General features: G+C 33.7%; 49 protein-coding genes, 4 long non-coding RNA genes, 7 other non-coding genes and 1 pseudogene across 139 annotated transcripts; 30 read left to right on the forward strand and 31 right to left on the reverse strand.

The window, feature by feature from the left end:
• The first annotated feature begins 2358 nt into the window (after positions 1–2358).
• LOC126856928 (uncharacterized) lies at positions 2359–4385 on the forward strand (annotated as a pseudogene).
• A 141-nt stretch (positions 4386–4526) lies between these two features.
• LOC126859043 (mannosyl-oligosaccharide alpha-1,2-mannosidase IA-like) lies at positions 4527–276174 on the reverse strand. 2 transcript variants are annotated; one of them, XM_050609947.1, is made up of 3 exons: positions 275653–276174; positions 272595–272813; positions 4527–4884 (listed from the first exon to the last, which is right to left on the reverse strand). In XM_050609947.1, exons 1-3 carry the CDS (start codon positions 276037–276039, stop codon positions 4603–4605), a joined length of 888 nt encoding a protein of 295 aa, XP_050465904.1. In that variant the 5' UTR covers positions 276040–276174; the 3' UTR covers positions 4527–4602. The 2 variants fall into 2 exon arrangements, with proteins under 2 accessions (XP_050465904.1, XP_050465905.1); XM_050609948.1 differs by lacking the exon at positions 4527–4884 and adding an exon at positions 152826–153001.
• On the reverse strand, positions 149774–149846 carry Trnar-acg (transfer RNA arginine (anticodon ACG)). Its single transcript has one exon. It is a non-coding gene; the product is annotated as a tRNA-Arg (tRNA).
• Positions 150175–150246, forward strand: Trnae-uuc (transfer RNA glutamic acid (anticodon UUC)). Its single transcript has one exon. It is a non-coding gene; the product is annotated as a tRNA-Glu (tRNA).
• Positions 151133–151206, reverse strand: Trnai-aau (transfer RNA isoleucine (anticodon AAU)). The gene has a single exon. It is a non-coding gene; the product is annotated as a tRNA-Ile (tRNA).
• Trnad-guc (transfer RNA aspartic acid (anticodon GUC)) lies at positions 159299–159370 on the reverse strand. Its single transcript has one exon. It is a non-coding gene; the product is annotated as a tRNA-Asp (tRNA).
• LOC126859191 (small nucleolar RNA U3) lies at positions 184745–184955 on the forward strand. Its single transcript, XR_007688772.1, has one exon. It is a non-coding gene; the product is annotated as a small nucleolar RNA U3 (small nucleolar RNA).
• Positions 276175–277177: 1003 nt separating the features above from the next.
• LOC126859056 (dynactin subunit 5-like) lies at positions 277178–278882 on the reverse strand. The gene is made up of 4 exons (XM_050609968.1): positions 278698–278882; positions 278335–278522; positions 278012–278123; positions 277178–277938 (listed from the first exon to the last, which is right to left on the reverse strand). The coding sequence occupies exons 1-4, from the start codon at positions 278743–278745 to the stop codon at positions 277741–277743; spliced, it is 546 nt and encodes a 181-aa protein (XP_050465925.1). The 5' UTR covers positions 278746–278882; the 3' UTR covers positions 277178–277740.
• Positions 278883–279593: 711 nt separating this feature from the next.
• On the reverse strand, positions 279594–343506 carry LOC126859006 (uncharacterized). 6 transcript variants are annotated; one of them, XM_050609840.1, is made up of 11 exons: positions 343018–343506; positions 324369–324620; positions 297675–297767; positions 289306–289440; positions 288184–288348; positions 286662–286796; positions 286056–286325; positions 285597–285971; positions 285065–285484; positions 284636–284936; positions 279594–284547 (listed from the first exon to the last, which is right to left on the reverse strand). In XM_050609840.1, exons 2-11 carry the CDS (start codon positions 324591–324593, stop codon positions 280835–280837), a joined length of 5832 nt encoding a protein of 1943 aa, XP_050465797.1. In that variant the 5' UTR covers positions 324594–324620; positions 343018–343506; the 3' UTR covers positions 279594–280834. The 6 variants fall into 6 exon arrangements, with proteins under 6 accessions (XP_050465797.1, XP_050465798.1, XP_050465801.1 ...); XM_050609841.1 differs by lacking the exon at positions 343018–343506 and adding an exon at positions 331749–332008; XM_050609844.1 differs by lacking the exons at positions 324369–324620; positions 343018–343506 and adding an exon at positions 304863–305281.
• Positions 322411–323798, reverse strand: LOC126859068 (uncharacterized). The gene is made up of 3 exons (XR_007688750.1): positions 323579–323798; positions 323250–323518; positions 322411–323037 (listed from the first exon to the last, which is right to left on the reverse strand). It is a non-coding gene; the product is annotated as an uncharacterized LOC126859068 (long non-coding RNA).
• Positions 326636–326707, reverse strand: Trnae-cuc (transfer RNA glutamic acid (anticodon CUC)). Its single transcript has one exon. It is a non-coding gene; the product is annotated as a tRNA-Glu (tRNA).
• On the forward strand, positions 326806–326877 carry Trnae-cuc (transfer RNA glutamic acid (anticodon CUC)). Its single transcript has one exon. It is a non-coding gene; the product is annotated as a tRNA-Glu (tRNA).
• On the forward strand, positions 333623–334644 carry LOC126856937 (pyrokinin-1 receptor-like). The gene is made up of 2 exons (XM_050605964.1): positions 333623–334331; positions 334421–334644. Exons 1-2 carry the CDS (start codon positions 333623–333625, stop codon positions 334642–334644), a joined length of 933 nt encoding a protein of 310 aa, XP_050461921.1.
• Positions 343507–347097: 3591 nt separating the features above from the next.
• On the reverse strand, positions 347098–349722 carry LOC126859033 (UBX domain-containing protein 6). The gene is made up of 6 exons (XM_050609926.1): positions 349575–349722; positions 349300–349475; positions 349040–349186; positions 348515–348920; positions 348077–348372; positions 347098–347998 (listed from the first exon to the last, which is right to left on the reverse strand). The coding sequence occupies exons 2-6, from the start codon at positions 349374–349376 to the stop codon at positions 347611–347613; spliced, it is 1314 nt and encodes a 437-aa protein (XP_050465883.1). The 5' UTR covers positions 349377–349475; positions 349575–349722; the 3' UTR covers positions 347098–347610.
• Positions 349723–350878: 1156 nt separating this feature from the next.
• Positions 350879–358395, forward strand: LOC126859026 (protein real-time). The gene is made up of 15 exons (XM_050609910.1): positions 350879–351127; positions 351454–351603; positions 351886–352017; positions 352169–352297; positions 352415–352518; positions 352814–352893; positions 352983–353285; positions 353431–353519; positions 353602–353739; positions 353867–353987; positions 354078–354202; positions 355493–355739; positions 355868–355983; positions 356321–356463; positions 356592–358395. The coding sequence occupies exons 1-15, from the start codon at positions 351065–351067 to the stop codon at positions 356659–356661; spliced, it is 2010 nt and encodes a 669-aa protein (XP_050465867.1). The 5' UTR covers positions 350879–351064; the 3' UTR covers positions 356662–358395.
• A 397-nt stretch (positions 358396–358792) lies between these two features.
• Positions 358793–361533, reverse strand: LOC126859059 (tax1-binding protein 3 homolog). Its single transcript, XM_050609971.1, has 3 exons — positions 361200–361533; positions 360834–360962; positions 358793–360740 (listed from the first exon to the last, which is right to left on the reverse strand). The coding sequence occupies exons 1-3, from the start codon at positions 361254–361256 to the stop codon at positions 360552–360554; spliced, it is 375 nt and encodes a 124-aa protein (XP_050465928.1). The 5' UTR covers positions 361257–361533; the 3' UTR covers positions 358793–360551.
• A 73-nt stretch (positions 361534–361606) lies between these two features.
• On the forward strand, positions 361607–364902 carry LOC126859022 (ribosome-releasing factor 2, mitochondrial). Its single transcript, XM_050609905.1, has 5 exons — positions 361607–361749; positions 362069–362279; positions 362354–364119; positions 364428–364574; positions 364664–364902. Exons 2-5 carry the CDS (start codon positions 362126–362128, stop codon positions 364823–364825), a joined length of 2229 nt encoding a protein of 742 aa, XP_050465862.1. The 5' UTR covers positions 361607–361749; positions 362069–362125; the 3' UTR covers positions 364826–364902.
• Positions 364898–396791, reverse strand: LOC126859037 (transcription factor kayak). Of its 3 annotated transcripts, none has more exons than XM_050609935.1 (3): positions 396398–396791; positions 367145–367576; positions 364898–367007 (listed from the first exon to the last, which is right to left on the reverse strand). In XM_050609935.1, exons 1-3 carry the CDS (start codon positions 396527–396529, stop codon positions 366429–366431), a joined length of 1143 nt encoding a protein of 380 aa, XP_050465892.1. In that variant the 5' UTR covers positions 396530–396791; the 3' UTR covers positions 364898–366428. The 3 variants fall into 3 exon arrangements, with proteins under 3 accessions (XP_050465892.1, XP_050465891.1, XP_050465893.1); XM_050609934.1 differs by lacking the exon at positions 396398–396791 and adding an exon at positions 388431–388805; XM_050609936.1 differs by lacking the exon at positions 396398–396791 and adding an exon at positions 373313–373769.
• Positions 396792–406451: 9660 nt separating this feature from the next.
• Positions 406452–527069, forward strand: LOC126859011 (TLD domain-containing protein 2). 16 transcript variants are annotated; one of them, XM_050609863.1, is made up of 18 exons: positions 431608–431709; positions 447666–447724; positions 479973–480041; positions 481430–481536; positions 489116–489204; positions 494209–494437; positions 497467–497624; positions 497718–498107; positions 498199–498390; positions 498503–498859; positions 498951–499105; positions 500742–500908; positions 502659–502821; positions 506067–506295; positions 507130–507216; positions 522531–522812; positions 523487–523656; positions 523748–527069. In XM_050609863.1, coding segments are annotated over exons 2-18 (2982 nt in total). In that variant the 5' UTR covers positions 431608–431709; positions 447666–447722; the 3' UTR covers positions 523884–527069. The 16 variants fall into 16 exon arrangements, with proteins under 16 accessions (XP_050465816.1, XP_050465822.1, XP_050465817.1 ...); XM_050609870.1 differs by lacking the exons at positions 431608–431709; positions 447666–447724 and adding exons at positions 460765–462891; positions 499753–499911; XM_050609859.1 differs by lacking the exons at positions 431608–431709; positions 447666–447724 and adding an exon at positions 406452–407058.
• LOC126859048 (syntaxin-8) lies at positions 526608–532607 on the reverse strand. Of its 2 annotated transcripts, none has more exons than XM_050609954.1 (5): positions 532271–532607; positions 531874–532068; positions 531461–531720; positions 531298–531390; positions 526608–529827 (listed from the first exon to the last, which is right to left on the reverse strand). In XM_050609954.1, the coding sequence occupies exons 1-5, from the start codon at positions 532303–532305 to the stop codon at positions 529802–529804; spliced, it is 609 nt and encodes a 202-aa protein (XP_050465911.1). In that variant the 5' UTR covers positions 532306–532607; the 3' UTR covers positions 526608–529801. The 2 variants fall into 2 exon arrangements, with proteins under 2 accessions (XP_050465911.1, XP_050465910.1); XM_050609953.1 differs by lacking the exon at positions 526608–529827 and adding an exon at positions 530540–531208.
• A 756-nt stretch (positions 532608–533363) lies between these two features.
• LOC126859052 (uncharacterized) lies at positions 533364–534373 on the reverse strand. Its single transcript, XM_050609961.1, has one exon. It carries the CDS (start codon positions 534103–534105, stop codon positions 533476–533478), a length of 630 nt encoding a protein of 209 aa, XP_050465918.1. The 5' UTR covers positions 534106–534373; the 3' UTR covers positions 533364–533475.
• Positions 534374–534596: 223 nt separating this feature from the next.
• LOC126859027 (glucose dehydrogenase [FAD, quinone]) lies at positions 534597–538565 on the reverse strand. Of its 5 annotated transcripts, none has more exons than XM_050609912.1 (6): positions 538000–538565; positions 537231–537908; positions 536917–537158; positions 536674–536844; positions 535923–536578; positions 534597–535707 (listed from the first exon to the last, which is right to left on the reverse strand). In XM_050609912.1, exons 3-6 carry the CDS (start codon positions 537110–537112, stop codon positions 534850–534852), a joined length of 1881 nt encoding a protein of 626 aa, XP_050465869.1. In that variant the 5' UTR covers positions 537113–537158; positions 537231–537908; positions 538000–538565; the 3' UTR covers positions 534597–534849. The 5 variants fall into 5 exon arrangements, with proteins under 5 accessions (XP_050465869.1, XP_050465868.1, XP_050465873.1 ...); XM_050609911.1 differs by having other exon boundaries at positions 537231–537912; XM_050609916.1 differs by lacking the exon at positions 537231–537908 and having other exon boundaries at positions 538345–538565.
• A 1438-nt stretch (positions 538566–540003) lies between these two features.
• LOC126856944 (uncharacterized) lies at positions 540004–541743 on the forward strand. The gene is made up of 2 exons (XM_050605977.1): positions 540004–540089; positions 540465–541743. The coding sequence occupies exons 1-2, from the start codon at positions 540004–540006 to the stop codon at positions 541741–541743; spliced, it is 1365 nt and encodes a 454-aa protein (XP_050461934.1).
• Positions 541671–544245, forward strand: LOC126859031 (RUS family member 1). Of its 3 annotated transcripts, none has more exons than XM_050609923.1 (10): positions 541671–541815; positions 541904–541985; positions 542089–542240; positions 542392–542552; positions 542656–542848; positions 542916–543031; positions 543116–543312; positions 543384–543646; positions 543761–543947; positions 544021–544245. In XM_050609923.1, exons 2-10 carry the CDS (start codon positions 541922–541924, stop codon positions 544086–544088), a joined length of 1401 nt encoding a protein of 466 aa, XP_050465880.1. In that variant the 5' UTR covers positions 541671–541815; positions 541904–541921; the 3' UTR covers positions 544089–544245. The 3 variants fall into 3 exon arrangements, with proteins under 3 accessions (XP_050465880.1, XP_050465879.1, XP_050465878.1); XM_050609922.1 differs by having other exon boundaries at positions 541917–541985; XM_050609921.1 differs by having other exon boundaries at positions 541772–541985.
• A 31-nt stretch (positions 544246–544276) lies between these two features.
• LOC126859055 (RWD domain-containing protein 4) lies at positions 544277–545540 on the reverse strand. Its single transcript, XM_050609966.1, has 4 exons — positions 545331–545540; positions 544859–544968; positions 544585–544780; positions 544277–544501 (listed from the first exon to the last, which is right to left on the reverse strand). Exons 1-4 carry the CDS (start codon positions 545433–545435, stop codon positions 544334–544336), a joined length of 579 nt encoding a protein of 192 aa, XP_050465923.1. The 5' UTR covers positions 545436–545540; the 3' UTR covers positions 544277–544333.
• Positions 545541–545611: 71 nt separating this feature from the next.
• Positions 545612–548330, forward strand: LOC126859065 (uncharacterized). The gene is made up of 3 exons (XR_007688747.1): positions 545612–545864; positions 546197–546363; positions 548210–548330. It is a non-coding gene; the product is annotated as an uncharacterized LOC126859065 (long non-coding RNA).
• Positions 548331–556980: 8650 nt separating this feature from the next.
• On the forward strand, positions 556981–591997 carry LOC126859012 (uncharacterized). The gene is made up of 14 exons (XM_050609871.1): positions 556981–557653; positions 578711–578914; positions 579577–579654; positions 581115–581300; positions 581381–581419; positions 583323–583514; positions 585093–585187; positions 587312–587545; positions 587687–588115; positions 588622–588878; positions 589469–589647; positions 589939–590067; positions 590147–590338; positions 590750–591997. The coding sequence occupies exons 1-14, from the start codon at positions 557470–557472 to the stop codon at positions 591784–591786; spliced, it is 3435 nt and encodes a 1144-aa protein (XP_050465828.1). The 5' UTR covers positions 556981–557469; the 3' UTR covers positions 591787–591997.
• Positions 591998–596911: 4914 nt separating this feature from the next.
• On the reverse strand, positions 596912–705624 carry LOC126859042 (protein rhomboid). Of its 4 annotated transcripts, XM_050609945.1 has the most exons (7): positions 690810–691111; positions 689704–690190; positions 689315–689496; positions 607336–607592; positions 599948–600118; positions 599068–599223; positions 596912–597883 (listed from the first exon to the last, which is right to left on the reverse strand). In XM_050609945.1, exons 4-7 carry the CDS (start codon positions 607582–607584, stop codon positions 597563–597565), a joined length of 897 nt encoding a protein of 298 aa, XP_050465902.1. In that variant the 5' UTR covers positions 607585–607592; positions 689315–689496; positions 689704–690190; positions 690810–691111; the 3' UTR covers positions 596912–597562. The 4 variants fall into 4 exon arrangements, with proteins under 4 accessions (XP_050465902.1, XP_050465899.1, XP_050465900.1 ...); XM_050609942.1 differs by having other exon boundaries at positions 689315–690190; XM_050609943.1 differs by lacking the exons at positions 689315–689496; positions 689704–690190; positions 690810–691111 and adding an exon at positions 705353–705624.
• LOC126859029 (elongator complex protein 3) lies at positions 658636–756356 on the forward strand. Of its 2 annotated transcripts, XM_050609919.1 has the most exons (10): positions 658636–659008; positions 716048–716149; positions 754069–754310; positions 754391–754594; positions 754683–754936; positions 755004–755193; positions 755297–755514; positions 755588–755848; positions 755937–756118; positions 756248–756356. In XM_050609919.1, the coding sequence occupies exons 3-10, from the start codon at positions 754095–754097 to the stop codon at positions 756322–756324; spliced, it is 1602 nt and encodes a 533-aa protein (XP_050465876.1). In that variant the 5' UTR covers positions 658636–659008; positions 716048–716149; positions 754069–754094; the 3' UTR covers positions 756325–756356. The 2 variants fall into 2 exon arrangements, with proteins under 2 accessions (XP_050465876.1, XP_050465875.1); XM_050609918.1 differs by lacking the exons at positions 658636–659008; positions 716048–716149 and adding an exon at positions 753798–753936.
• LOC126859066 (uncharacterized) lies at positions 750128–753400 on the reverse strand. The gene is made up of 3 exons (XR_007688748.1): positions 753219–753400; positions 750515–750693; positions 750128–750271 (listed from the first exon to the last, which is right to left on the reverse strand). It is a non-coding gene; the product is annotated as an uncharacterized LOC126859066 (long non-coding RNA).
• Positions 756357–757720: 1364 nt separating the features above from the next.
• On the forward strand, positions 757721–778425 carry LOC126859010 (TBC1 domain family member 4). Of its 4 annotated transcripts, none has more exons than XM_050609851.1 (16): positions 757721–757864; positions 757958–758174; positions 771223–771372; positions 771530–771718; positions 771977–772285; positions 772474–772672; positions 772796–772912; positions 772989–773205; positions 773367–773687; positions 773775–774055; positions 774116–774277; positions 774417–774733; positions 774848–775100; positions 775230–775348; positions 775427–775651; positions 776045–778425. In XM_050609851.1, the coding sequence occupies exons 3-16, from the start codon at positions 771244–771246 to the stop codon at positions 776957–776959; spliced, it is 3753 nt and encodes a 1250-aa protein (XP_050465808.1). In that variant the 5' UTR covers positions 757721–757864; positions 757958–758174; positions 771223–771243; the 3' UTR covers positions 776960–778425. The 4 variants fall into 4 exon arrangements, with proteins under 4 accessions (XP_050465808.1, XP_050465807.1, XP_050465809.1 ...); XM_050609849.1 differs by lacking the exons at positions 757721–757864; positions 757958–758174 and adding exons at positions 762527–762657; positions 763211–763585; XM_050609850.1 differs by having other exon boundaries at positions 757763–758174.
• Positions 778426–778707: 282 nt separating this feature from the next.
• Positions 778708–784617, reverse strand: LOC126859021 (U4/U6.U5 tri-snRNP-associated protein 1). Of its 3 annotated transcripts, none has more exons than XM_050609904.1 (11): positions 784243–784616; positions 783706–784154; positions 783441–783569; positions 782859–783278; positions 782561–782708; positions 781729–782003; positions 781572–781659; positions 781220–781418; positions 779518–779704; positions 779246–779400; positions 778708–779050 (listed from the first exon to the last, which is right to left on the reverse strand). In XM_050609904.1, the coding sequence occupies exons 1-11, from the start codon at positions 784403–784405 to the stop codon at positions 779023–779025; spliced, it is 2241 nt and encodes a 746-aa protein (XP_050465861.1). In that variant the 5' UTR covers positions 784406–784616; the 3' UTR covers positions 778708–779022. The 3 variants fall into 3 exon arrangements, 1 of the variants encoding a protein (XP_050465861.1); XR_007688741.1 differs by lacking the exons at positions 778708–779050; positions 779246–779400 and adding exons at positions 780291–780440; positions 780932–781058 and having other exon boundaries at positions 779569–779704; positions 784243–784617; XR_007688740.1 differs by lacking the exons at positions 778708–779050; positions 779246–779400 and adding an exon at positions 780932–781058 and having other exon boundaries at positions 779566–779704; positions 784243–784617.
• Positions 784618–785140: 523 nt separating this feature from the next.
• On the reverse strand, positions 785141–787023 carry LOC126858715 (putative nuclease HARBI1). The gene is made up of 5 exons (XM_050609189.1): positions 786811–787023; positions 786418–786724; positions 786175–786315; positions 785838–786090; positions 785141–785749 (listed from the first exon to the last, which is right to left on the reverse strand). Exons 2-5 carry the CDS (start codon positions 786648–786650, stop codon positions 785219–785221), a joined length of 1158 nt encoding a protein of 385 aa, XP_050465146.1. The 5' UTR covers positions 786651–786724; positions 786811–787023; the 3' UTR covers positions 785141–785218.
• A 154-nt stretch (positions 787024–787177) lies between these two features.
• Positions 787178–791390, forward strand: LOC126858712 (F-box only protein 21-like). Its single transcript, XM_050609186.1, has 9 exons — positions 787178–787569; positions 788255–788521; positions 788599–789046; positions 789146–789276; positions 789360–789513; positions 789708–789896; positions 790157–790243; positions 790678–790951; positions 791113–791390. The coding sequence occupies exons 1-9, from the start codon at positions 787409–787411 to the stop codon at positions 791241–791243; spliced, it is 1842 nt and encodes a 613-aa protein (XP_050465143.1). The 5' UTR covers positions 787178–787408; the 3' UTR covers positions 791244–791390.
• Positions 791391–791857: 467 nt separating this feature from the next.
• Positions 791858–795963, forward strand: LOC126858714 (probable cytochrome P450 6a14). Its single transcript, XM_050609188.1, has 7 exons — positions 791858–792611; positions 793201–793382; positions 793469–793838; positions 793962–794299; positions 794622–794852; positions 795086–795337; positions 795568–795963. The coding sequence occupies exons 2-7, from the start codon at positions 793214–793216 to the stop codon at positions 795729–795731; spliced, it is 1524 nt and encodes a 507-aa protein (XP_050465145.1). The 5' UTR covers positions 791858–792611; positions 793201–793213; the 3' UTR covers positions 795732–795963.
• Positions 795964–796601: 638 nt separating this feature from the next.
• Positions 796602–799472, forward strand: LOC126858717 (sentrin-specific protease 8-like). Of its 4 annotated transcripts, none has more exons than XM_050609193.1 (5): positions 796602–797061; positions 797459–798205; positions 798631–798874; positions 798966–799109; positions 799219–799472. In XM_050609193.1, exon 2 carries the CDS (start codon positions 797463–797465, stop codon positions 798171–798173), a length of 711 nt encoding a protein of 236 aa, XP_050465150.1. In that variant the 5' UTR covers positions 796602–797061; positions 797459–797462; the 3' UTR covers positions 798174–798205; positions 798631–798874; positions 798966–799109; positions 799219–799472. The 4 variants fall into 4 exon arrangements, with proteins under 4 accessions (XP_050465150.1, XP_050465149.1, XP_050465152.1 ...); XM_050609192.1 differs by having other exon boundaries at positions 796602–797017; XM_050609195.1 differs by lacking the exon at positions 796602–797061 and adding an exon at positions 797082–797357.
• LOC126858716 (uncharacterized) lies at positions 798513–807610 on the reverse strand. 2 transcript variants are annotated; one of them, XM_050609191.1, is made up of 9 exons: positions 807540–807610; positions 806790–806888; positions 806323–806474; positions 800045–800300; positions 799492–799620; positions 799233–799365; positions 799006–799122; positions 798734–798845; positions 798513–798641 (listed from the first exon to the last, which is right to left on the reverse strand). In XM_050609191.1, the coding sequence occupies exons 2-9, from the start codon at positions 806813–806815 to the stop codon at positions 798574–798576; spliced, it is 993 nt and encodes a 330-aa protein (XP_050465148.1). In that variant the 5' UTR covers positions 806816–806888; positions 807540–807610; the 3' UTR covers positions 798513–798573. The 2 variants fall into 2 exon arrangements, with proteins under 2 accessions (XP_050465148.1, XP_050465147.1); XM_050609190.1 differs by having other exon boundaries at positions 806719–806888.
• On the forward strand, positions 801497–805413 carry LOC126858713 (N-acetylgalactosaminyltransferase 6-like). Its single transcript, XM_050609187.1, has 2 exons — positions 801497–802125; positions 802849–805413. Exons 1-2 carry the CDS (start codon positions 801937–801939, stop codon positions 804469–804471), a joined length of 1812 nt encoding a protein of 603 aa, XP_050465144.1. The 5' UTR covers positions 801497–801936; the 3' UTR covers positions 804472–805413.
• A 555-nt stretch (positions 807611–808165) lies between the features above and the next one.
• On the reverse strand, positions 808166–827811 carry LOC126858711 (probable ubiquitin carboxyl-terminal hydrolase FAF-X). Of its 2 annotated transcripts, none has more exons than XM_050609184.1 (30): positions 827691–827811; positions 826032–826244; positions 825664–825928; positions 825252–825477; positions 825036–825170; positions 824802–824958; positions 824408–824731; positions 823948–824205; positions 823768–823866; positions 823407–823681; positions 823094–823295; positions 822692–823021; positions 822237–822571; positions 821905–822145; positions 821688–821825; positions 821331–821609; positions 819506–821259; positions 819190–819363; positions 818981–819122; positions 818444–818748; positions 818108–818358; positions 817853–818028; positions 817574–817770; positions 817343–817470; positions 817094–817260; positions 816712–816977; positions 816390–816619; positions 816122–816324; positions 815715–816034; positions 808166–815462 (listed from the first exon to the last, which is right to left on the reverse strand). In XM_050609184.1, exons 2-30 carry the CDS (start codon positions 826095–826097, stop codon positions 815315–815317), a joined length of 7791 nt encoding a protein of 2596 aa, XP_050465141.1. In that variant the 5' UTR covers positions 826098–826244; positions 827691–827811; the 3' UTR covers positions 808166–815314. The 2 variants fall into 2 exon arrangements, with proteins under 2 accessions (XP_050465141.1, XP_050465140.1); XM_050609183.1 differs by lacking the exon at positions 827691–827811 and adding an exon at positions 827451–827573.
• Positions 827812–828311: 500 nt separating this feature from the next.
• On the reverse strand, positions 828312–834088 carry LOC126858886 (eukaryotic translation initiation factor 2A). Of its 2 annotated transcripts, none has more exons than XM_050609540.1 (12): positions 833931–834088; positions 833074–833337; positions 832869–832968; positions 832482–832657; positions 831402–831490; positions 831171–831321; positions 830905–831075; positions 830600–830774; positions 830350–830519; positions 830084–830182; positions 829843–830021; positions 828312–829753 (listed from the first exon to the last, which is right to left on the reverse strand). In XM_050609540.1, the coding sequence occupies exons 1-12, from the start codon at positions 833956–833958 to the stop codon at positions 829628–829630; spliced, it is 1728 nt and encodes a 575-aa protein (XP_050465497.1). In that variant the 5' UTR covers positions 833959–834088; the 3' UTR covers positions 828312–829627. The 2 variants fall into 2 exon arrangements, with proteins under 2 accessions (XP_050465497.1, XP_050465498.1); XM_050609541.1 differs by lacking the exon at positions 833931–834088 and adding an exon at positions 833713–833877.
• LOC126858889 (growth hormone-regulated TBC protein 1-A) lies at positions 833522–837548 on the forward strand. 3 transcript variants are annotated; one of them, XM_050609544.1, is made up of 8 exons: positions 833522–833619; positions 834837–834933; positions 835367–835568; positions 835642–835872; positions 836023–836183; positions 836262–836370; positions 836485–836670; positions 836762–837548. In XM_050609544.1, exons 2-8 carry the CDS (start codon positions 834914–834916, stop codon positions 836867–836869), a joined length of 1017 nt encoding a protein of 338 aa, XP_050465501.1. In that variant the 5' UTR covers positions 833522–833619; positions 834837–834913; the 3' UTR covers positions 836870–837548. The 3 variants fall into 3 exon arrangements, with proteins under 3 accessions (XP_050465501.1, XP_050465502.1, XP_050465500.1); XM_050609545.1 differs by lacking the exon at positions 833522–833619 and adding an exon at positions 834521–834539; XM_050609543.1 differs by lacking the exon at positions 833522–833619 and having other exon boundaries at positions 834597–834933.
• On the reverse strand, positions 837407–840829 carry LOC126858890 (mitochondrial import inner membrane translocase subunit TIM14). 2 transcript variants are annotated; one of them, XM_050609548.1, is made up of 4 exons: positions 840504–840829; positions 838374–838588; positions 837855–837980; positions 837407–837776 (listed from the first exon to the last, which is right to left on the reverse strand). In XM_050609548.1, exons 2-4 carry the CDS (start codon positions 838374–838376, stop codon positions 837564–837566), a joined length of 342 nt encoding a protein of 113 aa, XP_050465505.1. In that variant the 5' UTR covers positions 838377–838588; positions 840504–840829; the 3' UTR covers positions 837407–837563. The 2 variants fall into 2 exon arrangements, with proteins under 2 accessions (XP_050465505.1, XP_050465504.1); XM_050609547.1 differs by lacking the exons at positions 838374–838588; positions 840504–840829 and adding an exon at positions 838233–838354.
• Positions 840830–842586: 1757 nt separating this feature from the next.
• LOC126858888 (protein HEXIM1-like) lies at positions 842587–845471 on the forward strand. Its single transcript, XM_050609542.1, has 2 exons — positions 842587–843248; positions 843601–845471. Exons 1-2 carry the CDS (start codon positions 843036–843038, stop codon positions 844606–844608), a joined length of 1221 nt encoding a protein of 406 aa, XP_050465499.1. The 5' UTR covers positions 842587–843035; the 3' UTR covers positions 844609–845471.
• A 680-nt stretch (positions 845472–846151) lies between these two features.
• On the forward strand, positions 846152–850849 carry LOC126858863 (DNA damage-binding protein 1). Its single transcript, XM_050609488.1, has 5 exons — positions 846152–846328; positions 846413–846561; positions 846972–849697; positions 849778–850174; positions 850280–850849. The coding sequence occupies exons 1-5, from the start codon at positions 846259–846261 to the stop codon at positions 850361–850363; spliced, it is 3426 nt and encodes a 1141-aa protein (XP_050465445.1). The 5' UTR covers positions 846152–846258; the 3' UTR covers positions 850364–850849.
• On the reverse strand, positions 850837–851752 carry LOC126858864 (ADP-ribosylation factor-like protein 16). The gene is made up of 2 exons (XM_050609490.1): positions 851288–851752; positions 850837–851205 (listed from the first exon to the last, which is right to left on the reverse strand). The coding sequence occupies exons 1-2, from the start codon at positions 851492–851494 to the stop codon at positions 850885–850887; spliced, it is 528 nt and encodes a 175-aa protein (XP_050465447.1). The 5' UTR covers positions 851495–851752; the 3' UTR covers positions 850837–850884.
• Positions 851753–852755: 1003 nt separating this feature from the next.
• Positions 852756–867086, reverse strand: LOC126858865 (uncharacterized). Its single transcript, XM_050609491.1, is given in 9 exon segments — positions 852756–853597; positions 853808–853879; positions 853961–854077; positions 854162–854419; positions 854626–854745; positions 854823–855029; positions 855115–860373; positions 860375–866603; positions 866742–867086. Coding segments are annotated over 8 exon segments (11961 nt in total). The 5' UTR covers positions 866231–866603; positions 866742–867086; the 3' UTR covers positions 852756–853525.
• Positions 867087–869781: 2695 nt separating this feature from the next.
• LOC126859001 (probable Rho GTPase-activating protein CG5521) lies at positions 869782–883348 on the reverse strand. Of its 8 annotated transcripts, none has more exons than XM_050609821.1 (29): positions 882818–883348; positions 881292–881402; positions 881028–881045; positions 880570–880741; positions 880123–880480; positions 879747–880024; positions 879382–879676; positions 878927–879294; positions 878622–878844; positions 878331–878538; positions 878111–878242; positions 877481–877711; positions 876710–876900; positions 876515–876613; positions 876120–876404; positions 875913–876038; positions 875655–875822; positions 875215–875271; positions 874788–874898; positions 874539–874697; positions 874276–874455; positions 873843–874206; positions 873599–873747; positions 873344–873519; positions 872760–873219; positions 872405–872691; positions 872176–872312; positions 871584–871682; positions 869782–870771 (listed from the first exon to the last, which is right to left on the reverse strand). In XM_050609821.1, the coding sequence occupies exons 1-29, from the start codon at positions 882921–882923 to the stop codon at positions 870611–870613; spliced, it is 5709 nt and encodes a 1902-aa protein (XP_050465778.1). In that variant the 5' UTR covers positions 882924–883348; the 3' UTR covers positions 869782–870610. The 8 variants fall into 8 exon arrangements, with proteins under 8 accessions (XP_050465778.1, XP_050465777.1, XP_050465775.1 ...); XM_050609820.1 differs by having other exon boundaries at positions 871584–871709; positions 877481–877693; positions 882818–883347; XM_050609818.1 differs by having other exon boundaries at positions 871584–871709; positions 882818–883346.
• Positions 883349–883796: 448 nt separating this feature from the next.
• Positions 883797–886107, forward strand: LOC126858884 (uncharacterized). 2 transcript variants are annotated; one of them, XM_050609538.1, is made up of 4 exons: positions 883797–883944; positions 884346–884526; positions 884587–885396; positions 885976–886107. In XM_050609538.1, the coding sequence occupies exons 1-3, from the start codon at positions 883815–883817 to the stop codon at positions 884753–884755; spliced, it is 480 nt and encodes a 159-aa protein (XP_050465495.1). In that variant the 5' UTR covers positions 883797–883814; the 3' UTR covers positions 884756–885396; positions 885976–886107. The 2 variants fall into 2 exon arrangements, with proteins under 2 accessions (XP_050465495.1, XP_050465494.1); XM_050609537.1 differs by having other exon boundaries at positions 884346–885396.
• Positions 886108–887075: 968 nt separating this feature from the next.
• LOC126858198 (homeobox protein SIX2-like) lies at positions 887076–934402 on the reverse strand. 7 transcript variants are annotated; one of them, XR_007688624.1, is made up of 7 exons: positions 931854–934402; positions 926685–926967; positions 925012–925246; positions 907470–907926; positions 906768–907138; positions 901174–901318; positions 895555–896091 (listed from the first exon to the last, which is right to left on the reverse strand). XR_007688624.1 is itself a non-coding variant. In XM_050608350.1 (5 exons), the coding sequence occupies exons 1-5, from the start codon at positions 932157–932159 to the stop codon at positions 906854–906856; spliced, it is 1566 nt and encodes a 521-aa protein (XP_050464307.1). In that variant the 5' UTR covers positions 932160–934402; the 3' UTR covers positions 903009–906853. The 7 variants fall into 7 exon arrangements, 1 of the variants encoding a protein (XP_050464307.1); XR_007688623.1 differs by having other exon boundaries at positions 901022–901318; XR_007688626.1 differs by lacking the exons at positions 895555–896091; positions 901174–901318 and adding an exon at positions 887076–887321.
• Positions 934403–943728: 9326 nt separating this feature from the next.
• Positions 943729–960349, reverse strand: LOC126856949 (uncharacterized). The gene is made up of 3 exons (XM_050605991.1): positions 960282–960349; positions 944153–944276; positions 943729–943932 (listed from the first exon to the last, which is right to left on the reverse strand). Exons 1-3 carry the CDS (start codon positions 960347–960349, stop codon positions 943741–943743), a joined length of 384 nt encoding a protein of 127 aa, XP_050461948.1. The 3' UTR covers positions 943729–943740.
• Positions 960350–975376: 15027 nt separating this feature from the next.
• Positions 975377–983351, forward strand: LOC126858166 (GATA zinc finger domain-containing protein 10). 3 transcript variants are annotated; one of them, XM_050608269.1, is made up of 4 exons: positions 975377–975520; positions 976243–976345; positions 976445–976642; positions 976801–983351. In XM_050608269.1, the coding sequence occupies exons 2-4, from the start codon at positions 976250–976252 to the stop codon at positions 978418–978420; spliced, it is 1914 nt and encodes a 637-aa protein (XP_050464226.1). In that variant the 5' UTR covers positions 975377–975520; positions 976243–976249; the 3' UTR covers positions 978421–983351. The 3 variants fall into 3 exon arrangements, with proteins under 3 accessions (XP_050464226.1, XP_050464235.1, XP_050464218.1); XM_050608278.1 differs by lacking the exon at positions 975377–975520 and adding an exon at positions 975648–975818; XM_050608261.1 differs by lacking the exon at positions 975377–975520 and adding an exon at positions 975853–976085.
• A 1517-nt stretch (positions 983352–984868) lies between these two features.
• LOC126858248 (uncharacterized) lies at positions 984869–992426 on the forward strand. Its single transcript, XM_050608427.1, has 5 exons — positions 984869–985128; positions 989412–989736; positions 990530–990763; positions 991049–991284; positions 991564–992426. The coding sequence occupies exons 1-5, from the start codon at positions 985092–985094 to the stop codon at positions 991788–991790; spliced, it is 1059 nt and encodes a 352-aa protein (XP_050464384.1). The 5' UTR covers positions 984869–985091; the 3' UTR covers positions 991791–992426.
• A 1785-nt stretch (positions 992427–994211) lies between these two features.
• Positions 994212–996760, forward strand: LOC126858242 (uncharacterized). The gene is made up of 5 exons (XM_050608413.1): positions 994212–994468; positions 994773–995046; positions 995338–995607; positions 995935–996179; positions 996559–996760. Exons 1-5 carry the CDS (start codon positions 994212–994214, stop codon positions 996647–996649), a joined length of 1137 nt encoding a protein of 378 aa, XP_050464370.1. The 3' UTR covers positions 996650–996760.
• Positions 996761–998140: 1380 nt separating this feature from the next.
• Positions 998141–1015065, forward strand: LOC126858255 (uncharacterized). Its single transcript, XM_050608440.1, has 6 exons — positions 998141–998802; positions 1009671–1009786; positions 1012479–1012594; positions 1013025–1013169; positions 1013500–1013682; positions 1014235–1015065. Exons 1-6 carry the CDS (start codon positions 998709–998711, stop codon positions 1014586–1014588), a joined length of 1008 nt encoding a protein of 335 aa, XP_050464397.1. The 5' UTR covers positions 998141–998708; the 3' UTR covers positions 1014589–1015065.
• Positions 1014501–1018656, reverse strand: LOC126858158 (translation initiation factor IF-2, mitochondrial). The gene is made up of 12 exons (XM_050608248.1): positions 1018494–1018656; positions 1018050–1018194; positions 1017676–1017962; positions 1017429–1017589; positions 1017096–1017322; positions 1016727–1016997; positions 1016210–1016463; positions 1015885–1016143; positions 1015645–1015806; positions 1015430–1015570; positions 1015164–1015351; positions 1014501–1014641 (listed from the first exon to the last, which is right to left on the reverse strand). The coding sequence occupies exons 1-11, from the start codon at positions 1018529–1018531 to the stop codon at positions 1015179–1015181; spliced, it is 2118 nt and encodes a 705-aa protein (XP_050464205.1). The 5' UTR covers positions 1018532–1018656; the 3' UTR covers positions 1014501–1014641; positions 1015164–1015178.
• Positions 1018657–1018744: 88 nt separating this feature from the next.
• On the forward strand, positions 1018745–1029306 carry LOC126858181 (protein quick-to-court). 4 transcript variants are annotated; one of them, XM_050608309.1, is made up of 10 exons: positions 1018854–1019489; positions 1022744–1022973; positions 1023679–1023953; positions 1025083–1025364; positions 1025716–1026255; positions 1026371–1026607; positions 1026681–1026776; positions 1027441–1027542; positions 1028024–1028081; positions 1028462–1029306. In XM_050608309.1, exons 2-10 carry the CDS (start codon positions 1022781–1022783, stop codon positions 1028563–1028565), a joined length of 1887 nt encoding a protein of 628 aa, XP_050464266.1. In that variant the 5' UTR covers positions 1018854–1019489; positions 1022744–1022780; the 3' UTR covers positions 1028566–1029306. The 4 variants fall into 4 exon arrangements, with proteins under 4 accessions (XP_050464258.1, XP_050464266.1, XP_050464250.1 ...); XM_050608301.1 differs by lacking the exons at positions 1018854–1019489; positions 1028024–1028081 and adding an exon at positions 1018745–1018812; XM_050608293.1 differs by lacking the exon at positions 1028024–1028081 and having other exon boundaries at positions 1028462–1029305.
• Positions 1029307–1031215: 1909 nt separating this feature from the next.
• LOC126858259 (60S ribosomal protein L11) lies at positions 1031216–1032880 on the reverse strand. The gene is made up of 5 exons (XM_050608454.1): positions 1032793–1032880; positions 1032155–1032325; positions 1031912–1032061; positions 1031676–1031823; positions 1031216–1031391 (listed from the first exon to the last, which is right to left on the reverse strand). Exons 1-5 carry the CDS (start codon positions 1032796–1032798, stop codon positions 1031264–1031266), a joined length of 603 nt encoding a protein of 200 aa, XP_050464411.1. The 5' UTR covers positions 1032799–1032880; the 3' UTR covers positions 1031216–1031263.
• Positions 1032881–1033101: 221 nt separating this feature from the next.
• LOC126858147 (transcription termination factor 2-like) lies at positions 1033102–1039420 on the forward strand. 2 transcript variants are annotated; one of them, XM_050608228.1, is made up of 12 exons: positions 1033102–1033437; positions 1034130–1034224; positions 1034335–1034583; positions 1034683–1034834; positions 1035019–1035592; positions 1035678–1035806; positions 1035979–1036202; positions 1036327–1036828; positions 1036939–1037270; positions 1037346–1037516; positions 1037614–1037813; positions 1037886–1039420. In XM_050608228.1, the coding sequence occupies exons 1-12, from the start codon at positions 1033262–1033264 to the stop codon at positions 1038031–1038033; spliced, it is 2952 nt and encodes a 983-aa protein (XP_050464185.1). In that variant the 5' UTR covers positions 1033102–1033261; the 3' UTR covers positions 1038034–1039420. The 2 variants fall into 2 exon arrangements, with proteins under 2 accessions (XP_050464185.1, XP_050464193.1); XM_050608236.1 differs by having other exon boundaries at positions 1035985–1036202.
• A 304-nt stretch (positions 1039421–1039724) lies between these two features.
• On the reverse strand, positions 1039725–1082202 carry LOC126858118 (trafficking kinesin-binding protein milt). Of its 6 annotated transcripts, none has more exons than XM_050608171.1 (10): positions 1081669–1082202; positions 1079233–1079440; positions 1073146–1073250; positions 1071523–1071627; positions 1046486–1046562; positions 1045602–1045977; positions 1045144–1045379; positions 1044746–1044939; positions 1044347–1044589; positions 1039725–1044244 (listed from the first exon to the last, which is right to left on the reverse strand). In XM_050608171.1, the coding sequence occupies exons 1-10, from the start codon at positions 1081879–1081881 to the stop codon at positions 1042765–1042767; spliced, it is 3237 nt and encodes a 1078-aa protein (XP_050464128.1). In that variant the 5' UTR covers positions 1081882–1082202; the 3' UTR covers positions 1039725–1042764. The 6 variants fall into 6 exon arrangements, with proteins under 6 accessions (XP_050464128.1, XP_050464146.1, XP_050464154.1 ...); XM_050608189.1 differs by lacking the exons at positions 1079233–1079440; positions 1081669–1082202 and adding exons at positions 1073909–1074016; positions 1074523–1074712; XM_050608197.1 differs by lacking the exons at positions 1079233–1079440; positions 1081669–1082202 and adding an exon at positions 1076666–1077405.
• Positions 1077434–1079390, forward strand: LOC126858266 (uncharacterized). 3 transcript variants are annotated; one of them, XR_007688634.1, is made up of 5 exons: positions 1077434–1077790; positions 1077864–1077971; positions 1078034–1078270; positions 1078584–1078838; positions 1079242–1079390. It is a non-coding gene; the product is annotated as an uncharacterized LOC126858266 (long non-coding RNA). The 3 variants fall into 3 exon arrangements; XR_007688635.1 differs by having other exon boundaries at positions 1078631–1078838; XR_007688636.1 differs by having other exon boundaries at positions 1078034–1078213; positions 1078631–1078838.
• A 1732-nt stretch (positions 1082203–1083934) lies between the features above and the next one.
• On the forward strand, positions 1083935–1103612 carry LOC126858216 (protein abrupt-like). 5 transcript variants are annotated; one of them, XM_050608390.1, is made up of 9 exons: positions 1087642–1087983; positions 1089209–1089403; positions 1089515–1089769; positions 1089899–1090034; positions 1090251–1090322; positions 1101547–1101725; positions 1101904–1102123; positions 1102272–1102386; positions 1102517–1103612. In XM_050608390.1, exons 1-9 carry the CDS (start codon positions 1087795–1087797, stop codon positions 1102566–1102568), a joined length of 1413 nt encoding a protein of 470 aa, XP_050464347.1. In that variant the 5' UTR covers positions 1087642–1087794; the 3' UTR covers positions 1102569–1103612. The 5 variants fall into 5 exon arrangements, with proteins under 5 accessions (XP_050464325.1, XP_050464339.1, XP_050464334.1 ...); XM_050608368.1 differs by lacking the exons at positions 1101547–1101725; positions 1101904–1102123; positions 1102272–1102386; positions 1102517–1103612 and adding exons at positions 1083935–1084047; positions 1091727–1093050 and having other exon boundaries at positions 1087761–1087983; XM_050608382.1 differs by lacking the exons at positions 1101547–1101725; positions 1101904–1102123; positions 1102272–1102386; positions 1102517–1103612 and adding exons at positions 1085409–1085848; positions 1091727–1093050 and having other exon boundaries at positions 1087761–1087983.
• Positions 1103613–1113559: the final 9947 nt, after the last annotated feature.

Below are 1113559 nucleotides of genomic sequence, written 5' to 3' on the forward strand. Positions count from 1 at the left end.
CACACACACATTCACATATTGATATATTTTCACACATTCATATATTATATTGATATATTTTATAAATAATATTTTTTCTATTTTTTTCTATTTGTAGTAATTATAATTGTGTATATTATATTTGGCGAGTTTTTAACATTACTTTAATGAAGACAATTAAAAAAATTTTTATTATTAATTGATCCAGACAAAGCAAAGAAATTAAGCGTCACATGGAATTTTTGTCCATACATTCCCTAATTAAGGAAACAATATATCTCAAAAACCTATAATGGCTTTATAAGAAACAAAATATCGAGAGATAAATACGTACCAAGAGAATACAAAATAAAATAGAAATTTTTGTCCTAGTTTTATCTAAATAAATGATTTATGAGATATTTGTCATTCAAGATAAACAAACAAAAATGCTGAAAGTACTATATTAAAAAAAAAAAAAAAAAAAAAAAAACAATTATAAAATCTGGCGCTGATTTTTTTTTTATTCTTTTTTTCCTTCGTTAAACTAACGTTATCAAGTCAGTTTAGAAGTGTTAAAAAAGGCTTTCCAAACTAAAAAGAAAGGTGCTCAAGTAGCCGACCAATATCATAAAAAATTTATAAAAATTACAAAAGTTTATCTTTAGCATTTAATATTATCCTTAAATTTTAACAAAAGCTTCAATAAAAGTTCTTTTCGAGCTCAAATAAAAAGTTTATATAGAACTATCGCTAAAAAGAGGTTTTTAGTTAAGTACTTTTCCATCCTCTTATGGAAACTGCAAAACAAAATCGCGTAATTTTTTTATATTACAGCTTTGATTTCAACTTGGCAATATATTTGAAAGTTGCAGCTGTCAAATATAACTATACTACGCAGACGGAGAAGCTTGCGGCCAAAAATGTTTTTATAATATCGCATGTCTATTGAAAGCATATGTGAATGTTGACATAAATTTATTCTCGTAATTAAAATATTACGCTAAGAGTTTCAAAATATCGTAAAGTTCTTAATAATGCATAGTTGTCAGTGCAAAATAAATCAATGATCGTGTACAAAAATTATTAAGTGCAAAAATGTGTTCAGGAAGTGTGCTAATTCGCTGTTGTACAACATCGCTGTTAATAATTTCTCTCACGGGGGATACGGCATCTTTTTTTCAACGATAGCACGCGCAAACATCGACGACTTACATTGTCGTATGAGACACGTGTATCTCACCGTTCTCCTCCTCTTTAATCTCGCGCATACGCTTGTGCGTATATTAAAGAGAAATGGCGGTGTCAGGTACACTGGATGTGTGGTGGCTGCTGGTTACCTTGCACTCCCGTCTCCGCACGTCTGCATTCTCGACGCATAATACGCGTTGCGCGCGATCTTCGTTTTATACTCCAAGTGGTTAGGCCCTTCTTTTCCTTCCCCTCCCCCCGCCCCCCGATGCAGCTTCCACCCCGAATTTATCGCCCATCCGAATCGCGGACAAGTCCATATAACCCGTTCATGATCTCGGTTCCCACCTTAGCCGGTGCTAAAGCCGGCGCGCTTTCTCGCCACGCTGTTTTCATTCCTGTATAAATCTCATTGAAGGCGATATATTGCACGGTATTCCTTTTGGCCCACTCGCACATATCGGCCATTGAAATTTATTTCGCTGACCAGATGCGAATAACCGAGATGCATCATTGCCCCGCGCCGCCTTTTAATTTTCGTTCCTTATCGTTATTATTGAACGTGCGTGAAATATACAGGGTGTTCTCAAATTGTCCATATTTTTCTCAATTTTAAATGCTTGTAATAAGTTCTAAAACACTCTGTATATAAAATAGACACTGAGCTATTATTAACTTAATATTCTAGTGTGGAGAAACATTGATATTTACTCGTGAATATCTGAATAAATCCAATAATATGGATATATATTTTTAATTGTTTAGCGCGTACACTTTATTTAATTTAAAAGCACGTATACCTAAAGTTTTTTAAACAGCAAAAATTTAAGAAACTACAATTATAAATGCAAATATTTTTAATATGAGAAATATTTTTAACGTAAGAAATCGATTCGATTATTGTGATAAATATTTTAGGAAATTTGTAATAAAAATTTTATGAATTTTTCTCAAATATCTTTCCCTTATGTGGCATAAATAAATAGAATGAATATATAAAGGTAAGAGGCGCAGAATATCGCGTATCTAAATGTTTCTCATCGTGACTTTGCATCTCTTGCAGGCAAAACACGAGAGGAAAGAGTTTCTCTTTTAGAGAAACTACCGTGAAACAATAGGCATAACTTCTAACACGGTTGATACGCCGGTTACCGCAAGCCGAAAGCAGCTAATACAGCAAGTTATCCACTTAGAAATCCGACGTAACACCGCGAGCGAAGAGTTCGAGGGGAAGGCGTAGAGAGAGAGAGAGAGAGTTCGAGGGAAGGCTGTTACCAACTTTGGATAAACCGGGCTAAGTTTCCTGGCTCGGTACTTACGGAACTGTCACACGAAAACGCTCAAGTTTATTCTTCCCGCACGCACCGACAGAGAAATACCGCGAACATCGATTTACATAACGATTAAGTTAATTCAGGATTTAAGTGCGCTGTTTACCAGAATATCCTTGAAAGGGTGACATATCCTGAGGAAAAATACCGGACCGTTTGACTCGCGGTAAGGGAGGAACGTTAAACACGTCAATGTCGATTCTTACTCGTATTCTACTGGTAAGAAAGCTTCGTAAAATAAATTTTAAAGTGACAAAAGTTAAAGCACAAAATAATTATATTAATTGTTCAATATATTTGATTTATTCATTCGTTGTATATAATTTTATTTTTATCAAGTATTGAAAAGATATATCTCTTACTCTACGAAATATATATTTTACAGATCGTTGTTTTATTTCTTAACTTTTGTCAATGAGTATAATCATAAACAGAATCAAAGAAACAGACACAATTTTAATTAATTATCATATCCATTGTAATATTATGTTGCGCAAAATAAATTAAAAGTAAGTGTGTATCATTATACTCGAAGGCTTAATCTAATATAATCTGATATAAAATTAAAGAATCATATATAGAACTTTAATTTGTGAAAATATTTGCAAACGGTTATACATGTATGAAAAAATAATTCTTTTGAGCTTTATTCGTCGCAATGAAGAAAATATTTGATATCGCAATGGAATATTTCATGTCGCAACTTTAAGCTGTTCAATTCGCGTGCCCTACAAAAATGGTCCGCTGTGATATTTTATCGAGAAAATATTGGATCCAGTGGAGGATTTGAGATATTTCAACGTAGTCCTGCTCTACGAAGATAAGATTCTCATTCTCCATCAAGGTCACGGCATATCCATTTAGTGACAAAGCAAACGCTGGCGATTTTCAAAGGATTATCCCGAATATTTGTAAAAGTTATACTTGAAAAGCTTCATTATTTCTGTGCATAATTTTTGTTTCTCAACTTATTATGATATACTTGTAAATTTCATAACATTTGAGATAAAACGTATTTTTTATTTTTTAAATCTCAAAATATAATTACCTAAATTTTTGCCGCGAAATATCTATAAAGTGACATTATTCTAACATTTTACTTGAATAGGTCGCATGTCAAGAGGAAATCGAAGGGTGCCTTCGACGTCTCATCAGAATGGGACTTTCCTCGACAGAGCAAACACATTTCCGACATGTTCGATAACGTAAAAGTAAAGAAAGGATGAGATGCGGAGGAGGAATAGTGTATGCAGACGCGCGAGCCTATATCAAAAGTTCGCTTCCGTTGGAGTCCGCGAGAAAGGAGACGATGACATGGCTGCGTCAGGTAAGTAGACTCACGACGAAATTGGTTTCGACGAATGTGTCGGCGAATGTCGAACTTTCATCCTAATACCTCCTTCACTTTAGGCAGACATCACTATACTTTCGCAGTCTCAAAAGACTGCAGAAATTCTTCAAAGAAACGCACGCACAAGAAATATTCCTGCTTGCAGTTTTCTTGTAACACAGCTCGCGATTTATATTGTACTTATAATTATTTTTTACATCACATGCAAAATGTTAAATGTTATAATAAAAATATGGGAGGGCAAGAATGCTCACGTGCTATGAGTTTTTATATCACATTTGAGAAAAGAGAAAACATTTAATTAATCAGAATTAATAAGAGCGAGCTATATAATTCATCATAATTTCTCAGAGACAAGGGGATAAATGTATTATATCACAGGAAAAGATATATTTAGCCTAGCAAAATCCCTTCGCAATCAACGTCAGCTGGATTTCATTGGATGATTGAAATAAACACTTGGCAGATAATTTATTAAAAGTAAAAAATTCGGGCTAAAAATTCGTTGCGTTATGAGTTTTATAAGAATATATATTACCCATCGATGTACTGAGATAAACCGTAATTATCATATCAATTTTGAAGAGGTCAAAAATAAATTTTTGTTGTCACTTGTTTTGATAATTTATATTAGACGTTGTTGTTACGTAGAAATATTATTTTTATGAGATTTATTTTGACTTTTAGAAATGTTTTTTGTGTGTAGCGTATCTCGTTTATAACTCACATATAATTTACTGAGAGACATATAATGTGCTGAATGTTCAGAGGTTATCTCAGCGTAAATATGTCAAGCTGATAGCAAATACGAAAATACAAAAGCATGCAAGTACTCACGATATCGAAGTCGAGATTCTCAGCAATCCAGTCGCGTCCCTGCTTAAACTCATCGTGAAGACCCATGATGTAAAGAGTGTCGAGTCCATCGACGATGGTCGCGCCCATGTTTGAGGCCCCGAAGATGCTGGCACTGTGACCTCTCTTCGAAATGGGTCTCAGTTCGTTTTTACCCCATGCGTATCGCACGTAATTGTCCCAACCGTGCTTCATCATCTGCGGAAAAAAAAATATGCAAACGTGATTAGCGCAAAATTTTTATTATGAGAATAAAAATATCTATTTTTACAAGATTATGTAAATTATGTTCATTAATTGTTCATCAAAGCTTCTATGATTGATATAAGTAATACACCTTCTTCTTAAATTTCGTTTTTACTACAATACAAGAATTCAAATTTTTTTGATTCAGTATTGAACACACAGCATCTCGTATTCAAAATTAATTGCTACAATCGATATATACCCAAAATATATGTATGCCGTAAATGCTTCGTAAATTCAGTCTTTTTATAAGAAATATAAAGTTTTTATTTAAAAAATGACTTACAAAGATGATGCTAAGCATTTTTATTTAAAAATTGCTTTTACAAAATATATCATTGTGTGTGTGTTTTAAAAATTTTCGCAAATTTTCAAATTTTTCTACTACTATTAACGGTATGCACATACAGTCGAAGTAGCAAGCACACATCGGATTTCGAGAATGACGGATGCGCCACGTGAGCTGTTCCGTGAATAACAAATATATTGCTCGATGTGTGTGTGTGTGTGTGTGTGTGTGTTTGTGTGTGTCAGTTCCGTTCCGTTGACCGTTATTTTCGTTCCTCTTGATTTTTCGAACCATTTGCCGGGCACCCGCAGTCATGGTCGCTTCATCACGTTTTTATGACGGCATAATTTAGGGGCAATATAATATCGGAAAGGTCTGGCCAGTGGCACCACCAGGAGTGGGTCCTCTCTGCCTCTCTTTTTCCCTCCCTCCCTCCCTCCCCTCTTCTCTCTCACTCTCTTTTTTCTCTGCGGCTACGATTGTAATAAAAAAAAGATAAAAGCGGAAATTACAGAGCGTGAAGAACTGCAAGATGACAGAGAGAAACCGCGTGTCATTTTATAACTACCTTGCTCTGAATCGCGAAGTCTTTGAATACGATTTTGCGGTTACTCACACAGCAGAAAAGTGGTAAAAAAAAAAAAAACACAATAAGCGTTTCCGTTAATATTTCGAGACATTCTATCAAAGTCACTACAATGTCATGATATTCGAGACTCGGATTATCGGAAAGGCGATAAATGGGACTGTCGAGAAGCATAGTGTCGCGATAAAGATGCGAAATTCCGAGGAGCTCGAAAGACGATGCCGTTGCGTCATTACGTCGGCATTAGGAGACGGGGACGCGCTGGCTATGCAGAAAATTGCGGAGGACAGATCGGTACGGGTTGACGCGGCGTTCAACGCCTTCCACCCATTATCCAAGTAATCGCGGATAATTTGTTCCGTGGAAACCGCGGCGAATGCACGGCACATAGTGGACTCGTAGCCGGTAATCTGGTTAACATCCATGTTAGGATTAAACCATTAGCCGCGGTGTCGACCGGACAGATCGAAGGGAAACGGCGAGGAGACGATACGGAAGGAGAATGGACGCGGCGAGGTTGACGGAGGGCAAAAGGTCTCGTGTCGGAGACGTGTGGCCCCCGTTCAATTATTCTCTCTTTGTTACGTCACTTCCGTGGTAACCGGATTCTCTTCCCCGGTTCGTCCGGAACACCGCGCACTCCTTTTTTCGCTTTTGTAATCCACGAGTAATCCATTAAAACCATTTAATGCGGTTAAGCAGTAAGCACTCGTACGAAATACACGTGCGCGCGAGATGTCTGTTTTAATCAGAAATAAAATTACGCCAGATTTATGTTTACATTTATTTATTTATTCGGGAAACTTGAAACATCCGTTTTTAAAAATTCCCAAGTTTTTCTTCCTAAAGCTTCCAATTGAAAAAAAAAAAAAAAGAGAAGAGAAGAATTTATTTTTAAATTCGTATACGCATATTTTAAATCTATCTTATTAATCCCTGAGCTAATGAATAAATTCATTATTTTACGCGCATTATTCAAACGCAGGGAAACCGCAGCGCAGGTTGAGGGTATCGTAGACGATATGAATTCTACAGAGGACTCGTGGGAGCTCTCGTGTTTTGAGAGAGAGAAAATATCCTTTCAAATTGCCTGCGCTCCACGCATTTCCATTAATAAACAAAACGCATGCTGGAAGAGAGAGAGGAAAATCAGCGGTAGCGGTAGCGGCAATAGCAGCAAAGCCTCGCCTAAAAGGGTGAGAAGAGAGGATAGCGAGATATTCCGTCAGACGATTGAGTATGCACGGTATACAAACAGAGCAAAAGCTTCGGATACTCCAAGGGAGGATGCACACAAATGCGCATCCCGCGTTAGCTTTGCATATGCGCGGATGTGTATATTGCCGATACCGGGCACGTATAAGTGTACTTAACCGTGGCACTTTTATTTCCTGTCTTTATTTCCCGCGGTTTTCAATTTACGTTATTTATTTCCCTCCACGACCGTCCCCAGTCGTCCCGTCGCGTCGGCGTCCCACTGTGATTTTGTGAAAGCATCCCAATTCTGCCTCCGTCCCATCCTCTCTCATACCTATATGTGTATGCACACACGTACACACGTGCACCTATACATACCGATACATATAGAGAAGCACACAGATGCACGTTTCAGTACCAACCCCGTCAGAGACAACGTGCCCCTGTATACATATCCTTTTTACCTGCAATAGCGGCTTGGATCGACGTCACGAAGCCTTTTAAAAACACTCCGCGCACGTCATAAAAATCTAACCGCGCCCGAGTAACACCGCTCGCAGAGAAAAGTGAGTATATAGTTTGCACTTTTGAGTTAAGAGTTAATCGAGACAAGAGAAAAGAAATGTGATATTTAACGGTGAGAAAAGAAACCGAACTAAGTAGTAGGGAATAAGTGAGAAAGAAATAAAAGGGGAAATATATATGTGAAGTAATGGTCAAGGTCTCTAGAGCAAAAAAAAAAAATCTATTTTGATAAACATTTCGATGAATCTTCAGTTATTTATTCATTCGCGTCAATAGTTTTTTATAGTAAGAATAGTAACTCGTGCGAGTTTAATACACAACGATCTTTTTCATCTGTCAAATTATGTTCATCGTGCAGTTCCAAGAATCAAGGACGCGTCATTTTCCGCCGCGTACGGGCACATCTTTTCATCAGTCGATGCACATTCAAGCCAGTGGTTAAAATACATATAATTATAATTATAAGATAGAACGCTCAATTACGACACACTCGTGACTCGTTACCGGATCTCATTAAAACGCAAGTAGTAAGATCTATGACGTATTTCTGCGATTAAATATGTAATTACGTGCGAAAATTACTCGGTGCGGATGTCGGCGCGACACAAGACTGATTATTGTTAGGAGTAGATGATTAAAATTTATGTAACGATTACTTTAAAATATGTGGAAGATTGTGTGCGCGGGCTTCACAAACTATATAATAAATCGTAACGCCCAAAATTATAATAAATACATTATTATAATAAATTTTAATCATCAAATAAATTCGTCTTTATTATAAATTCCAGTTCATCAATTATAATAACTTTATCATTATTATATTTCATTAAATATTTCCGATATTCTTGTCACACTTTATATATCATACTTTCATCTCTATTAAATTTATTCAATTTTGTCGCAAGTAAATATCTCTGGCGCAAAGACGCTACTGCATAATTGAAACCAAGTACACACCGTGGAAAGAAATATAAATACATATTCATGTATGTTGCGTGCGCTTCAAGTGGCACAGTGAGAGTAGCGAAAATAACTAGGCGAAGGAAATTTTACTCGTTTCGGGCATATACACAGGTCAGTTCTGTGCGATGTGCAACAAGTTTAAATTCAGACAGTCCGAGATACGTATATGCCTGTTTCTAGAAAAGCTGATCCGGCAGGACAAAGATACAAAGCTCACGCGAGTGAGTGACAGAGAGAGCAGGACAAAGGACGAGGCGACATAAGATGATAGAGCACCACGAAATTCACGGCGTCGGCTCGTAAACTTTCAGCAGGGTTTAGTATAATTATAGCTTTGTTTATTATTAGGCGAGCCGCGCATTGTACAAGTGCTCTCAAACTAACGCGAATTAATCTTTGCTAAGTAGAAGCGATGGTACCGACATCCCCATTTCTCTTCCCCCGCGTCGTTTTGCGAGATTCGCGAATGAAAGGTCGCTTCAGAAGATACCGCGCCGCCCCACCCATCGCTTTCTCGCCTCTTCTCCCTCCTCCCTTTTCCTCATCCTGTGCTTCGCGGACTCTATGCTTCTGTCATTCTGTCCCATTCTGCCTCCCTTAACTAGCATCTTTCATTAAAGGAAGCCGTCACCATTGTGCCCAACTTGTATGATTCGATAGACAATGCGACTTCGCCGGAAATTCCCGCGGCTGCCGTTCACGCCGCTTGCTTGCTTGCTCTCCCACGAAATTTCCGCATTTCTATAAACGCTAATCTGCGCGAGGAAGGGAATATATCCTGCAGACGCTATCGTAATGAAGCACTCGAAGCTCTAGAGCCAGCGAAAGGGAACGTTATCGATGGTTTGTGTTGAACAATGACCATGCGATTCGATGTAATGGAAAATCCGATATGTGTAATATATCTTTGTAAGTTTATCAATTCGTAAGAATAAGAAAGCAAGAGAGAAAGAAAGAGAAAGAGAAATCGAAAATATCCAAACTTATTTTCAAAAATAATTTACTGGTGTAACAAGGTAATGTTTAAAAAAAAGTTTGATGAAATCGAAATTTAAAATTTAAATATAAATTTCTGAAAAATGTTTCCTTCATTATAAATTTAAAACATTTATACATTTTCTCAATCATAATACTTTTAATAGAATCTGATAGAAATTCATTCATTCATATTATAATTCGTTCGTTTATATTATAATTATACTTTAGAAAATAATTAAAATTTGCAGACATATTGTATTTGCATACAATATGTAAAATAAAAAAATTGATAATCTATCGAAAATTATATGAAATAAAATTTTAAAGAGAAAAAAAAAATTAATAAAAATAAAAATAATTAAATTTCGAGGATATCTACAAAAACCCCTTTTATTTAATATCTTACAATATCCTGTGTAATCACTTTTAATCATTTTTATTAAAATATTTCATGATCAATGATGCGATAATTCCAAATTATTCGGAAGAATAAAAGTTTAATACGGACGATTAAATGAGATCAAGAAACGAGCAAAAAATATAGCGCTTATTGCGTTGCAGATATGTGACATGATCATGCCTATCACATTAGCTCGACTAAAAACAATTAGCTTTATGATCGTCCACATTTCTCTGTTTGAAATTATTCAAGAATCGCGATGCAGCAATTTCCATTGTTTCGTCTGAAATTATCGATCATAGCACCATTAACGAGGCAATGAGTTTAATGAAATTGCATTTTTTTATAAATTACAAAAAAAAAAAGAAAGCGAAAAACAATTACAATAATCCTGAAACGTTAAATCAATTCATTAGAATATTGACTTGTGCAAATTGATATTAATTATTTGTAATTTATTACATAAAAATATAAGTATTAAAATATTATGTAAAGTATAACAAGTAAAAAAATTATCGTTTTTGTTCGTAAATAGGGTATAATTATTGTCCCTTCCAATTTTCCTCGTATAATTAATTTTTTCTTCATGTTTGCACCATTGAGGCGCCAGAGACACGATTAAACGCATATCGTAAGATGAAGCACGGACGTTTAATTGAAATCCATTCTGAACGTACAGCGTTTCGTAAGTTATATCAGTTCTCTGCTAAATTGCTTCGTTTGGAATGAACGCCTCCGGACAATGTATAATCCATAGATAACTTGTAGTCTATTATGAAACGATAAATCAGTGTCCTATGTCCTTATAATACTATAATCACTGCATGCAAGCAACAAAAGTCATATGTTTACAAAATTATTTACTTTGGTCTTTTAAAACTAATATTTTATAATAATGTTCAATGCTTATCAAAAAAAGATACAATAAAATATTGATATATTATACTAAATATATATAATCAAGATATCACATCATTTCTTGTTTGTTTTCAGATACAAAAAAAAATTATCCATCTCTTATAACAACGGAATACGATCGAATTAACCCGATTGATTCCTTAAATTAAGATGAATGCATTTAAACAACTTACAATTAGTTATACTAGAAATATGTCATAAAACATGACATATATGCCGCGTAATCCAATTTGACACTTCACCAGACAGTTATCTTATTTACGTATTTTTTTCAGCTGTCACTTGTTCGAAAATAAATTAATTGAGTTTCCTTTGTCCATTTCTGAAGCAAACTCAGCATGTTGCGATTGATTAATGTCGCTGCCAAGAATTTAAATTCCGCATGAAAAATATATGTTTTCTTGCATTATTAATATATTTTCTACTTCTCTACATTAACAAAATTGATTTTCTTTCTCGCAAGACATTAATTTGTAACATTTTATAAATATACAATTTATCAATATTAATAAAGAATTTCAGAAATATATTCCTTATATTTCAAGCAAAATTTCAAATAGATTAGCTAAAACTAATATTAAGAGCTAATTACAAAGCTCTCTGACACCTGATCTAAATTATGATTGAATAAAACAATTGATTCGAATTCTCCTTTTTTTGTGACTCCAATTTGATCTCAAGTAAATTAAAGATAGTCTCCTTTAAAGAAATTTCGTTTCATTAATCCATGCCCGTCGTCTGACTGATTTTCTCTTATTTTCTTTCTACCCATGCCTCGCTATAATCCAAACGCGAATATTGATGTGACAGGACGAACAAAGGATCCATCGGTTTTCCCTACGATCCTCTTTAATTTCCGCCTTTCTATGACATTGCAGTGACGAACGACGCGGCAGCGGTAAAAACCACGTTGAACAAAATGAGTTTTCGGAAAGTCTGTGTAAGTCCGAATATGACATATATATTCAAATGCAGGAAATTGAGTATTTCACCTTAAACTATATTTTTCTACCCAGACAATACGCAAAATGTTGAATCATATTTCGAATATATAACTTACAAAAAGGCAATAAAAAAAAAATATATCTATATAATTATAACTGAAAAAAACACACATGTATATCTAATAAATATATATATATATATATATATATATATATATATATATATATATATATATATATCTAAAATCAAATAATCGTATTTAAGCACTTACCTAATTCTTTTAATGGCAACTTAACCTTCTTAAATCCCAGCATGCAGAAAACAAAAACCCAATGCAATTTTACCTCTTACCTCTTTAACTTTTTCACGACGCTGATTGGTTACGTCATCCAGAGGCGGATTCGGGGGTCTAATAACGTAAGCGCCAGGAACAGATGCGGCCGGCGGTCGTCCGACCGCCGAAGGCTCGGATTGTTTATGCCTGGTATCTAAACGCCGATCTTTATCATTATCTCGGTCTTCGATCTCAGGCTCATTCTGCCCGGGAACCACATTGTCTTGCACCCAGGCCGGATTCGATTGCTCGTTGCGTTCTTCCGGCGCGATGCCCCGATCGACGACATTTGTAAGACTATGGCGTCGCGTTACGACCATGCCGGTCAGAAGGAGGATCAGGATTACGAACAACAGTCCGCTTATCGCTAATCTTTGCATGAGTCTCATGTCGTCCAGACACTTGCCGCAGCTTGACCAGCCGCCTGGGGTCTCGGACTGGATTGCGCTCGTATTGGCAGAGCTACGAGGAGAATGTAAAAGATCCTTTGTCAAGTTGATCAATGATGATTCTTGTGGCAGCTTCATTATGTAACGGCAACCGGCGAAAGCAAGTATGACGCGAGAGTAATTATAATTTTTTAATTATCATTTCTGGATCGAAGAGAGCAATGATTTTAGAATCGGGACTCACTTTATTAACATTTTAATATAATGTTCATATAATTCCGTGTCTTTTTACCGATAATTAAAATAAATTATTAAAATTATCTTGGGGACAAGACAAAATTCTACAATCACTTCCAAATAACTGGAATAGTTCGAGATAAAGAAAAATTCATAGATTTTTTTCATTTTCATTATATTGTATATTTTCACATTATGTAATAATAAACAAGAAAATTATAATTAAATATATAATTGTATATACATAAATATATATAGTTATAATAATATGATTTGCAATTAAATATTTATACTTTTTCTTGTCTATTTAAATTATTAGAAAATATATAATTAATCGATCCATCCCTTTAATTGAATAATTTAATATTTATATCAATTGCGAAAATTCAATCATATTCACGTATATCTCGCAATACTTACTTGCGAATCACCTGTTGTATGTAATTCGAGCACGGCAGCAAATATATGCAATTTTTGTTCCAAGTTTTTTACGACTAGTGTGTCTTTTCAGATTGTCCCTTGGAGAGAACTAATCCGGCAAAGTTAAACAACAGCCGATTAGATCTCACAATTATCAGCAACTGCGAAGAAAAAGCATTGACTCTATTACCTAACTGAAGGAATAAGCAGGATGATTCCGAACGATCAACGATCGCGTCTGCAGTCCAGTCGTTATGTTCGAAATCGCCCGAAACTATTGCCGGCAAGTTCATTGATTCGGTACACGAGGTTGATCCATCTAACCGAAGGTAATTTTTGAGGAGGTCGATTACATCGCAAAAAAGAAAAAAAAAATATTATGGGGCGGCGAGCGGTATCGTCGATCGCGAAAAAGAGAGGCGAGCGAAAGCACGAAGAGGTGAGAATCAAAGGAGGCGAGATAGTTGGAAGATTCCAAAGTCTCTGCCGAAATGTGATCGCTGCATTTTTTATCGAGCTTCGGGCATCGCAGCAAACGGTTTCTCCGGTCCCCTCCTCCCTGCATCGGGAGCGTGCGTGCATTTTACCGCCCGGTCGCTGCAGGCGTTACACCTGCAGATCTTGATTTCTTTCCTTTTTTGCCACGCAATGTACCCCCTCGGCGCGGCTTAAGATCCATTGATTTTATTTGCTCGTTTATTATTCATTTCCCGACTGATGAAATTTTCAAAATCTAAAAGTTTTAAAAATTTCAGTTCCAAGAGCGATAATCTCTCGCAGTTATAACAATCACTGACAAACATAATTAAAAATTATTCATGATTATTTTAATTCAAAAATGATATTTTATTATTATGAAACGTTTCTAAAAGGTCAAAAATTTGATTCATTGATTTTGACATTGTATACAGCTGTTTATTCAATATTTTTAAAAAAATCTTTAATCTTTGCATAAATATAATTTGTTATTTTTATATAATTTATTAAAATAGATATCAAAATATTATAATTTAAAATTAAGCTCTTGTGCTTAAATATAGCAGCAATCATTTAACAAAAATTATATCACAGTAATACTTATTTTTAGCAAATTAAGGTCTAATTTAAACGTATGTTTGAGAGTATTAAGTATTAATATGATTTCCATGTTAACGAAACTAGCCATTTGTCGAAAATAATGTAGTGTATAAAATAGGACAAGTCCACTTCATTTTATTATTGAAACGACAAGCTAGAGAAGAGCGTGAATTCTACGAAATATTACGCATTAAATTATTCACAAGGATACGAGTTTGTAATTCGGTAACTGTCGATATTGCAAAATATCGAGGTCGAAAGTTTGAGATATCGAAGTTCAGGTAGCGTTTCAGCGTTGATTCAACTCGATCGTAAGCGATGGACGAGATAAAAATAGAAAGCGAGAGGAGAAGGGAAGAATCGGGGAAAAAAGATGCAGAAGACGGGAGGAGGAAAGAGAAAGAAAGAAAAAGCGCGATAAAGAGAGAGAGTAGCAATAAAAAAAAAAAAACAGAGAGAGAGAGAGAGAGAGAGAGAGAGCGATGGCGAAGACGAGAAAGGAAGAGTGGAAGGGGAAGATAAATCGTCGAAGCTGCACTCGGTGGCCAATAAATTGCGCGGCGCAACCCCGAGGTTACCAAGATTGCTACGTGTCACATTCTTGCGGAAAATTGGACCGATGGAAGTATCTTAAAGCCAGACAAATATGCGCAATGGACACGTACGCGAACACGTCAGACCACCCACCCATTTGTGAAAATCTATAGCAAAAATGATGAGTATTTGCTTGCCATTCCTTCGATCTTCGGTAAATAATTCACAAGCGAGTTTCTGCCTCTTCGCTCTTCCTTATCATGTCATGTGTTTGAAACGGCATAAGACAGTTATTTTCCCATTAATCATTGATAATGCGTGTCAGAACGGAATACAATATCATATACCGGAATGTACAACTGCTTTATGAAATAATATGTATAAAAGTACATCTATTCTCCTATTGTTCCTACCTCTTTAAAAAATTTAACTTTTAAGCTTAATACAAGATATAACAATAATGTAATTTTGGTAAGTTTGATTGAATTTGATGAAAGAAAAAATTTATAATCGTTATTTAGTAATCGAGTTAAATATAATATTTAATTTTTATGCTATTTTATGTAACAAATTATTTATAATGTAAAGGCAGCAGCCTAGCAACAATCTTTTATTTCTGCTACGTAAATCTAATATTGTACATAAACGGAAAATTTAAAATATAAGTGAGATTAAATTTCCAATTAAAATTCTTAACCGTGTCTCAAAATAATAATAAAAGCACGCACAGAGAGATATAATTTTTTTTTTAATTCTTTTTACTTATTCAACCTTTTATCTAATTTAATTTCAATCTGAGATTTTAATGATACATTTAGTAAAAAAAAAAAAAAAAAACATGCTAATAAGAAAACTTCAAAAAATTCTACTTTTATCATATTTCGAAAAATCATGCTTTTTAATATTCAGATTAAATTTCGTTCTAATTAATGCTCCCTCGCACATTACTTCCTATTCATACGTTTTGCGTGTGAAACGTAACCGCCCCTCGAGACAGGAGCTTCCTCCTTGGGATGCAGAGACCCGCCCTTTCGATCTTATTATTCCCGAAGGATAAGCGCTCGTCGATTGTAAAGGTCGTATCTGCCCTGCACATCGAGTTCAATGTGGCACGCACGGGGATCCGGTGAGGTGAAGGAGAATCAGACGTTACCAGAAAAGAAGATGAAGAAGAGAAGAAGCGGGAGAGCGAGAGGGAGACATTGAAAGGTTAGCGGGTGGTTCAACCGATCTTCCACTTCGTCCGAGGTTTTACAAAGGGGGTAACAAATTGGGAAGACGGTGGTATGGGGGGAACGGATCGAGAAGGGGGGGAGGGAGGGATGGAGGAAAGGACGATGGCCGTGGAGATGGCGGGAGTACTCCAGAAGTTTACGAGAGGACCGGTGCATGAACACGTCAATGTGAAGCCCGGGGGCGTACCGGTGGTTAGCGTCCCGAACGTCCACCACGTGTGTGAATACACGTGTATACACGTACGTGCGCGCGCGCGATATACGTGTATACCTTGGAATCTGCCCAAGTCGAGTGTCAGGACACACTGTACCTTACTCTGAGAATATCCGATTAAAGCCAACTATAACGCTCCTTGGATCTCGATTATCGGCGATCCCACCTCTAAGGGCGAAAGATATATGACTTTGGCACGGAATGCCTTTAAATAGCGTTCGGACATTATTTAAATGTCTAAGATGTAAATTAATATATTTAATTGCGAGTGTATTGTCCATTCCTTGTAAGTATTTTTGAACTCGATTTTATCATTTCTGTGCTAAATTCTTAAATAAGTTTAATATGGGATCAATTGTAATCTTACACATCGAGATTATTTAACAATTGCAAATAGTTCAATATAAGATTTAAATATGTTTAAAAAAAAGGTGATGCGTCGTGATCCTCTTCTCTCTTTCAATACAATAATTATATAACAATTCATTCAATTAAGCAAAAATAGTTGATAAAAAAGAATTTCGATGCAGTTATGTAATAACAATTTCATCTCTCAAAATCAGAACAGATAGCCGCACATGTATTGTCTAATTTTTTATTACCCACGCGTGTTTAAAAACTAGAGATTTTATCTCTTCTCTTTTTGTGAATTACTCCAAAGTTAACCAATTTGAGAGTTAATTATCGCTGTAATATCAATTAAGACACCTTCAATTTTTCTTGCTAGAAACAAACCGTTATTGCTTTATCTCGTGCTTCGTAGACTGCGGTTACGAGAAACTAGCTTTTTTAACTTTCGCTATAATACCTCCTTGAGAGTGCATTGTTCGCGTGTCGGTCCTGTCATTTGTTGTTCCCGGGACTTCGTAATTTACTCAGTGCGTTTGCATGTTTTATAGACGTTATATAAAACGTCGGAAATATATGGTGTCTCAAATATTTAAAGTTCGCTGGGGAATATGAGGCGAGACCTTCTCGCTCCCTATCCGGCTGCGTTTGAAATTTCCACAGTCAATCTCTCTTTGCGCCCTTCTCGCCGTTTCGTATCCCGCCACGCCTCGCCTCTTTCTAGAAACCTGCCGCGTCTCCCTCTAGAAATCCGCCACGTCGTGCAAGTCTGCAGAAGCTCCGATGGAAGTTTACTTTCGTAAGCGAACGTACCGCTTCTCTAACTAAAGCGCAAACGGAAACAGCTGAGGGCAGGGAGGAGGAGAGGAAGAGAGAAAGAGAGAGAGAGAGAGAGAGAGAGAGAGAGAGTCCAGCCGGTGGTTCTCCAGTGGAATCGGCGGTGCATACTGGCGAATCGTACCTAAACTCCGAGGTTTGATTCCGCTTCGCTCTCCGACGATGCAGACTGAGATTTTGGGCTCGAAGGTATGTCTACTTAGTTTGCCAACTCATTACCCAATTATCGTTATAAGATCAGAAACCGGTCCGACTTCGTAGTAAAGGATCGCGGAGTAGTCGGGTGAAAATCTAAAGCGATGCTAACTGCGCCTTTCCGAATCGAGAGAGAAGCCTCTCCTCTCCTTTCGTTAAATATACGCCGAGTGGATATTTGAAAATAAAGTTTCGGAAAAAAAGAGCTTCTCTCATCATCAGTATTTCACGTTTAAATCGCGATCGCGTGATTAAAGAGCGATAGCGGAAAGCGAGATAATGGCGAAAATTTTACATTTCATACGAATATCCGCGGGCCCGAGAATGATGATTATTAATTAAATTAACCGCAAGCACGATAGTTGCATTTTTATACGGCGTTACGCAACACGCAACGACAATTAAGCTCGAAATGAACGGAGTTCTAATTAATGATCCTTGTCAACAACAGTCACTAACGGTAGTTACATATTTATGCCTGTCCGCAAATAGATAGATAAATGGACACAGATATATGTCTGTATTTGCGCGCATACAAGGAAAGCCGGGCGACAGAAGACAATGCCGGCAACGTGTTAATCCCAGGATACCGCGTGTTTATCGTAGTTCGTCCGAGTGGCTTGAGATTGTGGGTGGAGGATGTCGTACGGTTCCTTCGTAACTCTGAGATATCGCTGAGGGGTCACCGGCCGCACCAACTTCGGTGACGGTTCGACCCAAGTCACAGACATTCGCGCGTAGCCACTAACTTACGTCACGCTATTAACTCAGGGACTACTTATATATTACGCACTTGGCAGACTCGTAAGATGTACATCTATGATTGCAAAAGTTACGGAAATTTATGTATGCATATATACAGCAGAGAATGCGCATATATTACATCGTTTCGGAAAATGATTCGACATATTCGAGATACTCCCTAATCGACAGCATGCGCATACTTTAACAATCACGTTATATTAATATCTCATTATCGGAACTATAGCAATTTCGATTAAATGCCGTTGTTCTGATTGACGTTAATATCGTTAGTGACAGTTTATGTGGTTATTACATCGTACAATATTAAACTCGTATCGAAATTACGCAAACAGCACGCGTCGATAATTAGCTTACAATTTTCATTACGAGTACGAATATCGAATTTTTAACGATATAATCATGATAACGGTTCCAATCCTATATTATCGGTAATCAAGCTTCGATTATTACTGCACGCTATCGAGATTTCTATGCCACGATATACCAATATTGTGTTTTGACGAAATCACATAATAGTAATAAAACATAGCCATGACACACTACATAAATACTAATATTCTACGTATTTCCTGTTTTGAGATAAATTAAGCTTCATATGTATACATTAAAATTGAATATATTAGTATTCTAATCTCTGTAATATTGACGAAAAAAAAAAAAAAATTCGATCAGAATAAAAATCAAGTCTGTCCGTCGCGATTTAACATATAAAGACGCAATCTGTAATTAACAAGTGTCCTTCTCACTGATATGAGGTCGTTAACTCGTAGTTAGTTGACAGCGAGCCACGCAAGCTGTCTTGGATGGCTTCTACGTCTTGTGTATGATTTCCGTCGGAAGTGGATTCATCTCAAATAGGATGCCGCACCGGTCGTTTCACCAGACAATAATCTTCTCGTTGACCGAGGCGCCTAAAATTCTCATCAAGTTCTCTACTTCAATTCGTGACTATCGCCTTAATATATCTTACCGCGATGCAAATTATGTTTAACAGTAAAGACTGTCAATACATGTATATAATAATGATATACATATAACGTATATTTTATGATAAGGCTATTCATGATATGATAAAACTTGATTCAATTTTATTAATATCGAATGAATCCAAATCCGTCGAATACACCTATATTTTAATTAATATATTGCGTTAATAATGTAGTTTGACGTAATAATTTTATTTCAAGGTTCGATTCTTTCATATTATAACAATGGCAAAAATATCCGAGTATTATGTCTCGCGTAATTGTTGAATATACGATATGAAAAGCTAGCAAAGCATGCCTTGTAGTAATCCTATATATTCAAAATCAGTCGCGTCACACATGGCACAGTACGAGTGAAGCGAATCGTTGGACATACATTATTCAATCAAGACGCAATCGGAGAGGGGAAATTGTGCCAATGACATTGGGAAAGTAATGAAACGAGTCGAGAATCAAATTTAATTTCATCCGTAACGGAAGGGAAAGAGAGCCCGAGATACGTGTGCGGCGGAATTGCCTGATTGAAAAAGTCCGTTATGTCAAGGGACGGCTGTTCATTCGGGGCTTGCTCGATTATTTCGGTCAGATTTCAGTCATTACGAATAGCAGCTGAAAGAGTTACTTTGTGGAGAATCGGAAACCATACCTATCAGTATAAATATACAATTGTGGAATACGCGCAATTTTTATCTTTGTTCTTTCAAATGTACAAAAAAAAAAAAAAAATATTTCCAAATTAGTTTCTTTTTACGATTGAAATATTATTTTTTCCGATACTCAACTGCATTTTTTGTAGCTATTTTACATAATGTTCTTAGAATATTCAAAATGTAAACTATTCAAAGAGTATGCACGTTTTTACAGATTTAGAAAATATAAACATAAAAGAGATTGTATGTGAGCAGTTTTATGTATAAAAGAAAAAGATAAGAGAAAAAGAAACAAAAGATATTATATATTGCATGAATTATAATAGCAATAAGTTTTACGTGGCTGTGTTTGCAGTGCAATTCAAAAACTGGACCTATCCCAAAGATTCACCGAGAATATCTTAATCAATCCTTATGTGAATACCATCATACAACAATGGTAACATAAATGTCGCCATGAGGGCACGTTTTTCAAAAAAATAGAATGATAAATTTAAATTTAGCCTCGTTATTGCATAGTTTGCGATGGCCGAGTTGAATCATTAAGCAGTTGACGATGTTCTATAAAAGCGAGCGAGTGTCCAGCTCGAAATTTCAAGCAAGAATTCGGTAAATTAATTTGACGCGCCGAATAAAATGAATATATGCGAAATTTTTTTTATCCTAGCTTCCCGAGCGCGATGCTTTTGAGATTTATTCCGGAGATTTATTTATATCTCTCTCCAGTGAATTATTTTTATTGCACTTATTAAATGTTATTCAATTAGTCATTGTTCGTGCTTGCGAGAAGACACATGGAAAGACTGAAAACGATCGATAATGAGCATCGCGAATGCACGCGACGAATTTAAATTTGGCACAGGTCGTTCGCCTGTCTTTCCATTCCTTACGTTGTACGACTGGAAGAGACCATCCAACCTGTTGGTTCAAGACTTCACGCCAGAAACACCAAGTCTTTATTCAAATTTTCAAGCTTAATGTAATAAAAAAAAAAAAAATCCACTTACAACTGCTATCGCCTAATTAAACACATTTTTAAATCATATCTAAATTTATATTAACCAATTAAATTAATATCATTGATGTACTGATTTAAAAATGTATCGATTTTTCATTGGTTTTGATTATTTAAGATTTATTGAAAAAATTGTTAGAAAAATAATATAGATCAAAATTAATACATAAATCAATTATGTACTTTTAAATAAAATAAATAAAATAAATAAAATTTAAATAACTTTAAAATAAATAAAAATAGAACAACAAGAAGTAGCAACGTAATTTCAATTTTATATGTCAATTTTATTTTGATGGATAGCTGAATAACCGTTCGACCCAATCGAAACTTTAATACGAATAACCATTTTTTTGTCAATTATAATTCGCACCGTTAAATTAATTGAGATATGGGTGTGTGTCTGATATTTTCCTTGAGAATCATTAAACAGGAATCGTGGCTGGCAACTACATTTGGAGCATCGCCAAGACACGAGGTGCTTTGCACCTCTGGACAATGGAAGATCGAAGAAGCCGATTCGCGGGCAATTGTGTGTTGAAGCTAGATATTCAGGCTTAAATCTACTTAATTAAATCAATAGATTGCCAACTATAAAGTATGCGATTATTGGAAGAATTATTCAAATTCAATTAGAACTTTTATAAAGTACTTTAAATCCATTTATTTTCAAAATAAAAAGAGAAAATAATTTGCAGCACTTTACCTATTCACAAAATATCATGTTTACTTACAAATTGTATTATAAAACACATAATAAATAATTGTTTGACAGCTATAGAGCAGTCATAGACAAACATAATATATATTTTAAAATATTATATATTTTTCATAAATATTAATTAAATATTCGTTAATATTACTTTGTAAAAATACAATATATTATATTGCAGTACCTTCAATTTGTATCACAAATTATGTGAATTTATGCAACTCACTGTGTACATATATCGGCAAATGACTTTTCACATTATATTGCTTGCAGAAAATTAATCAATCATTTTAATTAAAATTTAAATTAATACTTCAGTAATAATGTTATAATATCACTTATCGTAGCCACGAATCAAATCAAACCTTTCAATTTGTTTTCAACTAAAATGTAGAGGCCCATTCGCGGATTTACGTTTTAGAGATGTACTCGTGTTTCCGCATGACTGAGTTACTGTCGCGTCGTTATTAAAACACAGTTCCGAGCACTTAATCACACCGAGTACGAGACCCGCAATATGAAATACACGAGCTTTTTCCAGCCGCAATTTCTCGTACACTTGTGACTTTCGTACGTTTCGCACACCATGTTTATACGTATAGTATTATTTACAAAATAAACAAAAATTACATGTATGCTTTACAACAATTAAAAGATATCTTTCTAATTGACACGTAACGTTTTGCATAAAGGTCAGATAATTATATTAAAACGATCTCGGAGCGTGATAATTTTAAGTAATTTGGCGAACTCTGATCGAATGAAGATGATCCAAATGATACAAGCTGAGAGATAGGTAACTTCAGGTTAATTAATCATATTTTTTAATCATTAGAATTTATTTTTCGCATGTTTATATTTATGTTGCTAATATTCGATGGGAGAGAAATCGATACGTTTAGTTCGTAATATCTTTTTTCGCGGAATGACAATAAACTATTCCTATATAAAATGGGTTGTCATTCTTCATCGACATTTTGCGAAACAAAAATAAAATGATAGAAAATCTATTTCAGTATTGTCAGTCCAGTAATGTCGAAATACAAGATAAGGACAAGTTGATATTCATCCATGTCAGTGTTGTCGCATAAATAATGCTACAACTGTCAACTACTCATAAATTCATACTCGTATGTTTCTTCGTCGACAGTCCTGCCATTTCATAAATTTTTCATTTTATTTACGATTTTCGCGCACAATTTCTCAGAAGATCGTCGACATTTTCAGCCTTGGTGAAAAAAAATATGCTCTGTTAGTATTTCACAACAATAAAAGGGAAAAAAGCTAAAAAAAAAGGAACTAAACTCTATGTGCGATCAATTATCTTTCCGCTAATTGTTTGCTTTGAAACATAATATAGGTAAAAAGCTTCGAAAACAATTTGTGCGCGTACAATTTACAAAAATAAAATATACATTGTATTGGTACAATTATTGTTCAAACAATAACGGATTTATTATATTTTAAAACATTGCCATAATAGATCAAAACAGTATAATATATAAATATATAAATATTATAAATTTCTTAAATAATTTATATTTCTTAGTTATTATTTGTTCTGGCTTGCTTCTTAAAATTCTTAAACACTCTGCAGAAATGAAAAGGAAATTCTATCAAGAATTTTACGACGTAGAGAGGAATTGGATGATTACATGAGAATACAAAGAAAAACTACAACGACTAATTAGGCGAGTTCAAAGTCTCAAACTGACGAGAATCACAAGGAACTCATCGGATCACAGAAGCATCTCAAGAAGCTTTACGTTTAATAAGAAAAGTTTCAAGATGGTAATATACGAGTATAAGGTTTCGTATTTATTCTTTCATAAATTATTACTAAATAAGACATAATAAGAAAGAGCGAATAAATTATGTATATCTTATTTTCAATTGTAATTTCAACAAAGAATGTTTTTAATTAAAAAATTTTTTTTGAAGATTTTACTCTTAATGAGGATATCAGAATTAAACATATTTATTGTATTTTTTTCATCCAAATTATTTATATGATACATTGATATTTGAATCTTCGGAAATTGTGAGCTATTATATAAAAAGAAATCAAAAGGCACTATACGTATAAAAAAAATTAATAATATAATAAAGAGTGTCAATTTTTAAATCTTAAAAACTTTAAGATATCGTGATTTATATAAAAGAATAAATGTAAAAAATATTTTTCTGCGACAAAATTATAGTTTCTAATTCTTCTCTCGCTAATTTTATGTTCAAATAATATAAAATTTTTATCTTCTCTATATAATTATTTAAAAAAATTTCTTAAAGTAAATTTTTTCACTAATGAATATCTTTCAGCTACTTTAAAACTAAGATTTCGTTTCTCTCTTATTACGTTCGCATCTTACATTACTTGCACGTTTAATCGTTCCATAATTAAAAAGATTCCAAAGAATGGTACACTCGCTTTAAAGTATTTCAGAGAGAGAGAGAGAGAGAGAGAGGAATTTTGCAAGTTTTAAATAAGCTACGCGCCCTCCACCAACTTTCGCCCATTCTTTGCCCATTCATATAACATTTAATAAATCTGATTTAATTCAAGAATTTGGGAGCGATTTTAAAGAGGTTTCCGTTAGCAACCACGTACATGTTCGCATAAGGGCATTCCATTCGGAATCTCAAAGGCGCAAGGATCAAGAGCCTCGCGGTCACGCTCCAGGTGGTGCTTTCGAGACGCGTTTTCGAGACGATAAAGATTCACCAGAGATTACAAAAATTCCTGAGGGCGTACGAGTACATACAAATGATCGGCGGTGCATCGAGTCCAGAAGCATCGTATCCTCCACATGCCGTATCCGAATGGCTGCAAGGGACACCGAAGGAACCGCGTTTCTTATGCCCACAAGCTACCCACGGACACTCGACTTGCATCAGACGTGCGCTCTCTATGACCATGTCGACCTCGGTACCCTCGTAATCGCTATCGTAGCGATTTATCTTGATCCGCGTGTGAAATAAAAGGAGGGCGAAAGCGAGAAGAGAGAGGAAAAAAGAATTTGCGGAACGGCTCGTGAGATCGTTGAACCGGCGCGACGCAACGTCTCCACAACGATCGATTCTGTTCAGATTGAACGAAGTAATCGTGTTTTGCTTATTTCCAGTTAAGACCAGAGTTTCTTCTTTATGCGAAAAGCGCGACGTGTTCTCTCGTCTTTGTCAGGAAATTAAATTAGCCGTATATATAAATAGATAGCTTTTTTATGCGTGTTTTGTACTCTCTTAGTAACAGTTTCTTTTAGCACTGAAATCAACTGTGTTTAGTTATATATTAATCATTTTATATAGTTATTGACAATATAAAGTTAGTTTTATTATCAATAAAATGATAATAAGATTATCTATTATATTGTTTTGCACTTTTGCGAAGAAATATTATCTGTTTAATGTAAATAGACCGGACGCGTAAATAGATAACGATTGAGCTGAACATAGCAGAGAATGTAGGTCGCAAAATAATATGACATCTGATCTTATTAAAGTCAACTACATCAAATAAATTAACATTCTCTACAATATATAAAGAGAATTCATTTTTCACGCAAAGTGCAACATCATATTGTCTCAGTGAGTTCAAATAATGCTGATACATTGCATTTAATTTTAAAAATTGCTCTAGTAAATAAGCAAATTTCATCAATTAATTGTAAATATTAAATATTATAAAAATATTATTTTATAAGATTAATACTTATAAGTATTAAAAAAAATTTATATACATAATATAAAAAAGACATTATAAAGTATGTATGATACAACATATATATCTGTTAACTGCATATATATATCTGTTATGAAAAGATCAATAATTTCATAAGTATTTTTACAATTCTTTTGGCCAATTATTTATTAAATATAGATCATAGTGCAAATAAAAAAATTTGATTTTTATATATGCAATTTTGTTTACGATAGTTATATTGAACGATCGTAATAAGTCTAAAGATATCAAACTCGTGTGTATGCCAAGAGAAAAAAATCATACAAGTATAATTAAGGTATTGAAATTTTTAAGTCTGGACATTATATATATATATATATATATATATATATATATATATATAAACTTGTAACTAAATTTGTTTTCGTAGAGATATGTTAAATTTATTTATTTTGTCAACTTTTCCATGTTCCTTAACTTCTTGATTTAAATATCTTATTGTTAGAATGTTTTCTTTTTCTCAAGAGATTAGAGAGTTGGTTAATACTCTCTTATTTTTTTAGGTTTCTCGCCGGAACTATTTCTAAAACCTATCAGGAACTATAGAACTATTTGGGGTGCAAATAGAACTCTCTATAAAACTTTCGATTTTTGAAAATGCGGTGCTAACTTCACACCGGCTCTCTTATCCAATTTGAAATAAACGGCAGTATATCAAGAGAAAGTTATGCGCACACACACTATTAGTTACAAGTTACTATTAATTAAAAGACGCTTTTGTGTACATTCACGATCAGCTTTCAATGCAAGAGATAACGGCGATATCCGCTCCATATCCCGACGTTACAAATTATCTACGGTACTGCAGACCATATCGTATTACATATCCGACGTTTTACGAGCAAACTTGCGACTCCGAGTTTCCAGCAACACGCTGCTTCCATCACATAGTTGTGGTCATGATATACCCGAATCGAATGCGGCTTGTATGCGGGTCGTATGTGCGATGCACACGTTGCATACTTTGAAACTAAAATTCGTGAAACGTTTTCAAACTTCCCCAGCCGTAAAATTTTCGGCGCGAATATGTCATACTTTACCACAATACCACTATATTTTTATCGTTATCAAAAAGAAGCAAACGAATTCTATCTCGAATAAAATACTATATGTTATATGTGTGAGAGAGAGAGAGAGAATGTTCTTAAGCTGTCAAAAATTCATAGATAGATACCATTTCATTAATAATAAAAAAAATTAAATAAATACGAATATCATTAATAATTATAATATAAAGATATACAATACATATATTTTTATTAAATTTACTTGACCTCTCTCTCTTTTCTGTCCCTCTCTTTCTCTCTCTCTCTCTCATGCATGATTTTTATTTAAAAGTTGTATATGATAAATGTAAAATATACAGCGTACAAAAGATCATTTCGAGTCCAAAGTAAAACAAAGATTTAATTGATGAAAAATAAATATTATTACTTCTATGTCATTATGAACTTATTTATGGTTCTTTAACTGTCATAAATTTTTTATCACATATATATATCAGACATATGTGCCATAAAATTTCTTTGAAATTCGATGCCAAATACATATTTTATCGAATATCGATAAGAATCGGGCACGTCACGTGTCAGAGATGGCCTGCTGTTATTATATTCACTGCGTCGATAATTCTAAAAAAATGTCTAGCCTATAGTTTTGAGAAATGTGACAATACTTTATCTCTCTTGTTCAAATTATACATGCAATTACGTGTGCACGTACGCAAAACAACATCTCCCCATATATTCATAAAAAAACGCTGTCGTGAGCTTGAATCGATGCTATACCATACACTTCGTTATTTGTGCAAAAACATAGTCATCGCGCTCATAAGCTCCAGCTAATTACAAAATAACGCGACTTTGCAAAATTTAATCTCCAACATGATATGAAAATAACTCGCGGTCAACATTCTTACATTTTCCGATGTTAGATTTTCGCATAATTAAATAGTGTCTGAACGTGTGGCGTGTATTATCTCAGGTCTGCATTTATAATGTAATTACATGTCTGTCCGAGTTTTTTCCACCAAAAAAAAAAGCTCGATCCAGTTTTTCATGTTGACGATTATCGGCTAACTCACTCCGACAGTGATCTAAGTTGGCCTTTGCGGTCCAGCGTGTCGAACGGACGGGAGCGAGAGCCGTATTCGGTATAAATACGCCGGTAAAACATTGTCGCATTAATCAACCACGTTCTTCGTCGCCCATGAGAATGCTAGACGTTTTGGTAGACCACTCTGCCGGGCGCATTCGCTAATAAATGTTTCACGCTGACACGTACACCGGCGACGTTCTCTGCGGTTTGCACTGCAGTTGCGTTGTACTATGAGCGGAACGTCCGTCCACAAGCTCATCACGTTTATATTCCTTCGTTTGTCCATGCGCAGACGATTGCACGCGCGTGCACACACACACACACACACACATAAAAGATTCACTTTGTGATATTGAAGACTAAAAAAGTTTCTGATCTGACGCAGTCGCCGCCGCAAATCAATCAATTTGATCCGCACTGATACATCGACACTTTAAATTTCCAGATTTGATTGAATATCCAAAAGACTTAAGAAATAAAACTTTAAATCTCTATGAGTATTTATTATATAAAATGTATGCTTTATAAAATTATCCAGTATTTTTTTATTGTGTTTTTTTTTTTTTCATTTAATACGTAGATATTTTCTGTATAAAGTCACCGTGTTTGACATTGATTGCACAGGTTTGCCGTTTTTGAATTCTTGTTTACACATCTGCGAGAAAAATAGTTATTAAAAAAAAGTTGAGAGGGTTAACTTCACACTCTAGCTATACCAAATTTTTTTTTTCAAGCTTTTTCTAGAAGTGTGCAAACAACGATTTGAAAACAACAAATCTGCGTAAACAGATGATGTATAGAAATTTAATATTTTCGAATGTTGCGGGAGGTTAATTTCACAAAGTCAATGCAACGCTATAGTTCTAGCAATTCCAAAATTCGTTAAACGAGGAAAATTTGTCGAGCATTAGACTCCGTATTCTCGTCGCGTTTCGAGCCTCTATTTCACGCCCAGTATTACAAACGCGCGGACCCGGTTTCTCCCGGCAGGATACATAATCTGCAATTGTATTGTACAACGTACGCGCGTTTCCAGCTGTACAGCCATACGGATTAAATTAATTTAGTAACGCGCGACGCTGGAAACTGCGAACGCATCGACCACGTCGCGTGGGAATTCCTGCAAGTTTTCGAGACTGTGTTTTCGTCGACTCTCGCAATTCCTTTCCTCCCTCCTCCTCCCCCCGCCCCTTCCTCTCGTTTTCTTTCTCTCTTCCTTTCTATATTTATCCTTTCTCCCTCCTTTTCTTCCTATCTGTTCTTTATAACTACGCGACATGTTATATGCAACTTCCTTTACCGACACGTGGATTAAATTAATTTTCCGGCGGCATCTTAGAGATACTTGCTGAGCAAGAGCGGCGTTAATGCCGGCGTGGCAGGTGGTTGGGCAAAACGATTTCCGTGTGGAAACTGTAACGAGAGCCGTGGTCTTAAAAATTAAGAACCGGGATTAAAAAGTGAATCGTACCGAGCGCCTGGACAAAGTCGTAAGTCAGATCATATTTATGAGACTCTTAAGTTTAAGTTTTCTTGATTAAACTTTTCTTTTATTACGAAGGCAAGTGTATTCATAAAATCTAGTACTAGATATCACGCTGTTTTTTATTACTCTTTAAAGTATAAGAGCTGAAGCAAATTTATGTTAATTATTATTCGATACATTTATTTAGATTCGATACATATATTTAGATTAATTTAATCTGACATTTCTATCTCTTTTAAACGATAAAATAATATGATAAAATATTTTTTTTTTATTTTAGAATATACGATAAAAATAATACGTATGTTAAAATTTCAAACATTAATTTTATTAATTAATGATATTTTAACAATTTTATTAAACTAGTTTATATATGTATACATTTCTTAATTCGTCGGATAAAATAATAATATTAATATATGCTACATTATTCATTAATAGAATTAAATATTAATATATAATATATATAATTCTGCGAGTAATTAGATATTTGTTCTTTTGTAATGTTTTTTTTTATTTTCAAAATAGGAAAAAATTTCGAGAGTTTTAATGCAAAAACAAAAACACATTACGTCTTTCGTTTAACGCAAAATGCCAAGCAAATTTCATGTAGCAAAAAAAAAAAAAATTCCTTACAATTGTTCGCACTAATCAATTACCGATGGAATTCGCATGTTAAAATAAAGCAGAGACCTTTGGCGTTCGGTTCGCATGTTAGTACGCTAATGTATTCCCTATTAGCGCTCCCGACCAAATTATTACCGGACATCGATCACAGAAATTTGACACTTATATGCACCGAAATCTCTCGCCAACACCATCATGGCTCTCAGCTCGAGAATGATCGATTGCTCTTTACCGTGATTGATCCAGAGCTACCGTGTAACGTTTGACGCAAGATGAAGGGTCGCACCCTTCTCTCGTAGCATAAAGGAATTTTACTTGCACGCAGTAATCGGAAAATCATGACTGACCAATCAGATAAGATTGGTTGGATAATCAATCAAGATCTTGTTGGTTTAAGCACTTGGCGACTAATCATCCTTTCGCTAATCACGTAAAACGGTAATTTACACGGATAAATCGCAAATAATATGTAGTAGGAGCAATATATTTCCTTCTCTTTGCTTTTGACATTACATCGTGATAAATATAGAGCGCTATATTCGTTATTCTATAACATTTCGTAATCTTTATTTAAATTTATATTTTAATATTTAAATATATGATATAGAAATATTGCTTTTCAGATAATAACGTTCAAATATATTGTGTATATTTTCGATCGTGTTATTCATTAAAAAAATATTGTGTCATTCAAACCGCGTCTCGGCGAAAAATTAGAAAAAAAACCTCAACGGATTTTTGATCCATCGAATGAGCAAAATTCTTATCTCTGCACTAAAAACCTTCCGAGCATTACATCGTCTTTGACTAACAATTATTAAAATCAACAGGATCAATTGGATGACATATCGCTGTTGATCGGTCGATAAGGCACAATATAATTTCGTTGCAACGGTCGAAGTAAATACAGTTATAATCAATCGCTAAGACTTTTCGAGATTGATAATAAGAGCGAATTCGGTGAAGAAAGGCCGGATGAAAACGCCGTGAGGGAATCTGCGAGATTTCTTCAAGATCGGTGTACGATATCGTGAACGAAGGGTCTATTTTTCAAGGTTTTTAGTATCGCGAAGCATCGTCTCGCTCGTCGTTCAATAAACTCGAAAAAATTTCCATAATTCTATGGACGTAATTATATGATCTCTTTTCTGATACACGTGCGCTCTTACAAGAGAATATTAAACTAATCTATAAGTAATCATATAATGTAACTTTTTTCTTATTGTTAGTCATTATTTTTTACGATAATAATTTAAATTCATTTTGTATGTTACATAAAAAGAAAGATTAAAATCATAAAAAGTTCTGACAATCTCTCGATTAGCTCTAAATGTATGCAAGCAATTAATTATAGCCTGTTTTTTTGTTTCGTTAAGCCAATAGTGAGTTCTGGTTCGCGTGTCCTTGGCGTACAAGAGCGAACGGTGTTACTTAATAGGAGAGATCAAGGCTTTGCGGTTCCCTTGATTTGAATTAACGGCGGTCAAGTTGCGGACAGGCATCCAGTTTGCCTCACCAGACCTCAAGTAGTCAACCCCATCAAAGTGCAACATAGCAACACTCTTCTCTTAAACCAGCATCATGTAATCTGCGCGTCTCCGTATATGCATATCAATGCACCTTGCAGTTCAGTGGAGTAACGCGCTACCTTTGTCACATTGTATATGTCGCGCGCGGGATATTTTCACGCAAACTTTGCCAATGGCTTTGCTTGTCCATTTAATGCTAATCGAATTCTATGGTTACTCGCTTCTCGTTTAACTCGTCTTTCGTCTCACCTGTTACAACGAACGCTTAAAGTACTTCAACTAGAGAAAACGGTCACCAGCGAAGCAAAGTGCCTGTACTAACCGCTCACTTTGAAGCTCAGAGGACTTAGAGCTGTTTTTAGCCATATAAAGTGTCTCTAACTTCTTAGCAGTTAACACACTGGGCGATCTCTCTGGTTACCGAAATATGCATAATGCATGGCAAGGATCTTCTTCGTTCTCTTCAAGTTATGAACCTTGTTGTGGATTATGTCGAGCGGGGTGCAATTAAGCGATCTTCGTTAAATGGTCATCACGTAATACATACATGTAATCATATTTGTATCATACTTTTTAAAAATATGTTGACACAAATTTTAAATTGCTTTAATGATTATTTATGAGAAGATTACATGAGAATATTTTATAACTGATTTAATCTCATTAATATACGGATAATTTCAGAGAGATGTAACGCACGCGCGACGTTTTTAAAGAAATGAGTGTTTATTGGAATTTTGCTCGACAACGACTCTGCCGTGCTCCGCTTTTATTCAAGTCTCTCGCATTTGCCGTTACCAGACGATCCTTTTCTTACTTACGACGCGAGCGCGCGGAATATTTCCATTTACCTTTTACTCGGGCAAACAAGGCGGGATCCTCGTGGCTGTTCAAACGAGATCTCCAATAGCCCGTGGAAATTGGGTAGACATTGGAAATGAATCGAAAGAGCAAATAACGCGGAGCAAGGGGTGGCGTGCTCTTCGGTGAAGTGGCGGAGCGACGACGAGTGGCGTCGGGACTTGCGTCGTGGCCTTTGTGCCAGCGATGGTAGACGAGGTTCAAACAGCGACGAGTTGAAGCACACTTCGACGTACGTACAGAACACGATTTTACGGCACTCACGAGAGATGCTCGGAACGCCCTCGATAATCCCACGAGCCCTCTTGATCTGCTTGATCCACTGTTTCTATTCTGCCGCTCCCTATCGTCCCGAGATGTTTAAAAATAATCCTGACAAATTCGATACGCGCTACCAAGTTCGTTTTACGCGATCGTATTTTGGTTTTTAGCGATATACTGTCGATGCAATTTAACGATAAATCGAATAGCAAACGAGACTTTGAGATTTCGAAAGTAAACGATATACGCATACTTAACGATCGCGCCCCGTGTTATATATTTAACATGGCAGTAGAAGCTCGCGAGTTATAGCGGCGCTTTTTAACATTGCTTGCGCGGAAAGGTTGCGAAAGTACTTGCTAACAAGTCCAAAGTTTCTACACGGATAAGGAAGCATGTGCTCGAGCGGGAATATACGTCCAGAATTAATAATGCGCCGCTGAAGCTTTATCCATATAATACGCGGCTAAGTACGGCAGGTGCGCGACTTCACCGCGTATATTTAGGTTAGTTGAGCTAGAGGAGCATTACACCACCAGCATCACCGGCACACGCTCATCGGTACCATATTACAATTACGCATTAATATCTTAACTTTTGTATGTCATCAATTACTTGTATATAAAAAGCTTTTCGCCTGATAATCGATGATGGATCGGTGCTTTCAAATATTTTGAAAAAAATGCTAAAAATCGTTTAGTATTTAGTAAAAATAATTTTTGATAGTGCATCAGCAATGCGCAATTTTCTACTTCTAATGCACTTTTTATTAACATTTTACTACAATATATTTTCCATATAATCAGTCGGATCTCTGTATAATTTAAAACGTATATACTTTTTCTTTTTTCTTCTTTAATAAAATGTAAAGCTTTTTTTACACTAAAATGTAAATATAAAACATTTCCTTTTATCATTCATGTAAAAAAAGATTATTTAAATTATATTCTCAAAATACTGTTGCTTTTCAAAACATTTCTCATATGACGGATAATGCTGCTTCTTATCATAATTACGTCACGATATCATGTTACTGGCCGCGGCAGAGATAGTATATCAGTAGTAACAAGATAACTATATACAATGTTGGACATAAATTGCTTAATGTGAAATGTAAAATAATTTCACACAACTATTCTCTTTCCATCTGTAAAATAAATCGATTGTCATACTAGAACAACGAATAATTCATTCTGCTGTCCAGTAAAATTGAATTTTTCCTATTTGCCGCAAAAGACGAAAATGTAGTCGAATATCCATAGGGGTTATTTCCGCATTTTACATCTAGGAGCACGAAACACGATATACGCGGAAAAAAGGGATGCTTTAATTTTAATGCATGCTTTAATCAAACAGAGAGCAAAGTTCGTAACTAATGACGATGATTACTCAATGTCACGCGTAATATTAGCCATCATTTTACCATCCGCGTTGCAAGCAATGAGAGTGCATAAATTCATATTGACGGATAATAATGGCGAGTGAGAAAATCAATGTACTTTTAATAATAACAGAAATAAGCTCAGAGTATTAACGATACTAACAATAAGTGAGAAAACTTTTCTTGTTTATTTTCAATAACAAATATGCATTAAATAATCCCCATCACCGGAAATTGAAAATATTATTTACGCTTTCTGTACACTAAAATAATTGATTTTGAAATCGGCATTATTCTTAGAATAACATCGTTTTTTTTTTTATCGCACGAAAGTGACAAAATTGATAGCTACGATAGTTGATAAACTATCAATTTTGTCACTTTCAAAAATCTTATTTTTAAGCGTCTTTCATATGATGTAATATTTCGAAAAAATATATTAAGAGTTATCTAATTTTTTATGATTATATATATTTTTTTTTTTATCGGACGAAAGTGACAAAATTGATAGCTACGATAGTTGATAAACTATCAATTTTGTCACTTTCGTCCGATAAAAAAAAAAATATATATATATATATAATCATAAAAAATTAGATAACTCTTAATATATTTTTTTCGAAATATTACATCATATGAAAGACGCTTAAAAATAAGATTTTTATTTTTATTTACAATTTTTTTGAATATAAACAAAAACAACATAATATGAAATGATTATAGTTAATTAATTGATCAATGCGATAACTTTTCATAGAGTTAGATTAATGAAGCTGATGTTACGTTTTGGATCCTATTTCATTGCTGTACAGAAATAATCAAAGGAGATGTACGGCATGCTAATTAACAGAGACGCGAGAAACGAATGGCACACTAGAGAATACAATGCATCTAGTGCTTCTTCTTCTTGCATATAATTCAACAAAGTGTTATCAAATATTTTATAATAACTTTAATATGCGATAATAAATTCTGAAAATCTTATAAATTATTATAAACTAAAATTATATAGTAAAAATTTCAATAAAAATTGGAAATGTGTGTATAAATGCGAAAAGTGTAACAACCAATCCGAGAACGCATCCTCCCTCTATTTTTTATCAATCCGATTGACAGTAATCGGGAGAAAAGTGCAATGAATCGCAAATGATAGCAAAAGATGTCAATATAGAATTTTTTGATTAAATAATTGCAATTAATTAATTTATCGAGAAGGAAATGAAATAAAAAAGAATCTAATGAACAATTCTAATGAATAAAACGTAGATTCAAGCAAAAATTGATGAGATAGATATTAGGGAGGCAACGGTATTCGTGGTGCAGATATCAAGAATTCCTGGGAATTCCACAGAATAGAAAACTAGAACTAGAGAGGTAGACATCGATGAGATCGTTCTTTCATGATGTTCTTTTACGTGGTAATTCAAATCGCGTAAAATCGTTATTGGATTCTCTCTGAAGAATCTTTTTAGCAGCAATCGAATCGGTGGAATGTAAAACCGCATAAACATCTAATTAAATCATGATCGCTTAACTTATTTTGTATAATTAAAACTTTTTACATTCGACAATTAATTCATAATTGTAAATGTTCTTAATACTGTATGATGAAAATACTGAACATATTGCGCAATATGCAAAATATTTTTAATAATCAAAGCTGTTACGAAATATATTTTCTATGTTTAACATTAATTTAGTCTCGATTAAGAAAATAAGTTACATTAATTATTATTGATAGACATATGTTTTAAAATTTCATTTGGAAATGTTGAAATCTCTAGTTTCAAATTTAAATTATTCGTTTCTTCATTTCCATTAAGAAATGTAATAACTGAGCACAAAGATAAAAAAATAAACTTGTTAGATAACGCGTATATAAAAGAGGTAATGGAAATGAAACAGACACGGCAATTTGTAAGAATACACATACAAAGAGAAAAGCTTTCATCAGCGTATCCTTTCCTAGTTTCAAGTATATCTGAGATGAAATGCGGAAATAAAAGTAAGATGATTAATATTTTACTGTTCGATGAGTTGGTTTGAATTTTATTTCACAAGATTTTAACAAATTTGTTTAAAATCTATTTTGCAAGATTTCAATAAAACAAAACAAAATAGTAATTTTGATAAAGAATAAATTTCTCTTGAATATCATCCTCGATACTAAAGTTCTCATTTCTTTCGTCACTTGTCTTTAATATTTTATATTATATTTTTATATTTTATATTTCTATCTTTATCATATTTTTGTTATCGACATTCGTATATTTATAATATAATGAGACCTTTTTATCTTTTCATTAGATGTTTTCTCTTTCTCAATGAATATTTTCAATTCTATTATCGCAAATGTTAAGCCTGCAATTTTTATTTACCGAGTCTTTTCTGTATAATTAACTTTTATTCTTCGTAATATCCAGAAATATCAATTATTTCTCTCTTTAATTCATAAAAGAAGCTATAGAATATCGCGCAGATTCTTTGAAAATCTTCTCGACTTTTACTCGAATTTCGACTCGTACAAAGAGAAGTGTAAAATTGCAAGATTAGTAAAACTTAATTAAACAAGGTACAACATCGTGCAAAATTTTGCATAATGCAGGTAGAGCAAAACGCACTTGTTAGAAAAGTAAGAAAACAAATCGCTAACGCTGAGCAACCCTAGTTTTCTCTAGCTTCTCGAGATACCTGTGAATTTTAATACAGTCCGCGAGTCTCCCTCTATACTTAACAAACTTCGCCGCAGAATAATTTCTAAAGTACTTCAAGCAACTTCTCGTTTTTGAATTAATATGGCGATCGCGGTGCGATGCATCCTTAAATATTTATTGCTCTCGAGTACAGCGCTTGAGCTTAATGTGGAAGCTCGCAAAACGAGAACGACGTGCGCGAAATAAATTTTTTTTGCCCGTTTTTATTATTATGTATGCACTCCGGACGGGTGTTTATTCGATGTACAATGTGAACGTGACTATCCATCTCGGAGCGCAATTTCTTGCCTAGCGTTCGTTCGTTCATTCGTTCGTTCGCTCGCTCGCTCGCTCCCTCGCTCACTCGCTTGTTCCGTATTTGCTCCCGCGGCGAAGAAAAATGCGAGCGTCGCATTTGCACGTTAAATCGGATAAAACGAGCGCTCGATTTACCACGCAAGTAATGCACCATTTCAGTCATTTTGTGACGCATCCTCGTTACACGATATTCTAGTGAGATGCAAAACTGTGTTACATTTTCATTGAAAAGTTTTCATATGAATAATTTATTAATGTTTCTTCTCTGTATTTAATGCGTTATAAAAATTAAATTTGTTCTTAATTTGTTATTTTATTAAGGGATTATGATGTATATATTTAAAAAAAATTTAAAATTTATTTATACTAACGAATCCGCAGCTACTATCGTGTGTAATAACTAACGAAGAAGGCAAGATGAAAACGTGCAATTTTACGTACCGTAGAGTCAACCTAATAATCCCAAGGGGTTAATTTTGAGTCTCTTTAATTACGACATCGTCGATGCTCTCGCAAACTTGAACGAGTAAATATAGACATAGCTGAACGCGCGACAAGTTCGACAGACGGATAGTGCAGTTTAACATTTTCTTTTCGTTACGTAAACTAGTTGACTCCTCTAGAAATGGAGCGCTGTAAAGCACCGTTTCTCTCTCGTTAGAAAAGGGAAAATGGAGTAAGAGGTAAAGGATGGCGCGCGGAAAGAGCAGCTTTTATCCCATGAGAGTATCTTTCACTACATAGTATAGTGCGTCGCTCTCACGAAAGGGAATCGTCTTCGTAGGATATTCTTTGAACATGAACTTTACTCGATAAGAGACCCCCTAATCATATTTCACGCATAATGCATTTTCATTATGAACAATAAATTGTCAAAAAAAAATAAGAAAAATTTAACAATAGATTTAAAATAATATTTTTAATAAAATTGTATAATATCATAGAAGAAAAATGTTTATTTAAATACATAGTATATATGTGTGTGTTCTGTCAAATTTTTCATTAAATTACTGCTAAAAATATGTTGAAGAATAAAAAAATTCAAAAGATTTTTATACATTTTGTGACACAATTTAAATTTAATCTATCCTGCAGCTAAATTAAGATAAAGTAGATTCTATCATAATAATGTTTAATGTTTAACATATAGTTCTTAAAATTATTTATAACTTTTTTAGATAGTGTGTCATTTATATTTATATATATAAAAGCATTTCACTATATTTTTTATCTCATTTTATACATCTATATTTATAATTTATATATAATGTTTTCAATAATTTATAGTCAATAATTTATATATTTAATTTATATATCGTATATTCATATATATATATATATATATATATATATATATATATATACACATACATAATTATATATAATTTACGCGATATTAAAAGCTTCGGCAACTAAAATATTACAAAATCACTGAATATTATGTCGCTTTGCATTATCTCCAATTTATTAAATATGTATGTATAATATGATTGATAATATTGTGTCCAAACATTGTCCTCCTATAAATAAACCATTTAATTGGATAAAATATTATACAATTACGCGAACGCTATTATATATATATATATATATATATATATATATATATATATATATATATATATTGGAGTTTGGTCCCGTTAGAATAGATAACCAAGAAAGACGTAACCTTGCGATCAGTGACCTGGATTCACTCGGTAAAGATATGAAGCCGCGATGCTTTGGGGCTTCGGTGGCCCACTTCTCTAACTTGGCGAGGCGATAGGGCAGTTTGATTCACGTCGACAATAGACTGCTGGAAAAGCTGACATTGTTGCAAGGGACAATAAGATTGAACATTCCTGTCCGATAAAAGTTCCGTTTTGATACGCATGTCAAACTACCGAGCCATTTATTATCAGTATGTTCAGTAAAAATAAATGCAGATGTCTGATTCTGACGTCAGATGTTATTTAAAAAAAAATAATAAAATGAAGAGCCAAGACAATATTTATTTCTCGCAATCATTATTAATTACCTTGCTTGAATATGTGTGTGTGTGTGTGTGTGTGTGTGTGTGTGTGTGTGTGTTGTGTGTGTGCATGTAAATTTTTCCCTGTAAAAATATTTATATTTGCATTAAATGCTAAATGTTTGCTTAGTTAAAACAGGATTTTGTAATCTATTTCGTCCGTAAAACGTGATTTCGACAAATTTATGTATATGAGCGATACAATTAAGTTAAGTGATAAGAATGATAATAAAAGCGATTAACAGAGGATTTTGTTTGTATCAATAAGCGTATTGAAATTAATCGCGACAAAATTGTCATCGATGTAAGCCGGCATAAATGTTGACGAATCGCTCGTCAAAGCGCGCAAAGCGATGCTGATTGCACGAGGCTGTCTGCACGAGAATGCAGTGCAAGTGATTCGCAGAACGATCGATCGCACCGCATATATTCTCCTGCCAATACGTCGATAAATCATCTTGACAGGACGAGAGAAAAGTTTTTAGGGAAGACGAAGGAACCATCAGTGTGGGTCTTGGACGAGCAAAAACCGTTCGGATTTCGCCAAACTCGCTGGTGTGTGTATGCGCGACTCTGTCGTTCTTTTTCTTTAGAACTTTGTCTCAAAAAGAGCGAAAAGGAAGCGCGACTCTCAAATATCGCGGTCGCGATAATTCTGCGCAAATATAATTTACATCTTTGCATATTCAAAATATTCCAAATATGTTCAGATATAACATTCGTAATACCAGACTCGGCAAATATTAATTCAGACAATTTCGTTAATTGTCATCGTATGTAGTCCAATGTAATCGTAATAATATATTTAGTATAATCGCGATAATGAGTGGAAATTTTGAGTGAAATAAAAAAGACGTAATCTAACGCGATTCGTTAATTGTACGAAAGAGATAAATCGGCCACCAGATTATCGGGTATTCTTTTAGGCTCGAACGATTATTTCGCAAGAGAAGATGTAAAAACGAATTCGCTCAAATCAACCCGAAAAAGATTCCAATGAAAGTTCTCTCGGTGAACTTTCATTACGTACGTCGTAATTCTTTTTTCTTGTTACCGTTTGATTACCGCTATTCCGTCTTCGCGAGGACGTGGAAAGTATGATTGGAAAAGTTCGAAAAAAGTGGAGCCGAGTGTTGCCGTTGATTTTTGGATAGAATCCCACGCATACGATTAATCAGAGACTTTAAGCAGCCGTAAATTTTCGAAAGGGACAACTCTTTTAATGAGTCGCTGATAGTTCGATCTAAAACGCCGATGAAAGTAACGAGTTTCGTAAGTTAAAGAAGTGCTTTTCGCCAAGTTTAATCACTAGTTTTAGTTATGATTATCAAACATGGCTCCGCCGACCAACAGCTTCTCAGTTACCGAACCGTTAATCTTTTGCAACATTTGCAAAGTATTGCTTGTGTAAGACCATTAATCTTTGAAAATATCTCTTTCACATGTTGCTAACAAATGAAGTAAGAGTGATAAATGATAAAAGAACGAGAATTCTTCTATTAAAAGAAGATAACGAGAGAAAAAAGGAGACTCATAATTATAAAAAGATGATTATATAAAAAAGAATACAATAAAAATTTTTTAAAAATTAACAAAAAAAAAATATCTTTTCATTTTCGAATAAATATCTTCTCCTTGTATGTTGTATTTTAATAAAATCTTTTCCCTCGTTTTTTAGAGTATGAGAAATTAAATGTTTTCTTGTTTGCGAGCATATAAAGAGCACGTAACATGCCAGAGAGACGCGATGTCCGCGTAGTACGATCAAGATAAAGACTATATCTATTTACAATCCACCTTTATGTTTCTCAGATAGTACACATGTAACTTGCTATACGCGACACGAATGGCAATTCGCTTCTCAACAGATCGTTCGAGTCGTGCGCCCGTCTTGCTGACCGTCGTAATGTTTTATGTTGCACGTGTAGATATCAGGTGGAGAACAAGTTCGGATCACCGTCGACGACGATCGCGCGCGATTTCCAACCGTTTGCATTCTGCGATTTTCTCGGTGATAGTATTTGGCACGTGCGCGCGGAATGTAAAGATCTCAGGGTATCGGTACTAAAAGACGTAGAGAAATTGCAAAATCACACACTGACATTGTAGTCTCCGATACTATAAGAATAGACTCTCTCAAATGTGTTATAAACACATGTATATTATGTCGATAAAGATTTCTCGCGAAGCCATTTAAATTTTATCGATAGAGAATCTAACAGATAGCGCATGTATATTTTAAACGTTTTGATACGTTCGAATGTCATGAGAAAATAAAGCATATATAAGTCTGTCGTCTAATATTGACATTACTTTTTCACGGCTTATCTCTCATATATTATTGATGCATCGAGAGGAGACCTTATCTATGGTTCGACTCACAGTCGCGTCGTACAAATACTTTGCGTTTGTACGACACGTACACTGTCGAGTTTGCAAATGACAGTTGCGAACGTGAATCGGCTGTGCAAACAACGCACGGGATTTGAACGACGCGACGACGGCGACGGCGAACGCGCAAAATCAACCCGCGCATTCGAGACGTGAGATAGTGGAATATATTACGTGATGATCCGCGTTGACCTTTCGCGTGCCAATAGCTTACGCTATATCGCCATTTGGCGTGATTGTCGGAGATAATGGTCAAACAAAACGATAATTCTATTGTTGATGATTGCGTGATAATAGTCCACACTTGGCGATTAAGTAACATCAGCTGATCTTATATATACAAATTTTTCTAAAATAAAAAACTTTCTTTTTTATCAAAAAAACAGAACAGTACAAATTTTTTCTAATTTATTAAATTTGCGTAGAATAATAAAAAGCAAACTTTTTCAGAAAGAACAGGCATAAGCATATTTTCATTGCATAAAAAAAATATAAAATTACACTTGTTTATATAATTTTACATATTTTTTCACACGTATGATCTAAATTATATCAAATTACATTTTCCGAATAATCTGCAGGTCGGCAAATTTTAGCTATCACGATAAAAAACTCGCCACTCTCGCAAGACCTTCATTGGTTTACGCGAACGAGCAGCGATGAGATTGCGAGTATAAAAAGTTTTTCACAGCTAAGACATTTCAGTCACATTATAATTCGTCCTCAAACGCCTCACGGGCCTGCCCATTATTTTTTCAGCCGTGCTAATGCACCGCGAGGCCACCCGACCCGGCCCGGTCCGACCTGACGCGTCGTGACATTTCACCACCGCGACGCCCCGGGCGCGGCTTGGGTTTTCGTCGCGACGCTTTTACTCTCTCTTTATTCTCTTACGCGGCAGTTTACTCGCTTTCCCAAAACGACCAACCGTCGCGCATTTCTCTTCCTTGATTGCAGCTATCGAGGTAACTCCTTGCATAATGCATATCAGCCTACACGAAGAGATAGAGAGGGATAGAGAGAGAAAAAAACAAAGAGAGAGAGAGAGAGAGAGAGAGAGAGAGAGAATCAGAGAAGCGGCTAGTATGTAAAGGCACGCCACGTTTTACAAGAGGGCAATTTAAATTTTCGGACCGACTCACCGCAACGGGAACTTTTTCAATGTATATACACTTTTAAATGCACCCGGGTCTTGTTGTCTGCCCCGCATAATGCAAAGCGGCTTTTATATCATTCCCGCGCCGCGCGTTTTACTATACACCGCCGACTCTCTCGCCGAGTTCGTGAAATCGTATTAGCACAAAATATGCACCGCATGGAATCGTGTCGCTTCGGGCTAACCATTTAGCGCGTAACATTTTTCTTTTTCCCGTCACGAGAAAATCGACCGTTAGATTTACGATATTTTCCCTTCCGTCCGATTTTGCCGCTACAACTTTATGCTTTTTTTCCGCAGACGAATTCGATGAAAGGTTTTTTTACGAAACCGATTCGCGCATTAAACTTTCATATATTCGTTACGCGCAAGTATACACACGTATCCTGGGGTTCTCTTCTCATATTTTTCACCGTGAACAGAGACAACTTGCTGAAGGAACGATCTAAATAAATGCCGAGGAGTTTTTAAATACAAGCGATACGCGTTTTTCGAGACGCATCACGTGAACATGGAGGTTCGCGGAATGAAATAAGAATCAACTAGTTTTGCTCAAATTACACTGTCCGATGTATTCTCTCGGAGATCTTCGAGTTGATTAAAAATGTTATGCATCACGAACAAAGACAATATTTTCATGAATCAATGTATACGAAAGCACAAGGCAGAATCGATAAAATCGCAGAGATGAGAGAAGCGCCGTAATAGATTGTTTCGCAATCTACTATACATTATGATTGATAATCACAAAATATGCGCATAAATATGAGTAATGTTGGATAATTTATTGGTAAAATTATTAATTACAATTCATTTTAATATTAATTATAATTCGCAATTGCGAACATGAGAAAAAAGGATGTAATATCAACGAAATTAAATAAATAAATTGCCATTCCATTTAATTAATATTTATCGAAATCATTGAAATTCTGGGAAATTATGTTCGCGATTATGATAAATATCTCTATAATTATCAGCTGCCGACAAATAAATAAAAGATATTAAAATGATCAACCTATATCATAGTAATAGTAAAAAAAATATTCTTTTCACAAATCATATTTATTGTTTTATTTTTATTAAATTGTATATACTTCAAGTTCCAATTTAATTCTTGTTACACACACGACGATATTGATAATATAAATTAAAACTGATAATTTACTAAATATATTTAATTATGCAAGTATATTTAATTATTTCAGTGCAAAAATATTTAAAAAAATCTATATTTAATATCAATTGATGAAATCATTTTATTGAAACAAATTCGTAAATATTTGCTTTTTCCGCAATGTAACAATGTAATATGCGGATACAAGTATAAAAACACATGCGAATATTTTGTAAAGGAAGAATAATTTCTTGAAAGCACTTTTCAACGCGAATTCAAGATCTGAAAATACACTTCCCCGCAAATAAGTATACCTGGTTACTACCGTGCTATAAATAGATCTGAACAACCTTGGTCAATCTTCTTCGGGGTCGTCGGCTTTAACCGACACCCTCTTAACTATACTAAGATACCCCATAAAAAATTATGAACGGGACTTTCGATGAGAATCTCGTGAGATTTATACAGTTGTTGGGCAAATAACACATGCTTCCCTAGAATCAACTTCGCTTATGTAATATTAACACTTATATTATCAGAGATTTATATCACACACAGAAAACTCGTGTGTACTTTGTACTCACAATTTTGGAGCGGGGAAAAATAAGAAAAATTCGTACAATAGCAAAAGTTTAATTCGACACTATTTCTAGAATTTTTGTTTATTTCCGAAATCAATTAATACGTTGGTAGGATAAAAATCCATCGAAAAATGGACGAAAATTAAACGAGATGTAAACTTTTATTTTATTTACATGTGCTACTCCTAGAGTTTGATTTGGCAAAATTCTTTAATTTGTGTACAATTAAAATACGCTCCAACAATAAAAATATTATCTTTTTCGTGTTTTTACTTTCGATCTCTCGCGTAAAAAAGCACACAAAAGTTTTTAAACTCAAACTCATAGTTGCTGACAAACGAAAGAAATTAGATCAGACTCTGCACAAAAGAAATCAACCAATACGATATTTTGTTGGTCGGCTCATGATTTCTTTTCTACGGCACACATGATCGAATTAAGTTTTAATAACGGTGACAGAAAGTCACCGTATAGAGGACAGTGGTGTGTCAAAGATTGAGTTTTGCCAGTGGACACGGTCAGGAAATTGCAGCGCTTGTTCGTTTTTCCAAGCTACGTCTTCATTGAACCGAAAAAACGGATATCTCATTTGCGTCCTTTTTCGAATCAATGCGTATTCGCGAATCAATCAACGGTGGATCAACCTCGCACGAATTTATCCCTATTCGCGAGCAAAATAATATTTCGAGATTTTCGAAGAACTATTCGCTCGATGATTTTGATAACGACCGAACTGCAGACAACGTAATCATGTTAAGATAAAATGCTATAGTATATATATTAAAAATCCAGAAAACTCTGTCAATACATGTTGCATTATTAAAATGTCACCTTAATTCATAAGAATTTCTAAGCGACACGCAGTGCAATAATAATAATACTTAACTGTCAATTTATATTAAAACATGATAGAAAGATACGAGATCAATCGCATTTTATCTCATCATGATAGAATATATGCAAAATAAGATTTCGATACATACGTTTTCGATGAAATGAATATTTTTCTCCCGTAAATCCCAACGAAGTCTCAGGATATCACAGGTTTTATCACAGAATAATGGCAGTGTTCGACAATATGTCCAGATAATTTGACTCGATAATTTCACGATTTCCCACAATCAATCGCACAATATAATATGCAGTCGTTTCTCATTCGTATTAATCCACACGAATAATTCTGTCCTGTTCGTTTCGCTGAAACGGGCGGCGATTATCGCGACTGATTGCTGATTGCGTTCAAATATGTACGTATACGTATAATATGACACGGAACGACGGGTTCGAGGATCAGCGACGTTTGTCTGCGCGTTCGCTGTCTCTCTCTGTCGCGAATTATTATTATTTTTATTCGCGTGAGTGTGTGGCGTGGCGTCTTGTTTTTTTTTGTGTTTATTTTTTTTTCGCGACGGGATATCGACGAGCAAATTCTCGAAGGTCTAGCGTGCGGTAAGCTTCGATCGTCGATAGACGGCACGACGATCGTGCAGATTGCGTTTCAAAAAGTCGCACGAAGCTGTTGCATGTCACGACGCGAGCCGGCAAAAGTCGAGGTGCCACTTGCACGTCCTCGACCTGACGGTCGACAATTCGGCGCCGCGTCAGCGTCGAAACTGGAACACGTTAGTGTGCGATTGTGCTCGAGGAAATCCGGCCGAACCCCGAATTAATAGGGATAATTGCCTATAATTGATATTGAGATATATCGTACTGATTCACACTTTGATGGACGATCGATCGAACTAGATTGAAATCATATCTCGAATAAAAACGGCGGCGATAAAAAAATTCAACGATTGGTCGGCACACGCTGTCAACTCGACTCGACTCGTCCTTCGCGATTATAAATGCTAATGACGAAAAAAACGGAATTTTGCTCGTCGTGAAATCACGTTGCTAATAATGAGTCGTCCTCCGATTATTTCTTCCGCCAGATGTATTTTCCCATCGAAAGACGCGCGACCCAGAGATCGTAAGGTAAATTCTCGCTGGTAATAATAGGGTCCACAGAAATTGAACGGAGTCTTCTCGCACTTCGAAACACGTTGCGCGCGCTCGCGAGGAATGTCAGGAACGCACGGAATGTCGCAGAGCGACTCTCTCGTTGACCGGCGATCGTGCGCGCTCGATTTTTCCACAAACGATCTTTGTCGAGCTCGCGGGGGCTCACTATTTTCCGCACTCCACACGCACTGCACTTTGACAACAACAATACTAACACTTGTAACTATAGCGATCGTTGTTGCGCACGACTTTGCTTCTCTTTTCCTCGCGTTCCGCAACACGATACAGGCAATACCGAGCGACGACTCAAAAAAGCCAGACGATATAACACGTGCGCACGCGATCGCGTCCGCTGGAGGACTGACGCGCGGTACCGAACGCCACGAGTAACTGCGGCGGACTTCGCTCGGAAGACTTCGGCGGCTCCGTTCGCGGAGCCGAATGGACCCGAGGCATCACGAAGTACTCGTCTATCCGGCCCTACGGTATGACCCGACGCCTCTCCCGACGACACTCCGATCTCGACCTCGGATCGAGACGGAGCGAGGAGAGAGGAGAGAAAATCGAAAATTGCACGCAGGATCTCTCTATCGTAGAAATATATTATACTACATTAATTGTGACATTATATGCGCGCAATCTGATATGCAGTTTAGAATGTTCAGAGCACGATACATCCAATGCCTCAAAGCATTCTCTCTAGCATTTCCGGCATACTACGGTAATAACGATAATATATGCTATGTCAAGAATTTTCTATTAGAGATAGCATAGATTTAAAGATTGTAGTTTAATCGCGCGTCATTGATATAATATTGAAAATGTCAGCGAATTATAAAAATCAAATGATATACAGTTAGAGATAATCAAGTCAATTGTATTTTTTGTATTTTAGTAAAATACAGATTAATCTCGATATCAATGTTTACCACATGACTAACAACAATCATATATTACAAAGCCAATGTTTTTTTTTTTTTTTTACAAAAAAAACTACGAGAAACGTTATCGACTAGTAACATAATAATGTTCAAAATATTCGCTGATATTTGGGACCAATCTTTAATCTAAATCGAGAATCTGAAACGGTAGTAACGCGCACGCAACATCATACGGCACACAAAATTACAGCATTCCGAATCTGTTCCTTGCATTGCGCAACGTCTTCATGCACGATGATCGTCAATTATCGGTCGTTGCATGAGTTTCGCTTTGGATTAAAACGGGGCATGGTTGGATATGCGTGATAGAAATCATTTTCACGCCAGGCTAAAGATTTACGTGCCTCATCAGCGAGATACAAGCCTTGTCTATAGTCTCGGCAGCGTAACAAAGGGAAATGTATCTATGTACGACGCGTGCGTATCGAAACTTGCGCTCTACGGGTTCATCAGAATCTAGTTAACTCCTCGGTCTGCCAAACTTCGATCTAATAACGAGGCGCACGCGAGCCTATCTAATAACTATCACGATTATATCTTCATTAAGGGTCTCGTTCGAGCGTCGAAATAGATTGCCGCGTGTTAATTCTTATCCTCGTTAATTCGGCTATACAAGTGTGTAGATTATAAATGTTTACACGTGTATTGGACAGTTAAAATATGACACTTTTGTCCTCGTTATAAAACGCGCATGTTACATTAAGCGAACGTCATACACGCGATTATTAAGTTTATATTTCATCCTATATTTCGATCTGGCACACATTCATTAAGATTTTCATTTTAATGTATTTATTGAACTTACTGTGGAAAACTTTTTCTAAAATCTTACCAAAAATACGCGGTGTAGAAATACGTATATCCCGAATATTTTTTATGAATCTCGCATTCGTTCGCGTTTAATCTATCGTTGAAATTTCTTTAGAATTCCCGCGCGCACGTACATGCGCGCCAGAAAGATTCGAGCAAAATTTTATTACGCGCATATAAATCCCATCTCGCGTTGGCATTCGGCAATATTAGAGACTCGCGTATGATACTTTTTCTCTTCGCTTTTCGACACTAGTGCTTATTTTCTGCGACGAAAGAATTTAATTATTTGCATTTCTCTCCGATCGCGTAAAGAGTACGTGACAAGGAGTGAAAAACAGCTGATTAAAATTGTGCACATTAATGCTCACTAGTAATGCCCAAAGAAAATGAAAAAGATGCATCTTTTTTGCATTTTACGTTTCCAAAAAAACAGTTCTGAGAAAAACTCATTTTTTTAAATTCCTACTAAAAAATTAAAGCAATATTTCCAATTTATATGCAATAATCAACGTTTTGTCCTTTAGAATATTGATAAATTAATGTTTATTACGTTATTATTTAATTGATCGTGTATTAATATCAGCACTTAATATTTAATAACTCAATTTTATTTTTTAATCTGCATTTTATGGAATATAAAAATTAATTTTATGCATTTTTTACAATGTAAAATTTGCCTTGTTATCGGATAATTAGTACAAAAATATATATGCAAAAATAGTAGAAAAATATATATGAAGAATACATCTCACTTTAATGTATATTTTCAAAATAATCTTTTATTGTATTATTAATCATTATTATTAGTCATTATTTTTCAATATGTATATATATTCGTAAAAGAAATAAATTTATTATTAAACAATCGTCACAACTTGTCACATGTAAATTAAATGATTTAATTAATTATAATCATAATTATAGACTCACCAATCGTTGTTTCGATGTTTCTCCTCATCCTCTGATCCATCCAGCTTTCAGTCCAAGATTTTGATTATCGATAATCGATGATTTCTTGTACAAGTAACTGAAGCAGTCGCTTAATAAGTCTCACAATCAATTATATCACTCACGTCACGATAATCACGATATTTAAGATTCGATAATCGCAAGATACTTTGTTTTTCGACACTCCCGATGCACATTTATTTATTTAGATATTAATTTATTTATTTTTTAATTTTATTTATTTAATTTTATTTATTTTTTAATTTATTTATTTAGATATTTATTATTATAAAAAAAGCAAACACTAGCCGTATTAAATTTTTTTCTTGGCATTCACTACGCGCGGCAATGTACTTTCGAATATCGATTATTATATTTAATAACATATTTGCATATCGCTCGATACTTTCAATCGGCACTTTCCACGATATTTATGCACGCTGATCCACTCGTCGTATCACATTATTCACTATCACTCGCAGCACTTGTATTAGAATACGATGTATACTTTCGCCCGACAGTTTTTTCGCATATAAATGATTGCCATTCGACGATTAACGAACGCGTAAATATGCCGGCAGTTCATATTCGACACTCACGAATGATAATCCTACGATTGTCATGTGCAAAATATTCACGTGCCAATAGTCAAGGTGTTCGTCGCGAAGAAAAAACGCTCGACGAAATTAATTGCGGTTCACGCGATTTAATTTAACCTCGAGATCACGACGATCGCTCGATACTCCCCTCGGCACATCCAAAATTCAACTACTCGCGATGTAAGCAACAGGCGCGAGCTCGCGTCGCTTTCCCCTCCCCTACACAATTCCGGGAATCGTTTTCGACGAGCCTGCGTGCTTTTTTCTAAGAATTTGCTACACGGTAACAAGATTATATTGCCTACCTTGACGTCGAGTCAACTCTTATTAACAAATCTTGTACACGTTCTTTTCTCAAACACGAAAACGAATATATGCGAATATACCTATAACGTGTTGAATAAAATATTTATAAATATATTAGAGTATCGCGTAACGTTTCTCATAATGTAATAATGATCAGTAATTATTTATCAATCGATGAAACATAATTAGTCTCGCATAATTAGCTCCAAGAAATATTGAATAGAATTTTAATGAAATAGAAATATACTGAAAATAGAAAATTACTAGTCAATTTTTCCGCGATGATCCAGAAACCGGCAAATTTTTCGCATCGAAAATGAACACATGAATGTATATACAAAGTAATACACTTGGAAAATCTAATATTAAATCGCATATAGCAGACTTGCATGCACAATCATAATCTAATATTAACCATTTCTTTTTTCACGATTTCTCCGCAAATTATCTTCAACTAAACTTTCGCTAACCGTGATTCATGGATCGGGATCAATATCGATCACTGTCATTTATCGTGTATTGTCGATATCGGTCGCATGATATTTTCCAAACCCAAAACGTTCGTCTACGTGTCATGGCGGCCATTCGGAAACTGGCAAAAGCGCATGATTATATTAAAGGGGCATTCTTATTAAAGCGTCCGTCGCAGAATCTCGACGTAGTGTCTGTTAATCGCGATTCATGTATCGAGATTAAATAAAAGAAGATTATTATTATTTATGAGAGATTTAATCGCATAATCATAATCGCGGTCGTTCGATAATTATCACGAGACTCCCGAAATTTAATTACTCGCAACTGTTGCTATTTGAATCTCTAACGACTTTAAGAGTTTCACATGATAATATTAATGCGATTAATATTATATGTCTAGACGAAAAGAAAAAGAGGGGTTTATACGTCACTCACGCCAGAAATGTGAATTGTTACAAGCCTGCCAACTGCTCAATTTTCTCGTTAGTTATCGATTACGGTTCCAATATCAAAATTTTTCGTTGATCGAAAGAAAATTGTCATCATTAATATCGCGTATTAACTAACTAGCTGTATGTATACGCAATTATTTTTATAGACAAGCTGAATATCTTGAGTGCATAGTAAATTGAATAAAAGAGAAAAAAAGAAAAACAGAGAGAGAGAGATTTATCTTGACCATTTAAACCGATTTAGACTACATTTGTGTACCATATAAGCTATATTATATATATTCACTCCTTTATCAACTTAGGGAATCATTCAATGAGTCTCTCAACGTTTTTTTATACTTTTTCATATACGTCTCGATGTACACTTCTCTTCTTTCCGCCTCGAAATATATATTTAAAGATGGCAGTACTGATAAAGAATTTTGTTAAGTAGATGGCAGCCTTGGGGGCGATTTGCGCCCTCGAGTATGTGACTGACATACGCGCTTCTCTAAATATTTTCGCGCGCCTTTTTCTGTTAATCATATAATGTTTTTCGAGAGTAAGGGAAGCATTGCGTAGTTTATATTGCGTATCTTCGCGTAGAATGTTAAATATATCGAACATGAAATATTATCGGCAACTTTTTAAAATTATCTAACTGGCGCGTTTTCCGCCTCGAAATATATAATTAAAGGTGGCAGTACTGACAAAGAGTTTGTTAAGCAGATGGCAGGCTTGGGAGCAATTACATCCCTGAATATGCGAGTGACGTACGCGCTTCCCTAGACATTTTCGCGCGCATTTTTCTGTTAATCGTATAGTGTTAATGGCCGCGAAGATACACGAGTGACGGAAGTGAAATTTTATTGCCGCCTGAATGGAATCTCGGATATTTATTTCGATTAAAGGTTATTATGTCGATTCAATTATATCGATTAAACGCTTTGCGCAGATTTTGCGAGGAAAACTTTGAAAATTGATATGCAAATCCCTAAAGTGCGTCGCGTTTTCGCCAAACGGCAATCGTTACGAGTAGTTAAGTTTCGAAAATATCGGGAGCACAAAGTATAGAATATTTATCGTGAATACGCGAATGTGTGCACAGAAATAAATATGTTTTGAAAGTATAATATCAGATTGCGTATCGTTTAAATTTACGCCGGCGATTATAATCGAGTGCTTTTTCACGATTTGCTCGTATGAAAATGAATCCTTTTCATGCAGTTTTGAAGCAAATAGGATGGCATATCGATTGAATAGCGAATACGCGTCAGTTGTGGTGAGTACACTTTATTCAGTATAAAAAAAAAAATCATCTTTTTTTTTCAATTCGAGCAAACACAACGAAACGCGCTCGAGACAATCACGAGCATCAGATCTGGAAGGATTCAAAATTATATCTCGTTTATAAGCGAGACATGTGATCGTTTAGGAAAAGAAAAGGAATGTTAAAAGCACTATTTATGAATTCTCCGGACGAGATTACAAAAATCCGGATGACCGAAGACCGTACCCTCGTGGATTTACATTTTCATTAAAGCTCTGATTGCAATCGCGGTTTTCTCTTGAACGTTGTTGAAAATCTGTCGCCGTGTAATAAAGCACTCGGGAAAACTCTCTCTTTTTCTACAAACCGACACACACATTTCAACTTTGATCTTCTTTCGAGCAACGACTTTATTCCGCCGTCTTCCCCTCGCCTTTCCCCCACGACGGTTCGTTCATCGACTTGGTTCTCGCACGAGAATTTTCCCCAAACCTGTTCCCCTCGAACCGGGAACTCTCATAAAAAATACAATATTTTCCTTTCATTTGATCCAGCAACTTTCGTCCTCTTTCCTAGCTCACCCTCGGTCTCTCTCCGCGTCTGTTTGCCTCTTTGTGTGCCTGGCGGGATCTGTAAGTTTAATTCGACGCGGAAGTCCAGACGCGAGTCCGCGCCACAATCGCTCTCGCTCTGGGCGACTTGATTGCTTTGTCCTCTGAGACTCTAATATGAATTACAAACCTGCTCCTTGACTCCTCCACTCTCATTCCCTCATCCTTCCTGGACCGTTATCTCATCGTATTTCCCTGCCGACTGCGCGTTCACGTAGAGAACTGGGACAAATGTACAAATATGGCGTCTCTTGTTGCCAGAAATGTGCATTAAGATGAAAGATAGATCTCTTTATGATATCAACAGTATTTGTGTTGAATATTATTTTTATAGTATATTTTTAATTTAACGAATTTAAATTCAATGAAAGGAAGTGTAAAAGTAATGAAAGGAAAAGGAATAATAAAAATTTATTAACAACACAAAAATACTAGTTTAGGAGAAATTTATCTTTTCATTAGTATATTCATTAGTAAAGCATTCATGAGAAAAAGTTATGAGCAAAAGTTTATCTACATGTATAGAATAACACATTATAGAATATCACATTTTTATCGTTTAAAAATATTTAATAAACTTAAAGTTATACAAAATTATGTACATATCTGCTTATTTTTCTGTCTCTCTCTCTATATGTACGTGTGTATGTAAATCAATATCTCAAAATATATAATAATATTATATTTAAAATCACAAAAAGCGAACTTCATTAATCATAAAATTGCAAATAAGATAAAAATGTATTTTTACGATCGACACATTTTTATAATGCAATCGTAATTTGCAGTTTACACGCTGCATTGGAGTTATATAAAAAAAAACATCCTGACGTATTCAATTGCGCGCATATCCTTTTTACGATTTCCGCAAACGCCTCTTCGGATGCAATAAAAAGAAGATATTACATACTCGCAATGATCGCATTTCTACAGATGAAAACGTAAGAAGAAAAAAAACTTATCACATTTTCGAGCAATGAGATCTAAATGTTTATAAGCTCATAAAAATGTTATAAACTCATTCTTTACTTCGCAGTATATAAGAGCTTGTAATATATCTCCAAAAATTCTATAAATTAAAAAAAACATTGCTATTAGGGTTTTATTTAAAATAGGGTTTTGATTTAAATAGCGTTAAGGTAGCAATTGAGAGTGATATATACATAACCATTGATGATACGAGGAAGAATTCATAGAAATTTAGGACAGTTACTATTTTCAAAAATTTTATTTTTGTCCTCCATGGGACATTAAGATTTATGGGAATCGTTGTAGAAGCGCAGATACTAAAAGAAATCTGATAGTCCTATATCAAGCTTTCATAGGATCTGCAGAAAAATCTATTTAGGATGGAACAGAGGAATCCTTTCATAGATATACGATTACAATGTGAAGGAAACGGATATGTAAAATAGGCGACCTGTAAACGAAAATCTATAGAAATATGGAACTATGAAATCGCTGTTCTCCACTTTCTAGCATTTTCTATGATGAATTCTTAGGAGGACAAGAATTTTCTAATGTTTGAAGATCTATATGATTGAAATTCTTGATTTTATCAGCAAATTTTTATAGAGGAAACTTATACCAAATAATTATTACAATCTCGTGTAAAAATGTTCATTCACGACGCATTTGCTTGTTATACTGTAAATATATTTTCAAACATCTTATTTTTAAACAAAGATTACATTTAATAATTATGTTTCTTGTAGTTTCATAAATAAATTGTAGTGTTAAATAATATTTGTAACAGTAATAAACATAGAAAAAAGAGCAATGTACTTTTATGAAATATTAAAAATTTTTTGAATGCAAATATATTTTTTTTTATATTTATTCTAACAATAAGTTGCATTTTTTATGGAAAGGATATAATTATATATATATATATATATATATATATATATATATATATATATATATATTTCGACACACATATTTCAACACATAACTGATTTAACGAATTTTATTGAATATACTGTGTCAGATGTTCGATACAATTTCTTAATTTGATGTGAATTGGTTTTTAAAATTTATATGTTTTGTGTGTAAAATATCTGTCAAATACAATTTGAAAATTCATCTCTTCGCATGAACGATTTATGATGTAGGCAGAATTGCACTTTGAGCGCTTATAGGATTTGTTCAACTGTACGGCGAGAAATCAATAACTAATCGTATTTGTCGTAAGCGAAGTGCTTTCTTGCTATATCACGAGAAACAATCGTGCGAATAAATAAATGCACATACAATTGTTATCGCATACGTCATATTATTATTATTATTTAATCGTATATGCATACAAATATTCTGTCAAATATTTTGTTATGGTTTATTTTATCCTTGTACACTTGGTGTGTACATATTGACTTATTGAACCGCATGCACTACTTTATTGTATAGATACATATATACGATATAGTGAATGCTTCAATTTTTAATGTACAAATTTTTACATAAATATACATTCTTCAAAATTCTTATAATATTGAGGTAATTTGTATAAAATGTAGTATTTAAATTAAATATTAAATTTTGCATATTATCAAACAAATTGCTATTCTTTAACTGAATATAATAAGTACATTTCTATAAGTGAATTAGTGGAGATGTATCATAAAAAAGTATAAAAACTAAAATATAACAAATTTTTGACATTTTGCAGAACACACTAGCATATATCATGAAATTTAGTCGATCGTATGTTTAGCACGAATCCCTTTGATTGCTACATGAGTTGCGCCGTGTGCGGAAGCGCGATATTCGTATCACGTTCGTGAACCTGACGAGTAAAGTGGTTTACCTAAACGTACAGATTCAAGCATGTCACGAAAATTTTCTGCCGGATGAAAAACTTGCTGAGCACACGTGCCCCTTCGTATACGAAGTGTAACGGTTCGAATTCGTAAATTCGCAATTGCTTTCAAGCCATGTCGCGTCCTGTGTGATCAGAATCGAGAACATAATTAATAAACAATTAATTTTAACAGAAAATTGTGTCATGATCTTGGAAAATTAGCTTCGTTGTTATTGGCCTGTTAAAAGATCTGAGGTGATAGAACGGTAATTGAACGGTAATTGGCCGCGATAATGCATGAAATAAGGTGGTATATGAAATTTCGAAAATTTTGAATAAGCTCATTGAAATTCAAGATAATTGAAAGAAATGCAAAGTTCGTGAGAAAATATTACCTATCGTAATGAGTTTTAATATCGCCGCATATCGCGATATTAAAAATAATATTTATCAAAAAATATATATATTTTCACAATATTTTCCAGTGTACCCGAGTTAAAATCCACTTGATATTTACATGATATAATCAAATTATAGTTATACATATATATAAAATATAATAAATATCCACATAACTTACGAGAATTTTATAAGACAGACAAAATTTACTAAGATTTGTCTATCAAAGAATATGTCCTAGCAAGCATTGCTATCTGTCTGATGGTGGCCTGCATGAAACTTTCATTTTCCACGAGCATCGTGCAATGTGAGGGGGAGTTCTTTGTAAAATCGTTTCCTCACAAAGGCAGCGGAGAGCACAATAGACTCTCTAAGTTCTGTGAAATACGTTAGAATGGCGGTTCCAAAGACGGAAGAAGCCTCCTTCGACGAGATGTTTGATATACAAGTATTTTTCTACACGTCATAAATGTTGATGAAGTTTGATACAGAAAAGATCAAATTTACGCTTATTATATAAACAGTATCACGATTGTGCCAAGAATAATTTGAAGGTATACGATTTGTGAAAGTATTAATTTCAGTTGATATATATTTCACTCTTCTCGCTTATTCTACAATTTTCAGAAATAATTTTCTCAAAATTTGCAAATTTTTCCTAATTTCGTGATAATTATTATGTTATTCGCATCTCTCTCACTTTCTCAATGAAAATGAAAAAATCTCATTAAATTTCCTAGCATCTCAAATTGTAAAACAAGGAACAGAAAAATAAGTATTACGTTATGGATTACATAATATATTTGGAAAAAGCAATTATTTTCGAATTTATCAATACTCAATTCCTGAGCAGGAAATAAATCTTGAGATGTGCGGTTCTAGCAATTTTTATAAAGTGGACTTTGCAAACGATACGAACGTGCAATACGTTATATACTGGAGATCAATTTCTAATCGTTTATCAACAATGACCTCAAAACGGACAGCACGACAGCATCACTTCTTAAGATGAATACCGCGCAAAATCCGTAAAAGTAGATTTTCTCAAGAAGGGAATTCGATCGCGTTGGATTCTAAAACGTTCGAGTAACCCATGATGGCGCTCGCCGGTCGCGCCGTGTAAACTCGGAACAGAAATACGACAGCTAAAGGGACGACCCTGTGCTGAGTCATGGCCACTGAAACTACCGAGAGTCCCGGATCGGACCAGCTCAGCAAACCACCAACAGTCGTAGCGCCCCGATTCTGAACACTATCGATTTTTTTGGAGGCTATATCTAAAATAGATCTCAGTATCTATCAAACAATGATTTATCACGGTGATATATTATTAGAAAAAGATTTTTAATTTCTACACTTCATTGTATTGGCAATATTTCAAAATGTTGAATATTCTAAAATAGAAAAAAATTATGTAAATGAAGTAAAAGAAAAATAGTGAAATAGCACTACATTGCAGAAGGACATCATTAGAAGGACGATTTCCCGATTTTACTATTAGACTTGATTTAATTCGAATTAATTTATATATCGATTCTTAACATTCTCTTCGTTATTCTCATATTCAAATAAATTTGTGAAAACATCAGAGCCATTTGTCAGGTAGCTTTTGGCAGAAATATAAACTTGGTGTATTGTAGTTCTGAAGCGAGAATATAATGACCGTAATTTTCGCGTATGCTTATTGTTCTCGCCATTTAAAAAAATGGCTAAAATATTTAGTAATTGTTCTTTCTCCATGAGACAGTAAATGATGCTCCATTATCGGTTTTCTAAACAACACCGAGAAAAGATGGATTTTCTACGAAGATTGAAGTCATTCACCGTGTCATTCGGTTAATAAATCATTGTGCAAAGTCTCGTTTCCCCAATTCATCGTTGAAAGGCGGAGAAAAGAGAAAAATGATTATGGAAAAGGACTCGTGCGCTATGTCAAACTAAGAGTGATATAAAAAAAGAAATATACATCGTTCGAAGGATACTTATAGATATATGTATTTTCGATTGATATCACAACGGAAATACGAGCGCGCTTTGTTACGATTTACATGTTCATCGTATGTGTTCGTCAAGCGACAGGAAACATTTTTGATTTTATCCATAACGGACGTTATGCCATCGCAGAAGAAATATCACATTTTCATACATGTTTCCAATAAATCCGACTCTTTTTCTCTCTTTCTTTCTCTTTTCTCTCTCTCTTTCTCTCTTTCTCTCTGCCTCTTTCTCGTATTGATAAATAAATCATCGATGTACTCAAATGCACAGTTTATGCACATGCATTTTGGACTCAAAATATAGTAAAATATTTTTATATTTTTTATTTAACTATTCACGTATACATATTAAATTATCTCTTCCCGCTTCATTTTCTATTTTTAAAATAGAATTTAAAATAAACATCGATTATTTATGATGATTATATTATATAGTCTAAATAATGTATTCAATGTTCATTACGTTAATGAAATATCTCGAATAATATACAGAATACTGAAATAGGAATATAGATGTAAGAAACGAGATAAAAATCAAGCCAGAGAGAGATAATCGAATGCTAGTCCCTCTCTATTTGGCAAACAATTGTTTTATAAAATATGCTGCCCAGATCCTATATATCGATACTCTGTTGCTTACTTAATCTAATATAATAATCTAATATGTCATTGAAAAATATTGCGTATATTTTTTTTATTACACATGATATAATAATATTTTTTCATATTATTATTATTAACCCCACAAAGAATTTTTGGAACAATATTAATTAAACTATTACATTATGCTTTTATCTGGAATCTCATGCATAATAATCTGTATCAATTTACAAAATTGTTATAATTTCAATTGTCACACACATTCATTAGTGCTATTTGTAATATAAATGTACAGCAAATGTATTTATACTTATATCACATTTACAAATACATTCACAGACAAATATACTATAATCCTAAATATTATAATAAATCGAGTAATTGCTCTCTATTATCTTCTTTCCTTTTCGTATGAAGTTTATTGTATTATGCTAATTATTTTGCGCTTAAACACAATAAGAGAAAATATATATCTACTGCAAATATGAGCGTGTGAAAGGTGAAAGGTGTCGTGTGTGAATGGAATATCGAACAATTAAATTGGGTAACGAATGTATTGGATGACATATCGGGATCAACGTTTAGATGTCAACGGCAAAAAGGTACGTTTTAGCCCATCGTTACGCCATCACAGAATTGTCAATATAGAGGTACATCTGGAGCAGAAAAGCGGATCTGGAGCATAAAAATATTTCTGCGGCGGTTTAAATTGATGTTACTCCTGGACGCGCACTTGCTGATCAATCAAAATCGTATTTTTGCGTTCTTTCGCAATATAGTTTTACGCAAGCAAAGAGACATTTTTTTTTTTTTATAGAGTTAGACAACAAGTGGCAGCAAGAATGAACAATCAGTATCAAATGGGATTGAATTGTCAAATCTGACACGAGAGTCATGTTTCTTGTTGGGAAAGAAAAAAATTGAATAATCGTCTAAACCATCTGTATTATTAGCTTAAAGAACAATTCTATCGACAAATATGACCGACTTTTTTTACTAAATGATTGAGATTCTCTATTGATCGTCGCGATAGATTTCACGCGCGCATTCATCATTCTGGCCAGTGCCACACGCAACTCTCTCCGACATAATGGCCTCTCGCTTGGAATATTCGAAAGCTGCTCGTCCTAAATAGATTTTCCGCGGATAAAAGCGATCGAGCGGCGCACCTTTCCTATTTCGTCTGAAAATAGCTTTGGTCGCGTTTGTATAAGCTATAGCCGGAGTAACGTTATCGATTACGAAAGCACAATGCAATTTGAGGTATTACTCGCAAAGCTGCGCTTTTATTGGCAACCGACATGAAACGATGTACGTAGAAAAGAACGAGCGAGTAGCCCGAAGCCTCTCACAAAATCTATTACAACACACAAATATTATATCATATTTCAATAAAATTATATCATATTTTAATCGCTGAGAAAATAAATTTCTTAAAACCTTAATATAATAAATTAGTAACAGTAATAAAATAAGTATATGTCCCAGGTAGCACATTATTTGACGTCATTTGACATCAAATAAAGATGCATTGGAATGAGTAAAAAGCCCAATAATTTCATTAATCATTATTGTAAGATTGTTATTAATGATTATTAGTCTGTAAATTATAATGTCTGTAAATATATCACTTTATAGACAATTGGTTATTAATATAATTATGATTCGTTTGTAAAACCATATCCCCATAAACTACGAATGTAATCAGAGTTATAGATAAATCCGTTTTGCCGACGACAATAAATTTCCGAAATCCACCTACGGCCGTATTGCGCGGATTCTGTGGTAAGATATAGCGAAACTCGTAGGGGAAATTTGGCCTGGGGACGTACCCACTAATCCTTCCGCGGTAATCGACGATTTCCGCTCCTAAATTGTCCCGCTACCGTGGGACTGCATAGTTAAGGGGTTCCTACGAAATTAACCTTAGATCGGACCGTGTACAGCAAGCCGTCGGCGCTTTTGTTCTTCGATAGAGCGATAGGAGAGAAATAATTATTTTGATTAGCAATCGTTGGTTTTTTCCACAGTACAACATATTAATGTTGTGTCGAATATATAGATATATCTGCAAAGTTGGTATTGTCCGTGAGATTTGTCTGTATGTTTTGTCTCTATTCGCGTCGAAAACATCATATAGGAAATTGAAAATTCTATTACTATATTTTAGAAGAAAAAACTTGGTTTTAGACAATTTTTTATCTTAATAAATGTATATTTATTTATTATAAATTATGTAATTTATATTTATATACATGTGCGTGAAATATATTGTATTAGATTTACACTTATAGTTTTCCTCACATAAAATGAATCGAACGCGCACATTTACGTCTAATGAATCGCCTTGGGCCAATAGGAAATGGCGTCTCGGTAAACACTAATAAGCACTCGCTTATATATACGTATGCGCGTATCATCGTGACGCCATTCTCTACACGAGACTAATACATCCACAATAGAGTTTCCATTTTCGATCAAAATACAGTGTCCAATCTCAATTATAAGTTTGCTCCGCTCGGTCGAGGTATCATGGTTGATGAACTATTTAATCAAAGAGTTTTCGTCAAGAAAAGAGGAAACATTTTCATTGATTCTCAGTGAAATAAAATAAATAATCTTTAATATTTTATATCTCTACATTATTTTGAGTTAATGACGCAACTTAAAATAATTATTTTTATCACTGAGAATCTATATCTGTGTTATATGGCGATTTAACAATAGCGACATACATTTTGATTAAGTAAACCGCTGATTTTAATCAAGTTTCCATTTGTACAATAGCAACAAATAAAGAACTTGATCAGAAATCTATCACAGTAAAATAAAAGGCATTAACGTACGGTTGTTATGAGTTCATTTTCACACTGAAACTAACAGACCATAATCCATTAATTGCACCGATATTTTATTGCGTTTTCGAAATCTTTTTGTCAAATTGTCATGTGCAGTATAATTTCACTTAATCAATATTTAATCCGTGTAATACTAAATTTCAATTTATAGGAATTAAACATAAATTAATGTATATAAAATACGTTGGAAAATTATTAATTTCTTTCTTCGATTATTGCAAATAATTATCACAAAATAGTTTTCAATGTGTAAAGCACAATACATTAAGTATTTTTTATATATGATTTTATTTATCTCATACATAAATGATAATGTCACGATTTTTATTAGTAAAAAAATTAAAATACCGGATAACATAAACAAATCGCGATTTAAAGGTATTCATATAAAGCAATCAATTGGGTGTTGATTTTACACTTTTGTAATCTTTCATTTTTCGACATTGCAAAAACCTATTTATATTTGTTGAATAAAAATCTCTTAAAAATTTATAGATCTAATGAAATTATTTCTTTCTTTATGCAATCTCTTCTATTGTATTTAATTCGATGATATTTGATTCGATGATAGTTGATATTTATTTGGACATTAATGAACAGTAAAATCTCTGTTTTTCTTGCAATATTGCAGGTCAACAATGAAAAGAGAATATCTCTCGTCCATGTAATATGATTATTCAATTTCACGATAAATTTAATGATGGCTTCATGTGTGCATATATAATATTTCTAAATTAGAGAAGCCGTTATTCGATAAACTAATAAAGTAACTAATTTTAAACAGATCGATTAATTAAAACATTAAACCCTAGTTAGTTTAACTTAACTAAAATTTACAAAGGATGGAGTTTGTAAGCGTAATGGTGCTTCGATGATGCAGTAGTTTACGTTTAAAGCATTGAGCGATTCGTGAAATGCCGAGTTTACCTTTAACAATGTATAAATTTTGTAGATAGTTAATGCACGTTATATGCAACGTCACCAAGGTATACGAACACAATGACCATACTTCACGTTATATATTCGATATTACTGTGGTCCATTGTGTATCGCGTCCGAGACTCCGACTATGTACAACTGTGAGGTTGATGAAACCGTAGAGCGATGTATTACTTTTGTACCATCAGAAGTGTTTATCTCTTCATCTGGTTTCATCCGCCTAGATTCGAGCTTATGTCCTGTGAAAGCTCGTGATCGCGATCACGAGACAGGCACAATCTCGATTTAATTATCTTGCGACTTGTGAAAGAAAGCATCAAGGGCAAACGAGGTCATTTCGTCTTCTCGTCTCTTCGAATTCTTGATTCTTCTCGTTTATCCTTTTGATATCACTAAGTTTTCCCCGCACGTTGGGATATAATCAGAAAGTAATATATAAGAGATCTTTTTTCTTTCTTTTGTCTCCCTTTCAAACTTAAAGTTGTTTTTATTTACAAATAAATTTATTAATAAAATAATTTTCACTATTGTTTAATTTACTGTTATATAACAAATATATATATATTTAAAAAATGATTTGGACTTTAAAAATAAAATTTGAAAAAAAATTGTTTGTCAAAAAAAAAAAGTCCCCCGTTAATTCTCGACTATAATAAATAAAATTAATGATTTCCCACACAGTGCCAGTAACTGCAGGAAAAGGAAAGCGTTATACGCGGAAACACGTGGCAATTTCGAAGCGACAACCGCACTATTTTCACCCACGACACCTGTGCAAACGGAAGCAGCTTATTCTCCGAATAGAAGTTTGTGGTTTCCGCCCGCGCGAGTCGTTGTTTGCCGAAACAACACGAATAACGATTATTTAAGAGGGGACAACGAGCGAAATCCGATGCATCGCGAGGGTGAATTTTCGTAATACCGGACCTCTTGACGCTCACAAAATATTAGTCGAGATTGTTTTCAAACGATTCCCCCCCAACTCTCTCATGAGGAAGACACTCATAGAACAGAAGTAAACACTCTCTCTAGCGAGCAAACGTTTCGGTATAAAACAAAAGGTCGCGAAGCGTAAACATTCTTGTCTGTTTTCCCCCTCGTCTCAATGCTCTCTGCTTGTGAGTCAAAGAAAGACATTTTCGGAATGAGATGAGAGAGTATATCGGAAAAAGGCTCCTTGTTGGCGAAAAAGTGGTCATATTACATCGCGAATCGGATTCGGACTAATTGTGACAAACAATAGCTAAATATTTAGTTAAAAATATAATATAAATCAGAAATTAAAATATTTTGATATATATATATATATATATATATATATATCAAAATATTTTAATTTCTGATTTATATTATATTTTATTAGATTTATATTATATTATTTATTATTTATTTATATTATATATTTATATTATATATTTATTACATTATTTATATTATATTTTTAGATAATATATATATATATATATATATATATATATATATATATATATATATAATTTTACTGTACGGTGTTAATTCGTTGGGAACTTATTATTTGGCTTTGAATTCAAATACATATATAATTTTTGATTTTGATTTTATGTTCGTTATATTATTATCGCATTTAAACGAATTAATAAAATACAATCGGAAATTGTGGCGATTAATTTTGTACGTTTATAAAATATCAAAATGTATAGCTCTGAAATATTAACGTAAATGTTCGCTGAATAATGAAAAAAGTGATATCGATAATTTGAAATAAAGCGAAGAGAATAAACGAGGGAACATAAATAGATGAGAAAATCATTTACTCATAATCACGACAATCTAAAATTTTTTTTAATTAACTAAGTTTATTGAATTCCGATTGTTATTGTGCAAAAAAAACATGAAGAGCATCACGGAACTGGTATGTAATTTTCATGCGTGCGGAGAGACGAGCACCGATTTAATGGACGTTACATTTTACAACAGCCATATCCAATTTCTACGGTACGTAAAGAAGATCGACGGATAAGGTAGCCTAATAATAAAATAATGACACTGGCATGCGATCCATGAGATTTATGGTTGCTTTGCAACATCGCATGCTCGAACATATTGTGCCGTTGCCATTGTGAAGATTATTTCTTCGATTCAAGAACACATGGACTTTATTATCGGATACGATCGTAGATAATGGACTCTTCAAGTTTCCTCAAAAGATTTGCCCGAGGCCGACAAGAATCTTGATTTCATGTATTATCAGCAACTTGCGAAATGTTATCAGTTGTATGAGTGTAATAACACCACATAAAACCGGCATTAAAATTATATTTTCATTTAAAATAAAACATAATCGATAGCATTACGAAGTAGAAAAATAACAAATAATGTGTCTTATGTATAATTAAATTGAGTTTCACTGAGTGAATAATATCCGTACTTTTAAAGAATTACTTTTATATGTATAAGTAATTTAAATAATTTTAAATCTCTTTTAAATTAAATATAAAAATATTTTAAATATATTTATGTAGAATATTAATTATTGTAAGTATTTTATAAATACTTTAATTTTTTTCCCAAAATAAAATCTAAAATATTTCGTATATATGTGTATATATATATATATATATATACATATATTATATTACATAATTATGTAAAGTGGATTACTACGAAGAGAGAGAGAAAGAGAGAGAACAATTAAATAATAAATAAAATAATTAAAAGCTCAACTTTATGATTGCTTCGCCGTCGCTCAATGCTTCCCCGAGTCCCCTTTTTCCTCCCTTCTTGTTTATCCTTTACTGGTTCTTCACGACATTCAATCGCAATAAAATAGTTAATTACGATCTCACGTGCATTATTCACTTAAATACGATGATTACGCGGCACTTTGCATTCTCAATATTAATCGCACGCAATATTATTATATTGCTATAAAAAAATCATAACGCAAAGATTAACAATAGTCGTACTTCGTCTCATAAACCGCTCAATATTTCAAAATTATGTGATCAAAATCATGCGTCATTCATCGTAATAAACAGTATATGCCCGTATTTTAGAGCAATTTCGCCATCTCGCTATCATTAACAATTATCTTATTATGATATAAATGTAAACCGCAAATTAATGTATACAAATAAAAATGAAAGTAACTATCTACAGAATGCGAAATATGCGTGGAAAATGGGTCATCGCTTTGCCACATGATAGAAATTTCAATCAAATAAATTACGTAAATTACGTATTTTAAATATTATATCAATATAAAAACGTCAAATTTATGGTATACTGTATATTAATTAATAAATATTAAAGTGTAGTTTAAAAAATTATTGTACTTATTAATTAAGAATCTTGAGGCGTTGTCCAAACGCAATCGATTCATCCTGTATTTACGAATCAATTTTATCAATATTCAAAAAATTCGAAATAAAATTATATATTTTATATATCTTTAATTTCAAATTAATTATTACCGAGTGGGGTTAATATAGACTGCTAGTCGTTATTTTAAAATCACTCTTAATTCTGTTTTTTATTTATTATTGCGTTCTCACATAATCCGAAAAGAACGGGCAAGTTACATTTAAATCGACACAAAATTTAAAGCGCAGCACGATTGATATATTGAAATCTAAGCATCGTTAAAGAAACAATAATTATCGTCTATAAACATCGCGATAAAACAATTGTGGTTCCCACTCTTTATTACTTCGATTCCATTTAAAATATATAAATCGTACGAAATACCTGCTTTGATAAATTGCTGTTGTAACGAGATGAAGTCGATTCCAATTAAATATTATCGAAAGATCCTTATTAATGAATACAGTAATTATACCTAACAATTATACCTAATCTAGTCATTAATATTTATTAACTGCGTACTGTAAAATCGACATTTGTATATCTATACACATATTAAAGCAACGATATGTTTTCGTATATTGTATTCTGTGTTTATACACATATTTAATTTTGTATAATTATTCACGCTTATGTTTTATAATGCAAGATGGCAAATTTTTGCCTAAAATATATTCTTTATCAGCAATAGAAATAATATTGCCGGGACGAGTAACGCGTCAATTTGGCTCCGTAATTTTCGAGCTTCGAGGAAATCGAAGCTTCGTGCAACTTATTGTCAAGTTTCGCGTTGTGGTTCTTCCATCGCAATATAGTAATATTCACGTCGCGTACGGTTAACGTCTAGAGTGGTGTGCAAAGTGCCGAGTGATCGTCGTATTCCGGTAATTAGTACGCGCGATCGTAATTAATCATGTTTCCGTGAGTGAGTACCATGAAAGAGCAGCAAGGGATGAATACGAGAGGAGGAAAAGATCCGGGGAAACATCGAGCGACAGCGGAGCAACTGTAGAATAAGCAATTACAACCAATTTTATTTGTTACTTGTGAAATTAATTGCTATCGTTTATCTCTCCACATTATTTTAAATAATAATGTAATATAATGTAAATAGTATTCCAGATTTTATTTATAAAAAATAATTGAAATATTTATAAGACATTTATACTAGATAATATTTTTATCTCATTATATATAAAATAATTAAAGATTGATTAACATTACTAATTATTAAAATTAATTATATACAAAAATTAAATTTTGTTTTTGTTTCATGTTTTATAAAAATTTATATGTAAAAACAATTTTTTTCCATAATTTTCTTTTATTAATTATCTGTAAAAAAAGTAAAAATCTTTATTGTGCATAATTATTTTTTAAAATATTAATTATTTTGGATTAATTATTTCATTTCTTATATAATTTGAATAAATTTGTGTTTTACAGATGTCAATGTTGTGTACTACAATTTCGCCGATCGTGTGCCGGTGAGTAAATTCATTCTAATATCCCGATAATTTGCAAATATTATACACGTATAAGATGTATATAAAATAAAAAATATAACCCCGAAGAAATCTTTTAAAATCGTTCTCTCACTTAAAAGAATATTGGCTCCTTTTCCAAATTCGGTCATGATAGAGAACAATAGTTTGGTTTGGAAACAAGAGTTTCAAAAGGCTCGCTGCTAATAGATCAAAATTTTTCACTCATACGTATATATTGTAAATTTCTGATGGTGATTTCTCTGGTTTTTATAACGTGTATTTATATCAAATGTTTGATTTGTCGATAATTGATTTGATATGTCGATAAAAAAGTAATTTGTTTTATTTTTATTATTTCTATTATCATACTTGTAAGTGCTAATAGATAAAATTTTTATCATTGTATTATTATATAATACAATGATAAAAGCGATAATAAAGTTTTTCGATATAGAAGAATCCGAGATGATAGTAAGGAACCAACAATTAACGACAAACACATTTTTGGATTCTCATATATGTGCTACCGGTTTTATAAATGCCGATATATTTCGGCATATTGCTCATGTGGCTTTGGTTATTACGACAAATTGAATATACAAAGGCACCTGCTGCCACGTTGCTCGATATAATGCCAATTCGATGCAGCTTCATGCATGATAGCCGAATAGCACTATGTTTTCCGGAAAATATCATAACCGGGCTAAGCTTTCGCTTCGAAACGGTCCATTAAATCTTCCGTTCTTCTTTCTCGCGTATACACATCGTCTTCTTTCCTCTTTCTTATTAACCCGACTCTTTCACTTTTTTATCCCGCTATTTTTTTACATCGCTCCTCGTTTCAAACTGATTGCAAAATCCGTTCGCGAAATAAAGCAGGAAAAATGCAAAAGATACAATTAACTTTCTCGCATTTTACAGTAACTGTCACAAACTACGATATATAGATATAGTTTGCAGCAAATGAACAATTGTAAAGCAAAAGAGTTTCATTCCATTATCATTTATTCAAGGTGTTATTTCGACATAGCCAAATACGACTTGAAACAATGTGAATCGCATTCTTCTATTCAAAAGTAGAAAGCAGAACTTGTACAATACATTATAAATTATTTTCGATAACAATATACTCGCCATTTAGTTAGGTTTTATATAAAACAATAGACTTACTTTCAATATAACGACATATAGAAAATGTATAGAGCCGCAGATCTTCTATTAAAAAATATATAAATATATTTTTTATTTTACTTATTTATTTTTGAAATAAATGTGTCGCATGTTATGATTAATATTAAATGATTCTAAAACATTGAGTATTAACAATATCACATTAAATATTGAATATCGAAAAGTTTGTAGAGCCTAATAAGAAGGAATTCGTTTTATTTATCGTACTTAATTTTGCAACTGTTGTACATTCATTCGACTAGTCTTGTACGCGCATCTGGTTCGATCCTTATCACTATTCGTAGCATTCGCGGCAAATTGCACGTTAGGAAACATCTTAGTCACGTAATTAAGTAATTAACGATCTCGATGTGCCAGATGCTATATATAGAATGCAACCAGCGACTAGTTTTACGCTCACCAATTTGTGATTCCTAATGTAAGCCAGAGCAACTTTAATTGAAGATCTTGCGACACATGCCAGAGCGCATCCGCGAATATCATTAGGAAAGTGCTAAAGTCATAAGTTAGTTGGTACTATCTCTAAACTTTCACGCACTTTCCGCCCTTAGTATCGTATTAGTGCCCGTACATCTATGTTACGAACGTCTTCGATGATTCCTTGTTATATTACTTCCACATTAATATATAAACTGGAAAATTTTAGAAAAAATAATATTTTGACAAAATTAAACACCCGCGATAAAATCTTTTATTTAATAAATATATAAACAATATATTAAATATTATCAGTCTATTAATGAAATCTTTAATATGTGCGAATAAAAAATTGAGTCAAATTATATTTTTTTTAATTTTTCACGTAACTGTTTCGCATATTTAGACGCAAGATTGTGCTATTACTTTATTTGTAATATTATTTAATTTTGAATTTATTAATAGCTTTTTTTCCTCACTATTAAATTTCTGCTCGAATTAAATTATTGCTAACAAAATTTGTATTAAAAATTTCAAAAGATATGTTATCCTTTACAAATCTATAAGCGTACTTCTTCTAGTTACAAAGTAAACAAGTAGTTATTTCGCATAAATAGGCTTTAAAAGTTGTGATATACGATAACCTACTGTCAAGTCACTAATGATAAGCAAAAAAAAAATCTGATACGTATCGTTTTACGCAGAACGAGCTATCAGATTATTTATTATGAATGAATTCTTTGAAACTTTATCGCGTTTGACTCTTTTGGTCGTGTTTGTTATACACACTTGTATATTTTTATATTTTAACGTAATTTCGTATTTTAAAAGTTGTTATACAAAATGTTATAAGACATTTTACATTTAACGATACATTATTGGATTTAATTACGAAAATACGTTTTTTCGCAGCTTTTAATCATGAAGTTCGCAAGATATTCTTACCAAATCTTTCGAGTATTCATAATATTCTACTGTTTTGTATGTGCGAGAAAATTTCTATGCAGACAACACTTATCAAAGTATAGAGTCGAATAGAAGATAAAATGCCTTCCTTCTACAACGAAGACTTTTTGCCAGATGTTCTCCCGTTGTTCGTATCCTGCTGTGCGGGTTTTGCGACAGATTTTCAGTTCCGGCCTGCAGAGAGTGGTTCAAAGGTCTCCGCATTTGCTCATCCCCACGTGATTCTGTCGAGCTATTCCCCAGCCAGAGACAGAAAGAGAGAAAAGATGGGAAGAAGGGAGGAGAGAAGAAAGAAACCACTGAACGTTGAGCGACCACTTGTTGCTACCCTTCGACCATTCACATTCACCCTTTTGTCTACCATAGCGATGAGAAAACGAGAAAGAGAGTGAGAGAGAAGAGGGGAAAGAGAAAAGCTGAAGGAAAAGAAAAACAGACGGAAGAAGAAAAAAGGACGAGAAATGTAATGGAAGATTTTTAACCTACGCATGTGCGCATCATTGTCAACACATATGGTAACGTGCGTCACATATGCTTAATAATATTCGCTAAACGTAACATTCGTTATTGTCCATGTCTTATTCTAAAAAGCGATATATTTATATGACATATGCAAAAAAGATAAGTATAATTTAGATATTTTTAATTAAAAATTTTTTAACTTATATTTAAATTGATCTTCCATATTATTTTCCAGCTTTCTCGATATTATTGTTATAATATGGTGCCTGTGAAAGATCACATATCTAGGATTAAACAGTTCTTATAGAATTTTAATTTTACAAAAAAATAGCTCAATTGTATGTAAAAATAGATCAAATTATCTCTTTTTTTTTATAAAAATATAAAATATATTCTGAAAAAAAAAAATTAAAATAAGATCCTATTTATTTGGAAATAGCACGCACAAAAATATATGAATTTTTTTCATTCACTAGCTACTCCGTACGTTTGATAAATGGGGAAGAGAGACACGTTTTTGTATAATAATTGTCGTTAAATTGAACGGACTCATATAACGCGTCGACGCAAGAGCGTATTCGTATCTAATAGTCGTACAGTCGACCGAAATCGATGGTAAAGCAATTTGCCGGGCGTTTACGCGACGTATTAATGCAATTTGCATGGTTGTACGATTCGAACGGTTCGTCGGGCTTCGCGGCACGTGTCAATACACACGATTTCGCGTAGGTCATTTTTATTGATATGATTTGACGACGTACACATACTGAACTACGGCGACATTTATATTCATTCTAAATCCATCATAAAACGTCCTATAAGATTTTTGTAGATTCTCTGTAAACAGCTGATAATACATTATGAAACGCATAGATATTGATATGAAATATTTCCTGCTTTTGCAATCTGACAGTTTGGACATTTTTTGTAATAAAAGATAAAATAAATAACATGTTACATGTATTATGTATATGTGTTAAATCTAACAATAACAATAAATATTTTTAAATCTTTTCATTGATTGTATTGTTCGGAAAGCGTCAACTATTTAAAGGAAATAAATCAAAATAAATATTTGTTTACAAAATCGTTAACTATGCAATTTCAATTATAACGAACAATTGTCGCGAAAGTTTTAGTGCCGAAAAATAAATTAAATAAATTCAAAATAGACGCAACAAATGTAAATTAACAATAAATTTATTTATGTTCGAGTTCTGTTGAATGATTTGCTAAACAAAAAAGCTTGCAAACACCGTTTACACAGCGTATTTGATGTATCTTGGAAACTTTTCACAAGCATTAATGGAAAACGATAAAAAGAGAAATTCGAATGTTGCCGGATCGTAAAATATAATTTTAATAATTGCCTTAAGACCCTTAAGTCATACGCTTTCACATAAGATACTGTTGCAAAAACATCTTCATGAATGAGCTCCCGGCGCTCAATCATAATTAATAAATCACCAGCTTTTAACGAATGGTCAATATCTTAATTACGCAGCTCCAAGGAATTAATTTGCGGAACAGAGAAAACCGGCTATAAATCACACTGATTTCGTGAGCAAAAGCTTACTATGAAGCAAGCAGGTGTCTCGAACATCATCAAAGCTGAGCGGCTTAAATTATGAAGCTACGAGTGGTTTAAAATATCACGACACCAATTAATAAAATTAGAACCTTATAATAAACAACTTTATAATGTACATAGATGAGCTCAATTTTAACATCAAAATGTATATATCAAAATTTCTTTGTCCTAATTAGAAAAAATTGATTTACATTTCGTTATATTATGCACACGCACGCACACACACACACATGGGAATAATTATAATATATTTTTAAATAAAGTTTCTTGCTATTTCTTTTTACATTCTTGACGTTCTTGATTCCTTTAAAGTCAAGCTCGTGATTAATCCTCTTTTATGTCATGCGAAAACTTATTTTGCAACGTCTGGAAATTTCTTGAGATCCTCTTTAAAGTAAATTGCAATAGAAAAAGATCTTCCTCACAGATTTAAAACTTTTATTAAAATATTGAATTGTCCGCTAGAATATAACAAAAAGGAAAAAATTATTCAAAAGATAATTCACTTACAATTCTTCAGGAGCTAATAAATTCTCGAGATCAAGGATCGAGATCTAATACCGAATTCTAAGATAAGACTGCAGAGAAAATAGTTTTCTTTTATAAAATAATTTAAATCTGTCGCAAAGATTCTCCCTTGAAAGGGCGACAAGGAGAAAAAAATCAATATGGAAAAAATCAATCGAGAAAAAGGTCAACTTCATTAGAGAAATCCATGAGTTTTCAGATCCACTTTTCATTCAGGATGGAGTCATTGAACAAAATTGCGAATCAAAGCAAATCTTTAAAATTACAGATAAACGAAGCACGAATATGAAAATAGCTTACTAATTACTTTGCTAATAACAAAAAAATTACAGAATATTAAAAAATATTATATACTAATTATTTACATGTCGTGTGGTGTCATTAAAACCCAGGAGATATGTATGTATAAAGACAACTTATATCTCAGTTTCTGCGCTGTTGCTAAGAAACGACCACCACTCGTAAAACTTTCTCATTTCGTAGAATTTTTTTTTTTACCTTTCAGACTCAAGAATGTACAGCAATGCCTAAAAATGTCAAAAAAATATTGCTCAAAATAAATTTGATGATAAAACTAAAATTTCTATAAAATTATCATTTATATAAAAATAAATTATTGTCAGGAAATAAATAAAAGTGTACTCTAAACAATGATATTTATATTTCTCTAATAAAATCAACATAAATTTGTCACATTATTAATTCCTTTTTTTCGCAATATTATGAGCAATGTAATATATTTTAATAGCACATAGTATTTATTCATTTATATTTAATTGATTAATAAAAAATAATTCAATATATAATATATAAATGTAAGTATTCTTTATGAAACTGACTGTACTTCAAAATGACTGTACTTTACTTATACATAATGCAAAAAGCAATAGCCTTTGGTACATCTTCTTGAAACTACGTATACGTTTCAGAAGGTCTGCGAACTCAACCATTACTTAGGTTCTTTACTGCAAATAAATTGTCTTTACTGGATGGAACCTATCCAAGAACTTTTCTAGTTAGTTATTATTACAACTGTGCAGTTGGAGACGACGATTTCTTTAATTGTCAAGGATATTTATCTTGTATTTTTAAATATCAGGCTATCGCAATATGAATATAATACAAGAAAAAAATAATTTATCAAAATATCAAAAACTTGTTGATTTTGTTATATAAAAATTATTTATTTTTAAATTATCTTTTAATTTTATATTATAATTTAACATATTTAGAAAAATGTTTCCATTTTGTTTTCCAAAACATTGTATATAATTTTATTTATTAAAAAATGAACACATTTTTTCTTGAGTATTTTTTTAAGGGAAAAATATATAGTAATGAATAGTGATATAAAAAAATTATATTTCTTTATATTCACTAATCGATATTAAATTCAATTAATATTGTATTCGTTTATTGTCTTTAAAATTTTTTTCGCATCATTTCTATTTTTAACTCTCGCATTTGTGTACTTTACACTAGCATGTCATAAAAATTAATTACATTTCTTTGCTCTCGTGAGTTTAGTTTCATGAAAATTCGTACAAGAAGTACAGTTCGATATAACGTGCAGAACAATTAATTTTGTTCCCGAAGTTAAATCCCGACTGAGAGTAACATGAAATTTTCGCAAATAACGCTTTCGCATACATGAAATGTCAAATATCCCACGATGCTCTTAATAAAGGATCATACAAACTTGAGAAAAACGTATCTACGGGCAATGATAGCATCATGAACATTATAATTAATAGCTTAATCACAATTTCAACTATATATTGCCTAGATAGATCAACCAGATCTACAATTTTTTAGCCTCGTTTTTGAAACTTAATTAGGTAGTACGCTATATCTGTCAACCTCATTTTTTTTTTACCCGTAAGCGTTGCATCACTGAGGTCGCTGAGGCATTCCCATACGGTGCGTACATGTCGCGTCCTCGGTAAAATTAATTGTCCATAAAATGAAACGGCTATTTTTACGATGCCGAGGATGTCTAATTACGAGAAAGAGGGGGAAAGACGAGCGTAAGAGCAAAGGTACGACAATGGACTGTGTATGGATCGTTTTACTTCTTGCAATTTCATCTTTACCCGACAACGATTGACGACGACGATCAAGCGCGGTGCTGGTAGCGATAATAGAACCCATACGTTCGCAGTAACAAACGAATTATTTTTCCCTGTGTATTCTCGGCAGTTAAAATCATCGCGCTATATTGAAACTAATTTCTTCCCTATATACTTTAATAATTGTTTTACAATTTATAGCTTTATTTAAGCAATAATATAAATATAGTAGATGAGAAAACTTCGATATATAGATAATGCTTGATATATGAATCGTTTTAGAAGTCGATGAAAAGATGTGAAAAAATACGCGCTAATCGGTGACAGCACAAACTGCGAGCGATTTTATTTCAGCCAGAGTAAGCCGATTATTCGTGGACAGGTGCTTCGCGGTTTTCGATGAAACTCGATGGCACGTCGCTTTTAGTAATCGACGATGGTGGATTAATATCACGACCGTTCGCAGATAGCGTGCATAGGATATTAATCTAGAATGGCGACATGCGAGTTGACAATGACATACGTATCACGTTCGATTGCCAGTTCGCCGGTCATTTTTACGCGCGCCGGCTTTCCGCTTCGATCGGAGCACTCGAGCATCTCCTTTCTGCGAGGATTTTTCTGCGAGTGTCGATCGCGTTTCCCCGGGGTTCGAGTCGATGTCCGGCAATTATTTATCGCTGCTCTATCGTCCGCCCCCATCGTCCGCCCCTTGATTCGCAAAGCGGTCAAGCGATTCGATTCTCGACAAAACTTTATAAATGGCATATAAGTCGGCGCGCTTTCATTTTTGATACCGCAAATTATTTACAGGAAGCCCATTTATCATTAACTTTGGATACTCATGATAGAAAAAAAAGACTCTTGTAATTATTATTTTTTTATATAAGAAATATTCTATATTTTGCGGTTCTTTCAACTATCAATAAAAGTAAACGAATTAAAAAAAAAACAATAATTATTTCAATGTTTCAATAATATTATCAATATCAATAATTTTATTTCAAACTACATCAACAATTTTTGTTTACGTGTATAATCAAAAAAATTTTTTTAATAAATTAATCTCTTTAGTGCTCTTTAGTTTAATAGATATATCTCAATTATTTTCTCTTAAATAAACTTACAATTTGTAAAATTTTATTTAAAATTTGTCATAGATACTTCTTTAAAGTTATACATTAAAAGTTATAAGATAACATTTTTTTTACTAAATACTTGCTCTCTCATTTTCATTAAAAAAAATTCAAGTCAAATTAATCTGATGGAAAATTCATAACGAAGGAATACTTAATTCTAATTTTTCCGTTTAAGTGATTAGAGAATATATAAGTAGAGAGAAGGTATAGACTAAAAGAGAGAAGAAGGAAGAGAGGAATATAAAGATAAATTGGCTATAGAAGTAATTTTTATAATATTTTTCCCTATGCGTGGCATTTAAAAACATGATACTTGACATTGGCTGCGTAATGCGTTTCCAGAAACGCATAATATATGACCGCCTACGGTGAATTCTCGTGGCATGTTTCTCGAAGTCGCCCGACGTAGTCGACAAAAGGTGAAATATCGGAGACACGCGTGCTCGCAGTGCAACAGGCTATGTTGTTGAACATAGAACCATTTGTCGTGCTGGGCGACTCGCGCCACGTATGTTCAGCCGCGATATCCCTCACTTTTCATATTTCGGAACAAAAATAATAATTAGATATTCACGATAGTCTCTTGGAGTCTTAATAGTGCGCATAAATAGGCTCACATCATGTGAACGAAGACAATCGAGTCATTCAAATAAGAATTTAATCTATTCTATTCGCATTTGATTTGTACAACGTGTAACATTGAGTATTAAGGAAGAGTCACTTCAACATGTCTGTAGAAAGTGTAGTATCTTGTGTTTATTATAAAAAATGTTATAATTGTATAAAAAAATATTATATTTAGAGTCGTAGTGGCGTGATGTTATGGATACAATTATCCGCTTTGTTATAATTATTCATAATAATATTTTAGGATGCTGACTTTAGTTTAAAGTTGTGGATGGATCTCTGAGAGAATCTCGTATATTATACTTGCTCGGTAATTTTGTGAGAGCGCTGGTAAATAGTCTCTGCGCAAAATGGCCGCGAGGGAATAAGGGAAAAGAGCGGTGGAAACGAAAGCCGAGATAGATAACGGTAACCGGTGCTAATTTATTTGCCTTATCCTATTGCGCCCACCACCAGTGGGCCCGCGCCACTAGTGGATGTTTCCTGATTACGCTGCTGCCATTGTTTTCATTCACGACAATGTACGTACTCGGATTAAAAGCATAAAATGGCATCATTGTAATCTTTTATTTTGCGGTAATACGAATTTTCTCTCTCTACGAATGTCGGATTTAAATTTCCGTTTCAATTGCTGTGATTTAATTGGTGGAAAAAAATAATGTTAAAAAACGATGATAAAGAAAAAAAAAAAAACATTCGCCACGCAGGTTTCTAAAAAAAAATACATACACATTCGTTTGCTTTTTACAATATAAAAAGCGCAATGCAAAATTTTCAAAGCGAGTGTAGCAAGTTATTTCCGTGATGTGTGCTAGCCCTTTTCCCGCTCTCATCGCATATATACAGAGCTGTCCTGTTAGATGATTATTCTCTTCATATTTTAGACCGGCATACGAGTTCGTCTACTTCACGCCAAGTTAACTGAACTTTTCTTCGAAACATGATACTCTGGTACCATTTATATTTATCATATTTCTCTCGTTTTACAGCAGAAAAGTCAAATGTAGGTCGCGTAGATTTATTACGTCCTTTATTAATGTTGTCTATACACTGTTATACCTGATAATTAAAACTTACCTTCAACATGTTTAACTTATTTATCATGTAATTCTTTTGCGAGAAACAAAATATAAATTAATTTTTTTTAATATTTAAAATTTCTTCAAGAATAAAATAAGTATTGTACATTCTTATCGTGTAATATGATGTGTATATATATATATATATATATATATATATATATATATATAAAATTATGTTTACTGTATGTATAGATAGATATTATGTTTAACATTAAAATAAGAAATTAATATTTGATTTACTGGAAAAGCTGTTAGGATAATATTTATCAGTCATTAATAATTTGCACCATTACATAATTTTACGGAAGCACATCGTTAATATAATATAATTTCGCATTCAACGATAGCATAACTCATGATTTATTTAAACTGTGTACTCATGTGATATTCACGTATTTAATGTTAAAACTCTGCAGTGTCATAAAGAATTTTACCAGAGGTATTAAATACTAAATAGAATGCTAATATCGTTTTTAAATAACCATACACATGCAAGTTTACTTACCATGTAATTGATGACTGAAAATCTGCCAACGAAATGGATGCCTTCTCTTTTTTTTATATAAAAATTATCCGCAAAAAAATCTCTTACCTGAAAAAGAAAAAAGTAAATATAATGAATACAATGACATAGTATAAATACTACAGAATGCGTGGGAGCAATCTGGTATATGCAAGTATACAATAAAAATTGCAGTAAATTAATAAAATTAATTCCAATTATCTTGTTTTTAATATTAAGAGCACTCTATTAATAAACTCCATTACATTCTCTAATCGTGCGCATATACAGTAAATAAAAAAAATATTCCAATAAGAGAGAGAGAGAGAGAGAGAGACTTGCAAATGTAGCGAACGTATTGCAGCCGGGAGGCATTTAGAGACGATTAATTCGAGATTTAATTCAATCAAGGCAACAACCATGCCTGACATTCACACCGGCTATTATTAATTACTAATTGGCCCCACAGTACGCCACTTGTAAGATACAGCCAGAGTCTCACCGGCCGGTATAATTAGTCGTAGAGGGTGAGGTACCTCGTGAGAATCATTAAGGATTTATTTACAACTTGTACAATGGCTCCTTGCCGATCTCCGTGGCGATACCGAGCGATTCCTTCCGAGCGTCCTTCAGTTTTTCGTCCCCACCATTTCCGCATCGTTAAAACTAGCCATTGTGACTGATCACCGACTTATAATCCCGGATTTTAATTAAGCGTTCTCAGAAATGGCATCAAGTCCGATGGGCACTGCCTTTTATTTGCACAAAATCGTTTATAATTAGTTTATTAAAAGAATTTGAATATTTCAAGATTGCATGGTTTTTATCTTTAAAATCGGCATCAGTCTTGAAATCCATTCAGTTTGGATCTAATTTATTTTCGCCGTATATCAATATACAAATAAAGCGACACGATTATAATCGATGTATATTATTATCAATGCATTGATAATACCTTCAAGAAAACGAGAGAGACGAGATGAAACATTTTTCTTAAAAATGCTTTACTTCTATTATGAAGTAAAATAATATCGATTAAAGCGGCAACTCATATTCAATTTCCAAATGGATGAGAAATGAAAACTTTGCGAAATCTGATATTTAAACAAGCCAATACTTCTAGTATGATTTTCAACAGATTGTATCTTTAAGACATGATGACAAAGAGCTCTCGATATTCGAGCAATATCTAAAAAAAACACGGAAATATTGTGCGAGTTACATCTTATAAAAGAAAAAAAACTTGAAAAGTTCGTCTGAATCCACAACCCGAATCCCCTACATAAGAAACAGACGGAAATCATCGGAGATCCAGACATCGCTAGACATGCCATTCTTGAGACTGAAGTGCACGGGTACTTCGCAGTCTTCTGGGTACTCATCGTCCGTTGTGCGTCTGATTCTCGGGCGCCAAGGGTCGGTGCTGGATGATGCTAGAAAAGCAGACAATCAGACACGCTCCGAATACCAGACGAGCTTGTAAACTAGTCCTCCTTTCTCCTTCTTGTATCTTATTTCGGAGACCATTTCTCCATTCTTCCTTTTGTGATCCTTGAAAGGTTGTTTCGAATGCCTGCGAATTATCTTCCGCTTTCTTGTGACAGAAGAATTCTTTCAACTAACGTAATTTCCATTCACCAATGCAATCGTTGAAAAAAGTTATGTTGAATATAACCACGAATTAATCCATTAATATATTTTATATAAATTTCATTTTTTTTTTTGTTCAGAAATATTATAGAAAAAGCTTATCGCGCACCGCATCGACAAAACCGCATGTCGGATTATCATCGGTCATTGTTCATTATCAAGCGTCTCTCATAAGCAGCTACATAAAACCGCAGACGGGCTTAATGAACGACTTGTTGAAAGTTTCGGGAATCGTCAAAATCCCTGGAGAATCGTGCATCTGCAGCAGTCAGGATTACGGCTTAAACTATAAGGGTCTACGTAATGTGGCTTAATGCGGTATCCTTGTATCATCCTGGCTACACCCTCCCTTTCGACATACGGGCCTAGTTCTAGGCTGTGAAGTGGGTTTACGAGAGATCGATTTGCCGAAGAGGATTACGAGATGCGGAGGGCAACGGTCAAGCCGCGGATGATCGATACTCGTGTCTCTGATATCTCACGACCCTCATCCTTCAGTCGTATTACAATAGACAACTTTGCCTTTCCTCGCTGTCTTTCTTTCCTGTGCTTTACATAAGTTTTTGGAAATTATTTTTACTGCAGTTTTTTATTATTCAGACTGAATTTTGTACACGTGCGCGATTAAATGAGGATGAAAAATTGAACCAAATTCCAAGACAAACGCGTAATTTTTAATCATTGTAAAATAATAAAGTGTGCAATTGACATTGTGCCGAAAGCACTTGAATTTTTCACTCACTTGATTTTATTGATAACCGAAGCGTGTTTGTAAATTCACGGGTGTAAAGAGCCGACCGTATTATTTCATAACGCTTTAATCGAGTACGGCCGTGCTGTGTCCATAAATACACGTGAGATGTACTGTTGTTTTTTTTTTATCGAATGCAAATATTGATTTTCGTAGACAAAAACCCCGGTACGGTCAGCGGTAGTTATTGCTAAAATCATTTTATCGTTCGTCGGCGAACGGTGATTGCTGCCATTATCATTACTGGGCATTGGTCTCCAGTGATAGCATTATCACCGTTCACATTAATATCGACGACATTACGATGCAATTATCGATAGTCGTGCTAAAATAACGATGACATTGCACTCGACGTCACCAATCACCGATAGCGATCGCATATGTAAATCCCCGAAGCATGACAATCTTTAAAACATTAATCGACGGGAATGACAGGAAGTCGATGTAAACTTCTACTGCATTAAAAATTACAACAATCCAAAATGGATTTAAGTTAATCATCCGTTAAAATATATGATATGAGAATCAGATATCTCTGCGGAGATTTAATTGTGAGATCTTTATACTATAATGAAAAATTTAAAGTAAATTCTTCTTAAAAATTAATATTAATTTTATTAATAGAAAGAGAAAACGCATAAATATGTATAAATATATAAAACAAATATATAAAAATACAAATTAAAAGAATAATTTAATTATGCATCGTTTTCGAGAAATGCGGATCATAATAACAATAACTAACAGATTAGCGCTGTGATAAGAGAGAGAAAATTGTTGATTTCATTGCCGAGATGTTGTCAAAGTTTTCTGGCGTGGAAACATCTGGAAGCGAAGACAAAGGAAGGCCAGCTCATCTAACAGTGAAGACAGTAAGTATAAAGCTTAAATAAGAAGGAAGAGAAATAAGATGGGAAAAACAAAGAGAAAGTATCAAGAAAAGGAATGAGAAAAATAGAAGGCATAGAAGAAAGAGAGGATAGAGGATAGAAGAAATAAATTCTTTTCTCGGACGCCTCGTGTACCATCTCACAAATAGCCCATAGAGTCAAGATGGTTTATATGGGCGTCGTGGGACTACCTCGCACCTTTTGGCTTCTCCAAATATCCACACGGAAGATCGCATCGACTAAGACGTCCGCGTTTATTTACTTTTATCCGGGATCGATGCCATCACTCCACATACAAACTTTATCCTTCGTTTTATCTGTGCGAATATCAATGTATTTCCTCAAACCGTTCTCTTTATCCTCTTGACCTGAATCCCTTTCTATGGCGAAGGAAATTAACGCGAGCCGCTTTAGTCCGCAGAAAAAAAAATCGAATTAAATCGAAGATGATATTATAAAGCTATTTCATAAAGAGCTGCAATTACGTGCGAACAGTATCGCATAGATTTTATTGCGAGAAAAAGAGAGAGAACTTGCAATAAATTAGATTCTTTATAATAACTTTTACATAACCATTAGAAAATTTTCCAAAAATATCATATATCTGAAAAAGATATCACAGATTTAAAAATAATAAAAGTATCATTACTTAAATTGTCTTCTGTCGATGGTTTGTTTAAAATAGAGGAAATGTATTTTTTAAATTAATGTAATTCACTTAAAAATATCAGAGCGCAATTTAATATAAAAACTATCAATTTTCTTCATCATATTTTTACAATTAATATTAAATTTAAAGCCTATTTTACGATTTATAATTCGCAACTAAATTTAAAATAAAAACCTGTTTATGTATCGCATACTGTAACATATATTTTTTGTTTATGTATGTTTTTTTTTTACTTCTTCATCAATTACGTTTTTTCTTCAATTTTTAAATTAAATTGCACATATTATGCTATTTTATTATTTTGCAATTAAAAAATTAAATAAGAAAAATAATCACGCGTCTTTAGGATTAAATGTATAATGAAAACACGAACGTCGGGCTGTTCTTCGAGTTTTGAATAGAGGCATATGGTAGATGGATGTCGTGATTTAGAAAAACTCACGTTTATTTTGCTGCCTACGGGGAATATCGTCGATGACTATCGCCATCAGGCCATTCTGTCCGATAGTGTCTAGTCTGCACGTGTAGATAGTGCATTGTATTGACTCTTTTCAGTTCAACTCGACAGTATTCTTGTCTCGTCGTAGCCTTTACATAATAATACGATAGTGTCTCAACAATTTATTAGCATTAAAATACTCGCGACATCTTTTCTCTCGATTATTTATATATGAATAACTGTAGAATATATATTTATAAGTTTGTAAACTAAGCAATTGTGTTAAAACTATTTACGCGTTAAAACTATCAAAAGATGAAAGAATTTACATATCCAAAAATTAATTCAAATTATAATCTAATAAATAATACAATAATAATTCATTAATATATTATTATTGCTATTTTCTCGAACTACTATTGCATTTTCCATCTTCGACACTATACGTCATGTGATAACTATTGCTACAAACAATGGTATCGAAATAGACAAGCGACAGTACTAGCATCGCAATCACCAAATTATGTGAGCCCGTGGAGATACGAGAAATTTGACGGGCAGCGGAAATAGCGTAGTCTCACGAGCCACGCGATGGATCTACGTCCGACTTATCGTGCAGCTGTTTCGCGATCGATCATCGTAGCCACGGGGCGAAATCCTTTCACGGTCTGAATCGAGAGTATCTCGTATGGCCAAGAGAAGAGAAAGATCGATACATCACGCAGAAGCTTTGCGTAGGGCGGAGGAAAGATAGGAGCGCACGACGCGCACTCGCATACCTCACTAATGGCACCACCTACGATGCCTCCGTGCATAATACCATTTCTTTACTTTACTGAAGGTTATAGACGCGCGAATAGCATGCACGTTGAAGCGTTTATAAGACGACTTAGCTTGGCATTCTCGACTAATTTACCTCTCGTATCGTCGAGCTTTCATCAGTGAAATCGAACGTAACACTTGTTGCTCATTTATCAATCTAATCAATGGCACGTTTTTGAGACGGATATTACAAGAAGAAATTTGTGAAAGTGGATTGTTATCATAATATTTCGTGAATAAATGTTGATATCTGTTATCTTAGTTGCAAAGAAAGATATTATATGCATTTATATTTATATGTATTAGATTCAAATTAATAGGAATAAAAGATTAAACGATTCTTTGATTTCTAGCGATCGTTTTTCCCAAGATAATTGACCTCGACGGCCAATGACAGTACACTTTATAACGAAAACAATACCGTATATGTAACATGCAAATATCAATAGGAAATTCTGCGGATTGAGGTAACAATAAAAATGTTAAAAGAATCCGATGCATCGCGTGACGACGTGACACGAGCTGAAAATTATCTCATTCATACATGATCCGCACGCCATACCAATACGCATGATAAAATAATAATGCAGACGAGATGACAATAGAAAGAAATGACATCTAATTGTATATTTATAATTCAATGTAAAAAATCATATAATAACATATAATAAAATAAGCTTTCAGAATTCACAGTGGTTTAAAAAAAATGAGGTAACTTCTCTTTCAAATCTCGAAAGAAATGACAAAGTTAAAAAAAAAATCGAATAGAAAAAATTCGGAAATATAATGACCTTGTATTAGATAACTTTCCTTGTATATACATAGGTACGTTTATACTTAATTAGAATGAGCTAGCCTGGAACATATAGAAAATCGTTCCGTTACGCTTGGTACATAAATTGTTGATGAGAGAATTCTCTTGAAATGATATGACTTAATGACAAGCGTCACGGATTTGACGATAAACAAATTTGATGGTTCATTAAATAAAAACTAACGTTGCATTTACGACGCGATACGAGATCGCCGTCGGAAATCGTAAAATTAAAATATTTTGCGCCGGCTTTACGTTCAAACGAGGGAACGCACGAGAATTCTTCTTCGGTATAATATCGAATAGGCAGTTTCTACTTTAAAGCTCATAAAATGTAGAACGTCATATTTAATGAAACATACGACGGAAGCTATTGTCTTATCTCTAATCTTCGTGGAAAATTTATATCAAACGATTATGTGTTTGTTATACATTTTACTCTCTACAGTAATTTAGCACAAAGCGATTTTTAAATTCTTAAAGAAGTATGAATGTGACTGATTTCCCTGCCATAATTATTATTTCTGTGTAAATGTGTGTCTCTCTGATAATCTATGACGATTCGATTCGGCGTTGGAATCGTTTTGTCGGACTATTCCTCGGTAAAAAACCGGTCGAATTGAAAATTAATTTTTCTTACCGGCAAAGTGAATTCGCGGACGATGAACCCAAGAACGATGAATGTTGATCTCACCCGGAAATAATGACGCAACAAAGAGACTGTGGTAGAGGAGTCGCGTGTCAAAATACTGGCGTAATGAATATTTTATGGAGAGGATGTACAGCTGCTCCCGGGGATAGGCATTCTTGTGGCTTACAAGCATATTGTTAGTTTCCGAGGGCTCTTCACGTATTCACTGACACCGGTCATAATTCCTAAAACGATTATGATCACGATGCAAGCCGATCTAGAAATGCAAAAATATTTGGATCGCATATGACAATAAACACGTATCGAAATTCATCGTAACTTCCACAATTCAGCTGTTTATGCGCGATTGTAATAATCAATTTAATATTCATCGATTCATTTTTCTGATAATCACTTATTAAAGTTTGTGTCGTTATAAAAATTACTTTGTTGCTAAACTGAAGATCATAAAATGGCAGAGCGAGTCCATTGAGAATATTTCATTACTCCGCGATATCTTTAAGTGAATAAAAATAATTTAATAAAGCACGAATGTAGAATTGCTGACGGTCAATCATTCTTCCATTTGAAATGATTAGGATCCGATCCCCGCGAATAAGACGATCCGTAAAAGCAAAACGGTGCTTTCACGTGCGAATGTACACCATTTCAGTTCATTCCGCCGCCGCACAGAGTAATCCAGGAAATTCCGCTCGATTGCATGTCGGTGCCGGGATAACCAGCGGGGTTAGACCTGACCAGGGACGCCGCGCCAGCCCTGAGAGGTTTGGATAACATATCGATATATCGGAGAAAAAGATTAATACCCCCGTAGATTGCGCTCGGCCGCGCCGTTTGTTTCCGCTTGTTTGTAAGCCAATACAAGGGTTCCGCGTCGATGAGAGACACCGGCGCCGTTGTAAACGCGAAGTACCATCGATTACGGTTTAACGACGCGGATACGCACAAAGAGAAAATATTTAGCGGAAATAAAACGACGTGGCTCTCTAATGCGCCGCATCGTAACGACCAAACACTGAGATTGCCCAATACAGTTCTAATCTGATGCAGACCTTCAGACGTAAGATCTTGAAATTCCACGTCTCTTTATACTAATGATGCAATCTATTAATGACACTGATCACTAATAATGTTAATGTTAGTAGGCAAATAAAAACGTTAAAGAATGAACAAGAGGATAATCGACTAAAAGAATATTAATGTGATATTAAGTGCAATGCGAAATATGGAAATTAAATTAAAGCTTATTAAACGCGCGAAAATTGTTCTGAAAATTTTTATTAAGATTTTATTCAACGACCGATAGCATGTGTATGTGTGAGTGAGATTCTGATATTATCAAAATGTCGACACACATATACATATATTATTAATCGTTGAATAAAATGTTAATTCTGATAAAAATTTTCAGAACAATTTTCGCGCGTCTAATAAGCTTTAATTTAATTTCGATTTCGCGTTGCACCTAATATCACATCAATATTCAATTACAAAATCCATTATTTAGCCTCCGATTTAACATATCATAGAAATTTTACATTCATTGATATATCGACATTCTGCGTTTATCATATTTAAAATCCGATATTTCTCTATTAAAGATTTTTGTACTTAAACATAAATTATAATCGCATTGTCATCAATCCCAATGTGTGAATTGATTCCCGAGAAGTATTTTTTTGATATATAATCGCTGAAAATTGTTTCGCAGAAATTCATTTTCATTTTCTGTCCGATATTACATCTAATATCATACAAATGATATTAATAATTATAAGAGATGTTAAGATAAAAAATAAATATTTCGAAAATCAGTGTTTCTGCTTGCTATATAACGAGAAGCAGCTAACGTGACAAAAATTCAATTTCTATCTTTGAATTACTGCGTCATCAATTTAGTGGAATGTCGATGCTCAGTAAGCGAACCGATTCTCAAATGATGATCGAATTTGCTATTCCCCGTTGCAAGCTGCGGCGGACATAAGCGTGATTTATCTCGTTTTGCATACCAATTTCGCCCGCCTCCGTTCGTAGGCCGCTGGGACTTCCGACTTTCATTTCGAATAAATTACCTGCGCGTTTTATTTGAACGCGTTTCGATTTTAGATAGATATTCGATTTTACCGAATATCAAACAATCGTTTTCTTGATTGCGGTTTCCGATCAAAAATCATTCAAGAAAGACGGGATTAATTTTTCTCTCGCTCGCTCGCTCTCTCCTCTCTTTCTCTATCTGAAATAGCCTCCCGGATGTAATTGCTAGAACATGCCTTTGATGCTGGTTGAGTGAAAAATCACGAGTCTCGACGACATTGAAGAAAAGACTTAAATGGATATAAATGGGGGGAATTCTCGTTTGCGCGCGCGTCGCGGAGAGTTCAACACGCATCAAATACGACGCGGAACATCACGGTCGAGGAAAAACGATTCATGTGACATAATTTATTACAGCATAATATTTCGCTCATTATATTCATGCGGGACCGTCCGAACCGACCGCTTCGACCTCCTCGTCATTATGTCGCACTGAGTTCAACTGGGGGTGGATGGCGGGAGAGGGGACGGAAGGGTCCACGACCCCCAAGTCTCGTATTCGCGCCCGCGGGACAAGTTTCGTTTACGTCGGGCCTTACATCCGCTAATGAGGAAGCTATAATATTACGGTACGTAAGTAATGGACGGACTGGGTGCACCGTTACCGGTGAGGACTTAGCTTCGACTTAGCCGCGCTTAGCGGCCTCTAACGATCTGCCTTCTTCCTTCCTTTCATGATCCTTTCATAGCTTTCGCATGGCTATCACGGAGAGTATATGTGAAGAATAGAATCTCCACGCAAGTGCGATTGACCGGTCGTTTGATTTCTACTTTCAACCAACTCAGCACATCCGCGCATTTATACGTCGAGATTTTATTCTTCTAAAATTCTGACTCCGAATTTACAAACAGGAGAGACGCCGATCTTCCAATGTGTTTGGATTTTTCACGATTCGTGGTGATTGATCAAACTCCTGAGTCATATATTTAAAACACTTGAAAGTTATTTCTTGATTGTATTAATTATCATTATAAATTGCATTATTAAATAACTTGTGATGTTAAACTAAAATCTCTATCTGAATACTTTAGAATATTATTCTTCGCAATTTTCGTCTTCGCATATTTTGTATATGGTTATTATATTCATAGCTCTTGCATAAAAGATATTTTATGTAAAGTAACTCCAGCTTATATTTTTTTTTTTTTTTTTAAATATTAAAAGGAAAAAAGGTTTGTTTCTCGGAAATACGTTATATAATCAAAATTAAATTAAAGCAAAATTCTTTTCTTCCTGGTTATGTTTTTTTCCCTTTTTTTTTACAATATTTGTTTGACTGTCAATATTCATTATTATCAAGTAGCTTGTATTTTATACGAATTTATGCGTCACTCTCATTCTAAATGCTTTCGACAAATAACTGGCGCTTATGATTCTCGTTCACGATGACATTTCTCAATTTTGACATTGATTACTTGCTCATTTAAACATCTATTTGCGTTGTCTCAGCCAATCAATGAGAACATTTTCCAATGATCTTTATTCTCTGTAATACACACATATACACATGCTTCTACCATGATTGCTCTTACTAAACTGTCCCTACACTCTCCCCCGTTTTGCGGACGAGGGTGATCCACAGGAAAAAGTTAGGCCGCCGTTTTTCTTACCTTCTTTCCGTCTCTCTATAGATACATGTCCACTGTAGTTTATGGAACGGCACGCGCGTAAAGTTGTCGTGCTGACTGTAAAGAAGTCTAAAAACATCTATCTTCTACGGATAATGAATGATGCGCGAGATAATGGTCGATGTTATCTCAGCTACGTCGTCAGAGACGTCTGTAACGCAGGTCGTGGTAAATGATGCCGAGTTACATTTCGAAGAAATACATCACTCGTTTCGTTCCACATTGCTGTATAAATTTCTCGTTTTTGAATAGTTAACAGTCTCATATGTACAAGATCGAGTCACATCTTCGTAATCAGAAAGATGTCGATTGCGTATATCGACGTATATTGCGCTCGCGTTTTCGCATTAAGACGTTATTGTTGAATATCGTGTCGCAAACTGTATGAAGGTAAGCTACGACATTTTTTTCCATACGTTTTCCATTATAGAGATTAAAATATATCTGACTAGTATTTCTGCGTCTGCATGCGCACAGAGCATTATACGATTAAAAACGGAAATAAAGTCGTACGAGAGAGGCAAGACGACAGGTCGAGGCGGTCGGAAAATATATCGCATCCCTTAATGGTCGCTTCGGGAGGAGAAAAAGCTATTTATTCTATGGATACGGATGGCCGTTTGCGTGGGGGATAAGACCCGTTTCTCGGCCTGCCTCTGGGCACCGTAAGCACCCAGCTCTCGCCTTCTCCGCCGAGCCGATAAGAAGTTCTCGGGAACTGCTACGCCTTCTTCTCTCGAGTTATAAAGCGCGCGAAGATGCGCTAGAAGATGCATATACGAGGATGCGACGTCCGCGAGGCGACGTTTCTTCCTGCGATATTGATCTCCTTCCTCATTGAATGTAAAGCCGTTAAATAGTTAAAGCAAAGATGTTAGCAGAAAGAGAGAGAGAAAATTCAAAGAAACAGATTCTTCTTCTTTCACAATGTGTTGTATGAATAAAATGGCAAAGTCATTATACTTGTCAATAATCTGACGCAGCACATCATACAGTAAAGTCATGACCTGCAGCTAATAATTACATCTATGGAAGCAATTTTATAATTTTTATGTTGTCATCTCTCACCCGCTGTCTGTCCATGTTATTTCGATCTTTTAATCGCCTGTAAATTGCTCCCGCAGTTAATAACGTCCACGCGCTTAAATCTGCACCGATTAAAATCTGCAGAAGTACGAGCGTGCTTATCAGTTAACTAACACGATTGAATTATCAGAGATAATTCAATCATGGACGAGAGGAAGCAAATTCTCAGCGGTAATAGCGAGAAGCCATCCAGATCGCATGCGTGGTACAACTGACAAGCTTATGGCATAATCTAAAACGCAATAACGCATTTCATCATGTGGCAACCTACCTTCTCCCAGTCTGGTGCTTTACCGTTTGTCGTTTAATTATCTACTTACGTTATACAACCAGTCGCCTACATTCGTATGCCCACGTGGAGGAATAGATTCCATAGACAATGAATGTATCTAGCGGTACGTTGACACGTGATGATTCGTGGCGCGTGAATTTTCATTGTCAAATTACTTTCATACAATTATGAATCTATTATATATCATTTTTGTCTATTCGTGATGCGATTATAAGAAAGATAAAAATAAGATAATTCAATATATCTCGATATGGATATTTAAAAACTGAAATCTCATTTTCTATATATAACTAAAGAATTTGTTTCTCGAAAAAGTTTATATAAAATGTGGATTATCTTTTACATATCTTAAATTGAAAGAGAAAGACACGTTCTAAAGGGAAATCATAGATACAAGTATTTTACAATTCAGAATGCTACTCGTATTCGGATATATTCAGACAGACTAATTTCGTGCGGCCGACAACCGCGACCTGACATGACGGCGAACTGACAACTTTCATCAGGAGTAATTCGACCACAGATGCGAGAACAGAGAGAGAGAGAGAGCGAGAAAATCCGTGCGACGTTGACGACGAGGAAAGGTGTTGGAAAGCTCGCGTGAGGAAGGATACCGCTATTCTTCCAATGTTACGACCCGGTGCGTATACCGGTGTGGAATAAATCCGCGTCGCGGTTCTCCGCTCCGCGCACACCTAGCCATTGCCGTCGACGAGGTTGGCAGCCGACACTTCCCGCGATATATATCGAACGATACGGTTAGGAAAGTCCCGGTGCTATCTCACCTTGCCGCATATCTATGCGCGACATACGAGAAGCGAGGGGCCGTTACGAACGACCACCGTGTCTCTCTCTGGTGTCTTCAATCGCGAATAAGATACGTTGCGCAAAACAGACGTATTCTATATATATTCTAGCGAGTTCAACAAAGTATTAATTTAACTCAAATATTGCAACTCCTCTTGGATCTCAAAATTTTAATTACGTATTTCAATAAAATTATCCTTATGTACGGAGAGTTTCAAGACTTTGAATAATAAAATAATTATCTATAGTCATCATTTATAATGATATTACCGTTTATCCGATAGAAGATGAGATAGCGATATTTCTATTTATCCACACGTTATATCTCTGCAAACTTGTAATAATTACGTATCTGTTTCGTGCTATACGAGAGCGATTATTTTAATAATGAAATCATCGTGAAAAACACTCATCGAATTGCAATTTCTCTTAAAAGCGATAATCAATATCTTAAGAGGATACGCGAGTTTACTCCAGAGTAAAAGCGAGCATCCTTATATAATGAAACAAAACGGCTAACACACAATCCATCATTAAACTCGGAAAGAAAAAAAAACTCAGAATTTACTTAACTCTTTCGCCACTGGTTTTATATCGCGTTCTTCCATCCAGTCTTCCATCTTTCTGTCTTATTTTCTCCTTTCCCTTCGGCTCTCGCAAGCTTCATAACTCACCCCATCGAGATGGCTACGTACGTATATTCATGGTTAAAAGGGCCGCTGTGCCCGCCGCAAGGTTTGCATTTTCAAGCACGCAGCTGTTACGTTATTGAAGTTTTCTTACATGCTTCTGGGTACGTAACAAAGGAGAGCAAAATATTAAGATGGGTATACATAATTCAATTTAATTTTACACATTAACGTATTAATTATCAATTGATATAGATGCTGTAATGAAAATTTTAACAAATTTCTATGAAATTTCTATATGTATAATATATACAACAACGCTGCAATTAAACCTATCATTTATACAGAGAGATTCGAATGTATGCGATAATGCGCAATATTTTTCGCATAAAAGCCAAGTCTTTCTTAGCGTGATAAAACGTGCTAAATCATCCGACAGTCCTTCGATCTTTTCTTCGCAGCAGTATCAAAAACGATCGGCCGTATTATTGTATCGCGACGTGGCTATTCCTGACCCGATCGTTGGATAAAGGATACGTCGATATCTTGCGTTATTAGGTCGGACAAAGGATTCCATTGTGCCTTTCTCTCTTTCTGCCTTGCAGTCCGTCTTCGAAAGGTAATGTCCCTCATGAGAACGAAAAACGAAGATATGTACGTACTATCGAAAAGTCCTCAGAGAAATTTTGAATTAATGATCGCATTTAAAGTTACAAATGCTTATATACATATATATATATATATATAATATATAAATAAAAATTATTACTTTTCTTATACTTTTGTGATAATAAAAAGATATTGAATATAAGAAGTTTAATAGCTATTGCTTTAAGCGAGTATATCCGTTTAAACTCTCGAAAAATAAGTTCTACATTTTCTAGATTTTTTGCAACAACTTGATAAAAACTTTTTATTTTTTCACAATATTAATATAATATTATTAAATATTTAAATAAAAATTTTTAGCTTAAAAAAAAATTTGTTTTAAAATTTTGCGAATATTTGCGAATTTATATTTTCATGCACATGTGCAAGAAAACTCGGACTACAATCGATGGATTAATTTAAAATTTTAATAAAATTCCGTATCTGCTAATGAAGCCTTTTTTTAAATTTATATAAGCCCTCCGTTTTTGTTATAAACAAAAAAAAGATAAACTTCAAAAAAAAAAAAGAAAATAAAAAACGTTTTTTCAACACGCCGCCTTCTTTTTATTTTTCAAAATTAAAAAACAAGACACTTTAGTAGCAGATAGCTATTAATATGTTTAATGAAGAAAAACTTGTATTTTTTATTTCATATGTGACAAACGAACGTTTTCATGCACACCGTAAAATTGGAGAAGCTCTGCAAATATTCGTATAACTTCTAAAAAAAAAATATTTTAAGCTAAAAATTTTTATTTAAGTAATTAATAATATTATATTAATATTGTAAAAAAAATAAAAATTTTTATCAAGTCGTTGCATTGCAAAAAAAATCTCAAAAATGTACTAATTTCTCGAAGTTTTAAACGGGTATATCCCTTAACTGCTAGTAACTAGTTTGCAATGTGCAAACTATTACTTTGCAATTATAACTCTACATATTCTAATTTATTAATTCACTAACAATTCATTGTTAACTAAAACCGCGAGCAAAACTGTTCTCTTATATGTTTATGTTATTATATGTTTATGCTCACTTCGTGTAAACTTACTTAAGGATCGCGTCAAACATTCGTGCAACACAGAGCTTTGTATATATAAATATTGTGTTACAGATGATTTTAAAAGCTCCGTAGAGATTGAAGCGGAACAGTACGAAAAATTCAAACCATTAGATTCAAGCGAGTGACCGGTTTATTGAATAGCGAAACACGATATAGCTCAAACTTTATCACCTAGAGCCCACGTGCGCCACGTGATTTGTTACTGTAAGATGAAACAGACGATAAATATAGTTCTCTCCCTTTGCGTTTGCGCTCTCGCAACATGCCACATTCGCGAGAAATATCCTAAAAGCGTACAGTTCGAAAATAAGCTCTATTCATTTTGACGAAAATAACATAAGTGAGTCAGAGAAAAATATAAAAGAAAAATGATTGTAACGCACGGAAATATGCGATAGAATTAATTTAAATCAAGCGTGTGTGTCTGTGCTATATGTACTAAATTAAAATGGGACATATGAAATGTTTCAAATGTTCTCATTACTTTTGGATCGGCAACTGCGCTCGCTTTTAATCCGTTATGGATATTTTGCAGCTCCATGAACAGCACGCGCAAATGCATTCGATCGATATGGCAATGCCGGTTCGCTTCGTTTCCCTCACGATATGCTACGTTTAATGTAGACAGTGTCTGTCTGTCTGTCCGTGCTCGCGTGGGATAAAGTGGAGCAACATTCTTGTAGTTTGAAGTAATCGCGCTCAACGCCCTTAGGAGACTCAACTCCGGTAAATTATCGCCCCGATAAAAATTTTCGCGTACCTTTTAACACGACCCGTATATTTACGATAATATAAAAAATCGTAAATATATTATTTATTTCGTAATAAATTTTCTAATATATAATTTTTTTCAATACATGTACAACTTTGAATCTATAAAATTATTTATATAACATAAGAGATTTCTTTCATTTCATGTATAAATTATACATGAAAGTGTAAAAATAGTAGATTATTATAAATAATAATATATAATTATAAATATATATATATATATATATATATAATATATATAAATATAACATAATATAACATAATATATAATAAAAGTAATAATTATTATCACAATCTATTATACATGAATACAGTTAATAATACATGTCATTTATGTTATGTGACAGTTTATTTTATAATATATAATATTACAAAAGAAATTTAAAAATATTTACATTTTATTAAATCAATATTTGAATTAATTTGAATGGTAATTTATCGCAAGCGTGTGTGACGAAAATGTGCCAATATATTAAATATACCTTTTACATTCAATAAGACTGACTGAATGTAACAAATTTATTTGAGTATAGTTTATTTTAATAAAAATATTTTTCTGATTGGCAATTTAATTAGGTTTAATTAGTTACGCACAATTGGGGAAAAGTAGTTATAGCTTTCATTTCAAACAAGAAACAAATATTAATAATATGACAATTATAAAACTAATTCATCGGTTATTTATCGTGTAAAATTTCTATTTAATTTACCTTACATTTTTCACAATTAAATTATAAATTGTACATAATGTAAAAAGTAGACTTCGGTTTCATACAACGTTTAATAAACTTTCATAAATAATAAACTCTTTGAGAGATAAACTACGCACAGCCAGTATCATTCATAAATTTCTTCACGAGGATGTACAAAATTTAATCCCAAAAAGATCTGATCGATTATCGATAAACTGATTATCGCTCAGGCGCGATTATCGGATCTTCATTATGTGCTCCAACGATCTGACAAAGTAGAAGTTTCTCGGAAGTTTAATTGAAATCCGCTTGGGATGCGCATGTTGGAACCATTTTTCAGAATCATAAGTTCTCTCAAACGACTTTTGCTCTTATACTATTCTATAATTCTCTTTATTCATATTTTCGTTAATGGATAGAAAAGTAGTCGAGACAATCGGCTTTTCAGTGAACATTAAACTTTAATGATTTTCTAAAGTCTCACAATTGAATAAATAAAGCAATTGGCCAATACTATGCAATAATTTTATTATGATTGATATAGAAACGACTAAGAAAAAGAAATAAGAAGTAAAAAGAAAAAAAAAGAGAACAATACAGAAATTGTAATATAGAATATTTATAAAGAATATTAGTCTCTCTCTTCTCTATTATTAATTTTTCCAGTTTCCTTTATTATTTTATTAATTTTACTTGGATCATTATTTATATTATTATGATATTCATTAATATATCATTTAATAATATTCTTTCATTTATTTAAATAATATTTATTTATATTATATTTTTAAATTATTGAAATAGATATCATATTTAAGTTTTCTCTCAAAATACGGTTTATAAAAATAAATAAAGATAATTTACATAATTCCAATTATATATTATAAATAGATAATTTATTAAAAACTATGTTTGCATCAGACAAAGGCGTTCCATTGATTTTTCTAGGAACAGAAAATACGATGTAGATGTGCTAATCACCAGGAAGTTATGATTCTCATCGCTGCCGTTTCTTACATTTAATACTAACGTGTTATCGTAGTGGAATCTATGGATCATTCGTTATATAGATTCTAGTCACGAATATATCTCATGTAAGTACAAAAAGCGTAAGTCACACACATAAATCTTAGATAAAAAATAATTTAAATATAATACTAATTAGATGAAGATATGCCACATTCGTAAAACAATGTAGACACAATTTATAGTACTGCAATTTTCTATTTTCGAAACGTGTAAAGTGCTCTTGACACTGGGTGAGTACTAATGTACCGCCCACGATGATTGTTGTTGCATGAGGAGGCTCGCTTCGTGTGGACATATGATAAGACGCGCCATACAATTGTAGAACTATATCCTGCAGGAGTAATCAGAAACGTCGCTGAGAGGAAAAAGCGAGAATATACGCGATCACGCGTTGCTAAGCGTGGGCGAAGAAATTGTGACGAAAGATCGCTCCAGCCGATCCGCCTAGAAATTCCTCTCGTACTTATCAACCGGATGGCGGTGCGGCACGATCTTTAATCTCCTTACGACCGGACTTACGCGTGATTCAGCAAAAGGAGAAAATACGTTTTATAGAAACAAACTCAGTTACTTGACCACGCACACACACAAATATTTTCCAAATCATTCAAAAAATATATATTGAAAAGTCGCAAAAGATTCTAATTGTCAAAAAATTCCTCCAACATTAAATTGTCATACGAATTACCTTTATATTAACAATTTTATATTAATTCATTTTATTTTTTTATTTTTGTTACATGTACAACTAATTGATCTTTATAATAATTTGTAGTGTGTTGTTTCCAATTAGAAAAGCGTCTTTCGTTTCTATGGATGCGACGCGACGTTTCAATATGTTTGAAATTGTGCGCACAGAAAGCTGCTTGCATGCGACTATCCATACGTCAATCAATCTGTATTCTGTTGTTTGGACGAAATCTCATTGGACTGTGAGGCGGGGATGCTATTGTTGAATATTCAATACTGCCAAATGGTGCGAATGGCATTGGTCAACTCTCCTTTCCATTCTCACCCCTTCCTCTTCAACGTAATCTATCTCTCATCGAGAACAGCAATCGGCACTTCTGAAGCTGACGCTGCATTGTAAATATTGAATAGGATCTCCACTAAATGTATAATTCGAAGAAAATGCTACAATCAGAATTCGCGATTAGAATCCTATCTCCTTATATAATCTAATTCAACAAAAAAATATACATTTATTATTCGTTACTCTCATTTCATTTTATATAAATGATAAAAATTAAAAATTAAAAATCTACAATCAAAAATTAATTCTCACACTCTTATATAATCAAATCTTTTATTGTCTATTATTGTCTTTTTTTTCTATTCTTCTTTCTTTGTTCCCATCTCATTTTACGTTCGTGAAATAGCAACGGTGCGATGTCGGAGAGATACAATGCTATCTAGTAAACGGGAAATGTCCGGTCTGAGCTTTGTCGACATCCTCGCAAAAAAGAGTCTACAGAATCAGAAGAAGACTGTCGATTACCATTAGGGAATTACGCCCCCGCCATTATGTCGATGGCTATAGATGACCATCCTCAACGTGCCGTGGACGCTCACGTTGCTCCCATTGCGAGCTCTGTATATGTCTCTCCAGAACCAAGAAACGGCGCAGAGAAATTTTATTCGATCTGACTGGTCACACAGAGAAAGAAAAAAAGAAGAGAAATTAACTTCATTATCCAATAATGCAACATTATATGTATCGTATGTATGCGTTGATTTAGCTACAATACTTCATTCCTCGGATTGTCGTGCAATTTTTTGTTATTGCCTTTGATGCACCTACATGTTGATCTTGTTAAATGCATCACAAACAGAATATCATCAATTTGAACACAATGCAGACGGGAGAGACCGATACCATTTTAGAACGTAAAAAATATATTTACTTGAAAGAAATAGTCTCGATTGAGAGAGAGAGAGAGAGAGAGAGAGAGAGAGAGAGAGAGAGAGAGAGAGAGAGATGGAGAGAAATGTTCAAACATGGAGAATGGACAAAAAATTCGATATCCCGAACACAATAGCCAATCAGAAACGAAATCCTCAAATTATACGTGGCTTGTCATCCTCGTCATAGATTTCTTGGACTCGAGCGTTTGTAAAGTAAACGGCATTATCTCGATAATCTTCTACATGCCGAAGTAAAAGATCGAGGAATTTTCATACCAATCTAGCAATCGTATAGAAGAAGGAAAAGGACGCTAACGATATGAGTGTTTACATTGATATAACGAAGATTAACTGGTTTCGCGAAAAAAAAAAAAAACAAACACGATATCAAGTAGATATAAGATCAATTTATGCAAGTCATTATCATAACAGCACATCTATCATTTTCTTACATAGTATTGTTATTGGTTATTTAATTATAAAACATCTAATTATGGAATTAAATCAAACGTGGCTTATTAATAATATTTATTTTTGCACGTGGCGACTCTCTCGAATAAATTGGATTATGTTAAGCTAATAAGATATTCAGCGATTGTAAAAATAGTGAATCTTATTAAATTTTCAATTAATTTGAGGAAAAAAAAGAAAGAAAAAGAGAGAGGATGAGAGAGAAAGAATATGGAACAAAATATGGATTTTCACGAATATGCTATATTTATGTAAAACAATGTTGATTGAATTTAATCGCGCTTAAATTTTCTGAAATATAATATGAGATATATATTTTTAATATTCGATCAAAAACTCCTAGTCAACATTTTTTTTATATAACATATGGAATAGAAATAAATATATGTGCGCATATAATAAAATATCTAGATTTACATTAATACTCTCTTTAATAAATAACACGAATAAAATTTATATTTGTATTTTATTTTAAAAACAAAATCTGAGAATTTAAATGAATGAAATCAATTCGGTCGTATAATTTCCAATACGTTTTAAAGGATGAATGAAAGAAAATTTTTTAGATAACAAATTTAGTAGACATGTATCAGACAATGTCATGCCATGAAAAGCTCCAAGTATCTCGGTTTATCACAAGCCTTATTCTAATTTAAAACTCAACCCTACCTAAACTTTGCTCGAGGCATCAAACTTCTTGTGGATGTCTTGCCCTAGGCGTCTGAATTTCCGTGCTTTCACAAGATGATCCTCCGCGATCCTGTTCGCAAAAACGAATGGCAGGACAAAAGGTTCTTAAGAGTTAGAATTCATAAACCAGTCAACCGTTTCTTCTCTCTAGCCCACTCCAATCTTGCCATCATACTTGTGATGACATCCCATTTCCATCTTCCGCTTCGTCTATCTTACACGCCTGTCTTCAAATCCTCGTTAAGAACTTAAGGTTAAATGTTTCTTCACGGCAGCGCTCTTCAGAAGAAAACGTTTCACCAACTGAATAATTTAACGCCTACCTTACGCTAAACCAAATATACGTATCAATATTCTAGATCGAATTTCACAAGGCTTACGGTAGAATATAAAACCATATAGTTGCAAAATCAATATTTAATTGTAAAAGAACTGTACGAATAAAATTCTCTCTCTTAGATAGAAATAATAACCAGGACATTATTATACGTAATAATATGCGAGTTTCTCGTTCTCGTATAATAAGTTCGTGGAGTGACATAACTCAGACGTCAAGATCTGTAATGTGGTTCGAGCGTTCACGTGTAGTTCGCTAACGACGCGACACTAGAACAACGATGAGCCGACTCTCTGCCCACATTTCGTTCCTCCCAGCCACACATTTTCGCTTATGCTTCTCTCTGTACGAGTCGGCGCGGGCGTGTTCTCTCTCCCGTGTTTGTAGGAAAAAATTACTCAGCGACCTGTATTGCGTTTCGATGGTCGTTAGCAGGGAATTTACAGTAATTTAGGTACAGCAGAGTATATAGCGCTCGACGAGAAGCGCAAACCCGTTGTGTATCTACATACATATGTATGTATACACAACACTCTCGCGTATATTTTTCTTTTAAACGTCGTTACGCTTCAGTTTCACGCTTAACTTTTTTAAGGTGTTGAAAGCATGCGCCTCTCTAATGCAAATTAATGTATTTGCGGAAATGGACAGGTATCGTTTCGGTTCATCGAGCGGACTCGTTTCGTTGGACTCTCGAAAAACAAGTATTGTCTACATATATTAATAATGATCTTATTGAAGTATTTATAGCAGGCACTTTGTATAAAAAAAAAATAAATCTGTCAAATATGTATTTGCATAAAAAAAAAAAGCTATCAGTTATTTCAATTGCACTTATATATAGGAATATTTCAATATGTTTTATTTGCAAATTTATTTAAAGATAAAAAAAAAGAATCTCTGAAATATTTTCCGACTTTTCCGATTTTTCATCACAGAATTGTACGGATAAAATGGCAAAAACTTACAGCTTCATTTTTAACGCGACACACGATGGCGAGACTTTGCCAATCGACGATTCAACTTTCCAGCCAACTGAACGTAAAAGCTTCGCGTTTCCACTTCGACTATCCCTCTTTCGCTTTAACTTCTGGATAGAAACGTATAATGTTTTCTGCATGCGTGTAATGCACTGTCGCTATTTCGACGCGATACTTCGTGGATTTCGCTGCAGGATATTCTTACAAATATTTAACTGGCTTATGTTACAATTTTTCAGATTCATTCTTTTTTATTTTATCGATAAATTAGAAAAATTTTTTACACTCTTGCTCACAATTAATCATTTTAGTCGCACATCGTCTTTCAATTTAAAATATTTAAACAAATGTATTATTTATCATTAGATTATGTATGTATGAAGTCGTAGAAACAGTCGCCATCACGTTCAGATACGGAAAAAAAATCAATGAGGTAAAATCGTTGTTTCCCCTTCTCCCAGGACGGTTCGATGCATTCCGCCGGTAATTAAATAGCGAGGCATTGAAGCTAGCACGCAGGCCGCCGGACTCGTTCGTTATTCGTTACTGTTTACCAGGAAACCTCGATCGGCGATGACCTTTTGTTTCGTTCCCGTGGACCCCGATGGATTTCGAGTCCGATCTGCATTCAGATCACCGATGCGCGATTGACCGTAATGATCCTTGAGCCGAGCACTCGGGATCTCCATTGTCTTCTCCTTTCCAATTCGCCCCGTTAAATCGAAAACGTACGTTTGTGAAATATATTTGGCTCACCGAGCTCATCATATCTCTGTCACGGTGATGGATTCAATAGATGCAAGTGAACGTTCGCAGAGGCGATACAATTTCCGGAATGCTCGATAAGCCGCGCGCTTGTGAAGGAGACGTGATTTTAATACGTCAAAAAAATTTTCATTAAAAGAACCGATAAACGATAGACGTTTACCTGATCGACCGTGACTTTTCGCCTTCTTGCACACGCTGAAAATTACAGTTTCGCCGCGATAAGCTACGACATTTCGATTATCACGGCTATCGAGTAGATCTCCAGTCGCGGAAACGTCGATACCGCGTACAATGTTATTTTATCAGGTGCAGAGAAGGGAGCAGGGAATGTGTCGATACGATTTTAATAAATATAGATGCGGTTTACAGAAACGCGCAAGAGAATAACTAATTATATTTCCGTCAATGTTTTAAAGATAGGTATGTGTGAGTATGCGTGAGTAGCTGTATAATAAAAAAAAAATACTAAATAGTATTTAAAATAAACTCCAAGAGAGAGAGAGAGACATTTCAAATTGAATAATTTAATAAATTAATAAAAAATTGAAATAAAATATTCATCGACAATATTTATTTTAACGTGTCTAGGAATAAAAGTATATTATGACGTAAGGATATTCTTATCTTTATAAGAAAAATTATTATAAATATGAAATTTATAATAATGATAAGTACAGATAAATGAGAAACGCTGCACCGTAATCATTAAACGACGAGCGTTTAATTAATCGGAGAAGCTCGGCCTCTCAGGCGTAATTATCCAATCGTTCCGCGGCGTATTGATCTCATTAAAAGGCGCAGTAAATATTCGACACCAGATCCGTTCGATGAGACCGGGCAATTTTTCGCCCTTCGCATACTTCCGTTCGTTCTCGATTCCTCGAGGATCGAAGTAATTACGCTCAAGAATGTACGAGCCACATAAATTGCCGGTAGCCGAATTGGAACTGAAAGAACGTGGAACATCGGTTCCTTCCCGTCGCCTCGCTTCGGTACCGCGTGTCCATTTGCGATTGATCGATATAGGAGTGGTCAGCGCGATTACGTCAGTTCGAAGTCATAAAGGGATGTCGACTGACAAATGACACAATAATCAATTTTAGCCTTGTGTATTTTTTTTACGATAAGTTGTTGAAAAAAAACTGCGTTGCACAACATAGTTGGAGATAAATAATCTTTAATTCTAACTCTGCGATGTATTCGTCGGATAAACGGCGATTTTATTCTAACCATTTCTCATATCCGTGTTTAATGATGATACATGATGTTTTGATATATCAAATGATATTATATACATATATATATATATATATATATATATATATATATATATATATAACTGCAATTTTCATTACTATAAAATTCATAAATGAATGTATCATATTTTCGCTGTAAATAATTTTATAGAGATGATTTAATTATTTATACGCTCGTAAACAATCATATAATAATTATCTCTTACAATTCTATTACACATAAATAAAAAAAAAAATAAAATAAATTTACCATGCAAATAAATATATATGAACTCTACCTATTTATCGTTAATAGAATAACTTTCTGAATATTCGAATATTTAAGCATATAAGAAATGTTTTTATATCATTTAGGTCGATAGATCGATAGATGAGGCCTAATCCCTACGCCGAATGATTGACAAAATGTTCCTCTTTATACGCCTCTTTCCTCTCCGGCTGTCCTTTGTCATCTGTCGTTCCTCTCTTTCCCGCCTCTAGTATAACTTCTTCATCGTCGTCATTCATCGCGTCATCCTTTTCTTTTAAGAGAGTTTGCTCCTGGTACTCGATGCTGTCGAGCCGCTCTCTTTTTGCCGCGGTTGTCTTCATCCTTCCTTACGGTTTGCCACTCAATATGCTGGCAGACTCACTTATTTAGCATTGGCCATAAAAGAACAATGATGTCGTACTTTGTCAGCGCTCAGAGAGCTTGCTTAATTGAACCGAATCTCGGAAGGAACGCAAGCTTTTTTTCCACATCGATGCTTTTACGAGCCCCCATCTATAGCTGTTATTATTCTGTCAAAGAGACAGACTTGCCTTTGACGTCGCAAATTGCGTTTGCTTTGCCAAATGACATATAATTTTCTCACTCTTTATATTTCGTTTACCCATTTACTCTTCATATATGTTTTGCGAATGTTTTGAAACATTTAATATTTATTCCACATTTTTCTATCAATTTTATTGATCGCCTTCCCGCATTGCATTGCGCGCAATAATCTATGTATATGTGACGTTATACACAAATCAATGCTCCACATCGCAGTAAAGTATCAATTCAAAGCAATACAAATATTCAGCAAGCGAATTTAATCGTGCAACGTTTGCCGTCGAAATATTATGGTGTTTCCCAGGAAACGGAAAGAGCGACGCGTATATTTTTCCATGGCTATCACCCGACTATGATTTATGCGAGAGAAATGCGAATGTGTGAATATAGTAATAACATTTGTAGATCGCCGAGGAAACGAGGGTGAATAGATCACGATTATCCGACGACAGTCTCCGGAAACTCCAGGCGTACACCGAGGTGACACATTTCACTTTGACTCGAAAGCGAGAGTCGGATAAATAATCCAACTGCCTTGAATACATGCGAGTCCATTCGAAGAATCCTCCTAACTTGTGATTTATTGAAAGAGCTCTCTCTTCAAATTTTCATCTCTTCCATGCATCATGTAAAAGAACGTTATGACCATTTAAACGATGTCTATATAAAAATAATATAGAAGGAAGAGCAATAATATATATCGTTTTAGATTTGTTAAATTTGATAAAAATACAATGAAGTATTGCAGAGGATATAAGTGCATAATACTTAGAAAAATCACAAATATTCGAAATTAAAAAAAGAATCAAGTTATTATATATAAATGCTAATGATGGAAACTAAAAATATATTTAAAAAATGATACGTCTAAAAAAATGTCTTGAACATGAATAAATCCGAGAGCCGGAGCCCAATAGAAATTACGACATTGTCGCAAAATGAATGACGCGCAATTTAGACGCGACGGCAACGCTGCGGTAGAAAAATGTCAGATCATAAATTAACTGGCTCCCGGTTTCTCCGGTCCTCGTCAAAGGTATGGAGAAACATTTGTCGCGCAGCACCGACAATTTCAAGGTCGTTTCGATTTAGATCTCTCAACGATATGTCGCCGCGAGGAAAAGGGAGTGTGCGTTCGTGTACGAGGTAAATTTAAGCCATCTCTTGTAGATACACGCGCGAGATATGATAATCGAATTTTGGTTTCCCGCTTTGTGACATCATTATCTGAGGGAAATATCATTCCGGCAGACCCGGGGAGCCGCTGGGGAACGCAGAGGAGAAATGATCTTTGTCCTTCCTAATTTTCTACAAAATCAAATTGTAGCTTGCGCGATCAAAATTTCCGCCGAAAGCGACCTCAGAGTTCTGCGCACCGATAAACTAGAAATTTCCGTCATTATACATAAAGTACTGTAAGTCAACGTGAGTAAAATAATACGATAAATAAAATGATAATCTTAGCAAATAATTAAGAATTTTATTTTGAAAGAATCTATCCGATACAATCTCCGTAATAATCATTGACATGCCGTATGTGCCTTCCGAGATTTGATAAATATGATGTGAAGATGGTGATTGAAAAGACGAAACCGTAATTGAACAGAACCGTCCACTATCTTTTTATTAGAAGGCACATCAAACGCATTTCAATTTGTATCAGTCGTGGCAACCATATGTTTCCATGCAATGGGATCGTTGCCAGCATCTGGCAATAATGCGAAAGTTACTGCAATCTTCTTGGAACACGCTCTCCGGCTCGATAAATCGTGGACAGCCACTTCAACGTTCAATTGCGAACAAAGGGACGAACTGTAAAGAGAAGCGGATCCTCCCGCGGGATATTTCATTCTCTAGATCAAATAGTTCCGGGGAATAAGGAAAGCACTTTAAAAGCAAGGATCGCGCAAACAATTCACTGAATAGTAAAGGAGTGCAAAACTTCTTGTCACATACATGACGGATGGTACAAAGATACAATCTTTCATTTATCGAAAAGTTTTTTAATTAATCGTCAACGATTTATCTTGCATACAATGTTGTCCAATGAAATCTTTTAATAACACTGAAGAATCCAAAAGTGAAATAAAATATTAAATATAAAAAATAAAATATACTTAACGAATTTCTGCTATTAATTAGTTTCTGGAGCAATTAAAATTTCTTTCTTGACATTCTAACAAATAAGAAAAACGAGCGCAGCTAAATAACATTTAACAATTATTTTGATTTGAATTATTAACATTACTGCGAGAGAAGTAGCGCGAAATAAACTCAAATACAAATGCGGAGAAACCCTCGTGAGATCAGAAAGATGATGGCACAGGAAGTTCGCGAACTCTAGTAATCGGTCACGACAGCAATCAGGTATGGACTTCCTGTGGTGTCAGGAAGTCCTAAGTTCAGCACAGTTCACTCCAATCGACTTGACTTCGCGAACTTGTAGTAAGATTATCTCATGAGAGATTGCCTCATGATCCGTCCATGTGTTCTTGCAATTATTCTACTGTAAAGAGTCTGTTAATTTGTCAATTACTATACAGTCCAGAACCGTGTATATATATATTTATTAATCTTATAATTATATCTAATATTTTATAAAATTGACAAAAATATCATAAAATTGATAAAATATTTATTTACATTATTTTAATTATGATGGTTTTTTAATGATTTTTTATGATGATTTTAAATAATATTTTATTATTTTCATGTCTTTCCTATTTTAAATTTTAATCTAACGTTTAATTTCTATCGGAAACTTTTATGCTTTGATTTAAATACAATAAATTCCTCGCTGATCATCGTTAATTCCTCGCGTATCATGTGCGTTCGCCAATTAAAATTCCAGCAAATTTATTGGCGAATCTCGCAATGAAATCTCTGTTTGAAAAATAATAATAAATTTTCCTACAATGTATGTGATCTCTATTTTGTTTCCAACTTGTAAATTCTCACGTTCGTTAGTGAACAGATTAGTTATGGCGCATGAAAAATTCAATTGCTTCTCAATCAAGATCATCGTTTGCTTTTATATATATATATATATATATATATATATATATATATATATATATGCATATATATGTATATCAATACGTGAACGCCGAGACCTTGGATTTCGACCTCGGCGAACTCATGCCGTGATATCCTGATGTGAGATTATCTCGCGAACCCGAGTCTCTATTATGATTCAACTGACAAGTTATTTGTAGTCCCTGAGGGAAGAACGAAGGACTGCGTCGTTCTCCAAGCGGGGCTGCAACGAAGGAAGGAGAACGGAGGGAGAACTTGGGTCGGGATCAGACGTTACAAAGAAAGGACACGATCGTGCTCTTTTTTTCCCCGGTTCTCTGTCTGTCTCTCCCTCTCTCTTCTCTGCATCATTCCTGTTCTTTCCATCTCGCGTCGAGTCGGGGCTAACCGCGCGGGACAACAGAGTCGCGGCATTTTTACCGCGACCACGAGAGTCACGAGCACACACCGACTGAATCGCTGAGAAGAGCTCGAGAAGAGAGATGCCGACCAGATATTCTCTTCGTAATCCAGTGTCGGCCGACGTGCGTCGCATTTATGAATTTCGATGTTTGTCTCTCATCACGTGCTTTTGCAATCTTGCAAACAGCTGTGAACATCTTTGTATATCCGCTCCTCTTTATTGTCATAAATCAATCGAGTATCTCACAAAAAAAACTTTGCCCTGTAAAGACAGCTACCAGAAAATCATACAGTCGAAACCTTAGATAAGTTCGAGCCCGCTAAAATAAAGCGAGATACCTAACATGAACGATGATAAAAAGATCGCAGTCGAACGTTTTAACGATGTCAGTTTGTGTCGTTTGACAACGAATCATAAATATCCAACAGTGAACTCAACGACAGATCTCGTAGAGATATCCTCGGAACGTCGTCGCGAAGATGCTCGTCGGCGGGTCACTTTTGACGACAAAAGAGAGAGAGAGAGAGAGAGAGAGAAAATCCCATCGCGACGCGCGTTCGCCTTGTGACCCTTATTTTCGTCCACCTCGTCTGTTTATTGTATCGCTAGACGAGTTAACGCTTATAGAGTCGAAATTGTGGTCGTTGCGTGATGTATCGCTGGTGCTTGTTTGGCTCGCGTCTGAGGCTAGTCGCCCGCTGAGTCCACGAAAGAGGACCCGGTTTATCCGAAATACATTGGCGGGAGAAGTGGCCTCGATGACCGCGCGGGGCCAAGGACGAGGCCGGTTTTATCCTGCTGCATCCTGAAGTAGTTCGCCGTCACAGACCTCCCAAAATCCTGTCACCGCGGATTTCGATCCTTATACAGGTATTCCAGCGATCAAAATCTTAAGCCACATTTCGTCGAAAGATAACGAATCAAGCTCACTTTAACGTGAAATTGGCGGATATTCGTTCCGCTTTAATCAATATTTAATAATGTAATTAAGACAGTGAACAAGGAATATTATTTGCGAACAGACATTAATACGATTTACAAGTTGATCGCGAAGATAATCTTAAAAAAAAAAAGAAAAAAAAAACGCAATGTGTAGCGCTAAAAATAATGAAAATAAGTTTGCATGTATGGGATAGTATCAACCTGGATAAATCCTGTTGTGGTGAGAAGTTTCCGAGATTAATGATACAAGAATTCACGATGCTCGGGTTTTGTGCTGCATAATTTATTCCGACTCGTGATGAACCCATCGCGAAGAGCGTGCTAATTAATTTGTGGAGACTTTATACCGAGAGTTCAAAGCAGAGCCGCCGTTTGCCATGGTGTAAGAAAAAAAAAGCTGCGCAGGAGACACGAGAAAAGGAAAACGAAGAAATTTGTTCACGCGGAGTCACTAAGTTCTTGTGCAAGCACTCCATCTGGTCGACATCGTCGTCGTCTGTACTAAGCCACGATTGAAAAACATCTTTTTATTTCCCTAACATTAGCGAGGTTTTTCTTTCTTCAACGAGAGGAAGAGGAAAAATAACGCGCAATGAATGAAGTTGTATCGATACAAAGAATATGCATGGTTGAAATAAGTAAAAATCTCGAAAGAGAATCTTATTATACATTCTATATATAAAAAAAAAAATGAAGAATGATGTAAAAATAATCATAATTGTTCGCTCACCAAAATCCATACGAAAAAGTTTATCGATGGAATTGTCCTTACCTGCAACAAAAAGAAAGTAATCAAAATTAATCTAATTTATCTTTCCTTAATTTTGTGAAGATTTAATTTTTCATAAAAATTAAGAATGTGTCGTAATTATAGTCGATTAATTCTAGTCAACCTTGATTTTCGAGAGCTCGATACACGATCAATAGATTAATCTGTTCTCTTATTATTTTTATCTAAATTATCTATTTTATATCTATAAATTATCTATTATTACTATTTTTCTTTGCACGAATGGGCATGTATCGTATTCATAATTGACATAATTGAATTTTTTATAATTTGTATATTTTGATATAATAATGAAAATAATCACGGGGCTGACAATTTCACGCGATATATATATATATATATATATATATATATATATATATATATATATATTAATGTCGATGTGACTTTGCACAAACGCGATTGAATTGAAGTGAGAAGTATCGCTCGTCGAGTCGCGTCGCTCTCACGATAAGACACAATGTTGAGAAGAAACGATCACGAGCGTCGATACTCGTATACGGATGAGAGCGTCGAATCGCGGATAATGAGCTCTCGAAATTCTGTTTCGCGGATATGAGGCCGAGCCTTCACTCATAGCGATGAGATCGGCTGCAAAGAGAGGGCTGATTATTCGAGCTTAATGGGGCAGAGATGGGAATGAAGAGAATGAAGGACGGAGAGATTAGCGGGATCGAACGGAGGAGCAAAGGATGCATAGACACGGCACGTTTAATGGCGGCCGCGAAACGGCCCGGGACTTCGATCGATAAAAGTGCCCAGTTTATTTTTCCAGAGAGGCGCAACGCGCGCGTATCCACTCTAAAAGAATAAGAAAAGGAAGGAAAAGAAGTGCGCACTTGAATCTCTCTCCCCCTTTCCCACCATCTCGTGAACGCAGCAAGCGAAAAAATTGCTTACCTTTTTTGCTTAGTCGACTAATTTCGGCCGGCGGAGAATTTTGAGTATACTTTAACAACGCCATACTTTAACAAGTGCCCGAAGGAAAAAAACATCTAAAGTAATATATCGGTATTTTTTTCTTTCCTCGTAATTAGTTTTGATAATCCATGATTCTTACCGCGATAAGCGGGTTGCAATTCAACTTATAAATAAGAAATACAAATATACATCATAGAGACTTGATGCAAAAAAATATTCATGTTCCACGTTTTCACGATTAATGAAATTGCTTAATAATTTTAATATAATTAAATACAAATTTACTAAAATTTGTTATGCAGTAAACAATTAAACATGTAAAATTTATATTAAAATGTATATAATTTATTTTTTCGTATATTTTTACTATCTAAAATTTGAAAAATCATGGAAATGTTATTAAAAGTGCGCGATGAGAGAAAAAAAGAGAGAGAAAGAGAGAAGGAAAGAGATAGCTTTTTTAACGATAAATCGTGTGATCCCGAATTTAGGGATAGGGAGGTCGGCGGCTTGCGCACTCCATCGTGATGGGGCAGTGATACACATGGCTACCGGAAGCGTCGGAAACTGAACGCTAGCGCGTCGGAAATGACGTCGGCCACCACCGCGCACTTCCTCTTTCTAATGGGGGAAATTCGATCGCGTCCGCGCCACGAAATGAAGCCATCGCGCGAGCTTGAATCTAAACGAGCGATTTTATCCTGTCGACGGGATCACACCAAATCGCGCGTACCACGGTGAATTTGTCACATGCATGGTACGAGGCTTGATGGACATGCGTCGATGAAGCAGTCAGCAGTCAAGCACCTCTCTTTCAGAAGGTATTTGTGGCGTTTTTAATCGAGCCGAACCGAGAGAGCGGCATAATCGCAATCTGCTTCTCCATTAAGTCATTTCAAATTATGATTTATTAATTTTAACGATTTTCCCGATCTGGATTGATGTTCGACGAAAATACGCATCGCCATAATATTAACGGATAACTAATGTCTTTTAAACATTTGATATCAATGTGAAAATGCAAATTAAATGAAACGATGAGCATTTCATATCTCGTTTTGTAGAAGAAAATCGGATTTTCTTTTTCGTATTCCTTCAATCAAGCGTTATTTAAATAAACTTTCGGGGAGAAAAGAAAAGACGCGAGAGACGTCGGAAAAAAACATTGATATCGTAAAATGACGTCACGCGCACTCGCACGCTCTCGACTCAATTTCTCGATTCATAAATTCGCTTTTTTAGAGTTTCCGTTTTTTGATCTTCGTTAATGCGAAATGCAAATCTCGGTAATGCTTCCGGCGGCAAAAAGCCGCCAGATCCGGACGATAATTGAATTTGCGTTGACACTAATTGTTTCCTCGGTTCGCACGAGATGCGTGTCGTTTCGTCTCGGTCGTTTCGTTACGGTCGTCGAGTCACGCGACACGCGTGTTCCATAACGAGGAATGGCCACCGTCGTCGTTCACTGTAGCCTCCAATCCGTGCACGAAAAGCTCCAATATTCTCCTCCGTCGATCCGTATCGCCCGTTAACTATTACCCGCGTGAGGTTATTAAATCGGAATATAGCTCATGTAACACGTTGCTCGCGTGACGTAATTAATACGCACGGTAATATTAAACGGCCGTGCTGATTTTACGGAAAATGCGAGCGTGTTCTGTGCTCGTATATGACAGTAAGTGCAACGCAATCATTTTCAAACGACCGTTTATTAAATCAATTATGTATGATTCTCTTCCATAATGAAATTAAATCATTGAATATGTATATATGTGTGCGTGACACTATATGAAATAATATCATAATTAAGCTTTTCTTTAGAACATGTAGAAATCCCAACGTGCTTGACTGATATTCAGTGAAGCTTTTTCGCAGACAATCTTTAATTATATATATTTCTTAAGTATTTGTCTGCGAATAACTCTCGTTATTGTTTGCAAATAATTCTTCATTTGCAAATTACTCTTAATTAATTAAATCCATAAATTTCTGAAATAAATGATCTGGAAAATTAAACTTTGTAATATTTATTACAATGGAAAAGAGTTGCAGATATTTTTTCGTCAAATAAACTCTTTTCAATCAATATCTTCTGTTTAATCATCGTTTTTTTAATTCATCCATCAGAGTAAATTTAATTTAACGCAATGAACTACTCGCAATAAAATATATCCGCAATGCGTAGCAGATGGCTGCGAATGTTTATCACAATGACGGTCTTAGTTCTTTCTTCCGCCATTTTATTGAATAGAAACGCGAAATAAGATTTACTGGGAAGTCGAGTATTCTTTATGGACTCTCCGACTAACTCGTAAACTCGGAATCGGCTCGCACGGTCAACGACTTTCTTTCCGATAACTTCTAGAAGACGCCGATCGGCGAACGCCATCAACTCCAAGAGATTCGCCGCTCTCCGGCATCTTTTAACGGCGAGCTATGACCATTCCGGTATTTATGATCGCCGAACTCGCGGCGCATAGAGCGGCCCACGAACGGAAATAAAATTCGATGGGGCGGAACGGCTGATGATGGCAGAACGCCAAAAAAAAAGAGAGAGAAAGTCGTGGTGCGATACCAGCTTCGCGTGCATACGATAAATCTCCATAAATATGTATGAACGCGCAGCCGTCTGCTGGAAACTCCTTGTTGGTGGTCATGTAGGTTGGTGGCTTCAAAGTCTCATAGACTACCGTGTATAGGCGGCAACTTATGAGAAATTAAGTTTATCGACTAGAGTCGCATATAATTTACGGAATATAATTGGATAAAAGTTTCTGAACGCGATGCTATTTATTATGTAGACAATCGTCATAATGCGTTTAATAGAATTTAATGAGATTTCTGGGATAGCATTTCGAAATAAACATTCCGCTATCTTTATCTCACTCCGCTATCTATTCGACTCAATCATTCGGTTCAATCTTATTTTGTGAATTTTTCAAATTATAAAAAATTTATTAAAAATTATGTACATAAATATCGACAAATATTTTAACAAAAGTTTCATTTATTAAACTGGTATGGTACACAGATCGGTTACTCTGTACCTTTGCCGAGCGACATCGAGTTGACGGTCATCAAGAACGACCAGCGTCATCGGTCATCCGAAAATAGTTTCGAGATACGGTTGGGTTCCGAGGTCGGTGAGATCATTTTTCACCGTCGTTATCGACGGATCATCCTGCGCGAACCTCTGAGACGACTATCTTTGTGTGAGGTATGGCAAACCCCGTGACGATAATAATGTGAAAGACTATGAGTAATGCTGTACTTGAAACATCACCGTTATAGCAACGCATAATGTGAAACTCGCAAGACATTTCACATATTAACCGACTTTCATTATTAAAAGTATTTCTTCCCATCATAAAATTGTACATATTATTTTTAAAGAATTTACATTTTCACACAATTCGCCAAAACGAACAATTTAAAAATGAGGTAAAATTGAAGAAATTTAAGATCAAGACATCCTGAAGCGTGGGAACAAATGATAATTATACATTTCGCTTATAATGCAATTTATAGCATGTAACATCTCGGTATATATATCTACAAATACACACACATACATGTAATGCTATAAAGATTGACTTGCGATTCTGTATAATCTTGTGTTCTACGTGATTGATTGCAAATATATTGCAAGATATGACGATGGAAGGGGATTTTGCCGTGAGCAATTGCACTCGAAATATCTCAGCTAAAATGGAATTGTTGAACGGCGGCGAGCCCATTAAAATCGAGGGTCGCACTTCAAAACTGTTAAATGGTTCGCCGAACTTTGTCCATTTCGTTGGCGCCGAATTCAATTTACGACATTAAATTAAGGACCGGAATTATAATTAAACGGGCGTAGATTTTCTAAATAGAATCAATGTATTGTGTGTGTGTGTGTGTGTGTGTGCGCGCGCGCGCGCGCGCAAGTATATGATATTTAATTCTTATTTTTTGAATTGACAATGTATGTGTAAAAAGTAGAAACAAAGACAACAAAAGTACAAGGACTTTTTTCTCTTTTTATTTTCAACATAGTTTACTGTTACTATGCATACATAAAAATGTTGAATTAAAATTTTATTTCTCAGACAGATCAGAATAAAAGAAAAAAATCAATTTAAAAAACATTTTGCTTTTAAAAATGCATAAATATGGTAAACCAAATAATTATTTTGTTCATTATTACGACAAAATGTAATATTGCTAATGGACTGCATACATAGAATTTTATTCATTAAGGTAATTAATATAAATAATAAGAATATAATTGTTTATTAGGATAAAGAGACAGAGAGAAAGACAAAGAGGAAAGGAGAGAGAATGGTTCTAATATAATTAACATTTAATAGGGCTAGAATTTAATAAATCCAATGTAAAAAATTTAAAATAATTCAAATTAAAATTTTCTTGTTGTCAATATTTTTTTTTAATCTATGATTCATATTGCGTTGCTGTTATAAAGTGGAACTGAAATTGGTACACAGTACACAGTACTCCGTTGCATCACGATTTCCCGTTTGTTCGCATACACATGCACCTGCGGCTATCACCTCTACGTCGACGTAGTTAATAGCATTATTTGGGAAAACAAGTACCACATTGCGTGGCCGCGGAAGCGTACAATTTTCAATTGTTCGGACGTAATGAAGCTCACCGGCCCGTCAACCGCCACATTTATAAATTTCATTTAATCGGTCACGTTCCTGAGAGTAATTTCCGCAAATGTTATACATATACATGCGGTACATTTATAGAATAGCTTTATATATAGTTATAAAAAGCACTTCTACCAGAGTTAATGGTTTACGGATTGATAATTAAATAAGAAAGAAGGAGTATAATTTTTTTTTTATTTATTATAAAGTACAAAAAATGATCGCGTGTGCAAATGTTAGTTTCGATTGACGTGCATTGTATAATAATTAATAGAACAGGCGATTAGCGTTAAAATAAATCTCCTCTCAGAGCAAGACGATGTATTTCAGTAATTAATTAGCTTAATTAATTCTTATCTGCCGACACAATTTATGTCGGCAGAGAAATACAAGGCGAAGTAGGTACCTAGTAAAAACTTGCACTGCCAAAAACGGAGACGCCGCGAGAGTAAACGCTGTTGAAGGGTCGTCCGAACAAAGCGTCCCTCGCGCAAGTAAGAGACGATAAAGAGTCTGGAGGAACATCTCTCAAGAAAGTAGCAAAATAGGGAGATAATTCATAGTGTGGATTAGAACGTTCCTCTCTTAAAGTCGTACTCCTCCCTATGCGAAGAATGGACGGAAAAGCATCTTTGCCTTAAATTATCGGCGTAACATTAATTGGCTGAGAATAAAAGAGATAACAGAATTACGTACGCGAAAAGAGAAAGCCCCTCCCCCTCCCTCATTCAAAAGATAAATATTACGCGATTTAACTTTCCCTTAATCAATTCGCACGCAATTCGCCTGTTTATTATTAAATTTATTATTATTATAATAATTATTATTATTATTATCATTATTGATATGATCTTAAGAGAACAATTTCATTCTTATTATTAAATTGCGGTATAATTTCTCAAATACAAATGATGACAATCTTCATTTTTTTACAATTTTACATTCATTTATGTGTGTACGTATATATGCATGAATGTAGAAAGCGAAGTCCATATGGATCAAATGAAGTATATTAACGACCATAATCTCGCACGACCATAAGAGGGCCGCAGAGGGCCGTATTAATAACCGATACAAACATGAGCGGGCTCGATAAATACGTCGGGTCCAGCGGAGTTACGTCGGGACAGATGCGTTTAACAAAATTATGACGGGTTCCCGCGGGACACGCAAACACATTCGAATCTTTCGTCCCTGGTGTGACAGTGGGATTTCGGCTACATTGTCGATGTCATATTGCGAATGCGCTCGCATTAGTTATCGATACGCGCACGCATGGGGCTGGATAATTCGCCATAAGCATAATGTTGAGAGTTATGCAGCAAAGTGGCCTTTATATATTCGGAGAGCACAGTCTCGTGGAAAATCATGATGTTAGATTTTTCGATCTGATATAATCTCTGTATATTTTATCATACATTATATTCTCTTTCTCTCTTCATGTACACAGTACAATAATATTTTAATATAATTTTGCCACTTGTACAATTAATTTTAAAGATTACTAAACGTAAAAAAATGAGTCAAAATTTTATATCTTTGTTCTTGTAAATGAGAGACTAAAGTCTTTAAATTGATGATACAATTCGTTTGCTATCTTAATGCGACACGAACAATAAAATCTTATGGAAAATTAAGAATGTAATTCAGCGAATCGCGCGATCATGCCATCAGAGGTACATTATCCTGAAAGGTATTATCTTTCTTGCAGAATATGTAAGGATAATGTCTAGCTATTTTATGATCGACCGTAGTCATTGTTTGCATCAGCGTAACGCCAACAAGACGGCTGGCCGACCTTTGTCTTGCGTCTTCTGGCGCGGTCACGTTCTCGCGTGCACAGAAAAATTCACGAACTTAATTCCGCGCGTGTACAGTCCGAAACGACTAATTCCGTAGCACAGTGCCCGTGGGAAATTAAGTGGGATGATTGATACACATAAAAAGAGGAATTAAGGCGTAGCCACCACTTCGCTAAGGGTAAGGGGATAACTTCGGGATAATATCGTGCCATTGTCCTCTTAGCTTTTTTTTTCTCGCACGATTTTCCTTGAAAAGACAGTCAAGTTATGGTGTACAAATTTTATTCGCAAAATTACATTTAATATCACAGTATAATAGAATTAAAAAATCATTTCTTCTAAACGTTAAACAATATTTTATGTTTCTTTTAACGTAATAGTTGTATATAAATTAATTTTCTTTTTATAAAAATTATTTTCGTCATTTTAATATTAATTAAAAATTTTAATATGTTCTTTTCTATGGATATATTTCCAGACTTATTAATTAACATAAAATAATGAAATAATATAATCAAAAAGTGAGTAGGAAAAAATGGAAGGTATAATTCAAAGCCCGTTATATACATGTATATATATATCTGCAAATCTAATGTACATCTATAAATGTGCGCTTGGTAATTTCGAGGATGTTTTACCGTGTTTAGGAGGTTTCGTGGAAAATTATCCCCCGGAGGCATATCGTGAATGCGTACAGCGATGAGAAAGGACGCGTCGCGGGGAATCATGCAAATATTTTACAATGCATAAAAGCGGAAAGCACTCCAGTCGCGAGGTACTTGTGTTCCGCTGTCGTTGTTGTAAACTTGCCGTTAAAAGCATCACGCCTGTTTATCGATAATACATTACATCAATGTTTTTGGATAGTCATTGTTTGCTCTCAAAGTAAAAGATTCGTTTTATACAATTTTTCACATTATTAATCGAGATTTCAAAGAAAGATCTTTCAAGATATTTCGATTTAAATTATATGAGAGGTAAAATGTAGCTCTTATCGTGTTTGTGCATTATTTTCATGTAAATTTGTAGAAATAATATCTTCGACAATACAATATTAAAACACGTTTATATTTACATTTATCTATAATTTCTTTCTTGTAATTCAAAAAGTGAAAAAAAAAAAAATAAAAGAAAATTAATTATTTTCAATTGTAATAATTTTTCACAAGATGTGATCTCGATGTGATTACAATATGATGCCGACAATAGAGTTAGAAATATCAATTAAATTTTAGAAATCTGGAGATAGAATATAATTTGAAAAAAGAGCTTCCTTTCTCTTTCTTTCTTTCTCTGCCTATATGTATCCAAATTATTTTATCACACACACACACACACACACACACACACACACACACACACACACACACACACACACACACACACACATACCACACACACACACACACACACACACACACACACACACACACACACACACACACACATCACACACACACACACACACACACACACACACACACACACACACACACACACACACACACACACACACACACACACACACACACACACACACACACACACACACACACACACACACACACACACACACACACACACACACACACACACACACACACACACACACACACACACACACACACACACACACATATATATACATAATATATGTAAATCAGTCATACCGCTCAAAAAAACGTAGTAGAAAAGTAGCAGTATGGAAGTAAAAAAGAGGGTGAGCCCCATGTAAAATGTTTCAGGATATAAAACTCTTCCGATGTTGGAAGTTATACCTATTAAAGATTAATAAACCATCAAGGTGGAAAAGAGCCAAGATGGTGGCTATCTCCGATGGGAGGCTGCTAGATCGGCATCGGTAGCGGGGGTGAAAGAAATGAGAAAAAAAATGCCGAGTAGTTGAAGGGACGAGCAACTCCGGCCATTTGGCTTGACGCCACCGTCTCTTGAATTATTTACATTTTCCTGCGAGCTCTTGAAGATTCCGTTTCACTGACAGACTCTTGTATAGATATAAGAAATAAATGGCGACCCGGCTTCTGTTAAGAAAATAAGAAACGAATGAAACGAAATTTGGACGTTCCGAACAGAAATAGGAAAACGCTGCTATTACATTCGATATTTAGAAATCAGTCTTCAGGGCATTCATAATCTCGAAGCGAGTTTCATAATTCTAAAAATATATCAATGTATCGATGAAAAAATTGAAAGTGAAAGTTTCATGCAATAATTATACAAGCGTTAGCTACTATTTTCTTTTGTTATACATCCCATTTATCAGCTTGGCTTTGGAAACATTCCAAGATTCAAAAGTTTTATAAAAAGATTGAGAATTATAAAACTTTCTAGATATTTTCCAGATATCGTTAATATTTTTCACAAGCAATATTTAAAATAATTACTTTGCACAGACTTACAAGCTCTTTATCTTGCACTACTTATGCTGTAAATGTAAAAAAAAATAAAGATAATAATATTTTACTAAATAACTATCCGTAAATAAAATACGAGAGATGAAAGATTTCAAAAAAGAAACAACAATCTTCAAAAAGACTTCCCTACGGACTTCCTTATTTCCGTAGTTTGTGAAATCTGGCTTCTATGTTTTGAATTATTTACATTTCTTACTTTCCGAGATACCTAAAATTTTTATTTATGGCTATATTTTATACCATAAAAAAATACAGGCAAACTAAATATAAATAATAAAAGTAAGTACTGACAGATCGATACTTTTATGAGATAATAACTGTATTAAGAAAAACAACTGTAATTTCCATTAATTTATTGCCAATAAATTATAAATAATTACTTAAATCTATCTTACTCTTTTTGTTATCATATGTGTGATAAACAATATCATATATCACGCGTTTATGATTTAGTATTAGAAATTTAGTCTCGGTTTTGCTTTATTTTATAAGAAATAACAAGAAATGATCGATTTTAAAATATATTAATTCACATGAATACATATAACTTGTAGTTTCCTCCTAAATTTCCATGTGAAAATAATCACCCAATCTCTCGATGACAGAATCGAGATCGTATTTGTCATTATTCTCGAGAAGCTCTCTCTCTTCTAACTTTAATTCTCGATATTACTCTATGGCGAATCGGCAACTGAATCGATTGGCCCTCTCTTCCGCGCCGGATACCGAATCGACAGATATTTCCGACGTATTATCCGGTCGCTCTTCGACGAAACGGATATACTATGAGAAATAAACGATAAAGTCGGCCAACTGTGAATCCTGCGGGCCGGTGATCATTATCCTCCGTTTAATCGAATAAATCAATTAGCGGATCGACCGATAATGATAATGAATCACTCATGGCGGCGGTGCGGCACTTGCTGCATTGTTGGATCAGTTATAGCCCGCTTTTCATCATCACCCTCTGTTTAATGATGTTTTAAACGACATTCTCTCTTCCCGCGTCATCCAACCGCATTTACTCTGAACGTGTTCGCCCCTGCTGGGGATGCGAAACGAAATTTACCACTCGCCGACAATAGTGCCGCTAGTAATGGTGACTTGAAGGTACAAGCGTGGCTGTAATTGAATGGTCGGAGTTTTACGGCCGTTTGCACCTCACTCGTTCAGCGACGAAGGAAGTAATTTGAATGTGAATTTTGCATATCTTTCTCTTGAGAATTTGCAATGTGTGCGAACGTAAAAGTGGCGACCAGAGCGAGTGAAACGAGTTCGAGAAGCGAAGAAAATTACTTCTCCTCTTGTCCATTATTTTCAGCAACGTTTTATCAGAGAGAATCTTTCGCTGGATCTTTTGTAAATTTTCGATATCCTCTATTCATATTTCGATGTGATATATAATGTAAATGACTTTTTCAAGAAGAAATTTTTAGGTCATTTCTAAAAGTAATTTTCTCTAAATACAGAACTGGCAAAAGAATCGAAATATTATATTAAAAAATATAATAATTCTTTTCCAAAAATTCTTTGACAGTAAATTGCAGACTTGACATATAACTGACATATGACGTATCCGTAGCGGAAAATATTTTATAGATTAAGCTCATTGGCTCACGAGTAACAGAAATTTATAGAAGGAACTCCCGAACAAATTATTATTTTTGGGGGTTTTTTGAATTAAGAAGGGCACTTCACGAAACAACGTGCCAATTAAAGAGGGTAAACTAACGAAAATCTTACCGATCGAAATTATTGACAAAGAAATCACGTCAACAGAAAACTTTTGAGAAAACTTTTTCTCGAGTCGAGCTATTATTCTTTGTCCGAATTACGTGCACCCTTCTCGTAGAAAATGAAAGTGCGGTCCTTCTGGCATTAATTCATCCACAGTTTGGCCAAGGCGTTTGTTGGAAAAACCATAGAAAACGTCAGGTAAATAGAAGTGCGTGAAAATAAAAGAGCGATAATATCATTCCCGAATAAAAAGAGAAAAGAATCTACGATATATTTAATGTTGGCGGTTTTCCGATGATTTAGAAAATTGATAAATTACGCATTATTCCAGGGAAGATTCCGTGCAAAATATTTTTCAAAACGAGATGACTATTTGTTTCAATAATAATCGTGCAAACACGAAAAATACATTTATACTTAATGTATCATTAATTTTCTTCCTAGCGATACTCGTTAAACCTGTTGATTAAACAGTAAATGACCAGTGGAAAAATATGGCGAGGAAGAAACAATAAATTGCGGAACAAAAAATAAATGAGTCGTAATAATATCATCCGGGAAGTGGCGCGCAGTTAAGAAACGACCCGGGAAAAATTGGTAGTATTTTACGTTTGTGGTTTCTCGGCCATGCTCGATAGGATGGAAAAACTTTAGTTTTGAGACCCGCTCTCTCTCTCTCTCTCTCTTTCTCTCTCCGACCTCAACCTTCTTTCATGAATTATTTGCCCTTACCTCGAGGGGCTTATTCTGGATTATAAAATGCCTCTGTGATTGCATTTGCGACATAAACAAATTAGTGCTGTCGTTGCTTAATATATTTTTGGATTGTTTTAATTAAAATAACGAGATATCTCACCCTTTATAATATTACATTAAAAGCGACAATAATTTATGAGCGTTTTATGTTAATGAAATAAAAGAAACAGATGTATATTAGATTCTACATCTCGCAAGCAAACAAACAATATGGTAAAATACGTATAACGCAGATAACATTGATGTTAGAATTAAACTGATGCAAGGAGGATCGAAAGCCATTTCGTAGCCATTCATGATTACTTGGTACTCTCGACTATCCGATTAGGGATTAAATTATGACGTATTTTGGTACCATATGTACGTCGTGGATAACGTATATTGATGGTACGCATACAAGGAGACGCGATTCTAATTTATGTCTCTTTGTGTTATATGCGTGGCCAACGGCACTTGTCACTGCGAGAATCGCGTGACGAACATCAAAATAATCGGACAAAATCGTAATGATGCAATGTAATAAATGTGACGAATTATTGCAGCAATTTAACGAATCATAAATAATGTAAGTGTGTATAGAAAATAATTAGGCTCCTCTAAAATTACGCAAACTTGCGATTAATAATATTGAATCTAATTTAATTTATCTTCCCATTTAGGCTTTTCACAATGCAAGAAAATGTCCAATGAATTTCTTATCAGAAACAAAATGTCTCTCTCTTTGTTCTGCATCTCATTTAAATATACATATAGCCACTTTTATTATATATAAGAAATCCTCTCTGGATCTCCACAACAGAATACATTTGTAGTTTGAAATACATTCTTTGTTGGCGTGACATAAGAATAAAGAACATCCCTCCGTGTGTCGGCGGATATCATCATTTCGTATCGTCGGTTGCTTAGCAATGCTAATAGAACGTAATCCTACGCTTAGGCTCGCTGAGACACACGCATTAAAATTGTTCGCGTCTGCCTGCACAGTCCGAGCGAGAGTGACGGAACGGAGATGGTTAAACAATAGCGCGGTCGAAACACGATCACGCGAGATGTTCTCGTCGGATAATAATTACATAAGGCATTATGGGACGTCTGTGATTTATGACGCGCATTATATATTATGTATCGTCGCTATCACACTCATATGTTGCACGGTACATAAAGAACCGAGGCGCGCCGAACGTATGACGATGGGGTTCGACAAACACATCACGCGAAAGAGATCTGTCTTGCCGTGGCCCAGGGCCACTGCACGTTCATCAGCACAAATAGCCTCTTTATATCGCCGACTGATGCCGGCTGATGTCGGTGTATACTGGCAGAATGGCATATACAGTATCTATATATATATATATATATATATATATATATATATATATATATATATATATATATATACGATGCGCCCTTAATCCGGGCACACGGTTGCAACGAGCATCCTCCCCTGTCGAATAACGGCCACGGCCTCAGGGAGAACGCGAAATTGATTTTAGCCTTGATTTATGCAAGGCGATCGTTGAAAAAGTATGCACCTCCACAAAGGTCTCTGTATCGGCGCGCCGCATCGTTCTATCAGACGCGCGCGAATATCGGATGCTCCGATATTCTGGGACGCGAGGTGGTGCATTTGCGCAACCCACATGTCGTTTACCTCGACGCCTCTTATTGCGAGAGCGCGGGTGATAAATTTCCGTAACAATCTTATTCAGCGGAGAAAATTGAGGGTGTCTTCTCGCGCCGCTGTGTTACTGCCCTATGACGGTTTTTGCATAGGAGATTCACGCTTGATGATCCACGAAACGGTGTTTAAGAGACCGTTACGCGCCTAACGTAAGTGCGCCGATCTACAACGATTGTCGAAACAACGTGCGCCGCTATTAAATTCTATGTAGCAAAGCGTATCACGCTGAAACTTTCAGAACGAGCGATATCACGGTCGAGTACGCGCTTAACGAGCTTGTATCTACACGCTGTAATATGCATCGGAGAACGTGTCCCACGGTAGATTTTCTCTAATAACCAATTTCCTATTATGAGCATCGAGATCTTGTAACACGGCGAATATTGTACACAGAACCTTTCTAATTCCCAGCGCGTTGCTGGAGAGGAGTTTATATAATAACATCAGCAATTCTCGAAAATCACATATTGAAAACGAGAGTCTCACGATGAGATACGAGCAGGATTATACATGCGATTTGTCATTATTTTCTATTATCTTCGAGAGAGAGAGAGAGAGAGAGAGAAATATTACGGTATTAATCTTGCCTTGGTGCATCGATTTATGTGGAGCGATATTGAGAAAAATAGATAGGCAGCTTCCCTAAAACGCCGATATACTGTACGGCGAGGCCAATATCGCGATCAGTTCTTGTGTACATGCACGAACGAGTCCTGTATCTATAGTGTCTATAGCGTACACGATGCAGATCGTAAACGAGAGTAGATTTACCTCAACGCGCTATCAGGAGTGGATTACCCGCCCGTAAATATATACCGGTGCTTTTAAGATTTTAAGCTGAGCGCGCGCTTCCATAAAGGTAATACAGCACGAATACCTGATTAATGCAATCAGATAATTCGTATTATGACGATACGATTTTATAGATTCAATAATTATTAACATAAACGCAATCCGTTGCACGAGATACATAGTACAAAAAAATATTAAAGGTATAATAATTTAACGGTAAAAAATATTTTCAATGAAAGACTTAACATTTAGAAAAAATTAATCTTTTTCGATTTATCTAAATTATATGAAACCAATACGATATATAGAGTGATATCTAAAGAGTATCGAGATCACATGATCGGGATGATCGAGACCATGGGGAGTGTTTCGAGAGATTGCACAACGAAAGGCCGTTTTCAAGAGTGGTAGGCCGATGCCCAACGGCGGTAGAACTATGTAAAATCAACATTCGGCGCACCCACGTGTACGTGGCTGACTGGCTGGCGGCGCACAATCTATAGGCGGTGGCGATAAATCATGATTTATGATAACGGAAATTCCATTGAAATGAAATAGGAGCGCAGTTTCATCGTTTGCCATAAGACGCCACCGCTACTGGCACAGCCACCGGATTCATAGGCAGTCTAGTTTATATACACTAGGTTTGTTTTTTTTTTTTCAAAATGCAACACAAGTCAAAATTCTAAATATGAATTAAAAATATCTATCAAACGTATAGGTTGTATACTATTAATTAATTACATCAAATGTATTTATTTCATGATTATTACAAAATAAGAAATTACGAGAAGCAAAAAATATAAAATCAAGCGTAAAATTCAAATTACAATATATCGGGAAAAAAATATAAATATTGCATTTTATATAGCGTGTTGCCATTATAGACTTTGCGCGATTTAAATACCGTTAGTGTTTACACTAAAAGTAATACGTATGAAAAAAAAAAAAACACCGAAAAAGATCCCAAAAAGTACTTGTATAATATTTATAATTTATATATATCAATAGTATTATATTACTAACAACATCAATCGTGCAAATCGTGTTTTTTTTAGACCGTACAAAATTCTTTCTTCTTGATGATGCTTAAATTTAAATGTTAAGTTATCCTTCCATAATATTAAATGATTTCAGCGCATTTACAAGTCTTATCAGCAATAAATAATTTTCAAGAAAAAGCATCTGTTTATTTGCGAAATGATGCTTTAATTATTTCAATGCAAGTTATTGATGAAATAATTTTAAATAGCAGACATCGTGTAAATAATGTAATATTTTTTTTATTTATGTATACCATTAGAAATTGCGATCAGCAATACTTTGAGTAGCGGTTGAAAGCGCTCGCGTGCCGGTTACAAAGTGCCGAACGGAGGGGGTTCCTTTTTCCCTCCTTCTCATCGTGTTCGCTCGGTAAATCCCAAGATCCCATTATCCATGTCTCATCCATAGTAATGCAGATTACAATAACAAATAGGCGGCAGGGATCGTGTGGCCCCCTCCGATATCGCGGAACAAGAATCTCTTCTCTTTCTACACTTCTCTCTTTCTCTTTTCTGCTATCTTCTTTCTTTTTCTTGCACATCTCCATTCTTTCCGGATTGTGCAGTCCGATGAATTCGCCGTCCCTTCTCGAGAACACTCCCGAATCAGCCAGCTGAGGAAAGAAGGAAGTGCATACGGTGGCACGAAGTGGAAACGAGAAATCGTGACTTCGACCGCGAGTCAACTTTAAGGTGTAATGTAAATGCTCCCGTAGGACAATGGGCATCCGCCAAACGACATCATCCTCTTTTGCGGAATGCTGACTCCTGCGAAGAGGAGCTGCAAAAAACTCGGCGCTAACATCGCTCCTCGTGTCGATCGATTCGGTTGATTTAGTCGGCGGCTAACGTTCGAATTCAGCTCCGGGATCTCTCAATTAGCAGAACAGTCGCCGTATTCTTCACTTTATGTGTGAATTTTATGCGTCTCACTTGTGGATTTTGTTACATAAAAATTTGTTACATTAAATACAATTAAAATACCGAAAATCGATATTAGTAAAAATCGAAAAAGAAAAATGCTTTACTTTTTTTTATATAACGTGACTCTTTATAATTTAATATAATTTTGAAAAACAGGTATATAAATTTAGTTGTTAATTCCTTACAATTTTTTGTTTACATTTTTTATGATAGTCTTGTTTAAGAAGGATAAATAATTAATAATGAATAATGCAAATGTGTCCGTTTTATTTTTACATATTGCTAACATGCGTCAGTATAAATAATTGCAATAAATATATAAAATCAAATTACACATCTATTATCGTAATTAACAACACAACTTGTAAATATTGTACAGTATTATAGAACTTTTAAATTTTCTATATATATATATATATATATATATATATACATTAAGTTTATTCTTTTATATACTGCAAATGATTAATAATCGTTCCAAGAGCGCGTTGAAAATCGTTTTTACGGTTTTCGCAACTTTACCAAGATATAAAAAAAAAGAAAAATAAAAGACATCAAGTGAAATGATATAACGTGTAACGATTAATAAATTGCAATACATAATGACAGTGACGTAATAAGAGTCTTTTCATTTCACAGAACTTTGTTTGTGAAAGAAATCTAGAAAAAGGCAGATGCATTAAAACGGATTTTCCGTTATCATGGCACGATCGAAAATTCTATGAATAATAATGTCTTTATTTATTTAGCGATTTCTAAAAAAAAAAAGACGAATTTCCTGTGGAGATCTTTTTAAAACAGAGATTTTTGCCTCTGTCTATCTCATTCAATCCTTTCTTTCCGGTCATCTCGAAGACGCTCTCGTTCTAATTAAGCGTCTTGACTCGTCTCGGGGGAATAAAATCGATCGTGGGCGACACTGCCTCGTCAGAGTCGATTCACGTACACGAATTCACGATTCCATCGTGGCACAAAATTAAACGTCTCGATTAGATTCCCTCTTCCCCCGACGGTCATTGCACCTCCAGATCGATCGGAGGATGAAAGCGTCAAGAAAAGATTGGACGCTTTGATCGACAGAGAGCTGTATAAATTTTACCTCCATTATTAATTCGCTGATAAAACACTTGATATTTTTAATTATCTTACAGCATAAATCATTCAAAACGATCCTATCAATGGATAGGTGCCGTTTGATGACCGGCTATAAGCAGAGTTATAAGCGCTTTTTCTACGATGGTATTTTCTTGATGACAATGTGCAGACAAGATTATCGGTTATTACTACTACTATGTCATATAACAGATGCTCGTAATTTCATCTCAAGCAAAGGATAAATTATATCAAATAAAATTATATTATTGGTAAAATAAATTTCTAAGATAAAGGACAAAGTTATAATATTTATATCTCTTTTACACATTATCGATATATTAAATCTGTCGGTAATCCTTTTATTAAAAATTCTATATATTCCATGCTTATATGATCTCTTGCTGAATATTTCTTTTTCTATTGTACTTTCTTTTTTACTTTTTACTGTGGAAAATGTAGTTTAATTTCTTCAAATGTCGAAAGAGAGTAATGTAGAAGAATAAAAAAGATATTTAAAACAAGAAAAATCAAGCTGAAAAATATATAAGAGTAAAGAATGAGGAAGAAAGTTCTATAAATTGACATTATAATGTTAAAATGTTGATGAATTGAATTTAAAAATATAATAAAAGAAAAAACGGTATAACGCGCCAAGAATTATTTCGGATATTTTCTATCAATTTTCTTCTGTTATTGAAAATTTTGTATTTTTCATATGCGATTCTGTAAATGCGAACAAATAATGGAGATCTCATTCTTGTTTATAAAAATGTTATTAAAATGATAGATGACCATATTAAAAAAAAATTTAATACATCGTAATTTAAATTCTTTTAATGAAATGTCGCAATTTGTTCTCGTGCTTTATTATATTACTTTATAACCACACATTTCGTTTAAACTATAATGTTACCATAAATTATTATTCTCTACACTCTGTTATTTGGCAAAAATATTTGTCAAAAGTATTTCCAATCTAATCATTTAATTTTATTCTAACTATTCTTTGTATAAATTTGTGAATATTATCAATTCTTTGTAAAAAAAAAAATATTCTAAATATCCCTTTTCTCTCTCTCTATTTCCTTTGAAATTATTTTAAAAATAAATTAATTTTGCGTTCGAATTTAAAAAAAAAATCTGTGTGCATAATCAATGATAATGAAATAATTTTCAACGCGACATTATTATAACAATTTTTCTACGTATATGAAGCAGCACGAAAGGTTTCGTAGTGAAAGTAATTGAATAGAAGAGATACAAGATGTATCCCGTGTGAAAGTAAATGTTTGCGGTTTCCGATAGGATAATATTTACTCGTGAGCAACGCCTATGGCGTGAAAGGCAGACTGTTTGAAAATTAGGGCAACGATGCAGGACACGTCGAACAATTGCGATGTCAAACCGCATTCAGTTGATTCAGGTACGCAAGAGAAATCCTGGGAAGAAAACTATGAGGATGATGCTATGACGCTAAGATGACAAAGATTACGCTTTAAAAAGAAGAAAATAGAGAAACAACAAATACACTACGAGATCCCTGCCCCTCTCCTAAAAGTTCTATCAATATAATCTTTTATCGATAACGGATTTGAAAAATCCGTTATCGATTATCTATTTTTTATAAAAATTAATTATATATAAATTTTGATAAAAATTTGAATTCCTGCAAAACACTATTTTGCGAGGCAAAGTAGTAACCTTCCTACTTGGCAGCGAAATTCGCGGTGATGCGATATGGTGAAGGATTTCGAAATGATGAAGAAAATGCGATTTTGCATTCTGATTCTGTATTCATCCTAGACTCGCGCAGCGCGTTTGCCTCTTACTTGTCGATGGAATTATCCGAAGACCGCGATATCGCTCTCAAGCGTTTCCGTACTGGATAAAGAGCTTCGGTTTTCCGCAACATTTACATTCGATTAGAGTAACTCGACGGGGCCCCCTCTCAGACGCCGTAGATTTTCCCCATAAGTCTTACGCGGCAGCCTCATGCTCTGGCTAAAGCATAATCGCGATGGTTTGCTTACCCGGAGGAGCGGCAACGGTGACGGCGGCAACTCCTCTTATTGCAGTCCCTCGATTGGAAACGAAATGGAAGATATCGGAATTCCTGTCCTCTCTCCTTCCTCTCTCACTTTACTCGGTATAAAACGTGCAACCGGGAAAAATGCAAATCGACGAGCACGAGGAACGCGTATTGGCCCGTAGATCGTATTCCGCCCTTTTCGAATTTTTGAGACATTGGGGGAGAGCACTCGCTTCTCATGGTAAACTAAAGATCTCTCCAAATGATCGCGGAAAAATCGCAAACGTGACAGATAAAGCCTGACGATAGGTGGAAGAAAAAAGCTCGTTTGCGTAATCCGTAATCCAACGGCGAAAAGATCAATCATGATTCGAGGATATGTAGGTTCACAGCACGTCGGAGGGTAGATTTCTCTTTAAATCGACAAAGTTATATCGTACCGTGCCACGCGTACCTTTGACGTAGGCAGCAAGCATATCGGGTTTCGCGCTTCGAGAATTAGCCCAATTCCCGGGCGGCTCGCATTCCTTCGGATTTCCAGCTCCAGCGAAATTTCATTGTTACGCCGCGCCGTGCCGTGCCGAGTTAGCAGGAGCCACATTCAGAATACAAAGCGACTAATCCCAGACGTTGAATGCGAGAGTCGCGAGTTCGCTGTGCGCGTCGATGCGACTAATAACTTTGTCCAGTCGGTTACCGGTCTGTAGAGAGAAGGGAAGGTGGATTAAATTCGGGTTTTAAATTATATCGCAGGGACACGTAAGTGGCCGCGGCGAATGGGAGAAAGAAAGAGAGAGAGCGCGGGACACCGGACGCGTTTTCCACGCTGCTTTGGAACAATGAGCCGCGAAAAAGTAATGAAATACCCTCGCGGCGACCTTTACGGCGGAGGGTATTCCGCAGCTAAAGCAGCATTATCTTTTTCGCGAGAAGACCAGGAAGCGACCCCCTCGCGAACGAGCCATTCTTTTCAGCAGCGCGCGAGCCTCGAGCTTCTTTTAGGATTTATCGCGGAAGGAAGAACTGCCGGGAATTATGAAAACTTCACTGGCTAGCGGCAAAGAATTCTCCGGGCATTTTTGAAAAATTTATCGCGCTGCACGTCGAGCTCAACCGCGATAATATCACTTTCTTGATATGACTTTGCTATTGCGACCACATACATACACATACGCGCGCGTATGATTACAACTTTTGGAAGCACTTTCTCGAAATAGCGGAATGATTATATCGAGGAATACACGCGACGCAAAACGGATTCTCAGAGCGTCGCCTCGGAATGCATGATAAATAAGCGCGAGATGGGAGACGCTCTTTCTTTCATGCGTTCTACGCTCGACGGAGCGTGTGCGTGTTTTCCCATGGAATGCGCGAGGGCGAATTCAATAACACGGTCGGAAAATAGAGAAGAGTCTTTCGAGACTCTCGGCTTTGGAAAGAATTTCGTACATACAATATAAGCGATATAACGCAAATACCTCTAGACAGAAGGGTCGACTCCAAAGAGCAGAGACGACTCTTTTTTTACGAGAAAATATTTTGACGAAAAAAAAAAAAAAAGAAGAAGAATTACAGAATAACGTAATTTTTACGCGCGAAAAGAAACTCACTTGACATTTTTTCGACGAACTATCATCGTTTTCACAGTTTCTACAGAACTGTACGAACGTTCTAACTTAATTAAGCTCGCTTGACTTGCAGTTTGAAATGTCAAATTTTTCGAATTTGTCGAGCTTGAAAGTACAAGAGCGTGAAGCATTCTCGCGTGTGTTATACAGATAAAAAAGAATCAGAAAAAAAGTAAGACACTTACGAGATTACTATATCATATAATATTTTATAATGAGCGATAATATTTTAAGAAAAAAACAATTATTTAATATTATCCCCCTGGAGAGATGTCATCATCTCTCCGGATAAAATGAGAGCACGTACGTAAGCCGTATAATCGTTTATGAGCACTCGCGATTCTGAACAAGCATTAGCACCGTACGGATTTTTATATGGCAATTATCGGGTCGCCCTGGCGGCGTAACTTTCGACGAACCGGCTTCGGTTATGACTCTACTCCATATGATCACTATAATTACGCGACGTCGCAATGGCTATTAATGGCTATCTTATTGCAGCATCTAATTGCACCTGCTGACTGCTTCAGGCAGAGTTCTTGTGGAGCCTCTCCAGAATGTGGGCAACCGGAGCAAAACGATCATGCTGTCATGTCTTTGAGTCCGTGAATCTCAGTCTTGTCCTTTGTTCAAAAAATGTTACAGTGCCTATTTTTATTATAAAACATTTTTATGTTCGCAAGTTTTGCGTTTTTTTCTTTTGAAAATGCTCCATACGAGGGAAACAGAAATTGCGTGATAAACAACGACTCTCAGTTGCAGTTTAGAAAAAATATATATGTAAATACATATAATGATATATATATATATATATATATATATATATATATATATATATATGTATATATAATCTTTGAAAAAAATATATTTTGTTATAATAAAAAATGTATTAAAATTGTTGCAAATAATATGATTTATTATGTACGCAAAAAAAAAAATATCGCGTCAAAACTCTGTCTACGAATTTTCAAATATAATATAATTTCTACGTTCCTTCAAAAAAATTATTATAAGAGAATCTATTCTTGTCGAGAACTCGTACATAGCGATAGATTATTCGCAGCAACTGTCGCTTGCGCTCACACTTTTGCAGAATAGGAATTTCAATCTACGGTAAAGTTGCGAGAATTCTCGCAGTGTCAAAATATGTATTTCGTATTTTTTTCGAAACGATCTACCGAGCATCCAAGCAGAAGATTTCTTCTCGTGATTTTGCCAAACTTTTTCCGCGTGCAATAATAATTTTCTTGTTCGATCTTTCGAACAAATCAAATTATTTTGCGACTGATGCACAGTAATCAATCTTAATTTTTTCATCTTCGCACAAAATGATAAAAATGCACGCTATAAAATTACATTTCTCGCAGAAGTAATTATATTTCTCGTTGCTAAATCGACAATGGGTAGCTGGAGCTGGATGTAACAAAAACCGTGATGGAAAGGGATTTCTAATCCGCCGCCATTCTTTCTTCTCTCCAATGCTTCTTTCTTTCTTATGGCTTATCCATTTTTCGGCGGAGATCCACACACGAAGAACCGTGGGACGTAGACAAGAAGTAGGGTGGCAGAAGATATTAAGCTTCCGACGTTCGATCGCATTTCAGATTGCGCAGAGCTCGAATTCCACACGGGATTGAATGGGATCCCATTCGCTATACGGTCGTATAGCGGCGGACAGAGGAGAGAAGGATGGGGGAGGGGAAGGGGAGAAGGCTGCGGGTATATATTCCGCCTATTCCATCAGCGGTTAATCCGCTTACGCGGAAAAATTTCGATACGCCGCGCGCTTTGAATATATACTTACACATGCACATAGGTGTTGTGTACGTACGTATGAGTGTATGTGTTTAGGTGAATGCTCATGTACATACATACACACACGCACACATATATATATATATATTTATGTACATATAAGGCGTAATCCCTTTTTCGGCGAGCGCGTTAGGAGTGGATGTGCGAGTGTGTGGATGTATAGAGAGGCCGATTGTGGGACGCGAACGTCGTAGAGCGTATTTATTTGCGGCAGGGAAAAGTTGGTTCAAGCCGAGCTAGCTACAAAGGTTTCCCGCATGTGGTGGTGAATTCTGGAATATATTTGGAGTTTCGGTGCGGATTTGTGGACGGCTTAAGTTCACCGCGAGCGAACAGCAGACAGATGATTGAACGTTTACCGAAGAGACGCGATGAGACAAAGGAGATATGCGTCAAATTTATTCGCGGAGATAAATCGAATATATATTTATTCTTTGAAGAAAAAGAAACTAATCGTGTGACAAATTTTATGTTATTTTTCGTAACTTTCAAAATCTGCTTGAAAGTGAGATTTTCTCTATTTACAAAAATAAGATTTCGATCTTAAAGGGCATACATCTGTTATTTTCCTACACAATCTTATTGATTGTATTCCATTTTTTAACGATCAATAGCAATGCTCATAATTTTCAGCATCAACTTTAAAATATTATATGTGTAACAACAATGTCTTTGAATATCATTTGACGGATATTACCTAATCGTGACTATTGTATTTAATGGACGCATTTGCCGATATCTGATCAAATCTTTGTTATTATGGAAACAGAAGACGAACATATACGTCTATAGATTGCACTTACGATATTCAAGCCTACAAGATCAAAAACCGAACATCATTCACGATACTTATACAATATTAGATACGAGACACGGCTCGATAAGTATAATATTATCGTCGATAATGTTGCAGCCAGTATTATGTAATCTCTGATACGATGAAAAGTGCGAGCATTTTTTCTCTAAGCCGATCGGCAACAGCGCGATTGCACAGTGATAAACTAAATCGATCGGGACACGTGCAAACGGTTCATCAAATTGATTCACGTCCTACTAATGTCAGTGATCGGCTCTTGCGTTCCGGCAATGATCGTGTGAAAATCACCACGTTGTTCATCGCGCGTCACTCGGCGACACGCGCGTTGAAAGGAGCACTTCGAGAGAGCCGTTAAGTGCAAAATATCCACGATCTATATCCCGGTATAACGTGCGATCACAATCAAGAGTTACGAGATTTGATTCGGGATAGATCATCGCGTCGCGCGTAAAAATTTTAAAACCGGTTTGTTAATAGTTGGATGCGTCGCAGTTTCGGCTATCGTCGCAGATTATTTGATTATTTGATTATTTATATATTTTGTCATATAGCGGATATATTACGGATTTTTTATTAATATTCAAACTTTAATCATTTCGTATGCGATAGTAAATCACACTTCAAATAAATTTCTGTAAGAATATATACATATGTATTGGGGAGAGAAAATTACGTTAAAAGGATTAAACTTTAAAAGTCCATCAGTCATTCGTGTTCAAGTGTTTCTTCCTTCTTTTAGCTACAAATACATTTTTATATAACTATTGCTTAATATAATTTTTTATTTTTATCTTTTTCTGCCCTTGATGTAATAATAACGAGTAGGGAAACGGAAAATTTAATGTAAAAACGTAAAGAGAGAGATACATAAATTAATTCGAATATGAGATTTTATCAATGTCAGCAGAAAAATTTAATGTGATAAATTCAGTATATTTATCAGAAACGATTGTAGATTTTTTTAACGTAATCAAAATCTACAACTCATGTTTCCATAAAATCTTATCATTTTTTTTTCGATATGATAAGACTTCTTCACATGCAGTTTAATTGAAGCTTGCACTTTATACGTAACATAAATTTTCTTATCGTAGCTTATTAGGTAGGAATGCTATCTCATCATATGTCACATCAAATTTTGATTAGAGATTATTTTTAAAAAGGATAAAAAAGGAAAAGAAACATACTGTTGCCACGTCTTACTGCACTTACTGTTATCAAATTCGCCACAATATTAATGTCACATAAACACACAAAAATTACTTACTCCTAAATAATTACATTATTTCTCTTCAAAAGTAGAAAAAATAATTATTTATGTTATACGATCCGAAGAATTTTTTACTCGTGAAAGGGCTTGGAAAATTTTTTTCTCAAATCCAAAGACTCGGCTCAAGATGGCAATCTTGATCGCAAGCGACCGATTGGACGTTTCTCGTGAAAAGAAAAAGGAGGGACAAGAGAGGTATCCGGTCACGGGACAATAATTGAGTTGCACAATCGCGGCAGCCCTTTACACGACGGCGAAACGAACGCGTCGCAGCGTGTGTGCGCGGAATCGGCAGTATTCTCCAGGCGTTCTCCAGCGAGACAACACGGCGAGCACGGTGACGTTATAACCGGCTTAAAATCATCGTTGTAGCGTACAAAGAGGGGACGCGGCACGACAATGATCCGCCGGCCCCGGCATCGCGCGGACATCAACGAACCGACAATACCCGGATTATCTTCGGCGCGATAAAGCCGCCTCGTAATACCAATCCCGTATACGGGAAGGTCAAGTCTCACGTAAGGTACGCGACCGCTCGATCGAGTAGCCGATCGTCATTGGCACGCGTGCCACGATATCACGGTGGTCCCATTCGGATGTTCCCATTCTCGCTGTAAATAAAAGCGCGAACTGCGAAAATCATTATTACGCTCCAATTTCTTTCCCCAAAGACGAGGAAAAAGAGCCGTCTTCCACAGTCTCTCCCTCTTGCGCGTTATCGCGATGATGAGATAGCCGTCTCTAATGGATTTTCGATCGGGTGTCTTTTTCCTTTTTCCTTTACGATGTGACGCATATGCGTGTTAATTGCTTTCTTACTCGCGTTATATTTCCAGAGAAGAGAATCTGAAGAATAAATGATGCAACGCACAAAACGTAATTTACAAAATATAATTTTCCAAAAGAGTGTATGTATTATTTAGTCACGTAAATTGCACGTCGGCGAAAATGTAATGCAATATGTTACACAATAGGTTTGCAGGAAATGATGGGAGAGAAGGAAAGAGAGAAAGACTGCCGCAGTCACTCCTGCTTTCGCAGCGCTTTGTGCGTGACAACGCACGAAGAAGATACGACTCGTTTATATGATTTATTGGCGAATATCGGTCGTGAATGTGCTGGTGCCAGAGATAGTACAGAGAATGTCCGGTGATTATTCATATCTGCCTATTGTCTCGAAAGGTTTATTCGCGTGTGCGCGGCAGCTTTCCCATCGGTTAGACAACGGTACGAAGAACCGCGTATGCGTTGCTTTGGAGTAAAACTTTCGTGCGATGTATCGATAGGCGCGATATCGAGACACAGCATATGACGTTTTGAATTTCGGGTATATCGCTTTTCCGCAGGGTATCTCGTATTGCTTTATACATGTGATAAAATAATGGTTTACAAATTGCGACCCATCGAGATGGCATGTTAATCTACTGCATTTTCTTTTTTTTTATGTTTTTCATTAAACGTTGCATCGATTTTTTTAAAACATGTCAATTTTTCTTTCCAAACTATTTCTTGTAAAGAAGCTCTATTGGCAGAAGAGAGAAGTAAAGTTTTTTTGATAACTAAAATTATTCACTTTCTCTCTCTGTCTCTTCGTTGCAACAATCGAAAATTTTAGAGAAATATAATGAAACAATAAGGTGCAAATGATAATGAATAATACGCAAAAGGAAGTTTATCAAGTTCATCAATTGAATAGCGTTATGAAAATTAACTCGACGGAAGTCTTTAGTCGCTTTCACACGTCATAGCTCTTCATGCTTCTTGGCGCGTTTGTCGATTAACAATGAGAGTCAGTCTGAAAGTCCTTCGCCTTGATTTCTCATCTGAATACATCTCGCGGATAAATTTCCATATTGGGTTGCATAACGATTTGCAATGACGTCGACACAATTTTCACGATTTAAATGAGAATCGTCGAGAGAATCAGTTTATATTTCAAGTTAATCTGTACGTCAAGCGACTAGAGTGACATTTTTCAGAAAATCATCCGTTTAAAATACGTTTAGTTTTTATTGGATTTTATTAAAGAATCAAGCAAGAGCGGATATATTTTGAAAAAAGAGAAAATAATTATCGCAAGAATTTAATTAAACGAATAATATCCGCACGTATTTCAAGAAAGATATCGAAAATAGACACATCGCATAATCATAAACCTTAAACCGTTTAAGAAACAAGCTGCGGAATAATCCTTTTGGAGCAAAAATCCTTTTGGGAGCAAAAGATCCTTTGCAAGCTTCGAACAAGAATTTAAGGATTCCTTCTGATTGTAGCTATACCTAAGTACGATTGCGGAGGCGATTACCAAGAGATTACTGCAATTGCGAGTGAACGGTGCTCCTACTTCCGCAGACATTGATATTCAACTAGGAGCACGCCACTGTAATTTCCCGTAGCTATCCCCATCTCGCCTATCCTTAGACGATTTCCTTTGTTTTCCTGATCTAGCTCAAGTATTCGAGAAAGAGATAGAGAGAGAGAGAAAGAGATTCAGTACTTAATAATTAACGCTAATCAATGATCAAGTAGGAATATCGTGTAATTGATAGCAGGAAAAAATCGCCGATGTTAAAAACTATTTAATTTGTTTATAAATTTTATATATATATATATATATATATATATATATATATATATTGCATATATAAACACACACATAAAAGTAATAAAAGTAATATATAATAGTATCACAAGTAAAGCTTAAATAATTATGGCATATTAAATAACAACAGATATGAAATATTAATGAGAAAGAATAAGTCTTATAAAAAAGCTAGAAATTTTTTTACTCGCGTAATTAGATTAGTTTAACGATAAGATTTCATTTCCTACTCTCGAACGTGCAAAATTGATAATGGCAAGCGCGCAGAATTCAGATTACAAAATTTTAAAATAAATAGAAAAGAAGAAAACCTTTAATAATCGAATTTAATGAACAAAAAATTAATTCTTATCCAGAAGAAGATTTACAAGCTTTCTCTATCTTTCTAACAATAAGTGATATTGATCATTATAGGAAAGAACCGCATGAATCGATACTAGATCCAATTTCCCGACTCTAAATCACGGTAAAGTATTTTGCTGAAAAGAAAGCATGGCGCGTGTGCAGATATACCGTATGTATACTGGTCGCAGTTTCATCTGCGATAAAAATGTATTAGAGAATCTTATATTCAAGACCAGACTCACCTTCGCGAAGATAAAACTGAGCGCAATGCTTCCTGGTACGTGCCTTGATCTGCATGCCGAGAAGAGTAACGCGCCTCTTCGTTGTCCTCTTCCATTTCCCTCTACCCTTACGACGTCACTACCATTTCGAAATCCACTTTTCTCCTTAAACAAACCCGATCAGCACAAGACTAGACCTTCACGAAGTGCATTTACCAAAGCAGGATTTATCGAAAAATGCGTCTGAAATGGATTTATTGCTAATTTTGACATTGGTTAAATAGCAAATATTAATTTTTAAATTCTGCAAATTCTCCGAATTAGAGAATGCAAAAATGCAAACGAGAGATATATTTCTAACTTGACCAACGTGATGGACGACAGACTGAATAAGCCTCTAGGTCGTTTAAGCCATCGTTTGGTTGAACCCTGGTGTTCCACCTTGATACATCGCCTTCTCGGTAAACCGAAGACGCTACGAGACACGATCGTGAAACACTATTACGTGATATGTGCCGGGATGAGAGAAGGTTCAGGGGCGACAGTAGCAATGACACACGACTGCTCGTAAAACATCACGGGAAAGCGCCTTAAGGTACCGGACATAGATACACGTATGCGGTTTATGCTCCAGATTCCGAGCCTCGTCTGGCCGTAGGTAGCATGGTTATCTGCAACGTCGCGAGCTAAAACTCCCAGTGTTTTCCAGTGTGTCGTTGCAAAAACCCGCCAGCGATCACGCGATTTGGGACACTGTGCGAGAATGTATCGCCAATAAATTCCCGCAAGCTTAAGTCGCGTTAGCGACATTTTCTTTTTCTGAGGCTTATCTCTGCGTACAATTTTTTTTTTCGCCGAGGATATTCTTCAACAAAAACGACTACGTAGACTATTCCGTGTATATAATTTTTCCCGTCATATTAGTTTTATTTGCACCTTCTTCCTCTATTTCTTCATCGTTTTGCAGCATTTATTTTCTCATCAATGACTAGAAGAAAGTTTATGACCGTGTATTCTGGAGGAAGAGAGCATGCGAGATAGGTACAACGTGAAATATGAACAATATTGCCCACCATATGTTTCCCCCCGACTATGTAAGTTAATGTCTTAGAAAAAAAAACTCCTGAAATTTTTCTCCTGATTTTTCGCACATATAAATTGAACAAAAGTAAAATTAATTAAAACGATTATATCCATAACTATTAAATTTGTGTTAGAAATTACTTGGGTTTTTCCGCGAAATAATGTGTTTGAATTCATGAACATGATATAAATATATATTATGTCACTTTTCTGAAAAATGCTGCAATTTGTTTTTAGACATATTTTTATATTTACTAAAATAAATTTTTGCCTTAAATTTTAAAATATAATTGTGTAAATTAGTTAAGTCACATATCAGTTACAAATTATATTGCCAACCGAAGAAATTTCTATATTTTATATTAAACACTCGGTAAAAATTACCGATAAACTTCTCATACAAGCACAAGCCAACATTTGATCATTTCATTATCAAATGTTGGAAGAACGCGGCATCCCTAGCGATATAGACTCATTTTATGCAAAGCTGGCGCTTCAGGACCGTATGTAGTTCCAACTTCGAAATAGAATTTCATGAAGTTTCAAGCGATCACGAGCGAACATCATTTCCTGTGCCGGGTTTTCTCAACAACGATTATACGGTCGATGGTGGACTTTGGTTTGCGTGATTGCGGCCTGTAAAAATAAGTCTCTTTTTTGCGCGTTAGATTTAAAATTTCAAGAGACACGTAACACTAAAAATAGTATTAAAATTATTATTTTTAATTCTTGGAAAGCGCCATAAATTTACGAAAAATCATAAATCTTGAAATAATTCATAATTCGTAGTCGTATATGATTTTTTTCCAAATTGAAATAATTTTCAACATTTTATGTATTCAAGCATATTTTATTCTTTGAGTGAATGATAATTCTCTGTCAACTTCATCTTTCTTTTTAAAAAAATAAACAAGACTATCTTATTTGGCATATTTTATATATATATATATATATTTTCACAACTGTTAATATTTCCATTTGTTTTCATAATTGAATTCCAAATATTTTACAAGAGGGATATATACGTTTCTCAAAAAAAAAAAAAAAGAGAAAAGTTAAGAATAATTAAATATATAGATTTTTGTTAAATTAACGATATAAATTAACGTTAAATAATATGTGCATCGTTTCAAGCACTACATTTAAGAAAAAATTAACATCATTAAAAAAAAATAAAACTGCACCATTTTACTGTATTTAGAACGCTGGCAACTTTGTTACCTACCAGTTAACTTGCAACTTTGTGGCAAATAGTATCATCACGGTCCGCGAAACTTTTAGAGTGTTGTTCCTAAAGTCGATTCCAACGTTATCTCCGGCTTGGTATACGTTTCACAAAAATTGCAAATTATTGCTACCGCAGGCATCGCACAGTAACGGGAAAAGGAATGAAGAGAAAAAGAGGTCTCGGAAAATCCAGTTCGTTTTTATCACCTTGCCAGGTTCTTAAGCAGAACTGATGCGAAGAACGACATTTTCGTTAGAAGCCGAAAGCAGAGTTGATCTCGTCGTTGAGCAACGTCAGGATAAATCGTCGAGTTTGGCTTTCTTGCTTTAGTAAAGGATTTCTTATTTCTTTTCTACTTGATTCATGCTTTTAATCTCCATACATGTCTTTGTATGCAATATTTTCATTTCCCTTTTCCGTGCGCTTAAAAGTATATTTAAAAATATACTACGCTATTATATATTGAATATATTATTTTTAAGAGTTAATAAAATGAAAAAAAAAAGTATACACGACAATCACAAAAATTAAATAAACATAAATGTTGCATATTAAAAGCATTATATAAAATAATAATATATAAAAGAGAGAGAGAGAAAGATTTATTTTAATCGCAGAAAGAACTTATCCCTCGATACAGGATAACATCCTTTCTATTTCAAAGATAAAGCAATCGACCTTTATCTTTTGCTCTTTAACTTCGGAGAGTGCGAACCAGTAGTCTTACTTTCTTTTCCCGTCGCTCTCGGCTCTTTGCAGAACCTGATAAAGTTCCATCTCCTTTTTCTCACACAGAGACCACCTCATTCCGCGATTACTCGCAGCGGCTGGAGAGAACTCCTTCAATTTTGTCAGAGAAACACGGATCGACCCTCTACTTGAAATCCGGATTTAATCAACGCCTTATCTTTCGGCTCGTATAAATTTCCTAATGACGGTCGAAGAGTTTGAGTCCGGAAGTAACAGGCTATCGACACGCAACAAAGATGCTTCACTTTGAACTTTGACATCTCGTAAAACATTCTACGAGATCTCGGATACTTTCGCGAAAAGGATTAACAGTATAGATCATTAAAAAAAGATACTGGTTAATAAATGTGAAATCATGTTAAATATATAATATAAAAAATATAGCAGTGTGAGAAAAACTGTATCCTTGACGCATGTAATCGCGATTTATTAGCTTTGTGCGAAACGTATATCAAAAAGAATCTCGCGATTATAAGGATTGCGTTACATGTGCTCGCAAATATGATTTACTAAGCCGGACAAAGCACATTTTCTTTGAAAAAGAAATGCTACACTTAAACATAGCAGTCATGTACTTTAAGCAACTATGTCGTAATGTCGCGATAAAAAAAAACACCACACATATAGTGGCGTTTGAAAAATTTAATGCAAATGAACTCGCGCTTTATTGCCACGGGCGAGACAGTAACCGCCTGCAATTTTTTAAACCTGCGGCAATTTACGTTCGCTGGACCAACAACGGCGTCGGTCGAGACAGATCATAAAAGCGATCGCCGTCTAGTCGTTTTGCTTTGCATCGCGGCTGGCGCGTAGCATCGAACAAGATGTCATTCCTAAACCGCAAACACAGGATCGCGGATGATGATGAGTAGAGAGAAAGAGAGTGAAGAAGAGAAAGAAAGAGAGAAAGAGAGGGATCACGAGAAATGTTTATGAAGTACATAAAGCTCACGGCGGGGCTACATGCGGTGGCACACAATGATCTGTGTGAGTTTGCCGAGTGTGTTACAGCGTTACATTTTCATTTTACTGGAAAATTTACTCGCTGGATCATCCTCCTGCACAATTCTACCGCAATTCTGTCGGATTTCACGCGACTTTCGCGTTATCTGGAAAATTATCATTGCACGAACGTCTGGAATTAAAAATACTACTCGGCTTTTGTTAGTTTTTCGGATATGAGCCGCGATATAAAAAGAAATTTTCGTTATAAAAGCTGATATTTTCGTTTATATTTGTAGACACAAAGTTTAACGATTTGTAACCATCACGGGCGGTAGTAAATCGATAATCGAAATATTTTCCGATACCCGCGATATACTATTTTTTTTTTTTCCTATTCAATGCTTACACTTCGACGTAATCTATTGGTTTTGTCGCGTGTTACCACGCGTATTATCAATAGTTTTTTTTATCACACATATAACGGACATAATTCAAACATGTACTAAAAATTCATATACCATAGATACAACTTCGAAGACAGTTCACTTTCCACATTCATGCTGTAGCATATACAGGTGGTGAGAGACTGTAAAGACTTGATCCGAATCGATATACGAATGTCGTCTCGAAATGCTAAATGTTCTCGCTCGACTGCATTTTCCACCGTTGAGCTTCTTATCGCGATAGATCGAGAAGGAAGAGGAGTCTTCGAGACGAAGGGCTTCATCGTCAACGCAAAAAAGCGCCATTGGCGCGGCGCTATCGCGTAGGGACCACCTAGTTTTTATTCCCCTCCATTACACGAGACCTTGCTGAATGGGCCACGGGAGAGGATGCACGACGGATCATTACGCATTCATGAAGATTATATGCAGTTCAGGCACGTCGCGCGTGGGAAATTGGGCCGAGATTGTCCTTATCGTCATAAATCACGTTTGATATCGCCGACTTTTCATTTCTAGCTCTACCGATCGTGAAATCTTTCAAATTGTCAAATTTCTTATTCCGATAGCAACTCATTTTCTTCCAAGATATCTACAAGCGTTCGATAGAAAAGCAATTATAAATATACATCTAAAGAACATTCATTAACAATTCTTCTTATCTCTTTTTACTTTCACCATAATATTATTTTTTTCATTTATATATATAATTTTATTATGTTTAATAAGTAACAATATATGTAACAATTAATTAATATGTAAAGTTATTAGAAAATAAAAATGCCACGTAGTCGCTATAATACAGATATTTGCAAGATTTTTCGCCGGGAATCGAGTATCGCGAAAAGAAGAATTGATCGAAATTGATTATAGTAAAGAGAGAAGCAAAAGGATTTGTACGCGCGTAACGATCGCTTTGCGTGCTTACAATAATCAGTACAAGGCGAGCCGAATAAAAGCAAGATTGAAAAAAAAGAAGAATAATGAGTCAAGATTGGGGATGAAATTAAAAAGAGAAAAATCATCAGAGTTTAGCGTTATTCTTTATAGCGCTCGCTTTTGATGCTCCAAGATTGAAATCGTACCAGGAGGAAAAATGGTCTCTTAAAGGATCCATTTACGATTCGCTGCGCAATAACAAGCAAAAACCGGTTCAATACGAAAATAAAATTGATTTCATCATTGCTGAATTCGATCGGCCATTTATGCGACTTGAATGATTCATGCAATGCGAAGAACAGCGCGAGTTAAAACCGATTTATCTATCGTTCTTCCTAAGTGTGGGAAACTTTAATATCTGCGCCCGCGCAGTAGTCGATTCATCCATCAACCGGAAACGGATCTTTATCTTTATCACCTCGAAATCTCGACGAAAGGCAATAAATCAGGATTCCTCGCATTTTAATAACCACGACAGCACCGCCGTCATATTTCACTTACGTACGCGCCTAAGTCACTGCGCGGTCCGCAAAACGTCGAGGACGAACCGTAATTTCCATCAGCTGCGGTAAGTGGTCCGAGCAATAATCACGTGAGAACGCAATTTTACGGTCCGTCGTGCTGGCAAGGCTCGCAGTTAAATTTCTATTGCACTCGCCGCCTCGTCTCGACGCGACGAGGCCGCAGAGTCATTATTTCGACGCATCGGTTAATTTTACAGCACGTCCGAAATATATCCGGTCGAAGGATGCGTCGCATCGTCACTTACGCAATGCAAAATTGCTTGCGGTAGAGCGCGTTCACATCGCCGTCAAATTCATCTTTGCCGCAAACAAAATACAACAAAGTAATCTCAACGTTCCATAATTTTTTTGGCTTATAAATTATATAGATTTTTTAAAGACAACGAAGCAAGAAAACGTTTAAGAGAAATATGTCATGTAAACACTTACATCATACTTTTTTTACATGTTTTTTAGGATACGGAGATAATGATAAAGTGATTCTACATTAAAAGAAGATTTAAACAAATTCATTTTACTCATCATATAAATATGCGAATTTTTATTCACAATTTATTTATGTATAAATACATGTCTTGTAATTTTTGTTCAATAAAGAGAGTAATCATCATTCGTCATTTTGCATTTCTTTATCCCATTTTGTGTTTTTCTCAGATTCATCGTATTCATGGAATGGTATTTCCACATCTTGCGGCTTGTGCGATTTCTTGTTAAAAGATATTTGAATCTCTTGCAAGGTTTTGTTCTTGGTCTCAGGCAGAATAAAGTATAGAGCACTGGTCCCGATTAATGCTACCGAGCCATAAATAGCAAATGTACCCTCGGGCTTTATTAATTCTAACATAGCCGGCATTGTCTTAATTACCACGAAAAAGCACATAAAGTTGAAGCCGGACGTTAATCCAGAGCCGAATCCGCGAAATTTTCTCGGGAATAACTCACCGCAAAGTAACCAGGGTATGGGAGTCAATCCCAATGGCAGCAAAGCGACATAAGTGACGAGTAGAATTACGGGAATCCATGGTCTTCCTATATTAAACGTCAAGCACGCGCTCAAGGATAATAAAGTAACAGCTACGCCGAAACCGGATATAAATGTCATGATACGCCTACGGCATGTTTTCAACAGAACACACATGATAATTCCAAATGTCAACCGAATCGCATCGATGACTAGCGTTATCAGGTATGCGTGTGCCTGGCCTGAAATTTCTCCCAACATTTCGACACAGTAGAAAAGCATCATATTAGTACCCGCGAACTGTGTGACAAAAAAGTACAGACAGACAATACCGAAAGGTTTCAAGAAATATCGCGATGACCAAGGCTTCACGAACGAGCGCAGTATCGATCGTTTTCTGGTTCTCTTCTGAGAGATTTCCATGAGTCTGGTAGTTTCTAATAGAGAGAATTCTTCAAGCGAGCGTTCACCACGGAGAAATATCCACGAGCGCTTCGCCTCCTCGATTTTGCCTTTACCGAGCAGCCACATCGGACTCTCTCGCGAGAAGAAGCTGGCAATCCAGCTGATTATAGGCAACACGGCGCAAATATACGCGGTAGTCCGCCAGTTCAGCCAAGTTCCCATCGCGTGACACGCCAATGTACCGATGGAAAGGGTCAAACCGACCGCCCCCAGCAGAACACCGCGCAACAAAGGGTCGCTCGTTTCACTCACGTAAATCGGAAAAATTGACGCATGGATTCCGATGCAGTATCCGATTAGGAGCCTACTTGCTATCAAAGTTTGTACGCTATTGGCGAGGCCGATGCCCAGCCAGCCGATGCATAAAATAGGAAACAATAGCCTCAACGATGTCCTTCTGCCGAATCTTTCCGCCATGAAACCGCCGGTCCAACATCCCGATGCTATTGGCAAAACCACGGCCGCTGCAATCCACGATTCTTGGTCTGTAGTGAGCGTTCCAAAGTGATTCACGTCCGCAGATTCCGATAAAGACTGACTGTCGTTGGAAGAAATCTTCAGCTGCGGAAGAAGTATCGCGCTGAAACCGTTCGACATGCCGGCCGCGATGAGTCCTGTCAGTGGCCCCAGAGCTGTCAATAATTGTTTGAAATATAATTTGATTTTGGTATCCGATGCATTGTTTTCATAAATATTCATTGCACTGTCAATGATGAATGATCTCGGTGATGAAAGAGAAACGTTAATTAAGAAGGATGATTTAGCTTTGTTCACTAAATAATTTCAGTTATGCACATTTATCTTTGATAGAATCTTATTTTGTTCACTTCGTTCCTTTTTTCCCACAATTAAAATTATCATGCGCGATATAACACTCGATTGATAATAACAATATCACTTAATAATGCTGCATATTGATCGGTGACAGATTTAAGATAAATACACTAGAACCGAAAAATTGTAATAGCTATATCAATTACAATCTACGTGAAACGACGTTCGTACGAAATCTGAAGCTACATATGCCAAGATCATTAATTTCCAACATCATATCTTATCTCTCCCACTTAATTAACTAGTGAAGGCTATGAAAAACAGTAGTATTGCATGTTTCCGCGGATTGAAACAACAAGTTTAACACGGTCCAATTGCATAAATAACGACTGTCGAGAAATGCATTTGCAATTTACGTCAAACACACTAGTACGATGTTATTAACAGAAAGATGTTTAATTATGTTCCTAACAAAATTGCTCGAACAGCTTATAAAAAAAAAACTCGAAATTCAAGTATCGATTTCACAGCTATATTTTTTCTCAATTTTTTCTCAAGAATTTAAATTTTAATTTTAATATATGTCAATATAACGTTGCATCTTTTTTTACAAAACAAAACATAATTTCTTGATGAAATGGCTTGAATAACATCGTGATCTTTTTTAAAGGCTTTCATGCTCGAAGCTACTTTGATAATGTCTGCCAGTATATTTTTAGCGGTATTAAAATAAAAATGTGGAACAAGCAAGAAAAACAAACTATAATATTAACGTTTCGTTGGAAAATTTAAAATATATTTACATCTATTTTAAAAATATCGTGAATTCTACAAAAATCTGTGCAAAACCAGTACATATTAATAATAACATGACAAATGTAATAATAATAACAATAAAAATAAACTCAAAACTCTAATATAATAAATATTTTCTTTATCTGTCTCTTTCTTAATAGATAAGCAAAGATAATATTGCGCAGATCGATATATGTATACGATATCTTATCTTTTTATTCCATTTTCTTAAATTTTTTAATTATTTTCTTTATCAGTATAATTGTGAAAATTATTTTATTTTTCAGGCACAATCTTTGCGCCTGACAACGCAAACTATACGATACTTAAATCCAATCCTACGTCTGCATTCTTCCCACGCAGCGCAAATCCAGATGTTTCACGTCGGAATAATTAAGTCGGTGCACCGCTCTACCGTGTAGAAAATTAGACGCGCCACGTGCGTGACGCACATACGCCCTCGCCCACGAAAATGAAATTAAAATCACCGCCCTTTCTCCGCGCCCATGCAAAATAATTTCCCTGCAGCGTTTCCCGGAATATACGCCACGGTATTTTAACTAGCTGAAAAGGGATTTAAATGATCCGGGCGGTCGCGAGAATTTAATACGCGCCCCTCGTCGAGAGCGACGAGGGTGTTTCGTATTTTGGCCGGCTGCCAAATGCGATTTTCGCGTTATTTATCTTCCGCGAGGGAGGATACGAGCATTCGCGCGGAGGATACGGGCCGCGCTCGTTCGCATCGATGTGCTACATGCATCGTGTGTGCTTGTTCCGCCGATTAAAAACTAACGACTCCGCGCGAGAGAAAAGCACTAATGCCAAGCGAGAGATATTTAACACGTTTCCCGTGCTTTGGTGTAATTAAACGCTTTTGTACCGCTTTCGCTGCTAATTCCCGCCGTTAATTTCGGATAATTTTCATCTGTAAAAAAAAAGGTGAGATTTATACCATCCTCTCCTTTTTGCAAAAATTATCGCGCACGCAAAGAATATTACATAGGATGAGGGAAACACCTTTTTACATTTTTTCACATGTTTCCGTTCTTTTAACTTGTTAAAATCCCTGCTTAAGAGATATAAAAAGATTACTTCTACAAGTGATTTAATTTTCTCGAAAGTGAAGAAAAGAAATCTCCTCCTACCTGGCTTCACTCGAATCTCTAACCGGAAGTTTCGCGTACATATTTCAGGACCGATCGATATAGTTAAAATTCTCACAACGCGAAGGCAATCCGTAGACCAATAGAAATCAAGAGATCGGATGAGCAAACAATGAGCCTGGCAAATTTTTGCCAATTCTATTATCAGATTTCTAACTCTTTGATGCACGGTAAATATTCTAGGCGCGATGTACGTCTACTGTTTCTCTACTATGACTCACGTCACGTACGAGATACGCCTTTTAATGTCGAGGACTCTCAAAAGTCTCGTTATCCTACGGGTAACTGTACTTCGACATTAGAGAAGAGATACTTGTTTAACGACGAACGCTTTTACGAGAATACCCACTGAGATCCACAAAAAATAAGGATTTTGTGGGTGCATTTTAATGGATTAAAAAAAAAAATGAGAGTCAGAATGCAATTTTTACGAAAGCAGAGCGTAAGAATTTATAATGACGGAAATGATGAAAATTTCAATAGCGAAATTAATAATAAACACAAGTTCAATCGACGGTAAAATTTTACTTCAATGTACGCGCGTTATGTTTCTACAGAATAAACGGAAAATTGCGGAGTGATGTAATATCGTCATCATAATTTCTGGATACGATGTTTACGAAGGCTTCTCTTTAGAGAGTACCGAAATTTCCTGGAAAATTTATAAGCGCAATCTCGGGAGAAATTTCTGAAAGACCTCAGGTAATTCTAAGGTCTAATATAAGTTTTACTCGTCCTCTCTTCTCAGTCTCATATATATGTACAAGCGGAAGACTTATTTAACGGTGGATGCTCTTATGAGAGCGTATGTCGAGAATCAGGAAGGCCAGGGCTGTCGTAAATGAATGTTGACGAGCTTTTGAGGAACGATGCAAGGAGGCTTCGAAAGGATAACGGTATTTTACGCAAAGATGAAATTTCCATAAAATATCTTCTATTATTATTTGCACACGAGATGCATCTACTATAACATGATAATGATGCTACGCTAATGATACATAATTTCAAATTCTTTTCAAATAAATATAAAAACAAAATTTCAACTTCAGAATAATTTGTAAAAGCAACGGATAATTAGTATAGCTACGAATTATTCTTATACCGTTCATTATCTGTCTTCAGCTGATTTAAATCTATTTTGCGGGAGTTGATTTACTATCGATACGTTTATCTATCATTAGTGAAACATGTGTCCGTTCTCGGGAACACGTTTCGTTCGCGTAGCATACCTGTGACGACTAAAAGCTTTGAGAAAGCCGCCTCGCCACCGTCGAACACGGATGGACCGATTCGCGCAGGGAGATTGATGCGTTCCGGAGCAGAGAAAAAACAACTCGCGTGGGATGCATTTGTTCGGGGTTTTAGGTGAAGAAAAAAAGCTGCTTCTGCTAAAACGACCGGGAGAAAACTTTTCACAAGAGAGAGAGATAAGTAGAAAAAAGGAAGCAAATGACGAAGGTCGCGAAAACGAGTATACTAAGTTTCTTGGGGGATACTGAAGGATGATGTGACGGGTGGAAAAAAGCCTTTCAGAAGGGTTCTTTTAGATGGTCAAACATCGTGCTTTTTGTAAGTTTTCGCTCAAATGTTCTCCCTTATTATAACTCTGCAATGTAGATATTCGTAAAGAAATCGATAGATGAATATAAACAAAAAATTTAATGAAAATAAAAATGCAAAGCTGAATCGTAAAAGAAAATCGGACGAATTTTGTGAACAATTTTATAATTAGAAACGCGTTAAACGTACGTTCAATTAAGAATATATGTATATAACATCATATTTTTACTTAATTATTTTAACGAATATTATGCGGCAATTTTATAATATGTTTAAAGCAAAAAATAAAACTTGGAAAGCTGTAACTAACATATTTTATAGATAAAATGAAAAATTAACACTTTCCCATTAATACTTAAGTATTTATTTCCGGGCAGAATACTTTAATATTTAAATATTAATAGACAGAGTAGTTTAATTCTTAAGTATTAAACTACATTAATACAATGTTATATGATTTAGCGTAAAAGATTGGGAAAAACATGGTTCGATATAGCAAATTTTTCATTTTTTTTTTTTTTGCAATTTATCTTGCATGTTTCGCGTTGCCTGCAAATTAATTCGCCAAAAATTCTGGAAAAATTCCAGAGAGTTCCAAACAATTTCAAAAAATGATCGGCTATTGTTCATCGCTCGAGCTACCAATTTTTCCGTAGATTCATAACGCGTCCCTCTCTGCAATAATATCAAACATATTACCGACGTTCAGCATGCGATTCGTGCTAGCGGATGGCGAAATGATTGTTTTATGAGTAGTTCTATTGCCTCGCGTTCGTTGAATTTTCCTAGCATATGAGCAAAACATTACTCGTAATATCCGAAAAAGTCCATAATGCAAAACGATGCAAACGACATTTACCAGCAAATGCAAGGTGTAAAATCTATTTTTAAGAATAAAATTGTTATCGATCTGATATTGAGTTAATACATAGATGCTTTGCTATTACGTAATTTAGATATGCGCTAACATTTATCTATATGAAGTAGTAAAATATAATTTGAACAAGAAAATGATATATAACAATACAGAGCAAAACAATTCTTAATATTTATTATAAAATCGGCCAATTTCAATTATTTTCATATAAATCAGAAATATAAAAAGAAAGAGAAAGAAAGAGAAGAGGATAATGGAAGAGAAAATCATTTTTCTATTTTATATCATTTTCATATCAGATACAAGAATATTTGCTCTTCCTTCATCAATACAAATCTCGCAAATAATTTTAACCGGTTTGCCTTTGCATATTCAAGAAATATTTTTTGATCCGTTCTTTAACTTGTTTTTTTATTCTAGAAATTGAATCCGCTTTCAACCTCCTGAAACAAAGTACAAAGTACTTTAATTTCTAAAATGCCGTTAGAATTTAAATATCATAAAGATAAAGCAATTAATTGCTTAGTACGTAATAAATTGTATGTGTCAATTTTTTTGTGATTATTGAATCTGTCAGAGTGTAGCCTAACAGAAAAAAAAATCACTGTTACATATTATCTCGTTTTATAAAACGGGAATATTATAAGATAATTGCTTTATTGTGCACTGCATAAAACTGTCTGAAACCAATGTTGGCTATTCGAAATGCTCTTTCTTTGGATATCATTCATTTGGTGAAGCGTGTATCGAGAATGAATTATGGCGAATAAACCTGGACAAGAGGACCGCCCAGTCTAGATCAGCTGCACATATTACGAAGATATATGTATATACGTATATCTACTTTGGATCGGCGTCAAATGCAGAGACTTCCAATTACCGTGGAAGCAAGAAGATTCAATCTGTTTTCTGGTGTCGCTTTATTGAATGATGCAATATAGAAGCGAATTGCACGAGTAAAAATTTTAAAGCAATAAATACATAAATTAAAACTGAAAGCACTTATCTCTGTAAAGCTAAATATTATAACAGTTTCTCATAATCTTGAAAAAATACAGTATGTGATAAACAAAAAAATTGAGCAATGTCTCTTATCTCTTGTTAAAGTATATACTTTAATAAATATGTAGCGAGTAATATACTTTTTTTTTCGATTCTAATAAATTCCCTCAAATGCACAAAATTTAGCAGATAATTGATATTAATAAAACAAAGTATATTATTAAGTTTTTATATGTTCATCGCAAACTTTTTCTTTAATTAACGGTTTTATTTGTTCCACATTGGCATCATAAAATTTTAATGTTACATTTTATGAAAATAAACAGAAATTATAATTTTAATGCAATTTATATATTTTCCATATATTGTTAACATTTTCCCTTGTGGAATATTTGCACGTGTATTACATTATTCAATAAAATGAAAACCAAAAGATTTGCAATAAAACAATTAAAACAAACTTCATATTGCATAAAAAAACATAAAAATTCTCTTCTAATCATATTGTTTTCTTGTTTAAAAGTAAATTTTGCAAAAAAGATATCGATCCTGCCAGGATTCGAACCTGGAATCTTCTGATCCGTAGTCAGACGCGTTATCCGTTGCGCCACAGGACCATGGTATACGGGTGCTCTATACCTTCTATACACCCATAATTTTATTTCTTTAAATATTATTTTAATAAATATATCAAATAATAGAAACATTTCTCATCTTATATAAGATATACATTATACTTTTTTATTCACAAAATAGTTTTTTTGAAATACATTTTGTTAAATATTGAATATATCTAAAAAAAATTAATCTGCTTTGTAATAATCTGTCATTTTAGCATATTATAAATTGTATGTTAAAATAAATTTAATTATCAAAATTTAATTATACATTATTTGTAATAGTGTAGAAATTATAGAACCGGTTTGTAAAACACTCTTACAACGATCCGGTATGGTCTAGTGGCTAGGATACCTGGCTTTCACCCAGGAGGCTCGGGTTCGATTCCCGGTACCGGAAATTTTTTTTTCAATTTTAACACGACATAAAATTTCTTTAAAAAAATATGAAAAGAATTTATATATTTGTATATTTCCTAAAATGTTTTTTTTTTTTACACTTACTAATATTTTATTCAACACATGTGCGCAAGTAAAAGACTGTGCGATCAATAAGTACCATCACGCTCGCGAAAGAAACGAAAAACTTCACGGGGTAAATAAGGCATGGCTATTGCTTTTCTCAATGAAAAAACTTTTTCCTATTCCAGAAGCCACGTCTACTATTCTCCAACACTGTCCCAAAACGGCCCCATTAACGCCTCGACACAAACAAGCCGCGTTGAACTGGAAAAAGTTACTCAATTACAGCTTTGCTTTCGTTCCAAAACTTGCTTTGCACTCAGCCAAAACTCAAATTCTTTCTTCTCTTCTTTTGTTCCGTCGAACCTTCTCGAGCCTTCTGGGTAAAAGCCAGATATCTTAATCACTAGACTATATCAGATTATTGCAAGATGTCTTATACAAACTGATTCTGTAATTTTTTACTACTACAAATAATTTATACTTGTATGCTTCTTACTGCTTCTTGTGCAATCACAAACACGTACTTTTTTCGCAATTCAGGGCACCATGATTATGTTGGTCAAACTTTTTGATGCAATAAGTCGCATATAACCGCGAAACAATAAAAAAAATATAGAAGAAAAAAGAAAAATTCTACAAATGCACTTGCATTTCTTTCATTCAATGGGCAAATATTTAAATGCATATTAACTAGAAAAAATTCAAAAAAAATGTACATATTATATATGTGAATTTATTTTTTAATTTTGACAAATTAAAATGAGGAAGCATTAAGTAGAGAAATTATTATATAATTTATATACGGCTTAAGCAAAAAAATTTGGCCCATGAGGGGATCGAACCCGCGACCTTCGCGTTATTAGCACGACGCTCTAACCAACTGAGCTAATGGGCCAACTTGTCTTATGATTGGTTTTACACATTCTTAAATAACTTGTCTTTTGTATTTTAAAAATTTTTAATGGCATAAATTTATAATTTTTAGAATAGATAGACAATTCAGTTTACATTAAAAATATAAATTAAATGCAATTATAAAATAGTAGAAAAACATATCAGATATATGATATATCAGATATATATGTTAAAATAAAATAAAAAATTATTGCTCATGTAAAATATTACACAATAATTTAATATAAAAATAATCAATTTTTTAGAATCTTTCTAAGAGATTAAACTTGTTCCTTTCAATTCATTCCTATACATTTCCTACATATTTATTAAAAAAGGAATAAAGTAAAAAATATTTGTATTAACAAAGTCTAAACCTCTCTATACTATTCAAATCGCGTAGTTCTTTTTTTAGATTTTTATCAAAGCTTTGATATTTTTTTAAACAAAACAATTTTACATCGCTATATTTTCTGAATCAGAAATCATCATAAAAGCTCGTGTATTGCAAAGTTTATATACTATTTTGAAACATTAAAAAAGTATTTTAATATTTTCTTTATAATACTTTCTTCTAGATAGAGATATAGCCCTACAAGTGCATTCTGTATCTTTTTTCTAATAATATTAGACCTTTCGCAATATCAAATTTACGAACTCGGTGCTGGCGAGAATTAGCTGGCTAGTCCTAACGATAACCTTTAATGGCATTTTTGCTGTCTTGTTCGTACAATTCTAATAATTCTCTCTCTCCTTCTTTGGCGAAAAATATCGTGGAATAAGTCTACAAGCTATCATAAACTATTAAGCCACTGCAGGTGTCCAGTATGACCATCTACCATGGCGTCAGCAAACTTTCCTCTATCGCCATATCTGTGAGCAGCAATCTGCTACCGTCTGGCAGAGCTTCAGGAAGGGAAAGAAAGAGAATAATGTGTATGAACTTTAAGAATTACGGCGAAAAAAAAGTGAAGAAGCATGACTGTAGACACGAACCAATCGTCCAATTATCTGGAACTTTGTTGCAATATTTCGCATGATTATAAAGATTATATAGATAAGCTAATAACTCTGAGGAATTATGCATTTAATTCATATTACATTCATTCAAAATAGTATTAGCAGATATGATATTCTATATTGACAGAGAAAGTTTTATTTAAATTAATTTTTTTCATTTAATACGCGCAAAACATAAAATTATTTCGGAATTGTATAATCGTCAAAAGTTTTTTATAAGCAACCGTTATTATAAGCATAAGATTAGATTTAAATTTTTACAGACTTGCTGAAGTAAATAAAAAAGTTTCATTCACTTTACGCTTAAACAACTAAGTTAAAACTATTCTAGGATTAATATAACAAAGCCAGAGTTTATTTAAAATTGTCATTTTTTATGACAAAACTGAGTAATAATATATTTTCGATATAGAAGCATTTGTTTTCGATCTTTTTGTTCAGCGCACAATTATTCACAATTAATACATATTCGGATAATGCTATAAGTATACCAGTTGCAGTAAATAAAGCCTGCGCCATCATCATCGCAAAGCCCAAACGAAGTTTTTTCATTTGCGTGAGTAAATCGCCATAAAATTGTCAGGTAGAAAGCGATCGGACAAACTGACCATGTTTGCCATCGACTCGCAGTATGTCCCAGTTACATCGTAAAACTGTCGTTTTTTGCCTCAATCCCGAATGGCCGAGGCTAAATTGAAGCTCGTCGCATATCTCGATTTAACTTACACACGTATGTACGACTTGATTCCGCAGGGGATGAATCGAGTTCAACTGACCTGAAATTAAAAAAGAAAAAAAACATGTTCAAACTATTATTTTTACGCAAAATACATTTAAAAATTGATTAAAAGAAATACGTTCTATTATTATTGTAAAATACATATTTGTAGCTTTAATCTCGGACTTATGTTCTAATTCTCGTTTTTCGTTAATTAATCTTGTAAAAATAAAAGTGACTAGAACGACGTCAGTCTTTATCAAGTAAAATATGTCTTTATCAAGTAAAATACTTGATAAAGAAAAATATAAATCAAATATTATTTTTAATGAGATATAGTGGCGTATACTGCAGAGCAGTTAAAAAGTGAGGAGTGCGAGTGAGGCATGAGATAATTAACGGCGGTACCTGCCCTCCGCTATGGCGTTTCGTATATAGCCTGTGCGACGGGTCGATCGGGATCGCCGAGAAGGCGAAGGGAATCGAAGGGTGTGCGCGGACCTATACGGACCCCGAACAATCACCGACAAATGCCGCTACTTGGGTGGCAACCTTCCACTTCGCTCTCTTCGTTCATCATGTTTCTCAGCCGTGAAATCCGCTTCTGAAATCGCGGCACGAATTTCTGACAATTTAAAAAAATAGCGCATCCTTGTGCGACTGTCGCAAGAGAAACCGGCTATTCAACAAGCGAGAATACCTAAAAGTTACTAAAACCTATTTCACTTGAGCTCACTGTCCGTTTATCTTTTCAACTAAATTAAAGTAACTAATATTATCAAAATAATATATTATATAAAATAATATTATAAAATAATATTATAATAATAAAATTAAAGATTGAAGCATTCAGAAGAGAGTAATTAAGTAAAATTGATAAAAATATTGTTATTTCATTATATATAAAATTATTTAATAGAGAAAACTGCTGAAAGCGCACGATTTTCTCGATTTTGCACGAGAATTATTCACAGACTGTAAGTTTCCACAATGCGGAACAAATTTTTCTTTCGCCGGATGAATTATAGCACGTGTAATCGAGCGAATTACTCCACCGTGTGACCTTCTTTAGCAAAATGCAATAAAGACGGATTTAAATAATTAAGGGAATTTTTAATATCAATTAGATCATCAGCATCAAGAATTTACAACTCGATATTCTTCACGTTATTTCTACAGTCGCGACAGAAAATATTACAATTCTTGTTGCTAATATTTCGCTTCAATAATCGATTGTAAACTACGTAATTATGCAAAGAAACGCGTAATTATTTTCTTAAAATGAAACAGCAATAGTAACATTCGTTTGTTGTCATTATAAAAGGCATAATTATTCTTGTGCACAATTGGATTCTTTACTAATAATGTTTTTTTTCACATTTATATAAATACATCAAATACATTCTTATCTTATAAAATGTAATTAGAAAAATAGATAATAAATATTACTTTATATAATTTGTAATTTTCTTATATTTATTAATTCTACAAATATCTTTTATATCATAAAAATAGATTCATTGAAAGCAAATTTTATCTATAGTTTTAAAAAAAATTTATTATAATTTCGTTCATATTTTCGAAATATGTGATCATGCTGGAAATAAAATTGTTCTTTTTAATAATATGTATATTTTGTTACTATATTCGTTTTAATTTCATATATAAATTTTTAAGAAGTTATATCCTTTCAAGAACTGACACGCGTTACGTTATACGGAAATATGTAGAGAAAATACTTTTTTTACAATTGACACACACATTTTTCGTGCGTGTAAAATGAACTGTCACAGATATTACATATTTACTTAACACGATTAGCTATTTCTCTTCTTCACGATAACAAGGAAAAACTCGCGCATATAGTTAAATATTCTTACTCGTTTGATAAATGATAAGAAAATTATCTTTGACGGACCATATATTACAAGTTCTTCATTTTACTAACTAAACTTAATATATATTACTCTACATTATTTAAATTTTGCTATTGGCATGAAAATAAATGTAATAGTGATGAAAATATTCGTTTGACAATCAACATGTTAATAAATAAAATTTCAGAAATTAAAAATTAAGTAAAGATAATACTAAATTTACATAAATAATTTTTATTAAAAATAAAATTAATTAATTAAAATAAATAAAAGAAGCGAAGAATATTAAGCGTTTATTCATATTATAAATTTAAATATACATATATATAACATATATAATATCATATAACATATATGTATATAACATATATAATATTATATATGTTTTAGGGCGGCAGCAAATTGACTATAACAAATTGGTATTTGGTTTTTACACAATGTATAGTATGTTATTGTTATCATAGGCGCTCAGTATGTTATCATACGCACGGCGACACTCGAGCTTGATAGTGAGACGCTCCATATATCAAATTCCTTTTCGAAAGCCGATCGCAACAAGTACCGATAAATTTATCTCTGATCATGATAATTAACAATTTTCGATAAATGACACATAAATACGCAATGATTAGTCTTTATCGGAGTGCGTATTCCGTGCGATCATTTATTATTTCAAATAGAAATCGAAGTGGATGTTTTATAGTCCATCTATTTGTACACAATTAAACTTTGTTTTAACTAATGAAAGCTAAATTACATTAAATGTAATTTATTTAATTACTAATTTATATTTATAAATAATATGATTGAATGAAATGATATGAAATTAAAAAAGAAATTTTAATTTAATTTTATCTATTTAATTTATTTAATAATTGTTTTAGTAATTTTATTAATTATATATATATACATATATCTTATTTTTATAGCGCGCCCCCATTTTATTTTGATGTTTTATAGTCCATTTATTTATGTGCAGAACACTAGAACACTTTGCTTTAACTGTTGCAAAATCAAATTAGCAATTAAACAAATTACATTAAATAAATAAATTAAATTAAATATTAAATTAAATAAATTTAATATAATAATAAATGACATGAACGTTTAATTAATTTGATGGCATTATATTATGTGTGTATACATATATATATATATATATATATATATAAAACTCAATCTGACACTTCATCATATTTTGCTTTGCGCACGTTTGAGCAAAACTGGATCCGCAAAATTTATTGGACGACATCGTTGCTGGAAGCGAACAGAATTGAGGCGGGGTCACTACACAGGTGTCCTAAAACCTTGTGGCTTTTAAGCGCCTCGATTTTCACGAGCACTCATCGCGTGCAAAGGTGGCATATCTCTAAAAACGGCGCCTGTCAGGTGACCTTAAATTTACCGTCGATTACGGCTTATTACGGACAAACATACGACCTCCCCAGTTCGAGACGATGTCTCATCGCTTCGAGACGTTCCTCCAATAGAGAATTCATGTAATTATATCCTCCCTTACATCGTGACTTTTCCCGCCTCTTTCACCGCGTCTATCACCGACCATATGTACCTATCACGGTAGTCGTTAGATGCGTGTAGATGATCCGCGACAACGCTCGTTGTTATTCACAGTCGACACGCAGGCTGACGTTCACAATGTGATAATAGTGATTGCGAAGATTCATGATGCACGAGAAAGATTCGCTTCGTTAATGTTTTAGCGATTTATAGAGTCTAGAACTTACCGCATGTTAAATATTTCAAGCTAAATATTTTCAATAAATTAAAAATCGATTTATATTATTTAGTAAGAATTTCATGAGATTAATATTTTATATTCTTTATAATCCTCGTGTGAATTTGGATTAAAAACTTTAGTTTAAAGCTTCTAGCAGCATGCAACATGAAACTTATAAACTGCATTTATCAACGGATTTAAAAAATTGATTACATATATAAAACTTACATTAAGCGAGAGATATTTATTCTCAATATAATTTTCAATATATTGTCATATAAGATAATAAAAAAATGAATAAAAAGGGAACAAAATAAAATTCTTTTGGATAAGAAATCGAATTCCGGGCCCTTATATGGCAGGCTTTTAAGATATTATCAAAGAAAACGGTTCTGAGACATTTTTTGGCATGCACTTTTGTATGAAACGCATCGTTCTTAAAAACTTTAAATATATGATTAAAAATATCTCCCTCTTTTTCTCTATCTCTCTTTTTCAGATTAATAAACAGAGAAAAATATGTAACAGATAAAAACATACAAAAGGTTGCCTGCAAATATTAAGTAAAAAAATTGTTATATCTAAAAAAGATTGGTTAAAGATACCGTAAATAATAAAAATTATTACTTTTAATTATTCATACTATTTCGGGTAAACAATCGAATCATTCAACTTGCAATCGGCATGGAACTGATAAATCACGTATTATCAATATCAATCGATCCCAACGTGATAGATGCTCCATCACGTTGGGATCGATTGATATTGATAATACGTGATTGGAATGTGCGTGCTTAGTTAATCGCGCGAAATTTATCGCGAAAGCAAGAATAGAAGGTACTGAAAGGAGACAAAAGGGGGAGAGGATACCCCATGTGCGATTACAGCTATTTGATATGCCGCGACACTCAAAACTCGTACATCACACTTAACCGTTGAATATGGAACAGTCAGTCCTGGCAGCGGCGCATCCAGCATGCATATGTAGACCGCAATTATGGCCGTTAACTATCGTCGGCACGCACACCGAGCACGAATTTTCCATTGCGCCATAGGGCCTCCTTGAACGCTCGCTAGCATTGTAGAGAAAATCCCTCTTCCTTTTTTGCGATTTCGGCAGTTATAAATAATATAAATCATATTTGCAAGAAAAAAAATTTATAAAATATACTTTTTTAAATACTTTTATAATCCCATCAATCTTTATACAAAGTTTGTATGGGAAAAATAAACAAATTAAACATTTTTATTTTATCAATCAGAAACGATTCGTTGAATCTCGTTTAAATAAAAAAATAGATACAAATATTTAATAAGAATTGAAAATATATTTAAAAATTTATTTAGCTGTCAAACATGATTTAGCGCCTTCATTCTCATATAATTGCGACGTTGAAATGACGTATCCTTCAAAAAAGATAAAGAGATGTATAATAATATAGCGATATCTATAACGATAAATCAAGTTTTTACGAGTATTTGACATCCTATAATTTTTCGCACGTTAATACATAAATTTTGCTATTTAAAATTGTAATATTATATTAAAAAGCAACGTTTATAGAATTATAAATAAACCTAACAAATTTTTATTGTATGTAATATAATTTTTCTTACAACATAGATTTAAAAGAGCAACAATAATCTTTACATATCAAATAAAATTTTCAATCTATTTTAATTTGTATGATATGTATATTGTATATCACTTCAAAATCTCTTTTTCAAATCTGTTAAAATTATTTTAGTTATTTTAATATTAATATAGATTACCTCCCAGCTTGTTTATGAAATTTAATCGCTTGTAAGCAAATGTTCACATTATACATGTATACCATATTAAGAAGAAAAGACAATGTGTATGTGTGTGTATGATAATCAAACGAGATGAACAACAACTGTGGTAAACTACGTATAGTTTATTTAAGACAGATAATCTTGTACACCGTGTAAATCTCGGCAGAATAAGCGTGCAAAAAGATTCCAAGACTTTTAGACTTTCTTTCGCGTTGGTCTTTATTTCCTGTTGAGACTCCCCGTGGACGACGCAGGTGCGGTTCGTGAAAAAAGAAACAGGTTCGTACACCGTCGTTGGTATCACCGGCAATGAGAAAAAAGAAGCACAGAAAACACAAAAGTAAAAAGAGACGCACGTTCGGACTTACAATGCTTAGGACAGGGCGAGATTGATGCAGTCGTGAAGGAAGAAAGCAGTTGCAGGAAACAAGCGAGATGGAAGCAGAGAAGAATGTTCCGTCTCCGTGTCACCGCACCCAATAACACGCGGGTAATCACGATTTAATAGCTCAATAACGTCCGCCACGGACCCCGAAACAATTTATCGGTTCCGCCAGTCAATAAATTCGGTTTTTGAGTTGTATACGGTAATCCGGGGAGCAGGCCGCGAATCTCAAAGCGGACGCATCGAATTGGGATTGGCGAATTTTTAAAATAACACGTATAAATCAACCGGAAGAATAAATATCACCCTTTACGATACATATGTTCCTCCTTTTTGATTTCACGGCACGGCATTAAAATATTCGTTATGAAAAGTAACACGAAACGTGATCTCGACGTTTGTCGGTGTATGGTAGAATGTAAGATGCATTAATTATACCGGGATCATATTCAGTTTAAAAATGTGTCTTTCCATATGAATTTGATACGAACATTATATGAACACAATAACGAATGTATATGCACACCGTTGATGAAAATCGTCAGAAAAAAAAAAATCCTCCCCGGCGGGGAATCGAACCCCGGTCTCCCGCGTGACAGGCGGGGATACTGACCACTATACTACCGAGGACTTGTTGAAAAGTTCTTTCTTATTAGTAGTCTTATAGTCTTTGCAAGCGACATAATTATTTACACTTTGATGTTTTCAATCTTCCATTAATAATTATTGCTTAATTTTCGCGTATTATTATTAAAATATAAACAGATTGTATTATAATATAATGTTTAAATATCTTTAAATGTTAAATAAAAAAAATTTCATCTTTATCAAAATCAATATTTGACAAGTCTTAGAAATGAATAGTTAAAAAGATAAATTTCGTATTAATATCAACAATTATATTCCAGCAATGTAAATTTTTTAAATATTTCTTAAACAATTAATTGTACTCTGACATATATTTATATATTATATTTTATATGGTGACGTGTCTTTTCCGAAAGATGACAATAACAACGAACGAATCATCTTTCAATAAGACCTCGGTAGTATAGTGGTAATTATCCCCGACTGTTTTACGGGAGACCGGGGTTCGATTCCCCGCCGAGGAAAAATGTTTTTTTTTATTTTTCACGAATGGCACACGTATGTCAATTAACAGATTAATTTTTTTTAACGAAATTACTTCTCCCATCTTCCCTGCTCTTCCCCTTATTCTGTTCGCGCTTGTTGACCTAAAAAACGTCAAAAAACGTGCTTTTATATAAATTGCTATCGCAGAGACATTAATTTATTAATTCGCGCGCGTTAATTTTGCAAAATATATTACACTTAATTACACAAAAATCAAATTATAAATAATTAATGTCCAATATTGCTAAGAAATAAAGGTATTGTCCACTATACGCGATTAAAAAAAAGAGTTTAATAATAAGAATTATTTATTTAACAAATAGTGTGCATTACAATGTGACAGATCCTTCGAAAATACATATTATCGATCCGAAAAAGATTTGCCTAGAGCCTAAAAAAAATATTGTTGGCTTCTCTAGAAATAAAAATATAATACATATATCTGTATATCGAAGCATAGTTAAATATTTGAGAAATTTACATTTCTCATATATAGTTGTGTTATTATTAACACAGGATTTATATTTCTCTAAGTTTTCATTTCTAAAACTTGTTATTGATTTCAATAAAGAATATTTTTTTCAAAATATTTTTATTTAACATCTAATGATGTTAACATTTATCTATTTAAACTTCTTAATAAATAAAAAAAGATGTAATTCTTGCGTGGAGAATCTCGATAATATGGAGAATATCTAATTGTAAGTGAATGCGATTTTTTTCTGTGTTTTAACACGCATCGCGATTGTTGCAAGACGGAATAAATGACCAAGTCGGATGTCGGCAAATAAAGCTTGTCGGTAAACCGGCTATGCATACTGTTCGTAAAAAAAACAAAGACACCATATTCATAAGAGGGAATAATCGTTAACAGTACTTTCAAGAGACAGCCGCGAAATCCGCGCTATCATTTCTCGTCTTATCCCGCGCTCGGGGATAGTGTTTATACTTTTTTCGGTCACGATCGTCACGATATATCATATGTTTTTGTTATTGTTTTGTTAGCGCAAGCTCGCCGGCTTCACGAATTTTATGAACCATTTTGTTGTTTAATAAATGATTGTTGACACGTCAGTTTGCGGGAGTCTGATGGATGCCGCTTACATGAAACGAGCTGGACGATGATCTTATTAAATTGGTATGTGCGCTCGACTTTTCTTTTTCTTAATACTCATAGCTTAGCTGTACGAATTAAGGATTGTTCTAATAAATATAGTGTGCATTATGTATGTTACAATAAGTAGCCATGTGAATCGTAGAACATGTAAATGTCTTGATAAATGTAGATACATTTTGTAGATACACTGTTTACGAAAATTTTGCTAAAAAAGAATTAAATTTTTACATATTAAAGCCAATATTAATTTAATTTTAATATATTAAAGCTAATATATGCATTAAAATGCTGAATTTTAAAGTAACACACCAAATTAATATTTCATTAAATCTGCATAACACAAGTTGCAAAGAATATTTTAAATTCAAAAGAGTTGTTATTTGCAGACCAGATTGACATATATAAATAAAACAATATTGCAAGGAATTACAATCCTCTCTAAATTATATGATACAGAAAATATAATGAAATGTAAAACAGATGTCAAAATATTATAAACTCCTACCCTCCAGTATGTAAAAATATAATGTAACAAAAACGTCATATCCGTCAACTTTCTCACTCAATTTTTATTCATAATTTCCACGATTTATGAAATTGGAGAGTGAAATATTTCGCAATATATGTGAATGTGCTCGCTTAAAAACGCATTTCGACACAAACTGCGTCGAATTTTCATGATGCAATGTAGTATGCCATGTTCTATTCACGTTCATTTATTCTGGTAAATTTACATCCCGTTATTACAGCGGTATTTCGGGGGCATATGTTTGTCGCGTCCCACGTTTCATCATTCAATACGAGCGCTGTTTGTCTTCCCCCATGTCGATGTTAAATCTGATATTAGGATGAGCGCGCGCAATCACTCGTCAATACTCCGACTGTGCGGCGACAAACCTATCGATTGTCCGTAAAGTCGATTTTGTAATTTAGATCGACGCGTGGATCCGTTGCTTTTGACGCCGTTACCGTATCAGCAACGCATCGTAACCGAATATTTCGTCGAATATTTCGTCGACGAAAATCATAGAATGATCAATCAACGCGTACACCCGCATCGCGTTAAACACTCCAAAGCGCAAAGTGAATAAAATATTCACGTTGCATGTAATGATACGTGTATTATTTACTTTGTATCTTCATTCGCATCAGGATTTATTTTTTCACTTAATCCTCTGATGACAATACGATTCATTCAAATCCCCCAAACATATTCTTTCTTAAATTAATAAGATTTTATGTTAATAAGATTCTGTCAATTTTTTCAAGATATAATAAATAAATGCGTAGAATATTCGATATTTAATTCCGACGTTTTCGATGAATTTAGCACATTAAGATATATTTGAAAATATATTAAGACATATTTGAACATGCAATATTTAAAAGCATGATTTGCCAATCTTATTAGATGTTTTAAAGTTAAATTTTTTTTAAACCAACAGAAATGAGCAATATTACCAGTGAGTAGAAATGAAACGCGAATAATAAAGTAAATGATAATAGATTAGCCGTTGAAACACGACATAAAACAAAATATAGCTTGTTCAGGAAGCAAAAAATTTATACTTCATGATACGCCAAGCATTTTTCTCGAGTTAACATAAAAATATCCGTAAAAATAATTCGAAAAGCTACAATTAAACTCTTGATGTATTTAATAAATGAAAAATGTTATAAATGTCCGTCTGAAAACGTTATTTCTCTGAGTTACAAATTTAAACATATTTTCCTCTGCATTATTTTATTTGCACGATATTTATTCAAAAGATCCTTTTTTACTCTCGCCTGTTGCCAATCTACGGTTGACAAAAAACGAAGGAAATATATTTTATTTTACAATATATCTAGCTTCGTGAATATTATTTATTTAACAAAAATAGGCAAATAATAATAAAACAATCGAGCAATAGAACGATAGTTTCGTTGGATGTATACATAAACAGCGTAAGATGTATGTATAGCTATCGCGGCAAAAAAAAATGAAGAGATAACGAAGCGCAAGGATAAACGATATTGCACACGTGATTCTCAGGATAAATTACGGTCTAAATTATTAAAGTACCATCGCCGTCGTTTTGACGATGGATAATAGTGAATTATGCTTCGTTTATGTCTCGTAAAGCTCGCGAATAGGCGAGAAACGCGCATGACGATATTTGTCACTTCGCGAAAATATTCGCCATATAAGTCCGTTTATTTTATTTAGTCGTAATCTTCGACTTTTATACATCAATAATCTTTTTTTTTTCTTCATCGCAGCAGCTCATCGTTTCCTATTCGCGTTGGAGACTAGATGACGGGTCCGCGTAACTCGCGGATAAGATAAGTTACGGTTCGCATGCGAGCGACAATCGCGCTCGTAATCAGCCATGATAGACTTAATGGGAAACTTGTGCCTCTCGATTACGTAGGCGAATTGAGAAATATCGAGAGAGAGAGAGAGAAATAATATGATGAGATACGAATAGATCAATGCATTCTTTTGAATAATTACCCTCTCTCTCCATCATAAATATAATTAGACTACTTAATGTTTTATCAACATTTATGTGACGATATCCGACACTATACGACTTACATGTATAAATTAAATTGCAATTTTTATTAAACAATTTAATTCGTAATATTTGAAAATATTTGAGAACTTTAAATTATATGAATATTTTAATTTGTTCTTTAGAACACGCGCATAATAAATGATTCCGCGGCTCAACAATATCCTTCACAAATCGCAACTTTTATTTCGCTATTGTTTCAAGAGATAAACGATAATTATATTTACAAAACGCGTAAATAATACAAAAAATGAGTTTCTTACAAAAAATAGCTTATTTTTTTTTTGACATTATTAACATCGTTCAACAAATTTATCACGAAAAGAGATAAAATTTCTCGCAAGAGAACGATATTAATGCGGTCAGAGTTAAAATACGCTTGCGAAATATTTCGTTGTCTCGCACACACCAAGGACAAGCATTGTGTGTGTGCTTTATGCCCGCGTAAACAGTTCGCGTACACGCGTGGGCGTCCTCGACGCAATCAAAAGTCGTCATCTCGGTCGGTCGTCGTCGTCGCCGACCAAGTCGCGACGACCGCTTGTGGAAACCGAGACGACATGATTTACGACACGACGTGAATTTCAGTTTGCGCACGCGACCCCAACTCCGTCTCGTGTATCCATGAGCGCGAGAGAGCGATCTGTTCTCCTCTTGTGCATAACCGGCCATTAAGCGACCATCGCGGCTATCGAATTCGATAGCCCGGTTTAAGTAAGGCCTGATCGATGCCACGAGCGGAACTTTTTGTGTTCCGAACGGCGATTTCTCTCCGCAGTGAGTGGCCGCGGCTGCATCTGAAGCGCGAATCTGCGCGAACCTGTTCTGCCAAAATTTATCGGACACATTTGTCCGATGCGACAGAACTGAATGAAAAAAATCATTTGTCGAGTTGTGCGATTGATGCGAAATATGTCTCACCATGTTATTTGATATTGATCGAATAATTTTGTTTTTATTTTAGTATGTAAAGATATTATTATTATTATTATTATTATTATTATATTATGTATAATATTAAAAGATTTTCGAAGATTCCATATAATTTTGTTGAAATTATTAAGATGAGAAATAAAGTCTCAAATATAGGTCATGTCAATCTATCTTGTAGAGCATATTTATATGTTTTTGAGAGCAAATTGCAAATCTGACGTTGATAAGATCTCGATAACAATTCGATAAATAACAAGGGATTTGGAAAAATCGGAATAAAATGACGGAAATGTGGAAATGTTTCTGTAAGAACGCGATATTGAAATCATTATTCGTGTCGTAGCCATCTCGGCTAATTTCCTGTTATTCGTCGCTACCTCCGGCTCTGAAGACCTCGCCGTTTATGTGAACCCTCTTCGATGCCGTGGTAGTAAAGTTAGTTATGCTCGTGAATCATCGAAATGGCTCCGTGTTCGCTACGACCCTCGCTGACCGCGAAATATGAGAAGAAACATTTTCTGCAGGCTCAAAGAACGAGATCATGAACGGCAACGGATAACGGCGATGGATAACGTCGCGAAGGATAATGCAATCCTAAAGAAATATTCCTTCTCAAATGCCATAATTCTTCGTATCACGAACGGCAGCTTAGCTTATGCTTTCATTAAACTGATTTGGTGAACGATTTCTTATTAATAAAAGCAATGATGAATAGAATTCCGTGCTGCCCTCTCCCTGAAGAGACTCAAGGAATTTTTAATATAATTATAAATAATGTAATTTAATTAGCGATGAGGATTTCAAATCAAAAAGTGCTCTTTTCCGAGCATATTCTCTCATACGCGTTAACTTCCACAGATTGGGAAAAAAACGACGTGCACTGTGCACGGTGCGAAATTGTATTCGAAAAGTCAACTCTTCTTTCATATAAGTAAAGTTAGGTCGCAAAAACACCATCAAATCGCATCGCGGACTCGAAAATATACGGTCGTTCGCGCGTGCTCGCGCCGTTCCCAGAGGCGCTGTCGTGAAAGCAAACAACGGTTGAAAAATATAGCCCTTGGCGCCTGTACAATGGCAATATTTATAAATGCAACGTGAGTTTTTCGACCTTCAGCCTGTCCTTCCCCCCATCGGTCATCTCTCACGTGTGAGTAAGCCTCGCTTCCGAATCTTCTTTTATTTTTTTTTTTTTTTTACTCTTTATTTAACTGCCCCCGGACTTGCGGCTCCTTTCTGACAAATTCCCAGACGGAAGGCACACGCCTAAAGGATCGACTACATAAATTCTGCCGCCGCGGTAAGCCGTCGAAGAGGGCCCAAGATCTGTGGATTTATTCGTTCTCGTTGTAGGACTCACGAAACGAACGCGTGCAGCGGGACAGAAATTTTTTTCGGCTCCCGCGATGCCGTATTCTAAAGATACACGAAAGATACGTTACGATGTCGCCGTTTTTTTTTTCTTTTTTTATATATTCTAAAAATATATAGCACTCGAAAGCTGGATTCAACGCTACGAATTTCGCAATTCTTTCGCGGCGATCATTTCTCTCCACTGGCCTACATCTCGCATTTAAATATCGTGCAAAAATTATCCATCTATGATAGATGAATCGTTAGATCGATGACACGAAATATAACGCGGAATAAATATAAATGCGCACGATAGCACATGCGTGTAAATAAGCGTGGATGTAATTTCAGCAATACAAATTAGTATGTTTATGCTTTGCTTTATTATTCGCCATGGAGATATACAATATACCGTGAAGGCAGAAAGGCCTCTCTTTATCGATGTGCCGTGCGCGGCTTTTTGCAGGACGAATCGTAAAACTTCGGGTCTATTCTGCATCCCAGATCCTATGTAAATACGCTCGATGAGTAGACAAAGACTGACAAAAGGTGCAGAGGGAAAAAAAGAAAGAGGGAGAGAAATAAATTCTCTTTTATTGCACGAAACTGACATGTATCGCGCATGTGTGTCCATCTGTTGCGAATTAATAACAAAATAAAACGGACGCGACACGTTGATATTTCATCTACGTCGCTTACGTGTATTTTAGCAAGTACCAAAAATTTCTGTGACATATATCCTAAAGGAAAGATCGATACGAAATATTGATGAAACGGTGAACAGTGAACGGTTTTCGAAGACGATCCGAGAACCATTTGACGCGTAGACACGCGAGAGACGAGAATTTTCACTAAGCGAGGGAAGCGAGGAAAGCACCCGCGAATGTATATCACAAGCATCGTTTCCGGCAAGTTGCCGCAAAACCCGACGTTCCTTTTTTTCGAAATGTCTCCCCATTTTCTCTTTTCGCGCCGAGGTAGAAGGCGCTCTGGGAATTTACAGGGAAGGTAATACGTATTCCAATTTTCACGAGTATTCTTAAGTTCCATTATAAGATCGTTTTTATATATCTTTCATATTCTTCTAGTTATTGTCATGTAAGAAATATATAGAAAATAATGATAAGTAATTCTAAATGTATATAATAATCATTCTGAGAATAATTGAAATTTTATAACATGCTTTTCAATCATTTATTTTGTCAAAATCCTTTCATTTTAAAATATAAGACAAAATTTTTACATGTGTGTATATATGTTTTGAGAGTTACAATAACTTTTATTTTTTTACTTCTTTGATATTCCGGAAGACGTTAATTGGAAATTCTTTTGAAAGATGACAGAACGCATATTGAACTTTTGTCCACGTGACATTCCATTTTGTATTTTATATGAATGTGAAATTTTTCGAAGAGAGAAATACTATTTGACATATAATATTATAATGTAAACTTTCATCCATTTGTAAAGCAAAATAACAAATATTCTCGTAACTGTGTAAACGGAAATGGTGGAAAATAGATCACGCGAAAACATAAGATCTGCTTTGAAATATTTATACACGTACATATTTACAAAAAAAAAAATGTAAATATTTCCCAACGTTTTTATCTTAAATATTTTGATATTAAGGGAAAAATAGAACAAATGTTATTTAATAAAATTTTCTCTCTCTCTACATATCTTGTGAAAAAATTACGTGCAATTTTTTATATAAAATGTAAAGAACAACATATGTATAATTTTTTCTCAAATATTATTTATTATTTAAATAAGTTACTATTCGATAAATTAATTCGCTTGAACAACACAACCGAGTGATAAAGTGCACATTGCGACGATAAAGAAATTTGAATTTCGATTAGCGTGCTAAAGTTTGTAATACATTATGCCCGAAGAAAAGAGAGGGTGTCTCAATCAAAAGAAACCGCGGTGTCTCGCGCTTTCTTTCCATAAAAGTTTCTGCCGATTGGTCTCTCCTTACTATGCAAAAGCGTGTCAGGAGTACAGTTCTCGTCGTAAATTCTGAATTCTACAAGCTATACGTACGCGGTATGGGTGGGATTGCCATGGTCGCTTGTCTCCTTTTCAGCCTCGAAGTAAATTATGGAAAAGCCGTGAAAGAACCGTGCGGAGAGAAGCTACGCGAAGATTGACGGAGCATAAAATGTCAAACATAGCGCCGATTCTTTAACCTTTGAATTTGCAGGCGGATGTATTCGTCCTATAAACTCGATAAATTACACCGTGAATAAAAATGAAATTATAACGACTCCTGAAAAATATTTCATCCGCTGTTATCAATTCAAGCACTATAGTCTGACACCGAGTGTAATGTATTTGTTCTTTGATAATATAATTGCTTTAACAATATTTGATATACAAATTTCAAACTTAATTACAATTTTTAAAGATTGTAGAATAAAAATTAAATTAACTCTGTGTACATGTATGTTCGTGTGTGTGTGAGAGATGGAATTCCCAGATTTTCTAATAAAATAATTAAATGAACTTTTTATAATTCACTGCAGTGTAATCCCGCATAAACTCCAAAATAAACAATTATTCTCTCTCACGTTCAATGAAATTTAAAATATCGCTGTACTAATAATTATGTCAAGAATACTGACATCATTATTTAGTATATACTAATAAAAAATTAATAATAAAAATAATAATAATAAAAAATTCCTACCAGAGCTATTGTGGTCATTGTCCTTTCGAAGAAAGACCGATGTGTATACACATTTTTTACTGTATAACGAGAGTTTTGTGCGAAATTCAATTTTTAAATTCACGGAGATGATTTCTTCACATGAATAGATGTTACGGAAATAGGAAATGCTTTCAAATAAAGGCAGAGGAGTTTTCATACATTTCTCTCTCCTGGGCAATTTCCCAAAATTAATTAGCTAACATTTCACGTGCAGTCCTTGATTCTCTTGCATTGTAATTCAACTCTTCAGAATGAAACGTTTTTGTTCGACATTGTGAATTCGTATTGTGTTTCGATAGACCCGGATAGAGAGCTTTTCGGTTCCCAATGTTGACGAAAACTTAAATCGTAAAAGTTTAATGGGGTTACAGTCTGCAAAGGCCGTTTCGCTCGTACGTTCGATACGTGCATCAAAATAGATAATCCACTTTTGGTAAAGTTTGATATCGATTTCATTTTATTATGATATTATAATCGCCGAAAATGTGATAAGAAATATGTATCTGAATGAAACAGCTAAATTAAAATCGTCACGTAAAAAGATTTTTCAATAAAGTCTGATAAATATCTTTTCCAGAATTTTTCTTTTTTTTTATATTTTAAATTATTAGTCAATCAAATCACACATGGTATGATTTGATTGATGAATTTTACGTGTCACAAAACAAAAAAATCAAATAATTTAAATATTCTCTCCGTGACCGCAAAAGATCAAAAATTTCTTTTAAAAAGTTTGAAATAGAAAGGGAAATATTAAGGGAATACAGGAAAAGAAAAGAAGCTGCGAAAAAGAAGGGAGGACTGGAGGTTTTATTCGCTAGGAGCGAATCAGAAGTTATCCGAGAATCAACCAGTCGGGACTCTTTTATTATGGCACCTTTAATGAACTTTAAAATAGCTCGTGAAGACCGATTATGGCCATTCCTACACATCACGCGGCGCCATGAGAGCCGCATATCCAATGTGAAAAAGTGAAAAGGAGAAAAAAGAGGAAAAAGAAAGAAAGAGAGAGAGAGAGAGGAAAAGAGTGAAAAAAGATGATACCAGTCACGTTTCATTGACGAAAATATTTAAGTCCAATATTTGCACGATAAAAAAATTACTTGTAAATAGCAATTATACGTCCCGAGCTCGGCAGAAACTTCGACTAATTGAGGCAAACTTTTCGGCAAGCTTGTGAAGCAAAGGCATGTCGAAATCGAGTTTCCAAGCGATATTGTTATCGACAACGTTAGCCGCGGTCGTTTGGCAATTCCTTTCCGCCTCGTATCTCCATCTATCCGGTACTTTCGCGAAGTTATGTCGTTTCGGAAGTAAACAATGTTGAAACTCCAATGCAGAATGCCGAAATCAAATAGCATTATGCCAATATTGTCGATTAATCGATATTAATATCTTTACGCTTACAATTGGTACAAAATCTGTATTGAATTGTTCTATCTTAAAATCAATTTTTTCTGATACAAAAATCAAATAGAATTAAAGAATCCAGAGGAAAAATGTACTAAGTCAATTTTAAAGTAAAGCATTTTTAAAGGTGCGTATTTTTTTAAGTGAGTACTGATAATAATTTCATATTGTTCTATAACACTTAAAATAATCTTGGTTACAATAATAACTCATTTTGTATATAATTTTACTTACTAAAAATTAAAAATTTCTCTTTATTGATGTAAATATATTATTTCTCTGTACGCACACCTTCTTCCACCACTTTTTTTCACTCCTTCGATCTAAACAGGTTTTTTATTTTTACGATAGAATAATCTAAAACTACTTCATCAGAATTACGATATCGTCTTGTTATCTTATAAAGAAAAATGGACTTAGTTCATTCTTCTCTTGAACTCGTCAACTTTTAAGAATTGTTAATCTCGATTTTACTCAAAACTGAATAAAATCAATTTTTCAAATTCTCTCACGTCTGCACATGTAGAGTATAAACGGGTTCGGGAACAGAGGAAGATTGTACACGTAAATCAGAAAGAAAAAATAATCGACTTGATCGTAGCTCAGAGTTTTACGGGGGATCGCCGGGCTCTTATCCCATCGTCTGTGATGCGCCGGAATCCCAAAGCCAGTCGTTCCATGACCGAAAATCATATATTTGGCCGAGAGGCACCGGCACACCGACGTCATAAATCTTCGGCTTTATGTTACGATCCTGAAAATGCGCCGCGCAACGCATTGGCGACACGCCAACGATCGGCCAGACGAGTGCGGGTCGCGTTTCCGTGCGCGGAAACACATCTCGACATGTCGTGGACATGCAAAATAGGCGTTTCCTATATCGTTCATGTCAATTAATTTCGGAAACATCCCGAATTGACACCTCGCAATCGATAGTATTGTATTATTCAAGAAATTATGAGATCCTCTATCGAGAAATGATTCGGGAGTCATGGGAAGATACGAACTATCGATAGTGAGAAGGTCATTAAACGAAGGGGAGAGTTATCCAAAGATTAGTTAGAGATAGCGAGAAGAATTCTCTGTAGGAAGCGTCCCCCATTCTACAGAAGATCATAGGTACGTTCATCCGTTCCCGATGCTCCTTAACGATCGTTAAGAGCCAATAAATATTTTTCAGTATCATGATACTCGAACGGGGGGCGAGGGAGATCTCTCACAGATGAGCGCGATAAAATATTTTCTAGTTTATATGCTAATGTCATGAGAGAGCTAGATGTCCGTAGAATACGTGAGTACGCTCAATGCACGACAGCATCTCGCTTCTCGTATTTTCTTTCGCGGTTATTCTTTCCTGTAGTTCGTTCTCATGGCGCATAAGATTGCGAATTTGGAAAACTCTCGCTCTTTCGAGAGCGAGGAATCAGATCAGAAAATTAACAGACGAATGACGGTGAGAAAAAGTCGAGATCAGAAAAAATAAATCCACTGAATTAGGAAGAAAGAGAGTTCATCGATAAATATTTTTAGTTTACTATTACGAGTACACTTGGCTGAAATACATGGCGAGAATGCATACTGCAACTGATTGTCGACCCGCGGATATGACGTCACGCGAAAGAATAATTCGCGATTCAAATCACAATGCAATTTCAAGATAATTCTACTAAAGAACAGTCTTAACTTTTATATAGCTTATTTCAACGGCAATGTATCTACTAGAAGTTACTTTCTCCCATTTATCTCTCACACGTATACGATATGGATTGGAAGTATATAATATATTATACTAATATTTTACATATTACTTGTGTAAAGAAAATTTGATTTTCGCTCGGCAGATTGTATTTTTCGTAAAAGCAAAATAATACTTTTGTAGTACCTGTAATTCCGTACGTAGCAAATTAAAACGTAAATGGCAATTATTGCATCTTACTCTGAACTATTTCATATAATGATTCAATTTTATCTTTACTCTCAATTTACTCAAGTGCAATTTATTTATCATCTATTAGATATTGTGCGATATCGCAAGAGGCATTAACTCAAGAGAGACGAAATTGTCTCGCTACTGTTAGGATATTACCACGTTACTAGTTATATATAATATTATAAGTAATAAGACTATATCCGCTTATATAACAAGTTCAGACTTTCATCTACTTATAATAACTATAGGCTTAGGAAATTTGAAGGTATTACCTTAAAAATCTGATGTGATCTTCCAAAAATGAACGCGCTTCCATCATTATCGTAAAATATCGATATAAATTAATTAATAATTAATTCAGCTATATTGAAAAAGCGCGCTGATACAAATCATTAATGTCAAAGTATTTATTAGAAAGCGAATTGTGTTTCAAAGCATGTTCAATGACAACCGAATGTTTTCCTTCCAAAATTACGTGCGTTCTCTTTCCGGCTGTATTATTATTTATATAAACTATATATATATATGTATATTCGCTATCTCCTTTTTCGAAAGCATCGTCACTTAAGGTTTGTCCAACTCGAGCTACCTTTTCCGTCTTTGTTAAGTGTAGGGTGGCGGGGCCGGCAGGATTCGGCCTGCCGGGTTTAGATTAAATCAGGAATCGAGTCGAAATCGAGAGGCGAGACGAATCGAGAGGCGGCCCGTAATTGGCCTTGCTTGCTCTCGTACGCCGTCGATCTCGGTTGCCGGCGCTTCTAGAGTCCCGGCGACCCGTCGAGTCGTTAATCTTTCCGGGGATATACTTGATCATTGCACGCCTCACTACATCTTCGTTTACGTCGAAAGGGGTCGAGTGCCGACAATTTCCCGATGCCACAACGCCATCTCTGCATTGCTAGTAATGAAAGAAGACCGGCTCTAATTGGGCACCTATTTTATTATTCATCGCCGCAGATGCAGAACTTAGAGCTCTTTCTTTTTATTTTTTTCTTCCTACACAGGATATTATCGCGAGTAACACATGTACAGATTGAGATCTGCTTATTTCGCCGACGAATCATTGAAAATGTTTAAGTTCGCAGAAAGTATCTATTGATAATAAATAATCAATATGTTAAATGTCTTGAAGACTGACAGAAAATAAGAAAGTAATGATCATAATATAATCAAATGTTTTTTTTTTTTTAATTTTCATTTGATTTGTTAATGTTTTAATGAAATAAAAAAAAGGTTTTTCAGAAAAAAATTTTAATAAAAAATTTTATGTCAGTTATTGGTTAAGTATTATCTAAAAAAATTTAGTTGTCTTAGTAAATATCCTAATTATTGGTAAACATACTTCTTATGACACTTTTGATCTCTCGCTGCACGTATTTCGATCACGTGTACACGACGGCAAACGCAACGAGTTACCTTAATTAAACGAAAGCCGGATAAGATCCCGAAAACTTTTTCAACCCGCTTTTCCAGTGATAGGGATAATGCGATTAAAGTTGTACTCTGACGACGATGTCGACTGATTGCGCGTCATCGCAAAAAGACTAGAAAGTATTTGCAACGATATTTCAAAGGTTCCTTATCGTTTTATTTAAATATTAGCATTAATCACCAGATATGCCAAATTTAATAGAATCGCCACAAAAAAATATCTATTATCGATTTCGTTCCATTAAATACTTATCTTGCGCATGAGTGATGGATATGCATACGCGATAATTTCCGTCGTATAATTTTGATCGAAGCAATTATCGCAACGCACCGGTTACATTCGAATAATAAAAGATAATAAATGGATTTAATCTATAAAATCTATACATTTTTACGATTCATTATACTCGAAGGAATGTAAATTGTCTCTCTCATTTGGCGTGGAAGCGTTAAAATAGCAATTATATATGCTATATTAACGCGAATTTTCATACAATTAAAAGAAATATGACGAAATTGAATCTTCGCGATAACGTATCATAAACCGGGATCATAAACATAACGCAAACTATTAGTTTATCTTTTGAGTTTAATCAAATTATTTTCTCGCGGTCAACTCGCTCCTTCTTATATCTCCGTAGGATCGATTCGTATATTTACAAGCGGATCGTCGCAGCAAGCGAACGATAATCCCTTTATACGGCGTATTATCTGTTTGTGAGACGCGTGCGGAGAACGATAACGCTGTTTCTCCACCTCTCGCACCACTCTACCTGTTATCGTTCCAAACACTTTGTGCATCCGCGTTGCGAGGGGCGCATGCATGTATAACTATGTGTAGTAGGGCAAGCGTGCCCTGCCGATGTGTATCCCCACGTGCATACCGTACGTCGTTATCACGTACAACATAACGGGACAAAGGCTGTCGCATGTTCGAGCGATTCGTACGCGCGCCCGCGAGCTGGACTCTCCATAGTTTCGTGATTATCGCGGAGAAAGATAGAGAGAGAGAGAGAGAGAGAGAGAGAGAGATGCACACACGGAGAGCGTGCGCGTGCATCACACGCTCGCACTCACGTGCGAGTGCACCGGAAATTATGCCGTCCGACCATGCATAGAAATCGCTTATGGGGAAACATAACGTGCGCGCGTGCTGCCGGATCGCTGCTCGCATCTTCATCGTTTTTGATTTTTCAATACGCATCGTCTATGTTTTCGTGTTGTCTTACTTACTTTAGAATCAATATTTTACTTTCAACAAATATTCGTTAAATATTGAAAATTACAACAATATCACTTTTACACTTATAACTTCATAAATGTTTTTTATTCCAATCGCTATTTTTTTATTTGTAAATAATTAGTATATAATAAAGTTATAATAATAATCGAATATGTAAAAAGCTTAAATAGATTCGACGTAATGCGATTGGACGCAGTTATGTTATTCGTTTTCAAGATTTATTGAGAATACAATCATCTGAATCAAGTTTTAGCGGCAAAATGTCTCGTGACAGATTACGGTTCATATTCACGTGGGTAACACAGACAATCGAGAGAACGGAATCTCGTTGATATACGGATGTAATTACCCTCGTTTAACGATCTGAACGAGACTCTGTAACGTTATTTGGCGTTGCGAGCCACACAATATAATGACTTGTCAGCCGCATTGCAACTGCGATGAAACCGAGTTAACTATGAGATTAAAGCAGTCATCCCATAGGACTTTGCTGTGTATACACGCTCAACAGTTAGCTTGCTAGCAGGAGGTATTTTTCTAAACACTAATTATACGCAATTAACACAATTCCCGCTTCGCCTCTGACGATTTTACACGAGTAGATAATGTATGATAAACTATTGTAATTTAATCGAGTCTACCTGTTACTGTAAGTTTCTCTGATGAAGATTAAATTTTATAATACATCAAATATAAAGATTCGGCGATTATATTTATGACGAAAATTGCGAGAAAAGGTGGAATATGGCGACAAGGAGCAAAATATTCGAGAGAAGACACAGGAAGGCCCTGCGGGCAATAAGCCGATAATCTCCAGAAGAAGAAATATTCTCCTTGGGACTGAATGTCACATTATTTTGATATAATGCGGTATTTACGGCTTTTATGCCCTCCTTCGACCACCGAACTCGCGAATGCCATATGTTTGGAGAGAAAGAGAAAGAGAGAGAAAGGAAGATTGTTTACCTACCGCAAAAGGGAAATACAGACCACTGGACCTATGCGATACCACATACCAATGTTACCTTAAGATTTAATAAAGGTATATTAACGCGGCGATAAGCATTGAAAATTTTTTTTTTTTTCAAACTTTTAAGTAATGACGTAAATCGTGTCTATATCTCCAATTCGTCTGTTGCGAAGGATAGAATCACTGCGGTTCCCAATAAAAATCGAATAAACCGTTTATATAATATTTCCCCAGAGAAGATTATAGAGAAAGAAGTTTAAAAAAGATAAATAATGTTGAAAAAAAAAAATAAATAATGTTGAGAGAGATGAAAGATGCCGACAGATGAAAAGAAATGTGCTCTTTAATAATTTCTTACTGTTAGATTATTTTGGCAGATATATGTATGATTTTTTATAAACCATGAGACGACATAACAAATCTTGTAAGAGAATGTTTAGTTAAATAATTTGACTGAGGAATTTGAGAATTTAGAGCTAATTTAATTTCACTAATTACGATTTATATCAATTTTTTACGTTAACAAGTGATAATAATGCATCACAACATTCCATTATTCTACGCTCAAGTCGGATGTGAAATATGTAGAGCGGAAAAAGCAGTCGGAGAAAAAGATAGTTAAACTCGTCGGAGAATCAGCAGATACGAGAGTAGTCAGACAAACTAACAAATGTCCCCAATGAATAATAATAGCTTGGCTTAATTTGTATTGCCTTTACATCGGACGAGACGTTCTATCACATCATTCATCAGATTCAAAATTTATTTACTCAAATTTTGAAAAAAGATTACTTAAAAATCTTATACTTTCGATAGTTAAAAAAAATATACATGTGTATATAAAATATACGATGCATTTCATATTATTCTTTATTTTTATTATTAAAGCGTTACTTATTTAGCATTCCAAAAAAAATAGTTATATGATAAAAATTAACAATAATAATTAAAAAAAATAACAAGATATCGCTTTAATTATCAATAACCTTATACACAAAATACAATGTGACACCAAAATCTTAGCAAAATATAAAATGCTCTTGCTTTATGACGATAAGATTGATAAAAATTGAATAAAAATTGAATATTTCATAAATATGATGAGACTTTAAGAAAATGTAACAAGCGATAAAATAGTGAAATTTTACATCTTGTTTTTTTTTTCTAAATAAGATCAAATTGTGCGCAAGCACAACTTTTTCGAAAGAATAACTTTCTCGAGATTCCTAACCGAGTTCACTGTATTTTCTTCCAGAAAAGTTAAGAATTTTGGCAAGTGCAATGAAATATGGAGGCACTTCCATAAGTAATCTTGCTGCAACACCAAAAATTTCAAAAAGTTCCATACATTAACCGAAATTTTACTTCAACATCTTTGACATACTCGACAAATCTGCTTTTATTTTATCTCGAAAGAAAAGACAGACATTATAAAAACAAATAAGTAATAAAAAATTTTTAATATTTATTATGAAGTCAATTACGACTAATTAACGATACTGCTACCTTTGCAGTTTTAAAATGCTAATAACATCTGTATGTAATTCATGTAACTCATTTTATATAATACATTTAAGTTTGAATTACTTTATATTTTTCCATAGTATTTCCATTCTATTAAAATATAAAATACAATATTATAATATTTTCGAGAGAAAATCAGAAAACTTGCTAATGTTAAATTTAGTTATTTCACAATTCTCAAAAAGCAGTGCTTAAATTGCAACTCGAATTCAAGTTAGTTATTTCAGAGACTGATCATTTATGCAGATCTGTCAGCTTAGCTTGATGAAAACCGCGCGAGATTGTAATTACGTGAATCCGGATGATAGAACCATACGTCAGTAGAGATGAGATAACAGTCGTTCACACGCATTTCACGAAAGCTTGTTAGAAACAAATTCAGTGCATAATTAAAATGTTAAAGTGCATACGATTATAATCATAATATTTTGATTAAATATTAATATCAATCTATCTAATATTTCATCAAGTTAATGACACATGTAATTCCCGTGATATCAATTCCTGACAAATAATCTGAGAGATATAAAGAATTTATAATTTTATTAATTTTTAAAACACACAGCTATACATAACACTATGCAGTTTAGAATATTCCATGTATTCTCAGAGTACGTTTCGTCAAATTTTATATAAATGTCCATTCAAAATAATTCATTGATTACAATATTACATATGCATCGTTAATCAGTTGTAAATTTTAGTAAATACAATATACATATATATATATATATATATATATATATATATAAATTTTATATTTTATATATATTTATTATATATATATATATATATATATATATATAAATTTTATATTTTATATATATTTATTATATATATATATATATATATATATATATATAATATATATAAATTTTTTAATAGTGGTATAATTCCATTAATAATATTTTCTTCACATACATATAAATACTATACAATACAATTTAATAAATGTTTATATATAATTACATTTTTCAACAATACTGGCCGTATATGCGTTACTGATTAATAAAATTGTTTCAAGTGTGAACAATAGTTATCTGTAATTATGAACAACCGATGTATACTGCCTTAAATATTGCTTATTGCAACATTGATGCATTTATAGCGGCCTGAGCAAAGTGAATGTTATTTTAAAACATAAAATCAAATGAGCTTCCCAACAACGCGTACGAAAAGTTTGTACTCTCGGCCAATTCCAACACGCAATTTGACTCGCGTACGCGATACAATTTGTCGAACCTTAACGAGTACATATTTTTGTTTTCCAAAAAATAAAAGAGGAAGATGGAGAGAAGCACGGAATATCAATGACTGCGATCGAAGCTTATACGCGATGAGTTTAATCACGTAGCTCGCGTTTCGAGCGCGCGAGTCAGTGAGAAACAAGCGAAAAGTACAAATACGACCCATCCCCCCGCCCCTCCCTCCCGGGGATTGAATCGCCGAGGGGCACATCACTACACAAACATATAAAAAAAAACCAACTGTCTAGCTGTAACGCTAACAACAATGGAAATATCCATCCAGTAACTGTTATTAACAGATTTCAACAGAGTATAAAAATCTAACAAAATATAGATGATGTAGTCTAAAAAAATGAAAAATCGTCTACGCGTTTTATCAAAAAAATTATACACATCCCTCAAGCTGGAAAGAAATTTTGTATTTCTTTATGAACTTCTCGTAAGAAAAAACGTACCCATATATATATATTATAAAATTGGAGAGAGAGAAAGAGAAAGAGAGAAAACTCTGTATTATAATATATTTAAATATTGATTAAATAAAAATTTTATTTTAACAAGACTATACTTTGAAATTTTGAAGCGTACTCTCGCAATTATTACATTTAGTTAACCATTTTAGGAGGTTAAAAGACAAGAACAATCTTTGGACATATAAAAATATTCTTTCATTCGATCAAGGCGAGTCTCGTCACATTTAGTGCGGAATTATGAGATAGCAGCGGCTAGCGGGACATCCTTTAAGGGATTCGCTCGTATCCTTGTACAGCGGGATGTGCGACATGCAAGGATTTACGAGCAATAAAATAGCAATAACGAGGGCCACGTTGGTATATCGCGAGAACGACCGTGGATGCTGCATTGTGGCTCAGGACATCCCGCGCGAGTCCTGTCCTCCGCGAATCCCCGCATCCCCGCTCTCAAGGACAATGTGCTTTATGTTCCGCGAGACGCAGAAGGAAACGCGCAGGTGTTTATACGCGAATTCATCTATTCCCTTTTTATGTGACGAAAGATGCAATCGCGTAAGATTCTATTCATCGCGAAAATCGTTGTCATGTTCTTGCTTCTATGATTAAAATTTATTGATGAGTTTTGACAGCTGACATAAATTGCAAACTCAATAATATGATCAATAATAGCTAGTAATGCTCAATAATGATCGCGATAAATGAAGTTGAAAAATCGCGCGTAAAACGTCTATAGTTAATATCCTCTTTTCATGTCTATGTGAACGCGTAGATAATATACTTAAGAAATGTATATATTTTTTTCAACAATGAAGAAATATATATTATCTCTGAATATCATCTATTTTTATCGATGCTCGTAATAGGTGACGTTCCTCTTTTAAAAGATATATTGAAAATACCGATAGCATTGGATCAAAAAATTCCTGTACGCATCTAGCCAACCTCTTTCACGATAACTTGTATAAGAGTTTACGGCGAGTCGTAAAACGGTCCTGAGTCTCTTTCGCATTCTCAATAAAAGTGACTGCGACTAATACAATGGCCTTCGACCAGAAACCATCACTGCGGCGTCCCGTACTTCGGTTCTTTTTACAGCCGGATTGAAGCATCGATTCATCGGACAATATTCTTAGACCATATTACGATTTTAAATGATATAGACGGGAATATTTCGAACGAATGATTAAGAGTTGATGCTTAAGTGCAGTAATTTCAAACACGTATCTAAACGTCTCTACTAGATGTTCAAATCTAAATTCTGAATTTATCACTTCAACTTATAAAAAAGCAACTGAATTCAAAACTTGATCGCAGCCATAAATGCACATCAAAATCAGATTTGTACTATTTTATTATTTTGCATCTAAGAATGTAAGTGATACCGTTAATTTTTCTTACAATACAATTATCGGTTTCGACAAATTAATCAAACAAAAATTGATAATTATTAATAAGTCTGGTCATCTTTATGTAGAGTTCAATGATCAATTTTTAATCAAGAATATTTTTGCATCTAATTAAGTCTATTTTATAATGTAAATTAATAAAAAACATATATATCTCATGTTATACTCATAAAATTATAAATATGATAATTAAAAATAAAAATAATTTTTTATCAAATATATGTTACAAGAAGATAAAAGGATTTCTTTTTTTTTCTTTTTTATTAAAATCGAATAGCGATAACTTCTTACTTAATTTTATGACAAATATATATATATAGCTTAATTTTCTCTTTTCAATAAATATGTACTTAACTAATTTCACGGAAACGCGAAATATTTTTCATATTATACCAAAAAGTGTAGGGAAGGAAAATTTACATCGTGCCAACTTTCCCCGGATGCTCTTCGAATAATTTTCTCGCGCCAGCTTCACCGACTTTATCTCCCGAGAACGGAGTACACGGTGCATTCGCCGGTTAAAGGTCGCGGACCTCTAATCTTGAGTGGGTCGAAACGCAAGGTGGCGAGCACTTGGGCGAGGTCGTCCTATATTTAAGGGACCTTTCCCATAAAGGACAAAAGTTGTGCGCCGTATCGCAGATGCGCGAGCCGGGCCGCCGCGCTGCAAACGGTTTTAACGTCTCGGTCGTCCGGAGCCGGTAATGGCCCCGGTCGGAATAGTTTCAGAAAAATGGCCACGGCGGCTGAACTTACAGTTAAATAAACGCCGGCGTGTCCGTGTGCGGCCTGGATAAAACGATTTACTGGCGCCCCCGCGAGCGGATAACGCTCGCCATTTGTACGTAATTCGAGCGGGCGCTCTCGCGTTATCCGCTCCGCGAAATTGTTATGGCAAAACTAGTTTCCGTCCTGCTACGTCGCAGGTATCCGGGTTACCTGACTGGGTGGCGAACCTCGAGTCACTACCCGCTGAAATCGTGGCCCCTCCAAATCCAGGAGAAATTAAGGTTTTACGATATTTTGTTTTAAGATGACATAACGTTTGGATAATTATTAGTTTTATGATTCAAGACAAGCAATTAATGAGGCAATTTTAAATGCAATGGTAATGTTATGTATCTTTTGTTATTTTATTTTTATTCAAGTTTTAAGGCAAATATCGCGCAAGTTTTTAACATAAAAATGTATTTCGTGAAGCATTCACATGTACATCATACACATATATGTACGTACATCCTTTTTAGAAATTATCCCGCATGCCTTACTTTCAATCTCAAATGTATCGCATCAATATTTAGCGCTTCAACATTCCAAGTGTTAATCGTAAGCGTATTTTCTGGTTGCGCTACTTATACCGCGACAATTATTCTACGACGTCGTCGCTACGAACGTGCTCGAATTCAAGGGACGCGTTACATCTTAATTACGTTCACGTCGTCGGATACGAATCCAGAAATTCGAGCCCGTGTCTGCGAACAGGGAAAGCTCGTAGGTGGAAGCCGGGGAAGAATGTCCGCGGATTAAGTGGAACGAACGTGACTTAAATCCATTGTAACCCCTTGGAACGTCGGTATCGTTTGTAACCGTCACCGTTGTATCTACAACGCGAAACAGGACGAGAGAAAGAGAAGTGAAAAAGAAAGAGTGAGAGAGGGGGAGGGAGGAAAATGTGGAAGGGCCAAGATTAAGAAAGTAAGGAAACAGAGAAAAGGGTGAGATAGAGATAGAGAGAGAGAGAGAGAGAGAGAGAGAAAGCGAGAGAGAAGTGAGGGAGGGGTTCTCTTAATCTCGCCTTTACGTGCGCTTGACAAACGAGGAATGCGGATGACACTGGCATTGTACTCCCCCTCGTATTATCCGTACGATCGCGCGGATCTCGCATTCTACTTGGCGGGCGTCTTTTGCAGCACCTCTCATTTGCGTGTTGCCGCGATGAAGATATCGACTTAACACCTAGATGCACTCGAATTGCTTGGAGAAAGGAAGGGGAAGAAGAGAGAAAGAGAAAGAGAGAGAGAGAGAGAGAGAAGTGGGGGGAAAAAGCAGTTCTTACCCCATGGGCACGAACGTCTCGTTGTTGAAACGGCATTCTTTCGCTAATGGATATGGTTCCTGCAAACTTGATATCCACCGAGTCGTTACGTCTCTCTACTCGCAATCCGAGGAACTTTCCTCCGATTCTTTTAACGTTGGAATTTTCTTGTCGAGAGAGTCGCAGCAAATTCAACGATTAAAAATTCAAGTTTTGGATAATATCAGGATTGACAAAGAAAAGGCCACAAGCTCAGTTATGCATAGCATGTTCCGATATTTAATTAAAGCGTCGCGAATAAAATATATAAAATCAAGAGATCTTTCTTTGTGTCGTTCGTATATCTTATATATATGCATGTATAATAAATATGCGATACAAAATAGACATGCAAATTTAAACATGCATTTTCAAAATGATATATCGATTCGTATAATCAATATAAAAGAATTATAATATAAAAGTTATATGATAAAAAGTTATATTACTATTTCAAATATCGTAGAGAAACAAATGCATCTGATTTACATTTTCCTTTTTACACCATGTTTCATTCGCACTTCATAATTCATAATATGTTTAGTGATCGCTGTTGAAACCTCTGTTTTCACTTGGACGAACTTAACGACGGACGTTTACCGCGCTAATATATCCCTACTGCCATTATGTCAGCGGCTAGAAAGGCCAAAGTATTACAAAGTTGGAGTTGCAAGTTACCTCGCATTCGCCATTGTTAAAGTTCTCTATGAGTTCTCGTCTCCTTGCCTTCAGATAACAGTATCATCTCACATTTTAGTTTGAAGTTTGTTGGCCGTAAATTTTACATTTCAAAAGAATTGTAAACACGCGCGCGCATATATATATATTCACAGTTAGATAATATTTCATATCTTCAATTTCTAAAGATTTAAAAGATAACAAAATTGCGATTGCGTAATAAAAATACTTGAGCTATATTAAAACACATTTTTAATATGATACATTAAGATACACTTCTATATAATATAATTTAATATGATATGTCAAAATACATTTCTAATAGAGCTTCCATTCTAAAGCTGCAGATAGACAATCAGCCTTGAAAGCTATTTACATAGGCAAATCAGATTATTTCGAATTTGTATTTTCCTGTTAAAGAGCTAAACACCATTTTGTATATTATAATATTTATATTAATATTATTATATATTATAATATTTATGTTAGAAGAATATATAATTTTATCTCATTTGCATTTTTATTTTAAAAAAGATTTTTTTAAATTTTTCTCAGAGTTTGTCTCTTATCATATTCGCATCTAATTTTATAAATATCAAACAAATATTGATATATACAAAAAAGTCATATCATATATCGTAAGAGTTTTATTTAATAAAACGTGATGAGTAACGCGAGTTTAACGTAAAAATAATTATAAGTTCATTCATCCTCTTTTTGGTACGCAGTTTGTAGAAATCAATTATCGCATGCTACGGATGGTGATGAAAGCGGTCGTTATAACGAGCATATATCTCAATTAATTTTTGTTGGTATTGACATTGCTACAGGTGTCACAAATTAAAATATTGACAGTACCAATTTGATGTTCCGGCCAACGTAAAAATCAATTTCGATAAATCAGAGTAAGCTCGAAACTCGATTTGTCTTGTCATAAATGACTGGAAAAATTCAGCGGCAAAAAAATATTCATTTTCTCTTGTTATTGTAATAAAACTGATCTAGTAAATGTTAAAAAACCAGTAGTAATATACCTCTGTTGGCTTCTTACCAATAAAATATTGTACAATTTAATTTTCTAGCATTTAAAAAATGCATATATTTAATAACTCTTTGGCAGTTATTATTAAACTGTATAAAATTATTCAAATTTACGTGAGAAATTCAAGAAAAAATTTTATTTCAAAGTGTGTGTGCTAAAAAATCCTTTTTTTTCACAATTTGTGATATCTAGATTAAATGGATAAATGTCTTTCTCTCTGTGCGACAGTGCGAATGCAAAATACGAACAATGACAGAGATTCCGAAGAAGTTGAGAGTTTACGACGTTCTCACGCTCAAGACTGAAGGCTATAGTTCTTTTTCACGACTATATTAACTTATAGTCAGCAGCAAAGAAAGAACGATGAACGAGAAGCAACAGTCCTCTTTTTCCTCCCTCTCTTCCTTGCTTCCCCTTTTTCCCTTTAATTTATATCGATTGTTGATTTTATAATTCAAAGTATGTATATATATATATATGTTAATAAAGAAATGTCAAATCTCAGCTTTCACATACGTAATAATCCAGCAGTCCATAGTAGTCCATACGTCTCTAACATGACGTGTGCACTTTAGAACGTTGCTCTCATTCTACAGCTTTAAATAGATAACCAGGCTCGAGTGCTATTTATATGAACTGGAGACCAGTTGGTCTCCAGTTTTTATATTTGTTGCTAGAGAGCCACAAGGTCTAATAATAAGTGTTAACAAAGATTTCACGGTCTACAATATGCCTATAGTCTGTTAATGTAAGCATCGGAATTTCAAGATACTTCATAGAATCAGTTCTGTAGGAGTTGATCTTATTCTCTCTTCCTATAGCATAGGAATTGATGTAAATAGGATGAGAAGCGAGATAGCCCACTTCCTTCGGCGTGAGAACGACACGAGTTCTCGACCTGTTCGAGATCTCTGTCATCGGTGATCGTTTATCTTCTGCACTCAATACAAGGGTAATGGAACGGAGGGCTGTCTGCGCGGTCTACTAAGTTTTGAAAAGAAAAATATTTTTTCTCTACGTCGATAAAATTATTTTTGAATTAGCTTGCAAAATTTTACAGTTAATTTTGTTCATAATATAAATATTACAAAATTTCATACAATATAATAGTTAAAAGAATTATTAAATCTTTCTGCATTAAAATAATGTTGTTTTTTTTTATATAAAAATATAATATATAATATAAAAAGATAATATAATTTCAATTATCAGTATCTTGTCTACAACAGCGAATGATAAATCCTGACTTTTTCTCTTTCTTAATTCAAGAGCAGTAAAATAATAAGAAATTCAAATAATATGCGTTATAAATTTAAAGTTACAATTTAATTTGTGAATGTGTTGCATCTCAACATTATACGTTTAAATTGTAAAGTACAATCCCGACCACGGTGTAACAAAATTAACGCCACTGCATTTCACGCCGCGACTCATCTTCCTTCATTACCGCAATTTACATGACACAACAACTAATTAAGCGGCCCTGCGGTGCGACCGTTAAACGGCAGCGATGGCGGCGGTTTCGTTATCGCACATGCGTTTTGCGCGACAATGCGTTTTCGGGATAGTCCGCATCGCGTAGGCGCGAGTACACATGAAACGTCCGACGTAACGATTGCGCGAATGGGTGGCACATGTGTGTTCGGCAGCGTGCAAATGTCCCGCGGCGACATGCCAAGGCGACAGTAAACAATGTGGGCATACATTACTTCCATCCATTCCAGTATTAACGCATTGTGTTAGCATGCATCCGATCGCGAGGTCCATCAGCACCTTGTATATTCATTCATTCTCGTGCCTGCCGGACTCTTTCTTTTTCACATTTTCTTCTATTTCAAACTTAACGCATATATTTTTTATATATTTATTTCGGTAAAAAAGATATAGGATAAAATAAAGAAAACTCTATGGATCTTCTTCATCTACGAATTATTTAATCACTTTGGAGCTAATTATTTTCTTTTTAATATAAGGAATTATATTAGTAATTAATTGTCTTCCGCGCGCGTACTTTGCATTTATTCTCGGTATAAAACTTGATCAATTTTATTATTTTTTAATCATTCGATATTGTTATCGTTTTATCCTAAACTCTTAGATATATTTTATAACAATTTTATAACGATATATGCTATTATTTCTTTTGTCTTGTTAACGATATAAAGATCGCTTGTTACTGCAACAGAAAATCTAAACAGAAGCCCTTTTGTAAATGTACGCATCGACCCTTCACATCGCACTTCAATGCATCCAATCGAATGTGCATCTCGCGATTGCTCTTTTTTTCTCGCTTCTATCCCTTTCCCTCGTGGTTTTACTTCTTTTACTCTCGTTCCTTTCATTCTTTTTTAGCATCTTCTTTTTCAAAAAACGTTTGCGTACACCATTTCTTTTATCTTCGCCTTTGAGAACTAAGAGAACACTAACAATCGATTTAAACTTTTATACATTCTTTTTCTTTTATTAAAAATGTATCTGACAGAAATAATTATCGACTTTACTGAAGTAAATTTGCCATTTCATGCTGGAAGCTGGTATTATTTAAAAAATTTAAACTATTACCTTTCCTTCGTTCCCTAATTTTAGTTTTTCATGTCCTCGTTAACGTTGTAAAGATTGGTCGTTGACGTAACTTCATAAAGCAACGAGAGAAATAACTAGCACACGGCCGCGGATCCCCCAATGCAATATTCTTCTCTTTTATCGTCGTTCCTGCCATCTGCTTTTCTCCGTCTGCTCCACTTTTTCTCTATCGCAACTCGCTCTACTTGTTAGCTGTTTCTTTCAAACTTGCCGCTATAGAAAAAGGGAGCCGATAACTGCAAGTACGATACGAGGTCCTAACTAGTTGTCGGAGCAGAAGTTTGCTCGGTCAGAGGTTAAAAAGAGAGTGCCGTCCGTTTGTTTATTAGAGAAGTCGTAATTGAAACGTTAATTCCTCATTCTTTGGCGAAAGCCATAAACTTGTATGCAATTCAAAAGAATCGTCCAATAAAATAGCGCTTTTATATTTCAACTTTAAACATAATAAAATCTCTGATATATTTAAATAGAAATTTGTTACTCTCGTTATATCTTATAATTTCAATATCCTCTGTTATTCTTCTATTACCCTTTTGTATATTAGATAGATAAATTTTTAATCAGGTCACATACATACCTGATCTCGCATATAGCATCAAACAAACAAAAAAAAAAAAACAAAAGAAAAAAAAAACAAATAAATTAAATTTAAGAAATATAAAAATTGAAAATAACGTATCGCAAACTCGAAATTAATGATTTGGCAGCATTAATCAAAAGTGACTGAATCGTGAGTGAAATTCGCATGACCGATAATGCGAATACATTCTTAATTTACGAAATTAATGGTATGGATGGGATACAAGAGGATGGAAGAGAAAAAAGAATTGCCAAAAAAATTATATTAAATTATATTGCAGATGAGAGATTTCCTGATCTTTTTTTAGTACGAAGGTAATAACGATCTTTCGGGCAAGAATACGCCGATAGCCAATTTCTCGGATATTCGATGTATAAAACTCGACTTCGGTGCCGAGTAATCTCGTTTTTATCGGCTCTCACAAAATCCTCCAATTAACTCGCATAACATTACCGTAATTACGGTACCTACCTATCGACCAAGCCATCACCGATAGGCTTAATACATCTTCCCTACATACGTATATCCAACCTCTGCTTTCGCCGAAATTGCATTCTTCGTCAGTATGAGGAGCACATGTGAAATTAGCAAATAGCTCGTGAAAATCACACTAATGCAAATAACTTTATATAGAATCTGTAGGACGACGCAATATCTATAGCCAAGAAATTTGATATCGTATTGTACATTTCAAATTTTTTCTTCAATGAAAATCTTTCAAATATTTGATATATTTCTCGTAATATTAAGATCGATAAGAAATATAAAATACTAATAAATAATCACAGACGCATTAGTGACATTAGATCCTATTTGTCTCAAGAACCACGAAGATATCAATAATAAAATCAATTAAAATCGTCGTCGCAAAGTTTCGCAAGCACATGCGGAAGTAGTGAGAGATGCTCAGAGTGGGTCATCTGTATCATTTTAGGATGACAGCGGTGGGCCGCGACGTAACAAGACCGCGGTAGGAAGTTTCATGGAGTGTAATTAACTCAACGGTATTACACCTCTGTGTGTGTGTGTGTTTCGGTGAGTACTCGGGGGGGTAAGTTGGCTGGTTTGTGCGAATGCGACGGTCCGTTGTTGGCCCGCCTTAGACAACGCGCCCCGAACATAAATTCTCGCGGGTCGGTGGCGCAGATGCGTTGCGTCGACGCCCGCGCGCGCGGTTAGCTCGCAACCAATCCTGATCGCGTTACAAAGCAGCTTGCGGAAGCTTAGGAGGGCTCCGCGAGATTTGCATTATTTATCGGACACAATCGTACATACTTCGAGTTCCCCCTTTCTTTATGATTCCCATATACGTCTCATTTTCCTCGCGCTTCGATTTTCTTTTCTCTCGCCATATACATCGAAATACACCGAGTCACAGATTTTGGAGAAATAATGTACAAAAAGAAAAAAAAAAAAAGGAAATGCAAACTCCAACTACGTCTCGTTCCCATTTTCCTATTCCTACAAAAATGTAGTGAGAATATATAGAGTCTATTTTTTATTTTTACTATTATTTTTTCTGAACTGATTACATCAATGATTTTTCAAGTTTCTCTCGCACCGATATTTCAACGTTTATGGCAATTTTTACAGTAAGATTAAAAAATTACAGTTCCAAGAACGAAGCTTAATGCGAAAATACATCACAAAAGGTACAGCTTCAAATCTTTCTGTCACCTCGTTTTCACGCCACCGCTTCTTTCTCCGGAAAAGTTTTATGCTGTGGATGAATCAAGGAAACATTGCGACGTTATTTATAATCGATGGTTCTGAAATACGCGCTGCTGTATCCTTTTTTACGCTCCCGCGCTATCAACATGAATAATAACGTGGGATGGGCATAAGTATTCTCGAAAGTTCAATTTCCCGTCATGACGCCCGATGATTTATCGATGACGCTACAAACGAATGGACATTATTTACTGTCGCCATTTCGTTTTCCCGGCGACCGCTCGATATTTCGAAAGAGTAAAATTCCACGTGTATAAAGGCACGTTCAAACATGAAAAATCACCCGGGTGGGCGAGTGAGATATTTATTCGCCTAACTCTTATCGACTTCATAATATCTGCATTTATTCTTCTTCATACCTCATTGATTATTATAATGATTAATAATAATATTCAATAATAAAAATCCAATTACTTAACTAAGGATTAAATACCAAACAAAGAAAAATGATATACTTATAATAACGTGAATGATCGACATGAAGATGATAAGAGCAATCATAAAGCACCTTTGAGATATCACGACACCGTCAGCATTTCTTGACTCTTTTCCAACCGATATACATGTATTCAATGCGAAAAGCCATCGCGGCCGCGAAACAAAGAAGCTAAAGCCGTTGAGGGAACATAATACTATCAGAAGCCGGCCATCCGCGGGGCAAGAAGACAAGCAAAATGCACGAGGTAGGCAACCGGGTAGGCAGGCAAAAGCAGTCTTGATGAACGCGTGTTTACATCTACCGGCTGAAGCCGCCGAAGCGGCAGTGCAGCAGCAGCAGCAGCCGCACGAAGACGCCGAATATTCCGCTGGTTTCCTATAATTTTATTTTCGCTTTTAATACGCCGTCCAACGATGGGATCGCGCGAGGCGAACAGCGCCCGACACTGTCTGCTGCACCCTGATACTAGATAAAGCCGACAACGAACGAGCGCTCGCCCTCTTTCACTCCCCGCGTTCGCCTTTCAGCGTCCGTTTCATGCTATAACCGCAGCAGATGGCAGATGGCATCTCTCGTATTCGTGCGAGAGCCAAACGCGTTACCTCCGACCTGCCAGATTTTATTTCGCGGCAACCGATGTTTGACGCAAATTAACTCTGAATGCTCTAAGAGATATCTCCCGTTGCAGTTAATTGATTTCATGGATCGCGATGATAATGTGATAATGTTTCAAATGATAAATATGATATTAATAGTGACTTGGGAGCGAGTTGCTATAATCCGATAATCTTGAGTTCTCCCTTTAATGCTTCGATGTCTTTCTTATATTTTTGTTAATTATTTATTATTTTTTTTTTTAAATAATATTATCGAGCAAATATATAATTTTATGTGTAATATAAAAAGGATAAAAATTTGTCATGAATAATTGTAATTGTTACCAAAAATACATATATGTATACACGTATTTTTGATAGCGATTTAATAATGATGGAAGTAGAAGCAAATTTAATTCGTATCTTTTTCTTATAATTGTAAGGAAGAGATATGTTATTATTAGCGAGAGAAAGAGTAAGTGTATATATAACTAATATAATATTTATGTACTAACAAAACTTGTAAAGATATAAAAATAGGATAGAAGCTCGACTTATGGTGTAATTGCTGAGCAATGTGATTATAACTTCGAGAAACGATGGCATAAAGTCGGAAGATTACAATACGTACTTTACTGTGGTCTTAACAAGAAGACCACCCCGATGATTCCCGTACCGTATTGTTAACTCTCTTTGGTGTAATTGGATCCGCCGTATGATTATAATGTTGCAAAATGCTGTTGTGTGTAATAAAAAAGTTATATTTATTTCCAGATTTTCCTTAAGCACAAAAAATGGTAGTCTGCGTAGTATATACATTACTTACGTCATTCACGTGTTATAATTTCTTCAATAAAATTTACGAAGTAAAAATACAATAAAATTAAGGGATTAAAAAATCTAACAACATAATTAAGATGAAAAAGAAAATGAAAAAATATATACATGAACAGTTATGCAGGAAATAACCTGATCAAAGATTAATGTAAAAATTATATTGCGCGTATCGCGGATTATCGGATTACCAGCACGCTGATCAGGACATTGGCATTCCACGTGCGCTTGAAAGATTTCAAGGAAACGCACGTTTTCGATGAGAGCGTAGAACCCGGTACGGCGGTCGATTAGCTCGGAAGCCTTTCAGCAAAGCGGTTTTATCTGCGTAATGATATCTTGTAGAAGCGGAGAGGGAGAGAGAGAGTGAGTAAAGGAGAGAAAGAGAGAATGACCGCCGCAGGGGCTAACTTTCAGTGGTTAAATCCTGACAAGAAGTATAGCGAGTGCTTGGTAGGTGAGACCTCGGGCTGCTCTTAGAACGATGCTCATCGCATTCTCGACATGAGTAAATAATTTCTAGGGTAGAAAACGGGCTCTATTTTGACGTATCTCGAAGGCGGTTTATCAAGAAAGAGAGAGAGAAAGAGAATGAAAAATTAGGATGAGGAAGCTTCTTGTAGAGAACAGAGTTATCACAAGCCACGAGATACACGTCAGTTCTCTTATTCTTTTTTTTTTCTGCGTAAAGGGATTAAGGATACGCAAAGCGATCCTTTTAATTGCCAAATTTTGATGAAATAAAAATTACTATCATTCGTCATTTTATTTGTTTTTAAAAGAATTATTTATTAATTAAAATAATAAAAAATTTAGCTAAATTTTAAAATAAAATATTTTAACTTTATTTTAACTAGTGGAGATAATTAATTAAAGATAATTACCGCTAAACGAATAAATATTTTTTTAAATTAAAATTCCCGTAATTAAAGCTCCCGTAAAACAATGTTAATTTTATCGTGTTCTGCTTATATTCGGATAAAAAAATACAAAACCGAAAGTTACGCGAGTACTATAAAATATACTATAAAATGTACTATAGTTTAAAATTACAAGTGCTTTGCAAGAAACCTTTAATGTATCGTCCTTTAAAATATCTTCCCTGAGGTTATCTCGCAAAGATATGCAATAAGACGTTTCGCGAAGAAGCAGAACCGGTAATAACGACGGCACGATGAGTCCTTTCAAGAAATATCTTAACTCCGCTACTCGAAAATCATATTGTGCGATATCGCTCGTTAAATATTTTTTAATTATTGTAAAAATCAAGAGCGATAATTTTTGTACAAATGCCTCGTTTTCAGCAGCAAAGCTGAATTTTTGATATAAGAACTCAATATAAGAACAAAGGAATCGATTATCGCGACAATCGACAAATACTTCTTCACCTTGTATACAAAATAAAATGACGTTTCGTATCTTTTTAAGCCGCACGCCTACTTAAGTAGCCACAAACAGTCGCAACTGCGGCAGTAAACACACTTGTAAAAAAAGATAAGACCTGATCTCGGCATAAGTGACTCTCGAAGGGAAAAAGCGAGCGAGTTGCCTTCAAGAGGGTTCCCTTAAAAGATGTCCGACCGTCCTCGTCGATCGGACATCTGGATGGTCGTGCAGTGTCGAAGCTGCTATAACGTTGTATCTCTGAACGAGGTTCATTCGGATCGGCAAAGTGATGTGAAAAGTCCGGTGGTTTTGCGCGAAATAACAAAACGGCGCGAGGATGAAACGCTGCGCGGATTTCATCATTAGTTTCACGCTCGTGACATTTGTCAATTCGCATGTTCCAATCCATCTCCCCTTCCATTACTTGTCTCTAAACTGCGCTCGATCAATCATCCGGTTATGTATATAAAATTACTTCGTCTACTCGTTATAAATATTTGTGCATTTGTGCCATGCATACAACAATGTTTCGAGAAATGTCACTAAACGAAACAAAACTTCAGATATATAACAACCGTTTTCCTTCAGGCAGCAACAACGAGCGAGCATATCGCAAAAGATACGGCAACGCTTCTTGGCGAGGTGTAAGAACGGAAAACTTCCTTTCTACTCGATAAAGTATTTACGAGATGCATTTTTCCGAGTTGCGATCTAAAAGCGAGGTCACGGTGTTTCGAGGCGTGGCCGGCGCTTTCCGATGATTACGCGAACGCGACAACATTGATAACGCGCGATGTAAATCAAGTGGTCGAACGGTCCGACGGAAGAACAATTCCGCTAGGTGACCGTAATTCGCATTTGCATAGCAGCGTGCAGTTGCATCTTGGCATCTTCGCATGAATAAATATGTCGATTGACTTAAGCAGTCTAAACATCGAGTCGTGCAACAAACCGCGAGAGATCCTTCGGGGTCGAACACGTCGACCTCTCGTTAACTCTCGAGTCATCGTCGAAATCTCGCTTGTCGTAGTAAAACAAAGGACTCCGCGAAACCATACATACAAACGCGCAATGAAACGAGAATTATACAGTCGGATTTCGAAAATGGCAAATGCTATAGCGAAGTAGTTTATAGTTTCAATTATGTTATGCAAGATATAGTAACCGTAGAAAGTTCTATTATTAATCGAATGATAAATTCATACCAAACGTCTCTCTCTCTTTCTCTGTTTATATCATATAATAGAACAGAATTGATGGAATGCAGTAGAGGTATTTATTCCTTATGCTTTGTACATACATTCCTCAAGGAATGTAAATAGAATTAATATAATTCTTTGTCAAAAAGAATCGTCAAAGTTATTGCTATACATAGTCGTGCATAGCTTATAGCATCGCATAGTTCTATATTATTGATTACGAGGTTTTGCGGTCGCGCGGCAAGACATTAGTCGATAAACTGTGAAACAAACTCGGCCAAGTCCGACCGTACTTTCGGCTACTCGGATACTCGGTTCAATTTGAGGAGTTAAGGAGCCGGCAAGTCAAACAGCAATTAGTAATTCGCAGCTGTGCGAACGATGATCGCTGTTTAACCCGCTGGCAAATGAGATTCCTACCGCACGTTTCGCCGCCAACTTGGCCAATATTTCACTTTAATCGTCGTACGTCAGCCGACGCCGGATGACACCGGCAGAGACAGAGAAGGAGGGACAAGCGTTTGTTTCCGTTCTGGCAAATATAACTTTCAAGTTCCAAGAACAAACAAAGAAAAATATCGTCAAACTAACATCTCCTATGTGTACTAACAGAAGAAAAAAGATGAAGGTTGAAGAGAGAAGTATCGTGTGCAAATAAAGATAAGAGAAAGAAAACGGCAAATAGACCCAAAGAAAATAATAACTCTTACGGGTCCTAATTAATCATTAATCGTACAGTCGCAAGAATATTAAAAAATCTTAATAATCGCCGTTCACTTTTTGTCGCACTTTCTCCGTTAAACGCGCGATCTTTCACGCAAAAACATTTATAATCCGTACGCTCGCGTTATTCGAGCGTTAAGCTCGATAAATAAGCAACTTCGAGTCTCGAAAATGCCGGTTCGTTGCATCGCGTTACGCTTCTAGTATGCAACACCACACGTAGTCGATGATAATAAGTGCATAAACATGAGTTTAATGGCGCGAGATAGTCTGCGAATTGACTCGCGCCGCAAATATGCACTTTCCGTCCAAAATTACGGTATTAGCCGTAACGCCGCTATCGATCGCCGACTTATCGATGCTAACGGCTGCCAGTCTTATAGACCCCTTATTTTCTAACAAATTACAATGTGCCGTAGTCGCGCCGGTTATTACGCCATCGCGAGGAGATTAAAGCGCGCGCGGCCTAACGTTTGTTTTCGCGAAGAAAGTCAGACAAAAATTCTTTTCATCATTTTTCGATATATTCGCTTAAGCTGCATACAATACATTGCATAATTAAACACTTAATAATAAATAACTGATAAAATTATACGTACTATTAATATATTGGCTCCTTTAAACGAATGTATTCGATAAGGAATTAATAAATAATTAACAAAAAACTAGGAACTTAGAAATTAAATATTAATATAATTTATAGCTTTATGTGCTATGATCGTTTTATCATTTGTCATGTATATGATAAGAGAAGAATCAAAAATCGACGATAAGCGCCAAGATACCCGGCGAGACTTTCAAGTAACACTCGGTCTTACGCGAGCAAACTGCTTGCCGACGCAGACAATTGCACGGATTAAACGTAGCGCCATTGAGAAACAAACGATCTATCACGCACCGAGTACTTTAACGGGCCGCCAGAGCCGTTAACGGCTGCCGCCATCCTTCCGTCAGTCCTTTCCCCCTCCTACCCTCCACCAATACAATGGAAACAATTACGCGTGAACCTTTACGGTCGCTCCTCCGTAGAATCTTTCAACCATTTCTAACGCCTTTCATCAAACCACGCTCGTGATTTTTACCGTGACTCCGTTCGCCTCCATCCTGACAATTACGACTCTCGATTTAACGCCAATGTCAAGCAGACGGATTTTTCAAGAAAAGTAGTATGTAATAAAAGAGAGTTTTTTTTTTTAATTTCCGAGATTACGAAGAATCTATCAAATAATCTGATACGTTAACATCTCACAAAACATTCAAATGTAAAAGAACCTCGACGACAATTGAACTTTGTGATAAGAAGCGTACGAAGAGAGTTAGAAGAGTGCACGATGTCCGATATCTAAGATCCTCGAGAGCGCGCAAAGGAAAGTCACCGAAGCAGATTCGACGACTAGAAAAATTTCCGCGATTTGCATATCATAACAATCTTAATTTTTTTTTTTTTTTTTCTCCTTCGTAGTCAATCCGCGCGCGACAGCAATCCTAGAACGTTTCTGCGGTCGGACAGAGGCAGGCGAATGAAATCGCTGGGGATGAAACCTGTCTTCGGGAGAAGATGCAGAGCAAGGGAAAAAGAACCGAGCAACGGATAGAGTCCGGATAGAGGGGACTCATGTATAAGCGAGTGAGTTAGCAACTTCGGGACACTCGGCCCCAGTGTTTGCCCTCTTCGGGGTCCCGGGGAGATGTTTGCATTGGCTCCGCATCTCTCTCTCTCTCTCTCTCTCTCTCTCGGAGCCCGCACGATGACTGACTGAAATGATTTCGTCGACGGCACAGCTGAAGTGCACTTTTGTCAACATGCAACGTGTGCAGCGTCGCGCTAAAGGAAGTCATCGAGCGGAAGCGACGTGACTTGGGGTTTCGTACTCGAAACTTTTCGGCGCCTTACGAATAATCGTCGTTAATAAAGGAATTTGAACGTAAATGATTTTGCGCGTGAAAAAAGAACGTATTAAATATTTACATATGTTTTAGCACGCGTTGAGAGATATGTAACGATCATCTCGCGCGATATACATAGGACCGCGAAAAGCTTGTAGAAGCATTAACTTGTTATTTCTAATCATTATTTCAATGCTTTTTCTCGGATTAACGAAGCTCATAAAGTATTGAATGCAAAATTATAGAGCATTACGGTGATTAATGCGAAACTGTAACAAAGAGAGAATGTGTCAGGAAGCGTTTATCGTTTCAGGACGATTACGGAAATCGTTTTGGACGGAAGAGAGAATTGGACGGTACGGTTTTAACAATACTCGAGAGATTTCGCGCGCGAGAAATTCCCATCCGTCCAAAGTTGCTCCAACTTTGCATTAAGTCGCGAGAAAGCCAACGGAAGAAATCCCGATGGTGTTCGCAGCACAAGGACCTCGTCGTATTTACAGAAGAAAGTGGAAGTGGAACTCGAGAACGATGGTGATGAGGATTGAACAAACAAGAGAATCTCGAGCTCGAAGACGATGTCGGTCATCGTCATTAACACCGGATAATCTAACCACGAAATACACGCACCTGGAGTGCGGTCTGCCCTTTTTCTCTCCAACGGTAAGTGTTGACGCTTCGAGAAAAAGTAAGAACCAACACCGGCCATAATCGCGTTTCTCCCTTGCGTCTCGATAAACATCCGTGTAAATTACGCGTTTACTCTCTGCGAGAGATTGTATAAATTATTTTTTGTTTATTCCTTACACAATATCAAAGTAAAATCGATAGTAAATTTCGAGAGGATTTTTTTCGAAATTATCTCAATCGCACATTTTTCTTAACTTATACCGAAAATATTCTTATAATTTATTTATATAAGCAAAATAATTATCTTAAAAAATATTTCGCAATACCTCTTTCTAATCTTATTATAATCGCCATGTTTTCTTCTATTTCTCGAGCATCTATTGTCGTTTCTTTCATCATAAATCGTAATAACGGTTTGCATAGGGACGATTGTGTAGATCGTGACGTTGTCGTAACTCTCTATCGCGTTCGTAGAATTGCCATCCATTTTCTGCTCGAACCAAGCGTCCGTAAGTTAAATATTATGTTTGCTGACAGAAGACGTTTCGAGAGCACAGCTGAAGAATACGGAACGTGCCGATCTTGCAACGGCAATATCGAGCAAGACCTGCGAAGCGTCCGTTGCTAAACCGAAGCAGAAACGCGATGGAATGATTTTCATCGCTTCCTACCTCCCACACTTCTCCTCCGCAAACACAAATCACCGACGCGGAAACTACGCATTTTTTGCTGCGACACGGCGATCGAATTCGCAAAACTCTTCAGCCACGTCTTCGAGAAAGATAGTTACATAGATTTCAAGAATACTATCGATCAATCCACAATTTGCGCAGCTTTTTTATTGTTTTGGAGCGTAACGTAATTAAAAAGTTAAAGTGTCAGACTCAGCATTTGAAAATTATGAATATGTAATTATAATTATAAATCTTAATATATCTCGTTCGTATATCTTCCTTTTCATTATCTCAATATTATTTTTAAATTATATTAAAAGTAGTTAATGTTTTAATCCATTTATATTATAATGAAAGATTCAACGTTAGATGTAATACTAAATAAATATAAAATTGAAAAAGAATTTCAAATCGAAAATGAGATTCCTCACCTGAAGAAACAGAGCTCTTATACTTTTCTCATAAGGCTGGTTTTATATAAGATACGCAACGTTAAAAAAGGTCTTTCCATTTTTCGAAGTGTGAATCGAAAAACCCGAGTCGCGTATTTGAAGAGATACAACATATAAAATGGTTCATTTTGAAAAATAATGCAACCCATAAAAATAGCTAATAAAAATAAAGTTGATAAAAATAATTTTAAAATTGATTTTTTTTTTTTATTCACAATTAAATTAAAATTTTTTTTTTTTTTTTTTGTAAGACATATAAAATAATACTACACAATTATTTTAAAATTTTTATTTTAACAGAAATAAAGTTTGAGCTATATTCTAATTTTTTAAAAATCAAATTTTTATTAAAAAGATTGCGTACTAGAAAATCTGAAACACTTTGTATATTGTTTTTATGCGTCACGTAACGTGTAACATTTCATGAAAAAAATGTATCGCATCTACAGTTTTATTATCAACTGTACATCATGCGGATTATCTTTCCTCTCTGATTTCTATTATTATCGATAATAATATCGTTGAAAAATCGGGAAAAAGGGAATAATAATGAAAGATAATATGAAAAATGAAATAGAGTTGCTTATTTCCAATATATAATTGAGCTAAAAATTAATTATCTAAAGCAAGATTAATAAACTGATTAATAATTAATAAATTATTTCCGGCATGTTCATATACGACCGATAATCGATGATAATTCAATAGGACATTGAATTATTAAGGTAAAAAACCTCCGCTTTTCTCATGCGCGCGATCTGGACATTTTATAATTCAAAGCAGAAATGATTAAAGAGAGAAAGTATGTATATTTATATTATTTCAATATTATTAAAAGCACGCGTTTATATATAATAACTATAATAATATTTTATATTCATATACGCACATCTACATTATTGATTAAACTAATTTTCTTCATATTAATTATAATAAATATAAACAAAACTGCAAATTAAATTGGATGCATTAAGATGCATCTAAAATAACATAAGAAAGCTATATAAATTCATCTATTAATTTCAATATGTTTATCTAATATTCTCGCGTTCTTCATTAAAAATCAAAAGATTTTAGAACGGCTATAATAATCTCTACAATGATAAGTCTGAAAAATCCTACTTGCGGTAATATTTTATGACATGATGTAGGATTTTTCTTCGTAATTTTACGTTGTGAACTTTTCCCGAGAATTCAATGTGAAAATTATAAAGGGCGCAGTTTCTAATAATTCATTTTGATAATCATAATCAAATCTGCGATATTGTTGATAACATAAGATTTATCATTCTCATTTTCTATTTGAAAAAATACATGTAGATCAAAACTATTTTATGGCATAGAAAGATATAATTTTTACCAGACTTTTATAAAATCTCATATTTTATGATACATTCATTATGTAGCTCGCATAAACTGAATAATGATTTTGTTAAATATTTCATAAAAACGTTTAATTAAGTATATATGTATTATTAAATGTTTATATAAATTTAATATTAATTTAATAATTTCAATATTAATGAATTAAATTATTATATAATAAAATGAATAATATTAATTTTAATGTTAATTTAATTAAAAACGCAGCATACCACGTAACGCGACGCGTACAAAAAAAAGACAGCATTTTTCGTCCGATAATATCTCGAGGTACCGCGTAAAAAAATTTACCTCATAAGTAATTACGAGTTCAACTCCACCTTTCCTCTCCTCCGAAACTTGTACCTCGTCCTCCCGACTGCTACTACCGCAGCCACCCCCGGCATTTCCGGCCGTGTCTGACGTCTCTGCCTCAACGTTACTTCTTCCTTTTGCTCGCCACGTGGTTCCTACCCCTTCCCTTCATCTGGCCGCCAGCTACACCTTGCACTCCATCTCAGCAACACGTTTCTTGACAGAAAGTTAATAAAGTTTTCCAACTCGCATAAATCAGCGACCTTCTTTAACCTCCGGCTTCACAAGCCGGCAACGCGGTAAACCCGACTATAAAGGCAACGAACTTTAATGCGTTTCAATAAATTCCTCAAACTCTCCTTCTTCACTTTTCCGCATGCTCGCCGCCCCACTTGTCCGTCTCGTCATTTTTGATTTTTCCACCGGTGAAGAATGTCCACTAAATTTTCGCGATACACAGTCACGGCGCGCAAATGGAATCATAATAAAAAGCGGCTAATGTGCGAATTTACGCAATTACCGCAACTTTTCTGATAAATATCAATCATTTTCAGCTGTGCCTTTGTTGCCAAAGTTTTCCGTTAAATGTAATGCAACGTTAAAAAAATTTCAATTTTATCACGGTACCTCATATTTATTTCCCAGGATTTATAAACTTAAACAGGTAAAACTTTGTATGCAGCTTTGTGTATAATTCTAATAAAAACAAAGATTAATTTGATAAGATTTTTTTGTTTTTAATAGTTATATGTATAAATTCTTATACATATTCTCATACTTTATTATTTAATAGTATCATTGAACCTGTTAGAATAAATATCATGAATAGATTCTGGTACATTACTGGCAAACTCTTTTTAAGCTGCAGCTTACATTTAGGACGGTGATCTTTCTTCGGTAATACCGACAATGATAGAGAAGATCTCTCTGGTGGTACCAGTTAATCTTAATTCTTTCTGTTTGTTTCCCATGGGATGAGCGAGACCAAAGACGTTTTTATATGAGTGCGCCTATCTTAACGAAGAAATGTTGAGTTATTCCGAGAAGTTTTGGGGAACAAATAAGTCATAGCTTTATTTGGATTAATCGATAAATCCAATGAATCATCGTAATCCAATTTTGTAAATAACTTTAACAAATATAAAATACATATAAAATACATGATTCTAAAAATAATATAGATAATTTCATTTCATTTTATGACGACAAGAATTTTGTAAATTTTAAATAGCGCATTTATAAATATTACATATAAGAGAACTCTTAAGAATTCCTAAAAACTCCCAAGAACCTAAGAAATCTTTTTTTATAATAAAACTGGAAGAATGATTAAAAGACTTTTATTTTAAAAAAGTTTGCAATGATAGCTTTTTATCACAAATAACATTTTTTTTTTTTTGCATTTTCCTCCGCCATAATTATATCTTATTTCTCGTTCCTCTCATTTCAGGATACGCGAAAGAAACCAACTTCCCTTTGCATTTTATTGCGGAACGAGTAAGGAAGGAAATCTAGATCTTAAACATCGACAAAAACCCGCGAATAAACATCATTTGCGTTTTTATAATTAAGAGTGGTACAGACGGTACTGAACCGGTCGCTCTTCTTGATTTTAATCCACGCCTTGGCATGAATTATGGACGGTGAGGCACGGAAAAAGCTCCAGGAGCTGTGCCGGAAGTTAATCAGAGCATTTCTTTATGCTCGAAGGCACACGAAACACGAACAGTTCTCCTTCGCGGGAATAAATTCGAATTTCCTCGAAGAAGACTGGTAAATTCGAGCGTCTATTCCCTTGAAAATTTCTCTCTCTTTCATAGCTACATGCGTAAAAATGGTAAAGTAATCATTTTTCCACGTGAGCTCTACGCGTGTGAGATCAAACATTTTCTATAAAAAAATAAAAACTTTTTAAATATAATTTCCCATTAAAAAATAATTATTTTCTTGATATATAAAACCAATATTTTTCCTCCTAATAATCTTTAATTAGTACCATATCGATTGGTACATTACTCTTTGTTGAGAAGCTTTGGTGTAAAGATCAGACTTATGAAAGATAGATAGGTAGGTATCTAGCGTAGAAAAATATTATTTATTATTTACAGACCGATCGATCATGGCGAGACAAGTTTATTATTCCTGAAGAAAATTATCTCTTCATGGCTCGTTAATAACGAGAATTATTGTGAGCCATTAAGCCATCGATTATTACGGTCGTCACGGATGAGAAAGCGATCGAAAAGAAGACTGGAAAACTTAATTAAGTTCAAAATACAATTACGGGGGGGATAACAATCGATCGAGATATCAAGTTTTTATTTTATTGCGACAAAAATAAACGGCAGAAAATGACGAGATTCTTTTACCATATCATTTTCTAAAAACTGATTCAGAAGCATATCAAGTATTCGAACAAGATACACGCTTTATTATACGAATGATGAAATTAAACCCGTGCAATAATATGTCATTATTTTAATTATTATTATATCGTTATTGTTGTACTCTCGATTGTAAAACTATCTTGAAAAATTGCTTTCATACTTATTATCTTAAATTATTTATAATAACTATCGGAACTATCTCTTTCCGGCAATCAATCAAGGTAAGGTAAAAAAATTTTTTCACGATATTCCACGTCTGCATATTTCATTAATCGGAAATAGACTCAATAAGATATAGGTCAAGTGGAAAATATTACAATTCAGGAAAATACTATTTTTCTAAGGAATAAATTTTGCTGGAAATAGGATTCGATAATTGGCCGCCGAAGATAAGTATAACGAGTTCATGCGCGACTGAACCTTGACGAAAATAACTTGAAAATTGGGCTGGCAATCACACACACACACACACACACACACACACAAATGTCGAAAAAGCAGCAAACACGTAAATTTGCATATATAACATGATTGTATCTCACATCCGTCACTTTTTCTTCAAAAGCGAAATAGTTTCTCACGCTTGAAAAACTCATTCAACGCGCATATAATTTCAACGGAAAAACAGCAATAAAAATAAAAACTCGATCGCGCGACTCTCTTCAAGGCTTGTACGTGCGCTACAGGTAAATGATGTGCTTAACGCAATTGAGATAATGATCTGCAATTAGCATAATACGCCGAGACGCTTCGGTGCAATGCCTGGCAGGATATCGGGAGGAAGGATGATGCCAAGGCGGTAATTAGCGCTGTCTGAAAACGGTAAAATTCAATCTGCTGTGCCGATGATAAGACAGTGAATTGAAATCGCTTGGGAGAAGGAAGGAGAAAGTAGGAATTGATCTAGCAAAGCGGCGAAGTAAGCTCTTGTATCTTCCAAAATAGGTATCGAAGCGAATGCTAACGGGACTGACGTTAATTAAAAGCCTTCCTGTCGCGGAAACTCGGAGGAAATGGTTCGGTGCATTTCCGAGCAGCGATCGATCCAACATTTCTTCCATTGCTATACGACAATCCAAATGGGCCCTCGTGTTTCCACTTTGCGCACACGATTTACCATTCAATAAGAAAGATTCATTCATCGTAAAAGCAGAATTTCAGGAAACCAAACTAATTGATATTAAAATTATTTCAGAATCACGATATTTTTAGTCAATCTGTCAAATTCCCTATAAATGTAAGCAAAGTATAGAAAGAATCTATTGAAAGAAAAGAATATATTAAACGAAACGAGTTCCATTAATGGTCGTTAAAAAAAGTAGAGTTAATACATTAAAGATTTTTATAAATATAGAATTTTTTTTTATTTGTGTGCAAAAAGTTTGCTCGCAAGTTTATTATTAGCGTTGCCAATGAAAAAGCCGTTTTTATTCCAATTCATTTCATTGCGGCAGCAACATGAAACATTGTAGATACGTTAAAGCTTAAATCATAACGAAGTGTATGATTTTTTGAAGCGTGAATGAACCCAGACATTCTTTACTCGTTCTTGGAAAAATTATTTTACAAATGTATTTTGTACGTGTAGAAACAAAATTGATATGAGAGTTGTATTTTTTTTTTTTAATTTTAGCATTTATTATTAAATTTTCTTTACGATAATACATTTATGTGTTTTAATATAACATAATAAAGGCAATAAAATAGTGATTAAATTATAACTATAAGATATTCGCACATTCATCATTGAAAACAATGCAAATTGTTTTCAGAATATAATTTTTTTTTTTTTTTGCTTTATTAAATATCAAATATTTTTATTTCTTTGAGAAAATATATAATATGAAACAAAGTATATAAATTATAACAAATATTCTTAATAATCATAATTATAAAATATAATTTCGTCCTCTCAGAGATCGCATTCTCGAGGATCAATAATCGGTTTTTCATCGACGATGTTTCCATCTCAGTTCATTTCAACTTAGAAGCAGCGAGAAAGTTATAACTACAAGAGAACTTAAGATTTTGCGAAGCGTGAATGAACACGAGAGGGTGTCGATTTCACCTATAAATACGCCGTTAAACACTGGCTATTACGATTTCTTGAACGTCGCTTAAAGATTTTACGCATGAACGCTTATCGACCTATCCAGCGCTATTAGATGTCTGGGAGAATTCTATCGTTAGTGAACACGACGTGAAATTAAAAGTTTATTCAACCGTGCAGTAATGAGTAGTTTAATTATCGCTTGAGTTAAATCTTAGGATACTTTATGATAAATCGAGCAAGATAAAATATCGTGAACGCTACGGTACGTCAATATATTTCTCTCAGTTTCTTCAGAAGGATAAAAAATACGATAAAAGTAAGAATCTTCGCAGAATCATAATCCGGTAACGTAATGTCAATCGTGTCATAAATAAGTATGACACACTACGTTTTGTAAAACACACACACACTTGCCATTAAATCAATTATAAGAAACACGCAATAATTATAATAAAACATTTATTGTAAAGATTGTTATAATTTATTCTTCGAAATTTTCAACATTTATAAGTCGAGCCTGTTAATGACATTAACGTCGCATTAGATGCTCATAACATTCGTTGCGGAAAGAATGAAAATTTAATTTACGTAAATTTAAAGATTAGAGAGAATTACCGATATAATAAACCGGCGTATACCGACTTTACGAGCACATGTACAGTATTTACGTAGTTTGTAAACAAACACGCGTGTTATAGAATCGATCTTTAACTTTTTACGTTGATGGTACATAAATTATGTTCCATACATCGAGGCTAACCCGTCCATTTTCAATATCATTATTTATGATCATGTCGTAGAAACTTTAAGAAACTTGCTTGCGGGGAAAAAAAAATTATTGAAATTCGAAGGGCAGGAGTAGCAGGTAAAAAATTTCCAGAGTTTATACATCGAGAGATGCACGTCTTTTCCCTCGACTATAGTTACAGAAAATTATTTTAAGATTCCCAAAAATATCTCACGTATCTAATTTTTTTTAATTCTTTCACATTCGCGTGTTTTCTCATTTATTCTCTTTTTTTCTTAATTTAATTATATTTCTAACAGATTAATGTATATATACTATATATATACATCTTTATAATAAAAATATATTAATTTTTAGATTTTTTCTAAGAAGCATTTTTGTATAAAATAATTTACATAAATGTTATGAATATCAAAATTTCATAAACGGTATTTAAAAGATGCATAAATTAGTGAAACTTTAAAGATCAGCTTTTATTTCGCTCTAGAAATAAAAGAATCAAAACCTTCCAAGCTGTGACAAGCAACATAAAATTCGCATGCATAAGTTGCAACTTTCCATTTATAATTTTGCAAACTAAAAATACATGGTTATACAGATATAACCCTGTAGTGTGTCTCTGGTTTAATTATAGCTCGCGATACAAATTAGCAGCGACTCGAGTGTGCCGGTTGTCGCGTAATAACTCCCGGATTATTTAACGTGCGATTAATAGAGTCGTATTTCTCGACGGAGCTAATCTCACGTTAAATCAGCCGCGACATCGAAGTGTCGGTGAAATCCTGCCGTTTTTCGAGCCAGCTTTAAATGCGCCCGCTGGATATACCCGAATACATGTTTCGTAATCCACGTTTATTCCCGAATTTCGAAGAGAAACTCGCTTAAATGCAGTATTAGATTGCTGGGCGGCAGAAGTACATGTCGACGTAACTGTATCAAACGAGAGAGAGAGAGAGAGAGAGAGAGAGAGAGAGAGAGAGAGAGAGAGAGATAGAAACCGATGCTATTAAGTAAAATAAACTCCATTTTTAATTTATCGTTTCAAATATATTTATACAGACATCGTTTTATTTGTAAATCAATTTTAGAAACTTAATTAAGATTTTAAGAAAACATAGAATAAAGTTTTATCTATAATGCAAATATTCTTATTCGACTCTAACAGAATACCAATGTTATATAGAATTTTCTTTTGTCTAGCTATGTTTGATTCAAAGAGTAATTATAATATAAAATTGACTTTTCAAAATGTCCATCGCAGATATGAATTTAACAAGGAATCGGCCATCCTTAGTTTCTCGAACAATTAATCGCAAAGGAGTCCTGAATAACCTTAGATGGGAACTTCTTTCGCGCAATTTTGCCGCTCGAAACGTCTTGATTAATCGGACATCTGGGAAGTTTCGAAAGGCGGAAGTGATCTATTCTTTTCTCGTTTACCCGGGGAAAACAAATGTCCCGATCGCAAAATCTCGGTCGTCTTGATCGCGTACGAGAATTCCTGGGAATGGGAGTGCGCCTTTGAGTGGAAAAGCATTTAATTAAAATCCTCTCGAAACGAGAGAGCACTCGCAATCGAGTGACGAGTGGTCGCGACGAAGTGGAAAGAGAAAATCAAAGCACCGAAGAACAAATGGAAATACTCGGTTTTTGTCTCGCGAAACAATCTAAAAGAAATGACCATCCGTTATTAAGAAATGACGTTTGAACGATATTTGAATTAATTATGATGACGTAACTATAAAAAGTGTCATATAAAATTCAACGATAATGATATCATTTCTTTTGAACGAAGATGGTACTATTGAGTCACATCCGGAATATTGTTACGTTCTCTAATTGCATGCTCTATGATGAATCATGAAGAGACACAGAAATATGCATTCACGAATAAAAGTATAATACAATATAATTGCGTCATCAGTCACAGAAGCATACTTAAATTACGAAAAGCATACTCGAAATGTAACAAAAGACTTATGTGCTAAAAGAATTGTCGATGCGCCTTGTAATCTTCCTAAGACGCGTAGTCTTAAAATAGAAATTTAAATAATTGCATCGTCATTTCGACAGACTAACATCGCACACTCGACGTACCTTATTTCGTAAAGATTAAGCGTTAATAATGTAAAGTTCAGTGCAGATACTATAATGGCTTGTGCGCATTTAGAAGAAATTCTTTTATTTTTACTTTTCATATATATATATATATATATATATATATATATATATATATATATTATATATGCAAATAAAATATAAAAAATACTGATAATTATGTTAATATTGTAATAAGATGCTTGCATATTTTTTTTCGAAAAAAATGCGATTAAAATTGTATACAAAGTACATATAAGCGGAACATCATATAGCAACTTTATATGGTACTACAAGTATAATCGAACAATTTACGAAACTGCATCACTTTTTTTCATCCTTCCATTGCGCGTTTCACGACAAAATCCGATATTGCGTCGCTTGCATTTTATTAAAAATCCATTTAACGGAGAAGCTGACAGTTCGGGCGCCAATATAATCGTGGCTAAAAGAGAGCTTTAATCTAAGTGCGGAGCCGCGCGCTTCTCTCTCGATGGCGGCTTTACATGTGCTCCTTCTATTACTATTATTCCCACCATCCCTTCGCCACCGCCGAGAAAACTTTTTTGTACTTTTTAGGACTTTACTCGGGGTAGGGCTGCGCAATATGCTTAATGGACCGACACGACACTCACGATGCGCTTTTCTATTGCCGCGATTTTACGTAACCCGCGCTTACCTAAGCGTGGGTTCGCCATTAACTAATTGACGCCATCGCGGCCGGAATATACGTGATATCGTGGAAAAAGGAATATATTGACGAGAAATCGGCTCGATTTGCTTTTCCCTACCCTCGTCGTTTTTATTTAACGGGTAAAAAGAGCGCCAAAATCTATCGATTTATATGCACGCGTCTCTTCTTTTATTTTCCAATTTTTCTATAGAAAATTATGCAGTTCTCTATTTTCGTGTATGCTTTTTGTAACGGAATAATCAACGGGCGAAACTGTGGAGGGCGATGCTTTCATTTGTGCCATGGCACAGATTACGTGAATGTCCGCAGACCATTAACTAATTGACTCGATGGCGAGCCGAGTGCGTTAGATGATGTCGATAAAAGGAGCAGAGAGGTAAAGGAGTAGAGAAGACCGAGCCTTTTCCGCGATCACTTTCAAAGAGCTCTGTGACGGTGTTTAATCTGATGTGAAGAGAAGCGCGTATTAGACGACGGATTTATTTAAATCCAAAAATCATCAAATGTAATAAATGTAATCAAATTATTATACCCTGCTATATTAATTTTTTCTTTCGTATATTCTTGAAATGAATTTTATTCGAAGCTATGAGAAAACATCATTTTTTATAAATAATATTTCTAAATTTAATTTACTTTTTAATTTTACAATTTAAATTTTTACTGTTTTTTATCCCTCGGAAATATTTTTAGACAATGGAACGTTTTTAGGCCATTTATAGAAACAATATTAAATGTTCATTTTATTTCAATTATTGGTACTGATATTTTATTATTGCGGTATCGATTTGAACAGAACAAGATATTGTTAATAATAAAATTTTATATATCGACGATGATTAAATTGTTTCCAATGATAGTATCTTTGGGAGATGGGGGCTTATATATAACTCCATTTCGTTATGAGCATTTTTATTGCGCTCGATATATAGCGGTTCCAGCCGGATTTCATTTTTCTCGAACAGAGCAGTATGTGAACGTCGCATTCGGCTATGAAAGACATAGACGTGAGCGAGTATTCCGAGGGCATGGTCGTAACTTTGAATCTCAATTTTTGTGTACCCCCTTCCTCATGTCCCGGGATCTTCGGGGGGTCCTCATCCCAGACTATCTATACTAAATGTAGGTTTACCAGTATCAACGTGAAACGTTTCTTTTCTCCTGCGATCGGACGGAGATAGATTGAGAGATAAAAAGTATGAGAAAAAAAAATAGAAAGAATAAAGATGAATCAGTCGTGAGATATTTTAACACCTGATATTAAATATTATTTCTTTTTCTCTCTATCTTTAACCTAGCCTCCGATAAAAATCATCGCGCTTATAAAACAAAAATTGTTGTAAATTACGAGAGGATTAAAAAGCATTCTAAATTCCACATCTAGCATCTATCCAAGATTTCTCGCATTTGCTTTTTAAGCGATGCGTAAAATACAGGTGAACGCAAGGAAGAAGTATTCTTCGACGAGCGAGTCGCTCCGCCGCGTGCCGCTCGTTGTCCCGTTGATAAATTAAGTGCCTCGGATGCGGACGATAAATTCGCTAAGGCTAACCAGCGCGCCCGATGATTTATACCGCGGGCTACACCAGGAAGCCTGTGATCTATGACCCCGCGAGGGTCAGCTGGAGGTAAGACAATGCAGTCGGCCACCTCCGGTCGTTCGGGGGAATGCAGGGGCAGAGGATTTAAACGCACGTGCGTTTGCATGTACGTTTAAATGCATCGCGAGCGGACGAGCGGAAGGAGTCGAAAGGGGAGAAGCAAGGAGAGAGAGAGAGAGAGAGAGAGAGAGAGAGAGAGAGAGATCGATGATCTCTATTGCCGGGAAGTCATGGATAGCGCGGACGCGCTTACATCGCGCATGAAACATTGATCGAGGAAAGTCATAGGAAATTGCACGCGCCGCGCGGCGGGAGGATGCGCTTATAGAAATGCATTATTTATCGCTGCGCTCGACGTGTATGTAATTTATGCAGATGACGGGATCTATTTAGATCCATGATTAGATGATTATTGATTGTTACCATCAAATCAACGTTGACTATTAAACATACCTCGGCTGAGCCAGCATTGCACGGTAAAATGCGCATTCAATTTTATTTATTATACAGAGGCATTAATTTAATGGAAAGCGTATCAAAAAATTAAAAATTAAAAAAATAAAGAAGAATTCTTTACGTAACTTGCTTCTGATGTCTGATAAACGATTTATTTTATTTTCTCTCATGCCTTTTAATAAAATAATAATACTGTCGTTTTATAAATCATCCTCGTGACACTAAATATCATATAAATTAGATATTAGATATATTATATCAATTTTTTTAAAAATCAATTATTTTACTACAATATAAACTAATTATGATTTACATTATAACATATAATTTTGAATTTTATCCCCTTTAATTGTGGCAAGAGTTTCCTCAACAATCGGATGAAAAGAAAGGTTAACGCACGCATGTTGCGTAATGCTTTCTTAAGAATCATATTTCACCAGTCCTGTAGACTGCGGCCCTTGTCATAGACCCTGGCGTTTTAGTGATTCGTGTTATGCCGGATGCGGTGAGGGCGGACAACAACAGGCCGGTCGAAGCCACCGACTCAGAACGAGGCGGTATGAATATGGCGTGACTGATAAGCCATGGGCGCGACTGCAGCTGATTTATAACGACACCGGTACACAAGTTTCCGCGCGGCAACCGTGACGTCCTACCCTATTATCCCGAGAATTCGTGCCCTTCTTAAGAGGCAGAGAGAGAGAAAGGAAAAAAGAAAAGATTAGATCGTCTTTACGCTTACCAACATTGAATAGACGACTTCGTTGGACTATGACGAAACGACGAGTTTAATATCCAGTATCAATTCATGTGCACGTATTCGAATACTTCTGTGTATCTACATACGAGAATCAAATTTTTTTTTTCATTTCTTTATTCTTACGTATATACTGATGCACTTAAATCACGATTTTCTATTATAATTATATATAATTTCTATTTTTTATATCTAGGAAGTGAAGTGTGGACAGGTCTAATGTTTAAGTTTTGGAACTCGGTTTATAATAACAAGGAAGATGTCGATTTATAGTTTCTAACAAAATCAGATTGTGATACGCGCTCCAGGCATAGAGTGCAAAACGACGTCTTACCCGCAAGGTTGTAACCAATCGTCTCGAGACGAGACTGCTTTTAATTTGCACTTCAAAGAGTTCAAAGAGTTCCGAAGCGCCTCGAAAGCGTATCCCAAGGGCTCTCCAAACGCGGAGGGCAATTTGTCCGGAGGGAAAGAAATAGCAGGACAGCGACAGGGAAACTCGCCAGGCATGACTGCAACGAGGAGACGAGAATATTGTTGCTTTAATTTTAACATTTTCTTTCAGGTAAACAATCCGAGAATTGCTCTCTGTATCCAACTCGAGTATTTCTCCAGGGATAATCGAGCCAGCCTGTCGACAGAAAAACTCGCTAGAAAATCCATCGAACCAGAACCGAATTTCGCTTCCCTTCTAAAGCAATATCTCACACTGCTCGTGTTTCGCTTACGTTATAAAGGAAACTTGCGTATATGTGTGAAAAATAAAATAAAAACATAAATGATGAAAAACGAACGCTAAAATTATTCTTACTAATTTTAATCAATTCGTACTCTTCAAATTTCCTAATAAACTAATAAAGTGCAAATAAAAAATAGTGACAAATATATATAAAAAATACTCGTTTAAAGAACACGAGACAGTTTGCTGTTCGCGATAAAGAAAGATGAAAGCAGCACGGTTGCTTCTTGTTAAAAAAAAAAAAAAAATAAAACTCGTCGCGAATAAGTCCGCGTGGCGTTTTATATCGGTACAAAATGAGCTTTCTTGAAATTCTTCAATTGCGTGCGTCCAATACGGTGAGTTATTTGTCGATGGATAGTTTCTGAGAGCGCTTTCGCGCAGTAAAACGGCAGTCCCCGACGTATCAGTACGACAAACTGTTGCCCGCGTCGAAATCATGTTTCGGGTCAAGGGGACCTTCTGCTTGTGCTGATCGTTTCTGAACGGAATCGTCCGCTCGATTATTCCGGCTGGATACGTGCCCGATACGTGTGCGGGATTTCTATGAGAATCGGCACAACGAGAACCGTATCGAAAGGAAGGGAACGCCCGGTGTCAAGGGACGAAGGGAACGTGCATCGCTGGAGAGATGTCCCGCTTGAGCGATCGCGAAATGATTGGAAGAAGGACGATATTGAAAAATTAAGCTGTTAAATGATTGAAATGACCGAGTACAAAGGAGCGATAAATTTCTCTTGTAATATGTTTTAGAAAATATTATTTAAACGTAGAAATATTATACATGCACGTTTTTAGTCCAAAAAATGAAGTCGCTTATGTACAATTTATTTTTCAATTTCTAATTAATTCTCGATCAAAAGTAAAAATTATAAAAATTGATATTTATTGGGCCGCTTTACTTCGAGTTACGATGCCTTAAAATGTCGAATACAAGTTTGACAATTTTGCTTATGAAATTGCATATCAAATACGCACTAAAATTTTAATCTTAACACTAGCTTATGAGAAGAAACTACTATATTTTTATAATACTTTCTTGCAGTTTTCCATCGATGGTTCATAAATCTCATATCACAGACTTAAAAATTTCTTTTTCTCTCTCTCTTTCACAATGGTAGAAACTAAATCTGCAGCTCTCACTTCCTAGACGGAAATGTTTCAAGTAAGAAAAAAAAATGTGCTTCCTTTAAATTTCAGCAAAATTTACTAAGAAGTATTCTTGCATAAAGTTCCCGTATCTCTTTTATTAAGAAAGTATTTCAAGGAGAAAAAGTTATGAAAAACAGATTAAATAAAAATTTTAATTAGCCAAAATAAAAATTAAAAAAGCTTAACGTGTCAAAATCTTTAGTTGCTAAAACATCAAGAATAAACTTGCGATATAGCAGAAAGCAATCGATTTTTTACAGAAATAAACTCATCGGTCTTCGGAACAATCAGTGGCCTCATTTGGATGTCGCTTTGTTAGCACTGACCGCGCCTATCGTAGGAAAGGCCCCTAGTAAAACATGGCCGTGGGATCCGCCCTCATTTCAATCGGCTTTAACATACCTTGACAAACACCGAGGAACAAAGGCCCATCGGTTTATCTACCCCCGATAGTTATCTTATGGTCGAACACTCATTTATGGCGCGTTTAATTCTGCTATACAAACAGATTTTTCTATCAAACGCTGGCTTATATGTCTGACTTTAAACAAAATTTACCATTCAATATTCGCGAATAACAAACTAAATCTTTAACAAATATAAGGAAACGAAATATATATTGATGAGAAAACCCGCAAGCGCAAATATAACGAAGGGATATTTACGTCCTATCGCGAAACACTTAAAGAAGAAGAGGAAATTTCACGATTTAAATAAACTCCAATTCCCATACTACACCATACGACATCCGTCGCACGCGAGCGCGTCTCACTTTTCTTTCGACGCATCCATCTCTATAAACGACGTTGAAGTGCTCTCGAAGACACACATTGTGAATATATGGTCGGAGAATTCCTCGGCACGATCCACGATGCGTCATTTCCCATAATGGTTTAAAAGCCCTCGCGCGGGCGTAGTAGGAGGAGGAAGAGAAAGAGAAGGTGGCAGCTAACAGGTTCGATGGTGTTGGCGAACGAGGGAGGCTTTAGTTCGAGGATAAGTGCCGTATTGGCATTTGACTACCGAGGGCACGTCTGGGAAATGTGCAGCGCGGCTGCCGAGGAATGGGAAATGGGTTGGGCCCGTTGGATGCTGATGGTATGAGACGCTCGCGAATAGATGGTTGTCTGAGTCCATCGACCATCGTCGGCGGAGGCGGCGGCGAGGAAGACCTTCGAGTGTCTCCATCCATGAGAGAGGCCTAGACGTTCGATTCCGTTCAACCGAATTCCTTTTCGCCGGATTCTCGACGTACCGGAAATACAGACACCTGCAGCTTCCGGCGAGAATCTCTCCGGTGAGAATGCGAAAGAGACCTTCGAGAATCGAAAGCTCATCTTTCTTATTGTCTATGTGAAGATAGAAGTGTTTGGATGAAATCGAAAAAGAGAGAGAGAGAGAGAGAGAGAGAGAGAGAAGTATTGTAACAAACACATGTTGAAAAAAATATTTCGTTCGAGTAAACTATTTATATGCAGATTATAATAGTGTAACTCAATATTATTTACACACAATCTTACAATTGGTTCAATTAAAAATTATCTTTAATTGTTAGTATTTGAAAGTAGCGGAGAATATAAATAGATAAATCTAAATTCCATATGTATCCGCTATTAAGTTCAATTCGATTTTGTGAGAGCTGGAGTCGATGGAAAGTCGATTTATTAAATTAATCAACCTTGTTCTGTAATTCTCTACTAGAGAAATAATGCAATTATATTTCTATTAAATATAAATATACCCTATCTTTTAAATATGCTATCTTTTTAATAATTTCTGGTAAATATTTGAGTTGGAAAATTAATTGCGGTCTGAAATGATATTTAAATCTCGTTATTAATATTTTCGTTGAATCGCACAACTAAAATAAAAATTTAAAATGATATATCAATAATACTGAAAAATACTCACTACAAATATACATTTACATATATATTGAAATATAAATATATATATTGAAATATAAACTTGACAACTAAGTAATCGACTATATATGCATATATTCGATGTAAAATCATCAATCATGAATAAAAAATGGTTTTGTGTCATTCGATTCGTTTTTAAACGAAATGCCGCGATATGTGCATAATTTCTGATCATTTACGCAGGCAATACGTCCAATAGTTGAATGCATTATGAATTTACGAAATAAAACCGTCGGCCAAATCGCGTCACGATCGCGCACACTTAAAATGCGCAATTAAATTCGCTCACAAATTTTTTTTCGGTTCGACAACAGCAACGACGGCAGCACGCACGCCCGCGCGCCGTCAACCGTAAAAATGGCACATGGAAATATTGCGCAAACACACGGGGCCCGTGTAAATATCGTAGTTTAGGGAAGCGTATTTAAACCAACACGAGCGCGCGCTCCGAATTCGCTCGAACGTACACAACACGCGACTCGAATCCGACGCGACGAATTTCAAAAGCATCGGCTCTACTTGAAACTCGCAAAATTCAATATTTCGCACAGAGCCGAAGCAACGCGTCGAGCTGAACCATAGAATGCCATACTCGTGCCTTCTGATTGGAGACTAACGAAGAAACATTCTGATTCGCGCGCAAACACGAAGAGATGATGTTTGCGAAAAAAGCAACTCACCGCCGATTTTATTTTTCGCGGCTCCTCGAAATGCGCGCGCGGCGAACAAAACGTACGAGCATACGTTAGAAAATCGAGAAACGTATTGTTAATAATCGTCGAACACGTCATCGTGTTGTCGAGATGATCGCGTTGGATACTTTCACCCGTCATCATCCGGCGTTAAATTACGATCAAACGAATCCGCCGATTCTCGATTGTCATATTCGCGAGATCCCTCCAACAGACGCGTGCTCTCGCTCGCCTTAATTAAAGGATAACGACTACATTCTCCCTGGGCTCTTCGAACGAGCCGACGATCGTTCTTCGTAATGCGAGCTGACCAAAATCATGTATCCGACGAACCGCTCTTCGCGCCTTTCTTCGCGCCCGTCTCGGATCGGATATGCACGTACCGGACGCTCGTTAGTTTCGGCTAATTTGAATGCGGTGGCTCCGGAGTTGTTCGCTCCTCATCATTGCTCCTAGCGGCATTATCTGCCCATCTCATTCTCACTATCGTTATAAGCCGCGCACGAACCGTACAAGCGGATGCTATAATGACATCCCCCCGGTTGAGGATGTGCTCGATAACGCCTCCGAGAGATACGATGAAAGATACGTAAAATCGATCGCGCAGATTTTTCAGTGATTTTTCAGATGTCGTAAAGCAATCGCGCAATCATAGAACTTGGACAGCGCCGAGTGTCCTTCACGGTGTGCGAATGATTAATCCGGGTGACGAGAACTCGATAAAATCACCGCGTTTGAATTGCCGTGAATAATGGAGCTGCTCGTTACGCGACAAATGAAGATAATCTCCATCATAATAGTGATATAATATTTATCATAATATAAGTGTGAATATTTATAATAATGTACATATATTATAATGTATATAATATATAGCATATAGTATATAATGTAATATATATATATATATATATATATATATATATATTATATATTAAAATGTATATAATGGTGAAGAATATATATAATAATAAATATATATAATTATCTTTAAAATTTCTTTTTGTTTTCTTCGGGTTCGCCGGATTGCTATAAGATCAGTATTTAAACATGTATATTTGACAAATACATTTAGAAATGTCAATTATCCAATTGTCAAATCCGGCTCAGTCGCAAACATTAGCCAACAGATTTGAGAAAGCCAATGGGAATCGAGTTCGATTGATACTAAACGATTGCCATTGACTAATCAAAGAGAATCGAGGACGAAAGACATAGAGAAGCGAATGTGTTACCATGTGCAGTAGCAAAGACAAATAGAGGGCGAAAAGTCAGAGGGAGAGAGAATAGTCGCGGTTGTGTGTAGATACGATAGGTTGGGAATACCCCGCGGGAATACGACGAGAGGAGAAACAACGGTGAGGGAAACGATAGACGCAACATCGACGGCAAATAAAGGAGTGCGAAAGGAAACGAAAGGAGGCGAAAAAAGGGATAAAGGGGTATGTCTGTACGCGCGCGAAATAGAAGCCCCGATATATAAAAGCGAGCGAAGGGAGCGAGACGTACGGAAGTAGAAGGTTAACAGCCGGCTTTACGTCGTCCTTGCTGCAGTTGCAGACAACTGCAGTTTCATTTCGTCCCGATGGTTTGCGCGCGCGTTCCCGCCCGCACGCGCTTATCGTGTGTTTATCTTACGCCGCATTGTTATTTCGCGCCCGCCGCGGAAGAACGGAACCGGGATAATTGAACGGTACTCCGTGTATATCGTCCCCCTCTATATGCCCCCCTTTGCAACGACCCTCGGATGTATAGTTCGAGTAAGATCTCGCCGGGGGCTATTATATGGTCGCGGTCACGCCGTCCGCCTTTTTGTCTCGCCGCGGCTGTCTGCGTCTCTATTGTTTCCTCCCGGGGAGGCTAATTAAAAGACGCGAGCGTGAGGTGTGGAATGAAGGGGGTTCAACGTTATTAATACGCGCCTCATCGCCTTTTAACCGTTTAACCGCAGACGTAAGGCAGCGTGAACAACTTTTATCGCGGAGATCGTTTCTAACTCTCGCTCTTTGTCGTCAAAATAAAAAAAATGTAAGGGAGCATTGGTCTGGTTTGTCCTTTTAATAATACATACGCTGGCATTTAACTCGGCGGGAATAACGTTAAATTTTAGCTTTTCCTTGTATGACTCGCTCGCATGCTTGAATATGCATCACGGAGTGGAAAATGTGTATATTTCATATATTGTACTTTTGTTAAAACTGCTATACTTCTCTCCTGATGTATAAACTACAACGCATAATTAAAGCGCATAATTTTCGCTAAAGTCTCGCAAAACTACCAGGTGATTAAGTTATTTAAAAATAATTACAATTAAATTATTAAAATAATTACAACTGAATTATTAAAATAATTTGATCGGACTGATACGTGACGGAATTGTGAATGTCGGAAAAGATGATGGAGGCAATGGGAAATGATGTCATTTGGGACAATTTCGGAGGCGAGTCACGCGCAGCTTGTGCTCGCGTCCTACGAGCAATATCGTATATCTCGTCTGTCGGTCAGCTAGAGTGATATTTATGTCGAGTCGCGTGGGATAAATACGGAAAGAGGATATCGGGACACAAAATTACAGTTACATTCATTTTCGAAATATCTGTGAAATGGACAGCATATTATTTACAATAACGGAAATCTATCCCGGAAAATATAGATTTATCCAGTATCTAATAAGTACAAACAATTTTTCTTATCTTACATTTAAGAAAATAATCATATAAATATCAAAAACGAAAAAACAAAGTACTTTTGTAAGTGTAATTTAATTGATGCGGGGTAAACTCACAAGCTTCTCAAATAGTCATCGCGAAATAATTGTGTGTAGAATTGCCTGTTGTTGAAATTTACGAAAATTACGTTACATCGGCATGTTTAAGACACAGAATGGAAATAATGATAGGAATCTTCGATTTATCATCGTGGAACAAAAGGTCGATGCTAGAGAAATACCTCCGAAGAAAACCGATAGAAATCAAAAAAGTATTTGATTACATACATTGATTTAATACAGGATTAATTTAAGTCGCTTAATCGACTACTCCATAATCAATACTATAATAGATAAGCACTAAAACTTAACATCGAAAGTATTGCAAAAACAAGATAAAAGAACGATAATGTCATTCTATAAAACAGTAAATCATTTTTATCAGCTGTCGTGTATCTCCACATACGACACGCAATTTCTTTGATATCATATTACGTCACATAATATCACTTCCAATTAATCGCTTTAAATGTCAAGTGTTTCACAATTAAGGTTTTTAATAGAAATGCTATTTCGAACTACAATAAAAAAAGCGATTACTGGAAATCACGAATTGACATCTCAAAGGTATCAAATAAAACAAAAATAGAGGAAGAGAAGTATATTGAATTACCTTAGCGCTATATCAAGAGGAAGCTATGGATAATCCCATTTAAAATATCAGGACGGTTTAAATCTCGCGAGAGCCACTTCGATTAATCGATCGGGAAACGAAACTGCCGAAGGATGGCCCACGACTCTACCAAGTTTCTCGATCTCATCGCATCGTATATATTCGTAGAAATTGAAGCTCTTCTCTCCATTTTCCGATATAATTCTACACCGACAGTGATCGCGCCGCCGGCGTCAAATGGAATCGCGCGCGAATTTGCGTTAGCCGCGGCGATGCTTAATTAACGTGCCTTCGGCTCGTTAAGCGTTCGGTTAGCGGCAACGCGCAATATTCCCACGTTACGAGAGAGAGAAGGACGTTCGATGAATTTCGCTTAATATACGGGGGGCGCGCCCGAGTAATTAAATGACATATCGGCAAATCCAGATGGTGCGTCAAAGGCGGGTCGCAATTACGGGCGTCGCGCGCGAGCTTATCGCCGCGTACGCACGTGCGTGCAAACAACGGCGGCGGCGTGCCGGGCTCTATAGACCCGATTACCTCGCCGCGCACGCAACGGAAATTAAATCGAGGCGGATGCGATCGCGAGTGTGTCGCGTTTAAAAGTTAATTACTCCCGTCATATTTTTACGCCCGCGCACGCCTCGCGTTAATTGCATAACCGGCAAAGTCGTAACTTGAAGTCGACAATATATAATTAAATACAAGAGCGTCGCGAGTTCTCTGCATTTTTTCTCGCTTACTAACATCAAAACTCGAAGATGTAATATTAGTTCTTGTAAATACAATCGGTTGTACTTATTATTGACTTACGAAAGCGAAATTATAGCCAGTATACAAGATGTAATAAGGCTAATAGCAATGTGTTATATACAATAAGTGCTGCTAATGTATATGTATTGTGTATGATAGTTACAGCCCGCAAGACTTCGTTTAACATTTACCTTGTGTTGAATATTAAGCTACTTGCCGTGTTAAATGCCATAAATTGCTCAGACTGCTAACCAATAGTGGTTCATCGCCCTCTGAAATATCCCCATTAAATTCGTAGCAATGCTTACCTGGAACAAACACAAATAAATTATTATTCACTGCGTTCGATTTTTGCATTTTTACTGCTTTACTGTTTGCATAATTTTGTCGTAACATTATTTTCTCCTTCGACTGCTAAATAATTTTTAAAACGATTAATCAACATAAAAGAGATTCTTCTGTGTAAAAAAAAAAAAAAAATAATATACAAAAGTTAAATACATAAATAATTAATATCGCAATAAAACTAATGTAAAAATAATAAAAAATTATTTTGCTAACAAATCGCGTATAATCCTCAATACTCTTTCTTTATATTTCTTCATGATATTTATGAAAATATCATTTTATATCTTTATTTTTATAAGCCTTATTTCTCGCACGCGTTACCCATTCTCCGGTAAGGCAGTTATATGCAAAAGCTAAAATAAAAGGAAGGAAAAAGTTTCCAATTGCAAAACCTGCATAGTAACCAATAAATTATAAGCGAAAAAAACAAGTGTACAAAATAGAAGCAACGACAAACAAGTTTTGCGAAAATATACATATATTCTTGCATTAAAAAAAAAAGGTTTACGCTACCATCAATTTTTGTAAATTTTTACACGCCGACAAAAAGGTCTCAAATGCAAATAACATTTTTACATGTTAGTAAAAAAAAATACTCGTTATATAAACAAAAACAAATCAGCAAAATTTGTCAACATACTCAAATATATATAATAATTGAAAATTTTCAATTACTCAGACATTTTTAGCGAATTAAAAGACGTGATTTATGTAACACGTCGCTGTGCAAAGATATTTCGAATGCACTGTGGCGCATTAAGGTATTTCTCCCAGTTTCTCTCTCGTCAGGAATGTTAACACATTACTCATTATGAAAATAACAGGGTACTTTGAGTCCAAGCGATAGATCAATCAAACTGTCGGGGAGCCTTATCGATCCAAAGACGCATAACTTATGGAATATATCCAATGTAATTTCCTATGCAATTTAAACTAAGTAACAAGATTCTGAAGAGAGTAAACTTCATTAAGAAGTATACGTATTTCAGGGAGCCATTTTCTGCATGGTTACATTTACATTGCAGCTATTTCACATTCGCAGTTTAAACGGTTCATGAATCCCTAACGCAAAATATTTGTCTATTATTTTGACAAAAGTCTGCCTCGTATATAATCTTTCATAGAAATATTTTTTTTAGATACTATATCTAAGAGTAATGTAAAAATTTTTAATAATATTTTTTTTTCCGCAACTTCCAAAGTAACAGATTAAATTTTAAACGCTATTAACTGTCATTACATGCCGTTGATTGATTTTAATACAAGTCTCGGAATGTCAATATACGCGTGTACACGTAAAATTGAGTATTCTCGCAAAAAATCTTTATATACATATACCTGCATAAAGAGCGAAACAGTGATTCTTTTTAAACGCGGTTATTCAACGTGCTCGCGCGCGCAAGCAAATTTCCGGATGGAAAATTCACGAGGTTAAAAGACCGTGTTTTAAGCGTACCGCGAAGCAGAATAAACTCAGCGAAACACAATAGAGTATAAGGAGGAACGATAGAGAGGCAGCCGCAAAAAGGGCGAGGAACACGATACGTCCCACCAACGCCAGTACGCGAGATAGAAAGATGCGAGAGAGCGAGGTGGCAAGGTGTCGGTAGAGATGTAACGGTGGAGGGCGCAAAAGCAGAGTAAAAGCGCTGGGCCCGCGTCTCACCGGGTCGAATGAACGAGATAAAGTTGCACGATTTTTCCTCGCATGTCGCGCGCGACTGCGAATATAAACAGGTTTTTCCCGAGTTTTCCCCGGCTGTGTGGCCTACGGCCATATATATATATATATATATATATATATATATATATATATATATATATATATGTGTGTGTGTGTGTGTGTGTGTGTGTATGTGTGTGTGTGAGAGCCCATAGAAAATCTACCACAATTCAAGCACCACCGAGAGAAACGAGGAATAGCAAGCGGGAGGAGAGGATTGGTGAGTCGGGTGATAAGGAATAGAGCGGGCGCGAGAGTCGAAGTCGTACCCCGTGAATGAGGCAAGAAGGAGATCCGGACGATGCTGCACAACTCGTCGGGGTTCAATTCCGCGTGAAAATGCTTTCGAGACTATATATATATATATATATTGCGGCGGGCAAAGATTCAAAAATTTCAGACAAATACGAATACGGGCTGCTCTCTTGTCGAGTCGATTTTGCGAAAGAGCTAACCCAGCACTCTTATTTCCATCGATTCAATTCTGGTGTTCATTAACGCGATTAATGAGTGCTTTCTATTACCCCGCAGATATGGCAATCTCAAAATGCATTTTACAAAAATATCTGAAAAGAATAAAGAGAGACAGAGCAATTTGTGGAGAGTCATGATTACAAATGTCGCAAAAATATTTATATTTTATTATATGCAATGTAAGTTGTTCTCTTATGTATTTATATACTTGAAAAATGCAAAGTTGCTCAGAGACACTCACTCCACATGTTACAAAATATTTTATAACTTTTTTTATCCCTCTCTGTCTATCGTTATCCATAGTAAAATTTCTTTATCGATGTTCCTATAAATTTGCCAAGGTACATATCGCGTTACTCCACGATATCGAAGGATTCTCCCATAGGAGTTCCAAGATAAAAATCCTGACAAAGCATCGAAAAACGTCCTTTGTGGATAAAAAAATTCTAGTTAAATAAAAGTTAAATTTTTAAGAGAAATTAATGAAATTAGTTTCGCTCTCGTAAAACCGATATCCGTCAAAAGGATGATGCAAATCAAAATTCAATATATCGCTTTCGTAATCCTCTTATTGATAGTATGATCTAATAGTATCGATGCATATCACGATACGATACGTAATATTAATACTATATTTCCATACAAAAATGATACGACAATTATGAATGTAGCAATAATAATAATTCCATTACAATTATTTTGTTGTAAAATTTTAAATTTAATTATCAAAATCAAGTTTAATAAAATAATGAGCAAATAAAATTATATCATATGCGCTTAAAAGGTTCGAAGTGATTAAAAGCAATCCGTTAATTGAGTGAAAAAAAATTTCATCATTAATAACGGTAATGAGACACTAATTAGCAATGTATATGATAACGCTGATAAAGTCTAAGTCAAAAGCTACTCACAAAATCAATCATCAGTAATTAGTTTATTGTCAGATATATATTACAGCAAAATATTAATAGAGCAAGATTCACATAAATTCGAAAACTTATAAGAAAGCCCAAAACACGGGATAAAATGCAAAATAGAAAAATGAAAGAAGATAACATAAAAAAGAAAATAATATATTAATCTTACCGATTTGAAGAATAAAAAATCATTATTTGCAACAGCATATGAGTAAGATCTTATTGAGAGAAAACGGAAAATCGCTTCGTCGATAGCGAGATGTAAGTCGCGAAAGAGAAAAATGCTAAGTGGTTAATTTGTGGGTGATGAGGGGAGAAAATTTGAGAAGAGGATAGAGATATTTTTACGACGGCAATAAATCTGATCTCGATACAAGGTACACAAGGTAGGTAAATTCAATTTACAGTCGGCAATAAATAATACCACAGAGACACGTTTCAATTACTCGAAACGACCTGCATCTCTCCCGGAGGATAACTGACTACTTCATCGTCGATCACTACTGGGATGACCAATTGGCCTCTCGTTTACAGTAGTTACAACTGCGGCATGATTTACCGCGCGATATCGCTAAGGCAGACCGCGCAACGAGTTTTCGCCTCTACCGCATTTTAACGTCTCTATTCTGAAGCTACAAATCTTATTCTATGATCGTACATACTATATTATTACATTATTATATATATTATATCCTTATGCATCGTAAAAAAGTCGGCTTGATATCACTAACGTCAAGTTAGTTTCTTATCATTTTAACATTAAATTATTTAATTTTTGAGCAATAAAATTGAATAATAAGAATTTTAAATTACTGTAATATGTGTATCATGCATAGAATTTATAGCACTTTTAAGGAATCGTTATGTATTTCATATAATTATTGAGCATATAATAAAAATCAATTTTGATTGTTGATAACAATGCTCATATTTTATTTAATGTATAATTCAATGCCATTATTTTAAAACAATATGTGTTCTTTGAAAATATCTTATTACCTTTAGCGCAGATTAATTAATTAATCAAATCTTGTTAAAAGTCATTACAACAGTGAATTTCGAGTTATTACGATCATTAATACGCAACCATTGGCTTCACCAGAATTTTTCTAATTACTTTAAATTAAACAATAATATAAAATTGATATGCCATATAAAACAGCAAACTCTTTAATTTTAATTCATCACTATTAAAAAAAAAAAAAAAATTGTCCTCTTTATCTGAAAATTCAAAGATGTATAATTATTTCACGGCATTTACCACAGATTGAATCCTTTCAGAATATACTCTGAATGAATTCAATCTGAGTGATTTAACAATACCTTCCATAATTCAGTCTGGTTCTAAATTAATAAACCTGACTGTAATAAAGCTCTCGCGAAGATACTCGCGATAGATATTATTTCAGATTCTTATATAATAAAACGTTATCTTTCTTTCTATTATTTCAATTAAATTTTATTTCATACTGTCGCGTTTTATACTTATTCTTGTGCAAAGAATAGATTTCCAAATCGAAGAAGACTATTTATGAAGGTTTGTAATATGATATAAATTTTTAACTCAAATTGTTTTATTTGTTCGAAAAGTGTCTCTTAAAATCTTTGTATAAAGAACATAATAGTTCGGTTTATTCATATAAATTATATTCGAGATATTCAATTGTAGGAAATGTATATTACGAATGTGAAAGACTCATAGAAATTTTACGTAAGCACTTGTATGTGACGTAAAATCGTTTTATTTTTCTCTGCGTTTTATTTCACGATGCATTTACGATCCACTTGTCACGATATTACTTTCGCCATCCATTTACGTCCTACAATGTTGACTTTATATTCAATTTACCGTCAATTACCGAATGTGGTTCGAGTTTGACAGTTTAATTTAGATGTATAAAAAAATTTCCTCGTGCCAATTATAAAATCTGTTGGTCTCTTGACTTTCTTCAAGATTATCTTTTCTGCAAGAAAATAATTTACTTACTTAGCGCTATTACATAATATTAAAAAATTAAATAAACGGAAAAAAATAATGTGTCATGCTATTAGATTAATGCTATCGCAGAACCGCTTTCTCAAATTAAAAAGATTAAAAAATTGCTTTCTTCATTAAATAAATTGGAAATCAAAACTTTTATTGTAAACTTATTTTTAATTACACATTCAAAATAGTACATTTATATATCTATAAATCTTTGTTTAATTATATTAAAATATAAATAATAAATTATTCCAAGAAATTATTTATGAGAAATTACACAGTCTGTTCATCCATTAATAATTCTCAGAAAGCTTGCTTTTCTATTCTCTTTTCGCGAGGCTACATGTATTTGAGTTTTGTATCATTTAAATAATCTTCGGAATTTCTTGTCGCTTAATCAAATCGTAATATCGCATTAACATGAGGTATGGTAGTGAATTCGACGGTAATTCGAAGCGGATTTATAGCATAAGCGTTTCAACTGGCAAGCTTTAATCTATTGATTATAGGATTATCGACATTTTACGTCGGTAGTTAGCGAGATTGTCTGCTGGATTTATAGGAATGGATATTACAAAATAATTACTCTGATCCTACAATAAAGCAAAATGCAACGATTTGCAAATTTGCAACTCGCTGTAAGACAGAATACGATAAACCTAAAATATTGATATGCATAATCCTTCGCATCTTATATTTTGTGCCATATTTTAAATTATATGGAATTTTATGGACGCTTATAAATTTTCTTTTCAGTGTAATCTCGTTCATAAATGATTTATATGGTGTTATATGTATATCTCGTATATACAAAACAATCAATATTTCATCATCTTTTTATAAAGATTCGTTGCAACTATTTATTGGATATTTATCAAATAATATTTATAAATTGATTAGGAAAAAACTGATTTCTGGTATTGCGAAAAAAAAATCTAAAATCAACTATCAAGTGTCACAGAAAATGATATAAAATTATTTAATAAGTTTATCAGCTTCATCAAAGGGAAGAACTTATAAGTAAAAAATGCTTTTTTGCCTCGGCAAAAGTCATGCTAAGAACAAATGTACTTTCTCATCTGATAGATATCAAACCGAACCGGTTGTGTATATTTTATGCGACGATGTTGATTTACTCTACACACAATTAAACTTGAGTGCGGGGAATAATTAAGTCAATAAATTACATAACGCTAGCAACCGCGGTATTACAACTTGGTATACTGTCGGATATTACGTTCGCAAAGCTCCCCGGAGCTTTGCAATCACTGCCGGTGTAGGTACATACATTTCGAACACTCGCAATGCTATCATAATATGCATACGCGGAATATGGATAGTACCGAACGCAAATTAGGCATTCGTTCTAAAATACAGCATGTACAGATGCATTACGATAATTGACGAGCGATAAGTTTACTTCACGCGCATCAAAGAGATAATACGCGCGTCTGTGCTCGCAAGAAAATAATGAATAAATGTTCGCATAAATTTGAAATATCCAAGCTAGGTGTGACGAAAAAATTTATTCTTTATGACATTTATATTTTTACAATACTTGTTTTATTTACTTCTCTCTATCTATCTATCTATCTATCTATTTATCTATCTATTGAATGGCCAGTGTTCTGGCTTCGATATATAAAAAAAAAAAAAATATACATCAGATATCACGAGATATCTGAATTTCAATCTTTTAACAACAAAAAGACATTGATTGCTTCAATAGATTGCTTTTAATGCTTTAATCCGATGGATTGCTAGAGGCTTAATAAAAAAATTCGGATTAAAAAATCGAATTTATTGCATGCATCGGTGTCAATGGATTGAAAGAACCTTATTGAATATAGGTGCAGCGAGATTATTCTGACGGAATTTATTCGCAATCTAAATAGAGCTTCAGCATTGATGAAATCAATAATATTCGCAATTATAAAATGGAGAATGTGATATCTTTAACAACTTTCTCAGAAAGTTAAGCATAGGATGTTGATGATGGAAGTAACGAAACTCAAGAGTTCTGCAAGTAGCAAGATATATGTATACACGTGCGTCAATACACATAGGTCATCGCGGCGCGAACGAGTTTCTCACCTTGTATGCATTCGCAACGATGCAGAAGCAACCAGAGGACACCGTGGAGGAATGAATAGGCACTTGCATTAAGTAAACAAGTTACAATTTGCATATATTCATGGTGCGAAGCGCAACGCGATTCTAGCTGTACTCCGAGAGAACCGTAATTGTCGTAGGTCATACCTCCATTTTCAGAATCAATAACGTCCTCATTCGTGTCTCATTCCGAGCGCTTCTCTCGTCGGTATGAATATTTTCACATTTCTTCGAAATGTCTTGAGACATGATATATTAAGTAAACACGAATAAATTTCAAAATAGAAATATTCTACAAATTTGCTAAAATGCAACTTGTTTTCTCTTCATTCTTTATTCCTTTCCTTTCATTAAATCAAAAGTTCCGCGCGATTAATGAATTTATCGCAAAGCAAATATATAGAATAGCAATTTTTCCTAAATAATTATAAAAATATCTTTCAAATATTATACACTCTCTCCACTTCTCTTAATATTTGTATGCATTATAAACTATTTATAAAAATAAATAAATTGATTGTATAAAATAATTTTATCTTGCTTCTGTTTCACGAATATATCGCACAGTTAATTCAATACAAATGAGATGCCTTATTTAGTCGCAAATGAATCTAGTTTCCAGATTCAGATGGTTAGAATATTGCCAACCGTCAAAATATCGATCTGTTTATTATTTCAGTATTACGAATGAGAAGCGCCCGATTGGAATCGAATGGTCGCTCAAAGCTAATTATAGACTGATATTGCATGCGCATCAGGATGTATATGATTAATTTGTCATCTGACAACTTTGTCGATGACCTAGATTCCTCTTCGGCCAATTAAAAAAAAAAAAAAACAAAGTAATTCTGAAATCGATAATTACGTCAATTTTTTAAATTATCTCAAAAATTGCAATTAGTGGAATATTAATTTTATAAAAATATATATTTTCTTCTATAATATTTAATTTCTCTAATTGTTAAATTGTAGAAATTATATATGTATAAAATTCTTATATTCTGCCATGCCATGTCACGATTCAATACTACGATAATGAATCCCTTTCGCAATTATTCGTTCGTAAATCGATATCCGTATATAATAAAATAGAAAATTTTGCAGTATTATGGCAGTATGCGTAGAATAACGTAGATTTTAGAGTACACCAAGATCGCTCTCGACAAATTGTGCATAAAATTTTCATCGGCAGCTCGATTATATAATGCGCCTAACTTTGAGAACTTGTACGCTTTAATGGGACATACTTGAAAGATCGTATCATAAACATTAATTCTCAAACGTTAAATTCTAACGCTAAGGCTTCAAGCAGAAGGGAGAAGAGTTTCAGACCGTATTAAATTATTTCAGGTATTTGCACACTACGCTGCATTGTGAAATGTACCGTAATTTTTCACCACTGTGAAAGTTTATCGGAGAAAAAAATACACGAATGAGATAAAACGCACAGATTAAGCTATTAGATTTTATAAAAAAGATAAATTATGAGGTATCTTTTTTATATAGAAGGTATAGATGCGAAATAAATATACGGTTAAAAATTGATTTAAGAAATATTGGTATCACACTGCTATATCGTTTAGAATTTTACGAGGATGTTTGCGCTATTTTCATGTGCTGCGGTTATTGTGCTCAATAACTGATACTCTCGTAAATTCTCAGTGTAAATTCTTTACACTTTCATGCGTACTGTAACCATCATGCCGTTATAATCCCAACTCGATGGAGATTGGAAACCGCAATCCGGCTTGCAGTTTACTCGAACGCATTCGCGACCACCTGCCATCAGGTAAATGCAATAACATTGCCATTCTCAGAAACGTGAAGCTTTTGAGATGGTCACACATTGAAAAAGAGAGAAAGAAAGGGAGAGAGAAAGAGAGAAAATTATTATATTTATTAAAAATTATCAGTAGTAAAAACTTGAGTAATTTTGTATGGAAACGTACATTTAAAAATACATATGTATTAAATATTTGTAAAAATCAGTTATAGCGATGCACGTTATAAAAAAATCAAATATTGCATAACGTCTGCATAACGCGGCCATCGATGCAGTTTAATATTTCGTGATCATAAAGTATTAAATTCAATAAGCAGTATTTAAATTAAAAGCTCGAAATTATCAAGCGAATAAATAATATAGCAGCCCATCTTTCAAAAAGACAGCAATGAATATCGCGGGATGAAAACACAGATGCAAACGATATGTCATCCTAAATCATCGTAACGACACATTATACTTGCGGATGCTGGTTTTTGCGCAATATTTATCTATAGAGAGAACAAATGCAATTTCATTGACACCCTGACTCGTTGAAATTTCGACTTGCTCCTGTTCTGACGACGTTATATGAAAAATAAATTCGTCGCGCGCTATTCGCATCTTTCTTTCGGAAGCAGACAATGCATTCGAAATTTTAATATTGTAATACCGTCTATGCTATGTATATGTGTATGTATGTATGTATGTATGCACGCAGATATATTGCCACATGTACATTCTGCGCGATACAATATTTCGGAACGTTCTCTGAAGATATTGTTCCCCTGACACTTTTTTTCCCGAAGATACCTCTATATCTTTGAACGTTTTCCACAGAAAGTCGCAGCATCAAATTTATGAAACAAAAAGAAAGAAAATAAACGAAAATACGACGCGACAGTAAACATCAATTAGATTTACTTTTCTTTACTTTGTCAAAATGCACGTGCTACTAGCACAATTGTATTCTCTAACATTGAGAAATAAAACGTCACCGCGAGAACGAGGCAAAAATGGGCTAAACTTCGTAGCCGGAAATCGATCTGAGAAAACGAATATTCGCTGCACGTCGTCGGCTTCTCGCGAGAATTTCGCCGTTTCTGTCGAGCGAAATTTTGCGGTACCATCGGCAAATTCGGGATCGTGCAAATGAGATAAGAAAGTGGCCGCGAAAAGTATTCTTTCGCAGAGTGAGATAACGGAGAGCGAGACGCCTCCGTTCCAGTTTTTGCATAATTCAAAGTCGAAGGTGCGGCGCAGCTAATGAACTGTTAAACGAGCCTACGTTTGAAACTTTCGGCCACTTCGGCTCCGCGGAAACGGAAATTAACGTGGTGTAACGGCGCTCGCTCAATCGAGCGGCTTCCACTCTCCGAATCGAATTCAGATGCAAAACGATCCAACTGCTAGCGAACCGAATGAAGTAGCTGGCAAGCCTTCAATGGTATTTTTCTCAAAAATTTTCCATGGCAAATGATATTCGTTGCATAGCAGCAAATTAAGGTAGCATTGCGTGCAGCTGAAGAAACGAATTAGTTCAAATACGTACAAGAAATCTCTCACAAGTATATTTTTTTCAAGAATATTGTTGTACATTATAATTTAAAAATGCTTTTTTATACATGCTTCTTTCCATCCAATTTCTAATTGAGAAAATATCGGTGTTGAAAAAATTAAAAAAAAAATCGCGCAATATTTTTTATAAAAAAAATATTGACGTTAAAAGACGTAAAGTTATGCAGTAATGTTAATGTTAACGAAGAAATAATAGCCACCGTTCGTTGCACACGGAAAAAACAAAGTCATTTTCGCAAACGTAGGAAAAAAAACATTAAAATTAATTGTTTAAAGTTAATTGTTATTATTAATGTTCAAACACATATACGAATGATGTGGTCATTAGCGCAAACGTAATGCTGACTTGAAAGCTCAAGCTTCGGATAAAATTCTGCCAACGTCTGCGTCTCCCGATTATACGGGATATGTAGTATTTCGCCTTCTTAGCTGATTACGTCGATTGTGCATATCTCGCCTTCTTAGACCGTGAGCTTAGCAGGTTGCGTAGCAACCTCGACACCGAGAAACGACCACGTGGCACGTAAAACGAACATCTTCGATGCAAATCGCGTACGAGACCGCCCGTGACGCAGCGACTCGACTGTCAATTAGGAAGAAAAAGCCTCGTAAAAGCTCGTCTATTATCTTAAAACTCATCGTACATTCCGCGAAAGAAATTCGTTCTGGCACCTCGTGAAGAAGAGATTTTGTGAACCCGTCTCTACGATGCATCTCTAAACAACCGGGTGTCAGATTTCTTTTCCATGCACAAGCGTCGGCAACGAGAAGGGAAAAGATATCTTTATTCATCGTTTTCCCTTGGCGGAAGCCTTCGAGCAGTAAATATTTGCGCTAAAACAAAAAGTCTTCCGTGTTAGCGTGAATATTTTATGAAAGAAATGGATCATTCAATGACATTATAAATAGTGTATAAATTTTTCTTGAAAAATATAGCGAAACCGCAAATGCTGCGCGTTGTATTCTGGCAGTTATATTTTTACTATTCCAAAAATCTGATAAAAATAACTTATTTCAAAATAGATGACACACAAGCGTGGGAAACTCGGGAATAGAACAAATATCACGAGATGCACTTTCAGCTTGCGGAGTGCTTTTAAAACGTCGGATTGTCTCCGTTGTGATCTTGCCGCTGTCACTTCCGTAAGACACCTCAACGCCATCACATCTGGAAAGTATCTCCGGTCTCTCTGTGGTATCAGTTACGCGACAACGTAACCGCAGACGTCACTCACGGGAGAGGCACGACGATGGTACGATTCATTTTAAGGGATTAATTCTCGCACGAGAACGTCGTTCACGGCGACACGACATTTCCACTTTGATTGCGTCGGCACGTCTGATTTCTTTCGTCACGACACGCTGTTCGTGGTCCGCGTATAATAAAGTTATATTAAATTTGCGGCCTACCTGCTCTCTCGTGGATAAATTCCAAGTGGAATATTATTTGACGTAATTCTATCCCCCTAATTATTCTAATCCCTTATCGCTGTCCCTTTTTTTTTTACATCGTCCAAGTGACCGGGATTACGAGAAATAGAGAACCCTCAGTGTGTTGTTACACTTTGACAAGAGGCAAACGAGTAGACAGCAGTTTCCGATTTCAACATTATTCATCTTTCTTTGCAAAGCTGCAAAGGGCAGTTCGATTAAATTGGCAATCCTAAATTGCTCGATTGTTGTTAGTGAGCTTCGCAATTTAAAATGCTCGATGAAGAAAAATTATTGTTCCTAACTACCGAGTCTGAGTATAACCAACGATAAAACCGTCATATTAAATGAAATTTTTAATTTAGGAAATCCTGTAATTTTTTTTTCCCGCCGTTTCTAAAATAAAAAATGATTTCTTAGCAGAGTGGCGAGGAATCGACAGACAAGACGATGTCAATAAATCGATGGTAACGTTTTGTAGATGGATTCGAGAGAGACGATGATTGGAAAAGTCTTCAAGAAAGAAGAGAAAAAAAAAGAAATAAAGAGAGGAGAGTGCATGACCGTCGAAGCCGGCTGATCTTCAACGGCCGAGTGCATCCCTTCGTAATCTCGCAAAACCTCGTGGATAATCTAGTGTATGGCGGGAAAGCGGAGAGTGCGCGCTGATCGAACCTTTTATCCATTTCAACGCCACCGCCACCAGCCATTTACGTGTCTGCTCGTTCGCCTTATCTCGCTACCGTTTCGTCCTTGCGATCCACTCGCGTTAAATGTCGATTCACCGTAACCTTATCGGTGTTCCTCTTCCCCTCGAGCTTCCCGCGTTTCTCTTCCCTCTGCAAGAAGAGCCGGGACACGGGTTTATCGGTCACGACGTGAATGATCCACACCGATATGTCCTTCTAAGGATCCCACGGGAGCGCATTTTCTTCCGCGCGATAGCGACGGCACTCTCGCATCCGTCTCAAACAGTTAATAACAGACAGCTCTAACTTTCATCAGGTGTGCCCCAGCCAAGTTCTCGTCAACGGTGCACGATAACAGCGATACATAGTCTTTCCCCTTTAATCGCCATCCATTATTCTGCTAATATTAAGCTACGAACGTCGAGTCCTGTTAATTATTTCATTTATTTCGGCGTCATCGACGCGTATTTACAGAAATGGACACATAAATTCTCATGTTAGCAATGTGTATAAAATAATAATTACAAAGTAATAATAACATAATGTTATAGAAAGAATATTTAATAATAACATCCTATTAATCAAAAGACTTTTCTGAATTCAATTCTGAATTCTGAATCTTTTGAATTTTGAAAAAGATATCGCAAACTAAGTAATACTTATTTATTAATTTTTATTCGAGATAAATTATATGAAGGAAAAGAGAAATGAAATTGGCAAATACTTTACGAAACTGGTTTCTTTAGAGAGTTCAATCTCATTAAAAATATGAAATATATAATAAATATACGAAATAACAGAATTTTACATTTTACTTTGAATTTATTTAAATGTAATTATAATTTTTCTAATATTTATATACATAATTAAATATTAAAATAACAGATTGGAAATTTGAACACAAATATAACATTTAAAAAATCCTTCAAAGATCTTCGTGTATAAAGTTACATTTTCTTATAGCTTGCCAGAAAATCTTGTTTAGTCACTTTGTATTCTCAAAGTGACACATCAGCGAAATAATTCACACAAGTCACTAGCGCGACTCAACTCAAAAGAATTGGGTTCATAAACGAAACCCTTACGAGCCCGATACGACAAAGAAAGCAGCTGCAGAGTCAGCGAGAGAGGAAAACTGCTGTAACAATGATGTAATATCCTGGCATCTATCGTATCTCTACAACCTACATTTCTCTCTTCGAATAAAACCAACTGCCGGTTTCGCAAAGGCAAAAATACAAACTGACGGAATCGCGAAAAGATATGGATCTCGACAAAAAAGAGACTGAGATTTTACGGAGACTGAACGCTGGGACGAACCGTCGGTGCGATAAATTATGACCGAGAAAAACTTAACATTTTACTCGACGAAAATTGTCGTTTCGATCGGAAGGACTTGCCGACACTGTCGGACAGTTACACGATAACGAAATATTTTTTGACTGGCAATATATCCGATGTCTTAAGGTTCATTATGCTTCACGCTAGTTAACGATGATCAAGCTAAAGAGACGCGAAGAAGATGGGACATTAATTACACCCTTCATCGACACCTTGTCTCAACGAGTCGATAATTACTCAAAGGACGCCGACGTGAGTTCATAACGCGAGTGAGATGCTGCTTCGAGCGTTCGATTTAAAGAGTTTCCCCATTAAAACGGAGCATCTTTTTCTCGTCTTCTCTTCGCTCCGTGATTGCCGTCTGTCACCAATTATTTTTAAATGCTTTCACGTCTTATTACTGAAAACGGCTGATTTTCACAGTTGTTTTTCAATGTCTGGAGACGACTAATAGCACTTATGCATCTGCATCACGTTTTTATCGTTTTCTCTCATTGCATTTTTCGTTTGTCTGTGTTCAAGACACTATTAAATATAAAGCATTATTACCAAAGTTTATAGCAAAAATAATAATTATATAATACATATAATATTTTACATAAATATTATTACATTTTAATTAGACATTAAAACAAAATTACCACACGTAATATGCAAATGAGTAATAATGTCAATATAAATTTAAGATAATTTTGTAAATAATAGCCATGTAAATTAATCGATACAGGGAAATGAAATAAAATTCAACACGCCAAAATTTTTCAATCGGAATGTCCTCGAAATATTTAAACGATATTCTTCTCGTTTGTCCGGCAGGTCCACGGTCATAATCTTAAGTCCACGAAAAGAAGCTTAACGTGATTGACAGGGAAGTGGAGACGCTTGTTGCTGAGGTTGTCGGATTGGCGATTTACACCGTTCTCTCGCTTAACTTTTTTTCCCGCGTCATCCTTGCTTCTGCCTTTTCTGGTCTGTCCCTTTCCGACGGGGAATCGCATCATCACTGTATCTAGAGCCTTTTGCTGCATAAGCCTACACCTTAAGAGATCTAGGAAGAGATATTTTACCCACCTTTCTCGATATCGACGAGCGTTCGACGATAGTACATCGAAAACAAGGATTAAATCTGTCGCGCTTTCAAGACTGCCACGATAAATCCGTCGAAATTTCGTCGAAGATTTCAGAAGAGAGTAACGATTTTAAGCTTTATGGACGCACATGAAACTCGAATTTCCTGCAAAGTCCTTCGCGAGATTTATGTGACAGTTTCTCCCCAGAGTGTTAAACTCGCGTTTCGATCGAATTTCGTAACCGGAACTGTCTTTTGCTGTTTCTGCTTTATTTCTATAGTATTTTATAAATTTCACATATATATATATATATATATATATATATATATGTGCGCGTATATGTATATGTGTATATTTTAATATTGTGGGTATTTTAACGTTAATAATATTTTTCATTTCTTCAAATGTCCAAGCATCTAATGAACTCCACCTTAATATTTTTTAATATCCAATCAGAATCTACGTTACACGTCGAGCTTCTTTTTTTAAAGAAAAAAAAAAAAGAGTATCAAATTCTTGTCATTAAAAAAACGTTGCATCCTGATGCATCCGCACAGGAAAATCAAAAAGCATGAGGGAAGGAGAAAGGGAAATGAGCTCGAACATTTCATCATCGCCATACATCGAAACAGCTGAGCCATTGCCGAGCGATGTGGCGCGCGCGCGCGCGTATGCGCAGTTTTAATCGTTATAAAGCCCTTCGCTCTCCTGAGTTATAATAATTGCATAACACGCCGATGGCGGAGTTTGCGGTTACAAGGAGCCTTCTGCATTGTTACTCTAATTACTAGTCCGCAAGTTGTGTTAAAGCAATACGAAATGAGAGGATACGTACCATCGCCATCGATGCTGCGCTGCCCTTGTTGTTGCCGTTGGATGCTCGCGACGGAGGAAGGTGCGGAAAGGGACGAAAGGGGTCTAGAAGGGTTGAAACGAGAGCCACTCGCTTTGCCCCGAAGTTTGTGAAATCCTCTTCCGCGTAAACGCTTGTTATCTCCGATCTCGTATCAGCGTATACGCGAGCGATTCTCGCGATACCGAGAGGACGGGGGAGCTTCAAAGTTATCGCGCTGCGCTCGCTGAACACGCCTCATACAAACTCATTCCACGGTAAAGATAATTGTGCAATATCAGACCGCAGCATCCGTAAGAATACGCGATCCCGCGGAATTACAATGTAACACGAATTTCATTTGATAATAATGAATGTCATTTGCAGATTACAACGAATCTCACTATTAAAATGAATAAAAATAAGCAGTCATTGCAATCGACGATATCAATTTTAATTACGCATTATGAGAACAATTTGCTATCTGCTATTTCCGTTACAGCAATAAAAAAAGGCTTAATTATTGAATATTAGATTGTAAATAATTTTTACAACTTAGAAAAATTAAATGTATAAAAATTTGTAAATATAATTTAAATTTTTAATTAAATAAAATTAACATTAATATTAATAAAAATAAAATTTATAAATTAAGTAACAAAAAAAATTTAATGTTTATCATTGTAAATCCAACAAAATTATAATACATCTTTTTCTCTACAATATAAGTAGTATTCTATAATAATATTCATATTATATATTCATGCGTGTATCTTTCGCGATTGATGATCAAACTTTTCAATCAAATTTAAAAAAATCATTATCTTTAGAAAAGTATCATACCACTTATCATGAGCATATGTAATATGTAAGTGTCACATCATCATATGTAAACGAGACTTGTATAGGAAAGAACTTGTATAATTACATGCATGTATGAATATGCGTATGTATGATTCAAAAGCATACTTTTGCCCAAATGATGCATTCCCGAAAGCACGCATACCGCCGAGAAAACAAGCGGGATTAGCATAGTTGGCATTCACGCTATGATACCAAGTTCTACGTACGTATGTATGTCGCCGTATATGTCTATGTGGTGAAAGCGAACGTAACGTGGCAAAGGAAATTAACATAGATATCCGCGTATCACTGCATCCATTTGAAATTCTAGTCTGAATATATGTTTTTCGACTAACATAATCAAATCTTGCAATTCTGCTTTCTATTATTTTTTTTTTCACGAAACGACATATATTTAAAATTCATTTCATTATAAATATTTATAGTGAAAAGAACTTTAAACACTGTTTCGTGAAAATTAATAGAGAGCGCGAAGCAAAATTTGATCATACATACACCGTACGTATCCTTTGAGATATATGTCAAAGCATTCTCTATATAATCATCATGTTAAGTCAGGGCTGAAAGTGTTAACGTTGAAAATCCGACATTGCGTTCGCGCGCTTGATCGCACACAAGAATCCTGCGACACGTGCGTCGCCATGTGCACACACAATGCTACTGCACACACAGACTTACGGGACCTAGTCCTCTTACGTATACATATATCCTCGTGCATGTGCTGCGCGTGGCACACGACCAATGAAAGGGATTAGCGCCAACGTTGTTCTCACACAGGCATCCACGTGTGAGAGCGACACGTGTACGCGCACGTACATCGAAATTGGAAGCGAGAGATGCCGAGGTGGAAGACGGTGTTTTAGCGTGACACGATTTGTCACGCTCTAATCGGTCTTGTGGGCGTAACATTCCATTCGTTATACGCGATCTACGATGATAAATATATATTTTCAGCGAGATCTTCGATTGCCCACATGCTGAGAACATTGAGAATAGCTTAATGATATGTATTTCAGTTTCTGTTACCGTAATAATGAATAATAATATTATTAATGAGTTCCGTAGGATAATTTAAAAGCCAATAATATGAATGAAAATGATTAATATATAATATTATACGTTTAAAGGCAAAACATTTTCTCATCAATAAATAAACTTATTTACTCTCGGAGTGTATTTCAAAATGCAATGAGACAGTAATTGAGAAAAGTAATTAAAAAGAGGGAATACATAAATTATGAAAAAAATTTAACTCCAAATATCCAAAGTATCTATCTGATCCGCTAGCTCGACACTTTAATTATGTAAGTAAGCACTAAAGCGATTTGCGCACGTTAACGAGCCGGGAACGAAGAGGTAACGACGTGAGATAGTGTCTAGGCGTAAACAGATTTATCGATACCGGGAGTACTTGGATCGATCGCGCATCCTCGCAGACCCTGGGAAATCCCATGTAAGTGCATAATCCGCGAATACCTATCGGCCAATTACTGCGGATACCTCCGTCGCATGCTTCATGCTGGTATGCACTTGCTTCGATCACACGCCACTTCATCGCTCAGCATATTTGCATTTCTTGCTTTTCCGCAATTCTTTCCTCCCTTTATTCTAAAAATATGCGCAGACCTTGGAAACTCAAATGTAAATCAAGATCAAACTGATTATGTCGGTCAAATTAACTTCCCAAAGTATATTTCCTTCATTAATCATTTTTACGACTTTAAATTGTTTTCCTTATTACGTGTTTGATACAACGCGATAATTTTGTGGTCATACTGTTATATTGTTCGACGTTAATTATCATGCTGCGCGTTTCTTATCATGAACATTATCATTCACGATGTTATATAAAACGTACTGTTATATAAAATCACTCTACTTTTTACTTTTCAAGAATATTATTCATTCTGTTATTCAAGGGAAATTGCTTTTCTGATATGTTTAAAAAGAGACCTGGTATTATTTTAAGGAATTTTAATTCTTTGAGAGAAATTTAAAATCGTTACTGTCAAATTTTTTTTAGTACGAAAAAAAGCTGATGTCACACACACACACACATACACACATATTCCAGTCTGAAAAATAAATTTCAATTTTCTTTTCTTTTCGAATCTAATCAAAAATAGACTATTGAATTTTGAATAAACGATGCTTATCGATTTACCTAAATCTAGATGGTTGTTTGCGCCCCACGATTGGCCTCTATGTAAGCATAGTCGACCGCGACAACGTGAACCCACGGCTGCCACATAGCTTTACGCATTCCATTATTCGACGAAAGGGGACAGTGTCAAGCATGGGAGAGTGTAGCGCAACTTTAAAGCGCTTAACAAGATTCTGCGGTAAATGGTAAACGTCGATCGGCTTTGCGAGCCGCCGAACACTAATACGGTTTATCGTAAATTGTTTCTCGCGGGCTATACCGTCCTCTCTCCACTAGGTTACGATGTAAAAACACGTTCATGATTGTGATAGCCTCCTGTCTCCGCGAAACCGCGATGTGATTGGGAACAACCCGTCACCCGTTGGCTAATCAAATGAAGGTAAACATTGCGCGAGCATGCATTAAGCGTAGTATATTTATACTTGCTGTCGCGACAAGTAATTACATAATATTAATATTAATATTATTTCTCTGTCAAAGCAAACATTTAATTAATCTAACTTGAAATTTTTAATTTTAATTTATAAGTAAAATCAAATAAATGTTTATAATTTATTATCAAAGATTAAAGATAATTAGTTAATAAAAATGTCTGTAAATTGCAAAATATAAATTCATATTTAATAGCTCCATGTTTAATAGCTATATTAATGTAAGCATTTTTTCAATATTTACAAAATAAGCTCAAAAAGATATATCAATGGTAAAAAAGTAATAAAAAATATCAATGATAAAAACATATTAATTCACATTATAATATATATATATATATATATATATATATATATATATATATATATATATATATATATATTAGTTAATCGTTACTTTTTTCGTCTTGATAATAAGGATCAACAATGATAAAAGGAAAAATCAGAATAAATCTATGTGTGTGTGTGTGTGTGTGTGTGTATGATTAATGACACAAACACAGATGCCGTTTTCTTACTATAATCTCTTTAACTCACAGCCACACACATTCAATTCAATTACGTGTCTCCCGCTGGGTGTGTTCGAGCCAGTACGACAAAATCCACTGACTACTTTCTTCATCCGGATTCAAGCAGATTAATTTCATATGACTTTAAAGATCCAATCTGTTTAATCTCCGAATTTATCATAATTTTACGAGCGTAATATCAAGTCGGAGTTATCTACTAACGAATAACTTTATGCGGGAATTTATATATCGGGTGTCTTCAAATGCAGAATAAAATATTATCCATTCAAACAAATGTAATGTTTCATTTCAGAAAAATAAACATAATCAAATATAATTTTTTCTTAATAAATTTAAGAATATAAATAATAACTAATAATAATAAATAATAAATAATAATATTAATATTCATTGATTCTGAATGAAAATGCTTCAAGAAAAATTTCATATTAATATTGAAAAAGAACATTAGTATATTTCTAAGATTAATAATTAATTATCTAAACTATTAACGTTTAATCAAAAAATGTTTACAAAGAAAATCCGTTTAAATTAAATATTAAAATAATTATTAAATTGTTTACAATTTATTTATTGTATATGAAATCATATTCTCGTATGTGTTACATAATAAATCAATGAATAATTGAACTAGGAATAAAAATTCGTGATTTCATAAACATGTACAAAAATAATGCAAGTTGAAAATCTAGCATTTTCTAAGTTTTCCTTTTCCACATTAATTTTTTTCAATTATACAGCAATTATAGAGAAAATCTATTGAAATGAGAGCACAGTAGAAATGTCTTTCTTACCTTTGTGCGTGAGTATTTTCAATTTAACATCATATTATTAAAGAAAGATTAATGATAGTCAAGTTACAATAAAAATTATAATTATACTTATATATTTCACTTAAGCTATTATTATAAATAAAAAATTCTCAATCATCAATATATATTACATTTATGCCAAATAGTAATATAAAAATTTATTGTATTAAAGCAATATTTGACTTTTCTCTTTATTAAATCAGAAAAATCTCGTATGACGCACATGAAATTCTGAAACACCCGGTACAAGCATTGATCTAGATAATGGCGATAAGGCGTATTCAGACGTAAGTGTGTTTTCTCGAGGGTGCCAAAGTTCTCGCGGAAAGCGGCATGAAGAGTGAATTATAAGCGAGTTTCAAGAAGCAGGATCGTCGGATGTGGGAAACCACTTGAAGAAGAGAGCTTCAGCTGGCGCTAATCACAGAACCACCTTTTATGCACGAATCAAGACCAGCACCGTACTTGCATTTGCATTTTTATTGCCATTTCATTCAATCTCCTACATCACGTGACGCTCTGAATCATTCAATATCATTAGCAAGAAATTAATAATAATTTCAAAATTTTTAAATACGAAACTCTCTGACAAAGATATATTTTTGTCAATAAAAATAATTTAATTTTTATTTTTTTAAATCTTGTTTCTACACTTTATTATATTATATTTTCATATTGTTAATAAAGCAAAGAAGTATTCTTTAATTTTTAATAATAAATTCAGCGCGTATCTCCGCCGTTTTCTTCTCATAACCTTGTATGCAAATTAAGTATGCATAAAGTTTTTAAAAATGTCAAATGCGTATTATAATATGTGATAAAAAAAAATAGAATAAAGCATTTTATTAATTGGCATCTGTAAAAGATCTCGAAAGGAGCAACAGTGCTAGGTTCTAAGATCGTGAAATTCGCTTCAATTTAGTGAAGGTTATTTATAACGATCAACTTTATACTGTATGGAGCACCTCTTGAGACGACCTATAATCCGAATGCTGCCCTTTGCGTTATGCAATCGCTTTTAAGGATGCCCAACTAAAGCACTGTTCGTTGCAGAAGATGCGTCTGGATATGACGCGACGCTCGAGGAAAATCCATAGTCTGGAGACAAAATATCAATGGATTTTCTAAATACACTAAAGAATTCCCAAAACATGAAAAGCAAACATTTTACTAATAAATTTGCATACATTTGTAATTACACAATAGAATAAGAACGGTTCTTGTAAGAAACTTTGCTAAATTTTTATAAAGATTATTTTGTGTGTGCAAAAAAAAAATATATATATAAAAACTGTACTATCCCCATAGTATAGATGAAAGTGAAAAGTATATTCGTGTATGTCTTTTATACTTTAATTTCTAAACAATTCAATGATAATTTTAATTAAACGATTAAAAATAATTTTACGAAATAATTCAAAATATCTTTCATTTTTTATCCGTTTAATATATGCGACTCAATAATCCAGAAAAAAATGTGAAGAATATATGGTGAAAGAAAATTTCCAAAATGGCAATATATAATCAAAAATTTGAAAGAATGGAAAGAAAGAGAGTTCGTTGAAATTTGAAGGATAAAGCGATCTAAGGATCGAGGATAAAAGTTTACCCAGCGCGATTGAAGATGAAACAGGAGAAAGAAGCACAATCACGCTTCCTTATTTTGCTTCGCTTCTTTTATTAGCGGCATTGAATGGGACCGGATGATGAGTTTTCCCTTATTTGTTTTCGTCCAATAAGCGAAAAAACACGTACGACTTTGCTATCCCTACCCTCCATTTTGCCGTTTACCAAAAGAGGCCCCCAAAGACCTGTCCTGCAGAGTGAAACGAGCCACCTGAACTCCTTGCAACAATCACGCCAACGATCCAGAATCTCGATCCGGGCGACGGTCAAATGGCGAACCACGCCTTTATCTCGAACGGTTTCGATATGAAACATTACGAGGTGGACACTAGATGTCGATATCACGAACGAGTATCCTCGCAAGACCAATAATAGCTTTCCCCGATGTTTATTTCATCTCATGAAATTCCCATTGCACTGCTGGCAAAATTGAAGTATAGAGAATAAAAATTATATTGTTGTGAAAGAGTTTGAAAAATATCGATTACACAGGAATGGCGAGATGCATCTTCGATATATGTACAGTCTAAAACGTGATTTTTCGAAATGGATTAATGAACAAGTATAAATAAAAGTATAATAAATACAAGCAACGGGATGACGTTATAGCAAATTACGGAATACACACACACACAAACACTCACATATTATATATGCAGGGTTTTTTTATTTTTTTTTTTTTTTTTACTTTGTTGCAAGATTTTTTTTTCAACTCTATTGTATCAAAGGTATTCACCGATGCGTAAAATTAGAGCTCACGCTATTCGCTAGAGAGACGTCGACTGATACCGATTCTAAGATTTCCCAGGTGACATTAACACGATATACGATATTGTTAACCCGGCCTGAACTTTTTATTATGCGCGCAACCATCAAATGTCACTTTTTTCACGAATATACGCGACTGTGACCCGCTCGCTTGGAAAGTTCCGGAAATAAATAGGCGAAACTTGCTCGGTGCGCGACAGAATCTCCGAAAATTAAAGGCCGCAGAAATGTTTCTTAATTATTTCTCACGATCGTGCGGATAACTCACAACCAAGAGATAAGTGAAACAGATCGCAATTGCGATCTATCTTTATTACACGGATTAACGCGCACGATTCCGTGCCAGATCTCGGCCATCTGCAATCTTGTTTCGGCCATCGCTTTAATTAATTTTTACATCAAAGTCTCTAAAATAGATCGCGTATACGCGTACATCTCTTTCGCGCAAACAAAGTCTGGATTTTCTCGATATAAATCAATATGATAATTTGTTACATACATTCTTGATATAATACTAATAGATATCTATTAAATGATACAAAGTGTTAATAATTATTCAGGGGTAATTCATGGCAAAGTCAATTTGCTCCAATGATAATTAAAACACAATAAATACTGAGAGAATTAAAAAGAAATTCGCAATTAAATTGCTCTCTCTTTCTCTTTCTCTATTTCATACTAATTAAATAATCATTTATATATAAGTGTGATTGTCATATTCACATCAGGCTTCAGCAAAGCTTAATCATGCATATAAATAGTTAGAATTATATTGACTTAAGAATCAAAGGTTTATGACCACATACAAGAATTATATGCAGCCTACAATCGGATATGCATAAATCATAATTGTTTCAAATTGACATGCTTTTGCCAATTGCTTGCCGTCATATATGCGATGTATACATTCATTGTCGACGTTGGAAATATACGGAGAATTTAACGTGACTTTCATGAATTATATTTTTTAGACATAGATTATGGTGTATGAATATAAAAAAGATAAAAGTGAGTTTATTATTATTCTTAATATAATATTCTTTAAATTATTACTTTATTATTCAATAAAATAAATATTACTGTACGTATTATTCTTAATATAATTTTCTTTAAATTATTATTATTCAGTAATATTATTGTATAAATAAATATTGTTAAATATGAAATTCCAAAAAAAAAATATGATGTCCCCAAGCTATAATATAAATATAAATGTATGATTAAATCTTCATCAAACTAAATTGCTCGATATTGGCCATCACGCATCAGTAATTGCATAACATGTTAGACAGAAGCCATAATTTCAATTATGCAATGTACAGAGCAATGCGATAATTCAAATAACATGCAACGGCATAATGTAACAAATTCATGATTAATGCATCAAAACTTGCGATGCGTATACCGATGCAACGTCATTTAACAAATTTGCTAACGCAACATAGTTATTATCAAAATAACATCTGTTTGCTTCTCTTGGCCATTTTGCTGTATCACGAAATATACAAAAGTATACAAAAAAATCGCATTAATCGCATTAATAGCCATAAATTATAATTATATATATTTCACAATTTGTCATTATTTTTCCTTTTATTATTTAAGATGTTCTGATGACTATAAAAGTATGAGATATAAATTACTTTTTAAAACTATATCAATTTTTAAATTGCATTTTTCCAGAATTAACTCCATACCCGTCAAATAATATTATAACATTCTTATTATATATATTTTTGCATAATATCTCAATTTGAGAAAGAAATCAAGTAACTGTTCTTCTAGATGCATCAAACTGCTCAATGCACATGATAACATAACTATTCGTATTCGGCGGTTAGAAAAGTCTTTTTTGGAATAAGACTCGCGATATTCCTAATAGCTTTCTGGGAGCGGTGAGCAAAGGTCTGGGATATTCGGCTCGGCAGATATCCGACAAATGTAACGCCCGGTTAAAAATGTAGTTTAGCGCTTTTTGTTCGACCGCTCTCTCCCAGTCGACCCTTTTCTCATACAGCTGTGTCGGGATTCCATCGTCGCCGGGAGAGAGAGAGAGAGAGAGAGAGAGAGAGAGAGAGAAAGAAGGTCGAGGTAAAGAGCAAAGAAAGAGTGGAAGTTAAAGCAAGAAGAAAAAAAGTAAGAGAGAGAGAGAGAATCGCGCGAGTGATGAGGTGAAAGCGGGGTTAAGAGAGGCCGCGAGATGCCACAAGAAGCTTAACAATGCGAAAGCCGGGAAGCATTCTGTCTCTATTTTTCTCTGTTCTCTCTCTCTCTCTCGCACGTCAAGCTATCCTTAGGGTAATTCGCGAGTTGGGGATCACACAGCCAGAGTACAGATAATTATCTTAGTTCCATGTTTAATAGATGCCCGGTATTTCGGATTGGCCCTAATGACGGCGTTTACTAAATTTATGTCCTCTTGCTGCACGGCAACCTCTCCCTCCCTCCCCCCTTCTCTCTCTCTCTCTCTCTCTCTCTCTCTCGTTCTCTCTGTGTTGCTTTTTTCTTTTGTTTCTCTTCTTTTTCTTTCATTCCCCACATTATCTTATACGAAATTATCTCTGTCTCCCTTCCTGTCTTACCGGACTTGGACCGTCTCTCTCTCTCTCCTTTCGGATAAGTCGCCAGCTATCTTTCTTCATCCTGTCGTTCCTGGCATTGCAAGGGCTTCTTTCGCTTTGATGTATGTTCAATTATCCGTTCACGTGGTAGCGATTCGCGGCGAGTTTAGGGAGCGTATATAGAACCGATGGCTCCTCCTCCTCTCCTCTACATTGCGATCGAATGGAAAGAGAAAGACATTTATTATCGTGGCCGCGCGAGAGACGATCTGTCCTTGCGAGAAGAATCTCAAAAAGGATAATCCAGCCCCGCGATAATATGTGTCCGGCTGCCGATCTACTTGGTGCACGGCATGTGATTCTCGTAGGTGCATCGAGCGCGGAAAAAGTGATGCTGAAACAAAGGGGCAGGCAAAACGTAATTCGTTCGCGATGTAAGAAAATGAATGCGCCAACGAATGGACAAAAAGCCGATGGAAAGAAGCCGAGAGCGGGAATCGCTTGTTATCGGAATTTTAACAACGGCCTCGTAAATGATCGATGAATGTCCGACCTTATGACTTTTTAGGGATTCGGTTATATGAGAAGGGAGGCAAATGTTCCAATACTATTATGTACAAATCAGAACAGGTTGCCTTTACCTTCATTAGTCTCGCTTGAAGCACTTCGACATCTTGGCAGAAATGTTAAGTTTGCTTCGTGAAACTCGAACTTGTTTAATAAAGCTGCTCTTGAAGGAAGTCAATAAAAACACAGACAAAGTAATAACTCTATATGATATAGTAATTCCTTGCACAAAAGATATTGAATAACCAGGATCGAATCTATCTGTTTAAAAATATTGACTGATATATCAATTCCACAGTTTTTTGTGTGATAAAAATGTAAAAGATGCTAAAGGCATACCTCGATACATAAGAAAATGATTACAGTTAGCGCAATACGACGTGATAAAATAATGAATAAAACAGAAATATAGTTTCTTGGCGCGTCTTCACGATGGTCATTGTATAATTGAATACAGTCTGATTGTCACACGCTTAAATACGAGTGCCTGTCGACAAAATGGGCGATAAGAGGAACGAGCCGCGCTTAACGTCGGCATTGAAAGACGCGGAGGCAGTCTCGCGGATAACTCGCCGAGGAGGTAGGAAAACCGAGAGCAATGGCCCATTCGAGAAACGATATTGCCGTCACCGCGGGCTGAATGGTTAAGTATAAATTTCCCAGTCAGCGATCCAACGTAATGCTTGCGCGCCGGACTCGCGGAGAAGGATCGCAGTGGAATGCAAAACAGACGTTTGAAATTCCGCAGCCGTGCGGCTACGCCGGGCGCTATTGCGGAAGGAGATCGCTATTTAGCGTAGACCATATTTATAGAGTTTTCTCTTCAACTTCAAACAGAACGTCGCGGAAGAAAAACCGAGATTTTTTACATTATACTTTACGATACTGCTTGCGCTCAAAACATTTATCACGTCTTCCGTTTAATTTTTTAATGTATCTACCTATATAATATAATAACAGACTCTTCTCTACATATATATTCATACATATAGAAAAAGGGAGAGAGACAGTTTTTTTTATAATATTAAATAAATATTTTATAACACTATATGTTATAATTCATTTTTCTCCGTTTTATACAATTTTCATAGTCAAAATGTTGCATAATTATGTTCAATATAAACTTTATTACGGTCGTTTCTTTCGTTGCTTTACTCTAATTAATCCAATAATAACTTTGCTTGTCAATAATTTATATATAATGTATATATTATATTTATATATAATATATATATTATAGACTTAATTTACGTGACCTCACGTACCCAGATCACCCAGTTAATGCATTATAGCATCGTTATAGCCTCGGACATCATTATCAATTCTTCCTCTGAAACAACCGCGATCGCAAAAATACGCTAGTCATGACGCGAGCGGTTCCCGTCAGTCTCGACGAGCCATGGTGCGCCTCTGGCGAAGCTTCTAAGCACGAAACCGCGTATCTATCCACGACGTGCGATCGTGGCTAGCGCGAGAGCGCCTTGAAAAAATAGCTCTCGAATAGGAGGAACGGGGTGTCAAGGGTTAAGGAATAAGTCCGGCACGACACCGAGGTCCGAGATCGCCGGGCATGAGTGGGCAGGTACCGGTCGAACGATCGTCACGACTGTCCCGAGGATACGCTCGCGTGCAAAATGCCTCCTCCGTTCGGCTCGGCGGCGGCGAGCGGGCGGGCGTCGCACGAGGACGCAGAATCCGGTAATTAACGAAGCTATTGCGATTACAATCTGGCGCACGAGCCGCCGCGAGCGTCAGCTCCGTCGTCGTTGTCACGGAAAATACGGGGGTGAGAGAGAAGTGAAGTGAAGAGAAGCGAGAGGGAAAGGGATGAAAAGAGAGGGGAGAGGGGGATGCAGCATGCTGAGAATATTAATGCGGCATCCCTCATTGTCTCTCAGGATTCGCGCGTTTCCCGACGCCCGACGTTGTCATCCATCCCTCTCCTCGAAACGTGCCGCCAAGTCGCTTCGCAATCGTATGACTACTACCGCCATTCTCGCGACAATTCTGCAATGGATGCTCCGAGAGTGCGCCGATTTAACATGAATGCATCTGCAATTTTCATTCAGAATTATATAATAATAACTGAATATTGAGCATAGTTCTGAATTCAACTGATTTAAATATCAATGGCAAATAATCTCTGTATCAAAAAATTGATAATTATTATTTATTCATTTTCATTGTTTCTATTTTTTTGTTAAACATTTTTAAATAAATATAATGATCATAATAATGAGAATATAGGGATAACAAAAAAATGTGTGCTATAAACAAGTATGTTTTATTATCGTTATCATCGTATTTGCCCATTAAGGATTAATAGATTAAATTGAAAACCCATTTATCTCCCAGATGGAATTTTATTTCGGTCGATGATAAATGCCAAGGTGTGTTGAGAGCTGGAAACTACTTCTCATTAACGCTACCTACCGCATCGTTCGAGGGATTGAGGCTAGACGCGTTAACTACACCGATTGAACAGGTTTCTCCTCTCGCGATCGAACAGACGCGAGACTCAAGTAAGACAGGTGTCACTCTAACGGATGAAAAGCAGGGGATGTAGCTGTAGAAAAAGACACACGTGAAAAACGGAGACGGAGAAACGGGGAGAAAGTGAGACTTTCGAAGACTCGATAAATCCCCAGGGCGTACACGCCTTTCTCTCTTTTTCTCTCGCTTTTTCTACATCGCAGGAAGCGAGGACAGAGATGGAGCCGCGTGGAGCATGTATGTCCTTGGACACTAATGAGCGCCCTTTAGAATCATGGTTGCGACTCTCCCGGGAATGCGTCGATGCATTCACCGTGCACCGTATCCAGACGACGAGCAAGCACTCGTGTCCTATGGCACTCGTCGTCGCGTTAACAGCCTCCAGTATGTACCTTTTCGAATTTCTCCGCGTAGTCCAAAGCATAATAAGCGCTCATTTTCCAATTCAACTACATAAAGCGCATACGTAACAATTTAATATTTCTCTTGTCGAATAAATAATTATTTATGTAACAAGCGTAACTCGATGGAATTCTTGTATGTAAGTGTATGTATGTATGAATAAAAATATACACAAATTTTTTTTAGATAGACGTATTCTTTAAAATTGAATACGTATTTAAAAGAACAATATATTTTCCGAGATAACAAAATTTTCTCTTAATGAATGCTTATACGTAAAGTAGCAAGGACACGTAAATTAACAGATTATATTATTCTTGAATATTCTCGAGCGTAATAAGCATTGCAGCGCATATTCTAATGAAAATCTCGAAGTCCTTACTACGCGAATCTCATTATTCGCGCTTATTTTCCGTTGCTGCGTTCGTGCCAACATCTCTGAAGCTTCTCAACAGCGCCCAAAGCAATGAATCAAAATTTGGTAGTATATTTCCGTCGTTCCATCAACGGTAACACAAACCGCGCACTGCACAAACCGAGATACATCCGCTTTTGCGACGAAGCTTCCACGAACTCAAAAGACAAAAATTGAATTATGTATGAACTCGCGTAAAATCAGTAATGCTATCAATATACATATCTTGTATATAATATGCAGTATCTTTTTACTTCGAAGAAATAAGTCGGAAGAAATATTTTAATTTTTTATTCGTTATTTTTTATTCGTTATTTCAGAAGTTGTCATCTTTAAAGTTTAAGTTTAAAATATATTAATAAATTAATATTGTAAAGATCGGATATACTTTTCTCGTTATATAATTTACTAGCAAAATAGGAAAAAAATCATTAAGTACGTCATAAATAAAGTTAATGAAATAAAAGCAAAAAAGATTTCATATTTCATATATAATATGTATATAAAGGAAAATTATTAATTATAAATGGATATAGGATAGTTGCAAATAAAATAATTCAGCTTTTGATTGTGTTAATTGTTGACACATTCAACAATCAATAACTATTTGTTACATACTTAATAATTTTCCCTCGTAATTACATACGATCAAGTGAGCGCTTTTACAGATCGAGGCCACGCGTCCGTATCTAACGAGAAACTTTAATTATCACGTAAAATGTTTCAGCGACGATGCTCGTGTCATCCGGCCAATATTCGGGATAGGCCGACGAATGCAAAGGACCGGTGCGTTGAATGGGCCGTCAGGTTCAGGAAACTAGGTGAGAGGACTTTTGGGATTAAGCCATTTTTCCGGTACGTGACTTCGTGGATCGATCGAGGAAGACACCACGGGAAAGCCTGTCGTCGCGAAACGCCCGATATATTTCTTCCGGAACGTCGTCGCGTTATTACCGTGATACGATATACTTTAAAGCAGGAAATTGCTTTTATCTTTACGACCTGATGCTTGCACCTTCCGTGGCCAAAAGAAACCAATCGATACAAATTTATATAAATTTAGCGTTATAAATCTAACATCAACATCTGCTTTTATCATTCTTCATTTATAATCATCAATCGAATAAGACGTCAAATTACGTTAATGGGTTTTTGATCGGATTGCTTCATCTTTAAGAAAAGAGCTTTCGCTTCGAATTCCCATCACGTTGTCAACGGATAATAAAAAGTATTCTCCTAAGTATCTATAACTGCGGGTGTAATAAACTCGATCCCTTCGAACAGTCTGGCCACTGCCAAAGTTTCTCACGTTTCCACTACATTACACGAATTCTAGGAGAAGATAATACAATGCTTCTCCGCGTCGTTAAGTTAATGGTCGATTCGCATCTTTCTTTTCCATTCCCCTGCTCTATATTTTTCTAACTATACGATTATAAGAATGTAAGAACACCACTGAAGGAATGAGCTGGAAACACAAACAATGCCCGAGCAGAATAATCTCTATTCTAAACGTAACCAAGGAAAGAATAACAGCCTGAAAAAAAAAAAAGATTCAGTATCGTAAAGTAACATCGCAATCATCATTTTTATAAAGAAACCATGCTTTAACCTTGCTTTCTATAAATATGACAAAATTATGCGAGAATTAAATTTCTTTAAAACAAAAATTATTATTAATAATTATTGCTTGCTATTAATAATCATTAGTAGTAAGTAGCAAATATTAACGTTGATAATAAAAAAAGGCAGAATAATTAATTAAAATTGTGGAAATATTTGATTTAAAAAATATACAAAATGTAACGTGATATATATATATAAATACATATTTATTGTTTTCTCTCTTTTGTTATGTTTGAATTGTGAAATTCGAGAAATAATTGGCTGCAATGTTTTTCTTGTGTCGATAAATTAATAGTTTTTATTTTGAAACAATATTTAGTTACAGTAAAGATGGAAACAGTAAACAAAGTAAATTAACTTGTTAGAATGTTCAAAAGTGACGACGATATTAATTATAGCCAGGAAATAACAAAAAGTAAATTGCTACTGCCTGTCTCATAAACTCGAGCAAATACTCTAATTATGCTGAATCCTTCTTACTGGAATCTCCACAAGGAAGAAAGATTTTCTCTCATCTTTTGCACGCGAGTATCGTCTACAAAATAAACTTTTTAATTATTAACTTTGATTTAATTTCTAATTAGCAACTTGTATAATTGAAATCAGATCCGATAATAAATATTTAGATCTCACAATCGCATAGTAGTAAAAGTACGCGTACTGCTTTTGTAACAAAGATTAGTTTGAATTTTTAAACAGAGAGAGAGAAAGAAAATATATAATAAATTTAATTTAAAAAAGAAATTAAAAATTATCGAAGAACTACTGAAGAATAAAATATAAATGAGATTTTTATGCCTATTGAATTCTTCTTTTGTTCGCTCAAGTCTCTCTTCTTCTGCATTTTATGATAAAGCACGCGTTCGAAGACAGAAAAGAATTTGCAAAGGAGCACTCAAGCTCCGACTCTTCTTCTGATCTACTTAAGATTTTTCGCTGTCAAATCTCATCTCATGGGACACCGAATCTATTGTCTTGCGTGACAGATATTGAAGTAGCCTGTTAGTAGGTCGCGTTGCAGAGACAAGCTGTATCACGTACATTTTTTTTTTAACATGTTGAATAATAGAAATGAACAAATAATCTTAACAGACAAGTAAGCCTGTTATTAGGAATCGACCAATATTCCATATTCGTGATTTGCCTATATATCATTTCATATTATTAGTTACATATTTATAGAGTTACTTTTTTATAGGAACACAAAATAAAGAAGACTTATAAGATCAGAAAAATCAATATTCATTTTTTTTAGATATTAAATTCTTAAGATAGTTTTAAGAAGATACAATAATTTGAAGAATATTATAATTGGACGGAATAAAATATTAATCATTCGGCGCGTCGCGGCGAAAGAAGGACTTGCTGTAATAAAATGTTTCGCTCAAAAGTTTCGCGAGAGACGAACTTGCATAAAATTCACCCGTGCTCCGTCGCCTACGTCTACTTCTCTAAAGACCTTCTTACTTATATCGCAGCAATTCAGAAAAGAGAAGCAATATCTCTTTCTCTACTCTCTCTCTCTCTCTCTCTCTCTCATTCTCTCACTTTCTCTCTTTTTCTACCACTCTCACCTCGAGAGACACTCCGCGGCCGGATTTCTTTCCGGCGTCGCAGAGAGACGAGCTTCACCCGTCCCTGGTTCATAATTGCATTTCCACGAAATCAGCGGTGCCACGGGGCTCGCGTTATTATCGCCAAGGATTTCCACGCCGGCCCGTAATCGAAACGAGAACAACGTCCCCTCATCCCTTTCTCCATCACTGTTCTCGGGTCCCCGCCTAAATCAAGGCAATCCTCGAAAGAAAGCCGGCGGAGAGATGAGTCGACGCGGGCGAAACGCCCGTCTCAACGAGATATTAGCCCTTGACGGCTGAGACTCAATTTCCGGATTGCTCGATAAAGCAGATAACCTGTTCTTGCCTCGAGGCAAAAATTGCCTTGACGGTCCAATGTCTGCTTACTCATGCCTTCCGCTCGAGTATATTCTGATATTGCCAACAGGGTTCGATATGGTGACATAACGCGCATTTCCGCTTACCAAAAATTTGATTAAACTCTTTTCGCGTAACTTCTTAATTCATAATTATGTTAACCCTTGTAGATTACATACATTTTTTTTTGCTTTGTGCCTTTGTCACATATGGGTCAATGTCTTGTCGCAGTTTTGTTTCAAAATATTTGAAGAAATCTACAAAAATTTATATCTATGTATATATATTCCTTGACCGATATATTCCATCTCCGTAGAAAATAATCATGTACATACAACAAACTTTAAAAAATAATTTTAAACATTTTTTTATTGATATTCTATTGTTGAAATATTGATATAGTCAAAATGATTCATATGGGATAAATATTTAGTAATAAATGAGACTTAAATTAAAATATCAATTATAATAAGATTGAAATAAAAAAAAAAAAACACTAAGATTTTATCATTTATGTTTCATTTCTACAAAAGCATGATCTCTGATAAACTCAGTATATACGCTAAACTCTGTATACATCACGTTAGACGCCTATTTTCTACAACAACGGAATAATTTTTGCGAGAGGAGTAGCTTGTCAAGTGAGGGAGAACGAGGCGAGAGTTACGACCATGGAAAGAACGCCGGGTCGCGCGACGTTTTCTCCTGCAGGAGAAACTCTCCGGTATGGCTTCCCTCGACGGGGTTACCACAGGGGTCACGTCGCAGTCTTACTCCGTCCGCTTTCAGTCGCCATTTGTCACAGTGACGTTTGCAAGCACGCCCGCTCGCGGCTGGCGTCGCGCTACGTGCGAAGTAATCACGCGAGAAGACGTAAAACGCATTCGTCAAGCTGGCAAGGACTTCCGCGCGAAATCCTCGACCAGACGACGCGACGCGGCGTGACGCGCCCCATCTCCGGTCCGTTATCCCTCGCCGAGCGTGTGATAAAAATGTCTCTCAATACTAGAGATGATAAATAAATTGCCAAAATGATGAACTTGCCTCTCTCGACGTAGAGCGCTAGGTCAAACAAAATTCGCCAGAAAGTTTCAGAGAAAGTTCAGTGAATAAAAATCTATAGGGTTAAAAATTTCGATTTTTATTTTATACAACTATATAATATGCAATACTAAAATATATTTAAAAACTTTATGCGCGATAAGGTATTTTTGCTTTATTTAATAAATCATATTGATCGTTATAGTTTAAAAAAATGGAATCAATATAATAAGTCTTTTTTTATTCAAACTCCCGTTTTTTACACTGAATTTTATTCAAAGAATATGGAATTTTGCTAATCCTGGCCCGTTTCCTGATATGGCAAACTGAGGATAAGCCACGTGCGATTGTAAAAAGCTTATACATTATTTCCAAGCATTAACATTTACTTATTAATCTTGTTAAGAAAGCGAACAAATTTGTAGATATAAAAAACAACAACAACAACAACAAAAAATTTATTATGTAATTGAATATTTTATGGTATCATTCCTTCATTAATTTGTGGTGAAGAAGTCTACGCAAATGTATCAGTAGCACGTGTATATATACTTTATAACTAGATAATAGAAGCGAAATCGATGCTATCGTCAAAGTTTCTAAGCTTGCTAAAGCTCTTCATTAATCTGAAGCACCCATTACGGATATCTTTAATCCCTTCGTACGAATCAACAACCTTTCGGCATTTCAGCATTTACCATTCGGCTAGATATACACGATGGAGTGAAAGATCAATGTCAAAATTGATTGTAACAGTCTAATTTTCTAATATATAAAATACGTATTTTGTTCACTGTTTAATTTTTAATCAATTCTTCCTCTTAATAAACGAGAAAGCAACACATCGTGATAAAATAATTTTGATTTTACAACGCAAAGGGAAATAATTTACGAAACAAAAAATTCTTCGAGAGAAAAAGTTTCTTCATCTTACGAAGTGATAGTGAACAACGCGGGTGGACAAGCTCAAAATTGAGTAATCAAAAAAAAAAAAAAACGCTGACCAGGCGCAGATGTGTCAAACATTCTAGTTTTCGAACCGCACGCGCACGGATTCAAGCCATTTCTCTCTGCCTCTCGTGCAAATGCCGAAAACTCGAAGGGCGAGGAACGTATCTCACCGGCAGGGGAAACAGCCGGTGTACGTGCGAGAATGTTCAAAGTACCTTTGACGAAGGTAGCGACCGTTTCGACTGTACGCCAGTTGGTTCGTGATTCAACAAGACGACATTTAGCTCGGATATTTATACAGAAATCATCGGTCGTTGGCCTCATGCTTACCCTCAGATAGGCATCTTGTTATTTCTTGCATTCGCGAAACCGATCGTCCCCAGCTACCACGGGCCTCGAGGGAATGCGCGACGCGGCGTGGTTCTTCTATTCACGCGCGAAGGACACGATGTTTCAAGCTCGAACACCGCGAACAATGCGCGTGATACAACCAACGATCGAAAAAGCATCGTGAAAACGATTTGCCAAACTCGAGAATGTGCATATTTAGCGTTCGATTATATTGGATAATATTTTAAAGTTTACCACCGTGTGCGAGTATTTGCGTTTATTTTCGCTGCTAAAATAAATGTTTTCTAACAATTTGTAATTGTTCTACGCATAATCATTATTCATATCTCGCACAAATACACTTTATAATCCTCACTATCTCTCGACTAGTTCTATTAAACTCACATATCATAATGGCAAGGCGAATTCAAACCTTTCGCAAAGTCAAATATTGGAATGTTAATGCACTGGTTCTGTGTTAATATATTCAATGGTAAGCATATAATTCCGCTCTCTCTTTAAATATTAATAAAAGAATCAATATTTTATGTATAAATAATTAAATAATCACAATTTACTTATTTATAAAAGTATTTTATAAATTTCGATATATTGAAAATTTATTATTTTCACCACTTCTTTCGCGTATTAAATCTCTTTCAATCAGCTTCTCCTTAATATCAATTATTTCAAATATTTTAGAATTTGCAAAAGCGACACAATATAAATATAAATATAAATATTAAAATATTAAAATCAATCGAATATATAATAAATCCTTAACATCGTCTTATTTCGTGCGATGACAATCATAACTGCAGTTTGAGAAATTTGCTGCTCCCACTGCTAGACGATAATTCCTACGTGAGCGAATCTAATGAACCAAATTATATCTCTTCGTGTCAATGCGTTGCACAAATAAAGCTAATAAGATTCGACATAGTTCGCGCAATGCATGGCAAATGAACCGGGGCCGCAATTCATAAGCGTGTTCTAAGCCACAGATTGTGGTTCTATGCGACCGAAAGATCTCTCGGAGAAACGGCAGGTTCCAGGATCCACGAAACAACCAAGAATGAACATCTCGCCCATCCCTGTAACCCTTGCGAAACTCTAGGATTACACTTGTGTGTGTATGATAGAACCTTCGTAATCCAATAACCGCCAACCGGCATCCTTCTTGTCTGCGGACACAGGTAGATCTTATCGGTTTAAATATCAAGATTCTGGTTCTTCTTATCCTCTTTATTATTAGCTACACATTCTCTTGCATTCTCTTTTCATTTAAATATTATTACGCTGTTTATATTATTTATCTTAATGATCAAGAGTTAATTACATATAAAATAATATTTCTAAAATATTAAAACTATTCCCCCCGCCCCCACACACACAAACACACATATATATATATACATATATTCGCGAAACATTCGAAATCTTATCTGAAATAATGCCATTGATGGTGATTTATTCGATAGATCGCCCTCTTGACCTCGTTCTTCAATTCTCTCGAATTTTCTCTCATCGCTGTCCCGTAACGTCACAATTCCCCGTTGCACATCCGCTCAATAGTTACGCGCATCCTATGTCATGTCTCTTAACGTCTGTAGCGTCACTCACTCGCTTTCCGGGATACGTCAACCCCGATGCTATATTTGTGTACCTCGGTCGCACGGGCGCTGCTCGATAAACTCGGTCACCCAACCCAACCCTACGCGTCGAACCGACGTTGACCGTTTCTCGAATCCCTGTCGGCAGCCCGTTTTCACCCTTAGGTCGCCACATTGTAAAGCCAATTTTAACGGTGACCAAAGTTTACGTTCCGTGAAACCTTGCGACAGATGTCAACCTACATTTGTATGATACGCACTAAATATAACTTTGATTGAAATTTTTATCTAAGTTTAATCTTCAGTTTGAGCAAAATCTAATAATCGTCGCAAGCTAAATTGATTCGCAAAAGTCAATACTGTCAATGCTATCGATATTTAAAATTTATTATCAAACAATAAAATTCAATGTTAAAATTTTGCTATAATTAATTAAAAGTAATTGTCGTTACATTAATAATTCCAGAATTTATTAACTGCAATTTAGAGCGAAAAAACCGTATCTATTATTTGCTACAAAAATTAAATTTGATGTAATTCGTCAAAGCTCGTGAAGATGCTCAAGGAAGAAGATTCGAGAAAGAGGTTTAAATTAATCAGATCGTCGCTTCGTTAACTGATGTGGAAAATAAAATCGATTTGGGGAGATCTCATGAAAAGTGTCATTACGAATAGGTACTTGACCACGGGTTATCGAGCTTCAAAAGCCGAGAGAAAAAATCCACTACTCGCCACAGACGAATTGACGAGCTTCGATGTCAGATATTAAATCCGACGTTTACTGTTTCAGATTCATTAATCCGTGATTGAATCGTTCTAAAGTCTGTCTCACGGCAAATAATTTCCTGCAGACAATTCGTATCGTCATTTCGCGATAATAATTTTCCGATGAAATAATGTTGTGTAAGAATATTACACACACGCACACATATTCGAAATCATTTCACGTTAAATAATTATTAAAACGAATAGCAAATGACACGACAGTAATTTCCCGCGGAAAGAAAAACCTCAATATACATATAATAATTTTTTTCATTAATATCGTATTTAAATAAATTGGAATAATTAATCGTATTTAAATATCTTTATAAAAACATTTAAACGTCATTTTCGACAAATAATTCGATAAACCGACGTATTAATTATATTACGATTTTTATCTCTCTCTCTCTCTCTCTCTCATTAATTACTAGATATTTTTTAAGCAAAATAGTGTATATTATCTAAATACCAATCTACATATTTAATTAATCAATGCCTAGTTTTGAATGGCGAAGCGTACACGTATACGTACACAAGCAAAAGTGTTTTATGCGCGCAAGAGCAGCGAGATGGGCATACCACACGCGCACAGACTAAAAGCAAGAAAAATTGACTTTCCGAATTAAGTGCAACTCGACGTACCGCAATCCGGGCTAAAACCTGTTCCTCTTTCATCGTTGTTTTTCTCCCCGTCCGGTTCAGCACGCCGGTGATTTGACACAGGAATGGAATGCAAATTTAAACGCGTTTCTGCAATTCCGGCAGCAAAAGATAGGTAGACGTAATGGAGATCGCCATTTTTCGGTCGAACAAACTTTCGCGAACGCCGCAGAAATTGTTCGATATCGTACGAAACTGCTTTACGACTTATTAACTACACGAGAGTGTATATAACAAGCGAAAAGTCAATAACCACGGATTGTTGCGCGCAAGCATTGTTTCAAAAAAGGATATGATAGAGAGATAAAATTTAACCAATAATTTATGCAATATTACCATTTTATCGCGATAAAAGTTGAAAGTTAATTAAATATCCGCGAATTATTATTTTAGTTGCTCTTGGTTGAATTAATAATGGAGCTCCTGAGTTGACATTACGAGATTAACAGGAAAGTCATAAAGCGAGTGGAAAAGTTGGAATAAGAACGATCTGTCAAGGAGGGGAAAGAGAATGTTAAGTATTTCCACTGAATTGTGCGTTTTCTTCGTCTTTATATGTCCCTTCGGAGTGCTCGTAGCAAGAATATATTAATATTCCAGTCAAGGACGCGTGCCATCGAGCTACTACGGAGGCTGAGATGCAGTTCCGAGAGTCCCGCTGCCGTCTTTGGAATATCCGGGTGTCCCTCCGGAACGCTACGTCGCGGAATAACGGACGTGCTCATCCTAATATCCGCGAATTCCACGGCATAATAATCTCTCGCGGAATTTCTTATAATTTCTTATAACGCCTCTAACGATTATTCTTATAATCGATATATACATATAAGCGATGACAATAACTATTACAATAGATGTAATACAGCTACAATTTTATTTTTCGTACATAGTATGCTGTCTCTAATAGAGACAAGAAGCCTTAAATTTGTTATATTCAATCATAGAAATTTCTAAAATTTTTGAAAATTTTCAAATATAATTTTGTGTCTTAACGAGAGAATTAAATTTATACACGCATTTGAAAGAAAATAATAATACAATATTGTGCTGGGAAAAGAAATGCGTATAGTGGATGGTGATTCGCTTGAAATAATTATATGAAATGAGTTAACGTGAAATAATAACAACTGTGCAATTTAAAATAAACTCACCTACGCTTGCAATTCATCTCAATCCATTTTTTTCTCGTTACCTCTTGTTAACAAAGCATCTGTCTATTAAATCATTTATATACATATAAAGCAAAATATTTCATACAATGCCTGTGTATTTATTACACAGATGTATTCCTACTATAGATAATTTGAATACTTTCAGTTTTACAATATTCAATGATTTTTATCACTAATCTTTTCCTAAAGAAATATTTTTAAAAATTTGTAAACTATATAGAAAATATATTTAAAAATATATTTAAAACGCAGGAGTATTCATACTAGTCTGAAAATAAAAATTTCCTAAAAAAACTTTGCTTTAATCTATAATCAATGAACAAAAGAAAATAAAACAAAACATCTTCTTCGCGTAATCAATCATTTAGTATTTCCGTCTGGGGCGCAGTTTTCCAATGACCCGATGCCATCTCTGTTCTACCCAGCATCCCTCCGAAACCAGCTGTCATGATGGATAGATTCACTTCCTCCGGCAAGTGGGCACGATCTCTTTTTGAAAAAAAAGTCAATCTAAACCAACGGTCGGTAAGATCTTCTAGCAAGAAGCACGACGTTTAACGGCAAGAAGGCTCCTCCGATACGTTGTGACTTGGAGCACAACCTAGCAGAGGGACGAGAATCTACCGAGAATCGCACGTACAGCTGCTGGGAAAGCGGCATCATCGATTTCGCTGGCTCAAACCAGTCCGATGTGACCTCGTCGGTAGTCGAGCGAGAGTGTTCGGCTAGAGAGCGAAAGTACCTCGTGAAACTTCTTCCGACTTCCCAAGAAAGAATTAGGTCATATTCAGTTACGTCATTCGGTATAGAAGCATTCACGTTTGTTCTTTCACCTTTTATACATTTGATACCACATGTGATTTGATCACGTCAAAATACATTCTACAGTTCGCTATGAGTCTTGCGTCAGTCTGTAAAATAGTCTGTAATATCTTTATAATATATTTTGAAACCGTTATACAAAACTGAATGTTACTTACTAATGTTTTTAGCAGGCAAAATGTACACAAAACGAATAATCGTACGAACAAAGGTGGGAGTACTTGTACCTATTTTGCGAACAATAACCGTGGGAAGCAGACAGCTATAGCCACGCGAATTCATTCATTTGTCATCAGAGTTTCGTTAGCCATTTACAACGCGCAATTCCTTCCCTCAATGGCGTCTGGATAAAATATGAGACGTATATTGCATAGCGCATCAATCAACATTAATAACGCCGGGCGAATAAATCGGCCAAACGAGTAACGGCGTTTATGATTACCTGACCGTTTCATATAATGCAATACCACCCGTTAACGCCGATATCGCCGCACCGCTCGACTTCGGAATCTCGTCGATTCAATCCGGCAGATTAAATGCATATTCGGCGTATCGATGCGCTGTTTTCGACGTTTTAACGCGCGTTTACGAATAAATCGTCGTCCATTTGTCAAGCTTGCGCTCCGCTTGTCACTGATCCACATCCTTTTTCGGAAAGTGCGTGACTATCGGGGGAAGGAGGCGTGTGCGAGCGCGTGATGACGGGCAAATAAATAAATGACATTGCCATAAATGCTCTCGCCAAATATTCTGCCTTCGAGCGTATTTCTCCTTAATGATAGGATAATTATACGCGCGCCGGATGAACTACTATGCTATGGACTCGGCCAGTTAGTTTCGCGGTAATCGCGCGGTATGAATTCTGATATTACGTCGCCGGTTGCTCTAATTATTGCTCGTAATGTCATTTAGCGACAGTTAATCAGTGGGCGTAAATTTAACGGGCTCGATCTCTCGAAAATGAAAGTGGCGAGAAACAGCATCGTCGCGTTGAAGATGCGAAAGCAACATCGCGCGCGATGTTTATAATATATCGACGTATCTTTTATTTCATTCATATTCGCGGCTCTCATTGATTCGCAATCGAATTGTGCGTATAACGTGATTTGCGAAATACAAACCTTCTCGCTCAACCTTTTATGATGATATATATATATGTATTATACGTAGGTGTATCGCAATATCGTCGCTTACGCGAGCGACTATCATAGCTCTGTCAGCCGCTCTCGAACAAGAAGTCGAAAAAAATGGAATACCTTCACGTGGCGCGATCAAAGTAAACGTGCGCAAACAGCATCGCTGAACTCTTGTATTATACGTTTACCTATTGGCAATCGCACTTACAGGGAAGGCATCCGAACGTGAAAGGTCGCATATAATAAATTGCGATGAAAGTGCAACATATAACGCGGTAATATAATCGTGCTTAAATAAAAGATTAGGATATACGATAAAATCTCGATTTAATATTTAGAATGGCAACACGAGAGAAGTAATTGTCAAAAATAATTTCTACAATTATCTAATTATTAAATTTAATTTATAATTTAATAATTAAATAAATTTTATAATTAAATATCAATTTCTAAAAATATAAATAATTATTGCGCGTATCAGTTTTCAAAGAAATGGTTATTTGAAAAGAAAAGATAGAGAGATAAAAAGTTCAAAATGTATTCTAAAATATCACTTTATGTGACTTTTCAAAATTTAACTGTTATAATATTCCAGTATTTCTTTTAAAAGCAGAAATCACCGATAAATGTTGTGTTAACGATCATCAACACGTTAATGTAAATGCTCATTTAAAAGTTATATTAACGAATTGAGCTTTAACCAATCGCGCATTTAAATTGTCGAACCAAATCTCGAATATTCCGATATCATATGATCGTACTCGCAAGCCTTGGTCTGTGTCTATGTGTTTGTGCGCGCGCGTTATCTGATAAAATGTTTTTTTTAATATTATTATTATAAAACACAGGTTTATTTAATTATTTAAATGTATAAATAATAGAAGTAAAAAATTTATGATATAGCAACAGAATATGAGAGCAATAAATTTGAACAAAATTAAATTAAAAAAAAAAAAAAATATTGTAAAGGAAATAATAGCACACAAGTAAAACTAAAAACTAAGACCATTAAGATTTTATAATTTTTCTGATGTTTCAATGTAAACTTTTTCGACATCCGTATTATATAATGATGCCAAATGTAACTGTTTTTTGCGCTCTATTATTGATATTAAATTTTCTTATAATTAAATTTAATTATAAAAATTTTGCTCTATATTATTGATATAATTGATATAAAAATGTATCCATCAAAAGTTGATATATATTTCATCGCTGCGTTAAAGGAGTTATGTTACGCGATGAAATTCACGCTTCATCGTATGACACATCACGAGACGAGTCTTGGATTGAGCTACTCGTGGACATGAAATGCACGACCCAAGCAAAATACGAATCGAAAGAATGTTTACGGCAGCACAAAGTTCAACTCGATGCCAATTTAAATACAAGAAACCTCGACTCGGAGAGATTTAGCTTGATTCTACAATGTAAATTCAGTTTAATGGAATCTTGCAATTTAATTTGCCTCTAGAGAGAATAATAAAATTATTCTCATATCGCTTCTTTCATCTAAAAATTAATTCATTGTTGACAATAACGCACAATTTTTTAACATCAAAAATGATGCATATTCATAAATATCGTAATTCCAATGATAATAGATTAAAGAATTCCTGAACAAGAAGTTATTTTTCTTCAACGGGAGTAGCCTAAATTTTCATTTTCCTCTACGCATAGCATCGTGACTGATTAATTACTGTCATTGTGACATGCCGAACAGTATGCCAAAAATATGAAAATATCAACGACATGTGAATGACAATGAGACCGCTAATATGCGAAGCATCGGGTCATCGGTACACGATATTCGCATTTAACGATTGTTACGTGCGTGCGCGAGATTCTCATCTCGCTCTCTCGCGACCATGTAATATTGATCATTGTTGTACTATTTTATATAAACATTTATTACTTTCGGCAAAAAAATGTTTCGAGATAAATCGAGATTTTCGCATAGCATGCCTTCTTCTATTCATTCGCGAATGAGAAAATGTATTACCGAAAAAAAAAAAGTAGCAAAAATAATAACGCGGGAGATACTCGCGTTGATATTTCATTGCTGATGAAAGACTCGCCCTGATATTTCGTTCATGTCAAAATAAAAAGAGAGAAGGGAAAAAAAAAAACAAAAAGAAATCTCGCGGTGGACAAGAGGCGCACGACGTAATAACTCGCGGCGGTCCGGTCGATATTCAAATTCGTCCACTGTACACGTCGGCCAAAAAAATCTATGCACACGCTCGTGTGTATGCACCGGGCGTAATAAAAGGCGTGAACGATGGCCGCGGGAAAAGTCATAATCCACTTTTGTTTGCGGATTTATCGGTCTTCCGTGATGCCTCGTCCGGCGCTTTATCGAATGCCGATGCCATGAACGAGCGATGGCATAACAAAAGGTGGAAGCTTTGGGTACTCTCGATGCTATCCTTCCACTCTTCACTTCCTCTCCCATCTGCTCTCTCTCTCTCTCTCTCTCTCTCTCTCTCTCTCTCTCTCTGACACATGCACGCAACCGCCCACAATACAAAGGAAAAAAAATGTTACCAGACTCTGGCAACGACCGTAAATGACTTTCGCATATTTCCGTTTTGGCCGACGGGCAAATATTTGAAGAAATAAAGAAAAAAAATAACACTAGAGAGAGCGAAGCAAATTACTTTTTCAATAGCTATAGAATGATCGAGAGAACCGGATATAACAATCTACACTCGTGCTTTATAAAAGATTATCAGTGCGCCTACTACAATGAGTTCCTGTGCTAGCATTGAAATCGCAACTTCTAGATTAAACTAATTTTCTCTCTTTCCTTTTATCTTCTCTCAGAAAAAAATATAATTATGCTATTAATATTTTGCATCAAAAATATATATTATATAACATCAAATATTATATCTCTTAGTATTTACACATCTATTTCATTTTTGTTCATAATTACTCGTTTCAAGCAAAGACGATACATCCTTATTGAGATAACTATTAATCAGCATTCGCCGTAATGTAGAAATTTAATAATTATCCCGTCGACAATCTGAGCTACGTCACCGTCTACTTTCCCCCCTTCATCTATTCATCATAGATTTTGCGATCCAACCGCTTCATAGTTCTCCTCTTGCTATTCCGCATACAGACAGCGCTTTCCATTTTTCAAGTCCACACCGTCGATCCCGCGAAATGATTACAAACGACCTGGGATAACGTCCAATAAAACGTCTCCATTCCACGTTCCATTCACGTAGCGAAGATGCAGTGTCCTCGGCCGTCGAGTCGATATCGGGAAACATGTGTGTTTATCTATGTCCGCACGGTACGCGGCCGCGATGTGCATCGTTGCGATATCAACGAGAATATGTCTCTATCGATACCGGCATTTGCTCATGGAAAATCCCGCAGCCCTATATTTTGGTTAAGGGAAAGCGACATTCGAACAATTGGCCACTCGGATTTCCCAATAAAAGGAAATTTCCTGTCATCGTATGCACGCTCGACGATAACAGTTATCATCTAGAAACACGTATATTTACTTCGCATTTACTCCGATCTACATAATTCCTAATCTTTATTTGATCAAATTCAATTCTCACACACACACTCATGATCATTATTTGTTTAATATTAGAAGCATTTATCAAACATTTTCGCGCACGTGCACATATATTTACTTTTCCATTTTCTATATTTTCACGCAAAATTCAATAAACAAGTGTAAACACGTTTTAATCGTTTGATTTGCAAATGTCATTTGGTTTATTATATTTCCGCGATCTAATTTTACTTTCCTCTAAAAAATATGAACACTCATTCGATACTCATTACGATGACCATCAGAAATTATGACAGGAAATAGCAAAAAATAGAAACCATGTACTCACAAAAAAAGGGCAGAAAGAGGAATTTCGACTGAGAAGAACTGTCGGTCGTCGAATTAGAGATTGTATAATCGGCGGAAATAAGGCGCGTACGCCCGCGTCTCTGCGACCTTTTTTAAATCAACGAGACTGCTCTCTTGGGCCGGCATTATCGGTCTCAAAGTACGTCATTAGGCGGGTCAAAATTTACGAGGATCTTGCAAAAATTGCCAGTTGCTCGGCGCGTCGCGTGATCAACGATGATGATGGCGTGTGTGCGTCCAGGTGTGCGAGGGCAACTTGAACATCCGTGAAATCTCTCGAGGGCATAATGTTCCTGGCGACGACATGGCGAAAACGTACCGGCAGAGCAAGAGAAAATCAATTGCACGTTGTTGCAATTTTCATCTTCGTACGATCATCCAAAATGTAATATCATTACTTGATAGTTGGATGAGTGAACCGACATAACGATAAATGTCTAGATAAATAATAGATAGGCGGATAAAGGAAAAACGTGTGAAGAAACATTAACAAATAACTATGAAAAATAAAAAAAATTATCCAAACATAGACGGAAGAGCAACAATATTATTAATTCGCGCAATATTAGATATTTAATTAAAGAATTAAAAATATCAAAAATGTTTATTCGTACAATAAAATAAAATATCTTACACTCTTACTAATTCTGGATTGATTTTAAATAATTTGTTTTTAGCAGACTAGAATTTAATACATTTTTAGATCAAAGACAAAATATATATTTATTGTTAGTGAAATGTTCCTTGCAACGTTTCGTTTAACTGTACTATTGATTTGGAAAATTCTAATTATTTTGCTTGATAAATCCAATCCCACGGTTTACAATTTACATGTAACCGATTAAACCATAGCCGCATTGATTGCCAGATTTAGAGGCCGGATGCGTCTCTTTACAGAACTCCATTGCAATGAAATGGCAATGGAGTTAACGTAGCAATAACGTGAATCTCGCAGTTGCAAGTACTAGTTGATCGTCCACAATCGACAACAGATAAATTGCAAGTTTGTTTTCATTTCATCCGATTCAAACTTTTTCTCTCAGATTCTTTCGAGGAGCGAAAATAATAATCCCATTATACTTAATTTGCTTCCGCAAATCATCATCCATTCAGTGTTTCATCCGATTTAGAATCTATCAAACTCCTCAGAAAGTTTTATTCACAATATAAATAATTTTTTTCCTTTTCGTATGCAAATATTTGATCGCCAAAGAGTTCGCATCAAGAAATTCAGGAACAAAAATAATCATTACCCTATTTCGGTCCATATCGTTAACAAAGTATTCATCAGATAATGATAATTGGACTTTTCGTCTATAATTCATTAAACATCAAGCAGAATTTAAAATTTACTCTCTTAGATTGTTCAATATTGCAATATTTAAGGAAGAAGAAATTGAAATATTTTTAGAGTTTATATCAATTTTGTAACATTGATAAAAATCTCGAGACGAAATCTTCGAGATAATCATGCTTATCATAGAAATGCTCGATGCAATAACACGCAAACGCTTTGCAGCGTGCAATCATCTGCCTAATGAAGAACAAGTGGCCGCAATCAATAAAACAAGTAATATAAACGCCAGCATTATGACGCCTCGCGCACAATTAAATTAAATTATGAGCATGAAGTCGCTCGTCAAGTCAATGTTTTCAAACAACATGGGACAATTTTGTTACTCTTCGTTACCGGAAATAAGATTTCTTATATTTCTCGTTAAATATTTCTCAAGAATGTGAGACGTAGCGCTAAAACTAAATGAAATATTTCCCGGATACTATCCCCGATATGATTAAAAATTTATAAACTATTGTCTTCATGTTTCTAAAAAAAAATTTTCTAAAAAAAATTTTAAAATTATAAATAAGAATTTTCTTATATTGGTTAAACAATGACAAAAAACAAAAAAGAAAAGAAACGTTTAAAATATCAAAATGTTAAAAATATTCAAAATCCTAGTCAATCAGAAGCAGATAATTCATGGTCAAAAGTTTTGATTATAATAGATAATGAATGAACGATCAAATAGCGACGAAGTTGGAAACATAAAAGTTATCTTAGCAAAAGCACGAGAAAATGGCGAAAATTATAAATAAATGCGTTGTATCAGCAGGCGGAATGTGAACAAAACTACAGATCGAAACCAAATCAAAGTAATTAAAAATGAAACTTGGACCATTCATCGCGAATCAGCAGATTTATATACATAAACCTGTGATAAATATATAATAGTACAATCAACCAATTCATAAAGTTCGATGAAGGAATGTACACAGATTACGAATCGGAAATTTGATGAGTGATCAGATATGATAGTTGACAACTGAGCCTCATCGTTATCTGTATTTGCCGTGCAATTCGACATCGATGCGTTTATGCGACACGCTTGTTGTATGAAGCAAAAACACGCAACATGCATGCAAAATGTCGAATAAAAACGAACGAATCTCTATGTGGCGAAGCGTGTTAAAATATCGAATGTTGCACGGGGAAAAACGATTTGACCGAATACAGATTTGATTGCAAAATATAGAAAGATATATCCGAAATGCGGTTGGTTTAGCTAGAAAATATGGTTACATCAATGTTAAACATATCTATCTGTGTATACGTGTGTCTATGAACGAAAAAATATTTTATTCAATCGTTATTTGTGTCTACTAACTCAACCGGCATTGATGTAAATTTGAATATCGAATAATTCAGTTGACACAAACATAATAAAAAAAAAAGAAAAAATAAATAAAATATACCAATCTAGGATTTAAAAATATCGCGTCGAGATCTAAAGTGAAATATAAAATTACATATCAAAATATTGTAATAAATTTTTGTATAGAGAGAAAATATTGTTTTCATATATCAATGCTAATAAAATCAATGCTGTTATTATTTTATACTATACAAAAATGTAACATTTATAATAACATTACATTAATGTAATAGATCAAAGAATATTTTGGACCAGCACCAGATGTTGCATATAGGGAGCCCCGCAGGTAATGTACCCGGAGCCATTCCACATAAAGCAATATGGATTAAGGGAGGGAGAGAATGGGTTAGTGGATGCCATCATGACAGCCCCACCGACCGGCCGGCGGGATAACGCATTTTTCCCCTCGTACAAAAAAAAAAATAATTAATGTAAGTAATTTTTTTATATATTATGTACGTGTATAAAAAAAAAGACCGAAGAATATTAATAATCAAATTTATACACGGTGTCCACAATACATGAATTATCGAGGATATTCTTTACAAACAATAAGATATCGCGAAGATCTTCTCACTGTCGAGGGGCAGTTTAAAAATTCATTTTGAGACAAAGAAATTAAATTTGCGCAGATTATCGGCGCGTGACCGTGCAGCCAATACGATACAAGAGTGAACACAATGCGGTCAATGCACCGTTGAAATAATGAGTTAGCATAAGTAGGACCTCCAAACCAAAGAACACGTTCGATGACTTGGACGAGGCGACAAGGTGCGCGACGAAACTCGCTTTCTGAATTCGCCTCGGTGAAAGCCACATATGCCAACGTTTCTACGGATCATAGCAGTATAGCATAGCAAATTGTAAACCGATAATAAAAACATTTAGACCTACAGCTAAGGTGAGTCTTCGTCGTATTCATTATATATTATATTCATTATGATAAACACTTATCTTCTTTATACCATCAGACTAAAATATTATACATTTATAATGATAATATAATTACATGTAAATTATTGCTTATATATATATATATATATATATATATATATATATATATATATGTGTGTGTGTGTATTGCAATTATAAATTTCTAATTATAATTTTTTGTAATTATAAATAAAATGATCCAAAAATTTTTTAATAAAATTACAATAAGATTTCATTTTAATGTCGCTAAAAGTTTAATAGAATTTGTACACTACTGGTAAAATTTGTATTATCACGATTGTACTATCTACAATCGTGATCAATTTATGATAATATATGTCCAAGACATAATTAAACATATATCGAGTATCCAGGAAAACGATTGCAAATATGACCTTTTACAAAGGCACATCGAAAATATTGCGCCCACACGCAGATGATATAACATTCATTCGCGTTATAAAAGACCTAGCTATTGCTGTCGATGCATATAGAATTAAATCTGATATTGATTACATTGATATACTACATCGGCATCAACGTCAACATGAAGACCGAATTGATTCATCGACGATGATGCTGCGCGCTTTGCTTGAACGCTTATTACTGTAATCAATAGATTTCAAACAATAAACGGTCATGATATTAATTCCATCACTTGTTTATCGACAATCTCTATTTGCTAGTTGCAACGATAATATGCTGGCGATTAATAGTTGTTGATTACAATGATTGCGCAATTCTCATTCAAATGTCAGTATAATGAAACGATTTTGAATACAATAAAATTGTAAGAAAAAAATATAAAATATTCTTTCATTTAACTTAAACTCTTTCAAATAAAATAATAATCCCAACAAAATTATAAAAAAATATTATATTAAATATTATATTATATTAAAAATTTTACTTGATTATTTAATATATTATTAAAATAATTAATTCATTTCATATAATAAGCTTCAGAATATTTCTCCTAATATCAAATATTATAATAATTACGAAAATATGCACTACGGTGGATCGTGAAATACAACCACAAAATGTATAATTGATAAATCATACAATTACAAAATTATAAGTATGCTCATCTACCTAGTTTCCACACTGTCAGTATCGACATTCAAATGCAATAAATGTTTTTGCTCATTCGTTTAGAATGCCGCGTATAATTTCTAGCTATAAATCAAATTAAGAAATTGCTGTTAGCGTGTGTAAACATGTTAGAAATAATTTCAAACACACACATATACTTATAATACATTTATATAATTAATGTCAATTATTAGCTTTTTTATCATTTCATTGAAGAAAAAAAATGATTTTACTGTCTTTAAAATATATTCATATGCTAAATATATGTTAAATTTTTTAAATCTTTTTTTATACACATATATATACACGTATAATATAATTACTATAAATATTTGCATATTTCAAAATAGTTTCTTATTTATCTAAAAATGTTAACATTTTTTTTATTTTTTCGTATTTCTTCCAAAAATTTGTTTTAAAAAGATTTTTTCATTGATGTAAGATCATGATATTATAATAGTTTATAAAAAGGCTATAAAGCACAAAGCCGAATAATGAAAGTGACGATTGTGAATGCTGTTAGCGTGAAAGCGCATAAGATGAACGCACCCTATGACTTTCAAATGAATAGACGTAAATAGGAAACGAAGATGGATGGATATAAAGCAACAACGCATAATCAGCGAAATCTTACGAAACGTTTCACGTGTAACCATATTGCTATTATAGGTAAAAATGCTTACTAATAATGTATCTAACGATAATTATCTCAATATCGCACATTACTTGGAATAATGACTCGCAGTATCGCCACGAGATATAACTTTTTCCAATATAGGAGAGATACAATTAAAATCGTACGATAACGCTGCTTAAATTAATGGCTAAAAAAAATTTACGCTTTTATAAATTTTACTATAAAATGTTATCATAAAATTTACTAGAAAGTTTATTATAAAATATAAATAAAATTGTATGTGTAAAAAAAAGCATGTTTTATCTCGTAAATTATCTTATTCGACACGTGTTTCTCTGAAAGAAATTGCTAACAAAACAACACACAACAAACTATGTTATTTGATATTTCCACGCTATTGCTACCACAACGTTACTGAGGATATCGCGTGACTCTATATCCTGTCTCACATCAAATGATGAATAGCGAATGATTCGCACACGAATGCAGCAAGAACTTAATTGCTAGACTGCATGCGCGCACCGACTGATAATTATTATTTTGGACCATGCTCAAATTAGTCCGTGTCGATTATATCGCAGTTGCAATTTCCGGTGCCCCTCTTTGTTTTTGCAAAAAAAAAAAACAGAAAAAAAAACAGAAAAAAACACGAAAAAAGTCAGTTTTCTCTTCATATAGGCAACAGTATAACTAAAATTTTTCGTGTAACACGCACAATTTTTCAATTAAAATATCACATGCGTTTAAAAATGCGCTTGCAATCGATAACGCCGCAAAATTGCAAAATGAACAAGATAAAAGACTACAAATTCAATGCATTTTTATTTAATGCAAGAAAAAAAAAGACAGAAAATTGAACGCGACGAGCAAAATTAAAATAAAATTGAATGTCCTGGATGCCAGGCGAATAGTATCATGCAAAAACTATTTGAATATAACAAATTATCAGTTTACATTATTGCTTGCGTAGTAAACTTCGATTAAATCGTTTAACTATTTTAAAAATTGTACAATACATATTGCATAAAATTATGATAATTAGAAACAGACTAAAAATTTTAGGAATTGCACGAGTGTATATGCCCGTGTTTGTAAAAAATAAAATTAAATATATAATTTTTCCGAAAGTAATTCTAACAATTTTGTATTATTTTAGGAACCAATCTTTAATTACCTGTCTCAAAAAAATATATAGGAAATACAATATAATTTCAAATAATTGTAAATAAAAAATAAAGGTGACAATAGCAATATAAAAATAGCTTTAACTTTGAATTTTTATAAATTATCTTTATAAAAAAGTATAAATAAAAATATAAAATTTGACCAACTTATTCCATCTTTGTGAATTGACGTATTGATTGAAATAAAGTATGATTTTTTATGAAGCTAGCAACTAGCTCTCAACTTGAAACAAATTAATTTTTTTTTTTAAATGAAACATTAACTTCACAGAAATATATTTCGATAAAAATTTTTATTCCATGTATCTATGTATTCGAGTTAATACGGAAAAGATGCAGAACGCTTTCTTATATTTCCTCATTTTTATACTGATTTTATGCTGATACAAACGCGATATCCATATCAGAAAAATTTGCGATTTCTTCGAGTGTGCAATTTTAAAACTTGCTCCAAAATTGAGTTTTATATGTATTTATGCATATAGAGCTTGCAAGTCAGCGGCGAGGGCGTTAGGTAGTGTCCTTTTTATAAGCACATACAAGTCGTTATGATCCCATAGTTTTTATAGAAGTAATTTGCATGCAGAGTGTAGAGTAGCGCATTGTGCCAGGAGATTGAACTTCTCGAGGTCAATTTAAAAATCCCGGTTCATTATTTTGCGAAACATAGCGTAAATGTCGGCGCAAGAGGAAACTACCTTCGCGAAAAAGTGGCCTCTCTCACTTCCACTTTTTCGTGGAAATGGTACATGTTCTCCGACACACGAAACGCCACGGAATTTTTCATCAGAACCCCATAAAAGGAATGATTTAAATAGTCAAAATAGGGTTTTATAAATTCGCAATAAAAAAGAATTCTTCACTCGGAATAGAAACAAAAATGCAATTTTAATACACGAAAAATATTTTTCTATAGTGTTTATACTTTTGCAATACAGAAGCACTCTCAAAAAAGCTCCAAAATCGTAAATATTTCATTGAGATGAGTTTAATTATAGCAATTTACTGATGTTTTATTTAAATATTTTTTATCAAAAAGCATTTAAAGAAGATAATCAAATTAATAAATTATATTAAATTAGTACATTTCATTAAAATTTATATTAAAATTAAATGAATAAAAAGAATTGCTAGAGATCCAATCCACTGGATTAATGCAAGTAATTACGAAAATATTCACAGAAATTCTTTTCTCTTATTTCTTCATAAAAATAGCTTTTCATAATAAAAATGTATATTTTTTTATATTATATATTACAGAATTTCTTTCATGTACAAATGCCCCGAAAAATATCTGATGCAGAAACCTGGGATATATATTTTATTTTTTTTTTATAAATCACACTTATCGCTGTCATATAAAATATTTTTTATAATTAAAAATGACTGACCTCTTTCACTTTATCCCTTCGTTGTCTGGCGACATGATCCTTATCCTCTCCACCCACAGTTAATGGCAGTTTATCCGCGGGCGCTGGTGGAACTGTCACTAATATTGTTTCTTCCTTATGCACAATCAACGACGAAGAACTACTTGTACGCACTCGCGATTCACCCATATCCGGTTTTTCTAATGTCTTTTGCTGCTGATATTCCTCATCGATTTTTGCCTAAAAATTCGCAAAAACGCGCAACCGAGATACATTCCGCGATCGTTTCAGATGGCACGTAAAATACTTATATATTTAATTAGCAATCATTGACGACGGTGAAACTCGAAATGCATCAATTCCATATTTTACATCTGATTTTATATTTATTTATTCAAAATTTGATACAAAAAGATTACGTTATATGAAGATAAGAATTGATGAGCTCAATTATAATGCATTATTGCAGCAAACAAAAAGAATATTTAATAGAAAAATATTTAAATAAAAGAAATTTTTAAATAGAAAACAAGCGTGTTAACATTATATTTTGCCATTTTATTTTCTTCAAATTTATTTTCTATTCTAACCATATAATATAAAATATTGGCCGATTCATATAAATATTCGTACAATAAATACAAAAAACAAACTTTAATAATTTTAATTAAAATAATTTTAATCTCAAAGATTATTTAGTATCTTTATTATTAGTATCTCTAGATTGAACGAGTAGACTAAATTAGTTATATTTTCGTGACAGCTTTCGTTATCTTTATTGAATTTTTAATATAACTGTTAATTAATAATTATAAATATGTGTTGTTAATTTATTTTTGCTTTCAAATTCTATTAGTTTAAATAATGTTCAAATCGTAAGATTGTTTTATGATAAAAATTGAAAGACCAAGTGCATTTCCATAAAGATCATACGTGCCATCTAGACGCGATCCACATTCCACGGAAGTACACTCCTCGCCTTATTCACCTCCAGAGAAGTGCATACTCTCGAACGCCTTACCGTTATGTCATTGCCAATGAAAAAAAAAAAGGGTCACACGAAAGAACTACTTTTATAACGGAACAACGATAACCCGTTCTTGTTTATTCTCATGATTCTTCGCCATTAGTTTTTTATATGTTTGTATGTATATATATTGCAAAATAACGATATTTCCTTAAAAAGACAAATAAAAATTAATATCGAATATCAGATATTACTAATCGTAATAAAATATATCTCATCACTTGTATATTACATGAAATAAATATATTTATGTATATCTCAATAACCGTCATTTTATGATGATTATTTATGTATGCAAATATACATTTATCTCACGATGTAAGATTGCTTTACTCAATTATACTAACGCTATTTCATATTGTCGCGTTATATTTTCGCTAACATAATGCTACATTGACGGATCACATTTCACTTCATTTGTACGTACATTTACACGTTTCTATCAAATTTATATTGCATCTGTTTCAAAAGAAATAGATATAAAAAAAAAATGCAAGCGCAATTCAACCTTAACACATGGTGCAGCGAGTTAGAATATTGGCAATCAGAATGGATTTCAGAACCGATAACCAGCGTAACAAATTGGACATATCGTTCGTCTTTATTAGAAATAATCGCGACCGTTCTTTGCGAAGCGCGTTTTCACAAACCGATCACGATGACACGCCGTTTCTGACAAAATTATGATTTATATCGAAAAAGCGCCATGGGCGTGTATAAAACAAGAGAGCTATTTACTTTTTATTATTTCTCTGCAAAAGGAAAGAATGACAAAACCGGAAACGATAACGATGGAACAAACCGTCCACGCGCTTGCAAATAAGATAAATAACATTTGCAGTTCTAACTTTCGCGCTTATCTGTATCAATTAATGTTTCGGATGAAAATTTAATATGTCTTATGAAAAATCTGAATTGATAATACAAAATGTATCTTAAGCAACTCGATAATCAAAAATGTCAAATCAAGAATAAATGTTTCTTTTGTGCGTGTTATCAACATAAATTTTTTAAAACTTAATTTATAATATTTTTTTATTTTTCTTACTTTTAAATTCATTATGTATCCATTAGAAATGATTAACTGTTATTTCTAAGGAAATGTTCAATACTAACGCACATTCTCCATTCATGGCAATTACAGTGAATTATGGTTTTCTATATCGATATTCCGCTGTCAGTGTTTACGAGGGCAAGATCACGACACGACCTTGCACGTGCTACTTACGATGAATGGGAGAAAAAAAAGTACTCATGAAACGGGACTTTCGATATGTACAAACATACACATACACAAGAAAACGTAAAAGAGAAATCGCACTATCTCCATTTACGAGCGAAACCGATTGGACTTTGAAATTCCAATAATATTTAGCAGTTATTTGAGATTTAATTTGAATATTATCCATATTTAGCAGAAAATATTTAGCAAACATGAAATCTTGAAAGATGAGCAAAATATATATACTGTAAGACAACTAAATTTTGGAATTGATTATTTAATAAAAAAACAAAAAAAAATCCAACATGTCTCCGCGACATGTGTAATAAATATTGAAATATTATAATAATAAAATATATATGTATTAAAGAAATAATAGTTTAAATGACAACTAAATACATTAGGATCGATTAAGCTGACTTATTAATCACAACGTGCTATTTTGAAACGCGAGTTTCCGACAATAAATATTTGCATATTTGTTTGTTCACTTTATAAAACAAACGGAATTATGTAACAAATGATCACTATCGTTATTCATTGAAACGGAATCGTGAACGGAATGACAGCGCGTGGAGTCTGCGCACGTGCGTCAGCCATACACGTCGCAATGACTGTATGTAAACAAACGGAGCACGATTTCGCGTGAGAGAGCGTTCTTACTATTAATTTCATAAAAAGCACATGAGTATATCACTTGTCGGCAAAGACTGAACGACATAGCGCGAAACAAAATTGTTCCCAGCTAACAATTGATGTGTTTCAGGCGAGACGTTCGAGAGAATCGCAATTCGAGAGAGATCGATTTGAGCGAGCGCGTGAATTCGTACCTGCAGCTTTTGCTTATCCTCGACCAGGTGCACGTCCTGGTGATCGCTACCCTCGTGACCTAGCGGCACCGCATTCGGGTGTTCGCCCGCGAGAGAACGCGAGTCCTTGCCATCACTGGACGCCCGCGGCGGCACGGGCAGCAGCAGCTCCGGTCCCGCCTTCTGCATGCGTTGATACACGCGGTAGACACTGTTAACGGCCGCGCCGCCGGTACGAAAATCCGGCAGGAAAAAGAACGTGCCGAAACACACGACGCCAAACGTCAGGAATACCAGGAGGATCAGGTACTTCTCGCGCGGACGGAAGGACCGTCTCGTGAACAACGGCACCGGCACGCCGTTCGCGAAGCGCTGATATGACGGCAGCGCGCCAGCCGACGTGGTCATCTTACCGCGAACGCTCGACACTCGTACAACGCGCCGCGGCACTTAATCACCACCCCGGTGTTGCGAATCCGCGAAAACTCAAACACCCGTGCGCGTTTTGCCCGTGCTTTATCAGCCGTCATACGCCATTACGAATGCGAGCACCACCTGCGTGCGACGGTTGACATCTCGCTACGGCTAGGATCGCAGCGCCGATCAGCTGACGTGGCGCGCGCGAGAGACAGCGCCACGTGATCGTCAGCGTCACCTACGTCCCCGCGACGGTAATATACGGTCTGACTGAACGCGCGCAATTCGACTTGCCGTCGGTCGGTGAGACTATGTGTCATTTATTCTCTTCGTAAATTTATTTAGCAAATGATGAAAGTACGCAGCAAGAATAAATATTTTTAGTCTTTGTCAAAATGCACGAATCATACGGAATCAATGCAAATAATGAACATTCCATTAATCAGATGAGAATAATAAATAATTTTACCCGTTAACTGTTATAGCGTCGCTGTTCATTATTATATATTGCCAGCTCCCTTGTCAATATCGACGATAAATTCATTTTCCAGTTTCACAAAATGAAGAATTTTTACTCGCAAAGATCTAATTATCACGCGTATCAATTACAAAACGCAAATGTCCGATTTGACACTTTCAATCTCTTTATTCAGACGATGTTTTGTCCGATTCTCCCGACATTTATATTCAATTACGAACTTTCATTAATATGATTCGTTTAATGGAATAATTGTTGTATTATCGACATATTTTGTACCAATATTATTATAATTATATAATATATGTCACGGAATTAAAAAATCCAATATGAAGGATTGCAAAATGAAATTTTCTTTCTAAACACTAGAAGATGATCCTACTTGTGGTTTATCCGAGTGTATATTATAATAAACAGTAAACATAATAAAACATATCTCTACTGATGCTATTGTAATCATATCAGTTTTATTTATCTTTTTTGTATTTTTTTTTTATTATGTATATCAAAATGCAGCATCATTATCTATCTATACACAAATGACATTTATAAAGAACAGTTTATATGTCATTTTAAAATAAAATTTGTGCATATTAAAAATGGATTTTATTTCGTGAAATTGTATAAATTGAATATTTTTATTTTATTTAATATAAAATTTATAAAATTTCTGGTTTTAAGTATGAATAGTATTTACTTTAGTATATATATATCCATTTAAAAAGAAAATGATTTTAATCTATGTAATATCGTGAAATAAATTACTTTATAAAGTAAATATATACGAAATGTGTAATAAATAGATCCTTTCGTTAACGATGCATTAAATGTAAGAATAAATGTGTTAAGAATAAATGAATTATCGCAGATAAATAAAATTATTCACATTCAAAATCGGCCGCATAGCGATTTCAAAAGTGCGATATATGTATACGTAAATATATACAAGATACTCTATTTTATATTACAAGAAGAGTTGAACATTTTTTCCAAAGGAAAAAATATAACAAATTTATAAAATTTATGCGGCCGATCTTAAATCCATTCTTTTCAACTGTACTCTCTTACATAGCTTTGGTTTTTCCTAAATTTTTTTCTTTCTATTTCTCATTCCAATAATTGATTATATTTTACGAGTGACAAAATCACTCTCAATATAATACACTGCTGAAATGAACAAACCTTTTGACTATAAACTACTGTATGTGTATCACTTAAACTCGCGCCGGTAAAAAATGTTCGTAATAGTTCTTCGTGAAGTCTACCATGAGATCCAGCGTGCACTCAGGCAACTCTTCGACATATGTCGCTGGACTGCCAGCGAAACGAGTGAAAGACGGCACGATAGTTTCAGGTGGCACGACCGCACCGTCTTCGATGTAGCAACAATCTTTTAAGACCGATCGTCTGCCCTACAATCAGATAAATATAATAGATTGAAAAAACTAGCTTGTATACTTACACACAGATGATTATTGTACATACGATTATGGCGTTTTTCCCTATGTAAACATAAGAACCAACTAATGCTGCATTTACGATCGCCCGTTCTCCCACAAACACGTGATTTCCCATTGTTAAAGGAAAAAAGGCAACCCTAATTAAAAGATTTATAGCTTTATAATAAAACAATATTTTGATACTTAAAATTACTTAGAATTTCATGCGATTACAGAATTGTGCTCGCTTGCTATATCATAAGCTGCTATAAATATATTTGCTGGAATTGCAATATGTTTCAAGATGTTCAATAAGCAAATTGAATAGTCAATGCAATCAATGTAAATATAATCGATAATTTCATTCACCCTCTGCTGAATTTCTTGAAAGGTGGTCGGATGACAGCATTCTTACTAATTATACAATAACGACCAGTTCTAACATTGGCCAGATCACCTCTAATAATAGCGTCAGATTGTACTATCACTTTTCCATGCAATACAATGTTTTGCGAGCCGCATAATACTGTCAGCCTGCTAACCTTATTTCCTGAAGCCTGAGAAATGCATGAGGTTATACATCACATGAGATTATATACCACGTTCTCGACATTTGCAAATAAGACTAATATCGCGAGATAATTCAATTGATTAGATTGCTTTTATCAGTGTTATTTTTAATAATAATTATAATATTTCCATTTTTCAATATTAAATAATCTCGAGAAATACCGTTTCAACATATTCGGCCTTGTTATAATAAGTATCCTGCGGCTCCATCTCGATATATCCTTGTTCATACAATCGTGTGTTGTTCAGTGATCAAATTATTATAAGCAAATAATACTTCAACGAAGTCTCACAAACAATGGATAATAAGCGGTAATCTGTCACTGGCCTCTGTCACTCACCAATCAGCTGACAGCAACCAGCTGACGAACCGAATGCTTTTATTGCCATCTGCTGATAAAATCACGCATCGTTCAATGACGTAAGAAAACACGCGTAAATTTAATCCTCAACTAATCGCATGAGGTCTTTTAAATCTCGTTGTTTTAATAGTAATATAATAACTAAAATTGTAAGTAGTAGTATTATAGTATAATCAAAATTATTTTTTCTTATATTTTTTGTTCTCTCATTTCTTTCAATATTAAACTTTTTTGGAACAAAAGAAAATGAACACTTCATATAATATATATTCACTTTTAAAAAAGACATGTAAAATCGATACTCGCAAACGGTGTTGCTTTTTTTCCTCGATGTTGATTGATTATCTCGATACTATGCGCTGTACATTACTTCATATCAATAAAAATTTGTCATGGCTTGAGTCCTATCTGAAGACATTCATAATAATCTAATATCTAATATCTTTATATATAATATAATTAATAAATATTATTTTAATTAATATATAATAACTGTAAAATTTATTAATCATTAATTATAATAATTAATAATAATATTTATTATTCCAATTATGTTATTTTTTTTTTAAAGCGAGATATAATATAAAAATAAAATAACAGAGAATATTAACAAAAGATAATGTAATTATAAAATTAGAAAATGTATGAAGTTTTATTTCCCTATTTTACTACTGGTTAAGATAAATTTAAACAATGTAATATTGTAAGGGAGCTTTATTAATGTGTTTTACAATAAAAATAAAGTATTTTTAAAACAAAATACTCACATACAAAAAGTATAAAATCAGACATTTGTACATTTAACTAACACTTAGAAAGTGATACAGTGTAACGTGATATATGTTAATATACAAGAAGACGCAACTTCGACGATTATTAACGTAAAATAAACTCCACGCATTCTCAGAGATCAAGTTTCATCTGCTACCTATTTAATTCTTCTCTTGCAATCTGTAATATAGTTTCTATCTTAACAAGATAAGTTTTACGTAGCATGGCTAGTATCACAATTCCACAACTATCCACATCTTTTTATCATGAAATACAATTTGCACAAAGAGCATACAAATAGAAAAAGTATACAAAAACTGAAAGTACGGTTCGCTCAATTATAACTTATAAAATGAATTATATATTTTATAAAATAAAGTTATTGGTTTCGCTGATTTTATGAAGCATGATATAAAATTCACCTATATACAAATGAAAATAATGTAAACATGAACGCTGTAATATAACAATATAACGTCTCAATGATATGTGTTCGTTATTATATATAATATAATATAAACATATAATGAACGTATTTAAAAATTATGTTAGAGTCGACAGATTATAATAATAATCTTCAACAAGCTTAAAATATATTCAAAATAATATAGATTAAGTACAATCTGTTTCTATATCTTTAATGTAAATTATAGAAATGAGATTATCGGAGTAATATTGTACATACATATAAATGTATAAATAATAGCTGCACGATGAGGGTCTCCGATCAAAAGAATTAGTATTAATTTATACAATGTGGATAATATATTTATATTTACTTTAAAGTCGATTTACTCGAAAGTCGTCATTTGTAAAATTAATAAGAGTTATTATAATACTATGTAGATTGTATTTAATTTTATATGTAAATTACCTATAAATCTAATGAATTGTATGCAAGAGATTTTAAACACATTCGAGACATTTCTAATTTTCAGTGAATTACATTAATATCCAGTGATTATTTTGCGATTACACGCGAATACAAGGATCATTTAAATTGTGATACAATGCTGCTATAAAAAATGTAAATATTTAAGACCTTTGTGAGCATTAATAATTATTTTTATCTACGCAGTAATTAATTCACTACAAAGAGGATGACGCTATTTCGTCGTCAAAGAACGTGGACATTCAGTTTTTAATTCAAATTAATGAGAAATAATTCAAGTAGTTTTATTAGCCGGTCGGAAGCGAGACATGTAAAAGTCACAGTCCGTGCAATAAAGCGTTGGCTCAAGCACATTTCTCTTCCGACAAAGATTGCAGGGTGTCACACATGCTCTTACGGTGGTCGTCGGTGCTTGTAAAGAAGATTGCGTTACCATCGGCTGCGACACCATCGGGACAACTTTCGCGGTAGACATTGCGAAATGCATCTGTTTTGAAAGCGGAGGATGTTGATAGACTGGATACTTCACATTCGGCTGTATCTGACCGTTCTGCAGAGTCTTAGGGTACGTCTGATTAGGCATTACGGAATTTTGTTGTTGATCAACTTTCTGAGGAGCTAATTGTCGCTGATAATTGTCGTGTCTCTGCTGATAATTCTGCGTGTTTTGTTGCAATTGATGTTGATAAAACGTGGGTGAATTAGATACTGACGTTTGATACTGTGGTAATGGTTGACCCGCTCTATTCTGCGGAAGAACAGCTTGATAGGGATGACCCTGATAGGAACTTTGAGAGTATTGATTTTGATACGGACTTGGCGATTGATTAGACGGATATGAAAACTGCTGCTGCGAATGTTGGACGGTTATCGGGCTGGCGTTGTGAGACGAGATTCTTTGATTCAGCGTATTCTGCTGTGATTGAACGCTCGCCTGCTTGTTTATCTGATTATGCTGCTGCTCCAACTGATAATACGTTCCGTAACCATTTTTCTGAGGTATTACTTTTGTCTGCTGCATACTATTTTGTATGTACTGTCCATGCATTTGCGTGGGATAAGGACTGGCTGGCTTCTGAGTTTGAGATAGAGGAATCGCTTGAGTCCTCACATGGGATGCTTGCGTCTGCGGATACATCGACTGTAGATATTGCGTGTATGCATTTTGAGTGTATCTGATATGTTGCTGCGGCGAATAAGATGTGGAAGTTTTCGAAGTGTTCGCAGGGATACCGGCATATGTCTCTCTAGAATCGACGACATCTTTGCCTTCGTTTCCACAAGACTTTTTATCTGGTAACAATCCGATGGAATCGCTTGAATTCTGTCGCCCAAACGTTGGTTTAATGGTATCTGGAACTGGATTAATACTTCTCAGCTGATCCTGGAAAGGTGTTGCCGGCATGCTATCAGCTTCACTCTTTAAAGGCAGTGTCTGTTGTTGGAATTTCGCGACAATATTTTCACGATTCGTCTCCGCTTCCTGAAGACTTCTGATTTCTCGCAGCACCTGAGCAGTTTCAGGTTTGTTCATTGCAGAACGTAAAACTCTTTCCAAAATAGGATTAGGTATATACGAATCCTTTTCGTCGTCCTCCGCTGTTGCAACAAGGACCACTTGGTCACAAAATGATACGCTTTTCTTCTTCCCTATTCGCCGTTTCACCTTTCTCGGGGCAATATCCTCCTCGCTTGGCAATATCGTTGTGTTCTGTATGGTGTTCTGCATCGCCACTTCACTGATATCATCTTCTGGACAATCAATGGGCAAACCGTTCTCGTGCGGCAATGTCAAGGACATAGATAATATCGCGGCATTCAATTCACTCTGTTGAACATTAGAACTGTTCGGCGGCATCGCATCAAAAGTATTCTGGTTGGAATCAAAATTAGATTTCAAAACGGCCTGAGAGTTTGAAGTCTCCATCTTCGTAAAAACTACAGAATTCTCGGAGGATAATTTGTTAACCGATTTTGTTCCCTCCATCGATGATGTATCTTGAGACATATTCGATATCAGCATTGGGGAAACACAATTTACATTCTGCTTTGATTGAGGTTTTATGTCTGCTTCTGATTTCGCTATTGGTTGCAGCTTAATCTGTTCAAACCTAGCAGCCATGTCTTTCACCGAAGAAACGACTCTCGGGCAATCCGTAACATCACGACCTTGATCATATCCCTGTCCGAGATTGTTCATCATTAAATCGCTGGTTCTTCTAGCAATAGTCGGTCCTTGAATCGTTGGCATCGATGGAGTCCTTACTTTTGGAATATCTTGATTTAAAGGTCCTTGCCTCTTCATTTTTCTCTCTGCTTGTTTAGCTTGCAATTCTCTCAACCACGTTTCGCTCGATGACTTTTCTTCATCTTCGTGTTCCTCTGGTCGTTTCTCCTCACTTGGACTGTCAGTCAAGATTTGTTCTCTCTGACTTTGCAACTGCGCTAACAAACTGGTAATTTGTTGTGCTTCATATTGTTGCACACGTTGTTGCAATTGAACGGAAGTTTGATGCTGTTGAGTCTCTTGCAAATGAATCGGATCATCAATCGGTGGGGGTGGCGGCGGGAAATCTTCACTAGTTTGTCTCGAATGCGACACCGAATGAATTGATGGATATGGCGGTGGTGGAAAGTCTTCGCTTGGTTGCCGCGAATGCGAGATATTATTATTATTGTTTTCAAAATAGGGAGGCAAAGAATCTGGCTGAAACTGTTGCTTAAGAGGACTCTGCTCATTATGCACATCCGCACGAGTAACGACAAAAGTCGGTTCATAAAGTATGCCGTTAGCATATTGCACAACGTCATCCTGGATTCTAGGCTTATTATTATAATTTATTTGGCACGTCCCAGAAATATTATTGCTCTGTTCGTTATAGGACGGTATAAACGGAAGAGAATGAGATTCCGAGGAGTAATCGGCATAGTCTGAGTTTCTGTTCGCCACATTTGAGGTGGGACATGAGTTGTTCGTATTTATGTGATTCCAATAAGCATTGTTTTGATCTTGCGATGAATTAGGCGCGCATCGATTATCTGGCAAAGGATATACAACTTTGTCAGATTGTTGCTCGTTGTGTATTTCGCCCGAACATTTAGATTTGCTAAGCTGAGAAGTGGTCCGAAGCGGAGGAGGCGGAGGCACTTTTGCAACATGTAATACTTTCCCGGCGTTGCCATGGAAGCTCTTTCTCATCAAACGACTTCTCTCAAGATTTGGATTGCTGGTGTTTCCAGATCCGCTGTTTCCGGCGAATTCCAGATGCCCCTCTGATAAGTAACCGCTCAATGATTGGCTTACATCGTTGCCTTTCAAACCAACACTGGAATCATCCAATGATTGTTTCGGTAAAATATTAGAGGATCCTTCCGGATTCACATTCGCCTGACCATCCTGTCCTTCTCGTAAATCCGGCATACTCCTGTTTTTCCTCTTGATCAAACCGCCCATGAGCAATTTTCTGCGTATCTTATGCTGCTTCTTGCCTTGTTTCTGTTCTACTGCAGTTGTGTTATTGAGCTGCGTATTTCTAATCGTTGTATTAATTTCGGTGATTTCCTTCGGCTTCTCAATTTTCGCTCCTTTTGGAGACGGTGATAATCGAGACGGTGCTATTGAAAAATCTTTTGATATGTTCTTATTCCTCTCCTCGCTTCTCGCTCGTTTCTTATCCTTCTTATCGTCATCACAGCGTTTCGCACGACTAAACAAACCAGTTCTTTGTGTTGGACGATCGTAAAGCATGTATTCTTCATCTTCGATAACATTCACCGCCGTTGCTTTACTACGTAAAGTTTTCTTTTTCGGTAAAGTAGCATATATCTCGATACTCTTCGTAGTAGGTTTATCTACCGTCGCTGGAGTGTTCACTAGAAGCTCCCGACTATTTTGTCGAGAATGATTACCTTTATCTCGCGAGCTTTGCCTCGAATGCTGGCTTGATTTACTGTTTTCTCGAGAGTGTCTTCCTTCAGATACCCCTTCTAAAAAAAACATAATATTAAATATTTTTAATCTGCATCTCGGTAGAATTTCCAAAATCTCTCAATATCTGATATCTTGATTTTTTACCTTCTTTGTCACCATTAACGGCCACTTGTTCTTGCAACATTCGCCTATGTAAACTTCTTGTTCTCATGACGCAAGTATTATGTTTCATTCTTGCTATTGTAATCGTGTGAGGATTATTATACGGTGCGTCCATTGCGGCTCTGGCTTTACTGCTGGCCGCATTGCACAATGCCACGGCCGTGTTAAGATCGCCAGCATCTTCGGCGGCACGGGATTTATCCAGCAACGCGTCTGTTTCCTTACACAATCGTTCGCAATCATCACCGGAAGAAGATTGATAACCTTCTGGGATTTGAGCAAGCTACAAGGAATATTTAACAAATGCGCATAAATATCTTGTATAAGAATTCAAATTTTTAATATTTATAATCTTGTACATCTTTTGTTTCTCTCATTATTATTTTCAATTTTATTAAAATACAAATTTACCTGTAAATTATGCTTTAGTCCCTGCTGAAGTGGAAGACTGTCCGTAGAGGATAAAGAATATGAGTCATAACCGGCATCGTAATGACCGCTGCTGCTACTTGAGAGTTCTCCAGATTTGATAGGACTTTTAGGTACGTTTGAATTTCTTTGCATTTTATTAACAATATACAAATACGTATTGTCCATCGTAGTTGACGAACTCGATGACGCGCTGTTTCGATCACCGGACCAATTGCCGGAATCTCGTCTTCGAGGTACGTTCATATGGTCAGGAATGCTGATACCATCTTGCGGAGCTGATCCCACGCTTAAACTACGTGTCAATTGCATTTGTTGTTTCTTCTGTTGTTGCATTACGCTTTCCACAGCGCGACGACTAATATATTTCGACTCTATATCACCGTCAACCACATCCACGCCCTGGATAATATTAATTTGAAGTCAGTAAATTAAATGCAAAGTTTATTTTTCGAAAAAAAAAATTGATTTATTAAAAATTATTAGAATAAATATTTATATTATTACAACGTACCTGGTTGCTAAATATATTATTCTGGATATCTGTGAGATTCTGATAATCACTGTAAATGCTTCGTTGAGTGTAGAGATGGGGCGGGCTATCGGGATTGGGTGTGATGGCACGTCTGGCAGTGCTGTTGATGGATGGCTTTTCAGGACTAGGTGTAATCGAACGACGAACGCTATTCTTTGGAGACGTCTTTAAACCATTACTATTCGGGAAAGGAATAACAGTCTTTGGGGCGTTCTCAGTATTAACCGGAGTACCAGCGGGCGTCGCATACAAGAGTAACAAAGGCTGATAGCGGCCTCTCCTACATTTTTCCACGACTTGCTCCCACCGAGGTCCAATTTCTTTGACAGTGGCATCATCAAAATATATCCACACCTAAAAATTTATCAACTTGTATTATAAATTGCCGTAATTAAAATCACTGATTGTAATGAAAATGTAAAATTATGTAACACTTACCTTTAATTTCGTGTGGAAGAAGAAGGTAGAATAATGTTTCCCATAATAGGTAACCACTCCTACGAGATTATGCACGGTAGAGGCACCCCATCGAGAGTCTACCACACTGTGGAAGACATCGCTAAGTCGAAGGGACGTACCCACAGTCGCGAACACATCCATGATATGCTCCAACGACGGTCGTTCACTGTCCCAGACGACACCGACAGAGACTATTTCCGGCCGATTCATTAGAGTCCGACATATTTGAATTTTTGCACCGCAAGAACTCTGAAGAAAAGAAATAAAAGAAAATGTATTGTTAATGCAATATGCTTATATTTTATTATTTTACAATCTCAGTAATAGTTCTTAAAATTACGTACACGTTTTGTTCGGTTTGTCTTTATTCTTGAGAGAAAGTTTTAGAGTCATCGAATACGAATTCGTAGAAAGAATATATTCATATAGATTGCGTTGAGTCACTGACCGTAATCTTATTTAAAATCCAACGTTATGAGTGGACCATCATAAAATTGATGACAAAATATAATACGTAAGATAGAAACGCGTTAGTCACAATTCGATCAAGCATTTCGTAAAATGTATTCGTTTAGCCTTGCTTACCGGACAATCCCGGATGTCACCCATCCCACCAGCTCTTCGGAGAAGTTGTCCAAAGAGATCTGGACTATTCCTAGAATTCAGCGACGTTTGATGAGCTTGAGATGTTAACGCTGATGCAGATACATAATGAACCATCTGCAAATAAAGAGAAAAAATAATAATTATTTTATTTTCCTTATTTAATAACTCCAAACTTTTCAAAAAATTAAGATTTATGTATAATAATTATATGTATTAAGAAAAACAAAATTAGGAATTTATTAAAAATAATAGATAAAAGATTTAAAGTTCTCTCAAATTAAAATGATTATGAAACAGTAGTTTCTCGATCTCTGTTGCCATTCTGCTGTCATGTTATACTTATTTTTTATTTATTACAGATGCAATTGATATTAATCTGTTTGCAATATACTAATCAAATTTATCACTACCAATGTATTGTTAATATTTTGCTCAATAAATAACAGCAACTAGTTTCATGCTTTTTACGGTTTGCTAGTCAACGATACCCAATATCATGTTAAGAGAAATCAATTTCAAGAGATACTGAGAGCACTATATGTATAATATTATGCTGATCCGTTTCCGTTGTGCAACACAAATAATTAAAATGACAACAAGAAAATAATGATATTTCAGTATTGATAAAAGAACGAATAAAATAGCAAATGCTAAATATATATATATATATATACTTATGTCAATATATATGATTAAAGCTACATCATAAATCATAATCTACTTTCAATCTTGCTTAGTTATAAAAACAGAAAAAAACATTATGAAGACATTTACATTTAATAAAAAACATTTTCTTCCTCTATTTATTTTTTAAATATTAATAATTATATAATTACTATACATATAACAACAAAATTACAAAGTAAAATTTTAGCGATTAAAAATAATAATTTTCAAGAAGAAATAAATTTATAAATGTTTGTTCTTATAAATGTAAATCTATTTATGAAATAAATATTTATAAGAAATTTATAAAAAATGTATAAGAGAAAAAAAGCCAAAAACTCTATATCTGAGATAAATATATGTATGTGCGAATAGGTGAAGAGATGACATGAGTAAAAAGCGGAAAGATCACTGAGATGCGATCAAAGTGTGAAATTTGGCGTGTCATCTCGGAAACGAAAAGATGACATTTCCGATTCTTTCTTATATATCATTCTCAAAACTGTATTGCACATAAGATAATATGTAGAGAAAAGATAAATCGTTATGTGCTTGTATATTATATAAAAGTATATATATATATATATATATATATATATATATATATATATATATGTATAATAAACTTGCACAGAAAATATAAAAAATAAATTATTTATATAAATTGTTTATACAATAAAAACTATTATATAATAAAAATTAAAATACATCATGCGTTTTTTTCCAAATACGATTTTTCTCTTGGCTATTTTTCCATATGTATAATATAACGTAGCATGGATATAGAAAAGCATTAAATTAACTACCTGTATAATGTTATAATGATTACACGAACCTGTGTAAAAGGCAGTGGCTCTGATGTCGCGCCGCAAGCTTCACAGACGCTTTGCTCGACGAGCGTCATGGCAAACTTTTGATGTGGCACACAATGTCTCGCGCTGCACATATCTTCAGCTTCGCCGCTTGCAATGTGGAGATGTATACGTAAGAGAATGTTTTCCTAAAATTGAAAACTGTACGTCAACGAGCGTGCATTCCTTCATATTTTCTGTCGCAGTTCATAGTGACGCTTGTAAAGCCAAGTTAAACAGATATATTTATTTCCGCCATTTGTACAATTCCAGAAAATAAACTATGCTGTTTCAATAAAAAAGTTAATGATTGTAATCTATTAATTTTATTTAATATGTAATGTTAAAGATACGCTAGCTAAAGCTCGCTATTGCTTACTTTGATAAGAATCTTACATTCAAGAATATTCACAACAATGGTATGAGACCACGATTATATTATTGGCCTTGCATCTATTGTGCGCATTTTCGCTGTGTAAGTACCAAGTTGCATCGGTATTATTCAAACCGACTACGTGTTGACATACATACGGACATAGTAGTGTCCAACGTGACCGTTGTGTAAACGAGAAAGTAATATAGCAGCGGTACTGGCAAGACTCAGTTAAGAACATTATTGCTAATCCAATCTCGTCCATAACGAGACACCATTAGCAACATTCGATCAGCTTCGAAATATTCAATAATGAAACTAATGACTTTCTCCTCCTTCTAGAGCAAGAAGAAATCAATCTCTCTGAGATCGATTTGATTTAATTCGATTATATTTGATGGCTATATCTTTGCATCTATCTATGCCATCGAAACTTTTGTACTATTAGCAAGAAAGTTCAATCTCTCTTCTTATTTTCTCTCTCTGACGGAATATATTTATATAAATTTGCCTTAATTCCAGATGTATTATTGACTTATATTTTGTATCTCTTGCAATATCTCGTTTGAAAAATCCTTTCAACGATCCGTCGAGAACACAATTTATCGAAAATAATGAGTAAAGAGCGCGTTTTAACTTTAGCGCGTTCAAGTCGAGCTGTTTAGCCATTGATTGCATTATGCATATCTCGTTTCAATCGGGTATGTGGAATAACAGAAATGTTGGTACTTACGAAACATTCCGCCGCGTCGTCCATGAAACCCAATTGAAATCTCTGTTGATCGAGAAAACTCTCGGCCAGCGCGCGGCGCAACGTATCAGGCGGCAGAGCGCTCTCTTGCGAAAACTGCAGCTGCGAGAACAGGTCCTGAAACAAGACAAGGATGAAGATTTAAAGCAAGAGTCAACAAAGAAGATTTCTTGCCGCCGAGTCTCGCGAACGTCAAGAATGCGCTGACGAGAATCATCACAAAACATAAATACAGTGACGACATAAATAAATGAATATTTTATTATACAAGTATGTGTGCATTTTTATATGCATATAACAAACTTATTATATAATTAATATTTAGTAGAATGCTTTTTAACTCAAATAAAGATTCAAAGTTTCGTATGGTAGTATATATATGTGTCTTTTTTTACATGTATTTATTTATATTTGTCATTTTAATATAAGTATGTCGCTCTAAAAGTATCTACAGATATGAATGTAGCAAATCATCAATAGATGAAATAACTATTCATCATATCATATATATTATATGACGCAAATGTAGCCATAAAAACGAGTTTTTACAAATATTTAGTAAATAAATAAAAGAAAGAAAGAGAGAGATTAATTTAAATTTTCTTGCACGGAGTTACGTGAGTCCTTACGTCATCGTCAATAAAACCGTTGGTTCTTGATAAAATCGCATCGTAACGCTAAACCTACCGCATTGCTCTGCTTCTTTCGTTTCCCTAATCAACATATCTACGAGATAATCGGACGCTACAGGTAATTCCGCGCAAGCGATTTTGCAACGAGAGGAGACGAGTAAAGGCCTGGAGACAACGACCACACGACGTTACCTCAAGTTTTGCGTCGCCGTATGCCATTGTGGATGGCAGAGGTCAAATAGAAATGCTACGCGGACCGGTCGTAATTTGCGATCTATCGGCAGCAGCCGGGCTTTAGCAGGTTTCGTAACTAGCCCTTACGCGATTGATGAACAACGGTTACATGTATAGAAAGTCGGTGCATCGTTTCAAGATGTTTGTTTAACTCAGCATTTCGACAAAAATATCGAAGGAAAGAAAAATGAAAGAGAACAATTCGTTTTCACGGAAATTACGATACAATAAGTTACGAATCTGCTTTTATAATTTGCAAAAAAATCTGATAGATATGTTATATGATGAATGAAACGAACAGAATGATAGAGAATAATACATAAAACAGATTCAATTTCTATAATGGTGTTTGAATGATTCAGTTAGAATTCTCGTATCAATTGTATCTGTTGTATTGCATCTGAGGCGGTGACCTAGTACACTATGTCAATTCGCGTCTACAGTGAAATTCTTCAATGAAAGTTACTGCATATCGTGTACTGGTAACGATGACGGTAGTGACAGATGTGTTACGTGCTTCGGTCGACGTAAAAGCGATTATACGTAGTAACGGCATGCCTCGCGTGTATATCAGAAGGAGAAGGATATCGCACCTGTTCTAGACAGCTTTGACACCCGATAAGGAAGAAAGCGACCAGTTTTAGTGTATGCATTAGAAATTACGTTAGATCGAGCGAGATCGTGAAATGAAAGCAAACGATTTCATCGGTCATTAATTCCAATTATAAATTTTTCGAAACATATCTATTCTATAAAAAAAGAATCGTTAAAAAAATAGCTTTCAATATCATTAATATTTTATGTGCTTCTTATAAAAGAGAGAGTAAATTATAATTACACATGTGCGTTGAAATCTTCGCATGATCAAACATTCTCAAGCTACGGTACATAATAATTTGAGAGAAACTATACGCGTGTGGATTGTCTTAAGGAGTCTTGTCTTATCCCGGCCTAATGATTATATTCATCAGTGATTCATTATAACTAGATTAATTAGAGTTACTTTTGTTATTAAGAATGTCTATGATCTTCAAAGAATTTTGAATGCGCGACTCTCTAAATTAATTCTAGATTACTGAAGAGGTCAATAAAGCGTACTTTTTTCAGATCACTCAGCTCGATATTGCATACTGAGTCTTCTCTCTCCAGACCGCTGTCTTCACCTTCTTCTTTTTTCTTAACTTCAGTTTCAGCTCTCGTCTCATCGTCTTTCGCTTCCCGATGAGATCCGGACAACGTCGGCATCGTCGACGCGGACGTCGTTGCCGACGTATTCTGACGAACTTTTATCCACTTCAACATTTTTTCATTTTACACATTCAAAGTTACACACAGGCGTTCAGCTTCGTTGGCTTCTCTATTGATTCACTCTACGATTCTGTGAATACATCGCGGTTATCACAAAAAATCGTCGAGTAAATTTGTGTTGTAAAGATTTTATGAATTCGAACGCGTCAAATTCGAAACGAAAACATCGTGCAAGATGAAATATCCTCCAGGGCAGGTTGAAGACAAATATAAACTCCCACTTAGCAGAAAACTCTTTGTGATTCTTGGCACGATAGCGTTATTTGCAGTGTCAACTTGAGACACGTTACATGTCTGATAATATCCCTTGGTTACACTTGCTGTTACTTTACACTGTACTTTCCCTTGTACTTAGTCTCTATCTTCTTCCTTCTTTTTAGGTAATAATATATACGTTGTTATCTCTTCTGTTTGCCATCTGGAATGATTTAATATTCCTTACGAGCGATAATTGCGTAGTAAAATTAGGGACACTGACCGCTTTTTGTGTTCAACCCTTTCCTATTTCTTTTATTGAAATATTATTTCTTTCTCTTTCTTATTTTTGAGCATAGATTCACGACAATGTCGTGATAAATATTTCAAACGTTATTCTATGATCTGAGACTTTACGTAATGATATTGCAATCGCAATCGCAGCGGATCGGATAAACAAGAGAGCGCTTAAGAACACGAAACGACGAAGAAGAGAGATACGAAGGTTGACGATGAGCAAGCAGTTATATCTTAAGCAAGAGCCAGGCAGATGCCTCTAAAGAATTATATGCAGCAATTGCATGCCGGATATGCTGGTTGGTAGAAACCGTTGCCAGATGAATCGAAACACTTGTTTAATCGGTAAAGCCATCCTTTCAATTCGCAAACTTGGCGTTATTGTGATAAGCTCGTAATTCTTTTGTTCACAACTTTACGAATCCTCAGTGATTCTATAAATAATGTTGTTAAAGGGCCCGTCCACCAACGTTAGAAAGCAATTCGAGAAGATTTTCTGTTGGGAGAATTCAAAGCGATCATACGGTAAAGAACTTGCTCGAAAAAACTTCTCTTCAAGTTTTGCTGGTTATTTATAAAGATTATGTTAGAATTCCTCTGCACGATCCTTTGAAATACGGGCAGAACAGTTTGTCGTACAATTACAAAATAAAAAGTATGTTTCAGAATAAAATTGACTTCCTCGTTTAATGATAAAGTTGCTTTTCTGAATGTTAACGATTGAATTGAATATTAGCATAAAATCATCTTGTTCCATCTCGATGTATCACGTGCGTCTCTCATTTCACCGCATTAACTTCTCAAATGTACGAGAAGCAACTTTCTTCTGTCATAACTGCTCGCTGCTCCATATCTTAATATTCAATGAAGATTATATGCACTGTCCACTATTGTTATTTACAATAGATATTGTTATTTACAATACATCTACACAAGACATATGCACAGAAAAGATGATATGTCATCACGGAACAAGATTATGTCGCAAGTTCTTTCCTGGCTTCCGCTCCAGTTCCGAAGAAGCGCGATCATGAAGAAGCGCGAGGATAGAAACGTTTTCCTGCGCATATAGCTTCACAACTTGAACAACACGATCGCGCGGTGAAACGTAGAGAAAGACCACAGAACTACCTGCCTGCACGCGGTGCCGTGCACCCGTACCTGAAGCCAGCGACTCACGGTGTACTGGCGAATAACTCCCACCCTCTTTCCTGGTTCTTCTCGTCTTTCTCTTCTCTTTAAGAGACCATACGGTGTCCCCTTTCTCTCTCCATTCCACCTTCTGATAGATCCAAGGAGCCAATGACGTCACCCGTTTAGTTATCCTACGTTCACCTACCTACCTGAACGACCAGCAGCCCAATCAGGGCTGTAACTTCTTGAAACGATTCGTAGAGACGACTCGTTTCTCCGGAAAAAAAGATAAACCGGATGATAAATTATCTAAACCGTCGTTCTTCCGTGAAAATTTGCATTTTTTTTTGTCGTTGAAAAAAATCTCCACTACGCGGTAATTCGTTATAGGTTTTTTCAAGTTAATTTTTTTGCAACTTATCCTGATACTATGACGTTTCGCAATTAATACATGAAACATAATAGAAATTCGAATTAATATTTCGTATCGATATTTCGTCTCTCTCTGTGTCTCTCTCTCTCTCTCTCTTTCTCTTCTACTAAAAATTTAAAATATTGATGCTTTCTTATATAATTGCGATTAGTCATCTAAGTCGAACTGTCAAATTTAACGTCCCTCGTAGGCGACCAATATTCATATTCCATTCCTGACATTCATCTAGCGGAGTTACAAGAGTCCTGAGGAACGACTACATTTGGTCGTATAAATATGCGTACAGAGTATTAATAAATTGTAAGGAAAATATGATGTAATACATCGCGCGCCATATAAGAAATACGATTTTGCTATCGTGTACATACATTCTCATTGATATAAATAATATACACACATGAGATTTACACGACGAAATAATGAAATATAACGAAGTGAAATATAAATCGAATCATAATATAATACGCTTAAATTCAAACTGAAACCAGGGCACTTTATTAAATATTACTTGTAAAATTGTAGCAAGTAAATGCCACATAGTAGCGAGCAGGAAATTACGTCGATTAAATCTTGGCGGTATTAATCAAGAAGCGTAGGCACGCGTAAGAGAAGTAGTGATTTACGTAGGCTTAAAACATTTCCTCCTTCGTTTGCAAGACAGAATGCTGATTTATTAAAATTTATTTTGTAAAGCGCTCGACTTTGAACGAGTATTTAAATGGTAACAGTAACCTGCTTGTGCTTTCGATTCTTGCTGTGTAAAAAAATTCAGCAATTATATGTACGAATCGAATTAAATTTCCTCAATAATTTCTTGAAGAAAGTATCTTAATTATATTAATTTAGATAAAATACAGAATAAATAAAAAGTGTTATTAAATCTAAAATATAACATTAAGTGAAAGTTAAGAAAAAATAATTTGAATCGCTGCTGAAGATTTCAAAACATAAGAATTCAAAGGAATTATTGACACCAACCATAAATGATTCGATAATAGCGGGTAATTATCTCAGATGTCCATAATTAGTAAGTAGTAATCTATATAATGTGTTTTTATGTGTGCAATGAATTATCGCAATATTTGTCGCGGGATTAAAAAAGATTGCGCCTTTAACAAGATTTATTATATGTGTATCTTGAATGTAACGGTTTGCATTCTTTACCTAATATTATTTGTAAAATATTATGAATAATTTCTCTACACATTGAACAGAAAATTACGTGAGTTTTTTAGGTGTTGTTTAGCAAATGATCTTAATTGATGGTTCTCAAAATTATATATACAGTTAACATTCATCATTAGCATCTAACTAACTGTATTTAGAACACAAAACATGCAAAGATGTAAAAATTATATTTGTAAGCACTGCTGATATGATCTGTGCTATTAGAAACAATATACGGTTCATATCACACAGTTGCATCAAAATTAAATTTCATAACGCTAGACTTGTATAAATTTTGAACATTTTTCCTGCTCTTTAGATAAGTAGACAAGAAATATTTTATGGAGATATGTCGTCGCATAAATAAACATAAAGGCAAATTACATTGTTTGCACAACATTAGAAATTCTGTTCTCTTCCTGGGTTAACCGAAACAACGTAACTTGGATCGACCACTGATAAGAAAAAGTGTTGAGATGAAAACAAACATAATTAACAAAAATTGCAAAATTTTGTCTGAAAATACATTCTAAAATGTGCATTATTTAAAAATTAATGCGCAAGAAGAAGGCTCATGCCATGTGGATGAGGAATCTCGTAACATTAAAGAATTCACGCCCCCTCCCCCAAAATGCGTTCATAATGAATCATCTTAGACATTCCATTAGGGTTGAATTCCTTGTTAAGTATAGATACTTGACCTTCGCGTGGATATGCAAGAACGTAATCTTTTTATTCAAAAATCTTCTTCTTTGTAATAATTTTCTTTAATATCAGAGATTATTAGAAATTAATTTATAAAATTCAAGATTTTAGATTTTTTAGATTTTATAAACTTATTTCTGTTTCATTATTAACTTCAAAATATATCAGTGAAATTTATTTACAAACAAATTTATCTCTTTACACACGTTGTAGAAATAATTGTCGGGAAATTTTAGATGTTTCAATAAGATAAAAGATTGTCTAAATGCCTCTTGAAAAGATGTCACGACATTTATTTCGGAAAGTGTTCTGCTTGATACCTTGAAAAACCGTTTCGTGGCGATAAGCGTGTAACAGGTAGATTTTCTATGAAAGTAATAATTACTGGTCTGCGTAGAGTTTAGGCTGTCTTATGTAAGATATACAAAGATAAATCCTAAAAGTTGCCTGCGTAAAAGCCCTTGACATGTCCCAGACATTAAGATACAAGCCCGTACAACAAAATCTCAAATACTAAAATTTTTCTTTGTCCTAAATATACGAATATAATTATTGCAAATTAAAATGTGTTATATAATGCAAATAAATAATTTGCTAACAAATAATAGTAAACGATATTTACATTCAATTCAAAGTTTAAAAGAATAAAATAATGCTCTCATGAAAATATTATTTATTATTATTTACACCATACGATTGTCATCAAACGAGTTCAAATTGTGTAACACTTATGTCAAAATTGTCAAGTGCTGTAATGAGTGAGAAAATGAGCTTTAATGTTGGTTTCGAATTGCGGTAATTTTGGGCGAAATTGCACCGCTTGAAAGACGAATCTGGCAACACGAGGCGTACTTCGACCGGTGATTGTTCTTGCGAATTGTGCCCCTATGCCTCCAGCAATTATCTCCCCAAGATTGCTAATTAACTTCGTGAGAAGATCGGTAAGCAACTTGCATTTCCACCTACTTCTCGAGTTGCCTCGAATATGCGGCGTTACCGAATAATACCGTCTACACGGTTCATAGCTTGCTCCTTCTGGTGGTGGATGAGATAGCTGACCTTCCATGATAAAAGCATACAATGTCTGCCACGATGGACCGACACAACGGTTATCCTGCGGCGCTCTTCACCAATCATGGTCGAAAACGGAGAGAGCATCATTGGCAAAAAATCCGTGAAGCATAGATCCCGTTAAAATGGTTAGCCATATCTTGAAGTGATCGCGTAGAACGCGACAGAGAAAATAATACAATAGCAAATAAAATCAAGATTTCTATTTTCGATCTATGCAACACTAGAGAAAAAAAGCAATTAAACCTATGCTATGTACTAGAAATGTACAATGAGCGTTATTAATGTGTTTCACTTCCCGTTTAAGTTCCTGTATTGAAGGCATTGCATGCAGACATTTGTGCGTTGAAAAATATTAATAACGCCTATTGCACTATCGCAAAGTTTATTAATAATATTTTATACATTATGAACATATTGAATATATTGATACAACATATTGAAAGAGAAAGAGAGTACATTAATTATTAAATATTAATTTAAATATGTTTATAAAAGTTGAATAATGCAACAAGATTAGTTGTAAATAGACTAATGCAAACTTAACTTCTTTGTTGTAAATATTGATCGAGTAAATTATTTGTTTGCATCATGGCTTCAGTATAAATATTCCAGCGCGAAGAGAATTGCGCATTGAATAGAAAATAATTAGCTTTTTCCTTACGAGTAAAACATCAGGTTATTTTATCACACTCCATTTTTACTGTTGCTTTGAGATTATTTCCAGATTATTTTCTCATTAAATTTCATACAGCATAAAATTTATCCGAAAAAAGTATTCAGTTTCTTCTTTGTGCAAAAATTATTTAAGGTTTATTTAAGGCTTTTCCTTTGTTAGGATGCAAAGCCGCAAGAATTCATCGATATGTAAAAGTGTCAAGGCATTATAAAAACCAGCTTAAGACATTTGTCGTTACAAGCACAACTACTGTAATCAATCATGTTGTACATCGTAACTAAAAATTATTGAGATGAAGACAAAGGGAGAAGCGGTTGATGAATATTTAGCTTTAAAAGTTCTGCAGGTAACTTCTCTTTTTATGTACTTTTGTCTCGCAATTAATGTCCTTTTAAAAATTAAATTACATAGAAAATATATTACACATATAATGGATATATAGATGATAATTATATTAAGGGAATTAGTTTCTTTCGCAATTGTTTTATTCGCTTACCTTAAGTGCGCAGAAGATGCAAGATTCTCGCATGCAAGCATGTCCGGAAAGTTCTCTGAAACTCCGTCGAAAAATGTCAAGGTGCCACAAAACCTGAAATAAAATCAGAAGATCTTATGATAATTTTTTCACATCATTATATCGACTCAAACAATAATTTTTTTTTTTAAATGTCTAGCAAAAATAAATATCTTATATCTGTAAAAAGTTATATTGCTTTTTCTCCTTTCAAAATTTTATATTTATTGTATAATATTTATATATAATGTATTATATATATTGTATAATATTTATATATAATTTATGTATAATTTTATATTTATTGTATAATATTTATCGTTCTCAAAAGATTATAAAATCTACATATACATACTTATATAATTTGACAATCTTAATAATTATGTATATTAATATACCATTTTGCTCTCTCAAATTGTATGCTATTAATTGTTGCGCGCATGACTAAATTTCGGCATCGCTTCTGAATGAATTGATCGTATTCTTTGCATTAGCATATACGGCGTCGAAACAAAAAAGGCAACACGTGGGTGCACACGTAACACAAATGAACATGTAAATGTGTCGGGACCCTCTATATGGCATCGATCTACACCCATATACGACAGTAACCTAGTGTATCATGAGCGCATTATTATACCGGGGGAAAGTAAATCACGATTTCCGTACCCCATGTCCTGCCATAGCGGAACATAACTTCCCTTTTTTTTTTGCGTCACAATGTGAAATGATATTCGATGCTTTTGAGAATAACATCAAATCTGGGCCTTTTGCACAAAAAACAGTTTTAAGTGAATTTTAGAAATTTTATATTTATAATAATGTATTTTTTATAGTGTGATTTTTACACAAAAGTAAAAGTAAGAGTAAAATAAAATATACTTTATAAAATAAAATATATTCTACAACTTCGCGCTATACATGTCCATTATAAAATAAACTTAATAATTTAAATTTAACTTTTTAAAATGTAATAACAATATAATGCGATAAAAAACTTATTTTACTATCGCGTCATCGTTAAAGTATAAGATACTTCTGCAGAAAGTGTTTTCATGGACGTTGAAAAAATCGTGAGATTGAAAAGAGCAAGAAAAATGATCTTTTCAGAAAAAGTATGGACAATATAATTTTTTATTTTTCTTATATTTTTTATGTTTTGATTATATTTAAGTCATTTATTGTATAAGATTATCAAATTATATGTCTATGTACTTTTATAATTAATTATTAAGGAAATTAATACACGCGCATGCTGTTCTTTTATTGCTGTTCTTATATCGCAAATGATTATTCTTCTTCTTTTCTGAAACTTTGCCGTAAAATTATAATTTCATAAAGTGCACTCATCTCAAGCGCGCTTCGATATCTGTTAATTGGTTTTCTACTCGATGCACGAACCAATTAGCGGCAAAAGGCTTAGCAATAACGGTTAATGCTTATTAACCGACAATTGTTTATTGAGCATGTCGCATAATCAATTTATAATTGCGCAATGCAAAGAAAAATATAAAAAAATTAGAAATTTATGACAATAATAATTAAATCAATGGAAAAACAAAGACAAAATTTAATTGACAATTAATTATAAAATAATAATAAATGTACATATTTAGTATGTAATTAAAACATACACGATTAAGATATGCGTCACCACTCTTCGCATAATTTACTGTTCACCCGACCGCGTTAAGAAAAAATTCAAGAACGATCGTATATGAATTGTGTCTGATGAGAATTTCAAAGCGCTCCAAATACCTAGTTACTGCTGCGTGACGATTGTGCGAGATATTTTCCATGATACTATCATTGCAAAGCTTGTATGAGCTAGAAATCTGCACAAATGTAATGATAAAAATAATAACAAACAAGCAATTTTTTATTGCAATAATGTCTTAATTGGCCCTGCGATAATTTGTTCTCAAAACCTTATACGACAGTGAAAGACAAACCACTATTTATGCAGATATTGCTTTGCCGCGTTTTCAGCAACCGCACATATCTGACCTCAAATGATTACAATGATTGGAAAGCCGCACCCAAAACTTTCCTCAGCTAATCTATAATGCATCGACTTCATCGATGGATCAAATATGAAATTATCCTGCGCTTTACCAATGAGTTTAAAAGATCGGCATCACACTTTGACGCGCATATAAAATCGCATGGTTTGCGTTAGATCTGATTAATTGATAACAGAAAAAAAGCGCGCTGAGCATGCAGAATTTTTTCAATGCAATACATACAACAAACGGGAAATGTCGCAATCGGAAAATTACGTATATATAATAAATTATTCACTTTGACGCGTTTCAGATCGATCTTAAATCTCTTTACAGTAGAAATATATAATTATTTGCTTTATTTTGCAAAATATTTTGAATTGCAAAATAAATATTAATAAATTGTAAAATAGTATTTGTTATAAATTGTAAAATAGGATTTGTTATAAATATATATTGCGGATAATTTTTTAAATTCATTATATTTAAATATTTATTAATTAAATTAATTGCATTTAGACAGATTGAATAAAATGCATTTAAAGCATCTTTTAAAGTATAGTCCTTCTAAATTAGATGATAATATTTGTGTTGTTACATTACAAAATATTTTATAAGAATTTTAAATTTTGTTCTTCATAATAATAGTCCGCAATCTAATATCATATTGAAAAAATCAATTTGACATTACATCGCAATACTATTACCGCCCTAACTGTCAACACAATATATACATTATCAATATATACAATATCAATTTTTTCTATATAAAAAAAAACATATAACACTAATAATCATAATAATGCCAATTTTCATAATTCTTCTTTATAATGCGAAAATATCGATGTAATAAACGCGAGATGATTTATATGCCGTGGATAAGAATCAACAGGTAGGATGGATATAACGGTATACGTTATTATCGTGCGATATTGAACCGCAACTTACAATCACGTTCTCTAATACAACGTTGATATAAACAAGAGTATTCCTATAAATAAGACAACAAAAGAGGAAAAAGAAATGCAGGATCAAACCTTGGCAATCTGGAAGAGAGCCTGCCTTCGCGGCCTCTGATCCTGCTTCATAGCTACTTGTCGGTTTACTCCAATTTGCGAAAGAACGATTCGTCACACCGTTATTTCATCACAAAAATCCGCGACGAAACATTCGGGAATCATCGATAAATGTGTCAATGGCGAATTGCACTGTACATTACACACTGTACACCAAAGTGATCAAAGGAAACGCAAAACGCGATGCGGTCGCGCAAGGTACTCTCTTAAGCTGGCGTCGATGTAACAATGCTGAGACGGGGCCGGGAGAGTTCAACGATGGCAGCGCTACGCGGGACTCCTGCGGGCAGGTATAAAAGCAAACGGGGGACCGGTGAACGCGGTCGTGGGTCCACTATAGCTCGCGTACTATAGCACGCTCGTATTATACTACGAGCCTATAGTATATCGTATACGATGCTTATAGTATATAGTATACGATGTATAGTACGCTGTAGTACGATGTTCGGGGCCTACAGGGACGCACGTAGTTCCTGGAACTACCTGCATTCGGACACTACCTGCGTGAAACTACCTGAGTCTCTTCAAAAACGAATTTAACATCAATTTCCTTGATAAATGTACACATTATGCAACGCGAGTTCTAATTTATTTATTAAAATATATTTTTGAGAAATTATTTTTGAAAAAAATATATAAACAATATTAAAGCAAATAAAATAAGTTCTAACATTAATTACTTTCAATCCCTCATATATATTCTAAAAATATATATTATATAACTGTAATAATCATAGAAATATATATTATTGTAAAAAAGTTAATGTTTATTGGCTTTAATATATTGTTTTCGTAATAAATCTGCACATATATATTAATATATTATGTGGGCAACAATAAAAGATTAAGTGCAAATAATTAATAAATAAAAATATTGTGTAAGAGAGATCTTATATATGGAAATTATAATATTAATAATAAAATTATAATATTATGTAAATATTATCATTTAGCGCAATTTATCTAGGATCCATGCAGATCCGATCCTAACACGCTTACTACAGTCTGTGTAAGCATCGGCCATTTTTACTACGAGACTGCGGCGTGGGTGAGAGGCCTAGGATCAGTCGAGGCTTATAGTTGAGGGGAGAAGAAAGGATAAGCGGCATCAAAGAAGGGCGACCAGGTTTTCGGTGGAGCGGAAAGGGGAAAGAGCGAGCGTAGAGTGCCGCGAAAATGCGTCGGTGTGAGGGACAGGGGACGAAGGCGAAAATGTAAAGAGCGGGGATGTGGCGAATGAAACGGAATAGGAGAGGGAATCATGGGACTGACAACGTTTTACGTTACGCTACGCTGCTACGAGAGATCGTTACGCAATTTGATTCGGGAAAGAATGAACAGGCATATATAATTTGGGAACTCTCTCTTTCCCCTCAGGGTTTGGATGGATTGGATCTTTAACCCGTCCGATGTATAATGGACGATTTAAATGACGATTTAGAAAAATACATTTTAATACTTTGAAAAAGTAAACTTCTACTTATTTTATTAATCGGATTTAATAAATTTCATATAAATATAAAATATAAAAGAGAAGGAGAAAAATAAAAGTAAAATTGTAGCATATTCACTCTTTTTTTTTGTCTCTTTAAATATATGTTTTTTTTTTAATAAGAGTATAAAATGTTAAACATACATCAAATTTATTGTTTTCAGATCTGATTAATAAAATAAGAAAAAATTTATTTTTTAAGTATATTAAAATGTATTTTTTAAATCGTTTCATTTAAACCTTACATCATTAAATGGCTTAAAGGTCCAATCCATCTAATTCTAAGAGAAGAACGAGACAGAGAATTGCAAAACTATATATTTCGTTACGATTATAGTCTGCGATAATTAAAATAAGAATTTTAGATACGGCAATTATCGAAGCATAATCACGATATTCAGTCAATAAAATACTACCTTTTAACTGCGCAATGCCACGACAGCAGCTGTTGACAGAAAAGTTCTTCGCTGTTATACAATAGTGAAGTGCACAACACAAGGATTCCTTTTTACAATATAAAATGCACATACATATGGCCATACCTTCAATAATGATCAATACCCGCACGCGAATTTTTTCGAGTGTCTATACAATACGAGTGCCTACAATGGCGAGAAAGACGGGGAGTTATTACGATACCAGTTATTGCAACAGAGTGCATATTGGCCCATGGTAGCGTAACTACATTGTAACACAAAGAGACCTTAAACTGTCACATGTGGAGAATGCTGTGATAAACACAAGCACAATAAATGTATGATACGCAGCATCCCGTGTGAAATCATACCTTTTTATCAATGATAAATAATAATAAAAAAATGAGACATATTTTTTTATCAATGATAATAGAGATAATAAAAAAAATGAGATTTGCTAGTTACACTCGCCATTATATTTACACCGTAAATTGATTGCGTGCCGAATAAATAGAATTGATTGTGGCCAAATTTAAAACGCTTTATCTATACATCAATCATTTGACAAACATGACAGTGATTGATTTGACTAAAGTCCAGATAAACTTATTGCAAGGTTTGATTGAAAAACTAAATTTGAAAAATTAAAAGAAGAAAACACCGATAGACCTTGTTAATTATACTAGACAAACAGATGTAAAACTTTAATAATTACGAGTCGATAACGAGTCAATACTATTACGTGAAATTATTATAATTCGTCGATTTGTTTCTCAAGAGTTTCTTTTTGAAAAGAAACTTCAGCACTCAAAGTTTAGTTTTCAACATCTGTTTGTTTTAACCAGCGTAAAAATGCTCTCAAGCACAAAAAAGGCGCCAGGCATTTGAAATTTTCCAGACTCCGCTTGTCAAGCGCGACAAAAATGAAAAACCTTTCTTCTCCTTGGAAAAACAAGGCACGCGATAACGAAGAGAACTATGCTGCAGGACCATTGTAAATCTCATCCTTGATGCACGGCAAACATATATTTTTGGAAAGACCTGCGTTTTTGAGCTTAAACATTTTCGAATCTTTACTTTGTGACTTGTGAAGAAACATTTTACTTAACATTTTATATCCACTGCTATTTTTACTTTTCCATCGTTTTATTTAAAACAATAGAAAAAAACTGTAAACAATTTTTATGATTAAGAGGTACAAATCTTTGAGATTTATTTTTATAAATATAAATAAATATACATTTTTCTTGGGTACGGATGTAAGATCGTAAAGACGCGGCGTAAAGATGTACATTTCTTATTTAATAAAAATATGAAATTATTACGTATCGCATTTTTTTCATTGCAGACACAAAGAGGTCAGTTCAAAAAGAGAACATTAGTAAATCATCTCTAAAATGTCAGCGATTCATTATTTGAAGCTTTGCATTGCGTATCGCATAAGGCTCTATTGTTCGAGACAAAGCATGAAACACAACTTCGCACTGAGCGTTAATTTCCCATCGGAAAAATGTTCATGTGGGCGTGAAGGCACGAAAAAAAAACCAGTGTAGAATGATTGAATAATTCTATTCATCATCGATAATTGATTTAAAATGTTAAGTTAAGAAATCTAATATTCTAAAAATCTACTCTTACTAAATCTATTTCTAAATATTCTATAAATCTACTACACAAATAATATTTTTTCGTTAAAACACAGTCACTATATTTTTTACATAAAATCAAAAAATACGGCAATAGTCCAACTACTACCCAAGATCTATATTTTATAAGATTTCACGAGTGCATCTGCTTTCTCGTAGTATCTCCCTATGGTGCAGATGGTAGTCAATAAAGTGTCGCCGTTGATTAAGAGAATGTTGCCTTCGACGCAATAAAAAAAAAAAACAATAAAAAATTCTATTCACCATATTCGAAAGATATAAATGTAATATCACCTCAATATTAAACCATCGCATTTTTATTCGTAAATTCAAGAACAGAAAGACGCTTTCCGTGAAAATTTAAAAAAAAAAAACTTATTGTACTAGTGGAACCCCGCAGGTGTAACGAAAGTTCTGCTTCATTCAAACACACGGACTTAAGGGATATGGAAAGGGAGGCTATCCCAGCCAGTGAATAGGTACAAAGGAATAGGTATCAAGATATTTGAGCACAAAACTAGGGGTCGACCAAGCTACCTGCTGCATTTTGAACAACCTGAAGTCGGTAAGTTGTCCAAACTGCTGAACCGGAGTGGATCAAGCGGAGCCTCAGGTGCGCCGATCGAGAAAGCGATCATCCATTCGTATTCAGCGATGTGTGACTTCGTAGCAGACGACCCGCTTTTAACCCCACATATGAGAAGTATTTACATTTGAGATGATATGCCGGCGACGGACTCCAGTTGCATCCGGGTGTTTAGTTTCGAGTGCGCAACTTGAGAGAGAGAGAGAGAGAAAGAGAAGAGAGAGAGAGAGAGAGAGAGAGAAACAGTTTTAGAGGAATCTTAAGTCGCCGGCTTATCATCCGATTACGATAAAAACTCTTAGTTGGCGACCGTCAGACTTTTTAATCCTCTTAGTTCTCAAGGTGCTGCAATCCAGACAAAAAATAATTACCATAACTATTACAAATTATTATGGGAATAATTAATAACGAACTATGCAAATTAATAAATTATTATTTTTTAAGATGTTATATAAAGTTGATTAAAATAATATCAGATTAATTATTAATTGATTTAATTCCACAACTAATTGTGTTAATTCGGTTAATAAATTTATGATACTTTAATATTTTATGAAATCAGTCAGTTATTGTATTTATTGTTTATCATAATATTTTAACAATAATGATAAAAAATATTTATCTGAATTTCTCGAATATAATTGATTCGAAATCATCAAGGCGAGCTGCAGCGAGTTGTCCTCGAGTTACAGAACAGCGAATAAATGTCAACCTCGGAGCAGAAGAGCCATGCATTCTCGATCTTCGTGATCGAATGACGCGGTGAAAGGAAAAGATTTCGCGTACATCGCGAATGCCAGCGCGGCAATACTCATCTTCCATGATTTATGCAATCTCATTGAAGATGATGCAGGAGTTATCGCCGTGAACGCTTCGCATTCGTTCCACAGTCATCTCGTTACGATCATCCAACAGAATCTAGATTATAAAAAACTAATCCAAACAATGTGATATTGATGCTATTTCTTTGTCGCGTAAAAGATGACAAAAGAAGAATGACGCTTTAAATACTACACGTGTGTGCAGTATTATTTTAAAATATTAAAAAGATTGTATCAAAAGATATATTTTCTTATAAAATTAATTTGCAGAATTATAGGGATTAGGATACTTTAGCACTGCAGAATAAGCGTTTATATTATTTACTCAAGGATAAAATGAGAAAATAGATAGCTCGAAGTAAAGATAATATATAATCAACTTGTTTCGTGTTTATATTCCACGAATGACAACCTAAGAGTATATAATCTTATCAGTTCAAGATACACCTTAGCATCATAAGCCTTTGAAATAAAAGTGATATGATTATCTAATTATGAAATCTCTCAACACATGGGTGCCATGCCGTGATATACATATAGACTTATAATAAACTTATTCCATATATTAGAACAAAAATAATAAGAAACGTGTAAATCTCTTTTACTCTCTCTCTTTGGCAAACTATTAATTTTTTTTTTTAATGCAGATCGTATTACGAGAATTGATATGGTTCTTGAGGCTTGAATGAGAAAACGTAAATATTGCAAAATAAGTTAGACGAACCACAACTTCGTAAAATACATATGCGCGATGTTTGCTATATAACTGTAGCGCCCAGATTGCATAGCTCGCCTGGTTTCGCTATTTCCGGAAAGTTGTTAGGCAAATGAATGCACGGACACTTCCCGCAAGATAATCTGAAAAGTTATACCGCTAACATCCAATATATTCTCTCATAGTAAATAAGTTTCGACATTATTATTGACACACATTATGTTCCTGTAAAATAAAGCTATATAAAGTCAAGCTTTTTAAAAACTTACATCTTTATTCACGCATTTCGAAAAAACATTTCTTTTACCCAGAATTTTTTCATTTTTTATTTGTTTCGTATACATGAATTTCATTCAATTGTTCATTTTTTTTAAAGGACAATTGCTTTTATATAGCCTTCTAATAAATATAATTTGTTAAAAATATCTATGTACATTAAAAATTAATAATTAAATAAACGTATCAATCATTAATGTAAAATTAAGAAGATATTCTAACAGTTCGAAAGTCACGTGTATCATCGATGTCGATATTTTACTACATCATGAAATAATGCGCACGTGCCACAACTGTGAATAGAAATAAGAGAGGGGTAAGGAGAATACATAAATATATTGATATCGGTGTGGAGGTGGAAGAAGAAAGTGCAATCACTACATACGTGCACCTGCAGCTGGGTCGCTTCCTACAAGGTTTAGTAGGCGAATTCCTCTCTACAACGACAAATCAAAGTAATCGACACGTGCATGTAATTACCATAGAGAAAAACAACAAAACCATTGATTATCATGCCGTCAAGTATTTATCGATCATTTGCATTACATGTGTTGATTGCAGATATAAATCTTAAAAACAAGATTAACGGGATTAAAGTCAAGATGTGAATTCTCTCTCTCTCTCTCTCTCTCTCTCTCTATATATATATATATATATATATATATATATATATATATATATATATTTGCAAATGTAAACACTTAAAGCAGCGAAAATCTCTTAAATCAATCACAAATTATAGAGAGAAATCGTATCCCGATTTTTTTATTTTCTGCAATACATGTCATATAAGATTTTAATAGAATTTCAAAAAAATTAAAAAAACGACATGAGCAAGAGTTATATTTCTATTGCTTGTCGCCTTTCATAAAACACGCCGTTGTTTATCCCTTCTTTTATACAAAGTGTTATAGCCGAGTCTCCACTTACCAAAGCTACTCGCACGTGCGCCGTTCACCGCGTTAAGAAGAAGAAGAAGAAGACGACGAAGATGTGATGGGGAAAAAAAAAGAAAACAAAATGCCACGAAGAGAAGGCGGAGAGAGAGAGAAAGAGAGAGAGAGAGCGGCAACGCGAAGGCAAAACAGGTTTTCTTTACGCTGTTATGATGGCGATGGTCCACGAGACGTCATTAACGCCACGACGCATACACGCACGTGGCGGTACATCCGAGATTAAAGCGGTATCATCATTTGATTTATAGCTAGCACGAGGCGATATCGAGAAAATGCGTGAATCGAACGCGTGAAAGAGCGGAACTTGCGCAAAAACGATTTTGCAATGCGCAACCGTAATGTGAGCGCGGAATCCCCGGTGAACGTACATATCCGCTCCGCATTCGCTAGATTCGAACACGCAACTTAGGGAATTCATTGTATATTAATGTGACATAGATTTTCTATTAAATTACTTTCGCGAAAGCGAGAATTCTGCGGAGCACTCTCATAAAGATATAAAAATGGGGATGTATTTAAAATGCTAACCGGTTCTTACACCGGTTTAATTATCTATCATTCATTTTATGTTCTTCTATCTTCCAAAAAATAAAGCGTCTCGCCGCGTATTCCTATAATATAAAAAAATACCGTAAGCAGAAGTGAGTTATATCGAAATGATGTAAAGAGGACAAGCTTAATGTACTCGTTAGATGAGTTAATACAGCTGACACGCATTTTAACCGCGTGCGAGAGGAACCACAATCGCATCGCGAGTCTCCAGTGAGAGGATAAAACCCGTTGTTTTCGTATAGCTTGCGGGAGGCCATATTACTTAAAAAAAAAAAAAAAATAGAAAGATGGAGAGAAAGAAGTGGACAGAGAGAAAGAGAAAGAAGCGAAAGAGAGAGGGAGAACAAGAGAGAAGAAAAGATGACATGCTAGAAAAGGAACGACAGAGAACCGGTTTTCCGAGGGGTGAGAAGAGCAAGGGACGAAGTAGAGTTGTATATATGAGTAGTAAAGAAGGCCAGCGTGGCCTGTTACGAGAGAGAAAACCGGTTTCACGATTCAAACTGGAGTAAAAGTGTATTGCATCGTCGACGACGATGCGCTTCGTTAAATTGTCCCGCGTACTTCCATGTTTACTATTCGAAACAGATCGCATAGGTGGTCCAGAAATAGTTATGATTTCTGATAAATAATAACACACAATTGAACGCGACACTCTAAACAAGTATGTTTATTGATTAATAAAGAGAGATTATGTAATAATAAAATAAAATATATATTATTTTATTAATTAAAAATTAATATTTTATGATAGAGCGTGCAATTACATCATTCCTTGAAATCTTTCTCAAGATAAATATTGCTATATCTTTTATGAGTTGCAATATGTTGACGCTCCTTTCCTCAATAAAAGGTGAACAAGTTTTTCAGACTAGAATCATTATCCTCTTTGATCAGAAATGATTATCATCACATTTCATTAAGAGTTATTTTCCTTGCAAATATGCAAATTAAATGTAAAATATAAATAGAAATAAGTTTAAAAAATATATAAAAGATTACATAAAAGCACAGTTATCAAGCATTAAGTATCATTCATAATACGCTGCTCAGGATTTCGTTCCAAATTGTTTAATCGAAATCCGAACCTGATTTTATCGTGAAATAAATTTATCTCAAGCGCGCGTCATCGGACTCTGCGCTCTCTTCTTTCACAGTAAGAATCAGATACCCCATTGTACGATTGTTTGCATTCATTGTCCGTCAGATCAATCGATCGAAAGTTTACTTGTAATTCATTTTGATCGATCAAACAATAGATCAATTTTAATAAAAATGTTATTAAAATAATGTTATAAAATTAACAATATTTAATATTTACGAATTTAAATAGACACATGACAATTTAAAGTCTGCTTGAAAAGTTTGTGATCTCATTTTATACAGACAACGTTTCTAATTAATTAAAATCGTCGTTTTGATAAAAAATACATTATACATGAAATTAAATAAAGCAATATGTATAAGAGAAAATAATAAAAAACCAAAAAAATAAATATATGCAATTACAAGTATCTTTTTCTTAAATCATAAAAATATATTCTCACACACGTCTATATAGCAAAGAACATTATTGTACACCGTATAGTGAGCAAAAACTGCAAAAGACAACCAACATCTCGGTAATTCCGTTGGGATGATTTTTACCACCGGTTCTGCTTTTCGTGAAAAAATGTCCAAGGACAAAGGCAGCGCGGGAAAGATTCCCATTGGGCGCGCAGTTCCCGCGAATTTACTAAGGGTGATTTCAACGCCGGCCATCGTGGAGGGAAGATGATCTGTTGGAGGCGCACAATGCCATTATCATCAGGTCCATTTACTCTTAACATCAATATCTCCCACACTAAAGAAATGATCTTTTTACAAAAATATTTCTTTTTCGAGTATAGTTTGTCAAATCAAATCTTAGCGCATCTCTATATTATAATTAATAATTACTGTTCTTACAGTAAATATTAACCAACTTACATATTTTACATAATATCTATTTCTTTATTAAATTATATTATTTAAAAATTTATTTTTTGTATTTTACATAAAACGATCTCAAGCTGAAAACTGATTCCTCATCATTTGCTTAAGATTTAGGACACTACGTATATTCGAAGGAGTTCTCCTGGCTAGTACGAGTGAGCGGTTCTTTGTTCTTCCGTGGACGCGGACCGAGGTCAAACGAAACGTGAGGGAGAGTGGTCCACGATCGCAGCATCCACAAACCAGTTTCCGTTAAAAAGATCTGCTCGGCGGCGCCACTATACGATGGCAGTAAGCGCTCCTTCCGAGAAACCGCGTTCTCCAAAGCGGGAGGATGTTGACCCGCCATCGCCATTTTGAATCACGGGATACGTGATAGTAGTACTATCACAGCTGGTACCTCAATATTACTCATGCACAATGTATACGAGTGCACGAGCACGTGCGCGTCTCGATATCGAGTCACGTATCACGGGAGATTGTTTTCATAGAAAAATTTATCTCTATATTGTAATACCATAAACCTTATAACATTATTAAATATTGATAAGTATCAATATTATCATTGCTGCATTACTGATTTTTTAAATAAAAATAATTCAATTTTTCCTTTGATAGAGAATGGAAGAAATTACTAAAACATCTGTATATAATAATAATTGTCAAAGTTATATGTAGTATAATGCTTTCGCTTGATTGCAGTATTTTTATTAGAATAACAAAAAAGAAAATTTAATATATTTTGAATTTTTATCATATCTTTGTAAGAACTCTCGATATCGAAAAAAAAGAGATTCAAGTAACGGCAAATAAAACAATCATATCTGAACTGCAATAATTTACGATTATTATGCATTGCTTGCACGTACGTGATGTAGCTGCATACATGTATAAGTAGACCCTATCACTGATTATTGCTAATCAATATTGCGCATATCAATCATATCAATTATATCAATATTACGCATAAATCGATCGGCAATAATAAGGTTACGTCAAGCTCAATTGTCATTGAATCTGAAGAGAATGGTTATCGCGAGAACAATAAGAAAGTTATAAAATAGTAAGACATATCTATACATCAGAAAAATATAATTATTCATAGATAATAATAAAACATATTTATTTTACGTGTGTAAAATATAATTTTTTTATTATATCATATTCGCACGTTTTATAATTATTTATATTAATTAATATATTTATAATTATAATTATAATATATTTTAATTTTTTTAAATGTATATAATATTAAATTATTTATACATATAATATCATATCTTCATATATCTTTATATATATCATATCTTTATATATATATATATATATATATATATATATATATATCATTTTAAAAATATCTTTGTTTTATGTTTGGTAATTAATATTATTATTAAAACTAATCTCATTATTAATGAGATTAATTTATTTATTATTTTTATTGAAAGATAATTTATTGTTTGCATTTGTTAACGAATAGATTTGTTTTTTAGAACCAAACAACTACTTACTATACTATAGATTAAAATATGCCTACTTAGTATAGAATATGCTAGTCAGCAACAACTACTTATTAATGTAGAAGATACCTGCCGGCTATCAGCTATAAAACTTTCGAATAGATAAACCTGTTGGCATGTCACAAAGCATTTAAATCAACATTCACTGAATGCTAGACAGTTCCATCGAGAGAGACGATCATTCTCCACATTCAAGTTAATTTTATATATTTTAAAAAAAAAAACATCTCCAAAAGTTTTGATGAGAAAATTTCTTACTGTTACATGAATTAATCAACCTACTTTAATAGAAGATGGGTATTAATTTAATGTCTTCTTGACATAGATAGATGACATTAATTTAATGTCTTCTTAAAAGTTTAATTAAGCTGAGAATAAACGTTTCAAAGATGGATTCTAGTAAACGTGTAAAAATTTTTATTTGTACAAAAATATTTCTTTAAAGTATATTATTTTTGTATACATATGTAAATTATCTAAAAAAATATACTTTAAAAAATTTTCTATATGAATTAATCTTGTAATGATAATAGAGCAGATACATCCATTTGCCGTAACAATTTTCTATAGATCATTATCTTTAGAATCTATAATAAATCAGCAGAGAATGTGTTTTTCACAGTATATCGTGTTCAATTGTCGAAACAAATCGATATTTTATTTGGCTTTATTAGATATTCACCTTCTTACAAATTAAGCAAAAAATAAAAAAATTTTTTAAAAACAAAAATATTATTAAATGATAACTAATTAAGTATGCTATTTGTAGCTATTAATTACATATTACTTGTAAAATTAAATTAATATAATTACGTCACTTATAATAAACTAATATCAAAATTTTTTTAATGAATAATAACACAAAATATATATGTGTTATTTGATACCCTAATTTCATATACTATAAAAAAATCATTCGGTATATCATAAAAATATACAATCTTTTTATATATTTATAACACATAAAACTCAAATTTCAACTATTATTTGTGTCACAATTAGACATTATGTAATCAACATAATCACTCGTCCATTTTCATGATCAATTTCTGTCACGGATTAAAGTTCTGAATCGTAATGTGTACGTGTAGACATCTCTTTTGGTACTCATTTACATATTTATATATTGCTATCTCTTACATATTCATATGGCTACTCGATCGTACGATCTTTTGATTGATGAATCGCGAGAAAGATTCATTCGCAAATGTTCAGAAATACTGAAGATTTTATCCTAAGCATGAATTTTATCTTCCTTTCTAGATTTTATTTCTTTATTTTATTTACATTTAAGCATTTTAAATAATAATTTTTAAAACATAATAATTATTTGAAAAACAATAAAAATTAAATGTTAAAAGAATATTATTAAAATGTCACAAATATGAAATATATATGTAACTAATTTATTACTTTTTGCAGAATAAGAACAATTTAAATATCTCAAAATGCTAATTATCTAGAATATTAAAAGAATATATTTTAATTGGAAATTAATTAAAATCTTTATAAGAATATATATGAAACTAGAACTTACAACAAGATAATCTATAAAAGTCTAATAAGGCGAATCGAATGTTACGTGAGCGAATTTGGCACTCGAAGGAAAGAATGGAAAAAACAATAGGCATCGATGCGAAACTACCTTTTTATCTGATGCGAACACACTTGCACTGACACGAGAAAATTATCATGACCTCTACGGGTGAGCGTCGGCCATGTGAACCTACGAAGCAGAAGCTGTTCCGGTGGCGGCTTCCGGTTCAACCTGACCTCCACACTCTCCTGCCCCTTTCCTCTTTCGACTTAGTCTCCCATTTAACCACCATCTTTCCTATCTCGTGGGCATTTTACTATATACATTGCCTACCACGTGGTCACGGTGGTTGAGCCACGTGGGACCAAACTCAAGTGTGCTTTAATAATATCGGGGTCCCGCCATATATGTACTTAGATTGGCCCTAATGCTAAACAGTATAAAGTGTGATATACTCTCGTGGAATCATAACATCCTTCCTCACTTTCGCTATATGTGTGTGTGTGTGTGTGTGGATATGTGTGCATGTAACTCTTTTTTTTTTTTCGTTTGGTGCAATGCACTTTTCTTCGCATCATTTACTCATACAACTTAATTGCGAAAAAATTGTACGTCAATAATTTAGTTTTCTAAAACTTATTGAATAATTATTATTTATTTTTTCAATTAATCATGCGTAACGTGTTGATTGTAAAAAATAAATATTAAAAATTTGTTCAAAAAATAATAACTAATCATGAACCATGTAAGATTTAAATTCTTATAATATTAATGAATGTTTTTCACTTTTCCATTGAATTATTTAGGATAAAAAGTTCGTGCGGCGCCTACCTTGTTTTCCATTTTAATTTCGCCGCCTTCATACAATCTCGCTTTTATATTTCCCTCCGTTATCTTATTACAAAAGAAAATCTCTCCTCTAGCCTCAATTAAGAACGAGGTTATCGCGTTTGCAAGCTATTATCTATCTTTTTTTTAATCAAAAGATATAAATTTTCTATGAGCAGATAGCATCGTCTAAATTTAAGAAAACTCTATTCTATTATTCTTATCTATTATTCTATTCTATTACAATTATTGTAGTTTTTCGCGAGGTTTTTACACACCATGTTACATGTCTCATTATTATAATAAAAATCACAGCAAATAACAGATACATCACAGAAAAACTTTGTCAATTGATTTCCAATTTCCTATTAGATTAAATTTAAGATCAGGAATCTCTGCCTGTAAAATACGCAGAAAATTAGAGACTGCAATGAGTCATTGCTAAATCAAAGAAAGTAAGGAAGACTTTTAGGGATAGACTCAGAGACTCCAGACTTCTTTGAGACAATCACTCCCACGCGAGGCAGCTACCGTGTCCGTGATACTAACTTTATTCCTGAGATTGATCAATGGATAACAGTGTATTTCTCGTGAATTACTATCTAGCGTAGCACAAAAAATCTTTAAAAAATAAAGTACACGGCGCAAAAGTTTTAGTTTTAAAATTTTCGATCGTAATCTCTATTGTTATAAAATTTCAATGTTCTGGCGACGAAAAAAAAAATTATTCAAATAAAGTTTGAATAAAAAATAAAACGCTCCAATCTAAACAAAATAAATTTTATTCAAAACATAGAGAATGTGCAATCGCAACTCTGATATCGCTATAAATTACAATATTGTTTTTTCCGCGATAATTAGAACGTTAGACATCTCAATTCCTGGCCTCAATAACGCATCCGTAGTAAAAATAATGTTTTAATCCTTGTTAACGATGATATTATCACAATGCGCATTATCGCATTACATTATCTTACCAAATCGTAATAGTGAAGCGACTGCGCGTTGCGTCGACTCGTGAGAGCAACAAAATTACAACGATGATTACCTGTCCGCCGTTAATTCAAGTACTAACGATTCTCAGCATGAGGATTCCCACGAGACTGTCTCGTACGAACGCATGTTTACCCGCCCATGTACCGGGCTCCTTCGAGTAGACTAGAAACAAAACTCGCCCTCGTATTTGTTGCCGCGTTGGCTACTTCCTTTTCTTTGCTTTAATGCATCTCTTTCGTGTAAAAGAATATATGCCCCGGTACAACATATCATTTTCATATAAATATTAATAAAGATTCTTAGCAAAGTATCTTGGCAAAAATCATGAGAATTTATCTACTTAAACAGTTCAATAATTATATAGAGAATTATGACAATTTTGAAATAAAGGTATTACGTATTGAAAAAGAAATATAATTATAATTTTATTATAAATGTATGTTTCTAAGATGTTCGAATTAGATTGACTTCATAATTATGCGAGATTCGCGAATTTAAAAAATAAAAAAGCAAATCTCATTTTAATGTATAAAAAAAAAATAAATAACGGCTTATATTATGTGCAGATTGTAATTCGACCACGTAGTAATCTTTCAAATCGTTACTACTTTTTAGAAATCATTCAAAAACAAAGATAAAAAAGGAAAAATAACACTTTAAGGAAAAAGTTGAGGAAAGTTCGAACATTCAGTTTAGTCGCAAAGAAATTTAAAAGCGCACGTCAACCGCATTTTACGACTATACAAGTAGCATTTTCCACAAAGTTTCTTGAAAAGCCGATTCATTCCTCTTTATCTTGTCGCTGCAAATTATATTCGTCGGTACGAGTTCAGGATAAGAAAAACTTTTCATATTATTATCATTAATACACGCAGCGTTCCACAGCAGGAAAACATCAAAGAGATATCGCTAATTTCCCGCAGCATTCTTAGCGTTCTCCGAAAGCGTTAGAATTGTTTTCTTTCCAATGAATGCAATTCAGTTTCACGTAACAAAAATCGCACAAAGAATCCTTATTATTTTATATTAAGGAAATAAATCTAATTCTTCTATGACACATATAGATTCTGACGTGCAATATTTAAAAAATACTTTATCAATGCAAAAATTACCTGACACAAATATTCAAATATTGTAAAATAATTAATAATATTTATATCACGAGTATTGAAAAATTCGTAATCCATTACAAATAAAAATTGAAAAGAAATTCGCGCGCAAGATATGTCCAATATAAGGAAATTGCAACCGATGAAAAAATTGCTTAATCGCTCTGCCAGTAAAAAGAAGTAGAGGAAAAATAACAATCAATGGAAAATAGAAGGAAATAACTTCCATTTGCGTACCTCGCCATCGAATACAGGAATGCATCGAAGCGGCAGCGCAACTAGAAGAACCGCAAGAACGGATAATCGGGCGCCTATCAGCGGCAGTTAACCGCCGGTTGCACTCCTGCTCTTTTCTTTCCCCTTTTTTTCCGCCTGACTTCTGCAACTCGCCACTACACTCTAATATAAGCGACCGCGCCCATTGCTCCCGTTTAACATTAAAATCCCGCATAAGACGCACTAACCGCCGTACAAGACACGTAGTTTAGACACATGTTTAGAAAAGAGTGACAATAGTTCTTTGTAAAAGAAAAAAAAAAAAAAACAAATCTTTTTCTTTTCGTCAAAATTAGCATTTATATTTTGCTAGGGCGTCATGTTTCGTTAAAGTTTCTTATTTATCAATGAAAACGAAAGGCAGTCCGATAGATATAGAATGTCGAAACGCATGAGTCACATCACGTAATATCGCGATTTTTTTTAGGTGATCACTCACATGGATCACGGTGATCGAGATCGAGATGATGTGGGAGTACGGTGATGTCATTGGCAGCGCCAGATAAGAGGCGCTAAATTTTACGCTAGAGTGACTTTCTCGTGGATTATATAAATCACGTATATAGCGCATTAAACGGCATTCTTTCAAGTGATTGTTATGTGTCATGATCTCAACATGTATTCTGGCATATCATTTATTATACGTACAAGCTGATTATGATCCCAATGGCATTCAAGAATGGAACGGGGTCGCAAAAAAATAAACGTGTTGGTAAACGCTTACGTCTTTTAAAATCCCCAACGGGAAGATAGGAATTAAAGTGTGCTATTTGTTCACGAATTAGATTTGCATTAAAAATATAAATAGAACCAATTTCCTCTCTGAATATTAAATTCGTACAATTTTGTGCGAAAGGAGTGCAGCTATAAATTAGTTAAAAATTAAAACTAATTTCAGTAGAGTAAATAAAAAATACGCTTATGCTCTGTTTTAGGATTCTAATTTTAGAGATAATATATAGTATTTAGTATATAAAATATAGCACATAAATGGTTTATCAGAAGATTTATCATTAGTGTTAGGTAAAATGTGCAAACGCTACAACTTCTATAAAGATGAGGTTCTCTTTCTCTCAGTTCCCAGAACTTGAGATGAGCGAAACGGTTCTGGTCCACTAAAACCTAGACTGTATTACAGGCACACTAACGGACGAGTGTTTCTTAAGTTCGTCGAAGCGTCGAAGGCGTTAGATTTCACAGGCTGATCCACATTAAAGAAATCGCTCGGGTAAAAAGATAGGAACTTAGATAGGCCCTGCTATAAGACAGCTTAAATTAACACAGACCGTGCGTGAGTTATGACTAACAACTTAGATGCAACACGTATACTTAGATCATTTCAAGAGAGTCATAAAATATTATCCGCATGTTACTTACGAATGTAACTGGAGAAAAGTTAATAACAATAATAATAAAAATTATCGAAGATAGAGTTAAGAAACAAAAATTCATAATTACGGCTCTTCCTTACAAATTTACTTAAATTATTTTTTCATAAGTTTTCTTCAACAACTATTATTATTCACGAAAGAAGAAACGTAATTTGTATCGCGGCAATTTACAAAGTCAACAACTAATTTATTCGCATTTCCTGCAACTACGCGCCAATTTCCATATGCTATTTAACAAACATGACGATGTGTCAGGGACCGAGCAAAAAAAAAGTCGTGCGTATGCGTAGGTGATCGACGAGACACATTCGCGCGTACTCCCTACGCATCACGTGCGTGTGAGTGTACGGCACACATATACGCACGTGCGAACTTACGATCGAACGCACGCGTTTCTCAGTCTCGCATCGCAGACTTTTCCCACACGTGGTTCTTAGACACGGAGCTCCCTTTTCTGTTCTCCTCCTAGGTTCGTTCCGTCTTAATCCCCACCGTTGCCTTTCCCATATTCACGTCTTCTCCACACTTACCCATTTCTTTTCCATTTCACTAGTTATTCCCTTTTGTCTTCTTCGAATGCACGACCGTTACACAAACGTGATCATGTATTACTTTATGGTTTTCGCGCATAGGACTTTACTCGCAATCTATAATCGGAAGCTGTCTAAAGAAACTGCAAGTCAGATCGATACAAGATAATTTGGAAAATAAAATTGTTATTAACAATAAAGGAAATTTATAGAACGTGATTAAAATAGATTATTTCAAACTAGTCTTATGCATTCTGTAAGTTTCACATATAAACACATATAAATAATTATATAAATACATATAAATAATATATAAATAATTCTAAAAAAAAGTGATAAAGTTAAACTAAATTCTTCAAAATTTTCTGTTTTTAAATCAAAAAGAATATCACACATCTGTTTTAGCAATTCCGACAGCATCTCATGTAATAAATACTAATATCGATTTAAGCTTTGCTATCGTTCTGTCCACATTGACTGCAACAGTGAGTCATATAATAGTAATCATCGAATGACCATAAAATATACCGTAAGTAATCGTGTATTAGACCAGTCTGCGACAACATCGACAAGATAAAGTTAATAAGCCGTGGCGAAGCGGATGAAGTTTGAAGGATGCGCAAAGTAACGACACGGTCGTTTGATCGCGAAATCAAAGCTGGAGACGAGCAAACGCGCGCTTCGCTTTCCTTCACGAACGAAAGCAAAGGAGGCGGCCTTTTGCGGACGAGCTTCCGGTTCCTTTCTTGCATCGAATAGATATCACCTGGCGATGAGTCAGAAGAGTCGCTTCCCAGACACCTGCTGTCAGAATCGCGTAGCAGGTTCTATCCGCCATTAGTCATGAGTATGTATGTGTGTGTTTCTTCCTTCAAGGGTCAGACGCTACTCGTATGTGCCCTCGATATAAATGTGTACTCCGCGTCTTCCTCCATTGTCACCGAAATGAGTCCCGGATTCATGGGCCAGCGACTTGTGACATCACGGAACCATCGGGCACTCCTGCTTCTACGACGCCTTGCTTTCTTGACACGATCGTGTTTAACTTGTTGCTTGTTGCCGTAAAAAAATATAGAGGCAAACCTCGGTCAAGATGAAGAGATGCGCGCAAAAGTGGTAAAAGCAAGATAAAATTGATAAAGATAATCAAGATTTGCTAAATTATAACTGATCGTTCTCTCCGATGAATCTTTTTAATTCGACACCACGAGGTGTACATCTGCATCACGTGGATCACGAAACAGCTGTGCCCCGACGCGGATGGCACGCGTCAGTGTTCTCATACCCTTATTTTGCGAAGGGTAAATCCCGAGGAAAGATCGGGTCAGGTGTACACCGATCACGTGCCGGCAGCTGGAAGATACGTCTTTTTTTTATCTCGGATAATAATGACGTTTTTATCTCTTCAAATATTGTAGATTTTTGTGGTTAATTTTGAGGTTTTGTGTTATTTAAAGCATAGTAGAAAGAAATTTTTTTAAAGTTTTTCATTCAAACAAATAAAAAAGCTTTCTAAAGAAATTAAATATATAACAATTCACACCACATTATTCATAATTTCAATAATTATATTATTGCGTTAATTTCAATGCTTTTTTTACTAACTAAATTAAAACAAGAAACTTCATATAAAAAGCCGAAAAAAATTCCCCAAATAATTTATATTATTGATATAATTATCAATGTTTTATCCACATACTCAGAGTTTTTTGTATGAGAGTCGAGAATATATAACGTAAGCTTTAATTGCGTGTAAATTTAACTATCTTAATGGATTGTAAAGGATCTAATTGTAATGTAGAAATCAGATCATCGGATATACAGAAACTGCGTAAAGTAGACGCTTGGCGTACAATCGGCGACAAATAGTAGAGGAGAAAAGCAGCGCATTGTGTTTCATACTATGGGAACAATTGTAGCGTGAGCAGAATAAAAGGTATTAAATGTGTACATTAGAATCGCGGACCGCTTTCCACCCTTTTACGACGCCGTGTTGAACCAATTAGAATGGAAACTCATTCAACCTAAAAGAGTTAATTAACGCGATAATACTTATACGGATGTGAGTAGGGTAAATCCTTCCGGATTAATGCGGCAAATGTGTTAATCGATAAATAATATGCGTGCCAAGCAATATTGTTTTTTGCAATTAATTACGATTGGCAATGGTGAATATCAAAGCTACGTTTCTCTTTATAAGAATGATCGCGTGAGGAACCTTGAACCTTAACTAGGGCGTGGATGCAGGAAACGCGAGAACGTTAGTACACGAATCGCCTCGAAAAATAAATAAAAGACTAAAAATGTAAACGCTTCGCGTTATTATATGCTTATCGTATATCAATATAGTTGATAAAATAAAAATTAATTTATATATGTGTGATATTTATTAAATTTTAATTAATTAAATTAAAAAAATTAATGCAATTTGATAATGATAATTTTATTAACATAAGACAGATGGCATTAATCAATTGGTGCACAGCTGAATATAGCTCCAAATATAAAAATAGCTTAATTGCTTCCGGAAGTTTTGTTGGAATCGACAAGTTGTTAGCTTTCATGACAGGTGTTACGAAAATAATAACAGGTTACATATGCCATTACTACTGCACGTGCATGTATAAAGGGTTAGCATTAACTCTCAGTGAATCATCCATTTTATATAAACGTCGTATTCACGTGCGGTTGACTGCAAAAATTTTTTGCGGAATATGAAATATATATATATATATATATATTTAATTTAAATAAAAAGCGCTTTTTTCTCTAATAAATTTTAAACTTTTTAACAAATATACTGGCAAACGCAAATTATGCAAAGTATGCAAAAATATAAACCAGCGACAAAGTAACGTTGCTTGGACATCGCGCTACACCGTTACGTACGGTAATCAAGATAAACAGCTAAACAGAACTCTACTGTCTCATACCAATTCTTTCTCTACATTTGTAACGGAAAGACAACACTCGCCAGCAGTTTAACAGCAAGGAGAATATATTTTCCCGCAACTTTCCCAACCAAACGAGTCATCATTTTATTCACTATTGCAATTTTAAAATTACAATACGGAATTGTACATGTATGTGAATTTAACATCCTATCTCTCAATGACATATCAAAATTTTATAAAAGTCCTCGACTATTCAAAGAATCTCCGGCGCGTTCGATAAAACTGTGAAAATAAATTTTAATTATTTGCAGATTCTATTTATGTGCGAGAAAGAAACAAGACTTTTTAATGTTCATATCTCTTTAAATTTTGAAACAAATTATTACAAGAGATGAAAATCCGATTAAGCAAAGTTCTATTTGCACAAAATGCAGGATCAATAAGAAACAGAAGCGTAAATCGATATCGCGTAACCTTGAAAGTCCGTAGTAGTCGAAAGATATCTTACACCTATTGTAAGAGATTCGGATTCACCGTAACCTGTGATTTTCTTCTGATCGTCAATAGTTTATGCGCATTCCGACGTGATCGTCCAACGATGAAACGCTTCTTCGCTCAATGATTCTTCGATTGGTCGACAATTTTTATGAGCGCGCAAAACATTCAACATCTTCGATGCGTGGAAACAATCCAAGAAATTGCAATTGTTAAAAGGAAAGTATGCAGCCGATCAAAATTTAAAGTTAGATTTTTGCTCCGAATAACATATCGATTTCGCATCAAAATATTACAAAATATGACAATTATTAATAAAATATAATTAAATTCAAATTTAAGATTAAAATGCAAAATTGGATGATCACACGAGTTTTATAGAATATTCCGCGCCCACATTCATACTTATCTGTTAAAGATTAATAATACTTATCAAGAAACGCTTGTTTAACATAATCATCGTAAAACAAACGTCGGGAACGCGTATAGTACTCGCTCACACGACATTATCGTTTGCGGGCTTCGTGCTATCATGACGTTATTCGTGCTGGTGACTACATCACCAGAGGATGGGAACGCCGGCTACATATGCATTTTTATCACTGGCGTTACTCACCATGACTGTCAGTCTGTAAATGATAACGCCGGTATTTACAGATTGTTAGACATTTTGACGAAAAACGAAAATGCTCAGCAGGCCGTTATATGCGCAGTAAGTATCGGGATAATCCAGCAAACAAGTTTCGTATTATTGTTTCGTCAGTAAACTCGCCAACGATACACTGGGTACGCTGGGTACACACAATCCTACAGCTTCTCTTAATCTATTTCGGAACTTTACAAGCCGATTAAACGGTCTATCAACATCGCGCAGAGGAAAATTGCGACCCGGAAACGCGATCATATAGCCATTCAATAAACAATTCGGCTCTGCATTTGTATCTGTAAATAAATTTCTACTTGTCTATCGGTTGCGTAATTATTAAAAACAACGACAATATTTTTACGCGATTTTGTCGCGGAATTAATGAATAAAACAAATATTGTCGATCGTAAATGTCAAGAAACTATTACTACGATCACGAGAAGAGCTCCTCGATAGCGTCGATGTCGTTTATTTTCTATTCGTAACACGAGACAAAGCAGTTACCACACCCTGGCCGCGTGCGCAGTTTGCGCTTAAAACACTTGTATCACGTGTCACGTAAGCCAAGGTATTGGTACGCGTGCCTCATGTTGAACGACCTCGGACCTCGCTAATAGAAGGACAAAACGTTAGTTCTCTTAGATTAGCATTTGTATTTTTTTCAAAATCAATCTTACGATACCAATCAATATATTATGTGAGAAAATAAGTTCTCTAATCAGTCATGAGAAGAATCATTTATTCGTGGTTGAGGAAGCTAATTAAATATATATTTCTCTTTCTCATAAATGGATGTAACAAATATAAAAATAAATATTTTACCTGAGTAATAAATACGAGCGTTGTAATTCTAGAAAGTAACTGTCTCTTCAAACTTGTTCAAATCACATTTAACACGATACTAACGAGCGCTTCTTAATAAGTGATATGAACAAACGTGATCTTTTCCTCTCGTGGTTGATGTCTTTAATTGAATAAAGTAATTACATTGCGAAACGCGCTATATAATTACTATACATTAAAAAGCGAGAAGTTTAAGCCGGAAGAACCAATGTGCTCACGAAAGACTTAAAAGCAATCTGACGACCTGCCTAAAAAAAAAAAAAAAAAGATTTCACGTATCCTGTCACTTAAGAGTCATGAATATTTACGCATGCTTCGAAGACTCCTTAGGACAGCGAGTTTAAAGATTTGATGATGAATCGTGCTCATAAATGGGACGACGAGACTCGTAAAAGTCTTCGAGAAAATAGCGAACAGGAATACTTCTTGCTGAAATGATGTCTCTCGAATGTCAAAGACCGCAGATTTTGAAATTTTATTTGTATACAAATGTATATATATTTGACTTTTACTTAAATATTATTTATATTCCTCGCAAACCCGAGATCATTTTTTGCAATTGCTTTATCACTCAGATTTAAAATTTTCTGATAAAAAAATAACTGAATATTATCTCAATTTTTTTTATACTTAAATATTAATTGCTAATCAGTTCATCAATTTATATTTGATTAATTAAACTATTCATAATTGATCCAATATAACTTTATATGTAAGATATGTTCCAGCGCCTATCTGTTCCAAGAAGATTGGAGTAACAAGCTGGAGCAGCGGGTTGCATACGCTCAAGGCGCCCGTTTGCTTTCAAAAAACGCGTATAATACTCGAGAGAGAGAGTAAAAAATTGTTGTATTCAAAATAAATTCTATATAAAACAGATAGATTATAAATATAATACACAGACACACATGCACATTATTATTACAATGATATTAAAATATTACATCCTACATGTATCTGTCCCGCAAGATATATAAATACTCTTTTAAATATGATTTAATAAAAAATGTATATAGAATTTTAATTATATTTGATAAATTAAGATTTGACGATATTCGATATTTAGATGCAAATATTTTAATAAAATTTTTTTCTTACTTGTACGGCGCTGTTGAGGAAACAATTATTCTGCCCGGGCCCATTGAGGAGGCCTTTCGTGCTGGTGAAGCTGCTGTTGTGCTCTCGGTGCGGTGATTTTTGACAACTCTGCACCTGTCCTTCCGTCTGATTTCCATGATGGCATTGTGTAGATTGCAAATAACCAGCAAAATCCACTGTATCCTGGGATGCAGCCTGCTGCTGCAATCCCATTGTAGAAGTCATACTCGACGAATCTCAAAGTAGAATCATCTGGAAACATTCGAAGTAAACATATTTATTCGTAAAAATATTTTATTGTATTGCAAAAATAAATTTTGAATAATTACAGACATGTACGATTTATTTAAAAGATTAATGTTTCTTTATAATAAAGTATAAAAGTAAAAACGTAAGAATTTTTTATGAATAATAAAACGTATCATTTCAAGATACTTTCAATAGTACCTATACAAAATTTTATTGCATTGCAAATCGTATACGCGAAAAGGAAATCTCTTCTTTATTATATCTTAAGTTATGGCAGTGAACTTATGTCATAGTATTCACGAGAACTTAAAATCACATTAACGAGGAAGCTGTAAAGTATGACCGAGAGAAAAACAAAAAAGTTTACATATATACGGAAATGCATTGTAAAATCTTATGATCTTTTTTATCTCCGAAAAGATCGATTATGTATGAATATTAATTTATTACAATTTCAATTCATCTCTTGAAAATTCTTCTAGATGAGTTTCTTACATTTTTTTTAGTAATAATGAGATCGACTAACGAGTGAAGAGACAAATATCACTCAAAGTGCTACGAAAAAAAAAAAAAAGCGAAATCATCATAAAGAATCATATAGAGGGTGAAACGCGCCGAGAAAAAGACCAGAGAAACGCCGTAATAACTAAATGCTACGATTGAGTGGACGATGTTAATTTCGAGGACTCGAGAAAAGTGGTCGGAGCGATACGTGCTTGAGAGCAGGCCTGGCGCCAGCCCCATCGTCTTGTGGCTTTCAGACTCCGGATACTATAATACTCTGGTCACATTTCTTTCCCGACATCGAGGTTCCGCCATACTCGACGTTACGCTTGTTATGAGAAGTCGACGAAGGAAAGCAGACATAACTTGACTATATTTATATGTTTTCAAATTCAGAAACGACGAAAGTCGTACCATGCGCTCTGATAACTTATGAATTAGGTATTTAATAATTGAATTTTTTCAAACGCGATCAACTCTAAATTGTGTCTTTATTTTATTACTAATTAAGATTATTCTATACACAAATGCTCAATAAATTATTTAATTAACAATCACTTGTATTAAATTTTTAATTTCTATAGAATCTAGATATAAAAGGAAAGTGGATTTATATATAAATTGAATAATAAACAATAATACGTTTTCTCGATCATTCGATTGTATTAAAAATTTTGGGAAAAGGCAACGCTAAATTATCGAAGATTAGCAATTGAACAAATTAGTACTGATCGCGTAATGTCGACGAGCAAAAAGTTGATGACATGACATCTATTACGTGGTTATCGTATTGTATTTTAGTAGAATGGAAACCATCAAAAGGTCCAGGAAATGGAGCACAATAATGATACCTAACAATTTCATTGATCCATCGCTTTTCACGATCGAAATTGCACTGATAAAGGACAAATCAAGCGTAAACTCATTTGCTTTTGCGACTTGCCACGCCTGTTGTAAAATTCCGAAGGAGTTATAACGAACGACATTTATATCTCCAATTGGCCATGTGCGAATAAGCCGACCGGTTGACCTCCCTACGTATCGTCCCGCATTTACTGTCCTTGGCATGACGCGCGAAAGGAATTTTCATTTACGCGGCACGGAACGCGTTAACCAAGAACATGCCGATTTCACGCCCTTCAAAGTCGCTGCATGATAGCACTAAAATGGGCCATTGTCATGAACGGATCTAATTTTAGATAACGCCACCAGAGCAGAATATGTCAACGACGACGCGTCGAACGTGGTAATCTTCTACACTCGACGAAAGCATTGACGCGTCGTATTATTAATAGTTCAACGTTAATTATTCTCCAACTGTTTTCAAATTGCAGTTAAAATTCTTGTTTTATTGATTCATTATTCAAAACTCCATTATATTGTACCGTAATCCAAATTAATGTTATATTTTCTTTTTAATTTACAAAATTTATAAAATACATATAAATTTATAAAATATATAAAACACTTTTTTATCCCATCTTCGAATAAATCTCATATCAGCAAAAAGTATTTTCCGGTACCGGGAATCGAACCCGAGCCTCCTGGGTGAGAGCCAGGTATCCTAGCCACTAGACCATACCGGATTACGAATGCAGGGTGTCCTGACAGTGACAATGTGTGAGAGAGAAATGCAGCTTCTCTCATACTGTCATCAAGACGCACGACTGCATCTCTATCGTAATCCGGTATGGTCTAGTGGCTAGGATACCTGGCTCTCACCCAGGAGGCTCGGGTTCGATTCCCGGTACCGGAATCTATTCTTTTTGCTCAAATTTAATAAAATATTTAATCCCAATATTTTAGAATTCAAATCGAGAAATTTAGAAATTAAATTTATCAGGAAATTTGCATACTTTGTAACATTGCAATAGATTAATTATATTATTTAAATATCTGCATTAAAATAATATCATTTTCTTTATAAATTAGACTAAATTAAAAATCAATTATAAATATAATTAGCTAATAATATAATTAATTATATTATTTAAACATAAAAAAAATTATAAAACACAGAGAGATGAAGAAATAAAATAAATAATTTTTAATAAAATATGTTTGCTTATGCACGACTGAAATAGTTGTATATAATAGAATAAGATCTAAATATAATATCCATAACTAATAAAAAATAATAATAAGAATAAAGATTTTTTTCTACGCACAAATTTTGTTTTGTGTAAATTTTGAATTATTAGTGTAATTTTTGTTAGCTACATATATTGAAACCTCTATAATGAATATTACACGATTCTTTGCAGGTTCCGAAGTGTGGAGAAATTTTCTGAATGACGATGATCTTCTCTCCCTTTCGCTATATATGCGTGTTATGCGTACTAACGTAACGCACCTTCATCGTACAATGCACGAAAGCGTGCTTATTATGAACGTGCAACGACGCTGTATTGATTTCTTTTGGTATCCGAGACGCGAAACTTTTAATTTTTTTTTTTCACGAACATCGCGCCAGTAATAACGGTACGCAATTTTCTTGAAAAAAAATGGAGGGTAGACTGTAGCTATGTGCGAGTAAACTTGGTAACTCTTGGTGCTGAAAGACAAAAATGAACAACGAGGGAAGAGGGAGCGCCGTGAATTACGGCATAAAGTTTAAACGCGTTGCTATCGCGCAGTTATTTTCGTTGGCGTTTCGTTCGCGACATGGTCCCGGCCTGGGGTGCTGAAGAAAAGAAGCCTCGTTGGAGGCGGCGCGTCCATCCAGTCGAAAGAAAAATATGCAAATTAGATTGCGCTGCCAATTCGACGAATTTGACGTGTAGAACGCGTTGGCGAATATCACTCTGACTGTAAAAGTCTAGCATATAAATAAAATAGCATAATAAAAGCTGTTTGGTAAACGAACTGAAGAATGAAGATTGGAATTCTGGATCCAAGAAAATTCTTATAATAATTTTTATTGTAATCATCGAGATGATGTAATAGGATTTGATATATAGAATATATTGTTTAATTTTCCTCCTTTTTTTACTTCTCACCCCTTTTACGCCTTAGATAGATTTCTCAACGTCAGTTATTATCGCGAAGTATTGCAACGTTTTTGCGAGCGTAGCGCAATGAAACTTGTTCCCGTAGTAACGACCGCAGTCAACGCAAATAACAATACATGAACATTGCGGATGAAGAAAGTTGGCAGAATTTGCCGCGGCGAAAGAAAGCCTTGGCGATGTTCATCGCGACGAGAAAGAATGGGACGTTCTTCATTCGCAGGAATAACTGGCTTTTCGATTGTGGTCCGCGGTTTATGCAGCGGATGCGAAATAATGAGAGAGTGAAAATCATTTTTGCAGAAATTAAACATTAATGATGATGATGTAGTATTGAATGAAGGATTTTGTTAGATCGCTTTCAACAATTATTGTAACTTGTAATTTTAAAGAATTTTATTTTCAAGAATTTTATATATATAGAAATGTGTGTTTCTCTTTTCTCTCTTCCAATAATTATTTATAAGAATTATAGAATTATTATTATGGGATAGTTACATATGTATATACCGTGTGAAAAGAAATGGTTCAATAAGATTTTAAATTTGCAACGCATATTTTCTATTATATATAAATATCGATTTAACGTTAGACATTGCGCAGCACGGGAATATCCTTGTGTTTCGCTACTTTTCGTTTCAACCGAGCTTTCGCAGTTTACGTCGTGAATAAAATCCGCATGTATTTTCGTCGGTAAACGCCTACAAATTAATTATGAATCACATTGTACTTCAGGACCGTGTGAAGCGAGTTAACGTGAGTTAGTTCCCGGTTTATCTGCGTGGCTTTCCTCACCAATTATTATGGCTCTATATTTACGTTTGTGCGAACATGACGAAGTACGGGAATACACCTTACAGCGTCTTGAACGTCTTGAAAAGATGCGAAAATGGATAGGAAAATAAATAAATGAGATTGAAATAATAAAAATGATGATAAAATTAATAATTTAAAAAGCGTAGGCAATTTAATGACGATTTCACAATTGTTTTATAATAACATGATATTTATGCTCGTGATAACAAAAAAAATCGAAGATAAAGGGTAGGAAAAAATTATCAGTGCGCTAATTGACAGATGATTGAAAATGATTGATAAAAAAATATCGCGTATGATCGAATAGAACAATATATCCTGAAATAGACGTAAATTCTCGTGCAGTAAAAGGAGAGAGAGGTACTACTCCGCGTTACTTCGTAAAATAGAAAATCATAGTAAAGATTTTTCTCCGAGAAAAAGATTGGAATAAAAGTATCCTGAAAAAAATCTAAATATTGTATAAACTAAAAAATGTTGGCCTTAAAAATTGGAAGAAAAACGCTCATTTTATATAAAAGTGTGATTGACGTACTAATTTCACAGGTCATTTTTCTCCACCAAGATTTAAGGATTTTCTGTGATCTCTTTGTGGTATCAAAATTTTCTATGCCAATAATGCGCAAAGTAATCGATAAATTGCAAATTATGACGCATCTATCAAACCTCGAATTTAGGAGCTTAAACTGCCAAAAAGGATAAATTCAACTTTTAATGTGTAAAAAAATAATTTACATAAATGTCATAATTTTTGATTATATTATGTTAATATTTCAACTACGCATGATTTTATATGTTTTTATGCAGTTGATTTTTGCATGCAATTAAATGATAAAAGCCTTCGAAATCCAATCACAGTTTACGGCAAATTTGATCTTTGATATGAGCAAAAGATCTTGAGTCACTCGGCTCTTTCTTCGGGCTTCCAAACGACTTCAAAAGCGATTATTGTAATTTACTTAGGGTGCGCACAGGTGCGCGTTTCTTTTTCCAAAAATTGCCTGTAATCTGTAGCCGAATTTCTCAGAAAGCTACTTTTGTATTCGATGTGCAATTGTCGATTGAAAACATACGTTAACACATTAAATTGCACGCACGACCGCGTAATAAACATTAGAAAAAAATTATCGTAAATATATATGAAAATATTTTCTCTACATCTTTTTATGCTTTGATAATCCAAAAAGTAAAACAGACAAAATCAAATATATTTTATAGATATATTTTTATCAAAAAATTCCAAGATTATCCTTTTAAAAAATCTTAAAAATAGATTAAAAATCATTAAAATATTATATGCATTTAGAAAAATGTTTTGTCAATTGTTTTATATAAAAAATGTATTATAAATATAAAATGTTCAAAGAATGTTTAAGATTTTTAAGATATTATATGATTCCAACCATTTTTTTGCGCTGCAATCAAAACGCCAACCTCACACATAAATCCGCACATTTTTTCAACGATGCACCTGCGTGCAAAGTATCGAATGTAACTGAGCTGTGCATCGCGCTTGCGGTCTTCACTGTCGGAAAAACTTGTCTGACTGGTCATGCATAAAATACATCGAGTCTATTGACACGAGGACCAACAGGAACAAAGCACTTGGAAATGCGCGATATTGCGGTGAAAAACGTACGCGCTTTTAATAAATTATCCTTTTATAATATTACCGCAACGCGGAATTTACATAACGTGAGTTATCTTTTTATACCTCCGTTCTAAAAAAAACATCTTCAAATTCATAAATAACGCCATAAATAAATATCTAAATATATGCTAAATTTTTATATACTAGCTATAAACGAGCAAATATTCATTCATAAAATCACAGTGCACGCGATCAATGCGATGATTTAATTCGCGTGGTATGCTAATTCATAAATAATACAGATGTAGGAAAGAATGCGTAATAGTACAGAGTGACAGTATAATCATGATTGATTATATGATAAATGTAGAAAGGAAACGTTGTCATGGGATAGTTAGCTTCGTCTAATGGTCGACCACACAACATCGTGCGAAACAGGTCGACAGAACTTAACAGGTGTGACATAAGGTGCGCCACGTGTGTCTAATATCTAACATCTAACTAGTCTTAATATGAACTTTTGCATGAATTGGCAAATCGATGATTAGCAGACTAACTCAATACATATTTCTTCTATACGTACACGCAAATATAAAGTATGCTATTATATATTTATGCGCAATATAATTATTATATATATTGATAAAAATTAAAAAAATAAAATAAAGATAATTTTTTGATACTCAAAATAGAAATTATTTTAAAAATTATATATTTTTTAAAAATTAAATTAAGCAGCGCACACTTAAATATAATGTATTTTATTGTTTGTCATCGCTTAATTGAAATAGATGCTCAGAGAAAAGAAAAGATATATTGAAATGCGCAATATGATATTTATAATATTTCTAGTTATTGTTAAGCCATGTAGTAAGCGACAAACTTTATGGAAGATATGAATTGAATACCGATCGCACTAATTAACCTATTTCATAAACTATAAACATGTTTTAATATAAAACTGTGACAAAGATTTAAAATCAATAAAAGATATTTAAAACTGTAATAAAAAAAATGCAATATAATTATAAATAAATAAAGAAATCACATTATAAAAAATAAGAATAATTAAATCATAACAAAAAAATAATCACTATCAAATATTCGACTTTTGTCAATTTATTTTTTTAAACAGTTGTGATATTGAAATAGCATGATATAAGTCTTTTATTAGATCTCTTTATAACATTCGAACATAAGACTATTTTACACCTTTAAGATCATCATTGGAATGTTGTTACTCTGCAGCGATAATACAGCTCGCTGGTTATTATGGAGCTCGAAGCCTCCCCAGGATCACTCGAGTTACGTCGTAATGATGCTCAGACCGGCGAACCGGTTGTGGCCTCGAGGCCCTTCGGCCCTGCCACCGCACTTATTTGGCCCCAAGATCACCCTCTATCACTAACCCGATCCCGAAGCAGACGAAAATAAGAAGAAAAGGGCACGAGGAACCCGCAAAAATTAACCACGCGCTCCCTCGCACCTGGTCCAAAGATGAAAATACGTAGTCAAACTGGTTCAGAACTCCTTGCCGCAAGGAGAAGAAGCTCTGACCAGCTGCGAAGTTTTATAAATGCTTCTAGTTATCATCTACATCTGAGCAAAGATGAAGTCTATAAATAATCATCATTGCATAAACATGTAAGCAAATATTACTATATGCATAGACGCGCTATAAATAATATATGATGCTATGCGTTGCAATATAAATTTTCCGTTAAAAACTTAACCGTTTAATATAGTTTCTATAATATAATTCGGAAATTGAATAGATAGAAATATTGCGAATATAATGCGATAAATATTAGCCGTATCGATCCGACTCCGCCCGAATAATTTTTAATTTGTTTTATTCTCTCGATAAGAATGGATGGCACACCCAACTTCTTTTTCTCGATAACGTGTCAATTGCGAGCGCCTTTGGAGCACACAATGCGCCAGACGATCGCGCTCAATTTTGCAGGAAGATACAAAACCCCGATGTGCCAAAGGGGTTGAATTTATAAATCCAACGATAAATCTATCAGAGGTAAAATCTGACCGATATCGCGTTCATGGCTTCTTGCCAGAGGCGTCCTGTAAATCTTATTGTACAGTCGTGTGCAGAAGTCTCTCTCTCTTTCTTTTTTTTTCTTATTTTGTTCTTCATCTCTTCTCTTGTTCGAATGAACGAGTCGTAAGAAGCACAATTTATTTAAGCATTGTCATTTTTTTATTTGCTACTTGGTCGTTATTTGCAGCCAGAAAGCGAAGCCCTTCCAGCAGAGTCGTCAAGGACACTTCTTCCTCATAAATAAGGAAGTCCATAGCTTCTTCGAGCGAGATGTTGAACGTACTTTTATGTTCACTCTCATATTTTATTATTCAAATAGCTAACCCACACAGCAATATATTATTAATGTAAAATTATAATAATATAAAAATTAAGCAATGTTATATTTATTTGCATGAAATTGAGTAAATTTCAATATTTTCTCGTTTTTATAATAAATGAAATCCGATTCGTATTAATAATTTTGGCAAAGCAGAGAGAGTGCCTATAAATATTATATATGTATATTTGTCAAAATAATAAATTTATTCCATCATTGTAATCTATTTGATATATATATATAAACACCGATAAAGATAAAGCGCGATTTACACTTCGTTAAAGAGCCACTCTATTAAATGAAATGGTTACGTGTCAGCAAATTGTGTAATATCGTTACTTGCTCGGCAGTGTCCGCCTATGATGTAGGGCATCACACTCCCATAGGGGAAGGTAAATATGTAGGTGGTGATTCTACAAACTACCATCATATGCGTCAGTCAGTAATATGCGTGTAGATCGTTGAAGCAGCATGTGCCACCAATTTGTCGTACATTTCTTTCATTGCTTCTTCTATAAATCGTAAAAAATTACACACGTTAAAAAACTCGAAAAAGTGTATAAATTTTTTAAAAGCAAGTTTGTGCATATGGAATTTTTTGAAGTGCACGATTGATTAATAAAAGATTTAAATTCATAGATTATAACAAGCGATAAATCTAAGTGTGATAAAAGGCCAAGGGTGATCGATCTTTTTCACACACATTATATCATGTTTAACAAATATGATATAAATGAAATTCACACATATCTAGAGAATCCATTTCCGCGTATTCCAATGAATATTGTAACGACAAATCCTACCAAAATGAACATCATTATACCAATCATATCCGAGCCTGTGCGCAATATCATGGATTTTACGCTGCTAGTGGCAGGTACTAGCTTAAATGCTTTACTAGGTTTCATTATTGCATCAAATTCTTCCATGTACACCTCTGCGAACTGCTATATAATAAGCTTGGCGTTATCAAATTTGACAATCCTACTCGAACCGCTTCAGCAAATGTTTCGCTGGATTTTCGATATAGATTTGATGATGAATCTCGACTACATATTTTTGGTGAGCTTCGGCGCATCCATCCTAACAATTATAATATTAAATATCGAAGTTTACGTTGTCATTTGTCAAAAAAATTGGCACTTTCGCAAATCACTCGTAAAAATTTCAACAGCTGTAAAAGGCATATTATTCATATGGATAATGTGCGTTATGGTGACAGCTATGGAACTAAACCTCTACGATCATTATGAGAAAGAAGTTGTATACGACATTTATGTGTCATCCACCGTTATGTTTTTAATATTCCCTTGTTTTATTTTTATTATACTTGACTTCTTCATTTTGTACGACTTAATAATATCAAAATTAATAATCGGAACATGGCCAAGCAAAGATATCGAATGTTTCGTTCTTTTAGGTAAGTGGAAATTTCATTTTAATGTAATGTAATTTAATGCAAATATTATTCAAGCACCTATAGATTTCGAAATAACATCTATGTTACAGTTGGTATTACTATTGGATTTTTTCTAACTATGATACCATATCGGGTGGTGAGAGCTATTGCTCTTTTAACATCGGCAACGTCTTGCTGTAGCGATACGACGATAGAGATAGTTTATACGATGGTTAAAATATATCCGATGATCCTGCCAATAATATGTTTCATAGCATGTAAAGAATATCGTCAAGCACTTGGAGTAATGCAACATATTACTAAAGAGCATTGAACATTTATAAATTGCTACTATTCTCTGCTAATTAAATTTAATACTTTTTCTATTGCAGACAGTGCTATGTTGTCAGCGGCATCAAACTTCTATCATAATATAAAGAAAAGGCAAAAAAATTTCAGATGTTCCAACAGATAACGATACGTCAAAGCACACTCCATTTGGACTCATCTAATCTGTTTTATTACAAAGATTGCAAAGATTTCTTACTTTTATCGCGCTTTTGAATAATTTACTATTCCTGAGAAGAACTTAAAATTCACGTGTGCAATAAGCAAGTACATCCGCTCTCATGAAAGAAGAAAGAAGCGACGCGCGTGCAGAGTCTGCACACAAATTTTCGAATTCACTGAGCTCTCTGTATGCAAATTAGTTCCCTTTGAAGTCTCTCTTCCAAGAGCAAAAGTCGAAAACCAGCATTGTACTTACGGCTTCACTTATCTATATACTTATATAGATAAAAAGATGTATATTTCATTTTCTGTAAATTATAACAAATATTTTTTAAGTTATATTTTTGCCTTCTAATTATGCAGATATACAATGCTATTATATTTTTGTGATATTATTGAGTGAAATATGTATGATACAATAAAATATGCATCAAATACATGATAAATAAATTTTTTGAAGAAAAATTTAAACCATCAATATATTTAAACATTTCTTTTATATCACGTATTCAATGCGTGCTTCAATTAAAATTCAAAACATTCCCGTAAAAAACAACATTTTCTTAAATCCATTCAGCTGTAACACGACATTTCCTTCCTAACGACAAGCATTTATCAAATCAAGGATAAAACCTCGAAGTGTTTATAGCTATAGTCTGTTTGGTTTCTCGATGATTAGGAATTCCTCTCACGACTTCGTTTTGTATTCCCTCCTTCACGGCAGCATCCAAACGAGATTTGCCGATATTTGTAAAGATCGGACTGTGTATTAAAAAAATTATATCGGATTGCTGGTAAAGATCCATTCATGCTTAAGTGATTATAGTATTTTGCGTATTAATTATTCTTTTTAATCAAAGAAACAATTTAGTTTTATATTTGTATCTATAATTGTATCTTTTAATCTCACGATATCCTGAGAAACCGTAGAGACTAAAATTAATAAAACTTTTTTAAATTATTTAACTTTCCATAATGTAAATATTAATAATGCCACTATTTTAGAAATAAAATAACTTTTTACAATAATTTTTTTTTTATAAAAGTTTCCAAAAATCGAAGACAATATATGATTTTTCTCTCCCTATCTAAGTAATTTGTGTAAAATATATTGCTAATACGAAATATATATTCTACATGTCATTACTGCAGAGAAAAAAAAGAGGTCACAAAGAATCAGCAAATCGAGCCAGAACGATTAAACAGAAGTTTCCCGTTTGATGAATGAGCTCTATTTTTTCCAAAAATGTACACTTCTCAAATAGCTAGGCTTCGTAAAATTTCAATTTCAATTTTACACTACAATTAACAATAGATATTTCTCATTGTGTGTATAGTGTACAATAAATTAATTATAAAAAAATGTTATTAATTATAAAAATAAATATTAAATTAATAATATTAGTACGTAAAATTATAGAAGAGAAAAACAAAAAATGTATACGCTTTGCAATAAATAATTACACTTTTAGTATATATTTTGTAAAAGAATTATTAATATTTTATAAGATATTCAATCATATCTTTCTCTCTTCCTCATTATATAACTATTATTTAAAAAATAGATTTTAGTATAAGAAATACAAACATGCTTAGAAAATATTATAAAAACTTAGAATCACCCAGTATAATTTTTATAATTTTTAATTAAATAGTGCTGTTTGCAAATGTTACATTGTTCGATTAATGTGTAAGTATGAAAGAAACAAATAAAAAATTTTGCCATACGTGCCATCTAACTTTCTCCACCGCTTATGCCATGCAATAAAATTGGATCTATATCAATTCTTTTTTTAAACCGCGCATATATCTAATTTATTTTTAAATGCACATAATATCGGAAATCTTGTTTTTTTTTTACGTAAAAAGGTTACTTTAAAGAACTTAAATTATGAACGACAAGCTCGACCTTGCGGTCCAAATGTCGCGACACTGTTACAAACGAGTTGCTCGCGACGATGCCAGTCTATGACTGTGATTGGCGCTCTATAAATATAAACGAGGGATTTAAAAATGCAGTGATAATAATAGCCACCGCTGTCTCGTAACTGTATTAAAATACATTTTTAGCACCTCGTCCTGTTGTTTCAGATCATGGTGAGAATTACAAAATGTACGAAACTTATCGAAGCGTGTTTCAACGCAGCGAAAATTAAATCGGGTAAGACCGGAGTTGTGCAGGTGCATATATGCATATGCATAAATGCATTGTAAGAGGTAAGATAAGAGAGGAAATAAGAAGAGTGATAGACATCGTATTGTTTACGATAGCCATTGGAACGGATTCACTCGATACGTTTTTGAATGAAACGATCGAATAACGTGAATAGGAACTCCATTCACACTCACGGTCGAAAAAAAAACAGCGCGACTGTATCGATTGCAATCAACATCGAGTTTGACGAGGGCCCGCGAACACCCAGAGCTTTGTTCGACTTGCATCCCCTTGCACTCGAAATGTGTACGTGGTCTTAATTATTAACCATCCGGCGCAAGACGACCTAGCGTGTGCTTCTTTATGATGCGCTCGGCTTGAAAAGTAGAAATGCAACGCAATAAAAAAAATTCGAGATAATTCTGACAATAAATATAAAAGTTTTAGAAAAAGCTTTTTTTATTCACGACGACGATTGTTTTATGCTATGGTTAAAAAATCGCGATCGCTATAAAATGAAAAAAGTACGGCGGTACTGACAATACTTTACCAAACACATCAATTGTGTGTGCAATTTATGAAACATCTTTACATATTTCTTCAACGTAAATCAACGCGACCTTTATTTTCACGCTAGGTAATCCAAACACCGATAAACCCCTGCGCTTGTACAACGCGGGAAATGTTTTATCAAGTGCGGGTGTATCTGAAAAGGCTCGAGAAATTTCTATTCGGCGCGCAGACGCTCCAAATAATGAGTTTGGAAATACGGCGCCAATCTTACACAAAACTTCCGTCTCGTCCAGCACGATAACGGATTGCAGACCGCGCGTTGTATACTCTATTCTAATAAATTAAGCAGCTGCTACTAAAAATAATTAATATAAAACTTTTATATACATGAGAAATGATTTTAGATTTTAGCTGAAATTTGTTTGTATTTTTTTATAAACAAAACATTCTTATTTAGCGGAATAAAATAAATGACAAACAAATTAAGAAGATATTAAAAAACAATAAATATGAATTTCATATTTGCTGAAAATGTTGAAATAATGTTCTCTCTATCTCTCCTTTTCTCTTTGCCTTTCTTTCTCTCTCTTCAGACATCATCCAAATCAAGCTTACCGACAATACAGACAAAATCGTCTCTGTTGGGAAAATCTCAAGAAATTTTAATAAAATCATAATCAAAAAATCCTGCCTTTATGTTTTCTTCAACATCTTCCCCTTTTTCATATTTATCAACCGCAAACAAAATAAAGACTTTATACAACATCAACATTTCTGATGAAAAAAAATTAGACCAAAATCTGCACAAAAATAGCAAACAATATTAAGAAAAGTTATTTTATCGGAATAAACAATATGCACATATACAAAAGTAAAGTATAATAAAATAGGGAAAATTTTCTAATTTTCTAATTTCTAATACATAAGAAATTATTCAAAATAAGATATAAATTATACGAATTATCAAATTACTTTATCGCGAATAATTAAATTTTTATGATCGTCAACTCGAAATTAGCCTAACTTGAATGAAACTGGCTGACCTTATTTTATACTGCTGTTGATTTCGTCATACACGAGATACATCGCTTTCACAATTAAATTCTTATCATATACTCTTGCGGTATATCTACTTTCCAAATTTTCTACAATATTATTTGTACCGATCAAATAATTATGAATTAATTATGAATTTTGACGAAGTTTGATACATCGATCGATTTTCTTTGACATTTTGCATACCGATCATACGGCGTAGATGATTAAATAAAAATCAATCCCTCAGGCACAATTTTTTTTTCCATTCTCTCGTACGATTTCGCAACGCATCGATAAAGATTAAAAGATGATTGAATGCCATATAAAATATGCGCATTGCACTATGATAATATTTACTCATTTATATTCATACGATCTGCAAAGCGGTATATCATGGAATTAAGACGATAAGATCTATTATTTATTGCAAATTTTAAAAATTATTTTATTTAATTAAATTTATTTATAAAATTAATATGTCTCTTTCAGATTTCATATTTTTTTAAATTTAGTATTATATATATATATATATTATTATTATTATTATTATTATTAATTTTGTTATTATTTCCATTGTCTGATTCTGAAATCATAAATCTATGTCACACACATACCTACCATTGAATTAAATCGCGAAATACCTGCATTATGTTCAATGCACCGCGTCTTGCAACGAAACAACAGAATCGAGAAACGATTTATGCATTCAGAGGGAACTTGTATGAAGAAATGAATGGATCTTTCGTCGCTGGGACGACTAAGAAGTTGATGTATGTCTCCGCCGTGCGTTAAAACGCAAGGGAAATTCCGCTGTAATGCGATAAATGAGACAGGGGCTTTGTCAGTGAAGAATCTTCTAAATTGTTTCTGGCTCTGTAAACGTAAAATAAAATAACTATGTAACAAAAGAGACCTTATAAAACTTCAACAATTGTAAGTGCTGAATTGTACTTCAATATTAAATATAACTGTAAGAAACAAAAATGTGGGTCACAAAGAGAAACCTTTCTTTCTAATTAAAATAATACCATTTTTGAAGAATTGTGTTGAAATCGACGAGCGAAGAATTAAATCTTTAACATTATCTTGTAAAAGACAGTAGCCTCCTAGGCGTCACTCTAAAGCTCAACGATCAATGCACTCTCGTGACACCTTGTATATACCCATAGCCTAAGGCAATGCATGGGTGGGCGTTTCGCGACGAAGCAACATACACAGAACCGAGGAACGTCAGCGATTCTATGCAAACGCAGAGTGTGCACAGAACGGAGCGCCCTGTACAAATTCTTTACTTTAAAAAAATGTTCAGCATGAGTCAGACTGTAGAGAACGGAAAGGATGCTGCGTGAATATTTCGACACACGACTATTTATACATGTACTTCGTTACAGTCATATATACATAGGTCTGATTCAAAATTGCATTTAAATGTTATCAAATAAATTGTAATAAGTTCTTAATCTCTAGGACCCACTCTTAATTAAAACCAGATAATTCTTATAATGCAGAACTCTTATAGTATTTTTATAATATTTACATCTCTTAATGTATTTAATAAATATATTTAAAAAACTCTATCTTTTTAGTCATAAAAATAGATAGATGTCAAGCTTAATTATTAATTTAAAGAATACAAAAAAAAAACATCAAATAATTTAGATTATCATTTGATTACCAATCCCCGACTTCTTAGTAATTATCAATAACATAACATCCGTAATCGCTTGTTCTGTAAAATAATTTAAGACTGAACCCAGCTTATCGACATTTAACGGTAAATATTGTATCTCGATAAGAGCGATAAAGGCGCCACACGCTCCTTTGATTTAATTAGATTTTAATGAAGACGATGTCTGATATCTTCTCTGCAACAAAACGACTCTCCTTTATTCTCTATTCTGAAACGCTTCAATTGTGACATTCTTATAAAAATTCTATTCAATACAATCTAGTATTCAGAAACAAATTAAAAAAAATAAGCGAGAAATAAAATACGATAAATAGCAGCTATCGTATTAATATCGAATAACTGCGGAGACATTAAAGAGAAAAGGTCATTTCCAAAGTAGTTATAAAGTTTTTTTTATCAATATATTGTGATTCAAAAAAATATTATAATAATATTACATAAAGTAAAATGTTAGAATAAACGCAAAAGATAATATATCAAATTATATGATTCTAAATTTGAAATGCATTTTCATAAATCAATATCCTGAATTCTTCCAAAAAAGCATTTCAAAATATCATCAAAAGAAGCATAGTTTATATTTACAAAAAAAATACCACATCGGCAGTTTTGTGATAAACAATAAAACAGAGAAATAAAAATATGTTGTTTAAAATGAATTATTTGCAATCAATATGATTCAATGTAGTTATTAAAATATAAAATATAAAATTTTCTGCTTTGAAAGAATGTAAATGTAAATCGCTATAATCTCTATATATCTCTTAAGAACTTTTGCAATAATGGACTTTTGTGAGGTTCGTCAAACTTGCGATATATCGTTTGAAATCTTCTTGCGATACATCGTAAAAGTATGAGAAAAGTTAGAAGCAAATGTATATAGTTAAAAATATACCGAAGTAGATATTGCTTTTAGATAGCAAGCAAAGCACTGTCTTTTCAAACTTATTTATATCATAAATAAAAAAAATCTAAAAAAAAATACAAAATAAAAAATACAAAATTCAATCTATATCTTTCTGAAAATTGTTGTAAAAAAAGTTGTAAATCGCATATATCGATATATCTGAAATATAATGTTAAGATAAAACAAAATTTATCGTATGATTGAACAGAGTAGATGATTTGCATATGATTTGAGGAACTGTCATCATGTCTATGCGAAGCAAATTCCATTCATCGCATTTTGTATGCGAACGTCGAATAAAAGTACATGGTGGTACACGTTAAACGGCTCATTGTTTTCGAGAAGAAACAATGATGCGTGGGAAAATCACTGACTAAATTTTCTCAATGACAATGAATCAAAAAATTGAAAAGAAGTTTGTATCGCAAAAATGATCGACTGTGCTCATTTGTCATAAATACGACGTCGTAAAAAAAGATACTATTTGTAATATTTATTTCTTGCTGCCTCCGTTAAAACATCTAGAATACGTTTTTAATTGGATGTCTTAAATTACGTTTATCTTTTCAGTGGTATCTCAAGTTGCGCATACAGTGCGCACGGTAAAATGGAATAAGAGTGTACACAAATGATTTTACACCACGATAGAATTTCCGAGATTTCAGATCCATTTAATATCTTAGAAAATAATGTACGCGTTCCTATTTTAATATCATTTGTTTTTCATTATATTTTCATGTGTTAAATAATCTTGAAAGCTAATATATGGCTGCTAATTATCCATCATTTATATTTGACAGTTAAACAAATAACTTTATTTTTAGATATACTACAATTATACGCGTAGTTAGACTAAGCAATTACGGCATTAATTGCGCAGACTGCAGACTAATGGAGTTCTTTCCGCGCAATAAACCGGTTATAATCGCATTACTATCTGACAGTAATCTTGAGGTTGGAAGATTGAAGTTTGGAGTTTGAATTAGATTTCGCTCGAAATATATAATGTTCTAGATCGTAAAAAAAAAGATTTATATGTGTATTAAAGTGTAAACAATATTATTTACAAATTAAGATATTATTTTTTAATTATTAATAAAATTAAATCTTTTTAAAATATCAAAACAGCTCTTTTACAGATATTATTTACAAAGATAAGTTCTAATCCTTAAATTTATCAAGCATACTTTTTGTTATCAGATTCACATGAAATGTCAGTTTTATTTTTTTTGTTTATATAGCTGTTCCGTATCGTCTATTCAAGCACGATATCATATATGCAAGAAATAAATGATGATAATTCATATCTTACCGAAAATGCAAGATTAAATTGAATCAATCTTCCGCACCGGACATGCAATGCGATTATGTGCGACATGTTTTCTGCAAGGATGTCATTGTCGTACTATGTAATCAAGGTCGCTTATCATCATGATCATGGGATTTAAATTTCTGTCATTTTCGCGCGCAGGTGGCCCTCGCTATTTACGCAGTTACGTTCTTATTAGCGCGCATTATTGCGCAAGTATATAACGATGCAACCTTTTATTGCAAAATTACAGCCATTAGACTTGTATAAATGAATAACTTTCACGTATTTCTTGTGTGTATTACATACTTAAATACTATATATACTTGAATGAGAAATAAACAATAAAAATAATGTTTTTAATTATTACATTCAAAATATAAATCTAAAAATTTGCTCAAATACATCAAAAATATAAACAAATGCTTCACAAAATATAAACAAATGCTTCACAAAATATAAACAAATATACGTGCTCATCAATATAATAATACATTTCCTGAATTATTCTCAAAATTATTCAAATATGCAAATTTCTTTGTACAATACTATATATCAATTTGAAAAAAAAAACGACACGCTTACCTTTACTGAATTTTCATCTCGCGAATTCAAGGAAACGACTTTCGTTATAAAGTTTCCGCGTCGCATCGATAATCGTTGATTGACAAGCAGACACGTCGTGGACAAGCTGGACAAACTGGCTGGACCACAATCGCAGTAATATCGTTTCGCCGATAATTCAAACCACGACTTGTGTCTTGCCGAGTGATCGATAAAACATGCGCGCCGATCGATGAACCGCGCAAATTCGCGCACAGATCGTCGAAGAAAATGTTGCGAATTTTACGAACGTTAATATCGATTTTTGCGATGTCAATCGTCACTATCACTAACAAGTAAACGACGCTTTCGCGCTTAAAAGTTTCGATATCGGACGCCGAACGTCATCGTTGATGGATCGCGATCGATTTTCACGTCGATTTTAATCCATTAATCGCGACAAGCTGAAAAACGAACTTATTCGACCGTGACCAAAAAACATCAATCCCTAACCATACGATCAGTCGCGACAGTCGGCGCGCACTGATGCGGCCGCGGAGAGAGCCACGCGACTCGGCGCGAAAGCGAGGCCGCGCAAGATGGCCGCCGGCGGGCGCGCTTTCGTATTGGTCACATGTGGATTGTATACATAACACACGCATACATTTTAAAACTTTTTACAAGCGTGAAATGAATAAATAAAATTAAAACGTTATTGTTACCAAGAGTATCAATATTATTAATATTAACAAATTATTATCAATATTAACAAATTGCGAATCAAAAGTGTGAATCGATATTTTGAATTTTTAAAGCATTGACAAGCGGAAAGGACGATTCACGTCATTCGTTTTTTACGCAGCATTGTTTTCAAATTAAAAATATATATGACGCGTGTGGCAGAGGATTCTTAATAAAATATACACTTTATTCTTCTAGAAGAAATATTTTGAATAAAATATTTCAACTAATATACTAAATTTAATTACAATTTTTTAATTTTTTTTTTTATTAATGCGCAGTTTAGAATAGGCTTTAAAAATTATTAGGAATTAAAACTTTGCATTTAATACGATCTACAATGTGTTAATATAGTGAGAGTTGAATCATAAATAAATCTTAAGAAAAAATGCATCGTTACCTTTTTCAAATTTCATTCTGGCAAGAGAATTTTTACATGCGTGCATTTTTATTAATAATTATTCACGACCAACATCACTTTTGATCGACAAATCTACTTTCCCAATTGAAAATGATCTCTACAACGGATTGAAAATCCCGTTTAATCGCAAAAACTATTAATGCTCCTCAAGGATCAGAGGCATTTCCAGGACGTTCGACCCTGAAAGGAATGTGAGGTAACTGCAAATTTCCGGTAGGCGAGATTCTAAGCGGGATGGGCGTATACTCGTTCGAATTCACTCTATCTGTCTATCCATCACTCTATCTCGCGTCCTTCTACTATTGCTCTCGCAGTTGCCTCAGGCATCATTCGCTTCCGATGTGCAGCTTCTTCTCTTTTATTACATTATTCGATTGCAATTACACGGCGACGCCTTACGCGAGATTATCCTCTCTCATTTTCTTTCGCGTGCGTAAGCTAAATATCACCTTCGTTGAACTTCGTTTCGAATATTTCAATATCATATGTGTATAATCATGATGTCGGAAATATTTCGTTATATGGAGTATCTCTGAAAAAATTTTTCGAATTATTTTTAATTAATTTAGATTTAAAATTAGGATGCATTACATTGAATTTATTTTTATATTATTCATAATTTTGCATTAATAATATAAATTTAAATTAGCGAAAACTAAGTTTCAAGAATATAAATGCATAATATAATTATTGCGCAATTAAAGTTTTTTTTCTGTTTTTATGGAAGAGCGCAGAACATTTATTTTTCTTAATTTTAAGATTTCTTGACAGAAATTCCACGCCCGATATCACTCTTCCTTAATCGAGAAAAACTTGCTCGACGCGATTATTATCGCCTGTTTCTGCAACAGGTGTGCCAAGATCGTTAAGTGGGTTGTAAAAGAGCGACGATTCGCGGTATTATATGAACAAGCGCACGTTCGTGCACACGAGAGCATTTATATAAATGCATCCCCCATGACCATGTACACATTCTAAATATATGGCTATATTACATTGCACAGTCGAACGGATGCTGAAAATCATAAACATATTACATTCTGTCATTATGGATCGTGCTAAATCGTGATTTACTCCGCGAACGGACAGAAAAATTACGACATATCCCTATACAAGAATGCAAGATACAATTACGCTACGATATCTTTATAATTCTATTCATTATCAATCAAATTGTTGAACAATTAACTGATAGGAATATTATACGAATAGAAATGAACGATAAAACATTTTTAGGTAATATTTGAAATGTGATAACATATATATATATATATATATATATATATATATATATATATATATATATATATATATATGAGAGAAAGAATATATATTTACATCCTTCCTCACTTCTTTGTATAATTTTTCAGATGTATCTGGACTTTTAGATTTCTGGGCGCTATCTGTTTTGTAATAATTATTATAAAAACTACAAAAGCATACATATAAATATGAAATATGAATTGTTAAGAAAATGTAAAATTAAAATGATATTTTTTTCGTATTAAGCTCTCCAGTACGATAGTAATATTTTAGTATATTTACATGTTGTAATAAATTTATCGTATTCTCGAAATTGACAGTCATCCACACCTTTGAGATAAAAACAGATCAGAGAACCATGCAACCGCAACGCGTGATGCCGATCGGCACGAGAACCTGACCACGAGGCTGCGGTAAATCGAAAGACAATGCAAAACATCGACAAAAAAGTTTATTGTTCCATATAGAAGTTCCTGCGAAAATTTATTTCGTATAAAAAGAAATATATAACACAATGCAAAATTAACCAATAGTTACAGCACGAATTGCAAATATCTAAATAGTAATGATGATTAAGTTTTGAATAATGAAAATATGACATAACAAATTACGAAATCCAATACTAACGATATTCAATTTATGGTTATCAGTTTTATTTTACAGGTAATCTGTAATAAATAAATTTTTCTGGCAATGCATCAGAAAAGCTCTAAAACATAAAGATGCAAAAAATATATAGTCTGGATTCGGGCAACGAGGAGAAATCTGCCGATTGCAACACAATCATATATTACATATTTTTGATATTGCAAAATTTCTCGATTTCCACGTGACATGTATGCACATGAAAGGCAAAAATTTCTCGTGCAGAATCGCACGCGCCCAAATGCAATGTTAAGCCCTATTCTAGCACGCAACAGGAAATGCGAGCAGTCCGCGGTTCAAACAATATGCTTGAAAAAGCGTAAATATAACAATAGACGCGAGAGACAGCCGGTACGTATTGCATTTTACGCGTTGCACGCATTTGGGAGTGCCAGTCGATTATTGTACGCGACATGCGGGTCAAACTCATGAAATCGAGTGCGAATCGACTAACTGGATCGCTAAACTTGCGTACGTTTCATTAGACTCGTATGTTTTATATATGTTCTCAATTTCAAATATTTTTTATAGCAAGATGAATGCATTATTCATTACATCATTACATCATTGCTTGCCGCACATAAAAAGATACCAAATTTTTTTTTCTATGAATCGTAGATCGTGCGACATATTATATGTATATTCATATACTCTGTTTTTGTACGCAACATTACTGTCACGGTACCGTTATAAGAGAGAGATTATCATTCCATACGCCTAAATACTATTGAGGGCGGTAGAGAAGATGTCCAAACTGGTTTTAAGTAATTGCCGAGGAGTACAAAACTGTCTGTAGTTTAACATGGCTGTTGGCTGTACGAGCAACCGGTTTCCCCGAAAGCAGAACAACACTTCAGTATTATACATTTAAAAGCGCGTAGCATGCTAAAATGTAGATAATAACTCAACGTGATATAAACTACAAAGAGATGTAACAAACGTAAAATTTGAACATAAAATTCGATACTTGATACATAAACAAGGGCACATAAATATATCCATAATAACATGTTTGTTCCAAATAAGACTCAATATACGTACTCATCATTTGTATTTTTTGTTTCCTAATTAAATAAACAACACAGTAGACCTATTTCAAGTAAGAAAAAACATATTACAAGAAAATGTATAGAATTAAATATTATTAATACTTATTTACAAATATTATGCTTTTTTAATAACATTTTGAAACATACATTATATATATTAGAATTGTATAATAAAATAAAATGGTTCTTTACATTTTATTTACATGTAATAGATAATTTAATAGATAAATTTAGATAATGTAATATAAGATAATATAAATTTATTTGCATTGAAGATTTAAGCAATTTGATCAATTTTCACATACATTATATAGGATTTTAATATAAATAATATTACATGATAAATTGATAAACTGCGCAATATATTAAAAAAATCTTTTAAAAACTGGTATAGTCACAAAACTACATGTGACTATGATATAATCATATTTCTCCATTACTTGTCAAAGTGCTGTAAGTGATAAAAAAATGCGTTTTTAATTTTTAATTGATCTGTACCAGAATATAGTATTATTTTCAAACAGCTTGTATATAGGACAATACATCTTCTTTCAAATATCCCTTAGGCATATTTTCCTTATCAGTAGTATTCCAAGAGAACTCCAATATAGCTGTAGGAATTAACCGTAATTCTAAAAGTGTCTTATCATAACACTCTTCTATTAGCTTAATTCCATCTGGTGTCACCAAGGAAAAGAACACTTTATCGTCGATTAGATTTTCATCAACAAATTCAATTACATTTTGGAATTTCTCATGTACCGAAAAAGTACCTTGTAATATTATTCCATCTGGAAATTTAATACGAAGTATGGCAAACTTATATCTTCTAAGTGCACGCTGCTCATCCTTCTCTCTCATTGCCTTTGTTCTTAACATTTGATTTCTTTCAACAGCTTCCGATCTGATAAGAATTCATTTAATTACATGTTACATCAATGTTTTTCTCATTTTGTCATATCATGGATAATATACTGCTTACCGCAATTGTTGCTCTCTTTTTATTTCTTCTGGAGTTATAGTGAAAAAACTAGGTGGCAATTCATTTTTCATTCGAGCTTGGCTAGGCATTAATACTTGCAGATTCCTATCCAATTCAAGAGGAATAGGTTCTGCAGATTTCAATGCTTCACTCAACATTACAAGATTTTCAATATTACAATTATTAGGACTCCATACTAAGAAATCTTCTTCAATTTCATTATGTAATACCTTCTTTTGTTCAAAACCAGCTGCTTTTAAGAAATCTAGTGCTCCTTCAATAGGTAAAACTTTTTCCTGTAAAAACGTGCATTTATATATATGTGTATATATATATATATATATATATATATATATATATATATATATTTTGTGTATATAAAATTTTACATTAATTTATTAAAATTATATATCAAATTAACTGCTACAAATATATTACTTGGAATATTCTATTACACATCCTGATTTTCCAGTACTTCTCAACGTCGGGATTGTTAATGATATTGTCTAAATATTTGCCAAGTGTTTCTACACAGCTTTCAATCTTTTCTTTTCCAGTATTGCAATTTTGAATAATTAAACATGCTGTTAATCCTGCTTCTTCTCCCTTTAGTTGCTCATATAAAAATTCTCTAATTTTCTTTTTCCATTCATCTCGAAGCAATATTTCATCAGACAAATATGGACAACGAAAGAATACATCAGTAACTGCAAAAATGGAAGGATCTTCAACTCTATCTTTTTCATCTTTCAATGATATTTTTTCCGCCTGTTGTAAATTTTGTTGTGCTTTTCTTTCTAATTCCAATTCACGTTTAACGCGTGCTTGAATAGCAGCATATGATCTGTAAATTGTCAAAGTTTATATAAATTTAATAAAGCAAGAATTTCGTTAAACATCTATTATTAATATTATATAAAGATATAAAAAATAACAAATAAAAATAATTTTAATATTACATACGTATTAAATCTTGGTTTATCATTTTTCTTTGCTTCTAATCTTGCTAAGGCAGCTTGTCCTGCAATTTTGGCTTCTTCTGTAGGTTCTGCTCTCTTAATTGGTTCTTTAGACTTTGTTGGGATACAAGTACTAGTAGAATCTGTCAATCTATATACCAAAAAAATCATAATATATAATCAGATTAACTTATCAAAATTTTGGTTAAGTTATTATTTTATCACCAAACTTGCTTTAAAATTTTATATTATTATTGTAATTACTTGTATCCCTTTCCTGCTTTCATAAACTTTGCGCTTGTTTTCTTCTTTTGAAAAAAAGACTTGATCTTATCAGCCATATTTATCAATTATCAAATTGTTGTTGCTATTTATATAAAGTTTAATAATGAAATATTCAATATATTATTCAGTTGATGTATTACAATCTTCAGCTGCACCTGAAATGACATTTCATCATTATCATAACCTGTTTAAATGATATTATTTTTTGTTAATCTTTATATGCAAAAAAGATAAGATTATTCAGATGACTGTACCTGCTTTCACAAATTGCTCCGTAATTCTAGCACCGTAAATATGCCAAGCAACAAAGATCAATGCCACACTACTCAGGAATGTCAACAGGAAGACTTTGAGTAGCTGAAGTTGAAAATCGTCAAACGCTAGCAACGCTATTAGTTCGTGGAAAAATTCGCGTAGCTTCGACGACGTCTCGTCATCGAAGATGACGATATCGTCAAAATTAAAGGTTAGTCCAAAAGTCGACGAAAGTAACGATAACAAGTTGTGCACGCATTTATTGATCGCCTCTGACAAATAATTCGTCCAAGGACACGAATCCTCACATGCGCTGCTCATCACATGAGGGAGGTATAACCAAATATCTTGATATCTAAATTATCACTTACAACTCGAGCTTGTCGAGTGATTCTGTCAGATTCTGTCAGATTTTCTCACACCCACGGATTTATGAAAAATCAAGTTTATGAGACATTGTAACTGTACACAAGTTTCCCTACAGTTATTACGCTGATCTATGTACAGATGCGTTCATCTTGACGCTGTCAATGATGAAGCTTTCAATTGACCAATCGGGGCTAAGATCTTTCTTTGTCCTGATTGGTCAATTGCAAACACTTCACCAGAGATATCATTAAAGACCGGTGTTAATGGAATGTAGTATGATTAGAAGAAAAAGTCGCCTGCGTCTTATTTTAGTTTATCCAGTTATTGTTTTATTATCGAAAATGTATAGATCTTTTATGTAACTTCTCAAGAACAACAAAATAAACATTTTATTGTAAAATGATTTTATTATCTCGATAGTATAAAGATTTACTTATCTACTGTAGCGCGTGGCGAATTTTTTTCTAATAATATACTAAATCCCAAAATCATCAGTCTTACTGATATCTCGTCGGTGTTTGCGATAATAAAACAATAACTGGATAAATTAAAATAATTGTATAAATTAAATAATTCGTATAATTATCCTTGATGCAATCAAAACGGCCGGTAAGGTCAACCTTTCAATTTCTTTAATTCTTGGATCTGTTCTTTATAAGTTAAACTGACTGAACTTATTTTTCTCCTTCCAATATGAAGAGAAAAAGATACTCTCTGAATTAGTGCAGCCAATTCAGCTATAAAGAGCAGACCTCCTCAATTGTGCGGGCCCAGCGGGCCCACTTGATGATCGCAAAAATTTATCCAAATGATCTTTAACTCGTCAGTGTAGTATTTTAGTTGTGACATCGATGTAAGATGGCACTAGAAGCGGCGTTTGTCACTTATGTTCGCGAGCTTCTACTCTATCTATTTCTCGCTAAACAGTGACAGACTGACAGTGCTTTCTTACCCCTAATTGGAGAGCGCTCCATCTCCCGTCTCCCGTCTGCTTCCGTCTGCCAATTGATTAGCTGTGATGGCTAAGTGTATATAGTGTGATCGAATTAGCATAAGTTTTGTGAATATATAATCAAAATATAAATCCGAGATATAAAAAGACATATAAAGAAAATAAATCATGGTTCAACAATACCAATCACCCGTGCGAGTTTACAAGCATCCGTTCGCTCTTGTCATGATGGTAAGTTCATTATGTATTATACAACCTTCGAACTTGGCCGTCATAAATTATTTATCGAGCACTCCGTATTCTTATATCCTTCACCGCACATGTGTGCATATCCCAGATAATCCAATAACCGATCCAACAGCCGAATACCTATTTTAAAACATATATATATTTAGAGCAATTATCTTATAAATGTCATCCTTTTTTTTTGCTTTAATAATAAGTTTAAACATGCAAATCATTTAATTGCTTTTAAAATTTTTTTATCATGAAACGATTTTATAATTGTATTATTATATAATGCACAAGGTAAACAAGAAGATATTTTATGTTTATAGGCATACGAGCGTAGATTTCCAACATGTCCACAGATACCAGTTTTTGTTGGATGTGAAATTTTGTTGGATGAAGAGAGCGAGAATGGCGCTATTAGAACTACAGAAAGACGATGTAAATTAAATGTTGAAGCACCTTATATCTTGAAAAAGGTTTGTTTATATATGTACATCAGATGTACCATAGGTGGCCTTATCTTTATTATGACATTTAATCTATCGTTTAATTATTGTGGAAATTTATCGTTTTTATTGTTATTAACAAGTATTCTATTAGATCTGAGATATTTAGTATTTTTTAGTTTTATCTTATTTTATAGATTTTTAGAAGATATACATCAGTAGCTATAAAATTAAATATATTTTTGATACAATTAAAACAGTTTTTTTTTTGCATTCAGGAAACAATGTTCAGTAATATATTGTTTATTTCAGATAATTGGTGTAGATTTTGTATACTTCATTCAAAGGAATGTTTTAGATAGGCGCAATAATGTTTTAGAAATAGAAGCTTACAACGAAAGTTTTGCCAATAGAGTAACAGTTATTGAAAAATGTAGATATTTTGTAAGTATGACATATAGATTCATTTACATACACATGTACACAAATATTTTATAAAACTATACTTTTTCTTTATGTTAGAAATATTTTATTGCATATTTTTTAACTTAATATAAAAAATAACTAAATTCTACTTTTGTTTCTCTTTTTTTAGATACATCCTGAAAATTCAGAATGGACTTGCTTTGAACAAACGGCAAGTTTAGATATTAAAAATTTTTTTGGTTTTGAAAACTCAATGGAAAAATTAGCAATGAAGCAATATGCTCAAAATATTGCTAAGGTAATGCACATATCAGAGTTTTTATTATACAGATAACAAAGATAATGATTATAATACAGTAATAGTACATCAACTTTATTATCAGATAAGATATAATCACATTATATTTAATTAAAGGGTAAAGAAATTATTGAATATTTTGTAAATCAATTGAGAGAAGAAGGCATTACCTATGTTTCTCCTTGGAAAGATCCACAGGAAGAATCTTCTGAAGAAGAAAAGTAAGTATATCTGTGATGATATTAAATTAAATTATGAATACATTAAATTCTATATCTCTTGACTGCATAAATTCGACATTGCTTGTAAGAAAGCATCATCATGGATGAGCACTTCAGACATCAAGAGCACAAGTGATTATTTGTGAAAAATTAATATTCAGAATCCTCCTAATTGTGTGTAACATCTTACAATTTTAATTCCAGCAGTAAACATTTAACACATTTTACCTAAATTCATACTAACAATTTATTGAACAATTATTTTCGGTCTGCAATAGTTGCTTTTTTTATATAGGAAAAATGTGGTTGAAAATAATGAGTTATATAGTGACAAAGAATTATGTAATGCCGACAGCAAACTGCCCAACAAAAGAGGTGTGTATAGTATCTCTCTTAATATATATTATTTTGGTAAATAATAGAGTTCATATATAATAACTTACTTTTATTTTTCTCATTTGCAGAGATGCAACTATCTTCGGATTATATAGAGAGATACCTAGGGAAACTAGATATGATGCAAGAAAGCAAATTAGTGCAACTTAGACATAGTATAGAGGAGTTGAGGGGAAGCTCGGTACCTGGTTATGCAACGCTTCTACGGTTCCTGAGGGCTACCGAATTTTCGGTCGAAAAAGCTAAAGAAATGTTAACACAGTCCTTACACTGGAGAAAAAAGCATCAAATCGATAAACTTCTTGATGAATATGAAATGCCACAAGTAATTAAAGATTATTTTCCTGGTGGCTGGCATCACTTTGATAAAGGTAATCACTTAATAAAAAAACTATTACAAGTGTCATACTATGTTAGAAATGTGGAAAATAATAATATCAATATATATATAATACATAAAAAGATGCCTGAAAGATATACCATATTTTTTCTAATCATGTATCTTTTGAAATATAGATGGACGACCTTTATATATTTTAAGACTGGGTCAAATGGATGTCAAAGGTCTACTTAAATCGATTGGGGAAGATGAATTGTTATTACTAGTAAGTTAGATTTATTTGAAAATACATAAAAAAAAAATCGTTTAACGTTATATATAATAGTTTGATCTTACTTTTTCTGCAGGCTTTACATATCTGCGAAGAAGGTCTACACTTGATGGAAGAAGCTACTACTGTTTGGGGACGTCCAGTCTCGCAATGGACTTTATTGATAGATTTAGAAGGTTTAAATATGCGTCATTTATGGAGACCTGGAATAAAAGTATGAGTGTTTTAATATGAAACAAATATAATTTATAGCTAAAATATATTAATTTATATACTTCATATATTATAAATGATAGTTTATTGTTTAATATAACAATTTAAATTTGCTCAATTTGTTTCAGGCATTATTGAGAATAATAGAAATAGTCGAGGCAAATTATCCAGAAACAATGGGAAGAGTTTTAATCATACGTGCTCCTAGGTGTTTCCCTATTTTATGGACACTTATCAGCACTTTTATTAGTGAGATTTTATAATTATTAACTTAAATTATATTATAAATTAATTATTATAAATATTTTTCTACTAATTATGTATATATTGAAATTGCAGATGAAAATACTAGAAAAAAGTTTATTTTCTATTGCGGTTCAGACTACCAAGAACAAGGTCCTGGAGGTCTTAGTGAATACATTAATCAAGAGTTTATTCCTGAATTTCTTGGTGGTTCTTCAGAGGTAAGGTTACAATAATATAAGCAAAAAAATTAGGAATTATATATTTATTATTAATATGTGGAGTTTATATAATAATATATATGCATTTATATACAATATATACATTGTAAAAATTGCATATATATTTAAATTTTATATTTTAATAATAAATATATTGTTAATATTAATATTCAATTAATATAGAATTATTATATTTTATTATATAATAACCAAATGCTTATATATGGCATCGTCATAAACATATAACAGATTCTAATATAATTTATGTACTATATAAACAAAATATAATACAATATATATTATAGTGCATAATTATTCACATCAGATTATTATAATAATCTTATGGATATATTTTTACTTTATGGCAATTAAATATTTAATTTATAAAAGGGTTTCAATACTCTCTTTTTGGAAAAATACACATATAATAGCGCCGTTTCTTGAAATATTTATACTGGTGTAATATATTGCATGTTGAACACTAGGAAATGAATATATGCGAAGTCTATAGTATGGTACCTCGAAGATTTTACATTTTCGACACAACTTCGAACAGTGTAAGAAAATGATAGAAAATTAATGTTGTAGAATTTGTCCTCTGCAGCTATCTGGCTTTAGTGGAGCAAAAAATGTGATGTCCTTATATTTATTAAAAATGCACATTAATATATTTTGATATAACAAAAAAGCATTGATCGAAAAATATTATTAAATGTAATATCAGCAGTTGCTAGATACATAAGCATTGTCTATATCACAGTTGTATGTCTCTTTATCTTTCTATCATATGCCATTTAAATCTGAAATCAGACTAGTTCATATACAAATCATCCACTCTCTCTATTATAAAATTTTTACTTATTTCTAAAATATATATAGAAATTTAAAAAGTAATCCATTGAAACACAACATTATTTATGTGTATCATTAAATATGATCAGAAACTCATGTAATGCACAAGTTTAAGCACTAATTAAAGAACATAGAACAACACCAGGTGCACACGAAAAGTGAAGTAATTCTGCGTGCTAGTTAGTTAAATTTCAGAATATTTTAAATAATTTTCAAAGATATATAACTAAATAATATGACTAGATAGACCTAGACTTTTGAATTTTTAAAAACCATTAAGCATCTGAAATTTGATTAGCTATTAATTAAAGTAAAAACTCTAAATATTTCATAGATTTATATGTACATATCCCCCCCCCACCCCTTTTCCTCCATAACAAAGATATAATATAAAGTATAAATATGTCTATAACCTTTTTATTTCTATTAAAATGTCAGACGTACATAATGGAAGGTGGAGTGGTTCCAAAGAACTTGTATAGAGTGGACTTGGAGGGTACCCCTGGTGAACATGAGCATAGTTTATATCACTCCATCAGTTTGAGTCGTGGTCAAACGCATCATGTATTCATAGAATCAGATGATCCTGGTGCTGTTTTGACGTGGGATTTTGATGTAATGCGGCATAATGTTGTGTTTACAGTTCTCCACAAATCTCGAAATAACGAAAATGCTGATATAGCAGGTAAAATATTAAAAATACAAATTATAATAAAATCATATATATTACACATAAATAATATTTTTAAATAACTCAAAGTAGAGATACAATGTACACATTACAGTGCTAAGAGAGCATTGATTACTTTGTAGAAATCCCAGAGCTTGCAATAGGTGGTGACCATGAAGTCATTGCTGCAAAAGAACTAAAAGATAATTATGTTAAAGTCGAGCCTAGTATAGTTTGTCATGATGGTGAAAGCATCCAAGTATGTATTCTCTTACATAATTTATATGTTGATACTTAATATGAGAAAGTATCAATGGATTCATATATATGCGATCACTGATAAAAATATTTGGGCAAAAATTTTTTTATATAGTTTTAATTTTATTGTACTAATTTGAATTGTATTTCTTATATATTAAAGTACAAACACACATATATATTTGTCATAGAGTAAAATTTCACATTTTTATCTTCCTGACTTATCTAAATATTTCCATGAGTGATTCTATATAGTAGTATATCTAGATATATTAATGTAATTGTATAATTATATAAATATTGCCATTTTTATAGAATTATTAATTTTTTGTGTACAGGGAACACATATCATGCAAAATGCAGGTATCTACATATTACAATGGCAAAATCAAGAAGACCAAGCAGAATTTCTTCCATCTATTAGTTCTCATAAAGCTCAACTTATGTATTTTTATGAGACATTGCCATCTGCGCATTACAGGTGCATAAAACATTTGAAATAAAATAAAATGAAAAACTTACATAAGATGTACATATAATACATATTTTTTTCATTTATCAGAATAAAATAACATTTTCTGTATTAACATTTTCATTGATATCTTTTAGGGGTTCAATGATGAGTTTGCAGTCTGCTATGAGTGGAAGATCAGAGGCTAGTTCATCATTATCCAGATGAAAAGCGATGGAAGTGAACGTTGAATTGCAAGAGACATGAAATCATTTCATTTCTAATGTTTTAGTGACATATGTTATAAAAACATGAATCTCTAATTTGTGTTTAAGGAAACTACAATGCAATTCAGATTTTAATTAATCTGATATTTTAATCTTTTTTTGACGCGATTGCCTCTATGTACATCACCAATCCAATTATGAAGCCTAAAATACTCACGTTGACAATTACAAAGCCAATGATACATTATAGTTGTTAAATAATAATATATATATAATAATGTTATTTATTTGAACTTTATTTTCATATAAAGATAAAATATAGAGGAAATTTAGTACTAAAAATAAAATCTTATATAAAGATCATATATATACATACATTTTATATAGATCATATGCAATATAAAGAATAAAGATACCGTTGCAAAAGAAAATTATAATTTCTAGCTCTAAAGTAGACGGTACTACAAATTGTGCAATTGAATTGTGATTTAATATTAATTTATATAAACACATATATTTACACATAAAGAACACGGGTAACGAAAAATGTTCTTCCCTTATAAGATTACATTTTACTCAAATTATTCTTAAGGAAAGATGCATAAAAAAGCTAATATTTATAGTACTATATTAAATAACATTCCATTACTCTGAATGATAGAACATGTATTTAAATTATTATTTATGTATTTCCACAAATCTTTTAAATATTAATCTTTTAATCTAGTAAGAAGATTAATAAATTGTAAGGTCGCAATATAAATTATTGTTTCGAATATGTTAATTTATTATTAATATATTTAGATCAAGTTAAATATATTATGCGTTTTCTAGCTATCTAAAAATTAATAAAAACATAATACGTTTTTAATAATTATGTGCCAATAAATGTTAAAATTAATGAAAACATTTTCAGTACAATGGAATGAATTATCAGAAATTAAACAGAGAGGAAATTTTGAGAGATTATAGTATAATATATTAATATAAAATACAATTCATATTCACTAAAAAAAATATGAATAAGTTTCGACAAGATAATATTTTAAAATATTATTAATTTTTAGATACTGTATAAAAATTCATTAACTTTATACATAATATTTGTATAAATTATTTAATGATAAAATAGCGTTAATATGTGTTGTAAGGTATAATAATTAGATAATCTTAATTCTCTCTCTCCTTCTCTACAATGCAGGATAAAAAAGATACTCGAAGAAAATAAATATTGTATAATAAAATAGTCATATAATTGGAGAGTGAGAATAATATAAAAAATAGAGAAAGTGTGTTGAAAGAATATACTCATACTTTCAATAGAAAATGTACAGAGAAAGCTAATCATCAAGAAATAATTTGTAAGATTACAAGCTCTATTATAATTGACTATACCACAATGAATAGAAACATTATTACTATGTATTCTTAACAAATTCCGTCTTGATGATAATTAATTGCAATTAGTGATAGTCCAGATAAAAAAAAAATGTATTTTTCAAATGAAGATTTTTAGGATGAACACAAAAACCAGATGTGTTTTTGCTAGAATAGTACATGGTATATAATAATATGATCAATTATATTTGTTAAATAGTTAATTAAAAATGTGTACCAGTTATTCATCTTAACAGCATCTACAAAAATTTTTAGAATGTAGCTGTGTAACTAGTATGTATGAAAAATGTATGTAGTATATTATTACAGCAAGAAATATAGAATATGTATAAATTTATCATTTGTGTATGAATATTAAGATATTCATAAAACTTATTATTATCTGACAATGAAATATGCATTTTCTTTATGACTAGAAATTATGATATTTACTTTTGAATGGAAAATAAAATTACATAATATGCTACTGATATTTGAATTTGAAATATAGTATAAAGTACTGCGACCTAGCTAGTTGTTATTTTTATTGTTACCATACATTAATATTGGAGGTAATAAAGTTCAAACGGATTTATTTGATTATTATTATTGAATATAAAACGATATAAGTTTTGATATTTACAAATAATAATTATATTATTTACAATTTAATTATTAATTTATTCTTAGATAATCTTTTCAGATTTCAAATTAGATTGGGATAAATAAAATAACAAGAAGAGTGGTTTTAACAATTTCTTTGGCTTTTCATAACATTGTATTCTACAATTCATACATATATATTCAAGGGTACATACATACACTTTCCAACTGTACATTGTACATGTCCATTACACATAATAATGTATATATAAAACGTTTCAAGAGACATTTTACTAGACTAGGATATTATATATGTAATAATAATGTTCCCAAAGCTATGTGTCATACATCATACAGGAACTCTTGATTTTTCATCATATTTTTTTTAATTCATCTTAAAAAAGAGATAAGATATAAAATTATTTTTATCTTTTCATATTGTATCAAAAATTACAAAATACATAAAAATTCGTCCTTTGGATAAAAACAAAGAGACGAAGTACAAAAGATGCTTGATATTTCTATTTACATATAATATCGCATTATTTCGCAGCATATTTGCTAAACAAATGTTAAAAATGCAATTATAATCTCCTTTTATTTTCATAGAAAATTAGGAAAAATTATACAAATATATTATTTCTATCACTCTTCATGAAACATCTTAATATTTTTATCTACTTAGCACCATCTCAATAATTAAGTAAGAATAAGTGCTAAGTAGATAAAAAAAGAGATGCAAAAAATACAAAATTTCGTAAGTAAATTTAATTTTTAAATGGTAGAGATTATTAATATTCAATAATATAATATGTTAAATGTGTAAATGTGTTAGGCAGATAGCTTGGAATGTTTTACTCCATATTAATTTTAGATTATTATATATATTAAGAGGAGTAGATAATTTACACAATAATATTTTACAATAATATAGATAAGAAATATAATAAAATAACTAATAATATAGATCTAAATTGTTTTAAAATTTTTCTAAGAAATATCATATCTCTTATAAAGAAAAAGAGAATAACACTCTTATAATATGAACATTTGGAAGATTTCAGAATTTTTTCTTAAATATCTCATACACAAATATCAATTCTCTTTGCTTTGCAGTGAACTTAAAGAATATATAGTTATAAAAGTGGATATTATTATGCATATCTTTGACTTTGACTATAAACCTAAATATATTGGCTATATTTAGATTTAATGACTAAAGGAAGAATACATAAATATAACACACATAAATCTTTAATAGTGCCTTTTTTTTATAGGGAAAAAGTCAGCAATTCGTGTTTCTATAGTCAAAGATATATATAATTTAATGCAATTTTATTATATTTTTCTATTATACTTTGGCATTTTATTATACTTTGCATTTCTCTTTTTAAACTTTTTTTAATAAAGATGCAGTTGATTTTTTCTTTTCTAGTATTCCTCTGATTTAATTTTTTTTTCTATTCTAACTCAACTATTTTCTTCTAAAATAGAACTCTACTTTTGCGCGAATTTTTCTCGAAACATTTGTCATATTGGAATGAAAAACAAAGCGTGCAACAACTTTACATGCATGTCATTAGAATAAGAATGGAAATTAAAAAGAAATATTGAATTAGAGGAAATACTCGATCTCGATAATTCTAAGTCAGAAGAAACTGACTATGTTAACAATATTAACTAACAATATCAGATTAGTATGACTTTTTGTCTCAGTTTTAAAATAAACAGACAAACTTTAACTTCCTTAGCTACATGATTTAACGATATCTTCACACTAATGTAATGAATCAAGATTTTCCTAATAACTATTATAATATTTGGCAGAAAAAATAGATTGGATAGGCAAACACCTCCTTAAAGTATATTAAGAAATAAATATTGATTGATAAAATTTCTTTTGGCATATCTTTAAGTACTGGTGACACCTTTACGAGCTACTAAAAGATTTAACACTGGATGCTTTCTTATATAAGAAACTGCTTTCTTGTGAGTTACCATTGTAAAGTCATATCCATTGCATTGTAAAATTTTATCATGCATCCTAAGACCACTTTTTGCAGCTGGTGATCCTTCGTGTACTTCTGTTACGTATATACCCTGAAAAGAAAAATTGATGTCGAGGTCTTATATTATCTTAAAATAATAAAAAACATATTTAAGCAATATATTTTCAATAATATAATATCTTACATTGTCTGTATAACCCTGTGGACTTTTTGTGAAGTCTTGATCAATTCCACCACCAATTTTAAAACCACATTTCATTACTTCTTCGCCATTCTCATTAATTTCTGTCTCTTTGTGTAATGTGATTGGTATCTATAATTAAGTATATATACAATATATGCACAATAATGTCAAAAGCAAAATTATTTGAAGAATGTTAAACTATATTTAGGAGAAATAATCTCCCCTCAGTAACTCGGATTCGCTAACAATAAGTCTGTATACACTATAGTGACCCTCTGAGTTGTCCTTATAGTAAAGAGTCTGTATACAGACTTAGAACAGACTAGACATGAACACAATTATGTGACAAAATCAAAGAATACGTACGCTTAGGCACTCCATTGCGGTACCCGGCTGATGCTGAAAAGCCATTTTCGCGCACATAATAAGGAATTTGAGCTCTGCTACGTGTTTTCCTCTTAACAAATCTTTCCGATGATTCACGTGCAAGCAATCGCTCACCAATAATGCACGAATAATAACAAATTTATGCGGCACAAATTTCGATTTAGACTTGTGAACATGTAATATACGAACGGTCGAAAAAATTTTGTTTTCGTGCAAACGTTCTAATACGAGTGTTGAAGTAATAAAATTTTTTATAAATTTTGGAACGTGAACAGATGATCGCTAACTGGACTTTCTGAATGAGCTATGACGCTTGATAGTCATGCGCGTTATTGAGGTAGACTGGTAGACGGTAGATGACGGTAGACGGACGTATGAAAGTATGAATCGCATTGATCTACAGTATGTTGAAGTGAACCTCTCCTATATTATCCTATAGAAAATCGGAGCCATAGAATTAGAAAGAGACATGTATATTCATAAATTGATCTCTGTCTTTTTTATGTTTTACTGCATTTTCAAATAAAAGGTATCTTGCAAAATTGGAAAAAAACGTCATGCTTTCTTTCGATTGTTTAATAAATGCAACAATTAGTCTGATCTAAATATATATATTTTTTTCGATTTGGACAATAAGTACTTTTAGGTTACAATATTAGTAAAATAACAAAAGATGATTTTTAAATAAACTTATACTCTCCAAAAATAAATTGTTTATACAAGAAGAATAAAACTTAATTTACATTATTAAAAATTTTTTAATAATAATAAGTAAAATATAAAATATAAAAACAAAATATGAAAGATACAGAAATTGAAATAATTAAGAAATGATTATATTCAAATAGGAACAGAAAGAAAATAATTTGTAAAACTCAGATTTTATGAATACAAGCATTTAAAAAATGTTGAGGAATAATTTGTTAAAGACATCATGGTGTAAATTACGCGCTCGATATACGCATAAAAATGCGTCTATACCAAAGGAAGAACTTAAAGTCAAAGAATGTAATATTGCAAAGATAAGAAACATTGGCATATTGGCGCACATTGATGCTGGTTAGTATTTCCATGCAAAAAATAAAATTTATTTGATTTGTTTGAGTATAACAGTGTATTTTTTATGGTTTCAGGGAAAACCACCACAACCGAGAGGATGTTATTCTACTCTGGTCTTATCAAAAATATGGGAGAAGTGCATCATGGCAATACCGTGACTGACTACATGGAGCAGGAGCGGCAGCGTGGGATAACCATTACTTCGGCTGCTGTTACATTCAATTGGAAAGATTATCGTTTTAATTTGATAGATACCCCTGGTCATATTGATTTTACCATGGAAGTTGAACAAACCTTGCAAATATTAGATGGAGCAATTATAGTCCTAGATGGTTCCGCTGGTGTGGAAGCCCAGACATTAACAGTTTCCAGACAAGCAGACAGATATAATATTCCTCGAATAATTTATATCAACAAAATGGATAGGAGTGATGCTGATTTTGACATGAGTTTAAAGTCTATTGAATCCAAATTAAACATAGAGATATTACCTATTCAAATTCCCATGAAGGAAGCAGGAGTCTTAGAAGGTATTGTAGATGTAATAACTATGGAAAAATTGACATTTGATAAGAAACATCAAGGTATAAATCTAATAAAAACCAAAATAACTGAAAAAGATAACGGTAGATTGTGGGACATAGTCAGTGAAAAGCGACGAGTATTGACTGATAAATTGTCAGGATTGGATGACAAACTAGCTGATATCATTATAGAACAAGAGTCCCTGGAAAACGTGCAACCGCAAATATTGGTCGATTCATTACGCAGAGTCACCATAAATAGGAAAGGTGTGCCTGTAATATTAGGAAGTTCCTATAAGAATGTGGGAGTACAGCCTCTAATGGACAGCGTCATTCTTTATCTGCCATCGCCAGCAAATGTAAAAAATTTAAATCCATATCGATACTTTGGGAATAATCTGGCAGCTAGAGTCTTCAAGATTGTTCACGACAAACAGAGAGGTCCGATCACTTTTTTCAGAATCTATTCCGGCAGTATGAGGAAGGGCCAGAAGCTGTATAACATGACACGCGAGCAAAGCGAACAGTGTACTCGCCTGTACATCGCTTGCGCTGATGATTACGAGGAAGTAGCCGAAGTGGGTCTTGGCAACATCGCGGCTGTAGGTGGATTAAAGGGCACCATCACAGGTGACCTAGTGACGACGAGCTTGTCCGTTGGCAATCGCATTAAAGACATTATGCTAAAGGAGAACCGACCAGATTATGTGAACAATTTTTTTGCATCCGGAACAAACTTGCTCGACCCCGTCTTTTTCTGTTCCATAGAACCGCCTTCTTTGTCAGCGCAATCTGCCTTAGACACCGCACTTCAGGAATTACAGAGAGAGGATCCTAGCTTACGCGTAAGGAATGATGCGGAAACGGACCAAATCGTACTCGCAGGAATGGGAGAGTTGCATCTAGAGATCATCAAAGAGAGAATTAAGAAAGAATATAAGATTGACGTAGATTTAGGTCCTTTACAAATTGCCTATAAGGAAACAATTCAAGACGCCGTTAAAGATACGCTAGTTGTGGAACACAGGGTAGGCCAGACGAATCACCAAGTTAATATTACTATGTCCTTGATACCCAAATACAAAGGAAAAGAGAAACTGCTTTTGGACAGATCTCCAGATAACGCATCGAATATCGATAGCATTCATCCACGAGTACTAAATGCAATTAAAAGTGGCGTCAACTCTGCCTTGTTGCACGGCGTCAAGTTAAATTATCCAGTAATTAATGTTGGTGTCAAGTTGCACTGGTTAGAGGTGGCACGCGGTACTTCGGACACCATAGTTTCCGCCGCTGCTTCTCAATGCATTCGAAAGGTCGGAGTCATATTCTATACTTTAAGTTATATACATAAATTCTATTAGTATTACTTGACAATATATCAAACTTATACTCTATTATCTTTAGTAAATGATATCATATGTTTAAGATTATTTAAAGAATTCAGTTATGTGTAATATACGACAATTGAACTAGAGACACAAATATAGATAATGCAGATATGGAAAAAGATAGATTATCACGTAAATTCATTATCGCGAATAAACAGAGATCGATCATTCTTGACTATCTATATATCAAAATATTTTTAAGATATCTAAATAATATATTTTTACATATATAGTTGCTCGAAAGTGGAAATAGTATGTTACTAGAGCCCATCATGCAATTGGAGATTATTGCACCGGAGGAATATTCCCCAATTATCAATGCTGATCTCGCTCGTAGACGAGCAGAAATACAACAAATCGACATGCGAGGCAATAATAAGGCGAGTATAATTTCTCTGCTTCTTACTTCTAATAAAATGTATAACTGTTTAAATTACGACATATAAGTTATTTGTATTATATTTTATAGGTGATCAGAATTCTTGCACCATTATCAGAATTATTAGGATATTCAACAGCATTAAGAATTATAACGTCGGGTAGCGCTACATTTTCACTGGAATTTAGCCATTATCAGCTAATGACTCCCGATGTCGAAGACAAAGCAATTGATAAACTTAAAGGATTTTAAAATGCAAGTAATAATGTAAGAAAATATTACATAGAATCCAAATTGCTGTATATAATAATATTACATACACAGTACAATTTCACTTCGTTTTATTCAATCTAATCAAAATATATTGCAACATTATCATTGGTGCGTTACATCTCCATATACGATTCTCAATAGCGACCACTAAGTATGATGGAAAACTTTTAATCAAAATTTATTAATCAGCAGGAGCAGCACAACACTCTCTAGCTATAATTAAAATTATTATATATTATATAATTATATTTAATTAATATATATAATATATAATTAAATTAAATATAACATAATTATTATTATAGACTTCCATACATCACATTAGTAGCCGCGCATAATATATTAATATTGCTTAAGATCATGCAAAAATGTCATATATCGTAAAATATATGTATGTGTATATATTATATCATATGGAGGGATTATATGTTATAACGTTGTGAGATTGACTGGAAAAAACGACAGTCGCGTATAAAAACTTATTCATGTCAACGCGGATAGCACAAAAGCGAGACAATAATCTTTCATTTTATACATACCAGTGTACAAAATATCAGTTTATAAACGTTGGACAAAATATAGAAATTCTCGCATTCGTGTAATTTTATTCGCTCTATAATATTAAATATACTTTTGAGAATTATGCGAACTGTTATTGATCAATGTTAAGCGCTCGATTCGAAGAGCTCTTATTATTCCTTAATATATTTAGAAGTTTTGAGCTAAACTTGTTTTTTTCCTTACAATCTAAATTTCTATTCTCAGTATAATCATAGTATAAAATTTCATTCATCTTTTGTTGAATTGCTTACAAAATGACAAATCTTTATATTATATATATATTTCTAATGTATTATTTTACATATATTTATATCACTTGTATGCAGATAGCATTATTGCTTATATCTGCGATAATTTCTTTAAGGCGCAAATAGTTGGCGCTTTATTTTTTCAAATGTATAATCTTATTCTTCTACAATTTATTTTCACAGTAAATAATCATTTCATCATAGATCAATACAAAGTTTCAAATTGGCTCATCTGTTGGCCTTGTCATCTACAAATGGGCAAAATACTGAGACTGCATCTATAGGATCATTAAAATCTAAAGACAATAATTTTTTCTTTTTTTGTTAAAGATTAATGTACTTGCAGAGTATCATATTTAAATAATTGCTATCTCAATGATAAAAATTGTCTTGCTTTATTTCTTTTTGTAAAGACAAATTTGATTTATGTTTATATATATATATATATATATATATATATATATTACAAGAACAAATGCATAGTTTTAGTAGTCAAGAACATCAAGAAATTGTTTACAAATTTCATTATAAAAAATTATAAGCGCCCACAAACTGTCAATAAAATAATTTGAAAATCGCGCTTTCTAATAAGCAAAATCATGTGAAAGAGCTTTTGAGAGCGATCAAAAATATCGTTGTAAAGAGCACGCGCATAATACTTCTGCTTTTCCTTCTGTTTTCTAAAAAAATTGAACTTCTTTCGCGTCATGGTACTTCTATTCTTATTCGGGATCGTTCTCATTCGATCCGTGCTTTGCTATATCATCGTAGCGTCACAAGCTCACGAGTTTCGGTGGATTCGCGTCCGGGGAGCTGAGATCCACGGCTGACAGATTGTTCCTCTGCTGCGTCGAGCATGATGGTATCAGAGGTGTCGAGACCGGTGTGAGACCAGTGCCACCCTCCATCAGGGATTCAAAGTTAAATGGTATACCGCTGGTCGGAGTAGTAATTGGCATACCGGCCACGTCCATTGATGGCTTCATAAAGGACGGAGTTTCCACTGTTTTAAAAGCAAGCGTATCCGGTCTTTCTTTAGGTTCGACAAACATCGGCAAAGAATTCAGTCTGTTGTTATTATCCAACCCGACCGGCAGTGAATTAGGTCTGTTCGGTCTTGTTGCTGCGGCCACTGTTGTATCGCTCTTCACGGGCTCGGTGGCGAAGTGATTCTCAGCCGGAAGATCAGGCTTTATCACTGGTTTCACGTCTAACGGGGACGAAGAACGCAACGAATGGCGGCAAACGGCTCTGTGAGTTTCTAAAATGAATTCCAGTTCTTCTTTGACTTGATTCAGGTGCTCTATCTCATCCTGCAAGCTCTGCTTCTTCTGTTCCAAACCCTCGGTCTCCTAAAAAATCGATATTCTTTTTATTTTTTGACAAGTGGAGATCCATAATTTGTGAAACGATATTTTTCGCTAAGAACAAAATGAAACTGTACAATGCTGCAATTGTCATGCAGCTGTGTTTATAAGTCAGCACTTACTTCAAGTAGGGCATTGGTATGATCCATTCTTCGCTTGCGGCATCTTGCCGCTGCCATCTTGTTCCTTTCGCGCCGGATCTGTCGTCTCTCCTCCTCCTCGGGGGTCATCCCAATCGTTCTGGTGGGCCTTCTACCGCCCATATTGCGTTTAACTGGTTGTTGCTGTTGCGATTGAGTTTGTTGCTGGCTCTCGATAAGAGTGGTCGTCGTTGGTGCCGGAAGATGGGCCGCCGTTGTGTTTTGCGTCTGTGCCGGGGTTGGCTGTGACGGTTCAACCAGCGGTGGTACGAAACCGGCCTCGCGACCGTGCGTCGTCGCTGATTCACTCGTCAGCTCCAAGAACGTCTGCTCGATGCTGCGGAGGGTGGTCGGCGTCAACGTCGGCGTCGTTCTGGTCGGTACACCGCTATGTAATCCGTCCAAAGATACCAACTGTAACATAGAGATAACAAACGTGTTGATTAATAAGAATAAAAATATAAAAGAAATCTTTCTTCTAGAAAGTATTTATCTCGGTAATAAATGAAACAAATAAGAGAGAATCTGATTTTATACCAACACTATTTCAGTAGTGAGATTAAAGACATCGATTATAAAATCCTGCTCTATTTTTATGGATTTAGATGAAAAAACAAAATAATAAAGTTATACAAATTGTTTGCATAACAATCAGTAAAAATTGACTGAGAGAGAATTTGTGTCTAAAAATAGAAAATAATAAACATTGATTCATAGAAATGTAAAATTTTTCTGGTGGCGTGATTTTGTATTTGCAGAAAAGAAACTACTACTAACATAGGAGAGGCATCGTTATCTTCAACTTTCCAGGTCGATATCAGCCAGTTAATCTGACCAAGATGACTCGATAAAAATATCCATGATCCAATAGTCGATAACGTATCATCGCACCGTCAGATAAATCGTTAGAGTTACGATTCCAGAGACGCGTATCACATTGTTGAAATCATGATAAAACGTTCGCGTAAATATTCGTATTTATTTTCTTGTTTGTCTCAAGTAGCAATTTAAAAACACAGTGTAGCGCACGTGCATCATTACGCAATGCTGTAATTCGCTTCGAATTAAAAGCGTCGTTTCAACGCGGCAAACGGCTGCGATAAAAAAAAAAATTCGCGGTCAACCAAACGTGATTTCACTATGAGAGAGAGAGAGAGAGAGAGAGAGAGAGAGAGAGAAACGGAGTGTACGAGTCAGTCTCGCTACAATGATATTTAACGAGCACCTCGAATCTCAGCTCACGTAGCGACAGTCTTCGCGCACCATTATCGCACCGTCCAATCGCGCCAGTCGGGGACGTAATCTATACGCGTTGCGCGTTTCCCAGAAAGCACAAAAGGACGCAGAAAGGAGAGGACAAGCGACGTCCTTCGCTCTCTCGCGAGAAGACGCGCCGCGCGGCTTGCTATCATTTCTAAAATTACAAATCGCCATCCCTGCCGTTAACGAAGGCCTCCGCAGTCTTGGCCTCTCGGTGATGAAAAATGTCGGGTTGCCGTATGATTAAATCTGTATCATATAATATAATGTCATACATCGAGAGAAAGAAAGAGACAGATAAACGATATATCAATTATAATGAAAGGTCAGAGAATCCCGATGCGTCTTTTATTTTCAAACATATTGAGAATAAAAAGTTATTTTCATTTGTTTTTCATTTTTTAATACTTAATACCTAGTCAATCAGAAATGTTATAAACAAGTAATAATTTCTTATATAAAATTTATCTCAATCACTTCCTCAGATATCTTGAAAACAAAGCAATATAAAAACGGCCACGTTAAAGAGATATTGTTTTTCATCGATGTGTGCATGTGTGCGCGCGCGCGCATATAGTATCGATTAATACATCATCTCTTTCGGCGAGATCAGACTCCACGATGAAGGAAAATATCGTAGGAAAGCGCTTTAAGTGTCATCGCTAAAATTACTTAGTGTAGCTCCAAACAGCCGATTGCGGCCAGGCCACCCACCGACCGGCCGATGCTGCTCTCACCCATCGCGAACCATCACGGGGGAACCTCAAGAATGTCCGGAGCGTTAAACTTAGGCGTTACCAAATCATATCCGTGCGTATAGCAGCGTCACGGCCACTGGAATTTCTCGCTGTACCGTGCGAGAAAATGCCGAAGGCATGATCTTGAGAATTATGGAAATTTCCCGATCGATCGATAATGATCGTTTCTCGAATTTAATATCACAGATATCTTTTAATTTGTTAGATTGTTATTGACATTTCGTATAATGATATGAATTAGCGTGTCAATGATGAGCGCGCGTGAGTGTGTATGTGTGTATTATTTACTCGAAAGATTCTTTAGAAAGATGTTGTAGTAAAAAAAAGTGACTTAAATGTGACAATTATAAATTTTGCATACTAATGACAGAGTATGTGCACATAGTATTTATTTTACCGGTTAATTACAGTTTTACAGATTTGGAATTGGGAAATTATATCATTATAAACATTAATATTATAAATATATACATTATAATATTATTCTTTATTTTCTTAATAAAGAGTAACGTTTTTCTCGGTTCTGCTTTTCGCGATATAATGTAAATAATTATGTTAATCAATTGTTTACATCAAAATGGACGAAAGTCATCGATTATTTTTTTATTCTTCTGCCAGCCAGCTTTTTTCGGATCTTCATCAATTTTTTCGATCTCCGCAAGCTACAACTTTAATTTATTGCGGTGTGTTCTTCTACGCGGGCACTTCTCTTCCCCTTCTTACGATTTCGCACGGTTTACAGACAATTTACGATCACAGAAATGGATCCCGTTACATTGTATCGACGATATTATTATAGGAAAACAAATATATTTTGAGAAATTTCGAAAGCGAACACGCTTATCGCTGGACGCTGTTTGCTTTCCCTGATCACCGAAAATGGAACAAGTATCGCGTGACAAGTGATCGATAGATGTGGTATTGAACATGTGTCGACAAGATGATCGTAACTTTAGTGTGTGACCAAGGCCATAGCTGATGAAAGGAATTTATATTCCATTAATTTTATTATAAATAGAAGATAGATTAAAAATAAAAAATGTACAATTTTACAAGAAAGAATTAATATACATGGAGGCACCTTTTGCTAATGCGAGAATTTTTGTGAGAAAGAGAGAAAGACTGAAGAGAGGGAGAGAAAGAAATGTCTATGTCCATTATAATTATCGCTGAACTGACAGTTTCTGGCCATTCTTGATGATCTTCGGGTCGTTCACCTTTCTTCGCATTGTTCATCATGGAATTACTTCGTTCGAACAAGTCATATGCGCATATATCATATGCTAACAAGTCTTCCTTAAAGGCATGTGAATCATTGTCGTCACACCACACGCGATGATCCCGTTTCGATAGTTTTATTTGTGTGGAATATATTTTAATATATATGATTTAAAGACAGCAAGTTTTAGAATCTCTCTTGTTTAAAATCTTTACATGTTAAATACATAAAAAATATCACAGTCTAAAAAAACTTGTCAGTAGTAATATTTCGAACAACAAAACATCTAAGTTTGAATAACTAAATATTTTTACGAATCAAGAGAATACAAACAAATATTATGATATTTATATGTACGATAAAATGTTAATTTGAAAACTATTATATCGAAATATACACTAAAATAAAAAAATATCGCATCTGATTAAAATATTTTTTAAGGAAAGATTTAAGGTCGACTTCAAATTACTACATCTATTCATGCAAATTTACATACGATACGACGGCTGACATCACATCGTCGTCGCTATCACTACTGCGCAAAAAAAGAAAAAGGAAAAAAATTGAAAAAAAAAAAAGAAACTCGTACATCCATTTCAGGCGAAGTAAACAGAATTTCGCAAATCGTTATCAAACCGCGTTTTAATAAAATTTTCTCTTCTGCGATGGAGCAAGGCATCGCGCTTTTTTTCACAAAGCTGTTGGCACGCATACGCGTCTTCCGTTTCGCGATACTGTTGCTCGCACATTCGTTCGTTTTCCTCCTTCACGTTGCACACATGTGTGTGGACACATATACACATGTATGCGACGACTACACGAGACGCACACGTATGCCGGACACGTACGGCGCACGCGGTTCGCGATTCTATAAATAAATGTGTATTTGCTGTTCTCTCTAATCTGCCCTGAGTGCGCGTCGCGAATCTACGGACAAAGGGCGATATCAGCCAGCAGAAAATCGTTGCAAAACGCATATCCAGATAATAAGCTGCGATCGTTCCTGCTCGATTTGCCCCGAGATACGACGAGAATCGTCGCCGGCGTAATTCTATACCACGGAAAATAGATCCTCGCTTAGAGCCTCCAAACCGAGGACTAATTACGTGATCAAATCCGAAAAACATATTCGCTCGCGAGTGAAATATCGTGCGACTTTATTGATATTCGAGATTGTTTTGATAAAATAAGTTTTATAATTCTATTTTATATAATTCCTTTTTTCTTTTATTAAAGAACACCATTTTTGATTATGTACTAAATATACTATGTACATTAAAAATTCAACACATTAAATTAACGCACATTTCCATCCTGTTGTGTTCTGGAATTTAAATATAAAATATGTTATATATATATATATATATATATATATATATATATATATATAGTTATAGAAAAAAATAATTCAAAATTTGTTTTAGGACTTATTACTGTTATAATTTGTAACCATGCCAACGTCGGATTAATTGGCGATATTTGTTAGAGATGTCATGCAGATTAATAGCCCTCACATGTGTAAGTCTAATAATAATTTAAACATTTTGCAATTTTGAATCCTTAACATATTATCTCCAGTCAGATAGTCTTGAGAAAATTCAAACATTAATAATTTAAATCGCATTTCGTCTAATTGACTAAATATCGTTGATTCGAAAAAAAAAAAAAAAAATTTTCAAATTTCAGTAAAAATCAAAAAATAATAATTGCTTAGTTCAAATCATAGTGTGTAGTATGTGTGTGCAAACATTCAATAATTCCTATAAAAATATAATAGAACTAAATATATTTCTGTTTTTCCATATAATCCAGATGATGAATATCAAACTAATTTCGTGTACTCGAGAGTTTGTAAAATCCGAACGTAAATGTACAAAATTCGTCTAAATTCGCCCGTAAATCGACCACTAATGACTGTTACAATTCGAAACTCGCATCTCACTATTCTATCTCTCCCAAGCTCGTTGTTATCAAATAGTCGCGTAAACGATACGCTTGCGATAGTTTCACCGAGGCGGGTGGAACTTCCAACGATATTGCACAATATTGCACAATTCCCCGCTCCTTCACATCGCAATCATCATCCCGCATAAGCCGGACTTGGCCGAACGCTTGTGCGCTCCGAAGCGGGCTTTCTCTCCTTCAAATACGCAGAAATTGCGCGAATAGATTCGCCGGTAGATTTCCTTACTCGCGACCGCATGATTTACGACTACACGACGACGAACGAATAGTCCTATATCTTTTAAGAAAGCTTTACCGCAATCCGCCGAAATTAATCGACTCGCCATGAATGAAACGCTCTCTCATCGTGCGTTTCTCAAACGTGCGCCCCAGTCGCGTTTATTTTCAGATTAGAAACGATCCTCAAGAAGATCTTACTCTACCTCTTTGGAGGCCTTTTTCGAGTCGACAAAGAGCCATTTTATTCGCGTCGTATGATCACAATAAGATCATATATCATTCTCGATCAACGGGAAAGAGCTTGCACAGATCGTCAATGTATTAAATATTTTTTGGCTACGTCGCGATGTGTCGCGATCATTTACAGAATAAATATTGGACATTATAAGTGTGAAGACGTATGGAGATCTTAAAGAGTAAAATAATTGATTTCTAATTTCTTTCACTACTTCCAGTTGAAATAGATCGAAATTGCATTTCATTAAGTAATGAAAAAAATCTTTTACTTATTCCATGGAGAATAAAAAATACTATCAAAAATTTAAGCGTGCAATTCTTGCTTTATGTAATCGTAACATATTCCATGTGATATATTTTAATTATTATTACCTAATGTATCATTTACAATGCGTTCCGCTTTCGTATATTTTTCTAAAAAAATTTACAATTTATTTCGCGAAAATATTGGGGAGATCTCTGCGCTCCGAGAGATAATTTTCTCATCATTACCTGCTGATAAAGCAGTTCTTGCGCTAGTATATTCGCAATGTCGACTGGGTCCATAGCGGTGGCTGCCATAGCTCGAGGGATCGGTTATTTATTCGTTCAATGTTCGTTTGTTCGACGTCGAAAATATGACGGTGAGATATAGTGGAGGGTAGAAAAGATATCGAGAAATTCGAGAAGGAAATGTAGGAGGATGTGAGAGGAGGGGGAGGATAACAACGAGATCGGAAAAAAGTGATGGAATAGAATAAATGAAAATTAAATGATATCTCAGTCGATCGTTCGTTCGTAAGATCGTTAGGGCGTCGGTGTGTGCTTCGTGTTCCTATCTTTATCTCCCTTCGCGTGTTCCCTCCTTTATATCCGCCGCACCGCACTCGCATAAAAGCTCGTTTCTTCTCACTTGTCGGAGAGTTCGTCGTCACCACTGCGTCCTCCACCGACGCCTCTTTAATACTGAGCGAGCGACGTCGACGTCGCTCGCTCGTCGTGGCCTTACGCGACGACGAAACTTATCCTAAAAATAACTTTCGAATTTCGAGTATGTGCGCCCCGCGATGCGGACACGAGATGAGAGAAAAAGAGAGAGAAGTAAATGTGTGGGGAGAAATAACATTTGCAGCCTTGTGTATGGACCATTGACCGCTAAAAAAAATCATCACGCTTGTAAAATTTTTGACTATCGTTTGACATTCAAAATATCGAATGCATTCGTCGACTGCAATCTACATTTATAATTACAGATTATAGAAGAGAAGGGATACTTTCATTATATCGTCCATCTATAAATAATTATAATCATGTTCTTCAAATTAAATGTTTAATCATTAGTAATTGTTTAAATTATTTTATATATTTCACGATTCTATTAGATTCTATATATTCGTTTTAAATTTACGTATTTTAATAATACATAATATATCGATCATTAGATGCGTGTTTTCTGTAAATAATAGAATAGAAATTTTGGTCCTTTATAATTTAAAGTAGAAAATTTCAAGAATGAGATGGCATTTCTGGTGTTGTCTACAATCAGAGGTTTTCCCAGGACGTGAAATTCCCTATTACGCGGCCGCTGTTTAGAGAACCTTAATTAGTCCGAGTTCTAAGTTTAACACCTGTGTAAAGTCATTTGTCGTCGATGCCGGCACCCGTGGGTTCGTCGATTTGGATTTGTGCCAAAAGATCTCTCCCCTCGACGACGATCCCGAGCACGAAACGCTTCAATCTCAAGAGATTAGAAAGAGATGTTAATTAATAATCACTACATTTATCATGTATTCGCATCAATACTAGTATCTAAAAAAGAAATTGCTCGGCTGCATCAAATATCTCGTTCAAATATTTATTTATCAGATTTATTAAATAATTAGTATGCAATTAATACAAACGTTACATAGGGTTCGACATCTTTGATTAATATTTAAAAGAAATATATATAATTTATGTTCTAAAAAAAGAGATATAAATGTCGCAAAAAGCTACATATGTATACAAAGAATATAAAATTTATATTTTCTCGGATTATAGTTGCAAATAGTTGCAAATTTTCCTGGACTACTACACTCTTTTGATTTATGCGCTGGTTTTAATGCTGCGGAAAAACCAACGAAGAAACGGAGGCTTAAAACGTTCACGTCACGTTGGATGGAGTTGTTTATCTATCATGCTGGACATTTCCAGGATGTGGCTCTTTGTATCGCGCCGTTAAGAAATTGATGTAGCGCCAGCCACATGTGTGTGATGTTGATAGCAAATTTTATTTTAGAACTATATATATTTTTTCAAACTCTATTGTTCTCTCTCTCTCTCTCTCTCTCACTCTCAAAAAACTTTTAATATTATAAATGTCCGTAAACAACACAATAAAATCTATTAAAATTATTTGCCCACGATTCTTTTTTAAGTATTATAATAAGTATAATAATAAAAATTAATTCCGTACTTGGATAATAAATTTAAAGTTTCTGCATTAAATTTCAAAAATTAATAACAATATCGTACAATATGTTCGGTGTAATTTTTATGTGCATGATTGACATTGCTTTTATCGGAAAATCAATATGTCTCGTCAAAAATCTATTCGTTTCTATTCACAGGGGAAACTCTATGAATGCTATATGGGGACATTTAAAAGCAGCTTATCGCGCCTTGATATGAAAACACGTGGCAACCAGGTTATGATAAACAATCCGCGTGTTTGACCAGTCGAGCCTGTCACAGGCCTCGCCAACACTAAACACACGTCGCCGTAACGACCGTAACGTTACTGTACGCAAAAGACTGCTATGCTCTATTATGTTAACAAAAAAATTCAACGGCATGTAAAATTAACAATTTTTCAGATCGTTTGAGGAAAAACAGACAAACTTTCAAAATACTTCTACACATTTCACTTATGACTTCTAAGATTAAATTTTATTATCTTTTGAAATTTCATATTAAAGAATTTATTCACAGATTTTTTTAATTTCTAAACATTACATTTCGTTTTCCTTTACGTTTGAAATAACAACGTACAAAATATTGAATTTAAAAAAAAAAAAAACAAATGCATATAAAGAATATGATCCATTCTAGGCGTAAACCTATTTCTGTTATTGGATCAATTTTTTTATCGGATCGTGTTTGCAACCGAAGATTATGCTTATTTTGATATAATATAACGTGAACGCGGTTACGTAACGAAGTAAATCGACATGGACCGAGAACCGTGTCGTATATATTATTTATTTGTACGTACGTCTAACGCATTCTCTTTTTCTTCCTTCTCTTTCCAATGCCCTTCGCACATGCAGTTTATCATGCGACTAGATATTACACGGTAAATAATAACGCAATTATGTCAGAATAGCGTGAGCTATTTCTTCTATACGATCGCCGGAAAAAGTGTGGTCGAAAGCCGCCGCGAGAGCGCAACCTTGAATAACAAAGGAAACCTTTATCTTTACATCCGTTTTTACTGTTCTTAACGCTTCCGTCTGTCTTTGTGCCATCTTAAAAATTCGCTAATAAGTTCTCAATGAAAAATAATGAGAGGCGATAAGTGAAATACAAATGTATTTTTCTGTTGTTTACATCATGTACGATGTATTTATTATCCACCTTATGTAAGGAAAAATATTTTAATTATTTAAGTGTTAAAATTCTACACTAGTAAATTCATTAATTTTCGATGGAAGAAAAATTCCAAGCAACATACCAATAAATAGATTATTTTTATCGTAAATATACACGCGCGTATGTGTTGTATAACGTATTTGTGTCGGAGTTTCCGCGAGTTGAAAGAACAATTTTCTTTCGACGGCGCGAACGTGTCGATGCCAGTGGCACGCCGAGAACAAAGAATGTAAACATGATAACGGTCATGTATGTTCCGAATGCATCGCAACGGCCTCTGTTTTTTTGCGCGTGCAAATTACAGCGTATGCAGATAGAGAAAAAGAATATTGCACAGAGAAAAGTCCAATCATTTTGTGCGATATGTCACGAAAATTAAAATATACAATCGAAAAAAATATTCGATTAAAAAGAAAGAAAGAGAGAGAGAGAGAGAGAGAGAGAGAGAGAGAATACAAATCTATATCATAAAATTATTTGAGAAGGAACGAAAGATGTTGATTGTGAGAAAAAGTGCTACATTAAACATGTTAGAAGAAAGGAAGAGACCGACACTGTGCTAGATTTTTATGAAAAATATGTCCATCTTAGTGGCTTTATCGTGTTCAGAGCAGGAAGGGACAATCGTGTCCCTGAGAGTAGTTTACGCGATAATCAGCAAAATACAGATCTACAGCACGATTGGGATTTTCCGGAAAACCTGTTCGGTCTGCTCGAGATCTATATAACGTTGGCGAACGTCACGATTCAAAGTCGAATATTATTGCGAGATAATTTTTTTCAGAAAATTAAATCGTTGCACCAATGTTTCGTGCCATTTATAAAAAGTATCTCGTAATACGTCGCACAGATGTACGTGAGATATGTTATTATGTGATGCGATTATCTAGCGTGATGTGACGTCAATCAACGCGGCGATGTCGTCACACGGCTGTTTTTCAAATCGACAATAAATGTTATATCGCGGAATCACATGCTGCACTGTCGAACAAATATTAGCGTATAAATTCAATGTATAATTTATTTGTTCTTCCCATCGATAAATAATCTGTGGTGACCATTTTACATTAATAATATAAACAATAACAAGATTTTTATAAGTAGATAATAAAAGTATACAACAGAAAAATATTTTTCCATTTAAATTCTTTTCTAACATTCTAATATTCTTTTCTTACACTCGCGTTGCAGTATGCTATTATTTGTCGGTAGCTGCGAAATTCTATAAAATGGTTATGCGTAAAAAATTGTAAAGACAAATATATGCGCTATTCAATTTATTGTTAGTCTAAAAAGCGCGTTTACATACACGACGTGCGCGAAATCGAGTTAAGCGAGTCTAAAGTGCAAACGGCGGCACAAGAAAACGGAGAGGAAAAAGCAAGGAATAGCGGAACGATAACGAAAAGGCAGTAGTAAATACAAACGCGCAATAATTATCTTTTTCGCCGATGCACGGACGGAGGTTGATCAGACGCGCTTGGAATTTTCCCGACATACGTAATAATTTTTTGCTGCGGTTAAAGCGCAAAATGACGGCGGTGATTAAAAAGCGAATCGCTATCAACACGAGACAAAATTGGGCGCGAAATCGCGGCGAATTGCAACGACGATCTGGAATCGAATTCGCGCCGTGATGGAAAGTCGCTGCTAAACAGCCAAGAATAAAGCTTCATTATCGGCGCACTACTAAGAGCGCAGTAGCGACGGAGTCGCGCAAGGACATGCCGTTAAAGCACTTTTTATTTCGCAACGGCCTAAAATGGGAATGATTTTCGACTCACCTTGCACGAAGAATGGATGGACGACCTCGCGAAACTATCGTCGGGGACCCCGGGCGTTTAACCCAAACCGATCGCGTTTCCTTTCACAGAAACGAAGCGAGGCACGTACCTTGCGTGTTTTCTGACAATCGTCTTGACGTCACACGCGCGTGCGAGAAAACGTCGCCACCGTTGTCGACCTTGCGGTGAATTCGATAGGCCGTCCCCGAGAGCGAGGCGAGACAGAGAGAAAGAGAGAGAGGAAAGCAAGGAGGAAACGAAAAAAAAAAAGAGGGACAGAATTTCAGTGGCGAATATGCGACGTAAAATTTCCGCGCGACTACGTCGGACGGCAGTCGCAGTGACACTGACAGCATTTCTACCATCGTGCTATCGCCACATGGTCGCACCGCTTCGGCTGTTGTCGGCCACACTCGGCTCTCTCTGTCTGTCGAGAAAACTTCGCGCGTCGGAGTCCTCGACTGTGCAGCGTGTCGGATGCGGGAGGGCGGAGGAGAAGCGCGCGCGACTGCTGGTAGGAGATACAAGGGATGACTTCATTGGAGTCTCGTTGTGTCGCGCTTAAGTCGCTACCAAACGACATGATGACAGCTATTTTGCCGATCAACTTTGCATACGCGTGAAAAAACGCGTTTCTCGCGCGTAGCACAATCCGGGAGACTAGGAGACATCCGCTCGGTATATCCGTGATCCGATTGGCGCCAATGAATGATTCACGTTTCTTCGTGTCAGAACAACGAATCATCTGTACTGAGAAATGCAAAATTGAACGCGAGACATTGCGTCACATACACCAACTACTTCCTGTGTAACTATCTTACTATCAGCCGAGGCTAACATTTCATGAATTTATTTCGTAAATGATTGCTGAATACGAGATGCGTTTTGGAGTAGAACGTTGTTCTTACTTGCATGCAAGCAGTTTTATTTTTTGCAAGAAAAATGCATTAAATAATAAATTCAAACATTATAGAACAATATAAATATAATAAAAATAATATAATAACTATTAACTAATAAATAATTTATAATTAAAAAAAATCTATAAGATTAAAGAAGAGCCTATACTATCAAATAAAGAAAATGTCAAAAAATCAATGAATATTAAATTTCAATTCTTTCAAATGACATTTAAATCATTTCGATGCAACAAATTCTTGAGATTGTGCCTAGACTAATTTAAATCTGGCCTTTCCTGAGTCTCAATTAATGATTATCATTGAGAACAGTGACTCGTTGTGGGTCACACGCCACTTTTCTGTTATAACGTTATAGTTTAAGAGCTTTTTAAACATACATTTTTACATCGCCCCCAAAGACATTACATTATTTTCAGTGAAAACACTGAAAGTAAAAAGAGAGAGAAAAAAAACTCGAAGAAATTTTGTAAACCTATTGTATATTATAATATACGGTGTACGCATCAGATTACACATAAAATTTTAATATTAAAACCATAGATGATTTCTAATATGAAATTTCCAATATATAATTTTTTTCTCATTCTTTATTTTCAAATAACTTTTCATACTATAAAAGTTTTAATTGCAGGTAGATACAGAAATATCAAAATCGAAAAAACTAATGTCTTTCTGGTCCGATTAGTTTCCATATAGAATCGTTTTTACGCAACACTCACGACGAACGAAGTTGTAGCCTGAACTATTCCGTCGGCACTCAATAAACACCGAGATAAGCCGGGAATGGTTCGACACCGACTGTTTTTAGCACTAAAGTCCGAGAACAAAGGCCAACAGAGTACTGCGATGTTGCAGAGTCACGATCGGAGGTGAACGACATTAAAGAGTGAGTCGCTTGTTCGGCGTAATTTTGGAAATTCCGCGAGCGACGCGCCACGACCTTGTCTGTGCCGATGAAATCTTGCGCCAAGATTTCACCATCTCGCTGAAGATGTCACGATTTCACTCAACAAATCCGTCAAAAAATTCCAGAAATCACAACCAAGATCTCTTTACGAAAATTTTGCGTCTCCAATCTGTAGTCGACGATCTAATCATATTTTTATCACAACTATCTCAGTTCATTGATATTATTAAGTCTGATAATTTTCAAGCTTGAATTTAATCTTAATAATATCTGTATCAATCAATTTCACTATAATTCAAACTTGGCCGTATTTCTAAAAATGATTGTACATCAGTTAATATAAATAAAGTATTTTTATAATACAGAATATGATTTTCTCGAAAAAAATCTAACAAATATATAGAGCGACAATTCTCGTTTTTCATTATCGTTTCATGTTTTTCGCTGTCACGGATAATATGCGTGTAATCGATCCCTCGCGATGTAAAAGATACAGAAATCTGATGAAACCGACGCTTTGATTCAAGGCTGCATGATCGCTCACTTTTTACGAAGGATGATCGATTAGCTTAGATTCGCTAACGTCGACATATATCGCGTAATATAGAGTAATTGACTAACTGAGTTTTGCTAAATCGTACCGCAATTACCATAATATCTGTCAAGATTATGGTTAATCTATCATTTTCTGCAATTATCGCAATCTCATTTCTCGTATTATAAACGATAATAATATGCTGAAAATAAAAATCAACTGTGCAGTGACAATTAATGGAATAATAGAAAATGTACAAAGGTTAATAAAAAAAATAATATTAAATTATTATTAATTGAAAAAAAAACTAATATACAATTTTGATGAATCCAATTTTCAATTATACAAATAGCCAAATGTCGTGTTTCAGAGACGAATAAATACAGAATTTTGGTTTATTAATAGTATTAAAAATTGTATTTAACAAAATTGCATCAATTTCAATTCTATAAAGCATTCGTGTAAGAAAATAATCTACAAAGTAAAAGGAAAGTTTGGATACAGAATGATTATCGTAATGACTATTCTAATAAAAAAAAATCAATTAATGTTATTTCTTGGAAATTCTATTATCAATCTTCCTGAAGACTTCAGAAATATCTTTTGAACGATGAGCGTTAAGGACGAAGGAGATAGGAAAAAAAAAGAAAAAAGAAAAAAAGAAAAGACGACCTCCTGTGTAGAAGGAGAAACACTTTGAGGGCACAACGGTCTGTGAATTCCTGACTAGTGACGTAATCATGAAGGCATTTCCGACTGGTTGCACTCTTCGACAGCCTCTCTTGGGAGAGGAATACCTACATAATCGCGTACATAATGCGAGATGGACCTCGAGACGCAATTCATCTTCCTCTTTCCTAGAAGTCCGATGTAAAAGGTGTATTTAATCAAACCACAACCAGATTTTATCTACCTTGAATGAAGGTCACCTATAATCTTGAAAATCATTCGACTAGATTCCACGTAATATGTTATATATAAATATGCATTTTTGCATCTCTGTATTTTCAGCCGCGGACCATGTTGTCCTACCTAATTTCGAATTATGTTTCGCCTCTGTTTTCGCTTATCGTTTTTGTTTCTTACGAACCACATATCTCATATTTCTTGTCACATGTGTTGACTTTATCTCCTTTGTCTCCCAGGAACGACCGGATAATATTATCGATTAGTCTTGAAGAAAAATGGGATTATTATGTGTTTCATATGTGACAATTTCTGTGTTAGTATATCGTAATCGCAACTAATATTTTTTTACAGAATTTTATCTTATTATTATGTTTCTATTGACTCTCAAGTCTCAAATTTTAGTTACATACAATTATTTTATTATATACATTTAAAAGGAAAAAGAGATAAAGAGAGAAAAGAAAGATTTAATTCTATTGCCATTCATTATTTTTCTTTTTAATCAATAAGAAAATTATGAGTCACAAAAGTGTGAATATATATATAAGAAATTAAAAATAACAACAAATTACTAAACAAAAAACTAAAATAAAAGTAAACACTTCTTTGTTATTTTATAAAATATTCCCACTTTAGTCAAGAATTTAATATCATAATTCTAATTGTAATGTCATAAAATTTAATTCCTAAACACCTTACAATAGAATTAAATTCCCACCGTATTGTAATCCCCTCCCACATCGCGTGTGTGTTTCGGTTTTTACACTAATCCATTTGACGATATCCGGACAGGTCGGCCCTTTGTTGTCGCCTTTCGAGTATTTGTGGCCTTCGTGTCCGTCGCGAGCGCGGACAATAGTTCCACGAAATTGGATACGTTTATCCCACGCGTCATAACGCACTCTTTAAAAAAGGGGCCCGTAGGGTTCTATGACCTCTCGAACTCGCGAGCGCATCGCCCCGAATAGCCGGGCCAGTTTATCATGCCATCATACTCGGGAGAGCTCGCTTTGAATTATGGGCCCGCGGTCTCCTGTTCCTCGATTCACCTATTTCTTTCCTCGCAAGTGTTATGAAAGTGTTCCTCACAACACAATATAAAGTTCTCTATCCCTATCTCTTTTAAAGAATCCAGATCTTATCTCTTCGAAATATACCACGTTTTCACATACAAAGGAGAATCCATTAGGCAGCGAATAATGGGCGGTCGTTTCTACGCGACGGATTATTATGTGGAAACGACCGCATTAGATATTCATTAGTAAATCGCCGTCCGAGTAGGAAGCGTAACGTTGGAAAATTTTAAACTTTACATTGTGGAGGATAATATAACAATACGTATTATATATTCGCCTCGGTCAATATTAGCTCGTTTTAACCGCCGTTTAATTATAAAAAATTTACTTGAATAACCGAGTTATAGAATCATCTCATTATCATTGTTCACATAAAAAAAATTTAAATTAAATAGATTAAATAATTTAACATAAATGTTTTTTTTTTTTTAAAGTTACTATTATATTTATATTTTAAATTTCTTGAACATATATTTCAGCAATGCGTGAGTATGTATGTGTGTGTGTGTGTGCATTCAAACTTTTACATTTTGTTGATAGTACTCAAATTTTCATCTTAATGTCCCTCACAAATTTTTAATCTTCATCTTATATTCATGATATTTCTCTATGGTATTGCGATTCGCGTGGTATTAAAACGATACTGGTTTGTACAAGAAACGATGAGAGAAACAGTGGACTTTCGGTTGACGTTATTATAAGCAGATATAATCCCGACTGTGTGACGCACGATGCGACTTACTATAATCTAGTGCGTATATGTATGTGTGTGTGTACCAACCGGTAATAATATTATTACGTTAATCAACCACATACTATCGTCTTCATCGGTCTCAGGTAAACCAAGGCGCAGTTAACAGGCATTATTATCGCGACGAGTTTAACATAGATGACGTATTATCGATAGTGTTATGACCTTGCATCACAGAAATCGGTTCGCCAAGCAACAATAGTGAGCGATAACTTGATTGACGCACCGTATAAGATATGCTGAATTCCGTGTTTTCTGCAACTATTCGTCCGGCCGATATTATTTAAAAGAATGAAAACGTTTTAAGAAATTATGAATATATATATTTTAAAAGAATTTAAATGTTAGTAAAAGATTTAAAGATATATATTTAATATTTAAACTCAAAATATTACTTTAAAATAGTATTAATTTACTACTTGATGTTGAAATATTAAGGTCAAGCGTCATGGTTTTTAATATGTATATATAATGTATAAATATCACATTCAAACATGAATTTTTATATTATTTGAGACGCTTACTATACTCGATAATTTATATAGTACATGAAAACAATTGTATGGAGCAAGAAAAATAGTCAATTAGCACGTTTAACGCGAGACAACTTGCAGAAGTATTTCAACATCTGGACGATATTTTGCAAGATAAGAAAGCACTTTTCAAGAATATAGGAAAGTTCGCAAGATTACGCAAAGAGGTCCAACGCTCACTCGGGGGAAAGTATTAAGCCAATTGACGTCATTCATATGCAAGATATCTTTCTGCAGAATCGAGATCTCCTTTCGAGGTCGACCATACCGGATCACTAGTTCGCTACGCGCCGCAAAAAAAAAAAAATCTTACAAGAGAGACTTAGAAGAGGTACACGCACCATTTTCTCTTTCGCAATCGGCGTCATAAAACAAATCGAGCATAGAGTGTTGCGATAAAATATGTAAAAGAATCTCGTAGATCGAATCGTTAGAAAATCTTTTTCTCGAAAAAAAAAAAAAGTTTTGAATTTTTTTCTTTTTTTCTATTTGAAATAAATTTTTAAAATCAATTCTCTCTACGCGATTGTTTTAGAGAAAAAGAAAATAAATAAAAACGCAGTTGTTTGAAAAAAGACTTGATTTCGTGATGACTTATTTTTGTAGAGAATGATATTACTTCGAGACTTAAAAAACAAAGAAATAACTTTGACAAGAACCTTGAACAAGTTTTCCTCTTTGATGGAGCGATCGACTTCCCGGAATGCGAAGGCGAACGTGCGGCGTAGCTTGTCACAAGTGCAACTCGACGACACATCCTTCTTCCCGGTATCGATCTATCTCGCGCTCGGGCACAATCGACATGTTTATGACTCGCGAATAATCATGGCGGGCGTCGCATGTCACTACTACGAGGCGGCAGCAACGTGCACACCACACGTGCGTGGATTTTCATTCATAAATCGCCGGCGGACTACGCGCCATGACTCATCCGCGCCCCGCCTCTCGCGAGACGTGAACTGAGGTAAGCATGGCAAAAATAAAAAATAAAGAAAAGGAATAATGAATACCGGAAATTTCCACACGCGATATCGCTTTTCGAACACCGTCGTCGTCGGCGTTTGAACGATCCGTATTAAAAAGAAAACAAAAATGTCAGATAAACAATGTCACATAAATAATCATGTATGATACATTAATCTCGAAAGAATAGTATTTCGTATAATTGATATAAAATAAATGTAAACAAATGTTTTATTCATCGATTATTCTCGATGTAGGCAAAAATATATCACTGACAGACAAGAAATGCTTATAGTATCGAAAACAAGTTTTTTTTTAAATGTAATTTTTTGAGTCTCAAAGAATAAAATAAGTTTAGTAACCTATTATAGAAATAGTTTGTGATAAATGTAATATATAATATATATAATATATAAATAATATATAAATGTAAAATATAAAATATACATTTTTAGAGGCATAGAAAACTCATATATTTAAATTTGCGGATTGTTATTCGGAATAACGCGCGCTCTCTCTCTCTCTCTCTAGTGACTGTTTTTTACGGAAGAGATAAATAATAAGGGAACATGTTCAAGAAGTATCTCCTTAATATTGAGAGTAGGACACCTCTTGCCTTATGACCCATACGTATTGCTCTCACTAGACTTAACCCCGCCTTCAACGAAACCTTCTAATTGGCGGGTTAACGAGCGTTAACTGTTCGCTTCCTGTCAGATTTAACTGCTTTCCTTTAGTTTCTTGCAGACAATATATGCAAGAATTCCTATAGGAAGTTTTTCTCTTAATGACTTCTCTAATGACTAAAAGTGAAAATATTTTGGTCTACTTATACGTCGATTTCTATAATCATTTTTATAATATAATCTTACAACATATTTAATTTGGATTAATATCTAACATTAAACATCTTTTTAATAAAAAGATAACACTCTTTGAATTTCTATTTAATGGTATCTAATTAGAAATCAGATGACATTTATAAGTTCATAAAAATGAAAAGCTTTTTAAAGATTAACCTACAAAATCGGTTAATTTCATTATTTAAATAAATAATTCCATGATTGTTCTAAAATATTTATTAACAAGAATATGTGTTAATCTCTTACGTTCGAAGATCAAAAACTGAAATACGTTTTCCTCAAAAGGCGGAAATTATTTTCGAAAGCTTGGCAGACCTCTTATATAATAGGTTTCGATAAACATCAGTTTCGAGGAAGACCTTCGCTTACTTTTTAGAAAATGCTATTACAGTAAAAATGTAAAAATATATTCAGCGATAAGAAATATTCTACAATACTCGGACAACATTCCAAAGGCTATTTCTTTTAATAACTTAAAAAATTGGTTTGAAAGTGAAATAAATTATAAAATGGAAAATATTTTAAGAAAGAAAATGATTTTTCAAATCCTTTTTTTCCTAATTCTTGCTATTACTGTATTCAGAATTTCGCTTTTTTTATAAGCACAAATAAACTAAAATCACTATACCTATATACATCTTTATTTCCTCCAATAAATCTTTTATTGAAATATCTACTTTTTCTATATTATTATACTCAAAATAATAATATTTTTATACATAGTCTAATTATAAAAGTATCAAGTTATTTTGAAAAATTATGAACGTATCTGTTATATGTTTTCTTTCTTTTACGTACTTTAAAATCTTTATTTTATATCGTGTCATTTTCCTTTATAAAACACTCATTATTTATCAAGCTTATTCGGAATATTTTCGAGGTAAATTAAGAAATTAGTGATAAAGCGAGCGAATATATACGCCAACTCGAAATTCGTAGAAATCAGAGTTAAATGAAATCGATAGGATCGGCAGGTGAGAGTCATCGAATCGCGCGCGTTAAATGCGATAACTCTCTCTATCTCTATCTCCTTATCTCATTTCTTGGAAAATTTAAAATAAATATGTCATCACATGAACACGATTATTAATTTAATTGTAAATCGTTATTATATAAAACTCTGTTTCTCTCTCTCTCTCTCTCTCTCTTTTCTTTTATCTGTTTTTGTGACACGTTATTCGTCGATATGAAAGGCACGCAATTATTAACTGTTTCTTATGATTGTACATATTGTCACTCGCGCATATTAAATGGTGGATTATTCGTAGAAAGAATAAAGAGTCGATTTAAATAACGAGTTCACAGAATATCAATGATAGATTACAAGTTGCGATTACAAGTCGCACGAATTTAATAAAGCTAAACTTATGATATGAATAACATTAAATGCGTAAATATATCATCATGTATATTACTTATGTTTTTATTATTTTTTATTTTATACAATTTCGGAGACTAACTTAATGTGAATTATGTTTCTGGAAAAATGAAACATTAAAAATTATTTCGTCAGACTATTATTTGTGGTACTTAATTAGTTTTCAGCTTTACTCGTTTCTTTGTTCAAATATAAAATTACAATGTATAGAAGATATAGATTTCTTCATCCTGGACACGCGTTTTCACTTACGAGCGACTGTATATCCATTGGTATCATCTCTAACAATACACTACATTTATCTAATCAGTGCGTTATTTTTGTCGATGTCGAGCACCGTAGATTGCCTTGCAGTCACGTCTAATAAATGTACAGGAAGAAAATCGCGCGCGTTTAAACAGCGCTTTAAAACATTCGATATCATTATCGCCAAACAAACTTCTCAGGAAAAGACAAGAAAAAATAATTTTTATCCAGTTAGTTAATTCCTTTTCTTTTATAAAAATGCAGGAAGCATTAACTGTGTAATTCGCCTAATCGCGATTCCAGTTTTGGAATGCAACCATAGTTTTAGCATTGTCGATCCAACCTTGAACTATGACACCTGCATGAGTAGCGCATAATCGATGATTTGTATGCATCAAAAATCGATCATATTTTTGCTTACACGTAGTTATTGACACGCGGCATGATAAAGCATTTTATCGCGAGTAACTTTAAATAAAATTCGCGAGTATATATAATTGTAGTATTATATTAAACATTCTAAGATAATTTAATTTAATCATACATATTTTCATAAATATGTATAAAATTAAAATAATTCACGAATAATTTTATTACAACGAGATTTGAAAATATAAAATATTTGAAACATTCCCATACACGTATGTATATCGAGAAATATTTATCAATAATATTTTATACATTATATGTGTTTCATATATTAAACATTCTAAGATAATTTAATTTAATCATACATATTTTCATAAATATATATATAAAATTAAAATAATTCACGAATAGTTTTATTACAACGAGATTTGAAAATATAAAATATTTGAAACATTCCCATACACATATGTATATCGAGAAATATTGATCAATAACATTTTATACATTATATGTGTTTCAATATATTAATATTTTGCGGATGGAAGACATGCTTATTTTTACACGAAAATATCAGATAATGTGCGTAAGATATCCAAACTTTCGATTCAATATTATATTGAAAAATTTATAAAGATAGAATGATAACAAACAATAATAATCGATGGGCAAAAAGTCGCGATAGACAATGCCACGCGCGCGCGAGAGAGAGAGAGAAAACATCTAATTTCCTGCCCAAAATTCTCAGCGATCAATAGCATCCTTCTTACCATGGCATTCTCCTCCTTCGTAAGCTGCCAGTGCTCCGGTACGATCGTGGTCGGCGGATACATGGAAAACATCGTGTAGCTGTGATCCTCGACTATATTGTCGCAATAGCCGGCGCTGGGCACCCGTTGCGTCATCATGTGATCTTGCGTTTCAATTAATTTCACTCAGACCCAAAGTTCAAATTGTTTCCGAACGAATTCGACTAACTCGGATCGAAAAAAAAAATTCCGTCCGAGAGAGAAAGCGTCACACTCGATAATCTCGCCGCGAAGTGATTTTGACGCGACGACGGAGAACTCGACACTGTCACAAAGCTCGGTGTATGATCAACGAGCCTGTCTAATCGCTCACTTTGCGTTACGCGCGCTTACGTATGCCTGTCGACTGAGCCCGCCAACGTGACTGAGTAACTATATAGGAAAGCCGAGCGTCGTTCTCCCCCCACCAATTCGCATACGGGCGCGCTCTGCCGTGACGTCATCGCCATCTTGATTGCTGATTCGCGCGATAGCGACCGGCCAATCAACGCAGCGTCGCTGTTCGTTTCGACGATTTCACGGAATCGAGGAACACACGGAGAACTAGATCCCCTTTTCTAGGTAGCGCGATTATACCGCGCGGCTAACTTGCATAATCCAATAAATCGAGGGGATCCACAGGAGATCCATAGGGGGAATTTTTTGACGGTACGCCGGAAGCGTGGAAATTACCGGATCGCAATTTGCACGTTCAGGATATGCGTTCAAGTCGGTGAAATTGATTGAATCGATCAGGGTGATCCGAAATTTAAAGTTTCAATGTTGCGGGGAAAAAAAGTAACCAGGCGAAAATTACTAGGCAACGCTGAACAATCAAATTTTATCGTCGGGATAAATTTTATTAGAGCTTGTCTCTCGGCGAACGTGCGTGATATGAGTATCCCCTACGTCAAATAACGTATTACGCGATGATTAGCGATGACTCACTGATGCTGACTGCAATTTTTAAAATAGGCGTGCGAATGCATTATATCGCAGAAACCATGTTTAACAATAACAATCTGCCGCGCACGTGCGCAACTCTCTCTCTCTGTCTCTCTCTCTCTCTGTTCTCTACCGCGTTTCGCGAATGCATATTGCACTCTCTCCGTGCAACGAACCTTCGTAAGTGCAAAAAGGTACGCGTTCTTCATCGTATTCTACGATGTAATTTACAAGCTGTTTGTGTGCGATCGGTAGATATTTGCCCGACGAGTTATACATATACATCCGTTCTTAAAATCACAAACCAATGAACGAAGAAGAAAGAGAGGGGGAGAGAATAAGAGGGGAAGGTAAAAAATTATTTATCCGGGGCAACATATCGCCAGATCTGTTTATGCAACAAACGAGTGCTTTTGCGCTGCAACGCAAACGAGGAACGTCTAATGTTTGTGACGCAGTTTAGGACGTACTGAAAACAATTCGAATGCTCCACGTGTTCTTCGAATTGTTAATTCAATTAATCCTTTTGCAAAAGAGATCGTATTAAATCGTATTAAATAAAACAGATAATTACATGTGTCTACACACAGTGTGAACAATGTTTTATGCGATACACTTTTGATATTATTAAAATTTAACACTTTTTTTATTTATTGGTCACGAGTCATATTTATTTCTTTTTATAATCCTGCATTTAGAACGTATTAATGAGATTTTTTTTTTCTGAAAGATAAAATCAATTTTTCTTCGACAATTTAATTTATCTCGTTTGTCTAAGAGAATGAAAATAATAAATTCTAAAACTGTAAGTTCTTATGTTACACAATGATTAATTTACTCTTTTATGTAGCTGTATTAAATTATATTAAATTATTGATGATTCTTTCATTTATATCTTTATAAAAAACATTTAATTGCCGGAAAGTTACTTGCAAGTACAAAAACTTTCATCTCTGATATATCTTTATCGGAAAATATTCCAAACAATTAAATCACGGAATAAAAAAAAATTTTGTTTTACCTACTTCTGTACGCTTTCAAACCCTTTCTAGATAAAAGATCCTGATAGAAAATCTTTTAGTTTGTTTAAAAGTTGATACGGCTTCCGAAAGATTTATTATCCCTAAACAAAGATAAAAAGTGCGCATGTAAATGTCGTGATGTATCAATTCACGTAATTGCTCTTAACGAACAATGGCACGTTCCTAATTACGTTTACTTTTCTTGATTGCATTTTAATTGTCCGCTATCAATAGACAGCTCCGAGTAATGGAAATCCGATTTTACCCCAGACAGATATAACATTTTAATCGTCTACATTTAAGAATAAAATATTGAAAACCTTTTAAAGAAAGGGAAGAAGATTTCTAATAAATTATCTGAATAAGAAATCGGAAGTATCATTATGTGTATTATGACTATGCTCTTGAGAGAATGCTATTTGATTTACTTGTTAACTTAAAATTATCTGGGATTTATATTGATTAAATTAATGTGAAGAGATAAAAGTTTTTCTTATTATCCTCTTTAAGATAACAGTCAAAAGTAAACTTTAACTTTAAACAAACTGATAATGATTAAAAGTTTCTGTAAAATAGAATAAATAAGTAAGACTCATTGAGGTCAAATAGCTTTAGATATACTATTTTTTTAAATAAAAAAAATCCAATGAGTTTAATTTTAAATAAAAATCAATCTAATCCATAAAATCAATTTAGATGTGGTAGTAATGCATTTAGAAGTTTGAGAATAATCGTTTTGAATTCGAGCAACCTACTGTCCACATAATCGCTATCGCATTTCAAACTTACACAATAATATTCGATCAATTATCTATCCCATGATCTCTATAAAAACTCTCTGATTTATTTACTTTGAATTTAAAAACATTTGAGTATATACTTAATTAAAGTAATTCATCGAAATTTCATTAATTTTTAAATATTATGTTATAATTAACATAATCATATACATGTAATCGTGCAAAAATAACATTATTATATAACAATATATTAATATAAGTTATTATATTTATTATTAAAATATACATATAGATTCTCGTTTGTTCGTTTGCTTTGTGGAACGGAAAGTTCATTGTCTTGATAAACAGAGACCTAACGCGCCTTAACGAGCACAACGGGGTAACGAGAACGAAGATCCATGCTACGAGGATCGGCTTTGTTCACGCGACAAAGAGACATTTTAAGGAGGGAGATTACGGCTTGGTCACTCTAGCTGCCGACGTTTGTGCGCGTGCGTGGATAACAAACGAAGCCGAAATTCGTGCGAGGAAAAAAGTTTCAATCCCATCGCGTTACCCGGGAAAGTCCTGTAGACATTTTTGATATTCAAAACAGGACAATGCGGAATAAATTATATGGCGAAAGATCGTGAATCAGTTTTTCTGTACGGCACGCGTGCCTGTTTTTAATTATTACCCGCAATTTTTCAAACTTTCTCTCACTTTCTCAAAAACGAGAACTTTTACAAAAATTTGTCAAATTTTCTGAAATAATTATATAAATTTTCTTCAATGCGAAACTAAAAAGTGAAAAGATTAATAAAAGTTTAATATAGGCAGATGTACTTTCGTTCTCCTGTGGTCATTATAAAGTATTTGCATTTTATCGCACAATTGCGTTCGAGCCCTGTAATTAATAGGAGAGATAATTAGGTGACAACAGCTGGCGCGGGAGGTATTATCTGGCAATATAAGCGTTATTGCGCAGCGGTAGAATGTGATCCGTGTCGCGCGCGCCGAGTGCGTTGCGTGCTCGCCACGCGTGTTTTTAAATGGTCGAGCTGTCATAGGGCGCGCGCGGCGGCTCTTTATAAAACAGCTGTTGAAGGCAGCCAAAGCCGAGCACGCCGAGCGAAATGCTAGATCAATACCACCGCCATCCTGTTTACACGCAGGGAATGTATAGGGTGTCTTATACAATTCGTTAAATGTGGACGTAAGGTTTTATTCTTTTCAAGTTTGAAATTTTATCTTATCAAAGGTATTTCAAGAACAATAACCGTTCTGTATAACATTTCAAATTAGAAAGTTTATTGTTATAGTATCTTGCAATTGTCTTATACTAAGAATAAAAAGTCATTAATTTGACTAAATATGTATATCTTTAGTGTGTTATCATTTCTTTAGTTAAAATGTTTAAATATTTGAACTTAAATATTTCAACTAAAAAAATAATAACCAACTAAACGTATTTAATTAAGTTAATGACTTTTTTCTTAATATAATTCACAAAATAAATATCTTGTAGAATGAAATTCGGCTCAAGTTAGATTATACATAAATAATGATCTAACTTGCAAAAAATTGAGTAAAGAGGAAAACACAACTGTCTAGTTAAATTCGAAAACTGTTTATAAAATTATTTATAATATTATTTATTTCGGAAGCTAATTGTAAAATTAAAAAAAAATTAATTAGTGTTTCGATATTTTATCAAGAAAACTTCAAATTTTAAGGAATATAGAGTGTATGAAGTGTAGTAACATTAAGGAATATATATGTATACATATATAAGGTTCTTTTTCGTCAACTTTGGAACACCCTATATAAGGGAGAGACAAACGCACTGGCACTAACCCCTGTCGATGCCATAGAGATATTGTCTGTCGCGACAAAGAGAATTTTCTACTTCCTGTCTGCATCTATAAATATACATGTCACGACGTCGTAATAAATCACGATGAAGATAGACGCAAATACTGTTATTATTAAATAAGTATACGTTATACGAAACGATAATGACGCGATTGACATGCTTAATAAACATTTTTACATAGAACATCTTGAATTCGCATGCAGTTTTGCTGAATCGTAGATATCGTAAAAAATAAAATAAATGAAGAGAGAAAAGTAGTTATCTCGACATACTAATATTATAATTGTGAATCAGAAGCATAAGATATAATAAAATTTTTTACATCTTATCTCTTTTATAGATACTATTTATATAATATAGATTAGAAAAATTATTGATAATGACTTTGAATACTTTGAAATATAAAAATACAATATAAAATTCAGAAAAAGTAAGTCATTTTTTTTTATATAAAAATATACCTTATAAAAAAATGGACACAGTCTTTACAATTATTAAATATTACAAGAAAATGCATAAATATTAATCTTCCCATTCATAATATTCCCGATAAATAATTTATTATATTATACTTAATTATTTCCTTGTGTGTTCTCCTAAAATATTATTACAAATCAAACACTATTTTTTTTATTAGGAACAATTAAATTCCTTTTGGTGAAACTGTAAAGCTTCGACGCATGTCTAGACATCAAGAAAACAAACAATTCGTTATTCGCAGTTCAAGATCAAAGTCCTATATTCCTTTATGTAGTGTCAAGACTGATCATCGAACTACATCGTATCAATGACGCATTTCATCATTTATAAAACGCAAATCGACAATTCGCAGGATAATTCGCGGGAAAGAGAATAATTTTTCATCGACGTGTCACGTTTTAAAGTTCGCGCGAAGACACGTTCCTAAATGCAAACACTCGGCGATCTGGAGAGACCATTGATCTCTGCTGATCGGTGAATGGACGCAGCAATAAGAAAGATAACGCCCGATTGGATCGTTCCGTAGTAACTCGGAGGTTTGGCATGATGCACGTAGTATGCACCTTAAAAGGACATGTATATAGAACCGGAATGAAAGTACTTTATCTATACACAGGGGCGTGTTTAATTTATTTGCGAGATCTATATGGATTAGAAATAGAGTGTAATAATAAGAATAATCAAGATATTTACAAATTATATTTTTTTAGATTTTTTAAAAATAAAATAAATAAAATTATTAGACTTTCCAAGTATTTCAAATTTTAATAGACAGTTAAGAGGAGCTTAGGAGCTGTAGGTTTTAACTTTATGGATCTCTAGAGACAATAAAATATTCCTGTACCTATAGACATTGCATGCCTGTGACGTGCAGTACGATGCAGTTTGCTTTTGATAACGTTGGTGACATTTTCACGCGACTTATTCGTGGCATACGAAAATGTGTTTTTCATTTGAACTCGAGCAATTCAGTTTATAGCGATGACGGCACGCGCTTTATAAATTTAGCGACAGGCTGCTTCTAATGCCCTCAGATAAAGAAGCTCTTTGAATGCAAACAAGGATCATGATTGACACATTGTATTGCATTGTAATGCATTATATGTATGTATGTGTGTAGTGTTGAAGAATAATTTAACTCTTTGTGCAAAAAATGTAATGATGTTGATAAACGCAATATTATATATTAAATTTTGTATCAAATCATAGAAAAATGAGTAACTTAATTTTTTCAGATAAACGATATAAAAGCAAGATTATATAAATTTTCGCAAGATAAAAAATTGTAGCATTAATAAAATTCTTGAGAGATTAAATTTTATGAATTCTTTAAATGATTTTAAATAGAGCGAATAGTTAAAATATTTTATAATGCCTTTCATAATTGTTATATGTATATCAAATATCGCAGAGACTAATCAAATCCAAACATGAGCATAAAACCATAATATTTAATTAATTACGTTTCATAACATAATCCCATTGCATAATAAATATTATTAATTTATTTGATTTTTTAATATATATTCGCGTTTAATGTAAACGTTTCGTTAAAATCGATCTCGAGAGAGAGCCTACTTGATATTGTAAAACTACTAATGTGATGAATCATCATAAGAAGTATTGACAAGCAGCACTTGTACATCTTGTATAAGAATTTATGTTTCTGTGAAATAGTATGCATTTTCCAGATGTACTCGTGATTGAAATATGTCATATGATAGCTTATAAGCAATAATTTTACGTAATTCTAAGCGATTCCGCTAAACATTTAACAAAGAATAATATAAATATATTATACATACATATATATATATATATATATATATATATATATATATATATAACTATATGTTTATATAATCGTGTGCATCACTTTTGATCGATTTATGAAAATAATGTTTGATCGACTCTCCTTACGTGATTTATATAATATCAATAAATTTCAAATTCAAAAATTGTGCGATTATGCACATGTTATTGATAACAGCTTATCATTCAGTATACTTTGATCAGCTGAATTTTAAGTTTGAATTTTATGTTCGCAGAAGTTTGTGACTATATTTTCGATGATGAGCTAATTTATCTCGATACACAGTTGTTAAATTAAAAATGTTATAATATTTCGAATGTTTCGCTGCTCGAATGACTTGAACAATAATTATCGCGAGCTTTATTTATCTGTGACATACGTGTTAGCAAAACGTTTCAAGAAACATTAAATTGCTTTTTATCTCTGTAAGTAAGATAAGAAAGCAATGCAATATTATGCACTCCATTTTGTGTCTATATTTTTCTGAATTTCAAATATTTGTCGATGAGAAGATAAGAATGCGTAAGATATTGTTTGTATGCGTAAAAGTAAAGTAATATGGATTTATATGTGCATCAATGCATTTCAAAAATATAAATATAGATTATATTATATTAAATACAGATATATATCTACTTAGCCATGCTGTATTTGAAATTTCTATTTTAATGAAGAATTTAAATTATGCTGTAATAACTAAAATATTTCTTTTGCATTCGATTTATATATATCTCCTTTTTTATTATAATTCAATTTTACACGATAAAAATTATTTATAATTCGCAAAACTTAGAATAGAAGAAAGTATAAATCGCGCTCTAGATTATCTTCTCTTCTATCGAATATCGAAACTCATCTTTCCTCGAGACACTTTGCGCCAGGTGCAATGGTTAAAGGCAGAAAGCCGCTTTAAAACATTAACGCATTTATTGTCACGCCGTGCGAGGTTACGTAACGCGAGCCGCGATGAGACGTCGATCGTTTTGGAATTCAGCGCGACGTAATCGCGACGATACAATCGAGCAGCATCGCATTTGCATCAGCGCATCACGCACATGCACATACAACGGCACATTCCTCAGCTCGGTACTTACGTTATTGGGTAGCACGGCCGCATTCGCGATGCTGGAGAGAAAATCATGGCTGACGCGGGAGCTCTGCGAGGTGCCGCTGTCACTCGACACGCTGGAGCTGTCGTATAGCACATCGGAAACGTCCAGTTTCATCTTGCCGTTCACTTTTGCGAATCCGCGTCAAAACCGAGAATCAGAGTACGTTGCGTTTATAACCTCTCTATGCTCTCTCTCTCTTACGACAGAGATGCGAAGAGTTGGTGTACTCTAAGAAGGAGAGAGAGAGAGAGAGAGAGGAGGAGGTGAAACGAAAGCGAAGATCTTGCGCCGGATCTTAGCGAATATACGCGAACTCGAAGGCGACACGCACGAATTGCAGGTCCCTTTGCTCGAAACTGTGCAAAACTGCACCCGATGACTCATACCGTGGGGGAATACCTCGCGCGCGCGTTCGACAATCCGCGTTCGAACCGCGGAGAGAGTCGAGGCTGCTCGAGGTCTCTCGAGCGCTGGATGACGTCATGGGCTATTCCCAGTCGGCCAATCCCCGTCCAGCGCCACAGTACCGTGCCATAATGTTCGATAACGAGGCGCTATCTACGCACACGGCGCTCGGATTATTATTAAAATGCGTTTTAATTATTTCTTATCTTTGTTCTTTAATCCATATCATTATTCGCGACTCGATGTTTTAATTACATTAAAGTCTATATATGAGGAATGTGACACGATACAGCTTTTGAATGGAATGTTATCAATTGAACAAAGATAGAAAATTGATTATGATTCATACAAGAATTTGATTTTGTTGTTATAAATTTTCTCTTTTTAAGAAAGAGCTTGTATAAAATATTAAATATATTTCACACACGTTCAACTTACTCTTTGTTAATAAAAGATTTCATATATAAACATATCGATTAAATATTTTTAAAAAATCAAATTCTAGCCACTGAACCGTATTTATAACTTGACGTCTCTGTCGAATACCTAAAGATGAAAGTTGCGCATCACTTTGTATCATTTTATACGACGATGACCAAGCAGACGTTCTATATTTTTTTGGAATAGGTTGAATTCCAGGAAATGTTTATATCTCGCGTAATACTTTATTATTTTCTCCAATCATCTTCCGCGATCTCTAATATCTAAATCTTTTTTAGAAAGATAGAGATATAATAATAAGAGATAATAAAAAGAGTAGATGTCAATTTTTTGTCGCGGAAAGAAATTTATATGAAAATGTTTTAAAATTTTCCAATTAATATTCCTCGCGAATCTATTGAATACTCAAAGAATCAGCTCTATCAGAGTTGTATATCTTATTCACACAAAAGATAATCTTACTCTCAGCATTCCCGCGAAGGACGTATTAAGAGGTCGTACACGTGAACGTCGTGATTTATTCGCGCGAGCCAACAATTGCATCGGCCTTCCTTTTTGCGAATAAAAATATCGCCACGTGTTTCTTCGATGTTTACTACAAATCGAAGGTACGGCGCGTGATCACGTCTCAAGATAGATCGACTGTAAAAGTGACATATTTTATTAGAGTACTCTGCGATTACATTCATTACAATGAATAAATCAATGATTAGATAATATTGCAATTATTTCGATATTTATTACATTTCTTCTTGTCGATACAAAATATAATTGTTATGCAATGATTTATTAACGCATCTCTCCCTCTTTCTCTTTCTTTCACACGCATGTATTTAGTTTTTTGTGATAAAAAATCCAGTATTTTACCTTAATTTCGTCAATGCTCGACTGAAAATGACGGATAGTTGTTCGCACTTGTGAGTTTCGAATGGATTGAAAAGAATTTTTATAGCTAACGGTTAAAACCAGTAACGCATCGGCGAAAATCTCGAGCGAGATCCCAAGAATGGCGGCGCGTTTCCGAGAATCACGGATGAGTCACGCGAGTGGTCGCGTGGGCGCGAGCGTTGCGAATGGGGTAGCCGGAACATATCGAACTAGATGCGTGACTCACCGATCTGATATGTGGAATATTCGTGCTCGTAACCTGCTGCCTAGACCAAGGGTGACCAACCTGTTCGCGAGCGATCGCAAACGCTAACAGACGCTTCTAGAATCGGATAACACCGTATTAGACATAGGAAGAGCATGTACGTCGTAATCGTAAAAGCTTTTTCTTCTTCTTCTTCTTCTGTACGACTGATTAGACATTAGACTTTTAAGCAGAATTTGCTTATACAATTGATGCATTTATATTATAGAGACATAGCTACGCAACGAAAGAGACGGCGATACTACGCTTTTTTTCCTCTCTTTTTATCAAAAGTAGAAAAATTATTTCTACCAACGCCCGTTAGAAAAGGATAGAACTCTGTTAAATTCCTTGCCGTTTACGATACAAATTGGGTAGTGACAGTCTACGCTCCTTTCCTATGTCTATATTTTTACGAAATAATTTACATAAAATTTCCAAATATATTTTACAATTTTACAAGCGAAAACTGTCGGAGGAAAGGGGTCGCTCACGGTTGGTACCCCTCGTGGCGCGAGCGACAACTAGGCGACGATCCACGTATCAGGCATCGGTATGAAATTGTCGCGCAGTTCAAATTTTTAACAGAAAAAATTCTGTATCACTTCGCGTGTAACGGACATCGGGTACGTGTATCGTAGCGATGCAACAAACGATCGCCGTGTTTCGTGTGATTTATTCGCCCGACGTGTATCTCGCGAGTGTCGGAATATGTCGTGTGAAATAGTGAACGGTTATCGTATCGCATTAATTCGATTCGTATCGAGGAGTGAAGGAATAAGGAAACGATGGAGCGAGAGCTGGGACGGCAGCGGTACATTGGACGGGTAAGTGAAACCGCATCGCGGCAATTAACTGTTTTTCGTATTATAATTAGTTTTCCTGATCAATCTGAGTGCGAATGTATGTGAGTGCTCGATATCGTGATTGTAACGGAGCCTCGGGGGAGGGGGAGGGGGCGGTGGAATCAAAAAGTATCGAGCTCCGTTAAATAGCTCTATCTTTCTCACTCGCGCGGACTGTAGTGAGTATTTTTTATTTAAGATAACGGCATCAGAATAAGAAGAAAATATTATAAGCGAATAATATAGAAATAATAAGAGAGATTTTATTTATATATAAATTATTATTATATTTATATAATATATTTATAAATATATTTATAAATTATATTTATATAAATCATATAGATTATTTTCTAAAAAATTGAGAAGCAGAGAGAAATAACTGTTTTTTGTATTATAATTAGTTTTCCCGATCAATCTGAGTATGAACGTATGAGTGTTCGATATCGTGATTGTAGCGGAGCCTCGGGGGTGGGGGAGGGGGAGGGGGCGGTGGAATCAAAAAGTATCGAGCTCCGTTAAATAGCTCTATCTTTCTCACTCGCGCGGACTGTAGTGAGTATTTTTTATTTAAGATAACGGCATCAGAATAAGAAGAAAATATTACAGGCGAATAATATAGAAATAATAAAGAGATCTTATTTATATATAAATTATTATTATATTTATATAATATTTATAAATATATTTATAAATTATATTTATATAAATCATATAGATTATTTTCTAAAAAATTGAGAAGCAGAGAGAAACAATTTTTTAGATCTTTAATAACTTTTATAGTTTATTCTAGCACGGTTAAAAATTGTATGAATTGTGCTTTTTGTACAATTATGAATAATATCGATAAAACAATTTATTTTCGCGTAGTATCTCTCTCTTTCTCTTTCTCAAAGTTTGTAAAAAAATAGAAGGACGCGCTCTTAAGTTACAAAAATTAAAATTTGACAATTTAATTTATTTGCTTATCGCAATCCAGATGTATTTTTCGATGCGATCGGTTTTAATCAGCTGTAAAAATCCATCCAACTCTGCTTGAGATAATTAGTGTACATTAGACATACTTATTTGGTAATATTACATTTAGACATACTTATTTGGTAATTCTAGCATGTAAACAGAGCACGTAATCATCGTTTCGATAATAACCGCGAAATGCACGAGCTTTTTTTATAGAAATATTCGTAGTTGTTGGTATCTCCCGATATCACAGATATCTCCTACGAGCAATTAAAGTAGAGGAAACGATAGGTCGAGGAAAACATGTAACACGTAGATTGCTAACCTACTCAAGGTCTCGTGTAATTCTGGAAAACATCTAGCGACGAACTTTTAAAATAGCTTTTTTACGACAGATAAAAGGAGTATTCTTATATATTAATATTGCTTTCTTTAATACAAAACTACATTTTTTTAATAAAAATTTCTAGCATATAATATCATTAATCGTAATCATTATTCTATCAATTTCATTATTTCTATAAGTTTTATTGTTTGTTTTGTTTTCCTCGAAAGAATCAGATTCTTCTAAAGTTATGCTCTTCCATGCAACTATCTTTGTAACATGTCAAACTTTTTTAAGATATAATCAGTACAATATAGAAGATTTTTTATATCGGTTTCTACTTTAACGCATCAAACACGTTTTCGAGAAGATAATCAAATTCGCGCGGCATATACGCTATCTAAAATTAAAGCCACCTAAATGAGCAGTGACAGGACATTATAATGTAAAGATACATCTCGTTACGGGCGCGTAATGAAACTCATGAGGCTCTGACATTCACCCGCTTAGCTTTGCACCATGATGAAATTCGAATAGAAGGCAGCCGTCATCCTTGAGCTAGCTTCTGCCTGCAGCCAAGGTCGCCCCGTCGGCTTAAGCTACCCGCGATATCACATCTCAAACGTTGGTCGATTGGAAAAAAACAGACGACGCTACGGAATGTCATTGCCATTTAGTATATTGTACGTATATGCGTACCCGTCATACGCAATCGCGAACATATGCAAGAACCCGCCGAGAAGGAGGGAGTCAGCTGCAAAAATAGAGAGCGCGAACGCGCACCACTTGCAAAACATACGCGGCAATGTGCAAATTTCAGTGGAAAACTCTTTGTGCATCCAGGTGTATGTTGCGCGCACACACCTGCGTATTGCACTTACGCTGAAATCGCATTATTGCGATCGAATTTAATTATAAGTTTGTAAAAACTCCCGTTCTCCGCACATCAAAACGTCACAATTCTAAATTAAATTCATATGCAATACTATATATATATTCGCATTGAATATAATTCTCTCAAAGTATTATTTATAATCTCTCTTAAATATTTCAATAAGAGAGAAAGCGAGAAAAAGTAAACAAAATAATTTTTATAAAAAGATCTTTTATTTCGATTGTTTTCAGTATGATTAAGAAAAAGAGAATTTTCTATTTTATGTATAATAATTATTAATTAAATTTATATACAATACAATATATTTTCTTTTCTAGGTTTTTCTTTTTAATATACTTCTAAAAATTATTATTTATAATTTCTTTTAGATGTTTTAATAAGAGAGAACATAAGCGAGTAAAACGTCAACAATTTATTTCTAAAATCTTTTTTTGTCTATTGTTTTCTATGGCGATTAAGAAAAACAGAATTTCTATTTTATAATCATTATTAATTAAATTTATATGCAATACAATATATTCGCTTTATGAATGTAATTCTCGAAATATTATTTTAATTTCTCTTAGAGATATTTCAATAAGAGATAACATAGTAAGCGAGTAAAACGTCATTAATATATTTTTTTTTAATCTATTTTTTTTTTCCGATTAATTTTAGTGATAATTAAGAGAAAAAAATTTTCTATTTTATGTATAATAATTATTTCAAAGATGTGACGTAGCATGCCTATATTTTTATCGCGAATATAAATATCATAAATTTGTGCGCGTTTAGACAAAGGTTTCATGTCGAGCAATTAAAAGCTAATCTCTCTATGTTCACAAATCACCGATCGCTCGCGATCCAGAAACAAAGAACTTTATATGAAAATGTTTTTTTTTAGCGACAACCTCGCGTCGTCGGTGGCATAACGCACACAGACTCGCGGTATTATCTTATCGACATTTGACTTGGACAAAAGAGTTCTGTCGTTTATATACACACACACACATACACGCACAAACTGCATCTAATAATAACGAAAGCGCAGTATGACAAAGCAAAATATAAATCAATGCCCTTTTCTTCTTTTTAATACACTCGGTGATATAAATTTAATTATCTATGGCTACAATGTGTTCGTATATACTTCGTAAAAAAAAGATTATTTTTTTCTAAATTATTAATTTAATTCAGATGTTTATTAATTTCTACATTATTTATTTATTTAATATGCAATATATAATTTTGAATATCTAGATTCGTGAAGTATACAAATTGAATTATAATAGGCAAATAATTTAATTAAATAAATTAAAAATATTGTTTTTTGATGAAAAATATAAACAACCGACACAGTATGTATGCCAATGTGATTGCTTGTGCTGTGATAAATAAATATTGCTGGTTGCGGCTAGTCTTTGTTTCGCAAAGTCACGTGCGTGCTCATCTCTTGCTGCGTACGATCGTTTTTAACGATTAAATGGAACTTGACTTTTTTTCTACTGTTTACGTCGATCGAGTCACGTGCCTGCTGATTTTGCAATGTTTTCTCGGACAAAGCGGGACAAAGAAGGAAGCATGGCGATATATGCCAAGTCTCTCGAGCGGACTCTGCTCTCGCAGCTGCGAGCTAATCGCATCTTACGCGGAAATTACGCGAAATGTGACTCAAGAAACACTCCTTGCCTCCGAAAACACTCACGTGCGTGTTCATTGTGCGGCGAACGCGCTTGATAAAGTGGACCGGATAACATTATCTATATATATTTAAGTATATAATATATTTGAAATATTTATTACTAAATTTTATCGTTGCGTTGTGTAGTAGAAAAATTTCTCAGACATCTCAATATAAAATTTTTTCAATTTAAAAGTTTCTCAGACATCTCAATATAAAAAGATTTAAAAAAAAAATTAATTTTGAAAATTATACTATATGCGCCTTCTCTCTTAAGAGCTGAAAAAAGTTGCATTGTTATTCGCATAGCAAAATAAAAAAATATATGAAGAAATCGAAATATCATAATTAATGTGATATATTGAACTAATTAAATGTATAAATATATACATAAAATATATATTTTTTTATCTCATTATGTTTAAAAAAGAACAAAACTCGAAAACCTGATATAATAACAAGAATGAAAATTGCATCGGACGGTGTAATGTTGTTATTCGTAGACAGTTAAAAGAAAAAAAGCTTGAATTAAATTCTACGTACCTATGTGATAGCATTGACGAGTAGTTTAATGTGTTCATCGCTATGTGTGTTTTAACAGTCTGCGGCAAAGTCACAACTTCTCGCGTATAGATAGGAATATTAAATTATTGTCGGCAAGTATTTTACATACAATGGCCCCCTCTATTGTGTGATTAGGCCCTGGGCCACACAAAGAGCTGCGGTTCCATTGTTTTCTTAGCTTCGTCTTTTTTGAATAATAAAGCGAGCCGACGAAATTTTGGATGTGTCATTTTATATTTATTAACTCTGTAATAGAACATGTTACTTGCTTTTATGAGGACGTATACTTGATTTATAAACGTTGTGATATTTTACATGCAAGAGAATGCTACTTCATTTTTATCATAATTAAATAAACAATTAACGAGTATCCTTAAACAAATTTACATGACATTATATACTAAATTGCTACAAGATTTTTTTAAATTAACGATTTATAATAATAATATAATAATGTAATAAATGTTTGTACATATGTATATTTGAAAATGGTTATAAAATTTCAACTTTTAAAGAATTGCAAAATTAAATTTTGTAAAGAAGGAAAGAATTTGTATTCGCATCTTACGATATTTGACCATTTTCACTTTAAAATCACTTCAACTTTAATTAATCGAGAAAACCTTGAAAAATCTGCGTTCCTGCATTCACTTTCAAAGGAGAAATATTTTCCCAGGTACAAACAATATCTTTGTTCTCGTTTTCCGTTGACCACTCGACAGTTCCATTGTCTTCCGTCTGCAACCTTGATGACAACTTGTTACAAACCGGGACAATATCGAGATTCGTTTTCTATTTACTGCATGTATAGTAACAAAAAAGTTTGATTATTGAGAGGCATATATGGAAATAAGGTGCAGCTTGATACCAATATTTGCACATACCTGTTGTTATAATGCTATTAACACGTTTTACATAAGCAATATGAGCGGTAATAAAAAAAAAAGAAAAGAAAAAACGAGTTTTGGTCTTTTATTTTGATTATGAAAAATAAAATAATCTATGAAATGTAGTATGTAGTTTTAAATAAAGTTTAAAATATAGGATTTTATATTATTATTAAATATAGAATTTTATATTTTCACATTAATTAAGCTATGTATATATACAGCATTTTTTGTTTTATTTATTTTTTTTTTTTTTTTTATACTAATAATCCAATATATACTAATACTTTAAATTTTTAAATTGATATACTATTAATTTTAGTTATTGGAAATGGGACCTACATTCTATTAATTGTGACTATGATTGTATATCTTTATCTATCATAACTTTCTCAAATAAATTTTTTTAAATTTTATTTGAGAAATAGAAAAGAGAGAGAGAGAGCAAAAAGTATAGAATGCAAATATACAATATGTATATGTTGTGAGTTGTGAGTATTTTAAATTGTAAAATATAATTTCTGTCAGAATGTATCTTATTACTTTTGCAACTTTTTCGCTTTAATTCTCTAATCTGAATATAATATAATAATAAATGAATATAATAATAAATAAATTACATCAATAAACTAAATATATTAGAATCGTAATCACTCACGTAATTATTAAGAATGAGTAAGATTTGTTTACGTGATGAGATAAGGCACAGTCTATTACGTTTTACATCATATTCTCTTTTTTTCTGACAACTGAGAACTATCATTAGATGAACAGATAAACATCCTTTTAAACGCAAATCAAACGTGTCTTATGATAGCAGAAAAATCCATGATGCAAAGGTAATCCAATATGTTCTACGTGAACTAATCATCATAATACTTAGGAATAATAGCGGCCTTGGACTAATTAGAACGATTTGACTCGTTTGCGTCTACAGAGGACCTGTTGCTAATTTTAATTTTTCGAAATGTTATATATATAATAACTCACATGCCAGATATTTAATTATATTTTATTTTTATTAAATTAATTTAATTAATAAGTCCGTAATTAGATCTTGTATCTAACATTGATTTTGCGTAGATAAATTTTGTTAGAACAATTTAAAAAAATTTATCTATTTATTTCAGAATGTACATAGTCGTAAAAAAGTCTGAAAAGTTATTTAATAAAAATTTTATAATAGATTAAAAATACAAAAATGTGAATTGGACAAAAGTAAAAATAGAATTTTTTGAAAAATATACAATATTTGTTTTGCAAGAATTAAGACGCTTGAGAAATTGTTTATCATGAGTTGATAACTACATTCAGATGTATTAAAATGCAGGATATAATTACCATCAACTGTAAATACTTATAATGTTAATTAATATCGATATTTTATTTTATGTTTTGTATCAATTTAGTTTATTATGATAATGTTTATGTTGGATTTTTGTTTCTTCCTCTCATTATAACATAAATTATTTACTATTATTTAATGTCCATCCATATTTAACTCTTTTCTGCTGTTCTTAATTTACATTCTATTTTCAATAAAAATCTTTTTTTTTTGTTTTTTATTAATATATGCACTTAAGTCTGTGTACGTACATATGTGTGTATATATGTATTTGATTTTTATTTACATATACTTTACATATTACATATTTATTTACATTTACATTACATATTACATATATTTAATTAAAAGTAAAAGAATATATATACGTACATATCTAGAATATAATTTTTAAATAATTTTTCATATTAACTACAAATAATTAATCATAATAATTGATCATTATATATTTATTTTATTTACAACACCTTTATACCATCTGATATTAATTACGTCTTCCGTTTTTGTTACAGTTTTATCGACCCGTCTCTGTCATTCGTTTCTGTCGCTGTGGACAGATGTCGACATTGCAGGCGAGCCGTCAACAATCGATGATGGTTTGTGCCGCGCGGGTCGCGAGTGGTCGCGAAGCGTCTCGTATAATCGCATTTTAACCGGTGCGTAAACGCGTTCGGTTTCCGCTGAATTGTGTGCATTGCCTAGTGCCGCGATCATTGTCTTCCGTGATATTTCGATTCGTGTGTTACGAGTCGCGAGGCGAATTGTCGAGTCGTGAAATCGTGAGAAATTTCGCCACACGCGGCACGTTCCTGTCACTTTTCGCCGCCGTCCCCGTCTCCCCTCTCCCTTCCTTCCCACCCTTTTTCCGCCCGCTCTCCCTCATTATTCGTGTCGCACGGTGTTTCGTCGTGTGTATAACCGGCTCTATGCAATTTCGTCGCGATTCTGCCGCGTGATCGTCGCGGATTTTTATCGCTCTGAAGTCAGGATCATCTGACGTACATCACATCCGCGACCGTCTGGAAGAGCTTTGTCGTCAGGGTGTTCGCCGAAAGGCGCCGAAGCTCCCTCGGAGCGGAGGAAGAGGAGAAGGAGGTGGAGGTCCGACATCGTCAAGAGGGCTCGAGAGGGCGACCAGCAGCAGAGGATACAGCCTAACCGGGCATGGCAGACCACAGCAAAATGTGAGTCTGTCTTTCTCTTCACTCTCTTTACGTTCTTTGCTATGCGAAAGGCAAACGTTGCCAAAAAAGACATGCTAACATATGCGATTTGAATTGCGATTTGGAAGTTTATGTTCGCGGTATCGACTACTGGGTCTCCTCTTGATTGATGCTAATGGTCGATGCCAGCACCCACGCCATATATTAACGCCGGTTTCGGCGCATTAGTCAGTTTAAACTAATCTGCAAGTCACTCTAAAATGCTGGAAATGATGTCTCATGATTACCCTTCATATTATCCCCTTTTTTATTTTATCAAACGTTCTATTTGACATCATGATATAAAAGCCTTACATTTTTAAATTAAATTTCTTTTGTGAAATAAACTTCATTATCGATGCACTAAACTATTTTTTCTAACAAAAAAAGTTTCTTACAGTCATTATATCATTATGGGAATTTGAAATACCATAATGTTATTTAATGGGAATATATAAGACGATTTGAAAATTAATTGAGATTTCTTATGTTCATTTAATTTTAGCTGTAGAAAGAGACGAGAATTCTCTCAAATATTGATTAAGCTTAACCGACATTGGTGAAATAGTTTGCAAAATGAGCTTTCAAATTCGTAATGTTCCTTTGGGACGTACATTATTATCCTTGACACAACAAAGAGATGTCAAGGTAATATGGGAATAATATGCGAGATATTAAAGTTGAGTTTATCAATTTTGCATCGGAGATTTAATTTTTTTATCATTATTTTTTTTATGCTTTTGATTTAATTTATCCGTGATCAGAAACGAATACTTATTACGATCTGTTATATAAAAATATGATATGAAATACATACCGATGTCATCGAATTAATTTCAATGAAATATTTTCTGTGCCGTGTGTTGAAACTTGACATTTTGCTTCGATAGCAAAGTTAAGCTGTCATCCGACTACGTAAGACGTAACTATGTGATTCCACAGTAATGCGTAATGTATACAGATGAAATTTTGTTGTATATAATTTTATCTGACATTTTATTATATCTCTAGTAATGACGCGAAGCGTAATTCGAAACGAAAATTGTTCGATCGAAACAATTTATTCTATTCCATAATTCTACAGAGAAATTCTACAGAGATATAAATAACAACACTGTAAAATGTGCAGCTAATGGCATGTGGAATTAACAACAATATAAAATATGCAGCTAGTGTATGGAATTAACTACATTGAGATTTATCGTCATGTTTATATTTAAAACGCGAGTATATTAATCAATACAGATTATGATTACAGATTACGTTGACTAATGATAATTTATTTTTAACTATACACATTTATATGATGTAACGTAATATTTTACAAAACTATTTCTAACTAATAAGTTTTTGCTCTTTTATTCAATGAAAACAAAAATTGTTAAATGAGATATTTTGTTGTGATATTTCATACTTTTTCCATAATGCCAAGTATCGCTATAAAAATGATGCAAAATATCAATAAAATGAAAGTAAAACCGTATATCAATAAAAATAAAACTAATGCCAAGTATCGCGATAACTTTTTGCGAATATTTAATTGAATAAATTTTGTAGGAATTTTTTGTTATTTAGATTATTATTCCGGATTTATCGTTTATTAGAAATAAAATTAAAAAAAATAAACTTTAGTTAATTTTAATTGACGTTATTAGAATTGTTATATATATATATATATATATATATATATATATATATATATATAAATGTCATATAAAATTATTAATCTCTCGCACGCGGGATGTCATTATTATAATATAATTCCGTTTGTAAATTACAACGAGAATAACGCGATCACGAATTGAAAAGCGCTTTGGATTTGTACAGGCGCCTCTTGTTGAAAGCTAGTTGGAAACGTCTTCCGTGCAAGGATCACGGTTTTCCTACGCCCACGTAATGAGCGTAAAATTATGGGTATTCGTCCGCGCAGGATCGGTTGCAAAAAGTCTGGGCCCGATGCAATAGTGTATGATGTAAAAATAGATATCACTCATATACACACACACACATAAAAAAAGTTTAAAAGAAATTGTACGTATTATCAGAAATATAAATATTGTTAATATGCTTAATGCCATGAATTTTGAATAAACTGAAATGAAGTGGGCTTTGTTTATTTATTTTTTTTTTTATAGCAAAAACAAAGATAAAATTAAAGAATTCTATATGTGTGTGTGTATACATATGTTATTTAGGTTTTTTACTTTATTTATTAATATAACGACGATTATATAACACATAATCGTATTTATCTCTATTAAATTTAAAATAAACTTTGTAGTCGTGGAATTTCTCTGTTCTAGAAATTCTGTCATCAAAAGATATCGTTATTCGTTATTATTTATTGATAATAGTAAGTTATAACCTGTGGTAGTGGAAAGGGTATAATGCAGATGTGTGGAAGACACATATCTATCTTTTGCTATGGTCATGGCGATATATGCGCGTTTTACTGGTTCGTACGCATGCACTTTTCTGCAATTCGCGTAACATACGCGATAATGTAATATCTGAAACGACATTTTGTTATGAATGTCGTTCTCTAGGTAGTTCGAGCATTTTATATTTTGCTATACATTTGCATCTCCGGTAGTAATATACGATATATGTTTATTGACATACGATTTTCTGCAACATATGATGCGTCAAATAAAAAACTGACCTTTGCTCCTGGAGAGAAAGAGATTTTCAATATATTTGAAAAAGTTTTCAATCCATTAGCCACTCGATTATCTTATTACTAACAATGAGTCAGATTAGATTATGCGATATATTTTATTCGCGATAATCAATAAGAATTTTCTTAGAATCCTTGTTTATCGCGTAGATAGGTACATCATTAATTGATTTAGTAAATCAGGTTTTTACTCGTGCAAATTTGAAAGGAATCGAAATGATCGTTAAATCTCACTACATATGTATATCGAATCGCATTACATATTACGCTCTGCAAGCATGGACTTTATATAGCGATCGATGTTTAGGTTAGATTTCTCGGAAGATGCATACGATACCGAGACTTGCAGTATACTGGGTGTTTCACGATGAAATATTGAGAGCCAAGGGCGCGATTCATGTTTGATTCCTGTATGTTGAACAAACTTTAGAAATTCGTCATCGCAAATATACATATATAATAATTGCGTCAGGAACGTAATTAACAATATAAATTATCTTATTTTATATGATTCTTTGAATATTTTTTTGTGAAGTTTTATATAATATTTTCAACATACCTTTCTATTCTATTCTATTCTATTCTATTCTAATCTATTTTACTTTGTAAATATATCAAAAATATATATTTGCGTAACGAATTTTATGTGTTATCTATCACATTGATTTTGTTCATAAAGACATAATTAACATTTTTTTATTTGATAATTAGCGAGACTCAATTTTGAAAGTCATATTTTCAAAACCACGTGTAATTCTGGCCTTATTATAAGTCTTAATAATTAAATATTAAGATACTGTGTGTGTGTGTGTTTATTCTGGTATTATATCTTTTTGTTAATTTTTAACTTAAAAATTCTTGTTTGCATATATTTATTGACACAGATGATGCTTTATCAAAGTAATTTCTGTTGAAGATTAAATTATTTTTTTTGCGGTATTCAGCATGTGTGTATCAGAGAAAAGATGTTAAAATTATAGATAAATTTTGCCTTCCTGTTCACGCTACTTATCTTGTGCAGCTATTACATGATACCTTAATTACGGACGCCGTTGTGATTCTGCTTATCAGCGAATTTTCGAGTATATGTGCGCTACAGTTTGCCCTCTGATTACAAAGACTGATAAGTCCTAATTTGGGAAGCTATCAAAAATGTTGGAACAATTAGTTGCTCAGTTCGGAAGAAAAAAAGAAGAGAATGATGTAACAATGTAGAAAAATATTAGATTGGGGAGAGATGTGGAAAATAAGATAAATAAAATTTTTATATTCTTTTGTGTCACGTTTTATATTTTATTTTCTATAGAAACGAGTATTTATTGCTCGAAGAAAGTTTGCGCAAAAAAAAGTTTATAATATTTTTTCAATTTTTTCAGAAGGAGGATATTTCCTTTTATTCTTGTATTATTGCATTTCTTATATAAAATATTGCATCGTCCATATTTCGTGTAACGATGGCGTGAAGAAAAAAGACATAGGCATAGACTTAATGGATATTTAAATTTATGTGTAACACGCGATTTCGTGCGCGCAACGAGCGGAAATGCATACTAATGATTTTGTCTTAGCTTAGCTACGCTCATTGAAATAATTGTTTTTAATGCGTTAGCTACGTGTTTTATAATGCCTGAATAGAAGCGTCGTTGAAATTTGTTTGTTTTATACGTTTGAGGAAAATGGAGAAAGATGAGGCGAGAAATAGCTCCTCTATAAATGACGCGATTAAGTTATGATTCTATTTGATAACTCGATTTCATAGAATTTTGTTATAGTCGCTACAGCGACAGAGAAATCATTAAGATTTATGGCGAATTAATTTAGAATAAAATAAATCGAAGAAAAATAATTGATTTTATAAATATATGTAAATAATAATAAATTTATATTAATTTTTTCTAAATATATAAAATTACATGTGAGAATAATTCTTTTTTGCTATCCACTTTTCTAAATCTCATTGAATAATTAGCAAAAGGAACAAAAAGACCAATTAATTCGTGTACTTTATTTTGGACGAAATTTATTAAATTAATTGTTGCACTGCTGCTACGCAAATGCGAAAGAATTGATATTATCGAATTATTATTATATTATAATAGAGATATATATGATTTTGATCGCAAATATAATGAATCTCTACTTTTTATTCGCGACAATAAAATTGCGACAATAGCGTGAGATCTAATTTTCCGTATTTATGGCGTTAAAATTGAATTGACCGAGATTATTTTTTATGGCACACTATGAGATTGCCTAAATCGATTCCTTCGATTTATCGACATCGCTATGGATAAATACTTTTCTATTACGCCCACAAGCGACTTGGCGCGGATCGACATATAGGACAAAGCGTGAGCGATTTTTCGTTACGCGGTCATTCGGCTTGATTTATGCAAGGGCGAGCCATGTGTACATCGCATACAGTGTATCAATGTGTGCAACAGTTATTAATGCCAGGTTACTAGAACCAACCTAACACGAGTGCGGCCGCAACGATCAAGTGGCCAACCTATCCCCCGACTTTCGAGCGATACTGGGGTTTGTCATCGCGATATACGTACCATGTGATAAAGTGATCTAGGTTACGTTACCTTCTGCCACTCGGTCTCCAGAGTAACAATCTCGCCTATCAAAGGCTCGCCACGGCGAGAACTTCCAATCTGGGAAATTTCACGTGTTCGATAAATCGATATTGCTAAATAATATGTGTCATTGAAGCATACAATATCGCCTTTTTCAATAATGCAATTCTTATAATTTATACATATTAATATAAATTTTATATTGTTACATTATTATATTAATAAAATTACATAAATTATGTGTAACAGAAAAAAATAAGTATCGGCTAAAGCTTGGAATATAAAATATTGTAATCTAGTTTGTTTTCGTTTTTAATTCTTGATACTTAATCTCTTACTTTTATTATTTATTAGACGGGAAATTTTGACCAATCATTATGGAAAATGTAATGATAAGTTCGTGACAAAAAAGCAGTCGCGGCAAAAAGAGGCCGGGAGATAAGACACGGCATGTTTTGTTTGCGGCATTCATTAAGCTCAAGCATTCGCCGGGAAAACGATGGGGGATTTCAGTTCATTTGCTTAGATAGCGCGTGGCTGATTATGTGCAGCCGCACATAACAGCCACACGTGTCTTGTATAGGTGTCGTGTATAATATATGCATATGTTTTCACGGGATAAGCTATCGTATCCGCTTTTCTGTAAACCCGTTCTTCTCATTATGTAATTCTTGTCGATCGATCTCGTCTGCGATGATCTGCATACGACATGAGACGAATGACATTTTACCGTTAATTTTCCGCAACTAACTATTAACTATTTGCAGAAATAGGTTGATCGACGATGAGATATTCAGATCTAATTGGATCAAGTTCATAAGTAATAAAATCTATTTTGAATATAAAACTATATCAATATATAATTTTATGTGTCAACTATATAAAACTAAATGTCAAATATGTTTCAAGCTATAAATAATTCTAGCTTTCACAACTCGCATTATAAACAAAACACGAAATCGTGTAAAACAAAGTAAATAAAGATAGATAAATTATAAAACAAAGTAAATAAAGATAGATAAATTATAATTAATTGATAAAGTTTCAATAACGTCTTGATAAGCTTATTCCACTTCAGCAGAATATTTCAGATATTATATCAGCGTTATATTAATTATTTTTTAATAATTAAATTTTTGGGATTTCTTCTCACTTTTGAAATAAATACCAATGGAAAATTTAAATCTTTTGTTAATCCGGCATTATAAGAAATTGTACATGGATATATGGTATGATTATGTACTTTATTGCCAACTTAATTTTATAAAAAACAATTAAATTTACAAAATTTTGATTTGCTTATCTCTATGGTTTCTATGTCATTATCTGATGCATCCCGGGCCTTTTTTTTGTCTTCAGTATTCCTTTATGGCACTCCCAGGCGAAAACACTTAATTTTGATCGCGCGCGTACTAATCAGAATATGATCGCTCAACAATTTAAAATTCTTGACTTAATTACACACGATGTGTATTTTATTTCACGGAAATAATGTTGCGACGGAAAAATGTGAAAATCATAATTATACAAAGTTTACGATTTACTTGCTATTAAAAAATGCTATTTTTGTTGTTAACGAATAATATAGCATGCATTTCATGACAATTTTATTTTATTTCTTATTGTAATACAATAAATTCATACAAATTAAAATTAAAAATAGATATTTGTGGAAAATGAAATATACAAGAACATTTTTTATCATTTTGTTGATTCAACCGATTGATTTTTGCTCAAATAAATCATTGATGCGCTTTATGATACGCAGTTAATAAATATTAAAATACGAGGTCCATAACGATTATACTTATTAATTAACGTGTTTCAATAACGTTCGAATCAATTCATTTTATATTCGCGATATATTGTTAATAAGTAAGGAATTCGAAAATGATGTCAATTTTATCCTGATACTGCGCGATACTGAGTTAATGGTTAGTAGAAACGCGAAAATTAATTAATCAAACGAGTTGATAATTGCTAATTGTAATAATCGTAATAAATAAATAAATGATCGTATTTAATATTTCTTACGATTACTTGTATATGATATATAATTCTTGCGATCATATTTATAGGAATAATAGGATAATAAACGTACACTTACCAATAAGTATCACAATAGTACATTATTTTATTAATTATATGCGATTCAATAATGTTCGAGTTATTTCGTTTTAGATGTCTTATATTTTATTAATAAGGAAAAAGTTCAAAAATGATCGGCAACTTTATTCTGACTGTGCAAGTTAAGACGCGATAATTACAAAAATTAATTAATTACACGAGTTCAATATCTTTGAGAGATAATACGACGATACGTATTGAACACGTGACATTTCCTTCTCGTTCAGGTCTCGTCGCGCGAATGACAACAAGATCACTGTATGTAAACAATAGCACGCTATACGACGTCGAATTTTCCCGACGTATAGCACGCTGTTTACATGCGTGTAATTTTGTTGTCATTCGCGCGACGAGACTCTAGATAGAATTATCGCGCATTCCATATGTATTATTTCTCGAAGAGTGTTAACTTGTACATTACATATACGATTATTAGAACGCGTTTAATTAGTAAAATATCGTAAAATACATGTGTATACTATTCATTAGTAACAAACAGTATCGTGCGAGTTTAGTTTTCAATACTGAGCGAATCGTAACTTTGTCTAACTGTTATTTTTACATTTTTTCGTTGCAATTAGTATCTACAACGCAATCGAATTTAACGGTATTTTCATGTCGTGTGAGTTTCATAAAGGAATAACATAGTATAAACAAGAAAAGAGGAAAAGACGCGGGAAAGCATCGACTATATGCCATCTAGAAGGTAAGCAATTTATACTATTTAAAATTTATTATTTGTTATAGTTTTAAACATTTAATAAAATTACTTATCGTCGCTTATCAATCCACTGCTATCTGTTACATAGAATAAATTCGGGATTAAAACAAAATGAACAAAAAATCGTATTTATTTCTGCCATATATATTTGATTATTCATAATGAGAGCAGCTAAATTAACAGAGATAATCTTATATACTTAAACGTACATTTTGAAGATTGTTGAAAAAATAAGAAATTTATAAATTGAATGATTATCATAATCTGTGAAATAATATTTGTTAAAAATCTTTATCAAAGGTTTATATATATATTAAGAAAATTGTGGGATAAAGCAATAATGTTACAAGCAAGAAAATAATCAATTAGTTTTTGGATTGACTTCTGTTTTCAAACTTCAGTTGCAATTTCGGGATACGGATCGACAAAATCGCTCGAGTTCTCTCATTAAAGATGGCCTTGTCATTTCACGACACGCCCCTCTTTTCTTTTTTTAGTTTGCCGAGTTTCACATTTTTATTATATCCTCTGCTTGCGCTGATGTCCCAAGGTCTTTTATGAAACATGAGATACGCTTTTATATAAAACTCGCGCGAGATATTCAATGGTATGATTATAATTAGTCGTTCGTCGGCTAATGGTAGACCGATAAACGATCAATAGCAGCGCGCAGCTGTTTTCAATCGGAACGTCGAATGTATAAAAGCGTATGTATACCGCCTTACTTACTGAAGCAAAGAACACATACGTAAATACACTTAACTTATTTTTATTAGGTATTTACTAATATAGGTATTCAGCAAGAAATATACTTAGGCAGAGATATTTATACTGTGAGCTACACGAAGAAAAAGAATTTTGCTATCGCAGCAAAACATTTTGCTGCGTATTAGATGTAAAAGCAAGAAATGTTTGATATAATAAAATTGATTTTAGAACGCAAATATCTTATTAAATAAATTTATTTGTTCAAACATGAAATATTTGCTGCTAAAGCAAAATAATCTACTTTTAGCAAATATATATATATATATATATATTTTTTTTGTAAAATTATATTGCTGCTTTAATGACACAATAAGAATTAATTTTTTTTTATAGTGAAATTAATTTTATGCAAATTTTGCAAAATTATTTTTAATAAACAAAATTAATATCTTTGAATAAGTTTTCTTTTATTTGCTATAATAGCATAGAATATGCTGCGCCAGCAAATTTTTTTCTGCGTGTATGTGAGTATAATATAAATAACATATATATATATAGATAGAGAAATACGCACGTACAAATTAGCTTTCTACCTATTTGCATGCATTTATTATATATACATTTATTTATATCAATTCGATTAATTGCTAATTTATTATTCACCGCTATATTTTTTTTTGGTTTATGCATCAATAATGTTCGCGGCGAGCGAGCATTATTGATAAGCTGACATTGACAGAGGTATATGCACATCGATAATGATGCGAGAGTATCATTGCAATTTCACTATTAATAGACAGTAGGGCAAGACTGGCTGGGTATGTGAACGATACCGGCAGATATTACGAATTATGACTTTTTAATCACGATTACATAATTTATTGACGTGTGCTATCGATTCACTGATCAGCTAATGAATTTTCTATCGAGCTTTATGAAACATCAAATTCGAGATTGATTCTATAACAAGTTTCTATGTCAATTATAACACCCGGAATATTGAAATTAACTCTTATCACGAGGAGTCTTGAAAATTTTAATTAAAGATTTGTATTAAATTATTTGCTTGAAATTAAATTTTCTTCAGTTATATTGTTTTTTTTCTTTTTAAACATCTTTATAATATATGAATTCTCTGTTAAATAAGAAACTGTAGCAAATGAAGGAAAAATGCAATATTTTATAATATATTTTACATAATTACGTTAATTTGATATTTTTTAATAATATTATTGGTAACTAGTATTTTTTGCGATTTAATATTTACTAAAAATTTAATCATAATTTTTTAATATTTTTGTAATGATTATTGGATCTATATTTCGTTGAAAAATATCTTGCGGTGTCGCAATTATCTCTGATCCAATGGATATGTCAATACTTTGGCTTCGGAATGAAAAGAGAGTGACAAGATAGCGGACGTAGTCGCATCTTTCGGAGCATCACGCGTGTTTTATATCGATGGTTAAAAATGTCTGTCATACACGCCGGCTCAATGAAATCGTGGTGGAGTAACTAAACGTCGATTGGATAGGGACATCCTGGGTTAGGAGGGGATCGGGGGAAATTGTCAATACCAAACGACCTTGCGGCATCGACCCTCTTCTCTTGGCTTTCCAAGTCTATGTACAGTACTTCTCTGTTTAGTACGCCCTCTTATCGCTTCTCCCCTTTCTTGTTTTCCTTGTCCTTACCGTCTTCCCACGCTGTTGATTCTCTTCAGCCTTCGAGAAAATTGAGATAATCCGTGTACTCGATTTCCGCATTATCAAGAATGAATTAAGTATTTGTTCGCGTCAATCGGATGACTTAACTTCACTCCTGTTATTGCATCATTCGTAGTATGTCGTTTTTATCGTCGATGTGCATGAGCGTACGTTGTTGATCGTTGAATCAATATGGAAAATTTTATTGATTATTCAATACATTTGCTAATGTAGAAGATTGTAGCTCGAATGACATTTATTTATCGTAGTCAGCGTTGAAAATATTATACGTTCAACATATAACATTTTGTAAGAATTTAATACTGGAAAATCGTTTTGCGATGTCAGAAGCATACTAATCTATTTTTTTTTGTTAATGGAGAATATCTTGACATATCTTTACATCATTTATTTCTCGATTTTGAATTAAATGTACTATTTTTACAATGCAAGTTTTTCCTCTTAAAGCATTCTGCAATTTCGCTTTTTCATCGCAAGATAATATGTTTTTTTAAAACCGCTGAAACGATATAATGACGACGAAGAATTTTTCATTCGATGAAGTAAAGGCCGGAGCAATCCACGAATGTTTAAGAATTAACAACGACCCTCTTTTTATTCTTTTTTTTCTCGCAATTTCTCGATGCACCGTCGCGACGACAGTGACGTGAGTAAGACAATGGCGGGTAGACGAGGAGGAGTCCATTCCGTTAGCAACTCGACAGCAGATCCCGTCTATCTGCGTCGTTGAGGGACGGATGGACGAGACATACGAGCAGCGAAGGGAGGTGGAGTTTCCATTAGGTGGGGTGGCTACGGTCCTGGGGTCGCCGAGGGTGGGTTAGGCCGTGACGCGTTCGGTCCGAGGGGTGGGAAAGGTTACCTCGCTGGTAGAGCGGAGGGTGCGCGCTTCCGTTTGAACATCGGTGAAACGTCAGTTACCTCGCGACGATCCTTCCGCGAGGACTTTGCCCGAATAGCGCACGATCCACATTATCTCGGTCGCGCACGTCTCATTTATAACTAGTTCTCTTCGGGGGTTAAATTTATTCGTAAATTGATTAATCTTAGCTCTTAGTGTGCTACGATCTTGAAAGAGACCTTCAAGTCATTTATCTCTCCGATAACTTTATTCCACCTCCAGTGTTAAGTAACACAGACATGAGGGAAGGTTTATACTGAATGTGCGTATGTTTTCCTCAACGTCGATTTACTATGTTCGTAGATTAATTCAAGCATAGATTTCATATTATAATTTTGAAAGAAACAGAAATTTGTCATTTTATGCGAGAAACTTTATTAAAATTGAATAAAAGGGAATATGCACAAAAGCGTGAGTTACGCTGAATGCATATGATTTTCTACAATTTGGAAGTACTTATAATACATGATTTAGAGATGAAGAAATCGTATTTGAGAATGTTAAATTGGATACACATAACTTTGTTTTGTTGTTTTTACGGATTTAAATAGCGGAATTATTCATATTATCTTTTTCGGCGCAAACATGAGATTTATTTGTTTTACTCATGAAACGAGTAAATCTTTACATTACAGATTTGCATGATTTTCGTGACCAACGAATATTTTGCGAGAATTTTGGAGCTTTGATATTTTAATTGAGAATTTAAATTAGCTAAAGAGTTTTGTCATTAAAATTTATGTTGTCGCATTTAGGATTACAATTTTCTGTTAATTATAGTGGACGCGCGTATAATAGTAGACAAAATATTATATTAGCATATTTTTTATTTGATGTTGATTATTCGATAAAATTGAAATAAAAACAGATTTTTTTTTTACTAATTTACATGAAATAGCATCTGCATTAATCATAATATAGAAAAATAAAATCTTTAATAATATCTCAAGAGCTACATATCGGGAGGGTCTACTGAAATGTTAAAGGACATATTTGCATGTAAACAATGATATTAGAGAATCGATATGTTATTGACGTACTACTGACGCATCATCATGGCTTGCCCGCGGATAAACCTTCACTAAAAAATCGGTTTAAATACAGCTCTTGTCAAGAAATGAAGTATTTCTTGATTAAATAGGCGTTAACAAGCTTACGTGCGCGCGTGGGCGATGACGAGACTGATAAAAACGATTTCCACGCCGACACGATGGGTAATTACGGCGACGATAATCACTCACGCGCTCGCGCGCGTAGACTTTTGTTCGTTGACTTTTAAGCGTTGTCGGGAAAAAATACACATTGCTAGCGAAGAATTCCGTGGGAAATGAACGAGCTAAGTTTGCAGATGCTGCCGTTATAATCGCGAAATCAGAGCTAGTTAATCCTCTTGAGCCATTTCATTTTGTAATTATTTGACTACATATTACACGTATATATCATCTTATTTTACGCAAAAAGAAAGATGTAAGCGTATTATTTTATAATTAAAAATGAGGCAAATATTTTTGCCACTATCAACTTATGTATTTATTAATAACTAGATGATTTTTTTTTTTCTATATGTTACTATACGCTTGCTAAAAATTGCCGAAATATTCTCTCTTTTGCTTTAATATATAAATTTATAACTTTTTCTTCTTTTCAAAATAATATAGTTTGAAAAAAAGAGTTTTACAAAACGTATAAGTTTTTGAGATTCGATATCTTGATAAAAATATTTTTATGATTACATATAAAGATACTTTAAAGAAGATAAGCTATAAGCTTTTTATTCTTATCGCAAGAATAAAAATTAGAAGAATAATAATAAACATAGTTTTGAGAATCCACAGTTTATTTACTTTTTTTTTTTAAATAAAACGAATTAACTTTAATTTACATTAAATTAATGAAATTATTTTTATTAATAAAATTAAATAAAAAACTATTGCAGACACGCTAGATGAGCTATTGATAGTATTTTATGTGAGCTAGTGTTATGTGATCTCTCTATTTTTATTATTATTTTTCCTCGATCTGGATCTTTCCAAAAGCATAGGTTTTAGTTATGTATTTCTTAAAGATCTGTAAATAAGAGTAGAGGTAAGCAAAGTCATATAACATTGCATCTAACGTACTTAGCTTATCTTGGTTTAAAACACTATCTATGTGTATGATATTTGTGGATTTTTATTCCCGATCTTGGACTTGGTTTTCTTTCTTAATTTATTCTTTCTCTCTCTCTCTTTCCCTTTCTTTCTTTCTGTCTCACTTTCTCTCTCTCGTCGAACAAGTTAACGACAAGTTATGACGCAGTAGTATCACGAAAAGATTATTGTGAGCGATCACGGTGCAGGGAGACTGAGATAAAGAACCGAGTCGATCTGTCCGAGATTGAATAACAAGATTCATTGAAGCGCGCATTGTCGTGACGAGTGGGGTGAAGGGAGAGGATGAGCTTTATCGCTCTTCAATCTACCAAGGGTTAAGTATGTTGGGAAAGTACTCTTCTCGAATGCACTCGGCTGTTGGAATCTTGCCAACGAAAGGATAATAACCTTCACCCTCTCCGGAGATCACTCAAACGCTTTGCATTAACGTCGAATCAAAATGATGCGTCACATCGCGTCGCGTGGCGTCAATTTTAAGACGTGTGTTTTCATTTTCCATTTCGCGCAGATATATTTTTTAAATACGAAATAGTATTTCCTGAATTTCTTTCGCACGCTATATACTTTAACAAAGATAATAAGTAAAAATCGGATCGTTATTTTTAAAATTATATAATTTCTAAATTTATTTTGTTCAGGAAGTTAATACGCCATGTTGAAGGAATTAATACTTTATTAGAATAATTTTAATATGTGTATGTATATAATTGAGGATTTAATTTGTTTCATCTAATTTGATTTCATACATGCTTACGTATGCTTAAAGGTTACATTTGACCTATTAAAACTGCGCATTGCAATTTCCTATTCTAATCCACCTAGAAACAGATTTATTCCGAATTAACGTCGCAATTTCGAGAAAGCGAAATGACGAATCCAACGTTAATTGGGAGGCGAGTTAAATTACCTTTACGCAACGCAGATGGTATACGTGATTCTCGTTAATAGCTTTCGACTATGAAGGGCTAAGTGTGCATCAAGTGCATCTGTGGATGTCCGCGAGATTGCGAGGCTATTCTTCTTTTAGGGAATTTATTTTAATGCACACACACACTCGCGCGCACGCATGCTTACGTATATAGATACGTAAATGTTATACATTTATAATATACAAATAATATTATATGTTAAATAAGTTTTAATCCGTATATGTCGTTCTGATCTCGATTTTCACATCGACGAAATAAAACATATTTTCTTTCTGCGCAAAACATATGTTATTAAGCTACAAAATATTTTATTATTAGCAGCAAATTATTTTTCTCGTTGTAGCCTTTGCTTTGCATTCTTGTATATGTAGGTAACGAGACCCATCCAGATCGAACTAATTAAATTCGTTAAATTGGAATATAATGTCGAGATAATCTCGAGCGATATTTAAAAGCCGGAGCTTAACTTATCATTTATTTCGACGTTCAGTTATCGAAATTTCTTTGAAAAAAAAAAAAAGATTGTCGTTATCAAAGATATTATCCAACTGATAGCATTGCGAGCATTGCAAAAGCGAAAAGAATTGATGCATGAAATAAGATGCATTTGAAATACTGCAGAAAGCCATTTTAATTTTTTTATTTTTGCGATTGATTTTAACAAAATGTCAAATTTATGCAATTGCAGAATTGTAAATAGTGGCATCAAGAGCTCAATTTTTAATCGATCGTTCCATATATAATCTTGTACATATTATGTCATCCGATTTATCTCGTAGTCTATGTCGTATGTCTTCTAACTAATGGGATTCTCCACCGGACGAGAAATACACCGGCTGTGGAAATTGGCGTAGGCGCGGTCATTTGCGAAATTATCGCGATTAATGAAGCCGCCCTGTCCGGGCGATTAATCCGTCCAGATGTTTCTAAGTGAGATACTGCTCGCGAGACTGTTGGAAGTAACACACGAACGTAGATCGGAATTTATTTCTATGATTATACAACGTTTCGGTGAAATTACTTCAAGTATCAATTTTATTTTTAATCTTAGTGCCGATGACTTTATATATATTGAATGTTAGTAGAAATTAAAATAGAAGAAAATAATGGTTTCAAGAAATTTAATTTATATATAAAGATAATTAACGCATTTAATATGAAGATTATCTGGAGTAGGGATAAAAAATAGATACTGCCGAGCCTCAAAGCAGCGCTTTGTGAAGCAATATTTTTTAGACAAATAATAATTTTTGAATTTGCGAGCTTTTACAAGTGTACATTACTCTGAAAGTTATCTATCGTGAAAAATGCATATGTGATGTCAGAGAGAAAACAAAAAAATTGACAGCCATGTTTAGCGAGATGCGTGGTGGAAATATACGGAACTCCATCTCGTTGTTTTTCTCTTTTCGATACCAATTAAAACGCGAACGAAATGGATATCTCTTCTATCTCTTTTGGATTTTTTATTTTTATTTTTTTTTTTTATCGGAACGAGCATTGATATAAATGAATGAGATTTTCACGCAGGGCTGTTTTGATGTTATTTGTAAGTCGTTGTGCACTACGTCGTATTGATCGATGGAAGAGATAACAATAGCGACTTGTGGTTCGATACTGTTCTGATTTGATAAGGAAATTCATTAACGTGTCCCACTTTGTCCGCACTCACTGGCTCTTTTTTTTTTATTGATCGCAAACAAAAGAATCGATATTGTGGCGCGTTGCAATTGCAGCGATTAATGTATGTAAATTTGATCGATGAAAAATGAATTGTCAAGCATGATAGTTAGAGTAAGAATAAAAATTTACGTTCTTTTTTCATGAACATTAAATTTTACAGCGTCATAACAATGTCAAGAAACGCACATTCTTATAACGTTTTATATTGCTATTAAATTTACACAATTTGTTTTTCGTTATTAACTCTTCAAATTGTATGTGAAAGTTTTTACGAGATTATGCAATAAGCCAATTTTCTGCTAAGGTTTTATTAACCAAAGATAGTGATAGTATAGTAGAATTTATTTTAAAATTAAAAATGTTTTTGACGATAATACATCATCGTAATAACGATTTCGAAAATTTTCGGTTTGAAAGATTAATTTCCACTATTTATTAGAATACATTTTTTGTAAAAAAGAAATATTAAATTTTCATTTTTAAAACACATTTTCTATATGAAGAAAAAAAGATTAAAATATAACGCACATAAATTCTCTATATTTGGTTCCCAACATGCAAATATATTTCTGTAAATGTTAGTGTAACAATGACAGAATATAATCCACGATTCGGCATGCTATTTTTCCAAAAATGCTTTGTTTCTTTGTTTTTTTTTTTTTTTTTTTTTTTTTTTTTTTTTTTTGTTGATGCATTCAGCATGGATGGGAAAGATTTTACGGACGCAGCTGCGTCACATTTTTATATTGTCGCGACATCTCGTATAATAACGAGGGGCATTTACATATAAACCTTGTCCGCCTGCAAGCAGATGCAGCTGTAGGAACGCTCGTTGCATATTTCGTTAGAAGTTGTCTCGCGCATCGCGTAAAATCGACTATACTTTTTCGCTTATTTCTTTTTTTGCGAATAATACAATGAATCCGACACGTCAGAGATAAAAAGGAAACTAGACACTGTGATAATAATATGAAATTATATTTAAAGTTTTAGTCATGACCGATGAAAATGAATACTTTTAAGTTAGCATTGTATTGATAAATGTATTGTAAATTGGCATTTTATTTGTATATTCTTCGAATTATGATTGACAATTGATGATATCGAAAAGATTTAGCACGTGAAGCGCGAAAATAATATAATACATTTAATAATATAACAAGAAAAAAATTACAACAAATAATAAATATATAATAGTAATAATATAATTTGCTCCATAATGTAAAATGTACAATATTTATTTCGTTTGATATTTCTGCTCACACATGAGTTGTTATATTAACGTAAGTAAATTCGGCTATGCAACATTTCGGAATATATCGCAGTGCACCGAGTCGGAATAAAGCGAAGAAAGATTTCGAAGTTTCGAGGATTCCTCGCGACCGAGTTGCATAGAGAGGGCTTACTTTTTCGCAATTCTCTGTTGATAATGGCAAAGGTCATGATGCAACCTTGAGAGCTTTGCACCGCGTCGTAAGAGGATTCATTGTAATCCAATATGCGCTACGTGCTATGAAACATTGCACTGCGTCTGTACAACATTCACGACACATTCGTGTTATATAGTCATGAGACAGGATGATAGGCAGTTGTATATGATAGAGATGCCAACAACGGAATTATTTAATCTTACATATTTCTATAATTTTTTTTTTCTATATTTTTATACGGATCCGAGAATTTTATCGTTGCGACAAAAGTATCCGATGTCATTTCTTATTCTCTCTTCTCCATTTTTGGTTACTCTCAAGCGAAAAGTACACATACACACATATGTATAAATAATAATATTTACTATTATTATGTATACTGTTACATTATTAATGTATATTACTATAATGCATACTGGATATAATACATAGTTGAAAAGATATGAAACTAGTTGAGAGATGTTTGAAAACTCCTGAGGGATTCACTTCGCGTATCGGCCTTCGAAGCAATTAGCATTTCGATTTTGATGAAAGCTTGGCCAGTTGCGTTTTTCTATAGGTTTTTATATAGATACGTTCCTAGAGATCGTCGACGTAATTTATTTTGTCGATCACATTATACTTTGCTTAATAGCGAATTGCAGCACATCTGCGCCGCTTTTTATCTAAAATTGGTCATTCCTGAAAAAATTTAGTTTTTCCTATTTTGTTTTAAATTTTTGTAACGGAAGAGAATTATAGAGAAAAATTTTAAAATATTAATAAAATCTATTTCTAAATATATATATTGCATTTTTTTGCATTTATGTTATCGTTGAAATGTTATTTTCAATCAAATATTTAATATTCTCGCTTTTTAATCAATAAATTATTTCTAAAATTTTATTTGACATTTTTATAAATATTTTCTTAATATAATAAAAAATAATATTAAATATTTTTTTTTTCAGAATCTGAATTTTTTATTTTTTTATTTTTAACATTTCAGATAATTAAATCGCGGATAGTACTTTTAGAATCTTAATTTGTCACTGAATTATGAGATTATTTGTATATGCGTAGGCATTTCCCCAAGGACAGCTTTGCGTATGATTTAATCGCAGGATAGAATACTTGCGAGCTTGATACGAAACTGAGACACCAGATAGGCCACTAGGATACTGTTACACGATAGCTTCGAAAAGTTCTTATCTGTTACTGACGTAGCAAAAGTCTACTCAATTCTGTTGCGTTTTGATGTGCCATATACTTACAATGAGATAGTGATTTTGAAACATAGAAAATTGCGTAAAATCACATAAAATCGCAACAGGAAAAAAAATTGAACAATAGTAAAAATGTTGTTTAATGGAATGGAGAATAGATATCGTTTTTTATTGTCAGCAGTAGAAGTTTACAACTTCATACATGCATTTGTGACGTTTTCAATATGCACTGCGTATTTTAATATAATGCGACATGCATATTGTATGATATTTCCATTTATCTTTTTGAATTGTATGAATATATACATAGTTATACAATTGAAATAGAACTATGGTGGTTTTTTATAATGTACAGAGAGCTTAGTACATGGATATTCACATTTTTCAAATTTACGATACGCACATTTTCTGTTTCTCTTTTCTGTATATAGTATACACTTATACATAGAGAGAGAAAAAATATTTATTTAAGTATTATTTAAAATAGATACTGCGCAAAAAATAGAGTTTAAGTGATCACGCTTTAATTTATAAACAAATATTTTTTAATATTATCAGCAAACTGAGCAAATTGATTTTATACAGCTTTGTTTATTATATTCCGTTATTATGATAGCGTTATTAGCGATATGAAATGGCGTTCATTGCATGTTGAGTATATTGTACGAAATAGATGTTTTTATTATGGGTTAATAATTATGATTGGCAAGATTACAATTTGGCTAATAAATCGAGAAATTATAAATTTTTACATAAATCCAATCTTTTATTTCTCTCATGCAAATCTAACGCTTATACGGTTAATGATTGATAACCAAAATTAGGGGAGATTGAAGAGCTACTGCTAATTCTTTGTTGATTATACATCTGTATAAATGAGCATAAAAAATTATTTGAGCTGAAAATCTTTTATTAATTTTTATTTAAGTAGCAATTAAATTAAAAATTTTATACTAATAAAAAAATAAAAATTTTGTTGAAAATTATTGACAATTATTGCTCTTTTCGACAATAATGTGCAACTTGTTAATAAATGTTACAAAATTTTGGTTCAATAAAATTTTGCTACGAAAGGGTGCATGCTCAACAGTTCCACACGAAACTGCGACATGCGGTGTCCTTACGATTGCAGTAGACCGAGTATGGCCTACTTTCAGAAACAATCGCACAATGTCTAGAACATCTTGGTGGGCCAATCGTAAGTGTTGGGAGCTTGAAGGGGATGCGTGAGAATGACCCGCTTTCGGTGCTCCAGATGCCGTCAAGGTCACGTTTGCTTCGTGGCTTGATACGAAACTTTGCACGCAGATCTTTTTATATATCAATAATTATATAAAAGATGATATTGCGGGTTTGAATATTTTTACACTGGTTTGATTTTACTTAAGAGATAATTAAAAAACCTAGAATTTTAAAATCTGCATTTATCGTATTTATTTTTTTCCGACTTTTTATGCATATTTTAGTTTTTTTTATTCAAATTTTATCGTATATTTAAGATTTTTATATTTTTCATTTTTTAGTATAATTTTTTTATGTAAATTTTTATTCTATGAGTATTTCTATTTCTCTTACAGCTAATAATAATATTGTATCCAATTATTGTAAAGTATATATTTATATTACAAATAATATATATATATATATATATATATATATATATATATGTATATATATATATATATATATATATATATATATATATTATACACAATAATTCTTTAGCTTTAATTAAATAAGTTAAATAAAAAAATTAAATAACCGTTGTAATAAACAATTGAACAAACAATATTTATACATATATATATGCTGAACGTAAATTGAAAGTATTTTTAACGGTAATTGTCACGCGATTTTAGCGAAGGTCGACGACGCCCGATATACATGAGGAGAAAAGCGCGGCTTTATCGGTTATCACGGAATTTTTCGGATGCTCAGGTAGTAGGAACACCGACGGTGGTTGGTTCTTCGGAAAACGTGGCGGAGCGTGTTGGTTACCATGCAATGCCAACTGGGATTGGTCGAGTTTGGTGGGCGAAGGGAGATCAATACTGGGAGGCTTTCGACAAGGAGAGGCGTAGGCCGGTGTGTTCTCCACGAGGAACGAGAATCGGGATTAACCGCTGCTACCGACATGACCTTGATTGTGACCTTAACCTTGATAACGCCCTTGAGCGAGATACAAAAGTTTGTATGTCGTTGTCGTGGTATCGGCAACGACGGGAATTTCCGCGCCGGAAAATTTGTAGCCACATTTAACTCCCTGCAGAGTCGAGTATGTATCCGCTGTAACGTCGGCCGAACCGTCGGCGAATTTTATAGGTCGCCCTTTGTATATGTTACAAGGCCATTGAAGCGGCTCTCGAAACGCTGACGTAGATACCCTGGGATAGGGTAGACAAACGTACGATGATTCTGAAAGCAGATACTTACCTTGAAACTTTACATTTTATAATTCATTGAGCATGCTTAATAAACTTTCTTTATAAAATACATCACGAGATTAACGTTTTCAAAATGCACTAGATATTCTTATCATTGGGTTATCTAATTTTTTTATGTAGTATGTTATATATATATATATATATATATATATATATATATATATCAATAAAATAATATTTATTAAAGTTCATTAAAATATTTCAAATGTGTTTATTAAAATAATTAAATATCTGATTTTAAAATTAAAAATATATATTTATCAGAGCAACTGTTGCAATCATGTTATCAGCTGAACGACATAATGTTTTAGCTGTCATTCAACAAGTTTCGTTATTAGTTTTGAAAGAGAGAAAATATATAATATAAAATTAAATAATAATTTGTCACAAGATACTTATAATACTCTATTATAAGTATCTTGTGACAAATTATTATTTAATTTTATATTATATATTTTCTCTCTTTCAAAACTAATAACGAAACTTGTTGAATGACAGTTAAAACATTATGTCCAGCTGATAACATGATTGGAACAGTTGCTCTGATAAATATATATTTTTAATTTTTAAAATCAGATATTTAATTATTTTAATAAGCACATTTAAAATATTTTAACGAACTTTAATAAATATTATTTTATTGTTGAATTTAAGTCATTATTCTTGCACCTGAACCAGCCAGCGGTTGGTCCAATGGGAATTGTTGTACATCAACGATAATAAGACTTTGCTCGATTTCCATATAATTAAGATCAACCGTTATCATCGTCGCGGCCTTGACTATGTGCGCAGCTCGATGTAATAAAGTTTAAGCGAAGTCGTTATGCTCGATTTTATCACTGTGCCTTTAGAACCGAGATAGCCATGTATATGTCGATGCATCAAACATTCTCCCGCTCTTCGTATGAAGTGACCAAAGCAAGAGAGAAATCTATAATTGATACGTTTAATTAAAACAACCCACACAAGATGATTTTATATAATTTATAAGAAACTTCATATTTCAAGAATGCATGTTACAAATTATCGATTCAATCGTAAACTCAATTCATTCTCGCCTTGAAAGCTTCATATCGTAGTTGTAAAAACATCTGTAGATCGTTATGTTATCCTGCAAGTAAAGCTGTCCATCGACAGGATCGGTTGATTGATTATCGCGAATGTTCGCGATGTCGCTTCGTTTACACAAGCGTGTTCGATCCATCTTCAGTGATCAATTTCTTCTGACAGGTTCTCTCTTTTTTTCTGTCTCTTTCTCTCTCTCTCTCTCTCTCTCTCTCTCTCTCTCTCTCTCTCTCTCTCTCTCTCTGTCTCGACAGTTCTTTTATGCATTATTCCTTTGCCCTCGTTTTTTTTCTCCACTTTAAAACGTTCGTATATTTTTTCGAAGAACAATATCGACAATAAAAAACGAAGAATAAGTTTTAACAACAGATGGTGAATCATATTTGTAAAACTAACTGGCTTTCTTGGAATTTGCAAGTACATATCTGAAAACAATTTCAAAGTACTTATGAAACAGCGCGTGTTTTTTTAACGTGATGCGACAGTTAAAAACATTGGACTGTTCAAGTGAATGCAATATTTCGAGAAACAATGTGTTTTGTAACTGTATCTATTGATTTCTGATCGTGATGATGATTTTTTGATACACGTTTAATAATTTTGGTGAGTGCGCAGTATTCGCGTGGCGTCGATGACGCGAGATAGCGCAAAGATTAGAATATATGCGAGTATTATACGACGCCAGTATTTTCAATATCACTGTAATATCTCACACTATTAATTTTCTATACAGATCAATTCATATGTATCATACATATGCGTCTTTTTGCGATTGCTTCCGATTTTTAATTATAAACATAACGATCAATGCTATAAAGCAAACATATTGTATCACGAATAAAAAAGATTGCTTAATAAATTTTATTCAGCAATTTTCTTCTTAATTGCTGGAGAGAAAAACGCGCAAGAAGGAGAGGGAGAGAGATGCGAATACTTTTTTAACATAAAATAATTTTTTATTTGAATAAGAGAATAAATTTTGCGAAAAAAAAGAGAGAGATTATATTTTTAAGCCTTTTATGAAATTTTCATAAGAAAAAATCTCTGATTTAAAATATACAGATTTTTTATTTTTTAATTATTTTATAATTTATTAAGATATATTTAATTAAAGAAATAATAAGATATATCTAATTAAAGAAATAATGCTAATAAAATTATCATTAAGGATATAGATTAAAATATTTAGATCTATAAAATACTACGAGAAAGAAAAGAAATAAATCAAGAATATTATAATAGTATTTGGAGAGATGCTATTTTTAATATAATTAATATATAAAAAAATTTTCCGTACATATTCGTTTAAGATAATCTCTATCATTATCATAAACGTCTATAATTTCGTCTATTTAAATATTCTTAAGAGCTTCGCGACACGTTTAAATATTTCTTTGTCAAACGAATAATAACGGATTCGTTTTCTCGAATAATTTTACTAGTTGAATTAAAATGAGACTCGCACTCGTCCTTGTGTGGGATGATATGAAACGACTCCGCTATCTGGCTCACTTTGATTAAGTAGTTAAGCGAATTTGGTCCCTCCTGTAGACTCGTGGTGTGCCTCGTGGGGTTCACGGCAATTGGCACGATGTCAGAGGCACCGGCGACGCGGCGGGAAACGTAAGAGAGGTGAGTGACGTCGTTTGCCAACGGTCATCATCAGATGTCGTCTTGGCCGCGATTAGTTCGCGCTCACTCGTGCCTGTCTGTACCGCCGATACACTTGTCATCGTCGTCGACGAGTCAGTGAGATCCGATCGATTCGTTGATCGTCATCGATTGATACTTGCATGATTCTTCTGGTGCACGCGCGATAACCGCGAATCCATCATCGACGCTTCGCGCTCGTATTTTCGCGACGTTCTCGAAAAGAATTTTTGATCGTCACAGCCGATCGGAAATCGGGAACCGATTTCCCCGACGTGATTGAATCGAAATATCAAATACTTGAATCTCTGAATATAGAGAGAACGCGTGGGTCTTGAATAAACTTGAAACTTGATCGAGACGTTCGTGACAGTGTCTTCAATCATGATTGTTCGAGGCGCGATATGAAACTGTCAACGTAGGAAGATCAGAAAGATCGCGAGTGTCGCGGGTGTCATTCAGATCAACGTTATCAGGATAGAATGGCGTTATTCTCCGGTGGTGGAAGTGGTGCCGGCGGCGGCGGTGGTGGCACGCCACCCATCAAACCGGAAGAGCCGACCGTCCCTTCCAGACAACGGAGTCTCAAGGATCGGTTGCGAGAAGGCATCACCGGCGGATTCGCTTGGCAGTGAGTATTTTCGTCGGCATAATTTATGAAATTTGGGGATGGTGAGGGATTTATTTTTGCATCCCTCATATTGTATTTTGCTGTCAATTATAATTGACCTAGAATGTTAATAAAATAAAACGCTATATTACACTATTAAACGAGCACCGCTACATAAAATTATAAAAATTATAATGTTAAACGATAGGTAAAAGAAATGTTACACATATTTTTTTATTCTTTGATTTTATTTGCGATGATAAAAATAATTGATTATTTTGATAAAAGCGTAAGTTTACATAGCGCATAAAAGATAATTTTCTATTCATCGTTTAATATTAAAAATCTTGCAGATTTTCCCAAATTGGCAGTAAGAGAGAAGGAGAGAGAACAATAAAGTTATTCTAGAGGCGAATTAATAGATGTTATTTGAATCACGATTTTATCGTAATATATCATGTTGAATAGCAGTATTTGATTGAAACTTGTTTGTTTCTATTTAAGTAGATTAGTAGAGTATATCTCGCGTTTGATAAGAGCATTTTATAAAGTATGTGATATTTAATATATAATTCTCTCTATAATGTGCAACGTTATGTTGTTTGCAGGAAATATCGACTCTTAACGTCATCCGGTTATTCATTCAATGTCGCGTCGAAAAAAGAAGCAATTAATACTATGGAAAGTTTTATAAGCTCGGTTTCCGGTATACAATTTTTATCCGAGAATTTTCATCGATACGCTTTCAAGACGGATTATCGTGTATCCGACTTGCCGTATGGCGCATATTACATTAAAAAGTAAAAAGTAAGAATTATCGATCATTTTAATAAATGAGCAGTGTGAAATCGCCATTATCACATAAGACAGGATAAACCGTATGCTATATAATATAAAGTGTTCCCAGCAGATGGCGGTCGTAGATACTCCGATTATCTCATTCATTTTTTTATTATATTAGCATATATATTGTTAGAAAAAAGACGATGATATCTAATTAATCAGGATATTTCACATTAAAAATACGTTTAAGTAACAGAAAATATTATTTTAGAAAAAAAAAAAAACGCGCGCGCATTAAGGATGATACAGAAATACAAGACTGAATTTTTTTATGTTAACTTTAACTGTATACAGACTCCAAAATATTACAATTATTCATCGGAGATTTTTTAAGTATAACTTTTATTGCGAAAATATTATGTCGACGTGATAATCTCAAAATGATGATTTATCTTCCGGGCCCGTATAATTATATTCGACGCGCGCGCGCGCACGTCTCGTTATTCAATCTTTCTCGCGATTCGTTTTTTTTTTTTTTTTTCCACCATATAAAATAAGAGGGAAAGTTATTAAATAGCCATCACCTATATAGCGGCCGGCGAACTCGTTCCTCCGTTCGCACGACCCTGACCCCTCACTGTAAATCGCCAGTGGTCGGATTTGGGCCAGTTTCGCGTCCGACACCATAAATTATCCAGCGCCCGAGTACTAGACTCGCATTTATTTGCTTTATCGCCAGGACCCGTACGCTTTTTTCTTTCATTTTCGCTGTCTCCGACAGCGAATTCCCACTTTGTAGAGCGTCGGATTATACTTTTCCACTTCAAAATTCAGCGCGGATAAATTGATCGAGCACCTCACTTTCGTATTAATTCGTTCTGTCGTTCCTGGACGTTGATTATAAAAATTAATTAGCCTGTGATGTCTTGATTCATGATGTTGCCCGTATCTTCTTTATTTTTATCATTATTGTTGTCGAATATTGTGCGGATCATCTTGCTTCAAGTTATATCTTTTTTTTTTTTCTCTTTCAAGAATTATATAATATTATAAATATTAATTTTGATAATAATATAATATTATTAATATAATAATTATTAATATAATAATTATTAATATAAATAATATTATAATATTATTAATATTATAACTATTGATAAATTTATTTTTTATATGCGCAATTTATTTAATTTTATATTTGTAATTAATTGCTATTTTTTCGTAGCTAAAAGATAGCCTCGTGTTATCTGTCTATTTAAAAATATAATAAAAATATGATTTTTTTTCTTTCGCATTCAAATATATTATGTTCATTGAAATCAAGTGTGAGCAAATTTTGTTACGTGATTACCGATTTCAATATATAGTATATGATGTAATAAACCGCGATGTAGCGATCGTTTATAAACGACGCGACACATTATGGATTTCCAAATCATGTCATGGGTACGACAAATCCAGGAAACAGATGACCGAGGCGTCATGTCCGTATCCTAATTTTGGTCAACAAAATAGTCACTTTGAATAGACATTGCGATTGATGTCGATGTGACGCACTTATCGTTCGTATAAATGGAGTCGCTCGGTAAATGTAGGGAATAATTCGACGTGTCTCTTAGAGCGGAATAATTATCCGATGGCCCAATTTCACTTTTTGACGTATACACATATGCCAGAAATGAATTATCGCACGCTCGGAGTTTCTAAATCTAAAAACTTAGCTTTTTTGTTTCTATAGATTTTATTTTATAAATAAATCTTTCTCGAATTTTAAAGATTTTTTTTTTAAATAAATAAAAAAAAAGATTTTAGAAGACTATTAATTATTTATTAAAGCTTTCTCTTGAAATTATATTTTAAATTTCATGACTTTATAAGTTTGCTTTCGATGTACTTAAGTATCTTTATTCGCCTGAAGTGCATCGCGAATTCATATAAACCACGTAGAAAAAGAATATAGTTCATAATTTTTGCAAAAACTTTGCTTTATACATACAATTTTGTATTCAAAGAACAAGTTATATGGACTTGCATTATTTTTATTTTGAATACGAGTTTTTGCTTTGAACGTATATGAGTTTCATATATAAATCATTCACGTGTCTATTACAAAATACGAAAACGGTGAAAAAGTTTCTCTGCTTAAAATTGCGATTCTATTTATTTGACTAATGCGCGCAATAAACTTCCACATCGAGCACTTTGCAGGATTACTACATAGGACATGTCAAAGACTGCGATGATTCAAAGATTCGACTGCAGAAAAGAACAAAATTGCTTTTATTTATTTATCCTTTTGTTATAATTTATTGCTTTTAAAAAAATGCATAGACTTTACGCAATCGTTTAACAATATAAAAAAAAATTGAAGCTAATCTCTCACGTAATTAAAAATATAATATACATATATACAATGAGAAAAACGAGTTTTTGCTTTTATTCGACTCGCAAGGAAAAGTTTACCGCGATAGCGATCAAGGTTACGAACAATCTCGAATTCGGATCGATAACGAACACATCGATTGTTTCGGCAGACCTCTCTTATATAGAGGGAAAACAAAGGAGCAGCCGCCGCCACCCTTTATGCACTCGAATGTATGCATAGCAACGGCGACCGGGATGTGCATCTATACTATCGAGTAGTTGCCGTCTGCTATCGGATACGTATGTATACATACATACCGTGGATAGATATCGGTGCACATATTCTCCACAATATACACGATGATGCATACAAGATGACCGCAAATTTAGATCACATTCCCGAGTTCCTCACCTTCGTGAAAACATTCGGACGACCGATCTGGAAATAATATCGCTGCTAAAATTGTTGTTACAAAATGACGATATTAAGAAACAAATGAAGTGGAACGATGTTTATTGCAATATTCGTTTTCCTTTTTTTTTTTAAATGATTGATTATTTTCTTTAACAAATCGTAATCGACTTAATAAAAGTAGATCACGATATGTTAATTTTTCAACAATGATATGAATAATGCATTGACATATAGATAGATGGCACACCTCGCACTTTATTAACATTATTTATCATATCATTATCATATTTAAAAGTAAATAATTTTATGATGCGTTATCTATATTTTTTTTTTAAATTCTGTGAGACGATCAATTATTTTTATTCCAGCAAAAAAAAAAAATTAAATTAAAAGATAAGAAATATTTTTTTATAGAAACACTGAGTTTGTAAACATAACTTGAATCGCAGATTTCTGATAAAAAAAATCTTCATCATAATCTTATTTGTATCGAATCTAAGATACTTTTTTCCAAACATATTCATCTCGGAATTATATATAATACAAATACGTATCCAAGATCTCCATGAAAATTTCTTCCAGGCTTCTCTGGAACGTGATGCTTAGAAATGCATAGTTCGCTGTTGGTAGAAGTTTCTTGATTAAATTATCGGGCGCGCGTTCGTTTTGTACTTCCTTCCGAACGTATCCCTAAGCTAGAACGGACATGTGAAATCGATTTGATTGACCGATTTACTGAGGAACAGTGAGAAAGTTTGACGTCGCTGTACCCTATTTACTTATTTTTAACTGATTCACCAAGAATTTATTTCAACAATTTTGAAGAGTGTCAAAATGTAAGAAATATCGAGAATGTCTCGCAAATGACTTTAAAGTCTACGTGAACTTGCACTTAATTTTATAAATTCCGGAGAAACTTTGAGGTCGACTTAATGTCGAAACTTATATACGTACATACATACAATACAATAAAATGTCTAATGACACATTTTGATTTGAAAAAAATATGCTTTATATGAATATTTAAACTCGATTTTTTTGTCTTTACATTTTTCTTAAACTTTTTAACTTTCTTATACTTATTATATTTTATTTCAAATATTTTTTTCTGTTTTAAAAATATTATTTTCTTAGATCTATGATAGAGGGAAACTTTCGCGTTATTATTACCATGAAGCTATAGACTTTTTTATTGTAAACTTTTTGTGTAATCTTTTCTGTGTAAACTTTTTTGTTTTATAATCCAAGTGATGTCGCTCGCGAAATACATAAGAATACATGTATAATACATAATTTTGAAGCGCACTCTCTCGTTCGCCGTGAATGTCTCTTGTAGCATTGTTTCTCAAAATGTGAGAGAAAAAGGGATAATCGGCTGGAGATGTTGACTCGGAGAGGAACAAGATCGCTCCATTACAAGTCCGCGCCATTAAGATATACTCTCTTCAGGGATTTCCTCGTCTGGGACGAGGTCATCGGGTAAATGGGTCAAGTAGGTTTACAAGCACTCGCCGCGTGTACTTAGGTATGCAGATTGCACGAGGCAGTCGCGTTTGTGAAGCATCACTGTGCACGCGGTTGTATTTACGTCCATTTACGAATTTACGCCTGGCTTTGCTTAAGTCCCCTTAATTCCAATAGCGACCTACCTTATTGTGATATATACAGACTCAAAGAGCATATATATCGCAATTCAATAAATCAGCGGAAACTTGAAAGAGAATCGAGAATGTCGAAATGTTCAGAAGTACAAATCGCGTAAAAAGTACGCAAATTTTTTATTCAGTTTCCCTTTACATTTATTCTACATATTTTTCTCAAGTTTTATTTTCTTATTTCAGATATTTGTCAAATTACACAAGATTAGATAATTGATATCTCTAACTCAAGGGAGTGATTATCTTGAAGATTATCTTAATGATTTATAAAATGATTTCAAATATTTCTTTTCTCTTGAAAAGTATTTAATCGGGAACAAAATATATCATTTCTAAAAGCGATGATAATAACAAGATTATATTGAAAGACAGAAAATTCACTGAAATTAAAATATGATTATTATACACATAATCATTAAATTGTCAAGATTTTTTTATCTCGCGATATAGTCTCGATCGTAATCATTTATCAAGCGTTTATACGTCATGGATAGCATTGTTGATGATTCCTATTACATAAAGCGGCGCTCATACGGGACAAATAATGAGCGGGCATGATTAGATTAATTGGACATATTAAACTAGTTTAGATCTCGCGGAGAACACGCGCGTCTGTCAGCGTTAGTTCGCATAGTTTGCAATCGCAAAAGTCACGCACGTACGTAAGCGTATTGCATCGCATCCCGCGTTGCATAGCTTCATATTGCGCCGACTCGCGAAACAACTCTAGCGTTGCGCGAACTCCCTTGGATCGTGCGACGAAAACCGCAAGAAAAAAGATAAAGTGAGAGCTATTCCGAAATTATTTTTCGGAGTAAAAATTTTTCGGAGTGCAATCTCCTATTGCTTGGTGTGGTGACTCGAACAAAATTTTGTTTCTCTAAGTAGTAGTTTCTCGAGGTATTAATCATTGTATATTATGAAATATATTAATCGTTATATATATATATATATATATATATATATATATATATTGAATTATAATTATTAATAATTATAATTGATTATTGATTATAAATAAAAACTAATTAATATCTCTAACAAATTATAATTACGATTAATATATCTTATTACATATAATTAATTAATATCTCATCATTATAAAACTTTTCAAGTCATTAAATCAATCAGTAGATCGCGCTTTAAAAAGTTTCTTTAAAATTATTAATATATTTTAATAATTAATATAACATGGTTAATTAATTGTAAATATTATAAAGCTGATAATAAATATTTACATATCTTTATGAGCGTTGAATAATTATTGTTATTTTAAGATATTTATTTTGCTTCTACAGAAGTTATAGATAATGAAGTTGGATTATTTATTTATCATCAAGAGAAAGAGAGACAACAGGTTAACAATTTATTATTTATTATTTAATTATACATAAACCATTATTATTCGTGACAATTAAAAATTTCGCAATAGAACAGGAGACCAGTCTTAAAGATCCAGAGGAAGGTCGATTTGGTTGATCAGTGGAAGATTCAAGGATTCAAAGAGTGGACGTACTTGCTCTGCTCTTGGTGTGCTTTGTTATTATTAACTTTCGAAACATCTCGACCTTCCAAGCGGCATCGACCTTCCTCTTGTCACACAGGAGCGACGTTCGTCGCGATACTTCATCTCTTACGGCGCCTGTCTCGGCGCAAAAAGATTATTGAGAGAGAGCAACGCCCGCCGAATGTCCTCGTATTTTATCAGGTGCCCAGTCATTCTCGAGGAGGGATGGGAGAATGGTGGGTGGAATCTGGCTTGCGCGAGAAAGAGGGCTCACACGAATGAAAGCGTAATTAAAGCGCGTGTGAAATGTAATGATTATTTATAATTCAAGGAACGACACGAGAGACAATGTGTGTGACAAATTATTGTTCTATTATAAAATAATATAATTTGTGTATATAAAGATATACATATACATATATTATGTAATAATCGTACAATAAAGCAATATAATGTTACGATATTATATCATTGCATTATAAATTGCAATTCTTTAGAAAGATTTATTTAAGACATTATGATTTTAAGAAAAACAACGTTTAATTTCATTATACACTAATTATGTTAATTGGCATGTTGTTTTGCCCATCAATATATTTATCACAAATGGCATAGAGACAATCTCTTTTATTTGCACTGTCGAAAATTAAACTTGTTATATCATTTCAATTCTTAGTCAAAACGCGATCGCATTTAGCGAATGTCTTTCTATCAGTTTTCTTCCCCGCCCCAATCAAATACGTGCTCTGATTAACGTTCCTGAATCTCGCTAGGGATTGTAGAACGCCATTTGCGCTGAACAGAAATACGGTCGTATCCCGAAGGATAATCCCAGATAGTCGTCGGCTGTTTTATGGTCGCGTGTAAAAAAGAAGAGACACGCGCGAGAATGTGACTCTTCTACTACTTTTACGAGATACGCCATTTTAACGGCCCATTGACGTATTATGCGCATTCTTCATTTTGTGAACAAATATATGATCCGATAACTTTGCGTACTTTTCTTCTTCTTATAATTAAGCACAGAAACAAATTAACTGAAATATAAATAAAGATAATAAATATAATAATAATAATAATAATAATAGTAATAATAATAATACTGAAAGTAGAGTTATTACATTGTTTTTCATAGCGAATCGTTCTCCATTCTGTGATATTACTCTACTTTACTTAGATCCTGCTTAGTTAAAAAAGTTGGTGCGACTAATTCGTTAAATAATAATTATCCAATAAAAAATAAATATGCGTTGCAGAATTAATTGCTTTTTTTTTTCTTATTTTTATTAAAGTAAACTGGATTCTATTTTGATACATTATGTATCAAATATTTTATCCAAGTCTTACATGTATATGTAACGCGAATATGGATGCTGGTCACGTGTCGTCTGCAACGGTTCTGTTGTTTTCGGTTATGCTCTAAATTTTCTATATTGGAATAGCGTGACAATTGTGGAAGCTGGAAGAGGATTGCGCACGTGTGTCTACCAGGATCGTAATCTGTAGAGTCTACAATTGATGGTCGAAAATATGGATCAGTGGCATATTATGCTGTGCACATAAATTTGCATATAAAATTGTTTCTTGGTAAAGCGTTTGTGTAGGTTTATTAACAAAGCTACATAATTTGGCCGCCCCGATGTAATAACAATATTCTCTCGCGCGGATATATTTACTGCAATTAAAAGTTACATTAACAACGTAAAATGTATAATTAATAGGAGTTATAAAATGAAAAAAATTATAATTTTAAATAACACAATACAATAATAAATATATTCTACAATGTTGTATTTTTTTTTACAGTTGCATGAATATAAAATAAAAGTGGTAGAATGCAAATATTCTATTATAAAAAAAATTAAGTAAAATTTTTATTATAGATATAAATACGCCTCCGTAAAAAGATTTTATTTTTAGTCTCAGTTAATAAATGTGACACACATATACAATAATTTACTCGATGAGAATTCCTGCATAACTTTAATCACGCGAGGAAATTTCATTCAATCTGTCGGTTTCGCTTTGATGGCAAGGTCGCATCTGCTTGTTATCAATTGATACAACTGCGCCTGATAAATATGTAGATGTACAAATTCGATTCTATTACGGCTTTCTCGATCGTCGCGCCGTATTCAGATAGAAAGAGATTCTCCATCGCATTTGAATCGATTCGCTTTTCTCTTTTTATAGCACAGACACGGATCGCTTTCAAGGTCTTCGTGAATTCCACGGTGACATTATTTCATCATTGATTGGCCGGAAGTGAGACGAGATCTTCAAGCATTTAAGTCACGAGCCTCATTGAGGTCGAGTACTCGACCTAACATTGAACTAGACAAAAGTCGATATCGTTATACGATGAGAATGCGCTGTTTCTCGAGATGCTATTTATCTCTTTCAGCTATGTCTTTATGAATATGTGACATTAAAATCTAATCAGAGTTAATATTTTAAAGATATTTATATTGAATAGGACGAAATAGGCAATATGAAAATTATTTTATTGCGCGTTTTTATTCATAACATTGTTTTTTATATCGACAGAAACCACGAATTGCGCAGATTTCTCGCATCGAGATGAGCGAGGGCAAATTGCGGCGTTCAGTTGGACGCGTGTCTTGCAATTTGCAATAAACTCTTATATAAGTGAGTTAAGACCGACACACACTGGTGCGACGGAAACGTTTAGATCCTATCTACTAGTCGGACAATGCAAGCTCTCTTTTACGACAGCTTAATCGTTTAACGAGGATAATTAGCCTCGTTGAAGCGCGGCCGAATTGCCATCATACGTGACGTGCGATTGATTTTATAGCGAGCGCGAATTCTCTTTGAGGTACAAATTTATCGACGTGAAAAAAATATTTTAAATACTGAGGCGCATCGCGTCATTAAAAATAATAAGATTGTGAAGTAGGCTGTGTATAGTTTATATTATCGTGTTTTATATTATTGAAATTCCTATAATATTATATTTCCCATTTGGCGTGCAATTAATTTAATTTAATGGAATAATAATTTTATAGAATAGGAATTTTATAAATAAAATCCCTCTTTTGTTTTCATATATAAAAAGAAAAATTTCTCTTTTGCTTACAAAATAACGTTTTATCAATATAAATTTTATGATGCTTTTGTTTAAAACTATGCAGGATTAAGAATAATGAAAGAAAAGATTGCAGAAATAAAGATGAAATGTAAGAAAAAATTAAGCGCTGAATAAGAAGGATTAAAATGAATTTAATTGAAACAATTTTTTTTTTCGCGCGATACAAGTTTATTCTCCCTCGTATCTGTCTTCGTGAATTAACGATCCGACGCAATTAACGCCGCACACACATGTTCTCCTCCGACACGAGCGCAAATGGCATGCGACGCGAGCTGCGACGCACGTTGCATATAATAATACACATGTATGGGCACGCACATATACATATACAGGACATGCAGCTGCATAATTTGCTGATATTGTCGAACGCCAATTCGCAAGCGTCGCGAGCTCGTAAACAAATTAAACGCGCCCTCGCGCGTGATCTATTCATGTCCGTGAACTTGTAGGATGATGAAAATGTATGCAATGCATAGAAAGATCATTGCGAATATATATATATATATATATATATATATATATATATATATATACACACAGAGTGTTCATGAAAAACTTGAACAAATTTCGAGAGCGTATTCCTCACGTAAAAATAAAGAAAAAATTTATTTAAACTCACAGTCAAATATGAGTGGTTGTGACATTATAGTAAATCAAGGTTTATGTTAATGTTACATTAACGTTATATGTTAACGTTATATATTAAATAATTATAAGTAAATATTTAAATTGTAACAAATGCAAAATGGTCATTATTTGATTGAAGACAGGTATTGACATGGCGAATTGTCAAATCATTTCAAAGGTTCACGGACGATTTCGTATAGTCTTACGAGCATTAATGATGTGCTGGCGAAGCATCTTTTCGTTATTAATAAGTTATGAATATACTAAATGATTTAAATGCTTTAAAAATATAAAATAATGGTTTTGTTTTGATAACTCTTATATCACATAATAACGTTAACGACTATGAATTTATATAAACTTTTTCCTTTATTTTGACGACACGCCTTAAGAGTTTCTCCAAGTATTTTGTAAATACCTTATATATTATAACAGATGGAACGACATTGTACGGTTGATGTAACAATGGATAATTTTAGTTTCTTTGTACTACGTATGTTTCTTTTTCTTGAGAATAATTATATGTGTAACGTGAACAATTATACAAAGTATTTTAAATCCGCTTCTAAATTTTTTTTTTTTTAATAATAGAATTGCTAGAAACGATCTAAAAATATCTTTCTTTAAATATTCGCAAAATGTAAATATCTCGTAATATTTTACAATTTAGAAATTTAATTCCTATCCAAATAGGCCATCTCTCAACGAAATTTTGCGCACGGGACTACGCGCTTTGCAACTATGATTTATCTATGTGATATTTCCTGCGTTAGCAGCAAAGTGAAGGATTGTTGCTTTATTTATTCAAAAAATAGGAATGCAAACGGGAAGGCGCGGACCAAATCGCGCTATAAATAAAATATAAGCGAGAGCCGCGGTACTAACCCCGCCGAGAGAGGCCAGTGAATATTTAGCGTGTGGGCAAAAATTAAAATTCATAAACCGTACATTGCGTTCTAACATTGTGTTCTGTCCGTCAAAATTGTCGACGCGATCTATCTGCCGAAAGATTTAGCTTCGGGAAATTGTGGAACAAATAGTGTGACAATTTTCATCTGCTCGATTTAACTCACGGATCGGATATTTGATTTCGGAACTTTCTATCTCAACATGGAAATGCAACAGGAGTGGCTGGAGGGAGAGGGAACGGTTGACACGTGAAAAATTTAAACGACTGTCAATCAATAGATTCGCGAATTAATTCGATCATGTTATACCGATACACAATCTCATTTCCTTCATTCACGGTATGTCAAATATATATAGATGATCAACGTCGGCGAATAAAAACGTCACCTGTCATAATGCAAGCACCTAACAATAACGCAGCTGCACGCAGACGTGTGTTGTGTTGCGATGTTCCATCTCGCTTCTATTGAAGCGAGTGCGGGGACATATCCTTGGAACATGACATGCTCCAATTTCTCGTCGCAAAAGCGTGCCGTTACCGGGCTCGCCGAAAATAGTTTTCCCGCGAAGGAGAGTCCTCGTTATCGTTCGGGACGAGTTCGGGCGAGGCTCGCTCGTGGTTACCCGCGATCTTGCAACAGGATATACTAAAGGGGATGCTACGTCGACCGATAATCTTGTGGAAATTCTCTGGAATGCAGTTGTTCTTGAGCGGTTCGACCGGTTCGACGTATTTCGTATTCTACGCCTCCGGTTTCTCGCTTTTTATGTATCTTCCTCGTTTCTCTTTTTGTTTAAATTTTTTTATACATCGTAACAAATCTTTTATAATCTCGAATATTGTTTTTTTTTTTTAAACGTACATATTTTGTCTCCCTATATATTTTATATTATTGCTATATTATATTTATTCTACGTAATCCATTAATTTTTTCAATAATTTTTTCTTAGTATTGTTTATCCGATTTAAATTATTATGATTTCTATTTTTGTATCATCAAATTCACATTATCGCAGTATTATTTTGTGTTTATCGCCGCGCTTAAAAGAAATTGTTCCAGAGCGCGCGAGATGAAATTATATATACTTTCCTCTCTTCTTTTTTTTTTCGATATTGCAAGGAAAAGCGTTCGTGTATTTCTTGAAAGGAAAATATGGTTTTATTTTGAAATGGAATTTTTCTCGGAAAAATGGGACTTTCTTCTACGCCAACATTTTCTCTCTGATTCTCGCTTGATTGATTTCTTATCGACAGTTCTCGATTCATCGGCCAAGCACAATAAACCGCGGTCACGATTAATGATCGCTGATTTCACGTGATCTTAATGCGAGAATACATACCGCGTGACTCCTCTAAATGTTTACAAGCGATTTGATCGCACGAGCATGCAAGTTTGATTGAGTGAGCATTTCGATCTTTCGTCGAATTCTAATTCCGATCCAAGCGAGCCAATGATAATTATTTATTATTGCTTTATCATATATTTTTTTCTGAGATCGCAGATTATGTTTGTACGCGAACGTTTTAGACGATTTGTCGTACGGTGATTTTCGCTAATACGATAATCGCGTGCAGCGATTTTCTTCATGCGCAATGATTTTCCGTATCCGTAAGAACTTAATAATGCAATGCATTTTATCTCATGATATCGCATGCAATTAAATAATGCAATTAAACATATATAACATAGCAATTATCCGTTCGTGGAATTATCGCGTCGTCTAAAAGGAAGATGATTTAGAATTCTTATCTGGAGAAAATTTAAGATTATTATTATTAGGGAAATTTTATTTAGGATTATTTATTATTTATTATTATATACTAATTATTTAATCTAGAGTATATGATACGCGACAAGAAGTTGCTTTTTTACAACAAATTATAAATATTTTTTGATAACCCATAATATATATATTATATATAGTATATATAATACTGATAAAGATAAAAAAGAAGTAAATAAATTTCTCTTTTGTGTCATTGTCAGCGGTTAATTAAGATTTGTTCAGTTTCCTTAATTGAAATCAGTATTTTAAAGATTTTCATATCATAAACACGGAAAATGCAATTTGTATAAAACGTTTCCATTATCAAAAGTAAACATAAAGAATAATATTAAGTAAATATAAACTAAACATATTTTTACTCGTCTAAAACCTCAAAATATCAAAGTTCTATTGCTATCAACGAATTACAATCTTTGATTAAGCATGGTGTACGAACTGTAAAAGCATGTTGCTTGAAAAGCGCTTTGCTTTAAGGAGAGGAAGATCGGCTGCTGCGGCCGTCTTCCGGCAATTCTATTTATAACCAGACACACCTGAATGAACGAGTCTCTCTTTCTCTCTTTTCCCTCCTTTGATTCGCGTTCATGGGGTTTCAAACAGGTTTTACAGGCCTCGTCTAATCATGCATGCAAGAAAGCTCCGTCTCGCCGGTCGGTCGGTCGTTGCTTCGAAACCCCGATGAGTTTCTTCGTTTCTTCATGGTCGTCGATTGGCTCTCCGCCGCTGACTTCGCCACGAATTCTTGTTCGTCTGTCGCCGATATAATCGATAATTGTCCTATATTATTTTACCGAGATGATGGCGAAAATCCGTGCCTTTTTTTATAGTCGGCTTGATGAAGTATTCCAATTTCGAAGAGCCCTTTGATCCGACGTGGGTGAGACTCGCGTTCAAGGACACTCTCGTGACAAACAAGTCTACCAGCAGATCTTTGTGCAATTCATCGTGCATACTACGCGGTGTTGTATCGTATATCAGTGCGACTTTTGTCGCATAAGAAAACCGGAATAACATTATCTCTCCTGTATTGTGAGAATTTGCAATCTTTCTCTTTCTCTCACCGTTTCGTTTTCATTCTTTGTGAAGGACATTAAAATGCTAGAAAGATAAGTATTTTGCATATTTACAGAAAGGAGAATTCAAAATCGGGAGTACTATCATTAGAGGAATATTTAATTAGCGCCTGTGTAATAGTGCTCATTTGTCGTTAAGCGATGAGTTTAATTAGCAGATATAGAAAAAAGCTCGTTTTTATTATAAATTAGACATTTATCGATGATATTTTATTGGATTGGGTGGAGAATATATTATAAAAGTCTAAAGATGAAGCGAGCATTTGTCGAGATGATTAAATTTTTTTATATAAAAAAATTTTATCTCTTAATAATGTAATATATGTTTTCAAAACTTTTTAATATTTATCGCAGAATATATTGAAATATGAGATCTCGAAAAATTCATTTGTAGTCTGGATATTCAAATATTTTTTTTTCCATCCACGATTCCATCACATTATCATCTTACAATTAACAATAGCATTATCTCAAGCATAAATTTCAATTCTATCACCATGCCAATGAATCGAAGTCGTGCTTTCGACCATGTCTCCTGGAATTCGTCACGTTTCCATGCGCCGAACGGAAGCGACCGAAAAACGGCGAGCAATACGCTATGAATACAAAGTGAACGGGATAACGATGGCGACTATTGCGCTTTTATTCGCGCGATCGGAAGCGTTTATCGCGCAGTCGAGCCTTGCGATGAGGAAAAGGACGATCAAACATCTCTTTACTCTTTCTAAAAAGAAGAAAAAAAAAGGAAAAAAAAAACCAAGACCATTTTGTGCTTCCTCCTCGTTCGGCTTGCCGGCTCGTCCGTATCGAGCGTGGGAGATTGAATGGTGGACACGAATAACTTTCCAGCATATCTCTGGTGCGAAAGCACCGACAGAAATAAAGCGAACACGCGCGCCAGATAGTACCGCTTTCGAGACACGCGTCCGGTATCTCGCCAGGAGACAATAGTACACGTTCCGCGCTCATGTTTTGCACACTCGAGACGGATACGTGTCTGAGAAAACCGTTGCATTGAGAAACAAACATATTCTTGAATATCGTACAAATAATAAACAATTGCCCTGCGATTTATCGATTTATCATTGCAACGAGAGCGTTTCTGAGAATTTTGCTGCTGCACGCAAATACGCAAGTGTTGCAAAATGCAACGCATTTTTTTCTCTTTTCTGGTAGTATAAGATCAATAAACGGCATAACAATTAAATCACGTAGGAGTTTGAAAAAAAAAAAAAACAGTGTGAAGAATTGCATTGTAAGAAACGTGCGGAGAACGAATAGAATTCAAGCGGTGGGAAAGAAATTTGAAGTCTCTTGTAAACTTGTAACTCCTTCTAACTTCTAACTTTTATGAGAAGTTTTCAATAACGCTATGCGGTCAAGAGCTAAATATACATTACATATTTTGTTCTATTTAACTTTTTTAATTAACTTTTTGCTTTTGAAAGGCGCTGGGTGCATAAAGTTTTATAAGAAATTTTCAATGCTATTACGCATGGTGACTTTAAATCCTTTCAAGTGCCAAGGGTTAAAAATAAACCTACTTTAAGAGAGTTTTGTGATTGAAAGAACGCAGAAAATCATTTCAATATTTCTATTTACAATTAAAAATTTATATATGTTTAGATACGATAACAATTTGACAAAATAACAAATATCTACTTATTTATTTTAAAAAATATCAAATATTTTGTTATATATATATATATAATTATTTAATTTGTCTTTCTTATTTTTTCAGGTGAGTAATCTTTATGCCGTTGTTTCGTATCTAGCTGTAAACAGAACGACTTCTTGCATGTAAGTACCCATTACAATTGAAATCTATGCATTTTCACGTAGTAAAACTGATTTCTCTTCAACTATGAGGTAATTATTATGATACAAAACGCACGTAGTGCACGTATTTAAAATCAATTAGGTAAAAGCACACATTTGAACATATAAATTTTTTTTTTTTTTTTTATAAAACTGATGCTGTAAGATAGTAAAATTGTATTAAACGTGTTAAAAAAGACACATTTTATAATTTACAAGGGTCTTGATTTCTTAAATTACAAATTCTCATTGTGTCTAAATGTTTAAATTACAAATTCTCGTTGTGTCTAAACGAAACTAAGTTTGTTTTAAACAATAAAATTGCAACAATGAAATTGCGATGTATAAATAAATGCTTTTAGAAACGAAAGATAATATTTAGACAGTAGACATAAATTCCAATTTATATAGAGGATATAAACAATTTATATTACATAGATAGCTTGTTCCCATTTGTATATATCGCAAATTTATAACACATTTTTATGTGCATATTTCGTAAAGCAAGTTCAATCCCGAAAAGTACAAACGTATGTTGTTTTGATATTCAACCACAAACCAATTTTTGATGAAGGATAAATCAAGAATCTGCATTTTTGTTGAGGCTAACATAAATAAAGATCGATGGCTTTTATATCCAGCCGAGTTTTCTTCATGTTTACGAGAGGTGCTGATGGCGAGGATCGCCTCTTTGGCAAAACATGCGTAAACATTAAACATCTTCGACCAAGCGGGCGATATCGCTGGCACACGCAAATAAAGCCGAAAAAGACACACGAGCGAATTTGCAGCGACCGAACAAACCCTTTCCACCGATAAACTGTTTGCGCTTTCGTCTGCCAGGTATCGTTTCTGCAAATCGTCCGCGGCGATATATTTTTGGCGCGATAGGAATCTGCGCGGATCGTGTAATTCGCGAGCAATCGGCTATTTTCGTTATAACGTATGCGCAAAATCATGCAGACTAGTTGAGTTTTCATAAATCTAGTTTTGACAGACTGCTGCGTTGATCTATTCTCCGCATTCTCATTGGATCTCGATGCTTTTCCATTCAACAGTTGATACGTTAAGTGATGAGATCACTTGGTATTACGATCACAAGCTTGGAATCTTTTATCGTCTCGTCGTTCTGATGGAAGGAATGCGGAGAAGCAGTATCTAGGCCAAAGTAATGTCGTCTCACTCTAGCCTATCGGAGATCATCTGTAAGACACGGTAACTTCCGAATTTCTCTTATAATATATTCTTACGATATATTAAAATTATTTCTTTCATAAATATAAATATATAATCTTTTTATCAATTTTAATACACAAGTGCAAGCATGTTTATAGTAATTAAATAAATACACTTACAAATATGAAAAAAAAATGACAATAAAGCAGTATTATTAGTATAGATATTTGATATTTTTAAAGTAAAGAGTAAGAGAAAGAACTAGATATTTATATAGGGTTTGTAGTCGTATTCGAAATAGGTTTTACAAATTTTAGACACGTTTAATTCTTTTTACTTTTTTATTCTTTTTATATATAAATTTTATTTATCTTATATATTTTATAAAGTCTGTAATGTTTACAAGTTTTATTTAAAATGTAAAATCATATTTCAGATAGAATTTACGAATCACAAACGTGATCGACCGTTGTTTTCTTTCCATCTTTTGACTTGGGGAGTATCGGAAATTTTCTTCGATATTCTACAGGAGATCGCTAAAAGCGCAATCCGATAGTATATGGTCCAAGAAGTCTGATGGCTGTCTTAAAGTTTCGAAACAACCAAGACGAAAGAAGCAAAGAGGAAAGGGTGGCATTTATCTTTCTTGGCCGATAGCTCATTTCCTCGATACAATAGAAGGAACGTTTTCGCGTTCGAATCGAAGAACGAATCGACGTCGTTCCGTCAATGATTTCAGACACTGGCGCTTCATGAAAACTACAAGAGATCACAGGGATGAGCTCCTTGTTAAAGTTGATGATTGCCGGACAGATGTTAATACAATCGATGTTTATCAACATTCGGAAAGGTGCGCTCGATATTTTGAAACTGCAAGCAGCTAATGCAATTGAATCGCCTTGAGTCGGACAAATAGGTGAGAAGGGAATCGAAAGTTTTATTTCGACGTCGTAAGAGTCCACTGAAGATTAAGATTAATTCTCGATGCCTGTCTGTGTCAGGTTTCGCTTGGTTTGCTAATTATTTTTTTCTTTTTACCTTAAAATTAACTAAAAGATTATATTTCTATTTATGAAAGAAATACTTCACGAATATATCATAAGAGAAATTCAAAAGTTATCGTATCTTGCAGCCGGTCTCTGATAGATTAAAGTGAGATAAATTTTATTCATACATTCCTATCGTCGAATATTTTTAACAAAGTTATTTCTAACGAATGATCGATGTATTAGATCGCAAATTACATCATAAACGTACAAGCTCGCGTTCGATAAGTCGAGAAAGGAGCGGTCGACTGGGAATTAGAAAGTCGATGATAATGCAACTGGCACGCACAATATTCGTTTTTTTTTGCATAGTTGCGTTTCCTTGTCGACTCACAGCAGCCTCGAAACTGCACGTTACTCTAAACTACACGTTGGTTTCTTTCAAACAATGGAAAAGTAGCGCAAATTGCACTGAATGATAAGAAAGGCCTTGACCCAAAAATTTGTGGAATCTTTATATGCTTACATAATTACTACATAATTTATTATCAAACGTGCTCCTTTTGACATCTCGTTATCGGAGAAGTGGCTGCGAATCATCGTCTATATTTCACTAATGTAAAAGTGATTTTATCCGCGCCAAACTTTCCTTTCTACGTCATTTCGCCGGTTCGTGAATACTTCAGACATTATCGACAGGGTGATAACTAGGAAGGCTACCTAAAAATTATCTTAATTAATAGCTAATTGGACACTATGATGAACTATTTTGTTTCTGTTTTTAATCATAGACAGATTTTTCTAAAATAACAACGCGAATATATCTTCTGAGAAATAACTGAAATCAATTTCTGAATGACGCGTATTCATTTTCGATATGCGTGATAAATTTTACCGAATGCAGCTTGAAATGACTCGTTTATTTTACGCGATCGAATAAAATTATTTTCCTATTGTAATATTATTTTAAACATATATACATATGTACGTAATTGAATATTTTATATTCTATTGAATATATATATATATATATATATTTTTTTACATTTAATGCTCTCTCTTCTCTCTCTCAGGAATTTATATATCTTATATTTTCCATATGCTTCTCGAGAACATTTCTCAAGTGTCTTACATAAAACTAATGTGTTTTTATGTATAGTAAATTCTTTGATCACTGTATAATCGAGTATTTCGAGATTGTGCGTTGTCGTTCTCGTTGAAGAGAAGGAAAATTTTCGTTGCATACTAATGCAAATCTCATCTGCCAATCTTCTTCACACTCGACGAAGCATACTGAGAGATAATCGATTCAGGCAAGTGCTATCAACCTTGAAAGGAAAGCAAGAGAGCATCGCTATCGGCCAGTTATAAAATTCCATTCTGTCGAACGATATTTTTGATCGACTTACGATTGAAATCAATTTGTATTGTTTGTTGTGGAAGTTTCTGAGGTTCAATATCTCGTCTCTCGATCAATCCTTCTTTTATAGGCTGCCAAAACAAGAAGATCTATCTGGTAAAGCTTATGCGAAAGTTATTTCGAAATAGTTGGCTTAGGTTTTTTAAACTCGAATGATTCAACATGAAAAAGTTGAAAGAGGAAATTAATTAAAATTACTTTTAGTTCTGTTAATTTTTAATCTAATTATTTCGAGAGTTATTTACTAATTAAAGATTATTAATTTAAAAATATGTTTTCGTAGTTATTTTTATATCACAATTAACAAAATTTTATAATTATAGCTGGTACACATCATCATATATGCAGCAATTTGAACGCCATAATAATTACAGTTCAGCGATATCGACATAATAACGAAGTCGGCGTCGCTGGTTATTATTATACAATATATCGTTTGAGTACAAATACATTATTTAATTGGCTTTTATTCGATTCTGGCATTAAAGATGCAATCAAGGCAAATTATGAAATAACAATTAAGCGCGCGCAGCTTGATATTTGTGTTTAATTAGCTGACGGGAAAGTAGCGGTCGGGAAAAAGAATCGTCGCGATGGAAACGAGAAAATCCTTCCTGAAAAACCAGCTCTTATAATTATAAATTATATTTAATTACGTGAAAAGTTTTTATTAGCGTGTTATTAATTGAGGACTAAAATTGCGAATATCTCTTTTGTTGGCGATTTTGATGCATGTGTGAAAAGGCGTTGGCGAAAGTTTACGATACGGTACGAATAATTATAACGGTCAATTTCAATTATGTTTTAATTAGCTTGTAACACGATAATTAAACTAACACAAGTTTAGATTGTGTCTCATACGATGGGACAATATATGTATAATGTGCTATGAAAAATATTTTTTTGCATATAACGTCCTCATTATCGAATGTTGCTTTATTTCTTTGTAAGAGTTAATACTATTCATTCGTCACATTATTTTTATCGGTAATTATATTTGTAGTTAGAAAAAAATCAATATTAAAAAAAATCAATAATTATTTATTAAAATATTTAAAAAAAATAATCAGTAAAAAAAGAAATTTCAATAAATTTTTGATAAATCATTATTTTTCTTAATTAAAATCATTTTAGTTTTGCGTACTATACATATACATATATATATATATATATATATATATATATATATATATTCTCTATATATTTATATATTTATTGAACATATAAAATTTGTATATCTTTATACTTATATATATATATATATATATATATATATATATATATATATATATATATATAAACCTATGAGATAAATTATCTTACATATCTTTTAAATTAATTTAATGTTTGATATAACTTTTTAAAAATTGATTTACTTAAATAGTTATTTATTTTAAAATTAATATTGAAAAATTGATAGTTTCTTCAGTAAAGTTTACTTTTATCTTTATGTAGAACGGCTTTACTGGATAATCTATTCGAGTTGTATGTAAGGATAATTTCACGGTGGTTTTGAAAGTATTATACTATGCATATATAATATTGCAATTAGGATTTTCCGACCAGGCGCGTTGCCAATTAGTATTAGTTTGTGCTCGCGTCGCATCCACGTTGGCAATTAAAATCCATGGAAGGCAAAATCGACGAGATATTTGGGATCGAAATAAATCACGTCGACATTAAAATCGTATAAAACAATCGACGCAGCTGGGGTCATCAATTATGCGAGGCATAATAAATAACGTCGAAAGATTCGATTGGGTGGTTAAACACGCAATGCGAACACCGAGCGTTCGTCTGTGTATAGGCTGTGGTTAGAATATTTTATGAAATATTCTGTGACTAGCATACTTATTATAATCAGCTGTTCAAAGAGGAGATGGAAATTGAAAATCCCAAACAGTCGCATGCACGTTAAACAATAGATATTTTCTCAGACGTGATGGTATGCAAAAACAAGAAATTGCAAACTACTTTGTAAAATATTTGAAAATCACACGTTAAACAACATATGAGCACATGTTAAATACGTATACATTTTGAAAAATACTCATGATTTTGAAACGTTCCTTTTTTAGAAATATTTTTTATTCAGAAATTTTTTATCTCCTTTTTTATAAATTCAATTCAGAAAGTCTTTTCTGCAATTTGTAGGAAAAAAGATATATATTTTTACAAAGGTAAAAATTTCTGATGTTTTTAATTCTCATAGAAATAGAGCAATTTTTAATGGTTTTAAACATTATTTTAGAATTTGTACATGTTTGTATATGTAACGCGTTGCATTGATGTTGAAAAAAAAAATATGCTCAACTTGTTTCGATGCGTAACAATCATACATAATAAGAGAAATCTATCGTAATAATCGTACATGCATTGTTTGAATGAATTGTCGGTTCATTACCCAAATAATATGTGAAGATATAAATTGTGCGAGCAAGAAAATCTGTTCATATTTGCATCTAACAACTTTCTGGTATTAAAGAGGATATGTGTATATATATATATATATATATATCTTTTAGAAATTACAAAACATACAAAAAAAGACGATAACTTATGGACATTTTTATTAGATTAATAATCAATAACAAGTGCGATAAGAATTGCTAAAGTAATCGCTGTAAATATCTAGAGGAAATCTTGATTCTGTATTTAGATTGTAGCGTATCTGTTCTTTAAGAATAAGGAGGGCTTACTAAGAATTACACGTATTATTATATACTTGAACATCATATTGAAACAGAATTCGTTATTTTAAGAACGTAATATCTGTGATAAGAACAATGCTTATAATTTTTGAAAAATAGAATTTTTTGATGATCTACGTTTTATATGAGTTTTAATTTTTGAGTTTATATTATATTTGAACACATGTAAAACATATTATGGCGAAATTGGAAAATATTTAGTCACAAATTAGTCACAAATAAAATTACACAAGTAAAAAGAAAATTTAACATAAGATAGATATTAATGTTGTTGCATCTTGAGATCAGCTATCAATATATTAATGTACAATAAATATACAGGTGCAAATCGATACAATCACTTATTGTTAGACAAACGATCGATCAACATTAAACTTGTTAATATCTGTATTGCTAATTATAATAACAGTTAATAATTCTGATATTCACGATAGAAGTGGTTATTAGAATTAGAACTTAGTGATATTTTTAAAACATTTTTCTATTATTATATAGAGTCATCAATGATCATTATGTTGATATTGCTAACGATTACAAGGCTTTTGCTTGACGTTTTTATTATGCAACATTAATATACATCTTTCATACTTTTGTGCGATGCGTCGCCATTAATATTCCTCGACAGGTGTTGCACGTGCGGAATGTCAAGCAGAAAGCGATGCTGGTTGGTACATGCTTTCTCAAGCAGCTGGTCACGGTGCGCTTCTTTGTCTTTATCTCGTTATCGACTAACACAAGGACTCTCAATAATCCGAACGAGGAATCGAGGTCTCCGGGAAGTGGTGGACGACAACGAATCGTTTTTTGCACGTATGCGAACAAGCAACCGTTCGCTGTAAATACGCGAACGATTTCACCCATCGTTTATTGCAAACAGCGCATCATCTGCGGGATAGCAATATCTTAATGAGACATTCAAATTGCCATTCGATGTTTACAAATGGTTTTTCATTATGTGAAGTGATATCATACAGGGAATGACGCATCAGTTTTTATCATGTGAATCAAAGAACATATTTTGATCTATTAAGATGATTATATACATATTAAACACTATAAAACGTTGGATAGATTCTTGTCATCATATATTTAACTTTGTAGATAATTAATTTTTATTTTTAAATGCATGCAATATGTAACTTTTTTTTATATATATATATTTATTTAACGTAAGTTTCAAGGAAGAATCAGATTATATTTATTGAAAGAGGAGAGAAAACGAGAATATAATAATATATTAGCATTATTCATTTTTCTAACCATGTTTTCTTTGATAATTAATATAGTAATAGTATTATAATATATTCACACACACACACAATTGATAATAATAATATTTAGATAAAATACAACTTAAAAAAAATTTTTGTTAAATGATTGTGTACACACAAAAAACTGTTGAGAGAAAACAGACATTGGACATTCAATTATCCGAATTACTGGAGCATAATTATGAACGACAAATTAACAATCAATCAGCAAAGCATTTAAAAATTTTTTTTATTGATTGGTGGCTTTCATTAACACTCTCTTCGTAGGTCTCTTTCATCAATTTTCAATTATTTGATTGATATAAGCATTATAATAGCATAATAAGCATTATAAAATCTATATTATTGTATTGATCTATTACCCTCTTTTGATTGGAAATATAAGATTTCGCAGAATTACGAAAAGCTATCGGAAAAAATATCTTTTTATCCGACCGTGCATACTCGTGCAAATTTTAGAGATGAATTTATAATTCCGAGCCATAAAACGCCGTTTTATGATGAGATGCATCAAGCAGATACGTTACGAGTTTTATCGATCTTTTTTATCCCGTCTACATAGAAATTTATGAAGATATCCAATAATATCCCCAAAATCACGTTTAATACGTAGGCATAATAATGGAAGTTATAATTTTTTAGTTTCTCGTTATTATACTTTTCAGGACGTGCTTCTTCAGCTCATTGACACGATTTTATATCATCGGAAAACGCATTATAATATATAATAAAATCAATAATTTTTTTTTGTAATTGACAGATGTTAAAAGTTTGATATTTATTTTTAATGAATTTAAATATAAAATAAAATCTGAGTTTTGGATAATTAAATATATTTTTAAAAATATATACGTACGTGAAATTGTGAAGAAGTTTTAACAAAAAGATTATTTTGTCTTCGTCATTCTTGTCAACTTATTCCTTCGTATTGAAACGTGGCACGTTTATTGAATATGTCGATGGTCACGTAGGAAGGTACAATTTGCCATTTCGAATTGTCATGTTTCAATTCGTGAAACGGTGAACGTGGAGGTAACGCATTGCGATGAAAAATAAGCGACTTTTATCGCGACTCTCCGCCAAAATATGCTTGCGACTTATCGGTTGAAATTGACACGTGACGCTGTTGCTTTCAGAAAATTTGACACAACTGATTTATGTATTGCTTTTTAATTCGATCAGATATCTTCGCCAAGGACACATCTGCTACGACTTGTGTTTCTTGATCGACATAATGATTATGCTGAGTTGCAATTAAATAAGCGAAGTTTGGATATGTAAGGAAAAATTTTGCTTGATTTATCTTATAATGTGGATTTAATTTATTAATAATATTTTATTTAGAATATCATGCAGATAATTCTTAGCAATTATAATACTTTTGTAATTAAATTAAATTATGTTATTTAAATTGTTAATATCTTTTTCAAAAAAGAACATTTTCAAGTCAACCTTTATCATATGAACCAAAGTTATTTTTATAATTACGTTTTGCGATAAATTGTGTATCTATAAGAAAAAGAAAAAGAGATAAAAATCTTTTAATCTAAATATAAAAAAAAAAGTAGCGTCGTGTGTTTTCCGTCATATCTCGAATGGAAATAGATAGTCTCGTTTATGATTTCAGTAGCTGTATCGTAAACCTGTCTTGTCCTCCGCGATACGCGGTGTGAGTATACATATATGCCTGATAAGATGTGCTCGGTTGACAGAGGCTTAGCTTTGTAATGCGCGAAATCGTTCCGTTACCGTGAAGCACTTTTCTGCAAGTAGTTTCAATGAATGCATTTAGCAAAGATAACATTCTGTGTATTTTCCACTAGACCTGATTATGTCTAGAAAAGAGAAAGAGATAGAGGGACAGACTCGTAGATTAAAAACTAAGATAATTTTTTAATTATTGTAAAACTACTGGCAAATTGAATATTTTACACAGAAGTATAATGCACTTAATGATAAGAAAATTTTTTACTTAATTTTTTTACAGAATCTTAATATGTTATATTAATAAATTTTTATTTCTTATTTTTTATAGATATTTTATTGTAAGCTTTTTTTATGCTTTTTTATTGAAATAATTAAAAAATTATAACAATTTATGAGAATTTTTGTCTCATGTCCAAATAAGATATTTACTTTTAATTTTTTATTTAATTTTTAATTTTCTCTCTCTTTTTTTCTTTCTCTTTTTCTCTGTTCGTCTTTCGCCTTTTAGCGAGTTAACATCGCGGTTTCGCACGCGCATGGCGATCGATTGTCAAGCGTGGGAATGTCACTGCGCGATCAGCTGTCTAACTGCAAGGCCGTCACAAGGAGACATAACACATTTTCACGACATTTCCGCTCGTCGCTCTGCCGTCGAAGCGAAATTTCCATCGCGTATTTTCCTAACGAGAAGACTCCGTTTAACGAGAGAGATCGGATAGATGTCCAGCGCGGTGTAAACAATTGGTCAATTCAACCGCGTGTCCAATTATGAAATTGGCAACGATGAAAATACCGGGCTGGACTCTTAATTCGATTCAGCCAATTAGAACCTTCTCATTGTCCGTCCGTAAAGGGTTGAATACGCTTCTCTTGCGTCTCGCTCGTTGAGAGGAAATTTCTGCGGCAAACAGCACCGCTCGCTTTGTTCGAGAGATGACGTCTCTTTCGCATCCTGTAAGTTTTTCCGGTGCACTGAATATACGGAACTGCAATCGCCGAAATATAGTTGATTAATAAAGTTTCCCGTCTGTTGAATTCTTTCTCAGAAACAGGTTCGAGTTGCAATTAAAACTTGAGTAATAGACACGAGATATATAGAATGAAAGAAGAGTAAGTAATACACGGCAAACTCGTAATTTTGCGTGAAGCTCCTTGCAAAATACTTCTTATTGCACAATTGACAATTTAATACAGAAAGGAAAAAGCTCTGATGTTTACCTAAAGTTTATTTTTAACGTGACAGAGGAGCTACGTCAAGTTTTTTGTAATTAGTACAGTTGGAAATGTGTAATTTGTGAAACCGTACTTATACGGAATTTCTTTTTCTTGACTTACTCTCTTTTGAAATTTAATTCTACAAAATAAGAGTAAATTAAGAGGGTCGCAGTGCGATAATGTCATTAGTGTAAATAATTATTTATAAAATTAGTTAAATTTGCCATCACATTTATGAATATAATACATTCATTATTAGCAATATTTATTTAGCAGATTTATTAAGATTACAATTGCATTTTTACTCATAATAAAGTTATAAAATAAAATAATAAACTGATACAATTATGTAATAAGATAAATATTGCAATAGATAAAGTATCAGTCAATAAAATAAAATAACGATAATATTAACAAAGTTATGAAATGTGTAAAATTGCTTATGTTTTGAAAAAGAATGCATATAAAACGTAAAGAAATTGTACAATGCGGTGGTTTGCAAAATGCAGCTGTCCAAAATAAATTTAAGAAAGTATCGAATAAACAAACGGGCGTAGTCATTTTCTTGTTGGTCCGGAAACGGGTCAAGATCACGCGGGGCGTCGAGATGTATGGGCGTTCGTCGGAAAAAATATCTCGCGGCCGACCATGAATTTTACGGCTGCCCGATATCACAAATTGTGTAATCAATCTAATTGTAAGTGGTGGTGCTCGAACTTGATATCTGGAATATTGAGTCTCGATACTTGGATGCACAATCGAGGTTCTCAGAATTTATTTATTTATTTTTTTTTTATTTTTATCGTGATTTTATCCCGTGACAGATTAATCGCAATTAATGATAATAAAATCGTTTATGCGATCTTTTTTCCTTTAATCGTTTTTTTTTCTATATATATATATATATATATATATCACATGAGACATTGTTTATCTGTTTATCGATGAACTCACGTGCCCCTAAACATCGATAAATCGTGAATTTTACGAAATGTTAGTATTGATTAATAGACTTATCACTCTAGAACTCTAGAGATAATAAAAATCTATATTGTTTTTTAAGATATGATGACAATGCCTGTAAGGATATTGCAATTATTATATTTATAATGAATCTATTTATATATTATCTATTTATTTATTTATATATTATAGATATTTATCTTTTATAATTTTACGATCTAAAATTAAATCTCTCTTCAAGTCTTCTTACAAAAATTGAATAATGCGTTATAAATAACGTAAATGATCAAAACCTTTACATTTTTTCTCAGAAATCAGTGATATTATTTGCGCAACAATGATTTCGATAAAATTATCGATAGCTCGTTACTGGATGATCGCCGTTATTATCTCTTGCCTTGTCCTATCGTTGGATGAATTATTATTGGATTGATTAACTCGATTATAGATTACCTTGTTAAAGTGAATTCACGACGTGATCTCGAGACTTTCGATGTACGTTGAGAGTTTAAGGTCGCTTGGGAAAGGTTATAAAAAAATCCGCAATATTGCAGGATGTAACAATGCTGGGAATTGAAGTTTGAAATATATTTACAGACACGCGACCAGAAATTAAAATCGATTTGATTGCTTATATCAAGTGTATATATATTTTATAATTCTTCTTTCATTTTTTAATTAAATTTTTTTTTCTTTCTTTTAAAATAATAATAAATGATGTGTGATTAATACACACACACACACACACTTTGGTATATGCAGAAAAATTAAAATCCGGAAAATAAAATTTTAAAACAAATTATTTAATAATTCTGGCTATATATATATATATATATATATATATATATATATATATATATATATATGCAAAAATAATTTATTTTAAATTTAATTTAAAATTATTAATGAATTTTCATTGATTTTGCTTAATCTTTTCCACATGTATTTATATCCTATTTTAAATACAGGAAGTACTAGTTGTTGCAGCTGGAAACAATTGCATTCTTAATAATCTCGTTATTTTTCTCGAAATATTTAAAGAAGTATGTTTGTACGCTATAGCACTAAAATGACCATTTGCCATCTAAAGTTAATATTGTTCGCGATTCTCTCGCAAGGGAAATAAAGTCTCGAGTTAAACATTTATCGTTTAATTAGAAATTTATGGTTTGAACACATGATGGGTATTAATATTCCGACGCACATTAAAAGCTCAGCGGACATGTGTGAAAGATATTTGCAGAGCAGATAGAAAAATTTTACGGGATGTTTTTACGTGGTATTTTTAAAACGTTATCGCGTAAACGTCGGGATCAAAAAGTCGCGTAAACACGAAATCTGAGTTTCTTTTGGTCCAGAAACGACGATTGAACCGCAGGATTAGCCAGATGTTGTGCGTACCCTCTCGTTCGTGTCTTCATCGCGACATTGAGTGGGGGATGCGGCACGAAAGAGAGAGAGAGAGTGAGAGAGAGAGGGAGGGGGAGAGGGGGGGGGAGAGAAAGAGAAAGACAGACTGTGAGTACGCGTATAAATACAAGCGGTCGCGTTCATACGCGCTTAGTTGCTGCGATACTCGATCCACGTGACAGCCGTCGATCGAACGTGCCTTTCGTTCGACGCTATCTCGTGGCTTTCAACGTGCGAATTCGAGTTTGTGTATACGTGTGCGTGATGTACGTGCGTGCGTGCGTGTCTGTTCGCCTGATATAACGAGAGCGAGACGAGAAAGGAATAGAAAAAAAGGGGACGTGAGAAAGAGCTCGTTCTTGGTCGCCTAGCCTCGTCATTTGTTTAAAGAAAGAAAAACGGAATATACTTAATCGAGAAGCAGAGAATCAATTAGCGAAGATTCGCTTATACGGAATTATTTCTTGACACTATCTATGAAAATAGAGGCGGGACTTGTCGATGGCCAATAGATCGACAGATGATCAAAAGCGGAGCGGTACGTCTTAGATTAGGTATATATAAGATGAATAAGTAAAAACAGCTGATTCTGTGGAGCCGATAAAATCGCGTGTAGAGATTTCTACGTGCTCTCCTGTCTACGGGCGTATCCGCCGATCGGAGCACGTACACAAACATGTGTACACACACACATAAACGTGATAGCGCGTAGCGCGCGTTTTACGAGAGTGACCGCGTCGTCGGCGTCGCCGGCGTCGGGAGTGAAAAGGCGGTCGACCGCTTTGGCTGCTTTCACCGACCGCGCCAGGTGGAATTAATGCCGCCGATCGCGCTTTAACGTTCCATTTCGTCGTCCGTGTCTTTTTTCTTTCTCTCTTTCTCTCTTTTTTTTTATGTTCGTAAAAAATGACGCTCGCCCGTCATTGATAATCATCGTTGAATACATATCTCCGTTCGAATAAGGTCAATGTGCCAACGTGAAAAATCGATCGAAAAGCCACGATCAGAATTGTGAATTTTACGCAGTCTGAATCATCCACAGTATACGCAACGTCAAATCGACAGTGTCGCGAGAGGTTCCTTCGGTGTTTTGAAGTTTGCGGACACCGGCAGCGTAACCTTCGGCAACCTCGTCAGTGTACAATATTGAATTGTATAATATTGAAACAACCGCAAAACACTCGTAGCGTGTGTTCATTCGCTCGCGTATACTTGAATTCTCATTAGACACACCCGATCCGTGGATATCTAATCGGCGAGTAGCGTTATCTCCGGTCAACGCCATCGCGGGATAACCGAAGCGATTCTTCATAGAACTGATTTGTAAAATCGGTGAAGACACATATATATATGTTCCTTCACACATCGTCTCCTTCCGATTCTGCTGGTATATAAGATATAGTAATTCGCGGAATTTCGCGGAAGTGAGCGATGATCCTCTCGACCTGGCATTAACGATATCAACGGGGAAATCAACGTCTCTCATCGCCGATCGATGTATAAACCAAGTAAATACTTAATCTAGACGCGAGCTGACCTTCGACGTGACCCCGATACGAAATATACGTGAGAGCTCGACGCTCTCTGCGATGCGCATTACGCGATTGTGAACTGTTCGTCTTATGGCCGTTAGAATGGAAACAGCCAAGATGTACATTAGCAACGAACCGCAGAATGGTCACACGACTACCAAATTTGCCTCGACGAACTCCATTCCGGCAGCGATCATGGAACAGGAGTCGTCGTTGGCGAGAATCCTCGGCGCAGTCGGCAAGCAACGCGAGAACGCGGCGATTCTACGGGATTCGAAGAATCGCCGGCACAGCGTCCTCGAGGATCTGAAGGCTCGACGGGACAGCCTCTTTCAGAGGGCTCGTCGGGCCAGCGTGTTTGACGATAAGGATAACAATACGAAGGATAACAACCTCAAGAACAATACCAAGGATAACGTGAAGGACAATAATGCGAAGGATAAGCCGAAAGACAAGAGGAGGAGCAGCGACAGCGGCAGAAGAAGCTCCGTGTTTTACGTGTCCGAGGATCTATTAGAGGAGAATCAGGAAGCGCCGGAGAAGGAGGATTGCGATCTCGCGATCCAGGAAGCCAAGAAGGGACGCCGCAAGTCCTGGCATCCGCTCGTTAAGCCACCCAAGTTGGATCGGAAGAGGAGGAAGGGCGTATCCGGTATTCCTTCGCAGACCGGTAGCACGGAAGGGCTTTACTCGCAGAATTACGTGCGTCAGAAGAGACCGTCCTGGTGGAACATCTTTGTACCGGACTCGGTCGTCAGGTATTTATTTATCTCGCGATCGTTGTATCGTTATTGCGCGAATGTGAGTACCCGCTGCTTTACGAATAATCGCGTAGTTATTGGAGGGTATTTTTGAAAAAAATCCGGTGTAATTTCGTTTTAGAAGAATAATCGAGGTAAGAAAATGAAGCACATGAATTCTCTGGACAGATGTTATTTAAATTTTATAATCAAAAGTGTGAATTAACTCATGAACATTATACTTTTTTAGTATATGTATTTGATAATAACAGAAAAGAAGAGAGAAAAAGATTTGCAATCCACCCATAATATCATTTTCTGAATAACTTATTTCATATTTACATCGCTTATTTATTTGATAAAAGTCACGATTAATTTTAATAATTGGTTGACGTTACTCATTTATAATTAATAATTTATAAACGATTGATTCGTGGCGTAATTTGCGTGAAAACACTTTTCGCAATAGCCAAAAAGAAATTGCGCGATAAAATACAAGTAAACGATACTTCGAAATGCTATAAACAACCGATACATGCGATAATCTCCAATATTTAATACCCAATGACATTCACATTGATATATTTGTACGTGTTTCTGCCTTCAATTCTGATAATTAAGATAACAGGGCAGTCTCTATATTGAATTAATTCTCAATAATTCTTCAATAATTCCATGAAAATTACATCTTCCACAATTTCATATCAATGTAATTTTAAACCATGATATTACAATTTGTATCAATTTTTATCACCGAATAATTTCAGATTATCATCGTTATAAATAATCTTATATCGTCAATAACGTCAAATCATTGTATTTTACGCAGATATAAATAATTTATTTTTTAAATTATATCTCTTTAGCAATGTTTTGATGTTATTGTGTGTTGATATAAATAGACGATCTGATTTTAAAGGAAAAGGAGATGTTGTTTAGGTAAATATTTGGAAATGTCACTTGAAATCATTATCTGGACTAGAGGAAATTTTTTGTCGTTTACCAGACGATGAGAAAGCATCACCGTTTCAGATAACGGCACGTTCGTCATAACGGTATTTTGCGAGAATAAAGACAAATCATAAGTGTTTGCGCAATGCAGAAACGGTGCATAAAAAAAATTTTTTTAATTTCGAAAATATTAAAAATGATACTTGTTGGAAGGAAGAGTGTTATAAGATTTTTTTTATTAGTTGAGAAACAACTGAACTAATATTCAAAATTTCAAATATAAATGTTTAAACATTCAATTTGTTTTTTTTGTCAAACACACTCTTCCAGATATCGGGTAAGGAATTTATTTTGTTTTATAGTTAGAGTGAAAAATATTATTAGCAAAAACGACGAATATTTCGAATGAGAAACACGACAGAGATTCATTGCAAAACAAAAATAAATAAAATTTTAGAGGTTTCGATTAGGTCGAGATTAAAATCTGGCGTCATCCTGTTTTCATTCAATATTTCGACTGAAAATAATGTGACGTTTTTATTACGAGGAAATGGAATTTTCGACACTTTAATATTTCCACGCGCACAGTGTGTCTCGAGAAAATTTCATGAAAGTTTCCTCGTTGCATTGCGATCTCGCGATTTCTCTAATACGAGAGACTTATTCGCGGAAGTCATCGTGAAAAGTAACGCCGGTTTGCCTTCACAATTCGCTATAAAATATCTGTCCAAGCTGGCGGAACCGAACGATTATTTCGATGAATATGCTTGGCGAATAATCGAACGTAGAAAGTTTCAATTTTAATTGTATTACATAACTTACGTGCGATTTCTCGAGTATTATGCAAACCTGAGCAAAATAGATCTTTATTTATGATTTGAGCTAATTGCAAGTTTTACATTTGAAAAATGATCTAAACTATTCTTTTTTTTTTTCAGAAGAGAGAATTAATGAAATAAATTAATTTTTCTCACATAAAAAGTTTAGCGATTAATTTCTATCTTATAAAAATAGGTTTGACTATTGTTATATATTGAGATTATTTTTTTAAGTTGCAGCAAAATGGTTAATTGATCAAAAAAATAATTCTAAGAATTTTTTTTAAAGATATTATGGTTGCACATAATGATTTATGTATCCATAAAGTTTTATACATATTTACTTATTATTTATTTATATGTTTACTCTGAAGGGCCTTTAAATTTTTAGCGAAACACTGAAATATAAAAGCGAGATATTTCATGCGATAAATGTTTTCAGAAATCATAAACAATTATCGTTTGCCACGCGAATAGCATTCGATATTTACTTTGTGTAATAGAAACCGGAACTACCGGAAACAATAATCATTTTTAAATCTTTTGTCATCGTATTTTGAATTGTTAACACTCCGCAACTGCGTTATTGACATCGTCTGATAACAACATTATTTAATCAGCATACTGATAATCTTTGTCATATATACGATTCATTACGATTTGTATTGTCAACACTACCGTTATTAAAATTTTATGTTAAAAAATCAGTTTAAACTCTGAAAATTCTATCACGATATTTTCAATTCTTTCTTTCTCTCTCTCTCTCTCTCTAACAGATTTATTTTTTTGTAATTTTTATATAGAATTAATTTTATTTGTTATAATAATAATAATATAATTTTCATGTATCTTTTTAATGTCCTAAAACTATTTTTCGGTTGATACATCGATTAAAAGCTAAAAAAGAATTGTCTAAAGAATTAAGTATATTTCTGTTTATTATACATTGTGTTTGAAACAAAGGAACATTAGTCTCGATGCAATAATTTAACGTGTTTCTCTTTTTCGCGATATTTCTTGTGTTAACGAAAGTCGGACAACCAAAAAAATTTTGAGTTGTCGGATGTCAAGATGTATCACTCGAAATAAGGATGCAGGCGAGCCTCTTTATGACTCGCACAAACCGGTCGTCTTAAAATAGCCTTCCCTTTCGTTATCTTTTTTCCTTTCGCGGCTTCTAACCGTTTCTCTTCTTCTTTCGCAAGCAAAGAAATGCTTCAAATACAAAATATTTTATCATATTATATCATGCTTCAATACTTTTTCATTAATTTCATTAACTCGATGCATGTAATTATACTTTGTATCATCTTTTTTTTTTCTTCGAAATAATATAATTCAATATTTTCTGAGACAACAATACAATCAGCTTTCTGAAGTCATTATCTTATCATATGCAAATGTTCTTTTGTTTTCGGATTTCATTATTATTTTAATTAAAACTGTGGCGGAACATTTGATCGTATAATAACGGTAATTTACACAGACAAACTTCATTTCGCGAAATTTTATTTAAATTTTTATCACAATGTACATGATCAAAGGTATCATAAATGCATCGCATATTTATGCAGCAATTATTTGTACATAAAAGCCAATGCGAATATTCCAATCGAACCTTGAAGGCAGATGTTGCACGTGTATTCAAGTACATCGCGATCTTATATAATTCGCAAACTCCTCCGACCGCCTTTTTATAGATCGACACGAAATTACCGGGTGTCATATTCGCATCTTATAGAAAAGGTTTTGCATAATCGTGTGCGCGACTATTACTTTTCTTTCTCTAGCGTCTTTAGACGGTAGAGACGTATTTTATTCGAGGACCTTATCGCGCTTTGGCCACATGTTATGCAAACGACAACGATTATTGTTACACAAAGTGTCAGTGTTGTGTTCGATGAAGCAACTAGTCACTTCGATAAGAGAGAAAATGAGGCATTTCGTAGGATTAACATAAAATCTCGATAAAATATTTTATGGTGAAGTTGAAAATAATGTGTTTTAGTAATCTTCATATTATTCTAGTGTTCTTTAAATTAAATTTTATTAGTAAAAGTGAGAGTTTGTTAACTTAAAGTTTATTTGAGATTAAATAAAGAAGATAGTTGTCTACTTATGTTTTTTAGTAATATGCAATTATATGTACAATATAATAAAAAAACCGCAAAACTTTTTTCTATATTTGTATTTCTTGTTTTTTTTTTTTATTTTAATTTATTAGAACGAATTCGCGTTTTAATCATAGTGCGTATAAGTAAAAACCTAAGTCAATATATAATCGATGAAATTTAAAATTAAAAAAAGTCAAAGTTAAATTTTTGTAAAAGAATCGATAGAGAGAAGAAAGAGCTAAAATGTCTAAAAAATATTGTATTAAATAATTTTTCTTACATTTGTATTTTAAAATGTTGGACGTTTTTATTTTTTAATATTTTATAATACGAAATACGAATTGTATTCTTTGATCGACGGATAGACAATGCGATTGACAATGCTACCTTAAACAGTTGTCCCATTTATTATCATGAGACTCCGTCGTCTTTAAGCACGCAAGGTGTGTCCTTATGCGCTGGTCGCTTGCGTAAAGTGCGTGCGACGCAATTGAGTGAGACGGGACACGCCGTTACGCTCTAATTCCGCCATTTCTGATCGTTCCGACATCTTTTATGGCGATCCGAGCAAGTACAAGGCATCCGATAACGGCTTTTAAGTTGGTGGCCTCTCTGGCTATTTTTGCTCCTTTTTTATTTCACCGGATACGAATTTCATATCGTCGCGAATCTTAAAGAGCGTTATACATCATGAGTAGATTAAACTTTCTATACGGAAGTTATATTTCAATCACGGTTTCCCTGATATATATATTTAAAAAATTTATTATTTAAAAATATAATAAAACATTAATTTTATTATAAATCATAACTACAAATAAAACAATTATCAAAATTTATTAACGATTATGTGCGTTTATTTGTAGTTATGATTTATAATAAAATTAATGTTTTATTATATTTTTAAATATTAAATTTTAAAAATATTAGCTCACAATGGCTTTTATGGCGATGTAGAATTTTTGGAGATTGAATATAGAAAAATAAATGTGTACGCAGTATTCACATTTCGTGCGATTTTCAAATTGAACGGTTTATAGAATCGGAACATTTCACAGGGATAAATAAATATCGCAGCAGCACTAAAACAATTTAACAATTTTGGCGAATCCATGATATGAAATATCTGACAAAATTGTCATCAGGTTTAGTGGCGCACGTAACAAACTACAAGTTATTTTTTTACCGAGGAATAATTTAGGTCAGAGCGCCGCAATGTGTTGCGCGAGCACGGAAGTAAAATCGCTCTTAAGTACCGCTTCGCTTAATCATTAGAGATGAGAGAAAGAGCCTCGCGTGCGTTTAAACTTGGTAACGGCATTTGCATCCTAGAAACGAACAGATGCTTTCGGTCGATGATAGAAAATAAGCCAGGGGAAGAAGTAGCATCATGAACCATCGAGGATAGAGAGTTGGAATATCTCACTGTGATATAAACTGCAGCTATATTAAAATTATATACATATATTAATTATATAAAATAATTTATAATATATATTATACTTGTTTTTTTTTTTTTTAAATTTAGATATAGTTTCTATCACGCATAACTTGTATCTATATTTTATTTTTGGAAATATTATTTATGTCTTTCTTTTACGATTTAATGTTTTTAAATTATTTTATAATCTTATTTTCAATTTTGTCAAAGTCATTATCACTTCCTGTACGTACAATTAATCTCTCTGAATTTTCGATGAGTTCTTTTACGAGTCGGCTCGAAACCAGTTTTCGGCTGTGGGGAATGCGCGAAATGCGATTGCATTTGCATCGAGCGCGGTTGAAAAGATGCCGAAGACGCGAGGTAACGAAATATACATAAGCTCTCTCACGTGTCGCGACCGGCAGAACGAGCGGTAAGAAGAGATTACGCGATATCTCATTTTTACACGTTGGACGTAGACCGACTTTCTCAGGGACGGGCGTAAGTCGCGACGCATCCCCGCGAGACACTGAATATGATTCCCGACTCAGCGTTTTATCACTTTAAAAATGCAGTTGCGACGAGAGTGCTTTTATAACGGTGTGACAACTTTTCTGGAACGACAAACTAAGAGAAAGAGAGATAAATTATACGCGGTACAACCGATTTAATAAAGTAGGAAGTGTATAGGGAAAGCGTAAATAAAAAGAAGCGAAGTCACCAAGTAAATATTATATTTTGCAGGCCATGTGCAGCCATGGTGTATTATAATTTATATAATTTTTGATCCGCTGAATATGATTTATATATTTTATATTAGCCACGTGTTTTATTTGTGACACAGCATATCAATGCTTATAATAAGTTGTGACTGTTTTATCGAAAGGATTGAAACGTATTGTTGTCACAGATTGAACATTAGTTAATCACGAAAGATATCGTAATTCCGCTACTTATCGTAAATCTTTAATAGAATTCTTAATACGACTCATTAAAAGCGTTAATACGATATCATTATCATTAATTAATGTTTACTCTGCTACTCTGTATCGTCCTCTCAAGTATCTCAGATACGTACATGTAGCTGATATCTGAAACGGTGATGAAAACGCGGGGTTTAATTTAGATTAGAGCGCTTCGTTGGCGTGTACTCGGTATATCGACATCAATAATCGAATGAGATTATCGTCGACGATAGCCTGGCCTCTCGCGTCACAGTTCGGCCCTGCGTTTGCACCGGCATGATTCCGATGGCGGAGACTATTAGAAAGTCAAGCCGCGCGTGTTACGAATGCGGTGAAACACATGGGTCTCCGAGTGGTGAATTTCATAATAACAGCTCGGGGAAAATGGATCCGCATCGCTGCCACGAAATCGTTCGCACTTCTGCAGTAAAAGAGGAAAACAGCCATAGTGGGAGATATGCGTTCGGTCGCGCTGTATTTTTTGTTTGTCCCTACCTGCTCATGTTTTATTTAATATATATCGTCGTTTTTTTTAAAATTGTTGCGTGGTAAAATTGCAAAGTTGCAATAATTTTGATTACTTTGAAGTTAATTAATTTTTAATTATTTGCTTGCGAATAATGAGAGAAATATTTTTACAAAATCTATTTTAAATTAAGTCGATCTAAATATTTATATATAAATATTTGTTGATTGAGCTATACACAAAAATAAGACATTTTAACAAGGCAGATTTTAGCAAGACTTTAATAAGACATTTTTACAGCAAATTGCAAATTATAATATATTGTTGTACGATTAGTACTATATTTGCAGCGACTGTTTTATGCGCAACAATTGGTTTCGCGAGTTCTAAGTAGAACAATGAGACCGGGTGGTGTACCGCGGATATATTGTAATAATTGAATAATGACGATAGATGACGTCATGGATAGCAAACGTGCACGTTCGTTTGACAGCGCGTGAATTTCGCGTTTACCGGTGCGCGACTATAAATATAAATGAGAACGCCGATGGAATTTTTCTCTGCGATTGATTAACTGGCGACACTTAGTGTATAGAGAACGCGAAACTGATGACGTCAATTATGATGTTATCACGAATGTAAAATCCGCGTTGAATTTTTATCTTCTTTCTGGCTTCTTTCGCGCCAAGAATAATTTATGAAGAAAGTATGAAATATTGTAAATGCATTATGAACGCGCATAAGAATACAATAGACTCTTGTGTTTCACGTTTTACCTGAACAATAGCTGATAACTGCTAACGACTAACGGTACTTACTCGATCGTTTTGCGATTTCTTGCGAAAATATTGAAAGTCGAATCGAATAAATGTCTGGATCGAATAAGTCTCACTGTTTAATAATAAGGTTGAAGTAATTTAGCTTTTGCAACACTTTTAGATATTTGTTTTTAGATTGAAATATAACTTTTTATATCTTCAAATTTGTTTTATGTTGTCTTATATGTTTTTCACGTTGGCAATTTATTTTTTCGGATTGACGTGTTAATCAGAGCTTGCCAGCAAAAAACAAGATGAGAATGTTCGATAATATGTTGATTATGAGATGCAAGGCGGATGATAAACGATTTACTCAATTAAGAACAACGGGAAACTGTTCGAGGCCGAAGGGACCGCAAGACGACATTGACTGTATGAGTTAACTGACCGGTCTTAGTAATTAATCTAAACACTATCATTATCGCGCTCGCGCGAGCGATAATTCGCGCTATCCGCAGATTGTAAATAGAGATAGCCACTGTAAAACTGCAGTAGGATGTGCATTTTTACATCCTATTTCTATTACACACTTGTGTGTCCAGTCTGTTTTTATTTTCATTCTAGCTTTGTTTTCTAAAGCGTTCATTAAACCTGGCCGCGATCCAGACTGTAATTCTGTATCTTTCCTTGTATCTCGCGAATACTTGGCAGCCGATACCTCGATCAGGAGACGGCACGTCGAGAATAAGGCGCCAAACAACGCAACAGCTGCTGTTTGTTACTGTTGCTTAATAGTCAAGCCAGGTTTGTCGATGGGATGGCTGTCCCTCCAACGCGAATGAAATGAGTTACTGTCGGAGGTGACGCGAGTACATTTTTGCGTCGTGATTTAGTTATTCTTGAGATTTAATCAGATTTTCATTCTTGTTGCCATTCTTATTTTCTAAACGCGAGGAAGAAATAGTTTTTTCCTCGGGAAGAGTATTTGGCTCGATATAGGATTTTTTATTTTTTTTATAAATATTGTGATAATATATAATAAAAATATGTAAATTGAAATTCTATTTAATATCGATATTTATATTTTCGAATTTAATATAATTTTAAATTATTAAATTTTAAATTATATTATATGTATATTAAATTTTAAATAAAGTAAGTTTTAAATTTATATATATATATATATATATATATATATATATATATCAGTTGTTCCAGAATTAGCTCTTCTTTCACTTGCCAAATTCTTGATTTTTAATTTGACATTCGCTTTTTGTTTAACGAAAATATCTCGCGATATAAATTTTTGAATAGTCAGACAAAAAATTGAGTGAATTTCTACGGATTAGGATCTAAAAAATGCAAACGGATATTAAAAGCTGACTCTTTCTTCCGGATATCTAGTAAATAAAAAACGAAAGCGAATAGCAGTAACTTCATCATGTCTCGTAATACATTCACTTTTCGCTCGCGGCGAATCATTTATTTTGTACGCGGAAGTTACGGTTAAACGTCGATTAGTAAGATAGAAAGTGAGTCAGCGATTGATAGCAATGATTATCTATCTAATAATGTCTAATTAACTGTGAACTCAAAGAAGCGATTAAAAGATTAACGCTTGGCGAATGATAGAATTGATACATGGGAGGTAACAATACAGGAATTTTTACTTTATTCTTTATACAGTAAAATGTATAATTGAATGCTGATCTTTGAATTTTTGTATCACAAGAATAATGAGAAATTGCAATTTAATACATAGCATTAAAACAATATTAAATTGTTAAATATTTTTCTATAATTATATAGTTTATGCTATATTTTAGATTTTCCACCAATATTGCTAATTTATTATAAATAAATATTATGTAGATTATACAATTAAATTAGTTAATATTAATTATTTATGTATAATCAATATTATAAGTGGTAAATATCATATTGAAATATATTTATATTTTTTTAAATAAATAAATAAATAAATTATATATATATATATATATATATATATATATATATATATATGTATGTATGTATGTATGTATGTATGTATGTATAATAGGATTTGAAAAAAATAAAAATAAAAATTATATGATTGAAAATAAATCAGATATGAAAATAGATACAAAATAACACATTGTACGTCAAAATAGAATATTCAACGCGTAGAAAACATACAACATCGTTTTTATATAACATACTATAACAATATTATAACGCACGACCACACCGCACATTATTTACGATTCATGATTTGTAATTATCGCATAATGATTATCGCGGCGCGACTTGGCTCGCGTTATGTGCGCCGTAAAACGCAACCGGAAAATTAATCCTTGTTTAATTTCAATTTAATGGCCTACCTCATCGATGAAGGCCGCGATTTCGGCGGGTGGGCATTAATTAACGGAATGGATACACATGGAGCCATTTGCGCGCCGGAAATCGCGCATGCCAAATAAGTCGATCACCTCGAAGAATCGCTCGCTGCAGATGGTATTACGGATCGATAAAGTGCGTCGGTTAACGATACGTATAAAGAGACGTTTAAATTGCACAGCGATATCGACATACGCGCTTTGAATACGTATTTATATCAAATTATATCGTCGAGCTTGAACATAGCATATTGCAAAAGAGTGCTAAGAATGTTTCAAAAAAATAGACCTTCAAAAATTTCCCTGAAAATTATGAAATACTACAATTTTTAACTTTGATAATTCTCAAATAAAAGTAATTTCATGTAAAAAATTTTTTTTAATTTAATAAATTTTGAATTTTTTATTGTATAACATTAATTAATAAGTAATGTTCCGAAAAGTTGTTAATCAATAGTGCGTTTATATCTTTCATTTTAAGAATTTAATTAATTAACTGATTATATATAAATTTTATTCATTTATATAATAACGCTAATTAACTTAATTAATTATTAAATTTAATCTCTCATGATATATTCTCTAGAAAAAATATATAACATAATTAACTTGAAATGAAAGTTCATATCAGTCTCTCATATGGCGTAGAAAAAATATTTGATTAGCTCAAAGAGATCAATGGCAGAATAGTTTCATTAATGATATTTTTCTTCAACCTTCGCGCAATCTTCTAATGGAAACAGAAAAGTGTTGTTTCAACCTCCTTTTTGCCAGTTTCTTCCTGAATTAATTGAACTGCTGTCGATTAGACGGAAGCTAAGATGTCCTCGATTCACGTTGTTTTTTGAAGTGAACATTTATATTTTTATCAAGAAAACTCACTAACAATACGTGATTTGAATAATTTATTTTCTCTCTTTGTTTATTTATATTGAACATTTCAATGGCATCCAACTCTTATAAGGATTTATTCCAGAGAAAAATAAAATATGTACAAAAGCAGAAAGAGAGAGAGAAAATTTTTCATTAAATATTTATTCTATACAGGATGTCTGATAATAATCGCCCCACTCGTAGCGTGCAGATGGAGCAAGTGAAGCCGAGCAAAAAAACTTTTAACTTTAGCATTTTGCGATTTTTGTAATAATTATTAAAAAATTAATTAAAAAAGATTAAGACTAATATGCGAGTATAAACGCATATTTCCTACTCGATTTCCCATTCTACATTACGGGTGGAGCGATTATTATCAGACACCCTGTATATGTATACATGTATTCAATCTTTTCCAAGACTTATTTCGAAGTATTCGAGAAATATTTATTTGAAAGTTTACAATTATTGAGAAAGAGTAATGTACGCGCATGTGATTGAAAACAATTAGTAAAATGTTGATAATATTGATAATGACGCTGACGTACTGTACGCAGAATATAGATTGTGTAAATCAAGTTTCCAATGAAAGAAGTTCTTTAGTATCCCCGTGAAAACGAAAACAATTTCTTGTTGCGTTTTTCGTTTATCTCCTCTTCTTCCGTTTACTATTATCGGCAATTCCGCTTAATTTGTAAGACGATAACACGAAGAGTACATTGCACGCCTGACGTTCCGTTTACAATGGAATTTCCACGTTACTTTGAGTCACAGCGAATAATAAACAAGGAATCCCGTGCAGTATTATTTAAAAGCGATTAGAATGTTAATTATAAACGGAAGAATTGTCTTCGATGTACGAAAGAATAATAGCTATATAATATAAGAATACATTGCATTCTAGGATTGGTTGATCGGGAAGTAATTTGATATTATGATGTAAACATGGAATACTTATTTCATAAAATATCCTTTTGTTTATTTCTAAGAAATAATTAATTGATTTCTCTTTATTATACGAGCTCTTTAATTATGAGATAGCTTATTTAAAAAATTTTTTTTTTTACTAATTTGTTTAATGGATACTTGTAGCATAATGTATACAATTATATATGCTATTTAGATTTTTTTTTTTAGTGATATTTTACATCGTATCATATTTTTATCAGCCGTGCGTGATTAGGCTATTTGCTTAAAAAAATAATAGTTTTCATGCCATACATGTATATGACATTCTATAATCACATCTTTTGTTCCTAAAACGATGGACGTTTTGAATAGTATTTCCATGACAGTACCGTACAGTACATTACGTCGATTAAATTATACGGGCGCGGTTATGTCATAAAGTAATGCGGTTGGCGGTATACGAAGCGGCACAAATCGAGTTTATCCTTTGCGAATTCTCGGAGCCTCCACCTCGTTAAAACATTCGCCGACAGTCGGCGGAATTTTCGTCTCGACGGACAACATTGTCCCGAACAACTCGATTGCTTCACACACACATACACACATATACACATGCATCTACACATTCCGGACTCTCTCTCTCTCTCTCTCTCTCTTTCCCTCAAGTTAGTCTTCCGGTGACGGAGTCCGGTAGCGTATATATCGATCCGTCGTCGTTGAGGACGACAGAGTTTCATCTTTGCGGTTCCGGAGTGATCGTTAAACGAGTCGGACAACGAAGAGGAAGAACATCTTCCCGTGTTGTTGCTCGATGGAAACACGTTATTTGCTTTGCTGGCTCGTTAGCGAAGAACTGTGGGAACTGTGGGAAATCCTCAGCTTTATTTTAATTGAGTTTCCTTCATTTATATACGAGTGATGAATTTCACAAGCGCGTCACGATGTGCGATTAATGAAATTTTTCATTTTATGAAGACATTTTCTATCTTATTGTTAAAACATGAACGATTTATCTTTTCGATACGATAATAATAATTAAACACATACGATAACGTATTCAAGATAATGAACGGATAAGCGGACGCGCAATAATACCAGTCGTTTCACGAGGTATATAAAACATGGGCAACGATATCGATTGATTGGCGCGCTACAAATATTATGAAGCTCCATATTGTTTAGAAAAAAAAAAAAACATTGTATAATAGTGGCATTATCATCGCTCTCCCGTCGAAAGCGTCGTTATTATCTTGTCCACGATGTAATATTGTTTATCGGCTTATAAATCTTACGAGAAACACTTTCAAGTTTTCTCTCGGAAAATAATAACGCGCGTCTGCGAAATAAGATTTTTTACGATTGCTCGTATTTGTGGAACAACCGTGTATAATGAAGTCTCGTCAAACGGTGAATTTTATTTGGATCGAACGTTCAATTCGGATTCACGAGACGATGCGCGATGTGTAGCGAAAGGAAATCAATTTTTGGCACGATGCCCCGTTCTTGCCAATTTTGCGACGCGGCGGTTTATAAAATATGGTAATAGGAAAATAAGGTCAATTCGCGCGTAAAACTCTGTGATTTAATGGCGTATTTATTACATAGTTGAATGAGTAAATACACAGCTTACCAGTTGCATGATTGTTATGCGCTTCGGTAAGAAACTAAAACGCGTAATTTCGGTAAATCCAATTCTCGACATTCTCTTTCTCTTTCTGTCTCATTCATCATGAGCGATGCGTTTATGCTGCGAGCGACTATTCTACTTTGATTATTCATTTATAATTTGTATATGTTTTCGGGGGAAAAAAAAAGATAAAATTGTCTATCACTTTTAAACATTACGCTAATATTGTAAGCATTGAGTAAGCATTGTTTCCCAATATTATTGCGCTTTCTTCCTCTTCTTAGCATAAATGATGTCATGCATGTCATCGAAACGAGCGCGGTTACATCGTAAACGCATCATGTTACGAAATAATTCCTCCGCGATTTCGCTGAAGCAATTGGCTTAAATCTAATTGCGATTATCATCATTTAACGTCACTCAATTAATATTCGCCGACAGTGAGTCGTCTTCGCAATTTCCTTGTACGGGGTATGGCTATAGGTAAAATTCCCGTGATTATTACGCGTATTTGATAATATTTAAAACGTGAGTCAGCTGGAGAATACGGCGGACGCAGGTGATGACAGGAAATGTTGAAATGTAACACGCGCGTTCGCATTCGTATACTACCTTTCTCCCTTTCGATGGAAGCCTAAAATTCCATCGCGTGTAAAAGAGGCGCCTCGTTTCTTTTTTCACTAGTTGCTTGCGCGTGATCTCGGTCACGTAGTACGCGACGCGACTGATACTTGGCTCAAGAAATTGCTCGCCGGTGAATGTACTGTCTACTACTGCGTTCAGCAATGGTGGATTATCGCGCGTATACGAGAATCGTTTGATGAACGTGTCTCGGCATAAGAAGGTCATCTTGGGACTCCCGATTGACGCGATATTAAATTATGACACGAGTAGATGAAAAAAAATCGCAATAATTATGAATTATGAATTATTTCTGAGAAAATATTTGGCTAGCAAAAAAAGATGTGCACGATTAAAAATTATCAAGAAATGATATTTTATTGTGGCTCTTTTTTTTTTATAGTATCAGTATGATAAATATAACGTATATTGGCGTCAATTTGTCTTTTATCATCGGCACAACGTATGAATAAAACTGTATGAAACTGGAAAAATTTTAACAGAGAACGCCTGCGAAAACATCGCCTGTCGCTTACATTGTACGCATTTGTTTGCAGTTGCCTACCTTTAGGCGCGATTATTCAGTTGTGATAATTGAAATAAGATAAATGAATAAGTATTTTTGAAACACACCGATCGAGATTGTATTATCGAGATTTATTGGCATAATTTTCTGGAATATGGATATTTACATTATTTAATTTAATTTATTTTTATTATCATTTGATTTATATTGCTACATACAGTTTTAACAAACTATGTCATCTCATTAATAAAAAGATTGTAGAGAAATATTGTATCTTCAGATTTTATATAAATTCTTACAAAGTAAACAGCACTCCGAAGAAATATCACAAATTTCCGGCTTTTCATGTTCAAAAGGGTTGAGAGATTTCGAATTTACGTGTCAGCGAGTAAATATTTCTGAGACGCGATTGCGCCTTAATCGTCGTATTTTCGTTGGAAGTCTGGTCGATTGGAAGGCCTGGCCTTGGCGGTTTTATTATTTATATCTCCGATGGTCGAGAATTCGCAACAGCGGTTGATTAATTGTCGATTTCTCGACTCCCACACCAATTTTCACGAGTGAATTACGCGATATCTCATCGCACGCGTACGAGTTACGTTCTCACGCCATACATCTTGGCGTCGACTTTCAATTGCTGCTGCGAAAAATCGCGAACATTACCCGTCGCGAAGTATTACGTAAATATTTGTTTTTTGGCGAAGTAATGCGGCGAGTGTGAAAGCGGCGAGCGTGTAAACAAGAATCATCGCGAAATTGTGCCAAAGTTATTTATATCTGTCCACCTATATTTATCCGGATTGGCGAGAATGTCGCGCCGTTAGGTCGCCTAATTAAATATTGTTCGATAATTCATTTTATTCCCACTTTCGAAATGTTTACGTTACGATAATTTTATTTTTGCTAGCCTTGCGATTGTTTCGACGACTAATTACTTGCACATCGTGCGATCGAGTGCAGTAATATAATTTACATCATGCTGAATGTCATCGATGAAATGCACTTTTTTTGGTCACACAAGTCACAGAAGTTCATGCAACTTTTGTGCGATTTAAATGAAATCTACATCCAAAAGTACAGCATTATATGTACGCTATTATTTTTGGTTCGCCTCCGTACTTGGATGTACGTCATGTAAAATTTCGATATTTGTATTTTCCAAAACATGAAATATTTCCTGAATTTGATGTGCATCACATGCGCATCTTCTTATAGCGCGCTCGTGTTTTGCTACTTAGTTGTTACTGAGAAGCTAAATATTGCACTAGCGCTAAGTGCTGAGATGACCGCAATTCTGAAAGCTTCCTTAATTTTTTGCACAAATTTGCTGTTTGAAAGGATCAAAATTTTCATCACTTAATTTGTGTGTCAGTAATATAATTTGATTCTTTGCCTGCTGTAGAAAAAGACAATACATTTCACTTCACACTTTTTGCTTGCAATGTAATTATATATATTGACAAAATTATACATAAAGATAGAAAAATTTGATTGATCTCTTATTTACTTCTTTTTGTTTAATATCTTTAAAGATAATTATTTTAAATCACAATTCTAAAAAAGAAAAAAATAATTCCTTTTAATTAATTAAAACTCAGTCCGAATTTAGCATGAATGAAAAATTTACATCAAGTATTAATCATTTTACATCAATTAATACAAAAGAAATTTACATCAATTAATACAAAAGATTTTTGTAAGTTGTATCATTTTATTGCGAGAAATGTGCAAATATATGTTGTTTTGAGGAGAGAGTGAATTTTTAGGCACCCAATAATTGGGAGACGCTGTTTCGAAGCGCGTCCCCAGTAACGAGTAAGCTCGCTAGGCCATGCTAATGTAATCAAATTAAAATGTCGGATGCAATTAGCGCGGGCAGAGACATAGCACCCTCCCGTGAGCGCACGCAAGTGCACGCAGTTGCTACTTCTCTCAAATTGACCGAATCGAGTGCAGTCGTTCGAAGTGTGACTGCATTTTCATGAGCTCGTTTCCCTCAGGAATGAAACCTAAAGCTGCATGTGCATCCAATGGAATGTTGCACTGCAATTCGATCGATATCTTCCTCGCGATTATAATTTCATTTAGATATGTCTCATCATTAACTTTGAACTTTTTTTACGGCAAATGCTTTTTACGCAACTCATGCTTATTTTTAATTTTAATTTAATTTTACAGTTTCTGCGTATGCTGTTGACATTTTTATTTAAACGATAATGTGTTTACTAAAGCGAACATTTTAGAGGAAATAACGTTACGATATTATTTCTACGGCGCATTTCTACTTGATTATGAATAGACAAAAAAGAGGGAATTTCGAATTATTAGATAATTTCATAAAATTTGTACAAAGAAATAGAAATTTTGTTTCAAGCAAATTAAATTTTTTTATATTGTAAAAAACATGTTATGCTTATAATTGCATGTTTGCATATTACAAATTAAAATATTACACATGCAAAGTCGTTTATTAAATTTTGCGAGAAGTTAAAATATTTTTAAACTACTGTATGTGGAAAATTGTTTCTTCGGGAAAAAATTACTTTTCAAGTATATAGGCAGGCTTCTTTTTTTGATTTAATTAAAATTTAATTTTTTTTAAGCTCGGCTGCGCATGTAGATTGCATGTGTTCTCATCATCCTTGTTTTGGATTGTTTGTTGCATCTCAGGTCCAGACGAATGTCCCAGGATGTCACCTCTTCGAAATCGACGGAGAACCTTTCAATGTCTTATTACAGGTATGCAAAACACACATTCATCGTCATTTTATTTCATTTTCCTCGGAGTTGGACTAGTAGAGCAAATTGTAAGTATCGTAGATATTTGTGATCCCACTATTATCGCTGATGTTTAGTAGTTACGGATTTTTTTACATCTAAAAGAAATATAAATTGTACATATAAAATACTAAGAATTAAGATATGTATTTGAATGATTTTTTAAAAATAATAAATAATTGAAAGAAATGTATTTTAATGTTTTTTTTTTCAATAATAGGTAACTGAAAGAAATATTAATTAATAAATAAATAAAACTATTAGAATTTTTGAGAACATTTGAAAAATTTTTTTTGTCGATGTCTAACATCGGTAGTCTTACAGTAAGACATCTATTTAGCCGTCATTATATTGATACATATATGTGTCTCTTGACATTTCATTAAAGTGTACGTGTTTTTGAAAATAATAATTGAAACGCGTTTTTAAATGCATGCTCAACAAATATCAATCGACGAACGATTTTAGAAGAAATCACACAATTGAAATATTTCGACGAATTTGATGAATGAGTCATTGCTATGACATAATATAAGTTCATTCACCGACTGTTTCATTCATGTTCGTTTTTTTTTTTTTTTCTTTTGCGAGGCATTACGCTATATCGTGTTATTCTAGTCTGCTCGCAAAAATTTCAGCGGATTTTATCTTTGTCGGCCACGCGTCCGCAGACTACTCGACTTATGGAGGTAATTCGCACGATTCGCATGGTTCGTTGCATCGTGAAATTGCGTGAATCGCGTTTTGTTATGGCTCAGCGAAATTGCCTTTACACTTGAGTATATTTTACAAATAGTGCCGCGCCAAATTATTAACGTCCACCTACCTACCTACGTATGTGTCCAATATGTTCTGCGAGAATAAGTCGCAACGAATGGATTCTCTCAACTTTATTTTCCAATGTACTAGAGACTCGATTCCACATTTCACATAAATTATGAATAAAAATATCTTTTTATTTATTACATGATAAATTGCATGTATAATATAATACTTTATTTCTATTGCACAAATTCTTTTGCGATTTTTTAAATTATTGTAATTTCTTTAAAGTGTATATATATATGTATATACACATTTTATATATATATATATATATATATATATATATATATATATAAACAAGTGTTTTATAAAATTTAATATTGTATTATTTTGTGGAAATAACAAGAAATTAATTCTTAAAAAAATGTTTGGAATGGAATACCTGCGTCACGATTTATTCTCGTTTTACTCTTTTTCTTTCTATTTCTGCAAATTTCTCTTTGCTTAATCAAATTTCCTGTGCAAGGAGCAGAGATTATAAACGAGAGCAAAGTTAATTAACAATCACGTTTACTCTATTACAGGAGCAAGAGTCGTAGCGTGGATCATGGATTTACGGCACCCTTCGATTTGGATTCTTTGCGGAACAAGGTTGAAGGACGCTTCGAATCTGTCGATAAGCTCACGAAAGGTGAGCATACATTACTTTTTATTAATTAACTTTAATTAATTGAAACAAATTCCATTGGTTTTTTTTTAAATATACCTTATTGGGCTACATATGTTATCCCATTTAACTATACAAGCGTTACTGTAATGATGAAATTATTTTATCAAAGATATCAATTAATCTTCCTGTAAATAAATTATAAAAGTTAAATAGATTTATTCTGCAAAAATATATTTAAGCTTAAAAGTTCATAAATCAAGAATATCTAGATTTTATCTTTACCATATAATTTTTATTACACGGTGGATTTAATATTAAGCAGCTGCGACAGCTTTTCATTATCTTCAAACTATATATCATATCATGAAATATATGTTCTTTTCATAATAAATTCAAGTCAATGTGCTGCCGCTCTATCGAAAGGAGATTTTTTAATAAAATGCGATATTCATCAATGTCACATATAGAAGATTTGCTCGTCCAATGATCCGCGACAGATCCGATACGGAAGTTCCAGGCAGATCGCGAATTGAATAGCCTGACCATGATGGCCACGTAATGTAGACCAGATGAAGGTCTCGGGAATCCGGGCTATGTTTCGGGCCGCGTGCAACCTTACTCGGGCGAGTTACATTGACTTACTTTCTCAAAGTGGCACAAGTGCCACGTGTGATCGATCGCCCTATCCCGCGTGTACTTCCAATCGACGGGTTACCAACGCCGGCGCGTAACGGAGAAACTAATGAACACTAATTGACGCTTGGGATTAAGGATAAAGTGGTATGGTAATTAATGTAGCAGCGTTTCGGCGAACGGTACGCCGTGATCCGACCTTGAGAAATTGATAAAGTTACAAGCGTGTGGCGAAACACGGGTGTGTGGGTTGTCGGCCGTAATTAATTTTTAATCGGGATGAATAATTCAGGAACAATGAATAATTTGTTCATTTGTTTAATGTAATCTGACAAGATGGGCAATATATACATATCATTAATCTTTTAAATTAATCTCTCTGATGATTGTCTATCGAAGTATGTACTTTTTATTGCATTTACCAGTCAACATTATACTATAATTATTACGAGAGAAATTTATCGTAAAAGTATGCGACTTTGCAATAATTTATCTTTGTAAATTATGTAAGTTTATCATGATAATTAGATTGGAATCTTTTTATAATTTATATTTAATATTATATATATATATATATATATATATATATATATATATGTTTGTATTATGATGTGTATAATATTAATTTGATTTATTTAGAATATTACATTTATATTTGTGACAGAAATTAAAGAAATTTGTGTGTTTGGAATGATCTCATCGTGCTTCGCTCTATTTCTCGTATATGAGAGTACCATGAAAATTTAGATTCTATCTCGATAGCCCCGCAAGCAGTTTATTAAATCCGCTTCAAGCATGCGAATAACCCAGATACAGTGCGAACATTTAAATCATTCACCGTGCATATGCGCCCGCGCGGACGTGGCTTTAATAGCATCCGAAGGTTCGCCAAGAGGGACAATTGTTTCCAACTATCGCTAGAAATTTATCTCATTACCTGCGCCAGCCGTTTGCGGAATTGCACGTCTGAGAAATAATTCGGTCGACAGTCTAGTTTTCCACGTTCAAAGTAATACAATGTGCTCGCAACGATATTATGAAATAAATCTCGCGGAAAATCATTTTTATCGCATAAATTTATTATTATTATTATTATTATTATTATTCGATATTTTATTTCACGAAATTAAATTAATCCGATTTTAGCGACTCAAGGTAAACCACTATTTATTAATTATTTTATGTTACATTATATACCAAACTAAATATATTATTAACACTTAAACCATTTAAACCATTTTGTGATAATGCTTTAATGCCAATATCGATTACATATTTAATTTTAAGGACGATTATAGGCAGAAATTGTTTCTCAAGAGAAAAAAATTGAGAAAAACTCGAGACTAGCGATGTTCCGATGAACGCCATGCAAGCTGTCGACATTGACGTTTTTATTGGAATTGTCTTTGGGGATATGTATGCACATGTGTGCAACTGTTTACATTGTAACGACACTGGTTGCGCATAGGCTGTACAAACATTTATTAACGATTATGCATGAATATCAAGTCCGCGAACAAGCGAGACTATGAAAGTTTCTTTTTGGAAACCGGAAGTGCGAAGAAATAAAGGACGGAAATTTATTCGTACGAACATATTCGTCGTGATTAGCAAACACATTCGCCGAATATATAGTGTTAACCTTCATCTAAACGCATTTAAATATTCCGTTTCGTTTCTTTTTCCTCTAACTTTCAAACTCAAATAGCAGGATGTGTTTTATGACGAGATGAAATATCGCGCGTATCGCATCCGATTATTTTTAGCATTTTTCAGGTGTCATTGCGGAAATGACAATAGTTCGATATTATTACAAATTAATTGAACAAACACATTTCTGTTTTAATTCGAGAATATAATTTTATATTTAAGATGTAAGAATATAACTCAAATATATAATATTTCAAGGAAGTCACTTTGCATCCACTACAAAACTATTTATATATTATAATGTTAATATCAATAATAATTTTATATATAACGACAATATATTATATATTATTAATATAGACTAATATGTAGTCATGCATGACGCTTTATTTTATAAAAAATTATGAAGTTATTATTATATACAAATTGTTTGCTAAGATTATTTATTTGTATAAAGTTAAAAATGATATTAAATTTTAATTTGTTTTTTATTCTCATGTATTGTCATTAAAGCACAGTAATTTATTTGGCTTAAAAGCAATTATCTATAACGCTCGTTTATAAGACATTAAAATCTTCATATTTTTTATATAAGATTAATAACTCTATTGTAGGCATGTTTGTGCAAAAATTTGATTAGTTGACAAAATAAGATTATTGTCTGAAATATTTTATCATTTGTGCAATTCATTGTGATAATAATATCCGTAAATATTGATTCGCAAGATTTATACAAAGCCGTTCGGTTATTTTGCAATAAGATCGATCTGACCTATTTTATCCGTTTGAAATAAATCTCGCAATTAATTACGCGATTTATCAGCGCCGAGAAGCGCGATCGAATAGTCCCGCCAAAAGTGACGTCAATCCGATTCATCATGGCGATCAGCTGCGCGGAATTGTCGGAGTTGCGACCGTGGGTTTATCGTCATACTCGCAAATTGTGAAGTGTCTGTTGTCGTGGACCGGTCATCGTCGGCATTGCTCGAACTCGGACAATTAGTTACATCGCGATCGTTCCTCTTGCACGTCGATCGGCGATACTGGATTTTACGCGCGCGTTTATTAATCATTCACGTGATCTCGTTAGATCTTTTGCATCTTTTCAGCCGCGCACATATAACGATTTGCACGTCCGAAAGTGAGATCATCGTAAGCAACCGATGTCAGAACTCTTATCTCACCTTCATTATCATTTTTATGACAAGTGTCACCTGTTAAATCAACTACCGATTCTCTTTGCGCAGTGCCATTTTTTATTACATTATCAGTCGTGTAATTTTATTTTCAAGTATTTTATGATTCTATAAATGTGTAATATTGATAAATGTGCAGTTCTAATTGACCTTCAAAGTTTTGTATGAATCATTGCGAATTACAACGAGTAAAAGAGATTTTTAAATTATATAGATTTATTATTAACATTATTAAATTCTTTATTCAAGTTAATGATTTGGTACAAAAATGAGTCTATTATTTATAAATTATATTTTTTACGTATAATTTTATGTAGTAAAAATACTTTGTAAATTTTATGAAATGATTTTTGCACTCTGAATTTGTTAATTATAAAATATATGAAAATAGAAAAATTGAAAAAAGAGGACAAGAGAAAAATATTTTATCTACACTCAAAATAGATATAAAAATGTAAGAAAGAATACAAATACAGTAATAAATTTTTTGATTTTGATAAATCCGAATCAATTCAAACCAAAAGGTTAATAAAATCTCTGAATGAAAATTTATACTTTCTTTATCGTACATATTTAATTTATAGCGAGAAAGTTCTGACAGAATTTTTTTTTTTTTACCGTAAAACATGCAAGTTTTTTTGGTTGGTACCGCCGTAACAAGGTCGACATGCCAATAAGAGAAAGTGTTCCTTGTTCGAAACTTTAATTGTCAATCCGCGTAAGATTCAAGGTTGTTTTCGAACGATAGTTAAAAATAAAATTAACTTTTAGTAAAGTTTCTGTATTATACGAATATATTAATTTTAAGAAATACACGAATATTCTAGAATAAAATAATACATTTGAATAAAACTTATTATTCCAGCTTCAAATTTTAGCGTGCGTATATCCGATAGTTTTTTTTTAAATGGACCCATCATCATTTTCTATATAAATTGATTCCTCGCAATATTTGACGTAAAAAGTTATAAAGATAGGATGGTAAAAAAATTTAATAATTTACAAAATATTTTATATTTTGACATAATTTTATATAAAATATGAAATATCTCATAAATTCGGCCATCCTATCTTTATAACTTTTACATCGAATATTGCGGGAAATCGATTAATATAAAAAAATTAGAGTAGTTCCATTAAAAAAAAAATTGAGTAGGATAGATATACACCGAAATATGAAGTGATGGGACCATGATGATATCTCACCCAGCTTGTTCTCTAACTTTTATTTGAACAATTATTTGCTATTATTTTCGAGTTATTCAAGTGTATTATTTTATTTCGGATATTTCCTATACATTATATTATATTATATTATATCTTCTTGTATTTAAAATATATAATTATAATGTTAATATTTAATGTATGAAATATTTAAATTTATTTTCTATTTAAATTGTATATTAATATTAATATATACATTAGAGAGTATTTGTTATTCAGCGAGATAACATTGAGTGTAGATAAAATTGGCGAGAAGTGAATAATTCAACAATTTGTTACTAATCTGCAATTAGACTTTAGTTTCGACAACTGACATTTGTCAATTACGAAAAGAAAGAATATATATCCACTGATACTTAATCGAGGGATACTAAACGAAGTGTTAAACGCACTCGCACAAATAGATCGAATGACAAACAATGTTCTGGGGATCCTAAAAAGAGACGAAAAATGTCTTGGAAATGTTGATGACGATGGAATTTAACATTCCGGTCATGACAGACTCAGAGTGGGAATATACGGAATACGAGCCGAGCAACATTCATATTTACGAGAAGGAGTTCCGCGACTACGTCGTATATTACGTGGCACAAGAAGATTCACAGCTCTACTTAGGCAGTTTGCAGAACCTTTCAAGTACAGGTATTCGGAAAATGTGAAAAAAGTCTAGCGAAAAATACTTTTGAAACGAGTATGTGGCGTATGAGATATTTCACGGATTATCATTGTATTTCCTATATTTGTCCGTGCAATAAAAGTTTCATTAACTTTAACTTTTCGAATTTTCTCAAAGATAATCTTTCGTATAAATTTTGTCTTACTTTTTAACTTAAAAAAATATAAACTGATTTATTTATATTTAATTAGCAAATACTTTGTTCCGTTAAAGAGAAATACTTGATGAATTATTTATTATTTGATTAGAACACAAGTGTATTTTAACATGCAATTAATATAGAAATATAATTGAGACATGAAAGAGAAAATATATATTTTTTTCCAAAAATCCGATAGAATGAAATTAACGCATATCTTGTTGGATTCAAATAGTTAAATGAAATAATTATTTTTGGTTGGAAATTTCCTTTAAGATAAAATATATTGGATTTGTGAAGAATGAAAGCTTTTTAAGACATATTTATTGAAGAAGTTATTCTGGTACGCTTATGTCCCATTTCTGTCAACTGTTTTAATCAATATTAATTAATTTCACACATGTGAATTGAAATTATATTTGCACCGTCTGCCCAGAAAGAAAGAGAGAAAGAGAGAGAGAGAGAGATGCAATGAAATATGCAAATCTGTAAAAGTGTCAAATCCATGCGTCGTATCATCAGACCGGATAAAATAACATTCCGTAGTCATCCCAGAGATTATTACGCAATAGCAGGAATTGAATTGAGTAAAGTGTCTGAATCATTTATCGAAGGCCACGGAGAAAAATAAATCTTTCTGATTATTCTTGTGCTACTCTTGTCACGTTTACTTGTGCTACACAATAGAGAAAACCTATTATTCCCCACGACTGTCACAGGGAATAATAGGGAACGCGGTCATTTAATTATGATATGTGAGTAATTTGACATTGGCGTTTTTAATAACTCTTGTAATTATATTAATTACACGTTTGCGAAGTATGAGAAACACACATTCTATATTTATTTTTAAAAAAATAATTACTTTAGTTTTACTCAAATACTTTGCGATCTGAAGCTCCGTATATATTTAATAATAATAATATAATTTAACATGTGTAATGAAGATAAAAATGTATTAGATTATCATTGCTGATATTATTGATTTTTTTTTATGCTGTTAGTATTACATTTACAAAGTACATATAAGGGGTATATTAAATCAAGAGAATACTATAATTCCGTTCATTTTGAGGAAATGATAAAATAAATGTTAAAAGCAAAAACGACAGAAGCGTTATGCTGCTTCGTTATCTTTTTATCGCGTATATTCTGGTCGCGATGCTCTGTTATTGAACTGAGTATTTAAATTGACAATGATTAACCACGTTTGTCCGGCGCGTAGTAAGTTCACCCCTTAGACTTTTGCATGAACTGGCACGTGTTTGGCGTTTATCATTGAGTCGTTGCGGTGTACTGGCGCTGACAATGAATAATGCAATTAGATAGGCGGGCCACAAATTAAATTTAACCGATACATCTTATCTTTGTAAATACGTTGAGTAACTCATTATCTCAGTGTTTTGCACGTTTTTTTTTTCTTCTATTATGAGTGTATATCGATATCGATGATTGGCTCTGACACGCCAACACTCGAAAAAGTTTGTCATTCTATCTGTCAAGAAAAAAATTTTATAATGGCATATATATATATATATATATATATATATTTTTTAATTATTATTATTATTATTTTATTATTATATTATTATTATTTTATTATTATTTTATTATTATTATTATTTTATTATTATATTATTATGCATTTTGTCAAAGTGAACTTTATTTATTATGTTTAGCATGTTTTGTGACTATCGTATTATTATATGTCTGATACAATACTTATCTCAAAATTATCTGAACTTTCTGGAAAAATAAGATAAATGAAAAAAATAGGTATCATATATATATATATTTTTTTTTTATATATTTTTAAACTTAATATTGTGAAATAACTTAAATTAATTTGAATTTCAAGATTTTTGTAAAATTATCTAGTGTCTTCTTATAAAATAAAGTAATTATTATAAATAAATTTAATTTTAGACGTAAAAGAGAGAGAGAGACATATATATTTATGATGGAGATATCTACGTAACTCAAACTAGTCAAGATAAATGCGCATATTACATCCAGAGACATTTTGTTTATCAACACGCTGTTCAAGGATATAACGTGATTAAATTTGCCTTTTATGCACAGATTCCGATAACGAGAGCAAAGATGGTTCCACGTCGCAGGAGAAGAAGCACGGTCGCGTCTCGCAGCCCATCAACACCATTGCCTATACGGTAAGTGTGTTTATGTACATATATTCATGTTAAGCGCCATAATTGAGTGCATATTAAGCATTGGTACGCAACCATGCACTTGCACCATTTCAACGGGCAATCGAGTGTCGAGACCACGATGATTAGATGCCAAGGAGAGCAAATGTAACCTTTGCTCGAATGAATAAATATCCGTTTTCTTCTTTTATGCGAACATGTAGCTTAACGTCGTATTTGTTTCCACATCATTTAAAAAAAAAAATATTTTACGATTTAGAGCGACTTTCTTCTGTATTTTATATTCCAACTACAAAAGTTTACTAATATAAAATAAAAATTAATATAAAAAACCGTTTAATTTATGAGAAAGTCGATAATCCAAACGTGAATAAAAACATAGTTTTAACGTAGAATAACAAGTGTTGCGTAATATCTTAAATCTTTCGACGAGCATAATCTTCTTTACGTAAGTTAAAATTCTATCTCTAATATGGTATTTTTTGGGAATCGTTATGTGACTATGAAAGCAATCGTGCATAATTCGTCCGAAAACTTTCCTACGTTACATTGATAAAGATATCGTTTCGTTTCGAAGAAATATTTTTTCATGCTAAACATATGCAAGAATGACGTAATGTAAAATTCATGCAGAGTTTTGCGTCTAAACTGTTCCGAAAAAAGCTGTACAAAATGTTAACGAAAGAATCCGGGTTAATCGCACCTGTCACTCGCGCGCTACGGTTATCAACCGCAGTTATCAGGCGCGCACGCGTGTTTCTCGACACCAGGTACTTCGGTATGAATTCCAATTACTTCGCCGTACCTGAAGCCAGCGCACTCTCGTTAGCGGAATAGTTTCTTCCTCGTCGGTCGCGTTCGTGGCGAAAGGTCGTCCCTTCGCAAGGACCGTGGACATTCGCTATATGTGTTCCCTCGGAACTTCGTAGACACGGGACGACACGAGATGCAACATCTGCGCATCGCTGGAATTCTAGAGCGACGTATACATGCAAAGATCGCGATCCGCACGAGACTCGGCACACATTTACAGACCGGACACCTTGTGTAGAATAGGTTTGTAATGTTGATTCTCCAATCTTCCCGTTTCTGTAGCAAATCTTGTTTAGACCTTCGGTTTTTATTCAGATTTTCGATTTTGTTTAGACCTTCGGTTTTTTATTTTGAAGAACATGGATTTCGATTATCTCTTTACTTAACTTATTGAAGCTTTTCTGTAATCAAATAATGGATAAAAACGATAATAATATATTCAGTCGAATAATGTATGAAAAAAATGAAGTATAATACGTATATTACTATTTTATATTATATTTTTTTTCTGTTTGTACGATAATAGTATTATACATTGTGTTCTCCATTCTGTTATGTCGATTGTCGATTTTGCTCAGATATATAAGTCTCCAGGGAAATTTCTCAATCGAAAAGCACTTCGGAAAGAAAGCATCTTTCTCTCTCCTACCTTTCTCTCTCATCTAATCCTAATCCTAATCTTTTTCTAATGCGGCGCTTGTGAAAGGCTTGCTCCAGGGAACCGGAAGTCCGCGCGACATTCATCCGATGAGGAAATGAAGTTGCTGCACAAACTGTACTTCTTGATTCCCTTCGGAGCGGATAGAGCGAAGCGGAGCTCCGTGCGACCGGTCTGGCTTGTCATGGTGCATTCCACATTCCATTCTCTTCCAACTTAAATGGAAATTCTGTTTTTCTCGTAATGTTTTCTAGTGATGAACGAAATATTATAAGTTATTTAATTTGAACGCAACTAAATTAAAGAATTGTTATTATCATTTTGAAATAAGTTCTGCAGAAACTTGATTAATTTTATCATATCTACAACAGTAAACAATTGTTCTGCAAATATATATCTTGTTTAATTTGCTCTCACTATTGATTCAACTGATGATTATCTCGAAATACAGTCGGTTGTATTTTAAATCGATAAAATTTACCAGTATCTCTCATAATGTTGCAGTATATTAACGTTTTTTGATAATTAACACAAATTAATGTAATAATGGAAAATGAAAATATCTTAGAACTTGGAAGAAACAAATTTATATTGACTTTTGAGAACAAATTATATTGAGAATTATTTAAAAATTAACATTTTATGTATCTCGTGAGTCACGTAATGTTAATCTGTTAGTGGGCCATCATTATCCGCCAGTCTTGTCAGCTGTTGGCGTTATCCTGTTTGACGGTAGCGAAATCACTAACGTCGTAACGTAATCCGTGTGTCCTGATAATCACGATGGTTGGAATCCCTGCTCTAATAGAACCCAGTTTATGTCGCCTATTTCGGCTGCCTTGCATCCAGTTGATCGATTAACGTCTGTAATCTGACAATCCCTCTTATCATCCTCGAGCTAGCGACCTTAATGACGCTCGCGTACATGTTGAACAACATTTTCCAAGTTTCCGCTTATCATTTTATCAATTTTCAAGCAAAGTTCTGAAATATGTGTTTGCCTTTGTATTAATATTACTACAACTTTGAATTATGATAGAATTAACAGAGAGAATTAATTCAGAAATTGCCTAAAGAGTTTGTAGATACGCATTTTGTGTGCTTTCGCTTAACTTATCAAAGTAAATTTTCTTACCTGAAAGTTAGATGATAGTTTTTAACAACTTGACTTTTTAATCAAAATTACCATGCTAAGACAGTATTACTTAGCACAATAAAGTATATTGAAACGTGAATGGTAAAAATTCAACAGAATTAATAGAAATATTTTATCTCTGTTTAATTAATTATGTTAATATGTACACATTGCATCATGTAGACGAGAGTAAATGAAAAGTTTTATAGTTACAAAAGATATTAATTTCAGTGGCAAAATATTAATTTCAACGTTGAGATTAATTGTTGCATAAAAAGATTACTTTCTGATCAGAATGCAGAAATGCACCATCAGAGGCAGATTATTCAGTAATTTTCTAACTAAAGATAGGTAAACGGGCGAAATCGACGAGCATGAAAGAAGAGAGAAAGAGAGAGAGAGAGAGAGAGAGAGAGAGAACGTGAAAATGAGAGGAGTAGAAAAATAGGGGCGCACGAAGATGAGCTTCTCTTGCGCGAGAGACCTTTTGTGGGCTGGCAGTTCTCGTTCAATGAAAACGATGATGAAGATTATAAAGCCGCGGCTAAAAGACGCGGAAGCTGAAACAATAGCTATCTCTCGCTCGCCTTCCTGCTCTTCGCGGTTTTAGAAAGCATCCCTCTTCTATCTCGTCTCCCTTTTTTCTTTGCCTTTCTCGGCAGTTTCATTATTGCGATTTTCGCTTTTTGCCCGTTTTAATCGATCTCTCTTTTTTTTTTCCGTTGCCACCCACGCGTCTAATCTCTGCTAAAGGAATGGCCGCTTTTTTTCTTGTTTGATTCCACTACTATTAATGGGATGCGAGCTAAAGGAAAGGTCTTGAAGGGCTTTTGTCTATCACTTGCCTGATATCGATTTTTCTTTTACATATTTAAAATCAAAAATATTCAAAATAGAATGTTAGGAAACGAAAATATTGCATATTCTATTTTATTGTTTGAAACATTGGTTTTTAATTAATTGCTTCTTTATAAGTTATAAATAATCAAGATAAAAATGATAAAAATGACGAATTATTATTTCAAATAACCTCAGATAAAATTTGTTTTAATAAAAGTTGATTTGTTGTTTAATTAATAATTAATTTTTTTTTTTAAGTACGAGCAATAAAATTTTGAAATTCAGAAAATATAGTCAATGAAAATTTTTCGGGATATTTTCAAGATGTAATAATTTAATATCAAGGCAAGATAAAGAACAAAAATCACATTTAAAAACTATTCTCATTTAAGGCAATAAAGAAAATAGACGATTGCCATATACGGTGACAATGTATACGAGTTTTCTTAAAACATTGTAGATTTGAAATGCTTTGGAAATAAATAGTTTAATTGTTCGAGCGTGAGTAGCTTAAGCTCCGGGGAACTTTGCTGAAAAATGATAATAGCGAGGCAAGATTTCCGTGTCATGGCATCTAATGGAATTACGAGAGCACTAGGGAAGCGGTAGACAACGCGCAATTGGAGAGAGGGTTGAAGTGTCGCGGAATAATTAACGAATTTCCCGGCGGGACATAAATCGCGTTTTAAGCGTCGGAAACCCTATTTTCTGCCGATGTTCGTTGAAAATGGCGAACTTTCCGACCGCGGGTGAGATTAGCGTCCGCTCGCGCGGGAAGAGACGAGCTTTTTAATTGATTTATGCCGATCCTTTTCCCGGCACTATTGTTCAAAGAGAAAGCGATCGCGACAAATAGCACCGATTAGTTCGCGCAACAGTATTACATCGCTCGTGTGCAGGTCGTTGCACATGGATTTGCATAAGAGACATACGAGCGAGCGTGACCTCCGCAACCGCGTAACCAAGGCTCTTTTTCTGGGAATTCAATTTTCTGTCGTCCGATACTCTATCGAAAGCGTTTCTGTCAGCTTATGTAAATGAGGCTGATGGCCTCATGCGCACTATTGCGGACACGTGTGTGCGGGAAAATGCATAGAAGATTCAGATGCATCCAGTAACAGAGATTTTATTAAGTGATTCTCTCACAGCATCATCTCGAGTATTTAGATATGTATATATTTAAATACATTCCCGCGAATTTACGTGAATATGTGATAAAAGAAGATTTGTTTAGAGATCAATGATTAAATAAATGCACAAATTTTTAAGTACTTTATACATATTGTATTTTATTAGAAATATCGTAGACATTTTCGTGTTTGGCGTGTATTAATAAATCTATCTTTTAAATCATTATGTACTTTCCGGCCATCCATTTTAATTATTATTTCATTAAAAGCGAATTAGTTTTGTAAACGCGGCGAAGAAGTGACATTATTTCGTTGCTTGCACGAGAAAAATGCATAAAAAAAAAAGTTAGATGCGTGAAGAAACTAATTCCTTGGAAGGATTACGTTTCCTATTGAGATACTTAATGACATGTTTGCCTTCGTAATTACAGGTGGGCGACAGAGACACACTTACATCAGTGGCGGCGCGATTCGATACGACGCCATCCGAGCTGAGCAAATTGAACAGGCTCGGAAGTACTTTCATTTATTCCGGTCAGCAATTATGGGTGCCGACGAAAGGAGAAGGACGCCCTGGAGGCGAATCGACCACCAACGTGCCCAGCCCTGATCCTTGTCACGATCATGAATCCCAGGACGACTTACCACCCGAAGAAAAAGGTGAGCATCATTTTCAATTCAATCCCTTCTGACATTGTTGAAGTATCATAGATTGTTTAGTCAAGCTCTTAAAATCTCTCTGAGTTCATATTTAATGAATAATTACATTTATAAATCTTAATTATTTTATCTTCCAAATTTTAATTTGTAAGATGTTATAATTATGGATTTATAACCGTGGAAAGGGAGGAAGGGAGAGAATTTTTAAATGTCTTTTGAAAATTTTAGAAAGTTTTTTTTTTCGAGGAAACAACTGTCTCTGGAAAAGATATATTATTATTTAGTGTGAAAACAATAAAGCAGAATTTTATTTACGAATTATTACATGCGTGCAATATAGATTTCACAATTATTTACTAATAGAAACAAACTTTTGAAGGGGACAAAGATATGTTAATGATTCCACACTTACCGCTTAATTATCGCAGAATTGCTTTTGCGAAATAAAAGAAGAGATATTGTTGATGACCTCTAAAGTGCTCATTTATATTACGTACAGGTTGGTGACAGATAGCTGTCCAGAGTTGTCGAAGGACGACGCACTCTTTTTTTCCGTTTATGACGCAATGCACGAGGGCGTACAATTAATGACGATCTCATTCTTTTTCATTTAACTTAGCTGTTTCATCGACCCATCGATATCCGTTCGAGATTCTGTATCCTGTTGCGCATTATGCTAATGCGCAAGACAGATTTAATATACGCGTAGCGACGCGGCATGAATAATGTAGCAGGATGCGGAGAACAGCTGCACGCGATAGGCACTAGAGATTGACTCACACTAAATACATGGAGAGAAAAGAATTGGGATATCGGTTATATTATCTTATGTATAAACGAAGTCGATCGCTTGAATGAATATTGATGCGTTAACACATCGAGCTACGTGTCTCCGAAAAATCGATACATACTGCTTGTAACACGCTTGCCTTTTCACGTTTGCATTATGTCTTTTCCTGGAACGTGGATCTTCCATACCTTTCGATTATCGCTGAAAGTAGATAACGGAGACACTCATTCATTACGATATGTTTGCGCGAACTAAGTAATCAGGTTAATTTACAGCTTGAAACTGAACATATAATTTGTCAGAATATTGCGCATTATTTCTAATTTTTAAAATTATCGCACTTTATTTTTAGTTGAATTCTGAACAGAAAGAGAAAGAGATAAAGGTAACAGTTTTATTGTAAGTGAACTAATTCTTTAGAGAATTATTTTTTTAGAGAATTATTTATTTAATGTATTAAACTAATAAAAATTTGCATGAAAATAATTAATGTAATAATAAATGAATAGAATCTTAAATTTAAACTTTTTAAAAGTTAATATATAAAAAAACTTTTTAGAGAGAGGTGATATAAATAATTATATTAATATTTACATAAAAAGTATCTAAATAGATACGTAATTATCCATAAATAATAGATAATTAATTATATTAAATTTTTCTCTCTTTCTCTACACAATGCGTACGGCGAAAGCAGTACGAAACTCAATTCCCGACGTTATACAATTTTACGATTTGTTGCTTGGCTGGTTGGTCCGTTTAGCGGGAACAATAGACAGAGCAAATTGTTACGCACACTTGCTCCAACTTGAGGTTTATTTATGTCTTCTTCGGGCGGAATCGCGCTTTGTCACCGCTGCTGCATCGCACTAGTTATACCGCAGCACGAAGCATGTACACGCGATCGCAACATTCGTGCAATGTATGTACGGGTCGTCATGTTTTGCAACGCCCACGAGGCCGGAGGGAAGAGGACAGTGTTGAGCGCGATCGCGGTCTTACTTCGTGGACTTACATCTTCTGTAATCTGCGACTCGAATGGTCGACACGACGCGCACTGCGAAAAACACAATTACATCATAAAGGTAGCTTAATGTTACATACGCGTTCGCGTTACACAATGCATATTATATATAAGAATTATTACTACCTCGAAATGTGTTCTTCCAAATAAGACTGAATGACTCATTTTGACTTAGCTTGATAAAATGGCCAAAAAGAATAAGAACGATTATTTATATATCGTTGATGCCAAGTTTTTAATATTATTATAAATATTTTTTATTAAAATCTTTTTTATTTAATTTTTTTAGCTTTTATGTAAGAATATCTTATATTATCGATTATATGTAAAAGAAAAAAAATAGAGATGGAATATTTTTAGTATAATTCTTTAAAAAGAGAGTTAAAAGATAATTATTTTAAATTATTATTTTAATTTATATTATTTTTTTATTATTTTAAATATTATCTTTAAATTAAACTTAAATTAAAGAGACTGCTTTTAATTCTTTAATTTTAATCGATTTTTCGTTTATTATAATTTTTTTTTTTTCATTATAAATATTTATCGTAACTCGCGGATTTCGAAAATTTGACAAAAATATAGGTCATCTGGTATGATATATGATGCTCAATCAGCTGATCTTCCACAGCGCAAAGCGCGCGTATACATATAGTTCGTATTGCTCTGTGCGAACATAAGCTATAAGCTACTGTAATAATGTCCGACTGCAATGTCGTGGCGGATGAAACAAATGATGAAATTACTGATTCCGTCGAAAATTATACATGCACATGCTTTGCGTTGCGACGAATAACGAGTCATGTCGGAATTTTCTGGATGTTGAGGTTAGGTTGAGCTCTCTCTGACGTGTGCAGGCGGGATTTGATTTAAGGAATCATGACATACAAGTCTCTGCAAAAACATTGTTAGATAATTGACATTGTGTCTCTCTTAAAAACAAGACTTTGGATCTCTCTTTCTTTTAAAATTGTTATTTTCAGTAGTCATTTTTGTTTGAATATCAAGATAATTGAAATATACTAATTATCATAATTTTTTTGTGATTATAAAGATGTGATTATAAGACTTAAGATCTGTTGCACTGTAAATTATCAAAATATCAATGTCACTCTTTTCATGTATAATAAATATATTAAAATATATTTTTTTATATAAATTTTAGAAAATGCATATTTCTACTTTAAGCTTATATTCTGTAATGTTATTTTGCAGAACTTTTGGATAATCTAAGACCAGTGTCACCAAAGCCAGGCCATATGGAGCGTGTAAAGACACCTCTTGGAACTTCCAGTGGAATTACAGAGGAAGATGAGCAACCGTTTAGAGAAAGATTTCTAAAAATCAATGTTAGGCATATCACAGATGGCCAGGTATGCTTTTGGTTTTTTAAAATCTTTATCAATTTTATTTAATAGTTTTAACAGCTTTGAATATTCCTATATATATATAATATATTTTTCCAGGGTGTAGTTGGAGGTGTGTTGTTAGTCACACCAAATGCCGTTATGTTTGATCCTAATGTATCTGATCCTCTTGTTATTGAGCATGGTGCTGAATCATATGGAGTGATTGCTCCAATGGAATTTGTAGTTAATGCTGCGATTTATTATGATATTGCGCATATGAGAGTCTCTCATACCGAGTCTGGACATTTGGACAAGAAACCTGAAATTTATTACATGAAGAAACCCCAAATAGATAATCGTAAATGTCAATCTCCAGGAAAGGATGAGAATTTTCCTGAATTAGCCGGTGATGATAGTGAGAGTGTATGTAGCTGTGCAGAGAGAGATGGCGATGCTTTTCCAAAGGCCTTTGAGAGAGAACTTGTTACTCCCACCAATCTCCAAAGTGTAAGTATTCTTTTGCTATTGATATTGATATTTATTGTGTAAGAGACAAAGTATTAAAGTTTTACTTTAATAAATAAATACACTGATGTAGGAGGAGAATTCAAATTCTACCAAAGAGAAGGAGAAAGATAATAGTGACAAAGAATTTTGCAGTGGCGGTCAAGCTAGTAGAACATTAGAAGAACGCAGACGTTCCATGCTTGATCATCATTGGGCAGTTCCTAGTAAAGATCGAACATTCTCTGTTGATGATGAACAACAAGATTCATTAAATTCTGATAAGGTGTTTATACTTTTAATGTAACAGAATTAATATATAGAATTAGTCAAATATAATTACAATTATACAGATAATTGACAAATAAATAAATTACTATAAACAATTATTGTAACAGATGGAACCAGCTAAATCCAATGCCATTCCTGAGGACGAAGAAGGATCTCTAGTCAAATTGTCATGCCATGATTCTGGTATTGATATCCGTGATCCCAATCCGCCTATTCCGGTAGTTCAGCCTATACCATCGAAAAAAGTATACTCAGATGCAGACATTGTCTTATCTTCGGATTGGGTTCCTCCGATAACGATAGCGCCAACGAATGTTACGAGCTCGTTAGATGCCGGTCCTACTCCTATTAATGGCAGAAAGAAAGCCAGCTCGGTATCTTTTAGTTTGGAAAGTAATGCAGAGGAGCCCGAAAAGGATGAAGAACATAAGGAAGATGATAAACAAGAAACTCGAAGGAACAAGGTATATGTTTAAATTTAACATTTTCATGATAACGTATGATGACGTAGAATATTTCTTATAGATATTTATTTAATTCAATACTTTTTTTAAGATGCTAAAACGTCTATCATATCCATTATCCTGGATGGAAGGTTTAACTGGAGAGAAAGAAGATGAAAGCAGCAAATCCATCTCTGATAAGGTATCAAGCCTTCCGAACAGTGCGGATTCTCATCACTCTTCTGTTTTCAGCAAAGTTTTCTCAAGGTGAACAAAATTATATCATATTACATTGACATCTATTAACAAAAATTTCTTGCGTTATTCTTCATAAGTTATTTTAAATATATACTTTTATCTTCTATCTTTTCACTCTTCTATTTATCTGTGTTAAGAATGAGTAACATTCCTGCAAAGAAGCGCATTTTCTGAAAAAAACAAACTTATTGCCGCGCTAATTTTTATTTTAACTTGCTTTTTGCTAATTTTTAGAATAATATATAGAGTACAAATGAGGTTACTTAAGTATAAGCAGAAAGTTGTGCCCTACGTACATATGTTATGTTTTTTTGCTATAAATGAAATTAACTTTAAAAGTTTATCTTTATAGCACAAATATAGCCTCATTTGTTGTACATAGCATATTAGCAATTTATAGAAAGAGCTTCTCACATATGAAAAGCATTACGGGATACAAAACTTGTGGAAGGAATATATATAAATATGAAGGTACATTAAAAGATAATTGGTCTAGTTTTTTAAAAACTGACAATTATTGCGTGGTCAATCATGATGAGAGAGAAACTTCAAGATGTTTATGCTTATATTGCTTGTGATACAAATATAGATATTTATTAACGCTTAATATCATTTCTGATAACTAACAAAAAATATGTAATGGTGGTGGAAAAAAGCTCGCCGATCAACCTGGTGAGTGACTTTAGCTCCGGCCTGTTTGCTAAAACCCCCAGCGAAGAGAGTGGCGGTAGAGCGGGTGGAACTCCTCCGCTTACCGCCTCCTCTCTCTCTCAGGACTTCAGCAATTTTTCACCTGGTCCAGGAGGCCTCATTGGGTGAGTCAGGACCCGACATGACCTTACATTGTTGTATCCTCTTCTTCCCGCAATCCTTTCTATTTTCATTTGAGCTATTTAATTTCATATTTGTACTTATCTATTCGTGAATGTTTTATTTCTGTAGAATTCTCTCTTAATATTATAATTATTAAGCAAACACTCTGCATTAATTAAAACTGTTAATATTATAGATATTATAGAAAAAGTTTATACATATATACATACATATATATATATATATATATATATATATATATATATATATATATATGTTTTCCAACAATTATTTAACATCTATAATCTATTTCACAAATATTCCGAGGATTCTACAATTAAAATGCTTTTATCCTTCACACACTTTCTTTTTTTTTTCCTTTGTTTCTTAAGTTTCAAGATACTCCGGAATTGAGGGCTCCTGCTTTCAGGTAAATTATACTGTTTGCCAAAGACTCAGCGATAGACACTGCTTTTGCTATTCTTTAAATCGCTTACAGCCAATACATGATCAATTTAACACAATGTTTAGTACCCTCAAGCTGCCACATAATTTATTGTTCTCTATGTATACTGGATACACTTTCCAATTGTAAATTCCCATTGTTATTAATGTGTATTATATATATAATGTAAATGTGTAATACATATGTGTATATATATATTACTTCTGAACTACAAGAATATGTAAATTAAATATATAGTAGCGCAATAGAACATTTTCGATAGCTGACTAACATGTACTTGTCGTTCAAAAGTTTTTATAATGTTATTCCATGAAAAGAAATTTTCTTTTCTTTTTTATAACGTCACCTTTTATGAATTTTTTTCAGACGCTCTTCCGTAGGTACTTTTATTAGACAGCAACCTTTAACATCCTCCGGCAGTAGCAGCGTCGACAGCAGTCGAGGTAGTAAAACTTCGACAATGGCACCGCGATTGGATTACCGCAGTATGGTCTCGGTCGAGGATATGCCAGAATTATTTGTGAGTTTCGACAGTAAGTATCACTATTGCACATATAGAGATATTCATAATCTATTTCATGTTCTTATTGGAATGGATAGTCTAATTAGCGTGAAGGCATATTCCAACAGAATTTCCTTTCATACAAAATACACTCATTCTGTTACATTTTCATATATCATTTATATTATAAGTATCAATTAGTCATGATGCAAAAAAGTTAATATATGATAAGGATGATAAACGGGATTAGTAGGTGTGTCATGCACTGCACTCGCCCGAAAATAGATAGCTTTTTAAACAGTGTTGTTTTGCCAGTTTATTGCTCTCGTCTCAAGATTTCGAGCGCTTTTGGCTATAAATTATTACAGAGTTGTACAAAAAATGATTTTTCATATTTTTTAAATTCTAAATTCTGTTTTATATCACTAGATAGATTTGGAATTGATAACCAAATGCGCTTTCCTTGGTGTACGTTAAAGTAGTTTATCATTGTTCTAGATTATCATTGTTTATCATTGTGAATTCTATATGCCACTTCACTGAAACTATAATTAAACTATTATATTATATATCACTTTTCTTCGATATATAGAACATTTTATATTTATAGATAGAATAATATTAAGTATTAAAATAACGCGGTATTTTATTTTATATGAATTTATTCTCCATTTGATAGTCAACAATCTTAATTTAAATTCTAATCTCTTTATCTCAAGAATTTAACTCAACAAGTATTTTTTAACAACTTTTTACAGAACATATAAATACATTTCGTGAATTTTGAAACCCTTTGTGCCGCATTGCATGCAGCGAATGCATCTTGTTTGCACTATTTAAGTAATAACTTTTTAATTGCAAATTAAAACGCGTGTATTTACATGTTAATTCTTCTAAACTGATAATCGGATAATCGTTTCAAATCAAACTATCTATGCAGATATGCTTAATTATTATGGACGTTAATAATCATTATACATTTCTCTGCATTAATTACTCAATTATCTCTTTTTTTTTCAATAATATTTTATTCATTTCAGATTAGCACAACGGGTTTCATTATTTAGATAGCAATAGGTTCATACTAATGCAGTAATGTCATTTGTTTCTGTTGTCCCTCTAGTCCAAGCACCTAATTTTCCCGAACTCGAAGGCCTGGGTAGGTTCATACAGTATTAGCTTGCTCTTCTCCTCGTGTCACAAATCCCCATTTCTTTATTTGCCTCTTTGTTTTGTCAAATATCCAACACGTTTCTATCTATTTATGATTTTATTTATATCCTGTCATGCATTGAACATGATTTGCACAATTTTACACATAGCGATCACACTGTGTGATAACCATTATTATATCACTGTAATGATTATTATTCTATTTCATCACTATTGCTGCACGCATATTTAGTATAAATATAATCAGACTCTTCTACAATATATCTATACAATTGCTATTCATGTATTATATCTATCATCCTTGTTCTTTTCACAGAAATTACTCTAACACTGTCTTTTCACCTTATTTGTGATAATGTGCTTGCCTCGTTTTCCAAGATTTATTCGTATTTTTCACCTATTTGTGTATTTGCATATGTGATTCTCTCACAATTCGAACTTCTTATCGTAACAAAACTTATTTATTATGATGTAATCGTGAATCGCACATATGTTGTCTAGACTCGCGAATTATATTGAACGTATAAAGATAAATCTGTCAATTATGCAATTCTTATTAATTAATAAATACTTGATCTATATTGGTAAACGCTTCTCGCATTATACAGAGCTGATCCCACGGCCTGCACGTTCTTGCGAAGACCCACCGTTGTATCTGAGGCTACGAACGGGAAGACCAAAGGATAAGAAAATACCGCGATCGACGCCTATTATGAGTTATGGCAAAAAGAAATTGCGCCCTGAATATTGGTTCAGCGTACCACGTAACAGGTAATCATTTTTCACATTATGATATCTCGTTATATCTCCTTAGTTATTGTAATTCGATAGTGTAAGACACAGAGGAGAGAAGCGAAGAAATGCGAGTGTTATTAGTTAAGGAACTAATAACACTCGAGTTTAAAGTTTTGATTTTAATCATTTAAAAAATGTTTATAGCTTCTTTCAAATAGTACATAATGAATTTTACAATCTTAAGAGATAAAAAATTTAAACAAATCTTAAAATAATATTTGATTGTTTGAATAAATTAATTATTGAAAATTTTTTCGAGATGAGATGATTTGTTACGTTTATGTTACGTTTAATAGTTATAATTTTACCCTAAAAATTTAAATGTAAAAATAAATTTAAAAAATCTCTAAAAATTTGAAAAAAGTCAATTCTAAAAATCATGATACAACAGATTCGACATTATCATGATTTTTCGATGCTTCTCTCGTTCTGACGATCATCAAGGCTATCATGTGTAAGCAAAAAAAGTTCCACCAGAGTTTTCTTTGGTATTTGTACATTCCTGAAATCCGTATTTATATCAAGACTGATGTTTCTTTTTTTTTACGACTAACGAGTTGTCGCCGAAAAACGAGTTACAGACGCCGCATTGTTCGCGATAAGTGATGATCACTTGATCGTGCTAGAATAAATATTCGGCGAATGCTGTTTTTTCTGGCAGAAACGCGCCGGTAATTTTCCTTCGAACGAAAAATCTCGCCGCGTATTATTTTTGAATATATGGTCGACTCACGCATACATCCGCGAAGAGCGACATTCAGAATGCGTTATGACCGGACACATGCTTCTCGTCGCAAAATAGCTTTTCGTTTCTGGCGCCGGATTTTCTATTTATACGCTCGTTGACGCTTGATCGAGCTTCACCGAGCTTTGACTGCCAGTGTTTTTCTTGTTTCAAACTTGTTAATGTGTTCAAAATCATTCAAATAATGAATCATTAAAATATGTATTTTGTGTTAAAAGTATATACTTACAATTATTAAAGTACATATACTACATGGAAAGTAAAGAAATATTTTCTGGACAAATGATACGTAACTTACATTTTTTTAGTAATCACCCTATTTTATGTTTAAAAAGAATTAAGTGAATGTGTTATGGCTTTAATTTGGAAAGAAAAAAAGATGTGTCTTTTGCTTACATAGTCTGAAAGTTGTTTAATTAAGATAATGATTCCCAATTCTGAGAATTTCGAATCAGTCATCATCTATATATATCATGATATCTCGTAAATCTCGTTGACAACCGTTTTGAGATGCTACTTGTTTACAAATATCAATCGCTTCCCAGTATCGTGGTTGTATTGAGCTGCAGTCAATTATGATCATTTTTGATTGAGTACTCAGCTGGATTAAGATCTATCGAGAGCGATCTCGTTTTCATATATCAATTTACATTCTTGGTAATCGCGTTTTTATATCTTACTCTCTCAGATAAATTATAAATGTTGCTAAAAAAAAAATAATCTCAATCTTAATACCTACAAGTGTTTTGAGAATAAAATCGCTGCGTTGATATCGGCTAATGTGGTAGACTAAATAAAAATTTGACTAAATGAAAAGCTATTTTGTTTAATATCTAATTTTATATTATTTCATATATAAAGCGGCGTTGATGAACATCTTTGTATATATCACATTTTTAAGAATATTTTTAATATTTTTTATTAACTTATTGAATTAGTAAGATTATAAAATAATTGATTCGCGTCGTATGATATATATATATATATATATATATATATATATATATATATATATATATATATATATATATTATCGTTTCAGAAGATTATTAATTTTTTCACCAAAAGAATAATAAAAATATTTTTAAATAGAATTAATAAGTTTCATATTAAGTATATTTTTTATACTTTTATATATGTATTTATTATAATTATTAATATAAAAACATGCTTAATTGTCTACAATTTTTTTTACAATATTATTGTGCCAGCTTTGTTAATTAAAATATCTTTTTTATATTTCTTTTGTATAATATAATGTGGGGATACTTTAAAATAAAATGAAGATAAGTTTTATAAATAAAAAAATTTAACTGTGATAGAAATCAAATAGAAAAATATTGAAATAAGAAAGCAGATTATCGAAATTAAGGCTTTAGATATGATGAACATATTTACTGCAAAATATTATTACATGCCATATACATTTGACATTTTATTTCATGTAATAGATCGTTTATAATAATGACATTTAATAATAAATTTTAATGGAATGTTAAAATCGTTTTTGCATTAAACTATTTTAGTAACTGATGTAATCAGAGACTAAAACTTTTCGATTTAAAACCAGATTAAAGAGAGGTAATTTTTTTCTTATGTACGACGCAGTAGTGAAAACAGAATTTGTTTTTATTGCATTTTTGTTTTAAAAACTTTTAGAAAGAAAAAGCTTTCGGACAGTAAAGACTGAAACACGCTCAGTCAGCACGATACGTGCGAATGCGATATGGTGATTGTTTTTGCGTATATATGAAACAAGAGTGCAGGTGTACCAAGCGAATCAGCACGTGACATGTATAACGAGTCTCGACATTCGTGACGTACCTGGTAGTTTTGTTCCTCGTTTTTTGCTCATTCTCCGGCGTATTCCTACATATTCGCATATATCACGAGTGTCGCGTGTATTCTGTCAAAAACGAGAGAAAGATTTTCTTATAATTGTCTAACACACGGTCTCGTGCGCGGTTAAGTTAAACAAAAAAATCGGATGACAGCAGGGATCTTTGAAAAAAATTGTCGGAAGGTTAGAATCGGTCTCTGATAAGCTGATAACGACGGCTGCTCCGACATATTGCGCGAATCGCGGATAATTCTCGCGTTCCGTTGTGCGGTCAGCTGGGCGCGTTCGGTGCCGCTGACACGCGTCGTCTGTCGCGTCCTCGAGAATTATATCTCTCTCGTGTCGGGCGTTATCATCTCTCTCGCCTTTGACGGTAGTCTATCGTGCGGTTACGTGGCTATGAATTGGATGAACGCGGTCGTGATGAACACGTTTAGCGGTATGATGGATTTTATTTACAACCGACATGTGAAAAGAGCGCTGACGAACATGATGCCTATCGTGCATCGCAGGTAACGCTCCGCTTTTAACAAGTTTGCGCTTGAACGATGCTAATTAGAAATTTGCGTAGCATAAGCGATAGTTTCCTTTTTTTTGATAACACTTGATTGATATATTCTCTTTGTTTTTTTACAGAGTGGACGATCTGTATAGGTTTATTCACGCATGGGTACCGAATCTCTACGGCGAACTGGATGAGAATTACTGGCGGGAACGCGGCTACATTCTGTCCGACACCGACACAGACCTGTCGCCGGAATTGTCACCCCATGAGAGCGGCGAGGGCGCGGATTCTACGGAGGAGAGTAAAGCTCGCGACGGACAAGGCGATGACATCACCGAGTTGACAAGGGAATCCTGGGAGGTGAGTACCTTGTCTTTATATCCTGGCTGTCACAATATGCGAATTGTACGCGATCCTGATGGGATAAAGCAATGGAAATTATTCATAAAAAGAGTTTCTTTTTATGACTCTTTTAAATAACATTTAAGTAGACTTTGGTATAAAGTCGTTTAATTGAAGATTAAAAACTCTGGACTTTTGTCTGTGATAAAAATGAACACATAATAGATTTTTGATTGTGATTATCTTTTTGCACTTTGATACGGTTTATAAAGCACTATTATTATATAATTTACTGATTAAAGAGTTTTTATATTAATTAGAAATTTAATTTACATCTTTCACGTTAACGGAGATATGCAAAGCGAAAAATTTTGTCTGCTTTCATCTAAAATTTTTACAGAAAAATTGATTCAACTCAACTGATTTCAAACTCAATATAAAATAATTCGTATCACTGATTTTAATTTTTGTAATATTATATAAGTTTTATTGAAGAAAGAAAAATTATGGCTTTCGATATTTTCTTTGAATTGCAATGATTTGTTTTTCTGCAACTTTTGCAACACCATTCGTATTTATTTTTTTGATAACTCGATCCTCGTGTCGACTGGCTATCAAATATCGTGCTGAGATATGTCAAATATTTCGCGGAATTGCGATTCATCGTTGATGATAACATCAAAGTCCGCTTGATATGGCCCTCGATATTGGTTACGATTGTCGTTCCGTTGAAATGTGCTGTTTCTACCGATTTTCGACGCGAGGATCGCGAGGCTCGTTAAACCTCGACCTCGACGATGTTCGCGACCGAGAACATCTGCTAAAGACGGTCGGTTGTTGATTGGCCGACAGTTGATCAAGGCCCCCTACGTAAAGCTGTACAGCATCCTGAAGACTTCGAGCACATCGGCCGATTCTGAGCAGATCCAGGATTCGGAGGTATCGATTAATTCCTACCTCCTGCCCGGTGATCGATATCTATAGGCACCCTAATTGCTCGATGTTGAACAATGCACCTTTTAGATAACATTGCCGCACCCTAGACCCTTGTTAGAACTTTCTGGTGCACCTGACGCGTTATCACGCAATGTTGCGACCGTGTCTATCGTTTTGTATTTTTTCTTTTTCCCTTTTTTCTTTTTTTTTTTTACCGCTTTATCCGCTTCGATGGTTCATTTCGTATATCATTTGACCATGACTTATATTACATTAGCTGAGAAAATAGTTTGTAGAGAATTCTTTAAAATCTCTTTACTCACATTCTCAATAATATATGGTCACTAATAAACAAGAGAGAAATTTTCTCTTCTTCAATAACGATTTCGCGATTAATTTACACGATTAACTCTTTGAAGTTGAACTTTATTTGAGATAGATTTATCTTAGGGTTCTGAATAAATAGCACATCACTGTCGAAAATAGATTGCATGCATTTGTCTCTTTTCGGCGTAGAATATACTTGATTAGAGAATCTAGATGAATGTGCAGCATGCACTCATTCGACACTCTCTAACTCGCGCATGCATATAATATTTTTATCGTATCGCATTGTTATTGCCGTTTCTTTCCTTTTCTCTCTATTTCTCTCATCATACGTTCCAGTATTTCCTTTTACGACTTCTCGTGAGTTCCTATCACAACTTGATTAAATACTTGTAGAACGCACTTTTCATATTCAGTCGATTCTCACGACGGAGAACAGTTTCATGCAAATCGATATCGCAAGACGAAGAGAATTATCAATTTCAAGGCAAAATGCTAATTGTGATAGACAACAGCATCACATTATTGATATATGCGTCTGAGGAGGAAAACTTTATTAGCATAAATGTAGAAGTGGAAAGCGCGTTTATCTCTTAAAGAAGATATATCTGGATAAACTTGATTTCTGTCTATTATTACAAAGTCATTAATATTAATATTTTCTTACGGAACGATACATGATAAATATTGCAAACTTGCATGACGCGAAAGAATAAAGTTTGACATACAAGTGCCGCGTACGTCTTCTGAAATATAATATAACAATGTATATTATAACATGTATATTATAGATCAACTTGTGTCGCAGGAATCATACTCTATGCTTTGGCGCTTGCATAATGATGCGATACATTATTGATGAGAATTGACACAGTCGGTGTAAATTGACACAGATGTATCAAATTCTACATACAATATTTCTTGGGAGAATATTTCCACGCACTCGTTGTTTGTGACATACAGAATATACATTTTGTTTTCTTTGTTTTAAGAGGAGATGATAATTTTAATTGCATACGCAACATACTATGGCTGATGATATTAAACTGAGAAAACGTCAGATTTTTTTAAATTTTTATTTTTAACATATTTTGCGAAAAAAATAAATAGAAAAAAATAATAAACGCTTAAATTTTTATAGAAAATAGTTATAAAGTAAATAATTACATTTCCTCCTACTTTCATAAATATTTCAGGATAAAAGCAGTGTCGACCGAAAAAAGCCATGACGTATACTGATCATAATCACATATCGATTTAAGATAACAAAAGTTGTTTTCCTAAGCTTTATTGTAAGAATATGAAATAAATAATAGAAATTGCATCAGTGCATGCAATATTGGCGTAAAAATAATTTTTAAATGCACCAAAAGTACAAATATATTAAAAATAATTCAAAAATTTCATAAAAATATTAAACATTAATGCAAAAAGATTGTAAATATTTTCGAAGCTGTGCAACATTTTTTGAGAAAAGGAAAAATAGATTGCATTACTACTAATATAACAAAAGCGAAATAATGCAAGTGTATTTGCAATTAGAGAAATATTCTGCCTTCAAATACTTTGCGATCTGATCGTTTAAAAATAAAATATTAGATATCAAGCGTGCATACTCTCTTTTATTTTTAGATGCTCGCAGGGTGTTCATCGTTTAAAACGCGGCATAATTTACTATTAAAAAGTCTGGCTCAAATCTTTCTCTTAACTATTATTATACACAAGATACATATAGTATACTTCGTACAAAAAACTTTCGACACACGCAGAAATACGCTTGAAAAAGTCATTAATTTTGTATATCGAATGATACAAGATGAATAGTTAAATTACTTTTTCAAAATTAAAGAAAAAAATTGAAATAAATTTTACAACCGATCAAAAAGAGAAAAAAAAGCAGAAAGATGAGTAATCTAAATACATTTTTATAACACAGATTAAGTACAATAATATTCAAATAAAAAGAAATAGCGAACGACTCTTGATTTTTATTGATAAGCAGAATCAACCCTATTTAATATTTTTTTTTTTCTTCTAAAAAGTGAAAGTTCTTAAGTAGACGTTTTATGGTGTAGAAGGTACTTTTCAAGTGTACAATACAAAGTGAAATTTTTTTTTATTAGGTAGAGATCCTTATTTTGTTTAAGGAATTTATGAACATGAGAGATTTAGAACGGCTAGTGGAGCACGTGCTGCGCAATCGAGGATGCGCAGTCGTTCGAAAAGCCTCTGCCCAAGAATATGCGTCGCTCTTTTTCTTCTCCCCCTCTTCTCGTTCTTCGTCGCTTATATGAATGTATTAGATTTACATCGAAAGCTCCAGTCTTGCTGTAGTCTTCGCAAAGTAAAGCTCGTATTTATCGAATGAGTCGTATAAAAAGAATATATAAATAATATCGGTTGATATCACGGTGCGCGGTAACCACGTTAAATATAAGCAGTTTTTATAAATTTATTGATTAATAAAAATTGATCAAAGAATTAAAGAATTAATAGAAACGAATGCTCAATGGTAAATTTTCAAAGAATGTTGGAATTACATGTACAAAAGTGAAAATATATTATTTCTTTTTATAACTTGTTTGTGCGTGCCGGATTTTTCGCTTCCGAAGAGTTTCCCCACTATTTGAGAAACTTACACAATTCAAGTGTTAAAACATAATGTAAACATTTTCACGGTTTTCTATTTGTGGGCAAAAAATAAGGACAGCGAAAGAAAGTGCATCGACCTGTGATTTTGAGTACTCATCGAAAATAACAAAGATGCCTAGGTCAAAAATGCCGAATCCGATCTCCAAGATAATCAAGAAATTCTTGAAAAAGCAAACGAAGGTAAAGGTCAGAGTTGAAATGAACATATCCGCACTTTTTAATCGCGCTCAACTTCTTTACGCGAAGCGAATGTGTCTGATTATGGAAGTGTCAGGAATGCAGTTTAGAATTACGTAATATGTAAACATGTTTCTCTTTGGAAGCCCGGTCATATCGAAATATCTGATTTACATTGACCCATACCAGGCGCTATAAAATTACAGCTTGAGATCTAAATTGTTGATGCGAAAGTTTTCTAAATCGCGATTTTATAGCCGCTTATTCTCGAATAAAAATTATTATTATTCTGCGATAATAATAATTATTACTCTCATGTATGTATATATATACAATATATAATTGTTATTTTTATAATATATTGCATTCTCTGCGATATATTTGAATCGAATTGTTGTTGCCAAAAAGAAAGATATATAAAATAAAACGTGTCAAGGTAAATAAATGTTTGTTCCTATTTTTTTTTTGCTCGCATAACGTTTACGCCATAAATGATCTCAACAATTCATGAATATATATTTATGTGCATTCATTTATGATCTATTTCACATTTATACGCTAATGGAATAGAGCAACTGTTTATATAAAGTGTGTGTTTACAACCGGTCTTTAATTGAGTTTGTATAAGCTCACTTTCACCGAAGTAAAGAGATTGTCACTGCTAATGTGCCTGTCAGAATCAGTTTTGAAATGTTATAAATCAGTAATATTTATTATCGATTAACAGTATAATGCTATAATTTGCATTTTAAAGAAGAATTGGACGCACCAACTACGTTAAAAATTAATAAATCTAATTTTGAGATATTCATGAATTTGACATTACGCGCACACAAAGCATTTTTAGACTTTTAAAATATAAAATTAATAATTAATTTATGAGTTAAAGTAAAGATTTTCCCTATGAAATATAATTTAATCTCAAAATCGTAAATCTTATATCAATTCAACTTTTTTATAGTGACTGTACCACGAAAATTTTATAGTGACTATTTGATACGTTCAGTTCTTCTTTAAATAGGTAGGCGGAATTTACCCAGAATTTAGCCAGAATATTTTTTCGAAGGAGAAAAAAGGAAAAATGTACAAAAGTAGAAACAAAAGCAAAAAGGTTTAAAAGGTTTTTAGAATTTTTTTCTAAATTCTTTGCTTGTTCTTTGATGAAGTCAAATTTTTTACAATAGATATCTTTACAACAAATATTTTTAAAATAGATATCTTTACAATAGGAAATCCTTCACAATAGATCATTCAAACAGACTCAAAAAATTTGAGAGAAAGGAAGAATGGATATGTAGTACAAGTTTGTAATTTATGATAGAAAAAGATTTAGGTGCAGAAAATAAATTTAAAATGTGAAAGTGAGAGAAAAAGAGAAAGTTATTTTGTAATTGATAAAATGGATGTTAATAAAAAAATCTGATTTGATAGATAATAATTATTTAAATATGCAGAGATTTTTTTTATTGTGTAAAACATTAAATAGGAGGAGTAATTCTTCAGTTTTAAATTATATTTTTTTCAATTTTTTTCAACTCTACACGGCGGGAAAATAAAGTATAAATTTGGAGAAAGTATTTGGGAGGGAAAGCTGAAAAGTAAAGGGATATTTGCGAAAAGAGAAAAAGAAAATCTTTATAAATATAAAAAATATTTATTGTTTATTTTTTTTTCTACATAGTCGCCACCACATCTCTACACTTGATCCGATGCTCAACAACTTTATGAATTTTATTTTGAAAAAGAAATTTTGATTTATTACAAAGCTGGCTCAACGATTCTCTCAACTTAACAAACTTATCACTTCATCAATTGTGATACGATTCTTTCGAATCAAATGTTGAGCTATCTAAACAAATATTGACTTTGAAATTGAAGATCTTTCTCATCATCATATACATATATATATTCGTTTTTAAAACTTTGGTCTCATTTATAAATAAGAGAGACTCGAACAGTTGTCACTACTTGTTGCTGCATTTAGCAAAATTAAGGAGAAAATTAACACTTGAAAGAATTTAGAGCGAACATTAAGATTTTGGGATTATTTTCTCTTGTAGCAAGAAAAGTTAGTATTGCCATTATATTAAATAAGAAAACAAAAATATCCTTTTAAATTTACTTTTGACTTTTTTTCTTGTAATAATTCGTGAAGTTTGAATTAAATCATAATAAATTTGAGTTTGAATTAGAACGTGTTTGTGTGAAATTATGATCACCGCTGGTTATAAATTCTATACGATATCTAAAGTTTATTTTTTGCTTGTTTATTGATGTGCAGCTAAATTAATAGTCGAAACGTTATCTGATATATGATATAAGCAGTCATCGTAAGAATAGGTCTAAATAAGAAATTGGCACGGCATTAAAATGAATTTACCGTGAAAACAAAACTGGATATATTTATCTGCGATAAATTTAATCTCGAAACATTTTGCTCAAAGATTATATGCGTATAATCACAAATGGTATTACTGCTTATATCATAAAAGACGGATTGTTTTTCGTGGAAAAAAAATTTATTTTAAAACATTAATCTTTTTCTTGTTGCACATGAATGACAGAATAACACAGAAGTAAATAATAAATTTTGTAATAGTCATGAATTTATATCTCATATATAAGAATCGATTTTTCTTTTTTGTTATCTTAACAAATGCATTAGAACATGTCATTTTATTTAATATTATTAAAATTAGAATAACGCATATCCTATTATTATTATTATTATTAGATCTACATGAATTTGCGAATCAATAATTGCATTAAAAATGCCACTTTAACCGAGTTGTCGAAACAATCCAACAAAACTGCTAATTCTAATCAACTCAATGAATTAATCTTTTTCTCTAGTCCTATCTATAATATAGTATAAATGGAAAAAAGATAATTATATTCTTAGATTAGTATTAATTACATTGATTTTTTTTTGTTACTTCAAAATGTATGCTTCAAAGGATGAATGCGTATTCTCGAATTCGTACATACCATGTATTATTCTATATTGCCTTAATGAACAGCTCGTAAATTAATCTTTCATTCGGTGCGAATATGACAATTGTCTGTCATGTTTACATTTGACCGCCTCGAGCAGTCTTTGTGTAGATCGAAAATTTTAAACTTTTTTTTTTTAAAATCTCGACAACTTGTGACATGTGCTATCTATATTATAGATAGACGATCGTATATAGTACACCTTTCATATTTAAATTTTTGTTCATGAATCTTTCCAAGATAGTTTTTTTTTATACTTTTATACATCAATTTAACGAAATTATATTATATACATGCTGCATATGTATATAAGAATCTCTTTTATATGTATTTTTTTAGAATATCGCGGAAGGGAAAAGTTTCGGAAAATATAATTAAAAGTGTGAATTTTTATTTAATATTTTAGACAATATTTAATTTTTTTTTAATCATATTTTATGAATCATCATTTATGTTTTTCTACGTATAACAATAAGAAAATGATGATGCTTTTTTTTTCCTTCATCAAAAATAGTTATGTAGATATGTAACGATTTAAACGATTTAAATTCTATATTTATGGCTGGACAAACTTTTAAGAAATATAAATTGTATTTCTTCATAAAAATATCTATATTTTTTTTATTTATGAGTATAAAGCAGAAAAATAAAACGTAATACTTATCTTAATATATACAATGCTATAGGAATGATTATATATGATTTCGACGTAATTGTGTTTGATTTAGAAGAATAAAATGATGTAAGCTATATAATTAAATCTCATAATAGCTGTTCTGTTTAGGAATGCTGTGGCATAATAAAAAATAACATTAGGCTCAGCGTGAAGCGGCATTCGAGAGTCGCAGACTCATTAACTTTCATATTTACTTCCCGTCCGTTATCTCGGTATTATAAAGGAAATCGGCGGACGTTTTCACGCCGCACGTTTGTCAATAATGATCACAGTCACCCTTCGCAATCTTTTGATAGCCGTTTCCCGATCGCCTTGAATAACTAACATTCGCGACTGGCTTTTGTTGCCTTTTACGAACTTTCCGTATACAATATGATCAATTTTTTATACAGAATTATTTCAGATCGTCAAATAGCAGAATTTATTCGTAAAAAAAGTCTTATATTGTATTTTATGATAATTGCACGAAAGAAATGAGATATTTATCGATTATATCGCATAACTTAAATAATCTTGTGATATTGTGATAATAAAATATTTTAACGTATATAAGGTTGAGTATGACTGATGATTCACAATTTATATTTAAGTTTTCAATAGAATTATTATATTTTGCAAAAATATACAATTTAAATAAAAATAATAATAATATGATATATATGTACTACAATATAATGTATTTAAATATTTTTATGTATACATTTTCATGTATATAGAGGGAGATTGACACGTATAAAAATATTAGACTTATATAATATCTCGCAGTCATAATATTAAGAAATATTGTGTGAAATTATATAATTTTGCTCAACTACACTTATGACATGAACGTCCGCTGTACCCACGCATTATGTCCCGCGATGACACTCCTCGCTTAGCAAACTACCAGGAAATTTCGATTAGCGGATAGCTAGTTCGCAATTGAAATCAATTTATAGGCTTGTCCCATAACGAGTGATCTATATTTCGCAATTGTTGCATAGTCACTGGATTCCATTTCCGCTTCGTTTTAGTCTCAATTGAAATACGATTAAAAACTATTAGATGCACAAGTCAGATTTAGATAAACAAGTCAGATTTTTTCGTCTATAATAATAAATAATGACGAACATACATAATGTATGAGGCTGAAATCGTCATCAACAGATACGAAAATTGGCATTCAATGTTTTTTCTCATCTCTGATTGATGGTGACTTGTCTTGCCTGGTACAAAGCGAATTACGCAGATTAGTATATGTAAGATTAGCATATGTAAACGTGGCCCGACACAATCATGTTTGTATCACAATAATCAAATGATCATGAATATATAGTTACGAATACTCGTTAGATAATTCACCTTAAGTTAATTTTTATCTTTTTTAATCGCGGAAAATCTGCATCCAGAGAGATAAAAGTACACACGAAATGGAAACACTCGAGATAAGTAATTGTATTTATTGCTGGAATGTTTATAATTATCTATCATTATAATATTTTCTCTTTCCCGAATTGCTAATCTAGATCATATAATTTTGATATCGATAAGACAACATCAAACTTGTATTTGTAAAGCTTATTTTTTGACCATTTTGTTTAAAGTTTAAATTATTAGAAAGGAGCGGTGTTTTACTTGCTACTTTCTGCTTTGACAGAATTTTCTTCAGATTTATTACATGAAACATCGCCAAGTAATAATAATTAAATAATTAAATACGCCGTTCTATTCTAGTCTATTATATTTTATTTTATATTTTTGATTTTTTATAAAAATTACTATAAGTTATATATTTTAAAAATAATATCAATTCATTTTTTATTAAATTAACTGCAACCCTGGCATACATTTACAGTGTTAAATTATGGTAAAATATTGATAACAAGAATGTCGTATTTTTATTTAGAGTATTTTTATAAGAGAAACAATTCTCAGAAAACAAGTTATTTTGTGTCCTTGCATAAAAAAAAGAAAAAAAATTATCTGAAACTCACGAGATAAATACACGGAAATTCATCGGAAACCTCATAACGGTATACGGAAGTTGATTATTATGAGTGTTGTTAAAACACCGGCGTCATTAAAAGCGTTTTTGGCAAATCGAATGGCATCGTCTCTCTTTTTCTATCTTTGGTTTGTTAACAGTCGACTCGTCATTATCAAAGTCGCATCAGGACGGTTGATCGAAGGACAATCGCGCGCGAGAATAATGCATTCGAGGCCGTCGCGGGCATTCGATGGGAATTTATGTGTTCTTGGCATTAAGTAGGCAGAAGGGAGGGACGGGCCCGAATGAAAGGTTTTTTGCGAAGTTCCTCGCGCGATGGAAGAAATTGGTTCGGATATTATTTAGTCTCTATCGATTCGTCCTGCCGATCGCACAAGCGCGATCACGAGATTGCCGCGTGTGTGTGATCTTCTGACGCACAACGAAAATAGCAACAGAAATAAAATAGTACATAAATAGAAGTAGAATTGCGTACATAGAGTTTTGTATGGAAGCGAAAACGTGACTTCTACGTGAATCTCTTCTTTCCCGAGCATATTATTTACTTTTTTTTAAAAAAGAAAATTTCTTTACGTGAAAGATCAATTTCATATCAATTTCTGTATCAATTTCAGTACCTTTAATCAAAACAAGAACGAAAACAAAAGCGTGTTTTGTAAGCGTGTTTTAGATTGGGTTTAAAGTATTAGTAAATATTGAGTGAATATATTTTGTCGACGATATCTAAGTAAGAGTTCAAGGTTTAGCGATAAACTGTTTAGTGTAACACACGTATCTAGACGTTGATACATTGATCATGACCGTGGATCCATATCCTATTCTGAATTACGTTTTTCAGCATTCGTCAAGAATGCTTACGGTGAGCATCTAATTCTTAATAATTATATAATAATTTATTTTTTACTCATAATTTTTATAATAGAAAATATTTTTCTATTATGATATATGTAGAATATTAATATGCTCTCTTTCTCTCTTTTTACACAATATAGAAACAATATTGAAAAATAGGTTAAAACAAGTTGTTGCTTATTTTTAAGCTTCGATTACTTAGAACTTCATAACTTAGAGATTCTTTATAAAATCGAATGCTTCGATATGTGTTGAAAGATTTCGTGATTATTTTCATTCGTAATAATGATAACATAAATTATTGTTTTTGATTACAGTAAGATGAGTGCTGCAATAAAAATAATTTGTTATCATAATTTTCTTATTATCGTGCAAATTAAATTCTGCTAAATAATTAATGTGATTAACTTCACAACTTAACGTTACTTGATCTTGATCAAATCAGCTGATTCGAAGGTATATCGCGCGCATGTGATCTTTTAAAAAAAAAAAAGATTTCTACGCATTTAGACATTTTTTTCGAGTTAAAAAACAATCGCTGTAAACGTACAATGATTTTTCTCACAAGTCTGCAAATTTAGTTAGATGTTATTCTTCGCGTTTCGTTAAAAAGTAATTCACAACAAAATACCTTAAAATATCAGAAACAAGATATACATCTGAATGTTCTTGTAACCGTAATATATTGGGTAGCGAATTTTTGATATTATAATTATTATCTTTATAAGAAAGATAATTTTTATTTTTAAGATATTAACCCTTTTATGTTTTTCGTAGTAATTTCACTTAATGTTTTATTAATGAGCTTTGCATGATCATCAAATTATTGAAGGAATTTTCATAATTTCTATTTTAGTACGTGGCTTGTTTGAAAAAAAAAAAAGAATTGAAGATGATTTCTTGTAGTTTTATTTTGTATAAGTATATGGAAAATTCCGTCTTTTATATGATATACCACATATAATATCTGAGTATAAAATTGTTTTCTTTGCTATTGTCTTTAATGAAGAGTAAAAAAATAAGAATGAAAAGATATACTTGTTTATTGAATTTTTATCAATAAGATATAAGATCCTATTAATAAAAATAAATAAATATCTTTTCGTCTTGTTGTTTAGTCTCCATTAAAGATACATAATATCGAGGAAAACAATTTTATAAAGAAGATATTGTGTGCATCGTAAGATGCGGAATTTGACTTAATTAATTCTTCATTTTAGATATTATTGATTAGCTCTAATAATAAATGTCCCTATATAAATATAATTTGATTCTTAAACCGTTTAAGATGCTATTAAATAGTAATGTGATTTTAAATGGATATATATCTTGTATATATATATCCATTTATATTGTAAATCTCTCTCTATATATATTGTATATATATATATATATATATATATATATATATATATATATAGAGAGAGAGAGAGAGAGAGAAGTTCTTCTATTTATTTTATCTCGCGATGAGAGTGACCTTTCTCGCGAAGATCGAGCAGAAAAAGAACTTCTTGTATTTTCAAACACATGCTCATCGTACCGTTTCAATGTTGTCGTTACACTGCTTGACATAACATTCGCAGTCGAGTATTAATCGCGAAACGTCTTAATTGATATTATTTGCGGACTCGAATGTACAATAAGGACGCGCGATCTATCATTTTGTTTGTTCATATATTATTCTTGAGAACTTAAGTAACAATTTGCAGTAGCACAGATTGCGAAAACAGACCGATTATTTTTTCATTTGAAAAAGCCAGTTTGTATCTTTTTATACATAAGATATTTTTACATTGATTGAATTTGCCATTTCCTTAATTGCCTGTTATCAATACGATTGTTTTTGTTCTTCTGATTTTTATCCTTCTGACTAACTATTATTCTTAAAACCCAAAACATTTCAGTATTCATTTTTAGAGCTATAAAAATTAGAAGAAAAATCACATTTTCTATTTTTTCTCAGTTCACGATGTCTGAATACAAACTGAGAAAGCTATTATATGTAATGTAAAATTCAACTGTTAATTTTTCCCTCGTACCTTGCGGTACGATGTGTCTTCTCGTGATATTTCATATGTAAAACAGTTCAGAAATTGACGAGATACGACTCAGCTAATTTATTAGAAAGCTGATAATTACAAGCTGTTTACGCGGAACATCTAGAAGAGTATTGCTATCAAATTAACGCAACACTTCAATAAAATAATCGATAAGCTTGAAAATAACTTTTTAATATGACTACTGAAGGATCATCGATCGACAATGACGACATTTTTACATCTATCCGTAAGACGGGGACGAATGTCAAAAAAAAAAAAAAGCACGATAGGCTCGTCGTTGCGATAGTACAACCTTTGCGTATAAATAAATCACTTGGCTCTTCTTCCCGCATGCGCGCAGAAACATATAGAAATAGCGTAAGGTCTGAGAGATTTGGTTTTGCCTCCTTTCTTTTCTTTCGCAGACTGAGGGGAAAGTGATTTATTTAATGACATTAATTTGCATCTACATAGTTGCAGAGATGTTCAAATTTTAAATTTTTATTTTGCATAAAACTCTTGAAAGTTAGAATAGCATCATTTGTGAAGTTAAGGCAGCCTGTTGATTAATAACAAATGTATGCAATGTAAATGGAAATTAAAATTCTTTTAATCATCAGGGATCAGAGTTTATCGGTATCGCTTTTTTTTATCTCTTTTTTTACACAGAACACAAGTTTACTTGATATAATGTTTGACAATGTTGATAAATGATGTTTTTCTTGCGTATGATTTTTCAGTTTATATGTAGATAATATATAATGAAAATAGTAAGACAATTTTCTTTGTATATAATAATGCTACGTGATATCTTTCTTATTACATCTGTGATATGGATCTGATATTAATATATGACGTGATCCACATTACTTTTGTAACACGAATGAATAAAAATGATTAACTTGTTTTGTTTTTTTTTCTTTTTTTTTTAATTTTATATCATTCGAATCTTTTTTGAAAATTCAATATTCAGTTAAAATGTCAGAGTGTAATAATAAAAGTTTTTTGCGATTTATTTCGAAGTTTTTTTTAAGCTGAACGAAACTCAAATACACATATTTATTACAGCAAAATTAAATCGATTTTGGAAATCACTTCGATTGAGAGAATAAAATTAAACAAGAACATTTTTTTTTATAAATGATGTATCGAGCGCGATAGATTTTTCATCCAGATATAAAGAGATATAAGGATACATTCAGATTTCTTTCGTTTATTTTATAATGTACTCTTTGAATATTATTAAATGTAAGCATATAATCATTGATTATTCATCATTAAATTATTTATTTCTATTCTTCATATGTCACCACATCTTCAAATTGCATTGGACAATAATTATAGTTGTCAGAAGCAACTTGTTGCATATAATAACATACAATCTTATACTGAGAATTATTAATTTATGCCAATTTCGTAAGGCAACGATGTACCGTTGTTACAAGCATCGTTGTTACAAGAGACAATAGACGTATGTAAAAAATTTGTATCCAGTTTATCGCCTTGTAACCGAATCTGCAAATTATTCAGATTGATAATAGGTTTCTTGATAATTTAACATACGATAATATCGTATATCAGATACATGTGAACAATACATAGCGGATGCTTGTCTACGTTAGTTGGATTCTTATCTTACTCTGCATAATGCCTTTCGCGAATTTGCATTAATTGCAATTAGCGAGATAATTATGAAAATTAGTTGTAACTTCTATCGTATTCTCAAAAGTTCGTAATTCGATAATTATGTTACTTTTATATAAGATGTTCCCAGATTAAATAACTAAACTTTAAATATGAATTTAAGATTTCAAAAGAAAAAAATTTTCTGAAAATATATTCGCAAACACTTTATTCAAGAGACTTCTTAAATTATAGGAATGAATAATGTCATTCACCGGAATTCATTTTCTCTCGAGTACAAAGTGTATCAATTACCTGTTAATGTCATTTCAATCATTAAAACAGAGGTGCAAGCAAAGAAATTACAAACGTGTACAATGTCAATCAGCCACTCGTCCTCTTATCGATAAATGCCTGTCTCCGGGGTAGAGGCCATTATTTTGAACTAAATATTTAATAATTAAATTTTGATTACAGTAAAGCAATAAAGAGGATAAACTTAGATTATTTCGAAATTATTCATTCCTAATAATTCTTCAGAATCAATATCTCTTGAACGAGCGTTTGCGAGCACAGGACTTCTACAGGAATTTTTTTTTTTTGTTTTGAGATTCTAAATTCATATTTCATGTTTGGCTATTTAACTCGGGAACATCCTGTGTATATTATCATTTTTAATTTTCTTCTATTGATAAAAATTTTATTATAATGCGAAGGATAATATAGGATGAAGAGTATCTATTAATAGTATGAAAAATATTAGCGTAATCATGTTCTATAATTTTTCATAATTATGTACTTTATTAATAATTATGTCATTATAATTATGTAATTATATATTTTAGTTTATCTATAATTTTTTCTAGTAATTTAGAGCAATATCTCTCATTTGTTTTGATAGTCATGATTATTTTATTTTTTTCAGTTGCTATTATAATATTTTCATAGATATTTTTCATCTACTTAATAATTTGCGTTTGTATGCATCGATTTTTCGATTTAATGTCTATGATTTCTAATGGGATAGAAATGAAATTCAATAGCTATGATTCTGGTTCTGTCAACGGTTCTCGAATTCTACAATCGAACTTCTCGTATCGATATACCACGAGGAATTTGCATTCTGTCTCACGCGTGTATCGCATTATGCAAAGTCACTCTGTGACGGTCGATGAACAAAAGTAATTCAATAGCGGCACACATTTCACACGGTGCAGCCTCCCACGTTAGTAATTATCCAGCAATTCACTTGAATAAACGCGACACCCACTGCGGTTACGTGAGATCATGTTAACAAAGTACAACACGACACACACTTGGATGTGCCCTAAATGTGCTTAGATGCTAGTTGAAATGAGGAGATCAAAGGCAAAACGGAAAATTAGAGTAGTGTTCTTGTTTTATATTGATAATATATATTGCCTCGTGTTTATAAGAAGTGAGAAATTGCAATTTTTCGACATTTTGAGTCGGACAGAACAATAATTTCAAGTTGAAGTAATACTTTATTATTTAATGGATACATCATTAACTTCAATTACATTTGATTAGAAAGCGCGATATCATATTCTTTCATTGTGACAAAATTATTAATTGTTACGCCAATTATAATAATTTGTTCTAATGTTTCTCTTGAGTCTAATAGACACTTTCAGAAAACATTGAAATATTTTATTGAATATGATTTCATATGACTATTTAATATTATATAACTAACAATATGACTTTTGTTTCTAATCGATATTACGAGAGTTTTCCATTTCATACATATCTTTAATGTCAACAAAGATTTTGTGGTGAATAGAATTTGTGCGTTAGTATAGATGACAGAGCACACAGCTGTTTGTATCATGTTCATTTTTCGATCATGGAATTGCCATTGATAGAAAAAAACTTTGCTTTTTATCTCCTCGATTAGAATGAGCGATTAGTATCATTGTCGAAAATTGTATTCGGAGATATGTTACTAACAACATACTAATTTTCACAGGTACTCTCTATGAGCGAGGAAGTGAGGCGAGTGCTCTACGCAAACAGTGCCATCTCCCTGGACAACGAAATCATCGTGCCTGATCTCATCGGCACGACCGAAATACTCAGCGAGGAACATAGGGAACAACTCTGTCGTCATTTACCCGCGAGGGCGGAAGGTTATCATTGGACTCTCGTCTTCAGCACCAGCCAGCATGGTTTCAGCCTCAACAGCATGTATCGAAAAATGGCAAAGATCGAGAGTCCGATCTTATTAGTCATCGAGGACACCGAAGGCAACGTGAGTCTCATATGTGTCAATTTAAACTATAGAAATAGGAGGAATGGAGATCGATTGATTTTAATTTGATAGAGAAATGCAGCTTTGGAAAATTAAGCTTGCATTACGAGAGTAATTTAAAATAATTACGAGAGCATACATTGGTAACGCTGCGAAAGAGCACTTGTTTGTATATATTATATTTTATGTTACATAATAACGTTAGAACGCGCATGTACAATGTTTTACACGGATTATATATTAAGAATTTACAATATAACATATTTTGTACAAATATAATTAACAGAAATAATTTCTCGTATTTTTATTAAAAAGATTACAGTAAAAATTAATTATATATATATATATATATATATATATATATATATATATATGTATGTATATATATATTAAGAAAATCGACACGATTCAGAGACTATAGTGAAACGTCGAGATTAGTTGAGCCGCTTAATTAGAAAGTTTTACGGTCATCATAATTAACCTAAATGAAACATTAACATGCATTCACTCACAAAGACGTGCTTGCGCACTTGTTCATGAACGTTTTGCATTCATTTGAATTGGTTTTCTACTGGCTTATTCGTTCGGGCTTTTTATACGGAACAAATGCACAATTTAGTCATACAATATTTTTTCTTCGATTTTATATCATTTGTCATTTTGTTTTGTTACAGGTGTTTGGTGCATTAACCTCGTGCGCCTTACACGTGAGTGATCACTTTTATGGTACCGGTGAGTCCCTGCTCTTCAGGTTTACGCCAAAGTTCCAATGTTTCAACTGGAGCGGCGATAATCTATACTTCATCAAGGGCAACAACGAAAGCTTAGCAATCGGTGCCGGAGAGTAAGTATTTTTCATCTTATGCTTTTTCTGTCACTTTTTTTTTTGTCGATCGAGAGTTTCACGAAGTTGTTTGTTTTATTTTTTTTTTTAGTGGCAAGTTTGGACTTTGGTTGGACGGTGACCTATACCAAGGCAGGACGCAGTCCTGCAGCACGTACGCCAACGATCCGTTAGCACCGCGCGAAGACTTTGTCGTCAAGACATTGGAATGTTGGGCATTCATATAGGACACGGCCTCATGCCCTCAGCCCGTCGCTCCATCGCCCTCTCCGCAACCCAATTTAACCTGAACTCGTGAGCCTTACAAAGGTTTCGCTTCCCTTCCCCTTGTCTAGGAGAGATTAGAGGAAGACTAATGATTCTAAGATTGTCCAACAAGTTAAATCGTATCGATGTTGCCACGATACTAATTACCTCGATTGTCATTTGGGAATTCCTCGCCCAATGTTAGATATGATGATTCTCGCAGAAGAAAAAATGAATTGTCACTGTCGACATAAAGGGACAATGATGACATTGCCTCAAAATGGTGAAATTGACGAGAAGCAGCCTCGAAAGGGATGCGGACGGTAAAAAGAAAGAGGTTGTCATCCAAAATTATGCGGTCGTAACGTATGCTATTTACATGCAGATTTATGTAGTTATCACGTAGTTACTGATTATCGTTAAACGTCCCTTGCTCTTCTGTTTTTTTTTTCTTTTTTTTAAGTTGGCGTATTTATTCTATTTTTTATATTTTATTGAATGATCTTTGCTCGTTAAATTGATTCTGTAAAAGTCGAAAGGTCGAAAGTCGAAGAATTATGATTACTTTATATATGATAATCGTTACTTCGAACTAGTCGTGAGTTTGTGACACCTCTAACGCTGATATAAAGATAATGATGATGATGATGTTAATGTTGATGATAATTAAGATGACAATGATGATGATGATTATAATAATAATAATGATGATGATGAAAGAATGAAAGTGTGAATGATTGTAAACGATATGGATGGTAAATGCACGAGGCGAGATATATAATGCTTGAAAGAAAATAATTTACGATTCAACACGATGAAAATACTAAAAATTAACAATTTGTTGATGTGTAGATAATGTAGATAGTAAATGTAAATATAAAAATATACATATATATACATACATACATATATATATACACTTTGATTGTACTGCTATGATTGATTTCGACGGTACAATAGTAGAGAGAACTCTTTGCCGAACACTGTGTAGCTCGTCATGTATAAAGCAGATGTTTATTAACACGAAAAACGTACACAATACGCATATATACATATTATGCATACACATGAGGATTGATACACAGATTAGGGGAAGTGTGCTCTCGTGCGACCGAATGATCTATGATCTGAAAATATAAAATAGTCTTAGTAGAGAAAGAGATACCTCGTGCTAATCTTACATTTATGAGAGAAAAACTAGGAGAAACCGGCAGACAAAAAGTCAATGATGTGCAAATTAAATCGAGTCAAAGTGTATTCGAATCTTGTCGTCAGTAATTAGTAAATATGCTTTGGAGTCACGAGTGACTACAACGAACACACATGCCTGTGCCTGCTTCGCTCTCTTTGTCTCCCTCCGTTAAACATACACGCGATTACTGAAGCGAGTTTCGACTTTCGAGCATGAGTCCATCTTAGTACCAGCGTACGAACTCCCTGATGTAAAAAAAAGATTGATCATCATAGAGATAGCGTATCTTGGACGAATGAAGAATCGTCGCGTTCGTTTAAATTTAGACTGACTTTGTACGACCCTATACACACACACAATCGTACATTGTCCGAGCTTATAATCTCTATCACGCGAGTATCGCGAGGAAGTGCGAACGTTTTTCGAGATAATCGATCATATGTATACTCGCTCGTCACTATTTAGCGCGCCTCGTCGATTTGCAAAGAAACAAAGAAAGAACAAAATTTTGTACACGCGTGAGATCGGACAAACTCTCCTAGAACGTTAAGTCACAGTTATTGTGCTGAATTTCCATCATTTGAGAAGGTTCACTTTGATGCGTGTCACGTTGTAATCCACATTGTGACAACCTTGAATGAATTACACGTTTTATACCACATAGACTTAATAATAATATCGCCATATCTCTCTCTCCCCTCCATTACTTTAGATAAAATTTGTACTTCGCGGTCACGCGTTGTATCGTTTCTACAAACTTCGGATTTCGGATCTTTGTAATCTTAACAAAGCGTTTCTCTGTTGGTTGATTGCCGTATGACAGAAGCGTTTAACGATGACCAAGAGTGCTTATTATACTAAACAACACATGTGAGCACAATAAAATACAAAACTTTTGATCTATCTTTACCTATTTCTCTCTCTCACATACACATACACACACATATATATATATATACACAAACACTTTTTCTCTCGATGTAACGCCATCAAAGAACTGAGTTCGAAAGACTGAGCAGCCGATCCAAAATCGCGAAACAAGAATGACCCAAGTGTTCGCACACTAGTTAGAAGACGAATTAAAAGGAAAAAAATGGCAAGCATGTAATCAAAGCTGTCAATTGGGCGATTAATGGAGCACTTGATGAAAAATTCTATCTAGATTGAGACCGATAAGATTTTGATGAGTTTAATTTTCGGTATTAATGTATGTGCGAAACAGACATGATGTAGAAGGAATAGAACGTTAAGAGAGTAAACTATATGCCAATCAAATCGTGAGAGAGAGTCCACAATAAATACAGAGATTATTTCGCGTGCGCTAGATCTAACAAAATCTATCAAGATTACAGCAGTTTCCGATTCGCGAGTTCGACGAAGCACAAACAAAATATTCGACGGCTTACTAGGATGATAATTTTGAATCTTAATCGTACTTTTTAACGTGCGATACACGATAATACGTTATATACGATTAGCGTTGTTTAGAGCACAAATTAGAGTTTAGACGTAACCTTGTGATATTAAGTAAAACAAGGAAAAAAAAGAGTTGCGCTTTCGTAGATAATTTGTTGATCGCTTCGATGGTACACACAGTTGCACGTGCGACATCATACACGCGCGCGCACACATATATACACATACACACATATCCCTCAAGGTAGAGGTCCTTCCTCTTCCGCTTCCTTGATTGCGAAGCGCGCGTGCGACAGCGGAAATATTGCTCGAGGAATCTATAGAGTAGTTTTTTTTTTCACCGGGGATTTGAAACAGTACGAAAAGAGTAATAGTATTATATACGCGAAAGCGAGAAAGAGCGAAGTATGTGCATCTGCGATAGCAGATAATGATAAGCCAAATGAGATGCTTGAGAAAAAAAAGAGTATTCACGTGACCCTCGCCTTAATGTAAAAAATCAAGATGTTAATGTGCATTGTAAAAAAAAATAAAATTAAGTATGTCTGGGGGAAATAAACTTTCTGTTGATTATTTATTTTTGTTTCACACGCGTTTTTTGTGTTTCGTTTATTGCATTCGTAGTGTCTAGTTGTAACGTAAATACAACCATTGCAACAATGTATGTATGAGATCCTCAAGAGAGTGATAAAAATATTTATAAATTTTACCTTACATTCGTGAATATCGGATCTGTTAATTAATAGTCGTATTAGTGTATTTAATCATGTTGCCATTATTGCAAACTCGCATCGATATCGTACATTGCCATGTATTAATGGGAGTGGCACTTCTCGCTATCATTCTCGGGTGAGATCTAATATTTTTCTCCTTTCACGAAGCTATCTTATATATCGAATTAAGAAATACAACAAATATAAATACATCTGCAGAGACAAACAGTATCGCCTCTGTAGAAATAAATTAAAATGTACCCAGTGGCGGATTATTAATAAGACACAGTAATTGTCTGTAGCTTCGTATAAGAAAATCTCGCAAGTGTATAATTATTAAATTTATCTTTATTATAATTCAATTTCGCAAATCAAAAGTTAGTAAATTAATATTCGTGATATTTCAATTTTAAACAAAAAAATTTTTATATGTCTTTAAGTAATATATGATTTGATATTACATATAAAAAATTATTTTATATATATATATAAAAGAGAAATATTGAGGTTCTTGAATCATGCGACATTCTCAGAGATGTTTTGATCCGCCACTGAATGTATCAAACGGGACATAAAAACTAACTATAGCAAAAGATTTTGGCATTTCCACATATATATACATATGTATTTCGCATACATTTCTAAAACATTTCTTGCAAGAAATCGCTAAAAGAATAACTATACATTTTCGCTGCGTATTATATCTTGCGATAGCAAAAAATAAACACTGTTTCGTTGAACTATTGAACAGTGTGACAAACATTTGCCTAAGAGAAATGTCACGGCGCATTATGCATGTCTTTTTCATAAATGCGTCCCGATGAAATATTGTTATAAATACTTTAAAGATGAAATATATATACGCAATATCATTTTATTTACTTGAAGATAAAAAGAAGAAAAAATTATCATGCATTCTAACAGGTAGGACACATTCATGCTTTTGTGTCCAAACTGCAAATGATAAACTAGCCTGGTGTACAAGGATATACAGGATGTTTCATTTCACTCACCATCTTACTTGTTTTCAATAATCGTCGTATCAGAATTAGAAAATGATTTTTAAATAATAAAGATTTAATGAAAAATTTAATTACGGAAATATTCGATAAAATTATAACGCATATAAACAGATACACATCATATAATATTTATATATTTTCAGTTACTTTAAATGTGATTTTATCTAAAATCGTAAAGAGACTTTTTGAAATGTGTTTTTCTATTAAGAAAATATTATTGTTAGATTTGTTCTTTTTTTTTTAATTGTATTTTTTTCTATATCGTTTGCATTTGAAATAAAATGAAAATCTATGTTCAAAAATATTAAATAGAAAAATAGAAAAAAAGATGGTATGTGAATGTCAGTTAGTTTTTGTGATAACATATATGATGAAAGATCTTGGATATATTTATACTCTATAAAACTATACGAACACATGTAGAGTTTATTTAGAGTATATATACATAAGAGATAGATGAGACTAGCGCGGAATTCTTAACGCTAAAAATCGTACGCTCGGTATTGGCATAATATATATCTACTCACTTATAAAAACACATACATGTAGTCGATATTAGCAGTTTGTAAGCTAAATATGAAAAAAAGAGATCAAAGATAGAAAAAAGATGGGAGGGACAAACTCAAGCAAGCAGCACAACAAGGAGACACATACCCTCGGTATACACATTGTCAATTAGATTCAGACTGACTGCAGGGAGACTTGAACACGCATAAACAGTTCGATGTTCTTCGATGTTTAGTTAGATAAAGTTGTCGTCCTCGTTAAAATGAGCACGTCATTGAGAACACGAGTTGACGTAACACGGGCCAGTGGCATAAACGTGAAGTGATTAGCGGCTAATGGGACCCATTTGACACATTACAAAAAAAAATATTCTAATATATATATACATATATATATTATCAATTACAGAGAGAGAGAGAGAGAGAGAGAGAGAGAGAGAGAGAGAGAAAGTAGAGAGCGTCAGAGAGTTTATTTAAGATAAGACACAAGCCAATGGTTAGTCTTAATGCAGTTGTCAGCGCACAAGCCACTTTGGTCTCGCTACGGAACCACATAATTAACGCTGTGTATGCTACGTTATCAGTGTGTGCGTCTATTCATAATACAATTATACACAACTACTTGTAAAAAAAAATCTCGTGTTTCTTGTTGAGAAATTCTGAATGTTTTTAACCGATGCTTTGGGGAAAATTCTATTGCGTTTACTTTGCACTGTCGTGTATGAACAACTATCGTAAAGATTAATTGAAGTTAACTGAGATTTAACTGCATGATTTATTATCTTTTTTTTTTATTGCTTGCCGTCTGTATTTAGGAAGAGGCAGAGAAAAACGTCGGCTTAAACATCAGTTAACTTTAACTAATGTTTAGCGAAACGACTCCTTGTTGCATAAATGTTTAATCGGCTGTTGATGTAGACAGATATTCGTAGAAACTATTCTTATATACGATCAGGAAGCTGTTTGGTTCACAATAACGAAAATTCTCATAATTGATGTAACTTCGTAGCGATTTCTGTGTTGAGGTCCCAAGTTCTAGTGACAAGCTAGCTAGCGCAGCGAAATTTTGTTGTAAACTAAAAATATAGACAGAGCAGAGTTTTATTGAACTCGATGGCAATGTTCTAAAATATGCATGAACATTTCGATGTAAGGAAATTTCCAGTACAACAATATCAGAGATTTTCGACGCGGTGCGTTGTAATGAGATCTCACTGTATGTTATGAAAGAGAGAGCGACATATGCTCGGCGCGACTAGAAAAACTATTAAAAATAAATTTCGCAGGAGACAAGGGAAATTCGATAGTTTTGTAAAATCCAAAACAATGTGATATATCCGCTAAAAAGAAGAATAATTTTACGCCAATGTATATATATATATAATCCAATTAAATATCACGTCTCGTATATATACATAGATAACCGTTGAACTTCGCATTTATTATAATAATTCAATGCTGTTTTTTTTTGCGTCAGATTCAGAAAAGAGTCACGGCATTTCTTTTTTCTATCAATTATATATTACGTCAAACAAATGCTGAAATACTCTCTATTATAAATGTTAGTGAAACTGAGAAAGCGGATATATGGCACATAAAAAGCAATTCTTTGATATATTTAATTTAAATGCAGATTATGTAAATGCAGAGAAGCAATGTGAATCTTTCTTTATATCTCTAGCGCCGGGAATATTCGCATAAAGAGAAAGAGAGAGAGAGAGAGAGAGAAAGAGAAAACCAGAGATTCAGGATAGATATTTATGATATAAAAAAGAAAAATGCAAAATGTAAAATCGCATTTCTGAGACTGTGTTGATTTTTTTATTTCCCATTTCCAACATCTGACAATTTTTCACAAGTCTTGGTCACTCATATCTCTATATTCTTATAAAATTCTATGTGACTAATATTATTTTTAATGCTAATTGGAAATTTTTTAATTAGATCATATTTTACAGAATTAAGATAATATTATCAGTATATAAAATATAAATTACAAAATATATAAGTATATGATATAAAATACCAAAATGCCAAAATATTTTAATATTAATAAATGATACAAATATGAATATTTTATTAATTAACATTTTGCTTTTATATTTTATTATTTCTAACGCATAAAAAGCATAGTATATTAAAAATTTCGTACATGATATTAAATACCCGATTGAAAAATTGAGAGATATTATTTTACAACTGAAATTACATTACTTTATTTATAAATATTTAAGCTTCTAATTCGTACACTTTAGATATAGATAACAAAGTTAAAATAATTCACTGAATATCTAATTTATACTAAAGCAATAACAATAATACCAATAAAAAGTATAATTATCACTATCCAATAACCACATGTACGGTCTTTGGAATGGATACTACGGACCTGTTGAGTTTTGTTAATCAAAGACTCATCAGTCCTGTCCATATGATCAGCCAGATCATCAATTATTTCTATATTACAATGAAGATAAGTTTAAGCAGGATTTATTTTTATATGAAAAAATGTATTATCTCAATACAAAATCTATTATACAACTTACCATTTTGATGGTCCACCTCATTGCTAATAGTTTGTCCAATCTCCTTTTGACGAACAATCACTTTACATAATTCTTCTAATCCCTTGTCTTGTTCTATAAGAAATTATACAATTATAAATTATGAAAAAGAAATTATTTAAGAATTTTATATATGTATTATTGCCTTTCAATATTTGCTCTTGATGATTCACAATATCACCAACAGATACATGTACATTTAATGGTTTATCATCATCATCATCATCATCAACAGCCCAAGAGGTTGTGCCGCCATCAGCGAAAACTGATGAACCTGCTCTTAATAAACTCGCACGCGATGATACGTAATCATTTGTATGTGGTTCATACAATTTTTGTAGCTGAATGTTTTTACTTTGTAATTGTTCCACTTGCCTTGTCCTGCGCTCAGCTTCCTCAAATGTTCTATCATAATTGTAATTTAAGAAAATTTATCAATTCAAAAATTATTTTAAAAATTCATATGTGATTAATATTATTTTTAATACTAATTGAAAAGCATTCTAAAGTGTGAAAAAAATTAATATATACATATTACATAGAGAAATAAAAGGATACATTGTTTTTAACTTGGATGCTTCTTCCACTTTGCTCTTTAATTGCTGAACTTCTCGTGTATATTGTTTCATACGCAATCTTATATTTGCAGACAAGCTAGCATAAACCTTTGATGCCTTTGGTTCTCCTTCGCGCAAAGTCAGCTGTTCCATAATCTCACGGAACAACTTTTCACATGCATCATATTCCGTAAGCCTAATGATATATAATGAGTTTTAATCAAAGTTTTAAGTGCAGAGAATAATTACAAATTAAAATAATAAATATATAACTAGTTATAAAAGATATAGAAATAATATTATTTAAAATTTTTTCAAAAAAAAAAAATAAGTAATATAGGTTATAAATAGCCAAATATATATAAGAATGTCTAAAGAGTACATATATTATAAATTACCAAGGGTCGATTCCTTCGATATTGACAAGTGCCATTTTTGTTGACGCAAATGCAGTTATATTATTACTCTTCAGGATATAAGAAATATTTTAAAAGACATTGTCCGTTAAGAAAAACATTATCTTCTTGATACTCAACGAATGCATTATAACTACATCATTTTTTGGATAGCAATATTGTCCATTCAAAATAGTAATAATAACATCTACGTTATATGACACAATATAATAAAACACGATTTTTTAATGTTTTAATAATGGTTTGAATGAGATGGCTTAAAGTTTAGAGATTTAAATAACCTCAAAATCACATACTGTCAAACGTCAAACGTCTTTCAAAGCTATATATATATACCAATAGTCACGATGTGTGAATATCTAGATATGACGCGTTCAATCTGATTTAGGCATAGACGATATACCATTAAGGTCGTACCCAATTACGCGGTGAAAATCCATCCAATATCAATACAATCACAATTTTTTAAACGTTGTTATAATTTTTAATATTTGCCCTTTCTGATTAAATCGAGACATTTTTATATCATGATCAATTGTTAAAAAGTTTGAAATTATAAAATAGTATATTTTATTTTGCAATATTATTTCACATCTATAATCGATTTTTTTTTTTTAAATAATTATAATTTTTTAATCGACGTAATTTGTCGCCGCGCACAATCGTAGTGCATTTATTCCTTGTATTCTTCTAGGTTTTTTACTCCCCGGATAGTGGTTCGGAACAGTCACTCTGTTATCGTCCACGAAGCAATAATTTAACTTCTTCATAATTCGCTCGATAAGCGTTCCCGTTGACATATCTTTTCTGTCACGACTCCCGCTTTTTCTTAAGCATAATCGCATGTCTTGTGGTTTCGCCGTTTCTGCCGCGTGAATTTGAATGGCGGATGTCTGCACAGATGAGGGTACTGTGAATGCAGGAATTGGAAGAAACTAAGAAAAATTAATAATGCTAGTCGAAAAAAATCATTGAAATATATATTTTAATATTTGTCTTCTCATTATATTATGATATACTTATTTATTTTATATATTATTTATTATATGTAATAATAGACGCAGAGAGAGAAAGAGAGGGAGAGGGAGAGAGAGAGAGAGAGAGAGAGAGAGAGAGAGAGAGTTAATTCACACATGAATAATTACGTAAATATTAAAAATTAATGAATTAATAGATGCTATTTACATCTACTTACTTAAATTCATGCCATTTTTATTTTCGGATAATCGCATGCTCGATTTCTCGCCAGTTATCCGCTGCGTTTTCTCCTTAGCTACGATCTTCGATGGCCTGCTCCTTAATTCATTTCTAATTACTTCTTGCGAATCCTTGGCCGCGCGATTTGCAGCAATGCCTTTCGTCGGCGTCGTCGATATCTTTGAATTCGTTACGGAAGTCGAGGCCGAAGAGTTTCCTGCACGCGATCTCGCAACGCTTTTATCGGCGCTCTTTAACAGATTCTTAAAGATATTTGTCTCTCTCGCAGATGATGATTCGCGCTGAGAAGATCCCCGCGCATTTTTCAGATTCACTGTCGAAGGTCGATTACCACGGGAAAATTTGTCGTTGAGGTTCAATTGCGCGGCTGACTTTTGCATTCGCTCGTTTCTGGAGGGTGACGTAAAGTTCGAAATGACAGGGAACGTGAAGAGGGATGGGAAACGTATTGATGCGGATGTATCGCGGGATGAATCCTGATGTCTGACATGTCTGGATGAGTTACTCGTGACTCGTGGTACCAAATGTCGAAGTTCCGTCTGTAGCTTTTCGATCTCGTCGAGACGCACCAGGATACCGTCGATACTATCCTTGGCCATTTCGGAGTTTCGATAATTAGACAATTACATCTTGAATGTTATTTTTATTGGATGTTATTTCCCTTGAAAATTTAGTTTCTTTCACAAAATACGATATTGAATGATCTTCAACGTGAAGATCATTCACATTTTGACATTTAAGCGATGCGATGTTATTTGCCGGCGAGGCATATCGTCGATTAGTAATCTCTATTGTTTCTACATTTATGGTTTTGAAGATATTGGAAAAATAGATGATTTATTCTATAGTTATCAATATTCTACGGTATATTTAATTTGATGTATAATTAAAAAGAAAATTTTTTTCGCATATTTTAAGTTATTTGAAACAGATTTAAGACCAAAGCAAAAGTATAAAAACTTGTCATAACTCAATCAACATCACCAACACTAATTGTAAGATTTACTTTTTCATAAATAAATAAATAATGAGACGTAATACATACACGCTTATATTTAAAATGATATATTTACATTTAAATATATGAATAAATAACATTATATTACAATATGCACGTGCTCGCTCATTCTCTCTCTTCTTTCTTTCTCTCTACAACATTTCATATATCTAATATGTTAAGTACAATAATTTTACAACAATTTGAGAGCAAATATTATAGAAATCCTGAGTATCTCACAACTGAAATATTCATAAGCAGCTCTAAGTTATTCTTAGTTGTTTATTAATCTTTCTATTGCAGATATCTCAATGATTTCTTCAACATTTTCTTTGACAAGATATTATTATTCAACATTCGTAGACATAATGTTTTGTTTCAACCAATATTCTTTAATCATGTCGGCGCCTTTCTCGCCGATCATGATTGTCGGCGCGTTCGTGTTTCCGCTCACAATATTCGGCATGATCGAGGCGTCAATCACGCGAAGCCCAGCGATACCATAGACCCTGAGTTGTGGATCGACAACGGCCTCGGGATCCGAATAAGCTCCCATTTTACAAGTGCCCACAGGGTGGTAAATCGTTACGCTATAATGTCTAATCATGCATTCCCAATATTCATCGGTAAACATCGGAATATGTTTGCATCCTGGAAACTGTTGCGAGTTTAATTCGCTTCCGAATCGTTTAAAAGCATTGGTTCTGCTCAGGGCCACGCTGATCTTTACTCCTTCGATCAATGTGGCCATATCTTCCCGATTTTTAAAATAGTTCGGATAAATGGCGGGATGATCAAACGGATTCGTACTACGTAATTTAATCATACCGCGACTCTTCGGTCGTAGCAGCATAGGAATCACGCTCCACGCATCTTTGTTGCTGATCGGCCCGAAAACCGCGTCATAAAAATGCTTCGTTAATCCATGTATCTTTCTGATTTGCGCACCGTTGTCCGAATTAGTTGAGCCAGATACAAAATGCAGCTCGATATCGGGAAAGTCTAACGAGGCGTTCGTATATTTAGTATTGACGAAAGCAACACCTTCTACGCCACCTAAAACTGTTAGAGGTCCATCGCCTAACACCGCGTACTGCATCGCTGTTTGTATATTTTGCAACCGATTCTGTATTATCGAAATTTCCTTGTTGATTAAGAATGCGAGTCCACCCAAGCCAACATGATCTTGAAGATTGTAGCCGACCTGAAAGTGCAGGAATTTTGTAATAAATGAAATAGAAATTGCTAGAAAAATTTGGGGGAGAATTTTTTTAATATTATCTATATAATATTTTATATATATAATATTTTATATATATATATATATATATATATATATATATATATACATATAGTGTAAAGTTATAAGAAATATTTAGAATTATAGATTTAAAAAAATATTAAAATTCTTGAACTAACCCTGCTGTCTTGAATCACGGGAATCCCGAGCTCCTGCAAATGTTCCTTTGGCCCAATTCCGCTTAACATTAATAGTTGCGGAGAATTAATCGCGCCCGCAGATAAGATTATCTCTTTGCTCGCGCGTATCCGAAACACCTTACCATCTCTGACAAACTCTACTCCATAAGTACGCTTTGATTGGGGGTGCACCAGCACTTTAGTCACGTGTGTGTGCATTGCCACGTGCAAATTCTTCCTGAGTCTGGCCGGTCTGAGAAACGCTTTCGCACTTGAACAACGACTACCATGTCTGATGGTACCTTGAGCGATCATGAAACCGGTCTGATACTTGCCATTAATATCGCGATTCTCGTAGCCCATCTCTTGGCCGGCCTGAACAAAAGCTGCGGCCAGAGGTGTGTGCCACGGTGCCTCCTGAACAGTCAGGTATCCGCCGCTCGCATGATACGGGGTGCGAATTAAATAAGGATTTTTGTTGTCCTCAGATTTTTTGAAGTAGTACTGGACGTCGCGCGAGCCCCAACCGGTACAACCTTGCTGCTCCCATATATCATAGTCACGCCTATTGCCTCTAATATAGAGCATGTAATTTAGCACACTTGATCCCCCGATCACTTTTCCACGTGGCCAATTGCAACGCTTATTCTCCATCGCTAGAAGTATTTAATAATATATAGAAGAGAAAGAGAGAGAAGGGGAGGAGGGGAGGACTACTTGCTGAATTTTAAAAAAGAAAAAAAAATTATACCTAAACAAACATCATCTTGTGGTTCTGTTTTATATTGCCAATCCAGTTGACTAAGTTGTAGATAACCCGCAAGTAAAGGCACGTCTGAAATCTCCGTTTCGTCACCGCCTGCTTCCAGCAATAATACGTTCCAATCTTCGATCTCAGATAGACGGCTAGCGACTACAGCTCCTGATGTTATAAAAGGAAGAGATATTTGTATCAGAATTATTAATCAATAACGAAAATTTCTGATGAACGTACCTGCACTACCACCGCCTACCACTATAAAATGATAAGTAGGCAGTAGCACCTCCGATGGCATGTTGATCGGCGACGCTTCATTGTCTAAAACTTCGTATTGGAAGTAGACAAGCGCAGCAGCAAGAATCGGAAAGAACCATGACAGCCCGCTGGAGGCTGAAGTTAAACTTCCTGCTAAAATGCTTTCGACACCCATTCTATTTTAGCCGTAGCGTTTTTTACTAGTGCACTGGACTAGTGAGCTGGAATTTAAAATTAACACACATAAATAAATATTGATTTCATCAGAATAAAACCTCGGATAATTTTAGTACCTCTAAGCATGTACTTTCATCAATGTGTCTTTCATAACGAGATAGATCACGACACAAACCAACTCACTGTATTGCTGGAATGAAACTAATATCTGCGCAACCATCACATTAGAAATTGACGAAGAGTCAGTTCACCTGGCTCAATCTGTACGATCTCGATGCGAAGTGAATATCAATTACTCGTGAAACTTTCAACTGTTAAATAATTTTAAACTAACTTTGGCATATATATGAGATTTCAAATTTAAAAGAAATTATCTAATTTATCTAAATTTTGCTACTGATAAAAAAATACGTTCAGTAATTTCATAATATTTTTGAATTTGATGACTGATTAGCATACATTAAGTAATTCTTGGTCATCTTTTGAAGATGAATTTTATTCAAATAATTGTTCAAATAACACACGTTTGTAAATTGTCTTTCAATTATATATAGTTTAGATAATGCACGTTTATTTGAAAATTTTATCTGTTTCAGATAGTTGATATAAAAAGATACGTGATATTTACTCCAAACATATTAAGAATTTACTTAAATCAGAAAAGAGAAGCACCATTAAAATGTGAATAAAGATAAAAAAATCAAGAGAAAAATGTGAAGCCTTGCTTATATCGGGTTGCTCGGATCGAACGGATTTCTAACACGAACTAAACGATTTGCAAATTGGTTTACTTGCTTTCTGAAAAAAGTTAGTACATTGTTTATGTTAAATAGATCACACATACAAACAAATACACTCACATCGCATAATTATATCTCTGCCTACCTTTTTCCTGTCCTCATTCAAGCTATGTCAAGATTAATCCGTTCTTTTTGTTTGTATTTTGATGCACTAATGTAGATTTGACGATATCAACACGGACATTATTACACTAACTAATATTTATTACACTATCAATATATATATATTCAGCAAAAAAATTTGACGAGCAAATATGTGATTGTTCGAAGAGAGAAATGATTTTTCCACTCCATAATTGTATCAACTTAAACAAGAAATTTCTTCGCGAGATGATATCGATAGATCTCGAAATTTATAATTATCGATTAATTATCGACAAAAGAGGAGACAAAATGAATCATCTAACTCGGAGAAGAGAGTAACACTGACCATGACTTTGCTTCAGCCTTGACTACTCGCCTGTATTTCATTGGTATATCGGTCGTATACACAGACAGGTTTCCGGACTCTCTTCCATGGATGTGACGCATAACGGTCATCGATTCGCCTCTCTCTTTCTCTTTCAATTTTTCTCTTTGTCCAATGAACTGATAATCTTCCTTCTGATTACCAGCTTGGTCCCGTTTTTCACTGTTGTTCCCTTCCAGCCTTCTTCAGAAACCACCGTTTCAGCTGGAAAATATTGGAACGCAAAATCTTAATTAATAATAAAATAATTTGAACAAATTAATAGTTATCATTCTTGTCAACAAATTTCTTTTTTCGAAAAAATTCATTTTCAATTTTCTTGAATTTTTGCTACATGTAATGTATTTGCGCATTCACACATAGCAAAAATTAAAGAAACTAGAAGATTTTTTCTTTTCCCTAAAAAAAGGAACTTGTGTTTATACATGTAAATAAATATTTATATACATGTTTGTAATATAAAATTAACGAGAAAGTTGCATTAGACATTTTAATTGGTGATCGTACGTGACAGTTCTCACGTTTACATAATGGATTCGGGGAATTCTGTGACGTATTGCGAACTTACGGTAAAGAACCACTCATCCGGTATTAATAAGGCTGACCTACTTATTGTTGTAACACAAGCATTTGACAATTGCCCAGAATTATAAGCTAATCGATGATATCAAGACAAGATGCATTCTAAAAAAATCCTATATGAGAAAAAAAACGTCGACAAATGCATTCATATAATCTATCATTGCATTCATGCATTCAAATCTATCATTATCACTAGAAATGATCCTGAATCCAATATGTGAGAGCATAAAAACGGTGCAAAGCAATCACCCAGATAACGTAATGTAAAATTATGAAGGATAAATTATTATACAATGTCAATGATCAATTTTGAAAAAAAGCGTCCATATATATACATTTAATCATACTCAATATTTACTTTCAATTATAAATATATAAAATAAATGTATACGTAATCTAGTTTCTTTTTTCTTAATATTTCAATATTTTTTAAATTATATTCACGATTTAATATATATACTATAATTAAGATTATAGTAATTCAATGCGAAAAAGAAAGCTATGTACCATAGAGTTCCTTAACAAAATAACAATTTTAGATTTGACGAATATTAGAATAAAACATATAATGATTTTGCAATTTAATCCTCAAAAAAATTTATAATTAAACTAAAATATTATAAAACGCGCGTTAAATTGTAACCTTGAAAAATTTTGGCCATCATTTGTAGGAAATTAATCTTCAGCTATATTAATAGAGGTCTCCATGGTCTCTCCTGTCAATCCTCAAAATTAATAACAATTTCTGAAATGTATATAAGCATACAGAGTATTAATCTAGTTTTATTTAAATATATTATTAAAAATATAGAAGTTTATATTACTATATATACGCACACAAACATACATTAAAATATTGAATATTATATTGACATTACTCTTATTTTCTTTCTTTAAATGTATAATGCATAATAAGAAGCTGTAAAAAGATAATTAATGGATGCATGTTGCAATACAACTTCCAACCTGTATCATTGTTTATTTGACAACGCAGAAATTAACATTGATACTATCGTCGTCGCTATAGCTGAATTGAGCATGAGGATCTTGCAATTACGAAAAGAAATCATTGCATTTAAAAACGAAAATGAACTTTATTTAACCATGACATGTAATTTTTCAAGGTAATAAATGAGAAATTAAAAGATATTCTTGCCAACAAAACTTTTTATAAATATAAGAATAAATAATATAAAAATATAAATAAATGGTATAATTGATATAAAATATAAGTAAATATAAAAATATAATTGCATGTGTAAATACTAAATATAAATTTAAGATTGTTTATTTTGTCTATAAAAAATCAACTTCAAACTTATTGGAGAATCAATCTCTAAATATCATTCGCTAATTTTATTGTTAAAATGTGATTAAAATTTTTTATCCTGCAGAAGTTTTACATTTAAAATCATTGAAGCCAATTACAATTTATATGTTCGTACGTGTGTGTTTTATCGATTGATACTTGATGTATGAAAAACATTTTGATTTTCTAGTCTGACACCATCGGAATTAAATGATTCGACGAAAAACGTGGGGAAACGAACGGATGCACAGAACGAGTTGCAAAGAAATTTTAAAGGAGACGATTTACCAAACGGCACTGATTTATCCGCTCGTTTATCATTCACGAAACGTGCGCTGGAAATAAAAGCGACGAACGAGGCGGTCGTATTTAAAGAGGATTATCCGCGTGACAATAAATCAATCGAAGATGATGAATGGCCAAATAGATCGCGCGTGTCTGAAACGTTGGAAATGTATCGAAGATCCATTTCGGATTCTGAAAAATTTGGAAAAGAAATCAGCGAGAGATCGGGAAAGGTAAAAGATATCGGAGATGTAAAAATTTCATGTGTTGCCGATGAAAAATTGAAAAGTCCCGACAAGCATCAAAATAATAATAAAGAAGTCGTTATTAATAATATGTACGACTGTCCTTCGAATGTTACTACGTTAAAAATTAAAAGGAAGAGAATCTCCAGAGGCGTGCAGTATTCTTCCTTGATCGAGTGTCAAAATCACGCCAAGCGATTTCTTCTGGGCTATTTCGGATCGAAATCGACTGCGAAGAAATATAATTTGACGCGAAAAATGGAAAGGAAGGAAACTTTAACGGATAAAGAAGAGAAATTTTATATCGGATCACGAAACAAAATGAACGAATCGTTAGATGCGACAACAATTTGTAATGAATCTCACAACGTAAAATTGAATAATACAGATATGAAAGAAGAGCTTGAAAATGATACGAAAAAAATAGGAAAAATTATTTATCCAAGTGAAATGAACCGTAAAAAATTATTCATACGATTACAAAATACAAATGACACTGAAAAACGCAAAAAAGATAACTCGAAGAATCGTAAAGTGAAAATAAATCCTTTTGAAAAGTTGTGGCCGAGTAAAGCTTTAACGTGTAACAATAATCTAAAAGTACAGCAAAACAGATCGCTATGTAATTTCAATGTAGCTGATGATTCTGAAAATAATAAAAAGGAGACTGTTAAATCCAATTTCGAAACTAATCGGAATGATGCTCGTAAACACGAGCATGATTCACAAAATAAACAGAGTGTAAATATTTTAGATCATAAAATAGATTCGAATGCACGGAATGCAAGCGCAATTGCAAATTCTGATAGAGAAAGCATGGCGAATAAAGTGAAAGAAAGATTAGATACGTGCATCGTAGAATTAAACGGAATTATCGATGATGCTTGTGTAGTATTTGGTAGCGGAAAAAGCGTAGCGAGAACAGCTGATCGAGTGTAAAGTATGAGCTGCAAAGAATTTTTAATCAATTCACATTGATTTATCCACTTTTGTGTTCATCATCTTCACAAAGTAAATATAATAATAATATTAAGTGATAAGCAACGATTATTTTATCAGTGAAATCGCAAAAGCTTAAACAAACGAATTTTTACCGTGGTAAATTTCCTTAGTAAACATGCGTGTCTTATTTCGAGAAAGCTATGGAAACGAGAAAGAAACGATTTACATAAAATCAGAAGGTAAAATTTTTCTACAATATCCTTCCTCTCTCCAGACATTCAAGAAAATTATTGTTGTATACTGACTAGTCTTATATTAATTTGTATGACATCTGTTGGTTAGATGGCGTGAATGAAATGAGATTTAACTCAACCGAAACACAACCCATTTGTTCCCGAATTGTATCCATCGTTAAAGAAATATTTCTGCCACAAGGATATCCAGATAGTGTGCATTCCGATTACACGGCATATCAGATATGGGATACAGTGCAAGTTAGTTTAGATCATTAAGTAAACTTTTGACATATGTTTCATTGCGCCAATAATATAATGACAGAAGAAATTTATAAAGAATCTCTTTCTCTTATACTATGTAGCGAAGAATGTGGACAGATGATTTACGAAGATTGAACTTATTTTACAGGCTTCTGCGAGTACTATAATGAACACACTTGCAACCCATTCCATAATGATAGGAATAGGAGTTGGAGAGTCAAACGCTACACCCTTGGCAGCAGCAATAACATGGATTTTGAAAAGTGGTGCAGGGATGATTGGTAGTATAACGTTTGCATGGTGGAATGGGTAATAGATAAATTCATGGATACTCTTTAGTACTATATATTTTTATCACATTTGTATAAAATTAAAATTTGATGTCAAATGTGTAACATGTTTTCCATTATAGAACCAAACTAGATGGACAATGCAAAAAATGGAGGCTATTTGCTGATATTCTGAATGACATGGCAGCAGGAATGGAATTACTTGTTTCATATTTTTCATCGTATTCCGTTATAATTTTGTGCATCTCTACCATTATGAAATCTCTTGTTGGTGTTGCTGGTGGAGCTACGAGAGTAGCACTGATTCAACACCAGGTGAATAATTATTAATTCACATTATATAGTTTTAATTAACTTTATTAATATTACTTTGCTATCGTAGGCAATAAAAAATAACCTGGCTGATGTTGCTGCAAAAGATGGGAGTCAAGAGATGTGTGTAAATCTAATCGCATCATTCATTGGAGTCTTTATATTATCTTTGTTCCATGATGGACAGTATGTATTTAATATATTTAATGTATTTTACTATTATGTTATTATGAATATTATTATTAATGATGAAGACGTATATATATATAGATACTTAATAGAATTGTATCTCTTCCTGGTGGCAGTCCATCTCTATGCAAATTATTCGGCGGTTAAAGTACTGTGTTTAGATACACTCAATGAAGATCGTCTAGCCTTAATCATCAAAAATTATATGATAAATGAACGAATTCCTGAACCAAAGAAATTAAATAAAGAAGAATCGGTATTTCTACTTGACAATCCTAGTAAGATATTATTACAACTATACACTTTCACCATAGAGAAATATGTAACGAATCATGAATATTATTTTCAGCCAAAAGCATATGTGGGTTTGATATTAAAATTGGTGTTTCATTTGTAAGTGTCTTAAAGTGTCATCCTGATATGTCATCCACACAAGTGGAATTCTGGTTAAAATTATTTGAGGACAGAAAATATTTCATAATAATAGATATCGAAAAAAGGAATATATCTATAATTCTTAAAAAGGATATACAATCTGCTGAAATACTAGAAGCATATTTTTATGCTTCCATGTGTGGATTTTACATTTGTATGGCAAAAAAAATTCCAATTGTGAGTAGCAAAAACTTTTTTACATGAATAATAGAGAATTCGGCTTTTTTATGTTTTGTTATCAAGATATAATAACATAATTTATTATATAAATATTATTTTAATATTACACAGGACTTATTGTTGAGATCTGAAACATTTGAACCATCATATCCATTGTTGAATGTATATACTTTTTATAAAAAATATATGGATTTAAGTAGAAATATAGAATTATCGATTCCTGAACAAAGTATTTATGCTATAAATTCAATTGTCTCTAATGAATATAAAACATTCCTTGAGAGTCTGGATGCAAATGGTATTATATAGTTGCACATTTCGATATTTATTTACTGTTACAAGCACAGATATATAACTATTAATAATTATAGGTTGGAAAACAGAATCAAATTTCTTGACAGTTGGCGCATGGAGATTTTCTATGGGAGTTGGAGAATAAAATTGAAAATTTATTAAAGATAATAAAAACTTATAATAATCAACTATCTGAAAGGTATATTGTTTATATTAAAATAATATTTTTTTTATATAATATTGTAATAAGAAAATATAAAATGTGACATGACCATAAAAATAAAGTCACTTTGGGAAATATATAGGTAAGGAAATTGATTTTATTTCCAACAATTTATAAAAATATAACATGCCTTTTATTGCTGTACAAAATGATATAGATGACTCAAATTAAGACTCCTGCTCTGATCTTGGTCCAGTCTGTGATAAATGCTTTACTATATCCATCCAATTCCATCCTCGTGGTCTTTCACCTTTGCCATCTGCTTTATTCCATTGTTTACGCTTTTGTGCTTTACTTAAATGTTCTTTTTTAGGTTTTTTTACTATTTCCTCAACCTTAAATCACATCACTTTACTCTTACTTGACTCTTTCTAATAACTTTTTACTAATGTGTTGTGCAATATATATATTTATATACCTGTTGATTCTCATCTGTAATCTTCAGCTTACTAGTATGTGAATTTATATCAATGATTGAGTTTGGTTGCATAGACACTAAATCTGTGTAATGTTCTTGCACAGACTGAAATAACGTATATGTCATAGCGCTACCTAACCATTGTTCAGCCTCTGCCTCTATGAGACTCACCACCTTGTCCTTTACTTCTTCCACACTGCATATTCCAATTATTCATCTTTAATCAAAGTAATTGAATGTAAGAATAATCGAATGGTTGCTTGAATGCACTTACATATGTTTATTGTAAAATGTGTTCATATTGATAGTTGGTTTCTCTGTAGGATATGTTGCACCCCATGATATTTCCAGTAGAAATGATTTCATATCATTATCCTCACCATACTGTGTAACAAATTATTGTCATTGTATGAATAATCTATATATAATATTTAATTTGAAGCGACTAATTAAACAAGACACATTTTTATGTGTCTTGTTTACAATTGTTTCTTATTTTCTGCAATTAAAACGGAGCAAGCAAATAGTCAAATTATGAATGAAGAAAGAGGAGTGAGGAGATATCGTTGAGTGGAAATAATAGCTGCAAAGGATAGAACTTTTTTTATATCCATCTCTTTATATATATATATATATATATATATATATATATATATATATATATGCTGAATTATTTCTTAGGATACAAAAATATTTAATCATGACAAAGTTGTCGAAACCAGGAAACGCAAAGATGAGTCTCGCACCTTGTATTGAAATGTCGTGGGTGTCAACTGTTTGAAAGCCGGATCGCCGTCATATATCGAGAGTAACACTTCTCTTTCCTCCTCCTGGAGTTCGGCATCACTCATCGCCTTGTCCTTGTGAACTAGATGCTGAACAATCGTTGAACTATACTTGGAGTATACTTATACTATTGCGCGATCACACATGCGAATTTTAGGTTAAAAAATTGTATAATTTGGTTTACACAAAACACAGCCAGATGGCATACAATTCGCTATTTTATCTACGCAGTTCCATGTACTCTCCTCTAGATGACAGCGCTCAAATAATTATTTAGCGCTCAAATTTCCTTCCCGCCAGAATTATTAATATTCTGCGGGACGTTACATCGAACGACATCACGTATCTCCTATCAATTTAGCTGCGCATCTGATAACAAAGCTTATAGATCCATCGCAAAGTTTGCACTTACGTAATTATGCGATATTGTTGAAGTTTCATACAGATTGATCCTACATTTCAAGCGATTTCACGATTTAACAGCGCGAAAATAGGTAAATACATATTGTGTTGATCGTTTTTGTTTAATTGACTAACACCTTCACGATAAAACAAATAGATGAAAAAGATTAACAGTTACGGGAAACGTACGATGTTTTCTTTATAAGCTATTGATATATTTATGCTTTTAATTATTTGTGCTTCATTTATTATACAGTAGTTATAAATATTTAAATCATGCAAAGCTTTATATTATATTTATAAATGCCTAGTTGTATATATATATTATAATGACGATATGTATGAAGTAATAATATTGAAAATATTTCTAACAAAATAATGATTTGTAGCACTTTTTATAAATGATACATAACGATTTTTATAGATAATGCGAGCTGAGAAGTGATCAAAACAATGCAATCTTGGATAAAAAAAAATATCTTAAGAACGGTAAAATAAAAGAGGAAGTCTCATCTCTGGTTGCAGAAACGCAGACCATTTCTATTGAATAAATTGAGGGATGACGCGACGACGGCGAGACATTCGTGCAAGGTAAAATGATTTCCCCGGGAATTTAATCGCGCGAGTTATATATACCTATAAGCGAGAAGAGAACTACGTCGAAGTCGCATTTAGAGTTATATGTACCATTTAAACGGGAGATGTACGATCACTTTTCGCGTTTCCGATGTCCGGCCAATGTGGTACAACGAGCAAAAATGGACAAGTAGAAGTGGATCGTCCCACCGCTTGGCCATATGCCATCCCGGTAAATACTGCTGTTATCATAACGCGAGCCAGAGAAATGAAGCGAAAAGCGGATAGTGGACCGATGAGGGAGGCGGCGGCAAACGAAGACTACATGATGTCGCGGATTAATGCGAATTTCCATTCGTCTCGCTTTCCATTCAAATCCGTCCGCGCATCGCAATGACGACAATGTCCTTTAATTATACTTCGTCCATGTATTCTAATTTTTTTTTATCCTTACTTATCTAACGTTTTTAAAAGCGAACAAACTCATCCATGCTATTTATACAGCTCTAACATATTTTTTGTCGTATAAATTATATCGTAAAAATCGTAAATAATACTTTTGGGTTGTTCACGTCAAAATTGGAATCTTCTTCAATAAGTGTCTTTTGTTAAATTCCGATTTTGACCCAAGTAAATGACCCAAGTATTAATAAATCATTTTTGTAGCAATACGCATATATAAGTATGTCCACATTACATAAATTGACAATTTTCTATCACTTTTAAAATTTTCAAAGATATATTATTTTAATATTGAAAAAAATCTTTTATACATATACATATATTATATGTTATAATTTATCCTTCTTAATAATTTAAGTAATGTTTTTTTCTTGCACTTTATGCTGCAAGAGAAGCTCTCTCTAATTTTTTAATTCATTTTTATTTCTTCATTACATATTTACTCAAATTATTTGCAGTTTCTTTATACATTAAATAATCGTGAAAGTAATTGGAAACTAATTTATTTGCAGCTCACCTTCGGCAATAAATTTGAAATAATTGAGAATAAATTGTGGTAAATAAAAGAAAAAATAAAACAGTAATCACAATCGAATGCGGGCAGTAGTTAATAAAAATTATGTTTTGAATTTGGAATGGTCGATATAATCAGTCTTTAATAACATAAAATATAGAGAAAAAACCTTGTACCGGTTTAAATAAACAAGATTATATTAAACACAAATTACAAACACAAACTCAAGCAAAAATATTGCCTTTAGATATATTATTTATGGAAATCTATTTTTATATATTTATATAATTTTTGTTTTGAAAAAATGTAGATGAATATTCTCATTAAATATAGAAAATTATATGATAAATATGTAAAACTAGATTTCCATAAATGATACATCTGGAAGCAAATTTTCGCTTGAAAAAAATTTTTGTTTATCATAATCTTATTTATTTAAACTAGTACAAGAGAGTTTTACTCTTTATATTTCTGTACTCTATTATTAAAGATCCATTTTTAATTAATATAGATAAATTGCATTTATACAATCATTTTATAATCTTCTATGATGCATTTTGTCAATTGTTTTAATTTTAATTAATTTAATTATTCGCAACTGTATATGAAGCATAAAATTACAACATTACCTAAAGTATAACTGCCATTATTATATTATATTATTGAAATATTATAATTTACGTAATATATATTGTTGAAGAGTTTTAATGCACGCAACAAGCTCATAAGCCACTTGTCACATTTCATTTTCCATAAAGCAAATTCGGCCTCAATAAAATGTGCGAGTAATTACATGGTAATTAATAATTATGTTGGCTGGCTGTCAATATTTATGTATGCGCTCAGAAGTTTATTATATCGCAGCTGGTGTATTTTCTCTTGCAGCAGCATTTTGACAGGCGGAACAATGCCGACGTCATGTGGTATCAAAACGTCTATTAAATCTGCTACACTAGAAATCCATTATGGAAAATTGGGATAGTAAATAGTTAGTAAATAGTTAGAGACAAATTTAATATGTTATGTATTCTTTCTATATATATATCATTATTTTGTTTGTCCTTTCTTCTATTACAATTATACAACACGATAACAGTTGTATCTATATTTTTATTATACATATATTTATCTCTTTTTAATGGTAATCAATATTAATAATTAATTTTCGAAGTTGCGCGATCGTTTTTTTTCATCATCGTATCCAATCTCGTGAATTTTCTCTCCACTATTTCGTCTCGATATTTTTAATTCTAATTAAAAAAGAGTATTTTAAGACGCTGCTCCATATAGTTATCGTCGAAAATGCTTTAACGAACGCTGCACGCGCTCAATTTTTGATTCCAATTTTTTTCGCGAATATCCCTCGTGTACGCGTTCCCTCATATACATCCCACCTCGTCCGATCACTCTACTTCCGCGTAAAAACAACGAGATCTCCATTTCTCGATCGAACGACCGATCAACTGACGCGTGTGCAGTTCGATCATCATCAGTGATACTCCAATTTTCTCCGGCGCGCGGTTTTCGCTCGAAATGCCGGGCGTGTATCTGAAAGGACGGACTGCAGGCGCCGTATCGTCGCGAGCGCATCGATCAGAAAGAATATCGCCGTGTGCTGCCAGTGATTCAGAGTAGCAGTACTTTCTTCGGTAAGTGCGGAGTTTAAAGCCCGCCGCACACCGACGACTTACGATACGAGAATATAGCGTACAAGATAAGCATGAGATATTACGTTAGACGATTCTTCTCCATCGCGGATATTTGCATTCATAGGGGGAATCCGAAATTTCGGATATTTGCGTCCTCTTAAATTTGCGGGATTTTCAATAGTTCGAGAAGGACCGTTACGCTTCATATAAGGAAAGATATAATTTTGTATGAATCTTCAAAAATTATTTGTGTTTGATTCTTTTTAATTAAAAAAAATTTTATTTTTGCATTTTTGATTCTATGCATATTTTATTTAAAAAGTTTGTTTTTAGTTTTGTCTCTAAAAAATCACAGAGATTCAATATGAAATCTCATATTAATTTTACAATGTTTATAGGAATAATTTATATTAAAAGATATTGCCAAGGCTTCGTTACCAGAAAAAATCTGGAAAAAATTTTACAGAGGAATTTTCGTGCAAGAAGTTTCTATTTAGCATAATTCCAAGTTAATCTACGCGGAATTATGCGATTTAAGTGATTTTAAAATATATTCTATGTTTGTTGCTTATTTAGGTCTTACTTCGCGGCGTTTTATATAAAATGTATTTCAGCGAGGTAACCGAAACTACTCGCGACCCAATTTCGCAGAAGCTTAAATATGATTTCGTTTCGTTGCGAGCGAATTCTAAAGAGCATGTCTGACCTTCTTTCGCTTTAATTTAAAATTCCTTTGAAGTTTATCATCTTTGAAATCCAGCACGCACTGAAATGACACCGGTGCTACGGTGTGCGACATCCTTAATCTTTACTAACCCGCGGCGTCACATGGCACTGTTAAACTTTACCATATTTCGTCTTGATAAATTCGCTAAGTGGGTAGACATTAGAGGTATGTAATTTAGATATACTACTCTCCGCTACACATCTAATTCGCCATTATTACGTACATACTTTACTTTATAAATATCATGAGAAAATTATTAAATTTTCAATTTTAAAAATTTTTCTACAATAAGAACAGACGCCGAATAAAGTCCCTCTAAAATTTTGATCACAATCTATCATGTAATATTGATAATTATCAAAGTATACATAAATTAATATAAATAATTTTATTCAAATCAGATACGATAATGAAAGAATTTCAAAAATCTATGTTATTAAGGGAGGAACAAAAACTTTAAATCTTTTTATAGTAATAAAAAGTTATTAAAATAATAATATACGATATGGGAAATAATAAAAATATATATTATTTAAGAAAAATTTTAATAGAATAAATATTCTTAATGAATTTTTTTATACAAAATAAATTTAAGTAATTATAAGCATTATTAACAACAATCTTGGCAACATTACAAAAATTTGATTGTCGAATATAAAAGCTCTATCGAGATTGGCTTTTCTTTCTCGACGGATTCTCATTTATATTTGGAAACGTCTCGATAGAATTCCGTGAAATTTTCAATTTTTCCCAGTCACGAAAGGGTAAGTCCTAGGAGTCACGTAGATCGTGGCGATCGTGGCTTTCGCTCCGCGGTGGCCTTAACCCTCTCTGCGCGAAGTAACTCATGAAGCATGGATCTGAAGTCGCCCTCGAAGAAGTTATACGCGGAAAGAAGCAGACCGCCTGCCGCGTCGTCGTCGGCGATGATCACCGACGTTTCTATATGTACGATGGAATTCCCGTGCCTCCCCATCTATTACACGATCACGCGCCGCGACAAGAAATCGTTTTCCTGGCGCTGGTGCATTCACGGAAATTAGCGCACTCCCTGATGCATGCTCTGCACTCGCCGAGTTAAAGATGACTTTTATGCTCTTGCAGGGATTTTGACTCAACAATAATAATTATATTATTAATTATATAATTAAATATATAATTAATTATATATTTACACATATATATTTATATATAATTATTTTAATGCACATCTCGGATCATTCGAGCGAGAAAATTTATCGCAAAATTTTGCATTTTATTACTTAGCTTTTAAGTTTTAATTAAATTATTTTTTATATCTTTAAATTATTATTATTTTTTATTGTTATTTTGAAATCATATTATTAATGCTATTAATTGTAATTATTAATATCAGATGATCTATAAACACACACAATGTAATAATATGTAATAATAGATAACATTGCACTAGATATCACACTTGCAATTTACGATATTATTAGAATAATTTTTAGTAGAAGCTTACCATATTTCGTGCGAGATAATCAATTGATTAATAACATTGTGTTGTGAAAGAGAGGCTAGTGTCCAATTAATGTTACCTTGATAAGCTACAGATGAATTGCTATTACTTTTTGTCATACTGTTGATTTTCATTCGAAACATAGTTTCCTTGACTGTCATTTTTCTTTTTTTATTTTTAATAAGACCCTTCAACCTTTCGAAACTATTTGCGTCGCTCATCTAACTTCCGCTTTCGCATACTCCATACGTTGACACGTAGGCAGAGAATGAAGCACTATCCGCAAATGCGCGGGAGCATAAAATCAGCGGGCCGACTTCCAACTATTGCGAGAAGCGTGGGAAGTTTCCAATTTCAGAATCGGAAATCCAGTCGTTTCGTCGTGGAGTTGGGCTCTCTCTCTCTCTCTCTCTCTTGCTCTCTCGCCGAAGTTCTTCGTTCAGTCAATGAATTCTCGTTCGGTGCCGCATGCATAGATCAATGGACACCTACTTCGGCGGGAGACGGCGAGATTGCGAAAGTTATTCGCATCTTTGACATTCTGAAAACAACGACCCGGAACATCGAACAGAACCAATTACGGAAAGTCTGCGACCGTTGTTTGATCGATAAGAATCGATGTCAGGGAGTCTCTTTAAAGAACTTGAAACAAACATTCATAAAATAATAATTTTACTAATTTGATCATTGTTGTGCGTTAACAATGAAAAGAAGGACCAATTCCAAAATATTCTAGACAATCATTTTGGAAGGACATTAAATAAAATTCTACAAAGATATTAAATTAATTGTAAACTAATTGTTTCTTCCAACATACTCGTATGATAACATTTATATATTTTTTTAATGGTTACAAAGAAATTTAAATAATTGAATATTTTTACAAATATGATATATTTATATGTTAAACTTATTGCAACTTATTGCAACTTATTGAAAAAAATTTAGACTATTAAAATTTAATAAACATTTAACATTTTTTTTTTTTAACATTTATAAAGTGCGTTTAAACGGATGACAAAGAGCGATGAAAGTTATCCATCAATAAACTCTACTCTTTGCTATAATTTTTTAAAATGAAGAACTTACGTTTTTAAAATGTAAGAACAAATATTTAAGAACTAATTTTATATAAACATTGCTTTGTTTCTTTATTTATTTTATTTACATCTAATAATATTTAATAATAATATGTATACATTCAAGTACATATATATTTCATTACCCAGATCATTGTTATCTTTTTTTGTTAAGATTTTTTTAACGTTAATGATTATTAATTCGTCAGTCTTTCTTCATTCATTTTAAAGTTTAATAATTAAAAAGTATATAAAATATATATATTTGTAGAAAAAAATTTATTTCATAACAAGACTTTGAAATCAACCTGACCAGGATATTGAAGAAACCAAAAAGAACAGTAGAATGCTGAAAAAAAAAAAAAAACGGAGAGAGGGGAAAGATGAAGAAGAAAAAGGGGAAATTAATCGTAATCTCAATCAAAGCTCGACGAACCTCCATCTCATTATAAAATACTCGATACTCACGGGAGGTCGGCTTTCATTTGAAACGGCTCTATCTTCATGTGAAGCCGAGCAACCCAATGGTCACGCGGCCATAAATGGATGATCTACGATGTAACGATCTCTTCACTCTTGTCTCGACATCACAATTAGCTTCATAGGTAGACCGTAATTGCAAGTCGAGGAGTCATGCAAGAGTGCGAACAGATGTAAACAATGCTCGTTTATTCTTACATTTAAATAGAAATTTTAAATACGTTGAGAATACTCTCACACACATAAATAAAAAATAAATATTTATACAAAAATAAAAGTAATCGTAAAAACTTAAAATAATCATATAAATTCATATAAATAAATATAATGTACATATAGAGAAAGTAAAGAAAATATACATAGAAAATTATTCGTAAAATTGATTATATTTAATTAATATATTATAGACACATTAATATTATGAATATTATATTATAAATATTACATAAATATTATATAAATATTATACTATAAATATAATATAAATGCTATTGTGAATTCTAATACATGATACATTTCGTGATAAATGTTTGTGCTGTTTGACGATCGATATCGTTAATGCACAGCACAAGCTGAAGTTAAAAGAAGAGAAAATCTTTCAACATTGCGACATTCTCATTTGCACAAAGTTGCCCGTTGCTCTATTTTGCGACGAGAGCTACGGTGGTCGTTGATTGCGCGAGCAGATCGTTCAGGCATCTCGCGACTTCCAGGTTTACAAGTGAACCTGTGTGTGTGTACTTTTTTTTTTTTTTTGCTATTAAGCCCCCATGAGAGGCTTCGTGCGTTCGAGACTCCATTTCCCCAGATTTGTCGGGCGAGCAAGATGGATAGACTTGTCTATGGCACGCTTTTCTCTTTTATTATACTCTCGAGTTCTGCTCTCATTGGTCATCCTACGAATGCGAGTGTTTGCATCACAATTCCTCATACCTCGCATAATGCTTGTCTATTCTGAAAGCGATTTTCAATAGATCAAATTGTTTTCTTTTTTTTTTAATTAAAAACAGTGAGCGATGTTAAAATATTCAATAATTTTTAGCAAATGTATTTTTCACGATACTTCTTTAGAATGATAAATTATTTTAAGAAAGATATTCAGTTTATTGGTCAGCTTGAAAAATGATACTAAATTAATTGTAATTAACTTTACTAATCATTGATTGTTGTTAAAAAATTTTTTTCTATAGAGTTGGATGCCATATTAAAATGATTTATACAAATTCTAATATCTAAAAAATAATAAGGTTAAAAAAATTTTTGTTGAATATTTTCTTTTATAACTTTATAACATTTTTTATATTTTTATGATTATTCTGTAAGTTTTTATACATAAACATTTTTTTTTTATATATTCACATATTCAACAGATTCAAACTTTCTATTTCGGATAAACGAGTATTGATTTTGTAGCATTCAAAAATAAGTTTAAGTTATATACAAAATGAAGGAATATTCTCTTGGTAATTTCTTCCGATAAATTATTTACAATATATTTCTATTTTCAATCGTCAACCACCAGTTGCCTACCGGTTCGTACTGTTGAAAATGATCTGTTTTGGTCCAGCGAGTAAACGAAAAGCCATGTGGAAGCGATTCTAGTTAATGCATTTTATTCACAATAGCTTTTCCTGACGCGGGAGGAAAAAGCACTGGCGCGCCATTCCGACGCATTGTGCCATCCATTATGGAAAATTTGTGAAAATGCGTGCGCCGGAAAAGTGTATCCGCGCCCCCGTGCATGGTCTCAGCTGCGTCCAAACTGCTTTCAGCAGGAATCAATATTTCGCGAATACCTCGCGCGAAAAGTTTTACGGCTGACAGTACGGCCTTTACAACGCAATGTAGTTTGTCGCGGTATTGCAGCCAAGAGGAAAATGTCGAATACACTTATATTTGGGCGGGAGCCAAAGCACGTGTAAAATATTGCGACATCCATTACGGAGGAGTCTTCAGAAAATATAAGCGACATATTAGATATGCGAAATGATGTTTGAAGTGCTATTCCGCTTCGCGTTCTTATTTTCATCGATATCTGCTTTTTTAAAATAATTTTCTAATATATTATATATTATTATATATCACATTATTATACTGTTAATTCTATTACGTTGAAAAATTGTTTTATTTAAAGATTTAGATTATTTCACCTCGATTAATCTTATAGAAGAACAATCTACATTTTTACATTTCTAATAGTTTTAATTACTACAGTGGCGTAATTACGAGAAAGAAATATCGTGTAATGTTTAGCGAAAGAGGAAGAAATACTTATATAAATTAAGTAATGGAAAATGAGTCCGAGATCTTTGCGTCGAAAGGACAGACGGCGACGTTTTGTGGGAATTGTGTCGAGAAACGCGAGAGGAAAAGCGGGAAATAAGTGACAAAGGCGACGTCTTGGGTTTGCGTTTGCATCATGGAAAAGACAAAGCGAACGGCGAAAGACGACAGAAGAAGAGGAGAAATACTTGTTCCCTCGTTCTTTTTCAGTGAAATTTCAATAAATCCGCGAAGGGGAGAAATCTCGGTTGGACGGAGAACATCGCAACAAGGTGGCGGGGATCGCGAAAGGATGAGATGGCACGAGGTGTTGTTTTCGTGCGAGAAAATAACGAAGCTATTTTTAGAGGTAGCGCCGGAATAAAATTATCGCGTGTCACCCGCACGTGCGAGAGCCGTGGCACGAATGGAGCGAGGATGTTTGCACGCGAAGGATTACTGGACGCGATACCACGCGGAGAGATGCTGGATAAACGGAGGTGGTCGGTGGGATTTAAACGTGTGGGAACACATCTCGCGTCGGATACTAAGAAACACAACGCGGTGGAGATAGGTGGGTAAACGAGGGAGCCGGAACAAAAAGGCCAATGTGCGAAGGAATACTACTACCTGCTAATGTCAAAAAATACGGCCCGTCCATCTATTTAAATTTCTTTGACTTATAATTAACCAGTTCTCTCTGAGAATTTACTTTTGCAGATAATGTAAAATCTGTAAAATCTCAATTCTTATCATCATTAAATTTTCTTCTACTATTTTAATGATAATTAATATATAGGAATCTTAAATGAAATATGCGTTCTTTTCTTGTAAATATATACATATTTATATATTTCTTTTTTTCGTATTACAAATATTTTGCATTATATTTTTATCATTTTTCGTAAAAATATGAATGTTCTTTAAATGTATATGCATATTATGTAAATATGAATAAAATTAAATGTATTCAAGAAATGCGGAAAGTAATTAAAAAAGTTGCAAGTTAATTTATCAGCTTAAATACATCTTTAAGAAATTTCTTTTGAAATAAAATATACACGTAACGCGCAGTTTATCTTTTTAATTAATGACACATATATATTCTTTATTATTCATATATTAATATTCTTTTATTTATTTCAGAAATTATTTATGACAGAAAAATATAATACATTACATACGTTAATTGTAGCCATATATAATATTCTATATACGGTATCCAACCAAAATAAAATTATTTCTCATTGTTTAATATCACGCGTAGTTTTTATATGCATAAATATAAATGCTATTTAAAAGATAATAATCAAATTGTGCACTGCAGGATTAATATTGCATAATATTGCACTGATTGTTGCCCAAGAAGTTTGCTAATTACTCTTAAGATTCTTGACTCGTGATAAAAGTGGGTGTCAAGGCGACACTGTGTAGAAGCTGTCGAGATTGGAACTCTTTGTGTTGCGCTTTTACGAAAACTTCGCGCTGATAGTCGTGCAATCTATGCAACTTAAACGAAATAAGAAGACTATGGGGAAATAAGAGAAAGAGGCTAACGATTCAATGTATAATTATGATATACATTTTGATATTAAGTTGCTACGAAATATTAGAAAGGAAAATAATCTTGTGTGCATAATTTGTCAGATTCTTTAAACGTCAGTTTATTTTTCCAATTAGAAATAAATATTTAATCATGCTATTTCGAAAAATAACATTATATTTAAGAAGTTGTGAATTGTCCGATCAAATGGATTGTATTATGTTGTTAGAAATTAAATTTTTTGTAAGAATGTTCATCAATTAACGGTAAATCGAATGTAAGGCAAGAAAGGGAGAGGAAACCGAAGGAGGTGAGGAATAAGAGACGCAGGTGGCGGAGGAAAAGACGATGGAAGAGGAGGAGAAGGACAAGGAGGTGGAGGAGGAGATGAGAGGTAGTAGGAGAAGGATGAGGAAGAATAAGACGGAAAAAAAGAAGGAAGAGAGTAGGAAGAGAGACGATGGAGAAGAGAGTCAGGTGCGCACAAGAAGCGAAAGAGGTGTGCGTGCGAGAGAAGTGAAGCGGGGTGAGGAGAGGCGAGGTCCGAGTTGGGTAAGGTGAGGGCTCCTATACGGATAAGTACCACTCACTTCATTGATTCGTGCGTACGCCCGCACGTCTGTCAGTCCATCCTCACTCACTCGATCTTCACTCACTTCACTCGCCCGGCCCGATTGCCGCAGACATTCGCGTTGTACCGAGAGTACAATCGATACAAACACTATCAAATCTCGCCGTCGCCGCCGTCGACGACTTTAGAGGTCTCGAGGTCGCAGGCAGCGCGCGGTGCAGCCAACGCGTGACCTCTGCGCGGAGATCTGGGAGGGTCATCACTCGCGTCTCTCACGGCACCACGGTATCGGGTTCTGATTTGTCGATTGTCTCGATCCCCCTACGGGCACCGTAGGGCCTCGCCTCGGCGATGATCAGTGCGTGCCCGGACCCTTCACAGTACCGGAGAATACAGAGCTCGATCGGCGCCGGGACCAAGAAGATGACCTTGGCGCGCGTCGTTAGGATCTCGGTGGTCCTCGTGTTGCCGCCGTTGCTGCTGCTCGTCGTGGATGAATCGCGGGCACAGTCTTATCCCCGCGAGATTAAGCCAGGTGAGCGATACGGTGATGGGTATGCATGCTTTTAACTCATTATTACTCCATTAGCGACTCCAGTCGCCGTCATTTTTCCTGCTTCTTTGATCGAAGCAGATTCGTTTTCATGTATCAATTTAAATATGTTTAAAACGAAGCTTTCACGAACTAAGTTCCTTTTTTGATTATATGACAAAGAGTAATTAAAGAATAATTATTATAATATTTTGGGCGCAGATATTTTAAATTATCAATGATTATCAAATAAATTATAAAGAAATATATTGATTATAAATATAGTCTTGAAATATTTTTGAGAAAAATATTTATGATGGCAATTTGAAATATTTATTTTAAACGACATATATTTGATTATACAACAAAATTTGCGTTGCGCTTTCCATCATCGCGTGAATGAATACTTTACGCATGTCTATAATTTTATAATACTCCCCTCATGTATAAGTATCATTATAATTTTAAAGACCTCAGTCTCAAGCGATACTTTTTCCCATGTGTCGTGAGAGCATCTATCTTAACCATTGTTTTTGATCGAAAGATCTATAGATCATTTCTTACGTAACTGTAGAACCAGAATTAATATATGAACGGTAGTTTCTATTAAAGTACAATTAATCGTATTATTTTTTTATTTCGCTTAAAAAATTATTTATATAAATATCATCAATTTTATTAATATTATTACATAAAATCAATCTTATACATATATAATATGTATAATAATAATTATGTATATAATATCAACTTTATATAATAATATTAATATTTATGCTACATACACTCACATACACAATCAAAATAATTCGTGTAATGGTCTATTTTTGATTGTCTATTTTTATAAAGTTGAGAAAGAGAGAGAGAGAGAGAGAGAGAGAGAGAGAGAGAGATACATTTATTCAACTAGCTCATTATTCTCATAAAAATATTCAACTCAACATTTCCATTATCGTATTAAAATGTGCAAGTACCATTCAAGTATTTAAGAAACCTTTCGTTCGATTTAATTACGTCCTTCACTTACCTTTAAAGTAAGAACATTCTAAATTGCCTGGCCTTCATTTTCGTCGCGTAGATTTGATTAATCGTATCGCCAGAGTGAGTGGTCGGATTTTCCTGGATTCTTGTTCGGTCGCGGCCGCCAGGCCGGATTTCCATCCTTGTTCGGCTTTTTCCCGCCTTACATCTATTATCTCGCGTCACTTTAGTGGTCTCGAAACTTGTTCCCTTTCTCTTTAAGCCGACCTTCCACCGTAAGAAAAAAGGAAACCAATAACCTTCTCTACAGCAACATTATGTCTCTTGCTTAATTACTGTCAAGAAAGAGACACTTTTCTGTTTATCACAAAAAATATGCAATTATATTACGTAAAGTATTTTCCTGTTATAATTTGTAAGTTTTCTGTCAATTGTATGTATGTGTGTAAATGTACATACACAAATATTAAAATATTTGCATAAAAAGAAATTTTTTTTTAATTTTGTAATCTTTTAAAAAAAATTAATTAGATCCTAAAAATCCTAAAAATTTATAATTTGATATATAGAGTCGCTTTTTAATTTAAAATGTCGGATTTTTTATAAAATCTTATTAACAATTTTGTAATATGCGATAGAGGAGATTTTATATATATATTATATGTTATATTATTATATATATCATAGATCATTAGTAGATGAAATAGTCAATTTTTATTTATTTCTTTTGATAAAATACGATAACTTAAAATTTCTCTCAAACATTTGTTTTTCCAATTCAATCGCTCGGACCTTTCTTTCCTTCTCTTTCTCTTTCACATTCTCACATCAAATCATTTAAGTAATTCTCTTTTCCACTTACTTTGTGCCGAATGGATCTTATATAGATGCCCAGGCTTGAGAGACTGGCTCTATATATCATCCCTCTTAGAAAATTCCACGCCCTTCGCCGACGTGACCTCGTGCCAGATCCTTGATATCTCTCGCAAGGAGTTTCTTGGCAAGACGAAATAGTATTGATACAATGCCATTACTAAGTTGTGCCAAAATGTTTGGCTCATCTTGCGCCATGACGGAGGAGAATCTTTAAACGATCTTAAGTTGCAAGCGCCTGCCATCCCGATGAAGATTGTTCGTTAGACTGCACATTGTAAAATGCAAACTCTGTGCATTAGCCTTTCCCTATGCATTTATTATCACGCTGACAGATCTTACAATTTTTTAATTAAATTATTCAGGCATACAAAAAATAATTCTGTGAATTGTATAGTGCTGTGTTTCGTTTATTAAAACTTGAGACTAGAAAACTAACGACAGATTTTTTAATAAAGATTTTTTTGCAAATGTACTATATTTAATATATTTTTCGTATGTATTTCGATGTCTTTCTTGTTTGCCCATACATAATTTCCTATTTTTATTATTAAAAAAATAAATTTCCAGAACATATAATTATAATCAAATTTAATTGTCATGTGACATGCAATTAAAACGAGAGAACATGAAAAATATATTACTTGATATTTTCGCCGTTATATATAAGCGTTTTAATATAATATCAATATATAATAATCTTAGAACGCCGATCCGACACTCGGAAACTATGCAAGCTATCGATCGTTCCGCGATCGTCCGTTAGAGAACGATAAATCTCTCGAGACGTCATCGAAAGATCATCGCCAATGAGTGTAGTCGACAAACTCGATCCGGCACTCGCACGCGAGTTTGTAACCGATTGCCGATTGTAATGTGTGTTGTAACACAACACATAGTCATTTGTCACGTATCGATTGGAAAGATAACTCCAATCGGTGGCAGTGACGTCTCTCGTTTTTCCATCTCCCCCGTCCCCTCGGAAAAGGATAAAGAAGATGCTGCAGTTTTGTCGTTGTCATTGCTAAATTACATCTCGCCGGTGTTTCATGTAACTCCTGGCTGGCATACGTCGCATCGTGCCGCACTTCGATATGAAAACTGTTCTGGTTTATTGGATGTCGCATATGCGACCAAGCAGCTGCTCTAATATCTCGTTCTTTCTCTCTCTCTCTCTCTCTCTTTCGCTTTCTCTCATCTCATGCCAAAGTGGATACGTCGCTGTCGCGTTCGATGAAGTTACTGGCCAGAAGTGTGAACGGAGATAGATTCACATCGTCAGTTATTGCGTATCGTTGGCCAGCTTCGAAAGGAGTCGAGATTACTTTTACACGTGTGGCTCGAGAAAATTAATTTTCTTCTCTGGAAAAATATTTTTTCCTTGATACTGATAATATTCACATAATGTAGCGCGCTCGTAATGATTTCCGTGATAAAATAATTCTTTATTCTTATTCGCGCGATAAAAGAACAGTCTTATTGCACGAGGGCTCTTTTTGTCTTAAAAATATAATTATTGTAAAAGAAACTTAATCACTTAGTCTATCGAGAGAAGAAAAAGAAATGTCGCAAATAATTTTATTCGCCTTAAGGCATCCGATCTCGCCGCGGGAGTGCATTTGTTTGCACAACGTGTGCAAAGTACATCGACACGCTGGGAAATAACATCGGGGCAGCATCAAAAGGGTCATCACAATTTCCCTGCGTATTTAATCCAGCGCAACAGTAATTATACGCAATCGATGCGATGCCGCGCGAACCGTGGATACATAAATAACGAGAAACATTAAGATAAATAACGTTTCGATCCTACGGCGGCGACATGCAATGTGATTGCGTGATAAATTACTTGTTGCAATGGTCGCGATCGCGATTGAATCCGGAGTTTCAGTAAAATAACAGTGATTCAATTATCCTGTTTTCTGTTTATTATCTTCTCGAAGTATACATCGAAAGTGTTTGTTAATACATCGCGATACGATAGGGCCCTTTAGTAATTTCTCTCTTTTTGCTCTCGATAATAAAAATATTTCTAATTATATATATAAAGTAATCTCGCAATTATCAATAAAAATTATATATATTATATAATATTATTTTACCCAAAAAGTGAAAGTTGGAAAAATGATTTTTACCGATAATTTTTATTGATTTATTGCGAGATTATTTTATATGACGTCATACGCTTTTAGCGTATGACCGTAAAAGATTTTAGCTTCGAATAATAAATACTTGGTAATTAAGTATTCGAGAAAGAAGCTTAATTCATGAAGACCTCCCATTCACGTTCCCATGCTAATAACTCGAAAATGATTGATGCCGCAGTATTTTCGTTACGAGAAAATCAACTCCGATATCGCCGAAGAATCTGTCATATAAGATTGATGCGCGTTGGGGTCCACGGTGTACATTTTTCTCGATATGCCTTCTATACGCGCGTTCGCCACAAAAGTCTCGCGTCATTGGCATCAACATCGTCGATCCCGACGTACGTTCGCCGTAAACTCGGGCAATTTCCTTGTGCCGCGATCACTCGGTATGCGCTCTCTCGCTGTCCACCCTAATTACCCGTACTGAGAAAACATAATAATGCCAGAGGATCGATTTGAAAAAACTAGTACAAAGTATCCGTTGTCGTGCCTGCCGGCGAACGCCCGTCGTGTCGTCCGACGAGCTCTCCTGCGCAGGGGCGGACTTTACGACAGATTATTATCGGGGAAAATTTGTATAAGATCTTTTGTGTAAAGAATACACCCAGCAGTCGTTCCTCGGCGGAAGGAAAGAAAAATATGATGGGACGAAACATTCTTTGACGGGAAAAGAAATTACGTGATTACGTTTTTAGGCATACTTTATCGATTAAATATACGTCTAAGATTGAAATAATTTTAAATAGATTTCAATAGGATGTCATATAAAGACACAGAGAATGATTTATTATTTAAGCAATACGATCAGCGCAAAAACAGTTTCTCATACACCTACAATATCGGAGATATTAATGGGTACCCGAAATATACATATCCCAACCCGTTGAGTTATCAGGGTTTTGGATTTTCCCAGAATTTCGATAAGCTCCAGGCAACTCCGCCCCTGCTTGCGCGGTGAATAGTTTCTTCTGGTCCATGTCTGACTAAATGTTGGCAGCTGCCATAGGCGTCGATGGTCGAGTGCTCACCTCCGCTACTCGCATCCGGGGTAATGTTTGGTAGCAGCTTGCCGGGTTACTTCAAGGAGTAATTGCCCGTAATTGCGCGTCCCAAGGTGTAATGCACTTTGAGTTATTACTTGTCGTGGCTGCTGCCGCCGCCGCCGCCGCTGCTGCTGCTATGAGAAGTGAGGTGATTGAACTATCGTAGCGAAGCAACAAGCAGTTATTGCGGCGAGTTACAAACGTGCAAACTGCGACAAATTAAAATTACGGAATGTAGCATTATGACAGACAAAATAATTTCTCGATTAATGCAAAATCCAATGAAGTCATTGAAGGAACACACATTCGTCGTATATAAAAGTATATAAAAAGCGTAAATGCGGGATTAACAATTTTAAGAGTATTTTTGATTAAAGTAATAGATAAAGTGAATTAAAAAAGTTGACTAATGGAGCTCGTTGAATCTCTTTGCAAAATATAATTTAAATTAGTTTAATACGGTTCGCGTTTTATATTTTAAAACAGAGGTACTCAAGCCTTTGTAAAGAACTTGTGTTATTATATATTAATAGAGGCCGATTGAAGAATACATTAGCGTCTATCGATATCGTTTTCGTTATTATTTTATACGCTTTAGATTTTCATTTTCAATGTTTTATAGCACGAGTTAATTTTCTCTACGTAAATGAAGAAGCAAAAATTACATAACCACGTGCCGTAATATAAGCATAATTAATATTATTATAACACACTGTATCATATTTTCGTGAAAATAACGATGCCTGCGCGCATCGTGTATTGAAGCTAAAGTTAATGAAAATTCCTGATGATATTGTTTGGATTAGCGATACATTATGCCACATTCTGCTCGCTTCTGTGTGTGTGTGTGTGTTTTTTTTTTGCACAGTAGAAGCGTCGTCTGTACTGCAATTTTCGTAATATGGATCGACAACAGGTGGAAAAGCTTCGCTGATCGCTCTCTTTGAAAGATCATTTTGTCGAAAGCTTCCGATAAAAATGATGAAAACGCGTCTTTCCTTTCAATGAGAATTTATATTATTGTTCGGCAGAAAAAAAAACCCGGGATCTGAAATTTCGTAACACATAACATTGTTGTTCTTTTGTAATTTTGTTGACGTGAGACAAATATGCGATGCGTTATTGTAACAGAATCTCCCCCTCCTCCTGCCCAGCGGGTTTCAATGAAAATTCATAGCAATCTTGCATCGATGCTGTTGGAATTACTACGTATTCTTTTCCCTCTCTCTCTCTCTCTCTCTCTCTCTCTCTCTCTTTCCTCGTGTCTAGGACTTTTTTCTGATAAAAAGAATACGTTTCCCTCGACACCGGCGCAACGGTAGAATGGAAATGCTGGAATCACGTTAGTGGAAATTTTACGGTACGCCTTCGAAGAAGAGTGTATATAACGTCGGGTGAATATTCATAAAGTCTTCGCTTACATTGTTTACCCGGCTCATTGTGATGGAGAGAATTCCGCGATGGTTGCCTAACCTTTCGCTCGCAGGATCGGAATTTTTGTTCAATATTCATAATGACTTAATAGAGACGACACTATTTTTCCACGGCGAGGAAGATTGTGTAATTTCTATAGGAAGCGTGGGCAATGAATTTATTTGTGCAATTCGAACTACTATGTAATTACAAAATACATTGCACATTTTTCATCTTTATATCCCTCTCTTTCATTATTATTATTATTGTTAACTTATTGTTTGTGTAATAATAGAATAATTTCGTAAATAATAGTATATGCAATAGAATAAAATAACAGATTGATAATTTTCTTAGCATATTATCCATCTATATATTTTCACTAATCATTAATTATTTATTATTAACAGCCACTTTTTCAAATTTATAAATGAAAATTTTTTTATTTAATTGTTCCAAATATTCGTATAATTATAATTGTAATATTATAATGTGATGATAATAATATACAATACTATAGATACCAAGTAATTCTAGTATTGCAGTACACGTAACACACGTACGTAAAGTCATTGTTACCTGTTTAGCGCGTCAATACACGGACAATTAGTTTTACTGTTCTCGTTAGTGATTCTTCTTTGAAGAATATAGTTTAGTGGGTTAAATCGACCAATCTGGGACGCATGCGTGCAAAGAATTGATTTATATTTAATTTGGCATCATCAAAACGTGTTGCATTATGCAAGCCAACGAAAAACGGTCTCTTTTAGTTGAAAACTTTAAGACGTTAATTAACGGCGTCATTAGCTGGAATCATTCTAATTAATCCGCGCGGATAATGACAAAACTACATCACAAAATCACGCAACGAGAATTATTCTTGCTACTCGAGATAATTTGTAATGGCGGTTCTTTTAGATACACGTGTGAATGGAACACAAGCATCTACATGTACAAAGACACGCACAGGCACATATACATAGTGTACACGTAATACAAAATTTTCGTGAGAAGCCCGAGAAGAGAGTATAATCCTCGCGCAGTAACTGTTAATGCCCACCGTAAATTGTGTGCACACAAGAAGATAGACGGCGTCTAATATGCAAATGACTGTGTTCTTCGAAACTTAACTAGGTGTTAATTTGGTATTCACGATGCGTAGACGGAACGCTCGGCGAAACGCCTCGGTATGAAGGATCCGCGCTCGCATTAAGTTGCAATTATCCTTTATAAGTGTTGGCCGCCGTCCGTGTTCATTAAGAGCGCGCATTCTAGTATGTAGCTGAATAAAGCTAAATGCGTCGAAGCTGAATGTAAATTCACTTAGTTTGTCAAAAATTTATTTTATTTCTATTTTATTTCACATAAAATATACAAAAATTTATTTTATTTCTATTTTATTTCACATGAAATATACATATATGTACATTTTACGTGAAATTATATAATTATTCATAACAATAAAACATATAATTATTGTCGCGTTACGGCTTTTTTATTCAATTAAATTTCATTCTCCAAATCTCGAAGAATCTGATCCCTCAAAAAAACACATCCGGTCGACTCGGGATACCCAGTAGAGATAGATAAATCCGTGCGGTAAATACACGTACGTCGCCCGATTGTTTATCTCGCCGTGTCGTTTTCGTGGGTCACCAATTCGGACGAAGATTTTCCTTTCCGGCTTTATCTTCTGCCGGACGGCAGTTATGGCTTCGTGAATAGTCACGGGACGTCCACGGGATGGCCGTCGTATAATTTCAAAGACCTTAAGGCTGACCTGAGTCAACAAGTCGTGGCATTCGTGGAACGTGGGAAGCAGAATTGCGCCTGTAGACACATGTAGATACATTGAAATACTTTGCTTGGAATATTTCAAGACCCATCTGCGCGCTTTTCTTCCACAATATCATCATTTGTTCGCCCTCTCTTTCTCTCTTTCTCTATGATATATTATGTAATATTATGCAGTTTTAGATCGAGATTGTTCGTTCGAGATAGAAGCGATTAAGGCATAAAAATAATAAATGAACCAATTTAAATATATCAGATTTAATTCGATCTATATTTCAAAAGGCATTTATATATTATAGAAGAGAAGGTAGATATATTTTTTTTTTTAATAAATGAGAAACTGATTCTCTGAATGTCGTTTCTTGCCGTTATTTTGCAAATATACACATAAGCTATTTGAGATATATTTAAGCAGATCTAGAGTTTTATGTTTCATTTTTTTCTCTCTATAATTTGATAAGAAGTAAATATATATAATTTACTTCCAAAGATTTTTTCTCGATCTTTGCCAATGACATCTTATTTAAATCAACATATATATCGCGATATAATATATATCCGCAATATTTTAAATATGACAAAGAATATTTTTTATGATGGAAAAAAATAGCAGAAACATATAAACACTGATAGAAGAATTAAGGATTAAAATGATTTAATTTTCTGCAGATACACAAAAAATAACGCTTATTAGCGTTTATAATAAATATCAAGAAACAATAGTTTACGATTTTTATGCGGCTGGGAAATTCAAAGTCGGTTAATGAAGAAATAAAGAGGCAGTTATGACACGCTACTTACGAGACTACGGTAGATTCCGGACGGTCGCGGAAGTTAAAAGGATCGGCAAGAACTCTATTAAGGTCGATTAGAAAAATGTTTAACTACTTTAGAAACGCTTAAACCGCCACGCGAACTTTCCCACTTCGTGTCGCTCGGCTACGCTGATAATCCTGACATTAACATGTAATTAAGGCGGGCGAAAAAAAAAAGGACGAGGACAATGGGGATGTGGTATTAGGGAGGAGAGGCGAGGAGAGAAAGAAAGTTTAAACTCCGTCGGAACGGGTCGATTCGATCGTTGATCGTTTGTTATGCCGCCTGGAGTTCGAAACGGAAGGAAGTTTGGCCTCGCGAGTCCCATTTACCGAACTTGAAAATTATGGTTGCTTCGCCCGTAACGAGCGATGTTAATCCATCAACCCTGTTTTTACTATCGATTGTTGTTTAACAACTAGCACTCCAATGCCTAGAATTTATCCTTGTAAATATCGGGTCCCGACAATGCAATATCGTAGTCTAATGAAAAATGTTATAATTATTCTTGTAAAAAATATATAATATATTCATATATTGTGTATGAAATATATATTTAATTATTTTTATAATAATTTAGATCATACTCTCAATATTGTAAGGGCAAAGCGAGATGGCTTAAGAAAATGTAAACAGGCGAGGGAATGAGTAAGCAGTCAATCTCCAGTCCTCATCGCGGCGAGACGAGTAAATCTATTAATATTAAATACACATTTGAAAGTTAACAGTTCTTTTGTCGACTCTCGTCTTTTAATAATATTGTCTTAATTTTAAAATTACCGATCTCAAAAAATTCCTGTTAAATGTTTCCATTACACTTAAAAATCTAAAATTTCAAATATCTGTATTGTGTCTATCTCTTTTTTTCTTGTTTCCTTTTTTTTTGTTTCACGATTTATAGAATATGAATTCATATTTCACAATTTAATAAATTATTTAATAAATTTTATTGCGAGATGAAATATCATCTAAAGTAAGTTATTTTCTCATTGAAAATTCGATCGTAATTAAATATTCATAAATTAATAACCGGTATTGTAATTATGGTCCGTGAATATATTCCCACGACTAGATTGTAAGATTGATGTTGACGCAGCAATTCGCGAAGATATAAAGGGCACGAACAACAAACAAGGGTTGAATGAAACTTCCTCGAGCATCTCGTCTACTCAAAATCGCCCATCGCGAACGGCACAATGCGAATTTAACCGCGAATATGGATGCACTATTCTGTTGCAAGCAGTTATTCAGGTCCCGCGTCACGTGTTGGTATAAAGCGTCTAATTATTCGTCGCATGAATAATTCACCTTGCAACTTAACCGAGGTCGAAGATCGTTCAGCGGGAAAGAAGAAGGCTGAAGGGACTCTTCCCTGAGTTGAGGGAAAAGGGGAAAGAACGAAAGCTACTATTAGCTGCTCCGTTACACGGCAATGTGAAAAATTAACGGCCTCGTCGACGAGTTTCCGTTCTTTCTCCCGCACATTCTGTCAAAGAGTATTGTTTCTCTCTTTTTTCCCTCCCTCTCTCTCTCTCTCTCTCTCTCTTTTTTTTTTTTTCTTTTTTTTATATATAAATGCTGTACGACAGATGTACGTGTGTTTTCGTGAAATGTGAAACCTGTCATACGACAGCAGAAGAAAAAAGAACCAGCGGCAAAAATTGGGAATAAAAATATATCATCTGAGAACGTATTGACAGATAGTGCAAAATAAAAGAAATATTTTACGAAATTTCTTTTGGTAAGATAAAATAATTTCAAATACATTTGATGAATAACTTCATGATTAATTTGTTTACAGCTTATAACGAAATAATATCTTCCAATTAATTTAATATTGCATGGATTTATATAGAAAATATAAAAAAATATAATATATAGAAAATAATTCGAAGCTATTAATACAAATAATAATAAGGAAAGAGAAATTGATTCTGTTAGATTTAAATCCAACATCCAAAACAGAAAAGACTTCTTCAAGTATCGACGATTGACATGATAGAGAGAAATCTTTAATAATTATACATACACATAATTATTATTTATGAGATAATGTTAGTTGAAAAGATGGAGAGATAAGCATCATCGGATGAAATCGCAGACAAGAGTGCGAGTTCCGCAAGAGTGCGCTTAATAAGAGCAAGAGTCTGATTAATAATCACGAATATACAATTAAATCGCGCCCGAACGATGGAGAGAAGGTAGGTTTTTTTCATTCGCCGACGTGATTCATTCAGTGATGCCGGAGATTTTTAGGGGGGCCGTCACACGCGCACAAACACGATCGCGCCTTCCCCCATCCGCGACTGATGTGAGTCTGCCTCGTCCAGGTGTGCAGGTGAAGCCGATGTGCCGTGAGGTCACTCATTTATCATTGCATAAGATTCAGAACCTGTTCCGGTCCATTCATCGCCGCTCGCTTGTATATACCTTCGAAAGTGACTCGTGGGACGGGCTATGAGAGATGTACGTGCGCAGTGGCGTAAGTGCGAATGTACATTTGCTCGTCAGAACATGAGTCTCCTGTCTATATTCGCGACAGACGTATTTTATTTTTCAAGAGGAAAAAAATTTATTTTCATCAAAAAGTATGTAATGATCGAATCCTAATTAACATCTTGAGAGAGATATATATCGGTTAATGATTTATTATTCATCATTATAAAATTTTGCATCTGCCTAAAACTGTTTTATATTTTATTATATTATGTAGACATGAAGTATAATAAAAGATTTGATAATATACTGATATTCCTAAAGCAATAAAAATTTTCTTTTTTTCTTTTAAACGCATTTACAATTCATACAATTTCTAATACTTAATTAAAACACAGTTAAATTTTTTAAACACAAGTGATGAAATAACTGTTCGTGAGCTACGATTGTTTATGTTTATCTCGCGACAATGTCGATGTCATGAAATGTTTTGCGCATGATATATATAGCTATATGTGACTGTGGTAAATCGCTACAATTCCTATTCGGACAGTTTGGATTATGCGACAAGGTATTTGTTAACCACATGAATACCAGCTGGAAGACCAACGTTTCATGGTTGTTTCAATCAGTTTACAATAATGTCTGTTTATCAGCCAGCAAATGATCCAAATGCTACAATTTAATTTTGAAAATCCATATTTTACTAAGAAAATGAAATTTTAATTTTTAATGGAAATGTAAAGTCATATATTTTAGATCTGTATTAGCATATTTATTATGACATCTAAGATTTAAAACATACAAATATTGTAAGGGTATCTTTAAATGCTTTATAATTTGGGATAAAATTAATGATAAGAATTCTATTTATAAATTTTATACATTTTGTAATATATAGAAAATATTTAAACACATAAAATGCACATACAAATCAAAATATATATCAGGATATATATATAAATATACATATATTCAAATATAAGACGCACAAAATTATAAATAGTATACTATCTTGAATTTTATCATGAATATAGATCGTTTAAAAAAATATAATTATATTATTTAGTATAATAAGAGAATGATGAGAGAGATATAATCATCAAATATGACATTATTGGAAAAATTAATCTTATTAATTTATTTATTGATTCAGCAAGAGTAATTAATAATATAATTTATGTATTGCTAAATTATGTATAATTTAAATTTATGCAATAATTTAAATTTGCAAACATATTTAAATAACAAATATTATATAATTATATAAATATTAATAAAGTAATATATAAATGTAAATTTATAACACTATCGCGCGCGACGCCAATGAATGCGCGCGTCCCCTTTAATTTTCAAAACGAACGATATTGTTCAGTATGCATTATTTTCGTCTCGATTTTGCCCGAGGTATAGAACAAAAGATCCAACCTCCACGATCTAGATATATCGATCTGTTGGCGATCTCTTCTGTTTCTCCGGTTAATGAAACAAGAGAAATGTCTATTGGATATCTCATCTCACAATAAAGAGGATAGTATCACACAGCACACACCACGCACATTTTAAGTGACGATAATGACAAAAAAAGTTCGTAATTTAAATTTCATGTTCTTCTTTCAATCAGATTATTTCTTTGAAATAATGTTCGGATTTTTAAACAGAATTCTTATTCAAATCCAATCTCTATTTATTTCACTACCTTGAATTCAAATTTTAAAATCAATTAACAAGGATTAATGTTTGGATATAGCAAAAGAAAAAATAAATCAAATAAAAAATTTATTAAAAAAAAAAATTATCTTTTAATTAGTTTAGTTTTTTGCAATTATGTAGTATTTTATCAAGTGAAGGATTATACATAAGTTTATATTTATTTTTCATCGTGCTCTGTTTATTATATTCATTACATTTATTATATTCGACAAATTGTGAAGTATGTTGAAAAATTCACAGATACGAATACAAGCATTCATGATATGAAAACTACAAGCTTAATAAACATTCTCTTTTATCAGTCTTTCATAGTAGCACGTAGTTGCACTCATAGCCTGAAACGATATGTCTTGCCTAGGTTATCTTTGAAATTCGTCTTGTGTAAGCATCTGTTTTGATTAAGGATGCTTCATCGTCGCTCTGGCGACGGACGATTTATCACTGTCGCGTGTTTATGGTTCGTTGCAGTGACAGATGCATTTCGCAATAAATTTTACAAATTTTTCTATCGCTTGAATTATGTAAATATTTTTATATCCTTTGTTTCTAGATTAATATGTTAATAGAAATTGCTCTCATATATTGGTATATATTTTTTTACATACGTAAAGCTCTTATATATATATATATATATATATATATATATATATATATTTATATATATAATTTTTCTCACTTTCTCAAGAAGAAATAAAAATTCAAGAAAAAGCAAAAGAACATTAAGGCAAATTTAAAAAATATTTCTTAAATTACATATAAATTGTATGTCTTCCGAAATTTTAATTCCGTTGAATATTCCTGGCTATTATATATATATATATAGCAACAGATAGAATTCAATTCGAATATAGTTAACAATGGTCTGGCGAATGCAATGCAAACATTTTAAAAGCCGATTTACGTGCCTCGTAGTCGTTCGTAACACATTTTAAGCTTCGAGATGCAAGCATCAGTAAGTCAACAACGTCGGCAATGCCTGAGAACTCGGAAACGTGAACATTAATCCTTAATGTTCACGATTCTATGGAGGAATCCTCTTTGTGCGATCAGAATTTTTGTCAAGTTGGTCACATAAATTATAAATTACTATCTGCAAATTGTATACATGTATTACTTATATAATTAATAAAACAACAATACAACACTTTTTTGTTTAAGATATATATATTTAAATTATATTTAATTTATATTAATATATTTAAGTGTTTTTCTTTATAAATATATATTATTAATAAATATTTCGATTGTGAATTATTTTGCTAATATTTCGCTAACTTTTCATTTTTTACTTTAATATTACAAATTTACGAATGTATATAGTATGTTTTTTATATTTAGAGACGAAATATATATTTGAATTACGATATTAAAAATTATTATTTTGCACAGATGTGCTCGGAAGGACAGACGGTGAAAGAAGAAGAGTGAAAGAGATAGAGAGAAAGATCTCGAATTAAATTGTGGTAACGGGCAATACAATTTCATCGCAGAGGTGGTTCAGTTCGTTCGTTTATTCGCGTGTAACGTATCATGGATTCGTTAATTATGGGTTGCCCTCTTACTTAACTACTCGAAAGCCGTCGTTCAACGTTTTCCAACGGTAAGAATCTCGGTATCCGATTGCCAGGTGGCTTTAAGCAGAGTCAAAAGTCATGAGTAGGCCGCAGCTCATCTCTCCTCTCTTCCTGGCCCGATCTTTTTCTTCCTGCTCGGTCCACTACCTTTTGCCGTTTCATCCTATCAGACAATCTCTTGGCTTCCTATAAGGCCAAGGTCTTTTATCAGGGAGATCGTACCGTCGAAGGTAAAGAAAAAAAAAAAAAAAAAAATATCGCCGCGCTGGAATATCCTTTCTCAAATCGCTGTATGCAATCGTGACTCAACAGGATAATTGCTTGCGGGAAAAGTTTGCTCTGACATTCGTAAATTTTTTCGCACATTGACGACTTCTTTTTGAAATGTGCCATTTATGTATACAAAACACAATGTATATACTAAATATTTAAATATGTCTGTATAATAAGTTGAAGAGTAAATGTATCATGTAATATTTTTTTATGAGGGAAACAGATCTCACGATGATTCATTGATTGATCATTGCTTCATTATATTTCTATATATGTATGTCTCATAGAGCTAGTTTATATTATTAACTTAAATTATAAATTGAGTTTAAATAAATTACAAACATATATATGTACTTTCAATTAAAATGTATTTTTAATGTATTTTCAATAAAATTTATAAAACTTTTTTTTCTCTTATATATATGTATATATATATATATATATATTTTTTTTTTTTTTGACGGCTTCAAAAAGACTGAATATCATATTTTCAGTATAACATCATATTTTCTAATACACCCTTGTATGTACAATTTTCTGCAGGTGTTCCGTATTTGTCGTTATTAAAACGTGTGGCATCCGCTTTAAAGAATCTCGGGGAGCTGTGCGGTTATTAATTGCGCGCGATCACGCGATATTTGCTCGCGATACGTCGACTCACCGCGAATTTATCGTCCTGCGCAAGCTGATTTATCAGGGAGGACCCGATTTATCAGTGTGTCCCAGGCACGGGTCCGAATGGAGATCGACACGATTCAGAAGCCGATTGGCCAATTTCACTTGTGCGACATTCCGAAAGAACGGGATTGCGAGCGCAGCGATGCACTCTGCTTGCAGTACACGATGGATTCGTAGACTCTATTTGTGGTCAATTTATATTAACCGTATTTAGTCGGTTATATCCGATGCTGCGGTTTTGCTAAAAATGTATGAGCCAAACGATCGGCTTACAGTAACAGCATCGTCTATCAAGATAAGCTATTTAAAATGTCGATATTAAATAATTTATAGCCGGCAAGCTTTATTAAACTGTAGAAATATAAAACTGAGAAAATTTCAAATGCTTCGATGCATTTTATATCTTAATTTCTATTTTAATAATTTTTATTCCTATATTTTTATTATTTAATATGACAAATGGTTCAAAGAATTAATGACATTTAAATTGTAATATTAATAATTAATTAATTAATTATTATTATATAATCAATAATTAATTATACTTTACATACATTATTTCGATTTTCAAAATATAAAATATTTATTGATGCGTAAACGATAGCAAAGCAGTACTCGATGAGTAAATATGACGCGGTCAGGCGTCAATCACTCGCTATCTTTACATGAAAATCTTGCATTTCTGTCTCGCGAGATAATTGAGTTGTCGCTAAAATATTTTTCTCACATATATGTATATTCTCATATAATAACTTATACTTGAAAAGTCGTGTTAACAGCTGATTCGCCATTTTGAGAAAAATAGAGTATTTAAGAGACTATCAGCTTTCATTCCGATCACAATTGCTTATCCAAGGCGAATAGTCGCGTCTGGTGCATTTTCCGAGAGAGAAGAGGTTCAACAAATAAATAAATGTCCGGCCGGTTGAAGCAAGCAAAAGCTGCCGCGCAAGCACACCGAATGCTTGCTACGTTTCTCAAGAACAATGAATCAGATAATATCATGATGCTATTATTACTTCCGACAGTCATCGACGATCTTTGTCAAATACGCGTAGTAAATTCTTAAGTTATTGATATTTTTCTTCAAACGAATGAATCACCTTTACGATAATGCCTCGTCTGTTATCATAATTTAATTCGAGGCTCTCTCCTTTATTCTTTTGCTCTCCCTTTGTATTATCCTTATCACATCTGTGCGAAATAATAATTTCTGATATCGTGATTTAAATATTCCAGCTTGAAATATGGGAAACATGTCTTGTACATTTAGAATAATACATGGCAATTAAATATGTAAAACGTAATTATTGTTTAACCTCGGGTACAGAAAGGGGAGGAGATTCCATCCCTAAACATCGACCTGTTGACCACTGAATGGAATTTTAAAGCACAAGTTCGAGTCTGAATTTCAAGCTTGAAATAAATTAAATTTTTCGGATCCTTCGAAACAGAAGATACATTCGAACAATCAGATCTTTTCCAGTTAATCTTCAAGCAATATATTTTTTTCTATTGAAACATGAGAAATAAATAAATAAAAGTTTATTAGTTTGCAATGAATACTATTTTCTTTTAAAGAATTTTCTTTAATAATCTCACTCGTTCGAACAATCGAATCTTCGTTTCGATCGGACAGATCGGTCACACATTTCGTTCGAATCTTTTGTTTAATTCCTGTCTGACTGGAACAAGGATTGTCCGATAGGCAGCAGCAGCCTCCGTGACGTTCGCCAATTCTTTTGCCCACGTTCGCTGTTTACCGCGAACAGACATGCGTGTAATAGTTACGTTATGGCTTATGCTATTCCGTAGAACCAGGCGAGGAGGGTCACGGACGGAGGGAGAGATATGGATTTGAGGAAGAAGGGGAGTTGTAAGGCCAGAGTTCACTCCATTCATATCGTCGCATGTACATACGTGATCGGCTGGCAGCACGCGGTTGCACTTGGCAGTGAGTGCAGAGAAAGAAAGAGAGAGAGAGAGAGAGAAAGAGGAAGAAAGAGAAAAAGAGAGAGAGAAACTTGGTGAGATGTCTGGATGCAGTGATGCGGTGACCCTCACGATTTTCTCTCGTGCGCTCAGGAATAGACGAGTCTCTCTCTCTCTGCTCGAGAGTGCAATCGACTAAGTACGTTTCTTTACGCTACTTACAAGAGATTGTAAGATGTTCATTGAAAACGCGGGCTTTAATAAAATAATATTCACACACTACCGATATTAAGATCTTGAATATATTTTAAATTAAGTATGAAAGATAAATTTCTCGTAAGGATTATGAGAAAATATTATATATACGAATATGACAAAGATTTATAACAAAGATTTAGTAAATCGATTCGAAAGGATTAATAAAAAAATACAATATTAAGAGAAAAGTTTATATTTTTTAAATTGTAAATTATCAAGATGTAAAAAAATGTGAATGAAAAGATTGACGAATCACTTTTATACAGGCATTTCCAATTGTAAACATTCAAATTGATGCTTACTTCTCACACTTTCGATTCGGATTGAAAGTGATCCTCCATTAGCGGCAAATACGATAATAACGGCTAATGATATGCGCGCTAATGTGCGTACACGTCAACTTGTATTTGAGCTAATGTCACGATACGTACCATGCACCATGCGCTCATTAAATTTGCAGAAACACTCGCACACGAGGGCGGCTTATAGTCGCATCCTACGACACGCGGTCTCTCTCTCACGTTCGCTCAGAAGTGTCCGTAACAAAATCTTGGCAGTAGCAGGATCTCCTTGTCCAATATAGCGGGATTAAAATCCTCTCGGAGAAGCGTCCACCTAGCTACTTCGGCGACGAGGACTTCCGGTTTTGCGCCATTAACTAACTTGGCTTGTTTCTCCGCCTGGTACGAGTTTCTGCTGGCCAAGCCTGGAGTGTCCTTTACTGCCGCGGCGCTCGTACTTACGTTACCGGGACTAATGACGGCCTCAGCATCGCGCATGCTGCATCCATTCGTATTACGATCCTCGAGAATGCAACGAGAGGGTTAAAGACATAAGCGAGAAGATAGAGAAGGCTCGGTTATTAGACGCGTTCTTGTCTTTGACGCATTCATGATGCATCGGTGTAACGGCGAAATAATGACAGACGCGGAGATTAAAGGCCAAAATTAATTTTGAAAAATCCTTTCAGTTATAAAATGTTATACTATGATTTTTTTAAAGCTTATGCGTGAGAAGAAGCGCAGCGCATTATTAGTTTTTAGTAAAATTAATGCCTTTTTTATATTAAAGAGAAAATTTTTTATACTTTTACACAATATACATCATCCAATAATCCGTCGATGAGTAAATTGACAAGCCATGTATTGAAATAATCGATCTTTTGAGGAAGTGGAAAATCGAGCTTTCGGGTATCATTACGATAATTTGACATTTCCATGATATGCACGGTAATATGCACAGTAATTACGTGATACAAGAACGTGTTTTTGATATGCAATCACGTTGTAATTCTTGTCTGTTACTGGAAACAAATATGATTGTAGAATACAAAATAAATTCTATTAATATTCTATCAATATAATTAATGTAACATTTTTTCACATAAAAAAATAAGAAAGATAAAAAAATAAAATAAAATAAGAAACAAAAAAAAGATAAAAATAAAAAACAAAAAAAGGATAAAAATAAAGAAGTATACGTACAGAAGAGCATTTCAATAGTAATTTTTCCAAGGCAACTAATTTGGATCGATGATAACTCTTTTACGACGTTTTCGCGAATTTCTAGCACATCGCTATTCTATCTCCTGTCCATTAATTTGTTTAAAATTAATCAATTAGGCGCAACATGTATATTTGCTTTTTCTCAAAAATTTCTATAGAAAAAAATCTTCTTTTTTTAATATTGTTTTCTAGCTACTCGATATGCAGGATGATATCAATGTCAATCTTGACTGATGACCCTCGGGCACTTTCGTTGCGAAGTGAGTGCACGGTGGAATTTATATTGAAAATTCCATTTTCGGAAGGCCCGTCCTCTCACTCACGGCCGAACGTGCAAATATTTTCGACGTTTAAGTTCACGTGTAGCGATTTTTTTCGTAGCGCTTTCGAGGTGCGCGCTTGGAATTGATGTGAAGCTTTTCGGCATTTTCCACGCGCTTCGTTTAAATCAGAATCAGATTGTCACAGTTAAAATTGTTACTTTTCGCGATTTAAAATACTTATTATTTACATATCTTAAAATTGATTACGGAAAATAAATGAGAAAAAAGAGTAATAAAATTAATTAATTACAATATTAATTTAATCTAATCTCGCTCCATAAATCCTTGTGTAAATCTGACAACGGATTTCAAGTTTCCTTAAGAAATTCCCTTAAGAAATGCAAGGTCTTTTAAGTTTCTGTCTCTTAAACAAATCGAGAAGAATGATTGATAAATTTAAAAAGTGTAATTGTAATACTTCGATAAGATAAGATTGAAATTTATGCGTTTGAAATCCTGTAAATTTTTATTTTCGTAGCGTTTAATTTCGGTGGGACATTGTTTTCTGAAAATTTAAATGCTTCTTCGATTATAATCTTCGATTGAATTAGGGCGTTTCGTTCATTTTAGTCGATGTAACTTTCGATGATTACATCTTGCAATATGCACTCCGGTTTTGCGGTCGTTAATTAACTGCTAATTGGATCTTATTAATCGAGATTCTACCGTACATTCGTTGCGCATTCACCGGGATGTTGCTTTGTCTATGTTAATAGAGGATACACGTAGCCTGTGCGGATCGCTGTGCATCCTCTCGGATTAATGTAATGCATTACACAAGACACGATCTGACTGCCGAGATGGTAGAGAGAACTGAGTAAAAAAGAAATTCAACCAGCTTGAACTGATGTTGTTATCAAGCCACAAATTTGTACATCACGAATAGCGCCAAATAAAATAACGCAGATATTTAAATCTATATATTAAACTTTATTGTTAACTTTTTTAATTAAATTTTACTATCGCGTTTACGAAGAGTAATATAAATTGTACACTTTCTATTCCTCATAAAAGATCAACAGAAAAATTTGGATTTTATTAGAAACAAAATAAAAAAGTGGAAGTATAATAAAAAACTTAAAAAAAATATTCAATTCTATTTATCAAATATGGATCGACATCGTATATTTTCCGTAATAAAAGTTATTTAACAAATTATTTAATAATTTATTATGTAAGAGAGAGGGCAAGAGTCGAAATTTCGAGGATACCTTATATACGCGCCTTTCGATAACCCGGTCGACACACTATAATTAAAGTTTCGTTACGTAACGAGAAATTTATACTCGCGATCGCAGGGTGCAGATATCAGGGTCGCCGATATCAGGAAGGGACGGCTGTGGATACGCCCGAGCCCTGTCTACGGTGCCGATGCATCGAAGGCGCATTGAGATGCCGGCTACGAGTGTGTCCGCGATTGCCGAATCCACCACCGACAGGCTGTCACGTTCGTTCACCAGCCGAGGATGCGTGTTGCACGGAGCTGGTATGCGGCGAGCAACGTTAGTAAGATAATGCCTCACCTATCGCTATTGGATTATCTTGTTGATAGAAAGACTTTTTCGTTTCACCAACACAAAATAAAGTTGTTCTCTATCGACATCCGCTGCTCAAGCCTCTCTGCCGGAAATCATTATTCGTTCCTATTCTTTCTCGCTCGTTCTTATATATTTCTCGTCTTGTTTTCATTCTTCAAACTACCGGGAATATTTATGGAGAAAAAAATGGGTTCGCTATTTTAATTTCGGACATTTCTCTTAATGAGAAAATAAATGAGAAAATAAACTGTAAGCCGTTTATGAGCAATAATTGTTATAGAACCGAAAAGTCTTTCTGTGAACGGAGAATTCAAGAAATTACAGAAAAATAATATATTTCACATGGTCTTTTTTATATTCCTACTTAAATTTTTTTATTTCAAATATAATATTAATCATTTTCTTAAAATAATTTTTACACAAATTCTCTAAATTATAATTTAATTATTGAGAATTAAATGATTATTATGTATTAGAAGTTGCGTGAAGATGTTTATATGTCAACTTATCTTTATAAAAACCGTTGCATTAAAACGTATAAAAGTTTTGACTTTGTGATAAAGCAGATTAAAAAGTTAATTGTGATGAGCTAAGGTTTAAATTTATTATTTGGCGTGTGTGTACAGACGACGTCGAAAATATGTTGCGGAGAGCCAATATACCAACGAACATAGAAGCTGAGAAGCACACTCAACCTCACGAAGGTATTTCTCTCTATTCTGTTCATTTTATATTTTGTTATTTACATTTTATATTTTGTTATTTACTTTGTCCGGAAAAAATGTCGTATGTTTATTGTACAAATTATTTCTTTTTTTTTAGTTATACTCGCGCGTGTATACACAACACACACGATACATAAGGGGTATTTATTTTAAAATTGACAATTTGACTCAATTTATTATATAGCTTAAATAACAATTTATTTTTAATCTAATTATATATATATATATATATATATATATATATATATATATATATGAGAATGTATTCTTGGTTAAATTAATAGCGTCTTATGTAAGCGCGCTATTATTTTTAATAATTTCCATTCTAACTTCATCTCTGGAAAGAGCGTCTGGGTTACTTCTGCGGTAAATAAATGAGCCTCGTTATGCCCGAGTAAACTTGGGTAAATAAATTGAGGTAGGTAGGAGAACACTCGGGCATAACACAGAAGAGAGGGGTTAAAATGGCTCGTTACTGCTGAAACAAAAGTAATTTTAAATTAATTCGGGATTTCTTTGCTGTCGCAAGGTTAATGTCAGTACATTCTTTCATCTCCGCACGGTACAACATTACATTCGGCATTGCTACGTTTTACTCCAATATAATAATGAAATTACATATTATGCGTATTATAATTAAACCGATGTATATATGATTTTCTTTTTTGTTACTTTTTAACTTTATTTATTTTAAATAATGAAGACGATTATTATCCCCATCTGATAATCTGTAAATTTCCATTTAATACCACATTATTCTTGTTCGTGTCAATAAATTGAGCACTTCTTTATTTTGTAAAGTTTATAAAGATCTTTTCCTGTTCATAAAAAATAAAATAAAAATCCCAAGAGTTAATGAAGTTAAACATATTGAATAATAAAATACAAGAGAGCATTCATCAGAGCATTTTCCCTTGAAATAGCAACATTAGTTACATTACTTTATAAATGTATATAGAGCCTGTACGTCTTTCTTGAAAGCATTGTTAAATAAATTACCGGGCACCGAGAACTTCGCCAAACTTCGACGAGAAGTTCATGTGCTATCTCACAGACAGGAAACGATCTTAACGAGAGCAATTTAACGTAAATTACAAAAAACTTCATTCAGTGCTCGATTGTAATTAAAGATTAATTGTTGTATATATAGATATAAATAGTTTCCGTTCTTTTTAAGATAAACGAATGATTATCGTTATAAATGTTATATCACGGAATAAAATAATTAGAGCACCACAGAGGCGCAAGTTAACGTAATGGAATTGAAGACTTTATCCGACAGATGATAGAAGATAACATAAAAAGAGAGAAGTCTCGGGTGTCAAATAAAGAGAAATGTACTTCGTATTTCTGGTATATAGATGGACTTGCATTACTAAAATTCTAGTATAGTTATATTAAAAAAAAAAAAAAAGCAAACTAAATTCGAAATACCCTAGGATGTCTGCACGAGGGCGTTCGATACGGGTCAGGATCGGCGATGATGGGCTCGCAACGATGCGAGTATTGTTACTGCATATCCGGCTCGAGGAGATGCGTGCGACCCAAGTGTCTGCTGCCACTGCCGGGATGCATCCCACTGTACGTGCCCCATTCCTGCTGCCCGGTCGCCTATAACTGCACTCGTGAGTGTATTTTTATCACGGCGAGACGCGCGAGTTACTTTAAATCACCTTACCAATGGTCCTCTTTATTTCTTTTCAAGACCACCATCCGTCCACAATGGAGCCGCCATCGGGAAACGGTGAGTTTGAATTGTTGTCGCACTTACGAGGCAGTTCTCTTAACTGAATTCTAGAAAGGCGGATGACGCTAGGCGAGAGATTTACCGGAAACTCGATAGAGTGACTCGATCAAGCTTTGCGCTTTATTGCTTACGCAGAGAAGTTGTTAGTTTGTAATTCATCTTTTTTTTTTTTTCTCTTTGCTAATCTGACATTTCAGCGAGAAGAAAAAAATATTTTGAAATTTTAAAGGTAAGAAATATTTTGCAATTTTTCCGATATTGAGTTAAGAGTCTCGCTTTGGGAAAATTTTGATTTACAAATTCAACGCTAGCGAGGGTAGCTTAATATAATAAATGAGATGCAGCGCGAGCAAACAGAGATTGTTCAACATATATTGGAATTGTGTGTACGAGCGGATAACTTATCAGAGTTCGCCCCCGGGAGTAGAAAACTTCAAGAAAATCGGGCTATTAGGGATTATTCCGAAATTCACCGCCGTGCGACTAAAGCTTTCCGCCGAAGCGCGCTCTCGAAAGTTGTGATGAAATGTGTAACTTAATAACGAAGAGTTACTGCTAACGTTATATCACCTCACGACACAAGGATTCTACCTCCGGATAACCGGCGAGGTTCATTTAATGCTCGGTAGTCTCATCGGTATGGTTTAAGCTATAAGTTTCAAGAAAATACTATAACAAATGTGTATTATTTAAAGTAAACATTGTTAATTTTTTCTTTTTTTTTAAATCAAGAAATTAGAGAGAAAGATTTTCTTATAGATATATTTTAATTAAAAACTTTGCAATTAGAAATTTTTTTTTTTTTTATAAATTTGAAATATCGATCTCTCACCGCAAGTGTTTAATCTCCATCAACAAACAGAGCGCTAACGAGCCTCGCATTAAAATTTTCCGTTTAAGTAAAATCCACTTAAGACTAACTAGGGAGATTAAAAGTTTGGTATTTTTTAATTCTCTTAGTTCGCTCATAACTTGAAAACTGCCTCGTCGTTTTTCTCAATTTCTCTATCGATATTTGGGTACAATGCGCGATTTTAAAACACGTTCTATACACCATGATAGGGTCTCTCGTTAAAAAGGTTTGACATCCGTGGAGGATGAACGTGTATCGCGATAAAGAGGAATCAGTGGGTGGCGCCCGGCACTCTTTGCCCCGGAACGGAAGTTACAAGCTGAGCCGTTTCGAATTGCCGAGATTGTCGGGGTTCATTTAACACCCGGCTTCTACGTGGCCGCTTAAATTTAAGCCGAGCTTAAATCTCGGCCGCTATAACGCGACGGCTGTCACTGGCTGCCGGGACATTCGGGAACGGCTTAATTTTAAACGAGCACACGGGAAACCCCCACAACCCCCTCCCTACCCCCGTCAAATGGGCGATTGTAAGCCTCGTCGCGACGACTGACCATGAAAAGTCGGTAAATAACTATTCCGAATACACCCACTCGTTAATTTCTCTCGGGACGAGCAAACATCCTCGAGGTCGTCTCATTTGCTCGTCAGAACGAAGTTATTACGTACTAATAGAACGTCACCATCAAAAGAGCAAAAGCATTACCACCAGAATATAATTTTAAATTAAACTTTTTTATTGAAATAAAATTTCCAAAAAAATATAGAAATTCATGCGACTTCAAATTGAAATCAAAATTAAAGAATTACATCTTATAATAATTATGAGTATGATTCACTAGATTATTCTACAATTTTGCACATTCCGGTAAAATATATAATATCCCTACCTTTCCTTGTATCTTGAGACGTCTAAAAATCCAGGAGACATATCGATAATTAGAAGGACATGTCCCTCTAATATCCGCGCGGGCGATAAGCCAAGAACGGAATCGCGCCGTCTGCGTGGGTCAAGATTTTCGCGTTCTCACGGTTCGGACGTTCATCCAGGATGTCGCGTGGGCGACCGCGCTTATGCCGAGGGCGAGATGGTGCGCGACATCGAGTGGAAGGCCGCATGCGACAATTGTTTCTGCGCGATGGGCGCCATACGATGCGTTCCGCTTGCATGCGCGCCACCACTTCAAGGCTGCAGCCCGATCGTGCGGGAAGGACAATGCTGCCCGTCCACCTACAACTGCAGTGAGTACACGCAAAAGTTTTCGTTGCACCGAGCCTGCACCGGGCGCACACGCAACATCCGGCGCATTCGCGCGCACGGTTCACACGGATTGTGTTTTCCGCTAAATTAATCACGAAATTCTTGGGAATATTGACTCCCCCTTCCATTTTATTTTCTACAGGTTATTAAATATTGAAATATAAAAAAGGGCGATAAAAAAAAAGGGAAAAATGCGAAAAATACAGGATATTAATATATCGTATATATAAATAATGTTATTTCGAATAATATTCTGATAAATCTTTTTCCTTAAAAAATACAATGGAATAAAAAATAAAAAAAAGGTGATAAATATATATATATATATACAATAATATTATAATTAAAAAATACTTTAAAGAAAAATTTTTATTAAAATATGTATATTTGTTATATAGATTTTTAAATTTTTGCGAATTTTAGTTCTTTTAATTCTCTATTTTCTGTTAAAATTTTGCATAAAAAACTTTTGTTAATTATATATCAATCTCTTAAATTTATCTAACAAGAAACTGAAATGTCTTTCTTTATCTATATACTTTCGAGACACGCACATAATTTTCAACATCGTGTGTGATAGTGAATATGGAAGTCGATCGTGATTAACGCGGACGATCGGAGTTCCTTGCTCGATTAAGTCTAAAAATATTTTACGGGAAGCAAAAATATTTATTTGATACATGTGCCGTTGCAGGAGAATAACGAACGCTGCCATCGACAAACAGAACGTCTCGTCTCCGTGTTTAAAAATATTTCACCGGATATCTCTTCGTTCGCGAAAGGAAAATAAAATATTTTGTATAATAGACTCTGCACGAGCGAATTAAACGCGTCGATCCTTGGAAGCGAGAAACATCTGCGAATTAAAATGGGATTTAATTTCCGCACGAGAGAGCGTTTATTCCAGAGAGTCAATATGGTATCTCCGCGAATGCGATAGCCATCGATATTAATATCGCGCCAAATGGAAATATATATCTATCGAATAAAATCGGCCACGTATAACTTAAAAGCACGTTTCATATACTGCCGCTAACAAATGCCGCGTTTCGTTTAAAAAAATCCATTACGATAAAAAATTTGATTTTATACTATTTTTATTATAGCTATATTTGTAATTACTCAAGCAGTTCCTTCCAAACATTTCACTCATTCAGCCCTTACTATTTTGACGATGTAAAATATCTATTTGTATATAATATATATCGACTATCTATTACTTGATTTTTTTATATTTAATCCCCGTATATTTTTATAGTTCCATATGTAATAATGAAAAAAAAAAATAATAATAATAATAATAACAGAGATGACAGATTTTTCTTTAAATTTATAATGATATATTTCTGTATTGATACGATACGATATGATGTTTGCGATTTTTCTCTAGTTGAAGTTATGTTATAATCAAAATGCAAAATCGCATACGATAATATATTTCGATAAGAAAAATACAAGCAGGATCTATCTTAAATAAATAGCATTTTCAGACTTTATTTTAGCATGGTATTTTATTATTTAAATGTTCTATCTTGAATTGAGAAATTTATATATTCAAGGCGGCAACATCGAAGTAAAGGCCACCCAAAACTACGCATCTTACGCCTTCATCAGCAAGGACTACGCTAAATTCCGCAAGGAGAACAACTTTTTCGTACGTTTTTTTTATTTTCTTACGCTTTATACTAAATATGAGTAAATATAAATACTATAATTTAGATAATTTAGTTTATACTAAATATAAAGTAAATATAAATATCAATATAAGTAAATATAAATACTATAATTTAGATAATTTAAACAAACCGAGATAGGCGAAGGAACCAGCACAGTAATTTAGGAGCAATTTTCTAGTTTACCGATACCGAGGACTTACATGAGGCGTATGTCAACACAATAAACAAGCTCCCGAGAGTTTAACCTTTAATTGTACACATTGGCCTAGACATATTACAGACGGTATATTGATCTCGCTCACTCTTTAAATCGCTTATATCAGAGTCACATATTTATTTACTGCTCACGTGTTACGTATAAGTACGCTTGTTTGATTAATTTAAGCTTAGCAATGTGGTCTTATTATTATTTGTGTTCACTTTTATTAATCATTAATTTAAAATTTACAACTACTACAATGCGACATTCCATGATGTATGGGATCAATCAATCACTTCGTAAGTTTTAAATTTGAAGTGTCTCTTTAGAGTTATGTCTTTTTTATAAAAATGTATATATATATATTCCATTGTGTTATCTTCTTCACTGTTCAGATATGCATGCTCATTCATGGCATACAGTGAATAATCGTCACGATTGACTGATGGATTGTATCCACATTTCCACTGCCCTCGAACAATGGAGAGACATACCCTATGGATGACGCTCACACCGCTTAATTTATAATTTGAATTTCTTTAATTTTTATCCTTTTTTTTGATTAACCCATTTTAACAAAACCGACATGCCCTGCGTTTAACGTTCACATATTGAAAACGTTTACGTGCGTCTTTGTCGAAATTCGTTAATTTATTATTATTATGTATTTGCGCTGAGGATGGTCCAAAGAAAGGACCGAAACGTTCGCGAATGTTATAGAGTTTCAATAAAATTGCACCTAAATTATTGTGCTGGTTCCTTCACCTATCTCGGTTTGTTTTGACCAATTTGGAACTTTTATATAAGCTTATTTTTAGATAATTTAGTTTATACTAAATATAAAGTAAACTGTCTAAGTTATTGTCTTTCTCTTTATCTCGAACTATAAAACTAATTAGTTCTAACTAACTATTCTAAATAAGTTTATATGCTATTCTCCAAATCCCAAAGTTACCAAATAGTAGGAACAAACTCGCGGGGGATCGAAGTTAAGGGGCGGTGATTTATGTAGTCGGCGGAATTTAATCAATGAAATCTACCCGAAACATTGGTTATAAACGCGTTAGACATTCGACTTAGTTTAGGAATTTGGGGATGAGGCATACCTTATTGGATCACGTAACGCGATACGAGTTGCCGATCGGGAGACGATGTATCTATTATGGACGTGTTGCATTATTATTAATGGTAGCGTCGTTAGTACAGAATGCCATTTATGTAGGGGAATTTGAATCTCGCGAGATACACGGGAATCTACTCAGACAATGGAAACGACTGCGGCGAATCCCGACGTTCGTCGCAATTCTTGAATGTGTGGGTACATCAATCGCGCGTTAATCTCAAAGAACATAACGAGATCTCACAATAATAAATTTTTTACGAATTGTATATCTCATAAAAAAAATTTTATACATATATTTAATTTATTAAATTTTACAATTTTAGTTTCTTTAACTACCTTGAAAAAGTTTTTTTTATTTCTGTATATATTTCTTTTTATTTGTTTTCACTCTCGATGCTGTTATGCATTTATTAAAATTCTGCATTATGTAACATTTATTGCACGCTTGTGGCATAATTTCTGCTTTTTAACAATTAAACAATTTATGATGTTTATATTGTGTCATCGATTTCTGTAATATTTCTGTAATAATAAAATAAATTATCTGATACCAAAAATTTGAATTTCACTTGCAATTGTGTTTTGATATTTAACGCGATCTAAGCAGGATCGTTAAATTGATTCAATCGATTGAGTTATAATCGAGAGAAAGATTTTAAGCCAGCAAAAAACTTTATTAAAAAATCTTTCTCTTTCTCTCCCTCTCTTTCTCTTTCTCTGTCTCGCTTTTTCTATAAAATAATTTTGATCAAATTATGGAATTTGTTATTAATCGTTTAGCCTGCGATTGACCAATCCACGAATTTGCCCGTCGAAGGACGAAGTCACCGAGTGGTCGATGAACGGATTAGCACTAGTGCGATCGATCTCGAGGAGGACTCGTTTGTCACCACTTATTCTACTGTTTGGCCCTCAACCATGGAGACCGACATCATGGACAATGAAATCTTGATAGGGACGATGGAATACAAATCGACCTTGGAAGTAACGACCACGGCGACTTCGACAAAGGAGGTTTCAATCTCATCATATATACAAATTCAAATAACAAAAATTTTTAATTTTTAATATTTTAATATACTGTTTTTTTTTTCGATAAATTCGAAACGATAAATCAATTTATGCGTTTATGATTATTTTGTCCTCTTTCGACAGTTATCAAGTAATACTGAATCAACAACAATATTCGAGTCGACGTTGGCATCCATTAAAGACGCTGATTCCATCATTGATTCCTGCACGACGTGTTCTACGAACACCTTTACGGATTCCACGATCGCGTCGACGGAGGATCCATCCAGCACGGATGGCTCGACGGTCTCATCACCGGAATGGGCGACGGAATTAATGCTCGATAATGGAAACGATAAAAACGAGAGTACCGATGGGAATGAAAATAAAAACGCGAGAGAAAACGAGGACCGGAATAAAGACAATACTATGAAGGCGGGAACGAAGGTGGGAGAGAAGACGGATATAATTGAGAAAAACAAAGCTACGACGCATCCTTCCGCGATTTTCACGGATGTAAGGAACGCGCTTATCCCAGACAAGAAATTATCCGAGAACTCTATGTTTACTAAGGTAATGATAAGAGAGGAGTAATAATGATTAGAATTTTTATAAAAAAATAATGGATACCAATAAGATATTTTTCTTAAAGTCAAGTAAAAAATAATCAGAGATTTTTATAATCAATTATATATCAATTTATTTTGTGAATGTAAATTTATCCTAAATATTTACGTGATTTTTAGATTGATTGTTGTAAATTATATCTGAACTTTTGAAAATTATCACGAGAAATTGAAATATTTTTACGAAAGTTCTTTTATATTAAAAACTTTTATATAAAAAAACATCTAGAATTATGAGGGAAGAAAATAAATAAGAAGAATAAATATATTTCAAATTTCTTCGAGATTAAAAAATTTACGATGTGAGTCGCAAATATGTAATGTTACTTTGTTTAAATTTATATGTGCATATAATATTTATCAATTTATCGCGCGGATATATATTTCACTAAAAACTTACCGTTGCGAAGAGAGGGCAAGTAAATTTGTTACGATTAAGCACCTATGGCGTAGAGAACGGAGGCCGTTGATAAGAGACCCGTCAACAGTCCATCGTCAACGATACTCATGCCAGACGACATCCTCGTGATGAACGTGACAGTCAAGACGAATGTCTCGGTGAGTCATATACAAGGTGTCACGATAAATCCAATTAGATCCATCCCGCCGGACGTTGAGGCCATTCTGAACATCACTCATCGAGAAAAGGGCGAGGATTATGATTACGACTACGGTGAACAGACTTTACCGCCGTCATTGCCGAATGTCAGGTGACTGTTATCACATCTCGATCCATCATTCACTCTCTATTCCATGATTTGACATCGGGACTTTCGCGAATATGGGCGAGCGGTGCGAAAGAAGAATGTTTTTTTTTTACGAGTTTTATAATTGTAGTATATTTTTAAAATACTGGGAATATTGACAGATTGATGTAATCGATAGAATGTTTTATTTCTTTCTATTAGTTGGCGTGATGCGCAATCAATTTTTCACGCTTATAATGGAACTGCTTTTTTTGTGAATTTTTCTGGCCAGAGAATATTGCCATTTAATTAAATTGAAATCGTTTATCAAAAACAACTAATTGATGCCGATTTATAGCGGTTACCGCTTCAACAGCAGAAAATGTCAATTCGGTGTTGGCATCTCTAACAGTTTTTAAAATTTATTTATGTCACATTTTTAAAATTACGAAAAATAACTGATAGATCTTTAAAGAAAATTGGATACTTTTTTGCTATAAATCTATTATTTTCCTCTTAATTTCTTCTCGTGACAATAATTCCAAAATATAATTAAAATTATTTCAGAGATTGTATCTATTACATTAGCAGAAAATTAAGTATCGCTATTGTAGGATAATACCCTTCGTGGCAGCAGACGCATTAGTGAAAAGCAAGGACGTACCTTCGCCTGAGACTGGATATTCGCCTGGTTCAATAGTGGTGTCCCCTGAACTACGACCGACCGACACTTCCGGTTTTTACGACATCGCAACCCAGGAGAACCGATTTAGTCCACCGGTAGAGACCGAAGGTATTTTATGATTTTCATGAAATCTCAAATAAATGAGAAGAACGCCAAAATATATGAGTGAGAGATTGTAAAAGAGAGAACTAGATATATGAATATTAGAAAATAAATTTTAATGTACATTGCTTTCATATATTTATTTTTTTGCTTTTCTAGGAGATTTAATTATTTTTAATTAAACTTATCTATGTTTTATAATTTTCTATGTTGTATTCGGAAAAAAGTAGGATTGCTTTGCTGTTTTAATCACATTGTATAAACTTTTCAAAGAGTAATAAAACTTCATTTATGTAGGTGGTTTTGTGCCTAGAGAGCCGCCGTATTTCGATGTTCCCTACCGCTCTACAGATTTAAATCTTGAGATTGGTACTGGAGTTACTGTGGTTCCAGCACAAATTACGAAGCCATATCGAAAAAATCATGGTATATATATTTTTTAATAATCTAAATTTTTATAGCAACAGTGTTTTATATCGCTAATTGATATATTTTGTTTAATCAGACTTGTCCAATGAATGTCATTTCGAAAATATGGAATACCGTCACGGTGAGATTTTGCCACGGACTGCTCTCTGCATAATTTGCATGTGTTATTACGGGGAAATCGTATGTTCCTCAGAGAAATGTCCCTCACTGAAAATTAGTTGTCATAGGATCAAGTCCGAGAAGACGTGTTGCGGAAAAATCATTTGTGGTATATATTTTATTATTCTTTCTATTGTTATAAAATAATTTTTTTTTTATATAAATTCTCATAAAAGTTAATTATTATGCGCATGTGAACTAGATATAAGTTATTAATTTATATTCTCTTATAAATTTTTTTTATATTCTCTTAAATTTTTTCTATTCTCTTATAATTACATAAATAATAATTTTCTTTAACGAAACGTTAATGACAATCGCACTTTTTGCTCAAATATATTACACAAGAATTAAAATGTGTATCAAGTTCTCATAATTTATAAATCTTGTTTAAAAATAAAATTGAAAATTTGCATTATATACTTGTATTAATCACGAGAATAATTTTTATTCTCAAGAATATAAATTTGAAATATATATCTTCTCGTATTTTTATGATATATTTAATTCGCTATCACAGGTGACGATGAATCACCAACGGTGGTGCTCGATCGTGCCGACGCCACGGCGCCTTCTCAACGACAGTCCACAATGTCTCCGGATCCTTTTCGCGACGTCATCAAGACCGAGCCAGCCCCCGACTTACCTTCCCTGATCGAAGACATGATTCCCTACCTGGTTGAACGCGGCATCACAACGCCCAGGCCGACGTCTATGACGGCGTCGGTTCAGAACTTGGCGGATCGATTGCAACGACCGCCGAACTTTGACTTTACGGAGCAAGTGTCGCTTATACGGCCGCCCTTCGATTACAGGGAGAAAACGTTCGATTCCTCTTTCTTGTCGAAAACGAAGTACGGAGCGAATCGTGAAGTACCTTCGAAAGATATCGTCTCGTTAACGTACGATTTCAAGAATCAGATCATGAATCGTAAGCCCGTCGAAAATCCCGTAGCAGGAGTCTTCAGCTACGATAGAACGCACTTGACCAAGTTAAATCGCACGAACGATTCGAAGAACGATTTTCGTCGGAGTAACATCACGGAGCAGAAACTCGTGAAACAAAACGCAACCAAGATCAACGATAGAAACTTCACCAGCAAAGTGGACCATCATACCACGAAGTACGACAATCATACCGAATCGGGTAATACGCTGAACGAAGACGAGAGGACCACCGAGGACGCTATCTTTTCATTGGACAGTATTCTTGAACTGCTATTCTCCTCAAATAGCAGTTCTAGCAACAAGCTGCTCGAAACCACGAAGACGCCACATGTTTCTTCCGTGGGTGGTGAACGAGAGGATCAGGAGACTCTTGTTGCTTCATCGACGAGTGCGGAGAAGTTAACCGAGGAGACGGAAACCGTCGAGACGTCCTCGAAAGTCCTCGACAACGAGATACCAATGTCCGTGGGCAGTTTGCTGAAGCTTGCGGGCTGCAATATATACGGCCGAATGTATCGCGTCGGTAGAATCATCACGGAGCTCTCGAGTCCTTGCATGGAGTGCAGGTGCACGGAAATTGGTGTCCAGTGCAAACAGTTAAAATGTTGATCGGACACCGATTCCCTCCGTGTATCGAGTACCGATTTAACGTCATCATAAGAAAACGTCTCGTCAATACTCGAGAATGAAATAAGACTGTTTTGTCGAAAAGATTGAAAGCGCATATATGTTGCGCGGGATATATCCGAGAAAGGATAAAGCTATTTTATGATTTAGTACAATATAATTATTTTAAATTTTGTTTTTTTTTTTTTTTTTATTGAATTCTATAAAGTTTATGACAATAATGGAAAATTTACAATATGTTTTTGGGATCAAAATACTATTTGAGATATTATAATTGCGTGCGTGGGTGTTTAAAAAAATAAAAAATCTTTATAGAAAATTATATTAAGATTTGGAAAGAGAGAAACGATATTCAAATATAAATTATATAATAGACATTTACAAAAAAAATTTGTCAGTTAAAAAATATTAAAGTCTAAAAAATTTATAACGATAAATCTTGTTGCCAGATAAAATCAATGGCCTTATCAGAAACACCGGTTGACAAAAGATCACTCTAACATTTATTTTTATATTTTACGTTTACGGAACTTGTTAGAGAAAGATAGGTGATAAAAATTTTTCTTAAGCAGAAAATGTACAATGTCAAATTGTTGATAAATCTTTCGCCCGTAATTTTTAATATCTTTTTTTGCAATCGCAGAATTTGATATAATTTACTATCAGTAATTAGAAATGCTGTCCGAAACTACGAATATCTGAAACTATCAAGACTGGCCGCCGTTGTATCTTCCGCCAAGACATTCTGACAATGCGATGAATCTTCGGCCAAAACTTCGGACAACTTGGACCACGTAATTATCCAGGTAGAACCGATGCACTCGGTCTCGATGACCCTCGATAACGAGACACCGACGTTCGTGGTCAGATTACTCTAACTGGATGTAATATCCGTGCGCGTATTTGTATCGCGCTGGTTGGATCATTATGTAGTCTCCGTAATCTCCGTAGTCTGCGAGTTTTCGTCTCAAATGCGCAGAGGCGAGTTTACCTATAGAAACTAATGAAGCTCGGAGCATCAGATCCGAAATTGTTAATGGACGAGTATTTCTAGAGTAATTCTCTTCGGGGATAAAATATTTTTCAACATTATTTTTCAAAATATATTTAACGAGGAATAGTTTGTGTTCCGATTTAAAATCGGAATTACTTACTTGGAATGATCTACAATTCGCTTGATAAAAATATAATTTTATATGTATCTCTTAATGTTCTCGAAATCGTCTGATATATATTTTTCGTATGTATGTATATTTTACTTTTTTAAATCAATTTTGTGTATTAATTCTGTCGCGAATTATTTAAGTAGTTTAAAGCAAAGTTTAAAAGAGAATAAAAGTATAAGTTGCGCAAGAGATTTAGTGGGCTTTCGGTCATACAAAGTTTTAAGAGTGCACATAACACTCTTTTCGAGAAATAGTAATAAAACTTGGATATTACACTCGAAAGTAGAGAAATACGTTTCCCTTAATAATCGCTTGTTTCGCGATTCTTTTTATCAATTGACTAATGTCAGTTTTGTGATTTTCCTTCGTCTTTACCGCGCACGTACGTAATCGATCTTTCCCTCGATTAGAGATATCACCCGTAATCCGGCCCATAGTTCACCGCGATCGTCGTTTTATCTCGGCATTCCCAGATTCCTCTTTCTAATTTCCTTCGTGTCTGTCGTTCTCTCTTGTATCGGCGAACATTATTCCGGGGATGTCGCACGACGGTCATAAACGCGAGCCTTCGGAGAATCCACCTTCTGACCGGATCGATCAGGATGTAATTGTGAGGAATAGTTCTTCCGTGCCTTGAAGGATAAGTGGATGAAGGCGCAAGTTAGCGCGGTATTCGCTCGTCCCGACCGCCTTTCCTCTTTAATGAGAATTATCCGTCTATATCGCGGGTTGGGAGAGACGGCAAGGAGATGGGGGTGTCGTTTTGATTTATCTTCGTAATTTATCTCACTGAACCGAATGCAAAAGATACCCCCGGTTGTGGAATAAATACTACAGCGGGATGGGGGAGAATAATCATTTGTGGCGCTCTTGCAAAATTCAAATTATCCTGCTAAATTACATGTCTTTTGTAGACTAATGAGATTTGTGGCGCGTACTATTGTACACCTATTTTATTAATTTTTGTAAACATTTTCATAAGAGATTAAAATGTTAACAGAAGAAAAGTGAATTTGCACTTGAGGTTGTGAATCTACTTCGAATCAAATAATCTTTTTTTTTCTCTTTTCAATACAAATCAATATACAAGTCTGATTAAAAATGATTTGATATTAGAAGAGCTAAGTTATGAAGATTGTCTTGCGGAGAATTTTGCCAATTTTCTGTAAATGACGACATGAATAACACTATAACAGAAAATACTTATCTTAGTTTTTAAGTTATGATCTCAATAGCATCACCGATTCAATAAATATATTATCGCCTATTATGTATACATACATACATATAAGCAGAATGAATCAGTTAACAAGGAAGCTGTCGATGATAGCTAAAGTAATTTTAAAGATCATGATGTCGATTCGATGAATATTATATGCATTATTTTAAGTTTATTTTTTGAATCGGCGCCGTAGTTAAGAAAAGAGAGAAAGAGAGAGAAGTACATTAAAAGTAACAAGTAGAAATGCAAGCACATTAAATTCTGCCATAACTATTATATTATATCGAGAGTTGTAAGGAATGCTTTGTGTGTTGTAATTTATATAAAACGTTGCGTTTATTAAATATTTCGAAACTTTTCTCTTTTATGTGTGTGTCACAACATATTTTTTGCAAGCGTCCTGCAAGAGAAAATTCGTGATTTTTTTATATATTCGTTTTAAATAGGAGTGTGAAATTTTTATCACATATTTTACGAAATAATAAAATCTTTCACTCTTCTTGAAGAAAAATAGATCGCGCGTATATTTCTCGATAATATATTACTTACTTAAACCAATTTTAAAATTCACAAGCTCCACTTTGAATGCCGCATAGAGGCTCTTGTACTCTATATATATATATAATCCGTTGTAATAAACTTTTATATCGTCCCACTTTAATTTTCTGATTCTTATTTTCTTCTTTTCAATCCTCTTTCTTTCATAGAAAGTGGGATATATCTGGCACGAATTTTTACTTGAAGTTCTTGAAAAAAATAAATGTAATACTTCTAAAGCTTTTAAAAGAAATATATTTTATAAAGATTATTTTAATATGAAAAACGCGCACGGGTATAATATTGAGTAACAATTATGTTATTAATCAGTATGTAATCAGTACATATCGGAAATTGCCTGAAGATGAATATGTCTGATAAAAAGGACGGTGTGCTGTTTAATCGTAATTGACGCAAAATAATTGTCAATCTAATTAACTTTAATCTTTGATACATCATGCTTTCGATATTAAACGGAATAATAATGGCAGATATTAAATGGGAACAGTTTTAATAATGTGAACATAGAGAGGAGAATATTTCGATAGAGGATTGTAGATCGTATCAGTTTGTATTATGAAACATCATACGATTCACTCGACTTTATTGCAGGCAATCGGTTGTTTCGATATACAATGGAGATAACAGGGAAAGGGTGAAAGAGGGAGAGAGAGGCCTCATTACATGTACTCGCGGTGAATCACAGTACGAATGTGTATATGTATGTGTGTACGTACGTAATCATATATTTAATAATTCCTATTTACAAGGTTCCATAATGTAATTGTGTCGACGTGATAACACTAACATAATCACAGCCAGTTTGCCTCGTAACATTGATAAATAAGTAGGTATACTACTAATTGCCTGAAGGAGAACACATTATTTTTCTCCGCGCACATATATGATTCTTTTTATTCTATATCATTTACATGCTTGCGTGCATTACACGCAACGATCCATTTCGCCACCAATAAATTTCTTTAATAGCGCGCGCAATAAAAATTTTTCCAGTAATGTCTATTAATATTAGCAAAATCTCTTTAAAAATAAATTTAAATCTTTTAAAAAATGTGACACCACACACTCTAGATATTATATTCGATTAAAAATCAAGTATTTAGAATAAAGATAATAGATTAGATTGCTTAAATATGATTTTCGAAAGAAACGAGACACGATGCGCTATCGCAAGTTCCTTACTTTCGTCGATTTGCACGTTAAAAAATTCTGACAAGCGTGAGTTTAATCGAACTATATATTAATTCAAGCTGTAATGACGATATCTATTATCGCTCTCGATACATTAATCGTTAAATTTAAGGGGAGAGGAACAGTATACGGGGTGTCGAAAATTGATGAACGTTTCTGAACACACACGAACTCTTGACAACCACTGCACATCGTGATTACAAAGACACTACGCTAGAAATATTCTGCAAGTTTTACAGCTTCGTAGATAGAAACGCGATTATCTTTATTTTATGGTTATTGCTATAAAAGAGATTGGCTCTCGCTCTTGGACATCTATCGGGAAATATGGCAGGACTGTGGTTTAATGTGAAGAAATTTATTTTGCACATCCCGTTACCCTCTTCTTGCTCTACATTAGCTGATAACGTCAAAAGATGATTCAAGATTACGATGTCATATCTCTACAACAGCGAAATTAGTTTGTTTGAAATTTACATTTCGCTTCGAAGTCAGTTCGCATGTTGTTAAACTTTGCTTTATTAACGATCGATACATTTATCTTGCCATTATTAAAATCTTCGTTATATCATAACACGTTTACGTTAATATTGTGATCGCTTTATTTTTTTTTTTTTATACATCTTACATATCTCGCTAAATCGTTAATATGAATAATAGAAAGAATTAAGATATTCCATTGTCGTCTCTCAACATTGTTAGCGATGTACTAACATTAATTTACTCGAAATCGTGATTCTTACCACGCGAGTTATAACAATATCCTGTTTGTTTTCTTATTTTTATTTAAATAAATTTATTTTTCACATTCTATTCATAAAATTTCATTCGTTTCCATCGCTAGATAAACTTACCTGCGTGCGCCATCAATACAAATCGTATCAGCCACCTTAAATTGTGTATTATAATTCTTCTTATTTTTATTATACACACATGTCACACTTTCATAGTCTCTTTTTTCGCCAATACGGCGAGATTGACATAACAAGAGATTATTTATTTATGAATCGTACTGTTAAATATTAATCATGTGCAATTCGATTCTATTAAAAAGTTGTAATCGGCAGTTATCTTCTCTTATCTGTCCATAAAAAAGTCGCGTCATTTACCTCCATAATGTCTGTAATATCAAATTTATCAAAGTATCAGACGCGAGGAGAGTCACAATTTATTTTCATTTTAAAGTATTCCATCATTCTATCGCATATTTCATCGAACGATTCTTCGAGAGTTTAGAGGTCTAATGGCAGCGAGTAGTACGAACGAATTCGACAAATTGTCGATCTTTGGTATTTGCTCTCCTATCGACTTACTGAGCGGAAATATTCAAGTCTCTTTACAAGCATCTTGGCGTATCGATGCGTTTGCCGAAATCGCGATCGCATTGTTTCGTAATAGACGACGAGATCTGATCGCGCGAGATTCGAAAGCGAAAAGATTCACCTGGCAGATCGATGCTCAGATCCCAAGATACGAGTCCGCAGTTCGCTTCCCCGCGTTATCTGTATTCTTTTTCCGGCCCACACACGAGCCTCTACTCGAACACACTTTCGGCGGCCTCCCGGATCTTGACGATCAGGAAGGACCGTCTGCAGAGCTTGACGAGCATCTCGATCCTCTGTCAGGATGGCTTCCTCAGCTGCGGCAGGGCGATCAGGTAGACGTTGCCGAGGACGGCGCCGACGATCAGCAGCATCACGCTCACGGCGGACAGCAGTCGCGCGTATCGCACGAATCTGCGGCCGCGGGAGTCCTTCTTGCTCTGGTTCGGGAACACGGCCAGACCCAGAAGCGGACCCGCTAGCGCGCCCGCGACGTGCGCCGCCCAGCCGACCCGGCCGCATCCGAGCAACGCCGGAATCGGCAGAGACGCGACATCCGCGCCGGCAAGCAGCAACACGGCGCCGAGACGCCAACCGGCATAGCGCAGCTCGCCGTGGCACTGAAACGAACAAGAAACAAAAAGATGCTACACGATCGGTTTTTGCTTTAGGGTTTTTGCTTTAGGGCTCAATAATCTCCTACCCTAGCAGTATGAAATTTTCATGATCTTTAGAGACTTTTTTTTTACGAAGAATATTAGAAATTGATCTTTTTGACGTTTTACGTTTTATGTTTTTATTGATGTTCATGTTAGTGTTTATGTCAGTGTTTTTAAACCTTGGATATTTACGTTTTTTTTTTTTTTTGTTCAATACGCACAATATGTTTCGATAATGTGATATGCTATTCGTGTAATTGTCTGAAATAAAAAAACTCGACCTAGTTTTATTACGTAGAATCTTTTTGGAACATTAAACTTAATTTTATTAAAAAAAGTTCAAAATTAACAAAATTGTGTCATTCTCTCTTTAAAATCAGATATTCCAATTTTGTTGAAATTTTTCATTTCTTAAAAATAAAAAAAAAATTTTAATATTAATTTTTTAATTCTAATTAAATTTAGTATTCCAAAAATGTCCTATGGAATAAAGATCGAGTTTTTTCACTTCAGACAATTACACGAGGAACAGCATGTCACACTTTGATGTCACTTTTAAACACGTTTACGCGCAAAAGTCCGTATTGAACAAAAAAAAAAAAAAATCCAACGTTTAAAAATATTGATGTACTATTTAAACATGAATAAAACCACTTAAAAATCTAATAAAACATTATAAAAATCTCAATTTTTGTTATTAAAAAAAAAACATTTCAATGTTTGAATAAAAAATAGATATTAAATATTTATTAAATTCTTATTAAATTCACTTGAAAGAATAGCTAATACCAATATTTTCTTGAAGCATTTAATATACTTAAAAACTTGAATCGTATTATATGTAAATTTTATTTTATAGATTTTTATTATATTGTCACATTTTCCACAATTCGCTACTCTATTGAATAAGATTCACGAGAATATCTCGAGCGAAAACATTTCTCTGTGGCTGTGCTAAACAACGCTTTTTAATGTAGCATCTTTTGTCGTCTTTCTTTGTTCTTTCTCCTTTTTTTTTTTTATACCGCGGCATGCAACGCTGCTCGGACTTTTAGCGAGGAAACATCATTGACCGACCAGACGGGCGGTTTATGTCAGTTGAGATTCGCGTTCTTAGAGATTGAGAAACTTTTTGTCATGCTTACCAGGTAAAGATGAGCAAGATGACTCGTGAGCAGTGCGTAAACGCCTGCCGAAGCGCCGACTAAGTAAAGACTGGGTTGCAGAAGCGAGGCTCCCAGAGCGCCGCAAACTCCACCGCCCAAATAGATTGTCGCTACCCCTATTCGTCCTTGCTCCACCTGCAATCATGAGTTTTTCACGTCTTTCACCTGCTCGTATTTAAAACTATTGTCCATTTACAAGTATGCGAAATTATAACGGTCTCTGTTATTTAATTCTCGCAAGAATAATTTTTTGCTGAATTGATGGCGGAGATATTTTGAGACGCGGTAAAATAACAGAAATTTGACAATTTCATTTATGTGTAGCAGATTGATGCGTATTACCTAACAAAATAAAAAATAACAAAAATAACAATGTATTTAATTTGTGAAAATAATTTTTCATCAATATTTATATATAAAAAATAGATATAATCTTCTCAGAAGCTAAACTACTAATCTATTCCATTTTTTATAAATTTCTTAATTTTTAATATTAAAAGAAACACAATTATAAAATTTACAAAAAGTATAATTCAATTTGATTTTCGAAAGATATATATATATATTGATAACAAAATATTATCCTTATAATCATATCCGAGTAAACGTCATTAACATAATGTCGATTAATATATCTTTCGAAAAATCTAAAAATTCGCGTATTCATATTTAGCTGCTTCTAATATATATTTTATACACGATAACAGCGATTTTATCTGCCACTATGCGAATGTTTTATCAGGTCTAATCGCGGGTAAAAAGGCTCACAATCGAGAGAAGAGGTTTCCTCTTTTCCTCAAACGCGGTATCCATATCGGCCATCTGAACGACGTTCCTGCAATTTACTTGATTGGCTCACCTCGAGTGGAGTAGCCAAGACCAGCTGAATGACCACGTTGAGTGCGAGGTGAAGTGCGTTCGAGTGCAGTAGCATGTAGGAGGCGAACCTCCAGCCCTGCACCCTCTGACGGGGATCGTAGACCAGCCATCTCCGTAACGTCGCCTCGTCTCCCAGGCAGTGGACGGTTATCTATTACGAGTGAAAGCACGTTTAATGTGCGTTTCTCGCCTCTGTCGTGGAATATTATACGGCGAAAGAACGTAATATTCAAGAACACGGAAATAATTATACGCCGCCGTGGACAGACATGTCAGAAACGCTAGAGATGAAATTAATTGACGATGTCCCCATTAAAAGTAGTACATGCAGAATATTGAAATATTTAATATGTGTACGTGTATATACATACACCAAGTATAATTTTATGCACACATACACGCCAATTTTTACGCCTTTTTTCTCGCTAAAATGTAATATTGTAATATCTATTTTGTTATTTATATTTATATTAAATTATATATATATATATATATATATATATATATATAACTTTATTGGTAAAATAATTTTAATTTTTTAATTAAAACATTATGGTATTAATAATATCATATTAAATGGAGTTTTAATACATATGCATTATATATGCTTTATGTCATAAATTTCTCGCGTTTTCCCAAAAAAAGCGATTAATTGAATAGATTTGTTATATATTCAAATCTAAATAGAGATGTAGTAGCATATAAACACACTATCTCAGATTCTGTAAAAACACTGACACGCCAGGTATTTCCATAACAAACTTAATTCTTTAGAAAGTAAAGTGGTCTTCTCTAGTTCTCTCTCAGATAGAAAAATGTTACACGCGTTTTTATCGTTGGGAAACTTTATATGAAAAAAAAAAAAAACTTGTGCTTTCAGTTAAATTAAGTTGCATAAAATTTAAAATAACTGCTAATTCGACCACGTGACACTCTTCATTTAATTCTATGAATATAATATATTTCTAGACAAGAATATATCAATATTCTTTTTTAATAATGAAAAAATATCATAAAATTTTATAACTCTATTTATATATGATATATAAAAATACAATGCATATTAATTATTATAATTAAACTATTTCCAATTGCAATTTTCTAAAAAATACATGATACAATCTTGCTTAATTAATATTTTCTTTACATAAAAAATTAACTCTCTCTCTCTCTCTCTCTCACCAATTGAACAAAAATTTAACAAATTTGTTTAAACGATAAGCTCTCCAAAGGAACATAAATTCATATCGATTACTATACCGTTATCATACATAATAAACTGTACAATAACGCATAATATAATATCGTACACTTTGCGTTTGAGCCATACCAAAATACCAGATCAATCGCATTATCGATCAAAATGATTTACGAAGATCCAGCGAGCCTATTAAGCGGTCCCTATGTATGTTCATCATCGATATCGGGTGTTCCGTTCAATATTAATCGCGCAGCTCGCAAAATATTTGTCACGTAGACATAGTCGGGGCGTGCAATTTATCAGCGCGTTTAATAACTTGCTCTCATCCAATTACATCCGGAATTTATCGTAATCGTAATAAAGAGCGGCGAACGCATGTATATACGCGCAGGAGTGACCGGGAATAATACCTTAACGATTGTCGCGTTTTTTTTTTTTCTCTCGCACCACGACGGAGTTGCACGGAGTTGCACGCGCCCGTGGGGACACTCCCGCCGGTAAATCACACGTGTCAGCAGGTGCGCCGCTCTTTCGAGTGGAGTGCTCGGTTGGATTCCTCTCTCCGTGCCCGGCTATCCCAGTTTTTACGACCTCTCCGTCTAGATTTCGGCGCCGTTCGTGCTTAATGCGCTTTTACGCTCTCCATCTCTGGACCGGGTATGTCTCACGGGCGTTTAAAACGTAGCAGCGTTCATTTCGCGACAGATGATCGTTTCCCGCGTCACATCTGTCGCGCGACAATATTTTAATTTGACAATGTGTCGCCGCTATTAATCCCATTCGATAGAGAAGAATGAGATTAAATTTTATCATTCGCGAATGAAATTATGCTGCCCGATGTTATTAAACATTCTCTACTCATATAAAAATAAATATTTACAATACATAAATTAAATGTATTCAAAATTGTAAATCGATTTATATTTTTAAATATTTTATACAATCAAATATTATATACAATATATAAGATATTTATAAAATTGTTTGTAAAATTGTATACATTTTCAAAGCAATTAACTCTAGGATTCGCAATTTGTTTTTACAATATTTTGTTTATAAGCAATAAATAAGAATTTAGAAAATAATAGAAGTTATTCAAACATATATTTATATCATGCTTTATTTTTTTAGAAAATAACGTGGGGCTAATATACTCAAAATGAAAAAATGTATTTAAAAATTTAGAAAATATTTTTTTCTAAAATATTTGATCTATAGCAAATGATATGATTTGATATTATGTTCTGAGATTTAATATATAAATGCGAGCATGGAATAGTTAACGCTATTATGAATAAGATAATATAATTTTCCCACGATGAAATTATCAATTACGTTATTGATTATGATTATCAAGCATGAAAAACATGATAGTCAAAAATAATATATATAATTATAAAATAAAAAAAAAAAATTTATGGCTATTTATTTTAAATATATTTATTTTATTATTTATTTTTAATATATTTTAATAATACAATAACTGTTTTTATTTCAGACTCACTGCGTTATTCCAGTTGTCTAATCACGATACAATTGTGTCAAATTTCCTTACAAATGAGAATGAAGGAGGATTATTCGAGCGAGGGACGAACAACATCCGGATGGTTATTGTTAAGCGCGCCATGTGTCAGCCTGGCGCGGCCACAGTCAGTGATTTCGTCCAATACGGCGTTCTAATTCTGAATTCTAAGCAAATGTTTGCAGCAGTCCGTATAATTGGTTGTATGACGTGTGCATGTGTTTATCTGTGTATGTGTGTATAGAGCGCAACTCGGAACTCTGGTCAAAGTTCGTAATTATAGAGATGTCCGCATCTCTCATACAAGGTAGGAATTTCATTTTCCTAAGGTGAGAGAAAAGAAGAACGTAATATTGCCGCAGTATTCACGTAACGCGGTGCGAATATCGACATTCGCGGCACGTTGGAATATATCGTGCGAAGAAATTTGATTAGAGAATCTCAAAGATAGTTTTGCATTATTTGCGATATTAATTAAATCCAAGTATGACATGACTTTAACATGATATTTTTTAAATATAAAAAGAAAAAAAGAAAAATTGAAAAATTATTATTACAGATTTATTCCTACATACATAAACATTCTCTACTCATATAAAAATAAATATTTACAATACATAAATTAAATATATTCAAAATTGTAAAACGATTTATATTTTTAAATATTTTATACAATCAAATATTTTATACAATATATAAGATATTTATAAAATTGTTTGTAAAATTGTATACATTTTCAAAGCAATTAATTATCTGCAAAATTAAAAAATTTCTTAAGATACAAGAAAATAAAATAAATACAAGAACCTTATAAACATTAGTAAGAAAGCTTACAATTACTTTTTACTCTCTATTTTTATTATTTCTTTTATTCAACCACTACGACATATTACGATACTGAAGAGAGAGAAAAAAAAAAACGCGCACAAATATCAACGGTTTATCAACAAGTTTGATTGAACCTGGATAACTTGTTTGGAATGATCGCCGTGTCAGACAGCAAACGATACACAAATCACAGAGGTTCGTTTTACGAGTTTCAGCTATCGTCTACTCGGAGTGCAATAAAGTAGCGGGACACGAGGGAGGCTCCAAGAATCTCGATATTTCCGGTAAAAGCGAGAAATACGTTCACGTCGCCTAAAGTTAAACATAAAGAAGACTTTGTTTCACATGCAATCGAATTGGAGAAACCGCGAATATGCGTTTCTTTTACGATCCGACGATTTCCTCGCCGAAATCGTGTCTCATATCCTTTTTATGTAAGAATAATCATATTGTCAATTTGAATTGAGCATACAATCTATTATTATTATCTGATGCGTTTTTTCTTTTCCTTTCACAAAAATCTCGAGACATCATCCTTTGATTTTGTTATAAACCGAAAATTAGCACTATACACACATGTAAGTGTGTTCAATATTTCAAGTAATATCAATTTAGTTATTTAAATGTGTATTTTATAAATATATTTTTACATCACACATATATATATTTTAAGTAGTAATGCCAATATCTCCTTTCTTTAGAAGAGGAGGTATTCTTCTTTCTTTAGAAGATATTTTTCTTCAAGTTTTCCCTTTTTTTTTTATCTAGAAACTAATGAAAAATATTATTCAAATATATTCGAACATTATCCAAACATATTCATACCCTTGTTCATATCACTGTGCATTATCATGTTAATCGAGATACTAAACATTTATATCGGTGATCTGGAGAGCGTTATAAAGTGAAATTCACTGTTCACATTCTCTCTTTTGCTTCTCACTACGAGGTCATTACACATTAACAACCACATCCATCTGTTATTCATTTTCATTCTCCTCGTGCTATCTCTCTTTAGCAATAGTGGCCTTGTCATGTTAGAAGCAGAAGTTTCTGCAGACTCGTATAAAGTATATGTGCGTATAAGGAATTTAATTTTAAGTCTATGCATTTGAAGCGCCAATTAACGCTCTGCCATATCATTATCATATCAAATATCAAAGTTGTATGAAATTCATGAAAGCCATCATTCTTCTACATAACTAATCGTACTAATAATTATATATAATCATACAATTATATTACTCGATTCCGATTAAGTCTTAATTTTTTCGGCGCCAAAATAAAATAAAAGTCATTAACTCTCTCTAACTAGATAAACTAAGACATCCAAAATATTTTTTTTTCCATAAAAGATAAATATTTTAAATATACATATAAGATTTTACAATTTTTCTATTCATATCAGACATACACACATCGAAATGCAAATAAAATCCTTTCATAGACAATTTTATACGCATATTATTTATAAATCCTGTTAAAGATAAAATGTAATGGCTTTATCATTTTCCATCTATTGCTCTGCACTTTCTGCTGCGTTTGGATGTAAAGTTCTTTAAACTTCGAGAAACGATTCGCGGAGGCGAATCGCGTCGAGACGATAAATATTGCGCTTCATTCCTTTTTATCGCGCAAAACGTTGCCGATGCTCCCTCGTTTCCACCCTTAGCGCAAAGCATCTCAACGTGTATTCTCAAATGTGTGTTTACACACGCTGTCTCATATGTTAGAAATTATATCTTCCAGTTGCAACAGCGAGTTTTCAACAGACAATACTGCCGCGATAAAGTTGAAATTCACGGACTGCGGCTGTGAATTAGTAGCTGCCTTTAATTGCGCGATTTTAGGTTTACATATTTTAGCGCACGTGTTTCTCCGTCTGCGAATGATTCTTCCATGAGTAAAATTCTATTGGATATTGTTATATATGCAAGTCTGAAAAATCAATCTCTTTCTTGAGTGCTGCTATTTTTATTCAGCATTTCATTAAGCTGAAAAATGCACAATTAAGTTCTCCCTCTACCTCATTTCTCTATTTATATAAGTATACATAAAGATAGCTCGCTGAGCCATTTCGAAAATTGTTGTTCATGGTACGTTTTAAAATAACATATATTTTATACACACATATAATTGTTAAATTAAAAATTATTTAATATTTAAAGTATTTTTATCCAAACCTTTTCTGGTATGCAAATTTTACTCTAATAATCAATTTTATTTTTTATAAATTCATATTAAATTTTTTTTTTATGACAAATCATAAAATTTGGAGATTTAATATTTTTTGACATATTAAAAACTTGTCTGTTCTACTTTTATACTTTCCTACAATTTCTATAAACTTTCATATTTTTTTCTCAGGATTATCTGATTTAGCATCTAATATAGCATCTAATTTTATTATAATATAAATATTCTAATAAAATGTCTAAGAATTAATATTTTTGCGTGCTAAAATAAATAAATAAATAAATTTATATATATATATATATATATATATATTTTTTTTTTTAAATTCATGATAACTGTCATGCTACTTTAAAAAGCATCGGATTATGTGATACATGTATCAAGACTTACTAAAAAAATATGTATATAAACTTTCGTCTTCTTAAATTTCTCCCTAACTTTAGCTTTAATATTAAAATTAAGTTTAAATATTTAAATTATTTTAGGATTGGGGCAGCAATTTGAGAATTATTAATTTCAATTTTTTTTTTCAAATGCCACTCACAGAATTACATTCGCCTTTCGCCTCGAACAAAATTTCAACGTTTTATATCTACCTGTGCAATATTAATTTTAAAATTAAATTTATTGCTTCTACAAAAGAATTAATTGTTCATTAAATGCAAAATCATAATGTTATTGTTCTAATAAAACTAATTAAAATTGAAATATATTTATCGTACATGCAATATACTAAATTTTAAACTACAAATTGCACAATATAACTAAAATATATATATATATATTTACATTTCATTTTCATATCTTTTTGCAAAATGAGCTTGGACTGAAAGAAGCATCTGTAATGGACATTCTCTTTGATCTCGTTTCGCGGCGACTCGTGCAACGACTCAAAAAAAGAGAGAGAGAGAGAATAAAGCTAAGTGATTAACTTTCGTCGTATTCCGTGGTAAACGAGTAAGAAATTGCGATATAACTTTGCGGTTTTAAATTCGTGCATTTTTATTGCGCGTATCCGTCGCTGCTTATTCATTTTCCGGCTGAAATGCAAAATAAAGCGTGCGCGCGCGAGCTCCCGAGATTATTATCGAGCGAAAAGGCCACGAAGAGATTCCGTATTTTTTGGAGTTTTCGCCATCAGACATCTCTCGGGATATCGTTCTGGGATATTCTCTCTGGTGAATTCACGCGTATAATTGGAAAGGATTCCCATTACGCTTTCCTTTCGTCCTCCTGCTCGAGAACTCAACACGACACGGTTGGTTCTGTTAATGAGAAATCCTCAAGCTTACGCTTCGCGACCATTTTTTTCCACTCGACTTACGTTCGCCGGAATGTCTGTAACATATTTCGCGTCCTATCCGATGAGAGAGAGTTTTATTTTCCAGCAAGAACAACAGTTCGGTTCTAGAATAATAGAAATATAAATATGAAGATGTTGTGAAAAATAACAATGCATGAGAGAGACGACGCAAAAGAAAAAAAACCGCGACATTTTTGTAAATAAGACAGTTACTGTTACTATCAAGTATAACGATTTAAAGATACAAGATCTTGTATCACATCGTCAATTATCATCTCGTGATTACGTAATTATTTATCACATCCGGCATTCACTCACCTCGATGATGCTGATGCAGATCATGAGGTAGGGCGGTCGTACTCGGAAGCTTGGCTTTCTGGATAGATGACTGGGCGTTGGTCTAGGTGTGACTTCATTGTCATGCTTTTTTTTATAAGAGGACGTGACAATGATCGGTGATTCCGGGGAATAGGGCGAGCCGGGTCCGGAATACGTTGTGTCCGTGGAATCCGACGAGATCGTCGACAAAGTCGGCGAATTTTCCAACAATGCTGCCTCGGCGTCCATTTTGGTACCTGTTTAAGCAGATAAAAAAATCAAAATTATTAATGCAAATCGACATATGTCCCTAAAATATTAATAAAAAAATTATATTTTAGGTAAAATATATATAGTCAACCCTCCTATAACGCGGTACTCTCAGAACGCGGTTTCCATATAACGCGGAGCTGAAAATGCGACAGCCCTCCTATAACGCGGTACTCTCAGAACGCAGTTTCCATATAACGCGAAGCTGAAAATTCGAAGCCCTCCTATAACACGATACTCTTACAGCGCGATTTCCGTCAACAGCATCCCATAAGTTCCTTCCGCGTAGCCTAAGAATGTTTAGCCTATGTTTAGTTCGTTAGGGCCTATTTGAATTATAAGGAAAAAGATGGCGCCAGTTTCATGTAGGTCCAGGCAGTCGGAAGCTACAATCGAAAACCAATGTGAAGATGAGCCAAGTGAGGAAGACATTTTGCCTATTAAAAGAAGACGAGTTAGGCGACTCATATTATCTGACAGCGAGGATGAGTGTTGAAAGATTAAATTTTACAAAAGTCTTTCTTGTTTTTGTTGGAAAACAGTTTTTCAGTTTAGTTTTGGTATCATTTCTTTATATAAACTCTTCAATTCAATAAAAATAATTTATAATTTATCTTGTCCTTATTGGTCTCCATATAACGCGGTACGAATAATGTGATTTGTACTAATTCTGCGTTTCTTATAGCGCGGTTTCCATACAACGCGGTAGACGGTTTCCATAGAACGCGCTACGAATTAGCCTGGTTTGTACGGTTAAATCCGAGTTTCTTATAGCGCGGTTTCCATACAACGCGGTACGCACTCACCGCGTTATAGGAGGGTTGACTGTATTACATACGCATGACAAAAATTAAATGCAGAATATAATTTTAAAAAATGTATATGTTCAGAGGTATTTCAAGAGCTTAATAAAAATGTTTGTTCGAAATAATAGAACTCGTAAAATCTTTTTTGAAATGAATAGAGAATTGTATATGTGTACGCGGTTGTTTTAAAGATAAAAAAAAATCCTGATTAAAGATAAAAAATATCCCGATTTAATATCATTTTAATTTAACAACACTTAAAACTGCATGTTTTGTAACAGAAAACATCCGCGTAATAGAATGAAAGTGCAATACACGTGTTGTTTATCCGGACAAGAGAATCTGCGGCAGGAAGTTGCCTGGCAGAAGAACAAGACGAAAGAAAGGGGAAAAATGGAGGAGAGCGGAAGTACCCAAGTATGTCGCAAAAGTAGGAGTTCAATCGGACAACTCTACGAAAAGAGAACTCGTTTTTATAAAGTTCCTCTTCCATCTAACGACAATCACCGAGCCGTGACACGTCGTCCTACGATCCAAAGATTGCGATTCTCGTTCTCCTACAGCTTCCGCACTATTGTAATAAAATCGCCTTTCGGCAGTTCGCAGTTTGCAGATATCGCCGGCTTTCCTCGGCTCCTTCCGTAGAAACCTCCTCTTCTATAATTCAGCCGTAAATCCTGTAACGACGCGAAAGACATGTTTCGCGGAGCAATTTGCAGAATGGCATGTACGCCTGAATACATTTACTCGTGCAGATTAATTTTGAAACGATACGTTTGTATTGGAGACTTGTCACGTACAGGATGTTGCTGATAAACTGAATAATGGTAAAATTAAACGGTGTTTTATCGTGAAAGGAAGAGGAAGATATTTGCGGAATATTAATAATTAATAAATAAAATAATGATGATATATTTTTATTACAAGTTATTATATATATTGCTCCACATATTAAATAGAAAATAATTTGTATATGTATGTATACGATAAAGAATTTTTTTATTTATTTCCCAAAATATATACATATACTAATGAATGAACATAACCTGTTTACCAATCATAATTTTCATCATCAATTCTTCGAAATAAATTTATAACTTGATATAAATAAAAGAGAGAAAAACAATGTCATTGTTTTAACTTCAATCATTTCAATTTCAAAGATATAGTGTTTAATTATTTCTAATTAAATAATATCAATGTTTCAATAATAATCATTCTTTTCTTCTAATCATTCTGCTAACTCCATAATGTTTTCGTCTCTCTTTTAAATGGTAGATATTCGTAATATCTCTTATTTTTCCATCATTTAAATCGGTTTGAATTAAAATTATCAAACTTATCGACGTTGTTCTCGATCGTAGCGTCAGCGCGATTTTCAGAGGAAATCGATTCACAACGATTATTTACTAGCTGCGTTCCCTTAGGACACACAGCTCTTCTGAAATCATAGTGTTCTCCATAGTGTTTAGTATTATAGTGTTTCCTCGGTAGCTCGCCAAAAATAATTTCTGGTAGTAAAGACAGTCCCTTCACACCCAATTGTGCGAGTTTCAGCGCAGGTTTCAGATCAAATCTTCGAGTTTGTTGGACATAGTTGGTATCAGGATATGTTTGGAGAGAAGGTTTAGAAGACCCTTGCACCGCTTGTGAGATTCTTGCTGAAATCTCGGTTTCGTCCGCAACTTCAGGATGCGAAGATTCTGTTCGATTAATCGTATCTTCAAGATCGGAAAGTATTACCTTAGAGTAAGTTTTAGGTCTTGGCAGTAGAAATCCAAGAAGTCTTCTTTGCGACTGTGGAACTGTACTTGATAAGTCTAAAGAAGAAGACTCCGGGTATAGTTCTAAATAATTTGAATTCGATGATAGAGACCTCCTTGCTGGCACTTTGGTTACATGTAGATCAGAATCCGGATACCCGCATTTTACGATCCAACACTTGTCTTAAGTTGGCTTCGTATTCGCTATCCGAGGATATAAATTTCCTTGCTGGCACTTCGATTGCACGTGAATCAGAATTTACTGGGTTTCTGATATGTGGATGAACAAAGTCATCCATATACTGTGCTCTATAGTCCGAATCATCTATTATACGATTGACATCGTAGTCGCCATCCAAATATTTCGATGTTTCTGGAAATACTCTGCTCAGATCGGATTTCGAAAGTTTTTCGCTGTTCTCGGCTAGCAAAATTTCGCAGTGAAGTTGAATCACCATCAGAAATAAGAAAGCTCGAATAATTCGTTGGGATCCCATGACGATCGTTGTGAAATCACTTTAAGAAAAATTTCAACCGTGCTGCTTCGCGCTACGTTCCGCTTTAACTGTCACAAAGTGATTTTGAACGGCTTTTTAAATCAGACTCGTAAAAGATATCAAATTTATATAGTTGATATGACGCTGATTAATTACGTTTATCAGCTATAAATAATATCTGCGGCGCTGAGTGATATACAATACATGATTGGCTTGCAATCACGATGGCGTTTTAACATTTGGTTATTAATTTCACGCCAGCATTATCGCATCTATGCATCTGCTGCTTCGAGAGATCATGGTTTAGGAGTTAATTTTTTTTATTATTAATGGTTCGTGTTTTATTGTATTTTCAATTATTATTTTCGCGAACATAAGCAATATTCTTTTACGTATAACATTCACATATACATATACCTATTAAATCTTACATAAATGCGCAAAATTAAAAAAAAAAAACAAAAAAAAACAAAAAAAACATGGGAGAAAATTAATTTCAAGATTAATTCTTCGAAGCTGTACACCGCAATCAAACTAAAGCCATCTAGTCGACTATTCCCATAGCTGACCCATGGTTTAAAACTCGATCTCACGCGTTTCTGGACCGAGACGAGACGACGAACGAGAAAGAGAGAGGGAGAGAGAGGGAGAGAGAGAGAGAGCAAACGACGTTGCACCGAAATCGTTGGTTTTCGTGGGCGTCCACCGGTTTCGTGGTGTGGCACAGGAACCGAAACTTGGCGTGCCAACAATTCAGCGGCAAATTCTAGGATGACCCAAAAACACGAATCGAACAAAGGAGCACTAATCGTCGAACAAAGAGAGATCGCGCGAGAAGTAAACGCCGCACGCAGAAGAGAAGAGGGAGGCGCACGTTCTCTCATCGTCCGCATTTTACGGTGATCCAAACTGCATGCACATCACGCCTATATTCGTCTTTTCCATTACATCACTCCTCTGTCTCTGTCAAACTCATTTATTGATGTATCTCGAATGCGCATGCAATGTCCATGTTTAATGAATATATATCTAATTATATTCGCGTACTTTGCGTCGTGTCATGAATGCACACAAGCTCGTTGAAACGTATTAAAAATGTTTCATTTATTTTGAGATCTGCCAAGACCTTTTTATCACAACATTCTCCGTACTTTGAATCAAATCTTTTCTTAATTCTTTCTAGTTAATTGTTACAAACTATAGTGAGATAATAAGTTTATCTCTCTCCCTCTTCCTTTTCGCTATAAAATCATGCATTACATTTTTCGTATAAAAATATATCGTGAGAACGATAGTCGTGGTTTGCGTCTTCTTTCTTTTTTCTTTTTTTGTACGGTAGCCGTAATTTACGTCTTTTATTTTCCTTTTTTTTCTACAACATTTTCCGTACCTTATATCAATTTTTTTTATCTTCTTTTCTTCCCCCCTCTCTCTCTCTCTCTCTACAGATAATTTTTATATTATATAATAAGATAAATAATTTTTTTTTTTAAATAATTTTTAGACTATCCTTAAATTATCACTATGTGTGTGAATAAAACTTCTAGAAATAATTTATCATATTATTTTATCATTATTTTTCTATACCTTTTTTATTATAAATTTACACATCAAATTTTTGGTGCAAATATTTTGCGAGATAAAAAGAGAGAGAGAGAGAGAGAAGGAGAGAACCATTTATGTTGAAAGAAAGTTTATGTCTTCTTTCCTTTAGTGCCCTAGTGTTGCTGCTCGAGCCAACTGTATTACGTTCGGAGCAGCTTCTGGCAAGGGTATTATTAGCTCCTTGCATTATTGCCTCGGATTAACTTGCGCGAAGCGCCCACGCAAAAAGCTGTAATTTCTAATTAACTCGCGTATGCCCACGCTTTCCACAGATATTCGAGTGAATTTGAATAACTGTGGATCTAAATCTGTTGTAATGTCATACTGTGTCAGGAAAATAATTCTTCATCGTATTGTGATTAAAAGTTATCGCTAAATCATTGTTTTCTTTTTCACTCAGAATAAAACATCTCGCTAATACAAGTGCAAATTGTATAGATCATTGCGCATATATTGATAATTTTTTCTGAAAAAAAGGTTAAAATTCCAGAACGTTAGATTCTAATCAACTTTATATCATTTCTCTATTTCTCTATCGTTTCTTTTTACAAAGACGGTTCTTTCTGTAGATTAAAACATTGTTTTCTTAAATATAATTTTTTTTATTTTTTAATTTTTTTAAATTCCATCTATTCTGCTATTTCCGGATCAAGTAATTAGTAAGTCAAATAATTCAATGAAAGCGTCACGATTAAAGATATAAATTGAATAAAATATATTTTTTAAATTGTTAGGACCATAAGTTAAATTGTAATCTCATGTACTTTAATTTTTCTAAACATAAAAAAGGAAAATATAATTAAACACTCTCATTCTCTTCCTTTCTCTTTCTCTCTTTCACTAATCCTAATCCTAAAGCCGATTCTCCGAATACTTTATGCATTTCTTATACGAAATGCTTTACTTATATCTGTCTTTGATCTTTGATTGTCTTAGGTCTGTCTTTTTCCGACAAAGATTATATCACCCGCATATTATTCAGGAAGAATGCAAACAACATAGGTCGAAACCTCGGAAACGGAAGCGGAAACGTATGATGCACTTTCGACCGCAGGTCAATGAATGTTCGTCCGCGGTTATCTGCCTGCGTGAACGCGTGCGGCGAGCATGCGTGCGTGCGTGCGTGAATGGCGCGTCCGTAATATCTACGACGGTCGTATTTCCATGTTTACAGCCACAGCGAGAACGACATCGTAAATGATAATTCGCCCGCCACCGAGTATAATTCAGAAATATCAATTCTGAACGGGGAAATAGATCGTCGTGCCAGAGCACGATGATATTAACTCGTTGTTCTCCGTGTTGTGAATGGTGCTTGGTGCGCTGCACTTGCGCCGCTTCGTTAAATTTACGCGATATTGCATGGTGCAAGATAAAATAAGATTGTACCAACTGTAAATAATCCGGATGATTATAACTGCACGATATTAGATATTCACGACTAAAAGTATATTCAAAATCTAAGATTGCGATTGTGAGTTTTATATTCATGGGATGGCCGTTACTTCTGTCGATAGTTTTGTAATAGATAATTTTAAAAACTTGCAAAATATGCAAAGATATTATTTTTGTTAATGTATTTCAATGTCATGAGATTATATATGCTTTTAAAATATCAAATAATCTTGAGACTAATTTACATTTTTATTGAGATAAATATTAATATTTTTCACAATTATTGATTATATCTGTATTATATCTTTTTCATTTATACCCCCATATTAAAATGTGTAAATTCTTTCAATTTATAATATAAAAAAAAAGTATTAGATTATTTATTTTTCAAAATAAAATAATTAATTTTTTTATAAAATAAAATAAAATAAATAATTAGATTTTCACAATCTTCGGCTTATCAAAGATCGCATTTTTTTGATAATTATTGAATTGCATGCTACCGTGAAGAGGTAAAATTATACGTATAAACGCGATGTATTGTCGATTTCGACCATTGTCGGACATGCGAAAACTCGCATTAGTACGCGCGTTCATTGAATCTGAAGTATATATTTTCGCAGTAACGTAGTTTGGCGAGTTGAGCCGTGCGGTGGACGTTAATCGCCGACGAAACTTCGACTTCGTCGGAATACGCTCGCGCGGCGGCCGAGGGATCCGAGGTACGGCTTAATGAAGCATTGACGTGTCCGGCAAAACCGTGTACCTGTCCGCGTGTAATTAACGTAACGCCACCATCGGTCCGTGCACCGCGCAAATCAAGCGGTACGCCGAGAGCGAACCCCCGACGCCGTAATTAGAAGCTCGCGCGGCGCAAAGAACAATGGAGCGCGGAGGTGTGTGCTGGCGTTATCTCCGTACCTGTCGATATTTGTGGCCGCCCAAGACGCGCCTCGAATATCGATGGGCTTGGATGACCTGGGTAGAACGTATAGAACTTCCGGAATTATCGCTCGTATAATGGAGGAGAGAAATTCACCACCGTAGCTCGATCTCCCGTCGCTCTTATCACACAAATTCTCTCTTGTACTAATATATCTTTGCAGCGCTTTCATTTTGCTCTCAGCTGTTTTTTCAGTCCTTCGCATCTTGAGTAAAATTCTCGATAAATAATAATATTTTCGAAAATCATTCGTCCAAAAGTTCATAATAAAAATATTTTTTTATATAAATATTATATTTTCATATCTTGTTTATTTATAACGGATATATACTTCACAGGAACAGAGTTATTGTGCCTTGGATTGTACGTATATTAAATATTCCAGACATCTAATAGTTATTTGTCTGAAAATATTTTTCTCAGACGTGAAATACTTTGATTACCAAGTGCTCCTTCATCTTGATTGTAAAAAATATCGCAGTTTTTTAAGAATTAAAGTTTAGTCAGCAAAGAATGTAGATGAGTGCAAATAATCGCAGCACATATATACATATCAAATGTTTTCTTGGCAAATATTTAACTGCAGAAATGACATAAATGTACATTGAAGGCATTGTTTATCATACCGATACCTAAATGCAGGCATTGTCGGAGATAGAAGCGGGATTTCATTAATCCATCAGATCATATCAGGGAGATAATATTGATTAATTAATTTGGCATTATTGACGATTCTCCTTCGTGTCTGTGATAATTCTACATTACGCATAGAGAGCTAATTGAATTGTGCAATGATTTCTCGAAGCTGCTGGTCGTCACGAAAATGCATCTCTTTCATCAAATATATCGTGTATTTTCATTATAAAAATCGCCAAACTAATTCAACGTATCTCCTTGTTTTACACGTTCTCTATCAATTGGTACACCTTGTATGAGAGAAATATTTGAATATGTACTCGTCAGCGGGGATTGGGAGTGACTTCCTTTCGCGAGTTTGCGACGTCGAAAGTTTCGCGAGGAGTCGAGCTCGCATCATTAATTATTCCACGGTAGCGTGAGTACATACCTACATACCTACGATTGGCTCATTAATTTTCAGTGACATCATATTGACTTTCTGTCGAGAAGCCTTGATATTCCGAAATCCCGGCGACATTACCGGCGATCGTACAGTGAACGTGTGTCAAAATGCCGCGTCGGCCGGCCACAAATCAAAATCGCAACCGTGTTTGGGTGCGCGCGTTCTCTGTCCTAAAATAATCTCTGAATTTACCGTGAATATGCAATGTGATTTAGAAAAAAATGTTACCAGATGATCGATTGTTTCAAATAAGCGGAAACGAGAAACGCGCCGTCGCATCATTTCATAGAGATTTTCGGAAAGTTTACGATCTCGCTCAGAATCAGCTATATTGCTACATACACGTATGCAATATAATATCAAGTAATTAGAAAATCATGGTAAAATGTGATGTACACAGAGTATTATATTTTAGGTAAAGCTGCTGTGTACGCGCGCGAAATACTTTATATAATAGCGCACGGTGTCAAAATAAAATTTGATATATTCTAAAATTTTATATATGCGAAACAACGTACAAGCATGAATAAAAATTGCGCGAGAAAATAATTTTGTCATTTTACGACAGCGAGATACTCGAACGTCCGTAGCACTTCTTGTTATTTTACGACAAAACTCGAGAATCAAAAAATACAATCATATCAAATAATAATACAAAAATCGCATTAAAATTGTTGAAACTAAATTGCTTAATCTAGATATATTGAATATTTTATTAATTTTATTAATTTTCAATCAAATTCAAATAATAATAAACGCATCATAATTTAACTGTTATCGTTTATATTATTGTCAATAATGAGTGACGCTTGATTATAATTTTCCTTTCAACCATTTTATTAACACGTCTCTTTTTTTACCCGTTTAATTAGCAGAATGTCATTGGAATTTCCTGAAAATAAAGATTATTGCCAGAATGTATATAAATATAAGAATATAACGTAAATACAAAAAATTGATTATAAAATTATGATTATACATCAAATTATTTATGTAAATACATCTCGAGTATTAAATTTACGAAAAAGTCGTTGAACACACGCGTCTTCGTTTAATGAAGCCGAAAATTAATTGCTAAACGCAAAACTGGTCAAAGGTGGCACCCTTTGTCGTTCCACTTATGTGAACATTTTGAAAGCGATCGACTTTGTTTGAAGCGAGGTTTAATTACGTTAAATCAACTTCACATACATGGAAAAAAAATTACCCACGTTACCCTTAACCCATCGACAATTTGCTAAAGTTGATTAAAGATTGTGCGTTCATATGTCCAATATATTTTAAAAGTTTTCCTAAAACTTTGTTTGCACGGTATAATGGAAATATATTAATATATATTAAGATAAATATCTCGTATATAATCGTTAATTAAATTATTTCGATTAATAACCAGTGTTGTAATAACGTACAAGATTAAAACGTATAATATTTATAGACTAGAAATAGCAGAGAAGATCAAACATTAATTCTCCTTGAATATTAATAAAATTAAAATTATATATTAATTATTATTTATAATAATAAATCTATATAACAATATTTTTATATATTATTTGTATATAATAATAAACTATAGCTATAATTATACGTAAATTATTATAGAGATTTAAATAATAATTGCACATTAAAAAAGCGTTAAATTAACATTCAATTCAGTCCTTATTGGAGCTAAAACAAAACAATATCACATTCGTCTATATGTATGTCTGTTCATTAGTTTCCTGCACTGACAATGAGTAATTTACCTGCAGTGTCAAAGATATTACAGAAAATAACTCTTGCTGCTATCTCGCATCTGAAGAAACTTATTAAACAAATTTCTCTATCTATGAGTAAGTTAAGATGCTGTTTCGACAATATAAAAATATAAAGCCCCATAAATTATTCGGTAAATTTCTAAAAAATAATTCAGCGACACACAGAAGTAAATTGAAGGGAAGAAAAAAATTTATATTAAGATCTTTTATTAGTACATTTCACGTTTTCGAATCTGAATTGTGTTCAATAAAAAATCTTAATATGAATTTCTTCTCGCGTTAATCCGCGTTAATCAAATCCAATCATAAGACATAATTATTTGTTCCGTTTCTGAGTTTCAATTGAAATGCATTGTGTTGTTGCTTTCCGAATTGTAGATTAAATTTTAATAACTTTTTACAATCGGTCATTCGATATAGAGATATAATTTTGATAATCTTTTAAATATTTTCGTATATGAAAAAAAGATATGTATTTACATAATTATAATTTTTTAAAAATTAACAAAAAAATTTACGATATAATGAAATATATAAATAATATTATCTTCCATGCATTTTGTTTTTTTTAGAAATATATATATAATATTTTTTTATAAAATTTGAATATATAACAATTCGGCATAAGTATATAATTTTATCAAATGCAGCAAGAAATATATTAATATCTTTATAATATTAAAAAAATAAAATGCAATAAATTTTTCTTTCAAATAATTGCTGACGAGGCATATTCTTAATGAGACACGCATATAATACGGATTTTTACGCTATGTTATATCATGAAATGAATCATATTTCATCGTTATGAACAAATATCCGAAGTAAATCGTTAATAATTTTACGACGTCAAGCCATATTGCAACAATATTGGTTTTATTCTCTCGGATATATATATATATATATATATATATATATATATATATATGTGCATGAAATGTACCTGTTGGATATAAGATGATGCAGTGTATGAAAGTTTGCGAGATATCTCGTTAGGTATCTCGTTAAAAGGCTATCGAGATTTCTGGAAATCTTTCATGCTTCATTCCATTTTTTTTTTATAAAAAAATACATTTGAAGTAATATAATTATATCTGAGACGATTTTTATAAGTAAAACTGATAAACTTATTTATTTACTCGCAGTTTTTTATAATTTATCATTTCTCTTGTTGCACTCTTCTACTATTTCATATTTACCACGTGAGCGCGGATGTGGAATTGAGTAAAACGAAAGTTTAATTGTATAACATTACATAACATTACATTACATTATGCAATATGCAAATCGCATATTGCAAAATTAATAGTATAAATATATATATATATATATTTGATTTTAATTATATATTATTATATAATCATATAAAACTTTATAAATTGATTATATTATGATAAAGTTTATGTGAAAATTTCACAATAATTAAATCGCGAAAGATTATTTCAATAGGATTGTAATTAACCCGTTAAAACAAATTGTTTATTCTATAAATTACCAATTATCTGTTCGTTAAATCACTTTAGGAACAAAAGTAAATGTAAAAGTGCATATTTTTCTGAATTAATAATGTCTCATAATAATAAAAAATTTTTACTTTTCCATGAGAAGGAATAAATTTGTACAAATATTTCTCTTTCTATTAAACACTAAGATTTTCTGGACCTTGTACCGTTAATCGTTGCAATTGTGTAAAACTGCTCTTCCGGCGTTTATGGAGTCACGCTGCCTTGAATTTAACCTATGCATAATTGTAAATTACAATTGCATGAAATCGCGATTGTATGTCCATCAAGTTATTTCGAATAAGTCAGAGCGAGAAAAAAAAAGGTATTATATTTTTAACGAGATCTAAAAGATGTAGTTCTTTGACGGATAAACAATGACTGCATGGCGGCTAAGCAATTGTTTGATTTGTTATTTAACATTTCATTGATCGACGGAAAAATATTTTTAAATGTTTTCCTCAAGGCATTCCTTAATTAAAACTTGCATAATTGGATTATTGAAAAATTAGCATATCGTTTCGAAAAGTTTAAAGAGTTTCATTAATTCTTCTATATCTTGTATACACAAAATTTTTCTTAATAATTTTTTTTTTTTTATTTTATATAAAAAATTATTTTTATACACATTAAATATATTCTAACAAAACTTTGAAAACTGCATTATAACATTGTGATTAATAAATATAAAAACGGATTATGAAGATGAAAATTAATAATAATAATACAAATTTTTAAGACTATCTTAAAATATCAATGTTTAGTCGTTTTTCGAATATCTCTTCTATGTATATTCAATTTGTCTAGTTATTTCTTATCTTTTATTTTTCACCGAAGAAAGACGTAAGCATTTCAAGCTTTTGTCATACATTCTCAAGTCGCACTCGTAATATTCGAAAATTCATGCATTCACCGGGAACGAAATTTGCCGACATATGACTGTCGTCTACGGCGATTTAGAACGGAAACTCTATTTCGAGCCAAGTTGTAGTGCTCGTGAAGAAGCTTGATAAACGTCTGCGCCGAGGACAAGACGATTAATTATGAAATATAACTGCAACAGACGACGCGTATACGTGAAGATTCGGTGTCTCGATTACGTCGTTATTTCGAGCACCGAATAGTTTTCCGTCTACGTTCGTGTTGTTACATAGCGTCTCAACGACTGTTACATGGAATTACACAACATCCATTCTCGTGGGATTTTTTCGGTCTCGCGAGTTTTCTGGTCCGCGGCACATGACAACGTGATTACATTCGATCTGTCATAGTCGGCGCGACGAAAAGTCCATTATAGTGTCCGGGACAATCCGTTTCTTTCGTTCAAAGACAGATGTGCTTTAAGAACTGCTGAAACATTTTCCTTATTTATCAGATTTTTCTTGCGCGTCTTTTTTTTTTTTGTATTTGCATTCAAAGCTGAGTAACGCAAGCCAGTAATTTGTAAAATTTACTTTATTATTTCGTCTTACTCACGATATTTAATTAAATGAAAAAAATTTTGATTTAAAAAGAGATAGATTTAGAAGACGAAAAAAATCCACACTTTTTACGCTATATTTGTTGAAAAAGAAATATTGAATCCGGCTGTGGGATGAAAGGAATCGGAAACGGGGGAGAAGAGGAAGAGACATCGACGAACCCGGAAACGGAGATACCATAAAAAAAGCTTCCCGTTCCGTGCAAGAACAGATCGTCGCGCAAACATGTAAATCGCGCCAGAATATTTCAAGACGAGTTTCCGCGGAGCTAGTTCCCGATTTAAATGAATTCTCATGAATTTCGTGGTCGGCGAGAACCGGGGCTTATGAGCGAGCTTCTTCGCCGTCATCGTCGTCATCTCTGGGAAAAGAACTTTTCGTTTCAAAATGAGAGGATACGCTAGCGAAATCAAGTTGGGTTAAGTCCCGGTAAAAAGTCCTTGTCATTGATCGTTTAAAACAACGCAATTCTGTCCAAGTTCAAGCGACAAGGAATTCGCGCATTTTCTGCTTCTTTCTTAATCTTTCGTCTTATTTTCTCTTATTGAATATTTAAAATTATACAAACTATTACACAATTAATGAATAATTTCTGAATATAATACATATACGTCATTAAAAAAAATACAAACTACTTCGTACATTTTTCATGCTTGACTCATCAGTTTTCGATGGACAACAAAAAAGACATACGTCTTAACATTTTTAATTAAATAAAAATTAAATTAAATTTTGAACTTTTCCATGTGCAATAAAATACGACATCTAGTTTTTATTCCTATTCTAATATTTAAAATTATCATCTGTCTTACTTATGTAACTGCAGTTTTCTAAAGAGAGTATTATGAAATAATTATATAAAATTTATATAAATAAAATTTACATGATTCTTTGTATACATTTTTCTATCCGCAATAACATAATATTTAACATAATATTTAACTTAATATTCACCGTGATCTCTCTTGCTCAACTGCAATTTTCTAGAACGCTTTTACTTTAAGTAAAAAACATAAGAGAGCAAGTAAAAACCTTTATCATGCTCTGTGCATCAACGTAAAATAACCCCTTTCGACAGTGTGACAGAGGTCAGAAAAGTCTTATTTACATTACAAGCAAGCGGCCTGCCGAAGCAACGACGAATCCCAATGACTTGACATCGGGATCCGAGCGACGGAATATTTAGATCGCGTCCTGCTCGCCGACACGACGGCGTGTACTCGCGTTAGCCGTCTCAGGGCTTCAAAATTAATGCAATTACCGCAAGACTGCTGTTTCGCCACCGCCTCATGTCGTGCCGCACCGGCCACGGCCTCTCACCGTTTCATTTGCGTGTAACATTTGCATTTAGTATTCATGACTGTGCTACATTATTGTGCGCGCGGTCGCGGCACAAGCGCTAAAGGTAGACGTTGTTATTACGCGAGCCGTTACGTTGTTTAGCTTTAATGCACGTAATTTCCGAACGCGCGCCTGCCCGCCGCCGGCGCATTGATGCGCACGGCCGTATAAAATGGCTAAACACTTTGCGCGATTAATATTACCGGAGGGGGAGAACGCGCTCGATGCACGATATAATCGCCGAGAGGCGAGCAGCCGGGTTGACGCGCGCGTTTACTTCATGTCAAGGCAGCGATTTTGGCCTTTATTTCTGTCATTCGCAGCGACCACCACCACATCAATACGGAAATACGCGTCGCGTTTAATTACGCTATTTAAAAGTGTACGATCAAATGCGCGTCCGCGCACACAATTCCATTCCTTTCGACGAGTTAATCCTTACAATAATCCTCGCGCAAAATTGACAAATTAGGCGCGACATACATTAAGCAAATTGATGGATAAGTGGATTGTGGGAATATGTAGATACTTTCATATAATGTTCGGAAAATCGTTCATAGATACAAATATCTCTTTAATAATAAAATAATTAAATCGTTGTTAAATCGTTCGAGATAGAGATGGCAAAATTTACTACTAGCAGTATAAAAAATTAATAATTTTTAGAAATATTTTTTTTTTAATATTAAAAATTAATTTTTTGCGCGTTTTACATATGCTTTTATTGATATTTAATGGAATATTTTACGGAATAAAACTAGACTGAATTTTTTCATTTCACACAATTACATGAAAAATAAAATGTGACATTTTTAAACACACTACATACATGTATAGGCTCGTATTGTACAAAAAAAAAAAGATTAAAAAATAATGATGTATTATTTAAACATTAATAAAAACATATATAAAATATTAAAGAAAAGATTAATTTTTTTTCGTAAATATTCTTTAAAAAAATTTCTAAAAAACATCAATTTTTCATGTTGCTAGAGTAGAGTAGCCTTCAAAATATTATGTACAATATATATTCTTAATATATATTATTGAGTGAAGAATGCATTGTGAAATATATTTATTTGCACGAATCGCTCGCGCATCTTAAAAATATATAATACTAATGAAAAGTATTGAGTACTGAACTTTAAATTATTTCCGACATAATGCTATGAAAACGCCATCAGACACCGCTCGATTGCTGGCACAGCTCTTGCCAAAGTGGTGCTACTAACGAAGGGTCAATTACGATGCTCAGCAATATTTCATCGACGATCGATATGGAACCATCAAAGTGGCGGTGAAACGGAGAAATTTACGTTCGAAAACTTTATATTCCAGCTTGTAAGTAGTGTCGGGATATCGTCGATCTCGATTTATTCTGAAATTTGAATAACATGAAAGCAACGCGATACGTAATCGCATCCTACATCTGAGAAGCGAAAAACTGCGTCTCGTGAAAACTTTCAATCCGATCTGCTAGTGCATTCTCACTGTGTCTTAATTGTCGTTTTTCATTAAGTGTTCGCAACACATGTACAATTTAAAAAAAACACACAAATAAAAAAAAAAAAAAAACAAAAACAAATTTTTTATACAAATTATTACGCACTCAAAATTTTTATATTAAAAATTTTATATTATTAAAATTTTTATATTATTTTTCAAATTTGTATTTTATAATATCAATATATACGTTAGTAGTTACGTCTGAGATGTTTTAAAGTTTATTTATCGATTGCAAAAATTAATTTAAGAGAGCATATAAATATATGCGATACACTTACAGATAATGTAACGTTCGCGTGCAAAAGAATATTTCTAAGTACGGCGATGACATCGTCCTGTGGGAAAACTCAAGACATTAATACTCTTTCTCTTAGAGGTGCACTCTCCTTACATTTATCGGCGATGCGCCTGGAGACATTCGCGTGATCTCCCGGGAAACAGAATGGTTTTTCATGGCGGGGAACTTACGAGTACCATTAAAGGCCTTTAGAGAACCGACGAAGAAAATATCGAGGCCGATTTACGATCATCGATGGTGGTCTGATGCACACTGTTGACGAGAAACAGGCTCCGCACTTCATAAATATTCTCACAGTAAATCTAAAACGTGTTTTAAAACAAGACTTTGTACGCAAATGCGAGCGAAGCGTAAGATTTATGGTGGTCGTTCGATATGAAAATTAGATGAGTTATGTCTCTCGGGAGATGGAACTCTAACGAGGTACAGTCGGACAAACAAGACCAGTTAATGGTATTTCTCTCGGGCGAGAAATCAACCGCGGAGATGTATTTCAAAATTGCATATTAAAGTTTGTGTATATATTTCACGTATATTACATATTTATATTCGATCATATATCCATATATTTATATTTGTAAAATTAAAACAAATGTTTTAAAACTATATCTTAGTTAAATAAAATAAAAAGGCAGTTTTTTTACATTTGATCTAAATAACAGAAATGCATAAAATGTATATTACGTAATAAATAATAAATTGGGCGAATTCACGCATAAATGCAAACGATATGCGTACGATTGTGTGTGTGTCGTAAATTTATATACACAGATTGATTATTGATATACAGTAAACATAAATATCGCTTTATGCAGATTTGTTAAATAGAATATATAAAAAATCAAAATTGTATAACCATCAGAATATTTGTCGCATTCAATATTTCTAGCCGCTTAATACGGCGCGATAAATCCGGATGTGATCGTATTGTTCGTTACTCACGATGATTTCACGACAAGAAACTGTCGCACGAAAGAATACGGACAATGTGTGATCCACTTTACTATCCTTAACTTTTACCATTGATTAACGGGGAAGTGGAGCGACGCATTTGCCGCAATTTATAGCGAGTGGCATTTTCCGGAGTTCGACAGGGCTTTCAGCGTGATATACTTTTGTTGCATTGTTTGTAAAGCGTCGTATAACTACGTTACGCCTTTATCTAGCGAGTCTGCCGTGGAACGTTTACGAAATGCGACGCAATCGATGTTGCGATTCCCGAAACTCTAGAAGAAAATTCAAACCCAAGAATTCAATTCGAGATAAAAATCATTAAACAATTCTAAACAATAGTCTTCATATCGCATCTAGTGATTCAAATTCAACAGTGCGATCATCTGTCACATACGTCAAATTCAGATATCTTTTTTTTTTTAATTCTGATCACTCAAAAATCACCAATAACTCAATACTTCGATTAAGGAGAAAAATTAATTCAAAACTGATCGAAAAATTCATCATAAAATAAAACGCGACATCATATGCATATATATGCCCGCAAAAACAGTTAAATTTTACGTGCATTTATATATATTTTACACAAATTTTTCATCAATATATTTTATCTCGCTTATCGTCTGCACTTTATGACGTTGCAATTGTTAATCGTTTCTGGCGGTGCTATAAAGCGAATTGTCATTTAAGTTTCTTGCCCAAGTAAGAGAAGCTCCCCCATCTGGCGACGCGTGCGCTCACGGTCCTTCCTTCTCTTGGCAGCTTCCCAAACTTATTAATTTACTCGACTTTCTCTCTCGGGAAGAAGATTTTCGCTCCGCCGAGTCGCGCTGTTAATTCTCGCAAACTTCCTACCGCTTTTGTACCGTAAGTTGACTATGATCGTAAGGCACGCGCGGATCGTCGGCGAGTTTGATTATATTATCCATCGCGCGCAATGCTTCCTCCATGTATCGTAATCGCTCTTTAATTTGGTCTGCGAATGTAATATCGCGAGAATTCCGTTCGACTAACCGCTAAAGCTCGATATGTTTTAGCGGTTAAAGCTGCATGAACAAACGGTAATTAACTTAATAGATTCGCTAATGACTATAACAAAGTGCGCTCTCTAATTCATTCGATTCGCATAATTCCACTATCGTTGCGGAATCTCATCTGTGGGATATCTCTCGTATACGTGATTTTCATTACAACTCTGCTTTGAAAGAATATTAACGCGGGATTAAACATTCAACACCAATAACAATTAATTCAAGTGGAAAGAACCGAAAACACACAATTGGATAACTTAAATTTACGCGAAAGTAAGATATGATGTGAATAAGAATTTTTTTATATACAATTTCATTTGATCGGTAAAACTCTCATGATATATAAAAGCGTTTAAAAATATATTTCTCGCACATAATAACATCGTTATCATAGATTTATAGACGTTTCCTGTGAAGATTAAATTCCACGATAAAATCGGGTATCATAAAGTCATTGATCGTCAAAGAAATCTGCCGGCAAAGGTCAGATTCGAGGATAATGATATCAAGCGCGTTTTATTAATCATGAACGCTTTGATTTTTCCTTCCATTTACATCGCTTCCCTCCATTCTCTTTCCAGTCTCTCAGAAAGTCCCGGTGAGTAGTAGTAGTTCGAACAAAAAAGGGATTCGAGAGCGCGACAGCCCTTGTTTGTCCAGGGTCCTCGCGAACCGATAATTATCTCGGATGTCTGACGCGCGAGAAAAATCGACGACACTTTCGGTCGTCGCTTTCAGCGCTGTCGCGACAAATATTTTCCATAAATTTTCTGCAGCGTGCTGCAGAAATGCACGCGAGTCTTCACAAACGTGCGAAGCTTTTTGGCAATACTGCACATCTTCTTATTAGTGAGAATGACAAATGGACCGATTTCTCCGACGTTGATTAATTTTAATCATAGTTTCATTTTATCTGTTTCTATCTAAAATTTTCGCATTAAAAAAAAAAAAGGAAAAAAAAATTAAGACACACTATGGCAAAAGATAATCGATATGGAAAGAATTACTCTTGAGGCTTTTGCTAAAAAAGTTGTAAACAATAAAATAAAATGAAAACTTTTATATATTGGGAGAACTTAAATATTAAAATTTGTCTGAGATAATTGGTTATTATATATATGTATTACATTTGAGAAAGTTATTAATATAACATATAACTAAAATATTTAATAAAGTTAAATATCAACTTAGACATTATATTCTTTTACGACAAAATAAAATGTTTTTATATATAAAGAGAGAAAAAGAAAAAGAGAGAGAGAGAGAGAGAGAGAGAGAGAGAGAGAGATATTATACATAAATTATTTTATATTTGGCATTATGACTTTTAAAAAATATAAAAAAGTGCACGAATATTATCTACCGACATATTAATTATCCAAGTTATTATCGTATTATCGATAAAGTATATAAATGCCTTGTTATCAATATTTATCATATCATATTACTACGTACATGTGTATAGATGCAACTATATTCGTTGTATCACAACAAAATATACGCTATTTTTTTACAAATGCTTTTTTTTGGAAACTGTGACGATAGAGAGATATTTGTTACACCAACTAAAAGCATCCTAGCCGAAGATCCAGTTTACATTTACGTTTTTTGGTTTACAGTGTACTCTGAATGTTGTATGATACATCAAATAGTGGAAAAATAGTATGCGCAAAGCTGCTATTTCACAAAAAATTTCAACAATGACATTTATATCCCTACATGTGATAAGATATAATAATATTACATCTTTCGTATACACGCACTAACACACGTATAAATATATACCTCAATATTACCTCAAAAAAGCAATACGTATATTTCCAAAAATTTTTTTTAAATTAACTTACGATAATCCGGACAGTTTTGTTTCAATAATATATATATATATATATATATATATATATATATATATATTGCTTTTTTGAGGTTGCTTTTTACTATCAATCGTTGATAAAAATGAATAGAAAAATCGACATCCCATTTCGACATTAACATTACAGTAGCAAAAAGATCCAAATGAAAAATTCCTTCTGTTCATTCGTCCTACTTAATAGATCTTGCCTCACTGCAAATAATGTAATTGAAGCGCAAACGCGTTCCGAGACGAGCACTTGTCGGCATTTTTAATTAATTTCGCCGGTTAATTTCCACGAAGCGAAGTATCCTCGCGCCCCCTGATAAATGATATAACGCGGCGGGCGCGAGAAGGAAACAGGAGAGAGAGAGAGAGGCGAGGGTGAGGCGGTGCGCGCGATGCAGCGCAGCCTTGTCCGGACGTGTTCATCGGTCAGTGAAATGCACCAGCCACTAGCATGTGGTCATTAGTACGGACGGCTGGGCGGAAATCTATAGACGTTCGGTTTCCGCCAGCGGGCTCGTTGTCTTCACGCCTTACGCATACTCGCGTTAATTACCCACTTCTATCCTTCCCACCGCCGCGGCGCCGGAGAGCTTTTCCCTCTCCCTCTCTCACTCTTTCTCTCTCCTATTACTGCCATTCTGGATTACGTCTCTAAAATAGCCTCTCGAATAGAAAAGCAATCCTTGAATGATGCTGAACGTATTTTTTATTTTCGTATACTCTAAATGTTACTCTTAATTAATTAAGAGGAAGAATTTAAATGTTGCCAACTATTAAAAATTTTATGTGTGGTTTTCAACACGTCGTTAATCACGAATAATATAGAGATTTTTAGAGAGTACCGAATTTATCCTAATATATATGTGTAAAAATATATTTTTTTTTTTTTTTATTTTGCGCCTATATGTATATTTTTATTTAAAATAAATATATTTACAATATTTGTAAAAATATGTATTTTTATTTTTAAAGAAATATAAAAAAATATATTTGTTTTATATCAAAAGAATTTTTTTATTGTTATTTGTATATGTTTCGAGATCGTAAAGCTAGTAACAATTACAATTCGATTTGTTGATATAACACAAGCGCGTTATCGAGCTGAAAATATAGCTGGTAATGTAGAGTAAAGAGACATATCGAAGATATTTGAACGTGATAATGTCTCATGCGACGAGTTCCTTCGCTTCCTCGGATCTCGGTGATGCTGCGAAGCGCTTTGGTCCACCCGATCGAACCACCATGTATCTCGTATAATCATGTTAATTAGATAGCTCCCGTATCACCTTGCCTAACGTAGCAAATGATATTTCTTGCTTGGACAAGCAGTTGCTAATCTCAGTCCCAATTTCACTTGAAATATTATAGAACAATTTTATTTATGTTAAAAACAGGAGAGTAATATACTAGAAAAATTTATCGCAACATTTAAACGAAATATTTAAATTGTTTGAAAACAAGATATTTTATTTTTTCCGTTCTAACGTGCTATTTAAATATGTATATACATATATTATTATCTTAAAATATTTTTAATTTGTTAATAATTAAAATATATTTCTGCATAATTTTAAAAATACTTTTTTTAAAAAAAACTTTTTAATTCTTCAACTAATGAGTTGTTGAAGCAAATTTATTTTTATAAACCTCGTAAATCTGTATAAAATATTTTTTTTTTCTGCTATCAACTATTTGTACGTATTAATAAGACACAAATATTATTTGCAGTATATCATTCATCTTTTATATATATTTATATCATCCTATAGTTCTTATTCTCATTACAATAAAATGTGTATTCTATTATTACTGTTTTATTGCTCGTTTATCCTCTTTTATTTTTAATATCGTTTAAAAATAATACGCTAATAATTGCGACGAAAAAATGCGAATAAGAAAGCTTAATTCAATAAAGCATTAGGTATAATTTTATCTCCTTTTGTAATGAGATGCATCGGCATTTAACAAATGGAAACACCGTCGTCGTCGAGTCTCGATATCGTTGCCGGCAAGTATCGACCATCCACGCGACCCGTGTGAGAGTTTCAACACAGCGGATATCAATTTGTAGTATAGATTTAGGTGAGGAGTATCGGAGTTCAAAGCATTTGTACCTTTTAATTTGATATCTCTGTCGTGCCTCGCTATAATTGCGAAATGCCATTCGCAGGTGACGAAACCGATTGATTTCGTAGAGCAAAAAGGCCATAAGTGTCATTATCTATGAAGTAATGAGATACCCTCGACACGCGGCGAAGTAGTAAAGATCACGATTTCACAATCGCAATACGAGCTGCATGTAAAATCGCGACCGATAAATTTGCAAGTTTAATAAAACATCCGTTACGTATGTATATTTAAAATAATCATTCACTCTTCACTTCATGTGTTGATTCCGTATTAATATAGAAACTACGATCAAAGGAAGTGCAAAATTAACATAGATATAGTCGTAGACATATAAAAGATCAACGATCGCGAATGTGTTTTCATATCTCTTCGCTAATATTATCACGAGTTACACGACCAACTGACGCGAAGACGTAAAGACACATCGCACGTCGATGACGCTTCGTCGCGGCTATAGTTCAGAGTGAAATGAAATTTTCTGACACGTGGAATGATATTCTGGTACGATCGGATTTTATGAACGTGCTACCAGCGTTTCCGGATATCGAGGCACGTAAATAACAGATGGTACCGCGATATACATTGTCAATCGTTCCTCGATCGATCATTCCTTTCTGCGATCTCTCGATCGCAGAACAACGGCGTTTAAGCGGAGGCGAATTTATCGGATGCGGCGCGTTAACGTCGCGAGAAATTAAACAAATTGACTGATAGCGTCCCGCTGCGCTTAATGGCGGATAATTTGACTGCGCAGGTATATTTGGTAATTCGGTCCTGTCGAATACCATTATTAATACCGCGTAGGTAGACATACGTCATCGTGACAACGTCACGATAAACGCGTCAAACAAATATGCTATAATTTAAAAAAAAAAAGATGAAGTTTTTATATAAGATTACATAAGTAAACAATAGAATTTTTTTCGATCGTGCAATTATTTTGTAAAAACAAGAGAATTCTACAGTCGAATGTCACGGAGCCTACATCACATGATCCATGTCACAATCGTTATTTAAACTGACATCAATTTATGTTACATAATAATATGTAAGGGAAACGTTCCTTTTACGCGTTTCCTCAGAAAGTTTTAAATTATTACAGTTACGTGTTATGAAAATTCTTAGATCGATTATATCTATTAGCGTGCAGAGACGCATCTCGAAAACTGCTGTTCTTTTACTTTGTAATTAATAATTATTATATCATATTAATAATATTATAAATTAATATATAATGATAATACGTGATTGCGAATTAATTTCATTTATCAAAGTTTCTGCCTTATCAATCATTAAACAATGATAAATATATTTAATCCTAACACAATATAACCAAGCGCAGTGCGCTGATAATGTCTGGGGCGCTTACAGTCATCCAATTAAATTTCTCTATAATATTTAAAAAATATATCCTTTTGTTGGCATTAATTGTTGGCATTTCTTATTGGCGAAAAAATCGCGCGGTTGCGTGTTCCGAAGTATCCTTAATGCAGATGCACTGGACATCATTAATGCATTCAATTTATACAATTCCATACTAAAAGGAGCTATCATTTTCCATCCCAAGAGATATCGCGCACATTCACATTCGTATGTAATCGCTCAAAAAGAAAGATAAAACAATCATATATTACGACAATAAAAAGTGGACGCTATTGACGACACTTCGACAGATTTTGTCGATCCAATTTTTTATTCCAGCTCGTTGCCTACAGCGCGTTTCGATCGCGCGTCGAGATGGCGCATAATAAATAATCGTATCTGTCATATTCATCTATCTATCCGGAAAAAAGGAAGGGTAGCCGGAGATAAACAACAGCTGTAGCGTCGCCGGCTGTCAATCATTTCGGACGTGCGCGAAAGTACGGAATTTATGTCCCGATCTTCTCTCTTTTTCTTTTTTTTAAATTTTTTCAACGCCGCTCGCTCGTCCGTGCGCGTTTCATTATCCGTCCCCGAGAGCTTTTCGTCCGATTGGAAAAGACACGCGACGCGAGTCATTGGACGCCCGGCACCATCAACGATCCCTCCCCTCCTCCTCTCTCCGGCACGGGAATTTACGGTTGTTTTGCCGCTACGAGCTCCGCTCGTTGTAGGCTCTTGCCTCTCCTCCCTCCCCCTTTGATCGCTTTTGCGAATTCAAGCGGATGCGTTAATTACCTGTATTTTCTACGCTCGCCCACATGTCGGGCGTGTAACAACGCTCAATTTGTAATTACACTTTGTCTCCCTCCTCTCGCCTATTTCTCCGCGATGTCGACTAATTAGAGTGTTTCATAATCGTTTCTATAAATACTTTTTCCTTTTAGTTTGTGTATTTAGTCATTTATTAAGATTGCCAGCACATGATTATCTAATGTAGTAAGAGCCGATATATTTTAACTAATATCCCGAAGTAAAATTGAAAATTTATCTATAGAGTAAAGTGGCTTGAAAAAATTTTTATATTAAAGAATTCTAACGAATACTAATCTCATAAAAATGTTCTATACTTCATATTACAATAATTTTTTTTATTTATCTCGAACTAGTCTATTGTATGTCTATTTTTAATTGTAATGCGATGTAGTTTACGATATGTTATTCAGACAGATTATCAAATCGTTATTACTTTAATAATCAAATTCGAAAATAGTTTTTGTCATTCATTAATCGTATTTGTTAATCAAAACTAACACAATAATACATAAGTCCACCGTAGAGTTTTGACCTCATCGAGCCTCTGTTATAGTCATAAGTCTCTGGTCACGCGCGATCAATCCCTGATTACGCATGACAATCGATTTAATTGTGCTCTCCCTTCATGTGCCCTTCGAATCTCGATAATCGATGTGAGGGCGCGGCGGTAAAAGGTATTTACAAGTCAGATATCTGAAAGCGGAATCGGATATCCCGGCAAGATAAATGTCCAAAACTGAAATGAAGCTTTAGAGACACTTTCCTAGCCGTTATCGCGTAGATTATCATTAACAGCGGCGGAAGCAGCGGTAGCCTCGCGGCACTTTCCGCTAATAGAAATCGATTAACGCGGCTCGGGAAGAAGACGACGATTCCTCTTTCCCCTCGTGCGCTGCTAAATTTTCGGCGAGACGGAAAAATCGGATTAGCCCAAGCGACGGCAAGTTTCCTCCTTGCGCTCAGGCAAAACGTGTGATTAGCGACGGGATTTTAAACCCCAGGAGCCCTAAGCAAATATTTATTATATAGAAATCTTACTGTTTATTATTATTTACAAATATCTTAATTAATAACAACCGGATCTATAAGAGAATTATAAATTCGTAAAATTAACTTGTCAAACGGCGACATTTCAAAAGATTGCACGAGTTTAAAATGCAATCATGTATGTTGTGTCGCAAAAAATAGATTCTCGTAATTTAATGTTGGAATTTAAGATACAAATATTATTTCTGCTATTACGATTCGATATAAATGTATGCAAGCAATATCATATTTACGCAATAAAAATGTAAATGAGACAAATAAAAATCTAATTTAAAAAAAAGTAAAATAAAAATAAATATAAAATAAAAATTTAAATAAAAAAAATTAATTTTTATATTATTTCTTGTGTTACAAATTAATAATTTTTTTTATTTACATTTTTATTTTAACAAAAAATGACGGATTAACGCGAGAGTCATTAGTTTAATCCTTCTTCATCTTATACGCTGGATATGCTCTTGGTGACATACAAATCGCGCAGAATTTATATTCTTCCCCTCGTTATATAGGGGGCTCCCGTAGGAGCAGTCACCGGCACTGCGGCGTTTCACGACGACAGTTTGACAAACACTGATTACCGCCGAGCGGGAAGACACCGAGATAAAGCGCGGTCTTCGTCGATTCCCTTTTATCGGCCTAAATTGCGGTCGTTATCGGAAAGAATTCCCGTTCTCTCGCCTCTTATTTCTCAAACGTGCCGTGCCGCGATGCGCGACGCTTTTCTATCGCGGAATAAGGCCGCGGTACGTTTGTCGTGAAAAATGCGCCTCGTTCGCAATAATCCGATCTCGCTGCGATTTTAATCCGAAATAATCCGGCCGCGCTGTGATTTCAATAGAGATTACCTGTAGCTGGTTGCTTTGTCCTCGAAAGGATTCATTTGTAAACATCGATGAGCTCCGTCAATGTTAGATGGAACGACTTCCTCTTCTTAGTGTTTGGCGTAATTCGAAACAGAAATGCACTCCGAGTTGTTCACGTAATACTAAAGGTACAATCTACTAGAATGATATAAAAAAATCATAAAATTTATTTTTTTTATTCTATGCTTTCTATTTGAAGATTTTTGCACATATAATATTTTATATTATATTTTAATATGTGTACCGGAAGATAAAATAATTTTTCATAAAAACGTAAACGTATTTTACATTTGTATTATTATAAAATTTTGAGCTTCAACCTTCCTTCTAATATTATAATCTTTAATTTTTTAAAATCCATTCAGAGAGGTATCCAACAAAATTAAATAATTTAAAATTATTTTTAAATATTTCAAGAAAAACTCAGATATATACTATATAATGCATATGATATAACAATTAATAATCGTATGACAGCTATAGGATACAAATAAATTATTATTTGAAACCGAGATTTTTGAGGATCTCCTGGTGTGCTCATAGCCATTTAATCCAGCTGAGAGATACCACGTAAGCTCCTCTTAAACCTTGGGTCTAAAAAATTAAATTGCTCGGTCTCATGGGCCGTCACAAATAGGGCCGACGTTAAATATTAAGCATTCAATTAAAAGGGGCGAGCTTTCTGGTCGGTTAACGCAAGATTTCCGTAGCACGCATCGCTAAAATCTTAAAAGCTGAAATTGAAACTTAGTATAATCTCTCAACGGTATATAACATGTATATTTCTATTAATATAAGAAAAATATTTCATAATTACATATATAAAATTATAAAATATTTAAGTTAAAATAGAAATGTAAATATATTCCTATTATAAGAAAAATATTTTATAATTTTATATATATATATATATTTACTATTTTATTTATGTGTGTATACACACATAAACAAATTTAATTCCTACAGTTTTATTCGCGATAATGACAAAAGCCATGATTGTAAGTCGTACGCATTTTATCGTGCCAACATTACGAATAATCTCGCTAATAGAAATCACGCCAATTTCAATCCCTGCGCAAGAGCTGCCACGCTTGCGGATTTCTCAAGCTTTTCGCAGTCAGGATATCCTTGGTGCATGATAGCAGGATTTAATTAAATTAACGTTAGCTATCGCATATCCTACGGGCGATTCACAGTTACACGCTTGGTACGACTAATCGTCGGATTTAAGGTTCAATTAGCACCGTAGCCTGCAGGAAGTCCCGAGCCAAATCTGTATTTCTCTCCTTTGCTAGATATTTTTTTTTTTTTTTTTTCGTTGAAACGAGTGCGCCCATCCAGGTGGAGAAACTAGGAATCAGTGAAGACGCGAGAAAAGCTTCGCTTTCACGAATTTGTGAAGGAGAATGAGCAGGCGAAAGGCGAAGAATAAAAATACGAGATTTTTCACTCCTTGTTAGCGTTTTCGACAAAAGAATCACTCGAATTTTTTCGTTAAAGTTTACTTATGCAGATTCGAGATATTTACATTAAGATAGAAAAAAAAGATGAGCAAGGAAAAGATTCGACCATACGTTTCTTTATTTCTGACAAGATTTTTATTTAATGATGATTGAAAAGAGAAAAAAATCGCGTAAAGGAGGATAAAATAGCGGCTTACAATATTGATTTTTTGTTGCAATAAATATATGTAAAAGTTTTCAATACGAAGGTGGGTCTTATCTCGGATACTTTCGCGACAAACGTAACTTTAAACTCCGTTTGTGTGCGTCGCGCATCGCGTCATCACGCATGTGTGACATCGAACGCTTCGAAAGATAAGAAAGTTTCGATGGAATGCAAGTGAAGTCCGGAGAGAGAACCGCCACAAGGATTCCCCCAGTCGATATCGACATTCAATAAAGGGAATAGAGCGCAGCTGTCGTTCCATCGGCGCAAAAATTTATATTTATATATCTCAATCAAAGAGATGGTAATATGATTGAATTTGTGAAAAATAAGAAGGAAATATAATAAAAAAAGTACAAACATATATCTAGATAAATCTGACAGTAATAATTATTTTTACGCATTAGATTTATCGCATTACACGTCAAATATAATATAAAGTTGGAAAATCCCGACATCAATACAATAGAACAATATAATGATATACTTATATAGCATATTACTTATTATATGATATGCTTATTATATATCAACAAATAAAAAAAGGATAATATTGTTAGAAATTAAATTCTTAAAAAGTTTTAAATTTTATTCTCAAAACGATCGAATCATATATTTTTCCAATAATAATTAGTTAAATCTATTAATAATGAATTAAAACAAAAAAATTATTTTAGAGCACATTAAATTCAGTTTTTTTTTTTTTTTTCAAAATAACGCGATTTGTCCCCTCGTCAATTTTATTTTTCGCACGATACCATAGTTTTATCTCCAGGACTTCTTTCAAAAGGTGAAAAAAGCGTCAACTTTCAGAAAGAGCTTCTGAAAAAAGAATCGAAGAATGCAATGCGAGAGATCACCTAACCGTCCTCTTACTCTGGTTGAACGATAACAAAGTCGATAGACGATTGGACGCGCGAAAAGGACAGTGCCGAGAAAACGTGCAGACGAAAATCGCAGTCACTATATACTCCGTAGACGGAATTGGCATCCAATACAAGCAACAGAAAGCAGCTGGAATTGGCGCGATGGTTTATATTTATAGATTGAAAACGTCCCTTCCTCGCACCCCCTTTCTCACCCTATCTCCACCTCGCGTCCGGTCTCTCTTTCAGTCCAACCATCTGTCTTTTTCTCCGGCGACCCCGGAGATGGAAGTTACGGGGGATGAGAAGCGAGCCGTCCATTCCGTTTGATCTCGCGGCCGTGATATTTTCCAGATTCTCCTCTTTCCGTCGAAGCTCCATCATCCGTCCGTGCAGAAAGGGGAACAAAAAGAGAGACGCAACGTCCGTCCACATGCGGCTTTTCGTGCGATTGTATCCGCGAGATCGTGATATCTACGTGTGTGTGTTGCCTCTATTGTATCGCGGAATATCCAGACATCCAGTCGATACCGAAGGAAGTGAGAGAAGCAGTCGCGAAAATTGCCCTTTACGCCGCGATTTGGTAAACCGCGAGCTTCCGACGTGTCGTCCTCTCGTCGCTTTTGAGAGCTTTCATTAGAACAACTGGACTTTACGATGAAACAGTAGCTTCCGGTTAGACAAGAATGTATCAATGAAAGATAATCTCTCAAAACTTTGTCACGTGTTATTTGTTTTGCTATTTGTGTCTACCATTGTTGATATATGTATAATTGCTTATACATTACGGAGAGCTTTTAACTAACGAATAAATTCTCTGAAATATAACTGATGCTATATGAAATAAATTAATTCTTACGAATTATTTATCTCCTTAAAAGGGTAATATGATGTGAAATGTTTCATAAAACATAATAAATGCTAAAATATTGATTAAAAAAAAAAAAAAAAAAAAAATATTATATATATATCGATTATATGCATCAAGCTATCGACATATCATTAATTTTTACTAAATAATTTGCTACGAGATATTTCTTATAAATAATTGAAACCGGAAATACGCGATATAGCGCACGGCATACACTCATATTATATTATTAACAATTCGAAAAAACCGATTATATTCTGAAAATCTGCCCAAGTATGCCATTACGATCGCTTTGAGCATTTGTACCAGAAGTTTTTCCACCGTGATATTTCATCATGACAGAAACAGCGATAGCTCAGCTATAAAAATCGCGCTTTAGTCCACGAATTCGCGCGACTTGGCGTCGTGTCGCCGGCGTTGAGAGCTTTTCTTTCATCCTAAGATACGGTCGGTGCGGTAAAATATATCGTAATAAATATCGTTGGTGCACGCTCGGATTTTACAAGCCGCGATCTAAAATTCAACTTACGATTGAAAATTTTTCTACATTTCTCGCCGCCATCAGTTCACGGCACCACACGTACGTCTCTTCACTCTTCCATTTAATAAACATTGCCGGAATTAAGGATGATAAATTTCTTTAAATAAGAGCTGAAACATCGCGCGCAAATATATTATAATTTTTAATAAGTATTTATTATAAAATATATATTTTTTTTCGAATAGGAAGAAGATGAATTACGAACGCCTATTTGACACAGATTGTGACATATCATGTCCTTCTACCGCGCGAATTATTTGCCTTTTTACTTTCCGTACTTACCACTTGAAAACTATCAAGATCGATTAGATTCAACGAAAATCAACAGGAATCAATCGGCACGATCTACCGATGGAAAAACGAGTTTTGCCGCGGCCATGAAAATCGCTGCCATACGTCAAATTGATTGATTACTTGTTGACAGCAGCGGGACGTGACGCCAAATCAATATGTTACGTTCGATGCGTTGCACTTCATGCATCAAAGTGCAATAAATATCCGAGCACGCGTAACACAGTGGCTATCACATTTCCGTGGGACGGTTTCTCTCATCAAACTGCGATCTTGTTCAATTGCACGTATTCTACTTTCAATAGATCACGAAAATCTAGCACATTGTATGTAAATTATTAAAATATATCCAATTATTTTAATTAATTTAATAAATTATATATATATATATAATTTAAAAAATTAATAAGTTAAAAAATATACATGATAGAAAGTTCCATTAATCATATATATATACGCATACAGAATCACAATTGTTTTCTCTAATTAGATAATAAAAACTTCCTTACTGCATTTCCTAAATGCACTTTTGTGATACATTAGAAACAAATCTATTATTTATATTTTTAAAGTAATCGATAATAAGAAGCTAGTTTAAAATTTCTGAATTATTAGACGTTAGCTGTGTGAAATGTATCTCGCGGGAAACGGTAATGCGACGGAAACGGCTGGTGATAATTAACTCGATTAGCGTCGAAAGTAAAAATACTGCGGCCGCGCGCAGCTGCGGTAATTATCGACAATAAATGGTAAAACTGCCTCACGATTTCCTCGGAAGCGACCGTACTGCAGTAATTTGTCGCGGAGTGAGTATCGACAGATTAAAAAAGGTCTCTCTTGTTCCCTCTGACTCTTTCTCCTCGTTGCCGCTTCTTCCTTTTTCTCCTTTTCCCTCTTTATCATTTTTTCCATCTCTAATAGATTCATATTTTTTATTCTATTTTATTTATATAATCTGCTTCGAAGCTTTGCAAGATTTTTCTTTGCAAATTGAGATCATTCATAATATGTGAGATATTGTATTCCTCCTATGTGTCATAAAATTAATCTCGTATTAAATATAATCAAACTTGAAATTATATATCATGTACTAGGGGAGAAATTTTATTTAATAATAGGGAGATATTTATAAAACACAGCAATTTGATTATACGTACGATATGTATGGAGATGCATGATACATTTCCATACATATCGTACGTATAGTCGAACGTCGCTGTATTTTAAATATTTCCTTATTTTTAAATTAATTCAGTCTCTATAAACTGCATTTATTTTGCGCGCAGTTTCTTCACTATTGGTATTAATATTCTTTATAAATAAAGATACTAAATAAAAATTATTTATTTATTACACTTTATATTCACAAAATGATCACAATTATCATTCTCTTTTTATTTTTATTTACTAATTAAAAATAAATTAAAATATCATTTAAATTTATTTACAATTCTTGTACTAATATTTATATAAACTTCGAATTTTACTATTTTACTTGATTCTAGAACAAAATAAATGTTCCTTTGGCTCCTCCCTGAGTTTTCCATTTCTCTTCTTTATCTCTCGAACCCTAATCTCATTCTTACCCAGCTCGGCAACACAGTTTCGACTTGGCGAAATTACACGCATCACAGCGTAGTTTCATCGACCGCCGATCGCAATTCAACAAAGAGAAAGAGGGAAGGGAAGTGGAATCTGGAATCGAGGTGAAATCTCGAAAACCGGCCGCCGGAGGATCAAGCTCCCCCGAATAGCTCCGATACGCGAGCGCGTTAATTTGCATTCGATCAAATTCGTTGTAATCAAATCGATTTCGGCGATTCAACCCGCATGGCCTTTACATTACACACACACACATGCGCGCACCAAGAGCTCTTTCATGCACATATACACACTCCTCGTACTCTCTCAATAAGTATTTTAATTAATCATGCACGTATTATCGATGCGCGTTCGCTGAATGCTATTCAAATAGAATGTTATCTAATTTTTCTGCTTTTAGCGTATATATATATATATATATATATATATATATTTAATCAAATTTAAATATATAATCTTTATAATAATCTAAAAAGATAATAAAATATAAAAATTAATAAAAAAATATATAATATAAAAGATATTAAAAAATATTAATAAATATGAAGAAAATATTAATAAAAAAATAAAAAAATACATATAAAAATTATACAGCATACATGAAATAGTTCATATATTGTCAAGGGATCGATAAACAGTCTATACGTACCGTGCGCGAAATATACATACATTCTTCCAATTTCAAATTCAAAATCGTCTCTTGCTCTCTCGAATCGATAATAATACTATTACGTAAATTTACGTACATCGATTTTAAAATGCTATAGCGCGGGTATATCAAAGTCAAATATTGCGTCTCCATCTAACTATTAAAATTGATATTTTCCAACGTAAATCCAGCATTACATTATACGTCACTGCCCCAATCAATTCCATAGATGCGATTGACGTGAATTTTGCAAAGCCATTACAAATTTACAATGCTGCGTGCTAACGCCCGCAACAGCCGTCACCACATATCGGTCTGCAACGTCATCGCTTATACTATAACTCCACTGACGTGCATTTTAATTATACTCCACCATTATAGTATACTAGCATGTATTACATTGCTATTTTCCCGCCATATTCATTCGACGTTCGTGTTATTCCTTTAAACAGAATTTTCATTATTATATAAATCTAATGTTGTGGCATTTTCATTTTCATTACAATCATGTTATTTACCATCTTTATGTTAGGCACTTATTTAAATAATATTTAAATAATTATTTAAATAAATTAATTAAAATTGTGTCAATTCTAAAAAATAATAAGAGCTGTAAGTTTGAAAGTAACACAACGATTCGTTTCAATAATAATACATTATTATAAACGTCAAAACTTGTGGGAAATCGGCTCGGGCGTCACATGTGCGGTATCGAGATTCGTGTATAATTAATTACGAGGCAGGTTAATTACTGATAACCACGCGTGTGCGCAGATGAATATTATATCCGTCTCGCAACAAATCAGGTCGCCGGGATTCGTGTTCTTCTTCAATGATGCGCTCGATTATGCGTAATGGAATCGATATCGTCAATATCGCTCTGCTCGCAGCAGTATATATATGCCGTTACAAGCACGTGACTACATCGGCTTGCATGATCACGAAGTGCTTCGTGACTTTGTCCGCCGGCAGACACGCGACGTCCGTGGTATCCGCAAAATTTACGTTTCCCGACCTATCGATTAATATTTCTTCCCCACCTTGTAGCATTCATTGGCAAACCGACATCGTTACTACAGCATCCACGCAAAGCTACCTTATTAATATGTGATATTGTTTACCAGAGTATACAGGGTGTTCGGAGTCAATCATCCGTCTTATACTTACGCGAATTGGTCGATCTTTTTTAATTAATTTCTCAATAATTATTATAAAAATCGCAAAATGATAAAGGACTTTCTTACTCGATTTAACAAGCTTTATTTGTTAACAAGCACACGACGGGTGATGCGATTGACTCCGGACATCCTGTATATATTTCGAAAAAAATCAGTCGATTGAGAAAGTGTATGTATTGGTTTTTCATACAAAGTTCAATAGCAATAAGATTATAATATCAAAAAATCGATTATTCATGTAGAATAATTCATAGTAGAAACTGCTAGACTATATTTCAAATGTTTCAAAATTCAGTATATTCTTCGACTCTTTTACGTTATATAAATACTTTTATAATTGTATGAATAGTTATTGACTTGTATTATGAGATAATCATATAATAGCTCGTGTGTAATCTATCAATACTATTTAGAGGTTTGCGAAAATTTTGCGTTATATTTTATTCTAGCCTATTATTGGATTTCGTGTATTTCGTCGACCGTAAAATACCATCGAAATAAAATCCATTGGCCAGCGGCGTTACGGTGTCGATCGATTACGCCATTACGCTAATACGACGGGTCACGGACATCGATATCGCGCTATCGATCGATAACCCGACAATAAGTAGACGAGGTCGCGCGATTACGCGGTAAACAAATTCGGTCCACAAACAGATCGCCACAGAGTGTATTTATACTCTCGCGCATGCGTCTCCTCGTAATTGTAAATTTGCGATGCGATGCGATTGCGCGAGCGTAATTGAACAATGATCCCCGATAAATATCCACGTAATTGATTTATCAGCAAAATACACCCATTCTGACAAAATCCAATTCACCGTCGGCCACGGCTCGGGATACGAGAAGAGCGATGCGCGCATTACAGGGAGCCCATGTGAACACGTTTACGATCTATCAGATACGCTCGATTTACGACGTGGAGAAATTTTTTTCCCGAGAATTATGCGCATCAAAGGACTGATTTAACCCACATTCAGATGATGGGTCATGTGTGTAGCCAGCGATGCAAAAATGTGATAAACTCGTAACGCTGAAGATTTATTTAGAAGATATCCGTTTATTTAAAGTGAACGCAATAAATCATGAAATTATCTAGTCCTTATACTTCTTGGTTCTTCCATCAAATATTTCATGCAATAAATATGTGTCCTAAATATACGTAACTTTATTAGTTTTTTATTTTATCGAGTTGCTTCCATTAGATATCCGCTTGCGTTGAGTGTTAAAGGGGACGTTATATAAGACGTCTTTCGTATCTGAATCAGCTTTCATTCTAGCTAAGCGCTATCCGTGTCGCTATTTATAAACGCAGATGCCCCGAAATAAAAAAATCGATCTGCGCAGAGTCCGGTTAGGCGGATAGCATCCGGTTCGACTTTTAAGTAATAATAAGGAAGGCGTATTCTTTCGCCGAATCACAGACGGGATATTCGCCGGAGTTCGGACTTTACGACCCACTACCCTCTCTACGACCTACCTCGCTTTTATATCTGGCACTTCGGTAAAGGATAGGACATATGCGCGTTCGAGTCGCTTCCCTCTCCGCACCGTCTCTTTCGCTCTCAAAAAAACTTATACGAATCTCCTTCCAAAGTGCGACAGCTGCAGGTACAGGTGCACATGTTCCCTCCCCCCGTCCCCCTCCTCGTACCGATTTTATGGGGGTGGAAGAGCGAGAGAAGAGAGGACATTCATGTTATCGAAACGCGAACTATTCGTCCAAGTTTCGCTGTATGTAAAAAAAAAAAAGAGCCGTCCCCACGAAAGTACGTCACGAACTTAGACCCTTTAACCAAATGTGACATTTTGTGTGTTCCTTTATATGTATAATAATTATTCTACTGGTCGTAATAATAAATTAAAAAAAAAAAAAAAAAAATGATTATATATATATTTTAAAAATAAATTAGAATTTAAATGTAATATCTATTTATGTCCTGATTCATATCTACGTTATTTCTGAAAATAAATCTGGCGTTTTATTCTCTCTGTGTTTTCTGTTATTTGTCCATCTATCTCTCTGCTTTCTGCCGAAGTTAGTAATAACCGCTTATTGAAGTCAGCTATTTCTGAACTTTTCACAGTTTTTAAAAAGCATAGATTCTATATCTTATCTGTTTTAAAGGAAAGTTTACCAATTATAAAGAAAGTAGAATACTGATTAAAAAGTTTTTATTGGCTTTTTACCGAATGGATGTAATTTCGTAAATAATAACAGTTCCGTTCTCACAGAACTCTTATTATTTACGAAAACAAATTTGCCTATGGATCGATATTTCCAGTACAATACTTATGAGAAGGCAAATAATTTACTAATCCGAGAATTCTTCCGCGGATGCATACGTTCCCTTCATGGACATACGACAACAAAATGCAATATCGTATAAATTTCTAGAACGGCTTTCTCTTCATCGAATGTGCTTGCCGTTCGGATATACATAAATGATTTATTTACATTTGAATATACATCAGTATTCGGATGTAACATCTATTCAAATGTATAGAATCGATATCGACCTTCGCATAATACTATGCTTCCCGTTATAGACAGAAAAGTTTCGTATGCATTTGCTTCATCAAATTGTCATCTATCATCTCGAATTCGCGTTCTATGATATTCCGTCTGTCCTCAATTCTACACTCGAGATTGTCTTCGAAACTAGAGAGAATGTTGCAAGATCTTTGCGACAAAAAGAATAATTGAAGAACATCGCGTCACTTGTCTTTTTAGACGATCTATAACTTGCAATACATTTCAAGACAAAAATCTATAATTTCATACGCCACGCATCTTAATATATTAACGTGTGATATATATATATATATATATATATATATATATATATAAAATTTATTATTATTTATTATTATTTTATATATATATATATATATATATATATATACATATTTATATACTTTAGACAATTTATAATCTGGAACACAATTTGAGATGGAATTTTATTTATAAATTTTCATGCGTCATGCATAATAGAAAAAATATATTTGAAAAAGAATGAAATGTTATGAATAAAATTCCATCTCAAATTGCAGATTATAAATTGTCTAAAGTGAGCTTTAGATAGTAGTTCAATTCCACGTTTAAAGTATTATGATAGTCCAGACGAGAAAATACGCGGACGCGCGCCGCGTCCAGGCAAATGTTTAATGCAATACGCCATTTAATGAGATTTGAAGCGGCCGCCGCGAATTACGCAATTGCGACGAGAAATGGGAGACGTGGTCGTATGATACTGAAATTAAATGAAACAAACAGAAATAAAACACTGTCAAAATATTGCGCGCAAATGCATACGTCAGAGGCGACGGTGGCATCGGACACACACATTCATATGTGAACGTGTACGTGTGTGGTCGGCACCAGACAGGTGAGAATATTCATAACGACGACAAACGGAGAGAATTACAAAAAAAAAAAAAAGAGAGAGAAGAGCTGGGTTAAATTTAAATGTTTCCGGAACAAGAGAAATTGCAGCTCCAACGAGAATTACGGTGCTCTCACCGTCGATGGCAACGAGATGGACGGTCGATCGATGCTTTGGAAGCAAACGAAGTAAAAATCTGGAGAATGTCGCTAGGCGAAGAGACTGTTGGATCTAGAAAAAGGGGAAAAAAGAATGCGCGCTCTCTGACGATTTCATGGAAAAAAAATATTTTTCCGACGGAATTTCACGGCAACGCGCAGAAACGCGACAATTCAAATTTCATTGGAACACCTCCACTGTCCCTTTCGATCAAACGTCAAATAAATCGCAAAATAGTTAAATAACATAATTAATTGTCAATACAATTAATATAACAATCGTATATATGTATATACAATGCTATATTAACCATTTTTATTGGAATGCAATATGCGCATAAATATTACTTCCGAGTTTATTAAATAATTTAATTGTATTTACCTCTCGCGATTAATTCATTTTTCCTTCGTGTATAATATAAATATAATATAATTTCTGTTTAATATCTGAACTTTTATCAAAAAATATAAGAAAAAGTAAACATATTACAATATAGATATATGTATATGTGAATACTGTTTTGCGCACACGTTGTATGTATATGATCGCATCAATTTTAATGTATTCCTTTAACTGTCCACAATTAACTGTAATCACAAGTTATTTAATCGCCATTAATTCGATGACTCGCATCATGGTAAAGCTAATTGCGACACTTCAACTATATCGAGCGCTCAAATTATCACACGACGCAGCATAAAATCTCTCATATACTCATGGTTATTCATAATTAAACAAACTGGCTTCATATCGTAGCTTTCCATGCGCGAAGCGCTCGCCTTATCACGCGTCACAAGATTATCTTTTTTTCGACAGAATAATTGTGCGCAATTATAACAAATTGCATGTAAAAATATTATATAAAAAATTATGCATGAATGCCAAGAAAATACGTGAATTTCATAAAATCTTCATTACGCGCATCAGAGGAGAGAAAAAAAGAAAGAGAAAAGAAGAGAAGGAAGAAAAAAGTTAAAGAATCTAACGGTAAAGAATGTTTTTCTACAAGTCGCCAAACTCTCTGAGTTCGCGTTTTAAGAAAATTTCTTTTTAATATCCGACGAATAATATGCGCTATATTTATGCGCGTCGCAGCGTGTCGCCACTGATATTTCTGCAACGACGGAAGCAACGTTGCACCGCATCAAAATGCATCCTGACGCATGGACGAACGGGATAAAAAAAAAAGGGTAACGACAGAACAGGACTGCCGGCGGCGCAAAATTCAAATGAATTCATAATAATCAGAGTTTCGACCTAAGCGAAGAGCTTTTTATAGCTCCTCTGCTGTAACAACAAAGTCTAAAAACCGAGCAACGAAATAACAGCGCGACAAGGGAATTATTAAAGTGAAAAGAATAAAATGAAATTTCTTGCTCATTCTTGCTCATCTAGTTTTTGTTAATAAAACAAAACATAAGTAACAGTTAGTATAATAAAAAGTAAAAATATTATTATAATAAACATATAATGGCAAAAAAAAATATTAAAAAATTATAAAATAAACAAATTTAAAAATTCATAAAACCAATTTAATATGATAATTAACAACAAAATTCAAGAGAAAAATCTATAATTTTATATATTTTATAACTGTATCTTCTTATCCGTATTTTTATATTTGTGTTTTAAATTTGTGTTTTTATATTACAATATAAAATTACAATTAGAAATCTTATTTCAAAATTTGCCGCAATTGTGAAAATTAAACCTTAATTATATATATATAATTAAAATTAAATTTAAATTATATTTATATTTGCTCACACATCCATTTTTTATTTAAAAATAGTTATATAAAAATATTCAAATATTAAAATAGTTATATAAATTAAAAATACTTAATAAATGAAAAAGATAATTAATTTATATATATTATGTAATTATAACTAACAATAAATAAAAATAACTTAAATAGAAAGAATCTCCCAAGGAGAGGGAATAGATATATAGATTTCGGTTTAAGAGAGATTGTTCTAGATTAAAAGTTTGCTACACGATTAAATCACGGAGATTGTGGTGGAGATAATGCGGCAAAACTCGAGATAAAAAAAAAAAAAATTTTTAAACTCGCATAGAGTTCTATAAATATATTGCGGGGTGTATCGCGATTACGGCTGCGAATGAAAAGACGTGAGAATGCGAGCGAGGTGATCAGGAATTTTCCTCGATTTTCCCGACTATAAATCCACCGCGATTTTTACAGGGTGGGTTCGTACTTTTTAATAAAAGCATTTGCCGCACGATCCGCCTAATGAAATATCGTCTCGCGTACGTACGCGAGATTCGAGCTAGTAGTTGTGTATGCACGAGTGTCGCGTATTTCGCATACACACGCACACCTGAGTCCACGATGTGTAGCGGATTATATGCACAAGGGATCATCGTTCACAGTTGACCATCCCATTGTTGAACACGGTCAAAGAAAAACTTAATACTCCTGGTATGTATAATAAACGCAATTCTCTGTGAAAAGTTTATATCGTTTAGCTAATTTATGACAAAAGCATATTATCTCTATTTATATATTATATCACAAAAAATATTAATAATTTTATACATTTATATCTTATACATATATTAATAATTTTACATATATATATATATATATATATATATATATATATATATATATATATATGTATATGTATAAAATAGATTATTATTTTTTGTGATATAATATATAAATAGAGATATTAATATTTATCTGAAAATAGTACATGGATAATAATGTATGTTAAAATAACTTTATAAATTCTTTTAATAACACAATATCGAGACTTTAATTATTGATATTATAATATATCATAAACTCAATTTTTGATATTATAATAATAAAAAGAAAGAGATTGTTGCCTCACTAATTTTTCAACATAAACCCTCATTTAAATTACATCAGTATCACTTCAATCATTTAATAATTTTCAATTCTCTTGTGTAATTGTATTGCATATAAGATTTTTATATAATACTATCATAAATTTTTTAACGAGGAACTGGTTCCTCTACCGAACGTCTTCCATCCGACGCAAGGTCCGTGATAATAACTGTGTTCGTGTACGAAATGAAAAGTGCATTTCGTCCGACGCGCTAACGTGGTTCGCCCACATATCAGATATTTTGTCCCGCGTTTTTCCGCCATCGTGTAAGAGCCGTTACGCGAACGACGTGCGCGGGACAGAATTTGCCGGCATCGCGGCGACACGTTTTCTTTTCGTCGCACGTTTCCCTCGCGCGGATATACGTGCCCGAGCGGAATAAAGAACCGACTCGACGTGTGTTTGTGTGTATGTGCGCAGTCACGGATGCGGCGACAGAAAGCGAGAAGACGAGAAAGAATCACGGGGGTGGATCGGGCTTGATGTCGGCATTCCGCCGATGTATCTTGCGGTGTAGTCATGCGAGACGAGCCGCGAGATCGTCGAGGATCGGACGGGGATGAGGATGGGGGTGAGAGGGTCGGGAAGGTCGATATGTTTCGTGGGGCTAATTTCACGGATCCTCGCCGCAAATCGTCCTAATGAGAATCGATGTAATTGCGGCTTCGTATGCGCGCTGATGAACACACGCAAATTTCGTCTTCCTTCGAAAACGCGATTATTGCGAAAATACGATATCCTTGTAAATCGCGTTGATTCTCACATTCCTTAATTCCTCTTAAACGGATAAATTTTACGCTGATTTTTCAATTTGGTAAAAAGTAAAGAATTTCGGAAGACTATTTCGCTTCGCGCTTTCACTTCAATTCGGAAATGCTCGATAAGACGCGACGAAATATATAGAAATATAAAATATAAGATTGTTTCTTCTTAAATTTTGCATAGGTGGTTAACCCGAAACTGAATATGGCCCTATGTCCCGCTGGTGAAACAACATTAAGTTCGAGAGTTTGGTATAGGACGCAGTAATTGGCTAAATCCGATTACCTCGATCCGTTTACCCTCCATTGTGTTAACGTTCATTACGCGTGCGAAACGGAATTAAAACTTACCTTCTCTCAGCCGTGCGGACTTTTTCAATATAACGCGCTGATAATCGCGAAAAAAAGAATGGAATATTCACGAGAAAATGGGAATTTCTAACAAACGTGTGCGTAAAAAGAGCCGCATGAATTTCATTAATTCGCCTAAAAATTCTGCTGAAAGATATACGAAATCTATTTCGTTATCCAGCGCTTTTTCGTTGCCTCCTACATCATTTATCGCGTATATAAATACGCAATGTGTGTAATAAATAATAAAGCAATTAGTTAAAATCTTAATGGAACGAGATATAAATCCATTTCACCGTTCGCTCAAAAGTGGAAAAGGCTAGCTTAACAATAACGATTACGTTTTATCCGGAACGCGCAAATTCACTGACTGTGATGCAAAATTATAACAGTACTATAATGGAAGGACGGGGATTATATAAAACATGCCACGGACATAAAAAATGCTAAAGTCAGAGCTCATTTGTATGCCAGAACAATTGTGGCAAATCCACTGTGGACAAAGAGCCCAAAAGTCCATTTCGTCTCGAGATAAGATAAGCGGTTGTCGTGCTACATTAAAATTATGGTAATGTGCGTACCCTAAAAAAAAAGTATCGATAAAATCCTAAAAATTTTATTGCAATCGAGTAAAGTTGCGACTAAATTGAGTCGAGTTTTGATCGACTATATTTTGAGATAGATTTTCTTCTACTGTATTATATTATAAAGTTATTGATATAATAAATAGCTAAAAGTTTTGCGTTTGCATATTAAAATACACTAACTGCTATGAAATGCGTTCGTTACTCCAGTTACGATATTATCAAGATTGATTCTGATGCAATTACGGTAATTTCAAATTTAAATATTAAAAAACTACGAGAAATCAATACCTATTTGATTGTTATATAAAAAATTGAATTCATGCCAATATTATATTCACAAGTCAATAATTAATGTCCTGATATCTCGATATGTTATTCCAATAAGTTATAAAAAGATACGCTTTAATATATTATTGATCTACTTAAAGTAAGTAGATAATAATTAATTATTAAAATAATATATAGATAGAATATATACATATGTATAGATTATGTAAAACAACTTGACATACAAAACAGAAGGCGGTATATATTCGTAAATGCCAAAAAAGGCTGCCAAATATTTATCAAGATAGAGACAAAATGTAAACGCATATTACAGAGGCGATAAATCATGGTGCGTAACGCAGCGCGCCTACGCCATATATCAACGAAATATCGCGGCGGATTTCGTCCCAATATTTCTTGATCACGAGATAGAAGGAAAAATGCGGGCGCTTAAGGTCCACGCTTTTGCGCGCGCGCAAAGCTCGAGTCCTCCCGCGTGTCCTTCTTTCTCTCATTCAACATTTACACACAATCCTACACGAAAAATATTTTTCCCCATGCGAGCGCGCACGCGGAACGGATGATCGTAATTCAGCGAAACACACTTGCTTCAGCCGGAGGCTTTACTCTTTCGTGGGAATTATTCCTGGGGGAACTCCATGTCGTGTGCAATTCTTTTTCCTTTTTTTTTTTTTTATATTTTTATTCTGTATATGTGTGCATGTGTGTGGGATTGTAGTCGCGTCATCGAGTGCACTTGGGATAAATATCTTTCACAATGATATCACGAATAAATATAATTATACTTCTGTCTTCTTTTTAAGCAATAATTATTTATAAATTAAATTAGATAAAATATCAAACAAAAAATTATATCTTTTATGATTTCTTTTTAAAATGATTACACGTGTACTTTGCGATCATCATATAATCGAGATATAAATCTAACGCAATAAGAGTTAAAAGATAAGATCGATAAAACCGATAAAGCTGTTTCATTCTATTGCCTTTGCTTTAATATAGAACCTCGAAAGATAGTGCTATTATATACTGTGACGGCCAAATCGGGAGATTACCAACGGAAAATTGTACTCTTTGCCGTGCATTTTTAATAAAAGTTCCCTTAATGTTGAGTGGGAATAAAGTAAGCCGAAGCGAATGCTACACGCATCGCCGCCGTTATTGCATCATAAAAATCGAGAAAGTTTTCAAGTTTTCATGATGCCATAGTTTACGCCCCCACTGTTCATACTTTTCTTGTTCCCTCGACTCCTGCTTTCCTATCTTTTAGCTTTACTTGCGAGATAAATCTATAGTATATATTTCTATAAACTTGTCGTTTGTTGCTCCTCCTCTTTTTTTTGGATAACCGTAAATTTTCTTACAATTGTCCGAAATATATTTTGCGTATTTTTATTATCGCCATTATTAAAAGAAAAAATTATAACGTCATCTTTCAGATTTTTAATAGTTACAAAAAGTCGGTATTAGAGCGATTATCAGACTCTTAACAATTATAATAAATTTAGATATTAAAGCAACCTCTCAAACATACATCGTTCAAAAATATTAGTTGCATTAAACTCACGTTCGAGAAAGTAAGTCATGAAAATTCTGCCGATAAAAATTCTTTCAGATTACTTTTTTTAACGCGACACGATGGCAGAAAGGGAAAAGGCAATATCGCAAAAAGATCCTCGATATCGGAATGAAATTATTTTAAACTAAATATTTCGAAACTTTCGGCATTTTTTTCGTTCAGAAAAAGTCCATTTCACGTTGCTAAAAAAATCTGACATAAGAAATTAACACTACGAAACAATTATATTAATTCATAAGAGCGCGGAAAGAATTTCATTTTCGATAACAGACTGTTTTGGATAAAAATTTTTTTCGAAATCATACCTCCTCGCAAAAATAAGACATGGAATATCGGCAGATCCTACGAAGATAAAGTAAAATGGAATGTTAATTCAAGCATAGCATCTGTCGCACGTATACATTGTTTGCGTTCCATAACGCTTCGCTGAAACAAAAGTGACGACTTTGCATCTTAAGCGCGTTCGTCGGAGGATGCAAAGAGAAGGGAACGCAGCTCTTGCCGTTTATTTTATAAAGAAAGGCCTCATGATTTTATATCGCGATATTTTCCATCCTATGAAATCACTACGAAACAAGAAAAACATTCACTTTACAAGGCACCTCGCCGCGTGCGTGATGTACATACAAAAATATTATCGCGTGCTCGCATAATCGTCCACTTTGCGTATAATTATACAAAATGTATAAGCGCTTAGAAAATCGCCATAATAATCGTAGATTATGTAGCATTTCTTTTTTTTTTATTTCATTAAGATTTGTTTAGTTTAGAATAAACAGAATTATATTACCGTGATTTATTGTTAGTAATCCACCGTGATTTCATGTCTGCTATGTCTCTCTTTTAAGAAATAAATATATATTTTTTCTGTATAAAATATTTTATATTCATAGCGCGCGTATTTTATTAAAGTTGAAACTGCAACTGGGAAATTGCATATCTCTTGTATATACGTGTGTGTATTGCGTTTTTTTTTTTGCATGAGCGATCGATTAGAGCGTTCGGTCATACTTCATCGTAAATAAAGATTCAATATATTACGATGATCACATTTAAACGAAGATCGGAAAGAAGAACAAAATAAAAGAACTCGACGACGTTCCGGAATCCCGCCAATAAAGATTGCTCCGAATTCTTCCTTTTAACGTAGAAAGAAAAGCAAGGGAGAAGGAAATCAAGGAGGCTCTCGTACGTATCGTCGGTCGGTTTATACGGAAAAGAAAATAGGTTTCACGAAGCTCTCTTCACCCTCAGCTCCTCGCTCCTTGCATTTCAACCTTAGAACTTTCCTCTTAATTTTCGTACCGCACTCGGCAACGCGATTCTTCGAGAGACAGACTCGAGTTTCTCTTAAAAATTCTACCTCGCTCCTATTCCAATTTACTTTGTCAGCCGCGGGCTACCAAGCATATCAAAATCAGAGAGATCAGGAATAAAATAGATAAATAAATAATCCATCGTTTCGAGGGAAAAAGAAAATGGTCGGTGAGGAATGTATCGACTACTCGGTCTTCGTAAAATCATTGTTTGTTCAGAGAAGAAAGAAAATTGGCGAAGAGAAGTCGTTGCGTCATCGACGGCTCGATTAACACGGGAAATGCGAAATAAAAGATTTCGATCGAGAGTCTTCACATCCGCTTTCCCGTTCCATCCAATCGACCCGGCGGGACAGCTTCCGTTCGCCGGTTTTCCTCCTCCTCCTCTCCTCTCGAGCGTTGCGCACTCGAAACTGAAATGAAATTCTACATCTCCTGTGCGTGCGTTTTTCAGTCACCCTCCGCCGAAAAAAATCCACGGTCCGCGAAGCGACGTGTTAAAGAGACACGAATCTCAAATATCCGAGAGCGGCTGCGCCGAGTAGCCAACCCTTGTCACCGCGCGAGTTTTCCGACCTGCGCTTTCCCGCGTCCAAGCGCTCGGCTTTGTTTGAGCAGTTTTTTATTTTTTATTTTCTTTTTTTTCTTTTTTAACGGCCCTCTCTCACGAGTGGTGAGAAAAAGGGACGAGTGAATTATGTATGCGGAATAAATAATCGTGGCAAAAAGCAAAAATAAGGCAATGACGCGCGAAGGTAGGTGCTGCTGAGATAAAAGACCCGAGTCTCTCTGTGTGAAAACGCTGCGAGTGAACTAAACTATTAGGCGAAACTATCGAGGGTTAGTGTGCGCTAGGGTCCAGACTGTGTTTAAGCTTGAGTTTAAGCTTGAGTTTAAACTGGCTCCGGACCGAGTAACCTGAGTAATGCAGACAAGGTTCGAGCTGGATTCTAGCAAGGATGCTCTCTCTCTCTCTCTCTCTCTCTCTCTCTCTGTGAAAGTACTTCTTTTTCGCTTCATTATGCATAGCTGTTTAAATCATGGATAACATAAAACGGAATAATACAAATGCCGTTTTAAAAAAAGAGACTCGGCATTTACCATTTTATAAATTAAAATTAAATAAAAATTCGTATTTAATTTTAAACGACTCTTCTAGCAAAGAGAATGTAAAACAATTGAATGTAAATTTATATCTTAATAAAAAGTTTTAAATATCATTTTCTCAAACTTCTCAAACTATATATAAATGCGGCAGCAGAAATAATTACCTTATGTGTATTACAATTTAGAATTATTCTGTTAAAGTTGTAAAGTGATTTGTACGCTTTACGCTTCTATCGTTACGGAAGTCATCTCTCGCTTACACGCGCGCCCGCTATACTCTCTTCCCCTCCTTTCCTTCCGGCTTCACAGACGAAACTTCACGAAATTCAAGCCGGATACAGTAGTCAAATATAAATGCAATTATATAAATGCAGTTTAGAGTTGCGCCGAATAAAACAGTATTAATTCGCAAGATTCGTGCGGAGAAACTGTATACTCTCCCTTCCGTACTTCACGCGAGGCTCGTTTATGGAATTCTCTCCCGAAATATAATTAAAACATCGTTCGCTCTCCATCTCCCACCTCTCATCGACGATTATATTTCACGCAACTCGACGCAATTTCCATCACGATGAACGAGTTTCATCACATCGATGGAACAACGCCATGCTCGTAAAAATAAAAAAAAAAGGGAAGAAAGAAAAATAACAGCTGAAATAACACTTTTCCCGATCCATTAAGCTCGCCGATGAGAGGCGTACGCTTGCATTATCATCGACAATATTGTCATCGCAAATACTTAGCCGCAACGCGCGCGGATTAATAAAGCTCGCTGTTTTATCGCGACGAAGGCGATTCGCACCACGCTCGCGCATTTGACTGTCGCGGTTTTATTAAAGAAATACATCGTAAAATTTTTGATGTACGGAGAAAGACGATAACGCCAACCCGAAATTATTTTTACAGTTGGTTAATGCCCGACCACAGCTGGCGCGCATCGTTCGCTCGCGCGTATTTTCATTTAACAAAAACCTTACGCGGATACACATACGCACACTCGCCCCCGCCCCACCATCGGTCTCGTTTCACGTACCGTTGGTCAATAATGCGGTCGGCATTACGGCAGATAACGATTCGTTAAAGTAATAAGCGATTTATTGCTGGCCAATTATCATAATTGATTTATCGTGTCGATACGACGATGAAGCGAACGATATATTTGGGATGCACGAGAGAAAGCCCTTCCTCCCCCTCCTCCTCTTCCTCGCTCCCTCTCTCTCTCTCTCTCATCCAAACGTTTCGCCCGTTAATATATCGTTAATTAATGCGCGAGGGGGAGAGTTAGCTAAATCAAGCAACAGAAAGTACCCGGGGGACAGTGTGCTTCGTGTCGCAGAAAGAGAGAGAGAGAGAGGGGAGGGGGGGGGAGGGTTTGGCCCGTTTTTCATCGGCAAATTATGAAAAATCGTCCCCGGATATCGTACGATGCTACTCGCCGACCGGCTTAATTCCATTATGCCGCTCGTCTGGGACTCCCCGTTTTTTTTTTTAATGCAACGCGGACACGAGCTTAATAAAGACCGTGTAATAAATGCTGGCCGCGCGATCAGTCGCATTTATTTTGATCATCGAGCACAGTGGCGCGTTTTACGCGGGGGGACGCTCGATCACGAGCAGTCGTCTCGGTTCGTTGAATAACATATTTGGCGATTTACAATTGCACACCACGTGATACGCATCACTTGATCGAGCGATGAAAGTTGATTTCGATTTTATCCAGTATTTGAACAATCGCGTAATCGTCAGTTCCATTGAATATGATCGAGATAATTATGAGCAGATGAGAGAAGCATCAGTGTAACATTTATCGATAATTAATATTCGTTAAATTAATAAAAGGACCTTTTTATCCAATAATTTATTGCAATTATTAAATTAATACATGATCTCTTTTAACGATCTATTAAAATTAAAACTTTATTTTCTCTCGATATGTCATCCATAGCTTAAACAATCATAAAAACATACAATCATAATGTAACTCGCTTTTTAAAGTATACTCCAAAAAAAAATTTCAAAAATTTAATAAGCAACCGTTTATCATGACATGATTCACGCGAGGTCTGGTCTGAAATATAATATCATGACAACGTTTTCCTGCTGTGGAATTACCATTTATCTCGGCGAAATAGTTCGTAAGGCTCGCGTGTTATCCTTGATAATAGTCATATTCAAGAAAGTATTGTACGCCAAGGACGAGCGACACAAGATTGTCGCTGGATTCTTAGTGTCAGGATCCAGCGCTTTCTTCCTGTGGGATGCACCGCGGAGATTAGGTCCATTTTCGCCGATGCTTTCGTCGGCATAGCTCGTGGGCATGCCCACGGGGCCGTTATCGTTGAAATTCCGCGGGAAACGAGGAATTGCCCGTTTACCAAGGCCTCATATATGCACGTACGCCCTTAGTCGGGCACGCTGGAGGGTAGCAAGCAAATAATCCAATCAGGCTTCGTCGTTCGACGAGGAGCCTTCGCCATCCTGTCATACCTACGCTAGCTTCTCTTACGCATTCCTTCGTGAAATACAAAGACGAGAGAAGAGTAATTTCGAAAGACGTAATTTTCTCATGAGAGAGAGAGAGAGAGAGAGATATGGATTTATATTTAATAATCAAAACTTGAAAAATAATAATAATTAATTTTATTCTTAACGTATGACTCTTCTATAGATAAGAAAGCTTTTTAATGCATCTATCGCTTTATTACGTTTTCACATATGATAGTAAAAAATTTTTCTCTTTTAAAATTAAAATTTAAAAAAAAAATCTGTAAAAATAGAATAAAAATTATGAATTTTTTTTTCAGAACCTTCCAATCTAATTTAACGGCTATTGCTTGCCTAGAGCTCGAGGGCTTCTGCCCGATTTTGCGTTTCTCTACTCTACCTTTCCCCTCATTTTATCCTCCCTTCTTTAGTGCAGACCTCATCGACACCCTCAGTCACCGAGAAATCGCGAGAGAGTAATTTCCCGTGATTAATAATCTTCTTTTCCTGATTTTCTTCTCTCTATCGAAAGAAATAGCGGGAGAAAATGAAAGGACGACGAGATATATCACCACGAGTCAACGATTATCGGAATATCGTTCTTCCTTTATTGGGAGATCTGCTATTTAGAATAAATGATATCTAATGAAAGACTTCTCTCTCTCTCTCTCTCTCTTAGATTAATATTGTATCAACACAACATTTCCTCTTCAGAATTCACGAATGATATCTCGAGTATCGTATACTCGATCTGGCGCAATAATCGTGCAATTGAATAAATTACCGAGTGATTAATTTATGCGACCGTTATGTACTGGCTAACTGATTGAAGCCACAACAAACATATTCGCAACATAATTACTCGAGTATCCGAGTTTGATTTCAATATTATTTCTGCCTCGCAGAAAGCAGCGTTACATTTTATTGCAAAGTGAATAACATCGAAGTTTAATTTAGCATCACTTTCTATATTGTTTATATATCGTATATTTGTAATATTTGTCTTTTATTCGTGTATAATACATTGCTTTTTTGTGCTCCATCAATATCTATATTTATATAGAGATGCTAATGAGATGCTATCATGCTTGCGTAATCACTAGATATATTGACTACTGTCAACATATTACACATGAAATTTTATATCATTAATATTTAAATTATTACATTAAAAATCTCCCCAAATATTTTTATCATATTTCTTTCAAAATAAAATTTTTACATTTATATTTATTGTATTCAATTGCTTAATTATAAAAAGAGAACATATGCAGATGTTTATGCAGATTCGAGTAAAGCATAATTATTTCGACCGATAAAATAACGCGTTCAAGGAAACCGAGATTGAATGAAGCCAAAGATGAAAGAGCTCCTTTCAGTCCTTTCCCGAGATTTAGTCGGTCACGGTGAGCGAAGCATGAACACTTAACAAAGCTCGTCGCGATTTTTTCTCCAAGTCCGCCGACCAAGAGGCGTGCCTTGAGCGTGCCAATTTAAATCCGAGGAAGGCTTTCTCTTTTTCCGTTTACACTTTATAACGCAGAGCCGCGATGAAAGAGGCTACAAGTGACAATTCTGCATCTTAAATGTGTATTAACCGAGGCAAATGTGGCAGCAATCATCAAAGGAGAAGATAAGAATATGAGTTAAGAACTTCGAGATTTTTCTATATCGCAATGTTGTGTAGAAAACCGTTTTATCATTTATGAGAGGCTATAACATTAAATTGGAATTTATAATGTAAAAAAAGTCAAAAGAGATCTTAAATAAATTAATAGAAAATTATCACTCTTGAATAAATTAATTAAATTGAAAATGTGATGGGTGATTTATAAGTAAAAATTTATTAAAAAATTTAAATATAAGTTTGTGATAAATAATTAGATTTTCTATTATTTAAAGAATATGGCCCATAAATATAAATAATTAGTGGAAGACCCTTGCAATTTTCGAATTCTTTAAATAATTCTTAATATTAAATCGTTAATATGCGTGATATAAAATGTTATTTGATATACCTGCTGTGATATCTCATCTATATGCAATACGCCGAATAAATAAAAGCGATACACAACCATTAAAATCGTAATAATGAAATTACCGGCGCATCCGCGATCACGATCATTGTTGTTGAAAATTTCGTTGTAACGTAATTATGATACGATTTAGCGAGCGGTCCGGAATTTATTTCGTTCAATTAAAGGCAAGATTGCATTAATTCGAAAAATTTGTATTATTATCGTTTGTTCGTTCGTTTGCGTGGTAATGTCCGGGCTGAACAGCAAGCACGATCAATAAATTATCTCATTACTTTGAATTTGCAAGCAGCTCATTTTCAACAACTTGACGCTACGAGTGCTTTAACTACGAGACAAAATATGAAGAGTACATTTACGAGATAGAGAAAGAGGGAAGAAGGAGGAAAACAGCGAGAGGGAGAGAGAGAGAGAGAGAGAGAGAGAGAGAGAGAAGGCTCCGCTCTCTCTTATCGCGCCGTAATCCAATTAACTTTATTTTCTCAAGATCTCGACAGTGCATTCTGGAGTGGTACTCTATTAAAGCGCACTATGCATCGCTCCTCTTCAAACGCGATCCTGTCGCCGCTAGCAGCTCGCTGCACTTGCACGCGCGTGCCCGCGTAGTAACTACATTCCGCAAAGGACAAGTAGACGCAGGATTACTGAACTCGAGAGGCCAAACTAACAACTTGAGTGCTCGCCAAGTCAACACCGATACCCGGCACCGTTATCCCGAGGGTCTCACCGCGCGATGTCTCACCGTGATATTCTCAAAACCGATCGGTAAATATACACAGCGAGACCCTAAAATCGCGACTAAATGCGGAATATATAACGAGATCATATATATATACATATATATTTGTGTGTGTGTGTGTGTGTGTGTGTGTACATGCATATCCGGAATACGGTGTAAAATATTCCTTTTAATCCGGGAATGTATGACCTATTTTATACACGCGCATTTATGATACAGAGATCCTCGTGCTTTATATATTCGCGAATTTAATCCTGCAGTCCATGACGTTAGCGTGATATATTTTCAAAATCATTGACGAATAAAATCGATGAATATATGTGGTGGGTCTGTAAAGTCGCAATACGCAATAACAAGATCATATATCTTGGATGAAACATAAAATATATGTATATTTTTTAATCTGAGAACGTGTGTGATCTATTTTATATATACACACACACATATATATATATTTATATATATATATATATTTATATGCATATGAATGTGATTCATTCCAGCATTAGACCCTCACATTATCTCACTATCATTTATATACTCTTGTTATTATAAACTTATCATTTCTATCTTTGATTTTTTTTTGTCTGTAATGTTTTTTCTAAAAAAAGAATAACAAATAATTCGATGATATAAAAAAATTGATTTTTTACAAATTGCAATTACGTGCAATTGTGTTAAATTTACAAATATTTATATATATATATATTCTTTATGTAAACAAGTTTTATATATGTATTTCGAAATTATTTCAAATAAATACAACATCATGCATTCATCAATATTTTTCTTTAGCACACAATTATCCTTTGTATAAATATTTCTCACTAAAATCGTTTTCACACAGTTAATAATTTTCAACATTATGTTTTACAAACATATACATACATATATAAAAAATAATAAATCTTTACGTTTAATACTTCATAGATTGACAAGTATTATCGGATCGATGCAGCTTAAAATACTAAATCCGATGAGACCAAAAAAAAACAAAAAATAAACAAATATATACGGGAGATACTGCCGAGGTTTAATAGCGTTACGCAAATTGTGTATTTATAGGACTTAGTCACGTGTACGAAACGCGCGCTACGCATAATCGCCGAGTGAATTTCTTTTGCGCTTTGATCGAAACTCCGCAGAATCTGGCAGTCGCGCAATCCCCGATTTTATTAACGCATAAACGTTACGCGACAGATGTGCGGTAAATCCCACGATATGGCATATAAGCCGTCACCTGCCGACCAGTTAATTCTAATCCACGATGTTGCCTTGCCGTAGTATCGCCTTTAAAACGATGCATCGACGTGATCGTCCCCATAACAATTATCCCCATCGGTCGTACGTATTCACACACCGGCGCACAAGCACGTGTCACGCTTACGTTTGCGACGAAGGCAAAGGCAATTTGCGAATGCGTACCGCAAATTTTTGGATCACGTAAAACGATGTAGAAACGTGCCAGAAATATTGATATGCGCCATTAAAGTCAGATTGCTGTATCAGTTTTCGACACTCAAACGATTATGCAAATGTGCGACAATTATTTCAAATTAAATCCAATCTTAATCGCGTGATTCGCTTACACGAACCGCGCGAAAGCACGAAGCGCGTCGCACGCGTGTTGCTTTTACGGAATATGTAATTCGGTTTTGCTTCTAATCGTCTTATTATCAAAGGATTTATAAGCGTATATGGAGCTGTCGGAAAAATTTATGTATCAAATAAAAAAGACACGCATATGCCAAATAATGCTGATTTTTATATCGTACAAATCACTTAAAGCTTGAAGAAATAAATCTGAAAAAAACGTGAGAAGATTAATCAAATTTATCGTACAATCATCTCATTTCTCCCTTGTTATTCCAATAACCTGCTGTTGCATAAACAACGATCGCGCTTCAATATCGCGTATGATTTTCGTCTTCTATCTGCAATCCAAACCGCACGCAGTGCCTAACGGAGGACAATGAAATTCGCAACAAGTATTACGCATGATGAGACTCAGGCAGAGTCGATCGGGAACAAACAATTCGCGAATGCAAACGTTGTGGGTGCGCCTGCGCTCATTGAGATAATTCCGCGAGGAACCACTTCTCTCCGCAGCGAGGATCCCCTTTAAGCAAAGCTCGTGACGGCAAGTGCTTCATAATAATAATTATCTATGCATCCATTGGCGCGAGATGCACACACGCGCGTTCTCTCGCGCGCGAGTGACGGGAGAATACGTGACATGTGCGTATCCCCGGATAGCGGTCGCGGTGGCGTTTACGCACTTATGTGAACATACGTTACAAGCAGCCTCTCTACGAGGACTATGTAAATTCTAGGATCATATACCGCGATACAGGCGAATTAACTGGCGTACGTGCCGACTGGCCGCGGCCGATGCAATAGCTTAAGCCGTTTACACATCGTCGACGTATGTAAACGCGTGCAAACACTCCACCCGCGTCCTCTCTCTATCCTTCTCGCGCTCGCACAGGTATACAATCGCATGTATACGATATATCTGTATACATATGCGCGTGCATTTCGCGGGTCAATGTACGCGCACGCCACGGATGCGTGCAGTTAATGAAACGAGCCATGGAGGACATTCGACGATACAATTTGCATTTTGTGCGTAAATGTGCGTGCAATGTTGTTATGTAAAGGGAGAGAAAGAAAGAGAGAGAGAGATGGGAAAATGTACATTTTTCAAAACTGAGAAAAGTTTTTTTTACTCGTAGTAACAAAACTCGTGTTTTTCTGCTAATATCATACGTGTAGACACATTCATGCAAGTAGAAAAAGTGATTTTTTTCTAAACTTTTAATGAAATAGCTTTGCATTACGAGCAAATCTATACGACACAAATATACAGAGTGAATGGAACAATTTTTGCTTGTAATAAACTTGGATCAAACTCTAAATAAAAAGATAATTTTAATCTTGGAAATAATTTCTACAAGTTGTGAGCAAGTTTCCTTAAAAATCTTCGAAAAGAAACGAGCTTTCCGACTATTTGCAATCGCGATCCAGTATCGTAAACGCGTGTTATATGCATGTAATCTTTCGGAGAAAAATGTACATAATACATCTTTGTCTTCGTGGCAGCGATGTGACATCCGGAAACGAGATTCAAGCCGGAAGAGATTAAGCTTTAAGTAAGGGAATAAATCTTTACGTAGTCCGCGCTTTACCAAAGATAGAAGCTCGACGTTTAAAAAGTAATAGAATTCAAGAAAGTCCGTCCGCTGTAGAGCCAGTTAACTCTTGAATTTATAATAAAGCCTGAATGAATAAAAGTACGCTGTGATTTACTACTTAACTAAAAGATAAGTAAAAAGCGCTGCCTCGTTCGATAAATCGTTTTCTTTCACGCTTTGCAATCGAGCGGAGACGGCACTTTTTTTAACTTTAAAGCGCGTATATATATATCTAACTGTCACTCTAGAAATTATTCTTCAAATTAATTAATTAAAATTCTTGGAACGTAGTTTTTGAGAATTCCGGGAAACATAGAACGATCGAAAACTTTACGTAATGCATGCCCAATTAAGCGAATTCGTGTAATTAAATTAGAAATTTATATTCTCGCTACAAAAGCGCAAAAAATATATTTTTGCATTCAATTATATCGAAAATACCAAAATCGGGCTCTCCCGATAAATTTACCGAAGCTGGCGAGGACGAAATGATTTCGCGAAGAGCACCGCGATGTGCTCTTCGCGACCATTTATATTAGTTCGATGATACAAGATGCCCCGAATATCCCCGGGAAAATCCATTTCGACTTCCAGTCACTTCGGGAGATCTCTTCGGAGTACGGGCCCGAATCTTGTCGCCGGAAGTCGTACGCTGTCGATCTGACGAATGGCGCCAATACATCGCAGCCGCTTTTGGCATGGAGCACTTCAAAATCCCCTCGACTTCGCGAGAAGAAATGCTCGGTAATAAAAAAAGAAAAGAAACGCAAACATACCTATGCTATGAGAAAGAGAAAGAGAGAGAGAGAGAGAGAGAGAGAGAGAGAGAGAGAGATTATATATAAGTAGGAACGACACGAGAAGCGAAACTGTCGAATCGACGAATAACGAAACGACAGTAGCGAAGGAGACGCGTCTCTCGTAACGGAAATAAATCGCAGACTTCGCTATATCTTTCGCGCGTTGCCCGCAAAAGGTTTGTACAATACGAAACAGCTATACGGAGTTCGTCACTTGCCGATCATCGTTTCCGAAGAAGACTCAGACTTGATAATGTCCAGCTTTTCTTACCTCGCGAAAATGGTTTCGCGCGTTATAAACAATAACTCGAGAATGACAGTAATGCTCTATTGTATTGATTACAACAGTAAAATATTAATGAATGCAGAAGCGTAATTCACAATTTGCAATAAATGCGAATACAGTTCTAATTGAGCCGTGCGATGGCATAAATCGATAACAGTATTTATTACAATTTTAATGCTATCTTATTTAGATATAATCGTCCTGGATTCTTGGATGAAATAGAAGTTTAATTTTTTTCCACATGAATTCTCTCTTCATACAAAATAGTAAAATTATTATTATTAATAAAATATTATTAATTATTATTAATGGAATATTATATTATTAATAAAATATTATTAATGATATATTAATTATTATTATTAATAATTATTAATAATATCAAAGTGTATATATTTTTAAACACACATATATTAATAAACTATATATAGATATATTAATTTGTATTCACATTCACCTTCATTTTATACCTAAAGATTAAAAAGAGAGTATGACTTATACTGTGTAATTATAAAATATTATGTGTACCACTGTCTTTTTCAATAAATCAGGTGCTAAGCTTTTATTTTTATTACTTTGATGATAAAAACATAATTTAATCATAATATTTTCCTCTGTCAATATCGGTTTCGGCACGATAACATGTTTACTAAGAAAATATAGAATTTGTTTTAGCGACATGATATCGCATAAAATGATAACACAAATTACATTGCTGCAATATATTAACGCGTGACGGATTCGAGTAATTGAAACATTTAACACTCCATTACGGTAAATACGCGTACTTTGGAGCGAATTAGATACTTGTAATTACGGTTTCTGTATACACACACGATTCCAATAAACTTTATATATATCTTCCCTCTTAATAAATATCACTTTGATATTGTAAACTTCATGCTCTGTAGATTCGTAAAATAATTTACACAGTTAAATGATATAATAAGAATTCTCTCTTTCTTTCACTTTTTCTTTCTTCTGTTGTGATTTATATTGATTATTAGATAAAATAATTTATATAGATTATAGATATAAAATGTATATAAAATTTAGATACAGAACATGTGTAAACCCCTTCAATTTTTATGTTCAAAATTTAAGAATTTTTAAAAAATGTTAAGTTTTTTAAAATTGCACGAAATTCGTTGACTTTGAGTTACGCTTACATGTTAAAAAAATAATTTAAAAAATTCTCTTATAATATATGCTTAAAAAACTTGCGAAAGATATTTCCGTCATATTTAATATTTGTACATAAAATTAACGGAGACGGTTGCGAAGGTTTATATGCTTGCTTCCGCCGAATATCGAATGTTGCTTGCGATCGGAGTAATCGGAAGAGAATTATGTCTCTCGGAAAAGAATTGTAAACCTGTAATACGTACGTAAAGCTTCCGCATCGAATTCCAGAGATCAAAGTCGATAATCTTTTTCAGAGGATTATATCATAGTCTTCCCCCACCAAACATGCATTGCGACTGTGTAATTTATCGCGGGCATTACAAAGGATTCATGGATACGGCGACGCAAACTCTCTTATAGTTGTTGAGTTTCGCGCACGTAAATTAGTAGACGATACACATCAAAATCAAACATGGCGAAGAAATTTGGGATGATCGGTGAAGTCTGGCGGCGATGTTTACGATATACAGCATATTTCTTGCTTACCTGGAAAAAAAAAATTAAAAATAGATTAGTAATTTTATCATTTATATTATATCATTTATATAATATCAATCATTTATTTATGTATTTCGCATATTTTTCAATAATCACACAATTTTTTTTTTTCTTTAAAATGTCGTATTTTATACGTCATACAATACAAAAAAAAACATTGATACAAGTAAACGCGAAATTCTGAGATACCAATAGATAAATATTGTAAGAAAATGTAACTTTTTTTATATCCTCGAGGAGAAAAAAGGCAAACTTAAAGAAATATCGTTTTAAACCGTAACGCCAATAAAATCTTCGGCACAAAATCACGAATGAAGTGGGGCTCGTTTATTTTCCTCTCGATGAGAATCGCCCGAAGGTGGGTCAACAATCCAAGATGCGGTGGGGTAAAGCGAGAGGGTCGACAAATGCGAGGGAAATGAAACCACTAGAGTAAAGAGCGGTGCACCATTTACCGATGTTTGCCGCGAGGTAAAGTATAGAAAATGAAATTAGGCCCAGCGAATATAAGCACAGAAGATTAAACGTAGACGGGAGAAAATTTAGGATTTTACTAATATAAGTATAACTATATAACTGAATGTAAAATGTAACGGGAAAAGAATTGGCCACGGATATTTTGTTAAATATTCAAGACTTTAAATATTTTGCATCGTTAGTTATTATTTTAATCAGAAATTATAAATATATAGAATTATATAATTTTTTTTTAACGTACAACATGCATAGAAGAAAAGAATATATCAAATATTAAGTATGATATATTTTAATATAAAATGATTGCATCGCAAAAATTGCTATTATAATATATTAATAATTTTTTGGTATCACAAAAATTTTTAATGTATTTAAAAATAATGTGAAATATGTATTTCGCCACTATACTACATCACTCGCCCAAGAATATCATTGATGAAAGAAATCGATCGTCTGATGTATCCTCGGAGCATGTATTTTAAGAGACTTTTCATATAAAATGCAAACTCTTGTTGCTTCCATTTTTCTCGTGTTATGCCAAGAATTATCGCAGATATTTGCAACGTGATCGGCTACAATTTTTGCGACAAAGGCATTTCTCGACTACGTAACGCGGTATACGCGGAGGGTCTTTTATAATAATAAGAGACCGGAAGGACACAGTAGAAAAGGTCGAGCGAAAAACGAGCGAGAGATAAGGAGGTGACATGGCAATCAAAGAAGGAAATGCGGAGAATAAACTGAAAGAGGGCACTAGCGCGAATATGTGGGGTTGCGATCATGTGTGAGAGACTGAAGGACTTTCGTGTAGCTTTATAGCGCGAGATTGTCGATAGAGAGAAAGAGAGAAAAGATATCGAGTTACGAAATTTTCACTGTGTCGTCCTTGTAATACCGAGAGACAAGATGAAGTAAGAAAAATAAACGAGTCAGGCAAAACGTGACAACGGGTTCGCTTAATTGAAGGATTGAGGACTGGAATTTACAAGAAATTTTATTTTCTTTTAGAATTGAAAATAAAGAGAAAAATTTGGCTAATCAAAGAACAAGAAATCAAGGCTCGCAAATTTAATATGTGACAACAATTCATTTGTTTTATCAGAAATTTGATTCTCAATTCTGTATTTGGCAACTTGACATTTAATTTTAATTTTAAATTTAATTTAATATTTAATAATATTTTAATAAAATATTTAATAATATTTTAATATTTAAAGTTTCAGTTTAATATTTAAAAAACCTCCACAAACGTTTAATGGAATGGTTATAATAAGAATTATAATAACAATGCCAATATTTCAGATAATTTTTCTATACTTGTTTTTTTAAAGATCAAATATGCGAATAGAAGAAAACAGGATAAGAGGCTTGAGCGCAAACGGAGAAAAATGATAAAGTGGAAAATAGAAATTCGTGCAGCGCGGCGTATCTGTTATTGAGACGGACCCTCAATATCATCTTTCGAAAGGGAATATGCGGCACACGTGTGTATCAAGTTAAGTTTAATTGAAAAAATATTATAAAGATAAAAAAACAGAATCGTGCCGAGCAGCAGAAGTTGAAAATAATCCCGAGAAATCGGAAGCGATGCGGGAGACAAGCTAAAAATAGAGTTGGCTCCACATAGCTTTTTATATTATAGTGGATGAGGAGATATTGTCGCAATCAGAAATTGAAATTTTCGAGAATTTTCTAAATAGGTTTAGGCCAGCAAAAAAGAAAAAATAAATTTAATTAAAGCATACCGATAAACAGATAGCATTCTGTTATTCGAGATGTCTGTCAGATGTCACAGATTTCGTTATTAAAATAAAATAAAAGTTATATTTTATTTTTATATATTAAAAACGTAAAGATTTAGAAAGCATAACATTAAACATAAATTAGATTATTTCTTTAAAATAATTTTAATTTTTTTTTTTTTTATAAAGAGAAATTATTTTATAAAGAAAAATTAATATGTGTAATATATATTATATTCTCCCTTTATCCGTACGTCGATATACATTAAAAACTAACAATGGCTATTTGTTATTCTAAATGACAAGAAACGTGCAACGAGCGGATATGTCGAAGGTGAACAACATTGCTCAAAAGGAACGGAAACTCGAAATAAAATTGAAAGAACGAAATAGAAATACAAAGGAACGGAACAAGTGCGGCCAAGTTTACGCGGGTGACTTTTGTGTGTACGACTCTCATGCGGCTTTGTTGTACGAGAGGATCGTAAAAATATCAGATACAATGCTGACTCTTTCGTCCTATAACATAAGAAAGAGAGAGCCGGCATTGTACAATATTTGAAGAGAGAGATACATTTAATTTTTCCACAATCAAATTTAATTTTTCAAATTAAAATGCTATATATTTGAAGAATATCTCAAACGGAATATTGGAGATTGACAATCATTAACATCTGCAATTTAACTGTAATCCGTTTACGTCCAAGTATGATAAATATAAATCTGATTGGCAAGTTGGAATTTATTCGGCAATAAGAAAAATATAATTAAACTATCGCTACTTATTCATCTTGATGAAATATGAACGGAATTTGAAGAATCGGTAAAGTATGATTTATTATAAAAATTCAAGCGACTGACTAAAGAATCGTTCTCTCTCTCTCTCTCTCTCTTTTTTACAACTTCAAAGACGAATTCTTAGGAGCGAAGTGAAGATTTCATATCCGCGCCTCACTTAGAAACGTATTTTCCGACTTACGGTGGGCGAAACGGGGATAATATGATTTATCATCGTAAAAAAAAAAAAAAAAAAAGAGAAAGAAATACAGAAGACAAAGACAGAGACAAAGAAAAGACGGTTCGTGAAATCAAAGGAAAGCTCGAGAGCAAAATCTCTCGAAATAAAGGTGTAAGGTAATTAAAATTAGTAAGGAGAAACGGACACGTTCTGAAGAAGATGAAAGGGGGATGATAAGAGATTGCGAGACAAAGGAGCGATGAGAACGAGGAAAAAAGTAAGTTCCACGGTAAAGTAGAGCGCGTCTCTTCCAATTTTAAAGGAACCGAAATTACACGTAAACAATTCTAGTGATAACTATCGGAGAGTAAAGTACGATGAATAGAAAATTCCTCGAGAAACGCGGTGTGAATAGAGGATGAGTTGACGCTCTGCGAGAGGTAGGGAAGCTTTAAATGCGCCGAGGGGAGAAGGGGAGGAGAAGGAGGGGAGGGGAGGGGAGATGAGTGACTTCGACGGTTGTATAGGTGCATAGATGCGCCCGTCGGGTAGATGCATCAAAAGTTACCGGAGCACCGAGACGTTGGCATCTTAATAGAGCCCCCGCGGGCTCCTTTGTTCGGCGATGCAAAAACTAGGTCGCGGACACCTTAGGCCGAGTTAATAACGCGGAAGAAGAGTGGATGAGACGGCGAGGGATTAACCGACCTCTGGAATTTGCATACTGCATTATGTACCCGACCCGCATGCATACATTGCTCTATGTACGCGTACAAGAAAGTAGCTCATTCGATGGCGGGATGAGATTGTCAAAACCGAACGTTGTCAGCTGTGACGTGATGTCGCATCGCGGTTATAAAGAAATCAGCAACGTAGCCGAATAATTACGGCATCTTGCGAAGAATAATGATACGAAAAAGAATTATCTGTACTAAAATACAGTTAAGTTTGCGAGTTTAAAATTATGCAAATGATATTATCGCGTGAATTTTAATCAGAACGATTCTATGGAAATTTATAATTTTAATTATCAAATACTTTCCTCAATGTTTGTATTGATCCTCTAATTTTCTTAATAAAAATATAATGAATGATATAATGCGTTATATAATAAATTGACGTCGCTAAGAATTAATAAATATTTAATTAATTAAACTTTTTCCATAAATACAATAAAATAAATAGCAGAATTAAAATAGTAGAAGATATTAATTTTTTGTTTATATGCCTATATTTGGGCTTTAAAAATATTTATGAAAAATTCATGCAACATGGTGATTGATTCTTGAAACAATATGCAATTTTTCACTTATGTAAATTGCTCGTGTGTGTGTGTGTGACATTGTAACATAATTTATATTAAGAATTTAGACAATATCGCGAAACCAACTGACAAACCGCGTTATATATGTACGAAAAGATTATCAGAAGCGCGACTAAAGAGACGAAGGGTAAATGTAGTAAAACGTAGCGAGATCGTAGAAAATTCTCGTAGACGTTACGCTAATATATTGCAGTCATCTCCATGCGCCTGGCAAAAGATACCAGACGCTTTCCTACGACAATCTTCCCAGCATCTGGGATTACCATATACTTTGTAGCGCGAGCAGAGCGGTATGTGCGCCCGGCATTACTAGCAGTGCTACTGACAGTCGACATTTTTCTTTTATATGTACCTTGCGCGGAACAACTTTTCTTTATTACATGCAAGCTCCGGAAGAACCTGGAGAGAAAAAGAAATGGCATTAAGGTAATAATAATTTCAAAGAGAATAGTAATTAAAATCCCTTCCCGCTAAATATCAATTGCGACTGTAAGATAATACGACATTTTTTACACGTGTTACAAGTACACATTTGCTTCACATTTATGTGAGATATTTTTTTCGTCCGGAATTGTGTGCGGGAACATATAACGTGTCGCGTATATATGACATAAATTCTCGATTCTTGTATAGGTGATCTTATATATGGTAGACTTTCTTATATATATATATATATATATATATATATATAGTAGACACAGATATACAAAAATATTGCTGGTCAAAGTTGATTCTTATAGCATGTCGCCGATGTTCGCCTACGCAAACATGCGAAAGTCTATCTCGGTAAAGCGTTCCTATTTCTCACAACGTTGGTCGAGGCAGCCTTCGGCACTTTAGATTACTAAGGTTCGGCAATTTCCAAGATAGATAGTTCCGATGAGGCCATCGACTGAGAATGAGGCATGGCGCACGTGCACCGGCACCGAGGGATCTACCACGAGCTACCGAGTACTAGCTCGCCAACGATCACTTTTAGATTCCCGGTGATGAAAAAGATGCACCGTAATACCGTAAATAACGAATGGCATGTTTGTAGCATGTTTGTAATCTATACGTATAATGTCCTCTATCAAAAAATATTATTAAAATACTTAATAAATACGAAAAAATTAAAATATTTTTGAAATTTACGAGTCCTCTTGGGTTAAATGGCCAAACTCGAAATATGAATTTAGGATCAAAAGAAAAATTATTTTCTTCTGGAAAAAAAATTATGTCGCGTCTACAAATATATCGAGACGCGACAGCGTGTCACAACCAAAATTTGCTTTTTTCGAATATCTTTATTCAAGCAAATAATTGTATACGCTTTTGATATCTAATTTTGATATCTAAATCCTACTATTTCAGGAGATACATGAGATTTTGCTCGAGAAAAAGCTCGTTCGTAATAAATCGCAAATTATCGATCATATAAACGTGAACCGCCAAGGGAGTCATAGAATGAGTTATAAAAAAAAAAGCTGTTATAAACCGACGCCCCGCTGTGATATCTGCGCAATTTTTTTATGCGCGTTTTAAAGCTTCTCCATACCGAGATTTCCATCATCATAAAAGCGAAGCTACCAAGGACACGAGAGCGGGATACGAGAGCGTTGCGAGACAATGTTCTCGTCACGTTTTCAGCTCATTTGATACCTGTAACCGATAACGCCTGGAGATTTTCTGATCGCGGGCAGGACGATTTTTCATCGACAGAAAGAGGAACGGTCGCGCATTGCCCACAAATTTCCACCTTACGATTGTCTTCACGAACACGCATTCCTTTTTTTTTTTTCTTTCATCTTTTTCCCCATCAATATCTTTTGCAAAGTCCCTTTTCGGAAACTGTTATAAAAATTGTCGAGCGAAAATCGACTGTTGGCGACGCTCCAGAAGGAACCCGTGTACAATGAATGGGTATGAAAGCAGTCTTGAATGTCAACCGTTATGTTATCACAATAATACAGTACTTATTCGTTTTGGATCAAACCAGTCATGTTCACGAATCATCTCATCATTAATATAAAAATATTACAGTATCAGATATATATATTTGAACGTCTCTAATATTTATGAACTTTATGTGCAAAACATTTTCGTAAATTTTCGAATCAATAAATATCATATAAGCTGATGTGATAAATATGTTATTATTATTTAAAAATATGCACTGCACATATATCTTATTAAATATATATAATTTTAATTAAAATTTTTTAATGTGTTTAAAATTCTCACTGAAACAGGATATACAAATTTAATTCAAATTTACGTAATATAATTTTGAATCACAATATTAATATATATCTACTTGCACACTATATATATATAAGTAACATATGCGTGTAACATCTTCTTTTCGTAAAGATACAATTTTGTTATTGACGTTCTCTGGGCCGATCTGGGATTTTCTCGCGAATACGCTTTTCATAACGTTCTTTGCAAGATAAAACGGAAAAACGATTTTCTTTTGACATGAGGCTGCGTATTGACTGTGGAAGCCCAGCGGCAAGCGAGTCCGTTTTTTTTTTTTCAAACTCTTTATACCGCAGCATGAGACTGACTCACTCGTCTTCCTGATTCGAGGGAATCGAAATTGGCAGTCTTCCAGAAGCATTCTTATCCCAAGCATGTCGTTAAAAAGAATTCACGAGTCCTTGACCTGACAATAACAAATCTGGGAAAATAACAACGGGCTCGCCGTAGAAGAATTGCGTACACCTTCAACAAGGATAAATAAATCAACAAATAAAACTGTAATAATAATCTCTAAAAACAAGATTTTAGGCAGAATTTTATGGCATCGTACGGGATTGCGAATGTATCTTCTCTTAAAAAAAAAAAAAGTTTCGCAATTTAACTTTCTCGAAAAAACAAGGACCGAGCTAAGTCTATTTTCAATTAAGTTTCAGCTTCTTTCCTTCTCACAGATAAGAGTAATCGAGAAAGCTTCTACTTTAAAGTTTCTCGAATTCCTCAGAAGAACCGATGATTCTCGCAATAAAGAAATCGCGTGTGCTAGAAACTGGAACAGCTCGGTTTTTGCTCTTTCTCCACGCAAGAGTTAACTTCAAAAGGAGGCCGCGGCAGCACTTCCCGGAAGCCAGATTAGATTCCTGACGAAGACACACTGCACCTTCTTGATCTAATGACTGCTTCAAAGGAAATATGAACGCGTGGTCGTTGCGGCAACACGCAGAAAAGAACCTTCTGTTGATAATGGAATTTCGGCGAAATTGGCCTTACTCGTGAATTTTTAGTCTCGATTAGCAAATTCCTTTATCAAGCAAGCAGAATTTTTTTAAGAAGCAAAAATGATTATCCAAAAATTAAAAAGATAAGATTTAAAATCAAAATATATTTTATGTTGCCGAATTATTCTATTGAAAATGATGACTGTTGAAAAAATATAAGAAAAAAGAATGTATATGGAAAATAGATAAAACAATTTAGATGGATAAAACAATTTTTTTTTAAATTTAACTTAAACTTATTTTATCTATCAAATTTTATTTCGTTATAAAATTTTAAATTTTAAAAAGGTTCAAAGAAGTTAAAGACCCATTAAAATTAATTAGCTATCATTAGTTACTTTATTCGATGTAATATGTATCCAAAACGAGTACATTAATTTGATTAATATATATTTAATAGCGCCAAATTTTTTTAATTAAAAATTTTTTTTGTAGTTAAATATGTTTTATTATTATAAAATTTATTGCAACTTAAATATATCTTTTTAATGTTAAAAACAATAATACACAAATTTTATTGCACGAGTTTTTATTACCGGCCCTCTATTAATTTTTCAATATCACTATTTTTTTGTAAAAAATTAATATACAGAATTTTTTTAGTTTGAATAAAATAACACTATATTACTTGAGTTTTTCACATCTAGCGCGTGCATTTAGCATTTAGCCTTTTTTTTTATTAAAAGAAGGTTTTTGACAGTTTATGATATTAACTTGTACATAAATTCAAATATCATTTTACAATCATTCCTTAAGTCAAGTAAAATATTATGCAAGAATCTCGAATTATTATCAATAAATTATAAAGAAATGTTATCAATTTTTCTCTTTCTCTTCCTTTCTTTACAACGATTTAATAGCTACCAATACAAAACTGGTATTTATTAAAGAAATTGAAAATTATGATTATATATTTAAATGTGTATATGTGTATGTTATATTTCTTTATCTTCATTAATAAAAATATTTAACAATAATATTACATTATATAATGAATAGAAAAAAAAGAATCAAACTACGCTAAATTATAATGAAATATGAACAATCTTTGGCAAGAAAATTTTATTCAAACAACTTTGAATCTTCTCATCATTTTCTTTCCCGATCTTCATTTTATATAGCGTAATATATAATTTCGCAAAAAAATCATGAATTATAATTAAGCAGTTAAAAGATGAAGATAGAAAGATAATAATAGAAAATCTTCCTTCAAAAGTATTCATTTCAAAAGTACTCATTTCAAAGAGATGCATCCTTCAAACTTCGATAAAAGCAGATTAGTTTTCTGTAACAATAGATCATTCTATCATTCCAACTAAAACAAAAGTCCGTAAATATATTAATGACTTTTTTTTAAATGAATATTAATACTAAAAAAACTATTGCATCTGTAAAAAAAATTTGTTCGTAATCTACCTTTTGTAAACTGAAATTTTCCTCGTTATCGCTTTATTTAATGCGAATAAAGAGGAATGAATATCTAACTTAAAATCATTAATGAAAGATTAGACTTTTTTGAAACAGAGCTGAAAGTGTCAGCAATTGCCAAAGTCAAACGATCCAGCATGGCGTGAATTACATCTCATCATCCCTCTTCAACGAAGATGCTAACTTCAAAAGAGCCATTCTTGACGTCGGAAAACTCCGATGAAGCACGGTTAAATCTCCTTCAACGAGAGAATATTCTGCTATGCTCGTATGACACGAAGAAGCCAAGAATACCTTTTCACTCTGTCATGACTTTAAGAATTTTAAACCTAGTGAAATATAGCGAAAATGCATTCAACAAATATTTACAAACTCTCTTCAATTTTCCGAACAAATCAAAGAATTTAATTCGCATCTTCTCTAAGTAATAATGATAAAATAATAGTTACAAAAATATGTAATTTTTGAATTTATATACATAAAATATTAACACAAATCTTATTACATTTATCATAAATTTTGATATAAATTATTCCAGTTTCATATATTTCTCAGCAGTTAACTTATTAATGTAAATAATTTTACTAGCAAAATGTAATTTCGCAAAATGTGTAAGCCGTAACAAGTTCTTGAATCAGAGATTGAAGATCTTGGTAGTTAAAACGGAACTATTTGATGTAGACTCGAGAGAGGCAATCACAAGATTGAGATGAGATTGAGAAAGAAGTCGCGAAACCCGCGTCTGTCCCGCTTCTTCGAAGGCGTTAACTTTAAAGGAAGATTACTCTCTCCTCGCCACCCTTCATATCGAAGGACTTCGATGAAGCCAGATTAGTTCTCTCCCACGGGCGAATATCCCACCCTATTCTCGGATGACGAGAGAAGCCGAGGTGGGATGGAAAGCGATCACAGGTAAAGGAAGGAGATTATGACGGTTGCTGACATTCGAAACCAGAATTGAAAGGAACTCGCTTTAACTATGGACTTGTTAAGGGTGTCAAGTGTCTGAAAATAAGGGGTTAAAAAAAAAAAGAGAAAAAAAATATGCCATTGAGAATGAAAACATGAACATGGAATAGCATATTTGCTGAATTTTTATTAATGTTTAAAAAAGGAGGAAGATAAATTAATGTATTATTGTAGCCAGAAGTATAATAGAGACGTAGACATAGCTGTTAAAAAAAAAAATTTGCAATTCAACTAAAAAATTTCAAGTTTTTTGTAATTTATATAATGCGTTTATAAATATTTTTTAGATTCAACAACGTAATACCAGAAGAAATATGCATTTCTCTGCAACAAATATTATATTATAAACTTTAACAAATATAATGTTAAATGAGATAGATCTCTGAGTTTCAGATTTTGAATCTCATCCTTTAAAAATTAAAGATATATATAGTTTATTAGTAAAACATTATTATACGTTCACACCTATAGTTGCAATTATTTTCTACTACATTAAAATTTATGATTTTTAGAAAAAATATAAAATATATAAGTTTATATCTGTGTGCACATGTGTGTGTGTGTGTGTGTGCGTGTGTGCGTGCGTGCGTGCGTGCGTGCGTGCGTGCGTGCGTGCGTGCGTGCGTGCGTGCGATGCGTGCGTGCGATGCGTGCGTGCGTGCGTGCGTGCGATGCGTGCGTGCGTGCGTGCGTGCGTGCGATGCGTGCGTGCGTGCGTGCGATGCGTGCGTGCGTGCGTGCGTGCGTGCGTGCGATGCGTGCGTGCGATGCGTGCGTGCGTGCGATGCGTGTGTGTGTGTGTGTGTGTGTGTGTGTGCATTTGATACAAATATAAAAATCCTGCAATATTTATTTTATTAATAATTTTTAAAAATGCAATGTCAATTATTAGAAAAACAATTCATTTTCTGTAAAATATGGAGAACAAACATTATACTCTTTTTTTTTTTCTTTTTCATGTTCCATTTTCATCGCGCATGGTTCTATGGAAAATCAATTCATCGGATTTATGTGGTTGGCGCGCGTGTCAAAAATGATGCAGTATCGTGCGAAACTGCACGGCCCGTTGGTATAAATATTTACATTTCCGGTATTGCGGTTGTTGGGAAGAGGTCAAGTTGCGACGTAATAAAGCGTGAAAACCGGAGGAAAAGAAAGAGGAAAGAGGGCGCGATAAAAGCCCAAAGGCCGGAAAGGAAAGAAATTCGTGTGAAAAACGCGATAGTGTATCTGGTCGAGGATTTTTCATCCGCGATTATTTAGAGTTCATAAAAGAAGGAAAAGGTGACTGCCTCTGTCTTTGCTACAGAAAAAGCATGTTTTTAAAAAACATGCTTTCGTCAACAAATATTATTATACGTGTTGTTTCTATTGGAAAGTGTCTTATTTGCTTGTTTTATTGTTTTCAACACATTAAATTCAGTCAAAGAAATAACTGATAAACTATATTTATTTTTAATCTTCTGACTCAACGAATGACAGTAATTCATTAAAAATATATTTTTAGCAATCGCATCATCACGCATTCTCATCGACGCGAAATACGTGTTGTTTATTTCTCAATTTATCTACAACGTATATTTCGTTTCTAACGCCAAGCAGAATTCGAAATTTTCCAAGAAAATTTTATAATTCCGTGTTTCCGATACGCTTCCGATGTCAAGATGGCTAAAAGGATGGGGTCCCCATGCATCGTTCCGAACTCGACGCTCTACTTTTGCGATGCCCACGAACGGAAGCGAGGAAATTCGAGAAATTCCCCGGGAATCGCGCGGAAACAATGAGCTAGTGATGGAAACCCGTCTTTCCTCTCCCGTAGGTACTCTCCGTCGCCTCGACGGTTCTTAAGGGTCGGTTATTCCGGCTTGGACAAGTTTGTCTGACTGGCGCCGACTGCTCCTACGGGGAAACGCCGTTCCCGAATTTCCTGCACCCTCTCTTTCTCTATCTACCTCTGTCTATTTCTCTCTATCTTCGTTTCGACGCCGAGTCCGCGGAAACCGCCGTTTGCTTGATTTTCTCATTGTAACGACGCGGATATAACGACGCCAGGGAGGCGAGGATGTCTCTTACGGCGACAGCGACGATAACGAATCTCTTACCCGATAACGCTTTCGATTCCGCCGGATACGCCGGAAAGCAGCTGTTACAGCATTCCGAGGGATCGTAACGCGATAACGCTCGGCGTTGCGCAAATTGCAGCTTCCCACGGTGGATTTAGAGGACGCCGCCACTCCTTCAATGCTTGTATATTCCTCTTATGGAATTCCAGTTCCCGAATTTTCCTCGGGGGAGACGTCAAGCGGAGACATTGCGTATATAAAAATAATTCACACCGAATTGAGCGTGAAAAAGAATCGTAATCTGATCAAAACGACGATGTTAATCGTTTTAAAAGGCACACCATCGGAATAAAAGAAAATAAAAAATTTTACTGTGCTATTTTTTTCCCAGCGGCAAGATGGCTGTATCATTATTTCAATCTCTATCGTTTATCTCGCATTAACAGTAACAAACTTTACTTACACGGATCTCAATAACGCTCTAATACACAACCAACAATCATTATTCCCACCCCTAAAATAACCCCGTTGCGAAATTCTACTCGAAGCGAGTCAACCTACCGCGCAATCGCGCTTTCATCGCCTCCAGCTACCTCGGCAGCGGTGTCGTGAAAAAGGTACGTGCGCCTCGGAGGTTATTCGCGCGACGGGTTAGTCTGGAAACCAGAGAATCCTATTCCTTTCGGGATAACTAAGTCTTCCCTTCGCCGATCTACCAGCCTCTCTCGTGTAGATTCCTCTTTCCGTCTTCCTGCACTGCACCTTCTATACCGAAATGCATGTAGTTCCTCTCTCGTGCAAACGCATACATTTGCCTTTAAATAATCGCGCCCACGCGCATAGTCCGCGTGTCAGCTGCCGAGAAAGAGAAAACGCAAAAAAAAATAGAAAAAAAAAGAAAGAAAAAAACACGAGCCCATTGCACCCTTTTCCCCGTTTTGCTTTTACGTCACGTTGAACCGAAAAGCTCGGGCTACTGCGAATTTCCGTGAATTTCGGACGTCGTCCTCCACTCGACCTCGACATACGGTAGTTTCAGTCCGATAAATTTTGGAGGAATCAACTCTCGTCTGCTTTCGAGTTCCCTCTTCCCGAAATCTTGCAGTTTGTCTGCAATATTCCGCGATATATTTGATGTATAAATTGTCACTGAGCAAAGAGAAGAAAGGATTTTATATTATCTCTCACAAAATAATTGAATAGTCTGTTTTTAAAATGTGCAAATGACACTTTTATACGTATCGTATTACTTAGACTTTTGATATATCCTTCTGATGTACAGCAATTATACAAAAAATCCATGATAAAACTGTAATTCATGAAAGAGAAATAATAGATTAAAAAATATAATTTGTGTGAATATTTAGGACAAATTAATTTCTAATTGCTTTGCATTTTCTTAAAAGCAATTTAGTATAAAGTTTCGAATTTAAAATCTAAAAATATATGTATATGTATATTATATTTATGAAGTATTAAAAGGCTACTACTTACATTTCCTCAAGAGTAAATTTATTCCAGCTTGTTATCGAGCTTACTCATTAAAAACGCGCTCAAGCAATAAGAAAAATATTTAATGCAAAGTTTTTTTTTTTTTTTCCATTTCCTATCATGACGAGTGCAGCGCAGGAAGTCTTCAAGATCTCAGTAACACTTTCATAAGAATAATTAATGACTCCTTATAAAGATCGTATATTTTTTCTTCGGAACCTAATATTTACATTAGTCAGCAAGTTGGATTCTCAAGGCGCAATTTATCGCTCGCGCTTTTAATGAAATGCAAAAGATATCCATCTCGAATTTCATAAAGAAAAAAATACGTTCGCTATTATAAAAACATGAAGAGAAATATTCGCATATTAAATATCATTATCCATGAAAATATGTTATTAAATATTATCATTATCATTTATGATACTTTTTCGATATCTATAGTACAATCGTATACAATTTCAATCGCAATAAATAACATGTCGGATAATTTAATTAATTTTTTTTTTTTTAAATCAAGCGACGTAAAAAAAAATTAATCAGCAAACTGCTGCTTATGCGCAATCAGTGCATAAAAATCAATTAAGAAAAATTAAAAATGCGTTGAACAAATAGTTAATATTTTTCTCTCTTTCTTTTTCGTTAAATGTAACAAAATTTCTGAGCAATTTACTTGTTGAACTTTATGACAAATCACAACTTTGACGACTCTCCCGATAAATACAGCACTTTTTCTTGATTCTTTTTTTGCGGACGTTAATTCTCAGCAATGTTGGTTCGAGCGCATCAAAGCGAGCCACTTATCTCGATGAGTTTTCGAAGAATGCCAGCGGAAACTTGTCGCAAAGAAGAATTTACTCGTTATTGCGCGCGACACAGGTATAATTTCTTTTGCAAGTTTTCCAAATGGCCGACACCATCGAATATCGCGGGTGGCCAATAAAGAAGAAACAAGTAATGAAAAGGTGAAACTTGGATCGTAACTTGCCGCGATCTAATGCCGCGCAATATCTCGAATTTTATTGAGACAATATGGAAGTTCGCGAATAATGAATCCCCGTTTTATTTTATTTCTCTTTCTTCTATAGCTTTTTATAACTACACTATAGATATATGTCACAAATGTGCGCGGAACATTGGGGAATTTTAAGTTCAGAGACTCTTATAATTATCTTTACGGGAACGCGCGATCTTTATCGTGGCGAAATATCAAAATCGTCGAGATTCATGGCGCTTCTCACCACGCATTCTCGTAGTCCGTACAGAGAATTTCTGCACGTCGGGAACGAAGCAACGCGCGTTACTCCCCGCCCTCTCACTCATCCTCCGATATTCGCCGAACTATCCGCGCTAGTAGCCTCGAGAATTTGTTCTCTTTGCGCCGGGATCCGTCGTCGTAAAAACCGTATGAAACTTGAAACAACCGTAAGCTCTGAATTACGCGCCGGCAAACTTCATGACGCGAAAAAGCCGACCGATGAAAAAGCATCATCGAGCGCGTACTGAAAATTTTCCTTGCCGCGAGTTTTCAGCTACCTCGTCAAATCTCTCATTCCGCCTTTTTACCTTTTTCTTTTCAGATCGCATTTTCCTTCTCTCTCGCACTTGCGCACTATGCGCGGAGGATAGGAATGAAAACGCTGAACTCGCCAACTTCCCGCAGAAATGCTCGTTTCCGGCGGACGGCTTATCGCCATTAGCCGACACTTCATCCTCCACGAGGGAGGGGGGAGGAAAGAGCGGGTGGCGATGCCCTCCTTTCTCATTGCTAGTCCTCCCCGTTTCGCTGGGAGTGTGTGCGGAAAGAGTTACGAAAATATCTTCGTTAATTCCGGGAAAGTCGACGACGACTCAGAGGAAGCGTCATGCGAGGACGAGAATTAGAAATAAAATTAGAAATTTTGCACGTTGCCGGGGCGCAAAATCATAATGACATGATTGTCAGTGACGAGGGGGACGATCTCTCTTAAATTTTCATATTTTTCACGAACAGTTTTCTGTGCCGTCGTAATTTTTCTGATCGTAAAATAAAATAATAAAAACAAAAAATTTCTCTGATCGTTTAAATTGCTTTGCAATAATCTCGCGCTAATTAAAAAAAAAATTATCGAAATATTTATTCATTATTTTAAAAACTACTTTAGAAAATGTATTATGTGTATGTGTGTGAGCGTCTTCGCTTATATTTTTTGTAAGTGTAATATATATTTTTATGGGTCACGAAACTGATTTGCACAAACTAATAGGATCGCATTTGGCGTGGATATAATACAATGTTTTTGCGATACGCCAGCTCGATGTTATCGATTAGCAAAATTGTGTATACGATAATTAGGGAATGCGTATAAAGCATGCATGCATATTCATGAAACGCATTTACATCGAACGATACGATCGGTCAACAAATGTTGGATAGAAAAAGAGAGAGAGAGAGAGAGAAAAGACAGATTTCCATAAATCATTTTCGAGATCGTCGATTTTTCATTTTCCACGTTTACACATGTGGCATCATAATTTTCTAGATATAACGTACAAATATCAATTAAATTCACTTGAATTTTGATATTAGAGGGAATATATATGTTACACTTTATTGAGAAATATTCAAAATATTTTATTATATAATATTCAAAAAATAATTATTGCTTAATTATTGCATATAGTACACTAAATCCGCGCACGTAATCTCTATTAAATACATTAATTTCTGAATGTTTTATTTTTCTAATTTTGTTAAACTATGAATAAAATATAGTGTATTAAAATATATATCGTAATCATACGAGAGAGAGTTATTTTGTCTTTCTGAATTGTGGCAAGCGTGCGACCGTAAAAGCGCATGGCCTCGTCAAGCGGAGGCGCGTTTGAACTCGGTAAGTCAATGATTTAGTGGCGGCTTCCAATTCCACCAGTCGTCTTCCGTGACACCAACCGCGGCTCGAATTCCGTAAACATCACGTAAATCCGTATATCATAGCGACACGATGCGTCTAGATACCAGCCGTAACGCAAATACGGAAATTCCGTGCCGTAATACGTAATGCGGTAAGTACGCACATTCGCATATCTCCGCGATGACAGTGCGCGTCTAACAAAAGACACATTTATCTGACATATGCACTATGTGCACATCTACTATATAATACGATGCAAAATTTCTCGATAAACAATTTGTTCTAATGTGTTCAAAAGTTTTATGCGAAACCGATTGTTTCGATTTATCAGATTAATATCGTTCGTACTTTACAATCAAAATTTATTTCCTCCAATTCCCGAAGGTTCGAGCACGTAATCGCTTTTAAAAAATAAAAGTTGCATCCTCGGGAGGCTTCGGCGCCTCCGCGCTAGAATGACAGATCTAATAAGAAAAGTTTAAAAAAAAATCATCATCCGGCTTTTGAATTCACCACAAACGCCACCATAAAAGCCAGAGAGAGAGAAAGAGAGAGGGCCTTTGAAGACTCGAATTTCCGGAAAATTTCCGAGCTTTAGAGAGTCTGAGAGGCAGCGTGGCATCGTCAATTCTCTCGTTACGTCATTAATGTCGGTGACGCAATATGTCGTGAGTTCGTTACCGCGAGTGTGCGATCGCTCGCGACACTGTTACCCCCCCGGTTCTCTCGTACGACCTCGTTACGGCGTTGCACTCCCATTAGAGGAAAATTGATAGTGACTATCTCTCTCTCTGGTGCCCTCCCCCGGCCCCCCCCCATTCTCCCATCCATACGGACGGCGCCTCCACACGCCGCAATTCTACCGTCATCTCCCTTTCCCCCTCCCCTCCCCACCCACATCTAAACGCGCGCCGTATAAAGGCTCAAGCCGGAGAATTAACGAGACCGCGAGAGCGGGACATTAACGATCGAGACGATCATTGGGGCTGAATTATGTTCCGAATGATCGCGTTGCCATTATACATATACGAAGGGAAACTATCGAATAAGTGAGAGCAAGAGGGAGACTCTCTCTCGATATCACCTGATTTTGGTAACAACGAATGCATCGCGGTATTCCAAGGTGATGCTGAAAGAAAGTAGAGTAGACTTAAAAGAACTGGAAACACGCGTGTGAGCTGACTTGTCATCGTCCGTTAAGTGCACTAAATAGGATGCATCGCGGACTTTTATATTTTTTTTATTTTGATTTGGATTTCTATCTTCTCGCGTTCCTTTATCCACGCTCTTCCCATCTCTATGTAATAGTATTATTACAAAAAAAACGCATCTGTTAAAAATTACTCAAGGAAAGTTCAAAAGTTAACCAGCTCTCCACATCTTATGCGAACTCTACGTACATTTATACATGAAAACTTGACAAAAATTGACTATGGAAGGTACATTCTAACATCACTTTTGTTAACATATTTTGCTCCTCCTTTGCCTCACCTGAACAGACTCGAGATTCTAAAGCCCGCTACTTTAGACGATTTATAAATCTTGACAGAATTCTGTATAGAATCTTATTTATAATTCCATGTGTGCAGTGTATTTTAATACATGTGTTCTATGCGTTCTCTTTTAAAAAATATAACATAAAAATATATATCATATTAGCATAAAATTATTTAGATGGAAATATCTGTCCCAAATACATTGCTAAGATATACTTGAGGGATATTATCTCTCTTCACTCGCTACATTAATCTTTTATAAAATAAAAGATGTAATTATCATAACTGTTTATAATTATCATAAATCAAATGGCCAATTAGTCGTTCTTTTTCATCTTTATATCTCTGCCTCTCGACATCTCTTCTCCTTCTTTTATACAGATTTATGATTAAACTTTGAGAAATTAATGAGACGGCGGGACAGTAATGATCGAGACGATCATTGAAAGATAAATTATGTCATTGCTAAAGCGCTATTAAAAGACCGCATTGAATAACCAAGTTCTAATAGACGTCAGGGTAAAAGGTACTTGAAGAAAAGAGAATATATATATATATATATATATATATATATATATATATATATATATATAGAGAGAGAGAGAGAGAGAGAGAGACGATGACAGTTTATGATATTAATACCACTTGTGGGCAGATGAATCCAATAACTTGCTCTCTTGATCCATTATTACATCCATTAACTCCAAGTTCACAACAAATATTATTGATTTTGAACATAATATTATAGCATATGTGTATACTACACATGTATTATTAATAATAAACACGATGGTATTGCAATCTGGATTATATGTGTATATACGATGTGTATATACGATACATATACAAATAAAAATATTAGTTCAATAGATTACCGGGGAGAAACGCACTGTCGATGAATGTTTATTCAGGTGTGTTGATTCAAACGGTAGGTTTGTACACAAAACGATTTTACAACAAATATAATACAAATTATTGTAGCGTAAAAATTAGAAAAAAAATGAGCAAGTTATATTTGATCATTAAGATCGTTAGAGATCAATAAATATATAATATTAAAAAAAAAAAAAAAATATTTAGATGATCTAATTTATGAAAAACAAAAGAGTCAATTGTAAAATAATTTCCGTTCATAATTTACGAGTCCTGAATATCCTGATATGTTCTAACTTCTTTAAATGTTTTCTGCGACGCATTAGGTTATAAAAATTTCAACCTAAATTTCGCCGAGAGTCTAAAATTTAATTCATCGAAATGATTTTCATACGCAATATCTGAAAATAGTTCCCATTAATTAGAATATTTTTTCGGACAACTAACATTTTTTTCCGGATGACACTTTTAATTGTGAGAGATAACGAAAATATTAAAGTTAATGCTTAAAGATATTAATCTTCACGTTGAAATTTTCTTATTTCTTATACTTAATACGGTGGAGAATATTTTTTTCTTTCAATTTAGAACTTTAAAAGAGAATCCTTTTATAGGGAAGAAAAAAATGTCACTAATTACATCAAGATTCCTAAATAGAATGATCATTTCTAGTTTAGAAGTTAGATTACTAGCGAATTAATCGCGCTTATATGGAGTAACAGCAATGTGATCCAAGCCAAACCAAAACTAATTAATCCAAAACCGCCATTTGCAAAGCTCACTTGGTACGCTCGCGATATAAGTAGAGTGTAATATTGCACTGTGGAATCGCGGTCGCGCGGTAACCTAACGACTCGGCAATACCTATGTTACCTCGCGGTAAAGACCGGTACTCGTAAATACAACGGAAACTCAATATCGCGTTACTATTAGCGTCGACCGCTGAAAACGGATCCTTGAAACTACTTCTGCGATTACAGTCGTCAGGGGAGTCGATAACTCCTATCTAGCGCGTGATAACTATAAGTGGGACAATATCTATTATTCGTGAGTTAATAGTTTCGAAACTGTTCATATGTTCAAAGATTTAAATTTAGCTTGAACCCTTTACGCTCCCTTAAAAGCGTGCTAAATTATATACTGAACAACGTGCATATAAATACTTTCTCTCTCTCTCTCTCTCTCTCTCTCTCTCTCTCTCTCTCTCTCTCTCTCTCTCTCTCTCTCTCTCTCTCTCTCTCTCTCTCTCTCTCTCTCTCTCTCTCTCTCTCTCTCTCTCTCCTCTCTCTCTCTCTCTCTCTCTCTCTCTCTCTCTCTCTCTCTCTCTCTCTCTCTCTCTCTCTCTCTCTCTCCTTTTCTCTTTATCTACCCACACAATTAATATCATTGGCTCTGGGAATATGCCTGTAATTAATTTATTGATTTAATTACATTATATTGCCAATATCGGAGAGATGTCAATGATTCTGATAATTAAGTGAAGTAAAATAGATAGGTATTGCATAAAAATGAATAAATAAATTAAAAAAATATATATATATATATATAAATATTCAGGTACAAAAAAGGTTAAGATTTTTTTCAGTCATGTATACAATGGATTTCTTTGTTATCTTTATCAGCCTGACTCTACATTACGGCATAAAATTACTGCGATATCTTTTCAGCTTTTCTTACAAACTGCCTCGGGAAAAGTTCCCCATTCTCCACTTACACAGCACATAATTTTCAGCTTATTTGAGTGGTGCGGCATAAAGCTGACCGTAAAAACGAGGCGAACGAGAGACCGGAAATTAATGTCCCCCTTCCCGCCGTTTCTTACATCGCCGAGAATAAGATCGTTTCGAATTTAAAAGAAAACGACAGTCGACATGTTTTTACATTGCCATCAAGCTATACTTCACCCTGAACAGATGCTTTCACACTAATTTTCTTTACTTCAGCAAGTAATTAAAGTTAATATTTGAATAACGAAAAACTTGATCTTACACACATAAGTACACGAAAGACATATTTATATTATTTTCCGTAAAAAAAAAAAAAAAATTTATAATTCAGGCTTTTTTAATATACCATCTAAATCTAATTAATTTAATCAATCAGACGAATTAATTTAATTAATATATTTTAAATTTAACTTGTAACAGAGTTACATTTTCCAGCTATACATCTCACGCATTCAAATTAATAATATATAGCAAGAATCTAAACTAACCAGAGATTTTCTACTTTTCCGATTTCCAACCAATACGTTACCAAAATGCTAGTCATACTTTCTTATCCTTCTAATCTCATCCTCCCTCAATTTAATCCTATCTCTGCATTCTGGAATCGCGGGATTTATCGTCGCCACTGGTCACGACGAGCTTTTCGAAAGTTGCTCCACGTCGGTAGAAATTTATGTTTTGGAAACATTCGTCGCGCGGTTCGAATAATAAATAGTCCGATGATGCCGGTCGGTGACGGTGCAGAATGGCGAAGACAAAGGCGGAAGAAGAGAAACGAGGGATGCCGCACGACGATTTACTTAAAAGTTTAGACGATTAATTAATGCCGTGACAGGAGATTTCACCGTTTCCCTCACTCTCCGCTTCTTTGTTTAAAGCTCCGTCTTTGTTACTTGGCACGAACTCGAGTCGGTATACCAGCGACTCGAAGAGAGAGAGAGAGAGAGAGAGAGAGAGAGAGAGATGGACGTTTAAGGTCCCGTTTATTTACTTGCAAATTTTGTGTCGTGCAACGTCGAATACGAACGAGACACGAAAGTTGCGCGGGACAGCTCGAGACGATGCCTTTACCCGCGCGATGTCTGTTGTGCATGCGAGAAATGCCAACTTTATTTCGCAGCCAAATACGAGACTTTTCGATTAACGTAACTTTTCTGGCACGCTTACTCTGCCCCTCTCGCGTATTCGTCATGACTACATTACATTTCGATCATTACGTAATTCAAATTCTATTTGTGCTTTATTTAATATTTTCAAAAAAAGAAAATATATATTTTTATGTAAAGTAGAACAGATATATTATTGGCATATATATTATAATAGTATATTATAAATATGATGACATATGTTGTAAATCTAAATTTGATAAAATGACGTGTATTGTAAATTTAAAATTAGATGATTGATTAATATTACGTATTGATGATGTTTGTCGTAAAATTTTTCCCATACTTCATACCGATGTGAATGTAAATTATTTAAATTATCACATGTTGAAAATTTTGCTTGTGTAATTTTTTATAAAAAAATATGCATATGTTGCGATCTTTTTTTTTTTGTAAATTACACAAGTTTTCAATGTATGATAATTTAGATGATTTACATTCAGTGTGAAGTGTAAGAAAAAATTTGTGAAAATCATAAGCGTAATTCGTATATTAATTAATTGTCTAATTTTAAATTAATAATAAAATCAAAAACGTAATAATCCTTTTTTTATATCTATGTAAATTTCGAGCACACCTATTTTTAGTAAATTAAGTTTTCAATGTAGACAATAATATTTCGTTTGTACGTAGATGTAGTATTTTTTTCGTTTTTAATTGAATCGCTTAATAACTATATCGTTGTTAGGTTATTGTTAATATGCTAATAAGTTTTAAAGAATTTAATTAGAAACAAAAAAAAATCTTTATAAATAATTACAAATAATTCTAAAAAATATAGTGCAAACAGATTTAAAATATCTTGAAAATTGATAAAGTAAGTTGTATTTTTCGTCAATATATAAATATATCATAACTTTTAAACAAGGCACTCACAAACGTGGAAAAAAATTAAATATCGACAAACAATTCTGAATTATTAAAATATATCAGCAATCTTTTTATCTTGGAATCAAGTTATTTTTTCCTAAAATTGAGTTGTTTTTTTTTTCTGTATTTTTGTATTTTCGATGACATGTAATTTTTATGATTTCGATGACAAAATTATTATTACTACAAATAATTACAAACGAAATATGATCATTTCCTGTGTTGAAAACTTAATTCAAAGTAGAATGCCCCAAATTCACATAGATCACACATTTCTATTTTCTTTATTAACGCGATATTTAAAAATATCGAAAATCTCTAAAATTATGTGATTTAAAATGACGTGCAAGTAATTTTTTAAATAAAAAAAGGTGCCAATGTGTCATAGTGATAGCGCCGTAAAAACGCAGACTCGAGAAATCACAACAAGTTAGGGAGGAGAAACGGGAGAGAAAGGATAGCTCGGGACGTTTCCGCGTAATAAATTATTTTCCTCTGGAAAAATCGGTGGAGCAAAGCGCCATAAATACTGACAAACAAACTACGATAAATAGGACGGGCTTGACTATGCGGGCTTGTCCGCAAACTTCGCGAGCGATTCGGCCACGAGGCGACGCGGCTTACTAGAGGACATGACGTACCGAGATATTCATCGAAGTATAATTATTTCAGTGCGACGGAGAGCCAACGCGCAGCCAACGATAATAGAGATTGCTTTGTAAATTCCCTAATTCCAACTAACTCGACGCACTGGGAACCATAAACATAACGAGGCCCGTACACTCATGTGCAAGTTAAATCGAGCTGATCTCGTTGGTATCAAAAGTCGACTGGGTTTAAAAAATCAATTCGTACATAACTAAGTTTTTTTAAATTTGAAACTTAATTACACTGTTTTTTAAATGTGTTCCCAGTTTTCTGTTATATTTATTCCTTTAATTTTATAAAATTTACTTTAATTACTTTCCTTTTGTTTTTATAAATATAATATATAATTCAATCTCTATACATATAGTATACCCAAAAATAAATAAAACATGAAAACATATTTAGAAAATATGAATAAAAATAATAGTAGCTGTAAATTAATGTTACTACGTTATTAATGAAATTGGATCATTTTAACCACACTTGTTAGTATTTAATATATATATATATATATATATATATATATATATATATATATATATACATATACAATATACACAATAAGAAATTCCAATAATGAAAAAACAATTATTGAATTATAATAATAAAAAAAGCTTCCTCTATGAAAAAATAATGAAATTTTAAATGAGGATTTTATAAAATATACAAATATGTGCACACATATTGTATACACGTATTAAAAAAATTTTAAATTTAATGCGTCGGCATTATAAGCTAATAATCCTTATGTTAATAATTACCATGTAAATAATGTGATGTAAAAAATATGAAAAATACATCTCATTTTTAACGGATAAAATATGAAAAATACATCTCATTTTTGACGGATATTTTTTGAATAATTTTTTTATTACATATTATTACGTATTTTGCAGTAATATATTCATAAAGAAACGAAATTTTTATATTATATTGTGTATAATCGTATCCATTTACATATGGATTAAAATATGAGATAATTATCATCATAATTATAAACTCACCTGAAGTTGTCTCTCTGTTCCCTTCTCGTCTGATCCATTGCTGTTTGAAACTCGGTTATCAATGATCGATGATCCATCGCACAAATAACTGAATTAATCGACTACTGACAATGAATATCACTATCACGGTAATACTTAAAATTCGACGATGGCACACAATACTTTTCTCTGTACCTTATTTCCTTAAATATTAAACATTATAGAAAAAACACATACTCGCGACACTTATACTTTTTCCCGACATTTTTCCTGACTTTACCGGATATAATTACAATCGAACGTCGATTAGACATTCGCAGCACTTGCACTCGTATAATACACAATAATCGCCCGGTACATTTATTCAACACTCTCAACGGCAGTCGATCTACTATACTAATTATACTCACGATTTATTTTTGTATTTCAATTATATTTTATTCCACTTGTTATCATATCACGTCGTTCGTATGATTCACTATCGCGGCTATATGCGTTGGAACAGGACATTCGCGATGTACGTATATTTTCGATCAATACTTTTTCTCGGCGTTCACAAAAATTCGCGTTTTACACGTTCGCATTCGATGCCCAACGTAAATGCGCCCCGCCAATAGTTCCCATTTATGATAACGCGTGATCGTACGCGACGATTGCCGTTCGATGACTGACGGACGAATAGAAGAAATTGACGCTCAAACAATAAATAAATATCGTTCGCGAGACTTAATCTTGACGAAATCACAACAATCGCCCGATACCTTGCGTGTTCGAAACTCAACTGCGTGACGTGACGTGACGGTCGCGACGAACGGGAGCACGTGCTCCTTCCCCCACCCATCAATTCCAGGAATAATCCGACGAGCCTGCCCGTGTTTCTTTCCTTCACTGCTTCGCCTGTTTTTCCAATAAAGAATGTTTATATACTGTGTATCCTCGTCGAGATAATTTTATATGATGAAATGTTTATCTTTTTTTAACTATTGAAAGCGAGAGAGCGTGAACGTATTGTAATGAAATAAACATCAGGTGTTATGGATATAACATTTCTCTTCCTTAATATAATAGTAATTAATATAACTATTTATCGCGATCAATGAAGCGTAATAAGTCGCATTAAATACATATGTCAAAAATGAAATATTACTAGCGATTGTTTCCACAATGATCCAGAAATTATCGACGTATTTCTCGCATCGAAATTAAATACAAAAAGTATTGTGCAAAAGTAAATACATACTTCGAAAGTATAATATCAAATGTAAATTTGCGCGCGCGGTCATAAAATCGTTTAACGATTTATCCGTATGTCGTGAATTTTGTTCGTGAAATTTTAATGCAAATAAGATCGATGGAATAGCAAATATCCATGCTCATTATTAAATGCGGGAAAAAAATCGATGAAAAAATTATTCCACAATTTTCTTTTGCTGTTCTTCGTTGAAGAAAGACAAAATCCCCGCGATTCGCGAACTATTAAATATCAATTACTATCATTCGCGAGATATTTACTCACTATATAATCACGATAATCACCCGAGATTTTCCTCATCATTCTCGAAATTCGTGTCCAAGGTGTCATGGCGACCGTTCTAACGACTAGCGAAGACGGTAGCGAAGACGCGCGATTGTATTAAAGGAGAGCGCACGCGATTCATTAAAGCGTCCGTCACGAAATCTCGATCGCGATTCACGCGATTAAGTGGAGATCGCTATCATTCCCGAAAAATGTAATCTTCATGTAATAACGACGATTGTGTCCGGTATTTTACGACGAATTAACTACTTTACCGAAATTCAACTAGTCGCGACGCTTACCTTTTGACAACTAACGGAAATGCGACGTACTTCAAAGGCTTGTGCTTATTATTGGTCTCGACTAAGCGTCCAGCCAATCACGTGCGCGCAAATACATTCACCCTATATCGACCAATTGTATACATATTAAATTCTATTAATTCAAAATTCCAACAATTGCGTCCCGTAACCGAAATAAATATATGTGTGTCCGATATTCCATTTTAACAATAGAATTTTCCTCTTCCGACTCTCGTCTATCTTCGCGATGGTTAAATATTATACTATAGCGAAAAAAAGGCGCGCGAAAAATTCTAGAGAAATTCACACGTCATTTAGCAAATACGCAAATTCCCCACAAGCCAAATTTCTTATCAATATTCGGTGATACAACATAATCGAACGCGATTAAATAGATTAAATAGACAATAGACTCATATCAGTATCCTTTCCGTTGATCAAAAAAATTAATATATTCATAAACTACGAGTTTCTATGTATAGATATAGACGAACGAATTGTATCATGAGCGCTCCTTTGATAAGCTGATATAATATGGCCGGTTTTATTATAGTGGGTGTCGCATCCTCTCTTTTTCCTTTCCATTAAGAATCGTCTATGGCGAGTTCTCCTGTCGTGTTTCTTGTCGACTACATTACAACATTTCACGGTACGCATAGTTTTTGAATAAGGAAATAATGTTTATATTGCGTACTCTCTCGCGCGCATCAAACTAATTTCAGGAAAAGACGTACGGACGAATTCCAAGAACGTTTCTAAGTTCTTTCTTCAACTGCGAAAAGCATGGACGATGTTAGATAAAATATCGGACATTTTCTCTCTCCCTAATACGATAATTATTAATGATTACTATTATTGATCAACGAAGTTACGCGTAACAAAAATATTAAATACATATATCGGAAACAAAATATTTTGCTGGCGATTTTTTCGATGAGCCGGAAATCATCGTCTTTCGAAAGTGAATACATAAAAGTGAATATATAAAAGTAAAATTTCGAAAGTGTAATATGAAATCGGATGAATCATTTAATAAATTCGCGATCGTAATCGAGTGCATTTTCGTGATGCATGCATATGAATAAGTCTCTCTCGTGGAATTTTGAAGCAATCAAAAATTGTCCTCGATAAAGTGACAATTATGTACAATTATGTGACAGTTATTAATATAAATATATAAGATATAAATTATAAATTCCATGATTTATTTCTCTGTTCTAAGCAAGCGTAACGTGTAACTTGATACAATCTCAAGCACGAGATTTGTAGGGTTCAAGATTGTATTTGATCCTTAGATATATAAATAGATTTCGTAAATAATGGTTGTTCGTTTAATTAATTTTATTTTATTTGAGATTGTTGGGAATCGATATGACATGTATATGCGCGATCGATATAAAAGAATATTTGGAAAAGAATTCGAGCGTTGAAATGTATATATTGAAAGCTCTTACACTGGCTCGCGTGTTCTCCAACTTGGAGAATATTGAATTGTTCTAACGTATTTTCTTTGAAATGTGAAAATTCACTCCATAGGAAAATTCGTACATCGATGTAGATCGTCGAAAGACAAGAGTTCCCAATTCTTTGCTTTGCGAAAACTTCCTCTATTGGTACTTTTTCTCGTTTTTCAGATGGAATCGAGATATTTTATATGAAGATAGAATGATAATTCTATGCTTTTATGCTGAACAAAGTAAAAATATAGCTTATATTTATAGCATTGAAAAAAATATTCTCACGTTTTTCATAAAATTATTCATATTTTTCATTCTTTTATTTTTTATTATATAATATTTTAATTCTTCTTCTTATTCTTTGTAACATAAGTTATATTTCTCGCGGTTAGGCATAAATAGAAAATAGAAAAATAGTTAAATAAACAGTCGAGAAAGAAATAGAAAAATTATAATGTTTATAATATAAAATAAAATAAAAAGTATAATTATATTAAAGCTTTATATATCATATTTATATTAAATGAAAGATAAAGAATATAAGAAATAAAAAGTAATATTTTTCCTTCCATAATTAAGTGTTCTCGGTAAACTCATACTTTAATGTAGGCCAGCTTTCTTTGTCCGTTGAATCATTCCAATTGTTTTCCGCCGCAAATCGCCAGCGGGGTATTGAGCTCGATGTTCTCACTTGGCGTATAAAAATATGTTGTGTACGAAGGATATGAAAATCCGAATTGCCATCGAAAGTACTTTGTCAGAAGACAAAAGCTCGCCCACGAAGTTCCGAGATCGCGCGCGCTTCTCGCGGCGCGAGGAAAACTTTCTGTATCTCCAACTTCATAAACGTGAAAGTTATACGGAACCGAGACTCTTTCACGGGCAAATCGCTTTTACGCAGTTTGCGAGGAATCGCGCCAAAGATTAGAAACATACGAATCCGGCGGATTGAAATCGATATACCATATTTCCTGCGAGTGCTTTCATATCGATGAGAAAAAGAGTCGCATATCAATCTTTATATTCATAATTTTTGTAAAATTTATATATTTCCCCATATTTTTAATAACAAAAATATTCTAGTCATTTACTCGCTAAATTATAAATTTATAGCATATCGACGTTTTGTTAAAATATGATTTTTATCGATGAATCAAATACTTTTTGTTAATTTCAAAGCAAGAAGAATATTACGAAAAAATATTTCTTTTCGCGTATCGAATATCTTTTTCGAGTTATAATTATTCTACTAAATATATGACTCGAGCATAAAAGATGTTTGACGATCAATTCTCTGCCGATAGAGTCTCACCGCAACTGCTAGCTGCCACGATATCAAAGCCCTGCTTGCTGTTTTCGTCTCATCACCGGAAATCCTACTTAAGTGCAAAGTGCTAAGTTATTGGTGTGGATGCAGCTTAAGTCGATTGGCTGCGGAAGATGACATTCGGGAAACCAAAAAGGAGCAGTCCTAGAACGTTTCTCCGTAGCGCGCGCTAGAAAGGCTTTTTCCGTACTTCGAACTTCGCAAACATATCCGGCGCATCCGGCTTGTACAAAAACGGAAGCGCTAAAGTACCTGCAACTGCGCGATGTTACCAACTTCGTTGCATTCAGAAACTCCTTATCTCTCTCCTTATATCAGTTTTTGCTCTCTACTAAAAGGTGAATAATTACCGGATTCTGCGCGCGAGCGCAGTTTACCATTTCCTATCTATTGACACTAATGATAGTGCGTTTCAATCACATACTTCTAATCGTCACACCATGATATTAACTATTCAATTTTTTTCTTTACAAAGCTATCGCATACATTAAATATGACGTCACGCATCATTATTTATGTTTTTTTTATCTAATATCATCTCTCAAATGTCACTATTATATAACTAAAATATTCTACAAGTAATTTAATTAATGGTATCATTATTATTAATATAATAACGGTATTATATTTTTTACTATATGCACTTTAATCAGAATTATGAACGAACGTTATCTACGGGGAACATAAGACAAGAGGAATTCACGTAAGATAATTCCCGTAAAAACTTCGTCTGGACGGTGATAATTTTAGTTATATGATAACGGAGAATCACTCGTGAAAAAGCTCGACGGTGGGTCAACTACCGTTCGCGAAAGGAGAGGAAAGAAGAGTACCGAAATAAAGGAGGAGTGCTGAAGGAGCAATTGCGTTTCCTCGCGTTTCTTCGCACCCTCGCGCGCTGGGGGGGGGGAATGTTTATTGCTATGATACAGCCGCACGGTAGCTAAGTTAAGTTAGATCGTCTCCTTTGCCGCCACCACCACCGAAGGGGATGATATCTTCTCGAGGTGGTATTTTCTCGCTACTGTAAGAGAGGGAATCTACCACCGCGTCGCAGGAAGTACGGAGTGGCGGCGGGTATAGTTGGAAAGTTCCATCCGGAAGTAACGTTCTATTGGCCCATGTGAGTCTCGTCGAAATTCTAAATGGGGCTTTCCATTTATTCAAACAGAATTTACGATGAGCCTTTCGACTCGGCATCGGGGGTATACTAACGTCGCACAAAGCAATCTGTTACCATCCGTGTTGCGGATAAAGATATGTTTAGATATATTCATATTTATTTATAGACAGCATGTATAAATCTCTTTGTTTATGGAAAAATGTCGTTATCAAGAGATGTCAAAATGTCTCGATTAGCAAAAGATTTTATATTTCGTGAAAGAAACGCGTGATATTTGTATAAATTTATACTCGCAAAATATTTGTCTTTGTTTTACAGCTAAGATAAGATACACTGACTACGGCAAAATAACATTTGATTAAAAGTAAAGACGAGGAGAATTGCAATCGCGATAAATTGAACAACTTACGTTTTTATTATTCACGACAATCGTCTTGTTTTATAGAGAAAATCCAATATCCAATATCCAAATTATATATTATGATTTTGCAACTGGAATAAAGAGAAATTCTTCTAAAATAACACATCCCGGTCACATTTATATTGGACGAAAATTTGCGAGGTCACACACGAGGAGGCATTTCGTATCGAAAAATATGGCCTGTTGCTGGTGAGACATTTAAGGTACCCCCGAACTCTTTATACCGTACTTTGAAGTCCTTGTACCGCCGCGATCGCCCGTGTTATTTATGAGATAAGCAAATCTTTATTTATAGCATAAACTTTTTTTTCTATCGTCCGGTACATTTTTCATACTTTCGATATTTACGCGCCCGTCCTCTGGGGAAATTCTCCATAGTCGGGAAAAATCTATGTAGGCAGGCAACCGGGCTGTAGCTCGACAGGGGGAGGATGACATTTCGTACGTCCATCCACATTACGGTTGCAAGTTTAAAGTCGCGCTTTACATTTATTCCATGGGCGATTCCAGCCGGTTCTTTTGGCGTCGCCGATATCAAAAAGCGACGGTGGAGCTTGTCGTAGATAGGCGGTCGAAGCTTACCGGCAAACTTTACATTATGTCTCGCGTACAAAGTTTGCTCATGGCAAACTACATCGCGTTCTTATTTATGAATAAATCTTTATTTATGCGCTGCATCACGCGGCGGTATTATGCTGCCATAGTCCTCGCGTTTATCGTTGTCTTGTATTTACGTCACGTCGCAAATTAAAACAAATCGTTTGACGAAGCAAATAAAGTATGTCATTGCATTCGGAAGTTATTTATAATAATATCTTGTAGCAACGCGATAAAACTTAAATAGAATTCACAGCTGTAAACCACTGTGGAAAAATTAAAGCATTAAATAATTCAGTAATGAAAATGTATAACACATAAAATATCCAATTTGTAAAATTTATATATTCTTAATTAAAAATTAATTGATATAAAAATATATAATAAAAATTGTACTATTTTTTACATAAAACTATTCAAACATATCTGCGCGTGTAAAAATTTATTTTTCCAGATAAATTATGTATACCTTATAATTAAAATTACACATTAAATAATACATTTTATAATAATCCAAAATAATCAAGATATATGAATCTTCGAAAATATAGTTTACAGCCGTGAAGAAAGAAAATTAAATCGCATAAACAGTAACAAAATTTTTGTAAATAAATGACTGGCGAGATGCGAAATATTTGCATGAATTTTCGTTAAAGGAAAACATATTATTCTATTCTGGAAGGGAGCTATACAAGGACAAGCGGATTTTCAAAAATTATGCCACCCTCGTCGTCATTCAGCATGATCTCATTTTCTCGGCGAATAGAAAACGCGCGAGGGTTTCTATACGAGGGAGAGTGACTCGTTTCATCGGATTGGCCTTGCCGGAAAGTGAGACAGACCGAGTTCTCCAAAAAGCAAGCTCTGTAAAAGCGAAAGAAAAGTAGTGAGAGAGGAGTAAGAAAACGGAATAAGATAGAGGGGAAAATTATGTTTGCGGCGGTAATCTTCTTTCCTACATATGGTATGCGAAAGAGAAAAGTGGCGAAAAGAAGGCGAAAAGTAGAAGTAACGCGGATCCCTTCGTTGTGAGGAGTTGGATTCCTAACTTATACAAAAAAAGATTCCCCTAGAGCTTTCTTCGAAGTTTTCATTATTTATTCAAATCCTCGTAATATAACACCTCGAGATCAAATTATTTTTAAGCACATGCTATCTGTATCTTCTCTCTTAGATTTCGTAAACATCAGAGATTTTTTCATCTCCGCTTACATATCGCATTTTTCTATAAGAGAATATCATTTGTTATTTATTATTAAATATTTATCATTAAATATTAATACTAGTATTTTTATATATCCTTTGTTGTTATTGTTATTTTATAGCTAAAGCAAAATTTCCTAAATATAACATGCGTTCAAGAGACAAGAATCAAATGAAAAAGCTTACATTATAAATTCGCAAATTCAATATTACAGTAAAAGATCGCATAAAAATATATCCGATTTCACAAGAAATTCTATATCGAAACATAATTTCTTTTGACTTTGGAGAATTTTTCATTGCAGTTGGATTTATATAACACAATTCAATACAAGCATCCATAATGCAACAGTAAATGAACATTGAACAATAATGTAAACAATAAACAATAATGTGCGTACTCAAAGAATTAATAATAATAAAAAGCGAAATAAACAGAGAGAGAGAGATAAAGTAAGAAAATCAATACTAAAAGATGTTTAATATCAATTCAAGCAATGATTAAATTATAATTTTTTGATAACGCGGGATAAAAAAAAAAGATAATAAAGAAATCATGTGGCAGAGATGGCATTGCAAATAACTGAGAAGTTGCTTTCGCATAAAACGATAGAAAAGGTGAATGATATTAAAAGTGGTACGATGCAATAAAAGGATGCGCAAGACAATAGACCGGATGTGGAGCGTGTTTTTTTTTCTCATCAATACATCAGGTACTCGCGGCGCGGAATTGCTCGAACTTTTTTAGACTTTTCTTGCTGCGCACACAATGAGCAGAGGGTAGCAGCTCGGGGAATAGGCGGTTCGCGTGAATACTAAATTTTAAAAGTAAGCCAAGACGCGAGAAATTTATGGTGTGCGCGAGTGTAAGTTTACAATTACACGGAAGAATGAGGAGGGGACAAGAGAGAGAGAGAGAGAGATAGAGAGAGGATGGGAAGTAGAATGAGAAGATGGGTCGAGCTACAACCCGCCGCGTCTTAATCCCCTTTTTATCTCTGCACCTTTTACCCAGAATATCTATGGCCTTTGGAGAGAGAATCTCCAAGATTCTTCAGCCTCTTGAGCTAACGTGCAATGCGATCGTAGATACAAGAATCGGGAGTTAGATTAAGAAATGTGACTTTCTTCGAACGCTATTTGTTGAAATTAATTACATTTAAGTACATGGAAAAATTTCGCTTTAAAAATTGTATTAATTATTTTTATTGTAAAAGTTAAACTAGAATATAAATAATTTGATGGATTTAAATAAAGTAATTAAAGCATAAATGACAATAATTAACAATAATTAAATAATAATAAAACAAAATTTTTAAAAGTAAAATTATCTAGTTATTTCACTCAAATCATTTCTAAAAACGTCAAGCATTTTCAATTCTATATTAAAATTTATAGATAAATTAAGTTAATTACACGTAAAAGTCTTGTAATAATCCTTTTTCACTCAGACAATTTGAATGAAAGCAATTGCTTAGCGAAATGATAGATACCACGTCCACTAATAATTTTTAATGTCACTTTAACTAATGTAGATCATTTTACTTCCAATGCATTATAAATGCCAAGCCTAATTTATATATGTTGTCATTTGCGCAACATCTGCGCAGACGAGCGTGTCGAATTGAAATTTCACTCAACGCACACGCATACTTCAAATTAGTGTTCTCTACAGTATACTTTAGACAACAAAATTACTATTCAAATTACCGTTCTGCTAAATTGTACTATAAAATTACCATTTGGATTAACTCGGCTCAAACCTACAGACTTATGATTTCAATGTGATCACTTGAAACGTAAATAGCAATACATGCGTCATAAACCTAGAATAGATGAAAAATCATGCATAGAATCATTACATGTATAATAAATCTTCGAATTACTATAAAAAGCAATCTTTATAAAAATATTTAACAATATTATGTCTGAAATGTCACACATTTTCATGCTACAAATTAAAAAAATAATACTAATGCGTGAATAAATGTTTGAATAAGTCCTTCAAGTAAATGACAACCGCAAAAGTAGAGCAATAATAGAGATAAATGAACTAATTTGAGAAATAAATTCCCACTATAGGTAATTTGCAAAAATCTTTGCGACATTTGCATGCTCGTCAGCGATGAAGTTATATGCACGGCTAACGGGAAAACTTCTACCGAGATATTTAAAACGTATTTTGCCGCGAGCGAAGGCGGGAAAGCGGCTGATAAAAGCTGGAATTAACGCGAAATGGAAAACTTGAAGGCACTTTAATTATGTTTCTCGAGCTTAAGCCAACCCTTCGTGGTTACGTGTCGCAAAATCCCCCTTGTCTTAAGAAGATTCTTATGAAATCTCTGCAGTACTGACGACTAATTGTTGGGAAAGGCAAGTCAGGATCACGGCTCGTCGCAGAAGATAAGCACCCGTAATTCCATAAACGTTTTTCTCTTTCTTTATATGTAAGTTAAAACTGATTAGCATCACTAATGAGGAATAATAAAATTATGCAATTAAAAAGAGCAATTTACAAACCGCTCAATAATCTTCTCACTAATTCTATATAATATTTTGAGATAAGAATAATTAAAAAATAAATTAATAGTTTTTACTAACAATAAATGCAGGATAATGTAATATTATATTAATAATAATAATACTAGTAAATTTTAAATAAAATTTTCATATATCAAGAAAATTTTTCTCAAAAACAGATTCGATGATCGATCTCTTTGTTCGATATAGCCGATCTTTCGCGTAAATCAACAATTATTCGTTAAATGACCTGCCGTTTGCCTCAAATTTCATTGCCTCTCTGTTTACCTCGAATTTCATCGTTATATCCGGACGGGATATTTTCAACTTGCACATTCTGAAAACACAAATTTTCATCCCGATCGTAAAAAAAAAAAAAAAAACGTCCGTGATTATCGTAATCCACTTCCATTCGCTTGAAACGCTTTCATGGCGAATTCGCGCAGAATAATATTATCAGCCAGCTAAAAGCTTGAAATCAAGCCTCTGAATCAGAGTGGCCGAAACGAATTTTTCCCGATCTAACCAACTCGCGTATTGGTTTATTAAAGCGCCGTAGGACATTTTCACGTACTGATTACACATCAATGGGGTTATTCACGACCTCCGTTTCCTCTTTTTCCAGCGAAACGTGTACGGGTTACCATCGGCGGAAAATTGGCTCGGCGCCAGATCGGGCTTAAAGCTTTTCTACCGCCTCCCAGCAAATAATACGCTAGAAGCTCACGTCGAATCGTCGGTCCGGATATACTCTCAAATTCGTTACACAATCCGTTAGAGAATATTTGCGGTTATATTTCTTTCGAATTACGGCTACGCATTTCCGGTCGATAAAAATATACGAGAACAGCCACGATACTTGGACGAAAAAAAAATTGAATATTTACACGAGTATCTCGTTTCATATGAATCATTTCGAAACATCAAGACTTTTGCATCCTTTACATATTCAAAGAGCAAGATATATTTTTTTTGCACAATATAAATTATTTAACAATCATACATGTACTAATGTATACTAATTTATTATGATTTTATATGATTTATCACATATATATATATATAATACCTAAATTTTTAAATATTATTATTAATTATTATTAATTAAATTAATATTTTAATTAAATATTAAATATTAATTATATTATATAAAAAAATATATATATATAATTTAATATATTAAGTGACACATTAATTATAATTTAAAATATATTGTTAAATTAATAAATTATTATCTGTACAATTTAAATTATATATTATAATGAAACTTGAATTTTCCTCAAAATTTATCAAAATTGTATTAGCCATTATTTCCAAGAAATTAGCGCAGGTACTAGTAGCTCTCTTCATTTATAGTTACACCCTACAATATATTCCCTTAAAGTAATATTTCTCATAATCAAATATATCTACAATTTCGCATCGCAATGCAATTGTTTTACATTCGAGTACAAAGAGATTGTATCGGTCTCTCACGAAACTTGAGAATAATTCCTTGATGCGATTACGCGAGATCGACCAACGCAACATGTTTTAAATATTTGCTCGTCAGCGAGACGTGACACACTATTTCTAATTTAGCGTGTTTATAAAAAAAAATTGCTAATCAGATACATAAGTTCTAACATCGATTTCATGGCATACCGCCATGAGTGACAGATCGATTAGACTGTCCAGCTAGTTCTTCGATCGTCGGGCAAATGACAAATCCGACGCGATATCAAAGATGGGCGCGATAAAAGTGATTGTTTTCTAGACAAATTGCGCTTTCCGAGCCGTTCTTTTCGCATTCTCTTGTCGACGCAACCAAAGCAAAAATGAGAAACAAAAAAAAAAGAGCAAGTACATAGGTACAAGGAGGCAAGCAGAAAAGGTGTTGAGAACTATAGCCGAAACCGTTACGCTTCTTCCCTTTGACCTACGAAGGAAAACAAGAAGATGAGTGCGCACCGGCTTTCCTTCCACTTAAACTCTGTCGACGACTGAAAGAAGATCGTCCTTTTGTCTCACTAATCTAGTCGCCGCGAAAGGCGGCCGAGTGACTGCACGAATCAATAACGCGAACCTAGTTTATGTAATCGCTGAAAAAATGGCTCGAGACAAAGATTTAAAATCATTCTCTCGAGAATAATTTTTTGCACTATACAAAATTAATTTTTCGGAATTTCCACCTTTCTCTCTGAAAAAATATAAATTCCATTTCAAAATGCAAAATATGTGTATTAATATTTATTCGATAAAAGAGAAAAAGAGAGAGAAAAAAAATAGAGTTTACATTTTATATCAAATTACGCGGAATCATGTGTGCTTCATATTGACATATGCTAGCGCATTCTCGATTTTAAAAGAAATTATATTGTTATTTAAATAAATTAGATTTAAATTAAATTAATTTAATAAAATTAATTTTGAATTTAATTTAAATTCTTCATACAAATTTTTTATTTTTGTTTCAATTTGTACTAATTGTCTTTACATTATAACGTTTCTGATTCCACAATATAATATATTATTTAAATTCCTCTCGCAGTTGCCGAAAGATAATGGGAATGCTGGGGGCTCTTAGTTATCCCGCGCGCGTGCTTACGGGTTAAGATCAAGCGATGCGAAATCATAAATTAATATCACGGAAGCACCTTGCGCGACTATATGGGACTACACGTAATTCCGTGACTTACGGAATGCATACAGCGGAGAGAATGCATACAGTGGAATCGCGCAACAAATGTGCAAACATGCAAATACCGGTATCACTTTACTCGCTCTTTATTACTGCGATGGAAGATGACAGTAGCAGCTTGGCGAAAAACGAGACACCTATATATTAGGAAGCGGCAGTTTGCGCAATTGTAAACTTTGAGATACGAAAATGAGAAGAAAATTATCTATTCTATTCTATTACTTCACATTACACGCGCAAGTGACACTTCATTTAAAAGATATCTGAGAATTCTTGTTTCATTTAAAAATAGAATTAATTTTATTTTATTTTTCATTCTTGCAATTAGATGTTCATTTAATTTTTGTCTAACTGATTTCGCACATTTAAAATACATCTCTATTTCATAACATATGATAATTTATATGTAGAAAATTCAGATATGTAAAATATAAATATAAAAACAATTTATCAACAATATAAAATTTCGTAATTAAAAATTTATATATATATTAAAAATTTATATTATATATATATATATATATATATATATATATTAGGTCATCGATCAAAAGTTCGATCGCACTTGTTCCCTGTGTGTTTGTCATTTAGCTTCAATAAAACTCGAAGCAAACTCGGACTTTGGAGCGAGCGCGTCACAAAGCCCTAAGCTACGTGTATAGCTCACCTCGTTTATGCATTGAAAGTCCGGCACCGGCTCGAACGGATAAAGTTCCCACGCTGTGGCTTGAAATCGAACCCGACCGCAATATCGAAAGTAATCTTTCGCCCTTGCCGAATGCGCGTATATCGCATACCATCATTCGCACTATTTTACGCGCTCAAGTTTTGCAAACGCTAATGCAACTTTCTCATCCGCCTATCCACTATCGATTTCTCCAAATGATACAAATCGTTTGTGCAGACCATTGTCGCTTTTCATTAAATTTATTTAAATTTTTGTTATAATATTGGATTACGATATTACGAGATATTTTTACAAATTCCAGATATGCAACTTGATATTAAAACATTTTAATTAAAAATATAGAACAAAGATTGTTTTTGTGGAAAAACGTTGAATAGTAATATTTTTAAATGGAAAATTAATTTGCAAGAAATAACTGAACAGAATTATATTCTTGACTAAATAAAAACCTATTTATAAAAAAATAGAATACACGGAGTAAAAATACTTAAATTGGCAAGTAATTAACTACAAATATATTCTTCGAAAATTAGTTTAAATATATAATACATTTTATAAAAACCAATTTGCTTTACTACTCGGCAAACTTGAGGCACTATTATATTACTTGAACAAGTAACTCTATTTCTACACGTATAAAATTGTATGTGTGTGTGTGTGTGCGCGGTATTCCTTTACGTCATCACGTTTCTAACGAAACGTTACAGTTTCGCTCATGAAATATTGTAAAATAAAAAATACAGCATATATTATCATACATCTTTTATAATAAAAAATTGATATATTTTTGGTAATATTCTTATCTTTTTATCGAATATATCTTCTTCTTACCTCTTTTCATGCTTTGTTTTTATTTTATTTAGTTGGCTCATCGAAAATGATATGATATTAACAATATGATAACGAAATGATATTGAGTTATACACATGAAAATCATTTCGCTTAAACGTAATATCCCATTTAAAAATTTGTAACAATCGACATAAATTTATTCATGAACTCCTTGTAATATGTTGACTATGTAAATAATTGGATTATTTTATCGACAATGAATTCGCGCTATTTAACGTGCTGTTGCGAGTAACGAACGCGCATATCAAAAAGTTTATTTTTCATCCAATATTATTCTATATATGCAATAGTATTTTATGTGTGTGGAAATTTACGAAACATTATGTACTACATGCGTAGTCATCATTTGGACGAAGCGCGCTCGCTCATCAATCGTTATTAAACCAATTCTGCGGACGTTCAACATTGCAGGCGGCAATGTTCGTAATATGTAGAATTTTTCGATGAGATATGAATATTTATGAAAATAATAGAGAGACGAAAATCTTGCGATGCACAGCAACTTAAAATTCCGCGAAGCAATGCGATTTATACGCGAGTATGAAGCATGTCTGATCTTTATTTGACTATATCTACTTGGCGGCAGCCAAGGATACTTCTCCAAGTACTCTTTTTCATTTGCATGTAAAAACATTCATGTGTAAATTATGCAAACTGTTTGCTTAAGCTCTATGCAGGTTATGTAATTTAAAATAGTTACTTTTTAAATTATATATAAATTATCTGCTTTTTTGCAGATAATTTTTATGATACGCCTTTGTCCGCTTTCTTTTAGAAAATAATATGCCTGTTCAAAAATTTTTTTAATTTTATTTCCTCAGCAGCATGGATTTACAGTACGCTATTTTATGTCAAAATTATTTTAGTATTAAAAATTATTGTTATATAATTGTTTTAACATACACATATTCATTTTTATTAAAAACAATGATGTAAATATAAAGAACAATGCATGTAAACATACATCGAACACTTAAATTAACCTGCAGTTTTGAGCGTCAGTTGCGACAATCTGTCAATGCACTCCGATTTGACAATCACTCGGTTCTTGAAACTTGAATTAAAAGAACGGCGTATTTCTTTCTAGGAACGAAATCATTAACTCCAAATTCATCATCCGCAAAAAGCTAGATAAGTTATATTTCACGAAAATCAACATACGCGTCGAATCATATTATAATACTCCTATTAACGTCATTACGTATATTCGCATGCCAACGAGACTTACATGTCACATCAATCAATCAAATAAACGCATCGATATTTTCAAAGTGGGAGAAAATTCCGAATCTTCTCGATTAGCTTCTAGCGGACGTTGATCAATTTATTGATATCGCGCGTCAACCCCTATTTTTTTTTAATCGTAACCTCACCTGTTACGATGTCGATCGAATCACTCCATAGTGTCACTGTCAGCGGCTGATTACGGCCACCCTTTCGGTAGTCTGGAGATGAGCTGGATGCAAGACCACAAACACCATGAACACGTATGTCCTAGCGCGGGGGATGAATGGCGACGCGAGCGGAAGAGAGAGAAAGAGGGTAGAGAACTATAGTAGGGAGGAAGAGAGAAGGAAAAAGAGAGATAGAAACGTAACGTGTGTCAAACGTATACAAGCACGCACGTCCGGTTCCGCGTCCGCGCGTGCACTGACTTCTCCTCTGTCTGTTCAGGCGCGCCAGCCCGCAGTCCATCCACCTTGGGCCACTGTAGACTCGTCGCTAGGTTGCCATGACGACCGGTCAACAGCACGCGCAGTCGGCGCGAGCGAGACGCCGTCACGCGGTCGTCGATGGTGGGAAAGGGGTGAGAGGAGAAGGGAGGGGGGAATTCTCGCGTTTGTGTGGAAAAATCTTTTTTCACAAAACAAAAAACAAAAAAGAAATGGAAACGTTTTTATAATAAGATACGTCACGCGGTGCTATATATATTCGCTAAAAATACTAGAGAAAAAGAAAAAATACAGTTAAAATATACATATAGGATACATAAAATATACGTACAAATGTATGTGTGTATGTAATGCAAAAATCTGTGATAAAAAATACATCAAGATAAGACAGATAATTAGCTAATAATATATCGAGAAAAATTTATATTGAAATAAATTGAAATAAAAAGAATATATTGCTAAAAATCTATAACAAGGTACATTTCAAGAATTGAAATTATTTTTAAAAAAATAAACTGGATATACACAAGAGACATGATTACATAAAAAAAAAAATTTGTAAATAGACAAAATTTTGTAAGCAGACAAAAGTTAAGATTACTTGTGTTAAATTTAATTTAATTTAATTAATTAAAGTTATATATATATATATATATATATATATATATATATATATAAATAGGATTGTAACAATTTAATATAATTTTTATGTAGCGCAATATGTTTATATATGAAGCCTAATTATTATTTTATTATTTTCAACTCGCGATTAAGATAGCAATGCATATATATATGTACATATAGTAGTTTTCAGACTGAATTTGCGCTTCTATTTTCTGTGCGTTTCAATCGGCACAAAATAAAAAAGTAGAAAATCGATGATGGGGTTTAATATCTCTTATATGTGGCGGAAAAAAAATTCGTAGCTTCGGATATATCGGCGCTTCGCTGTGGATAGATATCTAGAAAGTTAATAACGATCGCCAAACGACTGAAAGGGACCGCCGAACCTGTGGAGGCCGTCAAATAAGCTGATACTGCAAGAACGTTATTCGCTGATATAGTAAGCTTACTACGAAAGCGTCAGATTTTGTAATCAATGTGGCAGTCCGTCATAATTTTGATCTCATCTCGCTTTATATGTCATACATTCATATGTGAACGCAAACGACAAGATTACTCTGAAAAAACTGATTAAGGTAATAAAAAATTTATTTAACTCCAAAGCGGATTATTCCAATAAAAGATCAAATAAAGATTATCTTTGATAATCCAAAAAACTTGAAAGCGCAGCTAAATGCAAAAAAAAAAAAAATAGCAAACGAAATTAATGGTTCAAAAAAAAAAAAAAAATACGCGCACGTGCATACCACGTACGAGAGATAATTATTTCAAAATCATTGTCATGACACTTAACCCCCACTTTTATATTTAATCCTCCCTAATTTCCTAAATCTCTAATTTATTAATTAAAAAGTTTGTAGCTTGAATCAAATCTCTTGCGAGTAAACAAAATTGTAGAGATAAGACAGCGAGCAAGAAAGGAGATAAGAAAGACAGAAAGAAAGAGAGAAGGGAATAAAGAATGAGGTAGGAAATTCCGGGCTGGATTATGCGCATCGTGGAAATTAATAAGAGGTACGGTGTAAACGTGCACGGCTGAAATGCGGCCTCCACGAAGGAAGGGGTCGTTAATGCCCGGGCTTGTTTCTCTTTTTCTTTCTATCTTCGTTGTTTCTTTTTTTATTTTTTTTTTTTTTTATTTTTAATACCGCTCCACGGGACGTCGATACGATGCGACTACGTGAATACGTGACTTCCAACTCGAGCATCTCATAAAATACGAGCAAAATCCTCGAAGTAGAGGAAAGAAGAGAGCGGCGGCTCATTCGAAACGGCGAAAGCGTGGACGAAATGAGTATAGCGGAGTTTCGAAAAAGGACACAAACGCTCGGAATTGCGGAAATTAATCTGCTCGTGATCGTAAGGGAACCACTTGTTCCGTACGTCGCCCACGTACGCTGATAATATAAGTACGAAGATTTATTTTTACCTGCGCGATTGTTTCGAGGATACATAAAATTAATCTCGAGAAACTTTTGCATTTTCAGGTCAATGATTACGCTTATTTTGACAATTAAGTTATTCAAGTATTGCACTTGGCTTCCTTATTTCATTCCCAATCACCGTATCTACCATTCTATTTTATTGTTCAATTCTATTATTTGGATTATATATACCTAATAATCAGAGATAAAAAATGACAGATCTGAGCCTATATTTACAAATTGAGATGTATATAACAACAGTTAAAAACTCCCATTTTTTCATCTCAAGTTAATTGCATATTGCGATAATTTTATAATAAAGCGGTTAATTATATTGTTATGCACGTCAATACAATTACTGTTTGAATTTCTTGGCGCGCGATATTCTGGATTAAAAGCATCAGTTTTATTAACTTTGCAATAAAAATTGCATAAATTTTTCTAAAATTGATTTTTAACGCGTGCGCAGGCAAGCATTGTTTGTGTTCAAAATGCGATTATTCCGCGAGTCGATTTATCACGCACGCGTTATAATAACGTGTCGTTAACTGCAGAATTTCACTGTTACTGTGACCGCAACGCGCATTTAAATGTGTATATCTGTAATCCCAATTATCATAGTCCAATAGTCCGTATAGATTACTCCCGCGATTACTCTATTTTCCAAATTAGATTAAGCCGCAATAACTAGTTGGGTATATAAACGTTGCATAAACACCTATACATAAATATCAGCACACGTTACGACAACACATTCACACCATTTTTGTCTTATCGAGTGAATCGGGATAGCGAGTCTCGCTTTTATACAAAATAATAATGCAAGAAGAAGAATGAAACAACTCGCTTTCGGTACACTCGCACACATTCGATAAGATTTTACGTGGCGAAAAAAATGTTCTTGATCTTTACAGTCTTTTTGAAATCGCGAATTAATTGATTTATGATAAACGTATATGTATTGGCGTTAAATGATAAATCGCGTTTATAATAAAAAACTATACAAGCATGTGCTGTATACAAATAAAAACAAATAAAGCTTTCTCTTTATTTCGGTGCCAACGTTAATATTATATCAATTTTAATTTTTGCAGCAATGCTCATTTGTTTGCATCTTTTAAAGAAATTTTTTTTTACATCTTCGTGGTATCGTTTATTTATATCCGACGGTTTTCTTTACGAAATTACGCAGAAAATTTTCATGAAATGTTATATTCATGTGTTAAAAAAAAAACGCTGTACGTATTCCCAGATTAATTTCCATTAAATACTGATCATACTTTCCGTTCTGAGATTCTTCGTCAATTTAAGCTGCTGTAGAAAAGCTTTCATTCAATCATGCAACGAAGAAAGAGTCTCCGCCTCACGCTGCACAGCTCGCGTATGCGAGAGCTTCTATACCTATATTTTCAGCTTTCGCGGTGAAAGAAACACTGGAAAACGGGGCCACATAAATCTAGTTAAATCTAGAAAAGGCACAGCGAAAGCAATGAAGAAACATGCGCGCACGCGTTACAACGACTTTTCGTAGAGTTTATGGATACGCCACGGCAACAAAACTATGCCAAGTCCGTTCAAAATCTCTCTCTTTATGCGTTCGCACATCATTTGCCCCGGGTTTTCATAATCTTCAACCCCGTGCGCGGAGGTTTTGCTCCTCAATACGATTACCTCGGACGGATCCTCCATCAAAGACGAAATCGGAACATTCGGTTCAGCGACAGAGCAAACTGCCGCAGTATATTGGTGACGTAGGAAATGTCAGTAAGTCAGTCAGAAAGCATTATTGAAAAATTCTAGCGACTGCAGAATAAGATAGAATCTGATCTTTCATCCAACAAATTCAGGTAATCGCTTTCTTAGCAGGAATTTAATTTAAAGTTTAATTATCGAGTTATTTAATATTATACTTTCATATACTTTACATTAAAGACTAAGAAATATGGGAAAACGAGATTGTATCGTTGTTGCGCTTGGCACAAAGGATAAAATTAAAATAATGCACACTTTAGAGAAAATTTGAATTATCTTACTATAAATATCAACATAAAAAGTGATAATTATTTCAACAAAAAACGTCGTTGTTGAAAGAGGATTTAAATGAAGTAAAGCTCCGAAATAAGATCCTATCAATATAACTCTTTTTCGGAAACACCATGCGGATACTCATCTCGAGATGAGAGCGTAAATTCTCTGCGCAACTGACAAGCGTGCTCCACGTGTGCAATTCGTTTCCATAATTTTAATCTCGCGAAAAAGCGCGAATACCCTTTAATGCGAACGTTCGGGGAATCGTCATCTCGCGGTCGGTTTTCCCAGCTGAATGAAGGAGAAAGAGAATCGCATTCATAGAGAGAGAGAGAGAGAGAGAGAGAGAGAGAGCGCACCGCGCGGAACATTTCCGGGCGTATTAGCGCTGCACCGGCAAAATGATAACGAATCGCTTCTGCGAAATTATAGCACGCACGTATGGATCGTATCGCGCGAAGGGATGGACGGTAATACTTTTCCGAGATATCCGATAAAGCTGATATCTTTCCTTTGAAAGCAGCGAAGGCATGAGGCGCACGCTTAAAGGCTCCAAAAATTTCATTCTCGTGCATCTAAAAATTTTGTTAATCATAGATGATGATAAAAAAGACGACTTTATGAAAATTTTCATTATATTAAATTATTGATATAAAAAATGTGAAATTAAAAATCCTGAAATTATAATTTGTTTGCGAGATCCCAAGAGAGCATAATATTTCACAATATATAATATTATATGATATTGGAAAGTGTTTCTGAACAGAAATTATTTGAATCTTTTGACAATGTCCCGAAGCTTATATTTCATTAATTTTCGCATTGATCCGTCCCTGTGGCTACCGACGGAATGATGGCGGATGGACGAAAGAGGAAGGATGGAAAGAAAAAGCTTTTCCCGCCGGCAGTGAATCGAGCACGCGTAAATTATCATTCATCCGGCGAACGTGACGCGCAAAAGAGGAATGCGCGCGCGGTAGCGCGAAAAAGGACAAAGGGGATTGGCGACGGGATGGAAAGAGAGGATGGAAAGGGAGGATGGTATCCAGCCGATCTCGTTAATAGCGAGCCAGAGGCATCGAATCTAACCTCGATTCGACACACATACGAAAAAGCTTTCCGGCTTGTCGTCCGCTTGGATTTGTGTCAACTGCGACACGAAGCGGCAGCCACGAACTTTATGAGAGTGCCGGTGAAGGAGATGGAAGTGGAGAGTGGTTGGAGAGAAAGAATAAGATAGAGAGAGAAAAAGAGGAAGGAGATGAGATGCGCCTGTCGATATTCACAAGCTCGCTAAATTACGAGAACTTCGTTTCTGCTCAAAATCTCTTCTTGGGGGTGCGGGCGCTTCCGCTACAGGACAGCTCGATGGTCCTCGGAAAGTGCCGGGGAATATCTCTGGTTCCGCGGCTGTCAACGTGAATCTAGCGTTTGCTTTATATACGTAAGACAATTCGCGATCGGATTACGAGACGTCGCGAAAATTCGTAGCCAATTTAGGACATTAAAGTAAGAATGAAGATCCCGATAATAAAAGATAAGAATTGATAGTATTGGACAATGTGCAATGAATTTAAAGATAAAAGATATTACGTCCATTATTATAAATTTATCATATATTATTTTATAACAAATTTATTATTTATTACAAAACCGTCAAAAATAGAAAAAAAATTTTATCTACAAAAAAATAAAAATATTTATATATAAATTATTATATTGAAGCATAATAAGTCTTAATTTCGTGATTGAAAAAAGTTATTATGTTATGCTCATTTACTCAATATTATATACCCAATCTTAAATATTTTACAGAAGCGTTTTCATAGACAACAAGATTACACAAATGATTGAATATCAACAATAGATATCATATCTTTGTGCGCGCAGTGTTATTTAGACCTCTTGCAGCGTTCATTACTGGCGTGTCGCGCCGTTAGAGATCCTAAGCACGACCTTCATCAGGTTTACGATATACGTTTTTGGGCCCATCACAGCCCGTTTTCTCTGTCCCTGTCCCTACGTCCCACCAATGTCGCAAACGCAATTATCGCGATGCGATGCCGCAGGAGGTGTGCCGCTATTAAATCACCAGTACATTATGCAAGATTAGAGAGTCTGGAGAATGAATATCCAAAGCAAGACTGGCGGCGGTTCGTGCCTGCTGATACGTCCCGCTATCTCGCTTAAACATCCACGAAGAACGCCGAGAATCTCCGTTGTGTCTTCGACAGTGTGCCGGTTATCGCTGCTGCAGCGAGTAATGCGGGTTCGCGTACGTCGCGACGCACACATGGCGTGTTTCTCGTGTAACGTACTAAGCGTACAACGTACGAGAGACCGGGAATAATAGGACCGGGGGATGGAAACCGAGGTTGCAATTCGACGCTCTCGTGTTCGATTGTGCTATAAGCGCGACGTAATCCGCAACATTCGCAAAACAATTCGTAAGTGTGAATCTTTAAAAAGCTTCAACATCTTCATCAGATTCAGATACTCTCGACACTCGTCAAGACATGACGCTGTGTTTTTTTTTTTTCTTCTTTTTTTGTCTATACTTTAGCTAACGAACAACTAGACGCGGTTGACAGCTAAGCGCGAAGTTATGTTCGCGCGCTAATTAAACGGGATAGAATTTATAGGAAAATTGCCGGGAATAGAGAAAAGTCCGGGAAGAGATGAAAGACGCGTGGAGCGAGAGTCGAGGGAATCCTCGGCTGTGGAAATCGCGAGAAAGAAAAAGTTAATTTCCCTTTCGTCTTCCTTTTTCTCACGGCATTATCTTCCTATTTATCTATCTCTCTTTCCGCGGCTTCTGTCCGAGTGGACGCGGCCGACATGCGCTGAGAAATGAGAAATTGCGCGATTTAATAACGCGGCCTGTCTCTTTCGCGAGAATAATTGTTCGCGCCGTTTTCCCCACCTCCTTCTCTCCTCTTTCTCGACAATAATCTTCTTCCATTTTTTTTTTCGGCTCGTCGCGTCCTTTTCAATTTCTACTGCGAGCGGCGAGGCTGTCGCTCGCGAAACTCCGGTCCGATCGGCCTTTTTATTCGCGATTTCGCGTTCGTCCGAATAACGAGAGACTCCGGACTACGTTTCTCGATTGGAAATGATCCACGGGAGAGGACAAAAAAAAAAAAAGAGCGGCGCGCCGCTCACTCGCGATTGGCTGCGCTTTAATGCGATTCCGCGCACGATATATAATTTGCGATCCGACGTGAGCCATATAGCTCCGTCCTCGAGCACCGCATGAGCTCGATTTAATTTCCCGGACCTACCATTGCCGTGCTTTTCCGAGCGTTTTCGCTTATGAATATAATAGCGCGAACCACGAATATATATATATATATATATATATATATTTCTGCGTCACGCAATGATTTCTTTTTTTTCCATTTTTCTTTCTTTTTTTTTTTTTATAAATTGACTCTGATCCAGTTACTGCTCAAAGCGAGCGTTGCTCAAAGCGGGAATATTTAGCTAAAAACGTTTCAAAGAACAGACAGCTTTTCGAATATTTAAATGGTTACCGCGAGCTTTTATACTTTTATACGTTATGCTATCGTATTTTTATACGTTATGCTATCACACCATTTTATCGTAACTCATCCCGATTTATCCCTATTGCATATGCTTCATCATAATATGTGCAATGTCGTGTAAATAAAATGAAAAATGAAATAAAAATATTATAATCGTTCTCTTTTGACGTTTTAACGCTCTTTAGCTCGACAGTGCACCGGACGCTACCTTAATTCGAGTCTGAAGAGCAGTAACGGAATCCGATTCACGGACCGAAAATAAGGCCGAGAATGAAAAGCTTTTAGTACTTCCTACGTCGGCAAATATGCGATTTATCCGGTGCTCCTGAGCGCGCACAAAATTTTCCTCACGTTAGGATTATTAAAATGAAATCTCAAAATTGCATGTTTGCCAGTGCGTCAAAGTGATATAATTGAAAATAATTCGGATACACGTAACACACGTCCCGGATAGATTAATAATTTAATTAAATAAAATATGTCTCTCTCAAAGAAAAAAAGAAAAGAGTGTATGTTTAAAAAATATTTTTTTAAATATTTCACGTATGTGTGTGTGTGTGTATTATCGCCGAAAGAATATAATCCGATTCGCTCACATATTTATGGCTTATTTCACATTTCTGTCAGAATACACATGTGCTTTTAAATCTTTTTCATCGCGCATATAAGTATATATTTTTGAATTTTTGGTAGTTAATTTTTGTCATGCAACAATATTAAAATAAAAAAATAATATTTTTATATAATATAAATATCTTGTTGAAGAATGTTATTTTTTTTTATCAATGTGCAATATCTGGTTATGAAAAATATTTACACTTTTAATTATAGAGAAACAATTGGTATTTAATTCTCTTTTGTCTACCGATAAATAACTAGTTTATGAAAACTTCGATAAACCACGTTACATGGTCTTCCTGAAAGATAGACGGATAATTAAAAAAACTACGGAATATTGGAATATCGTGAATATTGGTACGCAGATACTTTATAACTTCTCTAATTGGGTCAAGATAAATTCTATCATTCTTCAAATGGTTTTTTATACCATTCGACTAAATTAATACCCTTCACGACGAAGGGATGTATCGTATTCCCAGATTATGTTGAGACCGCAAATTCCATTATAACCATTGCAGCAATTTAATCAGTGATCTAATTTACGAATACCCAAGCAAAGAGATAATATCTCGGGATTTCTCTATAAATCTATCTATCCGCATACATTTGAATTGAATCTCGGAGATATGCGTGTGAGAGTAATTCAAAATTTCTATTTGCTTTCTTCATCATCAATGTTGAAAGTTATGCTTACAATTCATACGTACATTACATTTCATGTTATCATATCTTCCTCTGTGTTTATATTTACTCACGTCAAGTATATCAACCAACAAGTAAGAGACATATCTCTTTGCCTCAAAAAGGAAAAGAAAATAAACAAGAAAGAGACGGAGTCTTTTGTATTTAAAAATTTCGCAAATTATATTCGAAATAATATCTTCTTTTTCTCACGTTTCCATCTCTTACCTCCCAAACTCTTTTTTCACTAAAATTTGTTTTAACACCTTTAATCGTGTGTCTTTAAAAGTCAATCCGCGCCTGGAAATTCTGAGATCCAATTTCTTCGATTAACTTTAAACGTAGTTCGATCGCCTACCTACTTTTCTCCTTAAAAAGAAGAACGTGAGCAGAGACGGAAACGAGAACTATGGTAGAAGCTACGATTAAAGCTAACCGATGTCGACATAATCGATCCTAAGTACCTCAACTGTTTGCCTGCCACTGTCGTTGCGTCAGCACGTGTACGACGAGATATTCATGAAAATATCGCAAGTCTCGAGTGCTCGTACACACATAGCAACTCATCGCATACATACTGAAATCTATATGGAGCTTTTTCGAGAAAAAGGGGGTAGGGAGTGGAAGAGAGAGAGAGAGAGAGAGAGAGAGCGTCTTTTTGCTTCGCACGCAGCGGCTGTTTCGTACGTACGAGAGAGCGGTAACGGAACACGATTTACGGGTCGAAAATAGAGCCGCGAGTGAAAAGCTTTTAGTCGTTCGTACGTCGGCAAATATGTGACTGACCCAGAGCTCCTGGCTACGTGTACGCGAGTCCGAGTCGCGTTTTCATCCACCTGTGTAATCGCTGCCCTTTTCCTACTCTTCCCGCGCGAGCGATTCATGATCCGTTTGCTTTTTCGTTTCCTCGCAACAACAACAATCCTCCCCTCCCTCCCACTCCCCTTCAACTCCTCTTTCCTTTGTCGCGCTTGTTGTCATTGCGTCCAATCGAAATCGTATGCCTGAATCAGTATTTATTAATATACAAACAAAATTTTTAAAGCAGCTCTAACGCAATAATCATTAAACATGTTGTTATGAAAGCTTTATGGGTAAACATGATTTGTGTCTGTTGACATTAGCAGAAAACGAAAAATAAAATTTGTTACATAAAGTATAAAATTGGAACATGTGGCACATTATTGTATTTTATTATACTATTTTATTATAAAATATAAACAAATGTGTATATAAATATAAATAAAAAGTAAATATATTTTTGAGAAAATATTTTTATATTTAAAGTTTATTGATTTTTTTTTTTTTTTTATAACACGTAATTGCACTAATGGCAGATCATCTCATCAAAATTGAATTCGAACCGAGTACTAAACGTTACGTAGAGATATAACGCGAGAGAGAATAGAAATAAGCTTTTTTAGCTGCAACTAATATTCTAAAGAAAAATTGGGGATTTATTGCTGTTTCAGAGAGAGCCGTATTCATAAGAGCAATATCCTAGACGAACATACTTGGTTTGCGTACCTTATATTCACTTTGAAAACAGGAAATGGCAAGCGCACTGTGCTAAGGTAATGTTCAAACAGATATTTTCAACTTTCATTCGCATTTTATCAGTACAACAGCTACCGGAGACAAATGTATTTCCACGTGCAAACCAGTCTGACCGTATCACCACTGTTTTCTCTTTTGCGATTCTCTTTGATCGTGCACGGTGACATTGTTCTAGGTATGATAAAATTTTCCGCCCTTTATTCGTTCTTCTGTACAAATAATTTTGCTGCGAGCGAACGAGTGAATGAGTTTAGCTTGACAGCGACCGAGGGAAATTGTCTTATTTTACAATAGAGAGATATCGATATTTTGTTAAAATTGATATTCCGTCCGCGATTCCTTCCGTTTCGCCGGAACGCGGAAAATCGTCGTCATAATCGGCCCACTGCATCGGAATTCTATAACACGTTGCATATGAAATCAAGCTGAGAGGACACGACGTCCAATTTAGATTATGAACTCGCAACCCCGTCGGTAGCAATAAAGCGACAAACGATATAAAATCAATATGTGATACAAAATTGGAAAATACAATGTAAATTCCCGTCAAAGGGGGATAGTCATATCGAAATATATTATAGAAAAAAAACATGTCCTTTTATTAATAATACTCTTCAACCGAAATGTCAGTAAGGTTGACATTATGTGTACATTATGAGATATAATGAAAGAAATTAATAATATTTGTGCACTCTCTTATATATATATATATATATATATATATATATATATATATATATATATATGCACACATACGCAACAATTAACAGTCAAAAGAATTTATAAAAATTATTAAATTGCCAACTTTGGCATCATTTTGACGATATTCGTTATCGATATTTGCAAGCCGATTTATTTCAATCTCCTTTCGACGTTCCATTTCCCCCTTTTTTATTCGTACATAGACGACGGCGCAGTTTCTAGTTTCGAATAAAATAGCATTTTGGTATTTGGATACAGACCTTTCAATCGGTTCGCTTCCATGCTCGATTTCTGTGTTACTATCGCCCAGAATCGTGGATTAGTTTAATACAGAAAGAAAAGCCGAGATAGAAAGCCCATCCAGAGAATCAATAAAGAAACAAAGAAAAAGATGAAAAGAAGATAAAAGAAATCAAGAAAAATGAAAAAAATATTGTACCACTGAAATTTGGAACATTTTGAGAGAAAGAAAATTTAAAATTCAATTATACTAAGCGAGCTTATAGAAATGGCTACGTAAAAGAATCAAATTAAAAGAACATAAACGAATTAATTAAATAAATCAAAGAATCTAACGAAAAGAATCTAAAAGACAATATTTAAATTTTTATAAAATAAGATAAATTTATAAAAGTATTAAGTTTAATTTCTTATCAAAATACTTTTTTTAATAATAATTACAAATCTTAAATAATATTGAAATATTTAACGTACAAAAAAATTAATTATTATGATAAATATCTTTATTAAATGTTTTATTTTTTTTTTTAATATTAAAAATTTTTTTTATTATAAGGAAGACAAATAATAGGTTAAATAAATTATAAATTGCTTATCTCACGATTATTATTCGATCGTCGCCCGATGTTCCCTTCTCTTTTCTTTGTTCATCATTCACTGCTTTTTTACAGCGCTCAGATGTCATTGCAAAAGAAACGATCAATTACGTTCGTGTTCTAAATCATTAATATTATTATTTATAGGAATAAGTGTAACTTGAAATTAAAAATAGGTATCCGCACATTATATCCTATTAAATATTATTTATCGAAACAGTATTTCGCACATGTAAATTTTTATTAAACAAAAATCGAACCGACAAAAAATGATGAATTATTTTTTTACAATAATTATTCCTTTAAATACTCTTGAATATATTTTTCCCTTTTTTTTAATTCAAATTTTTTGCCTATTTAATAATTCATCATTTTCAAATCGAAAACATGAATACGCAAATTACTGGATGATTCACATAACGAAAAACTGTAATATATCGTTTAATAATACATTCATTTTGCAATATTTATACACCTGAAATGTATCGCATGAAAAATACTAAATTCTACTTATATACTTTTCGACATCGCGTCTTAACTAGCTATTAACTCGACTCAAATAATATCACGCGATTTCAAAATGAGATTTCCAATGTTATTTTCAAATTTTTCAATCATTAATAAAACATGAATACGGAACGAATCGATTCCTGCTGTCGAATGGCATTGTGATGTATTTAATTAATAAATACCGTCGTTATTAACTGCGTACTTTAATTTTTACCAACTATATAATCATACATTCGGCATTTATACATCGTCGTAATTTATCAAAACGCTTGTTCTGCGAAATTTATTTGATTGGAATTATGCGAATAGTCGGCAAAACGATGACATATTTTCGAATATTGCATTCTGTGGATATTTAGCTTTGATTTTATATATTTATTCTCATTTCATATAGTTTACACATTTATTTATTTACATTATGTACAACACGAGACAATAAAATTAGGGGAGAATAATAATAACAAAAGTAGCATTATCGCGACGAGTGGCAAATTTAACCGTGCATTTTTCGAATATTGTAGTTTTCGCAGTAGTTTTATATTTTCGTGCTCTGCAATATAATAAAACGCCGATTGCGCGTGATTAATATCGATTGTGTTATGCAAGACGTCGCGCAATTATCATATACTGCTAATTAGTGCGCGCGCGATCTTAATTACTTGTGTTTTCACGAGTTCTCATGAATGCTCTTGTAAAGTGTTTTGTGAAAAAGCAGTAAAGATTGAACACAAGAGAAAAGGAAAATGCTAAACAACGACCATCATATAAGTATTAAGCGGTAAGTGTTAAATTAAATTTATTTCGGACTAAACAGACATTCCCCCTATTAAGGTTTTCTTTTTTTTTAATTCTGTATTATTTTTATTAAAGCTTGTTTAATATTAGCAAACTTGAAATTTTTATTCCAAAAGTACACCCAGCTCTCTTCAACTGAGATATAAAATATGCAAACTCTGAGCTCTAAATGAGTTTGATTTGAAGTTCGAAATGATGTGATCATCGATATTCATGAGGTCGATTAAACGATCAGGCGAATCAAAAATCACTTTGGAAAAAGAAAAAAGCAGAAGAATACGAAATACTTTTTTAACAATTCTTTGGTAAACGTATTATATATCAAATTGTGCTTTTCGGGATTATTACAGTATGTCTTAAAAACATAATCCTTTTTCTGGAAAGGAAAAAATGATAATATTTATTCTATATATATATATAGAATAAATTGTTTATCTCTTTTAAAATATTTTTTATTAATATAGAATTATTTTATATTTTATATTTTAATAATTTTTAAGAAATTTATAATTATATATATATATATATATATATATATATATATAATATATATAATATATATATATATATATATATATATATATATATATTAATTATAAATTTCTTAAAAATTATTAAAATATAAAATATAAAAATAATTCTATATTAATAAAGAATATTTTAAAAGAGATAAACAATGCATTTTTATTGCAATTTAAAAAAGTGACATTTAATTAAAATTAAATACAAACAGTATTTAAAATTTACCGTATTTGGAATAAAAAATATTCCAAGTGTTAAAATGTATAAGGCGCATAATATATATACTTGAGGCGATATGTTTCCTTTTTGTTATTCATCTCATTTGCATGAGTTTGGAAAATATTATTTTAGAAAAACATAGATTTTGAGCGTTATCTCTCGCCCGAAGCGTATTGCTTCATTCCTATACCATTGATTTTTACGTTCTATGTTAAATCGTCTGTTTTTGTGCACTTTGCGAAGGATAGAGCGTCCAAGATAACAAAAGGCACTATGTGAAATGTTTGTATCATAATATTTAACTTTGGAAAATAAGAACTTTGTACGAACAAACTTTCTTCTTCTTTTTCTCTATCAATTCCCGATAACGGACAACTTTAATGTAAGGTTCTTATATTACACTCTGTATAATTTGTTCATCCGAGAAAATGTTTGCTGATTAAATATATATCCGCGGTGAGTTAGCGCGATATTGCGCGATGCTTCAAACTTCTAATAAAAGCGAGAGAAATCGAGAACTTGGCTGGAAAGAGGAGAGAGGCATGGCCGCGTCGTGGTCCGCGCGGCGAACTCTCCGTGGAAAATTATGACGTCTGCTGGTGGTGAAGGTTCTCCGTTCAGTAGCACGCGATCCTTTTGTGACCGCCTATTGTGCGTTCCCGAAAACGCGTAAGCACCGTCCCGACGTGTTGTCGGCGTGATGCCACCGACACGTTGATCACTTGCGGTCCCACCTCCTCCCCCGCTCACGATAATCGCGCGCTTATAGTACTTGCTCTAAACTTTGCCAGCCGGCAGTTCCGATCGATGCTTCCTTCTGTTCGTCCCGAAAGAACCGCGCTATCTTTCTTCCCTACGCGAGTCTTTTCAAAAGCCAGCCGGCGGTTTAATGCGACCCTTCGTCGCCGTCGTCGTCGACGGAATAAAACTTTCAGTTGCACTTCTGTAAATTTAATTTTCCACTACAGACGCGGCGACGGACGACGTCGTTACGGCGACGATTTGTTGCTGTGTGCAAGAGCACACGCCGATCCACTCGCGACGCGAATCTGAGAAAAGAGAGACGAAATATTACCGCGACGGCATGAAAAATTGCCCAAGCACGGTACGTTGGGAGGTATTTCGAAAGATTCAATTTCCCCCGCGAACTGGATTTTTCCTTGGGACGTTCTTACAGTAATTGGGCATCTCGATAAAACATTCAACTCCGTCTTAACCCAGTTTCCCTCGCTCCTTGCTTCATCGTTAATAAATATTATACGCAGGAAAGAGAAGATCGAGAGACCGGGACGAGATGCAAATGATTTATCTAGCGCGCTTCCGTACTTTGCAAACAGAATCGGCATTAATTCGTGAACATTGGAATGGTCTAGGGGACTCTATTAATTATTCGCATGTCGATTGATCGCACCATCAATTTCTGATGTCGCATAGGGTAAGATATTCCCAACTCTAAAATGTCCATCAATAAATACGATGTTAAGAAACGGCAAGATGCATGATACGTGAATGATAAATATTAGCAACATATTAATAGAAAAATAAAATCAATTGTTGTAATATATATTTATACTTTTAAGCTCGTTTTTGTTATGAGCATCAAAATGAAATATTAAATATATTACAACGATGCAGAGTTTGTTATAAAATTTCGTAATGTTAATATAATTTTATAATAAGTACTTTGAAATTTTGAGCACTGTTATATCATTAAATCTATCTCTCCATCTCTCGTTAAGCTCTTGTATCTTAAATTTTCGGTATAAATGTTCCACATCGTGCTCAAACCAAGCGTGAAATCCGACTAGAATACGAATACTCCGTAAATTCTGTGCAATATGCACGTAATCCTCACGTCAATATTAGTATCTCGAATTAATATATCGGTTGGGCAATCGTGGAAATTGTACACTCATCCCACCTTTTCCCTTTCCTTCTCCCTTTCGCGTATACATGTTTTCGATTTCGCTCCCAAATATCTGGAGACTTTCCGCGGCAACCACCAGGCGCATTTTAATCCAACGAATTTTCCAGCAGGACGGATCTAATCGTACGAATTAAACGAGAAAGTGTTCATATATCTTGCCTTATCTCCGATCTCCGTAATCGTTTCCGAATTACGCCGAACAAACTGGAACGCGCCGGTGTTTCCGCCCTATTTACATGTCTCCCGGGATTCCCCTGAGCTCGAGAATAAACAAGCCTGTTTCTCGTCTTTCTTTCGATCAGTAAATACCACGACGTGAATTGTAGGTTGTATACTCTCTCTTCCCCCTCACCCCTCTACCCTCTCCGAGGTCGACATGCTCAACCCTAATCTTTAATTCCGCACGAATTCCACGCTCTCTCAGCCTTACTGCATCCTCGTGAAAATATTCAACATCTATTTATATACAGTTGGCTTTTTCACGACGATGAAGTTTCAATTTAATGTGGCAAAGTTTTTATTACAGATTGGAGGTGTGCACGGTCTTTCCGTTTAAATTTTTAAATTAAATCTTTTTTTTTTATATCTTGATTATACAAGAATTTAATATATTTATATAGAAAATTCGAATGCGCGTATCTGAGATTGTTAGCGGAAAATTTCTGCATAATTAGATTCTTCGATTAATCGGAAGTTGACTTTTTCACTAACGAAAACTTAATTACTTATCTTTTTTACAGTATTTTTTTTTTCAGTATTCAATATTAATTATCTCAACAAAGTAACGAAGTTTTAACTTACGATTCTCCTTAAGTAAAGCGCGCTTGAGATTAACCGAAGAATAAAGTTTTGTCATCTATGAACTGCTCTCAAGTTTCGCGAGAGCAGCTCTCTATTATAATCTCGAGGCTCGTTTTGCCGAAAATCCTCCGAATTTTCAAACTTGAATAACTGGGCATGTTTTAATGGGATGATATCGATGTTATACCCTATTAAAGCAATCACCACTTTTGTTAGTTTGCGCTCTAATATCTGCCTATTGCCAGCCAAACTTTAACGTCATTCACCATTCGATTTGCGCAGAAACGCTTATAAAGGCTGTCGGAAACTCACGAAACAAGTCGAGTCCGAGCGGTTACTTCCTGGCAGTTTAATGGCCACTTCAATCGAATTTGCGGCCTCTTCCCCTTCTTGTCCTCGACTTTTAAAAAAAAGGAAAGAGACAGGATAAACGAAAGAAAAGATCCAATTTACTCGTAATCGCGTCACCGCTTTGGAGACGATTAATCTCCCCTTGCTTCTTTTCTCTTCTACCTTTTCCATTTCGCGGTGATATTGTATTATGATGTTTTCATGCTGGCTTTCCAATGTATTAACGGAGACAAAGGTACGAAATAAATGTTGGCTCTGCGTGTCAGTAAACTAGATCATAAATGCAAATATCTCGTCAGCAATTTAAGTAATAGTTAAAAGAATTATTTGTCAGAAAAAAATAATTTTTATTTTAACAAATATATAAAATTTGATATATATATATATATATATATATATATATATATACACTTTTTTTATTTTTATAAAATGTAAACCTCAAAAAAAATATACGTTATCGAAATAGTTACATGTCATTATTTGAACAAATATATAAAAACTAGAAATCATAAAATTTTATTTTTTCGAGAGATCTTTATTTTAACAAATATATTCAAAACTATTCAAGAGACAATTTTTTCTAAAGTAAAGCTTAGATAAAATCCATTTGGCAAGCTTTTCAGCAGTATACATACGCGTGTAAATAGAGTCTTGAGCAGGAAGGTGATGCGTTATGAATAGCAAAAGCAGGATGAAATCTGGGTCAGTCTCGTGGAAGAAGATTGGCGCGCTTATGGCTAGGCTGCCGACCGACAGATATTAGAGACCCGTTGACTGGCATCTCTCGGAGTCTCTTAATGCTCCTTAATTAACATCGATGAGAGGCTCGTCAATGTGCATCCCTTTACCGTTTTACCATCTTACTACCTCGCTAACAGGTTGTGGGAATTTCCGCGGTTGGGTAGGACGACGAAAGAGATTGGTGGACAGAGAACGAGCACGATTTACGAGCGCCGTATCTTTTACGCTGCATCTAAAATGCATCCGCTTCGAAGTGAGGACGGTAACATTTTGATCCGATATCGCTCACATCACCGGCAAGTGCGAGACGTAAATGACAAAGTTTAAAATTAACACTTGATTGCAAAAAGCGACATGTTAGAAGAAAAAAATTTATAAAAAGTAGGAATATATATATAGGCGTGTGTGTGTTTTTCCATCCTTTATGAAATTTATTCTTGAAACATTTATTCTTTTCACAATAAAATTCATTTTAAAACATTTTAAATCCCCGAAATGTCAGCAATTAAAACACACACACATATATATATTTAAAAAATATAAATAGTTTGAGAGTTTTTTTAATTTAAATGCATATTTTCATTATTATTCGAGAGAAATTTTAAATCTTTTTATCCTTATAAAATTACCATTACTTAAAGCACTAGTATACCTGTTGAACATGATATTTTGCTCGCAAACATATTTCGTTATACTAATTAGATGTAGTTAAAGGTACAACAGAGATCTACATATTTCAATGTAGTGAAAACGTAAACAACTCATTTAGAAGTACAATTCTTCGTTATATTATAAAAACGAAGAAGAATATTATTCTGACGTAGTCAGCAGCGTAAAACCGCATATTTTTTTCAGCTTCGTTATCAATTCTGAATAGTTCTGTCGGATTCTTCGTTATAAAAAAAGCCAAACGGAAAATACTGGCAATTTTCAACTTAAAAAATTAAGTAAATACATCAATTTTTTTTCTGTATATGAAATAATATTATTTAAAAAAGAAATTAAATATTTTTTCCTCATTTTACCATTTTGTCAATCATTTATATAAATAAATTTCCTTCATATAAAAGCGTCTTTTTATTTTCAACAAATGAGGTTTAATATTCATTAAAATATAAATTTATGAATATAATAAAAAAGACATTTAGAACAAAGATTCTTTGACGTCGCGATAACGCATATTTTTTCATAATATGTTTTACCTAATAAAACCAATAATAGATAGTTTTAAAGAAATCTTTTAAAGATTCTTTTGATAGTATTTTAATAATTTTATGCTAAATTTATATTTAGAAAAAAATTTAATTTTGTTTAGGTATTATTGTATTATTGCAAGAATATTATTACAAAAATACTAAAAGAGAAATCTCAAAGACTCCTTTTATATATACCAATTAATTATATCTACAAATTAAGAGACAGTGCAGTCCAAAATGTTGTTTTATCTATCATAGATGCCTTGGATAATTTCGCGTGATATCACATCCCACATGTAGAATCTGGCAAAGCAGGAGCTGCTAATTTCACGGAATTTCGTAATTACACTCTTTCTTCCTCTTCGCGCAAACCAAACCCCTTTCATCTCGTGTGAAACTGCTTAAATTACGCCGATTTTACACTTCGGAGACCATCACAGTCCGTGCACTCATACAGACATATGTACATGCCGCCAAAGCCGACCTTTGAGTCTTTTCCCTTACGACTAACGACCAATTGGCAATCCAGTTGAACTATTCAGAAACTAGTTCCGATCAAACTGACGTCGTTATTCCGACTTTTGCTGAATTCTACTTCGAGCTTTTTGCTCTTTTTCCTGCCTCTGTAGATTCGTTGTTGCCTTCCCCTTTTGGTAATTAACAATAACTTAAAAATAACAATATACAAGTGTGGCTTATCAATTAAAACTATTATAAAATTTTAAACAGACACATACAGAGCAACTTCGACTTTTAGACAATACACATACATATAATTTATTTTATACATTTCACTAGTCTTTAGTTCCGGTCTATTTGTTCATAAAAAAAAAAAAAAATTATTACTAAAAGTTTCGTCCTTAATTTCATCGTCGTATCGCTTTGTAACGTCCGCTCTCTATGAAATTAATCTTCTGTAAAATACGCTTCAATACGCTTCCGTGCTAGTTCGCGCTTTTAAATCCGAACGGAGCTTTTCTATACATTACTCTCCGGTACAGTTTGTCGGAAGAGAAATATACCGATCAATTTGATATCTTTATTTTCTATCGTGAAAATTGATTGAGTTGCTGTGGGTTGATTGAATTCTTTTCACGTGATCGAATGGAATCAACCATTGTCCGGGGGATTTAGTTTTTAGCATCAAGTAGTACGAATTCGCTATAAGGCAAGTAATAAGTCTCCATTTAATGTCGACGTAATAAGTTGTACAAATATGCGTTTTTCTATAATAAACGAAAGAAAATGTTTACTGTTTAGTAAAAAAATTTAATATATACGTATATTGAATCTTGCTGAAAAATTATTTCAAGATAATATAAATTTCTCAAAATTTTTTTTCTCGTACTTCATCATCGTCTTATTATTTTAATGACGGTAATAATTATTTGATTAATTGCTTGCTGCAATAAAAGATAAAAGGGCAATATAGCTTGAGACTTGAGAATAGGAAGAAGAAGGCGAAGGAATAGTAATCTCCAAGTTATGATCGATGAATCGGTTCTCGTCTATAGAAATTATCACTATTCGGGAGCGGGCTCTTTTGTTCAAGTTTTCGCGATGACATTCGTCTGATCGGGAGGATAAAAATCTTATTCCCTGATCGTAAGATACTTTCGCACCGCGCCAAATTAGATTGAAGGGTGAGAGAGAAGGATTTGGCGAGTGCAACCGGCTGAATTGCAACTGCATTTCTCGCAGAGGAAAATTCAGCGTCGCGTGACGGACTATCGAACTTAAGACAGGCGTTTATCGTCGAAATGGAGAAAGTCAAAATTGACTTCCAGGATATCGTGGATGCCCAATGAAAGGTTACGGAGGAACGATATTATCGGTCGCTGCTAATTCGTCGATATTACTTCGGCACTTTGCCGAGAAGTTCGTCGAAAAGGAAAAGGAGGATGAAGGAGCGAGTAAACGCGCCCCCGGTACCTATGCGAGTTCAAGTCACGGCTGGATATGAGAGGACTCGCCGCTTTCTCGAAGCGATCGGAGTTCTGCTTCAGGAAGAGAACAGAAAAAAAAAAGAAAGAAAAACGTAGCGAAGAAGTGGGATTACAGTGCACCCATTTCTCGGATAACTCTACAAAGTCTACGTAATAAAACAATGCTGAATAAGAAAGTTAACAATTTCAAAAAAAAAAAAAAGATAATCATACACACGTACTCTCACGAATCGAAAAGTTCACCGGAGAAAAAGACTTATTTAAGATATGAGGAACTGGATAATACAATTACACTTTTTGCGTTTCCACTTTCGTAGTACTCTGTAAAGAAATAGTTATTCAGATTATATGTACCTACGAATTTGTCATATTGATATTTTTCTTAAAAGAAAAAATGCAAAGACATTAAACTTGATTTTCTCAAAAAGTCATAATATAAACGTCTTTTTCAGAAATATGTTTATTTTTTTTCTAAAATATACGCTTATATTGCGTTCATTTTTCAAAAATACTCTGTGCTTATTAGTAGTCGACAAGTTATTCGCGATAAGCTTGTAATACGGCAAATGTTCAGAAGAGAGGGAAGGAAGGAAGGAAGGAAGGTAGGAGATGGCGAAAAGTAGCGGAAAGAAAAACGAGAATGAGCTAATAAAAACGTCGACGTTTCTCCGCAAGCTCAATTTCTACGGAATGCGAACGAAGCACGATCCACTTTTCTACTTTATCCTTCGATGTTCGGTCGTTTAACCCTTTAGCGTTACGGCGTAATATAAGAAGATTCCAGCGGTACGCTTCCAGAGATTGTATCATATTTGAATTGACATATAGCGTCTTAATAAATAGCAAATATCCGACGATGGATTTTAAATTTATAAGCACGAACGCTTCGACATGATGCAAAGCTATACGTCAAAAAAATGCTTGTCTCGTTAGCTCTCGATATTTTTACCGTCTTGTCATTTGATTTCGCCGTTTACCCTAAAAATGACCGTTTAATTGATCGATTGTTACGATATGTTACAAGTTAAGAAATTTCATATTGGAAGATTTTTTGACTACTCTTTCAAATTCGTTATTAAAATAACTCAAAAATTGTGAGATAACGCTCCTGTAAGCTTTTTTCTGTTTGATTGATCGCCATATATTCCGTAGATTGCCATCCGTGTATAGTAAGTTATTTATACGCGCAAAAAGAGAGAGAGAGAGAGAGAGAGAGAGAGAGGGAGAGAGAATAAATTTTGAGTTGATGAAAACAAGGATGTTTCGGACACGAATCTCCTAGCTAGACTAATTAACTTTTCACGAGATATTTCGTATCAACTTTGCTCTTTGCGCACGGTTGTAAATCGTTATATTAGACTTTAACAAATTTCGAGGATGCAGTGCGCGCAAAGGTGCTCGCTGCTCGTCAAATGTGCTAGGGAAATTAAGAGGATTCCATAGCCGAATAAGTACATCTCGTGCATTCATGTACTCGTATATTCGTATATTCTCCTACGTCGAGAAATTTGACGAGGAAGAAAATTTATTTCCCGTTTGTCTCTTGCACATCATATATATATATACATTATTGCCGGATATTAAAAAGTTAAAAAGTTATTTTAACAAACAATTTAACGACGAGGACAACGCGCAAGCAAAACGGAGAAATGATAAATTAGCCGGAAAAGCGTGGATCTTTTCTTGTCCAGTACAATTTTCTAGGAACGCGGAGTCGTTGCAGCGATGCGCATTTCTGACTTTAACTCATGCCGTTTGCGTTCCCGACATTAAATTTCCTACTGCATCTCGAGAATAATTCAAAAACCGACAACAACATTGCGTTCTTACAACGAATTAATTCTCATGGAAAATTAGAGAAATATACGCAAAATGCGGCGAGTTATATAACTTCTCAAAAAAGAGTTTATTATTCACTTATCCTCTTTAATTTCAGATCTTAAATTTCTCTCTTTCCTTAAATACGTGATATAGAATTAGTCCAAAATATTTTATTTTTTTCAAAATAAAAATATACGCAAGCGAAAAAAAATACTACGGGAAATATAAAATAAACTATATACCACTAAAAAAATAATAATAAAAATTCTGTATTTCAAAAATAACAAAAGCTTCACTCTTTTAAATTTTATTTCAACTCAATTATCATTTTTCGCCACAAAGATTACAGCTTGACGGATTGAGGCAGTCCAAGGAGTGTAATCTCGGAGATGGATGATTCAATGAATAGTTAACATTTAATACAAGCGCTGGCGAAAGAATAAAGCATGAAGAATAAAGCACGGCACGCAAAACACACGCTATCTTTTTTTTCTAACATCATCTAAATTTTTTCTTTAAATTTTTTTTTTTTATAAAAATTATATATATATATTATAAAAATATCTTTTTATGATTAACGTTTCGTCTTCTTATGACTTTAGGCATTTAAAATTTATATATATTCTTTAATATATCTACACAAGTGGCATAAAAATAGTAATTAAATGTATCATATACTAATTGCGATATTTATATGATAATTATGTGATACGGTGCAAAAATGTATAACATAATTTAAACAAGTGAATTATATATAACTAGGTAAACCCAACTAAATTAACTGGCAATATAAAACTCTACTTTTTAAATTTGATTTATATAAAAGTACTATTTGTAGTGAAATCATGCTCGCATAATCCTCAAATATAAAATTTGAAATATTAAGGGCCATTAATTTAGAAAAATTAATTTTTCCGGCAATTTTAATTAAATGAAATTATAATGGTCAAAAATAATGTTATGAAACGTGCTCCATAAAGCGAATCCTCAAAGCGAATTCTAATTCGACGAACATTCTCCCGCTTCTCGTGAATAGATTGTCTGCAGTCAAACGTCTCGTCTAATCCAAAGGGAGAACGTCTGCCTTCGTAAATGGCCATCCACTCAGTTCTAACGGGATTTCACGACATCTTCGCGACGAATACCGACTAGCGAGATCGTGCATACGGACATCCTGGTATTGTCTCCCGTCTTTCCTCGATGTACCGTCCGACCCTTCGAAATTGCTGTCCTTCCACTTCCAATTATTACTTAACTATGTCACGACAGCAGGAATGAGACATGACCGACGCGACGTATATTGCAACCTAAGCAGGAATGAAATTCCTGATCTGACATATATTTAATTCAATCGATACGTGTTCTTGGAATTGTCTAAAATTTGCAATTACAATGTGATTTACCTAACGCGTTATTTATTGTATTGATAAGAATTGCTTTTATCATCTAATCGTCTAAATCGGGACTTGGTTTTATGATATTCATATGCAAATTATTTAACATTGAAATCAATATATATATATCGACATAATGTAATTCTTATTTGGCAATAATCATAACATATTATTTTTCTATAATAAAAAAAATGAATTGATATCTTATCGTTAAATAAGATATAGACCTATCTCTGAATTTATTTTACAAGAAGCGAGATCATCGAGATATTGAACGAGGCGAAGAAAATAAAAATATTTTACAGATTGTGCAATATTTCGAAATGACATAAACGGAATAATATTTGAACTCTATGCCACATTTGTTTTGATAAAGAAACACAGAAAAAAAAATTAGGAGAGAAACACGATATCTCATCATTATCAGAAAATATGATGATATTGGCGTCATGAGGAAAATAGGTATCACGATCGTGCGGCGAATTAAATAAAGGGAAATGTGAAATTGTAGTCAATATAGCGTTGGTTACGATCTTAGCAAATATAATTGCAAGGAACAATTATTTTCCTTATTACAAACTATGTATATTTTTTGGGGAAAGAGTTTTTAATTTTTTCTAGTAATATAAGTATATATACATATATATTATTTCTATATTTAAATATATATTATATTATATATATAAAATATTACATATATTAATATATAATAGTTTCTTTCGCACAAATGCTCTTATTGTTAGTGAATATTAATTGAATATCAACTAAAATTTATTAAATTTTTAGCTATTATTCATTTTTTCACTTTTACTCTTTTATTAATTATTTTCTTACTTGCATTCAATTAAATCTCTCACTCCTTTTATTTTTCCTTGGATAAAAACAATTTTATTCTTAATGCAGAAGAAATATTTAATTGAGATAATTTAATTACAGTTGCTACCGCGCAATTTATCTCAAAATCCTATTTATTCGAAGGCTTTTATAAAGTTAAGCGTGTTATGAAATTTGCACCACGAACTCACGACGGAAGTATGAAAATGAAGCAGCTGCATCCAAACGAACGCCATTCATCAAGCTGCTCATCCGCAATTAGATTCGCCTTATTTCCTAATATTCATTTCTAACACGCGATTTTTGCGATTATCTATGATGATAGGAATAACTAAGTAATAAATAGTATTATGTTTTAAGGAATAAAATTATTTTTTTATAAAACGTAAAAATTAAATACAAAAATTATATATTTATATTTATATTTATATAATTATATTTTTATTATGAAAATTCAAAATTATATTTTTATAGAAATTATATTCCGAAAAGTATTAAATTGTAATTTTGCTGCTCTTTCATAAATATATTTTTTTGTTTTTCTTACAGTATGAGAAAAATATCTCCTACTGTTATTTTGTAAAACAGCTCATTTCTTTCCCCGATTAATGTCATACATATAGAGATCTTCAGTAAACGACGTTCTTTCTATTAAATGAGCCTGAAATTGTGTTATGCGAGTGGCGCAACCAATTGGCTGGAAAATGAGAAATGTCGACTCGCACTAATTAGAGTCGGAGACTTGACCCTCGTTCTTTTCATGTACAGGATAATTATTGTGTGAAATCCCCTTTAATGGCAAATTCTACACATGTAGAGTCCGATAATACGAATATAGGACTGCGGTGACTTTTATTAACCGAATATAACACAGAGATATCACGGAATGTTATCAAAACAAAACGCGACCTGCAATATCAAACAATCCTATAATGAGTGCGCATGTAGTTGCTTGATATATTTATGAATTATTTCTGCTCATGAACACTGGATTAATGATCTATTTAACATAATTAAGACACTTCTTAATTAATTCGCTCAAATATTAGAAGTAATCAGGAGTTATTCGGAGAAGTTGTATTTATAAATCAATTTTTCAATCTCTTTAAAATGTGTATATATATATATGCAAGATGATTTATTCTATCCTAAGTAAATTTTTTCAAAGTCGAAAAATCATTGATTAACATTTATACATTAAAAAAACTATTGAGTTTTTTTTATAAAAAAAAGTAAAGAGAATTACTTTTCCTTAATTAAATGGTCTCGTTTTCTTATTTAAAAAAATCGCACTTCTTGCGCACTTTTAATGATGCGATTATATCAAAGTGAATTTAAATCCATATAAAAAATGTTTTGAAAGAATATTTAAAACAAAAATTGTTCTAAACAACGGTTAAGTATGTTGACAAACTACCAGTTATTTCACAAATGAGAAGTATCTAGTAATATTAATTAATATCATCACTATTCGATTGCGCGACAATCGTACAAATCGGACAATTTCACGTTTAATCGCAAATTCAAACTATCGTGTACATATTCAAAATTCGAACATTGCGAATGATGTTTTTTAATAGTTCACGAAAAACTCGATAATAACGCTCGACTAAAAAATACACTCTCTCTGGTTTAATAAATGTATGACGAGCAAATTGGTTCTTGAGACCATTCAAAAATATCGATTGTACGTAAAAAGCGAAATAATAATTGATGCTAATATAACCCAATAATGTTATTTTCGTTAAACATGATATATATTTTTATAAAAATTATATTTACATTTACATTTATTTAAACGCTAAAAATGCGTATTTTTAAATGTAAGTAAAATTGAGAAATTATAATAAAATGCGAAATTTATTGAGGGAGAAAAGGAGAAAAATTGAAAAAACTGAAAAAATTGAAAATATCAAGTTGCTTAAACATTTGTTATCCGACGCATTGTTCTCCTTGTATAGTTTTTTATTGTTTCACAAGCGATTGTCTTCTGGGATGAGTTAAAACTAGTTGGACAAATGAATCATTAAAATGCAAAACGAGAATCAAAGCATGGAATTAGATTGGATAGACCGGCTGCCTGAAACTAGCCGAAATATTGCACGTGAACCAAAATCGTATATGAGAAGTGATATTTATGTTGGATTATTTCACGTTCTTCTGAAAGATTGAATATTATAGAAAATATACTACAATAGCGGTGAAAATTGTGAATAAAAAAGAGTAAATCTGAAATTTTTGTTGCATTTTATTTTTTACAAATAATTATTTTTGCGAAATATAAAACTTTAGATTTTGTTTTTTGTAGAATCGTAGAAACGTATAAATTGTAATAAAGTTAAATATATATTCAATATATTTTTTCTTTCAAGTATTTTTCTTTTTTCCATTAAAGTAATATCGCAACTTACAATTTAGAAATTTATTGACATAAAAGAATGATCAATTTTTCTCAAATCAAAATCAAAGATTAAAAAAATTAATCGATATATCATAATATTATATAAAAAAAAATGCATATTTTAATAAAAGAATATATCTATGAATATCATTTATGAACCTTCTTTTTATTCGTGACAATTGACGAAGTTGTGACAATTATCCTAAATTCCTTTTTTCTACATCTGTAAAGTCATCCAGAATTACACGAGTCTCTCTATCCTTGAGTCAAAGAATGTATACGCACTTCAAATTGAATTTCTAAATGCCAATATACGACCAATGTCGATTCGCGTTGAAAAACGACGCGTGACAAGAAAGAAGTCACGTTGTACATAAGTACAAACGACAGCGTCATTTTTCTGCACGGCTTCCCGACGTTCCCCGAGAGGCGCATGACGCTGTAGACACCGTTTACATGCACACGCATATGCACTTTGCACTTGCGGGCGGGCGAGATAGACGCGCGAGGATGGAATGACAGGAAGTGGAAGGATATTAGCCTGGATGTCATACCACGTAATGGGAGGAGATGAGCGAACCCTTCCCGCCACTTGCACCCCTCTCTATACGTCTCCCGAGGGTACGAGATACCCCGATACACTCAGGGAAGATAGGGTATGGTATTCGCTCTTCGTCCGGCGACAGAACTCTATCGCGATATTGACTGCTCCTGACATGGCAGCGTCTGCTTTCCTCTACACGGGAAAGATAATGGGGATTCGAATCAGCGAGTGCCGATGATGAAATGTTTCATGGAAATGAGGAAAGCATGATTACATATTCCGAGATAATGGTATTTTTACTCACGTAAAGATTTATCTTAATTATTTGAAACAAATATAATTTTATTCTCATAAAAAACATTACCACTAAATTATCTCTCTCTTCAAGTTTTGGATAATAAAATTTCAATCTTATATTTTAGACCAATAAATAAATAAATAAATAATAAATAATAAATAAATAATAATAAAAATATATTTTCGCTCGATAAAACTCAATTTTTTTTTTTTTTGTACAATTACAAAGTAATAAAAAATAATTGAAAATAACATATTACACTAGAAATATTTATTGAGGTAACTTTGAGAATTCCTTGAATTTACTTTTTTTCATTAACAATGTATTGTTAATTATGTAGTGCGATGTTACGTATTTTAAACGGAATAATTTCGATTTTCGACAATCATCGAAATTAATAATTAATTGAGATCACAGTATTGTGTACCTTTCAAGTTTGATTGAATGCTCTTATCGCAACATTTTCTTGTATACTAAGAACGACGCCGGATGATGCCGAGGCAGGAATAAGAAAGTCAAGCTTCGGCGCGAAAGAAACTTCTTCCATGGAAAAACACTTTCGCAGCAAAAAGAGAGTCACGAATCATGAGTATCGAGTTTTCGCGTCTGCTGCTGCTTTATTGCCGTTTAGACTTCTTTTCGCTTCGCTTTGTTTGACTTGGTCGTTTGCCTCGTCTCTCCCGTAAAGTGGAATAATCTCTCACACCGTTCCCTCAATGCCGTTTCGCGTTGTTTCGCTAAGGAATTCGCCAGTTACGCGTTACTTAGAATCAACGAGAAAAAATGAGAAAAGTTTTTTTCTCAAGTGACACAGGTCTCTATCTTCTCGAAAAAAATCATCGCATCGGCTCCTATCCATAGATGACATAGATATTTCGCGAAATATACGAACATTGTTGAATACTTGCAAGATCGATGAGTTTGCCGAAATTAAAAGAATAAATGTTTCATAAATGTGTAAAATTCCAACCGTGTAAAATTGATTTAAACCGTAAGATAAAACAATAGATTAATTTTAATAATGACATTAATAATTATCGCGCAAATAATTAAAATATCGCAAGAATACACATATTCATATTCACTTCACGTTATTTTAATAATTTATTTTATATTGCATATTCGCGTTTTACCATGAATAATAAATCTGACTACTATAATTTCGATAAAATGTTTAACTTGTTTTTCGACCTTCCTAGAGAACGTGCTAATTGTCATCTTGATTTTCATTTCGCGGAGATCTCGATATGCAGTAAAATCCGACCGCGTATTTGCGACGGTATGTAATACAAAGCTGGTTGCAGTTTCACGATTGCGGGATGTGATGCGAACCAAGTGGTAGTGGTTATCAATGGGAAACATCGTGCAAATGTGACAAGCGCCGGCGGCGTATACGGGGCGCGTCTCACCACTATATATATTACAACGTATGCATATGTATGCATAAATAACGTTGAACCGGACCCGAACGTCTCCGGTCAAATTACGTGCTTACGTTGGTTGCGAATCGCCGGTCGATTGCTTCGCAGAGCGTGCAAAATCGGTTTTGGCCACTCGTGGGACCGTGGCAAAACGGTTTCCCCGTGACCATTTCCTGCTCGATGAAGGTAACGCGGACTCTCCTAGACATTCGGAAGTTAGTCGACCGAATACCCGTCGAATTACGCCTCGGGAGCTACAGCGATGTGAACAGAGAAATTTTGTAGACTATCGAGCACTTGAAGTTTTTACATCTTTCTAAAAGACGCTGAAATCTATTACGCTCTCTTATGTATTCGCACTCGACGATTCTGTTTCACTAATGTGATTTTTATTGCAATACTGACGAATTATTTTTACAATTTTTGCTTTTTTTTTTGGTGTCTTTCGACATGTTCTAATTATGCAAAGTGTGTAAAGTACTCAATATTACCGAATCAATGCATTAACAGTGGTCAAATTTCCGTAATTAAAATTTCACTTTCGATAAACTCGAATTTTTCTATCAAAGCAATTTATCTAAATTTTCTTCCTTGAAATACTAAATCGTTTTTTCTAAATTAAATTATTCTCAATCGCAAAATTGATCTTCTCTATTATATCGAATACATTGAAAATCTGCCAATTCATCGCGCAACGGAACGATGGAGAAGTTTTCCATATCAGATGTCACAATTTCAACTCTTAAAAAGGCTTTTATGATTGATCCAAAAAATATTTAAACACTCCTCTATCTCTAAAAGGCGCGACATCATCGTGCACTCATGCGCGCTATGAATTTCGCCGGAATGTTGACAATTAAAAAAAGTGACGCGGTTGCGCGGCTCGCGTGGTAGGTGATAGGCTCAGAAGTGAAGTCATAGGATGGTATTTGATGGTCGCGATCGATAGCTCGAGGACTGTACCGGGCACAAAGCGAGATCCAACACCGGCTTGTTAACGCTGGTTTAACACCGAGCAGTTGCGTACGCACTGTCTCGCACGTGTGTCTGTCTGTCACTCTCTCTCTCTCTCTCTGTCTCTCATGCTTTCTCTTTATCTCTATTTCTATCTCTCTCTGTATTACTCCCATACACATATGTACCCGTGTTTACTCGTGTCCTGCCAGTGTGCGCGCGCGATATTTGTCATAGGAAACCACACAATAGTCTGTCACACCGCGGCTCGTCTATAGGGAGCCGATATATACATATACTCTTCCCTTCTATCCTTTCGCTCCTCTCACACACTCGCTCTCTCTCTCTCTCTCTCTCTCTCTCTCTCTCTCGTTCTCTCTGTTCTCACATATACAGTGCAACGATGAAACCGATGCATCCCAATCCTTTCGGCTTCAAGTGTCGATACGTTCAACACAATAGCCTTGCCTTCCTCCTATCGCTTGTCCCCTAACTCGATCAGGATATTAATCGGCATTTTTATTCACATTTTTATATTAAATATAAAAATGTAGAAGAAAAGAGAAAAATATATAACTGAGTTTCGCATTTAATATATCAAATTATTTACGATTTCTTATAGTTTTATGTTGCGTATTTTGTCTAACATTTTATATAGCTTTTAAAGTTTTAATATTTATGGTTCCCTTGCGTGATTAAGAATATATGTTATCACTAATGAAATAAATCTTTTTTATCGATCTGCATCATAAACAGGGGAAGAAGCAAAGATAAACAGTAATTGATAATAAATTAGACTTAATTACTTGATGCAATTAAATTTCAATTAATTGATCTATTCTTAAGATGTATCATGTACAGCTCTCCCTTTGTTTCGCGCTAATCCCGACAGCGAGAGTATACAACCGTGAATCAGAGAGAATAGTCGCAACTGTATATTATAAGAATTGCATCGATGTGGTGACGTCGATGAATAGTAAAATAAAATAAAATAAAATCATCCCTCGCGCAATTTTCGTTCACAAATCCGCTCGCGAGAGTCGCGCTCTGTTCGCAGCCTTTCCGCGGTACCGGGCCGGAAGGAAGCACACGAATGGAACGCGATAAGCTGTAAAAACCGTTACAGATAATAGAGTAATACTCCTTCCATGCTTCCTCGCTCGGTTTAAAGCGAGGGGGAAATAAAGCGTACGCCAATCCGTTTTATCCTGAAATCCGCGAGCCGCGGCGGAGTTTGGTTGGCGGTTATATTCGCGCGTGGCGGAGTTTCTGTGGCTGGGCATTTGCAGTTTTACTCGCGGATTTAGAAGTAGTATATAATATCTACGTCGCGGTGTATTGTTAAGCTGTCGCGTGGATAATGGCGCTTGATTCTGAATTATGCGAGACGAAAAGACTCATCATCTCGTCGGACTCGCTTGCGAACGTGGCTGAATGAAACATTAGATGTCATCATAGCCGACGACGAGAAATTATTGTTTTAAATAACAATTTAATTGACTATTAAATTAAATGACGCACACATTTATTTCTCAGCGAAATTTTGCTCTTCTTCTCGCCATTGTCCTACGGCGCACAAACTGAGATTAATCGCGAGCTCTCTCATTGTCATTTTATCTTGCAGCCATTGGTATTTATCTAACGTACGCGGTTTCTCTCGTTTACTTTTCGGATAACTTCAAAGATTGTAAACCTGATATAAACGTGATATTTTTTTAGAAATGTGTAATGCACAAATACGCGAAAGCAGAATATTTATTAATCTCTGCGTTTATAATCCCCACGAGAACTCATTCATAACTTTTGAAATAATCCTCGATTCATAAAACTTTTACCAATTTATGAGAGTCATTTTTTATTACGTATACACGATAAGCTGTTATTAAAGTGTCACTTTTTTAATTGTCCCAATTCATTTTATAGGAGTAAAATATGTTAGCGCGATGTCATATTCGAAATGTGTCGTTTACGACACAATATTCTGTATAAATTTGATAATATTCACGTGTGGCAGGTTAATGGTTGGCGCGGTGGTCGACTGCGTGGCCGAAATTCGATATTGCAATTCGATGCATTGACCCGATGAAGTACCGAGTAACTGCGAACACCACAGGCAAGTAAACAGTGTCCCGTGCTCAAAGTCGGGAGATCAATCAATTCATATCCTCTTCCTCTGTTTAGATTGCAATAGGCGGCGCAATACATTTGATCGTAGTTGCGATCGAGTTTGAAATTACGCTTGAGTATGGGTGTGTGTGTGTTTCGTATTTCTATACGATTTGCTTCATGAGTGAAAAATAAACGTAACAATTGATAAACATCGGTGCGATGGAAAAAGGAGTAGTATTTCAATAGCATATTTAATTTATCTCACCAAACACATTTTACACAAAGACTGTATCGTGAATTTATTTTTTATTATAAATTTATTATGAAATTATAAAAAATTTCATAAAAAAGAAAAAATGAGAAAGTATGAGAATTAGTTTTTGATCGAAGCTCCGCTCTTGCACGATACTTTTAGTTACATTGCAACAAACTGCTGTAATTAAAAAAGTTTTTGTCTATTATTTTTCGACGCACTGCGATGCACAAAACGAACAAAATTCTGTCTCTTCAATTGAAGTAAAAAAAGAATATTTTGTAATATACGGATTATACAATTTGAAAATATTTTCCTCGCGAGAAGTTCTCTCTTTTTTTTTGTTGCGATATTTCTTTTATCATTTTTCTACGCGAAACGAGATTTACTTCCGATAATGACGCAACTCGCGCGCAAATTAACAAACTATAAAGTTTTTCAACGAGTCTCGAAAATTGATGACAATATTCACCGTCGCGATGATACGTCAATATGCTTTAGAAAAATTCATACAATGCTATCGATGCAATTATTGTTATCCGAGACTTAAGTCGCACTCCAGGTCGCCTATATCCTACAAAACGCTTCCTTGCTCTTAATCCTTAATTAACCTAAATTTGAACCAATTCCGACCAATTCCGAATACTTTCTCAGTTGGATGCGAACTTTAATCTCGGCCCGACTTGCGCTCGTATAACTTTACCGAAGTGGCGATCGGGATTTTACTTTGAAGGGAAAACAAGCGATATCTTGGGCGCAAAACAGTGTAGAGAATTTGCAAGTTATTTCGAGAGAGAACAGTAAATATTATACGTTCGTCGTGACTATCGCATAATAATTTGACAATTTTGTCAGGGCAAACGACAGATTTATGCTCTGCTTCACAAACAAAGAGGCGTATATTTTTGCCGGCATATAGATGTGAATAACAATGGCGTACGCATGGAAAAATATTTTTATAGCCGTTTCTGTATTCTTTTCAAAATTTATTTCGCTCGTCCACGGTAGCAGTATTCAAATAATAAAAGCACATACGCGAAGTGCGGCGGAAGGATATGACTTTTAAAACCTGGCGCGTTGGCAAACATTGAGATGCGAATAACAGTGCGTAACATGGCTCATATTATTTTAATAGTCCTGGAAGATTCAAAAAACTGAAATATCGTGTTTTTCTCGAATTATTTGTCAAAAATAGACATCTGATGTTAAATTAGTTTTAATATCTTCTTTGTTATGTTAAATCATTCATATCATTTTTTTTTTCAAAATTTTTCTTTACGTAAGATTTGCATATAGTCTGGCAAAAAAATTTAAATTCCTAATAACGTTGCCAATTCAACACATGCAACAATACAAGCTATATGAAGAGTGTTATAATAAGAAAAATTCTAAGAAAAATTTTTATCAAATTCAAACGTGTGTTTTTTTCTTTCATTATATATCTGCTCTTGAAAAAAAAGAATTTGTTACTAAGAATTTATACTTTAATGTAAATATTATTTGAAGATTTATTATTTAAAGGATGGCAATAAATGAAATTAGTTCTCTGAATGCATTTCATTTCTCTCCACTCTTGTCAGATTCCAAAATAAATAATATAATAGCAGTACAGCAGAGCTTTCAATGAGTTGTGAAATCAGTACCGGAAGACCTTTACCTTCTTCGAGCCACTCTTTTGCTTCGAAGCTCTACAAAGCCTCTTGAATTGCTTCAACAATATTGAGTATACAACATGAGCTTGCAATTTATTTCCAGCAAAATTTCTTTTCATCTGTATAAAATTTATTCAGTATTTGCATTAAGAAGATCCGTGATCATCTATCCTAATTAGATACGAGATATTTTTAGGTACCTATTCAACCTTCCAACATCAAGACATATTTTAATGAATTTGGAGAAAGACGCACTAAAAAATTGTAAAATAAAAATTTGCGTTGCAAAATTTCTAAAATTTATTTTTGCAGTTTTATAATTCATATGACTTTCTTTCGAATAATTATTTTTAATTATTAACATTTCAAATAACATCTTTATTTAATATCTTGTATAGATATATTTTAAAGAAATTTCCAGATTTAAAGATATATCTATCGTTTATAGAATATTATTTATTAAGGTTGATTAATAAGATAGTACGTTTATCCATTCCGCTCCCATAAACAATAATAGCACGATTTCACGGAGTAGATCACAAATTACACGTATAGCCAAACTTGTATTGTGGCACGTAAGCAGAATAAATAGCTACTGGAAAATTTTCAGCAACACACATGAGGGAAAGGGTCAGGAAGCACATCCCGGCTGGTGGTTGCATCGCACGTGTACGCGCTCCCATGCCTGACCACACGCGCGCAAATCCCAGCGTCGCGATGGATGCGTCGCGATGCGCGCGAGTGGTGTGTGCGTGTCGCGGAGAGCAGGATTTGGGAAAGTCCCAGCCGTAAAGAGTAAATTACGATGGCCGGTCTCGGTTCACAGTTTTACGCCGCCGTTTCTGGTGCTTTTCGTCGGTGCTCGCGCCCTCGGGTCGCATTGTGCACCTATCGGTGTTTTTGCGCGAGGGATACATCGTCGTTCGCCGAATAAACCGTGTGTGTATATATACACGCATTGCGTGCACGAGTGGTCATGCGAAGAGACAACTCTCGCGCCATAAATATATTACCTGCGAAACAAACTGCCCCGGAAACACGAAACTTGGCACTCGCATGCGCGCCGAACACGCAAACATGAAATGTCATTCTATCATTTATTCAATTGCTGCTTAACAAATATTGCGACAAATTTTAAACACCGACGTGGAGCTTACGTATCGCGCTGATTATTAAATAATGTGTAGTTTCTCGTTCATATAACTTTTGAAATAGTGATTATACGAAGATTATTTAATTTTTAAATATCTCGCGCGTATTAATTTCTATTCTGTTTTATTTTCAATCATATAAAAGAGCGGATATAATGGAATCGCCATTTTATTATATTTTTATGCTAGAAGATTATCTCGCAAAAAACAATCGATAAATGCTCGAGTAAGGTAAGATTTTTCACAGCTCGTTCACAAACCGGATATTAATATCCGTGTTGCGATTCAAAGCAAGGCTTTTTTTCCCACAAAGCTGATTCGTTTCATTAACGCAAAATACAACCATACATTTAATCATTTCTCTCGTTTCTTTTGCTAAATAGAAATAAAAAAAGATTCTATGGAAACATTTCTTGAATATATGTATATTTATCAAAGCGCTAATATTCCGTGATGTTTTTCTGCTTTATCAGACAAAAGAATATCAGGATAACTTTTACTATATCCTGTGTAATGAGATTATTTTCTTCTCTTTTACGGTTATTCGTTTTTATTGCAGTTGTACTCAAAGATTTTTGGTTCGATCATGTAAGAATAACTAAATCAAGGAATCCGAGAAATTAATGCCACATATCAGACGGTCGCTGAGCAATCTAGCCATTTTTTTATTAATTAAATATTTCGTATAAAAAGATGATTAAATTATTAAAATGTAATTACTTTAGAAATGTAATTACTGTAAGAAAATATAATTACTTTTAATTGAACATAAACAAATTAATTTTTCATTTTAAATTTCAAACTATGTAAAAATTTAAGAAATAAATGATATATTTTGTTAATTTAATGCAACTGTTTTATCGTAATTCTGATATGTACGTGATGTTTTTCTCTTATAACAAACACGCTATATATACTAATATGCTTTTAATTATATTATTAATTATATTATTGCACATTGATGTTTGTGCTATTTAACAGTATTGCAAATCAATTAAATGCACATTTAATTGCGCGCTAAAATGTGCGCAAAAAAAACCCGCTCTTAACATAAGTTCGCAGCATCTTTTCGGCGCGAAAAGATGTAGCGTGAAAAAATGCCGCTAAATCTTATACGTGAGGCTTACTCACCTGTGTGTAAGTAGTGCGAGGAGAAGCGGGAGTCGAGAGCGAAAAAGAGAATGGTGAGAAGCTCAAAATTCAAAGACTGCTATCCAACATCTACTGTATTCCGTCTCCGTGTCTTTCTTCCCTCTGGAGAAGAAATGTTCTTCGCGTCAATCGCTGAAGGGTTTTCCTTAATGGTCGAAAAACTTCGCTAGGCAGGCGCTCCCAACATGAAAAGAGCTCTGTAAATTTAGAAAAAGAAACAATTCTATAACAAAGAGAAAGTCTTTTTTGCAGAAAGTATAAAGAAAAAAATTCGGATTTATTTCTTATTTATTTCCTTGTGTATATATAACCCCAGAACAAACATGACACGAAAATATATATATATATATATATATATATATATATATATATATATATATATATTTTAATGACACAAATATTTAATAATAGTTATACAATAGTTAAAAATTTCATTCGTTTATTAATATCACAAAACCTAACGGATTATGATTGTCAATTGTATCAAAAAATATTGCAATATTACAATAAAATATAACAATATTAATTATTATGATAATTCATCTTAGACTAGTTTTCTAGATCAGTTCTCCAATAAACTCTCTTTCTCCTAATTAAAGGAGTTGTACCGTAACGCGACATTTCTCGTATAAGCGAAAAAAATTTTCACTCTACATATTTATATATATATATATATATATAAATATACCTCGTTATCACGTTAATCACAATATTACAGAACATTTTCATAAAGTGTTCTAAAATGCGAGCAAGAAAGTTGGGCTTTACACATTATACGTTATCCGGAGACAAAAGCATATGTGTATGCATTGCTAAAAAGTGCAGACGGTGTCGTAACATCGTTGAAAGGTAAAAAGAAAATTAGTGAAATGTAATAATAGTTACGCGGATTTTCCCAATGTTGGTAAAATATACTTTCCCCGACCAGAACATTATTCGCCACAACCTATGTATATCACGAAGAAAATGCGATAGGTGCGCATATATCTTTTTTACAGGCGCGTTTTCTACAAAAAAAAAACTCAAAAAAAAAATTCATATCATAATTTCGCACAAATAATTTCTTATCTAAATGTAATAATTACAAATGTAATAATTGACAAATATTGTGCATGACATTTTCAAAAAATATTTCCAATACTACTTAAATCCTCCTTTAATATGGGATACTATAATTGAACGTAATATAATTCATATCATTAATTAGATTTACCTATTAGATTAATTAGATTAAATTGAAATTAATAAATAATCTCGATCACTCTTTTCTATTTTAATTAATTATGTTTCATTTTAAGCGACAAAATTAAAAATATTTTAGTGCTTCAAACACTGTCTGCAATAATTTTTTGATGAAAACTGCATATAAAAATAATGTGAATTTTATAATGTATAATTAATCATAAGCTTTTTTATTTGATATAGAATGTTCTAAATTAACACAAATATTTGCTTTTAATAGCAAACTTTTCGAGTAGTTTTTTTACGTGATTTTTCAACTTTTAAATATTTTGATAAAATGCCATATTTTTTTAATTCATTAATTCTTAATTGTTAAACTTTAACTTCAATTATATTTCATTAATCAAATTATCTATATCAAGATTTTATGTTAAAATAAAGATCGCTCAAAATTATTTAAGAAGTTCTATTTCATTTACTAACAACTTTATGAATCTCTAATTCGCAAAAAAATCCTTTACAATCGCAAAGTTAAAAAGAATATCAAGTGATCATGTCATATGAATACTTCATAATACGTTCTCGCACAATTCAAAGTGCAATGTAAATGGGATTGCAAGCACCGTTACCGGTTTCACATTTTATTCAAGAGTTTTGGGAGTTTCTAATAAAGTACCGCATCGTCGTAAATTGCAGCACTTACCCGATATTAAATCGAGAGATTGGACACGGTTGTGTACGTTGAATGCGTGTTGATTGAGATTTATCGACGCGACGGGATGGGCGCGTGTCGTTTTCTGCAACGGGGAAACAATCTGTCTCGGATAAAAGTCTGTTGATTGAAAATTTCATGGCTACGAATTGTGTTGCTTAAACTTTCATCAGCCGAGCGTTAAAAACGCCGTTCGTCGTGCGCGAAATCGACGTATCACCCTCCTCCCTTCCCATATTTTTCGCGAATTATATAAGATTAGAGAATATAATACCGGATTGTAAATCGCGAGTATATGTATCGTGCATAATACACTAATGAGAAGTTCATTTATCCCATGAAAATCGAGTTTTTCTGTCGACAGCTGATCGCAAATTGATAAGCTCATAATGAGATAGAACGATCATCGCTCGCGCGAAGCTATTTAAATAACAACTCAATAAGCTCCCTTTAGTTTGCTATATTATCGCTCTCGCGAAATAATATAATTAATCATTACATTTACATTATAGAAGTATCTACATTTTATTGGTGGGCTTTTTATTTTATTGGTGTGTTTTTTTTACTAATTTATTTCTCATTTCGCGCAATATTGAGAAATATAAAAATTATGAACGTAACATTATGAACATAAAATTAATTTTTGATATATCACATATAAATGTTAAATTTATTAATTTCTTTACCAATTTCTTTTTTATTTCGCATAATATTGGAAAAGAAAAATATCAAAAATTATTGGCAGAAAATTAATTTTTGTAAATTATTGTAATTTGTTGTGTATCATGTATAAAAATGTAAAATTTATAAATTTGCTTTGTTTGGTAATACATGGTTATTAAAATTAAATGTCGACTGTTTCAAAGAGATTTACGTTATATTTACATATCATCGTTTTAATAACTTATTTTTCATATCATCTGTATCATTTTGATCAATTACTATCCAGACATCTTCCTCTCCAAAAATATAATTATAATCGAAAATAAATTTTTAAATACAAAAGTTTAATTATCGATGAATCTACATTTTTTCAAGCATCTAATTTATTGCCTCCAGAATTCACACAATAATCAAACAATTTAATCTCCCTGAAATTGAAGGAAAGCCGCTATCGATGCATCGATCTAAGCGCTTGTGAGGGGAGATTGCTGAAAACTGGCCGAAAGTGCCGCGATAGCGGAGGCCATTTGAAATTACCAGGTAATTAATATTCAAGCTAGCCTCGTGCGGTCTGCCGTCGTCGCTCGCCTATAACTATAACCTGGAACCTCCTCCTCTTCCAGGAACTAAGTCAATACGTAACGCAATTACTTGACAAGCGGATGTAGTGGCTTGCTGCGGCACTTTCCGCGCTGCATCCCCTTCTACCCGGTTATGCGTCCCCATAAGGAAAACTCGATGCGACGCGACCCCCGATAAGTGTTTGTGTGCGTCGCGTTATCCGTGTTTGTTCCTATCGTGTGTGTTCGCGCCGCGCCCGATGTTGTTATGCAAGGAACGTGTTTAACTTTAGCGAGCCGCGTAACCATATTGCCCGAATGCATATGCAGCCGTGCGGCCTCCCCCTCCTCCCTTCGCGAATAAAGCGATATCGCGGGGACTATAACGGATATAATGGCCGTTGCAAGCATTTACACTTTAGTGCGTGCAAAACGTCATCGAGTACTTTAAAGAGTTTCCTAAGCAAGCAAATAAATGTGGGGGGAGAGGGCGAAGGGAGAATCGGTAAACCTCGAACGGGGTAATTTTATAATTAAAAACATTACATACAACAACATTAATGCGTTTTGCAGCGAATATATTTAATTCTCGCATGTATGATTATATATAATTAGGCATAATATTAACTGTATTAAATAATACATATTATTAGATAATATAATTTATAATATATTTTTTATCTGTTATATATATATATAGTTAATAACTATATATAATTATATATTGAAATATATGATGATTTGAGCGTGCATAAGCAATATTAAAACAATAATTATCCACGATAAATTTTCACGCAACGTTCCTGGAAATGTGAAGTTACCGCTTTTCCCTCGCTCGTGGAGTGTATAAATTGATTGGTGACTGATATCATTAGCTTAAGTGAAGTACGGGATATGTACATCGTTGTCAGTGCATGCGCAGCCACGAAAGCACGTCGATATCGATATCACGCACACAATGTGCTGCCGTATGATAAATGCGGCTGTGTACAAACGGGGGAAGGGTACGATGTGAAATAAGATATCGCTTTATAGACGATGCATCAGCCCATATGATCGCCTGACTACGGAAATTAAGTCGCTCGCGGCGTACATTAAGCACCGTGTAGTATATATACGTATCGGGTTAGATAAATTCGTACTCGATAATCTCAGCGTTGCTTGAAGGAGCACGCGCTGCGTAAAAATATAAATTACTCCGATATTTTATAATCCTGAAATATGTATCTTCAAAAATGCACGCGCTAATAGCTTCGCGTAATTTTAAACATTTTTACTCTCAAAAAATCGTCGAATCACTCAATTAAACTTCCATTTCCCTCTCTCTCTCTCTCTCTCTCTCTCTCTTTTGCGCGATATTTTATTCTTAAAATTTTAAATAGTCAGGAATTAAACGCGATCGGTATGCGCACAGTATTTCGAGCGTGTTAGTGCCGAATGATTAGACAAGGAATGCATGTGTATCGATTAAAGTTGACCGGGGCCGGTGTGCGCTCATGCATGCACGTCATTCCCGAAAGAGTAAGAGACGTAACTTAAGCTCCATCGAGCCGTGTAACCAAACGTTGCAAACCAAACGCACGCGCACGTGCATTATGGAGATTCGGCGAAAGCCCAATTTCCCCGTACAAATATGTCGGATAATCGTCGTAAAATTGATCGCGCGGATTCGTCGGGAAAGATTTCTCCGCGTTAACGAACGTCGAGCATGAAAATATCGATTCTAATCTCTCTCTTTCTTTCCCTCATTCCCTATCTTTCTCTCGCGGCTCTCCAGTGCCGGTCGGTGAAAATTTAATTAAATCACACACGTAATTTAACAGATCCAGCTGTCGCTAATAAACTCGGCGCAACAGAAGTGGCCTGGCCGAAAGTTATAATTACGCGAAATATGGTAAATTTAAATGAATATCGCGAGGGATGTATAGATAAACGGGGAGATTCCGGCGCGTAGATGCATTTCGTTACACGACTTTCATTTACATTCTGCTCTTTCGGAGAGCCGCACCGCGCTCTCATCTCCCTTTTCAGTGTATGCGCCATATGTATTAAAATTTGACGTCGGTAGGGGATTAAAGCTAAATCGCAAGCCCGGAAAATTGCCGGCCCTCGGACGAAATCTGATGCACACAGCGCGCGACAGTATCGTGACAGTTAGAAGAGCGTCATGATATCGCGAGCCAGAAAGGAGGAAGCTATAGATACGCGCGCATTGTTGCATAGAGCTGTGTGTCGTTCTGGACACTATTGCCGGACCACCATGCGCTTGGATGCATCGCAACGCAAAGCTACCGCGCGTTTATTTGGGTTGCGCGATATTTCTACGCGCGAGTAAAACTAGCGTAGCGTACCATTCTCCCATATGTATCCAAAAACAGAGTTGTAAAAAAAGATTTTATTAATTTTTATTTGTTATTTGTATCAACTTAAAATTGTAGAAAAATTTATTTTTTCAATTTATATCCATAATGAAGAATCGCATACAATCATGACACGAATCATTAAAATAAATAGTAATATTAATAGATAAAAATATCTCTAAATTCTTTGTAAAAACTATTTAGAAAATGAATTGATAACAAAATGATATATTTAATTGCTACTTAAATTTATAATAATATTAGAAAATAATTTTTTAATTGTATAATTAATTATTTTTCTCTTTTAATAATTTATATATATATATATATATATATATATATATATATATATATTTAATTATGCTTATATATTGTATATATTTATATTGTACATATTTTTTATCAACAATCTAATGAATGGAAATATTATACATCTATTCTAATTTTATTGTTATAGTATTCAAAGTAACGTCAATGCCAATTGATAAATATTTATATATGTACGGATTTGCTGCAACAATCGTCACGTGTTTAGAAATAGACCCATGACATTGGAAGAGGATCACAAGCTTCCGCCGTCAAAGGACCGAGAAAGCGCAGAATGGCCGGTAGTAAAGCAGGTCATGCAGTTAGGTTGAAGATCTTCGCTCTATAGGATCAGCGAAGGGCTTTATTCCATAGACCGTTCACCTGTCGTACGCCATGGACACTCACTCTCCAAGGAACGAAAATACGTGCGACATACGTGTGGACGCGTAAGAGAAAGAGAGGGAGAGAAAGAGAGAGAGAGAGAGAGAGAGAGATCCATAGAGCAGGATTATACGACAAAGAGGGTCTAACACTTATTGCGCACAATGCTTGACGAACATTAAGTTCGCCGTTGAGCGTTCCCGTTTCTATTGTCACCGCTGAATTCAGCGATAAACAAATACATCGAATGCTATTCAATTCCTGAATAGAGGATGATGATCACACAAAGCGCGCTTGCAGCAATTTCCCGCAAAATTTAAAAATTTTAAATAATTTAATAGCTTTACAAATGAACATATGCATACAAATAGATATGTATGTTTTTCAATACATAATCAATAATTTAAAATGTTATATATATATATATATATATATATATATATATATATATATATATATATATATATGTGATGAATCACGAAATATATATTTATTCAGCGCTATTAATTATATATTTTCAGGTGATTTATATCTTGAATTGACTTATATATTAAAATCAACTTATCATTTGAAGATTTCCGTTTTGCTGTTTATTCAAGTATTCTTACTGGAGCTTGCTTACATAATGAATTTATTCAGATTTCGTTTATTGAAGCAACAAAAGCTTTTTTGGAAATCAATATCTCGTTCTGCTATTAGTTTAACATGATTAAATTAAATATTAAAGTATTAAATTAAATATTTAATTAAATAATTTGTTTCAAATTAAATATTTAATTGAGCATAGTAAAGTACCTTGAGAAATGAAAAAATAAATTATAATGAAAGAATTTTTAATTTAATTCGATTTGTTTCTTGCAATTTCATCTGTCACTACTATATCAATATAATTATATTATATATATAATAATAATATAATTATATACCAATAATTTGCTTTCTTGCTAAGTGACGATAATCATTTAATATTTTATTAAGTCAAGTGACGGAAATAGAGAATAAAAGTAAGAAAAAAATCAATTCGACAATGCGATAGTTTCTATTTTAACTCGACAGGAGCTCATATTGCGCATAGTCCCGAGTCATCGCTAGAAAAAAAAAAAAAGATATATTACGAAGTCCGCGATAAAAGCTCACGCGACAGATTCGTTTAACGAAGTAGCAAGTCCTGCTCCTGCTTCCTGCCGATACATCCTGCTCGTCCAGATCGAAATTGAACGCAGTGACGCGAATTATTATAATCCCAGCCTACTGTACCATACAGCGACGGCGATAGCGGTAAGACCCGGGGGCGTTTTTCGCTCAGCTTGTATCGGGAAGTACGTAATATCGGGTCCCCGTCGTTCTCCCATTTACTACGTTGAATTTCTCTTCCAGGCTATCGTCCTCGGCTGCGCACGTACACGTCGATATATCGACGCTTGCCCGACGTCCAGACGAACCTTCGGGCGATGCAAAAAAAAAAAAATCCAGAATCGCCCGCGGAAATGTTCGCGTACGAAAATCCTATCTGTTCAATCGATACGCGAAAGATATAATCACCAAGAAAATTAGGGAGCCTAAAAGCCGGGAAAAAATCTGAAGAAATTCTTACCTTATCTAAAAGATATGTTATTGTATGTATTATAAAAATATGTTCTTCTTAATATCGTGTCAAGCTTTGATTTAAATAGAAATAAACTTACCTCTCTCTGCAGGACTTAAGAATGAGTGACAAACTCGTTGCAGCTGCACTGGCCGCGCATCTTTTCTTCAGCAGATGCACTCTCTCTTTCTCGTTCTTTCCGCAATCTTGGGTTGTCTCTCGCGCGTCGAATCGTAGATATGCTACGTACGCAAGCATAAATCTGACAGTCGTAGGAATCTATGAACAAAAGTGGAGCCACTTACATGCGCGTAAAGCAGAATTTATGAGAGACGCGGGAATATAAATGCGCGACGTATCATAAATTCCCGTCTTGGATGCCGGAATATGTACGAGAAAGATGAAAAGAAGAGGGGAGAAAAGAGAGCGGTGTAAAGGTGGCTGCATAAAGAAGTGCATAGGAATATGGAAGGAAATCTCTCCCTCACGATAGGCCCCAAAGGATTCTAATGATATTGTTCAGAGTTTTCAAAAGGGCTTCAAACTTTAAGTACACCTTAAGTACACAACTAAAAGCAGCTCTAGAACTTGTCCTTCTCTTTCTATGTTTCATAAATAATATATCTATTAATAAGCAATATCTATTAATAGCAATTTTTTATTAATAATATTCTTACTAATATGTATAAGATCATAATATATATAAAATCATGTCTTTTTATACATATATTTACTATATATTCAATTTATCGTATGCTTTTTCAAACCTCAAATTCTGCTTTAGAGATATTTCAGAACTCATTCAAATTAAATCTAAAATCGATTACAAATTTCCTTATCGCGCCGTTAAATGAGCAATTTTCTTCTCACGGCTTTCCATGGATCGTATAGAAAATCGAAAGCGTGAGAAGAGAGAGGAAGGAGAAGAAAGGGAAAGGGGAAGAGAATGAACACGAGGAGGGTGCATGAACTTAATCGCGACAGCAAGGACCCATCCTCGTCTTCGACCCCGTTCGATATCCTAACTACTTCGTTCGGTACGGCCTGGCCTCGATTTAGCCGACCGCGTGCTATGTAACGTCTCCCTCTTCTCGTCTGTTTAACTTATGACCTCCATCCTATCATCCCCGATGCCATTTGGATCGGCAACTTCGCGATGAGATGCATGAAAATTGAGCCGAGGCTTTAATAACACCGATAGCTGATAGTAGTCGCACCCCCGATCAAATGCGAAAAAAACCGTCAACTTCGACGTCTTAAGAAAGAAATCTATCCTATCTCTTCTAACCCTCGTATCCCCCTCCTTTCCTCTCCTTACCACGAGAAAAACGATCGCTGATGGAATCTATGAAAGTTGTTTATCTGTCTCTCTCTCGTCTGTCTTTTTTATGGGATCGCTTCTCCTTGTCAAACTTTTCTATGGATTTATATTTGTATTTCGTATCTCTTTTAATCTTATTAATACAACAATCTTAGATTCGAATAGCGTTTTCATTATCAGTAATTAAATTATCTACGCACTATTCGATATAAAATGCAAAGAAGGTACAAACTTCATTTTCGAATTAAAAACATAATTTTTATTAAAGTTTTCAAAGCAGAATCGCTTGATATTAATTGTTAATAAATTAATACTGTCTGTGCCTATACATATATATACATACACGACCGTGTAAGCTTCTCTTTTATCGAAGTGCGAATATGTAATAACCAATCTCTCAGAACCGCAATAATCGCGATGAAAATCAGAATTTCTCATTTCGCGGTCGCTTCGCCGCGCATCCGATTTAATTGGTCGATGTATGCGAGAAACGATTAAAATATCGTAAAACCGCCAAGCTGAAATACCGAATCTCACACAAAGACACACGCACACGTACATGCGTCTACTCGATTTTCCATAAGGTCGCTGCATTGGCTGAGAACGGAATTGCATCACGTAACCGCTCCCTTGATATTGCACCGCACACCCACGGATTCGATTAATTTTTTACGACGGTCCAATCAGCGGGACGGATGAAACCGCTTGAATTAACTGTTCTATTAGAAGCTTTCTGATGTGGATCTATCGTGGAAAGAACGATAATGTCTTACGATGAGTCCTTAACGATCTTAACGACCGCAAACTCTAACTCTGTTTATCATATTATTAAAATATTTCATATTAAATACATTGCAACAAAATATAATAAAAAATGTTTTAATGATAAAAGTTTTATTACTTTTATTATTTTATTACTAATGTATACGAATATAGATAAGATCGCTTCAGGAGATTTATATAACGCGGTAATAGAGAACAATCTTGAAGAAAAATAAATTTTAGAAGAACGTTTTGATGAAAAACAATTTTAATTTTATTGATATTTAATTTTCTAGTTACTAGTACAGTTTCTTTATATTTTCAATATTTTATTTTACTTTATGTTTTTAACATACTTATCAACAATATGCGAGGGAAAGTAATTTCAAAATAAAGTGTGCTAGATAAACGAATGCGTCTTCGAGTTAATGCATCTGTGTTTACGCTGATGCGATATAATTAACTTTAAATATCTTCATAAATAAACATAAATCATTGTTGGATTTAAAAATGACCGTTTAATGTTTAACCAAGATGACATATATTGGTATCATAAACGTTTTCTAAATATATTTAATGGTATTAGATAGGGAGAAGGGGAGGAGGGTAAAACGTTTATGTAACCAAAATACGCTATACCTGTTATTAGCAAATTGAGGTTGCATTTTAATTTTAGAAAAATGACCAGTTATTGCCTGCTTCAGAGACAGAATATACATACCGATTATGCTGGATTGCAATGGATGATTATGCTGGATGATTATGCTTGATGATGATATATTAAGATGAATTTGCGTAATTATTCTTGTAACACAGCACGGTAAAGTAAAGCGCGGAACATTCAGTTGGCGGGATCTATCCTGACGTCACGTGACTATCAGACTGCCTTCGACTCGTGTTCAGATGCGCGTCGTAGAGCGGTTTGAAAAGCCTATATATTTTCAATGTTTTAATGTTTCTTTTTATGTTAATGATATATAAAATGCACTAAATTTTTTATATATATAATAGATATATATATATTAATTTATTAAAAGACTACTTACTATTTCATTTTTGTGGATAGAGCTAGATATTTCCCGACGAAATATGTACGCTACTAAAAATTACACTATTACGCATGCGCGAAACAATCCGTCATTTGACATCACTGAATTTGTTCGAAAATGTGTCGTCCGAATCAGATAGTTTTTGAGTAACCAATCAGAATAAAAAAGTAATTTTTCTGATTGGTCAATCTAATGTTACTTTATCTAATAAATACATTTTCGAACACAAACCTATATTTCTACTTCTAACCAAAAAATATTGAACTCTCGTGCAACTTACATACAAAAGTTTTACGCATATAGAATAGAGAATAAATATAGTATTTATTTTTTAAATACATTTTCAATTAGTTTGCAAACGATTTGCAATCATGGTAAAAAAGCGAGCTGGTAAGTCTACAATATATCTATTGATATATGTATATATTATTTATATTAAAATTTATATCTCTCGAAATATTAATTACATTAGAACATAACACTGCATATCTAACATATATCAATCACAATATGCCTTTTCAGAGTTTACGCAAAGTAAAGAGGAACGTATGATGATAACAATCGGAGAGATTATACAAGACCTATTAAAGGCACATCACGAAAATAGAGATGTAGATTTAAACAAATTAAAAACACGAATTGCTTCAAAATATGGCTTGGATTCTTCTCCAAGATTGGTTGATATTATTGCAGCTGTGCCTAGTGATGCCAGACATATACTTGTACCAAAGTTGAAAGCGAAACCTATTAGGACTGCTAGTGGAGTCAGTATTTAATTTTTTACTATACACTGAATGTGATAATGAATATAATGTAGAACAAAAAAATAATCAAGTTATTATAGATTGCAGTTGTAGCCGTAATGTGCAAACCACATAGATGCCCACATATTAATATGACGGGTAATATTTGTGTTTATTGTCCTGGAGGACCAGATTCTGATTTTGAATATTCTACACAATCTTATACAGGATATGAACCCACATCAATGAGAGCAATACGTGCAAGATATAACCCTTTCTTACAAACCAGACATCGTATTGAACAAGTATGTTTTTCTATGATTTCTAACATAGATAAATTTTTATTTATTTAGTATTTCCAAAAACGTGATTTTTATGAATATATGTTTTTAGTTGAAGCAACTAGGGCATAGTGTTGATAAAGTTGAATTTATTGTTATGGGAGGTACTTTTATGTCCCTGCCAGATGATTATAGAGATTATTTTATAAGAAATTTACATGATGCATTATCTGGCCATGTAAGCAGTAATGTTGATGAAGCGGTCAAATATTCTGAATGTAGTCGCACAAAATGTATTGGCATCACTATTGAGACTCGACCTGATTATTGTCTCAAGAAGCATCTTTCAGATATGTTACGTTATGGGTATGTGTGCTTTTGATATAATATTTGAAACTCATAAATAATTTAATAAATTGAATTAATCTAATAGATGCACGCGTTTAGAGATTGGTGTTCAGTCCGTATATGAAGATGTAGCACGTGATACTAACAGAGGACATACAGTGCGTGCTGTATGTGAGAGTTTCCAGTTAGCCAAAGATGCTGGATTCAAAGTAATAGCTCACATGATGCCGGACTTACCGAATGTCGATTTCGAACGAGATGTTTATCAGTTTATTGTAAGTAATGTTTCTTTAATTTGTACACACATACACATACTAATATTAATTAGTTTTATATAATTATTTCCTATTATTTTTATACTGTCATACAAATTTGTAGGAATTTTTCAAAAATCCTGCATTTCGAGCAGATGGATTAAAAATTTATCCGACGCTTGTCATACGTGGAACTGGTTTGTATGAATTATGGAAAACTGGAAGATACAAAAGTTATGCGCCTAGTGTACTTATTGATCTTATAGCTCGTATTTTATCCTTAATACCACCGTGGACACGCGTTTATCGCGTACAGCGTGATATACCTATGCCATTAGTAAGGTAAATATAACAATGTGAATAATATATTTATGATAGATTATACATATATTCTTTTTTAATTAAAAAAAAATAGTTCTGGTGTAGAACATGGAAATTTACGTGAGCTAGCGTTAGCCAGAATGAAAGATTTAGGTACAGATTGCCGTGATGTTAGAACGCGAGAAGTAGGAATTCAAGAAATACATCATAAGGTGCAGCCCTATGAAGTTGAACTTATACGACGTGACTATGTTGCTAATGAAGGATGGGAAACGTTCCTATCATATGAAGATACTATGCAAGATATTCTAGTTGGTTTACTTCGATTGAGGAAATGCTCCGATAATACATTTAGGTATGATATTAAGTATATTCTAATATATCTTGAAAGATTACTTTTAGAATGTGAAATATATATAATTAAAATATATAATTTCTTATAGATCAGAATTGAAAGAAAAAACTTCTATAGTAAGAGAGCTTCATGTTTATGGCAGTGTAGTGCCTGTAAGTGCACGTGATCCCACAAAGTTTCAACACCAAGGATTTGGTACTCTGTTGATGGAGGAAGCTGAACGAATTGCAAAAGAGGAACATAAATCTCATAAAATTTCTGTAATTTCAGGTATATCATACATATTTAAAAAGTATTTCTTTTATATATTTTGCATATCTTTTTTTATGCATTCATTATTAAGTCATAAATTTCTAATTAAATATTTAGAAATTTATGATAACAAACTATTTTTTTCAGGTGTTGGCACGCGCAATTACTATAGAAAATTAGGTTATGAACTTGATGGCCCATATGTGTCTAAAATGCTTATATAATAAACTAATAAAATGGATTTTATTGTTTATAATCACAAGGTTATTGTATATATTTAATATGATTGTCTAAATCTTAAATCCAATTTATTGCAAAACAAGATTAACTTCTAGTATCCTTAATGAATCCTACAATGAAAATTGGAAGTGATACAAAATTTAATTTATAATATAAATACAAAGTAAGTAATATATAGGAATATTTTAATTTTTATACTTTGCCATTAATTTTATATTTAATTTCAATTTACAATTATATTTCGGATATACATATTGCAAGTGATGATATTCTTTATTTTTTTCTAATTATATTAATCTTATTATTTATTATATATATATATATATATATATATATATATATATTATGTGTTTTCTTATTTTAGTAATAATATTCACCCAGAAAATATAATCTATATATAAAAATTTTTAAAAAATAGATTTTTAATATTTCGTTGATTTTGATATTTAAATAACGCGCGGAAAAATCTGGAGGTTCAATTCTTTGTCACAAGAGGGGGCAAAGTAACATGTTTAAAGATTTGGTGATTTTTTTTGCAATCTGTATTTATACCTGTTTCATATATCACGTATTATATATTTTTGGATAATTATATATATATTAATAATTAATTATACTGTTTACAATAATTTATATTTACTAGTTATGAAGTTTCATCACCTATATTTTAAAATCCTGCATAAATACACGATGCGCAAATAAAATAATTTGTAGCTATTACCCATCAAGCAAAACAAAAAATCGCAATAATATCAAAAATAGCATCGAATTGACATCAAAATGATATCGAACTGACATCAAAATGATAGCAATTATAATGTCATTTTGATATTATTGTGATTTTCTATTCAGTTTGGGTATTATTAAAAAAATGATATTAATTTGAAGATCAACAATATACTGTTATCCCTTCATACGATGGTAAGTCTAATATAAAATTATATAATTATTGACATAATAACAAACTCATTACGCAATAAGATTTGAAAGCATGACACAGTGACGGATTAAGCGCTGAAGAGTCTCGTAATAAAAAAAAAATCTTGTTACAATTTTCTCAATTATAAAATTTCAAGAAGACGTTTTCTTTTTCTTTCTTGAGAGTTAAATATATATAAATGACGACAATAAATCCTCTCAATAATTGTAATTCTTTTTATTATAGTATTGAAGATTAGCAAGAAAGATCTTCGAATACATCGAGCTTCGCAATCTGCTCGTAATCCCTGGTATCTTGGAAATCTCGCAGCATTCAAAATCGCATCCCGCGGATGAAGATGCAAACTATCGTAATCCGTCACTGGCCCTGGATTATCGAGGGTGAAAACATCGATATACTTGTTGTGCCGGGGGGGAGATCTTTCGCGAAAGGACGTTTCCCTCCTCCTCCTCTCCCACTCCCTCTGCCACGCTCTCTCTTCTCCGCTAGCAGTAAGGGAGGAGGCCGAGAGTAAACAAAAGCAAGTCGGTCGCGGTAGTGATTGCTAAAGCGAGTTTTGTCAGTGACAGAACGATATTATCAAGGTATTACGCAGGTGGTGTGTCGTATGTGTATGTGTGTGTGCGCGTGTGTGTGTGTGTGTGTGTACGTGACTAGAGTCTCTCTCTCTCTGTCAGTCTCCGTTTTCGCGTCCGATGACATCCGAGGTCCTGTGTCCTGTGACTGACTGAGTGATGCGCCGCGCGACCAGTGGAATACGGTGGACGACGTGGAGAAGAGCGAGATCGTTGATGACGAAGCGACAACGTGAATAAAGACGAGGATCGTGCTCCGGCATCGAACGCATCCCCGCGAAAGTGGAGTATTTCCAGTGCAAGTGAATCGCGCGAAAAGGTAAGAATATATACTTTGACGAAGGTACCTTGATTCTGTCTTTCCGATAATGAGCGCGATTCTTTGAGTCAGACATAATGAGCGCGATAACGCGAGAGTAGAATTCGCGATTAAATTTCTCCCAAAATTAGGTTATGTTTTTGAACGAAAGTTTGCTCGAAGCTTCATTACATTGTACGCCGCTGTTCGATAATTGCGACTTATGCACATAGAGAACGTAAACAGGAAACGATTCCACAACTAGCGATTGTTATCGTTATGATTGCGCTATAATTGTAATTGACGAAGTATGTTCGCTGACGATATCGACTCTTTATCGCGATATTTCAGGAAATGATTCTGTACGAAAGATCCTACGAAAATAAGTTTTTCGCACAACAGTCAGAAACAAATATATATGTAAAAATCGATAAAGGCTCTCATACATATTCAAAGCAAATGTTGTCAAAATATATTAAAGCGTGATAAATATCCCGAAGAAATTTATGCTTTAAGCCATTTACGATACATTATACATTATGTAGATGTTAATATTATAAAATATTTTTTATATAGTACACATAGTAACATATATATTATTATTACTATTATTATTAATATAACTATTTAAACAAATATATTTATATACATTTCTAAGAGCGCTCATATATAAATAATTGTCGGATTCGTTGGATATTGTATTTGCCCGTATATTTCCTACACTCTATACTTCTACCGCTCGTTCTCGCGCGCAAATCTCGCATTCTAATCACTTATAATGCGCGCAAGTTTCTTTTTCCAACTCGATATATGCACGAAATGACCAATCGCTGAGAAATCGCTGTTCGCCGAGCAACCAATCGTGGTCCACAAGTGTCATATATCGTGCGTCCACCGTGACTATTATTAAGTTTGTCCTTAACAATTGTCACAGGATTATCGGCCGCGGATCATAAGCTGTCGTCTTTCGTATCACGCGCCGCGTTACACGACCGACAGCCTTTAAAAATCGAATGCCTCGGTTAGTCTCGCATCGTTTCACTTCACCTCGTCTCTTCTCGTCTCGTTTCTCGGCTCGCGCAGTGAAAGTCGACCGAGAACGGTTCGTTCGACTTTAAGTTGATTTTTGGATATAGGATATAGGCATAGAGAAGGGAAGAGAAAGGAAGAGCGAAAAGGCGCATTTTCGCGGTAAGTGATCCTCTCACATCCACTAATGATAAATTTATAAAATAAATCACGTTGCAGAATTTCAGTCTAAGATTTGTGTATGTATAAACGATTTTTATGCAAATTTTTAAACCAAGTAAAAACTTAAGATTATATATGTATATTACATATATTGCTATATATTATTCATAGTTTATATTTGTATTTTATATATGCAAGTATATTTAATTTACAGACATAGCTAGTTTTCTAAGAGTATTATTAAAAAAAAAAATAATAATTGACATATGTTGGAGAACTAAAATCCTTTGAGAATTTTCATCTAAAGACATAAATTTCTAAATATTAAGACACTTCCATACTTGATTTTATACTAAATAAAAATCGAACTCCGTTGCTATTTTTCATTATTACATTATTTTCATTCGCGAGTTTTATTCTTTCGTTTTTCATAGAAAAAGATTGAGCACGGGCACAGTTGATATACACAGCTATTTACAGTTTTATTAGTCACGTAGCATTATTTACGCATGGTAAATGTTTGACTGACTATTATATAACGTACGTTGTTGTTCTTAAGTGTATTTTACTTTTCGGCCCTGTTACTTCGCTAAATCGGTTAAAATAGATAAATCGAATCAGTCATAAATAATTTTATGTATAAACAACTCTAGTTTACGCGTACTAAACTTAAACGATAGTTTATAAGCAACTTAAGTAAACAAGAAGAAAAACAACTGTTAGAAAATATTTGTTTATTTATATTTAAAATCATACATATAAAACGAGATATCATACATTCCCTATGTATATAAAGGGCCTAACAAGATTGTATTATATTACATATTTATAAAAAAAATTTAATACTATAAGTTTTTCTTAAAAAAATAAATTTATATACTTCAGAAATAAATATCGTATCTTTTTCAAAACAAATTTATAATACTAAATAAATTTAAAATCACACGATGTATACTGGTTGATTACGAAAAAAAAATATTTTGTCATGTTTTGTTAAAAGTATTGTAAAATGTGGGAAAGATTAATTAATTGCGATATTTCAATAGATAGCATCATATTTATATTATTTCTGATGATCTGAATAATCGGATTAAATGTATATCTTCGAAATCTCTTTATGTGAGGAAACAAATCAGATAAATGTCACAATATAATACATACATTACAAAACTCATACATGACAAACTTTGCAGAAACTTTTCTCTTGATGCCTCATTATGAGTCATTGTCGACAAGATAATAATACGAATGTATCTGGATATAAAGACACATGTGATTTTTGCGCATAAAATTAGATCTGCTGCATCAACACAGAATTAAATATGAGCTTATTGTTAACTTAATGTAGAGATTAGTTTTTTATTTAATTTCTTTAGTTTCTTTGGTTAATTTATTATATATTTCCGCAAACAAGAGCATAAAATCCCGGGATTCAATAACATTTTATTCATGCGACTTTATATTTATAAAATTTTATATATGAATTTACTTTATATTTATTATATTTCATATTGTTATATGTCATGTATTTATATGTATGAATATTTAATTTTTACATTTTGCTTTAAATAATTAAAATATATTTATCAACATTATAAGTATATCGACCATTAATATAATGCTATTAAAGTTTCTCTAAAAGAATTCAAGCTATTAAAGTTTCCCGGAAAAATTTAATTTAATCTTTTTTAATATTAGCAAAGCAATGGTCAATGTCGTGTAATTTCCTTTTTCCTTTTACATCGATTTAAATCGACGCGAGAAAATAATAAAGCGTTCTGGAATCAATAACACAGTGCCATTACAGTATTTAGCTTTACATGATAGTCGATGTTAATCTATTTTTAATCAATGTACTAATTCAATGTTACGTATTTTTGTCATTGTTGTGATTGGCGGTTGCCACACCAAGATTTTTACAGACGAAGCACGTGATCAAAGAGGATATCCTCGGAATTTTCCAGATTTTCTGCTATTCACATTTATTCGATTTTTCAAACTATTAACAGTAATCTTCTGGGATTCTAGGATTCTTTTTTTTTCTTATCTTATGACCAATCGCGTTCTCTGCGGATTGCATAATGACTACTATTGAGAAAAACACATTTGTGATTAAATATGTGTTTTGAACTCTATGAAATATTAAAAATAGGAAAATATTGAATAATTGCTTACATTTTTAATGAGCGAAATATAATTATTTCATGATCGAAACGTGTTAAGAAATATTCGAAATAATATAGTCTTGAAATTTTTTTTTTTTTAATTTCTTTGACACACTATCGAGTTTGAACAGCATTGCGTTCATTTTCACACTTTTGCCCACACTTTTCAACGTTGAGTACATAAGTCACTAAAAATGACGTGATATGCGTCCTTCGAGAGAGCGTAACAGTAATGTACTACATGCATAAAAGTAGCTTACGCAAGTATAAGAAAAAGAAACGAAAGGATCATTTATGGTTCACCGGCACGCAATTGGTATTCCTATTTCATTCCAGACAGAAATCGCTCCATTCCAGACACAGTTGTTTGCCGCTTATTATTAGTTAGAAACGAACGATTATGTATCGCTTCCATTTAGTGCAAGTACATGCTATCTTCTCGCTACTTCATCTCGGCTTTCGAAAAACATACCGCTTTTATTATCGCTATGATAATATGAGTGTGTAAATCGCGATGAGTTGCCGCATAATAAACGAGAGAACATATGATAAAGCACGTCTATTAAGCCTGGCACGCATTTAGGAACCGCGCAAAGAGAGATTTAGAATGCTAGCCACAATAAGTATATCTTTGTTTTAGAGAGAAAGAAATTAATTTTTTTTATTAAAATTTAATTTTAATTTAAGTTGTAATTTCAGATAAATCTGAGAGAATACCTTCATATTAAACTTTATCGATCTCTGAATTGATTTCTGAACTGACATCAATAACTTTGCATTAAAATTTGTCGGTTTTAGAATGTAGCATTAACTTTTTTTACTTACAAAAAATAGAATGTCAAAGACGCAGGCAAAATATATGAAAACATATATTTTTCCTGCAAAATTATTCCGAAAATCGCGATCTTTGACTCGAATGAATTCGGGTCGAATTCGCTACGCTACTGTCTTTCCACGTACGTGAAAACATTTGTGGAATATTGGGTATGGTAAACAGGGACCGCGCGCATTACCTGACAGTATGCAACTACCAATCGAGCATTTCACTCGTCTTGTGGCGTCGCGGCGCTCTCATATGTCAGTCTATGTTTGTTCGACCGTCAGCAAAGACGTAACGCGTGTTAACGCAAACCGCGAAAATATATTTTGTAAGTGCCACGCGCGAGAAAACAGGATTAGTTTTGGATCGTGCTTGTTGAAACTCTTTCGAAATTAAATCTCAATATATCTAACACACGTACATACTCGATTGAAAAAAGACATACAATAGTGATACACAATTCCCCTTACAATAATTTCAATTTGTGGATGAGTTTTGACGCGTTTTATTATAACAAAAAAGTTAGCAATTATTGCTATTTAATTTTTATTAAATGAGTATTAATAAACTGAATTTGTCGACAGCAAGTTGCGTTATGTACTTCGATTTAATAAATTTGCTTGCGAGTTTTTGTCTATTCACGCAAATTCACGCAAAAATATTGGACGAATAATGTTGATTTGTCAAAAATTTTAAATATTTGTGTCACTTATTTTATTAGAATCTTTTATATAATCATACTTACATATTCTCGAACAGATTACTTTGCACGTTCTTGAAATCACTTCTATTGATATTCTTCGCGATATTGATAGATAGACTCTTCTTCGTCACATAGTTATCATGAATTTCTGCTAACTTTTGAAAAATTTAATTATCAGAAACAATGGAGACTATCGAAGACTAAAGTAGTTCGGCGAAGAAAAGATTTTCAACGGAAAGATAACACGAACACATATAATCTCAAAGATCCTTATTTCAAAAACTGATTCGTTTCCGTGACTGCGGTCAATGACATCTCGACAACAGCTGTGAAGATTACGCTGTTTCACTTGTTGAAAAAAGATACAGATAACTGAGTATAGAATAAAGTGTATAAATCAATGCCACATGAAGTCAGTAAAATAAGTTTTTAAAAATTTATATCTCGTGAGACTTCAAAAATTAAAATGATAACCGTACCGATATCAGCCTCTAGTCCCTATATGAAGGTCACATCCTACAGCGACACCAGTACAATTGTCAAAAAACCCTTGGTAAGTGCATCGATAGATCATTCTTCGTTACATGCATGCGCAAATATGTGTTTATTCGCTTCAGACTAGGCAAAATCGGTAACTTATTGTTAGCCACGATTTTTTTTCTTTTTTTTTTTCTCCAGGATTTGCATTTAACTCGCATTTGATACAATCTTCGGTATATTTTTGAGTTACATAAATTTCGTAATTACATAAGCAAGTACATCAGATAGTTAACTTGTACATAATGTGCTATGCGCGCACTCGTTGCCATTAATAGTTTTAGCGAAACTGCATGCTTTGGCGAATTATTTGATCGTACATGTGATCTCTTAAAGAATCGTTTTTACATTATTTTTTTTTTCTAGCATTGCAATTATTCGAAGCAATATGCAATCAAAGGAATTACGGGCACACATAGTTTTTTTATTATTATTTTTATTAAAAATTATCGAAAGTACAACGAGAAAGAATAGACGTCTTCAAAAACTAGTTTGATATTAACTGATAATATTAAAGAAGAGATCTTTTTTCTGAACTTTGATCTTTAAACGTATAGTTTTTAAAATAATAATCTTGAGACGATTCCCTTTAGTTTTTCGAAATATTTACTATAGCAAATATTTTATCTTATATATATTGTGTTTGATTTAAGTATATGATAGTTATTTTAAGATCTATATAATGACTTAAATAAAAATTCAAAATTATTTTTTTTTAAATGGAATAGTATATTTATTTTACTACAATTTTAAGATATTTTATGATAAATTTAAAAATACGAATAATAAAATTTTTAATCGTTGCTTATAAGATATTACCTCTTTGTTGCTATTACGTTGTAAATCCCACACTATCTCTCTTCGTATAAGATGAGATAATTAAAAATATATAGAAATATCTGAATATATTTATTGCTTATAATAGAAATTTTGTTCGATATTGAATGACCTTTCTTATGAAATGGATAATTCTTTTTTCTTTTTCATTTAAATATCTCAATTTGCATATGCTGTACATTGTCCATAACACTGATACATTCTTAAAATTGTATGACATTTGCATAAAACGAATTAAAAATCTTATTTTCTTAGAATTCTTTATCAAGAAATTTCGCTGTAATTGCTGACGACTCGCGCGGCAAAGGGTTAATTAAAGCTAAGTCGGTGTTATTGTGAGTGGAACGTGTTGCTTCGATACGTCACAACGAATGACAGCGTTATTAATTTCCCTCATTGTATATTTGTCATTGTAATCTTCTCGACGAATCTGTTTACGGTCATTATTATTCGCTTCATTGCTCTATCCTTTAGCCAAAGATTGAATAGCTATTTTGCTGGCGGTACTGAAAATTCATTTATTTTATTCGATTTTATATTCATCAATGCACATTGGTAAAAAATTGAAAAACTAATTGCATAGCTAATATAATATTTTAGTAGCTTTTGAGTTATTCATATTTTACTCTATGGATTTTTTTTTTTTTTGTTTTAGCAAATCTAAATATGCAAATTTTCACGCATTCTTAAACTGCGAGATTCGCAGGAGAAGATAAAGCGCGAACAATATCGGAAATTATTTAAAATTTGACCGAATTTCTTTACGAAAAGATCTAAGAATTATTTTCAGTTACACTATTTTGTTCCTGATTCGTTTTAATTTTACTAAAAACTCTGCTCTTCCTTTCTTCCTTCTTTTCTTCTTTCCTTTCTTCTTTCCTTCCTTCCTTCCGTTCGCAAGAAAGGCGTATTTTCGCAAAACCGAGCATAGAGCGATCTAAATTTACATCGCCGGACAAACGACGTGAAATTCAAGCTAGCATGCCAGCGACCATTGACTGACCGTGTTCTGATTCCTTCGTAAGAAGCACGAAAGCTTCTGCCAATCGACGTTTCTTTCCCGAATTGCCTATTCTTTAACGTGTTTTTTTTTTCTTTTGCATATTTGACGCTATGAATTTATTGACGTGCACAATTTAATACTGAAAGTTTTGCCTCTTATATTATTTTGACATTTCATTCATAGACAGATCTCCCAAAAAGCCTAGTCAAAGTCTGGGCCAAAGTACTCCACTAATTCTGGCCAAAGTCTTGGTCCAAAGGTCTACTAACGCTGAAAACAAAATTATTATTCACGCAAACACGTAATTCTATATATATGGAACACATTTCTACACTCTTTAAAAATCAATTTCATAATAATAAATCTTTTTGGAACGATTTACATGAGCCTACTTACAATTAAAGTTCTTACATATGAGCGTGACAGTTGCATGGCAGTTTGATACGCTTAACGCATGCAAATGAGCGAACACGTGTCTCGACGATCGCTGTAAAAGAACAGAAGTTCGACGATTATTTATTTCTAAGAATCTACATTAACTTCGTATCATTTATTGGGAGCAACTGAAGCTGCACTGATTACGTGAATCGCATTTGTGACGTCAATTCAACATGATCTTCGCATATCGCGCTTGGGAATGCGGTAATAACACAAACGGTGACCTGATATTAACATGATGAAATAATTGAATGATCGACCCGTAATTTGTCAGCAATAATATGTATCATTAATAGGTTATATATGATCTTCCGAGAGAGAATACGCATATTTTAAGGATGTAAGAACCATGATTTGGTAATTAGATTAGATACAAAAAAACTTTTAAATAAATTATATCCTTTTTTTTTAAATAACACTGTACTTTTTTATTCTAATCTTTTCTCATAAATGTAGCTAAGTTACATCTATAAGAAAAGATCAGGATGAGAAAGAAAATTGAAGGAAAAAACGAAAGTATTGAGAAACACTGCAACATATTAATGCCTCTTATTTTTTTTTTTTTTTCGTCAACTTCATGTTTACTTCACTTTATGCAGATGAAGGCAGTTGATGGAACATGGCAAGTAAGTTTTTTCTCCGAGATCGCATTCATATTTAATTCGCTGCATTGTTTCATCTTGCCGGTCACGTACAAGGCAAATTTACGTACATTAAGTCGTAAACGTATGAAACCTAATTATTTTCATCTAATACGCGCCAAGAAAAACGCTACTTTTCGATAGAATAGATGCAATCAAAAATACATTTCTTTCTGCGCATATCTCGCACTGTTTTGCATCTTAATAATACGGCTGCCATCATGATCCAATTGATTTATGATTTTGCTTTGAACATATATTAATCTATTTCTTACAATAAAAATGAACTTTATGTAATATCATTACGCAATGTATTGTGATTTAAATGTGTTATAAGTATTGCGAAATTAAGTTTAGGAAATTTTGAAATTCAATTGATTTATAATTGTATAATTTATTATATAAAAATATACATTATTATTCTTTTTCTTTCTATTCTTTTCTTTCCATAATATCATTATAAGATTATTGCAAAACTTCATAAATAAACGTTTCATTCCTTAACTAATGATGAGACATTTCAGTAAGTATGCAACTCTAAGATATACGCGCGCGCGCACACACACACACACACACATTATTTTCTCTGTCATATCTCACAAAAATATTATATTAATTTCTTTTCAAAAGGTTTCATCTGGATTTGCATACAAAACAATTTTACAATATTTTTACAAATATTGAATAATAGTAAGATTGATTGAAATATTGGCTTACGAATAATTGTGTTTAAAATTTATCGAATATCATTGAAAAAATTCGTAACATCAAACTATCGTATTCATCATCGTATATACACATCGATCATCGTAATGCTCAAATAACTGTGCCAACTCGCGGTTGAAATTTCGATCATATTTGGGAACAAATTAGGGCAACTTGCCTGGATATAATTATATGCGCGAAGAGTTAATATTTACTTTAAAAACAGATGTTTTCTGTCTCTAGTACTGTCAATCACAAGATACCTAGATACATCTCGAATACTATCTACTATTTTGTATTATCACTAATCGTCAGTTTTTATCGATACAGTTGCCGATGTAGGACGAAGTATTGCATTTGCAAAAAAAAAAAAAAATCAGAAAAAACGAATAATCTTTAATAATCATCCTTTTAACGAAGATAATAGTTTTGATATCACCGACAATTGCTACTTGCCAACATTATAATAAAGTTTACAAAATTCTATCTTCGTAAAAATATATGGGAATTCCATTTTAATAATTGCTTGTCGATCAAAAGTGACACACTTATCTTATCGTTAATTATTAATAATTGATACGTTGTTATCCCCATCTCCAGAATATGCATTTACATAATCGTCGTGTTATGAACGCGACTGTTAATGAAATATTATAGAACCGGAGGTCGCTCGTGGGAGAAAGAAAGATGATAATTATTCTTTCCCGCGTCCCTGGGTATACTGGAAAAGACTCGCACGAGGAATAAGTTAGCTCCTCGCATTTCAATCTTTCAGCTATATATTGTATGTAATGATTGTCAATGCAGCATATGTAGCGAGCTCCTCTGATGGAAAATGTCTTCGTGCTCTTTACAAGTATATAATAGTAATTGATCACATATGATAAAGTAAGAATCGCTTAAAAAGGAAAAGATATATAATCTTTTTCCGCGTAGACACTTATTTTCTGTGTTTTGCGTCTGTAACATTATAACTCTGTATGTGGAGTTTGCAGAATATAATCGCGGACATTTATGTTAATAAGATATTGTACAATCGCAAAAAAAAAATTTATTGATCCTGATTACATAAGTTTACATAATTATTAAGTTTCTTCGCTTGAAACACGTTATGTCAGGCATAATCGCCTATAATGCCGATAATGTCAGCAACACGGATAATATTTAAAATAGAGAATCCAGTACACACACATACACATTACAATTGCAAGTTACTTTTTATTAATTTGTTTATCGATGTTATTTAACTTATATCGCACTTGATACATTCTTTTTTTTGCTGCTTTTTTTATGCGCGACCCTGGAACACTCCTGCATACAAACATCGTAAGATAATCTTCTTTACGTTGTGTGTATGTATGATAACATTATATTAATTAATCTAGAAAAATATTTCTAATGGAATATTAGCATTATTTTAACATCAGTTTTTTATTAAATATGAGAATGTAATATAAGTAACAACTTTTTTGTTAGTTATATTTAAATACTTTAGAAAACAATAACGGTATAATAATTCTTTAACTATTATTGAAGAATTATCGTGATTTTTTTCATAATGTCTTTAATGTAGCAGCAAATTAATAACTTATTTTATGTAATTGCTAAATATAACTGAAAAAACTATTAAAATAATTTTTTTTTGCGATCAGCTTTTTTTATATTTTTGATTGATTAAGAATCTCAAAGTATTGGAAAACGATAAAGAAAAAAAAATTAATCTTTCCATTTTTGCGCATAATTTAATTCACATTGCGCTCTCGACCTTGAATAGGAATGTGTCCGTAAACGAGCGGCACGAGTATCCTCATGCAGCAAGTCTCAATTGGAACAAAACTCGGCTTCACGCACGCATTAAGTTTGCTCCCTCGCACGTGAATCTAATAATCGCCACGCTCACGACATCGATTCGTGCATCATCAGAGATGACGTATACCAACAAATTTAATTCGATCAATTGAGATCAGAGACAAAGTCGAGCATATACGGGCACGCAAAGTGCCAAGTGCTAGAAGAAAATAGCATCGAGTAGAGTCGAACGTTTATTTTCAGCGTTCGACGAATTGTTCTTATTCAGAAAAATATGTGCACGGCTTCTCTGCGTGAAAGGAATCAAGTGTCTTTATTCTTCTCAGAAAATTACAATAATTATTTTAATTTTTTTAAATCTACATAACATAAAAAAAGACTGAGGAAAAATCCAGATGCCACGTTAACGCTGCGTCTTTCACTTTGTCATCCGAAGATTTCTTTAAATATTTCTTGCTCGATTTTAAGCGCTTTAAAGTTCTATAATAATTCTACAAAAAATTCCATGCGCATGTAAAAATTATTAGAATATTAATTGAGCAAATTAATAGATCACCCGAGACGTCAATATAAGTGCCCAGATGAGACACTTGACAGTTTTATCGATTTTAAACGAAATTTCGTGTTAATTTATAATTACTTTTAATTTTTAGAGAAAGTTTATGCCTAAAAATTATTATTGATTAACGAATAACAAGACATAAAAAAATTCTGTGCCAAGATATAAGAAAAAATTGATAGACAGAAATTTAACGAAGAACCGCACAAATTCATATCGAATGTCAATAACAGTGCACATACAACATCGCGGAAACGCAAGAGGGGACGTAATAAAGTACGTGTCTTAATTGGATACGAGAAGCCCTTCTATCAAGCAACTATCTGCATTCTGTGTCGCCAGACATAGTCGTGCTTTCCCATAGTAAGCAGTCTAATATTCATGGTCGTCACGAGATAACTGTGAATGGATTATCGTTCCGTGACGTATACGCGACACCGTCGTCGACGAAGATTCTGATTAACATTGTAGAAAACCAAACCTTTTCGTCATTGTTATCATTGTTATAAGTATAAATGTATTGTCTTGTTCTGTATAATTTTCATCATCGGTTGAAAGAGCTCATTAGGAAAATTATGTCGCGCTCATTCTCACGTCGAAACACGGTGTGAGAATGCAGATAATACTCGATAATAACGTTGGAGACGCAAAAAATCAAAGTTCGACGAAATCAGCATTTTACACACAATTTTTATTACAGCTGATATAAGAAGATTTGAATTTTAAAAATAAAGAATCGTGGAAATGCATAAAAATTGCAACAAGCTAGATGATAGATGAAAAACTATATTTAATTTTAGAATGCATAAATAGAATCTTTGTAATCACATGTTGTATTTATTCTTTTCGTATAATATTGTCTATAATTTTAATTAATTTTTCTAAATTATTTATTTAAAATCTTACTATCTTATCCTTAAAATTAATTTGCTATTTCATTTTTTTATCTTAATTTATTATAATTTGAAATATCTTTGTTATGCATAAAATTGAATTAAAATATCTTTGAACAAAGATGATGAACAACAGATGTTGGAAGAAACTAGAGAGAAAGAAAGAAAGAGAGGACTAATAAAGACAGAGAATGAGAGCGATGCAGTCCACGAATGCTGTTGAAATTAGTTATTTTCGTCCACGGCCGTCAGCCACGTTCGATGCACGTTTTCTTGCGAAATCTGTTTAGTATAATATATATATATCAATGATCCTGTCATGCATAGGAGAAACATTGCATTTTGAATTATTCTAAAAAATCGGAAAAAATGAATCTTTGTGACTTCTTCTCGTGAAAACGCTACTCTCTACTCTCACGCAGATCAAATTGCATTAGACACCGTTAAGGATACTGATTTGTATGAAATAATATATATAAAAATTATTAGAAACTTTTTATAATATATAGTAAATCTTTAATATTACGTACATCATTCAAAAAAAACATATTTTATATATGTTGATAGGTGAAATTTAACATAAGCTCTTTTAACAAAATAACAAGAAAGGTAGAGAGAAATCATCTTCGCGCTTTTTTATAAATAGTTTTCTCTTACAATAATTTATGTAGATCCTCTGAAATAAATACAACTTTTTGAGACAGCGAATGCATTATGACGATTAGTCACAATTATGTAATGCCATTATGTTTTTTGTTTTATTTGTAGATTCAACAGTTTTTAAAAGACATGAAGGAACATTCGGCAGCTCAGCGAATGGAGAGAGATAAGGATGTGCCGCAGCGATCACAAAGCAGCGCGGCTAGTTTGACGTCTATAGGTGCCGATATATCTCCCAGTTCTTCCCAATTTTTTGAGGTGATTATTTTCATTTCCCTTTCTAATAACGAAAAATATAAATGTTTATTATTGCACATCGAATCTTTAATATATGATGACATTCCATGGTAACAAAAATTTATTTGATACTAAATAAAAAAAGTTTCATATATCTTACATTTTGGGATTGTTTCAGGTATTCTACGTTGGCAAAATTAAAGTATCACATTCAAAAGTACCAGAATCTTTCATTGATGATGCTTTAATAAAGTTTCGTCTTCATGGACTCGAAAAATCCAGGTCTTCGACGAGCAATCTTCTGTCAGATTGTCAACGGTTAAAACGCCAAGCTTTGATGTCTTCCATTAATAGAAGAAATAGTACGGTAAGAATTATCTTCTCAGTTATTATGTAATTTTGTGTTAAATATCTCTCTGTAATACATATTGAATTAGAATTTATATGTATTATAACTATAAATATTTAAATGTTAAGTTTTAAATATTAGTCTTTTCTGATGACGAATAATTAGGAAATGTTTTTTACATACTTCTATATTACATAGTTAATACAAACGAATTAATTTGATTTGATCTTTGCCAAGTAAATTATGGTAAATAAAAATATACCGTAATGTTTTCAGGAATCTACCGCTAGTGAATCAGGCAGTATCGAGAACATGTCGGGAAACAGTATAAGTCCAAACGTGAATCCGTTTGGAGTTCCGCCAGTTTTAAGCAGCTCCGTGGAAACTTTTCCAAGAACAACCGCCAATACCGTAGAAAATGACAATCGTGATGGAAATCAAATGTCCGAATCTTCCGCTAATTCTAATATCACTGTACCTGAAGTTATGCGAAATCGTGCGGCGTCTACCGGCAGCGTTTTAGGCGGCAGGAGAGATTCCACGGTTAAAGAAAACGATGATCATAATCGTACTATGCTTTTTCAAGTACGAAATATAAAAAAAATCTGCTTTATTGCTTTTTGCTCTTATTTTGATTGTTTTTATTGCTTTTGTTAATTATTTTGTGAACATTAAAAGTTGTTTATAGAAAAAATTGCTTATAAAAAAGAAAAAAAATATATTTTAGATTGATTTTTGTGTAAGTTTTATAGTATGTAAATTTTATATTTTAGGTAGGACGATTTGATTTGAGATTGATTAGCCCGGACAGAAAGCAGGTTCTTTTGCACAAACAATTAAAGGACATAGCCAGTTGTGCGCAAGGTGTGAAAAATTCGGATCACTTTGGATTTATATGCAAAGAACCAGAATGCTTCATTGGATATGTCTTCAAATGTCAATCCGGATCAGTCGCAGATGATCTTGTTGCAGGCAAGGTTTATTCAATTTTTCTACAATATAATAAAATACACGAACTGTTATTCTGATTGTCAAAATTTGAAAATGATTTTTTGTGCCCATAATAATTTCTATAGTTCAATTTTTTTTCTGCAGCAATTAGCCAAGCTTTTGTTACAACTTGCAACATCACGAGAAAAGAGAAGTATCCTGTATTTTCTTGCGATCATTGCCCTATGTATTGGTACAATAAACTATGTCAAGAAATCGAAGGTAAAATATTTATATTGTTTACATTCTAGAAAAGTATTTAATTATATACTTGATTTTATACACGAGATACTTTTAGGCCAAAATGATAAAAAAGTGCAGAGTATTATCTTATCACGTATGGAATTATTACCGGAGGATGAGCAGGAGATTGTTGTGAGCAAGTATAAGAGCGCCGAAGCTGCGGGTAACATTGGTACAAGCTCTGCGAGTCAAAATCAATTCCTAATGCGACTGTTGCGTGCGCATTGCGAATTAAAACAAGCTAGACATGTTCACGATACAGCTGAAAATAGGTAATGCATCGTCAACTATATATATATATAAATATGTAATTAAATGTATATATATAATATATGAACCTTCTATAAATATATTACGAATGTAAACGAAAATTTACTCTTTTACGAGTGAGAGATATTCTAGTATAAAATTAGTATAAAATTTTACATTACAGGAGTGAATTTCTCAATCAATATCTAGGCGTCGGCGTTGGTAGTACGATTTTTATGAAGGCGAAACGTTCTCTCACGAATAGCTTTGACAATCTTATGAAGAGAAAAGGTTCACGTGATGATTTTGGTATGGGACCACAATTACGGGATTCGAATCATCTGAATGCGGGAATACAAAAGAATGGTAGTCAAAGTCCAGATAACTCGAGGCAGTCATCTCTACTGGACATCTCACCAGAATCGAGTAGACCGAGATCATTGCGTGTCTCGCCTGAACAGCAGATAGTTATAAATAACGGATCAAAGAGTTCTATGATGGACATGTTAGTACAGTTTCAATGTATTCCCAATTTCTCATTGACAGTTTCTAATTGTATCATTTATTACTATGTTTATTATATTTCTTACAGCTTTTTAAAAGTTGGTAACTCACCAAAAACATCTCCTACGGAAACCGACGGAAACAATACATTACAAGCCAATAGTTCGTGGCGACAAACAATACTAAACAGAGTCGTGACGCCAAGTAAAGATCATAACACCACAGAAATTGAAAAAGTTAATATTATCAAAAGTTTAGAAACGCCCGTTAAACGTAAAACGAAACAAGAATTGCGAGACTTGTGGAAGAAAGCGATTAATCAACAACTAATACTCATAAGAATGGAAAAAGAGAACGCAAAGCTTAAAGGTAAAATTTTGTATATAATATGATACCTTACATTATTTAAATTTTCTGTTGAAATTTCAGAACGTCAAGAAGAGGCAACGGTAAAAAGAATTAAACTGGAATATGACGAACTTAGTAGCTGTGCACGTGAAGTAGTAGAAGTTTGGGATCTCCTTGTTAGCAAAGAATCGCGAGTCTCTACTAAATGTGATAATCAAATGCTTTTACACGCTATTAAACAAGGTAGAAATGCGATATACGTTTCAATAATTAAATATATATATATATATATATATATATATATATATATATATATATATATTTTTAAAGTTTAAAAAAACATTGTCTTAATTTTTACTATATATAATTAATTCTTTTAAAGGTGTACCGAAAGGAAAGCGAGGTGAGGTTTGGCAATTTCTAGCCGAACAATTCTGCTTAAAACAACCACCTATAGATACTCAACATTTTCCAAATTATAATACACCCTATGAATTGCTTTTGAAGCAACTCACATCTCAACAGCATGCCATTCTTATTGATCTGGGGAGAACATTCCCGAGTCATCCGTATTTTAGCTCACCCTTGGGACCTGGTCAATTAGCGCTCTTCAATTTATTGAAAGCTTATTCTCTATTGGATCACGAAGTCGGTTATTGTCAAGGCCTTAGTTTTGTCGCCGGGGTACTTTTGTTACATGTGAGTACGATTTTAATTCACATTCAATCCTATTTTATATTTTGTAATTTTGTATTTATTTCACAATAATCAGTTTTTTATACAACGCAAAATATTATGTTTCAAATTTATTAGATGGCAGAGGATCAAGCCTTTTTCTTATTACGACATTTGATGTTTCGCCGAGGACTTAGAAAATTGTATTTGCCAGATATGGCAGCATTGCAATTGCACTTGTATCAGCTCTCAAGACTATTACATGACCGCTTACCAACAATTTACAATCATTTTGACAAACATGAAGTTTCACCTACATTATATGCTGCTCCATGGTTGTTAACCTTGTTTGCCAGCCAATTTCCTTTAGGTTTTGTGACCAGAGTTTTTGGTAAGAACGATATTTTCTTATCTATTTAAATTTAATTTATATTTAATTTATAAAATTGTTTCTCTCTCTCTCTCTCTCTCTCTCTCTCTCCACTTTTGAAATAACTGGTTTTTTTTTTTTTTTTCAAAGATTTGCTTTTTTTGGAGAATTCTGAAGTCCTTTTCCGTGTATCGGTTGCGCTATTAGAAGAACATCAAGACCAATTGTTATGCTGCGATAGCTTTGAAGAAATTATGGAATATCTCAAGGTATGAAATCAAGTTATATTCTAAAATAAATTTTTGTGTGAATAAATGAATGTATCATCTTTATTATGTTGATTTTAGACACGTGTGCCAGCAGTGGACAAACAAAGCTTGGATCGCATAATGAAACGTGTATTTTATCCTGATTTTGAGATCTCAAAACAATTGAATGAATACAGGGTGGAATACCAAGTGCTTCAAGAAGAAATGATTTCAGTAAAGCCACAAATGGAAAATTTGGAGAAATTTAAATTACAGAACAAGCAACTCACACAGGAAGTTACACAACTTAGCGAACAACTTGAGGTAATATAAGAAATTACATCTATTAATATATATATATATATATATATATATATATATATATATATATATATACATATATTGGAAGATTAATATTTTCTATTCTTAGAATATATATACATATATATATATATATATATATATATATATATATATATATATATATACACACACATATTGCAGTCTCCTGTAGAGTAACAATAACTATATTAAGTCTCATTCAACAATTATAATATATACATTTTTCATCTTAAATCATATAATATATAGGTACAACTTCATACTTAATTTAGAATTTACTACGATAAATTTGTCATCATTGCATTACATTATTTGTCATATCCTTCAATTTTCTTTTCCGATCTCAATTATGATAATGTTGAAATTACATTACAGATTGCTATGAGCAACTTGCAAAGGCTCGAAACGGCGCGCTCAATGCAACAAGCGACTATCCATAGATTCGAATCTCAAAATCGCAGTCTTGAAGTAACAGTAGCTACATTAGGCGCGTTTATTCAGCAGTTAGTAGATACACGTACTGATATCGAAGTACCGGGCGAGGTTCGTCGGATAATTGCGCAACTGGGTATGGTGGAGAAACGACGAAACGCAGGCATCAAATCATATCCTCTAAAAGTTATCGAGGATAACAAATACGGAATGATAAAAAGTAACTCGACTGGTAGAGAGTCCCAAAATCTTTTCAGAAATAATAGCATGGATACACCATATCCCTTAAAATCGACTTTGAGCCAACCCAATCTAGCGACAAAATTAGAGAAAGTTTCTTCATTCTTTTCGAATTCGCACAATCATATACAAAAGCAACGCGCACAGTTAGCGGCTCTCAGAAATGAACACTTGGAACAAACGATAAGAGGCAATAATGATGAGAATGATCCCAAGACGGTCAATATTGATATTCAAATTACGGATACTATGAATCTGGCAAACAATCCTGCACCGCAAAACGAGAACAATTTAAAGATTCCGGCTACTAATTTAGAGAAATCGATATCATTACCGTTGAAACTTAAGTTGAAATCATCAAAATCTGCATACGAATTAGGATCCGTAAAGAAAGTTCCCACCAGCAAGCTCGAAGTTACAAGCAATGATTCATTAACGAATCTAACAGGAACTGTACATCCGCTCGACACTTGTAGTGACGTTAATTTCCGATATGGCGGAACCACGAAATTAAAGTGTATCAAACCTATTAGATTATCTAGTCCGAGTTGTCAGGAAGATTGTACTAACGAAAAACAAAAACCTGATCAAAGGACCTCCGATCCTTTAAACAGATAACAATTGCTTTTGAATACATCTTCGAAGAGTATTTTATCAAAGAGAATCTTCATAAAAAATATGTATTTAAAACGATATTGGTAAGTAGAGAACACTTAATGTGATCGTGTTTCTATATTTGACAACTCTGCGTTTTCGAAGAGAAAAATTTCAAAACTGTATAATTTATTTAATTTGTTTAATTATGAAGAGAACAATGTTTTTTAATTTATATTGAGATCTGATAACATTTTTTACAATTTACGAGAATTAGCCAAAGTGTATTTGATATTACATTTGCAAATATCGTATGCAGATAAATAGTTGATAGTGAATCATTTGCAAGTAAATAATTAAATAATCAAGTGTTTATACGACCAAACTGGCAAGCTCAGTATTCCAAACATAGTGGTTGACACAATGTCAGTTTGACATTTCGATTTTTCTCTTTCTACTTTTTAATTATAACTTTCACTTGATAAGGACCAAAACCATATGGTCGAAACGTCGTGATAGAATAATCAAACAATAAATTGCCAGTTTGGTCGTATAAACACTTGTTTATTAATTTATTTACTGGCGACATTTTTAAAATTAAACATAATAAATAATTAAAATTATACATAAAGATGCATTAAGAATGCATTCATATCCATAAAATGAAACAAATATCGAAATAAGGTACTAAAGATAATGTACGTAATCAGTTTCAAATTGCCAAAGAAAGTGCCAAACTTTCTCTGTGTTAGAATAAACATTTTATATATAGAAAAATAAAAACAATTTTAATTATATAGTTATATATATGTATGCGCATATAAATATATATTGCATACACGTGTAGATGTAACTGTCATTGAAAAAAAGAAAAAAGAAAAAAAAAATTATATATATATATATATATATATATATATATATATATATATATATATATTTATGAAAGCCATTAATATATGGCTGCTATGCACTGTAAGATTCAAGGAATTATGTAAGTATTACTATTTTTGCACAAAACAAGCCTTGTGATATCAGGGATAGTTAACAATATATGTACATGTATATTTGCTGTTCTTTATAGTGAAGTTTTACTATCGTTGATACGAAAATAGCGTTAATGACATGTAGCATTCATATCAAAAATATTGTACACTAGCAAACAATGTTAATCAATCCTCATAAAAGAAATTTAAAATTGCTAACATTTGGACAGATACTTATGAAATAGGAATATATCTATAAACATGATAAAATTATATTTTGTAGTATTCAAGTCTGTAATATTTTATTAGTAAACTAATAATTATTCTTTGTAACTGTAGATAAGTGTATCAATTTGTAACAAAGGAATAGAAGTATAATCATATTATACGACGAAAATAAAGATATTCTATATGTTCCATTGTTTATTGCTATCATAAATGTTAGATTAGAATAGATTATATTTTGTATTGATGTGAGTCAAGAATTTAATATATAGATTTTAAGAATTTTAAAAATTTAATATATATATTTAATATATAGATTTTTTTTGTTGACTTGCTAATGTTACTTATTACAATGATAGATTATAATGAGATTGTTTTATGAAGTACACAATGTATAATAATAGTTAAACAAGCATACAAAATGATCAATTTCCATCCATGATAACTCATTAAGCAAACTAATTCGTTAATTATTATCCTTTTTCTTTCCACATTTGAATTCTTTCTTCATTATTCTGTAGAAATATGCTATAAAACATATGTATTAGTCGAAAAATACTCATATATTTTTTAATTGTTTTATTGTATAAAGTAATAACTATAAAATCTTTTTTTCTTTCTCATTGTTATTTTTTTTCAATATTACAGAGCCAAATAAGTTGTGCAAGTTAAAAATTAATCGAATATATGAATGAATCATCTGAATATTTGTTTTATCATAGATAATATAATCCACAATTAATGATTAAAGTTTCCTTCTTTCTTTCTTGATTGACAATCCTTGTTATATAAAATGTGAACTGAATTTTATTTCCAGAAACTACAATATATATATGCAAGATTATATACAATTTTCATCCTTGTTTGCATTTTTTTTCTTTAATGTTTTGTTTTGGCTATGCTAGTCCTGTAAAGAATATTTATTACATTAGAACTTTCACAAATATGCATCATGATTAAAAAAAAAAAATTATTAGAAAAAATAAGCATATATATATATATATATATATATATATATATATATATATATATTTAGAATATATTTGGATGCATTCTAATCGCTAATTTCTTATAATTATATAAATTTATTGCATATCCTTACGTTTGCATCTGTTTATTGCCACTAAGCACTATGTATGGTGATTGAGTTTCCTTTTGTTTCGCTTGCAATAAATTTAGCGTACCTAAAGGTGTATCCGTTGAGGACATCCGTTTCATTAAAACTTCTTGTTCAGCTTTTTTCATTCTTTTCTCCACCTAAAATAGATATTGAAAAATTATTATAGCTTGAACATATCGATTTTGATTTAAATGATAAATGCTCCAATCTAATTATATATGCAATATTCTTCTACAATTCAATAGAAAAAAAACCTTATTTTTTCCTGGGCCTTTTCCATGAAATTTATGTGATAGATATCGAAAGGCTTCCTTGGCGCTCAAAACATGACCGTCATCATCAATATATTCAAGCTTCACATTTGGCTTGAAACATTCCTTCTCCTTAAAATCAGATGTCGGTCCGTTAAAACGATCTCTTCTACCGAATTTGTCATCATCCCTGAAACAAAAATAATACTAAAATAATAAAATGAATGATTAAACAGATATTTCAAATTATGAGTTTCTTATCAATTGTTCCATTTTCTTCAGACATTGGCTAAATGATAGTATTCTGTTATTGTTTCACCTAACTAGATCTTAATGTTATAGAAGCACAATAAAAATTAAAGCCCTTGAAATGCGGTGTTCTGAAACTTGTGTCCACTACCAGTATCAATAAATCTTGATTATAGTAAATGATGCTCATAAGTCCTCCTAAGATATATTATGCTAGCAATTGAACTAAAATAAATAAGTTACTTTACTTATTGAAAGTAACAATTATCGATATTCGCAAACGTGATATAAATGAATTCTTTTGATACATACATATATATATATATATATATATATATATATATATATATATATATATATATTTTTTCTTTTTTTTCTTCAAATAAATTATATAAATTCTATAATAATTATCATTTTTAATGCATGTTTTAATATGAATATAAATAAAAGAAATATATAAATTATATTACATATATACATATATATATACACAAAGTGTAACTAAAAAAAACATATATGCAGCATACCATCAGATACAGGACAACAATCGAAAAGTCTTGAACCATTGGTTGATCTAAGCTTTCTTTTTGTTGATAAAGTTAGCTAATCAGTGTCTGTCTATACAGCGAAAAGCCGTTTCACTACTCCGACCCCTACTGTACCCTTTCTGCTTTCCGCTGTAAAGAGACGCTGATTAGCTAACTTTAACATTGTATAACAACAAAAAGAAAATTCAAATCAAAAAATGATTCAGAACTTTTCGAGTTGGATTGTTGTCCTGTTGATGATGTGCTCCATATATGTTTTTTCAGTTACCCGTGCATATATATATATATATATTCTCTTTTTTTTTTATCATTCTTATATTCATTTAAAAGTTCAACTACTCGAAAATGTCAAACAATTTAAGTATTTAATAATTGAGCATAGTTTGTTGTGTAAAATCGTACTTTATACTGGTTTATATTAAACACATGTAAACCCTAATTAAGTATAAAACAATCGCAAATGTATTGTATAAAGACAAAAAAATGAAAACATTTTTTTTTCTGAACATCCATCTTGATAGTTCTGCAATCTAACGTCTGCAAATCTTGATCTTCCCACAGTCCAAATGGACTTTCTAAAATCTTAGCACGATTTGCAGCAATTGAATCGCATAACATACCTTAACAAATCCTACTCTCTTCTCAGGTCATCTGTTATCGCCTCCGATTAAGCGGTAAACTCTTGTAGTGGTAGCGGATCACCCGTTCCGAGCACCGATATTTCCGGGCTCTATTTAAAACTGTTAACTGACAGTTCAGAAATTCACTAGAGACTTGTCTAACACAATACTTGTGAAAGCGCATTCGACGCAAGAATCATTTCTTACATGTTTCTTCTCCATAATATATATTTAAAACAGATAAGAAATTATCTTACATCGAATCGCGGTAATATATAACTAACTTACCCATATGTTTTATCCTCTATTGAATAATTCTGAGCTTGTAGATGCGCAAATCGTGACGCCGAAGGCCGATTGCTATCTTCTTTCTGCAAATAACCTTTACTCATAGCTAACTTTAAAGCTCCACCTACTCCATGTCCAAGTGATGGCTCGGCGTCTAAAATTGCTGCTTCCATAACAACTGGTTCCGAGGTATTTTCATCTATTTACATACAATTTTCGTTAAGAAAGACACATTAATTATATATACAAAAGTAAATTTTCGTTGTCACTCTTTCTCTCTTTTTTTCTCTTTCAAAAAATATATTACTTTTTATATTAATTTATAATGTATTTAATATCAATAACAAAATACCTAAATGTACTGTATTCCAAGCGCCACGACCATCGTCTTCATCTTCATTTACTGGTGGCTCATCTTTAATTCCATCCATTTCAAAGTCCTGCAATATTTTAATTATAAAACAATTATGAAAATACATAAATACCAAATAATGTCATATTCAACATACCATCAGTTCTTGTCCGTTTTCTTCTCTATTTCCAGCAAGTCCATATGTGGGTATATCACCCAATGTTCTACAGAATTCTGCAGTAGAATTAAGAACGATATTTCCAATCTGATTCTCCTCTGAGTTAAGAATTTCTTGCTTTATTGTTTCAACAGTTTTTTGGATACTAGCTGAATGTCCTTCCTTCAAACGTTGTGCTTTCTTTAAAGCCAATTGCAACTCTAATTCTTTATCATCTTCTTCCATTTTTATTCCAGTAAGATCTTCTGCAGGAGCTATTAATAATAATTGTATAAAATAATTGTATAAAAATAATAAAATGCTTGACGAGAAAATTCATGTTGCTATCAATAATGAGGCCAAAGACACATACAAAAACATTAAGGGCAATAGACATTAACTGAAGAAATCAAGAACCGAAATTGTAATATTAAGAATTCTCGAATTTTGTTTATTTTTACTCTTAAAAATCTTCGAGATTTATAATTTGAATATATGCAAGTATATCCGAGATTTGCTCCTTAAAACTTTATTGTATCATTTTTTAATTGTATAAAATTTTAGTAAGGCAAATAGAAGAGAGAGAGAGAGAGAGAGAGAGAGAAAGAATATAATTTATCTTTGCATAGAGAAAAAATTTAAAAAAACAGAAAAATATATGCATATTACTTAATAATATATATTAATAAATAATACAATTTAATGTTTCACTTTAGAATTTTACGTTACACTTACAATATAGTTATTGTAATTAATGCTTAAAGGAGAATCAATCTATTTACAATAATTTCTATAAAATTATAATATCAAATATTTTTGATTGCATAATTACCTTCTAAATCATCGATGTCTAAAGCATCATTATCCTTCAAGTCTTCTGGTTTCTTTCTTCTCCTACTTCCAAGATCCCTAAGATAGTCATTGTCAACAGGTACCAAATCATCGACATTAAATTTCTTTTTTGTTCTAATTTTCCGAATCTGGAAACATATATTTATATACTTTATATCATAATGCATCATAGAATATTGTTTCTCAAAAAATCAAGTTACAAAATATATAACTGTATTCTGACAACTGTACTTAATATTTGACGAGTACTGCATATAGAATGTAAGAAAATTTTCTACCTTCTTTTTTGGTTTCTTAAACTTTGTAAGTTCCTCTTCATTATAATATTCGCTTGCTAATTTTGGTTCTGCCATCTGTAGCGTTTCTAGTTTTTTATTTGCTAAGCGTTGCTTCACTATCTCTGTTTGACGCCGTTTCAATTCTACTGCAGTATTAGTACCCAACACAAAATTGTCCTTTTTCTCGCCATCGATTTCCTCATCATACTTTTCCAAGATTTTATTTTTGGGAAATCCATATTCATCAAAATTTTCATCAGCATATGGATCGTATGTAGATTTTTTAAGTTTATTGAAAACACTACGTTTATACCGTTCGTTATCAATCATATTAACATTTACAAGGGTATCAGCATTTTCATTTAAAACCTCTTGATCTTTTAATGTCAGGATTACAGTTTTGCCTTCTTCAAATGTTTCCTATAAAAAATATTGCTGGTTTAAAATTTATTAAAAGTCTAAAAAAAAACAAAGAGGTAAACAGCTTAATTTTTTAAACTTATATATATATTCAAAATTTCTTGTATAATCAAATTCTATTCATGGTATAATTAATAATATTTTACTTTATATTATACTTACAACATTATGTTCAACTTTAAGGCCTTTCAAATTCTTCTCTGTATATGCTGTATTACGAGCAATATGTATTTCCTCTCTAACTAAATTACCAATTCCAAATTCTTCATCCAATTGATCTAACATCTGTGCCTTAAATAAAAATAAAATATTTTTATGAAGAATATATAAACTGACTTCATAAAAATTTTAATTTATAAAACGTGTGTGTGTGTGTGTGTGTAAAATACTAATTATATAAATTTTATGAAAAATATTAAAACATTACTCTTTTTTCTGCTTTCTTTTTCTCTTCCTCCAATTGTCTAGATTTGTTGATCCATGCGTGAGTGTCATCATCAGAATCGCATTCACCTAAACTTTTTAGCTTTGACAAATTTGCTTCAATCTGTCTTTTCTCCTTTTGAGTACCTATTTTTTCTCTTAATTTTTGCGCTCTTATTTTCTCATTATTATTTGGTGCTGGTTTATGATAAAACTCTCCCAAATCATCTTTGATTTTATTAGGATCATCTTTCGGTGTATTATCAACCTCTAATGGCTTCAATCCTAACTTTGCACGAAGTTTATTAGTTTCTTCGATAGATAATGAAGCTTGTGACGCTCCACCTTTAGCAGGAGATGGACTACGTTGTTTAGAAATTTCCGGTGGTGGAGGCGTTGAAGGATGCGATAATTTTGATATTTTTGGCGGTGGTGGAGCATTAACAATCTCAACTAGAAACGATAAAAAGAAAAAGATCTTATACTATTGTAATATATAATACTAAAGCTTGTATAACACTCTTTGAATCGAATTTCATACCATCACTATCGTAATCCTTGCGCTCTTTCCTCCTGTGTTTTTTGTGATGCCTATGCTTCTCCGATTTCTCGCGGTCGGGTGTATAACTTCTAGAACGACTGCGATGACGCTTTTTCTTGGTGTCGCGGGATTTCTCAGTCTTATGACGTTTGTTGGATCCCATATTAACGATTTGCTGGCCGCCGTGTAATTTATCGCCCGTTATTATACGATTATATCACTTCAACTGTAATATGTATTATGTATTCTTGTTTTTTAACTCCAAATTGTATCAATATGTATATTATATACGATTCTATGCATGCAAAATCAAACTATCAAGCTTCAAGCTTTCGTCAATGCAATGTTCCGCCATATTAACTGCGTGTTCGCAAATTGCGTTCTAAAATTTACTTCTTGAAGTAGAATTGTTCAATCAAATTGACCAATCAGGACAAAGGAATTTTTGTCTCGATTGGTCTGCTTTTGAATTACAGTCAAATGTGAGAAATATAATCAATTGTTATTGGTAAAGAGCGGGAGTATAGACTTTTGCATAAGCGCATAAGGAAATTGATTGGTCCATAAGCACATACAAGGAAATACACGAGTGATAAAAATGCAAAAACATTTGAAAGAATCGAAAACACATTTGGAAGTACCGAGAAAACTGCGATCATAAATTTTCGGTTATTAGTTTACTTCCAAAAAATAGTAATTTAATTATTATAATAAAAAAAATGTAATAAACATCTTATTCATATATTTTGTAAATAATTACATTTATATATATATATATATATATATATATATATATATATATATATATATATATATATATTTTGTAAATCATCATATATTTTGTAAATAATTACATTTTTATATATATATATATAATTAATTAATTATAATTTATAAATATGGAACATGATACATATATTTATATATTGTATATATACAAACGCATGCGCGCAAAAACATTTTGACTACGTATCATTCATACATTTTTCATATGTAATTTGGCACAAATATTGTTTCGTTTGATCTCTGCAACATTTTTATCATTGTGTTCAATTTTTTCTTCTTGCAGTTCTGTTTCTTCTACATCTAGAACAATCATTTGCTCGTGTAATTGAAATTCATCCTTTTTTAGCAAACAAATATTGTGTAGTACGCAACAGGCCAATATATGATCATATGTAAAATCCATACGACTTATTGCCAGAACATGTAATAGACTTTTCCAACGTCCTTTTAAAAGGGCAAACGCTTGTTTGATCATAATTTCACCAGAAGAATGGCATAAATTATAATTCCTTTGTTGTTTTGTAAGGTTTTCGTTATCAGGATATGGAACCATAAGATGCTGATGCAGTCCATAAACAGCATTTCCAATTAAATGTGTATTATTTGGAAATTTGTTTGAATCACTAATATATTCTTGAAGAGCGGAAACACAAGTATTATGATCCGAACGTACATTTCTCACATAAACATGTGTGAATAACTTTGTGTGATCACAAACAGCCTATAAAGAATGTACAATTTATTATATAAATTGTAACTATTAATTTAATACATATAAATATGTTACGAAACTATTATTAATATATTACTTGAAGCTGAATTGAATAATGGCTCTTCTCTGAATTGTTCTTGGATGAAGGAATATTGATATGGGTACCACCTATGGCACCAATGGTATCAGGAAAACCACTTGCATTAAGAAAACCATGTACAATATCCTGTATTCTATCTTCTGTCGGCCATACAATATATTTTGATGAAAGCTCATGTAATGCTCTGGCAACACGACGCACAGATCTTACAGCTGTGCCTTTGCCCACATTAAATCGTTGATTTATAGCACTAAAAAAATGGAATATTATTTCATATGTAATTGTGTTAAGATTTTGCATTATTCACAATGATCTAGATAATTGTAACATTTGCCTATATGAATCTGTAGTTGCAAAACGCCACAAACACAATAGAAGCTGCTTATCCGCAGGCACCATTTCATTTCCATCAGTACTGCGAGTTAGTTTCTCACCAATCTCATCCAGAATAAATTCAAATGTCGATGGTAGCATCCTGTTATCAAATGCATATAGAATGAATAAACATATGAACAAAATGGGATCTTCTCATAAGTTCTTATTAAGAGAGCATACAACAACAAACAATAATGCATACTGAAAATGAGATTTGAATTGTACACTACTAAGTGATGGAATTATGTGTTCGACATAATCTTCAGCTTCAGGAATTCGTCGATTATCTCTTGTTATAGAAACATTATCCGTAATTCCTAGTAAATCTTCTTCCATAATTAATTGTAGAATGCTCGCATTTTCATCTTCATAAATATAAGAAGCTGGCTCAAGGAAAGTCCTTACAACGCACATTAATGCAACATCCACTTCCATGTTCAAAAAATTATTATATCTTGTCGTTAATACATAATATCAAGAGAAAAGAAATCTCTTTATTTTAAACAATTCTGAAATCATCGAAATACTTATATACTATATACTTATATACTAAGAATATATATATATATATATATATATACACACGTATACATACATTATTATTGAAAACTTGTCGCATATATATATTTGCTATATATTTATTACTATTGATTCTGAGAAGAATTGTTATCACCCAATGGAAAATGAAAAAAAAATTGTATCATATTCTGCCAATCTTATAATGGATCAAAACTTAGAATGGATCAAATAGCTGTTAAACTAATTATCTGCGAAAGAGGATTTGCGGTAAGAGCACCAATCACAAGTATATCGCCGAACCGAATTTACCCGAATGAAACCGACGAAGATCGCATTCCGATGTATCCTGTATCCTGCTTGCATCTATCTTTAAATTTCTCTTACCCATGTTGCAACTGATCAGGCTGATCTTCCGTCTATATATTTTATAAGCTATGACATCGGCAAACAGTAATAAATAGAGGGAGATTGTGGATATATATATGATAAATAAAGTGGTACATTTCTCTCGGATATTTTAATGATTATTATGCATTTGTACCATAACTATTAGACATAATTAGTCATATCATTTGTGAGTCATATGACGGTTACATACGACAGATACATATCCGTCATCCGTCGCGAATTAACGCAGAGAGACTACAAACCGTTTTTGCGTACTTTGTCAAACAATGGCTACAATAACATGTATATCCGATGAAGTGATCAGCATCATTCTGGGACATGTCAATATTAGCATTGAGGATGTCGTGAATTTTGCCTCCACATGTAAGCGTTTTCGCAACACGATCAATGATGACAATGTTCTTTGGCAACACAAACTTTACCAAAGGTAATATCAGAGATTTTTCCTTTTGTAATAATAATTTTTTGTAACTTATATTAAAATCATTGTATAAATTAAAAAAAAATATTTTTTAAATGTTTCAACTTAGTTCAGTTTATTTTAATAATGCGTAATAAATTGCATTTTGCATCTTTTATTGAATATTAAACATATATATAAGAGAACCTAATGTGTGTTCAAGTAACAAGAGACTATAGATTAAATAAGAAAAATGCAAATAGTAAATTATTCAAAATTTTGATATTAAGTTTTAAATATGATGACAAACAAGTATATAAATGTTAATATTTTTTATTACCTAGATTGCTTACACAAGCAAAGGCATTTAATCTTATTGATAAACTTAATCATATATATATATATAATGATAAGTGTGTTATCTTCTTGATAAATTTTTTATTATTACACAATCTTATAACTATTTAGCAATTCTTACCTACTTCCATATATTTGGTGTTTCATTTATTGATATTATATTTTGTTTATTCAATGACATTAAAAATGTTTGTGTATTAGAAAAGAAAATATCTTTTATAATTTTTCTAATTTGTTTAAAATATATAACTTTTTATATGAAATTTATTACAATGTTTTTACTCATTCAATATAATATAATATTATACTTTTAGAGCATTATATAAAATAGCAATTTCTTTCGTCTTAATTTTAGATGGCCTGATTTGAAAAAAGTTTACGATAAACGAAAATGCGAAGAGCATATAAACTTTGAAGAAGAAGTAAGAGCAAGTTTTAAATGTAGGAAAGAATTATGGTGTTATGTGATGCAAATGTCTGAAATGCACTATTATAAAGATGATTTATCTGATAGTGACATGAAGGATTTTAATTTATTGTTCCATTTAGATAAGGATGGGTATTATATGAATTATTATTTTCTCACAGATGAAATAATGAGTTTTCTTGCAAAATCTCCAAGGTAAAATTTAATAAATTATTTAAATATTTTAGACTAAAATCTGAATTTATTGCACACTTAATATGCATATTTTTTAGCGACTGTAATTTGACACATAGATATTACATCAAAAAACTTCTTCGATATCTGCGACAATGCCATCTAAGGGATAAATGGAAAAAATTTATAAATTACTCCAGTAAACAGCAGCTTTTAGAACAGGCAGCTACTATTGTAGCTCAATGGTATCAACCCAAAAAACATGTTTCTTACTCGCATGTAAAAGTATCATTAGCAAACATTGCACAGCAGGTATTGGACTGCCTTAAAAAAGAAAATCCCGAGCATCCAATTTTCTCAATATCTGCTGAACAGTTTTCCTTTTGGGAACATAATAATATTGATGATAATGAGTGGGACAGCATAGAAGGAAAACAGATTATAGAAATACTTCGAGAAGTTTTATTTGATAAAGCAGGTTTTTCTGGAAATTGGCTTTATGTAACTCCTGAGATTTATAATCCACAACATACCCTTATAGACCTTGTAAGTTATAATCTATGATAGCATTATACTTGTTATGTTTCCTAAATATTAGTTTTTATTTAATATTTATTAACGTTTATTATTCTTTCTAATATATAGGTTTTAGAAAAAAAAATTGGTAATACTGTATCCCTAGCAATAATATTCCAAGGTGTGGCAAGAAGACTTGGTATACGTTGTGATCTAATATCTTTCCCAGGTCATTTTTTTTTAAGTTGGAAATCAAAATAGTAAGTATAATTTTAGTTTTCTTGAAACACCTCTCACTATTCTTGGCTTTTATTTTATATATATTCTTATTGCATGCTTACAGTAATACAACAAATTCTAAAAATGAAGAATGTTTCTATATTGATGTCTTACATCGTGGACGTATTCTAAGCAGGAACGACTGTCCCAGAATTCGTGGTGCTAAAAAGTGTCCTATAGAAAATTTTAATACATATAGCAAAGCTAGTCCTGTAGAGGTTGGCAATTATATATATATGATATTTATTAAATTTAACAATACATAATTTAACAATAGATAGTAAAGACAGTATAGATAATAATTAATTGCACATATCAGCAAATATATGCTGCATTAATAACACTTTTCATAAACAATTAGAAAGAGTAATAGCAATTATTTAGCTTTATTTATATATATCTTTGTTTTAAGGTAATGTTACGCATGATCAATAATTTGCAAATAGCAAATCGTGATAAAAGGACAGAAACACGTTCATTATTAGAGCTTCAGCATCTAATAGAACCAGATAATATAGACACGATTGCACAATTGGGTCGCTATTATATATTGCATCACATGGATGTATCAGATCTTATGGTTAAATTAATTGAAATACAGGTATATGAATAAATTTATGTATAGATAAAAAATTTTATAAATTTAATAAAATTTCTTATTCTTTTTGATTTTTTTACAATTTGATAAAATTGATTAATATAATGAATGTTATATTTAAATATTTTTTTTTTCAACTTTGTATGTTGTACAAGCATATTTTGACATAAATGTATGTGTACACGCACGCGCACACCAATGGGATCACAGTAGTAAAAAAAAAAGTATTTTTAAATAAATTTTGTATTTGTATATATTTACAGAATAATTGTAAGAATATTAGATGTGCAGAAGTAAGACGCGCCGAAATGGTACTGGATAAGTTCAGAAAATATACAGAAAGACTTTTGGTAAGATATACTTTGTAATTATGATCTATAAGCATATCAATTACATTGATAATCATTAATATTAATTTGTACGTTAAAAAATTGTTTAAAGAATTTTTCATTGGCATTTGGGACTTTGATTTGACAAAGGAATATGTAATTTAAGATTTAATGTTAAACTATTTGATGTTGTTATTTTTATAATGTATATTCTTGAACTTGGTAATGCTTGGCATGAATGTATATTGAACAGATATATTAGCAAAATAATTCGATTAATCATTTTTCTTAGTTATAATCACACTAATTATCTATAATCTTTAAGCTGATACATAAATCAATTCTATTTATTGCATCTTGAAAACAACAGCATCTTGAAAGTATTTTGTATCAAACATGCAAAAGAGATATTAAGTTTTGATATTAATAATAAATAATCTGTATTCTTCTCCTAGCCTTGCAATAAAACAATAAGACAAAAAAAAAAGCAAAGAACAAAGGAAATGTTGTTTAAGGTTGGAATGATAGTGACATGTCATGATAAAGTCACATCTCGCTCCTTGTTAGGTGTAATTATTGGGTGGGACGAGGAATTTAATTCACGTGTGGAAATGGAATGGAAGCAATGCAGACCTTTATATAACCGTCCTGTTCCTGGATCTAATACTCTATCGCAACCATTTTACAAAGTTCTTTGTCAAGGGGATAAAGCATATTACGTTGTTGAAGGTATAATATAACTAAATTATTAAAAACATTTTATATATTTTATTGATGTTTATTGACATTTATGTATTATATGTTTATATATATATTTCTATATGTTTATATATATATTTCTTTATGATCTCATTTATATAATGTAAAAAAGTATACGCTTTTGACTATAGACGCAATAGAGAAGAAATCTTATCGTGATTGGATGACACACAAAGAGATTGGCCGATATTTTTGTAAACATGAAAACGGATGCTATATACCAAACAAGATGTTAGCAGATCATTATCCATGCGATCTATGATAATTAAGGCTTGATAACATATATACTAAAATTACTAAATTAATCACTTGTACTTTTAGCTGTTCCATCAAGAAAATACCTAGACAAAAATCTTGTAAAATGTGCTGCTTTTTTTTATTCTAAATGAATAATTATATAAATATATATATATATATATATATATATATATATATATATATATATATATATATATATATATCAAGTATCAAAATAACTAACTAAATAATAACAAAAAGTGAATAAGTGCGACATTTTACAATTCACTAAACATGATAATATAAGAGAATCTTCAATTTTATTTATTTCTTGCACATATTGCAATAAAACTCTATGATTTTTTGTGCAAAAAGTTTCAAGACAAGATGTTTATATTTAATATAATATTTTGATTTATTTTAGTTATAGATTTTATTTATATAGCAAATAATATATCTTTAATAATATATATACACACATACATATATACTTGTGTGCGTGCGTGCGCGTGTGTGTGTGTGTGTGTGTGTACACATGTATGTATATAATTATATATACATATATATAATTATATATATAAAACTATGTTCTTTGCAAATATATATATATATATATATATATATATATATATATATATATATATATATAAAGCATAAATATATTAAATATAGATAAAAGTTTATATATCTTAACTATGTCAAGGCATATTTTTTTCCCTCGCATATGTGCAATCGTTGAGAAAAACGTACGAATTTGCGTATGCGCAAACATTTGATTCACAGTTGTCATAAAATAAATCTAAAATTAAATTTTTAAAAAATATGATTTATATCAAATATTTATATTAATAAATTAACTTATATAATTTAAACAATAATACGATAAATTTGCATTACATTTCTACAAATTCTGTTAATAATATAATATATTTTATGTATTTACTTTTTTTATTTATAAATTTACTTATAAATTTATTATTGCAAAATAAAATAGAAACACAATTGACAACTTTTGTATATGTACTTTTCTTATTACTATTAATTAAGTTGTGTATTTAAAATATTGGGGATTTATAATAAAATATTGTGCAGCATTATTACATTACATTATAACAGCAATTAGTAATTTTAAATAACATAGTGTAAGAATAATCATAAACAAGGAGAAAAGAAGTCATAGTCATCAATCAGATCATTTACAAAATTCCATCTTAAAAATATCGATGTTTTTATCGCATACTTATATAAGAATATTTACGCAATAAACGCATAAGTATCCAATACATGCTCGCATACACATGCAGCAGTGATTGTGACACGCAGAAATAAATCTTGCAAACAATTTATCGTGACGGAAAGATTAATTTGGACAGACGTTTCTTTTATAAAAAAGGTAATATTGGCAACTGCATAAATATTTTATAAATTTAACATATTCGAGATATTTCAAACAAGTTTGCATACACATTTTTATAATATAATAAATTATTTGTTAAATCAATTATATAATATAATATAATATAATATAAATCAATTATATAATATTATATAATATAATAAATTATTTGTTAAACAAGATTAAACCAATTTTTAATAAAAAATATGACCTAAAAATATTATTTATCACAAATATTTTTAAGTTTTAATGTTTAAATACTTTCGTTGAGCTAAGGCAATCAAGTAATGTACAATTGAAATTGTATGAATTAAAAGTAAGATTTGTACATTTCTTTTAATCCTTGCAAAAAGAAGAAAATTATAAAAATCAACTGTTTTGATTTCTCTAAATTTAATGTTTAATATATTAATTTATTTTTGTTCTAATTGGCTCTTTTTTTCATTTATTTTATTGTAAGAAACTTAATTTAAACAAAAATTAGTACCTTCACAGTATTTCACATTTTTATGATTCTAATCAAATGTTATCGAATTTTACGATTGTGATCAAATATAATAAAATTACTTATTTTTATTTGTTTCAGACAAGAAGTTACGATGCTACTCATGGAATTAATTGGGATTTTCATCGTTGTTTTAATCATTGTGTATACTTATTATAAGTATGTGTTGTTTAATTTCTGGCGCAAAAGAGGTGTTTTTTATGTCGAGCCTATTGTGCCAACTGGTAATATCGGAGCCTTAGTAACTAAGAAAGTATCAATAGGTAAATATCTTCTCTTATATAATGATTCCTCTCTTTTTCATTTATTTGAAGAAAAGCGGAATTCAATAAAAGAATTTTCTTAATAGGCGGATTCTTCCACGATATCTATGTAAAATATAAGGAGCATCGTGCTATTGGAATATACACATTTTTCAAGCCAAATCTAGTAATCGCCGATCCTGATCTTATTCGAGAGGTGCTGACAAAGGAATTCAAAAATTTCCATGATCGCGGAATGTTTTGCAATGATAAGGTTGATCCATTGAGCGGTCATTTGTTTCTACTACCTGGGAAAAAGTGGCGAAATTTGCGCGTCAAATTAACACCCACCTTTACTTCAGGAAAAATAAAGCAAATGTTTGTAAATCTGAAGATGTGCGGCGAAGAATTCGTAGAAAGCCTAGAAAGCATTGCTCAGACAGGAGATTCCATTGAGATAAAAGATTGGTTTGCAAGGTAAGATTTTTTAGAAAAGAATCCTTGTATGTGTGTATATATATAAAATTATATATAATTATAGTATATATATATATATAATTTTTTAAATATTGTAATAATTTGTTGAAAATGTATTCATAGATATACAACGGATATAATTATGTCAACAGCTTTTGGAGTCAAATCCAATTGCATGAAGGAAGGCGATAATGAATTTCGATATTGGGGAAAAAAGATCCTTGAAGTTCATCCCTTTTGGATTGCTTTATCAGTGTTTACACCTCAAGTTCTAGATTTTTTTTCCATTCCTATCAATAACCAAGGTGCGACCAAGTTTCTTACGGAAATATTTCGGGATAATGTGGAATATAGGAAAACTCATAACATTGTCAAGCATGATTTTATGAATCTGCTCATACAACTTATGGAAAAGGACTACATTGAACCTGACAACATGAAAGATGTTGTCGATAAATCCTGTAAATATGCACTATATATTTATTTTAAATTAATGTTTTTTTTATCGCATTTATTTTATTCGTTAAAATCAATTTTATTTTTAAAAATTATATATATATATATATATATATATATATATATATATATATATTTTAATTAAACATATGGAATAATATGAATATGTAATTGATCATATATATAGTAATCATACACACACACACCACACCACACACACACACACACATATATAATAGTATAATAACGTAAAAACATTTTTAGTTTTTGTTTTCAAATATTTCTAAAAGAAACGAAATTAGTACAAAATATTTTATTTATATATAGCAACCATGAATAGACTCATTTTGTTAGAAGCGGTTGCACAAGCTTTTGTCTTTTTTGTCGCTGGCTTCGAAACTTCTTCGACAACAGCAACGTTCTGTTTATATGAGTTAGCTCAACAACAAGATTTGCAGGACAAACTTCGCAAGGAAATCGATGAAATATTAAAAAAGCATGGTGAACTGACGTATAATGCTGTAAACGAAATGACATATCTTCATAAAATAGTAAATGGCAAGTTGATTTTATTATAAAGTCATTGGAATCAATTATTCTTGTTAAAGTTTCTCTTATACAAATGAATTAAAAATTTTATTTATGATCGAGGTTTATACGCACATCTAACAAATTGATATTTCTTGACTTGTATATAAATATAAATGTACCCAATAACAAAATATCTATTATATATATTTTCGGATTATATATTTCAGAATGTTATTTTTATATTTTTTTATATATTGCAGAGGCAATGAGAAAATATCCGCCTGTACCTATTTTGAATCGCATATGTACTGAGGAAATCAATCTTCCAACAACAAATATTCACATATCTAAAGGGATGTTAATCACTATACCATTACTCGGATTACATCGCGATCCGTCGATATACCCAGATCCCGATAGATTTGATCCTGAAAGATTTAACGAGGATAAAATAGCAGCCAGACATCCTTATGCTTATTTGCCATTTGGAGAAGGACCACGAATCTGTATTGGTGAGGATTAATAAAATTTCTTTTAAAAAAAGAATCTTTATATTCAATTAGCAAATTATGTTACTCTTTTTACGTATGAATTGGAAAAAATATTTTTTTTTTAAATTATATTTCTTATAAATTCTTTGTAAGTCTATAGCAAATGTGAATTATCTCTATTATCATGTTATCAATATATCAGAGTATTGTCGCCATTATCTTATCGTCATGTTTACTAATAATATTTTTAGGTTCGAGATTTGCTTACATGCAAACCAAAGTTGGACTCATAAGTCTTTTATCAAAGTTCAAATTCAAAGTTGATCCGCGAACTTCGACCCCGTTAATTTTCGATCAAAATACGTTCATACTTACGGTCAAAGGCGGTATATATCTTATTATCGAACCACGATAAAAAAAGTAATAAAACTTTTAAATATTTCTTATTTCTTATAGCTTATTTGTCTCAAAAATATCTTGTACGTATCACTATTGCAATTTTGCTTTTTGTATTATATTTGATTCTTGTTATTTTCACACTATCAAAAGAAGATATTTGGGTGCACATATATATAGATAACATTAAAATTTTTATGAGTAATTCTTAAGAATTATTTTTAAAATAATAATTATATGTGTGTGTGTGTGTGTATGTAATAAACATATATATATATATACATATATATATATATATATATATATATATATATATATGATATGTATGTATACATATGTATACAGTTCTTTGTAATATGTATGCTACAATATTAATTTTTTCCATTTATATATATATATATATATGTATTATAGGAAAAAATATCTGTATATTATATAAAAAATAAAAAGAATAAAAAATATGGTAAAGAGAGATGTATATAAAATTTATTTACATCTTATACACAGTATAACTTTGTCTTATATTTTTATATTTGCAACAGTAGCATCAAGAGACACGGTAGTGTCGCGCTAAGCCCGGAAAGAAGCAGAGACGCACCGTGTATCTATACGCGAGTCAGCCACTTGAATATATATATCATTAAAAATTAAATACAGACAGTGGTATCTTTTTCTTTCTCATTTGTATCTGCGCAGTGATGCATGCAAGAAACGTATCGTGTCTAGTATACACAGAGCATAGACATTTGACATTCTTTACTAGACATGTGATTGGTCAATTTCTCAGCTGGACTCATATCGCATGAAGTTAGATGCCTTCGGAACGTAATTGAGACACATATCTAAATATATATATGTATCATGACTCACGGATTAAATGTAAAGCTATGTATAAGGCTGCGGTCGGGAAGACGCTAGAAATGCTTCGAAGCATTACATTAACCAATCAGAATAAAGAAATCTTTGCTCTTTTTGTCCTGATTGGTCAATCAAATACTTCGAAGCATTTCTAGGATGCGTTCCGTTTCACGCGATTGAGCGATTTGAGCGCATAGATCGCTTGAAAAGCGAGGAACACACATAGCCATAAGCATAAAGAAATTGATTGGTCCACAAACATATGTCTAACGAAATGAACCAATCAATTTCCTTATGCGCTTATGCAAAAGTATATTTCCCCGCTAAAATCTATAGTTCACGTGACATATATTATAGATTTCGAACGATCTATCGCTCTATGCGTGAAACGGAACGCAACCCTAGCATTTTACCGACCGCAGCCTAAAATAAATAAAAAAAAATTATGTATGTTAAAAATTAATCAATAAAAATATAATTATAAATGTTTGGTAAATATATATTCATAAATATCAAGATACAATATGTGTATGCTTAAATATAAATCCATGTAATAAGTAATAAGACATTGAGTGTGTGTGTTAGGTTTCTGAAATGCTATCATAATAATTGATAATATACATTATTATAGAAGAAAAAAATTAATAAAATAAAAGATCAGATAAAAGAGACGGCAGAAAAAGAAAGAGCCATATAGAAGAGTATCTTAAAAGATGTATATAACAATAATAAATTAGAAATTGACTTATGATTTTTGTTGTTCCTCTGTAATTTCATTTATTTTGATGTATGTTTAACTTTAAATCAAATCTTGCTAACTTATTTTCTATAATTATGTCCCAATAAAATAAAAATTCATGTTAGATTTTGAATAATTTCTGATTTCAGTATTATGCATTTTCCTGAAATTTCAAAGCACTTAGACACTGATGTTATGATGAACGTAGAAGAAGACAACGATATTGTGTTGAGTTACCACAATTATGTGGTGAGATCATCGGATGCTGCGTTATTGGAGAAAAATGACACATGGCTCAACGACATTGTGATAGGATTTTATTTTGAATATTTGGATCAACAATATAAAAAGGATAATAAGAAACAGTTATTATTTATTGATCCTGGAGTGACTCAGTTATTAAAGATGCAAAGCCCTTTGCAGTATAATGTATTTCTTGATCCTATTGAAGCGACAAGTTATGATTTTATATTTTTTCCTTTAAATGACTGCGATGGAAATGAGCCAGGTGGCTCACATTGGAGTTTGTTGATATACTCTCGTAAAGATGAGATGTGTTATCACTATGATTCATCAAATAGTATTAATAAATCTATAGCAGAAAAATTTGCTAAAAATTTAATCAAATATTTTCTTAATAAGAAAGAAAGAAGATATATTGAAATGGATTGTCCACAACAAAATAATGGCTTTGATTGTGGTTTATTTGTCTTATGTTTAGCAGATTTAATATCAAGACATATTCTGAAAGGTTTAAAAATAAGCAATTGTGATTATAGTGCAGTTACAGAAATGGTCTCAAAAAAGCGTATGGAATTATTAGGATTGATTCAGGATTTAAGAAATATACATGATGATAAGTAACAATTGCTATTAATTTTTAAAATATAATTAAGGTGATTATATTTTACTTCTATATAATAAATCTATGTTACATAGTTAATGTAATAAATCCTACACAATCTTAATATTTTTATCTTTTGTTATTCTTGATATTTATATATGTGTGCTATCATTTGGCACATATTGCCAAATATCAAAAATGTTATTATATAATATAGAAACAATATAATTAATTTTTTTATGAATTAGATAATTGATATAGAAAATATAATATGAACTATTCTTTCTCATGGAAGCACATTTATAATGCACATAATATATAAATATTTTATACATATAAAAATGTTAAGAAATTAAGTATTATAGAAATATTGTAATAATGTATTTTTTTAATATCGTGCGTTACAAACGAAATTTGTTTTTACAAACGACTATAGTATGATGCATGAATCACCATATCACGCGTTATATCTTTTAGGGTTGCGCAACCTGGAAAAATATTGACAAAAAAATTTTACTAAATTAAAAAAGAAACATAAGGCCATAAATTGAGAGATGGTAAAAATTACGCTTTGACTTGCCAGTTAATGCGAATGCTAGGTCAATTTCTCTTCTCATAAGTTCAAGAATTTCGCTAGCACCTTTTTCGCCATCATACGTCAAACCCCACAGCATCGGTCGGCCGAAAAATACCTGAGAAGAAAGGATGCAATCAATAAAAGGTACAAATAAGAAACTTTTGCAACGATGAAAAAAATTATTTGAATGCTACACGATACTGATTCATAAATCAAAACTATTTAAATATTTTAGCGCAAATTGTTGTATTTGTCATTCTATAAATTTGTCATACCATTTTTGCGCCTAATGCCAAGGCTTTTAATACATCGACACCTTGAGTCACTCCGCCGTCCATGTAGACTTCGATTTGATCTCCCACGGCTTTACTTATTTCAGGTAAAGTTTCGATCTGCGAATATATAATATGATTATTTTATTAACTTGTTTCGTGTACTATATTTTTTTTTATTTGTTTAACACTCCTTCCTATAACTTTTTCAACAAGAATTATAAACCGACCGTTGCTGGAACGCTATCTATTTGACGTGCACCATGATTCGAAACAATAATACCGTCGACCCCATTTTCCACGGCCAAACGCGCATCTTCTGCCGTTAGAATTCCTTTAAGAATTATCGGTAGTATAGTGGTTCTACAACAAGTGGACTAGAATACTATTTATACTCTGCTCAACATAATTAAATATGAAAATGTGAAGAGATCTAATATCCCAAATATGTCAAGATGAAAACATTTTCACCAACAGTCATATGGATACCTTTTTAGCCATTTCACATCATCCCAGGATAGAGACGCGTCGAATAGTGCGGTAACGTATTCGTTAAGGCCAGAGCCAGTTTTTGCAGTATTTATTCGTTGTGATAATTCACCTTCGAAATTTGCGAATCTGAAAAAATAATGTGTACACATATAATAAATATTGTATATGTTTTTGTGGGCTTATAATAAATTTTATTAAAATTTAATATAGATATTAATAGAGATTACAATTTCTACTTTAAATATGTAAAACGTTAAAGTGATCTTCTTTGGTCTTTTTATAAATACTAAATTAAAAATACAATTTAGCTTTTTTTAATAAAGTAGTCTTATTGTTAATGAGTAAAAAAGTTGTGGAAAATAATTTGTTTTTAGAATTTTATGAATATAAAATTAATATATTCATACATTCATTGTTTTATTAATACTATTTGGAGAATTAATAATAAAGTTTATTATATAATTTTTATTGTTTATGTATACTTATTTTTACATTTTTGAAATATTTATACATTCAATTCTCTCTATCTGTAACATATCTGAATCAATACCTCAAGTGACTCGGTAACGCAAATTTATTTTTTATATCAGCACGTCTATCACCGAAAAATGGCGCATCGATAGTGAGAACCAGTGCTTTGAAGCCAGTACGTTCGGCACGTCTTATCAAATTCAAGGTAACATTTCTGTCGATATAAATGTAGAGCTGGAACCATTTTATACCATCCGGAGCAGCTTCCGCCACTTCCTCTATACTACTCGTCGATATCGTAGAAAGAATAAAAATCGTTCCTGCTGCCTGAGCGGCTGCAAATCAATAAAAAATGTGAATTAAATATTGACGTGAAATTAGCTTGATAACGTGAAAATAATCTAATAAATAAAAACTAAATTTATTAATTTTATTTTATTTGTTTGCTATATATCTTGTAAAGAAGAATAACTCTAATTAATTACGTAAATTTAGTTTTATTTATTAATTTAATTTACTCTCTTTTTCGATTTTCAGAATGTTATATCGCATGTCAGTTGTACTACTGCACTATTTATGAACTAATTTTATTAAGTATCCAACCAATTTCACCTGTATGATTACATCACACGAGCAATATGCAACATGCGACCTGTTATTGCATGCATTATTCGTAACACCTGTTGGATGTCCTCTTTCTAAAGAATAGCAGCAATTGTGCTTTTTTTCACGTCTCTATCATTTTTATTGTAAAATCATTTTATTCATACAGATTATTCATCAGATATTTTGTACAGAAAGATCAGAAGTTTAAAAATTCTATATAATTATTAATCAATTTTTATCACTCTTTGTCAAATATTAATTTATATTAGAAAATATATACATATATTGAATTACTAGAAGATATCTTGGATTAAATGTTCATGAAGAAAAAATCACATCCGCGAGTTTTGTTCGCAAAGCAATAATTAAGTTTTTTTTTTATAAGAAATATTTTTCGTTCAATGAATGTGCCTCGGATATGTGGATGAATTATATATAATAATTTTCTTATGTGTTATATTTAGCAGATACTTATATTATCTCGATTGATGCCGATCGGCGAAAACCGTTAGAATTGCACAAATGCGCAAAAACGCGCCAAAGGAGAACACACGCATAGAACCGATGGAGGGAATGAGTTTTTTCCTAGAACGCACGCGAGATGATAGAGCTTCGATCGATCTCTAATTAATGTTGTTAGACCAGTCAGATATTTTTTTATCCATACGATATAGGTAAAGCGTTTATTTCAATTATAAAAGGATCCCTAATGTGTCCTTGATCGTTTTTGAGAATTAAAAGTTTATCATAATGAGAATTTAAAGTTTGTCAGCAAACAATGTAAAGTATAAAGTGGCATAAGAAATATACAAGTAAATACAATTATATTCTGTGAAATATTAAGTAATTCTTATAAAGTTGACATAAAGAATAAATTAAAGGTGTCAAAAATAGTAAAGTAAGTACTAAAGTAAGTTTCACTACTCCTTATTGATAAATTTTTAAATAATTTGAAAATGACCAAGTATAGAGCTCTTTTTTTATAATTAAACTTTACCGCATTTCACGCGCATGCGTTAAAAAAAACCCGCCTGGTCCAACACACTGTTTTCGATCTTTGTCTCCGATCCGCTGCAGTTTCAGTCTTCAGTCATCGCGTGGCAGTTGCGCGTGTCGTTTAATTTATCGTTAGTACAGCTTGTGCGTATCGCACTAATTCCCTTATCAAGATATATCGCATCCGCCGAGAGGCCAGAACCAAAAAAGAACGAGGTGGAATCGGTCATTGAAATTTTTCGATCGCCAACCGCAGCGGACAAATGACGTTGTCACGTCGTGGTGAGGTCCGCCACGTACGTGAGGAGAGGTGAGAAGTCGAGGTTAAGTCCTTGGGAGGCCGGCTCGCGACATGATTCTCTCGCGAAGATGAGACGAAACGTGATCAGCCTAATCAAATTCCTTCTCCTGGCGGTGCTCACGGTCTTCCTGACCATCGTAGTGTTTCGTTACATGCGATCGCCGCCTAACCGTCAGATTTCGACGCCGCTTGACGTATTGGCAGCGGTCGCCATCGATGCGAGGAACGGTCGAGGAAACGACGAACATCTGGATCAGGTATGAACAGGTGGAATTGAAGTCAATTTTTTACATTCACCTAGAGACGTTGCGACTGAATGGATATAACGTCATTTTATTTCGCGCGAGTAGATGTCAAAAAATTGATATTTTATTGTTCAATTTTTTTTTTTTTTACAAAAAAGTTACAGCATAATAGATTTTATGTTAATCGTCGAGTGAAGAATTGAAACTGGTATATAACATAAAACGGTTTTAATTTATTAGACATGGAAAAAGAAAATAGCTTATCAATAGCTTGTCAATTATCGTATTTTATATCGACATTGATAAATACATATCATTCTACGTTAGAACCACATCGATATTATATGCCGATTATAAAATGATCATATGAATCCTATGTACGTCTCGGAAATCCACTTTCTACAACAGTTAGAAAACAAGTTTTGATTGCAATTCTGGTTTCTCTTGCATTCTTAGCAGCCAGGAATGTACCAAAGCTATCAGAAGCCCTAGTAGATTATTAGCTTCTTCATAATGATGAAAATTTTATTTTCTGATATCTAACATATTTGCATTATAGACCACATGTCATTTTTTTTAACCAGTACAATATTTTTAAATATGAAGAAATATCTAAGAATTATTTTCTGAATTTTTAAACACATATTTATATATAAATAGAGAAAATTAGTCTGTGTTACAAAATAACAGCAATATTACTTTATTTGTAATTATAGATTTTTATATATTTCACAGGATGACAAAATCGATTGGCATGACTATGAGAAAATTAAGGAGGAGGAGAAGCGAACTGGAATGGGAGAACATGGAAGACCAGCCTTTCTTTCACCATCCCTTGATGCACGGAAGGAAAAATTGTATCAAGTAAATGGATTCAATGCTGCTCTCAGTGATGAGATTTCAATGAATCGTTCAGTGCCTGATATCCGCCATCCAGATTGTAAGAAGAAGAAATATTTGAAAAATCTAGATCCAGTCTCTGTAATAGTATCTTTTCACAACGAGCACTTCAGCACATTAATGCGAACTTGTTGGAGCGTGATTAATCGCTCGCCGCCCTCTCTTCTGGAGGAAATTATATTAGTTGATGATGCCAGCACAAAAGCGGAATTGAAGAAGAAATTAGACGACTATATTGCACAGCACTTGCCAAAAGTGTCGATTGTACGATTAGCAAAACGTTCGGGATTAATTAGAGGCCGATTAGCGGGCGCTAAGGCGGCTAGAGCAAAGGTTCTCGTATTTCTGGACTCGCACAGCGAAGCTAACGTCAATTGGCTGCCACCATTGTTAGAGCCCATCGCACAGAATTACAAAACTTGCGTTTGTCCGTTCATTGACGTAATAGCTTATGAGACTTTCGAATATAGGGCGCAAGACGAAGGTGCCCGGGGGGCATTCGATTGGGAGTTGTATTACAAACGACTTCCGCTGCTTCCGGAAGACTTGAAGAGACCCGCGGAACCATTCAAGAGCCCCATAATGGCGGGAGGTCTGTTCGCCATTAGTGCCAAGTTTTTTTGGGAGTTGGGCGGTTACGACCCGGGTTTGGATATATGGGGCGGCGAGCAGTACGAACTATCCTTCAAGATCTGGCAGTGCGGCGGACAAATGTATGACGCGCCGTGCTCTAGGGTCGGCCACATTTACCGCAAGTTTCCACCGTTTCCTAATCCCGGTCGTGGCGATTTTCTAGGAAAGAATTACAAGAGGGTCGCCGAGGTATGGATGGACGAATACGCCGAGTACATCTACAAAAGGCGGCCGCATTTGCGAGCGCTGGATCCGGGAGATTTAGCGGAGCAGAAGGCTCTACGCGCGAGATTACACTGTAAACCGTTCAACTGGTTCATCGAGAAAATAGCCTTTGATCTCGTGGAGGTTTACCCACCCATCGAGCCGGACGACTTCGCCTATGGTGAGATTAGAAACATGGGTGCGACCGAGTTATGTTTAGATTCGAAAAAACGAAAGAGAGACGAGTTTGTCGTGGTGGATACTTGCATGAAAGACGATCCGAAAGTGTCGGGTGAGCAAGAATTTCGACTAACATGGCACAAGGATATCAGACCAAAGGATCGCACAGATTGCTTGGATGTATCCAGAGGTGAGGAGAAAGCGCCTGTGAGCTTGTATCCTTGCCACGGGAAACAGGGTAATCAATTGTGGCACTACGACATTGAAAAGCAGTGGTTGCAGCATGGTTATTCATCCAGGTGCCTGGACACAGATCCGGGCAGCAAAAGAGTATTCGTGACTGCGTGCGATAAATCGTCGCCCACTCAAAAGTGGCGGATAGAACAGGTTAACATGAAGGCCATTAATAATTGGGAGAACATAGGACCCAAGCTCAAATGAATTCTCTTTTATTTTGTACTGCCATTTTCTTAGACAGGTAGGCTGGATTGCTATTCGTACAGAAAGGAACGATCCCTTTACTATTCCTGGTTACTAGTCATCACAAATTTCTATTTGAACATATTGCGCCTGTATGGCGATCAACGGAAATCATCGCGCGATCAGAATAATTTTGCACGTAGTGTAAAGCGAGATTTTCGTTCTTTTAAATATTTAAACTGGATAGCAAGCGTCTTCATATTGGTGGATGTGTCTATACATATCGCACAAGCGCTCTATCGTGCCTTACATAGCCATATGCAGAAATACAGTACGCATCATAATAATCATAATATTTAGAGTTTGACTTAAAAAAAATTCGCTCAAATTAAAAAATATTACTGTTAGTATTTCCTTTAAAAAAAATGTTGCTTATTATAAGCAAGACTGATATATTTCGTTTATATTATAATGTAAGTTATTGAAGCAGAGTTAACAAAGTTTTAGATAGTCTACTGGGAGAAGCCGGAGATTTATGTAGAATGAGTTACATAAATTATTTTCACATTATTTTCTCGGAAATTAGGAAAGATAACAAAACTTTTCTTTTTGTATTTGTTAGAATATTGCATTTGTCTAAAAACTTTATGTATATGATATATAGAATACAACGAGATTTCTAAGGAGAGCAAAAAAGGTAAGCCTTCCTTTTCGTTAAATGTTTTTAAATTTTTTTTTTAATTAATAAGAGGGGAAGGAGGAGGAATGAAAGGCAATAACAATCTATATATCACACAAAAGATTCCATTTTTTATAAATCCTATTCTAAATTATAAATCCTAAAACTTTAAAGAGAGAAATTCTTTTTGTTATCTGGAGTAGTTTTCGAAAAATAGTTTGTAATAATATTTCATGTAACTCACCAGATAATAATCGTATAATTTTTTCCATCATACTCTACATATATATATATATATATATATATATATATATATATATATATATATATATATTACATATATTACATATATTATAGTCTATATGAACAAGTATTATGAATTATTTTTTTATCTAACAATAAGTAGTTTATTTCAACCAGAAAGTATATAACGATTGCTTCTCCATTTTTAATGCATTACAAGTAAATTATAGAATAACTTGAAATACGGCATTTTCTTTACAATAAAAGATATTGTAATAGAACAAATTATAAATATATATTATATATATATATATATATATATATATATATATATATATATATAATGTTACTTTTAATATTTCTTAAAATATATTTTAAGTTTTCTACTTTTTTTTTCTTTAAAATATATCTTTAATTGAATAGAGAAATTGGACACTTCGTGAATTTATTTCAAAAAATCCTTTTGTTCTAATTCACAATAAAACACATAGAAAAGCATAATTATTTATTGTTGAAAATTATTCTGCAATATACTCAAAACTTATTAAAATCGAAAATCTTGGGATATCTTTTGACATTGCGATAGGAATAAATAAGAGCATTTAAAGTATATTCAGTTTCTTTACATCAATATATGAATTTGTTTATGTTTGAGCATGGATCTTTGACAAATGTAAAATGATAAATGAATGTTATATAAAAAAGATATTGTTAACTGTCTGTGATCACATTGGTATATTTGGGCTAATCTTTCATTATTATGACTATTTTTATAGCATATTTATATATGATTTTAATAAAAAAAGGTTCGTATTAAATCCTTATATATATTTTACAATGAATGTAAGTATCAATCTGATAATAAGGAAATAATAAAGTTTTAATTTTAATCTATCAACACTCAATTTCACGCTCATATTCAATAAATATTTCGCAAAATGCCTACTTACCCCTTGCATTAGCACATTCTCCATCAGGATGCGCCATACGTTGCATCGCGGTAGGTGCGACTCCCAAGGGCATTGAAATTTTGTGACCCAATATTGTTGTGCTTATATCCCTTCTGGACACATCTCGTAAAAATCTAGGCCGTATCCTGTAACTGCGAGAAAGTTGGGAGTAATTAAAAATTGAATAATTGTATTGAATTTAATCATTATAAGTTGCATGTTATAAATACATATTATTATATAAAAGTGTTATTTGAGAAATTGTGCATTGCATAAATATCTAGATAGATTGTATATATGTGTACAACTTGGTAAATATTTTTCATCGAGTATTTAATTATTTATCTTAATTATTCCTCTCTCGAAAAAATTATTGTTGTATTTTTAGATTTATACTTTTTGAAAGCCTTTCTATTCCACTTTACGCTAAACTCCTCTCCGGCACCACTCTTGTAATAATCTCTTACGGAAGGAGGCAAATGTTCCAAAGCATATTTCTCGTAGTCCTCGACACATACAAATGCTGCCATTTTATTGATGTAAAATGATATTAATATTGTTGCAATCTGTAACAAAAGTATTGTTATAATATTTGTCTTGGAAAAAAATGAAACATTTAAAGGTTTATGAACATACGTTCTTGTTTTATAATTTGCATGATAATTTTAGAAGCATTTCACACACAGATAAGATCATCGATTTTATCGAGAGAGAGAAAAAGAGAAAGAGATATACTTTATAATAAAATAGTATATAAAATAATAACATAATATTGTTGCAAATATGCGATAATGTTATCCGATGTATGAAAAATTACACAAATTTCAATGATTTAACAAATTTAATCACTTTTTACTTTTGCTATGTCAATGCCGATGTATTTTACTGCTTGAAATTTATACATAAAAAATACAGTTTAGCGAATGATTATTATTAAGTTATATTTGTCTTATTAACTATTATATTAACTATTATTAAGTTATATTTGTCAATAGATAGAGTGATATTTTATCGCATGATAGTAGAGATAATGTCGTGTTGCAGCTATATCATTTTTGATTGATTACAATTCTAGTTTTATTGATAACGCAATATACAGCGATATTATCAAAGCTTCGATCGAGATACGTATCGAAAGTATTCGCAAATAAGAAACGAATCTTTATTGTAATTGCATTGGAAAATTTGCGAGGATTAGAAAAATCGAAGAAACTTACCGTCCGAATAATTCGTTCTTATCATCTGCTCCTTACAACCGTTAACAGACGACTGACTGTTCTCGGATAAACTTGCCGTATATAACGCAACAGTGACACAGTGACAATTCATATGACCCGGGATAAAATTATTGCCTTTACATAATATTATTTATTTTTCTATCTGCACTTTCTGAGTATAATCAATATATTGATTATTTATCTTCTTTGCAAAAGATATATTGACGTTTAAGAAGCTTTTAATTACGGTAGTATTTTGACAAGTAATTTGAAAAACATTTCGTACATTTTTCTATGTCATTATTCTCAATAGATTATTATCGGTTATAATTAATATAATTCAAATCAATCAATCTGTCAAATATGAATTATCTGATATTATATATATGTTATTTACGTATATATGCCCCAGTATAAACATTTATTGTGTTTGATTATTTCCAATTACAATTTGTCACTGAAATTTATAATATGAAGTAGACTCTTGCAATCTCATTTATGCTACATATATTAATACTTGAATGAAATACTATATTATTTTTTAATACTTATGTATCAATAGTTAGTATATATTTATGAAATGAGAAAACTCACAAAGAAAAAAAGGAGGAAGGAGCCATCGCATATCTGTTTAAACTTTACTTTATTACATTCTGCTAGAAATAATACACAAAAGATTCCGCAGGCGGCAGAGATCTCCTTACTGCGTAACACGCAGGATACACGTGCGAGTATCGCCCGTTCGTAAGTGAAAGCTCCCCGCGAAAATTGGCAAACCGTCGCCCGCAACCCCCCATGTGTATGTTATGTATTTACGTGTGTGGATGTTTATATATATATATGTCGTGTGTATGTGTGTGCATTTTTCTTTTTATTCGAAATCACACCCAGCGACCACGCGCGCACGCCAGTACGTTTGCATCTAATTAAGAATATACACAATCTTAATAATTATACTTATATTTATATGTATATATTCATTTATATGTATATCGAAAGAGAGAGAGTCTGCGAAGGACCATAAATAATCGCACGGGTCGACGGCGTGAGAAGGGTCGCAGGATCGGTTGGCAAGTTGTTTATACGAGCTCAATAAGACGAATTTAAATAAAAAATGCCTGCATAAATGCGCCAATTTTAACGGATATGTAGCGCGTAGGATGACCCGAGCGCTTTTGTTCTTATATATTATGCTTGGGGCTCGCTTCTGGTCTCGCATATCTCAACGAGACGAATTCATCTCTCGTTTTATTCTCGCCTATCGCACAACACCAACTACAAGGCATCCTCGGTAACACGTCTAAAGGACCGATAATTCCTGCGATCTTAATATATTGTCGGATCTATTAAATCCTAATATTTTAAGATAGATTTAAATTCCCGTATTTTTTATACGTCCTTCAGAGGTTTTCCGGACATCTTTTGAATTTTTGTATTGTTCGTGTATCGTCGTCTAATTATTTTCAAGGACAAGTCTTGATCAAGCATCCGGGAAGTACGCGAAGACAGAATCACAAACAAGAATATGAGCCTCGTAGTTTCTTCATCTGGTATGCATAACACGCTCGTTCCATTATTTTCTTTTTACACCGCAAAACAGCTGACGATTTATGACGAAATAATTTATATTATATATTTTATAAATTTTACTGAAGAGAATCCAACAAAAATACTTGCATGTGCGCGAACGTATTTGATTATTTCGTAAAAGATGCACTTGTACAAAAATATCAAAATTATTAAAATTAAATTATATATATATATGTGACGTTAATAATTTAAACTAATATATATATATATTCGCGATAAGAATAAAGCAGCTTGATCTAATATCTCCTGATTGACAAAGTATGTGAATAAAAATCTTTTTATATGCATTTACAACATTATTTTCAACTCATCTTCAAAAGTCTGTCGCGGAACGCTTTAAAAAATTTTTTCATTTTTCTTTGTGTTTCTCTATTAACAACTCATTAACAACATGAAATTTTATCGAAATATATTACTATTTATGCCCTATATTTTTGTCCGCGGCATTTGTTGCGACAAATACAGCAATGGAGAACTGAAAATGCGCAAAAATTAACAAATTTTTCTCTTTCAGATTTTTTCGATCTCTTTATGATTTATTCTCCTCTCCTGTTATAAATAACTCGGATGAGAAGTTTCGAATCGAAAATTGATGTTCGCGATGCCTGTCAGCGTACTTTGCTACTTTAATATCTTAAACAACGCAGAAGTCCAAGAGAGACGTTTGAAAAATGTCCAGAAATGTAGTGGACATTCTCCAGCAACTTTGCGACATTTGCGTTAATTTGACATTAATTTCATTTTCTTAAGTCTCGATAGCAATGTTTTTCTCATCATCAAACGCGATGTATCTGTAATACATTTACTGTCCACTTCTCTTAACTCTTTACAGAACCTGTTGCATTCACCACTGATGTTTTTTTTTATTTGAATATCAATCATACCATTCTCTCTCTTGATTTTTTATATTTGGCTAAAAAATGTTTTTATTTCAGAGATTGCATAATAATACATACGTGATCATAAACGTATAGATAACATTATTATCAGCGATACGTCCATGAATCGTATGCGTCCATACGACACATTCACAGGAACATTCGTGTGTGTGTGTGTCGTGTGGACAGTAAGCACGTTAATAATCTTGCATTAGTTCCTTACATTTATGTGCACTCATCCTGTATCTCGCCTAAGCAGAGAAATGCTCTCTTTATTTGTTAACCAAGTTCCAATATTATAATGTCATATCCATAAGAGGAGGTTTCAAATCTATAGCCTCTCTTTTTCTTATTCGTGTTCAAATCTTATCTAGCATTATTAACGTGCCGTCGAAATTGTTCGTAAATTAATTGTTAATAGCGTCTCTTCAATGAGACTCCTGCATCTTAATAATCGTTCTGTATACACATTATCATTTCTCTTTTATATTTTGCGTCTAATTCAGGTTTCATGCAGTATTAAATTGAGCGGAGTGACAATTTCCAAAGGCTCGCTGGAATAAAGCAAATGCTAAATACAGAAACCAGACGATCCGCAAATGTATATCGCGTACAATAAATAAATTGTTTTCCTAGCTTTTTATCGCATCGTGATTAATCGGTGTTATGGTGAATAGTGCAATGGCATTTACATTAACTGTACGCTCGATTCTTGTAAATTTTAACTCTTTCGCCATGACGCGATTCAATCCCTAAGAGAACCCCAAACAATGAGTTATTCAGTTTAATTTTTTTATTCGTGTCGCACATGTGTTTCTACACTTTTACTTTATATTTCTCTCTTTCATTCACTCACTCATTCATTCTCTTTCTTCAAAAACACACATGCGTATTTGGTATCGTGTGAAGAAAGCATCGAAACTAGAGACAAGCCTGTTACATATACATGCACGAACAAGTTTATAATCTACATTGATAGAACACAATTGTCTCAAAATCAAAGAATTTGTATATTTCAAAATTAGTGACATTAAATGGAAAAACTTTAGGACAAAAAGATACCTTTATATATATTCGAGAATTATATATATTCGAGAGACGTATGATTGAATCAGCCATCCCTTTTTAGAGCTCCTCTCATTTGGAGAATATTACGTTATCTTGATCAAAGTTTTTCTTTTCTTGATATAAGTCTTGATTTTATTTTCTTTCCGTCCTCAAAGCTTTCAAAAATATGATCGAAAGTAGCTTGAAATAAAACATTTATCATTTGTTAAATGCGTCGTAGCGAAAGAGATAAATTAAAGTATTTCTAGCATCGACAGAACATCCACACAATCTACATTCATCACTAAAATCTATGAGCGTATAAAAAGATGTTTATGTAAATGTTAAACGTACAGCGTGTGAATAAAAGTGCGAAAACATATGCTTCTCGTATTTAACTTTGGTAAGAATTATGTTTACGAAACATACAGACTGGCCCGAGGATCGTGCGTCAGGATCGATGTTATGTCAGAGCTTAAAATCAGTATTACTTCGATGACTTCAAATCTTTAGCTCCTGAACGCAAACTCGTGACCAACGCTATTCGATAAATTCTTTTTCGCGTTCCTGATGATGATAGATGGTAACTAATTAAATAGATTCATAAGCGATATATTGATGATTCAAACAATCACGCTGGTGCACAAAGTACTACAGTGTTTGATGTCCGGAAATGATCTCTTTTTCCTTTCTTTAAAATATTCCATGAAATTTTATTAATTATGAAATGTTTAAACTATTCTTCGAATAGATTTTTTAACATGTAAATATTTTTCAATAGAATGAGATTAAAAAAAGAAAGTGCACTCGATGAACCAGCGCTCGCGTGTTCCTTCCACGAGGCGAGATTGCTAAAACAAAGCACAACGTAAATATACATTGACTGCTCATAAGTAGTCGAGGTAGTTTACAGATGACGAGTCGCTCACACGTCAAAGGCAAATGAGAAAATGCGGAGAACGCATCAAAATCTGCAGAAACGTCCGCGGTCCAGTTAATGAAAAATTAATGACAATAGTGACAGAGTTTATAATTTCTTTTCATGTTAAAATCTTATTTTATTTTTCTTATTAATCTTATCAGAATGCTTCAAAAATATCTCACAGATCAAATAAATGTGAATGAAACTATTAAAATCTTTCCTTCTATTTATTCGTAATTTTATTGACTAGAGCGTCTCATTCGCGCTAAATACAATTAAAATTACCTTTAAGAACTAGAACTAAGAAAATATTGATGAAATATTTTCTTTTTTCTCTATTATGTGTTTACGAGAATTAGCTTTACGAGCATACGATCTCAAGAACAATGAATACTATTCTTATGATTTCCGCCAATGCACGGCCCAATCCACGCATTTGCCTTTGATCTTTTTAACTTCTGTCCGACGACCCTCGTACTCGGAAACGAATGTAAAATCGCAATGCGCCGCGCGATGTACGTAATGTAATTAATAGTAAATTTCATGGTTCGTCAATTTATATATGCGAGATAGGATCACGCATATAAAACTGGTGCACAATTTTCCTTTTCGTTTCTCTTCTCTCTTTACTTTATTACGTATACAAGCATTGTAGGAATTGGTATAATTCCGGTGAGTTTAATTTCCAATGTAAACGCTTCATTATTTTTGCGAAAATAAAGGAGGCGATGTTCGTTTCACGTCTGTAGCATCCTCGAAATCTGTATTCAGCGAAATTATACTAATCTTAAATGATGTATGTGTACGCAGGAAAATGACATTCCGTCGCAATCTCTACTGTCCCTTGCGTATCTCTCTTCCTCCTTCTTTTTTTTTTAAATTACAATGCCGAGCGCTGTTTCGCTGATGGCAAAAACGATGATTCCGGCGACGATCTTATATTACGTACAATGCGCGCTCGGCTATCGCAGACACTTATGTCTCCCTTATTTCTACCACGCATAAGATAAATGACACTAGTATCATGACACTTCCAGTTTTTGTGAACCATATCTTTCAAATAATAAAAAAAAGGAGAAGTATTTTTTATACATGATATTATACGCGCTTATTATTTAGTGGGGATAAAATTAAATATTAAATAATTATAGACTACATTTCGTGTGTTAACAAAAGAGAGTGAACTTAGCATACAGTCTGTGTACAAAAACCAGGATTTACAATACGTTTCTCTAAATCTCAATGTATATATAATAGGAATATAATAATTTTTTTATCACATATAAAAAGCGATTGTTTGTGTCTATATATGTACATGTCTGAGTAATATTAGGTACCATTATTATTTTTAACAAATAGAAGCTATTATATAATTTGGTACACTGTGTTTAACTCGGTTATTCGATAAATACGAACAATAATAATCAATACGTCATTATTTCCTGGTGTCTTGACATAGTCGTTGGTTTTTCGCACGAAATCTTATTATACACACTGCTCGCTTAATTCCATGTTACATGTGATTTTCTCTTTTTTTTTCCTTTTTTTATAAGATTATTTTTATATAATATTCTACATATAACACACACGTTCCTTTCTTTATTCAATAAGTCAGAGCAATGGCCAGTTGATAAATTTAAAGTCGTTCGTCATTTCTTTTTCTCCATCTCTATTTTTCATTCTTTTTTGTAGAATACTTCTCTGTTACGTGATATATCGGACAATTTTATCGAAATGACATGCGATATGATCGTTTTCACAATTTTTGCAAAAAGACCATATCGTTTTATCAACGATATAGGTATCATACAATGATACAAACTATTTATTTGTTTGCTCTATATCCTCTACATCTTATTACTTGCATCATTTTTTTATAATTCCTTTCCTCCGTAAAAATTTGTGTTCCGAATGAGAACAATGTTTTCATTTTTAAATGATTACCCCATCGCAGAAAACTCGATGTCGTGTTTATGCGTGCGTCATGATAAACTAGAGTGACCCGCAACAACCACATTTTCGAAAGTTCCGAAATAAGTTTCAACGGTCGTATAAATATCTCTCGTCGATGAATAATTAATTGAATCTCACGCAAGTTTCTTGACAAACTTGTAATTTCTTTTCCCTTTTTTTCATAGTCAACTCAACAAGCGAAGTATAAGCAATTAAATTTGAAGCAACAACTTGATTCTTAAATATCTACCTAAAAGTACAATGGAGTCGCACAACTGTCGAAGGCACAACTCTTTCAAATCGGTCGAACTGAAAGAAAGCACAACAGGAGGCATCATTGGCATATGTTGAAATTTTAGCAGCATGGCAGGCTGCCGGATAATTGTCCTTCTTCCAGAATGCTCGAGATTATTAAGTACAAGAAGAATCCTTTTATTGTTATTAAAAGATTAAATAGCAAAAGCTATGTTATACACATATAGCACATAACTATATACACATAATACATACATAAGAATGTATGTATATATGCATATATATACATATATATGTTAGAGCATAGCTTCGCAAAAATTGTGCTTTCTCTGAATAAGATAAGAATATACTAGCTCGTTTCTCTCTTTTTTGTAATTGTATCTTTCGATCATTAGAAAGTTCTATTTCAACTCTTCTTTTTTATTAGTAACAAATTTACATAGGCATACGGAAAATTATGGTTTATATTCTTGTTTTCTAATCGGCAGAGAACGGGATTCCGTAACACTACTCGCTATACATTTATACAATCTTATGGTATTCGTTAAGCTTGAATCGACATGCATTAATCGAGGCAAATGAAATGAATTCTTAGCTGTTACTATTAGTTTTGTCGATCTCTCTCAAAAAGAGAGAAAGAGAGAGAGAGAGAGAGAGAGAGAGAGAGAGAGAGAGAGAGAACGTACGTATCTTTATATATATTTTTTTCCTTTGTCAAATTATCATTTCTAGAATTGGAAGCCAAAGTTGTCAGGGGACACAAACAGAATGATGAATGACCAACAATGTCAAGATTAAGGGGAAAAGATATATCTCTTCTAAAATTGATTGCCTCAACTAGCATGCGTTAATTCAGTTCTCAGTCGGAATCGTTTCTCTTTTCGTTTCCTCATTTGCGATTCGAACATTTATAGCGCGTCATATTATCAAAATAACTACCCACAATGAAACTAAGATATTAGCACGAGTTCGTTAAAGATCACTAAAAAAAGACAAACCCTCACTTGTTATATCTGTACATACGCTGCTGCTACTGTTCGCCACCAAACTTCTGGCGCAGTAATATCTAAGTATTTTGAATTCATTTCACTGAGGCAGCAACTTGGTAGAACATCAGTGTTCAGCGTTCATTATGGATCCTGACTGGTATTTTGTGACGACTCACAGTTCTGCGGATTATGCATTTGAAGTGCTAAGTGGGGTGTATGTACTGGAGAAGGTCCTGGTTGAGGCTGTTGTTCTTCTTGCATTTGTTGAATTACGGTAAAATCGGGATAACTGCAAGAAAAGAACAGGCAATTGTGAATTTGCTTTCATATTCCACAAAAAAATTCCATATTGTTTACAAAAATGATAGCTATTAGATAAAATTCAATATCTAAAACTTTTATTGGTAAATAATAAGTTGCACTATATTAAACACTCTTTTGTAACATACAGAGAAATTTAAATAAGCAATATTTTGTAATTATTACAAGAAATTATATATAAATATTTATAAAAAATATATTATGATTGTATACAACTTACTCCATAGATGCCCATCCTAAGGCTCTGTTGTTACGCCTCTTAGAGGTTCGGAATGAATATTTTGCATCGTAAATATTAGATTTATATGAATTGGAAGTCTGATATGTAAACACACGTTTCTCAGATTCTTCCGCACAATCCTCGCTTGTATCTTCAACTTCTGGTTCCTCGTCCGGACATAGTTCGCATGCCCGCTCCAATGTCTTCCTCGCACTATTGCTACGTTCCAAAACATACCCATTTGCGGAATCATTGGATTGTGCTGGTGGAGACCAGTTATTGTATGCATGTGTATAAGGCGCCGTAGACGCATAAGGTCTCTGTGAAAATAATTTATTTGACATTTATAACCATCTTATTAATATTGTGTATGAATTATAATACTATTTAGCTTTTGCGCTATATACTTTGTCAAGTTCATCGTGAAGCCAATCTATGGCATGACTCCATTTTCTCTTCAATTCCGGACTATGATGTAAAAGCTGATGAGCAGGTCTACATTTACTAAAGAGCTGCACCATGCATTTAATACATTGGTAAGCTCTCTTTTGATAATGGTTTTTACTTCTTTGGATCGTTTCAAATAAACCCTCTCGCTCATCGGGAACTCCTAAAAGATAATCTCGGTATTACGCAGCACTAATTTAAATGTTTCACACGAAAGAACGAACTTACCCTTGAGTGCGTTGTGTACGCGATGTGTCTGCCACGAATCCTCCATTAATAGTATTGTAAGCAATAGATCCGTGTGATGCCTCAACTCGTGGGTATACGCGAAACCTATTTGCCATAATAGTTCACTAAGCACCGTTCGCGACAAATGTGGATTTTCCCAGCAACAGTATTGCAATAATTTAACCGTGTCTTCAGTCACATTAGCGTCCTCAATCAATTTTTTGATATAACTGTGTTTCCAAGAGCAAGTACATAAAATTATATAAAAATTTCATATTTTTTATTTTTTCCTATTATAAATAATGAATTAATCAATTCTCACCTAGTACGGACAAACAATATATCAGCTGCTTGCGGTTGGATGGGCATAAGATACTCCGACTGACATGCGGGATCTCCGTATGGATTTGGTAAAGGTTCTGCACGAGTCTGCGTGTGACTCGAGTGCGCTTTCGACGACACATCGCAGCATCGTATCAACATGCTTACCACTTGATGCAGTTTAGTCAATTCGGGATACTGATATTTTATGGTAGGGCCCGGACCTTCGTCGATGGCAACCAACATGAACGTAACCGGGACATTTAGCTGCAACGAGAAAAATTGATTGAAATTAGACACATCCATTTATATCGCAAGACATGATAATAAAAAAAATATATAATTTATATATATTATATATATATAAATTATCTCTTTCTTACCTTAAGCAATTGCGCTTTTTCGGCGAGACCGAGGGAAGCGTAGGCGTGAAAGAGGGAAAAATAATGAGGAAGATGACGCCCGTGATCTGAAATTTCGCGGTGCAATAACGACAATACCGCGTGTAGCAAATGATCGCTGAGCGTTGCAACTGGATCTAAGAGTATAGCTAACAAAAAAATATGTCCAAATGATTAAACAACATATTAAATGACGTATATCATTTCTATTACTTCTGTTTTAGTACTCACTCGGGGCATTTAGGCTAGGCGGAGCGCATGGACCATCTTGCAGAGAAACGTGTGCAAGGAATACCAAAATCTTGAGAAAAGCAGTGCGTACTTCCGTACTGGGACAACTCAAAAGATACTCACAGAATCTATATATGGATAACAAATTATTAATATTATTAAAATCCAAATATTTCTCTCTCTTTCTCTCTGTGCGTACATTATGTATTTAAAAAAAATCTATTGAATTACCTATGTGGATGATTGAATAATACTTCATTGGCAAACCAAGAACGTACTGCTTTAGTGCTTCGCAGATGATGGCATATTATGTCGTACCAATCTGTCGCAGTCCCGCGTAATGTCTTTTTGGTATGAAAACCTGTGTAAAAGAGAAATCTCGATGCTAATTGAATAGACAGCATCGCAAGCTCTTCCGCTTCGGGACTCTAAAAATATAAAAATACGACGATTATGTATGTATTATTAGTATTATCTTAATGTGTATCTTAGTATGCATCATGTACTTACAAGTTTCTCATTCAGATTTTGTCTGTTAATATTAAGTGGATTACAGAATACCAATTTCTTGATAAACTGAAAGTATTCAGCACTAAATTGATTTCGATGATGCATAAATTTTATATTCTGCTTCCGCACGCTATATTCTATCGCCGGTGGCATTTTCATAACTCCTAATTTCGTATCTGAAAAGAAACGATCGCGATAATAAAACGGTATATTAGCTGAGAAATTGATCTTACAAAATTGTATCGATATACTTACACAATGACAATTCGTTTACACTTTTCATTAGAGAATTCTCTTCTACATCTAGTCTCGTATAAAACAACATGTACGCGTTCCACCATCGTTTCTGTTTGCGGTAACTCATCCGCTTGAGCATGTGATCGAACACCTCCCCTAAATAATCACCGCCGAAACATTGAGATTTCATTTCTTCCTCCTCCTCCATTTTACATTCCGTCACGTCACCGTCATCGAACTTATACCACTTAGCAGTACCGTCATTTAATCTGCAAAAATTAATGTAAAGTAATGAATATAAAGAATTTTTATTCATCAGTTACATGTATATACGTATTCGCATGTTTAAAATACCTGTGTAAGATATAAGAGTAGTAATGGCCACCACTAGCCTGACCACTGTGAACCACAATTCCAGTTAATTGATATTTCGTGCACGTTCCTTTCACAGATTCCTCATAATCACAATCTATGACCTCTCCTTCCAGTTTGGCTAAACCAGAGACAGTATAAGGTTCCATATCCAGATCTCGTGGAAATTCGAAATAATCATTGAATTTTATGGCGCATACGCGCTCAAAATCATACTCGAATCTTTTCAATTGAATCGCTAAAATGGGTGGCAGTTTTTTTACGCATAACCTTTTTACTGTTACGACCTAAACATAAAACGCAAAATTTGTAAAATTTGTAAAATTGAATTAAACTTTGCCTTCAGTTTGTTTTTAAGACATACAAAAGATCCGTTTGTACTTTATAATATGTATAATATTTCCATTGCTGACAAACTATTATCCCATTATGTTTTCTTTTAGGCAAATTATTTTCATTGATACTTTAAAAGAATCTTTTATATGTCTCGTGAGAATGTATTATTACACAGAATCATACTTTTTTGTTACACTTATCACAATGATAGGCGTCTGCACCTTCTAGCAATTCACCCTTTACGTATTGCTCAAGAGAATCCAATAAATTACTGTGATTACGTATGTCCACACTTATCACACTGAATGGTTCCTCTTTGGAATATCTGAAGACAATGTAATGCGGTATTACAGTCTACCGAAAAAAATAAAATGTAAAAACTAAAAAGGTACCTATGAGGGCAACCTTTGCAGATTTTCTGGTCGCTATACGAGCCACCAAGAATCTTGCCCATTATTTGCTCATGTCCCAAAGCTTTCAATGCTTCATCTAAACTCTCTACTAGACTCATGAAAAATTCTACTGCGTCCTGCTGTTCTCTAAGATTTACAGGTTCTCCTTGAAGCCTATATAGATCAAATTCTCTCATTAATCATTTAACGCATAATGTATAAAATACTAAAATTTATATTAATAAAACTATAATAGACGCAAGTATATGCTAACTTTACACTTAACATTCAAAAATAAAATTGTACTTATTCTTACTTGAAATGCTTCCATAATCCTCTAGGTATATAATATTGTAATTTGCTGTAAGCCAAGTGACCAAATATTGCTTGTACTTGCTTTAAAATACCAATGTTATATTCCTTTCTAGATTCATCAGCACCGCACTTTTCTTCATTCGTATCATTGTCGTTCGTCTCGATTGTCTGCTCCCCTTCGATCCTCTCCTCGCCTGAGAAATCCTCATTTAAATCAGTTGCTGCACCTTCTGCCGCTAAAAGTCCGACTCTAATGCTCTCCACCATATATAATTGCTGTAATACTGAATTCATATAACAGGTTGCCCCTGCATTCTTCAAGCCTACAAAGCCTTTAAGTGGTCTATGTCCCACAGGTGGTAGATAATCCCATTCTGCTAATGGTTCGTCCTTCTCGGAATAGAACATGTCGGTGAGCATTGTGACTAGAAGTTTCATGTTGGGTACACAACCTACGCAAAGACCTACGAGCAAGTCGAACGCGGCGCTAGTCGATTGAGGAGTGCTACAAACCGGACACGCTTGCGATGGGCTCAGTTCGCCAGTACTGCGAAGCTGCAGCATCAGACGAGACGCAGGGAACACAAAGTCCTCGACCAATTCCTTGATTAAGTTAACGCCGTGCTTTTCATCAGAACCAATCTCGTATTTTTGGCTAGGTGGCAAGAAGGCCAACAGTTCTTTAGTTAGACCGAGGTGACCCTCGAGTAAGGCTTCATCTACCTGAGTCTCTCCGGTTTCCTTCATGTTATCTCGAACTTTCTTCAACCACGCAATTTCCACATTTAATAGCGTCTCTGCGGTTGTCAAAGGACAACCTGACATATGCGCAAAGTTCAACAATCGGCACAGAAGCTGAAAGTATTCGTGACTCTGTTTCGCGTTCTCCATAACGATAGTATTTAAAACGGCGAAAAGAAGAGTTATGGTAACCAGTAGCGTTTGATGTCCGCCGCTGCACCACGTCGAGATAAGAAAAAATTGTTCGCTAGCGGCAATTCTAATAGCCCTCGATGTACTAAGTAACACTAGGTCTATCAGGAAGGTATGCCATATTTTGTCACGCGACAATGTTTCTAATGCCGATGGATTCAACACAAGAGCGATTGTCAGTACTTCGAGTGCTTCCTTACACACAAGGACATCGTTGTTATCAGGATTTCTCTGTTCCTTCTGATTAATCTCGTGCATCGAGTGAAGGACCTCGTTCGACGCGTTGATATTATTCAAGTTACCCGTGGATGCAGCCCACGCTAATCTAATTATGGCACGTATAGTAGCCACATCCGGTAATTCCCACGAAAGAGCCTGCACAAAGAGTTGCCGACATCGATCGGCTTCCGGTCCACCAGACAGCATTCGATGGGACAGATGCTGCGCCAGTTTGGCTGCTACGCTTCTCAACATGTATTCGGTACTTTGATTCGGTACACTCTGAAGAGCCTGTTTCAATACTGCCACTCGACCGCGATTATTAACGTGATTATCGTGATTCTCCGGAGTCCCGGTTTGTTGAACTTCGTCCATCACACAAGCCATCACGTTACCCATCACTGTCAGAAGAAGCTTGCACAGTCTCAGCACCGTTAGGTACGCAGAACGTTTTGTGGTTTCGTCCGCATTTGGTAAAAACTTGTTTTTGGTTAGCATATCGAGGATGACACCCGCTTCGCCGCTTTTTATGAAATTATATTGAAATTCAAATGCTCTATCCGACATAGGTTCGAGAGCCGGCATTAACAAAGTATACAATACCTAAAAATAAAAAAGTAGCGTTAATAACAGTACAAATATAAAAGGATAAAATTTATTTAATGCACACTCACCTCTAAATTGTATAAAACTTGGCTAGGACTTGCAGTAAAAAATAGAGAATCTACCGTCGTATTCTGCTCGTTACAATGATACTGAGAGGGGTTTTGTAAAGCTTCGTCGTCTTTGTAATGACCAAACAACCACTGTAATCTTGTTACAGTGAAGGTATCCGGCGGCACTAATTGCAGGAGATTTCGCGCACCGTCACGCAATTGTGAATGTTGAAGCATACAGCCAAGATCTGCCAATTGAAAGAAGAATGTCGCGTATTGCGATCTCTGCGACATGACCTAAAAATGAAATAGCACGATTACAAGAATATAAAATGCGGGATTCAATATAATTAAATTTTATATTACTAAACTTACCACACCAGGCAAACTATTCTCTGCCTCTACATTCAGCCCGTCGTACGGGTGATGCGGGGAACTAGTAGAGCTGTCAGAGCTACTATCCGGTGAGCTTGGCATATTGCTATTTACTTGACTGAGCTTGGCAGATAACAACTAAACGAAAAACATGTTCATAAATCACATATTCTTTATATATATAATTTTTTTAGCTTTGTCTTCTATTAATATTCACCATTTTATCTCTCAATGGAATCTGAGAAAGGAGTTTCCTATCATCGGACTGTTCCAGCGAATCTCCATTAATAAATAAATCGAGTTTCACATTCGTCCCGCTTGCTTTAATCCTACGTAGTATTTGACGTCTCAATGAAGCTAATGTGTCATTACTATGCGTGAAGATATCTATGTCATCAACATTTCGACCGGGACTCGCAAAACGAATAACAAGTGAGAGATGCTTGCCACGAGCCGCTCTGTAATCAGAATAGATATTGTACTTACGCTGTATATATATTTATAAAAAAAAAATTCTTTTTATTAACTATTATGTAACTATAATTTTACCTATGCAATGGTAATATTTTCCGTTCCCCTGGAAAAGCTGTATCGCACTCGTTTATATATTCTTGCAAAACTTTCATAACGCGACACATTTTTATGGCTTCCATTTTAATTTTATTTGTCATTTGTTCTTCGCGTTCCTCTTTTCCATCCAAATATACTCTACTCAAAACAGTCACAGTATCATAATGAGCTTTCAGTCTGTCCATACATTCCGCTATATACGTTTCATGAAATGCCAAAACAGATGATTGTAGCCGTGGTCCTAAATTGGTATTCACTTCCTTTAAGAGTTCTATGCCCCTATTTGCAATTTCCTCTGGGCTATTTGTTACTACCTGTAAATAAATAAGATTATCATTATACAAAAATATATACATATAAAATAAGATGGAAAAATGTGAAAATCCTAAAAAATTATAACATCAAAGAAATAAATTCAAATATATGTTACATACTCTCCATAAATAATCAGTCCCAATTAAATCCACGTCATCCATGAGAAATGTTCTACGTTTCAATTTCAATTTTCCTTCTTTAGAATTAACAGCTTTAAAAAATCTTTCATAACATTTAATACCACTTTCTGTAAGTAATGTCGGATCTAATTGCAGTATATTATTTTGAAAAAAGTCTTTGTTTATTGCTGGATCTAGATCTGGTTCATCTCCCATAAGCTTGGAGAACCATTTAAAGCACGCCTCGCGATCAGAAACAAATACACCCTGCTCGGCTAAACATTGCCAAATCTGCTCCGCTTGATCAGCGCATAACCATAATTGTCCATCCTGAAAAATCCATATATTATTTTTTAACAGAAATTTATTTTTATGTGTTTTATTCCAGAATCTGAAATGTACCTTTAGAAGAAAACGCAAGAAATTCAATCTTTCCTGCACTTGCATAATATGATTGTATCGACCGTCAGGCATAAAAGTATTTGCATCAATTTCAGGATTTTCCTTTACCAATTGTCGCACTTTATCCATATAATTTGTTAAGCTATTTGTTACAAGTATCACTACTGAATGTTCACTCTGCAAACGTTCTATTACTTCTTGCCTATGTAGTATTAATAAAGAGTATCATCAATAATAGTAATGCAATGTGTGTCTACATGTATTGTATGTATACATATATAACATATATATAGATATAATATATAAATCATACCTGTAGTGTAAATGATGACTACGTTGACTATGACCTAAGTTGGGATTTGGTTCATAAAGGCAACATATTTCGCGAATTTGCTTTAATGCAGGAAGAGCCCACTTATCACCATTTTTCAATTCTTCAACACATTTATCCAGCCAGATTGTCTTTTGCGCGTCTCTTTCTTGCGAACATGAATAATCAAGAATCTTTACATGAGCATTCAACGCCTGATCCATAATTTCTGTAGGGACTTCATCAGAATGAGCCAAAGTCCAAAAAAGTGTCAACACCTGATGATAAAAACAATACAAAAGCATTTCAAAATTTCCGAGATATATTTATATGAACACGTACTTAAGATTAAGAATCATCTCACCTTGTGCGCCATAACGCCATCCTTATCATCCTCTGCAAGTCTCCTAATCAATTCTAATAATTTTTCTCGCTGTTTTTTATTGGCAGTCCTCCAACTTGTCTAAAAAATTGCACATTTGTTAAATTTTATGCAATTTAAATTTTATAATAGAGTATCATTATATACTATTGTAATAGATACCTGAAAACACTCAAATAAATGGTCAAGTTGTTCAGGACTAAAATCCCAAGCTAACTTGGCTAATAAATCATGAACGTTTTTCACAATCGCCTCGTGTTTACCAGCTTGAGCTGCCCAAACAGCATCCAAGTCTTCTAGTGTAAGTGCACGTTCTTTTATAATAAAGCGTAAAATCTTCTCCAGTTTTTCTACATATTGTGGCTGATGCAACGAATCTCTTAATACAATTTCCAATACTCCATTGTCCTTAATCCATTTCTGTATCATAAATAAATACTTCTTACATAATCTTTATAAAATTTATGATATAATGTTAAAATTCATTGGCACAATAATATTTATGTACTTAGGATATAAATAAAATACTCTTTCTCTTTATATATGATTTAAATATTGTTATATTAAAGTAAGATATAAAATTATATATATAATATTATGTCGATTTTAAGGTTGAACTTACTGCCATACGTTCTGCTGTAAGCCATTCTTCCTCCTCCACTATTGTATTACGATGCTGGTGATAAGTAACACTAGATATTACTTTATTAACTTCGTTTAAAGCATTCATTTTCCCATTAAAAGAAGAAATTTGTAAGAGTCTCAATATCATCTTCAGTCTCAATATTTCTAAGTTCTTTATCATCTCTTCCTGATGAGGTACTCGTGACACCAAGCATTTAGCGGCTTTGATTATGGCTGATATTGCGTCGTTTTTTGATTCATTTTTTGCCTCCTTTTTTAACTCATCATCGGTTAAGTTATTCAAAATAAGAGGTACCATTTCCTATGTGCAACAATGCGTTTATAATTCTTATAAATAAACGATTAATAATAAATTGAGAAAAAATACTTACAACTATAGGCATTAAATATTTAACTATTGTGTGAACAGTCAATAGTTCATAACACAAGCCAAAAGGTCTGATTAAAGCATATATAACTGGCACTGTTAAATTACGTCCACTCTGAAATCTAGAGAGCAAAATTTCAAATCCATTGAGACTCCCGAATCTGCAACAAAGATATCAATTATATCAATTTGTAAATATAAAACACTCATTTACACATATGTATATAAAAAAATATACCTGTTTATAAGATCTACTAGCCAACCACGAGGACTACGCGAATCAGGTGGTGGGCGAGCGTAAAGTTCCTCATCAGGAATATCACTACCAGGAGGAACAGTTTCAGAAACTCTTACTGCATTAAATGTGTGAAATCTAGAAACATAAATTTTTAAAAGTATAATCACATTAAAAATTTGTATCTTGCATTCAATAAGACTTAAAATATATACTTACTTATTACTAGGATTAAAAACCATCGCCAGTAAATCAAGTAGAGGAAACCAATCTTCATCTAATTTTAGGACACATAGTTCCACCAAACGTGCACAGTTAGCATTAATGCAATTGTGAATATTTAATTTCCAACTGTTTACCGCATCATCTGTTAATATTTTGGTAAATGAGATTGTGAGACCTTCTCGAAAAAAGCGTTGACACGCTTCGCTTTGTACATCAATTCCTGCAATAGTAAATACGAATTGACAACAAACAATCTATAGTAAACAAAATCCTAATATATAGCAATCAAATAAATGCTGCTATACAATCTAAATATTTAATTGCACTTATGCAGAAATATAATAATTTATAATGCGTATAAACAAATAAACAATTATCTCTAAGAAATTTACAAACAATAGGTTACCTTTTTTACAAAGTTCGATACTGGCTTGTAACAGGCACTCTAATTCTTGTTCAGGTAGAACTGGTACAACCCATCGTGGACTAGATATCTTTTCATGAAGCATATTAAGTTTGGAAATAGGAAAATCAGGTTCTCCATGAAACTGACTACTATCCTCCGTTGCAGTGATAGCATCATTGTTGCATTCTGTTTGTACCACATTCTCAGTGAGTTGAAGTCCCGACATTGTATCAGCCAATTGCTGCGGACCTGGTGGACTGTGCATCTGTACAAGGCAAATTTTTTATACAGTTTACTCAATGCAATCAAGTATATTTCAAACTATTTTTACCAAATGATTTAATAATTTATACATATACTGTATATACCTGTGTATTTTGCTGGCTGTCAGGAGGGTCTATGCCAACTCCCTGGCCTCTAGTGGCAATCGTCATTTTACACGTTTTTTATTACACCTTAAATGTTTCAATATCTCTTGGTCCAATGATTACACCACCAATAACAAGCATCCAGCTTATATACTGACATTAAATATAATTGTATCCTAAAGGCCTTGTTTTAATAAACTATACCTACATTATCTGAAACAAAGAAAGAGGAAAGTACAATCTTAACTTGCTCTTCAAAGTTTGCTGAAAAATATATAAGAGTCCTATCCAGTGCAGATGCACCATCAACAACGACAATTTAGTTTACAATCCAAGAATAAAGGAATTTATGAATTTCTCATAGCTATGCAACAAAAGTTACATAAGTGTGTATTTTCCAAATAAATTATAACAAAAATGACAGCATGCAAGGTAATATATTCACGAATTACATTCTAATATAATTATTATCATTTTTCAGAGATGGAAAGTCGCGGATGCTGTCGGCCAATAAGTCGTCATATTCACCGCAGACAGTAAACAATTTCTTGTTTTAATAATCGGGCAAGTGTATTATAATATCCGAATGCATCCGCAGAATCGCATGACAGCATGATCACGCTAGGACTTCGTGCATCAACGTGAATTATAAGCGGGTGTTTTTCTCGCAGCGGCACGCGATTAAGAAGCGAACAGGACAAACAAAATTCTCCTGTCGCTGCAGAACGAGTAGTTGTATATTCTCAGGATCGTGCGATCGCGATTAAGATTACAATCTCGAGTTACCGCCGCATCGTGAACGCGCAACGCGAGTTGTCAACTGCGAGCTGCGATCATTGCCGACGACGACAACGACGATCACGACGATCACGAAGACGAAGACGAAGATGACGATGACGACGACGACGACGACGACGACAACGACGACGACGACGACGACGACGACGACGACAACGACGACGATGACGACGACGACGACGACGACGACGACGACGACGACGACAACGATGATGATGATGATGATGATGATGATGATGATGATGATGATGATGATGATGATGATGATGATGATGCTGATGATGCTGATGATGATAATAATGATGATGATGATGATGACGATGACGGGGAGCGGCCGCTGCGCCGGTTGTCTAAGAAGAATTCGTCGCAACGTCTCTGTCGAGAAATCACACGCGGTGATCGAGTTTCGATGAAAAACGTACGTCCACTGTATAGCAGAGAACGAATGGCCTACACAGTAGACCGCGAACGAAAGCGAGTGAACGAGAACTCGCACACAACGGGGGAAGGCTCGGTGGAACTCCGGATCGTCGCGGGGGAATGAATCGTCGTCGGGATACGTCGATCTTCCGCGGATTTGGAAGACGATCGACAATAACGATCACACGGCTCGCTACCTACGCAACTCGTGATAATCCTCGCGGGTCCAGGCAGCGCCTATTTTCGCTGCACGTTCGCCGCGACCGGGCTACCTCTCCGGACAAAATGGCGACTATCCTAACGATTGGCACTGCCGTATATTAATGAATGCGCCGATATTTCGATCCGATAACCGGTCGGGGATAACGTCAAGCCACGCCGATGATCGCACCGCACCGGGGAATGATCGGCGCGTCGCATTTCCATCACCGGGGAACGCACCTTTACATAGTAAACGTTGTAGAAATTCGTGTGTTGCACTTTTTTGACGTGACGTTACGGAACTCAACTGGCAAATCTGTAAACACGACTGTCGCGGCGCTGCGGTGCCATCCGAGCCGACGTGCACGTCGGGGTGACGAGCGACGGTTACGATTGGACCATTCGTTGCACCATCGCTCATCGTCGCCGATTCTGGCGAGAGTCTTTACGCGGCAATCGCGAATAATTAACGAACGATCGGGAAATTCATTATTTTCTTTTCCTACTTTAGCTTTTTTTCACTTCAACCCAAGATTCGTATTTTCATACTTTTGAAAGTTTATTCCTGCGCACAGTTAAAAGATTTCTTTCTGATTAAAGAAAAAACAAATAAAATACATAATCGTATTTTATGCGAGGAAAATGCATAATTTAAGATTATTACTTTCTCAATTTCTTTCTATTCGAATTAATTCTAAATTCTTTGCGTATAAGTAGACTATTTTTTTTTTATACTGTTACCTTAAATTGTGATAAAAAACGATTTTACTGCGCGCGAATCTTGCACTTCTTAAATGAGGATATAATATTGAGTAGGGTATATATACACATTTATTAATATTTATATTCTCACATAACCACTGATTTCTTTAATAATTTATTTCCATAAATTTCATCTCTGTACATAACATCCACACATTTTTACTGTTCCTGTCTATGCCACAATAGATTTATTATGTATCGATGATACATAATTTATTGCATATATTCTTTAATGTAGTTACACATACACATCCAGATGCATACACGCATACATCGCTACATACACAGTCTTACATGGACTTTATTTCACTCGATTGAACAAGCTTTGCCATTTTGAAAAAATGTCCTATATTTTTTATTTTATACTAATTATATACTGACTATATAATTAAAATTATTTATATATACTTCTTTAAAAATTGCAAAAAATTTTCATCTTGATTTTATATTGTATATAAAATAAAAAGAATTAGTTTTTTGAATTATTTAAAAATATCATATTGAATATATTATTGCATATTGAATTATTAATAGAACATTAAATATAATCAAAACAATAATATTTAGGAAGAAAGTTCAAATAATAAATGCTGTTAAAAATTGATGTTTAAAATTTGGTTTTTTGAAATATTGTAGACTGATCTTTTCTATATCTAAATTTTATAATTTATGAAAAACAATATTAGATAAGTCTTGTGCAGAATGTTAAGCTCATGTTTAAATGCAAAATTTATTACAGCACAATAAAAAAATCTGAAAATATTAGATTGCTTTATATTTTAAAACTAATCTCTCATAGAAGAAAAAGTAAAATAACAGGCAAATCATACAATTCCAATATTATCTGACATTTTTACATTTACTTTTCATATTTCTATTGAAAAAGATCTAATAGTTTTAGCTAGAATAGTAAACTGTCTACTAGGCAGTAGGCAGCTTTTATTTTTATCATAATTATTGGATTAAACACAATCATTTATAATTTTTTACTAAGATTGATAATAAACACTGCAATTATCTCTATCATTATTAATTTTTAGCAAAATCATAAAATACATAACAATAAACATATTTGTCTAATAGTATTTGGAATACTATTAGTATTCTGTCTATTAAAACTAATATGATTATCTATTCCTATTTATATGCGCGCGAACACAATTCTTGGATGCAATCAATTGTTATCAATTGAATTTATAATTATCTCGAGAAATTCCAGGTTATCTTTATCTACAATATCACACGTGATATAATTTTCAAATTTTTTCAAGTTGTCAGGATGAATAATTTGATCTACACATATGTATTTCCTGTATCGTTTTACTTTATAAAAAAAGAAGAAAAAAAAAAACCATTGATAGTAATGTTTTTTCTTTGTTTAGCAAGTTAATTCTGCTCAACATTTAAAGTATTTATCATAAAGTAAGCTCTTCAAGTTCTTTTAGCAGTTCATCTTCTTTCTTGATCTTATCTAGTTGATTAATTTCTAATTGTTTTCCCAATTTTAACTGTTCCTTCAATTTAGAAATTTGATCTAATTTCTGTGACATAAATCGAAATTGTTACCATAAGTCCTTATTCTCTGATAGTAATAAAGAAGAAAATAAATTGCCATTAAATATATACTTACGCTCTTCACTTTCTTTATTTTTTTATTCTTTTCAGGATCATCTGTTAATTCCATTTTTATACTTGTCATTGTGCTTGTAACTTGTCCATTAATAGTCGCATTATTAGATTCTAATTCTTTTTTAGCCTTTTTCGCTTCCCGATTTTTCTTCATTTTCAATGCAGCTTTCGATGGATTTGCTATAAATAAAATTTCATTGAGTTAAGAATAAAATATTCAATCTATGTTTGTATATACTTACATTCTACGGTAGGTTTAGAAGGTGGCTCTATATCATCATGTAATTTAAATGTGATATTTTGTCCTCTAGCACATGGTGGTCTATATGCTTCTTTCGGTGCTTTAGAAAGAAAGAGAGAAAGTCAATAATTACTATATGTATGTGTATATATATATATATATATATATGTATGTGTATATATATATATATATCAAAATTAGAGTCTCTTATGTTTATATACATATAAAAATATTTATTCTTAAAATATTCATACAAATAACCTTTACCTTGCGATTGACTAGGATTAGAGACAATACCCTCGACTGCTTTATAGTTAATAGGTTTCAATGGGAAAGTATTCACAGGGAAGTTTTGCCAAATTACCTCCCACAGTTCCTCTTGATTATTCCAAGGTCGTTGATATACTAATGAACCAGTATAATGCCAAATCTTAAATCTAATAATGCATGTCCATTAATTTACAGCATATATAATGTATTTAAAACTGTATATATCTTTTTATATGTTTATTTTTACCCATTTCCCATTCGTAATCTAGGTGCTGTAGTTGCTGTTACAAAATGTTCACCATCCGGCGACCATTGGAGTAGTGTAGTATCTGGTGCATCAGTTTTAGCAATAAGTTTTCTGTTAGCGATATCCCATAATTCGATGCCGCCTCTAAGATTGCCAAATCCAGCCAAAAGCAATAGTACACAGTAGTCAAGAAAATTAATGCATATTGTTATTTTATATTACTAGTATTAGTTAATTGCTGTTAAATTAATACTGATGAGATATATATGAATTTATCAGCAGATATTAAAGTAGTAAAAGGATATTGTTGCCATGTGGATTGTAATATATGCTATTTCTATGTAATGTTCCAAACTCAAAAATCGCTTCGCATTTAAGATTAAATAATGTTGCTTTAGCTGGCATAAAACCATATATCACGCAAAATTCAGTATTTTTGGGAGACCATTCTACTGCATGTATAGGACCTTCTTTACCTAATTGAAGGAGTTTCCATTATAATATTGCTATAGAATTAATTTTAGATATTCTAAATTATCAATGCAAGAAGAATAATTTTTTGTTAACATACTGAGTGTAACCATAGCAGTATCTCCTTTTGTGCTGAGATAATGCAATGTCTGTTTTCCATAATATGATGCACCACTCTTATCAACCTCAGTACTTGCCATCAATAATGCATTTATCCCTCGTTGATGCCAATAAATATCAACTCTATCTGCCTAAAAATCGTTAATTATTATTGAATAAAAGGAAAAGACATATGCAAATATTTATAAGAAATTTAGGATAAATTATTTACCTGAAAAAAACTTTTGCTCGCAAGTGCTTCTCCAATCTCAAATTTTGGATATTGAAATAATCTTCCAAATGATGGTTGACCAGGCTTTCCTAAATTATAAATATTTAAAAAATCTTTAATTTAAATGCATATTTAAAATTTTATGAACTAACATAAATGTTTTCAATTTGAAGACACACAAACTTTTTACACATAGTTTTTAAAACACACAAATCATTAATTATTATATTACTAAATGTGAAGAGTACTATATTAACATATATTAATTTTAGTTTTTTGAATTTTCAAATAAATATAATTAGTGGTAATGTGTAACATTTATGTTACAATTGTATTGCAATTGATGCTATTTAATTATACATTTTATACAAGCATATATAATTCAATATAAATATAGATACTTAAATTATTTTGAATATTTTACATGAATCTAGATAAATATTTAAGAACTACATTGTGCAATTCTATTACATACAGCAATATATAATCATTCTATTTAAAAAAATACTTACAAATTGTATGCTGTATAATAATTAGAAAAATTTTCCATAGTGTAGATCCTTTATACTTGAATGTTTTGGAAAACGCCAATATGTGAGCCATTATTGTTATTTTTTTATAATATAAAACAATGTATATGGTCAGAAAACTATTTTAAGATCTTCACTTTGTCACTTTCACTATATTTCTACCAAATACATATATGCTTGATTTCTATCAAATATATTTAATAATAACAATTTAAAACAAGTAAATTTAAAATAAAATAACGTTTTGTAACTGTAGCATAAAGTCAATGCTATTACTTCCAAATCATTTCATCTAACAATAAATATTATCAATAAATTTTATCTATATACTACTACTACTTATGTGTTTCATTATAAGATTTTCATTAAATATCAACAGCAAATGCTATCTCTTTTATGTACAATTTTATTAACTGCTATATATATATCATTAAGATATATATACATAGCTATCTTCATATTCCAATATCCTGTTATATCATAATTAGCACTGACTATATATATTGTTGTATAGAAAAAAATATTGTACTATAATAATAGATATAATTACCAGGCATATAGCAGAGAATATGGTAGGGAGCATTACCAGGTGCTATACTAAATTTGGCAACTTTGGCTACACTTATCTTGTGTACATATCTGTCAAAATTGTTATCTTCATATAAAAGAACATTTGCACCATTTAATAATCCACAAAGTTTTTCATCACTTGACCACTGTGGTTCCCTATTATTGGAATGAACTTGAAATTATTTCTACACATCATACATATACTTAAAAACAACAATGCTAGCAGTATACAAAATTGACTCCAAAATGAACTGCTATTTGGTGTTTATATTATTATTGTTAGTTACTAAACTTCAACTCTTCAAGTTTATGTATATAATAAGAGAAAAATGGAGTTATAATGTAAATCAAGCGTGTGATACATTACCAATTAATTTGTTTTTTCTGCACAAAACTGTGAACTAATTCACCATTTTCAGATTTCCATATATGAAGATTTTGTGTTCCCTGAGGATTTGTTTGTGTTACTGAAATTATATTACAATATTTTTATTATTATAAGTATAATAAAATTAGCATTAAAAGTTTACCTATATACATATTTCATATATATATAATTTAAAGTCAATTACCAAAAGATGGTTCCCAAGTTGCAAGATATGTGCTATGGGTAGAGAATTGAATAGAGCAGATTTTAGGTCGTGAAATTTCAGCAACAATCTTCCAGGTCTCGCACAGTACAATTTTAACACTAACAGCATTAATCCATGCAAAGTACTGACCGTCCGAACTAAAAAGCATAGCCTTACAGGTTCTGCTATCATCTTTGGGAAATGTTTTGACTGGTTCGTAAGATGGTGGACCTTGCGCTAGATTTATACCAGTGGATCCTCTCACTATGTATATTAAAAATATATTAATATTTTTTTCTTTTTGTATATAATAACAATACTAATAATAACTAGAGTGTGTATTCTTGTTGATAATCATGTGTATACATTTGTCAGATAGAATCTACAAGAAAATGTTAAATTTATAGACCTTTGATATAAATATGATATAAATGTATCAAGGCGAGAAGACGTATCTCAACAATTATTATTTTTTAAAATCTTATTGCTCTCGCAAAACTCATATCAACAGTTGGTGTTTGGAAAATAACACGTCAGCAGTTACAGGTTAGAATATATTTCAAAATTTTGTATCTTTTATTGCGTGTTTACAATTTGTAAATATCGTAATGCAAACATTCGTTTGAACATCGTTAGTACCATAAATACGTTCGAATTATTCGATGCTACGAGGCACATGTCTATCACGTTTATCGCGAAAAATGGTGCACTATCTGGAACGTCGTCTAATGGGAGTTGTAAATGGATACGCGTATCCTTTGAGAAGCGAATTACTTCGGACGAATATATGTTTAATCAATGATTGACACTCTCGCGCGACGTACACAACGCACGTAAGAAACTAAGAGAATTCTTACCAGCAACGCAGGGAATCGGCGAAGCCATCTTACCACCGTTACCATGTGCTTATCGTAGTACGGTCGACATTATGTATTGACCGTGCGATCTGAAATTGGACACTTCCGGCATATGCGATCGCATCGTGACAAATCATGCATGCCCAACTTCAGTTGCGAAGGCATGCACAATTATAAGATTTTATCGATTACAAAATTATGTTTATTGATTACAAAGTTATGTTTATATAAATTATTCACATATTGTCATTACATATTACCTACATGATGTTTACAGAGATTTTTTTTCATGTAAAATATGTTAAACTATTAAAAATTAAATATTGCGCGTCTCTTCGATATATGCGATCGATTGACGACGCGTTTTTCAAATTATCATTTGAACATTTGACAGGACGCGCGACTCTCGATAATACTTTATACACGATAACTCGCGAAATATATTTTGAATGAGTCGTGCGATCCATTGGCATGATTAATCTGTACCTTCGATTCGATATATTTAGTCATATTGTGTCCTCTGTCGTCTCGTTATAAGTGATTGTACTTTACAAGAATGAGAAGGGGGACGGAATCTATATTTAGAGACACGATTACGAAATATTAAATGTTTTTGTCGGCTGACGATATATATATATATATATATATATATATATATATATATATATATATATATATATATCGCGATAATAAATTTCTATAATCTGACAGAAATCTGTGTCACGCTTGATTCACGAGTAATCCGTCTCATTGTTACTCTTGTCTCAGAATACTCGGAATATGCGTGTAAAACAAAACGCGCGCGCCATAAAATCCATTGTGACTCCGCGTGTGACAAAAGCAACGCACAGTGCTCCGAAATATTTCTGTGATCGATGTTTGCTTGACTAAAATAAAATTTCGTAGATGTACGTAGAATATCTATGGACGGAGTTATATGCAATCACATAGATCCATTTGACACCTGCCGAATTACATAGGGCATGGCAAGTTCATGCTTCAGGTGAGTGCATTATTTATCAGTTTTATCAAATGATATATCACACACGATGTGCTTATCGTATTCCGTCAGCATCTGCGACGAACTCCGCATGCTTATAGTGAAAATATCGTATCTATTTTATTTTATTATTTTCATTTTATCGAGGTTATGTCTCTTTCGTGCATACGCCCCTTTGTGTGAGTGAATTTAAATAAGAAAAGCTCTCTAATTTATTTTCTCTTCATTGTTAAAATTTATTTTTATCCTTTCCATTTCTTACGTGTTCTTATTATATATCGTTTCACATGTGAATCATTTATATCATATTTAAAATAATATAAAAATGCGCATTTATTTGCTCTATCAACTACTTATAATTAATTAATGAATATATCAATTAATTGTTTTAAGATTCTGCTTATATTGTATGAGATTTTATACATTTGTTTTCTAGTGATGTGGACGAATATGGTTTCGAACGACCACGCGATTTCGATTATGAAACTTATGAAGATTTCATGTCAGAGTACCTTAAGGTTCTTGCAAAAATGGCTAAGAAATGGGCAAAAATTATTGGTGAAGGAAAATCGTTACAGCGAAGCATTACTATAAAAAAATATGTTCGTAAAGGCATTCCGGGTGAACATAGAGGATTGGTAATATATATTATAAAGTTCCATTTATTGTACTTCAAATTTAAATATTTACAATAAATTGGTGGTCACATAGGTATGGCTTGCTGTGAGTGGCGGAGAAGAAATAAAAAATATGTCGCCAGAACTTTATCAAAAATTATTGCAATCTCCGCATAATACAGAAATTGCTGAAATTATAAAAACTGATCTCCCAAGAACATTTCCAGATAATATATTCTTTAATAATACAGAGAATCAACAGCATCAATTATATAATGTATTATTGGCTTTTGCTCATCAAAATAAAACTGTTGGATATTGTCAGGTAACATCCAAAATGCATACTCTCAAACATATAAATACTTTTATATATTTTTAATAAATAATAAATACACAAGTTGTTTTATAATGAAAGCTTCAATCAAGCTTTTCCTATTATTGCACCTTCTTTTACAATACATTTATATTTTTTTAGGGTTTAAACTACATAGCAGGTTTACTTTTGCTTGTAACAAAAAGCGAGGAGACAGCATTTTGGTTACTAAAAGTATTAATTGACAAAATCTTACCAGATTATTATACGCGTACTATGGATGGTTTACTTACTGATATTGATGTGCTTGCAGAGTTAGTAAGGTAATACATAACAAAATTTACTAAAATATCACATCAATAATATTCACATGTATCTATATATATTATTTATGTATATAGGATAAAAATGCCTGATATTTATCAACATGTAACAAACTTAGGATTACCTTGGGCAGTAATTACAACAAAATGGTTTGTGTGTTTATTTGCAGAGGTCTTACCTATAGAGGTATATAATATAATTATTAAAACATTAAATATAATTTTAAAAAATATATGTAATATTTTTAATATATGTATATTTCAAAAAAATTGGAAATGTTAAATGCTTTGGAATTTACAGACTACTTTACGTATTTGGGATTGCCTCTTTTATGAGGGTACCAAAATTATCTTCCGTGTTGCATTGACGCTTATAAAAAGGAACAGATCTAATCTGTTAGCTTGTCAAGATTTTACAACATTAGCTGAATGTTTCAAGGAAATTACAAAAGACAGTATTGTTTTACGATGTCACGAGTTTATGCAGGTATATAACTATACATTGCATGTAACTCAAATATTGATTAAGTAAATAAGTGAATAAATATTTACTGAGATAAATTTTTCTTATTTTACAGAGTATTTTTAAAGTACCTGGATCACTGCCTGGTAACACAATAGCAAAACTAAGAACAAAAGTAACGCAACAACGTATAGAACAAAAGCAAGATAAGCTAGAACGATAGTACTATTGATCAAATTTTTCACATACCGAAATATTCTAGTCATTATGTTATTCATTTGCATCTTTTGCAAAATGGATGCATGTAAAATTGTATTATATATATTTTGTTATTGCATAATTATTCTATGCTCTATTGCTGTAAATACGTTTCAAGGAAACTTATTTAGCCATGTAAGAAACTACAAATGACACATTTTCTCAATTACTCTAAATTTATTTTAGCTTATTATTGTATATACAATATAATAAAAAGACAAAAATTAGAAAATATTAATACTTTATCAAAGATAAGCATATATAAATATAATTAGTTGTGATACGAAATATAATGAAAATTGTATAATTATGACACTATGGAGAGATGTCATAGGAATGTTAACTAAATATCTAAAAAAAAGCAATTATCCTCTTTTAATATTTTATTATAATTAATACTGAGTTTATATATCCTATATATCCTTTGTTTATGCATTAACTTTTTGCAAAATTATTAATCTTGATATTGAGGATATCGAAATTATGTAATAAAATTAGCAGATTTAGCATGCAGCTTCAAAAAAATAGCTTATTTATTATAAAGAGTAGATAATGTACAAGATAAAATAATATTGATAACTATGTACATTAAAATTTGGTTCCTAAAGTAACATAAAAGTCAGATATATTACAAATGTGTACTACATGACCTTGTTTTATTATTTGTCAAGTAAATCCTTTGCCTCATTAATTTTTGCAGCAATATATGGAGAACCACCGCGATCTGGATGATTTACAGACATAACTTTTTTAAATTGTTCTTTTACTTTCCCTTTACCAGCTGTGGGCGACACCCCCAAGATTAAACTAGCTTCTCGCCTGGTCATTTTTGGCTCAAAACCACCTTTATAATACTTGTTGTTTGCTAGTGACTACAAATGTTAAATAGTGTCAATACTTTTATGTGCATGCAACTATACCATGAAGCCTATTAAGAAATACGTTTCTACCTGGGAATCTAGCTTCTTCACTGTCTCAGCCATCTTCTGCGATAAATTTGGCATTCTCTTGAGCAAATAACGACCGGCAAAGCCCACAGCAGCAAGGCCAATACCTGCTGCCACAGCAGTACTAGCCTAAAGAAAAATTAGTTTTTTTCAACATTTTGCTCTTTTTCTTACGTTTACATCTTCATATATATTAAGTATATAAAGAATAAACTTAACCTTCAGTTTTTAATTTTAAAATTATCAGCGCTACATTAGCATTGAACATCAATGACATCTAATAGAAACTATAACTGTTTTCACAGTAAAGTTCTTTTTATTTTACGATAATAATATTACATGTTCATCGATGTGAAAAAAAATGATGAAATGATTGTATACCTTCAATAGTTTCAGCATTGTACTTATTCGTTTTTATATTTCTCAAAGGATGTTATTATGAATAGAAATTATAGTTTACATGTTTGCAACACATAGAATACTATTTTTAATATTTTTTGACGGAATCATCAGAATCCTTACCATTTTATTTAGTTTCGAAACAGCAGATGTAATTTTGTATATACACCAGGAGGGAAAATATTTTCGTAGCGTGCTAATGCGTATTAACGATAAGCTACATTCGCTCCATCTATGCTGATGTTTTTGAAGATGTTATCGCTCGTGATAAGAATGTTACACTGCATTACCGATTTTACACTTTTTGTTTTTCGTCTCTATATTCTCATCTTTAAAATCTTGATAAAAATATATAAATTGTTACATTTTAATTAAATAAAATATGTAGCAAAATGTATATATAATATACGTAAAATACATATTATATAAAGTATATTATAAGCAAAATGAAGAAAACAGAATTCTGTTTCTTTTCAGACACACATGCATTTATTTATTTATAAAAAGTGTGCATTTTTTATACATGAAAAGAGAAAGATATATCTCACATTTTCGGAAAAGAAAAATAAAGATAGAGAGAGTATAGCTAAAACGAATGAATATTTTATAAAATATATCAAAATAACTTTTGGTAAGTCACAACAGGATAGATCTTTTATATATATATATATATATATATATATATATATATATATATATATATATATATATATATATATATGCAAAGACGCGACTATAAAAAACATACAGGTGCGCGAGTTACATTCGTTGGATATATTTGCATGTTTGTACATGTGTAATGAAGTATGGTATTACGACATACATGAAATGTATTTCGTATTGGTATATAAATATTACTTGCCGTTGAACCTGATCTCTAGCAAAATCCTGAAGAAGGCGAAAGGCTTTCAAATACCGTTGTAGCTATCTAATTACACTATCTAATATTGTGATATCTCTATGTTTATTTGTGGCACTAACATATCCTAACAAAATGCATTTCTTCAAATTCATTTAATTCTATATAAGATTATAAATCAGATTATAATTCAGAAAACGCAAGGCAATTGCTGGCTCTAAAGGATATATAAGCATAGCCGTTGACTGTCAACGAACATAATCCAACAAAGGTAGTAATTTTAACATCAAATTACATGAAAATGACTGCTTTTGCTACCTGAAAAGGCTCAATCATTTTGACTCGGGGACATAAGAAAGTTGAATCCGGCACGTAAAATCTCGTCAGATATCCGTTCCTTTTTAAAATACAATAGAGGAAAATGTAAAAAGGTCGGCCGATTCGTGTGATTTTTTTCTCCCTCTTCATCAAACTAAGGTGAGAAAAAGGAAAATGTGAACTCTACGCCGTATTATCGTGTTCTGCCCAAACGAGTCACACTCGCCCGATGCTATTGTAAGTGTATTACATCTGCGCCGCAAGTCAGCATAACACACACAACACACAACACACACACACACGTGTGTGTGTGTGCGTGTGTGTGTGTGTGTGTACATATATATCCAACACATACAGAGCGAAAAGTAGGTTCAGCATGGAAAGATAGCGCATGATAGATACACGGATAAATAAGCGCGGATGTGTGTGTGTATATATGTGTAAATGATGTCGCACAGAGCGAAGGATGCGCGCGCCCGTTAGAGATTTAAAATTACAGTGGACCAAGGCACACACGCAAATTGACCTAAGAGCATATATATATATATATATATATATATATATATATATATATATATATATATATCTCGGAGTACATAATAAAATTCAAATTTTGGAGAACTCGAAATTAATGTATGGTCGAATTTTACATCGACAGTATTTTTAGAGAGAGGATAGATATATTTTGCTACGCTTATGCGCATACTTATGTATATACGTCGACCTTCTTAATGCCATAAAAGAATATATGTCCATATTAAACACTTAGACCAGCGAAATTGTTACAGAATAAATCACATCGTATATTTTCTTTTGCAATCTTTATGAGATTTCTCCTTTCTACAGTTCTCTCACGGCACATTTATATACGATATCGTGTATGTACTATCGCCTAGATCCGTGTAGGATGCCCGATATGCCCGTATAGTTTTTAAAGGTCGTACGCACGTGAATTGACACATGGGAAAACATATCCAAACACATACAAATTAGTTAGGTTAAGCGTAACGCGTGCGCTCGATACGAGTTGTGTCGTATTTATCGAGAGTATATATACATATATTTACATGCCGAACCTGTTTACGTATAGCTCGAGGTGTTTACACGCGGGGCGATTTATGCGCGACGATCTTTGTCCCACGGGCATAAACGTCTTTCACTCTTTTGTTTGTCCCTCTCCCGGTGATAGCGCTCGCGCGCGCGCTCGCACGGGCGAGCGAGAGTGAAGTTACATACCCCTCTCGGAGGAAGGCGAAGAATATGGCATCGGCATATTTAGAGACGGAAGAGAAACAGAAAAGGAAAAAGGAAATAAAAAGAAACGAACTACGAGGATGGGATACTCCCCCACGTGGCCGACTCCTCGTATTTATAGTCCTCGCGTTGCTCCCGTGGCGGATTGCATCGGTATATATATATATACACACACACACACACACACACACACACCACACACACACACGTAATATGTGTATATAATATATGTGTCTGTATGTGTGTGCACGCGTGATTGCGTGCGTGTACGAGAGCTCGCGAATCGTGTAACGGGTGTACATAATGCTCTTGAACGTGTACGTTAAAATAAACGAATGCACTCTCTAACGTTACAGGAGGCTCCTGGCAACTGGCAATCGTCGCGAGGGTCAGGACATTAGTCTATTGTTTCGTTTTCGTCAGGTATGCATTTCTTCGTATCTTCCTCTTCGAAATAACTTGCGAGAATTTCGCTTTTTCTTCTTCTCGCGACTGTCCAATGAGCAGGACAATATTTTTAAAAACATTTTTAAAAACATTAGAATAATGGTTTAAATCCCCCATAATCATTAAAAAAAAATGTTCACATTAACATCCAACGAGCAGACAATATATATTTTTAAATGTATTTTGAATATCTTCACTGTTCAATAATTGTACGATATATACAATTTTTTTAAAAACATTTTCAAAAATATTGTCTTTTGCTCATTGGGTGATAACCTTCTCTTTTTCCACGCGATATTTCATCTATGCAATATTAAAGATATTTACCTACAATTACCGAGGAATATTATCGGCGATAACGAGACTGATAAATAAATTGATTATTACGTATTTCTCTCAATTGGAAGATGCATTGAATCTTGCGTCAGCGAGCGTTATCGCAATTTCCCTTTGTTGTTCTTGCACAAGAAGTAATTTCATTTTTTTTTTACAGGCAGAAAATCATCGATTCACGGAAGATAACGAGTACAATGACCCGACGTGAAATTGCATTTTGTAGTAAAGGATGTTATTATACACTGGCATTGCAAAAGTCGTGTTTTACTGCGACATAAAGTCATCAATACATATGTATAGGTATACAACGTACATGTTGATTTAATAGAGCAATCTTGCTTACAACGGACGTTTTTTACCCTTATGTATTAGATGTCTCAAATCATGCGATCCGTAGAATCAGCGAATATAATCGATGATTTGAGCACGTGAATAAAATGAAGATGGATTTCGAGAGTGTAAACTATTTCTTGACAACGTAATATTTAATTAACATAATTTTATAAATTAACATAACATAATTTTAATAATTTAATTTAACATAATTTTTATAAATTAAAGGATATAAATATTACCTTGATTAATTTAAATTCAGAAAATAAGAGTAAATTAAGACATATTATTTACTTTGAAAAAAGAGAGGAAATCAGTTTTCACGGTCAGAGACATTACTGGAAAATAAAAATTTAATGTCGTTCGTAAATACAAGGACGATGAGGCAACGCGCACATTTACATACATATATCTTTCAATCAGTATGATAGTGCTATATGCATAATAATAATAATAATAAAGTTGATGTTTTAGCGTTTATTTTTTTTATATTTTAACAAATCAAATACGTAATTTAATTTGTTGAAAAATATATATTTTAGTTTAATGAATCTTGTGTCACACACGAAGTTAGATTTATATTTTTATTTAATAATATTTAGTTTAGTTATGTATTATTATAAATATTATTAATAACATTATAAATATAATAATATAATTTTATGGCTTTATTGAACTCTAGCAAAGAAAATAAATAGAATAGAAAAGAAATATATATAATAAAAGTCTTGCCATAGAAACTATAATATAGTTCTTACTGCAACTGCTACTCTATCTTGACATAAATTACAGCTGATATAATCATTATAAGAATAAATATATATGACATATATTAGGCATACACAAAGAAACATATGTTAATACAATTATATATACATATGATATTAATGATAAATTATCGAGGGAGTGCAAAACGCGCGATCCAGCGGGATCGAAGCAACGTGCGCGAGATGAGGCGCCGCGAATTGAAAAGAACAGAACGCAACTGCGCTGCCTTGCGCTGTGCGAATACGAGGAGAGGTGGGACCGAAGTAGGGACTATACGTCAGCATGTTCCGCCTCGCTATCGTACGGAGAATCACGGACAGATCAAACATGGCGAGCCAGTCGCTGTTTACGGTGAGAGCAAACGGTTTCTAGCGCCGTGGCGGCGTGTACCAGTGCACAAGGGAGACTTTCAAACGGCGGAGCGCATTTGTGCCATCGTGAATTAACGGATTTCGGTGGATATTGTGTGCATGGAGGCGTGCGAGGCGGAAACGACGGCGGAGAAAGCGTCGGGCGGCGTCGGTGGCGATAGCGAAGTACATGACGCGAAGGGCGTCATGTATTCCGCAAAAGCGAAGCCAACGCCTGCGGCGTCATCACGCCCACTTTTCGAACGCGTGCCGCGATCTGTCGGTGACAGCGCGGAACGAGAATCGAACGTTGATCGTTCTAATGGTAATAAGGTAAGGAAGCGGCATCATCTTACTACGATTTAATATTTGATGATAAAGATAAATGATAATTCATCGATATATATCGATCAATTATATATATCAAATATATATTTGATTGACGTAATAGTTTTTGAATAATATAATCTATATTTGAAATATTTTTTTATTTATTGTTATTTTATTTATTATTGCTTATGCTCTCGAATAAATTATAAATATATAGCTGCAATTATTCATACAGTTTAACTATTATATTCACTAGTCGAATTTATTTAATGATACCTTTGTTTTGTATATAAATAATATACATATATATATATATATATATATATATATATATATATATATATATATTTTACAGTATAAAACATCACTTATAAAGAACTGTGGACGATTGGAAAGCGGTAGCGGTAGCGGTGATCAAGACGGCGGTCAACATGAAGATATTGCAGCAAAAAAGAGGAAAACTCGCAGGGGTAAACCCAAGCATAGGAAGTTAAAACCATATTTGAAACAAATATCTTATCAGCAACAGTTGCGGAGCAGGTGCATTGGTAGAATTGCAAAACCTAATAGGCAACCACCAGCTCTATATAATACTACACAATTCCTTATGAATGATCATAGCGATCTACCTGATCTTGAACAAAAATTATCAGAAGCTGCATCATTGGAAGTACCTGCCATGTTTCAAAAACCAACAGCACCTCCGCGCACTCGTGATTCCAGTTTTAGCGTAGATTCGGACGAAGATTATTTTTATTCATCTCCAGAAGATGAAGAGGAGTTTTTAACGAAAGAATTTTCAACTGCGTATGAAGACCTTCATGAGGAAAGATTGAGCACTCTGACAAAAACAGAATTAATACAGGAATATAGGCATTTAGAAGCCAAAATGGATTCATTAACAAAAAGATTACGTAATAAGAGCATTCATCAAATAGAAGAAAGAGATTCGGAAAATAAAAACGTATCTACTACAGATTCTGAGATAGCGAAAAAATTGAAATTATGTCAACAACGGATTGATGATCTGATACAACAGAACGAGCAATTAAGACGAGAAAATGAAATGTTACGTACTGAAAAAAGATTATGCGCGAGCAGTTCTGAATCTAGTGTCGACAGTGAAAGCGATAGCGACAGTTCTAGCAATAGCAACCAAAGTGGATGTAGTTGCTCTCTGTCAAGTCCGGGAACATCTCCCAAGCATACTTACAAACCTAGATTAGATAATAATATAAGAACAGATAAAAAAAACGATAGCTGCGATACTAGCCAAAGCGGAAGCCCCAGAACATCTATAACACCTACCAATTTCTCTAACAGGCATATGGTTATGAACGAAACTGGTAGTTTTCCTACATAGATTTTACTTTTGAATCAAATTGAAAAACGCGTCAAGTCATGCGCAACAAATAGCAAGGATCTGTATTTATATACAATCCAATTAATTATAAATGTATATTAACATTACATTCAATATTATAAAATTACGAATAGTGAAGCATACATAGTATGCATTTATTCAATATGTGTACCTTACATATATTTAAAAATGGTGAATTTTTCAGTAAACCTTGTAACAGTATTTTCAATCTTTCTCTGATATCTGCTAAATCTTGTTAAGCTGTTTAATATCTTGTTGCAGTTTACTGGTTTCTTTTTTTTTCCTTTAAGACTGTGTGTGTACATACATATACACAGTTATATGGATATATATATGTATAACAATATGATAAATGTAGGATTAATAGGAATTTATAGAAAAACTACTCTTTCGCATCTGGTTGATCTTTATTTTATTATTTGCTTTGAAAAATATGTACCACATGCATTGCTTAGTTCTCTTATACACAATGCACTTTAATTACATTTTCTCAGCCTGATTTTTATCCTTTTGCATACTGCCAATTACAAATGCTAAGTTTATAAATGAACGGTCTACAGACCATCAACTAACACAGACTTATGTACATATATATGCATATAAGTACATGAAAGTACAATTCTCTCTTTTAGATCCATTAAGATATTATATGTATTATATGTAATATATTGAAAATATGTGATGAGAAAATTATATTATAGAACAAATGTATTAAAAATCTTTGTACAATTGTATAGTTTTAGAAAGTAAGACAAAAAATGTTAGTTTATGGTCTGAAAATGTAAGATAAATGCAAAAATATGTTTTACATTTCTGATTTTTAATAAATCTTAAGTTCTGTTCTCATATATATATATATATATATATATATATATATATATATATATATATATATATATATATATATATATTCTGTTTTAATATATTTTATCCTCAAGTTTAGATTAAATTAGATACAATTGGATTTTGAACTGAATATGATTATAGCATTATTGTATAGTGCTATTATAATAATGAAAAGAAAATTTTTCTTGCAAGTTATGAATAAAAAATATGGATTGTCGATATATTGATACTAGGTTGAAAAATTAAAAAAAATAATCATATTTGCATTTCAGAAAGTTTATCTATATGAAAAGGAAATATAATATGTGGAATATCTCGTGAACAAAAAATAAACAATCATTCAAATATAAAATGTAGTAATTTCAATAATAAAATTATTTTATTATTATACGATTGTGATTTGTAAAATGCTGTTTACTGCGATCGGGAAACGCTAAAGATGCTTTGAAGTATTTTATTGACTAATCAGGATAAATAGATTTCTTTATCGTGATTGTTAATGCAATGCTTCAAAACATCTTTTCGATTTTTCGTTGAGTGCATCACATTTTATTATTATTATTTTCATTTTGAAAGTCAAGAGGAACGCACCTTTGAATTTGTGAATCGGACTTAATGCTGCATTTTCAACGGATATCCTCTTGTAAACCAGCTTACACTCTTGAAATGTGACCAACTTCATGGCGCGATAAATTGAAAAGTACAGAAGTATACAAGCGAACGCTCAGTTGAATGGCTGAAATTTCACATGCGTAAGTGTTTATCAGCTGCCAGACATATATTATGAAAGCAATGTCCCATCATTATATAGTGACGGCGCACAAACCAACGGCTGTCACTGCCTGCGTGACTGGTAAGTCATCAAATTCCATGAAATTACAGAACGAAAGATAATATCACTTTTTTGTAATCGTTTCCTTGCATTCTACTTTACAAGGTAATTTTACTTCGCCTACGGATTTAAATCTGATATTGGCTAAGAATGTACGTTTGGAGATATACCTTGTAACACCAGAGGGTTTGAGACCCCTAAAAGAAGTCGGTATCTACGGTAAAATAGCAGTCATAAAATTCTTCAGACCGCCGGTAAGGTTATCTTTATGTGTGATGTTATTTGTTGTGTGTATGTGTTTAAAGATTCATCTTTATACCGATTATATGATTTCTGTTTATTTCAAATCTTCTATTATATTTTTTTATTAATAAGAGATTTACAAGAGATAACTGTTTAAATTTTCACTAATTTGCATGAATTAGATCATTTTTTAGCATTATATTTTTTAATGTAAAAAGAAAAAAATATGGATAGAAAAATTTTATTTTCTTTCTAAGAGAGAGAGAGAGAATATGTAAAATTTATACATGAAAATTTTTTATGTAAACATTTGCGCACAACTACATATATAATATTGTCTTGAAGATTATTTCAAAAATTTATTTAATTGTAAGATAAAATTGTACATTATAATATTGATAAAATTTGTATTTTTTGGCAGCATGAGAAGAAGGATCTTCTGTTTTTATTAACAACAAGTTATAATGCTATGATCTTGGAATGTATGGGCGAAGGAGAAGATATAGAGATTATAACAAAAGCTCATGGAAATGTGGCAGATCGTATTGGAAAAGCTTCCGAAACTGGGATCAAAGCTGTTATTGATCCAAAAGCTCGAGTAATCGGTCTCAGATTATACGATGGCCTCTTTAAGATTATACCCTTGGACAAAGATAATCCAGAATTGAAAGCATCTTCTATTCGTATGGATGAACAGCAAGTGCAAGATGTCAATTTTCTCCATGGATGCACTAATCCTACTTTAATTTTAATTCATCAAGATATTAATGGTAGGCATGTGAAAACACATGAAATCAATTTGAGGGAAAAAGAATTTTCAAAGATACCTTGGAGACAGGATAATGTAGAACGGGAAGCTATGATGGTCATTCCTGTACCTTCCCCTATCTGTGGCGCAATCATAATAGGACAGGAGAGTATTTTATATCATGATGGTACTACATATGTTGCTGTAGTACCACCGATTATAAAGCAGAGCACTATTACTTGTTATGCCAAAGTGGATAATCAAGGATTAAGATATTTATTGGGAGATATGGCTGGCCATTTGTTTATGTTGTTTTTAGAGCTAGAAAAGAAGCCTGACGGAACACAAGTGGTGAAAGACTTGAAAGTCGAATTATTAGGCGAAATCAGTATACCAGAATGTATAACTTATCTAGATAATGGTGTAATATATGTTGGCAGCCGTCTAGGTGATTCCCAGTTGATCAAATTAATAACAAAAGCAGATGAAAATGGATCCTATTGTGTACCTATGGAAACTTTCACTAATCTGGCACCTATTGTCGATATGGCTGTAGTAGATCTAGAAAGACAGGGTCAAGGACAGATGGTGACGTGTTCGGGCGCTTTTAAAGAAGGTTCTCTTAGAATTATTAGAAACGGCATTGGAATACAAGAACACGCAAGTATCGACTTACCAGGGATTAAAGGCATGTGGGCTCTAAAAGTTGGCGGTGGTAACTTTGACAATACATTGGTATTATCGTTTGTTGGACAAACTAGGATCTTGACTTTAAACGGCGAAGAAGTTGAAGAGACAGATATACCGGGTTTTGTCGCAGATGAGCAAACATTTCATACGGGCAATGTTACTAATGATTTATTTATCCAAATAACTCCAACATCTGCTAGATTGATTTCTCACGAGAGCAAAATGGTCGTCTCCGAATGGGAACCGCAAAATAAAAGAACCATCAGTGTGGTAGCCTGCAATGGCACCCAAGTACTTTGCGCTACAGGAAATGATCTGTTCTATATGGAAATTTCGTGCAATCAGATTGTACCTAAAGGATTCGCCACTTTGCAGCACGAAGTAGCATGCTTGGATATTTCCCCTCTGGATGGCGTAAATGAGGCCAAAATTGTCGCTGTTGGACTTTGGACGGACATATCTGTTCGAATCTTGACTTTGCCTGGCTTAGAAGAAATCAATAAGGAGCTTCTCGGAGGCGAGATTATACCCAGATCTATTTTAATGACTTGTTTCGAGGGCAACACGTATTTACTTTGCGCCCTAGGTGATGGTAGTATGTATTATTTCACTCTGTATAAACAAAGCGGTATGCTCTCGGACAAGAAAAGAGTTACTTTAGGAACACAGCCTACGGTTCTCAGAACTTTTCGATCGCTCTCCACGACAAATGTATTCGCGTGCTCGGATAGGCCCACCGTAATTTATTCCTCGAATCACAAGCTCGTCTTTAGTAATGTCAATCTCAAGGAAGTAAATCATATGTGTTCCCTGAATGCGGAATCGTATCCTGATAGCCTGGCTTTAGCAACAGATAGCACCGTCACGATCGGTACAATCGACGAAATTCAGAAGTTGCACATAAGAACGGTTCCGCTCGGAGAGTCTCCGAGGAGGATCGCTTATCAAGAAAGCTCTCAAACTTTTGGCGTCATTACGATGCGTGTCGACGTGCAAGAGAGCAGCGGTGTGGGTATCGTCAGGCATTCTGCATCTACTCAAGCAGCTACCCTGTCCAGTAGCATTCACATCGCGTCGCATAACAAACCCAGTGGACACACGGCCAGTGAGATTGGCCAAGAAATCGAGGTACATAATCTTCTCATCATCGATCAGCACACTTTTGAAGTCCTGCACGCACACACATTAATGCCGACCGAGTACGCGTTATCACTGATCTCGACGAGATTGGGCGAGGATCCGACCTCTTATTTTGTGGTCGGAACAGCGTTTATAAATCCCGACGAGACTGAGCCGAAAATGGGCAGAATATTATTGTATCATTGGAGCGACGGAAAGCTCACGCAGGTCGCAGAGAAGGAAATTAAGGGTTCTTGCTATTCTTTGGTAGAATTTAACGGAAAACTTTTGGCGAGTATCAATAGTACAGTACGATTATTCGAATGGACCGCGGAAAAGGAACTCAGATTGGAATGCAGTCACTTTAATAACATTATAGCACTTTATTTAAAAACCAAGAGTGACTTTGTCTTAGTGGGTGATCTTATGAGATCCCTTACATTACTTCAGTACAAAACTATGGAAGGCAGTTTTGAGGAGATAGCTAGGGATTACAACCCCAATTGGATGACTTCTATTGAAATATTAGACGATGATACTTTCTTAGGAGCTGAAAATTGTTTCAATCTTTTTATATGTCAAAAGGATAGGTATGTACTTATTGTATTTACTAATAATAAATAAGTTTGTAAAGCTTTTAGTGAGGCAATCAATGTAATGTTATTTCTAGTGCCGCAACGTCCGAAGATGAGAGACAACAAATGCAGGAAGTAGGCCAGTTTCATTTAGGTGACATGGTCAACGTCTTCCGACATGGTTCATTAGTGATGCAGAATTTGGGAGAATCAAGCACGCCTACTCAGGGTTGTGTATTGTTCGGAACTGTTAGCGGTGCGATTGGCCTTGTAACGCAAATTCCGTTTGCGTTTTACGAATTCCTGCGTAATTTGGAGGATAAATTAACCAGTGTAATAAAAAGTGTAGGCAAAATAGAACATAACTTCTGGAGGAGTTTCAAGACGGATTTAAAAATTGAGCAATGCGAAGGATTTATAGACGGTGATTTAATAGAATCTTTCCTCGATTTAAGCCACGAGAAAATGAGGGAAGTTGCCACGGGCCTTATGGTAATTCAATCGCGTATTATGTTTTCTCTCAAGTGTATATTTATAAATAAATTGTAGATAATTTTCAGATATAACTTAAAATTCATTATATTTTTTTTTCCATAGATCGATGATGGCAGCGGTATGAAGAAGGAAGCAACGGTAGACGATCTTGTAAAAATAGTAGAAGACCTCACAAGGATACATTAAATGTTATACAAGTAAACAATATTATAAGTCTCTGTGGAAAATATCTGTAAGGATACGAGAAGATATAAGAGAAATTTAAATGGCTATTTAAATGGGAAAGCAAATGTTTATACAGTTATCTTTGTTATCATTGGTAGCATGCAATGACATTAATGGCATTACAAAAGCAGCATGTAACGTAAATCTTCTCTTTCGTCCCTATATCCTTTCATATATGTACGAATATATAGAGCACGTCACCAATGTAATTTTAGTGATGTTAAAGATTGTGAAAAAATTAATATTCCTCCATTGCTTGTTTTTTTAGCATTCTTAGTGACAAGCAGTATTTTTTTTTTTTTTTTATATTTGCGCATGTGAGACATAGACTGTATATGACAACACGCATTAATATATTGTCTTTAAAGAGTACTCGAATTTGTAGTACACTTTTATAACTTTGTAAGATCGAGTGTAAATAAAAAAGAACGAGGTATTTTAAGATAACTTTCTTTTTCATCACGTAACGATATAATCGTTGTTCACTTATTAGCATTGAGCGTGGTTTTCAGCGTTTCTGGATCAAATAACCAGCCGCGTAGATCCTCCACACCTTGACCCGTCATTCCACTGGTCTCCAATACGGTGATCTTTTGCGTCACTTCTCTTTGTAAACGAGCGTATTGCAGCATCAGTAGAGCTTCGTTTCTCATCTGACGGTACGAAACATCCATTTTGTTCAAAATAAGCGCGACTTTTACATTTTGTAATCTCGGTTCCACCAAGAAAGAATAGAGCAATATACCTGCTGCGCTTATTTGACAAAGATTACTCGTATCCACTACGTAGATTATTTTATGAATCTAACAAGAATATGTAAATAATGTATCGTTACAACTATTTCAAAATTGTATCATGCGTGAATTTATTTTGCGATACGAGTACCTTGTCAAAGTAATGCTTCCATATCGGTGCCATGCTACCTCCGATTTCTTTGATCACCATGTCGAATTCGCCAGTATCATTTTTTATAGTAAATAAATTTATCCCATTGGTAGGTACGGTATAAGTCGCATCGTCAATCTCGTCTCCTTGAAGACTTTTCATTAGAAGAGTTTTACCTGATTTAAATGGCCCAAGGCAGAGACACATTTCTTTCCGTTTAAAGCCTGTCAATTATCGTTCACTTTTTATGCTCAAATATATCTACGAGTCTGATTATAATTATATATATGCTGTGATTCTCACGCTTGTATGAGAACTTTTGCATACTTGTATAGACGATAAACTACTATTGATTTAACAGGTTTACCGCCAGAACGATATAGTTTCATCGACAATAGAATTAAAACATGCTAATTAAGGCGTGTAGTTGCAAAATTTATTAAATGAAACAATTAAAAGTGTTTTAATTTGGACTAAAATTTTCTTATTTAAATACTTGGCACTAACAAAAATTAAAAATATTTTAAAATTATTTAAGTGCCATAATATATATATTTTCTTTTTTTATATTTTCTCTAATAATTTTAATTAAATTTGTAATTAAACGCCTCAATTAAAATCACAATTTTATTCATAGTTTATGATTTCAGTACAAATTTTCAGATTCTTTACTAATAAATTCTATTTATGCTTACAATATATGTGAATATGAACATCATATATATAATATACACTCTCTTTCCTCCAAATACGAAAAATATATTAAAATTGCACTTACAATTTTAAGCTTTTATTGCGACATAATAGTTTTGTTTGACAAATCTAAAAATTTTATTTTTCTATCTTATATCCTCCTCATTTTCCTTTTCTTTAAAAAAAAATTATAAAATCTTTACATTGTGTTCTATTAAAAAACTTTTCACAATAGAAAGTTAATGTCGTTAAATCACTATCTAAGGCAGTAATTTTCTAACAATGTACATTTCTCAATTTTCACAAACAAATAAGAAATGCACGATATGATTATTATATATTTATGCATAAAATAAATACTGCATATATATATCATAAATTTCAATATAATGTACTAATTATCATAATATAATAATAAAGATAATTTGTTTCATAAGAAGAAATTTGCCTCAAAGCTTAAATTTAAAATTTATTAAATGTAATAACAGGTTTTCTTGTTTGTTTCTCCACATTATATAATATAAGCATGCATGCATAAAAACATATATATTATTTATTCTTTGATTAATTTCACATTGATTATGACTTGTCGCACATTTTAGTATGATTTCTTAAAAATTACATAAACATGGTTACTAATGTCAAAAATGATAAATAAAAATTACAGAGTGATAATTTATTTTTTCTACATCTTGAAAATATGTGCAGCAAACTAAATATCGAAGAAAGCGCGACCTCGTTATCAATATAAGCATTAAAAAAAGATTTTTTTAAAAAACATATAGCTTTCTAAGAACGGCTAACATAGAATAACGAATCTTTGTGAAACACAACAATAAGTATTGTAGAACGAGAGTATTGTATAACACGTTATAGAAATCACAATATTGAGTGCAATTATTTTCAACTATGTGTGTCCAATCTCCACACATTTTTAAACAGTTTAAAATGTTTACGTTCATAGACAAAAAATTTCATTGTGCACTCAATCTTAAGTGTCACGATTCAAATGAGTACATAAAGGTGAAAGTTTTGCCTAATGCTTTTGCATAACGTATGCATACAATTTTCATTCTTGCATCAGTTCAGTCTAAATTCTTTACAAATGTACATTTTACACTTTTACATAAATTGCATATATTGTAATCTTTCATACAGCGCATATTGGTTTGTATAACAAACGATTTCGTAACAGCCAGTACTTTCTCACTATAAATAGTTTTTACATTTTCTATTATAATCTTTGTATTATAAAAATTATAAATAAAATCATTTATCATTTTATATTCTAAATCTAATATATGCAATTTCACTAAATATAAAAGATATAAATAAAAGCATTTCGGGAAATATAATAAAGATATAATGCTATTTATAGTGAAAAAGTTAAAATACATATTTGTTATGTCGTTATATCTTCAGTGTCAAGTGAGTCTCCTGTTTCATCTAGTATTATTCGATCACTGTGAGCTGTTAACTGATTGGCCAGTTTTCAACATAACTATTTTCAAAGTAGAGAATTCTTAGGCGTGCTATGTATATCTTTTATAGTAAGGCACGCACTTGAGTCGGCATTTGCCACAAATGCAAACGCTTGTCTTTACTTCCTGCTATAATCTGAAAGATAATATAATAGAAAATCTCGATTAATATTAATAGTATCAACATCTTATCTTAATTAAAATTTTAAAAAATGTAATAAAAATAAATATTTTAATATATGAAAAAAAAAACAATTCACAGAGAGAGAATAAATAATAAAAAAAATTCAAGAAAAAGTACTAGTAAGAGAAATTGTAACAAAAGATAGTTTAAGGTCTTACATACTTTATTATGTACAACTTCTATACTCAATAGCATATTTCCTGGGCCAGGTATACTACATACTAATTTGTGGTTCTGTAAACAGATTTAATTAAATGACATAGAGATTGATCATTTGTAATTAATTAATTATATAATTTACGATATAGCACTCACTCTTGTATCAAAAACATAGATATTGCCGTCGTAACAACCTGCGAACAATAATTGCCCCGAAAGCCGCATACATACAATTCCGACTCCAGCATCATATTGAATTGTTTGTTCACCCGTCTGGAATCATATATTTTTTTATAAATGACAATTTAATTAAATCTCTATTTCGGAAGACGTAAAGAGAAACTATTATACACTTACCGTGAAATCAAAAACGTTGATGGACGTGCTACTCGTACCGCAATAGATGAGATTATTGTGACGCATCAGGCTGTAAACCGTGTGATTCTTCTGGCCGCTAATCGTACGAAGAAACAAGCCGGTTTGTGCATCTCGAATAGTTATCGGCTGGTTTCGAGAAGCTACGATGAGAATTTTTCGTGGACCTTCATTCGTCGCTTTAAGCGCAAGAACTGACTTGTCCGAAAACTTTATACTATTTCCTTTAATGCTGCTAGCCTGTGTAAAAAAAATTTACATTATGTATATTTACATTATGTATATTTATGAATAAATATACATAAACATATACATTTAATATGTTAATATATTACATATAGTTTTCATACAACTTTCCCATTATTCAATGTAAATTCCGGAATCTATGGATTTAGAAATAGTTTTAAAAATTGATATGGAGCTAAAACAAAAAGTATGTATTTTACCTTGATATGAAAACGCGAAACATGTCCAGATTTAGTTCCGATAAAAATCATTCCCCACGCTTGATCCATGCACTGAATCGGGCTGTTTATTTGCACCGGATTCTTTACCAATGTACCTGTCTGAAAAAGAGTAGTGTTTTTTTTTTTTAGTTTTCTAATAAATGCTTGTTAATAGCATTTAAAATATTAATTCTTACTATTATATTGTAACAACGCAAGGTGCCGTCTAAGGAACCGGAATACATAAATTCCTCGTTAATGCCTGCGATTTCCGATTTGTAGATATGTAGACAAGTAACCGCAGATTTGTGACCTTTGTAGATATTCAATATTCCATTAGACGTTTGGCTATATCTGTATATTTTACCGTCTTCACTTGCTGCTAGGAAAGAGTTTTCAAAAATCTAGAGAAAAAAAGAGAATAAAAATTATTTACTTATTTAGCACAAACTTGTTCTTATAAAAGTATAGATATTCATCAGATTATACCTTGATATCTAAGATAGGACCTTTGTGAACTATATACTGAGTTTTCAATGCTTCCTTTTGCTCATCGATCTCCATCGAAGTGGCTTCTTGAATGGGATCATCATCACTCTTTTTAATTGATTTCTCTTCCAAAATTTCAATCTCCGTATTTTTTTTATCGGAGGATTTTTCTAAAAGAAAGCAAGAAGTTTGCTCCGAAACTGTAGCAGGCATTACTGGCATGTCTGTATGATCATATATGGCACGTGGCATGTAGACTATATCACTCGGTACATAAGGATTAATAGCAATTATTCCAAGTCTGTCTAAAATCTCCGGATTGACATTTCGCTTAAGCAGAGTATATTTACAGTCAATCAGTCTCACTTTACAGTTCATCATTTGCCATTCCGTATGTTTTCTCTTTTTCGTGATTATCGCGGTCTTGTTCTTTGATGCGGATTCCACAGAAAGACGCGATTTCACCGAATTTTCAGTCTTGGTTCCACAATCAGTAACCAATTCTTTCCGAGCTGTGTTTCGCGTTTTTTGAGCAGCACGATTCTTTCTAACATTGTTTGAAATTTTTTCATCGCGTATTGCCCACGTAGGGGATTTGCTCCTACGTTGCATTACTAGATCTCTTTCGTGAATGCTTGGTTCTTGTTCGCAACTGTTCGAATTAGAATCAATTTCGTTCATTTTATTAGTTTTGACATTTTCATTGGTATACCTCGTGCTTCTACGTATCGGCGCTGAAGTGCTGGATTTTCGGCGAGATCGTGCTTTACTCGTTTCCACATTTTTCGTATTTATTTTATCAAATAAAAAGCTGGAAATAGTCGAGTGTTCCAAACTAGATCTTTGATCAATGGACATGTTGGATTCTTCTGATTTTTCACTCGCTCGATCAATTGAGATGGAACTGCCGGTAGTATGATCATTATCTAAAATCGTCTCGAATACATGTGATTCACTTTTAGGATTATCACTTCTTTCTTTTTCTTTAGCGTTCGCATTTTTCGTATCTTGATAGTCTTGTTTTAATGCAACCGTGTCGCATAAAAGCTGCTCGGATTCGTTATCTGATTTTTTCTGCTTCACATTAACCTTTTCTACGATAGAATCAGAGACACTCGAGTCACGTGCAACATTTATTATTGCTACTTTGTTGTTAGACGCGACACTATCGCCTGTATCTTCGTTCCCAGTAATATCAGAGTATTCGGGCTTTGCGATACTTGATTGCAGTGCGTTTCGTGCATCTTTTACGCCATTGATTGTCTCATCCTTTTGCAATTCATACGCGTTATTCTGCTTATCGTCACTCATATCTACCGTATGTTTATCCTTCTTCTCGATCAGATTCATTTTGCTTCCCTCTTTTTTTTTATCTTCTTCCACGACTTGGATCGACTTGGCAATCGATAAAGTATCTTTGTCATTCTTCTTCATCGATTTCTCAGCGTTAGTAAATACGTTCGTTGTAGAATCGACTAGTCCATTGCTGATAATGCCGCCCTCCTCTTTAAATTTCTGTAACAATCCTAGATTAAAATCATTTTTTATCAAAATTTTAGGCACCGATACTTTAATGTCGAAATTGCGCAATGCAATGTTATTAAGATCCTTCGACGGGACACGCTCACAATCTAAAGAATGGCTCTCGATTAGAGTTTCTTCAGGAGTCACGCTGCTATCAGGCTCCACGTTACGTTCGTCATTAAAAGGAATTTTGATCTGGTTCACAACTTTAAAGACATGATTTGATTCATCCCCAGCTGGTACATCGTTACTGTCTTGCTGTTGTCCTGCGGTCTCCTCTATATTTTCCTTCTCTCGACAGGGCCAATCCGAATTAGCGTTCGCCTCAGCATCAACGTAAAACTGATGTTCCTCAAGTTGAGACGAGAGGTTGGATGTTGTTGGAATGTCATTAGAAACACTTCGTGCTTGAGACTTGTAAAGATCCTCCACTCTGTTCTGTGCCACCGCGTTTATCACCTCGTCCATATTCTTCAAGATCTTCGGATCGACGACCACGTTTTCGTCTTCCTTTTTTTGACTGAGTGAATCGAGCAAATCCCGCTTCTGTCGTAACTTTCTGATATACAATTTGGACAAAGGTAGCTCCTCCTCTTTCTTTGTCAATTTATTGACTGTTTTCAAATAATCGTTTAACTGCTGCTTCTTCTTCCTACGCACAATCGCCTTCATCTTTCGCGTCCTGGCCTGTTCTTTCTTAAGTTTCTCGTCCAATAAAACGAGACCCGTCACATTCCTGTTCTCATGCACCTCCGGTACAGTGTTCTGCATGAAAAAGTCCCATGTGCTGTCATCGGAATATATGGACTCTGATGTGCTCGCTGGCTGAGAATTCGTCCTCGTTACCTTGCTCGGTGCTGAAACATCGTTTCTCTTATCAATATCAAAATGATTTGCATGCTCTCGTTCAACAGAATTCTCTGTACAATTATCTGCATTTTTATCTAAACAAATCGTTGGCTTCGAAAATTCATCGTCAACGTCACAATCAGCCTTTTGGTCAATCTCCATAGTCTCCTGCGCTTGTGTATCATGATCCGGCGTATTATTCGATGGAAGCTTTTGTATCGTAGTATCTTCAGAATAAATTGTAGCGAATGCGTTCGATTCGGATTTTTGTATCGTAGCGTCTTCAGATGTATTCGATTCAGGTTTTTGTATCGTTATATCATCAGATGCGTTCAGTTCAGGTTTCTGTTGCGCAGCATCTTCAGATACATTCAAGACTGAAGAGACATCCGTGTCTTTACATACAAAAATCTGTTCTGTCATCTCGTTAAAATCTTTCTCCTCTTCAAGATTCTCTTCTCGTCTGTTCACTATCTGTTCTAATCGTGGCATTTTCTTCCATTTAATTACAGGCATTTTCGTCTTCTGCGTGTAACGCATAATCTCATTGTCCTCCGATCTGCGAGACGCACTTTTTCTCCGTTTAATCGGAGATTGTTTCGACGATGACGAGTGTTTCTTTCGTTTGTCACAATGCATTTTGTCGTTTTGCGGTAATTGCGACGTTAATGTCGAGACTATTCCAACCTGATCAGAAATCGTATCGTTTTCCTTCGTTGCGTCGCTATTTGCCACAGTACTTTCCACGGTCGACAAGGGATTATTTTGCAACATCTCGTGCAATTGTAGTTTTTGCGTCATTAGTTTATGTATCTTGATATCAATTTCTAACATTTTATTCAGTATCTCTTCTCTTGTGCCGGTAAATTGTTTTGTATTCTTCAGTTTTTTCTTCAAGCTGTTTTTATTCAGATTGACGCCCCCAGGTCGATACTTCATCTGCCGTTTATCTATCAATTTGTGTAAGATTGTACCGTTACACTTCCTTCGATCTTTATATACACCGTCTCTCGTTCTTTCTTGCGTCTTCTTCTCACTCATCATTTTGTCGAGTTCTTTCATCTTTCTTAACTCCACAACTGGATTACGTTTCATATCACTGCTGTGTAGGCACTTATCTATATTAACAGAAGATGTTATTGAGGTCTTACTCTGGTCGACACCGATATCCTTATGAATGCCTTCGTCGTTCGTGTTATTTTGCGTCGACGATATTATGTTTACGTTTTCACAATCTTTAGTGTAAGTGTCTAAAGAATTCGTTTTTATATCGTTGTGTATATCCACATTCCAGTCTGGTATTCGGTAACTCAAACTATCTGTTTCACATTGTTGTGCCTTTTCCAAAATATCCTGCGCTACTTCCTTGATCGACAAATTATCAGGAGATTTCGAAAAAAGATTCGTCGCAGCTTCTTTCAAAGCGGCTTTGGTCGGGATGTTCAATTTCCTTGACGATGTATCAGTTATGATCGATGAGTGTTCCACCGACGGTACTTCCGGAAGTAAATCTGGATTGTCCATCGAAATGTGCTTCAAGTCAAATTTACACTGTTTCTCTTGTATCTCATCATGCGATAAATCGGCGCAAGTGGACGCGATTATTGTCGTTTCCGGAGTGACGGCTGGCGAAATAATGTCATATCGAGGATTCGATTCTCGATCAACAGAGAAGGATGCCTCATCCTTGTTATCGAACGCGGCAGCACTCTGCAAATCATCATCCAAGTAAAACATATCGTTCGCCAGATGTTCGTCGGAATCGAAATTCGGCAGCTTGTCGCAAGAGATTTTCTCCGTAGATATATTTGTTTCTAAATCTATACTATGATTATCGAGATGTTCCGCGGTTTGATTTTCCGCTAATCTCAATGCGTCGTCCGAAATCGCAGCATCGTCTAAAGCATCCGACAAATTAGGATCAATCGTAGTCGTGAGTTTACTCGTAAGATCCTTAGAAGATTCCTCTTCAATAAACATGGACTCCTTGATCGTTAATTCTGCGTATTTCTCTTTGTCTATTAATCGTTTATCCGCGTCACCACTTCCGGTATCGATATCATCATCCTCGTGTAACGTAGTAGCGATTGTTTCACACGAAGATTTCTCCACAATTTGTCCTTGTCTATTTTCATTCGCCGCCAAATCGGATTTGTCGCTCTTGTCGTTCGTCGCACATTCCTTATTCGAAACAAGCAAACTATTGCCGAAAGCGACGTTAAAATTCTCGTTAATACTTATGTCATTAGCACAATCACACTCTAACTTATCGTAATTCTCTTGCTTTGCGATCTTCATTTCTTCTTTATGATTGCTAATATGTGTCGTGCAATTTACATTACACTCATTTAAGAATAACTTGTCCTTCTTAGCGATGTCGATTCCGTGTAATTCGAGATTGAACGAATTAGGCTGCTCAAAATCTATCACAGTCTCTTGAAGGAAGCCTTTGAATGGACTACCCGCGCTTTCAGGAGAGATGACGCCGTTCTTCGTATCTTGTTGCTCTGTGAAGTTTTCGTTCGAAGCCGATGAGAATTCGGTGGTCTTAAGCAAAGAATTATCCTCGTCCACGCTCGCAGCTTTATATGTGCCGTCCGATACAATCGATTCCATATTGTTTTCTTTATTACCATTAATTTCGACATCATTTACCGTATTAGTATTTATCAACGGCTGATCCTCCCGAGTATTGTCGATAATATCCGATTGAGATATATTCAATTCGGGAATGTCACTTATATTGCGCCCTTCGATCGCGAAGACCGGATTATTTATGCTCTCCGATAAATCTCGATTACTTGACTTTTCAACTTGAATTTGATTCGTATAATTTTTCAACGGGTGCTTCGTATCTTTCATTGCGTTAAATTGTTCATTCAACGTAGAAATCCTCTTCAATTGCTTTTACAATATCGTTTGATATTTTGATAGAGATTGCCGATACATCGAGTTTGGAAATGACATTAGAATTTTCTCCCGCATTCTCTTGTTCTTTATTCGCGCTCTCGATATTTGCTGTATTATTTGTGCTTTCAGCGTTATGAGCTTCTTCATTTTGCATCGCCTCCAATGACTCAGTGTTTTCAATATTGCTTACATCTTTTTTGGTATTTTCTCCTTTAATAAATTCGCTTAAAAAACTTTCTTTTGTCTCATTAACACTTTGCGATAATTCATTATTATTATCAATATTTTCCGAAAAAATTGTCGATGCTTTCATCTCCATGTAATTATTGTTTATCTTACTTTCACAAGAACTTGTGGTCTGTTCAATTTTTATTTTATTCATATCACTTGCATTAACAGTTTTCTTTTCTTGAATCACATTTTTCGCATCTTCTGTCCTTGTTGTCTTCACCAAAGGATAATATACTTTTGTAACGAGACTAGTGGCTTTTGTCTCAGATTTCTTTTTCATTTTTTGTGCCTTCATCATTTCCTTTTTCAGTTTCAACTCTTTGCTTCCTTCTGACCGAATATTCTTAAATTTTTTAGAATTGGACGGAACTTTGCTTTGCAATTTTTTATCCGTTACATTTGCTGTCTTAAATTTCGATGATATAGTTTTAGTCTTTGTTACAACGTTGGGCAGTACATTGACACTTGTATTAGCTATAAGTGGATATTTATTTTTCGATGTATCCTGATTAATTTTCTCAATAGCACTGCTGATATCGATAACACGATTCGAATCTTGACACGATTCTTCTTCTGTAGGTTTCGGTGTTGTCTTTGCAATCTTAGATATCGGTTGCCTCTCTTCTTGCCGAATATTCTTTTGCAATGTCGTCTGTCCGATATCATTATCTTTACTATTCATTGAATAGGGCTTAATGACCGCCGAAAGTAATCGTGGATCCTTAATGGAGCCATCGTGTGTTATGGATGCATATTTGTTGATTGGAATTTCTGGCTCGACCATTTTAGGCGTGAAAGATAAACTTCGAGTTAACGTTGCAGGATTTTCTGCGAATCTTTTCGATTCTCCTTGCTCGCTCATACGACGTTGTACTGTCCGCTCATAGTAGGTCTTTATATCGATCTTCTTGCTGGCTCCTCGAGATTTTCCATTTGCAGTATTCGTAACCGGAACTTCTGGCTCGAAGGTCGACGTTGATACAGCAATGTCGCAGGTCGCCGCTTTGTCTGACATGTTAACGGAAGCTACGATATCAGTATCGCCTTTTCTTTTAATGGTGCTGATAAACGAATCGTTAGGAATACACACCGTTCTATCGGGCAATCGGGATATCGCAGTTTCATTAGAATCGTCGCGTAATAAATGCTCGCAATCTTTTATATTGTTCGAGAAATTGTCAATCGTCGATAGAGCTTCGGTTTCATCCCGATTACAATTAATGTCGATTATTTGATCAGATTTATTCAAACTCTCCGAGCATTCTGTCGGATTAATCGTATCCCAATCCTCTGGCAGGCTCGTAAATACATTGAGATAACTTTTGTTATCATTCGTATTCGACGTTTCTGGCATTTGCTTCAGTTGTGCTTTAGTTTTCAGTTGCGTCGGGGAGGCTGTCGGTGGTCTATCTTCAGCATGCGATTGATTAACAGTTGTGATTGGAGTTTCTTGCGTTGTTAAAAAAGCAGATTCAAATTTACCGTCAGATTCCGGGAACGAATACGCAGTTTTATTTTCCATGACTACGTGACTTGAAGTATTGACAAATTCAGCATCTCTAGTATTCTCTTCTTGATTGATATCCAATTCTTCTTTAATAATTATTTTTTGCGTAATTTGATTTTCCACATTTTCTTTCTTAATTTCATTTTCCATCAACAATTTGATTACTTCCTCGTTGTTATCTTTATCCAAGGAGGAATTCGTCGTTTTCTTGCTTTGCTGATGTTTCTTCTTCTTTTTTTGATGTATTTTCTGTTTTCGCCATTTTTTATATTTTCGCAATTTCTTCGACTTTTGTTTGCGTTCCCGTTCTATCTCGGCGTTCACCTCGTCTCTTATTGTTTGATTCAATGACATTTTCTTGCCAACCTTCTCTTTCTCTTTTATTGCCCTTAACAGCTTTTTATTTATTGGTTCTGTGTTGCTACTACTATCATCGCTGCTGCTGCTGGTACTACTGCTACTGCTACTGCTGCTACTGTTGGTATTATCATCGTTTCGATCATTATTGTACTGTGAATATCCTACACTATGTCTTCTATCATCGCTATGTCGTCTAGATTTTTTATGCTTGTCTTTTTCCAACGTTCTGTGTCTTGTGCTTGTTGTATGCTTTGATGATTCAGATGAATGACGGCGTCGTGGATAAGATTTTTTAATACGCTCTTTATGTGATGAATGATTCTTACCACTAGTATTAATTCGTTTTGTAAGAGAAGACGAAGATATCGAGTTTGCTTGAGTTCCATATTTCGCTTCCCACTCTTCTTTGGTAAGATTTCTATACGCATGTGGATCTTCCCATTCCTTTCTCTTCCATCTATCGCATCTTTCGATCCAGTGCGCGCAATTTTTCGATTTACCTGTTCTGTCTTCCAAAAACGCATCATTCTCTGCACTCTTTATAATCACGCCGTCGTCAATTTTTTTTATACTTTGTTGGCTCGCGTTACAATACTTCATTGCCGCGGGAGTTTGATTTTTTTTGGTCACTTCTGAAAATATATCATCCAGATCATGATGTAAAGCGGATAATCTACTACTAATGTTAGAGTTATTAAATACGACAGTACTATGAGCATCGTCTTTCAAGTTAAAATCGTTATTTTTATTAATATAGTGTATCTGCGCATCTTTGTCCTGTTCCGTTTTCGTCGTATGGCTTTTAGTTTTTTCGCATTCTTGATTTATATAGTTTGGTGCTGTTCTATTTGTACAGTCTGAAATAAAGGATGTTGCAGGATTGAATACATAATTTGCATCTTCCAAGTGACTGTTATGATTACTCGAAGCTGATGCTCCAAACTCGAGGTGATTGTCCAGTTGTACATTCATTTGTAAAACTTCGTTTAAGTGATGAATGAATTCTGTAGGTAGATCTGTAACAGATACAATAGCATCGGGTTCCATCATCGCGTTCAACTGCTTCACAAATTCCTGCTGATCATGCAATTTCATCTTTTCATTCTCAACGTGTCTCATCTCCAAGGATAATGTAGGCTTCTTTTCTTTGACTAGACGCTTCATTATAACATCAAACTTCCGAAGACTAGTATTATTCACCATGTTACAGATATCGTTTTTACTCATCTTCAAAAATCGGCTGATGACTTTGTTTTTCCAAGAGGCTTCCGACTTAGAGTTTTCTATCTTTTCTATGCAACTTATTGATTTTTGTGTATTGGTTTTCGACGACAACGAAACATTAGAATGAGATTTTTCTGTATTCTTTTGAATTTTTTTGTGAGATGATACATTTTGATTTACAATTGACTCGGATGATGCTGTATTTCCTGCATTATTTTTATTCTTCTTTAAATTCTTCCGCTCTTCTTTATTTCGTTTTAATGTATTTTCAAAGTGTTTTTTAAAAATTGGAGACGTTTTCTCCGATTGTACAGATTGCATTATGCCATTTTTTTTCTCACTACTCTCTCGCCATCCAGTTCTAGTATTTACTATTTTCGTTTTATTATTTAAATTAAATATTACTTTGGGACGTTCTTGTTCATTCATCAGTGATGTATCAGTAAATCTTGCATCTTGCACTACGGTTTCTTCTAATGGCAGATGATTTGATACTTTTGGTTCTTGAGATATTATCTTACTATGAGTATCATTTCGTTTTGTTTTCTTCACTGTATTAATTTTGGTCTTTGGTTTTCCCGGCGGCAAAGATATAGACTCTACATTGCTAACTGAATTAATTGTGGTACTACTTTCGCAAAGAGATTTAGAATCTGATTCTTTATCTCTTCTTTCCGTTATATTTGTCATTTGTTTTGCAAATTTCAAAGCTTCTTGCATGTCGTTTAAACCGTCGTCCTTGTTCGCATTGCAATCAGAAAGCGGCAAGAGTTCCGGCGAAGAAGATGAAGATGCAATATGAGATATTTTATGCATTGGAAATATTGCATGCGGAACATTTGGATTCATGATAGGGTAATTGCCTGATGGCATAGAAAATAATGGAGAAAACTGGATTGTATCGATATGAGGTGGCAGAAAAACGTTATTTTGGCTTTCTAGCGGTAATTGTTGAGATATAAATCCTCCATTTGTATTTAATTCCATATGCGTTTCTGTGCTATTATAGAGGGTAGGTATTGGATTTTGAACATTTATATTATTCCACATGGAAATTTCTTTTCCCTTAGATATTGTTGATGTTAGTAAATGTCTGATATTCGGTGGTGGTTCTGTAGGATTAAATAATGGTAGCATATCAGGTATAGGAGGCATAACATATGGTTGATCCTGCTTTACAAGTATTGGTGGTGGAGTACTTGGATCAAAATCAATAGGTAATTCTGTCTGCTCAGTATGTGGAGACAGTTTTGGTGGTCCATTATGAAAGGGACTTTTCATTATTTTCGATACTTGATTATTCGATGTAACATTATTTAATACTGATACATTAGCTATTGCCGGTTGCGATGATGTAGAATTATTACTTATTGCAGAAATCTGAGATTCTAAAACGTTTTCTTGAACTTCTAAATTTGTGATCACTGGTTCCTGTTCATTTTGTGATGCATTTTTATGCAAAATATCCTGATCTGTCAAATCAGTTGGGAGTGGTACATTCTGTAAATTTGGCGTTTTAGATACCTCTTGTTCTATCACAGCATTTGTGGGATATATTTCATTTTCTTGAGAGATATCCTGTTGTTGATCACAGCAATCTTGCAAAGTATTAGCCAAAGATGTTTTAAGTTGACACTGAAGATCCGAGTCTAATAATTCACCTTCAACATTGTCATCTTTATGTAAATTTGGTTGTTCTAAATCGTGGCACTTATCGACTGATCCATGAAGCCAGTTGTCCATTTTCAAATACTCATTCTCAACTGTCAGATTTGCTATTTGATTGTTAGATATCTCTTCTAGTTGAGATTCATCTTCATTTTTTTCTAATATTGCTATATCACTATTTGTATTATTAGTAACATTAGATATATATTGTGTGTTATTGAGTCTTGAATTATCAGGATTTATTTTTCCAATATCTCTCAAATCATTGAATGTCAAATTGAGTTCAACTTGTGGATACCTGAGCACAGGAACACTTATATCGTTTGTATAATCATCTTCTGCAACATTGGACGAAAGCGGCGTGTCGTCGTTTTGACTATTTATTATTTCATCGTTGTTGAAACAAGACAATTTTTGCTTCAGTCTATCCGCCGTTTCCGCTATCTTCTGCTGTCGCTCTTCTTCAGAACCAGGAAGGGGAAGCTGCGGTGTATCAATCTGATTATTCTCTATCTGTAAACTATTCAAATCCAGCGGAATAATAATATCCTCATAATCCGAAGGCAAGGGCAGTCTATTGCGAGCAGCTAATCGAGCGTTGTAACCACAGAAATTTTTTCTCCTACCGCCTGATCTGAACTGCGGATTACCACGCAACAAGTGGCGCTGAAAAAACATATTGTTCGGTTGCCAGGGCATGAATGGTGCACCACGCCCTGGTCTCGGTGGGCCTACATGTTGAAAGAGTGGAGGTATGAATCGGGCTCTACCAAACGAGCTTGAAGTGACACGCGTACCTCGTGGCCGGAAGCCCCTTCCTCTGCCAAAGTTGGAGTAACTCATCCCAGTCTGCCCGATATCCCGATATACCGTTTTGGCAAAATCGTGCAAAAAAAAAAGCACACAGATTTTAATACCGCACTATCTTTGGCAGTTTAATAAAGCGTACATGTGTCGTAACATTGCACATTTCATCCGTTAATGTACATTTATTGCATCGATATATTAATTAACGAGATTTTCAATTTCCGAGTTCGTGATTTGTCCTTTGCATGAACTCGCGACACCGGAACATCAAAAATCATCATATTTCTACGTATCTTCGTCACGATTGCTAACAGCGTTCGGTGTCTGTCTCTACGAGATATTTTCTGATTGACATTTTACCTAACCTCTTACATGTCATAGATCGCGCCTTTTGGATTTATCGGCCGAACTGTAAAAAAGGACATACAATTAATAGACTATAATAATTAGGGGATATGTGAGAGGAATCATTCGAGAATAATTAGCATTTATTGCTTTGCGAATGTGCAACGAGTTTATGTAGCGAATAAAGAGATCAGAGACTTACACTACTGTTTATTCACAAACGTCAGATGTGTCGTGCTCCAGTTTTGTCTTTCTTTTACCATGATATTATTTACGTCGCATGCTCAATATCAGGGATACTTCACGGAATCCTGTTTGGTCATAAATTTCAATCGACTTTTTCAAAACACAATGTGGGCTTCCTTCGATGTTTATATAAATACAGATATCTTCTTACTGAAACGATATAGAGAATAGAAATATGTTATCTTCTGACAAGTATCGTCAAATAATATAGAATATAGGCGCGCGTATGTCTTCGATAATCCAAACTCCGATATCGCATCAAATGGCTTAATTTTATGCCTGATTACGCATTCGCGTATACGTTTTCTGACATAGAAAAATCAACCAGTCACGTGTCGAACATAAAGAATACGGCAATATGGCATCCTTCAAGTTAGATACGTAATTGGTGGATTCGTTTGCGCATGTCTTTTTTTTTTCTGCAGTCAGATATGTCTGGATAAGCCTTAACAATTTTTCGTATTGATAATATGGAAACTACGTAAAGTACGCGACGCAAAGTACATACTTTTACCATTTTTTGTTCTTATCAATAGCTCATTTGTAAATAAAGAGAAACGTGACTTTGAATTTTCAAAAAGCGACAGGAAAATTTTGCATATTTTTTATGTTACAAACCTTTATTTGTTTTTACATTAGTATCGAACGAAACATTCTACTAAATATTTATCATATATCATAAATATTTAATATATGATGAAAGAATCAATATACACAATTTATCAGATACATTAATCTAAGAATTGAATTATAATTTTTAAATTATTTATTGAATATCTATATATTCCATAAATAGAGAAATAAAGATTATTCTCGATCTCTTTCTCTCTCGCGCTATAATTCATCACAATTTTATTGTGCAGTAAAATATACAGTCCATTACAGAAATGTGTACAATTGATATATTGTATATGATAACAGAGATTTTTTTCATGGCAGAATAACTTCTCTCGAACACTTTTGAACGCTGTACAGATATCAAAGTAAAAAGAATTGATTACTGTACCGCATAAGATTGTTAAAGTTTAGAGAAGAATCGATTATGTAGTAGAATTTGTGCAGGGAAATCATTGATATTTTTTTCAAAAATTGTTTAATATTAATGTTGTACATAACTTGATGTTGTAAAATTCAAAAATTTTATGAATTTTTTTATATGTTAAGTTTATACAAATATATTGAATAAAATGCACACATAACTGCTCTTTAAGTTGAGCCAAGCTTAAGTTATACAATATTAATACAATGTTAATTACATAGATAAAAAGATAATTATACATAATTATAAGATAAATATACATTTAGTTTAACTTGCTTTTCTGTAGAAAATAATAAATATATATTAGTATCGAGGCTCTCTTCTGTTTTATTAAGAGATATAGAATCACTGCATTATAAGACATTTTATATATGCCTTATTAACTTTTGAAAATAATTTTTTTGCAATTAAAGAAATGCTATCTATAAGATCATTACATGTTATTCCGCACAAATATCAATATATGTTAAGATTTGCACAATATTTTTACATATAGGTAGATATAGAGTACAATTTTATTCTTGTACAAGAAACAAGAAGTATTGATATATTCTCCTTTTAGACTTTTTTTCTTCTCGAATATATGTATATATTATATATTACTCTTTTTTTTTCTTTTTAAAAAAAAGAAACATTTTTCAAATCCATCTTTTTGAACGAAAAAAATCTTTTTATATTTGTTCACTATTCTTATTTACTCATTAATCTTTTTATATGCCAAAATTAAACGCAATATAAGAAAATTTTTATATTAAGAACAATTCATTTTTAAAAATCAAATAGCACAATAATGATAGCAATACTAATGAAAGTATTTAATTAAGTACAATATTTTATATATATATATATATATATATATATATATATATATATATAATTATATAGGATGATAATGATGATGAAAATAATAAAATGAATTTTATGTATGTGCGCGCGCGCGCGCGCGTGTGTATGTTTAATTATATCATATTATATACTATAGCAATATAACATGACGTATATTTGGAATTTTAAACGACTTTGGAACCACTTTATACGCTTAACAATTTATATACAATACATACATACAGTTTCTCTGTTCTATCTTATTATAAATTAGTGAAAAAATAATGCTGCTTTGGCCATGATCTGCGCATCAGTAATTATTAACTACCTTTTCGTTGCTAATACCTACACTTTTGAATGTGTTTCATGAAATAGTTTTCAAAACAGTCAAAAAATGCTAATTATACACAGAGTTTTTTTACCATCGCGAAATGTATATTTCTAGAAAAATCTCATCCCAAATACCGCTTCGACCGTTATACCACAATATAATTCTGTATTGTAGTCTGCCGTTCGTTAATAGTAATAGATAATATTAATACTTTGATTATTATCACTGCATAGAGAAGATATAATTCGTATAAAGCAAATAGTTATTTGTTTATATTCAATATATGGAATAAATAATTTTCAGTTTCAAATTTACTCTTCTCTCTTATATCTCGACTGGAGATTTGTTGTAATTATATTTTCGGTTTTCTATCACCATATATAAAATATTTAATTCGCTCATATTATAAAATATTAAGCACCTTTGACTTTGGTTTGGAAATAAAATAATTCGACGATTGCAATCTCTTCATATTATTGAGTAAAATGAAAGAGATTTTACATTAATATATTATAAAACATATAAAAAATAGGTGCATTCATCAAATTATGAATATAATTTTAATAACGTTCGAAAATGGAATGGTCAGAAATTCATTTATATATATAAATGAATTTTACATAATACAAATGTAAATTAGAAACAAGATGATATATGCGCATGGAATGTGTAACTTTTGAGTGTTCTTTTATGAGAAAAAAAAAAAAGAAAAAAAAAGAAAAAAAAGAATAATAATAAAAAATGATTGTTTATCACTTTATTCAAATATGATAATCATTATAGTTTTGCTTCAAATCAGGCTAAAGCAATTATCAAATTTATATTAGTTCTACATGACTGTATAAGCTAACAAACTTTATCGCAAATAACTTTTAATCATAAGTCCTCCTACATTTATCTCTTGCCAATTAATAATAAAATAGTTGTTCTCTATGTGTATATTGTGATAAATAAGATAATTACAAGGCCATGTAGCAGTATCGCAGAGCATTCTGACAATGTTAGTATTTCTATACTTATTTTTAATTTAAGATAGACACATTTTAAATACACCCCTTCCTCCCTTCTTTCAGACAGAGAATTATCCTAGCTATTGAAGCTATATCGAAGTAGGATAAATTAATTTTCAAGAAAGTGCTGTACAATGTAAATAGCTGTCTCTCGACATCGATAAATCTCTATGAGAAGTATACTTAGTTGTATACCTACAATTTAATAATTTTATCATATATTCACTTCCAATAAATTAATATTCACGTTGCAACAAATAAACAACGATCTGTACATTTAATGTAAAAATTAAACCTAAGGACGGAAAACAGAAAACGCTAATCGAATTCAATCTCCACTGTGAATAAAATATGTAATCAGGTGGCAAAAGTTATCGAATTGCCAGGCATTGTTGATATATATATACATATATATATATATATATATATATATATATATATATATATATATATCTTTAATTCACGTTATGCACGAAATACTAACAGTGGAATACCCTATCGTATAATTATTCGTTATTTAAATTTTTACCCGATAAGTTCCTTTAGAGTGTAACGCTCGAAGTCCACCGAATCTGTTGTGCAGAGCATAATGTTACCGATATGAATAAAAAAAAAACCTTTTATTTATTTCTCGGACTATCTGGTGGAGTGGACTGCGTGTTAGCTCTCTGCTTTGGTCCAGTTTTAAAGGACATCTTTTTTACAGGTCTTGGTGAAATTCCGTGAAGCGTAGTGCTCTCGGGGATGTCATTGCTAAACCACACTCTGCTTCCATCAGAAACTGGAAACAAATGCGAAAATTATTCGTTAGTTATAACTTTGTATAAATTACCAATTAGGAAGCAAGAATACACAAAATTTCAACTGGAAAATAATTGCTTGTGAGATATTAGGCAGATATATTATTTGAAAAATGAAGCATGCAATTGAATAAAAGAGTATCAGCGCTATCACATCATTATTTCGAATATTGTATATTTTTCTTTCAAAGCTTTCCTCCAAAGCAATGTTTAAAACACGGCATATAAAAACACATATAAACATAAAAAAAAATACTTAAACATGCTATCTTGAATGCTCATAAATAGAAAGATTACCTCTGAATATATTTTGCAAGACTGCCAAACAAAAGAGTTAATTAAGAGACAGAAATATTAAAAAAAGATTTGTTTGAAATTTTTATATTTTTTATATTTTTCGTCACGCGATATATTCGGTAGATTAAATCTTGCAATTCTATTTACTGTTATTGTTATTGCACACATACATACACGTACAACAAAGCATGAAACATAAAAGTTTGAATCAGGATTGACAAAAAAAAAAAAGTGTTAATATCTTCATTTTACAAGATATTTACTTCCAAATATTAACTTGTAGCAGATTTTTTACGAATATCATTGTCTGAATCATGAAAGATAAGATACGATTATAACGTATACTTAACGTATACTTAACAGATATATAGAGACGTAGGATACAATGTCAGATAAAACGCTGTGGAAAAACAGCACGGAAATAATAAAATAAACTAATAATACTACCTTGTCCAATGGTGTTACAAGGTGGGGGTTAGTGGACTGAATTAGTCACCTCTATTCGCACGATTGTCACTGCTAGCTGTCGAAGTGCTGCGTAGACCGGAACGTCCTTGGTGCGAATCAATAAGTGCTGCCGCGAGGTTTGATGATGCTGTGGATTGCACGCTTGTTGTAGAGCCTGACAATGCAATATCGATAAAAATAATAATTTTCATAAATATAAGTTGTATTGTAGAAAGAGAGAGAGAAAACCAAATGTAATACATGCGCGAAATTTTTAAAGAAATACATATGTTTCTGCGCATTGTGTATATCAACCTGAAAAAATGAATAAAAAAAAAAAGAAAAATTTACACTAAATAAATATTTTTTCTAATAAAAATTAGATAATTAATATAATCAAACCTTTGCATTCTTAACACTGCGATTCTACGGCACATGCACAAAATGAAAATGTTATCTTAATTATGCGTACATTTTCATTCATTTTCATTCTCATGCATAGCTATATGCAGAGTTAAGAGACAAATGTGTGTGATATAGTGAAAAAGCAATACAGAAGGTACAAATATGTCAATTAAATTATCAAAAATATACGTAATAATTATAGTACTTTGATTTAATGTGCATTAAAGTTTACGCACCAGAGACAGACGAAGTTCCGCTGAACGGGCTTGGCGGTTGCACCGGTGAATAAACGTTAGCCGCAAACTCCTCGAACGTTGTAGGTTCTTTGTGATTTCTCATAACAGTATCGATAGATCGCGCTCTTTCTTCGTAACTGAAATTTATATTTAAATAATATTCAATTCAACAATCTGTTTTTTTTTCTCTTTCGTAATCTTGTAACTTATAAAAAAACAGGTTACTTACTAATTTTGATATAATGTAAGCGTAGACCGTTTAGCTCTACTCGCGGCTAATGCGGTCGTTCTCACTAAACCTGGCAATACCTTATCCTCCACAATGCACTCGTCGAATAAAGGCCCGAAAAACGGAATTTCCGATTTTCGCGAGATCTGTATTCGATATAGCTTATTTTGTAGCGGATAAATGACTATCAAAACATCGCAGAACTCTGTGGGTATGATATCTCTACGATAATCTCGCCAGTGTTCCGACCAAACTATGTGGATTTCATCATTGCCAAGATGTCGTGTCTGAAATAAAACATTATATGAATATTTTGGAAATATATTTCTTATATAAATATTATCAAGAGTCATACTTTTTGCAATAAACTCTCGGGACTATCCGACGGCATTCTCGTAGCAACATGAAACAGAACTTCGGTGAATGATGTAGCATAATATGGTGCGGTAACACCGGATGCTTTCCCAGGTACCAGGCCGCCAAGGAAACCCGTGTGCGATTCTAATTCAACTTCCCAAGCGAGCCTCGCGATAAAGCTCTCATACTCCTTACTGGCAGTGACGTTGCTTAGTATGGAGTTTTTGTCTTCCTGACCCTGGCTGACGTAAATGACCGCTATCTTGTGCGTCTCTCTGGAACGTTGGCTGTCGAGATTACGGAGTTCACGTACGAGCTTCTCATTTTTCGCCAGCAAATGCAATCTTTTGCGCAGCTCCCAACCAGACAGACCTAGATGTGAAAATAGAAGGCGGCAGTGATGAAACGGCGCCGGTGGCGGACGGCACGATGGTGGACTAACTGCCGATGCACTCATACTGAAATTGAAATTTGCAATATATTAAAATTGAACATAACTTAGAGTGTTACAAAAGTGCTTCAGTTGCAATCGATCATTAATATAATTCTGCATGAAACAAAGATAATAACAAAACACGCAACCTGATGTGTTGACTCCAATTGTTCACGTGTTCTTGCTCGGCATTTCTTTGATTCAAAATCGTCGCGATAGTCTCGCTTTCAAGATAATGTCCCTGGGGTGGATTAGCAGGAGCATTAAGAGCAATCTCCGGGTTAGTCAAAACTTCTGGACTCGTGTGTCCTATGTACTGAAGAAGCTAAAAACAAAAATTACTTATAATTAAATTACTTAATAAAAATTATCGTAAAAAATAAGTTAACTTCGTTATAACTCACATCATCCAAGTTGTCCATATCGCTCGCAGCGTTCGCAAAAGTCGGCAATATGTGAGGCTCACGATGTCGTATCGTATGTCTGGGTGTACAATTGTGAGGCGTGATGACACTGTTCAAATCGTCCGTATGTAATTTCGTGTTCCAATCAACTAAAATAAATCATAAAAAGATGGTTATATAATATTCTTATTTTATTCAAAAGCTGTTATGTATCAACTCGTGTAAATAATTATTATTAATTTACCAGGCTTCGCAAATGGCAATGGTAAATCATCCTCGACAAAAGGTTGGCTGTATAAGATCGAACTGTCCCAGGAAGCTTTTCCAGCGAGATCGCGCAACAAAACTCTGACCAAAGAAGGAGCCGTAGTCAAACCGGCTGTAACTCCTCCGCCAGGTGCGTCCAGTGCCGCCAATTCTACTAATGACATTATGATTGAATTAGAAAGCATCAAGAGCTGTATATTAGGCGCTTGAAAAATGGCAGAAGACAATTCGTCTCCATCGATTCCAGGAACGTCGTCCAGCTCGACGACCAAAGACGAAAGACGCGCGGCTCCAATACCCATTGGAAAGTGTCCCAAATGATTGATTAAATGCATCATTACCTGTTTTAAAGTATTCTGTAAATTATACATTTATACTTATGTAGGCATAACACAGATAACAAAACTTACCATTTTTGCTGCCAATTGTACAGACTGAATATTTCCTTTGTTAGGTGATTTCGAGGAAGGCACGTTGACCAAATTATCCAATGTAATATTAGGATCAAAATCATCATCGTCCTCTGGATTACTCTTAGCGGTTTTTATAAATTCTTTTCCAATTTTATTTTGCACTATGTTGTTTAACACCTACATATAATATAAAATTAAACATATAACGTCAAAACCAAATAAAATAATTTACGATACATAAGAAGGCATGATATACTAACTGTAAATAAGGTCATTAGAAGATGTTTTCCTTGAAACACTTGTAGTAATACGGTCGGTCCTAAATGCATAGCCCATTCACCCAAGCAAAATAGCATCGACACTGTCAGTGAGCCACGTCTTTCTCGCGTTGTCATTCGCCCTAGTGTGTCCGACAAGATCTAGATATCATAAACAATAAAAAATCTCATTACTCTTCTACTCCAATAAATTTTTCTTAATACAGAGCATATTAGCTTAATATTGTTTACCTGTATTATCTTAGATGGCACATTAGGATACAATTCTAACAGCACATCGGCTTTATCGCAAAGAAGTAGAAGAGAATCACATGCAACCTGAGCAACTGTGACATGTGAAGCCTGAAGACAAAAGATATAATCATTTAATATCCTAACCTAAAATTATTTTATATATTTTGTATAATTCATCAACATTGAATTAGTAACATGTAAAGAATTCGTTCATTAGCAAGTGTACACAATATCAAGGTAAAAGGATACCAATACAGACTGAGACAGTTTTATTTTTCAGACATACACATAGCGTTAGGTCATGCAAAATTAACAATATCTTCATAACATATGCAAGTACCAGTCCAAAACTGTCAACATCACATGAATAAATGGCCGACACAGCTACATTTAGATAAAAAAAAAAAAAAAAAGGAAAGGCTACCTGATCCATTAAAGGAAAACAGAAACCAGCTCTGCGATGCTCCGTTCCTTGCATTTGCTGCCAATGACACTCAATGAAAAAGATATTCGCTTTCACCTTACTATTACTACCGCAACATACCTGCTTTTAGCTTAGTTCAAAGATATTAAATAGACCTTATTTTTAAAATAATGTACATTTATATAGGTAGCAGCAGTGCACCTCGCATATTACTTAACTAGAGGCAATATTCCAAATACACAGACTGTCAACAACTAAAATCGAATAAAAAGTTTTCTACATCATGCTCTATAACTCTATATATTTTAAGTTCTACAGGCATTTCTGTTGAAATTAGTGCATTTTTAGCTAACAGTTTGGCTTCTTGTGATTTCGAATAATCGTCTTTAACAAAGACATCTAATAAAGGTTTATAATTTAATATGGAAAAATTTACTTACTCTAAGTGCAAGAAGAAGGACTGTAACAGCCTCTGGAATTCTTGGATGTTGTGTTTTGTAGGACAATTCTTTATATGCAAATATCGCAATACTTGATAGAGCCAGGCATCTCGCAATTCCAGTGGGTTCTCGTCGACAACTTCGCAAAAGTATTGTTACAATATGCTCCTACAAAATCAAAAATACACATAAAATTACTAAAATATCTCATTCCTGACAAATAATCAATTACATCATTATGCGCAATGATAGCATTACTTTTGCTTCTGGACACGTCATAGTTACAATGTCAGGTCCATTCGGTTGTAACATGGGTAGTTTAACTATTGCAGCAGGTAAGGATAACAACGAACCGATAATAGAAACAGCTTCTGTCCTTGGCGCCTGAAAAAAAATGATACATGTAAAAGAATAAACGTTAAATTATTTAATTCAAAGAGAGAAAATTAAATCAAAGTTTAATACCTCAATGTCTTGACTGCTAAGTATCACATTAGCAGCATGTATGTAGTCCAGAATTAAGAGACTCGATCCAGGTAGATTCAGACTAAATAATCTAGGTCCTGTGTACTTTACGAGTACGTGTAGTACTTTACTGTCATTACTAGCAATCCCACTATGAACGGCGCGATAGAAAAGCGTAAGATGCTGTTTCGGTAGACTGATATCCAATGGTTGCACAGTTAAGAGACATATAAGACGATATGCGGCCAATTTGCCACTTTCGTATTTCTCAGGAAGTTGAATCGCCTGCAAAGAATACATAGATACACATCAAAAACTAGCAATTCGTGTTTGTGTACATTATATTTTGTGCTTTACACACACACGCGCGCGCGCGCGTACACACACACACATACCTTGAAGCACCAAGGTGCAATGACTGTTAATGGTGGAATCAATTCTGGTGCCGGAGGTGTTACTTGATTATCTCCAGATACTCCTTGATTTAAACGTATCTAAATAGGAGTCAAATAAATATAATATGTCAAAATTTATAATAATATTTAAAAATATGTATTTTAAAGTAGGTAGTCTCTTTATCTTTCTCTTACCTTAATCAATGTTTGTGTGAGTTGCACGAGATAATCCATCACTTGGCCATGCAAAACAGGATCTTGAATATTATTGACATCCCCCAGTGCTGATAGCATACGGCGCCATAAAACGACAGCCACATCTGGTAACCATCCACGTACTCCTCCGCCTGCCATAACTGATCTCCTCTCAGATGCATCGTTTGTATCTGCAAAATATACAATATCTGTTAAAAAGATATATATATATATATATATATATATATATATATATAAAATAAATCTATTAAAATTTCAGTTATGTAAATGTACAAGATTTAAATTTAATCAAATATACTATTAAATTGATAATTTATTATTTATATTATAAATTTTGAAGTTGCCATGTGCACAATTAAGCTTTACATCTTCTATGTTGTGCAACAAAAAAGATTGTTACAAGCTCAATATATTTAATTCAATAAAATATAAACCCACAAAGCAGGAAACCATATAATATTCGAAAAGCAAAGGCTTTAATAAAGAGATATTTTAATGATGCTTCAATATCATTCAGAATTTCTGATCTTGATTGCACGAGCGGACATCAAAGCATGATGTATTGTTAATAATAAAAAAAGAAAAACCATTCGATATTAATATGAGATGTTAAAAAGTGATTATTAATGTAGGACAAATATATAACAATTTTTTTTTAAAAATGTCGACACACTTTATAAAACGGAAACAAACTTGTGTACGTTCGTTTGTTTTGTATAAATATTCTATACAATGATAGACCATACATACCAATACTGCTACCATCAATATTTTCTATCTGTATCGGGCTATCTTTGTTGCTGTCGACGCCACTGCTGGGTGTCGGCGATGGGCATCGTGGCGACGGTGGTTCGCTATCGACTATAACAATGCTATCCAAAGATTTGGCACGTCTGCTGGATAATATTTTCCGACTGGTCGCCGACGATGAATTGCTTGACAGTAACCGCGCCATATCTTGTTCTATCGATAGGGGGAGTACTGCACGTGTGGAAATTGTTTGTACTTAATCAACAAGAATAGGACAGACACTGCGAAGATGTACTCAAATGTAAAAGTTGTTTAATTAAAATCAATCTTATGAACAGCATGTCACAATTGAATATTAGAAACGAGTACGATGGACGTTCAGTTACAAACGTGATAGATCTATGAGAAAGAATGATGCGAGATTACTGTTTCGTCTATCTGCTAGGTCTGTCTGTTATGGTACCAGAGCAAGTTATTTTTAACTCGGCACAGTCAGCGTCAAAGCGAAAGAAAGAAAGGAACATAGTTATAAATAAACTGCGCACACTGTCACACAGCAACACAGAGGGCAAAGAGATATGTTTTCAAAAAATAAAAATAAAAACATTAATCGCGCTGATTTCTACATACCGGGAATGCCACTGTGTATCGTATGCGTGCGTTGTCTATGCAATTTTGTACGAGTTTTGCCGCTGTATATAGTGTTGTCGCTCGCGCTGCGCGGTAACGGCCGTACTTTCCTCATATCGCGCAACGGATGATCTGATAAAAATCAGCAGACCTTTTTGTTAAATTTCATCTTGTGCAATGAGATAAAATAACAATATATATATATATTTTTTTTCTGTACCTGTAACGCTTTCTTTCGGCATAACATTATTCTCTTGATCGACACTATCTTTTCGAACTGGCTGTACACTTCCTGTCGATGCTGCGCGACTTCCAACTCCACGTCGCTTTTTTGATTTTTGTTCGCTAAGTCTATCTAAAGGTAGATCGTTCAAATCCAAGTTGTATACATGACGCGCCAATACTCTTGTCAGCGTGTCCAGAGTTTTCTATACAAATATATATAAAAAAAAAAGAAAACATTATTTCACAAGTATGAATCATAATTCATTACATATTGTCACTTACTTACCGCCCACTCTCGAATTAGCTCTTCCCATTGTGTTAACGATGTTAACACTTCTAGGAACTGGTCCCACAACTGAGTAGAAATAACCACGTTTAAGTTAGCCTTGATCCATGTAACAATTAAAGTCTGGAATATCGCAGGAGCAAGTTTCCCGCCGATAGTTTCTTGATGTTTGCGACGAGATGATTTCTCACTCAATACGAGCGATGTAATTTGGAGTAATACTCTATATAAAGCCAATAAATTAAAATTAAACGTCGTAAATAAACTTGAATTGCGAAAGAAAAAATGATAAATCGCGAATATACCTAAGCAACTGTTCCCAAGTTGCTGGTTCCAGTCTAGAGTGCATAACAACGTATCGATACACATTTAAGACTCTCTTACAACTGTCCGTTTGTTCCTCAAGTAATGTTGGAGATGCAGGTCCCGAATTCTCTAAGAAAAATACATTTGATGCTTGAGTAATGAAAATTTGCAAAACATTTTGCAAGCCTGCTCTAATGAATAAATTCTCCCGATGTATAGCGCCAAGATAAGAGTCGTTTCTTAATCTTGTCTGTCGATAACTTTCAGAAGGACTCTTCTCCGTTTCAATGGCATCCTTTCTCTGACTTTCTTCCGAATCTCGATCCTTATGACCGTCTAATGGTTCCAACATAAACGGAGGAATTTCCTACAAAAGTTTGTCAAGATAAAATAATTTATACACACAAACATATCTCTATGGGATATAATTTTAGATAGTATTCATAAAACTCACATTCATTTGAATCCAATCTTTATAAACGGCAATAGCTTTCCTTATAGCTCCCGCATGATTAAAATCCAGAAGAAACGCCTGTCTGTATAATTCGTGTACAAAGTTTACATTATCTCTATTCCCATACAAAACCTCTCTAACTAACATGATCGCCGAAACAGTATTGTCTTCCTGACTTTGACTATCTTGCTGGGATATAGTCGATTCGGGTGACAATAAATTCGAATCCGTAGAACTTTGAGTAACAGACACACGGCGTAACTCTGACTCAGTATTTTCCTCATTTGGTGTTGTACTACAGATGAGCGATTCCGATAAGAATTAAAATTATGTACAGAAATATAATATATTTGTAAATAAATTACCTTTGCGAAAGTTGTGCAAAAATTCCTTCCTTTTTAGCAACATGTGTGAAACTTGCGATCCATTTGATTACAGCGACTTTACAGAGCACATAATTATTCTGATTTTGATTCATCGATTTTCGCATTGTAGGTAATTCCAGATTAGGTTTATACAGTGAAAAGTTGTCATCAAATTCCGGACAAATGTGACGAAGATATGTTGCTTTAAAGCGTTCTAATAAAAATTGAAAAGTTTTGTATTGTCGCGTAGATTTATCCCGCCATTCTATTTTCACCACCTGTAATTAATAAACAAATAATTAGTAAATAATAAACCATTTTTAGTGAAATCTTTCTAAAGAATGACAAGACAAGTAATAGTGTAAATTATACATACCTGAGTGACCATAAATTCGAGCAACGCTTCTAAAAACCTAACAGTCTCATTGTCAAGTGGTTTTTCTCCACTTTGCGGTGGTAAGATAGGCCCGCCATCAACTTGACTGATAGGACATTGATTTGATCCATTGTCATGAAAGGTGCTCTGTCCGAGTTGCGTATCATAGAATTCTTTCTTGTCTTTTTCTTCGGAATTAGCTGTTTTCATGAGTTTTTCTTTTTTGTTCTCTGTTTTACGATCGCATTTGTAAGGCGACGCTTGATGCGGCGGAAATCCAGGCACCAAGCTGGCAAACATTTGATGTATATGTTCGGGAGCATTTTCTCCAAGGGCTTGATACCATAAAATAAAATACCTAAAATATTAATTAATATATTACATATATAAATATATTGTGTTTCAAAAGAGTATATGTAATATGCTTTGAGAAATCTTGTTATGTACCTTATGGCTTGTCTACGAAGTTTCCAACTGTTACCAGGATGCAACAACTTTTGCAGAATCCGTGCTAAACTATGACATTGCCATCGTCTGTTGAGCAGCTCAGGAAGAAGAGTTAAAACTTTTTCCAGAAGCTGCAATACTTGTTCTAACTCTTCTCTGTGTGCCTTATGCACTATAAAGAAAAAAAATGACTATTATCTATCTTCAAGTAATATTATATAAAAACAATATTTCTAGCAAATATCATACAAATAAAATAATCAATGTAAGAATGTTATTTGCACAAATTTTTTTATAATTGTATAATTCAATCAAAGAAAATTATAAATTAAAAAAAATAATTATAAATTTCAATTATAATTTTAATTTATATATAAATTTATACATAAATTTATATACAAAAAATAATTGAATATAATAAAATTTCTTATGCTAGAATAATATAATATGTTACTTACCGATATGGAAGGAAAGCTCTGGCAGCAGAATGAAAAGAAATGAAAGAGATGATAATAAAATAATAACAAGTGGGTATTGCATGGTTAATAAAAAAATTTATTATAATTTTAAAAGCAATGAGGTACATGTTATATAGTTAAGTTGCATGTGATAATTATGCGATATATATACTTTATGAAATTTTTCAATGTTATATATAGCAGAAAGAGATAGCTTTATTTAGTACTTATATTATTTTAGTACCAATTTTATCTTTAACTTACCACGTTGTCGAAGATTTGCTTCAGCAGATACAAAACAATCGTACAGGATGAAGTAGACATGGCTGAAGTTACCCTCAAAAAAGCCCTTTGCCTCATCAGTATCCACATTTTCTTCAATATAAAAACATGCATGAATTAATACGCATGCATGTCTCTTGTGCAATATATTATGTAATATTTAAAGACATACATTAATCTACATTAATTGAATAAAAATGAAATAAAAAAAGAAATTTTTCTCTCTCATGATGCATATGCCTTATACAGAAAAGTGTAGAAATTCTATTACATCATAACTGGTTTTGGACACTTGTGCTTATATAGCAGAGTTTCTTTTCTTTTTCCTTATATGTAGTACATTATATGAGAAAAATAAACAGGCAAAAAAAATGACATAATTACATATTATGACATTTCATACATAAGCAGAATAATAAAAATAAAAGCATAACAAATATTATATAAAGATATTTTTTTGTGATATAGAATAAAGAATCTACAATATGTATAACAAGACATACATGAGACATTTAAATTTGTAGGCAATTTCTATGAGCAATTCAAGAAATGAAATAGAGAAAAATGTATAGATGAAACTTGTATTTTATATAATTCCATATATAAAGATACATGAAACTTGTAACAACAATGTAACTTTAGCTGGCAATAGAGGCCATAGAGGTTGGTCAATGTGGTCATGCGGTTTGGTGATTAGATACTGAGTATCTTTCATAATATTGAGAGACCACAATCTTGTAACTGGATTAAAATCCTTTTACCTAGGACATGCAACAAGTAAATATGATGTAAGACATTCTTGCAAAAATCTGAGTATAATAAAATAGTTATTTCTTGTTTTTGCTTTTACAATTAATTAATATATGAAGTATATTTTGTAATTTGAAAGCTATATAAAATACACGTTCATCTTTTAAAATATGATATTGAATATGAAAAGTAAACGTGCACAATATATTATTTATTAATAATTATACTGATATTTTTGCATATTTAAAAAAAGAGAAAGAGAAAGAGAAAGAGAAAGAGAGAAAAACTCATAAAAATTATATTCAAATTATAGTTTAAAAATCCTTGTATGTGTGCGTATATATTGATGTTACTTAATAATTAATTTAAGTATTCTTAATTTTAAATATTCTATTTTAACAGTATCAATATTTGTTACTGTGCTGTCTTTTATTCCTTAAAATTAGTTAAACTACACTATAGCACCGAAAAATAATGTTGTCTACTTTCCCAGATTCAGATAAGCGTACAAGGAGTAAGAAGTGTGACTTGTCAAAGAATACGATACAAAGCCAAACAAATATTAACACTTGTTCTCATTGGAAGCATCATTAAATTCCACTTTAAGAAGTCCTCAACAAGCGTGTGGGAGTAAACTAACTATTAAAGGTCAGCTCTTACATATCACACAAGCATCTTCTCTCAAGACGCTCTCTCACCGATCAGTCGCCGATTACATGCGGACTTGAAGTAAAACGTGAAGAGATTAGCTTCCTCACCTAGCACAATCTTGAGATGTTTGAACCGTGTCGCGCTATCCTTCTTGACATCCTGGATCTTGAGCGTCGACTTTTTGACGTCAACATGAAGTTTCTTGCTGAACATGGTTCAATGCGAGCCGCCGGCGGCCGCGAAGACAGGAACAACCATCGACCCGACGGCGCCCAGGGGATGGTCCACATCGATATCAATGCCGATTAATTAACTAACGCGCGATCATCATGCCAGCGACGCGGGGCGCTGTGCATGGCTCAACCTTTATCACGTCAAATCGGCGTCGAATTTCGCACACACACCTCCGATCAGATGTACGTGACGGCCATCTTGAGAGCTGCGCATCAGCGATGCGCACCGTATCTCGGGGCAATGACATCATCCGTCATCCAATTTGTGCTCAATGGAGAGATCGAGGACCGATACACATTATTGAGGAAATTAGAATTGATAGTTGTGACGATCGCTGCAAATACAATGAAAATGTCCACGGAGATCATAAGATATATTTTTTTTTTTTTCTATCGAATCCGAGATAAGATTATAATTTTTAGTTAAAATTTCTGGCTTCTACAATACTTGCATTTCGATGGAAAATAGACGATGTTTGAAATAAAAATATTTGCCGTTTATTCGTATTATTTATTATTCATGTAACATGCGGATGTAAATTGCGGATCCAAATTTTGAATTTGGCGCCAATCCTATGAAGGTAATAATAAAATTTATTATGTCTATATATCTTATTTAAATAATTATCAGATAAAATAGAAAAAAATGTTATATTTAATTTCATACAAAAGTAAGAAAAAGTGTAATAAGATATTTGATTTTTAACAATAAAATAATTATTTACCGATCGAGTAGTGATTATAACCAGATGACCGATAATTCGATTTTACTAGACGCTCAATTCGCACATGTGGCTGCACTTACGGAAGTGACGTCATGGCGTAGTTAAACCAATTTATATGTACGCGCTTTCGTGCGATTTCAACCAACATGGATTTGAGAGATGAAGAAGCTCGTATGAAATTCGTATTTGTTAGAGAAGACAGTGTAAGTCAACAGGAAAAGATGAGGGCGTTCTGGAAGTTTTTGGACGATCAGAATTACTTGCAGCCTCACAAAGGTACCAGATAAATTGTATATAAATAATTAGGTTATAATATATACATTTGGCAAGAATCTATTTTTCATCATTTACTGTGATATTTTGCATAACTTGTAAATATGCGTATATGCGTTGTAAAATATAATTTCTTATGTAAAAATATATGTATATGTTGAAACTTTGTTACACACACGCGCGCGCGCGCGCGACACACACACACACACACACACACACACACACACACACATATATATATATATATATATATATATTTATTTATTTATTTATTTATTTATACAAGCGATACTTTATGTCGAAGTTTTACTTTTGTTATATTATATATTATATATTATAAAAGAATGAATAATTAAAAAAATCAAGAGTATAAATTAATCAAGATGAAATATTTTATTACAAAGGTACATTGGAGCATGAATCGTCGTCGGAAGCGGAATCATCGATGCCGAGTACAGAGGAAGCTATGAACGAGAAAAATGCTTGGCAGAAAGGATTAGAAGTCTTCCAACAACTTGGCCTGGATAAGACCGCACTCGCGGCTGATAAAAAATGTCGACCCTGTCAAATGCATAGAACGATCCGGTACAATTTGATCGAAATGATTTATGAACAGCTCGAGATTATTTCCTTTTTTAAACGTAGGTGCAAGGATCTGGCTGATACAATAACGCAGCCGTACGAAGAATTGAACGCTGACATGAAGGCTTTCGACGAACGCCAGAAAAATCGTGGCTCGAATAAATGCGAAGCACCTTATGCCGGAGACAGATTAAATCAATGCAACTCTTATTATCCAAAAACGAAAAAATAATCGTTACTTACACATCGGCTAGCGTCCCGCGAAATAATCGGCTCCGATGATATTTCTATCAATGTTTAATTTTTCTATTTCATTATTCAAAATCATTAATTAATAATAAAAATATATACACGCGTTTATTTAAAAAAAAATTATCGGTCTTTTAATTATTAAAAAGAAAGTGTTATGGGGAAACTTTAAAAGCATTGATGATATGCTAGATGTCTTGATGACATATATAATGTCTTACTGATCACACGTTTTTAAGTTGCTAACGAAGATAAGTAATACATCTGTCAATGTAATCGATGGCAGGAATTATAACGTTTATTTGCGGCACATGAAGGCCAAGCTCCGCTTCGAGGTTGTCAGTTGTTTAATGGAATTGGAGTGGGCCGGAATATGGATGAGTAGGGTAGCGCACATCTCTCTGGGTACCGTAGTAGTGTATCGGATTTCCTTAGTCCTGGAGGTCGACGTTGTTTCGAGCAAGGTGCGCTGCGCTGCGGGAGCTGCCGTGAATGGACCGGCGGATCCTGAATCCTTACGCGACATCTGGTCTCTTCCGATCGACGACATCATCTTCTTATTGTCTCAATTGTACAAGTGAGATATTTTGCGTCAACTGAAAACCTCGCTGGACTTTTTCCAAGGTATGAAAAAACGATTGAAGAATACGATGCAACGATGGTCCAACCTACTTTTTTTTAAGGACATGAGATAATAAGTAATTTACATCGAATTTGTTCAAGATTTAAAAAACTCGTTTCTTAAAACAGTTGTTTGGTCCATTGTTACACTAAATTTTTTTCAATTATTGTATCATGCTTCTTTTAATTATAATCAGCTTAGTGTTTAATTATTATAATTTTAAGATTTCTGATAGTTCATTAAAATTAAAGTTTTTTGTTTTGTTTATATATTTTAAATAGCATAATGTTTAGAAAAAGGGACATACATCAGTATTTTAATAATATTTAATGAAATGCTGAGAGAAAGAATTATCTTCTGTTTTTATATCTGTTTTTAAAACTGAATTAAATCGTATTATGATCAGAAATTGCATTTATCTTGCTTTTATTTTATTTAATTTTCTTAATAGTTTATGTATTTTTTGCACATATTAATTGATGATAAATGTCAAAATTTTATCAAATTTGACATAAGTATTTCTTGCAATATCTATATTTTTTATAAAAAAAAACAAAAATATATTTTAATGTCATATTTAGAAATTCGAGATCGAAGCGTATCGTAACAACAGGCTTGAGCAAAATGCAACCGGAAGTCCGGTTCAGTCAAGCAACTATCGATTCGGTCAGCATTACCTTCCCATGGGTAATAATCGCAAGTGATCGTTTGTGCGTCGCAAGGGAGAAGAGAGAGAGAAGAAGATAGAATCTTCCGTTTCGCCTAGAGCTGTTCTCCTTTTTTTCTCGCTCGTGCCATTACAAGCGGACCATTTGTCTCCGGCGATGGACGAATGGTCCATTGTCTCGTAAGTTTCTCGATCAGGAACCCCGTGCCGGAAATCGACCATCGAAACCGCACCCGTACGTCGCCGTGTATGTGCGATGCAATGCGTATCCATAATATCTCATAAAACTTATCCGATAACTATTATTTCGAGGTCGAGCGATTCTGTGAAATATTCTTTTATCTTTATCACCAAAGTTCGACGTACATAAATGATATAATACTATAAATATAATAGTATAGGATGATATGATAGAGTCTTTATAACAAGATATTGGCATGCACTGCCATTGGTTTTTGGAGTAATTATTTAGGCGAGAACTAAATCGAATGTGTGTGTCTAGTCGTGATTAGATAATATTCTAAAACGGAGAACTAATTCGATGATATATGCTAAGATATATCTAAATATAACGGCCAAGTGCACCCGATAATTAAGTTTCCAGTTATTGCTATGATACTACATAATTCACGAGCGATAATGATTTCAATCAGAGATATTCATATTATTTTAAAGAAAGCACGAGAAGAAACAAGAAATATAATGCGCATAAAATTGTAATTTATACGTAAGCTGTAAAAAGAATAAGTTATAATCGTAGAAATATAGATAAGGAATCTAAGAATAGATAGGAAATGTAAGAAAGATCCACAAAGAAATGCAGTAAAGAACATCTTAAATATAAAATTTTAAGAGATCTTATTAAAATCTTATTGTTTTTAATGAGTAAAAAAGTTTGTTTTAGAGATACATTTATAACAATATAATTTATGACATAACAGTATTGACACTGCGCAGGTTATTGAGGATTGCTATGTTTCATCAATTAACTTTATAATTATAATTATAATTATTCCACATTTTCATCAATGTGTTATTTTTTGCACGGGACCGTATAAAACTGTATAAAATTTCTTATTTATCTCATGTTACTTTTGCATTTTTTTTTTTTACGTTCTTTCTCATCACAATTTTATCATATAATTTACAGTATTTTTGCAACTGTAACTTCGATCCACACAATCTTGATGCCTGACATGTCGCACGAGAGTCGTCACTCGTCCCAGTTTCTGTACCTCTCCCGCGATGGAACCGCACCACCTGGAGCATAATGGACGCGCTGATGGAAGAAGAACGGGCAGGATACGAGAGAGCGAACACACATGCAGAGACAAAAGCACGATAAAAGGTAAGAGAACGATCGAGAGATAGTACAAAAGAAGCAGAAGGAATTGGATGGGTAGAAATAAAGAGAGTAAGAGAGCGGGGGTGGAAAGAGAGAGAGAGAGAGAGAGAGAGAGAGAGGAAGAAGGAGAAGAACGAGGAGATTCTCGTTGACGGGGATTCGACGAAGCAGCGATGTTTAATCGGTGTTGGCCCGCATCAGGTTGATCGAGGACCCCCCAACCGGGTGTTGGAGGACGACATGGGCCTCTGACGACGACATAGGGAGGTCCGGAGTAGCGCAAGCGGAACCGGGATGAGGCTGCGCCGTGCCGATCAGGCGAACAATGGAGGCGGGATGCTCATTTGTCTGCGGGCATTGTTGTTCACCCGGCCGGAAACACGAGCCTCGTACTCTCCTTTCCCCCTCTCTGTCTCCATCTCTCTTCCTCTTGCTCTTTCTCTTCCCCTCGCGTTCGCTATCCGTGCATCCTCCTCGTCAATGTCTCCCTCCCTCCCGTCGTACCTTTTTCCAGTATGAAAGTACCGCGATGATTCCGCCAATCATGTCGCTCGACGTCCGCAGGTCGATGGTGCAAAAATTCGGGATAACCGTTTCCACCATGTTCAACCGCGAGTCGACGCACAATGTTGAATGTGTCCGACTCGTTCGCTGACTTATCGATCGGTGAAAGCTCGCATCGGGTCCTGATGCGTCATTTAGAATAGATTCTTAAGAAGAAAAGATTTCCTCTCTTGTAACGCGGCAAGAACAAAAACAGGTCCAACAAGATTATTCTTTGTCGAGCACTTAATTTGTACTGTCACTGTCGTATAGTAATCTAATTTCTCCTTTGAATTTTGACAGGTAGATCGTACTTAAATTATCGGTTTGCCAAAGAGTCGTTAATTAGTGATTACTATGTAATAGTTGATAATCTACCACGCTAGTTTATTAATTTAAGTAATAATATACATATCACGCGGTTTCTTATGTATATTATCGCATGCAATCTAATTGGCTTGGATTGCATTTCGAGATATTTAATGATATTAAACATAAAATGTACAACATTGGTTCATCAACGATAAGAGATCATTCGTTAGTTATTAATCGTGCGATATCACTAGTCATAGAGCTGAATTTCGTGAGAAGAAAAAGGAGGTCAGCCAACAAAATGCGCGGTAACAAAAAGGCGAACGGGAGCGTGTGCAGTAGGTAGGTTACAAAAATAGAGGGGCAATTTCGCGGACGACCACATCTACCAGCGGTCATCGAAGGGGCCCTCGCTTTTTACGATCGTTTCGGATCCCTTCAACCGGCAGGAGCCAGTATGAAGAGGAGCAGTCGAAGGATCGCCGGTGAGAAAAGGAAAAGAAATGAGAGAGAGAGAGAGAGAGAGAGAGAGAATAGGAGGAGGCTCGGCGATTGAATGGTTCTGCCAAATTAACAATGATTTATGAGGTCGGTGTACCCAATACACCATTCTATTAACATCACATTATTCGATCGACAAATTACATATACCGACGGTCTCGCGCTTTCAGGCCGGATTCGACACTTTTTATTTGCGGTAACAAATGACCCCGGGCAATTACCTCGGACGCGTGCGTGATAAGCAGGGATCCGCGCTTAATAAGATCATTCCTTAAAAGCTTAAACATTCAATAAATAAATCTTTTTCGCTCAGAACGCGTCCGAATAATTATTATGTAATGTAGAACATACAATATATTGTGTAATACCTGAATATAATATTAATGATAAAGAACGGAAGAGATAAAAGTTCGATTGACGAAAAATCAAAGACGGGATGTAATAAATTTACCCTTTCCATAATATTTCAACGTATATTGTATATTTTTGTTGAATATTGCATCCCGCTTCCCTAATTGGCCGCGTCCGCAGAGTTTTTGCTTTGCGTGTAAAAATTACTGCATAATACTGTTTTGTTAATGTTTTCTTCCCCGACGTGTGCGGTACGATTCATATTTTCCGATAAGTATCGATATCACTAGGTATACACCGGCCCTTTCCTCCGTTACCACGTAAATTTTCATCGATAAATATCGCATTATATGGAAAACTGATTTATTATATAAAATAAATATTGTTAGTATATTTATATTAATATTACGGTAACGTATACAGTTTGTGCGCCTTTGTTCGACTCTCACTAATTGCAAAGGTTTTAATAATTACATATAAATTTATGTACCGCATGCAAAAGATTGGCGCGAGAGACGCGTCGATTTTTATAACCGTTATTTTCATTTTTTTTGTTTTTGTTTCACGTACCTTCGATCGGGCCCAATGATGCGGACGGTAGCCATTTTGAAGCACGCGGGCCCAGTTTCGCGGCTTCTTCGTCGTGATGTGGAAGAACGTGGCGAGCGGGTCCACGGGAGTGTGGGGGCGCACTTATGGCTCATTGGGCAGGTGAACAAATTCGTCGCGACGTACTCGTGGATTACGTGAGGGGGCCGCTGGTCCCCGAACTACAGCGTGAGGGGACGTTCGCCTTATCTTGGACATCGGGGCCCCTCGAGAGCTTCCTTCTTAACGGGTGACCGAACACAAGCTACGCGTATACGCCTTGTACGCAGTGCGTGCCGGAGTTTTGTGTACGCGAGTCTTCTTTCTCTCTCCTGCGGCACCGACACTTTTTATCCGCGACATGTGACAACCGGTAACGGGACGATTTTTTTTTATTACATTTGATCGCGATGTAATGTCTCTTCATGGGTTACGCGCGCTACGTCTGCTCTTAACATTAAACTCAGCGATGCGAGGTGACAATGCATCATAAGGACGTTAAAGTTAAAAATCGAGATTTATTTGATTCTCTGACTCTGAGAGAAATTTACAGTTTTCCTTTTCTCTTTCTCTTTCTCTCTTTGAATTTTTATTTTAGATTATTATACCTACAAATATGATGAATTTTACAATCATGGATATAATGAGAAGCAGATCTTTATATAGAAATAATTTTGTGTAGTGAATTCTTTGAGTCTAGAGATAAATTTATACAAAAGTAGTATGTTTTAAATTAAACTAATAATCCACACGATTTTTTACAATTTTCTCTAGCTATCACCAACCATACAAGAGAAGATTATCCATTATCAGAGCTCTTCGTATATAACTACGAAGGCGATCGAGAAATTCCAGGAAAATTCAGATCGAGTTCGTAGAGTCCTCTCTCTCTCTCTCTCTCTCTCTCTCTCTCTCTTTCTCTCTCTTTTTAATTTCTAATTTCATTATTCTCGGACGACCGCATAATGGCCTCGTCCCGTCCTATAGGCCATCTGGCACGATCTTCGGTGGATCTATATCAACATGCGTATCGAAAGATCGATCACAAGATCGATCAAGACGAAACGACGTTTTAGCTTCGACAATCGACGGCGGCGACGAGCTCGGTTATAGTTTGCCAAGGCGTGTAATCATGTTACGATCGAATTTACATGGCAAATTGCGCCAACGTAGAAAAAACGATTTCCTTTTGGCGTGGGCATCGGATAAAAATTTTTCTGTCAAAATGAGTGTTCCGGTCTTTCGAGTTTGTAACGCTGCTCTTCTGCTACGGAAATTCATATTTCACGTAAATCAGAATCCGCTCTCTCTCTCTCTCTCTCTCTCTCTCTCTCTCTCTCTCTCTCTCTCTCTCTCTCTTTTTCAGTTAGTATTTTCGCGGCGCAATCATTTCGATATCATCGCCTATATCTGCACAAATTTATTTGAAAGCGCATTAATTATTAATAATAAAGTATTATTTTTATGTTATATTATTACTGATGAGTACCAATATATACATTTATTCGTCGAATAAAAAATTGAGTAAGCGACCTTTGAAATCGTAAGATGCAAACAAAAATACAATCCTTAAAGTTGCAAAAATTTTTTTATATACATTTTCTCTTATTGATGTTATTATAATTTAGCCTTTCTCTCTCTCTCTCTCTCTCTCTCTCTTTCTCTTCGGATACGGATGAGACACGCTTGTAAAATCCAATTGACATGAAATAGTTTTTAGTGAAACGACGATTCCGTGATTCGTAAAGCATGGAATATAGTGTGCAATGTTGCACTTCACGGTTTCAATTTTGGAAGGACAAGTACATCTTCTTTGGAACGTAAAATGAATTACCTGATCGTCATAAATATTGGGATAGAAAATTGCGTTTATATATAGGGAGAGGAATTGAATCAATGGAAGACGACAACGACGATCTTACGCGACACATAGGCATTGTGACGCAGCCAGACGGAACGAATTATTCTAATTCGCTCTGTATTCGGACTGGCGCGTCTCTCTAGGAAACAGTCATTAGGCTTTTAGACGTGCCTAACCGGACCTAGACAATGGTTTTATTAGTGAGGTGGAGATTATTACGAGAAGAATCATGTAAATATCGCTGCGCGTTATAAATCTCAAAATTTTCCACGTACTCTGGCAATCATGCGTCTTCTTTTTTATTAGACAATAAATTTTCATTGCATTTCATCACATCTTTCACAATAATTTTCATTTATGTCGATTTTATTGATCTTATTTTTTTTATATCTATCTATACATATATAGTTAGAATTTAATGCAAGAGTGAATTTGATTTTTTCGAAATAACAGAAAAATTAGCTACATCTAGAATTATTAATTATAAAATTAATTCATTAAGCTATATTAAAAGCATTCTATTATTATTAAACTGTCTTTCTCATTATCATTTATCTGTAACAACATGAATAAATATAGTACGATACGGGATTACGATATACTATAGCGTTCGCCTTTACGAGGCTCTCATTCATAATTCTAAAGTGGGACATTCGTTGAAAAAGGTTCGCGACGTTTGGCCAATTGGCGAATACGGGACAACATTGTCCACGTCGGTTATATAATGGGCGTCCTCTCGCGCGTCCGTAATAGCGGCGACCGGGTAGCCCGGGGTATTTAGATGAGTTGACTCCAATTGGCGTACCGTGAGAATCCAGTATCTGGTACGCGGACAGGCCGAAGCAGGAGAGAAAAAAAATGGGTGAACTTAATCATGCAAATTGCTCGACAAGTTGCGCAACTCCTGTTCCGTCTTCGCGCACATCAGTCTATTTTGCTATTTATTCGAGCTATTAGGATAATAAAATTTTTAATCGAATTCGTAGGTGAATTTGTATAAAGGTTGATCCGGCACGATCTCTCTCTCTCTCTCTCTCCATGACTGATTACTGATGCAGTTAAATGGCACGAGCGCGTATAGCGCGTGTTTTTATCATTATTATAATTAACCGATTTTGTTTGCACGCCGCGAACACGATCACAGTCATTAACCGATACCTTACACTCGTAATTATCTAGTTACATATACCACGTAAGCGGGATAATGTTTATTATCGCTTTTTATTCATTATCATTGCAAGCAAACATCGAAATACGATGCTACAAATAATGGAGTACATTACGAATATTCCCTTTCCCTCCTCCCCCCTTTGTCTTTAACATTTCCTCTGTTTTTGTTTTGATAAATTAGACTCGACTCGAAACGTATATAAAAGTCTCAGGAAAGAAATTTATATTCTTGAATTTTTGACACAGAGAAAGCGGATCTCAGATACAAACATATATCTCTTAAAGATAAAAATCTTAAGAGTTTCTATAAAATATCTAAATCCTGAAATACATGTGTTTCGCGTTTTTCGGAAACAGCGTTATAATAGCTTAGCTCGATATGCATCTTAAGTTCGCAAAAATATTGTCACCAGACGAGACACTTTTCGTTTAAACGAAATAGCATTTACATTTCGGCCAAGTGCAAGCGCGGGCGCAGATGAAATTCCATCGACAGATTTCTGCGAGCAACGGAAGAGCCCGCCGTGAATGATTATGCAGCGTTATGACGAGGAGGAGGCAATGCGTGCGAGGCTTCGCGCGGCCGTCAATTACGATTAATTAGAGCGGAGACTGACAGCGGACGCGGCGACGCACGGGCTACTTAATACTTTAACTTGTCGCCAACCCCTCCGCGCGAGACTTCACTTCCTCCGTACGTTTCGTCGGATATTTACAACGTGATCGAGCTTCGCAACTTATATCATATGGTGAAAGTTCGCTCGTGTCACAAATTGCGTTAATCTTTGTATTCGCTAGTAATTCTGTAATAGCGATTGCTAATTCATTCGCGACATCGAAAAATCAATTTCTACGATAATCCAACAACCTCGACCATTAGTTTTTCAATCGACAAATTATACCGATTAAGAGGGATACTTTCTTCTATGTGTGTTTACATTACATAATGAATATAATAGCCTTCTTTGAATTTATGAATAGATCTTATAATATTTATACCACGTTAAGGGTATTAAAATTCTTACATAAAGAGATATTTATGTATGTAAATAGAAGGGGAGGATTCGAAGAGGGTTCTAGAGATCCTGAGGCGCCGCAATCTTCCGGAGATGTCGGAATCAATATTCCTAAAAAGAATAATCAAAATACGTGTTCGCTTCTATTGGCAAAACATAGCAGTATCTTGCGTTATCACTATCGTGCGAATTGAAAAAGGATTTGATGTAAGTCGATCAATCTATTCTCTTCAAAATGAGTAAAATGATAGCTTTCTCTCTCTCCCTCTACATCCTGAAAACAATTTGCGAATTACTAAACACTTGAATCGGCCGCTGAAACGACATGCAGTTCTTGACAATGCAACACCGGCGCGAAACGGAGCTTCTACGTAATGATATGGTTTTCGGTTTCTGTATTGAAACACGATTCTCTCAGTGGGGTAGGTCACGCCGCGCGAGTGTCGTATACATGTGCACACGCGTGTAATTCTTTGTAGAAGACCATTCCTTGACTGACATTTCTGAATGAATCATTTCGTCGTAGTTCCCGTTTGCTCCGATGTAATACGACTTTCAAAATTGGAGAAAGTATGTCACTTAAAGTCTCACTTTAAATTTTTTTATCTAAATACTTGGCAAAAATTTTATTCCATATTAGGATCTGATCAATGATTATAGAAACAGATAATTATTTTTGTTTTAATATAGTAAATACTTCAAATGTAAGTTTTTCTTAAAATAATTCGCATATTATCGAATTATTTAAAAAATCAGCTAATTTATAAAGAGGAAAATTATTACCATCTCTTTAAATGGCACAAATTAACAATATTTTTTCATACCTTTTTTTATATTGAGACACACAAAAGCATCAAAAAATGCTGTATGTAGCTATATGATAATATATGATTATCGCGTTTATTATTTTCTCTCACGCGTTTGATAAAAAATATTAATGTCAAAATTAAAATCAATTATCTGTCATTATATCCGAAGTAATGTAATCTTTTCCGCGACATTACCTTTTCTCTATCGTTTCTACAAGTATCGCAAAGAGGTATAATAGAACAACTGGTTCCCGCCAATAAAAAAAAAAAAAAGAAGAAGTAGATCATGCTGAGGAGGAGAAGATGCAGATGGGCCGTCAGCCTCTTTTCCGCAGGGGCCCGCAATAAATTCAACGAGGGCCGATTCGATAAGGATCGAACCATCGAGCATCGTGGAAGTGCTAAGTAACTACCGATCGTATCAGAGATATACGCGAGAGAATCGCGCGGGCCCCTTTCGCGCATTATACCATGCGGAGATGGATGTATTTATTCTGTTCCGGGGTGCGGAACGATCGGCAGGTCGGTATCCCAAAATCGAAGGGCGACAATGGAGGTGCGAACAGCGTAAACAGTCGCGTTTGACGTTTATGAATCGAATCCCATCACCCCCGTTGTATATAGATGGCAGATAAGGGCGAAAGTCCCGTATCGTAGTTAGTGCCGACTCTCTTAGCAACCCCTGGAGAGCAAGATAAGCGCTCGAAACGCGTACTTCCTTCTTTTCTTTCTCTTATCAACTTTAAGCCTCGTTGAATGCTGGAATGATTTTATAAAATAATATTATTATACAAGATGCTGAAAGAGAGAGAGAGAGAGAGAGATAGAGTTTACTATGTTTATTTTAACATCGAGATATACATATATGCATTTGATATGCTCTAATTATTATTATCTTGACTCAAAACGCTAGAATTAATATATTTAATATCTTTTAATTTTCAAACATACGTTTATATTTATATTACAAAAATTCTATTAAAATAATTGTCGTTGCTGTAATGACATAAACATATATATAATAACATAAATAGATATAATATTTTTGTCAAATTAAAGTAAAATTATGAACTAAAACAAGAATACCAGCTACATATTTTTTTATAAATATTTCATAATACAACATGTTACTTGTGCATTATAAATTAATTTTACACAAAAAACTACGAATTAAAAATGATTAAAAGATTGATATAATAAAAAGATTGATATAAAAATGATAAAATTAATTCAAAAATTTAATTTTAATGATCATTCAATTAACAGCTAACATTATGGGATCTCCGTGCTTTCCCCATATTTGTACGGCGCGTCGATGCATTCGTGCGTTCTATAAAAGATATCCTATTAATTCATCCGATATATTGCAACTGGCTTCGCCGTTTATCCCACAGGAGGATCGCAATTTGTCGTAATGACATTACGTTTGCGTCACCGCGTAGCTTAATCCTATAGACTCCGACCCCATGGAAACTGTCAATCCCCGAGAGTTGTCTACGGGCGAACTCCATTGGACGAATTGCCCGGCCAATCCCTGAACACAAAAATTCGGGGTGTCATTGTATAGAGGGTTCCCGAGATGTTCGACATATGTTTAGTGGGCTGGCGTCTCCATTTCGCTGTAAGGGAATAAATAAGAGGGTGGAACTGGTTTTCGCGTGGATCCACTGTCGATTTATGGCATAAGAATTGCGCGAAACCAGTATATATATATATATATATATATATATATATATATATATATATATAATCTCGTTAATGCAAAGTGATTTTTATAATGACATATTATAAAAAGAATATTTCTCTTTGCGTCAATTATCGCATTTTTTACGAACGAAAGAAAAAAGAAATAATTTTTACATCGACATCTGAGTTCAATGTAATTATATACTGCATTTTAATTCCTAACTTACGAAGCGTTTGACGCGTGAAGTTCCTTCGATACATAAGATCGATAGCAGCACTATTATTTTTTATCGACGATTCTCGCGTTTGAGGTCCAATTATTCGCGAGATTCGGTTACGGGGAGCAATATGTCGGGGCGCCAAGTTAGGATCCGATGCGAGGGCGGGAAAGGGTGTAAGGTGACACCTCCGGGACAGGTCTGGCTTTCCGTCAAGAGCACGTGATCCGAGATAATCATATTCATAATTCGCGAATTCGCAGAACCCGCGTCCGAGTTCGCGACGGAAAAAGAACCACCGCCGAAAGATAACGGAGATCGTTCCTTTTGTAATACAAAGGTCCAAGATGTTCGGACAATTGTTGACGCTCCGACGAAAGACAGAATTCTTTGACAAATGTATTATAAATTATGGTGCATGTATTAATCATCGATATCAAGGAAAGGTTAATCTAACATTTAATTTTTGAAAACATATTCTTTTTTTTCATTTTTCGTCTGTTATTATAAATTTTGATTTATATATTTAAATGACTTATAGAATAAGATTTAGAATTTTTGGAAAATAGTTTGTCTATGACAAAAAAGATGTAATCTTTCGACTGTTGTCAAAAGCATTAAATCTTAAATTTTTCATAAATTACAGATATTTTATTACAGCTTTTTTGTTTAGCTTTGTATCCTCTTATCCTCGTAAATCTATAAACAAAATATCGATTTATATATTGATTTATGAAATTAAAACTCTTATCACGATGTGAAAACTAATTCAGATTTTCGAATATAAACTAGGTGTTAAAAATATTATATCATACAGTAATTAAACAAATTTATATATATATATATCCTATACATAAAACGATTATAATTTTCTGATAACTTTGTGCATTCTTTTCTATACTTTGTACTTTACGACTGAGTATCTTATCGATATCTTCTTCGACAATTACATCAATTAAAATATCCTTTAAATAATAAAAAGTGTCCGTGATTCATTCGAGAGAGAAAAAGAAGAAAGGAGAAGACAAGCGGAGCGAGGAAAGCAGGGACAATCTTTCTGAAGAAAAAAGGCAGAGAACGTATACACGCATACGTACGCTTAAGGGGGGCCCGGCATTGCGTGTGGAGTCCTTACGCGGACGTGTGTATGTTCCAGACGGGGCCCGGGCCCCGGCGTAATCTGACACCAATGGTCCTCTTCCCCCCCCCCCAACCACCTAGTCAGGCCTCCTCGGTCTGTTCGTTCATTCGTTCGCTCGCATCCTCACGTCCCAAACTAAATCATAACCGTATTATGCGGTCCGACAATAGGCTTCTCCCCCTCCCCCCTCCCACCCCTCCCCTCCTCGCGCTTCTCGCCGTACAGCGAGAAGCTGCCTCTAATCCGCCACCGCTCAAACATCTTGCTCATTATCTCTCCGTTTTTGTCTTCCTTTACCTTTGTTTTCTCTCGATGAAACTTTTGCAAACATTTGTACTTTTAGATTAGCTAAGCTTATATATATATATATATATATATATATATATATATATATATATATATATATTTTTCATTAAAATAATGCAAAAAAAAATACCTATTGCTATCTTGAATAAAAAATATATGGATGAATAAATGGATTTATGTAGATTTAGAAAATTTTAAATAACACTCTTTTGCGCGTAATATGTGAAATTATATTTAAAATAATGGATGATTATAATATTGATGATATGAAAAATATGATTATGTGAAGATTTGAAAGTAATGTGGATTTTTTTCAACGAAAAATTATGCTGTTGTAAAGAGTGTATAATAAGTCAAGAAAAAGACTGAATACCGAAATTTGTTGGCGCAACTATTGCACCAACTTTTTTATTCCAAAATATATATAATCATAAGCAATAAGAGAATAAAAATGACTCTATCTCCAGATTTTAATCTTACCGCGAATTATTTTCCTAAAATCTCTAGCCTTATGCATTTTCACAAGTTTCTCTTATCAATCCGATTTCAATCTCACCAGGAATCGCGATGCGCACGTCTACATCTCTATCTCTACGCCACCCATGAAACGTGTCGCGACACGAAGTACCTATCCACCTACGATTTTCCAGAAAGATCCGCCATCGGCCCCCGGGGGAGAACGCCGCGATTTATCTCGCTCTCTTCCCTCTGCGGACTCTCTTTCTCATCCCGCGACACCGGCCTCCGCTTCATCTCGCCTCGCGGCAAAACGTCGGGGACGGAATTTAAATTTCACAAATTAGTCTGTCCATTACACCCTCGGCGTAATCGGGACCGGCTGATCTCTCCCGGACGGGATTTTACGCTTTTTCTTCCTCGCGCCGGTCGCGGACGCGCCGCACGCGGACGGTTCTTGGAAAGCGTGGGTGCCCTCTCTCTATTCTATTCTACTCTACTCTACCAACCAACCGGGCCGGTTAGGACAGGATCACGATCTGGATGCTCACAAATCATAACGCGGGTGCACCGCAGATCTCGCCGCGAGATCCTCGCCTCGGCTCTTCCTCGAGAGACGCGATCCCTCTTGTTTCAGCCGCGCGTTACTTGCGAATCCTTCCTGGATCTCTCGCCCCGATGATGGAAACGCGACCGCATCGTCGTGAATGCACGACACGTCTCGCGATGCTCTATTACTCGATTCCGAAGATCTTTTTAAGATCTTCAAAACTAAAGCATTTAAAAATTAAGAATCTATCAGTCTATAAATATTCATATTATAAATTATAAAGGCATAAATCTTGTACTAGATATTATTACGAGACACTACTTGTCTTAACAGTATAATTTTCCTTTTTTACAAAATTACAAAGAGATTATAAAAAATAATATCTTCATATACATATATAGATTGCCAATAATAATAATATAAACGTAGATAACATAAAAAAATCGATGTGACATCAAGAAAACGTAATAATTTCCCTAGAAGATCCTGCAATATAGATTGAAGCGCGATATTAAGACGCATTCGACGAAGACCTCTTACTTCCCCGACCAGGTGGGAGTTGTTCGTTTTCCGGGGCATCGCCGGCCGATCTCGGCAGAGTCGTGCTCGCGAAACAACGAACTCGATCGAGCAGCGAGACTCGGAGGAGGGGGCCCGAAGAGGGATCGACACGCGGACGTTCTTCGTGCCCGTTTCTAATGGCCCAGGATTTCCTTACACACAAAAGCCCGCGAGGAGAGTGAGTGATCGTCGCGAGGCCCGCGAATAAATTACGTGGCAGCCTATGCGGCTGCATAAATTAATTTCAGTCGGTCGGCCCATAAATATTTCCCCCCTCCCCCCTCCCCCCCCTCGAAATCGTTCCACCGCTCGTCTTCGAGGCGCCCGTCTAAGTCTTCGCCTACAAGCGTGTTAGCCAACATCGTAATTTACATCGATCGCCCATAAGTGGCGGATTTAATGGATTTATACGCCGCCGCGTCAATGATACTCAAATTCGATCTCGCGCTCGTACGAAAAATCCTATCCCGTTAAATCGAAACTCGTTTTTTTCTGTCCTGTAAGAAAAATTTGTACAATGAATTGTATGGAAGAAAGAATTTGTTTTCGCAGGATTATACAAACAAGATTTTTCATCCATAAATATTTTTTACGAATAATAATAGATTACTTTTTAAAGTGTTATTATGATTTAATATAAATTTAATATACATAATTTTTATGAATTATCCGTTTACTTTTTGTAATCTCGTTGTTAATTTTTTTAAAAGCATGCGTTAGGCAATAAAAATGCACTTTGTCTCTTGATATAATTCTATTTACATTATAGAATACTTTCAAATACTATGAGAGTACTAGAGAACAATTCTTTTTATAATAATTCTTTCAATAGCTCTGAAAATAAAAGTAACTTTATCGAGTGACATAAAGACAAAATTACAAAAAAAAATATAGCACGTGATTTGTTACATAAATGCGAGTAGAATCTTTTTCCGATTCGGACTTGATGTTCCGGGAACATCATCGCATACTGCTCGGGACTTCGTGGGGTGGCGTATCGCACACCCATTGTTGCAATTGAGCAGATGCGACGAAAGGCCGGTGGTGCGTTGCAGTTCTCTTCGTGCCTGAATGCACCGTCATTACCGGCACATAATGATCGCATTGTAATAGTATAAAACTTATTATTTTCGTTCTAACGGGAATGCGCCATACAAGAGAAAAAAAGATATATTTGGACATATCACAAGCTTCGCGCCCTCCCATGTGCATGCAGGAGAACGTTTCAGCTATATACGTAATTTAAAAATAAATTATCCACATAATTTAATATTGCTCATAGTTTCAAAGATTAATTATTTATAATCAATTTATAATTCAAAGATATTATTTATAATTTATAATTGTTTATATTATTTATATCGATAATATTTATATTAATATTTTTTAAAACAAATTATTTTTATAGGAAAAAAAGAAAAGAAAATATACAATATTTCTAATAATTGATTATGACAGATTAAATTTTTTTATAACAATATTTTTTTCGCAAAACTCGCGACGAAAAAATAGCGACGGAGAAGAGAACATCGTCCTTTGATCTTACAATGTATCCGAATGAATCCGGAAAGATCGGTGCTGCGGATATGAACTGGTAATTATTTCAAAACGACCGTCCTTCGGCTCGCTATTAGGTCTATCAAACGATCGCGATGAGACAGATAAAATCTTCGTCCTCCTTTTTGTGCCGATATTTACCAGCGTAGTTCAGATAATATCCTCTTCGATCCTGAAAGAGAGCATCTGGCTTCTCCACGTGACCGGACGTCCCTTTGTGTTCGATTTCTTTCTTATCGCAAAGATGATCGCAGCCCGAGTTTGATCAAATTCATCAGACTGCTAGCTGCAACGTATTGACGTTTCGCTCAGAAATTTTTATAAATTTAATTAATGTTCCTAATTTTTTTCCGAGATTTCTCCTAACAATCATGATAAGAAATAAATATGTATATAAATTATGCGTAACAAAGTAACTTCATGAACAATAAAAATAAAAGTAACAAATATACATTGTACCAAAGAAATTTACATTGAAAAAATAAGCAAGAATGGAATTATTTTTCTGAAAAAAATCAACTCTTTTATCGATTATTATTATTTCAATAATAAGAGATTACATATCAGAGTATATTAAAAATCACATATATGCATATATTTTCTTACAAAATTTAATTGTTATTTAGAAAAGATCGTAAATAAGACATTCAACGGAATGAAATTCTTCATGGTTTCTTTGCGTTGATTTCTCATTCGGCTTCCCTTACGGTTTTTCTGAATCCGTCAGCGAGGCGGAATAAGAGCAGTCGACGCATGCTCATCGGCCTGTTATAATTTCGGTTCTATTAGCCGCGCGCGACGGGGCCCTAAGCTCCGAAGGGATTTTCGGAGATCGTAAAGTTAAGCACGGACCCCACAGAGATATATCGTGTGTATGTGCGCGCGTGTGTTTTTATGTTTTTGTATGTGTATGCGCGGCATACGCCGGTTGCGCGGCGTGATGGAACGGGGGCGAGTATGGGCCCCTGCTGAAGAGGGTCCGCGGAGAGAGAGAGAGAGAGAGAGAGCGAAAGAAAAAGAGAGACAGGGAGAAAGAGAGTATACTGTCAAGTAGCATCTTGACACGGGGCTCACAATGGCTACTTGTTAGCGCTCTGCGCCAACAGCGAGGGGAAAACGATCCAGACACTTGCCTTTTTCACATCGTACTCCTGCCCGCGTTACGATTCTCGTTACGATTGCGCCGATCACGTAAAAATATAATCTTGAAAAAGATTTTTATTCAACATCATTGTATTATATCGCGACTATTTTTTCGACTCGTCGTTAGGGATTCAAATCAGTATAATTCCGGTGAAATTCTCATCTCTTCGCTGTATACGCGGAAATGTATCTCTATTTTCTTTATTCGTCGCGAAAAAATTAATTCGACGAATGTAGATTTAAATCCAAATTTTTATTATCTTATCAACTATTGGCGTATTAAATTCAAGATTTTTGAAAGAACATGATTGCGTGAAAATAAGTACGATGTAGTGAGCGTGTTTTGAATGTGCATGGATGAATATGTATATGTAAACATGATCATGGATCTGGATGTAGATGTAAACAAAACGGATAGATGAATAAAAACGTAAATTTCTTGATGCGAATCGGAAGGCAGGGGGGAGGGGGGGGGGCATAAACATATGAATATAAACATGATAAATGCAGACATGAACATAAATAAATGCAAAAATATTAAAATGTAAACATAAACATTCAAATTTTAACATTCAAAGATACGTTGTGTGGTGTACGATTTCGAAACACATTATGCATTTATTTATCGCCGCTTCTTATAAAGATATTGAGATTTATATCTAGACTTTGTTAATTATTGCCCTGCAATTAGTTATTTTTTTTTTTTAGATCAAAAGCATTATCGCGACGCGCGCTACTTACCTCTTCCAGTACTCGGCAGCATCTAAGCAGAAGATATAGGATATTATAAGAGGACGTGTGTGCGTGATAAACGTAGATAACATTTGCATCTCTTACTTTAAATAACATCAACTTTACTCGAATACAGTTCGATCGTACATCGTGATCTCTTAACTTATATCTACTTACGCATCATTTCTCATCTCCCTTTCCATTTTCTCTCGCGTTTACACACACACACACACACATGCACACACTTACACATACAGCTCATCGATACACACATACACACGCTCATGGATAACGACGTTCATATTCATTCTCGGCAATTCGTCTTAGTTAATTGTGCAACGTTAGGTTTGTCCGCTAAAATACACGAATGAAAACTGGAGAGGACCAAGATGATGATAATGATCATTAATAATCGTCCTTGCGTCGCGCGCACGCTTCTCCTCTCGTTCACATTCGCATCCTCGATGCTCTTCCGCTGCTTCCGTTTGTATGCGCGAGTTGCATGCGAGTGCGTAATTTGTGCATGAGTCTCATTATGATTAACATCCTATACGTAAAAATTAATTCTTTAACTTTGGTCGAATCGCAGCGTTCGTTTCGTAAAAAATTTCTAACTTTCCATCATAATTACTGCTCTTGCAAGCCTAAAAAAATATCTCGAAAGTAATGACGAAGTACGTATGGAGAAAAAGAAACTTCAAAAAAAAAAAAAAAAAGTAAAAAATTGAGAAAGAGCCAGTCGGAAGCTGTCCATTTGTGCACCATAACTTGTGTATACGGATACTCTTGAACGATAGATACAATTCAAATGCGAGAAAATAAAATAATAGTCGTTCCAATAATAATTTGTCCAGCGTTCATCAGCCGAAGCATACACGTTAAAACAACTTATCAATTTTATCAATAATTTGTCCGTTTAAGAGAGCTTGCTTGCTGCTTATACGAGGCACTAACGTAAAGCTTGATTAAAATTATCGTGTTTTTACGAACGCAAAACTGCAAAAGAATGATGGCTTATTTCAGAGTTTCGATTGATCCTTACGTCTAATGTAATTTGATAAAACGTACGAGCTAACGATATTGGCTTTAACTTTGAGCTTTTAAAAATTGATCAGCAAATCATTTTTATAAAAATAAAAGAAATTTTTCTATTTCAGATACTCCGAACAATTAAAAAAAAAAATCTTATTTCTCGAATGCAAGGTTTTTTAATTGCGTCGTGAATTCTGTCAACTAGCGGAAGATTTTGTATTATTCTTAGAATTACTGTTTTACTGTGTCTCTTTTATCTATCTTCATTCAGATACATTCTATATTAATCGATTCCTTTTACGAATCGTTAATATTCTCTCTATTGTAACGCATATTGTGGCACTTTCGAATTGTCGAATAAATATCATAACGTAATTTTTTGTAGATGCGCGATTATTTTAGTAAAGATTAACAAGGATCACGCAGAACGCGATGAATGTGAAAGGTGCAAAATGAAAATAACGCCGGTAGGTTCTGTGCCATAAGATCGAAGATATTATTATTTTTTATCCTACATCTATCTCTTTCCTTTCATCTCGATTCTATCCCCTACCCTGTTTCGTCCCGAGGACTCTCTCGTAAGGGAAATCCTTTCTCTCCTCGACATATCCTAGATAAGAATCTACAAGGCAATGTCGCAGCTAACGGAATATTCAGGACATCAGGCGTGCGAGATGTTTTACGAATGAAAAGTCGACATTTTGAGATAAATTAAAACGTCACTCTGTATAGCGTTTTAAAAGCGACTTTATCCAATAATGATTTTTCTGCCGTTCTTTACGCATTAAAATTATTTAAACAAAAACATTAAGCAAATTACAGTAAGTTAATTTTATTTTTTCATCGTAAAAAAATAAAAATCACATCGTTTAAAAAAGAAAATACCCGCAATGATCGATAATAAAAAAAAAAAAATATTTTTGTGAGCAAGAAAGCAATTTAATATATTTTTCACTTGAATAATAAATTAACAATTCATCTCAATATCCCGACTTTTCTATCTCTACATACTCTCATCTTTCTTCTTCCTGTTCCCTCTTACATTCTTTCCTCTTCGCGCAACATATACATTCTCGTTCTTTCTTTCTCTCATTGTCTTTAGATATATTTATTTACAGACTGCGAACTGCGGTTAAATGATAACTTACGCGCTATCTTATATAATGCGACGAGCATTCACTGTCTACTGGGGATACCCTAAAGTTTCATACCCATCTCTAATTGCTTTTTTATTCAATTTAATCACTACACGCGATATCACATTTTTTATCAATAATAATCACTCTTGATGTAATATATATTCTTGTGATAATAACTTTTTGATAATAACTATACTTTCTCATTCCTCACACAAACCACGCATCTATGGAATGTGAATTATAGAAATAATAAAACATATTGACGTATTTTATTTTTGCTCTTCCAAAAAAATCCCGAATAATTTTCTAAGAAAATTATTGAGTCAGAGTGCTCAAATTATTGAACATCAGAAATATAGGTTAACTTTCATCGCTAAAATGTCAATTTAAGATTTCGTAATTGTTTAATCACGAAATCCAATCAACGATTCGGGAACACCCGGTAGGCAGCGAACAAGGACGAGATTAACTTAATATATGTCGAATGCATGTGTATTATACATATGTACATACAGGACAAACACAAAAGCGTACGATGTAAGAGGAGCGTAATTGATTACGGTTAATTAATTAGTAGGCAGGTCAAATCTATGAGATAAGGGAGGCAGGAAGGGACGATAGGGGGAATGATCGGAATCTGTCGCTTATATTCTGCGTGCGTTAAAAAAAAAAGAAACATTATCTTTGTGCAATTTATTCCGCGCGGACAAAAAAAAAAAAACGGAAAAGTACGGCGCCAAGAATACGGAACAGAAAAGCTGGAGGCAGAATTTTTTACCTCCATTGTTTACTTATGGAAATAGTGGTAAACACAAGCCGGTCTAGCCGGCTTGTCACGAGAGTTTACGAACTGGGAAAGTAAAATGCTAATATGTCTTTTGCTATATTTCGTTCGGAAACGTCATCTTCGTCTCGGTATCTTTTGATTCAGATTCTCGGACATCCTTAGTATAGAAAATCGTTTCATAGAAAATTCAAGAATTTTTATACATATAGATAAAAAAATATTTTTTTGTCTGAAAATAAAACAGATGATTTTTACTAAACAAGTGTCTTTCTTCTTCAAGAGAATCCTGATTATTTAAAATATAACATACTAATTCATATTAAAGTTATGTATATAATTTATTTAAATAATTTTATAATTCATATATTATACATAACTAGAGAAAATATACTAAAGAGCGGCTTTTTCCAATAGTAATTATTTATACGTTTATTCTCCTATTTTCTTGGTATATCTATAAAAAAACTAATTTACGCAATTAAAAAAATTGTTTTGAACACCGAGACAGACACGACGTTTAACAGACAGTTATTTTTGACGCTCTTCATACGCTTTAAAAACCCACTGAAGAAAAGCTCACGAAACGATATATCCGTACAGAACTGTCCTTCCTATTTATCTGAACATTATTGGATCGCCAAGGAATTATTGCCACGATAAAAAAAAATTTTTAACTTAAAGTTCTTTCATTATTTAATAATTGCATTAACAATAAATTGAAATCGCGCTCACTGGATTGCTCGTTTAATAATAATTTTTATTAATATTTTAAATAATTTTACATCTTTTTATAATACACTTTAAGCAAACTTCAATATCAATAAGATAAGATTTTCCTTATCATTCTTTGGTGATAATTTATTGACGATCCAAATAATATCACAGCAACTATTCAAGAATACCTTGATCAACCGGAAGTCTTGCGCCTCACTGATGTGCATTAAGTCTTCTCCTGGCTTCTTTTGCTTTGAGTGCTTGGGGCCCAAGGTCACAAGGAATGGTATTCGCCCAACACGAGGCCGCTGTGGTAACTCGCGTGCGACGTCGACATCCCCATGGAGCCCATGCCCTGGTAAGCGCCCATGCCCATGCCGTTCATCGACATAGTGTTCATGGTGTTGACACCTTGCATAGTATTGGATAACATCGTTGAGGGACCCATCGGACTTAACCCGCCCATGGAAGGTGCGATCGCGCCCATCTGCATCGACGTCGCCGTGTGTGGCAAGGACTTCTGCAGATCCGCGGAGGTCGGCGTGCCGATTAGATAGTCCTATCACAGAAAAGAATGATTTCTTCATATTTGTCTCATCATTTCCATGATGTCAATGGAAGGAACATGTGTGTGTATGTATATATGTTCGAATTTTACATTTATAAATTTTTGAAAAGAGTCGAAAAGATCTTACATTTTTAGATATATCTTTAAAAATTTGATATCTTTGAATATTTACTTTAATTTTTTTTATAGAACAACATAATATTTTTCTATAAGACAAAACCGTAACATTTTTCTTTAAGAAAACGCGCCCGCGGAAAAAGATACGAGAAATCCTCGTTTTAATGAACGTAAATTAAAGAAACATAAAAAAGATGTTTCTTACCTGCGGGCTGTAGTACTGCATGTAATCCAGCTGACTCTTCTGTTGAGCGCAGCTGGGCGGTGGTGGCAAGGTAGCGGTGGGATGAACGAGTCCATGAGCGCCGTGGGTGCCGACTTGGATATGGTGCTGCAACTGATGATGGAGGTTCCTCTTGTCATCGCCGCTCTCGCTGCTCGTATCGTGGTGCTGCATGTGCGGGTGGCTCAAGGACGTGCCGTGACTCTGGTGATACGAATGCGGGCTGGAGACCGTGACCGGAGGCGGAAGCTGGTACATGCCGGAGGTTTGCTGGTGGTCCACCATCTGCTGCTGCTGTTGCTGCTGCTGCTGCTGCTGAACGGCGCAAGAGGACGGCTGTTGCTGTGGCTGCTGTCCGGATTGCCGCTTCGTCTCATCGCCGCTCTCGCTGCTGGAGTCTCCTAAGCCCCCGCCGTGAGTCTTGTCCTCCCTCTGTCCACTGAAACAGCAAAGCGGCGTTTTTGCCTTTTAAAAAAAGACAGCAATCTTTATTTCTTTTTTTTTTTTTTTTTGAAGATTTATATTTTGCATAAATAAAAAGGCGCGTTGCAAAGTAAATTGCGAACAAAGAGCAGTGAATTGGACGCAAACCGGTTTAAACAAATTTTTATGTTGATCATATCATTATCATACATCGCGTTTAAGCTATTATGTTAATTATATCCAATTATGTGCTTTGTCGTTGTCAAATATAATATTTAATGGTCGTATCTATCTTCTCTCGCTTTAAGTCATGCTCTCTATTACCTATGTTTGAGAAATTATTAATCCTTTACTGTAAAAGAAAATTAAAATATTATTAGCCTAAATCTTCTAATTATTCCAAGCAGAGTTTTCATCGAGTATACCACGCGTGTATCGAGCAAAGTAGACACAAACGTAATATACGTTCGTCATCGATCCCTCCTTATTAGCCACACGTTCTCCATCATTCTATTATGAAGATATCCCAGGGGCCCGATTTAATTGCGTTCGCGAGCGCGAGCACCGCATTAAACCGCCGCCTCGCGATAATCCGGCGATGTCGATCGACTGGGGAATGGAAATAATATCGCCTAAGATAACACCAGCACAGGCACGTAAAGTACTGAGAAAAGGGTATATCCCGTACTTGTGAATTAAGGGCGGGCACCGAGTAGAGAAGGAGGGTAAGATTTTAAAGAAACGCGCAATGGAAAGGAAAAGAGAACGGAAGAAAAAAAGAGAGAAAAGAGAGAGAGAGAGAGAGAGAGAGAGAGAGAGAGAGAGAAAAGGCGAGAGAAACGCTCTTGGCGTCTCGTAAACTCAATTTAGCAAGCTGGACCTCCTCGAAGTACGTGGAGATCCACGGATCCGGCCGAGCTTCCCCCTTCGTTTACCTCTCTTTCTACCTTTTCCTCTCCCCTTCCTTGTCTATCTCCTCCAGGTACCCAGCAATCGTTAAGCGCTTGTTTTACAAGTCGTTTAGACGCGAGACCGGTGATATCGCACTGTTCAAGGCAAGTGCTGCGACACTTGTCTCTACGGGGTGTTTTCGAGAACCGGTCTTTGAGTACAAGAGAGGAACTACCAAAATGATAAGAGAACACGGAAAACATCTTGAGCATTGCAACTTTGTAGAAAGTAAAAATATATCACTGCAAAGAGTTTCCAAGATATTTTGCACAATTGCATAACATTGGGATAAAGTAGATATATTCAGACATTATATAATATCTAAATATAAATATGTGTATAAATAGTTTTAAATAGTTTAATATTATACTTATATCCATTTTTATTAGATGTTACAAATGTATTTAAATATACAAAAGCAAGGATTTAAGTCAACACATTGTAAATTTGAATTGTTTCGATAAATGTGATAAATACAAAAAATATTATCTTTATTAATGACACTAGAATAATTGCGGTTATTAGTGTAAAATTTGTCTTTTACCTATTGCAAACTATATGAAAAATAAATTTATCAATATCAATTTTTACATTAACGATGTAAGATCCTAATTAATTGAGTCACGATTTTTGTATCGCCATATGTATATAATAAGAGAAAGATATATTCTCTACACACCGAGAGATGATTAGAAACTGCTGTTTATCCCATTGATCTTTTTCATACCACCAGTTAAAAGATGCTATCTATATGATTGTAAATATGTACTGGTTTCCAATTCCTGCGAACGCGAGAGATAAAATGTCTAATTAGTCGGGATGTCGCCCTTTGTATTCTAGCATTAAGACCCCATGTACACCAAAACGACGTAGGACCGAGGAGTCTATCGGATTGATCTTTTTTCGTATCACCCGTTACATGGTGGAATCTATAACCGGATGGAGGTGTCCCCAGGTATGCCTTATCTGTCCGTGGATCGCGCAGTAAATTTATCCGCGTTGCATCGCACGGCTACGAAAAAGAACGGAATCTTTCGGGGTTATTATTATTTTCATTAGAATTTGTGACTCATCGCGTGCAAAAGGCATTTATTTTGAAGCCGTGACACCTATACTCCGCGTCTCCGGATCGACGCTTCTTCTCTGTTCTTTTTCTCCTCTTCGGCGTGACCACGTAAGATCGAAGGGGTACAGGTCTTTTAAATGTTGAAGCTTTGACTTGATATAACTTCAAAGAGAATAATTAATAATTATCTCCATGCAATTTATCATTCAGATATCTTTGCACGAATCCCTTCAATCGCCTCGCCTCTGTTATTTTCTTCAATTCTTTATATAACGATATGCATCTGCTAAATTTAATTGGACATCTTGTTATCGTGAAAAAAAAAATCGATTGCGTAAAAATACGCACGAAATATCAAGAATCAGCCGTTAGTTAATTTCTACCTTTAAATCAATCTTTAATTAAACCTTCAATTAATGGGAATAAATTTTATAATTAAAATACTTATATTAAAATTAGTTAAGTAAAATAAAAGAGATATTTTATGCGTGTAATTAGCATACATCATTTAATTGCGCTATATATAAAAATAATAATTTTTTTATTTTAGACATTTCGTTTATGTTTCTGTCGCGCGCGCGCGCGCCCATGTTTAGATCAACGTCAAGGATTATAAAAAATGCCGGGAATGCGACGAGATTCTATCTGCGGACAGTTCTACGTGAGATGCCGTTGTCTCACGAAAAGTGGACAAATCGATCTTGGCGACCGCCGCGGAATTTCAAAGTAAATCTTATTTACGAACGGGCCGATTAATGAAACCATAGTCGTGCCTTCGCCGATGGTTATCTCCTTCGTATCATAAAGTTGAGATCAATGACTTTGGCTATTAAGTCATTGAAGAAAGTAAATCAAATGTGAGTAACTTTTTTCATAGCAAATTTAAATTATCTGTATAAAATATTATTAATTCTTCTTTTATTAATTAATTGTTTTGTTTATTAATAAATTTATTGATTATCTAAATTACCGTATCCTATATTTGGCATATATATATAATATTAAGTATATTTAAATGAAACATCACAGATTTTAGTCTATGTTTCAGTTGAACGTACCTTATTCAATTTCATTTATTCTATGCGTAATTTATCTATATTAATCAGATTAAATTTATAATTTATAATGAGATTAAAATCCGTGCGTAATTATTTTATGCATTTTTTGTCTCATATTTTCTTTTAACTTTGATAAAATTGTCTTACAAATCTGCGTTATCAAACCTCAGGAACGAGCGAGGTTGATGATATAGTGTCGATCTAACAAATTACATCGTATACTGTACGAGCAGCTTTATAGAAGGTGTCTTTAATTGAGTGGCGCAAATCACGTATAAATAACTGAGGAAACGCGACGCCACAGCTGCTCATTCACGACGATCGATTTCGGGGTGAGAAAAGCGTCGGGTCTATGTGTAGTATGTATATATATATACACACACACACACACACAATATATACATGTAATATATATATTGTATTGTGTATATACGAGCGTATATAGACTGTCAGGTATTAGCATAATTTCTAATTTAATTTCTCGATAAATTCCTGATCGCACGCTCGCCTCGAAATGAGATGCTATCGCGACACCACTAATTCGCGTGTCTAAGTTTATATCGCCTGGGACCGGTACGAGAGACCCGATAGCATCTTCCCCTTCTCTCTCTCTCTCTCTCTCTTTCTATACCGTGGTTTCCTCATAAAATCGGATTATATCGCCCCTGTGTTGTCGCACACTTTATTCCAGTCTACGTGCGATATCCTCCCGTGGAAATAAGTTTAGGCCAGAGCGCTATTGCAGACTCATAACAGATTTTTTTTTTTTCCGTTTATCTCTCTTTCTCTACTTTTTTCTCTGAAATTTTCCGTATCATTAATAATTTTCGAGCGAATAAAAATTGTTAATTTTTCAAGATTCATATGTGATATATCGAGAAACTGGCAACTAGTATATGAGAAAAAATTTACTGGATCAGCAAGTCTTCTAAATCTACAAGTTAGTTTAATTTAAGCGTGTTTCTTCTATGTAACTTTCAAATTTATTTTTCGCATTCCAAATATCCCACGCAACCGTCGCGCACTTCGCCCTCGAAGAGACCGCCAGTTTTGCCTCCGGGATTACTTAACTCGCTGAAGAAGGCAGAAAGGCAAACTTCGGGATCCGTGGAGAGCAAATTGAAAATCGGCTGACTCGTTTGTCGGCCTCGAAATCTCAAGGGAAGAAACGGCGGATTTTCCTGTGGCAACTCCGGAGGATGAGGGATCCCGCGCGTCCACTCCTCTCGGCAGGTGAGCACGAGGAAGTTACTGGCAGCTGATTCCATAAGCAGATAGAGAGAAGGAAAGTTTCCCGGGCCTAAAATAATGGGAGGCAGCGTACCGTGTACACACTGTACGAGCCTCTGTTTGTAAACTTATGGCTCTCGCCTTTTCTCTACCTGCAGGCTCTTCAATCCTGTCCGTGAAAAACGTCCGGGCGAATTTCTCGCGCGAACATGGGATCATCCGCACGAAATTCACCAGCGCAAGAAAATCCGCCAGGGATTATAACTGATGTAATTTTGACAGATTCGGTTTCCGGTATTGTAAATGATAAGTGTACCTCAAACTATAATGATCGACGTGTTTCTATTACGTGTAAACAGTAGTCAAAATTTTCCTTTTAAATAGAAACTGATATATTCCCCAAAGAGAGAGAGAAAAAGAGAGAATAATAATAATTAAAATTATATTCCATCGTTTTAAAATACTTAGAATTATCATGTCGATAGTAAAAGTCATTTTTTTTACACGGTAGATTATCATGCAAAAAATTTACAAAAGTTGTTTAATTTAATTCATAGCTTTCATCTATAACAGCGATTGATGCATAACTTGATGATTTTTCGAGTTGTAGATTTCGCGCGAGTCATAAAATCGCGATAATAAAACGAAGAGTAGAAATTCTCAAATGAGAAGCACGTAAATAAAATAGGAAAAGATTACGATATGACACTCATTGATGCACGTCGGGAATTATTTCGATGATAAATGACGCGTCACGTTATTTCACTTATTATAATTTGATATAATTTGACCTAATAGGATAATGCATCACAAAGTCTGTCAAAGAATCCGTGTTCTCGTGCCAATTGTTGTACGTGCAAGTTTGCAATGTGTTTAAATTCGATTCATAAATCAACAATGTATTGAGGAAGACTGTGCCAGTTTTGCGCGAACAGTTTTGCAGCACAACACATGTTATCTCGAGGCAGATAACTCGTAAATTCCTGCAAAATCGCTTGGGATAAATGCTTAATTCTGGCACCAATAACTACTCTACGAATGCAAAACAAAGCTATTATTTTTTTAAATTGAAAAATAGGGAGATGGTATTATTTTTGTATTATAATATTATAATCTTTTTTATTTTTATTTTCTCGAATCATGATAATAGATTAAACGCACGAATTTAATGGATTTTTATTCAAATATTCAGGTTTCAATTTTTTTATTAAATAATTTTTTTAATTTTTTAAATTTTTAATAATTTTTAATAATTTTCAAATAAATAATTTATTAAAAAGAAGTCTAAACAAAATTATATATATATAAAAAAAAAAAATTCTTTTACCTCCTTGTCTAACATAAATCCGATAAAAGAAGAGATTTATATCCTGTACATCCATACTACAATATACATTACTTATTATTATGACAAATATAATATAAAATTAACATTCTCTAAATTCACATTTACTACAAAAAAAGTTTCCACGTTCGTATTAGAGAGAACAAAATCTTCGTACAGCGTGAGAATTTCGATAAAAAATGAAAGCCCGTTCATTCGTATTTCTTTTTCTCTATTTGAATACGCCACCAACCGTGGTGGTCGTCGACTCGGTGGCCGGTCCAGCTCGCTGTTTTCCATAGATCTATCAGAGACGCATCGTTATTTACGACGGATCGACGAGATAGCCGCAGGTAGGAGACGCGTCCTCGCGCTCGTATTAGAAAGCGCGCCGCGGCGTTAAAACGCTTTTGCTGTTTTGGAATTTTTTAATCCGGATTACGCCGAACCTGCCGGTAGTTTTCGATGTACCGCAAGTGTGTCGCACACGAGCGTATGGGGATCTCTGTCATCATCTCGTCTCGTCAATCCGTCGGCGTCGTATGTGATCCCGTTGCCGAGGGACCACGCGTGAAGCGGATTTAATCCCGGAAGAAGCCCCAGGCAAGCCAAAGAAACACGCAGCGCGAGTCCTCGTTCTTAAAGATTTTTAGATTCACGTGTATAATAGACAAAAGTGGAAATATTTGATGATGATTTCATATCAAGTGCAAAGTCGCAAGTAGAGGATCGGCCAAAACAAAAATATGTCAATGCATATCAGAGATCTTATGTCATTAATTCTGAATTAATTCACGATGGATATTTTATTAAGAATTCTTATTTCAAAAAGAAAAAAAAAAAAGAAAAGAAAAGAGCAAACGAAGTTTAGAATTACCCGATTTTGTGATTTCGAAGAATGTATGTTCCAAATTGAACGTGTATCTCAATTTGGCCGATTCCCTTACTCTCGAAGGAGTAAGGGACGCGCCCGCGCGCTGATCGAAGAGGATGAACGCCCAACCGCAAACCACCACAAAGGATTCGTCTGAGATTGAAAGGCGCCACTGAATGCGCAATGCCCCTCGACCGCCCTTTCGCCGAAGAAAAAAAAAAAGAAAAAAGGAAAAACAGAGCGAGAGCGAGAAAGAAAGAGACGGGCACGGCCATGTTGGATCGTCTCAGCCATTTTTGGGGACGAAAAAAGGCGCGATGAGGGGGGGGGAAGCGGAGGGGAGGCATGCTCGGTGAAAACCGCTTTGAAGAAGACCATGTCAAATCTGACAGCTCGCGGGAAGGGTCCACATGTGGGCACGTAAGGGCCGAAAGGGCCCGCCTCGTTCCCGCTGCTGCCGTTGAAAAAGAGAACGAGCCGCTCGAGTCCCCCTTCGTTTCCACCCCGCGATCCCTCGTCTCTTCCTCTTCTTCTTGTTCGGAACCGTGGGGGACAGAGGGGCATTCATTCATGCACGCATTCCCAGAATGCAACGCGCGTGCGAATGTGTCCAGTACACGCACGGGGCCCCAGGAGGGGATCCGCGTGGAGGGACATGGCGGAGAGGATGGGACGACTATTTTCACTACGTGGATCTACAGGACGAAAAACGAGTCAAACCAAAGAAATGGTGGAATACAATAAATGCTATGTATAATAAGCAGAAAATTAAAAAAAAGCTAATATTATTGTTGTAGTTTCTTCGTTAAATATATTGTTTTTCGCACTGAAAATGAAAATGTATGTACGATTTTTGAGAGAGAATGAGAAGTGAAGAAAATTGCGAGAGAATATGTTTCTACATAAAAGAAATCTAGCTGTAGTTAAAAATTAATAATACAGACAATTGTAAAAAGAAAATTAATAAAGTAAAATAACATCAACCCTTCAAAATTATCTTGAAAATCCTGATTTGTCAAAAAGTGTGTCAAAAATCAAGCGTGAGACGAGTATACAACAAATTCTTATATATAGCTCTCCAAAAAAGTGCGATAGAGGTAAAGAATATTAAAAACTAAAAGAGATATAAAAAAAACTTTGATGCACTCTCGGAAATTGAATCTATAAATACAAGCGAATGCGTGAATTTTTTTTTTTTTTCATTTTTTGGTGCCGACACAGTTTCAAGAAAATAAACGCATTTTTACATCGTGAAAATTGCATAAGCCAAGTATCTTGGTTCGACCTTGGCGAGGTTGAGCCGCGCCCAATTCCCGCATGCTAGTATGACATGGAAGTGACGCGTCGTCGCGGAAAATTGCGCGACGTCTGAACGATTTCCTTGAGTCTGTCTCTCCTCTCTTGTCTCGGTCTTTCGAGAGACCTTATTCATTGCACAATCGATGCAAAAATATAAACGAGTACAGAACTACGCGCAATAAACTAGAGGACTTAGGCTGAATGGCAATTATAAATACTAGAAAATTTTGATAACAAATATTTGCGGAAGTGTTGTAAATGCGTGCCATAAATATTTTTAATATTATATATATATATATTATATTATATTAAAGATTATTAATATAAATTATATAAATTATATTAAAAATTGATACTTAGTTTTTTAAACTTTTGTGATCATAATAACACAATAAAATTTTAAAGAAGAAAGTCTCGACTTTTTTTCTGCGATGCAGAAACTTTTGCGATATAATCTGTCGTTTTAATTACGACATAATGCGGTCGAGGGGATTAATCAACGTCGAGAATTTGACATTTAGAGTCCAAAAATCTCGGAAGCGGATACGGCGACAGCGCATACGGTATACGTTGAAATGGGTTCTCTGGTTACAGACACGGGCAGCGCGCTGCCCGGACACCGTGCTCGCTGTAACCGTAAACCGGGGAATGGTACCAGTATTCGCGCGGCTATTTCGGGGACACGTCGCGGCGTTACAATCTAAACGAGTGTCTCCTTCCGCTTGACCCAAAAGCATCTTTATTCGCGCGCGAAAATTCACGCGACAGACTCGCGTCGTCGTTCTTTGCGTAATCGTTGTCGGAAAAATTCACGTGCTTCAACCAAACGTCAATTCGCCATCGATATATCATCGATAAATCTCACGGGAATTTAGTAATAAAAACTGTTTTCATCTAAATCGCGATATGCATTTACGAATCTGCTAGGTGTCATCAAACATGTATTAATCTAGAACGCAAATAAATTTTTATTAACGCGCTGAAAAATATATTTCATAATTAAATTATCAAAATCCTATAATTAACGTAACGTGACTATAAGATTAAAGATGTCGATTAATCATGCACATATGAAATCGTAATAAAACTGAATATCAAAAAATCAATGTCTAATTTATAATTTATGCGACTTGGAAAAGATTAGAAGCATTAATTATATATCTAATTACGCAGATCTATAATCCGATATAAAATATTTTTATATTACACATATACATAGCCCTAAAATGGGAGACATAATATTAAATAAACAAATTTTTCTTTTTCTCTAAAAAAATATCTAGAGTTAGATTTTTCTTATCCAATTTAAACGTTTGCAATAGAGAAAGTTCTCTTGAAAGTATTTCGAACCTTCGAGTGATTAATGACGACGCGACAGTGGCCGAAGTTAGCCGTAATCGGGCGCCATGCCGAAAGAATACGTAGGATGTACGAAGGGCGAGGTAAAGTAGCGCCACCCTCTTTGTGTCACCGGCGAGTCTCTGCTTTTCAGAAGGAGTCAATATTGGCGCAGCCACCCCTGTGTCTAACCCTTATCGCAGCCACCCCCGCAGCCGTTACGCCCTCTCGATGCTGACTCCCCCATATGTCCCTTGCCACATCCGGCGCACTGTCCCTTCTAGGAGAACCCGCCACTTCGATTATTTTTAACCCCCTTGTCCGCGAATCGATATCTACCCGCGGTTAATCAACCGTAGAATAATCCAATAAGCGAAATTGTTTCGTTAAAGTTTGACGATAGAACTTACTTTCTATCTTAAGAATCGAGAATGTAGGCATTACATATAAATATTATACATATATCCAGAACGAGAAAATATATATATACATATGATAAATGATCAATGATATTAGATTCGAGTATCATTTAAAAATATTAATAGATATTAGAAATGTGGGAAATGGATTAATCGAAATTAATCGGATAAACGTTAATATGTTTTCGTTAAATTTTAACACGTTACACGAGTAATAAAGTAATAACAAAAAAGATTTCTATGAAAATAAAGAAAATAGGCAGAGAAGCAAATAGCAAATGCACGTGTGTAATATATTAAATAAAAAATTATATGTATAAGCAATTCACAAGAATAATATTTGACTAAAAAGAAACGTCACACGCGAATCGCTTAGAAATAATAAAGTAAAATACAATAATGATGCAAATTTAGATTGTTGCTATACGTTTATTTTTAATCATAAATATATTATTTTTGTAAATTTTAATTCATTAAAATCCTCGTGAATTGTTTAATTTTTATGCTTAATATTTATTGCACGTATATCCGCTTTTTGTTCCTCGAGAGTTCACCTATTATTTTATTTAATAAAGTAATGATCGAAAATTTTATATTCGTAAAAATTTCAATAAAATATACATATTGTTCAGAATGAGGTGTGTGAAGAATATATTATAGTGTAAAATAAACATTAAATCGTATTAAACATAAAATCGTATCGTATTCCATTTTTATTCCATATTACTGTGTAACTTTGCAAAAAGTGCAACGCAATATTGATATGTATTTTTACATCATTATACAGTAAAAGCATCGAAGTTACTGAAATTTTATCTTTACAAACTTTATTATCAAAATTGTAGAAATATAAAATATTGCTAAAAATTATCTATTAAAGATATCTCTCGTGCGTTATTATGATTTTAACCTGAATTTTATTTTTAGTCTGCTTTTTTTTTCCAGTGATAAAAGGCTGAGCAAGAAATAATTATAATTATAACTATTATGAGTCTTTCAATTATATGATTGATAACTATTATTTTTTTAATCATTCTCTTGATTTGTCTAAATACAATATATGTATCATATATTTTCTATCAATACATGTGTATAGGCATTTTTTTGACAAATCTGAAATTTGTTCAAAAATTAAAATTATAATATAATTAAAGATAATTTTATGATTATAATAAAAAGGAGAGAATCTCTGTCTCCTTTCTCTCTCTTTCAATTTTCTGTAAAAATATTCGCCAAGCTTATTTATTAAGTTTCAGATAAATATCTGTTAAAAATTATTTTTTTTCTTCGCCACATTTAGTATTACAATTGTGTTCCGATTAATTATCGTCTCTCGCAACAGCTTTTATATTCTTGAAATATACAATTTATAATCGTTATGCGTGCCACTCTTCTTTGTTCACGCGTAGAATTTTACGACAATGATACGGCGGATCATCGAGTCCAGTTCGCAGAAAACGTCAGAAGAACCGCACACGTCGCCCGATAAAACGTCGCCACAAACAAATGCGGTGAGCAGCCGGGCGCCTTCTCTCCCGCGTGTGTTTCGCTTATGCGGCGCGAATAAAACGTTCGCCCCTAATCTAATCTAATCTAAAGTGGACAATCTGACGGTACCGGCGGCGAATAAGAGAGACGTTAATCTTCCTGCCAGTAGTTTCCGAGCGACGGCCATGGAGCAAAATAATAATCTCGCTGTGTTTACAATTTAAGTATCAATCCATAATAATCGTAAACTAGGTACATATCCTTTCTTATACACCTTTAAGTTGTAAATAAGTTTATCATCTCTATATGAAATTTATGTATGAAAAAAAATTCAAAGAATAATTTTAAAAGTAAATATCTAATCACATATATATGTAAGGACGCTCTTGAAAAGTAGCAAGTGGTTAGCAACGATGCTAATCTCCGAAAAAAGAAGAGTGTGATCTAAGTATATTTCACATAATTTCAATATTTTATGGCGCGATAGATCGAATCGAGGTCAACGTAGAGGACTTATCACTTAGATCGGTCCGAGTAAGACAATTTAAAATTTTAACAAATCGATCGCACGAGGTAAGATTGTCAGTTGGCTGGAAATAACGTCTCTCCCATGTTCTTTCTCCATTTTTCTGTCTGCTCTGTCGGATGAAGGGGGAGACGCGAAGACGAGGACGAGGGTGAGGGCGAGCGTTCGAGGGTTCGTACATTAGCAATGTTTTGTTGACATTGGAGAACAACGACGAAGCCATTACTGGCTTCTGCCAACGTGATATAGCCCTTCGATCGAGAAAGCCAGCGCAAACCCAGCCGTCCAAGTGATTGTGCTATCTCTTTCTATTATCAGGACCGCGGTTACTATATCGTAAAAGTATTGTTGAAACTTTTAATTTTTATTTTTAAAAATCCTTTTTAATACATATTTCAGAAGTTTAAAAAAAAAAAAGAAACTAATATCTGCTTGAAATATTCATAACTTTTACAATTTCATAAGCTAATTTCGCTTCTAAACCGCGATTGACGTAGATCGTAGATTGTTATAACATAATAATTCCCGCGTACTTTATGTAATAAATTTATCGCGGGAATAAAACAGAAAATAAAATCCTTCATCTCATTCATCAGAAATAGCTTTTTGATATATAAGCGTGCTTTTATAGCTCAAATACTCTCTCGTTTTAAGACTATTAATCTCAGCTAAATAATTCGGCCAAAGAATAATAAATATGAGAAACTATAAATCGGAGGAAAGCTTTATGTCCACGGAGAGGGAAGATATCCGTACTACGCTCTATTTATCTCTAGCACCGAGCGTTATTATTCTTAAATCTGTCAGAGCGATCCCTTCGAAGATCATTGTGGCGCGACTTTCTATCGGGACTAGCGCGACAGTAATAAAGACGTTTTAAGCGCCATATATACAAACGCGGCCGCTGCGTAGAGAAACAGAAAGAGAGAGAGAGAGAGAGAGAGAGAGAGAGAGAGAGCAAAAAAATATACACAACGCGACCAGCGCGTGCGGCCGGGAGTTTATTTTCGACTGTGAAGAATGAAGGCACAATGCACTCGCGGATGCGCCAGCATCCGTTCCCCCTTCGCCCTTCTCTCCACTCTATGTCCTCCTTGTTTTTTCGCTTCGATGATCGAAATCGACATATTTCAAGTGACATATAGCGCGGCGCAGTTCGAAGCGGAAAAAAATGATGCAACGTGAAACACGCGGCATTTATTTTTCAAGCCGAGCAATAGAATCGATATTCGTACAAAAACGAAAAATGAAAAAAAAAAAAAGAAATTCGGACGCTCTTCGATCTTCAAGAGCAATGCGGTCAGTTTTAATATCCGGCACTTTTTATATCCGTTGCAATAATTCATCGCCACGCTGGCCACGTCTTTTTTGTATCGTTTAGATGAACAAATTTACAGAAGTAATTTTCATTAAAGGAAATGCGATGCCGCGTGCACGTTATACATATTATCGATTATATACATTATTTCGCTAATGGCATAATCATAACTTTCTATATATTTTAGATAGGAGACTCTCAGAGTACACAAGTATGTTAAATCATATGTCGTCATCATTGTCGCACACATCGCGCATTCTCCATTTTGTTGTTTATATTATTTTTAGCCTAATCGAGACTAAAGTAAGCTTTCAGCGAACTGGTAGCGCAGAATTAGCCCCCTCTCCCCCCCGCGCTGTAACGCGATACCGATGTATGTCGGAAAATTTCGAGAAGCGATGAGACGCGCGCGCGGAGAGCAAGTCGGATTATCCGGCGGCGGCGCTGATCATCTTAATCAGCATCAAGGCGCGTTATCTCGCGTTTGGACGATATACGCACGTTCCATCGTCACCGGATACCGAGAACGGCGACAGCGGTTCCGTTATCGTCGGCAGCGATGGAGCAACGACGCCGTCGCCGCTGTCACACCCCGTCGATCGGTGACACGTCGTCGTCGTCGTCGTCGTCGTCGTCTTGCCTCGTGCGTTTCTCAAAGTGCAGCGAATGCACTTCGCCGTGCGGAGGATGCTGACAACTCTGTATCTGGCTCGGCCGGCGTAAATAATCGCGCTGATAATTGCGGGACCGAGAAAACGGGGCCCGTCCTCCTTCCTCTTATCGCTCGATTTTTTTCGGTATGCAAAACATATCGTCCGGGATTTATCTCGATTGACGTCTCATTGTTTAAAGTTTGTTACGACGGGAAGAGAATGCGAGAGTCATGTGGAGATTAAGCGAACGATGTTACGGATGTTTCGAGAATCCACGAGTGTTTATATCCGATCTTATCTTTAACGCGATTCCGACCTTATATACTTCCGCTCGAGTGTGTCGATACGCGTGGGTCTTTAATCAGAATCGATTACTAATACCAACTCATTTGACAGTTACGAATCAGAGTAGAGCGTGTGCAATTTTTTCTCAAATTGTTATACAATTTTTTTTAAATTTTTATCATTGTAATTATATATGGTTAATATATATAAATAATTCGTAAGAAAAAAAATTGATGAGAATTAAATTATGATCTGGAAATTAATGCTATTAATTTATTGTTATTCGTAATTATTTTATTATAATTGTAATTATTTTGTCATTATTGTCATGTATTCATTATTATTGGTCTTTTCAATCCTCATTACGTGACAGAATTCTTATAAAAAATTAATCATCCTTTATCACTTTAATAAATACATACACAGTGTCCCTTCAAATTATACATATAGTTATACAAAATAAATTTATCATCTTTAAGTTCGTTTCGCTCTTTTTTTATAGTCATAGCCTGCGTTTCATCGAGCGTGCGCGTTATATTGTGCTCAAACGAGATAGTTAAATCGTTCGATAACAGCTCCCGGGGGAAGACTACAGTTCCGTATTTGACGTTTTTTGCCTGCCGTAGACGCCCACGAGACGCCCCTGTCCCGAGGGAGGGAAACATCGCCCCTACGTGTGCGAGATCGACTTCATTTCCGAGCATGTGTGCGTTAAACAGGCAAATAATTACAGCCTTTTAACTTATTATTCCGTTGTTACAAATAATATATTATAAACAAAGACAAAGTATGTTCACTCTAAAGTTTATTAAACCAGTTCTTAGAATTCCTTAGCGAGCCCGATAGAACGTGAATAAAAAATAAAAAAAAACAATAAATAAATAACTTGTATTGGACATAATGCTTATTTCAATGAATCTATAATGTCGGAATGATCGAAACTCCATTTCATAAGCGATCTTTAGCGGATTTGTTCGTAACAATAACAATTAAAATACTAATATTTTATTAAATTGTACCGAAAGTTGTTTTATTTCATTCCCCATTATGAAATATGTATATGAAACAAAAAATATAAATAATAAGAAAAACTTCGAGCATGTCAATAATATTTAAAATACATAAATTTGTATGTGTATTGATGAATAAATCGATACATTTAGTGTATTTAATATTTTAAAAATTATAATTATTATCGCGTGACCACAACTTATGGAAATGAAATCATAGAAGAATATTGTGTACTAAATGTGTTTCAATCTTTCTGATCATATGTTAATAGCGTTCGCACAGAGTGTCTTCATTGAAGGATACGTAGATCCATATGAATCGTGGTTACGATGTCTTCTCATGAGGGAGGAAGTGGGAAGCACCACCGTGGCAGGACACACGTCATGCCACGGGGAACGTATCGAATTTCTTATGGCTTCTGTGTATTCCCATGGATAAAGGCAGGAGGTCAGAGATGCGTGCGCGTCTACGAGGTGGTCTTCGCGAATTAACGTTCGTAGGATCAAAATGCAATGACGTTCGAGATCGTCGATGAGTGTAAATTTAATTGTTAATATGATCGAAAAGCGTATTCTTGCTGAAAGTAAATGTAATATTCATTTTCGATGATTGAAATTAGAACTGAGATTCTGCCGATATTGAAAGCACGAGTCAAAAAGATTGTGTACTTATTGTTAGACTGTTTTGGAAGAAAATCTTATTTGTAAAGGTGAAATGTTTGCTTTGCATAAACTCAACTGATTATTTATTAAAGCTGAATACGAAACATTATTAACAAGGTAAAAGTTCGTAAATTTACAAATAGTATAGAACACTTATGAACACCCTATAGATTGTTCACATCGAGAGGTTTGGGAGAGTATCGCGAATATACACGTATCATTCACCGCATATTAATTACAGGAAATTCTACAAAACACCCGTATCTTCATATCATTTCAATATCTAAATATTATATTCATTTAATTACTCGATCGTGATCTCTTTCGCATGTTTGCTTTTCCGAATTATTATAGCGAATTTAGATTTTACATAAATCAATCTTGAAAGAATTTATGATAATTCTAATTTTTACATTACACCATTTTTTATTATTAATATCATATTTCTTTATCTCAACTTGATCCATTAGAAAATTATAATTTCTTTTTTAACAGATACGTTAATTTTCAAAGAGAAGAGAACGTTGAAAAGAAAAGACAAGCAAATTTTACATTTGTAAATTAAATCTACAAAAATCTATCTTAATATATAATATAATTTAAGATGGATAATTTAAAATTGTATGCCCTTATTAAATATTTATATCTATTTCGCTCATTTATCAACCGATAAAATAATCACGCTTTAGCGTATTATTTGATGTTCCAACGATACTAACGTTCTGCCATTCGCATTCCAAGTTATGTGAAAGAATTCACGAGAGATCGGCGATTCTGTCAGCGTGGCCAGGTGGCCGATTATTTATTTATTATTCGCTCGCGAGAAAAGAGAAAAGAAAAGGACGGCCGGCGCGAGTATGCATGCGACACGATGCTACGCGGCGGAAGGCATCGCGTTACGCACATAGTTATGGGGCCTCCGCTCGTTTCTAAAATCGGATGTAGAGCAACGACCTTCCAAACAACACGGGGACTCTCTTCTACGGACGAACGCTCCTATTCCGCGCAGAGACGAAAATTCCACACATTATAACGTTCCTCAATTATACAACATACCGACGCCCCTTAAAGACACCGCTAGATGTTTATCTGATGGAGTATCTGACAAAACTGTTTGGGCTTTATTATGTCAGGAATTTTAATCTAATCTTTCATATCAACAAATTTTGCTGATTACATCAACTGCATATTATTTATACTTTGAGAATCGTTCCTGCCCGCGCGTGTGATTTAATATTAATCTAATTATCTTTAATAAAATAATTCAATAATGATGTTTTAACATAATTGAATTTTATAATAAAAGACGCGAATATATGAGACAGAAAAGAGAATTTCTATCTTCAATTCTGTCTTTAATGGCTATTTCGTCGTTTGCGCTGTTTCTCTGATATTTATAATCTTTATCACAGAGAATTGGATTGTTTATCATTATTTTTAGCTAATTATATTTTTTGAAATATATATTGTCGTGCCTTTGTTCTAAAAGAATTTTTTTAGAATGCGATACATTTCGTTCAATCTCTCTCTTTTTTTTTTTTTTTTTGAGAAGTACAGCGTCAAGAAAAATTAAAAGTTATTGATATATCAAAGACTCACCTATGCTCGGCGGCGCGGTCTCTCTGTCTCCGGTTTTTGAACCAATTACTGACTTGCGTGGTGGTGAGGCCAGTGCTCTCCGCCAATTCTCGCTTTTCGCGCGGCGACGGATACGGATTGGTGGCATACCAATCCCTCAGAACGCTCCTGGACTTTTCCTTGAAGCAGTAAGACGTTTCCTCGCCGTCCCAAATAGTGCGCGGTAGCGGAAACTTACGGCGCACTCGATACTTTCCTTAAAAAAAAAAAAAAGGAAGAAATAATCTCCATTAATCTATCGATAAATCAAGATTGGAAGCCGTTGAATTAATAGAATTATGAATTAAACGTCTCGCTGGCATATTCTATCCTTATCTCAAGATTAGGATCGTCGCGCAAAAAAAAAAAAGATGAATTTTTAAAACATTTTAAAATTTTATATATCTTGATGAACGAGAGAGAAATCGTGTCGCGATCGCGAAATTATGGAAAAAACGGAAGAGGAAGCGGCTACTGTGCACTTTGATTCTCTTGGTATACGCGCAGAGAAACGCGCTTTGTTTAGCTTCTCTTTTTTTCGGGGACGGATTTGGTTTCTGGGGCGAGCGCAACGGGTTGGCGGCGTCGTCGGCTTCACGCGCGCATCGTTCGCAAATAAGATCGGGCGAGGAAAATAGGGGCCAAGTCTATACCGCTCATTAGCTCGAATTGCATTCGGTAATAACTTACTCCGTCCGTTAATGTTGAAAACGTGTGCGCGCCATTCAATTCACCTCGCTGAGCGCGTGTTATTAATCGCCGCGTGCAATAAACATTAGCGCGAAAATAAACGTGACACACCCACGCGAGATTTAAACGCCGCTCGCCGATATTGTTTAACGTAAGTTTAATCCGCGAAATAATATTCCATGTCCATCGAATTTTGTATACATGTATATATGTATATATTTAATATAAAATATATATATATATATATATATATATATATATATATATAATTTAGATAACAGATAATGTTCATAAGCTATTACATATGAAACGCACTATTAAACCGCAGACTACATAAAATTATGGAGAAATTCCATTAACAAAAGTCACATAATTATGATAATGTTTTAATAATATAATATATTTCTCCTACATTATTTCAGATGATAATATAAGAAAAAGATAGTACAAGTATATAGATATATATTTAGTGTAATTACGCTATTTCAAAAATTATAATATTGTTACAAATATAATATTGTGTACTGTATAAATTTTGCTTAGAAATTTTATTTATAGCTTAATCATGTAGATAAATGCACACATATCTTGAAATAAATATCAAAAATATCTTCGGTACATATGTGTTCGCATATGCAAAAAGATTGATGAAAAATGTGATTTTTATGTCTACATTCATATCTTATTCTTGGATTTTCTATACTTTAGTAAAATAATCGATCAAGGCAGAGAATAATGCTTGCGCTTTTAAGAATTCTCTAATCTATTTGATATTGCACAATTAATTTATCTATTCTCAAAATTAATGAAAATATTTTTCAATCATAAATCTAACAATTATTGCTAAAAATGAAAGATACTTAATCGATCAAACAAATTGATATTATTAAAAGTAATTTGCAGTCGCATCATTCTCATAAGTAAAATATAGAAAATGAGAAGATCGTTAAAAGATTTTTACTAACCGACTGCGCCAAGGGGCCTACCACGTAGCCTCTCAGCCTCGATGTAGTGGGCCTTGAGCCAGAGGGCCTGCAATTTGGGATGATTGTTCGGGCTGAAGGTATGACTCTCCAGGATCCTGTAGAGCTCCTTAAATTGGCCCCGATGAAAGGCGACGATCGCCTTGGCCTTGAGGACACTCTCGTGCCGATGCAACCTGGTGCACGCCGGCAGAGACCAAAGAAATCTGCTGAGCCTCTCCACGGAGCCTGCCTGCTGGAGAACCTGGACATTCGACACCATCGCCTTGAAGACGATAGACAGGGGGGGCACACTGTTAGTCGGCAAAACTCATCCCGGGTCTCCTCTTATTCTAGTGTATCTTGTATATGTCTCGCATTCACCTCTCTCAGAGTTGAGCGTTTTGTTTCAAGAAAGACGACTCGGACAGCGATTATCTAATAGTTAATCAGACGGGGCGCGTATTTTCGCGTTACGGAGAGAATTAAGGATTAGGATGAGAACAAAAATACAGCAATTCAGAGATCGTGGGTAAGAAAAGATCTATTTTTGAAAATTTCAGAAAAAATGATGAATTTTGATCTTTTCGCAGTCTCAGGTGAAAATCAGGTTTACATTTAAAATTTTTAATTCTTTTTTCAAACAACGATTATTTGGATTGAGTTATTTGTATTAGATCTATCACACGCTCGATTCTTTTTTTTTTTTTTGGAAATCAGAATCAGTTATCTTTAAAGAATCATATTAATAAAGAAGATATAAAATTATTTGTTTTGTATTTTATAGGCATTTAAAAAAATAGTATTTATACCTTTTTTTTATAAAAATAATAAATTTGGAAGAATTGCAAGATTATAAAATTACAAAAGTTATTTATACAAGCATTTTCTGAGTACTGTTTATAATTCAAAGAAGTATGAATATGAATACGAATATGAATTTAGGATTTCAATCGGATGAGATTCAATATTAAATGAGAATTAAAATATCAAATACTAAATTCAAAGGGATGGATAAATCAGGATGTCTATTTACTATGCCGACATATCACGAATTTCAACTAATTGAATTTCTGCGAGCATGCAAAAATAATTTTCGTGTCCCAAAGCAATTAAAATAAATCGATATATATTTCCATAAATTATTTGAAATATACATATGAATTTTCAGATAGTCGGTATATAATTCTCTATATCAAGACAATGTTAGAATCAATAATCACGAGTGAAAATTGTGTATATTTAATTTATAGATTTCTCCTACAATAAATGTACGTAATAAAATTATAAGTCAAAGCTATGGAATCACAAAAAAAATCTATAATAATGAAATTTGATCAAATACAAATTTATAAAATTGTTAAATTTCAAAAATTGCGACTTAGTAGAATCTTATTACTATAAGCAAAACGTTATACTGGTACATTTTTTTAATTCGTATAATTTCTTGAAAGAATCGCTAATGAATTTAAATCTTCGCGTAATATGTTTTTCAGCGAAACATCGATATGCCGTTATATCCTTCAGTTTGTTTCATCAACATACATTTCTTGCAGTGATATAAATCACAATAATAAATTCTGCTTGAGAAAATTATTATCTATTTGCCGATATTTGCATATATTATACCAGTGATGTTTATTCGATATCATGCACCAATGCCAGTCTAGTAGTTATCGTCTTACGTATTTTTAATTTACACATAATTGATTTTTTAAAAGCGCGGTATAAAATCGATACATGTTATAATATAAATAATGATACAATATAAATTTTATACGTATAATAAAAAAAAAATTCGATGCACTCACAAACTATAACGTCATTCGCGTTCATCTTTCAGTATATAAAAATAAATAAATACAAATTAGATAAATTCATCACATTTTTGGCATATTTTTATATTTTTCTCAATAATATAACATAATTAAATTTTTATATTTTTTTGATTACAAAGAAATTTAATTTATCGTGTAGTATCTCAAATTTCATATCTCTCTTGCTCTTTATTCTTCTGATTTTTTTCATTTCTCCATTCTCTAAAAATTTTGTACAAACAGTACGCGTAAAATTACATTACAATTAACCGACTGTCAGAAGTGATATAAATTTCTCTCTAGCACGTGAAATTAATTACTGCAAAAGTACTGACACAAAATTAAGACATCGCTGATCGTACGCGGATGGATTCTTAATCACCGCTTAATTGGCAATATGAGCTCTGTACACCTGTCATCTTTGTCTGCTCGCCGTCGTCGCCGGATGTCGCCGAATTTTCACGGTACGACCGATTAATCTTGGCCGCGTGGCATAATGAGAAATGAGTGTCACGTCACCGAAAGCGAAGAGAAACGTATGACATAGATCTTGAGATCGGACTAACTGCAACTAATACAGCTACCGCAATCAGAAATCGCGCAATTTCATTCCACTTTCTTCTAGAACTGAATAACTTTGTGATATGATGCGCGTTATACATATTGAAAAATAAATGTACGAAAAAATCATATTCTAAGCAATTTTTTCAGAAATTTTCTTCCATCTTTATTTCAGATTTATTAGATAATTATACTGAAGAGCATCACCTTCAATCTTTTCATTGAATCTTGGATGTAATTATAAGTAAATAATTTTTATGAATTAATATGTATGTAATTATTAATTTATACGGATATTCGATGAATGCAAATATTTAAATAGTTGTAATTTTATAATTATATGAAAGAAAAAAGTTATATATAATTATATTAAAGAAAAAAATTAGATCCAAATTAAATTATATATTAAACTTAAATTATATAATACTACTAAAACTGGGATTTAAAGAAATCGATATTCAAGAATAATCTAAAGAATTAAAAGAAAATTATTCAGTCCTACCATTTTCCTTTTTCTCGTAGTATACGATTGATCCCTCGTCGGGATTCGAGATCGAGCGAATAGAATCGGTGACATTCGGTGAAACGATTTTTTTTATTCTTTGAAATATCTATCGATGAATAATACCTCGAATGATACAAGACAACTAGCGCCCACGTGTCACAGAAAATATCGCAACAATCACTATATATTTTTGAACAGATCGATACGCGATAGCGACCCAATTTCGCAGGTCGCGTCTTATGCTAACCGAGAGAGTATCTTCGCATTCTATAAAATTCACTCGCAAATTTTCTACATCGTAATCCTTCTGTGCGACGTGGGCAAGGAGTTAAAAGTCTAGCCGCATAATTATATTAATTATAGCGCTAGCACACGCACACACATACAGAGGGCTATGCACGTGCAAAGACGCCTTATGCGATCGATTACTTTCGCGTTTGGCAAACTCATCTTTCTTCACACACAGTCGATTATTATCTTTATAATGATCACATTCGTTGATCGGCGTGCGGAAATCGTCGCACGTTGCAATCATTCGCGAATAAAGCACTTTCATCTTCTTGCCTAATACAAAAAGTATGTAAATTTCTGATATATACTTTCACAGTAAAAAATCCCAAACTAAATAGATCAAGCAAGTAATTCAAAAATCTAAAAGAAACATCCAAGAAACATTTCAAAATTCGAGATATATTTTAAATAAACGTTTTTTACTCGATTAAAAAACATATCGCAATAAATGTCTGTATATAACATATGATTTTAATGCAAGAATTAATTTATTAAATTCGTAAGATATTCTTATCAAAGTTTCCTATTTTATATTTATTAATAGCGACAATCTTCGCAAATAAATAATTCGAGTCTGCAATTTTGACAAATGCAATTTGACGAGTGTGCAATGGAGAATTAATGAGAATTTTGCCAAGCGTATGCGGGAAGTACCTTCGTGAAAATCATCTCTTTCTCTCTCTCTCTCTCTCTCTCTCTCTCTCTTTCTTTCGAACAGGATGAATTAACACGTGGGACGTTCGATATGAGGGACGTAAACGTCGCGCGCAAAACAATTTACGGTTACAGTAAAATCGTGCAGATTCCATTAAGCATGTGACATGCAAGCAAATCTTGGCGCATAACGCTGCATATTGTCGGCGATATAACGACTACATTGTCGCGGCGATAATTTCATCATCGCGGCGACGTAAGATCTCCGTTGTTTCCATATTTTTAAATGGCAGTTAACGCGATGATACTGGCATCCGCGCATGCAAATATATTATATTATATATATATATATATATATATATATATATATATAATTTTATGAAATATCTACGCGCGCGATAGAACATATATTTTCTTTCAAAATATTAAATATACATACAATAATCACGTAACAAAATAAGAAACAAAAAAAAACATAAAGAAAGGAGAATATGCAAAATTACGTCGCAATAATAGATACTTGAAAAAATAATTGAATGAGATGAAAATTATGTTTGAAGAGATGCGCGATTCGAATATCCAACGTTAAAAAAAAAACTTGCAACGCAAAATAATGATATTCAATGCGCATTTCGTCGTACGTAATCATAAAATTAGATCATTTTGCTCTTAAATTTGGCGAAAGTTACAAATCGACCAGTGTTATTTCGCCGAGAAAAATGCAACGATTGCTATTCACACTCACCATCAACCGCTCATCAACTCTACGCGCGAACATATACAATATTTTCAATTAATATATTTTTTTATATTTTTGTTCATAATTAATACAATAAAGTTATAAAACTAATGCTACCCTTTTTGCAGCGCGAACAAAATATTCAATGTATTTAACTCAAGCATAAGAATCATTATGTTACATTTTCTATTAATTCGTCAAGATTCGTACGTTAGCGTTTACTGTGATCGTAACCATTACGAGAAATTTATATCTTGAACTGAGTTTTAATCGGAATGTTAGTGGAATGTCACGTTTTCTGAACATGACAAGCGTGTCAACGAGCGGCTGATGGCAACACACGGTGTCAAGCAACTAGAGACCCTCTCTAATAAAAGTCACGAGAGACAACAAAATTCCAATTTAATTTTCACTATGTCAAACGCGACGCAACACAATACAATTTGAATTATTTTAACATCAAAATCGCGCTTATCCTTTTAAAAATCTCTCGGACATCTTTCGAGAGATTATTCAAGACATTATTCTCGTATATTACTTCGTGAACGTCTTCGCGAATCTTACGAGAGGGGCTCCGTGGAAAAAACCGACCCGACACGACTTACCTCGCAGACACACGCGACTTGCTCCTGCGTGAAGCCGAAACTCGGCAGCTGGCCGTTACCGCTGCCCCCGGCGGAGCTCGCCGGACTGTCCTGCGGACTGTAGCTGGCCGCCCCGGTCGTGCCGGGCGTGTAAGCGTTCTCCACCGTGCCGCTCGTCGTCGAGTGTCCGGTCAAGGGTGTGGGCGTGCTCTGGGGGCTGTAGTCGCCGGCGGCGGTACCGAGAACGTCCGTGCCACCGGCGCCGCCGGCACCCGCCGACGTGCCCATCGCACCCCCGTTACCAGCGGTGCCACCGTAGGCCATCATGGCTGTGTCATCGCCGGGGTCCACCACGACCCCTCGCACCGTGGCACCGCCGCTCTCCACCGTGCTGCTGACCCCGTGCGATCGTCCTATTCGTTTGGCGTTCGCGATCCGACGGTCCCCGTCGCTCGAGGGGGAGCGCCTCTTCCTCTTACTCGCCGCTCATCTTCAGACGAGTGGGTCAGACGATTATCCTCCGTGGAATTACTGTGAATTTTTAGAACGTCCGGACGAGGACATCGTGCGATGCGTCTTGATCTAGGATCGGGAGGAACTCAAATATCCAGATGTTATTTTAATATAAATATTAAGTAAGATTAAAAAGATTGATAACTGGAATTTAATTATAGTTCGGGATCTTGCTGCAATTGCAAGTTTGTAACGATGTGTCAGCGGTGGAAGATGAAGAGCACGTATGATGAAAGTCCATGTAAGGCAATAATGAAAGTAACTCGATGATCCAAGTGTATACCAATACTAGTCCAAAGTCAATCACCAGTTTAATGCGTCGATTCTTAATTATCGTTATGCGCGCGAAATATTTCTTTCCTTTTCTCTTCTTGTGTGTGTGTATGTTTAATTAAATTATGTTAATAATAAATTTTAAATATTAGTATGTAAATTTGCGTAAACTGTGTGCACTGTATTGCGTGTAACTCGAAGCAGAAAAGAAGACACTTTTTCGCAATCCGTCTGATAAATCGTCGATGATTGTTTGGAAAAGATCGTATGTCCTTCCAAGGCATCGATACTCGTCGCAACTTTGCACTTTGATGTTTCTACGATCGCCGCTGATTGCAGTCACGAGGAGATTGCGTGAAAAATCTCATGCTTAGGCGCACGATATCACACCGGTTGAGCCGCGAACGTCACAACGAAAAAAAGAAAAAAAGATTCCTCGGCGTTACCGAAGAACGATTTCTTCTTGATATCAGTCTCGTGATTAGCTTCCAGCCGACGGTCGGCTGGATTCACAAGTTTCAAGTCGGAAGAATCTCCGTTTCTTTATCACTGATTTTCGATTTAACACAAGTCACTTAAGAAGTTAGGAATAAATAAAATAACTTTAACTTTGTGGATTGTATCTGAACATTTCTCGTTCGCAGATTAAATATTGCTCGACATATTATTATTATAACTTGCAGCGAATATTTAGATCGTAGATTTCAAAAAGTCGAAAATTAAATCACATCCCGGATGATCTTCGCTATGCCTCTGTCGATTTCCGTTTCTCGTTCTGGCTCGGGATCATCCACCGAAATACTTTTCGTACAATCATCCAATCACATGCTTCTCGAAAATTTTTCCGTCCCACAAATTCATCCGTGTATTATATAGTGCGCGCGATGACTTATGTAGCGAATCGGTGGCCGCCCAGTTTCTTCTCTCGTCGATTGCCTGCTCTTTCTCCCGTTTTCGCTGTCGGGCACACAGGTTGCACCGTGAAATCCACGGGCTCGTGTTTCCACGGGGCCAGAGACCGCTATTTATAGATCGCTTGGTACACTCGCGAGCGCGCCGCTATTATTAGAGGCGCCTTAACGAGCGTCCCCCTCGCACTCCTTCAATCCCATCGACGCCTCTTCTCGAAAATGTCATCAAACCGCTTCAACAATTGCCACCTCTTTTAATAATTTGACAATTTAATGCCATTTACGCGTAAAATCAAATTTTTACGCGCGCAATGACGCTGTCTTCTCTCTCGCTCTCTTCCTTTGATAAGATGATTCTTCGCTTGCTGAAATCTCACATTCTCGCTCTGTACACTATGCGTCACTAAAATACGCACTGGCAAATTTTCAATGCGAGCTAAGAATGTTGATAATGTTCGGCACACTTGGACCGATTTTCGAACAAGATTCGATAATAGTCTCTCAGGACCGCGCCTTCGCGTAGAAAACGGGTGTGCCGGAAAATTCCACCCGTGCGATTCACTCGGTTGAGATTCGCGTCGTACACACAGCACGCGAGAGAAAGGTATACTTTTTTGTCGGGATACTTGTCACGAATAAAAAAAAAAGAGAAAACACACCGACGATGCTCGCGGAAAAAGTGTTTCTCGCGATTCTCTCTGTCTTAAATTTGCCGATCGTACGACTGGACTCGCGCGTCAGATCGTCTTTCAAAGAGGATTCCGATCGCGATTCCAGATCACTTGGACGAGAGCAGCCTCGAGGCGGCGGATCAATGGGACCGTATTCGTCTCTCTCGCAGCCACGCGAGAGAGAAACACTCTCCTCACGCGCGCACCAAAAGGGACTGGCGATGCGGCGTGTCGGCGAGATGAGCCGAGTGCGTCATGCGCGTTACAGTGCGGACTGGCGATGGGCGTGGCCACACTGACAGCTGCATGACGCGCGGTGCTATTGGATGCTGGACACCATACCGCCACCATACCGTCGCGCCATTGGTCGCGCGCGCGCGCCGCCAAATGAGCCTCGTTACTAGCATCCGGCGCGAGCGTGCTGTAATGCGTAGAGAGAAAGAGATAGAGTGGGAAAGACAGGGAGGGAGGGAGAGAGGGGGAGAAAGAGAGAGAGAGAGAGAGAGAGAGAGAGGAGACACGCGAGCGAATTGCATCCAGACTGCGGATCCTTCCGAGGAGCTCGTTAAATTCGCGACTTCTCTGGATGTCTGCTCTCTTAATGACGCGCAAGCCAGGACGACGTGACTTTTATGTCGATGTGCGTGGTAAATATTGTATCCGCATATAAATCTCCAAATTACGCGTATATACCGTATATGAAATAATATTTCATCGGTTATTCGGTGTTGTTTATCAACCAACGCGATCGGGATAAACAGAAGAGTTAAAGAACATATTGTTGTTTTTGTTGTAACTTGATATTTACATTAAGTAAGATTTATTACAGTTGAGATAAACAATAGACAAAGTGGATAAGAATGAAGTAAAGGAATGCATATTTTATAGCTCGACGAGGGAAGAAGAAAGCAGATTATGAGATTTATATAATATCGCGAGAGAGAATCTATCGTATCAAATTAGATTGACCGTAGCAAAAATTTATTAATTTAAGTATACCGATTAGGAAATTAATAGCTCCAGCGCGCGATAAAATAATCATTTGCGAGATACCGTTGCTTATTACGCTCCCAAGAAGCATTGCCACAATCGAACGAGCTGTCGTGCCGCGGCATTATTATTCATTATGTGAGCAAATTACGCGAATAAAACGACACGCGTAAGAAAATAAATGGGGGAAGCGCGTTAAAGATCTCGTTATTAGTGTCGATCTATTCGTGTTCGCGCAAGAGTGAGAGAGAGAGAGAGAGAGAGAGAGAGAGAGAAAATGGAGAGGGTTGAAAGAGGTGCGCGAAGACAGAGGGGAAGGTAGAGGCAACGGCTTAGCCTCCCCGGGGAAAAATCGATTTATAACACTCGCGCGGGGTTTATGAACGCCCTCACGGAAGAAAGGTACGTCGCTTAGAAGCTACTTACAACAGAAGTTGGATAAAGTTTCACGGACAGAGCGCTCGCTTGCGTTTTTGCGTTACTTAAGGCACTGTGCGCTCTCTCGTCGTCGTATTCAGGCTAGAATAACACACGTCTCCTTGCTGCAGCGAAATCGCCGACCTCGTCCGATTTAACCGCGTAAGAAAGCAGCTACGGCGAAACGCGATGTCGAGTATATGCGCGACTCTTTACAATATCTCTTTTATATGCTGAAAAAAAAACTTGGAAAAAATAAGACAACGCGTTGATTCTTGAATGTTCTAGAAAATCTAGAAAAAAATTGAAATTTTTAAATAAATTGCAAAAATAAATTGGATAAAATTTATTTTAATCTTTTGTTATTCTTTCCAATTCAAAGTCAAAATAAAAATTTTATCCTGTAACGCATAGGTCAATGGAAAGTGAAGGCGGAAATTAACTTTTATTATTCCTTGAATTTCCTAGGAAAGAAACCTCTTGAATACAACGATAATTATAAAAATAAATTATGAAAATAAGTGTGTCGTAAAAATTAATAAAATATTCAAATAAAATTTTCTGCGCATTTGTTGTTAGAATAAAATTCTCTGAAAGCTCAAAGTTTTCAAAATACAAGTTTGGCCTCATTTTCAAATAATAGAACCTGCAGTTTCTCTATTGAAACCATGTGGGCAAATCGCGCAAGCCGTAACGAGCGTGAAGAATCACGTGGCGCAAGCAGGAAAACGTCGCGACGCCTTGTTTTCTCAGACGGCGTAGGCACTTTTGGAAAAACAAGCCTAAAATAATGCATGTGTGACAGATTTTTCTATATACCTAGAGCACTCGAGAGAAGAATGCCGTTTGGTTTGCACGAATCGAAGAAGGGCCTGACGTGGGATTGACGTTCTTCGACTGTCAGGGAACCGACGTGTGTGGAACCCTTCCGCCCTTTCCGCGGTTCTTGCCGACGACATTGAGAAAAGACGAACGTGTCGGGAAAAGAATCTTTCCTTTTGAATTATCCGTCAACTTTGACATTTCCCGTTTACAATTTTGCATCGTGCATTACGTTACGTAGAGCGGCGTTAATTCAACGCATTGAACGGCGCGATCAAAAGCAAAATTTATTGAAGAAGATCTGACTTGAGGAAACTGTATAGAGAATCTTGCATCGATCTTGATGCACCGACGGCAGTGCAGCGCCGACGGATGCTGACTTTAGACGGACTATTGCATCGAGAGTAATCTTTATAATCTCATATTCTTCCTTATTAATATTTTTAATAAATATATATTCGAGATTTAATGATATAATTTTTTTATTTGTATACGTATAATTGTCTAGATGAAAATGTATATTACTTACACTTGATGATTAGTTTAACATTTTCGCTCGTTGTACGTTTAAATTTATATACTTTCCTATATATTTATTGTTTTACATTTATACATGAGTTAGCAATATGTATATCACACGTTGCTTGTCACATAATAATAGAAGGATGTCCGTTGTGAGACTTCCTTCTTCCGCACAAAAGAGCACAATCAAATCTTCAGGCAAGGAAACTCGGCATCACGATGACGGGGAATTGATACATTTTATTCGGATTGTACGCACTCCGATGCCACCCGTGGCGCGTCGCCATTCATCCCCGATGCACGAATGCCAGCGGTTTGTGGTCCACGATAAAGTCGTTGACACCATAATGTGATGTCTGAGGGACTCTCCCGGTTCGACCTAAAGAACCACCAAAACAACCGCTCGATCTTGCTGATGGGACAAGTCCACGACGATCCGTAATCATTCCGACGTACTTATCATCAGTTACTTCGCATATCTGATTAAACACGATGTAAACAGCTTTATGAAAAATGAATAAAAGGGGAATTGGAATAAATCGAGATTAAAAAGTATATAATAGTACAAATGCAAATGCATATAAAATGATTTTATATTTCTTTAACACAATTTGATTGTATTAAAATGTGATAAAAGTTTTATCACACTTTTTATGATAAAAGTATTATATACCTTACGTATTTTAAGTATAGCCTTAATTAATTAAAAATTATTTAGAAATGAACAGTGCAATTAATATTTTTTGAGATGAAGAAATGCGATTTCGAACAATTTCGAAAATCTCACGATGTTGTAATAAAATGATAAAAATTTTATCATCGACTGAAAAATTTATCAGCTGGAAATATAAACTCTCGATGTCTCGCGTCATCATACGTCATTACAACGCAACATACGTCCGATTCGGTTTACATTCACACGCATTTGCGCGCTTATTACACGCTCGCGATCATTATTTCGGCGTTCCCTCTCCGCATTCTCCCGTCATCCTGTGTACGCGGCAAGGCGCAGCGCGCATTGACATTGATTCCCTTTGTCGGGGAGCACGAGGGTGACGCGGATGCGAGAAGGACGGTTGCGTAACAATGCGAAAACGCAAGAGAGCATCCGACGAAAAGCTCGTATCACATTCCCATAAGTGGCGGCGGGAATCCCGCAGAGACGTCCTCGCGTTCTCTCTACCCCCTCCGTCCCGCATTTCAACGTTGCCTCTCTCCGCTCTCCTCCCTACTTCTCTCACTCGGGGCGTGCTCTTCTTCTCGCTCTTACCTTAGAGATAAAGGGACAGGCGCCAGGTAGGTACCTACGGAGCGGCACCGCGATACCCCGTGGCGACGACTGAATAAACTCGTAATTGGGCCTCCTGGCCCACCGCGCCATTCACGCCTTCGTCGTGCTACAAAGACATCTCGTAAAGGGCGCGAGAAACATCCCGGTGAGGTGCGTTGCTCGCATCACGTTTCGCGTCCGCCTCTTTCGGGGAATAATTGAATGCTCGTCCGAGTTGGAGAATAATTGAGTTACCGTCTATAACGAAACAGGGTTAAATAATGTCGGAACATCTTTCGATTGACTACCCTATCTAGGACAAGGCTCGAGCAAATTATATCGCAAAATAATTGATTATCGTATTTGCCAAAGGATCATATTTTTTGATTAAGATATTTGCGCATGTAAATGTATATTTATTAACACTATTATATATTCATAAATAAAAAAAGTACTTTTATATTCTTTCGTTACGAGAGAATCGTACGTTTACAAGTGTCGTAATATTTCAAGCAAATAAATGTAAATATAATTAAAGTTTTCTAGTTTTGGGACAAGAAAGAAAAAGCAAAGAGAGAGCGTAGATATTCAGACTACGCGATATGCAAACTTTATCTGTACTTTATCTTTAATCGCGAATTACCGCTACGTTTTTCAAATATAATATTGTGAAATGTAGAAAATATATTAAATATTAAATATATTAAATACATTTTTATATTTAACAAACAAGCCAAATTTTTATATTATTTGCATATTAAATTTTTTCATATCAAAATTTAATATTAATAATTACATTATGTATTTGATATCAATATATAATAAATTACTCTGACCTTTGAGATTATTCGATTGATTCCGGAAGTCGGTCGACCAATGATCCAATCACACTCGTCCTCTTCTTCATCTTCATTCTCTATTTCGACATAATTCGGCAATTCATCCCCGTGAATAAAATCGCTATTATTTGCAGAATAATTCTGAACCGTTTTACTATGACTCGTAGTTCGTTTGATAGCAAAATCATTCTGATAACTCACTTTTGTGATAGAGAATAATCGATCAAACATCATATTCAACAGCTTCAAAATTCTGTAATTCCATCGTATGAAATGATTTATTATTACAACCATAGTGGATTATTGATCGCAAGTATTTGCAATATAATATGAATAATTGCAATCATTGTGGATAATTTTTATGGTACTAATTACAAAAATCAGAAATTAGAATAAGAGATAATTAGATATATTAGAATTTTTTATTTTCTCTCTTTCTCTGAGTTTATTGATTTTTGAATTCTAAAGAGATAGAGTTAACTATGAAAATAGAATCTAAAAATAAGCTAAAATATTAACTTGGGGATAATTGGAATCCCGCCAGTGATGATACTAGATTGAATGCTCTGCATCTTGTATAAGGTACTCATAGAATTAGAAAAAAATGGCTCATTCGGCGTACTTATAAACTTCTTAGTATCTCTTAAAGCTCGTTCTCTACATGGACTGATTATGCGCTCTAAATGCTTTGATTTGTATGGCGTTTCAGCTTTTTTGGGCTCGCTTTTCTTACCCTTTTTTTCTCCCTTTTTAACCTCCTCTAAAATCTTTTTGCATTCTTTTATCTCTTTATATTCCCGATCTATTTTTTCTTTCATTGATTCTTCTTCTTTAGGATTCTTATCTACAAAAAAAAAAATAAGATTAAAATTAATTAGTAATTTAATAAAGTTTCTTTTCTATATAAACTATGATAATATAAAAAGATAATGAAGGATTTATATCCTTATATCCTTTACTTTACGCGGTAATTGATGGATTGTTTTTTCGGCACCTTACCTGCAAAGAAAAATTAAAAAAAAATAAAATAAAATAAAATAAATGTAAAATCTGTTTAAAGATATAGAGAAAAGGAGAATTAAGAACTTATAATTCGAATTTATACACAGAATATATTTACGAGACGTAAAACTTGCCTGTAGGTTGCAACTTTCTGTTAGAACAGTATTCCGTGTGATCGCAGGATTTTTGCCTGGTTTCACATGTCATTTTTTCTTCATCTTTTTTCATCTTGTCTGATTTTCTCGGCAAACAGTTAGCTGGACCTTTCATACATTTGTTTTGTTCGCACTTTCTCTTTTGTTCGTCGCAAGTCGGGACCTTCTTGTCTTCGCTGCAGCTAGAGTAAAATGCCTTCGTCGTTTTTCCCATGTTCGTGTTGAGAACGATATCGGGAATCAAGGAGGGAGATGATCTATGATCTCGCGAAACGGGGAAAATCAATTGTGTCGAGTAACGCCGTTTTTCTATCTTGCCAAATTTTTTATTGTTGATCCGAGGAGAATTTCTTCTCCGATCGCTTGCGGAATTTCGCAATTTGTTATATTCGGTACATCGTTTTGGCAAGGCCTTTAAACATCGCTTATTCTCAAAATTCGCATCGCGACAATCTTTCTTTTTCTTCGATTCTTTTGAATTCTTGCCCTCGCGCAAAGGTACCTCATTATTTTTGCGTTCTGCGCATGATTTCGATCGTTGTCCTGATCGAATAATATCGGAGAGTTAAAGATAGTAGCATATTTTAGACGAGAAAAATTGTTGAATAAAATAATAAAAGACATGGCAAGCACAATTGGCGAAAATGGGAAGAATAGAAAAATTAGAAAGATGTAAATAAATATATCGTTTCATATCAATAAATATATCGTTCATATTGAAGTCAAATAAATGATAAAAGCAATAATAATTTCTATTTACTTCTCTGTAGGAATCTGAGATATTAATTTCAACTATTCTGCATGCATGTGATGCATCGCGTAAAAATTAAATTTGAATATTAAAGCAACTACAATACTGTAAAAATAAAAAAGAGTAATTATACGCTGTTCCGCTTTACTTTGGTTATTTTTTTCCTTTTTTTGCGAGCAATTAGAACGTTCTTTTGCGTCGTGCTCTTGATAAGATTCATCCGGTTCCCTCTCCCAATTGCATTTTCGTACCAACAGTTCGGGACATATTCTATGTTTGCAAGATTCGTCCTCCTGTTCGTTTTCATACTTCGCGCTATTGCAAGACGAGACGCATCTATTCTGACCACACCCGTCTCTCTGTTGAGTTTTTTCGCCCTTCTTCTCGTTTTCGTCTCGGCGATTTCTCGCAGCTCTGCGAGAACACAAGTCGTTCTCCATTTCGCGTTCCGCATTTCTTCGTTGCGATTTACACTCATCATCTTCGGAAGATTTTCTCGAAGAGTTAGAGAATGATTGCAGTTTTGCCAGAAACACGCCTGTGATCGGCAATCATTGATTGTTAATCTTTAAATGACATTAATTACAGACTAAATATGTCTATTTTTATTAGATGTCATTTTTCATATAAATGTTCTATATATATATTTTTTTTAATTAAATCTATGAAAAAAATTTGATTAAATATATTCCATGTACACATATATCATTTCAAGTTAAAGATTATTTAAATTATAAGTTTCAGAAATCAATTATTATCTAAAATTTTAAAACACCTGGATGTGCGTATCGCGGATTTCCAAACAAATCCTTTCCCAAAGTTTCAATTTTTGGAACAGAATTCTGAATCATGATACAACTTTTCGAGGAAAAATCGCGATGCGGTACAGAAGATAGACACAGCAGAGAAGACCCTTGGTTGGCCGAACTTTCGGAGCAAGTCAACCCATCGAATCGAGATAATCCATAGCGTGCACTTTGTCCTCGTTGCACGCCTCGAATATCAAAAGTAAAGAAATCATCGCATTTTATGCCATTATCTATTTGGGAAATTTTCCACGTGTGATATTCGCGACGAGGATATAGCTGTTTCATGGAGATGATCGCAAGCGTTTGAGGAATGCATCGAGTAATCCGCGATTGCTGCTGAAGTCGATCCGTTGCATTCGAAACAGAATCTTTGTGCGTGTAATCTCGCAATTCCGCAGATTGCGAAAATGTGTCATATTCTTGTGAATGTTGATCGTTCAGTAATTTGAATTGATCTCGTGATTGCCGATGATTGATCTCCGGTTTATTCGATTCCGATTTTACAGGAGACAGAGAATCCACGTTTCTCGAAGCGACACCGCTCGATAAATTATCAGTCCATACTTGCTCGATCGTATCATCACTTACAGACTCTCGACTTTCTTGAAGCGTGGAAACTAGTTGTGAAGCGCGATCACCATAATAGTCTTTATTAGTAATCGCGTTTCTATCGCCATGCATAAAACCGTAATCACCAGCTGAGGTTACATCTACCAATGCACTTGGATGCTTCATCTCAGTATTTGTCTCGAAATTTAAAAAATGCATGGGCGATCGAGTACTGAGAGTTATCGCTGCGATTTCCGATGAAGTTATCTTTGTCGTAAAGATGGATTTCACATCGTTGGAAAGTCTTAATGAATTGATCATCCTGCTTTCACGAGTATCTTTTTTCATGCGAGAAAAGTTGAATAAGCTCCAAAAGCGACGTTTAATCATGCTCGTGGATACGTGTGTTTCATGCTAATTTATTTCGAGAATAAAAATGTTATCAAATCTAAGCATATTTTTACATAATTTAGAAAAATCTATATTTTTAGCTTTATCTCTACATATATTTCTTTGATTTGTGGATTGATTTTAAAAAATGCGAGATTTTACACATAATGTTAATTATTTTCAATATATAAGTGCGAAAAAATTGTCAAATTAAATTTTAAAAATGAATACAAATTGTGCCAAAATCTTTTGGAATATTATATTATTAAAACATTTTTTTTCTCTCTCCAATATTATGTTATATATTATTTATAATCAAACAATTAATTTTTACTAATTGTAAGTGGCAAGGTTGGAAACTTGATGAATATACCTGCAGGCATTTAGCGGGCAACATGTGTGATAGATCTTGTAATGCCCATATTTTTAATCCGTTCATACTTGTTTAATCATATAAATTTAATTTTAAAATAGTGTAAAATTTTACTTGAAATTTTGAGGAATCGAAATATTGGAAAATTTTCTTGCAAATGTCAAGAATAGTCTGAAGTTTCAGCAGATTGTTCAAAAAGTGACATTATCTCTGACAATCGACGATCGAACGATTGATGTCACAGATATCAAACAAAATATATATATATATATATATATATATATATATAACACACACACACATATATATATACACACTTATATCGACAGAGTAATAAAATATGATATTTAAATTATATAATGATATAAATAAAAATATAATTCATATAATAAATAACAATAATGACGATAATTTCTTAATATCTCTTTTCTTTAATGACCAGTGGGCTATGAATATATCGTTTAACATAAATATCAGAGTTACAGAATTTTCTGACGATGAAACTGCATTATCCAGTCTCGCACCTTTGATCGAAAAATCTTATTACACGGAAAAATCTGATCAGACATCGGACGAATGGATGTAATACAATATCTGCATTCGCTGCAGTTTTTATTGTAATGTAATGCAATGCTCGCCGCGCGAACGAGTTTAATGATCAGCGAACGTGACTTTACGCTTGCTGGCGTTCGCTTTTCTTCTTCCATGAGCCTTGACCTTCTTGGGAAACGCGAACTTCAAAGTCTCATGACGTTCTTCGGAACGCTCTTCTGTTGAAAATCTTTCGCCATCCTTCGCGCTATTGTCGGTCGTGGTCTGTGGCAGCGAACTCCAAAATTCACTCTGTATATTACGCGCAAATATCATTTATTATAAATGTATAATTTATGCGCGAAATTATATAATTCTTTTTTATTGTAAATTATAATTTATATTTAAAAATTTTAATTGCAAAATATCTATAATTTACGCAAACAAATTATAAATTTAAAAATTCTACATGATTTTTTTATTTAGAAGAAGATAGGAGAAGATTGCTCTATTAATGAATTTTAATGTTTACCTGGCATCGAGATGTGACAGTTTTTTGGTTTTGATTCTGTTTTGATCGCGTGGTACACAAACTTCTATCCAACAATGTTCGATCTTTTGCGTTCTCCATTGATCGAGAAACAAGCGAAACGAATCTTGTAATTTCTTCGTATTATTATCACTATTCTACGAGAGAGAGAGAGAGAGAGAGAGAGAGAGAGAGAAAAAAAAGAGAGATAAAAAAAGTTATTCAAAAGATTCTTTCGACTTTTGATACATTTAATTTAAATCCGAAAAATTTATCAAAATGAAAGATAAAATTAATATTGCTCTTACCGATGTGTTCTTAAGAGAGGAAAGCAATCTTTTCGATCTCTTAAAAATAGGAAGTAATCTTCGTGATGCAAAAATTCTACTTTTGTTCATGTCCACTTTTAATATATATAATTTATATGAGATATGATTTTGTATGAGATATTGATTGAGATATTGTATAATATAATGAGTCTTTTCACAGAAAAATTTTTTCACTTTTTTTATAACCAAAAAGATTTCCCCTCCATTACATTTCACATTGCAAAACAGATTACGAATGAAATTTCGAGATGTATGTTTTTATCATTTATGTCTAATTAACAGCTACATTCTCAAATCATGGTTGAAAATAAAATAAAATTTGGCTAAGAATTTTATTTTTTTTTTTATAAAATAACAAGCGACCCGCCACATTATCAAACGCAAGAATTTGATATCGTTTTAGATTCTGACTGGTTCATTCATTTTATGAACTGTCTTTATAAAATAGCCATTTATAGAAAATTAATAGCTATATATATATATATATATATATATATATATATATATATATATATATATATTTAATTTCCAACTATGATTTGAGAATGTGGCCGCACTTTATGAAACGCCTAGACGTTTTATAAAATGACAAATTATATAATCTGGCTACAATATGTATATTATTATTAGTGTTTAAACAAAGATCTGCATTCGTAAGAGACACAATCATAATTTGCAAAGAGTAAGGAAGACGCACGAATTTCATTTGCGTATATCTTCACAATTATTCACGCGTATTTTACATCTATCTGCACTTTATTAAATAACATGGAATTATCATATTGCATGCGCATTATCGCGTGTACGCTATCATTTATGAAGTGTAGAACGCAATCATCGCGTTGCATAATACCGTCTATCCTATAAGGTAGAAGCGTACATCTACTTTCTTACGTTACTTAATCCGTGTAAGGGTGTTGCAGAACTTGGAACTTGGTCTACGTCATTTCCTACCGCATTAACGAGCCAAGTTCTCGCCGTTGACGGCTGATACTCGCGGCGAGTAATTTAAGCGTGCACTTTGTTGCAGGCGGCGCAACATAGTTAATGAGTAGAATTGGCGAAGCAGTTTGCCAAAACGTTAGGACCAAAGTACAAAGTTGCACGGAAAAGTTACGTATCAAGACGGGGATTTAAAAAAACGACTGTTCGCTCAAATATTTTCTGCAATGTATAATTTTGGAAACATAAACATATATTGTGATTTCAGGATTAATTAGTAAAATTAAAATGGGCAGCGCAATCACTCACTAATTCATTTATAATCGACATTAATTCGTCAAAAAATTCATTTAAAATTCATTTATATTATATTCATTTATACACTGATTCATTTATAATCGACATTAATTCGTCAAAAAATTCATTTAAAATTCATTTATATTATATTCATTTATACACTGATTCATTTATAAATCGACATTAATTCGTCGTAAAAAATTAGATAAATTAAACGATTTGATGTGAAAGAGTTATATCGCTGAAATAGTGTTCTTTATTATTCGCTTCGTCCAAAAAAAAAAAAAAAATCAATCCCATTCGAGACTCATTCGACTCGCGTATTTCAACAATATTCAACAATGGTCGGCATACTCGCGATATAACTATTATCAATTTTACTTAATGAATGACGGCCGCGCAAGATGAGTGCATTTCTTCGCGAAGAGAGACGCCTCGAGTTCGATTAATTCGAAACAAATTTAAAGTCAGGTGACGTGTCGAGTCGGCAGCGCGAGCGAACAGGCGCAATCGAGCGAGTGCAGAGCGGGTAACGTAATACGGAGTCAGGCTACCTGTGAACGATCTGACAGCAAGCTCGAAACAAAATCGGTCGGCACATCCGATCGTTCGCACAGCTGAATTTATACGAGGGAAAATTAAATTACGAATAAATTTCATTGTAACATATCGAGTCGAAGCGTTACATAAATAGGGTTGAAGAATAATAATGTAATCTAGTATACACAGAAGCACGTGTGCACTCGTGCAATTAAACGACAAGTATATCAATAACGAAATTAATAATTAACGTAAATAATATGACAGTAAATGAATATTTTGTTATTCGTGTGTATTAAGAGAGGTATAATGAATATCATAAATAATATTAATTGTCAATATATATTCTAAATTGCGCTATAAAAATTAAAGTAATTGTAAAAAATTCTAAATTATATACCCTTCAATCATAATGCGCATTTATTATATATATATTATTATATATTTTTATATTTGATAATAGAAATCTTCAGATATAATTTTCCTGATTCTCAGCGTCGATTTCAAGATAGCTTAAAACTCAGCTTTTTCAATTATTAGAGTATTATTTTATTTTACGCATCTTAGACGTAATGCATATATTACGTAACACGATTACGCAATGTCTCGTCCGAGGAAAGCCGAGTTTCATTGGAGCATGCTCTGTGGAAGAGACAAACGTCAGCGGCGAACAGATCGATTATTCGCGTCCATGGAAACCACGGATGGACCAATGCGAAGAGACTATTCTCCTTTTTGGACAGGCGCATCTGCCTTTGCCACCCGTGCGGTCGGCCAATCGTATATCATAATTTATTTATTCATAATTCTTAATCTTTCAAATATGTCAAATATACTTGATATTTAATTTTTATATAATATCGCGAATATTTTATTTTAATTAATTATCTGCTTTGTTGTTGATTTCTCTGCTGATTCAATTGCTATTTTGTATAAAATGCATTTTCGCCTAAAATATCATTAAACATGGTCTGTCAATGATTAATTAAATAATAAATAAACAAATAAATATAAATATATTTATATTTATTATATAATATATTATATATTATATAAATATATTTATATTTATTTATTACTTAATTAATCATTGTCAGATCAAGTCATATATTTAATGATATTTTAAGCAAAAATGCATTTTATACAAAATAGCAATTAAATATATATATATATATATATATATATATATATATATATATTAAAAAAATTACCATAAAGTTCAGTAATAACCACTAATGTTTTCATAACATAAAATTGAAATGTAAATTGAATTATCTTACATCGTAATAGAGAGGGTTAAAAATCTTGTATTAAATCAGTTTATATATCAGTTTATATATCAAAAAGAAAAAAAAGAGTGCGAATCCATTTCTGGCGTCAGCTTCGATGAGAGATTTTCTTATTATTTGTATAATTCATAAGCCTCAATATTGAACATAGATGCAAGATGCATCGTGATCAGTAAAGATACTGTAATCCATTGTCACTCGTAGGCGTGTGTATGGAAGACATATTCGGATGTGCGATAAATCTTGCAGCACAATTTCCGACTTTTTTATTTTTTTTTTTTCGAGAGTTAATCGCAAAGATACGCGGCGATTAAATCTTCAACTTTTCAATTAAAATTGCATCCAATCTCGTACGCATTAACAATATACATGCGTGAGGACAGTTGCAATTTTTATGAAAAAAATGTACATTCATATAATTTATAACACTCCAAATAATATAAAACTAAAATAAATATATATAATAAAATACTCGTAAAATAATAAGGAGATAATAATTTTGATTATTAAATGAAATAGAATCATAGAGATAATATTGTGATCTTTTTTTACACAGAAAATTATTTTAATAAAATATTTCATGCAAATTCGTAATTCTACCGAGCGCAATTACATTCGTAATTCAAATTCGCAATTCTACTACGCACACATTCGACATTATCAATCTGCAACTATAACTCGACGAAGATTGTATGTTTATAACGGTAATTATGCAAGGTATATTTTAAAATATTATATTATTATAACATATTCCATATATATAATATTCCATATATATATATATATATATATATATATATATATATATATAATTAATATAATAGATAAAATACGTATAAAATAATAAAACGAAAAAAAGAAGTCATCATGATCGTCGAATAAAATATAATCATTTAAAATCGAGATTCTTTTTTACATAATATTTCACGTAAAATCGTAATCTCACTTAGCATTTGTATGAAATTCGGCATGTAATTATCACCTCTCAATCATTATCCTTGTCACATCGCGTATTATACATATGTAATAATATACATACATATATCGTGCCTTTCAAATCCGTGACAAACGCGCGATGTTATATTGCGTTTGGAATTGAAAATAACGGCAAAGTCGTTTGAGTTTGATCTTATGACTAAATATGCGGCGGCAAGCAAACACACATGGACACATATATATATACGTGTATACGCGTTCACGACGCACAAACGTATCGCATTACCTATAGAGCAACGCCCATTATCAGTTTCGGATGGCAGAGAGCATGCACGCGAAATCAACCAGCACACGCATCAGCGCGGTACGCTGCGAACGCGTGTGCGTGATTGACATCCGGATGACATGTCGCGGTCGCGTCGTCACGCCGACGTAGTTTACGAAAATCGCCTCGCACAGCAGCAATACCGTTTACATTAGCTGAAAACAAACGGCGTCACGTGTTTCGACGATGCGATCGGAAAATCAAATCGAGGTAGCCCACCCGGACTTTCTACTTTCAACAAGGCAAATCGCAACGTTTTCCTGACTTTTAACCGGAAAGCGCGATTGAAACACTCGAAATGGATTAAATCCACAACTTTTCTCTCGACAAAAATTTTACATAATATGAAAAAACTATAATTATATTTGTAGATTTATTTAGAATTTTTTTAATGACTCTAGGAAATTAATATTTAATATTTTGCTTCTAAATTAAAAATGATAAAAATTGAGTCTTCTCACTCTTAGCTATATTTAGAAAAATTTTAAATACTGTTGTAAATTAAATTGAATTCGAAACAATTATTTCATGAACTCAAATTACATTGAACAATATAATTATATTAAAGAAAAGAAAAACGAGATATTATGAAATAATAAAAATATATAGAAATTACCAAGAATTTGCATCTTGTTTGTTCTTAAACTGTATCAGTGAAAATGTCACTGATAATTCTAATTAACAGAATTATTATAATATTTATCTAAATATCTGGTTCTTCCATCTTTGGTTTTCAAGATTCATGCATTTTTTTTTTTTTTTAATGTATATCCCACGATTTATGAAAACCTAATGATCTAGCATGCGCAAAATTATTCTTCAAAGAGATATCATTTATATCGATATCAGTTGTTTAATGTTTGCGAGCTATCGTTTAGCAAATTGTGCGATTTGCAGGACATGAGGGATTCTCCGTGGGTATCTGACGGTGAAGGAAAGAGAGGCAACGAGGAGAACGTCCCCGTGTCGATCGTATCGGGGCCCCGAATCTCGGAATTCGAATTTGTCCTCTTATCTGCGGATTCCATCGTAATTGCTTATCTACGAGGTGCCTGCACGCACCGGGACCGGGCTATATCCACTTACTTTATGTCTCGCCCCACGAAACACGCGCTGTAGCGCGGTCCTCACGTGTGTTCACCCCCCATCACCCCGACCTCGGAACGTTTATCGTCGATAGGAGTGTCGTATACACGTCGTGCTCTACGTGCCTCTTTTTCCACTCGTAGCGCGGGGAATTCCGGTGGCGCCTCCTCCCGTCCTCGAAAATTGATATCTTTCATCGTTATCACATACACGAGATAAAAAAATTTGTAAAATTTAATTTAATCCAACGGGGTTCATCCTAAATATGGCTAAGAGTGAAAAGACTTGATCTCCATCTTTTCTAATTTAGAATAATCAGAGATATTAAATTTTAATTAATAACCGAGACATTAAACATTAATTTACTATGAAAAAAAAAAAAAAATGTAAATAAATCTGCAAATATATCGTGGACAATAGAGGAGACACTCAAGTATTTTCGAGAAACATACAGATGGAACTAGACAAGGTTTTATAGCCTTTTAGTTAACTACTCCATTGTGATTAAAAACATGAGAATCAACAACGTCGCGGAGGGAAGACGACAGGATCGAGATTCCGTCAAGGAAATCCAAAGGTAGACTTGCACGGTAACGTCTACGAGTGTCTGGCACGAGGCAGCGTATATAGTAAGGCCTGGCTTCGTAGCATGATCGAACGTAGTTAGTTCGGAACCGAGCGGCACGCATCCCAAACTTTGATTAAACGAGTCGCAGGGTCTCGCGGCCCGACTCATTTGTCTGCCGTCTGCCCTCCTCCTCCTCTATCTCTCCAAGTCTTCTACCTTCTCCTCCGCCTTCTCTCTCTCTCTCTCTCTCTCTGTCTCTCTCTTATACCTGGCTTCTACTCAACGTTACCAAGAATTGCGAGCATTCTTTGAAATTCATCCAGCCAACCTTATTGGCTCGAATACATATCTATAACGTTCTTTCGAGACAATCGTTCTGCCGTTTATCGTCATGAAAATTAATGACGAGAGAGAGAGAGAGAGAGAGAGCGCGCGTACTTTCTTGTGGGTCACGTACATTGATAATGATTCATCGAAGACATACAGGATGATCCATGCGTTACAATCTATTTTCTCGGAATTACTAGGGATAACAACAACATTTTTCTTTAGTGTTAAGTTCGTTGAGGTCCGTCGCGAGACAAATAAGATACTGCTGCTAGACACTTGAAGGAACGGCGAAAAGGGATAGAGGGGCGGGGGAGGGGGAGGGAGGGAGGAAGCCAAGGGAGAACGCAGCTCTCTCATTTTTTAAAATGGAACCACGTGTCTGCTTATTCTTGTGTAAATTTACTCTTCCACATGTAAAAATACTAAGATTAAATTATCGGAAAGTTCGAATACTTTAATACTTTAATACTTATCTCGTTTCTTATCCTGATGTATAAAATATGAAACGACTCGTAAAATATTTACTTTCCTGGGATTTCACTTTTACACGCGAAATGATAAAGCGACTCGATTTACGTAAGACGTACTGTATAAAAAAAAAAAAATAAATGAGAGAATCACTCTCTTGTACCTCCTTATATAGTCTGGCAACGATACCCGCATTTTTCCCATAAAAGATAAAGACTCGACGAAACCGAAATAAAGAAAAATTACTGAAATAAAGAAAAATTAATTTTTTCGACATCTCTCATAAGTTTCATAAGAAAACAGCTTGTTGAAAGCAATTTACGTCGATCATTCTCCGTATGAACAATGATGTATTTCACAAATTAAAATTTTTGAACAAAATAAAAAATAGAAAAGACGTTATCATTAAATTATCACAAGTTATCTCGTTATTTTCGCAAGCGCTACTTTCCAACAAAATTTAGTTTAATATATTTCACAATGGAGAGCAACAGTAAAAAGAAAAACTTGCTTTATAAATTGCATGGCAATATAATTTTAAAAGGTTTGTTCCCTTAGTTTCATTTTCCGAGTATAGGGTCAACCTGGGTTAACGTCAACTCTCTCTCCGTTGTCGGAGAGACACAACCGTATATTGCTCTTATACAGTCGCGGATGTGCATCGAATCATCGCCGATTCGTCGCGCGTACGGCAAAACTGATTACCGTTATCGGCATTGGGCGTCACCGCGGTTCCATAAACGGATAATAGTACGCCACGTCCTCGGTCCTATTCCCTTTGGAACATCCGTATGGAAGCCGTCTGCGGGGGCGGCGGACGGGGCAGATATCGTATTACTAACGTCATCGTTGGCGAAGCACTCGGAAGAGAGGAGAGAGGAGGGCAGGGCGGGGGAAGAGGGGGAGGCAGGGGGCTCGAAACGGATGGTAGGAACCCATGCAGACCACACAGACGGCTTCCACGGGTGCGAACTACCGTGCTGGATCCCTCGATCTTGGCTCTATCGCCTGGCGATCGAACTCAGACGCGACAGGTATCGCGCTAACTTGAAATGGAAACTCTCTCGCGAGCAGTTCCTCCGTAACTTAATAAAAGATTCCTCAGAAGAAGTAACGGCAGGCCGTTATTATTGTCTTTCGAGAAGGACAGAATAAATTTGTCTTAAAATCACTAACGTTATACGTAACATGTTTCTTCTTAATATAATATATGAACATTTTTTATATTTCATAATTGCCGATTCTCTTTTTACAAGCGTGTGGGTTGTACACGAAGAGCGAAATACCATAAATGCCTAATTTATGGTGCTTAATGTTTTATTCGAGTAAAAAAAAAATGTGAATTTTATTTTAGCCATGATTGATTGTGAAAGCCATTAAAATATTACAATCTGTGACGTCTAATGATGTTTAGACAACAAGCAAAGTTATTTTTAAACGTCATCAGGCAGTGATCGGCGCGCTTACGTGACATTTAATTCTCGCATTATGTAATATATACATGGACAGCAGGACGAATGGAAGAAGTCAGTTTTATCTGCCTTTACGCATCACTCGCCGTTCGTTGCGCATGCGGAATAAAGAGCGCCGAATTCTGGCGATGCACACTGATGCATCGCTTGGCGCATCGCGTCAAGTGTGTATGCGTATGTGTGTGGGTGTCACGGGGTGGGCCACCTGTCTAGCGAGGTATGCACCGATAGCATCACTGGAGAGAGAACCGAACAAACGCCCAGCGTTAAGCAAAGACAAGGGCGGTAACTCAGCCCGACAAATTATAGAGTGGCCAGACAGCGCGTCTCTGTCTCTCGCTCTATCTCGTTTTGTTCCTCTCTCCTCTATCTCATTTGGACTTTTTTTTTTTGTTATCCTTTCTCTCTGCGCCAGCGCCTGCTCGGATGCAGCTCCCCCGGATTTTCTCACACCCTCGGGGAAATCTATTAGCATCAATGGACAAGCTTCCCCCCCGCCACAATGATAATACCACAAAAGCAATCTCTTTCTCTTTATTGTAAATTGAGATTCTGCTGACTTTATAGATATAACTCTATTATACTAAATATATTTGCATGATAAAGTTTACTTTTTGAACGATTTATAATTCACGATAAACTGTCAAACAGAAATTTGTTTATTATTTTATATGTCATACATATGTATTGCGATACGTATATATTGATAAATTTTGTGCATTATTAATTAAAAAAAAATTTCTATATTTATTTTTTAACGTTTGAATATTCGGCTATAAAAAATATACAACGACTTTTTGCAAGATTCGTTTTCCTGATTGTAGCATTTTATATCTTGTAAATTGAAAGCATGCTAATATATCGTGACATAGCTTAATTAAACTTTATATTTATTTTAGACTTATTCTATTCTTATCAGAATTGTATTTTTAATAAATGAAAAATATTGTTATATTTAATAAATAAAAAAAATTTTATTTTTCTTATAAATAAAATAAAATATAAGTTTATTACATATTTTTTCCATATACACAATACATATTTAATAAAAATTTTCCTTAGAAATTAATCAGAATTATAAAATGTTATAAAATGGGCAAATCTGAAATCATATCGATTAACGTTAGTCGAAACGAAAATTACTTAAATGTTACATCGAGCGATCCTGCCATGCGTGTGCGTACACGCATGAAATTCGTTGCACGCTCTAAGTCCCTGCGACTTAGCGACTTAACGAGGCGTACCTCGTCATGTAAATTACAAATAATAAATATCCGGTCGGCGGTCTCTTATCGAGTCTAACAGATCGGAGATTTCGGTGATCGAGGAAAGGGAAGAGGAGCCCCCCTCGCGCTGCGATGTGGGCGGGCCTCCCTCTCTATCCCCTCTGCGTGGCCCCCCCATGGTATATGAAAAAATATACCTTGCTTTCCGTTCCGTTCAGGACACCTTAACCCATCGCACTTGTGTGTCGCCTGCACGCGATGAGCCAGGGATCTTCTCGCGCGAATGCGTCGCGAAACTCGATGATCGAATTTTTTTTTTTTTTTGTCAAACACGTAATTTCATGGACTGGGATACACATACAAAATCATTGAATATAAAATCCTTCCGAAATTAATAAAAGCCATTGTATATTTTTTGTTGAGTATCCAGACATTTAAAAATAAATACAGAAATTGCTTTTTTAAATTCTTAAAAAATGCAAAAAATTTATCAATACATATGTATCGAAATGAATTTGAAGAATAACAGAATTCTAATATCGCGATCATTTATTTTCTTAAAACTATTAATTTAAAAAAAAAAAAATTCTTTTTTAATAAATGTACATAATAGGATAAACGTTAATAAATTTTAAAATAAAAGAAACATTGGGTCATCTATAAAAGCGCAGTACGCAGAGTTACGGACATCTGATTTCATACGTTAGCCTGATTGAGCGTAATGTCTGTAGATCTAGTTTTTCATAAGACGATCGTGCATTCGCGCGCGACAAGCTGCGTGCCCGGTTTAAAGAAGGCCGGCCCGTTTGCGGGACACCCTATGCGGAGGAAAAATGTGTCGATACAGTTCCCGACAGACGGTAGGTTAAGTAAGAGAGTTGCCACACATAGGGGCTCGCGGTGGTAATTCAATCTCCCTGGACGTAGGTAGTATGCGTACTTATATATATGGGAGCGTGTACTTTATAAGACCGGCGGCCACACACCGGTGCAAAAGGACGAGGAGAGGATAGAGAAAAGTGTTTCGATGCGGTGATCTAAAATGAAGGAGGATGGATGTCGAAGGGGACTGATTAAAAAAAAAGGACGAAAGATTTGTGTTGATTGTTGATCCGATGACTGTCAAGCTAATGCGAACAATAATATCGATTATGACAACGACTATCGTTATATAAACAAATCGGATAATTTACGTTCTTGTATTTTAAAATAAAGTTACTGAACGCTGCCAATTTACTGTGGTTCTTTTCGTATGTGTGACGAATTAGATAAGAGAAAATAAGTACGAGACAATTTTTCGATGTGTACTTTAATATGTTAAAGAAATTTTATTAGATTTGTTTCATACGATTATTTTCAAAGTTGCAGTTATATTTATTTTATTCAGTCTAACAAGCATCTTAGGCTAAGAATTTAGATTAAGATATTTATTAAATTTTTAGAATAGATAAATCGTGAAATCAAGAAAATTGATGAATATTGAAACACCAAAGTATCTCTTCTTCTTACATTTTTTTCTTATCAAGAAGATCTTTCTTTACAAATTAAAAAAGAGATTATTTCTAAAATGCGAATTCCTAATGTCCAAGAATTAAATAAAAATGTGTCAAAAAAATTATCTAAAACTAGGCGAAAAAAATACTGAATATAGAGAATAAGAGAAATAAATCACCTTGTTCTAATTAAAAGAGGAAAAAAAAAAAGAGAGATATCAAGCGAAAGACAGGATGAGGGAGAGGGAAAATTTGTGCGGAACGACGAAGGGGGGAAAGGGGGAGAGGAGAGATATAGAAGAGAAATACGAAGGAAGCTCGCCTTGCATGGCGGCCTCGAGTACCGACCGACTCCCACCGGCTGGCTGCACCATCGCCGTCGTCTCCACCTTCTTCGCCCCACCTTCTGTCTACCTATCCATGCCGCGTATCCTGCACCTTCAGGGTGGCGTCACGCTCAAGACGCTTCCGGTGTTAAATTACCCCGTGCCTCTCTCTTTCTCTCCCACCCTTTCCCTCCCTCTGTCTCACTCACTTTTTCCACTCCTCCCCTGCCGTATTCTTCCTGCGATCTGTCTCTTCGCTTCTCTGTCGCATGTTGGTGGGATTATATCATTCCCGAAAAGTGCGTGACTTTTGAAATTTGCGCGACGACAGATGGGATTCCCCGTTCGAAAAGTGTTCGTCTCGCTTTTCACGTAACTGAATTTTTTTCAGCAATATAAAAGAGAATTTTTGAATATCCGTATCCTTTTCTCAGTTTTTCGAAATCTTTATCTTCAGAGTCACGGAATAATTGAACAGCTCAACTTAAGATTAATGACATTTTATTAATTAGATACTGATTAAATTAGAGACTCTTTATATCTAACGTGAATTTTATTAAATAATGGATTTTTCTAATTCTTACGCTCTCATAATTTTCCGTTTCAATCACACAATGTGAATAGTTTAACCGTTAAAACTTGTCTCTGATGAATATTGTATATACAAGTATATAGAAAAAGAAAGGATCATAAAAGCTGAAGAGAAAAGTCCAAGAGTGATAGCGAAACAAATGTCGAACGTCCGAAAACAAAAATCTTGGATAGATCTTTAGTTATATTTGTATCAGATATCTAAAAATACATCTTTACATACAAGTACCATTCGCTTCTAAATATCGCGTATTAAACTGGGTACACACAACGAACGAGCAGCGAATGAACAGCGAATACGAACATTCATTGTTATTATTTGACAGATATGCGCCAAAGCGAATGCGAATAGACTCGGCTCGATTCCTTAATGAGGCGGTACATCAAAGACAATTCGTGCGCGAATATCTGCTGATTAATAAGAATTACGAATGCTCGTATTCGCTGTTCGTTCGCTAAGTGTCGTAGACTATTATCCACCTTTAGATATCTTTCTCGCATCATCGATTCCTCGTCTGTCTCACGAATGATCTACGGCAACCTAACAAGTATCTTCGTTCTCGGAAATTTTCGGCTTCGCGATGTTCCTACCCTTGACTTATCGATTCGTACGCGCGCGCGCACACATACACGTGCGCAGCCCTTTTATATATATAATTACTTCAGTAGATAATTAAAACGGTCCCTCTCTTCAGCGCTTCACCGCGCGCGCTTCTCGTACCCCCGCGGTACGTCGGAGGGTGTATAATCGATACTGACATCGAGGGGTGTCCATAACGGGAAACACCCACCCTTTCCGACAATACGCGTATCGTCGCCCCTAAATATACATACATCTTCCTTCCGTAAACAACCACAGGGGTAACCTAGATGCGTAGCGATGATTTTCATTCGCATAATAAACGCGTACGCGCGTACGCACGTCGTAGACAATTAATTACGCGATAAGCGTTTTGCTGAAAATCGACTATAACATAATACATAATCGTTATTTGAACTCATAAGATACGCATGCGATAAAGATAGACGGATGCATACTTCGTATTGTTAATTCCACATATTCTCGTTAACATACTTTTTTGTAATGTTACGGCCAAAACAAATCCTAAAATTGTCAGAAATTCTACGCTCACGTTGTTTTTATTTCGAATAATATTCATTTATATATGAGAATTGAAGAGAGATAATAATTTTCCGCAGCTTATAACTACATAATAATTTTTCATCCGCGAATGAGATTATTTCGCGAGCCACCTGAAAAAGAGTTAGACTCCCGAAGCTTAAGTTTCATTAAGTTCTCACACAGAGATCCGCACTTTGGGCAAAAAAGCGGGGGATGTCAAAAATGGGTGTCGGGAGCGTCGGACGGTAGACGCGAGGACACACGGACGGACGGACGGACGATATCGATGGTGGCAAACTCGCGGAGGCACCGACGAAGATGAGGTCGCAGGTAATCCGACACCCGGCCGCAGCGTTGGTAACGTGAGAGCCCCTTTACCCGCCTCTGTCCTTCTTTCTGCCACCCCCTCTTGCTAACCGGCTCGTCCTCCCGTGGACGCATCCGCGAATCCATCGGAGTGCTCGCGCAGAGAGACAAATCTCCTTTTTCTCCGTATACTCGTCGACTCGGGGAAAGGAGCGCGTAGAGCTGGTCCACGGGACGGAGGAGGACTCAATTATGTCCGCGTGGGATGAAGACCAGTCGCCCTTTTTGCGCGCGAAGTGCACTTTTCGCGAATTACGACATAATTCCTTCTCATTAAACTCCTCGCGCCTCGAAAAGAGTAAGATGGACCAGTGTCTTTTCCCAGACTCTAATAGTTTCCCTCGAGCTTTGATTGTAATGAAAATAGTGTGTAATTTCATTGATTTTAGGCGCGACGATAATTTCAAAATTACTCTTTGACTTTATAAAATTGACGCGCCATAATGATACAATAATTAAGTAAAAGATTCTATCATTTTTTACGCGTGAAAACACCCTTAGTTGTATTCGAGTGATGATGATATACTGAAAAATTTAATTCATTACTATTTTCACGAGTCATTATACACGATCATATCGTTTGTTATCTTTAAATAAAAGCACATGCAATATTTATCTCAGTACATGTCTCTTTCTTTCTCTCCCTTTCCTTTTCCTCATCACAGATAGAAAATCATACAACAGATTAGCGAGCAGACGTTGTTTATCAGTCTGTCGCGCATCAACGATTATGATCGACAGGCTTTCTCCAAACCTATTATCGGCCCGTCGCCTCTAGCCACGTGTTGATCCACGTGCATGTACGGACAATCCGTATGCATTCTATTCCCATAGATCATTCCACGCTGGAGGTTGTAAAAGGATGATAAATACATGAGGGTGTCGCGTGTGTAATGAGATCACGGTACCGAGAAAATGTCTCGTATAAAAAAGGTAACCTTCTCGCCACCCATAATCCTCCTCGATTAGCCATCTTGTTCCAGCAACTACATATTATAATTCTCGGCTTTTCCTTCTTCTTAAGGTAAGTCAAGATGAGAATTTGAATTGATAAAATATAAATAACAATAGCAAAACAATAACTAGAATTATTCTTATAGTAGAACACGTGCAAGATATAAATAAAGTATTTAAATGTTATATATAAATAAAGTATTTAATAATAATATAATAAATTATTTAAAGATTATATACGTGTGTGAAACGCTTCTTGAACTCTTATATTTAATATTTCTGGTTGCATTAAAAAAAAAATTACACGAAAATTCGCGAGAGAGTTTACAGTTTTCAAAGATTATTCTTCATTATTACTTCTTCTCTCGATTCGAGATAATATTAATGTTGACGCGCGAGAACAACGCGCGAGAGATTGAAGGATAGTCTTGCGAGAGAGAATCGTGCACTCGGTGCACTAGGGAATAACAAGACTAATTTGTCGAGACATAATAATGAGGGGGTCATTAAGACGAGCGGATTGAGCGCGTGTCGGTGCCCGTACCACGTGGCTTCCCTCCTTCGACGGTACTCTTCCATTCAGCCGAGTATCGATGGTATCTAAAACCCAAATCGCCCATCATGGGCCGCCGACACGTGCTTCTCGCGTCGATCACGTGCCGCGAATTTCCCATTACGCTGTCCAACTTCCCCCCGTTAGACACCTTCTTCCACGATCTAAACACGAAAGAGTATATATCTCTTACGCACCTTATACAACCTATATGTTTCCATGTCTCTCGCATCGAAACATAGCAATCAGAATAAAACAACCCCGAGTTTTCTAATTACAATGTTTAAATGAGAACGCAGACGCAGTAATAATATTCAATTGTATAGATTTATTTCGAGACAAAATAATTTTTTTTTTTCATAGCGATGCTAAATATGTTAAATTATAAATGTACATATAAGAAACTTTCTTGTAAAAATCAGTTTATTTTTTTTATTTTTTATGAATTAATATCATACATTCATATTTCTATTATACATATATTAAATTCCTCTCTCATATAAACGCACTTCTCAATTTAATAGACACTTATATGATATAATTATAATGTTTGAAATATATTCTGCAATTTAATGGACACTTAAGTGATAACTTCGTGTTTTTTGATGCATTAATTTATTTTTAAGTGCCAATTGCCCTATTAATATCTTATACATTCAAATCTCTCGATCTTTATATATTCTGCGTAAAATCGAGTAATCGAGCCATGCGAGAGACTGGAGAAATTCTTGCCGCAGAGCAAATCGTAATCTAAAATCCAATTTCCCGGGTGGCGTCGCGGCGCGCATTTACGAGTCGGCGCATTATGGTCGCGTGACTTTGGGGACCAGCACGCCGCCGTTGGCATCCGGCAATGCATCGGTAATGAAACGAGGTGGGCAGGACGCAATAGTCATAAATAGCCGGCTACCTACTTACTCGGGGCGCGAGAAGGAGGTGTGTTCCTCCTTTTGCTCCTGTCGACCCGCGCTGTTATTGCCGGTCATCCCGTTGAGAGCCATTAATCCAGCGCAATAGAATTGTTCGCGATGTGTTTTTCTCATTTGCAAAGCATTACGCGTATAAATTAACAATTAGGCAATACGGCTCTTCCCAACACTTATTAATTATATTTTTGTTTGTTGTTATTATTGCTAGGTACGTAAACGGTTGTCAAATTATTCAATTTACGAGAGAATAAATCGAAATAAAAATTTAAATGAATGAAATTTCTACTCAAGAACATGCACGAGAGATTATATTTAACGTTATATAATCTATAAAACAATTATAACTTTTTATGCGACGTACACATCGATGTCTTATTATTATTCTCTTTGAAATTATGTGTGTTTAATTAATTAACAATCAGCTTTCAAAGAAAGATATTAACTTGTCTGCTTTTTTGAAAAAAGAAATTGTTTCTCTTTCTTCTTAAGTATTTCACTAATAAAAATCATATAAAAGTAATAAATTTCAATCACTATCAGAGAAGTTATTAATCAAATCATCCTGCAAATGAAAATTTCTGCAACAATCTGTGTACTCGATCGTGATTTGCGATCAAAGGACAAGCTCGAGAGAGAAATTCTCGAGCTCGAGAGATCATCGGGCAGTGGATCGCGGACAGACACGGCAGAAGAGAAGGATCGGTCCGCGGCGAAATTGCATGTTCGAGGAGCGGGACGACCGGACGACGTTCACGGTACCGTGCGTTCGCGGTACCAAGTGCGCTCCGCTCCGGTAACCGGAGAACCGGAGCCAGGTATCGGTTACGGAAAACTTCCGTGCACGCGTTAACAACGTGACACGTTCTCGCGATGTTCGTAGATACGCGACAGGTATTTCGCGATAGATCTGGGTCGCGCGCGTTTAACCCTCATCCGGACTAAATTGCTATTTAGCGTCCCAATCCGATCGCTTATCGCGAGATACTTAATCCGGATATTTCGCAGGACGTATTCACATATTGAACGATTTCGTAAAATTAATTCTTAAGATCCTAGTAAGTTGAAGCTTAGCTGAGGAAGAAGAGAATGAATTCTATATAGATTTCACATAAAAATTGTGGACTGATTTAATTGTCGCATTCTTCGATCAAGAGGAAAATATGCGATGATAAGACGACAGGATTGAAGTTAGAAAAATATGAAATATAGGATGAAGAGGCAAAGTATGAGTGTTATCACTGAAGTGAAATATTCATCGATCTTTTCGACCATTTCAGACGATTCAGTTTAAGAGAGTACGTAAAGAAAAAATGGATAATAGATTAAATAAATAAAGTGAGAAATGTACAGCGCCGGCGTCGTGACGCGTGAAAAAAAGAATGTGACGTATAGTGCACCTCGAAGGTCCTGGAAGGCGTCTCTTCTCAAACGCGCGCCTGCTTATATTATTGCCTGCATACATATTTATGCGCGAAGATGGAAGAGGGTGAGAAAGGTCGACGATGGAGGAGGAAGGACTCGCTTGAGTTAGTTATTACTGAATCAATTACTCGCTCGTATTTATAGGGTGTGTAGCGCGTGTTTCTTTTCTGTTTCTCTCTCCTTCGTACTTCCTCGCGAATTGCGGAGGCGAAGACGAAGAAGAGAAAGAGAAAGAAAGATATTATGCCGAGATACGAGTGGAAATTCACGGGGCTTCTCGAAATATACGGTGTTGACGAAGGTGCGCGACACGATCGATAGATCGGGCGAGATCCGTTTTGGACCGCGACTTATTAAATCTTCGAGGCAAATTGTGACTCCAAGTTTCACATATATCGCTTAATGTGTAGTAGTACAGTTGTACCACGTTTCTTACATAATGATTTATCATTGTATAGATTTTTATTTTTATCTGATTTAACGCTATGTTCATCAATGACAGTAAACCTATGATTAAATTATTTCGTAAAATATGCTTATTACTTACTTTAATATTAAGTTTATATACATAATAATTTTTTTTAGATTTATAATTATCATAAGAAAAGAATTAAATTATATTTGTATCTAATGATTTAATTTGCAATTATATTTTATCCATATCATATTGTGTAAAAAAAGATTTCCTCTATTTTTGCTTTCTTACTACGCAATATTTTCTTGTATAAAGAGACTTTAATTTCTTTTTTGCTTCAAGAATTCCTAATATATATTGATTTTCTGAGTATCTCCATTTTCTTGGCAAGAGTGTAAATTATAAACGGATACTTTGTACTGTAAATGCAAATTGGAGGCACGAGATCGACTAAAGTGGCCGACGGACTTAGCATCTCGCACCTTCATCGATGCTTATCTCTTATCCGGCGCGAGGCGGGATCGCCGAAAAGGGAGGTCGGTCTCCCTACAGCCACTACGCCCTTCGTTTGTAATTAGAGAGATACGAGACACTAGGTTATTATCTGTCGAGCGGTGATAGCATGGCGAACACGTACTACACCCGCCAACACGCATCCCCTCCCGACCTCCGCGTACAACTTCTAATATATTCGGAACCCTGTCGAGGATTGTATTGCGCGAACTAAAATATTCCGCGCCATAAATTTCACGAGTATTCGCAAAAATTCGCGGCACGGATCGACGTAGTCCGACAGAGTTCCCATTATCGAGATATACATGAAACTGATGGATGTCTACCGCAACGTCTACTGCAACGTCTCCTACATTATATCGTATCGTAAAATTTATTTAATGATTTGATCACATGTATTTCTCTAATTGTATTAATTTATCTTAGAAAAGGACGAGAGATATGACTATTTTAAAAATAATATAATTGATAATTAATTTATAATTTTTAATTAACGCATATCGTTGTTCAATATATCAGCTGATGCTTTTCCATACCTTCTTTTATCATCGTATAATTATAACGCATATAGAAAAATTACAATTTTTCATTTGTTGTATAAAGATATTTTTTCGCATTTCCGGCTTTAGAATTCTAGATAACACTTTACGAGATATAAAAGAAACTTTTATCATTTTTACGCTCAAATTAATATTGCAAGAGATATCGCGATTTTTAAATATTATCATTTATAAATACTATTTAAGCGCATTTTATAATATTTTATATAACACTTTGTAATATTCTAATAATATGCTACAATATTTTAATAATATACATTTTTCCAAGCCGACCAGATTCATATTTCATAATGTTGGGGCAGAAAAATGGGTGCTCTTAAATGTCCTTTATTTGTTAAGAAAGATTGAATAAATATACAATTTTTGAAGAAGATAATCACATATTCTTAAATTCGATATAACATGGAAGACTTAGACAAAGTAAAATTATCTTCTTTGCTATTGTTGTAATCTTTTTTTCCTATTGATGTAGGAAAAAAATTATTGAGGTGGGGGGAGGGGGGGGGAGGGAACGAGAGATTACTCCTGAAATATATTTCCACATGTGTTCAGATTGTAAAAACATGGCACGTTATTTTATTTTCCGCACTCTCGTTGGAAAACAAAATACATCGACTATCGGCTGTAAGGCAACTGCGAGCAAACAATCGGCCGGCAGTTTGTTTTACAACTAACAAAATTGATCGATGAATATTTTGATCCAATCGTCGTAAAATCTGAAGATTTTTCATGATAGTGGACTTACAGTAATATTTGCCAAAAATTTATAGTTAACGATAGTCCAGTGAGATTGCGTCCTTCTTTTGAAAAAAAAAAAAAAATTTTTAATTCAAACTATCGTATATTGAATGCAATCGCTTTTTGCAATGGATCGATACGAAGATCAGTATAATTAATATACGTATAAGTAAAACATTTAGTTACAAAGAGTCGCTAATAAACGCGAATAAAAATATATTTATGCAAGTATATCTTCCTCTCTCTCTTTATTTTATCGGTTAGAGAAAACAAGATATTGAAATTCTACAAATAGATCAGATATAATGTAATAAAGAGAGAATTAAAAAAAGACATTAACTCGGGCAGATAGTCATGCATAATTCAATGGATATACTTATTGTACGTAGCGAAACAAGAAATGATCGTTAATATCGAGTAGAAAAGGTTGGATACTTTTAACGAGAGAGAATATCGATTACCGAAAACGTCAGACGCGAGTTACGACTAAGTTTAATTACTATTCTGCGAATAATTAAGTGAATCTCTGTTTCCCTCCCACTTTCCATTCCGATCCGTTTTTATCTCTCATATAACAATCTTTTATTCGTGATATATTATATAATCGATATAAAATAAATTAGTACATGAAAATAATTCTCAGCTAAAAAAAAAAAGTTTTCTCTACATTTACCTCAATAAATATAATGTGGACCATTAATATATTTTTAATTATACTAATGAATTTCTGGAAACATATGTATATTCTGTCAAAGATACTAAATATATTTATCAAATAGCAATAAAAGTCGTTTAAAATAGAATAAAATAGTTGTGTAATGCATTCCGCATTTTATCCAACATCAAATTAAACGTAATGCAAAATTCCATATAAAATTCCATGTTGGAAAGTCCAGGAGTTCGAGGTCGTATAAATCCGTACATTGAATGAGGTCCTTAGCTATAGACAGCCTTGGTAAAGGAAATCGCGGGGGGAGAATAACCGGGAGCAGAGGGGAGAAAGATACGAAGAGCTCGGGGCGAAAAGGTAGTGTGGGGTCTAGGTGTTAAAACACGGTAATTAACAACGAGGAACGCCGCGGAGAATCGACGAGAACAAGAGAGAGAGAGAGAGAGAGAGAGAGAGAGAGAGAGAGAGAGAGAAAAAGAAAGAGAGACCACTGATCTCTTCGGTGGCTACCAAGATTTACTGCCAAATGGCCGCGTATTTATGAACTACGCCTGTTGGTTGCAGGCACACCCGCACGCGCTCTCGTGTGTTGGGTTCGACTCGTAGCGGATGCGCTCGCGAGGGTCGGCGAGAGTGGAGTACTAACCGGCCATCGATCATCTTTCGTGGATAGTTAGGAGCCATGAAACATTCATGCGCGATCGACCACCCATCGCAGCCGCGGTTTTCGTATCCAAAGCGGAGCTGCAACGACGTGCAATCATGTCGCGGTGCGGCTTGAGGATAGCATTCGCTTAGAGATGTCAGATTAGAGAGGGATTAGAGAGAATCGATTTTATTGACAAGATCTATGAGCAATGAAGGAATATCGTAACGCAGAGAAAAGTTGATTTCGCGTTAAAATTTTTATCTGTTTACGTCAGAGTTTATTAGTGTGTAATTTTTAATATATATAGTAATTTAATTAACAATATCATCTGTAGTGATTTTACGTATAGAAAAAAAATGTCAGAACCGATATTTTATTCTTGAATTTTAGCTGAAAATCGAAACTTACACTCAAAAATAAAATTTACTACAAACTGTTCTATAGCAGATTGTATCACAGTTTTGATAATACCGTTTCAAACTTTTTTTTTTAGCAAATGTTTCTAAAAATAAACCAAAAAAATTCCTAAAATCTAATCTGTAGAAACATGATACTGAAAATCAAAGTAAAAAATATAAAAACAAAAATGAAACAGATTTAGAAAAACCGACAAATATGTAGAAAAATATAAAATCAAAAAGATACTTTGCTATTGTGTCGTTAGAGTAAATAATACGAACAAAGTTACGGAGAAAAGATACTTTTAAACTTGAAGAATTCTCCATACAAATTTACTTAGCATATTATATTAACAATATAAACGAGCAGCAAATGCAAAAGTTATAGTTGTAGTATATTTCTGAGAATAATGAACCAAGCAAGCCAAATTATCTTCATATTAACTCTAATAAAGCACAGTAATTAATTACTAAGAAATTAGGTATAATCCTATTTTTTAATTAAATTTTGTTATCTTTTCTCTATATCAAATTCATCAATTTTTTTATCTATTTCATTGAAAATAAAAATTAGATCTTTATTTAATTTCTGCATGCAGGTTTTTTTATGTTGAATTCAGAAATGCGAAAAAACTGAGAGATCAACGCGATCGAAACGCATCGCGACGTCGTCGCTCGTAAAAACGGGATCGAGCATCTCGTGTATCTCGGGCGGAGGAGGTTTCCTCGCGCGCAAGCACGATGGCATTTTCCGAGGGCTGGCTGCTTTATTATCGGCGCGCGGCATTAAATCTCCGAGGCCCCACACCCGCAACAGACCCCGTGATGCTCCTCGTCGGAGCCTTCTCTCGGCTTGGCAGCCGAGAGCCGTTGCCCGGCCATAATACATTATGCCTACCTAAGGCTGTTAGTGGCCGACTCGTGCTGGCTGGCGCGCGTTAAGTTATTAGAGAATCAATTACTCCTCCGCTATTGTTTATGACGGGCCCCGAAGGCCCGAGACGCGCCCCTCGCTCGTTCTCCTCGCCTTGTCCCCTCCACCCCTTTGCCACTTACCTCCACCGACGTGATACTTTGCCAGTTTAACATTCATACCACTCTTCCACTTCCATTAAAGGGCGCATTTTTTTCCCTTGCTGCTGATACGCCGCGCTGCCGTTATTACGGCGTGCTCGTCTAAATGTTCATTGACGTATATGTAATCTATTGTGTGCGTATAATTTTTTAATAGATTTAAAAAACTGTTTGACTTTCAACATGTTCAGCGTGTATACTATATATGTATATTTTCATATATCATATTATATGTAAATATTTGAAGCTAAAATAATTTTGTTTGCTTATTTCTCGTTGAAAAAAATTTTCTCTTGCAGACGTCTTTTGATTTAAATATGTCGCCATTCCCGTTAAATTTGAATTTATTTATTAATCTCTATGTATATATTTATATTCATAGATATCATTCTTTGTGCGCGTGACATTATATATTTTGTTCGAGGCGTCAAACGCCTCAGTCCGCCCCTGAACACAATCCAATCGATCCTCCTTCATTACAAGAACATCCATTTAGCGTTGACTCTTCGAAGAGCAGCGCGACAGGGAATATAAACGAGCGCTGTTTAGTACGCCGGAGGTGCGTCGACGGCGAACAGAAACTACTCTTAATTTATGTTCATTGTCGCCATAAGTACTGTACGTTACCTTGTTATACAAGTAGTTCTTTCCTAGATTAAAATTTTTTCCGCTCTCTGTATTTATATCAAATTTCTCAATAGGATTAGGATTATATTATTGCAAAAATAAATTAATCACGCGAGAAAATTTCTTCAGATTGTTGAATAAATTACGGTTTGTGTATACGATCATCGTAAAACATAAATTATTACGTGAAATAATATTCGATGATTAAAACAATTATATATACATTGGCTTTCCTTCAAAGGCAAAGTGTAATGAGTTCGAAACTCGGATGGCGCGCAACGGAAGGGAAAATTTTGCGGATGGGAAATAAAAAAAAAAAAAACGGAGTGTGGGGCGTGGGGATACCGTATGGCGGCGTGAAGCGGCCTGTCATTAGGCCCGATATATCTCACGCCGGCAACAACACATCGCAAACAAGAAATGACATCGAGATTTCTCTTTCTCTCTCTCTTCCTCTCTTGCTGCCATTAACGCGTCTGCGCGTACCTGCAACTTCGAACGCCTCCTCCGGCCAATACGATGACCAGTTATGTCTCGACAATTCGTGAGAAATCCCACGACACCACCTGCCTGGCTGACGGTTTTTGCACGGGATTTAATAGAACATATCTTATTTGCGAAAATACATTCATTCTCTGCGGGACAATGCAATTCCGACGGTTAAATTTTGAGATATGACGTTATAATTAAACCAAGACTGCCTCTTTAATAGATAAAAATTGTTAATAAGTAGAAGAGGAGAGATACTTGTTACATTCTAAAATTTTAAGATTTTTATATATATTACAGTAATATAAAAACAAGCGAGAATTAAATAAATCACTGCACATTTCAAATTATTATATTTCCCTCTTTTCTTTTTTTCCTTCCGTTGAAAAATATTATTATTTTTGCGGAAAAGAAGGATAGAGAGAAAGAGAGAGAAAAGCGTTATTTTGACGGAACGAATTATTTATTCCGAGAGAACGGGTAATTTACAATTACGCACGTAACTCCGGGCGTTTCGTGTCTCATCATTATTATACGAGCCCCATCGTTTTCGCGAAGCCAATAGTGTGCCCCTTGGGTCTTCCGTCTACCCGTTCGCGAATCAATTTTTTCCCTCCACGAGTGTGGACGCATGTATGAAATTAAAAAAAGGAACTCGTGCGCGAGCGAAAGGAAAAAAGGAGTACCCGCAAGTAATTTGATACGTGCAGCACACGTGCATCTTACAGTTTTTACAAAGACGCTTAATAGAACGATGGAGCTACGAGATTGCGAGCCGCTTGATGGCTTTATGTCTTCCGTATCCAGAGATGCAAATCATCTCCGAATTGTCACACATTACGAGCGTATTACAGTGATTCGACGGAGGGATAATCTTAATAAGCGCGCAGCAAACTGCAGGTATCCGAGTAGGCGTCTCTCGATCGGCGGATCATCTTTAAACCGCTGGTAATCATCTCGCTCGTCCATCTCATCGCTCTTAAATAACATCAGGCCGATTCAGTTCTGACTACATCTTCTCTATACATGATCGAAAAGTCAAATTTCAGGAATACGATCAAACTCGTACATAAACTTTAAGTTTCTACAATTAGACCGCATAAATATATTAGATAATATTTCCAAGCGTGACAATTTTTCAGATTGTAATTTTGGACACCGAAAATTTTTTTTTTTTTTTGTATGTAAATACTTAATTTTATTTATTCTCAAAAATTATATTGATTGTTATGTACCATACGTATTATTATAAGTTTTTATATGTTCAATTATGTTTTAATTTAGTTAAAATTTGCGCACATATTTTTTTTATAAAAATGAAAAAATTAATATATTAAAATATAAAATATTAAGAATTTATTCCAAATGTACAAATTTAATATTATTATCACATTAAGAATTAAATTTGTCTTCCACCAAAATGCAAAGTCAAAAAAATATTTAAGTATGTAATTAAAATAAATTAATTAGTTTCCAATAAATTGTTATATTTGCACGCAGAAAAATTCGCTAATAATATCCCGTTTTATAGTACATGGTTTTTGGAAAAAAAGATGCTCGCGAGAAAAATCATTCCGACCTGACGCGTATCATGGGCCACAAGGGTCATGAGGGGAGGCCCGTTTGGGTCCAGTGCGATGTGATCTTATTATACCGCGAAGCGATGATGACCGTGTTTAGGTGTTGGCTTGCCAGATTTAAGAATACGCCTCGAGCCTGGACGATTATGGTAACGAGGCCTCTTTAGTCACGTTGACGTGCACCTTATTCGCGAATAAGGCGCGATATCCCGTGCATGTACGGCGACCTATGCCGGTTCGCCTCCTTATTGAAACTTTGCGGTTGTAAGCCACGATAGCGAGCTGCCAGTCGAAGAACTGTCAAAGAGCGTTAGCGCGCGCGATAGACAAAACGTTTGACATCGATTTTTCATTTGCTTTATTTCAAATTTAGTATGTGTTACACAAAAATAAATTATAATCCAATCCCAATTATTTCGAATAAAGTAAGATATATGCAATCTTATGTAACAAACCTACCTATGTGTGTGCACTGTATTCTTTCATTTTTGCATAACATTATTTATTTTTGCTGATAGTTATTGCAAAGCATATAATTATTTCTTTTTTTTCATATCTTTAAGATTGTCTGTCACGTATATTTTAAATATATTTTAAATAAAAGTAAAAGATAATCTTCAAGATATATATATAAACAAGAGATGATTTAAAAAAATCTAAAAAAATTTTAAACTATATTTCAGAAATGTATAAAATTTTAGAGGACACTTTTCAAAACAACAATAATTACTTAAAATTCCGCTACATAAAGTTACCAATATTTTCATCTTTCATATATCGATTTAACTAACTATAAATAATAATATTTAAATAGTTGAAAAATATCTAAAAGAAGAATGAATTTCGATGCCAAGGTGCGTTATATGGAATGACGAATTAATAACTTCATATCCATCAAAAAGCTCGTCGGAATGTCACACGTTACGAATGTATTACAGTGATTCGCGAGATAACTAACAGCTAGGATCTTAAAAATGCAGGCTATATATCGAGGCTAAGAGAGCGCAAAATCTTTTAAACTGCCGATAATTTCTTACGTCGTGCTTGCCGTTTTTCTTTCCCGAGGTGGGGTAAGATACACAAGTGTATCGCATGCGAAATTCATTGCAACTATAATCTCGTATCAAGTGAACGCATCTTGATCTTTGATGGCCGACCGCGTGATCGTTGAAATTTGCTAAGTCCCCGCGATTTTATATAATCGATACTCGCAAATCGGCGAGTATCTTCCAGCAAATATCGTCCGCAATATTTTATTTCTCATAAATAATTGTTAAAAGTAATCGTTTTATAAAATTATATTAATTTATTTTTACCACCGAATGAGAAAAGTCAATAAACAGCGAAAAGCATTGTAAACGACCAGATTCACAAATATTATTGCAATTTATACGAAGAGTCGCGTGACAAATTATTTATATGTTTCAGTTTAAGCTTTCTCATTTGTTGCAAAATTATTATGCAGATATTAAATCGCGAATTATGCATGCAATTAACGTTATTATGCGATAAGATTACATTTTATTTTCAAATGTAATTATGAATAATTAAAATATTATAATCAGCTGTTAATGTGGAAATCTCTTTATTTTTACATTTATCTTCATATTATAATGTCATTCGTTTTTATTAATAATTCAGCATACATGTGTCGTTTAAAACGCTTTAAATTTTCTCAATTAACTATGAAAGATCATAAATAATTTAACATTTTTAGTTAATAAAATATTGGCACTCTCTCCAATTCGGTCAAAGAATCCGTCACTAAAATTTTTAAGGCACGGAGATGTCGCGGGACACTCCATTTATATATAAACTTACTTTTTCGTCACCCCAATAAAACCAAACTCTTCATTTTTTTTTCTATGCAGACACGGGAGGGTTAACAACCTAGCGGGAACGAGGAGAACGAGTAGAGGAACGGCGAAGAAATAAGCGGACATCGAGGGAGGAAGATCGAGCAACAAGATCTCACGAGGTATCTCGATAAATCCCCTTCGCTGGACAAATAACGACAAGGCTCATTACTATAAACACGTCTCGCACGCGGTCTCTGCGTGTGGCGCGTCGTGTTGCCGCGCTCTCTCTCCACGGTCATTTATTTTTATATCCGCGCGTGTGTCTACCTTGTTCGTTATTATATTATCCGGCGCGTCTCCGTCCCAATCGCGCACCTCGACATTTTTCCGTTCCTCGATCGACGAGTATGAAGAACGCAACGAGAACAACTGGAGGTTTCTTTCCGTTTGTTGCAAAAAAACGTCGCATCGACAGGTCAAGAATTTATACGTGTAGGATTCGCTTCGTTTTTATATATTCACCAAATTGTATTATATTTTTATATTATAATGATACTTGAAGCTTAGCTTCCATCAATAAGCATAAAATATAATAATTACAACTCTTGTTTGCTATTTGTTTGTACAAGAATATTTGCACTTTTTTAATTATAATAATAAAAGTAATTATTACGATCAATACAATATTTGTTTTATAATAAGCGATAATTCTAATTTGTTTTATTAATTTTATATAATTGTAAGTACAGAGAAAGGAAAAAAAAAAAAAATATATATATATATATATATATATATATATATATATATATTTGCCGCTTTTTCAATATTATGCATTTTATCATGTTTGAATAAAAAACGCGATGTCATTATTCGATCATGCGGTACATAGTATGTATTGAAACCTTGGTAGGTACGACCAACATCGGTACAATGTGTCTGTGGCCCAATCGATACGTCAATTAATTTTCGAAAGGAGGTTGCTCTTGACTAATTTAAATGACGGCCATGTGGGGCTGTAGACCGTGTAACAACACACCTGGTGATTTCCTTCTTTTCAAACCCATGTTTTTACCTATTATTATTTACGTTACGACGCAACAAGATGTGCAATGAAATGTAAATTTTTATATTTCCGTATTCAATTTCTTAATATATGTATATATTTAATATAATATACAGTTAATACATATATATATATATATATAATATTTTACATAGTTAATTTACGAAATATGTGTTTGTTAATATTTACGAAATATGTGTATAAATATATGTATTTTGTAAATATATAATAAATATATTTTATATAAACATATATTAAAATACATAAATACATATAAAAATTTTATAAAATTTTTAAGTATAAAAATATCAATTTCGGAATTGCAAATGCAAAAAATTATATGATATAATATGCGTATTTCACACATAAAATACGAAAATATAGTTTTCATCTTTTGCATCTAAAATTATTTAATCAAATTTAAACAATAAGCTTAAGCAGTATTAGTTTATTTCAAATTTAAATTGCAAAATTCTTTTCTAGATTTCTAGATTTTCGTTCCGTTTTATGTTCGTTTTGACAACATACTTTGCGGCAAAAAAGAATGTAAAAGCGGGACAAAACAGATGTACGAGTGTTTCACCTGCGCGACTTTGCGATACAACGAAGCTGTTTGCTATCTCGAATCTATATCCTCTTAGATTTTAATTACAGTGTTTGCACCTACTAAACAATTATTCTCGGCCATGTATATATGTGCGCATCCTCTTTCCACAGCGCCTTAATTCTTCCTCCGCGTTTTTCGCGCCTCGGCGGTACGTGCCCCTCATATGCGCGCGCGTGGAGAAAGTGGCCGCTCGAACGAGAGGCCCCGAGAGCGTCTCATGTAATTTTCATCGAGTGGGTGGATACCCATTATTCCGCATTACAGGGTCCTTACGAGAGGTAAGATCGTGCCGATCGAGCGGAACGATCGAGGCACGCATTAATGACGCGAGAACTCGCGCGATTTTAGGTACAAATTTGAGCGAGTCGCGACACATCGACGATCGAATATACTTTCGCGTTTTTTTTCTCCGCGATATCGCTGAACAATTCGTCAAAACATTTTGAGATGATTTGTTATTTATAAATTAAAATAATTGAATTTTTAAACGCACGTACAAAGGAATACAAGAAATAAGTTTATAACTCCTTGTCTTTTTAAAAGTAAATTTTAAAGACTTCTATTCATATTCAAATGTACTGAAATTATTAAAAATTACTTTACAAAATTACTTTAGAAAAAAGAAAAAGTTGTAAACTTATTTCAAAGTTTATAGATTTTGAAATAATCTATAGATTTTGAAATCTAATAAAATTAATTTTAAATAGTATTAATTTATTTTTTTATTAAAAAGAATATCTTACTTTAAATTACGTTAAAAATAAAATTGACATCAAGTTTAGATTAAACATTATGTATTAGATAAATTTATCTTGATATTTATCTGCCGATCGCGGAGGAAAAAAGAAACTTGCGACGTTTACGACGTGAATATTTTCTCGCGGGATAAGGATTTTAACACCAATAATGCTATATCGCGCCGTTGTAACACCATCTTTTTATTTCTTAATATCGGATCATTAGCGGCGAGCATTAGCGGACGGGGGTTTCCGAGAGAGCGAGTTAACGATAACAGATTGTACAACAGGGCGCGATGTTTGCGAGCATTATTGACGCCACTTGTACATCGTTACCGGTGTACGTGACGTATCGGCCGAGTATCAGAGAGGTCCGCACCATCCACCATATCATTATGACGCCTCGCAGGCAGAACTATCGATCCCGATCGATGATATTAATAGTCGCTAACTACAGTCCTCCGAGCCGCTCGTTCTTACAAGCTCTACAGCAAGTTTCAGTACCTATAAGGGCGCGCTTCTCTCCATCGTCACGCCAGCGTTTGTTTATTATTATTTTTTTTTTTTTGACTCGCTGACTGTTTTTCATTGCCTCGAAATTGTTGAACGATAAGTTTTGTCGACGTAATACCTTTTTTTAGTGTTATTTGTTATTGCTTGATAAATAATGATCGAGCAATTCGTAATGTCTTATCAAAATTGGAATAAAATGGCGCAATATTGCGAATTTATAGAAATAATCGATTCTTGAGATGTCGCAAGCTTCTTTTGACAACCTTCGAAGGTGTTTCGAATTTTCGCATTTAGCACATTCGAAATTTTGTTCCTACTTTCAACTTCAATTTTCTCACGTTTATGAAATTTAACGAATTTTGATAGATTTAATTTATGTGGGTTATAATATCCTTTTATGTTCTATTCAAATGGTAATAAATGAACAGTTGCCTACTTAAAAATTTCAAAAAGAAATTTTCAATAAACTATAGATAAAATAATTTTAAAAGAGAATAATCTGAGTGTATATATGTGTGTGTTTAAAGTAACAAAGTAGACGTTAGATTGACAATATTGAGATCAAAGTAGGAGAAAAATTTCGATTCGGATTTTTAGTATGCATATATATATATATATGCTGTTTAAAAATTACTCACATTTGATGCAGTCGCGTCGACAGAATCTCGGTACAGCTTCCAATTTTTTCGTATTTCTCTCGTCCCTGCATTCTCGTAAACACACACACACACACACACCTGTAATGAATTTTAATATTATTATAAATATCAATAATAGATTCTCTCGATCAAGATCGCATATACTTAACACATTCGCCATACTATTCTTTCTAGCTGAGATCAAATATGGACTGATATTTAAAATTGCCGAGAAAAACGCATTGTTTCGAGAAAGAGAAAAATGAATAACAATTACCATATTTGTGATCCATCGTGCTTATATCGTTCTATTGTGATCGAGTATAATTTGCCCGGCGAAATAATGCAATAACACGAAATTAACGAAGCCCGCGCGTTTAACTAGCAAACCGACAGTCTTCTAACGACGATCCGAAGTTGCGCACGGCCAACTTATCCCGCCGAAATTGTACAAGCGTACATTATACGCGTTCTAGGGAATTTGCCAGTTGATTCTACGAGAGGTGCTTCCGGTACGTGCTATTACGCCAAACTCCATGTTGAAACATGAGTACGCGTCACAGCCGCGCAGAGGGCGCGCACTGTCTATCTGCGCATGATCAGCGCGCGAGCCTCCGGGAAGATAATAAACAAAAGGAACGATGGGGATGATCTCCCATGAATTTGTCCGATAATGTGTCGCATCGGGTCCGTGGTCGTTTGAGCGTTTTTACTTTAACGAAAGACTACCACGGGGGTAAGTTACTACGGAGAAAAAAAAATTGTATCGGTTTTCATTCGAGATGCGCGATTCGGGACTCGCGCGTCGCCGACAGCTCGGCGAGAAGCGAATTCGTCGTGATTTTGGGGTTATGTCGACGAGGCGCGCGGTAGCCTTGGCCGCGTGCGAACGACCTCGATTGGTCGGAAATGTTCTCGAAATCGTCCTTCTCCCTTCGTATCGCGTTACATAATTGTTTGTCCGTTTGTTCGCGCGACATTCACGGCATCCCCGGGATCCGCGATCTGTCATAACGTGCTACTCCGACCGCTCGGTATTGCGCCATATTGATAGCAAAGTGTTTTTATAACTGCGATTTTGTGTTTCTCGAATGTTTTGTAATATCGTCGGCGTACAGCGCGGGTCGCGAAGTAGAAATTCTCGAAATAAATTTGGGATCTTGAACGATGAAAATTGCACATACGATGTGTGCAATAAATCGTACTGATATAAAATAATTTCGAGATCTAATGGTTTCATCCATAGATGCTTATACGTTGTCGGGGATTAGAATTAAGGATTGTGTAGATCGTATTTGCATGTAAATGATTCTGATAAATAAGTTAATCGCTATTCTTCAATTCGTCATTCATATCGCTGATATTGAAGATTTTATATGTGAAAAAATTGCATTTTGATAGCACAGATAAAAAGTTATTTATATGAGTTATTTTTATGGTTGATTCAATTATTTTCAGGTGCAAAATGACGGAAAGTGGCGTGCCCAGAATGAAGCGCAATGGTGCGCGACTTTTTAAAAATCCCCCACAGCCACATATGTGTATACAAGATTTTATACAGGTATTATATCATTATAATAACAGTGTGATTGTAAGAATATATTGTTTACATAACTTGCAAGAATTGAGTGTGAATGTTATATAAATGTCTTTGATCTAGGGCACTACTGCACCATGTTATGTAAACGTACTGTCTTGGGATAAAATTGCGATGCCTCGTAAACCTTCACTGCCCGTGCCACTTTACGGAGGTATGAGAGTGCCACCACCTCGCACAAAAACAGAAGCCATTGTATTTGCTGTAATGGCCAATCCAGAAGTCCTACGAATGAGTGGCAAGAACGCTCAAGATCCAAAGGTAAATAATGTTCTTCTATTTATAAAAAATTATCTATAGAATAATAAAATTTATAAAACTTTTATTAGAACTATTTTTTATTAATTAATACTTGATGAAAGAGAGAGAGAGAGAGAGAGAATAATCCATTTATCACATATGTTATTATTTTCTACCAGAGGCGTATGATCTTTATCGAGTTACTACTAGACTTCGTAGAAGCAATGAACGCAGGAATTTTCTTCAATCGTCATTATACAATTCTAAAAGATCGAGATATCACAGGCGAGCTGAAGGAAGTTTGGAACGCCGTGTTAGCCATTCGTGATAGCGAACAACGTCCGCCCCAGCAGGAAACCTGGATCGATGCTCAACCTTCTATGTCGCAGTATCCTCAGTATTCGGAACAGCAGCAGCAGCAGCAACAGCAGCAAGAATACACTCCACAACCGCCGCAGTATCACTCGAGCATTGCATATGGCAGGCCTATTAGTAATGAAAATATGCACTATGACAGTTATAGTCATCAGCCTCAAAATCCGATAATTACCAAGAACGAGCCGATCTTCGTATCCGGTTCTATTATGTCGCCAAAAAGAATACAAGTACTCTCACTTGATCCTTACAATTACCGGGAACATGGCAGAGAAGAACAAATAGTGCAAAATATTATTACGGCGCAGCACCAGTTTCAACCTAGACAAGCGTGGCCCCAGTATGTGAATACTAAATATATGCATCCGAATTCGAATCTGCCATATGGGTCGGCCGCAAATACTCCTCCGGTGATTAATTCTCCAAACCCGATCAAATCTTTTCAACCATATGCTGCTTATCAACAACAACATCAGCCACATATGGATAACGCAATGCACGTTGATATTCGCAGAATGCAACAGCACCCACAGCAACCACAAATGCATGTAAATACTGTACAACCACAACACGAGCAACCTGGGACCTTCAATGTACAAAATAATGCACACAGAACGGGTAGACCGCATATGGGAGTGGTTCAGAAGAATAATGCTACAAAGAGACAGAATTCACCTATGCACACTTCTTGTACAAGTTGCCAAACGAAAGAAGATCAATCCTTTACAAAGCCGAAAAGTCCCGTTAAAGTTCTTCAAAGAGAAACACTGACAGAGCGGCAGGATATAACTAATCATACGGAGAACAATAAAGTTTCAGTAGAAAAAACAGAGGAACCGAAGACTGCTTTAGTGATTTTTGACAGAATTTCAATGACAGATCTAAATGAGGATCTTAAAAAGGATGATGAAGTCGTGGTTGCGGATACATCGACAAAGAAAGAAGACATCGATAATCAGGAAAGAGTGTGTACCATTGATGATCCGCCGTTATGCGAGGAGAAGAATTCTGTAAAATTAGATAAGCCTACAGAAACGAAGGAGACGGAAGCAATGCAACAATCAACTGTTCAGAAGAATCCTAACAAGTCCAGAAGTAATGCTCGAACGCGAAAAATGATGAGAGATAAGCATAATTCTCTTGTGTCGGAGAGTCCGAAGCGCTCGCAACCAACGATGAACAGCATTATTAAGAGTGTGTTTAAGATTAACCCGAGCGGATCTGGTGAAGAGACGTTCAACAAAAGAAAAGCAAATGGCCAAACGAAAACGGCTAATGGTAAAGCGACGTGCGAAAACGAGGAACAGGGACAAGGATACACGATATTAAAGAAGGAGGCTCAGCAAGAAATAGTGAGTGAAATTGCTCAGATATCCATTCAAGACTGCAAAGACACGACCGATGTCGGTCCCGTGCTCTCGTGATAGCCTGGCTGGTACGCAGTTATGCTGTCGCGCGATCGAGAGCTTTGATGTAAATAGATAGAACATTATTCGATGAGAAGTCACGAAAAAACGAAAGATACTGAAGGGTAAAGGAGAGAGAAGGAGACACGCTTTTGACGATTGAAAAACTTACAGAAGAGATATTTCGAGTCTTTTCACTCGATGGAATCTACGCGTCTTCCTTGGAAAAACTTTGACGATCGAATATCATCGCGCAAATAGCTAACATTATGGACATATTCATAGTGTGTGTAATTCTACAAATGCGGCGAATCATTGTCAAAGTGCCGTTGAATTTTTCGATAATCGATATCTGAAAACACTGTCTATAGAAGACACTTCGATAGTCGATATTTTAATTCTTGGTGATCCACAACTTTTCGAAGATTGCAGAACTTACTTTGAAGTTTTTTATTTTTAAAGAATTTATGTTTCTTGAAAGATTTGAATAAACTCAAGAACTCAAAATAAACAAGATAGCAAAGTGGATCATTAAGAATTAATCAGCAGGCTGTGAGAACTGTTGCGAATGTATATTATAATGTATATTATACTGGAGTAACAGTGCTAGAATAAAATCAACATGTCTATTTATCAGCTATCATCGACTATGGAAATGTCAAGAAAGCCATTTGTTTGGGTACAATTTGAACTTTAATGTACAGTTTAATTAATTATTTTTTACATGTAGCCATATTTAAAACATAGATTTTCTTTTATTTTGTTTTTAATAGCAGTTCAATATAATTCGATTATAATTTTTATATCTTTGTAGTTATTACTACGAAGATATTGCAAGGTTCCAAAATGTCACAAGACATTTGCTATGGTGGAATTTATTAGATTTTTGTTTAATTAAATTAAATTAGCCAATGAAATGACAAATTCAATTTTCTTTCTATTTTAGATTTTATAGAAAAATAAGTGTTGTCTCTTACATAAAGTGATGATACATAATTTGTTAAATGTTTAAGTTTTGATTTAAAACAGATATATATAGAATGAATGAAAATGAATGTATGTATGCATGTGTGGTGTATGTGCGTGTATAACACTCTGAGCAGAACTAAATAATTTGTTTGGTATTATTATTGTACCCTGTATCCACTACGGCGATGAATGCGATCACTTGAGAGCACGAGCTCACATTTGCTAATTGAAATCCGTCTATCTAATAATCAATCTGCTTCCAATATTTCGCCGCAAAAGAGAGCCAGAAAAACAAAGAGAGTGATATTAAAATACTTTTAAGTGTACGAGATAATCTGGGACGCGTCCTAGTGTCGTCCCTGCGCACGAAAACGAATTGAGATTCACTTTGGATAAGACTAAGCGCCAAAGCTGGGTAAAACAAGCGCGGTAGTCGAGTGAAGAGATACATTTATGTGTTATTTAGGAGACAACGGTGTCCAAGTATTATGCAACGTGAAGTTTATTGTCGAGAATAATGCTTCAGTGAAACATTCGACGTAATCACGGATGTATGCAAAATCAATTTTATGATATTAAGAATCTTTGCTAAGTAATGAATCATGTGATAGTTCATTGAACCGCTAATAGCTATTCGGAGCTATTCGCTCTGTGATTGAAATATGTGAACCAATGTTTTACCCAGCTTCGTTAAGTATACAGCGACATTGTCGACAGTCTACCACTAGAAAGAGATGGTAGGTTTAAGCCGCAGTAATTATTACAAAACGAGTATTGTTTTAGATTAACGAGAAAAGAAGCATTTTATTATAGAATGTACAATCTGATCATCTCTCGTACTTATCTTTCTACAAAACAATCGGAGAAGTCCCTATCGAAATTCGCATAACTTCTTTAGGAACGTACAGTCAGCGTTCTTTAATCTTATCCTATTTATCTTGGCTGTCAAGAACAATATCAAATCTTCTAATAAAGATCTGTTATTTATATATTACTTTATATTTATACATATGGAATTTAATTCGAACAATTGACATTTTAATATTACATTTTTATTGAATTAAACAATTCAAAAAGAATCGGACAGTGACTCGCTGATCACGTTCGTACAAAAAACTTTTATCTAAAATTTTCAATTGTAAATTGCATTTCAGTTTCTTTAATGTCATTCATCTTTTAGTTTAAATAATCACCTTTCTAAGCGTCAAATACTCTAAAGTCATTTACGCGATTTGTAGAAGACAGAAAATCTGCAATCACAAACTCGTATAATCTCTAATAGTTGAAAGAATGTACAGGGATATCGTAAAATAATTGATCTGAGGAAATATGCTTCTCAATTGGATATTCTACCTGTTTTATCAGCCTAAGAAGAGAGATATGCGTCACATACAACCTGATCGAGACTAATCGGACAATTATTGCGCTTATATAGACATAATCATCCAATTAGCTCTCGATTAGATACGACTGCGTCGTGTACATTATTTTCCTATTTAATGCGTTAAGCGACGTCTAAATGAATCGTACATTAGCGATCTTGTCTCCGAAAGATGAACAAAAACTGAACAGTTTTAGTGAAACGTAATGTTTAAAGCGTTAAGTAGCCATCTATGCTAACAGTCAGTCTTCTGCAGGCATAAAAATAGTATTTGGCCTCCATTGTAGACGATGTACTGTCGTTATACTCTAACAGTTTTAACACAATTGCCGCCACAATAAAAGTGGTGGATAAAACTGCCATTTTTAAATTGAAATAGTTGGAAAGAGTCGATTTTTAATCGCGCAATTAGTGCTACGCACGAATCATGTGTAATAATCAATTCGTAAATCTAATTATTAATCGATGAAGTCGACTTAATTTTTTTTCCAGCTCCATCCAGAACTTTACAACTCAGGATGAACCTTTTTTTACGATCCGTTTCATTTCCGATTAGTTTTATGATAAGAGCAAATGATATTTGTATTTAATGAGATTTTTGACCAATCAATCGTTCTTACGCGTTCCCCTGAAGTCGGCTTCATTAAAAATATATTTTTATACTTTATAGTTTATAGTGTGAATTTTCAACCGAGAATATAAACGTTTAGGAATTGTGAGATTATTCTTAAAAGCACACACACATTATTTTTTTACAAACATAAAATATGAAATTCTACTATGCAGTGTAGAATTAAATTACTACTTATTCTTAATTACGCTGTGAATTTTTCACTTTTTGTTATTATAAATGTTATCTAATTTGTGAATTTATTTTTATTTGCATATCTTTAATTTCTAATATAATTTAAATACAGATTAAACAATTATTATTTTGGTAACTTTTATTCTAAAGAAAAAAGCGCGATTTTATTGGTTTTCATTATAAAAAACTTTTTTAAAAACTAGTTCTAATTTATTTAAAAAAAAATTGTAAAAGTATTATTATATTTTTAGAATAATACTTTAAATGTGTCATCTACGAGTTAACAAGTTAATGGCATTTGAAAACGGCATTTTTATAGGAAAAAAATTCTCTTCGCGATTTTATCATTCTCTGAATACATATTCTAGGTGTATTACTAGCTAATAGTTTTAAGATATCTGATTCGGACTACTACAGGGAGACTCTTTGCAACTATTTAAATTTGCGAACCGCACTTTTATCATGATCCTTGTGTCGCATGTTTCGATATTTTAAAATTTATTTGTCAACTGTTTGAATCAGAAAATCGCCTACTCTCCAATTTTATTTTCAAATATTAGTCATGTTTGTTCAGCGGGTTCTCGAGGTGCTTCATAACGTTAAAGATCTCAGTTCGCGATTACTTGTTTATATACAGTAGCACGGAAAAGATCATAATCCGCAGAGAGACATGAAATTATACAAAAGCAAAGAGAGAAGATGAAACATGTCGCATAAAATGTGATGCGAAAATACCTCGATTACTGGAAAATTGCGATTTTACAATCGGCTGAATTCTCCTAGAAACGGTGTGAGAATAAGGCTGTGTAATTATTATATTGCGACCTGAGTCCTTTCTATACATGATATAAGAATTCTTTTATTTAGTGCACACTAAGCGTTCCTTTATACATCGATTTGATCAAGCAATGGCAAGCGAATCGAATGTCTTATATCGCGCGCAATTTTTACACAATTGAATATGAAACTCTAAATGGAATAATCATATAGACTTTCGAGAAATCAGAGATTGAATGATGATATATCCTCATGAATTTATGAGATGTGATACATTTTTGATCGCATCTTCTTTTCTCTCTCCAAGTATGTGAATGGATTTCATTAAAATTCAAAACATTCGTTATACTCTCGCGAAAAGCAAAGTTTTGTTAATGAAGAACAAATGTTTTAAACAAAAGAATGAGATTTATTCTCATATGCAATTATTAAAATGATCTCTAACTATATATAATTTTGATTTTGTTATATTTATCGATAAAAATAAATATCAAATTTTACAGATTGTTTTTCTTTTTTCAATTTTTTTTTTTTATCGAATATACGATGGCGCTTAGTGTGTTGGCAGACGTTTATTTATAAGTTTATTGAGATAAATTAAATTTGCGTATCTTTTGCAATGCAGATCTTTAATAACAATACTGAAACAGCGTGATTTTAAGTACTTCTTTTAAATCTTCAGAGAGAGAGAGAGAGAGAGAGAAAGAGAAAGAGAAAAAGCAGCGCATTCAAATGCGGCCACGAATTTTGTCAGTTTTATGACTTTATTACGGCATTTTTCTTTTAATTAATTACAATTCTATAGCAGCTTGATCCGTTTCTCGGCCAAAACTTCCTCGATTTCCTCACCGCGCCTCATCTGATTATTGTTAATAATATGTATTCAGTATTCGTGTTATTTTGGATTCTTATTATATTATTGTCAGGTATATATAAATATATTATGGTTTATTTTATCACTATTCCCACGAACAATGTACTCTATGATTCTATAATACATGGTTTTTCTAAAGTTTATCTAGTATCATTGCTCATTTTATTATCCGCTTAATTTTACAGTTTTACTGAATCAATTAATTTTCCAAATATATAATAGTGATCTCTCGTAATCTCTATTTTGTTATTTTCCACTCTAAGATAAATCTAGAAAAAATTTTTCTTAAACACAGTCACGAGAAAGGTTATCTCTATTGCGCTAGATATTAATGCATATAAATACTGGCTGTATTACATTGTGTCAATCAGAAACTCAAATTTTGTTAAATGAAATAAACTTAGCAGTTAATTTCTTAAGCAATGATACATATTTTTCCATTATCAATAATTTTTTACAATTTTACTGGCAATATTTTGATTTCACGTAATCAAAGTCGATTTTAATAAACTTTTGTGGATGCATATATACATATATTTGACGTATCTATAAATGTACACAAATTTATATTTGACTTGGCTCATTAATATTTGATATTGTAAGATTTAAATTTTTACTCGATGAAAATATTTTTCCATCAAAGATTACATATTTATATTTTATATTTTAGTTCATAATTTTATATCTTTTATATTTCTTAAAAATGAATAGATTATAATCGAAACAGACAGCAGTAAAAATACAGCTCGATTCATAATAATCAACTTATACTTTTGCTATCACGTGGGAAGACCATTTCGATACTTGGTCCCGCGTAGAAAGATTCACTGGAAGAACGAAGGTGGGAGGACCTTCCTCTTCCGCTTGTCAAACGAGTCGATGACTCTCACTCGCTAGACTATTGCCACAAAATGAAGTCGATTTCTGTCGACCACCTGTCGACGTTAATTTGCGAGAGTGACGTGGGCTTTTCTGGTGTGAAACGGCGATTTGCGCGAGCAATCATAATTTAGTGGATAGTGCAAGATTCCCTTTCAGCGAGATTGAAAGCGACAAAATTTTAGCACGCGACACGGCACAATCCGCGAGTACATTCGCGCGACGCTTACGTCCGATTAGAATGAATGATTAGGAACATCTTCCGTATTTTCTTGATGTGAAAGCGACGTGATATCACGTGCCACTTTTACCCCGTGCATTCAAAAATAGATTTGGACATGCATTATGTAACATAAAACAAACAAGCTTTCATTTGCAAGTCTCATGTTGCAACAAATTGCGCTAAATGATCCAAAAGATTATGCTAAACATTCTAATGATTAACTTCTTCGTATTCGCAAATAAAATACTTTGTAAATAAGAAATCGAATTTTTAATTTTTGCCCCACAGTCTAACTATAAAAAATTTTTAATATACAAATTATAATATTTTTTAATAAGAAAAGATAATAGTTTTTTTGAAGTCAAATACGCATCAGAAGATTGTTTGGAAAATTCACATTGAAAAGAAGAATTTTAATGTATTTCTTTGCAATCATCAGTCGAACATACATCGTCCTTGCAAAGGAATACGCTGATGTTCTTTAGGTGGGACAGCATCCATTACGAACAGCATGTGGAAGGGAAAGAGAAAGTGGAAGGGGATCCTTTCTCTAGAAGTGCGACTGGAAATCGACTTCTGTAAGAGAGTTCCGTCATGTAACAAGACATATAAATGTTAGTACGATATCGAGACTTGCAGAGAATACATCTCGTACTAATCCTTGATCACACGAGATTTTATTTTAATTTTATTATTCTATTTGTGAACTGAAGTCTGTGTTGCACTTATAAGTGGACCGCTGTTATCTAGTTTTAACGTGATCAAGATAAAAGAAATTAAGATGACCAAAAATTTACCGGAGAATATTTCTGTAGAAGGTCAGTTATTTTACATGAAAGGGATAGTTTTTGGTTCAATTTTAATAAAGAAAAATTTATCAGCCAGATATCATTAAAAATTACTTCATAAATTTGTATGAAATGATGTGAATAATTTTAGATATTCAATTTTTTTACTATTACATATTATGCATATTATGGTTAGAGTTGGAGTTATCGACATTAATTTCAATTTTTTTTTTTTTTTTTTTGATTAATTCTATTTCTCTTCAATTAAAATAAATTCAATTAAAATTAATTTGTTATTTTATTATATATATTCAATAAAACAAAAAAATACACGCACATATAATAAATTTTAACTGCATGTCTACAAATACATTTATAAATGTATGCTCACAATATCAAGAGAATTATTAATATAAGAAATATAAAACTTACTTAAGAAATAATAAAATAATCATATATAAGCTAAAAGAGGTCACGAAGGTTTTGCGAAACATATGAATGTTATCAAGAATCAACTACATTCTCTTTTAAGGTTGTATCTAACGTAAAAATTTAGAGATATATTTTTTTTCTTTCTTCCACGTATTCACGATGAGGCATTATGTAAGACTCGGATCGTGTACTAAATTATGTACATGATTGAATGAATCGAAATTATATAATAAAATTTTTTTCTTCGAGAACATAAATCGTTAAAACATACTAGATATTTGCAAATAATGTGTGCGTCATTACTAATTCGCATTGCCAATTGAAAAAAATAATAAAAATTATTATATTATTTTTTGAAAACTTGATTAGAGAAAACAATTAGATAAATATTAGAAAATATATGAACAATATATATAAAATTTATATGAATTAATATGAAGTCACTTATTTGCTGCTAGATATATGTTTGACTTAGCACAGAAGAATTTATGTAAAAAAGATTGGAATTTATGTAAAAAAGATTTCCCTTCCGTTTTCATCTAGCATTAATTAAGAACCAGTGCTATTTAAAAGTATGAATAGAATGCCACGATCTCAACTTATATTCTCTAGTATTTATTACAACACTTGTCCCATTAAAATTAGAGGATGTTAAAGGAAGTCGCATGCTTGTAAAGCAAGAACATAAAAAATGATTGGACGAACAATTTTGCATCTTAACAATTTGCAGATCAAACAATTTGATAAGCTTTAATTTTTCTAATTAGCATCGCAAACATTTTTTATGCAAATTTATATGCAAATTTATCATAACTTTCAACAGATATCTCCCAGTGTACTATGTCTTAATTAAGCTTAATTTCTGGCAACACGGCTTATCGATATTTATATAGTAGTGCATAAAATGTTGCTCCGAGTGCACCCCAAAATTGGGAGAATTGCAAAATTCAGAGTAATTCTTTGATTCTAATATATATAAGTATATAATATGACAGTGAAAATACAACAAAAATCGAATGTTTGCTATTATTTCGTGACAACAGACACATAATATATATTAAATAAAGTTTCATATGAAATATTTGGCAGCAATAATCGAGGATAGTTTTGCTGTCACGATGTGATAATAACACGATATAAAACACACTTGGTATAAAGATTAATAGATGCAAAAATATGAACAGGAAAAACATCGGTAATATTATTATGTTGTTAACATTGACAACCAAGTTTTTGTAGTAGTGTTCAAGTATTTTTAATTTTCCAGGCATAATGTACCTTGCACTGATATTTTGTTGAGCATGTAGAGTAAAAAAAAGATATTTTCTTAAGTCCTTCTCAAGCTATCAATTAAGTTTAATACAAACTCGATCCGTTCAGCTGTTATTGAGAACTGATAATCTCAGATACACTCAACTGACCGATTAGCGTTGTTACTTTTATAAAATCTTAATTGTAATAAATATAATGTTCGAGATTGCAGCAATCTCGATCTTCGCATGTGTTGACGCGCGACCGCGTCACGTTGCCGCCGCACGCGCGATGCGAGGCAGCGTTTCTGCGACCGAGCAAAAACGCGCGGCATCAATAAATACCCTTCTCGAAGGACCTAAGATGAAATTGTGACAAACAAGTCACATAAAAACTGTCGACGGAAGTGAGAAAATTTCGGGAATTCTGGATCCTTCGAGAAGGCGATCTTATAAAAGTAAGAGCCGACAACCGAGCTCGGCGCAGTCAAGTCCGCTAAGAACAATCGACGTGTACACGCTATCCTAGTGATAACAGAAATTCGGTTTCGTGGAGAAATATTCGTTTCGTTCGCGCTTTCCGCGGCACGCTCGCTCGCGCGTCCACATCACATTCGCACACATATAACAAGTATTCATAAATACAATAAATAAAAAATAAAGTGTTCATACAAGCTTTTTTTCATTTAAAAATACACATAATTATTTATCAATATTATAATATAATTATTTATTAATTTTTTATAAATAGCTGTTTTATAAAGACAGTTAATAAAATGATTAAAATGCAATCAGAATTTTAAAAAATATACAAATCATTGCGTTTGACAATGTGGCGGGTTGCTTATTAGCGTTTTAAAATTCTTAGCCAGATTATAAAATATTTTATTTTCTACCATGATTTAAGAATGTTGCCGCACTTTATAAAATACTTAAATGTTATAATTATTCATTATTTTATAAAATAATGAATTATGTAATCTAATTACGACAATATATACAATATGTGCATAATATATGTATAATATAGCATATGTATAAGTTGAATCTTTATAAATGATTGTGAGGTGAGCTGGGGCTACCGTATAAAGAACAGAGTTTATCTTTTTTCGTCAATGTGGAGAAAAAAAGAGTCTGGATTAATGTCCAGCCAATTCAGATTTGTTAGTTCAGCTATAAAAAAACAGACTTATTGATATTAGATTTATATATGTCAATACAAGTATTTAGATAAATAAATTTTAAAATAATGAAGTTTAGAATAATTATTTTTTCCTGATGTTGAATTTCTTTTATTTATTTGAAAGAATATAACAGAGATTTACAAAATTTGTTTATAAGTTTATAAATCCTGCATTTATCAATACAGATATTATTTAACTACACAGAAATAATACACATTAGTTTTATTCTCATTTATCACGCAATGTCTCGAATATCTTGAAATGAAGAGACACACGTGTCTATTCTTATATTCTTATTTCAAGGTACTATTTTGTGGATACAATATGACAAAACGTGCATATAGAAAAATGTTTGGAAAAATAATTGCAAAGTTTCTGTTTGAAAAGTGAAAGTTTACATATCGAAGAAAAATTCCCATGTCAATATATTATTTGATTATAATGTTTACCGTAAATATATTCCGAATGTCAATTTTTGATTCACTTTCACCAATGCCAAGCTTCAGTGTTTTAACATTCGCTGCTTTTTTTAAGAATGAAATAAAATCAAAATATATGTGTATATATATATATATATATATATATATATATATATATATATATACTAAGTTTTTAATTTTTATGAGATTTATATATTTATTATTTTTTCTTTTTAAAACATTTATCGAAAATTATTACTTTTGTGTAGATATTTGTGCGTAATAAAAAAATATATATATATATATATATATATATATATATATATATATAAAGAGAGAGAGAGAGAGAGAGAGATTTTTTTGTCAATAAGAGATATTGTTATATTGCTGTAAGTTTACAATTATTTTTGGCATGATGATTACGCTCGCAATTTGTTTCATTGTTATCCGAGCAATCTTATTTTGCCATACATAATTGCATAGGACGTACGCATTATGTCAGATTGTTAAAATTCTGAATTCTTTTCTTTGATTCTATTCACGTGCACATACACAGATGTCAACAACGTTGATCGCACTTTTTTACATGCGGAACATGTTCAATCGACTTGTGCGATCGCGATCACACAACATCGTTACACGCATCCTCTTGTTCTACCGAGCGTGGTTTTGGAAATACCAAATTGTGTGCTTCACACAATAAATGATTCGAGCAGGAATTTCATTTAGGATGTCAGCTTAGTTATATATATATATTCATATTTAGTTTAAATGCTTATTTCAAAATATTGACAAAGTCTACAATATGATTTACAAATAAATAGCGCATATTGCTATATTCTAATACTACGACAATAAAACAAAAAAAAATGTATATTAAATTAAAATTAGATACAAAGAACATAGCAAAAACACACGCGTACACACGTGATTTAATATTTATAAATAAAATATTTAGAAATATAATAATTTCTTGCTAAATTTTATTTTAAATTTTCGCAAGCATAATATTTTCGATAAAATTTCAGACGTGGTGGAGAAACGAATGCGTATCATTCTTAAGGAAGGCGCTGAGACTCTGATGGATTTTGAATCTGTAAAACCAGAATTGCCATCGTTTTACGATGAAAAAAAATTCCGACTTGGTCAGCAAGCTTTCTACAATAATGTTTTTTCAATGATGATTGCAAAACTTTGCGGTCTGATATCTCTCCTGGCAATTTCGACCATACTTAACGTAGTTATGTTTACCAAAAAAAGCGGTACACCTTGTTTGGCGTATCGTAGATATGCGTTGACAATTCTTCACACATTTATATGGCATGAAAAGGATCCTCACGGCAAGCCCAACGAGTACGTAAAATTCAAATAAGAACATGAAAGTGTCACAGTATAAGAAAAACAATTGAAAAAGTACATGCATTAAATAAAAGTAATATTAAGAAAAATATTTAATTTGAATATGAGATAAATTTATAAAATTGCTAAAAATGAAAATAGTTGAATTCTTGCATGCAAAAATATCTGTTGATTTGATTATACCATTACACACAAAATTTCCGATACGGACAAAAAATAAGTAGCTCGACTTATGAAATTATTTAAGTTTTCGTGCTTTGTGTTTTTATCCATCGCGCAGACAAACCGATTATAAGATATATAGGCATCATAGCCATTGATATAATTAACGATAACAAATATTAATTAACGTATAACGAATTAGAGATAAATTGATGCGATAAATTTGTGTAAACATGTAGATCTATTTTATTAATTTCTATAATATTTTTATAAAATTATTTTTGTAATTAATTTTATATAAAATAAACAAAATTAAAATAATAAAAAAATAATAAATAATTAAAATTTTCAAAAAGAAAACTGTATATCTATCTTGACAAATTCGATATTAAATTCGATAAAAATACAAGTTTATAAATGATGTGAAATTTTCAATCTACATAGGAAAAAAGTTATGCGTTTAAATAATCAAGTTTGAATTAAACTTTGGATGTTGAATATAATGTGTGCGTGTGAATAATATATAATATTTATATATATTTTTCGAAAAATTTTTTAACAATATAATGTTATTATTACCTTCTTCATGATACATATGTTATGCAGCAACATGAACTTATTGTAGATTCTTGGAGTCCTTGAAAATTGTGCGGAGAAAGCACTGTGTTGCATTCAGACGAAGTACCGAGGCTGGCGTTCATAAACCAACGCAATTGGATATGGCACTTGCTCAATTTGGATTTATCGGATATACTATGATAAGCGGAGAATATCTAGGAATAAAAACTACTGCCGAAGAAATGGAAGGTGTGGTGCATCTCTGGAGAGTCATCGGGAGCATGCTCGGGATGGACGACAAGTTGGTATTTCTACTTTTTCTATTGCATATAGTGTAGTAAAATAATGAAAATGTAAACAAAAGCGGATAATTGTAAAAAATTTCGCTTTTTTTAACGTTCCGCAAAATATTATAAATAAGTTTATAAATTATATATATTATAAAGAAAAAGTTTTTTACGGATATTATAATACAAACATAAATATTTAATATTTTTCGGAATTTCTTATCTCTTTCTATATAATAAGATATTTTTGTCATATATATTTATGTAATGTTTTCACATAAACATCTTTGTTCTTCTAGATACAACCTCTGCACGGGAACAGTTGAAGAAACTCGTGCTCTTTGCCAAAGAATATTGGAAGATGTATTCGTGCCCTCTCTGGCAAAAAAGAATGATCATTTCGATGAAATGGGCAACGTGATGTTACAGAGCTTCTGGCCCATTAACTTTAATATTGATCCGATAGCATTCATGACGTTCACATTTCATTTGGCCTCTTCGACTGCGCGCAACAATAATCACTATATCAAAATAGGTAACTTTTCAAGCTCGAATAAATGTTTAAAATTTTTAATTCCAAAGAAAGATGTGACAAAATTAAAAAAAAATAGTATATAAAAAAACTTATTAATATGTGTGTACATATAATGTAACAAACTTTTAATCCCCCTTCTGGGAAAGACTTTTTGTGATTGAAAAATAAATAATTTTGATTCTGATTTTTAGGAGTGTAAAAAATGACAAATCTAATATACGTACATGATAGATGTAATTATTATTTATAAAGTAAAGATAACATAAAATATATTTTCAGATACTTCGACTATGCCGTTTTACAGCTGGTACTTATTCAATTTGCAACACTTCGTACTTAAATATTTAATGCGACCCAGTGCATGGTGGTCCTCATTTTTCCGTGCAATTTTGAATGCTTTAATGCGTTTATCAATTTTCCTTTTGGAAAAATATCCCTTCCTTGCTTGTTGGACTTTCGGAAAGGAGTATGCTAATGTCAGTATTTTTCATTATCACTTCGACTAAATTTTTAATCGAAATAAAAGGATTAACAGTTTTTAATCAAATTATATAAAAATTGTGAAATTTTATCAATTAACTAAGAGTTAATTAAGTGAGTAAACTGGCAAATAAGGGTCAAGACGCAAATATTGGTGCGCAAATTTATAATTACTAAAATATAATAAATATAATAATAAATTTACGCACCTTGACTATCTGCTAGTTTATCCACTTCATCATTCTAAGCCTATTGCTGTTATTATAAAATACTATGTAAAAAAGCCGCAATGTGACGTATATATAATTAATTAATTAATTATTTACTATATACATATTACGTATACAGAATAAGGATTGTTTGAAACAAAAAAATAAATATGTCGAATAAACTTTCTTGAAAAATAAATAACTATTGCTTTTAAAAATTAATATAGAAGGGAAAAACGCTCAAAACGTATGTATGTAATAAGAAAGACTTTTGTAATTATAATAATTATAGTTATCAATATAATTATAATAATTATAATCATTAAGATAAATTGTACTGAGGCTTCTAATATAATTGAGTAATATAAAATATATATATATCTATTTAAGACAATGTTAGTTATAATAATTATTTAATCCAGTTGCAATAGTTAAAATATTTTGCAGATAACATAAATGTTCAAAATATATTTTTTTACGGTTTTATATTGCTTACATCATAAGTTATGTTGTTATTGTTTTATATTTTTTAGTATATTAGTTATTAAGATTAATAAACAAAATTATTATACATTTTTCCATCTAGTTATTACAAAGAGAAAATAATTTTTATAAAATTTTCTATTATGCAATATGTTTCTTTCCCTCTCTTTCTCTCTCTCTCTCTCTCTCTCTCTTTCTCTCTTTACAATTTAATCCTTCAATACATGATTATTATATTTAATGAATATAATCATGAACGTAATCAATAAAAATTTTGCATTAAGGCTTCTAAAATTATGGTTGTAAGAAAATTTAACAAAATTAATTAATTAAAACTATATCTAAATTTTAATTAAAAATTAAACAATATTTATATATATGTATAGCATATATTGCATTTTAAATATCGATCACGAGATATCGATACTATCATGAAAACAACGATTATTACGTTAGACGTAACATTTCACATTGTACATTTTATATTTTACGACAATAACCATATAATCATAATTATAAAGATCATAAATTCCTTTTTAAATTTTGGAAAATCATTCCGTTTTAGCGCATGATGCCTGCTGGTAAATATTCTTCAATATGAAAAGTTAAACTATCTTTGATGATTCCAAAATTAATTTTGATTTACTAAATTGATATTATGGCTAAGCGCTCTAAAAAGTATTAAGCTATGATATTAAATGAGATTTTATAAACAAAAGCAAATTTATAAACAACGCTTACAAAAGAATTTAGTTTATCAGATTTATGATAAAATATTTATTTTATGTCGAATATAAAGAGAGTTTTCTTTTCTTTTAAATATTATATTAATTTTGATATAAAAATTAATGTTATAATAATTGAAATAATATTAACGGATAATTCATCAAATACATCTGAGAATTTTGTCAAGTCAAGTTTATTATTTATATTATTATTTATTAGATTAAACCACATACGTCATCAAATAATTAGCACAGTTAACAGAATTAGAGGAATAATAATAATCTTTTTATAGATATTTTTACGCTATAAATACATAGAAAAGATAATATTTTTTTTTTAAATGAATAAATTGCTTTACACATATTGTAATCAGTGAGACATTTACGAATGTGATCCATTTAAATACCACAATAATTACGCGGAACATGTAATTGTGTCTCGTCAAAACAATTTTTCTGTTTGCATACTTCTTCCGGTATATATAACAACGATGATTAATGAACGGTACAAAACAACCAAGCATGTCGGCAACAATTCGACATCGCGAAATAGTGCACAATTATTATGCACAAAAACATTATTATTGAATAGATGAAGTTATAATTGAAGTTATAATGAGACTATATTGGTGTAAATAATTTATATAAATGTAAAAAATTATTTGTACACGTAAATTTCGTTTTTTATATAAAAATATAGAAAGTATAAAATATTTCATATGTAAATTCCATTAATTTTAAAAAGTTTATATTAAAATATTTCATGTATTTTCCATAAACTTTAAAAAGTGTGACGAGAACAAAGTATATAAAATTTTTTAGTAGTTTGCGAAACTTATTTACAAACACATTTAATTAACTTGATTAATTAATATACATATATGTAATTAAAAAAATATTGTAAATAAAATAATATTACGATTTAAAATTTTTCAGCACGTTTCATACTATTTTATTTATATGCGAAAAATATTTAAAGAAAATATGTAATAATATTGCTTGTAAATAAAATAGGCACGGCGTTATATGAATGACGGCAGACGATCACAGCCCGATTAGTCGCAAAAATACAAGTTGCACCTGCGGATGGGACGTAAAGTTCGGTTATGGCGTGGCATACACGCTAGCCGTCTTCGAGGCGAAACGTCTCTTCGTAATCGCCTTGGAAATATTCGCAGAATGGCAGGTGATCCAATTCGCAGGTGGTTTCCAGCCAATCGCCCTCATCTTGGCGGAAGTGACTTTAGGATTGCCATGTGCCCTTATAACAGTACGCACCATACGCAGGTAACGCTCATCTCTATTCAATGGCGGATATAAATAAGTGAGACATTCGTGACACAATCGCGAAAAATATTCGGAGTGAGACATATCATTTTTCTTCCTCTATTTATATCATCTGTTATTTATTTAATATTTCACAAATCACTTATATATCTCGCGGAAAAATAAATAAAAAAGATAATTACTAATTGATTATATTTTTGTTAGAATTTTTTTATATACAATTTTTATATACAAATATATACAAATATTTTATATACAAATATTTTTTGATATACAAAATTTGTGATAACAGATATTCTTGCAGGCGTAATTTACCAAGATTTCGTACAAAGACTAAGTTAGTGCTAAGATGTCTTTTGATAATAATAATTATGTGTACCGCTATGAACACGGCGGCCTTAGCCTCAATAGGGTATCATGTCAGTGTAAGACAGAAGACGCTGGTCGACGTCTTCAACACATCCATGCGCCTATATGTTAGTGTAAAGTCGTACAAATATGCGATCGACGAGATCCAATTCGTACTACAATGTTGTGGTCACACGTCTTATACCGACTGGTTTCTTTTTGACTGGCAGGTAAGCTTTTCATATCTCTCTCTCTCTCTCTCTGTTTCGATCGCGAATTTATCGAAGTTATCGAAGATTTACGGAACGACGATAAATAATCGATTCGTTTTAATTGGTTCATACTGTCGTTATAATTTGATATTACTTTGCCACGTGATTTTATGTTTTTTTCTTATTTGATATCTTTGAGAATTTCAAATCATTAAAATTAAAATTTATAATACTTTCATATTAATTTATAATGTTATTATCATATATATGTAATGTAATATAATATTTGTGTGATATTTTTGATAAAAGAAAGTGGATTATGCGTCTCGGGAAGAAATGGCAGGACAAAACAGAATCTCGGACGAGGATTATAGAGATCTTGGAGTTCCTTTTAGCTGCTGTAATTTGCGCGTTGTGGCACCCTGTATGCACATGCAGATAATAGATGACAAAACAATAAACGTGAACGGCTGCGCGGAAATCATCAGCCCCATTCTTTTCAGAATCGTCATAGTCGCTTACGTCATGACTAGCACTTTAATCATTATACAAGTGTTACTAGTCTTTTTAATTACAAGAGTGCGTTATCTTACTTAATCTTATCCTCATCAAGTGCTTCCGAAACAAAGATTATATCTTATGTACAAATTAAATCATCTTAATTACTATGTGCAAATTAATTATATATTTAAATATTTAATTATATATATTATCATATTTTTAAAAAATTTGATTAATTTATCTTTACATTATATAACCACTTAATTATTGAATTAATACATTTGTATAACAAATAAGGAGAATTATTATGCAAGTTTTACAAATTTATAGTCTCTTAAAATCACCTTATATTAGGCAAAATATTCTTTTGATTATTTAAGCACGGATGCTAAATTATTATCGCAGATGGCCTGCAGATTCGTACCTCTCCAAACGTCCTCTTCCCAGGTAAGATGTACCGCTGCACCATTCACCACTATAAGCACACTTCCAAGGACTTATGTACAACGATTTTCTTCGGTTGAGAAATCCATCTGGCGTAAAAGAATGATGCATCGTCATCCATTGTCCACAAATGATGTCTGCATCAAGGAAAACAGAAAACATAGACTGCCTAAACGTAGTTGTTCTATTTTGAATTACAAAAATTGGTGAGAAGAAAATTTTTCTAATATAAAACTAGAGTTATTATTATTATAAATTTTTGAATTAAATAACTTTATTCAACAATTGCTTTTTTTAATCCTATAATTACTTTTTTTTTTTAAATATCTTTTTTTGGATATTTAATTTAAATATCGAATTAATTATATTTGAAAAACGTAATTTGATAATATTTGGAAATATTTTTGGATAAAAAATTTTGCAATTAAAATGTGATATATAATAAGAACAAGATGTGTTTGATTAAGATTTTTTAATGAGAATTATTCTGGTCAGAAATTATATGTAAAATTTCAATTCTTTAATTATTCGATATAAAATTGCGATCATAAACATGAAAGTAAAAGGAGATAATATTTTGATTAGCAATACTTGGGACGTAGCAAAAATAAAACCGAGCGTTCACGAAGAACATAGAATATCCGTGGAAAGTCTTCGCAGCAAATGTACACGTTGAAACTCCTGCTAATGATTCATAGATCCACATAGCCATTATAACGACTTTCTGATAAACTGCGCATTAACGACGGTAAAATACTAATTGCAATCAGAGGTAAGTCATGTCGCTATAGGCACACGTATACATACATATAAAATGAATGGCTTAGGGATAAGTAACTTTCTTTTCTGAAATTAAATATTTATTGACCTACATAATATAAAAGCTTAGTGTAGTACAAACATCAAATAATGACGAATGACTTTGTTTTATTCATATTTAAGTGCTTGAACGCGTATCTGTTTGTTAAATTTATTCAAACAATGATATCTTTCCTGTCTTTTCTAATATTTATAATAATTTCGTTTTTCGATCATACATCTTTAATACTGATTATTTAAAATATTATATTAAAAATATTTTATCATTATTAATGTGCTTTGAGATCTTTTTATTATAAATTTATTTTTATGTAAAATATTATATATATTTAATTTGAATTTTTATAAATGACTTTTCTATTTTTCTTCAATGTACCATAATTAGAATTATTTGATCATTATTTATGTTGAATATATGTGTTAATAGTTTAAAGATTTATGATATATAATTTTCGAAATTTGTTTTTCTTATTCTATTTTATCAACTTTCACAAATTCCTGAAAAAAGGTCGTAATTAGTTTAACAATAATTTGAAATTATCAACAAAAATAAAATTATCAAAATTTCGTTAATTATGAAAATAATAACAAGACATCGTTATTTCGTTGAGCAACAATCTTACGTTTTAAGGAAACCACATATATTTTAAGGAAACAAACAGATAGATAAGCTCACATACATTGTCCTTCTTGCTCGGTCAATATGTCACATTTAAATAGAACGGTTTAAAAATATATCACGTGATAATGCGTAAGTGCAATAAAAGTGTTCGTATCAATTAATAATAACGTTATAAATGTTAGAAAAAAATAGATAAGACAATACGGATAACGGGGGGGATACTTATATAAGTTAAACGCGCATTTTTATAACTAATATTTACAAGAACTTTAAAAGTAATTTTCGCACAATATAATCACTTAAAAAATTATAATATAATATTTTAGAAGCAAATTTAAATATAATAAAATATAATTAATATATATATGTATATATATAATTATTAGTTCTGATTCTCTTAGAGTTAGCTTTGGCGCCAGATCCACTCTAAGAAAATAAACACAGGTAAGTCGGATAACCTGCATATATATAGAAATCCGCGCGCGAAAAATCCACTTACACACATATATATATATATATATATATATATATATATATATATATATAAGTGGATTTTTCGCGCGCGGATTTCTCATGCGTCTCGGGCAAGCTTCCGAACAGCTGAGAAATGCTCGGGCCTGTTCGGTAGCGTTCGCGGCCGTTCGGTAGTGCTCGGGAGCGTTCGACAGTGCTCGGGACCGTTCGACGGCGCGCGGCACCCTGAGCTCAGCCGCTCAGCGCTTGAATAATCGTTCGACCGTTCGGCAGTTCGCGAACAGCCGTGCATTGGTAAAGTTCGGTTCTCACTTGCGGTGTATTTCGAGTTAGGGCCGAGTGATCGCTTCCGACCGCCATTTCGCCGTCGTAGCATGTGCCCACTAGTCCGGAGTCACGTATACTACTTACCGCATCGTCAATCGTGCAATAAACTCGTATCTTACGGCTACCGTTAATCGGACAGCCATATTTTCGCGATTTTCACTTTCACACGTGATAGAGAATAGTACGCTCACGTTTTGATCCATCGCTCGCGTCCAATGATCGTGTGTGCAGTGATAGTATGATCTCTTGGATATTCCAGTGAGTCTCCTGTAGTGAGCCCCTATACCGGGTGGCCGAGTCGATCGCGCGCGAAGTAACAGCTTGTTCCTTTGCCGTTGATCTCGCTCTAACGGCGATAAAAAAAAAGGCGAGAGAGAAAGTCGAGAGTGAGTTGATACGAGAGCGTCGTGAGACAGAGGGAGAAGGAAAGGGACATCCGCTGTTTGAAAGGGATCGATTGATTTCCGAGAAGAGGATTCCGACAGTTGTCAGAATGAGCTGCTGCACCAGCGCGCCTATGGTTACGCACACTTGCGAGACTCTTCTTAGCAAGTGCGAGATCCCGATCATCGATCTCGCTCATATGGGTGAGTGCATGAAAAGCTTTTTTGGAATTCGCATGTTTTTTATATCGTTCGCGCGGTTTTGACGAGAAACGCCGCCGGCGTGTGCGCGCAACCGTCAACACGTTCGCTTCGCGAAATTCACGATTATTTAAGATTTAAATTTACAATTGTAAAACTGGCCCGGCGTTTACGGGGGTTCGGTTTGCCGGGAATGGCGTTTCGAGATTTGTTTACGAGCGATAAACGGTTTTTCCCTGTCCGAACGTTACATGGCAACGCGATCGCGGCGAATGCAAAACTGGCTTCGGCCTCGGCATGCGAAACATCTCGATGTTGAATGTCGCAAGTCGGTCATAGGTCGTCTCCCCGATGACGAAATTAAAGTAGTATGGCAAAACTAGAAGCATACAGTGTACACCTCGAAATTCACGCTGGCGGCAAATGCAGGGAACGCGTAGTAGCGATTTCGAACATTTGACAATTCGAAATCGGACGTATTGTTTTTTGGCGAGTACATGTTTGAATGATCAGAACCTTGAACATCAATTCGGCTAAAAATATCTTATTATTAATAACCAGTACAATAATATTTAATTAAGCCGATTGTAATATTTGTGACAAAAAACCTTGGATATAAGAGACTAATACCGTAACGGCCATTACCTAAATTGAAATCACTGTTAGTGTGTGTGTTGTGTGACAGTTGCTAGTGTTTTCTATTAATATCCCGACCTTGTACTCTAAAGTCGTCTTACTTTTTTTATTGTTATTTATTAATGATTTTTCAATTTGCGCTTGAAAATCAGAAATATGTATATATAATTATTTTATCTTATCATTGAAAAAAAAGAAATACATTTCTATCGTTAAACCTTGTGATTCAACTATATTTTATTTATCATAGTTATCTGTCGTGAGATATAAAGAATGATTTAATTAGCATATCATCGCGTATCATATATTGTGCTGTGATAATAAGATCTTAGATTTTCGACAAATTTTGTAAGCTTGGACGGTATATATATATATATATATATATATATATATATATATATATATATATTGTTATTTTTTATCATTTATAAATATAAATTTTGTTAAATATAAATTCCTATTTTTTTTTTAATAAAGCAAGAACATCGGTGATTAATATCCGTTCGTAAGCGATGCTTTTCACATACAAGTGCATAAAGCGTAATAAAATAAATGGCATTTATTTATTGTCACGTTTAATAGAAATTCCAATAAATCCCTATTTGTGTTACTAGCATCTTTAAGCACTTTAGCACCATTGATATATACGCGATACTTTTTTTATATTAATTTCAAAATTAAATTTCAGATTTCAATATTTTCCTTAAAGATAATTTAATTTATCACTATTTTTATATTTAATTCCAAAACATTATCCGAATGATAGATCTTACAAGAGATACGCTGTAAAAAATCTCTCGTCTAAATAAATCTTAATAGACGAATAACATTGGCATTTTTTATCAGTTGAGTGTTTTTATTAGTTTTTATGATAAACTAATTTGCAATATCATCAGCTGACTCGGTTGAATTTTGAAATGCGCCGATATTATTTCGCGTCTCGGGGCGACAGCAATACAGGGTGTCCTGCAAAAATTGTGCCAACGCTCGTGAGCGGTTAGAGCACAATAAACTGAACAGAAAAGTCCTTTACCATTTTTTGATCTGAGCTTTCTTTTCGTTTTTATACGATGTTAATGTTAGCTAATCAGCTCCTGCCTATACAGCAGAAAGCCGTCTCGTTACTCCGATCCCCGAACTCCCTCCTCTGTTTTCCGTTGTAGACAGGCGCTGATTGGCTAACTTTAACATCGTATAACAACGAAAAGAAAGCTCAGATGAAAAAATGGTAAAGGACTTTTCTGTTCAGTTTACTGTGCTCTATCCACTCACGAGCGTTGGCACAATCTTTGCAGAACACCCTGTATATCGGCAGCGATAGGACACCCTGTATAAACGTTTGAGGGCGCCAAGGGAGGGGCCCTTCTTTGTGAAAGGGGCTCTGACCTCAACGGATCATCGGACCCGCGGTAGGCGCCTCCGGTTGCCGTTGGCTGGTTTGTCTGGCTAGGTGCCTGGCCTCGTTGCCAAGCAGCCGTAAAACCGTCGTCTTTCTCTCTTTCTCGAATCCTCGAAATTCCATGCGACTCGAACATCAGGTCCTCGACGTGGTGCATCATCCTTTCGGAGTCAGACAAACTCGCACGAATTTAACCCTCTCGAATTTTATCTCCATGAGAGCTTGTTTCCACGTTATATTTAACTAATTTGATTAAAATAAATGAAACACGCTCTGTATCTTTTTTAATCATATTGTACAAAAATTAATTATGACACACGAACGTATCGATATAATGAATATGTATCGACTTATGGACTGATCTGAGAGTTCATCTACAAAGTTTAGAGAAAACAGCGTTGATTATATCAATCCACGCGTCAAAAATATGCCAAAGCATTAAAATAACAACCTGGTTTTGTTTAGCTCGAGTAATTATTACGCAAGAGTTTATAATGTAACGTAACGTTATTTCCCCAGCAATTGGTTAGTCTTTTCTTGTTTTCACACGTTTTTATCGAGACACCTGTACGTTAAATATTTCTATTAAACAGCAAAAATCCTTGGGCGCGAAAAATCGTCTTTTTTCTTTCCTCATTGCGAATTGCCGTTAATGGACGACGTGGTGATTGTATACGAAAGTAGCATATAAAGTCGCAGTACACACACAGTTGAGTAAACACACGATGAGTCGACTCGGGGCCACTCATTAAGCACCATTTCCGAAGCGAGAATGCTAAACGGCAGCATAATGGGTCATTCAAAAATACCCCCAATGTTTCTATAATTTTCTATTATTTTTATTATCACAAAATAAAATGCGCTTATTTATCAATAATGATTCGGAGGAATGTGTTTTCAATAATATAAATTGAAGTCACATGATGCATTGGAAACTTTTAAAAACTGCTTCACATGAGCTCTCGGAATTCTAAGTCGACCACGATAATAGGTTCTAACCGGATATATCTGACCTAAAAGTAATAGCCTACTTTTGCCTAATATGCGTCAAATTTCAAACGTGACGTATGTATGTACATAAGGATTAGCGTGTTTTCCCATACGATTATCAAAGTATAGGTATAATAAGAAAGCTAACAAATCATATCATCTGTCATAATGCCTGCTTGCCATTTAAAGATCACATGTTTTACTCAACCGATAGTTATGCGCTATACTGATCACCTATAATCTTATGTACATTCTATAATCTATAGATAAATATCATCAACAATCTCAAACAAGAAATTTTCCTTCGCATATATGTTCCGAGTATAAATTTTTTCGCGATATATAAGAAATCCATTTTTTCTTCTGATAGTTTTTGTAATTCAATTATTAATTTATTTTATAATTATACATGGTTGCGCGAGAAACATAATTTTTTTTCAGCAGTGTCCAGGGAGTCTACTAGAAAAATATGGAAAATGATTTTGAATTCTTGGAGAATTTTTTTGTAGGAAATCAAGGAATTCTCATATGGAATTTTATTGAGACTCAGGGAAAAAAAATTCTTTCTTTAATAATTTTGGTCTTGTACTGTGAGCAGTCGGCACTCCATTGCCATAAGCTAAGTTGTGAATAAGGTGTTGAAAATATATTATAAATATGTATCTATTTCTTTTTACACATATTTAATATTTTAACAAAATATTGAATATGCAGTACATATTTTTTATTTTAATTTTTAGTGATAAAAAACGAAAATGTTATGTAAATTAAAAATTTTTATCTTAACGAAAGCTACTCAGTTTTTTTTTAATACATTTGTAAATCTAGCACTTGAAATCTAGTTTGTGTTTTTCCAGTCGTATAAGTGAGAAGCATAGAGACGTACAATAAATAAGCTTATTTTAGGGAATTAAAAAAAAAACTTTAAAATATTCTCTTTACCTGTAATTTTGAACAAAAATACTTGAAAGATCGCGGAATTGCCAGAAATTTTTTTTGCAAGACTTGAATAGACACCATAATATATATCAAACAAGAATCAAACATTCTCCTCGTTTGCATATAATATGTACAAATTTTTCCGCGATATAAGACATCTCCATTTTTTCTTCTCACAGCTTGTGCAATGTGACTTATTAATTTGTTTCACAGTATAATTATATATCGTTGCGCGAAACGCACAGTTTCTTTCTTCAGCGATGTCGAAAGTGCGATACCCATAGATCTTTTTATATATCATCGCACATGCTCTATCATCTGCGAGTTATTGCACGCGCGATAAAAGTCTCTCGCTAATGCTATCGCGTGCAAAAAATGGAACATCCGCTTGTGTGCACCCGCGTCAGCTTAAATGCGCGCGTGCTCCCGAAAGTTTGCACGCGGCTTAAATAGAGGCAAATGTAACAAGGCGGCGTGCGCGCACGCCAATGAAATATCTCCGCGACGATGTTAGTGAATGATTCGAGTGCACGCCGAATGAGTTAGAGGAATATAATGGTCCGCGTAGTTAGCGAGATTGCGTGAGAGAGAGAGAGAGAGAGAGAGAGAGAGAGAGAGAAAGAGAAAAGCGTGACGATGCGTGATATGCATCTCGATATCTGACCGCGATCTCTCGTTGACGCACATCTTTTGCGCCACGCTCCATTTTCCCACGTTTGCTCTTCGGAACATATTATTTTGAATCTCTTTCTTCAAGTCCAGAAATTTCGCCATTCATATCCTCAATCTTGATGTATTAATAATTTATGGAGATAATTAAGACTCTATATACTCTTTCCTTTATTTTATTTTTTATATTATTTTTTTCTATTTTTTATCTTTTTTTATTCTATTTTAATTTCCATTTTTATACTATTTTCATACAATTTGTTAGTATATATCCTTATAATATATATTATATATTATAAGGATATATATATTTTATAATATATATATATATATATATATATATATATATATATATATATATATATACATATACCTTATAATATATACAATACTTTTGTCCAATTAATTTCATTTTATTTCATTTTGCGTAATGCTTTTAGAGAATCTAATAACAGATTATCTTGTATATGGGAAGAGGAGATAACTGCTTTTTTCTTTAGTTCTTTGTCTCTATTTGTATGTTGATAGTTCGCACACATCGTCACATGCGTGTGTGCGTCAGGCTAATGACCATGCCAGCTGGATTGCGAAATTTTGATGCGATAGGCAAGAGCCGAAGCTCGCGAAATTTACGATGACGCGAGGGCAATTGTTTCAAGTAGATATATGAGACCACGAGAAGGCGGAACGTGTACATTGGAAGTCGTGTGATTGTAGCTACCAGTCCCGCGTGTAAGATTGCAAGATTGGTTTGTTGATATCTGGATGTCAGGCAAATATGCATATGTGCATATATTAAACATGAGACGGATTCGAGATATCTGTGAGAATGCGAGTGTTTTATATGATCGAGAATCAATGATGCAAATGTAAATGAATGATATGTAAAAATGTACGAGACAAAGTGTGACAAACGTCGTGATCCAGTTTAAAAATTCTAAATTTTTTAAAGGTATAAATAAATGTGCTAAAATTTGTACACGATTTTTTTCCTCTTGTACAAGAACTCTTGTATCAATTCGGAATTTATATTATATTTAATTTATTAATTAAATCTCAAAATGAAATCGGTGAGGAAAAAATTGTGAAATATCCTATTGCATGCGATAACGTAGGAAACTCGTTCTTGGTATCGTTGAATTGATAATGCTATATTGAAAAATATGTGATTTCGCCTCGTCCCACAAATAATTTTGCACACGCATAGCAAATCGTGCAATATGAATTTCGTCATTAAATGACGAAAATTTTATGGAACTTGCACGGTAATAAGTAGAAAGAAAACTCCCGATCGCTACATATCCGTTTAAAAAATGCAGACACAAAATAAAAACTTCGAAGCACGATTTATTCGGCAACGAATTAAAAGAAACCATCAATTTGAAGTTCAAAGGTATATAATAAAATCACGTATACGAAAACGTAAACGCAATGCATCGCACGTTGAATTGGACATTATCTCTCTCTCTCTCTCTCGCGAGCGTCGAGATCTTCCCTTATCGCCTTTGCTATATCGAAACTGTTTTTCCTCTCGTCTATGGAGATAATTTATTGCGGCTTTTTCACGCATCGGTCACGCGGAAAACGCAGACTTTCCGCCGGCGTGTTTCGAAATTCGCAAAAGTTACGCAAGAAAATGTGTTTATGCGCATTTTTCATGAATTTTTTCATTCTTTTCTCATAAACTACATTCCGAGTTTGTGAAATCAAAAATTAAATCTGATATAACAATTAGATAAAAAACAACATTAACACATATATTGAGATCCTGTTAATTTATTTATAAGTGTATTTATAATTTTATGCGTCGTACATTTTCGATTTGTTTTTCATTTCATGTATATTTTCTTTTATATATGCATATTTTGTTCCATCTATCTTAGATTTCTTTTCTGCATATTAAACGATACGCATAAATAAAAGTCTGTTCTGAATTTTATCGAAAATTATAGATCGTTTAAGTGATATTAAGGGAATTTTGGAAGGTGATGTTATCATTATATTAAATAGACAGTTAATTTACATCGTGAAATACGTGAAAATTAAGTAATCTAGTAGCAGTGGCGTTATATGAACCGAATACGACTAATACTCCGTCTATCAAGATATATTCGCGTATGAATGTGTCGCACTTGTGCTAATAGACTATATATATCGCGCACCTTTAGAGTCGATGTCCGGTAACGGTGTATATTCGATCGTTACGCGTTGGGCGAAAGTATCAGGGAGGACAGTCTGTCGCTACCAGGAGAAACTCTAAGAAATATTTTCTCTTATTCGATTGTATACGTACTCCTAGAAACGAACGTCTTCACGACGTCTTTAACTGTATATCGATTATTTATTTGCTATGTGTGTAGCAAGACACACGAGCAAACTTTGTCTGTACTTAAAAAAAAAATTTGTTTTATGTTAAATGTTAACTTTATATATCCTCCATCCTTCTCCTCTACTCTCATGTTATTAACCCCTGGTACATTTTCCTCCCCTCGTGAGATCATGCTTTCGACTATATTTTTAGCCGTATCAGCATGCATATTTTAAACTCAAATCAATTTGTAGTTCGTCAAATTTCTTCCACAATTCCATTTTGGATACTGTAAAATATTAAATATTACCCACAATTACATAATTTTATATCGAAACAATCGAAGTAATCGATAATAATTGTGATTTATTTTTTTTCTTACAAAAAATATCGGATAATATTGACTTTTTCGAAATTATTATCTGTTCAAATAGAAAAGGAATCCAAGTAATATTTGATTAATGAAAGATTAATATTTAAAAACGAAGAGAAACTGATCTCACAGAAATGTCAAAACAAGAGAGAGAGAGAGAGACAGAAAAGCATGCTTTCATAAATAAAGTATTAAATTAATTCTTTGAGTCTTATCCCCAATATGGATCACGGATGATTCGATAAGCTAATCTTTCATTGTTGCGATACGATTGTATATATTTTCGTCACGTGGCAATATAGATTTCATTTCGTATCAAAACTTTTTTTGTAAACACAACAGAGAAACGAATAGATTAGGTATAAATTTAAATATCAAGTGGTCGTTGGGATTTCCTCAAGAGATTAGACACATTCCAGATCCGTTATTGAAAATGGATATTCTTTTGTTGTTTCATGATATTAATACGATTTTTCTGCTTTGTCGGCTCTTTCATCTTTTTTACAAAGCTATTTTGGCGTGATGCCCGTAACCGATGTATATATCTCGAGGAAACGAAAGTCTTTTGCCGACTTTCTGTCGTCATCGTGACGTCGCAATGCCGCCAAAATAGCAAACAAAGTAGACAGAGTGCTACGTCCTGCTGACGTCAACTGCATGAAATACGTCGGAAAATTTATTAAAATATCGTATTACAATCAATATTTTTGTTGGTGATAATTGCAAAGTAAGAAAATCGCATCCACAATAAAACACAGTTTTCATATTCAATTATTTATAATTAAAATATTATTTGTAATTTAAAAGAATATAATTATTATAAAAAAAAAAATAAAAAAAATATTATTTCAGAGAAAAGAAAAAATTAAAACAATATATGCGTGTGTGTTGCAGAGTTAAAGATGACATTTTCTTACTGTGAAAAATATCAATATATAGGATGTTTCTAAATAAGTGCAAAAAATTTTATTTGAAATTATTTGTCGAAAATTAAATGGGCTTTTATATAAACATATACTTCTATATTCCTCCCTGAGGAGTTATACTCCTTCAAAGGGGGAGGTAAACATTAAATTTTTTTTTTTTAATTTTGAACAAGTTAGAAAAATGAAATTTGGTAGACATTTTCCAGTGAAAGGATACTTATTAATATTTTTTTTTAATTTTCCCGTATAAGGGGATGAAACTAACAATCCCAATTCAATTTTCTATTAGAACTTTTTAACGGACCGAAATGTGATCATCTAATACGGATAAATTAAAACGTAATATTAACCCCTTCCCGTGCTTTAACGAGTCTGGCTCGTGATGAAAATTTTGGCCCAAAAATGAATATGACGAGCCAGGCTCGTGAATAGATAGTCGGCCCAAACGTAAACATCACGAGCCAGACTCGTAAGTAGATAGTCGGCCCAAACGTAAACATCACGAGCCAAGCTCGTGAATAGATTGTAGGACCCAACAAAGACGTGCAAAGTTTGTTCTAAGCATGGAATACGAAGCGAAACGAAATGGGAGTGTGAGAAATGTAAAGTAGCTTTACATCTACCAGAGTGTTTCAGGAAGTATCATACCATGGAGGATTTTTAGAGTTGTTAGTATTTTCTTATTAGATATTGATTCAAGGTGAACATTTATAATAATTAAATTTTTTGTTTACAATATGCTATTTATTTTTAGGCGTGGTATTATTACATTCCTTTGAACAAACCCACAGTTGAAGATGCAAGGATTTCTATTGAACTGTTGTTAATTCATGCAATATAATTTTGTAACTGTTATCGATTATTATTAAATAATATATGTTTATAATGTCTGCAAAAGGGAAAAGGTATTAGATTTTATTTCCACAACAGCAGTATCGTGGAAAAGTGTCTATATCTGAGGTATTTACACTTCGGCTCGTATTGTGACCTTTCTCGACCATCAGCTTAAGAAGCGTTAACGCCTAACACTTGGGCCCAAGTTTCGTCGAGCTAAATGGCACGGGAAGGGGTTAATAAGTATCTTTTCTATCAGTGTGAAAAATGTCTATCAAATTTAATTTTTTTTAATTGAAAAAAAGAAATTGAAAAGAAAATTTAATTTTTATCTCTCTTTTTGGAGGGGTTTGTAACTCTTCAGGGAGGAATATAGGAGTATTTATATGAAATATATTTATATGAGAGACCTCCCTTAATTTTCGACAAAGAATTTTCTCCTAAAATTTTTTGCACTTATTTGGAAATCCTACCCTCAACATTTATTTAAATTAGACAAAAATCAAATCTTCCTTTGCGCGCGATCTTCATTAATTACGATCAATCAATTAAAAAAGACATGCGAAGAATTATAAACGAGTATATTGAACTCACTGCGATCTAAGCCCGCAGGAACTTAAAGATGATTGTGCCAAGTGCATAACCGGGAACAAAAGTTAATCCAAGTGAATACTAACCGAGGGCAAACGGTTCGTAATAATCGTCAGCGCGATAAAAGTGCGTGCAGAGTATAAATCTGCAGTTTGTTTCTCTTCTCATCGCTCATGGACGGATCTCGTTACGACACGAGAGGCTGGGGGACGATGGCTTTCTCGAGAATCATGACCTCGCGTTATGATTCCAAGGCTTGTGCCGTTAACCATTTCTGATTTTTGCTTACCTAAAACGACGATGTAACATCACGACGCAATAATTTGACATTACTTTCCGCGCATTTTTATCGACTTTTGATTAACGTTCGGCAAATTAAAACGTGTTTCTCGTGAATACATACACAAAAAATAATCAATATCTTCTATTTGGATACACAATGGTAATTATGGTGGCGCGATTAATCACATCTTCTATTTTATTTTATTATTTTCAAAAATATAAAATAAGAAAAAATACACACATAGTATAATTATAATCATGAGTTATATCTCCAAGTTATAATTCCGTATATGTATGCGTATATAGTGTGCGAATATCATTTATAAATATGACAGAAAGATGAGCCTATCTGCCGGTTTTGTTTTTTTATTTCATTATCACGATATCTCAGTCTCTCAACGTCAATGAACGCTCATTGAACGAAAGGCATAATCGATCATCAGTGTAACCGACATCGATGCCGCGTATCGTTCTATGAGAGAGAGAGGGAGAGAGGAAAACTGAGAAATTTAATACTAAATCTCAATGCTTCTTTAATCCGCAAATATACAATCAGCGCATTTAGTTGTAATCTTCAGCGAAACATGAGCCTCCTCAGCATTTACATACAACGATATGTTAAACTGATAAATTTATCAAGCTTGATGATCTTGCATTTACAGTAAACAAAAATTGACATCATCCTGTCGTCAACCATTTCTTATTTTTTAAAAATATCAGGATAATAGATGACATTGAGATTCGTTCTCAAAACATTCTGTTGCATCTAAGAATTTTCGAAAATTTAATATAATATAAATTTTTTTTTCTTTTTTTTAATAAACAGCAAATATACAAAACCAGCTTCTTTCCGCGTAGTCTGTATTTTTTTCCTCTTTTTCTCTCCGTACTATATTTACTGTAGGCGTTTTCTTACGATTACAGGCACGGAAAGATGCCCCCAGAAGGGAGTCGTAAAGCAGGTGGCCTCGAAACTGCTAGGGGCGCTGTCCGAGAAAGGACTGGCCTTGCTTGTCAACCACGGCATTCCAGAGTGCAAGGTACAACGAGAACGAGGGAGAAGTTCCCTTGCGCGCAAAAATGATTAAGTCGCGAGGCTTCCTTTGATTGATTAGGCGTCGGGTATTGCCTGGTCTTGCCGATTTTCATCACTCGTACAAATGTGATCGATATCACGCGCTGTCGCAACTTAATGTCGTGGCAAATAATTTGACATACCGATTGAAAGTGAGTCGATTAAACTTATAACGTCTTTACAACGTTAAAATTAATTATAAAAAAATGGCTAAAAAAATTAAAGAATTATCATTTGAGGATACGAAATATTTGTTAAGATCCTTTTAGAGGACAAAGAAATTTTCGTTATACTAAAAATTACGTAATTGCACATTTTAATTCTAATTTGTGTCTTTTATCTTAATTGGAATCTGCAAAAGTAAGTAAAAATAATTAAAGTGTGATAGAAATAATAAACATGGCATATTAAGGTATAATTGGTTATATGCAATATTATTTTTATTAAGAGATTTTTATTTATTAGTAAGAGAGAATATGTGGTAGATAGTCGCAGAGAGCCATTAATAATTTTATTCAATATCAATAATTAATAATTTTCTTCTTTAAATGGCACTATATATAAAGTTTCTCTAAATAAGATACTCTTCTGTAAAATTTTACGCTGATAATCGTTTTCTCTCTTTCTTTTTATCGAGATATCGAATACGCTTCGATATCTTGAGCACGTTGCAATCAGAGAATAGTTGAGTTTTTTTTTTCAAGGGCCCACGCGATAAATACTGTATATATGTTTTGTGCGCGATGACCTTGCCATTTGCTCGTTATCGGAAACTTGTGAGCGATACGACAATACAGTACGTTGCAATTTCGCGCAATAATCCGACTTGTGACTTATGGATTTACATAAACGGGAACGTACGTACGTCTCGATGAGTAACAGGGCTACGTGTTGATATAACATTATTTCCTGCATTGAAAAACGTGCATGTACGAAAATACGTACAGTCGAATGAAATTTTTTTGAGGAGATTAAAGTCGTCAATGTGTGACATGTTAATGAGATTTTAATTCAGTCTGAATATTAATAGGTATAAACTAAAAGTAAGGTTCATTAAAACGTGAATAATCGCTTATCGCAAAGTAAATGATAGATCGTTAAATTTAACATATATATATATATATATATTAGCTTTGTATTGTTGATTAATTTAGGATTTTAATTTTTATCAATCAATTGCGCCTAAATTATATTGTAATAGCGTGATAAGATTTTCAACACTTTTTTTTAGATGTGTAAAAAAATTAAAGACAATTTTTAGTTGATAACAAAATTTGATTTTTATCTTGCTTAATTTTGACATGATTCTATTCGATATTTTTCTGACGATACCGTAATATTCTTGAGCTCTGAGATTTACGAAAAATTTTCCAAAGATTGTCACGATTCGTCGAACATATTTTATAATTTTCATTGAAAATCATCAATACAATTTGCAATAAAAACGATAAATTGTTAAAACATCCAAAAGCAGATTATACAATAATATGCGATGGAAAATGCTGGAATAAAAGCTGTGTCTGCCATGATAATGATATACTTTGTTCTGCATTTCCATTTCCAGCATTGAACTAGTTGGCGGATAAGCAGTACACACACATACACATGACACGCGCGTCGCTCGTGCATGCAACGATACGATTATTTCGCAGAATTAGAAGAACGATCATTTCGGTTTTTTTCCTTCACGACGGTTTTCTTCTAACATTACATAACGGAAGCATGCAATATTACAACATCATTAATACTAGAATACACATCGTATGTATTCGATCATTTTTGTAAAGATATGTTTATGACTAAGAAAACTGTCGCGACGTCACATGTGACATCTGACCCACACATTAGCGTGTGAATCATTGTCCTCTTATATCAGATACTCCTTTCTCAAAATTATCTTGTAATTCGAGAGATTAAAAGCTGTGCGAATATCCGCGAATGTATCGTCTTATAATGTTTATGCTTTATCTGTAATGTGTATACAATCTAAATGTATGAAAAAAAAATTATGAACACGCAATTAAAAGAGAGAAAGAGAGATCCAATCAAATTTTTATTGGTAGAGCATATCGACTCGATTATATTCAAGTAATTTCACTTTAAATTGTTGAATATAAATTAAAGATAAAATCATTCGCGTAAAAAAAATTAAAAGACATAATTGCTTACGGATATTGTTTCTTGTCAATTATTTCATACTAAATGTTTGTACAACTGTGACGACGGAGAAACATATGGCAAATTGAGACTTGTGCAATATTTTTTTCACGAAGCTGTTTCTTCAACGCGATGTTTTTCCCTTCTGTGCGGATTATCCTTCATTGGTCGGCGAGCGAAATTTATTAGGCAATATATATATTTGATTCGCCATTTGCAAAAACTATTTATTATCGAGCGGAATTATCTGGATGTAGATTTACAACTTTTACGTGTTACGTGTTCGTATTCGAAATATGAAAAGTGCGATTGTGGTCGAGATATATGAGATACGCGAATTTCCGTTCTCTCTGGGAATCATAATTTTTATTGAAGGTCAATTTTCTTATCATTATGTAAATATCCATTTTTGCGTTGCGTTTTCAATAGATGAAAAAACTTCATATATTGTTACTCGCTTCGCTTAGGCTTCATTAAAATTGCATGTTCCATATTTACAGATGAAGGCAGCTTACAGAGCTCTAGATACATTTTGTGAGCTACCAGACGAAACGCGAGCAAAATACGAGCGCGTTTCGCCGAATAATCACGGCTATATTAAACCAGGCATGGAGAAGTAAGTTGGGAGATTGTATTTTCAAATTATTTTCGTAATTCAATTTGATGAACGTTCTATTAACCAACTACAATGTAAAAGCGATAGTAGAAGAAGCAGTGTCTCTCATTTTGAATTTAATCCATAAAAATTTAATCCTAAAAATTGGAATAATTTATGTAGTAATTGCATGCTGCTAAAATATAAATTATCTAATGTAAGAATAATAGAAAATAGAATTATAATATATACGTAATGTTATTTCAAAATGCAAGCTAGAGACATCACATATAAATATGAATATTTGTATTTTAAATATTCTTTTAATATTACATATGTTTCTTAAGATTTTTTTTTGTTATCTATACATATTATTTCATACAAGTATAAGTTTCATACACATACATTCGTTTTTGTAATTTAATCTAATTAATTGTCTTACGTGATTAAGATTTTCAGATGAGGTGGAATTTCGCCACGCATTCAATGTAACCGGATATGAAGGCACTCTACCAGAGGATGAGGTTCCAGGATTTAGATCTGCGGTGGAGGAATTGGCACGCGATTTCAAGCAATTGGCCTCCATGCTTCTCACTGTAATAATTCTTGACTTATTATATTTCGTTATGTATTTAATATATTCTCGGACATATTTAAATCTTTTTCCCGTGAATATCTCTTTTCGTTATGAATTTAATATTCTTAAACTCAATCTATTATTTTATCTTTCTCTAGAAATACTTGTCTACTTTATCGTTATCATTTTATCCATTTTTTCGCACTCGGCAAAGAATCATTCCGTGCTCTTGACCTTTGAACAGAAATACATAGTAATTCTCAACGATCTCATGACTCGTCGATAATAAAATCTAATCTGTACAGAGAAACCAATAAAATGAAATTGAAAAATCCCGTTCATGTTACAGGCTCTGTCTGTGGGCTTGGAACAGTCTCCCGACTTCCTCCTATCCAAGCACGCGCATATGCTCGGCCCTGGCAACGAGTCCACCCTACGTCTCCTTTACTATCCACCACTCGGTGCACCGGTACAAGGACTGACCCGATGCGGCGCTCATTGCGACTATGGCACTTTCACTTTGTTGGCACAAGTATGCAGATTGCAGCATTACATTATACATACTTGAAGCTCGATACCTAATATAGTCGTTTCTGTTAAAGAAACGATTACACAATCGTAAATTATATTCTAGAAAATACATATGCTTTACACACTCTTCACGCCACTCTTTACGTTTAAAAAGTGTCATAAATTCTACGTATCTTTACAATTTCATCAAAACTGACGAGATATCTCGACACGTTCGTTCGCACAATACCACGCATAATCATTTTGTGATAAGCGGCTCTACATCGCTAAAATATGAAAATATTTAAAAGAAGAAAAGTCATATCAGGCGCATGTGTATTAAAAGATAATGAATAATTATTAAACATTAAAGTAAAGATTTGCACGCGTGATTCATACGCAGTATATGTTATAAAGACCACGACATAGGAATATCAAAGGTCAAGTCAATATTAAAATAATAATGTTATATTATGTACAGCATACACATGTATATGTATATAGATTGCTAGTAATTAATATTATTAATTACGTCCAATAATTTATTCATGACAATAATAAAATATTTTTCAAGGATTGCGAAGGTGGCCTTGAAATACAAACTCCACATGGAGAACGATGGGCTAGAGTGGGCCATCTCCCAGGCGCCATATTAGTGAACACCGGCGAACTACTGGCGCATTGGACTAATGAGCAACTTCCAGCGCTTAGACATCGTGTCGTTATGCCGGAACATTGCGGTCGTGGTCGCCATTCCATCGCCTTCTTTGTACACCCAGACCACGATGTTTCTATCGAACCGTTAGAGACAAAAATCGCCACAGCCAACCAGGAAACGATCCCTTGCCGTCTCCAAAAGAAGAAACGTAGCGTCCTCTCGGCGTATCAACATCTTCAACGACGATTTCGCGAAACTTATGCGTCTTAATATACTCCACGTGATTTCCAGAATATCCTGTTAAGGTGATCTATATTGTCAACCTAAAATCGAAAATTAAATTTTTACAAAGTTCGTTAGGTTAGAGCAAAGATAGAACTTCGTGGCGATTCTGAAGATATTTAATTTTACGGAAAGTGAAATTAAGATTATCTTTTAAAATCTGACCGACTATGTGCAAATCGCTGTCTTGTTGCATATTGTAAAAGAAAATCTTTAAAGCGCGCGCATGATGTTCATTCCACTTAACACAGAGCAAGATTGATACTTTTAGAATAATACTTTTTGTGACAAATTTGAACATAATAGTTTATCCGTCTTAATTTCACAATATGCATTCAAGAATTTGATATCTCCCCCAAAGCGAAATTACGATAGACTGTATGTGTAAAAGATGTAAAAAGAATGTGAAAGAAAAGATTGCGATTCTCTCAGGCAATAATAAAAAAAAAATTGTACTTAATTCAAGAATACCTCTATCATTCTCATAATTCATAATGGATAAGCATATTGTGGGATGATAACTGCATCAATTTATAAACACGTTTTATCTGATTTAATCTTACGATTTTTAGGACTGTTTAAAATCCAGGATCCCAATCGGTTTCTTGCGGTTTCTGGCCTATCCGATAACAAACTAGAATGTCCCCCGGTTTGAAAGACAATGTGGGATCTTCTAATCTCAAACCACATTCTACATTAGTTTTGATAGTTTCTGTTTCAGTTTTCATATGTCTCATCGACACCAATTTCCCTAAAAGATAAGTATCATTTCATTTCTTCCTTTTTCTTCGCTCTCTCTTATTATTTTTAATCAAATATTTTCTCTTACCGGTATAGAGAGTTTCTTGTTCGCGTATTAACCGATACATTGCATCTCTTTTTAGAATGCCTTTGACACATCGACAGCCCGCAACCTTTACTTTTTTTTTCTTCTCTGTGATCTCAAACTCTTGCAGTACATTTGCTTCGCCTACAGAGAGATTGAACAATCAAAAAAAAATTTATGATAATGAATTTAGCCGGTCTAATTATTAATGCTTCTACCTATCACTTCTTCAGTGTCGAGCGGCGGTAGTTTAGTATTTATTTCCTTCTTAACATCGTCAATAAGTTTATATATCACATTGTACGGACGGATCGATATATTTTTTTTATCAGCTTCTTTCAAGTTTTTCATTATAGGCACATTAAAAGGATATATAATGGCTATAAAGATTTTATGCAATATTGAGATTTACAGAAAAGATAATATCAACTGATTTTTCATATAAGATATATTCTTACCATCAAACGCGTCTGCTATTTGTAAATCTGTTTCTGTGATAGGTCCGACACCATAATGGACAATGCTCAATCGACACTTGTCATCGCTTCCATATGTATTAAAAACATCCAATATAGCTTCTACAGAGCCGGCCACGTCACCTTTTACGATAATATTGACTGTAGGTATTTCATTATCGGGTTTTTCTTCTTTAATAGGATTTGATAATTTTATATATCTTCCGAGCGCTTTTCTCTTTTCTCGAAGTTTTACATATTCCTGCAATCGTCAGATAAATAACTGTCACATTGTAATAACATATTGTGTTATACAAAAGAAACTTACTTTCAGGTGTTCTTCATGCTTCTTATCTGCTGCAGTTTTATGTTCTTGTGCCAACTGCGTAGCTTTTTGCGCTTCTCTATATCGCATAACCATATGTACTCTCTTCTCATTTTCGACTTCTAGTACCTCCTCTCCAGCAGAGGGTAAATCTTTCCATCCAATAATCTGCACTGCTTCAGATAATTTAGCTTCCGTAACTGGATGTCCAGAATGATCAAACATGGCTCTCACTTTAGCCCACGCCAAACCACTCACTATTATCGAACAAAAAGGTAAATTAAATATGTAAAAATTCGAATTATATTATATATTCAAGGCTGCAGAATGTATTTCATATATCATCAATTCTAAATCTATTTTAAAATATATTAAAAATTTTTAAAAAAGCATAGAAAAAAATATATTATCTTAAGACTTAAGAATATTTCATCGAACCTTTTCCAATAGAATTTATGTGTGCTTTTATATTTTTTTCTGTCTTCTACACTTTCCTTTCTTGGATTGAAATATTCCTTACCAAGAAACGCGCCCTTTCTTAAAGTGCCACGTTGAATTAAGACTGTCGCTAATTTGCCGCGATAACGATCGACAGAGGATTCGATTATGACAGCTTCAACTAGTCCTGTTGGATCGCCCTTTAACTCTATGAGCTCGGCTTGTAACGCTATAGCCTCTGTCAAAATACTTATGTTAGTCCCATGTAACGCCGAAATACTAACGCACTGAATGTCCCCACCTAATGCCTCTACCTGAATTCCTTGTTGCGCAAGCATATTTTGCGTTCTCATCTGAAATAGATGTTATAAATTATAATTTTCATTATCATTTTCAGACAATAAACTATATTGTTCTGCTCTCCGTTCTATATTAATAGATAATAACTTACAATGTCGGCTTCGGGTTTATCGATTTTGTTAATAGCCACAATAATCGGAACATTTGCAGCCTTTGCCATTTGTATACTTTCTATAGTCTGTTCCATAACACCATCGTCTGCTGCCACCACAAGTACTACAATGTCAGTTATTTGTGCACCTCTCATTCGCATAAGATTAAACGCAGCATGTCCGGGAGTATCCAAAAATGTAACTCTTTCTCCCGTTTCCAATGTTACTGTCAATTACAAAAAAAAAATTGTAAAAATTTATTACGTAATATATTGATAATTATTATGTACATAATTATTAATATATAATTAATTAAACAAAATCATATTCACCATTAAAGGCTCCAATATGTTGAGTGATACCACCAAATTCTGTTTTTACAACAGATGTATTACGTAATGTATCTAACAATGTAGTTTTGCCATGATCAACATGACCCATAATTGTTACTACTGGATAACGCTTTATTAGTACAGATTCATCCAATAGAGGCCTAATGAATAAGATATAAACAATACAATATGGCCACACTTTTATGCTATAATTAATTAGTTCTAATCTAATTATAGTATGTAATACCGTTTAACAGCATCGTAATCCTTTACATCTTTTTCCACTTTGTTATCTGGTTTAGAAATCACCCTAAATTTTGCCCCAAGTTTTCGTACAGCACTATACAATACATTCTGATCTTCTATGACAGTATCTTTATTGTAACGTCTAACTGGATCGGACATAAAAATTGCTTGAAAAATATCATCTATGTCCCTTTTTGTAGACGTTGCCAGCTCTGATACTGTCATTCTGTTCCATACATCCACAACTGGCAATTTCTTTTTTGTTTTTAATTTGAAACTATTTATCTCCTATGGACAATTTCCATTTTGATGTAATATATACACAATATTTTTAAAATTGAATAGTTATGTAAATAGGAAAAATTGGAGATTTACCTTCAGCCTTGGTAAATTCTTCTTAAAGTATTGTGGTGTTATATGATAATGCCGGCATTGTGTGCATGTGAGAAACAAAGTGGACAAGATATGCTTCTTTATATTATCACTTCTGACAATTTCGTAGAGTTGTTGTCTTAGTAAACTGCAAATTATAAAAGTATCACAGAAAATATGTATTTTCCATCAATTTAGAATTTTTTCTATAACATGTAATTTATACAGATTATTACATTTTGAATTTTTTTACTTTTGAGAAAAAAGGAAAATTAAGAAATTAAGCCGATTTCACAGTATATATAATTGGATAGGTTATGTTTCTAATTTTTTAAGAAACTTGTATTTTCTCATAAGATTTACACATTAGACAAATTTCGCAGCAAATACTTGAAGATACAATTTTAATCATCATGACATCGTCTCTTTAAACAGAAAAATAAATACCTGAATTCCGTACACGTCCTGATCAAGGAAGCAGCCATGTTTACGGTTACACAATCAGCTTAGCCAAATTTGATGGATCGAAACGGGAAATTTACCGAACAGATGGTGATAAAATGATTGCGTTCAGAAAACAACAATTACGTAAGTAGTTTTTGAAAAGCACTCTTGATTGGTAGATCCAGACACCAATCACAGATCTCCACTCGATTGCATAATTTTATTTTCTGAACGCCATTATTAATATACGTATACGCGAATTAAAACACTGTCGGAGTGAAACAAAATGCATAAAAAAATATTTGTACGTCGATTACAATAGGTAATTATAATTAATTCGCACATGATAATGTATTATCATTCAACTGGAAAGCTATTACATGTGTGCTTTGTAACGAAAGATAAAAAGCTTCTCGATATATTATTGCGAAAAATATCGCGTGTTGACAAAGTAAAAAAAAAAAAAATTAAATCACGCCATCAAACGTTCGTTTCGTAATCGTCAGATGCCGCGTGTTGTCCATTGGGTTGTCCGAATTGGATCAAGAGATCGCTCTCGGTGTGTGGGACTGCGGCACATACATATACATACATGCATACATCATCGCAATTTTTTGTTGCTAACGTCAACGTGCGGTGATTCGCGTCACGGCCTTTAGCGCGACCCTGTTTCTCGTCGCCGATTCGTCACGTGAATTTGCCTTCGCTAACGTTCACGTCGTTCGAAACGCGGGAGACGGAGGATCCCCCAACTCGGGAGGAACTGAAAGCCCACGTGGCCCGTCTACATCTGCTGACAGTGGCTGTCCGTCTGACAGTGTACGAGGATCGACGTTTGTCAGGCGTCGCTCACTCGCCAGTCATTCCGCTTCGCACAGTGGACGATATTGTCGGCGAGCAGATCGTAGCAGGCGTCGAGTAGCTTTTTGGGATATCGAGCTTTGGACGAATAAACGAACGATAGTGTGGTGCCTGCGCTACCGATGATTTTTCATCGAGGTGAGTGCGCGATTTTCTCGATCCTCTTTCAAGTCTTTAGATCTGTGATCAAGTGCATATGTTGCCGAATGTTCGCTCAAGAGAAAAGTAGAAAGAGATGAAAGCGCGAAAATGTTTTCGAATGTCATACTGTGAAAAGAAATGCAAATCGTTGGCGGCAAATTGACAATAGATCTGCTTTTTTCCACTACACATTTCTTGCATATGCTACTTTCAGCCTCGATCTTTTCCCTTTTTCTTTCTAATACTTGATTTCTATTTCGAAAGTGTAACGTAAATTAAACTTGTGTAAAAATAAACTTGCAATGTCTCTAACGTCTTATCGCGAGATATCGCGGATTACATTAAAAATAACAATCAGCACACAGAAAATTGTCGTCTATAGTATCAATACTTTTCACAAAAAGGATTCAAATATAATAAATATCAAAGTATCGAAAATTATAATTGATTTTTCGCTGCGTAAATATTAACTCTTCGCATATCTTAATAAATAAAATATTAATGTATATCTATCAATTTATCGTTAGCATTCCAGTTTTCGTATAATTAATCTATTTGTGTTATGTAACGTGTTGTTCTCTGTTTCCGTAATAGTCGACCGGTTAAACTCAATATACGGAAAGTATATGAATCTATTTTTATTGAAGAATTTATTTCTTTTATTTTTTTACTGTTTATTTCTTTTGATCGATGAAATTTATTCCAAGAGTTTATTATTATATTAATTATTAATTATTATTAATATATTAGTTATTAATTATTAACTATTTACATTAATATATATATATATATATATATATATATATATATATATATATATTTAGAGAATGTATACATAAAAAGGTATCTATGTGTATGTCGCCTCATGTTGTTTAAAGTTTTTGTAGAAGAAATCGGTATAAAAGAAAGAAATAATTTTTCGTACAATTACAAATATCATTTACGTGAAAACGTTTACGAGTGTAATATCAATTAATTTCTCTTTTATTGACGTAAAATTTACATACCGCCGTGATTCGTCGGCATGTAAACGCTGCATTAAAGCCGCAGCGTATCCTTGAAATAGAACATGATCGATTATTTTATTTCGATAAAGGCCGCAGAGTTTCCTCCTCGCGCCATTCACTTTATTTCGACTTGTTTCTCGCTATCGCTTGTTACAATCACGGTGACGTTTTTACGGTCATTCGTAGTCATTCTCGGCGATTTCGTAAGGCTGGGCGCTGTTGAAATTATCGAGTATTTACATAATAAGTTTTTTTAATGTTTAATTATGTTATATATCATATAATTGTGAACTCAAATCTTATGGATTAAAATTTTGCACTTAAAAAAAGAGAAGCTCGTAAAGATTTTTTTCGAAAGATACTTCGAAGAATTTAGAAAGTTTCTAGAATAAATGAATTCATTCTTTGTGTATTATATTTGTTCTACGTATATTTATTTAAAAAATTTTCATTTATTTAAAAATAAATGTATGTATATAATTTAAAAATTATATTTATTCGTAGAAATCGCTAAATTTTTCTTGTTCTAATGTATGGATTACGTTACTCTGCGTGATTTTTAATTGACCATACTTATTTGAAAGTTGAATTTCAGTCTACAAAATTTCTAAGCTGCTTGTTTTTATTAGATGTTTTTCTACAATTATGCAAATTTTACAAATAAATCAAAAGGAACGAATTTTTTGAACCTTGTATGTCTCTCTTTTTTGTTAAAATGTGTAATTTACAACAATTGAGAGTAATTTAAAGTAATCATCATCACACACTTATTTTATAATTTATATTTCTTATTTGTATACATTCATGAAAATTGCATATCGTATATCGTAATTTTGCTTTTTTGCTTACTTTTTGTATGACCTTTTTGCATTGTTTGAAAGAGTGTCAAGTATCGAGGTGTATGCGACATGGTCGCATACGAGGTGTATGTATTGAGACATACAATTGCACTTTGAAATTATTTTACGCAATTTTACGTATTTGTTCCAAGGTGCGCCGCAAAATTACGGTTCGTATCCGGTTTCCGCGTACAAGGATTGAAATACACGCGAAGTTAACTACCGCGTACAACACGCTTTAAAGCACTTGATAATTGTGCGAATAATGTCGAGGTCTTACTAATTCTGTGCATGTCCGCGATTCCTCAAAACAATTCAGATTCCCGTTTGATCATTTATTTGCGAGACAATGTATTAATTAGTTTTAAAGTAAAAAATAATTATATAAATCATATGATACATTCAAAATTGAAATATAAACTGAGAGTTAAAAAAAAAAAACGCTTTATAGTCCACGTATCAGTTGTATAGCATTATATAAATAGAATTTAATGCTTCTGTGACACAAAGAAATACAATCAACTTTTTTCTAAAATTTTTTTATACCCATCGCGCGCGCGCGATACTTATATAACACGCATTCTTATAATTGAAAAAATTTTCTTATCCATTCCGAAATCATTTATTGCTCAACATATCCTAATACATTGTATTTCGCGGTCGGAAATCTGGGTGAAATCGTGCATTGCGAGAAGAAATAAATTTTGAAATTCGTCCAAGTCCGCGAAGAAAATATCCTACTGAAAGTAAGGTACGATGATTTCGACAGAAAACTGACCTAGGTTCAGCGAACGACAGCGCCTCGTCCAATCGATACATCCTTGACACCGGCTAATATCTTTTTTTCTTGCTTGCTGAAGAATAATTTTGTTACGAGCATCTCTAGGAAGATAAGTTACTTAGCGACAAATAAAACTCTCTGATGTTGTTTTCTAAATAAATTGTTTGGCGAGATTAAAGTCAAAAAATTTTAATGACGCGATAACATCATGCAATTTATTTGATAAAATAAGAGATAGATAATAAGAAATTTATAGTCGTAGAAATATTTCATTTATATTTGTTATGTGAGAATAAACATAATATAAATGTTGATTTTGCAACGCGATACTCGATTATACAAATGCAATGATTTATAAAAATTGAATCATTTATATAAAATATATATGATAAACTTTTTAACTATTTTGTATATTTTTTTAAATCTCGGTTTATAAATTTTATTTGTGCTCTTTTTTTTATTCAATTTTTAAGTTTTTGAAAATAAGCGATACTTTATTGTATATATCATAGTTGAATGCAATATTATCTCCGATAAGACCAATAATGATCATTTTTATCAGACATTTGCGAAAAAAATATTTCTTTGTAATCGTCAAGCATTTGGCACACGTGTCGTATCCAGGTGACAGTCGTCGTGTGATGCGCTGGAGATAAATTGAATGGACAGAATGGCTCGTTACGGCAGCGAGAGATCCCTACATTCCCTGCAGCCGATGCACCCGGGTCACTCAACTCACGCTGCCGTCTCGACGTCTCCCACGACGCCGACGACAACGTGCTATATCAATCTGACCAAGGTTGCCACCGTCAGCTCTATCCACGTGCCAAGTGTCGGATCATCTGAAAGCCCTAGTAAGTCGATGAAAAACTCTGAGGAATTTTAATTAATCAACGATTATTAAAGTATGCTTTCTTGAAATAATTAAGGAGATAATTTCTTCAAATGTCTTTCTCCCCATTTTACATTTAGTAGATATTTTGAATATTTTAAATCATTTTATTTGATTTATGGAATTATCTTAAAGAAGTGATTTTCTCTATTGTTTTGAAAATAATTAATCTTTTACTATTATCATTAATTTATCATTAATATATGTTAAGATATGATAATGAATAAAATCTCTCCATAGAAAATTTCATTTTTTATAATTAAGTTCGGAATATGGCTTTGGACATACTAATTGAAAGCTTCTTGTACCTTGACAAATGCACAGAGAATAGATATGAGAATTTCAATGACAATATAATTAACGCATTCATTGCAATCTAATTTTATTCTGACCTACATTCTTTAAAAAAAGAATCCACTTTAATAATATAATTAAGAAATTTAGCTCATTATCAGATTGTTTAATTTTTTAAGTTTTTGAAACGAGTCTGTTGAAAAATAATTTAATTTTCTTTTCTTTTTTTTCCAAAACATATAATATATTCAATCTTGAAACAGTGACCTTCCTCCGCGATATCCTACGCGCGACATCACAAATTCATTTTCCGCGAAAATGAATTTAATTAATTACTAATGGTTAATTTTTAATGAACACGCATGTCGAATAGCTGCCACCTCGCCGACGTCTCCGCCGGACTCCCGTATACCGAGGCCATCGCCGTCGGCTCTGCGTCGCGCTGCCAGTTTGCGCGTGCGCGGCGAACGGATACTACCACCACATCATCCGCGAGCCACCACCGCCGCGGCCCTGATCGGCCACCAACAGCATCACCGTCGTCACAACCACCTCCTGCAATCGTCGCAGCAGCATCAGCATCCGGATCATTGTATCTTTCCAGTCATCACGGAGAATGGAACCGACTCGCCGCGACAACGATCCCTCGTGAGTACCATCCGACTGTTTATCTCGAAACGCTGTCAATATCATTGCATATAGACATAGATCGGTCGCTCTTGGTCGTACTATAGATGGTTTTCTTTCACTATAAGTTTGACAATTATATGACTATAGGGACCATTCTTAGGAAAAAGATGAGAGCAAAAGAGGCACGAATGATGATGATCCTACAATTCGCGTTCAAAATTGAACAACGTCCCCGAGACCGATTTGCGCACTTTGCTTGACGCATAAGTAAATGTGCACTGAATATTTTATTCTGAACATTCGATATTTCCGTCTTGTCCGTTTACACGATATAATAGAAAGCGTACTTATTGTTAAGAATTATTAGAGTGAAGAATATCGCCGCGCTCTCGTTTTTCCAAGATTTGCCAAGATATTTCACAAGTTCATAGTGCGAAGGAATTGATCTCTGACTTGCATGCGGTTATACGTCGGAATCCGTATGGAAATCTTTACCTTTATTCGCTAGACGTAACTTAGAGGTTCCGTTGACTCATGCTAATTTACACGGTAGGTCACGGTAGTCGGATCTGTTCCCCTCGCGTGACTAGATATATCCCGGACGAGTCATTATCCTAAGCGCGCAGTATAAATATGAGAAATAATCCAACAGGTAGGCACCTCGTTATAAATCCGCGTATCGACTTCTGTGAATTATCGTATATACAAATCATTACCTTACCTCTTTTTTCATCCTTTTCATTTAAGGATCTAGACAGGAGATAACTGAAGAGCACCAACGAAAGTTAGCATTAATTTTTTAATGTTTTTAGAGTTTTTTTATATTTAATTAATTTCTTAAATTTTGAATTATATTTGACTTGACACAAGCTTATAAATAATTTATGTACATACAATTCCTTCCTTAAAAGATTATTTTCTTTTTTTTTAACATACTATTTGTATATCAGTGATGATATCTTTAAATTTTTATATTTTTTATGAATACATATTTCTTGTGAGTACATATTTCTTGAAGAAGTCATTAATTTTTTCTCACTCAATTGAATTCTGTCAAAATTCATTTAACAGTAATGTACAGTAGTCTGCTCTGCTTTTAAATGAATCGCGCTAACGGACTTAATTAACTGAATAATGTACCGTTCAGAGTCTCTCACTGACACCGGTGAGGCCGCGGCCAGGTCACGCGGCCTCTGGAGGAACGACGACGGGGATTGCCAATGATGACAGCGATGTCGAGAGCGTGAAGAGTTATAGTAGCGCTTGCAGCACGGCGAGCGCTTGTGAGCACGCCTCCTTCGCGTTGAACGGTACCACTTGGTCCGGTCGATCGCGAAAATATGTCGTGCATTGTTCTAATCACGTCGGCGACAATGAACAGTATCTCACGCCTACCCAAAGAGCGGCTAGACAAGTCAGGAAATTTCAGGTAATTAGGCTAACAATAAAATACATTTGCAGTTATATTTTTTTTATTTCGCTGATGTTATACGTTTCGCATAATATACGAGATGTATTCTTATCTCTTAATAATAATAAGATTAATACTATCTCATTTAATTCTCATTTAATTTTTAAGTCACACACACACGCACGCATATATATATATATATATATATATATATATATATATATATATATAAAGCGAAAATTTATGTAAAAGGCTAATCGGTACTTTTTTTAAGACACTATATTTAATAATTATCATGTTATTTCTCTTCTCATGCATTGAAATTATATGGCTATCTGCATCTCTATCTTGTTCGATATGTCTCTATAGGCTCTGTTGAAAGAGGCGCGTAAAGAGATCGAGGAGAAAGATCGGGAACTCTTGCGTTTGACGAAGGAGGTTGTGGAATTGAGATTGTACAAGGCTTCTCTGAACAGTCCGGATGAGCGAACGGATAGCAGCGACGCTCTCACTGTGCGCGAAAACAATCCCTTCTCGCCAGAATCGCCGAGCAAGGATCTTCCGGATGAGAACATCGCGGAGAAATCTGTTACCAGTCCGGAAACGCCGGAGAAGCGTTTAAACACAGATGTTCCACCATCGTTGGCTGATTCCGGACACTTTGAAGATGGTTCCATCCATTCAAAAGACTCTGTATGCCTGCCTGAGCCACAACCAGAGATTGTTATCAGCACGATTACTGAAGTACAATCCAGCGATATCCCCGATACGATTTCTAGAACGCCGACGAGCATCGAGCGAGACGAGGAGAGACGTCGATTGGTTAGTCATTATGAGAATAGAATCGAAGATATGCACAGACGGCACATTGACGAGTTGCAGGATCTCAAGCAGAAGCACAATGACAAGGTAAAGATCTTACATTTTGTAGACACATTGTGTACAATTTTTTCTTTTTTTTTCTTTCACACGATTAAAAAAAATGTACGATTTCTTACTTATTGATAAGAAATTTATTATTTAGGTGGAAAGTTTGCTCAATCAATTGTCTGAGGTCAACACACGTTACTGTGAAGTGCGGCCAGCCTTAGACATCGCGGAAGCTCGTGTACGTGAATTAGAAGCGGAGTTAGAGGCTGTGAAGACTGAGCTTAATGAACAGAAAGCGATCTTAAGCGAGCAGGAGGAAAGAAATAAGCAAATGTACCTGAAAATGTATGCCAAAGGTCAAGAAGCCGCGCGCATTGAACAAGCTGATCAAGTATGATATAAAGTATTGAATGTGAAAAACTTAAATTTGATACTATATTTAAATACTTTTTGCAAAATTATAGATTCTTGTGCAAGCGCATCAATCACCGCCTAAAGTCACCGTTGCGGAACTTCTTCAACAGCTAACCGTCACACAAGCTGAATTAGAAAATATTAAGGTGAGACTGTTTATTTGCACTTTACCATTCTTAAAACTTGACAAATATAGCAGTAAACCACATCAGATTGCAGTTTGATTTTAAAATTTTATTTAGTATATTTTATGCAAGATTATTTTAAATTGGGATTAATTTGAAATATACAGAATTAAATGTTTCAAAGACATTAATTATTATAATTATTAATATAGTTTTTTTCAGTGAAAGTTTTATTTTTATTGTCATTAACAAGCTTTCATAATGCATCACAACATTTGCATATAATATGAGAGTATATTATGTAGTAGTCTTATTAGTTTGACATTTGCATTCTTTCTTGCTTGTTAGTATTTTTTTCTAGTAGATGTGCGTTTTTTATTTAAAGCAGAACGACTGAAATTTGCGTAATGATCTTATCGATTTTCTCACACTTGCGAAAGAGTGAGATTTTCTCACGATTTTAATCATGCTAACACAATAACACGCCTGATGGATCTCGAACGAATTTTTTTACGCCATCTAATCAGCTTTTACATTCGTTTCTCAGAGACGCATCGTTTATTCATTTTTTTTCACATTATCATACCTTATAAGGTGTGTACATCACATCTCAAGCATTCTCGTAGTTCACGATATTCTTGTACTAACGATATGCCACTTTTTTTGGTCGCTGCTCACACTCCAGGACACAAGCTACTCGCCTGAACCTCACATTTCAGCCGAACATAGCCAAAGTTTATTAAGCGCTCAGGAGGCTGTTTCTCTCTGGGTCCTTGGCACACGTAAGGTCTGTATCTTAATTCGATTGCCACGTGACGCAATTCTCATCCACTTTTTTAACGCCCGTAAATGTAGCGTTTCTTCATATAATATGCACCGATTTTTTATCAGTGTTGTATTATATCAAGAACTGATGTTGACACAAACATAATACTCAATATAATCTTTCCTCTTGTATAAACTTCTTGTACAAATTCATTGTTTATAACTTGTTTTCAACAGCTTGAGTTATTTTGTAATTTGTTAAGAAATACAAATATTACCTCAACTTATCGTCACTCATTCATAAGTGACAGTAGTGATATTAATCTCAGGAATTCATTTTACACATGAGTTGGCGAGTCAGTTCTTGATATGGGCGTGTGGAAAAGCACAATTGCGCTCGTATCTTTCTTTCTTTTACATCCGCGTTAGCGAATGCTTTGCTGCAACAATTGCATGTTATGAGGCACAAATGTAGATGGTTGATACTCTCATACTGCTCTTAGATCGGGCGATATTATCCAATGCACCTGGAAGAAACAGCCTCTTATATCTTCGGCCAGTGTAAGTTTGCACGTGCTTACGGCCAATGCACGCTTCCACTATTGCATATAAGATATGTGTACCATATGTGTATCATTGAGTTAAGATGAATCATTTTGATTCCAGTTAACATTTTAAAGTCGGTGGTGTTATTATGAATTAATGTAAAATTACACACATTTTCAATTTTTATATACGTGCATTAATATACATGTATTATTAATGTATATATATTATTACGCGAACATTGAAAATTATAAATACGAATGTGTGTCTGGATTCAAAATTGATTCAAAACACAATTATACGCATAAATAATTATATATTTTCAATGTGTTTCTTTATATATCACGATATTCTAGTTTCATTATTTAACAAGTATGTCATTCTGTTTCGGTTAGGCAATGTATCGACGTATTGTAGAGGCGAGAAGCAGTCAGGGTACGCTCGATCCAGAAATTACCCTGCAGTTCCTAAAGTCGGCAATCTATTATTTTCTAACTGATAAGGAGAATCATCATGGTCACTTAAATGCTATTGAAAGTATCTTGGGCTTCACAGACACGGAAAAGCATAATATCGACAGGCTCTATCGATCGGCGAGGAAGTAACACTTTTTAGAAATTCTTCATTATTAAGAAATAATATCGCTATTGATGAGTGATATTATGCTATCAGATTTAATGTTAACATTTTTATTTTTCTTGTTGGTAAATCAAATTTTTTAAAATAAACATTTTGATTTGTGTGTCCGACAGATTTGTATCAACTTCATGGATATTTTTTAATTAGTAAAGTGAAAAATTTATCGTGAAAATTAATTAGTATATTTTTTTATAGCAAGAAAACAAATTATGTTTTTATGATGACAATTTTTGCTCTCTCCTATTTTTCCAGAACTCAACAATGAAGTTTGTACGGATCTTTCATGATCACACCTTATATTTTTTCATTAATTATTATTTATGTACAATACAAAAGAGATAAAGAAAAACAGTACATTTTGATAGTATAAAACAAATATAAACCAAACATATTCGAGAGATCTAATTATAATAATTTTGTTACAATATTTTACAACTCTTTCTCGCACACACACATATATATCATATTTTTAATACGCGCTGGGTGACGATTTCGGACAAATTGCTTTTATTTTTTAATATACATCTAAAATTTAATATATATGTAGTGTGTATATATATATATATATATATATATATATATATATATATATAAGTTAATATATATATATATAAAGTTCTGGGACTTAAAAACGTAAATTATACGCGGCTTGGATAGAGACTGAATTTATTTACGGCTGTTGTAACATTGACGCTCTGCAAAGGCCATGTATTACAAATTTAATATTATGCGTATCAGATGCAACTTGCATGCTCTAAACTAGTATGTAAGTATATTCTAGTTACATTTGAAAGAAAATATATTGTCTAGTTATTGCAAATCACGTTTTACTCTTTCAATGATATAATTAACACATGCATTGTGTATATTATAATTAGTATTTCAAAATTGAGCAAGAAATATGTGATATATTGATGAAAGAAGTGATTAAGAAGGAGTTTGAAGTTGGATTTCAAGGATTTATATAATTATTTGAAATGCATGTGCCCATATATGAGTACGAAAGTTGAATATCTTTCCCGTTATTACGTCGTGATCCCCAAGAACATAGATAAATAAATTTATTTATATATTTACTTGTTATAAATAAAATGAATATATATATATATATATATATATATATATATATATATATATATCTTATACAAATACACATATATATTCAAGATGAATCGGAGTTTCTGCCCATTTTTCCAATCTTCAAATATGTAGGACTTGATTTTGAATAATTAGAGATTATTTAATTGCGTATGTCTTATGTGCGTAGTAACTCTGAACCATCCTGTATATATTTATCTATATCAAAGTCTGGTGATATGACGTCCAGATAAGGTAACAATATAGAGACTGAAGGATATATCTTGCCTTTTTATCTGCTTATAACTTCAAGTTAAATAATTATCATAAAAGAATATTCAAGTGCAACTATTAATAAACGTCTCAATAAACACAACTCCTATATTACTGTAATTATAATTATTCATTTCTGAGATACTTTCATGTAGTTTAATTAAAACCAAAGAGAAAAGTCTGACAGTTGGTAAATTATTGTGCATGAATATTTGATTATGATTATAATTTATACTTGTGGCACAAACTATTAGCTTAAAGTTAATAAAAGTTTACAATTTAAATTCTCTCTGGATGTTTAGCAATAAGAATATTGTCAAATAAAATATAAATAATTTTCATTTTATATTTTTATCTTTTTAATTTTTGATATTATTGAGCCTCTGGATAAAAATAAACATTTCTTCAAAGTTAGAATTTTTATAATTTGACATAATTAACTTGAAAAAAAACATACATCTGAGGTGCCAATAATAAAAGTGTGAATATTCATATCATTTAAATTGCTTCTTGAAGTTACATTTTCCCATACTAAATGTTTTATAAATAAAAAAAAAATATATAGTTAATAATATTATATTAAAACGTCCAAGATAAAAAAAAATCAAATTTCATATAGTGTAAGAAATCATTTGTGATTCTGAAAAATATCTGTTATAGAGAATATTCATTTTGTAATAAAGTTCCTTTGATGACTATTATGTTAGGCCTAAGCAAGCTTGGTTACATAAAACTTCAATATCTCATTCCATCGAAAATATAACTGATAATAATAAGAGATAAGTCTTGAAATGTTAGAACACCACATTTTTTAAATAAAAATTTAAAAAATGTGATTTTACTTCGATACAATTTTTCTTGTGAATTTAATAATTACAATTCAATAAACTCTATATTTTTACTCTTGTTCCTTATTTTTATACATCGCAATGAGGAATATTATATCTCCTTTTTTTTAGCCTCACATTCATTGTTTTGATTGTAAGCAAAATGTGAAAAAATAAAATAAATATTTAAATATATTACTATATAAAAAAAATATAATCATTTTTTTAAAACTTTACACTAGTTTACTATATAATTATCTAGAATTTTGGACAGAAAGTATGGCATAATTAAGATACATGAGATGTTTAGATATATTACTACACAGTAAACGATTTTTGTTAAAATTTTTTATGATATAATTGCAAAATACAAAGTATATTTTATTTTTTTCCAGCTATAATGATGCCATCATATTTCTGTTGGAACCATTTCATTGCATCTTCTTTGGTAAGCCTATGTTGGAAACCGACTTTACCAGTTTTCCTTCTTCTGTGTGCTACGTTAAATCCTACAAATTAAATATAAGTTTAATAACTTGTATTTTGCTTTTATATATAAAGAATATGGAACTTTTATAATTTATTTACTCTTTTATGGAAATATTTATTGTTTAAGTGTAGCCTCAATTAAGTAACACACCCAGTAAAGTGAAGTGGGTATGAGTTGCAAATATGAAGCATTTTCTCTAGCACATGTTTTATATAATTATAGACATCGTCACATACAAAACAGAGATATCTATGATACCAGATAATGTGCTAATGTTCAATATGTATTTAAAGAATTGCTAACCTGGACGTCCAAGAACAACGTAGAAGTCTAAACCATAGATACCAATACTGGGATCGTACTTGATTCCCAGATCAATATGTTCTTGAATACCAAAACCAAAGTTTCCAGTGCCAGAGAAGTTCTCTTTTTTCAACTCATATTCACGTACCTGAAATAAAATAATATTTTAGGATTACAATATAAACAAAAATATATATATATATATATATATATATATATATAAATTTTTAATTCACCTTTAAACCACGTTCGAGAATTTCTTCAGCTTTTGCACCACGTACAGTACAATGCACAGCTATTTTTTCATTACGACGTATACCAAAGGAACGTACTGTGTATCTTGCTTTAGAGAACACGGGTTGCTGGCCAGTCAACTGCTCCAAGACCTATGTAAATATAAAAGATTAATTTTAATAACTAAATATATCAAAGATATTTTAATTAAAAAAAAAGAAACGACATGCACTTGTAAAACTCACCTTGGCAGCGCGTGTCAGTCTATCACCAGACTCTCCCACACAAATGTTCAAGCAGAGCTTGCGGATCCGTACTTCGCGCATTACATTCTTGGACGCATCTTTCGGTTCCCTCTTCGCTTTTTTGTCGGTCTTCTTTTCGACCTTCTTTTCGGACACTTTCTTTACAACATCCTACAAGGAAAAATATAATTTTTTATATAAAATTTATCATACTGGTGGTAAATTAATACTCTTCTAATCTTCCTACTGATACCGATAAAACGTATTTTCAATAAATTCTTAGTATGTATGTAAGAATCAAATAAAATCAATATTAATGATTATATTAATAATATTAATTAAATGAGAAGTTTGTTGAGAATAGGTGAAGCCAAAAACTTTATTTTTGAGCAAGCTTAATAACAGCAATAACAATAGGTTATATACGAGCCCCCGATCAAAAACAAGCGTGCAATCTCATCCACCTGTCACAGCGACAACTTCTAATATCGTCGCCTTTGCAAAAAACGAACATTATCTATAATTCATTAATAACATGAACTATTTCTGTGTCAAGATGATATTAAGTAAAATTGAATGATGTGAGAAATACAATCGGATGAAAAGAAGCATTTTCGAGGCAAAGAACACGCACTCACCGCCATGATGAAGAGAAAAGGTGCTATCCACGCGACACTCTCTTTACCGGCCGTCGACTTGAACTAAATCATTGCAAACTGAAAACATGTGAAACATAGATGAAAACTTCCATAGATTTCTCGATTGACACTAATCAGGATAAAGAGGACAAAAACCTATTTTCTCTGATTGGTCAATTAAGCGGTTCGAAATTTTCATAGTGTCCAATAAAGCGATCGTGTCAACCATGGTTTATAATCGGAACGTAAAAGTTCGGGATCATAAGTTGGCAGTAGATTCAAAATTCAGTTGAGTCCCGCGTACAAGACGATGCGAGTGCGAGCGAGTTTGTACAAGTTGACGACGAAACAAGAAACGAACAGAATTGACAGCTGACAGCGTAGAAGTCGACAACAGTCGACAAGATCACGAGACGATTATAAGCCAAGGTATTCGAACCGTGTACAGTGCAGTCTTAAATCGTGAACAATGGAACAAAGTTTTGCATGCGAAAGATATCGATTAGATGGCGATTCCATCATCATTTCCGACAGCGATGAAAATGATGTTGAGAATTTTGCTACTGCGTCGTTTGACAGACGTGCATTCGTCATCGACAAGAGTTACGAGGATGCTTGTGTTTTCGCAAACTCGACAACAAAAAGGTGAGTATTTCACCAATGGTTATTGTTTCATCGAGATAAAATCACAATGACATTGTAACGCGAGAATGATCTTTATTTGCATTTATGACAAAGGAATCGCCGATAATATCGGTATAAAAATATATTTATAATCTTTATATATATATGTATATATATATATATACACGTATAAAATTATTATCCTTAGAATTATTTTTGCTAAAATTATTATTTTTAAAATGATTTTTGCAAGTCTTTATACTTTATCTCTCTTGATATAATACATAAATTATTTGATATTCTTTGTGGCACATTTAGAATTTTTAATTTTTCATGATGCTTGAATTTTTAAATAACATACATATATTTGTTTACTATTTTTATATATTTTTTTTATTTTTATTTCTCTCTTATTCCATATATCTTATTCCATATATATTTATATTTTTATATCTATCTTTCTTATTTTAATACCACTTTGTTTCTATTAAAAAAGCTTCTTGTCTTTTCTTTTTGTATTTTTTAAACAATTTTATTATACTGTTTTTATGTAATTTATAAATATTATTATGTAATTTATCATTAATAATATGTAATTTATTACTAGTAATATATGTTGAATTATATGTAATAAATATAATTAATATGTTGAATGTGTATTATTAAAAAATATTAATAAAGATGAACATTTTTATATAAATATTTATTTACAGAAATAAATCCATTGATGATACACCAGTTGCTGGCCTGACCAAACGCATATCTCAAAGAAGAATACAAATAGATTCTAATAGAGAAAATCTTACTGGTAAAAATTAATGGTATTTTGTGCAATAATATATACAACTTTATATATTTTAAAGATATTTGTTAAAATGATAGAATTATGTATTTTTATTCAATTATGCTGTTTTATAGATTTTCTTATTTCATATTTACCGATTACAAATAATAACAAAAAAAGGAAGGACATTAGTCACGATAACAGTAGAGAAGACATAAAAGGATTAAAACTCGATTCTTCTAATGAATCTTTTGTTGAGAATATTAATTTACATAAACAAGATTATATTGATCATGAAATATCAAGTCATAAAATATCAGATAATAAAATGCACGAAACTGAAACCTCTCGCGATATAGCTGTGACTATTGTACTTGATACAGGTAATCTTATTTATAATATAAAACATGTGTTTGAAGATTGATCTTTTACGAATGAGTACATTATTCCACATGTAATATAACTACCTGTAAAATTTATAGATTCCAGTACTGGAAGAAATAGTGACTCTGAAGTAGCATTATCTTTTGCAAAACAAAAAATTGGTATTGGAAATATGGATCCATTAGTGCAAAAAAGAGCAATTATGTTTCGCAAATTGGAACAGCTTAAAGATCAATTAACAAAAACAAAAGTAAATATAAGATATATTTAACTTTATTTATAGTTAATGTAATATTGTAGAAACAAAAAGAAAGATCTACTTTTATACATAATAATTGTGCATTTAAATTAATAAAATATTAATATAAATAATTTGAGTATAGAAAAACATAAAAATTGCATATAAAAAATAGTATATAAAAAACTTTTTTTAGTTATTGCTCACTGAAAGGAATATTGAATTATCTGATAAAGGACAGAGATTGCATGAAAGTATACGCGAACAAGAAATAGAAATTGAAAAATTGACATTTGATCTAGAGAAAATACCTTTGACACAAAGCTTAATTAGCCAAGAAAATATATCAAAAAAACCACATTCAGCAGAAAAAAAGTCATTGCCCATCGAAAATGAATACTCTGATTCGGATGACTCGGATGATTTGGATGACTCGTCGAATGGCTGGGGTGCCTGGGATGACTCGGATGACTCGGATGATTCAGATGATTCAGATTATTCATATTTTGATTTTAGTGATATACCATTGTATCCAACTACATTTCCTGGAAAAAAATTAGGCAAAAAGGCACAAGCGACAAGAGATAGAGAACTTGCTCTAACAGTGGAACGATTAAAAGATTTGCATGGATCACTCATCGCTCGTCCATCAGAGAACAAAAAAGCGGAAGATCCAAGGGGATTAAAAGTACAATTAATGCCACACCAAAAGCATGCTCTTGCATGGCTTCTATGGAGGGAACAGCAAAGACCGGCGGGTGGCGTTTTAGGTAAATATCTAAAACAGAGCGATTTTAATCTTGATTTTATATTTTATTATAAAAGATAAATTTTTCTTTAATTTTTTTTTTGCAGCTGATGATATGGGTTTAGGTAAAACACTGACTATAATATCTTTGATTGTAACCACTCTTGCTCAAAAAAATTCAATCGATGAAAGCGATGACACTGATTGCGGATTGAGCAACGATCGTAAACCTTCATGTATGTAAAAATTTATTTTAAATTTATAAAAAAAAAATCTATAAATATATATATATATATATATATATATATATATATATATTTTCTATTCGTGAAATTTTGAATTATTTAAATTGATGATAAATATATTTAACATAATTAATGTATTGAGATAATTGTGTCTGATTATTAGCTACAGATTATAAAGGTGGTACTCTAGTAGTATGTCCTGCATCTTTATTATGTCAATGGGATAATGAAGTGCGCAACAGATGCAGACGCGATCTACTATCCGTCGAGATATATCATGGCAGCAATCGAAAGAGTATTCCTAAACGCTTGTCAAAAAATGATATAGTTATAACGACATACAACATATTAAGTCGAGAACATAAAATGAGATCTACATTATATAAGGTACATTGAACTTTGGAAGTATCATTTAATTAAAGGGCAAAAATTAAAAAAATTTAAATTTTATCAATACGAATAATAGAGATATTTTCTGAGTTTTTAATCATAATTTAAAATTTTTTTGCAGATAAACTGGGAAAGAGTGATACTCGATGAAGCTCATATAGTGAGAAATCATAAGAGTCAAGCATCCTTAGCTGTCTGTGGACTCAAGGCAGATAAACGGTGGGCCCTCACTGGCACACCTATACAAAATAAAGCATTAGATTTATACTCTATCCTAAAGTTTCTGAAGTGTTCGCCGTTTGATGATTTACGCGTTTGGAAGCGATGGGTAGATAATAAGAATGCTGCAGGCTATCAAAGATTGGCAACAGTTATGAAGACTTTGATGCTGAGAAGAACTAAGCAAGAATTAATGGAAAAGGGTGATTTGGAAACTTTACCCGACAAATCTATTGAGGAAGTGATAGTGAAACTCGATCCACAAGAACAATTGGTGTATGAGAAAATTTTAATTTACTCGCGTACTCTGTTTGCACAATTTTTAGCTCAAAAAGCAGAAAAGGAACATATGTTTGACTTGTATAGTGGAAATTATGATGTGCATGTCTATCTTTCAAATCCAAGTAAGCTAAATATTGAATCTTAAATTGCCACTATACTTATATAATCTTTAAAAATGTGTCAAGACATTTTATGCATACAATCATTACAACATCTGTTTTTTCATTGCAAGATAAAGAAACGCAGTTTACAAAAGCTCAAAATAAATTATTAGCGATGCATGCCGATGTAAAAACGCATGAAATATTAGTGCTTTTACTACGATTACGTCAGTTATGTTGCCATCCGGCATTGATTCACGCGATGTTAGATCAGGATGACGTGAAGCAAAGTGGGATAATGGATGCGGATAATGTAGATCCTGAGTTATTGTCACAAGTAAATAGTATCTCGCTTAATGGAATTGATCAGGAAGAGGAAGATGTTAATATTAATGAAAGAGTAGTAGGAAATTTACTTACTATTGAGAATCTGGTATTTGATGATGATCGCATTAGTTCTAAAGTGAGTAACAATAGTCTAAGCTAGAAGAAGTCTCATGATTTTACTTACATGTAATTAACGTGACATATAATTCAGATGAGGATGTTGCTTAAAATGATCAAAGAAATTTTACAAAAAGGTGAGGATAAACTCATTATTGTTTCTCAATGGACCACTCTGCTAGATGTTATAGCATCCCACCTACCTTCAATAAAAGACGCTACATTTAGCAAATTTACTGGGAATGTTGCTATCAAGGATCGCCAAGTATGCTATAGATGATAGATTGTCATTTAAGCATGTATTTTTTATTATATTTTATTTTAAAAAATAGATATGTTTATGCGCATCTTTTTTGTTTCAGAATGTAGTGGATTCCTTTAACAGTCGAAATTCTGGTCCGAGAATCTTGCTGCTCTCTCTTACTGCTGGTGGAGTAGGATTAAACTTGGTAGGTGGCAATCATTTATTATTGTTTGACAATCATTGGAACCCACAACTGGAGACACAGGCGCAAGATAGGATTTATCGCTTTGGTCAGACAAAAAACGTCTACATCTATAAGTGAGTATATCACGTTTACTTTCTACATTCACGTATCTCTTTCGTTTTAATATTGGATATTTTTTCTTCCAGATTTATTTGTGTTGATACAATAGAGGAACGCGTAAAAGCTTTGCAGGAGCGAAAGCTCGAAATTGCGAGAAATGTTCTCAGTGGCGATAAAAATAATGTTTCCATGAAACTCACTCTCAATGATCTTAAGTCACTGTTCGGTTTTTAATCTATTTTATTTTGTGATATGTATAGAGTATAAACGTAATATGATGATAGTTACATATATATGTATAAAACTCTATTTTACTTAAACTTTAAGTATATAAAACGTTTTTGTTATATAATTTATAACTCTCATAGCGATATATATTTACTTTACTAAATGAGATAATTTTTCATAATACTAAATAATATTCTATGGATGATGTTTTTTTCTTGCTACTGTTGATTTTATTTGTCTTAGATATTGATATAGGCTAATATCTGAACTTTGATTCTTCTTTTGATTTCCATTATATTAATATATACTTTGAAAGTTTTTATCTTTCTAACAAGACTTTGTATATTGATGCATAGTGATGTGATATTCCTGACATTAATGTATAAAAGAATGATACACATTCTTATTTTGCAGTTATATTGGACAATAAAAAAATTTATATTTTTATCAATATCATAGATATAACGTTTTATAATTTTATAATTAATAAATAAAGATAAATATATTCTTTTTGTTTGTTGCGTCTATGTCCGGGCATTGTGATAACTATGTTGCTCTCTTGGAATAAGAGAAGTATGGGAGTCAGATAAATAAAAAACGTAAAAAAATCAGATAAATTTCAAGACAACTCTGCGTACAATCTCAATCATCTCGAAAAACTGCACATATTTCCCTAAAGAAACTTATTACCAGAATCTTTGCGAGAGTGCAATTCTGTTGTGGTTTCAAAAATTTGAGCATGTACTCTTGACTTTTGAAAACAAGCGTAATTGTCAATTAATGTTAAAGTATCATTAGTATTTAGTGTGCTAGATAACGTCCAATAATGGAAAAATACTGTTTTGATGTCATACCATGTATCATCATATCGGGTAGATATGCTTCTACAATTTTCAATACAAGTACCCTTATATTGAAAAAGAAGTACAGCCATTTTATATATATGTAGGCAGAATTTCAGAAGCTGTGAAAAATATGAAGAGTATATATAGTGCGCATATAGAAACAAGAAATTTTGCGTCATATTATGTGCCATTTATACACATACACATTTCTTATTCAACTTATAAATTACATACCAAATGTGTTCCAAAAATCCACAAAAGATAATATCGATCAATATCATATTGTTGCAAATGATTGATTCTTCTGTGCAATATATCGTTTATATAAAAAATTTTTGTTTAAGTTAGCTTTCTTTTTTTTCATGAAACAAAATATTTTTGAATGTTGAAATTTTTATAAAAATTGTTAAATTAGAATATTACGAAACGCACGTTGTTAATTTTTTTATGCCATATATTATTTAACAACTGTAATTTAAAAAAAAAAATTAAATTTAAATTTAATAACGACTTCTCGAAATATGAAAACTTGGAATTCGAAGAATACCATATGTATCCCGCGTCAAATCACATATATAGTGAACGCACAAAACTATATATATGTAACATCATATTTTTATATTATGATAAATATAAATTTAATAAAATTAATCATTTGAAATAAATAAAAATTAGAATTGAATAAAAAATTTAGATATACAATATAAAGTTGTATGAACATGAATAACTTTGTTGTCTAATAATATTAAGTAGTTTTCTTTTGTAAATAAATAAAATAAAAAAATTGTTATAAATAACTTTACAGAATTTATTTGTGAAGTAAATAATATTTATGTAATAAAAATTGCACCATTAATACTTAAATATATTTATTGTTCAATTTGGAGGTACGACATATCTCTACTGTTTAAAATGATTACATTGCACCTTCTGTAAATGGCTTCCTGTCGTAAACATAATCGAATAAATCAACGCAAACCGTTGGTAAGTACGTGAAATTCAAGTACATGCCGAACATAAAGATATCACAATCTGAAATAAAATATCAGACATCGAACAAAAGCCGAACAGGTACTAAGGCCTCATTATTTATAGTAAATCTAACAGATATCAGTGTACAGGATCACACATAGTAATACATTGACATCTTATTTAGCTTTAATAATCGTATTTCTCCCATAGTGACATTCTTTGTTGAAACAACGCACATCTTTTCAATTTTTATGATAATGAAAATTAATTTACTCTTGTTTTGTTCGTAAAATACATCGCGTTTATATTATATATATTGTCCGTTTACTGTGAAAACTGAAGTGTAAAATCTATTGGTGTATGTATATTACCAGATTTATTTAATTGTGTAAAAACTCTCAATGAATTATATTAGTGTAACTTTTTACACATTATTTTTATATTTTGCTTATTTTATATCATTTATGCAATATCTATACTTTCTATAGATTTTATCAGTTTTCATAGGAAATTGACTTAAATCGGTGTATTGTAATGCTTTGTTATTCATTTCGTTAAATGATCGTACACTCATTTGATTTTACCGCAATTACTATGATTCTTAATAATATTTTCTGTAATGAAGATATGATACGTCTGCTGTTCACGAGAGATCTACAAACTATCTAAATGCATTTTTTAATACATTCTAAGTCTTTCATGCAGAATATCTAATTTTCTTCTTTTATGTACTATATAACTCGTTTTTTATGAACAAGATAAGCTCAAGAATTTTTTCTCGGAATCACATCTCTAAAATATGTAACACTATCTTGTAGGAATAAATAATTATCAGAATATGCTAAAACATATTTTCATTGAAACTGCATTCTTTATATACTAGTATATAATATGTAATTGCAGTAAAACATGATGTTTTTCACAATCGCCTCTGAATCGTTCTATTTACAATAACGCACGTAACTATTTGCACTTAATTTTTCCAGCTAGGCCTTTTAAATGATCAAAACAACATAAGGAGATACCAGCGAAAATACGAATAGTAGGACAGCAATACAGCGTTATTTTCTAATTGAATTTATTAATTTGTACATCTATGTACAAAGCTGCATCAAACTAAAAAACCCTTCTCTCTATATTACACGTTGCAATCCATACATAAAATTCAACGCCATTTGCAAAAAATAAAAAGCTGCAATAAATTACTGCGTTATGAAAATTATTTAATGAAAAAAAAAACCTTTTACCATCCTGCTACATTTCAACTATGTACACATGTACAATATTTGATGATCAATGCTAAATGCACAATCTTCTATGTGCAAAGACTGACAATAGCAGTGATGATACTACAACTTTGTCATTAAGTATTTACTAAAAAAAATAAATTAGCACCAACTCTTTCTCTCTCTCTCTCTTGATTGACTTTGTGCTAAATTGCGTAAAATATGTGGTAGCAGGATGCATTATATTCATCAGCATTCTTCTTTCTTTCTATTATTTATATCATATCCATGTAATAATAACTTATTCTCCACAATCATTACTCCAAATTTCAAATACATGATATTCATTTCACTAACTATTCTGCCATTATATATAGCTCCTTTAATTTATAACTCGCGTTATACTATTAGGAATATATATTTTCAACCTTCAACTGTATAAATATGGACTGCATATATTAAAAGAATTGCATTTATAGCAAAATTGAATGAAATATTCTTAAATGTAGTAGATATTTGATGTATTAAATCTGCATAAGATTTAGATACTTATCAATATAAGAGATATTTATCAAATATAAATATTGATAATATAAAAAAATAAATATAATAATTTTATATAAATTAGATAAATTAAAAACTGAAGGTTTTTCATATTCTTTGGCCAATAATTTCACTTAAAAAAAAATTATCTATATATATATATACCCTGTATATATAAAATATTGTATTATACTTTTTTATATTAAATAATAGTTTTCTATAATAATAGCCATTATTTTTTCTGATTTTTAAACATAAAAGTATTAAATATCTATTAAAAATATTTAGATATTTATATTAATTTTTATAATTCTTTCTCTTCTCTTTTTCTTTTTTTTAAATTTTAATTTTATAAATATAAATCTTGAAAACCACAATCTATGCGCATAAACTTAGTTTTTAGTTTGTTATATTGCTGGAATATGAGATGTGTGAATGCAGCAATTAGCAGTCTATAGATACACAGTCAAAGATTTTATAACACAATCATAAATTAAAATAATCTTCATTTCTGAGCTAATACCTTACAGAATCTCACTTATCTTTTTATTCTTTCATAGATTTCTTTTCACATTTTCATTATTCATTTATCACAAATTATCAAAACATGCTTTTCATGTATAAATCTGTTTCTTTTTAATTCGTCACAACATAGAACTTATAGCGTTTTCGAATGTAAGTTTGATCTCAAGGTTAATTAACATCATCTCTGCCAATAAAAGACTTGAATTCATAATAAAATAGTGATTAATTGATCTGGGATAGAGTAAAATCCGTCCATTCAAAAACGCTCTTAGAACATATTTTTGTGCTATTCAAAGTGTGTTTAAGAGATCGGTCTTTCTATATATTTGCATTTTTAATTCATTATAAGTTTTAATAATAAAACTTAAAATAAGATAAGTGTGCTTACTGTATAAAGTATATATATAGTAACCTGATTGTAAAACTTATTTAAGTTATCGCATTCATCAAGATTATTTGATTTTATTTTTATAATTCATCACGATAGATTTGAAAAAAATCAAAAATAGGCGCATACCATGCAATAAAATATAATCAAAATGAATTTTTTTTTGCAGATTTCTATTAACAATTAATTCGCTGGAATTAATAAATACTCATTTTTACAGACTCTATAAAATAATAATTTACAGTAATCCGCCCTTACGCCCAAAAAGAAGTGAGCTTATCGCTCCTAATGCTGATTGTTTGGTAGATTCTTTAGTAACGGGCGTTGAAACTGGTGGCTTAACTCGTCCCAGATCAGGCCTCGTCGCTTTAACACCCGATCGTCGTTGTCGATCCGGCGATTGACCCACTGCTCTCGAGTTAAATGCCAAACTGGAACCGGACACACTAGTTTCGGGCTCTTTGCTGTTATCTCGTTTACCCGGCAATGGCGATTTGTCCGACGGAAACTCATCACTGGCGGAGGATGTTGAAGACGACGGAGATAGTTTCTCTTGGCTGATACTGGAGGATATGGAAGTTTTAAGAAAAGTCAGTTGTGCCATTGGACTTCCAGTTGAGCGACGCGTGTACAGAGCACCTTGTAAAGCTAGTGGCGAGATTGATGAGCTAACCGTAGTAGCCATAATCGTATCAATTCCGATCCTTTCCAATTTCTCGACCAGACGTATTCCCGTGAGAGCTTTCTTCTCGGTACGCGTAATCGTTGACTTCGATCTTTTCTTCTTAGACTGCGCTGTTGGCACCTCGTAACTAAAGGTACGCCTCAATAATTCTGCTCCGCTGCTGAGCAATCCCAATGTCAGAGAAGCATTGCTGTCCGGTGACGGCGGCGGTGACGAAGACCTCGTAGGCGACAGACTCGCATCCGGGCTGTTACACGGTGTAGCAGTTGGCGAGAAATTTCGTTCATCGGTAGGTGTACCTACGCACGAAGGCGTAACGGCTTTAATTCCTCTTTCATTCAGCATTTTGGCTAGTCCTAGTGTGGTGGAGAACGTCGACGTTGAATTGCGGCGACTATGCGTGCGAGGAGTGCTCATCCCGGAATTCATACCGCTGTTGGGCGCAGAAGCGACGCGGCTTCCAACGATACTCGGTGTCACGCTACTAGTAGTATGATCGTCCGGATGCATTACGGTGCTGTTAGTAAATGTGTAAATGGAACCTGTATCCTGGAAAGGTTTACCGGGATTTGTGTATTCCTCATCCTCTTCCAGATCGCTTAGAGTGAATGTAATAAGACCGAGATCCTCGAGAGCGCGACCACCCCTGGTCTTCACACCCGGCCTGTCCTCCAGCAATCCACCTAGCGTTGGCGTCGCTAATCGCGACCAATGATGCAACGTCTGAGAACCTTCCATCGGTTTAACTATTTGCAGTTTCTGTGGGATACGCCAAGCGTTGCCGCTATTGCCACTAAAACCGCTCAAATTACCGCAGCTGCCAGTTGACATAATACTGTCGGGAGTACGACAATCGAACGGTAAAAAAGTTGACGGGGAATGTAACGTAACACCATCGTAATCATAATTATAACCTGCGCCTGTACTAAGACATGCACGCCTCGCCAACACCTCGGCCGGTGTCAGACGCCGCAAAGCGGCTTCCAGATCAGCGGCACCAGGAGCACCAGGAACACCTGTTCGTTGCGGTCCTCTGAAATGTAATATATATGAGTAGAAGGGATGTCATCAAGAGTATAAAAAAAAAACCAAATCTATTTTTATACAGAAACAAAAACAAAAAATAGATACATACGGATAATCTTCCGACTCGGCAAGTAAAGAACCTTCACTCTCACTGTTACCGGTGGAATCCAAGCTAGGAAACGTAGACGCCTGCGGTCGTATTTGTCCACAACTCATCCGCGGACCAGCAGAACTGCTGGATAAGGTAGACGTCGTCATAGAGCCTAACCTAGGGAATTGATTTGGATCCATACCCGCGTACGACGCTCGGGATGCATTACGAACGGTTTCAAATACCTTCTTGTATGTTGATCTGTATAGAATAAAAGTAATGAATTGTTTCGTTGTTAAGTGAACATTGAAATCACTATTTTTCGTGATTCAAATATATGAAAATGTATTATTTATATAATTATAGTTTTAATTCTAAGGATAATAATGAAGGACTAAACAAAATTTTACAACGTACATTCTGTCGCCTGTACTGATTCCAGAATCAAGACTAAATTCCGAATATAGAGACGATTCCAATTCCGAAGCGATAGAATCCGGTTGAGGCGCTGCACCCATCGACGGAAACAGCGATCCACCGCGTACAGTCGGCATCCCACGTTTCCTTTGTTTTCGCAATTGTTCCTGAGTTTCGGCTAGAAGGTTTACCACCTGGTACACATATTAAGCGTTCAGCGTATCTCAACAGATTTATACAAGAAAAACGATATTTCAGATTATTTAAATTCGCATGAAGAAATTAAGCATGAAGTTATATATAGTTTATATTTCAACTTATGATTCCTTCAAACTTTAAGAGAATAATTGTAGCCGTCTTGTTTCATATATACTCAATTTTTTCAAAAAGAAACATACCTCTGCATATCGCTCCTTAAATTCGGCTAGTTCACTAGCAAGTGTATTTTGATTATCCCTAGTAATGACTAGAGTCGTTCCCACCTCATCATGCTCCGCCATAAGCTGAGCGAGCCTGAGCTCCGTTTCAGCTAATTTAGCAGTAAGACTGACTATTTGTTCATGCTGCAGTCGATTCTCCTCCTTTTGGCGACCGAGCTCCTCCGCTATACCGTCCACCTCCATGTTAGCACTTGCTATTATTGAAAAACAACTAAGTCATACAAAAGTGTCTCAAAAATAGCACTACGAAATCATATTACTGTTTTCAGTTAGTTTTTTAATATATTCTCCAATATAATTTTATTGTCTTTTAATGTTAAATTTTGTCAAAAGATTGAACGCACTATTTAATATCAAATGCAAAAAAATTTCGACAAATAAACAAAGCGTATAAAAATAAGTATAACGATATGCACCTAATTGCGCTGCTATGTTTTCTACGAGACGTGCCTCCTGTGCCTCGGAATTGTCAGTTTCGTGCACCAGTTTGGCAAATTCGCTTCGTAGCTGCTTGTTTTCCTCCTCCAGAGAACCAACCTTCCTCTGCAGCATCTCCAAATTAATTCCACGAAGGCCGGTGGGAGTTCCGGCCTCCGAACTAGATTCGTCCACATCATTCGTTAGTATCTGGATCAGCTCAGTCTTCTTCAACACCTCATGATTCAACTGGGTTATCTTCTCGTTTGCTTCCTTGAGTTCAGCTTCTAACGCGTTTACTGTACTCTCGAGCTTCTGATTGTGTGCCAGCAGTTCTTTGCCGATACGCGCTGTCAGCTCTAAGTCTTTTTCTTTCTGTCAAAAAAAAGACAATCTTTTGTAATTATTGCAATTCAATATCTTTTGTATATAATTTTTGTTAATTTATTGTCGAATTATTGCATAGCTTATTTAACATTTCTTTTAGAACAGTGGATTTTTATTAATGTCTCAATAAAAGTTATCTAAAGAATTTGAATAGTTATTTATAAATTAGCAAGATTTAAAAAATATTTTCTTTTTTTTTTAAATCTATAAATATAACAATTGTAGAATCAAATTTTTTAAATGCAAACTTTAATAGTTTGATATGCATTCTTTATACACGAAGTCACGATTATATAGTTATTTATTTAGTTAAGTGATTAATATTTATCAGTGTGTTACGTTTTATCGATTTGTCATGGACGTCTTTAATCTATAATCTATTAATATTTATAATCTATTAATATTTTTAGAAGAAGACATGACTCGTAAAAATTTAACGATATGCATGGCGCGGGACTTGGATTCTACTAGCTTTTGTATCCGCGATCAGACATACCTCCTCCAGAAGCCTTGTAACTGCCTCTATGTCATTATAGGTCTTGGTCATTTGGCTCACCCGGTTGCTACATAAGACTGTAACAGGAATAATACTTTATTATTAAACTCCCAGATTTAAAAAAGATGTTATAGCACTTTAATAAAGAAATATGCAGAGAGACCGGATCATTACATTTAAATTCTGTGTGAACAATATAAGCGTAACACTCGATAGATTTTGTTTTATATCTGTGTATGTTTTTTTTATTCCCGTAAAAATATCACAACCTAAAATAAGTATTTTACATTTTATTATAAATATATATTTGAATTCTCTAGTTTTATATATACATATACATAAACTCTCCGAGTTATATTATATATATGTATATAAAGCATTATAGCATTTTTACTATGATACAATTATGCTGTCATAAAAATCGTCATAGTTCTTTTATATACAATTCTAAACTCTATATATTATAAAAATTACTTATAATATTAAAAATTTGAGGACTTGTATTATATAAATATATCGGTTTTATTTAATTTTTAATTATAATAATTTTTAATTATATTAATATTCTCCCGTACTCTCATCTAAGTCACATATAAGATAGCATTGCGTGCCATATAATGTCTTCTACGATTTTTATGGTATGCACGATCGATATATGAATACAATATCATATTTCTTTCGTTGAACGCTTCGCACATGATCTATTTGCGTATCGATAATGCATTATACACAACAGTGATTGAAACCTCAGTGCAATTTCAATGAGTTAGAATTTCAAGATGACACCAGATATACAAAATCTCAACGATCGTTCGTGATAATTGAATTCGTGTTAATTGATATGTAAAAGTCGATTTTTTTTGTCCAGTATCAAGAATTGAATTCGAAATTATATCAAAATTATACCGAAATTATATCAATTCAAATTTTGTTTTATGATATGAAAGAAGAACGTTATACAACAAACTGAAATTTTGCTCATCTCGAAAACGAGTCAAGAACAAAGAGAATAACGCGTTAGATCTTTTTACGCATACACTACTATCTCATCTCTTGTTGCCGATAATCGATTTTCCGCTATTTATAATCTTCCTTGTATTAGTAAGTATCCCGATATTTAAAATGTAAATTCTATTATGAATAGACAAGACCAGTATTCTTTAAATTCGTTGTTTAAACTTTATCAATAAGAATCAGCATAAAAAGATTATTGTTATTCTGTCTCGTATGTAAAAGCGCGACACTTTAATTTTGTCAATGATATTTATAAAGAAAGTTTTACATTTCATTAGTGTAAAAATTTTTAATTTTTATTTCTTTTTTTTTAATTTTTAATATTTTTAATCGAAAGCATGTCTGCACGCACTTAAATGCTGCTTAAATCTGCTTTTGCTTGCTTCCTTCGAATGTTAACTTATCAATTATCATTTGGCGAGTTTCAATATTTTTATGATATTTTGACATTTTTTTAATAACATTTTAATTTTATTAAAATCATAACTTTTATTTTCAAATATATATATAATTTAATAAACTATAATTTATACAGAATATAATATTAATTATTGCGTTTTTTCAAATGTTTAAAAAGTATGGACAGAAGTTGCCATTATATATTTTATTCATTAAAATTTAATATTATTTGTTTTTTCTCTTTCTTTCTCTCTAATACAATACATTTATAATTACCTGATGTCAACAAGTTAAAGGATTCCGGCGTATATTTCACTCGTGATCTCGCAACATGAGCCAAAAGTACGCGCAAACATGTTTCCAACAAAAAAATGTAGAAGTTTTAAGCTTGAAAAACTACTACATTCAATTTTGATAGTTATCTATGTCCATATAAATAGATTTGTTATCGCCAACTCTTATCATAAATTCCCAATATAAAAGAATTCAACTATAAGATGTAAATAAAATAAACTGATTTTACATCCGACGTTTTCCATTATGTTTCACTTATGATCTTTTTTAAAATCACAAAGATTATCATGTTAACTCTATTTCTTTTAATTTTTCACAAAAGAAACAACATCAGATGACGAACATCAGATTTTCAACGTGCATCTTCAGCAACTGATCGCTCGTTTTGCGCGCGAGATCGACTTTGGAAGAAAAATCGCGAGAAAATGGCAAGGAGACACACGACATCGCGTGTCTTATGTCGAGGGATGCGGTATATAATAAGAGTAATGAGAAAACGTGGCACGCGAACGAAAAGAAGAGGAAAGCGTGGAGACAAAATGACGCTCTTGCTTTTCTAAAAGAGAATCGTAGAGTCGAGAATCCCTCATCTCCTTCCTATCGATCTATTTAGCCGGCCATTTAGAAGCGCAGACGCAATTTTCGTTTCACTTTCGAAAATTTCCGTCGCACGTGCAATCAGAATTTCACTTTCAAAAAAAAATACCCAAAAAGAGTTGACTATAGAGTAAGTTTTTGAAATGTAATCCAAGGTGATGCACCATGCTACATGTCAAAGAAATATATTAAAACTATATATATATATATATTCAATCATGAGTGTATTCAATTCTGTTATTTCGTGAATAAATTATTTAATTTAGTATTTAATTATTGTTATTTTAAACCTAATTTCCTGACTAAATGCACCGATAATAATTTCATCATGTAGCAAGGAAGTGAGACTTACATCGTATAATGTACAGCGTTAAGATATTAATATTTTTATTTTCTAAAAATGCTACCGTAGATTTTTCTTATTCGCAGATTCTTATAAAATATTAAGTGTCATAGTAAAAATGATCTAAACGAAGTAAATCTAGATAGCGACAATATTTCGACAAGGTAAACACATTATATCTGTTCTTATTACATAATTGGTTCAGTGAGAGATTCCTTTTTACTGAAAGGAGACGCCTAGTTAAAACAATCGAAGAAGCGAGACTAAACAAAAATAAGGCTACTTTCAATTCTAACAAGACCGCGCGCTTCGATGCCCTTCGCTGCATTTCGAATGAATTCTTCGTCGTCGTCTTCATGACGGAGATATCTTCAGAAGCGGATTACGTTAACAGATGCCTTCACGGCCAATTGATCGCGATGATTGATGAGTAAATTTTCAGAAAGTCACAAATTCCTCAACACGCCAAACGAAGATTTCCCGAACAAAGAGCGATATATTGTAGGTATTGTACTATTAATAATATACCTTGAACTAATCTGAGAAATAATAGTCGGTTTACAATCGCAATTTTATTTTTCTCGATTTGTAGAATTTTGGAAATTTATATAAAAATTTTTAATGCTGGTTTATAAATCTTGCCTGCAATAAAAACTTCATCAAAAGAAAGACTTATCAAGAGAAGTGTTTTCAAAATAAAACTCTATGAAAATAACTCTGGATTTATTTCCACAAACTGTATATAATTTAGGAAACATATTTTATTTTATTTTCTTGAACGTTGATGCTTTTCCTTAACAAATAATTGCATCATATTCTCTTTGTATTGTCTTTAGTTTAGTAAGTTTTTTTTTTAAATTTTAGTTTCTATAATTTATTATGAGATAATAATAATAGATAAGAAAACTTATAAAATCAGTGACCTTGTAGTATTCTTATTAACAAAATGTAGTGTTTGCAGTTCAATACACATTTTCGATAGTTTTTAAAATTAATTTTACTGCAAAACAATACGACTAGAAATCATAGACCATACAACAAATCGCTAATTCAAAGGCCACGTGATTTTATGCGCTCATGTTATCCTTGATAACGGATACAGTTGAACGCAACCAACAATTTCACTAAATTTAATCTCTCAAAAATGTAATCTAATAATAAATATTTTTTCTTCATTTCATTATATTTCATTCAGAATTTTGTTACATTTCTATTGAGCCTTTCAGAAATCAAACTGATCAAAATTTTACATTTTATAAATTTCTCTTGTAAATCTTTTTAAATAATTCATTACGTTCTAATTACATACTGGCGATATATATAGATGATCAATCAACCTTTCAATAAATAGCAACATTATTAAAAATAAGACTTGAAAGACTTGATTAAAATCGTAAAACTTCTCTCATGACAAATATTTTATCTTAACATAAAAAATTCTTAAAAATATCGAACAAATTATAGCCTATGGCCTATACATATATTGACATTGATGCCATATGGTTATTCTGTATAGGACTTTAAAACCGGTCCTGAATGTTTTTTTTCATTCGCTACGGCACACTCGTCAATCTGGTACGATCGGAATGCAGATAAACCCGCCTCTCTTTCCTCTCTCTCGATACTGAAAAATCGTGGATTGACGCAAATAGTGGCTTACGTTAATACATTAATTTCTTTCCGCATTATATGAAGAGCATATTAATCATTTCTAAAGTTTACGTTTATTATTAAATATTTGTAGAGAGAGAAAAAATATATTTTAAACTAATTAAATTAGAATATAAATTTTTCTAACTTGCCATTGTGTTAACAAATCTTTTGATATGAATATATATTATATATTAGAAATAATATTTTTTTTGTAATAAAATATCCTAATTTTAAGATAAATTCTTACAAAAGTATTTTAAAGCAAACTAATGGTACGTGCATGTGGCGGCTAATCATAAAATATCTTCACACGATGTGATAATAAAAAACGGCTTGCATTTGTATTAAAAACTAACTGCGCCATAATATTTGCAAGAAAAATTGGCACGTCTAGATTGATTACATCTTATCTAATTTTATCTAGACAATCCGTTATTTATTATCAATGTACAATGTGCCTTATCTAATGTGCGTGCATTATATAATTTATGCTTGAGTTTAAGCTGTGTAATTTCGAACAAGCTGAACAAGTCTGTGTGTGTGGTACTCGATGTTTTCAAAAGCAAGTAATCAGGCGAAAATGAAATTCAAAGCAGCACGGAAAATGATTACGAAGTTTGGAATATAAAAAAAAGATAAAATGCACAACGTCGAAAGACAAATGATAACGGTGCCACTTAGAAATGTCCACACTGCGTCAGATAAATATTGACTCGTTAAATATTTTGCCAATACATGACGTCGAATGATATGCATATATGTATATAGGAAGGAGTACTTGGATTATTAAATATTACAAAAGTATATCTCATAATCATCGCGCAACAATCAGAATGATTAGAATACAAAGTATTATTCATCCGTAACATCAAGAGAAAGTCTATGGTTATGTAATTTTGCAACGTGTGTCCGCTAATCCGTTAACGAATATAAATGATCGATCGAGAAAGAACATCTGTTGTTTTTAAACTCTATAGTATATAAGTTCTTTCGATCCTGGCGCTTCTATTTTAACATAAATAAAATTTATACGTCACAATTTTTTTTTATGTATACGCGTTAAGCATTTAAAAAAATGGCACGAAATAACACTCTATCTCCTTTAATTATAAGTATAAAAAAACTGACAAAATTAATAGAAACAAAAATCGATAGAACATATAATTATTTGTTAATAATAATTAAAATTAAAAAGCAACTCTATATCAAAATATATGTTATGTGATTATAAATCTCATAATTGATTTTTCATTCAAAATCCTAATATCGGTTATAATATCGTGACATAACAAGAGATAATTTAATTAATGACCAGGAAAATCGATTCTTATTAACACTATAATCCAGACGCAGTGCGGACGCGAACGACACATCGATTAGAGCAACAAAACGGATTTACTGACAGGGGGTGCACGTGCAGGATGCCTCCGCCGTCGGCGAGCCGAGGAGGAACAACGGCAAGCCCTCGACGGAGCAATTCTTGCATCCCCAGCAGGGTGCACTGATTCTCGTCGTTGGCACCGAGGAACCCGAGACGAGGTAATTCGCCGCTTCGAACAGGGACAGACACTCGTCGTCATCGGAATCGATGTCGCGGCGCTCGCCGGAGGTCGTCGGCAACCTGATGTCGTCGTCGTACTCGTACGGATCATCCTCCTGCGGATCGTCGTGCACACGGCCGGGTTCCTCCGGCTCCACGACGTCCTGCGTCGGCGTACTCTTTTCACGGGCCGCGGTGTCCTCCTCCAGGGTATACGCGTGGTCCGTGGACCGATTCCGGAACCAAGAGCTACCGTAAATAGTCTTTCATATCGACACACTCTCGCGATTACGTAGCAATTCGCTCGGGGAAGAAAACGGTCAATTGCCGCGACAACGAAGCGATTGTCGCCTAATGGGGCACGTCTACATCCGTTCGAACGGCACGTTATAATGTATAAATTAATTTTAAAATAAGATACTATATAGGATGTCTCAAATCTTGCAAAAACATTCCCTGATCTTTCTGGATATTTTTGTTGAAAAGGTGAAAAAAATATTTAAAAAAATTTTTTATAAAATGTAAAAACTTTCGCAACAAAAACTTTCTAAAATTAGTTTCTTTATTGTATGCATTTTCTAATGCTTTTTACTTATGCAAAAGAAAAGCACAGAGCCACTTAAGTGTTTCAAGTACTAGAAAATGCAAATATATTGAAAAAAATGAATAGCTTTCGTAAGATAAACATTTTTCACTTGCACATTTTTATTTTTTTAACATTTTAAATTATAATAAAAAGAATATATACTATATTTTCAATATTTTGTTAAGACATTGAATTAATAAATATTATATAAATAAAAATAGATTTATACTTATATATCTTAAAAATATAATTCATAATCGGCGGGTTGCCGATTATTTAATATAAAAACATTATCAAAAAAACTTTAATTTTGCAAGTCCTAATAAAATTCCATAAGAGTATTCTGATTTTTTAAGGTGCAAAAAAACTCTAAGAATTCCAGGTTTCCTATGTTTCCAAGGAGTAGACCTCTGATTGTATCGTGTTTATGTAATCTCAAGAAAAAAAAGACTAATAAATTTTAATTAAAAAAAAAAAAAAATGTTTATGATAAAAATAGAAATAATTCAAGTTTTTGTTTTGGTTGCGCATATTATTTCGGTCAATAACAAATAACAAAACGATTTCAAAATCATGACACATTCCGCGTGACGGAATTCGAATTAACGTCCCTGTCGCCCATAACTTTTGATCGCTAACTACGATCGATTGATAAGCGATTCTTTGTTATCACTTCCTGTCATGTACTTTCTCTTTCATATTGTTCCTGTGTAAATTGTGCGGCGTAATGCTTTTATCTCTGTTGACTTTTTTGCTACTTTAAAATATTTAAATATATCGACATTATAATGAATAGCATTATAAGTACATTTTTTATTTTTATCATTTCATCACTTTCCAATGCTACTTTATCAGTCTGGTATGCAATTAAAAATTTACTTGTCACAATTATAATTCAGTAGTTTTGCATTTTTGCATCGGATTTTGTTTTTATTTTAATTAAATAACATTAAAAAAACTTTCGCAACAAAAACTTTGCACAAATTATTAATTATTGCGAATAGTATGAATAATTATACAATATTCATTTTTATTTTATTTAAATCGACTACCCATGAGTGAATTTTAAATGTTTCTTTTGTCTAATTTTTCAGAAAAAAGTGTTGAATAAGATATAATAACAGGAAAATATTCATTAAAATTGTATGTCAACATTTTGAGCTCGTATAAAAAAATGAATTGTGACATCACGCTCTCTAGTAGTATAGCAGCTTGAGGTAAGGATGAGCAGGTAATTATTGATTTTCGTGACGCGCTTGCATAAGAATCTGCAGCGCATAAAGCACGAGAATTTGCAAAACCTTATGAAACTTTAAAATTGTATATAGCGCAGGTAATATTACGTAACAGAATTAACAGAGATAATTTTTAACGGAATATTTTAACGAGATATCTTTTAATGTATTATATATCATACATAAGGCAATTGATATACAAATATTTTTAAAAATTTATTATAGTTTTTTTGTTATTTTTTAATTTTCAAAAATCATAATCTTTTTCGACATATTGTATCGCGCGTGCGCTTTTCTAAGATTAAGAAAAATAAAAGATTCAGAGTATCCTAGAGCTCTCGGTAATTATCGTATAATGAGTATCATTTCGAGTTTCCTGCGGCACGAATGCGAAGTACCTATTGTAAAATAATTAGATTACGAAACCTGTGTTTCTGTTATCAATGCCATTCATTGTGTTTTATGTCCCATTTCTGCGAGTTGCAATGCTCAAGACGGTAACATATAATTTTCGTACACAACTGTTTATCGCATTCGCGCGCTTTTATTTTACAGCAAGATAGCGAAATACTTTTTTTATAAAGAAGCAAATAAATTTATTTCTATCTTTAAAAAAAAAATTACATTATTTGAGATAAATCAGGAATTGACTAAGAAAAATATTAAAATCAGAAAAATGTTAAACTAAATATTATAAGCGCGTAAAGGAGATTTTTATAATGGAATTACTTTCACGCGCATTTGTTAATTTTCATTCTTTTATTTTACTTGGCAAAGCAAGCTTGTTCATGAAGGTGCACTTTATGTTATCTTCCAACTTCAAATATATATACAATTTCAAATATAAGTAAAACTAATAGATCGATAATATAACAATGCTCGATATACCATATGATATGTTGAACTCGAGATTAAGCTATCTTGAATTCATATGCGCGAAACATTTGACACAATCGTTAAGACGTTAATTTGAAACCGTCTTATCGGAATGTTACGCAAACCTGAGTTACATTATTGAGACCTTTATGTGTGTTATATGTGAACTGTTAGATTACACGTAAAACTGCACTTGCGTCGCAATATAATGCTAATAATAAATTCACAATTTTTATTACTTGTAATATCGAAACAAGCGCATCAAATAATGCACAATAAATTTTTAAACAAATAAAAACTGAATAAAAAAAATTAATATGAATAAAACTCAGTCACATTTATAATAAAATGAATATCATGAATATCATAATATGTGGAAATGTATCGTGTATGAATGAGAATGTATCATTCATCGCATATCTTTCATTAAATTACAATTTTTTTTTTTTAAGTCATGATTTTTCAACGAAAAAAGGCATCGAGCAAAGTTTTAGCAACGCAAATGCGTCATAATAATCCCGGGGTCGCGGCGTTAGCTAAAGACGGAGAGAGACGGAGTGACAGTAAGGGATAAAGAAGGGGATACGATAAACGTCTAGTCGGGGTCGCGACACGACGTATATATTTCTCGCCCTCCCCCCCGACACAGTCAATCGCGATCGAGCTTTCGCGATCCGATTAACTGATCAACGGATGCCTATGCCGACGAGAGATGTATACGTGCACAGCTTTGTCGTAGTAATATATATTTACCATTCAACGCGTTATTCCGCCGGATAGAGGCGAGTCGAGAGGCGAGAAGCCGGCAGCGGGCGAGCGTGGCGTCACGTTACGAGAATTCACCTCAGCATGCGTGACTTGTCGACGTCGAGACGCGAGCGCATCGTATCCCGGATTTCGTCCTAGATTCCGCACAGATTCGCGCGATCCTATGTAAGAAAAAGATCTATCCGAGAGCGAGCGGCGCGCCGCGATTTGCGCGAGATCGCGAAACGGCGAGCAGAAACGTCACGCGACCAGGATCAATGCGCCATGTTAAAGCGTCTATTGCCGCGGACGGAAAGACGGAATAGGAGCGGCCGGACGAACGGAACGGGACGAAAAGGAACGGAACGGAACGAAACGCGCGCGCGGAATGGGAACGACTCTGGGCGCGCGCGCAATCCCGCCAAGTATAAAAAAAGAATCCGAACCCTTGAGGGGTTGCACCTTTCGACCTTGGGGCGTAATGCTTCGAGTTTAATTAACGAAAATATCTCGGACTCGCTTTAATAACTCTCTTTACCTTAGACATGTAGATTTATGTGAAAACGTATATGTATGTACGTGTGATACTTCTTTTTTTTTTATTTTTTAGCAATTATTTCCGCATTCGAATATTCTATGAAAATGTACAATTTATAAAATCAACGCAAATATTAAATGCTACTTTTAATTTAGAAAAAACATAATATTAAAATATATATAAACAAATTGATAGAAATAAAATAAGCAAAAGAATAATAGAAAGAGTATCGAACGAGATATAGCGATTAAATCGTGAAAGATATTTGGCAAATGCATTTAAAAAAATATATATACGCGTGAAAATTCTTTTTTTTAAATTTTTACTTCCGTGTTTCAACAATATTCTAAGAAAATATGCAATTCGCGACATGTAAATATAATTTGTCATTTTTTAGTTCTACAGAAAACAAAATAAAAGAAAATAAATTGAAGTAAATAAAAAAAGCAAAAAGATAGTGGAAAGAGCATATCGTGATATATCGAGATATGTCAATTAAATGGAAAATGTTTGGCAACTGCATTTAAAATCATTGGAAATTAAATCGTTATTGATATCATATGTTTCCGCGGTTTGAGATCGGATGATGCAACGAAAGGAAAAACAAAGCCGGCGTAACCGGTGATATTAAAGGGAAGCTATGCATTTAGAAAACGGCGTTGATATTTTGACCTTTCCATAAATAAGCTAACTGATTTAACAGACTTACGGAATGTCACATTGGCGTAAATGACGATATTAAGATAAATATTAAGTATATAAAAAGTAACAATCTAGAATTCTTCACTAGAGCCTTTGCAACATTTTTGACAACCATTGCGAATATTTGACAGGTAATATCAAATCACATCTCGGGAAATGGGAACGTATTACATTACGTGTTAACACACTATTATATCCAGACTGTTTGAAATCGATAATATCGCTATTATACGCGATATCGTGCATTATGCGGTAGAGATTTTTGCAAAATTGCATCCTGTTGCGGTGGGCGCAGAAAATGAATGGGGCGCTAAAAGTAGCGCGAAGAAGAAACGCTTCTCCTCTTCGCATCGCCTATCGACGAGATAATGCACCATGAAAATCGAATTTTCACGGTCTCGGCGGCGGCCTTTCCGGCTGCAAAAGTCGCGCAGATCCGATCGATTTCTCGAGCGTGTCGAATATTTCGTGCGCGGCTTTACATCTCATCGCGTGCTTAAAAAAAAAAAAGAAAAATACGACCACTGACAATTCGAGGTTAACGCGAGGTCGCGCATTCCAACTCGAGCTCTCGCCGTTAGAGATAAAAAAAAAAATGTTTTCCCGTTTATACATAGGAGAGATGAGAAATGGCACACGGATGTGTTCCTTGGATTTGTCAATTTCGTCGTCAAACAACTTTCTAACGGGATTATTTTTATCGGAGAAAAATAAAATTTTCGCGACTTATCAATTAAACTGCTATTTTCACATAATCGAAGAGTAAAGAGAAAGAAATAGGGAAAGACAGAGAGAAATTGTTCAGTTTTAATGAGTTATGATCTAACAAATTATAAGAACCGAGAAAATATCAATTTAATCTCTGTTTGAAACGCTTTGATGACAGCTATATTACTAAAGAAGTCTAACAAATTAGATAAAATCGCTTTAGAGATGAGTATCCTAGCGAAAAAAAAAAAAGATAAATCGACGTAAAATTATCGAGCGTAAAATTATAACATTATAATTAAGAGCGACAGGTGTCGAGGAACTCGCACTATACAATTCGCGTTCAAAGTGCCATGTAAAGAAGTAATTGTGGGAAGAGATAAGAAGATAAACACGCGTAAATGCACGAGATGAGTTCGCGGATTTCACATGACCTGGGAACCGGAAGGGCGATGCATAAGAAGATGTTAATGCTTCGTTAACTGTAAATTATTGTTAATTGCATGTCTCTATTAGGCGCATGATATGAACGGTAACATTTCATCGCAATTTGGCATAATCGCGATAGAAATGACTGCGTAATGTATGCGTTGCAGCGATTAAATCTCTTACAATTACAATGGATTCAATTTCCCACAAGTTCCTGAAACCTTCCGTTAATTAATTATATTTTTATCACAAATAAATACAGTGATTATTTCTCATTTTCGCATGTCTATTGAACTTGACGAAATTCTACCGCAAATCCATTAATATATTCCAATTTTACAAGAGATATATCTTAAACAAACACATGTAAATAACATAATTTTTTATTAAATCAATTCGTCAGCTTTTTTGATGCATGAAATGCATCTTGTAATCTGTCTTATAAAATTGCATCTACCTTGTCAATAAAGTTATTTTATTACTGTATTAAGCTCGATCTATTGCATATAATTTCAGAAAATATTTCTATTCCGTAAGCAGCAGCAGCATGTAAAATTGCTCGACCGTGTCTCATCAACATTTTTTTCGTTCTTAATGAGCGATCCTTCGGCAATCCTTCCTTGTTTACCATAAGAAGACACCGTTATCCTTAACAGGCACCTCGATCACCCGCGGTCTCTCAATCACTCGCGCGGTGCGATTACCGCTCTCGACGATTCCGACGATCCACGCTTGCCTGCGTTCGATCTTCTCCAGAGCTTTGCAATATGCGGCTGCTTGTTCCCGCGGTAACACAACCAGCAACCCTCCCGACACTTCGGGCATTTCACCCTGTAGGAGGGGCAACGCGTTCCCCATGATCTTCGACGTGGCGTTCATCCGCGCGATCATCGGCATATTGTGGATTATAAAACTGACATTGTTTGTCTGTCGTCGCGCCAGGAGATCAGCATGGCCCAGAATACCGTAAGATCCTATCTCGCAGGCGGCATGCGCGTTGTACTGATATTCAAAGAATGCTTAATGAATTATCTGACGTTAACCTTCACGCTATCAAGATCAAGAATGAAACATTCGTAATCACGTAATATTCGATTAGATATTAATCGAACTAATCTCTGACTAATAGTAAATAGTGATACACATATTAAATTATAAATGACACTTGTGGGTAAATTGATCCGCGTGATTTTTCCTAAAGTCAAAGATTCTATAATATGAATTTTTTAATGATTAATCTATTATTTTTAAAAAGAAGTTTTTGCAATAATTAGGTAATATCTTTTTATATCTTTTATCTGTTAATTTAACAGAAGCCCCATCAGCATGTCGGAATGTTTGTCATATATCGCAACGATATCCAACTGAATTTCAAAGTAGCAAACCTTTCGCATGAGCGTAGCGGCAATTTGATTAGTCCTGATCATACAGTCGATGGCTCGGGAACGAGCCTTCTCGGCGCTCTCCTCGGTGATGGTCAACACTAGCCTGCTCCTCTTCTCAGGCTGTTTCATCCATTCCGATATGGTGAGTGCGACCGTCGTGCCGAGCGGTTTCGTGAGCACTATGACGTCACCGACGGTTGCGTCCACGGGTTGGACTACCTCGTAAGGATGGCATACCACCGTGGCAATTCCGCCGAACAGGCACCACGGGTTTTGGAAAACCTGACAATTCTTGACGGCCGTCTTCGCCGCGTCCGCGTAACCGCGTATCGCCATAGATACTACCGTCTTCCTCTCGTCGTCCTTCATAACGTCGGAAATGCCGAGGATCATCCTGCTGCTGGAACATCTGGAGAGACCCAGCGAATGAACGCCTCCGTGGGTAACAGCATAAGCGATCTTGCCCATCACATATGGATCGTCGACGACTGCAGGAATAATGTTGAACGTGTCCACCAACATCATCCCGCCAGCTTCGTCCAACTTTGTCACGCGGGTGTTCTCGTGAATACATGTCGCCACATAAGAATTCGTCTTTTCATCCTGCGTGTATCAAGAGATTGAAACTTTCGATGCTTTTCTGAAGTTGTTTCCGCAATATTTCGGTAAATACAACAAAGAGAAATAAATTTAACGCGTGTAATTGCAAGAGTAATGCAGATAACTCTTTTACAAAAAAAAAAAAAATATTTTTTTATAATTACTCAGACAAATTATTAAAACTATTATTAAAGCTACAAAATATTTAGCTGTCATACAGAATATATAATTTTTGATAAGTAAATTTTGTCAACACAGAAGATTATATAATAATTGACGAATAATGCCTAAATAAAATAAGATTGCCGATAGTTATTTTGATTGTAAAAATCCTTTCTACCAATTCTATTCTGCATCGAGAAAATCACCTTTCCGTGGAAGAGGTCGAGTAGCGACTGCCTCTCTTGTCGCTCCAATTGCAAGCTTTTTCTTCGCGGATCGCTGAATTTTGTTAACTGAAAATCCGCGGACAGTCCATGGCTCTCAGGATTGAAAGGGATCTGCGCATTATTGCCGCAAGAATCGCCAAGGAGTTCGAGACTGATAATACAATCATTATCATCGCCGTCCGTTTTCGCCACAGTTTGCGTAATTATTTCCGACATACTGGGTGGACTCGAGGATATCGTCACTAACATACACCGCGAGATCACGGAAACTATGCGGCATATATTGAATCGATGTATAGGAAAACAACAGAATTACGATCGAGAAATGAAAGAAATAACAAAAAAACGCCGATTTCGATGAATGTCGTAATAATTCATATGCGTTACTTCATGTATGTACAAGTGTGTCTCGAAGAAACTTTCTCTTTAAGATTTTTATCAATTTTTAACAAGAGAAAATGATAATTTATTTTTTTATATAATAGTAATTTATTTGATATTAGAAAATCATTTTTAAAATAAAGATTGTTCATTAGATTTATATTTTTATTATATTGTTTGTATTATTGATTATTTAATCTTTTTATATTAAAATGTAATTGGATAATTATATTTCATTAATTAAATTCGATGTTGCTTTTAATTTGAAAATGTCAACCGCAACAATAAAAAATCGGAATAAAAAATCATATTGGTATCTAATATCTTTTCTTTAGATGCTATACTTTCAATAAATAACGAGATACAAAATGATTTAATATAATCAGACAGTTACTAAATATTCGTTAAATAAATACAGACAAATTCAAATATGCTGTAATCCTTTGATAAAAGGAGATACGTCGTATATCTAAGAACGCAATTGTTGAAGATTTGGCGCAATTTTAAACCTGTATTTACCTCTGTTCAACAGCAGAGTCCGGATAACTCTTATGTAGATCTTGCCGTGTTTAGTCCGCGCGACGTGAAAGAGGAAATCCGAGAGATTGCCGTCACCCTCGTGAATGTCTGTCCTCTCGGTGAGGATCTCCCTTAGCGTCTCAACACGTTCTTCCGGTGTGCTCTCGTCGGGAGGGCCCAGTTTCCTATCGAGATAGTCAACCACCCCAATATCTTCCCAAAATTGCGGCGAATCCGACGCATTCTCTCGCGATGTATCTTTTAGTCTCGTTCGCTTACTGCCAGAGTCAACAAAATCGTTTCCGGATACGTCCAGACCGGCGTAGGAAACATCCAATGCGAGACTATCGAAGGTTGATTCGCCGAGAGTGATAATGGAACCGATACTTCTCCCTCTCGAGGTCGACGGGGTAGCCTCATCACGCTGACAGGAAGGCGAATGCAGAGGGCTCGGAGATGCGTCGCTGTTCGTACGAAAGGGAGTCGAGCTGTTCATGACCTTGACATGACTCTGTCCATGAACGATCAAGATTTCGGGAGACTGAAAGCTCCTTCGAATAGCAAGCTTTGTACAAAATGCTTTATTGGAAATTTTTTCTTCGCTATCTTGTGTGCCCAATTATTATCTTGACGGTGTCGCAATTTATCAGTCAAATAGAACTCAAAAGACGCGGATATTTATCGCTAACACAATTCCTTATATAAGTCATTATCCTAATTTAAAAAAAAAATATATATATATATTTCGCGTTATCACTTTTGTCTTAATTTTCCACAAAATTATCGAATAGTTGATAATTTGACATGCGGTCTCTTCTCATCCGATGATAAATTTTATTTGTCTTTTGCGCTTGTTGTTCGATTGTATTTTCATGAATGTATATTAGTCTTTTATAGGGAATGCAGGAAATCAATATTAATCTTGCGGCAACACATATAAATTTATCCGGTCTTTGGAGTCTATACACATATAGACCTGCACATGTACGTCATAGATTACATTTTTCTCATTAAACTGGTTCATATCGTTGCACTTTTTACACTTTTATCATTGATATGTACGATAGTTGCTTAACTCGATCGCGAATCAGGAAATGATGCAATGATCTATTATCAGAGTGTCAATCATTCTGGAGACTAAGAAAAGATTCAGAGATTCAATCAAGGATTATAAGTTTCGCGATAATTACACTACTAAAAAAAATTTACAAAATTGCGATACATTTACTAAAAAGAAAAAAATATATATCGTTTTATAAAGTTCTTTTTTTATCGTAAAATATTTTTTATAATAAAATATTTTTCCGCAAAATTTAATCTCACATATTTAGTGCTTGGAATACGTGACTCGTAATACGATAAGACGAAAAATGCTTGACTTGAAAACAACTAATTTTAGTGGATTAAAAATTCTTCAAGGCTTGATAAACAATACGCGCAACTAATCGTCATTTACGATACGTAAGCACGAATCGCTTGGAAATTGGCTGCGAAGGAATGAATCACTATTTTGATTTTTTGATGAAAGATTGGGCAGAATTTATGCATTCCTGCATTAAGAATATTCATAAAACAATAATTATATAACTAAAATTTTATAACAAAATCGAATTTATATTAAATATCGTTTGTGTTACGCTGTACATGCGAATGTATAGTCTATAGCGTTACTGCAACCATAACTGTTACTGCAGTCCATCGAGATAAATATTGATTAAAAAGAAGTTTTCTCGATATCGTGATGAAGATAGAAAGAAACAAAGAACGCAAGTTTATCAAAACGGAGCATCGAAATAGCCAGAGATATCGTGAGTCATCGATTGGCATTCATACGAAATGTATCAAGGTCCGCAGACGCCGGAAGTCAAATGAACCTGACGCAGTCCAGATTCTAAAATAAAAATCTTTTTGATAATCGATTGTTCTAATATATTATATTTAATTCTAGATATAAGAACGTGCACGCAACTCATATCAAATAAAATATTTTAGAAAATTTCTCTCTCTCTCTCTCTCTCTATTAAAAGGAATTTATTAGAGATCTAAACTCTCTCATTTTCAGCTTTATAGAGAATTCATGTAAATATTATCTTAAATAATTTTGATAATTATATATATTATTTCTTCTTTTTTGAAAGTGCCCCAATTGCACAATAATCAAAGTGATTCGCGATTGAAAAGATCTCATTAATATTTGATATTCGTGAAAGTACAATAAGAAGTTCCGGGCATTAATGATGAGCGGATGGACTCGAAAAGTATAATCTCAAAGAGTAACAAGTAATACTTATACGTATATTTAACCGCGTATATACGGTATGTAACGAACAGTATCGAGCGATCCCCTTTTGCGATAATTTCAGCCCAGGAAATCGATCGCCCTAAATCGACGAAATCGTGTCGGCGAAGAACGCTTTCGCCGCTCGAAGGCGGGCGAGTCAGTTTTTCGTGACGGATTCGTCTTTCGTAACTGCCGATGCATGCACGTATGTATTTAGGGACAGCGTGAACCAGAAAAAGTACGAAGGGAAGGCGACGGAAAAATCCGCTTTCTTCAAGGCAGATGTCCGATAAAAATTACACCCGCTACAAACTCAACATGCGCGCCTCTTTAATAAAAAAGTAAAAAAAACGCAAAAAAAAAACGTTATCACCGTTAGACTAAACGTGTCGGATAAATTTTACCCCATTATGATCGCACATGATATACGCTATTAACGTTAATCATTATCCTCACATCACATTGCGCAATAATTGCAAGAGAAGAATAATTTTATGCGAAAAGAGGGTTACTCTGAATTTATAAATGAATAGAACTTGTATATCATATTTACATGCACGGAGAAAATTTATTTCACGCGTAGTAGAATATAAATCCTCGTGCACACAATTCTAAAAATAATTTTAAACCACGTAGTCCAACATTCTACGAATTGTGTCAAATGGTATAGACCGAACGAGTATTTATATAAAGATTAAAGTAGAGGAACGAGGAAAAGAGAATTTCAAATACGTCTATAGGAAATTCTTACACGGAGATAAAAAAAAAATACAACTGGTATTATTTCAATTGTTATCGCGCCACGTATCGTATTATGTGCGTAAAAAAAAAACCTATATCAAGGTAGAGATCACAAATCGTAAACGATGGAATCGATGGAATTGTCGATGATAGCACTCTTGCGTATTTGAAAGTAAATTAGAGAATAAACAATGCGAAAGATAAGAATGAAATATCGCGCGACGAAAACATTTTATCGTGATTAAGCTCATGTGTAATCGACACGTATTAAACAGGAATTAAACAGCGATATATCGGGAAAAACTTCCTGATAAGACGTTGTGTGTCCAAGTACCGTATATAATCAGATTGTGTACAATTAAAGCTAATTATATTTCTCTACTTTCTCTAATAGTATATTTGAGAAATAATTGCTACGAAATAAATGCAAAAGAGATTATAATGAATATTTATATGTATACAAATTCATATTTCGAAATACTATATAAAAAATTATATAGATTTTTTTTTTTTATTACGCGTCGTTAACTCATAACGTCTTCTCCGCTTACACGTGATAGCAATGCTAATGGGAATGTAAATATACACAACTACTTCGGCTGTCGATATTGTTGTGCAGTCAACTAGCGCGTTACTTCAACTTCGATTTAATATGTAATCGAAATAAAAACACGTATATCGAAAAAAAAAAAAAAACTGTTCGATTGATATTTATTTTTTCTTTTATTGTTTATTATTTATTTTTTCCGATTGCTCTTACATTTATTCTCCAATAATGAGATCATTTCAAATTTAAATGCTACTCGCAATTTTCAAAACTATAGTGTGTATTTCGAATTAAAATCTAAAAGAGATACATATGGAAAAGGAGAATATAAAAATATTTGGCAATATCGATCTTTATGTGTCAAATAAATTCTTAATGAAAAGTAAACAATGAGGATGGATAATCGAATCAATCCGTATCGAAACAATCACAAATGCTAAAAATCAATTAGAATCGGAGGAGGAACTTCATCTCGGAATATCGACCGATCGGTATCAATTTACGACACCGGATGTAAACGATATTGACGTGGGCAACCTTAATTACGCATTACGACCGGCAGGAGCAGCGAACTCTTTGCGTAACAATGCTTAACTTTTCGCCATGATCGCTGATGCGAGCGGAATGCTATCTGAAATCTAGCGAGCGAGATCAATCGCGTTCTACCAATAACCGTGTCGTTTGGAAAAGGAAAAAAAAAATCGGAAAATGCATCTCCGAGTTCTTGCACGAATCTAAGGCAACATTCTCAAGGGGACAAATTATCCAAGATAAAGTAGGGTCGGTAGATAAAGTTAGGTCGTCCCCTGTGAGACTTTCAAGGCCGCACTTTCATGACGCCACCCGAGAATGACGGGACGAAAATAGAATTACTTCATGGGAAACTGCATCGCGGTCCGGGTGAAAGATCGTCTGATCCTTTCGTATTTTGAGAACGAAGGTCATTATTCCCTGCAATTATCCCCTCCCTCTCACCAGACTCGATTTTTATGAATCATAAAGCACATGCGGAAATAAACTTGTATTAAATTTCGCATGAGAATAATCGATTTTTTTCGAAAAAAATAAAAACTGAAAATAATTTAATAAAAATAAAAATTTACTTCAAATAATTATAAAAAAATAAAAATAATTTCTATAAAATTCTAAAAAACGTACTTTCTATGAAATATAAAATGATTATAAAAAATGTGGTATAACGATAATTTAAACAATAACTTTATTGAAAAGTTGACTCTTTCGTGGTCATAATTAATAAAATCTAATGAAAAAGAAATATGTAGGACGTTGCCAATCGTTGCTCTCGGCGATATTTCTTCGATGCTTTTCCTGCTCGTAAATATTAATCCAATTCTTCGTCACCATCTCCTGACATTTTTTCACATTTCGTTTTCTCGAACATCACGAGCACGTGACGCTAGTGTCTCGATCGAAGTGATAATTCATCTGCGAGGCACGTATATGTACATGTACGTACGGTGATGAAAAAAAGCGGATTCGATCCGTTCGTGGCCAATTTCCTATTCCCGGAGCGACCTAACCTAGGCACCACACCGGATTGTCGCGATCGAGTTAAGCTTCGAGATTTTCGGTAATAATCCAGCATCCGCGTTGGAAGAATGCTCGCGAGGTCAACGATGCTCGAGCGTCGACGATAACGCGATAACGCGGTCGAGTCGCGACGCATCTCGCGGGAGGGAATCTCGTCGCTCCGTCTCGCGCACGAGCGGGGAGAGATGTTGCAGAATCCGGATACGGGCGGTAACTACCGGAGAACGATTCCTGTCGCGCATGCTCGACATACCGTGGACCGACGAATGCTCTCTTCGCTGCGTCAAACGTCTCTGTTCGCGCACCCTGGACGAAAACGTGGCTCGCGATCGTCGTCGCGCACTTAACCTCGCAACGAGATCGGGCGTGACAGAGTCGGCGGCACGAGCGCGCGACGAGGCAAACGTCGCGGCTGCACGAGCGTGACTGAGCTGCACGCGGTCGCGAAGCGGCCGGCGAGCGTTCGTTTTGAAGTGTCGCGCCACGTGATTGGCCGAGCTCGTTCCTGCCTGTCTGTCCGTCGAGTGCGTTGAACGTGCGAGGTGGATAGCACGAGCGAGGAAAGCTTCATTAAACGAGGATGCGCTCGTTGATCCCGAGTTGATCGCGACCACCCTCGAACGAACTGGCGGTGATAAGATTACGGATGTTATTTTCGAAACATGTATATTGCGCGCGATATCAATCGATCGCGTGTGAAGCTAAATATGAGAATAATAATTTTCTAGAATCCAGGATATTTCAATTCATGTAACATCGACGCTTGTTTGAACTTTCGAAGAATCGAAAACGTGTAAAATCTACAAAATTTAATATTCATAATTATCGTTAAAAGAACTGGGATATAAGCATAAAATTGAATATACAAAAAAAAAGAGCGTAAATATGTACGCAATGCGGTACGGGAGAACGGCGATATGTATGTCACATGGGGAGAATTAGAATTAGGTTTATAGAAGGCTTTATATTGTATATTGCAGTGGGGTGGGGGGTGGGGGATCACTTTGAAATATATTCTCACTCATCATTCTTAATTATAAACAATTTCAGGTGGTCACGATTCTCTCTCTCTCTCTCGAAGAATTCCTCATCCATCATATTAAAGTATTATATATTCTGATTAATTTTTTTTTCTTCAGTAGCCTAATATAATGTCACATGTTACATAATTGTTGTTAAATGCGAAATTATTTTGTGTGAAATGTTTGACAAAAAATCAAAATTGATTCTTTGTGAGATAGACGCTAATCCTTTCGTGCAAGATAATCGTGACTGGTAAAAGGAATGCGAATTGTTGTCGAATTGTTCGCTGATTGATGATAAACGTGATTATTAAGCGCAGGTGGGGCATCCGACATTTTCAGGAGATGATATTTCAGGATACCGTGAGCGCGCTTGGAAGATATTCCTTGAGAAAGCATTGCTCTTTGCTTGGATCTAACGGGTAGTTGGAATTCTTAAAGTGCAAAATAGCATTCGTAGTTCTCACTCACTAACAAGAGAGATATATCTTTATTTATTAATATATTCATTAATTAATATATTTATTAATAAATAATATATTTTATTAATAAATAATATATTTTATTAAAAAAATAATATATTATCTAATAAAAGCTAATACTTTATATTTTATTTTTTTTAATTTTATTTCTCATCTAAATATTTTACGAGAAATTTTTAAAGAAATAGGTCTTATCATGTAACGATATTTGTACAAATAGCCAGCAGTATTTTTGAATTAAATCTTCCGGAATATCTTTACACATACGCAGTTAATGATTTTATAATAGTTAATGAATACATAGAAATATGATCAACTATGTCTATAAAAATCTATAAATAAAGCACATTAATCTTCTTAGTGAAATATTAGAGAAAAAATGTCGAAGCAGAAGAATAATCGAAGGCAATTACATTAAACACATTGTACATCTTGGATATATATATATATATATATATATATATATATATATATATATGTACTCTCTAATATAAATAACATGTCTCATGCAATACAGGAAAAATCCATTATTCCTATCATTAAAGAACTCTCGAGACTAATTTTATCTTATTACTGGTAAAAAAATGCTGTACAAAAATCGCAGAATATCTTTGCGATTTAATGCTTAAATGACAGGTAATCAAATAAAATCATTAATTACGTAATAAACGTATTAATATATTTTCTATTTTTAATACGTCGCAATATTTAAAAGTATGCTTGACTTCCCTGTTACTTCAATCGATGAGAAAAGTGGCGTCTTGAATCGATCAAAGAAACAAACGGAGAAGAGAAGGAGGAATAATAATTGATACTAAATAGTACAATTAAACGACAAATCTGCAAACAACTTTCTACATCGGATGCGACGAAAGGTTGAATGGAGAAATCACGCGCGATGTCAGAAAACAAGAATGAAGGAGTCGTCGTGGGAACCGAAAAAAAAAAGAAATAGAAAAGAAACTGTCGTATCATTCTCCTTCCGTCTGGTGGAAATTTCACCATTTTGCACTGTGCTCGAGGAAAAGGCGATGTATATGCAAAATATATTAAGAAAAAGAGAATGCGACACGTGGGTCGCGCTAACAATGAAATCACGCACGTACTTCCACCCCGCGACTGTGAGAGGATTCTCATTATTATCTTCGGTAATAACACGGAAAACGATGATTAGTTGTGTAAATGGGGTGGCCTCCGATAATAATATAATTAAATCTTATGTGGGAGAGTAAGAGAGAGGCGAAACGAGAAGTTTTAATCATCATTCGACAGAGAGACGCACGAATAAACTCGTTCCGCAATGATAAAGCGTGAATGAACGAAGGGAATATTATTTTTGCAGATAACTTTATGAGAGAGAGAAAAAGAGAGATTGATATATTTAAAAATATATAAATATTTTGTTGTTGTTTAGTTGCATTAAGTATTGATTATATCCTCTACGATTATTGAAATATCTGCACAAATAAGTTGAAGTATTGTGTCCCTCTTTTTTTCTTGTTATTACGAGATCTAAAATCAATTGAATAGATAATTAACGAAAGAGAATACGATGTATATCATTTGCTAAAGAAAGCGATTAATCTACATACTTTCTTCTGACTATAAAATGAATCTAATCGATATCGGGCGTGTCTCTATTTTTATTGCGTTTTCTCTCATTTTCTCTATTTTTATTGCTTCCGGATACTACTTATTTTAAAATAGACCGCATCATTAAATGCGTATATATTTTATATAAATCAATATGTATACACATTGTATACAATAAAATATATAATCCTGATTATCTTTATGAAACAAATACAGAAATTATATTATAATTTTAGAAATTCTATTATAATTAAAATTACACAAGAAAACTAATATAATTTATACAAATCTTGTAATATCATATTTTTTTTTATTGTATGTATTTTTGCACGCATTATTAATCCTGAGTTTTTTCATGATTTTATAATTTTAATTATAGAAAAATATATTTCTTTATATAAAAATTTAATAAATAGACGTATGTATGAGAAGAAATGAGACAGATGAAAGGCTTAATGATGAATGAGAGAGATAGGGAGAAAGGGAGATACTTTCGCGTACCAATTACTAAATAGACTGGTACATCTTAGATACCGTTCTCTCCTGTATTCGTCGATAGTCATAAGAATGTCTGACCTGGCTGTGCATAAATATTGACTCCTTCCGCGGAACGAAGAGTTCCGTAAAAGAACCGAAAGATCGCAATGATTTATCTCCCTTAAACTGCCAAGGAGAATATCAGTTTTGAGCAAAATTAAACATTTAAAAAATAGATCTGTTTGTGCATATTTCGTGTAATATTATGAATAAAATTCTGAATCGAAGCACATCAATTTTTCTACATTTAAAGCCTTGGTATTTAAATAGAATACATATGTATTATATGTACAAAAATAAAATATATAAATGATAAATATTCCGAGAACCCCTTTTCCACGATTCTTCCAACAATTCTCCTCGCGGAGAAAATGAACCACGCACAAATCAAATTTTCCCTATTAAACGTCATTTCAAAGCGAACAATGCGATCGTTCGGTAATTAGATGTTATTCTCTCTACGTGGTATCTGGAGCATGTAAATGAAAATAAAATCGTGGCATTACTTTTGTGTGTATGCTTCAAGAATAGATACAATAATCAGTGACACGCGAGAGTATCTCGTCGCGACACTTGCACCCGCATCGCGTAGCGGAATCGTTTTTCGCTCGTGCGGGAAAATCGTGTCAAACTGTTCTTTTTCTTTCCCACGTTTTACGAAAGAGAACCTGCGAAATCACTCGCGCGCGATCTGTCAGCTCCGTTTAATTATAATAATAGCGTCGCGCGATTTCAACACCTCGACATACACGCATACTCGATGATAATCCTCTACTTTTCCATCTCGCTTAGCAGGATGTATTTATTTCTAAGCGTTTCTGTGCATTTTCCACGCATCGTGAAATTGCACTCGCGCGAGCAAACAGCGACTGCCATCGCGCTACGCGGCTTGACAATATTTTCGATTAAACGACTTGCTGCATTAACATTGCGATCTCTGTATACAATTGATGGATCTCTTACTTCCTTCATTTCCATTTTTTCTGTTACGGTATTTATTCAATTTATATGCTATTTTAATTGCTATGATAATACAGTGTAATTAGATTGTAATTACGTTAGCGCATCAAATTACGAATAACGCAATTATGAATCTCGAAATATTACTTTGGTAATAAAAAAAGAAATTACATTTATGCACCGAAAATGCATATAAACTCGTACGCTTTTATATTAAAGCGTACAAAAAATTGATTCGTACACGATAAAATAGTCGAATTGTATTTCCGGCCTCTCTGCTTCCCTCAAATTATTTGTTCGATTTACATATTATGTTTTCTACATTTACAGTGTCTATAGAAAAAAACTCCGCACAAACATCGATAAATAAATTGAAAATTCCACTTACTGAAGTAGTTAAGAGTCTCCCGGATCTGATCCGGCGATAATTTCAAATCGACGTCCTCCGATCTGAGGGCGGGTGACGGGATAAACCAATCAGCGTTCTCGTATCCTATAAATAACGTGCAACACGTCTCTTTTAACATCTTATCGCAATCAGTGCAATCTAAATTCTATAGAGAATCAACATCCTCGGACTTCGCGCGCAACAATCTAGTTTGCTCATTCGCTGCGAAGATTGCAAAAATGTGTTAAACGCCTCGGTCTGCATATTATGATAGAACACCAAGTATACACGAGGGCAATACATTATCTTGCTAATTAATGCAATGATCATATCCGTTCTACGAAGACAAATAACAAAAAAACGCACATTGCTCGCGTGTTATAATTCGTGCGCGAGGCGAGCTAAATGTGCTGTAGCTAATTAGTAAATACACGCGTACATTAGGCGCGGCCCTGGAGGGGAGGCACACCTTTTACAGCTTCGTTTTATTGACGGAACACACGATACAGGCCACTATGATCAAATTAATAGTTAATCAATCGGCATGTGTTATTGTTCGTCTAATGCGTTCATGGAAAACGATGCGTAAATAATGATGTTCTTTATGTTATATATTTTATGTATTTTTTTCACTTCCTTTAGAATATATAGGCGAACAAAGTTTTTTCTATACTTCCTTTTTATTTCTCTATGCTTATCTTAATTCCAACATATTTTTAGACATGAAATTTTTTTTAATTTTTGGAAGTATTTTGCAATTCTCGCATTGAATTCATATCACGTGAAATAATTTATTCATGACAATAAAAGAATAACTGCAATAAATGTATCGATAATGATCAGCTGATCGATGAATTTATGAAATTAATTCGGCAAGTTATATCAACGTCTCGTGATGATTAAATCGACAAATAAAGTGTATATGTAACCGTTAGTAGTACAAAGTTAACGTGCTTGATGAAACCCTTATTTTCAGTATATGAAACCCCGGAGTTTCGCACAGACGTTGACGTTGTGAAACTTTTGTCCTACGAGTATAGTCACCGTAACAGGCATCCTTGTTTAATTAAGTTGAACGACATTCGATCTGGAGTACGAACTGCACCCTCTTTAACACATAAAGGTTTTCTTCATTTAAATTTTCAATATTGTCTATCTTTTCATAGTCAGATGTGTCATTATATTAGAAACAATCGATAAAATTATGTCAAGAGATATTTCTCTCTTTGCGAGAATAACATTTATACAAAACGATAAACATACATTTTCCTCATTAATTTAATCAACACGAGATGTTGATATAACTTGTCAAATTTATTTGATAAATTTATCGATATTTATTGTAGTTATCTTTTACTGCCATGGATAAATTACGTGATATGAATTCAATGTGACAATATTTAAAAAATGTGTAAATCATGATGGAAATATATATTTTCAAATAAAATGCCGGGAAAATTTATTTCCCAATAAAACAGATCTCTTTATAATAAATATTTATATTAACTAATTAAAAGCAATCTATTTTTTTTTTTTGCTCACGCTAAACGCGAATGCGTGAAATGCATTTGACATAACAGCTGACGTTTCAAGATGAGAGAAAAGAAGAAACAGACAGCTCACCTTGAAATTGCGTTAAGGTGTCAGCTCGAAGACGATATCTCGGTATTTGTTCCTCCAGTAGACTGATTATCTCGACTTCTGGTAGTTCTTCTCCGCTGCATACATCTGTAACAATCAAGCAGCATCCACCATGGCGTTACTAAGGAGGCGTCAATTACGCGCGCGCTGCAAATTGCCGTTCCGCTTTAAATCGCGCGTATACTCGAGCGTACATAATTATATATACATCGTGAACGCTTATATGACGTCATCTCGCGATCCGTAACGTGCATGCTAAAATTACGATGCGATGAAACGCGTACGTGTCTTTTCGTCGTGTTAAGTTCACTGCGCGACCAGAACGCGAGAAATCGCGATATCACTCTCCACCGTCACTCATGTTGTGCTCGAGTCAGGATGATGGCAGTGTGATTTAATAATAGCGTTGGCGTAATAGTTTATGTCATACACATAAGAAGAAGCGCAATAAATAACAAGAAAAAACGAATTTTCGTGATAAAACATTCGATGAACGTTTCGTTTTTACGAAAATGATATAACAGAGAAGAGTACGAGAAATTTCGTCAATTTCATACAACGTGAGCGTAAGTGTGAATTTTATACTTGCCTAATTGCGCTTTTTCTATTATTATTTTAAATGCACGCACATGATACACAAGATACATATATCGTTGTTGTATATAATTATATTTCCTTTATATTGTATTTTGTAAAGTTATTTCAACGTATAGCGCGCGTCGCACCGTGCGCTAAAATCTTCTACCCGCGATCTGCGATGTAAGATAAGTGTGCGTGACCTGGGTGACAAAAAGTTCCTTACGGTACAGCAGAAAGAGGAGGGATTCGCGGCTAACCGCAAACGAGAGGAACCCTTCAACAGAGAAGGAATATAAACGCGCGATGCTCACATGTAGATGCACTTCGAAGCTGATGCATTGAAATATATGCAGCGAACTCTAATAACAGATTCTCCAAAGATTTTAAACAGAGTGTCTTTTTTAATAATAATCGAAAATTCTTAATGGAATGTGTTGTCATGTCGCAAAACTCTTTAATTTTTTTTTTTGACCCTATATAACGCGGCAAACAAATTCCAAGAAAATAAAATGTCAATTAAAGATCTTACAATTAATTTAATATTCATGTATCTCAAATTTAATTCAATAAAAATTAATTATTTTAGAAATTTTAATTAATGTGTCTAATTTCTTTGTTAAGAAACGATATATGTTGCAATTATAATTAGAATTCATCGATGCAATTAGATCAATTATACAAAAATATTGCGCAATATAAATAATATCGCGAAATCGCTTTTGGATTTACATTGGCTTGGAACAGATGAATGTTCTCGGCAATAGAATTAATACTACTAACCTGACATTATACGCGATTCGAGAGGTCGTCTTGGCAATCACGCAGCGGTAAACGTATCATGGCGACTGAGGGAAAATTGCCTTCTTTTTCTCAGGAAAAACACGGCATAATCTATGCAAGGCCAGCACAATTGCTCGCAACTGCTGATACTGACTGGATCGAGAAGCGACGTAGGCCTCATCATTTTGCCTGAACTTTGTACTTTCGATACACTCGTCTCTCGTGAGACAGAGATGACCCGTGACGGAGGAGCATCGAGCTGCATAGAATTATCGCGGTTTAACACATAATCGAGATGACGCTTCAGATTAGCCAGTCGCCCCGCAATTGTTCGGCGAAGTCGAACGCGAGCCACGCGTTCTTTTCAACAAAAATTTCCCAGATTACATTAATGAAAAGCAGTTGAGTTTGCGCAGCCGGTTTTCAACACCCTCGTTGGAATTGAATTATAGAAACTGGATCGCGCATGTAGGACTTGTATATCTAGCAGATTCATATAGGGGAGTTACATGCACATCGAGAATATGTCGAACAAGGATATAATGGTCTTTAAAAATGCGCAAGTAAAATAATTCTCTTCTCGCGCGCCAGATTCAGCTAACGGAAGAAGCGAATAGATAAAGTATTCTAATATATGATTAATTAAGATTGCACAAAATGTTTTATATTCGCACATCGACATCTTTCTCGAACAAATTATAACGTTTGTGCAAAAATAGTCTTATTCGAGATTTATTTAGTATCAATTATGCGATAATATTTTATTATACATAATACTGTCCCGCAAATTATTTGTTTAATACTCTCAAATAATTTATTTTACACCAATGTTTTACAGTCAACCATGCTTTACAAAAAAAAAAAAAAAATATATATATATATATATATATATATATAAAGCGTAGACATTTAAAAAATAAATTTTGTACCTGTTATTCCATAACTCTCTTCTATATTTTGTGACTAGAAACAAATATTTATTAATTTAGGATCCCTGATTACGAGATTAAATCCGACTTTCTTATTACGTAGCAAGAACATTGGTCACGTGATGAAAATAGTTTGAACACAGAGTATGTGCTGCCACATATCGGCGATCATACGTAAGAAGATAATTCACCGACATGTACACTGCAGAAGATAATAGATATTTAATGTCGTTACCAACTGCAGATCGCAATGGTAAGGTGAAATATTGATAAAAAAATATATATATTTACATCAAAATTTTATGTATATAATTATATGTCATATATTCATATATGTATATTTTCACAAAATTCATATTATTAGCAAATCTAAAAATAATATAATTCATATGCGGAACATAAATAAGCGTTATATAAATATATATTATGTAAATATATTGCATTATACAGAGTGTCTTGTAAAGATCGGATTAATGTTTATTAAAGGTTAAATTCTTGAGATAATTTCAAGATAATTTTTTCTCAGCAAAAATGTTAAGACAGGTCATTATTTTTGTAAGTTTCCAATTTTTTCCATTAAATATCTTTGTACCTAAGCCTTAAATTAAAATTCTCTCTCTCTCTCTCTCTCTCGATCTCTATTAAAAAAATAAACTTTATTTAAAATTAACTAAAGAATCTTTTAACTACATTCTATTTTATAAAGTTTAGTTTGTAAAAAGCCCTCCCTTTTTAATCGCTTATCACATGGAAATTGTTGATGCCTTGATATTTTTGCTGAGAAAAAAATCATCTTAAAATGATTTCAATAATTTACCCTTAAGCTTTGATCCAATCTTTATGGAACACCCTGTACATACTTTATGTATATAATTTTTATTATCAATTAATAATAAATTATTTAAATAAAAACATTAATTTGCAATAAATTACTTATTTACATAATTAATAATTAATTAACACAAATAATAATTAATTATACCTAATCAAATCGATCAGTTATTAACTCACAAAAAATCTCTCTTGATCAAAATAATCAGAATAGCCTATTTTTGTTTAATAGATCCTGGCTTTGTTTCAATTTGTTTCTCAATAGCGTTTTAATTTCTCACCTGCCCACGGTGTAAAACGATTTACTATGCCCAGTTGATAACAGAAGAATTGATAATTCGCACGCAAAATTCGAATGAGAATACTACGAGCAAATATCCTACCATCTCGCCACTTGCTAAGCACAGCCTCGCGTTTCTCGAGAATGCCTTTGAGTTTCGCCGGGCCCTTGGGCCTTTTCATCTCCTTCCCGCCTAGGTACATAATCCCACGTCCGGCGCGGGCCAAATTTCTTGTCCTTCTATCGTTTTCATTAAGGTCTTATGCGTATCGGATTATGCAAGCATGAATTTACTGTCCACGGAATTCAGGAAATTCGATCCCCGAAACTCATGAATTACGTAAAACTGAACTGGCGATGATCCATCGAGGCATTGACGATCAAGTTTCGCGAGCTCCCAAATTGTCCGATCGAATTGAAAATCGACGTGCCAAGAGACTTACGTAATTAACTCCGAGACAATGACCTCCGAGATGTTTATATGTAAATTGCTTAATAACTGATAGTGTGCATTGAGAGTGTAACGACAAATGTCTCGCAAAATGTACAAAGAGAGAATCTTTTTCTTTACAAATATATATAACTTTCCCTTATAAAATAATTCATAAAATTTCTTATCGACGATTCTTATTTTCTTACGAATTACGTATCACGTCAATATTCATGTCAGTTTTTTTTTTTTTACACAACGTAGCAAATAGGAGAAAGTGCTGTGTTTCGTATTAACGTTATATAGGAACATATGATCCAGTAATCCATCAAGTGCATTTACAATGAATCATCTGTGTAAATGGTTCCGTTTGTCAATTCTTTTATCCCGACAGCTGTGAAGAATTAGATTGTGTAAGACGTTCGTGAGAGTCCACCTTATCGATGCGCAGAATTATGGCGAAATCGATGGCGTAATCGACAATATTAGTCGCGTGCTCTATGTCCTCTAATTCACAGTGAACGACACCGGTGTCCGGCAATTTTTATTTTTGGTGATTACGCGACAAAACGTAACTCCTCGTGATCTATCATCGATGACGATCATTCGCGAACTCGGGAAACGTTCTTTTTGAGTCGCGAGCTGCCGAACAACTCCTTCGAATGGACGTGGCGATGGAGGAAAATAGCAGCGACCAGTATTAGTTGGAGCTTGTCCAATTTCGATTCTCACAATTGAGTCATTTTCCAGAACAGATCTAATTAAAAAACTAAATCTTCATGACAACAAATGATAAACGTAAAAATAATAGTTCATAGAATTTTCCTGCATATAATTAATCTTTAATTAATTTTTTAATTTTTTTTTTTAGATTTATGTTTCTTTTTTCTCTCCTACATTTCCTCTAAAATAACCATATACAAAAATATATTCCAAGAATAATTATTATAATGGTTCTATTTTGATGCATAAACCAAAGGTAATAATTTATTAAGAAAAAAAAATTGTTATTCAGTTCTTAAAATATAAAAAACATTTCAGATGAAACAAACAATCGATCAATTTAAATCTTCACTAATGTAGCAGTAACTCTCAACAAGGTTGCTGGCAAACGATACGATGTCAACCAAACCCTCAAAAAAAAAAAAACGCGCGTAGTATGCAAACGCATTATATAATAGACGAGAATAAACTAAGTATATGCCTAATAATATCTTAATTGTGCGTACGAGAGACTTTTTCACTAATGTATCAGCTAAATCATCAACATAAAATTTTGTACGTAATCTAGAAGTTTGAAAATATTGACTGATCAAAAAATACTATGACTCGATTAATGTAAAAAAATTAATTATACGGTCAGATCTTCCCGAAAGTGCACAAAGTGATGACACATCTTGGCTTAGATTTTAGAAACATTTACGAAACTAACCCTTTGTAGGTCGCCTATTTCAAAATCTGCAGTAATATTCTCGATATTTTAGACGCAAATCGCGAAATATAATAATATTTAAAAGCTCTTCCGAGAATTTTATTGAACGCATTTCAAGTATCACAATCAATACAAAGTGTATGAAAGACGCATTTGCAGATGTCTGCAATAACAAAAATAATTGCAACGACAATCATCATTTCTAGTCACCATTGATGATTATGATGATGATGATGATTACGAGTATGATGCTGACGAAGACAAAAATTCATGATGATGATGATGATGATGACTATAACGATAATGATGATGACGATCATGATGATGAGAATAGAGCGTGGCGTATTATCCGCCGGGCAGGAGTAATCATCATTTAGCTGAGGCCAATGGGAAACACCATGAGGCTTGGAACAGGTAAGCCGTAGAGCACTTTATAAAACTCCTCGTACTAGCTCCGTCAAAGACAGTTTCTCCTCGTACGCTTACAACGTCAGATGTAGTAAATCCGTGCATATACTGTTTGCCAAGAAACTCGAAAGATAACTAAATCAACGCGCAAATTTCTTTAAAATATATTTTTTTTTAACAAAATTATCTTCTCAAAAACGAAAAAATTCGTTCTTGTATTTAATAATCTGATTAAAATTATAATCATATTCGCATACGTGATATCGTGATTCTTGATTGTGTAACTAGTATAATCAAATATCCAGTGAAAAAAAAAACTAATAGAACCTTGAACATTGTCTCAGCATCATCCAAGCAGCACAGCTGGTACGTACATAAAAATATATGTTTTCTATCTTACCCGTGATAGTTTCAACGTCGCGGGTACTAACGGGGATGACTAGCTTGCTCTTCGGTGACCGTAATGCCTGGAGAGTCGCCCTGGCCGTGGGTGAAACCTTTAGGGAGGCGGCGGATGGTCGGATGGGACCTTCGGGCCGCTTTGGACCCACATCTTCCACGGTGGCCAGCTTGGATGCTGTGGCGACGAGCGATATCGCCTCGCTTTCCTGAAATTAAATATTGATCGTTTTAATCAACGTAGGAAAAATCTTTCTAAAACTCGAGAAATTATTTTTATTTTAATTAATTTTTTTTTGTAAATTACTTTTAAAAAGATTCTAAAGAAATTTTCCTATAAAATATATAAAATAATTTTTTTAAACTTTGAAAATAAACTTTTCGATGATTCAATATGTATTGACTTAAGTAAACTTCACAGCTGAATTATATTATAGATATATGATTTCGAAGAGTACGGAACAAAGCACATTTTTCTTCTTGCAGGTAGCTAAAATAAATGCAAATTATTTTTGAAGGGAAGGTTTCGCAATTACCGAACCCCTAAATACACGTATTTAAGCCATCGCGTTTATTTAGAATGCGGTAACGCATTGACGGACGCGTTCATTTTGCTCGTCTTCTGGTTTACTACCGAGTTTATTTCAGGACACTGACTCGAGACAGCACAGTCATTTCGACTGTTCCAGCAACAATATTGTCTACTATATTCGTATTCCGCGCCGTAACAAAGATCTTTGATTTTATATCAACGCAAACGCTTGAAAGATCGATACAGATTTTTAATTTAGAAATTAAATTCGCAGTGTAGTCATCTTTAAACGTATAATTTTAAGAATTAAAGAGTTACAGCCTTACTAAAAAAATATTAAATTTAAATACTTATTATATTTAGAATAGATAAAATAGATGATTTATTTTATAGAAACTGTCAGTGAGATATCATAAACCTGATAATTGTCAATTGTATAGCAACTTGTATTTCTTTTTTCTTGATAATCCGTCATTGATATCGTATCAGGACGAACGATACGGTGATAATTTTTAATCACGATTACACTGCAGCTATAGTCACTAACACGCATAGAATCATATCGTTATCGTCAAGAATTGGAACGTCAGAGAAGACTTTAATTACGCGACGCGTTTCGTTTTGATTTACGCGGGCACGATCAATAAAAGTAAAACACGAGCGTTACGTAAATTTGCGGAAGATATTTATGAAGAAACCTCAACATCATAATGGACATGATACAGCTGTGCGATCGGAAGTGGCCCGAGACGCATTTTGCACATTTTCTTTCTACACGTCAGTCAAGGCTCGTTAGTGCTTCGCCGTCAATTTCACTTTCCGATCTTCTTGGACGACTTTAGCTTCGCAACGCAACGTGGCGCAAGGTTACGAGAAACAATGCTATATATTCTACATAAGGAAAACGTGAAACGTGAAAATGTCATAGGACAGATAATCGATCTATACCTACTCTACCCTCGATTGATGATTTCCTCCAAGATTAGCATAGACGATTGCGAATAAAATTGCTCACGCATACATGATGTGTAAAAATAAAGCAGAAAATATTTAAAGAACACTTTAAATATAAATATAAATATGTGCAAAATTCAATAATTCCAGTATTGAATAATAATTCTGATGGCGTAGCTAAAAGAGAATTTTGAAAGGTAAAAAAGAAAACTAAAAAGTCTGCAAACGTTGAGAGATAGCAAATTATTTTAAACACTTCAATACCTATTTTCGAAAGATGGAACGATTGTTAAAATTGAGAAGCAAATTATTCACGACAATTTCCCTAAGTAATAGTAAATAAAATATTTAAAGATCTCTGGATTATATTTGCAAAATAATCACAAGTGTATTTTTCATCTACCTCAAATGTATGCCAACCGATTATATGAGCATTGATCGAGCACTGTATTCGTACTCTAAATTTCAACGTGATCAATGTCACGTTATTAAACTCATTGTCAGATGTGTCAGATTCTTTCTACGAAAATCTCGAAGAGATTTTCTTAACTCGCATCTGACAATGATAGTTTTCACAGAGTGGTAGAAAATTGGTTCGCTTATTTATGTTTATTATTTCAATACATAAACCGAAATTTCATATTATAATGCGTTGAGCAAAGCAATTGCAATTTTTCATTTATTATTTAATGCAGACTCTATCTTGAGAATGCAAAAATGTGGAATAAAGTATTTCATATTTTAGAAAATTAGAAAATTTTGTTGCGATGTGACGCAATCTATACCTCGCTGACGCAACCGGTGGCAATAACATCAGCTCAATATACATATATACATATAATTACACACGGACGCTTTTTATTTAAAAAAAAAAATGTATCTTATTTTTCACGTAGCTATTATTTATTCATTATCCTCCTAATTTTTAATTTACATTTTTTCGCAACTTACAAACGAGACCGGGAAAACGGGGGACAGTGGCTGCTCCATGGACTGATAAGCCATCATCGTGTGTATATGTCGCATTAAGGATCCATCATGGGAGACATCCGACGAGATGTCTCTTTCGCATCCGTTATTGCCCTGAGCCTTGTCGCGGCTCTTGAAAACGCGTCGCGCCGAATTACGACGTGCCTCCGCGAATGCAATTCCGCGCAGCAACATCTCGCGCGTGCAATCCGCAATGTCAATGTTACGAAAAAGCGCTTATCACGAAGCAAATAAAGAAGCCGCGATCTCCCTGTCAGCCTTCGGCGATAAAAAGCAGCTGTTGGTCGACCGCACGTGAAACTTCCAATAATACCGCTGATGTAATTTAAACATGAAAACGTCGCGCACACGCGAATCAAGACGAACGATCCGTGGAGATAAGCTTGCAATTGCCAAAACTGCGATTCGCGATATCTATGTGAATACACGAAATGAAGTGTGAAAATCCGCGAAACTTCGCAAATTCGACCTTTCGCTTGGATAACTTGATTAGATTCTGCAGGATGTGCATCGAGCCAATGTGTAAAAGCAATATGAATTTTTTCTTATCTACGACTGATAACATGTGGTACAATCTTGCGTAAAAATGCTCGTTCAAAGTATGTGTTTTTATTGTACAAAGTTAATGCAAAAAAGAAAAAAGGAAAGATTCATGATTATGATAAAAAATCATATATTCTAAATAATGTAAAATGCAAAATGTAAAATGTCATTTGAATATAAATTTTAATTTCTTGATTATTCCATATATGAATTATTATAAACAGTTATTATTCAAACATTTATTGTTATTTATTGAAAATAGTCGCGTTATATATATACTTTTTGAAATTCATTAGAAATATCTTGGATTTTCATGTTGATCGCACGCGAATTTGCATATAGTTTACATTTACAACGTGAATAGTCAACACGGAAAATTACTACACATCAGAGCCATTACCCATTTTATGATCATTGATCAAAGACATAATCATTCGTTAAAGGCAATGTTAATTTTGTATCGATTGATACCAGTCTCATATAAGTTTATTTCATCCATTATTTATCAATTTATACATTAAACCATACGTTCATTTTTTGTAGAATTCTTACATCTAATCATGCAATGTTAGAATTACAGGTTTCAGACTTTATATGTTCTTAATAATGCACGTATATTGACGTAAAATGTTGCATAATTTATTGATTTAGAAAAATGTATTCATACGTAAACTTTTTATTCTTGGAGATTATGCGAAAAACATATTTCTGGAATATATGTATAAATTTTATATTATTAATATTATGCTTAAGATCAACTAATGCTTTTTTTTACGCAAGTGAATCTTATTTAGCTATACAAGGAAAAATCTCAGTCTCAAAATCAGAGTCTCAATCTTTTTTTTTAATAGTAGACTTCTGGTGCATTTGTGGACGCTCTTCCTTAAGGAAAATATCAAAACATCAATAATTTCCAAGTTATAAGCAATTAAAAAGGGAAGGTTTTTTGTAAACTAAGTTTTGTGTGGAATTTTTTAATAAAATTACACTTTTCAATTAATTTCAAGCAAAGTTTAGCAAAATTTTAATCTGAAGCTTGCGAAAAATGACAACCTTTCTCGATATTTAATAATACATGCAAAACATGTAATAGACTGATGCAAAAAACGTTACTTAAGTACAAACAGAGCAATTAAGATACAAAGAAATTAGCATTTATTTTATATGTTTATCAATCACTTGCAACACGTTTAAGCCTTTATAATTCTTTATAATAAAAAAAAGTATTTATAATTCTTCTGCGTTTTCATTTAAAAAAAATCATTATATATATATATATATATATATATATATATATATATATATATATATATATTAATTGCTGTACAAATGGACCAAAAGATCTACTATTAAAAAAAATTTAAAGAGACTCTACTTGTACTAGTCAACAAGTTTTATGTCTTCGACAAATATCTATTTTTATTATTATCATAAATTCAAGTAAAAATTTTTTTTATAATTTAACTTCTCTCTGCTGAAAAAAAATATTTCATTATCTAGAACGGATTGTGTACCATTGCACGAATATACTTTAAGAACGAACTGACCCAATCGCGATGAAGTGATCCCGGAAAAGTGGATGTTTCATTAACAGAACCGATATTCATTCGGATCGTGTCAAAGCATTTTCTGCATAGACTGTACATTGCCAAGTCCGTTCGACTCCTACCAAGATTAAGGTAATGCTCGGTTGATATGATACAATAGTTATGTAGTCTTTTCAGTGCTCTATGGTGCTTCCGCTGGATGGTTGCGAGATTCATGAAGCCTTAGAATAATATTTGGAGTCGCAAAAAGGTATGAGCCTATCATCTTTTGTCATATAATTCGCACATGTTTAACATTGTTCATTTAGACGAAGATAAGATTAAATGTGTCATCTTTGGGAAAGCCAGATAGAAATGGAAAAAAACATTTTTTTTTTTAGAATTAGAACTTTTGAAAAGAATAACTTATATGGCTTATTCATTAATTTTTTTAACTGTTTTTTTCTAAGTATTACAAATATAAATAAAAAAAATTGCTGATGCTAAGTAAACTTGATTTTTAACTATGTCTTGAAGAAATTAAAAGAATATAAATAATTATTTATATTATACAAAGGTAAATTATTTGAAGTTACTCACCGTAACGTAGTATAAAATTTTCGGTTTCCACTATGGGAAACCACTACAATCACCAATGAAAGAAGTTGTGCAGATACTGAAATCACAAAAAAATATATGATTAATATTGTTGAAATTTTACGATCGAGCTTTTCTTCTACTAGTAAATCTGATTATATCTGATTATTTATTACTAAAGTGATCATTTTTAAATTGATAAGTTATGCAATTCTCATAATGGTTATATATATCTCCCTTTTCTATTAATCACTGTTTTATCATTTCTCTATTGATTACTATTTTAAAGAATTATTCATCATCATTTATCATTCTATGTCCCAATTTCTCTATGATAAGAATAAATCTATAGTCTGTTCAGATATAGCATAAATCTATGAGAAATGATCATTGTCATACAAAGTACCTTGCAAGAATTCTCACAGTGACCATATTGGTGTTACATAAATCATGCATCATATAGAAATCTTACATCGTCATTGAATCAGTATCTATAATGCATAAATTCTGCAAAAAAAAAAATTAAAGTGCATAAACGATGGAAAAGAGGATAGGAGAGAGAGAGGGGAGGGGGGGATCTGCGACTCTGACTGGAGTTCATCTTTTAGGTTATAAGAGCATTATATCTTATGAAAAAAAAAGATACCCGGTGCAAAGTACAAGGTACGCGTGAACACGTTAAATGCTTCAACTGTCTCGGATACACCTGTCCGTCCCCTCTCTTCGCATATCACAGCACGGGTGCACGATAAAGCTCGAGAAAGAGTGATTCGGGCCAGGAGAGGATTCGATCAGCTGTTGACGTCGCGAATCGGCGACGCGTGCATCGAACCGCGCGGGCGAGTTACACTCGCGGATGTATTCGCGTGATCGAGCTCGAGGCAGCTCGAATGTTCCTTTTAATGTATGTATTGATTGAATATTCCTACAGTAACCTGAGGAGAGAGCCTAAAGGGCGGAATTAGGTTAAAGGACGGCGGCATCGTGAGAGAGAAACGGAGATGGGGACGGGACGGATTCGATCCATTCTTACCGTGCGTCGATGCTTGGCGCACATTCTTCTTGTTGCTCGTAAAACGCAAAGGGCTCGACGCTACCGCGTGCACGTTCACGTCACTGACATATTTCTCTGTAAAGTCGGGACACCGCACTTTCGCATGTCGCGTTCCGTCCGAACTCCGCTGCGAACAGGACCGAGCGACGCGACGCGAAGCGAGAGCAAGAATCGCGGAATCGAGAGACACACGCGGACGGGACGAGAGACGTCAGACCGACTCGAGAGAGCAAGCGTTAAATATAGGATAAAATCGTGTGTGCGACCTGAGATCCACGAGCGCCTGACAGAATGCGCATACGACTATGGGTATACTCGGCGTCGTTTACGCCTTTGCCCGTCTGAAGTTGGCCACCGATGGATCGAACGTGTCATTCTTATAGATATTATGTGCGCCATGACTCAAATTTCACACTCGCATGTATGTGGTATGATAATAATTTTTTCATTTTCATAATTCTATGCGTCTGATCGTCGTATAAACGATCGTTTGGCGCGTGTGACAAGTTGGATATACTGTCAAAAAATGAATAACAAAGAGTTTTATAATATTAAATTGATCGATAAAATAATTTTTTGCGGAGCTTCGCTTAATCAATCGCTCATGGTGTACAAATACCTAGATGCAATGCATTCGATTCATAAGTGTCTCACTTTAGACGAACATCAAAGCATGAACGCCACTTTACCTTGCCGGGTATCAAATTTCGCGGGTGATATAATTATACATAGTTGCCCTTCGAGCATTCTTTCAGCTAACTTCATATCAAGCAATTCTAACGCTCGGTCAAGCGGTTCCTGTCATATTAAACTGAAAAATAAATATTGTATTTAATATCATAAAATAATATATTGATTATCTAATATTTATATTCGTTTGAAAGAGATTTTGCAACTTTTTATTATTTGATTAAATCTCTCACTACATAATGGAGTATTTGATTATTTTTCCAAAAGTAATCTTACTTATTGTCTTTTTCAATATAAAATAATGAATTTTTTTTATTGAAAATATATTTATATTTTCAAATGCACTCGCTGAACGTTCAAAATATTTTTCAATATAATACATATGTGTATAATACGCCCTTATTGTAAGAATAAAAAAGTTAATTCTGCCAATAATAAAAACACTACAATGTTTCTTTTGCTCTTTGATTATTATTCCAAAATCTCTCGTTAATTTGTTATTCACGTCGCATTAATTATTACACGATTCGATAACAAGCTTTTTTGTTTTCGCAACGAAGCGGCCATATTTTTGCATAGCACATATACCATGAACAAGCATTCGTAATTACGCAACACGCATGCACGTATGTATGCTTGCAGCAGGATCGAAGTACATTGTTGCATATGTAGCTTATTATTTCCGAAAATTCGATATCCGTTTCGTCCGCCGTCAGTTTCGACAGTCGGCGCGAGAGCGCGCGTTGTCGATGGCGCACGCGCCGTCCGAACTTCGCGACTGGATGCAACGTCTAGGGATAATTTGTTTGAAGTATGACGTAACTCGCCGCCCATGAATATGAAACGGCCATTGATATTGGTATATAATCGCTATAGTATCATATAAAAAAAAGATACCTTATTCCAATTTTTATTATTGCAAATAATATAAAATTTAAGAATATATGTAATTTACAGTAATTTTTATTATCATCAATGAACAGAGACAATTGCCGTAAATTAATATCAAAATTTATTCCGATTAAGAATCATTTTCCATTCCTGATTTTTAATCGAATAAACGAGTTGCATTTGAGAAAACAAAGTTTCCAAATAGATTTTATTGCTTAAAAGAATTAATTGTTTAAGTATAATGATTTATTATTTCCGAGATGAAACTGGAGAATAATGTTTCATATTTGATAACCCTTTTTTATTAGTATACAAAATTCGCATTCTTCATATAATATAAAAAAATAGATAAATTTTAAAATTATTTAAATTGTCTGATATATGTATAATCTATTTAAATTTATATAGAAAACATTTACCAAGTTTCACAGTGTGCATATGGAAGTCTACGTTAAAAACGTGTGGCCCGAATCTCTCGCGGAATAGATTCGATGGAAATGATGTCCGCGAGTACCGAATCACGCCGTTCTCTCGCGCCTCGCGCGAGGCGCGACCGCCGTTCGTAGCCTAGAGAATTTTTCTGCCCGACAGCTGGCAACCTGGATATCGATTGTCATTATTTATATCGTACGTTTCTTCTTCAGTCATCGATTCACTCTTTTTACATTTTACATTTTTACAGTAATGAGAGAGTTAAGTTTTTCCCACGGGCGTATGGTATTATAAGTTTGCCCCCACATGTGTGATCATAGGTGTTGTTGAAGGGGAGTCGAGCGTGCGAAGAGAATGACGGATAGCCAGCAGCAGTTTTGCTTGCGGTGGAATAACTTTCAGGCGAACATCACGAGCCAGTTCGAGGCGCTGCGAGATGATGAGGACTTCGTCGACGTTACCTTCGCGTGCGACGGCAGGCGACTCCAGGCGCACAAGGTCGTCCTTTCCGCGTGCAGCCCTTACTTCAAGGAGCTGTTCAAGGTTAGAAAACCATTTTCTTCTCGCTCCCCACCTTAGACGTAATCCCTCTCCTCCCCGCCTCTATTCTCCCTCCCTCTTCCTCCCCCTCATCTTCTTCCCCCTTTGCGTCCTCCGGCGCGGCAGCCGCCCTCCCCGCTCTCTTCGTTTCTCCTCTCGTCTATTCTTCGTCCCCCTCTTCAATCTCTCTCTCTCTCACGCTCTCTCCCCTCTCCCTCCCCCCTCTTTCTGTCTGCCTCTTGTTCGTCCTGTTTCCCCTCCATCCGCGGTGCTCGTGTGTGTACATGTGTGCGCGCACGTACATGCATTTCCTTCGTCTCATCTCGCGATGAATAATTCCAAAATTACACAATACCTATTTACGTGACGACCTCTTACGCATCTTATCTTTTTCGTCGCGCCTCATTTCAAAGCGAGGCGCATATATATATTTGTGCTCGCGGTTACGTCACGATATTTGCATGTATTTTTCACCCTCCGCTAAACCCCTCGCCCCTCCCGGCTGTTGCCGCCGCCGCCGCCGCCGCCGCAGGCTTTCGCGACCGCGCCGAATAAAATTTATATGTAATTGCTGACCGACAATTAACGCGCCGGCGAAGGCTGGGGGGAGGTCGATAAATGGACGAGCTCGCCCCATACGTTTGTTCAATTAGTCGTACTCGTTTTACAGACGAAATTATGCAATAGTAATCTACTATGTTATCTCTTGCATCTTTTTCAACAGAGATATTACGATTATCTAAATTAGATATTTGCAATTAGATATGAAGCACTTCCTGTAAAGCAGAAGCTAATTGTGAATTTAAAAAATTTTAAGTATCTATAATTTCACGTTTGCACGATTATAATACTGGCAAAAAAATTTAAACACAGGAAAAAAATTAAATATGTAATTAAAATTGTGTTGTTAATATAAGATACGTATATATATCTTATATTAATAATATATATATATATATATATATATATATATATATATATATATATATATATATATATTTATTGTAGATATACAATCATAAAGATGGATTTTGTAATATAAATATAATTAATTTAAATCGAAAATTATATAATAATAATAATATATACTTGATATTAAAGAAAAAAAGATTAAAGGAATAACTTTTTTTTATAACTTGTTATTGGTTTCACAATTCTTTTTGCTTGTATAAATATTTCAAAATATGTAATTAATAATTAATAGTATTACATGAAATTTATTTTGCAGACAAATCCTTGCAAGCATCCAATAATTTTCATGCGAGATGTTGAGTTTGAACATCTACAGTCGTTATTGGAATTTATGTACGCTGGAGAAGTAAATATCTCGCAGGCCGAATTACCTACATTTCTACGTACTGCTGAATCTCTTCAAATTCGTGGCCTCACCGACTCCCAAAGTAATCAACATAACAATGAAAAGGTTTGTTTGACATAAGTTTGTACATTTTTGCATGTCTCCTATTGCCATTGTGTTTATATATACATGTAATGCATATGTATTATAATGTATGTATAATTTAATAATTTTCAGCATTTGAAGACAAACAACATCCATGCATCAAATGGCCGTGGTCTGATCTCACCGAGCTTTGACGATGAACGCAGTAGAACTCCACCACCTTCAAGCCCTCCACCACTGAAAAGGCTGTGTAAAAAAAGTGATTCACCTCCAATTTCTAGTCCAACACCCTCGATACCGCCTTGTGCTACTATTGCACCTCGCTCGCGTCCACTTATCGAGCCTCAAGTTCAGCTCGATTGTTATAAAGATCTCGATATTGTTGAGGTATATATTCTTATTCGTATTGTTATATTTGTATTCGTATTCTTATTCATAATCAAATATTTTTGATAATATCAATGTACTACATATATACAGGCAATCTTACATTAGTTTTTAACTTTTTACTTTCAGCCAAAAATAGAATTACCTGAATATGGCAGTGATGACGATTGCTCACCTAAACAGGAAGCTAATACATTACCCAGTGGATTTCTTAGCTTGGATAGTGGTATGGAAGTATTGCCATCTTATCCATCATCTTATCAAGGTAATCATTTTACAAGAAAAGGAGAAAAAGAAATGTATTTAGTCTAAAAAAACTGAAATTAAAAATTAATATTAATATTTAAAAATAAACATTTTATCTTGTATAATTGTTTTACGATAACTGAATCTTCTAAATGTATAGTTCTTTTTTTCTTATTTTGTAATATAATATAAATCTTAAACTGTATTAAAATTCATATTAATGTGTCTATTTTAGGAAACCAAAATGTAGAAGGAGGAATGCCAGGTCCATCACATGGGACTACGGAATTAAATCAGGAGCAGCAAGGTGAGTCAGAATTTATTATTTGTTGGTAGTGCGAGCACCATTACAAACAGCAACAACCTAGCCATTACATCACAAATGTCAAATAAGAATAAAAACAAGGAAGCAGAAAGGAATTTTGATGGTTTGAAATGGTAAGCTCGTGTGTAGCTCGGTAGGTCTTGGTAGGCGGTAGGAGACACTTGACACTCGGAGGCTGTAATAGGCCTGAGTCCACAGAGTGCAGTTTGCAGTTAAGCAGCTGTAGCGTTGTATGAACGTTACCGAAATAGCCCGGAAAAACTTGAATCATTAACAATAAAGTCCTGCGTGTACATATTCAAGAAACAACCCCACCCCAATATGCTTTATAATTTTTGTTTTCCTGCTTTATATATATATATATACATACGTTGAATATACACATACATGTGTATATTAAAGCATACATATATACACTGAATTAAAACCTAACCCTGAAAAAAGTGTTTAATATAAAAGATCATTGCTTATTAAAAAGTTAACACTCAGACCAATAAAAATCTATCTTATAATCATTTGCTTTCTCGTTTACTCATTATAAATGCCATATCTACATATATGTGACAAATTTTCAAATCAGCTTGTACATACTGCTTTGGATTAAATATGATAGATGAATGTTTATGTGGTGCCATTTATTTTTTATGCACAATATAATTGCATTAAGGAATCTATTATTAATAAATATTGATTAATATAATCATTATTAATGAATAAAGTTGTGCTAAATTGTAACACATTTCAAATCCTATAATATTGTTTTAATCTTAATGATATGTTATTCTTAAGTTGTATATAAAATATATAAAATAATTTTAGATCTCTCGGTATCCCTTTTTCTAACTATAAAGACATCAAATCTATTCATCAATAAAAAACTGTTTTTTTTTAAGTAATTCTAAATTGATGTTTTATCATATGTTACCACATATAAAAACGAATTTGTGTCTACATGCTAACGTATCTAATCTTCTATTACAAAAAAAGATTATTTTTCTACATAAAAAACAAGAGAGAATTAAGAGATTGTAATGAATATATAAACAAAAGAGTTTGACTGTTTCTCATTTCATCGATTCATGCTTACCATTGTTTTCAAACTATATGTTTTTTCTTACTGCATTACCATTGTTTTATCTGTCAAACATATTTGATTCATTGCATCCTTGCAAGTGATACTCTTGCGGGGGATACTCTTTTTGTACTGTGCAGGCAGCAAAAATTGGGTAGCGCTAAAAATAGGATTGTTTGCTGGTTGTTGCTGTCCTGTGGTGGGTGGTATCATTCTGACATTATACGTGGTGTGAAAAGGCGTGGTGCTATGCTGTGGTAACGTGCAATGCTGTGGGCTGCTACCGGTTAGAGCAAGTTGTGTGTGTGTTGCAGCTGACCTGCGTAAACTGCACTCGCTGGACCCACGCCCCTGTCCTGTGTGCAACCGCATGTACAGTAACTTGTCCAACCTGCGGCAGCACATGCGCCTCATCCACAACCCTCAGAGTGTCACTTGCCCTCTATGTAACAAGCCATTCAAGACCAAGCTGTACCTGAAGCGTCACCTGGTCAGTTTCCACGACCTCAGTGTGGCAGACAGGCAACGACAGGAAGAAATCTACCAACATCAAGTTAAGGTTCAGGTCCAGGGACAGGGACAGGGACAAACGCAGGTTCAGGGAGGAGTTCAGACTCAAACTCAAACACAAGTTCAGGCTCAATCACAAGCTCAGATTCAAGCTCAGACTCAGGTGGATAATAAGGTGCTTTTAGCGGCTCCTGCTCCACCTTCTCGGGCTATCACCGAGGAAGGTGGAGCTAGCGGTGGTGGTGGTGGCACCACGGAACCAAAGCTCAGATCGTATCAGGCCCAAGCTGGCGATAATGCTTACTCGGTAGAGGTGGCGCAGATTAGTGATTCAAAGCATTTTGCTAGTGGGATGTTGCAATTCGATGCTACGTATCACTAATGTGTACAGGATGTTTATTTATTTTTTAATCTATTATCTTGTGCCCAGTTTGTTGTATCATTTTGTGATATAGTAACAAATCGAGTTTATCTTTATTGTTTAGTGAACTTGTGATTCAATAGGGAACGTATCTTCATAGTTGACCGACAAATAGCTAGAAATAACATTACGACACAAGGCTGATTCCGTATTTAATAATTCAGGTTCTGTGCACAGAGGTGTGTATGTGTGTGCACGGGTGTAATTTATAATTTTAAATCTTTTTGGGAAACGTGTATGCAATTCTTGTCGCACAAACACAAATGGAGGACAAGAAATCAAATACGATCGACAGTCGCGCACTTGTTTGTTTTCGTCCGTAATAAGACGCCTATAAAGATCATTCGAATGATCATTCATACGAAGGTCGACAATGTATATAGGTTTGGGAGACTAGTTTACATATAAAGTCCCGTGCCTATTCATCGTAAAGATGAACGCTGATGATGGGGGAGAGAACGACTAAAATGCCGAAGGTGGAGCAGCCATCCCACCTCGTACTGATAATTCTGCAGCCGGATACTTGTTGTTTTATTTAATGCTATACAGTGTTATACAGACTACAGATATTTACAACAATATTATATTCTTACAGAGGATTATATTTACTTTATTATTGCAACGCAATGTGCAATGACATAGCTCGTACATGATATATTTTTCACATGCATACATTGCAATATACAGCCAATTGACAGCTCAACAGAGTAATAATATTTATTATTAACAGTTATCAACAAACCGTGATCGCAATAATGCAGCAGATTGAATTTAACAATATATAATAAGAAGGCAATGTCTCTGCTGGTTTCTTGTCTGTAAGCACATCCGTAGAAGAGTATTTTTCAAATACTCTACCTCAATAATACATATGTTTAATGACAGTACCATAAAGATATTTATTTCACTATTTTTTTGAAAAATTATAGTGCTCATAATAAAACAACGCTCTTAAATGATATTTATATAATTTATATATAAGTCGTATTTTTTTTTTTTTATGAGTCACATATAGAATATATTTAGTTTTTTAAAATTTATTTATTTATTTTGAAACACAAAGAATTCTTAAAGTATCAAAGAAACACAGTAACATTTTGTGTGAAATTCATACATGTATCAACAGTTTTGCAAGAAAAACTTTACAGTATATTCTTTAGAGAAGAAAAGAGTAATAATGTTTTAGCAATAATTAATTGTATTTTTTTTATATAAGTTTTTATCAGAAATATATTTTGTATTGTTTTTAAGTATTAACTATTTTTAATAATGATTTCGTTAATTATCATTTTTTTGCAATAATTTTCTTTTATCATCTTTTATTAGGGACATCTAATTTCAACTTTTTATAAAAGTAAACCAGCATAGATATCTGCCGCACAATTCCATAGCCATAGTACCACACAGTACAACTCAGGATCTTTTATATTATATTTTACAGATGACAATAGTTCCATAAGTACGATTTATAATAACGATTCTAGAAAATGGGGCACTGGATATGTCCCCTAGAATCGTAACCTTTTAAGTCGTACCATTCATATAAACAGGCTCCTTACCTCACATACAATCAAATTACTAAACAGATGCAGCTATATATTATAATATATTTACATACAATACAATTTACAATAGTACTGGGAAAAGTTGCAACAACTGCAACTATAACACAGATTGCCGATATTATACAAACGGTTTTTATTATCTGTTATTACATTGGTAAGTGATTGCAATGTTTTTTTACACGTTAAAAATGTACTACGAATGTACATTCGAGATTTTGAGTTAATGATATGAATGGATGCCCAGCACAACTGACAATTAGTACCGAAATAAGATTAGATTATAAATGTTGCATATCATATTATAATATTGTTATACATTTGCCAAGCAGTGTTACATTCATCAACTCTCAGGCTTTGGATCATATACATTTCATTCTGCTTCTCTTGCCAATATAGAGTAACATTTCTTAAAATGGTGCATTCTTCACACATCATACTATATATAATTTTCAACTGTAAAAATTCAGCTACTGACTTTTTACAATACAGTGTCTTGTAGAATAAGAGATATAGATTTAGTACGTTATTTTTTTAGTACGCTACTTGTAGAGTTTTATGTTTATTATTCCATTTAGTTTTTCTAGCGTTAGTAATATTAAGATCTGCAATTGGTATTATTTATAGAAGTCTTGCTACTTTCAATATTTATTTTCAGTCATTTTGGTGTCTACTCGATCCTTTGCCTGAGATTCCATATACTGTGTATATCAGAGTGATGTGTTACAGAATGTCACATAATAGTAAGCATCATTTGACAGGCCGGACTTCGCTGGGCATTAAAAACCGGTTACCTAGCTAATATCACAATACAATTCCGAACATTCACTGTTATAATTACAATTATATTACGAATTCACAAATGGTGTGTGCAAACATTCCGTAATTCCGCAACATGAAGACAGCAAAGAGCAAAAAGAAAGGAAAGATAGAAAAGGAGAAAAACAAAAAATAACGGTTTTTATCAATCGATAACAAACATACTTACAGCTTATAGGAAATAATACTCGAAAAAAATCTTGCAATATTTTAGTATTTTCTTTTTGGATCTAACAATACCTAATTTATTGTAAATTAAATGAAAAGAGATGCAACGACATGCATCGCATGGTTATAAAAGTATCTTTTTGTGATGAAAAAATATCTTTTTGTGATGAAAAATACCAACAGTACTTGCCAGTTTTTTTTCCAAAAGAACTTAATGAGTAGATACAGAAACGCTCACTGAAAAACTATCTTTTGTCTGCGATAATAAGTTTTAACTTAATCCTATAATTAAACTTAATCCTAAAATCCTGCGATTTCAGCATTTGTATTATGCGTTGTTACGATTATTATTGCTATTATGATAATCACTCTATCGCTATTATTATCAATCGAATCTTATTATTATCAATACCACACTACTGATACTACTATTACTACTACTATTACTATTACTACTACTATTACTATTCTCCTATTAAAATTACAACGTCTATTGTCGTCGTTAATTTAAAACTTTGAACGCATATCTTCGTGGTTGCGTCCACTGTCTCGAAGATGTTTTATGTTCGAAAGGATATATATATACCTCGATTTTCCGCGTCGCACAGCTTTCGATGTGTGCGTCGTCTTCATCATAAAAACCAATATCTTTTAGCGCGTTTAATTATGTGTTGTATATATGTAAATTATTATGTAATTTGTATGCGCGTCACATAACAAAAAATAACTCATATATTCGATCGCTAGTTGTTACTAATATATAGGTGTAGCTATAGGAAATATTACCTTAAATGAAGGTAATATATATGGTTTCTTGTTTGAACGATGGACATCTTCTTTTGTGTATGTAGCATCGCGAAACACACATACTTCGCACCTTTAATTTGATTTACATTATTATTTATTTGATGATTTGAAATGAAAATTTTAATCTAGTCGATAAAAACAATATTTCTCATGCAGTTTAAGTAATTTATATTATTTGTTAGAAACATGCATGATGTGTTATTATGTGTATATGTCAGTATTAGTTTTAGAAATAATTGAAATCTGTAATTGAAAAATTGAAACAGTATTAAAATTCTTTTTTTTTTTTTGTTTTAGGAAAATATTTTTTTAGAAGTTTTTTTAAATAAATTATGGTTTTAAGATTATACGTTTCTGCTTATACTAGATATATTTTTAATATATTAATATTTTATGTTTAAGGAAAGATAAGCTCAGTGTGAAAAAATATATAGTACTTAATTTTTAATTATTACCTTGTTATATTATTCTTTTACGACTAAAGGTCGAATTATTAATTTTTAAAATAAACTTTAAATCTTATATATTGAAAGAAAGAGACATATAAATTTGACATAAATTCTTTGATAGAATTTTTGGCATAAAGATAATTATTTGAAAAAAAAATTAATAAAAAGTTATATATATATCTTTAAAAACTATATTAAAAAGTATTATTGTGAAATTTTTTAAAGGTATTGTAGCGCAAAAAGAGGTATCGTTTCTTCGTTCGAATGAGAAATCGCATTTTTTTAACGCAATATATTCTACATAATTTTTTATGTAAATTCTGTTCCCGATCGATATGTCGATCTTTTTCGAGTGTACTTTTTCAAAAAATATATAAGCTTAAGATTAGTGTTAGATTTTAGTATGCGCGAAAAGCAAAAGTGCGAAATTTTCGATGTAAATAGCGGCAATTTTTCCAATACGACTGTATCGAAAATACGAATATTTCGCTTCTAAAGTAGTCATCACACGCTAATATTTACGTATGATATTTATTCGAATCATGGCGTATCCGAAGTAAGTTATTCTCTTAATAAACGGGCAGGTCAATAGCGTCTTGTGCTATCCCACATATATTATAAAACGGCAATCGCATTGCAAGAAAAAGTATATATACGACTGATTTTCGATGAGTGCGAGTGTATGCATGTGTGTATGCGCGCGGAATATACTGTATTAAGGCGTCTAAGAGATGAAAGAAAACAGGATAGTAAAGTACAGCAGCTTGTACTTGGCGGAATTTCTGAACAGATAATTGATGCGTATTGACTTCGTGAATGTCTCTCTTTATCACGTATGAAGAAAAAAAATATTGCATGTGCGAAAGGATCGGAGTTCCTGATAGAAATTGCGAGAATTTCATGCGTAAGAAAAAAGAGATCTACTGCAAATTAATAGAGAGAAAAATATACATTTTTATCATTTGCATAGTTTTCTAAAATCTAGCATGTCAAAATTCTTTGATTTTTTAGATTTAATAGTTTATATAATTTAAATTAGATGATAGATTATATAAAAAAATATGTGTAATTTTGGTGATCCAGTGAAATATATGATGATTGAAGCGATTGCATTATTATAATTTTTATTAGACATAAAATTTATAACAATGCAATCGCTTCAATCATTATATTTATTCATACAGGATACAAGTTTAACGTCTGAAAATAGAAACGCTCTTGTTAATTTCTATCAGGACATTTGCCAGGCATAGCAATTTTGTAGCGACAAAACCGATAGAATAAAAAAAAAATTGATGAAGTGCTCTTTTTAGGCTGAACTGTGGGCTCCACAAAAGTGACTTATTATTGGCTTAATATAAACACGAAAGCAAGTTGGCGGAAGAAAATGCAAATTCTCTGATTTATGCTTCAAATATAGAATTTCTTTTTTTCAACAAACAATTATCTGGACAGAATGAGCTCTGCATCAAAAAAGAATTTGAATAATGAAATACTTATCGAGAAATGTATATTTTACTTTTGGCTAACGTTTCCACAATGTTTACTTGAGATTTGATACGCCACGGTAATTTATTTATTATATGCGACACTGCATTATATTTAACTGACTAGCAGTGAGTGATGGGCGTAAAATGATATAACAGTATTTGGATACATGTGCACAAGCATTATCATTTTGAAATTTATTTAAATCTATTTTTACAGATTTTTATTAATTTTATAAATTTGTTACATTTTTATATAATTTTTTATATTTTTGATTTTTATCCAAAAAACTCATGGATTAATCGGCGAATTATCATATTATTGTTTGGTGCAATTGTAAAAATATTGTACTGATCAATATACGTGCGATTGTTACTTCCAGCAATGTGATAATTAAGTTTGATTAATTTTTATACATGTATGAAGACAATACTTTTTTTTTAAATATAATTTTTGTATTTCTTTATGAGTTTTTTTTTACTAATATTTATTTTATTTTAAACATATTTATCATTTCAATGGAAAAATGTTTAGAAGTAGTTACATATACAGAAACTACACTCGTGTGCGCATGTATCCGAGGCTCAACACTACAAATAGCTTAAGCTTTCATCGAGTGCGCTTGCAATTTAATGCACATACGCTGCACTTAATTTATCAGAAATTATCTGGAGCAAGATTCTTGAACATTTGTGCATGATGATGAATGCCGCGAACGATTTAATTTTTTTTTTTTTTGATACTTTCGGTATTATCGCGACTATTCGCAGTCAAGCAAGTAAAGATCCTTGTAACTATCAAATAAATCGTGAAATTTAGAAGCTTTAATTGCATCGTCATTCATTAGAATATTTTTTACGTTTATTTTTTAAGTTGTAATATAATCATTATCATATCTCACGCGCGCGCGAGAGACTGCAAGAGAAATAATTAAAATACATATTCGAAGAATTATGGTATTTGCAAATGTGATATTCGCGAAGATAAGTAGTATTATATGTTGCCGTCCATTTCTTACGTGGTAAGATAATTTATTTTGGCTACCTTTGTACTAATGTTAATTATTCATAAAACATTTCAACATATATATCGATTCATCACATATTCAACACACACGCATTGCTGATTTTATTTTTAAGAGATGTATATGGCTTTAAAAGAAATATAATCGTTTCGCGTAGCAGACATCAGAAAAAAAATTATATTACGAGCGGCGAATAATGGATCTTTTGTTACTGATATGTGAGTTAATAGAATTAAATATGAATTAGTAAAAAAAAAAGTTGGAATTGAGCAATTATCTACACGTAAAAGTAGCGCGTATTAATCAGCTGACTTACTAGCTATTTAGTGCTTGACGAAAAAAAAAAAAAAATGTTTCGCTGCTATTTTAGACTGACAAAAATCTATCCCAGAAGTGCACAAATGGTTAATTAGAGGAAAGCTTGCGAAGGATCGCGCGGCATTGTCGAGTCGCGCAGCACGTAGAACCCTATACACATATAAACAAACACGTGTGTTAATTTCGCTAGCGACAGATGCATCAATCAAGTAGCCATAGATCTGTAATCAAGTGTGCTTTTTTCCTCACCTCATCCCTCGCCCCTCGCCCTCATTTCCATTGTTGCGACATATAGGCGCAATATGCGAATCTCATTATTTAATTGCAATATCAATGTGTGGCGACGAGACATTTGTCATCGTTATATTTCGATAGGATTTCCCGCGAATACGCGAATACTAAAAGCGTAATCCTATCATAATAGCGACGTTCCTATTTTACGTTCGCGCTTTTGTACGTTCCGACTACGAAAAGGTATAACTTATACTAACGCGAACTTTTTCGGCTACGAAAACGAATTCCTGTTGCAATCGCGAATACGAGAGACTTTTCGTCTGGCTTAGAGCGCAATATCCCGTCGTAGCGATTCGTTCTGTATCCGAAATTTTGTCAAACGACACATTTGAATAAAGTAATTCACATTTGTACGGAAAATATGTATTATGTTATTCTTACACAAGTATGTATTATGAGATTTTTTTTTGTGCGAAAGAGAAGAATTTGATGTAACAGTAATGTTACATTAAATCAATTTTCAACCATTCAACTATTGATACATATTATATATGATAAATCCATATAACTTTTAAACAAGAACATATATTAAAGTAATATATCGAGATACTCGACCACACATATAGAGGAACATGTTTAAAAATATAATTCCACATTAAAATGCAATAATGATGGATATCCACAAAAAAAAGTGTGACTTTTAAGAAACTCTGTAGCTGGATCTTCAATTTAAGGAATTTGTATTCTCCAAGCACATCACCTCAAGAGATTCTGATATTATAATTGTCGGGACGATTGAGAAATGATGAAAAAGGGACAGAGGAAATATAATGAGAAAGAGAGAGAGAGAGAGAGAGAAAATGGGATAGGAGAGAAGGCGGAAAAGGGGAAAAGGGTGATTTTTGGCTGACGACGACGGATGGATGGAGAAACTAATCTAGATTGGTCGGCTGGTATGTTGCAGCCGCCGTCGGCTTCGGTACGGAGGAAACGGGATCACCACCGTCGTCGTCCTCGACGTCGTTAAAAATATCGAGTGTTTCCACGGTCTGCACCTGGCACAATCCGCGGCCTTGCCCGCGCTGCGCCCGCGTCTACAGCAACAACAGTAATTTACGCAGACACCTCAGATCGGCCCATGCGACCGCTCCCGACCTCCTCGAGCTGACGTCGCTGCAACGGAAAACCATGGTGCTGCAGTCCTCCCTGTTCTTCACCGCTCCCTCTTCCTCCTCGGAAGAGGAGGTCACTGGATCATAATCATGTGATCCCGTCGAGCCATCAGTATATCAGTCTCACGATAACGTCTCCGCCAGGGAGATAGCAATTCTTGGGATCGTAATGTCATACGGAGTCAACTTGCGAGTTTCTTCGACGAAGATGAATATCGTCAGGGCGATGTCTTTAACGACACTATGAGCAACATGGTCGTTGTTGATATTAATATCAATGATCTCGATAGAAAGAATTAATAGCTTTGATTATTGTCGCGTCATCGATCATTGGAGAGGCAAAGTACTTGATTGAATTTACTAATTGTAAGAGAACGAAAAACAAGGACGAAAAACGATTGCGAGACGATCGTTCGTTTAGAAAGTTAAGTTGGAATCTATGAACGTTTGATAGTGATGAAAAGTATTGTGGTGTTTTATTCAAGTTTCTCTATATGTATCCACAGACTGAAAAATCGGCGCAATAATTGATTCGTCAATTAAAAGATTGTTGTAGTGACAACGTTACCGATATCATCTTATGTAAAAGAAATGTGCTTCAACGGCCAAATTTTATTGAAAATAATTAATTTTATTTATACACGATCATTCCTATAATTTTTGAAAGTTCTATACAGCATGAAGTATTATTATATATTAAATATAAAATTGTCATTTTTATATTTTTGAAAATATTATGTAGTTTTAAGTTGAAAAAATATATTTGTCATTTTTTATAACAAAACAAAAAATAAACGTATTCTTTTGGAGAGAACAGCTTGTATGTATATTAGACTCATCCGGAAAAGTTTTATCAGCTAAGAATATCTACTTTGCGTTTTCGTTAGATTATCTGAATAACATATTTCTTTTCTAATTTATTTATATATTATATATTTTATAAAAATGTATCATTTGCATATTTTTTTCATAAAATAGACATAATAATTATTGTTTATATAATAACAATTATTTTGTATGGCAAAGTCTGACATTTAATATTCGTTACAAAAATAATTGCATATAGTACAACAAATCAAGTTACATTTCAACATTTCCGAGGTTTATGCTGAAAAAAAAACATAAAATTAAACGCATATCTTTTCATAATTGATGATTGCAGCGCGAAGAGTGCGTCGCGGTAGACCGCGACTCGGAGCCAGAGGTGGTAAACATCAATCACCGTCCGTTCGTAGAAATTCGCCCTCCAGGAGTGATTGGCTGCCCCTGGACATGAGAACGACTCCGCCAGCTGCGATGCCTGCCTTCCGTGGATTCGAAGAATCTTCATCGGATGGTGTGGTCGGTATCAATTTAATAAATTTCTTTCATAATTATTCTTTTGTTACTTTATGCACAAAGCATATCAAATCTTTTTAAAATATTCTCTTCATATAAATGTTTTTTCTATAAAGAAAATAAATTCTAAAAAATGTGTAAATAATAACGATAACATAATTTAATAACATTTCTTTTATAGGTCCACTTGGGTGAGGGTATAGCTGTTTGTGAGGAGCAATTGAGAGCCGTCAAATGGAGTGATTATCGCAAGTTGACACGCGGATTAGCCGCGATATTGTTCAGCCCGACGGAGCTGGCGACGTGCTCTGTCACCGGTCAACGTTGGAGCCGTGCCGGCACAGCTACCGAACGTCCTGTCAAACCTGCCCTTGATAAGGCTAAGGTTCAAGCCATTATATGTAAGTATATACGATGAAAAACATGAAGATATTTTGAGGGATACATTAAAAGACCCTCCTTTTTAACACGTGCATTAATGCACATATGTATTTCTGTAAACCTTCATTTCCTTGTAAACTATATTAGTTTGTGTCTACGCTGTTTCAGCTTATGTGACGTCGAGGTTTCCGTCAGTGGACGTTAGCAGCGTGAAGCAAGTCTTAGCATACAAATGCAAAGAAAACTCCACTGCTCTCAAGATGAAGTCTATACGATACATATGGTAAGTACAATGTCTTGACGAATTTTTATTACATTATAATCGTTCGCGCGCGCAAAGATTAAGTTTTGCGCATAAAGAAAAATTAGAACGATCATCTTTATACTCTGCCCTTCCGTATATCTTATAACAGCGATAGGCAGGATACAGACACATCACCGCGGGGTGAGTCCGAGGACAAGTGAGAGGGGGTACAGGGTGCGTGCAGGGTGCAGCCCGCCTCTCAATTCCGTCGCGTCCTCCCGCACCCTCCATCCAATACGGTTTACTCGTCGCAACGCTTGCAGCAAGATCGTGGCGATTATCGTAATAATAATAGTGACAAACAGTGCGTCGACATGCACCTACGACGCGATCACGAGGAAGGACACGGAGGCGATTTGTCTCTCGCGTCATCCGCGCAGACAGATCTCGAAAAGCTGATGCCTCTGCACACGCTTCACAGCGCATTTCATTCCACCCTACGAACGGCGACGGCCTCATACATTTAATTACTGGTTTAGCCAGTTGCACATCGATCGAGAAGATATAATCCTACATGAGTAGGACGGAAATACAAGAATGGTAGACTAGATTTGACAAAAAGAGATCTGAAATATTTCTAATCGTTTCGGCATACGATTTAGATATTTCAAGATATTCGTTAACTTTGTTTATTTCCTTCTTGCCATGAAAATCGCGGAGATTTTAATGGCGGAGATAGTTTATTTTTTCTGTGTTTTACAAGAGAAGATTTATTAACTTGCTTACATATATAAAAAAAAGATATGGAAACGAATCACAAGCAAAACAGATAAATCTGTTGAGTAGAATATGTATGACAAGTTCACGAGAAATAATAGAAGCGTGTTGTTTCGAAGCTAGAAAAAAATTAAGATGGATGGAAACGAGTGAATACTTGAAATAAAATTTTATAATGCAGTAAGATTAGCTGTGTTATATGGATCGTGTGCTAACAGCTTCGTAAAACTTCATAATCTTTGAATAAGATAAAAGAAGTCATCAGTATCGGATTATTACGTTTAGAGTGTACAATCGATTATATTCATATTGTGAATTTATCGTCAATTTTCTTATCGTAAATTTTCTCTTCCAAATTTTCACTCTCATTTGAATAACAATAGTTACATAATAAACGAAAGCAGCGCAGGAGAAGTTTCCTTTTCAATTGATATAATATGGATATTTGTAATAAGAAGTCTATTATTACGTTTATAAAAATTTAAGACCAAAGTTTACAAAAATTTAACAGCAAAGTACGACGAGGGATTATTATATGGATGCGTTCTGTCCTGAAAAAAAAATCATTCCTTCGTATACGCGTTCTTTTTGTTAATTTAGGTGCTTCTAAGAAATAATGCATCTCTTTTTGTCTGCGCGATAATGGATTTTTCATGTGTAATAAAAGAAACTACGGTAAAAAGATACACAAAGGCATTGAAATACGCGTCACGAAGGAACGATTCTGTGCAAGAATGCATTAGGATTTATTTGGTTTTGGCTGTGAGCTACGACCACATGCGAAGGAGGAGATCTGTGTGGTTCTAATGAAAGAGAACGCACCCTTCTAGAGAGAAAGGGTGATAAATAGTGAGAAGGCAATATTATAAAGAAAAAAAGGAAAAAGAAATATTATTAAAAAATGGCAAGGTCGGACGGACCGTTCCGATCCTACCGGGATACAAGGGTAGACTTTCACATATAGAGTATGCCTAATATATAAATATAGTATATATATATATATAAATGAAAAGTAATATATATATAAATATATTATTATAACGAAATAGATGAACTTATATATATATATATTATTTGTTGGGAGAACATATTACATATATATATATATATATATATATATATATATATATATATTACACATATTTAATATATTTAGGATATTTATTTGTTGATTTGGTGATAAATATATATATATATATAAATATAATAATAATATATGATTTTTATAAAGGTTCGCGCGCGCGGCATGGAGAGGCCGGCCTATAAAAGCGTTTCGAAAAAGAAATCGAAAAAAAAGAATCACAGCGATGAATGAATATGAGTGCATACAAATTTTAATGACGATATGTATAATACGAAACGTTTAAAGTGTTCTCGCACGATCGTATCTTACGTCGATCTGATCGTTATTAAAGCAGTTTTCGATAAGTACGATCGTGCAAAATCTAACTTCTAAGGCACGGTGATTTTTATCGAGTCTCTCATCTGGCCTGAAATAGCCTGTTATTAACGATTGCGATTTATTAAGTTACGAAATTGGTCGATTGATTAAGCCCGGTTCAGATTATCTGTTTTTGTTTCGTCAACAACGAAATTAAAAAGGAATGTACTTTTAAAATCAATAATAAGTAACAGTGACGGGATTAATTAACGCGAAAGTAAGTATCATTATTTCAATAAGATTTCCTAACGAATGATATTAACATTTAATTGAAAAGAGGGTATTAAACTTATAGTTATTACGTAAAACGTAGTACGTATGTAATTTGTTACTGCTCGTTTATATAATGATAATTAATCGAACAGTTTAAATTGAAAGAGTAATTCTTTTATTTTGCTGGCCTAACGTTACTTATAATATAACGAATTTAATTGATGATATTTTCTATAATCATTAAGTTTATTAGTGAAATTGCATTTTATTTACACAGCATAATTTTTTCGTTTTTTTTTTTATTTTTTGTTTAACCACACGAGCTGAAAAAAGGAAAAGAAATTTATTTAATTTAATATAATGTATTTTAATTTAATATATTATGAGAGAGTAATTTATATATCGTTCATAATCAGTGAGAGAAGCAGAAAAGTAAGCGAGAAACACTGAATCGGCCTTAATTACGCATATTTATTACAATCTCTTGCAGAAATCCGTTCGACGTGACGACGCATGTGTACAAATAAATACATACGTATTCATGCATGCACATCGCGTAACGTGCGATACACCTACATTCATACACTCAGTCACGCAGCAAGCTCTCGTGTTTACGAATTTGCGCATCGATGGAACAATAAATGATATTCGTTTACATTTACGCGCGAAATCAATGCGAAACAAGACAAGCTTTAGACAATAGATTTTGATCCGCTTATTGATTGAAATAAAATATTTTTATTATTAAAATTATTTAATAATTAAAATTTTTTAATTTAATTTTTAAATTATTATTAATTATAATATTAACGCGATTATTTAAAATTATGATTATTGCTAAAAAGATTTTTTTTTTTTTAATTACAAAAAATTGCGGAAACACTTACTTGATATCATTATCGATTATCGAAATATCAATGCATCGAATTCCATTATTACATAGATTGAAAATAGTACTTGATGACAGGAAAAATCGCGATCAAAAATAAATGCCAAAGCTAGTGCGATATAATCTTGATAACGTTTAAATTCAAGTTTCGCACATTATCGCTTCAACAATGCTGTGTACTCCTTAGTAATGTACGTTTTTGTTTTCTTGATTAAAGCTTTTATTTTTTACATAATATTTTTTTTTCATAAACGCAATATCTTTTACGCCGATTTCGCGAGCAATAGAATCGCAACTTCGTATCTTTACATACGCGCATGCAAAAGACAATGCGACAACATAGAGATATTTACATACTTAGCGTTTCGACTCTTCGATCGTTCACATAGGCACCCCAGTAGATAAACGAGCTTGTAAATAGTCACCGAATGTTAACGTATGATATTAATGTGCGATAATTACGAGAATGAAAGAAGATGCGAAGAGGAATTCCTCTCCCGAGCGGAACCCCTCGTCTTACCAAGCGCCTACGATTACTGATACGATTATCGTATCGCTCTGAACAGAGAATTGACCGCGTGTGTAAGTTGTAAAGATAGAAATGATGCGAGCTGTTCATTTTGATAGTCATGTAAAATTTTCGGAACGGAATAAATTTAGGTGAATCGAATTCATGCAAGGTGTAGGGGACCTTGGCCAAAAAAAATATATCTTTAACAAAAAAAAAAAAAGACAGTGCCAATACATAGAGGCGTGTGCAAAATTTTCAGAGTCCAATTCTCTTTTCGGATCATGAGAGGGTAGCATGTGCATATTTATCTACGTGCTAAGCATACCGTAAGTAAGAAACTAGTTTCCAACGAAGAATATTAAAAAAAGGGAATCGTTATAACACTTACACGTATAGATAACTTGCGGAATAGATTTAGAAATGAAAAAAAGGGTATCGCACGATGGAGTTGAATGAGTAAGAGAGAGGGAGAGAAAGAGAATGAGAGAGCGTGAGCGAAAGTTGCGAAAATGTATGAGAGAGAGAGAGAGAGAGAGAGAGAGAGAAAAGGATTGAATGGACAAGTATAACATACTCCATGCCTTATAATAATAGATAATACAAGTATGCGTAAGCATAAATAGATTTATCTATTTAATTAGCGAATTAATCGTAAGAGACTATAGAGACACACGGTATTGTTTTAGCGCACCTGGCGATGGGAACTCTTAGATTGTTAAAATGAAATCGAAAAATCTTTATTCTTCTTCGTAACCACCATACGAAGATGAAATAGAGAGAGAGAGAGAGAAAGAGAGAAGTAGAGCTTTGTGAGCTTAACAATTTTTTAGATGGCGTTTTATGAATTCTCCCAGCGCTATGTGCGCGTCTTTGTAGATAACATACGAACGCTAATCGAAATATCTGGGCGAACAAAAGTGCATGATAATCGAAAACAATGATTCTCTATTCAAATCTCATGTATTCTGCCAATGCTAATTAATAATTTTATTTTACGTGTACTAACTAGAGACATTTTTGTGAGTCATAATAGAATATTAAATGGACATAATTGGATAACATAAAGAAAAAAAAAAATAAAAGAATAAAAAATCGGAAAAATGTCGAAAATATTACTAATATCCGGAGACTTGTTTCTTTGATCATGCGCTTTCGTTTCTTTTAATTGTAGCGAGTAGTGAGCATCCCTAAAAATGTAGTAGGGAAAGTGATGCCGCTAAGCCGAACGATGCTGCGTGATTTGGTGTTTCTAATCGCTTTACTACGGGCTGACGAAGTAATCTCGGCAAGAGGAAATCAAGGATTGAGATATAGGCTTTGTATGCTTTGGATCATCTCGTTTTATTTTGTGTGTTAGATTGTTCGTCAGTCATTTACACTTGGAGATCGCGTATTGTGTTTTTAAAATTGCGTTAAATATTTTTAACATGAGGTGATATTAGTATTTTCAATTAGATCTCTCTCAAGATCTCCATAATGCGCGACGAATCGGTTTTCTGTCGAGTCAAATTTACGTTACAAATCGTTGCAGCGCAAATGTCTCCGGATTATGCGATTGAATGAGCAATTTAGCAATAAAAATGTTGGCATTATAATATTTCTTCTATGTTTGCATGCAACATCAACTACGAGCAATTTGTCCAAAGATAATCGCAATTATTACGGTTACCGTGTAACAGAATACATCGAGCGCTTTCTCCCGAGTAGTTAACGCGTAGTCCCTAGAAGCTGTGAAAACGATAGCGAGAAAATATATCGAGCGTTAATATTTATTTAGATACGCAATTTACGATAGACGGTAAGTCATCCTGAATATGGATGTTTGTTTTTGTGTCGGACCTTACTCGTTAAATATTAATCCTAAATAATATACTTTACTTACAGAAAGTGTAAGAGAGGCTGGCAGATCTTGCATATATGGTTGAAAAAATGAGTTTATATTGTTGATGTAAATGAATAATATTTACGTTATTTGCGTTTGGATATTACAAATTTTATTTGCCTATTTATACATATTATTTATGTATTTATATATATGTTTATATATGAATACACAAAAGAGGGGATGAAAAAAAATGTTAATTGGTGAAATATTTTTGGATAAAAATTTGGTTTTGTAAATGAAAAGGATCGGTCGCAGAATCTTCTTACACTGTTTAGGGTTGAAACCCTCGTAGATTATTTCATATTTGTAGCTGCGGCGAACAAATTTTTGGAAATTTTTTTGGAAAAACTGCGATAGCCAACCATTATTAAAGAATTTTGTTCAAAGAATTAGATGTATCTTGAGAGATTTTGTATGTGATTTGAACAGTTTCTAAAAAGATTTCCAAAGAAACTATTCGCCAGGAAAAGTAGCGTCACGTGGTGTGGTAATACTTTTTATTTTAATTAGCGATAAATATTTTGTTTATCAATTTAGTTCACATTTTATAATAGAAATTCTAATTGCGAAAATTATAAACGAATTATTTTATTCTCTTTTTCCTCTTTTATTCTTAAATCGCTTTAATTTAATATTTTAAGAAATCCCCAGGAAAAACGTTAGGAACGTCTTTATTTTCAATTTTATTTTGCACAGAAATTAATAAGAGGCACTATATTCATTTGACAAATTATAAGATACACGTTATATTTTGAACGCTTTTTCAGGGATTGCTTTAGTCTTTAGTTAGATAAGTGGTGAAAGGTAAATGTGATTTATGTGCACTATAACCCTTAGAGTAACGATAGACTCTGCGATGCAACAATATTCCGCTGAGCGGCTAGTGAAACATATTTACGCAATAATAGATTAATAAGTAAGAAACGGGCATGAGAGAATATATTTACGCATAAATGTCTCGAAAGTGTTATTCCAACAGCGATTGAAAACCGTGAACCACGTGACGCAAAGCTTTCCTTGAGATCGCTGGCAATATCGTCGAGGGAATTTCTCAAAGATCGAGATACCTAATCGATCTTCGTATAATTATCCCGCGATTGTGATACGCTATAATAATCGTCAGACTTCTTAATCCGTTAGCGCGGCTTATTGTTCTGATTTGTTGTGTCATTTCGAACTTCTGTGTTATTTTTAATAAATCCGTGAATTATTTTGTTTCTACGCCTATCTTTATTTCCGTTCGATCCCAGGATTTTCAGTTCCTGTATCTTTTTTTCTTTTTTAGCTTCCGTATAATTTATGTTATCAAAAAATGGGTAAATTAAACGTGGAGCTGCCTCTCGTATTAAATTGGATGTGTGTAAGAAAGAAAAGATCTACACAATATAAGATCAATAATTAATTCTTAGAATTTTCTAAAAACGTTCTTATATATATATATATATATATATAAATATATACTTTTATTACAAATTTTTTTTATATATAATTTAGGTACTTATATAAGTTATGTATGTATCTATTATGTATATATTAGTTTATATCTAATGTCTCAAAATTGTTTGTTTTTTTTTAAATTTGTATATCTGTAAAATAATATTTATCTGCATCTCTAACATCTTAAGGTTCTGATTAAGTTCAAATAGATTACGACGACACGCAGCTTGGTTCGTTCTCAGAAAGGCACCACCTTCAGTCAAGTCAATGCACGAAACAGCAGCAATAAGCGATACTGTTAATTAATTAAATATATATTATTGTTTAACGAAAAAGCGCCAAGAAAGTGATCCAAGATGTTAAATATCGGGCGCCAGCGATTCGGCAAATTTTAAAATATAGAAACTTTGATGCCGATTTCGTTGCTTGCTTTGTATGTAAAGAAAAAAGAATATTTAAAGCAATATTAGAAGGTGGAATATAACGACAGCGAAAGAAATGTCATAGACATTAATATTGTATGATCACAGAAAATCATGTCTCTTATACTACAATATATAATGCAGATTTAAAAAAAATGTAGATAATATAAAGATAATGGTAAGATATTGTTCTTCAAGGAATTTGCAACCGAGAAAATCTTGTTCTTAACGAAAATTCGCGATTCAGATATTTGACATGGTATTTCTCAATTTTTCACGTTCACGCATCTCTAAGTTACTATAAAGAAATTTAATTAAATTTAATTAAATTAGCTCGATTTAAATTAAAAGATTTATTAATTTGAATTTATAAAGAATGAAAATTCTAATAAATCTAATTAATTAAAATTAAGTTACATTATGTAAATTAAGTACATAGAATGTTAAATTTAATTGGACATCGAACTCTTCTATTGCTTATACTCAAGATTTTATAAAGAAGCATTTAATATTTTTTCTTCGTTAACGTAGCAGCGAAATTTTTGCTAAGTACAATCGAAAGTAAATTATGCGAGGAGTAGAAACCCCGCTAGACAAGCGTATAGGGGGGTGATTATCTTCGATAATTATTCTCATACAGAAATAAACGGATCATCAAAGTGTTCCAGCAAGATTCGCCCGGCGCTCTGACGGCTTTAATAATAATAATACCGTAATTGTGATAAAAAAAAAATTAGTTAATTAGTAGGTAAAAACGTTACGTACGATATAATGATCGCGGATTACAACGACGATCCCACCACAGTAGATAAAAGACAGATTATCTCGCGAGTAAAAAAAATAACTGCATACAGGGATGATAAAGATATTACATAAGCGATAAAAATTATTATTGCGTATAATCGACATTAAGCGATTAGTTTGTAACGGAACCCGTAGAGATCAGCGATAGATAGAGAAGTATATAACATATTAAACGAAAATATATCGGACTACCACACACACACACACTGCGGCGACATAAACGAGTAAACGATGTACTTATACATTAGTCAATGTTCAATGTTGAGATATTTATCTGAAATAAAATACATATACGTTGTTTACACCATACCGTCTGCGTGAAAATATCAATTTTTAATGCTTTAGGCAAGGATCCTTTAGTTTCTAACAATTCCCTCCCCGAATCTATTGATTTAATAATATTTAATGATTTCGGTAGATTGTACTAATTAATATCACAAACATATGTGGATGTGTGCTTTAACATACTATTTTATTAATTAAATTCATGAAATATTTGCACGTTCAAGCTGTCCTTGTTAATTAAAAATGCAAAAATATTGTGCTTTATATTAAATTTAATATCTTGATTTTTTTTTGTGGAAAATGTATGTGTGTGTGTGTATATGTGTCTTTTCAAAATATTTAAGGAAAACTGCTACGAGTATATTAAAAAAATGGACCATCAATTAAAAAAGAAGAATCAACGGAGCATGGATACTAATCGAATTGACATACTTCATGGATAGCGACTAATAATGAATCTACAAGACTTCATAAATAAAAATGGGATTATCTCTGATTATGTATATCACATCACGTATTATTATATCTCGTATATAATTTAAGCATATAAATGTTTTTCACGTGCTGTAAATCATGTCTGCCGATAAATCTCTGATATGGAAATATAGTTTATGCATTATCATAAACAATTATTCATTTTACTCTGGCATATATATCAAATATATCAAAACATTAACAGTAACGTGTAGCCGTGTATATAAGATGTTTTCGCATATATAAAAAGTTTAAACAAACGGCAAGTCACGGGTTTATCACGAATCTCGAGAAGCTTTCCATGCTTTTCGCAAAAACTTACTTTCTTTATGCTTCGAACTTATCCCACTCGACGTGATTTACGGACTAATACCATGTTGTTGCCACTCCCGATTTATATACTTTCACATGCCACTCGGATTACAAAGCAAAAGAACAAATATAAACACTGCGTGAAACATATGTCGAAGCTTTTAGAGTATGTTTATTTATCGAAAAGCGAGGAAGCTTTTCAATGTTTGATGAATAGTTCGATCGAGTTGATAAGTGTTACTCTGAAATTTTAATTGATTAAATATTGCAAATTTTTATCTCTCACATGAGATGTTTTTCAAACAAATAAACGAAAATGATGAAATAAATGATAAAAATATAAAAAATTAATACTCCATTTGAATGTCTTTTTTTTAATAAATAAATAATGTAAAAAAAAATATGTGAGTACATGATACAATTTTCGAATATTTTGTTCGTTTTTATTAATTTAAATAAAAAAATATCGAGATAAAAATTTTAACAATAATATGTACAATCGAAAAGATACAAAAAAAAACTATTATGTTGCGCGTTTCACAAAAAAACAGTTGGATATATTTTATAATATTGATAAAAAAATACTAGAGTTATGTAAATATTCGCACATATATTTACACGGTTGTGAGAAAAAGAAAAGATGTACATCATTGTAAAGAGCTGACATTCCTAAAACGAGGAACTTTCGTCTGATTTTATTTAACTTCTCGCGTTATCTAAATACATCACGGAAAACCATTATATATGTCGGTAGGATATTCATATGAACGTACGTGTTATGCATTTGGAATGCGCGCGAAGACGAGGTTCGAAAAAAGTTTCGAGAGAAAAGTCGGAGATACAAGAACTTTCGACGAAGCTGAAAACTTTTCTAAATCACGGGGGACTTCCGAGATCTTCAAAGTCCGAGTAGCCCGTTGATTTCCAGGGATTTGATCTCTCTTGAAAGCCGCGCTCCGAACGTTCCCTATATCACAAACTAAACCTTACACCGCGCGGATCTCTCACAATTTATATGGCAGCCGACAATGAAATATATTGCTGAACGAAGGTGGAAAACTTTTCGAGAGTTTCGAAGACTTTTTGTCGGCCCGTCGGCACAGAGATTCGCCGGCCAAACGGTTACTTTTATTAGGACGAATACTCGTAAGAACGGAGGTGGCTTTAGCGCCAGTGAGGGACCATGAGAGAGAAAAGTGTTTAGTACGATCCACAGTTTAGGATCTAGAGTGAAATTTCTCTCTCTTGGCTTCTTAAATGGCTCTTGGCGAGAGCATTCAATGCGGTCTTGCCAGCTCCTAGTTTCATCTCTTGATCCGATTCTTTTATTTCTATCCACGAACTATTAATTTTCTCCTCTTATAATGATTGTTTTACGATTAATGTAATTTAATAAAAATTAGTTAATTTTGTGAAATATACATCCACAACTTTTTATATTTTTCAAATACGATTCAAATACATTGTATAAAAAAAGTTAATATAGACATGTATAATTACATAATTATCTAATATATGTCCTGCCGATTAAATAAAGTTTTAATAAGTTTATCATATCCGTCGCAAAAAAAAAGGTCAAGATTACCGTTCTTGATATTTCCACAAAAAAATCATCGATTTTGACGAGTGGAAAGCTCGCGTATCATGGTTATTCGATCGACTTTACACGCTGTAAAAATTTCTGTCCACACATTTGTAGATGAATTGGAAAAAAAAAAAAAAATAGCTGAACAAATACAGCTTGGAGTTAACAGTATCGCAA

The sequence above is a fragment of the Cataglyphis hispanica genome, chromosome 2, assembly GCF_021464435.1.
Source record: "Cataglyphis hispanica isolate Lineage 1 chromosome 2, ULB_Chis1_1.0, whole genome shotgun sequence".
Classification (NCBI taxonomy): Eukaryota; Metazoa; Arthropoda; class Insecta; order Hymenoptera; family Formicidae; genus Cataglyphis; species Cataglyphis hispanica.

Coding starts and splice junctions, on each gene's coding strand:
- LOC126859006 (XM_050609840.1), bottom strand. CDS start 324,593: ATGACTTCTACAATGGGATTGCAGCAGCAGGCTGCATCCCAGGATACA. Junction 297,768..324,368: donor TCCTCAACAGCGCCGTACAA/GTAAGAAAAAAA, acceptor ATTTTATTTCAG/GTTTTGTGGCACCTTGACAT. Junction 284,548..284,635: donor CGTTAATGGTGACAAAGAAG/GTAAAAAATCAA, acceptor TGTTTTTTTTAG/AAGGGGTATCTGAAGGAAGA.
- LOC126858255 (XM_050608440.1), top strand. CDS start 998,709: ATGAGCTGCTGCACCAGCGCGCCTATGGTTACGCACACTTGCGAGACT. Junction 998,803..1,009,670: donor CATCGATCTCGCTCATATGG/GTGAGTGCATGA, acceptor TTACGATTACAG/GCACGGAAAGATGCCCCCAG. Junction 1,009,787..1,012,478: donor ACGGCATTCCAGAGTGCAAG/GTACAACGAGAA, acceptor CCATATTTACAG/ATGAAGGCAGCTTACAGAGC.
- LOC126858248 (XM_050608427.1), top strand. CDS start 985,092: ATGACCAAAAATTTACCGGAGAATATTTCTGTAGAAG. Junction 989,737..990,529: donor CCTCACGGCAAGCCCAACGA/GTACGTAAAATT, acceptor AACTTATTGTAG/ATTCTTGGAGTCCTTGAAAA. Junction 991,285..991,563: donor TAATCACTATATCAAAATAG/GTAACTTTTCAA, acceptor ATATATTTTCAG/ATACTTCGACTATGCCGTTT.
- LOC126859042 (XM_050609943.1), bottom strand. CDS start 607,584: ATGGACGCCGAGGCAGCATTGTTGGAAAATTCGCCGACTTTGTCGACG. Junction 600,119..607,335: donor TCTGCATCAGCATCATCGAG/GTGAGTGAATGC, acceptor CACTCGTAATAG/ATAACCGTCCACTGCCTGGG. Junction 597,884..599,067: donor ATCTTGCTCATCTTTACCTG/GTAAGCATGACA, acceptor TGTTCGTTTCAG/TGCCACGGCGAGCTGCGCTA.
- LOC126859052 (XM_050609961.1), bottom strand. CDS start 534,105: ATGGCCAAGGATAGTATCGACGGTATCCTGGTGCGTCTCGACGAGATC.
- LOC126858717 (XM_050609193.1), top strand. CDS start 797,463: ATGCATTTTCCTGAAATTTCAAAGCACTTAGACACTGATGTTATGATG.
- LOC126858888 (XM_050609542.1), top strand. CDS start 843,036: ATGGAGGCGTGCGAGGCGGAAACGACGGCGGAGAAAGCGTCGGGCGGC. Junction 843,249..843,600: donor ATCGTTCTAATGGTAATAAG/GTAAGGAAGCGG, acceptor TATATTTTACAG/TATAAAACATCACTTATAAA.
- LOC126858147 (XM_050608228.1), top strand. CDS start 1,033,262: ATGGAACAAAGTTTTGCATGCGAAAGATATCGATTAGATGGCGATTCC. Junction 1,035,593..1,035,677: donor ACCGGCGGGTGGCGTTTTAG/GTAAATATCTAA, acceptor TTTTTTTTGCAG/CTGATGATATGGGTTTAGGT. Junction 1,036,203..1,036,326: donor TGAGATCTACATTATATAAG/GTACATTGAACT, acceptor ATTTTTTTGCAG/ATAAACTGGGAAAGAGTGAT.
- LOC126856944 (XM_050605977.1), top strand. CDS start 540,004: ATGAGGATCTTGCAATTACGAAAAGAAATCATTGCATTTAAAAACGAA. Junction 540,090..540,464: donor ATGACATGTAATTTTTCAAG/GTAATAAATGAG, acceptor TTGATTTTCTAG/TCTGACACCATCGGAATTAA.
- LOC126858713 (XM_050609187.1), top strand. CDS start 801,937: ATGAGACGAAACGTGATCAGCCTAATCAAATTCCTTCTCCTGGCGGTG. Junction 802,126..802,848: donor ACGACGAACATCTGGATCAG/GTATGAACAGGT, acceptor TATATTTCACAG/GATGACAAAATCGATTGGCA.
- LOC126859055 (XM_050609966.1), bottom strand. CDS start 545,435: ATGAGTGATGCCGAACTCCAGGAGGAGGAAAGAGAAGTGTTACTCTCG. Junction 544,781..544,858: donor ACATTTTACAATAAACATAT/GTAAGTGCATTC, acceptor TGGAATATGCAG/TGTGGAAGAAGTAAAGGACA. Junction 544,502..544,584: donor TTACAGATGAGAATCAACAG/GTATATAAATAT, acceptor ATGTGATTTAAG/GTTGAGGAAATAGTAAAAAA.
- LOC126859031 (XM_050609923.1), top strand. CDS start 541,922: ATGCGTGTCTTATTTCGAGAAAGCTATGGAAACGAGAAAGAAACGATT. Junction 542,241..542,391: donor AGATATGGGATACAGTGCAA/GTTAGTTTAGAT, acceptor CTTATTTTACAG/GCTTCTGCGAGTACTATAAT. Junction 542,553..542,655: donor ACGTTTGCATGGTGGAATGG/GTAATAGATAAA, acceptor TTTCCATTATAG/AACCAAACTAGATGGACAAT.
- LOC126858715 (XM_050609189.1), bottom strand. CDS start 786,650: ATGGAAGTGGATGTTGCATTAATGTGCGTTGTAAGGACTTTCCTTGAG. Junction 786,316..786,417: donor CAATTCAAATCTCATTTTCA/GTATGCATTATT, acceptor ATTTGATAACAG/GATGCTACCATCGACATTTG. Junction 786,091..786,174: donor GCAACTACAGATTCATATAG/GCAAATGTTACA, acceptor CCATTTTTTTAG/TGCTATAAATCAACGATTTA.
- LOC126858181 (XM_050608301.1), top strand. CDS start 1,022,781: ATGGACAGAATGGCTCGTTACGGCAGCGAGAGATCCCTACATTCCCTG. Junction 1,025,365..1,025,715: donor GACAAGTCAGGAAATTTCAG/GTAATTAGGCTA, acceptor ATGTCTCTATAG/GCTCTGTTGAAAGAGGCGCG. Junction 1,026,608..1,026,680: donor GCATTGAACAAGCTGATCAA/GTATGATATAAA, acceptor GCAAAATTATAG/ATTCTTGTGCAAGCGCATCA.
- LOC126858889 (XM_050609544.1), top strand. CDS start 834,914: ATGGCAAGTTCATGCTTCAG. Junction 834,934..835,366: donor ATGGCAAGTTCATGCTTCAG/GTGAGTGCATTA, acceptor TTTGTTTTCTAG/TGATGTGGACGAATATGGTT. Junction 835,873..836,022: donor AAACTGTTGGATATTGTCAG/GTAACATCCAAA, acceptor ATATTTTTTTAG/GGTTTAAACTACATAGCAGG.
- LOC126858216 (XM_050608368.1), top strand. CDS start 1,087,795: ATGACGGATAGCCAGCAGCAGTTTTGCTTGCGGTGGAATAACTTTCAG. Junction 1,087,984..1,089,208: donor ACTTCAAGGAGCTGTTCAAG/GTTAGAAAACCA, acceptor TTTATTTTGCAG/ACAAATCCTTGCAAGCATCC. Junction 1,089,770..1,089,898: donor AAGATCTCGATATTGTTGAG/GTATATATTCTT, acceptor TTTTACTTTCAG/CCAAAAATAGAATTACCTGA.
- LOC126858242 (XM_050608413.1), top strand. CDS start 994,212: ATGACGGCAGACGATCACAGCCCGATTAGTCGCAAAAATACAAGTTGC. Junction 994,469..994,772: donor ACAGTACGCACCATACGCAG/GTAACGCTCATC, acceptor ATATTCTTGCAG/GCGTAATTTACCAAGATTTC. Junction 995,608..995,934: donor TAGTCTTTTTAATTACAAGA/GTGCGTTATCTT, acceptor TTATTATCGCAG/ATGGCCTGCAGATTCGTACC.
- LOC126858890 (XM_050609547.1), bottom strand. Junction 837,777..837,854: donor TGAAGAAGCTAGATTCCCAG/GTAGAAACGTAT, acceptor TAACATTTGTAG/TCACTAGCAAACAACAAGTA.
- LOC126858864 (XM_050609490.1), bottom strand. CDS start 851,494: ATGTGTCTCTGCCTTGGGCCATTTAAATCAGGTAAAACTCTTCTAATG. Junction 851,206..851,287: donor GGAAGCATTACTTTGACAAG/GTACTCGTATCG, acceptor TATTCTTGTTAG/ATTCATAAAATAATCTACGT.
- LOC126859037 (XM_050609934.1), bottom strand. CDS start 388,568: ATGATGACGCAACGGGTGCCCAGCGCCGGCTATTGCGACAATATAGTC. Junction 367,577..388,430: donor CGAAGGAGGAGAATGCCATG/GTAAGAAGGATG, acceptor TCTATGTTACAG/TTGGTATCTTTGGACGGATT. Junction 367,008..367,144: donor ATACCAATGCCCTACTTGAA/GTAAGTGCTGAC, acceptor TCGATTTTTTAG/GAGACCGAGGGTTTGGAACA.
- LOC126856937 (XM_050605964.1), top strand. CDS start 333,623: ATGTTTAACAAATATGATATAAATGAAATTCACACATATCTAGAGAAT. Junction 334,332..334,420: donor CGAATGTTTCGTTCTTTTAG/GTAAGTGGAAAT, acceptor TCTATGTTACAG/TTGGTATTACTATTGGATTT.
- LOC126858714 (XM_050609188.1), top strand. CDS start 793,214: ATGCTACTCATGGAATTAATTGGGATTTTCATCGTTGTTTTAATCATT. Junction 793,839..793,961: donor ATAAAAGATTGGTTTGCAAG/GTAAGATTTTTT, acceptor ATGTATTCATAG/ATATACAACGGATATAATTA. Junction 795,338..795,567: donor AGGACCACGAATCTGTATTG/GTGAGGATTAAT, acceptor TAATATTTTTAG/GTTCGAGATTTGCTTACATG.
- LOC126858198 (XM_050608350.1), bottom strand. CDS start 932,159: ATGATGGCCTACGGTGGCACCGCTGGTAACGGGGGTGCGATGGGCACG. Junction 925,247..926,684: donor TAGGCCCCTTGGCGCAGTCG/GTTAGTAAAAAT, acceptor TTTTTTTTTAAG/GAAAGTATCGAGTGCGCCGT. Junction 907,927..925,011: donor GACCGCGCCGCCGAGCATAG/GTGAGTCTTTGA, acceptor TTGCTGTTTCAG/TGGACAGAGGGAGGACAAGA.
- LOC126858118 (XM_050608171.1), bottom strand. CDS start 1,081,881: ATGTTGCTGCGCGGAATTGCATTCGCGGAGGCACGTCGTAATTCGGCG. Junction 1,046,563..1,071,522: donor GGAGACTCTTAACTACTTCA/GTAAGTGGAATT, acceptor TTCCTGTTACAG/TCTTATGTAGCAACCGGGTG. Junction 1,045,978..1,046,485: donor TTACAAGGCTTCTGGAGGAG/GTATGTCTGATC, acceptor TTTTTTTGACAG/AAAGAAAAAGACTTAGAGCT.
- LOC126859021 (XM_050609904.1), bottom strand. CDS start 784,405: ATGGGATCCAACAAACGTCATAAGACTGAGAAATCCCGCGACACCAAG. Junction 783,279..783,440: donor TTAAAGTTGAACATAATGTT/GTAAGTATAATA, acceptor TATTTTTTATAG/GAAACATTTGAAGAAGGCAA. Junction 779,401..779,517: donor AAGGCCCAGGAAAAAATAAG/GTTTTTTTTCTA, acceptor TATCTATTTTAG/GTGGAGAAAAGAATGAAAAA.
- LOC126858884 (XM_050609537.1), top strand. CDS start 883,815: ATGGATTTGAGAGATGAAGAAGCTCGTATGAAATTCGTATTTGTTAGA. Junction 883,945..884,345: donor TTACTTGCAGCCTCACAAAG/GTACCAGATAAA, acceptor TTTATTACAAAG/GTACATTGGAGCATGAATCG.
- LOC126858711 (XM_050609184.1), bottom strand. CDS start 826,097: ATGACGATTGCCACTAGAGGCCAGGGAGTTGGCATAGACCCTCCTGAC. Junction 818,359..818,443: donor TACTCTTATATCTTACACAG/GTATTTTAAACA, acceptor TAATTTTTGCAG/ATTAAATGACGGTACTGCTA. Junction 816,978..817,093: donor AAAAAGCGCAATTGCTTAAG/GTAAGAAAGAGA, acceptor TTCTCGTTGCAG/CTAAATGTCCCGGTTACGTT.
- LOC126858259 (XM_050608454.1), bottom strand. Junction 1,031,824..1,031,911: donor TTCTCGAACGTGGTTTAAAG/GTGAATTAAAAA, acceptor ATTTTATTTCAG/GTACGTGAATATGAGTTGAA. Junction 1,031,392..1,031,675: donor CGTTGTTCTTGGACGTCCAG/GTTAGCAATTCT, acceptor TTTAATTTGTAG/GATTTAACGTAGCACACAGA.
- LOC126858158 (XM_050608248.1), bottom strand. CDS start 1,018,531: ATGGCTGCTTCCTTGATCAGGACGTGTACGGAATTCAG. Junction 1,017,590..1,017,675: donor GATTACGATGCTGTTAAACG/GTATTACATACT, acceptor CTTATTCATTAG/GCCTCTATTGGATGAATCTG. Junction 1,015,352..1,015,429: donor ACAAGAAACTCTCTATACCG/GTAAGAGAAAAT, acceptor CTTATCTTTTAG/GGAAATTGGTGTCGATGAGA.
- LOC126859010 (XM_050609849.1), top strand. CDS start 763,499: ATGATAACCGTACCGATATCAGCCTCTAGTCCCTATATGAAGGTCACA. Junction 773,688..773,774: donor AAGAGTTCTATGATGGACAT/GTTAGTACAGTT, acceptor TATTTCTTACAG/CTTTTTAAAAGTTGGTAACT. Junction 774,056..774,115: donor AGAGAACGCAAAGCTTAAAG/GTAAAATTTTGT, acceptor TTGAAATTTCAG/AACGTCAAGAAGAGGCAACG.
- LOC126858886 (XM_050609540.1), bottom strand. CDS start 833,958: ATGGCTTCGCCGATTCCCTGCGTTGCTG. Junction 833,338..833,930: donor GCCGATTCCCTGCGTTGCTG/GTAAGAATTCTC, acceptor TAATATACATAG/TGAGAGGATCCACTGGTATA. Junction 830,775..830,904: donor TTACAATCCACATGGCAACA/ATATCCTTTTAC, acceptor ACTACTGTGTAC/TATTGCTTTTGGCTGGATTT.
- LOC126859026 (XM_050609910.1), top strand. CDS start 351,065: ATGGTTCAACAATACCAATCACCCGTGCGAGTTTACAAGCATCCGTTC. Junction 353,520..353,601: donor AAGATGAATTGTTATTACTA/GTAAGTTAGATT, acceptor CTTTTTCTGCAG/GCTTTACATATCTGCGAAGA. Junction 353,988..354,077: donor ACTTATCAGCACTTTTATTA/GTGAGATTTTAT, acceptor TTGAAATTGCAG/ATGAAAATACTAGAAAAAAG.
- LOC126859027 (XM_050609916.1), bottom strand. CDS start 537,112: ATGGGTGTCGAAAGCATTTTAGCAGGAAGTTTAACTTCAGCCTCCAGC. Junction 536,845..536,916: donor GGTAGGCGGTGGTAGTGCAG/GTACGTTCATCA, acceptor TTATAACATCAG/GAGCTGTAGTCGCTAGCCGT. Junction 536,579..536,673: donor ACAAGATGATGTTTGTTTAG/GTATAATTTTTT, acceptor AAATACTTCTAG/CGATGGAGAATAAGCGTTGC.
- LOC126859011 (XM_050609870.1), top strand. CDS start 462,224: ATGGCCGTTAGAATGGAAACAGCCAAGATGTACATTAGCAACGAACCG. Junction 498,391..498,502: donor ATTCATTAAATTCTGATAAG/GTGTTTATACTT, acceptor TTATTGTAACAG/ATGGAACCAGCTAAATCCAA. Junction 498,860..498,950: donor AAGAAACTCGAAGGAACAAG/GTATATGTTTAA, acceptor ACTTTTTTTAAG/ATGCTAAAACGTCTATCATA.
- LOC126856949 (XM_050605991.1), bottom strand. CDS start 960,349: ATGACCGGCAATAACAGCGCGGGTCGACAGGAGCAAAAGGAGGAACAC. Junction 944,277..960,281: donor ACCTCCTTCTCGCGCCCCGA/GTAAGTAGGTAG, acceptor AGAAATTACAAG/ATTCGTTTCGCTTGTTTCTC. Junction 943,933..944,152: donor CTGTCACATCTCGATGCCAG/GTAAACATTAAA, acceptor CGTAATATACAG/AGTGAATTTTGGAGTTCGCT.
- LOC126859033 (XM_050609926.1), bottom strand. CDS start 349,376: ATGGCTGATAAGATCAAGTCTTTTTTTCAAAAGAAGAAAACAAGCGCA. Junction 349,187..349,299: donor AAAGCAGGAAAGGGATACAA/GTAATTACAATA, acceptor TTTGGTATATAG/ATTGACAGATTCTACTAGTA. Junction 348,373..348,514: donor TGTGTAATAGAATATTCCAA/GTAATATATTTG, acceptor ACGTTTTTACAG/GAAAAAGTTTTACCTATTGA.
- LOC126859001 (XM_050609818.1), bottom strand. CDS start 882,923: ATGTTCAGCAAGAAACTTCATGTTGACGTCAAAAAGTCGACGCTCAAG. Junction 880,025..880,122: donor TCGAATTTATGGTCACTCAG/GTATGTATAATT, acceptor TATTAATTACAG/GTGGTGAAAATAGAATGGCG. Junction 873,520..873,598: donor ATATGGACAACTTGGATGAT/GTGAGTTATAAC, acceptor TTTTGTTTTTAG/CTTCTTCAGTACATAGGACA.
- LOC126859059 (XM_050609971.1), bottom strand. CDS start 361,256: ATGTGCGCGAAAATGGCTTTTCAGCATCAGCCGGGTACCGCAATGGAG. Junction 360,963..361,199: donor CCGCAATGGAGTGCCTAAGC/GTACGTATTCTT, acceptor ACTTAATTATAG/ATACCAATCACATTACACAA. Junction 360,741..360,833: donor CACAGGGTTATACAGACAAT/GTAAGATATTAT, acceptor TTTTCTTTTCAG/GGTATATACGTAACAGAAGT.
- LOC126859012 (XM_050609871.1), top strand. CDS start 557,470: ATGATCAGTGCGTGCCCGGACCCTTCACAGTACCGGAGAATACAGAGC. Junction 587,546..587,686: donor CGGCGACTTCGACAAAGGAG/GTTTCAATCTCA, acceptor CTCTTTCGACAG/TTATCAAGTAATACTGAATC. Junction 590,068..590,146: donor GCCATATCGAAAAAATCATG/GTATATATATTT, acceptor TTGTTTAATCAG/ACTTGTCCAATGAATGTCAT.
- LOC126859043 (XM_050609947.1), bottom strand. CDS start 276,039: ATGACCACGTCGGCTGGCGCGCTGCCGTCATATCAGCGCTTCGCGAAC. Junction 272,814..275,652: donor AGGATAAGCAAAAGCTGCAG/GTACGAATTCAC, acceptor GCGAATTTTTAG/GCAAAAATCGATGAGGAATA. Junction 4,885..272,594: donor GAAGGGATAAAGTGAAAGAG/GTCAGTCATTTT, acceptor TTTTTTCCGCAG/ATGATGAAGCACGGTTGGGA.
- LOC126859056 (XM_050609968.1), bottom strand. CDS start 278,745: ATGGAGCCGCAGGATACTTATTATAACAAGGCCGAATATGTTGAAACG. Junction 278,523..278,697: donor AGGCCGAATATGTTGAAACG/GTATTTCTCGAG, acceptor TGCATTTCTCAG/GCTTCAGGAAATAAGGTTAG. Junction 277,939..278,011: donor TAGGGAAAAACGCCATAATC/GTATGTACAATA, acceptor ATCTGATTGTAG/GGCAGACGATCGGTCTTAAA.
- LOC126858863 (XM_050609488.1), top strand. CDS start 846,259: ATGAAAGCAATGTCCCATCATTATATAGTGACGGCGCACAAACCAACG. Junction 846,329..846,412: donor TGTCACTGCCTGCGTGACTG/GTAAGTCATCAA, acceptor CTACTTTACAAG/GTAATTTTACTTCGCCTACG. Junction 849,698..849,777: donor TTTATATGTCAAAAGGATAG/GTATGTACTTAT, acceptor TGTTATTTCTAG/TGCCGCAACGTCCGAAGATG.
- LOC126858166 (XM_050608261.1), top strand. CDS start 976,015: ATGGTTTCATCCATAGATGCTTATACGTTGTCGGGGATTAGAATTAAG. Junction 976,346..976,444: donor GTATACAAGATTTTATACAG/GTATTATATCAT, acceptor TCTTTGATCTAG/GGCACTACTGCACCATGTTA. Junction 976,643..976,800: donor AGAACGCTCAAGATCCAAAG/GTAAATAATGTT, acceptor ATTTTCTACCAG/AGGCGTATGATCTTTATCGA.
- LOC126859029 (XM_050609918.1), top strand. Junction 754,595..754,682: donor CCAGACATCGTATTGAACAA/GTATGTTTTTCT, acceptor ATATGTTTTTAG/TTGAAGCAACTAGGGCATAG. Junction 754,937..755,003: donor TCAGATATGTTACGTTATGG/GTATGTGTGCTT, acceptor TTAATCTAATAG/ATGCACGCGTTTAGAGATTG.
- LOC126859022 (XM_050609905.1), top strand. CDS start 362,126: ATGTTGAGGAATAATTTGTTAAAGACATCATGGTGTAAATTACGCGCT. Junction 362,280..362,353: donor ATTGGCGCACATTGATGCTG/GTTAGTATTTCC, acceptor TTATGGTTTCAG/GGAAAACCACCACAACCGAG. Junction 364,575..364,663: donor ACATGCGAGGCAATAATAAG/GCGAGTATAATT, acceptor TATATTTTATAG/GTGATCAGAATTCTTGCACC.
- LOC126858712 (XM_050609186.1), top strand. CDS start 787,409: ATGGCTACAATAACATGTATATCCGATGAAGTGATCAGCATCATTCTG. Junction 789,897..790,156: donor TTAAATTAATTGAAATACAG/GTATATGAATAA, acceptor ATATATTTACAG/AATAATTGTAAGAATATTAG. Junction 790,244..790,677: donor AATATACAGAAAGACTTTTG/GTAAGATATACT, acceptor TTCTTCTCCTAG/CCTTGCAATAAAACAATAAG.
- LOC126858716 (XM_050609190.1), bottom strand. CDS start 806,852: ATGGCAGCATTTGTATGTGTCGAGGACTACGAGAAATATGCTTTGGAA. Junction 799,123..799,232: donor TAGATAGCGTTCCAGCAACG/GTCGGTTTATAA, acceptor ATATATTCGCAG/ATCGAAACTTTACCTGAAAT. Junction 798,642..798,733: donor CCTAGCATTCGCATTAACTG/GCAAGTCAAAGC, acceptor ATATTTTTCCAG/GTTGCGCAACCCTAAAAGAT.
- LOC126859048 (XM_050609953.1), bottom strand. CDS start 532,305: ATGGCACTTGTCAATATCGAAGGAATCGACCCTTG. Junction 532,069..532,270: donor ATCGAAGGAATCGACCCTTG/GTAATTTATAAT, acceptor ATATATCATTAG/GCTTACGGAATATGATGCAT. Junction 531,721..531,873: donor GCATCCAAGTTAAAAACAAT/GTATCCTTTTAT, acceptor CAATTATGATAG/AACATTTGAGGAAGCTGAGC.